Raw genomic sequence first — 1,036,822 nt, forward strand, 5'->3', positions numbered from 1 at the left:
CCTTGATTACTCATCAAAAATTTCTTCCAAAGTCACAAGTTTAAGTGACTAATGGATTTTTTAAATTATTAAATCCCCAGATTCTAAGGTGTCAACTGCTAGGTTCCAAGTTTTCAGTCCTCTCCTGGAATCAGTTCCCCAACTGGTTTAAGTACCTCCCACAGATACCAAAATTCGAGGATGCTCAAGTCCCTGACATAAAACGACACGGTATTTGCATATAACCTATGTATATTATATTATATACTTTAAATCATCTCTAGATTAGTGATAATACCTAGTACAACATAAATGGTATGTAAGTGGCTATTACACTGTACTACTCAGGGAATAATGACAAGAAAAGCAGTCTGTACATATGCGGTACAGATGCAATTATTTTTCCAAATATTTTCAATCTGCATTTGGTTGAATCCATGGATGTGGAACCCACAGATGTGCTAGCAGATTTTGCCCCGCATGTGCTAGCAGTAGAAATATCCTCACCCTCTGACTCAGGGCATCACATCTTACACTTCTTATCAGGAAGCAGAGAAAGGAAATAAAAGGAACAGAGATAGGCCCATGGCCAAAAGGGCCTGAGTTCTGAAAGGAAATTGGTCAACTCGGTCTACACGAGGATATCTGGGAAGGACAGACTGCATCGATGTCCCACTTCTTCATGTGCCAAAGAAATATTAAGGGTTTATTTGCTCCACTAACATTTGGTAGCAGAGGCGGTGTCTTGCCCCAGGCTTATTGCTAAATAATACAGAAGCTAGAAGGAAATGTAAGAAGGTTGGGAATGGGAAACATGTGGTGAGGTCAGGACACACCCACCCGCATGCCCACACAACACATGACTATGTAGCTTCTTCTGTCACTGTGAACACAACTGCCATTTCCATCACCAGCATTAATTAGAATGAAAATTCTTAAAATTTGCTGCACCATTCATCTGTAGAGCTAAGTAGGATTATTCCAGGCTTTCAGCCCAAGTTTTCTAAAAGCCTAGCTGATTAAAAGGCATTAACATTTGTGTTTTGCCAACACTGATTATACTGATTGCTGGCAAGTGTTTATGTGATAACCAAGACCTAACGAGAGAGATGCAGAGAAGCACAGTGAGCGTAACACTCGTATATAAGGGATACCCACCAGTTGCTGAACAAAGGAAGTTAAAGCATCAAGGTCTTCAAGGCACCTGCTAGGGCTAACATTTTATGACTTCGATGAACAGAAAACGTTTCAGAAGGCATCTGCTGAATAACGTGAGATAAAAATGCTTCAAAGGCTAGTTATCCATTGTAAGTACTCTATACTCTATTTTTACCTCTTTTCCTTCTGTTTCTTATCAAGTTTTCATTTTTCCTTAATATTGCTAACCATAGAGGAAAGAAAGAGAATTTTATTAAGTCAAATATGATGGCATAGAAGGCTGAAGTTCTAAGAGTACCCACAGAAGTTTCCCACATGTTTAAATTATCTGAAATATCTCTTTCTTCGGTGGCATTGAACAGGAAGAATTAGCTGTGATTTGAACCTCAGCAAGCTTAAAGATTCATTGCAGTGTTCGCTTCAGCAGCACATATACTAAAAATCTGGAATGATACAGAGAAGGTTAGCATGGCCCCTACACAAAGCTTCATTGCAAAAGCACCTCTAAAGAAGAATGCTGGCAGAAAATGCAATGAACTTCTGTTAGGGACCCCAACATAGCTGGGAATCTGGAAAATTGTGCTGTTTGTGATAAGAATTAAAGCACCCAAAAGTCTTTTGTTTTTTGAAAATGAAACAAAACAAAAAGCAGTGACTTGCAAGTTTATAGGAAGCTTATCGCCTTCAGTTCAGGAGTATTTGTTTGCCAACTAAGGGTTACTTTTCACAAATGTAAAGTTAAGCCAACAACTTTTGGCATTTATGACACGATACATAAAAGAGCCTGTGAAATATGAAATGAACTTTTCAGGTTTTGAAATTGATACACTAATGTTAGGAAAATAAACCATTTGATGAGTGTTTTACTGGCTCACTTAAACTACATTCCCAATCATAACTCTTGATTTCCCAAACAAGGAAACAGAAAGAGAAAGAGAACACAGTGCGCTCACAACAGAACTGGGTGCTCCTTGCATGAATTAGGAGTTAAGTCCACATGCAACATTTATGCTTAGCATTACTTACCACTCCCATTGTTACTGTCATTAATGCTGTACATTAGAATTAGGTAGTTCTCCAAGTGCTTTCACATATTTTTTTCTCATTTTTACATGACTTCCCAATCCTGTGATGTAGATTAAACAGGAAGTATTCAAATATGTTAAGTAATTTAGCATCCATCACCATTATCATCATCATCATTTAATGAGCACTTACTGTTTGCTAGGCCCTGCACTAAATGTCTTATATGGAACATCTCATTTAATCTTCACAGCAATTCTATGCAATTGGCATTATTAGTGACTGTTTTATAGATGAGAAAACATGATTGATTGGGGACTGGAATCTGGAGCTTATGAGACCAATTTCAATGTTCTCTCCACATTGTTTTAATAACCGAGTTTAAAAAGAATAAAGAGAATCCTAAAGTTTCCAGTTCTTTTCATATCAGTTTCTTTTAGACAGAAATAAGACAAGAAAGGGACCATGAGAAGAAAGTTAAATTTTCAGCCTCTTCCCAAAATAAATACAAAAATGCAATAGGCAAAAATATTTGCCAAATATTTTGGAGTTTTGTAAATTGCAATAAAATTGCAATTCCACTATATTTGCAGCTAAATGTGAAATTCTATTTTTAATTCTGCTACTGGCCAAACAATGCCTTTTTGTTTTAAGAAAAAATGTCCTTGTTAAAAAGCCTGATAATGTGGCGTAGCCTACCATGACTGATAAAGCTCTTGAGCTTCCAAACCAGCGTGGTTGCAGCTTGGTTGGTCTTTAACTAGGTCAGATTCAGTTTCCACTCAGCAAGTCTTTAATGAGTATGTACTACATGACTGGTGTCAGGGGATGTGGAAGTAAACAGGACACTTATTGTTTCTGCTTCTCTGAAGCTTACAATGAGACCAAGACAGATATAAGAGATTAATTATAGTGTAGCTTGACAACAGAATATTTTTTCTTGTCTTGGGACTTACAGGAGGCTTCCCTGAAAAACAAAACAAGATGGCATTTAGATGAAACCTGAAGGAATGCTATTAATTAGTCAGATGGAGAGATGGCATGGGGACTAGGAGACATTTACAAACTTAAGTAAAAGTTACATCCCCCATGAGATGAAGGAGGTTTCCATAACCTACTACAGGGTAGAGCTTTTGCAAAAGAAGAGGTTAATAATATATACTATCTTTAACACATTTTCCTTCATTGGTCAAGAATTCTCACTCTGAAGAAGCTAGTTTATAACTACCTATTCTGGAAGGAGAGTGAAGGCAACGTACTGATGGTATCTTAGCTAATTACAACAGTGGTTTCATCAGCATCAGGAAAAAAAAAAGTAGGGTATCCATTTAAAACCATGTGAGACAAGAAAGTACAGATTGAAAAAAATGATTGGAGAAGGAATAAAAATAGAGAAAATGGAGGAATACTCTAAGTTAAACAGAATCATAGTAACGAAAAATAAATTTTTTACTATGATGAGCTCTCAATTACCCGCATGTGGCCAGAATAATTCATGACATATCATTCCGTATTCACTTATACTGCACTTGGGATCACAAGGGAAGACTATCTAGTTGAGCAGATTCACTTTTCCTATGTTCTGCTGAAGTTGGTTAAGACTATGATGAGAAGCAAAAATACAGCAGAATCCTTGATTATTTTCCCTTCCCTTTGAATGTCAGTTCCCAATTCACTTTAAAAATTATGCAAGCATTTGTTTTGGATTGCTAAGGACACGAACTGACAGACTAAGAAAGCAGCCCACTGAGTGCTGGGAAAGGAAGAAATTGATCACTTTCCAGAAGAAATCCATGCACTGAATAATCTCTGTTTGTCCATCTGTATACATACATCAGTCGTTTCCACCCTGCTCTGTGCTCCAAAGGTTGACCTGCATCAAGGAGCTCCCTGAGCTTTCAACTGGGTGTGGTCAAAGGGAAACACCAGTAGGAGATAAGAGAATGAGAGACCCATGAGATTAATGTACTCCACCATCCCTGGGTGGTTTCCACTAACTCTGCTCACACCCTCGAAAATAGCCCTTCATTAATTCTCCTTAATGGCCTAAGTTTAATGTACCATCTCTCTCCTCACCCCCAGAAATGGAAAAAGAAGTGCAATGCAAGGTTAAGGCAATTAGGATAGACAGAGAAAAGGTATATTTATAAGGCAGTATGTTAGATCAAGAAATCCATGCGAAAACATCTTTGGGATATGTCCATTGATTTTCCTCTCATACCAAGAAGAGAGAAAACACCACATTGGAAGCAAGTGAAAAAAGAGACAGCCAAACTGTTTTGAACAGTGATTCACAATAACCCCTGAGGGATGGGGCATTTGGAGGAACTATTTGGGAGGAGTTGCAGATAAGCACATTGAACATTTCTATAGCCCTTAAAAACAACAGTGCCTTCTGAATACTTACCTATGCGAATCTCCAGTGCCCTTTTTTCTCTTTGCCCAGGCTTAAGTAAACCAAGCCAAGATGCTTTTAGTGGCCTCATTCTGACCTTCTTTTTAAAAGTGAATATTTTATAAGAATTGCTACCAATTTAGTAATCTTCTTGCATAAGTAAGTATTAAGTTGCAGACCTCAGTCTGCTGATGGTATAATGAGAAAAGAATAACTTATCTCTTGACAACCAATGTGGTAAAGTTCTACTGGCTTCCTCTCAGTCGTATTCATTAAGAAAATATGAATCTAGCTGGATGATATATACTAACAAGTGAATCTCTCTCTAATATGTTTAAATCAATAGTCAAATATTTATTAACTACCTCTGCATCTTAGAAGGGGAAAAAATATATTATACTTTTTGAGGTAAAGCTGCTCATTTTAATGTCTCCATCTTCCTGTGTTACTCCTTAAATAACAATGACAGCTAAATTATTTTTTCTCAGCCCAAGAATAATGCGTCGGGCTTCCTTTTTAATGACAACAATCTTTTTGTTGCCAAATGCTTCACGTCTTAAATAATGGCTTGAATCTTGGCTGCAATTACAAGATAAGCTTTTTTCTCATAACCTTTTCACAATAGATTTTCATCATCTCCTTTATAAAGGAAATTAAAATTTGCATTTAAATTTAAGCTCATGTATCTAAAATTGGACACACTATTGGCACATTTAGACATAGTATTTATAAAGGAATACAGTTTGCTTTAGAAGTTTTTTATTTAATTTTATCTCTAAAGGAAAAGAGAAGGAAAAATCTAATTGAAGTTTACAAAGAATCAAAGGAGGTTGAATGTCAGAGCAGCATAGTAACTTAAAAGTGAAGACAATAAATATATGTCTATTAAGTACAGTGTGCTAAGTCCTAAATATTCCCCCCTAAAAAAAAACTACTTAGCTTACAACAATTCTCACTAACATCTGAGATCCAGATAATATGGCTATGCATGCATTTGATGTATAACAGAATGCAGGTTGCCAGGCAGTAAAGGCCAGCATACATATGAATTTGACACAGTGAGTGACAGCTTCATTGCTCTGAATACAACTCGTAACAATAGCCATGTTCTAATAAAAGCAAGATGTACCTAGGAATTAGCAAGAAACTCCTTTCAGGCAAAGTTTTCAGTTCAATTTTTCCAGAACCCAAGCTGGGACTTTGTATGACCTGAGAGTAAACATCCCCCAGGCCAGGACTTGAGAAATACCAAACTCTAAACTTGTGGAGAAGTGTCTATTCCTGATCTGGTGTTCCAGCTTCCTGGCTTGCTCTAAATGTCTCCTCCCTTCAATATCGGGCAAGTATTGCCAGCTTTTACGGTAGGTAAGATTTGCCCACATTACAGTCTCAAATCACAGAAAACATTCAAAACTAAATGAGACAATGGCTAATTGAAAGGCAACATCTGTGGGAAATATGGTTGCAAACTAAGAAGGCAAGTTGTCTATCAGGAGACAAGTGATTCATAGATGTTTCTGGCAGGCACTCACACAGATGGAGTTGTACACACATGCTATTTTTTCCCACTAAGTTTTCTGCCTAACACAGAGTAAGTGATTGCAGGCCTGAGCAAATATGCCTTGCAATCTGAAGCAAATGTAATAAACTTTCTGATCAAAGCACAATTGAATCTCTTTCCATGTGGAATTCACAACTCTGGCTTCATCCTTCCAGTAGGCAACTTAGGGAGATTCTCCACCGAAATGTTTGTGCAGGTGCAAATATTGTGACTTCTCTCCTGGAGGGGATTTCAACCTTGACAGGATATAGAGAAAAGAAAAGTCCTGTGCCTATTTCCCAGGAGCTCTAGAAAAAAAAATGCCATAAGTCCTGTTTGGGCCTAGAGTTGAGTCATAGAGATGGTCTCTAATGTGAAAACACCACACACAGAGAATTTGAGAATGGTAGAATTGTGGTCTTAAAGTTCACAGTCCAAACTTCTCATTGTACCGAAACTGACATCCAAGAAAGTCAAAATGACTTGCCAAATGATTCATAGTCAGTGGTGGAACCAGGATTAGAACCCAGTCGTCTTGATTCCAAGTTTGGTAAGCTTTTCCCCATTATAACATTAATGATTTTTTTCATTCATCAATTCATCGTCCACCATATGGCAAGCTATAGTCTGAGTTCTGGAAAAAGATCAAGGAACAGGACAGACAAAAGTTCTTACCTCAAGATGAACAAAATTTAGATCAACAAATAGATAATATTCTGTCAGGGGGTAAATGCGACAAAGAGAATAAATGAAGGTCAAGGGATAGAGAATGATGAGGGGATGCTATATAAAAGGGATTAATCAGGCTGGGCATGGTGGCTCACGCCTGCAATCCAAGCACTTTGGGAGACCGAAGCGGTAGAATTGCTTGAGGCCAGAAGTTTGACACCTGCCTGAGCAACATAGCAATACCCCATCTCTACAAATAAAAACTTAGGCAGGTGGAGTGTCAGGCACGTGTAGTCTCAGCTACTCAGGAAGCTGAGCTGGGAGCATCACTTGAACTTGGAATTTGAGGCTGCAATGAACTATGATAGCTCCAGTGCACTCCAGCGTGGGTGATAGAACAAGATTCTGTGTCTTAAAAAAGAGAGAGAGGTGGGGGTTGATCAAAGGAACTGTCTCCAAGTGATATTTAAGCAGAGTCTGAATGAAGTAAGGTTGCAAGCCACACAAACAATGTGAGAAGAATTTTCTCACTGAGAGAACAATACGTACCAAGTCCAGGAAGCTGGGATGAGCTTAGTGTGTTTTTGTGTGGCTGTTTTGGGATAAATGAAGGTGGGAGGAGTGAGGAGGAGGGCAGAGAGGCCACTAGAGGGCTTTCAGCAGGGAAACAATGACCTTATTCAGCTTTTTAAAAGATTATTCTGGCTCTTATGAGGAGAATGGGGGAAAGAATAATAGGAGATCCAAGAGGCCAATGAGGAAGCATCTCCCTGAAAGCAGAACTTAGGATCCTTGAGAGAGGGGCTTTTATCTAACTTACTCGCTGTTGTAAAATTAGCACCAAGAATAGTGCCTGGCATACTGTAGGCACCTTGTAAGTCTTTGCTGAATAAATGGACACCTGAGAGGTAGAGCTAAGGATAAATTGATAGTGGCTTGGATGAGGATAATGGCAGTAAAAACAATAAGAAATTTCTGGATGGAAGTATGTTTTGAAAGTAGAAGTGACAAAAACAGGTTCAAGATTAAATGTTAATATTTTATAAGAAAGAACTTCTTTGGGAGGCCGAGGCGGGTGGATCATGAGGTCAAGAGATCGAGACCATCCTGGTCAACATGGTGAAATCCCGTCTCTACTAAAAATACAAAAAAATAGCTGGGCATGGTGGCGCGTGCCTGTAATCCCAGCTACTCGGGAGGCTGAGGCAGGAGAATTGCCTGAACCCAGGAGGCAGAGGTTGCAGTGAGCTGAGATCATGCCATTGCACTCCAGCCTGGGTAACGAGCAAAACTCCGTCTCAAAAAAAAGAAAGAAAGAAAGAAAGAACGAACTTAAGGTTGACTCCTAGGTTTGTGGTCTAAGCTCACCAGGTGAATAGCATTGACTTCTCAGGTCAGTGGGAGAAATTAAGAGTTCTGTCTTGATCGTGTTACATTGGAGCTATATACTGGTCTTTAAATGACAAATATTGAGTAAGAAGTTGAATTAAAATGTCTGAAGATCAGAGGAGAGATTAAGATTGGAGACATTAGTGAATAGTGTTTAAAATTATTGAACACGATAAGATGACCCAAAGAATAAATTTTGATGGGAAATTGGTAACGTCCAAGAAACCCTTGTCATTCCAATATTTACAGGTCAGTAATGAAAGGATCAACAAAGGATTTGGATTAACACAAAATAATACAGATGAAGAAGCCTGAAAAAAAGGAACACCAAAAATTGTGGTGTCCTAGAAGCCAAGTGGTGAAAGTGCATTCTGAAAAGGAGTGACGAACACTTTTAGTTGCTCCCAAAAAGTTCAGATGAAGATTGAGAATGGACCACAGAATCTGGGAACACACAGAGCACTGATACGCAGTTTTCATGGCATGATGAGTACAACCCTCACTAAATGAGTTCAAGAGGAAATGAAAAAAAAAAGGGAGACAACAATACTAGGCAATCTTTGCAGGCATTTTGCCTCATATAAAGGGAATAAAGAAACTGAGAAACAGCTGGAAAATAACAAGGAGATCAAAGGAGGGTTTCATGGGCTTTTTTTTTTTTTAGAGTGAAAGCCATTACAGCATGTTTATATGCCGATAGGAAGATCCAGTAGAACTGAAGGAATTCATGTTGGAAAGAAATGGGCAAGAGAAAAACCTTGGTTAGACAACAGAAAACAACATTCAGTGCCCAAGTGGAGGATTTAACTGTAGAAAAGAGTAGACACAGTACATCTGAAAGGGACTAAAGATGCAATATACTGGTACAGATATAATTTGGTGGTAGAAAGGAGAGACAGTCCTTTTCTACTTGCTTCTTTTTCTCCAGTGATAGGGAAATTCAAAAAGCCCATGGACATGGAATTGAAAGACAAAAAACAGGAAGTATTTCTTACCATAAGCCCCATCAAGTTCAAGATGCTTTTGTAAGCAATGAAATCGGCCATTGGTCTATCGCTAAAGAACTGAGAGTCTTGGGAATTTAACCACGGCACTGGACACTTTTTTATACTATTTACCAAAAAAAAAAAAAAAAAAATGGGTGTCCTTTACAGATTTTTTAAGACTAGGAAACAAAACGAAGTTAGAAGGAGGCAAATTAGGACAGTAATGATGTCCTATTGAAACTCCAAAACTGTTTTGTTTGATGAGAGGAATGAGCAGGAGCACTCTCATAAAGGAGAAGGGCTCTCTGGTGAAGCTTTCCCAGGCGTTTTTCTTCTAAAGCTTTGACCAAGATTCCCAAAACACTCTCTAATAATGTTATAATTCCTTGACATTCCAGAAAGTCAACAAGCAAAATATCTTAAGCATCCCAAAAGAATTGTTTCCATGACCTTGGTTCCTGACTGGTCCGTTTTTGCTTTGACTGGACCAATTCCACTGCTTAGTAGCCATTGCTTTGATTGTACTTTGTATTCAGGATCATATTAGTGAAGCCGTTTTCAATCCCCTGTTAACAATTCTTCAAAGAACTTCAGGATCTTAATCTCACTGGCTTACAATATCCATCAAAATCGAAAGCTTTGCTCTTGTCTGCGGCTGATCTGGGTGCAATGATTTTGACACTAGTTGAGTACAAAGTTTGCTCAACTTTAATTTTTCCATCAGAATTGTGTAAGCTGGGCCAGTTGAGACGTCTATGGTGTTGTTAGTTGTTTCTGCTGTTAATCATCAATTCCCTTCAACTTGGGTGCAAATGAGGTTAATTTTTTCCTCACAAATTGATGTGGTTGGTTTGCCACCATAAGCTTCATCTTCAATATTGTCTCAGACTTTCTTAAAATGAGACATCCATTTTTAAACTGCAGATTTCTTTGGGGTTTTGTCCCCATAAACTTTTCATAAAGCATCAATAATTTTATCATTCTTTTAACCTTCATCATAAATTTGTTGTTCTTGCTTCAATTTTAGCAGGATTCATGTTACATTAACAGGTGTCTTTTTAAACACATTTGTTATCCTTCTTGGTGACTTATACTAGATTCCATTACAAGTTTATTTTGGTACAAAATTTTGAAATCTATGCATAGTTTTTTTAATATGCATTTCTCATGAACATTCGAAGACTCATTGGATAACAAGAAAGGTCATCAACTGAGAACAGTGGAAAGGAAAGAATATCTGAGATTTGAAGAAAAGGGAGAAAGTGAGACAATGTGTAGGAGATTAGATTGATTTCTGGCAAGGTACTCTATGTACCTTCTGTGTGATGGTTTCACAGCCGAATTCTACCAGATAGAAAAATAACAACTAATACCAATCCTACTGAAAACTGAGAAGGAGCTTGTCCCTAACTCATTCCATGAAGCCAGCATCAGCCTGGTATCAAAATCTGGAAGAGACACAATGAAAAAAGAAAACTTCAGGCCAATATTCTTGATGAACATGGGCATAAACATCCTTAACAAAATGCTAGCAAACAAAATTCAGCAGCACATCAAAAAGTTAATTCTTAATGAAGAAGGCATTATTTCTGGGATGCAAGGTCGATGTAACATATGCAAATCAATGAATGTGATTCACCACATGAAAGGATCAAAACCAAAAATCATATGATCTTCAGAGTAGGTGCAGAAAAAGCCTTCAATAAAATCCAATATCCCTCATGATAAAAACCATCAACAGAGTAGGCATCAAAGGAACATACCTCAAAATAATATGAGCCATTTATAACAAACCCACAGCCAACATCATGCTGAATGGGCAGAAGCTGGAATCCTCCCAAGACAAGGATGTCCACTCTCACCACTTCTATTCAACATAATCATAGAAGTCCTAGCCATGGCAGGGCACAGTGGCTCACACTTGTAATCCCAGCACTTTGAGAGGCAAAGAGGGGCAGACCACCTGAGGTCAGGAGTTCGACACCAGCCTGGCCAACATGGCAAAACCCTATTTCTACTAAAAAATACAAAAATTATCCGGGCATGGTAGTACATGCTTGCAATCCCAGCTACTTGGGAGGCTGAGGCAGGAGAATTGATTGAACCCGGGGAGGCAGAGGTTGCAGTGAGCCGAGATTGTGCCACTACACTCCAGCCTGGGCGACAGAGTAAGTACTCCATCTCAAAAAAACAACAACAAAACAAAACAACAACAACAACAAAGGAAATCCTAGCCAAAACAATCAGGCATCCAAATGGAAAAAGAAGTCAAACTATCTCTTTTTGCCAATGTTATGACTCAATACATAGAAACCCCTAAAGACATTGCCAAAAGGTTCCTGGAACTGATAAAAGACACAAAGTTTTAGGATATAAAATCAATGTACAAAAATCAGTAGCATGTTTATACATCAATAATATTCTAGCTGAGAACCAAATCAAGAACACAATACCATTTACAATAGCCACAAAGAAAATTAAATAACAACTGAGCACGGTCCCAGCACTTTGGGAGGCCAAGGCGGGCAGATCACCTGAGGTCAGGAGTTCAAGACCAGCCTGACCAACATGGTGAAACCCCATCTCTACTAAAAATACAAAAATTAGCCATGCATGGTGGTGGGCACCTGAAATCCCAGCTATTCAGGAAGCTGAGGCAGAAGAATCACTTGAACCTGGGAAGCAGAGGTTGCAGTGAGCCGAGTTTGTCCCATTGCACTCCAGCCTGGGCAACAAGAGTGAGACTCTGTTAAGAAAGGGAGGGAGGAAGGAAGGAAGGAAGGTTGGTTGGTTAAAAACCTAGGAATTTATCTAACCAAGGGAGTGAAAGATCTCTACAATGAGAACTACAAAACACTACTGAAAGAAATCAGAAATAACACAAATAAATGGAAAAATATTCCATGCTCATGGATTGGAAGTCAGTATCATTAAAATGGTCATATTGCTCAATAAAATTAGCAGATTCAACAATATCCCTATAAAAATACCAATGTCATTTTTCACAAAATTAGAAAAAACTATTCTAAAATTAATTGGGAATGAAAAAAGAGTCAAAGCAAGTCTAAAAATAAATGGGCAAAAGACATGAATAAATATTTCTTAAGATAAGATATATATTTGGCCAACAAACATGAAAAGTTGCCCAACATCACTAATCATCAGAGAAATGCCAATCAAAACCACAATGGGATACCATCTCACACCAGTCAGAGTGGTGATTATTAAAACTTCAAACAACAAATGCTGTTGAGGCTGTGGAGAAAAGGGCATGCTTACAAATTGTTAGTGAGAATGTAAAGTAGTTCAGTCCCTGTGGAAAGCAGTTTGGAGATTTCTCAAAGAACTTAAAACAGAACTAGCATTCAACCAAGCAATCCCACTACTGGGTATATACTCAAAGGAAAATAATCCATGCTGTCAAAAAGACACATATATGTGCATGTTCACTGCAGCACTATTCACTAGCAAAGACACAGAATCAAAGTGCCCATCAACAATGGATTGGATAAACAAAATATGGTACATAAACACCATGATATACTATGCAGCCATAAAAAAGAAGGAAATCATGTTCTTTGCAGCAATATGGATGCAGTTGGAGGCCATTGTCCTCAGCAAACTAACCCAAGAGCAGAAACCAAACACCACATACTGTCACTTGTAAGTGGGGGCTAAACTTTGAATTAAAAAATTGAAAGAGAAACCAAGATGGAATAGATAAATCTTGCTCTTTATGGATATGAAAATATTAAAAAGTAATAAAACATTTTTCTGAATAAAGGAGGAAAATATCTGTCACCTAAAAGTAGTAGTTCTTTCATCTAAATAGCTCAAAATGAAAAAATATAGTCACACCGTGAGTTGGCAATCATGCTGACGCTGTAGGATTCATGAAATAGGATCCATGAATATTATGACATTTAATTATACAGTAAAGCATTCTGTATAGGAAAGATTAATAATTTAAGTTAAAGTAAATGCCTAAAAATAATAATAGTAATAATTACAGAATTACATTTTCCTTCAGTGTGCTTGAGAGTGTAATATTGGAAAGACTTACTCATTTAATCTGAATAGTTCTATTATTTATTCTTTATGGTGGTTTTTATTTTTAGATGCTTGCTTCATTTTTATGGAAGGTTTTAATTAATTCCTTTTACTGTTTTATTAATCTTTCTCTTAACTACAGTTTTAGATAACAGTGACATTCAAATCTTTGAGTAGTTGAGGGTTTCCTTTTCCTTTAACACTTCTAAAGCACATAAATTCCAACATGAAAGATCCAAAAAAGGCAATACAAAAAAATAGCTTAGCAAGCCTGGAATTTCTTTGGGTTAAAAGAACCATAACATTATAATTTTCAAACTGTGTTCTTGTATCACTTTGTTGGGAAAGAGGACATAGAAAACATGCACATAGAAACACAAATACACACACACACACACACACACACACACACGCAGTTTATTTCAAACTCAAATGAATTCAGGGAAGCTCTTTCCACGGCATTTAGATTTCATTGCAAGGAAGTGTTCTCATAATTAATTTTTCTTTGTTTTTATTTGAATTTAAAATGAACTTTCTATTTGAAATATCTTGCATTTTGCTAATTTGGGTGTTGAACAGAATAGAATATTTTCAAAGTGATTCATTCAACATATTCAACAAAGTTAAAACCCTTCTGACTTTCAAAAAATTTCTTCTTTATTTTTCTCATAAACTCCTCTTACGTATTTCGCTGAGCCACATTCACATTGAGTTTCTGGAGGAATGTCACTATGAACAGTTTAATTGCCACTGTAACAGTATTAAGAGGTGGGACTTTTAAAAGGCCATAAAGGTTTCACTCTCATGGGTGGGGCTGGTGCCTCTTGGCCTCTCTTGCCGTTCCATCTTCTACTATGGGGTGACAAGGCAAGAAAGCCCTTGTCTAATGCCAGCCCCTCAATCCTGGACTTCTCATCCTCCAGAACTGTGAGAAAATTAATTGTTCATATGAATTACCCAGTCTGTGGTATTTTGTTGTAGCAGCAAAGAACCGATAAGACAAAAGGCAACAAGCATATAAAGCCTGAGTCGTGCTTTCATTGGTTCAGTTTACACAAGAGGAAATGAATCTCAGTGAATGCTCAGAAAAGTCCTATGAGGTAGGCTCCATTGTCACCATCTCTGTTTTATAGATAAAGAAACCGAGGCATAGAGAGTTTGAGTAACTTGAGCAAGGAGATACCCAATCAGAGCCAGAGATAAAATCCAAGCCCAGGCAATCTGGCTTTGGAATCTGCCTTCCTAAACAGAGAAAGATAGATTGGATAAACAAAATACCCAATTTCTTTCTGTTCTTCGATTGGTTTGCTACACAACACTGCCTTTCATGGTTCTTTGCTCTGAAAGATCTGTTGAAATGAGAGCTAAGATGGTGATTGAAATTAGTCACTAGATGGAAAACTGGAAGACACAGAAAACAAGGATATCAGACAAAATCTAGCGTTAGGATCCAAACAGGCAGAACTTGCTCTGATGTCTGATATGACATAGAAAGATAGACATCGGACACCAGGCAAAGAACCAGGAAAGACGAAGAATGTAGGAGGCGACCAGCTTCTGTCAGGTGTCTAGTGTTCATAGAGCAAAGCTTCAAAGCAGGGTATAGAGATTCAGCTAATGCTTCAACTACAGGCGATAGGGTGCCAGGTCTCTTCTTCATTGCCCTAAACTCTTAATTGGTGAGGGAAATAACATGGTGCACAAAAGACAACCACAGACCATAAAGAAAGAATAATCAACGCAAGAACAAGCACCATCTATTTCCAAGGCACCACCCATAAAGTAGCATGGACTTACTGAGATTTCTCTCATGGTCAGCAGGGTATTTTATACTTTTTTCCTATTGATGGACACTTGATGATGGTTATAGACTCAGGATATCAGTCTGGATACACTTTGCTGATTTTGCTTAACAGAAGCATGATTCATCATTCCAGATTAAACAGAAAAGATTATGCTGCTCAAAGGCTTCTTTTTATAGACCTCTAAGGGACTGTACCCTTTTGCATAACCTCTAACTTAAACCACTCTCTCCTTAAACTGGGCAATAGCTTGATATTTTAAATTTGTAATTAAACATGCTTATACTATAGTTTTGACCTCTCAAAAGTTTATATTTCCAACAGTGGACTACTGGAGATATGATAAAGCAATCCTACAATTAGATTGTATCTGGTTTCCCTCATATTGTAAAGCAGGTATTGAGATTCTTCCATGATTACCTGCAAAGGGCCTAGAGAAAGAGCAGCCCTTCAAACTCAACATCTTTATCTAGTTTGTATTTATGTCAATGCTGTTTTTCATTCCTCTTCTTTCCTTTTTTCTCCTCTCCTTCTCTTTTCTTCTCTCCTTTCCTCACGTCTCTCCAGGCAGGGCTCACAAAGACTATCAGCCTATTCCCACACTTTTTCCTGTTTCTGGTAGGGCAAACAAGCTGTGGGCAATCAGCACCAACACCGGGGACAGCTCCTTTCCCTGGGGCTTCCCTGTCAGGTTCCCAGTTGTGGTTTTTATTTCAAAGCTAACATTTGTAGCCAGGAAGTTCAATCTCCCACCCACATTGTAGCTTTTAATACCAGAGTGTGACTGAAGCATTAAGTGTATCTGCTGCAATATTTTCTTAGCTCTCAAGATCTAGTGGTAGATAAATGGAGACAGCAATGACTTACAGGAAGCATATTTGATCATGGTCCAGTCTAAAGTCAGCATTCACAAATCAGACCCTTTACTGGCATTTGTGAAGGGCCAATTCTCAGATGGATGCTTGGGTACATTCGGAATCATGGAGGAGGTGAGTAAGGAATAATAACCTCTGCATCAGTATTTCAGTCTCTCCTGGCCTGAGTTGAACTTACTAGGCTGCGCTCCTGAAACATCTCTTTGCCTCTAGGGTGTCAGCAAGTTCTGCTGATGCCTCCACAAGCTCTGGGGAGTGTCAGCACTGTTCAGACAGCCCTAACAAGCTTTAAATGGCAATTCTAGCATAACTTTAGCACATTTCATGACATAGCCCATGTTCTCTGGGATATTTTAGACAATCCCTTGGAGTCCCAACTCAGGTTCATATGTTCTCTGTAGACATCCACAGAAACTGAGTGGGAATGTGGTTCAGAGACAAGGACCGTTACATTTGGGGGATTCAGTGTGCCCTGGAGGAAACTTACAGAGCCAATTAAGCCTTTTCAGGGTAGCTATAAAAGGTACTCTTGTTTCGGAAAGCTGGTTCCTCCAGATCTAACACAGAGTATTTATCTATTACAGAGTAGTCACTATATTCTCCAGACAACCTGATGTAACTCACAGATAAATTTATGACCTATATTAATGGAATTCCAAGCACATATTTGTTCCATGTGTTATCAGAGTAATAAAATACTTGAGGATTCTTTTCATATTTCTCATGTGGGGGTCTAGCACCTCTGCATATATTTTTAGGGAGAAATAAGCAAGAACACAGTTCATATGGGCTTTCTAAGCTAAAAAAAAAAAACTTTCTACAACAAGTAGCTTTCAGAGATTCAATATGTTCAGCCGTGACTATGCTAGAAAGTGCTAAGTAGGCAGATTGACACTTGCCCTTAAGTTCAGAGAGCACGTTTCAAGGAATTCAGAAAATGAGAAGCTGGGTCACTCAGCTCAAGAAAGCCAAATAAGTTTGTAGTTAGAGTCGCAAAGATCTGGGCTGCTGGTGGTACAAGAGTAGCTGTAAGACTGGGCCATCTTTAGGTTGAGGTAGGAGACACATCTGTCAAACTCCTGAACTCTAAGGAGCCGCTGGACTTGGATTATCCTGACCTACACAATTGTGATTTTAGAAAGAGTTAACACTGCTGGTGAATCAAGGACTTGCAGTAAACTGTCAACTCCTTGCGGGGAGGCCTTTGTCTCAGTTGTTTACTCTTGAATCACTAGATCCTATAATACACCTGGCACATAAAAAAAGCTCAAGAATATTTATTGACTGATTGGTGAGGCAATCCAGCACACAATTAAAATGCTCAATAAAGTTGACAATATGGCCGAAGGAGGCTTAACGCTTCAGGAAAGCCAGATATGGCTTGTTTCTCAGAATACTTGCTGAGTATAAAGGTCATTAAGGGAGCTTGTTAAACCGAATATCCTCAGGTCTCTGCCCAAAGATTCTGATTCAATATATCTCCCAGAATGGGGCTTTAGAACTTCTTTTTAGCAAGCCTCCAGTGAGGTAAATTTAAAGTGGTTTGTAATTTGAGAGTTACTAAACTAATCCCTTCAAAAATGTGACTGAGCTGGTCCCTAGTCCCTAGGAGCATAACTGCATTGGTATTCATAGGAAATAAATACAGAGCACGGTTAGCTAACTTTGGGCCATCTCTAGAATAGCCTTGTTCCCTGAGACACCCAGAAGCCTGCATCTGAACTCAATCAAATACTTAGAGAACTATGTTGAAGGGAGTGCTTCAAATAGGGGTAGGAATTGTGAATTTTTCTAAATATTTTCATCTTAAGGCAGTCATTTCGATGGTGGAAGTGATAGATAGCATCTTATTCCATCCTGAGTCTCACAGGAAAATTTCTCTAGAATTTCTAGGCATTTATAATAATAGTATTATCCTAGTTTCATATCTACACATTCTCTCTCTCTATATATATATATATCATTTCATATATACACATCTTAGAGATAAGAGCTTGGGCTGGGCCTCATTATATCAAACAAAATTAACTGAAATGTAATAGATGTCTCACAAGTATTCAAGAGGTTCCCTTGTGACTGTATATGTCAGAAGGCACACATTACCCAAGTACTAAACTCGCCGAGTTCTGCTCAATGAGATAGCAGAGGTAAAATATGTCTAGAAAATCTTAGGAGCAACCCGTCAGCTACAGAGATCCCAGCAGATGGAGAAGGACCTCTCTTTTCAGGTACTTTTTCTTTTTTCCTATGGAAATTGCATTTCCTGATTTTTTTTTTCAACTTTAATTTTAGGTTCCTGGGGTACACGTGCGCATTTGTTATATGGGTAAAGTGCGTGTCACTGAGTTTGGTATACAGATAAATGATTCTGTCACCCAAGTAGTGAGCACAGTACCTGAAAAGTAGTTTTTCAACACTTACTCCCCTCCTACCCACACCCCAGGTAGTCTTCAGTGCCTATTGTTCCCATATTATGCCTATGTGTACTCAATGTTTAGCCCCCAGTTACAAGTGAGAACCTGTGGTATTTGGGCTTCTGTTCTTGTGCTAATTCACTTTTTGGCTTCCAGCTTCATCCATGTTGCTGCAAAGGACATGATTTCACTCTTTTTTATGGCTGCATATAGTAGCCCATGATATATATGTATGACATTTTGTTTATCTAGTAAACCATTGATGGGCATCTAAGTTGATTCAACGTCTTTGTTATTGTGAATAGTGCTGCAATGAACATACAAGTGCATGTGTCTTTTGGTAGAAAAATTTATTTTCATTTAGATATATAGCCAGTAATGGAATCGTTTGGTTTAATGCTAGTTCTGTTTTAATTTTTTTGAGAAATCTCCAAACCATTCAGCCCCTGTGGAAAAAAGCTTGGAGATTTCTCAAAAAAACTTAAAACAAGCTTGCATTCCCACCAACAGTGTATAAGCATTCCTTTTTCTCCACACTCACCAACATCTGTTTTTTCTTGTCTTTTTATTATAGCCATTCTGACAGATGTGAGATGGCATCTCACTGTGGTTTTTATTTTCGTTTCTCTGATGATTAGTGATGTTGAGCAGTTTTGCATCTATTTGTTGGTGGTGTGTATGTCTTATTTTGACAAGTGTCTGTTTAGTCCTTTGCCCATTTTTAAATGCATTTTTTGTTTTCTACTTGTGGAATTGTTTAAGTTCCTTACATATTATGAATATTAGCCCTTTATTAGATGGATGGTTTGCAAATATTTTCCTCCATTCTGTAGGCTGTCCGTCTACCCTGCAGGCTTCTTTTCCTCCATTCTGTAGGCTGTCCGTCTACCCTGTAGGCTTCTTTTCCTCCATTCTGTAGGCTGTCCGTCTACCCTGTAGGCTTCTTTTCCTCCATTCTGTAGGCTGTCGGTCTACCCTGTAGGCTTCTTTTCCTCCATTCTGTAGGCTGTCCGTCTACCCTGTAGGCTTCTTTTCCTCCATTCTGTAGGCTGTCCGTCTACCCTGTAGGCTTCTTTTCCTCCATTCTGTAGGCTGTCCGTCTACCCTGTAGGCTTCTTTTCCTCCATTCTGTAGGCTGTCCGTCTACCCTGTAGGCTTCTTTTCCTCCATTCTGTAGGCTGTCCGTCTACCCTGTAGGCTTCTTTTCCTCCATTCTGTAGGCTGTCCGTCTACCCTGTAGGCTTCTTTTCCTCCATTCTGTAGGCTGTCCGTCTACCCTGTAGGCTTCTTTTCCTCCATTCTGTAGGCTGTCCGTCTACCCTGTAGGCTTCTTTTCCTCCATTCTGTAGGCTGTCCGTCTACCCTGTAGGCTTCTTTTCCTCCATTCTGTAGGCTGTCCGTCTACCCTGTAGGCTTCTTTTCCTCCATTCTGTAGGTTGTCCGTCTACCCTGTAGGCTTCTTTTCCTCCATTCTGTAGGCTGTCCATTTACCCTGTAGGCTTCTTTTCCTCCATTCTGTAGGCTGTCGGTCTACCCTGTAGGCTTCTTTTCTTCCATTCTGTAGGCTGTCCGTTTACCCTGTAGGCTTCTTTTCTTCCATTCTGTAGGCTGTCCGTCTACCCTGTAGGCTTCTTTTCCTCCATTCTGTAGGCTGTCTGTTTACCTTGTAGGTTTCTCTTCCTTTGTAGAAGCTCTTTGGTTCAATTCCACCCCACTTGTCTGTTTTTGTTTTTGTTGCAGTTGCTTTTGGAGACTAATCATAAATTTTTTGCCTAGGCAGATGTCTAGAAGAGTATTTCCTAGGTTTTCTTCTAGGATTTTTTTAGTTTTAAGTCTTATATTTGAATATTTAATCCATCTTGAGTTAAATTTTATATATGGTAAGAGGTAGGGTCCAGTTTCATTCTTCTGCATGTGGTTGGCCAGTCATCCCAGCACCACGTATTAAAAGGAGAGTCCTTCCCTTTTTGCTTCTTATTATCAACCTTGCTTCAGATCAGATCCTTGTAGGGTGTGTGACTTTATTTCTGGTTTGTCTATCCTGTTCCACTGGTTTGTGTTTTTATACTGGTGCCATATGGTTTTGGTTTCTGTGGTCTGGTAGTATTGTTTAAAATCAGGTAGTGTGATGCCTCCAGCTTTGTTCTTTCTGCTTTGCCTAATTAGGCTCTATTTTGGTTTTATATTAATTTTAAAATAGATGTTTCTAGTTATGTGAAAAATTACATTGTTAGTTTGTAAATTGCTTTGTACAGTATGGTTATTTTAATGATATTGATTCTTCCAATCCATGAGCATGAGATGCTTTTCCTTTGGTTGTTATCATCTACGATTTCTTTCAGCAGTGTTTTATAGTCCTCCTTGTAGAAGTCTTTCACTTCTGTGGTTAGACATGTCCCAAGTATTGTGTGTGTGTGACTATTGTAAATAGAATTGTCTTTCTGTTTTGGCTTTCAACTTGAATGTTATTTGTGTGTATAAATGCTACTGATTTTTATATATTAATTTTTATATCCTGAGACTTTACTGAAGTCATGATTAGTCCTAAGAGCCTTTGATGGAGTCTTTAGGGTTTTCTAGGTATTGAATTATATCAACAGTAAAGAGAGATAATTTAACTTCTTTTTTTTTTTTCTTTTTTTCCTGTTTGAATGCCCTTTATTTCCTTCTCTTGCCTGATTGCTCTGGCTAGGACTTTCTTTAGAAATCTTTACTGAAGCATCACATCTGCAGCTGGACAAGATATGGCATAGTCATACCTAAGTTCTTCCTGTAAGAAGCTGTTAACATATTATAAAGTTGGAACTGTACACCATGGTGATTGTAATCCTAGGCTTTTTACTCAATAAACTCATAGGGGATTCCAGAAATAATACCTAGAGAGAGAAGTTTCATCTGAAGCAATGGTATTAATAATTTTAACATTTTCAATGTACATAGTGATAACTCCTCATTATATCAAAATTACTTAAGGTAATGGTGTCTTTGCTTTCACAACACAGTTGGGTTCCAACATGAAGCCTCCTATAACCTTGCACATGAAGAGGAAGGAGAAAAACTAGCGGAGATGTGATTTTTGGAATCTGACTAAATACAGAGATTGTCTCGGCCAGAGCAGCTGAACATATGCATATTTTAGTGTGTGGTGTCTAGAGGTCAAGTGATATTCTGACAAACTTGACCACTGTTTGATGTTTTTGTGAGCCCAGTAAGAGTAAGTACATGGATCTAGAGCTCACGAATAAAGTCAAAGATCCAATTTTTTTGTTCTGCAAATCACTTTATTCTCTTAACTCAAATGTGTATATTTTTGAAAAGCCACATTTTATTTTTTTTCTTGACTTAGGGGTACAAGTGCAGTTGTGTCACATGCATATCTCACATAGTTGTGAAATCTGGGCTTTTAGTATGCCTATCATCCCAATAATGTTCATTGTACCCCAAGGTGACATTTTATCTCTCAACCCTCTTCCAATCTCCCAACATTTGGGGTTTCCAATGTCTATTATGCTACTCTATATGTCCATATGTATCCATTGTTAAGCTCCTACTAATAAGTTAAAACACACAGTTTTAAATTTTCTGTTTCTGCAGAGTTCTAATTAACTCCTTATTTAATCCACAAGACAAAGATCAACTTCTAAAATCTGATAAGACCAAGAAATTTCCAGAAAAATCACGTGAATTTGGAAGGCCTGTCAATCAATTATGATAATCAATAATGTTGCGTAACAAAATCCACAAAACATTATTGGCGAATAACAATAAGCCCTTATTTAGCTTGTGCAGTGCAGGTCTACTAGAGGTAGCAAATCCAGGCTGGATTTGGCTGACTAGTTCCCTCCCGCCACCCTCTCCTCCCGGCCTTATGTCTCAGTTTTCTCTTAAGACTAGCCTGAAATGTGATTCTCATGGATTGGAGAAGCACAAGACAGCAAGTCAATACACACAAAGTCTCTAGAGCCTAGGTTCTGAACCGGCACCCTAGACTTGCGCCTAATTCTACTGGTCAAAACAAGCCTTGTGCCCAGTCCTCAAAGTCAAGGGTGAGGAAATAAACTGTAGCCTTTAGTGAGGGAAACCAAACAGTCACATGGCAAAGATGAATACGGGGAAGGGAATGAAATCGTGATTCGTCACAGCGGTGGTCCACAAGCAGACCAATAACAAGCAGACCGCAATGGGACTTCTGTACAGATACGAAGATAACCAGCAGACCTGTCATCTCAGGCCAGCCTCCTTCTGCTAAGTGTGCTCCTTTCGTATGACAGCTGGCCTTTGTTACTATTGAATCCACAGTAAGAATAATGAATATTGAATCGAATCTTCTCTGGTCAACGCATACCTTCTGAAATAGCTCTACAAAAATGAAATGAATGCTCATTCTTCCCCTTAAACATTATTCTTTAAATTTACTTAGTATATCACTAATACTTAGGAATAAGTAAAAACATTCAAAATAGTTTACAAATCCCTTATTATCTGGACACAGAGTGGTGCTCACTAGTTATTGTCTAATAATTAAATGGGGAAGAAATAACCTCTGGTAGTCTTTGCCAAGCTTTAATGATTTGACCATCTGGGTGTAGATAGCAAGAGCCTCAACTTTTCAGAGATTTCAAAATGCATTAAATTCTCAGTAGGCTTGGCAGCAATTGTAGATTGTGTTACAACCATCAAGTGAGAAAGCTAGGTCCATCAGTCTGCTACTTAGGTATCACTATAACATTAAAAGGAATTCAATAAGGTTTTGGCAACTTAACTACGTCCTTGCATTTTGAACAGGGTGTGAATGCATTCAAATTACCCTCCCTAGTAATAGGGAAGATTTTTTTTGAATCAGAGAGATTAACCCAACACTTGTCCTTTATTTGATTTTTGGATCACACTTTCAAGATTGTCTTCTGTCTTGACAAACTTTGTTTGTTCTTCGAGTGTCTTGCCAGAGTATTTTGTCACAGAAAATTTAACCACGTGCAACTCAGCAGCTGTTCTTAGTTAATATCTTCAGGTTAAATCAGTACACATCCTATAAACTAAAACGTGCCTGCATGTTTGTTTTTACAGTTAGTTGACATTCCGTCTCCCAACCCCCAGCATTCTCCAAATCAGGAGGTTTCAAGGAGTATCAATAAGTCATCATACTTGAAAAAGTGAACATGTTTTTCAAAATGTAAACACCATTAAGGAAAACTAAGATGCATATTATTTCGGTTGCCTGGATTTTCAATGACCGCTACTAGAAAATGTGTCTGCCTATTCAACCATAGTCTCACAAAGGCATATAAATAAATAAACACATTTAGACATGATTAAAATAAAACCTCATTCACTAGATAATCCCCTTTATTTTTCTAAATAAGGCATGCCATCTAGCTTCCAGGGAAAGAAGTAATACTTCGAAATATTCTTCCTGTAAGATTACTGTTAAGCAAATGTAAGCTGTTTCTATTTAGGAAAATCATATGAGGGCTTTTCAGACGTTTTAATACTTTTCAAAATAAGAAATTAGACCATCAAAAGTTCCCACCGATAGGACATTGTGACTGCACAACTGGATGTCATAGTTATAACATGAACTTAACACCCAATGTAACTACTGCCTAGATCAGTGACTTTCAAATATTTCTGACCATGACACACAGTAAAATACACATTTAACATCACAATTCAGTATGCACATACACCTTCAAACGTACACACACACACATGAAACAACAGTTTTAGGAAATGGTGCTTATCTTGAGTATATAAGATATTCTCTGATATTTTGTTTCTGTTCTATTTCATTATGTTTTCAAATGGTGATGCACTGAAAATGATTCTATAAACTACTAACAGATTGTGACATACTGTTTAAACTTTGGAGAAGTTGAAACTTAGCAGATATCCAAGTCCAGATTTCCCAGAAATCAGACCCCATGGTAAGGTTTTAGTGCTTGGGGGCTTAGTGCTCAGGAAAGCAAGTGTGAAAGGATAAGAGTGAGTCATGGGAAAAGAAAGATCACGTATGAGATGGTGCATTATTCAGCTGGCCACAGCTTTATAAGAACAAACAGCTGATTGCTCAGTTACAAGGGAGGGACATCACCAGAGTGGCTACATGGAACCATGACCTTCTAGAAGAGTCCTTTGTAGAGGGTAGATGAGGAAGAGCAAACTACTGACTGCTAGCTCCTTCTCATCTGCAGTCTCTTATTATTCAAACTTCATCCCAGTTCAACTCCTCTCCCTACTGTTTCTGGATTGCATCACTCAGTCCCTCTGGTCAGAGTCTCCTTTAATAAGGTGAGACCTATGCAAGGGTTGCCCGGGCACCTGCCCTTGGAAACAATGCCAATGGCCAGATTTCACCCTCAAGGGAGGCTGAGACAACCTAAGATTAGGGACTGTTCATAAAGCTAGTGCTTAAGACCTTGGAAAAGACACAAGCTGTCACTGTTCTCTAGCTAGGAAATGCAACAAACATCTAAGTCTCAGGAGTCATGTAGGGCTGAGCACATTGCTGGAGGCCCAAAATTAGGGCCACTATTTAAGGAAAAGCACAGATCTTGGAGTTGAACAGTCCTAGATTGAAATCCTTACATTTATACTTCCAAGCTATGTGATACCTGTGTAAGCTGCTTTACTGCTTTGATAATGATACTAATATCTTTGCAGAGCTGCTATAAAAGCTAGAGATAACATCATTTCCTCCAGAAAGGTCCTTCCCTTCCTAGACTTATTTTCAGTTTATTATGGTTTATATTTCTTATGCTGGCATTATTTTTTTCCTTTTTTCTTTTTGTTAATTAATGCAATTAAATAGGCAAATTTTATTTCTGATATTGAAGGAGAAGTTTTCAGTTTCACCATTAAGTTTGAGTTCTACAATAAGGTTTTGTTAGTTGCTTTTTATCAAGTTAACAAATTCTCTTTTATTTCCAGTGTTCTGAATTTCTATCATGAACGAATGTCAAGTTTTATGAAATGATTTTCAGCATTTATTGACATATTGCTTTTGGCTTTGATCTGTCAATATGGAGAATAATATTAATGGACTTTTCTGATGTTTCTTAAAAACTTTGCATTCCTGCAATAAACACAACTTCAGTATAATGTGTTATTCTTTTTATATAGTGCTGAGTTGGCTTTGATAATACTTTGCTTAAGATTATTTTTATCTATGCTCCTAAATAGGATTTGCCTGGAATTGTCCTTTCTTGTACTGTCCACTTCTGGTTTCTGGTATCAAGGTTACCAGAAAATGAATGAGTTACCATATCAAGGTTACCATACAATGAATGGCCAGGCACAGTGGCTCACATTTTAATACCAGCCCTTTGAGAGGCTGAAGTTCAGTTGAGCCCGGGAATTCAAGACCTGCCTCAACATGGCAAAACCTCATCTCTACAAAACATGCAAAACTCAGCCAGACACAGTGGCATGCACCTGTAGTCCCAGCTATGCTGGAGGGTGAGGCAGGAGCATCGATTGAGCCTTGGAGATTGAGGCTGCAGTATAAGCAGTGATCGTGACACTGTACACCAGCCTGGGCAACAGAATGAGACTCTGTCTAAAAAAATAAATAAATAAAATAAAATAAAATAAAATGAGTTCTCTTTTACTCTAAAATATTCCCTCTTTTGCTCTACTTTGCAATAGTTTCTATAAAGTTGAAACTACTTGTTCTTTGAATGGCTGGACTGCATGGTAGATTATCTAGGTCTGGAGTTTTTCTCTGTGGGAAGATATTTAACTACCTGTTCAGTTTCTTTAAGGATTATGACCTTTTACGTGTCCTATTTTTTAAAATCAATTTTTGTAACGTTTTTCTAGGAATTCATCCATTTCATATAAATTTTCAAAGTAACTGGCATGAAGTTATTCATACTATCATTTTATTGTCTCCTTAATAATGGCAGTTATATTCTCTTTTATATTCCTCATATTACTTACTTAATAGCTTTTTCTTTCATGATCAAAGATTTGTCAAATTTATTAGTCATTCCAAACAACCAACTTTGGTTTTTGTTCATCCCTTCTACTCTACGCTTATTTTCCATTACTTTAGCTTCTGCTCGTATCTTCATTCTTTCATTTCTTCCAGATTCTTCGGGTTTACTTCAGTTTTCTTTTTCTATCCTCTTAATATGGCTGTATCTGTCATTAACTTTTAACCTTGTTTTAGTTTTAATATAATCATTAGAAGCTAGAATTCTAAGTGTTGCTTTGTCTGCATCTTATAAGTTTTAATGGTAGTATTTCACCAACATTCCCTTCTAAATATTTTCTGATTTTACTACAATTCTTTTCTTTGACTTGTGGTTTATATAGAAATGTATTTCTTAATTTCCCAATGCATGACGTTTTACTGGTTATCTGTTGGTTACTGATTTCTAGCTTAACTGAACTGTGTTCAAAGAATGGCAGGTAACTTAAGAAATTATTGAGACTCCCTATATGATCAATTTTTGCAAATGTTCTTTGTGTTCTTGTACAGAATTTGTAGTCTGCATTGTGTGAAAACAATATTGCACGTGTCTATTAGGATATAGTTGGTAAATTGTATTGTTTAAACCTTCATTTTCCTTACTGATTCTGTATCTGCTCCATCACTTGACTTCTGAGAGATATGTTAAAACCTCCTTTATAATTGTGAATTTATTTACCTTTAATTTCTGTGAATTTTTGTTTTACTGGAATTTATGTATCTGAGGATTTATGTATTTCAACAATTTTGGAAAATCCTCAGCCATCATCTCTTTGGATATTACCTTTTCCCATTCTCTTCATTATTTTTTAATGAAATTCAAATTATTCATTAAAATTTTTTTTTATTAAAGTCACACTCTCCTATGTGACTTTTAAGCTCTTCCATATTTTCCAAATATTTATGTCTCTGAGTGGAGGGTGTGGACTTTATAGTTCACTCCCCCCGCCATGTTGTTCACTCTCTCTGTTGAAGGGAGAGTATTTTTGTCCCAATGTCCCATGGTCTCTGTTTCTTATCCCATAACTCTGTGAGGAAACTGATTCTGAAGGTTACCATGTTCAGTAACTGTCCTCTGGATAAAGTAAAATTTAGCAGTAGTTTAGCTGTCTGGACTTCTGTTTTATTTACCTAGATTTTAGGCAGATAGTTATTTACCTTAATGCCTGTTCACTGATGTTTAAGCACTATTAGATAGCATTGGTTAATGGTTTTCATTGGGAGAGTCTATTTGAGTATCTGGCCCACTATATTATCAGAAATAGAAGGTGATATTATTTATATAAACTATCAGGCATAGGTTAGGCATTTAATAAACAGTAGATATTATTATTGCTGTTTGCTCTCTAGCCTACCAAGCTTCTCTCTGTTATCTTCTTTCCTTCACGAAAATGTCATACATGGAAAAAATGATAAGTTTTTTAATCATTTGTTTTTCTGTTAGTAGAATGCCAATGGTAAGTTCTGAATTCTAGTAACCTGAACAAGAAAAGTAAAAAGCCGTGGTCATGCATGTGTTCCAAGGCTCTGTAATAATAAGATGGAAAAGACAAACAGCTTTCTTTATTTTAGGTTTGAAAACAATAGCTTTGATTATGTAAAACACAGTGAAAAGTTGGGAAAAAAAGCAAAAACACAAGCATTCACATGCAGATTAAATTATACAGCAAACTTTGTCAGAAAAAAGAAAATGAAAGACCCACTTTTCCACATGAATCATAAATGTCAGTTGATTTATATAAAATAGAGTGTTTTCATGGCTACATGGCTGTATCTGATCAAAACTGCAGTGTTTGATGAGTGTTGCTGCTTCTGTCTGCAGGAATGGGAAAGAAGGAAAACACTGTAATTTCAGAATTCATAAACCAGACAGGGTTTCTGTTGGGATACTGACCGTGAAAGCTGTCATAATTTTAAATCATAAAAGTAAGTATGAACACGCTTAGATGCCAATATCTCTTTACTATTATCTCTTGCCAAGTTTGTACTGACAGAACTAATTAAAGGAAAAGTGATACTCACCACATTCACCTCATTGGTAAAATATCAACCGCATGACTAGCTTTTGAACTGTCAAGATTATGGCAGCATTTAACACATCTCAAGGGAAGATATCAAATGGAGACCCAGAGTGCTGTTGCTCCATGCTGTCGCCTCCTTTCAAATGTGAAGGTACGATTCTAAGGACAGCAGCAGGAATTTCAGGAACAGCACATCTGTAGAACAGACTCAATCATGACAGAAGAGTTACTGTATTTGTTAGTTTAGTTTTGCCCAGATATTTTCTATGGGTCAAAGTTACTGGAGCCCTAAACTCTCACAGCTCAGAAATGCATAGAATTCATTAGCCATCCTACAGAAGGATATCACAATTGAAGAGTTTGTGCATATTTCTTGTTAGGTATCAGAATCAGAAGGAAAGGAAATGTGGGGTCACGTAAGGTGCATCCCATTCCTAAGAAAGAGACAGGCAGTAAAATAGGAGAAGTACGCCAGTAAGGAGGCAGTTTGGAGGTAGTGGAAAGTGTAGAGGGTGAGTTGTTTGCAAGTCTCAAACAAGCCCTGGGAGAACTAATAACTGAGACAGGCGGGGATGGGAGGAGTGATGGGGCAGATTTCAGACACTTGACTGGTGTATAGAGGAACTTTATCCTGGAGTGTCAACGTGCAAAGGGAGGGCCAGCGCACCCTGAACAACCTGGAACTGTGACAAGGGACAAATATTGGTAACTAGATTGGACACTGATGCTGGTCACCAAGGAGAAAACGCTAACAAAGCTTAATCACATTAAATTTTTGAGAAGCAGATATAGTTGCTGAATTTGCTGATTCCTGAATCTGCTCCAGGCTTTAAGCCTTAAATGCGCTGATGGTTGGGGCACTTAAACCATAAGCCATAAATAATCGCAATTAATCTTAGTAACGAATCAAAACATGAATCCTCGTGGAGACCAGGCAGGTCTATATTTTAAAGAGACAAAAATAAACCTAAGCATTTAAAGAAGTTTTCCCTTCTTCACGTATAAGTTGAAGACCAGAGCAGAGACCAATCCCTAAAGCATAACTTCCAAACCACGCCAAAGTCTTTGGCTCTCCACTCCCCAGTACCATGTGCTGTTGAACCAACGGTACTGGAAAACCATTCAGTTCAGTGGGACAAATAGAAATCGAGCTCCTATTATGTGCCAGAAAGGTGTCAGGAGACAGAGAGATAAATAAGACACTGTCCTTGCCACTGTACCAAACATTCTCTTTTCTTCCAAGCCTTCTTTATAAAAAGGCCGTAAAGCCTTTGAAGAGAGCTTTGTGTAATTATATTTGATATTTATTTAGTGTTTGTGTCCATGTGGCTGTAGATGTTGGACATGAGGCAGAGGCTCCATAAACCTTACTGAATGGAAAAATACCACTCATTTGGCTTATGGGCTAGTTTGCTCTTGCTGCCATAACAAATAAACACAAACTTGGTGACTTAAACACCACCCACTTATCATCCCACAGTTTTGTGAGTCAGAAGTCCAGGTACAGCCTGCCTTAACTGGGTCTTCTGCTCGGGGAATCACAAGGAATAAATCAAGATGTTGGCTAAGGTGAGCTCTTATCCGGATGCTCTGGGGAAGATTCTGTTTCTGAGTAACATTCAGTTCTCTGTGGTTGTAGAACTAAGGCCTCCATTTCCTTCACACATGACCCCTTCATCAAGCCAACAGTAGTACCTTAATTCCCTGACTTCCCCTTCTGCTACTAGCCAAATAAAGACCTCTGCTTTTCAGGGCATATGTTATTAGATTAGACCTGCCCAGATGATCCAGGATAATCTCTCTATTTTAAGGTCAGTTGACAAGTAACCCCAATTATACCTGCAAAGTTCCTTGTGTCATTTAACACAACATATTCACAGGAGTAACACAAGGGAGCCAAACTTCTGCCTACCACAGCTTATTTAATTGCAAGTGATATAAAACTGCCCTAAGTCGTTTACACCAAAAGGAAGTCAAGAGAGAATGTGTTAAGAGAATGAGAAGTGAAGGCATGATGCATCTTTATCATGAATACGGTCACGCCTGAAGACACTATCAGACCTCAGTATCTGACTTTCTTTTCATTCTTTTATCTCTGCTCCCCTTCGTGTGGCCTTATTCTCTCCAAGGGCAGACTGATTTTCTTTAATTCCAATTTTGTATATTTCCATATTACTGACCCACCAAAAAAAAGAAAAGAAGAAAAAGAAGAAGCTTTTCTCTTGCAATGTCTAGTCAGCGCCCCACTGCCTGGACTTTGAATTTAAGTAGTGTTCCAGTGATGGGGAAATGGTTGTTACTTATTCATTCCAACACCATGATAACTCTTTCTTCATACTGAGCACTCTGGCCTACGGTCACAACCCCACCAGGGCCATATGGGGCAGGAAAGAAGGTTGTGATGGGAAAGGTAGGAAAAAATAAGCATGATGGTCTACTTCACTGGTAGTTGTTTTTGAAAGTCTCAAATTTCTAACTAGTTCGTATAATCTAAGAGAGTCAGGGCCACATCAGTCACTTTTGTATATTCCATAGCACACGGCATAAGGCTTGGCACGATGCAGAAGCTCAGTATATATGAATGGGTCAGTTGCACAGAGTAAATTCCCCAAAGTGTCACTGTCTATCAACAGGCAACAAGGAAACACACAGACTGAAAAAAAATAGAGTGTTTTTACTACATATAGTTCATGTTAATTACAACCAGTTTTACATAGTAAATTACAGTTTACATAGCATGTCTACATGTGTCATTTCATTTACTCAAGACAGCTATAATACAAGTTGGGTTTTAACAATAACCCCATTTTACAGATGAGCCTGAATGAGGCAGATACTTGCCAAAAATAGTAAAAGTAGTAAGTGTTGAACAAGAACATCTGATTCAGGGCCAGGAGCGGTGGCTCACACCTGTAATCCCAGCACTTTGGGAGGCCAAGGCAGGTGGATCACGAGGTCAAGAGATCGAGACCATCCTGGTCAACATGGTGAAACCTTGTCTCTACTAAAAATACAAAAAATTAGCTGGGCATGGTGGTGCGTGCCTGTAATCCCAGCTACTCGGGAGGCTGAGGCAGGAGAATTGCCTGAACCCAGGAGGTGGAGGTTGTGGTGAGCCAAGATCGCGCCATTGCACTCCAGTCTGGGTAACAAGAGCGAAATTCCGTCTCAAAAAAACAAAAAAAAAGAACATCTGATTCATATTTTCTATTTTTTCTTCCACTGAATATTTGCCAGGGAGTTGCTCCCCACCCACCCCACACACCCCGTCCTCAACTTGGCCTTGTGTTTCTTGTGCTGGGTGCCCTTGGCACCTGAGATGAAGGAGAGTGACTGAACTGTGGTGATGAGAAAATGTGCTCTGTGAACTGCCAGTCATTTCAAAGGAGAGGTTAATGCCAGCATGAAGTAAGACCACAAAGACCTGCAAAAGAAAGCCAGCCAGGGGAATATGAAGAAATAAAGACCCTACCCTATTCAGAGCTCTCAGAGTTAGGCTTTATTAATCTTCTCTTCTAATTCCTGGCATCTATTGTTTCAGCTACTGAGCACTTTCAATTTCTTCCCCAAGAAGAAAGCAAAGCCAATCCAATTTCTCTTCAATAATGTAGTTTTGCTCACATCCTTTAAACACAATTAATTAGGGTGCTGTGTGTCCACTTCCAGACCAGGAACCAAAACTTTTCCTTTAGCCATTAGGAAAACATCTCCCACCGAAAGAGAAAGCCAAAAAGCAGACAGTGAGAACAGATCATCTGTCTCAAATCTATAGATATCATCTGGGCCCCATGTCTGGTGTCTGAGATCCAAGAAAACACAGAATCCCATTTGAATAGCTCTCAAAAATATCCTCTGCAAATCTGTTTGAAATTGTCTGCTGGCTAGAGCTTTCCTGTTCACACTGATGGTGTCTGATTTTCCATTTTTTCCTTTAATAATGTGTTTCTACCTGGGACTGTTGATTGGCCAGAAAAACAGGAAAACCCTCCCTTGGATCAGCTTCCCTGCCTGTCCATCTCCCACCAACAGGAGTCCCAGTGATCTTGCCTGTCAATGTCCTCAACTTTAAAAGATTCTTCCAAGCAGAATCCAACACAAACGGAAGACAAAAATCATCTGCCCTGTTACATTTGTCCTTTACTCAAGAATTTTAAAGCACCTCTCCAAGAACACAAAATAAAATAGCCCTCCATAAACAATGTTTTGGTAGCCAGATTATTACAGCCAAAATGATCTCAGTCACATATTCGCCTATGTTCTGATTCAAGGGTAAGAGAGGTTAAGGGACACACCCCAAATCATCCAGGGGTTCAGCAGTCAGAGGTGGAGCTTCTTGTCTACACTCCTCTCCCTAGGTCTTAGCTTGGTTGTTTTCAAATACCATTTTCTTTGAAAGAGCTTGTGAGTTTTTCTTAAATCAAACCAATTATCTTGGTACTAGATTCCAAATACTTTACCACCCTTTTTGTCTTTCATGTTTTCTATTAAAGGTTATTATTTTTTAATATCTGGTACTTATTCATTTCATGGAGAGAAGGTGTGGAGTTGAAGAAAGGAGGTCCTAATAGGAAAGCGAAGGCATACCCAAAAGTAGAATAATTCAGAGAAAGGGTGTATTTCTGAGGGATGATTCACAAATGTGTGAATTTGGGGGAACCACAAAGCCTAGTTCAGTAATCTAGAAAGAGTGACAACTGTTTTAATCACCAGTTGAAAGAGAGAGAGGAGGAAGCAATTATCAGATTCCAGAATGAGTGAGAGTCAGTTGGAGTCCACTATCTTGAGAAGAATGCTGACTTTTGGTAAAGGGACACAGTCAGTGTCACAAGGAAGGGGCCAAGGGATAGTACCTTCCTGACCTCACTGTCTTCCCCTGCCACAGACTCCTGCAAGATCTTTCTATTGGCCAAATCCAGAAGAAAACCTAGATTTGGAGATGAGGAAGTGTGCTCTGTGAACTGCCAGTCATTTCAAAAGAGAGGTTAATGGCGGCATGATGTAAGACCAAAAGGGAGCCTAATCTAGACCTGAAAAAGAAAGCCAGCCAGGGGAATAAACCATCAGAGATTACTACAAACAACTCTATGCACATAAACCACTAAACCTGGAAGAAATAGATAAATTCACAGACACTTGCACCCTATCAAAACTAAACCAGGAAGAAGTTGAAACCCTGAATAGACCAATAACAAGGGCTGAAGTTGAGGCAGGAATCAATAGCTTACCAACCAAAAAAAGTCCAGGTCCAGACGAGTTCACAGCCAAATTCTACCTGTCGTACAAAGAGGAGCTGGTATCAATCCTTCTGAAACGATTCCAAACAATACGAAAAGAGGGAATCCTCCCCAACTCATTTTTATGAGACCAACATCATCCTGATATCAAAACCTGGCAGAGACTCAACAAAAAAAGAAAACTTCAGGCCAATCTCCATGATGAACATAGATGCAGAAATCTTCAATAAAATACTGGCAAACCGATTGCAACAGCACATCAAAAAGCTTATCCATCACGATCAAATAGGCATCATTCCAGGGATGCAAGGCTGGTTCAACATATGCAAGTCCATAAACATAATCCACCACATAAACAGAACCAAAGACAAAAACCACATGATTATCTCAATTGATGCAGAGAAGGCCTTTCACAAAATTCAACAGCGCTTTATGCTAAAAACTCTCAATAAACTAGGTATCAATGGAACCTATCACAAAATAATAAAAGCTATTTATGACAAACCCACTGCCAATATCATACTGAATGGGCAAAAACTAGAAGCATTCCCTTTGAAATCTGTCACTAGACAAGGATGCCCTCTCTCTCCACTCTGATTCTATATAGTATTGGAAGTTTTAGCCAGAGCAATCCGGCAAGAAAAAGAAATAAAGCGTATCCAATTAGAAAAGAAGGAAGTCAAATTGTCTTTATTTGCAGATGACATGTTTGTATATTTAGAAGACTCCATCATCTCAGCCCAAACTCTCCTTAAGCTGATAAGCAACTTCAGCAAAGTCTCAGGATACAAAATCAATGTGCAGAAATCACAAGCATTCCTATATACCAATAACAGACAAACAGAGAGCCAAATCAAGAGCTTACTCCCATTCACAATTGCTACAAGAAGAATAAAATACCTAGGAATACAACTAACAAAGGAGGTAAAGGACCTATTCAAGGAGAACTACAAACCACTGCTCAAGGAAATAAGAGAGGACACAAACAAATGGAACAATATTCCATGCTCATGGTTGGGAAGAATCAATATTATAAAAATGGCCATACTGCCCAAAGTAATTTATAGATTTAACACTATCGCCGTCAAACTACCAATGACCTTCTTCACAGAACTGGAAAAAAACCACTATAAACTTCACATGGAACCAAAAAAGAGCCCACATAGCCAAGACAATCCTAAGCAAAAAGAACAAAGCTGGTGGCATCACACTACCTGACTTCAAGCTATACAAGGCAACAGTAATCAAAACAGCATGGTATTGGTATCAAAACAGAGACACACACCAATGAAACAGAACAGAGGCCTCTGGAGCAACACCACACATCTACAACCATCTGATCTTTGACAAACCTGACAAAAACAAGCAATGGGGAAAGGATTCCCTGTTTAATAAATGGTGTTGGGAAAACTGGCTAGCCATGCGCAGAAAGCAGAGACCCCTTCCTGACACGTTACACTAAAATTAACTCCAGATGGATTAAAGACTTAAACATAAGACCTAACACCATAAAAACCTTAGAAGAAAACCTAGGCAAAACTATCCAGGACATAGGCATAGGCAAGGACTTCGTGACTAAAACAACAAAAGCCATGGTAACAAAAGCCAAAATAGACAAATGGGACCTAATTAAACTCCAGAGATTTTGTACAACAAAAGGAACATTATAGCGAACCAGCAACCAACAGAATGAGAAAAAATTTTTGCAATGTACCCATCTGACAAAGGGCTAATATCCAGAATCTACAAAGAACTAAAACAGATTTACAAGAAAAAAAACAAACAAACCCATTCAAAAGTGGGTGAAAGACATGAACAGACACTTTTCAAAAGAAGACATATATGAGGCCAACAAACATATGAAAAAATGCTCGTCATCACTGGCCATTAGAGAAATACAAATCAAAACTACATTGAGATACCATCTCATGCCAGTTAGAATGGCGATCATTAAAAAATCTGGAGACAACAGATGCTGGAGAGGATATGGAGAAATAGGAACACTTTTACACTGTTGGTGGGAGTGTAAATTAGTTCAACCATTGTGGAAGACAGTGTGACAGTTCCTCAGGGATGTAGAAATTGAAATTCCATTTGACCCAGCAATACCATTACTGGGTATATACCCAAAGGACTATAAATCGTTCTATTATAAAGACACACGCACACGCATGTTCATCATGGCACTGTTTACAATAGCAAAAACCTGGAACCAACCCAAATGCCCATCAATAATAGATTGGACAAAAAAAAGTGGCACATATACACCATGGAATACTATGCAGCCATAAAAAATTATGAGTTTGTGTCCTTTTTAGGGACATGGATGAACCTGGAAACCACCATTCTCAGCAAACTGACACAAGAACAGAAAATCAAACACCGCATGTTTTCACTCATAGGTGAGTGCTGAACAATGAGAACACTTGGACACAAACAGGGGGGCATCACATACTGGGGCCCATTGGGAGGGCTATGGAAGGGACAGTGGGAGGGAGGGTCGGGGATGGATAACGTGGGGAGAAATGTCAGGTATAGGTGACAGGGGGATGGAGGCAGCAAACCACCTTGCCATGAATGTACCTATGCAACAATCTTGCATGATCTGCACATGTACCCCAGAATCTAAAGCACAATAAAAAAAAGAAAAAAAAGAAAGCCCCTACCCTATTCAGAGCCCTCAGGACATGGAAAGCCCAGTTGATGTAGTCTACACAGGAAAGCCTTTCAGAACTAATAATTTCTGTGAGTTCTTGCAATCCTTAGAAATGATAATAACAAAAGTCATGTTATTGACTGTTCAATTTTGTTATTGATAATAACAAAAGTCACTAGTGTATTTATCACATGCACTAGTCACTAGCACTTTATTTCTTTGATCTCTCTACCACCACCCTCTATGGTGGGTGTTTTCTCTCTGTCTTACAAATGTGGAAACTGAGGCTCAAAGACTTCCAATAACTTGCCCAATGTCATCACATGGCTAGTAAGTGCCACGTACTGGTTTAAAACTCCATTCTGTCTACCATCAAAGCTAGTGTGTTCTTAGTATGTCCCACTGCATACAAAGTACCCATCATCTTGCTTGGTATATAGCAAGGTTCAGAAAATAGCAGCTAGGCAGGTAATATTATTAATGATAATAAGAAAAGACTTGCCTCTTACTATCACTGCATGCTATTTGCTGTGCTAAGCCCTTTATATACATTATCTCAGTTAATCTTCACAGCCACCAATAGATGTTTCCAAAGGAAAGCTTCCCTTGCTGCTGGAGAAATGCACAAACTTTGACCAAAGACTACATGTTAGCCAAGAGAATACCCCTCTTGGATCTCCCTCTGCAGGGCGGGTAATTGACAACAGCTCCAGAGGTGGCGTTCTCAAATCTTATCAGTGTCTTTGCTCCTACGTCACACTTTCCATCAGCTGCTCCCAGGCCAGTGACTGAGTGCATCAGGGACACTAAGTCTGGCCTTTTCCTGGGAAATGCAAGATTCCTTTGATAGGCAACTTTGGCCCAAGGACTTTTCAGTGGGGAGATCAAACTCTTCTTAGAACTGTACTTCAGTTAAACATGTTTCCACCCAAACTTTCCTCCTTTCTTCTGCTGTCTGACCTGTGTTTACAAACTGATGTCTCTCCCAGCTCCCTCCTTGGTTTTGCTCTCAGGCATTTTCCCTAAATATTGCTTCTAAAATATTTTTGCGAATTTAATCCTGTGTTGGTGCCTGTCTCTGCTTCTAGGCAGACCCCACTAACAGAGATCCTAGCAGTCTCACTGAATTGTAATCTTAAATGTAGTACTATTGACAATTATTGAGTATCTATTATTTACCAAGTTGCTATAAAAATTAAAAAAAAAAACAATTATGAACCTAAATTCAAGTCACCTTCAATCTAGCAACAAGTTGTGTATGTACAGATACCCTGTTGGCTGGTTACATCGTGTTCCAGAAGGAGAGCCCACACTGGGAGTTCAGACTCTACCCTTTGATGTTTTATGCTATTATCGGTGGGAATTCCATGTAGGTTCCCTGGCAATGTGTTTCTTTGAAAATTTGGTTCTGAATTCAATATCGAACTGTGGCTTTTTTTTGAATCCTAAGTAGAAATGGCTTGGCAGGAAGAAAAAAATGAGCCAGCTGTCTTTGTCCAATTGTTTAAAATATGTATTTTCCAAGCATCCCATTCTTTCCACTGTTTCTTCTTTTTTTCCGACGAAGACCCCACTCCTTTTCACAAAATGCGTTTGCACTCAGGAAGTCTTCCTTTCCTCTAGGCAGAGAAGTCAGCAACAGAGCCACTGGCCTAAAGCATTCTTTTAATTTATGTAACAGACTACTATGGTACACGCCCTATGCCGCTCCACTTTCCAAACAGAAGGAGCTCCTAAAAGTGTCTTATGCATATATTTGACGAGCCTTATTATCTTTCCTCATAATAAATTTTGGGGTATATGGAAAATATATAGAGACAGAGACACACAGAGAGAAATAATTTTGGTTGCTTTTGTTGTCAGGTATGAAACATCTTGCACAAGTTAAAGAATTAAGAAATGAAAGACAATTCCGATGTTCTACCATTTTCTTACTTAAGGCAGTTATGGGCTTTTGCTAAGCCATGAAGTCCTAAAAAATAACAATCTTCTTTTTTTTTTTAACAAGCATGAAGTGTATAGCCACTAATTAATCACTCAGGAATATGATGATGAGTATAGAGCTAGATCACGAATTCCAGTTATGCTTACTTTACTGAGTGATTCAAGTGATTTATCACCTTTGGCATGTTGGTATGTTATTGGGAAAAAAAAAAAACAAGTTATCAAACTGTCACCTGAAGGAAACAAGGAGTCTCCAAAGTTTTCACATGTTTCTTCAACTAGCAGGAGGCCCCTGCTTGCATTGAAAACAGTCTATAATTTTTGTTTTCCAGGTTTGTTTCTTTGTTTGTTTAGAGACAGGGTTTTGCCATGTTTCCCAGGCTGATCTCAAACTCCTGGGCTCCTGGGCTCAAGCCATCCACCCACCTCAGCCTCCCAAAGTCCTGGGATTACAGGCATGCGCCACCACGTCCAGCCTTAGTCTGAACAATTTAAACAAGAGGTTAGTGGAGAAAGTCTCTGCTTTTCTAAGGCTCTCTAAACTATGCAGACAGATGTCTTCAGTTAGTATACTTGTATCATCTCACTGATCCTGAGACTCCCAGCATATATTCTGACAAGAACTCAACAAAACATCAATTCCAAGTCATCTCCTTATCAAGCTTAATTTATCAGCATCCTCCATCAACTGCCTGGCAGAAATTCCCAGCAGAAATCATTCACGACACCAACGCAGCTGAGAGGCAGAATCCGCCCTACCTTACATTTCAGATACCCCCAAATAATGGCTCTTGTTTGAAAAAAACTCTAAACAAAAAGTAGAAGAAAAATAAGAAGGTATCCAAGACTCAATAAAATGAGTGAAATAGCCATTTCTAGTCAATTTTATATAAACTCAAGATGAGTCTATTATTTTTACAGAGCTATGTGTCCCTTCTCTGTAGCTTTTCACTATCTTGATGGAAAATTTAGCCCAAGTTATTTTAAATATGCTGTTCTTATCTTCCTTTGATGTAGCTCCTTGGAAATTAAGGCAAAAATCCTCAACAAAATGCTAGCAAACCAAATTCAACAACACATTAGAAAGAACGTTTATCATGACTAAGTAGAATTTATCCCTAGACTGCAAGGATGGCTCAACATATGCAAATCCATCTATGTGATACATAACAACAAAATAAAGGATTAAAAAAGACTTATTTCAGTTGATGCTGGAAAAGCATTTGATATTATAAATTCAACAGTACTTCATGATAAACATCCTCAGAAAGCTGGAGACGGAAGGAACATACCTCAACATAATAAAAGCCATATATGACAGACACACAGCTAGTATCATACTGAGCAGGGAAAAACTGAAAGCCTTTCCTCTAAGATTTGGAACATGACAAGGGTGTCCACTTTCACCACAGTTATTTGACATAGTCCCGGAAGTCCTAGCTAGAGCAAACGGACAATAGAGAGATAGAAAGGACATCCGAATTGGAAAGGAAAAAGTCAAATTATCCTTGTTTGCCAATGATATGATCTTATATTTGGAAAAACCTAAAGACTCCACAAGAAAACATTTAGAACTGATAAACAAACTCAATGGAATCACAGAATACGAAAATCAGCAGCATTTCTATAGGTCAACAGTGAACACTGTGGAAAGGGAACACTTGTATGCTGTTGGCTGGAATGTAACTTAGTACAACCATTACAGAGAACAGTTTGGAGTTTCCTTTAAAAAACTAAAAATTGAGCTACCATATAATTCAGCAATTTGGGAACACACCCAAAAGATGGGAGATCAGTATATCGAAGGGTATCTGCACCCCTATGCTTGTTGAGGCACTGTTTACAATAGTAAGATTTGGAAGGAACCTAAGTGTCCATCAATAGATTAACAGATAAAGAAAATGTGCCACATATGCACAAGGGAGTACTATTCAGCCATCAAAAGAATGAGATCCAGACATTTGCAACAACAGGGATGGAACTGAAGATAATTATGTTAAGTGAATAAGCAAGGCACAGAAAGAAAGACAAATATTGCATGTTCTCACTTACTTGTGGGACCTAAAAATCAAAACATTTGAACTCATGGATAGAGAACAGAAGGATGGTTAGAAGGATGGTTAGCTGGAGGCATGATGGCAGGGGCCCATAATCCCAGGTACTCAGGAGGCTGGGGCAGGAGAATCGCTTGAACCCAGGAGGTGGAGATCGCAGTGAGCCAAGACCACACCATTGCTCTCCAGCCTGGGCAACAGAGCAAGATTCTGTCTCAAAAAAAAAAAAAAAAAAAAAAAAAAAAAGGATGGTTGCCAGAGTCTAGGAAGGGAGATGGGGGCTCAGGGAAAGGTGGGGATGGTTCATGGGTACCAAAAAAAATAGAAAGATTAAATAAATCCTACTATTTGGTAGCACAATAGGGTGACAATAATAACTCAAAAGTACATTTTAAAATAAAAAGTATAATTGTACTGTTTGTAACTCAAAGGATAAATGCTTGAAGGAATGGATACCCCATTCTCTGTGATGTTCTTATTTCACATTGCTTGCCTATATCGAAATATCTCATGTATCCCATAAATATGTTCACCTACAATGTAACCACAAAAATTAGAAAATTTGTTTAAAATTTTAATGTAGCTCCTTGAGGGTAAGAATCAGCATATTTCCCCCTTGCATCTAAAACACCCCACCCAGCAACATACACAATAGTTTGCATTTAGTAGAAGACCAATAAATAGGGGATAAAATTAGATGCCCCAGAAAAATAATCACTTTCACCTTCTAGACAACTAATTGATGACCAAAGTATTAAAAGAGGATTTCAAAAATTCAAAAAGATCTTTTCTATAAAAATACACAGACATGTAAAATGAACAATCTTTGTCTTTAGATTTCTGGGACAAGAAGTCTATGTGACCACAGAATTATTAACTGATTTTGTCTGAAGCCATTTTGGGTCATTTTTTATTTCTTCTTCTTTTGTGGCTTGCTTTCTTTCATTAAGTCTTCCTGGGAAATTTCCCTTTCAGATTGGGCCAAAAGGCTGTGGATTTTCTGGTTTCTGTAAGACAAACAGCTGGAGGAAAAAGCTAATTTACCAGGAAGAGTGGAGATGAGAGTTCTTTGAAGAATAGTTGAGCTTCAAGAGACATTCCCCAAGATTACGTGGAATGGCCTTTCAAGGTGGTTAAGTCAGAACTGTCATTGGAAGAACTCAAGATTATAGTAGTAAGATTAAATCATTCCAAATCTGAGGCAGAACTGATCGATTTAAGAAGCCATCTGGGAAGCAATTCTCAGTCCACAAACAGCATTTGCCAGTCTATCTGTTCTGTTCCATGCCCAGAATATTTGGAGACGGGTGATAGGAGAGGCAGGACAAGAAGAAGGAAGGCGTTTAAGGAAATCTTTCTGTGATAACTGCTTTTCTCTTCCTCTGATGTTATCTTAATTAAGCAACAAACCATAATCCTTATTAACGATAAATACAACAGGCTATTTTTGCCTGGGAATTGCACTTTATACCTTAAAGCCACTATGTGCTTTTCCTGGCACATCTGGTGTTATAAATGACCTGGAATATTGAAAGAATTTTCAAACCCTCAGACAAAAACACAAGTAGCTACGTCAGTAATTAGCACTAAAGAGAATTTTTAGCATCTGGATATTTCAGTAATTAAGATGGCCAAAAGCATTTCAGTCTGTTATTAAGCACAGACCATCAAAGAAGTGCTTTCCACGATGTACAGATTTCTTCCTCTTCTCATCTTGAGCGCTGGACTTAAGTCTTGTAATTGAACCCCAGCTATCACTCACTGCTTTGTAAGTTTGGGTAAATTTCTTAGTCTCTCCAAACCGAAATTCTCCCATCTATAAAATTTGAATATTTTTTATCTACCTTACTTAAGACCAAAGGGTTTTTGTGAGGCTCAAAAGAAGAAATAGATGTGAAAGCATTTTACAAATCCAAGGCAGTGTGCAAGAGGTACTGACTAGGATCACTGTTGTAGGGGGTCCTTTGATGACCCTCGCCTAAGTTCTACTAACCGTTTTGTGTGGGCCTCACCTGACCGTCATCCTGCACTCGGGCAGACCTTCCATTGCCCTAATCCAGCATCAGGTAGAGCATGAAGGAATTGAAACCATGTCAAATCTGTGTTCACCTTGTTCCTGACAGAACTTCTGCTAATTAGCACTTCGGAGGTGTTTTCAAAGATAAAAATTGGGAGATAAATCCCAACTGCTTTGTCAGGTTCACGTATTCTATTACATTACTTTTGGAGAGGCTGTATTAAATGATATAACAAAGGTATATGTATTTCACAAGAATGTACATAAATATTATTAGTCTTTGCTCAAGTTCTAGAAAACTATTATGAAAAGTATCTCTTTGCTCCTTGGACTTCAGTAAAGATGTTTTATTCTTCCTACTAAATCACTTCAGATGATGTTGCGTGCCAGTGGTGCACATTGTATGTCCTGCAGGTTAGTAGCTGGATGGCAATGGCATTCATCCAGATTCTCATTTTTACATAAATGGCTTTAAAACACGTTCTCTATATTACACGCTCATCTTATCCTGGCCCAGCAAAATACACATGATTCCATATAATGCAAATAATATTATGATGAGAAAAAGTTACTAAGGAGTCAAAATGGTGTTATAATGACTTACTATAAAATCCATATGCTCAGTCTGAAAATAATCCAGATAAGCACTAGAAACTGACAGTTTAATGTGGAACTGAAAAGGTCAGATCAAGAAGCAGGAAGGCTCATGAAACCAAAGCATATGCAAAAGAACAGCCAAAAGAGTATCATAACTCCTACAAAGATTTTATTCAGAGGCTCAAAACTCTAGCCCTACACTTGATATGCTTCTGTTCATATCAGAGAAAAAAAAACCCTTATTAGAAACATTGGAAAAGTAGAATAATGTAGATTTTGTGTGTTTGCACTGATTCGAATCAATGGAAATCTATACCTTTCTTAGAATTAATAAATGTGAACACTTAGATTTTAAATCTGCCCACATACCAAGATGTTACATGTCCATCTGCCATTTAATTCAGCGGTTCTGATGAGAATTCTTAATGTGCTTATACTAGAATATGTCTTCTATACAGTTTGCTGTTGGCTTTTTAAGAATAATGTTTTCAGGCATGATTATAGATTTATATGTTCTAATAGTGCTTTGAGGGGGCAAACCTCTTAAATATTTTTTGTTTAATTAATTGTAGCTTCAAATGTGAATCTTTTGACAGTAGCCTTCAAGGATTTGCCAAGGTCTTATAATTATTTAGATTTATGGCCCAATAAAACATAATTTATATATTATACCCTATACAACACCACTGGTATATTCCACATGAAGAAATTGAGGCAGAAATGGGGAAACCTTGATTTAGAATATTCAGTGATTAAGTCCAGCAACAGAAATCACGTTTCAAAATTCCTTTTCCTACAATAGTTTTCTGGAGCTGCCTTAGAAGACCTTGCTCTTGGTATGACCAGAATTATGACAAACAACTGTTTTTTAAAACAAGAAATTGACTGCTGGAACTCCCTCTATTTGGTATGAGTGAAATCAAAATCCAGTAGAACCAAAAAACCTTGGCTCAGGCTACATGACAATTCTAACAGTAAAATTCTGAAATGCAAACATTCAGCCATGCAGCAGAAAAAAATAAAAAGCTTCAACATGTGTCTCAAGCCAAAACAAATCAAAATAAACAATAATAGAAACATGAGATGCTTTCAACTTGGCCTGGACAAAGCAAATAACAAAGTTGTAGGATAAAATAATCAAGGAGAAGCCTTCGTTTTGAGATTGGGCAAATAACCCCACGTATCACGTCCCTCCCTCTTCTAGTTTTCCCTCCAGGGCTGTGGCTATCTGACTCGGTCTGAAACGGAGGCTGCTGCCTAGTGAACAGAGCTCAGTTGGAAGATGCTGCCACCTCCCTTTAAATGAGAATGAGTCAAGAAAGTACTTAATCAGACATTTTCTGTATGAGAAAACGCAAAACGAAAACATAAGGGATCACAGAAATCATAGGCAGAAAATAGGATATCCTAGCATTCCTCTATCCCAGAATGAGAAGCTGGAACAAAAACAAGAAAATATTAAATTTTGAGGATTCTTTGGTTTGTGGCAACCGCTACGGATTCCTATGTTTTCATTCAAAAATTATTTATTAATTCTTACAGCAATATTGGTAGCAATGTGCACTCAGGAAATGGCAATTCTTTTTAATTCCAGACTTGAGAGACTGTTTCTGCTTCAACAAGTATTATATGAAGTGAGAATTCGAAAAAGACATAAATAATAGTGTCACAGAGACTGGTTGTAAGTCAGTGAAAATAATAGCAATAGAAGTCAAAATCCTAACTGCTAGCTCAGAGACTCTACTTCCTGGGTTCCTTTTCAGCAACGTTTGTTACCACAATTTTATGTTTGCCTTGTTATCTATTTTATGACAAGTTCTTCTTCAGGTGAAGGTAATTTTGAAAATGTTTTGAATAGCATCTTTCAAATCAGTCAATAATTCATAGAAAGTTAAATTATGCAAAAATGAATTTTATACAACCCAAAGACAAATCTAACTTGAGAGCCATTCAAAAAAATTGACTGCTTATGTATATACCTGCATTCTATCTAAGCATGTGATTTTTTTAAAAAGGAAGCTGTCCTTAAAGATGACAGAATCATAATCCTGATAAGCCAAAGTAGAAAAACCACATATTACAATCCCTTCTGTAGAAAATGAGACTGGGTCACTGAGCCAGATCCTAACCTTCAACCTGACAGTTTCAAAGACAATAGAAATCTATTAGAAAGTGTCATATGTCTTGTAAAAAATATATTGCAGAATCTTCTCTTCTATTTAAAGGCATATTCCAGTCCTTTCTGATTCACTCTAAAAGAAAAAAAGAAATCAGATTTGACGTCCTGTAACTTGCTCCTTAAATATCAGAAGCCATATGTACACAGCAAGTTCTTTATAATTATAATTTTTATACATTCTTTTCTACTTTCTTATACCTTAAAACATGTTTTTCCAAGTTGTGTATGATAAATATGTGTGTGTATTTTTAAGAACTAGCATGAGCACAGAGAAAACACGAATAGATGCCTCTTTGTAGTGTTTGAAGAGAATAAGAATAAATATTTATGGCTTCATGTACTTAATGTTCACTGTTAAAATTGTTGTAATATTTCAAGGGGAAAAAAGTCATCAAATTTCTGAGTGGTTGGGCCAGGCACAGTGGCTCATGCCTATAATCGCAGCACTTCAGAAGGCTGAGGCAGATCAATCACCTGAGGTCAGGAATTCGATACCAGCCTGGCCAACATGGTGAAACCCCGTCTCTACTAAAAACACAAAAATTAGCCAGGCGTGGTTGTAGGCGCCTGTAATCCCAGCTACTCAGGAGGCTGAGGCAGGAGAATCTCTTGAACCCAGGAGGCAGAGGTTGCAGTGAGCAGAGATCACGTCACTGCACTCCAGCCTGGGCAACAAAGCAAGACTCTGTCTCAAAAAAAAAAAAAAAAAAAAAATTCTGAGTGGTTATAGTGAATGTATCATAAATAATATCCATTGGCTGTGCTTTCTTCTTGTAGAGGAAGTGCACAGAATTCATGAGCATAAGCTGGCATGCTAGAACATGCCAGGTATGTATCCTTCACAAAAACAAGAGACTCCAATTGATAATTGTTCTTTTATACCGAATAAATCTGCTCATAAGAGCCCATATTGCAGTAAAGTTAAAAAAGGTAAACCTAAAATAGTATGATTCTCACAAATCTTTGGAAATAAAATGGAAGCTTATCTGTCAAGGAACTGCAGAAGCCTAAAACCATCTTGTTCAACATCCACTTTCTAAAGATGGGAAATTTCAGGCCTAAAAGGTAAAGTCACTTGCTCAATTCACAGATGATGAAGTAAAGTTCAGAAGTTTAACCCTGAAGGCCAGTTTCCTGGAGTTTTCTAGTGGTTTTTCTGACTAACAGACTGATTCGATGAATGGATGTAAGTGAAATGGTTTATTGTGGTCCTTAATGAAATCAAAGCAACGCCTAAACATTTGCTCTTGGCCATATTGGTTAGTACTCAGCTATCACATTAAATTGGTACTCACATGTTTATAAATACACCTGAATTCCAGTCCCTCTAGATTATTACTATTTAAAATATATATTTAGTTCCCCTATGCCCTATAAACCTGCTTTTAAGACTTGGACATAAATGTTCCATGTATAATTCAAAGCATATGTTGAATGCCATCTCTTCCATGATTTTACCTACAGCCTTTAACCAGAAAGGGAGCCTTCCAAAACCTAGACTATCTGATCTATACCTCTTATTTATCATTGACTTATCGTGTACTTCCTTGCATTGATCTTATTCATTCATATATATATATGTTTGGGATGCATCTTAAAAAAATCCATTAGTGTATATGTATATTTCACCTGACTCATCAGTCTATAGTTTAAGTCAGGGCATTGTTTCTCCCTCAGCTATATTGCTAACTTGCAACATTCGTCTTTTGGGAAAGCTCATCAGCCTTTTGGGGTCACAGTTTGACTTGTATTATAGTGAATTATTTACGGATCTGGATCCTGCAACAAATTAGGAAGCCCCAATTATCTAGGTTTATGTTTGTTTACCTGTTTGTTTTTAAAAACTCCCATCGTGCTCATTTACATTTGTATGCCCAAACAAAATTTTAGGTAAATTACACACCAAAAGAGCATAATATCATGTCTGACATATCGTAGGTACTCAAATATATATATATAGCTACACTACATTATGAAAATCTCTCTAACGTGCTATTATAGCTTTAATGCATTCTTTTTTTTTTTTTTTTTTTTGAGACGGAGTTTCGCTTTTGTTACCCAGGCTGGAGTGCAATGGCCCGATCTTGGCTCACCACAACCTCTGCCTCCTGGGTTCAAGCAATTCTCCTGCCTCAGCCTCTCGAGTAGCTGGGACTACAGGCAAGCACCACCATGCCCAGCTAATTTTTGTATTTTTAGTAGAGACAGGGTTTCACCATGTTGACCAGGATGGTCTCAATCTCTTGACTTCGTGATCCACCCGTCTCGGCCTCCCGAAGTGCTGGGATTACAGGTGTGAGCCACCGCGCCAGGCCTAATGCATTCTTTTTAAAGACTGTGCACTATGCCATGGCCTGAATAAACCCACTTTATTCAATTATACCCTATGAAAGACATTTATTTTGTTTCTTGTTTTCAGCTATTACAATCAGAATAGTCTTATATACTCATCTGCAATAAATAATTTTATACACTCAGTTCTGCTATAAGATAATATATGCATCCTGAAAATCACTATGCAATGCAACATTGTGCAATAAAAACCACAGAGCTTCTGGAGAAATAAGGGGTTGGGGACACACCATTCAAAAATTCTCCCAAAAAAGAAACATATAAAAAAGACAGAAAGCTAAAAAATGGTTTAAAATGGTAGTACATGTGTTAAATACACATTAAGAAATACATAAATACTATAATGAATAAGATCACTTAACCTTGAAGAAAATCCGAAAATTACATGAAGCAGTAGGCAGCAGTGGGTTTGCTGTTTGTGAGTTATTGTGAAGTGGTAGATGGACAATTATCTGAAATCACACGGAACATTGTAACGCCAGATGTGGACGGGTACAGCTCATAACACAGTGAACTGAGGTAACTGGAGATATCTGAGGTGTCTGTTTTGTGTTTTGCCAGGCAGCTTTGTTCAGCCAGATGCTGTTTCCTGCCATACTCTACTATTTCTTACAGAGAAAAGAAACAGTCATTAGAGTGAATCGGCAACCAACAGAATGGGAAAAAAATTTTGCAATCTACCCATTAGACAAAGGGCTGATATCCAGAATCTACAAAGAACTAAAACAGATTTACAAGAAAAAAACAAACAAGCCCATTCAAAAGTGGGCAAAGGACATGAACAGACACTTTACAAAAGAAGACATGCACGAGGCCAACAAAAGTGAAAAAAAGCTCATCATCACTGGTCATTAGAGAAATGCAAATCAAAACCACATTGAGATACCATCTCACGCCAGTTAGAACGGCGATCATTAAAAAATCTGGAGACAACAAATGCTGGAGAGGATGTGGAGAAATAGGAATATTTTTACACTGTTGGTGGGAGTGTAAATTAGTTCAACCATTGTGGAAGACAGTGTGGTGATTCCTCAAAGACCTAGACATAGAAATTCCATTTGACCTGGCAATCCCATTACTGGGTATATATCCAAAGGATTATAAATCGTTCTACTATAAGGACACATGCACACGAATGTTCATTGCAGCATTGTTTACAATAGCAAAGACCTGGAACCAACCCAAATGCCCATTGATGATAGACTGGACAGGGAAAATGTGGCACATATACACCATGGAATACTATGCAGCCAACAAAAATGATGAGTTCCTGTCCTTTGTAGGGACACAGATGAACTTGGAAATCATCATTCTCAGCAAACTGACACAAGAACAGAAAATCAAACACCACATGTTCTCATTCATAGGTGGGTGTTGAACAATGAGAACACATGGACACAGGGAGGGGAGCACTATACACTGGGGTCTGTTGGGGGGAAATAGGGGAGGGACAGCGGGGGGTGGGGAGTTGGGGAGAGATAGCATGGGGAGAAATGCCAGATATAGGTGAAGGGGAGGAAGGCAGCAAACCACACTGCCATGTGTGTACCTATGCAACAATTTTGCATGTTCTTCACATGTACCCCAAAACCTAAAATGCAATAAAAAAAATAATAATAAAAAGAAGCTTTTATAAATCAAAAAAAAACAAACAAAAGAAAATAATGCAGAAGCAAAAGCAAAATCCACACTATGTTCAATGTGTTTTTCACTGGAACAAATTCGCATTTTGAAAGTCAAGTGTTATAGCAGTATTGACTGTGTATGTGTTATTATATGCCAGTGCTTTTATTCCTATGAGTTAGATTTCCAAGATAGAAACTAATGGATTTTTTTCAAGAAGCTGACAGATTGCATCCCAAACAGCTTTAATAATTTTAAGATATTTTCTATTTTCACAACCTCAAGAAGACATTTCAGTCCCACACCCTGAACCTAATTTTTGTTTTACATCTTTTACTTTTATTTATTTTAGTTTATTTTTTGAAATGGGGTCTCACGCTGTCACCCAGACTGGAGTGCAGTGGCGCGATCTAGGCTCAGTGAAACCTCCGCCTCCCAGGGTTTAAGTGATTCTCCTACCTCAGCCTCCCTGGTAGCTGGGATTACAGGCATGCACCACCACTCTCAGCTAATTTGTGTGTGTGTGTAATTATAGTTTTTTTTTTTTTCATTTTTAATTGCATTTTTATTCTTTTTTTAAATTATACTTTAAATTCTGGGGCACACATGCAGAACATGCAGGTTTGTTACACAGGTATTATGTGCCGTGGTGGTTTGCTGCATCCATCCCCCAACATCTACATTAGGTATTTCTCCTAATGTTATCCCTCCCCAATCCTCCCATCTCCTGCTAACCCTCCCCTAGTCTCCCAACCCCCTGACAGACCCCAGTGTGTGATGTTCCCCTCCCTGTGTCCATGTGTTCTCATTGTTCAACACCCACTTATAAGTGAGAACATGTGGTGTTCGGTTTTCTGTTCTTGTGTCAGTTTGCTGAGAATGATGGTTTCCAGCTTCATCCATGGCCCTGCAAAGGACATGAGCTCATGTTTTCTATGGCTGCATAGTATTCCGTGGTATGTGTGCACCACATTTTCCTTATCCAGTCTATCTTTGATGGGCATGTGGGTTGGTTCCAAGTCTTTGCTATTATAGACATTCAGCTAATTTTTGTATTTTTAGTAGAGACAGGGTTTTACCATGTTGGCCAGGCTGGTCTCGAATTCCTCACCTCAGGTGATCTGCCTGCCTTGGCCTCCCAAATGAACTTCATTTTTCACAAAGTTTGAGACAATTGTGAGACTGGGTGAGATTTCTAATAATGGACACTGACTCTGCTTCCTGCTAAACTAACGAAATGATTCCTTTAAAGGACCAGGTGTTTCTGGGGACAAGCAGGAAAGGAACCGCCTCCTACTTATGCACCCTTCACCTCTGCCTCTGTAGCTCAGCCCTAGAAGTAAAAGATTAGACCAGTACAAGATCTATTTTCTAAAATAAAAATTTGCCACAATGCAAAATTTTAAAAATTCTCTCCTGGAAAGGGTTGAAATATACATTTTAAAAGATAAAATGAAAATAATGTATTTATTACTTTACCAGGTGGAGAAAACCATTTTGAATATTTTGTCAAAGTCTCCTTCTTTGTGTTTTGGCATCATATGACATTTAGCTTTACTTGACTATTTTCCTGTCGTAATTATCCCTGAGGTGCTTCATATTAACACTGTATACCTGCATAAAGCATCTATTATGTGCCATAATTTACCTGGATGTTTTTCTATTGTTGAAAATTTGGTTGTTTTCAAATGTATTCTGTTATAAAAATCTCTTCCATTGGCATTTTTGTCTATATATATTATGTGTGTGTGTGTGTATGTGTATAATATTTATATATATATAATTTCTTCAGAGTAGTTTCCAAAATGGAGAAGTTCTGGATTGATACAGGAATATGTTTAAGGCCACTAATGTATTTTCCAAAATACCTTTTCAAAAATGTTACACCAACTTACAGCTCTACAAATCTGGCCTTAACCAGATTTTATTACCTTTCGTAAATCTCTACTAATTTGGTATTTGAAATTATATAACCCAGCACTTCTCTGACTGGGTAATATTGTAAATAAACTCTAGTTTTTTATCTGGTGTCCAGGAGTGTAGGTAAGGAGAGTTCCTGAAAAGAGTGTGTGTTGTCTTTCAAAGCCTGTGTGTCATCTTCAAACAGTATATTTTGTGGAGTGGGCTACTTATGTGGACCCAGAGGATTCAAAGACATAGAAAGGTACAATATTTTTGAGAACATTCACCTAGATGTCCCCATGTCAAATCTCAGAGTCCTTCTCCTTCTACCTAGGCCCTGATCTTGGCACAGGAGACTTGCTGAGGTTGAAATGACAACCTTCTCTGCAGTTCCACTTTTCCCATAATTAAGTCTTGGAATTATCTTTTGCTTTTTCTTCGTTCTCTTTATAGAAGATAAAATTAATTTTGTATGCTGCCAAGAAAGCCCTCTGGCCCTCAAACTTTACCTTAAATTGGGGATTAAGTACCCTTAGCCTTTCCTTGTCTGTCTTCAGTGCATAGCTAGTACCTAGGAAAAGTAACCTGATTCCCTGGGCCTAGTAATTACTTCTTCCCTAGAACCTTTCAAATGCCTGAGATGTTGCTCCTGCTCGTCCATTCCCTTCTGCTGGTGTCCTATTCCAGCTGAGAACTTGTAAAAGTTCTAACAACTGCACTGCTGTAGCATGCCAGGGGCTATCAGTCCCCCACCTAGTAATACCAGTGGTGGGGTTCTCATTTCCCTGCAGCCAGCAGGGGATCCAGGTTCAAAGTTCCATTTTAGAGTCTACTTCCTCAGACACTCTAACTGGGGTTTAAATTGGGTGCCCTAGGAAACAGATTGTCAGATGAAGTCACATTTACAAAGGAGTGAGAAAGGATAATTGAACAGAGGGGGAAAGTTGAACATCAGTGTGAAATTCTAACAGGTCTTGGCCAGTCCTTCAAGAGCCCCGAAGCTAGAATGGCCCTTCTGAGTTTTCCAGAATTGAGACAAAAAGGCCAGATCTCCGTCCACCTGCATAGACCAAGTATTTGATGAGCAAAGCAGCTCTCTTTATTCTAGAGCAATCTCCAGAGAGACACTCAGCTGTGAAATGTCTACAGCCAATACTTCTCAGAGGTGTGGGAATGCACGCTTCAGATCCAAAGGGGCAATGCAGAAGGCACACCACAGCGTCCACTACATGCTTTAACAACAACAAAAAATAGTTTGAATATTACTTAGCTTAACAGTTGGAAAAGATGTCCATAAAAGTCACTATCATGTTCAGGTAAAAGAACAAATGATGTTTTTTTTTTTTTTTTTTTGAGACGGAGTTTCGCTTTTGTTACCCAGGCTGGAGTGCAATGGCCCGATCTTGGCTCACCACAACCTCTGCCTCCTGGGTTCAAGCAATTCTCCTGCCTCAGCCTCACGAGTAGCTGGGACTACAGGTGTGCACCACCACACCCAGCTAATTTTTGTATTTTTAGTAGAGACGGGGTTTCACCATGTTGATCAGGATGGTCTCGATCTCTTGACTTCGTGGTCCACCCGCCTTGGCCTCCCAAAGTGCTGGGATTACAGGCGTGAGCCACCGCGCCCAGCCACAAATGATGTTTTAAATACATAAATCAATACGCTTAAGCAAAAATGTATTGGGGAAGGTGTCCATAAACATCAATATATAAACAGGTAGGACAATAATTATTTTATAACATAAATAAAGAAACTAATACTATATAGCCAATAGGGAGGGATTAAACTCTGGCTAAGAAATAAGCTTTCTTATAATAGCACAAGGTGTGTTCTGTAAGCCGCACATCCTCTCCACTCCTGGATCTGTCTCCACCTTTAAGTTGCTGTGCCATCTATAAAATTTGCTTATACAAGTTTTTATCTGCCTAACTCCCATGCCGCCACTCATCATGCTCAGGGTCATAGGCAGGGAATACTGGTAATGCAGAGAGGTCATGGTTCCCAAAATAGATTTCATTTTGTGCAATTCCACTAACTACTGTTCAGTCCGCTCTCTACTTTAACTAGAAAAAAACAATTAGTAAGAAGAAGTTGAAATCATTGAATCCTCCCACCTCCAATCTGAAGATTATTAATCAGCATAGATTATTATAGGAAGCATGAATTTTAAAATTCTGTGGCCGATGTGATTCTGATCAGTTATCTAAATTAATCTTCCTCATTCAATTTGGTGTGTAAAGTAGTCTAGTCAGAGACCCTTGAGACCCACCAGTTTGCCATGAAAAAGAAACTTCTTAACCCCATTAAGGAATGGATCAGCACCATTTCAAATAAAGAGCTAATGAACTTTATTAAAGTCATAGATAAATTATCATGCTATAAAAGTGTAGAAATTATTTTATTGTGGCTATAACTATTCTACTAAGCAACCCAAGGCCAACGATCAACTCTATGAGATCTGGTAATATGGCCCAATGTGATGTTGGGATTTCAATAAACCCAGGTTCAAGTCCTGCTACCTGGTAGCTCTGTTTTCATAAGCAAATTATTAACTTCTGTAAGCTTCAGTCGCCTCCTACGTGAAATACATATATCAGTGCTACCTACTTCATAGAGTTTTGCAATAATATGAGCAAAGAGCATAGTACTGGCACCGAGAAAGTACTAAATAACTTGTATCTAGTTCAATTTTATGTTATGTCTAGTGTAACAATAATTGTTATTGGTATTAACGTTTTTCAATGTGTCACTGATCTTTCTCAATGTCCTTGGGTTGTAAGAACAAAGCCTAACAGGAGCAAGAGCTGATTTTTTAGTGTTTTAAATTGTGGCCCTCCAGAGGACCGGCAGCCCAACTGTGTTTGTTTAATGTGGTTTGTTCTGTGCCATATGCGTGTGGGCTTTTAATAAATGCTATTTGATGATGATGATGAGTTCTTGGAGACGGAGCTGTGTTCAGCAGAGTCACTACATTATGCTTGGCCTTGCTTTCTGCTACTCCACTCCAGGAATGCTCTTGTGAGCAGTACAGAAACTTCTGAAATTTCCATTTGAGGTAAAGTACCGCTCCCAGCAAGTCACACGAAGGGCGTCATTAACCCTCACCCTCTTGTCTTGTAGCTCCTGCCAAACTGACCCTCGGAAGGGCTTCCTCAGCAGGCTGTCCTGCAGTTCTCAGCAGCATTCCACAGCACTACTATCTGCTGTCCTTCCTGAGAAAGCAAGGGAAGCTATCTGAGCTCAGTGGGCCAACTCCCGAAGTCCAAACTATGGGGAAAACTTTATTACAACCCTACCTAGAGGAAAAACAAAACTAAAGACTCAGTCTAAGATCCGTCCCTAATCAATGCAAAATGAGCTTACAGCTCCAGGGACTTAAATAGGATTTAAACTTTTTAGAAATGTTTACATTAAAAACAGTGATATATAAAAGCAACAAGCCTGAAAAGCAAGATGAAAAGCAAAAATGCTTTCTCCCGAAAACTTACATGAAAGTGACTGGGCAGTATGAAGAGTTATCTGTCTATGGGCAATCAGGCTTTTCAAGAGCCCAATCCCCTTTTCATGGGCAGTTCGCTTTCCAGTCCAAGATAGAGCTGTCAACTGAGTTTTGTCTTAGTACATTCTCATCACTGCAATAAAACAATTGCAATTGTCTTTGAATAAAAAGTCTCTTTTGTTTCAGAGGTACACCCCAATTTTTAGAAGAAAAGTATTTTTTCTTGAGTGAACCATCAAGTTTCTTATGGATTAAACTTCCACTCTCCTACCTAAGAGTTAACACTGGAAAGGGTCTAGAGACCTCTGGTAGAATCTCTCCAAAGAGGATACCTCAAATGAACAATGCAGAAAATGCTATAAATGAATAACGCTTCCTTTCAGACAACCTGGTTCTCCAAACACAGAGATAGCTGTGATGCTTTGCCAGGTCAAAAAAGAGCCCCGTGTTTAACAATGATGACCCGGATTTTCAGCAACATTATGAGCTTTGCAGACAGTCTGTCTTTGCAAGCTCAGACCTGGTTTCCAAGGTTCGTTGAGACCACTGCCTGAAATATCAGAGAAGAGTTAATAGAGCGAATAGAGATTCAAGAGAGCAGAAGAACATCAAATCACTTTTGGGGGGAGAGGGGACACAGGGAGAAGCCTGAGACAATGTGCTTTGACTTGGAAAATGGCAAGACTACAAGTTTAACATTGCAAAAGTCACAGAAATGAGAAGTCTTGCCTTACTACACCTAATTGTATGTGTTTACAGTTGGACTCTAAGCCATTCTTTGCTCTTTGATCCACTTAATCAGATTTTACATCCAGCTGACCGATCATTTCATCAAGTTTTTTTTTTTTGGAAATGGAGTCTTGCTGTCGCCCAGGATCTTGGAGTGCAGTGGCGCGATCTCCGCTCACTGCAACTTCCACCTCCCGGATTCAAGCAATTCTCCTGCCTCAGCCTCCCAGGTAGCTGGGACTACAGTCACGTCTGGCTAATGTTTTTGTATTTTAGTAGAGACAGGTTTTCACCGTGTTGCCCAGGCTGGTCTTGAACTCCTGAGCTCAGGCAATCCAACCACCTCGGCCTCCCAAAGTGCTGGGATTACAAGCATGAGCCACCGCGCTCGGCCTTCATCAGGCTTTTAAATCCATCCACAGAGACTTTGCAACAATATTCCAACGATTTCTCTTTTTTTTTTCTTTTTTTGCATTGTGGACAAGTCTGTTGTTACTGGCAATGTATGTAGAAACTAGTCCTGGTAACCTCCCTGTGAACCCACCAAAAAGTCAAAATTTGCAATTTCTTGTTCAGTGTAAAAGTGAGCTTTGACCTTGAGGACTTTGTTGTGGTGGCTTTCCCTAGGAAATCAAAGAGACTGGTCATTTCTCAAGTCCCAAGAAGCAGTTCTGTTGTCAGAATCTCTCAGGGGGCCTTTGTGTAAGAATCTTTCAACTTAATGGTTCAAGTACAAGTTTTCATTGGTATACAGAAGCTGTAATCTAAATAACAAGTCTTTCAAGAAGTGACGGGAAGACACAAGGGAGAGAAAAAAGGAAACTGATTTTGAGAAAAGAAGAGGTAAGATGACATAAAAAGAAGTAGGAGGGAGTCAGTTGGAGCTACATAGCCCCATGGGTCTCTCCATCGTTTTTGGAATGTCTCATTTATTTGCTGGGTCCTTTCCATTGTTCTCACAGGCTCTTCTCATGTAGAGAGCAAATACTTTCTCTGCCAATTACAAGTGGATCGTTTACACCTCAGCTGGGACATTCTGTAGGTTCGACTTTAGTCTAATTTACTTGGATGCCCTTCCTATTGGCCTTATTTTCCTTGTGTCTCAGTGATAAGCCTTCCCTAAGAAGTTAGGTACTGCTATTCTACACCTCACTCAGATGTTGACATAACTTTTATCACCAGCAGTTCTACTTGTCAAAAGTAATTCGGCATGCTATCAAGTGTCTGGAGCCAGACAGATCTTCTTTCTGATACACTTCAGTGAGACGCTCAATTTGTAGGTTTATTCACCCATATCCTTCTCTGCTCGTTTGCCCAACCCATGGGACCACTTCTTTTTCTTAGAACCACATGGTTTTGTGCAGGCCAGGATCAGTCAGTATTTTTTGAGTGAGTACCCATTACGTGCCAAAACTGTGAGTGAGAAACAAAATATAAACCATGAACAGAGCTGAAAAAGACCTTAAAGCTTTAGTCTAAAATTTTCATGTTTCCAAAATGAAATCGAGATCCAGAGAGATAAAATAATTTTTTCAAGTCATTTTATAATATTATGGTGAAACTAGAATAGGAACACAGTTCTTACCACAACTCCTGGATTTTCACATTTATAAGTCTCTCAATTAGTTGCAATGACAAATTCCAGAACATCATAACCCAAAAACATTTCCATATACACTGACATGGTCCCCTCTAGTCAGAAAAACCTATCCTGTTTGAAAATTTTTATTAATCGCTTATCTTCCTAAGGTTTTCCACAAAAGCAAGCTCTATAGACAAAGGTAATGAGTTCTTTCCATTTTTCGTTATTCAAATTTTCACTGACCTCATGGGTCATAGAAAATCACTATCAACAATTCTGCAAGAGCTGCAAAGTAACACACAAGTCAGCAGTGGCCTCAGTGAATACAGAACTGCACGTCAGGAAGCCCGTGACAAAAACCAAATATAAGAATTGAAATGGCCGGGCGCGGTGGCTCACGCCTGTAATCCCAGCACTTTGGGAGGCCGAGGCGGGCAGATCACAAAGTCAAGGGATCAAGACGATCCTGGCCAACAGAGTGAAACCCCGTCTCTACTAAAATATGAAAAATTAGCTGGGCGTGGTGGTGCACGCCTATAGTCCCAGCTACTCGGGAGGCTGAGGCAGGAGAATTGCTTGAACCCAGGAGGCAGAGGTTGCGGTGAGCCGAGATTGTGCCACTGCACTCCAGCCTGGCGCCTGGCAACAGAGCTAGACTCTGTCTCAAAAAAAAAAAAAAAAAAAAAAAAAAAGAATTGAAATATGGTAACTTTTTTTAACTTTTATTCTAGATTCGGTAACTTTTATTCTAGGTTCAATGGTGCATGTTCAGGTTTGTAATATAGGTAAATTTTGTGTCACGGGGGGTGATATATAGATTATTTCATCACTCAGGTAATAAGCATAGCACCTGACAGATAGTTTTTCAATCCTCACTGATCTCCCACCCTTGAGGGTGGCCTCAAGTAGGCCTGGTGTCTGCTGTTCCCCACTCTGTGTCCACATGTACTCAAAGATTAGCTCACACTTGTAAATGGGAACATGTGGTATTCGGTTTTCTCTTCCTGTGTTAGTTCACTTAAGATAATGGCCTCCAGCTCCATCCATGTTGCTGCAAAGCACATGATCTCATTCATTTTTATGTCTATGTAGTATTCTACAGTGTATATCCAGTCTGCCACTGATGGCATTTAGGTTGATTCTATGTCTTTGCTATTGTGAATAATGCCGTATATACATGTGTCTTTATGATAGTACCATATGATTTATATTTTGGGGGCATATACTCAATAATGGGATTGCTAGGTAGAATGGTAATTCTGTTTTGAGTTCTTCAAGAAATCACCAACTGCTTTCCACAATAGCTGAACTAATTACACTCCCACAAGCAGTGTATAAGCATTCCCTTTTCTCTGCAACCTCACCAGCATCTGTTATTTTTTGATTCTTTAATAATAGCCATTCTGGCTGATATGACTGGGCATGGTGGTTTGCATCTGTAATCCCAGATTCTTGGGAGGCTGAGACCAGGAGTTTGAGATCTGCCTGGGAAACAGTGAACTATCAGCACACCACTATATTCCAGCCTGGGCAACAGAGCAAGACCTGATCTCTAAAGTAAATAATTAAATAAATGACTTTTTTTTAAAGATGTAGAACAACTCTTAAATTAGCAGGACCTACTTAGCTCTACCTTTCAAATAATCCAAACTATTTTTTTTTTTTGAGACACAGTCTTGCTCTGTCGCCAGGCTGGAGTGCAGTGGCACAATCTCAGCTCACTGCAACCTCCGTCTCCCGGGTTCAAGCAATTCTCCTGCCTCAGCCTCCCAAGTAGCTGGGACCACAGGCACGTGCCACCATGTCCAGCTAATTTTTGCATTTTTAGTAGAGACAGGGTTTCACTATGTTGGCCAGGATGGTCTCGATCTCTTGACCTTGTGATCCGCCCACCTAAGTGCTGGGATTACAGGCGTGAGCTACTGTGCCTGGCCCCAGACTATTTTTTAAAACATGTTCAACTTGCTGTCAGAAAAATTAAAAGTAATTAAAACAAACTTACATAAGGAATTTGCTCTAAAGGTATTCCTGTATGTCCTGGGATCAGGATTCTATGTATTCAATTCCAGAATCTCACACTAATAATCCTAAACCAAGGATAGTCTATTATTCACTGATTAAGGATTAAAATGGCCCCCATAGCCTCATGGAGACCAAAGTAGGAATATACACTGATGTATGTTAGAATGATTTCAACACTAAAAGTGCTGTCCCTTAATATTATAGCAAAAAATAACAAAACAACACTAACTTCTAATATTCCAATAAACTGAGATTTTAAAATATTGAATACAATAGAAATCCATTATAACTTTATATGTCTAACAACTGAGCATCAGTTTCCTAAAATACACGTGCACTGAGATAGCATCACTAACCCTACATTCAACAGTAACTATGCCTAGTCAACAACCTCAAGTCTTTAAGTGTCAGCTGTCTTAGGTTTAAAATAGTGGTAGTGAGCATTCAGCTAAGTGAGTTTTAAAGTCCCCCCAACTGTGAAGTTATTTGATTATGTGGATTCTATAACACTATTTGTGTATCACCCAAATATTAATCCTGTCCTCTGGCAATAAAACAAACAAACAAAAACATAAGCACAAAATAAAGTCTTATAGCACCTCTCCAGTGTGCTAAAGGCCTGTAATTCTCATTGACTCTAAAAGCAGTTCTGCAGATGTGGGAGGAAGAAGATAAATAGTGTGCACTGCTGCAAAGTGAAACGGGACGACTGTGAGCCAGCCAGCCACACCAGTAATCACTTCACTGGAGCTGTGAGTTGGTAACTGGGTCTCAAACCAGCTGTGCCACAATCCTTGATCCAGTCTCATATGCAACAAGAATGTGTATAGAGACCCAAGGGAAAATATTTATTTACCTGCAAGAGATTAAAGATAGAGATACCACAACCAATTTGCGAGTCATTGATGACTACAGGAAATTTCTCAAAACAGAAATATTGGCTGAGTATTTGTTTTTATTGTTTTCTTTTAAACCAATACACAGTTGAGTATCTACAATGTATCACAATAGTAACAGACACTGTGGGGATAGAAAGATGAATAAGGCATAGCTCTTGCCTTCAACTCTGTGGGGGAAATAAGACATACACAAATAGACATAGCACAATGCAGTAGGGATTGGCCCACAAATAATGGAGACAACATTCTTTAAGAATCAAAGTAGTTTTGGCCGGGCGTGGTGGCTCACGCCTGTAATCCAAGCACTTTGGAGGCCAAGGCAGGCGGATCACCTGAGGTCGGGAGTTCAAGACCAGCCTGACCAACATGGTGAAACCCCATCTTTTCAAAAAAAAGAAAAAAAAAGAATCAGAGTAGTTTTTGGCTAGTCATCATCAAGTCATTGTGACATATATCACATAATCATTAAAGATATTTACACACATACACACCAGTTGCAAGCCACAAAAGACGACCATGGCAATTAAACATTTTAAAACAATAACAAATTAAACAAACAATGAAAACTTAGTGAGGGTTGTAATTATAACTCTAGCAAACTTGTTTTTATCCCATTAATAAAAGTATTGGAATTTGATGTTTTAGAGATTAGTAAATCTGATCAAAGTAGACATTTCATACATGTCACTCTATTAAATGAGATGTGTTTTTGAAAACAGTAAAAGCAAAATGGATGACCTCACCCCAACATGCTATTCTATCACTTTTTATTGAAAAAGTTTTTAATGGAGTCCTTCATATCTTTAGTGGAAATGGCATATTTAGTAGAAAATACAGAATAAACCTAAATTCTTATATACAGACAACTTTAACTTCCTTACGAGATTTACCATATGCATATAACTATACTCTCCAAAAAATGTGCTACAATGTCAATAGAGGAATAAAAAGACATCAATTCTAAAAGAAAATAAAATATGAGAACAAAACTTCAGAGTATGAGAGATTTCAGCAAATATATGGAAAACTAATGGAGTAGTGGTAACTAACTTAGCTTACGGAGGAATACAATCTCAAGTGCCTAGAAAGGTCTTAGGTTCCTTAGAAGCAGACCCTGAAATGGAGATTCCTGCATAAATGACGTGTAGATGGAAGGCCCTCAGGAGAAACTTATAGGAAAATGAGGGACGTTGGCTGGTGCAGAAGAAAAGGCTAGGCAAAATGTGACTTCAGAGAAGTCTAGCCTCAGCCTGATCCCACAAAGAGGGCTGGAGGATAAGTTAACCCTTCCTGACAGAAGAATGCTGGGCTACTATACCCCTGCATCAGTCAGTTGCAGGTCTGCCCCAGGCAGAGGGAGATAAGTGTCATCTCCCATGTGTCTCTGGACCAACAGGTTCCCTTTGCCAAGCACAATCTTTCAAAGAAGTGCACAGGTGTGAGCCACTAGAGCTGCCAGCATCTCCAACAGCTGGATACACCCTTAGTAAAGCAAATCTGGGCAAGGTACCAACAGCATCTTCTCTAGTCCATCACTTACACAGCTTAGTCCACTTGCTTCTCACTTTAAATATACTCCATCTGGTCACTGCTTCTTGAGGGTTCTGGTTGGTTGCAATTTCCAGTAAAATTTACAGGAGGAGAGTTACTGGGGATGAGCCACTGCCTCCCTGCTGAAATAGGCTTCCAGACCTTAACTAATATACAATGTCTTCCTCTTCGTCCATCCTTTCTTGATTTCCTCCCCTTCTGATAGCACCTCCGATAATCTGGGTGACTTACCTATTGGGCAGACCCAGGCCTCCATCCTTGAGTAGTCAAAGCCCCTTGTTAGCAAGTCTTTATTGCTTCACGTGTCAATTTACAATTGAGATTGGGTGTGACTTATATCAAGAGATGTCCTAGTGGCCGAGTGGATCATCTGAGTTCCAAACATATATTCCTCCCTGTCTCTTCATATGGCAGTAACTTTACCACTTCAATGGTGAAAAGGGTCAAAATTAGCCCTGCCAAAAGACAATTCCTTTCTTTGCCTGCTGGTAGGCTACAATGCCAGGTGTCAGCTGTTGTTTTGTTTTTGTTTGATTTTTCTCAGTGACTGGGCCACCAGGGATGTAGTTTTACATTAGGTTGAACGCTTTTTGTGTTCTCAGGTGAAAGAATTTCCCTTGTGGAAACCAGGATCTCTAGACTCACAGAGCCTAGAGCTTCATGGTAATGTGAATGGATCATGCTTACTCATATCCCCTAATTACTCTTTTTATTATTACCTTTTATTCAGGTTTAGGGGTATGTGTGCGGGTTTGTTATATAAGTAAGCTGCATGTTACAGCGGTTTGTTGTACAGATAATTTCATCATCCCAACTAATAAGTACAGTATCTGATAGATATTTTTTTGATCCTGTCTCTCCTCCCACACTCTACCCTCAAGGAGGCCCCAGTGTCTGTTGTTCGCCTCCTGATATCCCTGTGTTCTCATTATTTAACTCCCACTTGTAAGTGAGAATATGTTGTATTTGGTTTTCTGTTCCTGTGTTAGTTTGCTTAGGATGATGGCCTGCAGCTCTATCCATGTTGCTGCAAAGGATACGATCTCATTCATTTTCATGACTGCATAGTATTCAATGGTATATACATACCACATTTTCTTCATCCAGTCTACCACTGATGGGCATTTAGGTTGACTCTACATCTTTTCTATTGTGAACAGTGCTGCAATGAATATACGCATGCAGTGTCTTTATGGCAGAACAACTTATTTTCCTTTGGGTATATATCCAATAAATGGGATGACTAGGTCAAATGGTAATTGCTTTAAGTTCTTTGAGGAATTGCCACACTGCTTTCCATAGGGGCTGAACTCCCACCAGCAATGTATAAGTGCTCCCTTTTCTCCCCAACCTCACCAGCATCTGTTATTTTTTGGCCTTTTTCTAATGGTCATTCTAAATAGTATGAGCTGGCATCTCATTATGGTTTTGATTTGCATTTCTCTAATGATCAGTAATATTGAACTTTTTTTCATATGCTTTTTGGCCACATGTATGTCTTCCTTTGAAAAGTGTCTGTTCATGTCCTTTGCCCACTTCTTAATGGAGTTGTTTTTAGCTTGTAAATTTGTTTAAGTTCTTTTTTGTTTGTTTGTTTAAGTTCTTTATAGAGGCTGGATGTTAGGCCTTTGTCAGATGCATAGTTTGCAAATATTTTCTCCCATTCTGTAGGTTGTCTGTTTACTCTGTTAATAGTTTCTTTTGATGTGCAGAAGTTCTTTAATTTAATCAGATCCCATCTGTCAATTTTTGTTTTTGTTGCAATGATTTTCAATGTCTTCATCATAAAATCTTTGCCAAGTCCTAAGTTAAGATAGAATTTCCTAGGTTATCTTCCAGAGTTTTTATAGTTTGAGGTTTTACATTTAAGTCTTTAATCCATCTTGAGTTGACCTTTGTATGTGGTATAAAGTAGGGGTCCAGTTTCATTCTTCTGAATATGGCTCACCAGTTATCTCAACACCACTTATTGAATGGGGAGTCCTTTTCCCATTGCTTGTTTTTGTCAGCTTTGTCAAAGACCAGATGGTTGTAGGCATATGGCATTATTTCTGGTTTGTCTATCCTATTTAATTGGTTCATGTGTCTGTTTTGGTACAAGTACCATACTGTTTTGGTTACTGCAGCCCTATAGCATAGTTTGAAGATGGATAAAATGATGCCTCCAGCTTTGTTCTTTTTGCTTAACACTGCCTTGTCTATGCTAGCTCTTTTTTGGTTCCATGTGAATTTTAAAATAGTTGTATCTAATTCTGTGAAGAATGTTATTGGGAGTTTGATAGGAATAGCACTGGACCTGTACATTGCTTTGGGCAGTATGGTCATTTTTACAATATTGAGTCTTCCTATCTATAAGCGTGGAATGTTTTTCTGTTTGTGTCATCTCTGATTTCTTTGAGCAGTATTGTGATTCTTGTAGAGATCTGTCATGTCCCTGGTTAACTGTATTTATAGGTATTTTTTTGTGTGGCAACTGTGAATGGGATTGCCTTCTTGATTTGGTTCTCAGCTTGACTGTTGTTAGTGTATAGGAACGCTAGTGATTTTGTACATTGATTTTGTATCCTGAAACTTCACTCAAGCTGTTTGTCACGTCGGGAGATTTTGGTCAGAGAGTATGGGGATTTACAGATATAGTATCATGTCATCTGCCAACAGGGACAGTTTGACTTCCTCTCTTCCTATTTGGAAGTCTTTTATTTCCTTCTCTTGCCTGATTGCTCTGGCCAGGGCTTCCAATCTATGTTGAATAGGAGTGGTGAAAAAGGGCATTCTTATCTTGTGTCAATTTTCAAAGGGAATGCTTCCAGCTTTTGCCCATTCAGAATGATGTTGGCCATGGGTTTGTCATAGGCTTTTATTATTTTGAAATATGTTCCTTCAATTCCTAGTTTATTAAGATGTTACTTAGTGTCTAGATCCATACAGTCTGCCTACTGGGGACAATATAACATATAAAGGTCTTGAGTTTTGAGCAAACACAGTATCCTGAAGAGCAGAGCCCAACATTTGCAGGTGACAATAGGTCCCTCAATTTTACCACCAAGAGATCATTCCAATGCTCTATCAGCACAGCAGCCTCCAAAGAAGGCTGCAGATGTAAGCTATTAGCAAGCAACATCCCCTGAAGCTGAGGAGTGTGTGCACCAACGTAGTAAAAAGAATCTGGCAGGACATCAACAGCATCTGCTACAGGAAGATCAACCAGAATTGAAAATTGAGCTGATTCATATTTCAGAATCCAAAAGGCTAAGAATTCTGCAGAATAGAGGTAATACAGGAAACAGAAAGCAAAAAAAATCATCAATGAGTTTAAATTTTCAAAAAGATTAGAAAGAAATGGCATTACGAAACAGAAAGATGTACTAGAGAGGGTGCTTTGATAAAGAAGCACTCCAAAAATAATGAAGAACTTTAAGAAAACAGAAATGTGATAAAGTAAAAAAATTCAATGGAGAGATTAAAAGATAAATCAAAGACATTTATCGAAAATAGAATTAAAATATTTTAAAAATTGAAAAATAGGAGAGAATAATAAGTTTAGAATATTCCAGCATTTGACGGGAGTTCTAGAAACAGAAAAAAGGGAGAAGAAAATCATCAGTGAAATTATTCAAGAAATTTCCCCATTAAGACATGCCTCCACAGATAAGAATCTATGAAATGCTCACATATTGAAAAGACCCATTGCACACACAGCATCACAAATATCCATAAGCAACCACTATACAAAGTAGAGAAGTTTCCAGAAAGGGAAAAGTCACATTCAAGAGAATTAGAATTATATTAGAATTCTCAAGAGCACCATTAGATGCTAAAATATAATGGGAAATGCCTTTCAAGTTCTGAAGGAAGATTATTTTCATCCTAGAATTCCATATCTAGCTAAACTGTCAATCGAGAATGAGGGAAAAGTAGATGTTTTATTTGCATTCTTTACTGGGAAGCTGCTAAAGTATGCGCTCCAGCCAAAGAGAAAGAGACGAGACCCAGGGTGTGGGACATTTAACACAGGAAAGCAAGCATGAATATAAAGCCCAGGGTAACAGCTGTGCAGAAAGCTCAGAGAGCAGTGAGTTTGGAATGGAGCAGAAAAATAGGGCCTTCAAGAGGAAAGATCTCAAAGAAAAAAATAATATATTAACCACAACACTTGAGCATGTGAGACAAAAATCCTAATGGGACATGACCAGTCTGACAGAGCAAATGGGAAATAATGAGAATAGAAAATTCTTTCTATTTTTTGCACAAAAAAAATTGTTCAAGATACAATTGAAATAAATAATTAACTCCAGGCAAAATATATATACAAGAAAAGGATAGAATCATACATTGTAGCTGCACGTGGAAATATTTGCACTATTATTATTATGACTGTTATTGATTTAACTAAAATTGGGAGGATGTATATAAACAAAGGCATTTAGAGGATCTAAATTTTCCTCTATCCTAAAAGCAGATCAATAGATGAAGTCTAAAATGGATAACCCAGGGACTCAGGGGAGGATGGTCAGAGGAGGGTAAGGGATAAAAGACTACATATTGGATGCAGTCTGCACTGCTCAGGTGATGGGTGTACTAAAATCTCAGAAATCACCACTAAAGAACTTATCCATGTAACCAAAGAAAAGCCACCTGTACCCCAAAAACTATTGAAATTAAAATTAAATGGATAACCCCCCACACACACACACACACACACACACATACACATACAAAGGACTATCATTTAGAAAAATGGAGGCAATTCCAAAAAAGGCAGCTAACAGAGTTGAAAGTGATGGTATCTGAGCATGGTGAGGGATATATCAGAGGATTGCTGACTTTTTATAAGCCTTGTCTATAAATATTATATGATCTACCCATAGGTATGCATTACCTTAATAAAAAATGTAAATATTAAATTAAGGAAATAACAAATTGTGCAGTCACAAAAATGTGTTTCACATTTCTAGCTTTCCTATATACGTAAGACAGATAATTTGTGGCCTGCTAAGAAGGAACATGTGACCAAGTGTTTAGCACGTAGAAAAAATAAAAGTAATCCAAATGAGAAGCTGAAAACCTTGCTTTGACTGCATGATTGCTTCCTCTGCTTAGAGTAGCACAACCGTCATTTGTTTTATTTTTATAAGCTCCGTTTGAAGTAGTATTAACTAAATACTGTTTTATATATTTGTACATACATAAAGTGTGTAGCACTTAGAGTGCTGGGACTGTATTCCTAATTTTACAAAGCAAAGTGCACAGAAGAATGTTTGTAAGAAGTATATCTGATAAGTGACTTGAATCAAGACTATACTTTTTAAAGGCTGGGTGCAGTGGCTCATGTCTGTAATCTCAGCACTTTGGGAGGCCCAGGCAGGTGAATCACTTAAGCCCAGAAGTTCGAGACTAGCCTGGGCAACATGGAAAAACCCCATCTCTACAAAAAATACAAAAGAAATTAGCTGGGCCTGATGGCACACACCTGTAGTCCCAGCTCTTCAGGACACTGAGGTGAGAGAATCACCTGAGCCTGGGAGGTCAAGGCTGTGGTAAACCATAATCATGCTGCTACACTCCAGCCTGGGTGATAGGCTGAAACCCTGTCTCAAAAAAAAAAAAAGTATGTTTGATGTTTTTAAACATAAAAACTCAGTAATAAGTAAACAGGCAACTCAATTTAAATATAATATATAGAATATTATATATATTTTAAATATATTATTTTGAAATATATAACTTTAATTTATTATTTTAAAATATGTAATTTAAATATATTACATATTATATATATAATACATATATACAAAAGATTTGAATGGTTACTTTACCAAAAAAGATATATGCACGGCAAATAAACACATGGAAAAATGTTCATTACAGAATTAGTCATTACAGAAGTGAAAATTAAAACCACAATGAGATACCACTACATACCTATGAGAATGGCTAAAATTTAAAAGATTGCCCATACCAAATGTTGGTAAGGAAGTTGAGAAACTAGAATCCCCACAAACTGCAAGTGAAAATTTTAAATGGTACAATCACTTTTGAAAAGAGTCTGGCAGTTTCTTAAAAATTTTAAAACATACCATATTTAAACCTCAAACAACATGATCTAGCCATTCTATTCCTATGTATTTATCCAAGAAAAAATAAAGCATATGTCCATATAGAGACTTGCACATGAGTATTCTTGACAGCTTTATTCATTATAGCTAAAAGCTAGAAGAAAACGCAAATCATCAGTAAGTGAATGAATAAATAATTATGATATGTCCATACAGTGTGGTACTACTCATCAATAATAACTAATGAGCTTTAAAAAAAATAAGGAATGAACTATTGATACATGCAACAACACAGCATAGATGAATCTCAAAATAATTGTGGCAATTGAAAGAAGCAATACAGAGAAGAGTATACGCTGTAAGATACCTTCATATAAAATTGCGGAAAATAAAAACTCATTGACAGTGACAAAAAGATGGTGATTTCTTAGGGAAAACTATGTGGTATGGGCAGGGGAATGGAGGAGCTTTTGGGTGTGATGTCTGTGTTCACTGTCCTGATTGTGACGTCTTCTAAACTTACCAATTATACACTTTAAACACATGCAGGTTACTGCAGTCTATTATAACTCATAGCACACTTCTTTTCCACTAATGCTTTTAACTTTGAAGTTCAGGGGTACAAGTGCAGGCTTGCTCTATAGGTAAATTTGAATCATAGGGGTTTGTTGTACAGATGATGGCATTACCCAGGTAGTAAACCTAGTGTCCATTAGTTATTTTTCCCGATCCTCACCCTCCTCCCACCCTCCACCTTCTGAAAGGCCCCAGTGCATGTTGCTCCCCTCTGTGTCCATGGGTTCTCACTCTTCAGCCCGCATTTATAAGTAAGAACATGTGGTATTTAGTTTTCTGTTCTTGTGTTAGTTTGCTAAGGATAATGGCCTCCAGCTCCATCCATGTCCCTGTAAAGGACATGATCTTGTACTTTTTTATGGCTGCATAATATTCCATGGTGTATATGTACCACATTTTCTCTATCCAGTCTATCATTGATGGGCATTTAGGTTGATTCCAAGTTTTTGCTACTGTGAATATTACTGCAATGAACAAACATATGCATATGTCTCTACAATAGAATGATGTACATTCCTTTGGGTATATACCCAGTAATTGAATTTGCTGGGGCAAATGGTATTTCTGTCTTTAGGGCTTTGAGGAATGGCCATGCCATCTTCCACAATGGCTGAACTAATTTACACTCCCATCAACACTCTTCAAAATACACAAAAATAAAAGGAAAATTTTTTTTTTTTTTTTTTTTTTTTTTGAGACGGAGTTTCGCTCTTGATACCCAGGCTGGAGCGCAATGGCGCGATCTCGGCTCACCGCAATGTCCGCCTCCTGGGTTCAGGCAATTCTCCTGCCTCAGCCTCCTGAGTAGCTGGGATTACAGGCACGCGCCACCGTGCCCAGCTAATTTTTTGTATTAGTAGAGACGGGGTTTCACCATGTTGACCGGGATGGTCTCGATCTCTTGACCTCGTGATCCACCCGCCTCGGCCTCCCAAAGTGCTGGGATTACAGGCTTGAGCCACCGCGCCCGGCCAAAAGGAAAATTTTTAAGTAAATACAGGAAATAAGTAACCCGTATCCCTCAGATATAGTCACTAATTCATTCAATCAACAACTACGGCATGGCTCCTATGTGCTAATTGTTGTACTGGATGCTGGGAACAGAAATGTTTCTACAACACACTTCCCTTCCCAAGGACTTCACAGATTTGTGAAATAGCAGACACCCACCACTGGTAAAGTAAGCTAGGTATTTGTTTCTGAGATGATAATTAATGTTCCTTGAATTTTTCTTTACATCAAAAAATATTTTTTAATTGCATTTTAGGTTTTGGGGTACATGTGAAGAACATGCAAGATTGTTGCATAGGTGCACACGTGGCAGTGTGATTTGCTGCCTTCCTCCCCTTCACCTATATGTGGCGTTTCTCCCCATGCTATCTCTCCCCAACTCCCCACCTCCTGCTGTCCCTTCCCTATTTCCCCCCCAACAGACCCCAGTGTGTGACGCTCCCCTCCCTGTGTCCATGTGTTCTCATTGTTCAACACCTGCCTATGAGTGAGAACATGCGGTGTTTGATTTTGTGTTCTTGTGTCAGTTTGCTGGGAATGATGGTTTCCAGGTTCATTCATGTCCCTACAAAGGACTACATCAAAATATTTTTTAAAATAATGAATGTCACTGGGAATCCCTATTCATATAAAGCACTCTTTCATGAGTAGCTGCTTCTCTGATGTTCTCACTGTGTTACCCATACGCTCTTTGGGGAGCGGTAATATCTTCCCTTTTCAACATTAGTGTATTAATACTCCAAAATCATTATTACACATCCACCATCACTAATAATGCATCCAGCTCTCAATTTTGATGGTGGATTTTCCATAAATTTGGCTTTGGTCCTTGCACCCTTCAGCCACTTGCATTTGGGGGCATTTCATTGCTTATTATCACCTCTGTCAAGGGAGTTCAGTAGAAAAGAGGAGTCAAATCTCAAGCTCATGTAATACCCTGCTGAGGGTCATAAAATCTTAAAACTGGAAGTAATCTCCAGTGTTATCTATGCAACTCCCACTCCGTGCTGGAATCTCCTCTATCCTATCCCCAACAGATGTTTACCCAAGCCAGATTCTGCTTGAACGCTTTGAAAAATGACAGATCCAATTTCCAGTTACTCCACTAGTAAACTTTACAGTCTTTTCTGTGTTTGCAGTTCAAATACAAGCTCTGAGGGGCTTGGAAACAATATTTAAACTTTGGCTAAGGAATAGTAATATGTATTATGTATTTTGGTTATTACATATACACATACACATATTTCTCAGACAAATTAAGATAAATTCTTCCAAAGTATTATGTTATAAATACTCACCCCAATATTCCCTATGAGTCAGGCAGAATGGCTGGGAGGGAGGGAGGAAATTGTTAAACTGAAGAATCAGTCTATTAGTACATTTACCACCACCGTCTGCCCAAGCAACATGTGAGAACACAGCGAGAAGCTGGCCATCTGCAAGCCAAGAAGAGGGCTCGCACCAGAACCCAACCACACTGGCACCCCAGCTTGGACCTCCAACCTCCAGCCAGTGAGAAAATACGTTTCTGTTGTTTCAGCCATCCAGTCTATGGGATTTTGTTATGGCAGCCTGAGCTAACTAACACAGTCTCAGGAAGACTTTTTAGAAGGTCGATCAAAAAATTTATCAGAGCTCAAAATACTTTATCGCCTACCTCAACCTAATGCCCACAACTTTTATTTTTTTATATTTATTTATTTTGAGATGAAGTCTTACTCTGTCACCCTGGCTGGAGCACAGTGGCGCGATCTTGGCTCACTGCAACCTCTGCCTCCTGGCTTCCAGCAATTCTTCTGCCTTAGTCTCCCAAGTAGCTGGGACTACAGGTGTGTGGCACCATGCCCAGCAACTTTTGTATTTTCAGTAAAGACAGGGTTTCACCATATTGGCGAAGCTGGTTTTGAACTCCTTACCTTGTGATCTGCCCACGTCAGCCTCCCAAAGTGCTGAAATTACAGGCGTGAGCCACCACGCCCAGCCAATGGCCACAATTTAAAAGATGTTGTGGATTCATTTTTGTTCAGACCACTTAATCTTATTGTGTTTTTTAAGAGGCCAAACAGAATGTGGAAGAGGAAGAAAACCTACAGAGTGTAACTGCCTGCCTGAACCCTGGACTTGGCCTAAACACCATCATTTGACATAACTGATGCAAAGTTCCTCTTCCGTAAAACAAAGGGTTGCAAAGTGTGGTGGTGCGCACCTGTAGCCCCAGTTACTTGGGAGGCCGAGTGGAGGATCACGTGAGTCCAGGAGTTTAAGTCTAGCCTAAAAAACATATCAAGACTCCTATCTCAAAAAATAAACAGTTGAAATTTTAAATGATCCCCAAACGTCCTCTCCATCTAAAGAATTCTCCAAATCTTTTAATTTAATGTTGAAGGAAAAGGAAAAGATGTGTACTCAGTTTGGTTGACTGTGTAAAGAACTTTGGAATGGGCAAAAGGAAGTAATAACTCCTTCCTAACCAAGAGCATTACAGACTCTCCATAAGAAAACTGAATTTTTCCTGTTAAGGATTAAAAATATTCTCAATGTAGATATTCTTACCAGAGCTTAAGTATGATAGAAAAACATTACAGCTGAGGCCTTTAAAATGTACTCTGTAATTTCCCTTTCTGTCTAAAAGCATTCATTCATTCAATGTATAATAGGAACTGAGATACAAAGACAAATAAAACTTGGCCCTGCACCTTAGAGTCAAAAACTAGGGGACACTCTATTTGACAGAGTTTTTCTAGTAATCCCAGTAAACACGATCTCATAGGGCTGTATATCTTCATAAGCAATACAATCTCTCTGTTTCATACAACAAAATGTGTACACTGAAGAGTCAGGGTGTCATAAATTCAGGCAATTTTCATGTGAAAGGCATTTCAGAGACTTTCTTCCCTGAAGCCTCTTCAAATGGATTTGGGAACAGCAAGCTTCTCCCTTATTGAAGCCTGCACAGTATGTGATTCTCTTTCTTGTGACTGCATCTGCTTATGTTGTAATAACTATGTAAATGTGTCTAGATATCAAAGGGCATCAGGCAGAGGAACCAAGTCTTATTCATTTATGTTTCCCAGGAACGTGCACCATATTTTATTAATGACTGACGTGCAACACTACATTTTGTGGACTAAGCATAATCTTACTGAACTACATAAACTGGATGGGGAGGCTAAGTTTTGGAGCTGCTTGTCCAACGTCTCACAGGCAGACTGATGCGACAGGACCAGGGCTAGGCCCCAGATCTCAGGCTCACAGTTTAGTGTTCTTTCCTTGCAATTAAGGAACTGGTACCTCACTCAAACTTTGAGTGTGTGTCCCCTTGAAGTAAACAGAAAGTCTAGCAGTATAAATAAAGAAGCAGGCCAGGCATGGTGGCTCATACGTGTAATCCCAACATTTCAGGAGGCTGAGGTGGCAAGATCACTTGATGCTAGGGATTCAAGATCAGCCTGGGCAACATAATGAGAACCTGTCTCTACAAAATATATGTATACATATTAGCCAAACATGATGGCACGTGTCTGTAATCCCAGCTACTCAGGAGGCTGAGACAGGAGGATCACCTGAGCCCAGGACTTCAAGGCTGCAGTGAGCCATCATCACATCACTACACCCCATCCTGGGCAACAAGAGTGAGGCCCTGCGTTGAAGAAGAAAAAAAAAACACCCAAAGACAGAAATACGATTCAACCAAGTAATCCCATTACTAGGTATATACCCAAAGGAATATAAATCACTCTGTTATAAAGGCAAATGCACGTGTTTCTTCACTGCAGCACTGTTCACAATCGCAAAGACATGAAATCAACTTAAATGCCCATCAGTGATAGACTAGATCAAGAAAATATATACACAATGAAATATGCAACCATAAAAATAACAAGATCATGTCCTTTGCAGGGACATGGATGGAGCTGGAGGCCATTATCTCTAGCAAACTGGAGGCCATTTATCTTTCGCAGAAAACCAAATATCCCACTCACTTTATAATGTTCTCACTTATAAAAGGGAGCTAAATGATGAGAACACATGGACACAGAGAGAGGAACAGCTGGGGCCTTTCGGAGGGCGGAGAGTGAGAAGAAGAGGTTCAGGAAAAATAACTAAGAGGTACCAGGCTTAATACCTGGGTAATGAAATAATTTGTGCAACAAACTCCCATGACACAAGTTTACCTATGTAACAAACCTGCACTGGTACCCCTGAACTTAAAATAAAAGCTAAAAGAAAAGAAGTAAAATTTTAGAACAAGAGGAAATCATGTAAAAAGAAAGAAAACTGGTTTGAATAGACATTTCCCCAAAGACAAGAAAATATATAAAAAGCCAAGAAGCACAAGACAAGATGTTCAACTCCATTAGTCATCGAGGACGTGCAAATCTAACCAACGATGAGATATGATTTCCTACCCACTAGGATAGGTATGATCAGAAAGACAGACAGTAAGTTTATAATCAGAAATATGGGCAGTAACCCATGTTGACAAGGATTCAGAGAAATGAAACCCTCACACATTGCTGGTAAAAATGTAAATGGCGCAGCCACTTTGGGAAACAGTGGCAAATCCTCAGATAGTTAACACAGAGTTACCATATTCCATTCCTAGGATATACCCAAGAGAAATGCAAACATATAGCCACATAAAACTGTACATGAACATTCAAAGTAGAATGATTCATAAGAGCCAAACAGTGAAAACAACAGAAATGTCCATGTATTCATGCAATGAAATATTATTCAGCAATGAAGATGTATGAAATCCATGCACCAACATGAGTGAGCCTTGGAAACATTATAGTAAGTGAAAGAATTCAGTCACACGGGGGGAGGGAGGCAGCAATCCACCATGGCATGTGTGTACCTATGTAACAATCCCGCAAGATCTGCACATGTACCCAAGAACTTAAAGTGTAATTTAAAAAAAAGAATTCAGTCCAAAAGGCCACATATTATATGATGCAATTTATGTGAAATATTCAGAACAGGCAAATTCATAGAGATAGAAAGTAGTTTAGTGGTTGCCAGGAACTGGGGAAAGAGGAGTGTCTGCTAATGCATATAGGGGTGATGAAATGATATAAAATTGGTTGTTCAACTTTGCAAATATACTAAAGTGATTTAATTGTGCACTTCAGAAGCATGAACTTTATGATATGTGAGTTACATCTCAATAAAAATACCATAAAAGAAAGAAATCTATATAACACAGTCAAACTTTTACAAAATAAATGTCTTTATAGAACAATTTTTAAACAGTGCTATGTAGAACCTAGTATGAAGTAAAATGAAATATTAGTACCTAGTATGTCCCATGAGGAAGACTGAAGGAAACCCTCCAATCTCCAGTCCCTGGATAAATGCATTTTCTATATTCAGTCCCTGGATAAATGCATTTTCTATATTCAGTCCCTGGATAAATGCATTTTCTATATTCAGTCCCTGGATAAATGCATTTTCTATATTCAGTCCCTGGATAAATGCATTTTCTATATTCAGTCCCTGGATAAATGCATTTTCTATATTCAATCTCTGGATAAATGCATTTTCTATATTCAGTCCCTGGATAAATGCATTTTCTATATTCAGTCCCTGGATAAATGCATTTTCTATATTCAGTCCCTGGATAAATGCATTTTCTATATTCAGTCTCTGGATAAATGCATTTTCTATATTTTCTCATTAACCTTTTGGGTAATCTATTACCTAATTTACAGATAAGGAGACAAATATCAGAGAGATCTAGAATTTTCCCAAATCACACAGTGATCTAGGACAGATCTGGGAATCCAGTTCAGATGCGTAATTCCAAAGCTTGTGTTCCTTCCACTCTTGCACAATACTTCCTTAGAGAGTGTTCCATAAAACTTGGTTTATTGCAATAACCAATAAACCAAGCTTATTTTTATTGCAATAACAATACTTCCTTAGAACCAAATTCCATACAACTTAGTTTATTGCAAGTTCCCTCAGAGGTTGTGAAGAAAACTAGACAAACATCTTCAAATGCCTATGCAAGTGCTTGACAAAACTGGTAAGACCAACATTTGTATTCATCCCACCTGCCTTCCTGACCCGCTTTTCCATGACTGCCAGAGTTGACGAGAGCATTTTCCCAAAGCCTCTGCCTACACCCAGTGGATGCTGTAACCCTGCAGCATTCAGGTTCATCATTACAGTCTCCAAAGCGCTCAACGCTACTTTGCATTCAGTAGGACTTCAATGCATAATTGTGGTGATTGGATGAACACCACAATGTTAGCTCCCTTCTAAGGGAGATATGCATTATCCGTTGGACACATAAGATGAAGGCACAGTAATATTAACTGCTTCGCCTCTTTTGCAGGAGAGTAAATCTGTGGACAGATTTGGTAGATGTGAAGCTATTCCCCAGTGCTTCTTACAGCGGGTTACAGACTGATGGCAACGCGATCTTCCACATAATGATAGACTTATACACTCCATAGTTCCCTGGGGTGGGGCCATGTGATTGGCTTTGAACAGTGGGCTGAGAAACAAAGAAGCAGATGCTATTTCTGGACCAAGTATAATTGCTGATTTCATGCACATCTCTCTTTTCCACCGCACGGTGACCAGCAAATGTTGAGATGGTAGCTGCTTCACCAGGTACAGGAGTCCTCAGTTGCTGCTTCTGTTTCTACTTGCAAAACCTAGCCTTCCCTGACATCCAGGTCTCTGAAGTACAAGTTGTTGTGAAAATGGTGAGCAGTACGATTTAACTGGAACCTGCTTGGCCGTGAGTTGCTAGAGGAGATAAAATCAGAAAGAGAACTGGAAGTCAGATCACACAAACCCCTGAAATCTAGACTAGTCTAGAAGATATATTGCAGGAGGAAAATACTACAAGTGGGAAAAAATAATTAGGTTGGTAACCCCAAAGGAATGTGTCAGGAAAGAAACAAAAAACAAAAAAAAACGTTCTCAGTTAATATCAGATATCGAGGCATGGAAGATGTCTTCATGTTGAGATCCAAGAGACAGGGTTGGAGGTAGATAATGAGGTCAAAATAGAGAGGCCACTAGGCAGGAAATGCCATACCCAGTCAGTAAGTCGCCAAAGCCTGTGGCTAGGAGGAAAGTTGCATTAGTTTTCTGTTGCTGCTGTATCAAATTATTACAGGCTTAGTGCTTAGAACAGCATAAACATTACCGTACAGGGCTGCAAATTAGCGGTCCGACATGCATCTCACTGGCTTAAATGAAGTACCAACAAAGCTGTATTTCTTTCTGGAGGCTCCAGGGAGTAATCCATTTCCTTGCCTTTTCTAGCTGCTTGAGGCCACCTGCATTACTTGGCTCATAGAGCCCTTTCTCTATCTTTAAAGTCAGCAAGGCAGAGTCTCTCTGACCCTTCTTCATTGACTGCAGCTAGGAAAAGGGTGGAGTGGAGATGCTCTGAAGGAATCATGGTAATGAGATTGTGTCCATCTGGAGAAGCCCAGATAACCTCCCACTTTAAGGCTTGTAACTCATCTTATCTGCAAAGTCCCTTTTGCCACATAAGGTAATATATTTGTCACGGGATCTAAGGATCAGGATGCCACCATTCTTAGGAGGCCATTATTCTGCCTACCATCATAGCCAAGTATTAAGAATGAGGAACACAGTCAAAATCTCAAGAAACGAAAGTATATGTTCCTGGAATGGCTCGGTTCTAATGTATTCTGAACTACCGCGAGTCAGACCTGTGTACGGTGGCTCTAGTCTTCAAGCCCCTAAAGGGCAAGTTCAGTGGTCTAAACGAAAAGCGTTTCACTGGCCTGAACTCTGCACTAATGGGGAATGGAATATTACAGAACGCAGTGCCCACGATGCCCTGAGACTATTCCTTTGCATCAATAAGTGCAAGCTGAATGAATGAACTGATGAGTGAGATGTCACTCAGACAAACAGGACTTAACGACAGTCTGGATACAGAAGGCAGAAAAGGGGAAAGAATTTTTAAAAGCTTCAGCAGTCAGTGAAGCAGCCAGAGAGGTACCAGGCCAGATACTGAAAAACCATGGAAGAGTGAAGGATGGACTTTCTTCTTATCTGAGCTCTGAAAGTGTCATGTTTTTCAGAATTTAATTTCTTTTACAAAGATGAAATCAATACACCAGCAAATAGATATAAGCTAGAGAAATGTAAAAAAAAATGTACTAATTATACATTTAGAAAAGGATCATCAGCCAGATGTTTTGCAGAAAACCAAAAACTAGACATAGGGAAACTAGACATAAAAGGATTGGGGGAACTTTTACTTAGGAGAGTAAGATCATTTTTAAATGCATTTTTATCTGTGAATAAATCTGAATGGACAGGACTGTGTTTTAATTACGAAACAGGGGACTTGAATGCAGCAAGACAGCGGAATAGAAGGCACTACAAATCGTCCCCTCTCCCACCCAGGACATCAGCTTAACAACTATCTACACCAAAAAAAGCACCCTTCGTAAGAACCAAAGATGAGGTGAGCATTCACGGTGCCTCACTTTAACTTCCGATTGCTGAAAAAGGCGCTGAAGAGGTAGGAAAAACAGTCTTACATCGCTGACACCCACCCCCTGTCCCCGCACCTGGCAGTGGTGGTCTGGTGCAGAGTGTTTCTGTGCCCTGGCAGAGGGAGATCACAGCAACTGTGAGGCCCTGAACTCCGTGCTGCCTTACTATAACAGAACACAAATCCAGACCAAATTCAGCCGACGACGGCCCACAGGAGGAACATTTAAACCAGCCCCAGCTAGAAGGGAATCACGGATCCCAGTGGCTGGAACTTGAGTTCCTGCAAGCTTTGCTGCCATGCGCTACAGTGCCCTGGAGTCCCAAACTTGAAAGGCAGCCTAGACCACAAGGACTGCAACTTCTAGGCAAAACCTCGTGCTGAACTGGGCCCAGAGTCAGTGGATCTGGCTGGCAGGTTGGGGCAGGGTGGGGGGGTGGGCATGACCTACTGAGATACCAGCAGGCTGGCTAAGGAAGTGCTGGCATCACCCCTCCCCAACTCCGGGTTGTACAGCTCATGGCTGCAAAAGAGGCCCCTTCCTTCCTCTTGAGGAAAGGAGAGGGAAGAGTCGGGGGGACTTAGTCTTGCGTCTTGGTTACTAGCTCAGCCACAGCAGGATGGGGCACCGATCGGAGTCAGAGGCCCTAGCTCCAGACATTTCTAGACACACCCCAGGCCAGAAGGGAACCTGCTGCCTTGAAGGGAAGGACCCAGTCCTGGCAGGATTCGTCAGCAGTGAAACTCAGGTATGTGTCAGGGTTTTGGAGAAGACTCTGAGACTTGGCTGGTTTTGGGTAAGACTCAGCACATCCCCCTCTGTGGTGACTGCAGGGTGAGGCTCCTTCCACTTAAGAAAAGCAGAGGAAAAAGTAAAGGGCACTTTGGCACCTTAGGTACTAGCTCAGCCACAGCGGGGTAGAGCATCAAGCAGGTTCTCGGGGTCCCTGATTCCAGGATTTGGCTCTTTGACAATATTTCTGGACCTGCTCTGGGCCTGAGGGGAGTCCATGCCTTGAAGGGTGAGTCCCAGGGCAGGCAGCATTCACACAAGCTGACTGAAGAGCTTGTGGGCCTCGAGGAAACATCAACAGTAGCCTGGCAGTACTCCCCGTGGGCCTTTGGTGGCAGTGGCCACAGGGTGAGGCTCCTCCGTCTTTAGACAGGGGAGGGCAGAGTGGGAAGGACTGAATTTCATGGTTCAAGTGTCAACTCAGCTGCAGTACAATGGAACACCAGGTAGACTTCTAAGGTTTATGGCTCTAGACCCTGGCTCCCAGGCAGCACCTCTGGACCTGCCTGGGGCCTGAAGGACCTCACCACCCTGAAGTGAAGGACAAAGGCATGGCTGGCTTTGCCACTTGCTGATTGTAGAGTCCCAGAACCTTGAGAAACCACAGGTAGTATGTAGGAAGTGGGCACAGCGGGCCTTAGGCAAGCCCAGCACTGTGGCTTATGGCATGACCCAGGGCAGTTATAGTGGTGGTGGCCACGGGGATGCCTGTGTCACTCCACTCCCCAGCTCTAGGTGGCTCAGAACAGACAGACTCTGCTAGTTTGGGAGCAAGTAAGGGAAAAGAACAAAAGACTCTTCCTGCTGATCAAGAGAATTCTCCTGATCGTGTCCAAGACCACCAGAGTGATACCTTTATGAGTCTGCAAGAACCAGTGTCGCTGAGCTTGGGGTGCTCTCTAAAGCAGATATGGCTTAGATCACAGCACCCAAGTTCCTCTGAAAAGCTGTAAAGCCTTCCCAAGAATGACAGGTACGAACAAATCCAGGCTGACAAGATGACAATAAACACTTAAGTCTCCAATGCCTGGACACAGATGAACCATTCAGAAGCACCAAGGCCATCCAGGGAAACATGACTTCACCAGATGAACTAAGTAAGGCCCCAGGGATCAATCCTGGAGAAACAGATAATGCGACCTTTCAGACAGAGAATTCAAAATCGCTGTTATGAGGAAACTCAGAGAAATTCAAGATAACACAGAGAAAGAATTCAGAATTCTGTCAGACAGACTTAACAGAGAGACTGAAACAATTTTAAAGAATGATGAAACAATCTTTTTGAAAGTGCATGCCTTAGACCTCTGCAGTGGAGTACGCTGGCCCTGGGTTCACTGACTCAGTAAGATGTAGCGAAAACCGAAAACTATAATAAATGTCAACTCCTGTGAGCAACACCCGATTAAATTTCTTTCTGGCTTTTGCACAACAGTGGCAATGGCTATAATCCAGAACATAAACAAAAACTCATATGGAAGCAACAAACACATTTTTTAAAAACACACATTATTTCCCAACCCAAAGAACTCTTTGTGTAGGATTTTTGTCTGAGACTTATATTTATATTACTGAATAACTCCACCCAGTGAGTACAAAAAGGCAATATTTACATAGCCTAATGATTCACATATATGGACAATAGATATGCACACCAAGAAGTATGGCAATTCATTTTTGGAAATTGACTTAATGAGATGGTAACAAGGGAAGTGTGTGCATGGTCAGTCCCACGATAACTCAGACATTTACATTCTCATCTCTGGAAAATCAAGCCACTCATTCTCCACTGCCGATATGCTTTAAACCAACATGTAAACGATGGGCCAACTGCCACGAGTCGAATTTGCTAAAAACAGACCCATGGCATAAACAGAAACCAGAGCTTTAACCACTACTAATGCAGTGTGAAAATTCATAAGAACGATGCAAGTCTTAGACCTCTTGCTTCTTGAAGCTTACATTAGGGACTTGACGAACAATGATGAACAAGGACTGGAAAAAATCAATTCAGACTGTCACTTGAAATACTGTTCTCCCATAGCTCCATGTCGATTGTCCTGCTAACGTAGATTGTCTCTGGCTAAACTTACAACATATGCTGGCCCTCCCTGCCACCCGAAATGTCCTGTTTCCTGTGTATGTGTATGAGTGTGCTGCTTACCTAGTTTCTCCAGATGGGAGATGAAACCAGATTTGAAATCCCCATTGGGTCTTCCTACTTCTTTGCCAGCAACTTAAAAGTTTGGCATAATTCGGGTTTTTATAAAGAACTAGTCAAGAAGAACTGATTCTATACTATTAAAAAGTTAACAAGAATTTGCCAGTATATAATGCATATGATATACAGCCATGAGGGTGTATACCTGAAGTTTACTACCAATCTGTTTCTTCTTTAATAAGGACGGTTTGAGTCATACTCTACACATTCTTGGTTTTCTTCTTTTTCTGTTTCCAACCGCTAGACATTTTTAATCCAGAACCTGGCCCCATGAGGTTTTATCTCTTCACCCCTGATGCTCACGCTGACTCAACACGACATCCCAGTTTCCATCCTGCCGTGTCCCCATTAGACTTAGTACCTCTGGCATTGTTTTCTTCACCCCTATTTTCCACACATATTTATTGAACACAACTTTGTGTTCCAAGCACCGTCGAGGTACTGATGATGTAATGAAGACAAGACACTGATATCTGCCTCTCAGCTCTCAGATCAGGTCTCAGCCTGGTTTCTCCAGCTGTGTCTCCTGAGTCTTGAATAGTTCAGTGCTCCAAGAGGACCCCTTGGCCCACTAGCTGGCATAAATCATTAGGTAAGCATCTCAGCCAAATTGGCACTGATCCTCCAGAAGGGGGAAAGAGGGTATCCGTACAATGTCAGAGCTTCTTTCTTAGAGTGGCACTTGAGCATCCCACGACACTGTCCTGTCTCTTGTTGGTGTCAGGGCACATGCTACAACACCCTTGAAGCCTGCAATTGCTGAAAGGTCAGTGATTACAGTTGAAGATCTCTATATATCTTATTTACTCTTTTTGCTTCGGTTATTTGTACTTCTGCACCTAATGACTTTGTATAAATCTGTGTCATTCAAGGACATCAAGAAATGAAGCTCCTTGGTAGCACTCACTCCTTTCCCATACAAAAATAGGGGCAGAAGAAAGTTTTCAAACCATTCAAAATGAGTTGTCCATATGCAGAATTTCTAATAAATCTGTATCAAATTCTCTGCTCTAAATGAGATGTTTGGGCTGGATTTCAATAAGGACTCTTTTTCTCCTAATTCCATTATGATCTAACATTGAATTAATCTGTTTTACACAGGCAAATAAATGCGTTTGGCACATTAATGCTGAGTCTGAAGTATCTCTCCATCCATATGGGACAGTATCTGAAATCACAGCTATCACTACACACACTGGAAACACTTCCTCTGGGCAGAGTGCTGAAAGGGAGAAAAATGTTTACAAAATTAAAAAACAGAGAAAAACTCTGCATAAGAATGCCTCTGTCATGGATCTGTCTTCTCTTTACACAGATTACTGGAATTGATTAAATTTTTTGACATACGAAGGCAGCAACTACTGATATAGTGTGTCTCATTTCTCAGCTACCAAGTTTTAAAATACTACTGGTCCATGTGTCTGTAGTCTCAGCTACTCAGGACCTCAGGCAGAAGAATAGCTTGAACGCAGGAGGCAGAGGTTGCAGTGAGCTGAGATCACGCCACTGCACTCCAGTCTCAAAAAAAAAAAAAAAAAGCCCCCAAACCATTTCTTCTTTTTCTTTTCTCTTTTAATTTTTATACTTTTAGTAGAGATGGGATTTCACCATATTGGCCAGGCTGGTCTTGAACCCATGACCGCAAGTGATTTACCTACCTCGACCTCCCAAAGTGCTAGGATTACAGGTGTGAGCCACCACCATCGTGCCCAGCTGGTCGAGGCGGGGAGGGGGGGTTTGCTATTTTTTTTTTAATACAATACAATAAAATAAAATACTGCTTGCTCAACACTAATCACAGCCAAAGAAAATGGAATGAGAAAATAATATGGATTGCTTTGAAAAGCCTGAAGGGCTATCTCTACGTAAGACAGATTGGTGATGTGGGTGTTGGGGGTAGTACTGGTGGTGGAAGTGTAGCCATTTTGTTGACAGTTTCCCTAATTTAGGGCCCTCAGAGCACTAGTTTCGTGAGAAACCCCTTGGAAAGCAGGCAGAGTGTGGGGTTGGTTTTGCAGTCAAATAACCTCAGAAAACACTATGTATGACATTTAACTTTTGAAATCTGAAAAGGTCATTACCCATTCAAGGATCAGAATAGCCCTACAATGAAGAAATATGTTTAATTTTAATAATGCAAAATTTCTAAGACACAAATGGATTTGAAACATTTTTTCTACATAACACCTGTTAATATTCCAAGGCATTAGAGTTCCACAGAGAATCATTATTATTTAGAAGGAACACAGAATCAAATGTTCAGCTGAATCCAATGCTTATCATAATAGGCCAACTCCTTCCCCTCATGAAACCCCAAACTCTTGCCTATACTAGCAGCATGTAAGGTGAAATTCTTAATTTATGAGAAAGCCACTGATACTGACGTCCCCTTCAAAAATTAAAATCCAAGTTTGGAACCTAAGTAGGATGTCCCAAATGCCTATCATTTACATGTGCCTATATTTTTGCCACAAAGAGAAAAAATCAGAAGAAAATATATTCATGGATTTTAAAGACATATATAGCCCTCGTCTCAAATGAAAATTAAAAAAACTCAAAACCCTATACTAGTGTTTTGAGTAACAAGCATTCTCTGCTTTCAAGGACCTCACAGTCTTTTTGACCTCCTCTATTTGCGAAATGTATGTCCTAGAAGTTAGAAGGAAGAACAAGATAACACATATTAAAATAATAGTTAGCAGTCATTTGTTCAGATATAAACATACGTTATCTTGATAAATGTCACCACCTGTAAGAAACCCTCCTGACCCAGTCACACAGAGACAGGGAATGAAAAAGCCCATCCGATTCTGAACAGATGTTTTTCCTTTGCCATGTGGCCAAATGAGATCCTAATACCTTCCTAAAACTCTACGATGAGTCAGGCTTGGTGGCACATGCCTGTAATCCCAGCACTTTGGGAGGCTGAATTGGGTGGACTGCTTGATCACAAGCAAGTTCGAGACCAGTCTGGGCAACACAGTGAAACCACATCTCTAAAAAAAATACAAAAAAAAAAAAATTAGCTGGGCGTGGTGGCACATGTCTGTGGTCCCAGCAACTTGGGAGGCTGAGATGTGAGGATTGCCTGAGCCCTGGAGGTGGAGGTCACAGTGAGACTAGATTGTGCTAGTGCACTACAGCCTAGGTGATAGAGTGAGACCCTGTCTAAACAAACAAACAAACAAACAAAAAAATTCTATACACTATGATAATAAATACAGCACAGAAAGTCTAATAAAAAATGAAGTGTTCCAGAAAGAATGCAAAATGCAGAAAGGATAAATAAAAAATGTAAGAGAATAAGGAAATTAGAAAACAGAAGAAATGAGACTAAGAAAAATAAAGTGAAACCAAGACAGAATGACACAAATTCCTTCTGTAAAATCCAAGAAGGCCGAAACTGAGTTACAACTTACAGAGCTTCATGAGATCTGACCACTTCTTTTGCACAAGAATTTAAGTCTCTTCCCACTCCCTTACCTAGTGATCTAAAGTTCATTTAGTCATGTGCAATAGCTGTGATGTTCTGGCAAAGGGACTTACCTATTTCCTTATGCATAAAATGAAACTCCAAGAGTCTGACTTTCCTTCTAGGAAAACAAACAGGCTGCCAGAAATGAAGAGATCTGGTATTGGCACGCTCAATGCGCTCACAAAACCATATGGTGGTTCTAAGCAGAAATGACAGGGACCAACCATTATATGTCCACATTTAGGGAATCAATTCATAAGTAATATAGAAGCCAAGGTATATGGGGCTCTAAATTGCCCCCCTCAATGTCATGGAGACTCTCTAAGGATATCTTAGAAGATTATTTATCTTTAAAGGAAATAGATGGGAACTAGGCACCATGAGGGTGTCAAGCCATCATAGAAAGCCCAAAATTAAGTATTTCACTTCTCAAGTGCATTCAGCATTAGGTGCAACTTTTGTTCAGTCAGGCAAAACTCTTAGTGTGCAGTGGTATTTACAGAAGAGTATATTCTGACCCTTTATATTTCAAAGCAGTGTTGAAACACATCTGTTCAAATAACCCTCCCACCTCGACTGACTCACCTGGCAGAAAGAGTTAGTTTCCTGGCCAACATGCAGCCAGAACCTCCTGATCTTCAACCAAAATATATAAAGCATATCATTGTCTTTTTATCCCGAAAAGCACAGAGATGAACCAAGCTTTTCTTTTCTGTGTGTTCCTTAAAGATGTTTTCTTACACCCAGCATTCTGAGTAAACCATCTCAAAGCTCCCTCCAACGAGCGGGCTCCATTAGCTCTCCTATAGAGCCCTGTGCTTACCTTTCCCATAGAATTGACCTCAGTGAAGGGAAATTATCTGTCTTCCTCTCTCCCCTATCAGACTATTTAAAATCCTCAAAAGTGGGAAGCAAGCCATATTGATCTTCAGAACTCATTTCTATGATCCTGCAAGAAATGTACTAGGAAATTCGAAATATTTGTTTTTGTTTTGTTTTGAGCCAAATGAGGTAAAGGGGGCTGGGGACGGAGAAAGATAAGAGACTATTTAATTATTTATTTTTTAATCTCCACAACCCACAGATAATATTGACCACATTACTCTATGCTAGGCTTGGTGTCAGGGAAGAGGGCCAGGCTTTCAAGGAAAGAGCAGTAAAGTTGAAAAGAAAAGAGGTTAGCATATGTATAAGACGAGGTAGACTGAAAAAAAATTGCATAGAGAAGTACGAATTTTCCTGGGCAGTTCAGAAAACTAGCCGGAAAGCATTTCTTGAAGGTGGCATGGAAGTAATAAAGGATTTGAGCATGTGTCCATAGGCCCCAGCAGCAGGCGTTCCATCAGCCATCACGCAGAAGCTGAGAAGTAGAACAAATATTTTGAAAGGCAGATTATTTCCCCTAGCTTTATGCTAAGGGAAGCATAAAGCTGAAGCATAAAGCATGTAAATCAGACTGGAAGTAAAAACTGGGCCTGAACCTTGGAAAGTGGCCTTGAATGCCAAACACATATTTAGGTTTTTTGTTTTTTGTTTTTTGTTTTTTGAGGCGGAGTTTCACTCTCGTTACCCAGGCTGGAGTGCAATGGCGCGATCTCGGCTCACCGCAACCTCCGCCTCCTGGGTTCAGGCAATTCTCCTGCCTCAGCCTCCTGAGTAGCTGGGATTACAGGCACGCGCCACCGTGCCCAGCTAATTTTTTGTATTTTTAGTAGAGACGGGGTTTCACCATGTTGACCAGGATGGTCTCGATCTCTTGACCTCGTGATCCGCCCGCCTTGGCCTCCCAAAGTGCTGGGATTATAGGCGTGAGCCACCGCGCCCAGCAAGAAGCTGCTTTCTGAGTCAGATTGTTCTCTCTCTCTTCCTGTGTGGTGCTAGAAGCTCAGCTTCTCCTCCTCCTGTCCTTGGACATCAGACTCCAGGTTCTTCAGCCTTTGTACTCTGGGACTTGCACCAGCAGCCCCAATGGGCTCTCGGGCCTTTGGCCTCAGGCAGGGCTGCACTGTCAGAATCCCTGGTTTTGAGGCTTTCAGCCACTACCAGCTTCTCTCTTTCCCCAGCTTGCAGGTGGCCTATGGTGGGACTTTGCCTTGTAATCATGCGATTCAGTTATCCCTAATAAACTCATATATATATATGAGTTTTTTATATGATGTGTGTGTGTGTGTGTGTGTGTGTGTGTGTACCTCCTACTGGTGCTGTTCCTCTAGAGAACCCGAATACATATGCCTAAATTGAGCATGTATATCATTGTATGTTGGGTTGACTTCATGGGGATGTTGAGTAAGTGGAGTGCCCACCAACTGGCACAGAGCAGGCATCTGGAAAGAACCTTAGAGAGGGTCTCGTTAAGCTTCCTTATTTTACAAATGCAAACACTGAGTCCAAAAAGATAAAACACCTGCCCCAAGTTTTCACTCCAAGTTTTCACTTAGGTAGTTAGCGGCAGAGCTTGGACTAAACTCCAGATTTCCTGACTCCCCATGCAGTGCTCTTTACAAAGCCAGCGGGAGCTGTGAGGCAGTCATCCGTGGGATCACCCCCATCAGTCAGCTCTACCCCATGGGCCAACAGGAAAACAGTGACTCACAAAATCCAACAGTCCTTTGGAATGTGTAAGAGGTGTGCCTTTCTTCTGTGCTATAAAGCGTTTTCCATTTTTGTAAATAAAACCCCATTTTAAATGCCATAGGAGAGTTGGCAATTTTAAGCACCTTAGAGACTGCCATCATATTTGGTCACGCTTAGCACGGGCTAAAACTGACTGACTGATGAGTCATTTGATAGATGGAGAGCAAATTTCGGTACACCATATTTCAAATTGTCAGATTTATTTCAAGTGAGCACACCTGTCTGTGACTTTTGCTTAGGCCAAAAGCCACATTCATTTGCATTTTCAAGCTCTAAGGAGTGAAAGGAAGAATCAGAGCTTGAAATCTGGGAAGGGCAACACAAAAAAATAATTGAAAGTTAGCTATTGAGAACATAGACTTGAATGTGCGGTTTTAAAAGCCAGATCCCATTGTTTTCCACTCCAGGAATCCTTGAAAACTCAAGGATCTCATGCATCAGGCATGTTATTTAGGGATAATATAAAGCTACAGCAGGTGAAGAAGAGACTGGGCTCCTCAGACACACAGAGAAGACACCACCCTTCATGTGAATCCCATATGTCATCCTGGCCACACCGTGAGAGGGTCCTGCCTTCCTACAACCACACCCACTTCCTACAACCACACCCACTTCCTACAACCACACCCACTTCCTACAACCACACAGGGCACTCCAGGGAAACGGGTTAGAACTATTACTGTTTCTGCCACCTTGCTCAGGTCTCCAAGTCTGCAGGACACAGAGACTCTGTTTTCTGTATTTCTAAGTATGCTAACAAGCCAAGATGTTCAGGCAAGCATTCCTCTGCAAAGCTACAGTAAAGACCCTATATTCAAAGAAAAATGAAATCCTGAAAATATGCCATTTTTCACCATGCCATTCTACTGCTCAAAAGTCTTCATTGATTCTGCATTGCCTACACAATAGAGTTCAGACTATGAGGTGACATTTAAGACCTTCCACAAACTGACCTCATCCCTCCCCTCCGTTTCTCAGCCTCTTCATTCTACTACATGGACTCATCTGTTCAGTCATGCTGGCCACTTCACCACCTTCTGAACATTCCTGTGACTTCCCTGGTTGCACACATTCCCTCCCTCGCCTGGAACGTACTTCTGTCTGTCACTCATCTATTCAAATGCTACTTTCCATGGCTCAGCCCAAATGCCACCTCCTCCCTGAAGTCTCTTTACTAAAATTCAGCTATCTGGATTTCAAGCTTTTCTTCCTCTGCAAGAACAGAGGTCATATTTTCCTCTGCTTTGAATACCTCACACTCTCTGATATCCACTCTTAATAAATATTTGTTAACTGATTAATTCTAAATAAACTCCAAGAAAGGATTACATGTGCAAAGCTCTCAGAAGTAAGGTAATGATCTGTAGCCGTTATAGGCACACAATGGAAACTTCAGAACATCTAGTATGTTGTCATTGGATTCCATTCTTTCCACACAAGACCAAACTAGGTCATTTTAAACCTAAGTCACCTTCAGAGAGATTCTAGGAAGGGCACACTCAGCGTCAGCAAAGAGATCACATTCCTGGATTCCCAACTTGTTGTCCAGGTCTCCTCCTGAATCAGACTCAGGCAAGTGTGAACTGGAGAAATGAACTAATCATTAGCACCATCCGAACAAAATGAAAGCAGCGCTTTTGTTATGCTGGCTGGATATTCAGCTTTGAAAGGAGGAAAGAAGAAAAAATAAGAAAGACAGCCTACAGCCATCCATTGCCTTTTCTTCAAATGTGCTTTTCTTGCCTTTTCTGTTTCTTTTTTTCACACATATGTGATGGAACTGGAATGTCTGAGAGGCATTAACTTAGGATTGAAAAGATGGTTTGTTCTAATCTTGATAAAGGTATTTACTATCATGCTTTATCACCCAGATTCTCTTCTAACAGAGTCCCATTTTGTTTACCCAGAACACATTTCTTTGCTAAATTAAAAAGTTCCAAAAGTGGGGGTATCATGCGTGTAAAATCACACCTGATTTCAGGGTGAGGTCCAAGAATAGATAACGCAGTCCTATTTCTAGGTCGAGTAACAAGATTCGTTTGACAGACTTCACTCAGTAGATTTGGCCACATCCTCAAAAGACATACTTTTTGGGAAAAGGAAAACTAAGTATGGAGTTTTCCTTTTCCATATGGAGGGTAAGAAAAGAGTAAAACTAAATAGCAAATGGGCAGAAAAGCTGATGTGAAAGTTTTGGCTTTCTAAGCATTCATTAACCTAACAAATGCTGACCATCCTCTATTGCCAGTGCTCAGTGTTGCCTTTTATTCAATTACCCAGACTACACATATTTATCGAGCACTTATTTTCTGCTAGCTAGTAAACCACTAGTTATAACTTTGTGCAGCCAAAAAAAACATTGAATATAATTCGAATAGGGAACGCAGAGATAAAAAAAATTACAAAACGTAAGGCAAATAATCAGCGATGCAAAACATTGTGAGTAAATTTTAAAACTCTAATGTCAAATTTGTGTTTATGATAAAAATCTTAAATTTTTTATTTCATATATGATTGATCTTTCTTCACATCCCAGGCACATGGGAGTTTACTTCGTTGACTCCCAGGTGTAACCAATTGAGAATGACCTTAGTTACAAAGGAAGCAATTGAGGCTTTGAGCTCTTGAAGCTAACAGATGGAAATACGTATGTAAAAAACTAAGTCCAGGGTAAACGCGGCACATATGGTGGTAAGTATTATTATTATCCAAATAGCACCATTGGGGATTTTCTTAATAGATTCTTTTAAAATCCTTTTTTTACAGTTGTGGACCTTTTCTAGACCAATAGTTCTTTAGAAGAGGAGAGGGGATTTTGCCCCTTAGGGACATGTGGCTATGTCCAGGGACATTTTTTATTTTCACAGCTGGGTGGGGAGTGGGGAGTGGGTACTGCTGCTGGCATCTGGTGGGAAGAGGCCAGGAATACTGCATGACATTCTACAATGCACAGGAGAGGTCCCTGCAACAGAGGAGTACCCTCCCGAAAACGTCAGTAGCGCTGAGGTTGAGGAATTCTGCTCTTCAACATCATGTTTCCTTCTCCTGGAACCTGGTACCAGTCAAAGACATCAGGATCTAACCTGAGACCAACCCAGGTGTTCTATATGGCAGCCTGGTGTACTGAAGAGTGCCTAAGGTTTGCAAGCTCGCTAGCTGTGGCTCTCCTTCTCGCTAGCTTGAGATCGTTGTTTAAACCCTTAGAGACAGATGCCTTTCTCTAAACTAAAAAAAAAAAAAAATCTGCTCAATATCAATCATAGCTACCTCATAAGGTTGTGGTGAACACTGAATCCAGTGCATATATATATATTCAGTGCAAGTTCGTTTTTTTCATTTCTTTTAGCCTGCCCATCCCTCCCCCCTCCCATTCCCCCCCCTTTCCTCCCTCCTGGTACCGTATTTCCCAATCCAAGTTTCAGGTTCTCTTTTAAAATGCTTTAATTCCTTTGGTGACAAAAATCAAGCTTGGGCTAGGAAGTGAGTCACCACTCCGCAGTGAAAGGAGCTTGTTTTTCTTTCTCTGAATGCATTTCTTAGTAATTTCAGACTGATCCTTTAGCCACTTGTTGGTTGAATCCTCTCTTAATGTTTAAGACACACCGATAAGAGCTGTGGCACCAAGGCGTTTTCGGGTTGTTAGGAATGGGAGTGTTTTAAATACCGAAAACAACCAGAGGGCAGAGAGCTCTGAAATCCTGTTACATAAGCAGACGCTGGAAGACCCAGGCTGCTTCTGAGGTTCCCTCTCCCGCAGCAAGTCCACGGATCCTCCCCAGCGTCGCTGGATTTACTTCAATGCTGCCGAAGTCTCAAGAGGGGCCTCTGGACGCTCACAGGACAGGCAGCGCAGGAGCTTTCTGTCCAATAAGCCTTGAGTGCCGGGAGAGGGATGGGCTGAGCTTCCCCTGCGGGCGGCGGGACAGGCCGGGCCGGGGGCTGCCTGGGGCCGGGTCCCGCCCGCCCTGCCCTGTGGCTCTGCCGCGCGCTCGGACGCCCGGCTTCTCTTCCCTTGCCTGGCTCAGGAGCCCTTCATTTCTCCCGAACGCTGTGCAGCTTTCCAAATTCCCAAATGCACAGAAAACACCCTGCAGAAGCCACAGTCACCCTCGATTCCCCTGCCAAAAACTGTCAAGCGAAAACGGAAAATACTCCCATCCCCTTTTCTTCCAGGTCCTCCCTGTCTGTCTGTCTGTGTGTGTCTGTCTCTCCCTGTCTCTCTCTGTCTCTGTCTCTCTGTCTCTGCTATTCGTTGTCTCCCCGCCTTTCCCTCTCTGTGGTCTAGGTCCCTCTCTCTCTTTTTTTCCCTTCTCCCTCTCTCCCTCGTTTCCACTCCTTCCTCCGTCGTGACCGCCCCGCGCTGCCCCGTGGCCTCCCCTCCCCCTCGCGGGCTCCCGCGCTGCCCTCCCGTCCCCCGGAGAAGAGTGTCCAGCGCCTCCCGAGGCCGCCTGCCCGCCCCTCCCTGCCCACCTACCATGAGGGGCGGCTCCTCCCACCTGCCCATAAAAGCCAAGCGCGTGTCGCCCGCGGCGGATCGCAGCCTTCCCGGCCCTCTCCGTGGGAGCCCGCGAGCCTCTCCCGGTCCTGCGCGCTCAAGGTAAGACGGCGCTTCTGCGGGCGGCCGACCCACGCGGCGGCTGCGGGAACCGGCCACCGTCGCCCGCGCGCTTGCTGTTGGCTTAGAGCTGATTCTTGCCGCTGCTCCTTTAGCAACTGGTTTGAAAACAAACTTCTGTCTGAATGGTAAAATAAAAGCTCCTTCGGGAAGAAACAGCAGCATAAATAGTGCAAAAACCTTTCTCTTTATAAATCACTTTTTATCCTGTTGCTGATGGTTGCTGAGGTTAAAATGTATCTGTTTGGGGGTGTTCTACTGACGTTTTTCATTGTACATATTTCACACATCAGTGGGGGCAAGGAGAACGTTGTCCCATTGTAAAAAATGGACTTTAAAAGAACACAGTTAACTTCCTAAAAATAGCACAGCCAAAAGGTCTGCTAACAATTTTGTGATGTTTTCCAAACCACCAAGACAGCTTCTGTGAGTCCTTTAAAAAATATCTTTCCAAGTTTTAGCACTTGGAAAAAATGATGTGAACCGGTGCCCTTTGCACAGGGAGTCATCAGGTGGCTGGTAGATAGGAAAGATCAAATCCAAATTTGCAAGGCACGTTTAGAATATGCTCTCTCACCAGTCTATCTTCGCACGACATCCTAAAATGAGAATTGTGATGGAACTAAGAAAGTGTATAAAAGAACTTCATGAATTTCTATACACACACCTAAACATAAAGCATTTCAATATGTTTCACAGTAAGAGAAAAATACAGGCCAGATTATACAATACTTCTGTGCAGGCCAGATGGTTGTAAACAAAGATCAGCTAGAAAGGCTTTGGAAGTTTTAATCCTTCTTTCCACCCTTTTTTCCCCTCATTTAGTAAATAAAAGCCTACCTGATTGGCCCAATTCTCAGAGATATTTAGTGTTTAAGTTACCCTCTTTGAAATAAAATGATCTCTTCTTATTCCTAAGGTAGAATAAATGTGCACCTGTGAAAGAAAAACATACTCCACAGCCACTTCTATAAAACCAGACACTGGGTCCGTGAAGTTTGCAATCAAATTCTGTGGGTTGTGTGGGATGAAACTCTCTCATGTGGGAGAACAACCCTCCTCAAATGTTTTCTCTGGGGAATTGCACAAGACCACTTAGAGAAGGGAAACCAAAACTGCCAGTCAGGAAACCAAACCACTCTTTTAGCCCTTAAGGTTCTTTTTTTTTTTTTTGAGACGGAGTCTCACTCTGTCACCCAGGCTGGAGTGCGATGGCACAATCTCGGCTCACTGTAACCTCCGCCTTCCAGGTTCAAGCGATTCTCCTGCCTCAGCCTCCTGAGTAGCTGGGATTACAGGCACATGCCACTGTGCCCAGCTAATTTTTGTATTTTTTTTAGTAGAGACAGGGTTTCAACATCTTGGCCAGGCTGGTCTCAAACTCCTGACTTCGTGATCCACCCGCCTCGGCCTCCCAAAGTGCTGGGATTACCGGCGTGCCCTTAAGCTTCTTAAAGTAAGAAGAGAAATGTTTCTTTTCTTTTTTTTTTTTTTGGTTTATTTATATTATCTCATGTGGAAAGAAAAAAACTCATCGAAGCTGTGTAAAATTCTCCCCTATTAAAGAAACAAGACTCATTAGAAATTTAACTTAGGTCTTCCAAACCACTTCTCCTCTTCTTTTGCATGTCAAAAGTAATAAAAATATTTAAAAGTTCTGTTTGAAATAAAGAGGATTCAACTCTTCAAATGCAAGAGTTATATGTAAAGTTTCAGTCATGTTAAATTTGTCTTCATTGGAAAAAATTATTGTAAGGAGTACAGTCTCCTTTAAGCAAATGATATAAAATTACTATTGGCCAAGATAATATATGACCTGAGCGTATTAGCACACCTTTTATCTCATGCCGCGATGCAGACTGCTTGCTTTCTATCTGATGTAAGCAGGTAATCAGCCATGACAAGAGTACAGGTATGGGACCAGGCCAAACCAAGTGTGTGCTACATTCAAGTTAATTCTTCTTTTATGGTAGTGCCTGACTCACACCCATTATCACCAGGAGGAAAATACACTGCTTCATTCACCAGATCCCCTAAGTTATCTTTTCCTGGGGTGGAGGGAGAAATGCTCCTAGTTTAAATGAGCTTCCAGTTATTCCTATGTTTGAGGATGAAAGCGTTCTCCAAGGGTTTGCTTCTGCTTTCTCTGGCAATTAATCCACTTGACCAGCTATGGACTATTTAACAGGAACTGCCTTGCCTATGTCTCATCAAGTTAAACCCCCTAAATAACTGAGTGAGATCATCTTAGATTGCTCATGATCTAACTTTCCCAGGCGCAAAGCTATCCTTTCTCCATAGGGTACACATCAGGCAAGATGACACAGCTCTTCTTAAGTTTTTAGAAAAGTCAATGTTGAAGTTTCATGTAGTTACCCCGAAATCTCCCCTTCTGCATAGGATGTGGAGACTTCACATGAGTCTCTTCTTTTTGCCATTATATAGCTGCCTCTTGATCAAGTCCATGGCTGTACCCAACCAACACCATTGCGGCAGGCTTGGGAGGACTTCTTAATGTTTCTCAGTAAAGATACGATGAGAAGCTGCCCCTTTCATTAGAGACCCAAGAAGGGCACTCTGCTGATTTTGAGGGTCCACCGTTCCTACAGAAACATGTATTTTAGATGTCTACTATTGTCAGCATTACAAAATGATATCCTTTTCATGATCAGAAAACATATGTCATGTTGTTCCTATTTACAAAACAAAAATCAAGGAGAAGAGGATTGTGGTGAACAGGGACTTGAACGAGGAGCTGGAGGAATCGCACAAGTGCCCTAGGAGAAAAGCAGGTTTAGGAGCTCTGTTAAGAAACACTTCTCCGGATGCTCATTTATGTGGATTAAGGGGATGGGGAAGAGCAAAACTCCATATCTGTTCTTGTCTTTTTCTTTGTTTGTTGTTTTTTAATCAGTGAAAGTATAAGACCATCTCTACTGTACCCCTCCTTAGCCCTCCTTTAACAGAAAAGAACAGCTTGGTTCTAATGAAGAAAATCATTTCAGTTTTGCCCCATATTAAAAAATCCACAGTAATTTGCTAGTCCTAATTCTAAAAGTCACACGATGGGTAAAAACAGTGTCTAAAACAAATTTTTAACTAATGGTTGGATCACATCAACAAAACCAACCCTAAGTCTCCTGAAAAGTGTAATGTTGAGTGCTTATTTGCAAGTTAGAAGTTAGAAACAGCAATTTACTCCTTACCCATGGTTAATCACTTTGGTATGAAAACTTGCAGAGATTGAAACACACTGTATTTCCTAAAACCTCTGGTCATCCAAGTAACCCTCTGACTTCCTTCTATTCAACCAGACCCCATAAACATGCATGTACATAAGTTAAAGAAGGTACAGATCTTGAAACTTGAGTGTATTCTTGTGAAAGGTGCACTATTCTAACTATTGAATGAAAATAAAACCAAAAGGAGAGGAGAGGAGAATTAAGGGGATGAATGCCCTTTGGAATTGAGAGACTTTCTCTTTAGCATTGTGTAAAAAGCATCTCTCAATCCCTAAAGCATCTAGGAATACACTTTCTTTTTAAAGAACCTGCTCTTAAGTTGTCACAAAATGCTAAGAATATAATGAAGAAGATCTTCCAGTGACCTGGCAGTCATTAACAGCAGTTTACACCCCACGGTACTAAATTATAGCTCTGCTAAACTTCCCCTTTCCAGAGAGATAATGAGTGAGAAGTGTGAGCATTAAGCACATTTCAACACCAACAGAGAAAAGCGGCTAATCAGGGATGCCTCTATCACTTTAGTAAATGTGTTTGTTGTTTGAGGAAGAAGCTTCTTTATTGTTTTTCCTCAAGCAGATTTGCAGGAATGGGGTTAAACGGAGTCACACGAGGTTAGAATATCTGTAAGCCTGGAGCCCTGTGTACTCAAGTCCATGAAGCCATTGAAATTGCATCAGATCAAACTGAAGTGAATAAAACAATAAGTGTTCACCAAAACTGATCATAGGGTAATCAAATTAAAATAATGAATTCTAACTTCTCAATATAGGATAAGAGCAAAAGCAACAATTTTAGCTATGTAAAATATGAACACACAACTGACAATTCACCTTCAGTGACCTCTATTTATTTGGGGCTCACTTCCATCGTCCCTCTGGGACAACAAAAACTGGCCCTTCTTTCCTTTAGCAAACCTTTCACAATGTGCAGATGCAGTCACAGTCCCTCTGTGACATCTCCTTTGTTCTTTCACTGGAAGAAATCTCTTTTGAATTCTCAAAGAACAGGTTTGTAAAGAACCACTCATACTGTGGCTTCTCTCATTACCAAAAGTTTCCTCATACTTCTCTTAACTAGGATGTAGATTTTCACCCTATCAAATGTAAAAGTTTCACATTTTTCTAAACTTAATTCATATACCTAAGAGAAAGTAATTTAAAATTGCTACTTGCCTCCAATAGAACATCTGAGATGAGGTTTCAAAGCCGTTTTACTGATCCAGTACCTATTACAACTTCTTGGAAATTGAAAAAACCTTAGAGAATCACAATAGGTAAATGCTGAAAAAGACCTTGGAGCTAATTTTAACTGAAAGTTAATTTTACAGGTGTAAGAGATCAGAAAGGTTCATGTCTTTCCCAAGGCCACCCAGATGAGTACAGCACACCCAAAGCTGGAGTTCACACAGCCAAAGTCTCCAGCCTTAATCCTGAATAACTACAATGTGGCTCCCCGTATAATGTGACTCTACGGTGTCGTTGACCATGCTGAGTGTTCTGTAGGCACTTAACATACAGGGTTCTCAGAAACCATAGCTTGGTAGAGGTTGGACTGCAGCTATACCTCTGCTACCACATGTCTAGGACCCATTGATATAAATTCTTGTGAAGAGTGAAGTCAGTGGTCACTGCCATCACAGGGATGGTGTGTTTTTAATCAGCCTAGGATATGGTACAGAGTAGCTTCTCAGTAAATCTGTATAGAGCGGATGAGTGAATGGGGGAAAAGGCTAGGCATAAAATATCCATTTTCCTAAACTCCTTTCTTACTTGTAGAAAATATAGTCTATAAAACTACTTTCTACAAAGTAAGGAATTTACAAAGTAAATTTTACTTTGTAGAAAATAGAGCCTATAGGGACATATAGTGACTCAGATCTCAAATGTATTGAGTTTAAGATTCTCCTTTGCTTTGAAAAATGTAAGAGAGTTCATTAGCAATTGCTAAGCCATTTCCTCTCTGCAATATTCTCACTAGTTCTTCCCACATTTACTTGAGTTCTAGAAGCTATATTATTTTTTACAGGAGGCTTAAGATCTAGTTCCAATATTCACTTGAAAGAACAAATGTATTAGAATGTGATAATTTACAGCGTAATTCTCCTCTTCTTCCACCCATTTCTACCTTCCCCAGCCTTTAATGAGAGAAAGAGCAAAATACACATAATGGATAGTCAGAGAGAACATTAAGTGACACATCAGTCAGAACGTGTAGGTATGAAATCGGTTGTGACCGAGGGGAGAGGTGATCGAGGGACTAAGAGTATAGATACAGGACAGTGAAGCTAAGGGAGTTTATTCCTCTGAAACAGAAGAAGGATAATCTCTGAGAGTTTTGAAGTGCCACAAGAGATTTTCGTAGGATTGTCTAAAACCGGACCCTCTCAAATACTTGAGGGATGACTTTCTGTTTGAGTCAGGGTTCTTTAAAGGCAACACTAACTGAAGCCTGGATCACACAGGTGAAAGCTTTATAAGCACTATATCTACTAAAACTCTTCTTATCCCTTGACTGGACCTCGAGTGGGGAAAGAACCTCATTTCACCTCCTTTAGACATGACTCTAACCCAGGACAATAACTCCATGGATGCCAAGTCATTGAAGTATTCTCTGCTAAAATAACAACACAACTGTTGGTAACACATAAAGTCACTCCAGCATAGAAAGTGATGAAGGCAGAGAAGAATATTCTTTTATTGTTTCTGTAAACAATTTACCCTGAATAAGCAGACAGATGTTATCCCAGATGCTTTTCCACTTTCCTCTAAAGCATGCCTGACAATTGTTTCCATATCTCCAAAATAGTGTGTTTCTAAAATTTATTTATTCTATGTTAAATTTAACATCGTCTATGGCTAAGCATCATTGTGAAAATGTTCTTTTAGGTAAGTCTTTCTTGAAGACTGTCTCTCTTAAGCTTCCCATTGATGTGTTTACATCACAGAATATTTAGGCACTGGATCATATGATGTGCTGAGACTGAAGACAGTTAATCACTTCATTTGCCACTTTTCCAACTCTAACTAAATAGGCCTGGGTGTGGGTGTCAACTGTCAACTTCTCTAGGAAATAACATGTATCTAGCCCATTGTGGAGCTTCTCCAGTCCCCTCTGTTAGCTAGATAAAACAGCTGCTTTTTTGGGAGTCTGGGCCAATGGCCTCCATAATTAAGGATTCATGCTTTAAGGCAATGATGGCTAGTTTATGGCAGCAGAGGGGTTAAGTTGCAGCTGCCTTCATTTCAGTAGGAGGATTTCAAATATTAACAGCTGACTAAAAAGCACTGCTTTGGGGCAGGTGGGATGCATTTTCAAGCCATCATCCCACTTCCTATATTCCTTCAACGAGCATGCTGTCTACACTCTGACGATAAGCCTAAACTTCATTCATAAATTCAGTGATGATTGTACCTTATTGTATTTCTTTAAAGATCTACATAGCGATTGCCCAGTCTTAAAGTCCAGGAGTCTTGGTGTTCATCAGTGCTATCAAGCCAAATAAGTGGCTTCTCGTTAAATGGCAGACATAAGATTAAAGCCAAAAATACATGAAGGGAGGCGCTAGGGGGAGCTAAGAATGTGTGAGTTAGGTAGCCAAGATTGTTGAGGTTAGAAGAATAAGGAAAGGGGATTTGTGGGAAATATATACATATATATGCTATTGGAGCCACAGTTCCTAGTTTAAGGCCATGTCTATCCCCTTTTCCAGCCCCCAGTTAATTACCATTCTCTGCTGCCCAAATGGAGAGGGAGGTTGTTCACCAGTAGAGGGAGCCAGGGGCTGGGTGTCTCCATAGAAACAGATCTGTTCCCAGAGGGGGCCTTTAGATTTAAATTTTTCAGATCTAAGGCAGAGCAAAATGCCCTTTACAACCAATGGCTAAAATGTATACCATAGTAGTACATCACATTGTTAGTTTTCTTTTTTTAAAAAAATTTTAATTTAAGCATCTAAGAATAAATCACCCACATTTTAGCAATGCCAGAAACATTCAGGCTTGTAGAAGTTTATTTGAAAAGAAACTAAAACAATCTTAGAAAATGTGCTTTCCAAGGCTGCCACCAGCCAAGACTGAATCTAAATGCTCAATTCAGTAATAAACAAAGCCTGGCAGCTGGGGGTCAGTGAGAGACAAGCCTAAAGACTGAGGAAGAGCTGCAGTGACTAGACCCTCCCTGTCAGCAGAGTAAGGGGAAGGGGGCTGGGACAAAGAAGACAGAAATGGGCCAAACAGGCTTCTCCAGCCCAGATGGCCCAGAACCTGCTCCCCTAAATCTGGATCTCTCCAGGGAGCAGCCAGGGTCTTGCCTAGACTGAAGTGAATACCGTTCTGTTGAGCATTTCCATTGCACAGCTGTGTGGAGAGGGCTTGTTAAGACTTGAGACACTTGCATAATTCAGAACCCTTTGGGGGATAGAGATCAATTAGGACTATTAAAAAAAAAATCCTTGGCATACCAGAGAGCTGCTTGCTTAGTAAAAATTATGAAATTCGCAGCAAAACAGCAGTCTTCTAAGATTATTTTTTGTATCCACAGAGATGAAGCTTGGAGTTGGTGTGCATGTGACTTGCAAATCACCAGAAAATCTTCAGTGTTTTAATTAAAAAAAAAAAACCTTGACTCTCTCTGGGGCAAAGGGTATGTCACTGATCATCTCTGTGCCTTTATTTATCTTAAAAAGCAGAACAATGTTTAAATAACTACCTTCTTTACCACTTAGAGACATGTGAAGTCATCAAGTATTTTTCAGAAAGATACTAATTAAGCATGCATTTTTATGGTTATTTATTTAGTATGGTAAACGGATTATACTTACAATGCCTGGGAAAGGCTCAAAGTATTTATACAAAATCAGTCAAAATGGTATAAAATGTCAAATAGCCATGTAACCCTCCAAGACATAGTAAGATCGTGTCTTTTCTTAGAATACAGAGGTCAGTCCCACATATCTCAAAAGGCCAGACAAGATAAGGGTAAGTGGAAAGTAAAAAAATAATAATACCGGGCGCGGTGGCTCACGCCTGTAATCCCAGCACTTTGGGAGGCCGAGGCGGGTGGATCACGAGGTCAAGAGATCGAGACCATCCTGGTCAACATTGTGAAACCCCGTCTCTACTAAAAACACAAAAAATTAGCTGGGCATGGTGGCGCGTGCCTGTAATCCCAGCTACTCAGGAGGCTGAGGCAGGAGAATTGCCCGAACCCAGGAGGCGGAAGTTGCGGTGAGCCGAGATCGCACCATTGCACTCCAGCCTGGGTAACAAGAGCGAAACTCCGTCTCAAAAAATAAATAAATAAATAATAATAATAATAATTAGATTATGGCTTAGAGAGTCTTAAAAGGCCTATATGCTTACCAATCTGTATTCTGAGACTAGCCAAAGGGGAGTTTCTCACATACAATAAAGGTTTCTGATCTAAAAACTCTACTTTAACTGGAGAAAGATGACTGTTTAGTAATGACTGTTGCATGAAATCTCTGCATCCCTTGCTTCAACATTTTCAAAAGTGTATTTCAAAACACCAGTACCTGGGATTTGTAGATATTTATACAGAAAACGGTTCTGTGGTCAAATAAGTTTTAGAAACACTCAATGAAACAATATTAAACATTTTTATTCACTGCATGACTTCCCAGAAATTTTTATATGCTATATATATTTTCATTCTTCAAAGATGTTACAATCGAGTGTTCCTTAAACATTTGACAACCGATCTGTCCTACCTGAGAGCATCTCCTAGGATTGGGATTCTAAGGAACAGCCTAAGAATTGTTTAAGAATCACTTCCTGCAGCATTATTTCAAGATCTCTCAGAACATGGTATTTTCAGCCTTGCTAGTTGTTTAGTGATACATACTGAATGTCACTGTAAGATATGTACTGTGTCGGCTGGGCGCGGTGGCTCATGCCTGTAATCCCAGCACTTTGGGAGGCCGAGGTGGGAGGATCACCTAAGGTCAGGAGTTCGAGACCAGCCTGCCCAACATGGTGAAACTCCCATCTCTACTAAAAATAAAACATTAGCCAGGCATGGTGGCACACACCTGTAGTCCCAGCTACGCGGGAGGATGAGACAGGAGAATCGCTTGAACCCAGGAGGTGGAAGTTGCAGTGAGCTGAGATCGCACCACTGCACTCCCGCCTGGGTGACAAAGTGAGCCTCCATCTCAAAAAAAAAAAAAAATGTACTGTGTCAAACCATAAAATAATCCAGTGTGAGAGATTTCCAAAACCCAGGTGAAAAAGGAACAAAAGCAGATAACATGCCTTTGTTCTGTGGCTCAATTCTTTATTATAATAATATCAGGCATGCCAGAATTATTATTTAAGTCTCTCTCTCTCATATCTTCAACCTCCATCTCTACCCAAAGCATCTTTAAAACAGATTGAAGTCGTCTCTTCCTTCCTGTTCCACTCTCTGGATACTGTATCGTGGATAGAGAAGTGACCAGCAATGAGCAATAAGTTCAGTAAACAAGAAGCCACCATAATTCTCTGAACTGCCTATCAGTCTCTGAACTGTTAATTCCCTGTGTTACCTTTACTATCATTAACTAACCAAGATCACTGGCCAAATATTTTCTTTGAGCATTTGCTTTCTCACCATCAATAGAGAGCTGATTTCTGTAGGAGGAACACACTGATATTCTGGTATGATTTACGGCATGAGGAATTATTTAGTTTCTCTATGACACTCAGACCTCCCATTCCGTACAATTTGCTATTTCTCTCAGGACATTACTCTGGGAATTCTCTTTCCACTCCACAAAGTTAGTGCCTGGGGGTCAGTATCCCATAAGTGGCACAGTCGAGCGCCCTCTCCTTTAAGAAAATAAGTAGCTCACAGTCATCTAAGGGAGAAGGGAGAAATTTAAACACATCATTACTAGTTATAATACTAAAAGCTATTTATTATCTAACAGGACCAGACTTTGTGCTGGTCCCATTATCTACATTCTCATATTAACCCTACAAGGAGGGTATTACTATTCCCAATTTAACAATGAGAAAATCTAAGCCTCCACTAAGCAGGTTGCCCAGGGCCACACAGCTGGGAAGAGGAAGAGCCAGAACTTCCATCCGGGTCACACTCCAAAGTCCATGGTCTTCCTGCACCCCCCTCACCCTGTGCTGCCTGTCATGATGTCTTGTCCGATCACAAAAGGAAAAAAATAAAAATAAACTTCCTATGACAACACCTCTGACTCATAAAGAAAGTGAGAGAATTCTGGTGGCTCTGTTCCTAGACACTGCTTACTGGCTCTGTTCCTTGTTTAATACAGTGATTTTAATTTCTTTTTCTTTTTTGTACTTTTTTCTAAAAGCCTGCTGTCAATTCAGAGCCAAAGAAGTAAAAACTGTGTAATTAGAAAAGAAAAAAAGAACCATCATTTCTCCCTGGGGTAATTTTTAAGGGCTGAAGTTTGTCCATAAACTCTCGCTGAGTCAAAACAAGTTGTTGGCACCAATCTGGTTAAAAAGAGTGACAGTCTAGCATGTCCTTCTTAAGGCAATAGAAATTTCCATGATTCTATGAGAAACACTAGAGCAAAGGCACTTGAGCACATTAAATGAACTTGGATCTAGCTCCCCAGATTATTCTCTTTGGCACTAATCTTACCATAAACCATAGCTGTATGATGAGAGTCAAGATGACTCAAATGTTTCCCCTAAGCCGTGGGAGTCACCTAGGAAAATGTCCGTGTTGTCTACACCTGCTGCTTAGCCCGCAGTGAGCGCACATATAGACATAAATATACCTTAGGCCCTTTGTTTATCCTGTGCCAAAGACAAAAAAGGAAACAAGGCCTAGCTTTTTCCCCATGGTCACATTCTGCCATGCTTTTAGGCTTTTGTTCTTGATCTTCTCTCTCTGCTTGTAGTATTTCTCACTTAATCTACTAGATTAATTTATACCCCTTTTCCAAGATTCAGATGAAGTATCTTCCCCTCTGTGAGAGCATGCCTGCACCCAGCCTGACCCAAGCTGCCCTGTGGATCTCCTCCAGGCTCCCTAGAACTCTGCACAAGCCCTACCATCATTGTCTCCACTCTGTAATGGCATGGGTTTAATTTTGTATCCATCTCCATAAAGACTGTGAGCTCACTGCAGAAAGATTTGTGTCTGATTTGCCTCTGCACCCTCAATGCCTGCAACATAATAGAGCCTTCATAAATGCAAAAAGAAAAAAATAGGGATGAGGGAATAAAATGTGGTGATGAGGAATGAGAAGATTTTAATTGTGCTGCTCGCTGTCCCCGTAAATTGTTCTAAAAAGGGACAATTTGATCTAAGTTCATTCTTGAAGCCTTGATGTCACTGGGGTATATCCAGATATGGTGGAAACTCCTTTCCATTCTGAAATGTTCCTTGATGAAAATGAACATCTTGGAAAGAATAAAAGTGCTGAGTAAAATTTAGAATACTCTGATTTCTTTAGGATTTCATGAAATGACCAGCACTACCCAAGTCTTCCCTGTGGTTTTCTGAGAGAAGCAAGAACTGGGCTCCCACATGCCACGTCTCCTTTTCCTCTCCATCCCATAGCACAAATACGTGTGCTCTCTCGTGTGCACATGCTCTCTCTCTCTCTCTTTCTCTCTCTCTCTCTCTCACACACACACACACACACACACACATATACACAGTGTTACTAGGCTTTGACTCAGTTCTGCAGCTAACCACGGGCCATAACATGAATGCCTAATGGTATTCTAATAGTAACATTGGTGCTCCTTATACCAGATTACACAAAGCAAAATTATTTTCCATGGGACCATTGTCCCAGGATTGTTAGTACCCTTCTCAAAAGCATTCAATGACATTATAAAGTATAGAACAAACACTTTAGCTTGACCATCAAGTCCCACAACCTATCTCACCCCAAAGCTTCTTTTCACCTTCACCTCCCTGGAGTCTATAAAGAGGAATTCAACCTGATGGGGTATTACTCCTCAAAACATTCCTTTTTCCTTTCTCTACAGAAAATGTCCCCATTCTCCTTTCAACCTGTCAGAATAACGATAATTCTAAGACCCTATTAAAGCCTTCATCAATATTGTAACACATATTGATCCTTCCCCATTCTCAACTAACAAGCAGTTACTCTAAATGTCACCTATACACTGAAGTGAATAAGTCAGGGCTGTCCAATAGAACTTTCTGCAGTGATGGAAATCTACAGCTAAGCTGTCCAATATGATTGCCACTAGCCACATATAGCTACTAAGCACTTTATTTTATTTTATTTTACTTTTGAGACAGAGTCTCACTCTGTAGCCCAAGCTGGAATGCAGCGGTGTGATCTTGGCTCACTGCAACTTCTCCCTCCTGGGTTCAAGCGATTCTTGTGCCTCAGCCTCCCATGTAGCTGGGACTACAGGCGTGTGCCACCATGCCCAGCCAATTTTCTGTATTTTAGTAGAGATGGGGTTTTACCATGTTGCCCAGGGTAGTCTTGAACTCTGAGTTCAGGCGCTCTGCCTGCTTCAGCCTACCAAAGTTCTGGGACTACTAAGCACTTTAAATGTGGCCAGCACAACTGAGGTACTTTTTTTAAATTTTATTTTAATATTTTAAAATATTTTTTAATTTTATTTTAATCTCTTTAAATTTAAAATTAAATAACCACATGTGGCTAATGGATACTATATTGAACAAAAAACTCTCACTTTTTACATGCTGTGGTTTGGGTCCCTTGATGAGCATATAAACTACTGAAGAAATTGAGTAAGATATGCTTTTTTCTATTCCCAGTGAATGCTGTGACTCCAGTAGTGTTCATTAAATATCGTGTTCAATGCATTGCCTGACTACAGGGTCTGCCACCAACTGTTAACGTTATTTTAAGAAAGTCTTCTTCCCTATATCTGTAATTTTAATAGTAGTGTACAAAATGTGTTTGCTTCCTTTTATTCCTTTATTTTAAGGGCTCAAAATCCCTCAGAATGGCACCCTATTATTACTGCCCAGATTCTTTATCACTCTACAAACAAAATGGGATGAGGAATAATTTTAAATGAACCTCTGAAAAAGTACCTTTATTCATTACCATCTGACTTCTTTTCCCTTTGGGGAAAAGCATGGTTTAGATACCTGGTGAGACATACAATTGCTTCAGTCTTCAATGTGACCTTTTCTACAGAGAAAGACTATCCCTGGGTTTCTGAAACAAATTCAGCTCACAGATTTTTGCTTTTCTTGCCTCCTGAAACCTCATCACCTTTTAAAGAAAAGTAGTTCTTTATCACAGATTTTCCCAGAGCATTTTTATATCTATTTCTGTGTTCTACAGTGAACAACCTGAAACACTGTGAAGAAGGCTCAGCTCTCCACCAGCAGGTCAGGGGACGTAGCATGTCTTGGAATTTGACAGATGTACCCCTGGCACTTGCTGACTTATCGCAGCCCTTCAGGAATCATCATGCCCATAGGCCAACCATGTGATAAAATCCTGTAACTGGCAAATCCATGAGCAAAGTGATCAAACATTCTGGCTGCAGATTAGATTCTAACTTATTCATCAGCCTTGAGAAAATAAGCCAGAGTGACTCTCTAACAGCCACAGTTTACAGAGATGTTTAATGATTTCAGAGGTCAGCCACCCTACATGCTTTCCTTCTGACTCAGCACAGAGCAGGAGAAGGGCAGAAGAGCCATTCCAGGAGCCAGGGCAATCAGCTGTGTCTTTTCCATTCACAGCTAAGTTTATTTGGAATGACTGGAAAAACCTTCAATGAAAACTCTTTCTAAAATAATAAAAGACTTTATCCTGCTGTCACGAGCCAGACAACATCGAGAAATAATTATGGGTGTGTATTTTCCCCTGCCTTGTAAAATGTTTACAAATTATATCATAAGAAAGCTCTAGAGTCGATGGTAAAGATAGCAATAACATTTAACTTGTAAACTTTTTATATCTAGCCATAAAAGAATCACCATGTGTTTAAATCACATTTGAATACATATAAATAAAATTCTCATCTGCAGACATGAGCCAGTGGCTAAAGAAAGAATCTGTGAATTCCTTTTCCACAGAGAAAGTACACTGGAGATGTTTAGCTTCTCGTATTTGTAAAAGAGAATTCATTGTTGCCACATCAGCAAAAGAATGTTAGCAAGGATCTGAATTGAGAAACACGAAGATAATCTATAAATAGTGATGATAAATAATCATTAACTGTTACTAGTTTCTCTTTTTTTTGTGGGGAAACTTACAGTTTACTACATTTATTTTATGTACATTCCTTCATTTGAATTAGGTAGGGAGGGGTTTTATCTACAATTTACACATAACGCAGTAGAGGCTCAGAGAGATTAAGTCTATTTCTTTATATCATTAATATAGTGAGTGTTGGGGCTGGAATGTAAACCTGGATCATCCCATCCCTGAAGTCCTCTTCTTTCTACTAATCCAGGCTGATTCTTAACAAAATCACATCCAGAAATGGTTCAGACCATCCTTGTAGCATAAAAGAGAAGGTGCAACAAAAGACCGCAGACTGACCTACGAGGTTTGCTTAGGAAGCAGTGATTGAGAATGTGCTTTCAAGAAGAGAACTCAAACTCTCCTCAATAATATAGCAGCTAACATGTCTTGATGGGTGAGTCAGCAGGAATAGTTTTGTAGGCTATCTTCTGTATAGTTTAGAATTTTAAAGGACATTCATTTTAAACCTATCTGTAAATTTTTAAATGATAGTTTTAAATCCCCCTTTTTATTTAATGCCCAAATGCATGTCATTTATGGGGACAAAATAAAATACCTTAAATTATACATGGGAAGCTACTACTGTGTCCTAAATAAAAAGCACTAAAGTTACCACAAGAAGCCCTGAGATGCAGTCCCACTTTTACCACTGGGCAATGCAGCCATCCCGGGCAAGACAGTAAGTCTTACCAAGTCTTTGCTTCCTCTGCTCTAAAAAAAAACCTACCTTCTTATCTTATTTATCTTATGTTAAATAAGATAACATATAAGAAAGTGTCTGCTACTCAGAGGGTGCTCAATAAAAGTTATTTAATACTAATGAAAACCAATTATTATTATTATTATTATTATTTGAGACAGAGTCTTGCTCTGTCACCAGGCACCAAGCTGGAGAGCAGTGGCACCACCTAGGCTCACTGCAACCTCCGCCTCCTGGGTTCAAGCAATTCTCCTGCCTCAGCTTCCCAGGTAGCTGGGACTACAGGCATGCGCCACCACACCCAGCTAATTTTTTTGTATTTTTAGTAGAGATGGGGTTTCACCATGTTGGCCAGGATGGTCTCGATCTCTTGACCTTGTGATCCGCCTGCCTCGGCCTCCCAAAGTGCTGGGATTACAGGTGTGAGCCACCGCGCCCGGGTGAAAACCAATTATTGAATGCTTATTTAAGTGCCAACACAGAGGTCATTTAGGTGAGTGGCAGCTTCAAGTTTCGCTTTCTACCTATTGCAAATAAGGGCACTAGGGATCTCTGCGCCTTGGGGCTCATTTAGTGAACTCTTTACTGTGCCAGAGTGCTGCTATGCATTGGTCATGGTGGCAGTGTAAACTATATAGGGGCCGATGTACATTTTTGGCCTGTTTTTGGTTTGGGTTTGGTTTGGCTGGGGGTTGTTTTTGTTCAACTGTTCTTTGTTTCTACTAAATGGCATGAGTTTAATCTCCTCACCAGTTCCCCCAAAAAAGGAAATTTTCCTGGTTTCACAATACCTATCCATTTCATGGACACCTCTCTCTCTTTGCCATGTCAATGCACAGTATATATAGAGTTCACGTGTGGGAGTGTGTGTGTGTGTGTGTGTGTGTGTGTGTGTGTGTGATGGGCAGCTGTGGTATCATCAGGAAGAATCTGGCTGTTCTGAATGTCTCATCTAAGATCTTGCCTCATCCTGTGAGTTTCTGGAGTTTTGTGCTGCTGTGCTCTACAACACCCCCCTTGAGGCTGCCAGCATCCCAGATGCATCCTGGCCCCTGCATTTTGCTGCAGCAATAAATCTTCTTAAGCCCTGTGTATATTCCCTACAATATTTAATGTCAGTCTACCAGAGTCCTTGTATTAGTCAGCATTCTCTAGAGGGACAGCGCTAATAGGATAGATGTATATATGAAGGGGAGTTTATTAAGGAGTGTTGACTCACGGAATCAGAAGGTAAAGTCCCACAACAGGCCATCTGCAAGTTGAGGAGCAAGGAAGCCAGTCCAAGTCCCAAAACCTCCAAAGTAGGGGAGCCAGCAGGGCAGCCTTTAGACTGGGCCAAGGCCTGAGAGCGCCTGGCAAACACTGGTGTAAGTCCGAGAGTCCAAAAGCTGAAAAATTTACAGTCCGATGTTCGAGGGCAGGAAGCAACCAACACAGGAGAAACATGAAAGCCAGAAGACTCAGCAAGTCTGCTCTTTCCACCTTCTGCCTGCTTTATTCTAGCCAAGCTGGCAGCTGATTAGATGGTGCCCACCCAGATTGAGGGTGGGTCTGCCTCTCCCAGTCCAGTGACTCAAATGTTAATCTCCTTTGGCAACATCCACCACACACACCCAGGAACAATACTTTGCATCCTTCGATCCAATCAAGTTGACACTCAGTATTAACCATCACAATCCTACCTTACATGATTTCAATTCAGACATGTCCTGACTTTTTTATCCCTGTACCTTAATTACCAAGAAATCTTTCAGTCCAGGTTATCTTAAGAAAATGCCTCTAAGAAGCCCAATGTGGCTGGGCACACTGGCTCACGCCTGTAATCCCAGAACTTGGGGAAATGAAGACAGGTAGATCACTTGAGCCCAGGAGTGTGAGACAAGCCCAGGCAATGCGACAAAACTCCATCTCTACAAAATATAGAAAAACTAGCCGGGCATGGTGGCACATGCCTGTAGTCCCAGCCACTCAAGAGGCTGATGTGGGAGGATAGCTTGAGCCCAGCAAGTGGAGGTTTCAGGGAGCCATAATCATGCCACTACACTCCAGCTTGGGCAACAGAGTAAGACCCTGTTTCAAAAAAAAAGAAGCATCACAATTGTGAGAATAAAGGAAATTACAAGATATAGAGGAAGATATTTTAGTTCATAAAGACAAAAGAAGGACCATGAGAGTTTTTTCTTAAAGACTTTTCCCTTCAAGTTCTATTACCTCGGTTTTGTTTGGTTAGAACTTCCGTATCAACCTCATTTATTCGTTCATTCAATAAAGTTATTGAGACCTACCATGTGACAAGCCCCGTGCTAGACACCATCAAGGGCGGTTTCTACTGCACCCACAGGTTGCAAGTGAAAGGCATAGAAACCATAAAAAGCCACTTGGAGAACAAATGCACAGGAAATATGAAAACCCCTTTTCTCCTTTTATTTTGGAAGAGAGGACACTTTTTGTATATTTCTCATGCTAGTCCAGATGTTCTAAGCCCTCCCTGGGGCCAGTGTCCCCCCACATCATACCCATCTCTACCCAGCAAAAGGCTCTCACTCAAGGACTGTCCGGGATAATTAATTCAAGACCCATCCCACCACCTAGGTGCCAAAAAGCTAGCAAGGCAGCTGCATAATAGCTGTCTTTTGAGACATTCAACATACATATATTTAAAATATACAAAACAGGAAACTGTTTTTATATGACAGTCTTTCAACTAAAATGGTTATAAGATCTGAAATTTGTTGCCATCGAGGTACTATGCAATGAATATTGGTGGTCCCAGGGATGACCCTGAAATACTGTGAAGTCCTGAGGCCCTACAGCAGAGAGGCACACGGCATTCAATAAGTGCTCATTGGGTGAATAGTACCTGAATCACTGGAGAAAAATTAAATTATTTCAAATTGAGTTTTAGAAGTAAAATATATTTAATGTGATATTTCATTTATGTAAAATTCTAACTTTTGACAATTTCAACTTCATAGTACAGAACTGAGGACAAAAAATAAATCAAAAGTGCTCAGAGAGTAAAAGACAATGGTCATTAAGGTTTACATTCAAGAGCAGTCACGTGGTGTCTTCGCTTTGAGCCTATTTACCTTTACTTTGCAAATGATGTTCACACACGTGGTTCTCCGGATTCTCAGAACGTAGCCAGCTTGAAGCACCTAACTAGAAAAAGGAGAGGGGCTGCAGAAAGTCAGTGCACGGAAGGAGGGAGACAGAACTATGCAGGCCTAACAAGAAAGTACGAAAAAAGAGGCTATACAAAGACAAGCATTTACAAAGCAAAATGGCATTCACTATGGACACAAATAGTTGTATCATTTTAGGACATCTTTAAAAGAATCACTGAATCACAGCTAATTATAAATTTACTGACATATTTGGTAGCATCTTCTAAAAATGAAACTTATATATTTTAAGTATATATCAAAACAAACATATTTTGATTCTGAAAGGTATCAAATATCAGCTACTGGGAACATTTTAATTATCCAAACTGTCTAATTTCCTAAAGATTGTGGAAAGTTGAGGTTATTTTAATATGTATGTGTCTGTGCAATCACATATGCGTAAATACATATAAATCATATGAAACAGAATTCCTATTAGGCTAGAAAACCTCATCTCCCTAACACATAGTAGAACAGATTATTAACTTTTTGGTTGTCGGCTTGACATGCTCAAAGTGGTTATTTAAAATCCAAAACCTTTTCATCAAATGCAACCAAGACTAGGGAAGTTACTTCACTGGTCAGTGACTCAATTTATCTATTTGTATAATGAGAATTTAAAAAGCTTGCCTCACAAGGGTCTGATGAACTTTGTTCCTATTTCAAAACTTGGAAATGCTTAATATAAATCTTAATAATAGCTCGGTTTGGGGTTATTATTTTTTAAGCAAACACCCCTCAAGGAAAAGATGCAAAGGCAGTCAGTCTTTCCCTGCTTTTCTTTCCTTACAATCTTTCTTTTCCAAAGAACACAATAAAGAAACTAAGAGCCAAACACACTGACTCACGTCTTTTTCTAATAGTGTGTGGTCAATTTGCTCCTGCATAAAAAACTAGTAGTTAAGCTTTGAACTCTGGGTTTTGGAAGGCCAAGAGTGGAAAAACTTCTTTAGCAGAAAGAACAGCACATTCCAAATCTGTCCAGAGTTATGCGTTTGTGAGAAAAGTCCACTTGGGCATGCCATCCCCACTGAAGCCGTTTTGTGTTGTCAGAACTTTCTTGAAAAAGAAATGGCTGATTGCCTTTCAATGAAATTTTGACTTGGTTTTTCGGTATTTTTTTTTTATCAGACCTTCCTCATATAAACCTTAAGATGGTTTCTCAGCTTGAACTTGCTTTTAGGACAAATAGGAAAATGGTATAGCTATGTACCTAGAAAACTGACTTTATCGTTTTTTGGGAGGAAAAGATCTATGAGCTTCAGAAAACCAAAGACGTACTGAGAATCTTCACTAAGGCATTTGCTATAGTAAAATTGATGATCACATCCCAAGCTTGATCAAATGTTACGCGTTTTGCTTTCTTAGATGTTGTCACAATCTAACATAATCATGTGACTCTATAGTGTACGAAGGGCTTTCATGGATGTTAACTCATTTATCAGACCTAACATGCACCTGACTTCTTAATTATTTTACCGTTGTTTCTTGGGTTTTGTGCTTATTTTTAAAGCCACTGCCAGTCTAAAAAATAATAGTATTGGTACATTTCTAAATGGCTAGTGTCGTCTTTCAGCAGATAAGACTGAGTAGCTGGTATAGCCTACATGTCACTCAGTTGAAGAATTTATTTCAGTACTAAAATCTCGTTACCTAAAATGCTCTCAGGGATGTATCAATAGTGTCTTTACACTTTTCTCCCCAGAAGGAAGAAACACCCTCCAATTACACATCTTAGCTTCAGCCCATTCTGGCTTCTGCACCTTGCCTCTTGATACAGTGGAGGAGCTATTTCTCTTCCTTCATTTTCCCTCATCTCTTCTCTGAGTGCCCCTCATCCCACACCTCCTGCCTTCTGGAGACCCACTCAATTGTTTGCACCATCCACCACACACGGTGTTCTTTCTCAGTACACATAGGATCGTGACTTGCCCGTTTAAAACCTTTCAGAGATATTTAATAGCCCTCCACTAGAGTCCTGACACCATGTCAGGCCTTCATCATCTGGGCCTGCCCATCTTCTCAGCCCCATTCCTTGCCACACCATCTGCTGTCACCAGCCCCATTCTACACTGCAGTCACAGCTCTCTTTAAAATTGTCAGATCTCTTATTTTTTACGGCTTTTATTTACAGTCTGTTTTTTCCTCCCGGAACACTCTGCCTTCTCATCACCTCTTAACTCCCCAAGCATTCCCAGAAATCTCCTTTAACCGTCTGGATTAGATAAAGTGGCCCTGCCCTGTGCTCTCACACTGCCAGCATCCCTTATGGCATCTAATACTCTCACTGTTTCTATTTAACTGTCTCCACTGCTAGCTTGTAAACCCAGTTACAGCCTGATTTGAATCTTTATTACCAAGCAGTGCGTCCCCAGCATAGAATCTGAAACCAAGTGCAGGTACTCAGTACTGTTAATGAAAGAATGAAGGAAGGGTACAAATGATAATCAGAGAAGTAGATATCAGAGACAAACTGGCAGATACAAAGGTCAACCAAGGGTCTAGGAAAAGTGAACAGTCAAAAGTCTAATCAAAGAAGTCACAAAACAAGAAGTCTTTAGCAACCAACAGTGCAAGGCAGGAAGAAAAGATCTAAGACGGCCCCATAACAATAAGGGTAAGCAAACTTGATACTCACAGCACTCAACCAGTCCCTCTCATTCTCACTGTGGGCAAAGTTTCCCAGAGTGTTTTAAAATGTGGTCTAAGGACGACCTGCATCATGATTCCACATCCCCACTAGCTCTCCTGAATTAGAGTTTCATGGGTTGAGGCCAGAAATGTGCATTTCAAGCCAGCATTCTAGGTGATTCTTATGCATCCTAAGGTCTTCAGACTCAATCTGGAGACAAAAACAATGGCTGGCTGAATAGGCAGAACAAGCAGAAAGCAGATACCTTTCCCTGATGGTGGTTGCTGCACGTGTAGTCTGTGACTCATGGATAAGGCTATGCTCACCCTGGTTCGTCTATGATGAGCTAATGGCTAGCTGGCTCGTGGGTGGACCTTAGAAGCTTCAACAAAGGTCACGTGTATGTGGAGGAGCTGGGCGCTTTCACGGCACATTAGTCTCAACTCCCACTTAACTTCTCATGGCTGCCTCCCTTTCCCTATCTGGGGCATGGCCCAGTATAATTCATCTATGCATTCTGTCTGGGCAGATGAATATTGAATCAGCATTGAATAAAACAATATTCCCTTGTCCAGGACCTGGATAAAGTGCTAATAATAATAACTATCACTTCATTCTAAGGGATTACTCCTCTGAGGAAAACAAAAATGTCCCACTCAACCCCACTAAGACTGTGGCTTAAAAGCCCTAATTTTGTATTCTTGTCAAAGAAAAATAATTAGATATGGCTGGCTCAGAAAAGCATCTAGAAAGTTCTATGGGAGGAAAAGAGGTTTACCTGAAATTAGTATTCCCTGTTTTGATCTTGTGTTCCAAGCAGTCTCATTTTTTCTTCTGGGTTTCATATATATTTTTGTCCTTTATGATCGTGTCCATAATCTGTTATGCTCACAATGAGTCCAGAATAAACACTCGGTTTCTGTTTCTCTGCTATTCTTTATAGCTTACGGTTATCCTTCACCTCCCTTTTAAGACTCTGTTCTATCGCTGGCCATCTGACGTCAGCACGCTGCACCTTAAATTCCTGATGAACCAGAATTTATGTGATGTGGGCAAGAGAAACAATACATCTTGCCTTTCCCAGAGTAGTTTGAATCAAACCTTTTAAGTGTAATTGAAAACATATTTTTACAAGCAAATAGAGCCAATAAACTAGAAAAGCTGTATGGAAGCACCAAGCCCAGTTTCTCTGTTTTCTAATAAACTGCAGTAGAGAACCTTAGGAACAGGAAGACATTTACATTCCAACCCGGAATCACGCAGGACGAGTGTGGTGCGTCACAAGTGCTCTGTACAGAAAGTTCCAGTAGGGAAAGAAGAGGAAATTCCTCAGGGCACTGTGGCTTTGCATAAGCTCTCCAAAGTCAGTGTAGGGACCTCATATGCCTTTATACAGGTGGTATGATTGAAGGGGAAAAGCATGCCTTTTTCTTCTTCTGGTCCCAAGATCTAAAAGCATGATTATATTCCTATAACTATTATTTTAAAAATATAATCATAAAAGAATATCCTCCTGAGACAGGTCCTTTTCTCAATTGCAGTGACATAACTCCCACCAAATCAGTGGGACATCATCTCCCATCATGGTCGTTACAGCCTTGCAGTCAGCCTAGCCTTTCCAGCCCCTAAAACTGGAAGTCTGTGGTGGTGCAATGAGGCTAGCAATGGGTAGAAGGATTCTGGGCTGAGACTGAATCCTTGGCATACACTGAATTGTTCTGGCATATGGGCTTCTCCTAGCTATGAATTGGGTGGACTGACTTACTCATTTATAAAATGGCACCATTCATTAATCATTAAAGTAAATCACTTTGAGGTAGAAGAACTAATTCTCTAGCTATGAATTGGGAGGGACTGACTTACTCATTTATAAAATGGCACCATTCATTAATCATTAAAGTAAATCACTTTGAGGTATAAGAACTAATTAGAAAGCTTTTAGAAATAAAGTAAGAGCTTTTCACCCTAGGGCTGGGGGCAGAACCAATTTCTGAATTATAGGTTTTTACTTTATGTACATGTTAAACTCCAGGGAACATGATTTGGCCCAAATTTGTTTAATAGCTAACCATAATGTAACAGGCTTTTACTATTTGAAACACAGAGTGGCATGTATAAAAATGTCATTTTCAATTTCTATCTGAATTTTTGAAATACATTTCATGTAGTAATAAAATACATTTCAAAGTAGAAGCAACCCAAATATCCATTGATAGATGAATGGATAAACAAAATGTGACATATACATTCAGTGCTGGCAAGGGCAATAATGATCATAAACTGTTTCTAAGAGGCTAAATTGGTATGGCTTTTAGAGGTTGAGTTACTAATTCCATTCTGAGACGCTATCCTTCTCATAAGTTAGGTAAATGTGCAAAGATGAATATGTCTTAGGATATAAGGGTAATAGTTTTCATAAAGGATATAATCCACAGAGTGACAAGACCGACAACAGAATGGGAAAAAATTCTTACAAAATGTAAATTTGATAAAGAGTTAATAGCCAGAATATTTTTAAAAAACTCCTACAACTCAAAAACAAAGAGAAAACACAATTCAAAATGAACAAAAGACTTAAATAGATATTTCTCCAAAGAAGATATACAAGTGGTCAACAGGCATATGAAAAGATATTCAACATCACTAATCATTAGGGAAAACGTAAGTCAAAACTGCCATGAGATGCTACCTCACACCAACTCGGATGACTAGTATCAAAAAAAAAAACCATGACAATTGTTAGCAAGGATATGGAGAAACTGAAACCCTATGCACTGCTGATGAGAATATAAAATGGTTCGGCTACTATGAAAGACATTACAGCAGCTCCTTAAAAACTTAAAAATAGAATTAGAATGTTATTCAGCAATTTCATTTCTGGTTATATGCTCCAAAGAATTGAAAACAAGCTCTCAAAAGATATTTTTACACCCCATGTTCATGGCAGAATTATTCATAGTAGCCAAAAGGTAGAAGCAACCCAAATATCCATTGATAGATGAATGGATAAACAAAATGTGGCATATACATTTGATTAAATATTATTCAGCCGAAAAAAGGAAGAAAATTCTAACACATGCTACAACATGGATGAACCCTGAGGACATTATGCTAAGTGAAATAGGCCAGTCATAAAATGACAAATACTATATGATTCCACTTATATGAGATACCTAGAGTAGTCAAATTTACAGACAGAGAAAGTAAGATGATGTGCCAGAGGATGGGGAAAGGAGAAAATTGGGAGTTTTTTTGTTTTAGTTTGAGACGGAGTCTCTGTTTGCCAGGCTGGAGTGCTGTGGCACGATCTCAGCTCACTTCAACCTCCACCTCCCAGATTCAAGTGATTCTCCTGTCTCAGCCTTCCAACTAGCTGGGACTACAGGCGCGCACCACCAGGCTTGGCTAATTTTTGTATTTTTAGTAGAGATGGGGTTTCTCCATGTTGGCCAGGCTGGTCTTGATTTCCTGACCTCATGATCTGCCTGTCTTGGCCTCCCAGAGTGCTGGGATTACAGGTATGAGCCATCGTGCCTGGCCGGGATTTATTTTTAAATGGGTATAGAGTTTTAATTTTGCAAGATGAAGAGTTCTGGAGCTTGGTGGCACAACTTTATTTATTTATTTATTTATTTATTTATTTATTATTACTTTTTTGAGATGGAGTTTCGCTCTTGTTGCCCAGGCTGGAGTGCAATGGCGCGATCTCGGCTCACTGCAACCTCCGCCTCTTGGGTTCAAGCAATTCTCCTGCCTCAGCCTCCCAAGTAGCTGGGACTACAGGCGTGCACCACCACGCCCAGCTAATTTTTTGTATTTTTAATAGAGACGGGGTTTCACCATGTTGACCAGGATGGTCTCGATCTCTTGACCTCATGAGGCACAACTTTATTAATAAATTTATCACTACTGAACTATATACTTGAAAATGATTAATATGGGCCTGGTGTGGTGGCTCACACTGGTAATCCCAGCCCTTTGGGAGGCCAAGGTGGGCAGATCATGAGGTCAGGAGATTGAGATCAACCTGGCCAATATGGTGAAACCCTGTCTCTACCAATAATATTTTAAAAATTAGCTGGGCGTGGTGGTATGCACCTATAATCCCAGCTAGTTGGGAGGCTGAGGCAGGAGAATCACTTGAACCCAGGAGGCAGTGGTTGCAATGAGCCGAGATCACACTACTGCACTCCAGCCTGGGTGATAAAGCAAGACTCCTTCCCCACCTCAAAAAAAGAAGTAGAATAATGTTAATTACAGTAATAGTGAAAAGATAGAGAAAACATGCAAGTCCTTCAGATGAGAAGTAGCCATTGTATAGAATCCCATGCAGTCATTGAAAAGATGCTGTATGTATGCATATATTAACTTAGAATGATGTATTTGATTTCTCTTTTGACTTGAAAAGCAATTTTAATAACCATATGCTTATGATAACTATCAGTTCGCTAGGGTTAGCATAACAAAATACAAGAAATTGGGTGACTTACAGTAGTTCTGGAGGCCAGAAGTTCAAGACCAATAGGCTGGAAGCGTTAGTTTTTGTGCAGGGCTGTAAGGAAATTTCTGTTCCATGCCACTACTAGCTTCTGATGGTTTGCTGGCCATCTTTAGTGCTCTGTGGCTTGTAGACAATGCATCACCCCAATCTCTGCCTTCATCTTCTCATGGAGTTCTCTCTGTGTGCATTTTGTCTCTGTCCCCAAATTTCCTTTTTATTCTGGAGTAGCGGCTGCTTAAGGAAGGAATCATACTGGAGTAGGGGCTGCTTAAGGAAGAAAAACAATGGTATCTCTGACTCAGATGCAGTCTTTCAACTTTCTCAAAGGTGTCATGTTTTCACTCCCAGTAGATGAATCCACTCTGACAAATCCAAGTGTAAAAAGGTTTCAGATATTTGATCACAAGTCCTGAGAATAATGAGGAATACTTACGGGGAATGAATTAGTATTCCTCAACAGAGTCAGCACCTATCATAGCCCACTACTTACTTTAAAAGCAATTAATGTTTTTAAATTTTGTTTTATGATTTTTTGAGAGATGAGGTCTTACTCCGTCACCCAGGCTAAAGTGCAGTGGTGCAGTTATAGCTCACTGCAGCCTCGAACTCTTAGGCGCAAGCGATCCTCTTACCTCAGCCTCCTGAGCAGCTCAAACTACAGGGGCAGGCCACCAAGCCCAGCTCACTCCTCACTTTTACTAACCGTGTACATCAAACACAGTCTCCCTCTCATTGTCCTCAGAGTGCATGTTCATTAATTTTTCAGGCACAGCACATGCCAGCAGGACAGGGCTCACTCCTTTTGCTGTTTGCTCTAAGGCCTCTCAAAATTCTCATTTCCTGCCCTATGTTTTGCTAATGTTGGGCTGCAAAATTCAAGCAAATAGCAGTTGTTTGGGGATTTTTTTTTTTTAAAGATTCTAATCCACGTGGTAGTGGCAGTGTTTTGTCTTTTCACTGCAGTAAGCTCTATAAATTTACTAAATTCCGATGCAAACTGATGTCTGACTCTTTGACCTTTAAGTCATATTTTCCAACAATGCTCACTGTCGTATTCCTTCTTTAATTGATTTCTGAAATTATGAGAAATCTACAATAGAGGAAACAAACTGTGAAAGAATGTAGTGACGATGGTGAAACTTTTCCATGGAGAGAGAGAGAGATCTGGATCCCTGATTGAAGCCAGGTTTTGTTTTTTGGGGAGAATATTTTTACTCTTAAATTTTTGTAAAATTTCTCCATGCATATAAGAAAAATGATTAATATATGTCATTGTTCAACCCATACCATCTTTGATTTAAACTATAAGTTCTACCAAATTATGTCCTGCCCAGTTCTGTAAACTCTCCTACCACAATTTCCTGCACACAATTGACACTCCCTCACTGTTCATTGATTTGGGTTGGGAAGGAGTTCCAACACATAGTTATGAAATACTCAATGCCTATAACAGCAACCTCAGCACTGAGTCTATCTGTGGGACCAAAGTAGAATTCATAAGTACCTTCTCCCGTCACAGAAAGGATATGGTTAAATTGAAGCCACTATGCAACTATAGCATTGTTTCTTGTTCATGGAAGGTCTTTTCTCACTTGAATGTAAGCTCTCAAGAGCAGGGACTTTGTTTTTGTTCCCTGCTTGCTGTTTCCACAAGGCCTGGAGCAATGCCAGGTACAACTCAGGCCCTCAACCACTGTTTGTTGAATGAATTAATGTAACGAGGTATTTTCCTCCAATCACAGCTTTCAGACTGGCTCTACTAAGCCTTCTTTCGCTGTCCTTTAATGATATCTTAGATAGATTCTATAATTTCCTGGTTACTTTCAGCAAGTAAAGGCTCCATCCCATTTAAAATTTCAACCTCAAATTCAATGCAGATCTTTCTTCTCTCCCACCAACAGCTGTATTTGTCCCCTGCTCTTCTACTGCTCCTGCCAGCTCAGTGTCCTGTTGTGGATGCTTGGCGTGTCCCAACTCTGACATCCCTCTTCCCACTTCCCTAGGGAGACGTAGCTTCTCAAGGGTTTGGGGATGGGAGGAGGAAGAAGAAATGGACTAGCTTTTTAAAAATTGTATTCAGACACAAGAACATAAAATCAAACACCGCATGTTCTCACTCATAGACGGGTGTTGAACAATGAGAACACATGGACACAGGGAGGGGAGCATCACACACTGGGGTCTGTTGGGGGGAAATAGGGAGGGACGGCGGGGGGTGGGGAGTTGGGGAGAGATAGCATGGGGAGAAATGCAACATATAGGTGAAGGGGAGGAAGGCAGCAAATCACACTGCCACGTATGCACCTATGCAACAATCTTGCATGTTCTTCACATGTACCCCAAAACCTAAAATGCAATAAAAAAAAATTGTATTCAACCTGTTATCTTCAACCTGCCTTTTCCATTGTCTGAAGCATCTTCATTGGGTAGTATCAACTGGTTTTCAAAAAACCAGCTTCTGGATTCATTGATTTTTTTGAAGGGTTTTTTGTGTCTCTATCTCCTTCAGTTCTGCTCTGATCTTAGTTATTTCTTTTCTTTAGCTGGCTTTTGAATTTGTTTGCTCTTACTTCTCTGGTTCTTTTAATTGTGATGTTAGGATGTTGAATTTAGATCTTTCCTGCTTTCTTAGCTTGCTGGGCTCCGTGGGGATGGGATCTGCTGAGCTACACCACTTGGCTCCCTGCTTTAGCTCCCTTTCCAGGGGAGTGAATGGTTCTATCTCACTGGCGTTCCAGGAGGTACTGGGGTATGAAAACAAACTTCTGCAGCTAGCTCAGTGTCTGCCAAAATGGCTGCCCAGTTTTGTACTTGAAACCCCAGGCACTGGTGGTGTAGGCACCTGAAGGAATCTCCTGATCTGCAGGTTGCAAAGACCATGGGAAAAGTGCAGTATCTGGGCCAGAGCACACCATTCCTCATGGCACAGTCCCTCATGGCTTCCCTTGGCTAGGGGAGGGAGTTCCCTGACCCCTTGCACTTCCCCCAGTGAGGCGATGCCCCACCCAGCTTCAGCTTGCCCTTTGTGGGCTGCACCCACTGTCGAACCAGTCCCAGTGAGATGAGCCAGGTACCTCAGTTGGAAATGCAGAAGTCACCCCCCTGCCATCTGCATTAATCTTGCTGGGAGCTGCAGACCGGAGCTACTCCTATTTGGTCATCATGCCAGCCACCAATTTGCCTTTTATATTCACACCTCTCTCAGGGGCTAGCATAGCCTTGCTTTGTAAGCAGTGAGGGAGACAGTCAATTAATACTTGTTGAATTAATTTTTTTTTTTTTTTTTTTTTTGAGATAGAGTTTTGCACTTGTTGCCTAGGCTGGAGTGCAATGGCACAATCTTGGCTTACTGCAACTTCCACCTCCCGAGTTCAAGCAATTCTCCTTCCTCAGCCTCCCAAGTAGCTGGGATTATAGGCACCCACTGCCACAATGGGCTAATTTTTGTTATTTTTATTTATTTATTTATTTAGTAGAGACAGGGTTTTGCCATGTTGACAAGGCTGGTCTCGAACACCTGACCTCAGGTGACCTGCCCGCCTTGGCCTCCCAAAGTGCTGGGATTACAGGTGTGAGCCACTGCACCTGGCCTGAATTAATTATTGATAGAGGAGTAGGTGCCTGAACTGTTGACTAGAAATTCCAGGCTTCCAATTGAAATCTTCTGGAAGAAACCTGTAGGTGTCAAGGTGTCACATCCTGAAACCTGATGAAATCTTGGAGACTTCAGACCACTGTGTGAATATCTAAACCCCACTCTGGACCTTCACAACGTTCTTGGCTGGATGGCTTCCCAAGTGCTCCAATCAACAAAAAATCTCCCATTTGAGAAAATAACAAGGATAATATTTTAAAAATTAAATCCATACTTAGAAGGAAATTAAAAACGGAACTGTTTGATAATGAGACAGTCTTTCATCTCTGCTTGCTGCAAGTTCCTTGAGCTCCTTGAGCTTTGAAATGTCTCATTAGCTCCTGGCATTAAATGCCATCAGAATACCGAAGCAGGACATTTGTTGCATAATCCTCCTTCTTGAGATCTGATTCATATCATGGGCCTTGTCACTGGGTTGTCTTTCTGTCACACTCAGATAAAGTGACACAGTTGATATGGTTTTGCTTTCACATTCACAGTTTCACCAACTTTTCTGGATCCTCATCGAGCACATTAGACACATCTCTCTGTAATATTCATTCAGGGAACAAAAATTTAGACTAGTGTGGAAAGTTAAGGTGGGAGAGAGCAGATTAATCTAATTTTGTTAGTTTCTACTTTTTGTTGAAATTTGTCTCATATGCTTATACAACCCAACTTCCCTCTCTGTCCCTCCTTTGTTTCCTCAGTATTAAGGGGTGATATCTACTTTTCTCAAAGGAATGCTATAGGAACTAAGTAGAAAAATCTTTGTGTAATGAACTTTCACGTTTATGGAAGACATTCCCTTTTCTCCACAATAAGTTCTCAAATGAAATACAAGACATTTGGCAAGACTTAACCTCTACTCTTTGTTTTCCTTTTCTATCAATACAGGACCAGGATAATTTATTGTCCATTTATTATTATTTTTTCTGTAGCATGTTCTGTGGAGAGCTTTTATTATATGCTATTATTTTTTATTATTATTTTATTTTGTATTCATGATATCTGTATATGAAAGGAATCATAATCTGCATTTTGTAGATAAAGACACAGATTCAGGAAGGTTAAGTAACTTGCACAGTACGTGGTTTGGCTGGTCAAGGACAGACCCTGAATCCAAACCCTCATTTATTTAGTTCCAAACCCTCATTCTTAACTCCTACAATTTCCTATCAAATGAGCTCTGAGCTACCTAAACTATTCCTTTGGATTCCTTGTTTTGAACCATGGAACTATTTTATTTTATTGCAAGAGAGACATCATTAAGAATTTTTTATTGCTGGTTCCATACATAATAAAAATTAGTATATCTTAATTTTTGCAGCATTTTTGTGTTGTGAGTGATGGAAATAAAAGAAATATCAGGAAGATGTATCTCCTTTGACCTTCGTAGTTAAAAACACTCTACCTAAACAAGTGGGGTTTTGCTGTTGTTGCTGCATATGTTAGAGACTCCCTCAGATACAGATTATACAGCTTTCCTTAGAAGATCATCTATCGCTTACTATTAGGAGGAAGAATTTTTCTCTGTCTGATGTGGCTCTCTTCTATTCTAACATATTGTCAGTACTTTAGAGTGAATTTGATCATTTTTTCCCATTCCTTTCTTAGGATAGGAAATAATAGGACAGGATATACTTAAGAGAAGATAATAAAATATTTTGTTGAGACAGCACAAGGAATGTCAATTCCTTCTGGTAATTAGTGTTTCAGAGGTTGTCTGTTTTCACAGGTTAAAAATAGAAGAAATAAAATGTCCATAAATGGACACATGGGGAGCTCAAGTCTTACATAAAAGAGAAAACAAGTGTGCTTCCTCATCTACTCTCCTTTAAGTAATAAAAATTCAGTATCATCTTTGCCTAGTTTTACCCCCCATTGGAGAAATAATGCATAAGAAATTAGCTCCAACTGACAGATACACTGATTTCATAAAAAAAATTTATCTAATATGCTTAATAAGAACTATTTTCTCCATATGTGCTGGACCAGACTGGGAAAAATGTCCATCAGTATTTGAGTTAATCTTGATTTTCCTATCAGCTAAGCATTCAGTAAAAGGGAAGAAATATTTGAAAAGATAACACAGCAAATTTTAAAAAAATAGAAATGAGAATTTGTAGAACTCCTTTTTTTTTAAACTTTGGCAATGCTATTATAAATAGCATTTTTAAAAACCGTCTGGCTAGAACAAAACAAATGTTTCCTGTCAGTATGGAAAGAGAAATTCCTGACTAAAATTATGTTATCAGGTTTTCAGCCCACTTAATTAGGAAAGCTGTTAAATGTCATGCTACATGTCATCAAATGCCCTTTTTAAAAATGATTTCAATTTTTCATAAGTTTATTCCAACTTTTGTGTTCTCATTATTTAATCCTTTGGGGATTTCCTTTAAGTCAAGTCATTATTTCTACAAGTCAAAAATACACTCTTCTTGCCATAACTACTTTTTGCACATCAGACTTAAAAATATACCAGACTTAAAAAGAATATCAAAACATATGAAAGATCAAGTCATCTACTAAAACATAACACCATTTCACATATATCATTAATATTTACTTTTAAGAAGAAAAACTGAGATATGGAAGCTACTAGGGCTGAGGTGAGCTATATCAAGTCTAACTCTAATTTTTCACATAGAAAAACCTGAGGCTCAGAACTTGAATGTAAAGAAGTTTATAAAGTTGGTGGCAGATGATTTCGTTTCTGCAAATCCTGTGCAGAAAGGCTGCAGAGTCAATAGGTCAGAGTTGACTAAGGCTCAGAGTCACTAGGTCTAGCAAATGATATATATTCAATAAATGATAAATGAATGAATGAAATGCCTTTGTAGCACTAGAAATAGAATTCTGCTTCCATATCCCACATAATAACCATATCAGTCAACCTCTATCTCTTTAAGAACTTACTTTACTACCATATTGTTCAGAAAACATGTAATAAGCATGTAGTAATATGCCAGGCACTATTAGTAATATGTAGTAATATGCCAGCAATATTAGCTTCTGTTGATACAACGACGAATAAGACAGGGTGTCAGGTCTCAAGAAATTAGAATCTAAGGTATAGTAAAATAAACAAATTGATAAGTAAATTTCTGCGTAACAAATTACTTACAAACTTAACAGTTTAAAACAATACACATTTATTATATCACAGCTTTAGTAGGTCAGGAATTGGGCATGGCTTAACTGGATCCTCTGCTTCAGGGTCCCTCACAAGGCTGCAATCCAAGGTGTCATTGAAGCTGAGGTATCATCTGAAAGTTCAACTGGAGAAAGATTGACCTTAAAGCCCATATGGTTGTTGGTAGGATTCAGTTATTTGCGACCTGTGGGACTGAGGTCCTCAGTTTCTTGCTGGTTGTTGTCTGAAGGCCACCATTGATTGCTTGCCACATAGGGCTCCCCAGCATGGCCACTTTCTTCATCAAAGTATGCAAGTCAAACAAGGCAAAAGAGAATATTCTAACAAGATGGAGGCAGGTGGCTCATACCTGAAATCCCAGCATCTGGTAGGCTAAAGCAGGAGGATTACTTCAGGCCAGGAGTTTGAGTCCAGCCTGGGCAATAAATGAGACTGAATACCTACAAAAAATTTAAAAATCAGCCTGTGTGGTGGAATGCACCTGTGGTCCCAGCTACTCAGGAGGCTGAGGTGGGAGGATCGCTTGAGCTCAAGAGGTCAAGGCTGCACCGAGCTAAGATCATGACACTGCACTACAGCCTGAGCAACAGAGCAAGACCTTGTTCTCAAATGTATGTGTGTGTGTGTGTGTGTGTGTGTGTGTATCTATATCTATATCTATATCTATATGTATATCTATATCTATATCTATCTATATCTATATAAAGGCAGGGACAATTGGGGGATATTTTAGAATTTATCTGCCACATAATTTTATAGTAAAACATGATCAATGCTGTGATAGAGAAAAGCACATGGGCAATAGAATCACAGGAGATATGCTGTAAACCAGACTAAGGAGGTTGTCATTTGAGTTGAATTTTAAAGAATGAAAACTCATCAGATCAATAAAGAAAGGAAGGTCATTCCAGACAGAAGCAGGGTCTGCAAATGCACTGAATCATTAAAAAGCATAGCATTGTTAATATCTGTAGTTAAGTTGGAATGGCAGAATATCCATTAACTGAGATAATTGAGAAGAATTCTGTTTGCTAAGAAACAGCAAGTTTTAGAGTTGGAGACTATAAATGGAGAAACTAAGGCTCAGAGTCACTAGGTCTAGCAAGTGAATATATATTCAATAAATGATGACTGAATGAATGAAATGCCTTTGTAGCACTAGAAATGGAATTCTGCTTCCATATCCCACATAATAACCATATAAGTCAACCTCTATCTCTTTAAGAAAGAGATTTATTTTTGATAAATCACAATTGTAAACACTTATGGGGTACAATGTGATTTTTTCATATATGTATACAATATGGAATGATTAAATCAAAGTAATTAATATACCCATCACTTCATTTAGTTGTCATTTTTTGTGGTGAAATATTTGAACTCTGCTCTTATTTTAAACTATACAATACATTGTTATTGAAAACAGACACCCTGCTGTGCAGCTAATCTCAAAATCTCTTCCTCCTGTCTGATATTTTGTGCCCTTTGATCAACAAGTCCTCATTTCCTCCCTCACCATACCTTCAGCTATTATTCTGTTCTCTACTTGTAGGAGTTCAACTTTTTAGATTCCACATACATATCTGTGGCCAGTTTAAAGTACTCTGATTCACTGCCTTTTGAGATGGTGGATTGTTTGCCTTCTTTCCTTCCCTTGTTGTGCACATTCAGGATGATCTGGTGTGTGTATGTGTGTGTGTGTGTGTCTGTGTATGTGTGTGTTAGGGATGTGGGGGTGGTATTTAAAAGTATAATTCCTTTCTGCAAATTCCCTACAAATCTACAAAAGAATCAAAATCCTCAAGGAAAACATTTTTAAAAGAATGTGGACCATGAACCAATGGGAAGGAAGATGATCTCAAAAGAATAGGAATAACATTACTGAAACAAATATGAAAAATATAAGGAATAATTTAGATTATGCGATTTCAAAACATTGAGAGGATTGTAGAGAAGATAATTCTTCAGATGCGGTAAGGCTTAAAAACATTTTTTAATGCCTTTGATGAGAGGCTGTTCTAAGATAGAAAACTTAAAGCTCAATATGTACATCAGTTTTTTAACTGACAAAAAAGTTGTATATATTTGTGGTTTCCAACACGAAGTTTTGATGTTAATATACATTGTGGAATAACTAAATCAAGTTACTTAACATATGCATTACCTCATATACTTATTCTTTGTGGAGAATACTTAAAATCTACTCTCAGTAATCTTCAAGTATACAGTATGTTAACTGTAGTCACTATGATGGACAATGCATCCCTTGTACCTATTTCTCCTGTATAACTGAAATGGTGTGTCCTTTCACCAACATCTTCCCAGTCCCCCACTGCCTATACTCTAATAACCACTATTTTACTCTGTTCTGTGAGTTTGACTTTTTTACATCCACGTAACAAGTGTTACTAAGGATGTGGAGAAGAGGGAACATTGTAAATTGTTGGTGGGAATGTAAATTGGTACAACCATTATGGGAAACAATAAGAAGTTTCTTCACATAAGTAAAAATAGACCTACCATACGAACCAGTATTCCTACCACTGGGTATGTATATCCAAAGAAAATGAGATCAGTATGTCAAGATACCTTCACCCTCATGTTCATTATAGAATAACTCAAACTAGATATAGACATCAAATTTTGAGAGAAGCAAGTACTCAATTATCTGGAATATACCCAACCTGCTACAAGAGAAAAAAGCAAATGTTTGGAAAATTTATTCAATTTTATTGTCTTCTATAGAGCACACTAGTTGAATTATGCTGAGTTAACCACTTTAGAGCCTGAGAGCTTTTAACAGAGAAAATATGCTTTTTTCAGTGTTTTTTTTTCTCATAAACTTTATTCATTCCATTATCATTGATGGCTTTAACACACTTATTTTTAAGTCTTTCTAATATAATTGTACTATCAATAATTTAATTTATCCAATAGAATTCTCCCATTTGTTGCATTAAGTCACTCCCTTAAGCAGAGAGTCTCTGCTAATACTTTATAATTTTGGTCTATGAGCTCATCTTCAGAGTTGTCTCTCACCTGTATGCTGATTATTCCATGAGCTGTGGAGATTCCTTTTGGAGTGGTTTTCCATTTTCTTTTGTGGAGCTCTATACATTTCACCAGTTCTAGACAACTTTTACCTCAGACTTATGTTTGTTGCATGCTTGGGTTATGATTAGGATCCCATGAGCAGCCCAGATTTAGACTTTTAATTTCCACAAGAATCTCTCCACCCATGGCTCAGGGAAGATCATTTGTTTCCATTCCATATCCCCACACTATATCCCAGGACTGTCTCTGAACCAGACTTTTCTAGCTCCCTTCATGAATTGGACAGACTATTTCCAGATATATACCTGAAGCATACAAAGAACTTTAGACGTAAGAGTTAGACATGTTGTCTCTCATTTTTGTGAACTTTTTTTTAACATTTAAGAAATGTTTCATAAGTAAAAATGACACAAGTTCACAATTTTATCAAAATCACTACATGTGGTTAGTGAATGGGCAACACACAGCTCAGTGTCACTGACTTTGTTGCCAAAATGTGAGGGAGAGGGGCTTGGTTGCCCTCCCTGATCAAGAGTAAAAGTCCTTGAATTTTCTAGCTAAAAAGACTCAAAAGGCTTTTCAGACTCAGATATTAGGGACATTGCGCTTCTTTTCAAAATCCGTTATGAGACTACCACCCATGAATTTGTCTAAATAATTTTATATCTCTTCATATATTAAAACGGTTTTTTACCTTTGGTGTGAATAATATGATTTTATTATTCACTGCATTAAACAGTATTAGTCTTTAACATTTATATAAAAGAAAATTTTGAAGAATAGTATTTTGGGAAGAAAATTCTTTTTCTTGTTTTTTTATTATTTTATTGCCTGATTTTCTTTCACTCTGATTCTAAGACAATTGTTAGCTTTGGGGGATTTCTTTTATAATATCATTTTATGTGCCATTTTATTAGAGGTAGCAGAGCATAGGTATTAAGATTCAGTTCCCAGTTCTGGAGTCAGACTGCCTGGGTTTGAATTCAGCCACTTAGAACTGATTGTGTGACTTGGGCAAGATTTTTAACCTCTGTGTACCTGAGTTGACATATCTGAACAATAAGGATGATGATGTTGATAAATAGTGCCTACCGCATAAGGTTATAAAAATGGCTAAATAAGTTATTACACATAATGCATTTAGAATAGTTCCCAATATATGTTACATATTATTACATATCAAATTTTCATAAGATCTTTTTGCACAGACATCTCCATAACCTAGCCCAATAATTTCATGAATTATAGGAAATTTTCAAGTACACTATCCCAGGGCATATGAAAAGAAACAATCCTATGCTATCAACTTTTGTGATCTCTTGCTTTTTCATGAATGAGTGCTTTGAAAATTATGAATCCAAATAACCCTTCCTTTTTTCAATCAACAACTTCGTTGAGACTATTTACAGGAAATCTCTTGGGAATGGAGGGAGTTGAGGTAACATAAGAACCTTTCAGCCAGAGAGGGCCTTCATACCTCCCTGCTGGTCCTGTGGGCCAAGATAAACATGCTTGGCAAGGAATGCCTTGGTCACTCCACCCTGTCAACTAGGAGGTAAAAGTTTTGGACTGTGGTACTACTCCACCCAACTTCTGTTTCATTTTTAATATACCATTGAGATAAAGTGTATTGTGTCCTTTTTTTTAAAAAAAAAAAAAAAGCCTTGAAGGTGTGGCTGACAAGAAGGAAAGCAATATCCTGCCACTGCCTCACACATGAAAAGTCTTCCAGCCCCAGAGCATGACTTGCCTCTCTATTCTGGCTATACAGCTCAGGCTCCACATTTTGTTCAGTAAAACAACAATACTCACATACCTCACCACCTGGAAAAAATGCTAGAAATTGTCCCTGGCAAACACCCAGGAATGTAATTGAGCTCACAATGGCCAGGCACAGAAAGAATATCAGCATATGTTGCTTTCCTCAACAATTGTGTTGCTGAAATCCTGCATGAAAATCAAATGTTTGAAGTTGGACCATTTCTTTTTTTTTTTTCCCAAGACGGAGTTTTGCTCTTGTTACCCAGGCTAGAGTGCAATGGCGCAATCTTGGCTCACCACAACCTCCGCCTCCTGGGTTCAGGCAATTCTCCTATCTCAGCCTCCTGAGTAGCTGGGATTACAGGCACACACCACCGTGCCCAGCTAATTTTTTGTATTTTTAGTAGAGACGGGGTTTCACCATGTTGACCAAGATGGTCTCGATCTCTTGACCTCGTGATCCACCCACCTCGGCCTCCCAGGACCATTTCTTAAGTGTATTGGGAATTTGCTATTTAATGAATGCTACAGAGATTTATTTATTGAATGATGATAACATAGTGATCCTTTTAATATGTTTTTTTACATTTAGAATCTTGAAATCTAGTTTTCCTTAAAGCAAGACACACCTGTAACATTAGTTTCTGCACTACACATGTCATCTAATCTTTGGATGCTCAGTTTTCTTCTGGGGAATACTAGGGAATGACATTCAATCACCTCTGCAGTTCCTTCCAACTTGAAATTCACTGTGTCTAAATAAGGCAGTCCAGGAATAACTAGAGATAAGTACTGGTTTGTTTATTTCTGATTTTCTCATTTCATCCATAATCTGAGAAAGAGTATGCTTCTAGCATCAGTTTCTCACATAGCTCCATGTGAAGCTTCACAGTTTGGCTGACATGATTGTCTTGGTGGACATGACAATAGAAAACTAGAGCCATAATAAGCTGGTATTCTGAAGCTCCCTCAGAGATCTCTTTCCATGACTATCTTTTCCATTTCTTTTTGGCCATGAGAAAAATTATTACAGACGATAAGGAGTGTGTCTGACAATTTTATAAGTTAGGACCTTCTTTCTGGATGTTTTCTGGAGTATAAAGCACTATATATAATATTTTGTTATTTGTTATGAGTGCCAGTGATGCAATAAAGAGAAAAACATATTAACTCTACTTCTTCTACTGGAAAAGTGCCTTATAAGTTAACTTGGTAACTTGCCAAAATCGTCCAGCAGATTAATAATGAAACCCAAGATACTGAATTTTGTGACAGAATTACTAAATTACATTGCTTGAAGTTAAAATGTCTGACATCAGATATTTTTTAGTTTGTAACTTTTCTTATCATCTCCACTGAACATCATATTCTTCACCCAGGGAGTTCACACATTCACTAACTCATCCTTGAAATCATCTCAAAAACAAAAGACAACTGAATATTTCAAATATTAATTAGATATTGGTGGTGTGCCCCAGTTCAGCCAAGCCATAAGCCTTTAAATACAAATGTAAGTAGAATTTTGACCCCTTTTAAGGGTGAATACTCACATTAGTGTGAGCATGTGAAGTCATAGAGATAAAAAAGTGAGTGATTCACATCAGCATTATTTTATCTCTTCAATGGCATAAATAAATGTGATACTCTATTTGAAATAACTTGTAAAACTTCAAAGAATGAATAATCATATTTGGAATTATCATTGCATGCAGGAACAATATTAATAGCATTGTAAACTATCATCTGACATTAAAAAGATCATTAAAATATATTATAAAACACTTTATGCTAGTAAATATGATGATTTATGTGAAATTATTACCAAACTGACACAGAAAGAAATGGAAAATATAAAGTCTTATATTATTTTTAAAAATTGAATCTATTTTTATAAACCTGCTTACAAAGAAAATTCCACATTCAGATAGTTTCACCAGTGAATTTAAAGTGCAATAACATCAATCTCACACAACATTCCCAGAGAATAATGAAAAGTGATAAGAGATATTTTCCTCCTATTTATTTATTTATTTATTTTTGAGACAGAGTTTCGCTCTTGTTACCCAGGCTGGAGTGCAATGGCGTGATCTTGGCTCACCACAACCTCCGCCTCCTGGGTTCAGGCAATTCTCCTGCCTCAGCCTCCTGAGTAGCTGGGATTACAGGCATGAGCAACCATGCCCAGCTAATTTTTTTTTTTGTATTAGTAGAGACAGGGTTTCACCGTGTTGACCAGGATGGTCTCGATCTCTTGACCTCATGATCCACCCGCCTTTGCTTCCCAAAGTGCTGGGATTACAGGCTTGAGTCCTCCTATTTATTAGCACAACATAATCTTGATCCCCAAACCTGACAAGGACAGCCAAGGAAGGAAGATAGCAGATACATGGCTGCAAAAATCATAAACAATATTAGCATGATCAGGTGGATTTTTTTCCAGGACTACAAGACTGGTTTATGATTCAAAAACCAATCAATATAATTTACCACATTAATAAAAAAAGAGAAAATCACAATAAATTCAACAGATTCAGAAGAAGTGTTTAATAACATTCAATACACATTTGTGACAAAAAGTGCCTAACAAACCAAGAAGATTTCCTCAATCTGATAGCCTGAATACAAAAGTTCTTCAGCAAACATTACAGTTAATTATAACTTGTAACAAGACAAGAATGCCCACTATCACCATTGTTATTCAAATTATACTGGAAGTCCTATTATGTGTAATAAGGTAAGAAAGAGGAATAAAAGGCATAAGGAATGTATATATATATGTGTGTGTGTGTGTGTATATGTATATATATGTAAACACATCAATTATATATATCTATAAACATATCAATTTTAGCAGGTGTATGCAAAGGAATTTAAACAATGAACATCAAGAAATGACTATTTTGAGAGTTACAATTTGATGGGACAGGTGCTTGAAAATACAACCAAAATCAATAGGTAAATATTACTGATTTTTAATAATTATTTAATAACCAATGTCCAAATATTTCTTATTCTTGCTCTCATGTGTTAGCTTCTAGATTTCTCAAATGCAAAATGTCACAGCTATTTGAAAATTCACCGGTCATTATCTAACATCAGATAATAGAAAAGGCCTTCAGGAAACTCCACAGAAGCCTTCGTTTTAAAATGATTTTCTTTATAGGGACAGTACAAAATAAGAATAAATTAATACATGATAGTCCAAAGTCTCTTAAAGGCATAATCTTAGATCAAATCAGATAGTTTCTTAATGCAGAACATCTTACAGTATGTCGCATGACATATATACAGGTGTTTAGGGAAGCAATTTTGAACTAATAGAGAACTTCTGAATATTATGTCAGGCAAGGTGGAAAGTACTCAAATATTGTATGAATTTATGATGAATTTGCTAGACTTCAGGAACAACTTGAAATCCTCTTTTTACTCCTTCAGAGTTTTCCATACAGTTCCTCACTCAGAACAGATTCAGCTGTCTATGGGAAGGTCTCACAAGACAAAGAGCTAGGACTTGGCCATTTACACAAGACCACAAATGAATTACCCAGAGTGTGCTGGCAGAGAGACTGAACGTAAGGACATGGGAAAATCTACACAGGTTGCCAGTGGTTTGTGATTGTGAGAAAAGAGAAGCAACATTTTAAAAAATCTTACTAGCCTCATTCACATTGGACAACATGAGCACATTCCAGTCAATCCACTTTATAGACATGATCTCACTAGTCTCCCCAACTTCCCTACAAGGAAATGAGGGGGACCAGTATGGCTCCCCCCGTAGGTCAAAAGCCCATCCTTCACTCCCACTTGTGGCTGTGAGTGGGTGGAACACATTTAAACAGGGGAACAAATTACCATCTTCCTTGCTTTCGACCCTTCAACATGTGGGTGAACAAGTCTGCCTTTCCCTGCTTGAGGCCATACAATTCCCAAAACAACTTGTCTGAAATGCTAGGGACTGAGTCATTGGCCAGTGATAGTTCTCAAACAATTGCTGGTTTGTTTCTCAACCACTGCTTGGCCATGCTGACTTGGACACAATACAACATGTATTAAAAGTGCCTGGGATATTTTCCTCCTTGGCCCAGAGGAGACTTTTCGAAAGGAAGGACAATGGTGAATATGGAAGGGAAGGTGAATGTACTAGAAGGACATGTTGCCAGCATGTGCTCAGCTGAAGAGAAGGTCTGAGACCAAGAAATGTGAGCACATTGGGCAGCTAGGTGTTCTCCCAGATGGTAGAGCAGATCTCCATTTTTCTGGGTTGTTTGTTGTGGTTGTTCCTTGTTGTTTTTGTCATTTTCTGCACTATACTGCCTCTCAAGACTCCCTTATGTGTGCTATATAAAAATCCATGACAGAATGGTTTATTCTCCACAAAAATAGTTATCAGTAATTAGGTTGTTGAGGTGAAGTTCACTGGTAAAGATAGTAGTAAAACAGCAAAAATGTATGAGATAGTATTTTTCACATTGGGAATACAAGACAATTTATTCAAAAACCAACTCCTTAGGATTCATTTTATTATCTCATACTTAAAAATATGTTTAGATTTTTCTTTCACCCACTAGAAATTAAAATGTCCTATATATTGAGGGATGAAAAGCACAGATCATTATCCATATAAATATTGACAAGCATACTCTCTCTATCCACATAACTATCTATTATGGATAAAGAACTCGGCAGCTTCTAGCAGTCATCTGAGATGAGCACCATATGTGCATTATTCCACTACAGCTTCCAGAGCTTCAGACAAATAGCCTGAAGAATAAGATTGTTCCTTTCTGAGCCAAGGTTGCAATCTTCCAAGTCCAAGATGTGCTTGAAAATACTCATTAGGTAATTGTCAAAGCCTAGGAAGATGAGTTTAAGAATATGAAATCATATTACTACTGACATCTCTTTTTGTGTTCAATCCAGATAGAAGCTGGACATGTGGGAAGTGACATGTGTATAATAGCAAAGAAAAGAACAGAGAACAAGGAAGCAAAACCCTTCACACCTATGTTCTCTTTGTAGGATCTCACTACTATTTGCTCTCTGTAATCCCCAGAAAATGGAAAAAGTGTATCTATTCAATAAGTTGTGGAACATCTCCCTCTGTCCTTCCATAATATAGTTGCCAGTCATCGTGAGACAACTGTATTTCATTTATCAATAGTAGCCTATTGAAATCATCAACAGGAGAGACAGTTCTTAATATCAGATAGTCTTGCAATGGAAGTCAAAATACTTCACTCTTTCACTAACTTGGTGTAGGACCGTGAGCAAATCATTTAACCTCACTAAACCTTGTTGCCTCATCTGTCAAATGAGAGAGATGAGATAAATTATCTCCACAGGCATTTTCAGAACTATTTAACTCTTTTTGCAAATTGGTTTATATTTGTAGAAAGGGTTCAATCTGTTTCTGGCATGGCAGTGACCAAGTCAGAATCTCCATTTGGGAGAGTGAGAAAAACACATTAGCAAGATAAATTACTGTAGCTGAAAGATACATAAATATGGATTGGAGTGTATTTTTAATATCCACAAAAACTTTTATTCCTGAGTTACTTCATTAGCAACTGTTACCTCAACCATCTCAGTTGAGGTTTTCCAGTAATTCTAGGTCAGCAATTGTGGACCCTACTTATTTTCAAAGAAAAATCTCTTGTATTTTCCATCAATAAAATTTTCACACCAGTGGCCTTATTCTGTAGAGTCCAGAGGAGACTGAAAGATTGGATCGAGGGATTTAAAAAAAAGATTTATGAAGAAAGTTTAAAGGAGGTAGAAAGAGTTTGAGTGGGGAGAGTATTTAGTCTAGAAACAAAAATGATGACGTGTAGCTTAATAAAAGTCATCAAGAACATGAAAGACCAGCTGCTCTCTATTTCCTCAAAGACTAAAACTCAAGAAGACTGCCTTCAATTACAGCAGCAGGTGGTGCTTTGGGTTAGACCCAAATTATTTCCTGGTTAGGTCCCCAAAACAAGTCACTAAGGGAGATTTTCACCACTTGTCAGGGATATCTTAAGGTCGAGGAAAGATAGGAGGTTAATATTGGCTTATGTGTATGAAGGACTTCTATGTGGAGGCTTGTGTGCTAAGTGGATTACATTTGTTACCACCTTTCATTTCACAACAGCCCTGTGAAAAAAGTGTTATCACTATTCTCATTTTGGAGATGAGAAGACTAAGAGTCATCACATGGCTAGCAAGCAGCAGAGTGGGACACGCACCCAGGTTGTTGGACTCCAGGGCTAACTCTCTTCACCACGACGCTCTGCTGCCTCTCTGAGATGGACTGAGTCTCACATAAGTAGTTGCAGTTTTCTTTGGAATAAGAAAGGGAAACTATTGAATTTGACTTTCAAGTTAGGAAGGCCTGTTATACAAATCCGAAGTTCTCCATCTCCACCAACTATGAAGTAATTAGAAGTGCTGGCTAGGTACAGTGGGTCATGCCTATAATCCCAGCACTTTCAGAGCCCAAGGCAGGAGAATCACTTAAGGGAAGGAGTTCGAGACCAGCTTGGGCAACACGGCGAAACCTCACCTCTTCTAAAAAACAAAAACATTAGCCAGGCCTGGAGGTGCACACCCGTAATCCCAGCCACTTGGGAGGCTGAGGTTGGAGGATGGCTTGAGCCCTGGGTAGCTGAGGCTGCAGTGAGCCGAGATTGTGCCACTGAACTCCAAACTGGATGACAGAGCAAAACCCTGTCTCAATAATAATGATAGTAATTATAAGTGTCAAGCATGCTTTCGTGACAGTATTATAATCACCTACTCACTAACAAGGACATGTAGCATGTTACATCATGATTATATATTATAAATATTTTAAATGCTCATAAGGTTGGGGTACTTCTTGTCTGATTTTTATGTTCAGAATTAAATAAAAGGAATGTGATTTTTTTTTTTAAAGAAGTGCCTTAAGTGGTTTGGAGTTGTACGAAGACCACAGAACATATAAGCTCTTACCAGCTTTGTGACCTCAGGCATCACCCTTAAGCTCTCTGATGCTCAGTTTCCTCTCTTACCTATTCAACAGTAATGCTGAGCATGTACATTCTCACCTCAGAAATTCGACAATAAAAAAAAAAAATAAGAAAAATAGTAACTCCCACACAGCATTGTTGTGTTTAGCAGTCAGTAAGCATGAGCTCCCTCCCCACTTCCCCTTCTGCATAAGGGATTTAGGTTGCAGAGGGAAGAACTCTCTGACATTAAGTGTGAATAGGCCACAAAGTAATGAAAAGAAGAATAGAGAATCGTTATCTTCTGTATGAACTTTTCAAAAGTCCAGAGAGAAAAACCACCAGGAGGGTCATTGTTTGCTTTCTCCTTTGTATGTTCATGTTCAGAACTTAATAACATGAATGTGAAATTTTTTAAAAAGAAGTACCTTAAGTGGTTTGGAGTTGTAGAATTCTCACATAATTTTGCATAGCTTTGTTATAGTACTTATCATATTTTAATTATTTTTACATGCTTTGCTCCCCCATAAGACTCTATATTCCACAAGTCAAAATCTATCCTTTGTTCCTTTCCATATTTACCCACATTTTATCCTACCAGGGCTTGGCACATAGCAGCTACCCATAAAATATTTGTTAAAGAATGATTGAATAAAAAATAAATAAATGAAAGTTCTCCGTTGGATAAGAAGGAAAAGAAAATCACAAAGGATAAAATATAAATTGGAACTTATTTCACAAACTAAGACTTATTTCATTGAAAATGGAAATAAGTTTCTGCTTCATTTAGATGTGGGAAGACCTATTATTAGGCACAATACGTAAGCATCCCTCATGATTGTTTAAAACTTCAGAACCCTTCTTGGCAGCTCTTGAGGGACAGGATAAATTTCAGGGTTTTTTTTTCAAAGGAGTGGGTTGTCCTTCTGGGAAGCAGGTGGATATGACCACAAGATTACTTCCAGCCTGAACTTCAGTGACTCAATAATTCTAAATAAACCCTCAGGAATCCTCCCAATCAAATGATTCTTTCCAGCTACCCTGACTGTGCCACGAACAAGCTCACATTAAAAGAATAGCACAAATATTTAACCCAATATTGTCATATTGCAAACATTCTGTTTTTGCCTAACTGTATGCTTTCAGCCCATCAGAAGTGCTGTGACTGAACTTTGTCTCTGTAAAACCAAAACAATAAGCTAAAAAAAAAATCAACATTCCATGGAATTAGGTTTAGGGGCCAAAAACTGAAATGAAGTTTTTGGGTTTTTTTGATTGTTTGTTTGAAGTGAATTGATTATGTACACTGTTCAGAGTAGTCAAACAGGTTCAGCTTCTTGGACACTACCTCAGGCTATCGGGTCTGAAATCCCATGATGCTCTGCACTTGTTCAGGCCTGTCATGTAGCAAGGAATGGAAGGCCAGCATGCCACCCAACCAAATTTAGATCATGAATTTACAAGAAGGGCTCTCTTCTCAAGTTTAATCACTATGTAATGAGCTCCTCCTGAGTGCCTAGTACTGCACTAGACATTTTATATATATTCTCTATATCCCTAAAAACAGTCTTGGAGGGCAAGGGTCATTATTCCTATTTTGAATGTGTAGAAATGGAATGAATTTTCCAAGGCTATTTGTCTAGCTACCAGGTTAGAGTCAGTATTCAGACTCAAATGTATCTCTCTGCTTGCCTTCTTAAAGCAGGATGGTTGGGGGTACCGGTATCATTTATTGGCATTTGATCCTGAAAGCTGTAAAAAGATAGAACAGTATACATAAGTCATATTCAATGAGCAATTGCTATTCTTTAGTAACAGTTTATCACTCAATTCAACCCAGTTATACATCTTTTTCCTACTGAAATGGACAGTAGTCAGATCTCAATAACCCATTTCCCATTGCTATTTGCGAATTGTCAGTATTTATTTTAATGATGGAATCATTACTTAAGGTAGAGTTGTATGTTTTCTTTATAATGTCTGAATTTGGCTCCTTGTAGAGTAATATTCTGAAAGGGAATTGTGCTTCCATTACCTAATCGCAAAAATGTTGCCAAAATTTAAAAAGACACTGGGAAGGGGAGGCAACACAAGAATTCGAGTGGACCTCAAGGTCTCACTCCTAAAAGAAATGGAAATATTTTTGGACTGGATTAGCATGACTGAATTATCATCCTATTTGCTGGTGTAATTGCAGCTGGAAGGGGAGAATGAAAGGCATTGCTTTTCTACCCACTTCCTCCAATGATACTTAAAACTGAACTGCACTATTCATAAAGAAAATCTCTCTGAGTAGTTCGCAGATGTTACCATCTTTAAAAATGTTAATACACTATTTTAGTGCCTCACTCTGAGGAATACATTTATTCTCAGTGTATAAAGACTCAGACAAAATGACATCAACCAATTAAAATGAAAGCTCAGACTGTAAGAAAACAAATGTAGTTGATGCAAAATATAGCACTGGAAGCTAATGGACAGGAATACTCCTAACACTGTCTTACCACCATCAAAAGCAATGAGAAGGAATAAGAGTTTCCATGCTTTTGGCGTGTGTCTTCCAAATGCCATAAATTTCAGTCTTTTACTTTGAATTTTATAGGTAGAATCATCAAATAATATATTTTAGTCACCTTACACTGGGTAGTAAAGTTAGTGTATTATTTCTGTCCTTGCTAATCTTCTATCATTTTTAGTTTCCGCATGATCTGAGAAATTTGCCAAATAGTAACGTGTCGATGTGACGTTAAGAAGTGAGACTCACCCTTCCCTGCACAGACAAAACTATCCCCTTTATCAATGGGCATTTTTTCTACTTTTCTCTATGTCTCATGTCATGGAATTGTAGAGTCTTTTTATTAATTCTCCTATGTTGGCTTTCAATTTGGACTTCTTCTTCCAATACCTTTCCACATAGTGTAAATGATTTTGTTTTCAATCCAAACATATAGAACTTTCCTCTGGATTCTAAAATCCTATGCCAAATCATGTTGATTTTGTTTATTTAAGTCTATAATATGGTAATAAATAGAATAAGTTCTTGATAAGAGTGCTAATTTATTTACCATGACAGTTCTCTGTGACTAAATTAATATGGATATAATAGTCAGACTACCTTACCCATGTGAGGTACACAGCAAGGGATCTGGCAACCTTTTTAGCCATATAGAGGGTTTTTTTTTACCTTTGTTGTTTTTAATACTACATAAAATACTTTTGGCTCTAACAAATCTTAATATTATCTCCCTTATCAAATAGGACAAAAATCTCCCAGAGGTAGCTAGTTTTGAAAACTCCACACAAAACCAAAATCACTGTAATCAACTGTAAGCAAGCATCAACCTCACTTCATTAGAACTAATTGCATAGCCCTAAATAGGTCCTAAAATTTCCCAGACAATGCATAGTAAATTTACACATGTTGCATCCTCAAAATAATAATAGAAATCATGAGCTACATTTTTTACCAAAGACCTGAAGACATCTTTTAATATAATTTACTACAATATATTATGTAATATTAATGCTACATTTCATTCCATCTAGTATAAACTTTGTTATAATGTATGAAAACGAAGAAAAAAAGAACAAGAATGTAGCTAATCATTTATTTCACTCCAAGTTGCTTTATTTAACAGACTTCAGAGAGAGTAAATTCAGAGAAAGATTGAATTCACAAAGGAAGAAAGACCCTGGGGAAAGGATATTATAAAAACCAGGAGTCAGAGAAATGCCTTTTTTACCCTGCCCTAAGAAGAAGAACAGTGAAGCTTCAATAGGAGGTCTCTCAAGGCCCAGAGGCAAAGAAATAAAATCTTCAGAGCAAGAGAACATTAAGAGCAAGTGGACTGGACCACACAGTGGGCCCTCCAGCTATGTGCTCAGTGTGATCATCACAATGACTTTGAGTGAGCTCTGCAACTGCTCATCTCTCTCTCTCTTTCCCTTTTTTTTTTTTTTTTTTTCTGTCAGGGCCTTGCTCTGTCGCCCAGTGGTATGATCATGGCTCGCTATGGCCTCAACCTCCACAAGCTCAGGTGATCCTCCCATCTCAGCCTCCCAAGTAGGTGGGACTACAGGCATGTGCCACCATGCCTGGCTAATTTTTTTGTTTTGCGGGGTTTTGTTTATTTGTTTTTAAGATGGAGTCTCATTCTTGCCTCCCAAACTTGAGTGCAATGATACAATCTTGGCTGACTGCAACCTCTGCCTCCCTCCCAAAGTGCTGGGATTACAGGTGTGAGCCATTGCGCATGGCCAGTTTTTTAAATTTTTTATAGGCGGCGGTTTTCACTATGTTGCCCAGGCTGGTCTTGAACTCCTGTGCTCCAGCTTTGGTCTCCTAAAGTGCTGGGATTACAGGCCTGAGCCACCGCACCTGGCATATAACTGTCCATCTCTGAAAATCTGAAGGCAATATCGAGCCACCTAGCAGCAGACCAACCAGTGGGTTCCAGGTCAAATAATTAAAATTCAAGTCTTTCCTCAACTACCAACTGCCTTTCTCTGAAAATCTGAAGGCAATATCGAGCCACCTAGCAGCAGACCAACCAGTGGGTTCCAGGTCAAATAATTAAAATTCAAGTCTTTCCTCAACTACCAACTGCCTTTTTGACATTATTCAGAGTCACTGAAACTCTTTTAGCCCATATTTCCTAATCTGTAAAATATTGATAATAACAGTGTTTGTGTTAAGGATTATAAGATAATGGAGGCAAAATGCACTTTGTGTGCTGTTAGGCATCATGCAAAAGTTAGTTATCCTTATCTGTTCATGCGTGTGTGTGACTAAAACTTTCTCATGTCACAAATGGAGAAGAGTAGATGAGAGAACTGCACTCCATGTGTGAGGTTGAGAGTGGGGAGCTATGCCTGGGCAGGAGGCTGCAGATGTCCACACCAGACCACCAAGGAATATATACACTAGGTGCTGGCAGTATAAGACTCTGCTGTGCTCTTAACATCATCCGATTGCTTACACACGTAGCTGATGTGAACCAGGGAAAACTGATACCATCTTTATTCAGGGTTCAAACTGAAAAGCAGTGTTTCAGTGAGGATTTGGTGAGAAATTTATTATATTAATAACATTATAATAACCAATTTAACATGGTGTAAAAATTAATGAAACCATTTAAGCAAGAGTATAATAAACATTTGTCTTTTTGGCAATTTTGCAAATAGTTGTTCAGCTACTGTCACAAGTTCCTTGTACTCTGCATCTTTCAACGTACTTGATGGATTATTATCCCCATAAAGTGCCAGTAAAAGAAGGCAGCACAAGAGAGTTGGCCTGTCTAGGATTCTATCAACCAGCTGTTACACCCACCAGCACTTTACCATATGATCATCAATATTCATGCAAAAAATCCCAAAATGCCTCCCAAACCTTAAGGGGAATAAAATGTTCCAACTAGCTATAGGTTTAGCTGTATTTTGTGTTTTAATACAATAAAAATATGAAATCTATTTATGTGATATGGAAATACACATCTACTCTCAAATTATGCCAAATGATAGTGTATTTCTTTCTTACTGCTGTAACAAACCAACACAGATTTAATGTCATCAAACAACACAAATTTAGTAGCTTACCATTCTAGAGATCAGAAATCCAAAACAGTTGTACAGGGCTAAAACCAAGGTGTCAGTAGGGCTGCATTCTTTCTGGCGGCTCCTAGGGCAAATGTTTCCTTGTCTTTCCAGCTTCTAAAGCTGCCTGTATTTCTTGTTTTGTGAACCCTTCTTCCAACTTCAGAGCACGTCACTCCAGCCTCTGCTTCCCTCATCACGTCTCCCTTCCTGACTTTTGCCCTCCCTCTCAAAAGACCCTTGGTGATCAGATTGGGCCCACCCAAGCAATCCAAGATAGTCACCTGATCTGAAGATCCTTAACTTAATCACACCTGCAAAGTCCCCTCTGTCATGGAAAACAACAGACTCATCGATACTGGAGATTGCAACATGAACATCTTGGGAGGTCCATTATTCAGAATACCACATTTAGTTTACTGTGTTATCATTACTTCATCTCTGAAGCAAAATAATGCATTGGCAGCATTAAAAATTATGTTCAAATATGCCCAATGAGCCCATCTGACTGAGCTCCATAATCATTATGTTCAATTCTTCCTGCTAAAGTCACTCCAACTCAGGATTTCTCACCCTCAGCACTACTGAAATTTGGACCAGATATTTCTTTGCTGTAGGAGGCTGACCTGTGTATTGTGACAGTTTTAGAAACATCCCGGGACTTTTACAAGATGCTCACAGACATTCTCCCCTCTCCAGTTATGACAGTCAAAAGTGTCTCTATAGATGGAAAACATCATCCTCAGTAGAGAACCACTATTCTACACAGAAAGCAGCCAAATTATTATAATGGCCCCTTTAAGGCAATAACTCTTAGAAGGCAAAAGACCCAGTGATATTAATTAATGGCTCATTTAAAAGGGCAAATGTAAGTCATTTATCTTAGCATTTTTGGCTAAATTTACTAGTAATTTTATTTGTCCAAAGAACAAGGAAGTCAGAGTTGAGTTTTATTCATTGGCACTAACTCATCTACATGGCATTTCATGTGTGGGGTTACATGTGAGGCATTTAATTCTTTGGATATCAGGCTAAGAGTAGAAACAGTATACAACATCTCTTAGTGGCAGGAATCAAGCCATACTGTCTTTGTTTCCACAGGCCATAATCTCCTCAATCTTAACCCAGCATCATTTCCATCAAACTATGACTGTTCTCAGGCACAGAGGTGATAGCATTTCTAAAAAGATACAGACCAGGGCCTGGATCCCACTTCTTGCTTAATCCCCTAGGCATTAATTCATAAGCTTTAGTCATTTGTACACTTCTTTTCATAATTTTTGCCATTATTTATTTGGTATTTATCTTTAAATTTACTTACTTTTTAAAGCATAAATACTACTTTAGCAATATATAATTCTTCTAAAACACATTAAATATATGACTATAAATATTTAACATTCATCCATGTGCCATTTAAAAGTTTCTCACTATTATATGCACATATAATACTTTGAAAAACACTGCCCCAGATGCAACCAACATCAGCAAAGGCCTGAATTTTTTACTTTCAATTCTAAAAACGTCTTCCCATCTATTCAACTTCCTCACAGAAGAGGGAACAGCAAAAGATAGTGAACCAAACTGCTCATGGAGAAATGCTGAAAGCTCTTACAACCAGAAAGAAAAACTCAGGCTACTGTTTACACATTTACCTAAACATTTTCCTTTAAAATATGACAGTTAAAATCATACCCTTAAAAAACAGTATTTCCAAACAATTTGTACTGACACATTCAACATAAGACATCAGCCAGATAACTATAGACAAAGCAAACTGAAAAATTAGGGACAATAATCTAGACCAGCCTTTCCCAAAGTGTACACCACTGTTTGTTAGTTCTATAGGATCTTAATAGGCATTACATGAAGAAAAGTGGGTCGAGAATGAGGGTAAGAGCTGTGGTCAAATGGGATTAGGAAATGTTATTAAACAAAGTTAAAATGACTTATTTATTATAAAACTTCTGATACTTTAATATTCTACTGTGCTTTGTAAAACTTAAAGGAAAATATATATTAGTCAGTCCTAAATTTAAGTGCTAAAAAACATTTTTTTCCCTAAGTGCATTTCATGAGACTTATGTTCTAACGTATTTTGTGAAATTATCTATCTAGATTAGAAAAAATATTATTTTCCTCAGACGAAGGTGAGAACAAATTCTAGGGTAATGGATATTTTAAAATGCATTCTACCTTAGTTTTTTAAAGTCCCTAGAGGTACAAACTGTCTTTTCTTGATTAACTTTGTTAATCACTGCCTTGCACCCCCAGGGACTCAAAACATACTATTGGATGTGGATGATGAACATGAAAGACAATGTGGCGGTTGTTTTACTGGGGGTAGCATGTTTGTATTGGCCACCTCCTTGCTTTGAAAAGTAATTAACTTTCATTTTATCTTTACTCATAATGTTCCACAGAATGTGGGCCCTGGTAATCTAAAAACAATCTTTGCCGAAGCTGATATCACCTGAGGAGCATAAATGAACAGCTGTTAAAATGCATGGTATCAGCAAACAGGATATTTTCCCTGGAGGACTCTTACTTCCTCTCGGTGCACAATGCACAAACCTCTACCGGGAATTCTAAATGGAGATTAAAGCCATGAATTGAAAATTAGTTAATGTAACAAATTTCATTTTCCTAACAACCACAGTGGACCCCTGAATGATGTGGGTTTGAATTGCAGGGGTCCACTTACATATGAATTTTTTTAAACCAAGCACAGCTTGAAAACACAGCATTCACAGGATACCAAAAGGCCGATTTTTCCTGTATACAAGTTCTGCAGAGCTGATGGCGGGCTTGAGGATGCACCAATTTCTAGAACAAATACCCGGGGTATACCAAGGGATGATTGTACTGCATATGATTTGAGATGAAATTGTGAAAGTGAATGAGATAATGTGGCCAAAACACTGGCCCAGAACACCTCCTAAGACAGGTAAACCACAAAATGTCATTATCCAACAACTTTTAGCAGCAGAAGCCATATGAGAGATGTAGCAAGTGATATTGTCATCAAACTGATAGTCATGATACCATGAATTCTTATATAGGATATGGTACCCAACTGTTGTGTGAGCTCAGGTAAATCACTTTGCTTTTCTAGGATCCAGTTTCATCTATGGGATGAGAAAGTTGGGGAAGAAGTCATCTAGCATCTTGCTATTCAAAGTGTGGTGGTCCACGAACCAGCAGCATCAGCATCACCTGGGATCTTCTTAGAAGAAATGTAGAGACTCAGGCCTCACCCGAGTCTGCCTTTTCATAAGATCCTAGGTGGGCCAGTATGCAGGTTTGCTAACTGTTCCTGGCCCCTCAGAACACTCTCTACCCACCTCACTGCCACCCAGCCACTTTCATGGGGCCTCGTTCTAAGGGCAGAATTAGCAGTGACCTTTTTTTTTAAGGCTCTAGTAATCCAAGCCCTCTCTTTTGACAGGTAAGGAAACTGAGGCCCAGAGAGGTAAAGTTGATTTCCTGAAACCAAACAGTTCATTAGGAACAGAGCCTAGATTTTGTTGTTAGTTTTCCAGTGTGGTTGATTATACCATTTCAAGAGAATGTTACCAAAGGGATGGGATTAAATTGCCAAGTGTTAATGTTACAACAAATGAATAGCAATGCTTTCTTCTTGCAGAAAAGCCCTTTTTATAGCCTAAAAATGACTAATTTTTAATGAAAGTACGTTATTCCTGGAGGTAGTTAGAGAAGAATTGAGTTACAGGGTGTCCCATTCCTCTTTCTACTGAGGTAGGAAAGCCTCAGTACTGGGCCAGATGTTTACTCTCATCTTTCTGCCCTCTCTCACCACCAATGCCTGCTCGCACACACCACCCACAGCCACCACCACCACCAAGTGGAATTCAATTATGAAAACTGGTAGAAACGACAGGCATCCATGGTGCAGGATGCTCACAAGCCCAGTTCTAATGCATAACTCCTCAGCAACCAGCATTTACCTTGTCTAAACAACTGAAACCTTCTGTAGCTCAAAAACCAAGCATATCTCAAACAGTCAGAGAAAAATGGATAGCAGGCTAAGAAAATAATATTATGGCCATATCTAAACCGCTTTCACCACTACAATATTGAGTATAATGAACATTTGTATATTCCCCGGTAACAAGTCTCTTTTGCCTTGCAGCAATCTTTTCTTTTCCATTTCATTCCCCCTTCTTTTTTCACTCTTGTCACCGATGGTGACCAAGAAAAAAGGCAAGTTAGTACTATTAAAATCAGGAAAAGTAACAAAACCATTTGAATGAACAATTGATCACACTGCATTTGGCTTTAGCAGGTCAAAAGTGGGTCAGAAGTGTTCTTCAGTTTGTCTCAAGACTATTCTAGGTTTTACCTGGGGAAAAGTCCCAGGGACTATACTGTCATGAGCCACACAAAGATATTTTGGTGAACCACAGACCTCATATATTACAGTAGTTCCATAAGATCACCATAGAGCTGAAGTCTGTAGCTTAGTGAAGGTGTAGCCATTGTAACATCATAACACAACATATTACTCAGGTATTTGTGGCAATACTGGTAAAAACAAATCTATTGCTCTGCCCATGGTATAAAAGTATAGCACATGTAATTACATACAGTTCATAAAACTTGATAATGATGCTAAATTACCATGCTATTGTTTATATATTTACTATACCACATTTTTATCATTAAGAGTGTACTACTTCTACATATTTAAAAAAAGTTAACTGTAAAACAGCCTGAGGCAGTTTTTCCAAAAGAAGGCATGGGATATGACAATTCCATGTGTATTACTGTCCCTGAAGTTCTTCCAGTGGGATAAGGTGTGAAGATGTGGGTGTGGAAAACAGTGATATTGATGAACCTGACCCTGTATAGGCCTAGGCTAATGTGTGTATTTGTGTTTTTAACAAAAGAAAAGTCTAAAAAGTAAAAAGATAATTTAAAGATAGAAAAAAGCTTATAGAATAAGGATATAAAGACAGAAACATTTTATAGTGTTGTACAATGTGTTTGTTTTAAGCTAAGTGTTATTTAAAATGAGTCAAAAAGTTAAAAAATTAAAAAGAAGAAATGTTACAAAAGCTAAGTTTATTTTATATTGAAGAAAAGTGTTTATAAATTTAATGAAGCCAAAGTATAAAATATTTGTAAAGTCCACGATAATGTTCACTAATGTCCTAAGTGTTCGCATTCACCCCCACCACTCACTCACTCACTCACTGACTCACCCAGAACTAAAGAATTGTAAAGGGACTCTCATGAGATATCCCAATAGATTTATAATAGCTTATTTTTACTTAAAGATAGTTCAAGTTAAATTTTAGCTTTTGAAATAAAAGAACTACCTATAAAGTACACCTTTGAGCCTTTGCTGAAGTCATCCTCCTAAGACTGCCTACCTTCAAGTCCTGTAGGCTCTATTCATGTAAAGTACCCTATAAAGGTATACTATTTTTAAACTTTTACACCATATTTTTACTATACCTTTTCTATGTTTAGATACATGAATACTTACTACTGTGTTACAATTGCCAACAGTATTCAGTACAGAAACTTGCAGTACAAGTTTGCAGCCTAGGAGCAATGGGCTACGCTTATAGCCTCTGTGTGTAGTAGGCTCTACCATCAAGGTTTGTGTAAGTACACTCTATGATGTTCACACAATGACAAAATTGCCTAATGACACATTTCTCAAAACACATCACTATATAATTGTACTTACCACAGAGAAAAAGTGGCTGGGCTCAGTGGCTCATACCTGTAATCCCAGCACTTTGGGAGGTGAGGCAGGCAGATCATTTGAGGTCAGGAGTTCGAGACCAGCCTGGCTAACATGATGAAACCTCATCTCCACTAAAAATATAAAAGTTGGCTGGTCATGGTGACTGTAGTCCCAGCTACTCAGGAGGCTGAGGAAAGAGAATCACTTGAACCCAGGGGGTAGAGGTTGCAGAGAGCCAAAATCGCACCACTCCACTCCAGTCTGGGCAACAGAATGAGACTTCATCTCAAAAAAAAAAAAAAAAAAGAGAGAATTAGAAAACAAAGTAAGGTGTATCAGCTAAGTGAGTATAAAGGTAAATGGTTTTTTTCACTAAAAGTTCTAGAATTCTAAATATTGTTTATCCTAACATCTGACAGACTACATAGAAAGAGTGAAGTATCAAAAGTTTCAACTTCTATAGCACTTTCCATTCCTAGATATTTAAGAATAACTTCTTTCAAGTATTCTCAAGATTAACAGGATTTAGAGCTTTTCCAGGTCCCATCCTCAAGGGTAGGAAGGATCTGCTAGCGGCGCCTACCAGGAGAGGCCTGGACCAAGGAGGATAAGTCTAACAGTCGTGATATTTTCACCCAGAGCAAACAAAAGCAGTTAAGGCAGAAACAGATCTTCAAACAGGGCCAAAGAAGAAAACTAAAGATGGAAGAGCAGATTGGAGGGAACATCCCTTTGAGCGGACAGGCAGACAGCACAGCACCAACGACACTGGAGGTCTGCACAGGCCAAGGCTCCTGCACAGAGACAGAGACACTGAGCAGCCTTTCATCAGTGCCCAGGGTCACGCAGTTCATGCACCATCATAACAGAAACTGGAACCAGCCATGCTCACACCAGATTCTGACTACCAGAGTTTAAGGTGGTAACCAAAGTTTCAGAAATAGGGGTATTATTTTGTCATTCAGGAGACAGACTTAGGTATCACTGATTCAAATCTACCTTGTCACATTCTCACAATCAACCTCTTAAACCCACTTTTTTCTTGAGTTTTCACATTTAACAAAATAACATGAATTTAGCTTGTTTGCTATAACCCCCACCTGAAATATACAAAAATTTAAACTAACACAAAAAACTCAGGTGTTATTTGAGCTCTCAAATGTTTCCTGTTAACTAAAGGAGACATTAAAGGGGTAGCTGCTATAAAGAGAACTTTGAGATGATTAGATCTGCTAATAAACTTTATAAGTTTATGACTCAGAATTAAATTAGTCAGATTAGAAAGTTAAAAGGAAAACAACCAAATTGTTTAAAATGCTGGCCTTGCCTAAAGAGATGGGGGAAGCTGAGATAAAAGCATGTTTTAGGGAGTTGACTGAAAATGCTTTGGCACTAGAAAGGTGATTTGAAATCTTTCAGCACCTAGGAGTGACTCTAGCTTGAAAAATACACAATTTTAACAATGAGGGCTACAAATTCTCACTGACCAAAGATAGTTAAAAGACATGAGATACTCGAGTCAGTGCAGCTGCTTACATCTTGGAAGACCAATTTCTTTGGAAAGATTTGTGGACACACATCCAAGCATTCCTTCTTCACTTCCTAATTTATAAGCCAGTTCATACCAAATTGTATTTTTCTTCTTAGTGACAGCACTAGTGCCACCTGGCCAGTTCAGAATACAAATATTTATATGAGAGAAATTGCAGAATTGATGTTAGAGAAGGATCTAGAGTAAGGGTTCAAGTCACTCACTGATTTCAAAGGAAATTATGAAGGATGCCAGAGTAACAGAAAGCTGGACCTCTGCCCTCAATTTCCTTACATTCTAGTTGGAGAGAGAAAACATAAACAATTAGAAGCTAAACCACTCCATTAAAAAATTCATATAATAGTTGCTCCCAGGCTCCATCACATCACTGTATTTGATTTTTCGCTCTACCACTTGTCACCATCTGAAATTGCTCTGTCTATGTACGGTGTGTATATTTATTATTTACGATGTGTCTCTCCAATTAGAATGTATGTTCCAGGGGAGAGACTGAGACTGTTGAGTGATGAATGTCAGTGTTAATGATGAATAAAATAGATCACCTGCAGTTGTGTGTCATTAGGTACTCAATAGTACTCAATAGTGATGCTGCTAACATGAGCTCCAAGCATTAGAGGAGGACTACAGTGAAGGTTTATAGTCAAGGAATGCTTCATAGAAGAGGAGAAGATTGGCTGGGTGCAGTGGCTCACAGCTGTAATTTCAGCATCTTGGGAGGCCGAGGTGGGCAGATCACGAGATCAAGAGATCGAGACCATCCTAGCCAACATGGTGAAACCCCATCTCTACTAAAAATACAAAAATTAGCTTGGCATGGTGGCGTGCACTTGTATTCCCAGCTACTCAGGGGGCTGAGGCAGGAGAATCGCTTGAAGCCAGGAGGGGGAGGTTGCAGTGAGCCGAGATCGCGCCACTGCACTCTGTCTCAAAAAAAAAAAAGAAAAAGAAAAGAAAAAGGGGAAGATAAGTCACATTTGAAGAAGTAGAGAAGGACCACCAAAATGAGGTAGGATGTGAAAAGCAGAAACAAGTCCCACTGGTGGAATAGTTATAGGCTAGCTCCTGGGTTTCTCCGTGTGATAAAGTCAAAACTAAAACTTCCCCTCACCACACCCACAACATATGTTCATTCAAATACCATTTTCTCCATCATACATATCTAAAGTCTACAGCCACTTCCCTACTTTGCTACTACCCAACAGCCAAGGATCATCCAAGTTCTAGAGACTCTACTCCAGCCATTTCTCTCATCTGTGCACTGTACTCCACTCACACCATCAGCATTTGACCAAACCCTCATTAACATTTACTTCAACCATTGCAACAGTCTCTGAACTGATCTTCAGTGTCCCGAATCTACCTTCAAAGACATGATTTCTAGGCCTGGCTCTGCCTTTAGGTTATCTGTGTGACACTGGACTTGTAAATCACAGCCTGTCTGCCTTCATCTTCTCATCTGCACGGTAAGAACGTAGAAGGACGAAATCTGTCCACATTTCTCTTCCTGCCCTCACATCATACAATCCTGTGATGTTTCTGTCCTCTGCAGAACCTCGCACTGCACTTTGGACAGACGGGTGAGCAAAGGTAATTTTACCTGAATATAATTAACACCAGATAATACTATGAGAAATTATCTGAGAACTTCAACTCAAAGACTTTTTATAGACATTTTTTTCTCAGGCTTTATTTTACTTTCTCAAATACATTTGCACCCTAAGCACAGGGCTTTCTCCATTCTAACCAAAAATATAGTTAATTTTCCATTCTAAGGTAAATAAAATGAGCTAAAAAGTTTAATCAGTATTTTAAGAATCAAGCAAATTTTCCATTCTGAATAAATATTGCTATCTTCTTTCGCTTTCCCCCACCTCACATATACACACTCCCTCTTACACATACATTCTTTTTTAACATTTTAAGTACAGATTAAACAGTCTAGTCACAATTCATACAGAGTCCCGCTCATAAAGTGTGTTGAAATTCCTGACTTTTGATGAAATAATTAGATGAATGAAAAGCAAGATTAGAGAGCAGCGCCTCCCCAACGCTAATGTGCACATGAGTCACCTAGAGATGTCATGAAAAGCCAGACTCCAATGCAGTCAGTCTGGACTGAGGCCTGAGACTCTGCATTTCTAACTAACTCCCAAGTGATACAGAAACTGCTGCTCTGAGAATCAAGATGCTAGCTCAAGGTACGAAGGCACAGGGAAGCTCAGAGATCATTGTGTAAACTCCTTTATTTTCATAGATGTGGAGCATGAAATAGCATCAAATGCACGTATATCTATGTAACGAACCTGCACGTTCTGCACATGTATCCTGGTTTTTTTTTTTTTTTTTTTTGGAAGAATAAAAAAGAACTAGCATGAAATGGTGTGCTCCAGATGCCACAGTTGGTGCTCACAGAAGAGGGATGGGCACAGACAGAGGAACCACTCCACTGGGAGTCACAGGCTCATCTCTCACAGCATAGACACGCACCCTCATGCTCTTCTGGCCCCATTTGGTACATGAAGTCACCTTTCAGACAAGCAGCAAGTTTCTCACCACCTCCTCACTGTTAGAGGAGAGAAGGCTTCAAATGTCATCTTCGTCACTTATCAGACAGAAGGGATGAAGTATCTGAAAGAATACTCCTAATTCTGCCAAACCCTTTTGGCTGCCTTTTTTCCATTTTTACCACAGCTTTACCAAAATCTCAAGAGAAAAGATGACTGTTTCTAAATTTCTTAAATCAGCTGATTCCGAAATTTGAGAGGCCCAGACATACTGTCACTACTAAAACATGACTGAGTCACCCTTTAAGTTGTGTTGTTTGCACAAACACATACACCCTGGACGTGTGGATGTTGGGCATTTGGACCACCTTCTGGTTATTTTCTGGAAGTTCCATCTCTACATGTGGGCTAACTTACACTTAGAAAGTTCTAGTAGCTTCTCATGTACAGGCCTTCCCACTCTTCCCCGCACAGCTTCATGATTTTGCGTCAGGCTCCTAACGTCAGAAGGACTTGTTTACAAGATGAAAGCAAAACAAGAGGAATAGTCAGACAATAGCATGAATTTCTTTTCCTCCGATAAGGACCAGAGGTCACTCATAGCCCACTGAGAGAGCATCTAAAATCATAGCAAGGCTCCGACTGAGGGAACTGGGAAACACACTCATTTTTAGTTTAGTCTATTAGAAAAATATCAGACTTGAATTCATTTGGTTTCAATTTACTTTTCACAAAACACATATATAGTAAAATATCTTGGGTTTGTGTTTTCCTTTCTGCTTGCAAATTTCACCCCATTTAAAACATGAAAGGAGAAAAATAATGGTGTTAACTAGAGCCAAACAAAATATGGGTGGTCACAGTACAAACTTTCCCTCAGAAGGTTTTACCCCTACACATAATGGGTGAGATTTTTCCTTAACAGAGAGAAAGAGGCATGTCCTTTGGCAACAGAGCATTTTGTTATCACTGAGGCACAACACATGCCCGTGGGAATCTGCATTCTCCTCCACTTCTTGGAGCCCCGGATTCTGTAGTGTGAGAGTGGAAGTTAATCAGAGGTTTCCTGGAGTGAGAGGTGTTATCCTTCTAATTCTGTCCTCTTGAAAGTAGTTTAATGATTTTCTTGAATTGTGGAGTCCTTTTCCTGTCTGTTTCAGAATCTTTCAGCTATCAACTTCCACTTAGTTACAGAACTCTAGAAATCATTCATTTCAGATCTGGAAGATCATTGAAGATCATCCTCCATGCATGTCTCACTGAGGCCTTTTCAGGGAACTATTAATATTTCTTAGTTGGAGACAGGGCCAGGAGTTCCAATTCACAACCCCATGCTCTTTTCACTACACTTATAATATGACAACTATTTCAAGTTTTACATGAAAGAATGAAAAGCATAATTAGAAAGCACTTTGATATTATTGGGACCGATTACTGTCCTCTACCCTCTCATATATCTGTTGTTCAGAAGCCTATGATGAAGAATGAGGTAATCTAAGCCACTAACTATGCATGAACCTAAGAAGTTGTCTCCTTCATAATATTATTTCAAAGGCAATAGAAAGGCTTCTGCTGTCTGCCTCCCAGCACTACCACACGTCAACAGCATCCACTATTAGATATTCTAAACTTTGGGCTAAGCGTTATCCTCTCTAGTGCCCTGTCACAAAATTTAAACATTCCTGAGAAATGATACTTAAAGTTACTAACAAACAACTCTGAGTTTGTCTATAAGACACTTCTCACCATAATGGGAGAAATAGAGCCTTGGTCTGAGTATCAGAAAGCCCACAGAAAGAAGAAAAGTGCAGGAAAGAGAGAGGAAGTATGCCAAACTTAACTTGCATCACACTTTTGCTTAAGCTAGGTCTTAGCCATCATTGTCATGCAATAAAATACAAGCAGCAAAATTCATATAGTATTTAGTTGCCTCTAGTGACTGTAGCTAAGGATTGACTAGTACCCAAAGAGAACATGAATAAAGATAAGTTATCATTATCATTTCCAACTGAATCAACATGTTTTTGACTACTAATATTCCAGGGGCAATACAGGGGAAATTTCAATTCCTGTGAGCAATTATGATGATGATGATGATGACAATGACAGCTGACGTCAGGTGTGTCAAGTACTATTCTAAGTACTCTTATTCATTCCTTTATCCATTCATTCATTTATCAAACAAATGCTTATTCAGTACCTCCTATGGGTGAGGCATTGTTGTAGCTGCTGAGCCTTCATGAAGATCACATTCTAGTAAGAAGTCAGAGATAGCAAGCAAATAAATATATGCAGAATGTATTCGATAGTGTAAAGTGCTGTGGAGAAAAATATAGAAAGCTAAAGAGAAGGTATTGTTAGGTGGAGTTGCTTTTTTATAGACATGGTCAAGAGAGACATCAGGATAAAACCTAAAGGAAATGAGGGAGTGAGCTGTAAGGATTTCAAGAGGAGAGAAAGCCTGTGCAGATATCCTGAACAGGGAACATGCTTGGTGTGTGTGAAGCAAGGAAGCTGGTGAGCCTAGAGCTTAGTAAGCAAGGGGGAAGAATGGCAGAAGCTGAAGTCAAAGAGGCGTCAGGAATCCTCAAGATGCAGGACCACATAATGCATCAGCAAGACCTTGGTTTTCACATTAATGGAGGTAGGGAACCACTGAGAGTGTTGAGCAGAAAAGTGATGTGATCCGAGTCATGTTTTAAAGGAATCAATCTGGCTGCTCCATTCAGTTTAGACTCCAAGGAAGCATATGCAGATGCTGTATTAACTGATTAACATCTCACAAGCTATGAGATTTGTGCTGTTTTCCATTTTACAGATGACAAAACTGAGACAGAGAAGTCACACAGATGGTAAATTGCAGAGCCAGGTGAACAGCCCTGGCAGCCAGCTCCAGAGGTCATGCTATTAACCTCTACACTTCACCCCTCCTCAGGAACGATGTTAAATGCAGAGGCAGGGAATACTGAGGCAAATATCACTGGAATGAGACCACTAGGGATTGTCCTAATTGGGAGAAGAAGCATTATTTTTCCTCATTCTCTTGCCATTATTTCACAGACCATATTGCACTTTGTAGACAAAACACTTGGCTGTGTCACATTGTTAAAAAGAAGAAATTCTACTGCAAGGCAGTAATATAGGAGTTATTAGTAGAATCTAATAATGACTTTGTTTCAGTTACCAGAAGTGTCAACTGCAATACTGAAGAGGGCCTTGCACATTTATTTGCCGGGCCTGCCCTGCACAAAGTTAAGAGGCGTGTGGAAAGAGCCAAAGTTTGCTTTCAGTGATCTCTGTTGATATTACCCATTCGAGATTCTCAACTCTCACTCCTAGGCAACCTGTGTTTCTCTAATATTTAAAACCTATAAAGAAATTCTCCACAGTGGATATATTTTTTACTCACTTCTCTTCTACAATTTTTTTTTTAAATTAAATGCCTGGTTGCCAAAAGTTCTAAGAGAAAGTCAACATTAAATCTTCTCAACATTATCTTAGAACAAAAAGCAACATAACTAAATTAGCTTCTCTCATGATGTGCCAGAATTTTAGAACCCTTAAAATTAGATGTGTAATGTTAATAAAAAGCTGTAGTTTTTGCACAATTATGTAAAATGTTTACACATATTAGGTAAAATGTAACTACATACATAAATAATTATGTACTAAAAATTATACTTTTAAGAATTTTTTTCTCATTCACTTTTTTATGTCTGAAAATTAAATGACTAGAATGAACCCCATTGGATAACCAAGAACCAATTCAACTCAAAGAGAATATGTTCAGTGCCTTAACACTTTTTTTTCACATGTTCCTTCTATGAAAGGTTTACACAATTGAGAAACCTTTAGCTAGTTGACTAAGAAAAAAAAAGAGAAGATTCAAATTACCAAAATCAGAAATGACAGTGTTTCATCACCAATGACCCCACCCACAGAAATAAAAAGGATTTATAAAGAGAATACTAGGAACAATTGTAGGCCAACTAGTTGGTTAACGTAAATGAAATGGACAAATTCCTAAAAAGAAACAAACACACCTGAGTCAAGAAATGGAAAATCTAAACAGACCTGTTGGAGTGAGATTTTTTTTGGCGGGGTGGGGTGGGGGAGAAAGAAAGAAAGAAAAAGAAAGAGAGAAAGAAAGAAAAAAATGAACGAGAGAAAGAGAAAGAGGGAGAGAGAACGGGAATCTTGTTCTATTGCCCAGGCTAGAATGCAGTCTAAAAATGGGTATTAAAAACCTCTTTTATGTCAATAATTGTGCTTAACAATGGAGACAGGAAGGAATAAGGCAGGAAAATAACAAACAAGCAGTCAATCAATATTTAAAGGGAAAGCAAAAGAGGTACTACACGTAGGATTTCCCTACACTCAAAGATGCTACAACCTTTTCAGAAGGACAAGGCTTATACATTTTATATCAAGAAGAAAAAATATGGAAAGATAGTAGTTAATAGCAGGGTCAAATTACACAGAGAAGCAGCCCCTGCTCTTTGGAGCAGTCTTGGGGTCAGCTTCCTGCCAGTGCTGGCCTGCTGAGTCAAGCCCTGCAGACTCTGAACAATCTGGGTTACTTTCTATTATTACACTTCCAAAGTACCAATCTGAGTCTTATAAAGTGCATATACACACCTCTAGAAGTGCTGAGGGCTTTTCTTTCTTTCACCCACTTGGAGAGCCACTGATAAAGCAGGAGTATTACTCGATTCCAGAGAGGAGAGGCTGAGCCAGGCAATTTGGAACATGGATCCCATGAACAGGGTGGCAGTCCTAGGGGAGGTACCCAGCAGGCAGCTTAGGGCAGCAAGAAGGGAATAGATAGATGTCCAGGAGACTGGGAAAGAGCATATTGCAAGGCAGAAGAGGAGCCCAGCAAGAAATGCACCTTTCAAATTTGACAGATGTTACTCTATACCTCAGAAATAGATGACAACTTTCTTTACACCTTTTTTTCTTCTGGCCTATATGTCATCCTCCTTCTAGCCCCCACAAAACAAGGTAATGGTAGAGTTATTTAATTCAAAAACCCAGATTCCCATTAGACTCCCCAGATAGTTCTGACGTACATCCAGGTTAGGGAATCATGTAAAAGTTAATTTATTCATTTAACAGATTTATAGAGCCTCTGTTATGAATTAAGCAGGTCTCTGAGGGCCAGCCTAATGTCCAACCTCCGCCATTTCTATAGGCAATCTATGTTCTAAGGTACTAACTACTGATTTATGCCACTGAGAACTCATCCCAGTGGCAAACAGAAAGGTTCCTTGTATTCTGTCTCTATTAGAACTTAAATGCCGCTATTGCCTTAACATAAAGACAGCATTAGAATCCAGAAGAAGGGACACCAGACCCCTTGATTTTATTTATTTCTCTCCCTTTCTTTGTACTTGAATTATCTGCATGCAGAGAAAGCCTCATGCTACCATTTTTCAAAAGGTTCCGAGAGAGATATCTATCATAATACTGGTTGATAACACTGTAATACATGACAGAACACTTGATTTACATAACAGTCAGCACAAAAAGACAATGGTTCATGTTCCTAAAATGAGAAGATCTCAAAAGTTCACTTATTTTTAAGAAGTAGGGAGATTTTGCTTCTGTTTGGGGATGAATAAACTCCTACCCACAGGTATAATATTTTTTGGGGGAGTCATAATGAACACAATAAAAGATAAATAGTTATTTTATTAATTTAATTCACCCAAGTTTAACATTTTCCCAGCATAGAACAAACATGATTATAATTAATTAATAAATCTATTTTTAAATGTCAATTTTTTTCTTAGCATACATTACATTTTTGTATCTTTTTATTCTACACTTTCATAAATATCTTAGATATGTTTAGAAAAAGATCCAAGTCCTATGATCCTTAATTATAACTACAGTGAACTGAGTGACAGGTAAATGAATTACTGTTCAGTCAGGAGAAGTATGTAGCCTGTACCCAGACTGTAGAAAAGGAAAGGGCAACATCACCTTACCTTCCGCCTAACCTCACCCACTCCACTGTACGCCCCACACAAAGGACCACACAGCTTTGTGTTTGTGCCAGCCCTCCACAGTACTGGAAAAATAGTGACAGTGTGAACTTTCGACAGTAGGAAAGGATGCTAGTCTCTGATTCAGGTCTTCTGTTTTCCTAACATAATCTTATTTTTAAAAGCAGAGGAAATTTTCTCAATGAAAACCAGCTTTGTTCCCAGGGTGTTTTTTTTTTTCCTATTATTTATTCTTTACCTAGAACCCAGCTCAGGAGAACTGGACGTTCAGTTATTTTCTGAAACAGAAGGTGCTAACCATATCTGATGTGGTCATTCTCCCAAGGAAAAACAGAGAAACACTGCCAAACCCTAAAAAGAGTTCCAGCATTAGAATTCCAAAGCTTTAAACATGTTTTCAGAGTGATAGCCTTGTGTTGTTACCAAATGCCATTTATCTTTGATCATAATAAACAGTTCTGACTCCTTGGCTGGTTAGGACTGGTAAGTCCAGAGTTTGTCAGCTGCCTTCACTATAAAACATCAATTACATCAATTCAGTCATTTTGATGTGCATATTTTCATATCATTTCTAAATAATTAACTCAGACCTGTCCTTTGCAGCTCTGCAATGGTAGATTTTGGTAACTACTTAAGAAAGATATGCAAACTTTGCTGTTCGTTAATAATATTGGGTTTTCTTGAAATCACTGCAAAAGGAACATTCTCATAAAGCACCCAGGAAGAGGGCTAGATGTAAGTAAAGGAGCTGCACCAATCTAGTTTAATGATCAGTGCCTTGGATTGATTTATATAGGTGTTTCCAAATGTTTAGCTTTCCTTATTCTGAAGGGATCTGGATCAACTTATAATAACACAAATAACGATAAAGTAGATTAAAAATAAGTGAAGAAGATGAACTAAATGAGAACTAAGGACAGAAAAGTGAAATGCAGTATGGTGAAAGAGGATACTCTGAATATGTATCATGACATGCTGTACAGTTGTGAGACCCACAGGTACGGCCCCGGTCTCTCTAGCTGGCCCTGTGGTAAGGGAAACATGTTCAGTTACCAAAACACCACAGTAAATTAACCCACTTCTCACCACCACTGCTGACACACTAAGAGGGTAGAGCTGCGTTGGTCTGAGAAAAGGTGCAGCAAAGCACGTTCTGGATTGAATAATCAGGCTCTCAAGCTCTCAGAGGGCACCAGGTGTTGGTTTGATTTCACACCCAACTAAAGAGCTGTCTGCTTCATATTAGTGGTAAAACCAAGGAGCTTCAAACCCTCAGTTAGCTAACCATTGTCCTCCTTGCTTCGGCCTATAACTAGCCGTCACTGCTGAAGGAGTGCAGGTGTCCAGCTGTCTCCCTGATAAGCATGGCGGCTGTGTTTTGGAAGTGGTCACTGGGCTGTCCCTTGCTTCCTTTTTATTTGGGTCCCTATTCGTTAGATAAGAGTTTAGAGAAGGCAGAGGATCTGCATGATTGGGCCCAGGCCCTGCCAAATTTGGGGTACTTCCAGAGACAAAACTGGAGAAAGTGCCATCTAGTAAGAGAAACATGTAATAAATAAAACAAGTAAGAAAATTAGTAAGATTAAAAGCCTGCTAGTCTCTATCCATGTACATATGTTTAATAAAATAATAGTTAACCTTAATTGAGCACTCACTTACTATGTGCAGATGCTGCTCTAAGAGGCTGACATTTCATTCATGTAATCCCACCAACAACCCCATGAGATAGATACTGTTACTCTTCTTTTTTGCAGATGTAGAAACTGAGGCAGGGAAAGGTTAGGTAACCACTTCAAAATCACACAGTCACTAAGTGGCACAGTTAGGATTGGGACCTAAAAGTCTCACTTCAGAGCTCCCCTCTTAGCTGTGAACTCCATCCGGCACCCTCTTTGCCTCATCCTTCAACCCTCCACAACACACATTCCAGGGACTACAGTGTCTGATTTCTTTTTTCTTTGGTTTAGCATGATTTCCCCATCATTAAAAAAAAAAAATTAAGGGAAAAATCACAGTGTAAATGGTGCTACCCCTATATCATCCACAACCACTTCTTGAAGGCATCACTGCTCATGTGGTGAGCAGGCATCCAAGCATACATGCACTGAGTGAGTTCTGTCCTAGAACTGGAAACTGAAGAAGATGCCAGATGCCTCAAGACAGACTGTGGTCAGAGACATAACTCAGGGAGAGTGCCTGCCCCTAATTCCTCATTTCTCCTTCATTGCTGGGTCTCCATTCCTCTTTGTCCCACATCAAAAGCTAAGACACTCACTTCTCTAACTTGGCCTGTTGGCGTGCCTTGCCAGAAAATCACCAGCTTGAATTATTCTGATGATAAAACCTTCCACCCGAGGCTGGAGCCCACTTACTCCACCCTTCTTTGATCTCCGAAGAATTTTTCTTTTTTGGAAAAACCATACTGGCAAGCACACCAAACTCCTTCACATACTTAAGATTTTACAGTGGCTTTCTTGGAACCCTGTTGCATTTTACATGTTAGTTGATCTCTGCTGGATAGGGCCCCACGAGGACCTGTTGACACCTCACGGCAGAATTTCACAAAATGTTCTAGGAAGAGATAATTTTCTAATTATAACACCAAATTTTGCTTGTAAAGGCATTTTCCAACCACTTCATTTCCAGTAGTGGGAATAGTCTGAGGGTGAAATTAGACCCGGGGTGCATATTTTCTTTTTCTATTTTTTTTTTCTTTCCTTTTAGGTATTAGGAAGTATTTCCTGGAAAACTAGGCCTTGCTTTCCAAATGCTCACCTGAGAATGCAACCCTACATGTCATCTTCCTTAGACTCATTCCTGGAAGCAACAAAACCAAGGTTCTGCCCCTAGACAAGCAGGCGTAACACCCCGCCCCTCAACCACCCCTGCTCACCTCCACACCCACCCCACCCCTCCATCACCACCAAGGAATGCAATCTACCCTTCTGGCCTCCTTGGCCCTTGTTCCTCCTTGTCTGCCCAGACAGCTCTTTCCCCAACCACCAGTTAGAAAGGCAACTCCTTCTCACCCTTTTGACCTTGGTTCACTGTCAAGGCAACCTTCCCTGACCCACTATATCAGGGTTCCCCAAATGTAGCCTGTGGACTACCTGCATCAGAATTACCCAGGGCCTAGGGACCTGAATTTTAACAAACTCCCATAAGATTCATATACACATGAAAGTTGGAGAACATCTGCTTTATACTGAGTTCAGTCTCACACTCTACCCTTCCCTTGTCCCTGTCCAACCCCTCATCCTGTTTAATGTCTATCTTCTATGTCAGAACATAAACTCTCTCAGCACAGGGACATAGTTGGGTTTTCAAAGCTTGGCAGTCTTTGGTTTATGGTATGTGCTCAGTAAATATTTATTGACCCAAATTGCAGCAAATAATTTTGTAGAACTATTCTTTAAAAGAAATCCTGTTTCAGGATTTCACTCCACTTTTTAAAGAAGGAAATAAAGCAATTAAAAGACGCTTCTATGAGGAATTTAGCCAAAAAGTAGTACCTACAGAATGTCACATGCCTCTCCATATTGAATCAGACCCCAGATCTATTTTATTTGACCTGCGTGATCACATAAGTGTTGTGAATAGCAACAGAGGCATTGTCAGTGATTAAAATTAATTTCTGCCCAGAAGATGAGTGTTTCGGTGTAATGTTTTTTAAAAGGTTTTTAAGAACAAAGCTTTGGATGCAAAGAATTTTCCTATCAAGATAGAGCTAAAGAGAGATAGTGACGCATAAGGAAATTCCTTTTAAGAGCCAACTCCCTTTTTCTCATGTATGAGGAGAGCCTAGCTATCAGGCTTTTTATTTTTTTGGAGGGGAGGGGGGAATCTCAGAACTATACTTGCTATTTAAATAGCCAGTATAAATTTTTTAAAACATACACTCATTCAAATGCCATTTAACTCTGCATTTTGTCAAGAGTATACATGCATGTATGTGTGTATGTGCACACATATTTACACTAAAAAGGCTGTATCACTGAAATACAATTCTGGGTTATATGTTAAACTAGAAAAAGATAACCTGGGAATCCCAGAGCAAAGCAGCAACACTGTTCATGGAACCTGGGATAGTTCCCAGACTTTCGCCTGGACTACTCACCAATTATTCTCTCTCTCTGCCCCACCCACAAAGGAAATGGCATCATGGGGAGGAACAGGTTGTGACAGAGAAAGAAACCACAGCGCATAGAAAATAAGCCCACTCACTATCTCCATCCCCTCCAAGCACCAATGGGAGGATTCAATACAGAAAAATAATAAAGTTATGTATATTTTAAGGAATGTCTGTTACGTACAAATAAAAGGGACATTGTTAAACTAAGTTTCCAGTGGCCCATAAGCAAAATTCCAAATAGCATTTAATGAACTGAATCTGTGAAAATCTGAGCACAAAGAAAGAGGTTTTTCAAGAATCTTCCATGAGTTGTATCCAGCTACTGCCAGGAGGAGCAGCCAGTCTGTTGACTGGTGATAATGTTTGTGCCAGGTGTAGGTGTGCTAACATATGGACCAGCCATGGGTGTTATTAATATTATTATCATTATTCCTATTTCATAGGTGAGACAGGGCTAGAGACATTAAATAACCAGCCCACATTCATACAAATGGCTAAGTGGTAAAGTTAACATCCAACATCAGATGATATGAGTCCAGGGTCAATGCTCTCTGCACTATTAAGAATTTGGAAACTTCTGCTTTAAGTCAGAATATCTTGAAGAAGTAGGCAAATGTGAGGTAGAAAAAATATACTTTATTTTCTTGATGGAATTTCTGGCTCCACTCCAGAGCCTTACCCAAAGGAGATGAAATCCACCATTTTGGAACTCTTCCTGGTACCAGAAGGCAAATATGTTCCCAAACTATAAATGATGGAGGGGAGGGTCTTGAAAAAATTATCACTATAAGCAATTTATTGTGACAATTCTAAGATTCTTTTCTCAATTTTTTTTTTCAACTGCTAATCTTCACAGTGGTCAGTTCTGCTTTTTTACCTCATTATCTCACATATGAAATCACTCCCTTTTCTGGTTTAGAAGTAAGGAGACAATTGGTAAGCCTCAGACCTGAAGACACAACAAACAAGAGAAAGCCCCCCAAAATGTAACCTTTTCTCACTAGTTACATAAAAAGGGAATTGAACTATAGTCTGAGAACACAAAGTCAGTCACTAATAGAAACAAATGTAATAGTCACCATATGATTAATTGTTTTGTTTTCAGCTTTCTGAAAACCCTTTCTTTTCTCTTCTGAAAACCCTTTCTCTCCTTTCCTTTTTCAAAACTCCTGGGATTCTTTTGCACATCTGCAAAACCAATGTCAGTTCCAGGTTCCTATTCTGGTGTTGAACCAATCTGGCTTCCAGCCTCGGAAAAGGAAGCCAGTTCTCACCAGACAAACAAATGGAGGTGACCTAATACCTGGGGGATGTGGGAGTGGGGCCCCAACTGATAAATGACAAATTATTTCAGGCATATCTGGTCCTCAGACCATTGAATCACATCAAAGATTAGCAGCAAATTGATGCAATCACAGGAAAAAGGTGAATTTTACTTTCAGAGTAGAAAGAATGTGGGATAGAGAGAATTATAAGGTCAAACTAAGTAGTTGTATTCTTTTTAACAGAATGATTTTAGAAAAATAATCAGCAATGTAGGGATAATATTTTCTCCCTGTCTATCTTACTAATGATGACTTACGACTACCAAACTAAGGCTGCTGGGGGAAAAGAGCATTTTGATGCTATCAGTAAATAGAAGTAATACTCTTGGTTTGTGACTTTCTTTCCACTAATAAAAATACTTTAGCCTTTCAGGGTTTTGCTCTATTAAATTCAGGTAAACTTGGAAGTGAACAAAACAGAAAACCTGCAGTCCTTGGAAAGCAATAAAGTCATACTTTGGAATGAAAAGTTTTAAAAGGTTAGATGAGAAAGCATTTGGGGCCATTTGTGGCAGAAACCAAAATCAGATGTTATTATCCCTACCAACAACCGTGAAAAGAAACTTAGTTATTTGTGACTGTTCAAGTGGTACTTTCTTTGAGGAAAAAGATTCCAAACAATTCCTGGAAACTCTACCTCTCTAAGAAGATGGCATTTTTGTGAATTGAGGATAAAGGCATCAGCAACATATGGAGTACATTTCCCTTTATAACACTGATTTGTTTAAAATTGAGGGGAAAACCACTTGGCAAGGTGTGCTGGCCAAGCCAATGGCAAAAGTCATTTCAGTTTATCGTGATTCTTTTCCACAGTCCACCTCCCAGACTGTCGGACATCCGGGCTCATGATTTATAGTCCCTGAATTGAAAACCAAGCAGCTGAGGATGCCTAACAAATATGGCTTTCTCTTGACGTATGAAACACAGCACTTCCTTTTCTGCCCCATATCTGCAGAGACTACGACATAAAGGGAAAGAGCTAAAGATTTTCCAGAAATAAGATGAATTTGAAAAAGCCTCAAAAGTGGCTATTTTCTGAAGGATGACTTAGTCTAAGGAAGAACTCCCAGAACTGGGAATTAGACAGACATGGAAGCTTTCCAAAAGTGGACTGACTTATCACCATGGCTTGCCCAGGTTTCTCACTGTTATATTGCTGAATGTCTTGCATCCCTGGAAACCCTTCAGTTTCAGGAATCCTAACTGGGAAAATTGAGCCACAAAGGCATCTGAAGTCTGTAACAGACTTGAGATGCCTTTCATATATATATGTATGTGTGTGTGTATATATATATGTATGTGTGTGTGTGTATATATATGTATGTATATATATGTATATATAAAATTGTGTTTTAGGTTTCGGGGTACATGCGAAGAACATGTAAGATTGTTGCATAGGTACATATATGGCAATGTGGTTTGCTGCCTTCTTCCCCATCACCTATATCTGGCATTTCTCCCCATGCTATCTCTCCCCAATTCCCCACTCCCCGCTGTCCCTCCCCTAGTTCCCCCTACAGACCTCAGTGTGTGATGCTCCCCTCCCTGTGTTCATGTGTTCTCATTGTTCAACACCTGCCTATGAGTGAGAACATGTGGTGTTTGATTTTCTGTTCTTGTGTCAGTTTGCTGAGAATGATGGTTTCCAGGTTCATCCATGTCCCTACAAAGGACATGAACTCATCATTTTTTATGGCTGCATAGTATTCTATGGTGTATATGTGCCACATTTTCCTTGTCCAGTCTATCATTGATGGGCATGCCTTTCTTTCTCTACATTTCTTTCTTTCTCTACATTTGAGCCACAAAGGCATCTCAAGTCTTTGAGAGACTCAAATGTAAAGAAAGGAAGGTTTTCACAAAGTTGAGAACAACGTGTACAACATGAACAAGGCAGAAAAGAGTAACAGAAATTCTGATAACAGTAGCTAACCTTCATGTAGTCCTTGCTTTGTGTCAGGCCTCTGCTGTGTGCTTTCCACACATTGTCTCAGTTAATCCTGATTACAGTCCTAAGAGTTATGTCTTTTTATTGTCCCCAGTTTACAGATAAGGAGTCTGAGAACAGAGAAATTCAAGTAACTTGCCCAAGTTCACACTAGTAGTAAAGATAAAGCCAGAATTAATATCATGAAGTACATTGAACTTAACCAAGAACAACCCCTTCGACCTTCCACCACTTAGTCTTCTCATGCCCCACATGCAGCCTCTTTAAGATGAAATTAGAACAGGACATAGTTTTATTTTTGCTACCCCAAGAACTTACTTGATGCCAGATGCTCCCTCAAGCAACAAACTAAGAAAAAGAGAAACCAGTATAGCTCACGCTTGTTAAATGGCAGTTGGTTTAGCACCTCCTAAAACAGAATCCACGAGCTTCTATGGAATAAAGTTACAAACTTTTACAGCAAGGTTACTTGTAACCTGCATCAGTAAGACGTTCAGTGCCTTCCCTCTAAAGCATTCTTTCAGCCGTTGATCCTGGGCACCGGGCAACCTCTTGTGAGCTAAGCACCTTGCCAGACGGCTGTCGTGAGACCTGTTTAATCCTTCTCTCAAGGAGCACTGGTATTGTTTCAATAAAGTTGCCACTGTAATTGCCTGGCTTACTGTTTAAGAGTATTATAAGCTCTGGGAATGGATTTATGAAAAAAAAATACAATTAAAAGAAATTTCAACAGTGTTCTATTGAGTATGTAGTTGCCCAAGAGGAGCTGACTTGCCCCAGACTGGCCACTGGAGGATTTATCTTGTGGAAAGAAGCTGTTTTACTTAATCTGGTTTCCTATATAAAAATAAAATGCCAGGAGCCTGTGGCTCTGATGAGAAGGCAGGAGAAAAAAACATTGTGGATGTATCTCCAGGTTAACACTTAAAATCAAGGCAAATGAAAAACACAACCAACCCAGGAGTTTAACCATAGATGCACTTGGATGACAAATTCTGACTTCCATGTTTTAAATGAGAGCCCCTGACATAGCTCTCCCTGGATGTGTCTAAAAACACATGTATTTATGATTAGTGGGCCAGAGACCACCACCACACAATTGTGGTTATAACGCAAGTAGCTCCATCTTTTTTGTATTCAGACCATCTGTTTTCAACTTAGTGCTGTACTGGACTTCCTAAAACTTGACCTACCTCAAAGTCATGACCAGGGATTACATTCTATTTTCCCCAAGGGTGCCCTCCACTATGAAAGAAAAGCATAAGCATTTGGACAGGCTGGCTGGAAGGAAGCAATTTCTAAAGCCTATCCCATAAAGTTCCCAGATTCTCAAGGAAACAAGTGACTCCTGGAGCTCTTGATTTAGGTAGCTAGTGCTCTTTAACAGAAGTACTGATGAATGGAATCTGCCTGAGGAGCTGACCTTGGTTCTGCGACTGTTACAATCTAAATGCACTCTGCATCCTACTGGCCACCTGTGAGCAGCTCCCTTTATGTTTGTTGACAATAGTCCCAGGCACCTGTTTCCGTCCATCCATCTGTCATTCATTTATCCACCCATTCTTCATTCATTCAACAAATAGTTGAGCCATGATCTTAGACTCTGAGAGTAAAGTAAAGAACAAAGCAGACAAAATTCCTTATCTAAAAGGCTCACACTCTAGTGGAAAGACAGATACTGAATTAAGAAAACAAATAAATAAATTTTTTCAGATGACAAGTGCCATAAAGTATGAACAGAAGTGTGCCATAGAGGGAGAAGGAACCACTTTATGTAGGGAAGGCCTCTCTGAGGAAATAACACTTTAGCTATTTTATTTAGGAATGATTTTTAAATTTGAAAGCATAGTCTAGACCAAAGGCATTGTAAATACAAAGTCCTTAGGGAGCAACAAGCTTGGTGTGTTTCAGGAACAGCAAGAAGGTCTCTGTGCTTGTAAGAAAACAAGCACGGTATAGTGGAGCTGGAGATTCACATAAAATTTCTAGCCTAAGGGAACTTTGTGTGTTATGATGGAGCTGGAGATTTACATAAAATTTCTAGCCTAAGGGAACTTTGTGTGTTATGATGGAGCTGGAGATTCACATAAAAATTTTAGCCTAAGGGAACTTTGTGTGTCATTGAAAGATTTGGGGGAAGAAGGGTGACATGATCCAATGTATAACTGTAATGAATCTACATGACTGCTGGGTGGAGAGTGAGAGTTCAGGTGGGATGCAGGATACAAGAGTGGCCACAGGAAGAACATTTAAGAGACTGTTGCAGCAAATAAATGAGAAATGATGGAGTATTGGACGATTAGTGGAGGCAGTAAGAGGTGAATATTTTAGGGATTTGTTCTAAAGATAAAGTTGACAGGTCTTACAGATCATTCCAACATGAGAAACAAGGGAAAGAGGAGAATCAAGAATGATTTGAAGTACTGGGCTTATGCCCATGGGTAGGTGGTAGTGCCCTTTTCTGAGAATGGATCCCCAGGAATAACCCTAATGAGAGAGGTAGAATGAGTTAACTGTTCTCCATTTTATCCATGTCGTCCTGAGAAGCAGGAGGCTATTTATGCATCAGAACTTGCATCTGTAATGACAATTCCCAATCTCCCAATGCTTTTTTCTGCATTTATCTCAGAACAAGTAAAAATTTGTTGGAGCCAGAGCTACATAAACTATCAGCAAAGAAAGAATAATTTTTTTCTAGAATCTGAAAAAATGAGAGAACAAGCAAAGACATGGCTTTTGATTTTGCAGTCCTCCCCTTAAAAGGAATGATTTTATTGCATCACTGCTAAGTGGGAATACTAAAGTGGGCTTGGGTAAGAAAGTGAAGTGTTCACTCTCTAGACCGTTCTGCAAAGACTAGTGATCTCCTGGAGATGGCACCTCTGAACATTCTATTGTACTTCCATATTTCATAGATTCTGTGACAGAGAGTGAAAAGATTTATGCCTTCACTCTGGGATACTTCTCAGATTGCCTTTACTAAAATAATTGTACTTTACAGTGGTATTATCCTTTTCATCCAAAGGTAGAAGAATTAGCAATCAGCAAACTGATTGCTACGTGATACACATTTGAGTCCAAGTTAAAACTTGGTGTGCCACATCTCAATTTACCATACTCCATCATAAACAAGTGGGTAATTATAGGGCCAGAATTCACTTAGAGCATGGAGTAACAGTTCTTTTAGTAGAATTATTTACTACAACTGGTTGATGCATGAACATATGCAAAAGACTATCTTGAGCATTCTAATTCTCACATTGGTGGGGAAGCACCTTTTTTATCTGAATTCTTACAGCCTGTGAAAGCTCACTGATCAGACCAGCATCATAAGCACTGAGGGAGTTGCACTGGAAAAAAAAAACTTGTAAGACAATCATTCTATCAGAATGATTAGCACCAAAATGTAAATTCATTGACTCCCTAAAGATAATAAATAGATTCATCTAATAATATTGACAGTAAAATTTTTATATGCATGTTCTAAAATGTGCTACATTAAATAACAAGAATTTCAATCAGCATAGTTTGTCAACAATTCCAAACAAAATCAAAACCCAGACAGAAAACATAGTAGGTGGCCTTCCTGTCACATCAGATGACTCATGATCCTCCTCAAAAGACCTATTAGTGACACAAGCCACAATTACAGTCAACCCTCAGCACTTCCTTGCATGACATTTGAACTGAGGAAAAAAGTATTTTTCTAACCCCTTGGTGCTGAATATTTGACCCTAAAGCTTGCTGTTTGCTCATTTTTTGTCTCAATCCTCATGACTACAAATGCTATTATTAGTCATAAGATCATTCAGTCCCTTTTAAATTCCAGCCATGGTATTCGACTCTCTGGCCTAAACATAACAGGGAACTCAAAATCCTAATTATTTCCAAGGGTTCTAACTCTTCAGCATTTACTTTGAATTTTCCCAGCTTCATATGGAATCAAGACCTGTGTTAAATGTTAGCAATGTTATACCTCTGAATTCTTCACTAAGCATGGGGACAATGCTTCCTATCAAAAAGTGCATAGGTTTGTGTATGGACAGCCCTGGGACTGAATCTCAGTCTCGCCACTGATAAGTTAAGTGAATTTAGGAAAGTCATCAAATCTCTGTTTTGTGCTACAATAGAAGATAATATTTATATGAGGGATTCTTATATAAATGACATATATTTTCTGTAAAATTATTGGCATTTAGTAAATAACAAGTATTACTCATTATATCATGAGCAATACCACCCCATTGATGTAAAGTTACTAACAAAGCACTATTTTCCATTTCAGTCTATGCTTGGCAGGGCTATTTTAGCCTAAAAATCTTTGATCTGATCATTGGACTGTTCATGGTCTCTCAAAGGTATGACACGTCCAATATACCACTTAGAATAATCTAAGAGAATCTAGGTTGTTTGGTGAGTTTAGTCTGAAAATCTATTCTAGTTACATCATAAAAGATTACATAGGTTCAAAAATGCAAAATAAATCATTAAAGCACAAATCTTAAGTGCTCAGAGTGCCACTAGAAATAAAATGGTTGAAACTTACTATTTCTAGATGTAAAAACTGAGCCTTCACCAAGTTAAGTAAGTTTTACAAGGTCATGCAACTTAGTAATTAGCTAAGATCAGAAGGAGCCCAAATACCAATTAGGCATATAATAACTTAAAGCCTCTGTTATTCTAGTGATGGCTCTTATATTTTTTAACTAATGATGATCTTTCAGAGATCTTGACTTACCCAAACTAGGGCTGTAGATCAAGCTGGAGCTACTTTATTTGTTGCCATGGAATTGCTCAATTCAGATACTCTCTGAGGGCTCATCCAGCTCTAAATATTTTATTATTGTTCTACTTGTTATTCAAGATTACCCTTTACATGGACACATATTGTTCATCAGTATCTAAAATGCTCCTTCTCTTCTAAACAGATCAGTGTCTTTGAAATCTCACAAACTTCCATTCCATTGCCAAATTTTTCCCCAAATGCACGATAATCTCTCTGTTTATCCAATTCCCATTCACTCAGCAAGACCCAGCTTCCCATCTCCTCCTCTTCTCCATAATATCTTCCCTCATTTTCCAGCCTTAATCAAATTCCCTTTCTTCTGAGCACCTATACTCCCTAAGACTAGTCCACACAACTGAGAAGACAGTAATCCACTGTGTATGATGTTATCCCTATTATTTCTTGTGCACATCTTTTTTTTTTCTGTGCTCTTTATTTTGCATATGTTACACTACGCTGTACATATTCTTGGGGAATATTTGACAAGGAGCATATTTCTATAAATCCTAGTACTGTTAGATATGCTTGCAATGGATTCATATGCAGGGCATGTTCTGCTAATGATCTGAACTCTTTTGTAAGAAGGTGAGGTTTCTTGGATGATCAACCACCCCACTGCATTCCTTGTGTGTTCTGTATCTTGTGCACATCTTACCTTCCCAACTAAATGATGGCCCCTTGAAGACAAGTACCATGGCTTAGGCTTAACAAATTGTTGTGGAGCAGAACATTGTGATGAATGAGCTCAGAGTAGTATTCAAGTCATACTCAGTTGATTAGGCAGGGAGGCCAGAGAGGAGAACAAACATTTTCTTGTTTCGCTAACCATTCTTGGTTAAGTTCTGGGACTCCTCAATGCTAATACAAAAACTGAAAACTGGCAAGTTTAATTGAGGTTTTGAACTAATTAGAATTAATTAGAGAGGGCAGGGAAGTACAGAAGATAGGCTACTTCTAATCCCATCCTACAATCCTTTCTTTGAAATGTACAGGAAATCCACTTGAAACTGCCCAAGTGACTGATAGGTGTTTCTAAATGAGATTTCTGCTTCTGCAGCATCGATTTCTGGCAGTAAGTCCTGTCCTTAGAAGTGAACCTTTATTCTGGGGTAAGAAAAACTTTATTGAATCCATGTGATGAAAGATAAATGATATGAGATCTTATGAAAAATTAGTAAAAAAGAAAAATCACTTGCATACTTATGTGTACCAGAATGCCACAGCATCATTATATAAGGAAGTGGCATATATGTGAAAAAATATTTAAGTATCCAGCACATAGCAGACACTCAGTAATGTTAGCTTTTTATCATTAATATTATTATTATCATTAGAGACTTAAAAAGATTCTCCATGTTTCAGGCTCTGTGTTGAATAACTTATATATACATATTTTTAGCAGATACAATTTTTTTTTACAATTTGTGTTAACTAATATATTTCAACCCAAAGGAGTTCCTAGCCCATAGCAGGCACTCAGGAAATAATTGTTGAATGAATAAGAAATTTTATTTACTCCTCACAACAGCCTTAAAATGTGGCAGACACTCAGAATATAACAGTGAGCAAGACAAGAGTCTTAATTTTCAGGTCTGGTGTGACAAATCAACAGGCAATTCCTATCCAGAGTGACAGCTCTGCTAAGGTAGCACAGGGCTTTTGGGAACAGATATGAGGAACACTTAATCCAAACTCAAGGGAACAGGTAAGACTTTCTGGAGGAAATGACATCCAGGCTGAAATGTGAAGCATGAGTAAGTGTTAGCCAGGCAAATCAGAGGTAACCACATATGGCAAACCCAGAGGGTAAGAAAGCATGGTGACTTCATTTAAATGAATGTAGTTCTGTATTGATGAAGTGAGAGGTGAAGCGAGGAGAAAGGAAGATGTAGAGGTCAACAGGGCTATGAGTGTGGTACTGGAGACCTATACTTGATTCTAACAGCAGTGGGGCAATTTAAATTAAGTGAGTGAATGACATGGGCTTTGGAATGATCACTCTGGTGGTTTCTTCCATTTCAATGGACACTCAGAATTCTAACACTTACCTTGAGCTAGATCGACTTTGGTATTCATTCACATATTGGTAAATTTTTTAGTCCACATTACTAGAATTATAATCATTTATGGTTTTGAGACCAAGACCTATCTTTGACCATCTTTGTGGCAGGGGTCCTTAAGACCAAAACTATCCTGAACTTTATGAACCCATAACCTGTCAGTAGGCAGTTTTTATCAAGAGTAGATTCAATTAGATCTGTTAATTGTGTCATAGAATTTCTCAAAATTTCTCACTTGGCTACCTTCCCAATACCATATTATGATTAAACTAGTAGATCTCTCTCTGCTAAGGTTAGAGCAAAGAATACAAGTTAACTTTTTGTGCATTGGCTGGCCCAGTCTCAGAATATTTTATTTTCTAATATTGAATGACAGATGGAGAATTTTCAGGGAAGGAGATAGGTTGCAAGATAGATATGGAACGAAAACCTGCATATTCCTATAGACCTTTCACTCAATATGTTATTGATATCAATATTTAATGTACATTAAATAACACTATGTTACCATGGGTGACTTCCTATATGGTTAGAATTCTGCTAACCTGAATTTTTCCTTCTCAGAATTCAAGGTGATAACATTATAAAAATAATAGTATACTGATCCTCAATAGGATATTTCAAGGGAATTACATTCACCAAAAGGCAGCCTTTCATATAAACATATCAGGCAAGCTGACATAAATACCTGAGAGAACCTAATAAAAACAATCTTTCCTATACTCCAAGCTCTGTGTGAATTGGTTCTTTATAGCAGAATGAGCTTCTTAGTGGTCAGTGCATTGAGGAAATGAAAGAACTGTCATGTATTCAAAAGCCAGGACCAAGTACTGGATTAGAGATTAAGAAAAGACAACCTTTGGTTTTGAAATCAAAAGTGCAGAAGAATTCATTTACAGCAAGATTTTAGAAGGATGGTGAGGAGTTTCTGAGAACTAAAGTGAATGGGAGGAAAGACCTTCACAGTGATCCCCTTATCCCCACTTTTCCCTCAGTGCTTTCTTGATTTCAGTGTGGTGAGCAGAAGTGGAGAATGAGCAGAAGAGGACAGGGGAACCAAAGGAAAGAAGGGGATGAAAAGATGAAAGGGCTGACGGAGAGCATTGTCCAGGCCACTCAGAATTCGGGCAGTACCACTACAGATAATGAAGTGCAAAAGGGCAAACCTGCTGTCTCCCTTGCTCAAGGTCAACTCCAGCACCAAGTTGGGGAATTGCTAGGCAGGCACTCCCAGTGGTCGAAAAGTGCAGATCTTACTCAGGGAACAATTAATGGGAGTTGTGTAATGTAAGGTGGGTCAAAAACACAAAAAGACACATTTGAAATGTCAGCAGACGGCTCAGCAGACCGGTCAGCCATCCAGAGTGCAGAACACCTGCTTTGCACTTAGTGGCAAAGAGCCACAATTAAGACAAAGAAAAGATAAGAAAAAAAGGAAGCCACTGTACAACCTGGACGGTCAGGGCTGAGAGAGAGGAGACAGGGACCCTGGCAATGTCCACAGGAAGGCAAAGGAAATGTCTGGAAACCCAGACAGATTTTTGTTTGAGGCAGAAAATAAATTGCTGATAAAGTTGTCATAGAAGAAAAATGGCTTAAATTTTATAAAAATTATTCATCCTATTTTGATATCTGGAGTATAATCGAATTCAGACTTCCTTTGTTTAATTAGCCATTAGGTTTGATGAAGTACATTTTTTAGTCAAGCAGAAAATGACTTTAAAGAAAGGCATGTCTGCAAGTGAAAGGGCAGGGGAAAGCCAGGCCGATATGTGAAAAGATGAACAGAAGAGACTATCCACCTTTATTATAAAACCCCTGAGAAGATTGCAGCACTGGGTTTTTTGACGCGGGTGGTGATGTGGCTAACTTTGATGTGCCTTTTTCTGCTTAATTCAGAGTTCAGCAAAAGTTTAAAAGGAAATGAAGTGAAAATTGATACTCAATAGATAATCACAGGAGAAAAAGATGAACTCCAAACATTGCTGCTATGGACTTTTTTCAATGCCCTACTTTCGATCACATAATTTTTTTAATTCCCTAGTACTTAAGGTTTTGAAATAAAGGAATTACCTTCTAAAGGGAATTCTATGTGTCATCATATTCTCAAAAGGCTCATTTTGTTAGCATGTGCTTTAAAAGATTCCAGGCAAGAAAGACAGGAAACACATCCACGTGAACAAAGGAGATTGAGAATTACAGACTCCTTTCCAGTGGCCTAAAAGCCATTTAATAAAAACTCTTATAAATGTTATCAGTGGCCTTGCAAAGACATTTAGGCAATAATAAACTGCAAAATGATTTAGCATATGTAAAAACCCACTAAGTTGCAAACTTATACCCTTTGACATTAATGTGTCATATAAGCAGGAGTAGGTACCTGACAAGACTTATATTAAAATGTGTAAGTTATACCTCAGTAAAACAATTAAAAATTTAATGAAGACGTTCTCACTTGAGAAATTAGTGATAATGTGACACATAGTGACCATTGTGGATAAAATTAATGATAGTTAAGAGAAAATAGCTGCTTTGCTCTTTCTGGCCAAAGGAGTGCTTAAGACATATTCATAGAATTGTTGAGTATTCAGGATGGATAAAATTAAAATTATTTTGTCCATCTCCTCACTTTATAGTTGCAAAAGCAAGGCATTCTTCTCATCATGAATCTAGAGGTGAAGTTCTTGCCCAAAGTGTTAAGAGCTAGGAAGTGGCCATCACTCTCTTGAGACTATACTTCACTTCACCGATTCTAAAGAAGCATAAACTATAATTCCAACATTCTTATAGACCATTTTGATTTAATAAAGCCTGATTGGAACTAGACAAATAGGACATATTTACATGTCCATACTGTAGAATAAACCTCATGAAATTAGTTATGGTAACTCATAATTTTAAGGGATCTTTAGCAGGTTATTTTAAGAGAAAAAAAGCAAGAGACCAAAGTACTATGTGTGTGTGTGTGTGTGTGTGTGTGTGTGTGTGTGTGTGTGTGAGAGAGAGAGAGAGAGAGAGAGAGAGACAGAGACAGAGACAGAGAGAGAGACACAGAGAGAGAGAGAGAAATAAATAACTTCTGAAATGAGGTCATATATGTTCAGGAAGGAAGCCTAAGATGTGTGTTTAGCAGATATATTTTGAGAAGTTCCTATTGGTGAGTAGTACTCTGCTCTCTAACAAGAAAAAAAGAGGAAATGAATTTAAATTAGAGCCAAAGGAATTTAAGTTAGATGGAAAGATCTTATTGGCAAGGAATATTTTATAAACCCTGGAAAAGATTCCTGGAGAGGTTTTCAAATTCTCTATCTGAATGTACTTAAAAGAAGGGAGATACCTATCAGCTCAGGGTGGTTGAGGTAGAGACCTGCCTGGAATTTGCTTTCATCTGAATTCTCTGCAAGTCCAGATTAGTTCCTGACAATGTTTAGGATGTCAAAGACAGTCAATGCTGGACAGTGACAAGCAATATTGCCCCTTAAAACAAAAACAAAAGCAAAATCCACCAAAGTAATTATTTCCTTGGAAAGTCAATTGGCATATGCTAGTTGGTTATAAGTGAAATGTTCAATTATAATACATTCTTGTTTTATTTTTCTTTTTAGCCTGGTTTCCAGTGGAAAGAAGGCTTATGAAATTTCTCTGGCAGGCTATGCCCTGCTTAATACAATTTATTTTCCTTCTCTCAGTTGTTACAACCAAATCTCTTAGCAAAACCTAAACCTAAGTAGAAATACATGTACCCTCTGAGTAGATACCTCTGAGGGAAATACCCTCTCCCTTGACTCCAAAGGAAAATTTTCTCTGCTAATTGAAAGGAGCAGGATGATTATTCCACCACCATCAACCCTCTTCTTCCTTACCTTCACACAGCATCCACACAAATTCTCTTCATTTTGCAGAATTTCTTCTCATTTCCAGCCCACAAACAGCACATGCACTAATAGTTCATACCAAAATTATCTAATCTGTTGTATTTCTCTGCTTATACAGCTGTGCATCTGTTTACCCCATTGTATTTGCCACATCTATTGTCTGGTTTTTATTGCAAGCTGCTGAAAGTGAAGGATGGAGCCTATTTAACTTGCTTTGCACAACACTGTGTGTACATGCAGGTGGGCACCATGTGACTGTCCTTGACAATAATGGTTCCTGACATGACTGGATAACAGCTGGGCATGGTGGCTCACGTCTGTAATCCCAGCACTTTGGGAGGCCAAGGTGGATGGATTACCTGAGGCCAGGAGTTTGAGACCACACTGGCCAACATTGTGAAACCCTGTCTCTACTAAAAAAAAAAAAAAAAAAATTAGCTTAGCGTGATACTCCAGAGGCTGAGGCAGGAGAACTGCTTGAACCCAGGAGGCAGAGGTTGCAGTGAGCCGAGATCGCACCTCTTCACTTAAGCTTGGGTAACGGAGTAAGACTCCATCTCAAAAAAATAAATAAATAAAATAAAATAATCCCACAGATTAGCTACAATTGGAGAGAGAGGGGATTCAGTTTGCAGAACCTGTGAGTCTGTGTCATTGGTTGTTCCTCCTATATGTCACATACCAAGGTGATAATTGTCTGCCAGGAGCCATCAGGGCAGTGAGCAGTGCGGATAAGGCCCAATCAGCAGCTGGAAAATTGAAATCTAGCCTAAAAGGCATAGAAAACAAAACTGCATTTATCTGCATGCTTTCCATCCACTGTGGCCCTTCCTTCTGTTGTGTATAAACCCAGTCTTGCTGGAGTTCTCAGCTCAGAGCACTGTCTGTCAGGACCCATTGCCATAAGGTTGTTAAATCTCAGACACACCCTGGAAAACTATCAAGTTCACATTATCTTGTTTTACTTATTTCTTTATGTTTACCGTCTAGAGAGAACAAAAGTTATTTTTACAAAGATTAATATTTCTTCTTTCCCACCAATTCCCATACAACCCCTTCCAACTTTCCTTTACATCAGTCTTCCTCACTCACCCAAGAAGACAGATAAGTCAATCCACATTTCTTAGTTAGGTTAAAAATTTCCAATGCTTTTTCACCTCTAGGATCTTCAAAGTTAGGTTTTCAAAGAACAAAATGATGGATGAAAACCTGTTTCTCAGGGAAAGCACAGGAAATGACAGTTCATTTAATTCAACAAATATTTTCTAGGCACCAATTATGAGCCACTCACTATGTACTGGGGAAAGAAAAGGGAACAAAACATAGACTCTGGCTTCCTATTTGGAGGTGTGTGTCTATGTGTGTGTAATGAGTCAATTTAAGATTTTACTACATGATTTTAAATATAAGAAGATTGCTTTATTTTGGATTGTGGTGAGAATTAAATGATGTATAGTATGTGTAAAGTATACTTAATATAGAGCCTGGCAGGTAAGACATCCTCAGTAAGCAATAGCTGTTACTATTACTGAAAGAGTCAGGCTGAATTTAGAGCAATTTTGTTGGGAGTACTCTCTCTGGAAATCGAATTTTACTTTGGATTAAGGGCAATGTATTCTGACTGTTATGGGAAGAAGAGGAAGCATCCAAGGGCTGAATTCTCACTAGACTCTCTCTGGACAGCAAGACATTGCTGAGCTCACCCACTACCATGTGAAAGTTCTTTTCTTAGCTTCTTTTAAACATCACTTGAAAACCTTTCTTACTGCAAACATGTTAGATTTCTTGAAAGAGGCAGCACATCATAAAGTGTTTTGGTACAGAGCTCATCCTACCTGCTCATTCTACCAAGATTCTAGGGCATGTCAGAACCTTGGTCATATACCAGACACACACAGCATAGTTTTCTCCTTCCTGCTGCCTGCTGCCATGGTCTAGCTCATGTTATTCTGCAGCGCAAGTGACTACCAAAATACACTTGCAGTTTTTCACATTTATTTTGAAGGTATGTAAAATGATTTTTAGAGCATCATTTTAACGATTTAGCTGTTACTGAATCAGTATCAACAAATAATCTTAAACAGGAATCAACTTTTAACCTCAGGAAAAACTAAGTCAAATTGTAGTCACCCAAAGCACTTCTTTTTAAAACTTGCCCAAAACAAATGGCTTTCCCGGCCCTCTTCGCTGAGCTATAATATTTAATTAATCAATTATTCAATTAATCAATTGTATGGTTAAATATATGAATGGATCATCATATAAATGTCAAGATAAATGAATACAAGAATGTCATAATATTATTAGCCCAAGCAAAGGGATCCATTTACTTCACTCTTTTTGGTTCAATTCAAGCTTTGCTCTATACTCTCAAATATCTGGATAAGTAAAAGAAGACTTCATGCCATATTCTCCTTCAATATTTACCATTAGAAAAAGCCTCAGTCTTTTCCTGACTTCTGTTATTTAGAAGACTTCTCACCATGTCTTGCATCACCATTATATTCTCAATATTTTATCCTGACTGAAGGTTCATCCAGTTGTTTCATCTGAAAAAAAGCTAGAGTTTCACCTTCCATATTTCCTCAACAAAGATGAGGAATTCTGGAAACATCTGATATATTTACATCTATTGCAAAAGTATCAGAAGGATGCACTAGAATGAAAATCTTATAGGTATTTTCTGTCAAACATTGCCACTTAAATTATAGTATTAGGGCCTAATATTAGCTTACAACTATGGAAGCTTCTACTCTCCAGCTCTCTAAGCTAATGTTGCTATTTCTCAAATTTCTTTACATATTGAAGTGTTAATTTCTCACTCCTACCTTCTTTATTCCAAACTAATAGAATCCAAAAATTTCATATCTACTTTAGCTATTTAGATGTTTTCAGTGTTTTCCTGTACCAGATTATTTAGGCTTGACTTCTTTGAACTTTGTAACCATTAAATATGGTCATGAGACCATTGCATGGGTTTTATTAAAAAAAAAAAAAAAAAAAAGGAAAATTAAGGTCTCTCTAACCATAATGTATTCAAAAGAAAGCCAGTGATCTACCAATCCAGACCCTTAATGGTGCCTTAGCACAATCTTAGGGAATTTTTCCTCTCTTCTAATTTATCAGGATTAGTTGTTACTTCAAAATTGATCAGTCCTATTTCTGTAGAAATGAATGTCACAATCCTAGAGTTTTATGAGACTATACAACCTTGAGTTTTTGTAAAATCAGCCAAAGGCTTAAAGAGTTCCTTCAGATGGGTAAAGAAAGGGAAATGAGCCCTCCCCACACCTCCCTCTAGCTCTCCAAGCATTATAAAAAGCATGAAACCAAAACAGATGTACTACTCTATGAGTAGGTAATAATAATTTAAAGGAAGCTCAAGGTGCCTCACCCAATTGTCTTTTTCTAAATCCTGGCACTTTTATACAACGTAAATGTGCAGTTCCTATGGAAACCTTATGCCCGATTCAACAGCATTGTTGGCCAATGAACATGTCATGCTCCAGACAACTGCTGTGAATCAGTAAAATAAAACACAGTATCCCTTAAAAACTTGAAACCAAACTCTGGGACGATGTCAACAGGTTAAGAATAGGCAGTTCCTTTCTTTTCCTGATTCCTCATTAACCAATCTTCTCCTTCAATATTGCATGAAAGAATAGAGTCTTTCTTTCCATTGCCTTTACTCATTTACTGCACAGTTATAAGGATTAAATGAGACTGTGCAGATAACACAATTAGGAAGGAGCCTGGCCCAAAGGACATGTTTAACAGACATGTGTTTCCTCTTCCCTCAGGAACCATAATAATGTGATAAGCCTTCTTTGGGAAGGAAATTCTAAACTGGTGAAGATAGGCTATGTTGAAATGCATATCAAAACTTCTGCCTGGTCATCTGAGAGAATACTATATAGTTTTTGAAATGTTATGGCATATCTGTAAATAGCAATTTAGATTTTGAATCTTGTGATCATACCTGGCCACTGAGGCCCATCCACTAATGTTCCTGCACCCCAGAGTGAATGATAAACAGCTTGAATTCCCATGCACTCAATGGGAGACATCTCATTCTACAGGCTTGTATTAAACAGCCTCAAAAAATGAAACCCTTTTTTCAACACTTTCAGCACTGAAAAGGAAGTCTTTTTATTAAGACTTGTTCCTTATCCAGTAAATAAATCACATATTCAACAGCAATAAAAATATTGGTGAGCAGTGAACATTCTTCATTTCAAAGCAAGGAGCCTGTTGAGTGGTGATACAGTTTTTAAAGTACTGATTTGACAGGAGAGCTCCCATTAAACTCATGCAATAATTGTATGCTTTTATGATTTTTTTTGTGGGCTTTTCTTTTTTCAAAATTGAAGCTATGTACTTAACTCTGATCAGAACCACCAAAGCCTTTGAAAATGCCCATATAGCTTACAATTTCTGTTCTTTTTGAAAAATAATGTCATGCTGTCTCTTTTGTAGTGCTAAGTTCTGTGTTTCAAAAGTACAAAGAATATTTATTTATAAGGAGTCCAGTAAATATCTGTGGAATGCCTACCATGTGTCAGGTCTGGTTCTGGTTGCAAAAGATGTTACAATACACAAAGTAAGTTTCCTGCTTTGGAGTAGCTGGGGAGAGAAGAAGCGTAGGTGTTGAGCAGACTAAAAATAAACAAAATGTACAATTAAGTAAGGAAGCTATCACTGCTACTACAGAATTAAAGAGAATTAAAGATATATAAAAATGAGTTCTTAACTTTAGATTGGATGTTCAGGAAAGATCTTTTTGAGGAAGTGATATACAAGTGGAGATTAAAATAGTGAAGCGTCCAGACAGCCATGCAGTGTTCTGGGGGAAAAGCATTATAGACAGAGGACCTGCAAAGCCCTCAAAGTAAGGATCAGCTCTCTGTTTTTCCTAAGTTGAAGGCCACTGTGGCCGGGGGACTGGAGGATAAGAAGGGAGGGGCCAAGCTTGAAAAGAAGACAGAGTGGGAATAAGGTGGGGCATAGCAGCCAGGAAATAAGTTTAGATTCATTCTTAGTGCCATGTGGAGCTATTGGGCATGGGGAATGTGGCACGGAAGCAGGAGAATGACATAATCTGATCGTTTTTCAAAGTGCGTCTAATCTGCTGTGTGGAGAGTACAGCAAGAGTAGAGGTGTGTTTAAGGCAATTGGAACCACTGGAGGGATAAAAGAAAGAAAATTGACTCATTGGTTTTTGTTTTTGTTCTCAAAATCTGACTATAGTATAGAAATTGGACTATGGTAGAAAGGGAGGTATCAAAGGAGGCAGAGTGAAAAAACTTACAGTAAATTTGGAAAGTGGTATGAATTTGAATTCAGATATGGAGATCAGATGGTGTCCTTGGTTTATAAGAAGAGACAACACTCATGAGAAATTATTATGCTTATTATTTATAAATACACAAATATAAGCATAAAACTATTAAGGCCACGTAACAAAATGGGAGTGATGCCTTTATAAGCTGAGACAGAAAGGCTTGTTAACAAACACCAGAGCTGGAAGGGGCAAGAAGAATTCTATTCTAGAACTCTCAGAGGAGGCATGGCCCTGCCAATATTTTGATTTCAGACTTCCAGACTCCAGACTTGGAGAGAATACATTTTTGTTGTTTCAAGGCAAAAACTAAAAAATTATTAAATAAACTATTATGCATTGTTATCTATAAATACATGAATTCTTTTCATCATAACCATATTCAATAAAATTGGTACTTAGCTTGTTCTCCTTATATGAAAGATCCAAGTCAAAGTGGTAAATCAAGTTTCCAAATATCGATATATATTATTCCATTCTCATGCTGCTAATAAAGACATACCAAAGATTTGATAATTTATAAAGGAAGAAGGTGTAATTGATTCACAGTTCAGTATGGCTGGGGAGGCCTCAGGAAAATTACCACGATTATGGTGAAAGGGGAAACAAACATGTCCCTCTACACATGGCGATAGCCAGGAGAAGTGCCAAGCAAAAGTGGGAAGAGCCCCTTATAAAACCATCAGATCTCATGAGAACTCACTCACTATCCTGGGAACAGCTTGAAGGGAACCGCCTTCATGATTAAATTACCTCCCTCTGGGTCCCTCCCATGACACATGGGGATTATGGGAACTAGAATTCAAGATAAGATTTGGGTGGGGACACAGTCAAACTATATCATTCTGCCCCTGGACCCTCCCAAATCTCATATCCTCACATTTCAAAACACAATCATGCCTTCCCTACGGCTTCCCAAAGTCTTAACTCATTCTAGCACTAACTCAAAAGTCCAAGTCCAAAGTCTCATCTGAGACAAGGCAAGTCCCTTCCACCTATGAGCCTGTAAAATCAAAAAACAGTTAGTTACTACTCTCAAGATACTGTCGGGGTACAGGCATTGGGTAAATACACCCATTTCAAATGGCAGAAATTGGCCACAATGAAGGGACTACAGGCCCCATACAAGTCATAAATACAGCATGGCAGCCAAATCTTAAAGCTCCAAATTGATCTCCTTTGATTCAATGTCTCACATGAGGTCATGCTAATGCAAAATGTCAGCTCCTACAGCCTTGGTCAACTATGCCCCTGTGGCTTTGTAGGGTACAGCCTCCCTCCTGGCTGCTTTCATGGCTGGTATTGAGTGTCTGTAGCTTTTCCAGGTGCACAATGCAAGCTGTCAATGGATCTGCCATTCTGGGGTCTGGAGGACAGTGGCCCTCTTCTCACAGCTCCACTAGGCGGTGCTCCACTGGGGACTCTGTGTGGGGGCTCCAACCCCACATTTTCCTTCTGTACTGCCCTAGCAGATTCTCCCTGAGGTCCTCACCCCTGCAGCAGGCTTCTGCCTGGACATTCAGGCATTTCCATACATCCTCCAAAGTCTAGGCAGAAGTACCCAAACCTCAATTCTTGACTGCTGTGTACCCACAGGCTCAATACCACATGGAAGCTGCCAAAGCTTGGGGTTTGCACCCTCTGAATCCATGGCCCAAGCTGTACCTTGGCCCCTTTCAGCCACAGCTGGAGATGCTGGAACACAGGGCACTAAGTCCCTAGGATGCATATAGCAGGCCCACAAAACCATTTTTTTTCCTCCTAGGCCTCTGGGCTTGTGATGGGAGAGGCTGCCATGAAGGTCTCTGACATACTCTGGAAGTATTTTCCCCATTGTTTTGGTATTAACATCCAGCTCCTCAATACTTATGCAAATTTCTGCATAAGGCTTGAATTTCTCCCTAGAAGATTTGGTTTTTCTTTTCTATCACACCATCGGGCTGCAAATTTTCCAAACACTTATGCTCTGCTTTCTCTTGAACACTTTGCCGCTTAGAAATTTCTTCCACCAGGTACCCTAAATCATCTCTCTCAAGTTCAAAGTTCCACAGGCAGGTGCCAGTCTCTTTGTTAAAACATAGCAAGAGTGATCTTTATTCCAGTTTCCAACAAGTTCCTCATCTCCATCTGAGACCACCTCAGCCTGGGCTTCATTATCCATATCATTATCAGCATTTTGGTCAAAGCCATTCAACAAGTCTCTAAGAAGTTCCAAGCTTTCTCACATTTTCCTGTCTTCTGAGCCCTCCAAACTGTTCTTACCTCTGCCTGTTACCCAGTTCCAAAGTCATTTCCACATTTTCGGGTATCTTCATAGCTGCATCCTAGTACCAGTACCAATTTACTGTACTAGTCCACTCTCACACTGCTAATAAGACATATCCAAGATTGGGCAATTTATAAAGGACAGAGGCTTAATTGACTCAGTTCATCATGGCTGGGGAGGCTTCAGGAAACTTACAATCATGGTGGAAGGGAAACAAACATGTCCTTCTTTACATGGTGGCAGCAAGGAGAATGTAAGTGAAGCAGGGAGAAGCCCCTTACATAACCATCAGATCTTATGACTCACTGTCACAAGAACAGCATGAGGGTAACCACACCCATGATTCACTTACCTCCCTCCCACCAGGTCCCCCCCCCCACAACATGAAGGAGTTATGGGAACTACGATTCCAGATGATATTTGGGTGGGACACAGCCAAACCATATCACCAGGAAAAGTAAAGGGCAAATCTAGGATTCAAAGCTCAGTCTATGTGTCCATACTAAGATTTTTCTGTTATGCTATGGTGTGCCCACATCAAAATTAACAAAGGAAAAAATATTTAAAATTCCATTATAAACAATAAAACAATATTCTATAATACAAACTACATAATTTACTTAACTGCATTGATTGATATTTAGCTTGTTTCTATACTTTTACTCCTATAAATAGAACTGTAGTAAACATTTTCTATATTATTTTACCTTATTTCTGATTACTTCCTTATCTGAATTCCTAGAAGCATCAAAGCATATAGGTATTTTTTAAATTCTGGGTATATAATGTCAATTTATTTCCCAGAAAGTCTGTACTCTCACTTAACCCAACCAACATTAAGTATATTTTCATCTTGGCTGATTTGATAACCAAAATTTTAATTTCATAGATTAATTTACATTTCTTTTCATTACTAATGAGGTTGAAGGCTTTCTAACATGTTTATTAGCTTTTAATCTCTTCTTCTGTGAATTTAATTGCCTATTTTCCTATACGGTGTTAGCATTTTTTTCTTGGTGATTTGTAAGAGCTCTTTATATTGAAAGGATACTAAGATTGTTTGTTAATTCTTGCAAACAACTTTTCCCAGAGTGTATTTCACATTCAGTTTTTTCAACTTTTTATTGTAAAAATATCATAAATACAAGAGGGTATGCGCCAGCTATCTTTGCTGCATAATAAACCACATCAGAATTTAGCAGCATAAAACAGCAAACATTTTATATCACAATTTTAGGGGTCAGGAATTCAGGTAGGTCTAGAAGCTTTTCCTGCTTTCATGGCTTACTCATCTGGCAACTGGCTGATTTGAAGGGCACAATGTGGTTTTACTCACATCTTTAGTACCCTGGCAGTGATAAAAGGAAAGCTGAGATTTGCTGGCATTGTCAACAGGAGTGCCTACATGTGGCTTCTCCTGCATGGGTCACCAGGTAGTCAGACTTCTCATTTGGAGACTCAGGGCTCCAAAAGACAATGTTCCAGCAAACAAGGTTGGCCTCATAGCTTTCTGTGATCCTGCTGCAGAAGTTACATAATACCTGCTCCACTGTGCTCAACTGATCAGTTCATAAGCTCTCCCAGATTCAGTGGGAGAGAACACAGAGGAGAATCAAAGAATCTGGCCATGTTTTCAAACCTCCATAAGGTATAGCTGCTTTAAGTAATAAAGCAAACTCCCTTTCACCTTTTAATCTTGTTCATGATATTTTTACCTGTAACTGGTTTTTAAGTATTTATATAAATTTATCTTTTTTGTTTCTTTCATTGCTTCATAATTCATTTTTTAAAATTATTTTTAAGTGTCTGTCTACACTCTCAAGGATATTACCAATTAATATACTTAGACCAATGACTTTTTGGTCTTCAAATATTTTAAGTACTAAGTATTGTATTTGCATGGATTTAATTTTTAATTCTTTTCATCCTTAGATTTCCATCAGTGACATATTTGAAAATTCACCTAATAAATGCAGGTCAGACCATACATTTAATTATGCAGTTGCTGTGTGGAGAAGAAAAAACAGATCTAACTAAATAATTCTTGCTTAGTACTGTGCCAAATTTCTGGCTCATTCTTCCAAAATTAACGGAAATGCAATGAGTTACATATTGCCTGTGTAGCTAATGGTTCCCTTTAGTTCCTGCAGTGGTGCTTGAATACTGAATAATTTGATTCATTTCATAAACAGTCATTGCAGTACTCTTTCTCACAGTATCATGAGTAACAAAGTAAAAAAAAGTGTCATCACATTAACAGCAACAAAAATGTCTTTTAATTAGAAATTATTTTAAAGACATTCTTCTGGATCATAGAAAGAAAAGAACCTCTTTTAAACATGTGTGGTAAACACTCAATGTTAAATGATGCTTAGTCTCAGGGTTGAAAAATGGCAATTGAGGCCTCTTCAGGTTTTTTTTTCCCCCTGTTTCCACTAATGCACTTCAAAAAGCAGTTTCATCAGCTACCAAGATGTGGGTCTGAAAAAGTTGTTCAGAGAGAAGTAAACTGAGTAAGATACAAATAAGATACATGACACATACATAATAGTGATCTTCAGGGTTCGTGTTTATTCTATGTATCTTCCCCTTGTATTATTTTCACCATAACCAGAAAGAAAAAAAAATGAATTTTTAGAAGAAGAAGAAAACTGAAAAAAAAAAAAAACTCTTATTGTCTGATGCAGTTCATCACCATGAAGGAAGGGCTCTATCTAGTTGCTTCCTTCAACAGTGTATCTCCAACACTAAGCATTATACTTTGCACATAGTAGTAGGTGCTCAATAAATATTTATTGAAGAATGATATAAGAGAGGCACAAAAATCACTTATAGGCCTCTTCTGATATCCAGTCTGAATCTGGAGAGTTTTTTTCATGGAGGCAACTATGTTTGTGGTATATCTCCTTTCATATCTGTCTGTATTTCCTGTCAGTCTTCTGCAAGAAGTCATACTACGTGAGAGTGGACTGCAAAAGTCAAGCTCCTGAGTCTGTTTACCCTCACTAAAGATAATTTGACATCTCATGACTTTCCAGAGGCAAAGGTCCTCAATTCACCTATGGCTAAACCAAAGCTTATGTCTTAAATATCCACAAGTTGAGCCGAAGTGCAGGATGCTGCTGTATCTACCCTCTAGGCCTGAACACGCATCGTGCAGCCTCTGTAGGGAAGACCACATGTGAGAGCCTGGGCCTTGTGCTTTAGGAACGCTACTGCTTTATAGACATTTCACAGCTAGAAGAATTCAAGTACTTGTTCATTTTGTGTTGAGTACCAAATACAGAGAAACTCTAGAACTACACAATATTATAGCCACTATCTACAGGTAGCTTAATTAACTCAAATTAATTAAAATTAAGTAAAACTAAAAATTAAGTTCCCCCATCACACTAGCCATATTTCAAGTGCTTAGTAGCCACACATGACTAGCAGCTACCCGTTTGAATAGTGCAAATGTGGAAAATTTTCATAATTACAGAAAGTTTTATTGGACAGTACTATGCTAGAATATACCACTTAAATCACATTTCAAACTAAGTAAATTTGATATCCAGTTCTGCACTTATAACAAATACTGGCTTTCAAACTGATTTATTTATCTAAATGACTGAAGTTGTTCCTGTTAAAATCTTTTTTGAACAGTAAATGTAGATATTTCTTAAACAAGTTCCTGTGAAATACACAAAAACAAAATAGAGAATATCTATTATCCAAAACACAGAGTTAAATTTTGAAATTCATTTTAATTGGAGGGATGTCCCATATGATTTGTAAAAAGTCTAGGTTATAGAGAACTTACAAAGTTTATTCAACTAGTTAAATTTTGCCAAAAACTCAAATGAAAACATAAAAGTTTCACCATATTAAAGCCCCATCAAACCTGATTTGATAAATAACCAAGAATAATTTATAATTCAAATGCTACTATATGTAAATTGATAGAAAATATGTTGTTTAAAAAGTTCACTTTTCTTAAATAAAATTTTGTCCCTGAGGTATTGTTAATATTTCTTCATAAATTTGCATTCTCTATGGCAAATGCCCAAATTCTTTCCAATTATCTTTAATCTGTATTAATGGAAATTGAATTGGTGAGAACTTATTACATAATATAACCAATGAAAAGCAAGAAAGATAAACAATTTGTTGTTTACTTGGACCAAAACTACATATACATATAGTATATGCATAAAAATACACTAATGGCATTTTATGTATTTATACATTCCTTTTATGCAATTTCTCCTATGATCCAGAATAGTACACTTTGATAATAATTCCATTTCTAATTGCCTTGAGTAAAAGTATCCTCTTTTTTCTAGTTTAGAAGCTGTTGTGGAAGCAAACAGCATCTGCTGAAGAGACAGAAACCAGCCCCAGGGGTGTTACAGGAAGGCACCAGCAAGGACATTGGTCTTGCATTCAGCAGTCCTGTCAAGTATAAATGTAAGTGTAAGAAGCAACAGAGGGCAGGGCAGTGGTCTGGGTGGTCCACAGGTAAAGCCACAGGTCACTGTCCAGGAGCTTGACAAGGACCCCTGGCAGATGCTCCGTGTCTAGCCTGCCTGCACGTCTGGTCTCAAATCCCCATCTCCATCGTTGCAAAAGCCTTGAGACCATCGCTACTAATATTAGGTTTTCAAATCCCCTGTAGTAAAATACATGTGCAGAGTGTGATCCTAGCTGATTTTTAAGTCTAGGCATGTTGAATAGAGTCTTAAAATAATCATTTCCATAGAACTTGACTAGGTATCCAAATGTTCACCAGATGCTAGGAGTTAGATTTTGCAGAGGAAAATTGCTAACTTAAGCTTCTTTTCATGATTCAGCAGAGGGTTTTAAGTAATAAAAAACCTGGAGATTTGTAACATAAATAATTCCAGTGCAAATGGGAAAATTAAAATAATCTTATCATCTCTCAGTCGTGTCTATATGTGTTTTTCTACCATTATCATATTTCTCTTAATTGGGCCAATTTTTTTTTGGCTGATATTTTATAGTTTTAAGTTATGAGCTGTAATGAAGAAATGATTTCTTTCAGATGACTGAAGTGATATGTACTAAATTTTCCTAAAAACAATCTAGGATGAATGAAACAGAGCATATGACAGAAATGGTTTTATTCATATGTGGTACTGAATATACTCACAGCGAAAAATAATAATAACAGCATGCCAGAATCCCTTTTATTCCTTAATTGATCTCTCAGTAGAAGCAATAAAAACATAAAGTACATCATTAACTTTCAAACTCTGATGGAAAAAAAAAACCCACAAATACCATCCATTTCTGACAAGTAGACATTATCTCATAGTATCCACTGCCATCCTATGCTTATTACTATTGTCTGGACTTAAGTGTGACTTTTGGACACGCGATTCAATATTTCCTAATATATAATAGGACAATGGTTTTTATAGTCTGTTTGATTTTATTTCATAATTAAAAGAATGAATTGCTAAGATTCCCCAGATTTTCTGTGTTCTTGTTGGGGCAGGGTGAATACCTGAACAAAAGGAAAAGCATAGCATTTAGCCCTATCGCTAATGCCTCATTGACCACATCCTGTCTAGAATGAATCCATTTAGAGTTCCTGGAGAAATGCAAATACATAAATGATTTTACTAAGGCATTACATTTTTTATATAGGTACCACTAATTACTTTGGCTGGATTCCATCAAAGCCAGATGTTCTCCAAAGGAAATCTTTATACTGCAAACTGAGTGAATAAAAAATACATGTTCATTGAAGCAACAGGTTACAGGACTCATGGATGTCAGAAAAATGGGAAAGAGGCACGGTGTGGGTAACAGTCATAATGTTAGAGTAAGGCTCTGAGCTCACTCAGAGAAACTTTATAATTGTTGCAACCAGTGACAGGCTCAGCTTCTGAACTTCTTGTAATAAAATCTTACTGCCAAGGGCATTGATGGCTTCTCCCAGTAAAAAATTACAATAATTATGTTAAACTAAATCACAAAAATGCAGAAGGTGGTTATTAAAGGGCAGAGGAGAGAAACTGCTTGTAAAGTTCTGGTGGAAATATCAAAAATACATTTTATTGAACTTTTAAGAAATTAAGCACTTTATTTTTAAACTAGGGTGCAAAAGCAATAAATGTAAAGGTTATTCAATAAGCTATTTCATTCAATAGTCAACAGCAATGATTCAGCAAGTAAAAATAAAAATTACCTTTATTTAACACAGTCATCAACTCAGGCAGGCCTGAAGCTTACAAATGACAAGTTTTTGAATGAAAACTAGCTGGAAGTTATTTTCTTAAATGAATTTTAATTGAAAAAAGAATAAAGAATTTTTTGAATGTATACCTTTTTCTCAGTAAAAATGGACTTGTTTTAACTTCACATAGCAGAAAGCTCTTAATGTTTTATGTAGTTTTTTAATTTCTATGAAGAAATTTATTTGAAACAAATGTAGATAATGACCAAAAAATATGAGCACCATGACAGGCATTCAATTAAGGAAATGGAAATAGATCATGACAACTAATCTTTTACATGCCCTCCAAAAGTACAGAATGTAACTTTTTAAACTATTTCTGAATAATCTAGAGTTCTCTTTCTGATCTTTTTACCTTCCAAAAATAGAGATTCGTGAATCATAGAACACAGACATTTTGGTAGACAGATTCTATATTTTCCTCAAGTTAAATAACATACCTCCAAGTGACAATAATCATAAAAACAAACTTCTTTTGGTCATTAAGATACCTAATGTGCCTTACACATAGGATGTACTAAATAATATGGGTTAAGCTGAATTATTCTCATTTTCTGTTCAGATATTAATGTATCTCTTAGATTTACACTAGAAAGGTGGCGTCCCACACATGGGAATTAATGAGCTACATCTGTACCCAAAAATATCCATGGAAAACCTGTTGCATTGATCCATATCTGTTTTATTAATCAACACCACTATGGAAGGGCTTTCTTGTGGTTGTGCTATACTTTGGAAATGAATAGAGTAGGGAAACCACAGTTCATTTTAAAAGTTGTTTGAAACTTTGAAGAACATGGGGTTTTATATTATATGACAGCAATAAACTTCACTATTTGATGGCTGTAATTCTGAGTATATAAGTATATAAATACTCTGTACATATAATTTTACTGCAGCACATTATGACTGTGGCCAAGAAGACCCTCACAATTCAATATGAAATGTACTTCTTACTGCAACTGTCTTCCTTCCTCAAGTTTTTAAAATAAAAAGACTTTTAAAAGTAAAAATAAATTTTAAAACTAGCTTGGTATGAATAGCCTTTAGCTGAAGCAGATGGCTGGAAGTCAGGAGCCCCAGATTCTATCCTTCATTCTCTTACCAACTTGGAATGTGGCCTTGGGCAAGTCATGAGAGTAAATCTACAATAAAAGAACTAATAATGCCTTACATGTGTACGGTGCTTTATGATCTAACAGAGCACTTTCACGTACAATATCTTATTTAATCTTCCCCACAGCTTCCTGAAAAGAGTAGGGCAGTTACTAACCATCTCCATTATAAAGAGTAGGAATTTGAGACCCAGTGAAACTAAATTGCTTTTTCATTGTCACGTCAATATCAAATGTCAGAGCCAGAACAGTCATAGTCTAAGATTCTGGGCTGGTCCTTTTCTTTCCTCTACACCACATTGCCACCCTCTGGCACCTCCAATGGTGGCAAAGCAGGAATGAATAACTGCCCTGTTCAATATGATAGCCACTAATCACATTCTGATAGTGAACATGTGAAGCGCGGTTTGTCTCAACTAAGAGGTGCTGTGAGTGTGAAATATACACCAAATTTCTAAGACTTGGAATGAAAAACAGAATGTAAAATGTCTCATTAATACTTTATATACTGATTGCACATTGAAATGATATTTTTAATATGTCGAGTTAAAGTAATAAATACAAATAAATTAATAAATATTATCAAATATAGTTCAATAAAATTATTTCACTTGTTTCTTTTTACTTATTAATATGGATTAAAAAAAACATAAAGTTGATATGTGACTCACATCATCTCTATGGGACAGCGCTGACCAGAGGATTCCATTGTTCAGAGTCCATGTACTAAGTTCACAGTACTGGACTTGTTTACATACCTGGCTTGATGTGGTTGACACAAATTCCCTAAGACGCTGTCAAACGGAGGGCAAAGTAGATTAGCAGAAATGATTTGGGCATTCTCACACATCTTCCACATGTGGGGAAAAAATCTGACTTCATTAGTTAATGCCCCAAATTGCTCATTCATTAAAAGGGTACATTTTAGGTTGATATAGATGATGGGGAGATGCAGACAGCAAACCACCATGGCATGTGAACACATATGCAACAGTCCTGCAAGATCTGCGCATGTACCGCAGAACTTAAAGTACAATAAAAAAATTTATTTAAAAAATAAAAATTTTTAGAAAAGGGTTCATTTTGTACCTGTTGAATACTTGAGAGACTTAGAAGTAAAAGTCCTATGGCAATAACTATAAATTACATTTATGGCTCCATAGCACTCTATTTTCAAATATGTTCCCATTAAACATTATAAATGAATGAGATCATAAACTGTTAGGTTGATATATACTATGTAAAATAATAATTATATATAACTTTGTTGTACAGTACATTTTATTCTACCTACCAAGTCTTTAAGATATTTTACATATAATCTCTAAATAAATAGCTTATTTCTGTTATGAAACAATCTAACTGAAAGTCCTCAGGAAAAAATGAGTTCTTATTTAGAAGAAAAAATATACATAGTAAAAACAACAGATCACTAAAATCCACCATCTATTTGGCAGTTGTTATGTGGGCTCAAGTACTATGCAAAGAGTTACACCAAGGTTCTCTCACTTCGCTTTTACAGGGCTTTGAGAATCAGCAACAGGGAACAGAACCAAAGGTTTTAACCACTACTGCTTATGTCAAAGCAATTTAAAATCATAACTCAACCTATCATGACAGTATAAGAATATTTGGAATTGATTTCATTGTATTCAGTTAAATGCCACAAGCATCTATCTAGCAAATACAATGGCCCAGAAACAGTTCTAGACACAGAAGGAATACTGAGCAGTAAGACAAGAGCTCTACCCTCAAAGAGAGCACTGATTGGTAGGCTAACAAATATGTTTTTGAAAAATGCATACTTACGACAGCAAATAAAAGCGGAGTCACCATTCATGTTGTAAAGGGCTTCTTTATGTTCCAGTAGAAATCTTCATAGTGCTGTTCCTCCGTTTGTTAAAAATTTACCTATTGTTTAAACAGCAAAGGTCTTATGTAAAAAAAAATTATGTAATATGAATTTCAGATGTTTGCTTTCCTCCACTATACTCTCTTGGAAGAAGAGGTGCTGAAATAACCTTAAATCTTTTCTAGAACAAGGAGATATGAAAGTTGACAAACAAAAGGAACCTAAATCAAAATGGCTCTTAAAAAAAAATCACAAAATAATGAAAAGTAAAGAGTTTTATAACTTTTTATACAACAATAATGACAATGTGTTATCTTTGAAGGTAGAGATTTAAAATTATGCGTATGAGTTAACTATATATTAATTTTTAAAGAATATTTCCAAATAGAATGTATAACTTGTTGCCAATTTCTTTTTCTTTCTTTCTTTTTTTTTTTGAGACAGTCTTGCTCTGTTGCCAAGGCTAGAGTACAGTGGCATGATCTCAGCTCACTGCAACATCTGTCTCCTGGGTTCAAGCGATTCTCCTGCCTAAGCCTCCTGAGTAGCTGGGACTACAGGTGCACACCACCACACCTGGCTAATTTCTGTACTTTTAGTAGAGACAGGGATTCACCATGTTGGCCAGGTTGGTCTTGAACTCCTGACCTCCAGTGATCCACCCATCTTAGCTTCCCAAAGTGCTGGGATTACAGGCCTGAACCACCACATATGGCCCCAGTTTGCTAATGTTCATGTTTACCTAGAATTAAATAAAAAGCAAATATTAATAGCCAACTCTGGGTGGCAGAATTTTAGACAGCATTGTGCCCTTATGTACACTATTTTGTAATTTTTTCAAAATAAACATATATTGCTTTTATAATCAGTAAACAGAAAAAAATACTGTAACTGACTCCAAAACCGATAGCAAGAAAAAATTATCCAGGGAGAGTAAAATGCAAATTTTGCTCTCAATCACAAAATTTTTTAAAAATAACAATAAATGTAATAGGTGCTTCCTTCTAGGTGTTAGTGCCCTTTCTTTGATTCAAGATAAAGCAACCTGTAGGCTATTCAACTTTTCTAGACAAGAAAGGTTAAAAATTGGATTGAGTGTTTTAGATTTTCTTGAGAAAGCATTTCCCCTTCAGCTATGAACATGAGTGTAAAGATCAAGTTGTAATATGGGCTGGTAAAGCTGAAAATTGTTACTGTAGCAATCAGAAAAGCAGAGCACCATTAAAGTGTACCTCTTTCACCTTAAACCATAAACTGGCCATCAATCATTTCTAATGGCATCTACTTAAAACTGACCTTATTATTGGGTCCTAAGATGTGTAAAATGTCAGGTGGAAATATATAAACACATCTTAGAGCTGATTAGAGTCTCGGTGATCCTAAAAAGTGAAACACAGCTATTTTAGAGATGCCATTTAATATTTTATGGAGAGAGATTTGGTCTTATAATTTCTTCCATGAATACTAAAATTTTACTATAAAGAAAACTCAGAAATGAGTTATATATGCCATTTAATCATTAAATCATAAATTCACAGACACTTAGAGATGAAAGAGGCCTTCTAGATTATCTCCTCTGATGTCAATATTTTGCAGATGAGAAAGTAGGAACAGAAAATTTATTTTCTCAGGACTGACAGGGCTGAGCATGATGGCTCACACCTGTAATTCCAGCACTACAAAAGGCCAAGGTGGGCAGATCACCTGAGGTCAGGAGTTCAAGACCAGCCTGGCCAACATGGCGAAACCCTGTCTCTACTGCAAACACGAAAATTAGCTGGGCATGGTGGCAGGCACCTGTAATCCCAGCTACTTGGGAGGCTGAGGCAGGAAGAATTACTTGAACCCGGCAGGTGGAGGTTACAGTGAGCCAAGATCGTGCCACTGCACTCCAGCCTAGGTGACAGAGTAAGACTCTGAAAAAAAGAAAAGACAACTTATTTTCTCAGGAAAAAGTAAAATCACTCAAAAATATCTTAAAGAATCCAGAAACATCTGGAATCTTACCTAGGAAAAACTAGATATTTTGAATCCTATCAGAACTTTAATTATAACTCAAATTTTTAGTTTGGTTACGGGCAGTCCTATGAAATGAAGGAAAGATGCTAACATTGACTGCAGAAAGCACATTCACAATGAACACTTATAAAGTTAAAACCAAAAATAAAACAGACCCATGATTTCAGACCAGGTTATTCATTCATTACTCAGTTTCCTTTCTTTAATGAGTCAAACAATTGAATGAGCTTTCCTAGGTACTTTTAAGACACAGTTCATCTATTATGAAAAACTGGCTACTTCTAAACTTGCTGATATGCTGAAGAATAATGGGACATTCATTCTTTGGGTTCAGAAATCGAAATTATTGCCAAGATCCTCCTGAGTTTATGCATTGATGAAAATATGCTTATAATAAAATTATATATATTAAGAATATGCTTCCTATCCCCTGCAATACATACTTACTTTGCATTATGGACATCCTGGAAGAAGTAAACATGGAACCTCTTTTTCTAAATTCAATCTTGGCCTAAGAAATGGAAAACAGTAACGCTTGATTTTAAGAAAAGTAGCACAGTGTAGGCATGTTCACTGTCATCTGTAAAACAGGGATAAGAGTAGACTCTTGCAAAATCATTTAAGAATAAATCAATAATATAAAAGGCTTAGTGCAGGGCGTGGCTCATAGTTAACATTTAATAAGTCCTAGATAGTAGTAGTAGTAGTAGTAATATTATTATTATTATTATTTATTACATGATCACTCCTCCACTACACACTTCCCCTGAAACAAAACTCTTGTGATCCCCCACACTATTTCATGGCTCCATGTGCTTGTACATTCTGATCCCTCTCCCCAAATGCCTTATCCTGACTTCTACATCTGCTGAACTCCTACTTATCACCCAAGGTCAGCTCCAAAGTTTCTTCCTCTTACCTGTGTGACCTAATCCATCACTGCACTCACCTATTTCTCATGGCATCCTGCATATGTCCCTCTCCTACCAACTGGCATGATGACTTTCACTTGATTCTCCCTCAGGTCCCCACATCCCCCGACACACACATGCGTGTACACATATGCACACACTCTGGACTGCAGTGAATTCATCATACTCAATTTTGTATCACCATAGAAATGTCTATTGAAATGAACAAACTCTGAGGCAGGCAGATCACCTGAGGTCAGGAGTTCAAGACTAGCCTGACTAACATGGTGAAACTCTGTCTTTACTACAAATACAAAAATTAGCAAACTCCTGCATAAATAAATGATTTTTAAATTTCATGAGTAGGTATCAAGCTAGAATGGGCACCTAGTGGCCTCAGTTTAGAGTGAGAGAAGGGGAGATGGACAAACGAGGAAAGCAGGGACATGGAACTCACCAACCCTGAAACCCAGCTCTGCCACACGCCTACTGCTATGATTTGTAAGTCATTTAACTTACAGGGACTTCAGTTTTCCTTCTCAGTAAAATGGGAGGATTGGGCAAAATGTTCTCTGAGGACCCTTCCAGCACCAACCTTTATATATGATGCTAAACAATGGTTTATCTCAGTGGTTCTCAAACTTTAGCAGACATCAGAATCATCTGGAAGTCTTATTAAAATACTAGTCAGCAGATCTGATGGGACCCAAGAACTTGCATTTTTAACAAATTGCCAGATGATGGTGAGGCTGCTGGCAGGGGGACCACACTTTAAGAACCACTAATTGATCTTCTTCACACAGGATCCTGACACTGTCCTGTTGTTATCTGGTGAAAGGCACTCCTGAAATGTAAATTTATGATATGATGCAGGCAGGTAAACCCACACTTCTGTGAGGCTGCCACCAGAAGGATTAGGTGCCTACAGGTGAGCCTCAAGGGTGTCCACAGAATGAAAGTTTTACTGACTGGAGTTTTGTTAAAAGCTCACTTTGTGGGAAGGAAACTCCCTGACTTCTCAATGCTACAGGGTATAGAAAACTTTAACACCAGGGTTTACCTGCTGCAGCTAAAGTCGTATGGATCACAATTGCCATCTAGTGATGACTTTGAATTACTGCACCAAGAGACTACAGAACGAAATGCTTTTTCATTTAGAGAATGCTTTTTTTTTTTTTTTTTTACACAAAACTGTTCAAAATGAGAACTCCTAAGGATAAACTCTAATGTGCTCTGGTCTTATCTACATTTATATCTCAGTACTATGAAAATAAACACATATATAGTACTTACTATGTGCTAGGCATGGTTCTATGCTTTATATATGTTCAATTATTCACAGCAATCCAATGAGATAATACAATGTTTCCCATTTTGGAGACAAGAAATAAAACTACAAATGTACAAAGCAATTAAAAGACTTGCCTGAGGTTCAAGAACATAGACAGCTACTGGGAAGATACTACACTAACTAGTCTCTCTTACATTAATTTAAAACATAGTTGCTGAATCAATTAGTACCTGTAAACAGTTGTCAGTTCCAGATATGGGTCTGCAAATTTTTATTAATTACACACTGAATAAATGAATTTTTTCTGATTCTTTCAAATTAAATCAGCTCATATGCAATAATTAATGTTTCTACCTACAGGAAGCCAAATGCAACAAAATGAGCACCAACTTGGATTAAGATTTGGAATCATTTTTCTACCTTCTGTACAATTTTAGACAAGTCACTTAGATCCACTTTTTCATCTATGAGATGGAAAAAATAAGAACATAGTTTACATACTTCTGTAACTCCCAGAGATGTGGTTTGGGGGTTCTGTAAAGGCAGATTAAATTTTAGAGTAGATGCTCATGTTATCCACTGAATACAATCACAAGTGCAAAGATATTCTGTTTTTTGGTTTTTGTTTCTTTTTAATTGTCTCTCATGTGTGAAAGAAGCCAGGAAAGAAGATTTGATCTCCTGGTCTATTGTCCATAAGTGCTAGCAGTAAATAATAACACTCATGGTGTTTGCGGGAAAATTAAAGAGCTCAATCAGAAAGATACACATTTCCTTTATTTTCCTGAATATTGTACTTGGCCTGTGCTCCTGAACTGTGCATCCCTGCCTGTTCACTAGCTTACAAGGGTCCTCACCAAAGAACCCTACAGAAAGATCACATATTTGCCAGTGGATTGAGGTCCAACCCTCCTCACGCCAGCCTTCTTTTATCAGAGATCTTCTTGAATTTAAAAACCAGGTCCCTGATAATCCTTTTAGCTCCTTATCTAAAACATCTCAGTTACCAAACAATTTCTTATCTCAATAGACCAAACCAGAGTTATCAAACCAAAGTACTAGAGGTTTCTTTGCACCTGTATATGTATAACATGCTAAGATTGCTGGGATCAAGATTCATGATAATAAAGGAAAATAAACATACAGTCAGAGGAATAATGGGTAACAATTAAAATATAGTACAGTAGGCTGGGCGCAGTGGCTGATGCCCATAATCCCAGTACTTTGGGAGGCCGAGGCAGGTGAATCATGAGGTCAAGAGATCAAGACTATCCTGGCTAACATGGTGAAACCCCGTCTCTACTAAAAAATACAAAAATTAGCTGGGCATGGTGGCGTGCACCTGTAGTCCCAGATACTCAGGAGGCTGAGGCAGGAGAATTGCCTGAACCCAGGAGGGGGAGATTGCAGTGAGCTGAGATTGCACCACTGCACTCCAGCCTGGTGCCTGGCGACAGAGCAAGACTCTGTGTCAAAAAAAAAAAAAAATCAGTACCGCATTTTAGTAAATTTCTTGATGTCATTTCAAGTATTTGCACATATTTAATCACCAAAGCAACCCTAAAATTAGCCTAGATAAGTTTTATTATCAACACCATTTGAGAAATAAAGATATTGACACACAGAAGTATAAAGAAAAACAAAGGAAACTGAAGCACAGAAAATTTAAACAACTTGAAAAAATAAGTGAGGGTTTATATATCCTAGTTTTGTATATCCTGTGCTTGGCCCCACAATTGTAGTTTAACAATCAAATCCTGATATAGGATAATCCCTTGATAGTTGAGTTTTTTAAAGTTCTTTATACAAATATAGTAGAAGTAAACAATTTATTAGACTTCAAGAATAGTAAAAACTCTATTAATTCACTCGACCAACATGTGTTGAGAATCTACTATGTGGCTGACACTGTTTTAGGTTGGGGATTTAGTAGTGAATGAAGCCACAATGGCATTCTACCCTTAGAGCTTACATTCTCCCTAGTTGGAGAAGAGATGATAACTGTGAAGATAAATAAACACGTAATATCATGTTGATTATGAAGAAAAATCAAGTAAGGGAAAGGGATAGAGAACGATAGTGTGAGGGACACTGTTTAAAATTGAATAGTTGGCACAAGCCACTCTAAGGAGGTGATATGTAATCTGAGATCTGAAAACGGCAAGGCCATGCAATGATCTGGAAGGCAGTTCAGGCACATGGGAAGTCCCAAGCTTGGGAAGCAGTCTGGCCTGTTGCAAGATGGCAAGGAGACCACTGGTCAGAACCTGGTGACTAAAGAGATGGTGTCAAAGAAGAGAGCAGAGCAGGATCATGCAGGTCTTGCAGGATGTGGAGGGGAAGTCAGAGGTCACATGAACCGGGGTGGGGAGCCATGAGGGTTCTGAACAGAGTGACAGGATCTGGTCTACTTCTTTAAGTCTTTAAACTATCACTCTGGTTTCTCTGGGGAGACTGGACTCGGCAAAACATGATCTGTGTCCAGTGACTCAGGATACGTTTTCATTAAAGAGATCAGAAAACTTGCTGATGGATTGGATGTGTGAGAAGAGATATTGAGAATGTCTCCTGCACTTTGAGCCTGAGCAACTAGATAAGTACAAATACTGTTTATCAAAATAGGGGAGGTTGGGGTAGAATCATTTTCTGAAACTTATAATCCTCTAATTGTACCAGTGAACTCAATTTGAGAATTCATTTTGAAAGTGAAAAAAATTTTTAGTTCATGAATCTGTAGAAAATGTCACCACCTTTTTAAGGATAAGCCATGTATAGCAATAATGATATTCTGCCACATGAAGTATTCCACTCTGAGACAGAATTCTGAATCAGACCATGGGCCTGATATGATGTAATATTTCTAAGTATTCCTTTGTAATAGTCTCAAAGACTCATGAATTACAAAATTGTGCCTCCTATTTAGTACATGTTTACAACTATGAATAATGGAAGCTTAGCTCCTAACTCTTTCAATAAGTACAAGGTAAACATCCACAGTTCAGTTAAAAAGAATGGTAAACATCGGCCTGAGATCGAGAAAGAAATGTTACAGTAGAAATGTGAAGACATGTGCTTGGTCTCTGAGCCAGTGGTTCTTTTATGAAAACCAGGGTCTTCAATTTCCAGGCATCTATGCTGTGCTGAACTTGGGCTCAAAGATTTGGGGACAGTAGCATCACATTACCTATGCATGATTGGTAAGAGCAAGAAAACACTCACTTTGGGAATACAGACGTCTTAGCCAAAATCACCAGTAAAACCGGCATAGAGCCACAACTATGGAAACAGAAGTGTAAAGATGGGCACAGAAACTGATTCATATGCGCAGAAAACTGAAGGACTGCCAAATTCCAAGGACATGTGGTTTGTCAGTCCCTATTTTTTACAGAGAATGCTTCTTTCCAATATTTTAGCTTCTCTGATGGATCTGAATTAGCTATGATCATTTTTATAGATGAAGAAGAAATGAAATTCTAATGACAAATAAACTATAGAAAGACAGGGACTTTTCTATCTTCTTGCTGTATCCCCGGCAATTAGAACGGTACCTGGCACGTAGTTGGCATTCAGCAAATCTTTGTTGAATAAAGAAATGAATAAAGAAGAGCTTGAATAAGTTGTTGAATTTAAAGGGGAAAAAAAGGTAGAAAGGAATCTTTTCTTTCTACTTGTTTTTATATCAAAATTCATGTTGTCAGGTGAAATGTCATAAAAATGTTGGGAGAAACTTTTCTCCTTGGGGGTGCAGCTCTTGTGTAATGCACTCTTTCTCTGGTGTCACACTTAATCTCTTGTTGATTATTCACTACACTGACTAAGATGAACAGATTTTTATCTTAGGTTCCTGCAGATTTTATGGGGCCTACATTTCTCACCCATTCTTCATACTCTGTTGGGGAGCACTGCCAATCTGAAAAGTTAAACAGAAAACGAAGTAACTGACTGGCTGGCCGCCCCAAAAGATGACTCATTTTGACTGCCTTGTCAATTCTATCTAATTGTCTAAGATCCATGTCTAAGACTTAAACTTGTATCAGTTCATTTACCTTTATCAGTTCTGACCTCATGCTCAGGGCTGGCCTTTCTCCATCACCATCATTTTATCTGTCATAGCTATTGAGTACCTATGGATGAAGACTAGTAAAGAGATAAAAATGAGAAATGAAGAAGGAATTGAATGGGATACATCTGTTCCCAGACTAAGGCCCTTTTCAGAAGTATTTAATAAGAAAATAGGCCGGGCGAGGTGGCTCACGCCTGTAATCCCAGCACTTTGGGAGACTGAGGCAGGCAGATCACGAGGTCAAGAGATCGAGACCATCCTGGCCAACATGGTGAAACCCCGTCACTACTAAAAATACAAAAAAATTAGCTGGGCATGGTGGTGCACGCCTGTAGTCCCAGCTACTCAGGAGGCTGAGGCAGGAGAATTGCCTGAACCCAGGAGGCAGAGGTTGCAGTGAGCCGAGGTCGCGCCATTGCACTCCAGCCTAGTGCCTGGTGACGGAGTGAGACTCTGTCTCAAAAAAAAAAAAAAGAAAAGAAAAAGAAAACAGAAACCCCACACTTTTACAGTACAGAATCTCATCTGGACTTTACAGGCTTCTGTCACGCAGCCTGATCCTCTATCCTCGTATCCAGTGTTCCTTGAGATCTTTGAATCTAAAACCTTTTAAAATTTGTATAAGCCATTCTAAAGTGAGAAAATAAAGAGAACACATTCTATTAGGTTGGTGCAAAAGTAATCATAGTTATTGCCACTGCTTTCAATGGCAAAAACCGTGATTACTTTTGCATCAAGCTAATAGTAGAATGTCAAAGAGAGATAAAATAAATCTTTCTCATTTCACCTTTTGGTGACATCACCCTTTAAAAATAGGTATGAGGAGGAGCCCAAAGGAGGAATTTTAGTTAGGCTAACCTACTTACAAGTAGAATGTCTTCCAGGATTCAAGAGCTCTTGGCAAATATTAGTTAACACATTCTTTCTAAAAGGTAGAGGACTTTTTTTCCTTTGGCAGGTTTTAAATGACACTTGAGAGTGTCAGACAAACCTTCCAAACCATAGCCAAAAGCAGGTTAATCCAACTTCCCCAGCCAGTTCAAGATCAATGATAAAGTTATCCCTGAGTATTTCAGGATGTTAATTGTGAAACATAATTCCACGATATTTATGACTCTATAAACTGAGCAAAACTCCTCGTGAGTAGCATGAGGTGTTCTTTGCAGCACAGGCAGTTGGTTATACTGGATGCTATAACGGATACTGTATTGAAAAGAACCACAGTTTAATCACAATCGATTCATTAGGACTGTGGTTCTCAATCTTTACGGGGCATAAAAATCAACTAGAGCAAGCTTGTAGAAAACGCAGACTTCTGGACCTCTTCCTAAGCCTTTCTAATCAGGTTCCATGTGGAGGAGAATAGGAAACAGGAAGGCCAGTGAGTAAGACGCAAGTGGTCTGTAAACCACACATTGAGAAATGCTTCCCTGAAGTCTGGCTCGAGCTCCTTGAAGTCAGGTCTCTCTCTTTGTAACCTTTAATTCCTTGTGCCTACCACTGAGACTGGAACCTGGTAGATACTCAATGAATATTTAGTGAATTCAAAACAATTAGCATTTACAGATGTCAGGACTGTTCTAAGCACTCTACCCATACTAGCTCATTTAGTCCTCACAAAAAAGGACTGTTATTGGCCTTGACACCTGCTGAACACTCTGCCTGCACACTGTTCAGAGAGTCATATGGCTGGCTTCTTTTAGCTGCCACATCCTCAGGAAGACCCTTCTTGACAGCCCATCTAAAGTTCCATTGATCTTACTTCCAACCCATCACAAGATCCTGTTCCCTTTTTTTTTTTTTTTTTTTTTTTTTTTTTAGCACTTATCACTATCTAAAATTATCTTGTTTGGTTTATTGTCTTGTTCCCGTCACTAAAATACGAGCTCCACGAGAACAGGAATCTCACCAGTCTTATCTGTCACTGTATAGAAGTGCAGTGCCTGACTCACAGTAGACAATAAGAAAATATGTGTTAAATGAATGCATTTAGCAAACACATAACAAATGAAAACAAAGGAGTTGTATTTGCTATGTAATTTCTCAGTTCTCTCAGAGCTTCCAAAATTTATCATAAGGGTAAGAAGTGACACAGACTTCTAATCTAGAAATATCCTCAAAATGATTTCCTAATCTACCCTGACCCAAGGCATAGCCTAAACATAAGAAAAAGGGAAAAGTACATAAGGGCTAAAGTATCTGGGTAGATTTTTCATTCTGTTTCAATATTTTGCTTGAAATAAACTCTCAGGACATCAAACACACCCATGTTCAAACATAAGTAAAAGACACATTCCAAGATCAAATGTATATGATTTTCAGATTAACTGATGTTTTTTTAGCCACACAATGACTCTGCTTTACTAGTTTGAAAAGCTGTATCTACATGACACCAAAACAGCCAAAGTCAATAAAACCCAAGGCAGTTTTTTCAACCATAAAAAGAATAGAACAATTCACTTCAAATGGTGACTGTGCCAAACTTGTTGGCTGTGTTGCTTTGTGCCAACAAAATCATCATGAGGAGCTAACTGGCTGTAGGCTTAGGAGAGGACATTTTAAATGGGTTTCTCCTACAGGATGACCATGGCTCCTTTGAAAAGGGTCACGCAGCTAACAAAACTCCTGTAGTATATCTACCATGGACAATCACATCATTCTCTTCCTCTTCTTTATATGTTTTTGAGTCTCCTGCAAATGACAGTAAGGCCTAGGAATTGCTGCTGTATGAAGCAATTTTTACCACTTCTACTAAGATGTCAGACAGTGAATGTTGTCAGTGATGTTGCTGGATAGAAAACACTCAAAATCAACTGGAGACTTCAAAAAAATGTTTTCCTTGTTTTATTTTGAGAATGTCTTTTCACTGTGCTCATGTAGGGAGCTGGCCAGACCTGGGTTGACTTCATTAGTCATCTCAGAGCACGTGCATAGATCATGGAAAAATCTTTCCATCTTTGAGGAATTCCTGGTCTCCAGTCACATTCATTTCAGTCAGTCATTGAGGCTTAGCATGAAACTTGGGAGTACCAAAATAAATGGAGGAAAAGGGGCAGAGGGAGGGGTGTAAACAATGAGGCAGCTCTACCAGGCAAAGAAAAGATCCTTTATTTGCAAAGACCTTCAGCTAGAAAGAATTTTGCTGCCCCCTCTTCCATAGAGAAATATTAAATATTTAGTCAGAATAGTTTAAAAGATAGAGAGGAATTTTTTTTATTCTAAAAATGTCCAAGGGCAATCTAGTTGAAAAGCAACATACTTCTACATTCACGACCCAAACCCTGAAAACCATTTGAGTTAACTCAAAGCCAGGTTTAGCACATTTTGCTTACCATTTTCTGAGCTAAACATGATTTGGATTACAAATTTCTCTGACGTTCATGTGTAGACCTGAGAGACTCTGCCATTTCCTTATCAGAAGCAACAGGAGAAATTCTAAATATGAATACTCAGCGAGATTTATTGCCTCCATTCCCAGTCTGACACTTGGCTCAGCACAGCGGGTAGGCAGCCAAATAGAAGTCCTCCACTAAGGTATGAAGGGAACTGGCTACTTGCAAAGTCCAGATTTGGGAGTGACACAAACAGGGCTTTTAGACAGCCAGAAAATCTAGTCTGTTTGAAGTCAGATCAATTGATTTCTTTGAACATTTCAAATAAGCAAAATTCTGCAGAAAATGGGAGCCAGATGAATTTTTAACTCAGGAGTTCCTTGGAAGAGAGGTAGAAAATAGTCAAAGAACATCTAGTTTCACATTTGCTCTCCCAGTAGACTTACTCTCCAGAACTATACCCATGTGACATGTATATAGAAACAATGACTGAATAAACTTAGAGGGGAGTAGAAATTTTCTTATTGAAATAAAAAAGGAAACACTATATGTCGGATATAAATATATACCAATTTCTCTTAAAATACGACACTGATTTTGAAGGAGCTCCAAAACGCTTAGAATCTAATGTGGACCTGGCACTGTGCTGGCAATTTTTGCAAACCTTAGAGGTTAGTTGTTATTATTTTCATGGTATATCTAAAGAAACTGAGGTTAGTGGTGATTCTGTGACTTGCCAGAGGCCACAATGATTGTAAATGAAGAGGCTGAAATTGACTCCTCAAAGGAGTTCCCAGTTGATCCTCAGAGTTGAAATTGAAATGGAAAAAATCAGATTTCTAAGACTAAATTTCTTCTCTACTTGGTATTGCTAGTTTGCACCTCCTTGCATGTGGTACAGGAATAAATTGGCAGCCTGTGTTGAAGCTGTAACTACTAGGTCAGGAGTAGTTAAACAGTTGTGTGCATGACAGGAATGATACCTCACTGAGCAGGAGCAGCCTATGCACAAATTTCCCCCGGAACAATATGGGGACAAAAACGGAGTCCTCACCTCTCTCCAATGCTGCCTGGCTTTAGTATCTGGAGAAAACATATGGAACATGAAAAGAAGAAAATAGACACCCTCTCATACCTAGCTGCTCTTGTTAACACCTTGTTCTTTATACTTGTGACTTTCACAGAAGATGAAATATTTCTTTTCTCTTAATTTCACATATGCTACTCAGAAGCCCCCAGGTTTTGTGGAATTTTTATGAAGAATTCCAGCTATTCCAGCAATAATTTTTAAACACCACAGCTTTGGCTGACAGAGAGGTGATACATACCATGTTTAGTACAACTGACCTCTAGGGATTTTTCTCTCTGTTTTCTTCTGCTTTTTCTTCTAGTGAAGCTGTCCCGTTACTGGTTTTGATTTATTAAAATGATCATATTTTCCCTTCTCAGAAGTCTCATTTTTGAGATAAGAAAATAATAAAACTGGTAATAGATAGTCATCCTTGGTGTTTCATTGGCTGTCCTTTGCTTTTGCACTTGAACTGACTGCTCTGTTTCTTGAGCACTTCAATACCAGCAAAGAAAATCACAGACATTTTAGCGTGGGCTTTTTAATGTGTATCTATGTTAATCAGGCCCAGAGTAACATTTGTCATGCTTTGAGCAAAAGTACAAATAAAGGTCCACATACCATACATTTAAATAATTAAAAGTTATGAGGTGAGCTAACAGACTGTTAAAAAAAATTATGTTCCATCCTTCTGCCTTGGCAATATATCTTCATAACAAGCTGGGAGGTAAATTTCAAATTTTCTGACTCTTTGGAGTTCTAAATGCAAAGATGCAGGGAGACCAGCCTGCTGCTGGGTTCTTTGTTTCCACCCTCAACTCTGCCATGGACCACAACAGGTTTCACAGCCGTGCATGTGAACACCCCATTCACACAGCAAAACTCTATCTGCAACCTCCAGCAAACAGCTGTTCCCTAGCTCCACATCGGTCCCAGGCTTGTACCCCTGTGATACAGTCTATGTCAAGATGCAGGACCCTGAACAAAAGCCTGTGCAGACACTGGAAAGGGCTCAAGATCATCTGCACAGAGAATTCCAGGATCCTGTGCATCTAGAGCATGGTCTAGGGGTGTGGGCTCTGCATAGCACAATCCTTTGGCTTCTCACCCCATGGCACCTGGGAGAGATATGGCTGGAGGACAGTCAGAGCAAAGGCTCCTCTTGGCCCAACCTGGGTCATACTTGGAGTTAATGTCCCCTTTGTTGTAATGGATAAGTGGAAATCAACCTCTTTAACTGGACACCTTTCATTCATAACTTCTAGGTGGCAGAGAAAGGTATTTCAAAAGAAGATTTGGAACTAGAAATTCAAGATCCATAGCTTCATGTAAGGCAAGACATCTGAACCTCAGTATCATTGAGGATTATGCAACTTGCTCTTTGAATTATAAGTGCAGTCATCTGATTTCCTGTCCCAGTTTCCAATGGTCCAAAGCCAATGAAGAAACAGAACCTGTTATATATTCCAAAGGAGGTATCATAACAATGAATTATCAGCTAACATGAAAATAACTCTAATTAGGAGGAGAAAATAGGAGCACATATTTCATTGTCACAAATTTTTTTAGAAGACAAAACAAGCAGGAGTCAGAGAAATGTACTCTGGGAGATGAGAGAGAGGGATGGGTTCCTTGGGTTTACATTTGTTCTAAGTAAGATAGGCTGTGCACCCCCTGCCTGTCTAAACCTCTGGTTCCACGCCTGCCTCCACCAGTAATGATAACAATAATAACAGTTAATACCTACATCGCTCTTACTTCATGGCAGACATCATTCTAAACACATTACATGCATAGACTTATTTAATCTGCATTAAAGTCCTATTATTATCCTCATTTTATAGAAAAGGAAAATGAGACACAAAAAGATTTTTGGAAAAAAACAAACTTTCTCTAAAGTCACATAGGTAATAGGGTTCAGAGCTGGGATTTTAGCCCAGGCAGTGTGGCTCTAGAATCCATGCACCCAGTATCATGTTCTGCTTCTTGAGGTGATCCACCACCCAAGGACTAGCCAGCTCAGCCAACTGGTCACCATCTGCTCTACCAGGCTTCCCCAAGTAACCAGGCAGTTGACTCAAGCTTGACCTAGAACTGTCTCTTTGGCTGACGCAGGATTTCTTGCTTTCTCTGTGGTAAGAACAGCCTCCTCCTTCCAGGCCCAGTGACTGTCACCCACCACAGGCCTGGAAAACCATATCACCCCGAAATTCTCTCCACACCTAACTGAACTTTTTAAAGAGAAGTTTTGTGCATGAGAAGTTTCTTATCTTCTTAAGGTTCACAAAACATTAGAGATTGTGCATTATTTTTCTTTGTTTCCAATTTAAACTAGAGTTCTTTGCATGTAAGAGGTATCCAGAGATTTTTTAATGCATAAAGTCCTGCTGTATTCTTCAATACCTCTGAGTTTTAACCTGGCAGCTCAATGAATATAAAGAGTATAACGACATTTGTATAAAATTTGAAATTCAACCGTGAGTTACATGAATATGAAAAGTATGTATGTGTACCTGTACATATATATGAATGTGTGTGTGTGTGTGTGTGTGTATAACACAATCTACTTAATATTCAAAGTTTCCATTCAAACAGGTAATATGTTGTAGTAGTTAAGTGCTTAGAAACTGGAGGTAGATTCCCTGAGTTCAAATTCCAGTCCTATTACTTACTAACTGTAGGACTTTTGACATGCTATTTAAAACCTCTATGCCTTGAGTTCGACGTAAATAAGTAGAAATAATTGTGGTGGTAGCTCTCAGTCAGGCAGATCTTTCTAAGAATTAAACGAGTTAACCAATATAGGCACTTAAATCAATTAATCAATGTAAAGTGCTTTCAACAGTGTCTGGCCAATCGTAAGTTCTCCATGAATGCTAGCTGTCACGTCAAACCATCCCGTAATTCAAGTATAAATATGGTACCATTCAACACATAAAATAGTTGCACTTTTTAAGGGATTGATCAAGTAGTTAACCAGACTTTCTCTTTACGGTTATTAAGAGAACAGTTATTAATAATAATAGTTAATAGAAAAAAATAGCCAAGAGGATACAATAAGGAATAAGAATATGATACATTCTGCATTGGCCACCAAGTAAAGGCAATGTAACAAGTTACATTATGAAATGGCTCACAGAGATATGGTCTTGGATACCACGGTTACCAGGTGATTCACTATTCTCCTCTTCTTAGAGGAAGCTCCACCCTTCCCAGAATAAAAGGAAGCAGAGACCTCAATCTTAGCTCCAGTCTGGTACAACTGCTCAAGCTCACATCAACCAACAGCAAGAGAATGAACTTCACAATCCCCAACCAACATCCCATCCTTTCAGCAAAGGACATCTAGCAGAACAGGGAATACAATGAGATCCATAATCATGTCTTTTTGTGTTTACACTCTCTACAAAAAATGAAGCCAGAGGGAGTTACAGTAGGACTATGGTATCCAAGATGTTTTAAAGCATATGCAACAGTTTAATCCTTTTTGGAGGCCAAATTCCTTCTTTTGTGATGTTAACATCTGCTGTACAAACCCCTCCCAAATTTCTCACTTTTTCAAGGTAAAGCTTGGAACACTTCTTACACTACATCTAGTTCTAGTTTATGTCATTAGTATGTGGTATTTTCCCAATATCATTGGCACAAGGCAGGGATCCCTGTAACCAGAGTAATGCTCAATTGGTCCTGTAACTCCTTTTGGTCAAATCTATGTTCTTGGCACCCAACCTAAGAATGTTAACATTTCATGGTTACTAGATGTTTTTAATACCATTCTCTTCTCTAACACAACAGATTTGTCTTCTGATGCCTAATCAAAAATATTAAAATTACATTCCAATTTCAGCAAAGTGTCCTAACCACCATTCAATGCAACATAAAGTGGTTGTGACCACAGGTATTTTCTTTCTTAAGCTAATATATAGTATTTATATATCAAATGTTACCTCAGCAAACCCAGGAGATGTTACTAATTTTAAAGATAATTTTGTTCATGGATGTTCCTAAGGTACCAGAACTGGTTGGTAAAAGGAATGTTAATATTCTGTTGGATCCTGGAACCACAGTAATGGCAAGAATACAAAGGCTATGTACTGTATATTAGTCAAGCTACCCTTTGTTGAGTTTCTGCTAGTTGTCAGGCATCAGCATTTGTTACCAAATATGATCCCCACAGGTATTATTATTCTCATTTTTCATGCTAAGCTATATCTGTGTATTCCCTAAGGTTACACAGCTGGTCGGTGGCAAAGCCAGGATCCAGATCCAGGTGGCTAAGACTCTGCAGCCCATAGGCTCTTTCCACCTTGCAGGCCATCTTACAGCACATGATCCCCAATCACTGAGGCATACTTGGGAAGGAAGAACTGAGACTCAACAGCTCATTCAATCCATGCACTTAAGGCTGGGAAGCACATTATCATTACAATTATCTGGGAAAGGAAAAGTAAACTTTTATATTCCTGCTTCATTAAATAATCCTTTAACAATACTTCATTTTCCCCTAGAGTTTTCTTGGAGAAAGAAAATAACCTCAAGGAAAAATGTGGTTCTATTAAAATTAATATTCACCATTGTAATCTGAGTTGACTCTCAGAAGCTAGTTAAAGACGACGTCGTCCTTCGTGGAGGGAGACTCTCTTACGATATTGCATCACATATTTGTGTAAAGCATTAACTCCTGGCTCCTTCAGATACGTTTTTGCTTTCTACCTTAACTATATTAAGTGTAGCACCGTGAAACCTTCAGAGAGATGGTGCCTCCTCTAAGCCTGAAATACTCTGTAGTTCATCTTTTCCCTGTAGGTTTGATCCTACAGCTTAGAAGGAGATACTGTTTACAATACAACTTCATTCCTTTGAGAGCTTTCTTTCTCTGTTTCTTTGGAATCTTACCTATTTTGCCACCATTTATTAATCCTAGAGCTCCTCAGACACAAGGTTTTCATTTAATATTCAACTTTGGCCCAGAGACATTTTTAAGTTTCTCCAGCCCAAAGCTTGGAAAAGAGCTAAGGAAATGTAGCCAGGAGAAGTCTACAACAATATTTTTAAAACCTCGTATGTCCAGATTTAAAAAGACATACATTTATCTTTTCTTCAGGAACAGCAATAACTCTAAGCTGACAAGATTTTTATTAATAGTCTTGGTAACAACTGGTGGACCCAACATGTTTTTTTGGAAAAAGAAAGAAACCTCAAATACCTTTCATTTACCCGTGATGACCTGGCTCAGTCCTTGAGAGGATTAGGAGCATTTCTTTCATAAAGTCACATTTCATTAGGATGAACGTTTTGCTGCAACCCAACTATATTGTGGCCCATCATCACCCTTTTAGCTGATTACCAAAAAGTGGGTCAACATATAAGGCATCCTGCCACTGACCCTCTGAGTCTCAACATGCAGCAAGGTATAGACGTGCGAGACATTATAAAAGACAAAGCAATGCCCTAAAATAAGGAAGTGAGAAGATAATGCTAATGATAATAAAGTCATATTTTTCAGAATCAGTTAGCATGAGAAACTACTACTAGAAGAATTATATCAACTCCCTGGGCCTGGAACAAGAATATCGCCCCATTCTCCTGTTGAACGTGATATAAGGAGATTGTCTTAAACAGTAAAATACAATGGAAGCTTGTCTGCATAAAAGTTACATTTGATTGAGATCAGCATATAACTAACCCATTTCAAATACAAAATAAAACCATACTTAGGTACATTAAGGCAAATTATTAGCAGAGTTGTAAGGGCAAAATAAACATTCCTTTTAGTCATAAAGGTCCTACATTCCTGGATATGGGCTCCCATATGCCCAAACTCTTGAAAGCTAAGGAACACTGAGAGAAGTTTTTTTTTTTTTTTCATATTTGTTCCTACAATCAAGCTCCAAATCACGTGGTCTGATTTTACATGTACTGGAAGAATCACATGGGATTTGTAATCTGCTGATGGCCAAATAGGACCGTCAGATGGTATGGCTATTGCATACTAAGGGCTGACATTTATGAATCACTAGCTACCAGGCACTTTTCAGAGCACTATATATGGAGAAATCTCATTGACCCTTAACGGCACTCGAGTGTAATATGTATTACTAGATACCACCATTCTATAGGTGAAAAGCATGGGGTGAGTGACTTGACCAAGGTCACACAGACCATGAGGGGCAGAAGCAGCACTGAAGCTTAAGGGTCTGCTTTAGATCTCATAAACATCAGTTTCCTGCTATGCTGGCTCTCATACACTGACCATCTTATCCATCAGAATTCTCAGTACCTGATAGAAAATGTCAGTGCAGAGCCAGATTGGTGCAGTCCTTGGACACCACCTTCGCCTTTCTTATTGTCCTCCTCAGTCTCTAACTCTACATGAGGTTTTCCTCCCTGACTGTACTTTCTGAAACTCTCCATGTGCCCGCTCTTCATTCCAACTGGTACCTTCTCACTGGGACAATTATCTGCATTAAAGAAGAGGTAAAGGTTAATCTTATCAAAGTTACTCACACACATGTGAATTCTAAGTTATTCATGTGTGTGAAGGACTTAGTAGGATAACTCTATCGGCGAGCACTTGCATTTCAGAAGAGAGTTTTGTTAACCCAAATGAATCATACAGGAAGGGATTTTGTTACTTGGTTGCTTTTGTGGTGCCCGTGGTATAAAAAGCCCAGCATTTAGAGTCAGAAAAAAGCTGAAATCCTAGCTCTGTCAACATCAGGTATGTAAAATTGTGCAAGTAACTCAATAATCTGAATCTGGCTCCTCATCTTTTTTTTAAGTGGACAACTCTTCATAAGACTATTGTCACAATTAAATAAGGTGATGTATGTCTGGCACCAAACACACTGCCTGGCATACAAAGGGCAAATAATAAATGTCAGCCCTTATCCTATCCTCCAAGCATTTCCCAAAGGACAAGAGCCATGGGGCTAACCCTTGACATAGAATGCCATCATTTTACCAGGGATATTGGATTGACAAGGTTTCTAGTTGTTGATAAGGGCAGACATTCTGCTATCTGCCTCCTTGGAAGCCTGCCAACTATTCATGTGCTCCTTGGAAAAGGAGACTTTTCCAAAAAGCAGGGACTTCAGAGGGCTACTGAGACGGTGTCCTGTCACTGAAGCTTCACTAGAGATCAGCATTCACAATATTAGCATCATGCTGCTATATGCTGTAGAGGAGACAAAGTAATATCTTCTCCTTACCCATTGTAAGTTTCATGGCTGGGACCCCTGTAACAAGACAGATTCAAGCTTCCGCAGACAATTTATGTGACATAGGAGCCTTCAGAAATGAAGATCCAAAGATCCAGGACAAACTTTTTTATGAACAGCTGTGCAGAAGCATGATTAGGGAAGAAAAGGATATGGTCTAATGCTAATTAACTGGTGGTAAATGGGAACTTAGAAAGGCCTGTTTGTTCAGATTCTCCACGGCCTCTGGGTTTAGGCCAGGACATGACTGGCATGAGGGTCTAATGACATAATTTCAGGAGGGGTAGGTCAGAGAATTCTTTTAAGGCTCACTTCAGGGGACAAAGGCAGGAGAAGGTCGAAGAGTGACCTTCTTGCTTCTGAGGTTTTCTCAATTTCCATCACCTTAAAATATTCAGTATGCTGAGGTATCATATTGTAGGGTAGTGTGTCCTTCATGATATCAATGCCAAAATGGCATAGCCTGTTTTTTAAAGAGATTCATCAGCATTGCCTACAAACTTGTCCATTCACTCAAAAACATGTATTCATCAACCACCATGCGTAAAATGTTGTGGTAAGCACTGAAGAGTGCAGAAATAAAAGACAGCCAGTGAACTGTGTTTCCTGATAGCACAGGCGACAACAAAAGACAGAACATAAATGAGGTGTTCTACCAAGAGGTACACACACATACACCCATACTCACAAGACACAGCATCATACTCAAAGGACAGTGATTAGCATCCATGGTGTCATGTATTCAATCATTTTTTGGAGCACCTACTATTTGCCAGCCCCTGGGAAATAGCAGTTATAAGACAGGCCAGGTCCCTTCTCTCACAGAGTTTAAAGACATAGCAGAGGAGACAGGCAATGAATAAATTAAATAAGCAGGATAATTTCAGCTACTGAGAATGCTATGAACAAAACTATGTGATAGAGAGTGACTGGGTTTGGGCACTGCCTTGGCCAGAGTGGTCAAAGAAGTCTTTTCCGAAGAGAGCATTTCACTGAGACCTGCATGATATTGAAAGGGGACAGTCATGTGCAGAGCTGGAAAAAGACCTTTTGGGCAGAAAAACAGCATGTTCAAAGGCCCTGCCGGAACTGAATTATGAATCCAAAGAACAGAGAGAAGGTCAGTGTGGCTGAAGCTTATTCAACAGGTGGAAATGGAATTAGGGACAGGAAAGGTCAGACAAGGTAGGGATCTGTAAGTCATAGAAGGGAGTCTAGATGTTATTCAAAGAACAATAGGAAGGTATTGGAGTGTTCTTAGAATAATGCTATGACCTGATATACATTTCTTAAGTAAGAGAGAATATTCACATAATCACACTCTAACAAAGTTAAATGCATTCATGAATAATTATTTTATCACATTATACATAGACTGATGATGAATTTTTGGATAATTGTAACTTAAAATATTCTAATTCTGACTAGAAGTTTAATTTTAACATCACTAGGTTAAATATAATGATTGAGAAGTCATTTGAGGATATTTCAGAGGTCTACAATGACCATTATTAATTAGGTGAGGCAAAAAGGTATCTTTTAATAAATTCTGACCAAGAAGATGCCAAGCAACATCAACTCCATTTGAAATTAATGCCCCCCAAGCCTAGTGTGCTTTCTGCAAAACAGTCATAGTTGAGCAGGAGCCTTCCTAGCTCATCAAGCTAGTTTTGTGATTTTAATTCTGTGCAGCTGAGAATAAGCCAGAGTCTCTTCCATAGTTTCCATTCATGCAGATCCCAGGATGTTAACTGTGAAGATGCTAATGGACCCAAAGTGTAATACCAGGTATGGCTAGGTTTTCCAGGAATCTTAGCTCATCCCCTCTATAGGATGAGGTGTCCATATGGCGTCATCTGGGGACATTAAAAAGCCACCTTCCCTCAAAGGTCCTCTGAGTGAGCCTCACATTCCTGGGCTTCACCATCACAAATTCCTCCTTGAGTGACCAGAACTCTAGTAAAACCTAACTGTTTTATCCTGGAGTAATCCAATGATACCATTGTCAATCATGAATACCTTCCAATGTTGGTCTCTTAAAGTATCCAGTTACTACCTGGCAGAGCCCATATGCATTTTTTTCTTAAGTCAGAGGAGAATTTCGGGAAGCCCAAACTGTGGCTTTAAGAAGATCACATCCATAAATAATAGTGCATCCAGACAACAGAATATTATTCAGTGCTAAAAACAAAGGCGCTATCAAGCCATGAAAAGACATGGAGGAATCTTAAGTGCATGTTACTAAATAAAGGAGCTAATCTGAAAAGGCTACATACTGTATTATTCTGGAAAAGGCAACACTATGGAGACAGTAAAAAGATGGGGGTTTTCAGGAGTTGGGGAGGTTGGGTAGCGAGGAAAGCACAGGTAGAGCACAAAGGATTCTTAGAGCAGTGAAACTACTCAGTACAATACATGTTATTATCCATTCATCAAAACCCACAGAACATATAACACCAAGAGTGAATGCTAATGTAAGATGGAGACGTTTCAGTGTAGGTTCATCATTTGTAACATATGCACCATTCCAGTGCAGCATGTTCATAATAGGGTAGGTTGTGCCAGTGTGGGGGTAGGAGGAATATACAGGAACTGTGTACTTTCCCGTATATTTCTGTAAACCTAAAACTGCTCTAAAAAATAAAGTCATGTATTAGAAATTAAGTGATACAGGCAGAATTAAATAAAATTAGATCTTATTGAAAATGAGGAGCAGGCTTATGTGTAAGATATCAAGGAGTAATCCCAAGCAGCGTGATGGGGATGACAAAGGATCCAGGGCTCACAGAACAATGCCCAGAACTCAAAAGGAGTGTGTTTCATGGTCTCCTGGAGAGGATGTGGCCAGCCTGGCAATGTCTGTAGTAATGGGAACAAATAACTCACACATAACAATGAGGTACTGATGCCGTGTAGTCTTCCAGTGACTTGAATCCAGAGTAGTTTTGAAGAGTGAGGCCTTTGGAGATAGACCAGCAGATTCAAATCCTACTATGTGCTACTTACTAGCTGTGTGACGACCTTGGGCAAGTGGTTTAACCCCTTTGGGCCCTCATTTCCTTGTCTTCAATATGATTATAACAATAGTAACTGCTTCCCAATGTTACTGGGATTGTATTAAATGGAATAATTTATGTAAAGCATCTAGCACAGTGTTGGAACTTAGTAAACCTTCATTCAAAGTTTGTGACTGAATATAGTCATTTTTAGTAGAGTCTCGTAGTGTTTGAAACAGTCTAAGCCCTCACAAAATATGTGTTGTTTGAACTGTTATTAATAACAAGACTTCAAGGTAAGCCATGGTAGCTACAGTTCAATGCCTGGCTTCCACGTCATAGTGAGCAGGCTGTTTTGGGTTTTGAAGGGGAATGGCAGCCAAGAGTGAGCCAAGCCCTCCTCTAACAGGATATCACTGCATCTTAGTGTGATGTTTCTCCTCTGACTGTGATCTACACCTGTATGTTTCATGAGCAGGACAAGATAAAGAGTTCGCTTGCTATGATTTCTATTCACATAGGATCTTTATTGTGGGGATCTTTATTTTAAAAGTAACTTTGCAGCAATTTGAGGTCTTTGAAGGAAAAGCTTTAGGTAAATTATAATATATAATTATATTCTATGTGTTTAACCAAAAGGTACTTTAATGAATGCTGGAAATATCCACTTGTATATCCAATCAGAACTCAGAACCATGCATAGCTTATCCTGTGTTTCTGTACCACCAAGCCTGCATTGATAACTATGCAGGGGAGAGAAAATATAGGTTAGAAAATGGATAGGTAAGTAGATGATAGTCATATATATATGACTATATATACATATATATATATATATATTTTTTTTTTTTTTTTTTTGAGTCGGAGTTTCGCTCTGTCACCCAGGCTGGAACGCAGTTACACAATCTTGGCTCACTGCAACCTCCAACTATCAAGTTAAAGGGATTCTCCTGCCTCAGCCTCCCAGGCAGCTGAGATTATAGGTGCCCACCACCATGCCTGGTTAATTTTTGTATTTTTAGTAGAGGCAGGGTTTCACCATGTTGGCCAGGCTGGTCTCAAACTCCTGAACTCAGGCACTCCTCCCACCTTGACATCCCAAAGTGCTGGGATTAGAGGTATGAGCCACCGCACCTGGCCCAATAGACACATATTTTTTAAAAAAGAATTTTCTTCACATGTTATGGTGTTATTTGATTGTGTTAGAAGCCAGAACAAGTATAATCCAACAATAAGAATCTAGTATGGTTCCTCTCAACAAAAAAATCCAGAATGTCATTATACACCAAAAAATATGTATATTTAGTAATTCTTAGCCTGCCTCAGAGTTCTTATGAATAACTCATTTTTTCAATGTGCACCTGTATAAGGCCAGATAACTCACAGAGATCATTCAAAAGCTATTTATGTTTGCTACGCAATGTCTTCTATTTGCATTCTTTGTAAGTCTTATTCAGAATAATATTAAAATAAGTTTGTTTTTTATGGACACACATCAAGGATTGGAGAGCAGAAGAAGCCTAATCACATGCTGAGAGATGGAGGGACGCCGGCACGAGATTGTAAAAATGTTGGCAACTATTATCCAAGCCCAACACGTGTGTTAGGATGCTCATATCCAGCCCAACACACCTGAACAGCTGAATGTTTCCCTGGTACTCATTTCACAGAGATGGAAACTGACACAGGGAAGGAGTCCAAGCAGTGAACTCCTCAGACAGGCAAACCCTCTAGACTGTGAGTCATTCCAGGACAGGAGCCTCATTCTCTACTGATTACTGAGTCTCCAGCACTTGCTGTGTCTCAGCACTTGCTAAGTACTGAAAAAAGGGATCAATGAATTAATTAATGGGTGAAAGCATTTACCTGCATTCCTCTAATCTTAGACCTCCAATCTCCAAGTCAGCACTGGAATAGATCTGGAGGTTGTTGAACAAACAAAAGCAAATGGCCAAGCAATGTTTATTAGGGAAAATTTATAGAGGAAGAAACGGTAGTGGGTGTGAAGATTCCTGGTTAGGTGGGCACATTCCAGACTAGGAATGTTGTCATACACAACAATCCAGCAGGCCTGAAATTCAGATGCCATGAGAGGGCTCCTGCCCCTTGGATTATATAGCATTTAAACTATATGATTAGAGAAGCCTCGGCCATCTCCCTCATGTGATCAGAGATAAAACAGCAATATGACATGGCAGAACCTGGGCTCCAGCCTTCCTGGCCACTCACACTCATCAGTCGTGGCTGAAGAAAGCACCAGGCTGTCTGGTGCTCGCCCATCTGGCATATGAGGTCCAAGTCTTATATCTCTAGCTATTTAACATGTGCATGTTTGGGAAGCACAAGACCCTCTCCTTTGGCATCATGTGGGAAATGAGGGCTGGGGCCCAAGCCTTGCCATGACCAGGATTGTTCTTCTTAAGCATAAATTGTAACCAGTTTCCATAGAGCTTTGGTGGAGGTCAACTCCTTTCTGGAGAGGCCAGGCTGCAGGAGATTCCTCTTGAATACATTAACTCTTGCCTCTAAGTGGTAACGTGGTAGACACAAATTAATCATGCCATGATGGCCAGCCTTTCTTCCCAGGAATTGCAAGAGAGGCTTTGTGGTGAGGCTACACTTCCCTAGGGTTCCTATTACCTTCCACCTCCATATTATTCTCTACCCATTCCCAGCCAGGGTAATCCACCCACACCTCCCAGACTGCCCCAGGCCAAATACTCCTAAATGTCGTAAGTTCCAGTTCCTTGGGCCCTGTTCTCCATTATAAATCAATCATCTGTCATTCAAACCTTTGGACTGTGGGTAAGTCACTTAGCTGCTGTAGGATTCTGGCTTTTCTGCTGCAAGATAGTAATAAAATCTGGGTTTTGAGGAGGAGATCCCTCCAAAAGAGGCACTACTACTGTCTAGTGGACTATTTTCATTCATTCCTTATTTTGTTTGCTTTCAATTCTGGAACTTTAATAGAAATTTCAGGCACACAGCAGACCTATGGAGGAGGTATTTTGAGTTTAAATGCCACCCTACTTATCTCACATCGGCATTTCCTTCTTGCTTACAGGAAATCGGCCCCTGAACCAGTGAGGGAGATGATTTTGATCCAGTGTCCCACTGTGGCCTCTGAATGACATTAGTCTTTCCTGTGTTAGTTCAAAATGATCTGATGAAATTGCAAACACCAGATGGGACTCAGAAACCTGGGAAAGAGCAAAGGTATCAGGGAAACCACAGGTAGAAGAGAAAAGGGGAAAACAGAAAGCCTAATAAGGAAGCAGGACTGGTTTCTTTCTATTTTTTTTTTTCACGTCTGTCTTTGCCTTGGATTGACATTGAGTCAGAAGTGACCTTTAAGTTGTGCTTGAATCCTCTCCAGTTCCTAGCATGGTAGTTCAAAAATGTTTTTTGAATGGGATAAACAAGAAATCTAAAGTGGTGTGGATCATGAGCTCAGGGGAATGGGTCATGAACACTGCCCCAGTCTTCACTGAATGTCCCCTGGTTAGTTTCACTTTGTAAGCAAATAAAATAAAGAATAAATGAAAATGTTACTGGAGAGGGGTCCCAATCCAGACCCCAAGAGAGGATTCTTGGATCTTGCACAAGAAAGAATTTGAGGAAAATCCATAAAGTGAAAGCAAGTTTATTAAGAAAGTAAAGGAATTAAAGAATGACTACTCCACAGGCAGTGCAGCAGCTTGGGGTGCTTAGCTAAGAATACTTATAATTATTTCTTGATTATATGCTAAACAAGGGGTGGATTCATGAGTTTTCTGGGAAAGGGGTGAGCAATTGCCAGAACCGAGGGTTTCTCCCCATTTTAGACCATATAGGGTAACTTCCTGACATTGCTATGGCATTTGTAAACTGTCACCGTGCTCGTGGGAGTGTCCTTCAGCATGCTAATGCATTATAACTAGCATATAATGAGCAGAGGTCACTTTCGTCACCATCTTGGATTTGATGAGATTTAGCTGGCTTCTTCACCACAACCTGTTTATCTGCATGGTCTTGTGACCTGTATCTTGTGCCGACCTCCTATCACATCCTGTGACTAAGAATGCCTTAACCTCCTGGGAATGCAGCCCAGTAGGTCTCAACCTTATACTCCACTAGAGAGTAGTGCCTCTCTTGGGGGACTCTTTTCCTCAATACCCAGATTCTATTACTGTTTTACAGCAGAGAAGTCAGAAACCTACAGAAGCTGAGTCACGGAGGCTGGTGGCAAGCTCAGGACAGACACCATATTTCCTGACTCTCAGAGTTAGAATTGTGAGATTCAGATGAATGAATAAAATATAAAAGATAGGGACAGTAAAATAAATTGCAGACTACATTAAGTTGAAATGGAATCATGACAACCAATCCTTAATCTGTTTGCTATTAGGGTAGAGAACAAGATTGCATTCTGCTCCTCTGGAATTCAGACACACTTTCTGGTATTCAAAGGAATACAAGGGAAAGCTCACACAGGCTGAGCGGGGTCTCTTTATAGCGTAAATATCTTTCCAAAGGGGAAAAAAAATATGGAAAGATGGTAAGTTTGTCTTCTGACAATATTTCTCAGACATTTTTCTACACTCTCTTGGAGTGTAACTGTTTCTGAGGAGTGGTAACTTTAAAGCAAGAGGAAGGAAAATTTCAATAAGAACCAAGCTGCCCCAATTCTCCCTTTATTTTTAAACAGAACCATCAAAGGGCAGCTAACGGAAATATACTTAAGTGGCATTAATTCATCCTTAAGAGAACTCTCAAAGAGTTTTATTGCTACACAAGGGAAAGCTATAAACCAGCAGGAGTGGAAAGCAAAGAAAATAAGTCTGGGGAGACATCTTGTGTGAGAAAGTGAGCAGGTGGTCAATAATGTATCCTTGGCTGGTTTCCACAGCAAGGAGACAGAAATCCGTGGCAAGGATGGGGCCCACAACACAGACCATCACAGAGAAAAGAATTATGGAACTTTGCAAACTGCCATTGAAGCGTTCACACCTATCCCATTTTCATGTTAATACTCAACTCCAATAAGCTACTGCCTCACTCTGTCCAGTCCCTGTCATGATTAAAGACAAAAAAAAAAAGACTAAGATAGGTAGGGCCAAGGACAGCGAGTTTTTAGACCTAAAAGTAACATTAGGGGTCACTTAGTCCAACAATCTTGGTTTTACAAACAAGGAAATGGGTCTCAGAGGTTACTTCTGTAGAGAGATAGAGAACTTCAGAGATTTTTCCTTGCAATGAGAAGTCTTAAATTGCATATTCAGACTGGGGATTTAAAATAATGCCTCCACAACCCTGTCATTCAGTTCAAGCTAACCTAAGACCTTTATCATAGGTATAAAGAGAATCTTACAAGCATCCTGAAAATGAGCACAAGTTATCACCAATCTCAAGAATATTTTACCAATTGTCAACCCTTCATCTTTCTTTACAGGCTTTTAAAATAAAAAATAGTGGGCTTTATTAATTTCTAAGGAAGAATGGCTATTATGTAAGATTTTCCATTCTTGCAAGCTGGCAGGAGACCTCAACACACAAAATCAAGAGAGTGAGAATGAAAAGAGTAGGCGGGGGAAGAGCAGCATGGATCCAGTGTTTGGGTGCTCTCTCAGCCATCACACTATCAAGACCGTACTTCAACATTTAGAAAAGGGGTAGGCAGGATGAAAATGGTGCCATTTGACAAGCATTTGTCAAGACGACTTTGTGCACAGTCTTTGTGCAAAGAGAATTCCCAGAGATAAAGGTCTGATTCTATTTTTCCAGACACTTGAGTGAGCTGTTATATGGCATGTCCTTCCCGAAACCAGCTTCTAGGTTTTATGACTAAGAATTAGTTTATCAAAATAAAATGCATTACAGATTTGCTTCACTTGGGCGGAAATTAACCTTTCATATTTCAGCAAATGCCTATGGCTAAATATTGTTTGAGATTTATTTGGCATTTTAGCTGTGAGGATACTACTTTTCATTATGTATAAAAAGAAGTATATACTGAATTGAGTCTGTGTTTTTTTTATATACAAAACTCAAAGTAGTTCGTGGAGTTCTATGGGTGAGGAATGAATCTTTTAGACGTAACTCTTGAAAAATGGTAATCACTAAATAAATGTTTATTGTAGCAATATCATTATTCAAGTTCCCCCAAATAGCATGGAAAGACAAAGCTATAAAAAGTGATTGTAAGCTGATGATTTTGCTGACCTAAAGGTTTATATATATTATTACTTGTAGATTTTACTTCCTTCAGCAGTAAAAGCCTAAATTCTGCAGTTATTCCCACAAGGGTAACCTGCCGCTATCACCTGGCAGAAATGTCTTCAGTTCGAATTTCAAAGCCAAAGCCCTTTGCAGTCAGTATAAAGAAGGCTCCCCGGAGTGGCCAGTTTTCTGGAGGAAAGGAAGCAGGAAGAGATCCAGCCTTTGAACTACTGTTTGCAGGTGGCAAACAGGTGGGAGACGCGCTGCCCTGAAGTGGGCAAGCAGACACAATATTTGTTACTCACTTATTCGAAACTATCTTTACCTTGCCTTTGTTTGGACAAAGAGAACTTCATAGATTTTTCCTTGCAATGAAAATTCTTAAATTGCATATTCAGACTGGAGATTTAGAAAAATGCCTCCATGATCTTGTCATTCAGCTCAAGCTAAGCCTAAGACCTTTATCATAGGTATAAAGAAAATCTTACAGGCATCCTGAAAATGAGTAAAAGTTATCACTGATCTCAAGAATCTTGAGCCAGGGGACAACTGGTCAGCATAGTTTTCGAAACAGGTCTTGAGCAGAGTAAAAACAAAAACTATTACCTTACAAATTCTTCATAGTAAGACTGCAATGAAGCAAAGTATCATGGAACGTGTGCTCAAGATCCCACCTATTATTACCACTACTCCTCCTCCACCACCACCACCATTTTTTTAAATTAAATAACAGCTAACACTTATTAAGTGCTTAATATATTAGACACTGTTGCAAGAATCTTACTTGTATTAATTCCCTTAATCTTCTCAACAACCTCATAAGACAGGTAATTTTATCATCAGCAGCAATTTGTCAAAAAGAAACCAAGGCACAGACAGGTTAAGTAACATGCTTAAGACTACACAGCTAACAAGTGATGGAAACAGGATTTAATTCAAGCACTTTAGCTCAAACTTTCTGCTGTTGCTAACTTCATCACAAACACTAGTCAGCCAACTGGACTCATTCATGCCCCTTGCTACTTCCTCCAGGCATTGGGCTTCCACAACCCCCCACTTCCTATCTAATTCATTCCCTTCATTTCATAGTTTAGTAAAAAGAGGCCCTGAAAGGTTTACAAGGACATCATGATTGAGACATTTACAGAGAAGACTCTGAGTCTCTCAACTCCAGTTAAATGCCCTACATTTGTGATCCATGTTTATCAATGAAATTTCATATGTTCATCAATGAAATTCCACGTGTTCTTGTAAGTTGTGGTGCCTTGCGATGAGTTTTGCACATAAAAAGAAAAGTCTTTTATACTCAGCCTCCTTCACTGATATTTCCCGAAGACCTGGCATCTGTTACATAATACTCTGCCCTTTCCTTTCTACACTTCCATTTTTCTTTAAAAATGTTCAGTGGATCAACTGTGAAAACCTTATGATTTTTCCTCACAGACACCACATCCATCTCTCTATCCCTCAAAATAAATTCCACCCCTTAAATAAATGGAACTTCCAATACCAAGATAGCTGTGGTTTGGTTGCTCTCCGAGCTTTGCCTTTGTTCAAAGGGCAGGATGTTAGCACACAGGCTAATTATCTAGATGGAGCTGTGGTTGAAAAGTGGTGGATTTTAGAGACTGCCCTCTCTGTGGCTGATGATTTATCACAATTGAGTATTTTAGGGTTAGCCCTAGGTTTAGAACTAATTTTTTTTCAATTTAAATCCATTGTTGGGAACAGTCCTGTGGAATGATTTCTGCTACTCTTAAACCATGCAACAAGGAAAGAACAAATTCACATTTTCACTGACCAAGAAATTGTCAAGATTTTTTAGTTCTTTTATAATTCAGAAACTGCCAGAACTAAATATTGCAACTTTAGTAGGATTGCCGTTCTGACTGAAGAGTATGCCTGTGAGTGGTGGTAGGTGAGGGGGTAGGAGGAATCAATGTTAGAAGAAATCAAATAATTATTTTCATTTTCCAAGTGCTATTGATATGATTTAATGTTCTCCCCGTGTAAGATAGAAACCTTTTGGCTTGATTTATAATATGAAGTCATTTGGGGTTATATGATTCAAAATAAACTTAGCTAAATAAAACTTCAACAATTGGACCCCCAAAGAAATGTACTATAAAATTCATATTTTATGTTACACATTGTAGCTGTTTGCTCTAAGTAAATATTTTTACAATGTCCAGTTTAATGGATTACATTAGATAAAATTTCCCCACAATTCTCTCCCTTACAAAAGGCCTGAAAACACTTACTTTATATTGTGTTGGTTACACAAACTGTATTAGTGCAGAGAAAGCAGAAAGCTGTTCATGTAAATAACAAGAGTGCTCTGCAGCCCTGCTAGAGCCATAGCAAGAAGGAACTTACCTTGCTGTGTATCACCAGGCCCATGAAATGGCAAGGACCTTATTCTTGTGGAGCCCTCACAATCCCCTACTTTACTATAGAGCTGCCTCTGGATTTTAGATCTTCAATTTTTCTTATAAAATTGTTGTTGCTCCTAAAACATGACTATGTCACACTCTTTAACTACCCATTTCCCCTTGCCAAGATGCATACTTTGTATTTGTCATTCTTATGACTGGAAGCCTACATCAATATTTGCTGAATGACTGCAGGAATTTTTGAGCACACACATTGTAGGATGTTTTTATCTTTTATGGCCACTTTTTAAAGGTTTCTCAGTAAGCTTCACATTTGTATTCAATCTTTGAATGTGGTAAGACAAAAAGGCATGTATTATTATTATTATTGTCCCTAAATCATGTTTCTTATTTCTTCCTTTGGTTTCTGGGCAAGCATAGCTTATTTGACCAGAGGAATATTTACAGGGGGTGGGGGGTATAAACTCCCCATCCTTATTCCATTGCCAACTGCAAGAAAAGAGAGTGCAATATTGAAAAGTAACTGCAAGTATGAGATTGAGCTAACTTTCCGACATACAAAGACTTGAGTACCTAAGTTCCTAAACTTCTTCTTATTATTATTATTTTATGTATTTATTTATTTTGAGATGGAGTCTCGCTCTGTCACCCAAGCTGGAGTGCAGTGGCACCATCTCGGCTCACTGCAACCTCCACCTCCTGGGTTAAAGCAATTCTCCTGCCTTAGCCTCCTGAGTAGCTGGGATTACAGGCATGCCCCACCACACCTGGCTAACTTTTGTATTTTTAGTAGAGACGGGGTTTTGCCATGTTGGCCAGGTTGGTCTTGAACTCCTGACCTCAGGTGATCTGCCCACCTCAGCCTCCCGAAGCGCAGTGTGAGCCACCACACCTGGCCCCTAAAATTATTTACCTGTGAAGCGTGGATATGTTCTTCACATTCACAGTTACAAAAAAACTTCAGAAGTGGAAGGGACTTTGAAGTCATATAGCCATTATTCTCATTCTGCAAATGAGGGGAACTGATGTCCAGTTAGGACAGGTAACTTACTTGGGTCAGAACTAAAGCTTAGTTATTTTCTGCTCTGAAAACAATGATGCTTTCATATTATGAAAAGAAAAAACAAAACATTTAGAGATTCTTTTTTAGGGGTTTTCTTGTGTTTTATAAACTGTTTAGCAGCTGACACTATTCCAGTTAGAGAAAAAAATTAATTGTAAACTTCAAATATGTGAGCTATTATTTTAAGAAAAATATTTTCCAGATGTTTCCCGCCTCCTTTGAGAATGGAAAAAAAGGCAATGAGCTTATAGTTCAGCAGAAGAGATTCAGATTAATATTAGGAAATCTAATAGGAAATCCTAGAATTGGTTACTAGGGAATGTTGCACAATCTCCTCTGGAGAACTTTTGGAATGTGGTGGTTGGCCATTCATTTCAGAGGCATTATGTGTGTGGCTCATTTCTAGAGCAGGGGCACAACCTAATTGACTTCGCAAGTTTTATTGGTCCCCTGAGGTCATTATCTGCTATAGTTAGTACGTGGAGGTGACTGGCTGCTCTTATTTGCAGAATTCAGGATTTGTTGGTGAAGTATATAATTTAGGCTCAGTTTTACATCTATAGCCATCTTGATAGATGTAAATAAGCAGACTGACCAAAACCAATGAATGTTTATTGGATAGTCTTGCCCACTGCCTCCATGCAATTGATTGACCAGAATCTGACAGGCTTATTTATTTGGGCTCTCTATTAGTCCATTTTCACACTGCTATAAAGAACTACCTAAGACTGGGTAATTTATAAAGAAAGGAGGTTTAATTGACTCACAGTTCCATATGGCTAAGGAGGCCTCAAAAAACTTATAATCATGGTGGAAGGAGAAAGAGAAGCAAGTACCTTTTTCACAAGGTAGCGGGGGGTTGGGGGGAGAGAGAGAGAGCGAGTGCAGGGTTCGGGGGCAGAGGGCAGGAACTGCCAAACACTTTTAAACCATCAGATCTCATGGGAATTCACTATCATAGGGGAACCACTCCCATGATCCAGTCACCTTCCACTAGGTCCCTTCCCTTGACCTGTGGGAATTACAGTTTTAAATGAGATTTGGGTGGGGCTGCAGAGCTGAACTATATCAGGCTCCATCTCAGCATATTCACCTTGCCAGTGGCTTTGTGACTTACTTAATAAATACTTTAAGCTTGTATTCCTAGTCAGAAAAGCAAAGAGTAAGGAAGCCTGTCCAAGAGCTTGTCTTACGTAACAGAAGAATTCCTTATTTCATGCAAAAAGACGGCCTTGATATGTGGAGGACAAGATGGAGAAGGTGACAGCACAGTTACGTGGATCAACACCTTGTAAAATAAAGCTGGAACTCTGTCAGCTTATATACTGGATGTCAGCTCTGCAAGTAATTAAATAACAATTTTCAATTTCTGACTTGGACTGTAACAGGAATAGCTGTAAACAGTCTTGAATTTCAGTAAAATAACCAATCATATAAATACAGGATGGGGACATTATTAATTACAAACTGTAATGTCAAAAAAGACCCAAGAAATGGGTATGGGACTAATGATATAATGCATTTGAAGTATAGTTATGTGTGATTTAACAACAGGAATACATTCTGAGATATGCATCATTAACTGATTTTGTCATTGTACAAACATCAAGGAGTGTACTTACACAAACCTAGACGGTGGCACTTGCTACCTACCTAGGCTATGGGGCATAGCCTCTTAACCCTGGGCTACAAACCTATACAGCATGTTACTGTACTGAATACTGCAGGCAACCGTAACACAATGGTAAGTATTTGCGTGTCTAAATATATCTAAACATAGAAAAGAAAATGCATTGCACCACAGACATTATGATGAGTAAGACCTAACTAGGTGACAGGCATTTTTCAGCTCCATTATATTCTTATGGGACCACTGGCATAAATATGATCCTTTGCTGACTGAAACCTCATTATGCAGCTCATGACTGCATAGTACCTGGGACTTTTTTTCAGTAAATAAAAGCAATGTTGAGATAATGCTGAGTTACTTACAAAAGTGGTTAATATTTATAACCTGAGGGTCATTGATCAATATAGTTACAGAGTTGTTAATATCTCTAATACTAATCAATTTTGCAAAAAAGGTACATATCATTGATCAGTTGACCCTAAGGTGGGCTTATTTTAAAATGATCTTAGCATGACAATAAAAGGTCATGTGCCCATCTTTTATCTTATAGCCAAGTTTTGGGATTCATTTTCTCAACATGCCCTCCTTTCCCCCACCACTAATAGTAAGCTACATGTGCACCTCCATATACAAATCAAAAAGGTAAGTCTCTCTAAAAGTTGCTTAGATAATAAAAAAAGAAAGCAACAAAATTGTACAAGATAATGAGCTGCTTTTCAAATGTTCTCATCATTATTAATATCCAAGTCAAAAATATGAGGGCTTTCTGTCAACAACCTCTGTAGCCAGAATTTTAAATGGGGAATGAAGCTGAATTGGGTATTTTTGAAAGTCCCTATCAACACTAAGAATTTTGATTGTGAGGATTCATCAGTAAATATTGAGAAATCAAATTTTTCTTGACCTCAGAAAACTTCCAATTATGTTTAGTCTAATGGAAAAAAAAAGAAAAGAAAAAAATATAAGCCTAAAGTTTAATTCTCCTAAAGTTTAACACAAAGTCAACAATTATATTTGACTTTGTGTTAAACTTTAGGAGAATAATGATGATTGAGAAGGTGGGAAGGCTTCACAGAGGAGGCAGGAATAGAGTTGGTCTGGAGGAAGGGAGGTGTTATGGGCTGAGTTGTGTCTTCCAGAATGCATATGTTGAACCCAAGTACCTCAGAATGTAAGCGTATTTGAAAATAGAGCCTTTAAAGGGGAAATTAAGTTAAAATGAGGTCACTAGGGTGAAGGAAGAGGCAATTACGACACAGACACATGGAAGAAAGACTGTGTGAAGACAGAGGGAGGTAACTGCCATCTACAAGCCAAGGAGAGAGGCTCCAGCAGAATCCAGCTCTGCCAACATCTTCATCCTGAACTTCTATATCTCTAGAACTGTGAGAAAATTAATTTCCATTGAGCCACCCAGTCTGAGATACTTTGTTATGACAACCATAAAAAACTGTATGATAGGACTGAAATCTACAGAGAAATAAAAGGAAAATAATAATTATCTTCCAGGAAAAAAGAATATGGTAAATAAAGAATGCAAAATGAGGTTAGGCATGGATGAGGAACATCCTTTTGAAATAAGTCTATGTAAGTGAAAGGTACCTTCAGCTAACATTGTAGTAAATAGGACTCTTTCCTTTTTTTCCTATATGTTGTCTTAGTAGAGATAAATCTGTCAACCCTCACATCTCTATCCAAAATTTACTTCCTCAGATGTTGTTCCCTACCACTCTTTCCAAAACATCAGAACTCTTCTACTCCATCATTCTAAAACCCTTTACCCTGCTGCTATACACTGAATGTTTATGTCCCCCCAAATTCATATGTTGACATCTGACGCCCCTCAAAGTGATGGTATTAGGAGGCGGGGCCTACGGGAGATGATAGGTCATAAGGGCAGAGTCCTCATGAGTAGAATTAGTGCTCTTATGAAAGAGACTCCAGAGAGCTCCCTTGCCCCTTTTATCATGTAAGAATACAGCAAAATGGTGTCATCTATGAACCAGAAAGTGGTTCCTCACTAGACACCCAATCTGCTGGCATCTTGATCTTGAACTTCCCAGCCTCATGAACACTGAGAACTTGCTGTTCTTTATAAACCACTCAGCCTGCAATATTTTTGCTATAGCAGCCCTAATGACTAAGACATCTGCATTGCTTTTTCATAGCACTCAAATCTGAAATTATAAAATTTATTTTTAACATGTATCACCTGTATCTCCACACGAGAATGTGAGTTCAATAAAATGAGACCTCGACTTTCTAATTCACCACTGCATCACCAATACTCAGAACATTTCCTAGCAATTTGTAGGTGTTCAATGGGTATATCTAATAAATGAACTGTCCTGAGAAATGCAATCAAGAGAGAACTTTCTTTGAGAGGCATGGAAAAGCCAGGAAGGCAATTCCGGTGAACACTAGAGGAGGATTCTGCCTGACTTCCCCTTGCTTTAGGATGGCAAATCTGAGGCTCTTGAGAGACTACAAATCTTGTACAAGTAAGAGGCACAGAGGACCAGCCCAGGAGCTGATTAGAGAGGCTTGTCCACACTACACACAACAGAGACACACATACATACACAGAGACATGCTGTGTTAGCCTATGTGAAAGGGAAGTTGGATTCAAGGCAAGGACCAACAGATTAAATATTTAAACATTCTTCTGTATAGTAAGCCAAAATCTCATGACGACAAATATACAAATAGAATGCTGAGAAGCATCTAGAATAATATGTGTGTGTGTGTGTATATATATATATATAGATATATATATATATCTTATATTATTCTGTTTATATATATCACATTATTCTGTTAGATACATTACAGGTCACATGAGGAATTTGAAACTCTCTGCAGCCCTGCCCAAATGTAGGAAACCATTTAGGGCTGTTCAAAATGCCTAGGATTTGTAATTATTGACACACGATGAATGGCTGCCTTGGGACAGCTGTTCTGTTTTTCAACCATTTTTAACAAGTACATTTGAATGGCCATTACTGTTTTATTCATGTTAGGTTATCACTGTTGCAGTTAACCTCACATTTACTTTGCAGTAACCTTCCTGGAAAATCTTCGACATTTCAGTTGGGTTCAATTTGTCTTTCTGGTCAAACTCCATTAATAATAACTTAAATTTGAATAGTCCTTTTCAGCTTACAAAGAATTCATATTATCATTTGTACCCCTAAACAGCTCTGAGGGATAGGCAGAGATTCTAATTTCTATTTTATAGGTGAGAAAACTGAGGCTTCATGAAGCTAAGGGACTTATCCAAGGTCACAGGCATGGAGAATTGCAGAGCCAAAACTTAAATACAAGTCTTTTGACTTCTTCCACAGTGCTTTTGTTATATGACATGACACCTATCACTAAGCCAGCCTGGTTGGCAGAGATTCAATGTTTACACACATTAGATATGGTTATGTTCAAGAACACTCACACACACACACACACACACACACACCCCAGCTGCCAAATAAATAGAAATCAAAGAAAATATTAAGGACAACTCACAATATTATTGTGTTCCAAATTCTCAGAAAGAGAGGCATGAAAACCCACTATCACCATTTCTTCCCAGCAAAAATTCCAAGCCTCCTTCTTTCTCGCCAGGTGTTTGTATAACATTACCCAAATCTGATGTTCTTTTGAGTGATTTGGGAGAACCATCACACCACTTTGACCACCAAAAATATCCTCAGGGACAGAAGAAAAATTAGCAGGAATAAGTAAAGCAGTAAATTCTAACCAGGGCCCTTACATAAATATTCAAGTTAAAACTGAACAAAGTTTATTTAGATAAAGAGCCAGAGAAATGGCAGATGGCAGACCTAAGGAGGTAGTTTTCAGGAGAGAAAGGCCAAGCCTATGAGAGGAAATAATTGTAGTAAAGCAGGATCCCACTGGGTCTTTGGTATTCAACTGGTATTCTTCCAGGCATTTCATCTCCTTCCAGTTTTCCAGTATTTCATTAGATTGTCCTGGTTTAAAGATTAAAGTATAATCCAACACATCCACTGAATTGATGGAAGGGTGAAGGGCCAAACATGCTAGCTTATTATTAAAGACTTCACCACAAGTCTGGGGTTCATTAATTAAATTCATTCGTGCCCAAAAGTTGAACTGAGTATCAGCTTATACATTACCAGATATTACCACACGTTTCTGGTATGGATTAACACTTTCAGATCTCTAGCAACTGCCTTACAGACATGGAACGTTAGAGCTAGGCAAGACCGAAGAGAACATCGAAGTCTTATTTTAACAAATGAAGAACTTAAAGAAACTTGCTTACATACACATAACTAGACAAGAAATACGTGCTGACCTTTGAGTGAAAAAAGCAAAAAATACAAGTGTGTATAGTATGCTGTAATTTAGGTTTGAAAGGGATGTATATTATATGTGCATATCCATAGACTATCCAAGAAATATAAGGAAAAACTGTTGCTTCAAATATAAGGGATTTTAAATACTGGAGAACAGAAGTAGGAGAAAAACTTACTTTTTGCTAGATATCCTTTGCTACTCAATAACTGTTCACACATCTGGTCACCCCTTATAAGAGTACAAGCTCTTTGATGGTAAGGCCCACTGACCATATTATATTCATCTTAGTAATCCCAAATGGGCCTAGCAAGTGTTTCTTCATTTTTTCAGGGGAAAAATGATTAGTTAGTATATTTAGAAAACTTGCAAAGCATTGAATTTTGTGGTAGGGATTCATATTAAATATTTTCTTAGGTGCTTCTGATCCACCAATCCTTTGGTAGCCTGTTTACACTCTCAGCATCACCCTTAAATAGGATATTGCAAAGGCAACACGTATTTTCTAAGAAAACGATGATCCAGAAATAAGTAAGGTAGAAGCAAAGAAAACAACTCTCATGAGAATGGAAATTGAATTATTTATAGACAAAAAGTTTTTTCAAAATTTTCCTAAAGATACTTAATTCAAAATTGTGAGAAACTTGCCACTTCTCTCTCTCTTTGCAGCATTATGATGACATGCCCCTTAAGATTCAAATTTTCATTAAGTCCCTTAATAAAGTGTGAGCATGTAGTGGGTGTATGCCCAGCGTTAGTTCTACACGGGGGCAGGGGACGGGCAGGCAGAATACTGAACAGACTTAAGTGTGGACCACACTTGCCCCCTAGTGTGCATTTGCCAACACTGCACTTCTCTGGGCTGTCTGGTTTTCCGCCTAGGGCATTTCCAAACAGAGGTCTTTTCAAGCTGGTTTTTATAAACAGATAAGCGCCATTTATATTTATTCAGTTAACTGCCAATTTGCAAAAAGTGCTCTTAAGAGGCTTAGAAGCAGTCTATTCTTATGAATAGTTAAACATCTCCCTCTTATTTATACAGCTAATTTGCTTCATAAACTCCTCTCTTTCACAAAAGGACAAAGACTTTAACGGTCCAATTAATCAATTTCTAAACTAATGAATTCATGGTATTTAAATACAAGAAATAAAGGTGTGTAATCATGATAGTGATTTTTAAAATATTTCATACTGTCACATGAAGAAGTATTTTCTCTTCAATTCAGAAGACTTATGCAGTCTTTTGCTGTTTGCTCTTTACATTTACAATGTTTTGTGACTACATCAAAGTAGCCCTCATCTGGCATATGAAAAATCTCTACTGTGGCATAAAGCCTGTAAATTATTAACTGTTTCCATTTAGAAAAGGATTTTGGCACTTATTAACAAAGCCTAACTTGTCACCAGTTTTGCCTCCTTCTATCAGAATGTCTTCTGTTAGGATTCGGTTTCATGCAAATGTAGACTGCCCAAACTAAGAGCAGCTTAAAGAAAATAGAACTTCACTTCTCTCTTGGGTAAACGAAGTCCAAATTTAAGGATTGGTATGGCATCTTATGTTCCAGGCCTGAGGCTTCTTCTGCCTTGTTTTATCATCCTCTTTGCATTGCATTCACCTCATGGTCCAAGATGTGTGGTCTGTTTCCAGCAACATACCAGCAGTCCAACCAGAAGGAAGAAGGAAGGGGAAGACATGCCCACTGGGTTTTAAGATTCTTCCTGGAAGGGGCACCCATGATAACTACCCCCAGTTGGCCAAAATGGATGAAATGGCCCTGCCTGGCTGAAATGTCTTCATTCTGGGCTGCTCTGTTCCCAGGTGAAGACAGGCAAACAGGAAGAAAGGCAGAATCAATATGCGGGACAACCAGCAGTCTCTCCCACAGTCTATATTCATACCAATTGCCTTTATTTGACAGATTCTACTCTTATTTTTTGTTTCCTATAGAAAGTTCACATTTTCTTTTTCATTTGCTTTCTATCATGAAGTTCTGATGTTAAAGACTGTTTCCTTTTTGTTTTTTCTACCTTCTATCTCTAAATAAACTCAAGTCACTTGGTTTTGCAGAGTTTCACCAAGTTGGTGCATTGGTTCCTCCCACAGGTGATGGCTATGCTGCCCGACCCTCTGCAGCTGCTGGGAGTGCTGCTTACCATTTCCCTGAGCTCCACCAGGCTCATTCAGGCTGGTGCCTACTATGGGATCAAGCCGCTGCCACCTCAAATTCCTCCTCAGATGCCACTGCAAATTCCACAGTACCAGCCCCTGGGTCAGCAAGTACCTCATATGCCTTTGGCCAAAGATGGCCTTGCCATGGGCAAGGAGATGCCCCAGTTGCAGTATGGCAAAGAATATCCACACCTACCCCAATATATGAAGGAAATTCAACCGGCACCAAGAATGGGCAAGGAAGCAGTACCCAAGAAAGGCAAAGGTAACATCATACTCCCAGGCTGTTAGAAAATGGCAGCTTTCCAAACTTCTAAATTATGGGATCAGGGGGTGAGGATATATTTTAGAAACTTTAGCTTTAGAATTTTTTATTGGCATTTTTAAAATGCCTACCGCATTCTAAAGCCTATTCTTGAAAAGTTCAGACCTTAAAGATACAGATAAAATTACCATTTATGTTTTATTTTAACTAGCATCAGATGAAATAAAAGATATTAAATCACAAATAGTCTACTACCCCCTTATTATTTATTTATTCAAACATTCAGCAACTATCTATAGTGAGCACCTACTTGTGCCAGGCTCTGGGCCAGATGCTGGAAGCTAAGGCAGTGAAAAAAAGAAAGGTGACACATCAGCCTTCTGAACTAGGAGAACAATGTTGTAAGGACCTGCCGTGTTAAAAGAAAAGTCACATGAAAGCATTTTGTGAACTAAGTATTAGATAAGTGCACGTGGTTTTAATACTACTCTAATTACATATGTCAATCAATAATCAACAGAAACAAACTAAGAGTATAGACTGCATCTAGGGATGACACCTGAAAATCTCTCCTGTTGCGTTCTAGGCATATTTATTTAGCACCTACAGAATGCTCCTCACTGTGATAGACACTTGACAATAAATTCAGTTGGTTTGTCTGGAGTTCTCAGAAACCTGGCATTTTAAGAAAAAGCTGCATCACAGCAGCAATTACCTTTGAGAAGTGGAGCCAGTCCCACTAGTCCCTATGATGGCAGGAAGCTCCACTTCTGGAGAACTACTGGATTTGGAGCTTAGAGGCCTAGAAGCCTGAATGCCAGAAATGAGAGAGACCTAGTCATTTGACCGTTCTGAGCCTATTTGCTTCATTTGTGAAATAATATTGTTGGGTAAATAAAGTGTGGAGTAAATGCTAAAGCACCATAGGAACCTGAAGTTGCTAAAACTGCTCATTCAATAAATCCTCAGTAAGAACAGAGTAGAGGCACTGTGCTAGACACTGGGATTCCTGATTCATCTCTCCTACTCTCCCCAAATAACTCCTCAATACAGTAACTACACAGTTCACTGGTTAGAAATAGCATGACTGAATAGTACTATAATCATATCTATTCAAAGAAAGAAAGTATTCCTGACTTTCTTCTCTTTAGGAGCTAGGAATCTACTAGAAGATTATCTCCAACATTTCTTTCCTTCCTTTTGTGAATGGCTTGCCTGGCCTTTGGCACTTCTCGTCCTCACTCTGATGGGTACTCATATTTTAAAAGAATATGAGTTCTCTGTTTGCATGTTATTCCCTGACAGTAGCTCAGTGAAAAGTACAATGGTCAGGATTAAGGTGCTACTAATGACCTAAGAATTATGCCAAGAAGATATAGGGACCACACACTTCACTTCTCCATGTCACTCCTTAGTCCCAGCAGCATGGGAGACCCAGAGTTGTGTTTATCTGAAAGGCACAACATACTCATTGTAACAGCATGTGCTTTGTATTTCGGTAACAATTTGAGAAACTGTGACACCTTTCACATCTGTTCTCTAATCTTGTAGTGTGGCTGTATTATTCTTATTCTTGCTGTATAGATAGGCAAGCAGAGATGCTGATGGCTTAAGGGACCCAGTCACAATCTCACACCAAGACCAGAAGATAAGCAGAGTTTCTGGCTCCTAAACCAAGTTCTCGACTTCATCCATATTGTTTATCATTCAAAAATTATTCATCTCTCCTACTTAAAAGCCAGATTTGCATATGAGAAATTATTTGTTAAATTAACGAATAAATATTTGCGGCTTAGGAAATCCTATAGCACATTAAGGAAATTAAGCGAATCTACTGACTCTAAAGGAGAGATGTGGAAAGATGTTATTGAACCATGTACAAAATAACTCTATTCTTTCATTTTATAATCCACATCTTACTGTATTTAAGCATAAGAGGAAATATTTTGGCCATAAATTATTATATTTAAAAACTTTGTCAGGCACAGAAAGAAAAATCCTGCATATTCTCGCTTAAATGTGCAATCTAAAACAATCGAACTCATAGAAACCCAGAGGAGAATGGTGGTTACCAGAGGTCTTGGGGTGGAGTAGAAGGGAGAGAATGGAGAGATGATGGTGAAAGGTTTAAAGCCTCAGTTAGGAGAAATAAGTCGTTTTTTGGATATCTATTGCATAGCATAGTGAGTACAGTCAATAATAATGTATTACACACTTCAAAATCACTAAAAGAGTAAATTTCAAATTTCTGACCAGATAAAAATAAGTATTTGAGGTGACAGATACATTTAGCTTGATTAATTATTTACCTTGTATTCATAAATCATAGGATCACTTTGTACCACATAAATAAAAAACAACTATGATTTGGGTAATCACTCCAATATTGTTTAAAACACACACACACATACACACACACACATACCCAGAATAAATGAGATGAAAATATATATAAATGTCAAATGGTTATCCCTGAGTAGTGGGCTTATAGGCAACTTTGATTTTTCTTTATACATCTTTGAATCTTCCAAATTCACTATAATAAACATACCATAATATCTCTAAGTTTTATACTTGGAAAAATGTTTCTTCTTCATTACTTTTTCGCTTCTTTACTTAACCAATGCTGATACAAGCAGCTGCACATATCAGTTATCAAAAAATACTTCAAATACATTAAAAAAATTGTCAGCTCAATTTTTCTCCCTTTTTGTTTTGTTTGTTCAAGACGGAGTTTTGTTCCTTCGCCCAGGCCGGAGAGAAGCGGCACAATACGAGCTCACTGCAACCTCCGCTCTTGCCCTCCCCCAACTCCAGGCTCAAGGGATTCTCCTGCCTCAGCCTCCCAAGTAGCTGGGATTACAGGCATGCACCACCACACCCAACTAATTTTTGTATTTTTAGTAAAGACAGAGTTTTGCCATGTTGGCCAGGCTGGTCTTGAACTCCTGACCTCAGGTGATCCATCTGCCTTGGCCTCCCAAAGTGTTAGGATTACAGGCATGAGCCACCGTGCCCAGCCTGATTTTCTTTAAGTTCTAGAAGATGAGCATATTATTCCTAGTCTTTCCTCTTGATGAGTATTAGGCAAACGTGTCAGAACTAAATAATAATTATCAGCACTTCATTGATGTGAGGGACAATCTACTAACCAATCTCTCTCTCTCCCCTCTACCCCTTCTCTCTCTTCTCTTTCCCAGTAGAAATACCATTAGCCAGTTTACGAGGGGAACAAGGTCCCCGTGGAGAGCCTGGCCCAAGAGGACCACCTGGGCCCCCTGGTTTGCCAGGTCATGGGATACCTGGAATTAAAGGAAAACCAGGGCCACAGGGATACCCAGGAGTTGGAAAGCCAGGTATGCCTGGAATGCCAGGGAAGCCAGGAGCCATGGGCATGCCTGGGGCAAAAGGAGAAATTGGACAGAAAGGGGAAATTGGGCCTATGGGGATCCCAGGACCACAAGGACCTCCAGGGCCTCATGGACTTCCTGGTATTGGGAAGCCAGGAGGGCCAGGGTTACCAGGGCAACCAGGACCAAAGGGTGACCGAGGACCCAAAGGACTACCAGGACCTCAAGGCCTTCAGGGTCCTAAAGGAGACAAGGGCTTCGGGATGCCAGGTGCACCAGGCATGAAGGGGCCTCCAGGAATGCATGGCCCTCCCGGCCCTGTTGGACTGCCAGGAGTGGGCAAACCAGGAGTGACAGGCTTCCCTGGGCCCCAGGGTCCCCTGGGCAAGCCAGGGATTCCGGGAGAACCTGGGCCACAAGGTCCTATTGGGGTACCAGGGGTTCAAGGACCTCCTGGGATACCTGGAGTTGGAAAGCCAGGCCAGGATGGGATCCCAGGCCAGCCAGGATTTCCAGGTGGCAAAGGGGAGCAAGGACTGCCAGGGCTGCCAGGACCCCCAGGCCTTCCAGGGATTGGGAAACCAGGCTTCCCAGGACCCAAAGGTGACAGGGGCATGGGCGGTGTTCCGGGGGCTCTTGGACCAAGAGGGGAGAAAGGACCAGTAGGTGCCCCAGGAATAGGGGGTCCTCCAGGAGAGCCAGGCCTGCCTGGAATCCCAGGTCCTATGGGCCCTCCAGGTGCTATTGGTTTTCCTGGGCCCAAAGGAGAAGGTGGGGTTGTAGGGCCACAGGGGCCACCAGGTCCTAAGGGTGAGCCAGGCCTTCAAGGCTTCCCAGGAAAGCCCGGTTTCCTCGGTGAAGTAGGGCCTCCTGGCATGAGAGGTTTGCCAGGTCCCATAGGGCCTAAAGGGGAAGCTGGGCACAAAGGTTTGCCAGGACTCCCTGGTGTTCCAGGACTTCTCGGACCTAAGGGAGAGCCAGGAATCCCAGGGGATCAGGGTTTACAGGGCCCCCCAGGTATCCCAGGGATTGCAGGCCCTAGCGGCCCCATTGGACCACCTGGGATTCCAGGTCCCAAAGGGGAGCAAGGCCTCCCAGGGCCTCCCGGCTTCCCTGGTGTAGGAAAACCTGGAGTGGCAGGGCTTCATGGCCCCCCAGGGAAGCCTGGTGCCCTTGGTCCTCAAGGCCAACCTGGCCTTCCAGGACCCCCAGGCCCTCCAGGACCCCCAGGACCCCCAGCTGTGATGCCCCCTACACCACCACCCCAGGGAGAGTATCTGCCAGATATGGGGCTGGGAATTGATGGTGTGAAACCCCCCCATGCCTATGGGGCTAAGAAAAGCAAGAACGGAGGGCCAGTGTACGAGATGCCTGCATTTACCGCCGAGCTAACCGCACCTTTCCCACCGGTGGGGGCCCCAGTGAAGTTTGACAAACTGCTCTATAACGGCAGACAGAACTACAACCCGCAGACGGGCATCTTCACCTGTGAGGTCCCTGGTGTCTACTACTTTGCATACCACATTCACTGCAAGGGGGGCAACGTGTGGGTTGCTCTGTTCAAGAACAACGAGCCCGTGATGTACACATACGATGAGTACAAAAAGGGCTTCCTGGACCAGGCGTCTGGGAGCGCAGTGCTGCTGCTCAGGCCCGGAGACCGAGTGTTCCTCCAGATGCCCTCAGAACAGGCTGCGGGACTGTATGCTGGGCAGTATGTCCACTCCTCCTTTTCAGGATATTTATTGTATCCCATGTAAAAAAAAAAAAAGAAAAAGAAAAAGAAAGATTTTATAGAAGAAAAGAAAATGACGCACTAAAAAATCCAAAAGAAAAAACCTAATTGCTTCAAAACATTTATATAGTTGGAAAGTTATATTTAAGTGAAAATTTGGACCATCATGTACAAATAAAAACTAAGATGCATGTTTAATACTTTGCACAGCAGCCTGTAATTGAGGATGACGGGATAGGTTTATGTATCAAGTACTGACACTTGGTTGTACCCACTGGAATCATATTAGTTATTACATGTTGTATGCTTCCACAATAACCTGCTTATTCAGATCAGTCAAAATATATCAGTACAAAAGATCATAGCTAATGAAAGGCACTCACTCATATTGTTTACTTTAAAATATTTATAAATATGCCTTAAAGAAATGTCAATGATAACAATTACATACCGTATTTACTTGCTTAATTTCCTCTGTATTTGTGTAGATACCTGACATGGAATGTATGGTGGGGAGACGTGTAGTGTTACCGCCCCAGTGGTAGGGAGCTCTGGGGACCCTGGTAATGTTTTAGTCAAAGGGATATCTCTCTCAGGTCAAAGACTGCGTCTTTTAGTAACAGGAGTCCTGGTGAGATTCGTGTGTCTGTTGTCTATGACAGAATGAGTGAACCACTCGACCATCGTGAATTTATTCAGTGCCTTCTCTGTACCCCGCACTGGGTAAGGCACTTTTGTGGAGCATTAGACAGTACCCCACAAGGAGCTAGAGAACCAGGTGGGAGACGTGAGCAGTAATTAACTCACTTTTTCCCCAGAGTTTCTATTTGGTTTTTTATCTGTGACTTATTTTCCTATTTTCTTTTCTTCATGTAATTTTCACTATGGCCCAACTTAATACAAACACACTATGGCCCAACTTAATACAAACACCTGGAAATTACAAGAAAAGAAACCTCTTCCTCCAATAACTTTCTAAATTTGTAGAATATTTATTTTAATAGCAGTTATCAGTTATGCTTATATAGCATTACAAATTATCCTCCTTTGACTACACACACAAACAACTAAAATGTGGTTCTAATCATGGAGATACCAGTAATTTTTAGTAACTGTGAATTTTGAAGACATTTCTCTGTGTAGAAAATGTATTGTATAGAAATTGTATCGTACAATGCAAACTGATGTATAATCTGAGGTTCCAAAGTCATTTTTTTTTTTTTAGATGGAGTCTCACTCTGTCACCCAGGCTGGAGTGCAGTGGCACGATCTTGGCTCACTGCAACCTCGACCTCCTGAGTTCAAGTGATTCTCCTGCCTCAGTCTCCTGAGCAGCTGGGACTATAGTCATACGTCACCATGCCCAGCTAAGTTTTGTATTTTTAGTAGAGATGGTTTTTCACCATGTTGGACACACTGGTCTCAAACTCCTGGCCTCAAGTGATTCACCTGCCTCGGTTTTCCAAAGTGCTGGGATTACAGGTGTGAGCCACCACACCCGGCCAAAGTCAATTTTTAAAATCCAAGCCATACTTTATTGGTAAGGGGGGACTTTTAGAATTACATAGAAAAATTAATATTTGAAAACAATAATTCTGAAATTTTGAGTTTGAAATGGATGTGCCGCTTCCAGTTGTAGGCACTAAATTTAGAAGAAAAGAACTGTTCTTCAGAAGCGGACTGTGGGGGCTACGCAGAATGTCAAAGGGCAACAAGAGCCTGTGTTTTTCATGTCACCCTGTACTCGGCACAAATCAAAGAGCCATACAAACCTGAAAAAGAGAAATGAATATTTTCCCAGGTTTTCACTTGGGCACATACTAACTGCTTTGGGCATTCTAATCTGGTCTCAAAACACAGAAAACCCATTTTGAGCCTGCTATTAGCCTGCTGCTGAGACTATTAGTCACTTGGAGCAATAATGTGGGGTTATGGTGGTGGAATCCTGTATTTTTTTTTTTTTTTGTCAAAAATAAAAGAGCGAGTTAAGGGGATATAGATGGAAAAATACACAAATAAATACGGTATAAAAACACATGGAAATGTGTCTTTGTCAAATCTGAATCATTATTACCATTACAAAAATTCTTCTCTTGGCCAATATCTCTTTTCCCTATATAGTATACAAGCACCATTTCTTCTCAATTTTTGAGAAATTAGTCCATGACCACAGAGTTTCTTACTCACTGCTAACTATAGAACAGTCTTTTCACAACAAAAAGATGTCCTGCACAACCTTTGTTTTCAAAGCAAACAGCATCGACATCACCAAATATCCTTTGGGTTAGTCTTGAGGATACTGGTTTTGGGCTGACGACTATGGGAGCTACATGGATCCATTGGGCTCCTTCTGCTAAACAGCCACAATGAAATGGTTTGAAAGCAAGTCAGATCAGGTGATTTGTAAAACTGTATTTATCTGTACATGTATGGGCTTTCAATTACCATCAAGCAAGAGAGAAATTATCTCTTTAGTTAAAACCAAATTTCACTTTTCAAAATATCTTCCAACTTATTTATTGGTTGTTACTCAATTGCCTGTGTGTGTGTGTGTGTGTGTGCGCGCGTGTGCGTGCATGTGTATGTCTGTATATTATCAGGCATAGGTTTCTAACTTTTAGATAGAAGAGGAGCAACATCTATGCCAAATACTGTGCATTCTACAATGGTGCTAATCTCAGACCTAAATGATACTCCAATTAATTTAAAAAAGAGTTTTAAATAATTATCTATGTTCCTGTATTTCCCTTTTGAGTGCTGCACAACATGTTAACATATTAGTATAAAAGCAGATGAAACAACCACGTGTTCTAATGTCTAGGGATTGTGCTATAATCCCTATTTAGTTCAAAATTAACCAGAACTCTTCCATGTGAAATGGACCAAACTCATATTACTGTTATGTAAATACAGTGTTTTAATGCAGTATGACATCCCACAGGGGAAAAGAATGTCTGTAGTGGGTGACTGTTATCAAATATTTTACAGAATACAATGAACGGTGAACAGACTGGTAACTTGTTTGAGTTTCCATGATAGATTTGAGACTTGTCAATAGCAAATCATTTTTGTATTTAAATTTTTGTACTGATTTGAAAAACATCATTAAATATCTTTAAAAGAGTGTTTCTCATCTTGTTCATATCATTCAGCTGACACTGAACTTCACAAGTATTTTTAAATTCCTACTTTTATGACTTATGTGTTGAAATAGAGACCTAAAATGTGCATAGAACAATTTATTCCTCTTTGACATAAGAGCTCCTAGGATAAGCAGTATAGGACTCTCATGGTAGTTCCAATCAGGGTCCCAGGCTCCTTCCATCTTATTGCTCTTCTACCTCAAGGGTGTTACCCTCATCTCCATGATCCAGGATACTAACTATCAGTCACACTCTATCCCCAGAGAGGATGAACAAAGCAGGAAGGACAGGACATGCTTTTTGTCTTAAGGGACTCAACCTAGCAGCTGCTTGGATCACTCTCTCCCACATTCTGTGGCTCCAAAGTCACATGACCACAAGAAGCTGTAAGGAAGTGTGGAAAATTGAAGTCTATATAACCATATGCCCAGCTAAAAATCAGGGGTTCTAGCAGTATGGCAGAAGGGAGAATCAATATTAGGGAATAGTTAGCTGCTGCATGTGCCACTTCTACCACAAAAGAAAAATTCCCATGGACTTCTCTTTTCCCACAAAAGACCCATCTTCAAATACTCCATTCTATTTCACTCTGCCACACCAAAGCCAAATATTTTGAGGGGAGATAGTGGTAAGTGGAGGTAAAGGGAAGAAGCAGACCTGTTTGAAGAGCCTAAGGGTCTTTGTAAGCACCAGTGAGAAGAAAAGAATTATTCTGTAACGACTTACCAATCCCAGAATGATCATAACTTACCCTGTCTAGAACATTATAAAGGGATTATTCAAATCATTCAATAAGCAAGGATGTACCACCAGTCTATGGCTGGTTAACTTACTTGTTTAAACCATCAGGCTGGAAACTCAAGACTACAACTTCCATTCCCATACGGCCCAGTTAGTTTGATTTTATTTCAGAGCCAAATACACTTCCCTCACAGTCATCTTATTGGCATACAGTGTTGTCACAAAAGTGAATGGAAGAACAGATAGAGGAAATGGAGGCAGGGAAGAATAAATGGTTAGAATTCGGAATGCTGAACAGCAAGGCAAATCTATCATTGCTATTGCTAAATAAAGGAAATCAAAATACACATCTTACTTACAGTGGGTGTATAGTAACCCTTGATATTAAAACAGAACCCAAATAAAGTAGCCCCAACATGGTGCCTGATACTACTAAGCAATGTGAGGCATACAAAAGCAACAGAAAACATAACCCTTCTTCTTAAAAAATTATCTTCTGTTTAGAGGGTATCGAGATGTTAAACAGAAAATTGACTTCCAAGAGCAGAGCCTGCACAGAGCAGAGTGGTGTGACGCTGACCGGATTCATATGTGCTAGAGAAATTCAGAAAAAGACAGCTCCATGCTGTCCTCTTCCTATGAATACCTTCTCTGACTTGTCTGTGGGGTAAAATCCTCACCCTTCAGCGTCATTTTCTCCCCTACATCACCAACGTGCCTCATACATTCCTGTCCTTTCACTATTTCTGCTTTGTAACTGAACCACTTGTCGGTCTTCCCTGTTAGAGTATAAGCTTATTGAGAGCAGGCTAGTTCTTTCATTTTTTCATCCACAGCCAGTCATAGAGTACTGGTCTGATACCAGAGTTGAGGAAAGAATGAATCGCTGAAGAATGCTGTGGGGTGAGGGGTGGGGGCAGGGAGTCCCAAACTGGATGTGAGTTTAGACCGAATGGCAGGAAACTCTCTTCTAGCTCAGGCATTCAAGATTATATAGAAGCTAACTGTGGGATAAAAATCTCAGATTGTTGTTTGGAGAGGTGATCTGTAAAGAAATGTAGAATTTGGATGGATGGACCATGAAAGTATCCAAAGAGAAAGAGCTTTCTCCTTCTCTAATGGAGAGGAGAAAACCAGGTGTATATGTGTATGTGTCTTGGATGGCGAGAGGGAAGGAAGCTGAGCTCAGGGAAATGGTCTGACTAGATCAGAGCACCTACCGAAGGACTAGCAAAGGAAATTAATAACTAAAGGAGGGTTAAGCGACAGTGCTTTACATACAGGGAAGAGACATTTCTATTTTACCTTAATATGCAAAAAGATACTATAGATACTTGTGGGAAAATGGTATAAAAATAGGTAATTTGGAAAAATTATTTTGATGATTCTATGAAGCTGACACTGAAGAAGGCAGGTTACGAGTAGTAAAACCAATTACAAGAGCAGACCATCTTTTATGCAGAAATGAAATGCTGAGTGATGGTGAAGGACCCTAAATAGACCTTGCACGTGAGGAGGTAGAAGCAGATACATTCAAGTGTCAGAGTTTGAGGGCTGCATGACAATGAAGCTGACTCAGGGCCTCGGAACTGGGATGATGAAGAATGGAAAAACTGAAGAGCTAGCTGAAAGACTGAATCGAACTTGGCGTCAATACTAGATGGCCTTATAAGAGAGAAAGAAGCTTGGCCCCAAAGGAAGGAAACTTGGTCCCAAATGGCAGTTTCCTCCCATTGACAAACTTGGAAAATGGGGATGGTGCCATCAACAGAAATGGGCAGGCCATTAGTAGAACCCATGCCAGGCAGGACACAGGGGAAGACACCCAGTTTGCTTATAGACTTGTTGAATTTGACCTGATGGTGGGTTTTTTATTTTGCTAGGGCTACCATAATGAAGTGCCAGGGACGGGGTACACTTAAATAACATAATTTATCACAGTCCTTGAGGCTAGAAGTTCAAGATCAGTGTCAGCAGGGTTGGTTTCTTCTAAGGCCTCTCTCTTTGGCTCACAGATGGCCATCATTTCTCTATGCCTTCACATGGTCTTCCCTGTATCCGTGTCTTAATCTACGCTTTTTGTAAAGATATCAGTCATATTGAATTAGGGCTTAACTTTGTGATCTCATCTTAAATTAATGACTTAAAGCCCCTATTTCCATATATGTCACATTCTGAGGTCCTAAGGTCCTGCAGATTAGGACTTCAACATACACATCTTGAGGGACACAATTCAGTATGTAACAGTGGAAGATGCTTGTGCTCCAAAGATGTGCTTTTGGTAGAAAGATCAAGGGTATAATTGTGAGCCTGAAGAGAGGCCTCATGACCTCTTGTAGTAGAGGGAGAAAAAAGACTGACCTATAATTAGTAACACCATTTGCAGACCAAAATAATTAAATTTCTTTACAATTTCCTCCTTTATTTACTGCAGGAAGTTAGTTTATCCTTCATTTCATCAAAGATACGACAAAGGTAAACATCATCCAAATACACATGGAATTACGAAGAATTCCAAACATACAGAACCAACATAGAGTTGAAACCAATCAATCATGTCTTATTATATTTTGAGAGTTTCTCTCTTTAATGGTTCTTGCGACCATTAAAATGCAAATGTTCATGCTCATCCCATATTCTGAATAACAAAAATATCTCTTAAGTAGCCTTAGGATTATCTTTTAACAGAGAGTTGCACACAATTTTGAATATTTTCTTCCATTTTACAGAACCAATACCTGTGTCCAGACAAATTTTATTCTCAAACAACTTATTCTTTATGAGTCAAAATCATCTAATAATGAGTCTTATTATTAGAAAAAAAATTTTTTTTGCTAATTCCTGAGGATACATGTAATGGAATTTAAATCAAAGTGGGGCACATCATCTCACTTTAATAAGTTATTCAGAAGCTTCTTGTGTGTGTTACTGAAACACTGGACCATCTAATCAAATTTTCCTGAGACATATCCAGAACCTTTCCAGAGACTTTTTTGTTTGCTATCTTATTTTAAGTAAAAATAGATTTGTATTAGAATCAAAGACACTTCTAAATTAAAATTTATAAATCTTGTGGACATCCACATTTCACATGCCTTATTAAAACCATCATGGCCTAAAAATTAATATTTAATGAGCACAGCCAAGTCAGTTCTCATCTGACAAGTGAGTGGCTGGCAGCAATTTTCACATCTGCTCTCCATTCATGGAATGAGAGACACAGGGGAAAAGCTGATGGAACACTGACAACTCTCCACTTGCCTACTACTAAGAATAGTCATCTTTCCTCAGCAAAGACGATGCTGTCCTTGCTATTTATTCTGACAAACAAGAGGGAATATTAAAAAAAATGTTAGGAGAGGGTTCTGGGGTCAAACCAAGAGAGAACAAATCCCAGCGCCTCTGTTTACCAGCTGTGATACCTTGAGCCAATTACTTAACCTCTCTAAACTTCAGTTTTTGCACCTACAAAATGGTGAATAACAGAAGTATCTTCTACAGTAGTTAGAAAGGGAGGTGAAGTAGTAGGATGTGGTATGGAGGGTGTATTAGTCCATTCTCTCACTGCTACAAAGAAATACCTGTGAATGAGTAATTTATTATTTATGTATTTATTTATGAGACAGGGTTTTGCTCTGTTGCCCTGGCTGAAGTGCAGTAGTGCAATTATAACTCCCTGCAGCCTCAAACTCCTGGGCTCAAGCGATCCTCCTGCCTCAGCCTCCCAAGTAGCTGGGACTACAGGCATGCATCACCATGCCTGGCTAGAGACTGGGTAATTTATAAAGAAAAGTTTAATTGGTTCACAGTTCTACAGGCTGTACAGGAAGCATGGCAGCATCTGCTTCTGGGGAGGTCTCAGGAAGCCTTTACTCATGGTGGAAGGCAAAGTCAGAGCAGGCATCTTTTCATAGCTGAAGCAGGAGGAAGAGAGAAAGGGGAGAGGTGCTACACACTTTTAAACAACCAGATCTCATGAGAACTCATTCACTCACTATCATGAGAACCGCTGTATGGGGACAGTGCTGAATCATTCACAGAAAACCACCTCTACGGAGCGTGGTGGCTCATGCCTGTAATCCCAGCACTTTAGGAGGCCAAGGTGGGCAGGTCACGAGGTCAGAAGATCAAGACCATCCTGGCTAGCACGGTGAAACCCTGTCTCTATTAAAAATACAAAAAATTATCCAGGCATGGTGGCACATGCCCATAGTCCCAGCTATTCGGGAGGCTGAAGCAGGAGACTTGCTTGAACCAGGGAGGCAGAGGTTGCAGTGAGCCAATATCACGCCACTGCACTCCAGCCTGGGCAACAGAGCAAGACTCTGTCTCAAAAAAAAAAAAAAAAACAAAAACCCTCTGTGATTGAATCACCTCCCACCTCATTTTGACATAAGATTTGGATGGGGACACAGATCCAAATCCTATCATTCTGCCCTTGGTCCCCCCCAAAATCGCATGTCCTTTTCACATTGCAAAATCCAATCATGGCTTCCCTACAGTCCCCCTCAAAGTCTTAACTCATTCCAGCATTAACTCAAAAATCTAAAGTCCAAAGTCTCATCTGAAACAAAGCTAGCCCTTTCCACCTATGAGCATATAAAATAAAAAACAAGTTGGATACTTCCAAGATACCATAGAGGTACAGGTATTGTGTAAATGCTCCCATTCCAAAGGGGAGAAATTGGCCAAAACAAATGGGCTACAGGCCCCATGCAAGTCCAAACTCAGTAGGGCAGTCATGAAATCTTAAAGCTCCAGAACAATCTCCTTTGACTCCATGTCTGACATCCAGGTTACACTGATGCAAGGGGTGGGCTGCCAAGGTCTTGGGCAGTTCAACCCCTATAGCTCTGCAGGGTTCAGCTCCAAGAGCTACTCTCAAGGGCTGATGTTGAGTGCTTGTGGCTTTTCCAGGCAACAGGTGCAAGCTGTTAGTATATCTACCATTCCAGAGTTTGGAGGACAGTGGGCCTCTTCTCACAGCTCCACTAGGCAATGCTCCAGTGGAGACTGTGTGTGGGGGCGACAGTACCACATTTTCCCTCTGCACTGCCCTAGTAGAGGTTCTCCATGAGGGCTCTGCCCCTCCAGCAGGCTTCTGCTGGACATCCAGGCTTTTCCATACATCCTCTGAAAACTAAGTGGAGGCTCCCAAGCCTCAACTCTTGCATTCTGCATATCCACAGGCTTAACAACTCATGGAAACCACCAAGGCTTATGGTTTGTACCTTCTGAAGCAGTGGTCCAAGCTGTACCTCGGCCCCTTTGAGCCATGGCTAGAGCTGGAATGGCTAGAATGCAGGGAGCAGTGTCCCAAGCCTGCATGGGGTAGTGGGGCTCTGAGTTTGGTCCACAAAACCATTCTCTCCTCCTAGGCCCCCAGGCCTGTGATGGGAGGGGCTGCCACAAAGATCTCTAAAATTCCTTGGAGGCATTTTCCCATTATTTTGGCTAACAGCACTTGCCTTCCTTTTAGTTACACAAATTTCTGCAGCCAGTCTGAATTGCTCCCCTGAAAATAGGCTTTTCTTTTCTACCACATGGCTGGGTTGCAAATTTTTCAAACGTTTGTGTTCTGCTTCCCCTTAAAATATAAGTTCTAGTTTTATATCCTTTCTTTGCTCACACATACTAGCATAGGTTGTTAGAAGCAGTCAGGTCACATCCTTAACACTTTGCTGCTTAGAAATTTCTTCTGCCAGATACCCTAAATCATCACTCTCAAGTTCAAAGTTCCACAGATCCCTAGGGCAGGGGTACAATACCACCAGGTCCTTTGCTAACACATAACAAAAGTAACCTTTGGCCCAGTTCCCAATAAGTTCCTCACTTGCATCTGAGATCTTGTTATCCCAAACCTCATTGTTCATATCATTAACAGCATTTTGGTCATAACAGTTTAACAAGTCTCCAGGAAGTTCCAAATTTTCCTTCATCTTCCTGTTTTCTTCTGAGCCCACCAAATTCTTCCAACCTCTGCCTGTTATCCAGTTCCAAAGCTGCTTTCACATTTTCAAGTATCTTGATAGCAATACCCTACTCTTCAGTACCAATTTTCTGAATTAGTCTGTTCTAAATACCTGAAACTCGGTAATCTACAAAGAAAAGAGATTTAATTCACTCACAGTTCTGCAGGCTGTACAGGAAGCATTGGGGCATCAGCTTCTGGGGAGGCCTCAGGGAGTTTCCTGAAAAGTAACAATTGCTACCATTTAGTGAGTGCCAACCATGTGCCACAAACTGTTTTCAGTGTTTTTATACATTGACTTAGTTACTCCTCATAATAACACTATTATTAGCTCCATTTAACAGCTAAAGAAATGGAGGCACTGGGCATGGTGGCTCACACTAGTAATCCCAGCACTTTGGGAGGCCGAGGCATGAGGATCACTTGAGCCCAGGAGTTCGAGACCACCCTGGGTAACATAGTGAGACCCTGTCTCTACAAAAAATATTTAAAAACTAGCCAGTGTGGTGGTACACACCTGTAGTGCCAGCTACTTGGGAGGCTGGGGTGGGAGGATCCCTTGAGTCTGGGAGTTCAAGGCTTTAGTGAGCTATGATTGTGCCTGCACTCCAGCCTAGGCAACAGAGTGAGACCCTCTCTAAAAAAAAAAAAAAAGAAGAAAGGAAGGATGGATAGAAGGAGGGAAGGAAGGAAGGGAGAGAGGGAAAGAAAGAAGAAAAGAAACAGAGATATAGTAACTTGTCCAAGATCTAATAAATGACAATGCCAGGATTTTAATGCAGGTATCTGGTTTCATAGTCCACACTCTCAGGTATTATGCCAGATTGCCTCCTCAAGGAAGGAGACAAAAGTTCTTAGCTATCTAAGAAGCAAACAACTGCCAGTGAGGGTTCGGGAGATGACAGGGCTCTCAGTTGTTTATTGATTATTGTGCTTACCAGAGACAATAGAAATAGCCAGCTACAAAAAGACTATGGCAGATGTCATGGTGACATTCCCATCCCACAGAATATATAAAGGCAGCAGGCTTTGAAAAGGAAAGGGACCTAACTCACACTTATTAGGATGACTACTATCAAAACAAACAAAAACCAGAAAATAACAAGTGTTGGCAAGAATGCGGAGAAACCGGAACCCTTGTGCACTGCTGTGGGGAATGTAAAATTGGACCACTATGAAAAACAGTATGGTGGTTTCTCAAAAAATTAGAGTTACCATATGATCAATATTTCCACTTCTGGGTATATACCCAAACGAATATTCATGTATATTCATGTTCATAGCAGAATTATTCACAATATCTAAAAGGTGGAAATAAGCCAAGTGGCCACTAATGGATGAATGAATAAACAAAATGTGGAGTATAATGCAATGGACTATTATTCAGCCTTAAAAAAGAAGAAAATTTTGATACATGGTATAACATGGATGAACCTCGGGGACACTATGCCAGTCACATAAGAACAAATATTGTATGACTGTACTTATATGCAGTACCTAGAGCAGTCAAATTCACAGAGGTAGCAAGTAGAATGGTGGCCGCCAGTGGCTGGAGTGAGGGGAGTTTCTGTATAATGGGCACAGAGTTTCAGCTTTGCAAAATGAAAAGACTTCTAAGATGAATGGTGGTGATGGTTGTACAATGTGAATGTACTTAATGCCACTGAACTAAACTGTACTTAACACACTTAAAAATGGTTAAGATGATAAATTTTATATTATGTATATTTTACAATTTCAGAAAATGATTTTAAAAAGTAAAACTAAAGGGTAAACTATTTTGTCAGTAGGAATAAACCATAGGAGGCAATTGGAAATGACTTCTAAGCAGCCCCCCTTACCTCCAAGTACACTGCACTGCACACCAAATGCATCAGAGTCTAAGCAGCGCCATTTTGGTAGTCCAAAAATCACAACTCCCAGCATCTCCCAGGAAAGCTTCTGCAGACCATTCTGGAAACTGCCACTTTCTGTGCCTCCTCTACTTCAGTGGGTGCTACCTTCTAGAGACCTTAAGACCTGGCTGCTGGGTGCAGATGCTCCACCTTCACCCATTAACTTCAAAGTACAAACCCAAATGACTGGACTTCCTTTTCCTCAGGCCCAAATATGCAATCTGCATGCCAATTCGCTCGTTACAAAAGCAAAGCTAACGATCAGGTTTTTCTTCCCCTAAATGAGAGGATCTTTACAGAGCCGATACATACTCAAAATATAAGATTTAAAAAATGAAGCTTTAATTCAGACACCTGACTTCACCAGGCCCTGTCAGGAGAAGGAAAGAAAAATCCAATGCCAATCTAGGAAGGTACCAACAAAGGAATACGGTTTCAGCAGCTTTCAGGTCCCCAAGGAACAAGTTCTCCCTCTTGTGGCCATGATAGAAACAGCAGTTCAACAAGTAGGTTTCAGCCAATTTTTTTCTTCCACTAATTCTGTTAGGTCAGGTATTCAGAGAGGACAGAGTGGGAATGGCTTGCCTCTGCTACATGATGTCTGGGACCAGAGCTTGGGATCAATCAACAGCTGGTGACTGGAATCACCTGGAGGAATCTTTATTTATAGGTCTGGCTGTGGATGCTGTCTGTCAGCAGGGACCTTAGCTGAGCTGTAAGCCAGAATTCCTACGTGTTCTTTCCACAGGGTTTCTTTGCGTGGACTACTTTGAGTTTTCTCACAGAGTGATGCCTGGGTGCCTGGGTTCCAAGTGAGCATCCCAAGGAGCAAGGTGGAAATGCCTCTAGCCTCAGAAGTCACGCAACGTCATTTCTACCATGTTCTCTTAGTTGACATGATAAAGTTCTGCTCAGGTTCAAGAAAAGGGAACACAGACCCCACCACTCAATCGGAGAACTGTCAAGGTCAGACTGCAAGAACAGTATGTGAGATGGGGTGTTGCTATTCACTTGGGGTGCTTGGCAAAATATTACAAAAAAATTTAGGGAAGTTGTAGATTATAGTCTCAAATCTTTTGGAAGGCCAAAAGGTTTTATTGAGGCAGGTTGAAGGCAGCTGCCATTAACATTAGCAAAGGAAAGAGAGACTGATTAAAGGCCTTACCCCACACCTGTTTGTCTCCACTCTGTTTACTCACACAAACTGTGTGCTGGGTGGTCTCTCTGGGGAAGATCAAAGGGGAAGTACCTGCTAATAGCATTTACTCTGGGCCCCAGAACCTAAAGCTTTCACCAGTTGTAACACCATTCTCTTAACCATGTTAATTATCCACAAGTGTGTTAACTTAGAACCTCTGTTGTAAAATCTTAAGGGAATAAAGTGTGAATGGAGAGAGGGTCTGGGTCGACTGGTTGCATTTCACCCTCTGAAAGCAGCCAACAGCCATCCCTAGCCCACTTGAAACACTGTAATGGTGTGAGAGTGCATTCATTCATCTGCTGTTGAGTCAGGGTCTGCAGGTCAGACTTCTGCAGGTGGTGACCGACATCTCAGGTGGTGACCCCAACGTGATCAAGGGCACAATAGGGGATACTGGTGGCCGTCTTTGAAAAACAATCTACCACATTGCTTACCTGGTTGGTCAGTGCTTCACTTGTGGCGGATACTTTCTGGTGGACACACACATGTGCTACAAAGATACACACATTGGCCGGGCGTCGTGGCTCACTCCTGTAATCCCAGCACTTTGGAAGGCCGAGGTGGGCAGATCACCTGAGGTCAGGAGTTCAAGACCAGCCTGGCCAACATGGTGAAACCCCATCTCTACTAAAAATCCAAAAATTAGCCGGGCATGGTGGCACATGCCAGTAATCCCAGCTACTCAGGAGGCTGAGGCAGGAGAATTGCTTGAACCTAGGAGGCAGAGTTGCAGTGAGCTGAGATCACACCACTGCACTCCAGCCTGGATGACAGAGTAAGACTCTGTCTCAAAAAAAAAAAAAAAGATACACACACTTTGTGCCCACTCCTTTAGGTCCCTCCACATGCCTCCTCCTCAGATCTCTTTATTATTGAACTTCAAATATTCTATCTTGGAGACCTTTCACCCAATCAACCACAGCATTCACTGTTGCCAAGGCCCTACATTTACACTGACCTCAGACTACTCTCTCTATTCAAAGGAGATGAATGCATGTATTGAAACTGCCTACCAGGATTCTGTTCACCTCTATCCTTTAGGACTCCCCCGAGTGACTGCAATGCAGTAGCAATCCATTTTCCGATCTATCAACATACTAAGCTTAACCAGTTTTGTGTATTTTCATCCAACATTATCAGCTGGTCATACCATGAGGACACAGGTGTGAGCTGAGGAACACAAAAGGCAAGGAACTCTGAGCCATCTGTTCACGTATCTTGCAACTTTTGGACTTGCTTAGATGTGCTCCCACGTATGCCATTTCATTGTTCAGTGGATTGTTGCTATGAGCACCCAAGCTTACAATACCCAGTTCCTGAAGGGCAGCTCTAGTCATACAGTCATTTGATATTCCACAGTCAAGTGCCTGTTTCTGCTAGGACTCAACCTTTTTCTCACAGCTGCTTTTCAAACGGTTTGGCTGAAGAAGGTAAAGCTGTACTAGAAAATCCTTGGAGCATGCACTATGATTCTCCCTTTAGGACCTGCTGGAGATCTCATCATTATCTATCACCCAGCCCTTCTGGATCTGCCACATCACTACGGCTTGAGTGGCAGGGTGGCCTGTGCCATAGCCTAGACCTGCTGCTGAGCCCTCCCTTGTCAGGATCCTACTCAAAAATGGCAGCCTTTTGAGTCACCTGATAAATGAGCTAGAACACTATTTCCAAATGTGGCATACATAGCTATCTGCACAAAATACTGTTTCTCTTAGTGGAAGATGAGAGATACAAAAAATTTACCTTTACATTGAAGGGGATACCCAGGCATGCCTCATATCACCAAACTTCTAAAAAGATAATGTTGCAGGCCCTGAACATTTGTAATTTCTCTCTCATCCTTTGGTGAGGTATGGCCTCTGATTTATTACCTTTGCCAAGGAGTAAGGGAGAGGGATACAGTTTCAGAGGTTTCCATGTGGCCCTTCCTACCATAGTAGTTCATACTTCATTGATCAGAGGACCAACGTAATGGTTCTATTAACTGCTATCACAATTATGCACACAGCAACTGGGGAATGACCGTAAGTTTATGGAGCCATGACAGCTAGTATGATACAGATTAGAACAAGTATCCTATCACCCAGCCACTGCATGCCCCATTCTAACAGGGGTTTATGGTGCACCTTAGATTCCCTGATATCAATGTAGTTCATCCTGTATCTGACAGCCTTTGAAAGAGCTAGGTAATCCCAATTTCTCCAGTGTATGGTTCCTTTGAAAAAAATGGCCATAGGTTCCTGTGGAAAAAGTATGGGTAAACACTGCATGTATTTGTGGTATTGCAAGGGCCCTTCTTCAAGGGGATCCAGATTCTCTTTAATTGATGAGCTCTGGGTTTCCAAATTGACTCATATCTGGAAACTGGTCCAGAGATCACACTGTTCCATTTTGGCAGTTGACATTTGCCTTCTGTTCACCAGCTCAAGTTCATTGTTGTTGCTGTTATATAATTCAATCAACACTTTTATTAGCTTCCTATCTATCTTGCCCCTAGGAATATCATAGTCTATGGAACACCACAGATATCCTGAATGTCAAGGATCCCTGACTGTAATTACATCCATTTTGCTTCTGGTGATTCAGCACTGCCAAATGCCTTTGCTATTCTAAGATTCCATGGTACCTATTGATACTAGGGTATCTCCTACTGTCATTCCTAGTCTGCACGGGGCAGTCACCATTGAGCTTCCCAGCCAATCAGTACTCCATCAGTACTGCAATCTTAGTGCTTTAGTGAAAAGATTGTCCTCTGGCCCACCCAGGGAAAAAAGTGTGCTGACAGGTTCTTTGGTCTTAAAAAACAAATACATTCTAAAAAAGCCCAGTGCTCTGAGACTTCTGACTCTTTCCTTAATAATCTGCCAAGGCAGTTCTGACATCTCCATCTCATTTACCACAGATCACCATTGTGCCTAAGCTTCACGTTACCTCACAAAATGGTTGGTTCCTGCTGACATACAGAAAACCTATAGCTTTTCTCATGAATAAGTGATACTCTCCTGCAGTAGGTACTATACTTTCCATGCTATCTATGCTGAGATCTAACCCTAGTCATTGGTGAAGAGGAAATAAAAAGAGGTGAAAGCAGATCCTAAGACAACAAAAACATCATGTTTGTGAGGTGCTCAGAGAAGGAAGCTATCCCCATGATGGAAATGGTCGCTCACAGCTGCAGAGAAGCTCAGGCACAGGTCAAAAGAAAATGGAGTAGGTTATCAATCATACTGCTTCAAAGTCATAATGAAAGAAGAGAGTCGTATGAAAAAAACCAGAAGGATTTAATAAAATCCAAACCTTTATATACATACATGTAAATCTTTACACACACACACACACACACACACACACACACACACACAAATCTTTCCAGGAAATTCCACCAAGCAACCAGAATTGGGAACCACTGCCCTAAATTATTGGGTTTCAAAATTCATTGAGAAAATAGAAGTCACAAGATAGAAATGGCCTCATCGTCCTGCCATCCAGGAAGCTTCTGACAATGAGGTGACCCTGCTCCTATCAGATGGCATCTCCTCCATGTGGCTCTGAATCTCCATCTGTTTCCCCTTTGCAAGAACCTGACTCTTGTAATTATTCCCCTTTCCTTGACTCTCAGCAGTGAACCCTTGTCTTGGGACTACTCTTCTTTCTTGATTCAAAGGGATCACATTTGCCTGGCTCTACTCTTCCCTCTGGCTATTTTCTGCTGGGCTTTTTGGCCTCTCCTCCTATACCTGACATCTAAAGAGTGGAGGCCCAGAAACTCTTTTCTGTTCTCTATACTGTCTCCCTAAGTAATCTCACCCAGTCCCACTTCTCTTCATCTCCACTTCTACTATCAAAATCGAAGACACTGCTATCTCGCTTTGATGACTGCAAGAGCCTCCAATCCAATCTTTCTGTTTATGCTATTACTACACATCATCCAGCTAAAAAACATAAGCAGATCTCACAGTCTAAAAATTCCCCAATGGTCCTAGCCTTCTGTCCTTTTGAAGATACTGAAGTATATACCCTGGGGTTCATCATTGTATGCCAGAAAAATTTAGGACCTGGACACACGCGAGGAGTTTAGGAGCGGAGGTTTAATAGGCAGATGACAAGAGAAAGAGGTCTCTCTCTCTTTCTCTCTTTTTTTTTTTTTTGAGACGGAGTCTCACTCTGCCATCCCAGGCTGGAGTACAATGCATGATGTTGGCTCACTGCAACCTCTGCCTCCTGAGTTCAAGCGATTCTCCTGCCTTAGCTTCCCCAGCAGCTGGGACTACAGGCACATGCCACCACACTCGGCCAATTTTTTAATTTTAATAGAGACGGGGTTTCACCATGTTGGCCATGCTGGTCTCGAACTCCTGACCTCAGGTGATCCACCCGCCTCAGCCTCCCAGAGTGCTGGGATTACAGGCATGAGCCACCACTTACAGCCTCTTCTTTATATAGAGAAAGGGGTCTCTGAATAGAAAAGACAGGCTGGTGGCAAATGCACTGAACTTTCTAGTCTAGCTTGAGGAGGCAGTGTCTTATCTACATAGGGCTCATAGATTGGTTCAACCAAGTATGATGTTTACATAGCACATGGGGAAGGTTGATCGCTCCACTCTAATCTTACTATGCAAATGGACTTTCCAGTTGATGGGTCCCATCTTCTCCGCTCTTTGCAGTACATTTGGCTGGCAGAGAAGGGAAGATAGAGGCGCCATTTGAACATGTCTAGTCCTTAGGTACTTTCATTCATGCAAGCTCCCAGCATTCATTCATGCAAGCTCCCAGCTTGCAGGCTGCTCTTTGTTAGGAAATGATTTGGGGCTGCTTTTCATTCAAAATTAAAGCCTTACTGAGGACTCCTATAACCTTACTATCTGCCTAAGTAATTTCTTCTTAACTTCTGTATCACTTTGTGAGGCTAGTTCTGGGGTACATCCTATTTTTTTCAGAGGGTCTCCAACAGGATAAAGAGCCAGTTATTGTCTATATCAAACCCAGTTTAACATCAATCCTTCCTTCTTTGTCTTATTCTCTCTGCCTTTATTCTTGTATTCTGAGATCACCTCCCAAACAATTTGCATCCATGCTTTTGTCATAGGCTCTGCTTTGAGAGGAATCCTAAGTAGGCAGTCATTTTATCAGTTGGGATCCTATCATGCAAAAGATGACCCATTTAAGCTGGAAAACTAAAAATAATTTAGTAAGGGGAGTATTTCTGAACATGAGGTAAGACTAGGGAAATGAAACATGGTGTAGAACCCTAGGACTAGTAATGGTAGGCAGCAGTCACCGCCCCTAAGTCTGAAGAGGCAAAGGCAGTAAGTCGTTACTAGACTCAGAAGAAAGAATTGAGGAGAGCTGCTGAACTAGAGCTCTGGCTTTCAGTAAAGGGACCAGCATCAGGACTCAAGTGAAACAAGGATTCTCAGGTTGGTGTCAATGTCAGCCTGAGAGTGATCACTTCCTTAAATCTGGCGTCCTAGGCCTCTGCTCACCTCACCCTAGTCCCAGCACAGTAATCTCATGAAGTTATAATTAGATGAATTAAGGTATAAGAGGCTTACAGAGAGATCTAGAACATGCTGTTGTTGGTATTGTTACTACCATTATTGTCTACGTAATGCAAAAGTTTGAACATGTCATGATGGTTCCTGAAGTACACTTACAAACTAGGCTTACTGCCTAAGAACCTCTGCCCTGATTAAGACCTTTTCATTGTGTGGTGAGCATTCACAAAACAGCCTTCAAACTTTACTGCCCTCTTACTAATTCAGTTATTGCCAACCTTTAACATCATGGCATCCATAGAAAATGGTGATATTTGTACAACACTAGAGTGAACTGATGATGTTGCCCTCAAACTGAAGCAACTGGCCCAAGGTCACTGCTTCCTCCAAAGACTGTGGGGGGTCAGTCTTTGGCCCCTCCACACCAGGTGGGAAGCTCTGCTCAAATCCATTATCCATCCTGCACAGTAATACCAATTTAGCTTTCCTAAAACAATACTTCCATCATGTCCTTTGCCTCTAACAACAAAACTCCAGAGTCTGAGATTCAAGATTAAGGCATGGAGTTGGAAGAGACCGCAGGACTCATGTAATTTCTCCCATTTATTTTACAGGATCACAAAGAAAGGTCCAGCAAAGTTAAATGACTTATTCAAAGCAACATTCCAATCTTTCTTCCAAGGAACTAGCATTTACCCTATCCATGTGTGCCCACAGACATCCGTTTTCAAGTGCTACCTCTTTTATGAAGGCTTCCCAGTTCACCCCATCGAGAAATTAACACTTCCTCCTCTAAACTCGAATAGTACTCATTCAAATACTGAACAGTAAGAGGGAGCAGAAAAAGACCTAATAGCTATTTCAGCCTGAGCTTCCCTGTGTTAGATGATATGATCAGATACTGGAGAGTATGGTTTTACAATACACTGATTTATAAAGCAGGATGCCAATTCACCAATAACTAATTCACTAATAATAGAACAAACAGAACAGAAATGGTTGCTACAACTTAGGTTGGCTATTCAATATAATCTGGGGTCAGTAAACTTTTGTTCTGTAAAGTCAGAGTGAATATATGAGAGAATAAATAATAAATAGTAAATATATGAGGGCTACAAGCAGTCTCTGCTGCATATTTTTCTTTACCTTTTTGTTGTTGTTGTTGTTGTTGGTTTGTTCTGTTTCTTACAATGCTTTAAAAATGTATATCTAAAAAAAATGGCCAGACACGGTGGCTCACTCCTGTAATACTAACACTTTGGGAGGCTGGAGTGGGAGGATTGCTTGAAGACAGGTGTTCAAGACCAGCTTGGACACCAAAATGAGACACCGTCTCTACAAAAAACAAAATCAACAACAAAATGACCAAGCATGGTGGCATGTGCCCGTAGTTCCAGCTACTTGGGAGGTTGAGACTAGGTGGGATATATGTAAGACCATTCATAGTTCATGGTACAAAACAGGAATCAATTCCCATGGATGCATAGACTCTCCATAATTTAAATTATGCCAGATGTAATTTTAATTATGGCCATTTTTTTTTTTTTTAGTTTTGCTCTTGTCACCTAAGGCTGGAGTGCAATGGCACCAACTCGGCTCACTACAATCTCTACCTCCCGGGTTCAAGCGATTCTCCTGCCTCAGCCTCCCAAGTAGCTGGGATTACAGGTGCCTGCTAGTAGCTGAGATTACAGGTGCCTGCTACCACGCCTGGCTAATTTTGGTATTTTTAGTAGAGATGGGTTTCGCCATGTTGGCCAGGCTGGTCTGGAACTCCTGAACTCAGGTGTTCCACGCATCTCGGCCTCCCAAAGTGCTGGGATTACAGGAGTGAGCCACGGTGCCCGGCCCACATTTCTTAATTTTGTGATTTACTGCCTGAAAAACTGTCTCACTGTGGTGGTGGTGGTTTTTTTTTTTTTGTATTTCCCAGATTAATAATGAGACTGAACATCTTTGCATATTTATTAGCCATAGCACTTCCTCTTCCACACTGGCATTTCTTATCTTTCTTTTTCAATAATCTATTAATCACGAAAATCTCCTGTCATCTATATTTTTTCACAAAAGCCACATTACTTTTGATCTTTACAGATTATCTTGCATTTGCCACATTTATACATAATGTGCTACCTTTGGGGGTATTTAGGGTGTGCTGATAAAAGTCTAGGCAGTAATGCATTTATAGACTACCTTGAGTTGGATTTACATGGGGTAATTTTCCACATATGGCTAATTCTATGCTCATCAGATTAAGCTTCCCCGGCTTGTCATTTCCGAAGATGCATCCTATTGGAAGTCTAGCCCTTTATTCTCACAAGTTGCATTTCCACTACTATAGGGTGACACCTGAATAAACTCATCTTACTATTCCATGCATGGTACCAGGAACATTGCGTGCTGCTAATGCATTTTGTATAATTTTTATCTCCGTGTATGACGGCCGTCCTGAAAACTACCGTCCACAATTACTTCACAGCTAGCCCCAGCACCTGGCGCCCAGAGGGTTTTCCTAGTCCCTCTCTGCCACTTCACGTTGGGAATGGGACAGGAGGCATTGAGGTCTCTTACCTACAGTAACGAAGCAATGGACTCCCTTATTACTTCGTTTCCCAAATAGGGGGTGGGATACACAACCGAGGGAGTATGGGGAAACAGCTTTCAAGTCTTCGGGCCATTGCGTCTTTCTGTGGGCGAGCCTTTCCAGACCAATGACGTTTTCTTTACTCATATTGCATAAATAGCAGAACTACATTTACCACAAAGACCCGACATTCATGGTCATGGATCCTCGTGCACGGTTTCTAACAGCAAACTGTACAAACGCATTATCTCCGACACACTGACGTAAAAGCGAAAACACACGCACGTGTCTGGGTCTTCTCCCGCCGCGCAAGTTCTTTCAAACTGAGCAGACAAAAAAATCGTCTTCGCATCATGTTTCACACTTTCGACACAACCTTATCGGAAAACATAACACCTAAACAAAATTTTTTGAAATACATTCTCAAAAACGATGACAATCCCTTTTGGCTTATGTTCTTTTTTTTGTCTTTTAGCTTTGGGGGGATTTATTTTGCATTTCCAAACTGCTTCTGCCTGTCGGCGCCTGTGTGGAAACTGTAACGAGTCTCGGAGACGCTTCCGGAGAGGCGGGGCGGAGGCTTGACGTCATCGCCGCGGGGCGGAGGCGACCGCGGGACCGGTCTAGGGGAGGCTCCGCGTGCAGAGACGCCAGCCGCCAGGCTTTGAAGAGAGCTTGAGTCTCCTCAGCCGGACGCCTTCCCCTGTGATCCGCCCACGTCGAGTCCTGAGCTGAGATGGCAGACGATCTCGGAGACGCGTGGTGGGAGAACCAGCCGACTGGAGCAGGCAGCAGCCCAGGTACCCTCTCGTGCCCGCCCTCCCACAGGGCCTCTCGCGGAGCCCTTCCGTGCGCCTCAGCCCTGGCCGCTTCTGGCGGTCGCGGTGTCCGCCCGGCAGGGATGTGCACAGCCGTGTTAGCGCGCGAGCGTCTCGGGGAAAGTGGTGCGAGAGACTTTTTAACATGTGAAACAGACAGCAGATCTGCCTGCCAGCCAGGAGGGACCCTTTCCCAAGCTTGACTTTTTCTTTTCCTTATTTCTTGAGAATGGATAAGGCAGTTTTTGTGAAGAGAGGCAGCTTTGATGGTTAAGGGTAATTCCTGAACTGCTTCAGGGTTAACCTTCAGACTGGGGTCAGAAGCGGGGATTACTGCTTCAGACTGCTTCCATTCAGATCACGACTCCAGTATTCTGATACTGTTTAGCCTCCTTTTCCTCATCTGTAAAATAATGGTAACAATAGTGTCCGTTTCAGAAAGTTGTGAAGATAGTACAGTAATGCTCTTTAGCGCAGTGCTTCACATATAATAGATGTGCAGTAAATGTAAGTTGCTGTATTTCCTGTGGTCATCATCAGTATCATGTAATTTGGAATATTAGAACTGGAAGGAGGCTTAAACAGGGATCATCCTTTGAACTCACTTATTTTACAGATGAGAAACATAAACTAAAGATGTCAAGTAACTTGTCAAGTTCACAAAGCCAGCTCCTCTCAGAAACAATGCTAGAATTCAGTTAACACCATCTCAATAGTTTCTGCAGTGTTTACCAACTCCTGATGCAGTGGGCATTTCATCCCTAAGTAGAATAGCATTAAGTAACCCCCATGTCAGGCTGGCCTTGAACTTTTTAAGTTCCATCACACCTACTATGCAGTTATTGGTTGGTTGGTTGGTTTTTATTACTTCTCAACGTCTGCCACTCTTCTCTACAAGAGGAAACGGGGCCAAAGTTGGATTCATACTTTTGTCATCCCAGGGCCCTGCACATGTTAGACACTTGATACCTATTTGCTGCAAACAATCTTGAAATACTAGTGAAATATCCATTAAAAATAACCAACTTCATTTGTTGCATTGTTTCCAGAAGGTCAAGCCTTCAGGTACAAACTAAGCGATGTCATTTTTAGAAAGGTAGCCGATGTAACGTTTCCTTGATTAAACTTCCTGACTCCTTTGCAGCCCTGTGGTGTTCCACATTTACTTTAATAACTACTCCTCCCAACTCAGATGTTAAAAAGCTCTGTTTATGGTATGATTCAAGAGGTATAGAGACCATTTAAAAAATAGTTGAATTCTGTTTAAGTGGTGAAGGGGATCCCAGTTCTTGATTCTAGTCCTAACTATGTGACTTTTCAGTTATTCATCCTTGGAAGAAAGGCAATCAACATGGATTGAGTATTATGTGACAGGTGTTTTCATAAACATGAATTGATTTAATCGTCATAACATCCTTAAAAAGTAAGTGTTCATTTTTATAGGTGAAGAAATAGAAAAAGTTAAGTCATGTTCTTAGGAACAGACATTGAAGAAGAGGTCTGGGATTTAGTCAAGTGATTGATTTTGAAAGTCACGCTTTTCCCACTACTACTATGTGAATTCTCTGAGTCTTAGTATCATCTGTAAAGAGCCATTACAGATCATCTTTTTCAGGGTTTTAGCAACCAACAGTTTTAAACATTGTATCTAGTAGAACTTTAAATTGCTACAGCCTCCTTCATCTAAGTTGCCAGAATTCTCATGAGGACAGTGTATTGGAGTGCCTAAAATTGCTCTACTTCTTAAGTTCCTTCTAGCCATAAGACTAAGCTTTGAAAATTGCTGACGTTAAATTTATCAGAGGCCTTTGCTTTGTTCACTGCTCCTAAGCAAAGTGTATGCATTTGTTTGAAATCTCATTGATAATTCACTGGCAGTTTGCCTAACTATAATCTGAACGGTGTTTGTAATTCAAAAGAAATCACAGCTGAACCGTTTCAGATTTCCTGATTCTTCTTATGTTGATGGGATCTAGCCTTGATCTTAGAGCTCATGGGTTACACTGCCTTCTTGAAGTCTTTACTTAGTTATTTGATATGGATGTCAAGTACATTCAATTGTTTATTTCAGCCTAAAATATACAAATTATGTTTTATTTTGAAAGTCAAAGAATATGTTAAATCAGAGAAAGGAAAGATAGTTGTAATGGTGCTTCTATTCCTGTTATGGATTTTGCCACCTGCCTATAAAAATAAACATCTTTCACTATCACCTGTTCCCAGTTCACATCCATGTTAGCAAGGCATTGGAAAATTGCAGGCACTTCCAAATACTTGTTGGTTATACATGGTTTATAACACTTATCTAATGTACTTAATTATCGGTTTATTGTCTGTCTAAGGAACTGTACTATTTTTTGGCTGTTGTCATGTCTTCTTAGATGTGGTATGTAACACAAAGTTTTCATGGCTCTTTAAAACCTGTCATCTTTGTGCTAGAGTCCTGCATTGCACTGAAGCTCAACATGGGACCTGGCTCTTTTCTTTTTTTTTTTTTTAATTGTACTTCAGGTTCTGGGGTACATGTGCAGATCATGCAGGATTGTTGCGTAGGTACACACATGGCAATGTGGTTTGCTGCCTCCATCCCCTCATCACCTACATCTGGCATTTCTCCTCATGTTATCCTTCCTCTACCTCCCCACCCACCTCCACTGTCCCTCCCTTGGCCCCCAACAACAGACCCCAGTGTCTGATGCTCCCTCCCAGTGTCCATGTGTTCTCATTGTTCAACACTGGCCTATGAGTGAGAACATGCGGTGTTTGATTTTCTGTTCTTGTATCAGTTTGCTGAGAATGATGATTTCCAGATTCATCCATGTCCCTACAAAGGACATGAACTCATCATTTTTTATGGCTGCATAGTATTCCATGGTGTATTTGTGCCACATTTTCCTTGTCCAGTCTATCATCAATGGGCATTTGGGTTGGTTCCAGGTCTTTGCTATTGTAAACAGTGCCTTTATGAACATATGTGTGCATGTGTCTTTATAATAGAATGATTTATAATCCTTTGGGTATATACCCAGTAATGGGATTGCTGGGTCAACTGAAATTTCTATTTCTAGGTCCTTGAGGAAGCTCCACACTGTCTTCCACAATGGCTGAACTAGTTTACACTCCCACCAACAGTGTAAAAGTGTTCTTATTTCTCCACATCCTCTCCAGCATCTGTTGTCTCTAGATTTTTTAATGATTGCCGTTCTAACTGGTGTGAGGTGGTATCTCAATGTGGTTTTGATTTGCATTTCTCTACTAATCAGTGATGATGAGCATTTTTTCATATGTTTGTTGGCCTCATATATGTCTTCTTTTGAAAAGTGTCTGTTCATATCCTTCTCCCACTTTTGGATGGGTTTGTTTGTTTTTTTCTTGTAAATCTGTTTTAGTTCTTTGTAGATTCTGGACATTAGCCCTTTGTAAGGTGGGTAGATTGCAAAAATTTTTCCCATTCTGTTGGTTGCCGGTTCACTCTAACGATTGTTTCTTTTGCTGTACAGAAGCTCTGGAGTTTAATTAGATCCTATTTGTCTATTTCAGCTTTTGTTGTCAATGCTTTTGGTGTTTTAGTCATGAAGTCCTTGCCTATGCCTATGTCCTGAATGGTTTTGCCTAGGTTTTCTTCTAGGGTTTTTATGGTGTTAGGTCTTATGTTTAAGTCTTTAATCCATCTGGTGTTAATTTTAGTGTAAGGTGTCAGGAAGGGGTCCAGTTTCTGCTTTCTGCACATGGCTAGCCAGTTTTCCCAACACCATTTATTAAACAGGGAATCCTTTCCCCATTGTTTGTTTTAGTGAGGTTTGTCAAAGATCAGATGGTTGTAGATGTGTGGCATTGCCTCCGTTCTGTTCCATTGGTCTGTATCCTGTTTTGGTACCAGTACCATGCTCTTTTGATTACTGTCACTTTGTAGTAATCAGGTAGCGTGATGCTTCCGGCTTTGTTCTTTTTGCTTAGGATTGTTTTGGCTCTGTGGGCTCTCTTTTGGTTCCATATGAAGTTTAAGGTGGTTTTTTCCAGTTCTGTGAAGAAGGTCATTGGTAGCTTGATGGGGATAGCGTTGAATCTATAATTACTTTGGACAGTATGGCCATTTTCACAATATTGATTCTTCCTAACCATGGGCATGGAATGTTTCTCCATTTGTTTGTGCCCTCTCTTATTTCATTGAGCAGTGGTTTGTAGTTCTCTTTGAAGAGGTCTTTTACATCCTTTGTTAGTTGTATTCCTAGGTATTTTATTCTCTTTGTAGCAATTGTGAATGGGAGTTTGCTCATGATTTGGCTGTCAGTCTGTTATTGGTATATAGGAATGCTTGTGATTTCTGCACATTGATTTTGTATCCTGAGACTTTGCTGAAGTTGCTTATCAGTTTAAGGAGATTTTTGGGCTGAGATGATAGGGTCTTCTAAACATATAATCATGTTGTCTACAAATAGAGATAATTTGACATCCTCTTTTCCTAAGTGAATACCTTTATGTATTTTCTTGCCTAATTGCTCTTGCTAGAACTTCCAATACTATATTGAATAGGAGTGGTGAGAGACACATCCTTGTCTAGTGCTGGATTTCAAAGGAAATGCTTCCAGTTTTTGCCCATTCAGTATGATAGTGGCTCTAGGTTTGTTGTCAATAGCTTTTATTGTTTTTTAGATACGTTCCTTTGATACCTAGTTTATTGAGAGTTTTTAGCATAAAGGGCTGTCGAATTTTGTCAAAGGCCTTCTCTGCATCTATTGCATCTATTGAGGTAATCATATGGTTTTTGTATTTGGTTCTGTTTATGTGGTGGATTATGTTTATAGACTTGGGTATGTTGAACCAGCTTTGCATCCCCATAATGAAGCCTACTTGATCGTGATGGGTAAGCTTTTTGATGTGCTGTTGCAATCGGTTTGCCAGTATTTTATTGAAGATTTTTGTATCTATGTTCATCATGGATATTGGCCTGAAGTTTTCTTTTTTTGTTGAGTCTCTGCCAGGTTTTGGTATCAGGATGATGTTGGTCTCATAAAATGATTTGGGAAGGATTCCTTCTTTTCGTATTGTTTGGAATAGTTTCAGAAGGAATGGTACCAGCTGCTCTTTGTATGTCTGGTAGAATTCAGCTGTGAACCTGTCTGGACCTGGACTTTTTTTTGGTTGGGAGGCTGTTAATTGCCACCTCAACTTCAGCCCTTGTTATTGATCTGTTCAAGGTATCAGCTTCTTCCTGGTTTAGGCTTGGGAGAGCGCAAGTGTCCAGGAATTTATCCATTTCTTCCAGGTTTACTGGTTTATGTGCATAGAGTTGTTTGTAGTAATCTCTGATTTTAGTTTGTATTTCTGTGGAGTCAGCGGTGATATCCCCTTTATCGTTTTTTATTGCATCTATTTGATTCTTCTCCCTTTTCTTTTATATTAGTCTGGATAGCGGACTGTCTATTTTGTTGATCTTTTCAAAAAACCAGCTACTGGATTTATTGATTTTTTTTGAAGGTTTTTTTGTGTCTCTATCTCCTTCAGTTCTGCTCTGATCTTAGTTATTTCTTGTCTGCTGCTAGCTTTTGAATTTTTTTGATCTTGCTACTCTAACTCTTTCAATTTTGATGATAGGGTGTCTATTTTAGATCTTTCCTCACTTCTCTGGTAAGCATTTATTGCTATAAAGTTCCCTCTTTACACTGCTTTAAATGTGTCCTGGAGATTCTGGTACATTGTGTCTTTGTCCTCGTTGCTTTCAAAGAACATCTTTATTTCTGCCTTCATTTCATTGTTTATCCAGTTGACATTCAGGAGCCAGTTGTTCAGTTTCCATGAAGTTGAGTGGTTCTAGTTAGTTTCTGAATTCTGAGTTCTAATTTGATTGCACTGTGGTCTGAGAAACCGTTTGTATGATTTCCATTCTTTTGCATTTGCTGAGGAGTGATTTACTTCCCATTATGTGGTCAATTTTAGAGTAGGTGCCATGCAGTGCAGAGAAGAATGTGTATTCTGTGGATTTGGGGTATAGATTTCTGCAGATGTCTATTAGGTCCACTCGGTCCAGATCTGAGTTCAAGTCCTGGATATCTTTGTTAATTTTCTGTCTCGTTTTTCTGTCTAATATTGACAGTGGAATGTTCAAGTCTCCCACTATTATTGTGTGGGAGTCTAAGTCTCTTTGTAGGTTGTTAAGAACTTGCTTTATGTACCTGGGTGCTCCTGTATTTGGTGCATATATATTTAGGATCGTTAGTTCTTCTTGATGCATTGATCCTTTTACCATTATGTAATGCTCTTCTTTGTCTCTTTTGATCTTTGTTCATTTAAAGTCCATTTTATCAGAGACTAGGATTGCAAATCCTGCTTTTTTTTGCTCTCCATTTGCTTGATAAATCTTCCTCCATCCCTTTATTTTTAGCCTATGTGTGTCCTTGCACGTGAGATAGGTTTCCTGAATATAGCACCCCGATGGGTTTTGACTTTTTATCCAATTTGTACCAGTCTGTGTCTTTTGATTGAGGTATTTAGTCCATTTTCATTTAAGTTTAATATTATTCTGTGTGAATTTGATCCTGCCATTTTGATGCTAGCTGGATGTTTTGCCCATTAGTTGACACATTTTCTTCATTACATCGATGGTCTTTACCATTTGGTGCATTTTTTGGAGTGGCTGGTACTGGTTGTTCCTTTCCTTGTTTAGTGCTTCTTTGAGGAGCTCTTATAAGGCGGGCCTGGTGGTGACAAAAGCTCTCAGCAATTGCTTGTCCATGAAGGATTTTCTTTCTCCTTCACTTATGAAGCTTAGGTTGGCTGGATAGGAACTTCTGGATTGAAAGTTCTTTTCTTTAAGGATGTTGAATATTGTCCCCCACTCTCTTCTGGCTTGTAGGGTTTCTGCAGAGAGATCCACTGTGAGTCTGATGAGCTTCCCTTTGTGGGTAACCCAACCTTTCTCTCTTGCTGCCCTTAGCATTTTCTCCTTCATTTCAACCCTGGCAAATCTGACGATTATGTGCCTTGGGGTTGCTCTTCTTGAGGAATATCTTTGTGGTGTTCTCTGTATTTCCTGGGCTTGAATATTGGCCTGCCTTACTAGGTTGGGGAAGTTCTCCTGGATAATATCCTGAAGAGTGTTTTCCTGCTTGGATTCATTCTCTCCGTCACATTCAGGTACACCTATCAAACGTAGATTAGGTCTTTTAACATAATCCCATATTTCTTGGAGGTTTTGTTCATTTTTTTCACCTTTTTTCTCTAATCTTGCCTTCTCATTTTATGTCATTTAGTTGATTTTCAATCTCTGATATCCTTTCCTCTGCTTGATCGATTCAGCTATTGAAACTTGTGTATGCTTCGCGAAGTTCTTGTGCTGTGCTTTTCAGCTCTATCAAAGTCGTTTATTTATTCTAGTTAGCATCTCCTCTAACCTTTTTTCTAGGTTCTTAGTTTCTTTGCATTGGGTTAGCCCATGTTCTTTTAGCTCTGAGAAGTTTGTTATTACCCACCTTCTGAAGCGTGTTTCTATCAATTCATCAGATTCATTCTCCATCCATCTTTGATCCCTAGCTGGTGAGGAGTTGTGATCCCTTGGAGGAGGAGAGGCGTTCTGGTTTTTGGTGTTTTCATCCTTTTTGCACTGGTTTCTTCCATCTTAGTGGCTTTATCTACCTATGGTCTTTATAGTTGGTGACTTTTGGATGGGGTCTCTGAGTGGACGTCCTTGTTGTTGATGTCGAAGCTATTGCTTTCTGCTTCTTAGTTTTCCTTCTAACAGTCAGGTCCCTCTGCTGCAGGACTGCTGGAGGTCCACTCCAGACCCCACTCACCTAGGGATCACCCACAGGGGCTGCAGAACAGCAAGGGTTGCCACCAGTTTCTTCTTCTGTTATCTTCATCCCAGAAGGGTACCTGCCAGATGTCAGCCTGAACTCTCCTTTATGAAGTGTCTTTTTGGGTATATGGGGATCACAGAGTTGCTTGAGGAGACAGTCTGTCCCTTATAGGAGCTCAAGTGCTGTGCTGGGAGCTCAGTTGTTCTGTGCAGAGCTGCTGGGCAGGTACTTTTAAATCTGCTGCAGCGGAACTCATAACCACCTCTTTTCCCAGGTGCTTTGTCCTAGGAAGGTTGGCTTTATTTATAAGTTCCTGTTGTGCTGCTGCCTTTTTTCATAGATGCCCTGCCCCTCACGGAGTAGTCTAGTCACAGTTGGCCAGCAGAGGTGTTGCTGAGCTGCTGCAGGCTCTGCCCTGCACTGTGTGAACTGCCTTGGTAGTGGCAGACTGCCTCAGTAGTGTTGGCACCCTTCCCCACACTGAGCTGGACAGTCCTGGGTCCAGCCGCGCTTGCTGTGAAACTCTCAATCCAGAGCGTTTCAGATTGCTTGTTTTGTTGGGGTGGTACCTGCCTAGTCAGATCACCTGGCTCCCTGTCTCTGTCCCCTCCCTTTCAGTTGTATGGGCGGCTCCTGTCTCCTAGGAGCTCGAAATGGCCGCCCAAACTTGTGTGAGTTTCTGTGCGCTGACCTGGCACCAGCTGAAACCGCCGTGCTGAAAACTCGCGGTGCTTTTCGGCCCGGGAATCTCCTGGTCTGTAGACAGTGAAAACTTGTTTGGAAATGCGGTGAGCACTCACCCTCTGTGCTATTCTCCCTGGGAACTGCACTCCGGAGCTGTTCCTATTTGGCCATCTTGGATTCTCCTCCCCCCAGCTCTTAATTAGTATTAGGTGGATGTTAGCAGAATAAATGCCTATATGTATGCATGTTAGCTGCTACAGAGTATGTAGGTAGACATATAATTTCTTATCCAATCTAGACACTTTTGAGAGTGGAAGCCTCTGCAATTAGAATTTTGCAGGAACTCTCCTGGTCCTTAGGGGGTGTCTAGTCACTCCATTGGTGGCATTTGCAGTCATGGCCCGAGTTAAGACCGCTGGGAGTCGTGGTGCTGTGCAGCCCAGAATGCCTCAGGCATAGGACCCCAGGAATCACCTAATGGCATTTAATATTTGATTTATTTCCTTTTCCCTGTAAACCTTCAGAAACTGTTTGAAGTGACTTATAGTAAGTAATATATTCAGTTGAATCATGATTTGAAAATACTAATGCTGAAATGAGAAGATACGATGTCAGAGATATTAATGTAATTGACCAGTCTGGCTACTTTCTCAGTGTGAAGCTGAAAACTGAGAGAATGTCAATCATTTAACATAGTTTTTATAACATTCTGTAACATTGAGCATGGATTTTGTGACTACAGAAGAGAGCCAAGTGATTCTGCAGTTGAAAATGTCACTTCAGGCCAGGTGCTGTGGCTCATGCCTATAATCCCAGCACTTTGGGAGGCCAAGGCTGGCAGGTCACCTGAGGCCAGGAGTTTGAGACCAGCCTGGCCAATATGGTGAAAACCTGTCTCTACTAAAAAGACAAAAATTAGTCAGGCATGATGGCAGACGCTTGTGTCCTGGCTACTCGGAAGGCTGAGGTAGGAGAATCGCTTGAACCCCTAGGCGGAACTTGCAGCGAGCCAAGATTGTGCCACTGCACTCCAGCCTGGGCTACAGAGTGAGACTTTGTCTCAAAAAAAAAAGAAAAGAAAAGAAAAGAAAATGTCCTTGATCATTTACTCACTGAAGATGAAGAGAATACTGATTGCTTTCCCTTTTTATTTCAATGATGTACCTATTAGATTACCAAGGCAAGTACCCAGTAGGCAGCTAAGTACACAGCCTCAGGGTCAGATCCAGGCTGAGATACAGATTTAGGAATAACTGACATACAGATAGCTTGTTCTTTTTTTCTTTTCCTTTGAGATGGAGTCTCACTCAGTCGCCAGGCTGGAGTGCAGTGGCGTGATCTTGGCTCACTATAACCTCCACCTCCCGGGTTAAGCGATTCGCTTGCCTCAGCCTCCTGAGTACCTGGGACTACAGGCGTGCCGCACCATGCCCAGCTAATTTTTGTATTTTTAGTAGAGACGGGGTTTCACCATGTTGACCAGATGGTCTCGATCTCTTGACCTCATGATCTGCCCGCCTTGGCCTCCCAAAGTGCTGGGATTACAGGCATGAGTCACTGTGTCCAGCAGATGGCTTATTCTTAAAGAGCATGTTCCTAGCAATCTGTAACATTGAGCCTCCATGTCTTTTGAGGAGGGTCTTTCATATGCTTCCCCAACTTATTCTGAATCTTTAATGCCATCTCTTCCCAAGCATCTAACTAGAAAACTGACATGTTAAGACACTTATGTGTACAGTGCCAGGAGACTGCAGATAATAATACCAGCTTGTGGCTGGGAGTGGTGGCTCACACCTGTAATCCCTGCACTTCAGGAGGCTGAGGTGGGTGGACCACCTGAGGTCAGGAATTCGAGACCAGCCTGGCCAACATGATGAAACCCTATCTCTACTAAAAATGCAAAAAATTAGCTGGGTGTGGTGGTGCACACATGTAATCCCAACTACTCAGGAGGCTGAGGCAGGACAATCACTTGAACCCAGGAGGTGGAGGTTGCAGTAAGCCAAGATCACACCACTGCACTCCAGCGTGGGCAACAAGAGCAAAACTCTGTCTCAATAATAATAATAAGACCAGCTTGCATTTGTTGAGCAATTACTATGTGCCAGATACTGTTTTGATTGCTTTATGTGTTCTAGTTAATTTAATCTTCACAAGTACACCGGGGTAGTTACTGTTGTTATCTTTATTTTGTTGATGAGGAAGTTGAGGCACTGGGAGATTAAGTGATTTACCCAATACTATTTCATTGCTAAGTAGGGGAGCTGTGATTCATATTCAGGCAGTCTGAAACTTACATTTTGCATTCTGATTATCAGTGTTAAGTCTCTCATCTCTAAAGGAATAATCCATTATCAGTTTAAAGAGACTCACAATTTAGAAACTCTTTTGTTTATATATCATTATCAAATTGTGTCTATTAGTCTTACAAAGTTTACTCTTTTAAAGAACACTGGTTACTTAGAGCTACAAATAAGCAGCTTTTCCATTTGGGCTTTGAGAACCATTTCTGCCAGTAACACATACCTGATCCAGCTACTGAATTATTCTCCAAACCTGCTTTTTCTCCAGACTTTCCTGTCTTCATAAATTAAACCACCAACTAACCACTTTCACAGAGGCCTACTAGTATTCTGATTTATTCATTTATTTTTTTCAGCCCTGTTGTCACTACCTCCAGAACACTACCTGAATCTTTGTTTGCATTTTTTCTTCGCTCTGCCTCCTTTGGAGTATACACCATCATCCTTATTTGCCTCAACCACTGCCATAAGCTTCTAACAGGGCTCAGAGTTTCCACCTTGTCCCTCACTCAGCAGCCAGAGATCTTTTTAAAAGAACTCAGGCCACATTCCTGCTTAAACCCTCCAATTGCTTTTTCCCTGGCACCTAGAATGAAATTCAGATTACTTACCATGGCTGGTAGCTACCAGGTCTTCTACTGTTTAGTCCCCTGTAGTTACGCTGTCCCACCCACACCGGCCTTCATTCTGTTCCTCAGTAGGCCACACTCATCCTCTCTTAGCCCTTTGCAGTAGCTGTTCCTTTTCCTTTCAGTCCTGTCCTTCTTAACATTAAGTACCCAGTTCAAACATCACCCACTCAGAGAGGCACTTCCTGATCAGGCAGGGAGTCTAGAGTAACTATCTAGGTGTTCTATTATATCATCATATCTATTAAATTATTGTTGTTGTTATTATTATTATTATTATTATTATTATTTGAGACAGAGTCTGTCACTCTGTCCCCAGGCTGAAGAGCAATGGCACGATCTCGGCTCACTGCAACCTCTGCTTCCAGGGTTAAAGCAATTCTTCCTGCCTCAGCCTCCTGAGTAGCTGGGATTCAGGTGCCCACCACCACACCCGGCCTCTATTAGCCGCGAGATGGGGTTTCAATATGTTACCCAGCTTGGTCTCAAACTTCTGACCTCAGGTAGTCCGCCCACCTCAGCCTCCCAAAGTGCTAGGATTAGGCGTGATCCACCACGCCCAGTCTCTATTAAATTATGTTCTTGTAATTCTCAGCAGAGCACTTAGCACCAACTATTATTTTTTCTTGTTAAATTGTTACTTTTTCCCAGCACTAGACTGTTAGAGCTCCATGTGAGCAGGTATTTTGTTTGTCTTGTTTGCTTTAGCTTCAGGGCCTATAGTATCTGGGTATGTAGAAGGCACTCATTAAGTATTTGTTAGTTAACTAATTCTTAGTATTTCATAGTCACATCTTGAAGACTTCAACCTAGGAGATCTTTACCAAAAGAAACTTGATCTGCTAGTAGAGTCGTCAGGCTCCTGTCCCGGCTTTGGACAGATTTGGCAAATGCTGCTTTTCTCTTTTTAAAATTACATTAGTAGTCCTTGTACTGTCTTACTAACATTTTATTGTAACCATATTTGGATTTAAGTTTACAAATTATGTTGGAAAGAAGACAACAGACTCTTGCTTTGTAAATAAGCCTGTAATTTTTACTGGTGACAGCTTTTGTCACCTAGAATGAACGTGCTTATTCTTTTGAGATCACTGAAATGAGCTTTGTAAATATTTTTGTGTAATATCATTTTATGGTATATCCTTCCAATTATATTGCTTTTTCCATGCTGAATCCCTTCTGGAAATGATAGAGTAGGGGAGCACCTTGGATCTTTTCTTTAAACCCAAATATCTAGGTTTTTTTTGTTTTGTGTTTTCTTTTTTCACACCAAAGTTAAAGCTTTACAGTATTAGTTTTACATATAGACAGTCATGCCTTGTAGATGGATGTTGTAAAGCATTGTCTCTACATATAAAATTCAGGCTTGAAATATTTGTAGATGTTAATAACTACACAACAAATGCTTCTGGGAATGTTTTCAAAATCATTTGTCAAGTCTTCATGCCCAAATTAGCCTCGTTTAGACGCTATACCAGAATTAGAGGAAAAAAACATAATCAGCTTATATTACAGGGTTCAATCAAAATGCAAATAGTATTGACAGATATTCAAGGGCAAAACATGGGCAGGATGAATTTAAAAGGCAAGTGGAAGGAAAGAAGGAAGATGCGGGAGAAAAATGACTATGTTATTAGTCATTGTTGTATATTCTATACTTGAAGGCTATAACAGATGGACCCTCAGATAACTTTCATGGTCTGGTTTAATTTACTTTATATAATTTCCACAATTCTTGCAAATGATTAAATGAGTGGTTCTTGACAACAATTATGAACATTTAAAGGTGGTAATTTATACATACTTCCCTAAATTTCATGTCAGGTAGTTCCTGCTGTAATTTGGTAAATGTCCATGAACCTCTTGAAAAATACTACTGATAAATGTGGAAGGCCTGTACATAACTTTCATTTCCTACCTCAGATTCAATAATATATTATTTTGTGGCACAAATCTTTTATCTGTTCTTAATCTGATGTTCCTTAGTTGAACACTTCAGATGCATTCATAGAATTATACATTTTACTAAATATATCACAGCTTGAAAGATAGTGTCCCCATTTTTATCAACTTCCATAGAATTCTTAATTGATTTTCAAATGGCTAATATTGCTTTTAAAAATTAGTTGATCAAACTCTTAAGCTCTTATTTCTGAATGTCTTGTTAACCTAGTTCAGACTAGACCGGGGTCAGCAAACTTTTTTCATATAAATTCAGATAATAAATACTTTACGTTTTGCAGGTCCAGTCATCACTGTCATAACTCAACTCTGCTATTACGGTGTAAAAGCAGTTATAGAAAATAAATATGTAAACAAGTATGGCTATGCTCCAGTAAAACTTTATTTATGGACAACAACATCTGAATTTTATGCAATTTTCACATCACAAAATAGTCTTATTTTGATTGTTTTTCAACATTCACAGTGAGTCGAATTTGGCCTGTGAACCACAGTTTGCAAACCCTCCCCCAAACTCAAAGTCACATCCTGAATTGCATGTCACATGTCTTCAGGAAAAGAAATTTGAAACAAATCCAGAGAGAATTGTGTTTTACCTTAGTTACTCCATTACTTAGTAATTATCAGTCATGTATTAGACCAGTCATGTATCTGTTAAAATCAGATATTTGATTCTAAAAAAATCTCAAGATTAATTCAGCAATCTTGAAGGTAAATAAATGAAGGACCAGGAAAAGACATTAGCTTAAAAGTATTAGGTTGTTAACATTTTTGTTACAAATAGGATTTGTTTTCACTCACTTGGATTTTTATCTGCTTACTTTAAAAAAACAAGTGAAATCACTGTAGAATTACTAGGTCAGCTTCTTTTATTGTCATTGTTCTTCAGAGGCCACACTTTTGCAGAAAAAGGATGTTCAAGAGGCAAGATTCTTCATATTTCAGTGTTACGTATAGGTCAGACATTATTGTTTTGAACTCCAAATAGTATTCTCACTTTTTAGTTGTATTTGCATTTTTTTTGTCATGCAAAGATAGTCTTTATTCAAATTTAATGGAAACAGGGGTCACTATACTTTGTAAGACAGGGAAAAATGAAATTTAAAAAACTTCTTTTTTAATGTAAAGCAATATAATCACAATACCAGAATATGGAACGCTACAGTTTATTTCCTGTGGGTTATTGGAAGTATCAGTTTTCCTCGACTGTGCTATTCACAACTTGGTTAAGTCCAAAAATATGAAACCAAAGTGGTAGGAAACTTAAGGCTTAGCGCTTTCACTAGATGGCATACATATAAAGGCGTCAATTCATGAGCAAAAACTGGTTGAACTCACCGTACCTACCTATGTGGTCATTCCAGCCTTAGAGCTGGCAAGGTTAAGAAGCTCCCTCCCTGTAGGAAAGGCCAGGCCTGAAAGCCAAGGCGTTTCGGATATTCTACTGTGGGCCATGAGTAAAAGGGGATTTTCTAAAGAGAAAATTTTTTTCAGTGAAGCAGGAAGGCCTGGCACCAGGAGGCTTTACGGAGAGGAAGCACTTAGTTCTAACAATTAAGGACACACCATTAGGGGAGTTGAAAATGTACAACAGTAACATGTTCTACTCCAATCACTTGTGCTACGGCTAGCAAACATGCACAAAAGACTCCTCGGGTAGTTCCCCTGTGGTCGTAGGCAGTGAGGACCTTGCCTGGGACGTAGATCTAGATCGGGAGGGTGATCTGAAGGCAGGCCTGGATCGAGACTTGGACCCCGATCGGGTTTTTGAAGCTGACTTTGATATGGAGCCTGATTCTGACGCAAGTTATGGTTTCTATTTGGAATTGGATCTCCACGTGGCCCGGATCTCCTGACTGGTGCCAGCATTCTCACTCTGCCCTCGGCCTTCCCTCTGGCTGGATTCAGAGTTGGGAGCGGTCAGTGTCTTCCTTTTTCTTCTTGCTGCTGCCCGCCTTGCTGCCTCGCTTTCTGCTCCTCTCACTCTCGCTTCGGCTGCGGCTGCGGCTGCGGCTGCGGCTCTCCTCCCTGCTTCTCTTCCTGCTCTTCCTCTTGCCCTTGCAGCTCCTCCGGCTCCAGCTGCCCGGTTTGCTCCTGCTCCGGCTCCGACTCTGGCGGAGACTCTTCTGGACCCTACCTTCCTCCTGGCTCCTGCCCCACTCACACTCCCTCGCTTCTCCTCCTCCACTCTCCTCTCCCGGCTCCTGCTCCGACTTCTGCTCTTTTATGCCTCCTAGGACTCCGGCTCTTGGGTTTCCTGGCATTGTCATCGCTCTGGATCTTCTCTTCAGCTTGGTCTTTGCGCTTGCTGCGGCCCTTGCCGGCACTGCAGCTGGGGCTGCGGCTCTTGTCCTTACTGGGGCTCCTGCTTTTCTCCTTCTTTTTTTTTTTTTTTTTTTTTTTTGAGATGGATTTTCACTCTTGTTGCCCAGGCTGGAGTGCAATGGCGCGATCTCGGCTTACCGCAACCTCCGCCTCCTGGGTTCTGGCAATTCTCCTGCCTCAGCCTCCTGAGTAGCTGGGATTACAGGCACGCGCCACCGTGCCCAGCTAATTTTTTGTATTTTTAGTAGAGACGAGGTTTCACCATGTTGACCAGGATGGTCTCGATCTCTTGACCTCGTGATTCACCCGCCTCGGCCTCCCAAAGTGCTGGGATTACAGGCGTGAGCCACCGCGCCCGGCCGCTTTTCTTCTTCTTGTTCCGACTCTGACTCCGGCTCCGGCTCTTGCTCCGGGAGCGGGAGCCCTACCTGGACCGGGGTTGCTCTTAGAATGACTGCTTTGGCTGCTGCCACTTCGGCTCCTGCTCTTAAGGGAGTGTCTGCTTCTACAGCAAGGCCTTGAATGAGCCGGCTCCTGGAGTAGGACCGGCGTCGTTTGGAACCTGGCTTGTCTTCCACTAATCAGATTTTCTGCCATTGACTTTTCCAAAGCTCTTTTCATATCAGAATAAGATACAACTTCAATCGCCGCCTTCATTTTTGCGTCCCTTGTGAGCATCCACATAAGTCACTTATCCTGCCTGACGCATATAATCCTTTAGGTCTCGCCAGCTGCACCGATTTGACAGATTCTCCACAATAAGAATGTACTCTGTGCAAGTAGGCGGGCCATGTTTATCTCGGCCACTTCTATAACCATATCCACTGCGTCCAGAGCCGTAACTGCCATCTCGCCGGGGGCCGCGGGCATGCTCAACAATTACTCGCTCACCACAAAGGTCTTTGCCATTCAGTTCATAAACAGCATCATCTGCATCACGCAGATCATCAGACTCCACGAAACCATATCCGTTCTTCAGATCCACCTCCAGGATCTTCCCATAGCCCTTAAAGAAGCGCTCCACATCGGGCTCCTGGGCCTGGTAGCTCAGGTGGTCATGTACACCTGCGGCATCCCAGCAACGGCAGTGGTGTCTGGCCCCGACCCCACCTCCTCCTTAGGCGGTGGGCAAAGCCTGTATTTTCATTTTTATTAAATTATTAATGCATATTGCTTGAAATAAGCATGATTTTGTGTTGATAATCCTTTTGTTAAAATATAACTTTATTTATATTATTATTATTTTGAGACAGAGTCTCTCTCTGTCAGCAAGACTAGAGTGCAGTGGCACAATCTTGGCTCCCTGCACCCTCTGCCTCCCAGGTTCAAGTGATTCTCATGCCTCAGCCTCCCGAGTAGCTGGAATTACAGCTGTGCACCACCACACCCCACTAATTTTTGTATTTTTAATAGAGATGGGGTTTTGCCATGTTGACCGGACTGGTCTCAAACTCCTGGCCTCATGTGATCTGCCTGCCTCGGCGTCCCAAAATGCTGGGATTATAGGTGTGAGTCACTGTACCGGGCCAACATAACTTTACTCTGAAGACTTTTGTCTTAATGGGATTAGAACTGCATTACCATTCTGAGTTTCTGCTGGGTCCCATAGAAGTGTCGACATTTTTCTACCCAAATTTTTTAGTACTTTGTATACTGTCTTGCCCCTCTTTTCGTGTTGCCTCTTAAACTTATGCCAGCTTGGATAAAAATGTACTTTAGGGAGTCTCCTGACATGAGAGAAAACAGTTTTGAAATCTTCAACATACAGCATGTTTTGTGCTCCTCTTCAGAGTAAAATTTTTCCCAAAGTATTTTGTTTTTCTGGGACTATTGTTAATGCGTGTAGTTTTTCCTTTTTTATGCTTCTTTTCAATCTGTTTGGTTTATACTGTAGGAATTCCAGGGGGTTTTCTTCTGTTAGCAAATTACCAATGTTGCATGTCACCTGGGCATAACTACTTTTCCTAACCCTATCGTAAACCATTGCTATCTCTTAGCATATTTTCTCACTTATGTCTTGACTGAATGGACTTCTCTTCTTCATTTACTCATTCTCTGTTTACTCAAGATTTATCAAATACCTATTTTATGTCAGCACAGTACTAAGCACTCCGCACATATGTGTATTATTTTTTTGGTGTTACAGCTTCATCGCCCTATGTTTTTTTGTTTTTTTTGGTTTTTTTCACAAACAAGGTCTTGCTCTGTCACTCAGGCTGGAGTGCAGTGGTGCGATCATGCCCACTGGAGCCTCAGAGTCCTGGGCTAAAATGATCCTCTTGCCTCTGCCTCCCAAGTAGCTAGGACTGCAGGTGTGTACCAGCACCCTGGGTTTTTTTTTTTTTTTTTTTTTTTTTGAGAGACAAGGTCTTGCCAAGTTGCTCAGACTGGTCTTGAGCTCCTGGCCTCAAGCGATCCTCTCACCTCAGCCTCCCAAAGTGTTTGGGTTACTGGTGTGAGCCACTATGCCCAGTCTTCACCTTCTTTTGTAGTCCATCCCGTTCTACTATTCTCTTCCTGCTTTCCTTTCACTTACACTTTTCCACTTCAGACTTTCAATTCATTTGACCTCCCCTTACCACCCTCTGCCACTTGCCTGCTGGTACTACTGCACACCATCCCTCTCCGTGCTGCCCAGGCCTCTAGCTCCTCCTCCTCCTCCTTGAAATCGCAGGGGCCTAGGGGTGTTTGTACAGGGCATTAGTGCAATGAGGCGGGCTTAGTTAGGTAAGTATGGGGAATGGCAGTTCCTTTGCTCTTGCTCCGCTGGTGCTATGCCAGGACAGCAGGCTAAAGCAATCCTTAACCATGAGGATTTCTTCTGGGGGCATGCTTCCAGGTTTTAGTGAAGGATCACAAAAAATATTTAGTGTCACTTCATTGATATTTCCCCCACCTCGACTGAAGCTTTTTGAAATGTTTTTCAAAAACATTTCAAGATCTACAGGTGATGCCTGTAGATTTTGGTTTAGGGATCCGTGTTGGGATTCTCTGCTTGCATATCTCCTTAATCTTGAATTAAACAAGAGAATGAAAGGTAATTAATGGTTTTTTGAACTGTCTTTTGTGTCAAAAATGCCTTGTCTTAAAATGTCCCCTATTACTCTGTCCACACTAAATTATAGGCACACCTTTCTCTCAATTCAATGAGAGTTTTCAGTGTGGTGAAAGAATTACCTTAGCTCACTGCCAGGGAACTGTGTCTGGCCTTAGAGATGGCTGTTTGAATTCAGCATTTTGTATTAATAGTTGGGCATATTAATAGGTTATCAGAACTGGAAAGGACCTGAGGAATTACTTCAGTTTCCTGTTTTACATATGGAAACTCAAGGCTTAGACTGATGAATGCAAAGCTTGGTGTCACGTGAATGAAAATCCAGGATTGGAATTTGAGTCTCCTAACCCCAAGCTTTTGTTGAATCAACTGATTTTCTATAGTGTTTATTCAGGGAAGAGACAGGAATAAACAATGTCCTGTGACATGACAAATTGTATGTTTTTTCGAGCACCTGGAACAGTGCTTCATATCTCCTTAAAAGATCTCGATGTTATTGACCTTTGATTTAGATATGCCCTGATTGCTATAGAAAGTAACAATACCAATCTAAAATTTTTGTTAACAGTCTAGCAATATGATTCTGAGGCCTGGATTATATAGGAGGGGAAACATACTGGGAAAATGGGTAGGACACTAAGTGTCAGCAGTCAGGTATGCTCACTACACCAGTGATTGTCAGGTATGCCACACAAAGGACATATTCGGCTGTTGCTCACTTTTGTGATGCTTTTCATCCTTGTAACTAAGAATTATCACTTTGTTTTTTCCCTCCTGGTCATAAAGAAATCATAGTTTTAGACCTTAAAGTATGATTTTAATTGTCACATCATCTTGATGGAAAAACCTGATTTTCTTGACTCAGATTAGGAATTTTTGCTATTACCTTTTCTTAGCAAAATATGATTAATCAGCCAAATTTTGTAGAATGAAGAATTACTTCTGTATTCACTAGAAAACTCTTGAACCATTCTAGTGAATTCAGTCCTATCCCAGACTGACTCTAGATAGTCCATCTTTGGGTTAGATTATATGTAGGAGGAAGAAACGGGTAGATTTGGGTGTGAGTCTAGGCCTGTGAGTGTGTATGTGTGTGTATACACATGTAGAAGTAAAATAATTGTAGATGTGCTGCGTTTTCAGGATGATCTTCCTCAGGTCCACCAATCTGAATGAACTGTCAGTTTGCTGCTTCACCATTTCCTGGAGAGATGGTCCTTTGGCCTTTCATAGTGGTAATTTTAGCTTTCCAGATATTTCTGTAGATGAATATATCTGGGCAGTGCGTTGGTATGAGTTACCTTCTCCCTCCCATGTGGAGGAAAGCGTTGGAGGTGATAGTTCTTACGACGTGTAGCTTCCCACAGCCATTTTGGTAAATAGGCTTATCCATAGGCAGTGTGGGGGCATTAGTGGAAATCTTGGTGATGCCTGTAGATTTTGGTTTAGGGATCCGTGTTGGTATTCTCTGCTTGCATACCTCCTTGATCTTGAATTAAACAAGAGAACAAAAGGTAATTAATGGTACAGTTGGTGGAGAAGCAGACATTGTTTAGGACATGGAGTCAGTTTGGAGGATTTGGCTTTGAAAGCACCAGTTTCTGGGGATATATCAGATTAAAGATTGTCAGGTTGAAGAAAAACAAATGTCAGCAAAGTAATTCTGCTGGTACATGTTGAATGTGTGCTGTGTGCAAGGCCCTTGATAGAGATAGTGTTAGAGATGGAGATGGCTAGATACTTGGCAATCACAGTGTAATAGGACATAAACAAGAGTAGTGTCCCAAATTAATCTCAACAAAGAGCCATGAGATGGCCAGAGAAAGGTTAATTTCAAATGAGATTGTCCAAGAATGCTTCATGAAGAACATAGCATTTGACTTGGGCCTTGAGACTTTTAGAAGTTTCCACATAAGAGTTCGATGAGATGGGCAGCTCCAATGATGATTATGGAAATAGCTTGGTAGTATATATCAAGGGTCTTATGAATCTTTTCTAGGATATAGTCCGAGAGCCAGGATATTTGATTTTAGCATTGTTTATAATGATGAAAAATGGATAAATTGATACGATGTGTTAAATGAATTACAGTACAATTATGACAATATGCTACGTTCATGATGCTAAAGCAACAGGAAAATGTTTATTTAGAAATGTTAAAAGCAGAATTTAAAACCATATACATGCTTTAATTATTCACATGTGAAGAGAAAATACTAGAAGAAAATACACCCATGCTATTGGTGGTTAACCCTGATTAGTGGACTTATAGGTACTTTTTATTTTTCTTACATTTTCCATGTTCTCCACCTATTTTATAGTAAGTTTGCTATTAGAAAAAGCAACACTAAATTGTTTAAGGGATAAAAAAGGAAGGAAACAACTCAGAGATCAGGGCATTTCTATGAACAACCTTGTTATCCAAGCCATGAGGAGTAGAAGCTGCAGTCGAGGTCGATGATGGACTAATCAAGTCTGCTAATACTGTGACTGTAGCATTAGTAATAGCCTTCCCAATATACGTTTCTGTGATGTCCTGTAACTTTATCAGGATTTAGATTGGTTCTCCAATTTAGTGTACCAAAATCTATGTTGGGATCCTTTTTAAATTGTAGATTTCTGAATCTTACTCGTATACGTTGTAATTCATTTGTTTGTAGATATGCCCAGGAATCCACATTTTTAATAAACTCTCAGAGTGATTTCTTCGATTCAGGTGGTCAGCCTACCACACTTGGAAAACTGCTGCCATAATTGAACTTCCTTTAGATGTAAGCTTTGTGTTTTCTTCACTTGGAACTGTGGCCTACCTGGGTATGCATAGTTCAATACTGTGAAAGGCCAGTACAGATGGCTATGAAACACAGTATTGGTGGAGCTCTTTTCTTCTGAGCAACACTGATATCTGTTTGTGAAGAACATGTGGCCTGGGTTGGTGGTCACTGATAACTTTTGGGCCCAGCTGCCTGAAAGTTACTGGGCTCCTAATTGTTTCTGCACCATGGATGTGCAAGCTTTTGTTTTCTAACTCTAATTTTATTACATAGTTTTTACCTCTAGGTGGCAGCAAAGGCTTGTTATTTTATTAGGACAACCTTAGTTGTTATTCACAAACCTTAAAAAAAAAACAGTGTCTTTTTTGTTTTTACTTGTATGAATTTTATGCTTGGACATGTTTCAGTAAATGAATTATGGAGCAGTAAAGTGTGTCATCTCTTGGATCATTTTTATAGAGCGTTATGTCAAATAGCTGCAAGAAAGTTTTGTCCAAATTCGGAATGCATATTGCAAGAGAAATCCATGTATATGACTCTTTTAAGACCACACAGTGAATGTTCTACTCAGAGTTGGAGGCTCCTGGGTTTCATCAGAAAGCAGATGTCTTAGAGGAGATTAAGCAAGTTGGAAAGCTCAATCATAGAACAAAATGATTTTTTTTAAATGCTTAACCCAGTTCAACATGAAGACTGGAATTTGGAATGGATTAAAAGTCTGAAGGATGTTGAGTTCAATGAGGCAGAAGAAGTAGTGCCACCTAGGGAGCAGTAGAAAGAAGAGTATATTTGTGGAATGTATTAAATTCTAAACGTGTTGGTTTGTCTTATCCACAGAGTTTCAAAAGAAACCAACAATCTAGCCGGGGCGGTGACGCATGCCTGTAATCCCAGCTACTCAGGAGGCTGAGGCAGGATAATCACTTGAACCCAGGAGGCAGAGGTTGTGGTGAGCCACGATCATGCCATTGTTCTCCAGCCTGGGCAATAAGAGCAAAACTCCATCTCAAAAAAAAATTAATTAATTAAAAAAAAAAAAGAAAGAAACCTAGCAATCTAGAAGACTCCCTGGTTATAGCTAGTCGTTAGATGGCATTGAATCATAATGATCAAAAGAAGTATGGAAAGGTGAAGTGTTTTCAGTTGTAATTAAAGTCACAGGTCTACAGTCCAATTTCTACATGACTCTTGTTCTTTCACATTATCATGGAGGGCAAACATCTATAAATATACCAGAACAAAATCAGCATTAATGGAGAAGCTATCAGATCTCAGACAGCTGGAGTCAGGGTGTTTCCTTTTCTCTAAATGAAATTAATTTTGTAAATGCTTTGAACTTTTGGAGATGTATTGGCAACATATTGTGTAAGAAAGCAGTGTTTTCTCAGGAGTGGTCCTGATTCCAGGGCCTGCGTCACATCTTAGCTCTAGAGGTTGAGAAGTTTAAGAGTCCCAGAGACCTCTGGTGATTTTGATATGTAGTAATTGAGGTCGGGGGGACAGTGGGTGGATTCAGGGCTGCTTACTCCCCTGGGGACTCAGCTGTGGAATGCTTGGCCAAGGCCATGTGTTATCAGAATGACAGTGTTCTTGTATTTTTGTTTTTATCTCAGTGTTTAATGGGAAAATATATAAGTAATGATGATAGATATGGTGATGAAAAGGAGGAAATGCTGAACTGAAGAAAAATATCTTTGAAATATTATTGCCTTCTTTTCTTTTGTCTTTTCTATTGTTTTACAAGTCACTGCTAATTTATGGTGGGGGTGGAGTGGAAATAAGAGACAATGAATCTGGCTGCTAGCCCAAAATTTCATAATGATTTTTTGGCTTTTTTTCCTCTTGATTTTCTCAAATCTTGCCCATTATGCAATAAAACTTTATCACTACAAGTTTTACACTTTATACAGGAAAGGGTCTTTCAAAGCGAAGCCCTTTGGTTTGGTTAGCTTATTCTCATTAACCTCCTATGAGAGATCATCGGTTTTAAATAGTGTTCTACTGCTATGGTTTATATTAAAGAGCTGTCCAGTATCTGATGCGAAGGTTAAACTGGTGCCTTTATTCTATAATGTATCATGGTTTGTGGTTGTACCTAGTCACCTCCCAATCTCTCTTTCTGTGGAAATTATACAGTGGGCAGTAGGGGTGATCCAAGAATAAACATTGAAATAGTTTTCAAAATCCCTCCAAACTCAGTTGCTCCTACTTTGTGCCAGACCTAGCATCACATGTAGAAATCTTTGTTAAAATATACTAACCTTTAATAGTGGCTTCCTCATTTGTCCTCTTTTTTCCATCTGTGAACTTTTTCCTTTTACCTCAGCTTTTCTTTTTTTGTACCCTTTCCTGCCTCCCACCTTCTATTTCTTTCTCATTTCTTCATTTGCACCCATTTAATTGTTTTAGTGATTCTCAGGCTTACATCTTATAACAGCCTTTTGGTAGTATCTAGAGCACAAGCCAATCTTGGGTCTTCATTCCAGGTTTGGCACTATCTAGCTGTGTGTCTTTGAGCAACCACCTCACCAACTTACAGCTTCCTCATTTGTAATCTTCATCTGGGGGTTAAAATACCTACTTCTAGATGTTCTTTGGGGAGTAGAGATATCGTGTAGGGAAGTCCCTGGCCCATCATTTAACGTTTCAGGTAAGTGTTAGTTGTTCTGTTGTGATTGTCATCATCATCTTTTTTTCCTTATATCACTTCTTAAGATGCCGATTTCTTGGTCATAATCCTAACTTCTTTGATTGTTTTACCTTTCATGTTCTCCTGCTTTCTCTCTCAGCCTTCCCCTCTCTCCAGTTTTTTATAGGAGGTAAGTTACTAAGGGTAGGAGTTAAGGCAGCTGAGTAAGCGGCACTGATTCCTGGGCTATCCTTCTAACCACCTTTGGCCCAGAAAAGGTCCCTTCCTCCATTATTTACCCTCCTTATGCTACTTGGTCTAGTCCTCGTGACTCTATCTTTTTTTTTAGAGTTCACCTAGAGACATATTATCTGTTCTCTCCTGTTTTCATGTCTTTTGTTTGAAAAATGAAGTAGTTCTACTACATCACCTGTAAAGTCTTTTGGCCTTGACATTCTCTGATTCTGTGAAAAGAGCAAACAGGCCAGCTCTGACTACCATGTGTCTCACTGGCCATGCGATCCTTTGTTGAGCACCTATTATGAGCACTAGTTAAGTGCTGGATGGTGTAGGACCGTGGTTCTTAAATTTTATATACCCAGAGAGCCTGTTAGGATGCAGAATCCCTGCAGTGGGAATTAATAGGTCTGGGAATGTGAAAATCTACAAAGTCAGATGTGATTCTGATGAAAGTGATGAATGACTACATTTTAGGGAACATTGATATAAGGGGTTCAAAAATAAATGATAGCTGATTCTTGCTTTTGAAATGATGGTATAGGAGGTGTAAGAAATATAAAATGAAGCAGAATGATGTGCAATAATAGAATTACAGACACCAGTTTTGGAAACTCAGTGGAAAACTAAAATGTAAGGAAGGTTTTCCAAAGGAAGTGACACATGAGGGATGAGTAGGATGTTAGTATGAGGAACTAAGGAAGAGGATTCCAGCCCTACAAACAGCATGAGCAAAGGTAAGAAGGCCCAGTGGTATGTGGGAGGATAATGAGTATGGTGTTCTGGTGAACATGTGGGTTATGTCCAGCCTTTCAAAGGAAGATGAAACGAAAGATTGTAGGCCATGGTAGAAGGTTTGGACCTTGGGCACTAAGCAATTTTAAGTGCTGTTTTCTGGGAGGCTGGAGAATTGGCATAATCAGAATGGTATTTAAGTTGAAGGCTGGGCTAGGCACGGTGGCTCACGCCTGTAATCCCAGCACTTTGGGAGGCTGAGGCGGGTGGATCACGAGGTCAGTAGTTCAAGACCAACCTGGCCAATATGGTGAAACCCTGTCTCTACTAAAATACAAAAATTAGTTGGGCGTAGTGGTGGACGCCTGTAGCCCAGGCTACTTGGAAGGCTGAGGCAGGAGAATCACTTGAACCTGGAAAGTGGAGGTTGCAGTGAACTGAGATCACGCCACTGTACTCTAGCCTGGGCAACAGAGCAAGACTCCGTCTCAAAAATAAAAAAGGTGAAGTCTGGATTACAGAGGTGAGGATTAAATGTAGTAGATTACCTATCTTACAGTACCATCTTTTATAAAGTCTGGACTTCGGGAGTAGTAGTACAAATAAGAAGCAGGGAGGACAGAGAAAGAAATCATATGGCAGAGTGGAGGGTGAGCAAAGTAAAGAATAGTTTCCAAATGTTGAACCTGAGCAATGGGGAAGGTGATGGACCATCACAGAGGAGAGACAAAGAGCTGTTCAAGAAAGATAGTATGTTGGGTTATGGGCAGATGCTAAGTCTAAAGTATATAGTTGGGCCTTCCATGTGGAACTGTTTGGTAGAGTTGAAATTTTGGAGATGCTGCTTTGAGGATCATTATAGAGAAATTGTTGATACTAATCAACTGTCTGAGACAGCCAGGGAGAAAAATTTAATTCCCACTCAACTGCCACTCTTCTTCTCCCACCATAGGTACTGTTACATCCCTTTCCCAGAGCCTGAGATGAACTTTGTGGGGCCATACCATGTGCCCACATCCTCTGCACAAGGCTACTTGATCTTACTGATAAGAATGTAACTAGTTCTGAGAACAGCCACCTAAGGAGGCATTTCTTCCCATTACATGAACAGTGCATAGTGATTGAATCATTATCCAGGGACTGATTGGCTTGCTGGGGGAAAGGAAATCCTGGCCCTCTCTCCCAGTAACCTGGCTGGCCCCTCAGCCATTGTGTCTGAACCAAGCAGACAGATTACATAAACTTGTACTCTAGAAGGGTTTGCCACTCCTTGGCACAGAGCCAGGCAGTAAGAACAGGATAGCCTCCCCAAAGCATATTTTCTTCCTCATTGGCAGTCTGAGAAAATCTGAAATAGGGCCATAGTTGACAGGTTTGGCCTAAAAAAATAGTAATAATTGTCCATTGTTCTCCTTAGTCTTCTCATTGTCCTTCTTAGAAGCTATAATCAGCAGCCTCAGAAGCATTTATATTTTTCAGAATTTCTGTAATTAATATGTACTCTTATAATTAGAACATTTTATATGAAATAAATGGACTGCTTATATAAATTACTGTAAAACTGTTCTTCTCAGCACAATCCTACTCACTGATTCCCTCCCTGTTGCCCTAAAGGAACTATCTGTCTCCTGTGTGATGGATCCTTTGAGGATCTGTTGCAGTTTTTAGTTAGCTCCTGTTGGATCCTTTGAGGATCTGTTGCAGTTTTCAGTTAGCTCCTGTTTATATAAAACGGTGGTTTTATGAGGCTTCAAAAGTGACTGATCTCAGGCACAGCGAATTCAGGCAAGAACACCATGAAAAGGCATAGGAATAGAAAAATAATAACTTTTTCCTGTTAAAGAGAGAAAAAAAAAACCCAGCCAAACCACTGATTGTAAAGGATAGTAATGCATTTTTGAGGAATGACTTTGAGTTGTTTGAAAAGCGTCTGTGTTGATGTAGGTTACTGTATTGTGAGGGGACGTAGGAGCCAACTCGACAACTTCCCTTTGCAGTAGCAGTTTTTATTTGGGGTGCTTCCTTGGTTTGCAGTTTTGTACTCCTGAATTTGGAGACTGACAGGTTGAACCCTAACACTTCTCCTCCTAATCTGGAAAGATGCATGGTGATTATGTTTTAAAAATGATTTTGGGAGTGCCAGTCTTTCCTTAGTAAGTTACAGTATTCCTTGAGGAATAGAAATCCAAAATTAGAGAGTACCATCTGGGAAAATTGTCTGTTTCTGCAAAGGCAGATTTGCACCAAATGTGGCGTAAGTTGGTGGTGCTTGTCTTTGTAGTGGCTAGACCTTGATCCCTTGATTGCCTTTTCTCAAAGTCTTGGGTCATCATCAGGACCATCAAGGCAGCCACCTACTTATAAGCTTGGATGTGCGTGGTTGTGATGCTCCTTCCATGAATTGTTTTCACTCACTTGTGTTGCTTTTCTTTCCCATCATCTCTGAGGCTGATCAGGCACCTCCTACTCTGCACGTATGGACTCCCTGTCCAAGCTCATTCTTTATGCTTGGCATTTGTGCCCTTTGCTTATAGAATCTTGCCTTAGCATAGAGTGGACACTGACTGCAACTTTTGTGTTTTCTGAGAACAGAGTCTCCTGATGAGAACATGAGCTTCTCTTTGGACTTGCTTTCTCCCATCTCCTATCCCAAGTGCTATCACCAGGTCAGTCTTTCCCATGCCTGCCCATTTGTGGGGGGCTTGGCTTCCACGTTCATTATCTCATGCCCTAACAGTGGCTTCAGGGTGGCAGGTGGAGTTGAAAGGAGAGGCAAATCACTATTGGCTATGCTGATCATGGAAGATTTCAGAAGAGGCAAGCATTGATCCAGACCTTTCAGTGTGGGTCCCACTTCACTTGACAAGAGATGAAAATTGTGTCCATGTAGAGCAGTGGGGAGGAAAAAGGGGAAAGCCCTGTGTATGTTTAGTGACATTCTGAATGTTCTGGCTGAAGTGGCAGATTTGAGGTGGAGCACAAGGAGGTCACAATAGACAACCTGTCTATCACCACAGATAGTGGAAAGGATCAAATTCAACTTCTAATGAATTTAAATCCTCTTGCAACTCAGTATGTTTCCATGGAAAGAGAATGGAGCAACAGAATCAGACCTGTTTTCACACCTCAATTTTGTGACATATTAACAGAATGACCTGGAACAGCTTCCTTGTGTGTCAGAGTTTTAATCTACTTATCTCTAAAGTTGTCATAATACCCACTTTCTAGGGTCGTTGTAAAATAAAACAGTATTGTATAATGGATTTGTATTTTGCCTTCTCTTTTATAGTATGTTATCTCACTACACAGAAGCCTTCTGTGAAGACACAGAGACTCCCTAGTGCTGTATTCACGGTTCTTCACAATCTGACAGGTCTGTGCCCTTCAGGCCCTACCCTGCCTCAGCTGTCTTGGCTTCATCCACATTGCACTACTCACTGTTCTTGAATGTTGGTCGTCTGCCCTCCTGCCTGCCCCCACACCTTCACCTTGTGGGCACCTCTTTGGAGCACCTTTCTTTCTTCTCTGTATCCTAGTCCTCCCATCCTCCAGCCCCTGCTCAATTCTCATCTGGTTCTGAAGTCTGATCCCCAAATCCCACCTGAGAGTAACCTGCTCTTCCTCTAAATTCCTGTAGTACTTCCTCTACAGTTCCTTCTCTGTGCTGAGCTCTTAACTACCTTTTAAGTTACCCCTTAACTCCTGCCCTTTATTCCAAACTTTAACACCTGCTTAGCTGTCTACCACAACAATGAGCAGTATCACGTGCTTCATAAACATTTGTTGGTTCATTCTTGTAGGTAATTGGTTGAGGAATGAAGGAAGCCTGTATCCTAATAGAAGACATTAATGCCTGTGGTGGTTATAAGCTAATAATACAGAGGGAATTGCAGCTTCTCAGAGAGGACCTTTTAGAAAGGTCTTAACAGTAGAGTTATCTCTTCAGTTCTTGGTATTCCTGCTGAAAACCATTTATTTCCCTTCTCCCTGACACCATATAAGGCCAAGGTGGATGGTGTCTACAGTCTATTTCTCCCAAAGGCACATGAGAAATGGAAAGCTCTAGTTGACCTGAAATTCTAGTTTAGAATTCAGGTGTCTTTGAAAGAGACAGAAGTGAAAAAAATACTATAATAATACAAATATAAATGTGCAAGTATGAACATGCTCTGGGCCAGTCTGTGAAGTAAGTGGAAACAGTTATGCCACAAAACTCTTCATTGTAGGTTTTTAAAGTTGCTTTGAGGCTTATGTTTACTCAGGTTTAAGGTTCTCATCTCTAGACACCAGACAAGAGTTTTCATATGAGTTGTCAAATTTTTCCCACAGTAAGTTATGTAAGAGTGGAACTGGCTTACAGAATCACTTGGACTGTCTCTTTAATATGGTGATTTTTAACCAGAGGGTGGTTTTGCCCTCCAGGGAACATTTAGCCATGTCTGGAGACATTTTTGTCACAGTTGAGGGGATGCTACGTGGTGTGTAAGTAAAAGCCAGGAGTGCTCCTAAACATCGTACAGTACATGAACACCCCTCCTTGCTCACAGCAAAGACTTATGGGGCCCAAACCATTAATAGTCCTAAATTTGAAAAAATGCTCTAATGGGGAGAAAAAGCTGACATGATTAGGGGTAAAATAAATTAATTCATAGAATTTGTCATTTTTAGTCCCCAGAGACAGGCTTACTCTGTCGTCTAGGCTGGAGTGCAGTGGCACAATCTCAGCTCACAATCTCCACCTCCCAAGTTCAAGCAGTTCTCCTGCCTCACCCTCCCAAGTAGCTGGGATAACAGGTGCCCACCACCACACCCAGCTAATTTTTTTGTACTTTTAGTAGAGACAGGGTTTTACCATGTTGGCCAGGCTGATCTTGTACTCCTGACCTCGTGATCCACCCGCCTCCGCCTCCCAAAGTGCTGGGATTACAGGCGTGCGCCACTGCGCCCGGCCAATTCATAGAATCTTAGAGAAGGAACTGTCTCTAAGTGAAAAAATGAGGAAGAAGTTTAATTTCTGGAGAAAAAAACCTGATGCAGGTTGTTGGCTTGTTTATGCCCCAACCTTATTTCCCAAAAGGAATTTTAAACGATTTAAGGAGGGTGACAAGACTTCAGATTCAGAAGTCATTGGAAGTTAGAACCAGACGTGATCTTCAAGATCACCAGGTTCAATTCACTTATTTCACAAAGGTTAAATGACTTGTCTAAGGCCTCACAGCCGACTAGAAAAAGCATAAACTAGAACCTGATCTATTTGCCTGCCTCCTGCTCCTTCCCTCAATCACTCCATTTAACTGAATTTTTTTTGTGAATCTTTGTTAATCTACTGTAGTATTCCTTAATCTCCAGTTTACTGTATTAAATGTCATCTGTTACTCTTGTTTCTTGTTTCATTCCAGGTTAATAACCTCTTCAAAAGCAGTGAATCTTTCATCTCCATAATATTGGCCCTAGTAGCAAGTAAGAGGTACACAGTTTAGTGTGTCATGATCAGTGGATTCATCAATTGTGTACATGTGATGCTTTGAAGAAAACATATTGCATACTAAGACACTGTACATGTCACTGAGACACAAGTTTTGTTGCATAAGGATTGTTTCCACTCACTTGATTGGCAGATGGTCCAGAGCATGTGCATATTTGAACATTTACATTTGGTTAATACCTTTTCAGATAAACTGGAGCTTTCCATTTCTCACATGACTTTCGGCAGAAAAAGAGTCTAGACAATCTGCCACCTTTGCCTTAATGCAAGAACAGCAGATAACTCCTTCTATTGCTTAGACCTTTCTAAAAGGTCCTCTCTGAGAAGTTTCAATTCCCTCTCTATTAGCTTGTAACACAGCATGAATGTTCATTAGTAACCTTATCTCCACCTATCCAAAAGCCTCAGGAATGGCTGAGGACAAGGTAGGCTTTGTAGGTCTGTAGAGCTTATACTTGTATATTGTCATTGTCCAAACCTGGCTACCCTTTAAAGAGCTAAACAAAACAGAGGCACAGTCCTATCTTAAAATGGGCTAAGGACATGAATAGACAATTCTCGAAAGAAGATATACCAATGGCCAATACACATATGAAAAGATGCTCAACATCACTAATTATCAGGGAAATGCAAATCAGAACCACAGTGCGATACCAGAATGTCCATAATCAAAAAATGAAAAAATAATAGATGTTGGCATGGATGTAGTGAAAGGGGAACACTTGTACACTGCTGGTGAAAATGTAAACTAGTACAACCAGTACAGAAAGCAGCATGGAGATTCCTTAAAGAACTGAAAGTAGATCTACCATTTGATCCAGCAATATCACTCCTGGGTATCTACCCAGAAGAAAAGAAGTCATTGCACGAAAAAGATACTTGCATATGCATGTTTATGGCAGCACAATTCGCAATTGCAAAAATATGGAACCAGCTCAATCAATCAATGAGTGGATAAAGAAAATATGATACACACACACACACACACACACACACACACACACGCACCAAGGAATACTACTCAGCCATGATAAGAAACGAAATAATGGCATTTGTAGCAACCTGGATGGAGTTGGAGACCATTTTTCTAAGTGAAGTACCTCAGGAGTGGCAAACATTGTATTTTCTCACTCATAAGCAGGAGCTAAGCTATGAGGACACAGAGGCATAAGAATGATACAGTGGACTTTGGGGACTCGGGGGACAGAGTAGGAGAGGTGTGAGGGATAAAAGACTACACACTGGGTACAGTGTACACTGCTCAAGTGATGGTTGCACCAGAATCTTAGAAATCACCACTAAAGAATTTATTCACGTAACCAAACACCACTTTGTTCCCCAGAGCCTACTGAAATAAATAAATAGGTTAAAAAAAAAAGACAGTCTCGAATAACCCCTCAAATATCATACCAGGACCATTTGGCTATGAGGAGGAAGAATAACTCACTAAAATAAGAAAACTAGTTTCAGTTTTTCAAAAAAATTGCCTCAAATAATAAGTTTTATTTCTCTTGACCAAAAATTTTGTCAGTGAAATTTTAAATAATGCCACAAGTAAAAGTGATTATCCCTGGGATAGCTGACTGCAATGCCAAAGGTTATTCCTGAATACATGTTTATGGCAGCATTGTAAGTGTAAAATCTGGTATCCTTATGGAACGTTGACAGATTTCTAAGTGCTGCCATGTAAATGGTGTTAATTCATTATCAAATTATGAAGTACTTAAAGGTGTTGGCCAGTTAACTCACTAGACTCCCTCAAGATTCCTTCCCCTACAGTGTTGCCTTTGGGGGATGCCTGCTCTCATGGTACTGATTGCCCAAAAGCTTTACCCTTCTTGATGTACCTTGAAGAATGGAAAGGGTCCATCTGCTGGAAAGGAAAGAAGTTGGAGTTTAAGTAAAATGAATTTAAGTGGGGTTTAAGGTTTGGGAACCTTAGTAAACTACTTGTCTTCCTTGCTCTTTCTTGTATTTGCTTCACCGTGCCATAAGGTGAATGGAGTCCTTTGTTTTGGTTTGTCTAACTGCCTTATTTAATGTGTGTTCTGGACCCTTCCCAAGAAATACTACAGAGCTAAGTTGAGGGCCTGGGATCTGAGAGAAACAGAGCTTGTAGGTGTCAGACAGCCTGCTGCAGCTCAGCCAAAGATTCAGGCATCTACACTTTGCTCCCGTTATAAAACTGGGAATCTTCCTACCCAATAAAATGAGAGTTTGTATTGAACTTTGCTTTTAAATAAAAAGAAAACGTGGAGAATACGCCTTCTGTTTGTCATGCCAGCTACTAGAGGGTAGAATAGCCACACTTCCTAGGACAGGTGTAATTTAAAGAGAGGGACTGTGGTCAGAATACATTAGCCAGTGCTTGTCAGTACAGATGCTTTTTTACTTATGATGGGGTTAAAACCACATAAACCCACGATAAGTTGAAAATATTAAAAGCTGAAAATATGTTTAATACGCCTAACCTACTGGATATCATAACTTAGCCTAGCCCACCTTAAACATCCTCAGAACACTTCCATAAATCTACAATTAGGCAAAATCATCTAGTGACACAGCACACTGTAGAGCAGGGGTCCCTAAACTCTGGGCCACAGACTGGTAGCAGTCCCTGGCTTGTTAGGAGCTGGGCTGCACAGCAGAAGGTGAGTGACAGGCAGGCGAGCATTACTGCCTGAGCTCTGTCAGATCAGCAGTGGCATCAGTTTCTCACAGGACCACAAACCCTGTTGTGAAGTGCGCATGCAAGGGATCTAGGCTGAGGACTCCTTATGAGAATCTAGCTAATACCTGATGATCTGAGTGGACTGTTTCAGGGGACGGTTTCCTCCTGAAACCGTCCACTCAACCCCCCGGCCGTGGAAAAATTGTCATCCATGAAACCAGTCACTTGTGCCAAATTGGGAACTGCTGCTATATAATATCGGTTGTTTACCCTCATGATTGTGTGGCTGACTGGGAGTTGTGGCTCACTATCACTGCTCAGCACTGGGAGAGAGTATCTTACAGCATATTGCTAGCTCAGAAAATGATCAAAATTTGAAGTACAGTTTTAAGGTGCAAGTAACCAGCAGAAGAGTATGTTAAAATGCGCTCCCAGAGGTTCTGATTTGATAGCTCTGAGTGGAACTTAGTATCAGGGGATTCTCATACAGGTATCTTGGATCTTACTTTGAGACACACTGATCTATACAAGTGTTTGGGGCATGCATTTTTGCCTATCCTTTCTCTTGGGGTTACAAAGCAAAAAGATTATTTAGAGGGAAAAAAATCTTAACAATAACAGAAACCAGGGTATAGAAAAGCTGAAGTGTTGGTTAAGTTGAAGGTCATTCCTTGCCTTTATCTAACATATTGCAAAGGAGACTCACTTTGTAAATATTCAGAATCAAAGAAGTTACTGAAACGTTTTTATTGGGAGTTTTACTTCGACTAGTAAAGCTCACAGAATCCTTAGACTACAAATATCTAAACGTTTCTGATAAAATACCCTTTCTGTGACCATCTCGCAGCTCCCCTAATTTTATCCTTCATGGATGATATGGTTCGGCTCTGTGTCCTTACCCAGATCTCCAAACTGTAATCCCCAGTGTTGAGGGAAGGACCTGGTGGGAGGTGATTGGAACACGGGGCGGTTTCCTCTGCTGTTCTTGTGATTCTGAGGGGGTGTGCATGAGACCTGACGGTTTAAAAGGGCAGTTTCCCCTGTGTGCTCTCTCGCTCTCTTGCTGCCAGGTGAGATGTGCCTTGGCTTTTCTTTGCCTCCTGCCATGATTGTAAGTTTCCTGAGGCCTCCCCCAGCCACGAGGAGCTGTGAGTCAATTAAACCTTTCTTCTTGATAAGTTACCCAGTCTCAGGTATTCTCCATAGCAGTGTAAAAACGGACTAATAAAATGGGTGTCAAGAAGCTCCCAAGCCTAATATCTTAGTATTGTAAAATATAGTTGTGGAGACCTTCCAAATAGAGTTTGTGTAATTGTATCATGATCTTGACTGAACAAGTATCGAGATTCTTTCATATGTGTAAAGATTCAAGTGTAGTAATGCACAATGTCCTAGGTAAGGATGACAATTTTGTTTTTGTCAATGCCCCTAGAGAGTAGTGGCATCTTCTTGGGGTAAGTTTTGTCATTGCTTTTAAATGAAAAAACATGATAAAATCATTCAAATCTGTGATAGGATTCTATCATTGAAGAGTTAAAGAGACAGAGGGACTGTGAGTAAAATGAAACTTGGTTCTGAAGCCAGGACTTAGACCAGTGAGAGGATGGTATGAGTTTTTCAGATAGATGTAAAAACAGTCTCTTCTATGAGCACTCATGGACCAAAGAGTACAACCCTCCACCCCCACATATTTCATATGAAGATTTTCCAGTGTCATCTCCTCTTTTCTTCCTAGTTTTTGGGGGAGTTGTATGATTATATGTCAATGAAAAAGGAAGTTCTGTAATCTTCCCATCTCTCTTCCCCCACTCTCTCTCTCTCTCTCTCTCTCTCTCTCATACACACACACACACACAAATAAGAAACGATTTTTTTTAACTTAAAGGCCAGAAATCTACAGTGTATCATTTTAAGTATAATCCTATAGTAAAAAAGATGTTTTGCAGAAATTAGGCTACCTTTATGATGAAATTTAATTAGTGACACTTTTAATAATCTACACATTATTAATCTGTCCCCTAAAATTTATTTTGATGTGATACAAATTATTATCCTGAAGGAATCCTACCAGTAGAAGTACTTCTAAAAAAGAGGTATTCCTTCAAGGTTTGGTAAATTTCCAGTTATGTTAGATCGTAACTACTTAGGAAGCCTCTATATAGTTACAATCTGGAACAAATGATTAAATGAGAATTTGTACATTATAATCATGAAACACAGGACTTATGGTGTTAACTTTATTACAGAGAATTGCTGTGGCTCACATCAGAAATTGAATCCTTTCAAAATGGGTGGGCTGATGAATAGCCCAAATATGACTTCCAAACTCTATTAGTTATGAGTGTGCCAAGAATGGATTTCTTCCCTCCCCCACTGGCCCCCACCAGGACTTGGGGCAGCCAAGAGGAATCTGGGATGATGGGAATTTCTTGGCTGGTTATCTCTGCCTCTTTATCTGTTTCCCCCAGTGCCACCCAAACATGTGTTTTGTTTATGCCACTATATGACAAAGTTGAAAAGACTTTGTTCTTAAATCGTTCTGATTTCTATTGTTCATAATTTTATGATCAGTTGATCAGTGCCTTCCAAAATATTACATGTACCCACTCTTCTTAAATAGAAAAAGATCTCATGAAGCAGCAGCATTTTCATTGTCTGCTTTGAAAGAGCTAAAATTAAGTTTTCCATTCCTCCTAGAGTTCTGGCCAAAGGTGACTTAAAAATAAAAATAGTTTTAATAAACATTTAGACCATGATGTATTTTGTAATACAGTCGGGTCACTGCTGATTCCTAAGATAAATGTGTTTAAACAAGAAGCTTTCTCATTCATCAGGAGCCTCGGCTTTCATCTAAATTTATTTAATGATGATGCAAGCCCATAGTGTTGGTGTTACAGTTCGTCACCATGGAAGTGTTTCTGTCAACAAATCCTTGCTTTACTATCATGAAATTGATTTTGCAGAGGCAAGGAGGATAATTGTGAAAGCTTCTTTTTACTCTTAAAGATCTTCACAGTTTGCCTGGATGTCTAAATGAATTGTATTTAAAATCAGTAACTGGCAGTAAAATTGACCACACTAAATTAAGTTATGAGGTTAGTAAAGGGGAAATGGCAGTAAGCTACTTTGTCTGAAATTGTCTTTTGGGAATGTGACTTGGGGACCAGACTTGTAATTTAAAATGTTCCCTGAAAGCTGTTATTCTCTGCTCACATACGGATTATGCCCAGGGAGTCCCATAGCAGAATTTCTAGGATGATTTGGCTGAGTTTTTCTCATCTACCTTGTAAATGGCATAATCATCACAGAAGAAATTTATAGTATATTGCCTCTTTCAACTAATATAGTGTATTTTTTTTTAAATACGCCTTTTCTATAACAAGTTCATAACTATCTTTGGCTTTTATTTGCTTGTTGAGAGGTTAAAAAAACAAACTAAGCTTCTGAATGCAGGCCTCTTATGAGCAGGGTAAGCAGCACCTACATTAAGTAATTCAAACTGTTTTGGGAACCACATAGGAAAAAGAAACAAGAATGACTTTTTTTTGCTTTGAAGCAGGGTGTTCAGGAGCTTATGTCACAGTGGCTGGAGCACTAAGTAAATTTGGTTGTAGTCATATATGTTTTGTGGGAGTTTTGATCTCTGGTAGAAATATAGTCAACTCTTATTGTCAAGGTAACTATATTTCCAAATGTACTTTCTCTGGCTTCCTGTCACATGTCAGAGCTTTTTTTTACCATCTGCTTATATGTGCTCACAAAAATCAGAATTATTCAATAGTATTTTATTTCATTATCAGTAAACATTTAAGTTCCTAGTATATTCTAAGCAATGTGCTGGCCTCTAGAGATACTGAGATACATCCCAAGCATGAAGTTATGTTTGCTTCTGAAAGATCTTATAGTTCACTTTGAAATAAAAGAGATGTAATTTTTATTTATTTGAACCACTTTCTCCTCCTCCTAATTAGAAGTTGACCGTAAATGGGACATAGGTCCTGTTTGTTTTTAAAGAAGAATTAATAGAGATTATAAGCAAAAGATAAAATTCTATTGTACATGCAGAAATATAACACAGAATGACCAAAAGAAAATTCAGCAAGCAATGGTAAACATAACAAATTATTTACTGCTTTATAATGTTAAAGTATTTCACCAAGACAAGTTGCAGTCAAATTAAAGTGAGTTATGGAAAATGAAATACATAAAGATGTATTTATACAAGTGCAGACTAAATATTTTCCATACAAGTATGTAAATGAAAAGATATACAGTAAGTGCACACTTGATATGACTATGCAGGCAACAGTTAGTTTCAGTATTCTTGTATAGTTCATGCACAAACCTTCCCAAAGTACGAGTTCAGTCTTTGGGGTATATGGAGGGATGATTAAAAAAGGATTGAGTTCCTTGCAAAAATATCAGTATGGACTAGCTGAGGGTAAGTGTGGTCAGTTATATATATTACTTACTGTAATTTGTGATTGTCGAGGAAGAGGTGTGGCTGTTGGTGTGATAGTAATACTGCTGGTGACTTTATTGCTCGTTTTATTTAGTGCCCCATTAGTTAAGCCTTGAGTTCGGTTATCCTGCAGTGGTGCCGAAGGGCTGGCAGGTCTCACAGGGCTGGCTACAGCTTGCATGTAAGGACTTCCTAAGTGAATGTGGATTTTATTATCCTCAGTAGTTATCACACTTGCACTGTTACTGTTTGAACGCTGAAACTGCCATGATGACTGCCGGTCTGGGGAGACTCTGAGTATCGCATGCTTGGCACTGATTTCTATTGGTTCTGGGGAGCGTCCCTGCTCAGGAGAGCTAACTGAACCAGTCACAGCCAAAACCTGAATAGGGGACATTGTCCTTTCTGGAGTTAGAGAACCACAAGACTCTGGGGTTTGTGCTCTGGCAAAGGTTGCCATGGTAATTGGGGACATGCCTTGTTCTAAATTCATGAGGTCTTCAGTCGAGGTTTTGGATTTTACTGGTGTTATGGAGGCATTTTGGAGGATGGTTATCCTTTGCTTTGGGGTGCCACAGTTCGGTATCACTGCAGTACTCGTGTAAGAGTGAGGACTCTCTGTGGTCGGACTTGTGATTTCAAGAGTGGCTGTGTTTTGTACATGGTCTGGAGTAACCTTTATGTGAAGTGGCTGCCCAGGTGTGTGGCTTAGGACTAGATCTCCAGGTTGCACAAAGTTGGCATTGGGTTTAGTTTGTATTTTTCCATTCTGAGGATGGCCCTCCTTGGATTTCATCCAAGGAATCCATAGCTTTCTGTTAACAGGACATGGAGTAGACTGGCTGCATTTGAAGGACAGCACAGATCCCTCATCATTGGGATCATCATCTTGATCCTCACTCTCCTCATATAACTGACCATTGATGACTGCACGTTCCAGAGGAATGAGGCTCTTGTAATCAGGTGGTTCATTGTCTACGGCTTCTGTCTGAACTTCTTTAGAAAATACTTGAGGATCTGAAATTCTTCTTCCATTGAGACTAGGCCTGAGGCTCTTACTGAAATGCCGGTACCTCTCTAACTCCTTAGTGAGATTTTCAATCTCTCTTCCTAAATCTCTGTTCCTGTTTTCTTGTTGATTTAACCTTTTTTGCAGGACTGAGTGATCTCCCTGGAGGTGACATATTAGGTCTTCAGTTGCCATGTATTCATGAATTTTCTCTTTTAATGCATCCACTTCTCTTGAGAGGTGCCCTGACTTAGCTTCTTCTTCTTGAAGCCTTTTGAAAAGCCATTGTTCGTGGCTGGACTCTGTCTTTTCTGCTAACTTGTACTTAGCAAGTTCCATTTTAACATGTTCCAACTCTTCAGATAAAAATTTAGCTTTATCTTGTTCATTAGCATACCTTCGTTCTAGAGTCTCATACTCATCTTCTGTTTTCATGAGGTCATCCTCAATGGCTTTCATGTCCTTTAGCTTCAGTTTCAGTCTTTCTACTTCTTGAGAGAGCTCCTTAATCTTATTGTTTTCTTGGTGTAATGCTGTTGTGGATTTCCCAGAGTCTTGATTTAATTTGTTTTTTAGGAAATCTTTCTCAATTGCTTCCAATGATTGAAGCCTATTTTTCAACATGTTAACTTTTGACAGGAGATCATTTCCTTTCTCTACTTCCGCTTTCAATTTGTTTTTTAAATCATCTCTCTCCTTGGTTACGCTGTACATCTTTTCTTCTACATCGGTTTTGGACTTGAGCGCCCTTTTAGTTTCCTCAATTAACTTCTCAGTTACTGCTGTTACTTTATTTTGTTCCACTTGAAGCTGAGAAGAAGCGGCTTGTAATTTATCTTCAGTTTGCTTTAATTTTTCACTCATTGTTTTCCGTTCGTCTACAAACATCACAGTTAATGTTTTCAGTTTAGTTAAATCCTCTTTTAGAGTGAATTCTGTCTGTTCCAGCCGATTTTCAATTGCTTCTAGCTCTTTAATCCTTACTTTTAAACTCTCCAATTCTTGAGACAACTGCTTTGTGGTCATCCTTTCCTTTTCTAAATTGCATTTCAGAGAGTAGCATTCTTGTTTGCTTTTGTTGAAAGCGTCTTCTAACTTTTCCAGAGCCATAATTCTTTTACTGAGTTTTTCCACCTCTAGTTTAAAGTCTTTACTCTGTGATGTCTCCTTTTCAAGCCTCTTATTGAGATCTCTGCACTGCTCCTCCATTTTTATGAGCTCTTCATCTTTCCCTTCCATATCTAGCACACGTTTCCTGAGCTCTTCCACTTCAGCCATGATGCCAGCGTTCCCATATTCTCCCTTACTGATTTTTTCTTTTATATCCTGCAGCTCCTCTTCTGCTTTTCGTAAAGACCTGTTTGTCTCTTCTAACTCATCAATCTGCCGGCTGAGTATTGCCAGCTTTTGTTGAAGCTGGCGATTTTGACTGTCCTCATTGGTGAGCTTCGCCATAATTGTGTCTTGGTCCTGGTGAAACTTTGTGGTCTGCGTTTGCAGTTCCTTCTCTAGTCTGTTTGCCTTCTGCTCTTCCTCCTGAACTCTGGCTTCAGCAAGGGCTAGCTTGGTATGTGTTTCCTTTGCATTTGTGGTCAGCTCTTGGATTTTCTGTCTTTGAAGGGTGAGCTGTGCCGTCAGTCTTTGTTGTTCGTCCACCACCATCAAAGCAAAAGACTTCAACTTGGTCAGCTCCTCTTTCAGGGTGGTGACCCTCTTCTCCTTTTCTTGCTCCTTCTCTTCCTGAGACTTGATTTCTTGATCAATTAGCTTCTTTAATCTGAAAAATGTAAAGTGCATTTTATTTTGTGATTGAGGCTTTAGTAATTCATCGACTGTACTTAAATACATATATAATTTAGAACTTATGTAATTATAAGAACTGTGTCAGTCCATATAACATATGCAAAAGGGTTCCTGAATTTGATGAGGGAGGAAAATCTTGATATCAGTTATCTTGCTTTTTTATTTCACTACCATTGATCAGTAACAGCTGCATTTCACCAGGAGCCTTAGTAAAAGAATAAGGGCAAGAATATTTGGTTTAAATTGCTTGGGTAACATATAATTAGTAGGCAGTCTGGCCCAAAGGCTATGAAAATAGGCACAAGCTTGAGATGATACAGTTAGACCTGGCTTCAAGACTGACCTTACTCTTACCAGCTAATTGATGTGGGCAGTTAGTTGACATCTCTGAGCCTCAGTTTCCTCATATGAAAAATGGGGACAATCATTATATTTACTTCAGGGGCTTTTTATGAAAATTAAATGAGGTAATGCATCTAAGATTCTCCTTGTCCTGGCACATGGTAACATTTGGTATTAGTTGTTGCTGCTATTTTTTTTTATTAATATGGTTATTATATTTATCAAATGGTTTGCTTGAACCAAAGTATGTCATGCACTAATGTTTGATGTTCACCTCCTTGTTTTGTAGTTAAGAGAAACCTATTCACATTGCTTAGAAGTTATGCACTTTACTGATGGACCTCTGGCCAATTAAAACTTGGTTTGCACTAGCACAACATTATTCTAGGAATCACTTCACATATATCTTATCCTCATAGTGGATAGCAGTTAAATGAGGAGAATTGAGAGGCATCTGTATGGGTTTGGAGTTTTCATAACATTTGAGAAGAGCATGGGGTTTGGTAGGAAAGTGGTTATTGATGAGAGTCTGGTGCTAGACATGACGGAAGAGAAACTGTTATCAGGAACCTAGCAATTCCCTCTTAAATGACGACTACTATAACATACTATTTTCTTGTTTTATGTTTTAAATTTGTCAGCATAACAGGAGGGTATTTTACATGTAGTATAAACTATCGTCCACCTCAGTAGTGAGGTCAAAGTTTTAAATTTGTGGCACTCTTAATTATACTGTAAATGGGCTGATTACAGAGAATGTAATTACAGTTGTGTAGTACTGTAATACAGAAGCTAAAATAGAATGAAATCCCTCAGAAGTTGAACAAAAGGACTTGTCATGGATGAAGTTATAAACATTTACATTCTGATAGGTATAAAGAAATTCATAATACTTTAATGTATCTTTTCTATTAGGAATGAGTTAATTATCCAGTGCATGTCTTTCATCCTTATCACAGAACTTACTTTTTGAAAGTTGTGTAAGAATTTGAAAGAACTTTTTTCTTTTCTTTTTTTCTTTTTTTCCTATGACTCCTGGTTCAAGTTATTCTCCTGCCTCAGCCTCCCAAGTACCTGGGATTACAGGCACACGCCACCACAGCCAGGTAATTTTTGTATTTTTAGTAGAGACGGGGTTTCACCATGTTGGCCAGGATGGTCTAAATCTCCTGACCTTATGATCCACCCACCTTAGACTCCCAAAGTTCTGGCTCCAGGCTAAGAGAACATTTTAAAAGGAAACTAATTTAGGGTCATCTTCTTGGAAATAGAGTCCTTCTTTTTGAGATTCTAATCTGCTCTTTTCTGTAATTTTCAGTAATTACACTATACAGATGTCTAATGTGTCTAAAATAATCGTGTAAGAATTCTCAAACTTTTTTATGGGAATCCACTTTTAGTTTTTTCTGTTTTGAGAACTTAACAGGAGGCTGGCCTCAGGGCTGTGGCTTGTAAAATTCAGAAGAGGCTAGGCAGGATGGTGGGGTGTGGTTATGATGATCTCATTCATGGCCCTCGCAAAAGGCTTGCCCACGGCTTCTGGCCATGCCCCATCCCTTCTGGCCATGCCCCATCCCTATTTGAGACACGTGAGAGCCTGAAAAGATAAACATGGCAGCGTCTTTGTGAATGGTCATGGGACTTCTCAACCCAATGGCAGAGTCCACAAGTAAACTGCTTTGGTGGTGAAATAGTTAAAAAAAAAAACCTTTGGCATGCTTCTTCCTCCTGCCTTAGAATTAGAATTCATTTAATTTAATGATTTTGACAATGCCTTGAGCATAATTACAGTGAAATATTTTCCCCTCTCTACACCACAGTTCTTACAGTTTTATTAGAGAACAGTTTCACAAAAAAATTTTAAGTATTTATTTTCAACGTATTAAATCATAGCATGTGCTATTTCATTTTTATGAAAAGGAAGTGTGTTTTCTTAGGATATAAGGGAGGGAAGATTGTTTTCAGTATAATAAAAAGAGTATTAAAAAAGAAAGATGATTAGTGAATGCAGTGCAGTAACCTGCAAAAAAAGGTTTAGAAAAAAATTTCAGTTGCTTCCATTTTGTTCAGTGTTTTTGGAGCAGGCATGATGCATATTTTTCAGCATGATGCAAACATAAGCATCTTTTTCATGGTTTTTGTAAATTGGTTGGCATCCCCATATGTTCCCCAAGCTTAATCTGATTATTTGAACTCATTTTCTCTAAGCATTTCCTTACTATTTGTTTTCTAATAACCTGCTATTTCCCTGGGCCACTCTAATGTGCCCATCACAGAACAGTCGGCTGTGTAGTCTGGTAAAGCCTGTCGGGAAGGGAAACAGGAGTTTATATACAGAAAAAACTATACCCCTAGCCATCAACTTGGGAGCTCAGGACAAGGAACCGGTGAGAACTGAGAGCAGGAGGCCCTGATGCAATCTTTTCAGAGCCAGCTGGATGCATGTAATGCTGTTACACTTTGTGTGGTTGTGTACATGTGTGTGAGAGACGGAAAGAGCTGGTTATACTACTGAATTTGGAGGAATCAGCACTTTTGATAGTGATGAATGGGCAACCCTAAATCATTATTTCTTGCCTTATATCCAGGAGCATTTGAAGGTTGAAGTTTGAGGCTAGTTTTTGGTCTTGAAGAAAGCACAAGGTGAGGAGGGTGTGGAGTTGAGCTTCCTAAGCCTGCTTCCTACTTTGAGTAGGAATGGACTTTAGATAAACACAGTAACTTAATTTTCTGTCACCATTACTCCATTATTTTTCTTTACAGATTATCATATGCTAATACAGGTTATCATGAACTCTTTGCTAGCTTTTAACCAGGGTTTTTATAATCTTCTAAGTAGCATAGACCTTGAGGTGCAGAATTGTGCAGATCTAAAATTCATTCCCTAACAGCTGCATTGTCAAATTATGACTCCTTTTTCCATTAATAGTTCCAGTTTATGTGCCTTTATGCAGGGATAATGTATGCCAGGGTTTCTCCTGCATTATTGACATTAAGAGCCAGATAATTTTTTCATTGTGGAGGTCATCTTGTGCACTCTAAGATGTTTAGCAGCATCCCTTTGTCGTGAATTAAAAATGTTTCCAGGCCAGGTGCGGTGGCTCACGCCTATGATCCCAGCACTTTGGGAGGCCGAGGCGGGTGGATCACGAGGTCAAGAGATCGAGACCATACAGGTCAACATGGTGAAACCCCGTCTCTACTAAAAAAAAATACAAAAATTAGCTGGGCATGGTGGCGCACACCTGTAGTCCCAGCTACTCAGGAGGCTGAGGCAGGAGAATTGCTTGAACCCAGGAGGCGGAGGTTGCGGTGAGCCGAGATTGCGCCATTGCACTCCAGCCTGGGTAACAAGCGAAACTCCATCTCAAAAAAAAAAAAAAAAAAAGTTTCCAGACATTGTCAAATGTTTCCTAGGGGGCAGTCACTTCCAATTGAGAACTACTGATCTATGCATGTGTATGTATGTGTATGTTTGTGGCGTGTGTGTATGTCAGTCTGTCAGTAGAAGTTAGACTCCATTGTTTTGCCTTACTCTGCTTTAAACAGGTGCAACAGAGAGTTCCCACCTGAACTACATGTGTGATTTCATCTTCCCTGCTAGTGGTCATTCTTTACCAGTGCTTCTCACAGTTTAAAGTGCATTTGAATCACGTGGGAATCTTGTTAAACTGCAGATTCCAATTCAGTAGGTCTGGGGTGGGCCTCACAATTTGCATTATAACAAACTCCCAGATGATGCCAAATCTCCTGGCCCTCAAAGTGACTGCTGGTAACAAGGCTTTGCCATTTGCATTTCGGATGTTTCCTGGAAATTAGATACCATTTGAATATTAACTCTGCCAACTGTTTGTTATTGATTTATACCCAATCTGCAGTACCACAGCCTGTATTCCTGACCTACGACCACCCATTTTTTTCAAAAAAAAAATCAGGTGGGAGAATATGACTAAATTAGCTAAAATCTGTCCACATTTCTGGGAAACAACATGACTCAAAATGCATACCATAGTTGGTGGGTCAGAAGCTACATTTTCATGCAAAAAGAGCACTAAATGATTTTAGTTCCAATTTGTGGTTTTACTCACACAGCACAAAGACTAAAATATAGGAGACTATATAGTAGCTGCCATTCTTTACTTAGTGCCAGTGATGTGTTGCCAAGCACTGAGCTGAGTCTGTACATCTGTCAGTTCTAATCTCATGATAAATTTTCAGGGTTTGGGATTATTTCCACTTTATAGCTGTGAAAATTGAGGCTCAGAAAGGTCAGGAAGGAGCAAAGCCTGTGCTGTTTCCCCACATTACATTGCAGAGAGCACAAACCATTGCATAGGGCTGGTCCACATACAAGGGTTTTTATCAAGAACACTCTGAATGGATAAGGCACAAGGATTTGCCCTGCATTGTCCGCAGATGAAGAAACAAGGCGCTGCTCCATCCAGTGTTTGGTTCTGAACCTGTTGCTGCTGCTGCAGCTCTTACTGTTCTGCTCTGCTCTGCTCTGTCCTCATAGGACACTCAGGATTAAGGCTTTCTATAGTTGCCCCTTTGTCTGATGCCCCAGAGGGGTTTCCAACCCATGAAGACGCACTTGATAACAGTTTGCTAAGAATTTTGTTTTGAAAGTGTTGAAAAAGGAGAACTGAACCCAAAGAGTGTATGTATGAACAGTGGATGTAAATGTTGATCCCTTACATCTCTCCCTTGCCTATAACCATAGAAAGTCTTTATGTACCCTCAGGGGCACATGTAGCCCAGTTTAAAGACTGGGAGTACTCATATTCATGTTCAAGTACTGACACCACAGCGTTATAGGAACATTCATCGAATCTTCTCCAATAAAAACAGGTTGTGGAAGCTGGTTTTATGGATACAAAAGTGAGGTAATTAAATCCAAACTGTCTTAAAGCAGTATCTTATTACAACTTTTCGTTAGAGTTTCTATTATAGCCCAGAATTGTTATAACTTACTGTGGTTTATCACTATTATTATATGCAATACCAGGTCCTTGTTTTTTCAAAAACATCACATCTGTCATCTTCAGTTTTCTTTGATACTAACTATAATTCTGGTTCTTCACTAAAAATGATATACTCAAGAGGGACTTTTCAGTTTTTATTTGCAGACACATGTGTCAGCACAGATGTGTGCTTATATTTTATCTCCTCTACGTAAGACACTGAGTGTTAGTAATAATGCATCATATAATACACATATGAAGCAGATGGTATGTCTAAATGCTATAACGTCAGTCATACCCATAATAATTTATATTATAATTCTTACCACTTTTGATTTTATCTTATTTTTGTACATTACATTGATTCCTACTAAAATACAGACTTCTTGAAACCAGGATGAGTATCAGTGTCTGATTCATTTGTGTGTCCTACGGTGTCTACCACAAAGCACTTACATGTAGAGGGAGCCACATGAATGTTTTTTGAATAAATGAAAGAATGAACAAATACTCTCTTTCGTGACAAATACTGTAGCACTGTCCTACGTAGTTTTATTTATTTTTTAAGAGAATGCTCTAATGTTTACCATGTACATGGTTTTAAGCATTTAAGAAAATGAGGTATGAGTGGGTTTCCCATTAGTGTTCTCCAAGAACATTATTTCATAGCTACAGAGCCTCTAGAAAGAATCAAAACTGTTGGAACAGGTTCTTCTCTCTTTTCTTCAGATCCCTGCATTAGAATTGTATGTGCTTGCTTGTTCTTAAGAATAGGGTTAGGTGGTAAACGTCCACATCCTAGCCCATCAGTCTCCTTGGCTATCTCAACTCTGCTAACAAAGGAGTGATTATTTTATGTTTTCCTCAGAATCCAGAGATCTGCTAGACAAATATGTTTGTTTATTACATAAGCAACATTATATCAACAGCAATGACAATGGAAAGGAAATATTCATCTATAATCTGACCACTGGTAAAACATGAATTATATTTCTGTTTTTGCAGATTCTTTTCCAGTTTTTCAGACACTTGGTCCATAGAGATAAACTTAGGGTGATCATCAAGCAATAAAACCAATTCCACAAGCCATTAATGGTACTGTATTGTTTCTATTAGTTGCAGAAATCAACCTGTTAATAGAGAATAACTTCAGAGTCAGCTGTCACTTTAAGGAAACAGATTTTCACTATGTTCACTATGTAAATCTTGAATTTAATGTTTTTGATGTTATGAATATGGCAAGACTTTTGTTCATTTAATTTACAAACAACAAAGACTATAATTAGTACTAAGGCTATCCTGAAATGAACAGGGGATAGAAGATCCTGTTCTCAAAGAATTTGTAGGCTATTAGGAAAGAATCAGGAGATAGTTGCAGCACAATTCAGTAAAGGATCCAGAGCAGCAGTTCTTAACCCTTTAAGTCTCATGACCCCTTTACACTCAAAATTTTTGTGGCCCCTAAAGAGCTTTGGAGTGTATGAGCTGTATCTGTCTCTTTACCGTGTTAGAAATTCAAACTAAGACTTTAAAAATACTCATTCATTAAGAATAATAAATCCATCGTCTGTTAAATAATGTTTTTATGAAAAATTACTTTTACAAACAAAATTATTTAGTGAGAAGAGTTGCATTGTTTTACATTTCTGCAACTAATGTGTGGCTTAATTGAAGACAGCTGTATCCTCAGATCCGTTTCTTACATTCCGTTAGCTGTCAGAGAAGTAACATCATCATACTTCATGGAGCCTCTGGAAAACTCCGTGTACACTTTTGAGAGGATGAGAGTGAAAAAGGTTGTGTTACTGATGAACTCTCAAAGAGGGCCACGCTTCAAGAACCATTACTCTAGAGGATAGACAGTTGAAACGTAAGTGGCAAATTTGTCTTTCTCTGGAAAAGTGTCTGGTTTGGGCTGTCACCCTGTGCTTCTTTGGGCTGGTCAGCCTTTTGCTTCATCCTGCTGAAGTCTCCAAATTCACTGGGTCACTGCTTTGATGTTTCCATCATTAATAAAGCCAGTCGTTTGCTCACCCTCAAACATAGATGGAAGATTCTCTGCCTTCAAATTTTCTCTCTCCCAGTCCTTAGAAAAGTACTAAATGACAAAATCGTTTTCATAAGACATTGTGTTTTGTTTGAAACCCCAATTTGAAATGAGGATATGGAAACCACTAAGTTTCCTGGTTCTTATAAATGGGTCCATGCATAGTGCTATGCAGTTCAGCTGACATTTAATTCATTTCAGATCTTGATGAAATAAATACAGTGACAGCTACTATGTGCAAGGCACCGTACTTGTTATTTGTCAGCTCCTTTTTTCTCCCAGACCTGCCTGTATTCTTGCACGGATCAATATGATCATAATTTAGTTTTTTTCCCGGTAACAACCAAATAGTGTGATGATACCAAAACTTGTTTGGCCTTAAGAAGTCCGAAGTAGTGTAACAGTCATCCTAGTCCTAAATATGTAACTACTCATTTTGATGGGCTTACATTCCTGTATTTATTCTCATTATTCCAGAGCTAGTTTAATGCATTACGTTGTCTTCCTGATTTAATATGTTGATTACTAAGCAGAAAACTGCATACATCACACTCCTTTTATTTTTATATCTGCTCTCACAGCTAGACTTTGATAGCCTGGTTATGATTATATCCCATCTTATCTTTTAGCAATTCTTGTCTAATATATAATTTTAATTGTGTTGTGTTGATAGCAGCTGTGTTCATGGTCAAATAACCATGGAGTTCTAGCAGTTTGCAGAGTAATTACATGGAATTTATTGGAAAGCTTCTTTATTTGAAATAGAATTTGGTAATCAGGCCTATAATTTATGTTTCCTTGCTATCCTCCCTGCTTTTTCAATGGGACTTTTCACTGTTTAGTCTAAATTTTAGGAGCACTCATAAAAATAGCTATGACCGGTCTTTTTTATTCTGTGTATGCTGCTTCCTTTTATTTCTCTCACAAGTCAAAGGTTTTCTAAAAATTACAGCTACAGCATACCATAGCCATAATGTAATGTTCAATTCATCTGACTTGGTCAGCAGGATCTAGAAGAACAGTAACACTTTTTTTGGCATCTGCTAGTTGAATATGAGTGTACATCTGTGTCTGCTTTATGTCCTTGTTACTGAAGATCCTGTCATCATTATTGAGATCCTTTAGAGACGCCATAAATGGGTCCAGACCTAGCAATTTGGGTTATTACTATTTTCCTTCATTGTGAAATAAGAATTAGGGCATGAAGTTATGAAGGAGGCTTTAGCTTGGTGTCAGAGGAATACATGGTAAAAACGGGACACTGTGAGCCAGGACTCTTCACCTGAACGATTAATCTTACTAGGTTCCCCAGAGAGGTCAGAAGTGAAATAAGATGCAAATAGTCAGATGACCCATTAATTATAAGGAGCTTGGGAGCTATTAGCAGAGAAGCAGGATTCTAAGAAGAGTTACTGAAATCCTCAAATTGAGCACAAGGACTGGAAGTGGGGCAAATCTCACTCTTTTAAGAGCGGAAAAAGGAGCAAAGTAACTGAGAAAAGCGGTCTCCTAAAAAAAACTGCCTACAGGTGAGGTTCCACAACCAGAAAAAGGCCAATCTGAGAGTCCACAGGCACAGAGCTTAGGTAGTTTAGGCAGCTACAAGGAGAAAATTTTCATCGTGAGAACAAAGGAGGTGCCCATGAATCTGGGCTAGAAAAGACACTGTCTATGCCCTTATGAAAGGGCCAGAAGGGGACTTGAAAAGCTGCTCAGGCTAGGCCTGAAGAAGAAACTGGAACTGGCAGGGGAGTGATAACAAGTGCAGCACATGTAAATCTCTACCAGGATAATTACTTACCGCCTAAATAATGTGTTTTGACTTCTGCAATACTGTCTTGTTAGGGCTTTCTAGTAAGAACCTTTGGACAATGGATGTACATTTAATACCATGACTATTTTGCCTCTCCTAGCACTCTTTTAATTTTTCTTATTAAAAATACCTATCTATCCAAATGAATTTTTCTTTATGCTATTTACTCGGATGAATTTTTTGCCTTGTTTTGAATATATTACAGCTATCGAGAAGGAACATTTAAAAAGCTAATCATTGTGAACATACTGCTGTGCTAAACAGCCTGCTCACTTTTCTCATTTTCTCTTTGTTTTCTTCCCCATCCTTCCCCTCCCCACCACTCTGAAATGGAGTTCTTAATTATTTGGAAATGATTCCTTAAATCAAAGTATCCCTCTTTTCCATACTTTCCATTTTGATTGCTACTACATCCCCGCCTTCCCTCCAAAAATTGACTGTCTTCCAGCAGATTAAGACTTTAGGTCCTTAGACTAAAAGTTTCAGGTAGATGTCCCCTTAATCCTTCAAAGCCTACCTGGGCCTTCCACAGCCATGCTGCCTTTCCCTGGCTGCCCTGCGCCTAGGGAGAAGTATTCAAAAAGCCTCTTAGCATGTGGTGCCTTGTATTATCAGATGTGTGTGTATTCCTGAAAGTGCCTCCTGGTTCATAGCATGCAGAGCTGCCTTTATGTGTGAGATGGTGGTGGTGGTGCTCCTGGGCTTGTCCTCAGGTTCCTAACACTTTCATTGTTTATCGTTGTCTCCATTCCTTCCTCCCACTCTCTGCAGTTGATTTTGAACTCTCTATGATCTGCATTCTTCTCTGTCTTGTCTGTTTGGCCTAAGGTAGGCTTCTTCAAGACAGGGCTGATGTCTTCCCTACTGCCTGTTCCCTATTACTCCCAGCAAGAGATGGCAGTAAAAAGTGCAGGGGGCGGGTGGAATGACTGACAACACGTACACTCGCCAGCACTGAAGCACCAGTGGGAATGACAGAGTGGAAAACTGGGAGGCAGGGCAGTGCACAGTGAGAAATGCAGACTCCGGAGGTCAGGTTTTACAGTTGAATCCTGGCTTTCCAAGTTCTGCCTAGTGTGACGCGAGCAAGCAATTTAACCCCCCTACAAGTCTCATTTTCTTCACCTGTAGAATGGGGATAATAGAGTGTCCCTCACAATAGGGTTGTTCTGAGGATTAATAAAAAACAATCCATCCAAAAAGCCCTTATCTTACTGCCTGGCACCACACGTCAGTTCTCATTAGAAGTAGGATGGTGGGTACTAAAAGAGTAGGTTTTAGATGTTCTCAGCACAAAAAAATGATAAATATGTAAGGTAACAAATGTGTTGATTAGCTAGATTTAGCCATTCCACAATGTCTAGATACATAAAAACATCATGTTGTAGGCCCAAAATATAGTTTTAATTTTCATTTTAAAAAATAATTAAAAATAACAGTGCAACTTGCTTGCCATATTGGAAAAAAAAAGTAGAACAGTGAGACAATACATATGAGCACATAGGTCACAATGGGCTGGCCTAAAGTAGGCGTCAGCTAGGGGAGAATAGCACAAAGCACAACGGAATGAAAGATTGGACTACATGTTTATTGCAATCTATTTTAAGGCTTTTCATGGATCTTTTTGGCTATGCACATGATTAGTCATCATGATTGTCATTTTAGGTCAGAGTTTCTCAGCCTTAGCATTGTTGACATTTTGGTTAATTCTTTGTTGTGGGGGCTGCCCTGTGCACTGTAGGATGTTTAGCAGCATCCCTGGTCTCCACCTACTAAATGCCAGGAGTGACACAGTACCTCCAACTCAGTTGCAACAACTACTGAATGTCTCCAGACATGGCAGAGAAGTGGAGTCTGGTTGAGAAGTCACTAATTTAGGGTATAATTTTTGGGTAGACTGTTAGATTCCTTGTATTAGTTGTCCCTGGCATGTATAACTCTTCTTAATTATCTGCTACTCAAATATATTTGGGATCAGCCACTCTCTTCCATTTTTCTTTTGTTCACAGATCTACTCCACAGCTCTTCTCCCTTCCTGGAAGAGAACAATGCTGTGAATGCGCATATCCAATGAAATGCCAGCATATCAAAATGGATGCTAATAGCTGACCTTCCCAAAGCCTCACTGATGCTCTGCTCGTCTTACCCCTGCTCTTCATTTTTTGGATGTGAATATGTACTTTGTCTGCTGGGTGTAAATACTCATAGACTTGGTCTACTTGGGCAGCGGTCCCAAACGTTTTTGGCACCAGGTTCCAGTTTTATCGAAGACAGTTTTTCCATGGACTGGGGTGAGGGTGGTGGTAGATGGTTTTGGGATGAAACTGTCCCACCTCAGATCATCAGGCATTCGATTCTCATAAGGAGCATGCAACCTAGATCCCTCCCATGCACCGTTCACACTCCTATAAGAATCTCATGCTGCTGCTGATCTGACAGGAGGCGGAGTTCAGGTGGTAATGCTGCCTCATCCCACTGCTTACCTCCGGTTGTGTGAGAACAGGTCTAGAACTGGTGCTGGTCTGCGGCCCCGGGGACTCAAAGGCAGGACGGGCTGACTGGGTTAGTACACTGACATACTACTCCTCGGCTTGGTTTCCACGGTCAAAATGTCAGGAAGACTATTAAGAATATTTTACAATGTTTTTTTTTTAGCTCTTGAGAAGAAAATACAAAGCAACAGGTTGAAAGATACCCTAGTTATCTGAGAAATAGGTCATTTGGGGTTTTCATATTGTTGGATAATTAATTTTGCAGTTTATTTTGTGTACTTTTAACTCTTTATGAGGTAAGCACTATTATTCTCATTTTGCAGATGGAGGAGAAACCAAAAACTAAAATTTAGAGTGGTTAAATAATTTTCCAAACAGTACAGGTAACAGACCAGACTAAAAATTCACTGGCTGCAAAGTCTGTGTTCTTTGCACCAGTTCTAACCACCAGGCTACATGCTAGAAAACCCAGACAAAAAACTCAGAATCTGAGTTTCCTTATCCTGTACCATGTTTTTGGTGTCCATTTGTTAATTCCTGTGCTTTCTGCACCACCCACTTGGCTCCCTGACCCCTTCTACTGTTCTCCTCTTTACTCACTCTGCTCCTCTGCCTACTCACCAGCTTCCTTGCTGTTCCTCAAACAGAACACAGCCTGGTGTGCTTTTGTGCTGGCTGTCTCCCCAGGAGCCACTGGACTCCCCCTCACCTCATTAGTACCATCTGACATACTATATTTTATGTATTTATTGATTACTTCCTGTCTCTCCTACTAGAATGTAAACTTCATACAGGTTTACGTGTGTGTGTGTGCGCGCGCGTGCACACACATCTTATTCAATGATTAGTGAATCATTGGTCTCTTTTATTCAATACTATATTTCTGGTAGGGAACAGTACTCGTTATTTAGTTGGCTTTCAATAAATATTTGAACAAATACCTGTTCTATTTTTGAAATAGGTGCCATATTTGAAAGTAAGGGTATTAACTAAGCAACAGACATATAGTAGGCCCTCCTCTCTATAGCCTAGGAGTAACAGCTGGTTGAACAATTTTTATATGCCATGTACCATGTTAGTCCTGGAAACAGTCATAGGAGGCAGGTATTACTGTCTTCTTATTTTACAAATAAGAACTAAGGCTCAAAAAGCTAATTTGCCACAGGTCCTGCTAGTAATTGGCAGAGCCAGAATGCCAGTGTAGTTTTTACTCCAAATCTTGTTTCTCACCCCATTACATACATCCACACTTCCTATCTCATATATCTCATGAGCCATCCTCTCCAGGGAATTTGTGTGTCATAATATTCTGCCCGTCAAAGATCCCAAATCACCACCACTAGCAATCGAGTGTTGTGTCACAGTATTTCCTGTAGGTCCATGGCTACTTTGAGCCTTGATATTGAGACATTAGCAGATATTCTCTTAATCATAATAATATAGCAAGGTTCGTCATTTGGCATAAATTCATAATTATTTTTGCATGGTTTAAAAACTTGTGACTTGGCCAGTAATAACATCTCATGTTCCCCAGAGGAGGTGGGTTTGTCATAAATACCATTTCCATAGACCATTTCAAGGATCCTAAAGTTCTTGGAAAATATTTTTAACAGGCAGCCATTTCTCAGACAGACTTCAAGGGCATAATACTATATATATATCCTTAGAAATATTTGTGTATGTATTTTATCTTATTGAGAGTATTTATATGTATTCTTTTATTGCTCAAAATCCATTTATATTTCAATGGTCCTTTTGTATTTTAGCAGATTAAAGAAACCAGAAATGGTTCATTGGAAAATCATTATGATGTAGCTGTTAAATTTTGTTTTTAACATCCATTAGCCCCTTTTTTCTCTTCCCAGGTCACAGGTTATTTTCATTCAGATATTGCACATGGCTATTTTGGAGGATTTACTATGATTCTTTCTCTTAACCCTTACTCTTCAGTGGGCTGCTTTTCTTTCCTATTCTCTCCTTTTTAAAAAGTGACTACAAAGCATGTATCCTTTCCAGAACTTAGAGCAAAAAGTCAAAATAAAACTTTTTTTAAGCCTCTGGTTGCTTTTTTTTTTTTTTTTTTTTAAAGGCTTTTCTTTTTTATTTGGCTTTCTTACCTTAATTGTTGTTCAGTTCACCATATTTAATAAAAAGCCAAAGCAGGGACCAGTCATGTGCCAGAATGGGTAGATTCACTGGTTTTCACCTCCTTGTAGTCTGGCTGCCTACACAGAGGCAGTGGCTAAAGTGGTATGCTTGGGAAACCAGACGTTTCCTAACTTGTTAGTGGGAAATTCAAACTTAGAAACCACAACAACAGACGCTTATGTTTTACTGTGACTACTGAAGTCACACAGTTTGCCATAGAAACAGGATAGATAGCAGCCTAAAGAGTATAAAATGAAACATTTTGATCCTTAGAGGACTTTTTTGTTCCTCCATTTTAGCTGTCATAAATCAGTAAACAAGGAACAAGGAAAATAGGGAAATTTAATACATTTAAGAGTACTTAGAGGTTCAGGCAGTTAAAGGATGAGGGTTAATATGTGGCTTGGCTTCCTGCTGAGCAGGCAGATCATGAGCCACAATGAGCATCCTACTTCTACCTTTACCCACTCTTCCTAGTTCCTGAGGATGATTGGTTTACATCTCTTCCATGGTTTTTGGAAAGCTAGAATTTGGGACATATGTAATGTCTGATTACAGACAAGTGGAAAAATTTTATTCTGTAATCTGCTGGAATATAGGTGATCATTTTTCTTGTGGTCTGTGTTTTGCTTGTCCTCTTGCTTGCTTTATACAAAGTAAAATTAGTTTGAGTATCTGAGCCTTGTTTAATTTTTCCTTGAATGTAAGTCCAGAGCATTTGGGTTATGTTTTCCTTTTCAGCAATTTCTGAATACTGAGAAGGCAGAATGCATAAACAGAGTCTGATCGTACTTCCTCTCCTCTAAGTTGGGTTCTTTTAAGATGACCATGCTTTAGAGGATATTAAGCTTGCATAGCAAAGGGTAGTTCTATCAAAATATGACAGTGGTCAACAGTGTACTTGCTAGAGGTGAGAGCAATGACTTTATACCTCACTTCTCTTGGTGCTGAGCCTGCTATTTATACTGTCCGTGAGCAGGAGTTTCACCCGTTCAGTATATCTATGTGAGAAATGTTCTGTTTGTGGCAGTTAAAGAAATGGCTGTAGTGTACCTCATATATGTGCTATTTGAATACCATCCATTTTTGCCCTCACCTCATCTTACCTTGTGATTTGAATTTTAAGAGAGAGCAAACTATCTCAGTAGCTGAAAAAAGTTTTTGAAAAAAGCTCTGGCTTCGCTATTCATCAAAGTTTACTCATTCATAGCTAAAAACAAAGAAAGCAGCACCCCAGGTATTAAACAATTGAAAAGCCACATATCTGATGCACAGGAAATCTTGGACCAAAATCTGCTAGTGACCTAACTATCTGACCTTGCCTCATCTGCTTGTCACCTTAGCTGCAACATAGGGAGATCAGTGCAGTTTTGTCTCTAAGGTCTACAAAGCCTTTGGCCATCTTCAAATCTCATTTCCACAAAATAAAAATTCCCAACAACCTTTAGAATCCTTTCCTCCCTTCTTTCCTATATAACACTGTATGCAGATTCACATGTCAAGAGATTCTATGGCTGATCAAGTCTCAATGGTTCAAAAGAATGGAAAACCTTAAGTAGTTGGAATTCCATGGGATTCAGATTTATTTGCATCTGTTGTAGTTCACAAGTTGTAAGTATGCTGTAAAAGCAAAGAAGTACTTAAAATGTTATACTAAATTGAAAGTAAAATTAAGCTGAAAAATGAACATCTAGGCAAAAAGTATTTAGACTGTTAATTTCAAAAGCGACTTTTTATTGTTTGTGGCTAGGATCTAATATAAGCCATTTAGCCCAAGTTGTAGGATTTGTCTTACAGATTTGGTTTTTGTGGGTGCCTTGAGGCATAGTAAAACAGGGAGATTCCAAACTAGCTTTTAAGTATTTTGCAGTCACTGACTCTCTCTGGTCCTTTACCTGCTCAGGAAGTTGTTTCTTACTTCAGATGACTAAGACATTTTTAGGAAAGCTCTTGTCTGTTTCTCACAGGAGGGACTGCCTTATACCAGGGGAATCAAGGTACAGGGTAACCTCTCTTTACAGAGTGGCTAAGGTTAGGCACTCTAGAGACAGATCTTCAACAAGCTTAATCCTTTACTCCACTTGGTAGCTGGGTGTCTGAGAACAGGAATTCTTCTTGACTGCATCCTATAAAGCACCTCCTCTTTGGCCCGAGACGGCCCCTATATGTCAGCCTGGCAGCACCAGGTGATGAAAGAGCGTCATCCCTACAGTAGACTGGCATAACTAGAAGAGTAACAGTATCTGCTATGGGTCTGCCACTGTGCCAACTACCTCATCATATTTAAGCTTCAGGTTAAGAATTGATGTTACTTAAGATACCTTCCTCTCTGCAACTTAAGAGTTTGAGTGTTCTGATCCTGGCGCAAGCCTTATTTCTCTTTTAACCTCAGGTTCTCCTTTCATAGTAAACTTCTAAAAAATAAGGCTAACATCTTTTTTGGAATGCTTCATTCAGTCATCCCCATTTACATTTCAGTTCCCAACTTTTCCATGAATGTTTCTTAATTTGTCTAACCCTGGCTGATTTTCCTTTGCTAAGTCCCCACAACCCTTACAGCTTTATTACCGAAATATTCTACATTATTTTGTACTACTTTCTGATTTGCTTTAGCATATTACTTTTGCCGTTAAGCCAACTGTAAGCTCCTTAAAGGAATGATACTTCTGTATCCCTCATATGGGTTTGAACTCTGTACATACTTGACCAAATGATTGAGAGGTAAAAAGAACCACTTCCTAGGGGAGTATAACTATCCCTTAGGCTGAGTGGTACCTAAAATTCTCAGAATTACTTATTAGAATGGAAGAAGGACAAGTAGAGTTTTGTTCTCTTGTTCTTGTCACTTCTGGAAGGAGAACCATTTGGTTGAAGTAAAGAATTCACTTAGAGACAAATTTAATTAAAGTCCAGATGGGTGAAATTGGCCAGAGAATCGTTAACTTTGCCTGTGATTCTTTGCATCTTTGTTCAGCCTAGTGAATTTTATGAAACTCTAAGAAGAATCTTATGGGGCAGAATTTGGGGGGAGATTAGTGGAACCCCAAATCACTTGACAAAGTTGTTCTTACTTTTATTTGAAAGCCTCAAGAACAATATGCAACTTTAACCAGAATATATTTCTTTTAATAATATGAGTGTTTGAAAAGTAGATAATCTTCCTTTTAGCAGCAGTGGATTCATTTTCACAAAATTCCACAGAGTGATTCACCTCTTCTGCCTTTCCCAATTAACAGACCAACAAGTTAAGACTAAGGGACTTCTACAATATCTCAGTGTGTGGGTGTTTGTCTTCAGCAAGAAACTAGCAACTTTCTCATGTTCTCCCTAGGCTCCTCGACCAAGCAACTCCTTCCTTTTTTTCAAATTTAACAGGCAGACACTTAAGTCCTGCCAGCTCAAATGTGATGTTTTACATTCCACTTATGATCTCTGCTCAGAGATTTGTTTTTGTTTTGATTCACATAAAAATGAACTTTTAAAAAAAGAGAAAAACTCATTTCACCTTTAAACTTTTGTTCCAAAACTGGTGGGCCATGAGACGCAATAAATCTGGCAGATTTGCTTTTGTCAGGGCAGCCCATCTTGGAGGACTGACCTCATCTTTGAGGCTGCTCTAGATACAGTGATTTGGAGCTCTCACAGGGCCAAGTGCTACAGCCATGTTCCTCTTTTCAGCATTTACATGTGCACTCTTTTCCTCAGATTACTGCTCATTTTCTTCAGCTGATTTGTCTCTGTAGTGATAGAATCAGTACCTTGTATTTTTATATTGTCTCTTCTCCCCTTGATCAGAATTCCTATGAGGGTTATTGTTCACTATTCAATCTTTATCGAGTACTGAGAAATACTTGGGATGGCTGATATCGTTCCCTTTTTTGTAGTTTGTAGAAACCAAGGGAATTGGAGGCTCACCCAGTAAATGGATGGCAGAGCTAAGGAGTAGAACTCTGATTTATCGACTAAAAGTATTCTTACTCTTAGTCACACCATTGAGACACCAACATTTATCCAGGTCAAGTCAGTGTCACTATTCAGCAAGATTGGCCATTGACTATATTCTGTTGTAGTTTTTAAAAGCACTTTCCCACATTCTTTATCTTTACTTAGTTTTTATGTGTAGCTGGTCTTTCCTACCTGCATTGCGTTACCAGTCCATTAAAAAGAGCAGGGACAGGAGAATAATTGAAGCTGTTGTCCAAGAGCTGCTAGTGATCTCAGACCTCATCGTTAATGTGGTAGCAGTCCGTGCTAGTAGCTATAGCTGGGTTCGTGACATGGCATGGTGTGTTGTGAACTTGGTTGCTGGGCCTGTTTTCAGGCCTTGTGCTTAGCTCAGTGTATGTTTGCTACTGCTGAGGAGAATTATAAGCCCTAGGCTAGCTTCACAGGTTGACAATGGAGTAATCTAACTTTGAAATTAAAATCACTCTTCCGTAAAATCTGGGAGATATACTGGGTTACCCACAGAAACTCTGGAATTAGGTATATGCTTAGGAAAAGGCAGTCTGCTGCATGGCCAAGATAAGCTGTTTGTGGCCCAGAAGTGCATCTTCCAGACCTTCACCGGAGGCACAGAAATTAGAGAAATTCAGAGGAATCCACCCTTCATTAAGGACAAAACCAGTGTACTGTGTTCTTCCATATATTGCTTGGAGGCCATTCCATGCCCCAGGGTGACTTACCTGGTACTCCTTCACCACCATCAGTGTCATCTTACTGGGGAGGGAGTTAAACTGACGTAGATGGAGGTGAGCAGAAAAAGCCTCTGAATTAGTCGGCCTATGTTAACATACACTGTACTGTACAAAGCAGATTTCACTGCCTTGACTTAACCTGAGCCTAAGCTGGTTTCTGGTTTTTATGTTTGTAAGTCATTTCCATATGGTTGCTTTAAGTAGTGGCTGAGATTTGTTTTTGGCTCCTAAACAAAATTTAGATGAAGGGGCCCTCCATAGCCCACTGTTTGCAGAAACACTTTTTTTCATATCAAATAAGCTTCTAGGTTGTAGTTTGTTTGTACATTTATCCAGCACCTTTTTTGTCCCAGCAACACTTATACTAACTGTAGCTAGGTACTTCCGTAGGCACTGGGGATACAGCTGGTTGCAAAACTGACCCTGAAGGAGTTCACAGGCCAAGAGACAGATAATAAGCAAGCAGATCATTAATGTGTAATTTAATGTCACATCACAGTATACAGTTTGAAGGAAAATAAAGCACGGTAAGTACCACCAGGAGCTTACTTACAGCCTTCATAGGTGACTTCTTCTGCAGTTGGGGGTAGGTTGTTTTGAAGGCATTGAGTCACTTTGAATTTTGAAAGGGATCCTGCTAGCTGGGGACATCTGAGAGGTGCAAAGTACTTAGCTGGAAGATACTGATAGAAGGTCACTTGTCAAGTTAGCGGTTCAGACGTAAATGTCTTTGACCACAGAGTACATAGTGTTTCCAGGGCATCTCTCACCTTCCAAGTAGAGAGTGGGATTTGCCACCTGGAAGACCTTTAAATATACTTCTTATTTGTTTTCTCTTTCTTCCCTTTATCACCTCCCTCTGTGACTGTAGCCTGATGAAACTGTATTGATTTTCACAATACCTTTGCTTTCTTATTGCTTATACTTAGAAACTTTGAACCTTTCGACTTTCATTTTTTTAATGAATGTTATATCTAAATTACCACCTACAGTACTGAGGCTTTTTCTGGGGCTTCTGTTCTCCCCTCTTTCTAGCACCAATTGAGGAAAAACTACTGGTGAGCTGTAGTCCAAGAATGCAGTGGGCCCTGGCCCCTTCCTCTGCGTACCTGTGTCTCTGGGGCAAGTCATGTGGACATCAGTTTCTTTGGTAAAGTGAGGCATTTGGATCAGATGACCTCCATGACCCCTTCCAGCTGTAAAATTCTGTGGATAGTCTGTGCCAGGACTGTGTGTGTGTGTGTGTGTGTGTGTGTGTGTGTGTGTGTGTGTGTGACTCAAGGTACTTCTTAGATTCATAGTTGAATGTTTGCTGTTCTGATGTAATATATGCTCTGTTTTGCTGATAACAACTCCTTTAGGCTCGAATAAGTAGTTATCATAAACAGACACAAGGAGTTGAGGTACGTCTGCATCCTATCTGTCCCAACGATACACTTACCTCTCTACTTCTCTACATACCTCTCTACTGCTCCCCTCCCCACCTGCCCCCACAAACACATCATTCCCCAAGCTTGTTAAAAAAAAATTCTGTACTTAACAATTAATCATATTTTGGAGCCAGTAGAGCATAGAAATGTGAAGATGGTCAGACTAGAGAAAGAACACTGCTAATGTGTTCTCATTTTTGGGCTCAGAATTAAAACTGCTGCTGTCCTATCTTAATCTGCTAAACCATCTCAGAGAACAGGCATGAAGAAGGGAGTGTCTCTCTCATATCTGAAAAAGAAATAAGGGACTTTCCTTGGCGAGCCTTCCCATCTTTTGTTTGCCCAGCTTTCCCAGTCAGAGATGGTGTTAGTGCAGATGAAGGTCAAGGAGAATCTCAACTCTTTTTTTTTTTTTTTTTTTTAAAGAGAGATGTGCAAAGGCTTATAAGTGTTAGTCATAATCTGCTAGGAATTAGTGTACCTAACAAAATGATTCAAAACATGAATGTCCCACCTTACTTTAATTAGAAAATGACCAGCCAAAGGAGGTTCTAAAAGTCATTGCAGCACACATTAAGCCTAAGTGACTGGGTTGGTGGCTAGGAAATGCTGTGGTGATGACAGCATCAGCCACAGAAATATTGCTTTGAAGGTTTGTGATGCTGGCTGGCTATGCAGTGTCTCTTCATCTTTAAATCCTTATTTAAATATAATTTACAGAAACTAAACAATCAGTTTAAATTGAAGCTGAATTCAAATACAAATTAAATGGACCCTAAAAATCATTTAAAATTAATATGTCCAACAGATAAGGGTAGGATGTATTAGATTTTTCAAAGATGATCGGCTCTGTGAACAACAGATGGGGCCATTTCAGTTCCTGAAGCAGGTTAAGACCAATATTGCTTTACATCCACAATATCCAGTCTTTTATAAACAGTTCTCTTCCTGCCCTGCTTCCTTTTTCCTTTAAATAGGAGGGGCTGTCTTTTTTTTTCTATTCACCTTGTAAAATTCACTTTGCCCTGAAGCCCTAGACATGGACAGAACATGACCTAAGAAGAATTTTTGGAATTTTATTCTTCCTCCTGCATTTTCACTTTTTTTCTTTAATCTCAAAATGTATTTATTACCAAAGGCACTTTTTTGGAGGGGAAGGTGCAGCAGAGAACCCTAAAACAAAATTCACAGGCTTTTGAGAAGGCAAATCAGTGGGAACTCCAAGAGAACTGGAAAATTAAGTAAAAGCTTGATTTGTGTTTTCATACTGGCTGTTACTATAGACTCCATCACGGCATTACGAAAATAGCACAAAAATACCAGGACTTAACAGTTAAGGTTAATCACTACAAAAGGGCAAATGAATTCACTAAGCACAAAATTATTATGTGCTTTATTCGGAAGTGTAAATATTCACATTCATTCTATAAAAACATTTTCCATCATACAGATTGTCCCAAAGACTAAGAAATGCTCACCCAAAGAGCCCACTAGGACGTAATGTATCCATGATAAATCTTATTTAACTTTCAGTTTTAAAAGAGGTCTTAATATGTGATTGTTCTTTGAAATATGCTTTAAAGTTAATAAATGAGAAAAGGTGTGGAATATTAAAGTGTGTCATTTTTAAATTTAAAAAAATTGATGCTTCTTGCCTGCTTTAAAAAAGTAAAAGGCAGACTCTGAAAAACACAACTGTTTGAGTTTTGGTGAAAGTTATGATTTTTCAACACCTGAGTTACAGTTTATGGTACAGATGGTACTCTGGGTATAGCTGAAACAGTAATTGATGGTTTCTGTTTGCCTCCTCCTCTATTGGATTCAGAAGAGCAGAATATCTTTTTCCCAAGGCAAGAGTTTTTCAGTTTCCAATTACTGCTTATATCAAATAAACAACTCTTCTATCGCATATTCTGTACTTCTCCACAGTGACATGGGTGTTGGCCCCGCTCTCATTATGGTAGGCTTCCCTAGGTTTGAAATAATAGTTTTGGGAAAATCCTACTTCTCAGTACTAACCTGCAGTTTATATAGCCTATCTTCAGGCCAAATAACATATAATTTTTCTTTTAAAATATGAAAACCAAAGTCTTGCATTGCTCCCAGCAAAATTAGCAAAAACAGAAAAACTATGAGGCAAAAATGATAGGCACAAATGTCATATACTTTTAAAAACCCTACTACAGAAATTGTTAGAAATATACAGATATAACCCACATTTTGAGTATATTTTTTAAAATGCTGTGTTTCAATGATAAATTTGTGATCTGATATTTTCTTCTCACTGACAATTAAATATAAAAACATGAATTTGTAACACACACATACACCTCAATGGTTATAGTGCTCTGCTCCTCTGTTAATCCAGACAGTTGTCTTATATGGTCATTTTAGTGCCAACAATAGTAAGCATTTTTAAATCTCAGAGTAAATATAAATGGCAGCCTATGAATTCAGAGTTGGAATTGTGTATAGTTATCAAACATAGAGACTGTTTTAAAAGGGAAACAATACTGTCACACAGTTGTTAAAGTTTTATATTACAATATATATTTAGACCAGATAAGGTTTGAATGATAAATCAATTTTTCATCTCCTATTCCAGTGGTCTAAACTTGACATAACCTTTTATTTTTAACTCCTCCGTTGATTTTTATTTGGAAAAAATGAAGTAAAATACTATGTAGATTTCTCTGCTAAATGTTCAGTTATCATATTCTAAGAGTTCATTGGTAGCAATAGCCTCTTCAGGATTTAGATGTAACTAATTATGGTTCAAAATGCCACTGATTAATAAAGTTATTCTGTAAGTTTCACCTTTTAAATTGGCATTTTTTACACAATATACTACTATCCAAAATTTTACTCTAGAAATGACAGCTTTAAGTGAGGTTTGTCATTTATCCAATGTCTGAAGTTGAAGCAGAAAGTTGGAACTCAAAACTATGATAGTTACTTCCTTGTACAACTTGACATATGCTTTTAAGACAAAATAGCATTTATACGATTTTTTGAAGCTTAAAAAGATTTTACTTTTTAAGTTAGATTCGTCTTAATTCCAAGATGTATTCCTAACATTGTTTTTCTAGTCGTTTATATTAACACTTACAAAAAGAGGGGGAAAGCCGGCACTAACAAATTTTCGCACTCTGCTGGTTGAGTCCCGCGGAGAGATAGGATCAAGAGTTAGGGTTGCTGCGGCACAGTATAGTCTCCCCACCCTTTCCCCAAAGATTTCTCAGTACGGGCAGGATTCAATGTGTAGCTCACTTGGAAAGAGTATGTAATACAGTCAGCTCCCACCTCTCAACATTTAAAATTAAATCTCCAATCCGTTTTCTCCGTCGGAGAAAACTTTTACTTTTCAAGTTTTGTGTGAGTTGAAACGTTTTGAACCTAGAATTCATTGGATGCGCTTTGCGAAACCTGTCTGCAGTTTGTGATGCTGAGACAACTTCAACAGCCACCCACAGACTTGCTACCTGGCCCTCTGACAGCAGTGCCCCTTGGTGGAGCGGAGCTGCTCTCCCGGGCTTACCTGAGCTGCCCGCACCGGGCCGGGCGGGGGCCGGGCTGGGGCCGCTGTCTTGCCGCGCTGCCAGCGGGCTGTGCGCGCTCCGGGAGTCGCACGAACAATGCGAGCGGGGCGCCGAGCGCGCCCGGCCTATGGGCGTTACGTCACTGCTCTGCCTTATAAGGCGCTCCGCGTGTGCGGCGCGGTCGGCGGGGGCGCCGGTGACCGCGAGACCCTCGGCGGCGGCGGGGCAACAACGCGCCCGCGCTGCCGCGGACCTTCCGGCCGTGTGAACGAACCGTGGGTTCCCGGCTCCCAGCGGAGGGAATGCTCGGTGGGCCGGCAATGCCGGCGCCCTCCTGTCGGGCTAACCAAGTCTCTGGGAGGCAGGGTCGATCCGCTTGTAGCTTTTCTCCCTCTGGGTCCCTAAAGCTGTTATTGCTTCAGGAACTTCAGTACACATCCTGTTATTCTTATATAAACTTTTGTAAATTCATCATAATTTTTTTTTTCTTTTTGGTTGCTGGGGGTAGGCGGGAGAAGGAAAGAAGTCTGGGGTTTTGTGGAGACATCTCTGGGGGTGCTCTAGACTTCAAACCTTCTCTTTCCTCTTTGTAATGAGTAGGGGTCCTCAGAGGATAGTGTTTTATTTCCTGATGATGTAACTACCAAACAATTCTTCAAGTGATGATGGGAAGGCCAGCTGAAATGTTATTTTTTTTCAATGGTTTTCCTGAAAGAGCCTCCTCTTTCCCCATTTCTGCATGCCTGAGTTTTAACGAAAGCAGTTAAGACTAATTTTTTTGGCCGGGAAAATTTTTTTAAAGAAATTAAATGTTTTGTGCTGTACTTTCAAGACAATGTATAAAATTAGAACTTTAGAGCCAGTTTTAATGTTTATCTTCTACCAGCAAACAAAATAAACCAAAACTAACCATGCGAAGAAAAAAGAAATTAGCCAAATATGATTGAATTAAGCATATTATCCTCTAGTATGAGGTAGATTAACTTGTACAAATCCTATTTCTTGTGAATGAGAATTCACCTCTGAATTATATAATGCCTAAAGTTCTAGCCCAGCTATATGCATCTGCTAAATAAATTAGGGACGCGGCATTCTTATTTGCAAGCTTCAGATGAGAAATTTTAGTAGCTTGAGTTCTTTAAAACCTCTTTTAAAATTACATTAAAATAGGATTGCTTCCTATTATGATGTACATATGTCTGTAGAATTATTGTTTCCATATGTTTTGTCAAACAGGAATGATGAACATAGTCTGCTCGCTTCTTTTTCTTCGTGTGGAGAAAGGCTGTTTGCAGAGTTGTATAGTTCGTGGAAATGGTGTGGAATAAAGATGCAGGACACAGCATTAAATGTATGTTCTCTTTGCTGAATTGGGAGTTCACTTTATCATTCTTCTAGATCACTCTAAGTACCTGCTAAGAAGCCTAAAGTGAACGTACTGTTGCTTTTCATATACAGTATACTGTTTTTTGTTTGTTTTAGTGTCTCGTTGCCCCTCAACCCCACCCCACAGAGTCTGGCTCTGTTGCCCAGGCTGGAGTGCAGTGGTGCGATCTCTGCTCACTCCAACCTCCGCCCCCCAAGTTCAAGCAGTTCTCCTGCCTCAGCCTCCTGAGTAGCTGGGATTACAGGTGCATGCCACCACGCCCGGCTAATTTTTGTATTTTCAGTAGAGACAAGGTTTCACCATGTTGGCCAGGTTGGTCTTGAACTCCTGGCCTCACGATCTACCTTCCTCAACCTCCCAAAATGCTGGGATTACAGGCGTGAGCCACCATGCCCAGGCTCTTATACAGTGTACTGTTTTAAGAGATTTACTTTGAAGTATACTCAAGAGAATGACACATACTCTTCAGCCGAACTGAAATTTAATATTTGATTTGCAGTTATGTACGAACATTTTGGATATTGAGTTTGTTCTGTTAGTTTTACTCTTCTGCCCTATGCTTGTGAAGTGCATTATAAGCTTTCTAGTCTCCTGTGCTTACCTCATACTCACTAAACATCCTTCTTGAGATTTTTATGCTACGTTTTTTAATTACAAATGAGATAAAATGACTTTTATGAAAGTTGTATGATGCATACACACCTGAATCTCAGCCCCAAGCTGATAATGTAATTTTACCCCAAAGGTAACAGTTTTGTAGCTTGTTTTGTGTCTTATTCCCTCTGATAGGTAATAAGTAAATAAGTTTCCTAACATTTGACACTACCATTTATTTCTTTCTCACATGTCCATACTCAAGTTTTGCATTTGTTTTCACTCTTTTGACTTGCCAGTTCCCCTACGAAATATGTTAGTATTATTTTCTCCTTTTCTTTCTTTTTTTTTTTTTTTAAAGACGGAGTTTCACCGTGTTGGTCAGGCTGATCTTGAACTCCCGACCTCAGGTGATCCGCCCGCCTTGGCCTCCAAAGTGCTTGGATTACAGGCGTGAGCCACCACGCCCGGCCTATTTCCTCCTTTTCTTTAGCTCTATTCTGAAGGGTAGAGAAGTTGAGTGGACACAAAACTTGTCTAAGGTTCTCTACAAGCAAGAGAAAAGAGGATTAGGGCTTCTCTACTCCTTGTATGCCCTTACTTGGTTCATTACTTGCCTGGTTACATTACGAGTGTGTTACTCCTGAAACATCCATCTCTTGACCCAGCTCTGACTCAGCTTTCCAAGTGAGGTCATGGTATGTTACCACTGTCTTCAGGAACCAATATTAATAGCCCTTGTTTGCTGAGCTCTTAGATCATACCCGCCACCATCCTTAGTGCTCTTCAAGCATTTCATCATTTAATCTTCACAACACATTTTGGGGTGATCTGATGCATACTTTACAGATAAGATACGTTGGGTCACACAGCTACTAAAGTAAGGATACAGGGATTTAAAGCAATGTTTACATATATAGCCTTAGTGTTAACGGTTTGCTCAGACTCTCTCAGAGGTGTATTTGGTAAAGGAGTGTTCAGATTTAACTGAGAAGTTTCTATCTTTGTTTTCTAGACCGAATGTTGAACTGGAAAAGCCAAGACTCATCCTCGTTTTTGTGGATTTGTGTATTTACTGACAGTTTTCTGGAGGTGGCAGCAACGTATCTTATTCTAGTAAAATTAGACTATCATGACCATTTCACTTCAAACAAAAACCAAGGGTTTTGAAGGATCAGGACCTTTATCTGATACAAGAGCACCCTGGGTGGTGTATTGCAAACTCCAACCAGTTGTTGGCATTGTACACCATTGTAGATGTGCACATAAGTAGATGAGTAGACTTTTATTTCATTCACTCTTTCAACCAAAATTCTTTTTGAGAGTTAATTTTTATTTTCTTGGTTTCAGAAATTCTCTTCGTTTCATTTTTGAAATTCTCTTGGTTTCATCTGTGAAAATAGTAGAGTTATGACTGTGCCTCAAAATTGGCTGAGAAAATTTTACTTCCTAACCTTGTATGACTTTCTTTTCATTTTATAACCAGGAATCTTCTACAAATAAGAATACCCACACTCTAGGGTCCTTTCTACAATTAGTAATCTGAATTTATGATCTAAATCAGCACTAGCTTTAAGCTGTTATTTAGAAATTATACAAAGGAATTTTTCTATCAAGTTCATTGCTTTCTATTGTGGGAGAAAAGGTTTGTAGGTAACAAAGCTAGAAACAAGGAGGTATCAACTAGATTTAGCCTATTATGTCAAAACAGCTTACTATCATGTTTCCCTGGTTCAAGCTAATTGTCGGTAGGCCATTGCAGTGACCACAGTAACTAGGGTTATTAGTGAAGTCAGTTGCTACTGACCATAATTACAACATCATCATTACTTAACTCTTAAAAATATGCTGCTGATCACATCAAGCCAGTTCCTTTTTTTGAAATAATTGCCCTTACTTTCTTTCCCTACCTTTCTCTCTCCCTACCTTTGTTTCTTCTTTTGACTGGTCAAGTCTTTCAGTCATCCAAATATAGTAAGTGCCAAAGAAGCAGCAGTAATTAATAGGATGCTTCTTGCAGCTGCCCACAATTTTCACTACTGGTTCTTTGATCAGTTAAGCAGTGGCGGGCTCTGCTTTCTAGGAGCTCTGCTTTGAGCTATGAGATGGTAATACTAACTTTGAATGTGACGTGTTTATTTCTTTGCCTCTGTGAGATAGTATATGTGGAAACGCTGTCATGTACAAAGAAAAACAGCAATTATTATGGATCTGGTCCTGTATGAGAAGCTGAACAGAGTGGGGATAGACCCAGGATTGGGAGAGGTATAGCTCCAGGGTCCTGCATTGCTTCACACTACAGTTGGTTTGGCCAGAATATGAGCTTTTGGTGTTTATTCCACCCATGCTACCCTCTGCCACCTTACCCACAGCCTTCTTGGAAAGCAGCTTTGCCACTGAGCACTGGGTAACCTTGCCATGGATCCAATCCTGTGCTTGTTCCTTCTCCTCTGCTGCTACACAACTTAGGACAAAGGCTGAAGGACATGTAGGCAACTGTGGATGTGGAGCCAAAGGGGAAGTGTGCAGGAAAAGCACCTTCTCTTTATGTCCTAGACAATCATTTTTCTAGTCAACCTCATTTCTTCACTCTTCTTTCAGTTCCTTGGGTGCCATTTGTCTGACTCTGTATATGTAGGCAGCTGCCTGAAATGTTATCACATCTCCACACTTGTACTTTAAGAGCCTTTAACCAGCAGTTAACTGGTTAAACTTTAATAAACATATGAACTGCAGTAACTGAATATACATATGGACTGCAGGTCTATCTATATTGACACTCTTCATTTTTATCTGTAGCCTGGATTTCTGGTCCCAGACCCATAGTCCGTGAGGGTTCCAGAAGCTTTCCAATTATTCTACTCATACTTGAGCTGACTTTGACTCTAGAACAGTGACATATGTACCCTTGAGAACTGATTACAACAGTAGTGTCCGTGTGATGCTAGGGAATGGGAAGTCCTTTATTATTACAACATTAAAAGGGTGATATTTTGTAGTTTTAAAATTAATTTTAAAACAGTTTTTTAAATTTTAAAATTAATAGGCACCCTTTATAATTTGGAAAATGCATAAAAGTAAAAAAATACTGCCAACTATCAACAATGCAATGTACTGTGTTTCTTTTAGTCTTTTTCTAAGCACTTGTAAAGCAGTATTGTTTTCATAGTGTGGATGTACCCTGTATCTGTATCTACCTGTGTGCATATGTATTATGTTTCTTTTTGCCTTTATTGTATATTTCTTAATCATGTTAGTGGCTTTTCCGTAGACACTGGGTTATTTAAAAGCACATATTTACATATTCTCCCTACATTGGTGGTCACAGAGTCAACCACTGCCTGTTGGCCCCCTAACATTGCCATGGTTTTGTTCCTCATCAAATGAAGCAAGGAAGTCTATTTAATAAGGAATCATCTGTTGGCAAGAGACTTCCTACTCTTGATTTACAGAGAATGCCATGAGTTGGCGATGGACTCTAGTAAGCATGCTAGTAGGTGAGTAGAATGACTTGGAGAGAATGAAGAATTGATAATAGACACCACCATAAGATTATTAAATGTGAAGCAGGAAAAGTCTGTTATTTAGGTCTAGTCCATTTGCTTATTTATTCCTACAAACATTTGTGTTTCCTTGGTAACTAATAATAGTTTTGAGAAAATGTTGAACTCACAAGTATTACTGCAGAAGTGAAAAAAAAAACCTCAAATCACAGAAATTAGAGACAGAAAAGACCTATTAGGTCATCTTCCCTGTCCCTTGCCAGTACAGACTGTTCTCAATGCTTTGTTCAGTCCATTTTTTTAAAGGGACCTTCTCAAATAATTTGTAGCTTACCCCCCCCCTTTTTTTTTGAGACAGAATCCCACTCTGTTGCCCAGGCTGGAGTGTAGTGGCACGATCGCAGCTCACTGCAACCTTCACCTCCTGGGTTCAAGCAATTCTCCTGCCTTAGCCGCCCGACTAGCTGGGATTACACGTGTGTGCTACCATGCCCAGCTAATTTTTGTATTTTTAGTAAAGACGGGATTTCATCATGTTGGCCAGGCTGGTCTTGAACACCTGACCTCAGGTGATCCACTTGCCTCAGCCTCCTAACATGCTGGGATTATAGGCTTGAGCCACCGCGCCTGGCCCATCTCTTTTAAGTAATACATTTTTAAAGAAACAACTGACAGATTTTCCCAGGTAGATGTGGAGCTTGATTTCAAGGTAAATATTTGCAGAGAAAGACCTGTGGATTCAAAGTACAATTTAACAAGTTTTATTAGTTTCAAGTCATTGGAATAGTTTAGGATGTCTTTGGAATAGTTGACCAACTGAGAGAACAGTTGGGTAAACTGCATTTACATGTTTTCTTTTATCTTTGGAACTCAAATAGAGCAATTCCTGAGCATAAATTTTAATCATAAACTTCTAGACTCATTGAAATGGGCTTAGAAAGCCTGAGAACATAAAGCACTAGGAAGTAAAAAAGTAAAACTATTCCTTCTAAGATTATTTTTATAAAAAATACATTTTCTAATATCCCTTTCTATTCCTAATTCTGCTTTGTCCATTATTTACATAGTCAATTGTTTGATATAAAGGTGGCTTCTAATTAGTTTGACAACTTTTTCCAGACTGTAGAAGGACAGACTAAAACTGTCTCTTAGAAGCAGTCGGTGGTGGTAAGACTAAATCCTCCATTCCTCATATAATGGCTGAAAATGTTTTCACTGAGAAAAATGAACTAGGCCGGGCGCGGTGGCTCACGCCTGTTATCGCAGCACTTTAAGAGGCTGAGGTGGGTGGATCACATCAGGAGTTCGAGACCAGCCTGGCCAACATGGTAAAACTCCATCTCTACTAAAAATACAAATATCAACCATGTGCGATGGCGTGCACCTGTAATCCCAGCTATTCGAGAAGACGAGGCAGGAGAATCACTTCAACCTGGGAGGTGGAGGTTGCAGTGAGCCAAGATTGCACCATTGCACTCCAGCCTGGGCTATAGCAAGACTCCATCTCAAAAAAAAAAAAAAAAAAGAACAAATTAAGAATAAAAAATGTGCTTAGAGTTTCATTAAGGAGAACGATTCTTTCATAAAATCACATTTTAGGGTGTAAAAGTCCTTAGAAAACATCTAATCTTACTGCCACTCTCTGTTCCCCTTTTTTTTTTGAGACAGAGTTTTGCTCTTGTTACCCAGGCTGGAGTGCAATGGTGCGATCTCGGCTCACCGCAACCTCCGCCTCCTGGGTTCAGGCAATTCTCCTGCCTCAGCCTCCTGAGTAGCTGGGATTACAGGCGTGAGCCACCTCACCTGGCCCCTCTGTTCCCCATTTTTAAATAGATGAGATAACTGGAGCTCAGAGAGGTTAAGGGACTTGCCCCAAGGTCACACAGTAAATTGGTGACCCAGTCACTCTGTTTTCTGAGACTGAATGTTTCTTTTGGGAAACATGAAAAAATGGAATAAACAGTGTGATTAATATCTAAAATCCCAATTAATAGTAGAATAATGTATCTAGCTTAAACTACCTGCAAAACTAATTTGGAATATTAATGAGCTAGTTATCTACTTTATGGATTAGAAATGCCATCTTTTGTTGCATTCGTTTTAAATTGGAGATATGTAGATTGCTAGTTACTATCTCAGGCCACTAAGATTGGCCACACACTGGCAATTCTAGTCAAAAACCTAACGGAGATGTCTGAACTTATCAATTTCTGTGTTATCATGTAACACCATTATCTTGCATGCTTGCCAATCGGTGGTTCTGTACATGAGAAATTCTATTACAATTTACATCATTAACCATCCATTCTACATCATAAAATATAGGTTTGGAAGATATGTCAAAAGTCAAGTGTCTACCCTTAGATGGAATTCTCTCTCAAAATTTCAATGTTTTGTCCAAGAATTGGTACGTGCACAGTCTGGCTGTCATTAATCAGTGCTGAACAGCTCCAGAGATTTTTCACTTCCCCAACAAGTCCATTCCATTCCAAACTGAAAACTGGCTGCTTCTAACTTCCACTCATTGTTCCTGGTCTTTCCATGAAGCCATGTTGAACAAATGCATTGCTTTGACATAAAAGCCTTTTAAGGCCAGGCGCGGTGGCTCACGCCTGTAATCCAAGTACTTTGGAGGCCAAGGCGGGCGGATCACCTGAGGTCGGGAGTTCAAGACCAGCTTGACCAACATGGTGAAACCCCGTCTTTTAAAAAAAAAAAAAAAGCCTTTTAAATATTTAAAAAGTTTGTCTTGAATCTTCAATTATTCCTGTATTATATCGTTTTAGTCTTTTCACACTCTGTGTCCAAAAGGTGGGTGCTTAGAATGAACAAGTTATTTCAGCATGATTATTTCAGCATTATCAGAGTGATACTCCCCTTTTATAGACTGTGTGAGTGCATGTGTGGGGGGTTGTATAAGCATAGATTTTCTTACCATTTTAGTCAACCATATCACACCGTTGAGTCAGAGTTTACTGATCATCAGTCTTCTAATGAACAACCACACGCCTAAGTATTGTCATCATGTGCTGCTTCTATGATAATCTGGGATAATCACTTTTATCCCATACTGGTTTTGTTTGTGTGACTCCATTGTTATAATAATAACAAAAACAACAACTTTGATCCCTGTAATAACCCTATGGGATAGATAACTGAGGAACAGAGAAGTTAGATAATTTGTCTAAGATCCCAGAGCTAAGGAATGATGGTGCCAGGGTTTGAACTTCATACTGACTTCAGCAACTTCTGTGGAAAATCACACTCAGTGTTTTGTAGTAAGATTTGGATTTAGGGGATAAATAGTATTAACAGAGAGTTATAGAACTTTGTACTTCTCTCATCTGCCACTTAGTTCATTGGGCTTGAACTATGGGCAGGGAGAGTGAGAATGGATCTTGGAGATTATCTAATTAACACCCCTTATAGTTCATGGAACTAAGGCCCAGGCTGTGCAGTAGCCCGTTCATACGCAGATGGGAAGAGCTCAAGCCAGAATGCAGTGCTTTTTTACTGAAGAATTCTAAAATGTTTCTGCTTCATATAATATCCTTTCTCTGTCTTTTTCCCCTTCTTTCTCCTTGTTTTCTCTTCCTTTTTATTTATGGTGCTATCAGTGTTAAAACAACAATAATAGAAAGTACCTGGAAAAGATCACTTGGAATCCTACCACACCGTGTTTTGAACTATGTTCATGTATTGCCAACTTCTGAATCTGTAAGTTCTTTATCTTGTTAGATTATGACATAGATTTAAGAATCTCATCAAATAAATGATGAATCTCATCAAGTATATTGATTTAAGCTTCACAGCTCAAATATGGAAACTCTATAAAGAAGTTCCAGGGTGTGGAAAGGGAAGGGAAAGAAATTGCTGTCATTTAAGAGCCTACTATATGTCAGTCACTCTGCCCACCTGCTGTTTCTGATGTCTAAACCTCTTCCCACTTTATGGGATTCTGTATGAGGACCAGCACAATACCCTGCACAAAGTGGGCATTCTGCAAACCTAAAGAATGAGGAAATGAATGAAAGGAAATGCTTTGAATTCAGCAGAAGAAACAGATAACAATCGTGTGCGAACTACTCCCACCTATTGCCTATTGACTTTTAGCTTTCAGTTCATTTTTGCGCAATTTATTTCACAACTATTGAGGCAAGTGTGTATACAGGATACCATGGAATGCTGTTTACAGTTACAGATTTTGGTTCTTGTACTTTTGAAACAGCTGAATACTGAGAAGGCCTGGGTCCAGAAGTTATTTTTTCCTTCAATTAATCAGGTTTCTTTACTTCCTTGACCACAAATATTATTTGCTAAGGAAATATCTTCTTTGGGGTGGTATTTAACCATGCAGGTGGGGGAAACTGCCATGATACTGCTCTGACAGCCCATGGACTTGAGGAATAAAAACTGCAGGAGCAGAGTTTCCTTTCAGCAGTCAACTGTAGGCTCAGTCACTTCTTGACAAAACATAAAATAGTGCTGATTTCTTTTTAAACATAATCAGTTCTAATGGAAACTGTTTCAGCTGAGTTTGGAAACACACAGAAGCAGCCTTCAGTTACCGTTAAGGCTACTACCCTAGTAATGCCAAAGAGACTCTCTCAACCCACTTACTTATATTGGATGATTGTAGGGCTATTTGATGGGGATCTGGTGTTGACTCTCAATGACATGCACTTTGAGATTTATCTCCAAGTTCTGATTGTATTGTAAGATTCAATCAATAGTGTGTAAGATCAGTCAATGTAGTGTAAGAAGCACAAGCTTATCTTATTATTGCTAATTCGTACCATTACTAGATTATGCCCCTTAGAGTTACAATTATCTTAGGACTACCCCAATTATATTTTTTTTATCTTGCCCTTTTTTGGCAAAAAGTAAAATTTCTTTGTAAAATTCAAGGATTTAAAACTTAGCACAAGTTCAAGTTCATAAACTTACTTTGATACTTCTTTATTTCCTTTTTTAAAGTGCATCAGTAGACTTAAAATATAAAAGTGGCTTAGAGTTCACTTGACTTCTGAAAGGTGCTAAGTTACTTTTGGTTAAAAACAATATTTGTCTATCTATAGCTCTGTCAACTGTTTGTGGCTATTATATGGTGAAACTTTGTGGAACAGATGTCTAACTTTCTCCCTTCTTCTTCCCTCCTCTCTGCCCAAAACACACACACACACACACACACACACACACACACACACACAGAGTTGAAGGCTTTTGTGTACATTTACCACCTACTACAACAAGAAATGAAGAACAATACAACTCAGCTCTGTAGATCTAGAATGGGGAATCTACTTCCCAAAGACTGTATGCGATATCTTTTCATTGAGTCATGGTGACTTCCAACAACTCGTAGCACTTTTAGTGCATCAGGATATTTTCTGATTAAAAATCCATCACCTTTGTTGATAATGTTTGTTCACCGTAAAGGAATTGAGTGGATAAAAGAGGTATTACATTTTCCTTTTCAAATCAAGGAAGGTGGAATATTCAAACAACACTGTGTGTGTGCACACATGCACATGTAGATGAGTGAGAGATGATTTATAGATATATGAGAGTTAGTCCTACTGTATTCTTTTAAGACATATTCAGCAACTATTTGTTGTATACCTTCTGTGTGCTTATCACTATGCTGAGTTCCTGGTAATGAGGGGAATGCGTGTAAAGCAGGGGTGTTTAATCTTTTGGCTGCTCTGGGCCACATTGGAAGAATTCTCTTGTGCCACACATAAAATACACTTAACACTAATGATACCTGATTAGCTTTAAAAAAATTGCAAAACAAAATTTTATGTTTCAAGAAAGTTTATGAATTTGTGTTGGGCTACATTCAGAGCCGTCCTGGGCCACCTGCAATGCATGGGCCATAGCTAGGACAAGTTTGGTGTACAGCGCATCCCTGCCCAGATTTTGGAGGGGTAGACAGAACAAACAAATGAACAAAGGCCAAAAAACAATTGAATTAAGATATTGAATTTGGTAAAGTAAGAATATTTTTAAAGTATCAGTTAGGGGCCAGCGTGGTGGCTCATGCCTGTAATCCCAGCACTTTGGGAGGCTGAGGTGGGCAGATCACTTGAGGTCAGGAGTTCGAAACCAGCTTGGCCAACATGGTGAAACCCGTCTCTACTAGAAACCCGTCTCTACTAAAAATACAAAAATTAGCTGGTCATGGTGACAGGTGCCTGGAATCCTAGCTACTCAGGAGGCTGAGGTAGGACCTGGGAAGTGGAGGTTGCAGTGAGTCAAGATCATGGGACTGCACTCCAGCCTGGGTGAAGGAGTGAGACTCTTGTCTCAAAAAACAAAACAAAACAAAAGTATCAGGCCTAGAAATATCTGATAGATCTTCATCAAAGTTAAAGTTCATTTGGATCTTGAAGGGTGAATAAGGCATTCTAGGAAGCAGAATGGCAGAAAAAAGGAACACTGAATTTACTACAGTCACCGATTGGCTCTCACAGAGCACAGCTGGGCCTCTGCAGGCAGTTGTGCATGTGGTGGGTATCACAGCCATGGTTGAGAGGTCACATAAGATGGGTCCAGGCTATGAATAGGTCTTAAAATTCAAGTAGCGGGGTCTGGGTTTTAACTTCATGTTATAGACCGTACGGTGCCCTTAGCAGTTTTTGAACAGTTGAGTAATATATTGAAAGCAGTTTTAAATGAATCATGGCATTGTTAGAAATTTTTTTTAATTGCATATATAAGTGCAATATATTCATATGAAATAGAACTGGGAATACCCAGTTATATAATACCCAGCTTTATATATTTTTTGTTTGTTTGTTTTGTTTTTTGAGACAGGGCCTCATTCTGTCACCCAGGCTGGAGTACAGTGGCACAATCATGGGTCACTGCAGCCTTGACCTGAGTTGAAGATAGTTTCCTCTGGAGAGGATTTCCATTTGTTTGTGCCAGATGCCAAGGGGTATTTTCAACCTAAAATCTTTTTAAACTAAATTTTATACCCAGGATTTTTGGGATGCTTTTGTTTTGTTTTGTTTTTTTCGGACCACCCAGTTAGTATGAATCTGCAAATTCTCATGTGTGCTATCTTGTTAGTATACATTCTCAGTGGAGTTTATTTTCCCTCTAACTCCCAATGCCATAGTTCATGGAAAGCAGTTTTCCTTGCAGTCCCTTAGAGGTTGATTTTGTTTCTAAATTACCCTTCCATCTGGGTAATGTGGGTACTTCCGTCTGGGTACTCTGACAGTTTAGTTCTTTGAAATCTCTGCTTTACGTGGGGCTGGGAGGACCCTTGGCTTTGTACTTTGTCTACGTGCCCTATGATGTCATGAAAACTAAAATTTAAGTTTATAGAGTTCAAAAAAAACATTCTCAAAGCAAAAACTAGCTTTGGTGCTTTGCTTACCTTTGTAGGTTTTCACTTTGATTCAGTCTTTGGCTTTGAATATTCCTAATATTACTTGCCATCTTATGGATGTGTTTTCAAGATATTGTATATATTTTATTTTGCACTTTAATATGTGTTAGGTTTTTTATTCTTTTGGGTTTTTTGTTTGTTTGGTTGGTTGGTGAGACAATAGCTTAGGGTAGCTGATCCATTTCACCATCAGCAATGGACATTAGAACAATAGTAATCTCATACTGAAAATCTGCCTGAAAACTACACAAGAAATGTCTAAAAGGAAATATTTCAAATTAGGAAATGGAGTTTTAGCTTAACTCACTAAAGATTTTCATCGCAGCATTTCTATTCATTGCTTAGCTTACTAATAACCCACCAGTGATTTTTCAGTTGCCTAATCATATAAACATTGTATCCAATATAAGGTCCAGTTATTAACAAAACCACACATTTTAAGTTCTAGTCTTTCTTAGGTCTACATGTTAATAGAATAATCAGTCTGCTATCTAGAATAGCTATGATCCACCAACACTTATTATTTAAATTTCTATTAAATCTAATATAATAATAATTCTGATTTTTCAGTTGTTACCTCTTAGTTCAGGCAAGCACATTAGTCAGAGCCTGACGTAAAGAGGGATTGTCTAAGAGCTTCTTCTATGCTTTTACCAAACCTTTGTGAGAAATAGAATATCATTGAATGTGAATGATGCCACTTTGAGGACGGCATCTTGAATTAAGAAGCTCTTCATAGGGCACTAGGCAAGTCTCCAATTTTGTATAGAGTACCATGTAATGTAAGAGGGCTTCACATCTTTGAAGAATTCCCAGGATATGGCAACTTTAAACTATTGACCTTCACTGAGAACTGCCATGAAAGTAGTGCCCTGGCTTCTCCAAGTGGTCCAGAATGCGAGTAACCAAAAAATGATACTTTGGCTAGGAGGTGTCCAGCTATAATCACCCAAAAACCTGAACTCCCATTGACTCAAACAATAGTGAAATATATCAGCACACAACAAAAAATCCAGCCTTGGGGCAGGTTCTAGACATAGCATTTTGCCTCTCACTCTCTGGTTCTTGTGTCTTTGGTCTCTTCCCCTTAATGGCTTCATTGTCACATTGGTAGCAAGATGGCCTTGCTAGTTCCAGGCTTCTCGTTCCAAACCTGCAACACCCAGAGGTGGAGAAGGTTCCATCTCTTCTGATGTCTCTTTAGGAGCCAGGAAGCCTTTACCGTAAGCTCTCCCCCAAATTCCCACTCCATCTCACCCACCCCTGAAGACTTGCCCTTGTGCCATATTGTCTGGAACTGCCAAAGGGAAAGAGAATAACATGACTAGCTTATAAATCAATGAGATTTTACCCCTTACCTAAGCATAGGTCAAGTTCATGTCAATCATGTGGGCTCAATGGATTATTCTAAGTTCTTTTTTACATAAATTCTAAGCATACTATTGGCTTGTAATTTTCTTCACAAAGAATATGAGGACCTTGTTGGTGCCTAGCCCCCAAAACAGAGCTGAATTAGAAGTAATCAGGATGGTGACTGGAGGAGGAGTGGCAATGCGTTGCTAAAGATGAAAGCAGGATGCTCTGTGTATCTATTCTCTCAAGTGTTACTGGGAGGAAATTTGGGAATTTTTAGAACACTGCTTTCAGGTATCTCTATTTCCAGTAACAACATTGGCATCTGGACCTTTTTAATAGGCATTTAGTAACAGTAAAAAATATTATTGCCATGCGTGGTGGCTCACGCTTGTAATCCCAGCACTTTGGGAGGCCGAGGCAGGCGGATCACAAGGTCAAGAGATCGAGACCATCCTGGCCAACATGGTGAAACCCCGTCTCTACTAAAAAATGCAAAAATTAGTGGGTGTGGTGGCGCGCACCTGTAGTCCCAGCTACTCAGGAGGCTGAGGCAGGAGAATTGCTTGAACCCAGGAGGCGGAGATTGCAGTGAGCCGAGATTGTGCCACTGCACTCCAGCCTGGCGCCTGGCGACAGAGCAAGACTCTGTCTCAAAAAAAAAAATTTATATATATATATATATATATATGTTATTGTTCACTTTATAGAATTTGAAATCTCCTCAATCCAAGACTAGATTCTGACTTTTTAAGGTATGAGGTTTTATGGATCTTTTTTCTGTCATGTAGATATCTAAGAATTGTGTCATTTGTTTGACAAAGTAAATAGCTAATTCCTTTAGATTAAGTTATCAAAGTTGGCTATTTTAAAGTAAACTTCAATTGCTTTAATCTCCACAACTGTTTATGCTCTACAGATAATTTATTTTTCTGTGACAAACAGGAATAGAGTTTCAGGCTGATTGAGAATGATTTTTGTTTACCAGCATCCCTTTATCAAGTAGATAGATATTTTAAAATATCTTTAGGTTTTACTTCCCTCCACCCCAACCCAAGACATTTTGAAGGTAAAAAATCTGGCTCCCCCTTTGCCGATTCCACATATATTTCTGTGAGTTGCTTTACAGTTTTCTTCTTTTTGAAGCTAGGTGTCCAGATATTCACTATTCATTTTTTTTTTTTTTTTTTTTTGAGACGGAGTTTCGCTCTTGTTACCCAGGCTGGAGTGCAATGGCGCGATCTCGGCTCACCGCAACCTCCGCCTCCTGGGTTCAAGCATTTCTCCTGCCTCAACCTCCTGAGTAGCTGGGATTACAGGCAGGCGCCACCATGCCCAGCTAATTTTTGTATTTTTAGTAGAGACGGGGTTTCACCATGTTGACCAGGATGGTCTCGATCTCTTGACCTCGTGATCCACCCGCCTCGGCCTCCCAAAGTGCTGGGATTACAGGCGTGAGCCACCGCGCCCAGCCTCACTATTCGTTTATTAAGCACCTGCTATGTTTTGTTTTGTTTTGTTGTAGTTTTAGAGACAGAGTTTTCCTCTTGCTGCCCAGGCTGGAGTACAATGGTGTGATATCGGCTCACTGCAATCTGCACCTCCCAGATTCAAGTAATTCTCCGGCCTCAGCCTCCCAAGTAGCTGGGATTATAGGCACTTACCACCACGCCTGGCTAATTTTTTGTATTTTTAGTAGAGATAGGATTTCACTATGTTGGCCTGACTGGTCTAGAACCTGCTATGTTAAGTGAGATACATTTTGGAGGAAGAAAGCCAGTTAACATAGAACCAGCATGTAATAGACTTCAGTAAACTTTCTTTCCTCTCTGCTGTGATACTCAAAGTTTTTTGGTGTGATGTTGTAGAAAGTAAGACAAATCTGCTTTAAGACAATTAGAGCTAGGAATTGACTTTAACAAAAAGTTAAAATTCTAGAATACTAGCAATTTAACGAAGTATTTTTATAGTAGCTTCAAAATATATAACGTGGCTTATTGATGGTTCTTACTAGAAAAGTTACCTTGAAGATGTTGCTTTCCCCAAGTACTGCAGAAGATTACTATTATCTCTTGTGGAAATAGAAAAGGAGATAGGGTGGTTTGAAACTAAGTCGATTACACAGGATTCATAAAGAAAGTGCTCTTTCAGTGCAGAGGGAGATCTGTATCTGAAAAGGTATAAGAGAAGGTGGCACTTAGGAGTTCGAGTGAAGGTCTGCCCCATTTGTTCATCTGTTGCAGATGCCTAAGAGGAGCTAGTCTCGGGTCTGGCCAGAGGTGGAGTTACTGGCCCCATTAGTTTTATGTGCTGGTGTGCTGTTTCCTTGTTTCCACTTAAAGTTATCACCTTTTTGTTTTGGGTTTGTTCTTTGATACTTTTAAAGTCTCTGTTGCCTTATGATTTCTTTTGCTCATGGAAGAAACATTGGATAATGCTTAATTTACTCTGAATTTAGATCTTAGCGCAATTTGCTTTCTTATAGCAAGGAGGAAAGTGAATACTTTAATTTTTTTATTTTATTTTTATTTTTATTTTTTTTGAGACGGAGTTTCGCTCGTTACCCGGGTTGGAGTGCAATGGCGCGATCTCAGCTCACCGCAACCTCCGCCTCCTGGGTTCAGGCAATTCTCCTGCCTCAGCCTCCTGAGTAGCTGGGATTACAGGCACGCGCCACCATGCCCAGCTAATTTTTTGTATTTTTAGTAGAGACGGGGTTTCACCATGTTGACCAGGATGGTCTCGATCTCTTGACCTCGTGATCCACCCGCCTCGGCCTCCCAAAGTGCTGGGATTACAGGCGTGAGCCACCGCGCCCGGCCTAATTTTTAAAATGTAGGAAGTTTACCATCTTGCAGAAACTGTTTCAAAGGTTCATTTGTAAGATATTTCTTTATAAAAACATTATTATTATTCAGGGGAGTTGATTCCCAGACTAGCACAAGGAGGCTTACTCAACCCATAATAAAGCTGAAAACCTACATTTAGGTAACTGTGATAGTATGATGATTTGGTAGCATAATAATAGCTACCAAATAGCTATTATTTGGTATAATTATTTTAAATAATAATTCACAAAGTTTATATGTAGTATGATTATTACAGTATGGAGTAGAGAACGATATTCTTGCAAATATATAGACTTCAAGCTATATTTCAGGTCAGCTAGTTTTTTGTGAACTAGCTAGGAGCCTATGTGTTACATAAAACATGATATTTATTAGCAAATATGTTCCAGGTTCCCACTTTGGATTCCAGGTGAATACCTGCCAGTCACATCCATGGCAGCCTTAGGCCAACTACCCTGAAGAAAATTATGTAGCTCTGAAAATACTCTTGCCCTCCAGGTGCCATCCTTTGAGCAGGGTATCGGCTGGCTTTTTATATAAAAGAGAATGTTCACAAATCAGATGTTCATAACCCAGAGAATCCTTATATATATATTATGTGGCCAGGATGTTTAAATTTAACTGTATTTTATTCTTAGCTGTCTCAGGTTCAAGCATGACAGCATGTTCTTGTAGGCAACTTGCAGTCACCCATGTTCTTCACTGCTGGAAAAGCTGAAAATATCCCCCCTTAAAGAATGAATTGTAACCCAACCAGCTTTACAGTTGGTCTCATATAGTTAGTGGGCTGTCATTCAGCAGGATTTTTTTTTTACTATATGTCCCATAACATATGAATGGTAATATCTGTGGGTTATTCAAGGTACTGTATTTCCTTCTGCTTGTGGACAAGAGCTTACTTTTTGGCTGATCTCCTTTTGCAGAAGAGGCCAAGTTCCTGGTGGTATTTGCTGGATAATTTTAAGGAACTGAGTTCATAATAACGTAACTATGAACCCATGGTAATGTTTCTTAACCTATAGATTGGTTTTCGTAAACCAAAACAGAATAATCAATGCAGGTCGAAATAAATGTTCATTTCTTATTACTGTGCATATAACATCACACTTCCACATGTTGTCTTCCTTAATCTCCTTCATTTGTGGAAAACCTCTTCCTTTTAACTACTCTCCATCATGTTTTCCCTTGACTCAGGACAAATACCCTAGCAGCCTGCACCCATAGAACAGGTGCCTCATTAAAAAACTGTGGTTAAATGTTGTCTAAACTCTAGCAGTGATTGCTAGGAAAGAAATCAATGTTGATGTTTAGTGAGGGCCGGACAAAAAAGCCCCTCACCTATGTTTGGTCAAGCTCTAAGCTGTAAAGATCATCTTTTTGTAGAGGAGACATGTGGCTCACTGGAGGAGGGAACCATTTGCTTCTGCAGGGAATTGCCACAGTTCCATATTCTAAAGCATGAGTCATGGATGTCTTTGTGATTACACATCCCTCTTCACATATGAGGAATAAACTTTAGAAAAAAGGAAGTTAAGAGAAGACAGAAGCGTGAATAACTGCTAATGGTGCTCTCTCTGGCTCCATTCCGTCTGCTGTTTCATGATACATAAAGGGAGTAGGTCAGAGATTCCTTTCCTGGCAAGTAAGTGGCAACATATGTTTGAAGCAGTGAATGGAAACTATAGGGGGAAAATGACAGGCATATGCAATAGGAAGGCAAGGGAAAATTTGTTGCCCTAATGTTAGCCACATAATTGGTATGCTTTTCTATAGAGGGGCTGTTTCATTTTAAACAGTCTGCATGCCCCATTAGTACAGCATTTCTGTGTGTGAAATGTATATATTTTCTCGGCTTTGGGGATTTTGGCTTTTTTAAAAATGAATGGTAGTCACCTTAAGCTACTGAGACTTCATACAGAGTCCTTGAAAGAAAGGTTCCCAAAAGAGAACTTAGTCAGGAAATAGGACCCTTTATTAAAGTAGCAAGAACAGAAAGGAAGGAAGTAGTTAACAACAACTATTTTGATGGGCTGAGAACAAAGGAACAGGCCCCAAATTACTATCTTCTGGAGTGCTCCTCATTTAAATTATAATTCTACAGTGATAGTGTTAATGATTCATTTGTTGCCATAGCAACTGAACCTTTGTTCAGTAGAGTTTGAGATTCTACAAGCTTCCAAAGGACTAGGGTTTAATGGTTTTTGTTCCTAATCAATATTACCTACTAACAAATTGAAAGCACAGTGATTTTCTTTGAAAAAATAATTTTCATAATAAATCAATGTATATATACAACGAGTGCTGAAGTCCATTTCCACTTACCTGTCAGACATGGCTGATAATTAGAAAATGTATTTTAATTCGCAAAATTTAATTATGGCCAATTGGAGAAAAGTGCTAGAGAGAAGCATGATTTCTTTCTCAGAAAAAAATTTCTTTTTATTGCTTCATTTGCTTAGAAATGACTGTGATTAAGAATATGAACAACTTTTGGCCAGGCGTGGTGACTCACACCTGTAATCCCAGCACTTTGGGAGACAGAGGCAGGCGGATCACGTAAGGCCAGAAGTTCAAGACCAGCCTGGCTGTTAGATATAGTGAACCCCAAGTTTCTCTTCAAAAAATCAGCATGTCAGTATGTTCAGCTCTTTTATTCTTTGTCTGTGTTAAAGTTTAACTTCCTTGTAGTTTCAGTAAACAACTTTCTCCACCAGTTCTAATCAGTAGTTCACATCTGTTCCTCTGGCCCCCGGCTCCGTACTGACTCATCCCGGTCACCTGCTTCAGTCATCTGCTCCAGTCACCTGCTCTGGTCATCTTCTTTGACCTTGGTCACCCCTGGCTACCTGCACTGACCTGCCCATAACCATCCTTCCAGCCAAACTACCCACCCTGCCACTCCAGCTCGGACCTCTGTTCTCTTTAAAATAGCCAATCAGGATTAGTCTAGCTTGTTCTGTCTAACCCTAGCCAACAAGGGAATGACACAGCAGTAAGGGCGACCCCCTTCAGAGATGAGTACCCCTTTTCCTCCTTTGTCCACGTGTACAATTGCCATTGTTCCATCTATGAGCCGCACCCTTCTACAGAAGTAAATTGCCTCGCTGAGGAAATTTGTATTCAAGTGCTACTTCTTTTGCAGCATCAAAAATTCTACTTATAACACTGGTCAACAAAGTGAAACCCCGTCTCTACTAAAAATACAAAAATTAACCGGAGGTTGTGGTGTACACCTGTAATCCCAGCTACTTGGGAGGCTGAGGCAGGAGAGTCACTTGAACGCAGGAGGCAGAGGTTGCAGTGAGCTGAGATGGCGCGACTGCATTCCAGCTTGGCAACAAAGCGACGCTCCCGTCTCAAAAAATAATAATAATAAAAATATTATCAACTTTTATGCTTCTAAGACTTAATAAGACTTAATTTTAGTCTTATTAAGACTTAACTGCTTAGTAAGACTTTTAAGGTTGTAGGGAAAAATCAGTTGGTGTTACTCTTGATTAGGGCCTTGACAATGAATAATATTAGCATGAAGGAAAGACAGGTAGGAGGATCATTTGAGCCCAGGAGGTTGACTCTGCAGTGATCTGTGATCATGCCACAGCTCTCCAGCCTGGACAACAGTGAGACTCTGTCTCAAAAATAAAAAATAAAAGATAAAGACATGGCAGAGAGAACACATGTCTAAGTTCTGTAACAGGCCTACTACCAATTTTTGTATACTCCACAGCTAAGAGTAGTTTTTACATTTTGGTTTGTTTATTTATTTATTTTGAGATAGAGTCTTACTCTTGACAGGCTGGAGTGCAGTGGCATGATCTTGGCTCACTGCAACCTCTGCCTCCCAGGTTCAAGCAATTCCCCTTCCAAGTAGCTGGGACTACAGGTGCGCACCACCATGCCCAGATAATTTTTGTATTTTAGTAGAGACGGGTTTCACCATGTTGGCCAGGATGGTCTCAATCTCCTGACCTCGTAATCTGTCCGCCTTGGCCTCCCAAAGTGCCAGGATTACAGGCGTGAGCCACCATGCCTGGCCTACATTTTTAAATAGATGGGGAAAAATATCAAACGAAGATTATTTCATGATAGGTGAACATTTTATGAAATTTAAATCTGAGTGTCTATAAAGTTTTATTGGAACACATCACATCCATGTGTTTACATTTTATCTTTGGCTGCTCTCCTGCTGGAAGAGCAGAGTTGAGTCTCTGCACAAAGACTACTGGTCCACAAAGCCTAAAATATTTACTACCTGGCCCTTTACAGAAAAAGTTAGCTGACTTGTTGTGTAGCGTTGACAGTAAATACAGTTCAAAACAAAACAAAGCAAAGAAAAACAACTAAAAGTATATCTCAACTAATTTGTGTTCATTTGCCTGACATTAAATTTCGAATTTTCTACACTAGTTCCTTTTTAGATCTTGAGTAGTCTGTTTTCTCTAAGGATTAATATTCTTGCCAAGACAATAGGATGCCTTATGATGAAGTGCTGGGGTATTGTGGTGTATTTGAAGAGAAATCTAGGATACTGAAAGCAGAAGACCAAAACTGTGTTGTTGAGATTTGGGAAGCAATGAAGTTCTGAGCTGGTTAATTTATTATATTTTTTGTCTACCACTATCTCATATTTTACCTTGACCAAGATGGGGACGTCCAGGATAGATGATGGGGATTATAGAGGGATTCTGTAAGAGAACTCCACTGCAGAGAACCCCTTATAGTGTGTCAGAGCTTTCTGCTTGGTAAAACAAATGACCATGAATATGCCCAGTGTTCATGGTTAAATGAAGTTTTTCTTTTTTCTAATCACCATGAATAATTGAGAACTGACTCTATAAGAAAAGATATCCTACCTCCAATGCTGATTTCTCATAGTAATGTTACGTTTCATTTTCTCACATTGGTTTTTTTTTCTCCAGTTATCAAAATTGATTTATTTCTAAATAGGCTTATCTAAGTTATTAGACTCTCAAAGAAACTTTCAAAAGCAGGCAGACTTGGTTTAAATGTAGCTTATTTGAGGATTTACATATGATACATTATTTTTGTTGCATATTGTGACTTTTTTGAGGGTTATTAGGAAAAAAGTATATCTTTATATTGTAGATAGCATTATTTTTAGAGCTGTGTTGCAGGTGTATGGAATGAAAGATTTCAAACAAATTGTACTATATGGAATTACACAATGCCCAGGTCCTGTGTTTGCCTTGATTCTTTATGCCCATCTCATGCTTTCCAATCTCTTCCATTATAAATAGAAACCTGGAAAGATCAGCTAAATAAAAATTTTGTTTTGCAGTGACAAATTTCCATCTGGAATTATGACCTGCACCCACTCACACATTAAAAATGTATGTGCAGGCCAGGCACCATGGCTCACGCCTGTAATCCCAACACTTTGGAATGCTGAGGTTGGAGGATCACCTGAAGTCAGGAGTTCAAGACCAGCCTGGCCAATATGGTGAAACCACATCTCTACAAAAATACAAAAATTAGCCAGGCATGATGGCGGGTACTTGTAATCCCAGCTACTCGGGAGGCTGAGGCAGAAGAATCGCTTGAACCCAGGAGGCGGCGGTTGCACTGAGCTGAGATCATACCATTGCACTCCTGCCTGGGTGACAAAGTGAGACTCTATCTCAAAAAAAAAAAAGTGAATTTTTCACATCATCCTAGCATTGCTTTATTTTAATAAGGCTTGAACTATTATGTATGAATATCAGAAGAAGGTACAATTGAATGAGATATATTCCATGAACACTAAGTCTGAAGCTCTAATCAAACTTTAGGTTTATTTCAAGCTACTGTCTTATTAGATACTTATTAATAGCAATCAGATTTCTTTTTTTTTTTTTTTTGAGACGGAGTTTCGCTCTTGTTACCCAGGCTGGAGTGCAATGGCGCGATCTCGGCTCACCGCAACCTCCGCCTCCTGGGTTCAGGCAATTCTCCTGCCTCAGCCTGCTGAGTAGCTGAGATTACAGGCACGCGCCACTATGCCCAGCTAATTTTTTGTATTTTTAGTAGAGACGGGGTTTCACCATGTTGACCAGGATGGTCTCGATCTCTTGACCTCGTGATCCACCCGCCTCGGCCTCCCAAAGTGCTGGGATTACAGGCTTGAGCCACCGCGCCCGGCCAGCAATCAGATTTCTATTGCCAGTTTCATCACTGAGAAGGCTGGAACACACATATTGAAAACAATGTGGTTACTCCTTCTTATTAGTACCTCAAAGACAGCTACAGTGAATGTGCTTTGATTATATTAGATGGAGATTTTTGTGCGAATTTATTTAGAGGCTTAACTAGGAACTCAATTTTTTTTATCTAAAAATATCTTCTAAAAGAACGTAGTTTCTGATGTTTGTTGATCTTTATTTTGCATCATATAAAGAGTCTGCTCAGTTTTATTTTGAACGGGACATTTGGTTATAATTTTCAAAAGCAGATTTCTGGTTTCCAATACCAAGTTATTATACTTTATGGGTATTTTGGTTCATTTCTTATTATGATGCATTCTTTTAGCCTTAATGAGCATTACTAATGGACTTGAGTTAAAAGTGGAAATCACGTACTTTAAGATCATATTGGAAATATTCTACCTAAATCTGTTTATAAAGTTTTCCATGAATTCTAGTAATTACACAATTAAGTTATTGTATGGAAAGGATTTAGTTTTTTGTGAAATCTAAATGGTAGCTGTTGTGATTACATTGTTGCTTTTTTCTAGCAGTTTCCTAACCCCTATTGCATTCTTCAACAAACTATTTCTAGGACAAAGTACTAGGAATCTCACATAAAGTACACTTTTCCTGAAATTTTTATGGTGGACGCTTTGACTCCCACCTCCTTGATTGTGATTCCACTATGATCCACCTTCAGGGCATCTTTTCTTAATGCACATTAACTTTCAGGGTGATGACCCAGACTCCCTGAGTTTGCATGTTGAATTGCATTACCTCTCTGTGCCACTGTTTTCTCATCTGTAAAATGGGGTGGTGAGCATGCCTTCCTCATAGGGTTGTTGTATTACAGAGTTGTAACCTATAAGCGCTTAGAATAGGGCTTACACATAGTAAGTATTCAACTAGTTAGCTGTTATTAGTACATTCCTAAGGTGCTAAATATGGTGTTCTGGTTGTGCTGAGTCTTTGAAACCCTATAATTCTGAGGTCAGGACCAACTTGTCAGGATTTTAGGAAGAAATAAATATAAATGTATGTGAAAGCTTTTTGAATCATATGTAACACATATCTAGAACAGTGTTTCACACATAGTAGGTATTCAGTAAATATGTATTGGATGAATTAATTTAAAAATTAAAAATATTATAAATGTGATATTATTAGTAAAATTCATGACTACAGGATGAAAGTCAAAACCACTCAACCTCCTTGAGTTTGAGACAGAACATTCAACTTAGCTACATTGATGAGGTGCAAGTTAACAAAGATGGTGATGATGAGGTTATTAATAACAACTAACACATACCTGGTGCTTACCATATGCTAAATACTCTTTTTAACCCTTTATATGGATATAAATTAGTTCATATAATCTTTACAGCAACCCTATAAAGGTTATCCCCATTGAATGGATGAAGCAACTGAGTCTCTAAGAGATCATAAATAACCAGATTTCAGACGAGATAAGGCATTTTCAGGGTGGTATGGCCATAGGCAAGATTTCAAACCCAGGAAGTTTGGCCCCAGATGCCATACCTTTAGCCCTATGTTGTAACTAAGGTGAAATTTTATAACAATTATTTGTTTCAACCATTTCTTCACACACTTAATATTAATCAGAACTTCCATAAAGTACCAAATGGACTGATCATTGTATAATCCTCCCTCTTTCTTCTCTTCCACACAAGTCTAAGTGCTGATATTCAAACTGAGCTGCACATTGGAACTACCTGGTATGAGCTTTCAGCATAGTTGATGCTTAAATCTCAGAGATTCTGACCTCATTGATGTGCCCCAGGTATCAGGTTTTTTAAAAGCTCCTCTGGTGATTCTTATATGTAGCAAAGTGGTTAGAAGCACTGATCTAAAGGAAAATGAAATTGGCCTAGGCCCTAGAGCATGCCTGGGAGGATGGGGAATGATGGGAGTAGGATCTGAACCCTGGAGCATCCAGGAGTTGAAACTCAAGCCAGTTTGCTTTGCTTCTTGTTGATAATTATGAAGGCAGGCAGGGAATACTGGGTGGAAATACTGGATAACATTTGGTGTAGAATTTACCAAAATATTAAACTGTGTACAGCTGTCTTTTAACTTGTTATTTAGTACAAATCAAGTAAGCTTTAGTATTTGCTTTAAGGATTGGGTCTTAGATGGTCATTAAAAATCTTCAGGAAAGTGTTGTTTAGAAAAACAAAATGGCTACACATTGAAATAGGATAGTGCCTTCGTTAGGGATGCCAAATTAATTGCTCCAATGAGAAGAGTAGCCTGACCTTACTAAACTGTTTAGGAAAATTGATATTTATTTCAAATGTTTATAGTTTATTGTCTCAGAAGATTAATGCCAAATCCTCAAAAATGTAGTGACGAGCAATGACTCATTTTAGCTCATGTCAAAACAATGCGCTTTTGTAATTTTCCTGTCCCTGGAGAAGCTATTAAACACTAAACAAAATGCTTCAGAATGACACTGATTGAGTGTTTTAAATTATGTACTTTGCTTGGCTATTAGCCAGATGTTCATCGGAAAAGCTCACTGTACATCAAGGCCTGTGATTTGTGCTGACAATAATATTACATAGTTTACACTACTTAAATATCAGTGATGTGTATTCTAAAGCTAAATAGTCAAACAAAGTTCAGTCTCTTTGCATCAAGTTGTGTAACTCTACTCTCAGCCAAGTGTTTTTTTTTTTGTTAAACTCTGGACGGGATGTACCTAATGGGTAAGGTATTTTTCTCTGCATTATCTTGTTGATAAATAGCACAGATTCCAGCTAGCTTAGGAAGAGTCTCACACACACACACACACACACACATTTTTAAGATTTGTACATTTGGTTTTTTGTAAGTGGTACCTTCTGTCTTGTCCCTAGTAGAGCTCAGCATAGTGTTTTGCATGTAGTAGGTATACAAAATATGTGTCGCTGATAATGATGCCAATAAACAAAACAAGAAACAGAGTGTTTTCTTCATTAATTTCTTATAATCTGTCTGCCAGTAATATATGAGGTCTTACAAGAATCAGTATTAAGCCAACTATGTTTTATTTTTTAGGGACAAAATATTTAAGTGATTGGCTTGCTTTTACTGACCTAAGTAATAGAAATATTTATGATGTTGTATTAGACATTTGTAGGAGACACTAAAATTCATGTAACTGACTCTTAGTATTCAAGACATTCTTAGTACCATGTGACATATTTTTGAGTAGGAATTTGGGGGCGTGGTCTCTTGACAGCCAAAAGTATGAGGTTACACCCCGCACCTGGGAAAGAGTCAGTCTCATTCTCATTTGCTCATGTTTTACAAGAAGCAGTTTCTCAGATGCAGTTCCATGGGAGGACATGGAAAAAGGCAGTGAAAATGAAATACCTTCTGATTCTATGGCATGATAATAGGAAATTATCTTGATATATAAGGGTATCTAGCCGTCAGCCCATTCTAAGAAAATGGTGTGAAGGGTAGTAATTCAAACTATAACTGAAAACTGTAGTTTTGATTCAGGAAAGAAACCTTGGATTATAGTCAATTGTTACCAGTAGACACTGGACAACCAAAAAGATTAACAAGTCAACAAAATGCTTGTCAGGAAAACATTCATACTAAATCAACAGCATGATCTTATTTTTTATTAAAAATGGGGCATATCCATGTTATGCTTTCTACCATTCTAGTTGCCTGTTATGGAAAAGGTTTAAGAGAATTTGGAGGTTTCACACAAGCTCAAACAGAATGGTAACGGGGTAATTTCCATGTGAAGATAGTCTACAATGTAGATGATAAATTGGGTATATTAAAGAGGAAAATAAATCTGAGAGTGATTTATTTAAAGCGACTAAGATCTATAAAATCATAAGCAGTGTGTCAGGACAAATACTCCTGTGCACCTAAACCTAAAACTGTTAGAATTGGAGGTTTCATGATTAAGGTTATAAACAAATGGTCAAACTGTTGAGTTTAAAATTCCTTTCCTGCCCATTTATATCTCTGTGTCTCTGGGTACCTTATTTATCATCTCAGGCCTCAGTTTCTTCATCTGCAAAATGCTGCTTATAATAGTAACTCTCTCATAGGGTTGTTAAGAGGATTAAAGGTCAAGAAAGGAGCATTTAGAACAGTCGCTGACACATACTAAGTCTATGTCTATTCATACATATGTGTACATATATACACATATGCATGTTTTAAAGAATTTTCCATATTGGTTAGGAGGGCCAAAAAAGAAGTAGGTTTAGAAGAATTTTGATAGATTTATGGATGATTCCAAAAACTGCTATTAGGAGTAATTCATCTTTTAAGCTTGCATCTGCACAGGCCACCACGCAAGATATTTGTAGCCACCATGAGAAACTGGGACCCTGGGCTGGTTGGATCAGTGACCTGGCCCCCCAAAAAAAGCATGTTTCTCTTTTTACTAAGATGCTTCATTTAGAAAACTACACAACACTCTTTTCTTATTTCCGAGGCTGACATAGTAATAGCGCTATCGTCCCCTGCTGCTTCATTTAATGGTACTAATTTGTCCTAAATGAAAGACTCTTCATTTGGTAATCGAAAAATATGGCTTCAAGTAATAGAAACAAGCCCAAGCTAATTGAGTTAAACAAGATCTTTGGCCAGGAAGAGTAGCTGTTGAGATATGCATCTTGTTTTTCTAAGCAAATGCTCCTACTTCAGAGTCTGATTGGATTTTAATCTGCTTACCTGGTTTAAGCTGCCCAGTTTTCAAACAAGCACTTTACATTTCTGGCAATAGTGAGTGTGATGAATGTTTTTGCTATTATTGCTCTTAATGATAAGTGTGTGGCTTTCATTACAGTAAACAAAGATCTGTAAGGGCCACAGGCCAGACTGTTTAACCATTAATGTGCTTATTTTCATCATTTGCTAGTATTTTTGTTCCTAATCTTAGAAGAGATCTTTCAGTAGGGAGAGAAAAACATTGCTTCCCAATCAAGTATTTGTAATCATTTTAAGTAGTAAAACCTGCCTGGTGAAAATTTACTTGGTTTCTATGAAGGCAGTGTTTTTAGTGCTGGCATTTTTAAATTATCAAATTAAAATAGAGCTTTTAAAAATATATTTACCATGCTCCTTTAGAATAGGATATTCCATTAAAATGAGATCAAAGAGCCTTCCAAACATTAATTTTTGTTACATTGACATCTTTTTATTTCAAACATAGTAAGCCTTGAGGTTTCCGTACTTTTCTCTTAGTGGTTTTTTCCTTTTTTAACTTTTCTTTATGGCTGTTTATTGCCTTCCAGTCAAGCTTAGATTCATGCTGATTTTACCCCCTCATCACTGTAGTGACTACCTCCTCCTTGCCTCCCACACCCCCTTCTCTTCTGCTAGACTTGGTTCTATCTATCCTCTTTTGCTCTAGGATCTTCAATCTCAGTTGGCATTTCCCGGTAATTTCACTATTTCTACAAGTGACCAGCTTCTCTCTTTCCTTCCCGTCTTTGGCAAACCTCTCGAAGGAGTATTATTACACTCTTTTCGTCTATAGCCTCATCACCCTCTTTGGGTCCCTGAAGTCTGGTTTCAGTGTCCACCATTCTCAAGAAATTGTTCTCTCAGAGGTCATTGGTGACATCCTCAGGCCCAAAAGGCTTCACTCTGGCTCCATCCTCTGCTACTGCTCCATGCCAGTTAATATAGTTGACTGCCTGGTCACTCCCTGAAATTCCCCTTTTGGCTTCCAAGACACTGGTCCCTCTGAATTCTTTCTGTATCACAGACTGCTTCTTGTCTACCTTCCTAGATAGCTTATCCCCACTGAACATAGGCATTTGCCAGGACAGCCCAGCTCTTTGCTTTCCACACTATTTCTCCACTGGTATTCTCATCTGCTACTGTTTCAACTTCCTTTCTGTGCTGAAACTCCTGCATTTTATATCTTTAGCTGCTGCTGGCCTGAGTTCTGGCTAGTCCCATATGTGCACTTACTCCCAGATAGCTCACCAATTCCTCAAGCACAGAATTCCAAAGCCAAACTCGCCTCTCCTCTACCTCTACCTCGCCTGTGCTCTTATTAGGATTAATCTTGCCATCAGGGCTCACAACTGCTGAGTCTGGTCATTGTATGTCTTGCATCCTCAGAACATGTAGCATACTCCATTTTACATCTTATAGCATAATGATTATTCATTTCTCTCTTGTATTGAGGTGTAATTTATTCTACTAAATGTGCACAAATATTAAGCGTACAGATGGATGCACTTTTACATATGTATATATCTATATAAGCTCTACCTAGATCAAGATATGGAATACTTCCATCTCTGCCACTGGCCTCCTTTGTGCCATGTTCTGGTTGATATCCACTTTCTTACTGAGATGTTACAACCATTTGACCTCTATTTTTTTTTTTTTTTTTTTTTTTTTTTTTGAGACAGAGTCTCACTCTGTCACCCAGGCCAGAGTACAGTGGCACCATCTTGGCTCACTGCAACCTCCGCCTTCTGGGTTCAAGCGATTCTCCTGCCTCAGCCTCCTGAGTAGCTGGGATTACAGGCGTGCGCCACCACGCCTGGCTAATTTTTGTGTTTTTAGTAGAGATTGGGTTTCACCATGTTGGTCAGGCTGCTCTTGAACTCCTGACCTCATGATCTGCCCACTTTGACCTCCCAAAGTGCTGAGATGCAGGTGTGAGCCACCGCGCCTGGCCCATTTGACCTCTATTACTATAGGTTAATTCTGTCTGTTTTGAACTGCATGTATGTGGACTCTCATAATAATGGAAATGCAACTTCATATAAATAGAATTTACACTGCCATCAGAAATGTACACAAACTCTAGTATCTTCACTTCTTCAACATTTGGTAATGTCCTTTTAATTTAGCCTTTCTGTCCAGGTGCAGTGGCTCACGCCTGTAATCCTACCACTTTGGGAGGCCGAGGTGGGCAGATCACTTGAGCTTAGAAGTTCAAGACCAGCCTGGACAACATGGAGAAACCCTGTCTCTACAAAAAATAAAAACATTAGCTGGGCGTGGCAGTGCATGCCTGTAGGCCCAACTCCCTGGGGGCTGAGGTGAGAGGATCGCTTGAACCCAGGAGGCAGAGGTTGCAGTGACCCAAGATCACACCACAGTGCTCCATCCAGCCTGGGTGACAGGGCCAAGACCCTGTCTGTAAATAAACAAACAAATAAATAAAAATTAGCCTGTCTGGTAGGGCTGTAGTAGTCCTTAGTTGTAAATTTAACTTGTATTTCCCTAATGATTTATAATGTTGAACTCCCCTTTCACATGCTTATTAGCATATTCTCTTTAGGGCCCCTTCAGGTCTGTTTCTTTTATATTGGATTATCAGTCTTAATTTTTTATTACATTATGGCTTTATAGGAGTTCTTCTTGTATTCTGGATGTGAGTGTTTTGTTGGTTATACATAAGTAAATTTCATCTCCCAATCTATGGCTTGCTTTTTCATCTTGTTGTATTTTGATTAACATAACTTATTTACTTCGATAAAGTTTTCATTTTTTAACCTTTTATGATTGTTGACTTTTTTGTTATTTTCAAGAAAGTTTTATCTGCTTCAGCATCTTGAAGATAAAACTAAAACACAGAGAGGTTAAGTGGTTTGCACTAAGATTGTGGCAGACTCAGTTGCCCTCAAAATTTTAATTGTCTCCCTCTTGCTGGGTATATGGCTGTCCAACCAGACTTTTCTAGATTTTCCAGTACTGAGAAGTGGCTATGTGAGTTTAGATTGGATGAATGAAATGTAAGAAGAAGAGATGATCATCCCTAACTTTAAAGCAAGACACTTTTCACATATTTTGCCGTTTTCCCCACCCATCCCCTAACGGCCTACCATGCACTATAACAGAGATATGACAGAGCTTCAGTGTTGGTCATGTGGATGAAGACAACTCTGAATGGTCTCATGGAGCAGAGCTACTTTCAACTAAGTATATTGCTGCACTATTAAGTTTTCAAAACAGTGTTTAAAAATTGCATTGTTTTGGCTGGGCGCAGTGGCTCTCGCCTGTAATCCCAGCACTTTGGGAGGCTGAGGCGGGCGGATCACGAGGTCAAGAGATCGAGACCATCCTGGCCAACATGGTGAAACCCCGTCTCTACTAAAAATACAAAAATTAGCTGGGCGTGGTGACACGCGCCTGTAGACCCAGCTACTTAGGAGGCTGAGGCAGGAGAATTGCTTGAACCTGGGAGGCGGAGGTTGCAGTGAGCCAAGATGGCACCACTGAACTCCAGCCTGGCGCCTGACAACGGAGCAAGACTCTGTCTCAAAAAAAAAAAATCTTCATTGTTTTTATTTTTTTTAAACTCAGTTTAAAAAGACTAAAACATTCTCTCAAAAGAGGCATCTAAATATGCTCCTAATTTTGTATATGGGCTTAGGTTTTGTAACTAATGAAAAAAGCTGCTATCAAATATGATTTTTAAAAAGTTTAAATAATATTTAAAGTTATTTAAATAATCTTTAGATAATTTAAAACTTGTTTGAATAATACAGTATATTTAAACCTAAATAAACATATTTTGGGGACTCATTTAGACTTCAACAAATACACAAATTTGGTTAGTGTATAGTGGAAGCAGCCCTTCAACTCAGATCTTCAGTTTCTTGCACTCTTACTGCTTTGTCACATTAACCTAATGCTGATGGAATGGTGTAGAACAGGCATCTTAACTACCTGTTTCCCCTTTAATATGACATCTGCAGCTGTTTGTTTGCTGAACCTAACATTGCACCCATAGCTTCCACTATTTTTTCATATTACATATACTTAAGCCAAAGCATGCTCCTTGTTTTTTCCTGAGTTTGATTGCTCTTTTTGTCCTAATCCCCTTCCCTTATGCTATTAAGTCCACTTATAATGATTTTTGTTTTCCCTTCTCTTTTTCTTCTTGTCTAAACTATGTCTGTCTTTCAATATGCAACTCAAATGCTATCTTGATCCATTAGGGGCTCAAGCCGTTCCTGAACCCTAATAGTGATCACCTCTTTTTCCACCACCTACATGTTTTTCTGCTCCTGAGGGCAAGGGCCATGTGTGTTCCAGTGCCTGGCACATGGAAGGAACTCAGTAAGCATTTTGAAATGAATGAATACATGAACTAGATGATAAGTGAATTTTTCAGGTACTGAAACTGCGCACTGAATATTTGTAAATATTGATCTGGTCATGTAATGAGTATGGCCAAGGATTTTTAAACTCTTTCCGTTGGTTTTGTGCCTTCTCTATCAGTGAAGTTCTGACTCAGCAGTTCTGAATCAGCAGAATTCTGTGCTGTATCACTTTCATCTTGCATAACACAGCCCTTGCAGCTGGGTATGTCAGTACAAATTGCTGACAAAGTATGACCGTGACCTCATTTGACCTTTTAGCAAATAAGACCTTTCTATTTTAAAGTGAGAAGAGGTATATGTGGACAAAGAGATGGTATTTTCTATTCAAGGCAGATGATTTGACTTAGACAACTATGTGACAACTGGCTTCACTTGTGTTCTCTTGGCATCTTAAAAGAACATCTGAACCATATTTGAAATACCATTGTGTTCCTATCTGCAAGTTCCACTGTTGAAGATTCTGATTCAGTATATTTGGGGTTGGGCCCAGGAATCGACACTTTAAGTGTCTCCCCAGGCAACAATGATGATCACTTAGGTTTGGGAAGCATTGGCCAAGAAGGGTTAAGAGCTCAGAGGTGGAAGTCCTTGAGTCCTAATTCTCCTCTCCAGTTACTAGCAGTGTGATCTTGGAAAGTTACTTAGTGTCTTTGAGTTTCTTCAGGATAATTATCTCAATATTATGTGGACAATAATATTACCTCCTTTAAAAGGTTGTTAGGAGGATTAAATGAGAGAATCCACTGTGCTTAGCATAGTGTTTGACAGTAAATACTTAATTAAATATAGTTATTAGTACCACTAATTATCAAGTTATTTACAAGAGACCTTTCTTTGTATTTTTTGTATAGAATATACAAAATATAATCTACCATCTACAAGAAAAAACCCTATCACATTTGTGTGTGTGTGTGTGTTCTTTCTTTTAATGTGAATCCTAATTAGCTTCAGGGGTTTAGTTAAAATTCTATGTGAGATTACTCTTCGTGAATAATTTACAAATTAACAATACTATACTTAAAAAAATTATTGGAGAACTTTAGTGTGTGTGTGTGTTTGTGTGTGTGTGTGTTTGTGTGTATGTGTGTGTGTATAGGCTATTATAAAGAAATGCTTACCTGGAAAATGTAAGAACCAAATGTTCTAGTGCAGCATTTCTTGAACAAGTAGATGGTTAAAGTGTAATAATTTTGAGCTAGAAGTTGAGGCTATGGATGAAAGACATGCGGGGAGACACCTATTTCAAGTTCTGGCCTCTTCTCATAAAATTAATTTTCTGTGTGATCCAATACCAAACAGAAAATGGAGCAGAGGTACTCTGAGCTAGGGTTTGGTGCTGCTGCCTGCAAAATAAACTGAGTTTTGATTTTGTGTATGAACTGTACATGTGCTTTTGTATGTTTCATATATCCATGGGGGAATGATGTGGAAGCCTTGGGTCAAGTGAGGGGTTCTGGGGCATGGGTGGAGTCATGGTATCAAAAGGATTTAGAGCCACCTTTGTACAATACTTACTTGTTAACACATTTACTCCCGAGAGTCACAGTGAATAATGAAAAGTCAAATTTTCATGCAGAAATACTCATTCATGGCAAGGGCAAGATTTCTTTTAGGTGAAGCAGAAACTCTATGCTAGGAGAGTTAGATTTACCTGAAAAAAATCTTCTTTGCATAGAGAAATAATAATATGGCCAATAATGGGATATCAAGTGTGTCATATCTTTCATCTGTATAGATTAAAAAGTCCATCACACTGCTAATTTTAGTTGACTCATAATAACTTAAAGTTCCTATCAGTTCTAGTTAATTTAGATAACTTCAGTGTATATTTTGCCACATTTTTATTCAATTTGCATTCAACTGCTTATTGAATTCTCAAATTGCATGGAGGGTAGGTGACGATAGTCATAGTCTGCAACCCATTTCCTGTTCTTTCACTTGAATGAACCCTTCATATTCAGAGTTCATTTGTCATTGTCAACAAGAGCTCTTGTCATCTGACCAGAATGAGTGAGAAATTTCAGTTCTTGGGGCAAAAAGCTTATTCAGAGCTGAAATTATTCAAAGCTGATTAGTTAACAGTGATGGGCTTCAGAGTGGGGTCAGCTCACTCTCATTGTACTTTCAAGTACAATATTAGATATTCTCAGATGTCCAGAACCCGTGAAACTCTTACTAGAGTTATTTATTGTTAATAAATTCTTAGTAGAGTTCTTAATTAAATTCTTAATACATAATTTCCACTCTTTGACTCATAAGAACTTAAATCTTGTCTAAAAACCTGTATGGATTTCACAGGCTTAGAGAGGATTAAAAGGCTATAAAAATTTAAATAACTTCATCCACTGAGTATGTTTACCTAAATGTGTCATCAAACTTCTCAGTTTTCTGGTTAGAAAACTGGTTTGGGACACACTGACTCACGCTGTCGACTGATAGAATGCAAACACATTCAGAATTCTCCTGGCAAGACTAATGTAACAAAAACAGGATTCTGTGAGCTTTTAGATGTGAAAGGTTTCATCTCTTTAATACATCTTCCTATCACTAAGAGCTTTTAAAGTAAACAAACACATGTCTTCACAGTTGTTAGGTGCTGGGTGAAGTGGAAGATTCAAATTGTTATAACCAGTACCACTTGCCGCTTTTTGAGGAAACAATTTTTATAGGTAACCTGGGGAGTGTTTTTTTTTAGCCCTGAGATTGATAAAAGTAATACCCCATAATTCTATTATCTCCATATGTAAATAAACATTTTATGGTGTTTATTTTTTCCCTTTGGCCTATAGATCTCAAATTCTTTGCCCAAATAGTTACCTATACTCTTCCCACTACCTCATGCAATAAAGTAGATAGCTAGAATATTTATGCCCATTTTATAGATGAAACACCAACACACAACTAGTGTTATTTTTCTTAATGTTGCCCAACAAACTTGGGCTCAAACTCAAACAATGACCAAAGGCAGTTATATTCTCTAAGTAAGTTTAGCTGAGCAACTCTTTTCGAGGATGAAGAGATGGAGACTGGAATGCCTTCTTGGCAGAGCTCAGGGTACAGTTAAAATAAATAGACGCTCCTGTTTCTTTCTCTTTTCCAGTTGGTTATATCTCATTGCCATTTGTTCATTCACATGTTGCTGTAATTAGCCTATTTTAGGTGAGGCAAAGGGATTAGGTAACATATTACACACCCACATCTCCCTTTCTGGAATTTAGGATGAAATGAGATTTATTTTTCCATTTGCTTCAGCCAAATGGAAATGTATTTCTTCAATCTCATATGGCTGTAAAGTAAGTTTTTATCAGGAAGTTGTACAATAATGGAGAATGTGAAATCCATTTCTCTTGGGTTGCTTGTAATAGTTTCCTGGTTGTTGTTTTTGTTATTGTTCTATAATATCTTATTATATCTTATTATAAAAAATAATTGTTATTGTTGTTGTTTCTCAATTTGACTCTAGACACACCTAAAGCAGTGCCTTGTATACACTGTAGATTCTCTAACAAATTGCCAGTGGTGGGTTGAGATTTTTCTGCAAGATGAATGTCTCACAGTCTCAGGATAAAGGGGAAATCTGAAGTTGTGGCATACAGGGTCCATATGCCCTGGCTCTAACATACTCATCCTCAACAGAGACTCAGCTCCACAAATTTATCTTTTTAATGTACCTGTGAGTGCAGTTCTCTGCCTGCTAAGTCTACTCTGCCTTCAAGCTAATTGCTGCCTGCTGGCACATTCCCTCCATGCAGAACTAATCCATCTTTCTAACCAGATCCTTGAGCACTCATGTACATGCCTCTGTTACAGCTCACAGTTAATTACCTCATACTACTTACATTTCCACCTGGGACTCAAAGACAGGATCCATGACTTCTTCCTTATTTTTTTTCTATTCCTAGTTCCTAGTTCCAAGCATAGTGTTAAGTTAGAAGGATGTCAAATGAATGAATGGTAATAAATGTCCCCATTTTCTCTCTTTTCATATATAACCAAAATATTCATTCTCTTCATTTTTTCCAGCAAATAATCATTTGCTTTCATTTATTTCTTTTTGGTATATCTCCATTTACCTTTTTCAAGTCTTTATTCTTTGCTTCCTAATAACATTAAAAGTTTTAATTTTTAAAATTGTAAGGATACAGCAAAACTTTATCTCGAGTTATCTACATTATCATTAATAATTTTGTATCTATTTTGTTGATTATTTAAATCAAACCAAGTTACATCCATACTGACCTTTTCAGTTTTATTCATCCATAAAAAGGAATGAAGTGTATTGATACTCGTTACAACATGTCTGAACCCTGAAAACATTATTTTAAGTGAAAGAAGCCAGGCACAAATAGCTATATCTTGTATGATTCCATTTATATGAAATGTGCAGAATAGGCAAAACCATAGAGACAGAAAGGAGATTAATGGTTTCTAGAGGCTGGAGTGTCACTGCTTAATGGGCACAGAGCTGCTGCTGCCTCTTTTTTTGTTTGTTTGTTTTCAGACAGGGTCTTGCTTTGTTCCCTGGGCTGGAGTACAGTGGCACGATCTAGCTTCCTGCAGCCTTGACCTCCCCAGGCTCAGATGATCCTCCAACCTCAGCCTCCCGAGTAGCTGGGACTGCAGGTGCATACCACCACACCCAGCTAAATTTTGTGTTTTTTGTAGAGACAGGTTGCTCAGGCTGGTCTCAAACTCCTGGGCGCAAGCAATCCACCTGTCTCAGCCTCTCAAAAGTGCTGAGATTACAGGCATGAGCCACCACGCCTGGCCCACAGAGCTTCTTTTTAATTCACAAATAGTACTCCACAGTTTTGTTTATTCACATCTCAACTGGTAGACATTTGGGTTGTTTTCACTTTTTGACTATCATGAATAATGCTGCTGTGAATATTTGTGTAAGGATTTTTATGGACATGTGTTTTCATCTTCTCAGCTGCATACCTAAGAGTAGAATTGCTGAGTTGTATGGTAACTGCAATGAACTGAATATTTGTGACCCCTCAAACTGTTATGTTGAAATTGTAACCCCCAGCGTGATGATATTAGGAAGTGGAGCCTTTGGGGGATAATTAGGTTTTGAGGGTAGAGGAGCATTCATGAATGGGATTAGTGGCCCTTATAAGAACTTTCTCACCCACTTTCCACCATGAGGAAACAAAGAGAAGACAGAAGTCTACAGCCCAGAAGAGGGCGCTTGTCAGAACACTGTTAGCACCCTCATCTCCGACTTCCAGCTTCCAGAATTGTGAGAAATAAATTTCTGTTGTTTACAGGCCACCCAGTCTCTGGTATTTTGTCATAGCAGCCCCAACTGACTAAGACAATAACTCTACACTTAACTTTATGAGGAACTGCCAAACTATTTTCCAATGCACCATTTTTCATTACTCCACAGCAACATAGGAAGGTTCCAGTTTCACATCCTTGTCAGTACTTGTTATTATATTTTTGATTAAAGTTATCCTAGTGGATATGAAGTGGTATCTCTCTGTTGCCAGTGATTAACCTATTTCTAAAGGAAAATAGAAAGTAAGAGGCATTTGAAGTTAGTAAGAGTCAATTAACCAAAGAATGTTTAATATGAAATAAAAAAGATGCAATCTAAAGCTCGTAAGGTGGCCTGCTTAAATGAATTGCATCTATAAAATTGAATAATATGCAACCACTTAAAAGACGAATAGAAAAAGTATGATCTTCATGAATTGCTGATACATGCTTGTAATAATGTTTTAAAGATAAATACAAGAACCCCTTCAGGGTGGATTATCTTTGAGGAGTAGGAAGTGAGAAGAAGGCTATGTGTGGGACCCTGAAGCATATATGCAAGATATAGAGTGAAAAAGCTGTGCGTTAGAAATTACTTTTTTTTTTTTTTGAGATGGAGTTTCACTCTTGTTACCCAGGCTGAAGTGCAATGGCGCAATTTCGGCTCACCGCAACCTCCGCCTCCTGGGTTCAGGCAATTCTCCTGCCTCAGCCTCCTGAGTAGCTGGGATTACAGGCAGGCGCCACCATGCCCAGCTAATTTTTTGTATTTTTAGTAGAGACGGGGTTTCACCATGTTGACCAGGATGGTCTCGATCTCTTGACCTCATGATCCACCCGCCTCGGCCTCCCAAAGTGCTGGGATTACAGGCGTGAGCCACCGCCCGGCCGGAAATTACTTATTTTTAGGAAAAGGAAAAACATAGAAAACACATATTCAGTCTCATGAATCTTGCTAACGTTTTTCTTCTGAAAATCTTCTGAAGCTACAAGTTACCTGTTTGTCAGGCATCTAGGGTATTTCAGACTGTCATTGAGAAATTCATAGAAATAAGTGGAGTGTATGTGTATAATAAGTAGAGAGGAAATGTAAAGAAGTGAGGATTGGCAAGTAAGAACTGAGTTAAATAGGAAACTGATAGAGAATTCTCACACTCCAAACTAACTGAATTTAAATTAGAGGGGGAATTTGGCAAAGTGGGCCTTAGATCCCACAATTTTAAACAAATCAGACTTTTCAGGACCATGTAGGGCCTGTACTAAGTGTTATGAACTATTGCCAAATATGTCATGTGGTGAGAAAGGTGAGCCAGGATGCTGGATTTGTATTCTAAGGCTTGATGTAGGATATATGAAGGAGGAAACCTCACACCTTTCAGAGAATGAGCAACAGAAGTTTATTTTGTTTGGAAGACCAGTGATGCTAGGCCATGAAAACCTGAATTTGATAGGTAAAAGGAAATATACTGAAATTGTATAGACAAGGTGAAAATACTCTTTCAAGAAAATGTTATAATCTTTAAGTATGTTTTTGATATGTTGGATTTTTTTTCCCAGAAGCAACACGTCTCTAAACAAAGCCCAAATCAGTGGGAAAGTCTGATTCATGTCATTAACATTCATTAATACTCTTTATAATATCATATCATGTTTAAATTGAGGTCACATTCAAGATTAGTCCCAGGTAAAGTTACAAAGTAAGAAATTGGTTCTCTTCGTTGTTAGTAATGGTAAAATTTCTTTTACAGAGGGCAGTTTAGCTATAGGTTTCAAAATCCTTAAATAGGTTTGTAACTTTTGACTCAGCAATTTCACATATAAGAATTTATTCTAAAACAATAATCAGAAAGGTATAAAAATTAATTGGACTATGGGGCCATTCAGGATAGTCTTCTTTTTTTTTTTTTTTTTTGAGACGGAGTTTTGCTCTTGTTACCCAGGCTGGAGTGCAATGGCGCGATCTCGGCTCACTGCAACCTCCGCCTCCTGGGTTCAGGCAATTCTCCTGCCTCAGCCTCCTGAGTAGCTGAGATTACAGGCGTGCACCACCATGCTCAGCTAATTTTTTTGTATTTTTAGTAGAGACGGGGTTTCACCATGTTGACCAGGATGGTCTTGATCTCTTGACCTCGTGAGCCACCGCACCCGGCACGAGGATAGTATTCTTTATGATAGTGACAAAGGAGGAATATAAATGCCCACAATAGAGAATTTGTGAAATAAATTGTGATACATCTGTGTGATACACTAGTATCCATCTACTTTAATATTATGGTGTAGAGTAGGTGGTTTGGGAAAATGGTCACAATGTTTTCTTAGTGAAAAAATATTTTTGTTAGTGAAAGTTTTGTTAGTGAAAAACTGCAAAGTATGAATTGAGTCAGTTGTTTTTGGTGATTTTTTTGTTAGTGTCTCTAATGTGTTTAATCTTAAAATCCCCGTTTAGGATCATTTTTTCTTCTAGCTCCACGATAAGGGCACCATACACTCTTACTTCTGCCTTCTTGGGGATACTCCCAAAACTTGCAAGCTCATTCTGCTTTCCCCATCAAAATGGGCTTGTCTTATTTCCCTTATCTCCTATAAGCAAGCGAACCAAAGGGAATTAATCCAGAAGCTAATTCATGATGAGAGATTAATGGAAAATAATAGATTAAAATGTAGCCAACTTTTCCTACATTTTATTCACTCATTCAAAAAAATATTTATTTTACTTCTCCCATGTTCTTGGCCCTGAAGAAGGGGCTGTGTAACAAAATATATCAAAAGTAAGCCCACTTACCTTAGAGTGGGAATATTTGGTTTTTTACAATAATTTTAGACAAGAAGATGCAATTAGTGTGAGGATTTTTAACAGTGGCAAGCCAAGAGGAGCATTGGAGTCTTTGGGTATACTTAAAAACCATCACTTTGGTTAAGTCTTGATTTCACATAAATGGAAGGCTATGTTTTTCATAATATCACTAAACTAACATTTCTGTTTATCTAAGTAGAATGATTTACCAAAAAGAAGAAATGGGTCTAATGGTTTAAAAAAAAAAAAAGTTCACTGAGCACTGTCTTGCCCAGCTCAGTGTCATACAATGTTACATCACTAGGACATTCACTAATACTCCTACACTGAAGGAAATAGGGTACCACCATGCCTTGAGTATGAGCCCTCATTGGTGCCTCCTCTGCATCCCCACATACTTGATTTTGTGTCTGTCTCCCCTATATTAAACAATATGCCCCTTGAAACCTCTCGTTCATTGTCACATTATTAGAACCCAGTATACGGTCTACTTAAATGCTTTCTTGGCAACTCAAAAAATGCCCAGTGGTATCATGTAGAGTACATAAATAAACTACTTTGAAGAAAGGCAAATTTGAAGAAAGATGCTTGTAATGGTTAATTTTACGTGTCAACTCGACTGGGCCATGGGGTATCCTTATAGCTGGTTAAACATTATTTTGGGGTGTGTCTGTGAAAGTATTTCCAGAAAAGGTTATCATTTCAGTTAGTAGACTGCCCTCCCCAGTGTAAGTAGACATCCTGCAATCTGTTGAGAGCCGAATGGAACATAAAGCTGAAGGCAGGTTGAATTAACTGCCTGGGTTAATTGCCCTGGGACATCAATCTTCTGTCCTTGCCACTCCTGATTCTTAGGGCTTTAGACTGGGAATACAGTCTGTACCATTGACTTCCTAAGCTTTCAGGTCTTTGGGCTACACAACTGGCTTTCTTGGGTCTCCAGTTTATAGACAGCAGATCATGGGACTGCCCAGCCTTTAGGATCATGTGAGCCAATACTTTATAATAAAGGTTTATACACACACACACACACACACACACACACACACACACACATTGTGTTTCTCTGCAGGACCCTGACTAATACAGTGCTAACGCTCACTGAGCGCTTTTTATGTGCTAGACATCATACTTACCACTTGCTGTATACTGTGTCACAAGAACCTATGAGATCTCTATCATTCTTTAAACAGATGGCGAAACTGAGACTTAACAAGATGAAATGCTTTGCCCAAGGTCAAACAGCCAGTAGGATCAGATGAGAGGATGGGACCATGCTTCATGGTCCGTGCTCCATGTTTGTTGTTCTAACTTGAGTCTGTGCTTTTAACTCTGATACCCTACGCTCTTCCATAAGGCCCTTCTGTGCAGTGATATTTGCTCATCACTTGTACCAGCCATCATCTTCATGGCTGGCCAAGCTGTTTGGCTTCATCTTCTCATCTGAGGAATTAATACACTTCCCAGGAATGTTTACCTATGAGTTTCAAATTCAGGATACAGTTTAATTCTTATATTCCACCTTGATTATCACTTATGAGGCAAAAATTTCCATTTTTATGTGGTTTAATGACTCTTCTTCCTCTTTATATTTTTTAGTCCAGATGGAACAGAAGTTTTGAGGTTACCTTCCACATTCAGTTTTTGGCTACCGGTTTTATAGGGCCGTTGAACTAGTAACCACCAGCCAGTTAGTAGATGTATGTATAGAGTATTTAATGTATGTCCTGCATTCTCCTAGGGCCGTGCTGGCTGTTGGATAATTATTGTCTTTATTCTCCTTTTTGCCTGATCTGCCATAGTGTTGAACACCTGCATTCTTCCTAAATTATCTACAGATTATTTTGAGTGTCTTGTCTTTTCAACTATATTTTAGTTGTGTCTTGGATCTCCAATAACACCAAGCACAAGGTTTGAGTACCTTGGAATGCTTCTACAGAGAACAGCATCAAATATATTATCAGGCGAGCTGGCCTCTGGTCTGGCTCTGCAACTATTTAGCTGCAAGATTTGGTGATATTTTTTATCTGAGACTTGACAGGCCTCACTTTTCTCAATTCAAAAAATCAAAGCATTGATCTATTGCTACATCTTTTCTAGCTTAAATTCTTGGCTTCTGAGATTTCTGTAATTTTTGATAGTTATCTGATAGATTGATTCATGGTGGTGGTATTAACAGGAATAGAAAGGTTGTGAGTGGACTTGGATTTGCAAAGATGATATTAGGTTCAGTTTCAAATATGTGGAAGCAGTAGGATACACTGAAATCCAGATGTCCTTTAAGAATGCACATACAGATTTAGATTTAAAGTTGGTGGTAGTCACTGTCATTCTCACTGACCTCTTTTGGTACTGGAGTTAGAATCCTACGCTTGAGATAAAAATTACTTGTTGATAACAATCACATAATCACAATTTTTTAGGTATGAAAGAGACACAGTAATCGTATAGCCTGCCTTTGTTTTATATACCAGAAACCTAAAGACCTGAGGAATGGAATTTGCCAAAAGTTATACATGGCTACAGATTGGGTCTGCAGATCAGACGCCCCTTATCGCTAAGCTCCTGGTTCATCCCTCACTAGACTTGTTAATATTTTCTTTTTAGCATTCATAGTATTCTTTTGTAAGCAATAAATTCACTATCATATACATTCAAATACACATTTGAAATTATTTGTAAAATTTTGTTTAGAAAAACTAAATTTCTGGGAAGGAAAAGTAATCAAGTAGTATTGTCACTCTATCTGAATTTTAAACTCTAAAATTAAAAGGCATTGTATGGAAACCGATGAATTGTACAGTTATAAGAGTATGGTTTTGTGACATCTGTTGAAAGTTAAGTCATGGTGTAGAGTCCTAAGTGGTTTTTTAGTACCCACATGAAGTCATCAATCTCTCTGCATCCCTTTTCCGATCCTGTGTTGAGTCTAGCGTGTATGAACACAAGGCCGATCATGTTGTAATTCTTTATAGAATTACAATAACAAAATATGTGTTTGTGGTGGATCTCCATTTTGTTTTGGCAAAGAACTAGATGTCCATGACAAAGGTGAAATGGAGATCTGGCATCCATTTCAATACTTACAAGACATAGTCTTGAGAATATGTAATACAAATAACTCCTTGCCAGAAAAACTGAAAGGAAATGATTGCATTTGAGTACAATGTATTCTACAACAATAGTTTAGTGTGTGTGAAATTTAAAACTGCTGGCTTTCAAAATATTTTTTTAAGTAGACTTTATTTTTTTTAAAGCTTTATACCCACTGTGTATTGCTTTGTGAGATATCCTTAAAAGCTGAGATTTAAGACCAAAGAAACTGAAAATTCTAATGGCACGATATTGAATTCTCTAGGAAAGTAGTTTAATGTGTTTGTTGATTTCTCCTGAATGTTCTGTCTTCATGAGCATTAATGTCTACTACCGTATTTTACAATAGCGGTACCTTTTTTTCTACCCATCATGAACTCATAATGCCTTAGAAGAGTCAGTATCAAGTCTCAAAGCCTGCAGTGGTGTCTTTGTTTTACACAATGAGCAAATATTCCGGATTGTATGTAGGTGAAACCCATATCTACCTTCTTCGCCTAGTGTCTAGTATGGGACCTGGCTTGCAGTGGACATATATAATTAATCCATTGTTGTTTTTCTTTTGTTTTGTTTCAGTGAATGGATGGCAAGCAGCACTAGCTCCAAACTAATGAGTTGCACCTAAAAATTAGTTAAATTAACTCATTCAAGGGAGTATCCAAATCCTCTAGAAAGAACTTTTGATGTTTTTGACAGAAACCTTTAAAAGTGGTCTGATATACTCAGTTAACGTAGGGTCAAATATGGCTCAAGCAGTGTTTTAGTCACCTTGTCTGATGGCAGTCTGGAAAAATAGGCCTGTCATAATAGAAAAGGATTGATGGTGAAAATACTTGTTTATAGTTATTTCAGCCAAAAGGAGAGCTGGAAGTGCTTTGTTCTTCATTAAAACTTAGCAGCAAACAACTTCCCCAGGGTGTGGTCAGGGCAACAACTGCCTGAAGCTGGACCCCTGCTGACTTTCCTCCAAAGGGCCCTATGGCCTCTGCACCACCATTCTGTCTAGTCAAACTTGGATAGAAAGGAAACCAGAGATTAGTTCTACCTTGACTCCTTTCTTTGTGGCTTCTGAGAAGCTACCATTTGAACTTCTGATTGACAAAACTGAATTGTCAGTGCTAACCTACTTGGCCAAGATTTTATGAAAAGTAATTTAAGGCTTTGACAAAATCCATGGTTGAACCCACACTTTTATACAGAGTTGCCATAACAATATTTGTTTCCTTGTTGAGTTGTTATTTCAAGACCAGAAATGCAGTAACATACATGGTTAGCATACATAATTTGTTTCAGTATTCTAAGAAAGAATGCATGGTTTCCAAAAAAAAAGCAACTTTTTTTTTTCCTTCAGAGCCTTTTCCTCCATTGAAACTGAAAAAGAAAAAAAAAATATGCAAGGTTTTTTGAAAGTACAGACAAAATTGGCATTACATTTATGGGAAAATTTTACAAAATTACACTGACTAAAAGTGACTTTTGTTTTGGCTTTCCTGTGAAGCCATACAGAAAGGCCAAAAATTATTGGCATTGCTTTTGTGTAAAAACCTTTTACATAGACTCCACTTGTAATTCAGCCAAGTACATAATTCAGGTCATTGGTGACACACGTATCCACATGTTGGGGCTGGTCAGTGAATAGAAGGTTGTCATGAAACGTGGATAGACTATTACCATATGGACAGACCAAACCGTACAGATTACAGCTAAGGAAACTTTGCATTAATGTGCTTGGGAACAGGCTTTCCTGAGCTGATCCTTGCCCCCACCCGCCCTCAGTGGGAAAGCCAATTGCTTACTGATTACGACAGCGACATCACTTGGCAAACATTTTGGCCTGAACTCAGTGTGTGACATCAGTCTCCTTTAGGGTTTTCCACATAAAACAAATTCTCCAAAGAAAACACAGAAATTGAGCCTTAATTTGAAATCCATTATTACATCCTCTGAGGTCTCATTAACTACCTCAATCATGTATTTCTTAATTTTTGTTTTATTTCCAGGTAGATACAACCCAAAACTTAGAATATGAGCACTAAATCTTTGCCGTGTTTATTTCAGAGTTTCAAACCGATAGTCCTTTCTATCTGTCTTCACCCAACCTTCCCTTTTACCGGAGTTATATCTTTGTTTCACTGCTGGGAGGGTTGCTAGTTTGGGAGTGGTTTACATCACTTTGAGGAAGGAAATAAACATTATTCTTTGACCCTTTAGGATAAGTTAGTCGCACTTTCCTGCGAGGCAGCTGTGTGCTTGAGAGAAAGCACTGTCCGTAAGTTGGAAGGATTCAGTGATGGTACGTTTTGCTACCATACCATCAAGGCACGCTACGGGTATTTGACACTCTTGTGTGTAAGCACCTCCTCTGAGCGTACTTACCTGAAGTCATTAGTTTCCCTCACTTCCTGTTTTGTTAGATGGTATTCATTTAATACTACTTTGATGCACATGGCCTTAAAACAGGCAGAAATCATTTATGCCTCATGAGGCCTGCAGTCTCCCAGCAAGAGGCAGGAAAGCAGGAAGGGTGGACGCAAATGGGCAGTACCAAGATACAGGAATTGTGATGTTGTCCAGGCAAAGCAAGGGAAGTCACTTACACATCAAGTGAGTTAAGAATAGGTTTAATATTGTCACATTCACACAATTCCATCTGGAAGCTGTTTCTTGGCATATAGAAAGAGATGAATATTCTCATATCTCTGGAATGGCTAAACAGGGGGTGATAGACCCTTTTTCCTACTACTTGTTAATGGCATGTTCACTTTAATTATTCTTCAAGGCAAAAAATCCTATAAAGGAAATTTTATATCCTATAAAGCTAAAATAAAGATCTCTTACATTCTTTCTCTTAAATTCATTTTGTATATTTAGAAATACTATTCTTGATACATTGATTCAGTGGTATATACTTTACATTTTTTTCCACACTTTTTCTTTTCCTCCAGCCCATGGCCTTTATTCTCACTGATCTTTTGTTCCTATTTCTCAGTGTTGCTCCTCCTTGCTCTCTTGTTTTAAATAATCTTTGCCGTTGCCTCCCAATATTCCCGAGTAACTTCAGGATAGCCCTCCCCAGCCTTCCTCCAGAAGATAGGAGAGATACACAGTGAATATCAGAACTCTCCTCCAATAGCCTTTCACATTCCCATCATAAATCTGTATCATTGGGCCTTTTTATTAGTGTGGTAAGCCCCCCAGGCAGGGACAGCCTGAACCTCTTTGATCTATGGCAGGCAACACTCTGACCGTGGTCAGTAAATGTTCATAATAATGAAAGATGAAAGAAAGTGTCTGTGTTCAGCAAATTAGTGCCAAGTAAGTATGGAAGCCAAATGAGGCCACTAGCGCCAAACCACAGGGGTTCAAAATAATGTTTAATATAACATTGTCTCCTTGAGTAACAAATCTTATATTGTAATGTCTGAGTCCAATCTTCCTTTGGTGCCAGATTTCTTGTGCTCCTTTAATCTGCCCCTGCAGATATTTCAGAGTTCGTGAGGAGCAAGTTAATAAGACCTTTCTTCTGCCCGCTCTCTGCCATGTAGTGAAAAATAAACCTGGAAAAAACTGAGTGAATATAAGTGCCTTGAATTCTCTGGCACTCCAAACAAGTATCACCCATAAAGTATATGGAAAAGAAATGAGAGTTTGCTATTAGCCTAGATATTGAAGTAACTAACTTAAGTTACCTAGCCGAAGTATGAATCGGAAGTAGTTGAATAAGCCAGTGGAAATTACTAGTATTTTGGAAAGTAGAGCTTACAGGTAATTATTTTTTTCTGCATTTTTCTATGACTATTAGAATGTAGCATCATTAGCCCTGTAATTCATAAAAGTACACATGGCAATAACAGAAGTGAGATAAATGCCCAGTAAAAATTTGACATTGCCAAGATCGTTACTTTCCATTTTTCAGTATTAACCCTTTTCAGGGGATTAACTGTCCTTTAAATTTCATGAGTGCTTACACTGTCCACGATGGTTCAGAATAGAGGGTCGAAGTAGAATAAAATAATCTACCCTACGTATTGTTAGAAAATATTTACCAACCAAACTCTCCTTTTTTGCAGCTAAGCTTCTCAAAATACTAGTTCACATTTTAAGCTCCTACATTCTTACTTCTTATTTTGTTTTTCAAAGCATTGCCATTTGGCTTCTGCCCTTACCGCTTTATTGAAATGGCTCATTAAGTTCCTCAGAATCTTCTTCATTGCCAAATCCTGGGACATTTCATTCTATTCTGCATTATTTGGTGCTATTTGACTGTACACTCTTTTTTTAAAGTCTTTGCTTGCTTCATTTCATTGCCTTCTTTGTTTTCTGGTTCTTCTAAGCTTCCACCATTTTTTTCAGCTTCCATTTTTGACCTCTTTTTCTTTCAGAGAACTGCCAAGCCTTGATGTAGTCTAGAGTTCCCTTTTCGGCATTCTCTCTTCTCACCACACCAACACGCACAGTTTCAGCTATCACTACTGCAGATACACATCACCAGCGCATCCTTTTGCAGACCTACATTTCCAACCATGGATTGATTTTATATATATTATTATTCTCACCAGATACTGAAATATACCTAGGTACCTCATACTCAGCATGTCTAAACCAGGACTCATCTCCTACCACTCACCAAGTATAAACCATCCTGCCTGATCAAAATCCTACAATACAGAAAGCTGTGCCCCATTCCCATATTACATATGGTGGTGAATAGCCAGGAGTGCTTCTCAGTAACTCCATGTTTCCCTTGCTCTGCTCTCCCGTCTCAGCAGTCACTAATTCATACTGACTAAACATCATAAGTAGTTCCTGCGTACACCCCTCCTCTCCAACCTCATGGCCATTGGAACACATCCCCTCATCTTTCTCATCTAGGTATTTGCCTCTCATGTGAGTTTCCTCCACCCAGTCTAAAGCTCCTCCAGTTGTTCCTCCACATTCCCTTAATCGTTTATTAGGAAAGCGTAACAGATCATCTCATTTTCCCTTTCACAATTTTCCGTTTGCTCCTTCAGGCTACTAATATAAAGTCCAGTTGCTCAAGGTGAGCCTTTCCTTTTCTCATCCTACAGCCATGGCCTGTGCTGTAGCCATGTGAAAAGCTTGAGTTCCCTCAGAATGCAGATTTTTTTCTCACTTCTGTAATAACATAGTTATTTCACCCCTTGTCATGAATATAGTTTGCATTCTTGTTTACCTAGGGACTAGACTCCTATTTGCCACTCTTCGCAGCCTTTACAGGGCACTCCCTTGAAGAGTTACGGGCCCAACCACAGGCCTTATCACATCTGGTTATCCACGCATTGGACTGATAGCGTCTTTAAACATATCCTTTTCCTCACCCTGGACTGTGAGATCTTTGAGAACAGAGACTGTGTCATATTTCATCTTTGTATCCCTGACACCTGGTCCAGTGACCAGCCCACAGGTTGCAGAATGGGACGTTGTTTTGTCCAAAGCAGCCTTACCTTTCACATTCCTGTTCTAGTAAGCATATGAATTCATCACTCTTCTCCATGTATTCATTATGTTTTCTCTTTTCTTCCTCCAACTCCAGTATGGTTTGCCGATGGGATTTTTCTACCATTAAAAGCTGTCCCAGGATTCGTCTGTGAGATTCTTTATGTTTTTCCACAACTTTGTCCAACTATGAAAGAAAACACATTTATAGCCTGTTAACAAATTGTTTATAATACTGCCATCTTTCACTCTTTTAGAAATGTTCCTGTTTTGATGAATTCAGGAATGGGTTTTTTTTAACCTCCTTGTTTAGTGTTTATTCTCTTGTTATTTGATACTTTTGGGTGCATTTCAACACAAATGTAGTCTTTTTATTGTCATCAAATTTTTCTAGAGAGAATAGTCTGTGCCCCTGTGGGTATCAACAGTTTCCACATAACCTCTTTCTGACACTCTTACGTCTCTCTCCTGAGAAGCTACCTTAAAGGAATGACGGGAAGTAAGAGGATCCTTGCACAGTGTTGGATTCGCATCTGCTCCAGATGATCTCTTCTGCCCCAGCCCACCCTATAATTCTCTCTACCAGTACATGCTCATGTTTTTCATGTTATTATACATCAAGCTACTTCCATTAAAATAGATATATGGATAGATAATCTATTATGTGTTGGTATGTAGTGTGAATGTGACCAAATGTAAGCACTAAGTCCTTTCTGATTTTTACAGCACGAGAATGATCAACCTGTACCTGATATATGTGTTTGTCTCTCCTGCTAGACTGTGAACTCACTGAAAGCAGGGCCTTTTTCCTTTTTTTATTTATTTTATTTTATTTTATTTTTTTTATTGCATTTTAGGTTTTGGGGTACATGTGAAAAACATGCAAGGTTGTTGCATAGGTGCATACGTGGCAGTGTATTTTTTTATTTTTAATTCTTGGCGTCTAACAGAGTACCTTGCTTATAATAGATGCCCAGTTTACAGATTGAAAATAAAACAAGCAAGCAAGGAGTCCAGAAATAAAGGAAGGAGTGGGAGAGACTGAGATCTTTTTTTTTTTTTCACACATCTGCCTTTATTGTGAGCAGCATGTGGGACACTTTCAGCAGTAGTTTAAAAATATTGATTAACAAAAGTAGTGATTCGGAGAAGCTGCCCAGTTGGTACCCTTGGGAGCTTATACATGGATGCTAAGCCACAGCAGCAGGACAGGCCTCCATAGCCGAGGAAGAGTGAGACCACCAAAGACATGGGGAGCTCTTGGCAGATATCCCATGTGCACTTGGTGAAGGTGGAGGTGACCTCATAAACGAAGAACCAGGCAGTAAAGAACATGCCAGTGGCTGAAAGCATCACGGTCAGATGGAATTAGACAGCCAGGCTTATTGGGCTGGTTTATCACCTCCTGGCTTGAGCTCCATTTTGCCTAGCACGGGGTAAGCTGCCACCAGAAAAACATGTTGGAAAGAGCTAACTCAGGATCTTTTGCTAGTGATGAATTAAGAGCTACTAAGAGCTTGATTTTGAAAATACCTGACTTTCTAGATTAAATACAGACGCAGTAACTGATAATATTGATTGGTTTTTACAGTTTGCCTTTGTCATAAAAGATTTAAAATTTGTGACTCCCTGTGAATTTAAAGCCAATTTAAGTTGTGTATCCTAAAAAGCAACTACTTGACTGTAAACCTGAGGCACAAAATGACCAAGTCATTTCATAAAAAGAGCACAATTGAGGTGTCCCAGCATACAGAAGCCAATAAATTCTCTCTGACTTCTAAATGCTTAAATTCACAAAATGCTTCATTATGCCATACAATTGTTATGATTTTTAATAAATGTAGCCAGTCCTTTTGTGCAGGCTGAAACTGCTACATTGTATTGCCTGCTGGCAGAGGCATCTTCTGAGAGGGAGGCCATAGTGTTGATTGTCATGGCAGTTTGTCTCAAACCACTGTAGCCCTCTGAAAATTTTATCTTCAGTTGCCCAAACATTACAGTTTATTGTAAGGAAAGTTCAAATCAACTGCTTTTGGAATTTGAGAGTGAAATAGTGATAGGATCAGCTTTAATTTAGGTAGTTATTAGTTGACTTAGAAAATACATTCAATTTAATTTGTTAAAAGATTGACATTAGAATCAGTACATGAATAATTATAGTAGGTTTTCAGTAAAGCATAAATGAATTACTAAAAGACGCTTTTCTAAATGCAAAAAAAAAAAAAAGTATTTCCCTGGCGAACTTGTAATTGTCAAGATAGGCATATTAAACTTTATTCAACCCAAGGAAATAGAAGCTTTATTTAATCCACCCTTTTTTTAAAAAAAACCACCATTGTGGTTTTTTCCCCTTATATGTTGGTGGTTGTTTGTTTGTGGGGAATGGGTAGGAAGGCTAGACGGAATCAGTGCCCTTCATTTATTCCATGACCTCTTAAAGTGGTCTCCCTTCCTCCAGCCTCACCTCCTTGCAGTGTGTCCTCACCACTGACAGCATGACTTTTCACCAGTGGGATTACTCCACTCTCAAAAGGCCCTTCACCGTCTGAACCTCCCACCACCTTAGGCCCATCTTCACTCCGTGTCTTCCCACCGATCCTACCCAACTTTCAGCCACACCAGACTTCAGGCAGCTCTTAGACCTCACCTTAGTGCTCCAAGACTGCTTTTTTCAGTGCCAAGACTTGGAAACAGTTTTTTCCTTTTTCACCAAAACTTTTCCTATACATTAGCTCTTCAAAACATATTATCTAACTAAATGAATAAAATGAAATTTAAAAGCTTAACTGTACCATTGCTTAAAGTATTTTAGGATTTGCCCTAGGTTATGCTAATCATACTGAGACATTTTTATTATAGTACCTTGATAAATCCAAAATGTTGTTATATTGTGTATAATATATATTTTGGAAGAACTAAGAATACCTTAGGCTTTTAACTTTTTTTTTTTTTGAGACGGCGTTTCGCTCTTGTTACCCAGGCTGGAGTGCAATGGCGCGATCTCGGCTCACCGCAACCTCCGCCTCCTGGGTTCAGGCAATTCTCCTGCCTCAGCCTCCTGAGTAGCTGGGATTACAGGCGCGCACCACCATACCCAGCTAATTTTTGTATTTTTAATAGAGACGGGGTTTCACCATGTTGACCAAGATGGTCTCGATCTCTTGACCTCGTGATCCACCCGCCTCGGCCTCCCAAAGTGCTGGGATTATAGGCATGAGCCACCGCGCTCGACCAACTTTTTTTTTTTTTTAAGGTAAGTTCTGTTATAGAACCACAGGATTGAAAGGAATATGAGGGCGAAACTGCTGTGGACTGAGTCCTTGCCTCTTCCCTCCCTCTTGACCACACCGCTGCTCCTGTCCCCAGACCCAGCCATGTTCCATCTCACAGGCTTCCACCAGTTTTTCATCTTAAGTCAGTGTTCCTGTCGTGACATGTAACTGAGAGCAGTTTGTTCTTCTAAGTTATTTTACCTTAAGAATTAAATAAATCACATCTAGTTTACCCTAGACATGACTGAGATTTTTTAGATTTTTCCAGAAGAACATTGTGAGGAAAATACAAGGAAGGAGGGGCTGTTAACACTTCGAGATGGGAGAATGCAAAAGAATAACTTTAGCATGCGAGATGCTTATTCTGACGTGATTAGGGTACAGTCACAGCTGGTCTCAGCGGGAGTGCTGCCCTCTCTCCCTTTATTTTCTTCAGCCCTGTCTAGAGAATCCTAGTCAGAATTCCCCTTCACTGTTTATTTTCTGGGCATTCCCCTCTTGCTATTACTTTCTAGACCGAGGAAAAGGATACCCAATTGGGTTGTGTACATAAAATTATTTTGGCTTCAAGGAACTGCATAAACTGAGCTGAGGAGAGAGAAATCTGTAAGGGGGAAGTAGAAGTAAGAGCAGAAAATTGACAAATTATGGAGGTGGGAATGTGAGAGGTGTGTGTGTAGAGGAATCTGTTGGAGGAGTGATCAAAGAAGGTTGTACGTGTAAACAAGGCCAGATTATGGGGAACTTCAGAGTTAGGATTGCAAGCATTTGCACAAAGGGGGTATTTCCAGTTTTGCATGTGCACAATAGAATTATTTTGTAATTAAAGTTTTCCCACTGATTTCAACTTAAGTTTGGAATCATTTCTGTTTCATTTCACACTGAAGTGTTGAGGGGTTATGCCATTTGTAGAGTTTTGTTAGGGATATGTTCAGTGATCATTAATTTGCATTTGAGCTCACAAGGGTTGGGGAATTTGCGCCTGACACCGTTTCACAGTTAATACGTTGGGAGCAAAGATACAGTTTTAACAGTATTGACTTGAATGCAGCTCTGGTTCCTTTTGTTTAAAATTTGGATTAAAGCACAAGTCAACAGACTTTGGGTGGTCTCATCTTCACCCCTTAGAGAAGCAGATCCTTATGACCAAACTCCCTCACTATTTGGCAAGACAGTAGTCTTCTCTCATGAGACACCAAAGACAAGAATAGCAAGGACATTAGAGGTCAGTCCTGAGGTAGCTTGCCAGAGTTTATGTGAAGGAAATTTGTCTGAAACTTGCTTTCACTCTCCATCCTCAACTCATGTTCCTAGCCATTTCTTTTCTATAAAAATGAAAAATTATGAAATTTTCCATGAAGGCCTCAGAGGAAAATAGAAGAATAAAATAAGAATGCCAAAGGGTTTCAGAATGTCAGCAAGTAAGAGAGCAAGCAGTATGCCTTTTCCGAGGTGGCGGCCCTGTTGGGACTGCCCACCTTTGCCTTTGTAATTGCTAGGCACACTTCATGGGGAAAAGGTCTTTGCTGTTACTAAACTTTTGAAGGAAAAAGAGGGTATGCACTCATCTAAAATATATGTTTTTAAAACCTCTATTTCTTGGACAGTTCTTCAGATTATTTCCATTCATGCTCAAAATTTCTATGACATAATACCTCAACTTTTTCAAAGAAATTAACCTCTATGGTTGAACTTTATCTGTTTTTAGTACAGCCTGGGTACCCTGCAAGTCCCCAGAGTGTGTGTGTGTGTGTGTGTCTGTGTGTAGGTGCATGTGTGTGTGTGTACGTGTGTGTGTGTGTGTGTGTGTGTGTGTGCCTGCACATGCATGTGAAAGGGAGGGAGCATTCTCTGGCATTTGGTAGATTCTAGCTGATGTCAAGAAACACACCTCATGGACACATCCTGTCTATGGTTCATTCTTTTTAACTTTCCTGTAGAACCTGTATTTATTTTATGTGGACTTTAAGTGCATTAGAAAGTAAAACTGTAAGGAATCAAAGAGGAGTTACAGATCATGCTCATCTGCAGGGCTTGTGCTTGGCTGCCTTGCAGGTACACACCCCTGATGTGGTACCTACCTCATTCATTGGTTTCTCATAGATGTCCTCCTGCCAAGGGGCAGACTTCGCTTGAAAAGCATCTCTCTGGAGAGCCTCTAACACCTTTTTTGGAGTGACAAACCCATACTGAGCTTCCAGCAAAGCCAGGTCCATTTTTTCAGCCTTTAAAATGCCTATGACCTCATCTCGAGCCTGTAGGAACAAAAAGTATTTCAGAAAGCCTGCTGTCTTTACCAGCAGCCTCAGCAAGTGATTTTCATGATAGCTGGCAGTGCTTTTTCTTCTCTTTGAAATATAAATGAATCATGTTTCATTTTCACACTTTTGTAAAAGGTATCAAAACTATATCTCTTCATCCTTCTTATAGTCTAATTACACAATTAATGTTTTAAAAAGTGATTACTACACAATGTTGGAGGACCACCTTTTTTTATTGTGTTTGAGAAGCAGATAACATGATACCTATCAATGGACTAGCAGTTGGATTTTCAGAGGGTAGGAAATAAAATTCTCCCATAGGTGTATCCACTGTTTTTAGATTTTCATGTAGGTTAATAATGCGAGGACAAGTCTAGGACCCAGTTCACACGGGGTACAAAAGCATCTGTTGTTGTTTAAACCAATCCTGAAGTCATCTGGTGTTATTGCTACTGATGCATGTATGTGCACTGAAGCTCCTAAGCAGCCTCAGCAGAGGATGTGACCTTTCCCAACCTGTATGCCAATCACATGTCGTCATGACAGCCCCTCTAGATGGGATTATTTGCACTTTGAGTTGGCAGAGGAGAATTCTGTGTATATATACTGATGCTTTGCTTTTATGTACACACATGTATGAACCACAGATATCTATTTCTGTGGCAGCAGGAACACCGAATTCACAAGCAGCCTTATTTGAAGCGTGATAGGGATAACTCCAACCCAGCTGACCTGCAGTTCTCCCTCCAGAATGCTGAGGAGAAATAACAGGTCATCTCTTGAGAGGTCTTCTGCATGGTGGCCATTACCACTGTGTGGCTTCTCTGCCTTGGGACAGGGAAGTATTACATCCGACTCACTGGGGGGGTCTTTGTCTTGCTGTCTGTGCTTCATGTTTTTAGGCCCTTGGAAACTGTGGCCTTTAGTGTGTCTTGGAAGTTTCTTTGGGGCTGAGCTCTCGGTGTCACTGCCTCTGGAACGCATTCCTTAAAGCCTGGAAGGAGGGAAGACAATTTGTAACACTTAATGGAAATGGAGTTGCCTATTGCTGCTTTAACAAGTCTGCATTCTTGTTATATTTACCACAGCCCAAACTCAGTCTTTTTGATGTCTACCGCAGGGAAGGGTGTTAGCACATTCATAAATCACAGTCTTATTTACACTTCTGCTTTTAAAGTAAATGTTTTAAAAAATGTGTTCTGCTTTGATTAAAGCCACTTATGTCCATGGGTAAACAGGCTGTGTTTGAACTTCATCCGCCAAGCATTCCACCTTAGGAACCCAGGTCAGACCTCCAACCATGGCCTAAGTGCTTACTTAAGTTAAGACGTACTTAACATAATTATAGTATTGTAAAATGGTGACTCTGCTATTTCTTCTCTTTCTTCAGATTCACTCTATAGTATTTCCTTTAAAAATATTGGGGGTTTTTGTGGGGTTTTTTGTTTTGTTTTTAAAACTTGTTAGCCTTTAAAAGTGCATTAAGACAGAAATGGCAGAATTACTACTACAGAATTACTGGGATAGTTTGTTTTGAAGGCCAAGTCTAGCATTCAAGGAATGAAGGCTTGGTCCCTGGCTATATTCCTGTATTCCTGACATTCTTCTAAAATTCTAGATCTTTCCTCGGATAAGTCAAGGGCTTATATTTAGGACCCTCATCTTCAAAGCAGGGATACTGCTGCCTAATGTAGTTGGCCAATATGGAAACAATATAAAATAAATTAATATTTAAAGGACGCATAAGCTCCACATCTGATTATGTAATCATCCAAATGAATTTATAATAGGAAGAAAAATTCTTCCACTGTTGAGGTTTCTAACTAGAAGAGAAAATATCAGTTGAACTTATAATTGACTCCAGTGGCATATAAGCAGATTATTAATTTTACTCTGTCTCTACAAATCATGAAACTTTCATCATCACCAGTACCTTACTTTTAGTTTGTAATATTTCTTTAAAAATGTGAAAAACTCAAGTGTCCAGAAAAGTATAGAAAATGTAACAAATGGCTACATGCTACCACACAAATTTATAAAATTTTTAAAATGTACTATATATTAGAAGACAACTTTTAAGTACTGTATTATAGATGTATTATAATGTATCTATCTCTGCTGAAACCAATTCTCTTCCCTTCCTACTCCAGATCCAAGTAATCTTGAATTTGGTATTTCTCATCCCCATGCGTGTTTTATATGTTTTAAAAACATGTGTATATATATTGCTGAACAGTGTATAGTATTGCATGTTTTCAAACCTTATGTAAATAGCATATTGAATGTATCTTTCTAAAACTTGCTTTTTCATCCTAGATTTTTGAGATTCATTTTACTATTTTTATTTATTTTTTTTGGTGCCAAAACCCACAAACAGAATTTTACTGTTTTTAAATACTTACTTTTTTCAGTATTTGAAAAAATGCTACTTCAAACATTCTTGCACATGTTTTTCCCTTGTGTTAGGTGATAAGAATTCTGTCAGAAATTATCTGTAGAACTTAATTAAGACATTGACCCACTGCTGGATGCAGTAGCTCACGCCTGTAATCCCAGCACTTTGGGAGGCCAAGGGCGGGTGTATAACCTGAGGTCAGGAGTTCAAGACTATCCTGGCCAACATGGCGAAACCCTGTCTCTACTGAAAATACAAAAAAGTAGCCACATGTGATGGCACCTGCCTGTAATCCTCGCTACTTGGGAGGCTGAGGCCCGGGAATCGCATGAACGCAGGAGGTGGAGGTTGCAGTGAGCCAACATGGCACCCTGAACTCCGGCCTGGGTGACAAAGTGAGACTCTGTCTCAAAAAAAAAAAAAAAGACATTGACCCTCTTTAGACCCAGTGACCTGATCTGTGAAGTGAGGGAGCACTTACTATGTGTGCTAAGCATTCTTCTCAGACACTTTCCCTGTGTGAGCTCCTTCAAGTCTCATAACAACACTGTGAGATAGGGAATATTATTATCTCCATTTTATAGTGAACAAATGGAGTCACGCGAAACTTATTGAAGGTTGCGCAGCTCATAAGTGGCAAAACTGGGATCTGAGTTTAGGAGACCTAGCCCAGGGACCCACACTCTTAAAAATCATGACATAATGCCATTATGCTATATTGCCTGAGACAAATGCATATAAATTCTGGTGCAAACACCTTGTCTGAAAAATGCCTATAGCCTTACTGAAGGGACTATTTACAAATACAGTACAGATGAACAGTGATGTGTGGTAGGAGTTGTCACTGGCTCTTCCCTAGGTAGCCAGGGAAGGGTTCATTTATCTGACAAAAGCAAAGGCATAGAAGAAGGTATATTTTTGTGTAGGAATAGGAGGTTGGGATGTGTAAGAGATAAGTTTGGGGAAAACCTCATTGTGTGTATATTTATTTATTTATAAAAATATTCATAGGAGCCTGAGGCAGGAGAATTGCCTGAACCCAGGAGGCGGAGGTTGTGGTGAGCCAAGATCGCGCCATTGCACTCCAGCCTGGGTAACAAGAGTGAAACTCCGTCTCAAAAAAAAAAAAAAAAATTCATGTACTACCACAATATATTATGTGCCTTATAAAAACATACTCTAAAAAGAAAAAATTGAAAAACTATACATAAATACCATTTCTAATTATATTTCCCCACCCCCATTGCATTTTCTTGAACCCCTAGGAATATCCTTACTCTGGGCTATAGAAATAATGGAAGGTTGGTACATAAATATGTTCAATATAGGTAAATATTACATTCTGCTTTACTTATAGATATGTTCACATATGAATGACAGAGCCGTTATGTCTTTTGTCTTATATTTTTAAGACAAATTTCTTCTTCATTCGTGTCTCCCATGGTGTATCTGACCTGGTCCTCCCTACATAATGGCCATGGCAGAGGCTGATTGTTCATTCGTGTCTCCCATGGTGTATCTGACCTGGTCCTCCCTACCTAGTGGCCATGGCAGAGGCTGAGGGTGTGCCCCTTTTGTTTTGTGCCCAGCTGTCTCAGGTATATGTTAGTGTTTATATACCATCCACCCCAAAACTTGGATGGAGGTTAAACAGCAATGACTCAGAATTCTATAGGTTACTCCACAGCTTCAGCTTCTTACAGCTATTCTGGGCCAGAATGGTCTAAGATGGGCTCTCATGTGTCTGGCTGTGGTTCGTTGGGCTAGGAGAGCCTCCGCTGGGTCATCTAATCTCTGCTGTATGTGGATTCTCATCTTTCAAGAAGCTAGACCAGGCTTCCCCACATGGTGGTCTCAGGACAACATTCCAAGAACTTGAGAGTTGAAACCCCCAAATCTTATTTGTGAAAGAATGTCACAATGTTGGCCCAGATTCAAGATTGAGGAAATAGATTCCACCTCTACATGGAAGAAGATACAAGACCACATTGCAAAGGAATGGAAGGGGTTAACTGCCACCATCTTTCAAAAAGTTCACCACACCCACAGATTCAGATTTCTGTGAAAATCTAATCAAAGTCAAGTTTAAAAGAGGTGTGAAATATATTTGGTTCTTTACTTCTTTTCATTTCCTGGAAGTACATAGGGTTTGGTTTTTATTTCTTCATTTTACATGAAGAATTCCTGTGCTTTCCTCTTGCCCACATAGTCCTGTGTGGAACAATAGCCTACTGGTAAGAATGAACTTGTATCCTGCTGGTAATCAATGAGAACTTCTCTGCCCTCATCAACTTAATCCAGGATATGCCCTTCAGAATACTAAGATAATGTAAGCTTTGATTTAGCGGGTAATTTGTTAAACATTGCTCTTAAGTAGTGCCCTTTTAGCTTAAGGCGGCCCTGAGCTGCAGCAGAAGACCGAATGGAGCTCTGTATACATTCTACCTTCCTCACCTCACTCTCAAAGTGGGTTAGATGAAATGTGACAGGAGAGCATAGGTCCTTTGCTAGTGATGATATTCATAAGTAGTAAAAAAAGAAATGACCTGAAACATTTTTATACTGTGTTTGTTATTCTTTTAAAGAAATTAGAGTTTTACTGAGACCACCAATTCTCTTTGGAGGCTGGGGGTAGTAGCATCAACATTCTCACTGATTAGTGAAGTGGTGCTCACACTGGATTTGTGAACAGACCCGTCGTGTGCAGACTTCTGGCCTACTGCGGAGCATGTGTCTCTACATGTTTACAGTGGTGGAGTTTCCTTGCCCCTCTGCCAACAACCACAAAATGATCAGTAATGAGAAGTAATTAAGTATCTAGAGGAAGAAAACAAAGACATGAATTTCATGATACTCTCATGCTTTGTATTATCAGTGACTTCATTGTTTCTCTTGGCAAATTTTTAGTGCATCTGTGCTTGGCCCAGGGGTGCATACTAGGGTAAAGAAAAATTTTGTAATCGCAACAGTGGTTTGGGATTTTCAGGTTACAAAAAAAAAAAACCAGGAAAGTTGCTTTTGTGTACACCAAATAATGATGCTTTACTCTTCATAAAGTGCTGACATAGTACGTGGTGAGTTTGCAAGGAAAATAACCTGCTTAGTTGTCAGTTTAACACAGCCTAATGTGTTGTTATCTGTGACCGCCATAACCATAGAATGATGACCTTCAGGAGTGTAGGCTGGGAATCAGGAAACCTGGCCTCTGATCCCAGCTCTGCCTTTAATTGGCCTGGGTCTGTGTTGTTGCTTATAAAATGAGAATATTGGGTAGGTTGGCCCCATGAGGTCATTCAGAATGGAACAAGGACCAGGGACTCTTTCCCTTGACCTCTACCCTGTTCCTCATCCCCTAATGGATTCCCCTGACCTGAGACTAGATGATCCCTGAAGTTCCAGGATTTCCCACTGTAGAATTCCGGGATTCTCTGTTGTCTTGTATCTATGGATACAAATACATTGCAGTTGGCAGTGAGAAGTAGATTTTGCTTTGTTTTCCTCTGTAGTTCCTTTAGTCAGTATTTCTTGGGTTTAAGTTAGTGGAAATCATGGTGGATCTTCGTAAGGATGTGTCCATGCAAGAGGACTATAAGAGAGTTTGTAATTATTTACTTAATTTATTTACAGGAAATGACCAAAGGTAAATAGTGGTCTATTCTACTCATTGCCTTCCTCCAGCAGCCACCCCCCAGCCAATTCCTTATTATAAAAGTTAAATTTTAAAAATTGTTATTTATTAATGTTGTATATTAAAAATTACTCTACATAATTAGGTGCTATTTAGACATACTTTTTAGTCCTCATTTGCCTACTCGTTTTTGTTTTAGAATTGTGGATGTGACTAGAGGATATTTTTGCTTGTATCAAATAAGTGAAAAGCCTCAATAAAATAAATCATTTTGGGTCTTGGTCATTTAATATCATATTAAGGTAGCCAAGCAAAACTACTCCAATTTAGAGAAAGAAAATAATAGTGATAATGATAGCTAGCATGTATTCGTTACTTACCATATACAAGCCCATTCTAAATGCTTTCCTTTGATTAACTCTTTTAATCCTCTCAAAAAACACTTCTTATTACCCCAGTTTGCAGAGGAAGTAGCTGAAGCTTGAAGACTTTTTAAATAACTTGCCAAAGGTCATACTGCTAAAAAGTGGCAGGCCCAAATTTAGGTGGTCTGGGTCCAGAGCCTACTAAATCACTATGCTGTATCTACTTAGCTCTTATAAGAAGATAAACACAGTAAAGGAAAAATCCTGGTTTAACATTAATTTATTCAACAAACATTTATGAAATGAAGCCCCTCCTATGTCAGGTGTTGTGCTAGGCAATTTTGTTCTAGCTACCTTATTTTCTTTCTTTTTTTCTTTCTTTTCTTTTTCTTTTTTTTTTTTTTTTTTTTTTTGAGATGGAGTTTTGCTCTCGTTGCCCAGTTTTGCTCTTGGAGTGCAGTGGCACGATACCAGCTCACTGCGACCTCCACCTCCAGGGTTCTAGCAATTTTCCTGCCTCAGCCTCCCAAGTAGCTGGGATTACAGGCACCTGCCACCCATGCGGCTAATTAATTTGTATTTTTAGTAGAGATGGGGTTTCACCATTATGGCCAGGCTGATCTCGAACTCCTGACCACAGGTGATCCACCCACCTCAGCCTTCCAGAATTATACAAAAATGTGAGCAACATAAATTCACAAACCCCTAGCCTTTTAGTCTATTCAATAAAGATGTTTTGTTTTCATATATTGTTTATGTGCACAAACTATATCTTTGAATTCATAGTTATTTTTAAATTTTTATGTGCTCTCTCAACCACTGCTGTCATCTTGAAGTGGCAGGAGACATGTCTTAATAGAAAGAGTATGAGATTGTGGAATCAAATAGAACTGGTCTTAAATCACAGCTCCAATACGTTAGCTCTGTGGCCTTGGGCATCTGTGAGCCTTTAAATGCAAAATGGAGATAATAGTACTTGCTAATGGGTTTATTATTCATACTCGGTAAGCACAGGGCCTCTGTTGTTCCTGTCTGTATCCCCATGTCCTACAGAGTTGGACCTCAGCAAGGATTTATTGAGTGATTGAATAATGCAGTTCTCAGCAGAGCTGGTTGGCTCTGGGCAGGAGCTGCCTCATGGTAAAGATGATTCATTTGTGAACCACTGGCTAGAAATTCAGAGAAAGGGTGCTGAGAATCTACTGAAGTAGCTGTGTATAGACCTCTTACCACATGCCAGACACTGTTTTAAGTGCTTCAGTTCATTTATCTTATTTATCTTAAATGAAAAAGAAAAAGAACTGTACAAGGGGATGGGTAAAGGTGAATTAAAGGTGGAAACTCTCATAAGAGATAGCGAAGGCAAATAATATCAATTTCTGGGCAGTACTGGGGCCTACAAAAAGTTCAGGAGGTGTATATGTGAGTGTGTGTGTGTGTGTGTGTGTGTGTGCGCGCGCACGCGCGCACATATACTCATATGTGCTGGGTGGGGAAGAGATGTTAGAGCCACGTGACTTGCTGGAAATCTCCATTTAATTTAACTGAATTTTGTAGATTTTTAATCATATGTACTCTGATCTGCTATCCCTAACCGCCAGCCCTCTCACATACACCCTCACAGGCATAAAATGGACTGAGTATGCCCTACACTATTTTTTTAAATTTGACAGCACCATCAACCATCATTAGTTCTGTTCTTAAGCATATAACATTTTATTAAGGCAGTGTCATTTACACTTGGTGTAGTGGGAAATTTTAGACATAAATTGTTTGTTTTGATGACAAGAAGACTGCATAACGTAGAGTGAGTCTGTGCTAACCGTAGGACACTCATGGCCAAGGATCAAAGCTGGGAGGGATCCAAGGCTTCAAGTCTGAATGTATTTAACACCCCATACTTTGCTGAGTTTAGAGGGCAGACTGTTTGCTGTCTTTCCGTTTGCACTTGCATTTCCCCCTATCTTTACACAGAACATATAAGCTAAGATTTCACTCCCTGAAAGGAAATGGAAAGAGATGTATTAAGATTGTGGGGTTCACAGCAGAGCTGGTTGGCACCTTTAATATTAACTGACTTATGGTAAATGTGATTCATCTATGAAAATACTGACTATAAATAGATGTTAATAGTGTTCAGTTGCAGAACAGCCAGGTTGTGCTCACACGGCCAGATTAGGGGAAAAAATCCTGTTGGGTATTTTATGTGGTCTTTAAAAAAAAGTTTCCTTTTATTGCCCTGGTCACCCACATTTGAAGACACTAAACTCGGCCAGCTGCAGTAAAGCTATCGGATAGCTAAAAAAAGACAAACTGAAAACAAGATAACCTAATTTAGCAATTGGCCTCCTTTATCTTTTTTCTCCCATTTTCAGTAGAAATCATTGAAACATTTTCTTGGTGATATTTTTCCTTGTAGGGCATAGACTAGTATTCAGACAAGGGATTGGAAAGCAGGGATGTATGATTCAGGTTCATATTCCCAAGTATTGTGAGTCCTAAGAGAAAGTCAAAGCCACAGAAAAAAAATCAAGTAAGAGCTTCAGAGGGTGGGGCACAAGTTACCTCCTCCATCGCCCATAGTCCAGGCACTCAGTATTTTCCATCAGCACCTGCTCACTTGTTATATAGCTGTGAGTGTCCAAAAGTGCTTCCTTCTTTTGAGCTGAAATCCAGCTCCCAGGAACTTCAGTTCACATATCCTGGTTCTGCCTCCAGAGTTGAACCAAGCAAAGCTGCTCCTCTTGCCACAGTGTCGTCCTTTAACTGAAAAGACTCTATTCTTCTTTATTCCAAATGAAACACTCAGTTTCTTCATCCATTTCTTATACCACCTGGTTTCAGTCTTCTCCACCCACAACTCACAAACACATTTCAATTGTGCCCCTTCAGCCCAGGGTGTTTTTTAAAGATATGCATGGAATTGGCTATAATTTCCCGCTATTAAATACAACTAAAGCAGTGAATTGGTGAAAGCATATACTCAGGAAAGATCTTAGCAGTTCTTCTGATATTGGATCCAGTTGGAATTTTAAGTATGGATCCAGAAATTTGATAGTAGGTATTTAACGAAGACTTCTTCCAGTTTAACTTGTCAGGTGAATGCTTGTAATGATACCTTTCACATGCATGTTTCTTGATACATCAGAAAACAGGGTATTATTTCCTCAGTTTGCAAGATTCAGGATTCTTCAATAACTTTAGCTATAAACAGTGGACTAGAGATGAAAAGCTAGGTATTCTGACTCTTTTTTCTCTATGCTCATGCTAGATTGACATTTACACTCTTTTTAGTTTGGAAGTGTTCTTTGGTTTCTTGTTTTCCAAGTGCTGCAGTCAGAGAAGCTGCTAGGCTATAGATACAGAATAAACAGCCGCTGATGAGGTCTAATAGAGCACACTTACATCATGGCTTTTCTTAGCTGAGTGTTGTGAAGAAAGGACAAAAAGAAATACAAAAATCTTTAGTATAAATAGGTGATTTACCCAAGTTTTCCATTACAAATCAGTGACTCTTTAAAGATTCCTTTCTCATTTAAGGTTGAAACAGGGCTGAGAATGTTTTCCAGATCTTTGTGGAATACAGCAGAAAAAGGAAATTATTTTTATGGAGTCCAAGTTGGGTTTAAATGCATTTTTAAATGCCACACTTCCAAACCTAGATCAGAGCTCTCGAAAATCATGTGATTCTTTTAACAGTTTTCAAACCACATCACTTTCCGTATTTCTTCCAACTTCGTGCTCTGGTTTTTCTTAGAAGTACAGTGATATTGAGCCAGTCACTTAACCTTTCTGTTCTCTTTGAATTTTTGTCCATTTGGACCTTGGAGCCAGTTTTGTCCAATCCCATTATACTGTAACCAAATCCCAGCAAGGTTAACTGATGCACATGCCCTGAGCCAGCACCAGAAGGCAGGTCTCTTGTCTACATCTCTGTTGCTGTTTCCATTGCATCACTTCTTGTTCACAGGCCAACCCCTGTTTCTTCCAGCTCTAGAAAGATGTGAATCCTAAAAGATAACAATGCACCTTTCAGAGCACCCAAAGTTTCCTACAAATTTTTATTTTTCTGAACCATCTTCCTCACCTTTTAGGTAACGATAGGTCACCCTGAGTGCCTTTAGGCCCCCTCTTGCCTAGGCCAACCCAGCATAAGAAGGAGCTTGAGGTAAACAGGTGATGCAGAGGAGCTCAAGAGTTTCCATCTTTACATTCCAACATGAGGTCTTCCCTTTCTTTCATCTAAGGAACTGTGACTCGAATAGAGATAGGTTGTTGTAGAGAAGATGTTGAAACCCTTAAAGCCCATTGAGCAACCCTCAACCTCTAAGCCATTTGGCTCCCCGGTTCCAGCATCGTGGGTATCCTCCATTTATCTTCCTGTAACTGGGAGAAAGTTTAATAACTTCTTGCCTCTGAAGCATATAAGTTTAGTCTGAGACATTTACACTTTCTCTTTTTAGCAGAAGAGAGAGACACTAACTTTTGTAAAGCTTCTGTTTTGTGCCAAATAATATGATTAATGCTTCCTATTCGTTACATCTTTTTTTTTTTAGACACAAGGAGTTGATATTATTCTCTTCATTCTACCAATGAAAAAACTGAAGTGTTGCAAAACTCACAGCTTAGTATATTAATAGTAGAAATACAGGTTCACAAATAAATACAAAATACTAGGAAATACTGTAAATAATGTTCAATGCACAAAGCGCTTTGGGAGCATTTGAGAAAGAATGACTAATTCTGCCAAAGGGCCTTAGCGAAGCCATCCCAGAGATAAGCTTTTTCTTGGAGGATGAAAAAGGGTGCCCAAGCCATATGTATAGACCGAAGGTAGACGAAAAAAACAATATGTGGGGAATATCAAATTGTCCCTATGCTGAAGCACAGGAGGCGTTCAGTGGTGAAAGGTCAACTATGGGTGTGCATCACAGGGCTGTAGTAAGACAGATGAAACAACCATATATCTAACAAATAATAGGGAATCATTCAATGGATCATAGAATATCTGTGCCCATATTCTGTGGCCAATGAAACAGCCAGTAAAAGTCAAGTTTTCAGTGACTATTTAATAATACAGGAAAATATTTGTAATTTGTAATAAGTTTAAAAATGTGGAAAATATATATTCATTTATCTATTACATTGTTTTCACATTTGTGAGGTACTTTTCAGAAGAGAAAAGGGGATGAATGAGATAAAACCTTGAAATTTATCAACAATGCAATGGCATATTGCCTTGATAGCAGCTCGTTTGATTATCTATGCGGTGAGAAAAGGAGAGTAAGGAAGTTTGAATGTGGACTCTAAATCCGATGATATTAAGAAGTTATTGTCAATCTTATTAGATGTGTTAATGGCATTGTGTGTGAAGAATGTGCTTTTTATTTTTCCAGATGTATAGTGAAGTATTTACATGTAAAATGACACGTTCTCCTTGGATTTACTTTTAAATACTCCAGAAGAAAATAATGGCAGGGAATAGAGGTGAAATAAGAATGGCACCTTTTTGTCTATTTGGAAAAGTTCATAATAAAAGATTTAAAAGAAAGCACCAGGCACATAGTATTGGATACATAAACATTTTAAGAAGTGGTTTTCTTAAAAGAAAAAAAAGAGAGTGCCATGGAGAAAAGGAGAGGCACCAGTGCGTGGGTATCAGGCATGAGACAGAGAAGCAGGAGAGCAAACTCTGTCCCAGGAGCCAAGAGAGAAAGATTTCCAGGAGCAAAGAGCTGCCGTGACCTCATTTGAATGACATTACCACTGCTGAGAACGACTCCACTTTTGGAGTTGTCTGCTTTGAAACATCCCTCAGCTGTGGCAAAACCTGCTTCTTTAAAGGCGAACTTAATTTCTGACAACAGGAAAAGGGTCCTTGGAACCAAATCTAGTGAATCTAGCGGTCAGCTCATGCCTATTTTGGTCAAAAGAACCAATTGTGACCTTAAAATAATGGGACTAGCTTTTGTGTGTGGCCTGAAAAGGAAGTTTGAAGACATTTCCAAATGTGTCAGCCCTGACACTTTTTCAGAATAAGCTTTATAAGATAAAACCTTTGATAACATTATACATTAAGATTAATAAATTCAGGGACTTTTTTTTTTTTAATATTCCATCTAGTTTGGTTGAATGTTAAATCTTGCCAGGGCTGTGGCTCACACCTACAATCCCAGCACTTTGGGAGACCGAGGCAGGTGAATCACTTGAGGTCAGGAGTTCAAGTTCACCTGTCTCAGTCCCAGCTACTGGGAAAGCTGAGGCAGGGGAATCACTTGAACCTGGGAGGCGGAGGTTGCAGTGAGCCGAGATAGCACCACTGCACTCCTGCCTGCGTGACAGAGTGAGACTCTGTCTCAAAAAAAAAAACGTAAATCTTGGAGCTGCAGTCTATTTGCTAGAATCCAAATATAAGCAAAGCATTAAGAAACAGCATGGCAGACAGCAGGGGAAACAGCATGGTCTCTGGAGCCAGCCTGGCCAAGTTACAATCCTGCTTCCCTCATGACTTCTGTGGTCCAAATTGAGTCAAACCACTTCATGTCTTCAGGGCTCCATGTTTTCAGGGCTGTTTCGAGGATTGGAGATGATAAGGTGCTGTGCCTGGTACCTAGAACATGACAGCAACTCACAGCTTACCCTGGTGGAGATGTCAGAATGATACAACTTTATCTCTTGTTTCAGCAGAAATGCCTTCCCTTTTGGGACACCAAATGAGATAAGAAAATAACTGGTGGATATTTATCACCACAAGGAGAGTACGTTACTCAGCCCGACCTCACCAAAGGGAGGGGGTTCTTTTAGTCAGTGCTGAACAAGTATTTTAAGAGTGGGTGTTATTTTGTGCCTGAGATGGAGATTGGCAAGCTGAAGAAATTGGGATTTGGCCAAGAACCAGTGCTTGTTGTTTAGTAGAGAGGTGATAGGGAACTATGATCCTGCCAGCTTGGAGGGACTTAACATGAAATGTTCCACAACTGTTCCAAACTAGATGACGAAGGCTGCTGATTCAGAGGGTGATACTCACCCAGGCTGTCACTGGCCTGTCTCTTCCACCAAGCAAGACTTTTTAAATCCTTCTCTAACACAACAGCAACACAAAATTCACTGTCTGCAGGCATTATGCTAAGGCACTTTGCATACACTAAATTCTTAGGCACTGATAACAACCCTGTAAGGTAGATACTTTGATTCATCTACACTTTATGGGTTAAAGTGACTTAAACCTAATGAGGTTAAATTAATCTGCCCAAGCCACAGAGCTGGTAAGTGGCAGAGCAGGAATTCCAACTGGCTTCAGAGCCCACCCAGTCTTTGCAAGCCTACTTTCTAATGCCTGAATGTCTTCTCATTAGGAAGAATGCTATGTGTAAAGTTGAGAGAGACAGCCCAGCAATTATGGTACAGTATTGACTATATCAGTAAAATTGAGGCAGCTGGTATCCTTTCACCAAAGACCTGCATCACAAAGTGGTGAGAAGAGAAAAAAAATAGATCACCAGGGAGAAGGGAAAAAAATCCTAGGTTTGGGGAGAACTGTGATTAAGGCACAGAGTGAATTAAGTTCAAGGTGCTTCACTACTGTTCATTATTCAGCTCATTCTAGGCAGTAGGGAGGGAGTTGTTATAAAGCAGGAGCTTAAAACAGCTTTTAGACTCTGCTTCAGTCAAAAATCATCAATAATTATCAAAAAGCATCAAGGAGCCGGGCGCGGTGGCTCAAGCCTGTAATCCCAGCACTTTGGGAGGCCGAGGCGGGTGGATCACGAGGTCAAGAGATCGAGACCATCCTGGTCAACACGGTGAAACCCCGTCTCTACTAAAAATACAAAAAATTAGCTGGGCGTGGTGGCGCGTGCCTGTAATCCCAGCTACTCAGGAGGCTGAGGCAGGAGAATTGCCTGAACCCAGGAGGCGGAGGTTGCGGTGAGCCGAGATCGTGCCATTGCACTCCAGCCTGGGTAACAAGAGCGAAACTCCATCTCAAAAAAAAAAAAAAAAAAAAAAAAAAAAAAGCATCAAGGAAAATACAAAGAACAGGGTGCTCACTTGCCACTTGCAGGCGATCACCTTGGCAAGTGACCGCCCTGCTGTGCTTTCCTTAATGCTTTTTGCTGGTAATGTGGCTGTGGCTAGACCCTATGAGTTTGGGTTAAATCCTGGGTTCTTCAGACTGATGAAAGCTTTCTTCTCATGTCTTCCTCTAAGAAGGGCCATCTATACCTTTTCCAAAGTCCCACTCATCTCTACAAAGGAGTGCTTTCCCCATGCTCCCTCATGAGGTGAGGTTGGCTTACCCAGACCACTTCCCAGCCTTGTTGCATAGATCTGAACCTCAGACTCTCGGAGATCTGTGGGACTGGGGGTAGACTGAGCTTGCGGGTTCTACCCACTGTGTGTGGCTCTATGTAGCCCTTTGTTAGAAAGCACCCAGGGCGGCCAAGCGTGCGCGTTGGCTAAGGAGGGTCACTGCTGCTAGGAGCTAGAAGTAAATAAATGGATGTCAGAAGCTTACAGTTAAGGGAGAAAACAAAGAATCATTACTCTCCCTTAAGCATGTTGCTTTGGATGTTTTAGCAATGATTATGAAGCGTTTACAGAGAGACTAAACTAAGCCCTTTGTGTTCCTTGCAAGGTAGAGAGCTTGCCAAGTCAATTTCAGCATGCAAAACCCAGACAATTATTCTTTTGGCATTTAGGAGCCACCACTGTTTTTGCTAGGGGTGGGGGCTGGCAGCCTGTTGACACAGGAAGCCTTCATAAGGAAAGAGAAGTCAACTTTAACCCCAATTTAAAAAAAAAAAAAAAAGACAGAAACCCTGTCAGGGCTCTCACATTCCCACCTCTTATGCTAAACCTCTTGTCACAGAGCCAATGGGAGAAGGCTTTGGGCTCAGAAGTGCCACACACGCTTTGGTGCCCACAGCATGCAACTCATTCATAGCTGTTTTCATATCCTCTGCCTAACAGCTCTTTTGTGAGTGTGTGCATGCAGACGGTTGGTAGATGTATTTCTAGTAATAATCAATGAAAATATAAAGTTCTTGAGATTATGGTCTTGGTTTATCACATAATATATGCTTTTTGATAGTCATTCTCAACCTGTAAGCCCAGAACTCCTGGGAGCTTTCAGAGTTGCCAAAGGGGCCCTGCAATCCATATAGCAAAAGCACAGTGAGAAAATGAGTATGTCTATTATGTCTTCAGAATAGCCGTGGATGCTATTGTGATTGATAGCTTATAAGCTGATTAAAAGTTTTCTGAATTTGTTTTCGGCTTTTATGGCTGTGTCTTCTCTCAGTCAATGAATGGAAAAAGCTACAATTATCAGTGGAGAATTTGGAAACTTTTTGTTACAGAAAAGGAGTTTTCATCCTAGAAAGGGTGTGTAAGCAGTATCCAAAGGTCTTTTCTGTGTGGCCGCCCAACGCAAGACCCTTTTTTTATTAATGAACCTTTTGGTGGTGTTTTCAGACCCAAATGATTTCATATCTGTATCAGAACTGCCCTGTTGATATAGCTGCTGCTAAAGAATGGGCTGAAGGCATTTGGTCTTACTGACTGTTGAACTGAAAAAATAGACACTGCATATATTTATAAGTGTTGTTAAAGACTTTATGCATCTAACCCACTCTCTTCAGTACAAGTTACCATGCACATCATAATTACTTGCAGGTATTTGAGAGATGATTGTAGTTTAATGCGATCGTGGCTATATCCTGAGGCCTAAACCCAGAGTATTCTTATTTTTAGCCTCTAACACAGACTGCTTCTTCCAGTATATTGACCACAGTATTTAAAGCAGAGATTTGCAGGCTCTATAATACAAATTACCAAATTGCCAATAGGCACTTTCTCCATCAGGGATACAATCATTCGTTGCACAGGTGCTAACAGGCAGGCAGATCACCTGAGGTCAGGAGTTCTAGACTAGCCTGGCCAACATGGCAAAACCCCATCTCTACTTAAAAAATACAAAAATTAGCTGGGTATGGTGGCAGGCGCCTATAATCCCAGATACTCGGGAGGCTGAGGCAGGGAGAATCACTTGAACCTGGGAGGCGGAGGGTGCAATGAGCTGAGATAGCGCCACTGCCACCCCAGCCTGGGTGACAGAGCAAGACTCCATCTCAATAATAATAATAATAATAATAATAATATATTCAGCATTGAAAATGGGGAAACAAGCACAAAAACTTTTTTAAATTTACCTTTAATTCAGCCGTGCAGAGATTTATTCCCTTGCCATTCTGTATAGTTCCCCTAGACTTTCTTTTCTCTCTGTGTCTATTATACTATGCATATTGTTTAGGGATCATTAGATATTGTCATAAATCTTCCATACCATGATACTTGATAGACGCATAGTATTTCATTGTATGGAGGTACCATTATTTATGTAATCATTGCCTAGTATTGGATATTTCATTAATAGCTCTCCAGTTCTTCCTGCCCCACCCCTTCACCTTAGTGGCCTTTACCCTATGGTTCCAGAAGGGATCCAGGGCCAGCCCACAGGGAACCTTGACCTTGTCTGGACTTGCCAAAACTGGCAGGAGTCCATGAGAACCGTCCTTGGCTCAGAAAAATATCTGTTTGTTGTTTTAAAGTCATGATTACAGTGTCTACAGGATTTAATCACAACTTGTAATCATTATTCTACCTCCCCTCTAAATTCTTTTCTCTTACCAAATAAAAATATGAAATTGTTTTGAGTAGTTTTAGTAAGGTAGAAAGAAAAACAGAAGGCATGGATACTGCTGGGGTAGACCACTGTACCACCTTTTTAGGCCCTGAAAGTTGAGAATTTGGAAATGAAATAAGAACTGAGAATATTTGTCCAAATAATTCATCTTTAACAGTAGAAGGACATTCATTTGCACATTTTTTCTTTCATGGAGGAAGCTGTTATTATATTTGCAGCTTACCTCATCATACAGACTTGAATGAAAAATATGAGAATCAAACCTGGAGAGTATATTCCAAACAAAATTAAAAGCAGAGCTCTGTAGACAATGGTGGTGGTAAGATAAGAAATGTTTTTTATTCTGAAGCTACAACATTCAGTTTCTGATTTCTAGAATGAGTGTGTCATCATTTTAATGCTGTCTTGTTGCCAAAAAATAAGTAGTTAACAGTAGTGCATTAGAAACATGGTTACAAAACAGTATACCAAAAAGTAAAACACTGCATACTACAGGACATGGAGAGAAGAACCAGAGTTTGTTTAGAAAAGAGAGTCTTGGGCCAGGCATGGTGTCTCACACCTGATCACTTGACCCCAAGAGTTTGAGATCAGCCTTAGCAACTTGGTGAGACCATCTCTCCCCCAGAAAAGAAAACAAAAATTAGCTGGGCAGGGTGGTGCATGCCCGTAGTCCTGTCTGTTCAGGAGGCTGAGGCAGAAAGATCAGGATCACTGGAGGCCGACAGTTGGAGGCTACGGTGAGCCAGGATTGCAACACTGCACTTCAGCCTGGGCAACAGAAAGAGCCGCTGTGTGAAATAAAGAAAGCAAAGAGAGAAACAGAGAGAGCAGGAGGGAGGGAGGGAGGGGAAAGAGAGAGAGAGGAAAGGAAAGGAAGGGAAAGAGAGAGGAGGGGAAGGGAAGGAAAGGAAAAGGAAAGGAAGGAAGGAAAGAAAAAGAGAGAGGAAGAAAAGAAAGAAGGAAAGAGAAAAGGAAAGAAGAGAACCTCAGAATCATAAGACATCATCAGGGTGGGAGGATCTGAAGACGGATTAGCCCTGCTCCCTCTCAACACAACTTAGAGACGGGACGCCCTCATTGTAGACTGCACACTCTAACCAGCACACATCCATACTATGAGGGGTCTTTTTGCATAACTGTATGGTCTTAAAAATGTGGCCAGTTCTTTCAAGATATATCCAGAATTCTTTAGCCATTTTATTTCCTAGCACACTGCTGTTAGTTGAATGCCACCTGACATAAATTTTGGTAAGTAAATTCCAAAAAAAGTTAGAAGGGAGATTTCTTTCTTTTTTTTAGACAGAGTCCTGCTCTTGTCGCCCAGGCTGGAGGTGCAATGGTGCAATCTCGGCTCCCTGCAACCTCTGCCTCCCAGGTCAAGCAATTCACCTGCCTCAGTCTCCCAAGTAGCTGGGATTACAGGTGCCCGCCACCATGCCCAGCTAATTTTTGTATTCTTAGTAGAGACGGATTTTCGCCATGTTGGCCAGGTTGGTCTTGAACTCCTGACCTGTGATCCACCCACCTTGGCCTCCCAAAGTGCTGAGATTACGGGCGTGAGACACTACGCCCAGCCGGGAAATTTCTTAAATGTGAAAGCCGGATAAAGTTCCCAAAAACCTGTGAGCAAGTGGCCAGAGTGATTTATTGTTAAGACTATAACTAAAGAAAAACTTGACTCGTTGTAACCCCCTGATTTAAAAATGCTGAGGCTGCAAAAAAAAACTTTAGGCTGGCTTCCACAAATTTTATTTTGACCTATTTGTATGATTCAGTCTGTTTTTAACGTTACGTTTAAATAAAACCCTTCATAGTTGGCAACTGGCTTCCTGCTTAAATATTTAAGTATACTTAGGATTTTTGTTCTTCAGCTCTATCTAAAAAGTCAGTTGTATAGCATGGTTCAATTCTTTACTTGGGGAACTCAGGAATATGTAACTGTCTGTGCTTCCACGTATAGTTCCACCTTCAACAGGCAACTTCACTTTCAGAACCTTTTATCAGCTGAAAGAAGGAAAAACAACTCTGTAGCAACCTTGGACTCCTTCTCAGCACACAAACATGGCTGTATTTCAGAGTACTTAATATTTTCCTAAGAGAGAGAAAGAAGTGCATGGTGCTTATGTTATAATTTCCTAACCAAAAAGGTCTAGCAACACTTAAAAGTGATCAGAGTTGCACAGTAAAACATTTGTAGTGATTCTTTTAGCCATTATGTATCTAAAGTAGAATTTTTGCTTTTTGGTCTTCTAAATTCTGAGAATTGAAATGAGACTTCTGTGTAGAAATAATTCTTTCCTTTAATTTGTTCATCTTTTCCTTAAAGTCAGTCACGATTATTACCAAGGACCAGTCAGCTGTGTGTGTATCAGAGAGGTCTCAGGCTGAGTTGTTCTGTTGCTGCTTTATCAGTATTCTTGGATATCATTAGTTATTATCCAGAATAACCTTTGCTTTCATAATCAGAGGTTTGTCTCTACCTTTGATTTTATATATATTTTTGCTACCTGCTAAGGAGGGTTGGGGATAAGGTTATTTTAAGGTGTCACGTAGTCCCTTGGAAGCATTAGGTTAGAGAACAAAAGTAGGTAAAGTTTACGAGGCACAAGGAGCCACCTACTATAACTGCAGATAAGACTATTTTCTCATTTACTTCCTTATATACGTCTGCTCTTGCTGCTTGCCCTGGTTTCTCTGAGTCCATGCTATGCATTAGAAATAGACTATATTACTGGAAAAGGAAGACAATTATACCAGAGTTCCTACTAAATGTTAGAAATTTTACATCATTTGATCCTGACAATTCTGTGACCGATGCCTGATTATTCTCATTTCTATAGGTAGGGAAATCAGAATTTAGAGAAGTTAAGTAAGTTGCCCGGGCCACAAAGTTAACAAGTGGCAAGGTCATGATTCGCATGTCCTATTCTTGAGATTTTTTTTCACTTCTCTGTGTTACCTTCCATTTTCACTACTCTCCCCGGTGACTTTCCCTCCTTTTCAGCTACAAAATATCATTGATCAAATAGTATAATTGGAGTTTTAAAATGTGCTATTGCCAGCAGGAAGCGGCCCATGGCTATGTGAATATTCCCTCCACTCACCATTTCCAATATTCGCCTCCCCAGACAGAAAGAAGAATGGAGGCAGCCCACATGATTCTCTTTACGTGTTTCTTATGTTCAGAAAAACTTGTGTGTTAAATTCTTTGTTATGTTTTCCTTTTTGCTTTGTGTTCATTGAATGTGGTCCTGTAGACTTAGGTAAATATTCAAAACAGAGCTATGTATTTGGCCCTGGATTAACAGGAGGGGAGAGGGGAGGGGAGGGGAGAGAGTAGGGGAGAGGGGAGAGAAGGGGGAGGGGAAGAGAGAAGAGAAGAGGGGAGGGAAGGGGAGAGAAGAGGACAGGAGGGGAGGCTAGGGGAGTGGAGGGGAGAAGAGAGGAGGGGAAGGGAGACTAGGGGAGGGGAGAGGAGGGGAGGGGAGAGGCAGGAGAAAGGGAAGGAAGAAAAGAAAAGAAAAAAAGGGAAAGGGAAAGGGAAGGGGAGGGGAGGGGAGGATAGGAAGGGATTACGGAGACAGTAGTAGCTGGAGAGAGGGGAAGGCTGTCTGTCACCCAGGGATTATTGGGTTTGACTCTGCCCTTGGAATAACTCAAAACATGTTAAGAGGGATCCAAGCCCTGCTTGCTTTGGCCCACAGTTTCACCTTATGTCCCTCCCTTTGTCACTCTTGCTGCTCCTAATATGCTGGCCTTGAGTCAGTCACTTACACTTGCCATTTTCCCTTTCCCTCCTCGGCCTTTGCCTGTGCTGTGCTCACTGCTTGAACCTCTTCCCTCAGCTGTCAACCAGCTAACACCCACTTAGCCCTCAGCTTTAGTGATACTTCCTGGAGAAGTCCTCCCTGACTTCACAACCACCTTATACACTCTAGTAACACCATGGCCTCCTTCTTATAACCAGTAGTTATAGTAGCTATTTTACTTACACCTGTATTATTATCTAAAGAATTTCAACCTCCCCCACTGAACCCTTAGTCCTGTGAGCACAGAACGTGGTCTGTTTGCTCACTGGTACCTCACGCATAGTACATACTCCGTCAAATGAATGAATGAATGAGGCTGTCTTGAAAGTTATCAAATGACCAGATTTTGTTTTAGTCTAATCACCCTGGTAAAAATCACGTGGACTTGACCAAATAGAGCTACTCTGTGAGATAGTAGACTAAGAAAGATGAGAAATAGTGATGAAGGAAGTGTCTGTGTACCACCACTGCTGCCTGACCGCCTCCCCCGACGCATGGACACAGTCTCCACTACGTTGGGCTTGGCCCCCTTACACATCTTCCCTAATGACATCCAGTGACTAACTGGCCCAATAGGTACCCCTAGATCATGAGTCAGCAAACTTTTTCAGTAAAGAGCCAAACAGTAAATATTTTAGGTTTTGCAGTGTTTGCCACAACTACTCAAGCTTTGTCTTTCTAGAAAGCAGGTATGGAATGATACACATGTGAATGGCTGTGACTATGTTCCAATAAAGCTTTATTTATAGAACAGCCGTATTTTGCTGACCCTTGCCTTAGATGAAGTTTTGAAGTAATGGTGACAGAACCTAAGAGTAAGTCAATCTGAAAGAATAATTCCCCCCACGCCCTTAGTTGAAATTTATTCACAAAATTACTATTTATTACAGTGGAATATATGTAACTGCACATATGACCTAGGGCCGACTCGGAAGCTGTTAAAGAGAATATAGAGATTTGGCACAGGCATCACCAGAGGCTGTAAGAGTCAGATAGACCACAATCTCCTAGAGATGTGATTTTTTTTCATTGATTTAATAAGGGGAATAGGGGTCAATTTCTATTTGAGATCTGATACAGTCTCTGATCACAAAATTAGTGTCCTGAATCAAATTAGAGCAGTTTCAATGGGGTTATTTTGGCTTAAGCTAGACATCTAAAGTATTTTCATACAGAGAAAATTATAGTATTACACTGTACAGTTCAAACATTTTCCTTAGCTGTTCTTCTGCAGTCATTTTGTCTGTTCAAGATGAGGAAACAAAATAATTTTCTGGCTGATCCTACCCCAGCCCAGAAAATTCCGACTCTGAGAACCAGTGTAAAGAATTCAGGATCTGTGTGGAGTTCATTCATGGTTGGCTTAGTCATTGTGGAACAGAAACCACAAGGAATGGATCATTGATATTTTCAGTTATTAAACTTCTGGTGCTAGAAAACACTGTGCTTTGGTTCTTATAGGCATGGATATATGGCTTTTAAAGACATGCACACAGACAGAAAGAGAGCTGTTCAAGGAGCATGAATTTCCGCTTTCTACCTTATATTTTAAAATAATATAGTTTACTATAGTTTACTAGTTTTGAGTAAAGAAGGGAAAAAATAGAAAGTTATTATTAAATTGCTCATGAATGTTCCTGAGAAGAAACACAAGAACATTTGTCTTACAGATTTTAATTGAATTAGTTTAGGATAATTTCAATCTTTTGGATTGTTTTTCTGCATAATGAAAAAGAGAATGCTATAGAAGTATCCCCAAAATGGGCAATGGATTGTGGATAGTTTGGGAAATAACCCAGAATCACTTCTCATTGATTTGGTTTTTGTCACTGAACTGAGTGGTCTGTGAAGGTGAATTTTCTAATGACTTTCTTTTCTCTATCAAGTACCAGAATGTTTTCAAAAATCATCATCTTCGGTGGATCACGAGGTCGAGATCGAGACTATCCTGGTCAACATGGTGAAACCCCGTCTCTACTAAAAATACAAAAAATTAGCTGGGCATGGTGGCACATGCCTGTAATCCCAGGCTGTAATTCTCCAGCCTTAGGAGGCTGAGGCAGGAAAATTGCCTGAACCCAGGAGGCGGAGGTTGCAGTGAGCCGAGATCGCGCCATTGCACTCCAGCCTGGGTAACAAGAGCGAAACTCCGTCTCAAAAAAAAAAAAAATCATCATCTTGATAAAAACATATTTTAAAGTAATTCATACTTAGCTGCATACTTAAAAGTCAATGCTATGTATATGAACAGCATTTGAAGTATTAAATAATAATATCTTTCTGTATTTCATTTTCTACCACTTCTGTGATGTCACCAGTCATTTATTCATATTGGTTAAGTTATATAACCAATCATTTCTTTGTTCCTCTCATCTGTTTCTACCTTCTACCCTAATTCTAGTTTTTGCTTCTAATCTACCATGGATTGAGAGATCAGATAACCAGTGAGATTCTAAGGAAGTGAAGTAGTGCAGAGTTTCTGAGGGTACAATTTGAGGTACAGATGTCTTTTTTTTTTTTTTTTTTTTGAGACGGAGTCTTGCTCTGTCACCCAGGCTAGAGTACAGTGGCACAATCTCAGCTTATTGCAACCTCCACCTCCCAGGTTCAAGTGATTCTTCTACCTCAGCCTCCCAAATAGCAGGGATTACAGGCATACACCACCATGCCCAGCTAATTTTCGTGTTTTTAGTAGAGACAGAGTTTCACCATGTTGGTCAGGCTGGTCTCCAACTCCTGACCTCAAGTGATCCACCTGCCTCAGCCTCCCAAAGTGCTGGGATTACAGGCGTGAGCCACTGCGCCTGGCGGTACGGATGTCTTAATATCTTTTTGTCTGGATTGGAGTCGTATAATGATTATGTCCTAGAAAGGTGGCAGTTGATCTGTATCTACTTCATGACACAGTGGACCATTTTACCTTTGAATGGGGTCCTAAATCCTTGCATTTTTCAAAAACTCAATCAAATCAGACCAATCTTTTCTAAGATGACTTTATTGGTATCTTTGTGAGGGCTATTCCTATTGTCTTGCTCATAGGAAGATGCTATAAATATGTTTGAAACACTGATTACTTGTCATTTCTACTGGAATATGCTTTTCATAGATATGAAACCACAGTGATAGCCTTTCGTCGAAACTCAGTCTCTGCTGACAGAGCACTTCAAACAATCGACATAGGCAATTAGCTAGCTTATTCAGTTGTGCCATTTCATGAGGAATCCTGTCTTCCTTGATGTACAAATAGTCTGCCCATGCTGGCAGCAGAAGGCACCAAGGCATACCTCCCACACTGACCTGCTGTGGTTGACCAGTGCCTCCCTTCCCACATTGCAAGTCTCTTAAAGCTCCCCTGCAGCCTTCTTACAAGTTGCATTCCTTATTGTGTTGCACCCTTAGGAGAGTTACCTTGTACATGTGACCCTCAAGGAGGAGAAGGAGGTAGCATCCCAGTTTGTAGCAGCCTTAGGCTAAGGAAGCTCGTTATGAGGGCTCATCTCACTTAACCCTTCAGTAACTCTGAGGTACAAATACTGGTCTTCATATTTCATAGATGAGGAGCTTGAAGATCAGGAAACTGAAGTACATGCCCAACATCACATAGCTAAGAAGTAGTAGAGCCCAGGTTGTCTAACTCTAAAACCCCATGCTGCCTCCAAGAGGGGATATCATATTCATGCTAGACATACTTGGGGCCAGTATCTCACATAATAATCCAGCCACACTGTGCAATAGGTGTCATAATGGTTCCCAATTTACACACACACAAAAAGACATTAGGTAACTTGATGACAGTCACTCATCAGTTAATGGCAAAATCAGAAAAAGAACTCAACCTCTATTTGACTCTCAGTTTCTCTAAGCCTCAATTTCCTCATTATAAAATAAGAATAATTGGGCCGGGTGCAGTAGGTCACACCTGTAATCCCAGCACTTTGGAAGGCTGAGGTGGGTGGATCACCTGTGGTCAGGAGTTCAAGACCAGCCTGGCCTACATAGTGAAACCCTGTCTCTACTAAAAATACAAAAATTAGCCAGGTGTGGTGGCGCCCACCTGTAATCCCAGCTACTCAGGAGGCTGCGGCAGGAGAATCTGTTGAACCCTAGGAGGAGGAGGTTGCAGTGAACCGAGATCACACCACTGCATTCGAGCCTGGGCCACAGAGCAAGACACTGTCTCAAAAAAACAAAGGATAATTGTCACAACAGTCTGCTAGGATTATTGTTAGGACAGAATGAAATAATTCTTGTGAAGTGCTAAGCACCATGTCTGGCATAAAATAAGCCTGAAATAAATGATAGCAAAGGCAAAATCACTTTGAACAGAAAAATCCCGCCATTCTCCTCTCATCTATTTTGACTCTTACAAAGATTCCATTATGTAATGGTAAATGAAAGGGGATCTTCTCTCACTTAAGACAGAAAATTAGATCAAGTGCTGGGTAGTTTGTCCTTCATCACTTAAGTGATTACACAAGTGGTTTCAAGGCCCCTTTCAATTCTGTGGCTGTATCATTCTAGCAATGGGGTGCTGATTTTCCTATTAAGAAATTGCAGGTCAGAACTGCAGTATTAAAATGGCGTGTTGACACAGAGGATGAAACAGAGCCCATTAGCAAAACTTAGTAAAGACTTTGATATTCAGAGTTGTAAATGACACAGAGTATAAACAAGGAGACCTATGGAATATTTGTTTCTCATGGAAAGATAAGATACTTATAATATTTTTAAAAGATAGAAACAAAGCCTAGATAATTGATTTTTTTTTTAGCAAAGGCATTTAAGAAAATACTTGCTTTATGCTTGGCTGTGGGAGATAATAGAATAGAAGTAATTATTAAACCAGAATTTAGTGGCCCAAGTTGAATCAGGAAGTTCCTCAGAACAGTTCCCAGCAATGCCTGAGGACTCTAATAAAATATGTAGCTACAGCCAGACACTTTGTTACTTGTGAAAGACTGCGGAAAAAAAATATTAATCATATTTTCCTGAAGCTCTGTCAGTCTTGCCTGTCAAACTCTTTGATGATAATGAAATTACATCCTGGAGCATGGATAATTAAGATCCTTCAGTGCCAATGTATTGAATTGCTTGAGTTTACATAGAGTATGGTTATATACCTTCCAAGTTTGTGTATCCTGGAAGGAAATAAGATGGAATTTCCAGTGGCACGTTCTCCATTTTCAGTTTACAGATAGGCTTCAGAAACTCCCCCTCCAGGAAACTACATCCCATCCCACCCTCGAGCTAAACGCATCTTCTCCATTCTCCCATATGGCTTATGTAGACTTCTAACGTAGCACTTACCACGCTGTTATGACATACTTACTTGCCTAACTCCCGGACTTGACCTTGGAGTCCTTCGCTAGGCTGTAAGGTGTCTGGTACCTCAGAATTATTCAGTAAGTGTTCATTGACTGACTGACAGACATGTTTTTTAAGTTTCCAGCTTCAAATGGGCCCTTACTATCAATAATAGTTTTATTCATGCCTTACTGCCTCTGTCTCGGTGCTAAGCCGTGATTCCAAACCTTTTAACACTTTTTTCTTGCCCTTTCTTCCACTTACTCCTTAACCACTCTCACCCTTCACAAACAAGCATTCTTCTTTGATCCTTTCCTTCCTCTGCCCCAACACCTCTTCACATCTTTACACATGTTCTCTTTTTCCTGTCTTTTTTTTTTAAGACTCAGTCTCGCTCTTGTCCACCAGGCTGGAGTACAATGGCACAATCTTGGCTCACTGCAACCTCCGCTTCCCGGGTTCAAGTGATTCTTCTGCCTCAGCCTCCCAAGTAGCTGGGATTACAGGCACCTAGCTACTTTTTTTCTAATTTTAGTAGAAATGGGGGTTTCATCAAGTTGGCCAGGCTGGTCTCGAACTCCTGACCTCAGGTGATCCGCCCACCTCAGCCTCCCAAAGTGCAGGGATTACAGGCATGAGCCGCCGTGCCCAGTTTCCTTTTCCTATCTTTAGAAGTATTGCTGGTGGGCACGATGGCTCACGCCTATAATCCCAGCACTGAGGGTCAAGGCGGGTAGATCACAAGGTCAGGAGTTCAAGACCAGCTTGGCCATAATCTAAAACATTGTATTTGACATACAAAAATAATAATAATAAAAAAGAAGTATTGTTCTTGGTTTCCAATTTTGTCCCCTCCTTCTAAGCTTTGTTTGTTTTGTTGTTATTGTTTTTGAGACGGAGTCTCCCTCTGTCGCCCAGGCTGGAGTGCAGTGGCGCAATCTCGGCTCACTGCAACCTCCGCCTCCTGGATTTAAACAGTTCTCCACCTCAGCCTTCTGAGTAGCTGGGATTACAGGCGTGTGCCACCACACCTGGCTAATTTTTTGTATTTTTAATAGAGATGGGGTTTCACTGTCTTGGCCAGGCTGCTTTTGAACTCCTGATCTCGTGATCCACCCGCCTCAGCCTCCCAAAGTCCTGGGATCAGAGGTGTAAGCCACCGTGTCCGCCTGTTTGTTTTTGAGATGGAGTCTTGCTCTGTCACCTCAGCTGGAGTGCAGTGGCATGATCTTGGCTTACTGCAACCTCCACCTCCCAGGTTCAAGTGATTCTTGTGTCTCAGCCTCCCTAGTAGATAGGATTACAGGCGCCCGTTACCACACTTGGCTAATTTTTATATTTTTAGTAGAGATGGGGTTTCACTATGTTTGCCAGGCTAGTCTTGAACTCCTGACCTCAGGTTATCCACCTGCCTCAGCCTTCCAAAGTGCTGGGATTACAGGCATGAGCCACTATTCCTGGCCACCTCCATGTAAGCTTTGGATAGTAAGCATTGCCTCTAAAATCTTGCCCATCAAATACCTCCTTCCCTTTTGTAGCTGTAGTTTCTTTCTCACCGTAGGTTCTTTTTCCATAACTTTATAACATGCCCACTGGTCTCACTAAGAAAATCTCCACTTGCCTTGCTCCCTGCTTTGCCAATTTCTCTTCCATCTTCACATTGCCTGAATCCATTGTACTCATCTCCTAGCTTCCCACCCCCAACTTATAGTCCAGCTTCTGCCCTCGCCAATGGCTTCCTAAGTTCCAAATCCAGGAACCTCTTCTTAAAGAGGTCTTCCTATTCTGTCCAGGCCGCTAGCTGGATTTAATAATGCTATCTTTTTCCCAGGCTAGAAATCTTGGTGCTATTTTCTACCTCCTCTTAACTACACTGTAAGAATAAAAATACTTGTGTTTATGTTTGTACATTTATATTCAGTATACAACAGAAAATATTGTATAAAGCAGAGGAGTGATGAAACATTCATCAGGGTGATCTGATTTGGCAGTGAAAGAGGCAAGCTGGTGAAAAAGCATGGAAAGCTGTAAAAGCAGTGACTGAACCACATGCATTGTATGCGTAGAAGCTAACCGCATGCATTGTATGCATAGCAGCTGACCACATGCATTGTATGCATAGCAGCTGACCGCATGCATTGTATGCATAGCAGCTGACCGCATGCATTGTATGCATAGAAGCTGACCGCATGCATTGTATACATAGCAGCTGACCGCATGCATTGTATGCATAGAAACTGACCGCATGCATTGTATACATAGCAGCTGACCGCATGCATTATATGCATAGAAGCTGACCGCATGCATTGTATGCATAGCAGCTGACCGCATGCATTGTATGCATAGCAGCTCTTCTTAAGAGTTCTGATTTCCACATATTCTAAGCACTAACAGAAAGTATTTAGTTGAAGGCCAACCCAACCAAGACTTGAAGCCAGAATGTTCTGTTTTTTCACGAATTGTCGTGATATTTTTGAAATGCTAACACAAAATGTATGTATCTACGTATATACATATGTACGTATGTATATAGAGAGAGAGACATGAAAGATCCTCATTAGGTTTCTGTGTGGTAATATCATCAGACATCTTTTAAGAAACAAAACAATTCTCTTAATCCCTTCTTTAATACCATAAAAAATTGGAATTTTCACCCTCTGGGGCCTCCTCAGCCCTCAGACTGGAAATTAAGCTAATGCGCAGTCAGTTACTTAGCACTCCCACTTTTCTTTTTTTTTTTGGGTGTGTGTGTGTGTGTGTGTGTGTGTGTGTGTTTGGAATTTGTTTAATGAAAACATAGGTCCCATTCAGTGATATAAAATAGCATATCACAAAGTTTTTTCCCACATAGCTTGTTTTTAGTTCTTAGGCCTGGATATTCATATGTTCTTAATATAGGCTTAGTAATAACTGAAATGTCATTTTTTAGATTCATCAAAACCTGTGTTGTGAACTTGTTTAATGAAAACACAGGTTCCATTCAGTGGTACAAAACAACACATCACAAAGCATTTTCCAAGACAGCCTCTTTTTAGTTATTAGGGCTGGATATTTATATATCTCTATAAAGGCTCAATGGGCTTGGAAATGTCACTTCTTTTTTTTTTCAAATTAATTTTATTTTATTTTAAGTTCCAGGGTACATATGTGGGACGTGCAGGTTTGTTACATAGGTAAACCTGTGCCATGGTGGTTTGCTGCAACTATCAACCCGTCACCTAGATATTAAGCCCTGCATGCATTATTATTTATTATCATTATTTGAAAGGAAGATGGAGGTTGAGTTTGAATTTAAGAGAACAGTAACAGAAGGGGAAATAACCAGCTACCCAGGGTCTATTTTTAACTACCCCAGCTTGGGCAGAGCCATGAAGAGAGAGATCTAGGGCCGGTTAACGTCAGCCATAGAGAAGCTGCTGTAGTGGGCAGTGTGTGGCTGAGCCCAGCAGCAAAGTGCTTACATAGCACTCAGGCCCACCTTTCAAGGACTTGCAGAGAAAGGAGACATTTGAGAGCCAGCAAGAGCTGTAACATGTATGTGCCACAGAAGGGAAGAATTCCAGGGGGAATTGGTCACATGGGTCTATGGTTAGTAGAATCAGACAACTCAGACAACATTTCAGAATATACTTCCAGTGAAGCTTGGTTTGAATCTTGGTATTCTTGCTGGAGAAGAAGAGAGCTGGCGGCAGAGCGGGCAGTGTGAGGCACAGAGGCATGAGCCCGCAGGGTGTGTTCAGGGAACTGCAGTGTAGAACGTGTGGCTGGAGCTTGAGGTTGTGGGGAGCCTCATGCTGTAGTGGAGGAGGCAGAGAATGGACTGGAGGAGACGTCAAAATGAACTGGAGGTAGCTGTATTCATTTAGCATCTTAAAAAATTTTGCCTTTGTGCTTAGGCAGTGGCAAGCTATTAGTCGTTTCTAAGCAAGTTTTCTTATCTGTAAAATGGGAATAATGAGCTTGGTATCACTGGATGCTTGTGTGTAAAAACACAGCAAATTGTCATCCCTTGATAACTATTTTTTCCTTTGCTTTTTAATCTGATAAATTATTGAAATGTTATAAATGTAACAGAATTTGAAAACACATCAGGATATGACAGTAATTTTTTAGAACTTTCATTATATAGATGTTCAAGGAGTTTCCATTTTCCTCAAACTTTGTTTTATTTATTTATTTACTTACTTATTTTATTTTTTTGAGACAGAGTCTCACTCTATTGCCCAAATTAGAGTGTAGTGGCATGATCTAGGCTCACTGCAACCTCCACCTCTCAGGTTACAAGCAATTCTCATGCCTCAGCCTCCTGAGTAGCTGGGATTATAGACGTGCACCACCACACCCAGCTAATTTTTGTATTTTTAGCAAAGTTGGGGTTTCACCATACTGGCAACTCCTGTCCTCTTGTGATCTGCCTGGCTCAGCGTCCCAAAGTGCTGAAATTACAAGCATAAGCCACCGGGCCTGGCCATTTTCCTCAAGCTGTAAATATTTTATTTTCCATATAAATGTTAAAAAAAAGAGGAATTAAGTTATTTAATTCATGTGTAGTTCTAATTCATTACATGGGTTGTATCAATTTTCTGGACTTTTCTAAACCTTATTTTTCAATGTGTATAATTTCTTTTGCAGTCTGATACATTGAATTTAGTAAGCTGTAAACCAAAATGCTATAGCCTTTTAGAGATGGAACAAAATTAGTTGTAATAAAGAAGCTTATTTTCTAACAGACTCCAATAAATAGGGCAATAGTGAGTCTCCACTGAATTATCAAATTAGCTCCCAGAGGACATGGGCTAATTGTACAGAAACAATTAAAGGAAAGGATTGTACTAATGTCATTTTTTCAGACTTACCCAACAGTAAGATTATGAGCATGGTTCTTTGCTGAGCCCCCCAGTCCACTCAGTATAGTAGGACCAAAACTCAGACCACTCCCAGGAGATGCATTCAGAATAGCACTGACAGCTAACATCTGTCACTTGCAGAAAAAAAGGTGTGGGTTAGGCCTAGCTATTCCTTTCACCTCTCTTCCTTTCCTGTCTCCCTCCTTCATTTATAAATTGCCTAAAGTGTGTATAGCATCATGCCTCTCAATCTTATAATGACTGGCTACATCCCAACCTGGGTTAAGTTTAACATTGAAAAATCAGTAGTAGCTCACAACCTGCCAAGTACCAGAGAGAAGTAGATCTTTTCTCCCCAAACTGACAAAGCAATGGCGGTTTCCTTGTGTTTTTCTAGTTAGAGTAGCCAGCTTTACACACCTGGTTTTAGTTCCTCTCAGCAACACTGTGAAGAAGGTTTTAGGATCCCCATTTTACAGATGAGGAAAACGAGGGCTCGGAAAAGTTAAGTGGCAGAACCTGGATGTCAGGCTAAAGATTGTTAACTCCCAGCCCAGCCCCCTTTCCACAGCCGCTTCTCAGCTGCTCAGTTAGGCAGCCCAGGTGTTTGCCCCTTTCCCCACGGGGAGAAAGCAAAGATTGTGAACCCTAGGAGAAGCAACATTTCGAATAAGAATATAAAAGATGACAGCGTGGAGTGAAATAATCTCCCTCCTCACCTGCTGTAAGTCTTGCCCAAATCATTTCTCAGCCCCGTCTTCTACCCCTCCCTCCTGCCGGCTTTTTGCCTGCTTCCTAATCCTTCGGTTGACATCTCAAGGTAGTGGAGAGGTAGGGGAGTCCCGAGTCCTGGTACTGGGATTGAGGGGAGGAACACTTTTCACGTTCAGGGCTGTTGTTCTTGCTGCCATTTGGATGAAGAAGGATTTTCTGTTACTCATTCTGTGTTTACTTACTGTCTGAATTGAATACTGTCAATTTATGTGCCCTTGACTCTAAACCACTGGTTATGTATTTTTGTGTTGTTAATATTTTTAATTGGTGTTTCTAAAGTAGATGGACTCTGTGTGTTTGGCAGACCAACAAAGTGAAATGTAGAAAGAGTCTATTTTTAAAAGTAACCATATAAGGTGAAAAGCCCCTTTTTGTGTGGGGGTGTGTGTGTGTGCAGATCGCAGGTTTTATCAGGAACATATTCGTTAATATTTATTGTCACAGTTTACAGTGTGCCCCTTGAGTCCCTCTGGATTATGCACAGCCCAAATGACGTAACTTTGGAAAATGCAATAAATCTAAAGTTGGAAACCACTTCTAATGGGAAGTTTCTTGAAAGTTGTAAAGTTAAATTGCCTCTTCCAGAATGAAGGAGGTGGTGTGGAGAATGCCTGAGGGGATCCGGACTTGCCTCTTGGGGGTGTTATCCCCTGCCTTAGAACTTGGAACTCTAGGTTTGTGGGTTGGATTATTTTGTTTTGTTTTGTTTGAAATCCTCTGAGTATTTTTTTAACCCCAATACTCCATGGGGTGGCAAGCTTATATATATATACCTTCAAATGTAACCTTTGATCATCTCTTTTATGTAACTAGAATGACTCTTATGCTATATATGCATACCCAGGAGCCCAGAAATAGAATTTAATTCATAAGAATATTAACTTTGCAAAGAAACAGGCATTACCTAGTTCATTTTGCCAGCCCACGTGTGAACCCATCCAGTCACATGCAGCTGAATACCGGTCAAAGTATCCTATGTTTTCCATTTTAGGACATTCTTTCTTGTATTATTTCGGGAAAGGGGAAAGGCTCCTGGGAACCTATACCGTTGGCCCTGGTGCCTCTTTATGAAGCTACATAGAATATTCTAAGTGATTTAGTCTAAAACAAACTTTTTAAAGAATATTCTTCTCCTTTCAAGATATGTATAGATGTTTAAAGATAATGACAGTGATCTTGCCTTGCCCCCTTTCTAGATGTCAAATATCTTTAGGTCTGCCAACCTGTTTTCTTGTGTCCATAGTTCATTTGTCCGTTTGTAGAATACAAACCATGTATCTATTAGATACAGCTAGAAACTAGGGAAGCACTGAGGACAAAGTAGGCTGTGATTCCCACCCTTCGGGAACTTCTGATCTATTAACAGCACAGTGGCAGAGGCTATGAGAGGTGCCTCAAATTTAACCTTGGTGATTGGGGGTTAGCAATGTCAAGGAAATTCTTCTGGTGGACACACCATACAAGCGAAGTCCTGAAGAGTACTGTGAGTTACCTGAGGAAGTGAGATGAATGAGAAGAGAAGGGGATTCCAGGAAGAAGGACTGGCTTGCTAGAAAGGCTGAAGGTGAGGGGGCGCATGGTGAGTTCAGGGAAGTGAGGGTGGTTCATTGTGGTTGAGGCACTAAGTGGAAGGTGAGGAGTGGGGAAAATAGATGCAGAAATGCTAGGGCAGAAACCAGGGCTAACAGTGGGGAGATAAGGTCACATGTGACGGGAGAGTGGAAGGTGAAGGGCAGTCCTCTTCAGGAAGGATATTTATTGTTCTCTTGAGTACATAATAACTATGGGCAACATAAAGGGTTCTGCTTGAGGTCATTAGGTTTGGAAATATTTTGTATATTATCTTTTGTGGTTAGAGAAAGAATGTATTCAGTCATTAGTGTTAGACACATATAGCTCATTCAGTAGCATGACCATTTCTCCAGCAACAATATGTTTATAGAAAGAAGAGGAAGTGATAATATTGTTTCATCATTCTTATAACTGTGAGAAAGTTTGGTGACTTCTATGTACAGGATTATAATTAATAACAACAGCAACAAACACATATAGCCCTATAGGCCTGGCCCTGTTACAGTAAGAAATATAATGTCCACATTAACTCTGTGAGGTAGGTATTATCCCCAGATACAGTTAGTTTAAATAACTTACCACAAGTTAGACAGCTAAGTGGCAGAGTTAGGATTTGACTGCAGCCCCTAAAAGCAAACAGGGAAAGATTGAAGTCATAGATGAAGTACTCTGAGGATGCCTTAAGACATGGCTCTAGCCTGCTGTTTATGGTCACAACTACATACTCACTGGACTGTTCATGACCGAGATGAATAAAGCAAACATTCATCCATGTTTCACATGTTACCCACAGGCATTGCTACACGAAAGAGATTGTTCCTTGATGGCTTTTAGGAGCTAGCCTGGGTTTTACTTGCAGCCTTAATTCCTCTCCCTGCCTCCTGCCGCTGTCAAACAGGGTTTATCCTGCCTACAGAGGGTAAAATAATGAGGATAACAGTGCACCAGAGAAAGTCTGACATGCCCTTACTCCTAGAGAAACCTCTCCTGACCAAGCTACTTAATGCTGGCAACCATGAAGGTATGGTTGCCCCAGCACATTGTGTGGTTCTCCACTAGTGGTGATTTTGCCCTAGCGTTGACTGATCCCATGTGTTGCATATATGCAGGTAAGTGCTTCTTGGGAGCAGAAGGAATTAACATAAATAAGAGAAAGTTTGAAGTGACGATCCATGGAGCCTGTGCTGTATAAGAAAAGAAGTAAAAATAACAGTGGGCTGATATATAAGGATATAGCACAGAAGTAAAGGGATGAGGGTCTCTGTGAGTCTAAAAAGAAGTGAAGTAGGAGCAAGGGCTTGAAAGTTCTAGGAGGATAGCAAAGAATGTTGAGTGAGCAGGATATTTACATTTTGTGTCAGAGAAGACTTTTAGCACTCCTCCTTGCCTTGGTGGTGTTCCCTGAATATGCATCCATTTGTTAATGACTTAATTAAGATGTGTCGTATTGAAAATGTTCAGTAGGTCAGGCTGGAGCTCCTAGGTACAACCAAGGTGAAGCTGATTTCACATGACTTTATAATCTTCAAGCCCATGTTTGAATATTTGAACGTAATGATTGTTACCTGATTAAACAAAAAAAGAGGTCGTAGACTACTTCTGCGGTGCAAATTTACCCTTATAGATTTATATGCTCAGTGGGAAGTACATTGAGTTATTATAAGCAGTGATAATTCTCTCCCCAAATCCATTATAATTTGGTTAGATTTTATTTTTACCTATCAATATTTATCTTAATTAATGATCTTACCTTTAGCTAGCTTACAAGTTCCATGAGAGTAGGGACAGGGTCTCTGTCTAGTGTCTCCCATGTCACCTCGCACAGTACAAGGCATATGGTACTCAGAGACTTAGTAGTTACTTTTTTCTTTTTCTTTTTTTTTTTTTTTTTTGAGACAGAGTTTCCCTCTTGTTGCCCAGGCTGGAGTGCAGTGGTGCAGTCTGGGCTCACTGCAGCTTCTGCCTCTCGGGTTCAAGCAATTATCTTGCCTCAGCCTCCTGAGTAGCTGGGATTACAGGCATCCGCCTCCATGCCTGGCTAATGTTTTGCATTTTCAGTAGAGACGGAGTTTTGCCATGTTGGCCAGGCTGGTCTCAAACTCCTGGCCTCAAGTGATCACCCACCTTGGCCTCCCAAAGTGCTGGGATTACAGGCATGAGCCACCACGCCCAGCCAATTTAGGGGTTTCTAAGTACCATGTGCCTTGTGCCATAACATCACTAAGTACCATAACATCACTGACTAGGTAATGTTTAGGGTGGGACCTTAAACAGGATCAAGACCAAACCATTTACAGTGAGGCAGTCAAAGTCCTGACAGGTCAGTGATCTGCTCAGGGCCCAGAGCTAGGTCACAAGAAAGCCTGTGCCGGAACTTCAGTCTCACTCTGCTTTTTGCACCGTGTCACTCTGACATTGAATCATGTTCTTGTAGTGATCTTCTCTGTGTGTGTCTAGGGCCAAAAGGAAATGTGTTTCCTAAGCTAGAGCTTCCCAACCCATTTCTCAATATAGCTCACAGAGAAATTGGGGATATTTGTCTAGAACAGAATGGTAAACTAAGGAGGCTTTGGAGGGCAACTGAAGAAAGAGGTCCCCTAGGACACTATTGCCCAGAAACCACCAGGCTACCCAAGGGGGATCCTACCTTCACACACCTCATCTACCATGCTCCCTGTAACTGCTGGAAAACTCTTTCTTAAGTTAATGTTAGATCACCTGAACATCAGTCCCATAGTGTACAGATACAGTAGTTTCTCAGGCTTTAAGACTCTGTGTATAAAAATTGTTCTTCAAACCAAAAAGAAACATGATCCTTTTCATTATATTTCTTGAAGTACCTGATATATTTAGATACTGCTGTTTCTGTAAATAAATTATGATATCTTATACATTTTTAAAAGATTTACAAATGTTATTTTCTAGCAATTACCTTGAAGATTACAGTGGTCCAGGAAAATGTTTTCTGAAGCAATGTTAATCCTACTAGCCAAACATATCACTTGGTCCCCACTGTGAGATGAGGGATATGTGCTTAAATTGTGAAACAAATATATGAGTCAGGTATTTTTCCTTTGAGTCTAAGTGGTTCATGACTTTCTTTCCTGTGTTTTCGGATATGTGGAAGTTTTATCATTTTTTATGAAGAATGAAAGGTTGGCCTGCGTTTTCACTGGTGCAGGCTGTCACATTTCTCTCTGCTGCCTAGTCAGGTGCTATGGCACGTGCTGTTTCCGGCATAGGGTATTCTGTGGGTGTAGCGTCATGTTCTCGCAAGGTCGTGACTGATTTTCCAGACCTTTGGAATCGAGATAAATATGAAATTTGGAGCTGTCTCTGATTTCCTTCCAGATACTTTTCTTCATTTGTGTTTTTGTAGGGTAAACATACCTGATAGCAACAATTTAAACATACCCTTAGAATGACCCTGTATGGACAGTGCACCTGAATGTGTGTTCCAAGGTGGGAAATCCAGGAATGGCCAGCCTGGAGATTCATTCCTTACTATGATAAGTATCTGAGCCCCCTGCTCTTCCTGTGGAACATGGGCTATTGGGGATTGAGGCCCTGAGTTTTAGGTTAAATGAAGGTTGCCAGATGGAGGTCGTTAAAGGGAGGGTGTTAAGTGAAAATGCTCTATAAATTGCATGCTGTTTGCAAGCGGTTGAGATTTTCCTGCCCAGCCCGCCGCCACTGGGCCATTTCTATACATAAGGCAGTTCTCAGATCCAGCCTGCTACAATTCTCCACTCTCTCCGCGTATATAAGCCCCTAGTAAACCCCATGTCTCCTTTGCTGCCTCTGGGTCTCTTCTTTGGCCTCTTGAACCTAGTGCCTTCCCTGCTGAGGTTAATAGGGGGTCAGCACAACAGTGTTTTAACAGAGGGATATCTCTCATAATATCTCTCAGGAAAGGTAAGTAAAATGGTCACTACTTGTAGGTGAATAATTCCTTAGATAAATTGTTTCTTAACTTGGGACGAGTTTGGAAAGAGACCTAAGCAGACTGCAGAAGCTGGGCTTGGGAGCGTGTAATGGCTGGAAGTTGAAATGGTCAACTCCAGGCAGATCTCCTGGGGTGAAGCAGCCTCCGCCACCAGAAGCCTTTCCGTTTTGTTTCTTTCATAGCTCCATTGCTCAGCCTAAAGCCTGAACCCTTCCAGAAAATAGACAGACAGATTTCTGGGGCTACATGCAGTTTTAAAGCTTAGAACTAGATATAATTCAGTCTAGCAGATTTCTGCTTCTCCAGAAATGATTCTTTTTGCACAGAGCCCTGTCAAAATAGTCGGAGACTTAGACTGAGTTCACTCATCACTAACAATTAACTTTATAAACATTTAACAAGTAGGGCAACTATTATTGCTGTTACTCAGAACCCTTCACTCTGTATCTACAGTCTTTTAAGATGCCACATTTCTATGACATTTTCAACCTTCAAACTCTAGCAGATTTTAAAACTAGGTGAATGAGAATAGAATCATTCTAATAAATGTAGTGTGTCAGATTTGAAACATCATTTGGTGAGCAGGATCTCTGTGAAGTTATATGGGCCATGTGTACAAGACATAACTAAAGAGAATTAATTCAATGGAGTACCCCATACTTGAATGACACGGCGATTTACTTGAACTGAACTAACTCAAGCTGGCAGAACTCTGAGCAGCCTTGATTGTAAACCTTGGATGGAAATAGATGGAGTATGCCTGACTGAACTTCTGTACTGTCCCACATGCTACACAGGTGGGGGACTGGATGGCTGTTAGGTGATCATTGCATTCTCTTTTGGATCTCTATTGAGAAGAAATGATAAGAGAGGGAAAGGGGGATGGGGCAAGAACAGTCTGAAAAAGAAAGCAAAAAGTTCTCCGCCTCTCTTCACACTCTAAGAAAAACTTTCTGAAAAGCTTGGGTTAGGTCTGGCAATGGATATAAGCACAGGATTCTTGGAGTGTGTTCTTGGCTCTTAGCCCCACCTCTGACTTTAAGCAAATCAGCTGACTCCTCCGCCTGTAAAATAGTAATCCCTCTAACATTAATACTTACCTCATAAGGTTATCTAGAGGATAATGTTGGTAATGTCTTGTGTTTACATCATTCCTTTCACAGAGAACTCAAAGCACTTTACGTACATTGGGAGTGGAGCTTCTTGTGAGGAGTGAATAGAAGTGTTCACTTTTTGGAAATGAACTTAGGCCGTAAGAGCCTGAATTCAGTGCATTACAGGAAGAAATAAGGTACATAGTGATCCAGTGGGTCAAATGAAATTTTTACTCCACTAAGAGTCCCATCCTGCCTCTTTGTTTTGTGAATTGAGGAAGTATGGTGAGTCCATACACCTAGATGGAGGATGCCACATATGCAATTACAGTGGTCTCTCACGACACATGCAGACACTGAAGAACAGTCTGGACATTTTTTGATAACATTCTTTGGGCCTTGGTGTAGCTGAAAGACACCTGGGAAATCTTAGCTCAGAACTACAAAACCACACTAAAGGATCCCAGGAATAGAAATGTAGATATGATGGAGTGTTTTAACTGTTTGTTTCAGCTCAGTTCAACCAATATTTCTTGAGTGCCTTTTACGTACATGATTTTGAGGGATGTGGAAAATGAAAGAGATACAGCATGCTCAAGAAAGTTATTCTGGTATTAGCAAGGGGAAGGAGTAGGATTTACAAGTAGGTAAGTGCAGCGGGAGGATGCAGGAGACTCAGAAAAGCACCAAGTACTTCAGCCCACCTACTTGGGCAATCTCAAACATGTATCACTCATGTACCAAGCAGTATGCGGTCACTGGAGAGATATAATCTCTGCCTTAGAGATCACTGGGGAAAACATGTGCAAATAAATAGTTTTAGCACATTCTAGTAAAGGCAGTGGTCAAGGGCACGGAGACTTACATGGCAGTTTAGGGAAGGTACCTTGGAGGATGAGACTTCTCCTAAAGTCTTATGAATTGAAAAGAACATGGGAAGGGAATTCCAGGCTGTAGCATGTTCATAGACCCCAAGTGTTTAGCCTTCTTTGAACAAAAAATGGCAAACTATTGACAGTTTTGGTCTTATCATATCCTGAATTGAAATTAGGGGTAGGAATGAGAAACAAGAATTAAGATAAAGGGCCTGTCTTGCTGTCTTGTTTACTGTTGAATGGTAGTATGAAGCAGGTCCTGAATAAATATTTTTTTTGGGGGGGCGGAAATAAGACTGAATAATATGTTGAGTTTAAGTCCTTGCAGGCAGGCTATACAGGCAAATAAACAGGGAAGGGAATGGGAGATATCTGGGCTGGAAATACAGATTTGGGAGTCACCCCGTATCAGTTGTGTTTAGAATCAAGAGCAAATGAAATTGCACAAGGAGAATGTATAGAATGAACAAATTACCAAGGGTGAAGCCTTGAGTAATGCAGACATTTAAGAAGCAAACAAAAGAAGAGGAACCCCGTGAGGGAGACTGGAAAGGAAAAAACAGAGAAATGAGAAAAAATGAGAGGAGAGAATTGATACATGTTCCTCAGGTATGGCATTATGGAGTTCACTGGTGTCTCATCAGAGAACTTTCAGTGCAGTAGCCAGGGCAGAATTGAGGTTGTGTCTTGTTTTAAATTAAATGGGTAGAATAGGAAAGTTGAAAAGAGTTAGCACAGACCTCTCTTTCAAGACACTTGGCCTAGAAGAGAAGGAACGATATGGTTTCTGGGGTGCAGCCCAGGTTCAAGAAGCAAAAAGAAAAAAATTCATTTGATGAAAGATTTAAATGGGTTTCCGGGCTTAGAAGAAAGAGTAAATAGGCACCGAGAAGTTCGTTTTAGGAAGTAAAGGGGATAATTAATGGAGCTCGGTCCTGGGAGCGCTGAAAGAAAAAGGGGGTCATGTGTGGAGGGCAGGATCTTGACCTGTAGTAAGAATACCTTGGCCGGGCGCGGTGGCTCAAGCCTGTAATCCCAGCACTTTGGGAGGCCGAGGCGGGTGGATCACGAGGTCGAGAGATCGAGACCATCCTGGTCAACATTGTGAAACCCCGTCTCTACTAATACAAAAAAAAAAATTAGCTGGGCACGGTGGCGCGTGCCTGTAATCCGAGCTACTCAGGAGGCTGAGGCAGGAGAATTGCCTGAACCCAGGAGGCGGAGGTTGCGGTGAGCCGAGATCGTGCCATTGCACTCCAGCCTGGGTAACAAGAGCGAGACTCCGTCTCAAAAAAAAAAAAAAAAAAAAAAAAAAAAAAAAAAAAGAATACCTCATCCTCTAACTGAAAGAAAGTGCACAGGACAGGTCCAGGCGTATCTTAGAAGGGGAGGGAAACAATATTTGGATAATGTATGTAAAATTGTCTCATTGAAGTAGAAAATGATGTCATCGACAGAGAAGGATGTGGGCTTGTTTGGGGTCTTGACCAATATGACAGTTTGGAAACATTGCTTAGTAAAATAAGAGCAAGCTAAGCAAGAATGAGTAGGAGGTTGAGCCGAGTTGATGGCCTATTTGATATTGAGGACTGCAGATTTATATTGTTGCATCAGTCTGAAAGCTGACTATTCCCCCCCGCCCCCCCTGCTGAGTTCAACAGCTTGGTCACAGAAATATAGGAGTCTATGTTTCAATTGTTTCTAAAGATATTGGTGAAAGAGTGGTTTCAGTAATGAGCCATGCTATCCCAGCTGGGTGAAGCAGTGAAGCCAGGAAAGGGGTCAGGAGCTATGGTTTTCCAGAGATTGGAGAGCAGAGGTAGTGAGAGCAAAGGCATGGGAGGCCTGGAGGGATCGTTGATTGTGGTCATCTTCAGATGATGGATAGGAGACAGCCCCACTAGATAATCAGTTGCAGGGTATGACCTTGGAAATCCATGACCATGGAGATGAAGAAGGTAAGGAATTGATAGATTATTGCATGGGTTGTCTAGATGGATACTGAAGTCACTCAGGATGGTGGGGACAAAGGATGTGTTAAAGATTGTTGCCAAGTGCCCTAATCATGAATAAGTGTTGTGGAGGGACCAGCGTATTAGTAAGGGGCCATCAATGAGAAAAGATAATTGGATAATATGAAATTCAACAAATGAGGCTGTTATATCAGAGGCATTAGGGAGTAATGGTTTAGAAGCATTACAAGAAGGAATAGTCACTCTTTTTGAGTCGCATGCTGTCGGTTAGACATTGTCTTAAAATTTGGTTGAGCCATATGAACTTGTTGATATTTGAGTATTTTGACGTATAAAAATAGTAATTTCATATGGTTCAACCTCATACTTTGGTGCACACAAATGAATGATTTGTGTACACTAAATCATTCATTCTCACAACTACTTTCTGAAATGGGTTATCATTTTGCAGCCGAGAAAATGGAGCCACAGAAATAATAAGTAATTTGCCTAAAGTCATCTGATAAGTTTTGGAGCTCAGCGTCAGATCCGATCACTCCCTGAGTAGGGAATGCCCACCCTACCCTCACTGTCCTTCAGGCCTTATGGTATGTGAGGTAGATGAGACCAAACTCACCTTTAGTATGTAATAAACTGAAATAAATGCTGTAAAGGAAATGAATGTGGTTCACTAGTTAGTTCTGAAGTCTCATTCTCACATACTGTGTGCTTCCCCCGCATCTGTGTTATCTTTCACTTTCAAACTTCTTCTACCTCATTACAGAACACTTTCTCTACATTTTTTCTAATTGGAACTTAGCATATCTCTGCTTTCCTTTAGCTTACTAGTAGACAAGTAGGAAAATCGTTCTAGACATTGCATTACAGGGTCACAAGAGTTTTAAAAGAGCGAGGAAATCAATTCATTCGGTAACTGACACGACATTTTGTACATAGGCTATGAACCGGGCTGGTGAGAGAGGTAGAGTGCGCGAGAGAGTGCTAGGATACACCTCAAAAGACTTTTCACCATTTTAAAGACCTTTAACATCACTGTCTGCTACAGCCAGCCACTGAAAGATTTTAAGAAGCAAATTGCCATGAGGATATCATAGATAAATGTTGGCGCAGATGCAATTAAAGGGAAAAAGACTGGAGGTGAGAAGATGGGTTAGGAAACTGTTGCAGTCATTCGTGTGAAGGACTAGGGCTTGGCAGTGCTCCTGCCTGTGTGATTGAAGAGGAGGGGCTATATTTACAAAATATTTGACAGCAAGGATTGGCATGTTTTGGTGTCTCTTAAGAGAATATGGGATGCTGGAACCCATAAGTGACATCATCGCACAAGGAAGGAAGTCTGTTTAAAAGGACAGATGAGGAGTCCTTTTTTCTACATGTTGAATATGAGATGTCTGTAGAATCCAGGTAGAAATACAGATATGGGACTCAGGAAGGAGGTCTCACAGGAGATGCAGATGAAAATATGTTAGTATCGCTTAACCTCTCTGAGCCTCACTTCCAAAATTCCCACTTCCCCTATCAGCTTCTGTCTTGTAGCCACTCCCTGGTCTAAGTTGGTACCAGAGTGTAGGGACAGAGACCTGGATGAACTGCGGCTTTAAACGTGCTTTCTTCAGGGCTTCATGCTGTGGAATCACAGGAGTGTGTATGGTATGGTCTAGGATACCCACTGACCCTCAAACTGCTGAAAGGACTCCTCTCCCTGCAACACCATTCCCATAACAGAGAACAGAATCAGTTCCTAGCAGGAATGAGTGAATGAATGATCACACTGGGGCCTCTGGATATAGGTCATTCTAAAAAGCACCTATATACGCCTTTGATGGGCCTTGTACAGGAAAAGTTATGTTAATCTGTTTGCTGACCTAGATATATGTAGTCTTGATGGGGAGTATGGGTGAGTCATATAATTAGCACACTGACATGGAGTATAGTCAGCAAGTGGGTAAGATGGTCAAGTATCTGTAATATAGTCTGACTAAGCAGTAAGTGAATCAGTACAAATATTATTGAGGGGAACCTGGTTCTGACAGAAATAGGGTAGTGATATTGTAGACATATAAAAAATATAGGCCAATATGCAAAGTGTGGGGAAAGGTATAATTCAAACCAGTCTTTTTATGGGCTCAATAAATTTGATAAGGGAATAGGAAGACAGCCAGTCATCTCTTTCGCTTAGGTTGAAATAAACTTGACCCAATAGAGTACCCTAGTTTTGTTCATTTGCCGAATTGACTTAGATGCCGGGGATTTGCATGGGGAAAACTAATGCCATGGCAGGATTACACTGTAAATTCATTAAGAAGTCTGATGATATCATAAGCCGTGACAAGCCTCTGTCTTGGGGCAGCATCGGAAACCTTCCCGTGTGAGTAAGTGCCGCTAATCCATTTTCTCTCTCTCCATTAGTTATTATAATAACAACAGATTGGCGACACAGCCTCATTTTCTGCCTCTAGTGCTGTCTACTGCTGGGCACAGCTGCTCCCAGTCATTCTTTCCAGAGTAAATAACGGTTCATGTTTCCATGGGCTGTCGCGAGAGCTTTCTGTGCTTGTGAAATGAGCCCATGTCACCACCCTGTTGGGAAAGATTGAAGGTATGGGCAAAGCAAGGAACTTCATGAGAAAGCCAGAGCTTTACCCTCACCCTAAGATATATTTTTTGCTCTTGAAGACATTTAGATTAACTGGGTGTTAATGATGTGCACTTCCATGAGTGTGAGGCAAGAAAATTCCATCACTTGCATCTATCTGATGCAGGCCTTTTGCTTCGGAACTTTTTCTTTCATGTTGGATGTAAATAATGAACTCCTTTGTTGTGAGAGGGTTTGTTACAAGGAAGTAAACACTTCCGCAAAGAGCATCTTTTGATCTTCACGCCTTTGGCAATCAAAGCTGAGAGCAGAAATAGGCCAGAGAATTTGGGACAGAAACCACTAAAAGCTTCCCTTTTATCTATTCACAAAATTAGGTGTAGAACTGTAAGAGTAATGAGTGGAATGACAATTATTAAGAAAGATGAAGGGCAAAATGAGGCCACCTGAATAATAAAAGCTGAGGTTTCGATTTTATGATCTGCTTTAAAATTCAGTGAATTCTGTGAAAAACTAGGAGTATTATATAGAAACATCATAAACAAAATAAATAAAAGTGTTTTTTTCTCTCTGTCTCTCTTCCTGTGATCTCATTAGTGGGTGTTAAAAAACTTTACTCATTTGAGAATACATGTGATAAGAACACTGATTTTCTGTGTGTGTATGCAAAATTGCAAAACTGGTATGTTTTAATGCCTTAATTCTGTGACTCTTGTCTCATTATGATTGCTAATTCAATCTTATTCTAAATATTAAACCACATATTCATATAAAATAGAAACCTAAAATATGCAGTTATAAATACATATGAAAAGTCTTCTTTTTTCTCTCTTATTTTGAAAGTTTTAAGTTTTATTGCCAGGTTGTATTGGTAGAAATCTAATGTTGCTTTATTTCATGATACTTATTGACATCCTCCCTTCAGATCTTATAGAATTTATACTCACATCCTATAGGTAAGTAAATAGATTGAGGAAGAAAACCACCTGTAAGAGGAATAATAAATACACTTCAAACTTGATGAAAAATAAATGGATCTACACTCAAAAACCTATTTAAGCTCACTTTTCCCCCCAGTTTCAGTAGCTTTATAATGAAGGCAGAGATTGGGATGCAAATATCATGTTAGATGTTAAATACCTCTATTCCTAGGCCTGGTGTTTATTGTTGGTGGGGATGGAGGAATGGTTGCTTTAAGGTTTAGGTTTTCTTGATAGACAATATACAATTGACAAATAACTTTTGAAAGATCTTGTGTAGTTTTCTATTTTATTTTATCCCACTGTTTCCTGTAACCCACAGTTCCAAATAGCTGGCTGAATTGCTGTGTGATAAAAGGAAATCTGAGACTATGTACCAATTCCTTCCAAGTTTAAGAACCATAAGGTTCTCTGAATATTTTTCAGAGGCAGACTAGGGAACTATGTTTCTTTTTAATGGTCTTTTAATTTGAAAGTTAAACTAAATCCTTCTAATTGCTTGTAGATATTGGACAATGTGAGTATTTCCATTGGATAATATGAAGAGAACAATTTATCATTGAAGGACTTGTCATTTTTATCTTAGCCAAGTAGGTTGCCAGTATCTACAGTTCATGCTTTCAAGCACAGGTTGATTTATTATGGTTTGGACCTGCAGTTTTTAGAAGGGAATCACAAACAGGATTTTTCTTTGTAAATTTAGTACAGCTCATTTCTTACCTTACTGACTGTCACTATCAGGTCAAACAACTTAGCAGAAATAAAAAATCCTACTTGGAAGGAAAAAAACCTGTTTTATGACATGTAGTTAAAAGTCATTTACTTGTATTCAGCTACAGATAATAATTTAGTCCTCAGGAGACAAAATGAACTAATAATGAATGAAGTGAGCTTCAAGGAGATACTGAACATTTCCATATTCTCTTTCCCACCCCTTGGCACGGGCTCTTGTTTCTACCATACCTAGGTGGATTCACTCAACTCTGTAAACCTGGATGTGTTATTTGACCTTTTTAAATGTGCAAAATCAGAAAATAATACCATTTTCACAAGTTCATTAAGACACATTTATGACAAAAGAGCATCAGTCATTAATTACAATTAAGAAAATGGAGTGTCGGCTAATGTTTCTTCCAGGGACTATACTGAGCATCTTAGATTATCTAGACTAAGCCCTGCGAAGTTCCTTTCACCTAGCAGGCATTCAACTTTCACCTGCTTCTGTTCCTCCCCGCGCCAATCTACCGTATTCCTCAGGTGAAAGGAATTTCTCTTATTTGTTCACATATTACTTCATCCTTCATTCATGCATCCATTCAACAAATACATACTAAACTCCTTCTAGTTCCAGGAACCATTATAAGTGCTGTGGACATAGCAATGAACAGGAGAGACACAGTCCCAGTGGTCAAATGTTCTAGTGAAGGAGACTGACAAGAGACAGGCAAATGAATATATAATATGATACTTCAGGCCTGGTGCGGTGGCTCACGCCTGTAATCCCAACACTTTGGAAGGCCAAGGCGGGCAGATCACCTGAGGTCAGGTGTTCAAGACCAGCTTGACAAACATGGTGAAACCCCGTCTCTACTAAAAATATAAAAATTAGCCAGGCGTGGTGGCGGGCGCCTGATCAGGAGGCTGAGGCAGGAGAATTGCTTGAACCTGGGAGGCAGAAGTTGCAGTGAGCCACGATCGTGCCATTGCACTCCAGCCTGGGCGACAGAGCACAACTCCGTCTCAAAAAAAAAAAAAAAAAAAAAGAAAAAGATACTTCATGTGGAAATACATGCTATGACAAAAAGAAACTAGGGTAAACAGCAGAAAGTAACCACAGAACTGAGAGGCATAGAGGAAGAGAAGATTCTATTTTAGAGTGGTCTAGGAAAGGGACATCTCAGCAGAGTCCTGAGTATATACTCATATCAAGGTCATTCTAAAGGTGACATTCTTACTCAAATTGAGAAGTCATATATACAGTGAGTTGTAGAAGGAAAGTTTAGAAAAATCAACATCATCCATTATTGCATATTTTCTTTGGGCTAGCAAGGAATCAGTAATATAGTGTCTCTTTTTGTTATAGACACAGTCTCGCTCTATTGCCCAGTCTGCAGTGCACTGGCACCATCTTGGCTCACTACAACCTCTGCGTCCCAGGTTCAAGTGATTCTCCTGCCCCAGCCTCCCGAGGAGCTGGGACTACAGGCACGTGCCACCATGCCCAGCTAATTTTTGTATTCTTAGTGGAGATGAGGTTTCGCCATGTTTGCCAGGCTGGTCTCACACTTTTGACCTCAGGTGATCTGCCTGCCGTGGCTTCCCGAAGTGCTGGGAGTATAGGCGTGAAACCACCAGGCCTGGCCCAGTGTCTCTTTTAATAGATATAAAGCACTTAGAAGGCTGAACATAGTAAGACCTTATAGTGTAGCTGCTATTAGTCTGCTTGAGGAGAGTAAAAAGATACTGTGGCTGCATACTACACATTCCTGCTTATAACCAAATGATTATACAGAATTCATACATAAAGAATAAAATCGAATAGGGATGTCTATTTTTATTGGATGTTATAGGTAAGTTATTAAACTATGTCCAGAAGAAATTCATAGATATCATGAACTTAGAAACAGTAACCCCCCCGCAAGACAATTGCAGCCAAACTACTAGTAGGACCCATGGTGGAAACTCACGTTACTTCAGTAACTAGCAGTCTAATCCAGTGGTTTTTCTTACACCACTTTAACGATATCACTTTATTTTCTCGTGCTAAGCTTGCATGATTTGCAGCAAGAGGTTTGTCATAATTTTTATCTTTGTTCCTCTGCATATGCATTTTTTTAAACTGCCTACCTTCAAGATTTCTTCTTTAGTTTTAGTTTTCAGTAATTTGAGTATGATATGATTTTATTATTTTATTGTTACTTACCCTACTCAGAATTCTTTGGGTTTCTTGGACCTGTGGTTTGATGTCTTTGATTATCCCTTCAAATATATTTCTTCTGTTCTTTCCTCCTGCTCAGTTATTTTCTCTGGCTTCCTACATTGCCCCGGTCTTTCTAATGATCAGCTGATGCAGGTCCAAGAAGTGTCTGTGAGTGAGTTTGAACTCCCTGTGTGACTGCATCTTGCGGGAGTTCTATCCTCTTATTCTAGCCTGTGATCACCCTTTGGCAAATACTTAGATATATAGGGAATACTTTTTTTTTTTTTTTTGAGACGGAGTCTTGCTCTGTCACCAGGCTGGAGTGCAGTGGCGCAATCTCGGCTCACTGCAACCTCCGCCTCCTGGATTCAAGCAATTCTTCTGCCTCAGCCTCCCGAGTAGCTGGGACCACAGGCACGTGCCACCATGCCCAGCTAATTTTTTAGTATTTTTAGTAGATATGGGGTTTCACCGTGTTGGCCAGGATGGTCTCAGTCTCTTGACCTCATGATCCACCAGCCTCGGCCTCCCAAAGTGCTGGGATTACAGGTGTGAGCCACCGTGCCCGGCCTAGGGAATACTTCTTAACTACTAGTAGTACCTAGGGTCTGTATGTTAGGATTTACTGCTTTTTTTTGTCTTGGATAGAACAGCACAAACATTGTCATGGAGGGATAAAGTACCCTGGCATGCACTGTGCATAGTTCCCTTGTAAGAGGTGTAATGCTGGAGGAACAGTCAGGCAGCACAGCCTGGAAAGAAAGGTTATAGCACAGGGGAGCTGACGCTTCATCCCGGGAGCAATGGGGAAGTCAGAAGAGACTTAGACCAGGAAATAACATTAACAGCTTTCCACTTAGAAAGCTTAATCTAGTAGCTGAATGGAGGACAAATTAGGAGGACAGAGAGATCTGAAGCAGAGAAACAAAGTGAGGGTATTTCTGTGGTTCAGAAAGGTATGCTGGGGACCTATGGGCACTAGAAATGGAGTCAGAGTTGGAGAGAGTAGCTGTGAGAGATGCCAAGGAAGATAGCCAATATATCTAAATTACTTGTTTTCATGGGAATGTAAACAAGTCATTACCTCTAAAAAGAATAAAATTATTTAGTGTCTCTAGGAAATAAATTTCAACAACAAAAACATTAGTTGATTTTTTTCACATACAGACCCTAAAATGTTTAGTACAAACAGTATACTGTCTTAACCAAGGTTATTTAAATTCTAAATTTTATCAGAAAAATAAGAGAATGGAACCATTTGGATGGAGCAAGACACTGCTGAGATCAGGACTACTGGGTCAGTTCCTTCATGAACTAGTTAACTTGCTTTGTCTGATGGCCTGAACCTAGACAGTCATTTACAAGTATGGATTCAATAAGAGAAATCTCTTACCATTACTAGGAAGCCAGTTTAAAGCACATAATATGCATATATACATCATTAACCTAAAAGAAAAAATTACAGGAAAAATAGAAACAGGCCAGAATTTCCATGTGCAAATTATTATGCCAGATGGTCCTCCTTAAGATTAATATTCTGTTTTGAAGTTCCTCATAATTCCACCTAAAGCCATTCTTTACGTAAAACAAGAAATGAACATTTCAAAAGAAAACACTTTTAGAGCCCTACCTCTGGAAAGTATTATAAATAAAATTTTAATAGTAAAGCATTTAGAATTTATAGACTAAGAATAGTATATAAAAATAAAATGTCATCTTCAGTAATTCCCTCATGGAAACAAAATAAAACATTTCAAATCCAGCCATCTCCAAAAAACCATTTAAGTTTTAAAAAAAAGAATCCAGCAATCCCACTACTGGCTACATATCCAAGGGAACAGAAATTAACATGTCAAAGAGACATCTACACACCCAGGTTTATTGCAGCACAATTCACAATAGCCAAGATACGGAATCAACCTAAGTGTTCATCAGTAGATGAATGGATAAAGAAAATGTGGTATATGTACACAATGGAGTACTATTTAGTCATTAAAAAATGAAATCTTGTCATTTGAGGCCACATGGATGAGCCTAGAGGGCATATTGTTAGGTGAAACAAGCCAGGCACGGAAGAATGAACACCACATACTCTCATTCTTATGTGGAAGCTAAAAAAGTTGATCTCATAGAAGTAGGAAGTAAAGGCTGGGCACCAGCCTTCCTGAACTGACTTAGGAAGAGTCAGACCCTCCGTCCCTCTGGTGTCCTTGGGGTCCATGTCTGTCACGGCATCCAACACTTTACCATAGTTCCTTATTTGAATGTCCTGTTTCCGTAGCCACTCTTACTCTTTCCTAGCACTCACAATGATACATAATTGGTACTTAATGCAGATTTAATGCATGTATGAATCCCCATTTTACAAGTGGAAAATTGAGAGTTTCCATAATTTGTTCAACATTGTGCCTTCAGCACCATTTGAAAAAAATTAGTTGAAATGGTGTTTAAACCTGGTCTGCCTGATTCCAAATGGCATATTGTTTTCTCATCTTTACCCAAAAAAGGAAGAATTGTGTAAAGGTGTTACTCATACATGCACACGTATAAATACTAGTGAAGTTTCGTGACATGACATTGCAGAGCCAAGCATGGCCAGGCATGGTGGCTCACACCTGTAATCCCAGCAAGGCAGGAGGATCACTTGAGGCCAGGAGTTCACGACCGGCCTGGGTAACATAGTGAGATCCTTCTTCTACAAAAACTTAAAAAACAAAGAAAAGCCAAGCATAATCATTTGTGTATTTTATTTTTCATTTGTGTATTTTTATTTTTCTGTGTATTTTTCATATAAATATATGTTCTTTTAGTTGTTTATAAATATACATAAGTAGAAGTTTATACTTTTATGACAATTGTTAGTCTTGTTTCCGCATAAAGTTATCATTAGCTTATAAAACTAAAGCAATATAAATGGTATATATTCGATATATGTCCCTTAGTATATGCTCTTTAATGGTATTATCTATATGCATACATTGCTTCATCTCTTGGTACCATATCTTTCTTTACGCCTGTCATACTTATACATTTTGCATCCACCAATTTAATCTGCGGCTATGTATTTATGAGTGAAGAGCAAAATTTCATTCAGCTAATATCTTTTTTTTTTTTAATGAGAGAAAGAAAGAAAGAGAAAGAAAAAGGGGGAGAGAGAACAGGAGTCTTGCTCTATTGCCCGGGCTGGAATGCAATCTAAAAATAGATATTAAAAACCTATTTTATGCCGATAATTGTGCTTAACAACGGAGACAGGAAGGAATAAGGGAAGAAAATAACAAACAAACAGCCAACCAATATTTCATTTAAGTCTGTGAAATGCTATGCAAATGCTGAAGAATGATTTACTTCCAATTTTCCAATTATGTGGTCACTTTCAAAATAGGTATAATGTGATACTGAGAAAAATGTATGTTCTGTGGACCTGGGGTGGAGAATTCTATAAATATTCACTAAGTTTACTTATTTCAGGTCTAAGTTCAAATCATAGATGTCCCTATTAATTTTCTATGTCATTGATCCGTCGAATATTAACAATGTGGTGTCAAAATCTCCCGCTATTATTGTGTGGGAGTCCAGATCTCTTTATAAGTCATTAAGAACTTGTCTTATGTATCTGGGTGCTCCTGTATTGGGTGCATATATATTTATAATCATTAACTCCTGTTGTTGCATTGATCCTTTTACCATTATGTAATGTCCTTCTTTGTTTCTTTTAGTCTTTGTTACTATTAAAGTCTATTTTGTGAGAGACGAAAGTTACAACTCCTGTTTTTTTTTTTTTCTTTTTTTTTGCTCTCCATTTAATTGGTGAATCTTCCTCCATCCCCTTGTTTTGAGTCTTTGTATGTCGTTGCTTGTGAAATAGATCTGGATACAGCGTACCGATGGGTTTTGACTTTTTATTCAATTTACCTGTCTGTGTCTTTGATTGGGGCATTTAATCCATTTAAATTTAGAATTAATATTAATATTTGTGAGTTCAATATTGTCATTTAATGCTAGCTGGCTATTTTGCCCATTAGTTGATGTAGATTCTTCATTATAAAGATACTCTTTATGTTTTGGTAAGTTTATGGGACGACTGATACTGGTTGTTCCTTTCTGTTTGTAGTGCTTCTTTCAGAAGCTCTTGTAAAACAGGCCTGGTGGTGATGAAATCGCTGAGTGCTTGCTTGTTCACGAAAAATTTTCTTTTTCCTTCGCTTATAAAACTTAGTTTGGCAGGATATGAGATTCTGGGTTGAAAATTCTTTTCTTTGAGGATATTGAATATTGACCCCCACTCTCTTCTAGTTTGTAGGGTTTCTGGTGAGAGGTCTGCTGTGAGTCTGATAGGCTTCCCTTTATGGGTAACATGACCTTTCTCTCTAGCTGCCCTTAGAATTTTCTCCTTTATTTCAGCCCTAGTGAATCTAGTGATTATGTGTCTTGGAGTTGCTCTATTTGAGGAACATTTTTGTGGTGTTGTCTGGATTAGCTGGAGTTGAGTATTGTCCTGCCTTACTAGATTAGGAAAGTTTTCCTGAATAATATCCTGAAGAATATTTTCCAACTTGGATTCATTCTCTTCATGACATTCAGGTATACCTATCAAACGTAAATTAGGTCTTTTCACATAGTCCCATATTTCTTGGAGACTTTGCTCATTCCTTTTTACTCTTTCTTCTCTAATCTTGACTTCTCGTTTCATTTCATTAAGTTGGTCTTCGACCTCTGATAGCCTTTCTTCTGCTTGATCAATTCGACTGTTAAAACCTGTGCATACTTCATGGAGTTCTCGTATTGTATTCTTCAGTTCCATTAATTCACTTATATTCCTCTCTAAATTGTCTATTCTCGTTAGAATTTTGTCAAACCTTTTTTCAGGGTTCTTAGTTTTTTTACATTGGGCTAGAACATGTTCTTTTAGTTCACTAAAGTTCCTTATTATCCACTTTCTGAAGCCTAAATCTGTTAATGGAACGCACTCGTTCTCCATCAGGCCTTGTTCTCTTGTTGATGAGGAACTGTGATCACCTGTAGAAGGAGAGGCATTCTGATCTTGGGTATTCTCAGCCTTTTTACCCTGGTTTCTTCCCTTCATTGTGAGTTAATCCACATGTCATCTTTGTAACTGCCTACTTTGAAACTAGGTCTCTTAGTGGACTTCCAACTTGTTGATTCCCAGTGCTGAAATCTGAGCAACCCACTGCACCAGCCAAAACAGTGGCATCAAGATTCGTGGTGCTTTTCTGCCCGGGAATCTCCAGTCTGGCTTCCCTCTTGAGTCCCTTCTTCAATCAGGTAAATGGGCGACTCTGCCTTCCCGGAGCTCCAAACATCAATCAATCCCGTTTACTCTGCACCAAGAACTGCTGCGCCGGGGCACCGGCAAAACTGTGACGCCAGCCACAAGAGTTGCCCTGGCGACCCGTGGGGCTCCTCCTCTGGGAATCTTCTGGTCCGTGGGTAACAAAAATTCGTCTGAAAGTGTGGCGTCCTCTCATTCTGTGCATTTTCTCTGGGAGCTACAATCCCAAACTGCTAGTGATCAGCCATCTTGGATCTCTCTCATTTTTTTTTTTTTTGAGACAGGCTCTCACTCTATTGATGAGGCTATAGCGTGCAGTGGTGAATTCATGGCTCAAACACACCATCAGCCTCCTGAGCTCAGGTAGTCCTCCGACCTCAGCCTCCTGAGTGGCTGGGACTGCAGGCACATGCCACTACACCCAGCTAATTTTTAAAATTTTTCTTATAGAATAAGAGTTTCTCACTCTGTTGCCCAGGCTGGTCTTGCACCCCTGGGCTCAAGCATTCCACCTGCCACAGCCTCCCAAAGTGCCGGGATTACAGGTAGGAGCCATCACCTAATTTTTTAAAGTATTTTTGAATCACCAAAGTGCTTAATCATGGAAGTAACCAGACCACCATTCATTTGCACAATTCTGTTAATGCCATATGTAGTATGTCATAGAATGATCCTCCCTCATTTTTCAAAAATGTACTTATAAAATTTGTGATGACAATTGAACAACCCAACCCTATGAAATGGTAATTTATACAGCAATAAAAAAATAAATAATTCATATAATGTAGGCTTACAGCTGAAGGCAACTGTGTTAAACATGTTTTTTAGTCTCTTACATCAAAGTAATACATATAGTGCTGTATGAAAATGTGTAGGGCGGATGTCTTTGAGGCGCCCACATATTAGCTCTGCTTTTGTACCCGCTATGCGAATATGAGGAAAGTCATTGTTCTGTGTCCATCAATAATAAATGCAATGATAGAAATATCAAAAATGCCTTTCTTTCAAATGGTGCAAAGTCTTTTTACAGTTATTATCTCACTTGCCTTCAACACCATTTGAAAAAAAGTTTCTCAGGGACATTGTTCTCTCACTTTTTTGAATTATTGAAGTAGCCAAAAAAATCTCTCTAGCACTAATGTAAAGACATGGAAGTACCAGCCAGGTGCAGTGGCTCACACCTGTAATCCTAGTACTTTGGGAGGCCGAGGCAGGCAGACCACCTGAGGTCAGGAGTTCAAGACCAGACTGGCCAACATGGTGAGACCCTGTCTCTACTGAAAAAACGAAAATACAAAAATTAGCTGGGTGTGGTGGCAGGTGCCTATAATCCCAGCTACATGGGAGGTCGAGACAGGAGAATTGTTTGAATCTGGGAGGTGGAGGTTGCTGCACCACTGTACTCTAGCCTAGGCAACTGAGTGAGACTCAAGTCTCAAAAAAAGAAAGAAAGAAAAAAAAAAAAGTGGAAGTACTGCATTATTTATCTAAAATCTCCATTCCCAACTGTTCAGACCCCAATATTCCACGTAACTCTTCCTGTAGCTAGCAAGAAAAGTAAAATCAGAGGATGAAAGCAAAGGAGAATGGATCATCTGATGAAATAATCTCATAATGTAGAATAACTTGCCATAAGAAGTAATAGCACAGATTTGGTCACAAAACAGGCTAGAGGAAGGCTGGGAGAGGAAAATGTCCTATACTGCAACATATAAATCAGTTACCTAATAGATTTTTAATGTTTTGTTCTATTGGTTAATCTCCTAACTTCTGTGATATGTCAATTAGCATAAAAAAGGATGTGTGTGTGTGTGTGTTCAGCTACAAAGCTAAAAGAATATCAGGTGCTCAGGTGTGAAATAATTGATCCATAGTTCTGGAAGTACATCACAAATTGGCTTAAGCAGAATTTTTAAAAAGTGAAATTGGAATGTGATTGGGAGCCAAAGCTGCATTCTTTGCGTATAATTTTACTAGCAGCCATTCATTTATTTATTATGTAGGATGTCCTGTCAAACCAAATTAAAGGCTAGATATTGTCTTCTCCACCTGTAATCTAGAGTCAAGAATGAAAAACCACATAATGTATTCTTAGGATTAAACCATTTATTACTGATAGATTATGACAGAGCAAAAACATGAGGCACCAGTTAGTCTGCATTAGCTCATGAGCCTGGACAACTCTGTGAACTCTAAAGATTTGTGATTTTGTATCACTTGCATTAACTTTCTGATAAATTTCTGATGTGGTCAGTGGTTCTCTAGCCACTGGTCACTGAAATTCATTCTGCACACTGCCAAGAGGCATTTACCCTTAGAAGATTTTGCCCAAAATTTCCCCCTTCAAGTGCTTTTTAGAAAGAATGAGCACCTTTGCCAAATCTAATCAGCCTCTTCTCTGGCCAGTTACTTTGGCTACTGTCGGAGATGGAATCCTAGCATGTAGGAAGATGTGTAGTAAGAATGGAAAGATCTATGTTTTACTCAGAATTCTGCCTGGTTGAGAAGGTAAGATAAGTATATGATAAAATCAAGGATCATATTCAGCTAATATTTACTGAGTAGATTCTTTGTTGCCAAACATCAGCCCCAAAGCACAGTATATAGAACAAAAGTTGAAATAGTCCTGTAATTCTCTGCACTTAAGGAATAATGCATTTAGATCTGAATGCCATATTTTAAAAGAAATATTAACAAACACATGACAACAAAAATATTAACAAACACATTAATGGACAACTGGAATTCCCAGATTAAATAAACTGAGGATATTGCTCTTAGAAGAAAAGATACAGTGGCAATGAGATAACTTCTATTAAAAATAAACACTTAAAGGGGTTGCCATGAGGAAATTATAAGCAGCGGGGTACAAGGTATATATGGTTAGAAGTTGCATATTCAACTTGTCCTTTTTTAATTTAAAACTCAGGCTAAGTGCAGTGGCTTATGACTGTAATCCCAGCACTTTGGAGGCTAAGGCGGGCCAATCATGAGGGCAAGAGATCGAGACCATCCTGGCCAACATGGTGAAACCCTGTCTCTGCTAAAAATACAGGTGCCTGTAGGTCCAGCTACTCAGGAGGCTGAGGCAGGAGAACCACTTGAACTCGGGAGGCAGAGGTTGCAGTGAGCTGAGATCATGCCACTGCACTCCAGCCCGGGCGACAGAGCAAGACTCCATCCTAAAAAAGTTCATAAGTTAATTGGAGTAAAGAGAAGGTTGAATGAAAAATCATCCTAGAGGGCCAAAGCTTATTTTAAAAGGTTGAGGAAACTGCAGTTGGTTCTCTAATATGATAATTAGTGTCAAGAAAGTGAGCTAGGACCCGTCATGGTGGCTCACACCTGTGATCTCAGCACTTTGGTAGGCTGAGGCGGGCAGATTGCTTGAGCCCAGGAGTTCAAGACCAGCCTGGGCAATATGGCAAAACCTCATCTCTACAAAAAAATACAAAAATTAGCCGGGTGTGGTGCTGCACGGCTGTGGTCCCAGGTACTAGGGAGGCGAAGGTGGAAGGATCGCTTGAGCCCAGGAGGCAGAGGTTGCGGTGAGCCAAGATCGTACCACTGCACTTCAGCCTGGGTGATGACAGCAAGACTCTGTCTCAAAAAAACAAGGTGAGCTTATCAAACCATACTTTTTAAATTAAAGTCTGATATTTCTCTTCAATCTTTGAGTTTCTTTTATATCACAATAAAAGGCTTTTTTTTTTTTTTTTTTTTTTTTTTTTTTTTGAGATGGAGTCTTGCTCTGTCGCCCAGGCTGGAGTACTCTGCCTCGCAGGTTCAAGTGATTCTCCTGCCTCAGCCTCCTGAGTAGCTGGGATTACTGGCACCCACAACCACACCCAGCTAGTTTTTGTATTTTTAGTAGAGATGGGGTTTCCCCATGTTAGTCAGGCTGGTCTCAAACTCCTGACCTCAGGTGATCCACCTACCCTAAATAATCTCAAGTTCAAAGTTCCACAGATCTCTAGGGCAGGGACAAAATGCCACCAGTCTCTGCTAAAACATAATAAAGGTCACCTTTGCTCCATTTCCTAACAAGTTCCTCATCTCCATCTGAGACCACCTCAGCCTTATTGTCCATATCACTATCAGACCTTTGGTCATAGCCATTCAACAAGTCTCTAGGAAGTTCCAAACTTTTCCACATTTTCCTGTCTTCTTCTGAGCCCTCCATACTGTCCCAACCTCTGCCTGTGTTACCCAGTTCCAGAGCCACTTCCACATTTTCTGGTATCTTTTCAGCAACACCCCACTCTAATGGTACCAATTTACTGTATTAGTCCATTTTCACACTGCAGATAAAGACATTCCCAAGACTGGGAAGAAAAAGAGGTTTAGTTGGTCTTAAGAGTTCCACATGGCTGGGGAGGCCTCAGAATCATAATGGGAGGCAAAAGGCACTTCTTAAAGGCAGTGGCAGGAGAAAATGAGGAAGATGCAAAAGTGGAAACCCCTGATAAGCCCATCAGATCTCGTGAGACTTATTGACTACCATGAGAACAGTATGGGGGGAACAGCCCCCATAATTCAAATGTCTCCCACTTGGTCCCTCCTACAACACATGGGAATTATGGGCATACAGTTCAAGATGAGATTTGGGTGGGGACACAGCCAAACCATATCACTGGGTCAATGAAGAAGTTATAATGGAAATTTCAAATATTTTTGAGACAAATAAAAATGAAAATACAGTGTGCCAAAACCTGTGGAATACAGCACAAGCAGTGCTAAGGGAAAATTTATAGCATTAAATGCCTACATCAATAAAATAAAAGATCTGAAATTAACAACCTAACATCACATCTCAAGGTACTAGAAAAAGAACAAACCAAACCCAAAGTTAGCAGAAGAAAAGAAATAAAGATCAGAGCAGAACTAAATGGAACAGAGACAAGAAAAACAATACAAAAGACTGAAAAATGAAAAGTTGGTTCTTTGAAAGGTTAAACAAAATGGAGAAACTACTCGCTAGACTAACCAAGAAGTAAGTCCAAATAAACACAATCAGAAATGAAAAAAGGAGGCTTTACAACTGATACAAAGAAATATAAATGATCAGAGACTATTATGAACAACTATATGCTCACAAACTGGAAAACCTTAGGGGAAGTGGCTGCATGTTATCTTTTTAATCCTCACAAATGTATTATGGAGAAAATGAGTCACATGTCACATTAAGTGACAAATCCAGGTTTTGAGCCTAAGTCTTCCAAGTCCATTGTTCTTTCTGATACCCTGTTGGTTCTCAATCTTGGGTACACATTAGAATGCGTAGGAAGCTTTTTCAGTTTCGCCAGAGCCTGACTTACTAGATACTCACAATAGATGGCAGGGGCGGCGTTGGGAGGATAGCAGAGAAACCAATGTAAGTGCTTCCAGAAAAAAGTAAAAAGAATATTTCAGTGATCTTTAATGTCATTTCCTCTGAAGTCAATAATAGATTTATTAGTAGTTTAAAACTTTGTACACAGAGCTATGAAAATAAAGAATATGAAAAGGTAAGTAAGAATAGCGTGAGGTAATAGAGTTTTGATTTCCCTCAAATACCAAATATCTAGCAATGTAACTCATAAGTCACTCTCTTATTACACAAACCTTATTAAAATCTAAACTAAGGCCTAGCAGGGTGGCTTACACCTGTAATCCCAGCACTTTGGGAGGCTGAGGTGGGCGAATCACAAGGTTAGGAGTTCAAGACCAGCCCTGGCCAACATGGTGAAACCCTGTCTGTACTAAAAATACGAAAACTAGCTGGGCATGGTGGCACGTGCCTGTAATCCCAGCTACTTGGGAGGCTGAGGCAGGAGAATTGCTTGAACCGGGACCCGGGAAGCAGAGGTTGCCATGAGCCAAGATCACACCACTGCACTCCAGTCTGGGTTACAGAGCGAGACTCCATCTCAAAAAAAAAAAAGCACACTAAAATATTTTGAAGATAATCTGCTTTAAAAATGTAGGCTCAGGATTTCTACATTAAGAATCAAGATCAAATTGAATAAAATTACTCAGAAGAGTCATTTCAGGTTCTTGCTAGACCGTAGAGCTAAAAACAAATAACGGTGTGGAAAACTTACGGAAACACAAGTTCACTGGTGTTTAGTTTAACTTGTGAGTTAAAAGCAGTTAACTGGTGTGGAAATTCAGAATCACAGTGTACTACTGAAAGAGTATTTAATCTCAGCAAGATCTGTTACCATCTGAAAAGTTATTAATGGCAAAAACTGCAATTACTTTTGCACCAACCTAATACTTAGTTCTATAAATTAGTAGCTATTTGTAAAAGATAAATCTATCCTAGATATCCCTAATTTCAATCTGAAAGTGTTTTCCTTATTTTTATTTTTAATTTATTTTCTTTTTTTAAAGACAGGGTTTCACCATGTTGGCCAGGCTGGTCTTAAACTCCTGACCTCAGGTGATCCGCCTGCCTTGGCCTCCCAAAGTGCTGAGATTACAGGTGTGAGCCACCACACCCAGCCGATCTGAAAGTTCTTCTTATAATGCTTTCTAACTACAGGAGAGCCCATTGGAAACATCTTTAAGTAGAGTGAGTTTAAATGTTTGATGTAGCATCCCATTTTGCATGTGTTTAAATGGAGTTCCTTATCCTACCCAGGGTGAATTTACTTTATCTATAATCCATCTTCTTAATTCCATGACTGCTGATTTCCTCTAGGAAAGACATCTGTACGTGGGTCTTCTATGCTATGTATCTTCAGTCTCCCCTTTTCTCTCCACTGTCTCCCCCTCAGTCTGAAAACATGCTGAGACTTCCCACCTTGACAAGGGTAGGTGAGAGGGGAGCTCCCTTAACACCCTCTGCCTCCACTCAGTTCCCCTCCAGCATTTCCCTGCAGTTTCCCTTTCATTCCTCCAGTGGAATCTGTTCCCTGTCCACCACCCATTAATTCCTCACCCATGCTTGGCCTTCCAGCACTCCACATTTTATTGTGATTATTACTGCGTTTCTCTCCCACCGGAATGGGAGGCGTGTATATTCCCTGCATCATAGTCATAAGTATAGAGTAGGTATGCAATAGTTGTTATATGTTGGATGGATGGATGGATGGATGGATGGATGGATGGATGAGTGGGTGGGTGGGTGGCTGGTGAGTAGATGGAAGTCCATTGTCATCACAAAAGTCACCTTCAACATCCTCATAGTCACTCCATGAACACTTTTCTACTTTGATTTATCTCATTCCACCTTTCAACAGCATTTAACACCAGAGCCTAGCTTATCCATCTTGAAATTCTTCGAAGGCTTCTGTGACCCCTTTAGTTTCTGTTTTTCCTCTATTCTTATGACCATTGTTTTCTCAAGCTCCCTTTGCTGGCTCATCTTCTGTCCATCTCTTCAATGTCTATACTTTCCTGGGTTTTATTCCCAGTTCTCTTTACTTTTCATTTTGTTGCTGGATAATTTTGTTCACCCTTGGCTTTAGTCAGCAGCAGGGTGTTGGAGCCAGCTCCTAAAAACAATTGTGCATATCTATTCTCAACGATTTCTTCACTGGTCCTCATATTAGTAGCATGAAACTGGCCAAGGTGGGAGTATTTACACCGTGGAAATTAACAAAAGCTGCATGTCAGGTCTCCATATGCAAGCCTGGAGCCTGAATGTCAGGTCTCATATGCAAGCTGTGAAGTCCTGCCTGCGCCAGCTGACGTCTCCCACCCCCCAGCCCCTCCACCTGCATTCACCATTGTCCCTAATGGCCCATCAGAGCTTCCCAGACAAGCCCCCCACCCAACCCTGCCATCTTAACTGCTATGATAATGTAAATACCTCTCACCCAACCCTGCCATTGTAAATGAACTTGTGATCTTACTCTGTAACACCCCCGCCCCCCAAAAAACTACTCCAACCTATAAAGCCAATTCCCACCTTACCCCCTTCGCCTTTCCCTTTTTCGGATTCGGCCCGCTTGGAACCAAGCGAGAAATAAAATGGCCTTGTTGCCCACACAAAGCCTGTTTGAAAGATCTCTTTATTAAATGCACGTCATATTCAGTGCTATTGGACATGAATGACACTGCAGATTAGAGCCTTAGTTTTCTATTTATTCATTTTTTCTGAGTGCAAGTTTAATGGCACACCACTAGCCTCATCAATGACATATATGTCTCCAGTTCCTAAACTTGTGTTTCACACTTTCTGGGCTCTGTCCATTATTTCCAGCTGATTCCTAACAAGCTCCTCTTGAATGCCCAAACTGAACTCCTTATCTTCTGCCTAAGGAGCCCTCTCCTGCACTAGACTGTGGTTTGGCTAATGGCCCCTCCTGTCATCCTTGCAGAAAGCTAAAACTTCTCTGTCCCTCTCTAATTGTATCTAATTGACTAGTATGTATATGTCTCCACCCTGTTTCACAAAAGATTTGGTAGCTTAACAATACACATAATGGAACAGGACAGAATAATTTCTCTCACAGTGACAGTAAAGGAGGGGATCTGAGCGCAGGAGAAATAAGCCAAGAAGAAGAAATGAAGCCTGAGTCCATCTTTGCCAGCAGCTGTGCAGTGTCTTGGCCTCCATGCCCCTACCCTACTTACGTTTCCCCACACTCACATGCACTTTCCACAGTGCTTCCAGAGAGATGATTCGTAAACGCTAACCTAATCTTTTCTCTTAACCGGAAACTTTCAGTAGCTCTCCACTTCCTTTGGGATAAAGTTCAAGCACACACCCAGAGAAAACCTCTACCGCAAGATTTTTGATTTCTTCTTTAAGACCTAGCTATGGCATTGCTTACTCTGTGAAGCCTTCTGTGCCTCCGAGAGGCTCTTCTGCCGTGTACCTATATCCGTCATAGATATCTCAGTTACTGATTCAATTTACAGTTGTTGAATGCCAGCTTTATGCCATGACTTGTATTTAGTGTTAAGGATACTGAATAAAGCAGTTCTTATTTTTTAAGGACCTCTAGGTGAGGAAACATATTTAAGCAAATTTTAGGAAGTATGAGAAACTCCCACTGTAGCGGGTAGGAAGAAGAGGGCCACTGTCTCATAGCACACAGCACATTCTTCTGTGATTATTACTGCATTTCTCTCCCACTGGAATGGGAGGCGTGTATGTTCCCTGTATCATAGTCATAAGTATACAGTAGGTGTGCAATAGTAGTTGTATGTTGGATGGATGGGTGGATGGATGGATGGGTGAGTGGGTGAGAGGATGGAAGGAAATTGCAACAACTGCCTAAAATTGTTTAGAAGGTTATCAACAAACTTTATTTAGAGTTGGTTAAGGGAGGCGCATGAATATGGGAACGTAAATATCCTTACACTGTCCAGGATAAATCCTTGCCTTGGGAACTTCTCCTTGTGGTTCAGTGAGTCTTGAATCTGTTAGTCCTGAATCTGTTACAGAGGATCTCAGGGTGTAGGCTTTTCAGTAAGCCTTTTGCTAAACACATCAAAGAAGTCTGTCGCTTGACAGTTCGTTGCTTTATGATTTGCCAGAGGCTCAGGCAAAAGTTCCCAATTAAAAGCTCTGGGTTGTGTCTCGTGGTCTCTTGCTCAATGGCAAGCGGAGAAATCTCAAGGCTTCATCACGTCACCAAACAGTGCATCCAGTTAATCTGCTAGACTAAAAAAAAATACATGCCATGCTAAAATTTAATAATTCAGTTTCACATATAGTCCTATTCCCTCCATACTGGACTGCAGACTTCTGTTCGTGTTGATATAAAGATATCTCTAGTGGTACTCAGTCCTGGCTTAACAACAAAAAGAAAAGAAATACCAGACTCCACCTCCAGCATGTTATTGGCCTGCAGTGGGGCCCAGGCAGCTGTATTTTTTAAAGTGCCCAAGTTGATTCTAATGTATAATCAGGACTGGAAACACTGGCCTAGAGTCAAAACCAGAAAATTTTACAATTAGCATTTGTTTCACACTTTCTTCCTGTCCCTTTCTGATCCTGCAGATCTCTATCTAATTATCACCTCCTCAGTAATATTGTCAGATGACCTTGCTGTTTGTAGGAAGAAAGTCATCCAGAGGGGCCTCCTGTATCACTTTGTTCCTCAAAGTGTTTACTACAACCCGAAAATAACTTGTGTATTTATTTGTTTTCTTGTTTATTATCCGTCCCTCCTACTAAGTGAGGAATGTCGTGTATTTATTGGCAGCTGCTGTTGAGCAAATGTTGTCAGCTGTAGATCTAGGAATATTGTGACTGCCACTAGACCAAATCAAGGAAGGGGAGAAGGAGCTGGAAGAAAGAATAGAAGTGAAAATTTGATGGGAAGTAAAAATGTAGACAATACTCCTAAAAGTGAAAGTTCTGACTAGGCGCAGTGGCTTACGTCTGTAATTCCAGCATTTTAGGAGGCCAAGGTGGGAGGATTGTTTGGGCCCAGGAGTTCCAGACCACAGTGAGCTATGATTGCACTATTGCACTCCAACCTGGGTGACAGAGCAAGATACTTCTCTTAAAAAGAAAAAAAAAATTAATAAAAATTCTATCCCCCATTCCCCGGGGATAACCACTGTTTACAGTTTGGTGTTTATTCTTTGAAGCATATTGAAATGTGTACACAAATAATATACATGTTGGTTCACAAATAATTGAACACTTTAACAAATGTATTACTCAGTAACCACGTTTATATAAATATGTAGTCAAAGCCTTTAGTTTGCCTATGGCAAGACTCTTGTAAGAGTAACTCCTTGATTTAATGCCAACTGTGTTTTCACAAGATAACCTAGTTACTGATAGATTTTTTTTATGCTGTTCAATTCCCTTTGAATTATTCTGTATTTCACACACACACACACACACACACACACACACACGCACATTCTCTCTCTCTCTCTCTCTCTTCCCCAAATTGGTAGCTTATTGTGCCTACTTATTAATGCAAGTTAGTTATTTTAGAGGTTAGCCGTCCTCCCAAAATTGGCTTAGATTTAAAAGGGGTTAAGTGGTGATAAATTCAGTAGTACTAGCCATATTCTCTCACTTTATCTCAGTTCACCTATTTGGTAGCATACTATGACCAGCAGATCCAATCAGACCCTTAATCTGCTTTTATAAATAAAGTTTTATTGGAACATAGCGATACTCCTTCATGTACATATTGTGTATCGCTGCTTCTGTGCCGCAACGTCAGAGGTGAGTAGCTGCGACAGAGATCACACAGCCCGCAAAATCTAAAAGCCAGATATTACTATATTGCTATCTGGCTTTTTAGAGAAAAAGTTGGCTGCCCACTGCCGTAGTTGATCAAAAAGAGTATACCATCAACAATCAATCAGAACAAACCAACTGAGCCCAGTGTATGAGAATGTGTTGGTGGTTCTGGAATTTTACATCTTTAAAACTCTGTATCTGATTGCTTTTCGTAGGAAGAAAGTCAGCCAGAACATTGTTAAATGACAGGCTGAGGAGGGAGCATGGACACGTGTTCCATCGAGTTGGGTCTTGTCTTTCTGTCAGGCAGGTCACATCTTCTCCCTTTCTATTCTCTCCCCTCCCAAAAGAACCAGTACGCGCTGCAGGTGTGGCAAGGGTTTTCAAAATACCTGTAGGTTGGATCCTTTGAATTTAAACCAGTCTGCCCTGTCTTTGCTGCCAAGCTCCATAAATCATTTGACTGAACAACTAAAGGACTGGGCGTCTTGTCGAATGCTGCACCAGGTGTGGTGGGGCAACTCTCCCTCCCCCGAGCTGCTCAGCATGGAAGGTCGGGGACCCTACACGGTGTCAGCTACGAGGGAAGCACCGTGAGACATTTGGTTTTCATCTCCAGTGGACTTGTCTATTTCCCCCCATTCTGAAGTTTTGTCAGAAATGCCCCTCTCTGGAGATTCCATCACAAATCTGCCAGTGATACGTGTCTGAATGTTTGCAGCTCTGGAAGGTATGGTGCCACTGCAAGTGGAAAACATGCCCAAAGCTCACTGGGACCGACCACCTTCTGTACAGGCCTGTGTCTCTAATGAGTTCTTCTTTGTGTAGAGCTGATGGTGTTGTACTCAGAAGCTGCTGGATAAATCATGCACAGACTGATCATGATTTTGGTTTAGAGTTAGGGTTACAATATCCCTTTTAAGTTATGAATTATTATGAATTTTTTGCACCTACAAAACTCCTTATTGTTCATAACATTGCCCATACAGAAGATAGGTCTTAATACATTATATCCCCGATACACATTTGCTTTTAAGCTTCTGTGGTTTAGACTGGAGGATCTCTATAATCTCACACGTGAATATTCACATTTTCCATACCCACCAGTTTCTGCCTGCCACTGCTCACTTGCTTTTTCAAGATTTGTACACAGGTACACACTCTTCTAGTAATTCAGAGTGGGATGGAAGTAGCCTAAAATTTGAATGACCTAGATAGCTGAGAATAAGTAAAGCTGATTTTGTGCCTAGTTTGTAAAACTGAATGCTTATCTGTCCATCATATGGGTGTGATTGACCTGAATTTTTAATGATGAAATTGCACAGCTGAAAAAGACCTTGAAGCTCATCTACTTGTACATGTGGAAATGGGCCTGTGGACCTGGAATGACCTGTCCAAAATGATGAAGCCTAGTCCCTTAGGCCTCAGACCAGGTGGCTTAATCTCTAGTTACACATCCCACCCCTGTGACTTCCCCTCTAAGGCATGATTTAAACAAAAGGAAATACCAGAAACTTCAGTTTGGGTTCATACTGCTTTCTTTGATAAGTATGTGTGTGTTCCGAAGCCCTCTCTGCTGTCTGCAAATCAGACATTCTTGCTGGGTTGCATCAAAGTCCAGGCGACAAGACTGACGAAGAAAGGGCAGAGGAGGGGTGACGTAATGGCTTGTGCAGCATTTACCTGCGAATTATCTCCAGCTGTGTACTGCACGATGTCTGTGTGACTCACATACTGAGGCACTGCCATCCCTGTTATTCAGCACTGTAGCCTCACACTTACCTCACCTTATGTTTCTCTCCTTTTCCTGCCAAATCTGATTAGAAGCACTTTTGTTATAAGCCCATGTTTATGAAGCCATAAGTGGACTTCGTACCAATGACCATGTGGAGAAAATAAAAGAGCGTTAGAACAGGCAAGTTACATATTGACTCAGTCACACCAGCCTGATGTCTGTCCGAATGTCGTCGAGTAAATACTGCACAGCACCTGTTCACACCAGCTTGATGTCTGTCCGAATGTCGTCGAGTAAATACTACGCAGCACCTGTTCACACCAGCTTGATGTCTGTCCGAATGTCGTCGAGTAAATATGACGCAGCACCTGTTCACACCAGCTTGATGTCTGTCTGAATGTCGTCGAGTAAATACTACACAGCACCTGTTCACACCAGCTTGATGTCTGTCTGAATGTCGTCGAGTAAATACTACGCAGCACCTGTTCACACCAGCTTGATGTCTGTCCGAATGTCGTCGAGTAAATACTACGCAGCACCTGTTCACACCAGCTTGATGTCTGTCTGAATGTCGTCGAGTAAATACTACGCAGCACCTGTTCACACCAGCTTGATGTCTGTCCGAATGTCGTCGAGTAAATACTGCACAGCACCTGTTCACACCAGCTTGATGTCTGTCCGAATGTCGTCGAGTAAATACTACGCAGCACCTGTTCACACCAGCTTGATGTCTGTCCGAATGTCGTCGAGTAAATACTACACAGCACCTGTTCACACCAGCTTGATGTCTGTCCGAATGTCATTGAGTAAATACTGCGCAGCACCTGTTCACACCAGTTTGATGTCTGTCCGAATGTCGTCGAGTAAATACTACACAGCACCTACCATCTGCCCTGCGCTGTCAGTGCTTCCTCCCTTTACATGGTGGTTTTGTCTTCTCGGCTTCACGTTCACAAATTCACATAGAATAAACCTGTAGCAAGTGCCTACCATGTGCAAGTGAGTGTGATAGATGCATTCACATGCATTTTTTTCTTTTAAATCTCAAAATAACCCTGTGAAGCCGTTACTTTCTATATCCATTTTGTAGGTGGCCCAGATGACTTAGCTAATGTGTATCAGAATTGGAATTAGAATCTCAGTCCCTTGACGCTAAGTACAGTATTTTTTCCAGTGCATCACAAGTGTCTTTGATTTATGTCCTCAAGAAGTTTTTGCAAGGAAACTATCTTGTTTTCTCAAGGTCATCTTCATACTTGATCTAGTGTCTGCCTCTGTTGTTCCTTTACCCATGAGATGCTGAAAGTCAAGAGTATATACATATGTATATTTAATTAACAATAACCGTTAAGTTCTGCTTTGAAATTGTATCATGCAAGCACTAACCTTTCATGAATTCAACTATACCTGCTTAGCAAATGAATATAAAGAGTGAAGGTGCTGGGCATGGTGGCTCACGCCTGTAATCCCAGCACTTTGGGATGCCGAGGCGGGCAGATCACGAGGTCAAGAGATCGAGACCATCCTGGCCAACATGGTGAAACCCCGTCTCTACTAAAAATACAAAAAAAAAATAGCTGGACGTGGTGGCGCATGCCTGTAGTCCCAACTACTCGGGAGGCTGAGGCAGGAGAATTGCTTGAACCCAGGAGGCGGAGGTTGCAGTGAGTCAACATCGCACCACTGCACTTCAGCCTGGCACCTGGTGACAGAACAAGACTCTGTCTCAAAAAGAAAAAAAGAAAAAAAAGTGAAGGCATAAAAATTTACATTGTGCAAACAAGTCTTCACAGGTTATATTCAATGAGTCTATGCCTGGGAATGAACCTGAAATGGAAGATGTAGATTGATATTTTTGGCCGTGTCTGTTCACACATGTCTCTCTCAGGGTAAGCATCTTGCCTTGCTCAGATGGTTACCAAAACTAGAGGAAAAATCCACCTTGGTTAGGCCTACTGAGAGACAGTATATTGGCTTCCTGCATGAGGCCTTTCTAGGGAATTTGCAAGGTAATTTTGACATAAATTGAGGGTTTTTTCTCCCTGACATATTCTCCAAGAAACCTGAACTCCAAGTAAAATGCAGCTCCCATAGGATGATATTGGGTTGCATATAATCAAGGAGGGCATTTTTCTTTAGAGTGAACAGAAACTGTCTTGGGATCAAGAACATTATATATAATGATAACTGAACATATCTTGTATTCTCCATGTATTATGCCAGGTTGGAAGGATTAATACTGAGCAGATCGAATATTCCTTGTGTTCATATACCAGTGAAACCAAGGGAGGAGAACCAACAGAAGGAAAAATGCAATGAGGTCACCCATCAGAGTGGTGGAGAAAGAGGATTAAGAAAATTCTATTAAATTTAGCTGCAGGTGACGTTGGAAAGAATACTTGTATTCAATTATAAGGTCAAAAGCAAGATACAGGGAATTAAGAAACATCATCTATCATCAGAACAGAGTGGCCGGCAGGATATCATGAAACCAAAAGAGGGGGCTGCAGAAAGAGAGGCACCGTAGGTGGGGGCTGAGGAGCGAGGACTGGGACTGGGTGGTGACAGCACCTAAAACGTAGGATTGGTGGGTTTCAAAGTGGACGTGTATAATGTCATCAAAATGAATTCTGGCTTCTGAGCTTGTCTGAGATTCTTAATGTTTGAGTTTCCCCCTATGGGACAGGTGGGGGAAATCTAGCCACTGAGAGATTAGAGGCAGGAGAATTATTGGTGTCTGTTGGCAAATAGATTCTCATAGCCTCGTACCCATTAGATAGTGGATTTTACCTTTATTACTTTTCTAAGTGGATAGGTTCTAATTTGCTTGCAGTTTGAGAAATTGAGCCTGGGAAAGGGGGTGCCAGAATGCAGCAGGACATAACCAGAAAGCCGGTAAAGGTTCGACACTTATGAATAAGAGAGCCAACTAATTCATTCATAATACCAAACCTTGTCTTATTCAAGGAAGTGGAGTTACAACCAGGGAACCTCCCTTTCTTTCCTGTATTTGTGTAGCACCTTGCATTGTTAAAAATGAAAGGTTGTTGGTGATAATTTTCTTGTTCTCAGATTGCTCACTTTGTATTTTTGGCTCAATATTCAGTGTGACTGCTTGACTACTGTAACTCAAACAGGCTATCTTGAAAAAGGTGAAACTGGGAGATTAGGGGAATCAGATTAGGATGTGATCTCCGAGTGGGGTCCCTCTACCCCCACTGTATAGGAATCTCCTTGGGTGCTTATTAAAAATGTAGATTCCAGGGTCCTACCCAAAACCTACTAAATATGAATCCATATTTATAGCCTCCCTGAGGATTCCTATGAAGTCTAGATTTTTAGAACCACTGGTTTAGGAAATGTAAGTGTAGTGTAATAAACCAGATTTTAGAAGAATAACCTTTTAACAAATTGAATTCTAGTCATTCCAGAGTTAAATTGTATTTATAAAATATAGCCAGAAATATTTGTTTTAATGAAAATTTATAAGGCTCTGTGAAACTCTTAGAAAAATCTAAACGCAAAGCACATACAAAATGTTAGCAGTCATAATAAACACACTTGGGTATGAGGAAGAGTGTTGTGAATTCAGAAAGTTTGTGTGTTTTGTGGAATTTCTGTCATTGCCCAAGAGAGGAAAGGACTGAAAGGAGAGAACGTGGAAGAAGCTTTCCTTTGCTTCCAAGATCCTAAGCCTCCAAAATGCAGCTGCTTCCTACCCACCGTCTCTTTGCCACAGAACAGCTGTGTCCCCATTTATTCCCACCTCCACTCTTGCTTTTTCAATCCCCACATGCCAGAACCAGAATGGAGAATGGTAGAGAAGGGAAAGGCAGTTTGATAGGAAGTTTTATAGAAAGGAAGTTTCTGGAAAGCCCTAAAGCATTTAAACCAGAAAGCCCTTAGCCATAGACCTCTGGGTCAAATTTGTTGTAGTTATAAAGCTGTGTGGGATGCAGGTAGGTGTCCTGGGGGTTCCTGGGGGTCGGGGCAGTAAGACAGGCTGACCCCATTAAGATAACCTCAGAAACTAACCGGAACTGTTTTCCCCAGCCTTCATCTGATCTTTGGCTCTTATTTAAATTTTGGTTTTGTTGTCTGAATTGTTTCCTTTGTACAAGTCATTTCCCTAAATAATCTCCAGATTTCTTCATGACTGGAATAGTTAGGTACTTCTTTTGAATACCTTTGCCAACACCCTTTTTTCCTCCTTCCCCATAATTATCATAACTACTACCCACAAATGAATAAGTTTGAGTCCTATCTTTCACTGTTTTTCATAATGTGATTATCTATAATTTTCTGCCCCAGAGTCTCCCTTTAAAAAATAAAAAAAGTATTTTTTCTATGTAGTCATGAAGGCTGTCATTCAAAATCCAAAACTCAGCTTTGGAATGATGAGAATTCAGCACATTTATCTTATATCTTTTCTTTCCAAAAAAAAAAAAAGAAAAAATCCAGCTTGGGTTGGACTCAGCCCTTAGCATAGTGACTCCAGAGTTTGCTACTTAAGAAATTAAAGCTAAGAGCTTCCTCTGTTTTGAATCAGATAATTAAATTAATAATTGCAGCATGCAAGCCAATGTAAACAGGCATTCTTGATGGGTAGAATCATGCATTGTCTTAAGCTATTTGATTACTAAGCCACTGCAAGCTTTTAAAATTGAACTATATCTCATGTGCATTGAGAAGGATAAAAAATAATTTGTTTTAAAAAGCATTTTTGGTCTTGTTCTGTGTACTCTTTGTCCAAAACTTGAGCACATTCATCTTTATAAATCTTTCGTTACCTGCTGGCTTTCTTCGTGCCTTAGCTGGTATTTTCCACATGAGGTTCACACCATCTTGTGGCCTGCAGTTTTCTGGCTCGCTTTTTCTTGCATCCTTGCCATTCATCAGCGTATTGGTAAATGTTTGAAATGGGAAGAACAGGAGAAATCTCCTGTCATTTTCTGCTCTTAAGGCTTTTATTTTTTCTACTTTTTCTTCATGACCATGAGAGTCAATGATTTGACTCTCTCAGACTTACCATTTTATCTTTTATTTTTTGAGATGAAAATATCTTATTTCCTGAAATCTTTATTTGAGTAGAAAACAAGTCCACGTAGAGGAGAGCTTTGGTCATGTGTCTGCCCACAAAACTGATTTTTGCCATGGCACACTAATGCATTTTGTGTGAAATATCAAATTCGAGAAATCCTTGCTTGTATATCTCCCACCACAAAAAAAAAAATGAGAGAAATCAAATCATGAAAGATGCAAAAATCTAGTCAGGAGAAACCAGTAGGAGAGCCATTATGTAATGAAGAAGAGAGTTAGGAACAAAACCAACGCTCAGTTACGTGGCTGAGACACAGAGAGGCCCAGAAAGTTTACAGATTTTGCTCTAATTGCATTTCAAGGTCAACCTCTAAAGTGCTTTAAACCAAGTGTCACCGATGGAAGCTAGAGTATCGTGTAGGCAAAATGGGCCTTGTTGCTTTGACTGCCACTGTTATGAATTGTGATACAGTACTGCTAGGCGAAATGTATCAGTTATCTAGTGACAACAGGGAGTTGGCCACTGCCAGCCACTGAGGGAGTACAGACAGGTGTCTATTGGTGTCTGTTGGTGAACAGATTCTTATAGTCTCCCACTTTTTGGGTATTGCATTGCATATAGTTACTAGTTTTCAAAATATTCTTGCAGCTTTGGAAACTGAGGGTTCCCTGGGAATTACAGGTTACGGTTGCTTTTTCCAGCACAACCTTGCCTGGGACCTGTACACAAAGCGCTGCCCTCCTCTGCTAAGTTGGCATAACGTAAACTTCTCGATGCTTGTACTACATCATTACAGTAAATGGCTGCTGCTCTTGGAGACAATCTCTTTTCTCACATCTGGGTTTAAAGCTTTCAGTAAGGCTGCTAAGCAGTGGGAAGGAAGGAGCCTTTCCATAACTCTAAGGTCATTTCTGATAAAGGTAACTACTCCACCCCTCCTTCCCAATTAGATTCCCTGCCAGCAATAGCATAGACTTGAACCATTGCCAAATGTTTTAATACCATAAGGACTTGCTTGATAAAGGCTATGCGTGGCAAAGAAAAAAAGCAGCCAAAGTTTCCCAAACTAAAATTTTCCAAGATTTTCATGTGAGTTGCAGCCAGGGTACCCTTCATCTAAGTGTTACCATGTGTTTGCTGTACTCATTGGTATCCTGCAATTCTCATTCTCCAGGACTTCTAGAGATTAGAAATTAGAGGAAGTGCTGGTCATGTTAAGATGGAAATCTACTGTAGCTGCAAAGAATATAGTCTTTGACAAAAAGAAGGACAATAGCAAAGACAGGAAACAATGGTGGGGTTAATACTGTGATCTTTCCAAAGAATTACTAATTGTAAGTCTATTACAGGACAGCATTCAGTGCTGCGCTTCATTGTTCCAAATGTTCTGCATGTGTTTGCGAGCCTTGCTTCTCTTACTGTTAGAAACTCTAGGAGGATTATCGTCTACATGGAGAAGTAGCATCCTGTCAACAATAAAGAGTTGTTGGTTATCTGACTAGATCCGGCAAAGTAATTTTCTGGGCTTGGGAGGGATTAATTAGTAATTACAAAGTGCTCAGGTAGTTCAGAAACTTGGAACACCTATAAATATAGGAAAGAGATTTTTTTCTGTTTGACATTGATTTTCAGATTTCATATGTAATAATGGTTTTAGCCTCAAATTCACCCAAACCTTTACCATAGTTGCTAATGAATAATAGACATGACTGATTTCCAGTAGATTCAAGAGGAAAAATAAAGCCTCTTTGGCCTTTAAATATTAGAATGTTCCCGAATGAGAATTCAAATTGAGTTCAGGTGACTGAACTTACTGAAGCCTATTTCAATTTGATCACTCAAAGGTTTTCCTCCTGTTTGAAGAAATTCTTGGATTTTAACCTACAGTATTACTAAGAATATAAGTTCTATCTTCAGTTCAATTTCTTTTCATGTTGTCCTGAAATAAAATGGCAGCTAATATAAATTTCCCCATAATTTCACTGAGGCAGTTAGAGTTCGCAGTAGTAGTAGTAATAATGATAGTATTAAAGGCAGAGACAAGATTGTCTGCTCCTGTTAGCAACCTGAGCAGTCAAAGACATTAATGGACCATGAAGCCTGGAGGGCCGGGGTGACTGTGGGTCACAGCTAATGTACATAGGCAAGCACAGTAAAGGGGAAACTTTCGTCACCTCCACTACACTGAGCCTTTTCACTTGATAGAGCAAGCTCTTAATTTCCCCAGGTTGTTAATCTGGCACCTTTCATGAACATCAGTGTTCACTTTGGAAAATAAAAAAGCAAACAGCCAAAACATCTAAGTGTTAAGGGAAAAGAAAATCAACAGAGGAAATTACAGTAGCACTTGATACACTGGCACCTTTTCCTTGAGTCATAGGAGGCAAAGATATTTGAAAGTCTGCAGCTTTGACAGTCTCTCTTTAAGACAGTAACTAGAGGTCTTGAGAAAGAGGCTGCGATGCACAGTTTAGCTGTAGCCTTTATACGTATACGTGTTCACATTTTCAAAACTGACCTCTTAAAATATGTATGTGAGCCAAATGATTTGAAAGTAAATACCACTTTCTTTCACCATTGCTTTTGCTCCATGTTTACCATTTCCTTTGTAACATTAGTTACCGTTTCTAAAGGAATTGGTGTTTCCTGATCTGGTATAGTTCCTATTTGTTTTGGACCGTCCATCAGTTGTTAAGATCTCTACCGTATGTTTTAGAAACTAGTCCATCAAGGGTGGAGTACCATACCAAGTTCACACTTTTTTCTTTCTGCCTCTCTTATTTTTAGGTAAGTCGTCTGATTGGAGTGACATTTCATTTGATGGAATTTTCCATTTGGTAAAGTATTGCTATTTTTATCAAATTATGTAAACCGTCGTTTTTGTGATTTCTCAGTATTTTTTTTCCCCACAACATTGACCTTAGTAGTATACTATGTTCTGTATGGAAGGGAAAAAACGGGTGGGGGAGGTGGAAGGTTTGGAAACAGGAGAAAAGGCATACAGGGAGTATATTTACATGCTGCAAAGCACTTATTGAAAGAAACCTGCCTCTTTATAGCTATTGTCCTCAATTTTGCCTTTTAGAACCGAAGAAGTAGAGAAGTGTTTATATATTTAAGTGTATTTAGAAAGGACTATGCTTACTTCAGAGAACCCAGCTAAGAGCAGTGACTTCTAATTGTATTTGGTGACAATCTGGAATCCCTAAACATGCTGCTATACATGTTGGGTAAAGCATGTATATCATCTGAGAAGTTTTCTTTTGCATCAGAGTTTAAGTCTACAAATAATTGCTCCTTTTAAAACACAGTTATTTAATAGAAGATATAGAAAAATACACAATTTAGTAAGTACAAACCCACGATTCTGTGTCACAAGGCTGGTACCGGGGCTTGTGCTCTGTGGAAATAGAAGATTGAAGCTTCTGATATTGGGCATGACAGAGACAGAGGAGTCACTCCATGGCAGCCAGTGACATTTCCCTAATGGTTCCGGATCTGTCACTAGCAAGAAGGATGTCTGTATTTGATATACTTTCTGTAAAAGTTAGGTAGGTTATGAATCTAGCAATTCCTTTTTCCCCAGGGAAATGTTTCTCTTTCTGTAGAACTTGACACGTGTGGACCTACTGAGTAACAAGCAGCCAAAACCTAAAACCCTCCAAGCATCATGCCTTACCCAGCGTGTTTCTTGAGTAGGAATTGCATTGCATGTTTTCTTTTAGAGACTAACTTAATAAAAAGATATAATTTTAAATACTCAGAGGGCTAGCTGGGTGCCATATTCCTTCAACTCTACTACATTTTCTCTTCCTTTCCTCCAGTTTTAATTTTATAAACTAAATGCCTGACAGTTTATAAACTCTGTCGAGATCATGGAATATTGGCATTTATTGTTGCTGATTAAGAGAAGACTCACAATTCTTGAATATTGGATGAAGCAGTGGATAGGGCATCATTGATGTTCTCCCAAAAAAGTTCAGGTATTAAACCAAAGCTCCTTCTTGGATAGAAGGCTGTCCTATCTCTACCCATAGGCTCTACTTCACAGGTCCCAGAGCCCATCAGGTAGGGACCATCTCTGCTCTGTAAAACAGTGTTTTCATTGAATGAATGAATAGAATGATGAGCAGCTGGATGGTTTAATATATATATATATACTCATATCAGGCTACTAAAATTCAAGTTTTACTATTGTAATTTTAGAAACTTTTAAAAATTGAGAACTTCCAGTTTTAGTCACAGTTATCTTGTTTGGCAATATAAGATATTGTGTGGCTGCTTTCTCATATTTCAGTTCTGGTAATTCTCATATCAATTACCATTTACCTAAATTAGATTTCTTTTGAAAACCTTTGTGAGGGCGATGGTATGTGGGAAGCAAGGGATGAATAATATTACTGAACTCAAAGTATTCAAAAAGCAACCTAAAAATGCAAAATAAAATATTGGTTAACTGTAAATATGAGTGGAATTTTTAATGTCTTTGTCTGTCTTTTATATTACAGAAGGATAAAATTTCTAAAAATTATTTCTAGTTTTATGTCTTTACACTAGAAAGGAGATGGTAGAATTATGATTTTGTCAACCAATCCGAGGGTCTGCCAGATAGGAGTTGTATAAAATAATTTTTTCCATTTGCTTTCCTGAGAAGCTCTAGTTTTCTCATTCTTATCATTAAAAGCCCAAAATCAAATAAAATATGATGTGTATTTTTCAGAATATTGATCATCCAGTGGAAGCTCCAGCTTCTAGTGTAGCATTTTCTAACTTTGGAGGAAATCAGGAGGCTTGTAAGGACTGCATATCACTTAGTAAAGGGTAGAAACCTCTGGGAATAAGAATTTTCCCTAAGACTGGGAAGGCTGGGAGAGGTTCTGGTGCTTCAAGGGGATTTCAGATCCCCCCACCATGGGCCTAATTATTTCCTAGATTCAGTTCAGCTAAACTACTATCATAAAAGGTAGACATAGATGGTTACCCCAATTATAAAATCAGTTGACATCAAGTTTTCCAGATTAAATCCAGTGATGGATTGATTTCTGGATCCAGGAAGCTTTTTTTTTCCCCCCTGAGACAGGTTCTATCTCTGCTGCCAAGGCTGGAGTGCAATGGCATGATCTCAGCTCACTGTAGCCTCTACCTCCTGGGTTCAAGCCGTCCTCCCATCTCAGCCTCCCAAGTAGCTAGAACTACACCACATCCAGCTAATTTTTGGGGGGTTTTTTGTTTGGTTGGTTTGGGGTTTTGGGTTTTATTTTATTTTTTGGGAAAGACGGGGTTTTGCCATGTTGTCTAGGTTGATTTTGAACTCCTTAGCTCGAGCAATCTGCCTGCCTTGGCCTCCCAAAATGCTGGGATTACAGGCATGAGCTACCGTGCCCACCTGCATATTCTGACAGCAGCCCATTTCAAGGTCAGTGAGTTGGGGTTTGTTGTTGTTGTTGTTTTATTTTGTTTTGTTTTGTTTTTTGAGATGGAGTCTTGCTCTGTTGCCCAGGCTGGAGTGCAGTGGCACAATCTTGGCTCACTGCATCCTCCACTTCCTGGATTCAAGTGATTCTCCTGCCTAAGCCTCCCGAGTAGCTGGGATTACAGGCCTGTACCGCAATGCCCAGCTAATTTTGTATTTTTCCAAAATACAAAAGAGACGGGGTTTCACCACCTTGGCCAGACTTGTCTCGAACCCCTGATCTGAGGTGATCTGCCCGCCTCAGCCTCCCAAAGTGCTGGGAATGCAGACATGAGCCACTGCACCCGGTCAGCCAGTGAGTTTTATTAGAGAAAAAGTATGTAGAGAATGTTTGAAATTATATTTAACAGAAAATGGAACAATATTCATTTTGTTTTCTTTGTAAAACAAGTTCCTTCTAAACAGTGAAAAGATATTTTTTCCTAGCTTTATTAAGGTTTAGTTGGCAAATAAAAACTGTGTACATTGATATATATATATATACACCTTGTGAAATGATTAAATCCAGCTAATCACATATTCATCATCTCACATATTTATAATTTTTTGTGATGAGGAAATTTAAAATCTGCTATTTTAGCAATTTTCAACTGTACAGTTTGTTGTTATTATTAGCTATAGTCACATCACTTCACAATAGATCTACAGAATTCCTGTCTAACTGAAACTGTGTAGCCTTTGAACACCATCTCCCTGTGTTCCTCTCTCCCGCCCCCTCACCGCTGCCCCCTGCTACTGGCAACTGCCACTCTACTCTCTGCTGCTATGAGTTTGATTTTTTAAGGTTCCACATGTAAGTGGGATCATGCAGTATTTGTCTTTCTGTCCCTGGCTTATTTCATTTAACATAATGTCCTCCAGGTTCATCCACATTGATTCCACATCTTGACTGTTATGAATAATGCTGCAATGAATATGAGAATGTGGATATCTTTTCAAGATACTTATTTCATTTCTTTTGGCTATACCCAAAAACGGGATTGTTGCATCATATGGTAGTTCTATTTTTAATTTTTTTTAGAAACTTACCTACTTATTTTCCATAATAGCTATTCTAATTTACATTTCCACCACCCGTGTATAAGGGTTCCCTTTTCTCTGCGTCCTTACCAACACTTATCTTTTGTCTGTTTGATGATAACCATTCTAACAGGTATGAGATGATATCTTATGGTGGTTTAAAATTGCATTTCCCTGATGGCTAGTGATGTTGAACATTTTTTCATACCTGTTGGCCATTTGGATGTCTTCTTTTGAGAAATGTCTTTTCAGTTCCTTTGCCCATTTTTAATTGGGTTGTTTATTTTCTTGCCATTGAGTTCTTTGGATGTTTCGGATACTGGATATTAACCCCTTATCAGATGATTGGTTCACAAATGCTTCTCCCATTCCATAGGTTGCTTCTTTATTCTGTTGATGGTTTCTTTGCTGTGTCAAAACCTTTTATCTGATGTAACCCCATTTGTTTTTTTGTTTTGTTTTTTGTTTTTTTGTTTTTTCTTGCTTATGTTGCTTCTGTTTGGGGGATCATATCGAAAAATTATTTCCCAGACCAATATCAAGAAGCTTTTTCCCAATGTTTTTTCATCTAGTAGTTTTATGGTTTCAGGTTTTACATTAAAGGTTTTATCTTGAGTTGTTTTTTTTTTGTTTTTTTTTTTGTTTGTTTGTTTGAGACGGAGTTTCGCTCTTGTTACCCAGGCTGGAGTGCAATGGCGTGATCTTGGCTCACCGCAACCTCCGCCTCCTGGGTTCAGGCAATTCTCCTGCCTCAGCCTCCTGAGTAGCTGGGATTACAGGCACGCGCCACCATGCCCAGCTAATTTTTTGTATTTTTATTAGAGACGGGGTTTCACCATGTTGACCAGGATGGTCTCGATTTCTTGACCTCGTGATCCACCTGCCTCGGCCTCCCAAAGTGCTGGGATTACAGGCGTGAGCCACCGTGCCTGGCCCTTGAGTTGATTTTTGTGTATGATATGAGAGAAGGGTCTAATTTCATTCTTCTGCATGTGAATATCCAGTTTTCCCTGAACATTTTTTCCATTTATTAAAGACACTGTCCTTTCCTTATTGTGCTTTTTTGGCACCTTTGTTGAAGAACAGTTGACCCTAAAGATGTGAATTAATTTCTGGGCTCTCTGTTGTGTTCCCTTGGACTATATGTATGTTGTTATGACAGTACCATGCTGTTTTGATTATTGTAGCTTAATAGTATATTTTTAAATCAGGTAGTATGATGCTTCAAGCTTTGTTATTTTTGCTCAAGATTGTTTGGAGTATTTGGGATGGTTTCATATGAATTTTAGAATTTTTTTTTCTATTTCTGTGAAAAATGTCGTTGTAATTTTGATAAGTATTGCATTGAAGCTATATATTGCTGTGGGTGGTATGGAAATTTTAACAGTATTAATTTTTCCAATTCATGAACACAGGATATCATTCCATTTATTTGTGGAACAGTATTTTTTACCCATGGATTCAAGTTCATTGCTTCTAGAATTCTGACGATCCTTGAAACTGAATGCTAAGATTATTGAAGTAAAAGTTGTTACAGCTGTGACTGAAATTACAGAAGAGAAACTTGCTCTTAAATTTTCTGTGCTTCAGTGTCTTTATCTTTTTTGCTTTAATTGAGCTGTAAGTTCCTTGAAGTTAGGGACTGTGTCTCTGCTTTTGCCCATTTTTATACCTGTAGCACTTGTCACATGGCCTGGTACACAGAAGGCACTCATTGAATAGCTAGTAGTTTTACAGTTTCGGGTTTTACATCTAAGGCTTTGTCTTGAGTTGAATATGAACATGAGTTGAATTATCTTGAGTTTAAATGAGAGGAGGGACTACTGAATATAAAATAATCTCTATAACATGTGATCATTGTAGGGAATAATGAGGTGATGTATATGTGTGAAGAACCCAAAAATAATTGCTCAAAAATTGTTTTTTTAAAAATCTGATTCATGCTAATCAAATTCACAAAAAGACAGACTGCCTTATTTTATTATATTTATTTTCTAAAAATATTTTCATTGCTTTACCTTAAAATGTGCTGACCATAATTTAACTTTTTTTGGATGACCCAAGATTATCATTCGCATCTCTTCATTTCAGCAAGTGTGATGATCCTTGCAGACCCTTCTGTGGATTTAGAATTCTCTTTACCACTCTACTAGACAGTTGCTGAATGCTGGGCACTGGGGCTATTGAGTCAGCTTTTTTTAGCTTTTCTGATTTCTTGGCTGTGAAGACTGGTAGACTTCTGTGAGGGTACCTTGCCTAACCTTCCTCCCTTAAGTCAATGCTGCTAATCTTCTGTGACCTTGAAACTAAAATACTTTTCTGTTTGAATATGCATTAAATAAGAGCACACTAGGAAGCTCTTTGACTGTAAAGTCCATACAATTCATAAAGTTTGGCCGCTCTGGAATCCTTTTGTCCCTTGGCTTATTTCTTGAATCCGAGTTGTAACATTTTAGATATGTGCAAAAGTTCTATAAACTTATAAAGCAGACTTTTCCTTTATCTCTTTTCTTAATAGTGCTTCTAGGAACAGATGCAGATTTCATGACACCTTAGTCTATGTTATCTAATGACAGAGTGAGAATTAGTTGTGTCTAAAATATCGATCAAAATATTTTCATCTAATTATAGTTCACAACTTCCTTGTGAATCATCTTATATTTACATAATTTGCTTTAATTTTGTTGAACAGTAATGGAGACCTTTAAATAGGTTTCTGTTCATTTTTCAAATTCACCTGTTTCTCACTTGTGTGTATAATTCTTCATAAAGACTTCTATAGCAGCCTCATTTTTATAATTTCTCTTGTCAAAATGACGTTTCCTGAAAATGTCTATCATTAAAAATCAGTATTTATAAAATATCTAATAAGTTATATGTCTCTATCTGATTATCAATTAAGCTGAAAATGAATTGAGTGCTGAAGAAAAGTCCCACCCAGTTGGTCCATTATACAGAGTGGAAAGCACTAACGTGTTACATCAGCAAAGGTTTTGGGGCTCCAGTGGAGATTGGAGCAGTGAAGTTAGATGAGATTTGTAGCACCTCTCGATGACCATGCTAATCACTCCTCTACCACAGTTACCTCTCCCATTATTAGTAACTTAGTTAGCTCATCACATTTCTTCAGCACCACTTTATCCTCTTTAACCCTCTGTCCTATTTCTGTACTCAGATATACCTGGTACACACCTACCAGAGTAAGCACCGTAGTAGCCAAAGAATGAAATTTCTGTGTCTGTACTTTGTACTGTCAGCAACATGTAACCTGAGACCTTTGTTGAAGAGTTAGTTAATGAAATCTGATAGTCCTTGGATTATCTGGCATGTAAAATTAAATCATGAGCCAGATGTGGTGACATGCACCAGTAGTCCCAGCACTTTGGTAGGCCCATGGGGGAGGATCCCTTGAGCCCAGGAGTTCAAAACCAGCCAGGGCAACAAAGTCCAAAAAATACAAAATACAAAAAATAGAAACTTTGATCTTCTCCAGCCTTCAGTGTTCCCGGTTTTCAGGTCTTCAGATCCAGACTGGAATCTCTACGATCAGCTCTTCATTTCTCGAGCCCATAACTACATCACCAGTTTTCCTGGGTCTGTTGCTGGCAAATTGCAGAGTGTAGAACTTCTCAGCCTCTATAATTGCCTTGAGCTTCCCAAGCAAAGACCTTGGAACTCTGAGAAATGTATTCAGGAGGATTTCCAAGTTGTGCACAGCGACGAGTATGTATGAAAGGTGAAGCAAGCAGGATTACAGTGTGAGACATTAAACTGCAGTGTAGTGGCCACAAAGCTTCAGCATATTTTGGAGGTGCTCTGGAGTTGGGATGGCCCTTCAAAGTTATGTCAGTTGAGGCTCGTTGTGTTGTCAAAGATGGATAGCCACATGCAGAAGAATGAAATTTCACCTTTATCTCACATCATATACAAAAATCAACTCGAAATGAATTAGAGACTAAAACTTAAGACTGAAATAATAAAATTACTAATAGAAAACAAAAAAAAAAAAAAGCTTCTTGTCATGAGTCTGTGTAGGGATTTTTTGGATATGATACCAAAGCACAGTCAACAAAATCAAAAACAGGCAAATGAAATTACATAAATCTAAAAAGCTTCTGCATAGCAAAAAAAAATTCAACAGAGTGAAAAGGCAACCAGTGGAGTAGAAGAAAATACTTGCAAACCATTTATCAGGTAAGGGATTAATATATAAGACTCTCCTACAGCTCAATAACGAAAAACCAAATAAGCTCTTTAAAAAATTGTCAAAGGCCCTGAATAGACATCTCTCAGAAGAAGATAAATAGCCAATAGGTATATTAAAAGGTGCTGAACTTCAGTAATCATCAGGAAACTATAAATTAAAACCACAATGAAACATCACTTACACCTGTTAGAATGGTTATTATCAAAAAGATCAAAGGTAAGTATTGGCAAGGTGTGAGGAAAAGAGAACCCTTGGACATTGTTCAAGGGAATGTAAATTGATACAACCATTATGGAAAATAGTATCAGGGTCCTCAAAAAATTAAAATAGAGCTACCTTATCATCCATCAGTTGCACTTCTGAGCATATATCCAAAAGAAATAAAATCAGTGTCAAAGCAAAAATTAGCCAGATATGGTGGCATATGACATGTCTGTAGTCTCAGCTACTCAGGAGGCTGAGGCAGGAGGTTGAGCCCTGGAGGTTGAGGCTACAGTGAGCTATGATCATGCCACTGCACTCCAGCCTGGGTGACACAGTGAAAGGCTAGAAGACATAAAAATATGGATTGGCAGGAGAGTAACCTCTCACACGTTACTCTTACCAAAAGTAATAGCAGCAGATTGAAAATTAGTAATTATTGATGACATTTTTAAAAGTCTTACAGTTCTTTAAAAGTTTGTTTTTAGTTATTTAATGTCTAAAAAGATTTTGAAAGTAATTTTTTAAAGAAAAGTTAATAATTAAAATTGTTATGTTTTGGTGTACTTAAAGACAGTAGTGGATTCTTTTTTCTCTAAAATTATTTCTAGATTTCTTGAGTATTGCTGTTGACTATCTTTTCATCCCTTTTCTATTTAAATTCTTCTTTTTTTAAACAGTATGAATGTAAGCTGATGTATGTTTGTGTAAGAGTATGATTCACATTCTACAGAACTATCATCTTTCAAAACTATTATAGCAAAATTCAGGGGTAAGATAATTTGTCATCATATTGTCATCTAACTTCATGTCTTATTTTTATTTTTTTTAATGTACTTGGAATGTATGGAAGAAAATTCCAGAAAGCTTTGTGACTTTTTTTCACTTAAAGGAAGTGGCTAGAATGAGATTGAGGGCAGGGGGAATGTGGCACAAGGAAACTGGCTGGAAAGCTCTACGTATTATGTGCAATTTTATTTTCTGAGTAATATCACTGATTTGGTAATTACCCTGGGTAGTAGCCATACAAGTTTTCTTGTTCCCTGGAAAGCCTTACTATAATCTAGAACTTTGCTAGCATATCATGTACCTTGTAATTTTATTTTCTAAAATTAAGTGGCATTTAACGTCTTCATTTCCCCACGTAACCTTTTAAAAGTCTTGTATCTTCATTTATTTTATTGCTCCCACGCCCTCTTTCTATTTCACATAATTCTTTGCAATTCACTTCACTATTATGCAAGTAAATCATTTTCAGATTTTCTGAAAGCTGGATTCTCTCATTTAGGACTTGGTGCTGTGGTTTCTTAGCAGAAGAAAGTTTACAGCTGGAAGTTGCAGATTCCCCAAGTTCAAAATCTGCACATGCTTGCACTCGGAAGCCAAAATATTCCCTCTGTAGTCACTGAACTTCCAAAAGAAAATAGATGTCATCAGCCTAGACACAATTGATTCATTTAGGCTCTAATCATTTTGAAGGCCTTAGATTGGTAGGGCATGTGAAACTTAGCATTGGTTTGGCCATTCTCTTTTGAGGACTACAATTGGGTGATATCTTTTGCCCCAAGCTAAAAGACAAAAACATGAATTGGCAGGAGAGTGACCTCTCTCACCTTACTCTTACCAAAAAGTATAGCAGCAGAATAATAATTGATAACATTTTTTAAATAGTCTTAAAGTTCTTAAAAAGTTTGTTTTTAGTGATTTAATTTAAAAATTACAAATCGAGTATACATGTTACTATTTACCTACTAAGAACTATTTTATCAGAAAGTAATGAGGCCAGGGTGGTGGGTCACACCTGTTATCCCAGTACTTTGGGAGGCAGAGGCGGGCAGATCACAAGGTCAGGAGATCGAGACCATCCTGGTCAACACAGTGAAACCCCATCTCTACTAAAAATACAAAAGTTGGCCAGGCATGGTGGTGCGCGCCTCTAGTCCCAGCTACCTGGAAGGCTGAGGCAGCAGAATCCCTTGAACCCGGGAGGCGGAGGTTGCAGCAGTGAGCCAAGATCACACCACTGCACTCCAGCCTGGATGACAGAGCGAGACTCCATCTAAAAAAGAAAGGCAAAATTATTACTTTCTTCCTTCTTTTTTTTTTTTTTGAGACAGAGTCTCGCTCCTTCGCCCAGGCTGGAGTGCAGTGGCTGAATCTCGGCTCACTGCAACCTCCGCCTCCTGAGTTCAAGCGATTCTCCTGCCTCAGCCTCCCGAGTAGCTGGGACTGCAGGAGTGTGCCACCATGCCCAGCTAATTTTTGTATTTTTAGTAGAGATGGGGTTTCACTGTGTTGGCCAGGATGGTCTCGATCTCCTGACCTCGTGATCCGCCCACCTCGGCCTCCCATAGTGCTGGGATTACAGTGGCTTGAGCCACTGCGCCCGGCCTAATTTTGCATTTGCTTAGTGCCAGTCTGCTCTACTTTTCAAGGCCCGTCAGTTGCCTAAGACCTCAAATCCTGATGCAGAATTCCCCAGCTTATCGCTCTCACATAGGACGCACTTGTGCCAATGTCACTGCTTTTCCAGGCATCAAGCAAAACTGTTGGAAGTAGTTGAATTTCTGGTGACGCCTGTAGAGCTCTCTTTATATATAATAAGTTCGTTCTTCTTTGGGGTTGTTAAAAAGTGAGGCTCAAGTTTTTGTGCCCTCAACTATATCCCCCCTTGGTTTATTTCTACCTTCCAACTTAAGCATCTTCAGCATTTTTATTCCAAGAAATAAGCTTATGATGCACAGCATTAAGCAAGACACTTTGAGAGAGGAGGAACCCTTCCAGGAATTTCAGAACTGTCTCCTTGTAGAGAAAATTCCTGTAATGTTTGTTTTACTTAGAAAATCTAAGTACCAGAAAGAACAAAGAGTCAAGAAAGGAGCTACTGTGAGCTCTTGATTTTGAAGCAAAATCAGCACTGGGACCCCATTTTAGATCACTGGCCCTCTATAGAACACTACTTTGAACAAATCAGTGAATTTTAAATAAAGTGTCTTGGTTGCTTATATTTTTAAAATCTCAAAAGATCTCAATTCAGATGCCAGGGAAAGCTTTGTAAAGGGACCCTCCCCTTCCTCAGCCTACCCTTTCCATACATTCTAGGAACTTCTAGGGGGTTTAGGTATTCCCTAAATGATTAAAGAATGTATTATAATTCAATAGATCAGTGACTTGTGGTTAAAGAATAGCTAATACTTTATGAAACTGTTCTTAGAATAGCTTGGATATTAGGTCCCATTGTGTGTGTGTGTGTGTGTGTGTGTGTGTGTGTGTGTGTGAGAGAGAGAGAGAGAGAGAGAGAGATAGAGGAGGGTGACACCAAGACGGGCATTGTTATACCCATCTCCTTTTTCCACAAACCCTTTGCAGTAGCTTGTAACCAACACACATAATAAAATTTATGTAGGGATTTTTAAAATTTTAGAGAGGGAAGCCCATGGAAAAGAAATGGTATTAGAATAACTTGGAGTCCTTGGGAATCCTACAAGTCTTTTGCTTCAGATACAGTTGCTGCAGCATTAAGAGAGAGGTCAAACATCAACACAGTTCTGTCCTGAAGAGGAGCAGAACTTCCACTGGTCCTCCACTCCACTACCATCCCAAATTGAGCCAGTGGCAAGTCCAGTATCAGCCCTCAGGCTTCACCTGGCCTGTGCATTCATTCTAGTTCCACTGTCTCTGCCTTCATGCTTGTTGTGACACAACTCTGCTAGAGTACTCATTCCATTGCTTTGGAAAGGCCTGCAGTTCAACAGTTGCACATCCCATTACAGAAACAGCATTGAGCATGATTTTGGAAAAATCACACATGCATCTTATATTGGGCCTGAGGATTCAAGAGAGTTTCAGACACCCTTGGTTTATGATTCTCTTGGCTTCACAAGTGCATTCATGGAATGGACATAGACGAGGGACACTCAGACACTGGCCAGGCACAGAGGAAAAGAAAGTGAGGGCAATTCCATTCTGCCTGACTCAGCCAGCATAGGTAGAAAACCTAAGGATCTTTTTCTTCAGCAGTCATCATATGTTTCCATCATTTGTTCCCATGGTTATTTTCCGCTGCCCAGTTGTTATTTGCACTTCTGTAAAAACATCAGTGCATGGGCCTCAAGAGGCAAAGAGAATTGAGGTCCTACACTAGAGTCTGAGAATATCCAAAGTTTTGGACTGAGGTTTCACCTCTGAGCTCATGCTTTTTTATTACACTACATTTGGCTGAAGATCTGACACTAGATGCACCATAACCATGGCAAAGGCCGTCCAATCTCTTGCTTTTTAGATTTCCACTGACATTTTTGCCTGCTGTAGAGTAGCCACACCTTTCCATGAGTTTCAGGTGTTTTAACCATTTAGGGAAAAGAGGGGAGAGAGAAAGAAGTGAATCAATGCTAAAGAGATGGTGCCTAAGAATGGAAAGATCACAGATGAAAGTGGAGTATGTGCCGCCTTCTGACCCAGGCCAGGTGACTGGGTGTGGATGGACGTTGGATGTATCCCCAGTGCAGTCACCCTTGCAGAGGTAATTCTCCCAGTTTAGCCACCACGAAGTATTGTTCTTTGTTTTTCTATAGTGCTTGTGAAAATGCTATGACAACTGACTGGTTTTGTGCAAACAGAGCCTGGCTCTCAAGAGACAGTGTGTCTGAAAGTCAAACATGGATGGCAGCCATTGGCACACAGAGGAGTCAGAAACCACAGATTGTTTTCTCGTTGGATGAACAGCTTAAAGCAACGTAAAATTAATTGAAGAATTCCTTGAAAGTGAAGTCAGACTAAAAGAAATGCTCCGAGTCTATAATTTACTAAATATGAAAGAACCGTAAGTGGTAGTGAGACTAAAAGAGTTTCGGGGGGGGAAGAACATTTCTGTAAACAGATCTGGCTTATATTTTTGGTTGGGCTGTTTTAATGATTTGCTCTAATAATGTAGATCTGCAGAAGAATCTCTAATTAGGTAAGGCTTGATTTATGGAGTTGGCCTCGTATAAACCATGATGTCATGATTTGCTGCAGAAAATTACAGGCCTGGTCTCGCCATTGAAAACTATTATTTCTACCTAGAACTCTCCTTCTCTGCATGTCCTACTCTCAGGAAACCAAAGCATTCTATGTTCTCGTTCACAGCATGTTGCCCAGTTAAACTCAACATATAGTATTACTCATCAAATAATTTTATCAAACTGGGGAGGGAGGAGTAGAAGAAAAACACTAGCAGTTAAAGAAATCTTTACTTCCTGGGAACTTAGTCGTTACCAGCCTGTGATTCTCAGTAGAAGTGGGTTCACTCCCCGTTCAGCTGACAGACTGGCAAGGATATGCCAAACTATTGAAAGTAGCGTCTGTGTGTCCCTTCCTCCCAAAACTCTAACAGCATCTTCCACACTCCCTCTCCAGCTACTTCCTGGAAAGGTCTTTCAGTGTCATGGTCGCCTGTTTCATCTGGTTTAAAGTAAGAGTGTGGGGCCTCTGCAACATTTCACCACAGTTGTTACTCCCTTTCCCATTGCAGTAGAAGCCTTGTGTAGGGCCAAGCCTTTTCTTTGATTATAGGTCTGCCGATTACAATTTCCTAACATTTTTCCTACATTAATTATACCTTAGTGATTGCATATGCTATGGTTTCTCATTTTTTTTTTTTTTGAGACGGAGTTTCGCTCTTGTTACCCAGGCTGGAGTGCAGTGGTGCAATCTCAGCTCACTGCAACCTCTGCCTCCTGGGGTCAAGCAATTCTCCTGCCTCAGCCTCCAGAGTAGCTGGGACTACAGGCACGTACCACCATGCCCAGCTAATTTTTGTATTTTTAGTAGAGACGGGGTTTCACCATGTTGACCAGGATGGTCTCGATCTCTTGACCTCGTGATCCAACCACCTTGGCCTCCCAAAGTGCTGGGATTATAGGCGTGAGCCACCGCACTCAGCCTTCCCATTTCAATTTTGTTAAATTTTTGCTCTTATAGAACAAGAGTGTAGAAGGAATCCCTCTAGATTTTTACAAGTTGTTTTTCTGTCTTTCACAGTTGTCTAACTTACATCTGCCCTGATAGCCACTTTAAGTCATCTGCCTTTATCAGATCTTCTCAGACTTTGTACTTTTCATAGAAAGCAACTCTCTTCTTTTGTGGTTATATTTCACCAGTTTACATCATATTTAATGAAATTATGTAATTATAGTAACAAGTCCAACAGGCATAAGCAGGTTTGGGAACAAATACAACTCTAAACAGTTGGAAGAAATGCATGGGATATACTAGCGAGTGACCTTCTAGCCTCTCTTATTCAGTATGTGTGGGCTCAGTCCTGGGTGAAACACAGGGATAGAATTAGTTAAGTGGAGCTCAGTTATGGAGGCTTCTGAATCTGCGTTCTCCAAACTGTCTTCATTTTATGGAGGGGGCCCAGGGTGGTTACAAGGCTTGTCCAAGGTGAAAAATAAATTTGTAGCCAAGCAGGGTATCCTGACTTTCAAGCCAGGGTTTTCTCAGGGCACCAGAGCAGGACTGATATCCTGGCCTTTTATTGTGCTTGTCTGACTGCTGCCAAAGGTAAAAAATGCAGGTTTATTAAGTTTGATTTATTACCACAAAATATGTCTTGATGCTTACTTTACTCATAGTTTTTGTGTTACTAATTAACACGCATTTTTCTTTGAATTCTTCCTGATAATAAAACAGACTCTTTGTTATTATAGGGAGTTAATCAAGGCCGTAAGATTTCCCAATTCTGTCTGTCAATGACCATACTTAGCTAAAAGAGAGGAAGGCTGAGTGGAAGAATTTCCCGATGCCTATAGTAGGGCTTGTCCTCCTTGCCGCTACGCAGCCCCACGCTGTGGCTATTTTTGTTGCCCTAAAGGCCATTTTTAAAGAGCACAGGCCTCTGAAACAAAACTACTTTTGGGTTTGCGTCAGGGTGGTTAGGTTTATATTTATTTGATCACGTTCACAGACCATATTTGATAACTTTCCTAATACCAACTTGGGAAGTCTTTTTTGTTTTTGTTTTTGGTCTCACTATGTCGCCCAGGCCGGAGTGCAGTGGCTATTCACAGGCGCTGATTAGCATGGGAGTTTTGACCTGCTCCGTTTCTGACCTGGGCCGGTTCATCCCTCCTTAGACAACTTGGTGGTCCTCCGCTCCCAGGAGGTCACCATATTGATGCCGAACTTAGTGTGGACACCCGATTGGCATAGTGCACTACAGCCCAGAACTCCTGGGCTCAAGCGATCCTCCAGCCTCAGCCTCCTGAGTAGCTGGGACTGCAGGCACGTGCCACCGTGCCCGGTGGGAAGATTTTTTTTTAATCACTTTCTTCTTTTCTTGCCAGTGTCTTCTTCCTTCCCCACCCACTTTCAGAAAGGATTTGATGTTGCCTAGGGTTAAAATAGATCAATAAAATCAAAACCATTAGGGTGAATACGAAGGAAGGGGGAAAGATGTTATATTCGAATCCCTGAAGTAAGAGGGCTTTGCTGTTACATTGAGCAGTGCATTTAGCTCTGAACTTCGTGGTAGACAAAATAAAACAGGAATTTGGGTTCACGTTATTTCTATTTGCTGAGGAGATCCATATGAGGTCGTCCATGGACACGTCATTACCAGGCGGGCACTTTATTCTAAGCCAGTGATTTTCATGTAAGTAAAGCTAAATGATCATCTAGAATAGAGGATTCATATATACATTAGAGTTTGATAAGCTCTGCTGGAGTCCATCTCCATTTTTTTTGATAAGCCCAGGGAAGAGAAATAATTTGCCGGTTACCAGGCTTGTTGGTGATAACACAGGCTTAGAGCCAGTGTGCCCTGGTCCAGGCCTGGGCCTCGGAGCTCCCTTGTTTAGAGAACACAGGTGAAGTGAGCAGCGGCACTGGAGCTGGGTGCCCTGATACCTTACCTCGCTCCCAGGCACCAGGGACACAGACTGTGACACGAGTCTTGGGATTTAGATTTAATGAAATCAGAATAGGTGAAAGAGGAGTTTTTTCAAGAAGCTTCTCTTTTCACCACGAGGCTGGACCTCTGTATCAGGATGCTGTCAAATTGCCATGGAGGAGACTAGTGCATAGCAGGTCTCCTTTCTATGGCCCGTTTTAACATACTTTGTCAAAAATGCTCTTTGTGCAGTCAAAATTGTGGGCAGATTTATGTTATGTTTTTGTTGCAATGGGTATATGGGAGAACGTTGAGCAGGGGTCCTAAACTCAAGCTGTCTTCAGGAGGCAGGCACGCACAGCTGTTTATTATCCAGAAGGCCAGACTTAAAACAACAATGAGCAAGGTCCATAGTGAACCAAAGCGGCCGTGTCCTGTCTTAATGGGGTAACTGCTTCTCAGCTTCTGTTCATTTTTTAATCATGTGAAAATTGCAGTTATGTGGTTGACCAGATCTTCCAGTATTTTGAGAGGAGCTGGAAGTCTGGATTATTCAATCAAATCTCCTGATTTTAAATGTTGGCAACTCTTTTCTTCCAGTTGTTCAAGGCAGAAAACTTGGAGTTGTCCTTGACCCCTATCTTCCTTTCAAAACCCACATCTAATTCAGCAGGAAATCCTGTTGGCTCTACCTTCAAAATATATTCAGAATCAGATCGCTTCCTAACGGATCTCTATTGCACTACTGTGGTCCAAACCACCACCGTCCCCCTCCAAGATGGTTGCAGTAGCCTCCGAACTGGTCTCACTGCTTCCATTCTTTCTCTCCTGCATCCAGAAGAGTAAGTCAGAACACATTTCCCCTCTGCCCACAACCCTCCGAAGTCTCTCATCTTACTCAGTATGAAAGCCAAGTGCCCCCAGTAACCCACGAGACTCTCTGACCTCATCCCTGCAGCTGCAGTGGCCTCCTGTCTGTTCCTTGCATATACCAGCTCATTTCCTCCTCGTGACCTTTGCCCTGGCTGTTCCCTATTTTTCCAGGTATCTCTATGGCCCATTCACCCCCTGCATCCCTTTGCTTAAATGTCATCTCAGCGAGACCTGCCTTGAACACACTATCTAAACTTACACATGTGAATGTACACATCCTTCCTCTCCCCTTCCCTGCTTTGTTTTTCTCCTTATCACATATCATGGTCCAGTATACTACATCAGTTTCTTCTTTATTACCTGTTTTCTGCACTAGAATGTAGATTCCACATAGAGAGGGACTTTCTATGATTTTGTGTATTTGTTCACTGCTGTTGACGTCTGGAAATGAACCTCACACATGGTAGGTGTTCAATAAATGTTTGATGAATGAATGAATCTTAAAAACAATTTTTTCAACTTTGGGCCAAATAAAACTCTTCAATAGGCCAAACCTAGGCTACACTTACTTTAGCCTCCAGCAGCTCCTTGTCGCTTGGGAGCAGACTTTATGAATACATCATGTTGCCTTCCCTGCTCAGGTAACCTCAGATGAGTTCTTCCACGCCGTTCCCACGTGCAGTACCCTCCTACTTCCATCCTGCCCAACTTCAATACATGCTTATTGTCTTGTGCCTCAACATTGTTTTTCCCAAGGCATTGCTGCTTAGAATATAGAAGATGTTGTGTGAATTATTTCAGCTTCCTGAGTGAACTTTCAAATCTCTGAAGGTAGGATACATTTGAACAAGTTGACTTGCTTTCTACAACACAGAATTTAGAACTGGGCAAGCAGTAAGTGAGAGAAAGATTATTTCAGAGGGAAAAGTATGTATAAAGACAGGTGTAAAAATACCTCTGATGCTTAGGAAGAGAACAGGTGAAACTAGAGTGGAGAGTGAAAGGGAAAGTGGTTAGAAAAGATGGTGGAGAGTAGGCGGGGCTACATCTTGCAGACCATGGTAGAGTGTGGATGCTATTGTTATGTCCAATGGGAAGCTGTTACAGAGTTTCTACATACTGAAATGAAATACTGATTAAATTTTACTCTGGCTATCCTGGGAATTTAGGAGACCAGTAATAATCATGACAAAGCAAATGCAACTAACATTTATTAAACACTAATGCCAGACAGCATGCTAATTGCTTTATACAGATTATTTTAGTTACTTTTTATATCATTCTATTGAGTTAACTGCTATCATTATTCCAGTTTTGCAGATGAGGAACTGAGACACACTGAAGCTAAGTAATTTGCCTGAAGTCACACAGCTAACCTAGTCATTTTTCAGCCTTTGCTCTTAGCAAAGTTTACTTATTTGACTCTCCTTCCAATCCTGGATTCAAGATGAGCATTTAGGAGGTTATTGCTGTATTCCCGGCGACAGCTGGTGGTTGCTTGGTCTTTCTGCTAAGGTGGTTTTTCTGTCGTTCCTTATAAGTTTAATACTCATTCTTACAGATGGAGTATGATTTAATTCATGTTGGAGAATAGGCCTTAGCAAAGATTGAGGTATTTTATTACTAATTATAAAATTTTTCATTGATTGTTTTTAAAAATATTGTGCATTTACTAGTAGGTACTTAATAAATACTTCTAAATTATAAAATATAAGGCTACAAGAGACAATGATGGAATAGCATTTATTTCCATTGATGGAAGTATTTATGATATTTATCCAGTTAGAAAACAATCTCTAGTTCCTTGTCAATAATAATAGCACATTTCTAAGAGTCAGTTCTTATTTCTTTAAGAAGAGTTGACTCTGATAAGCTATCACAACTGTGCTAGATTTCAAACTCATTACTGTGAACTATTCAGTGGTGATTTATTTCAGTACACCTTTTACTGAGGTGTATAACACATGCAAAGACACACACACATACATATATATATGTATGCATATACATATACATGTACATATACATCCTGTTGATGTTTTACAAGCAAGTCAGTCCACTGTTAGCAGTTACTTGAGCACCTAAACTCAATTCAATTATTTTTCTTTTAAAAAAAGTTTTGAGCCTGGTATGATGGTGCATGCCTATTGTCCCAAGCTACCCTGGGAGCTGAGGCAGGAGGATTGCTTGAGCTCAGGAGTTCCAGGCCAGCCTGGGCAACATAGCAAGACCTTGTCTTTAAAAAAAAAAAAAAATAAGTAAATAAAAACTTTAAACATTTTTTGGACTTATCTGTCTAAAAAGAAATATTTTTTATTTTCACGTGTATAAATAAAATATTAAAATTAATTTTAAAATATGTTGCAAAAATAAATTCACTTATTTGTACAAAAGAGTTTTGTTTTAGTCACATAACACTATTGATTTTGGTTATGATAATTATTCAATAAAGTAAAGTCCCCTAGGCACAGTCTTCTTAATTGTATCCACTTTAGTTACATAATTAAAAAGCTAGTCATTCATTTAACTGTTGCATTTGCAAACTTTGCCAAGTTGCTATCACATTAAATAGTGGTTTTGTTTCTAAAAATGTAGTCTATATGTACTTAGACCATACCAGTGTGCATTAATTGGAGTTACTGAAAGACATAGCTTTTCTTTGAGCTCAAGGTTTCTTCCAGCTAAATAGTATAATCATTAAAATAAAAAAGCTAACACTGAGTAGTTTACTGACATTCCATAGAAGATAGAATAAGACCTGGTGTGTGAGAACAGTACATTTCTGATGGTTTCTTTTTTAAAATAAAAAACAACTACTTCAAAATTCTAGTAGACAAACTGCTACTAAGAGGGCTTTTGTAGCTTAGCCTGTCACTAGGCTATATAGTTACCAAAAGGGCAGATTCTGAGTCATGGTAACATTCCAGGAGATGTCAACAGTCAAAACAAAATCAAACTACATGTTATCTGGAAAGCTGAGATAAAGACCAAGTGATCTGGGAACATTAGAGGCCGCCCAGGTGTGACATAAGTGAGAACTCTAAGAAGAAAAACTTCACAGCTGTCTGTAACTTTCTCACAACTGCTTCACATTTCTGTAGCATGGAATGGAAAGTATAGAAAGAGAGAAATTCAGAACTGGAAAATACCTTCGAACCCTTGATTTACACACAGATAAGGAAACAGGCCCAGAGAACACCAAGCACTTGCAGAGTCGCACAACTAGAGTTAATGATAGGACTGACATTGGAATTTGGAACTCCTATTTTCTAGTTTAATATATTATTTTCTCTACTCTTTTGGGGCATTTTGACTATATATTGGAGTTGTACCAAAATGAAAAGAGCCGGCTTGGATGAGAAAGGGGTGCCTGCCACCAGAAGTCAGTGATCAGGCCAAAGCTAGACAGCGGCTCCCTGGCATGCATGTTGGTTTTCCATTAAGGAAACGTGGACTTACTGCCCTCTAAGAGCTTTTCCAACTCTAACTGTAATGAGCATTGATAATTTTCATCCTATTTGTAGTAGGGTAATGATTCGTCCTCCCTGCTTAAGACATTATTGCTCATTCTCATTCATGCATGTCTCATCTAGTCTAGTCTTTTCTCAGAACCTGTTTTCCCATTGAGAGCACCTGTCGCAAAGCTGCTTAGTAATGCAGTGTGACTAAAAAGCATGCTAAGACGCCAAGCTCCGTTCGCCATTTGGAATCATGGGTAATCATTGTCCCTGCAACTAATTTAACCTTCTACATTAAACCAGTATCCAATAACTGCTGCTTTTCCTCTATGTAAATATAAATCAGCCATATAGTTAGCAAAAGGGAGATTGGTGCAGTGAAATCAATCAGCTTTCCCTCCCTGTGGCAAGGACATGGTATGATGAAAGCTTTGGTCAATTCATAACCTAATAAGATATAAATGGATTTTAAAGTACACTGTGGTAAAATTTTCTTTACTGTGCAACCATATAGCTATTCTTGGCTTAGGAATGAAAATGTGTAGATTTGCATTATAGTATAAAATCCATAAGATATGAAGTCTGATTACAAATATATTTACCACCTGATAATATCTGTGTGAATATAAATAAGCATCTCTGTTGCTCTCTTCCTAACGTAAAATGATCTTTGGGCTGGGTGCGGTGGCTCATGCCTGTAATCTTAGCACTTTGGGTGGCCAAGGTGGGTGGATCACCTAAGGTCAGGAGTTCAAGACCAGCCTGGCCATCATGGTGAAACCCCATCTTTGTTTAAAAAAAAAAAAAAGATCTTTGCCCATTCTGCCTTTACCCTTTGTCCAACTCTCAGATTCTATGTTTTTCTGCTATTATTTAGAAGGTATTTTCCCAGATTTCAACATTTTTAGACTCTGTACTTAAATGCCATATTTTTAATAGGGAATTTCCAGAAAACAAGTGATTCAGTCTCATATGCCCAAAGTAACTCATTCTCCACTGGAAAGCAGGGTGAGTATTAGTTATGTATTAGTTATGTGGTCACAATGGAGGCCTATCTCCATAGGTTTAAAACAGTAGGTTTTAAACATTCATCTAGCAGTCCAATAGAAATGTTTCCAAAATTTCTCTTACCCTCATTTCCACTGATCCTTGATTGATTTGGTAAGTGGGGTGAGAAAGAAGATGGTGGTAGGGTTTCACGTTATTATCACGGTGATGTACTAAGTGAGTCAAGAATTCCTTTTTTCAAATTTAGAGGAAATTGAGAGCCCAACCAGGAAGAAGCCATGTTACAGGACTAGAAAAGTAATTGTCCAGACTCAGCACAAAAACCCAGTACCCAAACATGACCCGAGACCCGCGTCCCTTGGCTCTTCCTATGTTAGTTTTTTGTTTTTTTGTTTTTAACTAACCCATTCTTTCTCCTCAAGGAAAAGTCAAACTAAGCAAATTTTCCTTCCAAGGCTGAGGATCTGGGACAAGAAGGCAAACACTAGGAGGGAGGACACTGTATCTTACACAAGGGAGACACCCACTAGGGCAGCGGCAACACACTTTTGCTGTGAAAGTAAAAGTAATCAATATTTAGGCCTTGCTGGCCATATGGTCTGTGTAGCAACTATTAACCTAGGGCAAAGTCAGCCGTAGACAATACGTAAATTAATGAGCATGGCTGCGTTCCAGTAAAACAATGTTTTGAACAGTTAAATTTGAATTTTATGTATTTTTCATGCATCATGAAAAATTATTCTAATTTTTAATTTTTTCAGCCATTTAAACGTGAAAATCATGCTTGCAGGTAATCCAAAAACAGGCTACAGACCAGATTTGGCCTATTAGCCATAGTTTGCGAACCCCTGCCCTTGGGGAATACATAATGAAATATGAGGAAAATTGTAGGTGTTAAAACATGGAGAGACAAAATATGATACTTGAAGAACAATTATTTAAATGTGGTAGGGGAAATTCTTGATACGTATGCCTCTTTCAGGGAGAGTAGATGGATGCCTTGGCCCTTGATTCTGTTTTAGGTCATTTTGATTCTGTTTTAGGTAATTTTAGTTGATACTGGGTCAAATTCCAGGTTGATTATTTTGATTTACTCTCGTAAGATTGATGAAAGACAGGTTATAACTGGCTTTAGAGAAAAAAGCGGAAATAAGAAGAGGACATGTGACTTAGAGCTTGCCATAAGGTATGCAGAGCAATAGAACATTTTATTTGGAATGGTAGCCGGTGGTTTCTGTTATCTGTGAATCATTGTGAAGTCTGTCTGAGGCAGAGAGGAGGGAGCTAGCCGAATTCCCCTTTAGCAAAAATTGATTCATAACATTGTAAAGCTCACAGAAAATGTATTTTGTATCACAAGAACACATAAAAATCTCTATTTTGTTGACATAAAGGCTATATTCACAAACTTTAAAATAAAAAAAAACCTGTAAATGCAAAACCATAAAGAAACATTTTTTTAATAGTATGAATCATTTATGGACAGTTGAATACAGCTTTTGCTGCTTTGTAGGTAACTCACTTATAACAATTGCATAAATGGTAACACAGTTTTCTGTAACAAAGGAGCGTTAATTATGACACTGATGACAATGATAACATAATTATTTTTTGAGCTGCTACTATTTGCTGCCACCTAACATACATTATTACATTTATTTCCTGCAACAAGCTTGCAAGGTAGATATTATTCTCCTTTTGAAAAGATGCTCAAGGTCAGTCACACGAACACAAATTACCAGGGCCAAGATCCAATCCATGCCTGCCTGACATGAAAGTTAGTGTGGTTTCCACTGTGCTATTACCATTGATGAGAAATGGTGACCAAAAAAAAAAAAAAAGAATTTAGGAAAACTGTCTTCAATTATATTGCTGGATAGCATTACTTTATAAGTATTAATTTTACTCTGTGGTTACTGTATGGTAATGGAATGATTTCGGCCCCTTAAAACCTTGAAAAAAATCAAACTAATTGCGCCTTGTAACGTTTGTGGTTTGTGTGTCCGTTCACTGCTTGCAATTTCCAGGCAGGCCGCATCCTTGAACTATTCACTGTCTGAACTTGCCCTCAAAGGATTCTTCCTCCTGCCTCACCTCTGTCAAGTGGTAGCCAATGAAAAACCCACAGGCTCGGCAGCTGCAGCTCTGGAAGGCTTCCATCAAAACCCTCATTCCCAAATTCCCTTTGAAAATCACAGTTCCTAGAGCTTTCCATTATCTTCTTGAAGGTCATGACTAATGTTTGTAACATTGTAAAACTTCCACAGCAAACACTGTGTTCAAGACCAGGATTCCTAAACTTGGACTCTGTGTTAACTTGCCTGCACCAAATCATTTACTGCACCTCAACTGCACTATCTTAAATTCTCACCCTCGAAAGTAGCCTGAAAAGCAGATACTAGGATGGGAGCTTTTTAAATGTCAGTAGGAATTTAGAAAGCTTCATAAGTTTCAGAAAATGCCTTTTTGGCAATTCAGAATTGAATTTAAAAAAAAAAACACCCTGATATATTAAGAATATGTGGTGACTCAGCCCTGTTCTTATGCCTCTAAATTTTATTCTTTCCATGAATTGATTTTAGGATTTAGAGGTCAAGTAGCCAGTATACCTGTCTCACAGGAAATTATTTTCCCTAAGTAAAAATCTAGTACACAAGTGGCTGTTTTATGTATAACTGAGCAGTACCAAAATCCAGTTTTTAGCCAGCCTTTTTATATATGAATCATATTATTTAATCCAGATTTCTTTGAAACCACAACCAGACACACAGTATGATTATTTGATTGAAGAAGCAGGGTTGCTATTATTCACCCCGCCATACGTTATTTTGCTTACATTAGTGACCCATTCATACACTTAAGAAAAAAAGGAAGTCTGCATCATCATCCATTAAAATTGACAAGACTGGATGCTGTTGATTATGGACACTAAATTCCATTGTGAAGAAAGTTTCTGATCTCTGTGTAGCACAAGATTGGTTTTTCTAGGCTGTCTCAAAAGTATATCCAGGAACTGAGAAGCGGGGAAAAGCTGCAGCCAGCAGACAAATATGTGCTAATGTACCACTTTGTCTGAAGAAAATGTACACTCATGGCAGCAGTAAGAAGTTATTTGGTCTGTATTTATTTACAATGTGCAAGCTGCAGAATGTTAGCATTCTGATTATGGCCAGATGTAATGGAAGCAGTTCACTAGCATTTTCACACTGGCTTTAGTAAGGAATGCACTTTTTGAATCAACATTGGTTAAAAAGGTAGCCATTTGGTTCCAGGAATCCAAAAGGTTCTTTGCGTTGCCTAAATAATAGAGGAAATTATTTGGGGGCTCAAATCCCATCTGAATTGACTGCTTTTGGTCACTTAAACATGCTTCTTTATCAGTAAAACTGAGCAGACACATTTTTTTTTAATTTGATAGAAAATGTCTAGTATTTAGGTAAGTCACTGAGTTTAGATTTATGGTTAGGAGCCCTCATAGTTCAAAATACACTTTCTTGAAATAATGTTGATAAAGAATATTAGTGTCAGTTTTCCTAATGGGAAGGAGGGGCATGTGAAATATATAGCCTCAAGAGAATATCCACTCTGATCAGTAAAGAGTATATACCTATGAATGTGTTTGTTTGTGGTGTTTTCTCTCAGTAGAATATCTCAATCACTGCAATATTCTTTCCTATTTTAATATTTTAACTATCAGTTCTTCAAGTATCAAAGAACAACTTGTGATGTCAAGAAAAAGCCATTTTCTATCTCCATGTAGTCAGCAAAATGCAATGAGGTTTTCTCCAGATAGCTTGAAGACCTGTCTTCTTATGTTATTTTTTAGGGACTGATCTAATATCATAAACATATATTCAGAATTGTTGTACAAATTATATGTGTTTCAAGTTTCTGCTTTCTAATATGATTAGACTAGCAATTTGATGATGAAGGCCGTGTACACTTTTAAGTTCCTTAAGCCAAATGTATTTTTAAAAATTAAATTCACAAATGAATGACCATGCTGTAAGCATTTTCCTCCTTAAATAATAATAATAATAATTATTATTATTATTATTATTATTATTATTATTTGAGACAGAGTTTCACTCTTGTTACCCAGGCTGGAGTACAATGGCGCGATCTCGGCTCACCGCAACCTCCGCCTCCTGGGTTCAGGCAATTCTCCTGCCTCAGCCTCCTGAGTAGCTGGGACTACAGGCGCACGCCACCATGCCCAGCTAATTTTGTATTTTTAGTAGAGACGGGGCTTCACCAGGTTGGCCAAGCTGCTTCTGAAACTCCTGACCTCAGGTGATCTGCCCACCTTGGCCTCCCAAACTCTTGGGATTACAGGTGTGAGACACTGCACGCAGCCAAATTATTTTTAAAAAGAGGCATTTACTTGAATTTTATAATGCCCTCTGGTTCCTGGTAATCAAATGCCTTGAACCAGCCGGGTGCAGTGGCTCACGCCTGTAATCCCAGCACTTCAGGAGACCGAGGTGGGCAGATCACGAGGTCAGCAGATTGAAGCCAAATGGTAAAACCCTGTTTCTACTAAAATACGAAAATTAGCTGGGTGTGGTGGCGTAGAATGCCTACTAATAAATGGCGTACAGTAGAATGCCTACTAATAAATAATCCCAGCTACTCAGGAGGCTGAGGGAGGAGAATCTCTTGAACCCGGAAGGCGGAGATTGCAGTGGGCGAAAATAGCGCCACTGCACTCCAGCCTAGCAACAAACAGAGTGAGACTCTGTCTCAGAAAAATAAACAAATAAGCCATAGAAGAGGCAGAAACTTTTGTCATTCTAATGTAGGGGTATTTCTTGATTATCTTTCAATTTATTTCATTATAATAGAATATTTCAAATGTGGAGGAAAGTGGAAAAGAAAGAACCCCCATGTGCTCATCAGGAGCTATAGCAGTCATCAACTTATGGCCAAATTTGTTACATCTTTATTCCTTCCCCCTACATTTGGTTATCTGGAAGCAAATCACATACATATAATTTCTGTGGATTGTCTATTATGTGATTTGAACTTTGTTGGGCTCTAAGGATAAAATGATGAATGAGACATAGTCCTTGTTCTCAGAGATCTCATCAGAGTATTCTGGGATAATAATGTTTAGTAGTCAATGTCATTATAAGTCCATTGTACATAGAACCAAACACTAAAAACCCTTATACCATCTCTGCATGCTGCATAAACTTAGTATAAAAGGAAGTATAGTATAGTATGAGTTCCTAAATCCAATTTTATGAAGGCCTTTTAAGGCATGAAAAATTTCCTAGCTCTGTCAACTAAAAGGGCCTAGAAGCAGTGACACCCTATAGCAGTGAACACATGCAACACATAGATCTTGGCTTCTACATCTCATTTCCCACTACGGGGAACAAAGGCTTCTTGGAGAAGTGGCTGACTGCAGGACTGTTGGAGGAAAAACAGGGCATGTCTAGAACATCTTTTCATGCTGGGATGTTAGGAAGTCTCAAAAATAATAAGGACATGTCAAAAGGACACCGGAGTTACCTTGGAAGGACTCCCACTGGTTTAATCTGAAACAACCTCAACAGCGAAAGAATTATAAAATGGAGGGTGACCCATTGAATAAAATAAGAATTCATGAGTTCGTTCATGGTGATAATAGTTAGACACTACATGTGTAAGAAAGAAAAGTTATTCTTTACAGTAGAATGCCTATTAATAAATGTAGAAGAAATAATAGATTAGAAAACCACTATTTTGCAACTATCATAGTTACCTTAAGTATCAATGGCTGCTGAAGCAATTTTTAAAAAGTTCAGTGAGGAACAGGATATTTACATATCTCAAAGAATCTTTCCACAAATTACTTATTAATAATCATGGGAAATAATAGTTTTGAAGTAGAGAAACCTGGTAGTGACACTTTAATCAAGTGATCAAAGTTACCATCATTAATAGTAGAACAAATTGATATTTTATGCTTCTTGATGTTATGCAGTGAGAAAGATACATTACTTCTATGGTATTCCTGTCCCAAATATGCATAATTAATTTAATATTAAGGAAATATCAGACAAACCTAAACTGAAAAATACTCTTCAAAAATTTTAGTATCCTGAAACATATAAATAAAGCCAAGAAGCGATTTCAGGTTAAAAGAAATCAAAGAGATGTAAAAACTAAACACATAGGTTCTTCTGGATGGATCCTGGACCAGGGAAAGGAAATGCAAACAGAACAGTATTGGGACAATTGGTAAGATTTGCATAAAATTTGTGGATGAAACATAATATTGTGTTTATATACATTTCCCGATTTTGATCATTGTATTGTCACTAGGTCAGTGAATGTCTTTATTCTTAGGAAAATACATTGTAATATTTAGAGGCAAAGGGACATGATGTCTGCAACTTACTAATTTAGAAAAACAAGTAATGTATATGTAGAAAGAGAATAAAGTGCAAAAGTGGTAAAAATTTTAACAACTGGTGAATATGGGTAAAGGGTAAAAGATTTTTTGTAGTATTCTTGTAACTTTTCTCTTAAGTTTGACGTTATTTAAAAATTAAAAGGTTGAAACAAAGCAAATAGACATACACACACACAGTTATTTTCACTTTAAATAAAGCCAACACAACATAAAGAAATCTGAAAATCATACCCTAAGATAAACTGAGGACTACAAAATTTTTGTCCCCCAACAAAGTTGCTACAGAAATCCTTTTGGCAATCTTTATTCAAATCATAAAATTTATAAATAACATAGAAATAGTGTCCCAAATCCCCTTCTGTAAGTTAAGACACACCTGAATTTGTTTTAGCTCTGTCCTGATAAGTTTCTCCATCCATCTTGCTTGCTTTGGGAAGCTCATTGCATAAAGCTGTGTATAAGTGCATGTTTAAATGTTTTTGAAGAAAATGAAAGTGATAACTTGGCCCCCAATACAGATTAAGACCTTTAAAAAAAACTAAAGCTCTACTAATTTCTTCTTCACAATTACCTGAGTAGTTTTACAGCCACATGAGGCCAGGCTTTACACTAACTGGCTCTGAATCTCTTAGGTTTTCCTTTTTAATAGCAATTTTTTTTTTTTTTTTGAGACAGATTCTCGCCCTGTCGCTGACTGGAGTGCAGTGGCACAATCTTGGCTCACTATAACCTCCGTCTCCCGGGTTCAAGCAGATCTCCCTGCCTCAGCCTCCTGGGTAGCTGAGATTACAGATATCCAGCACCATGCATAGCTAATTTTTGTATTTTTAGTAGAAACAGGGTTTCACCATGTTGGCCAGACTGGTCTTGAACTTCTGACTTCAGGTGATCCACCCGCCTCGGCCTCCCAAACTGCTATGATTACAGGCATGAGCCACCACACCTGGCCTCTCTTTTCTTCTCATTGAAATAAAACTCTTACAGAAATAATAAGAAAAGTAATAAAATAATGAGTCTATCATTTTGAGCCTATCCAAAAAAATATTGCTTAACTGACAGCAGATAGAAGAATATGATATTGGATTAACGAAAAGCCGATGAGCCAGATTCTTTCTTTTCACCATTTTTTTGCTTATAGAGAACTTGAGTACAGAGCAGAAACAGGCAATACTAATCAGTCAGTTGTAGTTTCTTATTGACTGTTTGGTTTAATTTTAAAATTTACAAACATTGTTTGTAATTGCAAAAGATTGGAAATAACCTAATCAGTGGGGTTCTACCAAATACCAGCTTGGTTTAATACCTAATGGAAGCAAAGATAGTGTAAGATTCAGTCTTATAATATGTGGAATACCAGGAGTACACTGGAAAAGCCAGAAACCCAACAAGATCTAGGAATCCAAAAGAATCTAGAAGAGCATCGTCTCTGGAGTTGATATTTTAATATATCACCAAATCATTCTTCATCTAAGATCTCAGTGCTTCCCTTAAATTGGATATTAAATGGCATGTGGTAATTTCCCCCCAAAGGTTTTCTTCATAGTTAACAACTTTCTTGATCAATCTACATGCATTTTATAATTGGACCCATGAATCAATTCAAGCTGTCTGAATATCTCTTTTTCTTCCTGCACCCGCCAAAGTCAGTCAGAAGTAGGAACCTAAGACAATCTCTGAAACAGGTAACCAACCATCTATTATCACTTATAAGATTAAACAAAGAGTTCTCTCTTGTGGCTTATATACATATTTCATTTACATAATTCTCATTTAACTCCCTCTTTTTTTAAAAAAAAAGTATGAATTATTCCAATAAATACTATTTTTCCAGGCCATAAATGGTATATTAAAACTATCCCTGAGAATCATTTGTATAGGACCAGATAATAGCTTTCCATTTTAATATGGATGAATACACAGATGTGACAGTGGTTTTAGAAACAGTTTAGGTAGCATCAAGAAACATCTGCACATTTTCCCAGAAGCCTGAGTAGTAGTGATTTGTACAGACTTCTCTGCATCTGCTCTTTCCCCCTTTCCTTTTTTCAGCACATCTAGATGATTAATGGACTGAACAGTCCGTTATATATGCCTTCTGACAGCCATTAGGGCAGTCTCGGTTGACAATACACTCATAAGCCAATGTTGTTATCATGAAACACTTCATTTGAATGACTATTACAGGCTGAACAGGATGTCCAATGCCAGGGGGCTGTGACATTTTGAGAGGGTGGTGCTGGGAGCCATGTGGGACTCTTTTCCCATCACAGCCAAGTTAATGTTTTCTCAGGTCATGGGACCTCTAGGGTTGCAGAGGGAGAAACTTTTGAGTCAGTGGCTGGATAGATGTCCCTTGAGTCTGGATTATGCATTTGAAAAAATTATTACTTTGCCTTAGGGAAGAGAGATAGTCTCATTTTAAAAAGAAAAAAGTTTTTATAACAAGTTCATTTATTCTACCGTGAATTTTGCTGAAAAATCTGTCCTGAAGTATGTCTTTGCTGCCAAATCCCACGCTTTAGAGTTAACCAAAGTTGACTCTATGACCTGTTACATTTTCCTTAGACAGTTGGATGTGATCACAGAAGGGTGATTGCCAAAGTTTTATTTCAGCTCAGATATAGCTAAATGCAAGAAATCAATTCCTGACCCTTTCTTCTGCCTGTCCCACCATAAATCACTATTTTTCAAGCAAGCTGTGGGATCTACGGAAATGGTCTACCTGTGTTCCAGGTTAATTTTGAGAATGGCTTTTTATGACTGGTTTCCAATCTCTTTAGAAAAGCAAAATTATGATGGAAACGCTGTGACATCCTAAGCTGTAAGGGCTTGAAGATAAATGTAACTTCAAGTCTGTGAAGCTAAATATTTACCTTCCACATGATTTACTGCATCTTTGTTCCTTTCCACACTGAACTTTTTCTTTATGTGCATCCCTTCATCTCCAAGCTACTTTTTAGTAGCCCTGTTATATCAGTGTTTTGTGATGTTACAAAAAAGCAAAGAATGTGAGGTCAAATTTTCCATTACATACTTCAACAGGAATGCCAGGGAACTTAGCCAAACTCAGGCTACAAAAATAAATAAATAAAAATTACAGGAAAGATGATTCATTAATCAACAATTGCCTTCCCAAGAAAGTAGAATTACTTGTATGTATTTGGTTTGGGGAAGGGGGATGAGTGCAGACAGCCAGGCTGTCTGTCTGTGGGTGAAATGAGGGTCTTTTATGTCTACATGGCATGGTTTCAGACCTGCCAGACATCTTTTAAACTGTGAAGTTCAGGAGAAAGAATAACTCACTTTGTGCCTTGATTTATCTCACCTTTTTCTTCTTTCAACGTGAAAGTATATCACACGTTGATCGCAACTACAATTTGATTTAAAAAAATAAAGACAGCTGAAAACTGGGATAGCAAGGCACAGGCGGCACCTCAGGAACAGTGAGAACAGGGGCCATTGCCATTCCTTCCTCTGTCCTCAGCTATGTGATCCGAGCCCCTTTTTTATTTCATGTAGGTCCCCTTCTGCTCCCCTTTGTCTTTATTTTGCCATATGCTCTGGATCATGGTCCCTAAAACATTGCCATATTAATAGAAATGCTGGAATTTGGCCTTTAAATATTGTCATTGTTACATATTAAAGGATCTACAATGGGCAAAAATTGTGGCATAGATGAAAACCATAGCCACTGAAATTTTTTAAAGCCCACAAGTTCCTAAGATTCCTCTTAAGCAGAATGATCCAATCACAGAGCTTAGTGCTGTGTCAAACGCAATATAAAGCTTGATTTTTTTTTTTTGTATTCTAATAAGATCATCCAGTAACAAAAAACGTTGACTCTTGTGACCAGCCAATACCAGGTACAGTGAAATCTGTTCTCTGAAGGTTCGTCAGCTAGCCTGTGAGCACCACCATGTAATAAAATGCTCTAAACTGTGATTAACGTTGTTATAAGATCTTTGTGCACCTTTTGGCTAATCAAAGACAAATCATATCAGGGCCAGGTATCATTTTATGATTAAGTGTATTTTAGTTCTTGGGAAATTGGTAATCCGTGTATGGTTCAGACACTGTTAACTAGAATACATAATTAATCACAACAATTCCAGCCATGCTGGATGATACTATATTTACTGAAGAATTTTATTGCCTTTTATGGAGAACATGAGGGAGGAACAGAGAGCAGGTTTTGTTTTGTTTTTTTCTTTTGCCACATAGCTGGTAACCCAGTTGCTATAACCATTTCTTCCACACAAAGGGACAACAACATGAGAAATAAACGTTTTAAAGTTCCTAACAATTGAATACTTCTTATGGGAATCTGGGGCGGCAGTTCAAGAAAAGAAATGGATTGAAGGAGAGGAATAGAGCCAGAGTTCCCAGACCTTGACAATTAGGGCGAATGTAACAAGTCCACTTCATCATGGAAAAATGTGAAGTCCTGCATTATTGTGGAAGAAAATGACTGCATTCGCAGAACAAGACTGATAAGGGGCTAACATAACCCTTGCTGGTCAGAGCCTTCTTTGCTCATCTCTCTTTACCTTGATGTGAAGGTCAGTGACAGACCCCCCAGCAGAGAATATTTTTTGAATTATAATGATGGAGACAAGTATCCTGCATCTCAAATTGACAAGAATTGCTCCCCAATACTCAGAGCTCAGCGAGGCTTTCTTCAGGCATATGCAGTATTTCATTTTTTTTTTTTTTTTTTTTGAGACAGAGTTTCGCTCTTGTTACCCAGGCTGGAGTGCAATGGCGCGATCTCGGCTCACCGCAACCTCCGCCTCCTGGGTTCAGGCAGTTCTCCTGCCTCAGCCTCCTGAGTAGCTGGGATTACAGGCACGCGCCACCGTGCCCAGCTAATTTTTTTGTATTAATAGAGACGGGGTTTCACAATGTTGACCAGGATGGTCTCGATCTCTCGACCTCGTGATCCACCCGCCTCGGCCTCCCAAAGTGCTGGGATTACAGGCTTGAGCCACCGCGCCCGGCCAGTATTTCATTTTTTACTCTGTCGTGCCTTATCTGATCTCTGTACATGCAAGTAAGGAAAAGAGAAACTATATGCAGAAAATCACATGCAGTAAGTTTTATTCCCCCTTTGTCGTTCCAAAGTCTCTCTGCCTCTGTTCGTTTCAGCTGTATTACATATTTGTTTCCTTGGTTCTTGAATCATATTTTCTTGAGGCTTATAGCAGCTCAGCAGTCTCTAAGGTCTCTTTTCCCTCATCCATCCCTCACTTCTCTATTTTAACTACTTTTTCAGGCCAGTAGGTATTTATTACATCTCATTTGCTGTAGGAGACAGGCTCCACCCCATCCTACCACACTTCCAGACTTTATTCCTTTTAACCTTCTAACTAACCATCCATTTGAGTCAGTAAGGACTTTGAGACTTGACAAATTTACATCCCTGAAGGTGATTATGATATGTTGAATTTATTTTTTTAAACCTTTTTTTTAATGACAAAAAAATTGTGTATATTTAGGGGGTACAATGTGATGCTTTAATCTCTGTATACATTATAGAAAGAGTCAATCAAGCTAATTAGTATATCCATCACCTCACCAATTTATGTAATTGTGATAAGAACATTAAAAATTTATTCTTTTAGCAGTTCTGAAATATGCAGTGTATGAATTTGAATAACTGTGGTCACCACACAGTGCAATAGAGATCAACTTTTTAGATTCCACATGTAAATGAGATCATGCATGCTTGTCTTTCTGTGCCTAGCTTATTTCACTTAGCATGATGTCTCCAGTTCCATCCATGTTACTGGAAGGACAGAATTTCCTTCTCTCTGAAGGCTAGCTAGCAGTTCATTGTGTATATATACTGTATTTTTATGAAGAACTCTATCCTGCTTTGCAAGATTTTTAAAGGGAACATGCTTTAGAACAACACTCATTAAGGTTTCGGTTCAAGTCCTGTGACCTTGAGCCAGTTACTTGCCTCATTTATTCATTTAACAAATTTTGATTGAGCATATTCTATGTGGCAGGCATTGTGATGAGCACAAGGGATGCAGCTGTTTACAAGACTGACATGGTCTTTGCCCTCATCAAGTTTATATTCTAGTTAGGGAAACCAATGAAAAATGAATATTTAAATAAGTATTTCCATCATCGTAAGTATAAAGAAGAAGTAACACAGGGAATCTGAGTCAAGGGGGACAGTGAAAACTATTTTGAACCAGTAGTAAAGCTGAGTCTCAAAGCATGAGTAGGAGTTAGCCAAACAGAGTATATAAGAGCATCACAGGCTGAAGGACAGCCTGATCCAAGAATCCAAGTCAGGAAGGAACTTGGGACAAAGAGGAACTGAAAAAAGACAAGCCTAGACTAGAGCCCCGTGAAAGAGAGGGAAGTAGAAAGATACAGAGGTAGTGAAGCCAGATCATGGAGGGCCTTGGCACTGGCAAGAATCTCGGTCTTTGTAATAGCAATGAGTAGCCATTGAAAGATTTTTTAATTAGGTAAAAACTTGATTATATTTGTGTTTAAATCACTCTGATTATTGTACCTCATCACACAGTCGATGAGAGAACAGGAAGGAAACCACTGTGAAAAGGGCTGGTGCCAGTGGGTGTTGCACAATGAGAGCACGTGGACTCAGGGAGAGGACCATCACACACTGGGGGCAGTTGGAGGTGGGTCGGGGAGAGACAGCGGAAGGTGGGGAGGGATGACATGGGGAGAAATGCCAGATATAGTATGCACCTAAAGTAAAATAAATAAATTTAAAAAAAAAAAAGGCTGGTGCCATTTTTCAGGTGAGAGGTGATGGTGGCAGTCAGTGGAGCGGTCAATGGCTCCGAAATGGATTTAGGTGGTCGAGCTGACAAGATTTAGTGGCTCTCTGCTTTGGTGACATTGCAGAACAGGAGTGTCTCTGAAAACTTCCATTTTTCTGATGTGAGGTGCTGTTTCCTGCAGTTAAGAACTTTTAGAGGAGAGTCTCGCCTGGGGGTAAATAGGACTAGATCCTAAGCTCAGTTTGGAACATGTCTGACCTGAGATGCTTGTGATATATCCAAGTGGAAATGGTATGCAAGTAATTGTAAAAACAGATCTGGAGCTCTCAGGAGATGTCTAGGCTAGAAATATATATTGGGGAACAGTTTATAGATTGTATTTAAAGCTGTGAATATGGCCTTTGTAAGCCTCAGTTGTTGCATCTATTAACTTGGAAATAATAATCTAGCTGTGCAAAGAGGTTGAAAGGCATGCGTACAGCACATAGCTCGTGGTAAGCTCTCAGTGTATGGTAATTGCCATGATTACTGTATCTAGGAAAATCTCACAGCCTTATTCTCTGAGTTGGCAGTAATTGACAAAGAGGAGAGTGGAAAGGAGTGAATGAAGGAATGAACATAACTCTGTAAGAATATGTGTATAAAAATCAAGATAAAGCATTAGCTTTCATTGTGCTGCTGTGTTAGAATTTTTTTTTTTTCTAAGTTTTAATTCCCAGGCATACCTCCTCTCGCAAACACCTCCTATAATTCTCCCCCTGAAAAATCGGGGGACTTCATTTATCTTGAATGAGACATTTGGATCCAAACGATTTCTGAGGCTGCCACCGGGTTCTTCATTTTGGTGGGTTCTCATCATTGCTGCTGCAGTGACTGATTGATTTCTTGAGAAATATTTATCTAAATGTTCTTCTGGTAACGTTATTTTTAGGAAGGTAAAGCCTTTACATTTCCAGACAGCAGCTTTGCTGTGAATGTGGGGAAACCACAGAAAGCTGTAATACATTGCACATGTCCGCAAGGCCTTCTGGGCTTCTTGGCATTCCTAATGATGATCATGATCCCACTTGGTGGAGGCTGACCCTCCCTGCAGCTGGTGTCCTTTCTGTGCAGGGATGAGGTCATTGGGGAAGGGGGAGGAGGCGGAGCTGGGGTGGATGAGAAAAGGGAAGGGGAAGAAGCTGTCACATCTGCATTCTTGGTGGAAAAATGGAAACGTGTTTGCCACATGCTTGCTTTGTTTATTTATTTTTTAAGGAAAGGGCATGGAGAGACAATTGGATAGTGAGGAACTGTAATATGATGACAAGTTGGTTTCCCCAAGGCTGCACAGCTATCAGTAATCCCAGTAACAGCCTCATCAAATTTCACAGGGCACTGATAACCCTATGAATCTAATCTCAAATACTTGAAACTGCTCAGAGCAGGATGTTCCAGCTCTTTAGATCCTAGTAACTTCTTTAGAGTTATGAAAATTCCTAAGTCTAGATAGCCCACTTCTCCTGAGGCTTCAGACATGTCTTAAAAAGGGAAATTCAGAATTATTTTTATGTTTGACAGTGTAGTTAAAACTATCAGGTTGTTCTTCATCTAATTCTCAAAGTTGTCACTGAAAATAAAAAATAAACAACTTTTTTTTTTTTTTTTTAGTTTACTAGTAGTAGCCTAACTGTTAGACCATAGTTTTATCTCTAGAGCTTGAATACACAGAGATTATAAATCTAAAATTCCCCAACTGTTCACAGGGTTTGGGGTTGTTGTTACAATTGGTTGTTGTTGACATTTTTGTGGGGAGAGAGGTTAGCAAAAGAGGGGTCCTGTTGGCATTACAGGGAATGACCTGGCCTGGGCACATTCACGATCAACCACTTGGCCATCTCAGCTCCAGGTCATAGCAATGAGTCAACACTGACAGAATTGAGAAAAATACTCGAAATCCTCTCAAGATGGTTTTGAACTCTTCTTGGGTAAGGTAAGACCAGGTCTGATTAGCCTTTGTATCTTCAGTGCCTCAGCCAGGGTCTGACACATAGTAAGTGCTCAGTGAGTGGCCAAGTGACCCAGTTTTCCTATTTTCCATGGTTCAGGACTACTGTTGGTAGTCAGAACAAATGACTATGAGTAATTAAGTGGAGAGAAAAAAATATTTCCTCCTAAATCATGGAGAAAGAGGCCGTTATTTGAGTAAGTGTAATAGTTGACTATCAACAGTGCTCCTGACTTCGGTTTTCAAGATCAAACATAAAGGGTACTGTCCTCAGGTTTTGAAGGTCCAAAACTGCTAAATGTTTTAGCCATTACAGTTTTTTAACCTTAATTTCCTTGTTGGTTAAATGGGTATAACACTTTCTCTGCCTAGCTCTCCAGGGTTATTTTCAGGATTGAATGCTTTTAAGGAAGTGAAACTAGTAAGAACTATCGGAGGTAAGGGTTGTTACTGGTTTCTTTTGAGAACAATATATCTTTAAACAATTTTAGAAGAAAAAAATGCTTTTGAATTCCTTGAAGAAAAGGTGCTTCCAAAGCATATTTGTTGATGCAATTGTTGTTATCCTCTTTAAGCTTCATGTATTTAAAAATTAATGACAGCTCTTGGCTGGGCGTGGTGGCTCACGCCTGTAATCCAAGCACTTTGGAGGCCAAGGCAGGCGGATCACCTGAGGTCAGGAGTTCAAGACCAGCCTGACCAACATTGTGAAACCCATCTTAAAAAAAAAAAAAATTAATGACAGCTCTCCTCTTCCTTTCTGGAAAGCTTTTATGACTTAACTCCAAATTCTATGTGTTTAAAAAAACTAAATTATCTTGTCCTCCTTAAAGAATACCATTATTATTCATAACCTCTGAAACCAGCGAGGGTCATACGGCTACTGACTGCAGATGATTAAGTGAACACAAATAAAGCACTGGTGTTACCACATGTAAATTCTTTCCCTGCAATTTGTGCCTCCACAGTGATTCAGCTGCAGGTGTCTGTCAAGAGACAGTGGAGTTTTGTCCTTCTGGAAGCCTCACTGTGTGTGAAGCCAAGAAACAATGCCTCTGCCACTGTCTAGCTGTGGCCTTGATCAAATCTTTCCACGTCTCTTAGCCTCTGCTTCCTCTTAACTGAGAGAGCATTCAGTGGCTGTGTCTGGGCCTCACTGCTCTCCCCAGAAGGCATTTGAAAAAGAAAGAAAGGCATTTTTGGTTGTCAAAATGACAGGGTGGGCAAAAAATGATAGGGTGGAGGTAGCTTGTGGCACTTAGTAGGCACATCTTCTATGATGAGCTGAGCAGACTCATGAAAGAACGAATTGTCCCCCCATAGTGTAAATATACCCTCCTAAGAAACACTGGGCCATACACAATTACCAGTAAGGGACTGTCCCAAGCAAGCTGGCATAGAGGGGACAAGCTGGCATAGAGGGGCCAACCAGCCACAATCCAAGGCCACTTGTGCTTGCATTGTCTTCCTGCATTCTGGCCCTGTTTGCCCCACAAATGACCAGATCCCAAACTCTGCTGAACAGCCCTCAGGGAAGGGGACAGATAGGACAGACCACACACCTTCCATGGTCTTTATTTTACTAGGAAAATTAGCAATAGAGTTAAAGTTAGCTCACTTGTTTATCCCTTAATTTGGTTATGCTTTAGTTCCAGAGCCCCTCATTGCTGCCCTTTCCTGACCCTCAGAGCCTTTGGCACTGCCAGTCCTCAAGTATGGCAGCTGCTTGAAGCATTTGCTTGGGGTGGGGGAGGGAAGAGGAGGAAGAGCAGAGCTAACCCTTCCCCGCAGCTGTGGCTAACCGAGGCACGCTGTGACACAGAGCTCACTCTATCTCAGTCAGGCCCACCCTGAAGCCATATCTGTGGGTGCAAAGTTATTGTGACACATCCCACCATGCAGTATCAGGGGAGAAACTGAACATGGTAATTGAGGTGCCAGGTGATTCTTACATCACTTTTTTGGACTGCCATTGAGAGAGGGAAAATAAAAACCAAATCAGGAATTTATTTCCACTCTGTTGACATCTCACTGAAGGAAGCAGTCAAGTCCAGGTGCGTTTTATGTTTCTCAGCCCCTGTCCATGGACAAAGACTGGGATTCCAGATTTTCCTGATTAGCCCCAGGCTTCTCTTCTAGTACAATTCCTTTCTGTTTCTAAATTTGTATTTTACTCTTTAAAAAAATAACTGGCGTGCAAAATTATGTAAGGTTGATATGATGACCTAGACTAATTGCTTAAATATGGACTTGGACAGTTGTGGAAAAACGCTTTTGTTTGTTTCATGGAATTAAAGTTACCACATACACAATAGATTATTTTCAAACGTAATGGATTACATCTTATACAAATAAAAGAGTATAGCAAAAAAAAGAGCATAAATTTTTTATGCCGAAAACAAAGTCGATGTCTGAATTTAACTGGAGAAAACTGTAGAAATGTGTCTCTGACGATTGCAAACACTTCTCTTTCCTTGCTTTTTCTTTTACTTCCTCTCCTTAGTACTGAAGTTATTCCTTTGCGAACACATAGCTTCTCTGTGTTATAGAAAAGTGGCAAGTGTAAATCATGGTAACAAGCAAACAAGTTTCTTGTTCCATTTATCATCTCTTTTGAGGTTTGAGCGTCCTCAACAAAGATTAGAGGTTAGGCTGTTGCTCTTCTAACTTGTTATGAAATCCTAGGGTCTTACAGAACTTACCAAAGGATGAAGGGTTAATTTGGGGAGAGCTTTCTTAAAAATCACTCAGCATTATAAGGGAGGTTAATATGGCATTAGAGTGTCATATTCTTTAGAGGGAATCTTCTTTTTATTTATTGACCTATTTATACCTCATCTCCAAAATATGTACAGTACAGAAAATTAAAATAATTCACTGAGGGAATAAAAGTGATTAGAATTCAAAAAAAGAATTAAAAAAATTTTTTTAAAGTGGTTAGAATATAAAGCCAGAGATAACAGTGAGAAACAGAAGTAAGTTGAGCCTTGAATGACACGGGTTTGAGCTGTGTCAACCTCTGCCATTCCTGAGACAGCAAGAGCAACCCTTCTTCCTCCTTATTCTCAGCCTACTTGAAGAATAGTGAGTAGTAAATATACTTTCTTAACGAATAGTAAATACATTTTCTCTTCCTTACGATTGTCTTCTAATATTTCCTTTTCTCTAGCTTACTTTATTGTAAGACCACAGTTTAAAATAGATACACAACATACAAAATATTTGTTAATTGACTTTTTGTGTTATCAATAAGGCCTCTGGTCAACAGTAAGCTACTAGTAGTTAAGTCTTGGGGAAGTCAAAAGTTCTATGCGATTTTCAACTGCACAGAGCGTCAGTGACCCTAACTTCTGAGTTATTCAAAGGACCATATATACTATGTGGTTCTTTACGGTTACTAGAAGTAAATCACAATTTAGCTCTAAGTTTCCTAGTGGCCTAAGTGAATGCTTTTTTGATCACACAGACTCATCTGTGGAATGAATCTATTAAGGGCATCATGGGGTAGTGTTCAGGGCAATTTCTTTTATTTGTTTATTTACCAGCATTTCTGGTAGATAAATTTCATAGACCAATAAATAAAAAGAATCCCTCTTAAAAATATGACACTCTGGTGCCATATTAACCTCCCTTATAACTCAGTGATTTTTAAATGTGCCCTCTCATGAGTCAGGAACTTAAAATGAGAGAGAGTTTGGGCAATATCAGAGAAAGGCATAACTTTTTTAGATTTATATGAAATGCTCAGTATGAAAATGTAAAATCTCTTAAAATTGATTATAAACATGTTTTAATGCTAAAATAGAATGTTTATCTGATTATGGTAAAATCGAAATTAGATCATACTCATTTTCATTATTTTCGGTTTTTTTAGAGAAGTCTCTGTAAATTCTCCCACTTTGTTTGTTTGTTTGGAGACATTTTGCCCAGGCTTGAGTGCAGTGGTGCAATCTCTGCTCACTACAATCTCCACCTCCCAGGTTCAAGTGATTATCCTGCTTCAGGCTCCCGAGTAGCTGGGATTAAAGGTGTGCACCACCTCGCCCAGCTGATTTTTGTATTTTTAGTACAGATGGGGTTTCACCATGGTGGCCAGGCTGGTCTCGAACTCCTGACCTTAAGAGATCCACCCACCTTGACCTCCCAAAGTGCTGGGATTACAGGCACGAGCCACTGTACCCGGCCTCCCCCAGGTTTCGTTAAATTAGCTCCTTTAACTTTAGAAGATGCCTCTGTAAGACACATTCCTTGGGAGCATGGAAGTGGCTCCTTGTGGAAGAGCATTCAAGACTTTGATCCGAAAGGCAACTCTGTAATGCCCTCTACCAAACTTATTTTCACATGTTTTCAGTAGCAGTGTTTCTTCTTGCAAGCAATCTTAAACCAACCTTCAATAGAGAAATCACATAAAAATGATATTTTATTAGTGTAGATATATTTTTAAACCATCATTTGAATAATATATACTTATTATAAAGACAGTTGTTGAGATTAGTGAAACCCTTTCCATAAGTCAGAAATTTAAATGGATCACAATTCTCTGTCAGTTCAGCTTCTTATTTTTTCCCCCCATTCTTTTTTGTTACAGGTTTTTAAAACTAACTTTTACACCTCAATATATGCTATGCAATTAGTCTAATCCAGAAGCTTGAAAGAGGAGTAGTAAATAATTTTATTTCAAAATCGAATAATATAAACCAGTGGCTTATATTTCTAAAAACATATTTTATTATATATTTTATATAAGTATATAATTTAATATATTTTGTATGTCATATATTAACATGTTATTAAAATACATATTTGTAATATGAAGTATATTATAAAATATTTTATGTATTTATACATAAATATAAATGTGATAAATATAAAATATGTTAAGCAGGAAGCACATGCAATTTACCAACTCACCCTTAAATGATCTATAATATTATCATGTCATATGTGTTATTTGTCACATGTTATTTAGGCTACCAATGGGCATAATTAGTGGTCTGAGAGTTAGCTCCTTCAGAACTGACTAGGACCCCACAATGCACACTTATAATGGGCAAATGTGTTCAAGCTTTTCTTGACATGTAATGGACTATGGCATATGTGGACTATACTAATTTATTCCACTGGAGTTTTACATGAGAGCAGATGTGGCACAGTCCAGAAGTGAATCAAAAACTCATGCAGAGCAATACCCTTCTTACTGAATGGTATATTGATGAGAGACTCACTTCTGTGCACCAGAATTGCAGGGGGAGCTTTTGTTCCAAGGTCTGAGGGGTGATAGTGGTGGTGATGGTTGTGGTGTGTGCATGTGTGTGTCCTCCTAGAACTGAGTGCTCCCAGCTGGAGGATGGGTCTTTTGGCACCATTTGTGTTATTACTGTGGCTTTATTAACTGAACCTCTAAGTGAAACTGATGAAGCCTCGCCTCCATTTTCTTGAGCGTAGATGAGCAATTCAAGGCTAGTCTAGGAAAGAGGGCCTGAGACTTGAAGATAGCCAAAGAGCAAGAATTAACACTGAGAATCCATGGGTAAGTCAATGCAGGGTTTCTTTCTACAACCAAATTTTAAAATAATTATATTCTTAAATTTTACAAGGGCAAAATGGAAGGTATCTTCCCCAACCTCATGTAAACCAGTTGTTTGAGGATATACTGTATGAGGTGAACTTTCTGGATATGATATGAGATAAAGTTATAAATAAATTCATATTTGATCTTGTTTTAGATATGTAAATATCCTTAAATGCCCTGTTATTTTCTAGGGTTTGTTTTTTCACAGGAATTTTTAAAACCTGTAATATATAATTTCCCCTAAATAAGATGAAATGTAGTTCGTCCCTGGGATAAATGCATCACCTGTGGAGTTGTTCACCTGCTCTCCCTTTGGTTGCCAGTCATTATTTCTTATTTCCATTCCCTCCTGAAACAAGGGTGCTCCTATTCTTTTGACAGAATGCTTCCTATGCCTCTATCCTCAGACCCTATATATTGCTCCAATTTGGGGCATAATTGTAAGTCATTGTATAATTCACCATAGCAAGCCTTCTGCCCCAGAAGTGTCTTGAAAAGACACAGTTTCCTAGGATGGCCGTAACAGATTACTACAAATTGGGTGATTTATAATAACAGGTATGTCTGCTCTCACCATTCTCAAAGCTAGAAGTTCGAAATCAAAGCATCAGCAGAGCTATGCTTCCTCCAGAGGCTCCAGGGAAGAAAATACTTCCTTGCTTTTTGTAGCTTCTTGTGCTTGCCAACAGTCCTTGGCTTGTGGCAGCATAAACTCCCAAATCTGCCGCTGTCTTTACATAGTTGTCTTCCCTCATTGTGTCTGTATCCAGATTTCTCTCTTCTCATAAGGACATCAGTCATTGGATTGAGGCCCACTCTAATCCAGTAAGACCTTATCTTAACTTGATTACGTCTGCAAAGACCCTATTTCCAAATACAGTCACATTCACAGGTTTCGCCAGGTGCGTCAGTTTGGGGACAATGGGTATTCAGCCTAGTACAGGCAGTAAGAATCTTGCTACATTCTCTCATTTCCCTGAGCATTTGAGGGTCTACACTTGAGCATTCTATTTGTTTTCACTGCAATATCTTTCTTACCTGGAAAACTATCTAAAGCCACAGAAACCCTAGCTAATCAATTCTTTAGTGACTGTCTCAGCACATGCTGAGTCTATATTATCTTATAAAACTGCCCCTTGGGGCCCAATTTTGTTCTCCGTTATTCATATGCAACTTCCTACTAGAATCAAAGTGAATTGCGTCCAAGTGTTTCCAAGCATTGACTCTGGCTCACACTTAATTCTTCCCAAATTCTGTACTTTGTTCTTTGTATATCCGGACATTCGGCTTACTTAAAAGTATGTAATGTTCTCCCCAAGGCTTCAAAGAGCTACCTCAAATCTTTACCACTTCCCTAGTATTGTAAACGCTGGCCAAGGGTCAAACATTTGTGTGCTTTCAAGATAGCGTGTCGTGTTTAAATCCCGTCCTTAACCAAAGGTGCCATTGTACTGTGAAGGAGGTTTAGAGCAAAGGTCACAAACTAATGCAGACATCACATTCCCCTTTCCCCCTTGATATGTTCTCTGACTTGCATGATGGTTTTTTGAAAGAACATGAGTTAGTTGCTAACAATAGCAAATTTCACAAAGAAATAGAGATATCCGGCTTTTCTTGAAAGCTCAGAAGATCTGGAAACCCTGGGCCCACATTCTTGCAGCTGGCCAGAGCTGGGGAGTGGCTGTCCCTTCAGGCAGAGCATGTAACGTCCTCTTGCCTGCACCATGAACCAGTCTGACCTGCCTCATTCATTATGTTATGTTATGTTGTGTTATGTTATGTTATGTTATGTTATGTTATGTTATGTTATTACCTGTCTGCCCCTGTTGGCATTTGAGCTATCTATCCACTCCTAGCCCAGGAATTGGGAATACAACATGAATAATCTTGCAGATGTGGCTCAGAAAAACCATGCTGGACAACTGGATCAAAGGAGGGCAGATCACTGATTTCCCTTCCCTCTGGGCTGCACCATCTTTTGGCAGTTCCCACCAATACCCTCAAGCCTTGAGATGAGATACACGCCTCTATCACAATGCCTCTGGATCCCAAAGCCTTGCCCCCTTTCTCTCACCATCACTGGTGTCACCGTTGAGTTCAGACGCAAAAACTGAAATGTTCAGAAGTATGAGCTAATTTCAAATTCATTGTCATGTTAATCTGTTAAGCTTGGGTTTTATTAATCACAACACAGTCTCTTCTAGAAACGTCTGATTGCCTTTTCCCAGCTTGCAGAGTGTGCTTTACCCTTTACCTCCTGGCCCATAGTATTTTGACATCAGGTCACAATTGTCTTTCTAGAAGTCTCCTGCCTCAGACTCTTACCTAAGTCCTCATGGTCTGCCCTTCAGAACATTCTCAGCAGCTCCTATCCCAATTCAGGTCTCCCAGTCCTCCCTGTCCTGGCCTTATCAATTTCTTCTTGTATGCATGGGGCTTCTAGTACAGGACTGTCATCTCAAGCACTGAGGATCCTGAACAGCGTCTCTCTTGCTTTCCTCTGTTTCTTTAGCATGACTGAACACTCTTAGTTCTGTTATCCTCAACATCGCCGGCTCACTCAGTCCATCCAGCCGATAGAAAATCATGTTCACTGTGTGATCCAAGTGGCCATATGCTCATCTCGGGAACTCCCAGGACATCTTACCATGTTATGACAATCACCATCTAGTGTTAGAAAAAAGCTGATTTGTCTCTCCATACAGATTTGTAAATACTAAAGACTGTCTTTACCTTTTATTTTAGAGTTTATAAGAGTAACCCGTGTTCATTGAATGTGGAAAATATGTAAAGATGCAAAGATAAAAATACAAATTACCCATTGCTATACCACCTAGATTAAAAACCAGAGCCAGCATTTTGATATGTGTATTTTCACATTTATGTTTTAATCTCTTCTCTTCCCTGTTCTTTAGTACTCAAACATTTTTGAGAAAAGAGTGATTTTTGTGATTATCCCAGTATTTTAGAAAAGAGAGAGGCTAGAGAAAATCTAGCCTTAAATTTCAGAATGCTTTTAATAATGTACACATCTTTTCTTCTTTATATTAAATCACGCTTCCACAATATGAAGGGTAGATATGAAGTTTTTCATAACTATCTTCAAGGAGTCCAAAGATCACCTGCATAGTACCGTCATTTTTCTGATAGGATAGATTGTATTATGGACAACACTTGTGTATGGAGTGCAAGCTCAGTCTTAGTCATTCAGAGAAGGATAGCCTGATTGATCAGGTTGAGGAAGTAAGACACAGATAAAAGAAGATTTATATTTGCTCAACGTAGCATGAAAGTACGAGCTATGGTATACCAAGGACTTAAGATGGGACTTGAAAAGAGGGGAAGGCAGGGAGTAGAGTAGGTGCATTTTACATTACAAAGATGGTAGGGTATTATTACCAGCTGAGAGTGTGGCAAGACCCTGGCTAGGAAGCAAGTCTGACTCTCAGCTCTGGGATTTCCCCACAACATTTCCAGCTGATAAACCGTCAAGTCTCCAATGTGTCCTTCCATAAATATTGTTACATATTCCAGACCTCACATCTACTTTTTAAATTTTTATGGGAGGCTTTTCAGAAACTTACTTTATAGCCTAGAATGTTTATTTTAAACAAGTGATTTCATATTAAAATAAATAAATTTCAGTGGCTGAGTGCTTACTACCTGGTGATACAAAGATAACAAAAATTTATAATCTGCTCTTGTTGAGCTAAACAGAGATATCATTAACATTTTAGCCTCTAGGTCAGAAATGCTTCTAGCACTTACAGGGTTTATCTGCTTGTGATTAACCAGTTTGCCATAATGTAATTATCACAGCTAATGTTCAGTTTCGAGGCAGCTGGAAACAACAAATATCATATTGCTTTAGACTGCCACACAACCAGGTAGCAGCTCCAGACTATTAAAAAAAGGGGGGCAAGTGGTTTTTCCCACAACTTTGGGGTAGCTCTGTAAGAGAACTAATGATTGGCTGTCTCAGGGCAGCAGATTGTAATGGAAAGCCCTGGACCTGGAGTCAGGAGCTCTGGTGCTGGCAGAGCCAGCATTTATCTGTATGATCCTTGCCTGCCACGTGGCTTCTCTGTCCCTCCAGTGGATTAGGTGACTAAAGACTCTTCCCATTCTAATATGCTGTGACTGTGTTCTCCAAGCCTCTGATCTTTCTAGAGGAAACCAAGAATGCAGTGAGATGTTACTTTAAGGAAAGATGACGTGATCTCTAGTCCAAGCTTCTTGCCCAGCCTTAGGCATGTCAGTTTCAAATACTCATTACATCATCAAGGAAAAAGGCCAGTAAAAGCCCAGACCTCTCAAGCTGTAGAATCTGCTTATAAATTGGAATGGACAGAGTAGCTGCGGTTTCTCCAAACTCTGAAACATTACATGTTCTTGGGTAACACTAAAATGCATTTTGTGTCCTGCATCTCATTAAAGTTCTCGTGATATGTCTCTGTAAAAGTCTGCTCGCCTCCTGCGAGCAGGGAATGTGCCCTTGGTTATCTGTTATCAGTTAGCTCGGTTGGTTGAAGTCCAAGGCTATGGGAACAAGCCCCATAGGGACAGTTGGTTTCATGCAGAGAAGCCCCCTGCTTGCCCAAATGCATTCATTTGGTCACAGAAGGCATAGATGTGAGCATGGCTGGCTCAGCATAACCTATCCCTGCTACTGGAAAAATCACTCAAACCCTACATTCTCTTACAGGGTCTCTGACCTCATCCTTGTTTAGAATTAACAACTGTGAGCACAGTGCTGGGCCAATTTCTGTGTATTCCTCAAAGATCCTGATGGCCTTTTACCTAGCTGACCATCTAAATCCTTCAACATTGTGAAAGTTTGATGAAAATAGCTAGTTATTAGAGGCTGGCTCTCTGTAAGGTACTATGTATGCTAAGTGTTATGTGTCCATTCTCTCACTCATGCCTCAAAGTAATCCCAGGCAATATGCACAATTTTTTATTTTCTTTTTGCCAGTGAGGAAACTGGCTGGGGAAGTCACCTAACTTTCCCAGGGCTCCACATTTACTGACTGGCAGAACCAGGACTGAGACCCCTATCTATCTGACTCCAGACCCCATGCTGTTACTCACTATACCCGACTGCCTCTCTCAGCAGAAAATTAAGAGGCATCTGAACCATGTTCTATGATCAGGGCACTGAACAGAGCTGGGGATTTTAGAAACTGTGATAAGCTCCTACTTATGAAATTGAAACTTTGTACAATCAGATGCTTACAAATGAATATGATTTTCCATTGTCATTCTTTGGAATGAAAAATGAGGTCACCTCTGAAGGCAGGCGGAGAAAACTTGACACACAGTCAAGTGAGGCACGTGTCTATTCTTGGATGCTTCCCACTGATGACCCCCTCTCTGTCCCGGCACCTTGACGTGCTCACATCCCCAATCTAAAGCTCTGCTCAGCTTTTGCTCCTTTCATTTCAAACACAAATCCCCTTAGTGGACAGACAGAAAAGTTTATCTCTGCATTTTTTCTCCTCTAAATTCCCAAGCACCTCCCACGAACTCACTTCATTTTACACCCTCAAACCCAGAAGCATCAACACACAACACGACAGCCCATTTTTTCTGACTGTCCCACTCAGTGGCTTCTCAGTAGAAGGAGGAAGCTGTATAACCTCCTTTGTTAGAACATTGAGTTAGGCCATGACTTCTCATCTGGAGCCACAGTTTCATATGTGAGGTTTAAAAAAAAAGTTCAGTAATTGAGTGATGTAATTAGTAATTACCTTAAAGTAACATCTCACTGCATTCTTGGTTTTCTGTAGAAAGATTAGACACTTAGTATTCTAGAACCCTTTTCTTTCTGATCTTCTAACTTTACTTGTATCGGAGAGCAGAGGGGCAGCTTGGATGGCATGGAGAAGGCATTTGGTGCAAGTTCAGGAAAGGTCCTTGGTAACATCCATCTCTTCCGGTGGTTTTCTTCTTAGATTTTCTAGACTTGAAATGAAGGCTGCCTTTAGGACGATTTCTCTTTTCCTAGTCAGCACTGCAAAGTAAGGCTTAAAGTTTCATGGTTTTGCTTAAAAGAAAGAACAGATTGACTCACTTTACTACGACACAGAAAAGTAGACTGGGAGTTGAAGAGCTTCATTAGACACTCTAGATCATTTCCGTTGAGTTTCTGGGAAGCTATCATTTTAAAAATACAATGCCTCTTAATTTTCTCTTTTTTTTTTTTTTTTAGACAGAGGCTTGCTCTGTCACCAGGCTGGAGTGCAGTGGCGCAATCTCGGCTCACTGCAACCTCCACCTCCTGGGTTCAAGTGATTCTTCTGCCTCAGCCTCCCGAGTAGCTGGGACCACAGGCGCGTGCCACCACACCTGGCTAACTTTTTTGTACTTTTAGTAGAGACAGGTTTCACCATGTTGGCCAGGATGGTCTCGATCTCTTGACCTTTTGATCCGCCCGCCTCGGTCTCCCAAAGTGCTGGGATTACAGGTGTGAGCCACCGCGCCAGGCCAATTTTCCATCTCGGTGATCATCACTGCTTTCACCTGCTTCTTCATTCCAGCCTTTCTTCCTTTCATTCAGGAAGCATTTTTTAGCACCTGTTAGTAAATAACGGTGTACTGGGCCCTGAAGAGGTGAGATGAAGACAAAGGCTTCATCCAAGGGTAGAAGCTGTAGTTCAGAGGTTGAAAATTCAAACAGCATTAGGAGCCAGGAAGGCTTGTGAGCGAGCAGGTGCAGGGCAGAGTGGTGATTGGGACCATACTGTAATGAAAAGGACCCAACGTGCCGGAAGAAGTCAGTCATTACGTACCTCCATCTGATTGGAACCATCCTGAGGTGCTGGGCCACAATTGTCAGAGCTTCCGGTTTGTCAAGAGAAATCAGAAATCCAGATTTCTGTGTGTATGTGTCATCTCCTGATTTTTACAAAATGCTGGAAACTAATTCGGATTCTTCAAAAACATTGTGTAGGCCAAACAAAACATGCATCAGGGCTGAATTCAACCTATGAGCTTCCAGTACGGGTCGTTCTGGCCTGGTTAGTGAGGTAGATCACACATGTATGAAATTATTCATTTAAATTGTGGCCCATATGACTAAGAGTGGCACAGTTTTCCTGCTGGAGGAGTTCAAGAAAGGAGGAGGAGGAGGAGGAGGGCTGGGGAAATGGGGGGAAGATGGGCCCCAGGTACATGTGAAGGGAGGTGAGGAAACTGGACGTGTGTGTCACGTGGCGTGTGGGCTCTGGTACCAGGCTTACTCTCTATGTCATGAGGAGCCACTAAAGATTTTTTTAATCTACTATTTTAGAAAATAAAATCTACTGAGAGGTAACAGAGTGAAGTACCATGCAAGGAGAAACCACGAGGAGACGCTCGCCTTCCTATTCTGTTTCCCATTCCACCCCCTCTTCCTTTCCTTTACATCACATCCAAAAACCGTCTTCCTGATGCCCTTCTAAGAGAAGCCGGCTCCCTGGCCTAGCAAGGTAGCTTTAAAGTGTCCCAATTCCTTAAATGAAATCAGAGCACAAGAGAATAGCATCTCCACCAAGAAAAGAAAAATACATTAAAATGCTTAGCTACCAACTGTCACCGAGTAAAAACCACTTAAGAAACAAATAGGGGCAGGGCACAGTGGTTCATGTCTGTAATCCCAGCACTCTGGGAGGTTGAAGCGGACAGATAGCTTGGGCTCACAAATTTGAGACCGGCCTGGACAATAGAGTGAAACCCCACCTCCACAAAAAATACAAAAATAAAATAATTATCCGGGCATAGGGTGTGTGCCTGTAGTCCCGGCTACTTAGGAAACTGAGGTGGGAGGATAGCTTGAGCCTGGAAGGCGGACGTTGCAGTGAGCCAAGATCACACCACTGCACTCCATCCTGGGCAATAGAGCCAGATCTTGTCTGGAAAAAATAAATATATAAAACAAATAGGGCATCTCTTTGAGCCGTACAGATCTATCAGTGGCCTGTGTGGCTTTGAAATGGAGGCGCAGGTTGCAGAACCACATCCTCATTAAGCACACAAGGTGATGAATGCGGCACAGCAGTAGCCACACACAGAAACCACACTTTGCCCCAGGATTTAGTAGCAGGGCTTTCTCTCTTAAGTGGCCAGTAGATGTCCACATAGAAGGTGACCTTTCCTTCTAATCAAAGCAGAAAGACACAGTAAAAAAAAAAAAAAAAAAAAAAGGAAGCGTACAAATTTTTAGATTTTAAAAACTATACTGTCTTCCAAATAAACCTAAAATACCAAAAACAAGTGATCCCTCTGTACACAGTGAGTATGTTTGTGCAATGAGAGGCTCCGCATCTCTAGACAGCCAGATGCAGTGAGTCCAAGTTCACGCCAAGCCCATGACTTTTGAAAATCTTCACAGGTGCTTAAGGACCCTATACAGTTTTGCAAGTTAAATGTTTGGCCGATGTAGGCAATTAAATTCTTTGTTATTCCAGGGTGTTAATTTCCCAGACTATTTTATTTCTTATTAATGCCTCCAGCAGAGAATGAAAAGAAGAAGAGAAAGAAACTGAAACTTTTTTTTAAATTGCTTTACCTCATAATAAGAGCAATACTGATAATACAACACCAGTAACAACCACTAGTATTTCTTGGGCCTTTAGTGCATTCGAGGTACTGTTCTAAGTGCTTTGTACATATTAATTCATTTAATCCTCACTACCTCTGAGGCACATGCCATTATCCTCCCATTTTGAGGTGAGAAAACCGAAGCCAGAAGAAGTTAATGCAGTAACCAAAGACTTGCAGCTAGGAAATATCAGAGGCAAGATTTGAAGCCAAGAAGACTGATTCCAGAGGCTTCCCTTTTTCTTTTCCATGTATTCATTTATTGTGGTAAAATGTACATAATACAGAATCTGTCATTTTAACCGTAGCTAACTGTGCAGTTTAGTCACATTAAGAACATTCACATTGTTGTGCAACCAAGACTATACCGATCTCCACAAACTTTTCCATCTTCCCAAATTGAGATCCAGTATTCTTAACCACCACTCTAATATTACTTCCCCAGTGACACTTAGAGATCTGGAAATATCCGCTTGTGGTTATCCTGTCTTCTTTTAACAGATTTCGAGCTCTTTAAGCCTCAGCTTCCTTACTGCTCCTTTAGTCCTCTGTGCTATGCATGCCTTGCAGCCAGTCCCTCATACAGGGGTCAGTCACACCAGCCTCTCCAGGCTCTGAAGTGCTTCTGTCTTTTCCAAGAGATTTGTGTGTTGGTACATGCACGGGCAATGAGAGCTACATCACCTCTGCTGCCTCTCTTTTGACATTGATTCAAAGCTGCATACCAGTTGCAAAAATCTCAAAACCGTAAAAGAAATTTAAAAGCCATAGATCGTAGGCTTAAAAACATCAACTCTTCTTCCAAGTTGAAATGTCACTGTGAAAAAGCTTTGTCCTGGTTCCTTAGCATTCACTCTATACCAGTCTGGCCCAAGCCTCCTCCCCTCCAGCCTGGGTGACTATGATAACTAGTCCCCCAACTCTCAGTGGCTTGTACAAAGTGGGCAGATGAGAGCTGGTTCTAGTTCTGTAACCTTGAACCGACTTCCTTAATCTCTCTGAGCCAGCAGACCTTTCGTTCAGCATGAAAGAAGGCTAGAAATAGATATTTCCTTTTGACACATAAAGGCAAAATTTCTAGGAGTTCTCAGACATCCTCAAGATGGCATTTGGAGTTCGCGGCGGCCAAAGTCAGAAGAACTTGGAGCTATACTAAATGCCTCTTTGTCATTATTTTATCACGTGGCCCTGTTTTGGTTTGTTGTTTTGTTTTTCTGCTGAGGTATCTGTACCCTCACCCACTATTTGTGGTCCCTTTAAAATCTGCTTACCCTAGAACTTCACCTCTGGCTACCTGTTCCCAAATAACCCCTGGCATTGCTTCCCATTTTTCCCTTTCTCCTCAGTTTAAAAATAAAATTTTAACAGAAAATTTAAAAATTGGTTCCACACTCACTATAATAATGACCTCAACCAACCATTAAAGAGTCTGAATGACTTATTACTATATATCTGAATTGCTGTATTCTTATTATTATTGTAATTATTATTATAGTGTTATTACCTGAATAGCTTTTTACTGTAACTCAAAGAATGAGGGCCTTAATTTTCTGCAGGAGAATTTACTTAAAAAAAAAAAAAACTTTATAAATCAAACTTGAAGGCTCCTAAGCTTCTATCCCACCCTGCATAATTAGCAACTAATGTGCAGATCTGAATACTTTCTTATCCAGAGTTTGATAGTCTCTTAAAAGTTATTTTAAGGATTATTTTAATCTGGGGACTTGACTTTTCATTAAATACAACTTTTTAACTGGTTAGCTAATTGTGTGTGTTGGGTTTTTTTCTAGTTTGCAAGGTTGCAAGAAAAAATTTCAACCTGAATAAAATTTCGCCGAAACTCTGGACTTCAGGGCACAGAGGAAAACTAATTTTTAAAGCATCTAATTTCTTCTCTCTGTCAAGAAGATTCCATTAAAGAAATAAACTGATTTGTTCTGTTATTTGAAGTATAGAGAAAAACCTAATCGATGTTAAAATCTCTCCACATTTTACCCCCAAGACTGTTAGGAATACATATTGTCAGCCAAAACCATTGCTGCCCGTACTGAACGTTCACACCTAAGGTTGGAAAGCTGCCTCTAGTTGTCCTCTCAAACCTCAGCTTTCTGGGCCTCTCAACGCAGCTGGAAGAGTTCTTCTTTCGTTTGGTCTCTGCTTTGTTGCTTCTGATTTCAGAGAACCCAGAAGAATGGAGATTCTGAAAGTGAATTTGCGGTCTGCTGTAAACCTTCAGGAGCTCTTTCCTGTTAGGATTATGGAGTTGTCTTCTGGGAATGTGTTTAGGATGTGTGGTGGATTGGGAAAGAGGAGGATGTATCAAAGTAAACATTTCACGAGCTTCTGCTTTGCAGTTTAACTGACTAATAGACAAAACTTCTGACCGTTTCCTGTGTATCATAAAGGACCAATTTGCCACCCGCTTCCCAGTCCCATGACCTCTCTTTTTCTAATTAATCCTGACCCCCAAACACCCTTCTTTTTTTAACATTAACTCCATTCATTCAATGTGCAACAGTGTTCCTGTTTGCCAGCACCTTACTGCGTTAACTGTGCTATGACTTTTTGCTTAATTTATGGTGTAGCTGGTTTTCATTCTTTATGTTTTGACAAACGCCACCTATGATTATATGCAGAGAACTTAAAGACCCTTTGGCTCTCCGGAGGCTGGAAGGCCCTGGAGTGGAGGAAGGGAGACTGGCAGAAGGGCTTGGAAAATGCTAACAGACCTAATGGAACTTGTGATTTCCACTTGCTGATTTTCTTTAGCTTCAGATTCATCGAAGGCATGTTGGCAAATCACACTCATCTGTAAGAACACTCTTAAGATCCGTGTTGCCGTCTACCACATGAGAGTCAAATCTGACGAACATAATTTTTTAAGGAATTCACCAGTTAGGTTTCCACACAGTAAAAAGATTGGTAGAGGGCAGAGATTTGGGGTGAGGGCAGGCGGACTAACGAAAAAACAAGCCTGTATTGCTGTTGATGCCTATCCAATGTATATCTACCAACATATGTTAAACACACACACATACGCATGCGTGCATAGCAAAACTCTGTGCCAGGCATTATGTGTGAGATGAGGAACACGACGCAGCTCTTGCTTTAGGGCCAGTCCCATAAGATTGTAAACTATGAGCTCAAGTGCCTGAAACATAAGACACAGTATAGAATATATATATAATTAATATATGTACTGAGCCATCTACTTGGTGTGATGTAACAGTGCGGGTTCCCAGGCCCCACCCTAGACTTACTGAATCTGAATCTCTGGGAGTACAATCCAACAATCTGCATTTTAATAAGCTCCTATGTTTTCACAAGAATATCCAGATAATTCTTTTTTCTGCTATAGTTCGAGAACCATTGCACTAAATTGCAATTCTCAGGCCAATCTAACCTTCATGGTAGGCATTATTATCCCAGTCACGGGGAAGGAAATGGAGAATCAGAGGGATTAGGTAACTTTGCCAAAAGTCATCCTGCTAACATATGGCAGTCTAGATTCAATCCCAGTTCTGTCGAACCACGTGTTGTCTGTATCCTCCATCTACCCCAGCTGTGTCATCCTAGAAATTCTTGCCAACCACATATAAGCCATTTTGCTAAGATTTCTTCCTCGGTCTTCCACTTTTCCTCTTACTCCTTCTGCCTAATGAAAACAGTATTCCCTTTAATCATTATACCACTGCCATAGTGCCCCGTAGCTGTCACCATTATAACACTGAGGTGCAAATGACACTTGATTTGTTTTCCTTGCTGTGTAATCACCAGTCAGTTGATATCACCAGCTGTATTCTTATATCTAATGAGTCCACCAGCCTCTCAGTTCATATTCAGATTCTAGGTGGAGGAGACAACTTTATATTTCAATACGAATTCAATTTCATCAAGCCATTCACCTGATACTGTGTACTGTGCTTTAAGATAGTGGTGCTCGGTGAAACCCCGTCTCTACTAATACAAAAAAAAATTAGCTGGGCACGGTGGCGCGTGCCTGTAATCCCAGCTACTCAGGAGGCTGAGGCAGGAGAATTGCCTGAACCCAGGAGGCGGAGGTTGCGGTGAGCCGAGATCGCGCCATTGCACTCCAGCCTGGGTATCAAGAGCGAAACTCCGTCTCAAAAAAAAAAAAAAAGATAGTGGTGCTCAAAATGCGGCTCCTGAATCAACAGTATCACCCGGGGACTTTTTAGCTGTATAAAGTATTGGGCCCCACACTGGACCTTCTGAATCAGAAACGCTGGGAGTGGAGCCCAGTAAGACGTACTTTTAAAACCCTTCCAGATTATTCTAATGCACATTAAAGTTTGGAACCACTGCTATAAGGGATAACAGAAGTTAGAGACGTGGTCTTTACTCTTTAAGAGATTGCCATCTGTGTTCTCCTGCCCACCTGTCAGTGTCTGAATTCAAACTGGAATTTCTGATAGCTAAGTACTGACAGCAGTTTCATGGTTGTTTTGTTTTTTTTTTACTATGTCTGCTAGATTCAGAAATGCCTCCTACAGCTCTTTGTGGGATTCTTTTCATTATTTTAATGAGAGTCAATCACTCATTTATAAAACCTCTTTTTTTTTCTCTCTCTCTCTTTTTTTAAGTCCCCATCCTAAATAAGATCATGTCATTTATAAAACCTCTTACAGAAATTAAATTATGTTTCAGATGACAACTACCCTTTTTTATTTCTCCAGGGGTCTCGTTTGCAAAGAATTCTTAGAGAACTGAATTGTTTTGTTTATGTAGGCAGTCATTTGCCATGTGGTGATCTTGAAAACAGACTAAATAAATGGTTTGGATGGTGATGTCATGGATAGTGGTGATTAAAGCAAGGATCATGTGGAAGGCTGTGCTTCTTAAATCACCTGGGGACAGACCAGCTCCTAAAACCCTGGATCACAGTTTAAAGATCTTTACATGACCATATTTATAGCCAGTCATTACTTGTTTTCTCACAGGATATTCTGTTTCAAGAGAATATATGTCTTCAGAAGACACATAAAAATGTGTGTCCCATACACACATTGAGTGAGATTCCTCAATCAAGTGTGCTTTGTATATAGAAGGGCAAGTGTGGACTGTGATTAGGTTAATCACAGGGCCACTGAGACGTGCATTTCCTGGGCACCTGTTACCTAGAATACAGGAGCTTTGCAACTCTGAAGCCCTGGCTACATTTTCAATCTCAATTGTTTGTTTGTTTTAAATAGGGAAATTTTAGCACTCACAGTTGAACTCAATTAGGGTATCCCTATTCAAACTGAATTATCGTGACCCTTTCTCTCTTCCTGCCCTTTCTTGGCATGTATACAAGTTATTCTGGCCTCCCTGTGGCGCAAAGTATACAGACTCATACGTTGGAAAGCAGGTAACTAAGCACCTTGATGAAGGTTTTATATGTAAGAAAGGTGGAGGCTTTTGGAATGTCTGTTGAATCCCTGGGTCGGATTGGTCCCGTTCCGTTGTTAGTATACATGATTGAGGATAGTGAGTGATTTTCAGGTGAAATCTGACCAAAATGCACTTCATCTAAAATGTTGTCAAATCATCTGAATTTTGCAGATTTGATATTCAGATACAGGTTTATTTAATGTAAATATAAGCCCACAGTGGGAAGGAGAAACAACTAGAATTCACAAGATTATCTAGATGATTCCATTTTCAGTAGTAAACTGGCTTCATAATAGACTTATTAATGATTAACTAGTTTAAAAACTGTACTGCACACCGAGTAGGTGCTAAATGTATACCACACTAGTTTAAAATAGTCTCTGTGGTCTCTACCCAAGCCTTGAGCGATGTGGGCTGACATTTCAAAGAGGCTTTAATGGCCACCCAGGAGGACTCTGGGCATAGTACAATAGAGAAACACGGTATAGAAGCACAATATTAGTAAACAAATGTGATCAGAGCTGTCTCTACCCTACCGCCCAGGCAAGTCATTCATGTCCTTGTGCCAGTCTGTGTCCCAAAGACACAAGGCACCTCCAAGAACCCTTTTTAATGCCTCCATAGCATCAGCTTTAAAGTCAAACCAGTCTGAATCCAACAGTAATGATGGGAATTTAGGTATAACTACTTTATAAAATTGTGAAAGAGTACATGGAACATACTTAAAAATCCAAGGCAATCAGAGAAATGCACATTTAATCAAAGAAATATCATTTTTTACATATCAAATTAGCAATTTTTTTTTTTTTGAGACAGAGTCTCACTCTGTTGCCAGGCTGCAGTGCAGTGGTGTGATCTCAGCTCACTGCAGCCTCTGCCTCCCGGGTTCAAGCAATTCTCCTGCCTCAGCCTCTGGAATAGCTGGGATTATAGGTGTGCGCCACCATGCCCAGCTATTTTTTGTATTTTTCAGAAAAGATGGGGTTTCACCACATTGGCCAGGACGGTCTCGATCTCTTGACCTTGTGATCCGCCCGCCTCAGCCTCCCAAAGTGCTGTGATTACAGGATTGAGCCACCATGCCTGGCCGGCAAATTTTTTAATGGTGATAACTGGTATTGACAAAGATACAGTAAATTAGGTGCATGGACTTGAGGCAACGTTCCCATGTTATAAACCTGGATGCTTGGATAGCTGCACAGTGAGATAAACATGAATGATGAGAGAAGGAGGCTGTGTGTGTGTGTGTGTGTGTGTGTGAAAGAGATTTTATATATATAGAGAGAGAGAGAGAGTATCTTTTGACTCAGTAATTACATTTTAAAGTATTTATCCCAAACAAATTATAAGGGACATGCGTAAAGATGTAACTGCTGTGCTGTTCATCACACTATTGTTTATAATACTGAAGAACTGGAAGCCCTAGGAATGAATACTGATTTCCTCCCACTCACCTGGAATCCCCATCTATCACCACTTTCACCACCATCTCCACCCTGTTGTAAACAGTAAGAAAGCCAAAGCTAAAAATGCTAAGTAATTTGCAAAAACTCAAACGACCAAGAGAAACTTAGTGTTTCAGCCTTTTAAAGAACTTTATGCAAGTCACTGCTTTGCCCCTTTTTCGTTAAAGTCAAGACCAACCTGTTCAGGCCACATAATTCTTTATCCTTAATTCTGAAATCCAAAAAGTCTCCAGCCGCGCAGGTTTGTTAAGAAATTTTATACAAACACATTTACCTACAAAACATTATCTGAACTAACACACAAATCTGTCTAGATTCTTTAACAATTTAATGTGAACATTCATATATCTTACTAGAGGAATATTAATGTTGGATTCATGGGTGCTGCCCAAGAACCCACTGAGAGTTTCATATAATACATAGTGTATGTACCAGTTTACTTTTCTAAAACATGAAAAATTCTGAAGCAACAGTTTTTTTTCTTTTTCTTTTTCTTTTTCTTTTTTTTTTTTTTTTTTGAGACGGAGTCTTGCTCTCTTACCCAGGCTAGAATACAGTTGCAAGATCTCGGCTCACTGCAACCTCCATCTCCCAGGTTCAAGCGATTCTCCGGATTCAGCTTCCCAAGTAGCTGGGATTACAAGCACCCACCACCACACCTGGCTAATTTTTGCATTTTTAGAAAAGACGGGGTTTCACCATGTTGGCCAGGCTAGACTCAAACTCCTGACCTCAAGTGATCCATCCACCTTGGCCTCCCAAAGTACTGAAATTACAGGCATGAGCCACTCACTGCACCCAGCCTACTGAAACAATAGTTTCTGATGAGGCATTTTGGACCTATAGCTTCTTCTCTAGCAAGGAGAAATCAGCATATCTGAAAAAGGTTAAATGACCAGTGGTTAGGATATGAATTAATTTACTTTTAACATTCCAGGGATGGAACATAGTACTTTATGTAACAGTGAATTTTTCCTTTACCACAATATTTTCTTAACTACTTCAGAGTTTGGGTGTTTACTGTGTTTGGGCCGAATATTAAGTGTTCTCTTGAAGAGGGTTCATTATAATAATAGAACTAACTTCATGTGGAAGGGATACTTCTACAGCTCTCTTAAAGACAGCAAGGAAAGCGTCCCGCTTTTAAAGGTCGTGAGTCAGATAAGCAAGCCATGAAGAAGGGCGTGCAGCTAGTTAGCAGGCAAGGACCATATATTATGCTCTTGGCCTTACTACTCCTCTCTCCTGTTTGCACATTTGATAGGAGACACTCGCCACTGGACTGTGCGGTGGGCAGAACAGCAGCAGAAATGAGCAAGACTTTCCCCTTCTTTTTGGACATGCCACCACAGAGAACACTGCTTCTCAGTGTTGTGTGTACAGGGGAAAGAGTAAAGATGTTTCTTCTGTTTGTGATTTCAGAGGTTATTTTGTGAATTCACAGGTACCACTCCAAGAAAGGTCAGCTTGCTCTCACCCTCACCCAGCAGATGGCACTGTGATATAAAGGGACATGACAGTGCAGGGAGCTGCCATTCTGCTCCACAAACCCAGTTAGAACGTTAGCAAGTACCCACATGATTTGGGCACTTCATAGTAGATCAGTAGACATACTTGAAAGTCTCATACAAGTCAAGTGCCTCAAACAAGTTTTGTTCCCTTTAGTTGCATGTGCTCACATAGTGAGCATTAGCCCAATGCTTTTCCAGCATTACAGGATCACTGAGATCCTTTCAAAAGGTGCAATTCTGCTTCTGCACATGGAATGTTCGTTGTATTCTTTCTATCATTTGTGGGGGAAGTCACACTCTCCTCATCCTGGTGTAGGCATTATTATCGCTCCTGCTTGGGAAAAGACCTATTAATTTCTTGAATAAATTACCTAATTTGTGCAACAGCCTTAACTGAGGCAGCCATTAGCTGCCCACGTAATGCTCAGCTGCTCTGTTCTAAGCGGGCAAGTGGTTAAGAGAAAGGAAATCGCTGGTTGTGTGTTCCAGACCTTTCTTTTTAGAAAGACGCTTTTGCTTCTTCTCTGATAGTGGTGTTTTAGAGTTCTGATACAGCAGCCAGGGGAATCAGTGTCACAGTGGTTCCTTCAGGCTTCTGTCTCCTGGGGCACCAGACAGTTCATACTCGTAAGAACTTTCACTGCTTTTCACTGATATTAATAGTTTCCTGGCACTGCCTATCGGGAAATGTCGTCATGGTCTGGAGGAACCAATAAAAATACAAGTAACCTGTTTTGACAGATCTCTTTTCTGCCAGAAATTTCAGAATTTGTGGTAAGGGGAGGTGGCAGAGTGGAGAGCCAGTCTATTTGTGAGGACATAAGCAGAAATAGTGGATTTGCTATAAGAGGGAGCTGTTGTCTACCCTGGATGTGAGAAATACAGGACTGGAGCTATCTAGTTCATTTTGGAAACTTAAAAAAAAAAAATCTAGTTTGATAGGGCAATTCAAGTCTATGGTACATTGAGATTTTTCTTTTTTTTTTTCCTTCTTATTTCAAACATAATTCTTAACTCATTTGATCCTCAAATAAAAAAACTCATGCATTAAAAATTAACAGCATTTGATTAAGGATGCACACATGGCACTGTCGTAATGTCTGCAGGAAGAGGCTGTGGATTTGGACAATGATAGCAAATGGCTAGCACGAAGTGCTCTGTGCTCACTCCTGTTATGGCCAGAGCATGATTCTGAATTCCATTAATGTGAGGAACACCGAATGTCATCCTTAGATTCATAACTGAAGTTCAATTTTGTGGGGAGGCCAACTGTTTGTCCTTTGCAAGTTTGTAGGGAAAATCGATCATCATAATACTTTAATAAGAGTGTGATGAGAGTAAAACTAATAGAGAGATTTGAAATGATTCTTTGATCTCTTCTAACCAATGGGTTTTTTTTCTTTTTTCTTTTAATGAATGAGAGGTTCTTATGTTGCCCAGGCTGGCCTTGAACGCATAGCCTCACCTCCTCAAGCACCAGGACAACTGGCGTGAGCCACTACAGCTCCTGAATTTTTTAAGAAAATTTTATGCTACTGCTAATTTTGAGTATTCTGCTTTTACTTAGGACTTGAGTATTAAATAATGTTGATGTGTTCTTCCCATCAGTTTAGTTTTCAACTTAAGTACGTTTTAAGGTATAAAATTTACAGATTAACCTTGTGCCAATTTAAGTGAATGTGTGGGGGGTTGCAATAAGATACTGTCCAACCCCATCAAAAGTTGTCTAGAGACTTCATATCATTGTGGGGTTTTTTTTTTGTTTGTTTGTTTGTTTTTGGAGTTTCACTTTTGCTCAGGCTGGAGTGCAAAGGTGAGATCTCGGCTCACTGCAACCTCCGCCTCCTGAGTTCAAGCAATTCTCCTGCCTCACCCTCCCAAGTAGCTGGGATTACAGGCATATGCCACCACCCCCAACTAATTTTGTATTTTTAGTAGAGACCAAGTCTCACCATGGGACCAGCCAGGCTAGTCTCGAACTCCTGACCTCAGGTGATCCACCCACCTCGGCCTCCCAAAGTGCTGGGATTACAGGCGTCAGCCATTGCGCTCAGCCTATGGTTTTCTTTGTGTATAACTTTCCTTATTTAATTCTCACTATGTAATGTCCTTTTTTTTTTTTGTTTTGCTCTTAAGCTGTTCAGTTATATAGAAAAAATTAAGCCAAGTTCTTTTTCTAAAAGAAAGGGGTTTGGTATTTTTGTTTGTTCCTTTGTTTTTAAGAGAAGCTACTCTTTTTTTTTTTTTTTTTTTTTTGATGGATTAGCATTTCCAAATTTTGTTTTTAAGTTAGGTCCTTATAATTACTCCCTATTTCAGACATATCACTATCAATTTATGCTGGGAAACTGGAGAAAAGATATTAGATTTTATCCTGATTTTCTCTTACCTACTTCATCTACTAAGAGCTGCATTTGCTACACAACTAGCTGGGTAAGATGGAGAAACTTGTACGTCAATAAGAAAGTAAGGGACAGGGACCATGACCTCCTGTTCTGTGGGGAAGAACTGCCTCAGTAATGCTCAGTTCCTGCTAGGACTGCCAGCCTCCCCTCTTACAATGGCCTGGCCTTCACCTCTGAAAGACAGAGTAGATACCATTTCCTCTTCCTGAGCCTGCCTGGATTTCAAAGCATTCACTAAAATTTATGTGGGAGAAGTTGGGGGGCAGAGTTCAGCAAAGCCCAAGGGTGTGGGGTCTTCTATTCTACTGGTTCTGGTCAGAGCCAAGCCCCATTTTTGGTGTCCTGGGGCCAGTGCTGGAAGTCACATCTTTATCCTAGACAGCTCTCTCTTGGTCCATGCTCAGGCCTTTCTTTTATTCTGCTCCAAAATCGCTCTTTCTTGGCCAAGACCGCTTCTCCCCAGATGATCCTTGTCTGGCTCTCCTCCTGACTTTTCACCTCTTACTGTCTTCTTTCTGCCCTGGTACCTTTTCCTGTTAGCTCTCGGGGCTCACACTTATTGGGCACCCAGCTTCATTATTTCCCAGGTTTGAATCAGTGACCCATCAGCCAGGTGTCTTCAGGGGGACTTTGCCATATCAGCTAATCACATTTTTACAGTTTGCTGTCTTGATCGGCAGACGGAAACTGAAATATAGGGAACTCTCTTCTGCAGCAGTTCAGAAGACCATTTGTCTCTATGGCAAGCTAATTAGCACATGTTAGGATACAACTGTCATCTTTAATGGACTTAGGACCGTCATTCTTCCAGAAGAGCAAGATGGACTCATCACCCTCCTGAGTGTTACATGGACCATATTTTAAGACAGGACACTAGGCAATCAGCTGGGAACTTTTTTGGTGAAGGACTTGATAGTAAATATTTCAGACTCTGTAGGCCATGCAGTCTCTATCACAGGAACTCAACTTTGTTGTTGTCAGAATGAATGAATCAGTGACCCATCAACCAGGTGTCTTCAGGGGGACTTTGATCTTGGCCACTGCAAATCTCGTGTGCCAGAATCTTTCAGCTCTGTCTCCCTAAGCCCATGGATTATTCAGCCAGAAACGGAATGTGTGTAAAATTGATTGGACATTATTTTCTCAATGGCCTCCTGCCCAAGTTCATTCTGTGCATTTCCAGATCTGGGCTCAAACTTGAACATGGCTCTGAGAGCTCTCCTGCATTCAGGCTTGGAGCTCAAGTAACAGAGTTCTTTCTGGCTGACTTCCTGGATTTTCCCCCCTTTCTAGATGGCCCTTACTGGTGTCTAATGTTCTCTTATGACTGATTTCATCAACTGAAGCATTTGCAATGTTGCAGCATCTTGCAGTGCTTTGGAAAGTTGTGACGCTTTCTCTGGCATCCAATTCCAGCATTTTAACTGTCAACCAACCATCCCACCCCACCTCCAACCCCTAGCTGGTGCAGTCTTCTTTGCAACAATTTGGAAATCTTTGTTGCCTTCCAGATTTGGAAATCTTTGTTGCTTTCCAGAAATATGGGATTGCCTGAACACAGCTGAAATACAGAATATATATACTGGACAGAGGTGATGAGGACTTATCACCTGACCTCACTTGATAATATGTGGTTATTTATTTTTGTCAGCTTGCCAAAGAACAGAGGCTCTCAAATTCTAGGAACTCTTGAGTCACTTCAATCCAAGAAAAAATCCTTGCCTTCCCCCATAAATACCTATCCCACTTCCTCCAGCTTGTCACTGAAAACCTCACCAGGAGAGTGAACATTGAGGCTCTTTTGTCACAGGGTAGGGAGAATAATGATGATAGCATATGTTTGAAGAGCACTTCTAAAAGTTTTTTATGTCCACTTCGCATATATCTTGATTAATATCAGAGGCAAAGTATAATTAGTTTATGTGTATATTCATAATAGAATGGAAACCATCATGTTTCTTTCATCTGCCCACCACTTTTTAAGAATGCTGTTATATCATAGAACAGGGGAGAACTAGTACCAGAAGTCACAAATTATAGCCTGAGGGCCAAATCTGGTCTGCCACCTATTTTTATCAATAAAGTTTTATTGGAACGCCACCATACCATTTGTTTATATATTGTCTGACTGTTTTCATCCTACAACAGCAAAGTTGAGTTCCTGTGATAGAGACTGCATGGCCTACAGAGGCTGAAATATTTACCGTCAAGTCCTTCACCAAAAACGTTTGCTGGCCCAAGACAGCAAAACGAAGCAGGCTATCTTATCATGAAATCATACATTTAAATACAAATGGAGTAAATGTTGTCTGCAGCTTCCTGGAAAAGATTGGGGTAGAGAAGATTGCGGGGACTTGTAGGCTTAGGTCAAGAAAACAGAAATCTTGAGGTTTTCCAGATCTTTAGTCCAAAACAAAATAAGGAACTTGGGTCCAGGATGGAAGAGAGGGGATCCTATAAGTAAATATCTTCATTTAGCACATTTTGTTAGAGTTCCTCAAAGAAGGCCAGCAAGTTTTCCGTGCCAGTAGTAAACCTCAAGGGAGCCTAGGAAAAAACCTACTGCTCTGTCTTCTAACATGACAGCCAGTGTTGACTCTACATTCAGATAAAGAGCAGGGTGCGTACTGGGCAAGACCTCCCGTTTGATTTCTCTGTGGGTCCTTTATTAAGGACCTTTCTGCTCACTCTTTTTAAGCTTATGTCCTTTTCCTTTTAAAACAGTCATTACCTTTCTTCCCTTTGATTGCCCACTGAAGTTCTCACAGAGGAAGTCATGGTTTTCCTGTTTCCTTTCGGTGAGGACATTTTGCACGCCATGGATCTCCTTCCCTTTTTTCAGTCTTGCATGCAAGTAAAAGCAAGTCGTCTTCTACAGTTAACTGCGAGAAAAGGTTTGTGGGGGCTTTTTTTCCCCTTCCCTCCTCCACAACTGGAAAATATGAGGCAGATCCTGTTTATGTGTGCTGTAACCTCAAAAAGAGCTGATACGCTGTGGTCATTACAGAAGAATCCGAAGCTGTTTATCCTGCAGTGGAGTACCAGAGCTCAATCTGACAGCCCCCTGGGCCCTCCAGGCACAGACTGTGGAGAGCTCTTCGCTGCTTTCCCAGGCCAGCTCCAAAACGCAAGGCAAAGGCTTCTGTTGCTGAATCCCTACGCTCTGGGAACGGACAAGATGTCAATGTTGTGACTTTATTAAAAATCAGGGGCTTGTATTAACTTCTTCCCTTGTATTAACTTCTTCTTTGAAACCTGTTTCCCAGGGGCCTTTTCTACTCTAAAGTGTAACTTGAAGACCTAACTTCCTGCTACTTTTTTCTCTGTGGATCTCTTATGATGTTCCAGAAATCCTTTTGCAAATTTATTCTGTAGCCAGTATGTTCGGCAAAATTATAATAAATACAGTTTTGTTATTTATCTAAAAACTAGTAAAAAAAAAAAAAACAACTATGCTTTAGAAATACATCTTTCTAAAAGACTTGGATCCCAGTCTTTTAAAATCTTATTTTCTCTGCATGTTAAACATTTGTTTTTTGTTTTTGTTTTTATTTTGAGACAAAGTCTCGCTCTGTTGTCCAGGCTGGAGGGCAATGGCACTACCTCTGCTCACTGCAGCCTCCGCCTCCCGGGTTCCAGCGATTCTCTTGCTTTAGCCTCCTGAGTAGCTGCGATTACAGGTGTGCACCACCACGCCCAGCTAATTTTTGTCTTTTTAGTAGAGACAGTTTCGCTGTGTTGGCCAAGCTGGTCTTGAACTCCTGACCTCAAGTGATCCACCAGCCTTGGCCTCCCAAAGTGCTGGGATTACAGGCATAAGCCAACATGCCTGGCCTGATTTTATTTTATAATAATTTTTTATAAAGCTGTGTTTGTATAAAGCTATTTTAATTGCTTATACTTTTTAGGATTTACTTTATTGGTCTGTGTTATTTCCCTTTGTTTTGGTTTATCCTGGCGTCAAACCCAGATTCTCCTTACAGGGATTACATTAGATAGAGACTGTCAAAACCAGGAATGACCAACCTGAAACACTCCCTGGCCAGCTTTTGCTAAAAGAAGCCATATCGATGCAACATGATTACCTTTCAGATAACCGATTTCTAATGACACAAGAGAACAAATTATTTCTTGGCCAGGCACGGTGGCTCATGCCTATAATCCCAGTACTTTGGGAGGCCGACACGGGAGTATCACTTGATCCCAGGAGTTCAAGACCAGCCTGGGCAACATAGTGAGGCCCTGTCTCTACAAAAAATTAAAAATTAGCCAGGTGTGATGGTGCATGCCTGTACTCCCAGCTACTCGGGAGGCAGAGCTGAGAGGATCACTTGAGATTGGGAGGTTAAGGCTACAGTGAACCCGGATTGTGCCACCACATTCCAGCCAGGGTGGCAGAGTCCCTGTCTCAAAAAAATAAAGGAAATTATTTGTTTCCCTGATAGTCAAAAGTTAAAGATAGAAGTTAGGAACCATTATAAATCAGGTAATCTAAAAGGTGATGGAATTACAAAGTGGTCACACAATTATGAGAATAGGAAGAGGAGAGGTTTGATTTAATGTCTTTAATACTCTGGCCAATAATTATTGGGTTATTGAAACAATAATTCTTTGAGAGTTAAGAAAACTATAAGAAGGACATTTGGATGCAGAACATCACATGTTCTTGCTCCACGTGGCACTTTGTGTTTAGAAATAATTTAGGATTGGGGGAGTAGATCCTCACACTGCCATCGTTTTGTGAATCCCAGAGAAGAAATTTCCATTTACACATCTCATGTCAATCTCTGCCAAGATGACAGATTCAGAATTATTCCCAAGGTAGTCCTAACAGCATCCAGCTCTTTCAAGACAACCTGAGCAAGGCCCAAAGATGATTAGCCTCAGGTTACTTTCAGAGTCAGTTTCTCCGAACCGTTTTCTTTTAAGTGTGTGTTTTTGGTGGAGAGGGCATGAAACGGACTGAAGGGCCTTTTATTTCAGATTATGTTTTAACTCCAACCATGTAGATATTATGTCATCCTAACCAAAGGCTAGTTACACATTTCGATTCCTGCTCCTGGCCTGTCTGAGTTTCTGCTTTTTACATCCTATCCCAATCTTTGTCTTCTGTTTTCTTTCTTTTTTTAATCTGTCTCCTATACCTGCTGATGCAGACTCTGTTTTCTTTTATCTTATTTTCCTTATTTCACAAGAATTAAATGAAGCAACGTCTATACTATAAATTCTTGGAAAAATCACACAACATGGTAATAACTAATTATAAAGGCAGTTTATAGATTTGGGGAGTATTTTATCCCACAATGATAGTAACATCATTGGACCCGAAACCAGGACCTATTGATAACTGGCCCGGGGTAATTTATCTCTCTGGTCTTCTGACTTTCCTTATCTATAAACTTACCTTAAATTCTGCAAGCTTCTTGAGCTAATCCTTTTTGGGTATTAGGATTTGGGAGAGCTGAGTTGGAGCCTAGAAATCTTCATTTCTGATAAGCTCTCTGGGCAGTAGGCCCTCAGACTTCACTTTGAAGTCACAAAACTGTATCATCTCTAAGATCCTTTCCTGCCTAAAATTCTGTGATTCTGAGTCTTCTTTCAACCACATGGCTTTGGGCAGGGCTGATGCTTCCTGGAAATTCACTGTTTCATCTGCCATATGTATAATTAAAAAATATATTTGTTAATTATCTTGCCCGGAAAACCCTTAAAAATGTAAACAGTAATTTTGATCAGAGTTAAGTACCTCTTTTTGTCACTGCTCAGTGGAGGCTTGTCTGTTTCATTCCTTTAATCTCTCATCATATGCTTATCTCTGTAAATACGTTTTTCCTCTCTCAAGGCCTCTCAGATGCTTTTCATCTATCCGAAAGAATGTTTAAAGCCAAAGTCCAGGTGCTCACACTCTTGGACTTAATAACTGAGCTGTTTTTACTCAATCGCCGCCGCCAACACCCTTCTTTTTCCTTTATAATTGTCAGCATGTGCTGAGCCTCTCTGATGGACAGCTTCACATCTACTTTATGCTTTGCTATTTCTGTTATATTACAAAATCCTATCTAATTCGTGGTTTACAATATCTATCCGGTTGCTTTTGACACGCTTTCGAGGTTTCATCCACCCACTGAACGTCAGTCTTCTGAGTTATTTTCCTGGATACTTGTACTTCACTGTATTTTGCCAGACTGAACTCACAGTGTACTTTACTGTTCATTTTTCTCATCTCCAGGGATCCATGAATATTGTTTGACCTCACCTCTATCTCTTCTGCCATCTCCACCTTTAGTGCCATCTGAGGAACTTACTAACATCAGTTCTTCTCAGATTTCCAGATCGTTAATAAACTTGTTTAATGAGACCTTTTATGCAGCCTGGGAATTATTCAGACTTACTCAGTTTTTACAGCTCTACTCTCGTGTCTTGCCCACTATTATGTCCTATATAGTTAAGGATGCAACAGAGACAAAGATTACATTTCAAATTGCAGTTCACTCAAGAGACGCCTTTTCCCAGAAGACCCTTTACTGTTCCACGTAAAAAATCAAAACTCTCATTTAATTAGCGAGGCATTTCGGAACAAGGCTGGCCAGGGTACGCTTACATAAGCTTGTTTGCAGATTCCGGTTAGGTCTCCCGAGGTCACAGACAGCTGTGTTTTGCATTTAGTGTCCTTTGAAAGAAGAATGGATGCTTGGATAGCTTGTACTTGACATGCAAAGACCTTAGGAACTGCATGCTTTCACATGTTGCTCGTAGGTTCCAGGCAAATGGCAACACACCATCATGCAGAAACTCTCTCTGCCATTATCCTTGTGAGCTCCCAATCAGTGATGCATGGTGTTCTTAAGAAGCAGATGCAGGAAAACCAAAGGCGTTTATTTCTCTTACAATCTGAGAAGCAAGCATGTTTGTGCTTCACTGAGAGTGTTTCAAGACAGCAACCAGATTTAAAAATAAGAGTAGTTAAGCATGAAAAAGGTGTTTATCTGCTAAGTCATGGCTGCATTTAGCCTTCAAGGAGTTTATAGCACAAAAAGTTAATGCAGGGCAGTGTGTATTTAAGATAAGGAGGATTAAAGGAAATAGAGAGGGGAGAAGAATACCACTCCCCACAAGAATTAACATAGAAAGTAAACAGTATAGAATGAGATAAATTCAGTAAAAATAATAAGGAATTGGCTATGCCCAGTGGCTCACACCTATAATCCCAGCACTTTGGGAGGCCGAGGCGGGAGAATCACTTGAGCCTAGTAGTTCAAGAATAGCCTGAGCAGCATGGCAAGACCCTGTCTCTACAAGAAATAAAAAAAGTTAGCCAAGCATGGCCATGCATGACTTTGGTCCCGCTACTGGGAGGCTGAGACAGGAGGAGCACTAGAGTTCAGGAGGTAGAGGCTACAGTGAGCTGTGTTCACATCACCACACTCCAGTCTGGGTGACAGAGTAACACCCTGTCTCAAAAAAAAAAAAGAAGAAGGAATTATTAAAACAGAAATTGAGGACACCTAGTTTCATTTACTTAGACTCTAAAATGGAATGTCAATAGTATAACAGCCAGCTAAAAGATTATTAATTGTACTAACAATATTGAGTTATCCTATGTGTAAGTTAGAATTGGGCTTGCTTCAATACATGCTGGTTTGAAAACCATTTCATGTGAGTGTTTTAATATACAAACATCATATTGGTGCTAATATATTTAGTCCCGCTCCTCAGTTAGAACAACCAAAGAAAAGTAAATTAACTTTTCAAAGTCTCGAAGTATATAGGAGGAAAAGTAACAGTACTTACTGAAATGAAACACCCTCCAGAAATAGAACCTTTACTACCAGCCTACTGGCATTTTAGCCAATAATCGATAAATCAAGAGAAGATGTAGAAACTTTGCCTAATTATTTTTGTTGCAGTTCTTAGATGTAGAACAATGACATAAAACATACGTAATATAAAACATAGTGGTTGTTTTAATTCTCTATTGCTGCATAATAAACCACTCCAAAATGTATTCATTTAAAACAGCAATATTTCTTATTTTTATTGACTAGGTCAGGGTTTTCCAATCTTTTGGCTTCCCGGGGCCATATGGCAAGAATAATAATAATCTTGGGCCACACATCAAATACACTAACACTAATGACAGCTGACGAGCTAAAGAAAATAAAATTGGCCTGGTGTAGTGGCTCCCACCTGTAATTCCAGCACTTTGGGAGACTGAAGCAGGCAGATCACTTGAAGTCAGGAGTTCGAGACCAGCTTGGCCAACATGGCGAAACCCCGTCTCTACTAAAAATACAAAAATTAGCTGGTGTGGTGGCAGGCGCCTGTAATCCCAGCTACTCAGGAGGCTAAGGCTGGAGAACTGCTTGAACCTGGGAGGTAGAGGCTGCAGTGAGCCAAGATCATACCACTGCACTCCAGCCTGAGCGATAGAGCGAGACTCCATCTCAAAAAAAAGAAGGAAGGAACAAAGGAAGGAAGGAAGGAAAGAAGGAAGGAAGGAAGGAAAGAAAGAAATTGCAAGAAATCTCATACTATTTTAAGAAAGTTTACTAATTTGTGTTGGGCCATATTCAAAGCCGTCCTAGGTCATATGCGGCCTGTGTTGGACAAGCTTGGACTTCAGTTAGATGGCACACGTTTCTACATGGGGTGACCAAGATCTCTGCAGTAGCATTCAGCAGAGGATGAAATGTATCGATGGCCCCTTATCATCCAGGATGTCTTTCTCTAGTCCTCTCAGCATTAGCAGTCTAGTGCAGACTTCTTTACAGCATGGCGATTGGCTTCTGAGAATGCAAAGGTGAGAGTCGCCAGGCTGTTTTGAGGCTTGCTTACATCCAAAAGTGGTGAAGGGTTATTTTCAATGCTTTCTATTGGTCAGAGTATTCACAAAGCCAGCCTAGATTCGAGGTAGAGGAAATAGACTTCGCCTCTTGACATGATGAATGGCAAAGAATTTGTAACTGTCTTTAATTTCCATATAGTTGCTTAGTAAATATTTGTTGACTGATGGTATGAATATTGCATTTGAACTTCTTTATGTCCTTGGTTGCATTGAAATGATGTTTATGTTATTTTGTAGAAGAGTTTACTTTGTAGTTCATGAAAAATCAAAATAGATAGTGTATCATGTCAGCAAAAAAGCAGATTTTGTATTTTTGGATGGATAACAGCCAATATGTCTGTGGTACATTAAAAATCTTTATAAGGGTGTAGAATAAGAACTATCTTTCAGATCCTTCTGATTTTCGGTTTACTGTGAGGTTCCATTATTTTATATGAGATTATATGAATGGCCAAAACATGAGATACCTGTATTCACACTTTAAAACAAAAATCAATTCCATAGCAAATCCCAGATTTGGGGAGTTACTGCCATTTTACAATTTCTAGACCTCATTATTCTTATGATAACCTAAAAGAAAATCAAGGTTTGATGTCTCTATTATTTAAAAAAGAACTCACCTAAAATAAAATAAACATAGATGTTGAGTTTTTCTTTTTATTAAAGTTTAAATAATTCACATATGGGTGAATCTCTAACGAAGGTTTTCATGGGCATGTTGAGAAACAGAGTGGCTTGGAGTGGCTGGATCAAGCAACTCAGAATTCACCAAATGAGAAATGAAATGCTTCACAACATTAACAGTTTCAACATTGGGTCTTCTGCAGCCTCTTCTAACTCACTCCATCCCTCTGCTGAAATAAGCTAGCTGTTTTTCTTTTCTTTCTTTAATTAATAAAAAATTAAAATTTTCTATTTTTCTAATAGAGATGGGAATATCACCATATTTGCCCAGGCTGGTGTTAAACTCCTGAGCTCAAGCATCCACCTGCCTCGGCCTCCCAAAGTGTTGGGATTACAAGCATGAGCCACTGCGCCCGGCCATTATTTTTTTTAAAGCTGTCATAACCTAGCTAAGAGGAGGAAAAAAAAATTAATAAGTCTAGGGTTCTGATTCTCCCTGAACAAACTATCCCTTTACAGAGGGTTTCTCAAACTTCAGTGAGCATAAAAATCACCCAAAATGTAGATTTTGGGGACTACCCTGGGCAATTTCAGTTTTATAGTAAGAGATGGGGCCCATGATCTGAGTTTAGTACCTAGGGCGATGCAGATAAAGGTGATCTGTGGACCACATTTTGAGAAATCCAGCTTAAATTTCTTCCTCCCAGTCTCAGAAAGGCTGAAACTGATCAGGTACAAAGAGGTGATGCCTTGTTCTGTTCTCCTGATAGCAGGAGGCACTTGGGATGGCAGGAAGACTTATGTGGGTTCGTCAGATGATTAGAATCAATGTCATTTCTTGGTCACATCAGCTAATTCTTTATTTGCATTGGAACTGGAAGGCTTGTGAGAATAGATATGGAATGTTTCACCAGTCAGTTATTACCCGAATAAGGCAAGGACTGCCTTTTCTTGCACAGTCCTATTTTAGGATGGATGTGTACACTTTCCTGTCACGGTTACCAAAGCAATCCTGTTGAAACCATCCCATGCTGCTTTCCTACAGGATGAATTGGGAATACTAATTGGTTTTAGGTCTGTGTTTGCAGAAGATAAAAAGGAGTCACATATTTATGTCATTATTTATTCAAGAAATACCTATCGAGCATCTTGTATGATGAAGGTGTTATTTTAGGCACTCTCGATAGCCAGTGTTATATCCATGAGTCTTGCTGATCTTTCTAGCCCCTCATTTGATGAGCCTTAATTGTTTAAAAGAATTGCAGAACTTCAGACCACCTCCACTGTTCACTATCCTCTCTCAAGATGGAACTTCACCTGAGCCACCCAACAGTCCTTCTAGTCTTAACATTTTCAAGAGATAAATCATCTTTTATCTTTTTTGTTGTTGTTGTTAGCAGTAAAGATGGAGAACAAATCACCTTTCATGTAAAACAGATTATATACCATGGTTTATTATTATCCAGCAGCTATACTGATGGTCAGTTTATGCTTTTGGAAACCTAGCAGTATTCTTTGAAAGCCCACTGTCATACTCTTAAGTAAACATTAATCTTGTCTCTCATTGCTAGTCTCTTAGAGGAATCTGATTATACTTGGCAATCCTTTTCTTCCATGTGTATTTATGTAGAAAGATCTCTCTGTGGGTAGTTTAGGGATTAAGAAAGATTCTTTGGTTCGAAATAACATCTTGTAGTTTGGCCTCTGCAGCCTAATTGCTGCCTCCTTGAAGTCTGCATGCCAGTATGGTGTGATATTATGAGAGTCACAAAAAGTTCTCTAGGAAGGGGTTTTTAAAAATATATCCATCAATATAGGTAAATAATATATGTTACAATGATACATTACATCTTTTTATCATTTTTATTATTAATGTCTTTTCTTGGTTGTTTGACAGCAAGGTTTCTCATTTTGTGCTGGGTAAGTCTTAGTTGCAGAGAGCTGTCCTGGACATGGTAGGATATTTAGCAGCATCCCTGGCCTCTGCCATGCCAATAGCACCCTCCAAGTTGTGACAATCAAAAGTGTCTCCAGACACTGTCAGATGTCTTCACAAGACAACATTGCCTTCAATCAATAGCTGTTTTAGAGGAGAGGCATACCATATTTAGACTTTCGGATATCTGAGGAAAAACTGTTCAGTATCTTATGATATTCCCTACCCATCTTCCAAAAAGTGCCACATGAGGCTCTGAAAATACTGGCATGTTCCTAGACATTTTTAGTTCCATTCAGTCTTTAGAATGGAATTGCAAAAGGCAAACAACTCTTGATTTTCCCATTATTTTGTTTATAACAAACCAAGAACATTATTATGGTATAAGGAGTCATATACCATAGAATAAACTGTGCCACGTAGAATTCATAGAATAGAATCTATTCTATTTAACATGCTGCCTAAGCCGCACATGTAAAAAGTGAATACTAACTTATGACTCGTATAACTCTCAGGCAAGAATTTACAAATACGGTATAGCAAAAACTTCAAGGAACTCCTCTCGACTGCTGGGGAGGAAGCTCAAAATTTTTTGTCATTACAGATAGTAACTTACAGTTTTAAGACTGGTAGTTAATGGTTTCTGTTTTCTTCTATCAGTGAGGAATTATTCATTTCCAGGAATCTCTTGGAGAAGACAGCCCATAATATCTCAGTGAGGAATGAGCCAACTTTGAAGACCCTAAACAGCAGCATGACATTCATATTTCTGGTCAAAAGAATGCAGCCCTGGGAAGCAGGGTCCCACAGGGTAACTGTTTTTGGTTATAGTCAAGCTCCAAGAAGTTTTCTTTAGGAAGCCTTAGTAGAAGCCACACAAACACACTCATTGTTTATTCCCTCACTTTACCGTTACATGTTTCTGTTTCTGTGAGGTCCATACATGTCACAAAATCGGCTTGTCAGCATGGTAGTCAAAGACTTACCTTTGTTGACTCAAGACACCACCTAGTTTGAAGAGATAGAATTCACCCCTTGGGTTTATTTTGTGAGAATGGCCTATTGTACATTCCACAATCCATAGAATTAGCTTGCCTGTGGTTTTGAAAAAAGAACAAATTGAGAACTCTTGCCCTTGTGGTTTTATTTAATGTTTAGAAAAGTTCAGGTTTAATCTAGGACTTTGGGATGTAGACATTCTGCTGGCTATATTTATGAAATTACAATTATTTTGCAGCAATTTCAAGCTCTAAGAAAATAGGGTCAAACATGTTGGCAGTCAGTACCTGACAGGGACGAAGTGAGTTTTTTACCTGATGCCTCACGCTATTCAACACAAGACTCTCCAGAATACTCAACATAGGAATTAACTAGATGGTTTTATTTTATTTCGGGCTTGCTAGCACCTGTAAACTATTTGTTTTTATCTCAACCAACTAGTTAATTGCCAAAGGATTATTCTAGTTAAGTAGCCCTTAAGGTATGTTGTCTGGAACAGCAGCATCCCAGCATTACCTGGGAACTTGCAAGAAATGAAAGGAATGAAACTTCCTAGATGCAACCCCAGGCCTACTGGATCAGAAACTCTAGAGGTGAGGCCCAGTAATCTGTATTTTGACAAGCTTTCCAGCTGATTCTAATGCACAACAAGCTTCAAGAACCATCGCTTTAGACCAGAATCGTGGTGACATTTTTTGTCTCTTGTCTCTGATGCCATGAAAACCAAAATAATTTTTACTAGGAAGCAAATATTAGTTACTTAGTGCATGCTCTGTCTTTGAAATATGACACCTACATTTAGTGTTGCATTTTTTTAAGTCTTAGAATAGTTAGTCTTCATTGAATTGTGTTTTCAACTTCATAAAACAAATTTTTAACATCACCATTTGTTTGTTTGTTTGTTTGTTTGTTTGTTTGTTTGTTTGTTTGTTTAGAGATGGGGTCTCCCTATGTTGCCGAGGCTGGTTTCAAACTTCTGAGTTCTAGCAGTCCTTCCACCTTGGCCTCCCAAAGTGATAGTATTAGAGGCATGAGTCACTGTGCCTGGCCTGATTCTTGCCATTAGAAGTTCTATAGTAGCTTTTGGTCAAAAGTACTAAGGTTGTGAGCATCATTATCAAAATAAAAATTATGTATGCTGAAGTTGGCTTTCCTTAGTTGTTTTAGAGCAGTTTTAGAATTGCAAAGAACATTTCTCCATTGTAGTTAATTTGTGTTATTTCTTCCTTTCATAAAATAATAATGCTTGTATTAAAGTCTAGTTATTCTGCTACCTCCATGCCAGCCGAAAGGAGCTCAATTTTTTTTTTTTTTTTTTTTTTTTTTTTGAGATGGAGTTTCGCTCTTGTTACCCAGGCTGGAGTGCAATGGCGTGATCTTGGCTCACCGCAACCTCCGCCTCCTGGGTTCAGGCAATTCTCCTGCCTCAGCCTCCCGAGTAGCTGGGATTACAGGCACGCGCTACCGTGCCCAGCTAATTTTTTGTATTTTTAGTAGAGACGGGGTTTCACCATGTTGACCAGGATGGTCTCGATCTCTTGACCTCGTGATCCACCCGCCTCGGCCTCCCAAAGTGCTGGATTACAGGCGTGAGCCACCGCGCCCAGCTCAATTTTTTTTTTTTTTTAATTCTACTCTTAGCAAAGATCTCATTTATAAGGAGCTCAATATTTAAAATAAAGCCTCAGGCTACGAGACCCATGTCATTTGCTGCATGTCTAGGCTTCTAGATTCTGCGTTTGTATCCCAGTTAAACAAAAGCTCCATATTGTTATTTCATGTACATGTTTAAAGAACTTTAATGGCAACCTTTGGAGTGGCTCATTTTAAAAGTCCCTTTTAGTCTCCTACCTGCTATTTTTCACCAGCTCATCGGGTAAAGGGTTGTTCATGCTACCCATGTGAAAGTATGCAAACTTTATAAGCTTAGGTCCAGCAAACTAGTAAACTTGGACCTAAATATGAATTTTGATCAAGGCTGCTTGTAAATTCACATTTTGGACTCACTTTCAGGTTTCAGATATATAGAAAAACTCAAAGAAAATGAATAGGGCCTTTCAAAGCTTCAAAGATTTGTTTAAAAGGAACAGCCACTAAAAACGGGAAAACAATACAGTACTATGGGAAGTAAGAACCTTATGATAGCTGTGTCTCTTAAACGGAGCTTTATAAACAGGAACTGATGTGGTTTTACTATGTATATGCAAGGGATTTGACCGTAAAGCCGTAAGTTAGAGAAATCATCACTTACGTATAAACATGAGCACACGGATATGACAGAGCGACCTAACTTTTTCCACTTATTTGTGTTCCTAAAATTGAATATTTATAAATCAAATCATAGTTTTCACTTGGTTCATATTATCATCTCAGAACTCTAGCTTCTTTTTCACTTGCCTAGGTGGAACTTGCCTGCTAAAATACCTTTCCCCATTCAATCCCAGCCTAGCATCAAGTTAGGGCATTATAAAGGAAGTAGCCACTATGTACACGTACTGTTAAAGGATGAATCCAAGAATTATCTCATAATGCAGAAACTCGTCCCTGTCCATCTCTTTAGCTTCAGATTTTTCTATCATTTGTTAGATCGTGGCCCGCTTTTAAATACGTATGTATGGTGCAGGTCTCAGCTGAATCTCCTAAACTAATCTGTATCCCCTAAAGTGGTGGTTTGCAGCCTAGGCTGCTCAAGAGAATCACAAGAGAAACAGCCCTGATCAGTTGAATTAGAATCCCTGGAGATGGAATTGTTTTAAAAGTATCTAAGATGATATTACTGTTTAACCAGAGTTGTTAACCTGAAGTTTGCCAGAAAAGAACATTAATCTTTTAGAGTAGCTTATTGTGGTAGATAGTGTGATTTAAACTAGTAAAAATGTTTCACACCAAGAGGACTGATGTTTTATATCTTCCCTCCTCCTTAAAGAATTCATTTATTTCTGCTTCCTCACTTAGGGAAAAATGACTGACTTTTACTGTAATAGCAGGGTCTTTTTATACACATGTTGCCCATTTGGGACTATGCTTTCTGTAAGTACTTGTAATTTCTCAAAACCATACATCAATCTAAAGTTTCTTTCTTCTTTCCTCAAACCTTCTTTGTCTCAGAGGCAAAAATGTTCCCATTTCTTCCTCCCTTATCAACCAAGGCCCTTCTGTGTTCCTCTTTCATTTCATCTCAACACAGCTCCAAGATGCGGCAAATAACATCCTCAAGCTTACAGGCTTTCCATTTCTCATGAGAGAATGAAGTGCCTTTCCTCCAGCTGAAATATTTCTCAAGTACTCTTCAGCCACTGCAGTGTTTTGTCACGTCACCCGGGAATCAGAGCTATGCATGTGGATGATGACCCCCTTCTAAGTGGCCAAATAAAAGAAGTTACATATGTCTTTTATTCACTCTGTGTTTCTCTGGAGACCCCCACTAGCGGGAAAAGAGGTGGTTACATTTTCATGAAGAGTAATACACTCCCAAGTTGGATTTTAATGGAGAACGTAGCTCTGGGTTAGATTCTTCCACATAAAGGTCACCACTTTTAATATAGACGGTCATGGGTTTAGTCATTGGACAAGTTAATCAGATGGCTGCTGTAGTTCAAAAGTACATCTGCATTTGAATAAAATATAATTCGTGTTAGAGAGCTAAACTTGACGTTGGTTTCCTCCAGGTAATAAAATAGCTTTTAATGAAATAAACATGCACCTTTCTGCTGCGAACCTGCATAAAGCACATACAACAGTTGCGTTTCTTTTCTGGCAATGGTAGGGAGTCTTTGACTGGCCATGGGCTGCTTTATTTTCTTCAGTCTCAAGTAGTTAACTTATTGAGCTGATTAGAAAACAACTCAAAGTCATTCACTACCACAGAAGAAAGGTTCAGAAAAGCCACAAAGTTAGTTGTATTTATTTGGACATCAATATCATTCCAAGTATTGCTACTGAGAAATGTCTTGGAATCAGCTGATCCCCTCTAGGTCTAACACCATAAAAGGCAAAAAAAAAAAAAAAGTTCAGGTTTTACTCATCTCTGTGCTTTATCACTTATAACAGTACCTAACTCCTAATTGATACGCAGATACTTTTTTTTTTTTTTTTTTATGGAGTCTCACTCTGTCACCCCGGCTGGAGTGCAATGGTGCGATCTCGGCTCACTGCAACCTCCACCTCCCAGGTTCAAGAGATTCTCTTGCCTCAGCCTCCTGAGTAGCTGGGATTACAGGCGCGTGCCACCATGCCCAGCTAATTTTTATATTTTTAGTAGAGACAGGGTTTCAACATCTTGGCCAGGCTGGTCTTGAACTCCTGACCTTGTGATCCACCCACCTCGGCCTCCCAAAGTGCTGGGATTACAGGTCAAATACTTTTTTTACAGATTTTTTTAGCCCTAAGCCTCCTGTTTACTCAGCTCAAACACCTTTTTGTTGTTGTCGTTGTTTTGTTTTGTTTTGTTTTTTGAGACAGAGTCTCGCTCTGTCGCCCAGGCTAGAGTGCAGTGGTGTGATCGGGCTCACTGCAAAGTTCACCTCCTTGATTTAAGCAATTCACCTGCCTCAGCCTCCCGAGTAGCTTGGATTACAGGTCCCTGCCACCATGCCCAGCTAATTTTTGTATTTTTAGTAGAGACAGGGTTTCACCATGTTTACCAGGCTGGTCTTGAACTCCTGACCTCAAGTGATTTGCCCACATTGGCCTCCCAAAGTGCTGGGATTACAGGAGTGAGGATCAAATACCTTTTTAAGAAAAATTAAAGTGATATTTGTCACCCACCAGGCTAAAGTCCAAAATATGTCTCTTCCTATGAATCATTGCAGCAATTTAGTGTAGAGCCTCTTACAATTTTTTAATAAAAATCACTGGAGAGTTGGGAGGAATGGCTAACCCATTTCTTCACTTTTTAAAATTTCCATATGGTTTGCAAAATTCACTTTTGTGTATGGGACAGGTCTGTGATTCAGACAAATGCATACAGTAGTACGATCACCACCATAATCAAAATACAAAACGCTTCCATCACCCCCAAAATCCTTCAGGCTGCCTTTTTAATCAGTCCCTCTCTCTATTCTCAACCCCTAGCAACCACTGATTTTTTTTTTTAATTCCTCCAATTTTACCTTTTCCATGCTAAGTGAAAGATATCAGATTCAAAATGCTATAAATGGAATCATAGCATTTTGAATCTAGTATCTTTCACTTAGCATAATGTATTTGAGATAGTATCCAAATCGTCATGTGTACCAAGAGTTTGTTCCTCTCAAGCCTGTAATCCCAGCACTTTGGGAGGCTGAGGCGGGCGAATCACGAGGTCAACAGATCGAGACCATCCTGGCCAACATGGTGAAACTCCGTCTCTACTAAAAATACAAAAATTAGCTGGGCGTGGTGGCGTGTGCCTGTAGTCCTAGCTACTCAGGAGTCTGAGGCAGGAGAATTGCTTGAACCCAGGAGGCGGAGGTTGCGGTGAGCTGAGATTGTGCCACTGCACTCCAGCCTGGCGCCTGGCGACAGAGTAAGACTCTGTCTCAAAAAAAAAAAAATAGTTTGTTCCTTTTTGCTGCTGTGTAATATGCCATCACACAGCTGTACCATAGTTTGCTAATCCACTTACCAGCTGAAAGACATGTGGGTTATTTTCTGTTTGGGGCAATGATGAATAAAGCCACTATTAATGTTTATGTACAGGTTTTAAGTGAATGGATCTTTCTTGTGAGTGTTTCTCTAGGAGTGGAATTACTGGGCCTTGTTGTAAATGAATGTGTATCATTTTATAAAGAACTGCCAAACTATCTTCCAAAGTGATTGTACTATTTTGTATTCCCACCAACAGGGTATGGGAGATTCCAGTTGCTCGGCAACCTCCCCAAGTTGGTATTGTCTGTGGGTTAGTTTGGTTTTGCTTTTGGTTGATTGGCTTTTGTTTATTTTCTTCTGTCTTTTTGGCTATTCTAATAGTGGTATCTCCTTGTGGTTTTATTTTGTATTTCCACCATGACTAAGCATGTTGAGCACCTTTTCATGGACCGATTTTGCATCCAAGTACAGCCTTTAGTGAGGCATCTTTTCAAATCTTTTGCCTTTTTTTATTTAATTGTTTTCTTATTATTGAGTTTAGAGATTGATTTATATATTCTAAATACAAGGCTTTTTCAGTTATACGTCTTGCAAGTTTTTTCTCCCAGCTTCTGGTTTGCCATTTCATTATATTAACAGTGTTTTTCATAAAGGAAAAGTTTTTGAAGAAGTCCAATTTATCAGTATTATTTTATGGACTGTGCTTCTGGTGCTGTACCTAAGGAATCTTTTCCTAACACAAACTCACAAAGATTTTCTTCCATTGTTTCAACTATAATTGTTGAAGTTGTTTTTTAAGACCGAGTCTCCCTCTGTCACTCAGGCTGGAGTGCAGTGGCGAGACCGTGACTCACTGCACCCTCCTCCAGGGTTCAAGTGATTTTCCTGCCTCAGCCTCTCAAGTAACTGGGATTACAAGCGCCCGCTACCATACCCGGCTAATTTTTGTATTTGTACTAGAGACAAGGTTTTCACTGTGTTGGCCAGGATGGTCTCGAACTCGTGACCTTAGGTGATCTGCCTGCCTCGGCCTCCCAAACTGCTGAAATTACAGGCATGAGCCACTGCGCCTAGCACCAACTATAATTTTTAAAACTATTTTTGTAGGGTTTTTTTTTTTTTTTGAGACAAAGTTTCGCTTGTTACCCAGGCTGCAGTGCAATGGCACCGTCTCGGCTCACCGCAACCTCCTCCTCCTGGGTTCAAGCAATTCTCCTGCCTCAGCCTCCCGAGTAGCTGGGATTATAGGCACGTGCTACCACGCCCAGCTAATTTTTCTATTTTAAGTAGAGACGGGGTTTCACCATGTTGACCAGGATGGTCTCGATCTCTTGACCTCATGATCCACCCGCCTCGGCCTCCCAAAGTACTGGGATTATAGGTGTGAGCCACCACGCCCAGCCTTTGTAGGTTTTTAAAGTGAAATTTGGTAGCTTGCTGGCATGGAAAAAACAATGTGTGTCCCTTAGACATCCCTTACCTAAACCAAAAGCTTAAATTGATACAGAAAAAAATAGTTTCGTTTCAGAAATTAATACAGATTTTCAGTGTTACTACGCTCAGATGTTGTGGAAGAAAGATACCTAGATCCCCAAAAACTAAAAATAATGCAATTGAGTAAGTTATTATTGTCAGAGGGAATATGTGAAGACATAGCGAATATATGGATAGCTAAATTATTCATTTTCTGATTGAAGTCAACTTTTAAAACCTAAATCATTTCAAAGTCTTTATATTTGTAGAGAATAAATATTTTGCACATGGATAATTCATAATAAATTGCTGAGAAAACGATTACTTTTTCAGAAGCGTCGGAGCACACCCGTCTCCTCAATCTTACACAGACGTCAAGCAACTTCTTGCTCTTCCTTTCTCTCCTTCTCCGCAGTTTTCTCTCTTTTTTTCTCTTCATCACTCCCTTGAGTCTTCCATTTTTCTTGCTGATCCTGACTTACATATTCTCATCCTCATGCCCTGTAATTTCTTTTTCTTCCTATTTTCCTCTCTCTTCTCTATTTGCCCCACTTTTTTGTATCTTTTAATTCACTACAATATGAAACCAGGTTCTTTCTCTGGGTAGTATTTATTTAATGAGCTCTTTTTTTCCCTTTTGTGATTTAAATATTTATTTTTTGTTATTTTTATTTTTTGGCCTTCCAACTCAGAAATTTTTAGAAGCGCTAAATAAGTCACTGTTTGCATGACTTGAATTAATCATGGTTTAAGCTCTGCAGAAAGAAAGTATCCTTTGCTGTAATAAGGACATTTCCTACCTCTGCTCTGTAAAGTACCAGTATTAGAAAGCATCAGTGAGGATCATTTCATCCATTTCCCTACCAGTAAAATATCCAAAAGTAAAAAGTTATGTAATATAGTTAACATTAAGTGTCTAGACATAGCCACTTTGCTAATACATTCCAGCGTCTCGCTCTTGTTTTCAGTGGCTTAAAGAAGTGTAGTAATCTTATTGATCTGCTTTCCAAATTTTCTGGCTGTATTTGCCCTACAGGAAGTATTTTATTAATTAGAGTTCGGTTGTATTTTCTAATATTACTACACACATATCCACAAGCTAAACCATCCGGAGAGATTTACTTGGTTTTCCCATTCTTTCCTACTTAATAATGCTAGCTAATACTCTTCAAAAGTCAAATTTTCTTTGGTTTTACTAACTTTATGCAAGTAATGGATTAACTGAATTTAAAGCCTTAAAGAGTAGATGGAGATGAAGATATGAAGATTTTTCTGCATCCACCCATGGGTCAAAGCCTCATGTCAAGCAAAAAGCATAAGAAGGAGAAACATTTCTAAAAATGAACAATTTAACAGACTAGAACTATGCATTTCCCATTATGGTTCTTTATATGATATTTGATAACTGGATCACCTTACTGATGTCTTACTTTTGAGTGAAAAGGTAGTATAATATAAATACAGATTGCATAGGCATTTGGATGAAGTAAGAATTCATTGTTGGTTAATGGTCTGGAAAAGAAGACACCGCTGGCTAACTGAGAAAGATCTAGTTAGGCTTTTTAAGTAGCATGTCATATGAGCAACGACTGGATTCTAGTCTCCACTTTTGCCACCTACTGGTTCAGTGACCTGGCGCAAGATCTTCTGTTTCCTAGGCTGTGAAATGTAGGAATTTACTCAGGTGGTCTCTAAGACCCCCTCTAGCACTGAACAAAATTGGAGGGAGGAAGTAATACACTCATCTTCCCTACTCCACCCCCATCCCGAAGCCAGCTAGCTTTTCTCCTGATACAAGTGCATGGAGCCACAGAAAACTCCACCGTCTGCGGCTGCCCCTTTTGAGCTCCTTCCAGGAGGAGGGCTTGTGCCAAGGGCAGTCCCTCCCTGAACTATGACGCACACTCTATTAATGCCCCTTCTCGTAAGGTCCCGGGCGTCTTTCTCCACACTGGTCCATTGTGCAGCTGATTGCTATCGTTTTCTTCAAGATTCAAATTTAATTGTCCCAATCTTTTAAGTCTTTAAGATAGTCAAGGGAACATTAGTTCACTGAAAATAATTGAAAACACCTTTTGGAAAAGTGCAGCTGGGAATGCAAGCATGGGATTCAATCACTCTGATCGTGATTTTTCAGGGAAGAGATTACTCCTCTACCTTATAACATTTTCTAAGAAATTTAGAGACTAAATTTCTTTAATTAATTCTAAATTAATTTTCTAAGAAAATTAGGACTCAGATTTTCTGAGTCCTAGTCTTTGAGAGCAAGACAAAGCCACAGAGATGTGTGACTTGCCCAGGGCCTCCCAGTGGTAGGTTATGAAGCTGTCTGCCATCCCCTGCCTGGGTTCTTTCTCTGCAACACCAGCCTCAGCCTTTCCAAAGCCAGACAGACCGTCCTGGGTTTGCAGTCATGTTGTCTGTAACATTTCTCATTGCCTCAACCCTGAGTCACTCTGAGCATGAAATAAGCCCCTATTAATTAGCACAGCCAAATGCTAAGGAAAACCTCTCCATCAGAACTGCACAATTTGTCTCATCACCACTGTCCTAGGAGCTCTCTGCAGGTGTGCCAGTGCTGACAGGCTGACTGGCCTCAGGAATATGGTGTCTTCTATCTTCTCTAGAGCGCGCGTGCTTCATTCCATCCCGTGTAGTCTAAAGTATATTTTAAGAACACTTGAAATGAGTGCAGAGGGTAAACATTTGCAAATCAGTTTGGGATTACAAGTAATTTTAACCCAAGGTCATTTGGAAAATGTCATTTCTTGGATCCCTGCCTTTAAGGGGTGTGCATATATGTGTGTGTGTTCACGTTCACCTTCTTCTCCCAAAACAAATATGTTTTTATGAATGACCTTGTGGAATTTGATTGGAAAGACTTAGGTTTTGTAAGGGAAGAAGCAGCATAAAAAGTTAGGTAACAAGGGAAGAGCAGTCAGTTTTCAAGATGATGATAAATGCTTTGCAGCATGTGGCTTCTACCCTGTTCCCAGTCATAAGTATCATAAGTTATTCTGTCACCAGAAGAGTAGCCACGTTCTAACTTATGTGCCTGACTTATATTACAGAAGCATCCTAGCTCCTCAATTTCCCACATAATCTTTGCATCTGAAGCCACTTGGGTATCCCAAATTCCTGTTACTGCCATCTCTGAAAAGAATAAAAATAATATGGAAAACTAACCATTTTCTACCAGAATCATCAGGCAAAAGTAAAATCATTTTTCTAGACGAATTTCCAATATTTTCCTTAAGACAGGATTATTGGCTCAGCATCTCCTCTCATGATTCAGAGGTACGTTGTTCTGATTCCGCGTCGGGCCTGAGTAAATGTTAATTGAAATTTTAAAGGCAGTATAGCATGGTGGTTAAGAACTCAGGTTCTAGGGTCAGATTTCTCAGGTTACAATCTTAACCCTGATCTTTACCGTTCGGTTTGGCTATGTGTTCTAGGGTAAGCTGCTTGCTCTCTCTGGACCTTACTTGTGCCACATCTGTAAAATGGGGTTGCAGATACTAATATCTACTTCATACAGCTATCAGGAGCAGTGGACCGAAAAAATGTACTCTCAAAAGAACTTAGAAAAAAATGCATATTTCCTCACACATTTTTAAGTTTGATCTAAAACTTTTAATCATGGTTTTCAAAGTTTATTTTTGTTATTGGGAGGTAGAAAAGAGTACATATTCTATAACATTATTAAATAAGAATTGATTGTGATTGAAAATAGTTGACGTATTACCTCTTACACAAAAAAATATACTTTTAATTCTTTTTTTTTTAAAGAAGGGGTTTCACCATGTTAGTCAGACTGGTCTTGAACTCTTGACCTCAGGTGATCCTCCTGCCTTGGCCTCCAAAGTGCTTGGATTACAGGCGTGAGCCACCACACCCGGCCTACTTTTAATTCTTCTAAGTAAACTTTTTACTTTGAGATAGTTGTGATTCACATGCATTTGTAAGGAATAATAGTGATTCTACATACTTTTTAACCTGTTTCCTCCAGTGGCAACATCTTACAGAACTATAGTAGAATGTCACAACCAGACTTGCTGGCTGAAGATGTGCTGATCAAAGCATGTGTCCCTGAAACCAGTAGTATTTCCAGTCACAATATATTTTGGATTCCAGGAAGTCTGTTTACCCCAAAGACAATGGTATACAAGATAATGAACTATAGTAAGATTTATATTGGGTGAGAAGTTTTGCTTTTTTTAACATAGAAACGACAGTATGAATGTTGTTGAATTCTCAGGCAGCTAAAAAGTTAAGTATAAATGGAAGTTAAGGTCTAAAGACAGATTTCCTTAAAATACCCTTGCCTGTGTATATCTTGTATTTGCATGCCCGGTACACATACCCCCGTTGGAAGGCCACTAGTTACAAGGGTTAAATAAGTCAATGCATGTTAAGCTCCTAGAATAGTGCCTGGTGTGTAGTATGCACTGAGCAAACATACATTATTAGTTTGATTATTTTATTTTTTTATTATATTTTTTTAAATATGATTATTTTAGGTTCTTCCTTTAGAAAAAAAAAATCATGCTTATTCTGAGGTCCTACCTTGCCTTCGTGTCTTATCTGCCTGCATTCAGCATCCTTTAGAATTAAGTGACTAAGGTTCAGAAAAATCTGTTACCTCTGTGTTAGAATCATGGTTCCATTCTTCTGACAAGACAAACTCATCCAGGAGTTAACAGCAGGGACTTTCTGGTCAAATTCCATTCAGTTTGGCTATCTATAAATGTGATATTCTCCTGGATAGATGTAACTTTCCCTGCCTGTGGATCCAGCCTATGCTAAAGACTCCATACACTGAGAATTTGTGGGGTTTCATAAATACCTTGAAGGAGTAGAGGTTACTGGATAACTGCAGAAACAGAATATGGAATGGAAAAAATTGAAGTGTGAAATGTAAAAAGAAAAGGGTAGTTCATTTTAAACACACTCTATGCACCGATCATCACACACTTAGAAATCTCAAAATGAAAACAGGGACCCTGGCCTTACGTATTACCAGATATGCTGAGTTGAGCGGCTTAACGTCATTAGATATTACTTCTGCGTTTATAGCTGAAGTCTTCTGTAACTTTTCAATTACCAAAACAACGTTACATTTATTTTAGAGGAAAATCGGATAATCCAAAGGGAGAAAATAAGTCACTGATTTACTACACCTAGGGATAAAGATTTTAATATATATGTTCTCATTATTTTTCTTACACAAAAAATATATTTTTAATTTTTTTAAGTAAATTTTTTACTTTGAGATAGTTGTGATTCACATGCATTTGTAAGAAATAATAGTGATTCTACACACTCATTAACCTGTTTCCTCCAGTGGCAGCATCTTACAGAACTATAGTAGAATGTCACAACCAGTATGTTGACATGGATACAGCTTAGAAAACATTTCTATCACCACAAGGATCCCTCCTGTTCACCTTTTATAGCCACAACCATTTTCCTCCCACCCCCTACTCTCTCCTGAAACCCAAGCCATCACTATTCTGTTCTCCATTTATAAAATTTTGTCACTTCAACAACAGTATGTAAATGGAATCATACAACACATAACCTTTTAGGATTGGCTTTTTTTTCCCTTAGTATAATTTTCTGAATGTTTATCTGGGTTATTACATGTGTCAATACTTTGTCCCTTTTATTTATTGAGTAATATTCTACATCTGAGTTTTTTCCAGTTTTTGGCTATTACAAATAAAACCACTGTGAAGATCTGCGTATAGGTTGCTGTGTGAACATACATTTTCATTTCCCTGGGATGAATGCCCAGGAGTGCAGTTGCTGGGTTCACATGTTAGTTTTATAGAGTGACTGTACCAATTTACATTCCTATTAGCAATGTATGAGTGATCTGATTTCTCTGTATCCTCACCAACATTTGGTGTCATCACTACTTTTTAATTTTAACAATTCTGATAGATGTGTAGTGATATTTAATTTTGATTTTCATTTGCATTTCCCTAGCGGTTAATGTTGTGGGACATCTTTTCATCAATTGTCATCTGTATATCCACTTGGATAAAATGCTGACTCATGTCTTTTGCCCATTTTCTAATGGACTTGATTGGATTGTTCTTTATTGTTAAGGTTTTTTGTTGTTGTTGTTTTTTTAAAGATGAGGTTTCACCATGATGGCCAGGCTGGTCTTGAACTCCTGACCTCAAGTGATCCACCCACCTTGGCCTCTCAAAGTGCTAGGATTGCAGGCGTGAGCCACCAGGCCTGGCCTATTCTTAAGTTTTAAGAGTTCCTTATATATTTTAAATGGTTGTCCTTTCTCACATATGTAGTTTGGATATATTTTCTCCCAATATCAAGATTTTCTTTCCATTCCCTTAACAGGGTCTTTCATGGGGCAAAAGTCTTTTGTTTTGATACCGCCTAATTTATCAGTTTTTCTTTTTACGGATGATACTTTTGGTGTTAAGTATAAAAACTCTTTGTGTAGGTCGAGATCCCAAAGATTTTCTCTTATTTCCCAAGAGTTTTAATTTTATATTTAGCTTCATTATCCATTTTGAATTCATTTTTATTTAAGGTGGTACACTTGAGTTTGGATTCCTTTTTTTCCTATGGATATCCAATTGCTACAGCACCATTTGTTGAAAACTCTGTCTTTTGTTGGTTGAGTTGCTTTTGCACTGTTGTCAAAAACCAGACAGGCATATTTGTTTTGCATGGTCTGGTCCTAGATTCTCTGTTCATTGACCTATGTGCCTATCCCTTTACTAGTACATACAGTCTTGATTACTATAGTTTAAAAAGCCTTGACATAGGTACACTGATTCCTCCCACGTTCTCTTCTTTTTCAACACTGTTTTAGTTATTCTAGTTACCTTTCCCTTTCCATGTAAATTTTAGAATCATCTTGTCTATATCTACAAAAATCTTGCTGAGATGTTAGTTGGAATTACATTAATGCTATAAATCAATTAGGGATAAATCGACGTATTTGCTATGTTAAGCACATTTGCCCCTCATATCTTTGGGTTCTGCATCCATGAAAGCAGCCAACTACATATCAAGAATATTTGAAAAAAGGCTATTTTTAAAAAGCCATTAAAAATAATACGTATTTTTTTTGATGAAATACCAATTCGTTTTAAATTGCATTTTAGGTTTTGGGGTACATGTGAAGAACATGTAAGGTTGTTGCATAGGTACATACATGGCAGTGTGGTTTGCTGCCTTCCTCCCCATCACCTAATCTGTCATTTCTCCCCATGTTATCCCTCCGTACCTCCCTGCCCCCTGCTCTCCCTCCCCTGTTTCCCCCCACAGACCCCAGTTTGTGATACTCCCCTCCCTATGTCCATGTGTTCTCATTGTTCAACACCCGGCTATGAGTGAGAACATGTGGTGTTTGATTTTGTGTTCTTGTGTCAGTTTGCTGAGAATGGTTTCCAGGTTCATCCATGTCCCTACAAAGGACACGAACTCATCATTTTTTATGACTGCATGGTATTCCATGGTGTATATGTGCCACATTTTCCCTGTCCAGTCTATCATCGATGGGCATTTAATAATACATATTTAAAACCAGTATACTACAGTGAGCTCATTTTTTATAAACATACCAAGAACATGCATTGGAGAAAGGATAGGCTCTTCAATAAATAGTGCTAAAAAAAACTGGACATCCATATGCAGAAGAATGAAACTTGACCCCTTTCTCTTGCATAATATAAAAATTAAACGAAAATGAATTAAAGACTTGAATATAAGACTTCAGACTATGAAACTGAAACAGGAAAACATTGGGGAAACTTTTCAGGACATTAGTCTGGGCAAAAAATTATTCAGCAATACCCCAGCAGCACAGGCAACCAAAGCAAAAATGGACAAATGGGATTGATGACATCAAGTTAAAAAGCTTCTGCACAGCAAAGGAAATAGTCAACAAAGCGAAGAGACAACCCACAGAATGGGAAAAAGTATTTGCACACTGTCCATCTGACAAGGGATTAATAACCAGCATATATAAGGAGGTCAAACAACTACATCAGAAAAAAATTGAATAATCCAATTTTAAAATGGGCAAAAGATTTGAACAGACATTTCTCAAAAGAAGACATACAAATGACAAGCAGGCATATGAAAAGGTGCTCAAAATCATTGATCATCAGAAAACTGCAAATCAAAACTATAATGAGATATCCTCCAACCCCAGTTAAAATGACTTTTATCAAAAGACAGGCTGGAAAGGATGTGAAGGAAAGGGAACTCTTACACACTGTTGGTGGGAATGAAAATTGGTAACACCACTGTGGACAACAGTTTGGAGGTTCCTCAGAAGATGAAAACTAGAGCTGCCATATGATCCAGCAATCCCACTGCTGGTTATACACCCAAAAGACATGAAATCAGTGTAACAGAGAGATCTACACTCCCGTGTTCATTGCAGCACTGTTCCCAAAGCCAGGATTTGGAAGCGACCTAAGTGTCCATCAACAGATTAATAGATAAAGAAAATGTGCTACTTACACACAATGGGTACTATTCAGCCATAAAAAAGAATGAGATCCTGTCATTTACAACAACATCCATGGAACTAGAGGCCATTAAGTAAAATAAGCCATGCACAAAAGACAAACTTCCCATGTTATCACTTATTTGTAGGATGTAGAAATCTAAATAATTGAACACATGTTGATGGAGAGTAGAGGATGGTTACCAGAGTCTGGGAAGAGTAGTAGGGGTGGGGAGGAGACGGCGATGGTTAAGGAGTACGGAAAACAGAAAGAATGAATAACACCTAGTATTTGATAGCACACAGAGTGACTATAGTCAAAATAATTGTACATTTTTAAATAACTAAAAGAGTATAATTGGATTGTTTGTAACACAAAGGATAAATGCTTGAGGGAAGTAATACCTTGTTGTCCATGGCATGATGATTATACATTGCATTCCTGTATCAAAATATCTCATATACCCCATAAATATATACACCTACTATGTACTCACAAAAATTAAAAAAAAAATTTTTTAATGAAAGCCGATACCGTGTAACAACTGTTTGCAAAGCATTTAACCTTGTATTACAGGGGTTCCCAACCCCTCAGCCACAGATCTCTTAGGAACCAGGCTAGGAAGCAGGAGGTAAGCAGCAGGCAAGCCAGCATTACTGTCACTACGCCACTTCCTGTCACAGCAGCAGCATTAGATTCTCATAGGAGCGTGAACCCTATTGTGAACTGCAGAAGTGCACATTCAAGGGATCTAGGTTCCATGCTCCTTATCAGACTCTAATTCCAAATGATCTGAGCTAGAACAGTTTCATCCCCAAGCCACCACCACCCCCATCCATGGAAAAATCGTCTTCCACTAAACCAGTCCCGGTGCCTAAGAGGTTGGGAACCACTGATGTATTAGATATTATATGTAATCTAGACATTATTTAAAGGGTATAGGAGGATCTGCATAGATTATGCAAATACTGTACTATATCAGCGACTTGAGCATCCTCAGATTTTGGTATCTAAAGGGAGTCCTGGAGCCAGTCTTCTGTGGATATGGAGGGACAACCTGGCATTCCAATCCATGAACACACTCTCTCTCTATTTTTAGACATTTAATGTCTTTTGTGAGCATTTTATAGTTTTCAGTATATAAAGCTATATAGATACATGTTTTGTTGAATTTACGTCTAAAATGAGATTGTGCTCTGTTTTTAAAGCTACATGTTTGTGAACATGTATATCATGAATATTTTCTAAACTATTATGTTATTTTCAGCATCATTCTTTTTTTTTTTTCTTTTTTTTTTTAAATAAGACGGGGTTTCACCATGTTGGCCAGGCTGGTCTTGAACTTGTGACCTCAGGTGATCCACCCGCCTTGGCGTCCTGAAGTGCTGAGATTACAGGCATGAGCCACCGCACCTGGCCAAGCACCATTCTTAATAGACTCTAATAGTTAGTTCTGGAGTTGGATATTCTTCGTTAATAAGCAAATATCACAAAGATACTTGGTTTTTAAATTTTTCCTAGCCCAGAACTAGGCCTCCATTTCAACAGAATATTCAGCTAGGATACTTGCTACCTTCTAGGTTGCAATGGCTTTGTTGCATTTTTTCTGAATAGCTTTGTGTGATGTTTTTACTCAGTAGAAACCCTTATCGTTGATTTTGTTAGTTTTTTAGAATTTCATCAACAGTGGCATATCTGGCAAGGTAACAGTGATTTTTCATGTTTAGCCAGACAGAGTAATGGTACATGCCACATTGCTCTTTGAAAAATCTAGTAAAACAAGAATAGCAACAGGACCACAGGTCAGTGACTCCTGCGACTCTTGGCTGTGCTGTCATTTGTCATTGCCAACCTGCTGGAGTCTGTACTGCTTGCAACACAGCTGCAAGCCGTCCTGCGATTCCCTCAGCAGTTAGCAGATTCACGTTTTATGACAGGTAAGGAAAACAAACTACACGGCACCTGTGTCGGTGACGATACGCTTCAGCAGAAGGCAGTAACTGTTGTAAAGGAACAAGCGCTGTGTTGTAGAGTGAAAAACCCTGTATTTGAATCCCTTTTCCACATTTAACCAGCTCTTTGACCTTAGGCCAGGCTGCTGAACTTCTCTCAGGCTAAACTTTCTCATCTGTCACATGGCAACCTAGACGCCCGCCTTATAGGAGTCTTGGAATTAAATAAGGTGGTATATGAAAGTATTCGGCATGGTACCAGGCAGATAGCAAGCACTCAGGAAGTGTTAGCTATAACTGACTGACTCTATGAAGTTTATTTTTATTATTCATAATTGAACTTTGGTTCTTGCTGCTAATCTATACCAGTATGTGCAAGAAAGTTGCTTGGTAATACAGATATTTTTATGGATGTATTTCTTCCCTACTGGAGTATAAGTATTTACAACCCTGAAAACTTTGCATGCCTCAGTGTCTAGCATAGCAGTGCCTTCCAAAGAATGTTGAATGTCATTGCCACATACAGAGGTGGAAACTCACCATGAAAAAAAAAAATTAGCAAGAATCTGTTTTTAAAAATGCCTTCTTTACACTTAGATCAAATATATAGTTTTCTAGAGATAATCTTATTTACTCATCACCTTAGGAAGACAGAAACATTATTATAATTCCCCTGTGTAAATAGGGAATGAGGCTGAGAAAAGTTAAATGACTTAGTTAAGGTTACATAGTTAGACAACAACAAACACGTATGTTTTATATCACCTAGAGGCTGGCAGGGGCTTTTCCTACCATCTTAGCTACAAGACCAGCCCTCTTCTTTTAGGGTTCTCAAATGGCTTCCTTAAACTAGGAAAACATTTTTAAAGATTCCGACTGATAAGAAAGACATTTCATTTATTGCCTGAAACTAGATACTTCTCAATTTGGGATTATAAATAATTCCAGTTGAGATGGCGCTGCATTCAGCCATGCATCGGATGTGGAGTGGTTCAGGAAGCAGGTTTTTGCTTTTCCGATTGCAGAAATCTTATATTAAAAGGGAGTTTTCAAATTTCTGCCAATGATCATTTTTCATTTGTAACCCAGAGGAGTTTTGAACTGTCATTCCACAGGGTTTATCAGGAAGCTTAAATGCAGGATTGAAGTAATCAGAGAACACAAGATTGGATTTCTACATTTTTGAGTTTTGAAATTGACTTAATGCGGGTAATAGACTGAACATTTATCATCTTTTTGTATACACTGGGAGCAATCAAATATAACATTATATAATTCCTTTAAAAAGATACCAAGAGTCTCATATCAGTATACCCTTTAAAGCACAGAGATGCATGATCCTCTCAGAATTATTCATATGTGCATTAAACGAGTAAGCTATTATCTTTCCAAATTTTCTGATAAGTTTTTATAAGAAACACGTATACAAAGGTGAGGAAGAAGAGGGCTGGTCTTGTAGCTAGGATGGTAGGAAAAGCCCCTGCCAGCCTCTAGGATATATAAAACATAAGTATTTGCTGTAGTCTAACTATGTAACCTTAACTAAATCATTTAACTTCTCTGAGCCTCATTTCCCTATTTACACAGGGGACTTATAATAATATTTCTGCCTTCCTAAGGTGATGAGCAAATAAGATTATCTCTAGAAAACTATATAAATGTACCATGTTATTATTTCCATAAATACGTATTAAATACCCACTGTGTACTAGACACTGTCCTAGGGATAAGGTTAAAACCTCTAATAAGATCTGGTCTGTAACAGTGGCCTAACAGGCCACCAGGGAGAGTCAGGCATTTGAACCACGTAAATACAGTAAAGTATCATAAGTATGCAGAGGTAGAACATTCCAGGTGTGTTTATGGAACAGTGTTGCTGAGAGTGGGCAGAGGGTTTTGTAGTTGGAGAATTCTGAGGCCACAGCGTTGTAAAGGTCATCCATGTTCCAGCTGAGACAAACCACAACGGGGAGGGAAATAGGAGGGAAAAAAGTTTGACCCAGTTGCCCAAGTCCTTATTAAGGAAAATGCAATGATGAGGAGAGGCCAGTAGGTGGCAGAAGTGAGGAGTGGGCAAGTGTGCCACAGGTATTTCGATAGAATGGAAAGGAATGGCCTGGAAGCAGCATGGTGGGCTGCGAGAATGCTGCCACTCAGATTCTGGTTTGTGGGCTCTGGGGCACAAGTAGCATTCTGTTGAGATGCTCAAGGGTTGTACATCCTGCAGAAAGGGTTGGACGGGAGATAGAACACTACCTAAAATGAGGAGTCTGTGGAAAGAGTAAATGTAGGAGTCCCAAAAATAGTAGTATTTGTCATTTGCTGAACACCTAGAATGTACTGTACTTGGCTGTCTTATACATCATAATCTTACCAGACCGTACAAAGTAATTACTGCCATCTGGAGTTCACAGATTAGGTCATAAGGCACAGCGAGGCCATATGCATTATTTAAGGTTACACAGCAAGTCCACATTAGAATCATTAAATCCAGCTCTGCCTGGCTGCAAAGCTGTGCTTTTGCATGGTTCCACATGTCCTCAGAGAGATTCAGGGCACACCATAGGAAGGACTTGGAAGCAAGTGAGAAAGGAGGGGAAGAATCAGAGGGAGGAATGCAAAATTATACAGCAATGAAAATACAGTAAGTGAGAGAACTACTGACCCTTGATGCATTTTTGCTGGCAGCCGAGAATACCAAGATGATGAGAAATAGCATCACTGAGATCTCTGGTGGAGTGTGAGGCCTCGCATGTTACGGTAGCCTTGCTACGTGTTCGGGTGAACTGCTACGGAGAAGGTGTCCTGGTGTCTTTGAAGAGAATTTTTTTTTTTTTTTTTGAGACGGAGTCTTGCTCTGTCACCAGGCTGGAGCGCAGTGGCACGATCTCGGTTCACTGCAACCTCCGCCTCCTGGGTTCAAGCGATTCTTCCACCTCAGCTTCCCGAGTAGCTGGAACCGCAGGCATGCGCCACCACGCCCGGCTAATTTTTGTATTTTTAGTAGAGACGGGGTTTCACCATGTTGGCCAGGATGGTCTCGATCTCTTGACCTCGTGATCCACCCGTGTCAGCCTCCCAAAGTGCTGGGATTACAGGCGTGAGCCACCACGCCCTGAAGAGAATTCTTTCAGGAAGTTCACGAGGAAGATCAGCTTTTCCTGATTCCTCTATTCCTGGTGGAGTGTTGGCCAAGATTCAGCTTCTTTGTGTGTTATTGGTCAGTTTTTTAGCCCAGGTATATGGAGAACAGAGAAGAAAGTGTGTCACTGGCATCTCACTTGCATGGATGTAGGATGGGAGCCGTCAGATTTTGGAGTACCTTGGCCACTTTTATATCTGGGGGCCTCTGGAGCTAGGTGGTACATACTGGAATTCTCACTATACTATGGTGAAAAGTAAACACATGTATTAGCCTCTCCTGAGTGGTGGTGGCCAGTTACTGCCTGAGACAGCATTATGCCAAGGCTGAGAAGGAATCCCAGGCACAGGTATTGTCTTACTTTCCTTTACTGAGGGACAGTGAATACTGCAGCTCAAATGGCAGCTTTCCACTGCCCATGAGGAGAGGGAGTGCACTGACTTCGTTGACTGAGGACACAGACCAGAACCAGAGACGTTTGTGCAAAGAAGCCTCCATATTTGGTGGGAGGAGCAGTGCAGCTCGGCAGGCAGGTAAGAGTGGCCTCAGGTAAAGCAGATCAGGTTAGAAGCAGCAAAGAAAAAGGCAGAAGGGGAGCAACCGAAGAGACTCTCACAACCTTGCTTTCAGTGAAGTACTTCCATTGGAATTCTTGATTTTGGTGGAAATCAATGTATCCTTCAAAGTAACACATGCACTGTCCGATCCAGTCCAACACAGGAGGGGTTGGGGTGTTAGGAGGATAACTAAGCATCCTTGGAAAGGGGATAACAAGGAAAGAGAAATGAAAGTAGCTTACGATGTTCACAGATCTAATTTCCACATCAGTGTGATTTCTGCTTCTCCACGGGTGTGAGATCTCTCTTTTCTTCAGATCACACCAGTACTTTATCTGTGCCTCTCTTGTAACACTTTTCACATTCCATATTGGTTTTTTTTATGTTTTTCCTATTCCACTACTAAACCGATAATTCTCTGAAGGCAGGGATGATGCTACGCTTCACTGTGTCCTCTGCCATGCTTTGCATTCAACAGCTACTCCGTGTTTGACTAAATACATGACTCCAGGGACACTGTACCTCCTCTGGGTTTGTTAATTTACTTGGCTACGAAAGACAATAATTTGCAAAGCCTACTTTCTCCTTTCTCTGAAATCAGTGACTAAATTATATTAAAAGTATTTTGCAGTGCTGTAAGTATATAGGAGAGAGGTTTTCTGTTTAGGGAATGTTGCTAAGCCCTCTCCTCAAAAATAGCCTTTCCATCTACCACCAAGTTCTGCCAGGGCGAAGCAGTTCAAAGGAAAAAGCAGTGTAATGCCCTCTGCTCATGGCACTACAGGTGCCAGTGGAGGAAAAAAGTGTGTGGTTGAGGCTGAGGCTTGGGAGGCTAAGTGCTGTAAAAATGAAGCCGACCGACTAGGGGTGCACGGGCCTAGCCTTTGTGGAATACCTTCACCCACTTTTTTATATTCCTATGCACCCTGTGACTGTAGGCCAGGAAACTGGTGATTTGAAGTCTCCCCACAGAAGCAGAATAAGCGGCTTTTTGAATAAGCCTACTCAGACCACGGAAAAGGCAGCAGCTCAGAATAGCAGCAAGAGCTATGGGACAGTGAGAAGCAGCCAGAAACACACATACAGAACCCAAAGTCTTGAGCACAGCAGGAGGTGGGGCAAGGCTGCTCCATTCTGAAGGTTATTATGACTCCACTGCCTCAGAAGTATTGGCATGAGAGCCAACCAGTGACGGAGTAGCTATTTTAATAGCTGCGAAATCTAGTCTAGGTGTGAGCTCCTTTATGTGACTGAAGATCTAGCGTCTTTAGGAGTTTGTTCCTCAAAACCTGAATCAGGTTTTTTCTATGCAAGTTGGAAGCATGGATTGGGCAGGTAACAACAACCGTTCTTCACGTTGAGCAGAGAGGAGGTGTGGGTGGTAAAGGGCCAAAGCTGAGATGGAGGAGAGGATATTGGTGGCCAGCACTGGGTTTTATTAGAAGCCATAGAATGGTCCCTTCCAGTGGGTATTACAAACTGCCCCCTGGGAAATTCAAACAAGAAGACCTTTGGGTTTCGCCTCACTGGCCTTGCAATAAACATGTTTGTTCGAATAACAAATTGTTGCATTAAGATAGATCTGTCTGTGTTATCCTACAGAGTCTGTGCCCCGTGTGTTGGCAGCATTATCAATGAACAGCTGAGCTCTATGTAAATATCAACCCTTATTAATAAGAATCACGAGCACGGGTCTGCCAGGTTCCTGACAGCTTGTTTAATCAGCCACATTCACTCAGAGTTTTTCAGTTAGTAGACGCGTCCACTACACGCCTTATTTACTTAAAGACCCAGAGGCCATGTCACCAAATTGGGGCTTCTAGCCATCCACCGAGGAGAGGTGGCTTTTTATTTCTCTGAAATGAAGACAGCTGCTGTCTGTCTGTTTGGGTTGGAGAACAGAGGCTACAATGAGAGTGCCCTCTCTCACCCCCGAGCCCCGTTGCCAGTCATGCCAAGTTACAGGTAGGGGCTGCAAAGAAGCTTGCTCAGGCAAAACATCTAGATGGACTGACTGGCAGGAGGCCCCTTCGCTGGATGGCTCACCCCGACCTCTGCCTGAAGCTGGAAACAAGACCAAGATGACGTAGCTGTGGTCACACAAAGCCCGTTAACTACATCAGTTGTCTTTGTTTATTCAGGAACTCTGAGCTACACTTTTTTAAAGACGAAATTTGAACCACATTTTGTTTGAGATACTCCAGAAAGATGTAGCAATGTGGTTACTGTTTTATAAACTTCCAAATAAAACTGTTAGCAGTTCATAACTATGTTTAAAGAACAATGGCTTGGAGCATAGGCCTGTGTCCCCAAGACCCTAAGACAGTGACCGAGGCAGAGAAGAACCCAGCACGGATCCGGCTGACCAAGGCCTGCTTTGCATGCCCGGGAATCTAAAAGCTAAGCTGGAGGGCCTTTCCTGTTTTGAGGGAGTAGCAGTGAATTTGACCCCGTTGCTTTCGTGATTTGCACTGATGCTCTCAGCTTGTTAGCTTTCATCAGGTGGGAGAGAAACTCGGGAAAAGCAGGCATGAAAACAGTCACCCCTGTTACTTCCCCTCACCACCAAGACTGGCTGAGAACCGTTCACAGCTTGGCTAGCTCAGTGTCTGGCCATTGCCGTCTTTGTTTCTTCATTCCCATATTCTTCTACCTCTGTAGTTTCTTTTCCCTATACTAGCCAAAACCTCACCTGTGCTTTAATTCTAATCTTTTTGAAAAGTATCTGCTTTTATTTAAGTTTCTGCTCATGACGTGATTTATGTGTGTAAGAGTCTTCATTTACAGGTCGTTTCTTTTCCTACACTCAGGTGCAGCTGTTGTTAGCCTGGTCTCGGAAAGGGTATTCACAAGGAAGTATCAAGTCACACGCTTTCCTCTAACGCAGACAGACATTTATGCCTATATAGGCTTTTCTGGCCTGTTTACAAGGCTGATTCAGTAGGTAATGTACCCTCCTACCAGAGCTTAAAGTTGAAATAACCTATAATTGAAACTGACCATTAATATTGATTTGGGAGTGGCAACATTTAGTTCATACGTACTCAGGAAAGACGTGAGCAATAGGAGTTTAGGCTAGTAATATCTTTTTAGACACGTTTTTCACAACTCAGTTTACTTCCCTGGAAGGCATTTCTTTTGGATCGATAGACTACAAGTAAGATAGTGATTAACATACGAACTAATTCTGGGCCAAAAGGGTCTTCCAGGAATACTCAATAATCATTGAACAGGATGCTTAAAGGGCTATAAGATCACCCTAAAACGTAGCACTTCTCATGCACCCTTTAAGCAGACTTGACAAGGTATTTCCTACAGATTAATGACAGTCTGAGCTAATAGGCTGAGGGAGGGTCGTTCATGCTTACGCAAAGGGAGTCTGCAAAGTAGAAATGAAAAACAATGCTGGGTCAAGCCGATGCGATCCCAGGAGACTTTTCCGAAGAGCGGTGCCCTTTTCAGAAGCCCATGCTCATTACTGTTGCTACTGTCCTTCTCCACATGGCATACCTCAGACTCGGGTCTTTAACCTCCTGGGATGCAAGTAGTTTTTTGAGAGGAGCTTATAAGTTCTCCTTTTATCAAACAAAAACTTTTTTTTAATCAACGAGCTTCCTTTTCTCACTTAAAACTGAGAAACATCATCATCTTGGAAGTCATTCAATTCACGTAGCTTCTCATCATCCGTCGGTATGGACAGAAAGTTGTGCTTGGGAGTCTAGAAGTCAAGGCAGTCGGAGTATACCTCCTAAGGGTTTCAATTAGATAAAATATCCATATGTACTGTGTTTAGCATGTGGAGAAAATATGAAATCACTGTCAGTGGTAGACTAGGATTGATGGAACATTCAGATACAGATACCCCATAGTAAATCAGAAGAAGCTGTCTTCTCAAAAGGATGCAGCAAGAAGTCAGTACAGTTAGGATACCGTTATAAGCAGGGTGCAGGCTTCCAGCTGTGGAACAGTCTCCAGGGATTTACACTTGCAGATGATAATTTCAGGCTGAAAGCTCAGTCCTCTTCCAGGCCAGCCTGGGCGTGACTGATTCTACACGTAACCTAATCTGGATCTGCTCCAAGGATCCTCCTATCTAGCCAGATTTATAAATCTCAGGATTATGCAAGATATATTATGGTCTCATGGGCAAGAAGAACTCCAGCAGAAATAGGGGTGATGGTGGCAGATGATCTGGAGCCACCCATTTGAAAACTGCACCAAGAAACCCCACCTTGATTCTTTACCCAAAGAAAGGTTGAGAGCTGGAGAGAATGATCTTAGTTGAAAAAGATCTGCCTTCATGTATGGACATCATTTTCTCTAACTGTGTGTCCCTGGTAAGGGCTGTAGGATCCAGAAGCGTGCATCCTTACCTGGCCTGAAGCATGTTGCTCACCTTCCTGCTGTAAATGTCAGCTTCCCTTTGAATCCTTTAGATGAGTTCTACCCTATCTGATTCACTCAAATGGTGTCTGACTGGTGATTGTACTACTCCTAGCCTAAAGCTCTGCTCCCTGTAGTATGTTTTCATATGTCTAGAAAATTTAAGGTGCCAGAGGTCATACTGCTACTTTTTTAAAATATGCAGAAAATTAATAAGATAACAGAAGGATGCTAAGGGAAACTCTGAGTAAAATGTTTTGTGGTCAGCAGATGAAGGGTAGAAATGCAAAAGCCCCATTACACTGGTGACTGGCATTTTGCCACCAATGTGTATCTGATCTAACTCTGAAATAAATCCTTGTGGATTTTGTGACATAGCCAAGAGATGTAAATGTATAGCTCTCAGTTCAAAATGAACTACTGTTTTAGTGCTGCAGGTACAGGCGAAAATCTTTATATTCTTCCATACAGTTTTAAAAAATCCTTGTTTCATATACAAATTAATTCCACTAGACCTAGCTGGACCTTCTGAGTTCTCTTTTCAACTGAAATTGCCTTTTAAAGATGAACTATCCAGATGTAGATGGGAATATAATAATAGAATTCTGTGCTGAAAAAACTAGGTTATTTAGGTCATGATTGCAGTTTTATCCTGCCATCTGGGAAAATGCCAAAGTGCATGTGGGTTTTAAGCAAACTAAAGTTTTTCTCCCTTCAGTAAGTATATAGCCTCTTTTGACACTTTGTCGGTAGAATGTCTGATCACTTTGTTTACTTTGAGAATGGTGAATCCACGGGTGTGTCATGATTTGAATTGGAGCCTTCCTTCCGCACATTTGGCAGCTATTTAATGCATCAGTACAGACTTTCTGAAACTAACCTAACTACTTAACGATAGGCTAGTAAAACCTGCAGTCCTGTGAGTATAAATGCTGTCTTTTTAAACTAGGAAAGAACAAATAAAACCCCGTTGGAAATTCCTTGTTTTAAAAGGATTAATTGAACGCTCTACCATTAACATCTCCCAAGGTAGTATTCCATAAATAATTACTGCTAGACAGGAAGAGTCATTTCCCATTCTGGAATAATTTGCACATGTTTAGGAATTTCATTGTCTCTTCAGAATCCTCTGGACTGTGAGACCATAAATTAACACTTTTTTAAGTAAGGAATCTTCATTACATGATTTAAATTTTATGCTGGAAGAGAACAAGAGAATTAAAAAAAAAAAAAAAAGTTACTTGCTTAGGGCCAGAGAATCTCAGGGAAGGGAAAATGTTTCTACCTCTTTAACATCGGTCAAGAAGATTTCTGGTTTACTTTTAATAATCAACTTTCTGAGATTTTTCTTAATGCCAAAACCATGAAATTTGGCATTTTAAATTCATACCTGTCCATGGATGTATAGTCTAGAGCACTGGTTCTTAACTTAGGGGCCCAAAGAAAATACGTGATACAAATGCCAGTTCCTTTTATTTCTAGATGATGTTTCTAGCCCATGGCTCCTTAATTTGGTCCAGGGAATCCAAACTTTTGTGTTCGTGTGCACTCTAACTAGGTCTTACAGCGTTTATCAGCCTTTCAGAAGGAACTGACCACGTTGTCAGGACTAATTTTTTAAATTTTTTAGACCCAGTATATAGCACCATAGTGAGAGTCTTCTGTATTCATGATAATGATAATCATAGCCTCATGTTATTGGGCACTTCTGTGCCACTAACTGTGCTTATTACTTACCAAGGCAGGTATAATTCTTATCTGCATTTTATGGAAACATGAGGCTTTAAGAGGGTAACTTGTCAAGGAACACAGAAATGGAATTAGAAGCCAAAGATGCCATCTGGGAAAATCTATGCCCATAGGCATTAATGCATTCTGGTTCTGACTTTGATTTGGTTTTATATTCATGTATTCGATTCAAACAGTCCTCACTGTATTCTAGTGGTTGGGCATTGCTCTGTATCTAGATGCTACTGTGTTACAATTCCGGGATCAACATTGGATTATAGGACCCAGGACAGTGTCTGGCACTAGTTTGTTAGTTACGTAACTAAGTAAGCAAATGAACAAATGTATACCTCTTCCAAACATGGCTGGGGTCTACTTTTGTGATACACCTCATGCTCAGCACAGTGTGTGGTTGTGGTGGCTGTTGTTTTTGACAAATAGTAGTCTTGCTATAACGTCTGTCTGAATACTAAAATCAGATCATATTCCCTTGTAACTGTATATCTGTCAGAAGCCAGCAGCTTCTGGCCAGTTTCGCAACATGACATTTGGAAAGCAGGTACTTGGAGTTTATTGCATAGTTTTTGGTCCCAAGGCTTCTTCAATGCAATTTTGACAGTCAGTATTATAGTATTATTACAAGAACAGAGTTGAGTTTTCTGGGTTCTACAGGATGATCATTTTTAACTGTCTCTTAAAAAAAAGGCATATTTCTCTGCCACTAACTTTCTCAGGCCCCAATTCTTCATCTGTAAAACAAGGTGGTTGGACTCTATTAGTCATTTTCTAAGGGTTCTTTTTTCTTTGTGTGTTTTAATATCCTAAAAAAATTTTTTTTCAATGAAAATCTGCAATAATTCCATACAACACCAAAGCAGAATACACTGAAGTTTGAAGTGGGATTATCTCAGTATACAGCCACACAGATGTTTAAGGTATGCTTTACATATAGTAAAATTACCCCTTATAAAATGTACAATTCTGCAAACTTTGACAAGCTCCTGCAATCACGTAACCACCATTACAGTCAAGACATAAAGCGGTTCCATCACCCAAGATGTTCCTGCTCACCCTTCGTAGTCAGTTCTTCCCCTCGGCCTCAGCTGCTGGCAACCACTGACGTGTTTTCTGTCTCTATAGTTTTCGGGATTTTTTTTTCCACAGTGTTGTATAAATGGACTCATTCAGGATGTAGCTTTTTGAGTCTGAGTGCTTTCAATTAGCATAATGCAATTGAGGTTCATCCATATTGTTGTGTGTTTCATTGGTATTGCTGAGTAATTCATAGTATGGATATACTACAGTTTGATTATTCATTCACCAATTGAAGGGCATTGAGGGTTGTTTCCAAGTTTTGACAATTCTGAATGAAGCCACCGTAAATATTGTTACCTAACATTCTAAGGTTAATGATATATAAGTTAGCTATTAAAGTAGATTACAAAGCATCAAACTCAAGAATCACTGAGGGCAGAGACAGGCACTGCAGTTTGCATCTGCAAATATGCTCCTTTATGACCGCCCCCCAAGTCAAAGAATCCGTAGGAACTTTTCTACCCATACCCACCCTTCAAACAGTTGCCAACCATTTTTATTCTTGTTTGAAGAAGAAAGATTTGGAGATGTCATCTGAGATAGAACCAGCCCCGAGACAAATCAAGTCACGAATAGACCTCTGGTAGCTTTGGGAATATAGTATTTTTACATTGATTGGAAGGAAATGCAGTAATAAGTTTTAAACATTTGAACTACTAACTGCATCTGCTAAGAATCTAAAACCCAAGTGGAAAACATAAGGCTTAACCCCACATGCTCCCTGATCAAATGCAAAGCTTCTTAAAATAGCTTCGTTTAGAGACGTTAGGAGCAGCTGAAATAAGGAGCTGGTGTCCCTAGTCACAACCTGTCAGTTTAATATCATGGCTCAGAAGCAGCTGCCTCTGTGATTTTTTTGTTTCAGGGCCAGGAGCAGCAGCTCTAAGGAGAAGCACAGAAGCAGCTTTATCCAGTTTGCTATTCTCCCCTGAATTCCAATTTCCTAGTCAAGTGATTGTCCCTAGATCCATCATGAAGATCCATGTCATCCATTTCAAGCCACAAAAAGAGAAAAAGTAGCTAAAAGCCTCTGTAATTGCAACAAACTTTAAATACATGTACAGAAAATTCCAGGAAGAATATAAAAAAAGATATAAAGTCTTGTGTATTTGCTTGGTCATAATAGACTGTACTTAGCTATGTGGCTTAACTCTCAAAATCCATCAGAAACACCTTCTCTACTGCTCTGCTCAGCTCCATTACCTGTGCTTACTGTTTTTCCATGTAGAGTATTTTGTCTTGTGAACTTCTCCTCTTACCCATGATACACTGCTTTTTCACAAGGGCCTACTTATGCTTGCAGCAGAAGCAGGATCGGGACTGGGTGGACAGTGGTCTGATCTGATGTGACGATGTTTTATGTTGCTAGGCTGGTGGCACTAACCAGCAGTGTAAAATTCCATTTGCATTTCACATATAGGTGGATATACTGTTCCTGTCCTAAACAGTCACAAACTTTTAAAATCTTATCACTCATCACTCAGGATAATTTTTTTTTTTTTTTTTTTGAGACAGAGTCTTGCTCTGTCGGCCAGACTGGAGTGCAGTGATGCAATCTCAGCTCATTGCAACCTCCACCTCTCAGGTTCAAGCAGTTCTCTTGCCTCAACCTCATGAGTAGCTGGGACTACAGACGCACGCTGTCATGCCCAGCTAATTTTTTATATTTTTTTAGTAGAGACGGGGTTTCACCATGTTGCCCAGGCAGGTCGCGAAGTCCTGAGCTCAGGCAATCCACCTGCCTCGGCCTCCCAAAGTGCTGGGATTACGGGTGTGAGCCACCACATGCAGCCCGCTCAGGATAATTTTTATTTCATTACAATAATATTAGGAGTAAGTTCAGAGCTTAACAGCCCAGTTTTCCATATTCTACTTCCTCATTCCGCCCAAAAAGAAGAAGAAAAAGGCAGTAGCTTATATCTCTTTTAGCAATTAAACTGATTTTTCAAGGGCCAAAAGGAGGAACTCTAGGGTAAGAACCTAGATGAGCAATGGAGGCAGGAAGAGGGTTGTGGGGCGAGGCATGAAACCTTCCTCTATCTGCATGGTTTACAGTTTAACAATGCCACTTTCAAACAGTAGTTCAGGGCTATAAGTACTCATGTTGAAAACGCAGAATTTTTCTAGTCCTTTATTTAAGAGATTACTCCATGAGGCTGTGCATTAGAGGAAACATTAGCTGGGCTAGTCCCTTGAACATCTAAAACTTAGTTTATCCATCGTCTGAGGATCCAGTGAATAATTGATTTGTGAGTTCTATACACCGTATAAAACACCTGTAGCTGTACAGTGACATTGTTGTCATAATTAATGCCATTATGAAAAGTCTCCTCAACCAAGACAAGAAGCATGATAGGGCTGCTCTTCCAGTGTGGGCCCCAGTGATTGACCATCACATTAAACAGAAAATCTTGAACTACTGTCAGATTCAAACCCTAGACTTCTAAGAGGCTATAACTATAATACAAATTTTCTTCTGTCTTCCTTAGACTTCCTGTCTGACCCAATTCTGAAGAAGCATACAGTATTAGTATGTGAGGTTTTTGTCTAACATCTATAGCTTGCACCGAAACGCCAGCATCCCTCATAGAAGCCTCAACTATTTGCACTAAAATGTGTTTTCCAATTCGATTAGTTGATGCTAAGATGGTATCAAAATTGTCTCCATAACATGCACAATACACAGGTTCAAATCACTAGTGATTGGACTCTCTGTGCAGATTCCTATACTCAGGACATCTGGAGACCATGTTTGCCTCATTCACTGTTACAGTCCCAGTAACCAGCACAGGACGTGGTACAGACTAGGCATTCCAAAATAGCTGATGAATGAATAAACAAATGAGCAAACAAATGAAGCTGTTATGATAAAAAGTGTTCCCCTAATATAACTAATTACTTTCAGGTGTTTTCCATCCTTGGACCTGCCTAACTCTTGTTAAGCTGCGATGGCAGCCTCCTACAATAGTGCTCTATTAAAGGCACCATCACTTCGATGGCACAATAAAAGATCTTCGTCCCCAGTGCCGCCGCCACTACTTAAGACCAAGTCTTCACTAAAGTTGTTAATTTAATAAAGTTTAAGCAGAAAAGACAATTGCACATGAACTTTAATAGAAGGTAAACTCTGAAAATAAATTATCACTCCCCTTTTAAATAATGAATACTTCTCTTTGCTCCAGAATTTTTACAGAGTATTTTTGTATTGGTTAGTATAAGAACCCCACATTGCTTTGGGAAATTACTTAGAAAATTCTCATCAGAGTAGACCTTAATTACCCAGGTGGACAGAGCCCATGAATATTATTGCTGCCTTTAGAAATTTTTAATAAGAAGGAGCTCTTACAGTATTTATGCTGATTTTTAATTAAGCATAATGAGAGTTTCATAACAGTGTCAACTGATAAATCTAGAGAAATATTTACTTGGAATATTTGGTTTTGGGAGATAGCATATTAATAAACCAGAAAATGTCACCACAGGAAAAATATGTTTAACTGTAGCTAAAGGAACGCTGCTATAATTTCAATGCATTTTCTCCAGTATTAACCACACCGTGTTCTCCTTTATGCAAATCTAATGCACATGTGGAAGACGGTGAATGTCGTTAAAACGGTGTGTGTGTTGCACCTCTTCTATTCCTTCCTGAGATGTGAACAGACAATGAATAAAGAAAGACATGTAACTATTAATCGGTATGGGAAGAAAAAAGAATGACTGAATATATCACAGCCATTTTAACTGAATACACATGTCTCTTCAATGGAGCTCCTATGCACAAGACTGTGCAGCCACCCTAAACATTGAATAATCCTCCCATTGAACAAGTTCAGTGAGCAGAATTTTCTGTGGTATCATTTGGCCGCACCCTAGCTTCATTTCCCATTTATATCCAGATGTGATGTGCCGTGGATATCCAGTCATCTTCTGTGGGGTGTTACAGAACAAGCTCTTGATAGATGCCCCCCAAGACCTGCCAAAAACCTTACCTCAGAAACCTGCTTCTGTTCCCCAGCTCTCATTCATTAAATCTTTATATCAACAGAAGGTAAACAAACAAACGAAAAAAGATAACAGTCCAGTTGCCATTTGAAGATGTTAGTTTCTTCCATTAATCTCCATGAAAAGAGAATTCCTCCTCTACAATTTAACCTATTCAGTATAATTCTCCATTTTCAACACACTGTGATGATTTTCACATTGTATATTGATCATTCACATCAGCTTACAAAATCAAGCTATTAAGAAGGAAAGCTATCCAAACTGGCTTTTTCTTTAATTTTTGACTATTCATCTTACTCTGAACAGAATAACAATTTAAAATTTCATTTTGGGTTTCTTTCATGTCTATCAATTTAGTCAAACTTATCTACCGTCAGGATAGTTCCTCTATTTGGCAAGCAGCTCTTACTCGTTTTAGCCTAAAAGTCATGAGCTCTTAATCATACTATATTCCCTTGCATAATATTCACAAGATCCCACTTCTGGAAAGTGGTATTGGCCATTCCCAGCTGTTGAATAGCACAGAAACATCCCAAAGCCTCTTCTCAGCAAGGATGGGGATGCTTAGCTTACCGTGCAGGGACTTTGCTTGATCACGCCTGGTGATTCCTTCTTCTCATCCCCACCAAAATCCAACGGTGGAATCCAGGACCAACAGCAATGTTTTCTTCTTCTCTTTCTGGACACTCTCTCAGTTTTCGTTTTGTAGGCTCGAAAGCCACAGAGAGTTTGCAACCAGGGGCCAGTGATGGCTCTGCAAAGGAGAGGTAGTGGGGGTCCCAACCACAAGTGGGCCCAAACACTAAATATCACCCTCTTCCCTCTCCAGGCAGTGTCCTTCATGCTCTGAAGACAGGCGGCCTTGCCCAAATCCTTATCCCACAGCTTGCCAGTCTCTGTGGAAGAAAGCGTCTAACTGCACTGAGCTGCAGGATGAGGCGACCCAAAACCCGGGAACCATCTGCCCAGAGCAGACAAGTAGAGGCAGGCACAGGCTCCGTGAGCATGTCTGTGTGTGTGTGTGTGTGTCTGTGTGTGTGTTTGCATGCCTGTGCCCAGCAGCTGCTCTCCAGATTAGAAGACACCACTCTTTGGCCAGCAACCCTGAAACACCCTCTTGGGTAATTTTAAATTCATATGCACATCTTGGCTGAGAGTAGAAACTTCCCAGGCACAACCTGGGTCCTTCTCTTCGTGGTGTTGCTATCCCACGTATACTGTGAACCACAGACCGCAGTGCTAAACCTTAGGAACAGATGCTCAGATGGACATTAAATCGCACCGCATTTTGTACCCTGAAACCATGAACTGATGTAAACCTTGTTTGAGATTTAAGTAACAAGGGCATGGCTCCTTCTTTGACACCCATAATCCAAGGCACTGTAGACATTCGCTATTATTAACGCTGTGTTGGACTCGAAGTTGAATGCCTGCCTGTTCCATTTAGTGTCACAGGGGACATGAGGGCCAAGTGCTGAGGAAACTCTAGAGCAACATCGGAATGCATGCTGGTATGTTTCTTATTCATTATTATCATTTGACATTTTCTTTTATAGAAGTGTTAAGAAAGATCGCTAAAATTTGAAGCCTCCAATTTTCTTTAAATACTTAGCATCACTTGTTCAGATTGAGGGGTTGAATAGAAGGGGAGATTTTGTTCATTTATTCAACAAATACATATTTCAGCCCCATTATGTATCAGATCCTCTTCCAGACATGCCTACCCCCTGCCAGGTGCTCAAGTCATGCATTATCTAATTTAATCCTCACAGAATCCCTTTAAATTAGTTCTATTCCTGGTGATCAAATGAGAAAACCAAAGATCGGAATAATTTAATAACTTCCTAGATTCTCACAGATGATAGATGTAAGACTGGGGACTCAAAATTGAATATGAGTTACTCCAGAGCCCGTGCTCTTTATTTTTCGTTTTTAACATCAAGATAATATCAGACTTATAGAAAAGATACAAGAGTAATAGTCCATATGCTCGTCACCCAGCTTCTCCAGTTTTTAACACTTTACCACTGATTATGTTCTCTCTCTCCTTTTCTCTCTTTCTCTCTCTCTATCTCTCTCTTATCCTCCCTTCCACCCTGTGGGTTTATTTGGGTGTGTGTATATTTGTTTTCTGAATTAATTTATATACTTTAGTATGATTATCTTAAAAATACAAGTATACTCGCCTACATAACCACAGTATAACAATTAAATTCAGTAAATCAACTTTACTTTCAAATCCATAGATCCAACTTTTCACCAAATGTCTCAGTAATATCCTTTATAGAAAAAAATGTTTTTTTCTTTTGGTCCACGATTATGTGTTGCATTTAGTTGTCTTGTCTCTGCTTTCCTTCAATCTTGAACGGTTCTGTAGTCTTCCTTTTTTTTGTGTAACCATCAGATTTTTGGAGTACATTTTGTAGAATGTTCCTCAGTTTAGATTTGTGTAATGTTTCCTCATTGTAAGATTGCAATTGTGTATTTGGCAGGAATAATACAGAAACAATGCTATATTCTTCTAAATCATATCAGGAGTCCATAAATGGAGTTAGTCTTGTAACCAAACCCACTTGCTTAAGGTGGTATCTATTAGATTTTGTTACTGTAATATTATAGTTTTACCTTTTGCAGTTAATAAATAATTTGTGGGGAGATACTTGGAGACTAGGTAAACATATTGCTATTACATAAACTTTCCTAGTGTGAGGAAGAGCATTCCCTTCTCCCCACTTATTTTTGTGTTTATTTATATCAGTATAAACTCATAAATTGCTGTTTTATTGAATGAGTTATAATTCATTAATATCATTATTTATTTTAATGCTCAAATGATCTCAGATGTGGCCCTCATGTTTTTACGAGCACTTTCTTACCTTCTGGCACAAAAAAATGTTCCATGAGCATCTTGTACTTTTATACCCAACTGTGGAATTAGCCATATCTTCAGGAAGACCTCCATCCATTATGGAAAATAGTATTTAGAAACCAAGAACTGGGGATTGAGTGTGCTTATTGCTTCCAGGCCCTCTCAGGTAATAGGTGAGGAAACACACACACACGACACACACATGACACACACACTACACACACAACACACAAAAAACACATACAAAACACACACATGGGCTATATCTATTGTTATATCTATTCATATTAAATACTATGAGATCACCCTGATAGTTCCATTTCCAATCTAACACCATAGCAGCAATCTAGCTTTTAACCCTTTCCGTATTTGTAACTCCCTCCCCAGCAGTGAGGATAAGGTGCTTTCTGTTATCCTCAGACTACTTATGTATTTGCTCATTGCCCCTGAGGGTAGGGGCCTCTTTAGCCCTTCGTCTTTTTGGCCCCATCATCCCTGATTTCTCAGGGAAAAGGAAAGGAAGTAGTCAAAATATCTTAAATAAAAAAGAAAGGGAAATGATGAGAATAAGAGTTTCCTGTTGTTTCTATACCATAAAGTATCTGTATCTTCATGGCAAGGTGGGTATTAGAAATCATCCAGCAATCTCTTGAAGATGGAAAGATGTCATGGAAACAAATGTTCATAAAGACTGAGGGAAGAGTTTAATTATTATTCACATAATTGAGTGCTTGCCATGTGTCAGGCACACTGTGAAAGACAGATGTAGCCCTTGCCCTCGGGAACCTATAATCTAGTGGATTATTTTTATTATACTTGCTATTTATTACATCACACTTTGGCAACACTACATTAAGTACACTAAGCACTTTATTTATGTTATTTGATTTTAATTCAGACATAAACCCTATGGGAGAAATAGTATTTTTTCCCAACTTTACAAAAAATGGAACTGAGGTTTTGAAAGATTAAGTAATCTTTCCAACATCACTGAGCTAATTAGTAAGAGACTGGGATCTGCATTTCATTTGGTCTGACTTCAGAGGCCCAACTCTAAACACTAGGGCTATATGAGAAAAAACAAGGTAGAATTATTCATCATGGTGGCATCCAGAAGGAATCATGATTTATAAAATCTTGAATGCAAACTTGCCTACAGAACTGTGCTATCCAGTACATTAACTACCAACCATGCATGGTTATTAAGAGCATAAGGTGTAGCTAATTCAAATGGAGATATGCTGTAATTATGAAATACAAGCGGATTTCAAAGACATTAGAAAAAAACTAATGTAAAATATCTCAGTAATAATTTGTATATTCATTATAGGTTGAAATGATAATACTTTGGATATATTTGGTAAAACAGATACACTAATTTTTTTTTACCTTTACAATAGCCAAAAGGTGAAAACAACCCAAATGTCCATCAGTAGATAGATAAACTGCAGTATACACATACGATGGAGTATTACTCAGGTTTAAAAAAGATTGAAATTCTGTTACATCTTACAATATGGATGAACCACGAAGACATGCTACGTGAAATTAATTAGGCACAAAAGGACAGATACTGTTAGGATTCCACTTATATGAGGTGCCCAGAATTGTCAGATTCATAGAAATAGAAAGTAGACTAGGGTTATCAACGGCTGATGGGAGGGAATGATGGGAGAATTGTTTAGTGGGCATGGAATTTCATTTGGGGATGATGGGAAAGTTCTGGAAATAGATAGTAGTGGTGGTTGTATATCAGTGTAGTTGTACTTTATTTCACTGAATTGCACACATGAAAAGGGTTTAAATGGTGATATGTTCTGTGTATTTACTACGATTTTAAAAAATTGATTTTATCATTTCTAGAAAATTTAACATAGCATACGTGTTTTGTATTATATCTCTATTAGACAGCATTGCTATAGTATTATATTGTTAATACAGAAAAATGTTATTTATTAAACTCTTCCCTTTTCACATGGCATATTTAAGAGGTTTTTGAAATATTAAATGATCCTAAATTAGACTTTTCATCTCCTGATCAGTCAGCTTTGAAAGAGTTACAGCACAGCTTTTTACTTACAGTTACATTAGTGACATAGACTTTTGAAATTTAATTAACTTTATGAAACACTAGTTATTTGTTGTTTTAATAGTTTATTTTCCAGTTGCAGATTATCCATGCAGCCTGTTCAAGCACTAACATAATTGTCTCAGCCTATATAGATCCTAAAACATAATTATCTTAAAATTCCATCTCAGTTTAAGCTTCCTTGGGTCCATGAAATTGATATTAGTTCATCAGTTAAATTTCAAAAGTTGACCCCTAGGGCAGATACTCCTTCCCCTTCCTGCGTGTTTTTGTCACAGCATCTAACCAAAATGGGTATCTGCATCGAGCGGCAATGAGGGAACGTACTGGGCTGACTCGTAGGTATCATCCTGTAGATAACTGCAAGAATTGTGAGTCCATAAGCTGAACACATTCTCTAAAGCTGTCTTAATCTCACCCACTCACGGGTGACAAAGCAACCAAGTAAAGAAGGGAAATCTCAGGAAAAACATTCCTGATTATTTTGGTGGTCATGTTTTTTTTTCGTTGACTCTCTGAGCTTCACTTTCCTCCTCTCTGAAGGTTTTGCACTGAAAAGGATGTCATGGTTCTATTTTAGTATTAATGTTATGTGAGTCTGTGAATTAATGACTTTAAAATGATTCAGGAAAGCCTAATCCTGGGCTTTGTACTAGATTTTGCAATTATTACTGCACATGTCTGCAAGGTGTTGACAGGTATATATTGCTAATTCTAGAAAATGTGATGAGGTATAAACTAGCTTTTTTGTCTATTTATTTTGTTTCTATGAATTATAAAAGGAAAAATGAATTCTTGTAGCAGAGCTAGATCACAGGACATCCATTTCCCCCAGGCATACCTGCTTTTTCTTGACTCACATCCCAAATCCATCCTTCGCAGTGTCCCCTCTGTACCTCAGGTAGACCATGTACCCTCTATAGTGCTCCCGAGGCACCCGGAGTTTAACCACACGTTACCTTCAATCCCATGTTATTGCAATTGCCAAGCATACTTGTCTCTCCCCAACCAATGGGAAGTTCCTGGAGTGCAGAGTGCATCTTCCTCCTTTGCAGTCGCAGCCTCTAGCGCATAGTCAGTGCACAGTGCATTGTAGAATGGATGCATCTTTGAATGGATGAAGCACCCGACCTCTTTAACCAAGTGAACAAAGGTTGACAGTAGCAGCCCCCGAGGAAAGCAACTTTAGAACAGCATCCCACTGAGCTAGAAGGTAAAAAAGAAATAAGAAACTTACACATTTTAAACCAATTAGTCATTTTTCAATTCCAAGGTTTTAAACTTTTGTCCTAGCAGACATTTTAGTAACAGCAAAATTGACAGAATTTCACTGTCATGTATTATCCTGTTCTTGATGTTCCTTAAGAGTGGGATTATTTATATGTAAAAGTGAAAGGCCTGGATAATCTACAGAAAAATATCTCCAAGTAAACAGATTTATTTAGGAACTGGTATAATGAGGGGAACCTCTCTCTTCCTTTGATCCTACCCATAGGCAGTGTTTAGGTATTAGACATTTTAGAGCTTCAAAGTTTTCTCAAGTGAAAATGATAATAAGAGGTTAACTTTTTTTTATTTTAATGAGGAAAACATGTTCTTGACCTTGAAAATTGTTGTTGCAAATAATCTGTACTCTCTAGTTTCCAGGAGCTATCTCTCCATGTACTTCAGTAATGCCAAAATACCAGGTGACAGCTGTTTTAGCTCTAAGACATCCCTCGAGTGTCCTATTTTGATGTCATTATGTAACGCTTTTCTTTGCCATAGCTATCATCATTCAGTCGCGTTGTTGATACATATCACTGCATAGCTGTCTTTCTTGTGTGCCCATATTACTTTTCCAAATACGCACTGGTTCTCTGAAATGTACAAAGAGAAGGATAATTCTAGCAACGTCTCAAATTGGACCAATGTCTTCTTGGCTAAAAGGTTCCTTTTGAACAGGAAAATACATGAGTTAGAAGTCTTTCTCCCCTCTCAGCCTTCCTTCTGTCTAAAAATGTTATTTCATTCTAATCCTGTTTTCTATATTAATTGCACATCTTACAAAGAGGTGTTATATCAACTGAGAACTTCTTTAATTTTTCTGCTCAAATCTTCCCTTAGTAACCTTAGTAACTTGGTAACCTACAAGATTTGGTCTCTGGAAAATTGGAAGCTGGAATAGAAACTATTTCTTCAACTGTCATAACTCTGTCACCAGTGACATCCATGAGCATAATTTTCAGTTCACTTCAACAGATATTTACTGAGTGCCCACAGTATGCTCCTACAGTGCTAGGTCTTGGTCCTATAAAGACAAAAGAAAATGTTGTGCTGTCTCTGTTGCTCAGGAACTCGTAGTCTGATAGGAGAGGCAGTATAAAATTCTCATTTTAATGGGCTGGATGTTCTAATGTAGGGCTGAGTGGCCCTGCTGTCTGTGTCTTCCTGAGGGTGGAGGTCGGGGAGGCGTCACAGGTGGGGGCTGGGGATGCAGCTGTTTGAACTGGACACCCTGGGTGAGGAGCATTAGGTTTCTGGCAGAAGAAGAGTAAGGAGGGCATCCTAGGCAGAGGACACAAAGTCAGCCCAGGAAAGCACAGGATGGCTTCAGCCCTGGCAGCTCTCTCTGTGCCTCAGGGGCAGGACTATGGCATCCAGCTTTGTACTCATGAAAATTGTGTGGCCCAGCTTTAACTCTGAGACCACTGCATGCCCTGGATTTGCGTGCCCTGTATAAAGCCTCAGATGAACCACTGTGTCACAGCTTCCCCAGAGCGACCCCTGGATTCAAGTCAAGCTTATCCCAGCGCTCTGAGGGGTGCCCTGGTGTCATCTCAATGCACGCTTGTTGATGAAGGATGCTGGGACCTCAGGTTGGCCTCACGGAGGGGATAGGAATAGGTGAGGCTGCTCCCAGCAGCAGAATCAGTAGCATATGTTACAGGTGAGATATTTCAACAAGGCAAGGAGAATCTGGGCAGGTGGCTGCAGCACAATTCCAGGTGAGCTATTTGGGTTGGGGCCTGATCCCAAGCAGCAGATAGGGAATGAGGAGCAAGAGATATGGAAAGATAAGAATTATGCAAGGAAGCAGAACCCCGTGCGAATAAACAAGGTGCTGAGCGGAGCTACAGTCCTAGCAGAGCAATTAAATGCACGGAGGAAACCCAGGGAAAAGTTTGGGCCTATGCCCTGAGCAAATCAGGAGGTGATTGGAGAAAGACTGCCGTTCATCCTGTGTACGAGAACCCAGGACCCGCTGCAGGCCTCCGGAGAGCGTCCCTAGGCAGTAAGACAATTCTAGACCTCCCTTTCCGGTGTGGGTGGGCTCCTGGTAACCTACAAGATTTGGTTTTGCTGGCTGAAGAACCAGACAGGACACAGTCTGGAGACTCAAGATCTTCCATTTTAGCCACTGGGCATGGTTGGAAAAACAAGACTGGCACCAGGGTACTTCTCAGTTTCCAACAACCCCATGATTTGGGAGCCGAGGGCAGAGCCAAATGGCAAAGTGACAAGGGTATTCCCCCTTAAGCCAGCTTCACAATAGCTTCCCAGGAATACGTTGCACTACTCATTCTTAGTGTTCTGGTGCTTCACATTAAGGTCCTTTGTAATTTTTCTTCAGTTAAGGAACACCATGGCACATACTTAATAGGAACTCTGCTCTCAACCGCAAATGGCTTTAAATTAGAAGGACTCCCCCTTATTCAAAATGCACTGTGTGCCAAACCTGGTGTTTTAAAGCAATCATTTTGAAACTTTCTAATTGGAGCCATACATCAGCTCTCCATTCTCAGCTTCTCCAGTCCAGTCAGGGTGGTCCTGGTTAAAATGAATACATAAAAATCCTCTAATAGCAATCCAGATTTATGGTAGTACAATAGCATTTATGGTAGTAAAAACATAAAACATAAAGATGCCCTTCTTTTTAAAAAATGTATTACTTGCAATTATATTCATTTCATTTATCTATTCAACAATTATTTATTGCATGTCCACTATGTCCTGGCATATCTTGAACACCAGGGATATGATATTTAAAAAGCAGATGTTATTGGTCCCTCCTATCTTGGAATGTAAAGTCTATGGGAAGGATCAAATAGGTAAAAAATCAGATGATCTCTTGTGATAGTGCTGTAATAGAAAGGAAGAGAAAATCATGACAGAATTGAGGGAGGGCGCGAAGCTCAGGTGTCAGAGGAGACCTCCATTTCACCTGAGATGGGAGTGGTGTGAAGGAGCTACAGGGAGAATCGTCCAGTCTGAGAACAATAAGCATGAAGGCCCTGAGGCACGATTCGAGGCACTCCGGGAGGTCAGCATGGCTGGGGTATACTGGGCCAAGGAGGAGGTATGCGATCGAAGGAGGAAGTAGGGTCCCAGTTATGGGAGCCCTGCGGTTGGTGCCAGAGAGTATGGATGCTATTTTAAGTATAAAAACAAACTACCGCGGAGTTTTAACCTGGAAGGTTACATGCTCCTATTTACCTTGAAAAGATCTTTTTGACTCTTGTGTGGAGAATGGAAGGGTCAAAGTGGTTGCTGGAGGTCCAAGCAACAGGGTACTCCCAGGCCGTGCTCTGGGCGATCCCAAGGATAGTGACCTGGGAATTCGTGGGCTGTAGGCAGCCTATCATTAATTCTCCTTCACACGGCTCTTCCTCTACAGGCCGAAAGCATTTCTGTCTGCCTGATGGTTGACAGAAAAGGCGTCAGAAATGAGGTCTTTCAGATGAGCCAGTCAGGAAGGTCCTGGCCCCAACCCTTTGTACGGATGTCCTAGACTAGCTGTCATTTTCACTTTGCAGGTTGGTTAAATTCCTGCCAACTTCCCAGTGTTCTTCACCTTTGTTCCTGGTACAAAGAAGGTATTCAATAAATATGTGTTCCGTTGATTTCCCTTGGATTTCCGTGTTCTGGGTGGAGAGGGAGAAGTACAGATAGCAGTGGGGCTCTCTTTACCTCCTGTATGGAGAGGGTATATTTGTCAGGTGGTTACCATGGCTCTTAAAGCATCAGTATTTTCAGTCTATGATGGATACTGTTCAGAGCTGAACAAAATGACTCTCCACTAAAATTAAAGGTGCTGTGTACATACAAAAGGGTGTTTAAGAGCATCTGCTTATAGTTTAATGTGGCTGAAAACATTGCTGATTTTTTTCCTGTTTCAGTTACTCAAATGTGGCTAAAGTGTGCTTAGAGATTTTCCACAAAAAAAAAAATTCTGAGTGAGAGATATTTCCACCCCAATAATAACTTGAAAATTGGAAGTTGGAATAGCAGCTACTTCAACTGTCTTAACTCTGTCACCAACACTGTGATGATTCGATGTCATGTAAGAAGTCTAGTTTCTTACCATTCAACTGCACACCTCAGCTACAGGCATCAGTCTGTCCCTTCTTTTCTTTTACAGTGAGTAGATTTAGGGGCAGAAATGAGAATGGCGAGAGAAAGCCAGAAGCTGGGGAGTACAGGCCTTTCCATTGACCCCCAGGTCACAGCTGGTGACCCTGACTTTCTCAGCAGTGCAGCAGACCAGTCACAGGGTGGGTCTCTCCTGTCCTTGCAGTCCTCACCACCCAGCACCCATAGCCTTACTTGAACATCAAGGACATCCTAGAAGAGGAATACATCCCCAAATGGCAAAAGGCCACCTGGACCCATGTGAGAAGGCGAGGGACAGCACTCCTCAGTGAGGTAGTAGACACAAGGCCTTGGGGACAGGACCTGGCACTATATGCTGTCTAGTGGCAGCAGCTGCTGCTGCTCTTTATTATTGATGGCAGTGGTTTATAAATTGATTCAAGAGATACGCGTTCACATGTCAGGTGCTGACTCTCAGATCCACCTGTCTTCACTCTGTTCCTCATCCCCACCAGCCACTCCCGCACAATCCCTCGGGCACTGCGAGACGCTTCCCCTTCCCTTTAACTAAGGGCTGTTTATTCTCTGTATTTTACACTGCCCCTGCTCACAGTACTTGCATTATTCTTGTATCTCCATTCGGCAATTGCCATTTCTTCTTAGTGCTGCTCCAAATCTCTTTATTGGGAAAGGTCACTCTTCAGAAGCGAAAGAAATATATAAATACACCATTCTAGTCACAGCATTTATGCCCTGACATCCTCCTTTTTCCCATTGGGAGGGTAGTTTTGTTACCATGTTACTCTAATGCTTCTCATGACAGAACATAACTCAATTTCTTAAGTCATCTTTTGCACTTTACTGAAGAGCTCTGTGATCTCAGGTGCTTCATTTTGCTGGAAAGGGAAGAGTGTGGCACATCTGATCCCTCATTTTGAAAAGCAGGAAATAATCATTTTAGTTAGGGGCCTGGGAGGCACATCTGTTTGCAAAAGGAAGGAGTTGCTGTTTCTCTGGCTGTCTGGTTCCTTCCATCTATCCCAAGCCCACCCTTGGAAGTCATGGCTGAGCATCTCTCAGTGAAATAAATGTTGTAATGGGTCAGGTAATTAGCAGGCAGAATTATGTTTGAGCTGTAACCTAACTCTAATCGCTGACCTCAGAGAATTAATTTCATATGACATAACACCTTAGCTGTGTGCTGGCTTAGAAGTTCCCACTTGTCTCTCTTTTAGCTAGATTGCATTTTCTATTTCTGGATTTGTTATGTTGATGAGTCAGGTGGCCCCAGACTCTTCCTGTGGATGAAAGGGACATCCTGACTTCGACATATTTTCTACATATGTAAATTACAAAAAGGAAAAACTCTGTGTCCCTTTGTTGGCATGAAAGTAAGGGAAACTGGAGAGTTGAGTGAGGAAAGTATAAACTAGCCAGGGTAAATAAACTCCAGCCCTAGGGCATGAATGCAGCAAGATGCACGACAGAGAAAATGGCGCTCAGGAATGATGCTTTTCTATATTAAAAACGGTCGTTATAAGTAACTTGTAGTATAAAAGGTCATGTTAATATTTGCCACCAAGTTTAAAAAATGTACGAAATAAGATAAAACATCTGTATGATGATGTATTTGTTCCTGTGCCACAGTGAGTGGGTTTTTCTCTTCCCCTGTGGTACATGTGGAAATAGTTACTCTACCCGTATTCCTGAGTCCTAGAACAACTGTTTCTACAACTAGTGGGCTCACTGGGGTCTCACCTGCTTTGACTTCTGTAATGGAATTTGCTACATAAGTTCAGAGAGATGGTATACTTCTCATGTTTTTTAAAATTCACATGGTGAATTCTCTTATATACTGAAAGGATAGTTGAAAACCAAAATGACCTTTGAAGGCCTAGTTTTGTTTAATAATCAAAAGAAGCTACGGTACATGATGCGAAGTTGTAATTATTAGGAAGCTAAAATCGTTGTACTTCTGAGTAATTGATTGTTTGGTCGTTGTCGTTTTAGCTTATGCGTACTATGAATAGTGACAGGTTTCCTTCTTCATATTACTTCCTACAAACTTAGAATCAAATGTGTGCCCCATTAGTAGCAAATATATAGGCCAGTATATTTTTATCATAAGTCTTAGATTAATTTCAGGTCAAATTCTTATTTTTCTTTCATATTTCACTCCAACTTTTAATTTATACATTGTTTTTTTAATAGCCTTGTAAGCTGCCTTAAATTGTTTTCTAGAATAAGATGATCTATAATTAAGAGCTAGATACTGAAAACATGAGAGAAGAAAGCTGGGCAGAGAGAGAACTAAGGAGAGCAAGCAGGCAGGCAAGCGGCTGTGCACGTCTCTGTCACTTAACCTCCCGAAGGCTCAGTTTTAAATCTGCTCATTGCTGACATTCAGCATATTTGTGGGACTCAAAATCACTTTCAGATAATGAACATGAACACACTTTATAAATTATAGAGCTCTGTGTAGCTTTGCTGTGATTATCTTAAAGCCATTTTCCATTGAGGCAATTCTCCATTGCCAAACCCTTGGCCTAATCTTCATTCATCTCTGTCCAGTAGAAGGCCCTTCCCTAGAGACAAGGCCCCAGGCTCTTCTGAGAGCCTTCTATGGGTCCAACTGAGAACGAAAACCCTTATAGCACATAGAGACAAGGTCGTCTTTCCCAGGATGACTCTAAAACCTCCAAGCCTGATAGAGTTCTGTACCTTAGCTGTTCCGGGGGCAGGAAATGTAATCATCTAGCTGCAAAATAGCTAGCAGGCAAATCCCATTTACCTCAGTGTCTCAGTATCATCTAGGAGAGTTGGTGAGGATATCTGCACAAAATTCCCCAGCCAGGGACCTTCCACTCCATATATGGTTCCCACTGGGATTTGGGGACCCCGAGTATCCCACCTCCCAGGTAGAAACTTAAGGGACCATCATCTCACTGCTTACCCAATTCCAAAATTAGAGCCTCTTGACAAAGGAGTCTGTGGAATGGAGGGCGTGGAGGCAGCCCTTGGTGATCACTGTTGAGCCGCTGTTAGTAGCGATCTTGTTAGAAATAGTTCTACTCTCAGGTGAAGGGAAGCAGGAAGAAAGGCTGATTAAGTACAGCCCAAATGATCCATTATTGTTGTCGGTCTAGTTATCTTCTTCAAGTATATTCTGGTCAGGTAAAAGCCTCTCTTAGGTCCCATCAGTGCCCTGATCCAAGCCAGACACCCAGCACGACAGAGAGGAGACAGCACACGAAGGAGGATGAGCATGAGAGTCTGCACTATCTGTGTGAGAATGCTGGCTCTGCCTGCATGACAGCTGAGGAACCTGGACCAGGCCGCACGCCTTGTCAAGCCTGGGTTATGAAACATGGAGATAATAATGAGGATTAAACTGTCCAGGCAAAGTGCTTAGCACGATGCCAGCCCTTCTCACATCTGTGATTTTGCACATGTTGTTCTGGAATGTTCTTTTCCTGGTCTGTGCACTCAGCTTCTACTCTTCAACATCCTCTTGAGACTTTCCTCTTTCTTGTCTTCCCTAAAATACAGCAACAACAGATCCTCAGCCCAGCAGAATGTAGAGTTCTGCCCTTCTCTGCACATTTTAATTACTAATTGTCTTTGTCATAAGATTTATTATGGTAAATTATATGTACTTTGTTAAGACACCCAAAGAAATTCCAACTGATCTTAAAAACAAACTGATAACATATGGTAGAGAGATTGTTAATGTTTTTGGCAACTTTAAACACCATTAGAAATTTTATGCTGTGAAAGACAAGCTGATAGCTAAATGCACATTTTTTAAATGAGTTATAATTTACATTTATTGAGGTACTCACATCTTAAGTATACTGTTTAATCAGTTTTGACCAAGACCTAGTAAACTTCATCACAACTAAAAGTTCCCTAACATCCCTTCCCAATCAACCCCACCCCATACCCACACCCATGCACACAGAAGCAACAGCTGATCTGATTTCTATCAGCATATGTTAATGTTGCCTACTCTGTAAGTTTCTATGAATGAAATCATACAGGATGTACTTCATCATATCTGCTCCTTTCACTCAGTAATGCTTCTGAGATTAATCCGTGTTGTTGCATTTGTCAGCAGTCTATTCCTTTTATTACTCAGTAGCATCTACTGTATGAATATGCCATCGTTCATCCTTTCTCCTGTTGACGAGCATCTATCACAGTTTGTTTATTGTAACTTTTGAGTATTATAAAGTTGGCCTTTTTTTCTTTTGGCATACAGGTCTATAAATTTTAATTCATGTTCAGATTTGTGTGAGCACCACCACAATCAGTACGCAGACAGTCGCATGAAATAACTCCCTGGTGCTTCCCTACCACTCCTTAGCCCCTACCTCACACCTATTCTCCATCACTGTAGTATCACATTGCATTTTAATTGCTTATACACATGTCTGCCTTTCCCACTACATTGTCAGCTTCTCAGAGTAAGGACCACATCTTCTTCATCTTGCCTCCTCAGGGCTTAGCACAGTGCCTAGTACATAGCAGGTGCTCATTAGATTTTTGAGGGATGAATGAATCAATATCCATGTGGCCACACAATGAGTCCTTTCAAAATTCCTAGGCGGGAAGGAGAAGAAGAAGGTTGAAGGAAACCAACATTAACTTTGCTCTTTTAAAGAAAAAATTGGGTCCTTTTTTCACAGCAATAATAATTTTATGATTTTAAGAAATTTTCAAGAGTGCTCTCTGGTAATTGCTACTCGAGAGGATATGTTAAGTCACACAAAATAGTAATCTCTCCATAAAAGGAGTTCAGCAAATGTTCATACTAAAAATATTACTGATGATTAAGTTTGGACTTGAAAATTAAATAGGAAAAATTTAAACATGCTTCTTTGTCTATTACCTGTTTCTAACTGTGTTCCAGAAGTCTAAAATTCTCCCCTAGAGTCTTTAATATATTTTTCAGCTATCCCTAGCTCTATAAAGATCTTTTACACTGTATTTAGAGAAACTCAATACTCACACTGTTACTTTTGACTGAGGTTTCAGTTTTCTTATTTTTTCCTAAACCAGTGTCATCTTTATCTAAAATTTGTTTTACTAAAGTCATTATTACTATAAGTAATACTTGGTTCTTATAACTTGTGTCTTCCCTAGAGCATATAAAGTTCTTTTCAGCTTTAACTTTACTTTTCTTTTTTTCCTTTCAGTGTTTATTACTGTTTCCTTTTTCATTAACCACAATGCTGAAATGACGCTGTATATGTCCTTCTTATCCTCTTAATTTCACCCACCAGGATATCATCTCTTACAAACTGAGCCCTTTGCCAACTCCACGTCACATTTTCTTTAAACGAATAAATTTTCTCCATATGCTTAGCATATGCCCCTGAGCCCTATAGCCTATTTCCCCTTTTAAAACAGAAATGGGGAAACAGCTGTTCCAGTCCTATAAAGTGTGTTCTGTTTTATGGATAACCCTGGACAGCTCTGTGTTGATGTCTGCAATATTACTTGGTCCTTGAAACTGTGAATTTCCTGGACCTGAATTTCCCTCTCACATTTGGGAAAGAAAAATTAATTCTACTAGATGTTTCAGTGCGCTGTGTAGGCCATGAGGTCTTCTCTAAAAGTTTGTTTTGGTAGCTACTGAAGGGCTCATTTCTTCCCTATAGCACAACAAACTTTTTAGCTGTTAAGACTCATATTGTGTGGCCATCTCATTCAGTGTTTTAGCAGAAGTTGATTGTATATTTCTGCTGGATTCTCTGCTGCCTGCAGAACAGACAAGGATGAAAGGACACATTGTCCTAAGGTAGCCCACAATCCAGTAGGGAGGACAGATGCAATGTGATGAGTCTTCTAATACCTGAGCTGAAACAACCACCCGGCGTAGGAACCAGCAGACTGTGGCATGTGGGCTGGCCGCCTGTTTTTGTACGGCATGTTTTGTTGTAACACAGCTATGTGTACTCATTTACATATTATCAATGGCTTACATATTGTGCAACATGTAGTTGTGATAGAGATCATATGGCCCACAAGCATGAAGTATTTACTGTTTGATCCTTCAACTTAAAAATTTGCCATTTCCTAGCTTAGAAGAAGGAGCATCAAGGAGTATATAGTTGGTCATCAAAGAATAGGATAGTGGAGGACATCGTGGAGGATGACAGCATTTTAAGGAGTTGGTAAAAGAAGAAAGTGCATGAAGTGATGGGCTGGGAACCACATCAGTGTTCCAGAGACAAAGGAGGAGAGAGTGTCAAAAAATTGCGAGGTAACATCAGTACCAAATGCCACACCCAGGGTAATCAAGGGAGGTGATGGTTGTGATGACCATTTTGTGAGAATTTACTTGTGTGCCACACTGTGTTAAGCAACTTACATTCATTATATCAGGACTCCATGTATCAACGCTATGAAGTAGGGACTATTAATATCCCCATTTTGTAGATGAGGAAACCAAGGCACAAAAAGAGCAAGTAACTTTTCCAAACTCACACAGCTTGAAAATGACAGGGGTAAGGTTCTGGTCCAGGCATCCTGATTGAGAGAGCTTGTAATTTTAATCCCCATGCTGTGGTAATTTACAGTGCCATGATGGAGGTGGAAGATAGCTTCAAATTAGTGATAATGATGTCTACCACGGGCAATACACTATGCTAAGTGTTTTGTCCTATCTCATTTAATCCTGTCAACAGCTTCACTTTATATTTTGGGAAACCAGAGCACACAAAGAGGAACTAACTTGCCCAAAGCCAGCTATTGAGTGGCAGAGACGTGATGGGAACCAGGGCATTCTGGAGGGACACAGCGTGGTGCCTGACCTAGCCTGACCTCCCTCCCTACATCTCTACTGACCCCCGTCCAGCCTCAGCCCTTTCCCAGTTCTCTTGGAGATTTTGGCCTACATCTGGCTCTCACTTCCTTGCTACTCCCTGTTCCCCAATGTGATAGCCATTTAGGAAAACAAAAAAGAAGAAAGCTCAATGTGTCTTTTAAAATAACGTTAAGGTGTGGTACCAATAGAAAACTCATAGGCAGATCAGTGGAACTATACCATAGCATATGTATAATTTGTGTTTTGATTAAATAAAAGTGTCATCACAAGAAAGTGAGGAAGGGAAGAATCATTTGGCAAGACATTGGGACAACTGATTAAATATTTTAAAAGGTAGCAGAGTTAGGCCTTCACATTATACTCAACAAAATCTACTCCATATGGATTGAAGTTAAATTTTTTTAAAAAGATTATTTTAAACACTAGATAAAAGTATGTACTTTGAAATAGAATTTTTCTAAGCTAATTGCAATGAAAAAATGATATATTTGATCTCATTATAATTTAAAACATCTGTAGATCAAAAGTAATTTTAAAAATTAAAAGATAAAGCAGCATTAAAAAGAAATCTTGGCTGGGTATGGTGATTCACACCTGTAATTGCAGTGCTTTGGGAGGCCAAGTCAGATTACTTGAGGCCAGGAGCTCGAGACCAGCCTGAGCAACAAGGCAAGACCCCATCTCTAAAAAAAATTTTAAAAATTAGCCAGGCCTAGTGGCATGTAGCTGTAGTTCTAGCAACTCAGGAGGCTGAGGCAGGAGGATAATTTGAGCCCAGCAGTTCAAAGCTATCATGAGCTATGATGGTAACACGGCACTGCAGCCTGGGCAACAGAATGAGAGCTGTCTCTAAAAATGAATAAATAAATATTTTTTAAGATTAACCTTAAAATTAATAGAGCCCTACAAGTGGATAAGGAAAACAGTAAAACTTTCCTTGACAAATGAACAGTTAGGAACATTCTATGCATATAAGAAAAATACATGACCAATAAAAAGTAAAATAGTCTCACTCACAATCAAATGATTGCAAATTAGTAAAATGCTATATTATTTTTACCTATTTGCAGTATTAGAAAGATAATGTTCAGTGTTTGCTGGGGTGTGATAAAACATACACAGTGTTATATAGTGTTGATGACTTATAAACCGACCCAGAAGCTTATGGAAAAGAGTTAAGAAGTTGTTAAAACCTTTTAAAAACATGTATACCTTTTTACAATGTAATTTCTCTTCTAGAATTGTATTCTAAACAGAAGTATATAAAATTTTATGTATCATGATGTTTATTATACTATACTTGCAAAGCCAAACTTTTGAAATAATCTAAGTAAGGATAGAAGAACAAAGAAATATATTGTAGACAAACCATGGTTTACTATACAGCCATTAAAAATGTTTTTCAAGAGTAATACCATGGGGAAATACTCATATTATTAAAGGATGACACATTTGTATATGAACATAATTCCAGACATGTAACGCTATGTGTATATATACCTAATCTTACTCATATACACACAGAGACAGAACAAAAGTAAATACCAACGTTAGAATGCTAGAGATCTTTTACAGAGGACTGTTTTTTTATAGTGGAACCAAATTTGTTTTGTTTCTTTTTACTTTTCTGTATTTTCTAAAATCTCCACAATTAGTATGTATTATATTTATGTGAAGGAAAAGGGCAAAAAATGATTTTAAAAATTATGATGCTATCAAATTAATAGTATAGTATTGACAAACCAAGTCTTATTTTACCGTCTCTTGTGTACGTACTTCATTAGACTTCCATCTCCGTGTTATCTCATCCCATCATGTAAGACTCGAGGGTTGTGGTTCTCGAAGATCCTTCCAAACACAATCATTCTGTGGATACTTTCCATAGAGTTGGTAGTAAGTTGACAGACTAACTCCTTAAGCCCAGTTTATCAATAGGAAGCTTAAAGACGAAGTAATGAGGGCCTTGTCCTAAGCTATACCCAAAAAAGCTGTAAGAAAAGGCTTTTTCCATTGAGAAGCTGGGTGAGAAAATTAAGCATTCTGAAGCAGGGCAGGTGAACGTTATACCTACCTTCAGTGATGCACGTTGAGGGATGCAGTATGTATTACTAGTATAACAGGTAGTTGAAGTCCCTGTGAATGACAGAGATACTGTGCTTTTCCATCGTAACACTTCTCTTCCTTGGGGTTGCCCTTTATAACAAGGGTGAGTGGATAGCAGGTCTAGATGTAGCCTCATAGGCTTTTTTCTTATGAAATTTCTGTTCAGGGGAAATTATGTAACTCACATGCCCACACGTGGGCCACGTTCACCTCTATATTCCTCTGTACTTCAGCGTTCCACACTCCGGAAACTTTGACGCATCCAGGGTATATAGCATTCTTAACAGAAGTTGGCCTGAATCAGAAGAGAATCATAAATCACAGCAGTATGACTTCATCAGTTCACAATTAAGAAAACTGTGGCATAAAGTGGTTTGCTCAAGATCACAAAAGTTAAAGCTAAAATTTAGGCCTCCTTCTGTCACTGTTCTGGGAGCTGTTAACAGGTGTCCCACAACGTGGGCTTTGGGGATCAAAGAAATTTGAGGATGGCCTCATCTCCATTTCCTTACTTGGACAGTAGTGATCTATATTAATTTATTAAAGAATCTCTGCAATAAGACAGATACTATTAATAAAGCAGATGGGATGTAGGGAAACAAGTATCTACCAGGACTAGCCTGGGCAAACCAGGACGTATTTTCTCCCTAGCTGAAAGACAGGATGGATTGGAGGGAGTGATGGAGAGTTACTGACAGATGTCTGAACTCAATTAGGTTTGAGTTTATTGGAGGAGGTAGGCTGCCTGCCACATGTAGATGAATGTTAGTTAAATATAACATACATCAGTATATGAAACTGGGCTCCACCCATAAAGCCCAATGGATGCTAATAACCTTCTTAAAGGCCAGTGCCACCACCAAGCTACTTGATTTGCCTTCCAAGTTTGAGCGGCAATATTGCATGGCAGTTAAGAGCAGACTTTGAATCAATATTGTGTAGGCCCAAGTCCTGGCTCTCTTTCTTATTACCATTGAGCAGGTGCCTCCCATTTCTACCTCTATAAAACAGTCTGGAGCAACAGTACCCATCTCGTAAGATTGATATGGGAGTTAAATGAGTTATTTACAATGACCATTTGGAACAGTGCCTTGTACAAAATAAGGATTATATAAGAGCTGGTATCATTAGAATTGGTTTCTGTTACAAGAATGAAGAATTTATATAGCAGGGCTTCCAAATGTACAAGTATTCCAGTCCAAAATGCCACCACCAGCATCCATGGTTCTATTCATTTAACTGCAAAAGTTGGCTAGAAAAGATTGAATCGAAACTGCTCATAGCTTGAAAACTGCCCCCAAACATTTAAAACAAAGTAGAAGGGAAGAAGGATTGGGAGAGCTTTAACACTTGACTGAAGTTGAGGTCATGTCACCTAAGCCCTGATGTGGACTGATGATTCCTGAGGAGCCTCTTCTCTCTCTCTCTCTCTCTCTCTCTCTCTCTGTGTGTGTGTGTGTGTGTGTGTAAGTGTTTAAGAGACAGGGTCTTGCTCTGTTATCCAGGCTGGAGTACAGTGGCAAAATCATAGCTCACTGTATCTTCGAACTCCTCGGCTCAAGTGATCCTCCTGCCTCAGCCTCCCAAGTTGCTGGGTCTACAAATGCAAGCCACTGCACCTGACTTCCTGTGTGCATGTTAAAAAATAAATGAATACAGCATTACTAACCTAGAATAGTCAAATTTTCAGAAAATAACCCTTAAGATTTAGTTCTGCTGGCTTGTCGCTAGCAACAGAAGTTTTGCAGCATTTAAGCATCCCATAAAAGGTTGAGGCATTTTTCTTCAGTTGTATTTTTCAGATGGTCTTTTTGGTATTCATACTTTGCCTTCTGTCAGAGCATCAGGACCCATGAAGTAACTCCAACTTAGTGTTTTACCATCCTAGTCCAGATTTTCTAGCTTTAAAGTTTTCTGTGGGAACTGGTGACTATTTTGTAAGCAAACTCTAGATCTGTTGCCTCAGCTAGAAAAACAGCATTATTGAAATGTACATCAGGCTATAGCTGTTGCCACTAAAAATGGCAAAATGAAAGGGGAAAAAGGATCACCCACTCCCCTTTCCAGCTTAGAGTGACAAGAAAACTTCTGATAGAGAGAACCAACTCATAGGGACTTATATCCAGAAGCATTTGTTCTGTCAAATCTTTTGGAGACAAGTTGAGATCTTAAGGAGCTTGAGAGATGGAGAAGATAGATCATACCCAGTTTTTTGCCATAGATAAGACAGCAAAGAAACAAAAAGGAAGAGATGATAACTAGAAAAAAAAAAACAAACAAAACTGGAGTGGCCCCAATAGGAAGCCTGAGGAAGCACCACACGCCCACAGCTTTAAGTGGCTCTGTGTCCTGGCACCTGGACTCCAGGACCGCAGGACTTGAAGCAGCAGGAGACTGAGGGCCGAACCTGCCTGGGCTCCTCCAAGCGCCCCCTCAAAGCAACTGGATGCCCTGCCTTGGGTGTGACAAGCCTGCCTTGGGTTGACTGCTCCTCCTGCACTCTGCTTCAGTGAATTCCTCATGTTCATACAGGCCCTGCCCCATTTTCCTTTCCCAGTGGAAGTTGTTTAACTGCTTGCTACATTACACCCTAAGATAGTCTTCTTTCTTGTTTCTGCCTTCAGAAGATCTTTTTTTTTTTTTTTTTTTTCCCCGAGACAGTCTCTCTCTGTCGCCCAGGCTGGAGTGCAATGGCGAGATCTTGGCTCACTGCAACTTCTGCCTCCCAGGTTCAAGCAATTCTCTATCTCAGCCTCCTGGGTAGCTGGGATTAAAGGTGCATTCCACCACGCCTGGCTAATTTTTGTATTTTTTAGTAGAGACAGGTTTTCACCATGTTGGCCAAGCTGGTCTTGAACTCCTGACCTAGTGATCTACCTGCCTCGGCCTCCCAAAGTTCTGGGATTACAGGCATGAGGCACCATGCCCGGCCCAGAAGATCTTTACAGAGGAGGGAAAACCTGAGGTGGATTTTAGAGGGTAGGGGTAAGATCTTGATGGAAAAGGAAAGGAGACAAGGATAAAGAGAGAACAGGCTTTCTGAATTATTAGAGTAAATGAGAGATACACTTACAGGCCATATGATTATTTGATCATGTGGCCCCTTCTTTTCTAGTCATAGCATATCTGTAGTAATTATTCTGAAAAGTATGCAGAAGCAATAAAAGATGGACCTTCCTTCACTGCACATCCTCTGTGAGTATAGGTGGATTTGGAATTGAGAGCCTCTTCCTCCTTGGCTAGGCTGCTCACTGCCTTTTCCTCCCCTTCCCTCCCCGGTGATCTGACCTTACAGCCTTCCCAGAGTTCAGTCTCAGGGTCCTGTTCTTTGGATATGAGAATTGTGTTCTTTCTCAGTGATGCTGGTGGGAGTCTCTTAATGAGCTGGGAACATGGTTCTTGAAGAGTAGTTCCCAGCCCTGGCCAAATAAAACATACTGGCTCCTAGGGATGAGTAATTTTAGCAAAACACTTTAGGCTGTTTAAGTGCAGCTGCATATCCAGCATTACTTTTCAGTGTGTACAATGTAGCTTTCCCAGAGAACAGCTGATGACCTCTGGAAATGTAGAACTACCCCCACAAAATGATACTGAACTAAATAAAATGGATTTCTAAAAATAGTCACAACATGATGAGAAAAAGAACAATTTTACAGGAAGTCATAACAATTTTAAACTTGCATGTACCTAAGAAAGCTGTGAAATATGTAAATAAAAATTGGTAAAATTACTATAAAACATTGACAAGCTCAAAATAAGAGGGGAAGATGTTAATATACACCCCAGTAATTGATAGATTAACATCTGTAAGCATGTCACATTTTTAAAACATGAGTTTATGATCATACATAGACATCTGTACCTAACAATTAGAAACTAGATACTCAAAAACCCTTGAAACAGGCTACAGTAACCAAAACAGCATGGTCCTGGTACTAAAACAGACATATAGACCAGTGGAACAGAACAGCGACCTCAGAAATAACACCACACATCTGCAACCATCTGATCTTCAACAAACCTGACAAAAACAAGCAATGGGGGAATGATCTCCTATTCAATAAATGGTGCTGGGAAAACTGGCTAGCCATATGCAGAAAACTGAAACTGGACCCCTTCCTTACACCATTTATAAATATTAACTCAAGATAGATTACAGATTTAAATGTAAAACCCAAAACCGTAAAAACCCTAGAAGAAAACTTAGGCAGTACCATTCAGGACACTGGTGTGGGCAAAGACTTCATGATTAAAATGCCAAGAGTAATGGCAACAAAGGCCAAAATTGACAAATTAGATCTAATTAAATTGAAGAGCTTCTGCACAGCAAAAGAACCTGTCATCAGAGTGAACAGGCAACTTATAGATTGGGAGAAAATTTTTGCGATCTACCCATCTGACAAAGGTCTAATATCCAGAATTTACAAGGAACTTAAACGAATTCACAAGAAAAAAACAACCCCTTCAAATATTGGGCAAAGGATATGAACAGACACTTCTCAAAAGAAGACATTTATGTGACCAACAGACATATGAAAAAAAGCTCAACACTACTGATCATTAGTGAAAGGCAAATCAAAAACAGAATGAGATACCATCTCACATCAGTCAGAATGGCGATTATTAAAAAGTCAAGAAACAACAGACGCTGGCAAGGCTATGGAGAAATAGGAATGCTTTTACACTGTTGGCTGGGATGTAAATTAGTTCAATGATTGTGGGAGGCAGTGTGGCAATTCCTCAAGTATCTAGAACTAGAAATACCATTTGACCCAGCTGGGTATATACCCAAAGGAATATAAATCACTCTACTCTGAAGACACATGTACACATATGTTTATTGCAGCACTATTTACAATAGCAAAGTCATGGAACCAACCCAAATGCCCATCAATGATAGACTGGATGAGGGAAATGTGGTACATATACACCATGGAATACTACGCAGCCACAAAATGAATGAGATCAGGTCCTTTGCAAGGACATGGATGAAGCTGGAAGCCATCATCCTCAGCAAACTAACCCAAGAACAGAAAAGCAAACATCGCATGTTCTCACCCATAAGTGGGAGTTGAACAATGAGAACACATGGCCACAGGGAGGGGGACATCATATGTCAGGACCTGTTGTTAGGTGAGAGGCAAGAAGAAGGAATTTAGAGGATGGGTCACAAGGTGTAGCAAACCATGGCACACATACACCTGCACATTCTGTATTGTACCCTGGAACTTAAAATGAAAAGTTTAAACTCAAAAACAATTAAAAAACCAGTCAGGAGGCTGGGCATGGTGGCTCACGCCTGTAATCCCAGCACTTTGGGAGGCTGAGGCAGATGGATCACCAGAGGTCAGGAGTTTGAGACCAGCCTGGCCAACATGGTGAAACCCTGTCTCTACTAAAAATATATATATATGTATATATATATTCACTGCAACTGAGATTGTGTGTATGTATTTATTGCGTATATATACATATACATGTATATATACACAAAAATTAGCTGGGCATGGTGGCGGGCACCTGTAATCCCAGCTACTTGGGATGCTGAGGCAGGAGAATCACTTGAACCCAGGAGGCAGAAGTTGCAGTGAGCTTGAGATCCCGCCATTGCACTCGAGCCTGGGTGACAAGAGCGAAACTCCGCCTCAAAAAAAAAATCCAACCAGGACAAGTTTCTATAAATAAAGTTCATCAGAACACTGTCACTTCCATTTGTTTATACACTACCTAGGGCTGCTTTTGCGCTAGACCTGCAGAGTTGAGTACTCTGCAAACCCAACACCTACTTATTCTACGTGCTTTACCTTAAAAGTTTGCTGATCCCACTGGGTGCAGTTCCGCAACTGTATACATTAATCAAAATCCATAGAACTCTTCCGTAAAAGTCATTTTTAGTATATGTAAATTATTCCTCAATAAACCTGACTTTAAAAAATAATGATAGAAGGGCCAGGCGTGGTGACTCACGCCTGTAATCCTGGCACTTTGGGAGGCTGAGGCGGGCGGGTCACGAGGTCAGGAGTTAGGGACCAGTCTGGCCAACATAGTGAAATCCTGTCTCAACTAAAAATACAGAAAAGTATCCGGGTGTGGTGGTGGGTGCCTGTAATCCTACCTACTTGGGAGGCTGAGGCAGGAGAATCATGTGAACCGGGGAGGCGGAGGTTGCAGTGAGCCAAGATCCTGTCATTGCACTCCAGCCCTGGCGACAGTGCAGGAATTCATCTCAAAAAAAAAAACAAAACAAAACAGAAAATAATGATAGAAGATAACTTCCATTAATTTGTAACACTTGCACAACATCACACAACTAATAATTGCTGAAGCTGAGATGTGAACCCCAGATATTTTAATCCCACAGTTCATAATCTTAACTCCCACACTATCCTTGCTTTAAAAGCAGCTGCTTACAGCTTAATGAAATTTCCTTCTATTCCTCTATTGTTTGGCTAAGAGGTCTCTTTGCTGCTTTTATTTTTAAATCACTCCCCAGAAGACCCCCACTTCCAGTCTCTAGTCACTCCTGATCCTTTTTCCACCTCTATAGTTTTGCCCTTTCTAGAATGTTAAAATAAATGAAATCATGCATTATATAGCCTCTTGGGTCTGGCTTCTTTTGCTTGGCATCATGCTGTTGAAATTCATCCATGTTATGTGTTTCAGTAGTTTGTTTTGTTTTATTTTGTTTTTCTCTGTTCTTTTTCTTTCTTTCTTTTTTAGAAATGGGGTCTCACTATGTTGCCCAGGCTAGTCTTGAATTCCTGGCTCCAAGGGATTCTCCCACCTCAGCCTCCCTAAGCACTGGGATTATAGGCGTGAGCCACAGCCCATTCTTTTCTTAACTATGAGAACTAATTAAGAGAGAGGAGCAAGGTTGTTCGCCAGGGCAGATGTAGGTTTTTGTGAGGCCTGAGCTTATGCAATTTCATGGGCCCTCTCTTAGAAAAAGAATGCAAAATTACTGATACAAAATAAGGTATGAAAATAAATTTTTTTTAATTAGGTATGAAAGAAGTTATTTTAAATAAGAAAAAAAAAATAACAGTACTGTCCAACCACAGCAATTCTGAAAATTTGTGTTTTATTCATCCTTATCAAATAAAGAAAAAAATCATATAGTTTCTTTTCGGTCATATACAATGCACCATCTACCATATATATTCCTACAGGAGAGACTTTCAATTTTGAATATGCAAAAATGAGAACCTAATTCTCTGCTTACAGTTTTATATTTTTTATGATTGGAAGAATCTTCCACTGACTAATTTCAGGTTTCCTGCATTCCAAACCTGGTACATGGTTCTAGGGACTGATGCTATAGGCACATTTGTGTCATGATCTGCACCCGCTAGCCTTGCCCACTTTGTGTCAGAATGTCTGGTGAGTTAGCACAGGGTGGTGTGAGTATTCCTGGCAGCATGCCAGCACTAGAACAGCTAGCAATCATTTGACCATAGACAGAAGTGATTGCAAACCACGTAAAATTCCCAGTAAACTCAAACTAAATGTATGTGTAACTAGCTTCCTCTAAATGGCTCCCCAAAAATGCTCCCAGCCATCCAGCACTACTCCTTGGGACACAGGTGACAGAAGAGAATTCTGAGGGGGAACAAACAGTGGTCTTAACATACTCTTTTGCACATTTGAAGGAACACTGACTATATGATCCCATTCCCAGGGCCCCACCCAGGGTCTTCAAGGGTTTATGCAAGCAAGTACCTGGAAACCTAAGGAAAATGATGGGCAACTGGACTTCAGATACTTCTCAAAAAGAAGTTGAAGATAGGGATTGAGGGAAGGAGATGTGCAGCCTTCTATTTTCATTTGCTGTTGTTGCCAGGGGTTGAAAAAGGACAGAGTACTTGACTCCTCTTCTGGAATAACTTAACCAATCCCATCTGGCAGTGTCTTTTTTTTTAAAGTGGACTCTTCAGGGAATTGGGGAAGAGGCAGTGCAGTCTTGGTGACCCCACTTCACTGGCTGAATCAAACACTGGGACTGAGTGGCACAGGCCCAGCTTAGCTGCCTCGAATCCCAGCAGTCCTGGAGGAACCTGAGTACTGGAGCCAAGCTGGCTAGATTGCGTCCCCATACTTTTCTTTCAATATTCTCTTAATGGAAATCACAGAACTAGCATCCTTACTTCAGAAAAGCACTTTTCCCTTTTGGAATAAAAAAAAAAAATCACAGACTAAGGAAACAATTATCCAATTTACAATTATATAAGATGATCTCATTTTATATGTTAAAAGGTGGCAGATAAAATAATTTTTTGGAACAAGAAGTAACTCATATTTAGAGCATTTTATTAGCAAGCTATTTTAAATAGTTCTCATATTTTCTGTTGCATAAATGTCACATACCTTTAAAAATATGTTAGAGTCGGTCCTCCATGGGTTCCACATCTGTAGATTTCACCAGATAAAAAATATTTGAAAAAAAAAAATGTGTCTTTACTGAGTATGTATAGACTTTTTTCTCTTGTCATTTTTCCCTGAACAATACAGTATAACAACTATATTTATAGCATTTAAATTGTATTAGGTATTGCAAGTAATCTAAAGATGACGTAAAGTATACAGGAGAATGTGCATAGGTTGTATGCAAATACTACATCATTTTATATCAGGAACTTGAGCACCTGTGGATTTTGGTAGGTGCAACAGGTCCTGGAACCAATCCCCCACAGATACCAAGGGACTATTGTATGTATTCTCAACTTGATTGCTTAACTATAGACTGTATTCTTCAGCTGGCAGATTCTGAGGAATGGAGGAATACAGAGTTTATATTTTTTAAGGTCATTCATTGATTTTTAAACATTTATGGGGCTGATCCTGGCAATTATTTGTATGTCATTCTTTTTACCTCAAAGGATTTTTATGATATGAGGATATGAAGAAATTTGTATAAGGGACTGCCCATACCTACTGCTTTATTTACATTTTATTATAAAGTAATATATATTCTCTATGTAAAGCATGTCATCCTTTTTCCTTTTAGTCAACACTGGGTCAAGTACTTTGGGCATTCATGTGTACCCTCAGAGAGTTTACAGTTCAGGTGGAAAGAAAACCTAACATTTATGCAACACCAGTGCACATTGTGAGACAAGGTAAAATTATGTGCCAATTTATAGGGTACAGGCTACCTACAGTGTAGAAAGAAGTACAGAGGCAACAGGAAGAAGGAGAAACACGATTTCTCTTAAGGATCCCAGATGAAGATGGATTAGAGAATATTAAGAGAAAGAAGACTCCATTGATAGAAGCTAATAAAAGAATTTTCACAGAACTAGGGGTAGCCTTTAGATAGATTCCTTGGGATTTTTTACGTACACAATCATGTTATCTGCAAATGGAGGCAGTTTGCTGTCTTCCTTTCTAATGTATATGCCTTTTATTTCCTTTTCTTGTCATATTGCACTGGTTAAAAGTTCTAGCACTGTGTCAAATAAGACTGGTAAGAGCTGACATCCTTGCCTTGTTCCCAATCAGGAGCAGTTTTAGCCTTTCATTTTTAGCCATAATGTTTGCTGAAAGTTGTTTTACATGCTGTTTATCAGTTTCATTTCTTTTTAACTTCGTTGATGTTTTCTGGCCTAGAATATAGTCTGTCTTGGTATACCTTCTGTGACACTTGGGAAGAGTGTGTATTCTGCTGTTGTTGATTGGATTGTTCTATTAATGTTGATTAGATCCCATTGCTTGATGGTGCCACTCAGTTCTATATCTTTGCAGATTTTCTAGCTAGTCATTCTCTCAACTTTTAAGAGAGGACTGTTAAAGTTTACAAGTCAACTGTGAATTTATTTCTCATGTTATTTCTACAAGTTTTCGCTTCATATGTTTTGTAGTTGTACAAAGCATGCAGAACTTGCTGTTTGGTGCATACACATTTAGGATTGCTCTGTCTTCTTGACAGATTACCCTTTATCATCATATAATGTCTCTCTCATTCTCTGGTAATTTTCTTTGCTCTGAAGTCTACTTTCCCTGAAATTAACCACTCCTGCTTTCCACTGACCAATATTTTCATGTCCATTTTCATCCCTTTGCTTTCAGTTTGCCTGTAGCATTATATTTGAAGTAAGTTTCTTACAACAGCATATAGTTCAGTCGTATTTTTTAACTCATTCTGTCAATCTCTATCTTTAAATTGGTATGTTTGGGATATTTACATTTAATATATTCATTGATACGTTGGGGGATTAAATCTGTGTGTGTGTGTGTGTGTGTGTGTGTGTGTCATTTGTTCACTGATTTTTGCATCTCTGCAGCAGAAGAGCAGGGGTTGGTCCCCTATCTTCCTATGGGTTACCTGAACATATGGTAGAATCCCACTTTAATTTGTCTTAGTGTTTTCGAGTACATCTGTTTGTATAGCCTTTTTAATGTTTGCTGAAACTATCAGTGTGGATTTGGCCTCATTACTGATGGGTGACGTAGAAAGTCCTAACTCTCCACTAGGCCTCCTCTGACACCATCCCAGTGGGATGGGAAAGACAGACTTCGTTACAGCCGGAAAGGATGGAAGTCCGGGCTCCTCACCATTGATACTGCAGTGGTGGTGGTGGTGGTGGCAGTGGAGGATGGACGAGGGCTCATTACCACCCTCTGGGGATAAAAATCCCAGCTCCCAGTTTGTCTCCAACATCACCCTGGTAGGAGATTGAGCCTTTAAGGGTCCATCATGGGGTGCCTCAGTACACCCTGTCAAGGGTGGAAGTCTATGCTCCCCACTCTTTGGTGGTGAGGATGAGGCCATAGTTTTTTCTGTGGTGTTTGGCTATAGTCAAGTGGTTATTGTCTGAAAGTTTTTGGTGTTGCTAGGCTTCCTGTTTCTTGGCCATTTTGGTAGAGAGAGCAGACTTTTGTTGGGGCTTTTTTGGTCTGCTTCCATTGGCATTTTCAGGTAGCTGCCTTCTTCAGCTCCTAGTCTGGGATAATGAGCCAAAAAGATAACTTGGGGAGTTTGCCATTGAATTATTCTTGGTCTCTAACATCCCTAGCTGGTCTGCTCTCATCTCTCCACCTTTCAGAGTCTTTCTATTTTTTAAAATATGTAATGTCTAGGATTTTTCACTGTACTTTGCCAGAGGGATAGGGAACGGTATAACTACAGCTGTCTTCCTGGAAGCAGAGCTCCTACAGATACTTTCAATGACAATTTAATTGTTCATTTTAGAAGGCCCTGTTAATCTGCCTGCTATTTTTCACTACCCCATTGGATAGGCTTTTTTTCTCATGCTACTTAGTCAGGTTCTCCAGAGAAACAGAACCAGCAGGATCATGTAGAGAAAGAGATGCATTCTAAGGAATTGTGTCACATGATTATGGAGGCTAGCTAGCCCAAGATCTTCATGGTCGGTTGGCAAACTGGAGATCCAGGAGAGCTGATAGCTTAGTTCTAGTCCTGGTCCAAGGTCTTAGGACTAGAAAAGAAGATACAGTTTTAGTCTAAACACGATAGGCTTGAGACCCAGGAAGAGTTAATGTTTTAGTTCAAGTTGAAAGGCAGGAATAATTCCCCCTTACTCAAGGATGGGTCAGTGCTTTTATTTCAGCTAATTGGATGAGGCCCACTCACATATGGAAATAAATCTGCTCTATTCGGTCTACCCATTTAAATGTTAATCTCTCTAAAAATACCCTCACAGAAACACCCAGAATATTTGACCAAATATCAGGGCACTCCATGGCCCAGTCAAGTTGACATGTAAGATTTACCATCACAGTAAGCAAACATTTAAAAGCTCGGGCCTACCAAGCTGGTCAAGTTGGACCTAAATATGAACTCTGATAAAATATGTTCACAAAGTCACATTTGGGACTCACTGTGAGATATACAGAGGAAATCAAGGGAGTATGTAAAGTCTTTCATAGATCAAAAATTTGTTGAAAGGAAGCAAGCACTAAAACCTGAAAGTCAGTGCCATATGGGAAATAAGAACATTCTGGTCACCGTGTTTCTTCGGGAGAGCTTTATAAATAGCAAAACTGTTAAAACTTTTATTTTCCTGATTCTTAGGGTAAGAATTTATTTTTTCTATTGTGGAAAGGTTAAAAAATTCAAAATAGGAATTTATCATGACCTGTAATCCCTTTGTCACAACCTCTTAACATTTGCCCCTGGGGCCAGCATCTAATGTGAAGACCTGGCTGGTTCTGGGTACAGGCATCACTTGCTGGGGACAACTTCGGACTCAAATAGACCTTAGTTCCCAGGTGTGTGACCTCGGGCAAATATGGCTTTACCTCTCTTTTTTTAGCAGTCTTTTTATCTAAGGATAGAGGGATTTCATATCTGTAAAATCAGTAGTTATATTGTTACGAATTAAATAAAATAACATGTATGAAGCATAGTGTTAAACATGTAGTAACCCCTCAATAATTCTAGCCCTGACCACTTATTCATCATAAGACACCCTTTTGTCATTGTAAACTCTTAATAAATACCATTTTTAAAGGCTGTACAACGTCCTCTTGTATGAGTGTTCTATAATTAAACATTTCCTCCTAAGGTGAGACATCTAAGAAATCTTTAGTTTTTCAGTTTTATAAATGAGATTGCTATCTTGGTGCTTAAATATCTGTTTTCACTTTGGAACATTTCCTTAAGTGCAGCTTCTTTGAGGTAGAATTACAAAGTGAAGAGAAAGAACCTTCTGGAAAGGTGGTACCAAGATTGCAGTAGAAATGAGAGAGACAGACTTTTCTGATTTTCAAACTTTACATTTTCTAGAAGCATCAGATGGTGAAGGAGGAGGAAGAGACATGGAAGTGATGCAGCAGGAGACAGTTCCAGTTCCTGCGTCTTCAAAGAGAACCAAACAGGTAAGGGTCACTGTGGGACAGCCGCCACTGTTACATTCTGAAATCAGCCTCCTCCTCCCCTTTTGAACCCCCCGTGTCCTAATGTCGGTTGTTGGTGGGATTTAAGAGAACCCTTTACCTTCTTTCCCTTTGAAAAGGCCATGGGACATGCTTCCATCATTGTAAACCAGCAGGGTCTGGTTTTTGCCCAAATTCTTTTTCTTCCTTTTCTTTTTTTTTTTTTTTTTTGACAAGATCTTGCTTTATCACCCAGTCTGTAGTACAGTGGCGCAATCATGGCTCACTGCAGCCTTGACCGTCGGGGGCTCAAGCAATCCTGCCACCTCAGCCTCCCGAGTAGCTGGGATACCACAGGCATGCGCCACCACAATCTGCTAATTTTTTTATGTTTTGTAGAGATGAGTTCTCCATGTTGCCCAGGCTGGTCTCAAACTCCTGAGCTCAAGCAATCCACCCACCTTGGCCTCCCAAAGTGCTGGGATTACAGATGTGAGCCACTGCTCCTGGTTCCTAATGTTTTTTAACTATGTAAATGCATTTCACAATGATGATATCTTAGATTCTTGGGCCACATTTTTGTGAGAAGTCCAGCCTTATGCTTTTGAGGGTACAATTCCTAAAAGGAGACAAATAGCATAAAGATACAGAAGAGTACCACATACTCAAGTGCATGATTACAGCACCAGGCCATGCTGCTAGCGGCTCCTGGAACCATATTTCTGCCCAGCATTATGGTCTGACATATGCATTTTTTTTTTTTTTTTTTTTTTTTTCCTTGAGACAGAGTTTCATTCTTGTTGCCCAGGCTGGAGTACAGTGGCGCGATCTCAGCTCACTGCAACCTCCGCCTCCTGGGTTCAAGTGATTGTCCTGCCTCAGCCTCCCAAGTAGCTGAGATTACAGGTATGCACCACCACGCCCAGCTAATTTTTTGTGTTTTTGATAGAGACAGGGTTTCTTCATGCTGGTCAGGCTGGTCTTGAACTCCCGACCTCAGGTGATCCACCCGCCTCGGCCTCCCAAAGTGCTGAGATACAGGCGTGAGCCACCATGCCCGGCCTGTCATATGCATTCTTAACAGGGGATTGTGGCCTTTGCATTAACAGAAGTAGCCATTTGGGTAATCTTTTTTTCCTAAACCTGTGACCTTTTATTGCCTTTTTAATCTTCCTACTTGCTTTAGAAATGCCACTCATCTGTTTGTAGCTTCTCGTTGGGTTTCCATCAAACCTGATTGCTATTTAGGTTACTGCAAAAGTAATTTTGGTTTTGCCATTACTTTTAATTTAAAAAATTACTTTGGCACTAACCTAATAAATCTATATGATTTGGGTTTTTTGGTGTTTTTTTTCGTTTTGTGTTGTTTTGTTTGAGATATAGGGTCTTGCTCTGTTGTCCAGGCTAGAGGACAGTGACACACAGTCATGGCTTACTGCAGCCTCAACCTTCCAAGCTCAAGTGATCCTCCCACCTCAGTCTCCTGAGCAGCGGGGACTATAGATGTGCCTCACCACACCTGACTAATTTCTTTATTTTTTGTAGAGACGGGGTCTCAATATATTACCCAGGCTGGTCTTGAACTTCTGGGTTCAAGTGATCCTCTTTCCCTTGGCCTCCCAAAGTGCTGGGATAACAGGCATAAGCCACAGTGCCTGGCCTATGTGGGATTTTTAAAAGACTGTCTACTACTAATCCAAAGTTACTATCTTCATAGCAACAATCTGGGGTCCTATTCTTATGATAGGTGCTTTAATCTCATTCCACCATAGTGTGATTCCACCCAGAGTTTGTGACTTGGTCAAGATAACTGTGAGAAGCAACTTAGTATAGTGTTGCTTAACTTGCCCGCTTAGGTGGACAAGTTAAATTTCTCTGTGACTCAGTCACCTTCTTGGTAAATGATAATCATTATGTCTTCCTCGCAGAGCTGTAGTGATGACTAAATGAGTGTGTTCTTGTTAAGCACTTCAAGCAGTAGTTAGCAAAAAGTAATCACTAAAGTGTTCATTATTATAGTTACAGTTGATTGTTATATTATAATCTTTTTTATTTTGTTCATTACTTTTTCTTCCTGGGATGGGAAATGCAGAAAGGTATACGTGTTTGATATATAATCATCTTGGTTTTTCCCTCCAACCATTAAATATTTCGCTTAAGGCCCTATGCTGGTTTTAGTCTTAATCATTCTTCTGGAAGCCTACAGGATAACCCATCCTTAGCTTTTCAATGTATCTCCTCAAGGTGGGGGTTAAGTTTTCCTTAGCTTAGCCCACTCACCATGCCATAGTTGTGCCCTCTTTGACTCTTGCCTCTAATCAGTGTCCACCATCAGAACTAATTTACACATATTCTTCTTCACACTCCACTGGCTTTCGTTTTTCCTTGCTTTCTCCCTCGATTTTCTTCTGGCTTGTTCTTACTCTTCCTGGACTCATTGGTAAAGGAATAAAGACCTTTTATTGAGCAGTTAACATTGTCACTGTATAAGGCGCACTATAACATATAATCCTCACAGCATCCCCAGGAGGTAGGTGGTACCCACTTTACAAAGAACCAGAGGCTCAGAGAGACAGGTTCTGGGGGTCATGGCCCGTCTGGCTGGCTGTGAGCCAGGCTCTGAGGATACTGTTGCGTGCACGTCCCTTGTTACCTGTCCTTTCTCTTTCAGCCCAGGAAAACTGTATTAACCGTGTTCTCATGTGTTTCTTTGGGCACATGGTATTGCTGTTTTCTGCGAAGTGAAAAAAAATTACAAAACCTTAAGATGTTACTGCCCATTTTAATCACCTTTCTCTTGCTTTAATTTCTTACACCACCAAATTGCTTGGAAGAGTCCAAGTCCTCGATATGCAAAATGCCCTAACCCCTTTCTCCAACCCTATCCTAATTTCCCTGGCCAGAGAAATATCCTTTTTGTCTGAGTTGACATGAGAATCTGTATGTGCCCCTCTGCCTCATATGAGCATTGCCCATCTAGGTCCCTGCTCATCCCCAGGAGAGTCACCTTAAGGACAGATTTTATCTCTACGTCTCTACGTCATCTGGCGTGGAACCCTGCCCTTGATTGGCACTCATTATTTGTGAAATGAGGGAATGAATGACCACACCGGTATCCCAGTTTTCTCCTGACTCTTCTCATCTCAGCCTTTTGTCCCAGCTTGTAAGCCATGAGCTCCCTGACACAGCTGCCTGCAGAGGTCTCTTAGGGCCTTGTGATGTAGTGTCCCTCCTCCAGCCACATCCCTCATCTTCCCAATACAGTTCCTTCCTTGAAAGGCTTCCCCACCTTGATATTCAGGACTGGAGTCCTCTCCATCCCTGCCTGCCCACACGGTCCCTCCAGCTCCCCTGTGGGCTCCTCCGTCCTCTCTCTCCCACTGCTCTTCTGGAACTCATCCCACCACCCCAAGGACGACGCATTGTCAGGCATACTGTCTGTGTGTCCTTCTCTAATTGTTTACAGGCATAGAACTTGAGTCTCCAGCTGGTTCGTAAGTCCCTTAGGGCCAGATTTTCTTTTGTGTCCACTAAGGTACCTAACACAGTTTTGGGCTCTTACTTGGCAGATATGACCAGATGTATGTTTTCTAAATATAACTGCATTTTTTCTGGATCAATTTAAAAAATTATGCTATATTTAAACTTTGATTTTCTTCAAATTTGCTTAAGACTGTTCTGTTCTTTCAGTTTTTCTTAATGCTTGCACAGGAACTGCTTGGCATGATGCTGTCAGCTGTAATACACATTTAGGCTTTGATATCACCAGTCAAGATCATCTGTCAAGGTAGATGACATTCCCTCCTTTGCCATAGCTGGGCCTCACATTTGCATCACTGAATACATGCCTCTAGTCTGTTCAGTATTTTAAGCAGTAGTTTTATAACTTTAAAGTTTTTAAATCCATGCAACTACCTCATCTCTAGCAACCATTTCACATCTAAATAATCATCCTTGGCCTGCCTAATAATGTGAGTATAAAGATTTGCCAACAGTTCTTTTTCCCCCAGTAATCACTTCCAAAATAAATGATGAATTCCCTACTCCTAGAGATTGCATCACCCCTTCCCTCTCCAACATCAAGTCAGTTCAGAGCCAGCACTAGTGACTTGTAATTATGGTTCCCAGAATATAAACCCTTACGAAGGATTCTGTGACTTTTCCTTGATGCTTCCATGATGTCAATAGCACTTCAGTGGTTCCATGACCCATCTTCGCCTGCTCAGAGGCCACAGTGGACTTCTTTTTTCTTCTGCTGGCCTTTTGTTTATCTCCTTGAATCATAAAGGAATCTTCAGCAGGAGTGTTTATCCCTTTCCCTCTGAGTCTCCACTATTGTATATTCTTGCCGCTGCTTTATTTGAGCATGGTCATTTCATATTTCTTCCACTCTTTATCTCCAAGATGATGCTTATCTGTTAAGAGAAAACAGGACTATGTCCTATTCATTCTCTGAATCACTTTCTTCCTTCTCATTATAGTTTCTTAATTCTGTCCCTTATGTTAATCGATTGCTGCATTGACAAATTGCCTAAAAGTTAGCAGCTTAAAACAAAACAAGCACATTTATTATCTCAGTCTCTGTTATCTTACAGGCGTAACTTAGCTCAGTGCCTCTGGCTCTGCATGTCTTATCAGGTACCAGCCAAGTTGTGGACTGGGGCTGGAGGCTCAGCTGGGGAGAGTTGACCTTGCAGCTCACTCCTGTGGTTGTTGGCGGGTCTCAATCTCACACTCTGTGAGCCTCTCCACTGGGTTGCCTCACAGTGTTACAGTTGTCTCTCCCCAGGCCAAGTGATCCAAGAGGGAACCAGCAAACGCACCCAAGACAGAAACCACAATCTCTTTATAGTTTATTCTCAGAGTTGACATCTCGTCACTTCTGCCATGTTAAGCAAGTTAGTAAATCCAGTCCACATTCATGGGGAAGAGATTACAAAGGAATATGAATACCAGGAGATCGAGATCATGAGGAGCTATCGTGGAATCTGGCTAACACACTCTTCCTCTGGCCCCCCGATGACTTACATCCCTTCAATGTGCAGAATATACTTACCCCTCCAAGGATTGCAAAGTCTCACCCCATTGTAGCATGAGCTCAATATCCAGAATCTCATCATCTAAATCAGGTCCAGGTGCAGCAGGGGCTCCTCAGATTTAGTTCCTTAGGTACAGCTCTTTCAGTACGTGTCTTCTCAACCTATGAAACCAATGACACAAGTTACCCCTCCTACATGCTCAACACACAGTGGTGGGACAGGTGTAGGGTAACCTCTATTGACATTTCTATTCAAAAGCGGGGAAATAGAAGGCACATGGAGTCATTGGTCCACAGGATTCTAAAGGCCATCCAAGCAAATATCAGCAGTTTATTTATTAAGTCTTGAGGCCCAGGAATAATTCTCCATGGTTCTTGGCTCTGCCCTTGGGGCTTCGTTTTGTCCTCCAATTATCCTTCTTCTTTTTTTTTCCTATGAAAAGCAGCATGTGTTTGCAGCTGAGCAGCTCATGCAGCCTGCTTCTCAACAGAATTCTGTGTGTCTGAAAGCCTCTGTTACTGTTCTCTGACCTCTCAGCCCAAACTAGTGGTATTTCTGAATATATAGCGCCTTTAAAAACTGTGGGTGTCACCTGTGATGCTTCTGGGGGTTCACTTCATTAGGCTGAAGTCATATCCCTAATCTCTTCTCCACCTTGGGCTTTTGCTGATACAGTGTGAGTCAATATCCCTTAAGCTTCCTAAAGGCATCTTGTTTGAGAAAATCTATGAGGCATACCCTTAATTCTTTTCTTTTTTTGTTTTTTTGAGACAGAGTTTCACTCTGTCACCAGGCGCCAGGCTGGAGTGCAGTGGCGGGATCTCAGCTCACTGCAACCTCGGCCTCCTGGGTTCAAGCAATTCTCCTGCCTCACCCTCCCGAGTAGCTGGGACTACAGGCACACGCCACCACGCCCAGCTAATTTTTTATTTTTAGTAGAGACGGGGTTTCACCACGTTGGCCAGGATGGTCTCGATCTCTTGACCTCGTGATTCACCCGCCTCGGCCTCCCAAAGTGCTGGGATTATAGGCAAGAGCCACCATGCCCGGCAATTTCTTTAAAGTGTTCCTGTGTGACTGAACAGTACTCTGAGGCACCATCTTTATTCCTTCTGAGGTCTTAATGAATGGTTTTAAGTCACACCCTTGATTTCATCTTTAATAGTCCTTCTCTCAATTTAACTCCTTCCTTTTGCATTTTACTGTAGGACCCAAGAAGAAATCAAGTGTCACCTTCAACACTATTTGAAAATCTCCTTAGCTAGGTTACCCATACCAATATAATTTCAGAAAACTGTATTGCTAAACTTTCTACCACTGCATAACAAAAAGTCCCTTTCCTTCATTTTCCAATAAGATTTTTCTTTCTTCAAGACCTTCCATGTCTTCGAAGTTCAGAATTTCATAAAGTGTTGTTCAAGCACACTCTCCATCAATCACTGTACTTTTGACGAATTTCAGAGTAGTTTGCAAAATCAGTGCACTCATCCCAGATACTTCAGCATGCGCTTCACTGACTAATGTTTAATATTTGTTTTAAAGTTTGTATATTTTCTTTTGAGGTAAAGTTAATATACAATAAATGTACAAATGTCAAATATGCCATTCAATGAATTTTGACAAATAAATACAACTCATAACCCAAAACCCAATCTGGATTGAAAAAACAGGATCATCACCCCCAGAATCCTTTCATGCCACCTGGGTCAATCACCATTCCAAATTCCTTGCCCCAGAGGCAACAACTGTTCTGATATTTTTTCTAGAACATCAATTTTGCCTGTTCTAAAATGCCATATAAATGGAATCATACAGTTATATGCTCTTTTGTTTACAATTCCTCCATATCCGTGTATAGCATTTCATTCCTCTATATTGCTGAGCACGTTAGTCTGCTGGGGTTGCCATAACAAAATACCACAGACTGGGTGGCTGAAACAACAGCTCTGAGAGCTGGAAGACCGAGACCAAGATGTCTACAGGTTTGGTTTCTCCGGAGGCGTCTCCCATTCACTTGCAGATGGTCTTCTCACTATGTCTTCACACGGTCTTTTCTCTGTCTATTCATATCCCTGGTGTCTCTTCCTCTTCTTATAAAGACACCAGTCACATTGAATTGAGGTTCCACCCTTATGACACCTCATTTAACCTTAGTTGCCTCTTCAAAGGACTTATCTTCAAATATAGTCACATTGGGGGTAGGGTTTCAACATATGACTTTCAAGGCAACACAATTCAATTTAGAACACTGAACAGTATACAGTTATACAAATATACCATTTTGTTTATCCATTCTTCTACTGATGGACACATGAGGCTTTATTTATTTATTTATTTATTTATTTATTTATTTAAGATGGAGTCTTGCTGTGTCTTCCAGGCTGGGGTGCAAAGACGCAACCTTGGCTCACTGCAACCTTGCCTTCCGAATTCAAGCAGTTCTCCCACCTCAGCCTCCCAAGTAGCTGGGATGGCACCCACCATTATGCCCAGCTTATTTTTGTAGAGATGGGGTTTCACCATGTTGGTGAGGCTGGTCTTGAACTCCTCACCTCAGGTGATCGACCCACGTCAGCCTCCCAAAGTGCTGGGATTACAGGCATGAACCACCTCAGGGCCTGGGGCTATTTCTTGTTTGGGACAATTATGATTAAAGCTGCCATGAATATTCAATACAAGTTTCTTGGGGAATGTTTTTTAAGTTTTTTAATTTTATTTTATATTTTTAATTGACACATAATAATTCTACATATTTATGGGATACATAGTGATGTTTGTATAGTGTTCACATCAGAGCAGAACATATATATTTATTTCTCTTTAGTAAATACATGACATTTGCTGAGTCAGTTTCATTAAAAAACTGCCAGATTGTTTTCCTAAATGATTGTACCATTTTGCACCTCCACCATCAGGGTGTGAGCATTTTGGTTGCTGTATATCCTTGTCAACATTTGGAGTTATTGGCCTTTTAATTTTTGACATCTTGGTGAGTGTGTATTGAGTAACTTGACCATGTCCAAAAGAAACTAAAAGCCACTTCAGCATTGTTTCATCTTTATAATGAACATGCTTGTTTTGTTATAAAATGGCAATTTAAACTTTTTTGTTCTTACCAACCTAATGATCATACATATCTTTTTTAAAAAATATCAGCTGGGTGCGGTGGCTCATACCTATAATCCCAGCACTCTGGGAGGCTGAGGTGAGCAGATCATTTGTGGTCAGGAGTTCAAGACAAGCCTGGCCAACATGGTGAAACCCTGTCTCTACAGAAAATACAAAAATTAGCTGGGTGTGGAGGCACACATCTGTTATCCCAGCTATTCAAGAGGTTGAGGCAGGAGAATCACTTGAACCCAGGAGTTGGAGGTTTCAGTGAACCGAGATCATGCCACTGCACTCCAGCCTGAGCAACAAAATGAGTGAGACTAAATCTCAAAAAATAAAAATTTAAAATCACACAATATTACTTATTTACTAAGAGAAAACTTGAGCTTCTCTAGCTTTTTTTTTTTACTTTCTACCTTATAGTTTACACTGCTATTTCTGATGTAATCTACTGACATCCTGACATGGCATATGAGGACATAGTTCTCCCATCTGGTATACTTCCTATTCTGTCACCAACTGCTGCCCCCCCTACAAACAAGATACCACATTTTGGTTAAAACAGTTGTCACTATTACATCATTGAGATGATGGAAATATTGTTCAATGCTGAGGGAAAGAAAAGATACTGTAACTATCCCTCCTTTCTTATACAACTCTTTATTTTCATGGCATTAACAGTTGCTTCATTTCTTTATTTGCCTGGCTTGCTTGCTCTGTTCATATTGTTGATTGTTTCCATATGTTCCAACATCTCTTCCATATGCCCATGAATAACATTTTCCATACGCTCCATAGGTTAGTTGATTTGTTTTCCTGCAGAACTCCAAATTTCTGTTTCATTCTGAACTGGTTATTCTCCAGGTTTACTGACAATTGACACCTCTTAACTGTCATCCTAGGATGCCCCCTCAGTACCCTCCTGGGTTGGACTCCTTTTTGGCTAAATCCCATATCTTCCTTTTGTTTGGTTTCACCCTTTATGTTCTGAAATACAGTCTTCAGTATCTGTAGGTAGGAAGTAAATTTTTTGAGACTTTATATATCTGAATATGTCTTTATGCTACACTTGATTGATACTTTGGCTGGGTATAAAAGTTTAATTTACAAATAAACTTTATTCATAATTTTGAAAGCATTGTTCCATTAAGTTCTAGCATCCATTATTGCTTTTTAGAGGTCTTGACACTATTCTTTTTTCTGATCTTTTGTATTTTATATGTTACTATTTTGGAGGAGAAATTTTTGGAATCTTCTTTGTCTATGATTTTCTGAAATTTCACAGTGATGCTCCTTAGTATGGGTATTTTTCATATTTGTTGTACCCTATACCTAACAGACTTTCAATTTGGAGTTTCATGTTCTAGAAAGTTTCCTTCAGGCAACACAAGTTTGTCATATATGATTTCTTTTTTAAATTTTATTTTGTCATATATTATTTCTATGATGACTCCTTTTTAGAGACAAGGGTCTCACTTTTTCATTCATGCTAGAGTGCAGTGGTGCATAGCTCACTGCAACTTTGAACTCCTGGGCTCAAGAGGTCCTCCTGTCTCAGCCTCCCAAGTTGCTAGTTTTTTGCTGTTGTTGTTTGTTTGGTTTTGGTTTTTTTGAGATGGAGTCTCACTCTGTCACCCAGGCTGGAGTGCAGTGGCACAATCTTGGCTCACTGGGCTCACTGCAACCTCTGCCTCCTGGGTTCAAGCTATTCTTCTGCCTCAGCCTCCTGAGTAGTTGGTATTACAGACATGTGCCACCAAGCCCTACTATATTTTATACTTTTAATAGAGACAGGATTTCACCATGTTGGTCAGGTTGGTCTCAAACTTCTGACCTCGTGATCCACCCACCTCAGCCTCCCAAAGTGAGATTACAGGTGTGAGCCACTGTGCGCTGGCATTTTTTTTTTTTTTTTTTTTTTTTTTTTTTCCGTAGAGAGGGAGTCTCACCATGTAACCAGGAAGGCTGGTCTGAAACTCCTGGCCTCAAGCAGTCCTCCCACCTTGGCCCTACAAAGCCCTAGGATTACAGGTATGAGACACCATGCCAAGCCCCCTACTGTTTTATGTGACCTTTTTTTCTATAATACCATTTATTGGAAAATTGAATCTCTTGGGTTGATTCTCTGATTTTCTCACCGCTTTTTTTTTTTTTAATTTTTCATCTCTTTCTGGGAGATTGGCTCTACTTTATCTTCAAGCCTTCCTTGTATATTTTTATCCCACCTTTCTTATTTGTTTTAATGCTTAACTGTTTTTCCCATTTTTATAGTATCTTGTTCTTATTTCATGGCTGCAAAATCTTCCCTTATCTCTCTGAGGATATTAATTGTCATTATTTCGAGGAACAGTCCCACTTTTCTCTAGGTTCATTTTTCTTTTTGTTATTTATTTGCTCCTGTGTTGGAGACTTTCCTTAGATGTCTGATGAACCTTAGCTATTCATTCTTATTGAAGAGAGATACACTGAAACATTGATGAGTGGGGTTTGTTGATGAGTGTACTTCATGGTAGGATGATAGGATAACAAGCTGGATTTTTTTACTGTGGAACTCCCAAATGTCACTCTCTGATGGTATTTCTTTTAGGCCACTCCATTTTTCTGAAGAATAATTCAGTAGTCTCCTGCCTGCTATATATAAGCATGGAATAGGGGCAGGAAATGGAGGCAAGCCTCAGCCTCTGCCCTCTCTCCACTGGCCCAGCCTTGATCCTCTTGATCTCTTCAGAGAATAGATCTCTAGTCGGCTGCTAGGACAGGCAAGGTAAAAGAAAGCAGTAATGGGATAGTTGCTTGGCTACCAGGGTAGGAGATATCACCTAGTGGGGGATGAGGGCAGCTAGTCATTCTAAATACAAACTTTCAGCCAATCTCTTTCTTTTTAACCCTTTACTCTCTGTAGTACTTTGTGCCTCCAAGTACTGGAACCTTCTCAGCATTCAACAGGTCAAAGACTCACTTATTGTTAGCTTTCACCCCTTCAGAAACCCAGATGCTAGCTTTCTGTCTCTGCCAAGTCACTTCTATCCAGCTCCAGCCACTTTCCATTTTCCAAAAAGTTGTTGAAATCACTCCATTACTGTCATTCTCTCTCCTGGTTTCTTGGGTTTTACATAGATCCTGCTCAATAGGTCCTTTTCAGTGTCATTTATTTTCAGTTTGTGGCATTTTGAGGTTCATTTGCCATGTTTAACCAGGAGAATCATTCTTAAATAATGGAATTTTTGATAGTTTAAGGAATTGGAAAATATGCCCCAGTTGCTTCCCTTAAAAGCAATATTTTTAGGGGAGTTTGATTCTTCAGACCACATATTTTAAGTTGCTACATTTTATATAAAGAAATGGCATTGCCTATCAACTGTCAAAGTCACACAGTGTTGGAACTTGTTTCCAGAAATGCTTAGTGGCTTGGCCAGATTCTTCACATCTTCCTACCCAGTCTCCCTGAGGGTAAACAGCAGCATTAATAAAGCAGTTGACTAAATTTAAGAATTTTCAGCCAGGCATGGTGGCGCGTGCCTGTAGTCCCAGCTACTCAGGAGGCTGAGGTGGGAGGATCGCTTGAGCCCAGAAGTTCTAGGCTGTAGTGCACTATGCCAACCGGGTGTCCGCACTAAGTTCAGCATCAATATGGTGACCTTTCAGGAGCGGGGGACCACCAGGTTGCCTAAGGAGGGGTGGACTGGCCCAGGTCAGAAACGGAGCAGGTCAAAACTCCCATGCCAATCAGTGCCTGTGAATAGCCACTGCACTCCAGCCTGGGCAACACAGCAAGACCCCATCTCAAAAAAAAAAAAAGAATTTTCAGTACTATGGATTTGGATTGCTCCATAAAGTTATCTCACCTCTATGGAAATTGACCCCGTAAAATTGGCCTCTTCGGCACCCTACAACAGCCAGCTAAAGTAACTAGTTCCAAAAACCAAAGATTATATTGTATTTCCTTTAGGATAATGTAAGAATTTCGGCCTAACATTTAAACCTGAGGCAATGTCATGGCTAAAGCAGTTCATCAAGCATGTTTCTTTTTTCCTATGCATGATTCAGAATTACATTTTTATTTTTTCTCCAAGAATAAAAGAGTCCATATTCTCACAGTTGAGCTCATTTCTAGATTTAATTGATGTCACTGTTTAGCTAATTGGCTTTGTAAACCTAGCACAAATACAACCAGTACACTGAACGTATTCCTCAAGAACACCTTCATACACTAAATAAGAAAATGTAACAGGTTTCTAAATATGCTTCCCCAAAACCTTGATACTGGTGGAGATAATGTAGTATGGTTTAAGGGAACTGCTAATCATATCCTGGCCTTTGCCTTAGGAACATGAGCTGAATGTTGGCCTGGTTTGTAATTGTACTCTTACGGCCATCTGGCAGCTTCTGTGACATATTAGTGGCCTTGGCACAGTTTCTAATTGGCATGTACCAGCATCAAATTGGCATGTATCTACATCCACAAGACAGTTTAACTTTCTAAATAAGAGAGGCCATATCTCTCTTTTCTTTAGCTATGATGCAATCGCTCTTTGTGGGTTTTTTGTTTTATCTGAGAGGAAGCTAAAATTTCAAGATTTCCCATGTCACTTTAATCCTGAACTTTCAAAATCTATTTCTGTAATAACTAAAAGAGAATCTTGAAACTGCTGGTCTTTGGCCCCATGTCTTGAAGAAATTATGTAGCATTATATCTTTCTCTCTGACTTCAGGCCGTAGACATTTTCAATCTGCAGGCTGTCTGCAAGCTTTCATAGAAAGATTCATCTGTAATCATTTTAACAGAGCCAGCGGAGACAAGATTGCTTTAGTTAGTAGCTTATCAGTTTAAACTGAGTCTTCTCTGGTTGGAATGGAAAGTTAATCAAGGAAAATTCAGAATCTAAGTTTTCACTTACATTTTATATCTTACTTGGCAACTTGTTTGACAATGTTGCATAAAAGGTCCAGCGCAGGAAACACTTTCTACTCCTGCTTATGATTAATAAATATGGAATCTGGGGCATCCTATTTTATAAATCAAGGTCTTAGTCCAAATTTCCTGTTTTTCTACATTAGAAAAAAAACTCAGGGTAAAAATAGCGCTAAACTGTATAGGGTACTCAGGGGTCAAGGCAACAGGCAGAATAGATTACTCTAGATATTATGGTGCTGAGACCGGTATCAGACTATTAGCAGAGACATTCATTTTGTAGTCATTTAAAGGCATTTGCTGCAGCTGGTTTAAAAAACATAAGTAAATATATCGTACTTTGGATTTTCTATGCTTATTGAAAAGAGTAAAGGAATGGATAATACAAAACAATAAGCAGTGACTTGGAAATGTAGGCTCACACACGGCTGGCTCATGGAAAACCCTAGTCACTCTAGTCAAAGACTGTCTTACCACATCTTACGTTTAATCACATCAATTTCTGCCTTTATTACACAAACCCAGTACCCGGCCCTTCCACACCAACCACACATACACACTCACTCACACATTTGATGTTCATTCAAAGATTTTCCAGTCTTAAGTCATCTGCACTTTCTGACTTTCTCAAATTCTCTCAGCCCAACCACTGTGTAATAACCTACAGTAGGTCTTCCAGCATCTCTTTCTGTAGAATGTTACCAAGATACTCTGAAGAATACATGCATGGCAGAAAGTACTTTGGGGTTCACACCATAAATTGACATACCATTTTATCATGCAAAGATTAAAATTTTCTCACTTGTATTTCTTAATAGCCTAAAGAATGTTTTTTGATACAACCAAAGGAAAGAAAAGACAATACCACCAAGACCAGGAAGAGGAGAAAGGTAATATTAATAATTTATTACATTTTTATATATCATACTTTCATGAGGCAACTATTGTAATCCCCACCTACGAGATGCAGACATTGTAAGAGTCCTTGAGGTTTGGTGACTTTCTGAAGGTCACTAGTAATAAGTGTTTCTGTTGGAGCTAAGAATAAATTCTTCTGACTCCTATTTCATTTTGTGGAGTACCAAATATCTTTGTTACCCACCCTGTGTTTTCAGTGTGGTCAGATGTCAGATAGAGGTTTCTAATTCTAGAAGGAGTCCAGAGCTATCCTCCCCCAGCCCTTCAGGCTCTGTCCAAGAAAAGAAATATACCAACCTCCTTTTACTACTCATTCCAGATTTTAAGACCTTATACCTTAAAGTATGAATAAAAAGAAAATAATAAGCAGTTAAAGGTAGTAGGGGGCATTTCTGACTAATCTGGAACCATAAATTAAGGCAAAAAAGCTCCCCCTTGTATTTTGATGTTTGCCTGTGAGCATAGGAAAGACTCTTTCTCCTATACAAACTATTTTATGGCTCAGCCTTGGAGAAAGTATGGTTAGCTGTGACCTTCTCCCACAGTTGTGAAAACAGCAGTGTAATTCTCTCCCGGCCAAGAGGGGTCTACTGCTGAAGTCAGCCGAGGAAATACGATTGGGATTAGAGGAAAGAAGGTGGACTCAACCCAATTACTTAACAGCAAGCTTTTAGAAGACTGAGAATGTGTGTGCATATGTTTTCTTTTCTTACAAATGGCCAAATAGGAAGATGGAAGATGCCAAATTGGCTGAGGTTTGGCAAGTCCTTAAAGAAGTGACTTTGCTTCTCTTTGATAGTTTGTACGCTAATGGCCTTCAGGAGTGTTAAGTTCTTGGTGGCTCAGGGTCAAAACTCTAGCTAGATAGCTTAGCCTTGACTGAGGTCACGCTAAAACGTGCCCACTGATGCCATATTTTTAAAAGTTAATTCCTTTGACAGCACCTTGACTATTCTTGGCAGGTGTATAAAAACGGGGATATTGTGGAAGGAATGGGAAAAGCTGGAGTCAGCAGTGGGAAACGCTCCTTCTGGATCTTTGGTGGACCATTAGAAGGAAGTGAGAAGGGAAGCTTATGATGGAAATAAATGAATGATTGTGTGTTTCTAGTACACTGCAGGCATTCAATACATGCTACACAAATGAGTCAAAATCAAAATAGATGTTGGAAAGTATTTCCTGTAATATTTTTTCTACTTTCCATAGGGCAACTTTAATATGATCAGTTATCCACATTTACACGTGGCTAACACCCAAAGCTATGTGCAGTTTAAATGCCAGAGGAACTAACCTATTCCAAGCCAAATGCCATTTTAAAATATGTCTTCCCATTTTTCTTCCTTCTCCTATCTTAGAAGAAAATTACTGATGTTCTTGCAAAGTCAGAACCAAAACCAGGGGTACCTGAAGACCTGCAGAAGCTGATGAAGGACTATTATAGCAGCAGTCGCTCAGTGATTGAATTGGAAGAACTGAACCTACCAGGTACAGCCAAGCTTCAGTTTTCCTAATGACAAGGAGCAAAACATAACTATCTATTACGGTTAGGTGTCTCAGGCAGTCAATTAACACATTTTCCAGCGGGCGCGGTGGCTCATCCTTATAATCCCAGCACTTTGGGAAGCTGAGGCTAGAGGATTGCCTGAGCCCAGGTGTTTGAAACCAGCCTGGGCAAGATAGTGAGACCTCATCTCTATTAAAAATAATAATAATAATTGTTTAAAGAAACATATTTTCAGGCTGGGCACAGTGGCTTATGTCTTTAATCCCAGAACTTTGTGAGGCTTAGGCAGGTGGACCACTTGAGGTCAAGGGTCCGAGACCAGCCTGGCAAACATAGTAAAACCCTGTCTCTACTAAAAATACAAAAAGTAGCTGGGCATGGTGGCATGTGCCTGTAATCCCAGCTACTTAGGAGGCTGAGGCAGGAGAATCACTTGAGCCCGGGAGGAGGAGGTTGCAGTGAGCCGAGATCGTGCCATTGCACTTCAGCCTGGAGGACAAAGCAAGACTCCCTCTCCAAAAAAAAAAAAAAGAAACATAATACTTCTTTCCTCAATCTAATAGTTTTAACTGATGATAGATTATATCCTTATTGGATGCTAAACAGTATTTGTCAAATCTAATACTAAGATTTGTGATCGTATTTTTTTATTCAAAAGGCTAATTGTTGGGTGTGTATGTTTTTAATGAGTAGGAATTCGTCATGAGGACAGAAGTTAAAGTAAACATTTAAAATTATAGATGTGAAACACTGATTTGCTCAACTCTTATAGACAAGAACTTTAGCCTTAATAAGCAGTTTAGTTTTGCTATTGTTCTTATCACAGATTTCCTAGTCATGGTTTTTAGATAGTATTTTGGGTTGCAGGCCAGACTCTTTCAAGCAAACTATCTAAAGGTAGGAATAAAATTCTGCATGTTTTGCGAGGCTGATGCTTTGCCTCAAGGGATTCTTAAGCCTACTAGAATTTTAGATCTGCTGCCTTAGTGTATTTATAATTAAGTTAAAAGATATTGCAAAATGTAAACAACTAGCTTTTTAAAAATATTTACTTATTTATTTTAGAGACAGGGTCTTGCTGTGTTACCCAGGCTGGAGTGCAGTGGCACCATCATAGCTCACTGCAGCCTCAAACTCCAGGGCTCAAGCAGATCCTCCCACCTCAGCCTCCATAGTATCTGGGACTGTAGTCATGTACCACCACACTCAGCTTAAACAAATTTTAATTAATTTCAAAATTATGACACATCCTGTAAACTCTTTTAGACGAAGATGGGCAGAAATAGATGTTGTCATAAAATCAGACCATAGAAAGTTTTGGTGCAGTTGCTTCAAATCAGCTATTTATAGACTACTAGGGATATCTAATATTGCTTTTGGAAAAAGTAGAAGGTGGCTTGATTTCCTTTTTCCATTACAACTTTATGCTTTCTAGAAGCTTGAGAAACTGAAAAACAAGCTGTTCCCTGAATTTTTTTTTTGAAACGGAGTCTCACTCTGTCACCCAGGCTGGAGTGCAGTGGCACAATCTCAGCTCAATGCAATAGCCGCCACCCAGGTTCAAGCAATTGCCCTGCTTCAGCCTCCTGAGTAGCCAGGATTACAGGCACCTGCTACCACGCCCAGCTAATTTTTGTATTTTTAGTAAACATGGGGTTTCACCATCTTGGCCAGGCCGGTCTTGAACTCCTGACCTTGTGATCCACCTGCCTCGGTCTCCCAAAGTACTGGGGTTACAAGCATGTGTCACTGCGCCTGGCCTGTTCCCTGAATTTTTATAATTATTTTGTGATATCTTTTTTTCAAAAACACATTGGGTTTGGAGACATGAGTGCCCATCTGTTTGTTTTCCAAGGAGACTGCCCTTCAGGGAACTGAAGGAGTGCATTTGCACATGAGTAGGATCTGGAGTTTTAGACTTACTAAGCCTAGACGGTTCCAATAGCAGTTACGATCTAGTCTTCTCAGCACACTACTGCCTCTGCTGTGAAAACTGTGTCCTGACTGCACTATCACAGGAACTATTCTAACAAAACCACTTTTAAAGCTTGAACTGAAGTTTGATTTTCACTGTGACTCAATGGTCAGTTTTGCATTCTAGTTCTTTGTTAGAGCATAACTTGAACTTAGGAAGGATTTGTGAGTAATAGGACCACTGCTGTTCTGTAACCTCATGGAACGTCGTAAACCTTGCTCCTCTCTGGAGTTAGAGAGTCAAAGCTCAGAAGAAACTTTTAAGGAGTCATTTTAGTTCCATAGTGAATTTGTCTGATATTATTGTTTTATTGGAGTTCAGTAATATAGTTAGGCAAGAATGTGGGATCATGGGTTCGTTTGGGGAGGAAGGAAAATATGTGTGAAATAATGTTATAACAAAAAAGGACAGGTTTTATTTTTAGTTAAAAAATTAGGCTATTTAAGACACAATAAACTGAGACATCAGAGGAGGATTTGGGAGAACAGTTCCTGGTCACTTCACTGATGAGACCAACGACAGAGAGATCTAAGCTGGGGAGGGAAAGGAGATACAGTAGGTTATTTGGACTACGCTGCAGGAGGGGCATAAATCCCCTTGTATATACACATATAAGGTAGATATAAATAATAACACATTGTTCCTATTTAGTTTGTCGAGCCTCTGACTTGTTTTTGATTTGAGGTTGTTTGTGTCTGTGGGGCAGGAACATGTCTTTTCAATTAGTATTGTGCACTGTACATTGTTAATGTCACACACATGGGCACTTAATTAGGGTTTCAAGGCTGGCGTCTCCTGGAGCTGACTGATTAACCTCTCTGCTGTCTCCTGAGAGTGGCAGTGCAGTTTAGATTAGTGATTCCTACATGCCTATAGCCTAGCTGCAACGGAGTCACCTAGGAACTTTTTAAAAATCAGATTCCCAGGCTCACCCCCAAGAGATTCTAATTCACTTTGCAAAAGAGACTCCATCCCAGGAATCTGTATCTTCAGTTCTCCAGGTGAGTCTGATCATATCCAGGCTTGGGACATTATAGTTGTAAAGACCACCAAAGGTTCCACAACAACATAGGAGAAAACAGCTTTGAATTACTCACTTAATGGCTTCTATGTGCTGGGTCACAACATAAATTTCATTTTGGTCAGTCAAGGCCCCTGTTTTATTTTAATATGTTATATTGTCTTTTCTTGTATTGTTCTGTTGTGTTGTTATTTTGAGACATGATTCCCATTCTTCCCTAATCCAAACACTATTTTCCTTTCCTTATAGGCATTCACTCTACTATGATAGGCATTTTTAAATATATATATATTCTTATAAAATATGTCATGCTGTGTATGTATACACATATTAAATTGTATCTAAATGGCTTTGTGCTAAGGCTTTTATTCTGTTTCTTTCTTCACTTGACACTTTTTCCAGATGTGACTATGTAGTTTTATGCATATCTAGTTCATTGCTTCTAAATGCAACACAATATTCCAGTATTTCCATCTATCACATATACTCATCTATTTTCCCAGATGTGGACACCGAGGTTGCTTTCAGCACCCTAGTGTCACAAATAACGCAGGATGACTATCCTTGTGTGTGTACCTTAACAGACCACACAAGAATTTCTTTCCTTTATTTTACTTGAAATGAAATCATGGGATTATAGGGTATAAACATATTAATATTCCTACTTTCCAGAACATCTATGCCAGTTTATACTTCTACTTACAGTTCACAAGTCTCCATCACCCTGCTGCTTTCTCAACACTTGCTATTAAATATCTTGCCAATAGTTGCCATTCTGAGTGTGTAAAGTACATTATAGTAATTTGTACCTCTGATAACTAGTGAGTTTGAATATCTTTACATAGATTTGTTAGCCAGTTCATTTTGCATTTGTATAGTGCCCATTCTATGGATTTGGAAAATATAAGTGCTTCATTGATCTGCTGAGTGATACAGCGATCTCCTGTTTCACTGCTCTAACAAATTACGGGCAGCTCTGTGACAAGTTAAAAGCTTACTTGTTGCTGCTGTTATTTTAAATACAGGCAATACTTTAAGATGATATGTAATGGGCCTCCAATTCGCTAATGTTTTACAACCTTATACATCACTCATAACTCACATACCATCTATTTGATTGTGTGTGTGTTTACAAAATTCTCTGTAAAGCGTGTTTCTCATATTTCTAGACTCCTGTTTCCTCAAGGCCAACGATTTGACTCACAGTCTTTCCTCCTACCTAAAAGAAAGTAAGTAAACTTTGATTTTAATCTATTTAAACTTACTATTTTGCTCTTGCTTTGGGAAATCAGGTTTCAGTCTCGTTTTTGTTTATAACACATTAGACCATTATTGCTCTAGGAATCCAGAGAATGGTGTTCTAGTCCCAGGTCCTCCACCAATTTGCTGGTTGGTCACTGAGTACTTCCCTCGACTTAATTTGTTATCTGAAAAACAGGGAAGATGGACTATGTGATATCTGTTCCATCTGTGAAATTCTGAAATTCTGTTTGCATGTTTAGAACTCAGACCATGGCTAATGTGAAGTCAATCTAATTTTATCTTTTCAAAATGTATTTTTTGGGAGGCTGGAGAGGGACAGGGTCTCACTCTATCTCCCAGGCTGGAGTGCAGTGGTGTGGTCACAGCTAACTGGAGGCTCAACCTCCTGGGATCATGCAATCCTCCGTCTCAAGCTCCCAAGTAGCTGGGAATATAGTTGTGCACCACCACAAGCAGCTAATTTTTTAAAATTATTTTTGGTAGAGATGGGGTCTTTCTGTGTTGCCAAGGCTGGTCTCAAACTCCTGGGCTCAAGAGATCCACCCGCCTCAGCCTTCCAAAGTGCTGGGATTACAGGCATGAGCTACTGTGTTTGGCACTTCAATGTGTATTATGTGTAGCCAGCAATAACTAAATTTTTCATATCAAGTGGTCATTTATTTATGGCCAGCAATGAAATCGTTTAGATATAGAAATTTTTTATTCTTCTTTCAAACTGCAAGCAATTCTGATGACACTCAAGTTCATAAACCTTTCTCAGCTTCAAATTCAGAAATGTTAATCTAGGTAATAACAGAATCAACCTCACTAGATTACGAAAATCAAAAAAGAAATGTAAGACCCCAAGATGATAAAAGAATATAAGACCCCAAGATAAAAGAAAAGACCCCAAGATGATAGCACTGTGTCAGTATTTAATAAATGTTTGCTGTTGTTTAAATGTTTGTTCCATTTTATGCCTTATGTTGAATGTCCCTTTAAAATTTAACATGATTGAATCAGAATTTGTTTCTTACTTAATTGATATTGTCTTCAAGTATCAAACATAAAATATCAAAAATGTAATATTTCAAAGTTTTTTGCTTAATTTTAAAATGAGTCACATTTAAGGCCTTGGCATGTGTGTTTTGTGTTATAAATTAATGATACTTCATTTAATCTAATATTTACAATAACCAGAAAATGGAATTATAATTGTAATTATAATGAACCGTGCTCACTATATTTTATTTTGCTTAAACACTCAACAAAGAAGAACTACTCAGCTTGGGAGGTGGGCCCTGTTTTGCTGTATTTTGAATAATTGTTTCGTGGTCTTTTTTCCAGTTTGTCCTAAGTGGGTAAAACTTAGGAGAAACCACAGTGAGAAAAAATCGGTCCTGATGCTGATCATCTGCAGCTCGGCCATCCGAGCCCTGGAGCTCATTAGGTTGGAAGGTTCACCTATTTCATATCATAAATGTTTCTAAATAACTGCTATGTGCCAAGCTATTATGTTCTATGTGCTAGAGATGTAGCAATAAACAAAACAGAGTCCCTGCCCTCGTGGAATTTACATTTCAGTAGTGAAGACAGTTAATAAATGAAAATACATTGCAGTGTCAGATACGTTGGTAAGTTACATAAGCAAAAAATAAATATAGCATGGCAAAGGGATATAAGTGGATCAGGACTACTTTTAAAAGGATGGTCATGGAAAGCTTCTTTAAGGAGATGACAGTTTGATCAGAGACTTGAACAAAGTGAAGAAAGTCCAGCAGCTATCTGAAAGAAAACCATTCCAGGTAGAGGGGAGAGTAAGCACAGAAGACCCCAAGATAGATAGGATGCCATTATAGGATTTTAAGGAGTTACTTGATCTGAATCATCATTTTAAAGGTTCACTTGGCTGCCATGTGGAGAGCACACATTGTAGACAGACAGCAAGGGTAAAAGCAAGGAGATCATACCCCAAACAACCAGTTAGAAGAAAAGAGCTGACTTAAAACAATAACAAGAAAAAGGAAGCCAGGCTCATGCCTATAATCCTAGCACTTTGGGAGGCTGAGGTCAGAGGACTGCTTGAGCCCTGGAGTTTGAGACCAGCCTGGGCAACATAATAAGACCATTATGAATTGAAAGAAAGAAAGAGAGAGAGAGAGAAAGAGAAAAAGAGGGGTGGGGGGAGGGAGGGAAGAAAGAAATGAAAGAAGAAAGAAAGAAAGAAGGAAAAAAAAGGAAAGAAAGAAAAGATAGAATACCACAGAATACACTTACCAAAACTTACGTACAGACAACATCATTTAAGGGATTCAGAAAACCTGAACAAACATAAATGTGTACCATATTCTTGAACAGGAAAACTCAATATTGTAATGATGTGTGTCTTACTTAGGACAGCCTACAGATTTCACAGATTCCTAGTAAAACTCCAATATAATTGTTTTTTTAAACTGGATAAACTAGTTCTGAATTCTTTTGGGAAAATACACAACTAAAAATAGGCAAAGAAATTCTGAAAAACAATACCAATGAGAAGATTATATCCGTAGAGATTACAAATTATATACACATACACACACTCTCTCAGTAATTAAAACAGTATGGAACTGGCACATGCATGACAGATCAGATAAGTGGAACAGAACTGAAAGTTCAGGAACAGACCCAAATGCATATGAAAATGGAGCATATGCCTAAGGTGACAAATCAGAAATCAGTAGGGAAAGATGGATTGTTTAATAAATGGTGTTGAAACAACTGAGTAGCCATCTGGAAAAATGAGGTTGGATTCATATCTCACTTCTTATACTAAGATAAATTGCAAATGGAACAAAAATTTGAATGTAAAGATTATGTTTTAAAGATAATTTGTCAGTGCTTTACTAAGTGCTTTCACATACCTTTTCATTTACTGCAGTTTTTGTAGAATAAACAAGAAGGCTTCCATGGTCAGTGGTAATATTCAGCTTTCAGAGAAGAGCCGTCAAGAGTCAGACGGGATTTGCTAGGACCAGCTCTCCCTGAGAGCCAGGCTCTGGGCCAGGCTTTGACAGGAGACAAAACAAAGGAAAATCCAAGTCATGACGGAAAAGGAACTGGGTCAAATACACTAAGTGCAAATGTAGACTCTCGGTAGTTATTTAGAATGTTTTTCTCTAAATGAACTAATCTAATCATGAGTTTAGAAAAGTAGTTGTTAAACTTTAATAGGTCCTTCAAACCCTCCTTTCTCCACTGAAGTGGAGACACACATTAAATTGTAGCACATACTCTCCCAGAAAAACAAAAGTGTTTCTTTCCATTTTTTCTGCTCTAAACATAATTGATCTTAAACATTCCAGCTGCTTCTGGGCAGCTGTACTTGCTGGTCCTGAAATCATTCAGCGCTTTAAAAACTACCTCATTTCAGATTCAAAGGCTAAGGGCAAAGAGTTTGGCCCGGAGGTGGACTCTTAAAATAAAGCCGTCAAATTGATTTAGATAAATTCCTTACCGAGGGCACAAAAGTACTGTGTTGTCACACTTCATTGACTAGTTCACGGTATTTTTCTGCATCCTTGGTAATACTGTGATCCATTTCAAAGTCAGGTGATTTGCAAAAGGTGATTTCTGAGTAGGCACAACAAGCCCTATTCATAAAGACTAATATTTTAATAATTCTAACTTTTGTAAGATCTGTTCTCTTGAGAGCCGTGACTTACGTTAAATTGTCTTCCTGGTTAACCCTGCCATGGAGAAAACTTATGTGTAAGTAAAAACTTGAAGGCAGCAGAATTTGTGTAGCATGATTCACTATTTTGCAAACTCATATGTTTTTACTGGTCAATGTTTCTCAAAATATAATAATGATATATGAAGGAAAGTAGTAAACCCATGTTAGGTCTATCCTCAAATTCCAATTAAAAGATCATTCATTTATACCCGCTTCTTCTCAAAACGGAATTTTAGGTGATATATAGAAATACATTCAACAAATGAAAAGCAGGTTGTGAAAATAGAAGGAAGGAAAAAATAAAGAACAAAAAATTACGTGAAGCCAGCTAAAAATGGTGCTCAAAATCATGTCTATAAGGCCCTGTTCAGTTGCAAAGGTGGACCCGACTGGGGGCCCGCACTTTCCAACAGCCAGGATCTGTTGGGAACGGTTATCAGCTGCCAGATTGATGACATTCTGTGGGTTTGGGGGGAAACAAAAGTTCCCTGAGAAATACAGCTCTTCCCCCGTGACATAGTGACAGCAGCATTCTCGTGTCATCTGTACAACAAAAACCCAGGACAGACAATGTTGCGTGGCTGTTGGTGCCAGCTGAGGACCTGAGGAGAAAGGCAGGCACGTCAGCTGCTGCCAGCGTCGTCTCGACCCTCGGAGCTGGTGGTCTGGATTGATTTAGATACATCTAGCTTCTTGACTACCTAGACACTAAATGGACTGCCTGTCCTACTGGTGTAAGCCAGAGACTGTAAAGTGACAGCTCAAAGACACAAGTATTTTGCACCTAAAACATTTTGGTATGAGTTGTCCGTATTTAAAATCAGATTGCACATATAAAAATCTGGATTTCTGGCTTCTCTAAAAATCAAAGGGTCTTAATCCCATAATCTCACATCATCATAACTGGCAAAGCTGAGCACTGGTTGGGGGACACACACTCTCCAGTGCCCCTCCGTCCTCACATCTGCCTCCCAGATCGCTTCACTCATTCATAATAACCCCCTGCCTTCATAGCTTTAATTCAGCCAGTCCGTTGTGTCAATGGTTTCTTCTTAGTTTATTTCCTTCCTTCTTTGCTTCCTTCCTCCTTCCCTCCCTTCCTTCCTCCCTCCTTTCCTTCCTTCCTTCCTCCCTCCCTCCCTTCCTTCCTTCCTCCTTCCCTCCCTTCCTTCCTCCCTCCCTTCTTTCCTTCCTTCCTTCCTCCTTCGTCCCTCCCTTCCTTCCTTCCTCCCTTCCTTCCTTCCTCCTTCCTTCCTTTCTTTTTGGCTGAAGCTCCATTTCCACATATAAAATTGTATAGAGAAGCTTAGTCTACAAAGTAGATAAAAAGGGACAGCTCTGATAGGATAGAAGAGCCCTCCTCCTTCTTTCTTTTCGGGCTCATCCCCAGCTTCCCCTCATGGCCACCACAGGCAGAGCTTTGTAGATGCCCTTGGCTCCACAGAGAATGGGCTGGCATCACCACTCTAAGATATCTCTTGCAACCAGATTTTGTGTGAGAACTGCACTGCATAATTGGAATATAAATTCTCTGCCAGGGACCTGAAATACAGGAATTCTGTATTGCAAGTGAAAGGCAGAGTCCTGTGTTGCAGTAATCAAGGAAGCTTAAGTAAGGTTGGCCTTGTGTATGGCAGTATGAAGCCAACCCAGATATGTGCCTGAATAAAAGGCCACCCACTCTCATTGCAAAGATGGGCTAACCTGAAAATCTCAGAATTTGTGTGTACGTATGCACATATATACACACAGATGCACATATTCTTTGAATAAAGCAAGACATAATATTTAAGTAGTCATTGTGGCCCAGAATGAGTTGGTTTTCTTAAGCATTCACCTATTTCTTTTCATTAGGTCAATGGCAGCATTCAGAGGAGACAGCAAAGTTATAAAATTATTTGCAAAGCACATAAAGGTAAGCAGGGGCCTGTGATCCCTAAAGGCCTTTCCCAGACCTCAGCTGTTTCCTTTCAACCTCTTCTCCTGATCTCCTTAGCAAGTACGTTATTGAGTTCCTTCCTCATGTAACATTTAACAGCTTTTCTATTTCTTTTAATTCTCTCCCTCCTCATACCTGCCCCTGCCACCCCACCTACGGCAGTCGCTACTGCCATGCTCCGTCCCTGTATAGAGCCTGAGGTTTGACCCTTTGATTCCTTGAAAATTCACCAGTTTTCTAGGGATATGTTCATCTCTGCCCTGGAAGTTGACCCTGTACAAGGGTAGCTCCATTTGCATTTCACTTTCTTAACTTTGAGATAAAATGCTCTAAATTGGCATAAGATTGCACTTTCTTAATGACTTTTCCTTTTCTTCCCTTCTCTTTAATCTTGGAACAGGTCCAGGAGCAGGCAAAGTTGCTGGAGAAGCGTGTGGTACACCTGGGTGTAGGAACTCCAGGGAGAATTAAAGAACTTGCTAAACAAGGTATGGCGAGGACAGTGACACTCTTGCCCAGGGCTGGGAGTTTGCCTTACCCTACGTGAGTCTCAGAAACTAAATCTGGGAGATACAAAAACCACACCTCTGCGTTAATTCAGGAATTGGAAACTCGGCCTTTAATCTCTGAAGCCAACCAGCAAGTATAACACAATAAGGAATGATAAGGACTGTGGCAAACTGAAATACGTGTACCCACCTGAAGAGTCAATGTCCAGTTGCCATAAGCAAGATAAGCAGGTTAATGGATCCGCATAGCCTTCATGCAGTGTCCAGCCGCTGCATGAGTTGAGCATTTCCCTCTCACTCCACTGAGTCATAGGGAGACTCCTATTTTGAGGGCTGGTAAAATAAAACAAAACATAGTTTCCATGAATGTAATGTAGGCATTGCATAATATTTCTTCCCAAATGCATTTCTCTTTTAGTGCTTTACAGAAAGTATTCCAAACAACACCCACTGGCAGGTTTTTATAGTTTGCCAACTTTCTCACACCCAGTAGTCTAAGAACTTGCTAACCTGCCGATGGTCTAATTACCTCTTCTACCTACCATGCAGATTTAATTATTTCTTTTCAACACTTATTTTCAAATTACTTACATACTATATAATAGACCTTTTTTAAAATAACTGTCTGGAACTATTCTCAATAGCTCTTATATATCTAAAAGTAATGTGTTCATCAGTGTAGTAAATCATTGTAGAGATGGTCATTTGCCAGAGAGCCACTAAAAGCTAGAACTACTGTTCTTTCTCTCCAGATGAAAATCATCCAGGGTTAGTTGAACCCACTATATGCAGAGTTGTGTGCAAATACCAAGAAGTAACAATTTGGCTGCCCCTGACAAGGAAGGGAAACAACACTTTTGAGTTCCTACCTGTACACAGTGACACACTTGACACCCTTACATATGTTACCTCGTTTAGCACTCAAGGCATTCTTACAGGTTAGCCTTTTTCTTATGAGAGAGAACTGAAGCTCAGAGGGTTAAGTCACCCTCCCCGAGGTCTATCAGTCCAAGCTTTCCTGGTTCTCCTGATTCAGCTGAAGAACTAAGTGTACATAGACTGAGATCAACAACATGAGGCAGTCAATGCCAAGAGCCAAATGAGCACTTCTAAGTCCTACAAGAGTTGAAATGAGAAAGAGATCATTATGCTGGCCTGAATCTGCAGGGCAGGGTCTTTAACTGATCTTTGAAGTGTGGGGAGGATTGAAATAGGCAGGTGGGGTCAGGGGAGCATTCATGAATGGGAGAACAGCCCAGTGAGATTCTCGGAAAGCAGGCATGTGATATACACATGGTATATCACAAGGAATTGATGGGGAGGCAAAACAGTGTTGCAGTTAAGAGCCCGTGTGATGGACTCAGACCTCCAGATTCAAATCCCAGGTCTGGCAACTTCCCAACTCTGTGACCTTGGCAAGTTACTTAACCCTTCTCAGCCTGTTTCTTTGTGTGAATGACACAGATAGTAATAGTGGCTACTTCAAGCATTGTTATAAAAACAAAACGCCAATAAAGAGCTCACCACACTAAGTGTCACACCCTAAGCACTTAACAAATATTAGTTATTTATTAAAGAGACCAACTTTCTTGCTTGGAGACTTCATGGGCTATAGTAGCAGATGATTCAACTGGAAAGAAATTGGAGGGAAGTCCTTGAATAATAAGTCAAGGAGTTTGGGTTTCTGTCTTGTGGACATCCTATGGCATTTAAAAGTTAAGGAACAGATCAGAGGCACCAGGCCTTCTATGAGACAGAGCTTTGGGAGTCATTGGCTGGGTATCAGGAAAGGCTAAGGATGGACTCTTGGGTTGGTTCCTGTTTCCTTAACAGCTTTTAGCTAAGGATTCACCACCAACCCCTTCTGGAATACAGATTTTTGTGTGTGTCACCAGACTCCCCCAGCCCCCATTCCATGCAACAAGAATACACTTCTCTGTATTTAAAAGACAGGGCATTAACAAGGATATCCAGAACTTGAACTCAGACCTGCAACAAGCAAACCTAATAGACATTTACAGAACTCTCCATCCCAAATCCACAGAATATACATTTTTCTCAGCACCACATCGCACCTACTCTAAAATTGACCACATAATTGGAAGTAAATCACTCCGCAGCAAATGCAAAAGAATGGAAATCATAACAAACAGCCTCTCAGACCACAGGGCAATCAAGTTAGAACTCAGAATTCAGAAACTAACTCAGAACCGCACAGCTTCATGGAAACTGAACAACTGGCTCTTGAATGTTGACTGGATAAACAATGAAATGAAGGCAGAAATAAAGATGTTCTTCGAAACCAACAAGAACGAAGACACAACATAACAGAATCTCTGGGACACATTTAAAGCAGTCTCTAGAGGAAAATATATAGCAATAAGTGCCTACATGAGAAGCAAGGAGATATCTAAAATTGACACCTTATCATCAAAATTGAAAGAGCTACAGGAGCAAGATCAAAAAAACTCAAAACCTAGCAGAAGACAAGAAATAACTAAGATCAGAGCAGAACTGAAGGAGATAGAGACACAAAAAACCCTTCAAAAAATCAATAAATCCAGGAGCTGGTTTTTCGAAAAGATCAACAAAATAGACCACTAGCCAGATTAATAAAAAAGAAAAGAGAGAATAATCAAATAGATGCAATAAAAAACAATAAAGGGGATATCACCACAGATGCCACAGAAATTCAAACCATCAGAGATTATTACAAACAACTCTATGCACATAAACTAGTAAACCTGGCCTGTAATACCAGCACTTTGGGAGGCCGAGGTGGGTGGATCACGAGGTCAAGAGATCAAGACCATCATGGTCAACATGGTGAAACCCCGTCTCTACTAAAAATACAAAAAATTAGCTGGGCATGGTGGCACATGCCTGTAATCCCAGCTACTCGGGAGGCTAAGGCAGGAGAATTGCCTGAACCCAGGAGGCGGAGGTTGCGGTGAGCCGAGATCGCGCCATTGTACTCCAGCCTGGGTAACAAGAGCGAAACTCCATCTCAAAAAAAAAAAAAAAAACTAGTAAACCTGGAAGAAATGGATAAATTCCTGGACACTTGCATCCTCCCAAGCCTAAACCAGGAAGAAGTCGAAACCCTGAATAGACCAATAACAAGGTCTGAAGTTGAGGCAGCAATTAAGAGTCTACCACCCAAAAAAACCTCAGGTCCAGATGGGTTCACAGCCGAATTCTACCAGACATACAAAGAGCAGCTGGTACCATTCCTTCTGAAACTATTCCAAAAAATCCAAAAAGAGGAAGTCCTTCCCAAATCATTTTATGAGATCAACATCATCCTGATACCAAAACCCAGCAGAGACTCAGCAAGAAAAGAAAACTTCAGGCCAATATCCATGATGAACATTGATGCAAAAATCTTCAATAAAATACTGGCAAGCCAACTGCAACAGCACATCAAAAAGTTTATCCACCATGATCAAGTAGGATTCATCCCGGGGATGCAAAGCTGCTTCAACATACACAAGTCTATAAACGTAATGCACCACATAAACAGAACCAAATACAAAAACCACACGATTATCTCAATTGATGCAGAGAAGGCCTTTGACAAAATTCAACAGCCTTTTATGCTAAAAACCCTCAATAATCTAGTTATTCACGGAATGTATCTCAAAATAATAAAAGCTATTTATGACAAACCAACAGCCAATATCATACTGAATAGGCAAAAACTGGAAGCATTCCCTTTGAAATCAGGCACTAGACAAGGATGCCCTCTCTCACCACTCCTATTCAATTTAGTACTGGAAGTTCTAGCCAGAGCAATCAGGCAAGAAAAAGAAATAAAGTGTATTCAAATAGGAAAAGAGGAAGTCAAACTGTCTCTATTTGCAGACGACATGATTGTATATCTAGAAGACCCTATCATCTCAGCCCAAAATCTCCTGAAACTGATAAGCAACTTCAGCAAAGTCTCGGGATACAAAATCAATGTGCAAAAATCACAAGCATTCCTATACACCAATAACAGGCTTAAAGAGAGCCAAATCAAGAACGAACTGCCATTCACAAATGCTACAAAGAGAATAAAATACCTAGGAATACAACTAACAAGGAACGTAAAGACCTCTTCAAGGAGAACTACAAATCACTGCTCAACGAAATAAGAGAGGACACAAACAGATGGAGAAATATTCCATGTTCATGGTTAGGAAGAATCAATATCGTGAAAATTGCCATACTGCCCAAAGTAGTTTACAGATTCAATGCTATCCCCATCAAGCTACCAATGACCTTCTTCACAGAACTGGAAAAAAACACCTTAAACTTCATATGGAACCAAAAGAGAGCCTGCATAGCCAAGTCAATTCTAAGCAAAAAGAACAAAGCAGGCGGCATCACACTACCAGACTTCAAACTATACTACAAGGCTACAGTAATCAAAACAGCATGGTACTGGTACCAAAACAGAGATATAGACCAATGGAACAGAACAGAGGCCTCGGAGGCAACAAAACATATCTACAACCATCCAATCTTTGACAAACCTGACAAAAACAAGCAATGGGGAAAGGATTCCCTGTTTAATAAATGGTGTTGGGAAAACTGGCTAGCCATGTGCAGAAAGCAGAAACTGGACCCCTACCTGACACCTTACACTAAAATTAACTCCAGATGGATTAAAGACTTAAACATAAGACCTAACACCATAAAAACCCTAGAAGAAAATCTAGGCATAACCATTCAGGACATAGGCGTAAGCAAGGACTTCGTGACCAAAACACCAAAACCGTTGGCAACAAAAGCCAAAATAGACAAATGGGACCTAATCAAACTCCACAGCTTCTGCATGGTAAAAGAAACAGTCATTAGAGTGAATCAGCAACCAACAGAATGGGAAAAAATTTTTGCAGCCTACCCATCTGACAAAGGCCTGATATCCAGAATTTACAAAGAACTAAAACAGATTTACAAGAAAAAAACAAACAAGCCCATTCAAAAGTGGGCGAAGGATATGAACAGACACTTTACAAAAGAAGACATAAATGAGGCCAACAAAATATGAAAAAATGCTCATCATCACTGGTCATTAGAGAAATGCAAATCAAAACTACATTGAGATAGCATCTCACGCCAGTTAGAATGGCGATCATTAAAAAATCTGGAGACCACAGACGCTGGAGAGGATGTGGAGAAATAGAAATGCTTTTACACTGTGGGTGGGAGTGTAATCTAGTTCAACCATTGTGGAAGTCAGTGTGGCAATTCCTCAAGGACCTAGAAATAGAAATTCCATTTGACCCAGCAATCCTATTACTGGGTATATATCCAAAGGATTCTAAATCGTTCTATTATAAGGACACATCCACACAAATGTTTATTGCAGCACTGTTCACAATAGCAAAGACCTGGAACCATCCCAAATGCCCATCGATGATAGACTGGACAGGGAAAATGTGGCACATATACACCATGGAATATTATGCAGCCATAAAAAACGATGAGTTCGCATCCTTTGTAGGGACATGGATGAACCTGGAAACCATCATTCTCAGCAAACTGACACAAGAACACAAAATCAAACACCACATGTTCTTACTCATAGGCAGGTGTTGAACTATGAGAACACATGGACACAGGGAGGGGAGCATCACACACTGGGGTCTGTTGCGGGGAATAGGGAAGGGACAGCAGCGGGTGGGGAGTTGGGGAGAGATAACATGGGGAGAAATGCCAGATATAGGTGAAGGGGAGGAAGGCAGCAAATCACACTGCCATGTGTGCACCTATGCAACAATCTTGCATGTTCTTCACATGTACCCCAAAACCTAAAATGCAATTAAAAAAAAATAAAGAGAGGAAGAGAAAAAGCAAAGGTATCCAGACTACTGAAATCAGATCTCTACAGAGCTGTGAGACCTCAATATGAAGGCTTATTTCATGTGGAAAAATCGTTTAAGGAGCTACTTTTTTTTTACAATATTAATGAAAATAATTTTTATTTCTGATTCTAATTGGATGAATGGTTTAATATTCGTTAACCACAGGTATTTAGCTACATACAAAGTGTTTAAAGAGAATAATCCCAGCACCCTAAAAGTGGAAAATCTAGCAAAGTGATACCTAGCTGTTTATGACTTAACAAGCTGTTTATATGTTTGATATATAAGGAGAGTTTCCAGACATCGAAAGATATCCCATCACACTAGGATGTGTACAATTACAGACAATTGTGTTGTTTTAATTTAGTAGTAAAGGTAATTTTCTGACTATAGGAGGCTTTGAAAAATGCAAAAAATATACAGAGAAGAAAACAAGTCACTTTAGAGGCAATCTCTTGTTAATAATGAATAGATTTCCTTTCAGTCTTTTTTCTATACATCTTCATATTTATTTTTATACGAGAGATTGATTATACAACATCTCATAACTTTATAACCTACCTTTTGCACTTGCTATATCTCATGAGGACTTACTTTCCTTGTCATGAAGCATGTTTAATTTTTTATTTGTATAGCTACACAATATTGTATTGTAAATTTATTTTTTTTTGCAATTCTATTATGGTAGACTTTGGGTTGTTTCTAAACTTTTGCTATTATAAATAATACTGCAATGATCATTTTTGCAAGCAGCTATGTTTACATTTCTGCTGTTTCACTGGGATATGTCATAGAAGGAAATTTATTTTATCAAATAAAAGCATTTTGGCCTGGCACTGTGACTCACGCCTGTAATCCCAACACTTTGGGAGGCTGAGATGGGCGAATCACTCGAGGTCAGGAGTTTGAGATCAAATACAAGCATTTGGAAGCTGTTATTATATTATGCTCAGTTTCATTCCAGAAAGGCTGTACCTATTTGCTTTCCTGCCAGCAGTTAGGTTAAGGGAAGTCCGATGATCAACTGATTGTCTTTACGATTTCACCATTTTTAATTTAATTTTGCAGAGTTTTTAATAACAGCCATTTGAATTATAAAAAGCATGAATAAGTATTAGGGGTAAAGAGGAAAATATTTAAATACTACAGGGAATAGCTGAGGGGAAGAGCCGCAGGAGAGGAAGTCTGCAGGTACTATTTTCACTAGGGACGTGGAACAGCTTGGAGCAGAGGCAAGAACTGACTGTATGCCCAACTGTGAGCCAGCTGAAGACTAGACAATCCCCGAGGTCCCCTTCAGCCTTCACAGTCCATAATTGTCTTCTAGACAGACAGGAAAACAGAGAATGGAGTCATTAAGTGATTTACCAGCCTCATCAAAGGACAGCTCACTTTGAATAGAGCCCATTCATCTCAACTTCCTTTTCAGCCTAAAATGAAGCACCTTTCTCCCCACTCACCTCCTCAGAGCCATGCAGACTCCATGGACTCGACTCCTCTGCAAGGCATCTGCCCCAAACTGTAGAATTTAGCTTAGCAAATGCCTGTCAGGATTGAGACTATACCTCTGGGGCTTCATGAAGTGGAGGCCTGGCCCGCGTGTGAGCATTTGAGGAGCTTAGGAAGAGCAGCTTCTCTGCTTTCTTCAGGAGTGATAAGATGATAAGAAGAGCAAGTCTCAGAGTGGTGCATTTGTTTTCCATCAGGGAAGGGCGGCACTGAATGTGCAGAGATTAGTTACTGGGGGAGAGGACAGCAAATGAGACAAAAAGCAACCCGGAGAATAAAAAATCATTTTAACAGGCTTATGTCATGAGATCTTTACTGCAGCAGCTCTCTCCCTGTCTCTTTCAGGTGGCCTTAATTTGAACCCCTTAAAATTTCTGGTTTTTGACTGGAACTGGAGAGATCAGAAGTTGAGGAGAATGATGGACATTCCTGAGGTACCACGTAACCAGTAGTTGCCTTTAATCATTTTTTTCAATTTGAACTTGGGTTCAAACACAATAAGAAAGCCTTTGACATGAGGAGCCAGCACATTTTAGATTTTGAAATGATTTCTACCTTTTAACTCTGAGCTAACTATGATTATAGAGGCCGCCTCGTCCCCTTATACGTAACTGTATCCTTTTCATGTGTTTCATGAGAATCCGCTCTGTTGCCCTTAAATGATCAGTGGCCTCTCCTCACTAGGGACCATTTTGAGAAACAAGAAGATCTGAAGGACCTGCACTTTTCCCGTGCCTTTCTTTATACACACACTTGTCTTTGTCTTTCATTCTTACATGCGCACTTCTGGCTGGGGTTGGTGGAGCGGGGACACAAACTTGCCTCTGCCAGCATCTCCACATTCCCAAGAACCCACTTACTTAATTTAGAAAGATATTTTGGTTTCGTGGGGTGGGGAAATTTTTTGATGTCGCAGTGGATTAGAATTAAATGATTGAATGCCTTTATGAGCACAGCATTAGCTCATTATATATTTCTAAAAGCAATCTATTATCATCATCATGTGAAAAATTGACTTTGCCATCTACCATGCTATTATGGGGCTAATTTTTCAATCTAGCCTGATGCTTCACAGTAGCTGTTAGGGAAAAAAAGGGGTTATCAGTCACCAACCAAGAACAAATCATGGCAGTAACTATCAGAGAGGCTTGGAAATACTCCTTCAGACATCCTGAATGAATTAATTTATCACATAAAGCTGTGTCTCTAGATTGAGACCAAACCTGATTGTAATTGATCGGTGAGTTATTTCAGACCTCAGTTCAGGACACACACACACACATATACACATGCACACACACATACACAATTGTGCACTTGTCCCCTGAATTCACTGATATCAGGCAGGAGGCCATAGTTGATTATTTCAGTTATAATCTTAAATCTGACTAATCTACTAGGTTTCTAATTCTAATAATGAGAAATGTCCAAAAACGTCTTGTCACCCATAGCTACTTTTATTCCGTTGCTGTCATTCTTAGCAGTTATCTTAAGGTAATAAAATCCTATACTGAACTGTTGTATATAATCTTGTTTACAGAAAACACACTGTGGAATCCTTGAAAAACCTTTGCATAGCATTTTATTTTGAATGTCAACAAACAAAAGGGCACTTTAATGAAAGTGATGTTTTATATGTACTTCTTCCTTCATTTATGTACATATTTTAATTCTGACAGGCATGGTGGCTCATACCTGTAATCCTAGACCTTTGGGAGGCTGAGGTGGGAGGATTACTTGAAGCCATGAGTTGGAGACAAGCCTGGGCAACAAAGCAAGACCCTGTCTCTACAAAATAATAACAATAATAGGCCAGGCACAGTGGCTCACACCTGTAAACCCAGCGTTTTGGGAGGCCAAGGCAGGTGAATCACTTGAGGTTGGCAAAACCCTGTCTCTACTAAAAATACAAAAATTAGCCAGGTGTTGTGGTGCATGCCTGTAATCCCAGCTACTCAGGAGGCTGAAGCATGAGAATCACCTGAACGCAGGAGGCAGAGATAGCAGTTAGCCAAGATCGTGCCACTGCACTCCAGCATAGGCAACAGAATGAGACTCTGTCTCAGAATAATAATTTTTTTTTTAATTTCAACTCTGAATCAAATGTGTGTTAGGACTTTTGCCCTCTGTGATTCTGGCAATAACAGTTGGGTAAATACTAGGGAATCCTGATGGTTGAATTTATTCACCAAGACCATTCTGGCTTGACCTTAATCTTTTTTTTTTTCCTTTTCTCTCGTTTAGATAAGAAAGGAGGTATTCGAACTTCTGGAAATGGGAGTGCTCAGTCTGTGCAAGTCAGAATCTTTGAAACTGGGCCTTTTCTAAGTCTGGGTCCTAATGAAGATCCCAGTTTCCACAGTAGAAGTTGCATCTTATTTAATGACTCTGATACATTGCAAGAACCCAGTAAATATCAGTAAATAGTTTATGTTAAGTGTGTCCGCAGATGGATCACTGGAATGAGGGGATTTCTGAAACAGAAATGAATCTGTCCTTTTGACAACTCTCTTATATAATAAAATATCACTGGCTTGTGTGTGATTTTTGTTGAGCCGGCTGATTTTTTTCCTCTCACCAACTGGCTTCTGATGTAACTGTGCAGGAGAAAGGGAAGAGCAGCTGTGTGACCTTAGGCAAGCCCCTTACCTCTTGAGGCCCATCTCATCAGCTCAAAGTGGGAATGTCTCATACAGCATTGTTGAGGATTCCAAGAGATGGTACATGGGGAGCAGATTTGTAAACTCTGAGGCATGGTCCCAGCAAAAGGGGTGGCAGATATATTAGTCCATTCTCACATTGCTATAAAGAACTACCTGAGACTGGGTAGTTTATAAAGAAAAGAGGTTTAGGCTGGGTGCAGTGGCTCATGCCTGAAATACCAGCACTTTGGCAGGCTGAGGCAGGTGGATCACGAGTTCAGGAGTTCGAGACCAGCCTGGCCAAATGGTGAAACCCCATCTCTACTAAAAATACAAAAATTATGGCCGGGTGCGGTGGCTCAAGCCTGTAATCCCAGCACTTTGGGAGGCCAAGACTGGTGGATCACGAGGTCAAGAGATCGAGACCATCCTGGTCAACATGGTGAAACCCCGTCTCTACTAAAAATACAAAAAATTAGCTGGGCATGGTGGCACGTGCCTGTAATCCCAGCTACTCAGGAGGCTGAGGCAGGAGAATTGCCTGAACCCAGGAGGCGGAGGTGCGGTGAGCCGAGATCGCACCATTGCACTCCAGCCTGGGTAACAAGAGCGAAACTCCGTCTCAAAAAAAAAAAAAAAATTAGCTGGGCATGGTGGCGGGTGCCTGTAATCCCAGGTATTTGGGAGACTGAGGCAGGAGAATAGCTTGAACCCAGGAGGCAGAAGTTGCAGTGAGTCGTACTCCAGCCTGGGTGAAAAGAGTGAAACTGTCTCAGAAAAAAGGTGCGGGGGAGGGGGGAGTTGTTAATTGACTCACAGTTTCACAGGCTGTATATTGGGCATGACTGGGAGGCCTCAGGAAACTTATTACAACAGAAGGTGAAGGGGAAACAAGCACATCTTCACATGGTGACGAGACAGCAAGATAGCGAAGGGGAAATGCTATACACTTTTAAACGACTAGATCTTGAGAGAACTCACTCCCTGTCCTGAGAACAGCAAAGGGGAAATCTGTCCCCATCATCCAATCACCTCCCACCAGGTCTCTCCCCCAACATTGGGAATTGCAATTCAACATGAGATTTGGGTGGAGACACAGAGCCAAACCATGTCATTCCACCCCTGACCCCTCCCAAACCTCATGTCGTTCTCACATTTCAAAACACAATCATGCCTTCCCAACAGTCCCCCAAAGTCTCAACTCATTCCAGCATTAACTCAAAAGTCCAAGTCCAAAGTCTCATCTCAGACAAGGCAAGTCCCTTCCACCTATGAGCCTATAAAATCAAAAACAAGTTACTTCCAAGATACAATGGAGGCAACAGGCATTGGGTAAATTCTCCGTTTCCAAGTGGGAGAAACTGGCCTCAAGAAGCTACATGCCCCAAGCAAGTTCAAAACCCATCAGGGCACTCATTAAATCTTAAAGCTCCAAAATGATCTTTGACTCCATGTCTCACATCCAGGCCATGCTGATGCAAGGAGTGGGCTCCCAAGGTCTTGGGCAGCTCTGCCTCTGTGGCTCTGCAGGGTACAGTCCCCATGGTTACTTTCACAGGCTGGTGTTGAGCGCCTGCAGTATATCCAGGTACACTGTGTAAGCTGTCGATGGATCTACCTACCATTGTGGGGTTTAGAGGACAGTGGCCCTTTTCTTACAGCTCCACTAGGCAGTACCCCAGTGGAGACTCTGTAGATGGGGGGGTCCAACCCCACATTTTCTCTCTGCACGGCCCCTTAGAGGTAGAGGTTCTTCATGAGGGCTCACCCCTTTAGCAAACTTTGGCCTGGACATCCGGGCGTTTTTATATATCCTCTGAAATTGAGGCAGAGGCTCCCAAACCTCAACTCTTGCCTTATGCACACCCATAAGCCCAACAACACATGGAAGCTGCCAAGGCTTGGGGTTTGAACCCCCAATGAAGCAATTATTTGAGCTGTACCTTGGCCCCTTTTAGCCACAGCTGAAGATGGAGCAGCTGGGAAGTAGGGTGCCATGTCCCAAGGCTGCACAGAGTAGCTGGGCCCAAGGCCTAGCCCACAAAACCATTTTTCCCTCCTAGGCCTCTGGGCCTGTGGTGGTGGCACTGCCACAAAGGTCTCTAAAATGTCCTGGAGGCATTTTCTCCATTGTTTTGGCTATTAACATTTGGCTCCTCTTTACTTATGCAGATTTCTGCAGCTGCCTTGAATTTTTCTTCAGAAAAATGGGTTTTTATTTTCTACTACATGGTCCAGCTACAAATTTTCCAAACTTTTATGTACTGCTTCACTTTTAAATATAAGTTCTCTGTGCTTGTGCAAATGAGCATAGGCTTTTAGAAGCAGCCAGGCCATCTCTTGAACATTCTGCTGCTTAGAAATTTCTTCTGTCAGGGAAAATGTGGCACATACATACCATGAAATACTATGCAGCCATAAAAAATGATGAGTTCGTGTCCTTTGTAGGGACATGGATGAACCTGGAAACCATCATTCTCAGCAAACTGACACAAGAACACAAAATCAAACACCGCATGCTCTCACTCATGGGTGTTGAACAATGAGAACACATGGACACAGGGAGGGGAGCATCACACACTGAGGTTTGTCGGGGGGAACTAGGGGAGGGACGGGGGGGTGGGGAGCTGGGGAGGGATAACACGGGGAGAAATGCCAGATATAGGTGATGGGGAGGAAGGCAGCACACCACATTGCCATGTATGTACCTATGCAACAATCCTGCATGTTCTTCACATGTATCCCAAAACCTAAAGCACAATAAAATATATATATATATAAGAAATTTAAATATATAAAGAAAGCAATTTCTTCTGTCAGATACCCTAAGCCATCTCTCCCAAGTTCAAAGTTCCACAGATCCCTAGAGCACGAGCACAATGCCACCAGTCTCTTTGCTAAAGCATAGCAAGAGTGATCTTTACTCCAGTTCCCAGTAAGTTCCTCATCTCCATCTGAGACCACCTCAGCCTGGACTCCATTATCCATATCACTATCAGCATTTTGGTCAAAACCATTCAACAAGTCTCTAGGAAGTTCCAAACTTTCCCTCACCTTCCTATCTTCTTCCCTCCAAACTGTTCTGACTTCTGCCCATTACCCAGTTTTAAGGTTGCTTCCACATTTTTAGGTATCTTTTTAGCCATATCCCACTTCTCTGGTATCCATTTTCACACTGCTATAAAGAACTACCTGAGACTGGGTAGTTTATAATGAAAAGAGGGTTAATTGACTTCCAGTTCCACAGCCTGTACAGGAGGATAGCTAGGGACGCCTCAGGAGACTTACAATCATGACAAAAGCTGAAAGGGAAACAAGCACATCTTCACATGGTGACAAGACAGTGAGAGAGTGAAGGGGAAGTACCATACACTTTTAAACAGCCAGACGTTGTGAGAACTCACTCACTATCATGAGAACGGCAAGGGGGAAATCTGCCCCCATGATCTGATCCCCTCCCACCAGGTCCCTCCCCAACACTGGGAACTACAATTCGACATGAGATTTGGGTGGGGCCACAGAGCCTAACCGTGTCAGCAGGGTAGTGGAAGAAAGAGCGTCAGGTGAATCTGGCACATTGTAAACATATAAAAAGACAACAATATGGGTGGGGACACAGAGCCTAACCGTGTCAGCAGGGTAGAGGAAGAAAGAGCATCAGGTGAATCTGGCACGTTTGTAAACATGTAAAAAGACCACAATGTAACTACAGCTGTCTTACTCATTTACTTGTTTAAAACTTTCTATTTTGAAACTTCAGACTTAATAGAAAAGTTACAAAAATAGAATAGAGAATTCCCATATCCCCTTCCCTGAGTTTCCCCAGTGTTAACTTTTTGTGTAACCATAATAGAGTTATCAGAATTAACAAGTCAACACTGGTAACAGTATAATTACAGACTTTATTCAGATTTTGCCAGTTTTTCCACTGATGCCCTTGTTCTATTCCAGCAACCATTGCAGGATCCCACATTGCACTTACTTAGTTGTGTCTTTTTGGTTTCCTCAGACCAGTGACAGTTTCTCAGTATTTCCTGTCTTTCATGATCTTCATTCACACTTTTAAAGAGTATCCATTGTGTATTTTGTAGGATGTCCTTCAATTTGGATTTGTCTATAATGTTCTCATGATTTGACTGAAGCTATGCATTTTTGACCAGAATACCACAGAAACAAATATGTCCTTCCAGATTTATTATATCAGGGGTACATACTGTTAATAAGTTTTATTATCAGTGAAGTCAGACTTGATCACCTGGCTAAGGTGGTATCTGATAGTTTTTTCCGCTATAAAGTCATTATTTTCCCTTTGTAATTAATATCTATTTTGGGGGCAATACTTTGAGGCAACACAAATATCTGGTTTTCCTCAAACTTTTGCCTGCTAACTCTAGCAAACATTGGTCGTTCCTGCCTGCGACAGCCATTATTGTAATGGTTTTTCTATTTTTCTCATTCTTTCAACATGTGTTACATTTATTACAGAATTCCTCTTTAAGAAAGAATTATCCCTTTTCTCCATTTACTTGTTCAATTATTTATTTACATCAATATGGACCTGATACTTATTCTATGAGTTATAAGGTAATAGTATTGTTTTTTATTTTGTGGCTCAAATTCACTTACTTTTTTTACTCTTTTAAATAATGTTGATTGGTTACCCACTCTGTGCCAAGCACTGTGTTTACAACTTAACGTTTATCTATAAGTGGTCATGTTTAATCATTGAAAGAGTCCCAAAGGAAAAGCGTTACTAGTCACATTGTATAGACAATGAAAGTAAATCTGAGAAAGAACATACACTAGTTTTAGTAGCAGAACCAGAAGTCAGACCCAGGTCTCCCATATCCTCTTCAAGACACCAACTTATCTGGAGACTCAAGCATATACAGCAAACCAGACATAGAAAGCAAACAGATGCCATTGCTGATATAGAAAATTCTACATTCCAATTCTGTGAAATTGTAAATGAGCCCAACAGGCTAGCATGTCAGCATCCAGGAAATCACACACACCTGCACACCAGCAACTTGTTACTGATGCACCTTGCACCTCGTGGGCTGAAAGCCACACACAGGGACTCAGAAGAAAGAAGAGTAGGTTTCATTCGCCAGGATTCCCACTAGAGCCAAATAAGTTAAGAGAAAAGAAAAAACTACCACAGAATAAACATTTAAGCTATTGCTAAATTTAACCCTATCATTTTCATCCCTTTAACCCTAATAAGTGAGATACTCTTGCCAAGTGGTAAGAAAGAAAATGGAGCACATACCTTCTCAATAGAGGTATTTAACTTCCTGTCAAGTGACATGTCTTAGATTAATTTGGGGGGAAAAAAAAGCCATCAGGTATTATTGTATCAGAGGAGATTTGCAAATTAAGACATTGCGGTCTGTGCTGTCAGAATTCACACCAATCTGCCAAGCTGCCATTAATTTGCCAAAACCAAAAAATGAGACTATCGTGAATATTATGTGTGTATATTCATATGACGTATATATATTTAACATATATTTCCATCCCAGCAGTTAATAGGAAAGACAATGAAATATAAGGCAACCCCAAATATACAAAATGTCTGCTAATGCTTGAGAATGCTATCTATAGTGGTTAAAGAAAAATGAAGACAAGAACTTTTTGAAAATCACTTTGAAATTTTTCTTTTTTCCTTTCCCTTTTTTTTTTAGAGACAGGATGTTGCTCTGTCTCCCAGGCTGGAGCGCAGTGGCACCATCATAGCTCACTACGGCCTCAGACTCCTGGGCTCAGGTGATCCTCCCACCTCGGCCTCCCAAAGCACTGGGATTACAGGCATGAGCCACTGCACCCAGACTTTGGAATTTCTAGTGATATCACAATACAACAGGTGTTAACAAACTGTTGTATTGGTACTAATTTAGAAGACTGATTCTCAAACATGGGCAATAGAGGCCAGGGATGCAAGTAAACATTTTACAATCTTACAGGACAGTCTTCACAACAAATAAATATCTGGTCCAAAATGTCAGTAGTGCTGTGAAAAAGAACCCCGTTCTGGAAATATTGAAAGGCAACACATATGAGGTATATTTGCACATTTAATGTAGATTTATTTAGAAGGGAGGAATAGATTAACATATAAGTACCTGAGAATGTGTATCTAGCTGTCTCTCAAGAATATTGTCCCAGAAATATTTGTCCTTACTATCTGAGATGGCTAGTTTTAATGTGGCAACTTGGCTAGACCACAGGACACCCAGACAGTTGGTTAAACATTATTCTGGGTGTTCTGTGATGGTATATTTGGATGAGATTAACATTTATATTGGTAGACCTGGGCAAAGAGGATTGCCCTTCCTAATGTGAGAGGGCCTTGTCCTGTCAGTTGAAGGCCTGCATAGAACAAAAGACTGATTGCCCAACCCCGCAAGAGAATTCTGCCTGCCTGCCTTCTAACTGAAACACTGGGTCTTCCTGGCTCTGTGGCAGCCTGTTGGCCTTCAGATGTGAATTGGGACATCAGCCCTGCAGATTTTGGACTTTCAGCCTCCATGATCGTGTAAGTCAATTCCTCATAATATACATACATAGTCATATAATCTCCTATTGGCTCTGTTTCTCTGGTGACCCCTGAGTAATACATTACCTGTGAAGCACCTTTTAGTCTGGGATTTGGGTCAGCTGCTTTTATTGTTTCAGAAAGAGTCTAAGGAATATGATTCTCATTGGTTTTTGGCTACCATTACCCTGTTGCTAGGCATTATCTATGTAATATAATCCCATCCAAGCCAATGTTGGAACAAGTATTTGAATCACAAACATACCCCAATATTGCGTAGGTTAACCCTGTTCATATAATCTAATCTCATAGCCTTTTACTGCCTTTTAAACTCTTGGTTTTTGGGGTGTGATCGTGTTTATTTAGTAAAACAAATGTAGATGTTAACTAGAACTGTTCACTGCCATCTTCTCACACAAGGCTGTCTGACACCAACAATCGTACTAGTTTGCCGACTCCAAACCAGATTCAAATGGCATGCTGAAAATTTCCCATTGGTATTTTGCTTTTTTTTACAGTTTGCAAGTGGAAAGCTTTAACTCTAAATTGGAAACTTCCTAGTGTAAGCATCTGCATTAATTTTGTATTCTTTCAAACTAGGTACATTTGCCAAAGTCATTACTTTCTTTGATACAAAAATAGTCCAGGATGGCTTCTGTCTAATGTAAATTACAAGGGAAAATTCAAAACTCACATGCTGCCTAATTTCTTAACTCTAATTCTAAATCCTAAATGCCAGTTTTAAAAGAAGTAATTATTAATTAGTAATGGCCTAAGGAAAATAATGTTAGTGGATTTCTAACAAGGGAAAAAACCCAAAACCAGACCTAATACTGTACTTCAGTGCTGAACGTCTCATTATCTTCCTCTTCCTTTCTCTTGCCTCATTTAGGCTACTCTAAAGCATGCACTTGGAGAGGTTAGAAGGAGATGTTTGTAATCTACATTTTCTACTGAGTTTTTCTTATGGATGAAGAAAACATTCAAAGCTGCTGAGAAGAGACGTCTGCGTTCTGCAATTCCCTGTGCTGATCTCTTCCTCATTATCACAAATAGCAGAGTTAGCTATGATCTGAGAGCTTTTTTCCAATTTAGTTTATACTCATGCTAAGGACAGCCACATTTGGAAAAAAGCTGACAGCCCTTTTATTTTTTCGTATTAGTCTCCAAGGATTTAGGCAAGTTCCTAAGATAAATCCATTTCCCCCTTTCAGAAAGGGCTTGCCTTGAATTACTCACCAAATCCCAGAAATAGCCCAGCGTGATTGCTTCCTAGTGTCACCAGATGTTGGTTTCCATAGACCTTGCCGGGGACTATCCCTCCTAGGCGTGACATTTAGCACAACAACCTTTTTGAGCCTAAGTCAGTTATACTCAGTAATGGCTGAGTGAAGAGAGCTGAGCTCCTGCTAAACATCAGATCTGGTTAAGGAATAATCCAGGAAGCAGAAGGACTTTGCAACTTCAAAGGGAGGGCTCACATAATTCATTTCACATTACCAATATGAGGTATTACTAGGAGTTCCTACTGATTTTTAGGTTCTAAATGTCCCAAAAGTATCTGAGTCTCCCATAGGACTAAAATGGAGGAGACGCCACAGCACTGCCTGTCCAGATTGCCACACAACTCTGCCCTGAAGCAGCAGGAGTTGCCCGCCCATCAGCTATATTTCACGACCACGAGAGTCCTCTCTGTCTTTTTCACAACGGGAATATTCTGCCTTTGTATGGGCATCATCCTCATAGTGTCTGCAAGGAGCACTCAGGAGATAGAGGATTGTCCTATCTTATGTTTTTAATGCAGTTCCTGAGAATTTTCAGCTTTGGCAGCATAAGTGAGAATGGTCATTTGAGAACACAGCCCCTCAGGAGCTGGATAAGACAGGAACGTCCCTCTTTCAGCTGGCTTTCACAGATGGTGACAGAGCCCTTGTAGGTGACTTTATTCATCCCTACTCCCTCTTGAGGACAGCTACTCTCATGCCAGTCAGCTCAGACACATTTGTATATAAGGGACTCACAAAGTTAGAAGCTTTCTTCCCCACACCCCCCACCCCCTACGGAGTCTTGCTCTGTCACCCAGGCTGGAGTGCAGTGGCACCCTCTCGGCTCACCGCAACCTCTGCCTCCCAGATTCAAGCGATTCTCCTGCCTCAACCTCCCTAAGTAGCTGGGACTACAGGCTCCTGCCACCACACCTGACTCATTTTTTTGTATTTTTAGTAGAGACGGGGTTTTACCATATTGACCAGGCTGATCTTGAACCCTTGACCTCCTGATCCGCCCACCTTGGCCTCCCAAAGTGCTGGGATTACAGGTGTGAGCCACCGTGCCCAGCCAACACTTTTTTTTATGCTGGCAGAGAAGAGGGCAAGTGGCTAATAGAGGCAGAAGGAGAGTCAAGGTCACATGACTGCCAGAGAACCACGAGTCATATTGATAAAAAGAGCAAAGTGTCCAAGACACAGATCTTCAATACTGCCCCACTTTGAAGCACTGTGTCTTTCCCTTTGCAAATGAACTCCCTCTGAGATCCGGGAAAGACAAGAGCCCAAGTCTTTCTGGCATCTTAAGGATATTTGGCAAAACAAAGTTCTACTCAGAATGAGAAAAGCTGATGCAAAGGGCAGACCTCTCAGGCACAAACCTTTTGCCAACTTGATTAACAAGCTGTTGGAGAATGAAAATCGCCAAAGCTGATTGGCCATGCCCATATTCAGTCTAATGAATTAAGTATATGTTTCATCCATATCAACTCTGAGCAGATATCAGGGCATCCCAGACCGCATGAGCTCCATTCTGAAAGAAGTAACCGTAGAAAGCTGATGTATTCCCTCTCCTCACATGGCTACTAGCAAAATTAAGAGGAAGGCCAAGTCTATCAACATTGGTTTAAAATTTGAGTGTTGACTGGGCATGGTGCCTCATGACTGTAATCCCAGCATTTTGGGAGGCTAAGGCAGCTGGATCACCGGAGGTCAGGAGTTCGAGACCAGCCTGGTCAATCTGGCGAAACCCCATCTCTACTAAAAATACAAATATGAGTCAGGCATGGTGGGATATGCATGTAATCCCAGCTGCTCGGGAGGCTGAGGCAGTAGAATTGCTTGAACCTGAGGGGCAGAGGTTGCAGTGAGCTGAGATCACGCCACTGCACTCCTGCCTGGGTGACAAAGCAAGACTTCATCTCAAAATAAAACAAAAGTTATAAGTGTCTGAAGGTGCCAAAGGGTTCTGTTGACTGTGCCGATAAGTAAGATGAGGAAGAGTGAATTCGTGCCCTCAATGAGCTAAGGAGAGAGTAGGTAAAATAGTATGTGGTGAGAGCAGAGAGCTTACCCTTGGCTGGCTGTTCTCTGCGTCACCACCCCCTTCCCTGCCCACTGCCCAGTACATGATAGGCACACACTGAAAGAATGGGCTAGGGTACACTACTTAATATTTTCCTCCCCACTTCCAGCTCCCAGCAGCTTATCTCCCTGGGAATTAAATGACGGCAAGTCCTCCAGTGTTATGTGTAAACTCCCACCAGGCTCCACCATGTGGCAGAGGCAAAATGGCAGGAGGAGATGAACCTTGCCTTGCTGAAGGGGATAGCAAAGGAATGGGCTTACAAGGTTGATGTCCATCTCCACAGAGTTCCTGCAATTTACTTTTCTACTCTCGTCCTCACCAATCTCTTTCCTTCTGGCTCTTCCTCCCTTCCTGTGTCACTCTTACTTCCTCCCTTGTAACCCCACCCCCCATCCACCCATTGTAGAGTGCAGCCTTCATTAAGAGGCAGCCATGCATGAGAAGGTGACCTCATGCCATCACCAACTACTGGCCACGGCCACTCTGCAAACAGAATGCTTTTATCTCATGGAAACTATGGGTATTTTCCAGCTGACTTTGTTTTTTTAGTTGCTTTAGATTGCTTCTAACACTCCACTTTTGTACTCGAAAACCAGTGTTTCATTATATTGGGTGATAATATGGAGTGCACCCTCCAGACCCATGTGATCAGGTACAGATAGCGCAGAAAAGCCTTCTGAGTTAGGCTTTCCTCTTCTCACTCAGCCCTGGGGCACAAGGAAGTGCTCTCTCTGCAGTTCGCTTCAGTTCACTTTAAACAAGAATAATTTCTGCCTCTCCAAAATTCTATGAGGAGCCGACGGTGATCTAGGCTCCATCTCATAGCTATTGACGTACCAATCCACTCAAGCAGCAAACTGTCATTACACAGACAATAGATCAGGGATAATTTTTAGATACCAACTACTGAAAAATTATTTGATCATGAAATATTTTCTTGAATTCACAAGAGGAATTCACGAAGTAGCATGTATACTACTACACTGATGTCACAGATCAATGAATTGCTACATGAAATGATGCCGATGGGCAAAATGTGGGCCCTAGAGGTTAAGCACTTAACCCAAGGTCGGAGACTGGCTGAACTAGAACCCCCATTTCTTCAGATACCACTCAGTATGTTGTCTCTCCATAAGGATACAGCCCTGTTCTTTAGTGCTTTTTATAAACTGAAATGTAGTCTACAAACAGAAAGGACGTAAATATTCTCAAAATAATAGTCCAAGCCTTGCTGTGTATTTTAAGAATGATTTAACTAAATATAAGCATCTAAGTACAGTGAAGTGTAGCATTTTCACTAAACTTCAATTCAGTGTTCACACTTCACGTCTGGGCTTCAAAACCCTTAGAAGCTTTACAAGGACGCAAAGTTCCTTCTGTCTTCCTTGTTAGTCCTCTCTCCCAAAGAATCCTAACTTCTACTAGCACCTCACCAAGGAGAAAGCCACCCTCTTGCTTCCCTGCTCCTCTGCACTCCCATAATCATTTAATCACTCCTCAACACAGTGAGGGCAAGGCAGAAGCAGCCCACGGCAGCACCCATGACAGCCCTGGGGCCCCTGCAATGAGCATTCTTGCAGATAAAGACAGCAGTACAGCCCTGAGCCCACCTGCCCGAGTCTCTCTCCCTTACCCTTCGAGCTGCATCTTCACAGAACTCAGTGCCTCAGCCAGAGCTCACAGGAGCCACCCACCCATTTGGGACATACTATCCTTCTTTTTACCCTTTTTAAGGAGTCCATAAACCATTTTTCACAGCATTTTACTTTTAAAAAACAGAATGGAACAGCATTTTAGAACCAGAATAATTTGACACATTTCAATAATCTTACATTTTGGAAACACTTATTTTTCTGTTTGGTCACTTTTAATAACTTCCTCTGGATGCCATGTAGAATAATTTGCTAGTATAAATATTTTCCATACAATAGAATGGAAAAACAGTGAAGTGATTTCCCCATAAAATTGATTAGACCCAGGCTGTAAGCCTAGTTCTCATGAGTCATTGACTAATACCTTCCTAGCAACTGACACCTCTTTATGATCCGGGGTAAAGCTTCATCACAACAGGTTATATAAATATGCAACAGAAACACCGAATGCTGGGCCAGTAGCAAAATGCTGCCAAGTCCCCAGATGAAAGACTGTAAAAGGCCCACGCCTCCCGAACATCCCCAGAAACACTGGCCCTGCACAGGGGCTGCTTCCATTCATGTCCCAGTCTCCATGCCTCTCACCCAGACAGGCAGACACTTGGGTGGACTCCAGGTTTGAACGTTAAGATATGTACCCATGTAACTTTTTAATTAATCACTGGTTTTATTCCTTGCCTGACAGATGAATTACACAAGAACATGTGCAAATTGTGCAGAACTGCGGGAAACTGCCTCTAATTTTGACAAAGAATGCACCTGCTCTATTCCCTTTTACCTTTCAGAAAAAATGATGGTGAGTGAAACTCAAGAAACTTCAGTTGACTTCACACTGATCTACTCCTATGTAACACTCGGCAGTAAGCTCATACGTTCCATCAAATGCTTTCCAAAACTGAAAATATAAAAAATAAAGCAGGATGGTGGTGGTGAATCCGAAAGACTGTTGAGTTTCTATCTTCTCCCTCCTTTTTGAGTATTATTCTCCTCCTTTGTTTCTTTGTTTCTAAGTTGCAAGATTCTTTACCTATACAACTTTGTAACATCGATCTTATCCATCAAACAGATCTTACTCTAAAGGTCAGCACAGGGACTATGTGTGAATTAACATTGAATTTAACCACTCATTTTATAGTGAGAAAACTAACGGGCTAGAGGTGAAGTGACTTGGCTAAGGTCACACAGTAGGTCGGTGTCAGGGTTCACACACTTGGGGAAGCCATCCTTGGGTCTCCCCAAGTCATTCCACGTGTGCAATTGCCTAACTGCAAACCAGACAGCCTGGCTGTCAGGCATTGTGAGAAATGCCAAAGAAATATTAAGAGAAGTCCTCACTCACATGCTGATTTAAGTCTCATGTTAGTCACGTCCTCTGAGAAGCAGCTGCCAAGACAGGGTAAGACATCCAAGCAGTTTACTGGGGAAGCCTTTGACGGGAAATGGGGAGGGAGCACGAGGAGGCTGGGGGAGCTCTGGCTTTAGAAAGGAGAAGGGAGGAGAAAAGGAAGGAGAGAGGGAAGGAGAGAAGCGGGGAATATTTTCCAGGAGATAATAAGTCTGGTTTGGAACAAGCTGAGTTGAGATGGAACCAGGGCTTTGAGGTAGAATGCTCAGTGGGCAGCTCAAGAGAAGGCCTCCCTGTGGAGCCACTTATGAAGGGGAAGGATAGGGGACCAGCTCAGTGTGGAGGATGCTGCATGGGGAAAGGTGCAGAATCCAGAAACAGAATAGGACCTTAAAGTACATTTGAGGAGTTGAAGGAAATCAAAATTGTCATTTGATTAAGTCTTGACTAACAAGTAAGACTGTGGAGGCCATGAAAAGGCTCCTCTCAGATCTGCTGCAGGGAGTGTCATTGAGGGATCCCCAGCTGCTGTGCTCTGAAATCATCGTGTGTTTGCACCAAGGCCATGATTCCACGGCACAGTAGGGACATCGAGGTAGGTTCTTTCCTGGGAGAGGGGACTTCTCTGATGGGTGCCTTTGGGGACTTCCTGTCAGCCTTGCTGAAACTTTGAGAATGTATTGCAGTCTTAGCCCTTCCTCTCTCACTCTCCTCCTCCTCTCTTACTACCCTCCTTCCTTCCTTTCTTCTCTCCTCTCTCCTTTCGTCTCGAGGGCTCAGAATGCTCAAGGTTTTGAAAAAAAAAATCCAAAAGGACTTCAGTTCCCATCTGTCAGTGTCCTTCAAAACTAAAACAGCAAATGAAGTGTTAGCAGCTGCTGACCATTCCCTTCAGGCAGAGCCTTCTCATAAAAACCCCACTAAACTACTCAGAGCAGTCACAGGGCCTTCAGCTCGGCAGTTACCATACATAACATGCGGGGAACCATGGCAATGAATCCACACAAGACTCCGTCTCAAAATAAGCAAAGAAATCCTGCACGAAGTGCCACTGAATTTAAAGAGAAGAAATACCATAAAGTAAATTGTGCCTCCAGGAGTCATCAAAAGATGGTGATCTTGGAGGTCTTGTTCAGCTAAATCTTGAACAAAGAATTATTGAAAAGAGGTCATTGGAACACCCCAGTCCCTAGTGTGCTGAATGTTCTTTGCCTGTTTATTTTGTCATTTATGTGAACATGTAACTCTAATTAAGTAGAATTCCCTTCTTAGCTTCCAAGAAAATGTATGGTAAATTCCATTCTGTGGATTTCATACTTTCTATAGTCATGGGTCAACAATAGAGGTTCCTGCTTTGGGTGAAGAAATGTAATGGGTTCTTTCAACTAAGCCTGGCTTGCCTGCGTCCTGCCAACGCTCCCTGTTGACTGTGATGCAGCCTGCTTCTTCGTGGCCCAGCATCTCCCTTTTTCAGTGTTCCAGAAATTATTCTCTTACAAGTGACTTAGCTCTTCAGCCTTTCTTGCATTCTAAAGCCGGCACATTTACCATGACTTCCCTTCCCTGTTTGCCATGGGTACCACCTCCCATTTTCCATACCCATCTTAGAGAGGATGCTCTTTAAGGTCCTTAAGAAATAAGGCCAACTTCCTTTCTAAAATGCTGTTTTTGCACAGGAAAAAGGAGTCAGTGGACTCAGGGACTTGGAATGCTTTTGTACTTTTAGCACTGAATATAGCACCTAACACATGGGAAGCACTTAATAAAAGTTAGGCTTTTATATTCACTTAATAAAAGTTAGGCTTTTATATTTTTGGATGCAGGTCTTCATTATTTCAGAGGTATGGAGTATATTAATTTTAAACAGCTACATTGGACATTTCTATATGTGCTGGTAGAAAAATCTATGAATATGTTAGTTAAATCCATATGGATATTTCCGTATGTGCTATTAGTAAAATCTGTATCAAGTCGGCCTGGAGAATTTCCAGGGCCTTAATATATTACCATAAAGGTGGAACCATGATGACAGGTTGTGGCTGGGGAGCCTTACTTACATGGCAGCATGCAGAAAGGCATCTCTCGCATGACAACGAGGCTACTTACTGCTGGGTGAAAATCACGTTCTTTCTTTTGGATCAGTGAACCATTCCACCTTTTTCTCTACAACAAATAGTTTGCCAATTCTTAAGCAAGTATTATGTGTCAGGTACTGTGTTAGATCCTAGAGATTACAAAAACAAAAATTCCCAGAGTGGGACCGCAAGGAGCTTCTAGTCTCAGGCCTTTCACATGCATAGTGTGCACATGCACCTAAATATGCTCAATGGCTTGAATTTTTAATTCTATTTCATGGATTTGCTGTAACATCATGTGATTTTTGGTGTCAATCACAACCTCTACGCAAAGCATTTTTCCTCATATTTCTGGGAAATGACAATACTTATAAAACCAAGTTTTATGTATTGAAAATATGCTTGATTATAAAAATTTTTCAAGGCAAGAATGCAGCAGCCCTTACAAAAACATGCAAAAATAGTTATTTAGTTATTCCAACAATTCTGTATAGACCAGGATTTCCCAATGTTAATTTTTTTTTTTCTTTTTCGAGACAGGATCTCACTCTGTCACCCAGGCTAGAGTGCAATAGCATGATCATAGCTCAGTGACTTTGAACTTTTGGGCTAAAAGGATCCTCTCCTCAGTCTCTGGAGTAGCTGGAACTATAGGCGCATGCCACACCAGCCTAATTTTTTTTTTCTTTTTTTGTAGAGACAGGGTTTTGCTACATTGCCCAGGCTGGTCTCAAACTCCTGGCCTCAAGTGATTCTCCTGCCTTGGCCTCCCAAAGCACTGGGATTATAGGCATGAGCCACTGTGCCCAGCCCCAACATTGATTGTTTTTTTTAATGATTTATTGGGTTTCTATTTCCCATAAATAGACTTTCAGCTCCTATCAATGTTTTTGTGCTTTTATTTTAAAATTTCCTGTATATTAGGCCAGGCACGGTGGCTTATGCCTGTAATCCCAGCACTTTGGGCGGCCAAGGCGGGCAGATCACGAGGTCAAGAGATTGAGATCATCCTTGCCAACATGGTGAAACCCCATCTCTATTAAATATACAAAAATTCAGGCATGGTGGCACATGCCTGAAGTCCCAGGTACTCTGGAGGCTGAGGCGGGAGAATCACTTGAACCTGGGAGGCAAAGGTCGCAGTGAGCTGAGATGATGCCACTGCACTCCAGCCTGGGTGACAGAGCAAGACCCCATCTCCAAAAAAAAAAATGCTGTCTATGTTTGTTAATATTCCAGTTAATTTTCCTTACTCTCCTCTTGCTTCTTGCTTTTCTCCCACGCAGGTAATGTTTATATGTGCTACAAATTGCATGGCTTCTATCAGAACCTGTATCGATATATTCGATCCAGAAGTAATAGACAACTGGCGGGCAAAGACGTGAAAGTAAGGCTCGATTTAATTTGGTATAGTCCCTTTTTCTCTTTTTAAACCAAGTGGACTTTTCAGTCTAAAAGAGGAGATGGAAAATAAACTCAAAAGCTAAGCGTTTACAAAACAGAAATGCTGATTCATTCTTGTGTAAATTGAAGGGGCTGGATATTCAGGATAACTGTTATTGAAAAGTAGCACTTTCCCTCTTTAGAGCAGTGATGATTATCCTTTCATGCACCGTTTTGATAGCAACCTTGAGTAATTAGTCTCAGCCTGGCTGAGGCTAACTACCATTGTCCTTCCTGTCATGGGGCCTTCGATCCAGACTACTTAAGGAAAGTAGGTTCTATTCGATTGAGTAAAAGCCTTTTGCTTTAATTGAACACCTTTTCAAACCTATGATTATACGTTGGTGGATGATACTCAGCGTGCTAGCAAGATAAGCTAGAATGAAACTTTTTCCATAGTGACATTGTTAATACAGTGATTTTTAGCAACCCCTCTTTTAAAAACGTATTTGGTAGTTGTGTGGATGGATTGATTCCCTGTGATAAATCATCTAGTTGTAGACTCATGATTTTTCTACTTTTCTGAATGTAAGTTATACTTCAATATTGCCGAGGCCCTGAGTGACTGTGTGGAACAAAGTACCCCCACCTCCAGCAACCCCATTAGATAGTGACACAAGTGAAAAATAAGTGGTTGCTTTTTTAAACCACTAAAATAAAATAAGTTACATGTCAATAAAAAGAGGTTCTAAAAATGTATTTCATTATAGGTTTAGCATGATATATAGCATAGCCAATAAGGTAAAGTTCTTTCTTGCAGACACTTTTGGTATGCTATATATTATTAATGAGGAAAAAACACAGAGACGCATAGACGCATACCCACACACATACACATCACCAAGACACAAAAATTTTCCAGTCTAAATAAATCAGAAACTTAGGAAAACCAGGCAGCAGTCTGTAATCTTAGTCACTGCCAATAAGTCATTGAGGGTGGGGGGGGCGGTGATTGACATTGCCAGTGATCTCACTTTTAACATTCTAAAAGTTTACCAAAAGCATTTCTCATTGCTGTATCCTCTTGCATCCAGGCTGTTGAGGACTGCACCCCATTTAAAACGTCCAACAATAAGACCCCCATTGTTCCTTGTGGTGCTATTGCCAACAGCAAGTTCAATGGTAGGTGACTTTTCCTATCTCCGTGGTGTACACTTTGATGTGTGTGTAACAAGCTAAGTGTCCAGAAATTTATTTCTGAAGCTAAGTGGCAGTTTTTTGTTTTGTTTAGTTTTAATTCTGTAAACATCATCTGGGCTAAGCCAGAGCACTGACTTACAGTATGTCATTTGCAAATAATTTCTCTCTTGCCAGAAATCTGAAGGAATAGTCAGGGAACATGAGTTAAATGGAGCTTAAGGGTATTTTTCAATAATTGACTCAACTTTGGCAGGAAAAAGAATGGTCTTGTGATTCCAGCATCCATGGCATGTAGGCATGTTGAGAGTCTGCAAAATCCCTGATTAATTTGTCAGCTGTGTCCGGTTCTGCATTTCGAAGGGTGGCAAAATTGCTAGACTGCATCTCTAACACAATTTTTAATTTCCTTATAGACACCATCATTCTTTCATACAACATTAATTCCTCTGGACAAATCAAAGTGCCAATGCTAAAAAGCGGACTTACATGGTGGACAGATAAGTATATCAAATTTCAGAATCCAAGTTTCAAGAATCTTGCTGATGACTTTAGAGGTAAGATCCATACAGTAACTCAATATACTTATTTATTTATAAAAACTTTGTTCTGTACATACAGGGAAATGTTTACGAGTCCTCCTTTACCTCCTTGTTGATTCCTTTCTGCTCTAACTCTCCGTATAATGAACATCTCCAGTGCATACCCATCAAAAACATGAATTGCTTGGTGCCCTGGTTTCTTCCAGTTTACATTAGGGAATAGACAATAGTTTAAGAATCTTATTGTTTCAGCTATAATAAGGATGAACATGTAATTTGATGTCCAAACTGGTACCCATTAGAGAGTAAAAGGGGGCACTTGAAGAGCTGTATACTTACTTAAAATTTTTATCAATCAATCAATAAATTGACATCATATTGATGGACTTATAAAATAACCCAATTAAAAATGATTTTCTTGGGAGGCCAAGACAGGCAGATCACTTGAGGTCAGGAGTTTGAGACCAGCCTGGTCAACGTGGTGAAACTCTATCTCTACTAAAAACACAAAAAATTAGATGGGTGTGGTGGTACATGCCTGTAGTCTAAGTTACCTGAGAGGTGGAGGTTGAAGTGAGCCAAGATTGTGCCACTCTACTCCAGCCTGGGTGACAGAGTGAGACTCTGTCTCAAAAAAAAAAAGAAAAAGAAAAACCAAAAAATCATTTTCAAAAATTAAAATAGCATGCACATCAAATCAACTTATAAAAAAACTACTCCAGTTATTATCTAAACATTAAAAGATGAAGCAGAGTCTAAGTACAGGAGGGTTTTCAAGATGGCTGACTAGATGTATCTAGTACTTGCCTCTTCCACAGACAGGAACCACAGAGAGTGAGTAGGTAATCACTCGGAATTTATGAGAGAACACTAGAATCAACAGAGAAGTAACGGGAGGTGTTACCAGTGGCGAATCCACAGGAGTCTGCAGCAACTTGATTGTTGCCTCCTTAGAGGGAAGAATTTGGCTGAGAGGCATAGGCAGAGGGAGAGACTGAGGAGGCAGGTTTTAAAGCAGGAGTGAAAGTTTACTCAAAAGTTGTAGTGCAGGAATGAAAGAAAGTAAAGTACACTTGGAAAAGGGCCAAGTGGGCTCCCTGAGAGATCCAAGCGCCCCATTCAGCCTTCGACTTGGGATTTATGCATGGGCGTGGTTCTGGAGTCTGCATCTCTCCTCCCTTGATTTTCCCTTGGGGTGGGCTGTCCGCTTGCACAGTGGCCTGGCAGCACTTGGGGGGCCACGCGCGCAGTGTGTTTACTAAAGTTGTGCACGTGCTCATTTAGGGCCTTTTTTCCTTACCAGTCAAGTGTTCCTAGAGGAAGTCATTTACCAGTTAAACGTCTCCATTTTGCTTCTTAGTGCCCGAGCTCGAGCCCGCTCATGCAGCTCCTGAGATTTTATTGGGAAGCTGATGAGCACCAGCTCCAGGTGTTTCCTATTGGGAGGCTGCTGTTTGCTGGCGCCAGCTGCGACCAATTATTATTTTACAGAGACAATCTGACAATCACCTGACTATCACCTGCTGGTCACCGGACATTCCCGGGTGGGGTGCCTCTCCTGCCCTGCTCTCGCCTACCTACCTACCTACTCTAGCAGATGCACCAAAAACAAGGCGGGAGGGGAAGCAAGGCTACCTGTTTGGCTGGCATCAGCTGAAAGTCTGGGGAAGCCCTTAGTGAGGGAAGAGTAAGTGAGAGACCCCCAGCAGTTCATATTCCCACTGCTGACTCCTACAGTCCTAGCCACGGGAGAGCCCCTTGACCCTCACGGGCCATGAGACTAACACAGGGAGCTCCCTGGAAACCACATGAAGGCATTACCCCAGAAAGAGAACTCATGGTGGGTCACACCAACTCCGAAGTCCTAAGCAGCTGCAGCACAGCACCATTTTGAGAGCCCAGCACATGCAGATTGCATCCTGGGCAGCAGCAGGAGCCACAGGTAGCCATCTTCCCCCAGCAGAGGGGCAGTCATGTGTTTTCAAACATCTGGAGGACAAAGAAAAACAACTCTGCCTTCATCACTAGGAAAGCTACAGCCCAACGTGAGCATTCTGTCTCCGGCCTTGGCATCACTCCACCCTGGCCCACCACAGTCAGCATCTGCATGCACCACTGGGGAGCCTGAGGGCACTGCCCAGCCTGGCTCCTACCCCTGCAATACCTGGGCACATCGTCCAGGAGCCTGGGAACCACACAGCCCAGTCCACCACTAGTGGCACATGAGCACTCCTCCCAGCATCTAAGGTTAGGCCCACTCAACCTGTTGCTACCACCACAGCTGGCACCCACCCACACATGCCACCTGCAGGTCTGGTGACTGGCTTGCCCAACCCATGGTAGCTACCACCAACATCAGTGAGGACCACTGGGATCCCAGAGAATTGTCCCACCACTACTACTGCCATTGCCCACACCACGTCTCACTGCCCAGACACTCAAGAACCCATCAATCCACCTGGCCCATCACTGCCATTCCTGGCACCCAAGCAAGCCATCTGGAGGCCCAAGAAGCAGCCTTCCTGGGCTTACTAACAGCAGTCACAGTGTACATCCTGGGGTCCAAGGACAGCCATGCTCACTTCACTGCTGCCACCACTGGGGCCCCAAAACTGGCCTACCTGGTGCCCTGGTCTCCAGCAAAACTTCACCACAGTGTCCACTAACAATCACACTCTGAGCCACAGAAGAAATCACTGACACCATGGATGCTGTTTATAGCCAAAGAAATTCAGACACTGTAACTGCCCAGCGGGTTCTTCCTGCCCTTGCATAAACAAAATTGATCTGAGGCTGGCCACACCACACAGGAAACGGAGTTATTACTCAAATCGATCTCAATGAAGGCTTCAAGGTTAGGGGTTTTTCAAAGATAGTTTGGTGGTCAAGGGAGCAACCTCCTGGTCTGGAGGCAGGGTAGTGGACATGCCGATTGGTTGGGTCAGAGTAAAATCATAGGGAATCAAACTGTCCTCTTGTGCTGTGTCAGTTCCTGGGTGAGGGCCCAGGTGCTGCCATCTAGTGGTCAGAAACGCAAAAACCTGAGACGACAGGCCAGGTGTGGTGGCTCACGCCTGCAATCCCAGCACTTTGGGAGGCCGAGGTAGATGGATCATGAGGTCAGGAGATTGAGACCATCCTGGCCATGGTGAAACCCCGTCTCTACTAAAATACAAAAAATTAGCCGGGTGTGGTGGTGCATGCCTGTAGTCCCAGCTACTCAGGAGGCTGAGACAGGAGAATTGCTTGAATTCGGGAGACAGAGGTTGCAGTGAGCCAAGATCATGCCACTGCACTCCAACCTGGCAAAAGAGCAAGACTCCGTCTCAAAAAACAAAAAACAAAACAAAACAAAAACATGAAAAGACATCTCAAAAGGCCAATCTCAGGTTCTACAATAGTGATGTTATCTGCAAAGTAACTGGGGAACTTGCTAATCTTCTGACTTCCAAATAATGGTTGGTAACTAGAATTCAAGCCCCTCTCATCCTCCTTACTTGGCAGTCTGCCATTAGTTTTATAGGAACAGTCTGATTTTGAGAAAGGACTATTATCACTTAAAACCATAAACTTCTCCCAAAGTTAGCTTGACGCATGCCCAGGAATGAGCGTAGCCAGCCAACCTGTGAGGCTAGAAGCAAGATGGAGTCAGCCATGTCAGATTTATCTTACTGTTATAATTTTGCAAAGGAGGTTTCAAAACTACGCTACTGCATGCACCCAGAACCAAAGCCAAAGTGCCCTACCCACCAACACCATAGACATATCTTTAAAAAAAAAAATCCTTCCCCATAAAAGCAAAATTTAAAAATCCGAAGACTTGACTGTTATACCAGATGCACAGATATCAATGGAAAGATACAGAAAACATGAAAAAGCAAGGAAATATGATACCTCCAGAGTAACACAATAATTCTCCAGCAACAGATCCCAATCAAAAATAAATTTGTTCAGGAATATGTTAATTTCCATGTATTTGCACAGTTTCAAGAGTTCCTCTTGGAATTTATTTCTAGTTTTATTCCACTGTGGTCCAGGAAGATACCTGGTATGATTTCAGGTTTTGTTTTGTTTTTTGTTTTTTGAGACGGAATCTCACTGTGTTGCCCAGCTGGAGTGCAGTGGCACGATCTTGGCTCACTGCAACCTCTGCCTCCTGGGTTCAAGCAATTCTCCTGCCTCAGCCTCCTGAGTAGCTGGGATTACAGGCGTGCGCCACCATGCCCGGCTAATTTTTGTATTTTTAGTAGAGGCAGGGTTTCACCATGTTGGTTCAGTTGGTCTCAAACTTCTGACCTCATGATTTGCCCTCCTTGGCCTCCCAAAGTGCTGGGATTACAAGCATGAGCCACCCCACCCAACCGTAATTTCAGTTTTTAAAAGTTTAATGAGATTTGTAGTGTGGAAGAAACAAACACAATTGATAAATTACTAGCTTGACTAACCAAGAAAAGAAGAGAGATGCTCTAAATAAGTGAAATCAGAAATGAAAAAGGAGACGTTACAACTGATACCACCAAAAAAACCAAAAAAAGCTCATCTGAGACTATTATAAACAACTAACAAACTTTTATGCTAACAAACTGGAAAACCTAGAGGAAATGAATTCCTGGAAATATACAACTTTGTTTGGACTAAGTTTCAACGAAGTTTCTAACTTACTCAAGTTTGAACTAAGTTTGAATTAGGAAAAAATAGAAAACCCGAGCAGACAAATAATGAGTAGCAACATTGAGCAAGATTGAGGAAAATCTTCCAACAAAGAAAAAGACAGGATTGGATGGATTGACTGCAATATCCTACCAAATGTATAAACAAGAAGTGATACCAATCCTACTCAAACTAGTCCTAAAAATGGAAGAGGAGGGAACTCTCTCTAACTCTCTAATTCTGCAAGGTTAGCATTATTACCCTGATAGCAAAACCAGACGAGGACACAACAACAACAAAAAAAGAAAACTACTGGTCAATATCCCTGATGAACATGGAAGCAAACATCTTCAACAAAATACCAGGCTGAAGTGCAGTGGCACAATCTCGGCTCACTGCAATCTCCACCTCCTGGGTTCAAGTGACTCTCCTGCCTCAGCCTCCTGAGTAGCTGGGATTAAAGGTGTGCATCGCCATGCCTGGCTAATTTTTGTATTTTTAGTAGAGACGGGGTTCACCATTTTAGTCCGGCTGGTCTCAAACTCCTGACCTCAGGATCTACCCGCCTTGGCCTCCCAAAGTACTTGGATTACAGGCATGAGCCACCACATCTGGTCCAGTGGCACATTAAAAAAAATAAATAAATACACCATGATTAAGTGGGATTTATGCCAGGAATGTAAGGGTGGTTCACCATATGGAAATCAATAAACATGATACATCACATAACAGAATGAAGGATAAAAGCCATATCATGATCCTAACAGATACAGAAAGAGTATTTGATATAATTCAACATTGCTTCAAGATAAAAACCCTCAATTAAATAGGCATAAAACAAACATATCTCAAATAATAAAGGCCATATATGACAAACTCACAGCTAACATCATACTGAATGGGGAACAGTGGAAACCCTTTAAGAACTGAAACAAGACAAGAATGCCCATTTTTTTTTTTAATTAGTGTATTAGTTTTTCTTTTAATATAAACATAGGAAATAAAAGCCACATAAATTGTAGCATTCTTTTCAAAATAAAACTGCAATCAAAACTTGAATTTCCAAGCTCTGAACTCCATAAACAATTTTTTTTGAGGTGGTAGACTGTAATATTTTTATACCATTATTTATCATTTGTGTGTCCATCCTTTAAAAATGATGGAAACTGTAGCACAATATGATGTGAAGCACTGCTATATTAGAGGAAGTATTCCTGGCCCAGAAATGCTTTGTTTATAAGCAAGATTCCTGGGATTATATTTGAGAAAGTAGGAGAAATAGATTTCACACCATTGAGAACACTAATCTCTTTTTAGTACTTCAAATTTAGGTGACACTGTTATCAGTCTCCTAAAATTATTTGCTCCTTGCCTTTTAAAGCCTGAAGTAAGAGTTCCTAAGGCTTATGTAAGTTATTTCTTAAACAGCAGGACTTAATAGGACACCTACGGCTTGGTAACGTGTAGGATGATTAGGGTCCAATTCCTTTTTTTACATGTTAATTAACACTGCTCTTCAAAATCTTCCTTTACGTTAAAGAAACTTCACGGATCAAAGCATATAGAGCGCAGCCCTGCAAGTAACTTACTTTAAAAAAGAGGAGGGATGCCCACTTCTACCTCTGTATTCAACACAGTACTGGAAGTCTTAACCAGAGCAATTATGCAAGAGAAAGGAATAAAAGGCATTCAAATTGGAGGTAGTCAAATTAACTCTGTTCGCAGATTACATGATCTTATATGTAGAAAAATCAAAATACTTCACCAAAAAACACTAATGGTTTTTGCATGTTCATCATTGGTTTTTGTACGTTGATTTTGTATCCTGCAACTTTACTGAATTTGTTTATCACATTTGTTTATCAAATTCACTAAAGTTGAAGGATACAAAATCAACATACAAAACCAATAGTATTTCTGTACATGAATAATGAAATCGCTGAAAAAGAAAGCAAGAAGGCAAGGCCATTTACAATAGCTACAAAAATAAAATACCTAAGAATAAATTTAACTAAAAAAGTGAAAGATTTCTGTAAGAAAAACTATAAAACACTGGTGAAATAGATTAAAGAGGACAAAACAAGTGGAAAGACATTCCACGCTCATGGATCAGAAAATTAATATTGTTAAAATGACCATAGAGCCCAAAGCAATGTATAGATTCAATGCAATTCCTATCGAAATGCCAGTGTGTTTTTTACAGAAATAGAAAAACCTATCCTAAAATTCATATGGATTAAAAAAAGAACCAGAATAGCCAAAGGAATTCTGAACAAAGAGAACAAAGCTGAAAGCATCACACTACCAGACGTCAAATTGTAAGTCCACAGTAACCAAGGCAGCATGATATTGGTATAAAAATAAACACATGGACCAATGGAAAAGACTAGAGAACCCAGAAATAAATCCACATATGTACAGCCAACTGATCTCTGACAAAGCCATCAAGAACATACACTGGGGAAAGAACACCCTCTTCAATAAATGCTGCTGGGGAAACTAGCTCGCCATGTACAGAAAAATGAAAGTAGACCACTATCTCTCACTTATACAAAAATCAACTTGAGATAGATTAAGAACTTAAACAGAAGGCCTGAAACCATAAAACAGAAGAATAGGGAAAACTTTTCAGGACACTGTTCTAGGAAAAGATTTTATGGTTAAGACCTCAAATGCACAGCAACAAAAACAAAAATAGACAAATGAAACCATATTAAACAAAAAACCTTCTGCACAGCAAAATAAACAATCAACTGAGTAAAGAGAAAACCTCTTGAATGACAGAAAATATTTGCAAACTACTTATCCAACAGGAGATCAATATCTAGAATCTAAAAGAAACTCAAACAACAGTAAAAACAAAACAAAACATCCCATTTTTAAATGGGCAAAGGATACAAATAGACATTTCTCAAAAGAAGACATACAAATAGCCAACAGGTATACGAGAAAATGCTCAACATCACTAATCATCAGGGAAATGCAAATCAAAACCACAAAAAGGTATCATCTTATCCCAATTAGAATGCCCATTATTAAAAAGAAAAAAAAAACAGATGTTGGTAAGGATGTAGAGAAAATACACTGTTGGTGGGAATGTAAATTAGTACAGCCACTATGGAAAACAGTATGGAGATTTCCCAAAAAGCTAAAAATAGAATTGATCCAGCAATCCCACTATTGGATATTTTGCCAAAGGAAAAGAAATCAATATATCAAAATGATAAATGTACTCCCATGTTTATTGCAGCACTATTCGCAGTAGCAAAGATAAGGATTCAGCCTAAGCGTTCATTAACAGGCCATATATGGCCTGTTAACAGATGAATGGATAAAGAAAATGTGGTATATTTACATAATGGAATACTATTTGAACGTAAAAAAGAATGAAATCATTTCATTTGCAGCAACATGAATGGAATTCAAGGTCATTATGTTAAGTGAAATAACTGAGGCACAGAAAGATTGCTCTCATTCATACTTAGGAGCTAAAAAAGTTGCTCACAGGAAGGTAGAGAGTAGAATGATCAATACCAGAGACTGGGAAGGGTGTATGGGTGGAGGGAAAGGTGATGAAAATAGGTTAGTTAACAGGTATAAACATACCGTTAGATAGAAGAAACAAGTTCCAACATTTGATAGCAAAGTAGGGCAATTACAGTTAATAACAATGTGTTTTTCAAAATAGCTAGAAGAGAGGACTTGAGAAATGTATCCGGCATACAGAAATGATAAATACTTGGGTGATAGACCTCCTAAATACCCTGACTTGATCATCACACATTCTACGCATGTAACAAAATCTCACATGCACCTCATAAATATGTACAAATATATCAAAAACAAAGGTAAATCTTTTTTTATTTTTTATGTTTAGTTATCAGCTCTTACACAGAAAAAGATAAATTTTTAAAAATTAAAAAAATAAAAGTAAATCTAAAAAAGGGATAACAAGCAGAATAATTATTCTTCATACATACTTATATGCTTTGGTGAGTTTCTTGGCCATATCTGTCTTCATTACATACCTGTGTATTTTTCTAATGAATTTATTTTTTTTTACAAAGGCCTTGTTAGTTTTTTCACAAAACTGTCTGTAACCTTTTTTTTTTGTTGCCCAGGTTGAAGTGCAGTGGTTCAATGACAACTCACTGCAGCCTTGACCTCCTAAGCTCAAGCTATCCTCCCACTCAGCCACCCCAAGCAGCTTGGACTACAGGAGTATGCCACCACACCCAGCTAATTATTTTTTTTAAGACAGAGCCTTGCTCTGTTGTCCAGGCTAGAGTGCAGTGACGTGATCTTGGCTCACTGCAACCTCCACCTCCCAGGTTCAAACAATTCTCCTGTCTTAGCCTCCTGAGTAACTGGGACTACAGGCAGATGCCACCACGCCCGGCTATTTTTTGTATTTTTGGTAGAAAAAGGTTTCACCATATTGGTCAGGCTGGTCTTGAATTCCTAACTTCAGGTGATCCACCTGCCTCACCCTCCCAAAGTGCTGAAATTATAGGCGTGAGCCACTGCGCCCAGACCCCACCCAAGTAATTTCTAAATTTTTTGTAGAGACAAGGTCTCACTACGTTAACAAGGCTAGTCTTGAACTCCTGGCCTCAAATAATCCTTCTGAGACAAGGATTTTAAATAAATAAATAAATAAAATAAGCAATCCTCTTGCTTCAGCCTCTCAAAGTGCTGGGATTAGTCATGAGCCACCATGCCTGGCCTGTAATCTTTTTTAAAGTTTCATTTTATGGTTAATCAATTGGAAATTGTTTACTTTTCAGCTGATTCTTTTCTTTGACCCTGACTTCTTTTATTGGGAAAATATTCCATAGTGCTGAGGTATCGATTATGCTTTATAGACAATTTTACTAAATGGAAGATATTCTCAATTCTAATTTTTTTATATTGAAATATGTTACTATTTTAACCCAAATATTGACATAGGCACTGTCTTTTTTACTTCACATAAGTTTTTTTCTCATTTTTGTTCTTTTGAGTGCACCATGAAATTTAGCTAAAATCCTACACCTTCCCAATATCATATCATTCTGGCACAGAAAATTTTGTCCAGTTAAAAGTACAGCCAAGGCCTGGCGCGGTGGCTCACACCTATAATCCCAGCACTTTGGGAGGCCGAGGCGGGTGGATCACGAGGTCAAGAGATCAAGACCATCCTGGTCAACATGGTGAAACCCCGTCTCTACTAAAAATACAAAAATTAGCTGGGCATGGTGGCGCGTGCCTGTAATCCCAGCTACTCAGGAGGCTGAGGCAGGAGAATTGCCTGAACCCAGGACGTGGAGGTTGCGGTGAGCCTAGATCACGCCATTGCACTCCCCTGGGTAACAAGAGCGAAACTCCGTCTCAAAAAAAAAAAAAAAAAAGAGTACAGCCAAGTGCAGTGGCTCTTGTCTATAATCCCAACACTGTGGGTGGCCAAGGCAGTAGGATTATTTGAATCCAGAAGTTTGATACTGGCCTGGGAAACATCGTAAGATCCTGTTTCTAAAAAAAAAAATAAGTAAATAAATAAATAAGAGCCCTATCAAAAAAGTCTTCACATATGTTGAGATATTCCAAAGCATAATTACAGAATTTTAAAATTAAATCTTATACATATTTTGAACTCCCGCTATGTAATATATTCAATTTTCACTTGCCCTAATAGGGGTACATTTCAAAGTCTTCTTATTTGCAAGCTTGGTTTTCAATAATTACAATTCTCTAAATCTTCAAAAACTAGAGTTTTTGGTATTCCGTATTTCAGATACTTTGTTTAAAGATTTTCTTTTTTCTTTTTCTTTCTTTTTTTTTTTTTGGAGATGGAGTCTCATACTGTCAGCTGGGCTGGAGTGCAGTGGCATGCTTTCAGCTCATTGCAACCTCTGACTCCCGGGAGCAAGTGATTCCCCTGCCTCAGCCTCCGAGTAGTTGGGATTCCAGGTGCCTGCCACCATGTTCAGCTAATTTTTTGTATTTTTAGTAGAGACGGGGTTTCACTATGTTGGCCAGGCTGGTCTCAAACTCCTGACCTCGTGATCTGCCTGCCTCAGCCTCCCAAAGTACTAGGATTACAGGCATAAGCCACTGTGCCAGATTTTCAACTATTTAAAATGCAACCAAAGTTAGAGGGCTTATTTACAGAAAAATTTCAAGGTTATGGTAGAACACATGGTTTGATATAGAAAAAAGTTATTTAAAGGCTCAAACCCTTCTGAAATTCTGTCTGGTTGATGATGTCCAACAAAGGGAGACCACACATACTACCACACTGAAGTATGTGTTTAATTTAACACGTGTCATTCTAAAAATTTTGCAATGGGAAGTTCAGTTTTTCTAACTGTGAATATATAAGAATACTTAAATTTGTACAACTACAGCTCTGCTTTTGATTAACAAAATATTGTAGCTTATTTGGATACAATTGTGAATTATGTATGTACCATGGCTAATTTTAAGTACATTTCTTCTCTGTCAATTTCTTAATTTACTAAGAGCATTTGTTGTGCTCCACCAAATTTGCAGTTATGTTATCATTACAGAACCAAACAATTTAAACCTGATTGTTGGATTTTGTTTCGGGGGGCTTTTGATTATTGTTTTTTGGTTTTTTGAGCAGAGTGTCTCTCTGTCGCCCAGGCTAGAGTGCAGTGGCACAATCCTGGTTCACTGCAAGCCACCTACCTGGCTCAAGCTATCCTCCCACCTGTACCTTCTGAGTAGTTGGGACTACAGGTGTGCACCACCACACCCAGTAACTTTTTTGTTTTTTTGTAAAGATGGGGTTTCACCATGTTGCCCAGCCTGGTATTAAACTCTTGGGCTCAAGTGATCCACCCTCCTTGGCCTCCCAAAGTGCTGGGATTACAGGTGTGAGCACCACACCTGGCCAATTGTTGAATTTTGTAACTGAACTTACAGTAACATTTATAATAATGTCAGAGTGTTCATCTTCAAAGATTGAACTTCTAAAAGGTTTGTTTTGATTTCATGAGGAATCAAATCCACAAAAATAAAATCATTACTATAATTAACTTTTTTGATTTTTCTATTTGAAGTATCTGAATACATTCATATAAAATTGACCTCATTTAACTATTTACAAATTATTTTTGCACTAAGCCAACACATTAAAAGCTGCTCTTTGATTACAAAAAACAACAACAACTTGTAGCTAAGCACAGCTGTGCACACCTGTAATCTCAGCTCTTGAGAGGGAGGCTGAGGAGGAGGGTCACTTGAGCCCAGGAGTTCCAGTCCAGTCCAGGGCAACATAGCAACACCCCATCTCTAAACAAACAAAACAAAAACAAAATGTAATAAAAAAGTGAAACTAGAAGGAAATTCATTTGATCTAAATGAAAAGTCATGCTCACACAATGATATATAAGTGGACCTTCTGTAGATTGTTGTCTTTGGACACAATCTTTAAAAACTAACCATCAATTTTTGAAGTAGATTCTGATGTTCTTCAGGAGATGTATATCTTTTGATTTTCACATGGTCATTTGAGACCATGGTACCCATGAGGGTGGTAAATATCAACCAACATTGCAAAAGTATCACATTCAATCATCTTAAAAAAACTGTACTGAACTTTACATGAAATAAATGTTTTCCATTTTTTAGCTCTTCACAGCTAAAATGAATTATTAAGCAAATAAGAAACTGATAACAAACAATGCAATAGTTATATAGTCACATCATATAATAAGTAACAAGGCCGGGTGCAGTGGCTTACGCCTGTAATCCTAGCACTTTAGGAGGCTGAGGCATGTGGATCACCTGAGGTCAGGGTTTGAGACCAGCCTGGCCAACATGGCGAAACCCCATCTCTGCTAAAAAGACAAAAATTGGCTGGATGTGGTGGCAGGCACCTATAATCCCAGCTCTTCCACCCGGGGGGTGGAGGTTGGAGTGAGCCAAGATCATGCCACTTCACTCCAGTCTGGGTGAAAGAGTGAAACTTCATCTCAAAAAAATAAATTAAATAAATAAAAATAAAATAAAGTAACAAAATCACTGTCGCAAGAGAGTTCAAACTACTCTCAGCAGCACTGCTCAGCATCTAGTTCCCACATATGCATCATGTACCCATAACCTAACCCATAATTTCCCACGTTTCTCACTGACCCTGTTGATTTGCAGCCTGGAAGTTTCACACATCCTACAGGCTAACACAGAAAGAAACTATTGCCTAACTGGCTGGAATGCTTAACAGCTGGCATGGGTTACAGGGATATGTTTTATTATGTTTTGACTGGAAGGGTCTCTGGTTGACTTTCATATATAATCACATGTAAAAGTAAGCAGTCCATTCACTGCACATGAACATATCACACACTACTAGCTAAGATTATGGCTGGATGCTGGAAGGATGAAATTACATGTACCTTGTGTGGGATACATGCTACATCAGATGAGATCATGAACAACAGACATAAACTGGGACTTTGCTAGGCAAACTGAGATATACGGTCACTGTATCTGTAACTGAGTTGCTGTTTTCAAAAGGGACTTGGCAACATTCTGTGGCACTTTCTTACCACATAACCACAGGACATACACAGAGCCCTAGCTTTCTCTCATCTCCTGCTGCACTTTGTTCTTACCTCTATTCTAAGAGGTGCCACATTATACTCTAATTATCTGTTTATATACCTGTCATGCCCACAGCCTGTAAATTGTTGAAGAAGACGGGTCTCTTGGTTTTGTATACCTAGTGCTAGTGACAATTAAGACATGCTTAGGAACATAGAATCAGGGCATCTAGAATCTATAGTACAAAGAAAAAATAATAATTTTTATTTAAAAAAAAGAAATGCTTATAGCTGAATAAATGGATCAATACAAATGACCCAAATGAACTTAGAAAATGAAGTTGATGTCTCTTAGACCATACTTTTCATACTCTCTGAAGACATGGGATGGGATAGCAGTAGGAATGGGTAGGTCAGAACATGCTTGAACCTGCATTTTTTCTTTTTTGAGATGGAGTCTCACTATGTTGCCAGGCTGGAGTGTATGATCTCAGCTCACTGCAACCTTCACCTCCTGGGTGCAAGCGATTCCCCTGCATCAGCTTCCCGAGTAGTTGGTACTACAGGCGCGGGCCACCATGCTCAGCTAATTTTTTGTACTTTCAGTAGAGATGGGGTTTCATCATGTTGGTCAGGATGGTCGCAATCTCCTGACCTCATGATCTGCCCACCTCGGCCTCCCAAAGTGCTGGGATTACAGGGGTGAGCCACTGCACTTGGCCTGAAACTGCATTTTTAACAAGCCCCTTGGGTGATTCTGATGTCAGTGGCTCATAAGACACACTGCCTTCAGTCATGAGCTCAGCCCAAAGTATCTCTGGTGAAGTCTATAGCGCAGACACCAAAGGCAATTTCAATTTTGATCAAAATTCTTCTAACAACAGTGATTGAAGTCTTGGGAAGAGCCAAAATAAGTGGGCTCTATAATATTTACAGAAGAAGATGCTCCAGCGGAGGATTATTTCCCAAGGGAATAGAAGTGTACAAACATATGTCAGCAGATGAACCCAACCACACTCCACAGATGCTTTTACAGCCACCACAGTCCATGCTTAGAAACAGGTCTGGGTTTCTTTTAGGAGAACATAGTTTAGTCAGCAGAGTTGAGAAAGAGTGGCTCCCTATTTAGCATTCTAGCTTCCTACAAATAGTAGAACTGGCTTTATGGAAGTAAAAATTTCATTAAGCAATCTACTCTTTATGACTAGCTCTTTACAATTCTGTATGTTTTTTTGACATCAGATTGAATTGGAATCTTTCATTCCTTTATCAAGCATTTACTTAATACCTACTACGGGCGAGGCACTGGACTCAATGCTAATGAAAACACAGATGAGGATGCCACTGTTCTCGAGTATCCTGTAGAGTGGGAGAGACAAACGTGCCTCCTGTTGTAAAGTGGGAAGTGTGAGAATGTCGGTAAACTCAACAGGCTCCTCTCCTGGAACCACCCTCCACCCTGTGCTTCCAACATTTCTGCAGCTCCCAAACCTACCAGGCTTCCTGGCTTGAGAACAGGCTCACAATGCCTTTGCTTTCCACCTCCTCCCACTTAACCAATTTATCTTCTTTCCTTCCAGCTTCAGCTCTTAGATGGAGTGCTGCAGTAACCCAATCTACATAAGCCAATCTTCATGCCATGATTATTTCCTTAGAATACATTCCCAGAAATAGAATTTCTGGGCCAAAATGTAGGCAAAATATTAAAGCATTAAATGCAGCCTCCTAGATTGCCAAAGAAGTTAATGCACCTATCTGCTCTGTACAAGAGTTCTCATTTCTATTGCCTTTTCAATGGTTGTCACTTTTTTTGTTAAATATTAACCAATTTTTAGATGAAAATGGTATCTTGGTTTAATTTGCACTCCTTAGATTACTAGTAATATTAAATAAAATAAGGATATTTCCCAATAAAAGTTTTTAAAAACATATACCCTATGTTTATGACTGAATGCAACCACCATGATTATTTTGTTCTGTTTTTTAAATGCTTTATATGCATTGAATGTAGCTGAAGACACAGTATGCTTATAATTTGATAGTCTGCTCTTCTTTTTTTTTTTTCTTTTTTAAGACAGAGTCTTACTCACTGTATCTCCTAGGCTGGAGTGCAATGGTGTGATCTCAGCTCACTACAACCTTCACCTCCCAGGTTCAAGCAATTTTCCTGCCTCAGCCTCCCAAGTAGCTGGGATTATAGGAATGCACCACCATGCCCAGCTAAGTTTTGTATTTTTTGTAGAAACAGGGTTTCACCACATTGGCCAGGCTGGTCTTGAACTCCTGACCTCAAGTGATCCACCCACCTGGGCCTCCCAAAGTGTTGGGATTACAGGCATGAGCCACTGCACCCGGTTAATCTTCTGCTCTTTTTTAACTTTATGAAAATATCATGATCATTTCCTTAGAATCTTTAAAGCCATTGTTTTTCACGGTTGTACACTAAGATAACACACACACACACTGTTTTAAAAAAGTGTAATTTCTATTTCTATTTCCTCAAGAATGCAGAGGTTCTTTCATTCTCTACATTCTAAGGAAAACAGAAGAAGATAGCTGATTTTTTTCTCTATCATATCCCTTATTTTCTTCCCACAGGAACCACAAAGCCCCCAGACTGGCCCAACCCTATCTATGAGTTGGATAAAAAGGATCCAAGAAACAATGGCTTCCTCAGTGAAGACTTCATCGTGTGGATGCGGGCAGCTGCCTTTCCCACTTTCAAAAAATGTATGATCGACTCAAACACACCATTTTATAGAAGGCTTGTCTGCTGGTAATTATAGTTTCAACATAACCTATAATATCCTTTTATACCCCTTTTCTTTCTGGAGTTAGAAAACCTGGCTGTTGGTTGTTGAGTTATCTCATTCTATGCTTTTCTATTTTCCAGTCAAATCTGTATACAAAAAGAAAAAAAAAAATACATGAGGGATGATAAAATTCTCCTAGTCCTTCTCCATGGGACTGACAGATTAACAACAGAAAAGCATATGAAATTTATGCTTTTACATTTACATGTGAGCCCTTACAAGAAAAATGGAGACCCAAAGAAGTAACTAAAGTCTAAGTGCTCATACTAGGTTGAACAAAGAATGGCAATTGTAGAAATGTAACTAGGAAGACAAAGGTTAGTTTAGCAAGGTTTTTTTTTATAGATTTGTCTTAATCTCAACGCTCTGTCTCTGGTGATAAGCATGTTTCTTTTCAGCTAGGCACAGTGGCTTGTGCCTGTAAACCCAACACTTTGGGAGGTCAAGGTGGGAGGACTGCTTGAGCCCAGGAGTTCAAGACCAGCCCAGGCAACATAGTAAGATCCCTGTCTTTATAAAACAATTTTGTAAAATGAGCTGGGTGTGGTGGCACACACCTGTGGTCCCAGCTACTTGGGAGGCTGAGGTGGGAGGATCACTAGAGTCTTGGAGGTTGAGGCTGCAGGAATTGCACCACTGCACTCCAACTTAGGCAACAGAGCCAGGCTCTGTCTCAAAAACAGTTTATTTTCTCCTGGTATAGAGAGGGCATCTTTCATATGAGAGTTTTATCTCCTGCTTTCAGGAAGAAAAGGGGAAGTCACTAGCCTGGGCAACATGGTGAAACCCCGTCTCTACAAAAAGTGCAAAAAGTTAGCTAGGCGTGGTGGTGCGTGCCTGTAGTCCCAGCTACTTGAGAGGCTGAGGCAGGTGCATCCGTTGAGCCTGGGAGGTTGAGGCTGCAGTGAGACCTGACAGCACCACTAGCCTCCAGCCTGGGTGATAGAGTGAGGCCTTCCCCCCACAAAAAAAGAAAAGGGGCAGTCAGAGTACCCTTCCTGCACTTGCTGTTTTTCAAGTGCCTTTAGCTCAAAATAATCAGTATGCTGAAGTGGCCTATTTTGAGGTGGCATGTCCTGAACCCCTCAATTGTCATTCCATCCAAATATAGGTGTTTGTCTCTATATTATATACTAAAATGCAGAGTTTTAAATTTGTTTAGGAATAACTGTGAATAGCAGTGTCAGGTAAGAAGGTATGGGTATTTCTGGGAAGGACTATTTCTATTCCCTAAGAAAGGTTAAGTAAAACTGGGCCTCGAGATCTGTTAAAAGACTGTGAGGAAAAGCATGCCAGATAGAATGGGAGGAGATGGAGGACTAAGAAAATAAAGAGAGGAGTTTGATAATTAAATATAGACTGAAAATTACTAAAACTGAGACTATAGAACCTTTTATTCTAGGGAAAGCTCTGGACTCAGGGGACAGGTCCAGTTCATCCAAATCCATGTGAGGTGTGTGACAAGCTCTGCACTGAAGATGCTGTGTTTCTCCCTCCCTGGAGTACAAAGCCAGCATGTGGGAGTTGGTGCCCTGATTAGGGATATATGGTCCAACTTAGGAGACACATGTTTATTTTTATTTACATATTTACTTTTGAGACAGGGTCTTGCTCTGTTACCCAGGCTGGAGTACAGTGGGACAGTCACATCTCATTGCAGTCTTGACCTCCTGGATTCAAGTGATCTTCCCACCTCAGTCTCTAAAGTAGCTTGGACTACAGGCACTCACCACCATGCCCAGCTAATTACTTTTCTTTTTTTAAAAAGATGGGTCTCCCTTGCTGTCCAGGTTGACACATGCTTTAATATGAGAGTCTGAATTTTTTCACTTAATTTAACAATACAAATGTAACTCTTAATTTGAAAACAAACAGGACTTAACTTTAGCGCGGCACCAAACACTATCTTTAAGAAATTATATATTTAAACACAATTTACACTAACTCTGGTCTTTAGATTTAATTTTTTTTTTCTTTTTTTTTGAGACAGTCTGGCTCTCTTGCCAGGCGCCAGGCTGGAATGCAGTGGCACAATCTCAGCTCACTGCAACCTCCGCCTCCCGGGTTCAAGCAATTCTCCTGTCTCAGCCTCCCGAGTAGCTGGGACTACAGGCACACGCCACCACACCTAGCTAATTTTTGTATTTTTCTGTAGAGACAGGGATTCACCATGTTGGCCAGGATGATCTCGATCTCTTGACCTTGTGATCCACCTGCCTCGGCCTCCCAAAGTGCTGGGATTACAGGCGTGAGCCACCACGCCTGGCCTAGATTTAATTTTAAAGTCTCCTCCTGACTCACCCTGAGGTAGAATTCTCTGGAGGCAGAATCTTTCCAGGGCTTTTACACAACTTTGAAATTGCAGCCCGATTAGGGGTCAAGCACCAGCGCTGCTGTGCTGATCCTCCCAAGGCTCCTGACTAGGAGTTGTTCACAGAATCTTCCACCTCCTTAGTTCCTTCACCTTTCAGGGAGGCTGAGTAAGAAATTCTAGAGGAGAAGGGAATGACCACATGTGCTCCAGTTCCCTGCTCCGTCTTTTCTTCCTTTCCATCCTAGAAGAGGTGTGTGGACATCTCCATTCTGACAGGGAAGTGGGCGCATTTCTCAGTCAGAAAGGCCCCCACTGAGGAGCCGTCATCTCTGCCTCTCAGCTTTTTATCTCCTTTGGTTTACTGGCCAGGAGGAGGTATGCCTTCAGTTAGCAGGGTGTCTAATTCTATGAAAATGAAAATGAAAGCCACAAAGTGCCTCTCTTGTGGAGGATTATAGGTATAGATCAAAGAGTAAACCCCTTGAATAAGAATTTTAGCAAACTCCTCCCTCCCTTAAAAAAATTTAAGCAGACATTGAAAGTTACTTAAAACTGGTCTCTCAGGCTGGGTGCGGTGGCTCACGCCTGTAATCCCAGCACTTTGAGAGGCCGAGATGGGTGGATCACGAGGTCAGAAGATCGAGACCATCCTAGCCAACATAGTGAAACCCCGTCCTACTAAAAATATAAAAATTAGCTGGGCATGGTGGCATGTGCCTGTAGTCCCAGCTACTCAGGAGGTTCAGCCAGGAGAATTGCTTGAACCTGGGAGGCAGAGGTTGCAGTAAGCCAAGATCACGCCACTGCAATCCAGCCTGGCAACAGAGTGAGACTCCGTCTCAAAAAAAAAAAAAACACAAAAAAACTGCTCTCTCAAGTTGGGCCTTCTGATTCTGTCAATCTGGGGACTGCCTTGCCATTAAAGCAGTTATGGGTGCATTCAAGGAACAGGGAAAAAACTTCATGCACTGCTATCCCACAATGCATTACAATGACTTTGGGGTTGGGAGGATGAGGAAGGGCGTCATGTTCCCAATAAGACAGGAATTCTGTTTCTCCAATCTGGACATGCTCTTCCTGAGTGACTTCATTCACAGTCATGTCTTAATGCTAATCTCTCTCAAATCAAAACCTTCTGTGTACATAGAACTTCAGCCCTAAGCTTCAGGCCTATACCTGCACTAGCTGGGTAGAGCTCTGGCGTGAGTATTATCCCACCAGACTAAGAAGGTGCCTACCACTTAAGGCAAAGAAAGATGTTCTGTGTATGAGGAGAAGACCCTCTCATACAGAACTGAGGGAGGGAGAAAACAGGCAGATGGGTGGAGGTGGCACCCAAGGACCTGGTGACAATGAGGAATTCTGATGGAAAAGAAAAGAGAGAACTAGTTTCCTAACAATTTCCCTTGTGCCTTTAAATAGCACGTTGCCAAATGACTTGAGGCCCTTTAATAGCTTTGCTGGGAAATGCCTCCGTCCTGTGCCGTTGCTATGAGAAGCTTTTCTTTGTTTATTAGTTTGGTTTACAAAAGGCACCAGATGTTTAAAAACCTCAGGCCACATATATAATCAAAATGACATCATCCAAATGCTAACGATAGCAAACCCACTTCAAACACTTGCTCCCCAGCAGTGAGGGATACTGGCCTTTCCAAAACCCAGATCAATGTACCACCTTTAGTTCAACCCCCAAAAATGTTTGGTGACCTTTTTGTTTGTTTGTTCTTCACTCCCCTTGTAGAATTTTCCCCTGAAGTAGGAATGCAAACCTTAGCCTATTAAATAAAGGGCTATAGCCTGCTCTGAGTCTCCTGATACATATATAAAAATTTAGGTTTGTATTCTTTTAATTTCCTTGGGTTTGCCAAAGGAAATTAAATATATTTGCTCATTATTTCAGTTGTCTGTAAGTCATTTAGATCTGTGTCAGAATCCCTTTTGTAGCTTACAACTATGTGGAGGGAAGGCTTGTTTTTATTCTCATTCCAGCAAGATACAGAGCACTGCTGGGTAAAGATTAAGTTGCACAATATGAGAGTAAATATTTAACCTTTTTTTTTTTGAGACAGGCGCCAGGCTGGAGTGCAGTGGGGTGATCTCGGCTCACTGCAACCTCCACTTCCCGGGTTCAAGCAATTCTTCTGCCTCAGCCTCCCAAGTAGCTGGGACCACAAGCACGGGCCACCACGCCCAGCTAATTTTTGTATTTTTTAGTAGAGACAGGGTTTCACCACGGTCTCAATCTCTTGACCTGGTGATCCGCCCACCTCGGCCTCCCAAAGTGCTGGGATTACAGGTGTGATTAAGCATTTTTTTACCTGTAAAAAAAGAGCAATTTTCTACATGTCAACCTAATATTCAGTATATGTAATACTAAAAACGTGAAGTGTTGAGACAGATCCTTAACAGGTCTTCTTAGATTTTCCAGTAACCAGGTTCCAGGGAGAAAAATCAGTTGTTCTTTCCACCCTGACATGGTGTGGAGGGAATAGCCTTTTCTTAGGTCTTGCCTACACAGTGACAGGAGCTGTGACATGGTTGGCCTCCTTTGCCATGATGGCAATTCATATGATGCTGAAAAACAAGAAAATGTCCTTCCATCGATAAAGCCAAGCTTTAAAAAGAAAAGGAGGAAGCAAAAAAGGACAGTGAACAGTAACAAAGATCTCTGAAGGGATTGAAATGCCTGGGATGTTTCAACAAGGGGAACTAGATTGACTGAACCAAAATCAATTTCAAATAGACAATGAAGTGAACTTTAGAGTTAAAAAGAAGAAGGAGAAGAGGGGAGGCACAATTATATGTAGTAAAATGTCCTTGGAATGGGGAGAATAATAAATCGCCCTTGAACTCTAGACCGATTCTCCAGTATTTATTTGAAGTCCTTGAGCCCGAAGGCAGGTGAACTCTGCAAGAGAGTGCATCACCAGAAAAGAGCAAGCAACCTGGGGTACCGAAGATTAGGTAAGTCCTAACCATCAGATCAGGCTCCAATCATGAATCTTCACTCACTATTTGCACATATACACCATAGAATACTATGCAGCCATAAAAAACGATGAGTTCATGTCCTTTGTAGGGACATGGACGAACACAAGAACAGAAAATCAAACACCACATGTTCTCACTCATAGGCAGGTGTTTAACAATGAGAACACATGGACATAGGGAGGGAAGCACTACACACTGGGGTCTGTAGGGGGGAACTAGGGGAGGGACAGCGGGGGGTGGGGAGTTGGGGAGGGATAACATGGGGAGAAATGCCAGATATAGGTGATGGGGAGGAAGGCAGCAAACCACATTGCCATGTATGTACCTATGCAACAGTCTTGCATGTTCTTCACATGTAACCCCAAACCCAAAATGCAATAAAAAAAATATATATATATATATATAAAGAAATGTTCTCTATTTTTTTTTTTTTTAAGATGCAGTCTCACCCCATCACCCAGGTTGGAGTGCAGTGGTGCAATCTCGGCTCACTGCAACTTCCGCCTCCCAGGCTCAAATGATCCTGCTGCCTCAGCCTCTCGATTAGCTGGGATTACAGGAGTGTGCCACCATGCCTGGCTAATTTTTGTTATTTTATTTTATCTATTAATTTATTTGAGAGGGAATCTAGCTCTGTCACCCAGGCTGGAGGGCAGCAGTGTGATCTCGGCTCACTGCAGCCTCCACCTCCTGGGTTCAAGCAATTCTCCTGACTCAGCCTCCTAATAACTGGGACTACAGGCATGTGCCACCACACCCAGTTAATTTTTGTCTTTTTAGTAGAGACAGGGTTTCACCATGTTGGCCAGACTGCTCTGAAACTCCTGACCTCAGGTGATCCACCCACCTCACCCTCCCAAAGTGCTGGGATTACAGGCTTAAGCCACCGGGCCTGGCCTAATTCTGGTAATTTTAGTAGAGACGGAGTTTTATAATGTTGGCCAGGCTGGTCTCAAACTCCTGACCTCAAGTGATCCGCCCGCCTCCACCTTCCAAAGTGCTGGGATTGCAGGTGTGAGCCACCACGCCCAGCCTGAAGTTATTATAGCCATCCCAACAATTTTTGAACTAAGTTGAGAATCACGATGATTTTTGAAAACTGAGTTTTTTCAATATTCTCCCCTTTCTACAGAGTTAAATCTTGTTTTCTCTGCTAAGAACAGACTAAACAAAGGTTATGGCAATGTCCTGAGCACTCAAAATACAGCCATGCACCAAAAAGAAAGGCCAGAATCTTCCCTAAAGTTATCCATTTGGCCAAGAGGAAAGCGTTGAAAATGACTGATTGTCAAAAACTGTACTCAGCATGTTGAAGACACAACAATTCTAGAACTTATATTGGGATGACATGTTCAAGAATACAAATGATGAAGTAGATTTATGATACTTGAGTTAGTGTTTTGAGGAGGGTTCTCAGGGTCTCTCTTAAAAGGCTTTACTTCCTGCCAAAGTTCCCTTACAGACTACATGGAATACTTAGTGAATCTGTCAGGACATGAAGCCCTACAGATTTGGGTACCTATCTAACCACAATATTATGCTTTTTAAGACATTTTTATGTTAAGTTTTTAGAGATGGGAGAAGCTTTATTCTGATGCTTCTAGGAGCAGAATTGCCATTGTTAAATAAAAATACAGTACCAACACATATTCATCTCTTTAGGCACCAAGAAAGCATTTCTTTGTTGCAACTTTCTGCATTTGTCACATAATCGAGTGCTTTTCTAAAAGATAAGATAGTTTTAAGTACCAACTCTGAAATCTTAGAATCCTTCCCCTATCTCACCTTCCATCTGACCAGGTGTGGAGATAGAATAATTCCCCTTGTCCACCACCAACCATGTCCACATCCTAATCCCCGGAATGTGTAAATGTTGTATTAAATGTCCAAAGAGACTCTGCAGATATGATTAAGGACACTGCTATAAGGAATGGTCCTGGGTGACATGGATGGGCCCACTGCAATCACAAGGGCCTTATAAGAGGGAGGCAGGAGATAAATGGAGTAGTAGGAGACGCAGCAGCAGAAGCAGGAGGCTGGAGTGAGGCGAGGAAGTGGCCATGATCCGAAGAGTGTAAGTGGTCTCCAGATGCTGAAAAAAGCAAGAAATGGATTCTTCCCTGAAGCCTTCAGATGCTCTGCTGACACTCTGATTTGATCTGCAGAGATGTAAGAGAATAAATTTACCTTGTTTCAGGCATGGAGTATATGGTAATTTGTTACAATGGCGATAGAAAATGAACTCATCAGAGGTTGGTAATGCTTTGGTCATCTGTGTAATTGTTTCTGGAGCTTAGGTAATCGATCCAGAGCAGAGCACTTGGAAAGGACAAGGCTCACACATACCCCAGGCCCACGGACTTACGATCCCGGGCTCATGGCCTCTGAGTCCACACGCCTGAGTTATGGTGCTGGTTAGGAAAGGCATGAGCACATTTGTTACATCTCAGCCTTGCTGGTTAGCTTATGGGATGCCAGATTAGTTAGGGTTCTACAGAGAAGCAGAATCAATAAAGTGTGTACAGGTGTACGGACAGGTTAGATAGGTAGATGGATGGATGGATGGATGGATGGATGGATTGATTGACTGATCGACTGATTTTAAGAAATTGTGAAGGCTGGTAAGTTCAAAATCTGACAGGAGAGGCCTCTCAGGACAGAGTTGCAGTTCAAGTCCAAGGCAGTCTGCTGGACACACAGGAAGAGCCGATGTTGTAGATGAAGTCTACAGGCAGTCTGCAGGGGAGCTCCCTCTTGCTCTGAGGTCAGCCTTTTGTTCTATTTAGGCTTTCAGTGGATTAGATGAGGCACACCCACATTATAGAGGGCCATCTACTTTACTTGAAGTCCACTGATTTAAGTGCAAATCTTGTCCAAAAATACCTTCACAGAAACATCCAGAATAATGTTTGACCAAATATCAGGGCGCCCCATGGCCCAGCCAAGTTGACATATAAAATTAACCATCACAACGGCCAGGAAGGCATCTGCATCCACCAAGTGGTCCAACATTTTCCCAACAAAGCATTTGTCATTTAACTTTATGCTAGAGTCAGCTTAATGAAAAGGACCTATACGAAAACACAAGTCATATCCATAAGAAGCTAAGCCCTTCAAGAAAAATGCACAGCCAGAACTTATGACAGAATGGAGACTGTTCCACTCCTTTTTGCTGCTTCTCCACAAGTCAATGCATCCAAAGCAGTTTATCTCTGCAGGACTCCCACTCTGCTGTACAATCTGGCAGCCATATTCCTTAACCCAATAGGGGAAAAGCATCGTCATTTACAATTCACTCCCTACCCACGATGGGAAGCTTGACCGTTCTGATTTTCTTTCTCGTCTATTCTTTCTCTTCTCTTCCCCCTCTCATCATCTTGCTATTGTCTCCTGCCTCCACATTTTTTTTTTTTTGAGACAGGTCTCACTCTGTCACCAGGATGGAGTGCAGTGGTGCGATCATAGCTCACTGCAGCTTTGACCTCCCATAAAACAATCCTCCCACCTCAGCCTCCTGAATAGCTGGGACTACAGGCATCCACCACCATACCCAGCTATTTTTTTTTTTTAGGAGAGATTGGGTCTATGTTGCTTAGGCTGGTCTCAAATTCCTGGGCTCAAGTGATCCTCCTGCCTCGACTTTCCAAAGTATTAGAATTACAAGTATAAGCCACTGCACCAGGCCATCCCTCCACTTTTCTAATTCTTCATCCTTGTGCTTTTGTGAACTGGTTGGTGAAAATTTAGAAAAACTGAAAAGGAAGTGCTATTCTACTTTTTCTCCAAGTCTTTGCAACAGTGCTGGAGATGGAGGAGATATAAAGTGAGCATGAGATTGAGAGACAACAAGAAGAATCAATGAGAGACTCTGAGCGTCTAAGTGTGTGTGTGTGTCAGTGTGTGACTGTTTAGAGACTCACTGGGGTTTTGAGGTGCTTTTATTCTGGTGTATATTTTAAGTGCAAGGGCAAAGGAAGTAAGTATAAAATGGGGTAGGATGAAATTAGGAGTGAATGAAAGTGTAGACTTGACCTTTATTTGAAATTTACTTGTTAAAATCCCTACCTTGTGTGACAAGTTCACAATGTTGAGGATACCAAAATGAGCCACCTGGGCCCGTGTTTTGAAGGCACTAATCATCTCATACCAATCCTTGTGTCCTTTTGAATCCACTTGCACTCGGCCCACACAGTTGTGCATGATTCCATGCCCTCACACACATGGGTTTCTCTCAGTTTCCTGTATGTCAGTCTCTTCTCCCACCCTCCCCAGCAAAGACAGTGAAGGGAATGCCCTCACAGGGCCATAGCAGGCTTCCAACTCCCTCTGGGTTCTCCCAGAGCACCTAAGTCCATGCAGAGGTGTTCAAATTGATAGAAACCTACTGATTTGGACAAAACAATATCTCTCCCAGCCTACAATAAGCCTTTCTGGATGAAGCCTGGTTTTTCACCTGGTTTGTTTCATGGTACAGGCTTTATTAACTAAATTTTAATAAGAGAAAACCAGCTTTGGACAGCTGCTGGTGGTTTCCGTCTGCGATGTGTCCAACAGAATCGCACAGTGCCGTGCCCTGCGGTTGTCAACACTGTCATCTCTGGATGTTCATAAGTGATAGGACTGCACAGCAGATTTCTGCTGGCTTCTCCACCGGGTGAGAAACAGGGAAGCCCATGTCTGAGAAGGGGGCTTCTTGGAGCCCGGGAGTCACTCAGGCATTCAGCCCAGGGTCACCTTCGTTAGGACTGTCTCATGATTCCATTGTTAACTCTGCTTTGGTTTGGCAAATAGAAATGTGGCCTTTTGAAGTATTTCTCACTATTAAGCAGGTTCCTAAAAGCTTTATTCTCCTTTACCTGGGGACACTGTTGAGATTTCATTAGCACTTCTTAATTATATGCATTTTAGGGTATGTTATGGCCCCTTTAAAAAAATCTGCATGCCTGCCCTGCCCTTAAAATGGCTATCTGGTAAAATGATTAGAAGAGAAGGAGATGAAATTATGAGACCTGCATTGCAGTGACTCAGAGAGTAGCAAGAGCAGTTCATTTAGAAGGGAAAAAAACTTAACTGCAAAGGGTCAGGCTTGTACAATATCTCCATTTTAATCTTGTGGCTACGAAGTGATTCAGAGCTACTCTGACAAATGTAGAAACTTTCAAAGTCTGGGGAGTGAAATATTCTCTAATAATGAATCTTCCTTTTTTTGATTAGTGTGGAACCTGCATCCTGCTTTCAGAGGCAGGATTCAGTTTTCTTATTCATTTTCACCACAGTTGGAATGGAAAAATTGAAATCATTGCTCTAATGGCAAGAAACATCTTATGGTACTCAGAGCCAGCAGTCAGTACAGACAGGCGCAGACCGGGGCGCCTTTTGCTCCTTTTTTGTATGAAAAGAGCTTCACTCCACTGAAACAGATGATTTTCTAGTAGAGGCTAACATAAAAAAATATTTTTTTCTTTATTAGGATTTATCAGTTTTGTGTCTCTAATTGACATCTATGGACCAGCCAGAAAATTGTACTATTCAGTCTAAGGTCAGGGACTTTTGAGAGGTCCAGGAGGTCCCAACTGGTGTGTGGAAACTCGAGCTGCAGAACTCCAAAAAGTAGGCGAGGGTGAGAGAGACAAGCAGGGCCTTTATCTAGGGAAGGCAGGCAAAACTTTCGGATTTCCGTATTTCTCCAAAAGGTGAAAAACGAGGAAAGAAAACTGAAGGGGAGAAGGGAGACATGAAACAAAAAGAATTAATGAGTATCGAGCCCTTTATGTGCCAGCCCAATTAGAGTTGCTTTACCCACATTACTGCATTTAATCCTCACAACGGGTGAGGTAAATCTGTTGCCTCTCCAGGAGTCACTTCCCTCGCTTTCCATCCCTCCTGTCCCAGTCACATGACTTAAATGCTAGAGACCCACTTTGCCTTCATGTTAACAAATGACCAAGGGACCCAGTTCTGACTACAGGACATAACACTAAGTGTGTGGGGGGATTTGGGAAACAGTTTTCCTTCAAGACAAAACAAGCACACATAGGAAGAGAGCTCTCTCATCACCTGAGCTGCCTCTGGCTTCCTACATACCAATGCAATTGTCTAAGGACCCAGTACCTGGAGCTACAGCAGCCATCTTGCAAGAAAGAGACCAAAAGTTTCCATGTGAGGGCAGTGGAATGGAGGATGAAAAAAGTTTCATTCTTCATGACATTGTTGAGACCACTGATTGAGCCCTAGAACCACCTACCTCTGGATGTCTTTTGTGTGAAATAAAACTCCTCATTATTTCAATCACTTTTAGATGGATGTTCTATTACTTGCAGTCAAAAGCATTCTAATAGACACAACACGCCTATTTCCATTTTACCAAATTTGTTTCATCCCACAAACCAGGAAAATTAAATCACTGACCACTAGAATAGAAGCCAAAGATAGTTGCTTTATAATCTCTCTGAAAAAATATCTTGTCCAGTCCTTTAGTTTTTAGCATACTACATTTCCTCCTCACTGTCCTTCATGATAGATAACACATGATGGTCATGAAACGACCATGTACCACAGATGATAACCTTATTTCCTATTACTTCTTGTGGCATAGGTGCTAAAAGCTTAATCCCAGTCATCAACCACTAGCCTTAGAATTTGGCCAACACCCTTCTCCACCGAGAAGACAGAGACAGATACAAGTTTAGAGGCTAGTACTGTGAGGCCAATCTAACATATGAACCTTTGATTATAAGCTCTTACTATGATAATGATATCAGGTTCACAGTTTGGGACAATTCTGCAGAAAAATGAGGATGCTGCTCAAAATGGGTCTTAGCAAAATCATCAGTCACACTTAAGCTTTTAGTCACAGACATAACATATTACATAATATATGACATTTTCAAAAAGACAAAACTATGGTAATAAAGAAGAATAGTGGTTGCCAGAGGTTCAAGGTAGGACGAGGATGTGACAATAAAGAGATGGCATGCAGGAGTTTTTTGGGGAGTGACAGAATTGTTCTGTATCCTGATTGCAGCAGTAGTTACACCAATCTATGCATGTTTATTCCCTGAAGTATATACCAAAAAGAAATCAATCACACAGCAAACATGATAGTTAACTGAAAGGCTGAAAGTGTTTCCTTTAAGATCAGGCTTAAGAAAAAGGCAATAGAGAAAGAAAAGGATATCCACTTTCACCACTTCTAGTCAACATAGTACTAGAAGTCCTAGCCAGAGCAATTAGGCAAGAAAAAAAAGCATCTGAATTGGAAAAGAGGTAAAACTATGTCTGTTTGCAGGTGACAAGATCTTATATGTAGAAAAGCCTGAAGAGCTCACTGAAGAAAACTGTTTGAACTAATAAATTCAGCAGAGTTGCAAAATATAAAATCAATATTCAGAAATAAGTTGTGTTTCTCTACACTAATGATGAACAATCCAAAAAGAATATTCAGACAGCAATTCAACTTACAACAGCATAAAAAAACAATTGGGGGCCCAGGTGTGGTGGCTCACACCTATAATTCCAGCACTTTGGGAGTTGAAGCCTGGGAGTTCAAGACAAGCCTGAGCAATATAGAGAGACCCTGTCTCTAAAAAAATTTTTAAAATTAGCTGAGGGGCCGGGCATAGTGGCTCACACTTGTAATCTCAGCATTTTGGGAGGGCAAGGCAGGCAGATCCCTTCAGATCAAGAGTTTGAGACCATCCTAGCCAACATGGTGAAACTCCATCTCTACTAAAACTACAAAAATTAGCCAGACACAGTAGTACATGCCTGTAATCCCAGCTACTTGAAAGGCAGAGGCACAAGAATCTCTTGAGCTTGGGAGGTGGAGGTTGCAGTGAGCCAAGATCATGCCACTGCATTCCAGCCTGGGCAACAGAGTGAGACTCTGTCAAAAAAAAAAAAAAAAAATTAGCTGGGCATGGTGGTGGTGGCGGCACACTCCTGTGGTCCTGTCTACTCAGGAGGCTAAAGCGTGAGGATTGCTTGAGCCCAGGAGGTTGAAGCTGTAGTGAGCCATGATCATGCCATTCCACTCCAGCCTGGGCAATTCAGCGAGACCCTATCTCAAAAAAAATATATATATATACACACACACACACACACACACACTCACACACACATATAATAATGTAGACACATATATAATATATATACATAAATATATAGAAATAATAATTTGGAATAAAGCTAACAATAAGGTGAAAGACTTTTACATTGAAAACTATAAAATGTTGCTGAAAGAAATTAAAGAAGACATCAACAAATGGAAAGAAATTCTATGTTACGGATTGAAAGGCTTAATATTGTTAAGATATTAATACTACCCAAAGCAATCTACAGATTCAATGCAATGCCTATCAGCATCTCAATGGCTTTATTTTTGCAAAAATGGAAAAATCTATTTCAAAATTCACAAGGAACCCCAAATAACCAAAACAATATAAAAAAAGAAGAACAAAATTGGAAGTCTCACATTCCTGATTTTAAAACTTAATACAAAGCTATAGTAATTAACACAGTGTGGTACTGGCATAAAGACAGACATATAGACCAATGGAATATGATACAGAACCCATAAACTGTGACGTATATGATCAAATAATTTGTGACAAGGGCCAAAACCATTCAGCAGTGATTTCAACAAATGACATCAGGAAATCTGGATCTCCACATGCAAAAAAAAAAAAAAAAAAGAAGAAGAAGTTGGGATCCTTACCTTATACCATATGCAAAAATTATCTCACAATGTACCTAAACATAAGATGTGAAACAATAAAACTCTGAGAAAACTCTGGTAAAAGCTTCACTACATTGGATATGGCAATGATTTCTTGGATATAACACTAAAGGCAGAAACAACAAAAGAAAAAATAGACAAACTGGTTTTAAAATCTAGTGCATCAAGAGACTATCATCACTCCCAACAAAGTGGATTCCATCCGCTATACAAGTTCAACGAAACAAGATGTACACTGAGACTGACTCCCTGTGGTGACCATGAAAGATGGTGTCATTTTCTTGTGGGCAACAGCTATAAAAGCGCTTCCTTCATTACAACCCAAAATGCTAGAATTTCAAAATAACGATCACCTGCAACTCTCAAACAAACAAAACCATTAATGATATCCAAAACAACGAATAGATGAAATGTGTAGTATTTCTTAGAGGACAAAACAATATTACATTGATTATGCTCTTTAAATTTTCCATTATCCTTGCAATCTGATTTCTACTTTTAAGAATTTACATTCTTCTTCAAAGCAGATTTGAATTCAAAATTTATATATTGTTCAGTCAAACAAATTCTCCCTACAGAGATAAAATAAACTGTAACTTTAATTACTTTTCACCTCCTGAGATAAGATACAATCTCCAAAGGATACAAAATATTTTACATGTACTTCCCACCTTTGTAGAGACCCTCATCCTTCAGTACTTGTGAGAGTGATTGGGTCAACAGCAAAGAGTTCTTGAGGTAAATTCTGCAATTCTATATGACATAACTTAAATGTTTCCATTTGTGAAAATCAGCTCTCTGCATTTTCAGACAAAATTTAGTTAATGTCAAATTGAGGGAAGTGCTAAACCTCAGCAAATTAAATTTTGAAAAATACTCCCAGCCAGATGTGGTGGCTCACACCTGTAATCCCAGCACTTTGGGAGGCAGAGGCAGGTGGATCACTAGCAGCCAGGAGTTCAATGCCAGCCTGGGCAACATAGCGAAATCCTGTCTCTACTAAAAATATAAAAAAATTAGCTGGGAATCCCAGCTACTTGGGAGGCTGAGGCAGGAGAATTGCTTAAACCAAGGAGATGGAGAAAAAAAAAATACTCCTGCCTTGAGGAATCAGAATGAGGTAGGAAAGCACAGTGATTAAACCCGTGGGTTCTCAGCACAGACTGCCCAAGTTCAAATCCTGGCCCTGCCATTTATTATACAAACGATGTGACCTTGAAGAAGTTATTTCTCAGTAACCCAGTTTTAAAAGGAAACAACAGCACAGTATAATAGTCCTCCTTATCTGCATGGCACGTGTTCCAAAACCCGTAGTGGACGCCTGAGACCACAGATAGTCCTGGACCCAATTGCTGTCATTTGGAACACGTTTCAGTTAATGTCTTCCACCCACAGATTTAATGCCTTTTCCATCCTAAGTAAGCACTGATCACATACTGTGGCCATCACTTTTGCAGTCTGAGGTACAACAGCAAAACTGGCAAACATTTCTCTTTCTCTTTTCATGATAAAAATGGATAAAATTTTTACTGTGGATCTTAGCAACCTCAGCATACTATTTTTTTCCCTTTCTTTGGTTTAGAACATTCAGCTTTTCATTTAAAGCAAGCACTTTACACCTTCTCTTTGGCATATCCGAATTGCCAACATCACTACTCTTGCACTTTGAGGTGATTATTAAGTAAAATAAGGGTTACTTGAACACAGTCACTGTGATACTGCGACAGTCAATCTGATAACCTAGAGGGCTCCTACATCACTGTCACTATTGAGGGGGCAGCATGGACAGCGTGGAGATGCTGGACAAAGGGATGGTTCACAGCCCCAGAGGGATGGAGCAGGATGGCCCAAGATTTTGTTATACTACTTAAAATAGCCTGCATTTAAAACTTATGAATTATTTCTGGAATTTTTTATTAATATTTTCAGACCACACTTGACCTCAGGTAATAGGAACCATGGCAACTGAAAACCATGGATGAAGGGGAACTATGATATCCGTCTCACAGAAATGCTGGAAAGGTGAGAAACGCACCCACAGCACTTAGTGTCAGAGTAAATGACATTTAGAAAGGGCTCAATACATACTAGCAATTATTACGTTCCTGGATACTTTTCCGTGACCTTTTGTAAACCATATTGCTTATAAATTGCACTAGAAATATCCATTTCATATCCCATTGCCTCACACAATTTCAGTTACTACTCAAGCCCACATTTATCCTATAATGACAAACAAATATAAAGTTCTATTTTCTTTAAATAAAACCACATCACAAAAGCAGAATTATTATTAAAACAAATCAGCCTCTGGCATGATATTTCAGAGATTTTCGTAAGTTTTTTTCAAGGTAAATTGGCCATTCTTCATCATAAAAGCAGTCGCTATAGCAATACTTCAATTGACTCTTGCACAACTGAAAGAGACCTCGAAAATAAAATAGCAAAATGGCAAAAATTAAAAAAGAAAATCCAGCTGCCTATTCATGGTAAAGTTCAGGTCTGCTCCATGACTACCTCTACCTCTACTCAAATAAATCCTCCGCCTCTGAAATATGACCAACGGTGAAGGAAAAAAAAAGACACTATCAACTGAGTAAAAACACAACTCACAGAATGGGAAAAAATATTCACAAATCATGTATCTGATAAAGGATTAATATCCAGAATCTGTTTTTAAAATTCAAACAACGAAACACCAAAACACTCAGTTGAAAATGAGCAAAAGGACTTGAAAAAAAATCTCCAAAGAGATTTTATGACTAATAAACATATGAAAAGATGGTCAACATCTAATGATTAGAAAAATACAAATCAAAATCACAATTACATATAATTTCATGCCAATTAGGATGAGTGCTATTTATTTATTTATTTTTCGAGATGGAGTCTCGCTCTGTTGCCCAGGTTGGTCAGCTCACTGCAACCTCCACCTCCCCGGTTCAAGCAATTTTCCTGCCTCAGCTCCCTAGTAGCTGGGACTACAGGTGCACACCACCACACCTGGCTAACTTTTAAAAATATATATTTTTAGTAGAGATGGGGTTTCACCGTGTTAGCCAGAATGGTCTCCATCTCCTGACCTCGTGATCTGCCCACCTCAGCCTCCAAAAGTGCTGGGATTACAGGCGTGAGCCACTGCGCCCAGCTAGGATGACTGTTATTTAAAAAAAAAAGCAGGAAATAACAACTTTTGGCAAAGATGTAGAGTAACTGGAACCCTTGTGCATTGCTGGTAGGAATGTAAAATGGTGCAGCCATTAGGGAAAACAGTATAACAGTTCCTCAAAAACTTAAAAATGGAACTACCATATTTATTATTCAACAATTTCACCCCTAGGTGTATACCTGCTCATGTTCACAGCAGCATTATTTACAATAGCTCAAAGGTAGACACAACTCAAGTATGCACTGAGAGATGACTGGATAAGCAAAATGAGACATACATACAATGGACTGTGATTCAGCCTTCAAAAGAAGGAAATTCTAGCTCGCGCTACGACATCGATGAACCTTAAGAACATAATGCTATGCGAAATGGGCGACTCACATAAAAACAAGTACTATACAATGCTACTTATATGAGGTACCTAGAGTAGTAAAATTCAAAGACAGAAAGTGGAACCGAGATTATCACCAGGGGCAGAGGGAAGGGAGAATGAGGAGCTGTTTAATGGATGTAAAGTTTCAGTTTTGCAAGCTGAAAAGAGTTTGAAGGTGGACAAAGGTAATGATTGTACAACCATGTGAATATACTTAATGCCACTGAACCCTACACTTAAAAATGGCTAAAGTGGTCCTGGGCGGTGGCGGCGCGGCGGTCACCGTGATGGCTGCGGGGCTCGGAGGCTGCCCACCGGGCAAGGAGAGGGCCCAGCGCCCGATCTCCATGGCCGCTGCTCAAGAGTGGCCTGCACCATGGCCGCCTCTGCCTCTTCTGCGGCCTCCATGAAGACCTACAAGGGGTGCCCCAGCAGGATGGCGGGGACCGAAGAGAAGTTGATCGGGGACTTTGATGAAAAGCAATAGGAAGCAAATGAAACAAACGCTGGCAGAGATGGAGGATGAGCTACGTTACGCACCCCTATCTTTCCGTAACCACATGATGTCTAAGCCTCAAAACCACCGGAAGCACCTTGCCAAACTCCACCGGAAGGTGAGAAGCACACCTCTGACAGCCACACCTGGAGGCCGAGGAGACACGAAATACAGCACAGATGTCGTAGAGCATGAGCGTATGAATCAGCTACAGTCTCAAAGGGCAATGCTTCTGCAAGGCACTGAAAGCCTGAACTCGGCCACCCAAAGTATTGAACGTTCTCATTGGATTGCCATGGAGACCGACCAGATTGGCTCTATGATTTATAGAAGAGCTGGGAGAACAACGAGACCAGTTAGAATGCACCAAGAGTAGACTGGTAGACACAAGTGAAAACTTGAGCAAAAGCCGAAACATTCTCCGCTCAATGTCCAGAAAAGTGACAACCAACAAGCTGCTGCTTTCCAACAACGTCCTACTGGAGCTCGCCATCGTGGGAGGCTGGGTTTACTATAAATGCTTTGGCAACCATTGAACTTCCTATAGGGAAGGGTTTGTGGACCAGACCTTGTGAATGCATGATGTTAGGGATGTGGATGGAATAAGCATATTGCTGCTGTGGGCTAACAGTTTCGGGATGCACTGTGCAGCCAGACTGTGGGAGGAGGGAGGAAAGATGGAAAGCCGCTTAACCAGTATGATATACCAAGTTAATAAATGCTGTTTATGACTTCTTTAAAACAAACGGTTAAAGTGATAAATTTATGTACTTACTACTTTCAGCATTTTTAAGTGTAAATCTTAACTATTTACTACTTTAACCCCCACCCCCCACTCCACACACACACTCAAGCTCAACACGCCATACCTGGAGTTTGGAATGGCAGATATGAAAAACCGTTTTTGCGTGGGTAATTACACGTGCACCAAGCATCTGAACAAGCCAAATACCACTAAAGAAGATGGCATGATGATGGCTACAGCTGAAAGCTGCAGCGTCTTTGGAAAAGTTAGGACAGCATGCTTGTCTGTGTGAGGTTCCTGTCTTGCTAGTTTCATTGGGAATGAATCGTATTCATATCAATGGAGAGTTTTATTAACTTGGGTTTATTGGGTTCACTAAAATAGTCCCATTATTTAAGTACTCAAAAAGTTCTTCAGCCAGAGACATCTTATGTCACTACATCACTGAACAGAACTCTGTCAAGGATGCTGTGTAGATCACTTTTTGGCACAAGGAATTCTTTCTCTTAAATATATGGGAGCCTCCACATGGCCCTTAAAAAGACACTGACCTCTTTGAAACTAGGACTGCAAGATCTACTGAACTGGGGGCAACTCCCAGTTGCACAGATTCTTCTTAACTCTGGTTCCCAGAAAAACTAAATAAAGGAATCATCAGAAGACTCAAAATAGAATCTGTCACATACCAATCCTATGAGATAATGCATGATCTTGCAGAGGCTTTAAGAAGAAAGAAGACAGATAATCTGAGGCTGTGTTTAACGTGGTTTATTGGCTTCTATGGACTCAAAGACCATGAAAACAATCCTTTTCTTCCATAAGAATTTATTTCGTGTATGTGTGTGTGTATGTACACACACACACACACACACACACATATATGCATATATTTGTTAAACTGAAAATAATGTTTAAATCCTAGGATTAGGACTAGTATCAGCAGAAAGAAGGAGTTCCTGACTCCCTGACTTCCTTCCAGCCAGATGAGATACCATCAGTCTCTCAGCCAATACAGAAACAGTCTGCATTTCAAGATGTTCATCTTTGACCTCTTTTGCATAATCAGGGGTTTTTAGATGGCTTATAGCTTCACGTAGGCTTCTTTGGTTCACACTAGTGAGAGTTTCCGATAGGGACCAAGGTCAGTTTTTGACCTCTGGAATCCTCAATATGTTATCTTCAAGGCAGCTGCCTTCCTAGTGTCTTATAAATTAGCTGTGTATTTTCTGGGATCAACCACATCCTTGGAAAACTGACTGCAGCTCATCCAAGATACTTGGCCCCTATATTTCTCTCTCCAGAGACAGCTGTGTGAAGATTTCAGGAGCAATAACTCAGATAGAGGGTCCTCAGTGGTCAGCAGAGCCCCAAATTTGGATAAGGTTTCACTTGAATATTCATTGGCCTTAGCAGTCTGGCAAAAGTAGGAAACAACTCCTAATTCCACGGGGTCAAATATCCTCTCTGACACTAAAATGGAAAAGATTAACTGACTCACGGAAAGGATTCTGTGATAAATCTAATGTCCTGGGGCCACTTTCCTAACAGCACCTCCTCTTCTCATCACTCATCTCCCTTGTGTGTCTCTTGAATAATATCATTCTCAAGGATTTAATAAAGATTTATCTGTCAGCAGCCCAAGTCAAAGCCTCTAGAGAAGCTGGTATATTGTTTGAAAAATCCTGGTCCCTCAGTCCCTATGAAGTATAGGAATAAAGAGAATGTAAGGGAAAAGATGTCTGTTGGGGACAACCCGAAGCCAATAGTATTACGGGTTTAGAAAGGATTATGAGACATCAGACCAATAGAGATATTTAAATAGACTAGGAGTTAGATGCTATTAGCAATTATTGTTAATTTGGTGTGATAATCGTATTGTGGTTACAGTTGTATTTTTGTGTTTTTTAATTAGTGATAAATACAAGGATAACTAGTTTCAATGCATTCCACTTTACTGACATTAGCAGATACTGCACTTTTTATAAATTGAAGGTTTGTGGCAGCTCTGCACAGAGCAATTCTATCAGTGCCATTTTTCCAACAGCATTTGCTCACTCCATGTCTCCGTGTCACCTTTTGGTCAACTTTTTCATTATTATTGTATCGAACAATGATATCATGTACATCAGACTTGTTCATTTTATTGTATCTGTTATGATGATCTGTGATCAGCGATTTTTGATGTTACTATTGTAGTTGCTTTGGGGTAACACAAACCATGCCCATGTGACAGTGAACTTGATAAATGTGTGTGTTCCATCTGCTCCACCAGTTGGCCATTCCCCTGTCTCCTTCCCTCTTCTCAGGCCTCCCAATTCTCTGAGACATAACAATAATGAAGTTAGGCCAGTTAATAACTCTAAGTGTTCAAGTAAAAGGGAGAGTTACATGTTTCTCACTTTACATCAAAAGCTAGAAATGATTAAGCTTAGTGAGGAAGGCATATTGAAAGCAGAGATACGCTGAAAGCTAGGCCTCTTGTGCCAGTTAGCCAAGTTGTGAATGCAAAGGAAAAGCTTTTAAAGGAAATTAAAAGTGCTCCTCTGGTGAACACATGAATGATAAGAAAATATAAGTCTTACAGCTGATAGGAAGAAAGTTTTAGTGGTGTCGATAGAAGATCAAACCATCTACAACATTCCCTTAAGCCTAATTCAGAGCAAGGTCCTAACTCTCTTCAATTTTCTAAGGCTGAGAGAGGTGAGGAAACTGCAGAAGTAAAGCTGGAAGCTAGCACAGGTTGGTTCATGAGGTTTAAGAAAAGAAGCCACCAGGCACGGTGGCTCATGCCTGTAATCTCAGCACTTTGGGAGGCTGAGGCAGGCAGATTGCTTGAGCCCAGGAGTGAGATCAGTCTGGGTAACATGGTGAGACTTCATCTCTACAAAAAAAATAAAAAATTAGCTCGATGTTGTGGCACATGCCTGTAGTTCCAACTACTCAAGAGGCTGAGGTGGGAGGATGGCTTGAGCCCGGGAGGTTGCAGTGAGCTGAGATTATGCCACTGCATTCCAGCTTGAGTGACAGAGACAGACACTGGTCTCAAGAAAGAAAGAGAAAAAGAGATAAGGAAAGAGAGAGAGAGAGAAAAAGAGAGAGGAAAGGAAGGGAAAGGGAAAGGGAAGGGGAAAGAGAAGGAAAGGGAAAGGGAAGGGGAAAGGGGAAGGGGAGGGGGAGGGGGAGGGGAGGGAGAGGGAAAGGGAAAGGAAAGGGAAGGGGAAGGGGAAGGGAAGGGAGGGGAAGGGGAAGGGGAAGGGAAAGGGAAAGGGGAAGGTAAAGGGAAAGGGAAGGGAAAGTGAAAGGGAAAGGGAAAGGGGAGGGAGGGGAAGGGGAAGGGGAAGGGGAAGAGGGAGGGGGAGGGGCCATCTCCAGAACATGAAAGTGCAAGGTGAAGCAGGAAGTGCTGATGCAGAAGCTGCAGTAAGTTATCCAGAAGATCTAGCTAAGATAACGGATGAAAGTGGCTACACTAAACAACTAATTTTTAGTATAGATAAAACAGCCTTCTATTGGAAGAAGACAGGGTCTTTCTTTGTTGCAAGGCTGGTCTTGAACTCCCGGCTTCAAGAGATCTTCCTGCCTTGACCTCTCAAAGTGCTGGGATTACAGGCATGAGCCACTGTGCCCTGAACATTCTATTATTTAAAATGTCTCTTTTGTTACTGAAAAGCCAATAATAAGTAAAATCATCTCAAGATGTTTTGGGACCAGATGCAGTGACACATGCCTGTAATCTCAGCACTTGGGAAGCCAAGGAGGGAGGATTATCGGTTTCAGACCAGACTGGGCAACATAGCAAGACTTTTGTGACAAAAGAAAATGATGAACTCCTGGCTTCAGAAGCAGATACAGAGCCTCAAATCTTCTAAGATTGCCCTGAGTCAGTCTTACCCCCTGTAGAGAAAGAGCTGAAAAAATAAAATTTTAAAAAATAAAAAATTAGCCAGGCATGGTGGAACACACCAGTAGTCCCAGCTACTAGGGAGGCTAAGGCAGGAGGATCCTTTGAGTCTAGGAGTTCTAGGCTACAGTGAGCTATAGTCACCCCACTGCAATCCAGCCTGGGTGACAGAGTAAGACTCTGTCTCAAAAAAAAAAAAAAGTTCAAAAAATTTAAACAACTGTGTGATGATTAATACTGAGTGTCAACTTGATTGGATTGAAGGATGTAAACTATCGATCCTGGGTGTGTCTGTGAGGGTGTTGCCAACGGAGATGAACATTTGAGTCAGTGGGCTGGGGAAGGCAGACATACCTTTAATCTGGGTGAGCACCATCTAAGCAGCTGCCAGCAAATATAAAGAGGGCAGAAAACTGTGAAAAGGCTAGACTGGCTTAGTCTCCCAGCCTGCATCTTTCTCCCACACTGGATGCTTCCTGCCCTTGAACATCAGACTCCAAGTTCTTCAGCTTTGGGACTCAGACTGGCTTCCCTGCTCCTCAGCTTGCAGACAGCCTATTGTGGGACCTTATGATCACGTGAGTTAATACTACTTAATAAACTTCCCTTTATATAAAGTATTATATATATATATATATATATATATATCTCCTATTAGTTCTGTCCCTCTAGAGAACCCTAATTCAAACTGTAATCTCATGATAACACAGTAACTATTTTCATATTATATTCCAGGTGAATTAGTATGTTTATATCATGGTAATCCTAAATAGGTACTTTTTGGGTAACATTTTATTTATTTTTAAGTAACAATAGCAATATTTTACATGCTGAAATATTTTAAATATATGTATATAAAGTAAAAGGAAAAGTGCTATACCTTTCACATCCATTCAAGAGTAATCACTGTTGGCTAGGCATGGTGGCTCACACCTGTAATCCAAGTACTTTGGGAGGCTGAGGTGGGTGGATCATTTGAGGTCAGGAGTTCGAGACTATCCTGGCCAACATGGTGAAACCCTGTCTCTACTAAAAATTTTAAAATTAGCTGGTCATTGTGGCACATGCCTGTAATCCCAGCCACTTGGGAGGCTGAGGCAGGAGAATGGCTTGAACCCAGGAGGTGGAGATTGCGGTGAGCCAAGATTGTGCCACTGTATTCCAGCCTAGGTAAGAGAGTGAGACTCTGTCTCAAAAAAGAAAAAAAAAAAAAACACAAGAGTAATCACTATTAATGCACCCACCTTTTTCCCTGTATACTTATACATACGCACTTACAATTTTGTCTTGTATTACTTCCATTTAACATTTTGTTATAAACATTTTCCATGTTTTCATATAATTGCTATTTCAAAGCCTACATAGCATTCCTTTCTGTGGATATAGTAATCAGGACTCTTAATTCTAAGTAACAGAACTCATACTAGCTTAAGAAAAACAGAAGCTTATTGACTCATATAACCAGGGTGGGCACAGGTGGAAGAGATGTTAGGTGTGACTGGATCCAGGGTTCTGATGATGTTTTCAGGACTGTGTCAGCTGAATCTCTGTCACTCTTCATCTCTTGTCTCTGCTTGTGTGTAGGCCTTACTTGGTCTAACTGCAGCCAGGTTTTCTGCGTGTGGCTGAGAATGTTAGGGTTATATTTTTCCAGTTCTAGACCCTAGAGGAAAGAAAAGGTCTTCCTAACCAACTCCAAAGGAAAAGCCATAGGAAAGAACTTTCACTGGCTGATCTTTAAACCAATCACTGTTGGCTATGGAGATGGGACATACTGATTGGTCACCCTAGGTCATGTCTCTACCTCTACACTTAGGAAGGGCAAAGGAAGTGATAGGGAAGAAACAGCTGAGCAATACCTTTCACAGATTCTAAATCCTGGATTTGAGATTGTTTCAGTATTTTAGCTGTGACTGATAACACTGCAAACATCTTTAAGGCTATTCCTTTTACTCTTATGGGATTACAGTTTGCTCTCTGTATCTGTGGGTTCCACATCAACAGATTCAACCCACCATGGATCAAAAGTATTTGAAAAATAAAAAACAGCAATACGGCTGGGGATGGTGGCTCACGTCTGTAATCCCAGCACTTTGGGAGGCCAAAAAGGGTGGACCACTTGAGGCCAGGAGTTTGAGCAGCCTGGCCAACATGATTAAACCGTGTCTCTACTAAAATTACAAAATTAGCTGGGTGGAGTGGTGCATGCCTGTAATCCCAGTTACTTGGGAGGCTGAGACACAAGAATCACTTGAACCCAGGAGGCAGAGGTTACCGTGAGTCGAGATTGTGTTACTGCACTCCAGCCTGGACAACAGAGTGAGACTCTGTCTCAAAACAACAACAACAACAAAAAATAATGCAAATAAAATAATACAGTATAGAAACTAAATAGCATTTACATTGTATCAGGCATTATAAGTCATTTAGAGGTGATCTGAAGTATATGAGAGAATGTGTGTAGGTTATATGCAAATATTACATAAGGGACTTGGAGCATCTGCAGATTTGGGTATCCACGGGAGGTCCTGGAACCAATCTCCCGTGGATACCGAGGAACAACTGTATTTCCTTATGAAAGATTCTTTGGAGTAGACTTTCTGGATCAAAGAGTATCACACATTCTTGTGGTTCTTGCTACATGTTGCACTTATTGTTTTTCAAGAGGATTGTGCCAAAGAAATAGCTTTAAAAAAAACGAGGCTTTGAGGAAATTCTGAAGTTCATTCATTATTCCACAAATACTTGTTCGGCACCTACCATGGGCCAGGCACTATATTCACCCATACCTGCCACACAGGGAGTAAGGAGGGTCTAAATCCAAATCCATAGGAGTGATCTGTCTCTAACAAGAAGACTACATGTCCAGAGAAGTTAAGTTCTGTGTAAAAGTCATTATGGATGATTGTGGGTGGGGCAATGATCTTCAAAAAAATTTTTTTAGAGAAAGGCTCTCAGACTGTTGCCCAGGCTAAAGTGCAGAGACATATTCATAGTTCACTGAGACCTCAAACTCCTGGGCTCAAGCTATCCTCCCGCTTCAGCATCCTGAGGAGCTAGGAGTATACTCGTATGCCACCCTGCCTGGCTAACCTTTTAAATTTTTTGTGAAGATGGGGTCTCACTATGTTGTCTCAAGCAATCCTCCTGCCTCACCCTCCCAAATTGCTAGGATTACAGGCATGAGCCACTCTACCTGGCCAGGCCAATAGTCTTGATGTAGGTCTAGGAATTATTGACTTTCCTAAAATGATTTCAGCATTTTTTGGTTATCCAGATGATTTCTTTTCATTCAAAAACTTTTTTCAAATTAACTGTACAGACACAATCTAAATTGTAATCTGAGTCATCACCACCCACCAACGAATTTCTTCATTTTCCTGAGCTTCAGCTTGCTCATCTCTGAATGAGAATGACTGCCAAGCACTCAGCTCAGGGCCACTGAGGGGATCAAAGGTGATGAATAAGGGGACAAGGAGACTAGTTACTTAAAGAGTCATGAGAAGGTTTTGAAGAGCCAATGTGGTGAACATAATGGGAAGTTAAAACACTGAAAAAGATAATTTGTTAAACTGTAAAGCATGATATGAATGTAAGATATTATTATAATCAAGAGAGGTACTGCAAGAGTCAGTTCTTTTTTTTAATATAAACATGGTATGAAATTATAACCATGGAATATAAAGCTAGGTTTTGAAATTCTGTTACTACCTTTACAAGAAGAAATAAAGAATAATAATTTCTGAAAATGCTTCTTCCTTTAACAAGAGATTAAAACAAGAGACTTAAGAATCTCTTGGTATATTATAACTACTTTATTAAATATGGAGACAGGATGATGAGTTAAGAAAAACAAATGAATAAATTTACATAGACTTGCTAACATCCCTCCAGATTTGAGTTTCATAAACAAAAGTTTATCATGTGAGGCATGAATAACAGGGCATGTGAATTGTACTTAGGTTTTAACACTGGCTAAACATTTTTAGAGTCAGAGCCATAGTTTTTTCCCTCCATGAGTGAACAACTTTAGAGATCATTTAGTTCAACTCCCTTGTTTTACAGACTGTTTTGGTTTCATTGCTTGAGCAGAAACTTGTAATATATGCTTCCATTTGGTTACTACCAATATATCTTTAAAAGATATGTTTGTTTAGTTCTCCTTCACTATATTGTGTCTATTTTTGAAAGGTACATAAATAGGGAAAGCATTAGAACTATTAGGGAGTGGTCCAGCTTGCTTATGAATACATTTCATCATGTAATCAATCACAGGATTTAAAAATAGTTGGCATTTACATGGAAACGTCCATAAAACGCTTCATGAATGAAGGCCTCATTTATTTCTAAAATGCATTTATGGTTATTGGGTTCCATCATAAGTAGTTGTGGGAATGGAAATTCTGGAATCTCAACTCTATTATTTTTCAATTTTCAACATATGTCTTAGACATACACCTACTGTTAGGAACTGTGAGTTGTCTTCTTTCTGATGTTTGCCACTTCATTACACTATTAACAAATGGTTTCAGTTGACTAAAAGCCAAATTCTAGTAGACAGGAAGATCAATTAAGCACTTAATTATAATTTTCTATTAAATGGCATTTTATTTAACTCACGCTTTATCCTTTTGTCACCAGTGTTAATATATGCAAATATTAGCTAATCTTGTTCTTCTGGTAAGAAATAGAAGGCATATAGAATTCACACGGCCCCTAAGTGATACCCAAACACAATACTATTTACTTTATTATTTTTTTTCCTTTTTTCGAGACAGCATACTGCTCTGTCACCCAGGCTAGAGTGCAGTCGTGTGATCACAGCTTACTGTAGCCTTGATCTCATGGGCTCAAGCAATCCTCCCACCTCAGCATTCCATGTAACTGGGACTACAGGCATGCACCACCACGCCTGGATAATTTTTTGTAGAGACAGGATTTTGCCATGTTGCCCAGGCTTGTCTTGAACTCCTGGGCTCAAGCAATCCACCACCTGCCTTGACCTCCCAAAGTGTTGGGATTACAGGCATAAACCACTGCACCTGGCCCACAGTACTATTCATTAAGTTGCCAGTGACCTCAAACCAAGGTAGGAGAATAATTAAACAATGACAACCCAATGTTTGAAGAGGAAACAAAATTATTGAACTATCTAATTGTCTTTCCTATGATATTAGATATACTCTTTAGAAGTAAATAAAGCAAGTGACAACTATTTCTGTTCCCATTTTGATTAAGTATGGCATAGAAGATCTGTTTCTTCCCATTCAGCTTTGATTACTAAATTGTTATAAGCCCTTGGGTAGCTGATGACACTTAATTCAGACAGAGCCACAATGCACAGCACGAAGTGTACAAGCTTTAGAATTGAAGAGACCTGGGCCTCAGTTTTGATATTGCCCCTTCCCTGTCGGTTCTGTCACTTATTTGATTCCTCATTTAATTTTTATCACATCATCTGATGCATCATCTATGTGTCAGGTGTCAGGCATTGTCTGGGAAGTGGATACAGAAAGCTATAGAAATGAATCAGACATGATATTTTCCCTTAAGGAAGTTATATTTAGTGGTAGACATAGTCAAGCAACAGATAAATCTATAAAATAGAACTATTAAAACCTACAAAATGAGAGTATTGTGAAGATTAAGGATTAAGTGAGATTAGGCCAGGCACAGTGGCTCATGCTTGTAATCCCAGCACTTTGGGAGACAGAGGTGGATGGATTGCCTGAGCTCAAGAGTTTGAGACCACCCTGGGCAACAAGGCGTAACCCCGTCTCTACTAAAATACAAAAAATTAGCCAGGCATGGTGGTGCACGCCTGTAGTCCCAGCTACTCAGGAGGCTGAAGCACGAGCATCGCTGGAGCCTGGGAGGCGGAAGTTGCAGTGAGCCAAGATCACGCCACTGCACTCCAGCTTGCGCTACAGAGTGAAACTCTGTTCAAAAAAAAAAAAAGGATTAAGTAGATGACATTTGTAAAAAACTTGACACTGTATGTAGCCTGCAATATACATGCAACACATTTCTTTTTTAAAAAAATCAAGTAACAATTTTTTCAGTGTTAAGTTAATGTCACTGTGGTGGGAACTGAACAAGTTATGGCCCAATCCTCAATAGTTCCTATATAAAAGTTGGAGGGAGAAGAGTGAAAGCAGTTGTTTTAAGTATTTAGGTATTTTCAGCACAGACAGCATGGGATAAATGTCAATGATTTACAAGTGAAGTGCCATGTAACTGGAATAGGAAGACAATAAGAACTGGATAAAAAAGACTGCAACGGTAAAAGACTTGAGGAAACTGGTAGTTATGGAAGTATAGTTTACCCTTCAGAAGATTTACATAAATTTCTCCAGTAGAGCTTGCTCATGCAAATTTCAGAGGAAAGAAGGCAGGCTGTGGGATAAACCAGAATTAGAAATTGCTCTGACAGACATGAGAAACTTTCAAAAGATTAAGAGGAGAAAGAGGGGAAAAGATTAAGACTGCCAAACCCTGAGTCCAAACTGCTGAACCTTGCCAGAGAGGCAAGAGAAATCAGAAGAAGGTAGCAAGCTGTCAAGAGAAAGAGGGACAGATGGATGCGGTCACAGAGGGAAGAAGGAACGCATTCAGTGCTCAGAGGGAAAATGAACAGTAACAAAGGGCAGAAGTTTGTATAGAAAAAGGCAACTCATGATCTTGAGATATAATTTATAAATGTCTTAAGTGGCCGTAAGCAGAGTCATATTAGTGGCTAGTGGTGGAAAACATAAGATGTGCCAATCAGGCTCCCCTTTTCAAGAAAGGATTTGCTACCCAGCTTTGAGAAGTGTAGTTAACTGACAGATTCCAGCTGTCAGCTCCTTAAAAACCTGCTCTGCTTTGGAGCTGATGTTGTACTCTTAGTGGGGTGACCCCAGGAAATAACTGAACAAGCAGTGGCACAAGGAGCTAGCCATTCCCATTCACTGTGGATTCCCGAAACTGTCCACCTCTGCAGAGGTGCTCCCTACTGGACTAGCACAGAAAGCATTGTACTCTGACGACTCCGCTGCTCAGTCCTGCCTATTTTTCTTTTCTGTTACAGGTGTAAATCCCCCCAAACGCCTCTGGTACTCCTAACTCCATCTCACCATCTGCTTCCCAAAGAATCCACCTGTAGAATTTTAAGTCCTGTCACGTACATTATTGTGTTAGTCCGTTTTCACACTGCTATAAAGAACTACTTGAAACTGGGCAATTTATAAAGGAGAGAGGTTTGATTGACTCATAGTTCCACAGACTGTATTTGAGGCATGGCTGCGAAGGCCTCAGGAAACTAACGATTACAGTGGAAGGTGAAGGGGAAGCAAGGCACCTTCTTCACCAGGTGGCAGGAGAGAAAGAGAGAGTAAAAGGGGAAGTGCTACACTCTTAAACCATCAGATCTCGTAAGAAATCACTTGCTAACACGAGAACAGCATGGGGGAAATCTGCTCCTATGGTCCAATCACCTCCGCTGACACGTGGGGATTAAAATTCCCCATGAGATTTGGGTGGGGACACAGCCAAATCATACCACTTTGCCCAAGCCCCTCCCAAATCTCATGTCCTTCTCACATTTCCAAACACAAACATGCCTTCCCAAAATTCCCCAAAGTCTTAACTCATTCCAGCATTAACTCAAAAATCCAAGTCCAAAGTCTCATCTAAGACAAGGCAAGTTCCCTTTTGCCTATGAGCCTGTAAAATCAAAAGCAAGCTACTTACTTCCAAGATACAATTGGGATACAGGCATTGGATAAATGCTCTCATTCCAAATGGGAAAAATTGGCCAAAACAAAGGGGCTAGAGGCCCCATGCAAGTCCAAAACCCAACAGGGCAGTCATTAAACCTTAAAGCTCCAAAATAATCTCCTCTGACTCCAAATGTCCCATCCAGGGGATGCTAATGCAAGAGGTGGGATCCCCAGGCCTTGGGCAGCTCTGCCTCCATGGCTCTGCAGGATACAGTTCCAATTTCAGGTCATCTTTTCTGTGAATGCATATGAGTGTACATTTTTATAAAAAAACAGGTTGGGCCAGGTGCAGTGGCTGACGCCTGTAATCCAGCACTTTGGGAGGCCGAGGCGGGTGGATCATGAGGTCAGGATTTCAAGACCAGCCTGGTCAACATGGTGAAACCCTGTCTCTACAAAAATACAAAAAATTAGCCAAGCATAATGGTGGGTGCCTGTAATCCCAGCTACTCAGGAGGCTGCGACAGGAGAATTGCTTGAAGCCAGGAGGCAGAGGCTGCAGTGAGGTGAGATGGTGTCACTGCACTCAAGTCTAGGCAGCAGAGCAAGACTCGGTCTCAAAAAAAAAAATTATTTGTATCCCACTCTCATTTTAAGAGTTCCTTTTGTGTATGTTTAGGACAATTTTAATAAAGTTAATAAGAATCTTTCAGGTGTTCCTTTGCCACCAGTGGATTAGACCAGAGTCAAGTACTTTCCAGATCCAAGGGAAAAACAACGATTCCCTTTTGAAATCACAATGGCTATTTTACCATAATGAAGGTAATTTACAAATAACTGTTTCTTTGTTAAAACCTGCTGATCACTTATTTTCCTTTCCTTTCTTTTTCTTTTTTCTTTTGAAATAATAATTCACAAAACAAATTCATAGTCCTTTTTTTTTTTTTTTGAGACAGAGTTTCGCTCTTGTCACCCAGGCTGGAGTGCAGTGGTGCAATCTCAGCTCACTGCAACCTCCACCTCCCAGGTTCAAGCAATTCTCCTGCCTCAGCCTCCAGAGTAGCTGGGATTGCCAGCACCCACCATTATGCCTGGCTAATTTTTTGTATTTTTGTAGAGACAGGGTTTCACCATGTTGGCCAGGCTGGTCTTGAAATCCTGACCTCCAGTGATCCACCTGCCTCAGCCTCCCAAAGTGTTGGGATTACAGGCATGAGCCAGGACACCCAGCCAAATTCATAGTCTTTAAATAAAATTTGAAAAATGTGGAAAGAATAAAAATGACAATGAACATCACTTAAAACGTCCCTCCTGTTAGTATTTTGGCTTTAGATCTTTCTATTCTTTTACCTGTCTATATACATAAATATGTATATTCATTCCCTTACCCTAACCTTAACACCACACCATGCCCCTAGCTCTGAAAGTTATAATTATAATTCAACCCAGGAAATTTATGCAACTCAAAGGCCCCTATATTGACAGGTAATGAAGGCAGTCTTCATTAAAAGTCCACCTCTTACTCCCAAAATGAATTGGCAATATGAAACTTGTTAAATTTCTTCTTGGAGCTTACAGAAATAGACCCCAAACTTAGTTCTTCCATGTTTATTTTTGTTGATAAATCCTTAGGAGCAACTCTTGTGGCCCTTAATGGAAGGAAAAGCATCTGACAGATAAATTGGATGACTTTTGCCAACCAAAGACAGGGCCATCTTTGAGTTTTGGATCATGGAGACTCCCAATTCCTCTACCTGTGAATTGAATTCAGAAGCTAGATTGAGCAGGACTGGATTTCTGAAATGAACCTGAACAAGAATAAACCTCCCTAGCAATGTCAGACACCAGGACAAATCAGGTTTGGGGGTTTGGGGAGAAAGTCTTTAAACAAGAACCATGTCTGACTAACCCCACCCAGTGGTGGGAAACATCCCAGGGCAGAATCTCATTTGCTTGAAGTCCAATATTGGGATAGTGAATCTTTCTTCTCTTAAAAGGTACTGATGCAGTGGCATATGACTGGCAGAGTTTAGTACTTGCTAGGATAACACCTCATGTGTTAACGTCACACAAACGAGTATGTCTGGACAATGTTACAAACATACCTAAGCCACAAAAAATAGGTTTCTACACAATCTTTTAAAATTTGAGATGGTAGAAGGATAGAAATGTAAAACCAGAAGTACATAATTCTTGAAAGCAGCTGTAAAATATAAAAGGTATCCTCAGACTCAGTAGCTATTCTTTATAAATGGGCTCCTCAACAGTCTTCCTAAAACTGCATTATTTTCTAAGTTGCCCCTGACAGGTCTCGGGTGGTTTAAGGGACAGAAGGAGCTTGGCAGCCAACTTGCTCCAATGGCTCCCCACTGGAGTTACATGAGTGCCACCTAGTGGCACCTGTTCAAGCTGAAGGGGGCCCGGATGACCATCTAGCTCAATTTACATCATCTGAGGAAACTGAGGCCCCAATATCAGAGGTAACTTAAACAGGGCCACACATCTACCTGGCTAGAAGCTGAGCTAAGACTAGGAATCAGGCATCCTGCTTCATGGTCCCCTCAACTGGAGATAATCTCTGGAGTTTGGGAGTCAGGAGTCCTACCTACTGGACTGTGCCAGAAAATAAACCTTTCAGGGCCTCAGGTGACCCAGGCATTAAACTCATAAGATAGTATTTGTTTCAAGTCTTTGAGATAGATAAGTGTCAGAGAACGGAATCTAAAAGTTGGTAGAAGTGCCCACAGACATGTAGTCTGCTTTCCTCCACCATGAGTGACTGCCCTTGAAGCAGGTGTACAAGTCATCACATTATCTCCTACAACCAAGTGCTCTGATTCAAAGTCATCAACCTTAAGTCAGAGGCAATGCATCAGCTATAGCCTTTTTAGCGTCTTCTGCAGGTCTGACACCATCTTAGAGATCAGTTGTAATAAAAGTACCATTGGAACCAGTCAAGTTTTGATTTCCAGAAGTCTGCTGTTCCACAGTTCTCCAGTCTGAGTTTCTATTTCAGGATTAGTTTAGGCCAGTGGTCCTCAATGCTGCCTGCATATCAGCACTGCCTAAGAAACTTTTAAAACTTACCTGTGCTTGTGTCTGACCCAGATCAGCACAGTAATTCCTGGGGGTGAGGTTCCCACATCATTTTATGTGTGTGTGTGTGTTTTTAAGCTCCTTGGATTGTTCTGATGCTAAGAGGATTTAAAAGCACAGTGCTGGGTTGTGCTTGTGCTGAGAAAGAGGATGAAGAGATAAATGTAGGCAAGGTGGGAGGTAGATAAGATCATTCCCTCTAAACACTGGAACAGAACTTGGTCAAGTGCTCAATAAATTATTCCTGAAAGAAATGTGTCCAATGTGAGATGGTATGAGAATGAAAGAGTTCACAATCTATTCATGATTTTAGGATTCTTTATAGCCTCACATAAGAAACATATACAAAGAACCATAAGTAAACTTAAAAGTGGGAGAAGTAGGTAGACATGTCCATATAGAAAAAGGTGATCCAAGATGGCTGATCACTAGCAGCTCGGGATTGTAGCTCTCAGTGAAAGTGCAGAGAACGAGAGGACACCACACTTTCAGACGAATTTTTGTTACTCACGGACCAGAAGATTCCCAGCGGAGGAGCCCCACAGGTCGCCAGCACAACTCTTATGGCCGGCGTGGCGGTTTTGCCAGCACCTCAGCGCAGCAGTTCTTGGTGCAGAGTGAGTGGGACTGGGTCCCCTTCTGGCCAATGTTGTTTGGAGCTCAGGGAAGCTAGACTGGAGATTCCCAGGCAGAAAAGCACCATCAATCTTAACACTGCTGTTTTGGCTGGCGCAGTGGATTGCTCAGATTGCGGCACTGGGAATCAACAAGTTTGGACGTCCACTCAGAGACCTAATTTGAAAGTCGGTAATCACAAAGACGACAGGTGGATAAAATTTACAATGATGGGAAGAAACCAGCGTAAAACAGCTGATAATACCCAAAATCAGAATGCCTCTCCCTCTACAGGGGATCACAGTTCCTCATCAGCGACGGAACAAGGCCTGATGGAGAATGAGTGCGTTCCATTAACAGAAGTAGGCTTCAGAAGGTGGATGATAAGAAACTTCTGTGAATTAAAAGAACTTGTTCTAACCCAATGCAAAGAAACTAAGAACTTTGAAAAAAGGTTTGAAGAAATCCTAACGAGAATAGACAATTTAGAGAGGAATATAAGTGAATTAATGGAGCTGAAAAACACGAGAATTTCACGAAGTATGCACAAGTTTTAACAGTCCAATTGATCAAGCAGAAGAAAGGATATCAGAGGTCGAAGACCAACTTAATGAAATAAAATGAGAAGTCAAGATTAGAGAAAAAAGGATAAAAAGGAATGAGCAAAGTATCCAAGAAATATGGGACTATGTGAAAAGAACTAATCTACGTTTGATAGGTGTACCTGAATGTGATGAAGAGAATGAATCCAAGTTGGAAAACACTCTTCAGGATATTATTCAGGAAAACTTTCCCAACCTAGTAAGGCAGGACAATATTCAACTCCAGGTAATACAGAGAACACCACAAAGATATTCCTCAAGAAGACCAACCCCAAGGCACATAATCGTCAGATTCATTAGGGTTGAAATGAAAGAGAAAATACTAAGAGCAGCCAGAGAGAAAGGTCAGGCTACCCACAAAGGGAAGCCTATCAGACTTACATCAGATCTCTCAGCAGAAACCCTACAAGCCAGAAAAGAGTGGGGGTCAATATTCAACATACTTAAAGAAAAGAACTTTCAACCCAGAATTTCATATCCAGCCAAACTAAGCTTCACAAGCGAAGGAAAAATAAAATCTTTTGCAAACAAGCAAGTACTTAGAGATTTCACCATCACCAGGCCTACTTTACAAGAGCTTCTAAAAGAAGCACTACACATATAAAGGAAGAACCAGTATCAGTCTTTCCAAAAATATATCAAAAAGTAAACAGCATTAACATAATGAAGAACTTACATCAACTAATGGGCAAAAGAGCCAGCTAGCATCAAATGGCAGTATTAAACTTGTATCTATTTTTAACTGGATAAAAAGCCAAAACCCATCGGTATGCTGTATCCAGACCCATCTCACATGCAAAGATACACAAAGACTCAAAACAAAAGGACAGAGGAAGATTTACCAACCAAACGGAGAGCAAAAATAAATAAATTTAAAAAAAGCAGGAGTTGCAATTCTCACCTCTGATAAAATAGACTTTAAAGCAACAAAGATCACAAGAGGCAAAGAAGGACATTAAAAGGATCAATGCAACAAGAAGAGCTAACAATCCTAAATATACACACATTGTCAATATTAGACTGATCAATGAGATAGAAAATTAACAAGGACATCCAGGACTTGAACGCAGACCTGGAACAAGTAAACTTAATAAACATTTATAGAACTCTGCACTTCAAATACACAAAACACACATTCTTATCAGTACCATATCACACCTATTCCAAAAAAAAAAAAGAAGAAAAAGATTACAGGATAGGGTGCAGTGGCTCACGCCTGTAACCCCAGCACTTTGAGAGGCCGAGGCGGGTGGATGACAAGGTCAGGAGTTCGAGATCAGCCTGGCCAGTATGGCGAAACCTGTCCCTACTAAAAATATAAAAAATTAATCGGGCATAGTGGTGCGTGCCTGTAGTCCCAGCTACTCGGGAAGCTGAGGCAAGAGAATCGCTTGAACCTAGGAGGCAGAGGTTGCAGTGAGCCGTGATCGTACCACTGCACTCCAGCCTCGGCTACAGAGCAAGACTCCCTCCCAAAAAAAAAAGAAAAAGAAAAAGGTTACTCTACACATGGACACAGGGATGGGATCTATACACACACCCTGGGGCCTGTCGGGGGTGGGGGACAAGGGAAGGTAGAGCATTAGGACAAATACCTAATGCATGCAGGGCTTAAAACCTAGATGACGGATTGATGGGTGCAGTGAACCATCATGCCACATGTATACCTATGTTACAAACCTGCACGTTCTGCACATGTATACTGGAACTTAAAATGAAAGAAAGAAAAAGGTGACTCTAAATGGGTCTCATGGAAGTGTCACCAGGCTCTGATTGCTGTCTTGCAGATAAGCTTTGGTCGGCAGGGTGGCTTTTACAAACACAACTCCAATAATGTCTTATGTTTATTTAGCTTTCGTAGGTTTCAAAAAAAAAAAAAAGACATGTCCATATAGATCAAGAAGAAATGTTTTAAAACTTGAACACGATTCAAGTCTACATTACTCTCTGCTTTCCTTCTCCTTTCCCTTTTTAAATTTCTTGATTCCTCCATTCAACTCACATGTCATGCATCTACAGACACATATGATAAAGGGAACTGCTATACATTCCAGAAGTGTTTGCTGTAGTTCTCTGAGGAAGAGACAACTGAGCTGAGCACTGAAGTAAGAGTAGGAGCTAACTAGATGCGATGTGTACATATGTTGGGGTCCAGGGGTGTGCAGGGCTGGGTGATCTTTTAAGACAGAAGAGACAGCAAAGGCCATGTGTTGTGAAAGAACATAGCCTATTCAAGGAACACAGAGGAGACCAATACAGAGGAGACCAGTCTAAGAGAAAGAAGAACACGGTGTGCAAAGGGACTAGAATGTCCAGGACAGCCTTGTCCATTTGTTTTCATATACACGCCTACCATGTACCACTCCCTCTCACAATTAAGCCTGTCACATGTTTTTCTGCCTTGCTTTGACCTGCCATTATTATTTTACCTTCAGTATCAGTGACTGATTAACCTCCTTAAGAAAATCTCTAAGTGGTTTTTCTAAAATTCCAATTTTTTTCTTTTCTTTCTTTTTTCTTTCCTTTTTATTTTTATTTATTTATTTCTTTTTTTGAGACTAGGTTTCACTCTGTTACCCAGGCTGGAATGCAGATGCACAATCTTGGCTCACTGTAACCTCTGCCTCCAAGCTCAAGCAATCCTTCTGCCTCAGCCTCCCAAGTAGCTGGGACAACAGATGCATGCTACCATGACCAGCTAATTTTTGTATTTTTTGTAGAGACAGGGTTTCTCTATGTCACCCACACTGGTCTTGAACTCCTGGACTCAACAGATCCACCCACCTCGGCCTCCCAAACCGCTGGGATTACAGGTGTGAGCCAATGTGCCTAGTACACACTTTTCTTTCTTTCTTTTTTTTAGAAAGACACTAAAAAACGACCACAGTTAACAATTCCACATATATTATTTTATATCTTTCTATTTATATGTTCAAATATCATCTCAATTTTTTTGGAAAAAAATGTGATAATAATTGAGAGTGTTCTGTAACTTGCTTTTATAACCTAATGTATCATAAACATATTTCTGTGTTAGTATCCACAGTGTTACCTCATTCTATTTTAGCATCAGCATGGTATTTCATCATACAGATGAACCATTCAATGATGGACAACTTGGCTGACCTCATTGCATTACAACCCAAACAAAACATCAGTGAGCATCCTTGTCTATATTCTTACTCAATGTGCAAATATTTCTGTAAGTTCTTGGAAAAGCATGCTTCAAAAGGTATGCATATTTTAATTGTTTAAGTATTTCAAAATATCCATCTAAAAGTGTTACATCACTTGACCACCATAAAGAGCAATGAGAGTGCCTACTGTCATTCTCTGTCTCTGACTGGCAATGTCTCATCTCACATAAATAATCAAAATCAACTAAGATCAGAGCAGAACTGAAGGAGATAGAGACACAAAAAACCCTTCCAAAAATCAATAAATCCAGGAGCTGGTTTTTCAAAAAGATCAACAAAATAGACAGACCACTAGCCAGATTAATAAAAAAGAAAATGGAGAATAACCAAATAGATGCAATAAAAAAAGATAAAGGGGATATCACCACAGATTCCACAGAAATTCAAACCATCATCAGAGATTATTACAAACAACTCTATGCACATAAACTAGTAAACCTGGAAGAAATGGATAAATTCCAGGACACTTGCCTTCTCCTAAGCCTAAACCAGGAAGAAGTCGAAACCCTGAATAGACCAATAACAAGGTCTAAAGTTGAGGCAGCAATTAAGAGCCTACCACCCAAAAAAACCCCAGGTCCAGATGGGTTCACAGCCGAATTCTACCAGACATACAAAGAGGAGCTGGTACCATTCCTTCTGAAACTATTCCAAATAATCCAAAAAGAGGAAGTCCTTCCCAAATCACTTTATGAGACCAACATCAGCCTGATACCAAAACCCGGCACAGACTCAACAAGAAAAGAAAACTCCAGGCCAATATCCATGATGAACATAGATGCAAAAATCTTCAATAAAATACTGGCAAGCCGATTGCAACAGCACATCAAAAAGTTTATCCACCATGATCAAGTAGGATTCATCCAGGGGATGCAAGTCTGGTTCAACATACGCAAGTCTATAAACGTAATGCACCACATAAACAGAACCAAAGACAAAAACCACATGATTATCTCAATTGATGCAGAGAAGGCCTTTGACAAAATTCAACGGCCCTTTATGCTAAAAACCCTCAATAAACTAGATATTGACATAACGTATCTCAAAATAATAAAAACTATTAATGACAAACCCACAGCCAATATCATACTGAATGGGCAAAAACTAGAAGCATTCCCTTTGAAATCTGGCACTAGACAAGGATGCCCTCTCTCACCACTCCTATTCAATATAGTACTGGAAGTTCTAGCCAGAGCAATCTGGCAAGAAAAAGAAATAAAGGGTATTCAAATAGGAAAGGAGGAAGTCAAATTGTCTCTATTTGCAGACGACATGATTGTATATCCAGAAGACCCCATCGTCTCAGCCCAAAATCTCCTGAAACTGATAAGCAACTTCAGCAAAGTCTCAGGATACAAAATCAGCATGCAAAAATCACAAGCATTCCTATACACCAATAACAGACTTAAAGAGAGCCAAATCAAGAACGAACCGCCATTCGCAATTGCTACAAAGGGAATAAAGTACTTAGGAATACAACTAACAAGGAATGTAAAGGACCTCTTCAAGGAGAACTACAAACAAACCACTGTTCAATGAAATAAGAGAGGACACAAACAGATGGAGAAACATTCCATGTTCATGGTTAGGAAGAATCAATATCGTGAAAATGGCCATACTACCCAAAGTAATTTACAGATTCAATGCTATCCCCATCAAGCTACCAATGACCTTATTCACAGAACTGGAAAAAAACACCTTAAACTTCATATGGAACCAAAAGAGAGCCCGCACAGCCAAGTCAATTCTAAGCAAAAGGAACAAAGCAGGAGGCATCACACTAATGGACTTCAAACTATACTACAAGGCTACAGTAATCAAAACAGCATGGTACTGGTACCAAAACAGAGATATAGACCAATGGAACAGAACAGAGGCCTCAGAGGCAATACAACATATCTACAACCATCCGATCTTTAACAAACCTGACAAAAACAAGCAATGGGGAAAGGATTCCCTGTTTAATAAATAGTGTTGGGAAAACTGGCTAGCCATGTGCAGAAAGCAGAAACTGGACCCCTTCCTGACACCTTACACTAAAATTAACTCCAGATGGATTAAAGACTTAAACATAAGACCTAACACCATAAAAACCCTAGAAGAAAATCTAGGCATAACCATTCAGGACATAGGCGTAGGCAAGGACTTCATGACCAAAACACCAAAAGCATTGGCAACAAAAGCCAAAATAGACAAATGGGACCTAATCAAACTCCACAGCTTCTGCACAGCGAAAGAAACAGTCATTAGAGTGAATCGGCAACCAACAGAATGGGAAAAAATTTTTGCAGTTTACCCATCTGACAAAGGGCTGATATCCAGAATTTACAATAAACTAAAACAGATTTACAAGAAAAAAACAAACAAGACCATTCAAAATTGGGCGAAGGATATGAACAGACACTTTACAAAAGAAGACATAAATGAGGCCAACAAACAGATGAAAAAATGCTCATCATCACTGGTCATTAGAGAAATGCAAATCAAAACTACATTGAGATACCATCTCACATCAGTTAGAATGGCGATCATTAAAAAATCTGGAGACAACAGATGCTGGAGAGGATGTGGAGAAATAGGAACACTTTTACACTGTTGGTGGGAGTGTAAATTAGTTCAAGCATTGTGGAAGACAGTATGGCAATCCTTCAAGGACCTAGAAATAGAAATTCCATTTGACCCAGCAATCCCATTACTGGGTATATATCCAAAGGATTCTAAATCGTTCTACTATAAGGACACATGCACACGAATGTTCATTGCAGCACAGTTTACAATAGCAAAGACCTGGAACCAACCTAAATGCCCATCAATGATAGACTGAACAGGGAAAATATGGCACATATATACCAGGGAATATTATGCAGCCATCAAAAACGATGAGTTCATGTCCTTTGTAGGGACATGGATGAACCTGGAAACCATCATTCTCAGCAAACTGACACAAGAACAGAAAATCAAACACCGCATGTTCTCATTCATAGGCTGGTGTTGAACAATGAGAACACATGGACATAGGGAGGGGAGCACTACACACTGGGGTCTTTTGGGGGGATATAGGGGAGGGACAGCGTGGGGTGGGGAGTTGAGGAGAGAGAGCATGGGGAGAAATGCCAGATATAGGTGAAGGGGAGGAAGGCAGCAAATCACACTGCCACATGTGTACCTATGCAACAATCTTGCATGTCTTCACATGTACCTCAAAACCTAAAATGTAATTTAAAAAAAAAATCAAAATCAAAATGTACCATAATTTGTATCCTTAGACCCAATCCACGTTCTGGGCTATGACCCTGTTTCCAACTTTATTTTCATTATGTTTTTATATGCTTGTTTTCTCCACTAGATACGAGATTTTTGGGACCAGGTTGTACCTTTCCATTTCCAATGCCTGGCATCATACCTCATATACAACTGTAATTTGCTGTAGGAATAAATGATTGAATGGATTACACACACGCACGTGCATATATAAGTACAAACCTTATAGAGCATATACTATGTACCAGACATTGTTCTAAACACTTCTACTAACTCATTTCATCCTCCCAACAATCCTATAAATTACCAATGAATGAATATAAAATCAAGGAACAAAAAATTCAAGTAAATCAAATGGCAATGGTATATTTATGGGGCAGCAGCTCCAAATGGCAGGAAGGAATAATTCTGTTTGGGAGAGAGAGTTACAGAGAAAATGATGTTCATGGCTTGCGGCTAGGAGCAACCAGCTGAGGGACTTAGTAGAATGAAACAAAGCAGAGGAAACAGTTTTTAAAAAGACATAAAGTCACGGAGCTGCAGGGTATATTTGAAGCCTTGAATACAGAATGACTGAAGCATATATTATAAAGAAAGATGGGGGCCGGGCACCTTGGCTTACACCTATAATCCCAGCACTTTGGGAGGCTGAGGTGGGTGGATCAGAAGGTCAGGAGTTCAAGACCAGCCAGGCCAACATGGTGAACCCTGTCTCTACTAAAAAAAAAAATTAGCTGGGCATGGTGATGTGCACCTATAATCCCAGCTACTGGGGAGGCTGAGGCAGGAGAATCGCTTGAACCCAGGAAGTGGACGTTGCAGTGAGCTGAGACCATGCCGCTGCACTCCAGCCTCGGTGACAGAGCAAGACTCCGTGTCAAAAAAAAACAAAGATGGGAAAGTACTTAATGAGACAGATTATGAGAATACTGTATCAGTTATAAGAAATTTGGACATTCTTTCAGGGAGTGGTGAGTCATTAAAGAAATTTACGTAGATTTTCATTTTAGAAAATGTACAGCAAGGGACACAAGTTCAAATACCTTGGAGGACTTAGCAAGTAACAAATGTGTACATTGGTGTCTGGTTTGAATAATGGGGAGTCTTGGGGGAAACACAATGAAAAGTTTGTAAAGATATTAAAGTTATTAAATACAACAACAAAATAAAACCTGCTAGGTAAACTCATCCCAAGGGTTGCCGGTTCGAACCCCGGGCGTAGAGGAAGTGCTGACTGCATGGGGAAGAGTGGAAAGAAGTGGAGACGAATTAAGGAACCCCTTCATGTAGAACATAACCAGGACAAAAATGAGAAAATCTGCAGAAGAAGGGAACAAGAAGCCAACTTGAAAAATATTTAGGAAGGGAAAAAAATCACAGGCCACGATGACCGATGGGAAGGACGATTAGGAAGACTAAGTCCCAAGTTTCTGGCTAGATGACTGGAGATATAATGAAAAAATTCAGCTCTATAGAAATGGCAGGTAGATGTGCACATAGTCTTTGAAATTTAACAAAATAAAAAGAAATAAAGAAAATTCACAAAAAGAAATGGCAGGTAGACATTGGCAGGCAGGCAGACATGAGTTTAGTTTTCAAATGTTGAGTTTGCAATGTCTGTCATCCAAGTGCAAGCTCCCAGTGGATGGCTGGATTTATATACACAGAGTGCAAAAAAAAAAAAAAAAGAAGACTATTCTTTCTTTTCTTTTGAATATCTATCTAAACTGAAGGTAGACAAACAGGCTGCAGATAAATGGGCTTTGTCTCTGCTGATGATTATCACAGAATGCTCTGAACACATCAATAATTTTTTAAATAATAATTTTTTTATGGCAACATTAAAAATATGGGTTTTTTAAATTATTTAAATATTAAAAATATTAATTATTAAATTATTTAAATTATTAAAATATTAAAAATAATGGGTTGGAAACGGAGATATAGGAGTTACCAGATTATAGGTGAGAATTAACAACAGAGAATTTATTATTGTCCAGAAAAAAAGTGTGAGCAAAATTATACAGAATAAATTCTTTAAACTTTTGGATGCTTTTATATCTGTAGTTATTTTTATGTTCATGATATGCTAAAAATTCTTTTTGTTTACTTTTATATTTTTCTTATGCAAATTTGAGATGTGAAAATAACAGTGACAAGCTGAACAATTTAGCTTGGGTATTAGAGAAATCAGCTTGTAAATAACATATTTGGAGAAACTGTAACATATACCTATATATCTTTTTTTTTTTTTTTTTTTTTTGAGATTGAGTTTCACTCGTTACCCAGGCTGGAGTGCAATGGCGCAATCTCGGCTCACTGCAACCTCTGCCTCCTGGGTTCAGGTAATTCTCCTGCCTCAGCCTCCCGAGTAGCTGGGATTACAGGCACGCGCCACCATGCCCAGCTAATTTTTTGTATTTTTAGTAGAGACGGGGTTTCACCACGTTGACCAGGATGGTCTCGATCTCTTGACCTCGTGATCCATCTGCCTCAACCTCCCAAAGTGCTGGGATTACAGGCGTGAGCCACCGTGCCCGGCCCCTATACCTATATTTTTAATACACATTGTTAAAAGCATGTATCATGTAATTCCATCCAATTATCTTAGATGATTCCTTGCTAATGATTTTATTTGGCAAGACATACATATGCCAAAAAGGAAGGATGAATACAACTATATGAGGCAAATGGAGATAAATTATACATCAAGAATAGCACTGCCATTGTCTAAAGGGTACTATTTTCAGATTGTGCCTCTGTGTGTGTGTGTGTGTGTGTGTGTGTGTGTGTGTGTGTCCTTAGAGCTGTTAGTTCATGAAAAAGCAAGAAGTTAAGTTTTAAAAACTAAGGCTAGTTCCAGCTAATATAATATTTAATATCCCTATTTCCAACCAGGAATTACTCAACCCCCGAAAAAACCTTTTGCCTGGAACACTTGAGAACAAAATTGGAATGAGCAAAGGGTTAAACAGACTCCTACATTAAAGTGCAAACCTCCCAAACCTAAGAATTGGTCAATCTCTATCCAAATGTTTACTTTGGGTCTACCTATTTAGAGTCAACTTCAATTAGTGAAGACAACTACTAGAAAGATAATGGAGAAACAGAGTTTCCAACTCTCTTTTTTTAAATATCAGTTTGCTCAACATTTTAAAATGAATTAAAAGCAGATGTTGAAATTGCTGCCAACTGTTCAATTGTCATCTGTGAATGGGAATTAAGTTGGTTTTGTTCATCATTCAATTAAATGTTAAGCTTCAGTAGTTTAAAGAGTCTAGGAATGCAGGTCCTAATGGGATTTTAAAATGACAAATAACTGAAGTAATTTTGAAAACATTTGTCTTTGTAAGATAAAAAGGGAAATTCTTGGGAAAGTTTAGAATTCTGAAACTCTCACACAATAGCTGTAGAAACAAAAATCAACATTTGTTATTTAACAAGAACTCTTAGGCACTGTCTATACATTCAGTCCTGCATTTGGTGCAGTGGAGGCTACAGAGGAACTTAACAACAGTTGTCATTCTCAGAGTTAAGAATACAAGATGCTGTATGATTCAGTGCCCAGATAAGAGTGCGTGTTAATGATCCTAAACTAGGTCAGAGGTGACAGAATGTAGGAAGGGCTGAGATGATATGAGCAGGAATCTCAGGGGCAAGTTTCACTGGACAGTGAAGAATGTGCAGGATTTAATATTACTTCATGTGGCAGCCAGCCTCTGAGATGACCCCGAGTGATTCTTGCCTTTGGGCATTCAAGCCTTTGCTTTGGTTCCTTCCCACATTGAACAAAGCTGACCAATAAGATATGCAGAAATTACAACTTCTGAGGGTAGGTAATAAAGAAATGTTATAGCTTCAATCTTGGTCTCTGTTGAACACTTACTCTGTGGGAAGCCAGCCACCACGTCAAAAGGATGTTCAAACAGTCCATGGAGAGGCTCATTTGAGGAGGTTCTGAGGCTTCCTGCTAACAGTCAACACCAACTCATCAGGCATGTCAGTGAGCCACCATGGAACTAGATCCTCCAGTCCCACTGAAGGCTTTAGATGACTGCATGACTGCAATCCTGGCCAATACCTTGCCTCCGACCTCAAGAGACCCCAAGCCAGAACATCTAGCTAAGCTGCTTCTAATTTCCTGATGCACAGAAACTGGGAGTTAAGTGTTTACTGCTTTAAGACATTGAGTTTTGGGTAATTTGTTGGGCAGCAGCAGATTAAAACATCTTATTAGGTCTTTGTTTTTACCTAAGAATGCACAAAAGTCAAGAAAATGTTGCACGAATATGGAATAAATGATGAAGAGCTATAATCATTTCTCCATCTCTTTTTAACACATGCTAAAATAATATTACAATGAAAATGGAAGTAAACTCTACTCACATAACAACTATGACCATGCAGACGAGTTCATAATCCTTACCTGTCTCTGATCCCAACCAGTCATTTTTGTATAGGTGAATAGCTTAATCCATTACACAAGTATTTCAAAAAAGTCCCTATTTCATTTTACAAATATTTATGGAGATTCTACTATGTGTCACAGGCATGGTGGAAATTAAGTACATGTAATACAGTATAAATTACATAATTATATGGCACAGAACACCAAACAATAGATGAAAAATCTTTTTATCTTCTCTACAATTTCATTTAAAACCAAGACACTTTAATTTTCCCTTTATAAGAAATCACTTTGATTTCATCTAAGGTTAACATGGAATAGTACCACACCTTCCCATTTGGATGTGGGAATTGTAATCGGATGCATAAATGCAGGCAGGGGACATACCTCACATGGATGATGTAGACTTGGATGCCCCTTTCTTGAAGATACATCTTGGAATGGCTGTATTGTGTACGATCCAGTGATCACCACTATAGCATCACCTTAGCGCAGCACCAGGCCTATGAGAAAAAGAGATTCTAACTCTCTCTGCTCCAGAGGGATATAAAGAAATACAAAAGAAGATGGAACAGCTAGTATCATTGATGAAATCTTACAATTAGGAGAGAAAAATTGTTTAAAAATTTCAAGCAGATGATTTCATAATTAAATCTTCTCTAGTTCTTGAAAAGTATGGTTTTTTTTTGAGACAGAGTCTTGCTCTGTCGCCCAGGCTGGAGTGCAGTGGTGCGATCTCGGCTCACTGCAACCTCCGCCTCCTAGGTTCAAGTGATTCTCCCACCTCAGCCTCCTGAGTAGCTGGGACTACAGGCATGCGCCACCACACCCAGCTAATTTTTGTATTTTTAGTAGAGATGGGGTTTCATCGCGTTGGTCAGGCTGGTTCGACTCCTGAGCCACCCATCTCAGCCTCCCAAAGTGCTGGGATTACATGTGTGAGCCACTGTGCCCGGCCTTTTGTTTTGTTTTAAGCAGAGGTCCATTATAATAATTTAACAAATTTCACTTGAGGGAGTAAGACCCTGTCTCGGAAAAATAAAAATAAAGTAATAATAAAGAAAGAGGAGTCAAAGGCCTTCCAAGTTTCATGTACTACTTGACCTCACAGCTAGATTTCTAGAATTATCACTGGAAGAAAAAGGATGTCACCATGATCTTGAACATCACTACCTTGGACAGGCTGATGAATAAAGAACAAATAGGCCGGATGTGGTGGCTCACATCTGTAATCCCAGCACTTTGGGAGGCCAAGGTGGGTGCATCACCTGAGGTTAGGAGTTCGAGACCAGCCTGGCCAACATGGAAAAACCCCGTCTCTATTAAAAATATAAAAATTAGCCAGGCATGGTGGGACAAGCCTGTAGTCCTGGCTACTCAGGGGGCTAAGATGGGAGAATCACTTGAACCCAGGAGGCAGAGGTTGCAGTGAGCCAAGATCATGCCACTGTACTCCAGCCTAGGTGACAGAGTGAGAGTCTGTCTCAAAAAAAAAAAAAAAAGAAGAACAAAAGAACAAATGATCCAAATCCCCCAGAATATACCATCACTAAACAGTTTCAGTTGAAATCTTGTCCCCAGTGGGTTAAACATCATTAAGATATTGACCCTATCAAGAACTGGCTCCTTAATTTGTGAGGCCTAGTGTAAAATGAAAACCAGTGACTCCTTGTTCTCAAATTAGTAAGAATTTAAAGATGGCAACACCAGAGCATTAAATCAAGCACAGAGTTCTTCTAAGCATGTGGTCTCATAGTATTGCATAGACTACATGCCCGTGAAGATGGCTCTGGCTCTATTAAAGAACACAGAAGTCAGAACTTTCAACTTATACAGAAAAGAGAACGGTTTAAAAATGTCAAGTGACATATTTTTAATGGGAAAATATTTTTACCAGAGACTATAAAGCAGTTGCTGATTTAATTATACTCAAATGAATCACAGTTGAGGACTAGAATCTTAACTAGTGAACAACTGCTTCTCATGTCCATGATTGAATAGTTTTTAAAACCATTTTCTGAAAAGTTTCTTAAAACCTACTGGCAACAATTGAAGGGACCCAGGGGAGGTCCTGGATATTAGGATGGTAATGTGACCTAGATTCACGTCTTTTATTCTTTTTGGTAGAGGGCATCTAAAGTCACATTCTATGTTAAAAGAAATGTTCCCCAACGAAGGACTGAACATCACAGAGATTCGGGGCTTGGAAGTGGGCGCACTACCATGCAGATCTGTATTATTTCCCTTTGGGGAAGAGAGTGAACATGTTTTTGGCTGTAAATGAGATAGCTGTGCTATGTTTTGTGTTTATTTTAATAAAATAGTTTTTAAAAATATGAAATATTTTAAATACTGAAGTATAGACTCTATAAAGAATATTGGCCACCTCTGGGCCCTAAAGAAATAAAATATTAAAAATTTAATGGAAACTCCTCCCTTTCCCTGAATGTAACTGCCATTCCGATTTTTCTATATATCATTCCCCTGCATTTTAAGCTTATATGCATCTATTCCTAACATACTGTCTTTTAAACACGAAATATAAATGATACCATACTTTACCTATCCGTCTGCAATCTGTTTTGGTCATTTAACCGTGCATTTTTCAGATGTATCCATGTTGTTACATACCGTTCTCCTTCATCACTGTTGTTTTCAGGGTTTGCAAAAGCATTTCCTTAGATCCAGCCTCCTGAGCGTGGCCCCAGCGGTGGCCAAGCGTCTGCCCATGTGGTGTGAAGGGTAAGTGGAACGGGAAGAGGATTTTGGTAGCTCTCCTTCATTGCCTGGAATTCCAGTTCTAGAATTCTAAATTCGAACTTGATCTTCCAGGCTGTTAGAAAGATATGTTTACGTTAGGAGGCTAGAACGTATCTCCTTTACTATTTAGCTTGATTTAAAACTTTTAAATACTTAGACATAAAGTATGTGGGCCTCACAAATAGGGTGGTCTGCCCTTACATCCCATTCTTTTTTCAAATTGAATTCCTACAGCAGGAAATTACTGAACTGTGCGCCTACGTGCACCTTCCCTGTGTCAATTCCCATTTCCCTTCCTTTCTCCAATAGTTAGAACTCTAAATTCTAACTTGGTTAATTTCGACGCCAAGCTGGAATGAAGACGCTAGCTGGACGCCAAAAAGCGACGCTGTTGTCACACAAGGCCTCTAACTGGGACGGCTCCCACTGAGCTCCACCCCCCCCCCGCCCCGCCCGCGGCACCCCGGCATTTTGGGACCTGTAGTCTTTGGAGGTGCAGCTGCCTCCACCAAGTCTCCTCCTGCAAGACGCTGCCTTTCGCCCTCGGGACGCCGTGACGTTGCGTTCCTCCCGTCTCTAGCCACCGCCCACTTTCTTCCCCTCTGGGGAAGCTCAGTGCTGGACTTCCGAAGACCTTTTACGACATTGGGTCTCGGAGTCGGTCTCAGCGCCGGGTCCACTTTTCGGCAAAGTGACGTGGACGTCAACAGCAATGGCGGAAGGAGAAGAGGTCCTGCCACTGCCAACGTCGGGCGGCGACGTCTGGTGAGTGAAAACCGGGGCTTATTCCCAGTGCCCCTTTATTTTTGCTTCTCACCATCTTGCCCGTCCCCGAGGCGCCGTCTGGCGTCGGCATGGAACCGAGAGGCTGGTCTTGGGCGAAGTCCGATGCCCTGCCCCGCCCCCTCTGCCTGCGGGTGCCTCCAGCCTGCCTGGTTCCGCCCAAGGGGCCAGGGCGGGACTCCCCGAGAGACGGGGGTCATCCAGGTGCTGGGCCTCAGAACGGTCCTCCCGTGTCGTCCAACAGTCTCCAAAGTGTGTTGGAGAGGGTGGCTTCAGGGCTGGCTTTGGCCGGAGTCCCTGCTGTGGGAGTTGGAGTAGGCTGAAGACAGAAGTTTGTTGGATGCAGATCTGAGGCACTAAAATACAATTTGAAGAAAAGACAAAATGACCACTGCAGCCTTTGCCTGGGGGTTCAGAGGTTGAGCGATACACCCAAGGAGGATCCCTTCCACGTCGTCGGGATACTTCTTTAAAAAAAATCCTGGCTGTTACCTCGTTTTGCGTTCCAACAGTTTTCATCATGCATCTCTTTCACGCAAGTCGTCTTTTCCCCTGCTACATTTCTCTCAGCTCGATTTCTGAGCTTTGGATGCAATGTGGGACTTTGCTCTTGCTGAACCCAAGCGTTTGCATGCTTACCTGATTTATACTCGGGATTGTGGGGGAGAACCGTCAATAATTTTTTGGTAAACTGCTCACCCAGTGTTAATCTTTGGGAAACGCTTCTTCTTTTGAAATAGTTGATCTTCACAACACACTGTTATGTTGTAAAACATCATTTTTTAAAAAGGGAACCTTTAGAGGCTTGTCTAAGTTTTACAATTGATCTAAGTGTATTGGCCACATTTATTAGTTTTGGATTTGCTTGTTCATTATATGTGTACAGCTCTTGGGCACTCTAAAAATAATTCAGGACATTCATAGACATTGGCTTTAATCCTAGAGGAAAATAATGGATATTGTTGAAAGGGTTAGATAATTAGTAATTGAGAAATTCAGTTCTCCATTAGCAGACATCAAACATTACCTTAGTGTATGGGCTCTCCAAGGTGTCAAGGAAAACTTCATGATGATCTAGACGTAGTTTTTTTCTTCAACTTGCTTGTGTTGGAGTTTGGGAGGTGTAACAAGGTAAAATTAATCTCATTCTTTGGGAGTGTGATTGTAAGTTTTTCGGGAGGTCGGCGGTGGGGGGGGAGGGGCACAAATCACTTCCAGCTGGAGTCATTGGGGGTGAGCTTCATGAAAGCAGCTGTGTTTCAATTAGGCTTTGAAGAATGAGTAGGATTGAAACCCAGTGCTGTCTAATGGAAGCCACATATTGTAATTTAAAATTCTCTAGTAGCAGCTTTGAAACTAACAAGAAACAGGTGAGATCGGTTTTAATCTAATTATTTAGCATATTTAAACATGTAATCATTCTTTAAAAAAATTAGATAATTTTACATTTTTTTGTGCCAGGTCTTCAAAATCCAATGTGCATTTTATATCTACCTTATGTTTCAATTTGGTCTAACTACATTTCAAATATTAAATACCCACACATGGCTTGTGGCTAATGTATTAGATAGTGCAGAATCAGATTAAGAGATGGAAAAGGCCTCTGAATGGAGTAACAGCATAAGCAAGGGCATAGACAAGAGAAATAATTTGTTTTGAGAGTTAAGAATGAGAACTACCTGGTTGGAGAGAAGTTGCAGAAAAATAGGTCTTTTTGCTTCCGGTATCCTGCAAGAATGGTGGGAGAAAAAAAGAAAAATAGGTCTGGAAAATAGTAAAAAAGTTTTTAGCTAGTTAAAGGAACCTTTTAAGAATCAGTGACAGACATTACAACGCTTTTCAGCAAGTGACCTAGCTGGTTAAAGCCTTAAGTTTGCTGTCTTGGAACAGTGAATTGTTTCATAAACTGGCGGTAATCAGCTCGTTGAGGGCCATGCGGGGAAATGTTTCTATAGTTAAGGTGTCTCTGAGGAGTTCTTAGGTTAGAGGGCTTGCGAGCATGTCTCTGGTTCACAGGGGCAGAGGACATGGAATGAATGTTTTGTAGAGATAGCATTTTTTCTTAGGATTGCTGTGTCTTTGTATTTTTGCTGGTTTTATTTTCATGAGTGGAGGAACCCTGAGATGGTCAGTGATTTCTATTTTCCCTCCATCCTCTTCTAATCTTTTCTCCTTTTTCTCTTTGCATTCTCCTCATCAGCCGCCAGAAGAGGGTTGGAATAAAGTTAGGAAGACTTTGGGATTGGGAACTATAGGTTCAGTAAAGCCTGTGTTCTTAGAGTACTTGGGGAATGGGTTATAGAATGGGGATGCTTTTCTCTTTGTTTTGTTTTGCTTTGCTTTAAAAAACGAGGTCTCATGTTGCCCAGGCTGGCCTCAAAACTCCTGAATAGCTGGGAACTACAGATGTGCCCCATCCATCCGGGTGTTTACCCTCCCTCCCTTCCTCCCTTCCTTCCTGTTGTTTTTCTTTCCCTCACTCCCCCTCTTTCTTTCTTTCTTTCTTTCTTTCTTTCTTTCTTTCTTTCTTTCTTTCTTTCTTTTTTTGGAGTAAATGTTTTTATTTTAACTCTGTCAGATGGAATTTTTTCTAAAATGTATCATATATGTTACTGCCTATCTTATGCCTTACTGCTCGAACTTATCTTAATGACTTGGGTCATTCAGTTTACAAATGTAAGTGTAATTTAAGGATAAAACTAGGTCTCTGTCCTCAAGGAATTTATGGTCTAGATACAGGAGGCATGTTTGAGAACATCGATTACTTTTGTGTTGTTGTAATATGGTGAGACCTCTAGGGCCTTTTTAGACAAATTGTTGCTATGTTAAATGACTCCACACAGCCATCCCTTTTTGAGATTGCTTTTTGTAAGTTTTTCCTATTTTCTTTTTTTGTTGTCAGTGGTATCTCAGTTTGTTCCTAGTCTGTGAAACTAAGTCATTGAACTTGTTAAAATTGTAAATATAATCTTAAAAAGGCTCAGGATGGACCTTGAAGATCTTAAAAGTACGTGGACTCTATGACATCATTTGCTGATTTTCAGTTATGTTCTAGTTCGGTGCTTCTCAAAATTTAAATGTGCTTTAGAGTTATCTGAGGAGCTTGTTAAAATGTTCCCCAGGTAATTGTGATTGTGATTTAGTAGATTTTGGGGTGGAACTTGAGATTCTCTATTTCTGACTAGCTGCTAGGTGACGCCAATTCTGGTGGTTTATGGACCACACTTTAGCAGGGTTCTAGATTATATGTATATCAGAATGAGTAGGTCAGAGGAATTTATATATGTCACATTGTATCACCTTACGTGTTATATTAAAATATGTCAAATTACATGACTTACTGCTCTTGAGATAATGAACTTCTCAAGGGCAGTGGCTGATAAAGGACAGGTGGCTCAGTAAATGTTTGTTGAATAAATGTACACATGAATGAATACAGACTGTCGTATAATTATGTACAATAGCACACTAAGCTGTCATTTCATATGAATTTCCTGACTCCAGTGTTTTTGTGAGCTGTAGAATTGTCTGCTGATATAATGCTTATTCTTTATAGAAAGCCAAAGTAATCAGAAAATGCCTCAGCTCTCAAGCTTTCTGGGTTACAGCCATGTAAGCTCAAAGGGTGTGGTGAAATTCTTGTAAAAATGCTTATAGTTAGTTTGAAGTGATTTGAATTTTATTTTAAAAAATTAACATAAGTTATGAGAAACTGGATTTGTAAAATCAAACAATGTTAAATTGTTACAGTGAAAGATTGGTGATTACCTTTCTTGGTATTGAAGAAACTAGCACTGGATTTGAACATATGTTCTCATTTTCTGACACTTTCTTCCTGAAATAATGTCTAAAGATCTGAAGTCATTATTTAAAAATTGTGTTGGTATAGACTTTAATTATATAACTGTTGATATTGGGAGCTTGTTTAATTCAAAAATGTTACTTAATATTTCAACTTTTAATTAGTGTTTTTTATTGCTAAACTCTTCTTAAATTACTGCTAAACTTTTCTTTAAATTGTAAAAGTATCAGTTCCACAAAGAATCTTCAATTATTGTTAATTTGAGATGTAAATAGGAATTGCTTGAGAATAAGTTATTTTTCAAAGTTTTGTGCACTCTATAAATAGTAGTATCAGTGCTTCCCATTTAATAAGCATTAAAATATGAGGAAATATTTAAATATCATTTAAGAACTAAGTAATTGAAATTTCAGATATTATATAATCAATAAAGAAACATGTTAAATATGAAAGAAAAAGGAACTCTTTGTTTAAGAAAAACATTGGCTACTTGTGGAACCTGCAAGGCTAGATACTACCTTAGAAAAAATGAGAAAATGAACTTCATTTGTTGAATTAGGGGTTATGATGTGACAGTTGTTTGATTTTGTAAACTATAATTAATTAGAGGGCAGGTAAAGATAAGAAATGAAAAAGACTTATTTTATACTATTTACATTAAAGCCTTTAATTATAATTTAAATTTTATAGTTTTTAAAAGTAATTCTTTTTTTTCCTTTTTTTTTTTAATCTGGGACACAGTCTCATTCTGTCGCCCAGGCTGGAGTGCAGTGGCCTGATCTCCGCTCACTGCAACCTCCACCTCCTGGGTTCAAGCAATTCTCCTGCCTCAGCCTCCCACGTAGCTAAGATTATAGGCATGTGTCACCATGCCTGGCTAATTTTTTTTATTTTTAGTAGAGATGGCGTTTCACAGTGTTGGCCAGGCCGGTTCGAACTGCTGACCTCTGGTGATCCACCCTCCTTGCTCTCCCAACGTGTTGGGACTATAGGTGTCAGCTACTATGCCCAGACTGAAAGTAATTCTTAATAATTCACTTCTAGGATTTTGTTTTCCTGTGGATGTTTTAATATTCATGAATTAGAGTTACTAATTGGTTTTGCATGCTAAATAAATGTATTTCAGTGAATTCACTTTTATCTCTATGTAGTCACTGCAGAGAGGGGACAAATGCATTCCTTATGCGAATATAGTAAGCAATTCAGAGCACCCAGTTAAATATACTGCAATATGCAGCCAACTTTTCAGTAGGAGTCTTCTGGATAGATTTGAGAAAATATGCTTGACAAAGCATTTCTGCTGCATAGTGCTGAAATGTGGATTCTGTTAGGTATAAACTAAAGACAGCGCCTTCTTTCATATGTCAAAAAGCAAGATAGAGTTTAGCAAAAACATTCTCAGTTCAGCAAACATTCATTGAATGGTAGTTATATTCAAGCTGCTGTGTAAGCTTTTAGAAAAAATTCGAAACAGTTTTAAAACCAGGAAGGCTCATTGTGGTCCCTTTGTTGGACACTTTAATTTTTCATCATTTTATCTCTAGGAATACTGTGTGAAATAGCATCTGAAGATAACTAAATGCTCATGTTTTTGGAAAGTATAGGCTGTAGCAGTAAAGAATAGGATTAAACAGTTTGAAAAGGGGCAGGGCTTGAAGTGACTTAGTTAGATACAGAGAATTACAGACGGAAAGCAGTTAAGTACCTTCCAGTAAGCTCATAAGATCAAATTCTTTGTAGAGATAAAGTACGTAAGTTAAATGCCACTTGAAAGGAACCTATTTTATGAAATTTAATGTCTGTTTGCTTTAAGGGTCTTTTTCACCTGAGTTAAGAAAATGATGTCTAATTAAGTCATTTGTTTCAAGTCTTCATCTTTTTTCTTGATGCTTAAAGGAGTTTTTTCTTATCCTTTAGCTGACATAGCATTTCATAGTTGGGTGGGAATCTTGTAGCATTTGCTTCTTTTTTATTTTAAAGTAGTTGTTACATAAAACTAGTTGTTATGGTGATATTTAATAATTTTAGCAAGAAGATACAGGTTGAATATATCTTTAGAATACTTGCATTATACTCAACTGGTTGAATATCCTTAATCAAGGGTCTGAAATCCATAATGCTCCAATGAGTATTCCTGTGAGTATCATGTTGGTGCTCAAGAGTTTCAAATTTTGGAGCATTTTGGAGTTGGGATTCTTGGATTTGGAATGCTCAACCTGTATAAGAAAGTACCATACATTTGCATAGAGCATTTATCTATCTATCTGTCTGTCTGTCTGTCTGTCTATCTGTCTATCTGTCTGGTCTCATTTGGATCTTAAAACAGCTCAATGAGAAAGCAAAGTTATTTGTTGGGCTTGGTCGCTCATGCCTGTAATCCCATCACTTGGGGAGGCCAAAGGATTGCTTGGCATCAGGAGTTCAGGACCATCCTGGACAACATAGTGAGGCTTTATCTCCACTAAAAGTGAAAAATAAAAAAAATTAGCCAGGCGTGGTGGCACACACCTGTAGTTCCAGCTACTCAGGAGGTTGAGGCAGAAGGATTGCCTTAACGGGGGAATCAAGGCTGCAGCGAGCTATGATCACTCCACTGTACACTAGCCTAGGTGACACAGCAAGACTCTGTCTCGAAAAATAATTTCCACCTGTTATTTTTCCTTTAAATAGTTTCTAGCCCTTGTTTTGAAGCCCTCTGTGCATCACAAAGTGATGCAAAGGATTTATTCGTCTCATATGTGTGCAATTTGGATACCAGAAATCCTTTATTTTGTGAATTCCGTTTAGATTAACCACCAGCAGGAAATTAAATGAAATCCTCTTTTATTCAAAAAAAAAAATCTTCATTGATGGTTGGAATCCAGGTTAAATAAACCCAATATGTATTTCTTTGCCAAACTCTGATCCCCATTGGCATAGTACCCTTGAGAATTGTCCAGATGTTGCAAAGTGTTGTGACTTCATTTGCTATAGTTGTTTCTTTATAACAATTATGTTTCTGAAATGATAGTTTCAAGACAAGGAATGTTGACTATACTTTTATCATTACACTTTGGATACAGTGGAATTTGTAATAGACATAGGTAATATCTGTCTCTGACTTCTTGCTGTTTTCATGCCATTCTGTGTCTTAGGCAAAAGATATACTCTATTTTGACTTTCCAAATAAACTGCTTTCATGGGGGTAAAAAAACAAGGATGCATTTCTTTGTGTCTTAAAAATACTGAAAAGTCACTTTATATGTATAGAAGGGAACAGTGTTGAGGTTTTTTATTTTGAGAAAGCATGAAAGAAGAAAGGATTTAGAGTACTCGCTGAAGTTGACTGCTCATTAGAGAAATTACTCCTCAGTTTTATAGCCAAATCTTAAAACAAATGCATTGCAACATTACACATGTAGTTATGAAAAACGTTTTTTGTGTATCTTTTTATTTTTTAGTCAACAACTGAGTTTTTTTCTTAGCAGAGAAAGGGGCACCATTGGTACCACTGGTGTAATTTGATCTACATGGATTGTGGATTAAAAATAAATCTAAGATTTAAAACATCTGTTCCATTTGTAGTTAATTTTAGTAGTTGATAGAACAAGATTTCTGTGATCTCTATTTCTTTTGCCTATTGCATACAGTGATAAAATCCTGTAGCTTTTAAATTTGGCTTGTGAAGCCAAGAGGTCTAGATTTAGCACCTTCTTTACTTGGCTTAAGATCCTGATTAAAACACAAATTCTAGAGAAGATTACATTATTTACAAGGGAATCTCCCAAAGCTGTTTTTGTGGATTTGGTCCTAATGCAAAATTTTACTAATGTGTTAAAGCTGTTGAATGGGTATTTTTCCCCTTGGCATATAAATTTATAACTTGTTAAAATGCTGTAACAAGCATGTCTGATTCTGACACAAATCCAGATAACTTCGTGATTTCGCGATTATCAATTTGTATCCAGTTGTCCTCTCACAAGACTTTAACTTGTCAAGGTCTTTTCTGAATATACTGTCATACTATTGAAATACTTGGAAAGTTTTGATGGTTTGAGATTAGTATTTAAAAATAAGTTGCATAAGACATACTGTGGCCGTTGAGCTCCATGCATATCTACTGTACAAGTGAATCTGTAACACAGTTATTCTCTTTCCACTTCTACCAAATGTCATACAGAATATTCAAGAACTAATTAAGGAGTTTTGTTATGGTAGTGTTTTGTAACCAGTGTCCTACCAATAGTAGCAAAATAAGTTCAGACAAAACTTTGGTGCTGATGTTTCATTACCTGGGCATTAAGAAACACCCAGAAATGTGGTGGCACAAATGAAGCCGTGAAACCACAATTCAATACGTGCAGCTTGCCACTGCTTACTCACTGTTCCACAGTTTGCTAGTGCTTATAACTAATTAGCTGTTCACTTTAGAGTTTTAAATAATTGGTCAGAGACTTATACCTGATTAGGATATGTACATGGACAAGCTGGGCTGTCATGGTTTCATCTGTGCTCACAGTGGTTTACATTCTAAACAAATATGAATAAACTGCACCTCAAAAGAGCCATTCACACCTCTGGTCAACAGAATTTAGGTGCTAGGACTTGGATGAGAACGTTGGAATAGCCATCTGGAAGGTAAGCTACATAAAGCATTGACTTTTTTTCTCTGCTGTGTCCCCGGTGCCTCACACAGTGGGTAGCCTGTAGTAGGTGCTCAATACATATGTGTCAAAGGTTTGAATAAAAAAATACTTATGTCAGGGAAGGAAATAATTCAGAGTATGGGTAGGAAAGCAGAGGAAAATCTAAATGAGAATGTATTAAGAAGACAAACTTTGCAGTGTATGTAAACTGGGTGAGAACTGAGAAAGATGACTAATGACTTCTGAGAGCACCTTTAGTAGAGTGATGGAGGTTTTGAGTGAATGAGTGGAGACTGCTGTTTTCAAGGAAGTTGAACTGTAAAGGGAAGGAGAGAGATGACTTTTACAGGGAGGTTATGTATAGGACCCTTCAAGTAAGTAAATGTGAACATTTTAAAGGAAAGGAGATAATCACAGGTTATATTTTTCAATGCTAGAAGTACTTTTAGCAAAGATTTCTGAGTCCATTTTTTTCTCTCTTGGCTCTGTTTAATACTGTTAGCAGACCCACAGGTTTGAAAAATATCCTATGCAATAGAAATAACATATTTAAGATGTTTACATGTCAGGCTTTGGACTTTTATTGATTTCCCAGTAGTGTAGGTTTTGTATTTTTATTTTAAGAAAACAATAATAAATCTTAGGCCCTGCCCACTTTAAGACATGAAATTAATTTTCTTAATGTGGTAATTGGATTTTCTCTGTAATTTCTCTGTACTCTGCATTTAAGTGTAGAGTGATTAGATATATTATAGGCCCTACTTGATCTTTTTTACACTGCTAGTCTTCATTGTTTTTATAATTACAGAAAAGGATTCAATTTTAAGAATTTTGAAGATTAGCGAAGCTCACTTACCTTAGTTGATAGACTGAGAGACTTCATGAATGTAAACCATTTTTTTCCAACCCAGAAAACGTTCCATTAATATCTTAAGTGTTTTAGATTTGGTTAAGAAAGGAAGTGGAGACGATATAGTGAGTGGTCCCTATAGAGTGGTGAGAATCAATGAGGGATGAGAAATGGAAGGGGGTTGGCAAGAGAGGAAGAGAGAGATTTAAGATGAGGGAAAAGTTGTTGCTTTTGTCAAGAATTCTTTCCATAAACTCTGTTGTGAAAAGAACGACCAAAAGTGTGGTAGCTGGATGGAAAGGGAGAATGTGGAGAAATTTTTGTGGTGGGCGTTGCTGTTTCTGCTGGGAGTATTTGAGCATATTGTCTCAGAGGAAAGAGCCAGAAGAAAAAAAGTGGAAGATAGGAGACGAGACGGGGAATAATGGATGACACATGGCTTCTGAAAGATTGCGAGTGAGTGGTGGCGATAAGAGCCAGGTGAAGTTATCAGTCTTAGACTAGAGAAGAGATACTTATTTTCTTCTGTATTCACAGGAGACTTAATGACTGGAATAATAAGTTGCTTATGTTTGTTTGTTTGTTTTTGGAGGGGGCTGAGATCAAAGGGAAGAGAAGCCTGCTGGCCTATATTTTCTCTTTGGAGTCAGAAGTGAAGTCACCTGAGATAAAGTAGCTGGGTAAGGAGTCTGAAGTAAGTGGTGGTTAGGAGATTTTCAGGCACTGTTGTTATATGATAGCATCATAGAGTTGTCTTATTTTCCCAAGAAGTCCACACTGAGTAGAGTATAGGAACAAAGAAGGCAGACTGGTTAGATTAGCCTAATGTTGGGAATTTGCAGCTCTCTGAATGTGACAGAAAAACCAAGGAGTGAAGAAGTCAAGGATGTTGTCAAGAATTTGCTTAAAGTCTTGGGCCATGGAATCAAGACTGAGGACATAAAGTGAGGCCACATGAAGACTCTTCTACCTAATCCATGCCAGTCTTCCATCCTTTACCCTTGTCTCCATCCACTGGGAGTGTGGGGAGGATACTCCCTCAAATGAATTGTTTTCTCCCCTCAAAAATGAACCACATATTTTTATATCTTTTAAATTACTTCCAAGTTTATCATACTGTAAACCTTTAAAATACAGTTTGTTGACAACTGTATATTGAACTTTTTTAGCCTGTTTATACTTCCCATTCCGTATTGGAGAACTAAAACGAAACAGATTAAAGTAGCACACGTGCCACATTGTTTTCTACTTAACGATTCTGTAAAGTATGCTTTCTTAAATAGCAGTTACTTAATACTCTAAGCAAAGAAGTTATATGTTTGAGAACATTCGGTATTTCCTTTTCTATTCTTGCCTTAGTTTGCTAAGGATAATGACCTCCAGAGATGACACAAATAAATGGGAAAACATTCCATCCTCATGGATAGGAAGAATCAATATTGTTAAAGTGACCATACTGCCCAAAGCAATTTGTAGATTCAGTGTGTTTCTCATCAAACTACCATTGACATTATTCACAGAATTAGAGAAAACTATTTTAAAATTCATATGGAACCAAAAAAGCCTGAAAAGCCTAGGCAATCATAAACAAAAAGAACAAAACTGGAGGCATCACACTACCTGATTTAAAACTATAGTACAGGGCTCCAGTAACCAAAACAGCATGGTATGATGCAAGAACAGACACATAGACCAATGGAACAGAATAGAGAACCCAGAAATCAGACTGCACACCTACAACTATCTGACCTTCAATAAACCTGACACAAGCAATGAGGAAAGAATTCCCTATTTTAAAAAATGGTGTGGGGATAACTGGAAAGCCATGTGCAGGAAATTGAAACTGGACCCCTTCCTTACACCAGATAAAAAAATCAACCCAAGATAGAAACCTCAAAACTGTGACAAACCCAGAAGAAAATCCAGGCAGTACCATTCAAAATTATATTTTCAGTATAATTGAGTTTATTTTATATACACACACATGTATGTCTGTACATACACACATATGAACTGAAAAGTAATTCACAAAACGTTAGTGATTTTCTCATGGTAATGAAATTGTGATTGGTGTTTAGTTTTCATTTTTTTATGCATTGGCTAAATTCTCTAAAATGATTGTAATTAAGTCATTTTGAGAAGGTAAGCTATTGTTCAGTAATAATAACAAAGGTAATAGTATTCATAGATTCTGTTTATTGAAGAATTATGTAGCCAAGTATTGCACTGAATGTTTTGTGTTCAAAATCTTATTTAAGCATTAACTGACCCTATAAGATAAACACTGTAATGCTTTTTCCTTTTGTAAGGTCATATGGCTGTTGAAGGGCCACAATGGAAACCGAGATCTGACACTAAAACTCAAATTTTGAATTTTTATAATACATTAAATAGAGTTGATTTTTAAAAATTGTGGTAAAGTATATATAATGTAAAAAGTTTACCATCTTAACCATTTTTCAGTGTATGTTAGTATCAAGTGCATTTACATTGTTTTGCATATAATCTCTAGAACTCGCTTCATCTGGCAGAACTGAAACTTTGTTACCTGCTAAAGAGCTCCCCATTCTCCACTCTCTTTGCTCTGGTAACCTCTATTCTACTTTCTCTGAATTTAACTACTCTAGGTACCTTATTTGGTATTTGCCTTTTTGTGACTGATTTATTTCACTTAACATAATGTTGTCAGGGTTCATCTATGTCATAGCATGTGTCAGAATTTCCTTCCTTTTTGGGTCCATTATACATTAGATATATATAAAATATATATTCTATAATATGTAATTATACATGTAATTAATAAGCAAATATATCTGTTTATATATTGAATATTTGAATATATTTGAATATTATATATTCACTGAGGGATGAATGGATAAAATGGGTGTGTGTATGTACTATATGTCTATATATGAAATTAATAAACATTTGTTTAAATTTTTCAGACCTTTTTAGGAAGAATAAATAATTAATAAACATTTATTAATTTTATGTATAGACATACGGTGCACACACTCATTTTGTTCATTCATCCCTCAGTGAATGGGTATTCAGGTTACTTTCACTTTTGGGCTACTGTGAATAATGCTGCTGTGAACATGTGTATACAAAAGTATCTTTCAGACTCTGCCTTCAGTTCTTTCAGACATATTCCAGCATGTGGAATTGCTGAATTGTATGGAACATTTATTTTTAATTCTTAGTGGAACTGTCATACTGTTTTCCATAGTGGCTGCATCATTTCACATTCCCACTAACTGTACACAAGGGTTCTAGTTTCTCCACATCTTCGTCAACACTTGTTATTTTGTTTTTTGATAGTAGTAGTCATCCTAATGAGTATGATGGGTTCTTTGGTTTGGTTTTATTGCTCTGGTTTTTTTGTTTGTTTGTTGAGACAGGGTCTCGTTCTGTAGCCTGTTTTTTTAGACAGAGTCTCGTTCTGTAGCCCAAGCTGGAGTGCGGTGGTATAATCTTGGCCTTACTGCAGTCTCTGCTTCCCGAGCTCAATTGATCCTCCTGCCTCAGCCTTTCAGGTAGCTGGGACTACAGCCACACATCACTACAACTTGCTAATTTTTTGTACTTTTTGTGGAAATGGGGTTTTTCCACTTTGCCCTGGCTGGTCTCAAACTCCTGGGCTCAAGCCATCCACCCAGAAATGCTGGGATTACAGGTGTGAGCTACTGTACCTGGCCTGGTTTGGGATTGGTTTTTGAATGAGGTTTTAATACACTTGATCTTTAAATTCTTTCATACCTTTTTAGGAAGAATATATAATTAATAAAAAATAATACGTATGTATCATACACTTAACCAGTTGAACTACTGACACTTATGTTCAAAATTAAGATAATTATAATAACCAAAAAGTTGAAACAACTCAAATGCCCATTATGTGATGGATGGATGGATAAGTAAAATATGGTATATTCATATAGAATGGAATCTTATTTGGCAGTGAAAAGTGTGTACTGATATATGCTACATCATGGATAGATGTTGAAATGTTATGCTGAATGAAAGAAACCAGACATAAAGGCCACATATTATATGATTCCATTTATATGAAATATCCTGAATAGGGTGTAGAGACAGAAAGTAAATCAGTGGTTGACAGAGGCTGGGGGCAGGGTGAGAGGTGCTGGTGGGGTGGAATGGCGAGTGACTGCTAATGGGTATGGCGTTTAAGTGTAGAAAGATACTTATTAAAAAAAAATTAGGAGATGAACTAAGTCTCGTTTCTTGTTTTCATGTCCTGTTTGGCGATAGAGTGTGTACATTTAAACAGTTTTCATATATTTTGAAATGATGGAGAAAATAAATTTTTAGAACATGGTTAGGAGAAAACAGAACTTAAAAAAATGTTGAATATCTAGTCATTTTTTCCTAGTGGGAGGTTTTCTGTCACTTTTAAAATTTTAAGAACACAATATATGTAATCCAGTTGCTTTTTAAAATCATAGTTTTATTATGATACAGTATGGTTTATTCAGAAAATTACACAGTTTCTAATAATAATTGAATTTGTTAATCATAGAAGGATTTGGAAATGCATATTACATTTGCTAGTGCTTGAAAATTCATGCTTCCTTCCCCCATACATTGTGCAAATGCTTCCATATGTTCGGAGTTATTCACCATTTGGCTGAAGAAGAAAAACCCAATTCATTTGCTAGCTTGAGTATAAACATTAAACGAATGCCATATAAATCTAGTGACATTGTTCGCCTCATTGTAATTCTGAAGCAACTTGGGCTGCAATGCTTAGATTAGGTGATTTTACCACACAACATCAGGTGAGGGAAAGTTCTGTTATGTTTTACTTAGGTTTTGAAAATATGTTATTGATAGATCATGACAGGAGCCTGTAGTATTATACCAACATATTTTAATAGTTTCAAAGTCACAGAGCCAGGAGGAGGTGAGTTTCTCCTTCCTTCCAACCTCAGAAGCATTGGGTTTAGACTGTCCTGAACTCTCTGAGCAAAGGAGATAGTTTTGCTTATTTTTGTACTTTCGAGAATAAATGGACAAGGCCTGTTCTTTTCTGTTTTAAAACCTCATCTGAATGTCCTGTGTGACTGTACCAGCCTTTCATTTGTAAGGTCAGTGAGAAGCTGCTGATCAAGGAAGACTGAAAGAAATGCAGCCCACCCACTCATACCACGTCAGACATGCGTTTTGCTTTTGTGTGTTAGAATTGTGTTTCTTAAAAGTAGAAACTTGGTTTAGGGGAAGAGGAATTCTGTTTGAGAGCTAAATGCTACAGAATTGTTATCTCTGCTTGATTCTTGATTCTTCTATGAATTATTTACCTTAACAATTTTCAGCTCTTTACTACTTTTATAAGCACATTTATATTGTCGAAGGTCTAGTAAGTGTACCTTTCAATGCCTCATTCAGAAAATAATGTTACTTTTAATTATTTAGTAACTAGTAAATTTTAGTAATTTAGTGATTAGTAAAAATTTAGTAATTATTTGTGAGAAGTATCTTTTACTACCTAAGGCTTTTATAGCATTTTTGGGTCTTCACAGGAGCCCTTGCTCATGGTTCCTTGGGGGCAGCATCAAAGAATCCAGCAGCAGCTATATCAACAGAGATGTGCTTGTACATTATTGTGATTTAAAAAGTACTTTAAGGATTGGGCATTTTGCAGGAAAATATGAGCTTTGTTGTCTGGGATAGTAAGGGATTTGGCAGAATTACTTCAAAAAGAAAAGGATTTTATACTGAAAAGTGAGTAATTCTAATTCTTCATCTGGTAAAATAATTTCTTCAGTAAGTAGTGTTTTTGGTTCCTCATTATTTGACACATTTGACCATTTAAATATGTGGGATTTATTCACCAAAGATGCCACTGCATTTTCTTTGTTTCATGGTTAGTAACAGGCTGCCTTGTACATTTTGGCTAGGAGAAAATATGTAAACCCCAGTTTTTATCAGCTGTACACCTGAACTGTCTCTCAACAGTAGACTTGAAATCTTTTTCTTTACCTTTCCCTTCCAGCACTTTGGTGACCATATAGCAAAAGAACAAAATATTCTTGTGTGATTACTAGTTATCTTCCTGTTCATATGAATTTGTAGTAGCTTTGTCAAGAAACCTTTCAAATTTGATGAGTTCTTTTCTGTTGAATATGATCCGAAATGATTACATTTTCATGTAATTCCTTCCCTTAGTAGAGCAACACTTTATGAAATTTATGCATTTAAACTAATATTCTTAGACACTGTCAGTGGGGAGGTTTTCATTGTCTTATTGAAAACATTAAGAGTGGAAGTAATTTATTTTCTTCAGAACCACAAAAATGAGACAAAAATCCTGATTTCCTGATCCTAGTGAAATTATCTGCCTTTTAGGTTGTTTCAAAGAATATTACAAACTGTCCAGGTATGAAGCTCTTAAAAATTTGTTCAGATTTTTAATGGAGGCTGAGATTGTAAACAATGACTAAAACCTCAGCTTTTGAAAATTCCTAAGGAATTGATAATTTAACTGGTTATTTTCTGGCTAGAAAACAATGCCTTCCTTTGTGAAAGTATTCTTTTAATTATTTTAACTTTATACAAATGAAATTATACTTTTCTCTTTAAACATAGTAGACTGAACAAAACTGCTTGATAAATTACTTGATGATGTGATATTATTATTTTGCTTTAGTATATCACTAGAGCCTTTTTTTCTCTCTAACATTTATTTAACACTTACTGTAAGCTGGGCACTGCTCTAGGCATGATATTGATACAGTCATTTACTAAATAGTCTCAGACTGCAATGTTTTGAATTCTTGGCTGAGTTTAGCATAAATGTTAAGAGCATGAATTCAGGAACCATACTGTTAAAATCTGAATCCACCTCTACTGCTAATATGACATGTGACCATAACCATAATACTGGTAAACACCAAAAAGAATAGTAACTTTTTAATACTGATGAAGTTATTTCTTCAGTTGGCCCCTAAATGTCTACAACCCTTCTTTGCCTCCATTTTTGCCTCCATCTGTACGTGGGGCCAGTGATGTAACCTATCTCATAGGGATTGTTATGAGGATTAAAAAGAACAGCAAAATGTTTGAAATAGTGCCTGACACATTGTTGCTATGTAAAGTGTTAGTCATTACCACTACCAGGAATACTATTATTACTATGACTTCACAGTGCTGTCAGCCATATTGCCCCAATCTTCTCTTTAAATTTCTCTAATCTGGAAAAAGACAACCAAATTGGTTAGAACTAAGTGTGAAATGAGAGTAAATTGACTGTGAAGCCTGAGATTTCCCACCAAGAAAACATGCTGTATATGCCTTGGCGTTACATTTTGGCTGCTGAGAACTTTTTTTTTCTTAGACAAGACTTTACTAGGCCATGCTTATAAATGAATCTTGAATAAGAAAAAGCGTGATGTAAAATTTATTTTAATAAATAGGACTTGTTTTTTTAGGGAAAAAGATCTTGAAGAAGCTCTGGAAGCAGGAGGTTGTGATCTTGAAACTTTGAGAAATATAATTCAAGGAAGACCACTGCCTGCTGAACTAAGGGTCAAAGTTTGGAAGGTAACTAGAAACTGAAATGAATAAAATGTAATCACTGAAGAATAATATTTTTAAAAGTTTATTGTTTCAGCTGTCTTAGTTGCAGAAAACTTTATTATCTTATGAATATGCCACATCTAGAAGATTCATCAAACAGCGGCTTATTAAAATGTGTGTTTCTGTAGTGTTTGGTGTATTTAACAATAATGGTTTAGATTTTAGAACATAATATATACTTTTGTAGCCATTAGAAATGATGTTCACAGGGCCAGGCACGATGGCTCAAGCCTGTAATCCCAGCACTTTGGGAGGCTGAGGCGGGCAGATCACCTGAGGTCAGGAGTTGGAGACCCACCTTGCCAACATGCTGAAACCCCATCTCTACTAAGAAGCTGAGGCAGGAGAATCGTTTGAACCCAGAAGCAGGAGAATCTCTTGAACCCAGGAGGCGAGGCTACAGTGAGCTGAGGTAGTGCCACTGCACGCCAGCCTGAGCAACAAAGTGAGACTCCATCTCAAAACAAACAAACAAAAAGAAGTAGTGTTTATGAAAATTGTTTCATGAAACAAGGTACAATCCGTGAGTAAAATAGGATGTATATTTGCAGATACAGAATGATCATAACAATTGTTAAAAAAAAAAAAAATAAAAGAGAGAGAGATATGCCTCTGGTTGTTGGGGTTATAGGAAATTTTCCCTTTATTTTCCTCATTCAGCTATTCTCCAGTGCGTGGGTATTACAATTTGTAAAAATTTTGAATTAAAATATTGTTATGATTACAAAAGAAATACATGTATTTGTGGAAACATATACAGCATAACAAGTAACCACAAAGGATAAAATAAAAATCTGTTATCTACCATCTATAGGGAAAACATATAAGGGCTTGGTGCTTATTTTTTTACCTTTTTGCCCTATGCACATATATTTAACAGAAATGGAATTAAAACTGTGCATAGAATTCTGAACATTTATTATAGAAACTTAAGCACATGCAAAAGCATAGAGCTTATATAATGAACTCCCAAGTGCCCATAACCCAGCGTTAACTGGTATCAACATTTAGCCAATCTTGTTTGATTAATATGCTCATCCTTTCCTCCCCACCCCACTCACTGCATTATTTTAAAGCAAATCCTTGGTAGTCTACTAATAGTTTAATATGGAAGTCTGAAATACTTAAACGAATGGTAATTCCTGGCCAGATGCAGTGGCTCATACCTGTAATCCCAGCATTTTGGGAGGCCAAGGCGGGTGGATCACCTGAGGTCAGAGGTTTGAGATCAGCTTGGCCAACATGGCGAATCCCCATCTCTATTAAAAATACAAAAATTAGCTGGGCGTGGTGGCACCTGCCTGTAGTCCCAGCTACTTGGGAGGCTAAGGCAGGAGAATTGCTTGAACCTGGGAGGTGGAGGTTGCAGCCAACTGAGATCGTGCCACTGCACTCCAACCTGAGCAACAGAGCGAGGCTCAGTCTCACAAAAAAAAAAAAGGTAATTTCTTAATATCATAAAGTAATTTAGTTGTTTCATACATGTATTTTTATAGGTGATTTGTCTTAATTTGAGTTCTAGTGGCCTACCTGTTGCATTTGAATATGTCACTTAAGATTCTTTAAATTAAGTTTTTTTTACATACTTAAACCTTACAAAACAGCAAAAACATTTTCTCAATTTATTAAGTATTCTTCTGTATAATTTAAAAATATACATGGCACAGATGCACTTTTTCTTTGCCAGTACATTCTGTTGTTTTTACATTAAAAAAAAAACAAAAGATGATTCTTGTATAAATTTAGATAGCTAAATATATAAATATTTTGGGTAATTTATTGTATTCACTGAATCAACATGAAGTAATATCTAATGTAGGAGGATTTAAAATAATTCTGCTGGTTAATTGTGACATGACTAAAGACTCAATATTTGGTGGATTGTCAATATCTTAATTGTAATCTTTGTTATTATTTTAATATTCAGCCCTTTGATTATTAAAGCATATTTTCCAAGAATGAGGAATAACTTATGAAGCTAGTCTCTTTTTAAATCTTTCTTCCAGATTGCTCTGAATGTTGCAGGAAAAGGTGATAGTTTGGCATCATGGGATGGCATTTTAGACTTGCCAGAACAGAACACTATTCACAAAGATTGCCTGCAGTTTATTGGTAAGCTTAATAATTGTTTTCAAGCAGAGATAAATTTTGGAAATAATTTTTGGGTTGAGGAATCACTCTTCAGAATTATCTTCTTATAATTTCAGAATTTGGAAAAGGTTTGTAAATAGGTTTAGAACTTTTCTTTTGAAATTCTTATGAAATATTGTCTACTTATTGTAAGAGAGCCTTGTTTTGACTGGGTGTCGTGGCTCATGCCTGTAATCCCAGCATTTTGGGAGACTGAGGTGGATGGATCACCTGAGATCGGGAGTTCAAGACCAGCCTGGCCAACATGACAAAACCCCATCTCTACTAAAAAATACAAAAATTAGCCAGGCATGGTGGTGGGCTCCTGTAGTCTCAGTGACTTGGAAAGCCGGGGCAGGAAAATTGCTTGAACACGGGAGGCAAAGGTTGCAGTGAGCTGAGATCACACTAGTGTGGGTGACAGAGTGAGACTCTGAAAAAAAAAAAAGGCCTAGTTTTTACTGTTTTGTTTTTGTGGGTTTGTTGTAGTCTTAAATTTGATTTTTATGTAATTAAAGATCTGTAGGATTGTATGCAGCCCTCAAATTAAAGGGGGCTTTGTTCTAAAAGTTTATCTATAAATCATAGTTTGCAGTCTGCTGTAGAGAAACTATTGTAAATTGTGGTTGAATAGGTTTCTAATCACCCCACAAGATTAATTCAATTCACAGTATGGATTAATTTAGTTTATACTTCTTTTAAATTCATCTGTAGTGCATTGCTGTATTTTTTTTCTCTTTCCATCATATTTTAGTTAAATTATTGGCTTGATAGGCCTATGCGTGGTAAGCACAACTGAAACATTGCTGGTGTGGGCAAAAGAAGGAGAATTGGGTAGTGGAGAATGAATTCCTTTCCCTCTTCTTGACAGTTATAGCAACAGCTGTCCATCATGGGGTAGGTGATAATCTGTTTAGATAACACCTTTGCTTCCCAGGAATATGGGCTATGCTTATCTTTGCCTACCCCATTAATTCAGATTGGCCATTTTTATGTTTGACATATCTAGATCAGGCATTGCTAAGTGCTAATGTTTAGTAGTAAATACTGAATGTATTTACGTCTTCTGTTTCTTTCCCTTCTCTTTGAACAGACTAGGTAAGAAAACAAGTAAAACAGTTTTTCTTAGTTTTCCTTTCTTTAAACAACTGTCTTAAAAAGACTGTTATAAGGCCGGGTGTGTTGGCTCACACCTGTAATCCCAGCACTTTGGGAGGCCGAGACCGGTGGATCACCCAATGTCAGGAGTTTGATACCAGCCTGGCTAACCCCTGTCTCTATTAAAAGTACAAAAATTAGCCGGGCATGGTGATGGGCGCCTGCAGTCCCAGCTAATTGGGAGGCTAAGGCAGGAGAATCACTTGAACTCAGGAGGCGGAGGTTGCAGTGAGCTGAGATCCATCACACCATTGCACTCCAGCCTGGGCGACAAGAGCAAAACTCCATCTCAAAAAAAAAAAAGAAAAAGAAAAACTATTAGAGTTTCGACTATGTTTTTTTCCTTGGGTTTTGGATCTGTGAACCAATGATTGTTAAGTATAAGGGAAAATGTGCTTTCATGTAGTTTTACTTTCTTTCTCTGAATGTACCAACACAGTATTGTATATTTGTTAACAAGTGTTATGTCCAATAACAGCCTCTAACAGACCCTCAGTAACTTTATTTTTAACACTTATTTTCTAGATCAGCTTTCAGTGCCAGAGGAGAAGGCAGCAGAATTACTTTTGGATATCGAATCTGTAATTACCTTTTATTGTAAATCACGTAACATTAAATATAGCACATCCCTTAGCTGGATACATCTACTCAAACCATTGGTGCATCTTCAACTGCCACGCAGCGATTTATACAACTGCTTTTATGCCATAATGAATAAGTACATTCCCAGGTAAAATATTATTTAGTTCTTATAGTTTTTAAAAGTGAATAGAGGTCTGGTTTGCTTTGAGCTAAAGTTGCTAGATTTACTTTGGCAATAAAGTAAAAGTTTCAAATAATTCTGAAGGTTGTTTGAGCCATAGTTGTTATTTTATTTTTGTGGTTATAAACATATTTTAAATGATTCTTTAGTTAAAAATGTATACTTCTGAAGTGGTTACCAGGGTTGGAGTTATGAGAGAAAGTGGGGAGATCTAGGTCAAAGGATGCAAAATAGCAAATATCTGTGATGTACAAGTTGAAAGACCTAATATACGCCATGGGGACTATAGTTAATTATAGAGTCATAGCTGCTTTTGCCACAGAGGAGAAAGTCGCAATGTGAGATGATAGGTACATTATTTTGTTCCATGATACTAACCATTTGTATGTGTTTTTTTAACATGTTGTATATTTTAAGTATACACAAGATATTTATTTAAGAATTTATGATTTTAGAGTTTATATACATAATTCTTCCAGTTTATTTGGTGGTATCCCTATTTTAGTTTCTTTGCCTGTAAAATAAAAACATTACAGTGTGCAAGTGAAAAGTAAAATTTTGGGGGTGCTACCTTATTGAGGAGTTTGGAAGTCCTAGAAATAGAGGCATTGAATGAGTAGATTGAAGTGTGCTGAATGTTAGGAAGGTGAAATGTAGAGTGCTATGGGGATGTGTAATGGGGGCGACCTAACTTATCCTGGAGGTCAGGAATGGCTCCCTTGGGTAAGTGGCATTTAAGTTGAGACCAGACAGATGTGCAGGTAGCTATGGTGGGGGTCGTGGTGGGGGTCATGGTGGTGGGCAGCACTCATGAGGCAAGAAAGAATTGCTGCGGTTCCCAGTGCAATGGATCAGGTAGTTAGAATTTTAGTGCCAAAAAAACCTTTAGACATAGTCTAGACTAGTGGCTTGGCTGTACAACCTTGAATGCACATTAGAACTATTGGGGGAGCTCTTAAAAATCCTAATGACTATTTGCATACATGAATAATTAAATCAAACTCCATTGGTGATGGGACCTAGGCATCAGTTTGTTTAGAGCTTACTAACTAATTAATTTCAGTGTATAGCCAAGGTAGAGAACCACTAATCTGGACCTTGATAGTTAACTGACTCTTATTTTTTATTACCTTTTATGTGATACCACTGTACAAGGTATGTGTTTTGTATTTTTTCTTCTTTAATAGTGACCACTGTAAGGTAGGTATCTCTGATTTACAGCTACAGAAACTGAAGCAAAGGAAGAAAAATTAAATTACTTTTCCAGGATTATAACTTCTGGTGTGTGATAGAGTCAGGATGTAAACCTAAGTTTGTATGGATAACCAGTACTTTACTGATACGGTTCTCTACCCTGGTTGCTTGTTAGAATCAACTGAGGCACTTTTTCTCTTTCTTTTTTTAAATAACAACTTTATTGAGATACTGTTTACATACCATAAAATTCACCGTTTTAATGTGTACAATTCACTGGCTTTAGTTATAGTCACAGAGTTGTACAGCCATAACCACAACCAATTTTAGAACATTTTATCACCCCAAAAAGAAATCCCATACCCATTAATAGTCAACTCTCCGTTTTCCCCCAAAATGGGAGGAAGGATTGGTATGATTCCTCCCCTATATAAGGAGTCATAGTTTATATGTTTTTTATGACTGCCTTTAATGTTTAGCATTATGTTTTCATATTGTATCATGTATCATATTTCATTTCTTTTTTTTGCCAAATTTTTTTTTATCGTATGCATATACCACATTTTATTCATCAGTTGATGGATATTTGGGTTTTCACTTTTTTACTGAGTATGTTGCTGTGAACATTTGTATACAAGTTTTTATGTAGGCATGTATTTTCACTTTTCTGGGATGTATGTGCCTAAAAGGGGAATTGCTGGACCATATGGTAATTATGTTTAACCTTTTGTGGAATTGCTGGATTTTTCCATAGCAGCTGCATTGTATGTTCTCACCAACAGTCAGTGGAGATCCCAGTTTCTCCACATCCTTGTCAACATTTGTATTTTGCTTATAGCCCATCCTAGTGAGTGTGAAGTAATATTTCATTATAGTTTTTGACTTGCATTTCCCTAATGGCTAATGATGCTGAGCATCGTTTTATGTGTTTATTGGCAATTTGTATTTCTTCTTTGGAGAAATGACTCTTCACCCAAAGTACTTTTAAAATATACTGGTCCCTAGAATTGTTGTTGTGGTTTTTTTTTTTTTTCCAGTAAGTCTTTTGCACTCCTTTATTTTTCCCCAATAAGCTGTCAGAGTTTCAAATATAAGTGGACTGCAAAGTAGGTATAGGTATTTTTAAATCTCCCCAGGTGATTCTGATGTGCACCAGGATGGAGAACCTCTGCACTACCTTGAAGCCATACTGCTTTATGTAAGGAAAACAGACTTAAAAATACCAGAAAACAAGGCTAAGGTAATGGCGGAGCCAAGACTTGAATTCATGTTTAGGAGTCATTTTGTTGTACTAGGTCTCTCAGCTGCCTGTATTTCAGCACTTCTCATGGCCATCTCCTGCTCTAACAGAGCTACCAATAGCAAGAGACAAGATGTCCCAGCTTTGTCCCTAAGAATGGCGGAGATGGTAGTGAGGACTAGTGGGGAGAGACTTATGCATTGTGCTGTGTAACATACTGTTTTCTCTAGTTACTGCTTCCGTGACTTCCATATGGAACAGCCCTTTGGCCAGGGTCAACATTAATTTCCCTGGAAAGAACCCTGAGCCCCACAGAATGCTGCTAGAACTCCATTTTAACATATCTTTTTCTTTTCTTGAGACAGAGTCTCACTTTGTCGCCCAAGCTAGAGTACAGTGGTGCAATCTTGGCTCACTGCAACCTCTGCCTCCTGGAATCAAGTGATTCTCCATACCTTGGCCTCCTGAGTAGCTGGAATCACAGGCGTGTGCCACCACTCCCAGCTAATTTTTGTGTTTTTAGTAGAGATGGGATTCCACCATTGGCCAGGCTGGTCTCGAACTTCTGACCTCAAATGATCCACCTGATTGGGCCTCCCAAAGTGCTGAGATTACAGGTGGGAGCCACTGAGCCCAGCCTAACATATCTTCTTTTTTTTTGTTTGTTTCTTTTTTTGAGTCAGGGTCTCGCTCTGTCACCCAGACTGGAGTGCAGGGGTACTATCTCGGCTCACTGCAACCTCTGCCTCTTAGGTTCAAGTGATTCTCCTGCCTCAGCCTCCCGAGTAGCTGTATTTACAGGCGTGTGTCTTTATCACCTGGCTAATTTCTATATTTTTAGTAAAGACGGGGTTTTACCACTAACATATCTTCTTATTACAGACTCACATATAAGATGATAGAATCCCATCAAGCACAGTGCCTTGTAGTTGAGAGCAGGTTTGCAGTATACAGCTATTAAATGAATAGATGCTGTTGCAATGGCTGACTCCCAGAGATGCCCCACTTTTTCAGAAGATGGTAGGAACTAGGCAGTTGTTTCTATAGTGTATGTCCCCGCAAACTGCATGTTCTGCCTCTGCATTCTTTTGCCTTGCATTCATACAGTAGGGTAAGTATTAAGACTAAGGAAGAGGTAATCTTGCCGATATGAATCTGGTTCTATATCTGGGCACTGGAATTGCCAACCTGGGGCCTTCTCTGTAAAACTTTCTGCAACCTGCAGTATCAAAAAATGTTAGATTAAGAGTCATAACAAATCCAATGTTAACCTCACATCTGAGATTTTAGAAATTATTTTTTATTATTATTTTTAAATTACATCGTAAAACTTTTTTTCTTTTTTGAAGCAAGATCTCACTATGTTGCCTAGGCTGGTCTTGACATCCTGGTCTCAAGTGATCCTCCTTCCTCAGCCTCCTATGTAGCTGGGACTACAGGTATATGCCACTCTGCCCTGCATAAAACACTCCTTATTAATGCTGTAGTAACTGTAAGGCCAGGTACAGTGACTCACACCTGTAATCCCAGCACTTTGGGAGGCCAGGACAGGTAGATCACTTGACCCCAGGAGTTTGAGACCAGCCTAGGAGACATAATGAGAACCTGACTCTACAAAAAAAATATTTTTTAATTAGCCAGGGATGGTGGTGTGCACTGCAGTCCCAGCTACTCAGGAGCCCATGGAGATTGAGGCTGAAGTGAACCATGATCCTGTCACTGCACTCCAGCCTGGGAGACAGTGAGACCCTATCTTAAAAAATAAATTAAAAAAAAAAAATTAAAAGAAACTACAGCATTAATTACTTTGATTTTTTTTACGTGAGGCCTTTTACCTTCATTTTCTTCACAGCTTGCTTTTTTAGAGATGGTACCCCTACAAAAATACCACTTGTTGAAATAACCGAATTATATATGGAAGGGAGCAGTATGGCGTGATGACTTAATGTCCAGTTTCTGTGTACAAGTCTTAGCTCCATCACTTCTTAGCTATTTTGCCTTCAGTGAGCTACTTGATTTCAGTTGAGCCTCAGTTTTCTCATCTGTAAAATGGGTATATATTTCATAGGATTGTTTGATAAAATGTAAGACAGAATGAAATAACTTTGTAGAATGCTTATTACATTGTCTGGCACATGGTATTCCCTCAATAAATAGTTGACTTTTATTATGATGGCCTGTGCTTTGAGCTGTTTAGTTTTTTGCTGATTCATTAGATACATTCTTGCCTCCTTCCCTTGTAATAGTAGAATGTATCTCAGTACGAAAGCTGAATGGAGTAAAGTTTATGGAACTGAGGAATTAGTGAAGCCTCCTGCTCTAAATGAAGATTGAGTCAACACCTTGTTAACAGTAACACCATACTTTAACCAGACTGTCTGGAATTAACTGTGTTTACAGTACTGCTTTTTTTTTTTTTTTTGAGACGGAGTCTCGCTCTTGTTACCCAGGCTGGAGTGCAATGGCGCGATCTCGGCTCACCGCAACCTCCGCCTCCTGGGTTCAGGCAATTCTCCTGCCTCAGCCTCCTGAGTAGCTGGGATTACAGGCACGCGCCACCGTGCCCAGCTAATTTTTTTGTATTAATAGAGACGGGGTTTCACAATGTTGACCAGGATGGTCTCGATCTCTCGACCTCGTGATCCACCCGCCTCGGCCTCCCAAAGTGCTGGGATTACAGGCTTGAGCCACCGCGCCCGGCCCAGTATTGCTTTTTTATTTTTAACTGTATTGGTTAAAAAGTAACTACCTCTGGCCCAGTATGGTGGCTCATGCCTGTAATCCCAGCAGTTTGGGAGGCCAAGGAGGGAGGCTTGCTTGAGCCCAGGAGTTCAAGATCATCCTGGGCAACATGAAGAAACCCTGTTTTTACAAAAAATACAAAAATCAGCCAGGCACGGTAGCATAGTACCTGTAGTCCCAGCTACTAGGGAGGCTGAGTGGGAGGGTGGTTTGAGCCCAGGAGGCAGAGAGGTTGCAGTGAGCTGAGATAACGCCACTGCACTCCAACCTGGGTGACAGAGCCAGACCCCGTCTCAAAAAAACAGACAAATAAACATGTAACTATCTCCCTATATCCAGTACCAAAACTCTAATCTCTTTTGAGAGATTTTTTCTATGAAGTATTCTGTTTGAGTTATTACAAACATGTACACAGGAACATGAATTAATATGAATATAATAGTATCTAACAAATCCTCTGGGCTGGAAAGATTTTCTAAGACTTCTTGCTGCTTATGTGGGAGTTAGAAGATAATAAGGCTTCTGAATTCAAGATCAGGGACTGAGCATGGGAAGGAGGAAGCAACTATGCTTCCTGAGGAGTGAGCCTAGTTCATGGACCACATGTGGACCTGCTCCAAGGGTTTGTTATCTCTGGGCTCAAGTGCTTGGGTACCTGGGTATAGGGACAATAATTTTTGGATCAAGGTTGTGAGTAGCTACTGTGACCTGTGGCAGAGGAGTCGTCTTAAAGCTGAGCAGGCTGAGATGCTTCCTGAGATGATGACTAGAAACTGTAGGGAATCCACAGCCCAAAGTGCATCTGCGTGTGCTTTGTAATTATTCCCAACTTTTATTTTAGGTTTAGGGGTACATGTGCAGGTTTGTTATATAGGTAAATTGTTTGTTATGGGGGTTTGGTGTACAGATTATTTCACCACCCATGTACTAAGTAGAGTACCTTCTTTCTACTTTTGAAGTCTCTGGCAGCAAAATGTGATATTTGTTTTAAAAAAGACTTTAGGTAAAAATGTTAATATACATGTTTGATGTCTTTTACTTTAAAACAACATTCAGATTCAGTTTTCCCATTTCACTCTCACAGTAACCCTTTGAAGTAGGACAGTCATTGAACAAAATGAGTATTTCAGCACCTTCTGGAGTTTGCTCTGAGAACTTGGTACTCAGGCCACTTCAACAGTTTTTAAGGCCACTATTTCTGAAATGTTCACCTGTGCATTTCAGACTTGTACCTTTGCTAAGGACATTCCTAATTGAGTATATAAACTGTGGAGCTAACATGAAGCCTGCTTTCTAGAAGTTCCTCTTTTTTGGCAGAGAAGGAAGGGGCTGGGCTTCTTCAGGACGCTCCAGATTTCCTTTTGGGATCCCAGCCTTATCAAAATAACCTAAACGTTGTTTTCAGTGATCCCTGTAGTACTCTCACTTAAGTGCTGCCTGGGTTCACCTGCAAGAATCTTCCTAGAGTGGCTTTAGACCTGTTTCTACAACTTTTGTCAAGCCAGGGACATTGAAAAAGGTGTTAGCAAGGGACCCCTGCCTGTACTGTCAGGTACGATTCCAGTGAATGCTGTGGAAGTGGGGATAGCAGGAAGATTGGTTACTAATGTGATGATTTCTGACCTGTTAATGCAGAAAACTTTGCTTCTCTTGTCTTCTAGGGATTGTTCCCAGAAGGGGAGACCATTTCATCTCTTCAGGTTGCTCATCCAATACCATGAGCCTGAGCTTTGTTCTTATCTTGATACAAAGAAAATTACTCCAGACTCCTATGCACTCAACTGGGTAATAAAGTGAAAGTAGGAACATTTAATGAAAAATAGATTTATATAAAACTATAGTTAGGCGGGGTTTTTTTTTTCCAAAGAAGGGAAAGGAAAGTGCTAATTATAGATCATTACTGTTTAAACCAAGGGGTAAAATTCTTGGCATTTCAAAATAACTTTTTTTGCTCTTCACTTAGGTTAGTTCAGATTATTTAATATGATGTTTACTTTTATTTTACATCTATTTGTAAATATAACTAATATTTACAACTGTATTACAATTAATATTTACATATATGTAATAAATATGAATATATACATGTAATATATGATACATATATCAGTTCAATTGAGAACTTCATTTAAATTGATGATGTGTATAAGAATTGGTATACAGTCACAAGGAAAATGACTTAAGGTTATCAAATGATTAATATAATATAAAGCATAACCCAGTGCTCTATCATACTGTATTTGTATTTTCAATGGGAAGTCTTATTTTAGGTCTGTGATCCTCAGTCCTTTTGGTGTCAGGACCCTTTACACTCTTAAAATTTGTTGATGATCCCCATGGATTATGCTGAGAAGAATTTAAAACTAGGCTGGGTGCAGTGGCTCATGCCTGTAATTCCAGCACTTTGGGAGGCTGAGGCAGACAGATCAGTTGATGTCAGAAGTTTGATACCAGCCTGGCCAACATGGTAAAACCCAATCTCTACTAAAAATAAAAAAAAATTAGTCGGGTATGGTGATGTGTGCCTGTTATCCCAGCTACTCAGGAGGCTGAGGCAGGAGAATCACTTGAACCTGGGAGGCAGAGGTTGCAGTGAGCCAAGATTGCACTACCACACTCCAGCCTGGGCAACAGAGTGAGACTCTTTCTTTAAAAAAAAAAAAAAAAAGTTAAAACTAAGGAATTTTAAAGGTTTATTTATTTAAAAGTAATTATAAATTTATAACATGATGATGTAAATAGTCTATTTTAAAATAAACAACTGTTTTCCAAAAGAAAATTAGAGTAGTGGCATTGTTTTATATTTTTGCAAATCTCATTAATGTTTGGCTACATCAAAGATGGATTATCCTATCTGCTTTTTCTTGAGACAGAGTTTCGCTCTTGTTGCCCAGGCGGAGTGCAGTGGCACGGTCTTGGCTCACTGCAACTTCTGCTTGCCAGGTTCAAGTGATTCTTCTGCCTCAGCCTCCCAAGTAGCTGGGATTACAGGTGTCCACCACCACGCCTGGCTAATTTTTGTATTTTTAGTAGAGACAGGGTTTTACCATGTTGGCCAGGATGGTCTTGAACTCTTGACCTGAGGTGATCTGCCTGCTTCAGCCTCCCAAAGTGCTGGGATTACAGGTGTGAGCCACCACACCTGGCCCATATCTACTTCTTTATTCAGTCTGTGATCATATTACATATCATGTAGCCTTTGGAAAATTCTATTGTTTGTTTTTGAGGGAATAAATATGAAAAAGGCAAGTAAATGCATATTTTTGTAACAATAGTTTTGACCTTACAGATGCCTTGTAAAGAATCCTGGGGGCTTCTGGGGGTCCTCAGACCACAGTTTGAAAACTGCTCTTCTGGTTAACTTGAAGATCTTTCTGAAACAATGATTGGGTGCTAGGAGACTATACACTCTTATTGTTTTATTATGTATCACTTAACTTTTCTTCAGGAAGAATCCCATTTCTTCCAGTTATTAACTGTGTGATCTAAGACACTTAGCCTCTGAGCTTCAATTCCTCATCTGCAAAATGAAGATAATAGAACTATACCTACTTTGGAGGATGATAGGATGAGTTAACAATCAGGATATGGGTAATTAGAGAGTTCCAACTGGTTTCATTTCTGGGCTCATTAAATCTCAAACCTCAGTAGTCTGTTCTTTAGTTCCCTCTTGGCCAGTCCTGTCACTTTTTTTTTGAGATGAGGTCTCACTCTGGTCTCCCTGGCTGCAGTGCAGTGGCACAGTCTTGGCTCACTGCAAGCTCCACCTCCTGGGCTCAAGTGATTCTCCCACCTCAGCCTCCTGAGTAGCTGGGACTACAGACACGCACCGCCATGCTTGGCTAATGTTTTAATTTTTTTGTAGAGACAAGGTCTCACTGTATTGCTTGAGCTGGTCTCAGTCTCCTGGGCTCAAGCAATCCTCCCACCCAGGCCTCCGAAAGTGCTTGGGATTACAGGTGTGAGCCAAGCCTAGTCTTGTCACTTTGAGTTAAAATAATAAAATACCTGTAAAACTGTAGCTTCTCTGAGATTCATATGTTGCCACTGAATCTACTTATTTATGTTAAAGTAGTAAATGATTTCTCTTAACCATTTTAATAATCACTAGAGGTCTCTCTGCCTAGGAAATGCCATTTATGATGCTAGAGCTCTGAATTAGTGCTGGTAGCTGGAGGTTTAAACTGAGTGGTTTCTCTTCAGCCAAAATGCCAGATAGTTATTCTTACTAGTAGTAATGAATGCTGATGAAATGGAGTTTTTTAAATATCATGAGGTGAAACAATTAAAAAGTAATTCCTAAACCTTGAGAAGGTGTCACTGTGAGCAATGCAGTGGTAGCTTTAGTTTAGCTAAGTGAGCCCTTAAAGATGGCTTTATGTTACTATTCTGTTTGTATGTGCCTCTTCTAATCTGTGTTTATAATCGTAATTTTTAAAGCAACCACAAAAAACCTTAGTCACATTATGTATTTGAAAAGCCTTGTGGTCAAGTGTGATGGCAATTACATGGGCTGTGGAATCTTAGGCTTTTTCCTATTCCCAACACCACTCACTAGCTCTGTGAGCTTGAGAAAGTAACATCATGCAAGTTCTTCACCTGAAAAAAATGGGGAGTAATTGATATCTGTTTTCTCACCTGTGAAGTGAGGAGAAATGTGTTTACTTTGCAGGCCTGTGGTAAGAATTAAAATAAGATATTTTTAATGATATGTGATAATAGTTTAGTATTAGTTTAGTATTGCACAAAGTATGCGCTAAATATATGTGTACCCATTAATTCTTTTTAGCCATTAAAAAATGTTTTAAATTTAAACCTGTAGATGGAATTATTTCTGTATCTAATGAAAGTTCAGTGATCTAAAAATATTACTTCATGCAACTTAAAACACAACTGGGCTATAGAGATACTTATAAATTAGCAACTCTTTTATTTGAAATATAAAACTATAGAGCTCCTGAAATCTATTGAAGGATATGAATGTTGTTTAATCTCCTTTTTTTTGTTGTTTTTTTGGTGAGACAGAGCCTCACTCTGTCGCCCAGGCTGGAGTGCACTGGTGCAGGCTCAGCTCACTGCGACCTCCCACGTTCAAGTTATTCTCCTGCCTCAGCCTCCCCGGTAGCTGGGACTGCAGACACGCGCCACCATGCCCAGCTAATTTTTGTATTTTTAGTAGAGATGGGGTTTTACTATGTGGACCAGACTGTTCTCAAACTCCTAGCCTCAGGTGATCTGCCCACCTTGGCCTCCCAAACTGCTGAGATTACAGGCATGAACCACCTTGCCTGGCCTAACCTCTTTAAAGTGATGTACAAGTGAGCTTTGGGAGCAATTCATATTTATGTTATGATTAAAGTTTTATTAGCTGCTCTTAAATTACCATATTTGATCCTCACAATTACCTGGTAATTTACTGTGCTGTTACTATATTGTAATTATTTTAGTTACTCCTATGGAGCTCAGACCATAATTATGCTAGTTATGCTATGACAAAGATATGTGCTAGTTAGTTTAGGTATTCTTTTCACAACAGTAGTAGAGGATAGGTAGCAGTATTCCTCTTTTTTACATAAGTAAAAATGGAAGCTTTAAAGAGGTTGACATGTTTTTGTTTTTGTTTTTGTTTTGAGACGGAGTTTCGCTCTTGTTACCCAGGCTGGAGTGCAATGGCGCGATCTTGGCTCACTGCAACCTCCGCCTCCTGGGTTCAGGCAATTCTCCTGCCTCAGCCTCCTGAGTATCTGGGATTACAGGCACGCGCCACCATGCCCAGCTAATTTTTTGTATTTTTAGTAGAGACGGGGTTTCACCATGTTGACCAGGATGGTCACGATCACTTGACCTCGTGATCCACCCGCCTCGGCCTCCCAAAGTGCTGGGATTACAGGCGTGAGCCACTGCGCCCGGCCAAGGTTGACATGTTTTAAGTCTCACAGCTAATAACTGGCTCCATTGTCCCTTGAATTCACATGTTTTGCCTTTGGATTTCATACACTAAGATTAAGGTATGCATTAAATATCGGGTGCAGATAATTTGATGTAATGTTTCTTATTCATATGCTTTAATACTTTTAAGAGAACAAGTCACCTCCAGTGGTTTATGTCTCTCATTTCATTTCCTGATTACAGCTTGGAAGTCTTTTTGCATGTTACTGTTCCATTGAAGTCACTCAGGCAATATGGGATGGATATCTACAACAAGCAGATCCGTTTTTTATTTATTTCTTAATGTTAATTATCCTTGTTAATGCAAAGTAAGTATCTGGTTGATTAGATTTTTCTTCCCTGTCTTTTCTAAGGTGCTCTGTTAATATTTAACTCAAATTGATTTGATTCTCTTTTACAGAGAAGTCATTTTAACACAAGAGTCTGACAGCAAGGAAGAAGTTATCCGTAAGTATCATTTAATGTAGTGAAAACATTTCAGGTCTCTTTATCAGTGTAAAACTCAGCTTCCTCATTCATCAATTTAGGAGATTAGTCTAGAAGAGCTCTGAGACTCCATTCATCTCTGAAATTATATAAACACTCTCCAGGTACAGACCTTAACGACTATTTTTCTTTATTTTGTCATCTTCATTCATTCCTTCATGTTTGTTGATGCTTTCATTCCTTTCCATATACTGTTTCTTTGGTTTCAGTGTTCAAATAGATTGCCCTCCTCCCTTTCTCCCTACCTATCCTTAATTTACCTTTCAATACTCATTTTATGTGATATTTCAATTGTGAAACCTTGGTTCTTCTTTTGGGTTCTCCCCACCATATCCCCCACATAGAGATAGTTACTTCCTCTCTATATTGTCTGGCACATTGTGCTATCTGTATAAAAATGTTTATCTTATAATTTTTATTTTCTCACACAAGACAAAGTTCCTTAAATTAGTAACTATTTCTTAGACATTTTGTACATTAGAGCCCTGGCACTTCTTCATATATGTTAGATAAATAAATCATAGAATTCTAATTAAGGTTAATGAATTTGATTTGATTGGCTGACACCATCCTTCACTAACAAGAGATTTATATTAACAGTTTCAGCTAATTTGGGGAAATCCAATTCTCCGCAATCATAAAAGCACCACTGTTGAGATTCCATTTACATAGTATTTATGTTGAAGATATTTCAGTTCTGATACATAAACAATGTTTGCATTTTTCAGAAACTACTAAATATTATGTCTATAATCTTATTTCAGAGTTCTTGGAAAATACTCCATCCAGTCTGAATCTAGAAGATATAGAAGACCTTTTCTCTCTGGCTCAGTATTATTGCAGTAAAACACCAGCTTCTTTTAGGAAGGTATAAAACAAGAAATGACAAACTTTTTTGTATTTCACATTTTGTACATTGTTTTATTACTTTGTATTCACTTTAGTTAAAATACTTTAGGTTGTCAATTTTTTCTCTTTCTTTATGTGTTGTAGTTTTGTGTGATTTCTTTTTCCTTTCAGTAAATACCCTCCCTAGTGGCGGAACAGACAAGTTAAAAAGATAGTAGGAAGCATCTTACCTCTTCTGATTACTGTTATCTCTGATGATAAGAAAATTGACTGTGAAATATTTTCTAAATTAGTCCTTTCTTGACTTTAAAAATTATTTTACTGCAGTAATCTAGTGGAGGGGGTAAAGTTATGCCACTTTTTTCTGGAGTTCATCCTTATATAGTCTTCGTGATGCAGAGCTGTCTTTTGAAGAAAGGTCATTTAGACCCATAAAGACCTAGATCCTTAGACCAGACAAGTGCTTTCAATAAAGGACATCAGATTAAAAGTATGAGTGATGTGAACTCCTGAAAAATGAAACTAAGAAGCAAAAGGTCATAGTGGAAAAGGCACAAGTTTATATTTATAAAGCAAACAGGTTTGTATATGACTTCAGGTGCCCATGAGAGCATTATTTATTGTCTTTTTTTTAAAAGCATTCTGTCATAATAATTTCTAGTTGGTACTCATTATTGTCACTGAAGTGTTAAGATAAAGTTAGATTATGTTTAGTATAGTGTGTTTTATAAAGTAGGTAAAGGAAGTCTTTTAAGAACATTTTCCCTCAAAAATAACTAATTAAAAAAAACTTATTTCTAGGGACTAATTTCAGCTATTTTAATAATTTTCTTATATAGAACTCTTCAGTTCCTAACAATGTTGCATAAGTCAGATGGTAAGATAGAAGTTTAAAATGTTGAGTGAAAAAAAGTCTTATTGTTTTTCTGTTCCAAAAGGTGCACCTTTTATTCTTCAGACATAATAAATCTGTAGTAGCACTTGCGAATTAGAGCAGGCTGTGGATCAGTATATTAACTCATTTATGCAATTCATTTCTGCCACATTTTTTATTTTACTAAGATATGAAAAAATTTTAAGTAACCATTTTTAAAATTTAATATTAACTACAGATGGTAGTGTAGAAAATAGCTATGTAGACTGTGCGTTTTTTTCTTTGTCTTTCATTTCATGTGAGCACTACAGGGACTTTATGTGACTTTTTTATAATTCTTAGCCTATAAAATTTGAGATTATAAGTTTTAAAAATCACAACTCAAGAATATATTAATTTTACCTTTTATCATAGTTTAATAAGAATATTTTTAGGAAGAAATTTGGATTTTTTTAATAATGTTTAAAAATTTCTTTTCCAACAGGATAATCACCATCTCTTTGGTAGTACTTTGTTGGGAATTAAGGATGATGATGCAGATCTGAGTCAGGCTCTTTGTCTGGCCATCTCAGTGTCAGAGATCCTTCAAGCAAATCAGCTACAAGGGGTAAGTAAAGGAAACCCAGTTTGTTAGGGGACTGTTCCTTTTGAATACAAGGAACCAACTTCCTCCCCGTTCATTGATTCCCACAAAATCAATTTACTGCAACAAGGTGGTTCTTTTGCCTTTTTGAATGATTGTGTTAAATCTTATGTTCAGAGGGTCATTTTAAAACTTGTCAGCCTGTGTGTTGTGTTACTTGTCTATAATTAATTATTGTCGTAATTCTTGACACCAACTTTTGTAAATCGCCATATCTTTTTTCATACTTCAGTAGAGAGACTGAATGTGTCATTGTATAAAGTACTTAAAAGGGTGTATTTAGCATTTAAAAGTTTCTGGTAGTTAACAGCTAATTGAATTACATGGTTTAGTTCCATAAAACTTGTAGCAAAGGAGAATTGTGAAAATATAATTTTCTTCATAAAAATCTAATGAGTCACTTTGACCAATGATGTTTTTAATATATGCTCTTTACTACTAGTGGTGCAACAGTTAACCATGGTGTGCATTTGGAAGGTGTAATGTATTTCCAAGGTTGAGGGCAGGAGAGAAATGAACATGGGAAGATGGCCTTTTATGGTAGATCGTTCTTAGTTGGATTTCTTACTGTATCTATACTGGTTATTGAGAATTTTCAAAATACGAGCATCTCACTTTTTTCTTATTCAAACTAATATTAAAAAACAAATGAGGCCGGGTGCGGTGGCTCACGCCTATAATCCCAGCACTTTGGGAGGCCGAGGTGGGCGGATCATGAGGTCGAGATCGAGACCATCCTGGCCAACATGGTGAAACCTCATCTCTTAAAAAACAAAAACAAAAACAAATGAAAACATATTATCTAGTTTAAAAAGACCCATGAGAACTTCTTAGTTGAAACTAGTATTGTAGAACATTTTCCCCTCATTCCCCCCTCACAAAATAGATGTTTAGTTCTTATGTGAATTGAGCTGTTGATAAATTTGCAGATTTGCAAAAATAAGAATAGCATATCTAGAGTTGTGCTTTTAACTGTATTGCATTTACATGGTACATTGTCAGATTCCAGTATAATTAGTTTTATAGCTCAGACACTCTCCTGCTGTGTATTTTAAGACTTTCCAGTAAGGAACAACATTAAAAAAAATGTTTTAACTGTTTAAAAGAAATGAAAGTATTTAGGACCTTCAGGTTATTTTCTGTACTAACTAGGTCCTCCTAATTCCATGTGACATCCATTTTTTAATAAACTTGTTCCCTTTCTTCGGCTAACTCTCAATATTACATTGTGCAATGTGAACCTCATTGCAAATTTCTGTATATCAAATGTTGTTTCTTTTTTAGGAAGGAGTCCGGTTCTTTGTGGTGGATTGCCGTCCTGCAGAACAATATAACGCTGGGCATTTATCAACTGCCTTCCATTTAGATTCAGATCTGGTTAGTATAAATGCTGATTATTCTTAAAGTAACTCTTTTTTCTTTAGTTTATAGGTCCCAGATTGGGGAATTTTTTCTTTCTGCTTAAGGAAGGAGTCTCGGCTCTTATAAGAAAAGTGTCGCTGTCAGGTTTCCTTTTCACCCAGATACTCTTTTGTTTTGTTTGTTTGTTTGTTTGTTTTTGAGATGGAGTTTTGCTCTTGTGCCCAGGTAGGAGTGCAGTGGCGTGATCTTGGCTCACTGCTAAGACGTGATCTTGCTCCTCCATCTCCCGGGTTCAAGCGATTCTTCTGTCTCAGCCTCCCAAGTAGCTGGGATTACAGGCGCCTGCCACCATGCCCGGTTAATTTCTAATATTTTTACTAGAGATGGGGTTTCACTTCTCTAGTTGTTGAGGCTGGTCTCAAACTCCTGACCTCAGGTGACACCCTGCCTCAGCCTCCCAAAGTGCTGGGATTACAGGTGTGAGCCACCATGCCTGACCCAGATACCCTTTTGGCATCATAAAGGGTAGTCGAAAACAATGCTCACTGTGGCTTACTATTGCTTACCATTGTTATGTCAGTAAATTCTGAACTTAGTTTGAGCTACCTAATAGAGCACTTAGCATAGTGCATTGCACTTCCTAAGTACTCTTTGGATATCAGCTTTTATTGTAATTGAGTAAGAATTCTGTAGGCTTTTTAGTATAAGCCATTTTTAATCATGAGTATTTATGCATATAATAAACGAATATTTAATAAGGGTAGTATCTGGCATATAAGTACTTAGTTGTTAAAACTACTATCCTAGGTCATTTAATTTGAAGAATGGGTAAGGTAAATAATTAAATATTGTCAGAGATGAACAGAGCCGTTGGTAGAATTGAGACTAACATCATTTAAGCCATTCTGGGATCATTAAAGCCTCAGGGATGGGGAACCCAGGGATGGGATAAGAAGCCTCTTTGCTAAATATTAAGTCTACCCTTCCCCTTCCCAACTTGTCTGAAAAATTTGTTGCTAAGACTGAAAGGATGTGTGATATTGAGAGAAAACTAGCAGAAGGAGAGAAAACTAGCCTAGGTGATAGTGAGAGAAAACTAGTAGGAGAAATCAGTGTTTCGGATATTATGAGAAAGGCCATCTTAGCTCATCCATATTCTGTAGGTAAACTCTGCCTTTCTCTTCCTTGATTCCTCTCCCATTTCTATTTTAAAAATTTACTCAAATGATTCATGAATACGTGAATTAATTTTTTTTTTTTTTTGAGAGAGAGTCTCTTTCTGCCACCCAGGCTGGAGTGCAGTGGTGTGATCTCGGCTCACTGCAACCTCAGCCTCCTGAGTTCTGGTGATTCTCCTGCCTCAGCCTCCTGAGTAGGTGGGACTACAGTTGTGTGCCACCACATCTGACTATTTTTGTATTTTGACTAGAGGAGGGGGTTTCACCATGTTGGCCAGGCTGGTTCCAAACTCCTGGCTTCAAGTGATCCACCTGCTCAGCCTCCCAAAGTGTTGGGATTATAGGCATGAGCCACCGCACCTGGCTTGAAGTTTTAAAACATTTTAAAGTTTCACCTGCAGAGTGGAGTAAAAAAATAAAAATTTTTAAATTTTAAAAAGAAAAAATTTTTAAAGAATATTACCAACTTACTTAATCTTCTAGACCTTTAATATCTATTTATATATTTCTTGTTTTGCTGCTTGATTTTTCACTTAACAGTTTCTAAGAGATCTTTTGATATAAGTACATTCTTTTTAATGATGCATAGTGGTCCATGGTACATGTAGGTATACTATAATTTATTGCCTGATTGATGTATATTCGGGTTATTTTTTGTTTTCTTGTAATAAACAATGCTGCAGTTAACATCTTTATATACACTTTGTGAATTTATGCAAATATTTCTGTAAAATAGATATTAAAAGTAAAATTGTTTCGTTGAGTTGTGTGGGCATGTGCATTTTACTAGAGGAGACCACCGTATGGCCCTTTAAAAAGGCGGAACCACCATATGTTTCAGAACTGTAAACGAGAATGCCATCGGCATTATCGAACATTATCAATCTTTTCGTACCTTACCAGAATGTTAAGTGGAAAACAGTTGTAATTACTGATGAGGTTGACATTATTTTTTGTGAGTGTGCTGTTTATTTATATTTGCTTTTGTTTTTTACAAATTGCTTTTCTATACGGTTTGTCCATTTTTCTATTAATTATTCACCATACTTTTCATGTGTCTCCATTAAAACGGCTTTTAAACGTCTTTGTTGTCATTGTCGCACCTGTTTCCTTGAGGGTATGAGATGAATATCTCACCCTTGTTTCTCCATTACCTGGGACAGTACTGATAACTAAATGCTTTCTGTTACTTCTGACTATCCTATAAGAAACACATGGTTTACCATGTAAGTGGAAACTAAAAAATCGAGCTTGTTTTCATCTATAGTTTGATGTTCTTTCTGTCATGATACCTAAGGACACCATAGCTACTTGTTATATGAGAAAAAAACAACAAACAGTTTTTCTCTAGTAGAGAAGTATTTTACTTGCTTCAGTCTTTCTGTGAATGTTCAACTTTTGCTCTAATGTATTAAAGATACATTTATAAATATTTCATTTATCCCAGGATTTTATTTATAAGAGCCTTTTTTTCGTTTATTTTCAGCGTGGCTCTTTAAATATTGGGGTTTTTCCTAAAAAAAATTTCAAGTTTGCAAATGTATGTAAACCAGGCTTGCCAAGTTTTTAACTTTTAAAAATTTGTCTAGATGCTCCAGAATCCATCTGAGTTTGCACAGTCAGTAAAATCCTTGCTGGAAGCACAGAAACAGTCCATTGAGTCTGGCTCCATAGCTGGTGGGGAGCACCTCTGTTTTATGGGCAGTGGCAGGGAGGAGGAAGACATGTATATGAACATGGTCCTGGCACACTTTTTACAGGTATGCTGACATAGATTATTTCAGTGTTGTTTGGTTATTGTTATCACCTTTAAGAAATTCGTGTAGATAACTTTTTGCTTGTCAGATTTATCTATATTTTTCTTGGTTTTATGTCTTGTTAAGGTCTTCTTCAGATTTTTCTCATGTGCTTATAGGACTTATTTTTAAGTTTAACTCAAACCATCTAGAATTTATTTTGTGTAAGAAGTAAGGTAGGAATTAAAAAAAAGTTTCTCCAGATAGCTTACAAATTGTATAATTTAAAATACCACCTTATTAATATACTGAGTTCCTCTGTGCATCAAGATCTATTTCTGGATTATATTACATTGATCTTTTATTTTTTCTATTTATTATTACTGTTTTTTTGAGATGGAGTCTTGCTCTGTCGCCCAGGCAGGAGTGCAGTGGTGCAATCTTCACTCACTGCACCCTCTGCCTCACAGATTCAAACAATTCTCCTGCCTCAGCCTCTCGAGTAGCTGAGCTACAGGCATGCGCCACCACGCCTGACTCATTTTTGTATTTATAGTAGAGACGGGGTTTCACTATGTTGGCCAGGCTGGTCTTGAACTCCTGACCTAAAGTGATCCGCCCTCCTCTGCCTCCTAGAATTCTGGGATTGCAGATGTGAGCCACCGCCCCTGGCCTATTATGTTACATTGATCTGTATGTGTGTTTATGTCCTAGTACTTTTTACAATAGCTATATAATTCATTTTAATATCTTCATTTGAAACTGAATAAATACATATGCATGTTCATTTACAACACTTAGCCATCTTTCCTTTTTGTGTTTAAATATTGTCTTCAAAACAACTAATTTGAATTAGTGATTTTATGCAACCTGTTCCTCTGCTTTTTTAAAAATGTCACTCAGTGATGGCTTGCTTTTTATTAAAATAGTTGTTTATTAGATACTATTTGGCAGTTGATGTGTTAAAGGCCTTACTTTGTGTGGTCCTGAACTATGGAATCAGCAAGATGGTAGGCATGGTAATACACAAGCCACTCAATTTGGATTCATTTCTATTTGTGTTGTATTTTATTGGTAATTTGGTTTGAAAAAGTTTAAAGACAAAATCCTTGAAAAGCAAAATCAGAGAAGGAACAGGATATTTGGGAGAGAGATTGTAGGATATTAAATTTTATTAAAGGAAACAGTTTAGAAATATACAGAATAACAAAAATAAGGAAGCAAACATTTCACTCATAAATTTAACTGGCCTGTTCTAAAAATGCTTCAGGCCAGGCACAGTGGCTCATGCCTATAATCCCAACACTTTGGGAGATGGATGGGAGGATCAGTTGAGCCCAGGAGTCCAAGACCACTTTAGGCAACATAATGAGACCCTGTCTCTACAAAAAATAAAAATATTAACTGGGTGTGGATATGTTCAATTGTAGTCCCAGCTACTTGGGAGGCTGAGGCAGGAGAATTGCATGAGCTGGGAGATTGAGGCCGCAGTGAGCCATGGTCATGCTACTGTACTCCAGTCTAGGTGACAGAGCGAGACCCTACCTCAAAAACAAAATAAAATAAAAACGCTTCATTATAAACTATACTATATATTGTGAGGGCTGTCATAGGGCAAGAGTTTGGAATATTGAGAACTTTTTGTAATTATTCAAGTTATTTATGTGGTTTTATAAATTTTTTCCCTAATTTTTATCATGGAAAGTCTCAAGGAAATTGAAAAGTAGGGAAAACTAAATGCCATAAACTCATTGTAAAGACATAACCACATCATTATCATACTTTATTTTTAAAAATTTAACTAGTGTTCAAGTTTCCCTGATTTTCCTAAGATCTAAAACAAGATGTTAACATTTGGTTGATGTCTTTTAAGTTAATTTAGTTTATAGGTTCCTTTTTAAAATTTTTTCCTTGCATATATTTGTTGAGAAAAGCCCAATTAATTTGTGTTATAGAGTTCCTCACATTCTGGATTTTGCTGATTATATTCACATCGTATCATCTATCATGTTCTGTCCTTGGTATTTCCTGTAAGCCATTAGTTAAATCTAGAGATGTGATTGAATTGCTTTGTTCAGGGGAAGGAGGTCCTGAGGGTGATGCCTGTCTCTTTTAGTGTATCTTTTTTTTGTGTTTCTTTTTTTATTTCTATTACTTAGATCTATTAGTTTTTAGTAGTTTGCAAAATGGTAACATTCCTTGTTTCTTCATAATTAGTTGTAATATTTCCTTTTATATTATCTTTTAATAAAGGGCATAAAATATTTTGAAAGCTTTTAAAAATCACTCTTGATTACAGCCTAAAATACTGTTTAACTAATTTTGGTTTGACAGTTGCACTATTGAAAACTATAATACAGGTAAAATCAAGACTTGTTAATAGCCTTGAAGTTGTCCCCTTCTTCCCACCTGAGCACCAGACTTTACAATACATAAGGTAAATAGATATGCCTCTCTGTGCCAAAGTCCAAACTGTCACGGAAATAAGAAAGTCCAGAAATTTAATATATAACTTGATGCCGTATTTATCAATGTTTTAGAACTAGGCAAAGTTTTAATTAAGTCACATTTTTGGAATAATTTAAATTTTCTATTACAGAAAAACAAAGAATATGTGAGTATTGCCAGTGGAGGATTTATGGGTAAGATTTTAATTTATTTTTTTCCTCCATGTTTCAGAAGAAATTGTATTGATTATCAACAGAGTTGATGTGAGTGATCACATTAGTTAATGGGTAGACTCTCTTCATTCATTCAATATTTTCAGAAAAGACAAGGCCAGCAGGACGTACAAATAACACACGTAATAGACAATTGAAATGAGTGACTGTTTGATGTAAGACTGTTTAAAGAGATTTATTTCCAAGAAATATTTTTGTAAAGATGAATGAAAAACTGCCCATATGGTTGCCTCTGTGGAGAAGAAGGATTAAATTATGGAACTGGGAAGGAACAGTTAAAGGAATACTTTTTATAGTGTATCCTTTGGACTCTTTAGGTGTTTTGTCATTTTATTTTTGAACTACTTGAAGGTATTCTCTGTTTAAAAAATGTTGGCTAAATGGAGTAAAATAAACCGATATTTTCACATCTGCAGACTAATATTTGATAATCTAGGATAGTAAAATAATTGACAAGGTGTCTGCATTGCCTGCAGAGAATTTTACTTTGCAGGCAGAGTAGTAAGATTTTGAAAGAGCCTGTCTACATTAGAAGAAGAGATATCACAAAACTAAACTGTAAATGCTGGCGAAATTAGTGATCAAATCAAATCGATATATAAGTGTCATATGCTAACCAGTTGTGCAACTGAAGCTCCAAAAATCAAATCAGTATATGTGGAGGGTAATGGAATCTTAGGCTTTAATCATGGGAGTTAGGCTATAACATAGAATTTTTGGAACATTAGGATATATTTCCTCTTGGTCTTTGTTGATATTAACAAAGATTATGATTATCTCCTATATATCACGACCTGATAACTTTTGAGGCTCGTACCCAGGATGATGTACAAAAGGGTACTTTTAATAAGTGGTGTTAAACATGTGTTGGCTCTAGGCTCAGTGTTATTTATTAGGAATCCTGGTAACATGATATAAAACTTGCTATGATATAACATGATATATTAAGCTTGTTATTCTCAAAAGTGTCTGAAAAGCATTCTTTTATAGTATAGTCTAGATTTTAGAAACTTTTTTAAAACCTTGAATTATTTCTTCACCAAGAATAATCTCTCCTTCTGTAATTATTAATGCCTAACACTGCTTCTTTATTATGGGAGAGATTGATTGGTGTCTCCTTATGGTATAACAAAAGCCACAATCGGTTTTCAATTAATCCTTTATGTCATAAAAATGTTGCAGAAATTATCTGTTAATACTTGAAAGATTTCCTTCCAGAGAAGAAACATAAAGCCTTTACAGTTATCATCACCTTTAGTGTCAGTTAAGAAAAGTTTTCCGTGTACAGAGGGTTTTAGAAGGAAGAAGAGGAAGGTTGTTTGCTCTAGTTTGAAGGCCTTTACTCCTTTACAGACATGCAGAAAGAAATACCTGTGATTTTGTCCTTGGGTCCTTTTTTCTCAGCTGTGACATATTTATTATATTTCTTTGGTAATGAATCTTTCCAAAGAGGGTTGATATTTTAGGTTTTGTTTTTCTTTTTTTTAATTTACCTTAAGCACTGCAGCAGCACCTGGCAGACATTAATGTGGATGGACCAGAAAATGGATATGGCCATTGGATTGCTAGTACCTCAGGCTCAAGGAGCAGTATCAATTCTGTTGATGTAAGTGTATGTAGAGCATATGTCGCCAGATTTGGATAAATTCCCAGAAAAGGTGATTAATTACTAAGCCCCCACCATAACAGACATGGAGTCAAAATATTTTAAACACATGCAGTGAAGAGTCGTATTATTGTGAGATTAATGAAGTGATATAGCAAATCCTTCACAGCTAAACTAGCCGGGAGCTCTTGAAGTTCAGCTGCTGAATTCAAATTTCTCCCTGTCCAGCTGGAGTTTGGTGTCACATAGTGACAGTTTTATGCTCCAGCTTAAATATCAATGGGGACCAATCCAGGTCCTATAAATAGCTGGGACTCTTAAGCAAGCTGGTTCCAGGCCTCTCACAGTTATAGTTTTTTCCAGAATACTAGGGCTAACAATCATCTTGTGCATACTATGTCTGTACCCATCCCCATCAGAAACTTATATGATCAGTACTTGAGTCTATCTATATTTGAGAATTGGCCAGGCAGAGAAAGACAAGAACCACTTGCCAGTCCTGTTTTATTTGATTTTTAGTTATTGAGATGTGTAGTTAGTAATGCACATTACTACATTTTTATTTACATTACTAGTAATACACATTACTGCATAGTAATGCACATTACTGTGGTTCTGCTACAGTGGATAAATCTGTTTTTCTGTTCTACTTTGGAAATATTTGAATAATAGGTCTCGTGCTTTTTCAGTACTTAAGTATTTCATGTCAGTTGAATTAGATGTCATTAAATCATTTTCATAAATAACGGTGCTCATCTACCTAATGATTATTTTTTAAAACAGAAATAGAAGGAAAACTGCAGTACAGGGTGATGGTTACTAGCTTGAGCTTAGAGGTCTGACATACCTGGGTTCAGATTTCATGTACAACTTATTTCTTCATGATCTCCAGCAGGTTCTTTCAGCTGTGGTTTCTTTACCTGTGTAATAGAAATGTTAACAGCATAACCTTCTTCCTAAGGATAGCTTGAGGATAAACTGTGCAAGTAAATGGAAAGTGTAGTACCTGTCACCAAATATTTAATAGTAGTTATTATGAAATTGTAGCTCACTACCTGTGTTAGTTAAGGTTTATCTTTGGCCATACAAATCAAAATCAGATGATTTTCACATCAGCAGATGAGGTTTGTCTGAGAATCTTATTTTTAACTTGATATTCATATTTTTAACTTGATGCTCTTTGTGTGAAATCACCATTTACTTAGTAAACGTTTGCTGTTTTCATTTTAAATAGCTAGTATTTCATTGTATGAGTGTATTATAATTTATTCAGTTTTCTGTTGTTCAGTATTTACACTATTTTCAGTCTTTTTCTGTTACAAACACTATTTAATTTTTGTAATGATATATTTGCATATGCCATGATTATTTAGTCCTGGAAATGGAGAAACCTGATTAAAATGTTACTTACCAAAGTCCTTAGACTTCTGCATTATTATCAAATGGCTCTCCAAAAAACATTTTCATTTATATTTCCATTCACATCACTGGATAGTTTTCTGTTGAAGCTTTTATCTTCATATTTGAAAAACACTGATTGAGGCTATTTTAGAAATTATCTTAAAGAGCATTCTTTTCAGAGTACCAATTTTTACATTCAGTTTAATTCAGCTTTGAATTTAGATATGGAAATAGAAACATAGTTTTTTGTGTTGTTAATGACATTTCTTGTAAAAATAAAAGTAACATGTTCACTGTAGCATCATATGTAAATAAGAAAAGCATAAAGAAAGCACACCTGTAGCTGTACCAGAGATAATTTTGCCATTCGTATTTTGAAGTATTTTCATCAAACCCTTTTTAGTGAATGTGTTTCTTTTTCAAAGATAGTGATCATAGCATACCTAGAGTTTTATTTTCTGCTTTTTCACTGAATATATGAGCATTTTCTAGCATTTTAAAATGTTGTTTAAAAAGTATGAGTTTTTAATGGCTGTACAATTTTCCATCAAATAGTACCCAAATCTCTGGGCACTTTCTTCTCATTTCCTTCCCATTAATTCTAAAGAGGAATAGTGGGCAAAAAATAGGATCACTTTTAAATGTTTGACACCCATCACTAAATTGCCTTTCAGGAAGATATATATGAGCAATCCCCTGAAACAATTTGAGAATTAATACTCTCAGCCAGGCGTGGTGGCAACTGCCTGTAATCCCAGCTACTCAGGAGGCTGAGGCAGGGAGAATTGCTTGAACCCAGGAGGCAGAGGTTGCAGTGAGCTGAGATCCAGCCGCTCCAGCCTGGGTCACAGAGCAAGACTCCATTTCAAAAAAACAAAACAAACAAAAAAGAATTATACTCTCACCTATTACATGTGCATCAGGATAACTTATCTTCAGAAAATAAAGGCCTAAGTGGGAATGTCTTTAAAAAGCAAACATTTGCAAGGGATAAATGCTTAAAAATTTAGCTACATGGATAGTAGTTTGATTATACTTTCACTTATTTTTGTAGACTAGTCTGAGATAAGAAAGGTTAATAGTTTTGACTAGTTCTTAATGAATAAAGAAGGTAATTGCAGACTTCACACACATATATGTGCAAATAGTAGTTTGATTATACTTTTCCTTATTTTTGTAGGCTAGTCTAAGAAAGGTCAGTAGTTTTAACTATTTCTTATTTAATAAAGAAGTTAATTTCAGACTCCACACACATATATTCATAAGTATATCCTATTTTTTATTCTACCCTCTATTCTTAAAATGATTTCACCTAATGAATTAGTTTACAGCTGCCACAACAAAATATTATACCACAAAATGGTGGCTTAACTAATGTAAATTTATTTTCTTACTGTTCTGGAGGCTGAAAGTCCAAGATCAAGTATTGGCAGGTTTGATTTATTCTGAGGCCTCTCTCCTTGGTTTACAGATGTCTGCCTTCCCTTCTGTGTCCTCACATAGCTTTTTCTCTGTTTTCATGTGTTCATGTCTTTCTCTAAGGACACCAGTCAGACTGGATTAGGCACCACCTATATAAACCTAATTTAACCTTAATTATGCCTGTATCTCCAAATACAGTCACATTCTGTTAGAATTTACCTGAATTTATTGGGATTGCAATTCAATCTATAACATGTAGATAACCATTAGCAGTAGTATGTCTTCTAGTCATTTAGAGAGCAGTTAAACCATCTAAATTATTTTTTTTTTTTAGGGCGAATCTTCTAATGGCTCAAATGATAGAGGAATGAAATCACTAGTAAATAAAATGACTGTGGCTTTGAAGACAAAATCCGTTAATGTCAGGGAAAAAGTTATCAGTTTTATAGAGAATACATCAACTCCTGTGGATCGGTGAGTTGTTTATACAGTATGAGTTTATGATGAGTAATTAAAACTAAGGAAACATGTCTTACAGTAAGTAAATGTTAGTTGAATTGAATGTGTTCCAGAAAAGGATCATAAATTACATTTTCTATTAAGTGATTTCATAGTTTTCATTGGAATTTCAGGAATGTACTTTATATCCATAGTTGTTCTCTCTTACTACTCAAAGACGCAAATATTGTATCTGTCATGTCATACCATTCACAAAAAAATTTATGTCATTGGTGCTTCTGAGTTGGAGGACTATTACTGCTACATTTTGTAGCATGAACATTTACAATTTTATTTTAAAATGCATCTATTTTATTTTAAAATGAACTGGTGATAACTGTAAGTCAAAAAGTCTCTGTCTTTATTACTTGAAATTGGCTTTTCTTGTTTTTCTTTGTACTTGGGATGATGGAAATATCTTTATAATGTACACTCTGGGTGAGAAAAACTGATTAAACTGTACCATATTTTTTGTTTTAAAGCTGTTGCATTTTTTTTTTATAATCATTTTGTTCTGTCCTCTGCCTTGATTTGCTATAGAATGTCTTTCAATCTTCCTTGGCCAGACAGATCATGTACAGAGCGGTAAGCCAATGAGTGGAGCATTTTTCTTGAATCATCCTTTTCCTTTAATATGCCTCATGCCGTCTGTAGGCCTTGTGCTGTCTTGGCTCAGATTTCATGCAGCTATTTCAAATGCTAAACTTTTCTCATTCTGCTTTTAGGAGTGTGTCATGTTGATTGATAGACTTTTCTTTTTTTTGCTTGATCATTTTAATTCTTTTTCCTGCATGCTTGTTTATATTATTCCACACATGAACATCAAGTTTATTCAAACCTTGCAGTTTTTATTCTGAGACAGAGGAAGGTGAAGCAAAGAAAGTGTGTATGTGGTCATGAGTTGGCAGGTTATTTGCTTTGGAGATCATTTGCCCTAGCAGCAGAGAAAATATAGCACCTAAAAACAGGCACTGCTCGTGGTTCAAATTTTTTGTTAATTCATGTACATTGTGTAATTTTATATATTTAGATTTTTCTTAATAAGATGTATGTATTTAGGTCGAGTTAGCATATATAAATCTCTTCTAAAGAACTATAGTTCTGCCTTTGGTTTTTGTTGAAAAAAAAATTAGATTTTTTTTTCAAGTGGTGGATTATTTTAATGTATAATCTATCACTTCTCTAGCCCAAATAAAATGAGGTGCTTCTTATTAAAAGACAAAGATTTTGTAAGTTTAAGGTTTAGAAATTTACTGGAACTTCAATTAGGGTAACAAAAGAACTTTATTAACTCTGTATGACTTTGTAGTTCTTAGACTCACAGAATTTTTTGATAGTTTAATTTAGAGTATCAATTACAGCATAGGTGTCTATGAACATTTAAAAAGAAATTCTATAAATTCTAAGTGGGCCGGAAAAAAAAAAAAGAAATTCTAGCCATATTTTAAGTGTGAGTTAAGCTTTGGAATATTGGAATGGAATTTTTTTTTTTTTTTTTTTTTTTTTTTTTTTGAGACGGAGTCTCGCTCTTGTTACCCAGGCTGGAGTGCAATGGCGCGATCTCGGCTCACCGCAACCTCCGCCTCCTGGGTTCAGGCAATTCTCCTGCCTCAGCCTCCTGAGTAGCTGGGATTACAGGCACGCGCCACCGTGCCCAGCTAATTTTTTTGTATTAATAGAGACGGGGTTTCACAATGTTGACCAGGATGGTCTCGATCTCTCGACCTCGTGATCCACCCGCCTCGGCCTCCCAAAGTGCTGGGATTACAGGCTTGAGCCACTGCGCCCGGCCTGGAATGGAATTTTTGCAGGTCACTTTAGTATTCTCAGTAACTAGAAGTAGCATTTTTAAAAATAATACTTCACTCTCTAATAACTTATCTTTTAAGAGTTTTGATTTATTGTGACTATTCCTATACAATGCCAATTATAGGACTAATACTAATAATTTTACCTGGGGTTACTTTAAAGGAAATCGCTTCTTTTAAAATTATAATCTATTTGTGAATCATCCTTTCTGTTTTCTTCTGTTATAGGACTACTGAAGTAGTCTAATTTTTTTAACTCCCAATCCCAAATTATTAATTTTTGTAACTTAAATCATCTTTTCTGATCCACAGGTGTATACATTTGTTTTAAAAAGAGAATTTAATGAGAAGTTAAAATGAATTAGGTCTCTTTCTAAGCTCAGTAAATTAAGTCAAAGTCTACTCAACCCATAATATAGATGTTTCTATTATTATCATGGCAAAAAAGTATAGATATAATACTTTAAAAAATAGTCCAGCTGTTGGATTTTATTCATTTTAGCCAATTTTTCAAGAAATGTCTCAATAGTCCTTAGTATTCATGTTCATAAAAACTTTGCATTTTGTTATAAATCTTGATCAATAATTGTTTTTTTAGGACTGTCTCTACTCATACTTTCTGGTTCAAGCATTTGCTGTAAATATTATCTTTGTTACTTTCTGTTATGGCAGTTTAATTGTGCTTTTTTTTTTTGAGACAGAGTCTTGTTCTGTCACCAGGCTGGAGTGCAGTGGCGCAATCTTGGTTCACTGCAACCTCTGCCTCCTGAGTAGCTGGGATTACAGGCACATGCAACCATGCCCGGCTATTTTTGTATTTTTAGTAGAGACGGGGTTTCACCATGTTGATCAGGATGGTCTCGATCTCTTGACCTCGTGATCCACCTGCCTCAGGCTCCCAAAGTGCTGGGATTACAGGCGTGAGCCACCGCGCCCGGTCTTAATTGTGCTTTAATATTAGGAGAGAACTTGTGATCTAATCTTACATAAAATTTATAATGTAGGTAACATCAAAGCATTTTTAGATAAAGCTCTTACCTGTCTTTGCCCTTTGTAAGAAAGCTGCATCTCAATTTAAAAGGCATTCAAATTATGTCATTTTCTTTTTTTTTTTTTTAATTTTACTTTAGGCGCATACTATACCTGGCATTTCTCCCCATGTTATCCCTCCCCACCCTCCCCTCCCTCCCCACCCCTCAATGTCTCTCCCCTACTCCCCTCAACTGTCTAATGAGCATAGTTTGATAATTTATAGGATAATTTTATATTAGATATATTTTAACATAAAACCAAATGATTATATCACTTTTAATTTAATCAAACTTCAAGCCTATGTATTGATTAACCTAACTTGTAATTTCCAAAGAATATTTGTTATATACTAAACTCTCATTAGATTTTATTGAGGAATGTTATTTTAGAAGAAGTAAATGAACAAAATTATGCTACAGAAAAGATTTTTAGTGATGGTTTGTATTTAAAGTTATTTAAAATATAGATTTGATCTCTGTCTTCTGGGAAAACTGAATTCTAAACCTAAGTAAATGCCAAGCGTGGTAGTTCACACCCGTAATCTCAGACTGGGAGGCTGAGGTGGGAGGATCACGCCAAAAGTTCAAAGCCAGTCTGAACAGCATAGCAAGACCCTGTCTCTGAAAAAATTAAAAAATTAGACAGACGTGGTCCCGCACCCCTGAGGTCCCAACTACATGGGAGGCGGAGGCAGAAGGATAGCTTTAGCCCAAGAATTTGAGGCTGCAGTGAGCCATGATTGCGCCACTGTACTCCAGCCTGGGTGACAGAGCGAGACCCTGGCTCTAAAATTACAAAAATAATAATAAGAAGAAGAATTCGAGGCTGCAGTGAGCCATGATTGCGCCACTGTACTCCAGCCTGGGTGACAGAGCGAGACCCTGGCTCTAAAATTACAATAATAATAATAATAATAATAATAATAGCAATAATAATAGGCCGGGTGCGGTGGCTTACACCTGTAATCCCAGTACTTTGGGAGCCCGCGGTGGACAGATTATGAGGTTAAGAGTTCGAGACCAGCCTGGCCAATCTGGTGAAACAGTGTCTCTACTAAAAACACAAAATTTAGCCAGGCATGGTGGCAGGCACCTGTAATCCCAGCTACTCAGGAGGCTGAGGCAGGAGAATCGCTTGAACCCGGGAGGCAGAGGTTGCAGTGGGCTGAGACCACGCCACTGCACTCCAGCCTGGACAACAGAATGAGACTCCATCTCAAAAATAAATGAATAAATAAATAAATAGTAGAACTAACTAAAGACATGTAACTTGATTGTTTTTCACATTGGAATGTCTCTTGAAAATAGAGGATTCTGAGTGTTTTCATGTGTTACATGCACATCCAAAAAAGCTAGAGTCTTTCTTTGTAGTAGATAATTTTAGCAGGTGAAACAATGCTTTTCCCCTCAGAAACATGTAGTATTCTGTTGACACATTTTAATTGTACCACTTAGTTTATTTGGGATTACCTGAAAATTAATAGGGTATTAATTTTTATACTAAAAAAATTTTTTTAATTAAAAAAAATAAGGTCACAATTCCTATAGAGCTAATCAAGTTTAAGTTTACATGTTATTTATGCTTCTGCCTCCTGAAAAAGAAGCAGATTCATTTTTATGACATATTTACACAACAGAAGTAAAATCTTAATTTCAGTTGAAACAAAAGTAACATAATAGAAAATGGGAAGATAACCCTTAAGACACTTGCACTTAAATGAGAAGCCTTAACCTTAACTCATATTGGAATTTGAATATTTGGTGCCATAACTTTCTCTAACAGACATGAAGGCGTTGTCCTAATAGTGTTACAATAAAATTAACCGATTTAATTCTCGCAGTAACCCTGACAGGTAGATATTGTTAGTACTATTTTACAGGGAGGAATCAGAAGCACAAGAGGGCAGGTAACTTCCGCAAGGCCAAACAGGTCTAATACGGTTTTAATATGAATGTTGAAATTATTTAAAATTTAATTTTTACATTTTTGAGAGCAGTCAGCCTACCAAGTCCTTATGCCACTTTTGCTAACAATTTCTTTATCTTCTTTCAATTTCCTTAATATAGCCATCCTAAAACTATGGGTAGTATATGGGGTTGGCAGGGGTGGGTAAGGAACATTAACATTTTGTTTGAATATTCAAATGATGCTTGGTAAAAAACTTTGATAACTTCCTAAATGATGATTTATCCCCTAAAATTCTTTGAATATAGGCACGTGAGCAGCAGTGACAGAGTGGGCAAGCCTTATCGTGGTGTAAAGCCTGTTTTCAGCATTGGGGATGAAGAAGAATACGACACAGGTGTAGTAATACACTTATCCACAGATGGCTTTGCTCAGTCATCAGGAGTGTTTACAGCAGTCATTCTGGAACTAGCCAAACAACTGCTTTTTTAAAAAAATGAGATTCTGTAGATATAATTGAAGAATCTGTGGCTTTCTATTGAGTTTGGTGTTAGACACCTTAAATTGTGCCTATTAGAAATCCAAGCAGAAATGTTGGGTAGAGGCAATTGATATAGGAGTCTTCAGCTGAGGAGAGAGGTCTAAACTGATGATAATTTGGGGGCTATCAGTGTAGAAATAGTATTTAAATCCAAGTGATGGGATTGAAATTCCTTTCATCACCCCACTAGGAGATTGAGAGTTTTCGGACTAAAGCACTGGAAATTACGAAATTGAGACATTTGAAACTGGAGGCAGTACCCACAAGGGCCACAGGATGGGGACATTATGTCAGAGAAATTCATCTTCTCTGTGGTTATGGTTTAAATAATTTAGTCTGGTTTATAATTCTACTGCCCAAGTTATCCTAGTTAAGCAGTCATAACTAATATTAGTTAATATATGTATTGAGTTAGGGAGAAAAAATATATAAATGTTACAGAATGAGAAAAAAAGACTCCCAAATCTCACCGTGCTTTTTCCAGTTAGTAACACATGTTGCATATTTTCCATTTGAGATCATATATCTCATTCTCCTTCTATCATATAAACATTCCATACTTTATTTAGCCAGTCTTCCAGTTGACATTGGTGGTTTTCCAGAGTTTTTATAAAGATACATATCTAGGTTAACTTTTGATGAAAGCATATTCAGAGTTTAAATTCTGAGTAAGATTGCTAGGTTATAGGGAATCACATTTGACATTTTAATAAATATAGGAAATCACTTCCCAGAAAACTTGCAGAGGTAAATGTGGTATTGCTAATTGTTTCCTTTTCTTCTTTTTTCCCCTCTCTGTTGCCATCTTCTCTATCTCTCCCTGAATATCTCAACTTCTCCCATTAACAAAGGGGAGAGGCAAATGGGTGAATAAATTGTGGTGTATTTACTTTTATCATATATCTACACACACATATTTATAATATGGAAAATTGGACCATAATGAAAGTGGGAAAACTGGAACTATGTGTATCAGTATGTATGAATTTCAGGTGTTGGGAGTAGGGTAGCAGTTGCAGAAGAATGCAGTTGAGTAGTCTACTTTTTATATACATTTTGTTTTAAGTGTAGAATACTACTGTATATTATTTAGGTATATGCATATATGGTTAAAGACCTGTATGGACCTGATAACACCAAGTTCAGATAATTAGCAGTTCTTGGTGGAGAAGGGAGGAGAATGTGAGTAGGGAGAGATACATGAGGGGTTCACTTTTGTTCAAGCTGGAGTCTCAATATGTGCGATTTCCTTTTTCATTATGTCTCTATATTTTGCAGTATTTGTTAAAAAGCAAAGAACAGAACTTTTGTAATTATTAACCCTAGAGACTGTGTTTTCCCTTTCTTAAATTAGAAAAAAATAATTATTTTATATTTCTTTTATGGAAAAAAGCCCTAGATTTTTACTTATTTATCCCAGGATTGATTTTATTGTTATTTTCCTTAAAATCAGAAAGCAGCAAGATAAAAAGAAATCTTCCATCTTTATCCTCAAAATAGGTGCCTATTGTTTAGCAATTCAGCCATTTCTTTACAGACTAGTCAGATGATCGTTAGGTTAATTCCCCAAATAGTTTAATCTTTAAAAGTGTATTCTTAATATTTACATCTGACTTTCTTACCTTACGAAAGTCATATTTCATAATATTTCTGTATTAATATCAGTGGCATAAGGAAATAAGAGTACCAGGATTAGAATTTATTGTGTTTTTCTTTTCTTCTTTTTTTTTTTTTTGGAGACGGAGTTGCACTCTGTTGCCCAGGCTGGAGTGCAGTAGAGCAATCTTGGCTCACTGCAACCTCCACCTCCTGGGTTCAAGCAATTCTCATGCCTCAGCTTCCCGAGTAGCTGAGATTACAGGTGTGCACCACCACACCTGGCTATTTTTTTGTATTTTTTGGTAGAGACGGGGTTTCACCATGTTGCCCAGGCTGGTCTTCAACTCTTGCCCTCAGGTGATTCGCCCACCTCGGCCTCCCAAAGTGTTGTGATTACAGGTATGAGCCACTGTGCCCCACCTGTTTGTTTTTCAATCCATATCTTCAAAATACTACTGAAATTTTTTTAGACTGTTAAGGAATATATCATTTTAAAAGTTGGTAATATCCATGTTTAACACTTTATATTTTTTGTAGATGAAATTGACAGTTCCTCAATGTCAGATGATGATAGAAAAGAGGTTGTAAACATTCAGACTTGGATAAACAAGCCAGATGTCAAACATCATTTTCCTTGTAAAGAAGTAAAAGAAAGTGGGCACATGTTTCCCAGGTACTTTTTAAAATGTCTTTGTCAGAAGTAAAAGTGAATATGGGGAAGTTAATAATATAAAACTGAACTACAGAAGAACCTTTATCCTAGTACAATAAGATATAATTTCCTTCTGGCTACTTGTATTATAGGTCTTGAATTTTAACAGCATTTCTTATATTTTTATTTTGAAAAATCTTAGAAATGTTGAAGGAATAGTACATTGAACACCCTTATATTCTTAGATTTATCAACTGTGACCACCTTTTAATACCACCCCATTTAATATGTATATATGAACATATATACATACATATACATGGATATGTACACTTTTGTCAAACCTTTCAAAAGAAGCCTGCAAATGTGACACTTCACCCCTAAATGCCTCGGCATAAACCTCCCAAGTATGTGAATATTCTCCTGCACAACTCCAATGCCATTACCCCACCTAAAAATTTTTGTAAATTGACATCATTTAACATGCAGATAGTGTCCCCGAAGTATCTTTTGTAGTGTGCTTTTCTTTCTGATCCGTGATCCAGTTCACAGTTGACGTTGCATTATCTGTTATATGTCTTTAGTCTCACCCTGTGTACATCAGAACTGATTCCCCACCCCCTTGCTTCCCTTTTCTCTTCATGATGAATGAATCCTTTGAGCCCAGGTCAGTCATCCTGCAGACTGTTCCACTTTCTGGACTTGTCTGATAATTATATTGTATTACTATACATAAAAAATGTGAGAGTATCATTATATTAAAAAGAAGCTGAGATACAGGGGTTGGGGGGTGTTAGTAATACTGTGCTCATTTTGCCTTCAGGATCCAGTTACAGAATGTATAGGGAAGCCCAACAATTGCCTAGTGATCTTGGATATTAGATGTAGGCTGTGGTACCTTGAATGAGAATGGTTTATGAATATTGATAATACTGTTAAAAATCTGAAAAGTAATATATTCTATTTCAATAAAAAATGTATTATTGTAATGATTTCTATGTTTCATGGAACTTTTTATTATATAACTTTTAAATTATTTCAGGATTATCTGTTAATAAAATACTAATTTTACATACAATTAAAAACCTTTATTATGTAGCTTGTTTATAGATTAACCTCTTTATGTCTTTTAACGCAAATAATTTCATATAGAGTTGAACATTTTTAATAATTGGGGTGATTGAAACAACACCTGTTTTTTAATTACATTTATTTAAAATTTCTTTTTCTTTGAATGCTCTTTTTTCTCTCAAGTCATCTGTTGGTTACTGCAACACATATGTACTGTTTAAGGGAGATTGTTTCACGGAAAGGATTGGCTTATATACAGTCTCGGCAAGCACTGAATTCTGTAGTTAAAATTACGTCCAAAAAAAAACATCCTGAACTCATTACCTTCAAGTATGGAAATAGCAGTGCTTCAGGAATAGAAATCTTGGCAATCGAAAGGTAAGATTTTTCTTAGAATGATATTTATCTGAATTATTGCAGTTCACTGTAAAGCATAGTTTGTTTCTCTGTTTTGGGGACTGGATGGTGGAATAGGATAGCTGAACCACTTTTAGTGTTTATTATCTCTTTCTCCCCAATCTTCAGTCATATGTGGCTTAGCCATTAGTATATGATTTGAGTAAGTGCCATGGCTAATTTCATAAAGTTTCTGACCCTAGGATTCTTATGATTAATCTACACCAGTGCTGCACTAATTGCTGGCTTGCAATGAAATAAGAAACTTGTCTTAGAATATGTCAATATTTTTATTTTCCTTCATAGGAAAATTATTGTTTTGACAAACTGTCAGTGAACTAAGCAGTGTGCTGGGTGATATAGATAATTTACAGCCCGTTACAAGCCACCCTTTATCTCATTTTGGGTCACTAACAGTTCACAGACTGGCCCAAGGGCTGTGGACCACACAGATATTGACACTAAACTATTTTTTAATCTATAGATAAAAACATGAAGCCCAGAGGGGTTGAATGACTTTCCAGATCCTGACACTTAGTTTGTGACAGAAGCAAGTATAGCCTTCCCGGCTCCTGATTTGTGTTTCATTTCACCTTGCCTCAGGTGAAATTGTTCTCCTCCTGAGATTTAGGATTACACTTCTTATGTACAGGAGTGCTTGAATAAATAGTAAGATTAAGGTAATATCGGAGCACTTTTAAATAATAACTTCAATTGGAAGGGGAAATTATTCAACTTCTTTATCTTGTACTGACAATTCGGTAGCAAACATGAATCCATAGTGTTTTATGTATGTTTTTAAATATATATGTTATCCCTGTATGAAAAACTAGATAAATGTGATACAGGCTTGCTTTTGTGTTCTAATTTTTTTAGAAAACTTAGTATAGTTTGAATATATTTACATTTTAATAAATGTAAATTCTTAACTTTTTAATGATAGATATTCTGATTATAAGGATTTCTCAGGAGATTGATTTAACAAGCCTCACGATGATTGGCATTTAGATTATTTCATGTGTTTTCACCATTAATCTTTTAGTGGGCCTTTAAAAAAATGTATATTTACATAGTTGTCCAATTAGTCTTCTCAGGATAAATTCCTGCATGTAGATTCAATGGGTCAGAGGTAGACACAATTTAATGTCCACTTATAAATTAATCCTAACCAAAGAACATTTGAATTATAAGTCTTTCATGTATAGTAATAGTTGAGAGTTATGTTTTAAAGGTTTTCCCATAAATTTTGCTAAATAAATTGAAGTTTATTATATATAGATCAACAGTTTTTTTTAATTCAGAGTTTTGGAAGATAGTGTTAATAGTGGAAGATGAAGTAACTAGATTCTCCTCCCTTTCTTCAATGATATTTATGGTTCTCTATACTGCCTTGCATATGTAACACTTATAGATTATTTATACAGTGGAATTGTTAGGTTTTACAGAAAATGCTTTTAAAAAAAAAACCCACTATTTTTATTCTCCAGGAAAAGAAAATGGACATTTAATTTATGTTGTTGATTTTTTTTTGTTGTTTTTTGACACACAGTCTCACTCTGTTGCTCAGGCTGGAGTGCAGTGGTGTCATCTCGGTTCACTGCAACCTCCACGTCTCAGATTCGAGAGATTCTCCTGCCTCAGCCTCCTGAGTAGCTAGGATTACACGTGCCCATTACCACGCCCAGCTAATTTTTGTATTTTTGGTAGAGACGGGGTTTCACCATATTGGCCAGGCTGGTCTCGAACTCCTGATCTCAAGTTATCCACCCGCTTCAGTCTTCCAAAGCGCTGGGATTACAGGCATGAGCCACTGCACCCGGCCTTTAATCTATGGTGTTGATATTTTGTAATAATTACCACGTTTTGTCTTTTAAAAATACTTCAGATCCTGTAACATCATTTTATTATGTGCATAACCCTCTGTAAAGTTTCAATAACTATACCTATTTTTTATATAGGAATCTGTTTTAGTGAACTTAAATTACTCGCTTAAGGTTAAACTATTAAGTGTTGGAATTGTCATTGTCTTTGGAATTAAATACCAACAAATTGTTGGTGATTTTATAGCTAATTAAGGTTACATCTGTATTGAGGAGTGGAATATTATATTTTTTACCTTCTGTTTTATCATCTAGTTATGTATGTTTAATAATGGTTCAAATAATTTTAGCTTTACACTATATGAAAAATAACATTGCCTTTACATTTAGACTTTCCCTCTTTTGAAATAAGCTATGGGAGTAAATAGGAGGTATCTCTGCTGGCTTTTGGATTAGGGAAAGCTTCCCATTGGAGGTGATATATCAGCTGAGTCTTGAAGGGAAAGCACTGTATTAATATATACATATACATATATATATATATTTCTTTTTTTCCTCCCCTTAGATATTTGATTCCAAATGCAGGAGATGCTACTAAAGCCATAAAACAGCAGATCATGAAAGTTTTGGATGCTTTGGAAAGTTAATATGAAACAAAATTATTTAAAAATAAATTAAGACAACCAAGAGAACCATGGAGATCTACTTCCTGACTGAATACTAACTGGAGACCTTTCATTTGCTCATGGGCTGCTTGCAGGTCTAAGAAAGTGTAAATTATTATAATCAATCTATGGACAGTAAACTTTTTAAAAATTTTTCTTTTGCATTCTCAGTTTTATAAAATGATATATTATAAAGTCAGTTATTAAATTACTGACCCTGTGCCCTATGGACTAAGCAAGGGTGCAGAATGCAGTTCTGTTTTGAAGAGCTGTTTTAAGGGAACATGCATCACTTTTGGATTCAAAAACAACTGTACACATACATGGTTGCAGTGTCTTCACTGAAAATTAGAGATCGAATTAGTTGAAGAGACTTCCTTAATTGCTACATTGTTCTACCCACTGAGCAATATCAAAAACTAAAAACATAGATTAACAATTCGCTCACTGTTTATTCTTCTTAAAATGAGTGAAACCTTTTTAATGGAATGGAAAGAAGATGATTCCTGCCAACTCAAAATACAGTACAGCTAGTAAAATGTTGAAACATCAGTTTCTAAATCACCTTTGCTCCATTAACTAATTATTTGGACACTAAATGCTTCAAACATATGAAACTTCATCCTAATGATTTCTGAAGAGCAGTTAAAAGCATTAAAATAGGTAGGCATGTTAAGATTAAAATTAACATTTTGGGGGACAGAATTGTGTCTGTAAAGATGTCATTGGTTTTTATTACAAGTGGATTATTTGATTTATGCTTTATAACAAGTGTTAAGGCACACTGATTTATCCTCATTGAGGATTATGGTCTGTGACCACACTAATATCCACCTGCATAAATGCCAAATAATCAAAGATCAGAGAGCTTACAAAGTACATTGTTTTTGTCATCATTTTCTAAGTTTCTTTCTCTTCTTTTGGTTTTGTCCTCTCATTGAAGTTCCAGTGGTTTGAAGTTATTTTTATTGTGTTAATGTACTGAAAAGGCTCTGCTGTATGTTGCAGTATTCTCCATGTAATTTATAATGGTCCATATTAGACACATTTCTAAGAGAAATCCAGGAACACGTTTGAGGCTATGCAATGATATTTTGTAAGTCTATTTGGAAAGTAGGAAATACTCAGAATCTGCCATGTCCTAAAACGTCATGGATTATCTCTAAGGGGTTGATGGGAGAAATATTTAGATGTACCCTTTTAACAGCCAGTCATTTTCATAGAGATCAAGTGAATAGAAGACAACGTAATTCAGGAAATTTTATTCTAATATCTAATAAAAACAGTTTGAGTGGTTGAAGACATCTGCATGAACTTGTACCTGGGTGCATTACCTGATATAACTCTCCCATCAAACTGCTGTATTGCATCTTTTCCCTTTTCTTGGCACCCCTTTAGAAATGTACTGAATTCTCATTTTTCACCCATTTCAGCCATGGGACATTTTTCATAATATTAATGTAAAGATGTTTGTGTTACTGTTTATAAATTACAATTGTAAATTAATTAATACAGTTTGCTCAAAACTTTATTCTTAAAGACAATGTCTCTCTGTTCTTCTTTTCTCTATTTGTAAATCTCTTAAGACCACAAAATTAGAGAATCGAAGGCTATTCTTATAGTAGAATTTAAGTGCTCACATTTCAGGATTATAAGTATTTCTTTTCATCTAGATGTGGAGGCGTAAAGAAGTAGTTTAAACTAATTTTAAGCAAATGACACTAAATTTTACATGTAGTAAATTACCTACTACCGTGAACTACACAGTTAAAGGATTATTTATGACTATTAAGTGAAAATACATTTCATGGAATGTTCTAGGCCCAGGTGTAGCTCCTCCTCTCTTCACTGGCCCACTGACCACAGAATCTACAAGAAACTCAAATTAGCAAGAAAAAAACGATCACATCAAAAAGTGCACTAAAGTCATGAATAAACAGTTCTCAGAAGAAGATATACAAATGGCCAACAAACATATGAAAAAATATTCAGCATCACTAATGATTAGGGAGATGCAAATAAAAACCACAATGTGATACCATCTCACTCCTGCAAGAATGGCCATAATAAAAAAATAATAGATACTGGCATGAATGCTGTAAAGAGGGAATGCTTGTATGCTGCTGGTGGGAAGGTAAACTAGTTCAACCACTATGGAAAACAGCGTGGAGATTCCTTAAATAACTAAAAGTAGAACTACCATTTGATCCAGCAGTCCCACTTCTGGGTATCTACCCAGAGGAAAAGACGAAAAATGCTTTTCATCTTTTTAATGATGAAAAAGATACTTGCACATGCATGTTTATAGCAGCACAATTTGCAATTCCAAAATTGTGGAACCAACCCAAGTGCCCATCCATCAACAAGTGGAGAAAGAAACTTTTTCAAGCACAGTCCCTGACTCCCAAAGCCTTGTTTTTTGTTACAGTGCCAGGTGTGTTAGACCTTGGGGGCAGGCCTCAGGAAACAGAATTTCTCTGGCCTTTTCCTGCTCTCCTTTCACCTGCCCCAAGGCAGGACTCTAATCTTGCTGATTGTGGGTCTTAAAACTCTCCTGAGAGCTCCTGCCCTATCCCTTGGAGGAAGGAATACTGATAATCGTAAAGTTCCCATAAAAGCCCAAGAGGACTGGGTTTGGAGAGCTTCTGGATAGCTGACCACGTGGAGGTTCTGGAGGGTGGTGTGCCCAGGAAGGCACGGAAGCTTCATGTCCCTCCTCCCATACATTGCCCCACACATCTCTTCATCTGTAGCCTTTGCAACATCCATTAAGATAAACCAGGAAACATGTTTTCCTGAGTTCTGTGAGCTGCTCCAGCAAATTATTCAAACCCAAAGAGGGGGTCATGGCAACCCCAACTTGAAAGTGGTTGGTCAGAAGTCCTGGAGTCCAAGACACATGACTGGTGCCTGGTGTGTCTTCCTCAGGTAGATAGTGTTGGAACTGAATTGGAGGATACCCAGCTGGTGTCCACTGCTTGGTGGTAGAAAGGAACCCTCTCACCATTTAGTCACTGGATTCTTGTGTTCATGAATGTTGTGGCAGTGATGTAACAGCAGAATAAAAACACGGAGGGTTTTCCTGGAACACATATCCACCTCACCCCCCAAAACTGAGCTCATGTTTCCCCAGGCTCACCTCATACTATGAAGTGGCAGCTGGAGGAATGCTGATGGAAAGGAGAGACCAGTTAGCAGGTGCCTGTAGCAGTCTCCCCAAGGTGAGGAAGGCCTACCTGTGGATGGTGGTGGTGGGAACTGAAAGGAGGAATTGAGGACATTTCATGAGAGTAAGAAGAGCCCTGTCCCTTACCAGAGGCAGGGGATCAAAGACTTGAAAATCACTGAAGTGACTTCTTAGATTTTCTTGGAGGGTTGGAAAGCAGGGAGTAGAAAAAAACTGGGCATAAATTGTGGTGCCTTTAAGTGCTGGGTGGAGAGGTTCCTTTGGAGGCAATACATTTAGTTTCACATAACTGAGTTTGAACTGGTGTTAAGACAGGTAAATAGAGATGGTGGCAGCTGGAGATGTTGAAATAGCTCTCTGGAGTAAAAATAAAAATTCTCACTAGTACCAGCCTGGAAATGGTCATTAAGGTTGTGAGACATGGGTAGAAAAGAGAATAGAGACTGAAAAGGCACACAGATTTTTAGCTGGGCTTTCAAGATCCATTTAGCCTGGTAGGTTTTGGGTTTTTTGTTGTTTTGTAGAGATGGAGTTTCTCCATGTTGGTCAGGCTGGTCTCAAACTCCCGACCTCAGATGATCCACCCACTTCGGCCTCCCAAAGTGCTGGGATTACAAGCGTGAGCCACCGCGCCCGGTGGGTACTTTTTTTTTTTTTGGCCTATTTTCATATGTCAGATGAACGGAACATGGGAACGAAGGCAGAGCTGCTGCAAAGAAGGGAGAGTGAGGGGACTGGTGGCGGGGAGGGCTTGCCTCTAAATCCTTTTCCATACAGGTGAGGAAAAGGTTCTGAGGGTGAGGTGATTTGTCCTAGGTGTTAACATCCAGTCAGTGGCAGCACCAGAACCAGAACCGAGTGACTAGCTTTTCCGTTATGCCCAGAAAGTTCTAAAGAAAGGTTTAAAAAATGCACTTTCACTTAGCTTTTCCTTCTTTAGGAACACCCCTAGTGCCCAAGTTAGCGGTTTCCCTGCGTGTGACAGAGGGACACAGTACCCATAGGCCTTTGGTCTTGATGGCCTTCTCCTGGTCTTGCTTCCCTAATGGCTCCTTCCCAGACCCCACAGGCCCTTCTTCTGCATGTGCCTTTCACAGTCCGCTTGTGTGTTCTCATCCAAATTCAGGGCTTCCTCTTAGTTAAAACTGCTGATGATTCCTAAGTCAATTTCCAGCCAGACATCTGCTTTGGTCCAGTTGCCTACTGGGCTTCTGCACCTGGTTGCCATGGCTCAGGCCTGTAATACCAACACTTTGGGAGGCCAAGGTGGGAGGACCACTTGAACCCAGGAGTTTGAGACCAGCCTGGGCAATATCGTAACTCCATTTCTAAAAAAATGAAACAATTTGCATTTTGAACAAGCACTTCAAATAACATTTCCAGTCAGGTTTAGGACCACTATTAGATACAATGTTATGCCAATAAACTTGGAAATCTAAATGATTTTTTTTACAGGTTGTAAGTGACCAAAGGTTGACCCTGAAGCCTTATGGGGGTTAATAAGCATAACAGAAATTGAAAGGTTTTTAAAGATCTTCACGCTACAAAGCCAAGTCTCAATAGTCTCTTAAGCTGCAGAAAGCCCCTACCTGCTATGTATTTTCCTCCAACTTTTTGTTATGAAAGCTTAAAATTTTTAAACTTCTACAAAGGTTTTTTTTTTCTTTTTTTAAATTTAATTTTATTAAGAGACAGGGTTTCTCCATGTTGGTCAGTCTGGTCTCGAACTCCCGACCTCAGGTGACCCGCCCGCCTCAGCCTCCCAAAGTGCTGGGATTACAGGCGAGAGCCACCTCGCCCGGCCTTCCACAAAGTTTTAATCTAGTACCATGAACAGCTGTGTGCTCCTCCCAGATTTAATAATTAAGCTTTTTGCCATATTTGCTTTATCTGTATGTATTTTCTTTTTGCTGACAAGTTTCAAGCCAAACATTCCAACAGTTCATCCCTAAATACTTCATTTTCTATGAGTAAAGACACTGGCACAATCACAATACTATGGCACACAAAATAATTTATACAAGCACCCAATATCTCATTCATATTTAAATGTCCTTAATTGCCCCCAAAATGTTTTTATAGTGTTCTTTTACAAACCAGGATCTGTTTCAGTATAATCTAAACTATTCTGGGGCATTCGTTTTGGATTTTTGTTCCACAAGTCTGACAAGGCACAAAAACACAAAACACAAAAATTAAAATGCAATCTAATAAAAATGCAAAAATCTTAGTCTATTAGGCTGGGTGCAACAGGTCACGCCTATAGTCCCAGCACTTTGGGAGGCTAAGGCCATAGGGTTGCTTGAGCTCAGGCGTTCAAGACCAGCCTGGGCAACACAGCAAGACTCTATCTCTACTAAAAGTAAAAAACTTAAAAAAAAAGAAAGAACTAGCCTGGCGTGGTGGTGCGTGCCTGTAGTCCCAGCTACTTGGGAGACTGAGGTGGGAGGATCGCTTGAGCCCGGGAAATCGAGGCTGCAATGAGCCGAGACTGCTGCACTGCACTCCGGGCTGAATGGATAAGTGAGACCCTGTCTAAAACAAACAAACAAAACCAAAAAGAATATTAGCAAAGAGATGACAACGTATTCGAGGGCGGACTTGTTGAGGGCATCGTGTTGAACCCTCAGCATCCTTCCCGTTGGCCTAACAGCCTTGTAGTCAGATCCTACAGACGTCTCGCGTGCCTAAACCAACCAGGGTCATTCCGTCCTCGCCACAGCGACGTGTTCAAATAGCTCAAGCCCATCAGCATACGGTGTCACCCTGGCCACAGCGGCGATTTAACCAGCTCGAAGTTCAGACTTTTTCGGAGAAACGGCAAACGCTACAAATCAGGGCTTTCCTCCCTGAAAAGTCTGGTTGTTAAACATTCAACAGCACACCACCTCGACTTAGGCCGTTCCCCTTTGTCCTTTGCCTTGCGAGGCAGGCTTTCTCCGCATGTCTCGTTGGTCAGTCCTGGCGTTCGAGGCGCGCTGGAATGAATGCAAATCCCGCTCCTCCCGGCCGGGGCCTCGACGCGAGCCCCGCCCGCCGCTACAGCGCGGCGCTCCGCCCGCGCCGCAGGTGGTGCCTGCCTGGAGAGCCGTGGCCAGTAAGTGACGCGGGCCCCGCCCCCTGCAGCGGCGCCACCGTCCGCCCGGACGCCAACGCTCATCCCCCACCGCAGGTGGTGCCTGCCTGGAGAGCCGTGGCCAGTAAGTGACCCGGGCCCCGCCCACCGCAGCGCCGCCGCGCTCCGCCCGGACGCCAGCGCTCAGCTCGCGCCGCGGGTGGTGCCTGCCGGGAGAGCCGTAGCCAGTAAGTGGCGCGGGCCCCGCCCACCGCAGCGCCATCACGGCCCGCCCGGACGCCAGCGTTCAGCCCGCGCCGCAGGTGGTGCCTGCCTGGAGCGCCGTGGCCAGTAAGTGACGCGGGCCCTGCCCACTGCAGCGGCGCCACCGTCCGCCCGGACGCCAACGCTCAGCCCCCGCCGCAGGTGGTGCCTGCCGGGAGAGCCGTAGCCAGTAAGTGGCGCCGGCCCCGCCCACCGTAGCGCCGTCACGGTCCGCCCGGACGCCAGCGCTCAGCCCGCGCCGCGGGTGGTGCCTGCCGGGAGAGCCATGGCCAGTAAGTGGCGCGGCCGCGCGCGGCAGCCAGAGCTGGGCCCGGAGGGGAGGCTTTGGAGCGGCGCCGGCGGTGGCTCGGCCGGCTCAGCCCCTCCGTCCCGCGTGGCCGCCGCGCGCTTTCCTGACGCCGGCGTCCGCGTGGGTCCGGGATCGCATGGCGGGGCGGCCGGGCGCGCTCCCGAGATTCCAGGCTTCCAGGGCGGTGGGCGAGGCCCCGAGAGCACCAGGCCGCCCGGGCCGCGCCGGCACCCGCTGCGTCCCACAGGAAGAGGCTGACGGAGGTGGGGTCTGGACCGCGTGGGCCGCGGTGGTGGGATCGGACTCCTTGGGTGTTTTCGAGTCGCGTGGCCTCCTCCAGCCCCGCCCTGCGCAGAGGTGCTCAGGCGGTTCCGCCCCGCCCCCTTCTCACGTTCCCGCTCCGGATTTTGACTTGGATTCTTGCTGTGTCACTGACTTTGATCTGTGACTTTGTGAAGCTTTTCCCCTGCAAGTCCCCTGTGTCTTTATCTGTAAAATGCTGTTAATAATACCTCACAGACGTTGATGTATGAAGGACCTGGCACGTTGCTTTAAATGTTACTCCCTTTTTGGTTCCTTCGCTCACAGCATTTACTTCTTTTCCCCCTTTAGTAAGGCCTCTGTTGTTAGATGATGATGAATATTAGGGCAGCCTTAAAAGTCATTGTGTCTTCACTTGACGGATGGGATGGAGTGACTGGCGCCTCGTCCTCAGCACGAGGCACTTTCGGTGGCGGGGTTTCCCTGCTGCAGCACGTCCGTAGAGTGGGTCATTTGCAGAATGACAGGCAGTCCCAAGCTTAGTTGAGGACCCCACCCTTGTGAGTGGGATGTGTAGGAGAGGAAAGCATCAGTATAGCCGTGGTGAGCTTTATCTTTCTCCCCTCAGAGGCAGAGGCAGAGTCGGGCGCGTGGCTCATGCCTGTAATCCCAGCACTTTCGGAGGCCTCGCAGGAGGATCCCTTGAGCTCAGGAGTCGGAGTTGGAGACCAGCCTGGGCAACATGGTGCCACCTTGTCTGTACTAAAAGTACATAAAAAATTAGCCCCGCTTGGTGGCACACTCCTGTAGTCCCAGCTACTTGGGAAGCTGAGGAGGGAGGATAGCTTAACCCTGGGAAATGGAGGGGAGACGTTTAGTGGATTTGTCTGCTGTTCTGGTAACAGCTCAAATCTGTTTGCCCCAGAATAATCTCAGCTTTTATTTCCTGTTTTAGTTTCCATTTTGTTTCCCTTCAGATTCTGTAACTTTTTTTTTTTTTTTTTTTGAGATGGGGTCTTGCTCTTGTTAACCAGGCTGGAGTGCAATGGCGCGACCTCGGTTCACTGCAACCTTCGCCTCCTGGGTTCAAGGGATTCTCCTACCTCAGCCTGCTGTGTATCTGGGACTACAGGAGCCTTACACCACGCCCGGCTAATTTTTTTGTATTTTTAGTAGTGATGGGGGTTTCACTGTGTTAGCCAGGATGGTCTCGATCTCCTGACCTTGTGATCCACCCACCTCGGCCTTCCAAAATGTTGAGATTACAGATGTGAGTCACTGCACCTGGCCCCAGATTTTGTAACTATTTAGCAGGCTGCATGTAGGGTTGAATTTAGCTCCTCTCACTATATTTAGGATAGACCAAGGAATGGGACATCTGAGTTTTCCTACTTTTAGTTAACCTTGAGCCAAACTGGCCTTCATCAGAGGCTGAGGTTTGTCATTGTTGCCTCTTCTGGAGACATTTGCATTGTTACAGGAAAATACCCAAAGAGATAGCTCTTTAGTAGTAGGATTTTCAGACTCTGGAGCAGGTAGGATGGGGAGTTAGGGCAGGCCATTACTAATAATTCCTGAAGTTTTGCCTGGCTTCATAGGTTAGGATGTGCTTTGGATCCATTACTGTGGCATCCCCTCAGACTATGAGTAGGAACTATGTATCCATCAAAGTCCAGGCAGGACATGGAAACCACGCTCATAACTCAAACAAGGAAAAAAAAATACTCTTTTTTTGAGATGAAGTTTCTGTCGTCTAGGCTGGATTGCAGTGACACGATCTCCATTCACTGTAACATCTACCTTCCAGATTAAAGTGATTCTCCTGCCTCAGCTCCTGCGTAGCTGGGATTACAGGTGCCCGCCACTACGCCTGGCTAATTTTTGTATTTTTAGTAGAGACGGGGTTTTACCATGTTGGCCAGGCTACTCTCAAACTCCTGACCTCAGCTGATCCATCTACCTTGGCCTCCTAAAGTGCTGGGATTACAGGTGTGTGCCACCGTACCCGGTGGAAAATGTTATATAAAGAATTATCTGGCCAGGCATGGTGGCTCATGCTTGTAATCCCAGCAGTTTGGGAGGCTGAGGCAGGAGGATTGCTTGAGCCCAGGAGTTCAAGACCAGCCTGGGCAACAAAGTGAGACCCTGTCTCTACAAAACAATTAAAAAATTAGCCAAGCAAGGTGGTACATGCATGTGGTCCCAGTTACACAGGGGGCTGAGACAAAAGGAACCCTGAGCCTAGGAGGTTCACCTGAACCCAGGAGGTTGAGGCTGCAGTGAACCATGTTTGTGCCACTGCACTCTAGCCTAGGCAACAGAGCAAGACTCAGCCTCAAAATTAAATATATTAGCTAATGAAAAGTGATTGTCATAAAAGCTAAAAGGGAACTCTAAAGAATAGAAGAAAAGAAAATATAATGTATAGCTACTACTTCCAACAAGGAATCAGCTTGGAGGAGCCCCCAGCCTCCTTGCTCCAGGGCTGAGCACAGACCTTGTCAGGGCTGGGTACATAATTTGTGGGGCCCAGTTCTCTTGTTCAGATAGCAAGACAAAAGTGCTATTAGCTTTTCCTTCGGCAGTATGTCTCTCAACCTCTCATGGTGTTCTTTGCTGTTTAATGTCATATTCTCTTGGACACAGGAATATTTGTGGGGTGAGGACCTCTATCCTGTGACTAGGCATGTGTGCCTGGGACCCTTATCCTGTGACTAGGCATGTGTGCAGCCCCAGGTTTTCCCTCTGCTAGCAGTGGGACCGATGTGCTGTGACCCAGCCAGTAGTGGGGAGACTGAGACAGACATCTTCCCTTCCCATGAGCTGGCTGTCCCGATTCACAGTATGTGAGCAGCTTCCAAGGGATTGCACAAACTTCCAAGGGATTGCACTTTCTGTACTGGGCATACTCAATATATGGATTGGAGGTAGGCGGGAGGCCCAAGAACAAATAGTAAGGGACAGGACATATTCAAATAGTAAGGGACAGGATATATTCAAACCCAGCCTTTTTACTTTAGGCTATATTTTCATTTCATTTCCTACACTGCCTAATAAGAAGCTGGTTCACTCTGGATTTTTGTGCCTCTAAGGGACTTTGCCCATGGTTATTGCTCTATCTCAAGATAGACTTTAGCACTCTTGACATGTTGGACAGGATAATGCTTTGTTGTGTTGCGGAGGGGGCTGTCCTATGCATTATAGGTTGTTTGGCAGCATCATTGGTCTCTATTCGTTAGATGCCACTCATACCTCATCAACTGGGGCATCTAAGGTATCTTCAGACATTGTCAGATGTCCCCCAGGTGATATAATTAATTGCCTTCCATTTGAGAACCATGGCTCTGTCTGAATTCAGCAGTTCAATCTTCTGACAGCTGTTTTCTTTTGTCTTTGTCCTCAGCTTTCCGCTTGGCCCTCATCCAGCTTCACATTTCTTCCATCAAATCAGAAAACGTCACTCGAGCTTGTAGCCTCATCCGGGAGGCAGCAGCACAAGGAGCCAAGATAGTTTCTTTGCCGGTCAGTATGGAGGCGGCCATCCCGTTCTGGCCACTGTATACCCAACAGAACAGTGTGTGCTAGCTCAAGATAGTTTCTTTGCCGGTCAGTACGGAGGCGGCCATCCCGTTCTGACCCCTGTAGACCCAGCAGAACAGTGTGTGCTAGCTCTGCTTGTCCTCCTGTATCCTGGGGTCCAGCAGTGTCCCTTGGAGCCTTTAGATTGTTCTGTGTTTGACTGGAGGATGACCTCAGCAGGGGTCTTTGTGAGGTAGGATGTGCCAGTATGGTCATAGGTCTTTAATTTTGGATTTTCCTCTTTGTTCAGATGAGGAAGCCAAAATCCTAGTGTATTGAGGGACTTACGGAAAACTAAAATTCTCAGTGTTTGGATACTTTGTTCCTTATATAATTAAGTCTTTATAGGACCAGAACATGTTGGCTTTATCACTAAGCCTCCAACATTTTTATTTTTTTAATGAGCTCTGGGAGAGCTCATGTGACTTGCCTCCTCTTACCCCACTGGGCTAGCTTTGTAGTCTCTTTACCCTTGACGTGTCAGTGTTTTTATTATTAGCCGCGTTTTTTTTGTGTGTGTGTGTGTGTGATGGAGTTTCACTCTTGTTACCCAGGCTGGAGTGCAATGGTGCAATCTCGGCTCACCGCAACCTCCCCCTCCTGGGTTCAAGCAATTCTCCTGCTTCAGCCTCCCGAGTAGCTGGGACTACAGGCGCGCACCACCATGCCCAGCTAATTTTTGTATTTTTAATAGAGACGGGGTTTCACTATGTTGACCAGGATGGTCGATCTCTTGACCTCGTGATCCACCCACCTCAGCCTCCCAAAGTGCTGGGATTATAGACTTGAGCCACCGCGCCTGGCCTATTAGCCGTGTTTTAACCCTTCAGCTGAAAGCAGAGCTAGAAGTAGCAGGTGTGACCTCTTACAGCAGAACTTTAAAATGGTTGGGTGTTTTGATCTTTTTCTTCTCTTCCAACGTTTTTCTAGGAATGCTTTAATTCTCCATATGGAGTGAAATATTTTCCTGAATATGCAGAGAAAATTCCTGGTGAATCCACACAGAAGCTTTCTGAAGTAGCAAAGGAATGCAGCATATATCTTATCGGAGGTAACTTCATAGCTACCAGGTATAATGGCCTAAACATTAAAAACATCTGAATGAGCCGGATGTGGTGGTGTGCACCTGTATTCCCAGCTACTCAGGAAGCTGAAGCAAAGAGTTTCTTCTTCTTTTATTTTTCATTTTTTTGAGATGAGATCTTGCTCTGTCGCGCATTATGGACTGCAGTGGTGCAATCATGGCTCACTACAGCCTCACCCTACCAGACTCAAGTGATTCTCCCACCTCTCAGCCGCCTGAGTAGCTGGGACTGCAGGTGTGCGCCACCATGCCTGGCTGATTTTTCTATTTTTTCGTAGAGACGGGGTTTCACCATGTTGCCCAGGCTGGTTTTGAACTCCTAGGCTCAAGCAATCTGCCCACTTTGGCCTTCCAAAGTGCTAGGATTACAGGTGTGAGCCATCATACCAGGCCTATTTTTTATTATGCTAGTAGAGTATTGAGAAAACAGATTTGTTTTCATAGAGGCCACATACATAAAGGGAGCTTTATTTTTGTGGTTTTGGAATAAATGTTTAAAGGTTTTATTTGCTTAAATAAAAAATAAGCACCGGGCTCACGCCTGTAATCCCAGCACTTTGGGAGGCCGAGGCGGGTGGATCACGAGGTCAGGAGTTCGAGACCAGCCTAACCAGTATGGTGAAACCCCATCTCTACTAAAAATACAAAAATTAACCAGGTGTGGTGGCGCATGCCTGTAGTCCCAGCTACTCAGGAGGCTGAGGCAGAAGAATCACTTGAACTCGAGAGGTGGAGGTTGCAGTGAGCCGAGATCACGCCACTGCACTCCAGCCTGGGCAACAGAGTAAGACTCTGTCTCAAAAAAAAAAAAAAAAAGCACTTTAAAAGTTCTGTAAATATAGCAAATAAATATTTTTCTGTATGATTATAGAATTAGAATTAGAAATGGGCTGGGCGGGGTGGTTCACACCTGTAATCCCAGAACTTTGGGAGGCCAAGGCGGGCAGATCACAAGGTCAGGAGTTCAAGACCATCCCCACCAACATGGTGAAACCCCGTCTCTATTAAAAATACAAAAATTAGCCGGGTGTGGTGGCACACACCTGTAGTCCCAGCTACTAGTGAGGCTGAGGCAGGAGAATCACTTGAACCCGGGAGGCGGAGGTTGCAGTGAACCGAGATCATGCCACTGCACTCCAGCCTGGCGACAGAGCAAGACTTCATCTCAAAAAGAATTAGAAATGAAGGCAAAGCAAGCCTGGAGATGAAACTGCATTCAGTGATGGAGAGGCTTCTGACTTTACATTGTCAGTTTTGGGATCCAGTTTGTTGCAGGACCTGGTGAATTCAAGTTAAACAATGCGAAATTTTTCAGTTTGCTCTGATGTTACAGATTAAGTGTTGCTCAAGATCATGGCTGAATTTCAGGAACAGTTTGGTTAGTTTTTAAACCTGTCTTTGGCATCTGACCTAATTATATCCCATCTATACTCTGGAGTTTATCTCTGAAATATCATATTGAGGAAGGAAAAAAAAAATGATTAAATAACCCACAGAAGGGAATACTTACTCTGTATTATAGGGTGAGGTGTTGCCTTATTCTGAAAACAAAATAAATAAATCAACTATAAAAATGGGTTCTTTATTTTCGGACCCAAGTTATCAGGCATATATCCCTTTCTCACGAAAGAATTGCTCTATTCTTTTTCTTATGGTATATTTCTTCTCTCAATGAAAGGCTCTATCCCTGAAGAGGATGCTGGGAAATTATATAACACCTGTACTGTGTTTGGGCCTGATGGAACTTTACTAGCAAAGTACAGAAAGGTAAGTAGGAAGTGTGGCATAAGAATTTATTATCTTCAAACCAGCAATGATGTGTGGGAAAAAAAAGAATTTGCTATGAAGTCCCCTAGGCCCTCTCATTATGTCATACATGCATTAGGGTTTTGACTGATTGGCTCAGGTGGTTATTCTTGGCCATTTGCATTTTTATGTAAATTTTAGACTTAACCTGTCAATTTCTGCAAAGGAACAACCTATAGGTATTTTTATTAGTATTTCACTGAATATATAGAGAACACTTTTGAAGAGTTGCTATCTTTCTGGTATTAAATGCATATACATGGCCAGGCACAGTGGCCCATGCCTGTAATCCCAGGCTGAGGCGATTGGATCACCTGATGTCAGGAGTTCAAGACCAGCCTGGCCAACATGGTGAAACCTGTCTCTACTAAAATATAAAATTAGCTGGGTGTGGTGGCGCACACCTATAGTCCCAGCTACTTGGGAGTCTGAGAGAGCAGAATCGCTTGGACCCAGGAGGTGAAGGCTGCAGCGAACAGAGATCGCAACACTGCACTCCAGCCTGGGCAAGACAGAGCAAGACTCTGTCTCAAAAAAAAGAAAAATGCATATACATTTAGAATCATTAAGTCTTCTTGATGAATTGACCCTTTTATCATTATGAAATATCTCTTTTCTTGTAATACCTTTTGTCTTGAAGTCTGCTTTATCTCAGCTCACTATAGCCACTTCAGGCTTCTTATGCCTACTGTTTGCTGATACATGGTTTTTCCAATTATTTGTTCTCAAGATATATGTGTTTTTATATTTTAAATGGATCTCTTGTCAACAGCATATAATTGTATCTTAATTTTTTCTTTATTCTGACAATCTGTCTTTTAATTGAAGTGTTTAGTCCATTTATATTTAATGTATTTATTGATATGATTGAATTTAGGGATACAGACGTTTTATTTTTTTCCCCTTTGTTCCTCTTTCCTGTATTATTTTGGATTAATTGAATATTTTTTAGAGTTCTGTTTAAATTTATCTATTGGCTTTTTAGTTATGCCTCTTTGGTTTTTTTTTCTCCCAGTTGTTGCCCTAGGAATTATAATATGCATCCTTAACTTTTTATAGGCTACTTAAGAGTTAATATTATATAATTTCATGTGAAATTTAAAAACTTTATAATGAGCCGGACTCGGTGGCTCACACCTGTAATTCCAGCACTTTGGGAGGCCGTGGCAGGTGGATCATGAGGTCAGGAGTTTGAGACCATCCTGGCTAACATGATGAAACCTCATCTCTACTAAAAATACAAAAAATTAGCCAGGCATGGTGGCACACACCTGTAGTCCCAGCTACTCGGGAGGCTGAGGCAGGAGAATTGCTTGAACCTGGGAGGTGGAGGTTGCAGTGAGCCGAGATCGCACCACTGCACTCCAGCCTGGGCAACAGAATGATATTCCGTCTCAAAAAAAAGAACCTTACAATGATATAGGGCCATTTTTCTACCCCATCACCCCCGCCCTCATTCTTTATGGTATAGTTGTTATTTGTATTCCGTGTATGTATGTTATAAATTCCACAAAACAATAATACTTGCTTTAAGTAGTCATATGTATTTTAAAGAAATTAAGAAGAAAAAAATCTTTATGCTTACCCAAATATTTATCATTTGTGGTGCTTTTCTTTCCTTCCCGAAGATCCTTCTTCTATCTGGTATATCTTCCTTCAGACCAAAGGCTCTCCTTTAGCATTTTCATACTGAGGATCTGTGAGCTAGGAATTCTGTTAGTTTTTGTTTATGAATATCTTTACATTGCTTTCATTCTTGAAAGATATTTTTGCTGGAATAGAATTTTGGATTGACAGTTTTCTTTTTTTTCCAGTAGTAGCTGTTATCTAGCCTTTTTTCTTCTTCCCTGATGAGAGGTGAGTAGTCATTTGTATTGTTCCCTTGAATATAATTTGTTATTTTTCTCTTCCTCTTTTTTTAGTTGATGGTATTGTGACTTTGATGTGCCTAGATGTGGTTTTGTCTGTGTCTTACTTGGTACTTCTTGGACCTGTAAATTTAAATCTTTCAACATATTTGGGAAATTTCTTGACACTCTTTTGTTAAGTATTTTACTGTCCCTTTTTCTTATGGAACTTCTTTATACTTATATTTTTTAGTATTTTTCCAAGGTCACCAGGCTGTTTTTCTGTTTTTGTCCTTCCAATACTTTTTCTTTCTGTTCTACAGACTAGATAATTTCTGTTGATCTTTCAGACTTATTTACTGTTTCTTCTGTCTTCTTCAATTTCCCATAAGCTAACCCAGTGAGTATTTTAAAATTCAGATATTAAAATTTTCAGTTCTAAAATACCCTTTGCTTCTTTTTTAGAGTTTTTATTACTCTATGATATTTTCTCTCTGTTCATTCAGAGCACATTTTTCTTGACACTCTTGAGCTTAGTTTCTAGAGCTGCTTTAAAGTCTGATAATTATCACATCTCTGTGCCACAGAGTGAGACTATAAGGCCTTTAAAAGGCCTTTAATGTAAATAAACTCATGTCCAAACCAAAAACAAAATATAACATCTGGGTCAGGGCAGGATCTTTGTTCATTTGATTGCCCTTTCTTTGGAGTTTGGGTCACATTTCTGTTTTTTTGAGTATCTACTAATTTAGGATTATATAGTGGATTATATGTTGTAGAAATTCAAGATTTTATTATAGTCTTCCAAAAAGTGTTGATTATTTTGTTTTAACTGGGGGGTAACTTGGCTGCACTCAAACACCAAACTCTTATTTTCTTTGTAACGTGGGCAGCAACGTGAGCTGCTCTGTTCTGTCTGGTTGTTCTGCCCCACTTCTGTTTAACTCAGTGATCAGCCAGAGATTTAGAAAGATTTTATATGTAGAATTTAGAATCTTGCTCTCTGCTTTCCCGTGGTTTCTAGCTCTGGTTCTTCAAGCCAGTGTGATTATGGGTAATTTTTACCACCACTTATCACAACAACTGGGACCTTGCTTCAGGGTTACAGCTGTAAATAGCAGCTGTTACCTGCTTCCACGTGTTTGTGTTCTTCTCTTCAGGTTCTGCCTGCTGGTGTTTTTTGGTCATTCTTCAGTGCTTATAAGTAGTTGTGCCTTTTATTTTGTCCAGAGTTCATAGTTAACCAGAAGAAAACTGGTCTGATAGGAGCTACTGTGCACATGCAGGAAGAACAGCCAACATTGGTCTAAGAACCCAACTCTTTGAAGTGTATCTTTTTAGTGTTAAGTTTTCCAGTCCATGAATGTGGCATATATCCTGACACTTACTACGCTTTCTTTAATTTCTCTCAATTTGTTTTCATAGTTTTTTGGGTATAATTTTGTGTAACATTTGTGAGATTTATTCCTCATTGGTGATTTTAGATGCTCTTTCATTTTCTGTTCCTTGTTTTTGTTTGTTTTGAGATGGAGTCTTGCTCTGTTGCTCAGGCTGGAGTGCAGGGGTTCGATCTCAGCTTACAGCAGCCTCCACCTCCCAGGTTCAAGCCATTCTCTTGTCTCAGCACCTCGAGTGGCTGAGATTACAGGCGTGTGCCACTACGCCTGGCTAATTTTTGTATCTTTAGTAGAGACAGGGTTTTACCATGTTGGCCAGGCTGGTCTTGAACTCTTGACCTTAGGTAATCTGCCTGCCTTGGCCTTCTAAAGTGCTGGGATTACAGGCGTGAGCCACTGTGCCTGGCCCATTTTCTTTTTCTTCTGATATATAGAAATACAGCAAGTTTTCAAAATATTTACATTGTGGTGAGGCACAGTGGCTCATGCCTGTAATCCCAGAACTTTTCAAGGTAGAGGCAGGCAGATTGCTTGAGTTCAGGAGTTGGAGACCAGCCTAGGTAACATGCCAAAGCTCCCCTACAAAAAACACAAAAGAAATTAGCTGGGCGTGGTGGTGTGTACCTGTAGTCCCAGCTATTTAGGAGACTGAGTTGGGAGAATTGCTTGAGCCTGGAAGGTCAAGGCTGCAGTGAGTCAATCCATCACACCACTGCATTCTAGCCTGGGTGACAGAGCAAGGCTCTGTCTCAAAAAAAAAAAAAAAAAAGTTTTTTTAAATGAAAAAAAACCTATAGCAACCTTACTAAACTCACTCAATAATTCTAATAATTTATCTGTATTTTTTTTTTTTTTTTTTTAGTTTCTAGGTATATAACCATCTCAGAATAAGGACATTTCATTTTTTCTTTTCAGTTTTATACTTTTTACTTCTTTCTTGCTCTGTTTAGGATCTCTGGTACCTATACCAAGCAGGTATCCTTGTTTTATTCCCAATCTCAGAGGGACAGTTTTCAGTATTTCATCATTGAGTATGATGCTTGTTGTTTAGGTGTTTTGCAGCTAATCTTTATCAGATTAATAAAGTTCCCTTCCTAGAAGTTTTTCTTTTTAAATCGGGAGTGGCTGTAGAAGTTTACCAAATGCTCATACATCTTTTGAGATGATCATGTGGTTTTTCTTCTTTATTTTGTTACTTTAGTAAATTACACTGATTGATTTTCTAATCTTAAGCAACATTTGCTTTCCTTGAATAAATCCAATTTGGAAGTGATGCATTATTCTTTTGCTGAATTTGGTTTGCAAAATTTTTACCTATTTTTAAATGCCCACCCACTTTCCACCTCTCCTGAGAAGTCTTTTTTTTTTTTTTTTTTTGAGATGAAGTCTTTCTGTGTCACCCAGGCTGGAGTGCAGTGGTGTGATCTGAGCTCACTGCAACCTCCACCTCCTGGGTTCGAGCAATTCTCCTGCCTCAGCCTCCTGAGTAGCTGGGACTATAGGCATGCACAACCACGCCTGGTTAATCTTTTTTTTTTTTTGTATTTTTAGTAGAGGTGAGGTTTTACCACATTGGCCAGGCTGGTCTCGAACCTCTGACCTCCTTGGCATCCCAAAATGCTGGGATTACAGGTGTGAGCCACCACACCTGATTTCTAAGAAGTCTTTATTTAGTATTTATATTTTTAAAAAGCGACACATTAGTTACCTCCCATGAGAAACCTGGACGTTGATTTGCATATCACATAGAAAATAGGGGCTATAAAAGGTTCAACATCATTTTTCCAGTTTCCTGTGGTAGAATTCATTTTGGTAAGGTGTTAGCCAGCTTGTGGAGTGGATTATGGGCAGTTTGGGGCTGCTGTTTGTATAGCTGATCTTACAGCACTTTCCACATCCACCCACGGAAAGATAGTGTCATTACTGCCATGAACCCTGCTGTAAAAGAGGTAACCAGATCCATTATTTGTGATGCAGATCCATCTATTTGACATTGATGTTCCTGGGAAAATTACATTTCAAGAATCTAAAACATTGAGTCCGGGTGATAGTTTCTCCACATTTGATACTCGTATGTACCAGATAAGTTTGCCTCCTTAGCAATCTCAATAGAAGACAATCAGGTATTTATTTCTTTTTTGTCTCTCTCCAATTTCTTCACATAACCTAACTGAAAGACTGTAAGTGAGAAAGGCAGAGAATCATCAGAGATCTGGAAAGTTTGGGCTTAATTGAAAACTAAGGATTTGACAGAATTTTGCCCTTTGATTTGATTGTAGCTTCCTGTTATGGCTTCCAGATTTTACTTATTAGACCACGGTTGGGTAGCTCCCACCTAGAACATAAGCATTCTGTTAGAACGAATTTCATCTTTACACTGCTGATGCAAATGATGTCTTCATGAGATGAAATCTAGGAATGAACTTACAAATTGTCTCTTTCCTCAGGTCCTGTGTTAATTTATCCCTGTCAGTGTTTTGTGATCATTAAGTTATGGAGGATTTCCCCTGCCACACCATGCTGTCGGAAGTTAACTTTTCATTTGTGCATTTTCTGTTTGGAAACAGCTTACTGCAGAGTGGGTCTGGGCATCTGCTATGACATGCGGTTTGCAGAGCTTGCACAGATCTACACACAGAGAGGTGAGGCAGTGCAACAGTTGCGTTACGTGGGTGCTGGGAGGCTTGGTTCTAGGCTGGTCTGTGTGGGAACCTTAGTCAAGAAAAGCTGGGAGAACGCTCTCAATCTCTCCGTCTCCAGCCTTTTCACCCCCTTGAGGCTTCCTAGACTTTTGCTGCATATAGATGACAGGGTTTTTCAGGGGTTGTAACTGAACATATCATGTAGCTAAGGTAGGAACTGTGCTCCTAAAGGTCTGCTCTTACCCTTGAGTCCTTCTTGTTACTTTGTTTGGAGAGTCACTTGAAGCCTAGTAGAAATGAGGTGGATTTCACCACTCCGTACTCCTAGACATTGGGTAGAGTAGAATTGTAGTCTGTGATATTTTGGTTCAGACGAGGAGAAATGTGCTAGTATCTGGGAAGAGCCAGTTCAAAAGATGTGGGTTCTAGTCCCAACTCTTCCCTTTAATTGGCACAGTACTTTGCTTAAATGATTTAATTTTTAGAGCAGTATAGTTCTCAGTTTAGTCACAGGAATAGTATGAGGATTAAGAAGAAAGAACCTATAAAGCCCCTCGTATGGTACTCAGCAAATACCAGCATCCTTACCAGGCTGCTTGAAGCTACTTCCAAATAGACTGTCACTTAACAAAGTGAAGCTGGTAGAAATGGTTTGACTGCCCACCTAGAAGGTGGAGGTGCATGGGCTCTGGGGTCAAGCATTAGGGCAACTACCCTGCCCCTAATTTTTTAGTTGAAAAGAATTACAAAACATGGCCGTTGGCCATGTGGAGCTGACATATGGAACTGAGAAAAACTTGTTTGTTTGTTTTGTTTTGTTTTGTTGGAGACGGAGTTTAGCTCTTGTTGCCCAGGCTGGAGTGCAGTGGCTTAGTCTTGACTCACTGCAATCTCCGCCTCCCAGGTTCAAGCGATTCTCCTGCCTCAGCCTCCGGAGTAGCTGGGATTACAGGTGCCCAGCACCATGCCCACCTAAGTTTTGTATTTTTAGTAGTTACTGGGTTTCACTGTGTTGGCCAGACTGGTCTCGAACTCCTGACCTCAGGTGATCTACCCACCTCGGTCTCCCAAAGTGCTGGGATTACAGGCATGAGCCACTGCACCCAGCCAGAGCTGAGAGAAATTTGAATGACAGTTCTCTACCTTATTTTTGTTTGTTTTGAGGCAGGGTGTCATTGTCACCCAGGCTAGAGTGCAGGTATGATCATGGCTCACTGAAGCCCTGATCTCCTGGGCTCAAGTGATCCTCCCACCTCAGCCTTCCAAGTAGCTGGGACTCTAGGCATGTGCCACCACACCTGGCTAATTTTTAATGTTTTGTAGAGATGGGGTCTCTGTATGTTGCCCAGGCTTTCTGTACTTTTTTGAGTGAAGTTGATGCCGGTAGGGTAGGGAGGCTCCCAAGAGGAGTGGGGCCCTGGCCCCAGCCCGTGTCCATGCCGTCAACACTATACCATCGCAAGGAGGAATTCAGGATGAGTCAGAAAATAGCGGAAGTATGCAGATTCATCACACAGTGAAAAGTGCACACTCCAGAAGGGCAGTGTGTGTGTGCTTAAGAAGTCGTGCACAAGGAGGTTTGGGCCATCTACTTTTATGGGCTTTTTTTTTTGAGACAGAGTCTCCATCTGTCGTCTAGGCTGGAGTGCAGTGGTGCGATCTTGGCTCACTGCAAACTCCCCTTCCTGGATTCAAGCAGTTCTGCCTCAGGATCCCTAGTTACTGGGATTATAGGCACCCACCACCACGCCCAGCTATTTTTTTGTATTTGTAGTAGAGACAGGGTTTCATCATATTGGCCAGGTTGGTCTCGAACTCCTGACCTCAGGTGATCAACCCGCCTCAGCCTCCCAAAGCGCTCGGATTACAGGCCACCATGCCCGGCCACCTTTATGGATTTCTTTAAAGGGGTGAAATATTCATGAAGCTTCCTAGAAAAAGGTGGAGATTTCTCGGAATTGTGGTGCCACTCATTTTTTCACCAAATATGGGTGTTCAGAAACTGTCATGGTGGGTGTGTGATTTATTATGTTTTTTGTTTTTTTTTTTTTGAGACGGCGTTTCGCTCTTGTTACCCAGGCTGGAGTGCAATGGCACGATCTCGGCTCACCGCAACCTCCGCCTCCTGGGTTCAGGCAATTCTCCTGCCTCAGCCTCTTGAGTAGCTGTGATTACAGGCACGCGCCACCGTGCCCAGCTAATTTTTTGTATTTTTAGTAGAGACAGGGTTTCACCATGTTGACCAGGATGGTCTCGATCTCTTGACCTCGTGATCCACCCGCCTCGGCCTCCCAAAGTGCTGGGATTACAGGCGTGAGCCACTGTGCCCAGCCGTGATTTAGTATGTTAATGAGCTTCTAATGAGGATAAGGAGATCCTAGGTGAAACCTGGGTCAAATCCAACACCACAGTGGATCCAGTTGGAATTAGCCCTGGTTTCTCAGGGTCTTATGCCCTAGCTTATGCAGCTGTTTCAACAGTTTCCTTTTGCTAGTCCTAAGAAAACTGCTGCCTGGAATTTTCTGTCCTCTTGCGACCATCCGGTATTATTTCTGTCTCAAAGTTACATGTCATTTTGGTGATCAATACTGTTTTTCTTGTGTGTCCATATATGTGTGACTGATGTAAAGGAATTCAGAGCCGTATCTTAATTGCTTCTGGCACTGTATGACTTCTGACATCGTTTTATGTTTTGGAAAGTTTGAGTTCAGTCCCTGCTAGATAAGGAGCAGTGGGGAGGACTGGTGGTGTTGGGTGCTAGATCAGGAGCAGTGGGGAGGACTGGTGGTGTTGGGTGCTAGATCAGGAGCAGTGGGGAGGACTGGTGGTGGTGGGTGCTAGATCAGGAGCAGTGGGGAGGACTGGTGGTGGTGGGTGCTAGATGAGGGGCAGTGGGGAGGACTGGTGGTGGTGGGTGCTAGAGGAGCAGTGGGGAGGACTGGTGGTGGTGGGTGCTAGATCAGGAGCAGTGGGGAGGACTGGTGGTGGTGGGTGCTAGATAAGGAGCAGTGGGGAGGACTGGTGGTGTTGGGTGCTAGATAAGGAGCAGTGGGGAGGACTGGTGGTGGTGGGTGCTAGATAAGGAGCAGTGGGGAGGACTGGTGGTGTTGGGTGCTAGATCAGGAGCAGTGGGGAGGACTGGTGGTGGTGGGTGCTAGATGAGGAGCAGTGGGGAGGACTGGTGGTGTTGGGTGCTAGATCAGGAGCAGTGGGGAGGACTGGTGGTGGTGGGTGCTAGATGAGGAGCAGTGGGGAGGACTGGTGGTGGTGGGTGCTAGATCAGGAGCAGTGGGGAGGACTGGTGGTGTTGGGTGCTAGATCAGGAGCAGTGGGGAGGACTGGTGGTGGTGGGTGCTAGATGAGGAGCAGTGGGGAGGACTGGTGGTGTTGGGTGCTAGATGAGGAGCAGTGGAGAGGACTGGTGGTGGTGGGTGCTAGAGGAGCAGTGGGGAGGACTGGTGGTGTTGGGTGCTAGATCAGGAGCAGTGGGGAGGACTGGTGGTGTTGGGTGCTAGATCAGGAGCAGTGGGGAGGACTGGTGGTGTTGGGTGCTAGATCAGGAGCAGTGGGGAGGACTGGTGGTGGTGGGTGCTAGATGAGGAGCAGTGGGGAGGACTGGTGGTGGTGGGTGCTAGATCAGGAGCAGTGGGGAGGACTGGTGGTGTTGGGTGCTAGATCAGGAGCAGTGGGGAGGACTGGTGGTGTTGGGTGCTAGATGAGGAGCAGTGGGGAGGACTGGTGGTGGTGGGTGCTAGATCAGGAGCAGTGGGGAGGACTGGTGGTGGTGGGTGCTAGATGAGGGGCAGTGGGGAGGACTGGTGGTGGTGGGTGCTAGATCAGGAGCAGTGGGGAGGACTGGTGGTGGTGGGTGCTAGATGAGGAGCAGTGGGGAGGACTGGTGGTGGTGGGTGCTAGATCAGGAGCAGTGGGGAGGACTGGTGGTGGTGGGTGCTAGATCAGGAGCAGTGGGGAGGACTGGTGGTGGTGGGTGCTAGATGAGGAGCAGTGGGGAGGACTGGTGGTGTTGGGTGCTAGATCAGGAGCAGTGGGGAGGACTGGTGGTGGTGGGTGCTAGATGAGGAGCAGTGGGGAGGACTGGTGGTGGTGGGTGCTAGATCAGGAGCAGTGGGGAGGACTGGTGGTGGTGGGTGCTAGATGAGGAGCAGTGGGGAGGACTGGTGGTGTTGGGTGCTAGAGGAGCAGTGGGGAGGACTGGTGGTGTTGGGTGCTAGATCAGGAGCAGTGGGGAGGACTGGTGGTGGTGGGTGCTAGATAAGGAGCAGTGGGGAGGACTGGTGGTGTTGGGTGCTAGATCAGGAGCAGTGGGGAGGACTGGTGGTGGTGGGTGCTAGATGAGGAGCAGTGGGGAGGACTGGTGGTGTTGGGTGCTAGATCAGGAGCAGTGGGGAGGACTGGTGGTGGTGGGTGCTAGATGAGGAGCAGTGGGGAGGACTGGTGGTGTTGGGTGCTAGATGAGGAGCAGTGGGGAGGACTGGTGGTGGTGGGTGCTAGATGAGGAGCAGTGGGGAGGACTGGTGGTGTTGGGTGCTAGATCAGGAGCAGTGGGGAGGACTGGTGGTGTTGGGTGCTAGAGGAGCAGTGGGGAGGACTGGTGGTGTTGGGTGCTAGATCAGGAGCAGTGGGGAGGACTGGTGGTGGTGGGTGCTAGATGAGGAGCAGTGGGGAGGACTGGTGGTGTTGGGTGCTAGATCAGGAGCAGTGGGGAGGACTGGTGGTGGTGGGTGCTAGATCAGGAGCAGTGGGGAGGACTGGTGGTGGTGGGTGCTAGATGAGGAGCAGTGGGGAGGACTGGTGGTGTTGGGTGCTAGATCAGGAGCAGTGGGGAGGACTGGTGGTGGTGGGTGCTAGATCAGGAGCAGTGGGGAGGACTGGTGGTGGTGGGTGCTAGATCAGGAGCAGTGGGGAGGACTGGTGGTGGTGGGTGCTAGATCAGGAGCAGTGGGGAGGACTGGTGGTGTTGGGTGCTAGATGAGGAGCAGTGGGGAGGACTGGTGGTGGTGGGTGCTAGATCAGGAGCAGTGGGGAGGACGTGGTGGTGGGTGCTAGATGAGGAGCAGTGGGGAGGACTGGTGGTGTTGGGTGCTAGATCAGGAGCAGTGGGGAGGACTGGTGGTGGTGGGTGCTAGATGAGGAGCAGTGGGGAGGACTGGTGGTGTTGGGTGCTAGATGAGGAGCAGTGGGGAGGACTGGTGGTGGTGGGTGCTAGATAAGGAGCAGTGGGGAGGACTGGTGGTGTTGGGTGCTAGATGAGGAGCAGTGGGGAGGACTGGTGGTGGTGGGTGCTAGATGAGGAGCAGTGGAGAGGACTGGTGGTGTTGGGTGCTAGATCAGGAGCAGTGGGGAGGACTGGTGGTGGTGGGTGCTAGATGAGGAGCAGTGGGGAGGACTGGTGGTGGTGGGTGCTAGATGAGGAGCAGTGGGGAGGACTGGTGGTGGTGGGTGCTAGAGGAGCAGTGGGGAGGACTGGTGGTGGTGGGTGCTAGATGAGGAGCAGTGGGGAGGACTGGTGGAAGTAGGTGCTCACTGCACCCACTGTTCTTTGGCTTTTCTCTCCCCAAGGCTGCCAGCTGTTGGTATATCCAGGAGCTTTCAATCTGACCACTGGACCAGCCCACTGGGAGTTGCTTCAGCGAGGCAGGTAAGAAAGAAACCATATATTCAAGCCTCTCAGTATGTCCTCTTCGTGGAAGGGTTTCCGGTTGGGTGGAGGTACCAGCCTTCCTGGTGTGGATTCTGCCCCTGACTCAGGATGCCCGGGTATCCAAATGCAGTTGGAAAGGAATGAGGCTATGAGGAGGACTTCTGCTGCTGGGCACTTTCTCCTCAGAAGCCACAGCACCAACCTCATGGATTTTAGAAACTGAACTTTTTGTTTTTTTCTAAGAGATGGGGTCTTACTGTTGCCCCGGCTGGAGTGCAGTGGCGTAATCATAACTCATTACAGCCTTGAAATCCTGGGCTCAAGTGATCCTCCTGCCTCAGCCTCCTGAGTAGGTGGGACTACAAGCATGTGCCACCATGCCTGGCTAATTTTTTGATTTTTGAAGAGATAGAACCTCACTTTATTGACCAAGCTGGTCTGAATCTCCTGACCTCAAGCGATCTTCCCGCCTCAGCCTCTCAGAGTGCCGGGATTGCAGGCGTGAGCCCAAGCCCTGCTGGAACTGTGGTTTTTGCATTTTCAGTATTCAGTGTGTCAGGTGGTTAGTGATTTCGTTTTTCCATGATTAGATGTTGATTGATCCCTCTTAAGTTAGTTCCAGCAACTTTGACAGAGAAATTGAGACCCACAGGGCTTATGTCTTCAGAGCCCCAGAAGCCAATGAAAAGGCAGGGGTTATTTTAGCTTGACCTAGGGAGAGATTTGTGGTCTGTACCCAGCTGATTCTGTGCTTATTCAGATTAGGATGCTTATCCTACCCCATCCTTCACACCGTCCTACTAGTCCTGGGGCTACTGCACCAAGAAGCTCATTAGCAGCTCTTGTTCTTCTAACCTGTAACTCCAGGGCTTTGCACAGGCATCTTTGGCAGGTCACAGGTGCCTTTCCTCAGTCTTCCAAGGCTGAGGGGTGGTGAAGGGCAAAGAGCATAGGTGGACGTAAGATGGAAGGGAAAATGAGTGTGACTGTGTGTGTGTGTGTCTGTCTGTCTGTCTATAAAGTGCTCTACAGTCCATGAAATGCTGGTCTGAGACAATGGTTTTCTTTAGAATTTGTAAAAATTGAAGTAATACAAAAAAATGTGCTAATTTTAAGCATATAGGTTGGTGAATTTTTCACCTGCCACCAAGATGAACAGAAAACATTTCCAGCCCTTGAAGATGCTCCCTTTTCTGCCCATTTCTAGTCAACACTCCTCTCTCTGCCTAGAGGTAGCCATTATTCTCACATCTAGAGATGGTGGTAATTTTCAATGGAAGGGAAAGTTTTGGCTGGTTGCACGGTGGAAGATGGGGGTGGGGGTATAAGGTGCCATGAGTATTAATGAATGTACAATTTTGTCAAAAGTAAGAAAAGTTTCTAGGATACTGAGATGACCCAGCATTGGTCTGTTAAGTCCAGAGGGCTCCCAGGTGACGTGGTTTGGTGTACGTGGACTGCGAGCTGCAATTCTTGTCTTATTTGAGATGGTGGGACTACTGCCGGGAGCATGGGAGCACCACATGGCCCTGCAGGTGTATTGCTTTTGCACGGCCACTCCAGTCTCTCCGGCCACCTTGACTGGCATTGACCAGAGACACTTTTGTCTTGTATTAGCTTAAGGCAGGGTTTCTCCACAGTTGCACTGTTGACATTTAGGTCTGTTATTTTATTTATTTATTTATTTTTGAGATGGAGTCTGTCACCCAGGCTGGAGTGCAATGGCACAATCTTGGATCGCTGCAACCTCCGCCTCTCAGGTTTAATTCTCTGGCCTTAGCCTCCCAAATAGCTGGGACTGCAGGCGTGTGCTACCATGCCTGGCTAATTTTTGTTGTTGTTGTTGTTGAGACAGTCTTGCTCTGTAGCCAGGCACCAGGCTGGAGTGCAGTGGCAAGATCTCGGCTCAGTGCAACCTCTGCCTCCTGGGTTCAAGCAATTCTTCTCCCTCAGCCTCCCGAGTAGCTGGGACTACAGACATGCGCCACCAAGCCCAGCTAATTTTTATATTTTAGTAGAGACAGGGTTTCACCATGTTGGCCAGGATGGTTTTGACCTCTTGACCTCATGATCCACCCGCCTCGGCCTTCCAAAGTGCTGGGATTACAGGCGTGAGCCACCGGGCCCAGCCTTTTTTTTGAGATGAGTCTAGCTCTGTCACCCAGGCTGGAGTGCAGTGGCACAATCTCAGCTCAGTACAACCTCCACCTCCCGGGTTCAAGCGATTCTCCTGCCTCAGCCTCCTGAGTAGCTGAGATTACAAGCGCACCACCACGGCCAGCTAGTTTTTGTATTTTTAGTAGAGACGGGGTTTCACCATGTTGGTCAGGCTGGTCTCAAACTCCTGACCTTGTGATCTGCCCACCTTGGCCTCCCAAAGTGCTGGGATTGCAGGCGTGAGCTACCGTGCCTGGCCGTAGGTCTATAATTGTTTGTGTGGGGCTGTCCCATGCATGGAAGGATGTTTTGCAGCATCCCTGGCCTCCACCTACTTGGTATCAGTAAGCATCTCCTTAATCGCGATAGGAAAATCTCCAGACGTTGTCAAATTTGGTGGGCAACACTGCTTATTGTTGAGAACCACTGGCTTATGCAGTAAGGTAACTTTTTTAAAAAAAAAAGGGGGAGAGAGATCCAAGATGGCTGATGATTAGCAGCTCGGGCACGTACCTCCCAGTGAAAGCGCAAAGAACGAGAGGACGCCACACTTTCAGATGAATATTTGTTGCTCACGGACCAGGATATTCCCAGTGGAGGAGCTCCACGGGTCGCCAGGGCGACTCTTGTGGCCGGCGTGGCGGTTTTGCTGGTGCCTTAGCACGCCAGTTCTTGGTGCAGAGTCCGGAAATTCCCGGGCAGAAAAGCACCATCAATCTTAACACCGCTGTTTTGGCCGGCTCAGTGGATTGCTCAGATTTCGGAGCAGGGAATCAACAAGTTGGACGTCAGAGACCCAGTTAGAAAGTCGGTAATTATAAAGACGACAGACGGACAAATATATAATGAAGGGAAGAAACCAGCGTAAAAAGGTAGAGAATACGCAAAACCAGAATGCCTCTCCCTCTACAGGGGATTGCAATTCCTCATCAGTAACGGAACAAGGCTTAATAGATTACACGTGTGTTCCAATAACAGAAGCAGGTTTCAAAACGTGGGTGATAAGAAACTTCTGTGAATTAAAAGAACTTGTTCTAACCCAATGCAAAGAAACTAAGAACCTTGAAAAAAGGTTTGACGAAATGTTAACGAGAATGGACAATTTAGAGAAGAATATAAGTGAATTGATGGAGCTGAAAAACACAACACGAGAACTTCGCGAAGCATGCACAAGTTTAAACAGTCGAATTGATCAAGCAGAAGGAAGGATATCAGAAGTCGAGGACCAGCTCAGTGAAATGAAACGAGAAGACAAGAATGCAGAAAAAAGGATGAAAAGGAATGAGCAAAGCCTCCAGGAAATATGGGACTATGTGAAAAGACCTAATTTACGTTTGATAGGTGTACCTGAATGTGATGAAGAGAATGAATCCAAGTTGGAAAATACTCTCCAGGATATCATTCAGGAAAATTTTCCCAACCTGGCAAGGCAGGGTAATATTCAACTCCAGGTAATACAGAGAACACCACAAAGATATTCTTCAAGAAGACCAACCCCAAGGCACATAATCGCCAGATTTATTAGGGTTGAAATGAAGGAGAAAATACTAAGGGCAGCCAGAGAGAAAGGTCAGGTTACCCATAAAGGGAAACCTATCAGACTTACAGCAGATCTCTCAGCAGAAACCCTGCAAGCCAGAAGAGAGTGGGGACCAATATTTAACATCCTTAAAGAAAAGAACTTTCAACCCAGAATTTCCTATCCAGCCAAACTAAGCTTTATGAGCGAAGGAAAAATTAAATCTTTTGCGAACAAACAAGTACTTAGAGAGTTCACCACCACCAGGCCTGCTTTACAAGAGCTTCTGAAAGAAGCTCTATACATATAAAGGAACAACCAATATCAGCCTTTCCAAAAATATATCAAAAAGCAAAGAACTTTAACACAATAAAAAATTTACATCAACTAATGGGCAAAACAGCCAGCTAGCATCAAACGCCGGTATTAAACTTATATATATTTTAATTGGATAAAAAGCCAAAACCCATTGGTACGCTGCATCCGGGCCCATCTTACATGCAACAATACATAAAGACTCAGAGAGAAGGAGGAAGATTTACCAATCAAACAGAGAGTAAAAATAAACTAATAAACAAAAAGCAGGAGATGCAATTCTCGCCTCTGATAAAGTAGACTTTAAAGCAACAAAGATCAAAAGAGGCGAGGAATGACATTACATAATGGCAAAAGGATCAATGCAACAAGAAGAGCTAACGATTCTATAGATCAACGAGACAGAAAATTAACAAGGACATCCAGGACTTGAACTCAGACCCGGAACAAGTAAACTTAATAAACATTTATAGAACTCTCCACTTCAAATACACAAAACATACATTACCACCTCACACCTATTCCAAAGGGGACTATATAATTGGAAGTAAATCACTCCTCAGTAATTGCATAGCATTTCATAGGTTTAAATGAAATATTGGTTGGCTGTTTGTTTGTTATCTTCTTCCCTTATTCCTTCCTGACTAGATCATTAAGTATAATTATCAGTATAAAAGAGGTTTTCAATACCCATTACTAAATTGCATTCTAGCCTGGGCAAGAAAGCAATACTCCCATTCTCTCTCCCTCTTTCTTTTCCTTCTCCCTCCTCCCCATTCTCTCTCTCTCTTTCTCTTCCTTTTTCCTCCTTCCTATTCTCTCTCTCTCTTTAAAAAAAAAAAAAAAAAAAAAAAAAAGGTTCCGTGGCTCTGGCTTTCTTCCACATCTGAGTTAGCCTGAACTGTCCTATTTTTTAAAAGAAGGATCTATCTACTAGGGTTAGAAAAATGTCAGATTTATAATGTAGGATTTACCTCTTTCCTGTCTGTTGACTACAGAGCTGTTGATAATCAGGTGTATGTGGCCACAGCCTCACCTGCCCGGGATGACAAAGCCTCCTATGTTGCCTGGGGACACAGCACCGTGGTGAACCCTTGGTAAGTGAGGCCCAGTCGGAGCTTGAGAAATGGCTCGTCGGCAGATGTGTTTTCTTGTTCCTGAGCAGCCAGGCGCCCACCGCTAGCTCCCATTTCCCCACATACCCTGCCAGCTTTCTGCCTCTCTCTGTGAGAGAAGCTTCTGCTGAAAACGATGTGGGAAAGGAATCACCCTGCTCTCCTGATCAAGTGCTTGGCCTTAGCCCTCTTCTGAGTTTCTTTTGACCTTCATTGTCAGTCAGATTGGATCCCGTGGGTCAACAAGGCAGCAGTGACGGGCAGCCGGTAGCAAGAGACACCGAATTACTTACCTTTTGGCTAAAATTTAAGCTGGCTGACTGGTCCTTGGATAGGAATGAGTTACAGGGTGAGGACTTTGCTCCCAGAATAATGATCAGAGGAGCAGTCAGGATGGGTTCAATAGGTAAAACTATGACCCTCTCCCCTACAAAAGGGCGAAGCATTTTATTACTCAGTGGGCCAGCACATAAGCCCGCCCAGACAGAAGCACAGTCACAGACCCACATACATTCCTTACCGTCGGCATTTGTATAGTTTACATTGTACTTTCACACACATGGTCTCAACTTGAACTCTCAGGAGCTTGTTGTTATTAAGCACAGTTTATAGATGATAGCATTACAGAGACAGAGCGGCTAGCACTGGTGTTTGAATCCAGGACGTTTGCCTTCAGAACCTGGATGTGTTCCACACTAGTTCTCTGCATGAAAGCACACACTGGTGTGTGTGTCTACATTTTAGGATAAGTATACCAGTAACAAGACTGAGAAGAGTTAAATAGTACTGTGGGGTTCCCAAGGGCTCAGAGCTCGATGTGTGTGGTAGGGAGGACCTGGAAGATACGACTAGTGTGACATTCCAGTTGGCCTCCTGCACATTAGGCTTGGGGGCATTGAAGGACTTAAGTTGACTTGAAAATTTTCTTGAACTTGCATCAAGTTCCACTGTCCAGAGATCTTTAAATGCCAGGGCAAATTGGGAAGAATCAGAAAAGAATTCACTTAACTTGTTATAAATGGTGGTGCTTGTAGCTCATTTGTGCCAAAAGTCTGTGGCTATCTGGTAAACAGAATCAGTTGTTACATCAGATTATTTTGGAGAAGCTTCTAGATAAGGGTTTGAACCCTTGCTCTGGGCCAAGAGACTAAGCACTGGAGATAGTTTCTTTTTTTTTTTTTTTTTTGAGATGGAGTATCACTCTGTCGCCCAGGCTGAAGTGCAGTGGTGTGATCTTGGCTCACTGCAACCTCTGCCTCCTGGGTTTGAGCCATTCTTCCCCCTCAGCCTCTTAGTAGCTGGGATTACAGGTGGGCAGCACCACACTCAGCTAATTTTTTGTATTTTTAGTACTAATGGGGTTTCGCTATATTGGCCAAGCTTGTCTCAAACTCCTGACCTCAAGTGATCCACTCACCTTGGCCTCCCAAAGTGCTGGGATTACAGGCATGAGCCACTGCACCCTGCTTGGAGATAATTTTACAGGTCAGCCTTACCCTGGACTTATAAAGGAGTGTGGCTGTTCCCTCGTGCAGGGCTCTTGCCAGTGTGAGGTTACCCTCCATCCCCCTGCGCCACTTCTACGCAGCCCCCAGAGGTTGAACTCTCCCTCAAATCTGAAACTGAAGCCCATTAACATAGGGTTCCAGGCATCACAGCCACCAGAGCGGAGAACCCAGCAGATCAGGGGCCCTGCCTAGGCCCAGCTTCATCACTCTTGGGTAGGGTAGCAGTTTAGGCAGGTATGAATTTCAGAGCAGGTCCAGCCTACCCTTGTTAAGGGGTCCCACTGAAATGCACTCATGAGGGCATGAGATGGAGCTTCCTGTTGGTCGTAGGTAGCTCTGTTCCCAGATCTTTATAATCATCCGATAACCACCATTCCCTAGTGGTTTGCAGTTTATGAAACATGATCCACAGTTTTATCACTAAGCCCTCACAGAGCTGTTATTTCCACTTTATAGATTAGGAAATGGAGATTCAAAATAAGTTTCCACAAGGTCACAGAGTTATTGAAATGCTAGAACGAAATCTGTACCACTGCCTTCTTGTTTTAAATCTCAGACTTGCCCCTTTGGCCTGTGAGGTGGGGAGGAAGAAACAGAGATCTTGAATATCCCCAGATACCAGTGAGTCCACTCATTCTCTACTGCTTCTTTTTCAGGGGGGAGGTCCTAGCCAAAGCGGGCACAGAAGAAACGATCGTGTATTCAGACATAGGTAAGATGTTCCCAAGCAGGGTTAGGACTCTGATGTCCCCATTGTTCTGAGGCCAGACTCCATAGCTGGGAAGTCCCTGTCATTCGGAGGGGTTCCTTTATGTGCCTCCTCATTTATCTCTGAGGATATTCTCGGGTCTGGTTCTCTGATCCGGCTCTGGGGAGTATATCAGCTTGTGTTTTCTTGGTTTGGTTTGAAATGATGCCAGGCTATCTGTGTATCTAGGCAAGACCTGTTACTCAGTTACTTACTAAGACTCTAGTGGTTTATACAGTCTGGGGGTGAAATCTCCTTGGTTAGTGAGGAGTTGCAAATTATTAATAGTGCACTTTCCTGTTTTTTGCAGACCTGAAGAAGCTGGCTGAAATACGCCAGCAAATCCCCATTTTTAGACAGAAGCGATCAGACCTGTATGCAGTGGAGATGAAAAAGCCCTAAAGTTTATGTTTGTAATGTGTCACAGAACAGGAAGATATGATTCTGCAACATAATCAACTCCCTATTAAATTCTTTAATGAAGATTTTTTTTTTTTAATTCAGCCCTGTCCTTTCCAGGTTCTCTATTGAGATGAGAAAGCCTCATCACGCCGACATTTTCCACATCACATTAAATAGTTAAAAAGGATGCAGCCTGGAGCTGGAGAGCAGAAAGCTGGGCTGATTCTGAAGCTTCTTCTGTACTTAAGTTGCCTCCAAGCAGTTTGTGAAAGTATCAGATCTTGGTATCCTGGTGATTGATTCACATAATATTTGTGTCATGAACCTCTTATCCCGTTGCTGGAGTTGGAATCTCCATCACCTAGAAAACGTGGTCTGGTGCTATTCTTTTCTAAGCAGTACCTTGAAGTTCCATTTCGGGCTCCTGAGTAGCTATAGGACGCCAGAGGCGGCGGCAGTCCCACCCCTCCTACCAGCCTTTGGGCTCTTCAAATTTAAGAAGGAGCTACTCATTCCACCCCAGGCCCTCCTGGTCTTGGAGGAAGGACTGGGTCAACAAAGAGCCTCGTGGGAGAATGGCAGTCAGTGGTAGCATTTGGTGAAGGCAATTTAGTATGAATCTCTGCAAAAGATTTTTTTTTTTTTTTTTGAGACAGAGCCTCATCTGTTGCCAGGCTGGAGTGCAATGGCATGATCTCAGCTCACTGCAACCTCCTCCTCCCAGGTTTAAGTGATTCTTCTGCCTCAGCCTTCCGAGTAGCTGGGACTACAGGCATCTGCCACCACACCCGGCTAATGTTTTGTATCTTTAGTAGAGATGGGGTTTCACCATGTTGGCCAGGCTGGTCTTGAACTCCTGACCTCGTGATCCGCCCACCTCTGCCTGCCAAAGTACTGGGATTAAAGGCGTGAGTCACCACGCCCAGCCAAAGATTTTTTTGATAGCATTGAGTGTCTGAAACTCTCATTATTTTTCTTTTTTCTTTTTCCCCAGTAATACTTTCTAGCTCCACAGATAAAGAATCACTGAACCTAGTGTTTCTTAGACAATTTGGCTTGAGAATCCTTTTGCAGTTAAAAATTAGAGACTGAGGCATGCGTTGTAGCATTTGCCTGTAGTCCTAGCTATTTTGGAGGCTGAGGCAGGAGGATCCCTTGAGTCCACCAATTTGAGTTCAGCCAGAGACCCTATCTCTCTCACACACACACACACGTGCACATATACTTAAATATATACCTGTATATTTACATATATACATATACACACACACACACACACACAAATAGCTGGTTAATTACTGGCCCGTGTGTGTGTATCAAAGACTTCAATGAGTTTTTGCTTACGTGGGCAGGTAATTGTTTAACAACCAGCTATTTGAGAAAAAGCCCCGATTTTGCCAATTTTCAAGGTATAAACACTTAACCATGGCTGAGTTCAAGCTGTCTGCATGAGACTGCTAAACAGAATTGGGAATAGATGTGCACGATCAGCTTTTGGGAGGTGGTGCAATCGTGCTGTAGCACACCACTGCTTTAAGATGGATATATAGATATTTACCATATTTGAAAATAAAATGGAGAAAAATTTAAAACAAGATAGATGAGCACACATTCCATTAGCTATAAAGGTGAAGACATGGTGTCACTTAACCTCTGGAAAACAGCACTGGGTACTGAGAACAAGAGACAGACAAATGCCTTTTAAAATTAATTTTTAAATTTACAATTGATACATAATTGTACTTTTAAAAAAATAAGTGTACAATTTGGTAAAATTGGACATATACAGCTATAAACCACTCCAAGATAACATTTACCACCCCCAAAGGTTTCCATGTGCTCTATTATCCCTCTGGCTAGTCCTGTCAATCACTGATAAATTTTATTACTATAGATTAGCTTACATTTTCTAAAATATGTAAAATAATGCCATTTGTACTTTTTCTGTATGTCTTTCACTCAAAATTACTTGGAAATTCATCTGGTGTGTGCATTAGTAATTCATTCCTTTTTTATTGCTGAGTAGTATATAATTTGTTTATCCACTTACCTGCTGTTGGAGATTTGGGCTATTTCCAGTTTTGGGCTGTTGCAAAAAAAAGCAACCTCACAGATCCTTTTAAAGGATGTCAGGTACTTTCAGGTAGCCCTAGACTGCACTTTGAGGACCACTGCTCTCTATCCTAGCAGGCACACTGACAAATAAACCGTTTAATAGTGTGAAACAATTTTATTTAAAAAAAAATATTTTATTATCTTATTTTTACATATTTTACTCTATTCTCATGACAGATTACATTTTCTTTTTTAAATAGAAAGTCTTACTGTAAAGCCCACATCTGTATGAAAAATGAAAGAATGGTCTGGTTGATGTGGATGTGTGGAACCTAAGAACCCTCTCTTGGATTTTCTCTAATTCCCCAAAAAACTCAAGAATTTCCTCCAAAGAGCTGCTCAGAATATTTGAAAAGCAGTGGACAAGCCATCCTAGCTGTCTTGATGGTACAGAAGCAAAGATGCTTTACAGCAATATAGCATTCCTGTAACAGGTAAGGCAGGTGGATGCTAAAACTTGTTACATTTCATTAACTTTTTTTTTTTTTTTTAACAGAGTCACACTCTTGCCCAGGCTGGAGTGCAGTGGCATGATCTCAGTTCACTGCATCCTCTGCCTCTGCCTCCTGGGTTCAAGCAATTCTTATGCGTCTGCCTCCTGAGTAGCTGGGACTATGGGCACGTACCACCACACCAGGCTAATTTTTGTATTTTTAGTAGAGACAGGGTTTCACTATGTTGGCCAGGCTGGTCTTGAACTCCTGCCCTCTGATCCACCTGCCTTAGCCTCCCAAAGTGCTAGGATTTCAGGCATGAGCCACCACACCCAGCCTAATTTTTGTATTTTTAGTAGAAATGGGATTTTGCCATGTTGGCCAGGCTAGTCTCCAACTCCTGGCCTCAAGCAATCCACCAGCCTCAGCCTCCCAAAGTGCTGGGATTACAGGCATGAGCCCCTGCACTCAGCCTTTTGATGGTTTTGTTTTTTGGTATTTCATTAAATGAATTGTCCTTTTAGTGGTTTATCAGGTGATCTTGCCTTCTGGTGCTCTTGAAAAATATGAAAAGAAACATCACGAAGGGGGCATCTCCTATAATTAGTATGTAACATTTTATTCATAGAAAATGTGTGGGAACCTGGCCCAGGATTTTACCTTTTTACAAAGTGATATCTGAATAAAATGAACACGAGATTCCCACTTAGGAAGAACATTGCAACTGACGCCATGGAAAAGTTTTAACTGCTGTACCTCGGTACTCCGTGGCCTTCTCATGAATTAGAAATGTTTTCGTTTTTTCGTAATAGTTTGAAGTCTGCTATCACATGTTGTGAACCTCCATCTCTTGCAGTTTAGCCAAGGCAACACATTTAATGAATTCACATCTAAGTGAATTCCTTGCAGGGATGATGACCTCTGTCGAAATAGGTCAGGATGTGCAGGTCGTGGTGAAAGTACTACTTGACTTTGACCTAGCTCTTTGAAGCTGACTGTTAACAGATAATGAGTATTGCACTGGTTGCAAATGAATAAATAAATAACACTGTGGGGCTTTTAAATGACCAAGGAGTAGACAGATTGTGACATCGACTGGATATTTAGGGAAGGACTCCTTCATGATACCAAAACATGGGTCTGGGCAAAGTCTATCAAGTGAAAAAAAGTGTAGACAAGAGTTTAGGTTTCAGGATAAATGTTCTGCTTTATTGGCACTGGTCTTAAGCCTTTTGTGGTACTTTTTAGGCATTGCTGTGGAAGTTTTGGTGGTGCGTGGGTCTGATGAAGCCAGGAGGGATAGAAAGGGAAATGGTACGTGTGCTGCAGGCTAAATAGGGGCTTTTCCTTATGCCTCACAACCACCTGTGTATGGCAGTTTCACATTTCCTATCACATTATTATCTTCATTCATTTCTACTTGTGAATGAAGGTTGGAGAATAAGAAAAAGCCAGTTGTTGGAAGAGAAACCACTTTAGGATAAAATGGTCTTGTTAAAATCACCAGTTAAAAAGTTAAGCCTCTGATAATACAAATAACTAAAACATACATACAAGGATAGTGCTTCTTGTTCAGTGATTTATGTCATGGCTGATTCATAATCAAATGAACAAGAATCTGCAAGAACAGAATATGGTGGACAGGGTGCAGTAATTCCAAAAGTGGTCATCCCAGCTCTTCATGAAGTATTTCGAATCATCCAAGTATACCCCATTGTGCTAACTAGGCTTTAAGTCTTTAGCCTGTAGATTCAGTCTCAAAGTTTCTCCCTCAGAACAAAGAGCATGCCATCCTGTAAATTACTCTGATTTTTTTTCACTCAATTTATTAAAATTTCTTTCAGTTGCTTTTCAGATCCCAGCAGCCAGATTCTGCCCTCATCTTTCCAATGACACTCTTCCAGCAGATTACTAAAGATCGATTTGTGGACCTGTCCACTTGGCCTCTCTCAAACTCAACACCGTTGACGCGAAGTTGCTCTTACTGCCTCTCTGACCGCTTAACATTGTACCTTACATGCTAACGATCCTTACCGTAATAGTTTTATTTTTAGCTCCTTTCCATTTTACATTTCGTCCTGAGTAATCTCAGCTACATGCATGGTCTTAAATATATGCTGATAATTCTCATGCACGGAGCTCTTCTCTTGGCTTTTTCCCGTTCATTTAAAAACAGCCACTTCACTTTGCTGGACTCTTCAACTTGAATTTTCAGCTCATGCTCATGCTGCACCTTTAAATTTGTTGTGGCTGTTCTTCCCCACATTGTGGAATGCTATTTACTCCTTAATGCTTAGTACAATTTATTACTCGCTTCCATGGCACACTACTTCCATTCTAGAGAGTCCCTTCCTCTGAAGCACAGGACAGGTTTGTTTGCTATCCACACCACCCACACTCAGTTTTTGAGCTCCTCGTGTTCATCTTTTCATGGCTAACCCTCACCATCCTGTAAGTGCTTAGTAAATGTTGAGTTGGAATGAATTTATTCCTACAGGTTGCTCTTGTTCTCTCGCCAAGTTTTCTGGCTAAATTCTGGAATGATTTTCTTACCTGGGAGTCTGATCTGGGAAGAGCCTGGGACATGATGTAACTTCGTATGCTATAGAGCTGAATGTTCATTTACTTAAGATCTTAGCTTCGTTAGAAAGCAGTGTTGATTTAGAGGCCAGGCGCGATGGCTCATGCCTGTAATCCCAGCACTTTGAGAGGCCAAGATGGGCAGATCACTTAAGGTCAGGAGTTCAAGACCTTTGGCCAATATGGCAAAACGCCATCTCTACTAAAAATAGAAAAATTGGGCATGGTGGTGTCCACCTGTAATCTGAGCTACTTGGGAGGCTGAGGCAGAATTGGTTGGTTACGATAAGCCCAGATCACGCCACTACACTCCTGCCTGGACGACAGAGTGAAGCTGTGTCTCAGAAAAAATAAATAAAAGCAGTTTTGATTTAGAGCTAAGGTCACCTGATGCTCAGGCCAGTAATATTTTTCCCTCCATCATGCTATTGTCCAAGACAGAGATTGTAATGCTCTATACTGGTGAAAAACTAAGCTTAAGATGCATAAAAGATAAGAACACATAGAGATGGGGAGTCAGTTCTCCATACATTTTGTTGAGTACAGGCATTGTCCAATTGAGAATGTCTATAACAGCTTTGGAAGACAGAGACTATCTTCCTCTGGAGCACAGGACAGATTTGTTTACTCTCTGAAATAATAAAAATAGTGTTTCCTTCTGAGGGAAAAGATCAGGCCGGTTTGCTTGTGACCTCATTAAAGATTTGGGCAGTGACGCAAACCCACTGCACGTGTAGTATCTACCTAGATCGCTCTGTGTCACTCCCATGGGACCTGGGGGTGAAGCTCATGTTGCTTGCTGTGTTCTAAATAATTAAATCTGTGGTCTGACCCAGGAGTCTCATGTCTTCTGCCAGCATTCAGGAAACTAGTTTTCAAGAAGGGTAAAATCTTAAGACCTTTTACAGCTCCTGACACAGAGCAATATTGAGAAATAAAATCAGGTAAAAGTTATTTAATACAGCAGTTCATAATTTAGGCCATGGGTCATCTCTGCAGAGAATCCGACCATGCTGCATTCTTGCTTTAAACCTTTCACCCTCTAAAACGATACCCAAGAGCCAATATTAGTCATGGTCTTCCTCCATGTATTTGCTCTAGGTAAACTGTTTCATAGCCTTCCAAGACAACACTGGCACAGTAATGTGATCTTTAAGCAGCAACAAAAGAACTGGAGAAATCTGAGCCATGTGTCCTGAGCGCTGAAAGGCAGCAATCATCTTGGCCCCTAGCATCTGCCACATTCAGCTTGCTCCCCTTGGCCAGGTACCACAGCTGCTACTGTCCCTGTGATCAGCAGGCCCTCCAGCATGAAGCCCTTTAAGAAGGATCTAAGAGTACTGTAACTGTTAACTCCTAACATGATTTGTGTACTATCACCTTGAAGTAAATCAGACTAGTTATTTTCATGCTAAGAGTTTGAAAATAGTGCCTTCTTTTTGATGCTGCTTCTGGGTATTAGCAGAGAAATCTCAACTTTTACCTTATACCTGAAGGGCAGCTTTTTGGCCTGGTAATTATCATACCGTGATCATACATATTTTAAATCACAAATACTCCACCTCTTGATGAAAACTCCAGTCTTGGCGTTGGTATTGCCTAAACCACCTTTGGCCAAAATGTATGCGTACATGAAGTCATTCTACTTTAGCATACTCGAGAATTGCTTTAAACCATTTATCTGCTTATACACAATAGCCAAAGGAATATTCATTTCTATGGCTGATGTAATAAATTATCACAAATTTTGTGGCTGAAAAAACCAGAAAGTTATTCTCTTACATTTTTGGAGTCCAAATTCATGGGCCAAAATGAAGGTGTTGGTCGAGCTGTGCTCTGCTCTAGGGCAGGGTCTGTTTCTTGCCTTTTCCGGTTTCTGTAGCTGCCACTGTTCTTCGGCTTGTAGCCACGTCACTGCAGTCTCTGCCTCTGTGGCAACACCGCCACCTCCTCTTCTGTCTGTCTGAAACCTTCCTCTTACGTAGACACTTGGCACTGCATTTTAAGGTCACCAGATAATCCAGGATAATCTCCCCTTCTCAAGATCCTTAATCGCATCTGCAAAGCCCATTTTTTGCCAACTAATGTTCACAGGTTGCAGGGATAAGGATGTGGCTATCTTTTGGGGAATCATTACTCATCCTATCAGTGTGGTAAAGCTTGCAAGTAAATTAAAATTTTGTCACTTTGTTCACAAATCAATTTAGCAGAAGATGAGAATAGGACTAATTATCACCTGTATCCTCACAACCACTCCTAAGTTATTTCCTTATAAATACAAATCCCATACAGGACAGTTCTGGGTAATTATTATTCTATGCTCATAAGTTTCCTGGTTTGGTTAGATTATATTGTCCTCCTGTTTATAAATAGTCTTATGGTAACAGTTGACTTTTACAGGAACCAGGTACCATTTAAACTACAATTTGAGTTCCCAGAGGACAGAAAGTTCTATTTCAACTGTTTTATAGCCAAAATTGCTTTTTACTGTTTGGGGATGTATTCTATACTTACTTATACCACAGTTTTCAAGGATAATTATTTCAGGTATGACCCTTTCTGAGAGAACTATGATCAGTCTCACTGGTGACACCAGATTGAAGATAAGCTTTCATCTACAGGGTCCACATCTGATTGGCAGCCTTCCAGGCTGCTGTGCATATACGGATGAGGTAGAGGCAAAGAATGAAGTACATTGACTGTACTAGCGCTCCATGGAGCCTTGCTTCACAGTAGGAGGAGGGGTGGATGCTCCTGAGAAACTCCAGCATTCATACCAACAAACTGACTTTGCTTCATATACTAACATTTCCAGTATGTTCCTATTTTCAAAGTTATTTTGAGCTCACAAGAGATTCCCTGTCAGTTTACCTAAAAGCATAATAAATGAGTAAACTACCTATCTTTCTATTTAAAGACTAGATAGAAGAGCTTGAATGTAATATTTATTTGGTGAATTTACATGTGAGGTCATTTACAAAAGAAAGATACAGACAGATGCAGCTTTCAGTGCAGTTTCAAATATTTTCACAACAGGCAATAGTCCATGAGAATTTGGAATGACAGATAGAATGGCACATGCTTCAGTTTCCTCTGTGTTTCTCTACCCAACCCCAAGGTGAAAGAAGGGAGAAGAGGAGGAGAAGATGTCAGTGTTCATGTAAATACAGCCATGCAAACAAAAACTTTTATAAAGCCAGAGGTCATTCAGAGATGTAGGACATTTCTGTATTTGGGGGTTATCAGAAGGTGCATAATTTAAAAACAAAATACAGAGGTCTCAAACTTTCCATCATCCAAATCATCTTGAATTATGTTAACTGCACCAACTAATTAGTGGCCTCCTCAGTATTTCCCAAAGATGGACTTTGAAAGGGACTCATTTCTAAGTTTCTAAAAAAGATAGCATTTGTAGACAAATGTTTTTGGTTTCAACAGAATTAAGCACCCTTAAGAGGTGTAAAGATGCTCCTTTTCTCCCAACAATGTAAACCATAATAATATTTTTTAAATAAACCTCTCCCCATCCTGAGTATTTCAAAACAAGAGACCCATGAAGAACACAACCCTTCCCTCACCAGAAAAATCTAGCATATAAGCAAAAGGATGGTCTATAAAAGTGGAAAAATTGGAAATAAATCTTAAAGCGACTTCTAAGTAAGGAGGTGGAGTAAAGATAAAATATTGCTGTCAGCATCCCTACTGAAGACCTGGACCTGGGTAGTTAGTCCTTAGAGATCAAGGTTAGCTCATTACAAAAAAAGCACTCTACATGTCCTCAGCATCCTCAAAAGTAAGTGGCTCAAAATTCCTCAAGCACATATAGCCATAGTTAGAGCACTAAACTTGTTATTTCAGGAAATACTATGTTCTGGCTCCAAGTCTTACATCATTTTTGAACCTTTAGCTACATTTTCTTCACTAGAAATTTTAAGCTAAATACTCCCATATATCACACTTACTCTACCTTTATTTAGGTTATACATACAAGCAACCCGCACTTTCATTTAAAAAAAATTCTAAAACTTTTTAGAGATGGGGTCTTGCTATATTGCCCAGGCTGGAGTGCAGTGGCTGTTCGCAGGTGCAAACATCATGGCACACTACAGCCTCGAGCTCCTGGTATCAAGCCTCTTGCCTCAGCCTCCCAAGTAGCTGAGACTATAAAAAGGTACATGCCGTTGCACCCACTCACCCACTATCCTGTACTTTTAAAAGCACACCATTAAATAGCACTAATTATTACAGAAAATGGTCACAGACAATTATAAACACACTTCTGTTTCATCTTACCTCTTTGTCTGGTCCACTCCCCCATCAGTACTCAGTCTTCCAGCACATACATCAATTAGAATATTTTGCATCTGCATAATTTACTGTAAGAAAATCTGCTGCTGTGGACTTTAAGAAGAATGTACATTATCCATTAGAGTGGAAAGGCGCCAAGAGGATTCACAGGTGCCACTAACTTTCTAAAACTCAGAGGCATTGTGCATGCTAATAGTGGTTTAAAGGGTCTCTCAATTTTACTTTAATCCCCCATTTAACCTTTGTTTCTTTCAAAAAAATCAACTGAAAGCACTTAATTGAATATAGATCTATTTTACAGCATTTACTATGTTAATTTAAAAACCAACATGCTGTAAAATACTTATCCACACCTATATATAAAGACAAAATCATCCAGAACATAATCAACCCCCAACCCCCAGTAAAAAAAAAAAAAAAACAAATCAGAGTTTTTATTTGCATGGCCAATTATCATTTGTACTCTTTGCAACTTTATTTTAATATCCCTTTAACAGGTTCTAATCTTTTGTTGCACAGGCAATAAAAGCTGCGAGACTGCAAACTTCCTTCAACAGCCACACCCACAACACCTAGACATGAAACAGATGTAACAAATAACAATGCCACAAACAAATACTAATTTCCACCATTCAACACAGTTCATGACAGTGTCTTTAGGGTTCGGTTGAAGAGGGGGTAAACTTTTAAAAAGAGGGTCAGTCTGCTTTCCCCCTGTTTTATAATGTTGGTGGTTTTAATCCGTATTTCTTCGCAACTTCTATCTGGGCATGAGCGGCATCGCAAAGTGAATATAGATGGGCCATCTCCATTTCCGATTTGGCTAGGTTAATAGCTTTGTTGAACATGTCAATGGCTTTCTCCATGTTTCCTCTAAAAGAAGAAAATTTTTAAGTCTCAGATTCAACAAGCACTTCACAATATTCAATAACATTTGTAAGTGATGCTACATGAAGTCTGACCACTTTCTACTATGATTCTAGTAAAATGCTTCTTTTATAATAAATAACAGTACCTACCACATTGAAAGCACTCAATCAATGTTAACTATTACTACAAATACTATGTGCTTACATTATATCCCTTGTATTCTGTGTTTACTGATAAGAACAGTGAGACTAAGGAAATTAATTGGCTTATTTAAAATCATAATTCTGCCTGGTTCCTAAGTTGCACGTTTCTACTGTTAACGTGAGGCTCCTCTGGAAAGCAGTGACATAATCTCGGGACACTAATGACATGCAAGGGCCTCACCTTCACAGACTGATGTGGGCCCACTTCTTTCCACTTCAATCTCTCATCGGCCCGTCCCCAACCCCATGCACCGCCACTCATCACGCAGTCTGTGAGTTCCTTGATTGTGCTACACACTCATACCTACATATAACACTCAGATTTACTGCCTCTGCCTGATTCCGGTCAAATCCACAGCTATCTAAGGCCTAGTTCAAATATAGTATCCTCATGAAAAATATTTTCCCCTCCCCCCTGCCAGGGGAACTAGCTCTTCTATCCCCAGCATTCCCACAGTTTTACTGTCATTCTATGCACAGTCAGATGAAATGTGTATTTGTTTACAAACACTACAATCTTACTAGCTCCTTGATGGACATACTTCAATTCACAGAACCTACTATAATGGCTGGTAATTATCTGCTTTTGAGTAAAGTAGATATGATTGGTAAGTTAAGATATAATTTAAGACTTACAGTCTAAGTGTGGCTAGGCTCTATATCTATAGAGTTACCAAGAACCAAATGTCTTAAGTAACTAGTATTAGCTACATACATATGCAATCATATGCAGAAATATGAAGTCCCTACTAATATATATATGTATGTGTATATATATGTATAGTGGCATATATACAGAGTCTAACTGGCATACATGTTAGGTACATCTTACTGGCATATATGGCAGACTCTCTATATATGCCAATAAGAGGTACCCTTAGGGTGACTATTTTTAACCCCCTATTACAATATGTGGCAACGTGATAGATTTAAAAAAAAAAAACTTTTTTCAAGAGTTCATGTTCTGTCATTAGGCCAACAGCTAGCAGATCTCCAAAATTCTAGGATAATCTGCAATATCATTTATTCAAATTCACTTATTTAATTGTAAGGAAGGTTCATAATGGACTTTTAAAAGTTCAATTAACATGTGAACAAAATTCCATCAAACCCTAAATCGGAGGTCTTTAATTAACCCAGGATCTCTGAAAGTCTTAAATTAAAAGCAAAGTGTTTTTGTATGTGCATTATTCTAAGAAGAATCTACAACTTTGCTCAAAAAAGATTAAGAACTACCACTCTATCCTATTCTAGCACAAGAATATTTTATTCACATTAACAAATTAGCAATTAAGAAATCATTTAGGCCGGGTGCGGTGGCTCACGTGTGTAATCTCAGCACTTTAGGAGGCCAAGATGGGCAAATCACTTGAGGCCAAGAGTTTGAGACCAGCTTGGCCAACATGGCAAAACCCCATCCCTGCTAAAAATACAAAGTTAGCTGGGCATGGTGGTGCATGCCTGTAGTCCCAGCTACTTGGTTGGCTGAGGCACAAGAATCGCTTCAACCCGGGAGGCGGAGGTTGCAGAGTCAAGATTGTGCCACTGTACTCCAGCCTGGGCTGGAGACACTGTCTCACAAAAAGAAGAAAAAAAAATTAATATTTACATGCCACTGTGGGTACAGAATGGTTGAAAAGAAACAGATTTTTTTACCAGCCTATATATATTCTGCCTACTGTAGAGCAGGGAGAGGACTACAGGAGGGACTGAGTAATAGGAAATTAAGAAAACTCATGCTGCTTCCTGACAAGTGATAGTGCCAAGATCAGTGGCTTTGGCTTCAGTGAAACATGGGCTCAAACCATGTCTTCTCTATTGGCTTACTGTGCAACCTTGTAAACCTAAGCAGTCCGGTGTCAGTAAAACTAGGGGTCATATAATCTCTGCCTTTATAAAGATGGGGTAAAGATTAACTGAAATAGTACTTAGAAAACATCTGAAGGCCAGTACCTGGCCTAGAGTAGGAAACTCAAATGAATGGCCATGCCAATATTAAGACGGTAGACAATAAATCCCATATATAAACAGTTGTCACCTGTTAATGGTGGCAGTTAAGGGCAACTCTGGATAAACATTTACACAAAATAAGGACAGAGCTGCAAAAAATGTTCTTATCTAACTCTGATTTTAAAGAAAATTCAGGGGCTCAGAGTTGATGTTGCAACATGCCCAGTCATTTGGCTAGACACTTCTTTGTAGGAGGGTCCAGATCTTCTGGCAACTTGGCTACCAATCCTTATGTCACTGCATTTATTTTTCTTTTTTCAAACAGGAATAATACAGATGAAAAGAGGAAAGAACATAATAGACTTTAACATGTATGTGATAAGAACAAAAAGCTAAATATATATAGAGCTGCCATACGTTTCCTAATAACAGACTCCAGAAGTTACCTTTGTACTTCAATAGTTCCCATGGTTTCATAGGCAAAATCACATTTATTGTCAATTTCAATAGCCTTGCTGATAAGTTCCAAACCTCTATCCAGATCTTGCTTCCACTGAAGCTGAAGTAAACTGCAAATGTGAAAAGATACTCAGATGTAACCATGGCCCAGTATCAGTAGGAATACACATGTATTAATATAACTCAATTTCTGCCTTCAATAAACGTATAAAGAAAAACAAAACCTAAAGCAATATATAATCAGCATCAAATTGTGTTTTTTCTCAACTTATAATTGGTTTTCTAGTCTAAGTTCCCTATTACAAAAAGTGTTCAATGGTCTAGGCTCTATTACTAGCTTATCTTGCATCCCTTATTTTTCAATTTATATAAATTTAAGTGATGTTTCTTAGGATAATTCAAGTACACAAGGACACAAACACTGTGTATGCTTCCTATTTTGATATAAGCAACAGCTGACAGGATGTTCAAAATTAAAACAACATAGAGCGAAAATAGTACATTAATTTCTTTCTTTTTGTTTTTTGAGACAGAGTCTCACTCTGTCGCCCAGGCTGGTGTGCAGTGGTGCAATCATGGCTCACTGCAACCTCTGCCTCCCAGGTTCAAGCAATTCTCACGCCTTAGCCTCCTGAGTAGCTGGGAATCGGGCATGTGCCACCACACCCTGCTAATTTTTTGTAGTTTTAGTAGACACCGAGTTTCACCATGTTGGCCAAGCTGGTTTCGAACTCTTAACTTCAGGTGATTTGCCTGCCTTGGCCTCCCAAGTACTGGGATTACAGGTGTGAGTCACTGTGCCTGGCCTCCTTAACTAATTTCTGTAAGAATCAAATGACATCCAGGAGCATTAGGAAGTTTGTCAATTAACTTCTCTACCACAGTCCCCTTCCTCAATGTCCAAAATAAATACATGTTATTACTATGCAAGAAATTTATTATCTCACTGGAACAACCACAAAGAATACATACCCTTTATGAACATAAGTTGTGGCATTATCTGGTTCCAAATCAATACATTTATCATACATTTCATCAGCTTTACCAAACTGTTGTTGATCTGTTAATGCCTATGAGGAGAAACTTCAATTATATTAAGGTAACTGTCAACCTAAGCAGTTAAAAGTATATTTCTTATTCATTATAAAAATTCACTTCATTTATCATAAAATTATGTTGGAGATACAGACTGATTTACATTTCACATCTTAATTATTGGAGTTTTGCCGGGCGCGGTGGCTCACGCCTGTAATCCCAGCACTTTGGGAGGGAGGCGGGTAGATCACGAGGTCAAGAGATCAAGACCATCCTGGTCAACATGGTGAAACCCCGTCTCTACTTAACATACAAAAAATTAGCTGGGCATGGTAGTGCGTGCCTGTAATCCCAGCTACTCAGGAGGCTGAGGCAGGAGAATTGCCTGAACCCAGGAGGCGCAGGTTGCGGTGAGCCGAGATCGCGCCATTGCACTCCAGCCTGGGTAACAAGAGCGAAACTCCGTCTCAAAAAAAAAAAAAAAATTCTTGGAGTTTTTAGGTGGCACTACTACAAATATGCTATCTTAACTGTCATCTTTCTTCAGCAAGTGGTTAGATATATGCCATAGCAGATAATCTGGTAAACTGCAGAATACACATAATCAAGTTTTAGTGGCAACTGTAATGTCACATTCTCATAGGTACAGTCACATCTCTTATTCTTAATTTATAAAATACATCCTAAGGGAATTATCTTCTTTTATTGAGATAAGAGTTTCGTTCTTGTTGCCTAGGCTGGAATGCAATGGTGCAATCTGCTCATTTTTGTACTTTTAGTAGAGATAAGGTTTCACCGTGTTGGCCAGGTTGGTCTTGAACTCGTGACCTTAGGTGATCCACCCATCTTGGCCTCCCAAAGTGTTGGGTGGCATGAGCTACCTCACCTGGCCAGGGAATTGTCTTAAGGGCAATATTAATTTGGAAGGATAAGTTAAGGTATAAGTGTTAAATGTCTTCAGAGCTATTTTTTTAAAATTATTGATTTTTTTTAAAAAAAGCAGCTATAACTGCTTCAACTATCTCCAAAAATAATTCCTAATATTATCTAATACCTAGCTCATATTCAGTTAACTCCAGTTAGTTTTAAGATGACTTCTAAGAACTATGTGTGTGTCATTATATTTAACTGTACGGCTCTTAGTCTTTTTAGATCTAAAAATGAGCTAACTTAGATGAAATATTTTAAAAATCGCTCTTAAAAATATCAAAGAAATATAGTCAGCACATCTTCTTTCTAATAAAAATCAAAAAGATGTAGAAAGTAGAAATATTTTTATAGCTTCCGCCATTGTGAGCATGGATGGCCTCATTTCCTGATACATGTATCTATCTCTATTTACCTATTTTTTTTCTTTCACATGGTTGAGTTCATTTTGTATATAATTTTCCCTTTAATAATAGGCAGGGCTGTATCTTGCTTTGTAACTTTAGAATTAATGTAATTTTTAATGGCTACATAATATACCATTAAGTGAGTGTACCACAATTCTGCAAACAATTCAATATTCTGTTGAACATTTAGGATTTTCCCCAGTTATCTGTCATAATTAACAATAATGTAATAAATATTTATTTTGAAAACAAACAAAAAAAACCCAGCTATAATCAACTATTTTAAGGCAAATCCCATGGCTGAAATAGAAGGCACAGTTCTGTGGATATCAGACTATGCTCAAGCTGTAACTGTAAGAGTTGCCCAACATCTCAGCCAAAGCTTGGAGGGCTGAAAGTTACACTAAGTACACACATGCACACACACACACACACACACGTACAGTATGTATAAAGTTACATATACTATATAGTGAAGCTATAATTAGAAAACAAAAGAAATTTTAGTGCAAACTGACTGTAATAATGCTAATGCTAATGAGAAGAGAGCTCATACAAATCCAATCTATCTTGAAGGCAGAAGAGTAACAGGGAAACGCGCTGCTGGGAAAGTTGTGCAGAGAGCTGTTCCCCAGCCCTGGTTGCTCTTCAGTGGCCTTTGTGGCCTTTGTTCTTCTAGATGCTTGAGAAATCTGCACCAAAAAGCCCTTCGGAATTCCATGACAATGATGGGGATGTTGCTGTCACTTCCTGGTTTGTTATAATTATAAGGCACAAACTCAAGTGTACCCATTCATACAACTAAAATGTACACTTGTCTTATTTTAACTTTTATACATTCTTTAACATCTTCTATTACATATACAGTACTGCTTTTATAATTAATTAAATAGAATGTGTACTTAGCAACCAGTGTTTCATTTTTTATTATCACTATCTTGTCTAGGAACTGTCAAATAGCAGAGACTGAATAGATAATCTCAAACTGAGGTTAAAGAACCTCTGGGTTGTATTTCATACTCCAAAATCTCAATGTCTAATAATGCAGTTATATATAAGACCTACCTCTAAAGAGCAGATTGAACACAAATCAATATTCTCATAGTTCCACCCTCAATAAACCCTTAAAATCCTTGTGAAATTGTTCTTATAACCTGCCTAGAGATACCATGAAGGAAATTAAAAACAAAATAAGCAACCTTAAGAATGGTTTAAGGAGAGGGGTCAACCAGGGATGGTAATTTTTTTTGTTGCTTTTTTTTTTTTTTTTGAGACGGAGTCTCGCTCTTGTTACCCAGGCTGGAGTGCAATGGCGCGATCTCGGCTCACCGCAACCTCCGCCTCCTGGGTTCAGGCAATTCTCCTGCCTCAGCCTCCTGAGTAGCTGGGATTACAGGCACGCGCCACCGTGCCCAGCTAATTTTTTTGTATTAATAGAGACGGGGTTTCACAATGTTGACCAGGATGGTCTCGATCTCTCGACCTCGTGATCCACCCGCCTCGGCCTCCCAAAGTGCTGGGATTACAGGCTTGAGCCACCGCGCCCGGCCCTGTTGCTTTTTTGAAATGGAGTCTCACTCTGTTGCCCAGGCAACACATCACTGAAGTTCAGTGATGCAATCTGGGCTCACTGCAACCTCCACCTCCCAGGTTCAAGCAATTCTCTACCTTATCCTCCAGAGTTGCTGGGACTACAGATGTGCACCACCACACCTGGCTAATATTTGTATTTTTAGTAGAGGTGGGGTTTCTCTACACTGGTCAGGCTTGCTCAAGTGATCTGCCTGCCTCAGCCTCCCAAAGTGCTGGGATTGCAGGTGTGAGCCACCACGCCCAGCTAGGGGATGGTAATTTTTTATTGTTTCCTATTTCTTCTGTAATTAAAAAAAATAATAAAGAAAAATAAATTATATAGCACAGCAGTCCCCAACACTTTCCCACACTTTTGACACCACAGACCGGTTTTGTGAAAGACAGTTTTTCCAAGGACGGGGGTGTGGGGAGGAGGGATGGTTTGGGGATCAAACTGTTCCACCTCAGATCATCAGGCATGAGAATCTAATGCTGCTGCTGATTTGCCAGTGATAGGAGGTGAAGCTCAGGTGGTGATGCTTGCCCAATGCTCACCTCCTGCTGTGCAGCTCCATTCCTAACAGGCCATGAAGCAGCTGTAGTCCTGACACACAGTATTGAGATGGCTAGTTTATGTAGATACCAAAACCAATTTTCAACTTTAAGAAAGAAAACAGTCATTCAGAGATCATTTATTTGAGGGGAAAATGACTGACTACAAGAAGCTAATCATTTTCATTTAAATGGATGATTTAAAACTATTAAGTTTTCAAAAATTTCAGACTACAATTAAAAAGTTGAGATAATTCAGATTTAAATCCTACTTTCCACAGCTTCAATCCTACACCAAGAGAATTTCAAGAATTTTAGATAAAGCAAAGATAAATTAAACGCTACAACCTAGCCATATAAAAAGGCAGTGAACTAACAGAAAGAAAAGCTTTTCCGTGGATATTTTCTCCACCAACTGCATATGGTATATTTTCCTAAGGTAATTACTTTTTGCAAAACCAATCCAAATGAAGACAGGAGAGAAATTCTCGCCTTAAGTTTCCTCATGTTGAGTTTAAGAGCATGTTTTCCAAATTGTGTAACAAAGGAGCCTCTTCTGAGGTGATTCAGGACCAACTAGGGGCCGTGAGAATCAATCAGGAGCAAAGCCACGTGCTTCCAAAGAAGCTGCAACCATGATAGCACTGTTTTCTGATTCCGATCCTGAGATTTAGCACGTGAATGCAGTTATTTTTTAAAAACCTGAAATAACATTTACCTGAGCATATAGGGCATAGCCTTCGGCACACCTTGGAAATTTCTTTATGACCTCTTCAAAACCTTTCATAGCTGCTTGGATTTGTGAAGAGTTGTTTCCTGTATATGCCTGGCGGTACTATAAAAAAATCAAAACAGGCCTGTCAAATCAAGAACTCAAAAACTCATGGAACGTTAACATAAACACACAAAATTACATAAATATTTCCAAAAAACAGGTGATTTGCTAACATAATCTGCAGCATCCAGAAGGGTTCCAAGTAGGTATTTCAGCAGCAGAGAGCCAGAGGTATGCACAGCCAGGATTCCATGGCCACTAGACAATTTCAAGATCTTTAGTACTGTAGAAGAGGGCATACTCATTTGTAAGAAGTGAACTTTGCAATAAATGAGAAGATTTTAAATCTAATAGAATTTTTGTCATTTTTTTATTCATAATACAAATATATTTATATTTGTGACACAATTTCTTTCTTTAAACAGAAAAGTCTCTTAGGACTCCTAGCCATACAGCTAGGAGTACCTTATTTTACTAGAAATGAACTTTAAAAAAACCCAAAAAACAAAAACAACCTTTTTAGCTTTGTGTCTCTGAATATTAAGAATCAGTTCTCTGAAGGAAGAGTCAGAGAGCAAGTTACATGTTGTCATGTTTGCAGAGTATTTCCTGAAAATGTTTTTGCAAACAAAGATACAGATTTACAGTGGAGAAGCAGGGAGACCGGTTCTGTTTAGGGGGAAGTATAAAATCAGGGACAAACATCTATCAAGATGAACTCAAACAAATGTCCAGAGAAGTACAAGAGCTAGGTATCAATCAGCACATATGTTTACTAGCACCTTTCTTCCTCAGTAGTTCCCCTTTGGGAAAGAAAGAAAGAAGGTTTTGTAGGTAATGAGATACTCATTTTTGTTGACACTGGAAAATAAAAGTCATGTTCAGGAAAATACAGAAGAAAGTGGTACCTACCAATGCAAAACATTTCTGTGCTTGTGCCAGAGCAGACTCGGGTCGTAACCTAATACATTCATCAAAATCTGCCACTGCTTCTTCAACTTGATCAAGGAGTATTTTCAGCTAAGAAAAAAATACATAAATAATTCAAATAGGTGCATAAGTTATGTATGTTCTGTGTCTCCATTATTACAGCTCAGCATAAGGCTGAGCATGTAGTAATTATTCAATATATAATTATTTTCTAGACACAGTGAATTTAAAAATCTTGTAATTTAAAAGTAAAGATTCTGAAACAGAAAACTGGTATCCAACTTTTAGAAAGGACAACAAGCCAACCATTTCTGCACTGCAATTCTAATCACTATTAAGCAAGAAACTGCTTCTTCTAGAAAACAAAACACCTCTGTACATTCTAATATCTAAGCAGGTTAGACATTAGATAATTACCTTTCAAGTTAATCTTCAGACACTACCAGTGAAGATCGAAATGTCAAGAATTTTAAGAGGTTATCTCAATACTTAACACCCTTCTGAAAGAAATACAGTCATGTACTGCATAATGACATTTCAATCAACAGACCGGATATACAATAGTGGTCCTGTAAGATTACAATACTGCTTTTTTACTGTGCCTTTTCAATGCTTAGATATGTTTAGACACACATACTTACCATCGTGTTATAACTGCTTATAATATTTGGTACAGTAACATGCTGTACAGTTTTGTAGCTTAGGAGCAACAGGGTATAACATACAGCTTAGGTGTGTAAAAAGCGATACCATCTAGGTTTGTATAAGTACACTCTATTATATCTGCACAATGAAATTGCCTAATGTACTTCCTGGGCAGGACACATGACCCTATTAGGTAATATTCCCATTAGAAAGAACTTCAGCTCTTCTGTTATTATAATGCATAGCCCCCACTTTCTACCAGAATGCATTCCAATAAGCCACGTTAAGCCAAACACAAAGCCATGTTTTCCCTACCTGAGGCAGAACTGGAAACTGCTTCTTCACTATGTATTTCTACTAAAAAACTAATATGCCTATTATAAAACTTCAAAAGATAAATATATTTAGTTTTACTATTTGGACAGTCCAGGTTATTTCCTTATAGCAAGAAGCTCACAAAAATCATCCTGCTGATTCTATAATTAATTCAGACTGCCTACTAAATGTTATTAATGTTTTACTCATTGAAAACCTATGAACCAGAAACACCTGAAAAACAAACTTGAACTCTTTGTTTTTGCCTTCCTTTTACTTTTTTCATAAATACCAAAATTGCAAAGACAAATGTTCAAGACAGACTAAACGAAGCCCAATTCACACTGTCAACCACTGTGATACTTTGCTCATAGCTATCAGAAATTGCATAAGAAAACCCAAGAAAATTACATAAGAAATTCTCAAAAACTGTATCAAATAGCTCAATCCGAAAGTCAGACCTCTAGGTAAGAAAACAGACTCACCTGCCCTCGGTGGTGATAAACATCTGCATTCTGAGGATCGATGTCAGCAGCCATGTTGAAATCCTGCGTGGACAGCAAAGGCTGCTGCTGTTGCATGTACATGCTGCCCCTTTTGATGAGAGCATTCGCTCGAAGCTACATACCCCAAGTGAGGAAAGAAACGTTTATCATTACTTTTCTTTTTCCAATTTAGCCTCTTTAAATAACAGCTTTTTTCTATAATCCACATACCACAAAGGTCACCCTTTTAAAGTAGGCATGTCAGCTGTTTTTAGTATATTCACTAAAGTTTGTATTGATTACCACTATCTCATTCCAGAACATTTTCATCACCCTTAAACCCTACACAAATAAGCAGTCACTCTCCATCTCCCCTCTCCTCCTACACCACCAATCTGTTTTCTATAGCTACGGGTTTGTATATTCTGGATGTTTCATGTAAGTGGAATCATACATCATATATAGGTTTTTGCGTCTGGCTTCTTTGATTTAGCATAATGTTTTCAAGGTTCATCCATGTTGTAGCATGTATCCATTTTTCATTCTTTTGTTATGCCTGAAAAATATTCCAATGTACAGATTTCACGTTTTATTTATCCATTCATCAGCTAATGGACATTTGAGTTGCTTCCACTTTTTGGCTACCATAAATAATGTTGCCATGAACATTCATATACAAGGTTAAAAAAAAATTTTTTTTTAATAGAAAAGAGGTTTTGCTGCCGGGCGCGGTGGCTCACGCCTGTAATCCCAGCACTTTGGGAGGCCAAGGCAGGTGGATCACGAGGTCAAGAGATCGAGACCATCCTGGTCAACGTGGTGAAACCCTGTCTCTACTAAAAATACAAAAAAATTAGCTGGGCATGGTGGCGCGTGCCTGTAATCCCAGCTACTCAGGCCGCTGAGGCAGGAGAATTGCCTGAACCCAGGAGGTGGAGGTTGCGGTGAGCCGAGATCGCGCCATTGCACTCCAGCCTGGGTAACGAGCGAAACTCCATCTAAAAAAAAAAAAAAGAAAAAGAAAAGAGGTTTTGCTATGTTGCCCAGGGTAGTCTAGAGCTCCTGGGTTCCCAAAGTGCTGTGATTGCAGATGTTAGCCACTACACCCAGCTCTCACGTACAAGTTTTTGTGTTACCAAATGTACTCAATTCTCTTGGGTGTATACCCAGGAGTGGAATTACTAGATCATATGGTAACTTTTTGAGGAACTACCAAAAGGGCTTTGCCATTTTACTAATATATTTCAACCAGCCATGTATGGGGATTCCAATTTTCCACATGTTAAAAACACTCATTTATAGTTGTTTTTTATTAGAGCCTTATTGTCTTTTTGATTACAGCCATCCTAATTGGTGTGAAGTGGTATCTCACTGTGGTTTTGATTTGCATTTCCCTAACGGCTGATGATGCTGAGCATCTTTTCATTTATTACTGGTCACGTGTGAATTTGGAGAAATGTCTATTCAGATCCTTTGCCCGTTTTTACTTAGGTTGTCTTTTTATTGTTGAGTTCTAAGACTTCTTTTTCTGGATACAAGCTCCTAATCAAATATATGATTTGTGAATATTTTTTCCATGTTTTGTGATATGTTTTCTATTTCTTGATGATGTCTTTTCAACAAGAAGTTCTGTTTTGTTTCGTTTTGTTTTGAGACAGGATCTCTGTCACCCAGGCTGGAGTAGAGTGGTGCAATCATGGCTCATCACAGTCTCGACCTCCCAGGCTCAGATGATCCTCCCACCTCAGCCTCCTGAGTAGCTGGGACTAAATGCACAAACCATCATGCCCAGCTAATTTTCTGTACTTTTTTTTTTTTTTGTAGAGATGGGGTTTTGCCATATTGTCAGGTTGGTCTCAAACTTCTGGGCTCAAGTGATCTGCCTGTCTCGGCCTCCCAGAGTGCTGGGATTACAGGCATGAGCCACCATCCGCAGCCACGTGCAGAAGTCTGGTCACATCCAATTTACCATTTTTTTTTGGTTGCTTGTGCTTTTGGTGCCGTATCTAAGAAACTGCTGCTTATCTATGGTAATAAACATTAGTCCTGGATTTTATCCTAAGAGTTTTACAGTTTTAGCTCTAACACTTAGGACTCTAATCCATTTTGAGTTAATTTTTGTACATGGCATATGGTAGGTATCATTACTACTTGCCATTAAAAGTCAGGTGATCATGATAACAATATGCTTAAAATTTTGTTCATAGCAATACTACATACATATAGAACAAATAACAATAGTCTCCACAATTATAACAAAAAACATATAAGTTAATAATTATCTGGAAAATCAGCAGAAAACAATATTAAAGATAATATTATAAGGGTATCTTCAACTTGAAAATCTCATTTTAAAACTTTTAACAATACTTAGGTCTTAAAAACCACCTTTTTTTTTTTTTGAGACAGTCTTGCTCTGTGGCCCAGGCTGGAGTGCAGTGGCACGATCTCGGCTCACTGCAACCTCCACCTCCCAGATTCAAGCAATTCTCTTGTCTCAGCCTCCCGAGTAGCTGGGACTACAGGTGCATGCCACCAAGCCCAGCTAATTTTTGTATTTTTAGTAGAGACAGGGTTTCACTATGTTGGCCAGGATGGTAATGATCTCTTGACCTCGTGATCCACTGTGTTCAGCCAAAAACAACTTTCATATCCCCCCAAATATAGGAAGTGAGAGAGGGTACAGAGTTCATTTAATTCAATGAGGAAACAGGTTACAGAAATGTTAAACTTTAATTGCTGGCTAAATTCTGTTTTGTTACATTGAATAGAATGTAACAATTCAACAGATGCCCCTGAATCTTAATTATAAAATGCATAATACATAGCACATTAAGAATACTTAGAAAATGAAAAGCTGTTCTAACTGTACAACTGCAAAACTTTTGGTATATTTATACATTCTATTTTTGTTTTTGTTTTTGTTTTTGTTTGAGACGGAGTTTCGCTCTTGTTACCCAGGCTGGAGTGCAGTGGCGCAATCTCGGCTCACCGCAACCTCTGCCTCCTGGGTTCAGGCAATTCTCCTGCCTCAGCGGCCTGAGTAGCTGGGATTGCAGGCACGCGCCACCATGCCCAGCTAATATTTGTATTTTTAGTAGAGACGGGGTTTCACAATGTTGACCAGGATGGTCTCGATCTCTTGACCTCGTGATCCACCCGCCTCGGCCTCCCAAAGTGCTGGAATTATAGGCGTGAGCCACCATGCCCGGCCTATACATTCTATTTTTAAAACATTTGTTTTCATGTAACATAAAATCTTTCTGAATATATTACTAAATGTTTATTTTTATTAAATGTTTTATAACCTGGTGCTACATATTACACATTACTTAACAGTATTATCTACAGAATTGCTATATCACCTATACCACTGCCCAAATATAGTCCAATATGGTAGGCAGTGGCTACAGGGAGAAGATGAAACTACTATAGGAAAAAAAAATTTCCCTCCAAAATAAAGATAAATATCATTGATATTGATGTTTTCAGATTCACTGCACCAACTACGTTATTATTAAGAGTAGTTTCTTCGAAAACAAAAACAGCCCTTTGAAGAACGGCAGTTGAGGTGGGTGTGGTGGCTCATGCCTGTGATCCTAGCACTTGGGAGGCCGAGGCGGGTAGATTGCCTGAGCTCAGGAGTTCACGACCAGCCTGGCCCACATGGTGAAACCCCATCTTTACTAAAAATACAAAAAACTAGCTGGATGTGGCAGCATGCACCTGTAGTCCCAGCTACTCAGGAGGCGGAAGCAGGATAATCGCCTGAACTGGGAGGTAGAGGTTGCAGTGGGCAGAGATCACGCCACGCACTCCAGCCTGGGTAACAGAGCGAGAGTGAGACTCCATCTCAAAAAAGAATGGCAGGCCAGGCGCGGTGGCTCACGCCTGTAATCCCAGCACTTTGGGAGGCCGAGGCGGGTGGATCACGAGGTCAAGAGATCAAGACCATCCTGGTCAAAATGGTGAAACCCTGTCTCTACTAAAAATACAAATATTAGCTGGGCATGGTGGCGCGTGCCTGCAATCCCAGCTACTCAGGCCGCTGAGGCAGGAGAATTGCCTGAACCCAGGAGGCGGAGGTTGCGGTGAGCCGAGATCGCGCCACTGCACTCCAGCCTGGGTAACAAGAGCGAAACTCCGACTCAAAAAAAAAAAAAAAGAATGGCATTAAAAAATCTGGCAAAACATAATGAAAAGCATCACCTTCTATTTAATAATTGCGTTACACACATTTTAAAATGTACCTTCACATTAGCTTCTTTCAAACTGATGACTTTATCTAAATCTGGTTTGGCCGCGTTGGCGTTGCCAATAAGCAGGTAGAAGGTGGCTCGTAGTAGCAATGCTTCTGCCATGTATTTGCCTTCCGAATCTATTTCTTTTGAGCATTCACTTATGATTTTATCATAGTTTTCTTCTTCCATATACTGTTTGGCCTTTAAATATCCAGAACTGAAAATAAACACAAACATAGGCAATTATTTACTAAGGAAAAATTAAATGCTAAAACACGCCACATTTAGCACACTTGAGTGAATTAAGCAATTGTCTATTTCCCCTTAACAAGATAATCAGCCAGTGTGGGATAGAGATGGGGAGGGGTGCAGTTAAACAGATTAGTAGTTTTTACGTAGATGGGGATTTTCTTGACACCTTGGACAAAGAGTTTTAAAAAGGAAACAGCAGAGTCCTGGGGTAATACCTCAGCTTAGACATTTAGACAGTGAAAAGACGAGCTAATGAAAGAGAGACTGATATACAGTATGAGTAAGGATCCTGTCTTATTCACGTTTGTATCTGAGGCACATCAGTGATACTCAACAGTTGTTTAATGGCTAACAGAAGGAACAGAGAAATAGGAAAAAGTGAGTTTAGAGTCACAGAAGCTAAGGGAAGAGGTGTGAGCAGACTTAGAATTCATAACTGAACTTATTAAAGAAGCAAATTTCAAGGATGACTCTTCCATCAAATGAGACTTTTGAAAACACCCTTCTCTATGTTTTGGAAAGCAGTGAGCACAGTGTCTCTTATTATTGTTCTAAGATGATGACTTTTATGGAGATGCTTGCAGAAGTAATTTTTTTTTAACTGAAATTTGCACTAGATGTTATGAGGTACATAAAGTATCTTCTAAGCGTAAGACATTGTAAATTAAAGTACATTTTATTTCAGTTGTTACATCTGTATAGAGAAAACTGACAAATGACTTAAAGGTTATGTAACCAGACACAGTGGCTCATGCCTGTAATCCCAGCAGTCTGGAAGGCTGATGTGGGAGGATCACCTGAGCCCACGAGTTCAAGACCAGTCTGGGCAACATGGCAAGACCCCATCTCCATAATTAAATACAAACAAAAAAATTATCCAGGCACGGTGGTGTGCACCTGGAGTTCCAGCTACTCAAGAGGTTGAGGCAAGAGGATTGCTTGTTTCAGGAGCTGGAGGCTGCAGTGAGCCATGATTGCACCACTGTACTCCAGCCTGAGTGACCCCCTCTTTCTCCTTTTTGTTTTTTGAGACAGAGTCTCGCTCTGTTGTCCAGGCTAGAGTGCAGTGGCACAATATCAGCTCACTTCAACCTTTGCCTCTGGGGATCAAGCAATCCTCCTACCTCAGCCTTCCTGGTTTCTAAGACTATAGGTGCACACCACCATGCCAAGCTAATTTTTGTTATTCTTCTGTAGAGACAGGGTTTCTCCATGTTGCCCAGGCTAGTCTCAAAATCCTGGGCTCAAGCAATCTGCACAGTTCGGCCTCTCAAAATGCTGAGATTATAGGTGTGAGCCACCATGCCTGGCATGACCCTGTCTCTTTAAAAAAAAAAAAAGTTACGTTAGTCAAAAATCTTATAAGCTCTATGCTAACCTCTCCTATAATTACACTCGAATGTGGTCTACGTTCTAGTTTTGTTTCTCAGGTCACCAGGCTAAGAAAGCACAAATAGCCCAGGTGTGGTGGCTCATGCCTATAATCCCAACACTTTGGAAAGCCAAGGTGGGCGGATCACCTGAGGTTGGGAATTTGAGACCAGCCTGGCCAAGATGGTGAAACTACATCTCTATTGAAAATACAAAAATTAGCTAGTGTTGTGGCACGCGCCTATAATCCCAGCTAATCGGGAAGCTTAGGCGGGAGAATCGCCTGAACCCAGGAGGTGGAGGTTGCAGTGAGCCAAGATCGTGCCACTGCAATCCAGCCTGGGCAAAAGAGTGAGACTCCATATAAGAAAAGAAAGAGAAAAAGAAACTATTACTAGTTCCATTTAAAGGATGATAAAGCTGAGACTCAAAGTAAAATGAAATTTAAAACTTGGGTCCAATTTCAGTTAGTGTGCTGATGATAGCTAGCTACGTTCTGCCATCTCTAAATAAAGCTTTTAGAATAATGGTATTGAATTCATTACAGTTTTTCTGGGACAAGGACTAACCAGAAGAAGAAATTATTTGCCTAACTATCACAAGAGCTATATGACATCTTAAACATTTCTTTCCCAACTACAATCTTTTCAAAGATTACGTATCAATAAACTAAAATTCTTAGATTACAGTATAATTATGCATAGTATCTTCTCTTAAAAGGTTACCAACAATGGTAGAAAAACTGGAAGATAAAAATCAAAAGCAATTTGCTTCTTCAAACCCTCCAATATGCTGCAGATGCAAAATCCAGTTATGCATGGCTACTACAACAGTATTTCCTTTTCTTCCTAACTCATTAAAAAATATATTGTTGATCATATTGTACCTTCTCTCAGAGAGCTACCCTTAACAGAAAAATATAAATGTTATAAAATATGAATGGGATAAAGCAGGCTAGATGGTTTATATGACATTATATCACTAGGTCTCCAGCTATAAACATAGTATCCTGTACTTTGGTTTCAGCTCTCTACAGGCTCAAACAAGAAGCCCTCCATATGGGCATCTTCCTAGACAAGCAGAAAAGACCTTGAAAAGATTCCCTCTTTGGACACCACTGAAAGTATCTCCATTTACAAATTAAAAACTTAAACCTGCACTAGAACATCTGCATGTTGAGCTACACCATTATTTTCAATTTAGTGCCTCTATTCAAACACAGTCAGTCACTGGATTCAATGGGAGTCCTCTTAAGATCATGTAGGACCTTTAGGAAAAGCAGGGTAGACTCCTGGCAGTAAAACCTTGAGTCACCAGAGAAGTAACAGACACATGTTGCTAGAAAGAAAAGTGTCTTTAATAATGATAATAATAAAAACAACAACATTATATAATTTTTAATTATATTTCTATCTATCTATATCTATCTGCAGATAGATAGCTGCGTTGTGAGACGGCTCAGAACCCATCTGGGCCCTAGGGAAAGTTCAAAGCGGCAAAACCCCGCTAGGCAGACACTACACGTGACATACTTACTTTTCTTTCACTTCTAAAGCCTCCCCTTCCTTGTCTTTATCTTCATCAGACTTCTCTCCTTTAAGCATGGGCTGGGAAATGATATCATCCGTGAAAGAACTGAAGTAAGATTTGATAAACTGTGGAGATGGCATCAGAGGTTCACGATTCTGAAATTTAGTCATGTTTAAAGACATCAGACTGGGAAATACTAACCAAAGAAGCAGGTATATTCTAGAACACTAAGAGTAACTGTTATAAAAATTGGATTCTTATTTTTAAATAACTAAAGATTAAGCTCCAAGACACAGAACAAAAGACAGTGGAAAAGGCAAAGCTGCCAGTCCCAGCTGTTCAAAGCCAGTTTTAAATGAGAGCCTTTTTCCTCTACAAAGATGTAACACCACATCTTACACAGGTGCTGAAAATATTAAGTCCATTTACCATGGGCTTTCATCTAAAGATCTTCATTACAGGTAAGTGCCACTGAAAACCATACTGAAATCACATTTCCTGTTTTGATTACTTATTTGTGGCATAGCAACCCAATTCACAATTATGGGAGTATTTTATTCCTCCTGAAACACAATTTTCACGATAAACTTTTATATAAAGTGGGAATAACACACCCAAAAGGCCCTCGTAATGTATTTTGAATCCTTTATCTACAAAATTCAGCCTAAAGAGTTTAACGGAAACATAGGATTTTTAATTTTATGTATAAGAAATAACAGTACTGTTACTTTGGTAATGTCTTCATATTTGAAGGAAGAAAAAAAGGAACTGGCTTTGTAAGTAAATTATCTAATCTAGGATAGATGAAAGTGGGATAGAAAGAGAACTAAAAAGGAAGCCTAAAAGAAAACCCATATTGATCTGTGGGCACTCTCTGGGGAGAGATTCATTTTGTTTTAATTTAGGATAATATAATAAATATTTTAAATCAAATGGTCACCTAATCAAGTGATAAATATGCCTAATTTTAGTATTTTACTAAATACAGTCTGAGAAGAAATACACAGTGGCAATCATTTACCATTTTAGGGGAAAAGCTTAAATAGAAATTTAAATAGCACTTACCTGAAGCTACATAAATCATTAATGTGTTTTAGTTTCCTATTTCAGCTTAGAAATGAAGCTATCACCTCCCTACCTTCCATACAGGGTTATAAATTTAAAATGAAAATAAACTGTTAAAAGTAATGGACTTAAGTATCAAAGGAACAATTCTAGTTCTGCCACTTATTGCCATGTGACATTTTGCATGTCATTCAACTTCTAGTATCAGTGTTCTCATCTGTAAAATGGAAATTGAAATACTTGCCTTATTTATCTTATAGGGTTGTTATAAAAATAATCAAAACAATATGGAAGGTATTTTGTGATTCACAAAGTGACATACAAACAGATTAAAAAATGTGGAAACTGATCTGTAACCTGTGCAAATATATAGTATTTTATATTTTCCTACCATCTTGCAATCCAACTAATTACTCCACACTACATATAAGGAAACCAGGTTCCTTCGAGGCTCAATTGATGGACTCTACCATGGTGTTTTACAAAGTGATTTTGAGAAACACCAGTCTTATGAGATGCTCAAGAGAAAAAAAATTCATAGTTTAAAGAGACTGGGGCCGGGCATGGTGGCTCATGCCTGTAATTCTAGCACTTTGGGAGGCTGAGGCAGGTGGACTACCTGAACTTAGGAGTTCGAGACCAGCCTGAGTAAAAATGAAACTCCATCTCTACTAAAGTACAAAGTACTAGCCAGGTGTAGTGGTGCATGCCTGTAGTCCCAGCTACTTGGGAGGCTGAGGCAGGAGAATTGCTTGAACCTAGAAGGCAGAAGTTGCAGTGAGCAAGCTTGTACCACTGCACTCCAACCTGGGTGACAGAGGAAAAAAGAGAGAGAGAGAGAGAGACCGAGAACCACTGCAGTTATACTCCTCTTAGAGATTCACGACATGCCTTAGTAGATTATTAAAGTCCTGCAGTGAAGAAACCCGTTTTAACGGTTTCACTCAGCTAACATTCAGAGATGTAAAATTAAAAATACACACAGATTACTAAAATCAATTCAAGAAAAAACTCAAGTTATTATTAAAGGAAAAAGGAACAATTACCTCGTTATTAGTGAGAGTTAGCAGTGACTCTCCAGTGATGTTCAGTGATGCCTGTGGTACTCTACTTACATCTCCCCTGGGCACTTAATTATAGCGTGTTTCTTATACATAGTAACAGTCATTCATTCTTACTACATTTTAATTCCATAACAGCAAGGGCCATGTCTTTGAACCCATCCCTCCAAAATGCCAAACATATAGCTTTATTAAAGGTTTGTTGAATTAAACTACCTGTTAATAATGGCCTAAAACTAATGCTCACTTACACAGTATACCTTTAAAAACTTTAATAATATAGAAGGTGGCAAATATTTTTCTGTAAAAGGCCAGACAGCAATTATTTTAGGCTTTGCAGTCTATACAGTCTGTCACAACCACTCAGCTCTGCTTTTGTATCTCAAAGGCAGCTGAAAACAACAACATGTGACTGAGCATTATTTGTAAAAACAGGCAGCAGACTAGAATTGGCCTATGGGCCATAGTGTGGCAACCCCTAATACAGATGAATTCCAATATTCTCCAAGTACTGGACAGAGCATATATTCTTACTGAAAAAGGAGAAGCCAGGCCGAGTGCAGTGGCTCACACCTATAATCCCAGCACTTTGGGAGGCCGAGGCAGGAGGATCACGAGGTCAGGAGTAGGAGTTTGAGACCAGTCTGAGCAACATGGTGAAACCCCTCTCAACTAAAAATACAAAAAATTAGCCGGGCGTGGTGGCAGGTGCTGTAATGCCAGCTACTTAGGAGGCTGAGGCAGGAAAATTGCTTGAACCCAGGAGGCAAAGGTTGCAGTGAGCCGAGACCACGCCACTGTACTCCATCCTGGGCAACAGAGCGAGACTCCGTCTCAAAAAAAAAAGGAAAAGGACAAATCATTAAAAACCCAAGATAATAGAAGAAATATAACCCAGCTCTAATTTCAGTTGTTGCCATTACCACTATGCCTAAGCTTAAGCAGCATGAACTAGAAAATACCCTACAGAGTACAGAGTACTCCCTCTATTCCCCAACTCGTATCAGTTTACCTTATACTTTTCTTTGGCTTTCTCTTTTCCAAGGAGTTTAAGAACTTTGTCGGCTAACAGCATGCTTTGTTGATTTTGGAACCCTTCTAATATACACACAGCAGTGACATCTAGAATGATGAAAAACACACAAGTAAATATAAAATTATTGCAAAGACGGTCAGTAGCATCAAACATGTACAATGTAACTACAGAAAGCCGAACGAAATTCCTGGCCTAATGGGACAGTTTCATTTCCAATTAATTGATTCTTAATACCTACTTTTATATTCTCTGTGACCAAACTGAAAGCTCAGAAAGTCACTCCTCTTCTCTGGGGTTTGCTTTCCTTACCTGTGAAATGAAAGGGGCTATGCTGCATGATTTCTGATGTTCCTCACCACTCTAACATTCTATATATAGCAAAGAAAACAAGGAATCCAGGAATTCTCTTCTGGCTAACAACTTTAAGGCATATCAACAGAGTGTGGCTCTCTCATGCCTGGTGTTTTTATAGGCCTCAGAGTTATTCCTTGTCTCCAAAGCCAGCTTGCCACAGAGCTCTCAAATAAATCTGCCTCAATACCATTTTTATCTGGTTGTGTCACAGCTCATGCAGTGGTTTGAAAATTAAATTAATTTAATTTCAAACCACAGATGCATGCAGTGGTTTGAAATTAAAAAGATAAACAGTTTCTTAACCTCTCAACCTTTCATTCAAAGCACTCAAACAATGACCATCCCTTCTAAAATACCCTCACATTTGGTAATCCACACTTTTTTTTTTTAGAAAGGGGCCTTTTCCTTTTAAAAAATAATGTTATTTTTAAAAATAAGAATAATAATGGCTAAATCTTACTGATGCTTTTAAAGCAGACTTAAATATGAAGTGGGAAGAACTTTTAGACTGTAGAAAATTATACTTTGGTTTTGCTTCATATCACCTAGAAGAATGTATTTTAAAGGCCAGAGGTATACTCTAATTGCAGCTTTGGAAGCAGATAAATGGGCATTCAGAGGCCACAGAATATTTATGGCATTTACTGAGAATGTCAAAATCATTTTGATGCTTTGTACCAATTACATCATTTCCAATTAGGTGTAAATTAGGTATAAAACAATAATTTCCAATTGGGTATTAAATAATGTTTGAAAACACCAAGGGCAAAAAACGATGTTTCTTTAATGATTCATCTCAAAGCTATTTCATATATTTATACATATTAAGTGAAATATGTAGAATCTTAGAAACACTATCACTTGCTAAAGCATCTTTTCTGTATTCCTTATTCAGAGAATTATACTGACGCTCATTAGCTGCTAAGTTTAAAATGTGTAGTATATAAACTCCAAATCTTAATATTCATTTAATTCCACAGTTGAGAACAAGACAGTACTTAAATATCAGGAAACTTAATTTAAACTAGAAGACAAAATCTTAATTGCAAAAGAGTCCACCTTTTAAAAACAACTGATTCTTGTACTCACAAGGCAGTTTCATACACATTTACCGATGACTACAAAATCTTAAGCAATTTTCATAGGTAAACACAAAGTTACCCTCACCTTCTAAACATTCCTTCTTGTTGTCGAGCTTCTCATGGGCTTTTGCGCGTCTAAAGAGGGCTTTCACATATTTGGGATTAAGTTCAACAGCCTTTGTACAATCCTGTGCCACCTCTTTCCATTTTTGCTGTAATTGAAAGTATTTTTAAAAAGTCACACTAAAGGAAGTATAGTTCAGCAGAAATCAGTTTAAATGTAGTAGGCTAAGTATTAAAAGTCCTAAAATAAAAAAAGTGTTCCTAATACAAAGAGTTAATATCTGCCATATATTACAAAACTCATATAAATATCAAAAAGTTAAAGAAATCGCCTCAAAGTGTTGAGGAGACTAGGGTCACCAGAAACTTTAATTTTCTATACTATCTAATTTTATAAAATCAGAAATATACTTAACTTTGGCGTGTATCTGTAGTCAGCAAAACTACAGAATTTGTTCTTAAAAAAGTTTTGCAATTAATGGAAATAAAAAGAAATATCCCATAATTTTGAAACAACTTCCAAAAACTATATTAGGTTTATTTGAGTAGCATTACCTGAAACTTTAAGCAAATAAAAAGAAACAAAAGCAGCAGAAGAAACAACCTAGGGTACACACCAACTGTTCAAAGGCAGCAGCTCTGTTCTGATAAAATGTAGAAAGATCGACATTCTTCTCTGTCGGGCACAAGCTAATAGCCTCAGTATAGCACTGAATAGCTTGTTCATATTTTCCAGCTTTAAAATACTTATTGCCTTTGTTCTTGGCTGCTTGGGCTCTATCAAGAGAGTTCTGAAATGAGAGAAAACAATTACCAAACACTAATCAACATTCACAGACTCAGACCACAGTGATTAAACAATAAACTGATAACAGCAGGACAGAATGGCTGTTTACAATGTAAGTTGCTTCATACAAATATCTTCATTAAATAGATTCCCACTAGTAGGATTGTTGAGTCAAAAAGCGTATCTTGGCCAGGCGCGGTGGCTCATGCCTATAATCCCAGCACTTTGAGAGGCTGAGGTGGGTGGATCACTTGAGGCCAGGAGTTTGAGACCAGGCTGGCCAACATAGTGGAACCCTATCTCTACTAAAAATACAAAAAATAGCTGTGTATGGTGGCACACGCCTGCAGTCCCAGCGACTCGGGTGGCTGAGGCATGAGAATTGCTTAACTCAGGGGGCAGAGGCTGAGGTAAGCTGAGATCACGCCACTGCACTCCAGCCTAGGTGAGAGAGTTAGACTCTGGTCTTACCAAAAAAAAAAAAAAAAAAAAAAAAAGCACCAGGTGTCTTGCTATATTGCCCAGGCTAGTCTCCAATTCCTGGGCTCAAGCAATCCCCCTACCTCCATGTTCTAGGATAAAAGGGGTGTGTCTGTGTGTGTGTGTGTGTGTGTGTGTGTGTGTGTGTTTTTAATTGAGACAGGGTCTCTCTCTGTCGCCCAAGTTGGAGTACAGTGGCACAATGTTGGCTCGCTGCTACCTCCACCTCCTGGGTTCAAGTGATTCTCCTGCCTCAGCCTCCCAAGTAGCTAGGGTTACCACCACACCCGGCTAATTTTTTTATTTTTAGTAGAGATGGGATTTTGCCATGTTGCCCAGGCTGGAGGATTATATATTGTTAATTTCAAAAAACACTCAGACTTTTCCAAAAAGGCTGTAGCACTTTGAGGTTTTTAAAAGATTTATTGTGCAAAGGATTTCTAGGGAGCTCTAAGTTCAGAATATTACATAGCTACTTTAAGCTAGCTAGTGTCAACAAGAATGCATATTTTAAAACTGATGTAGGAGGATGAAAGGAACCAAGACAAGCACATATAAATTAATAGATGAACTTAAAGTCTTCCATTTGTCAGCAGTCTTAATTATCTTCCAACAGCTTTGAAATATAAGTTAAATTTCAAGGATACATATGTTTCAGGACTATGAATACGTGCCAGGAATAACAGAGACTGTTACAGGACTGACAGAGGAACACCCACAAAACACCCACAATAAAGCAAAACTAGGAATCCCTTATGTAGTTGTAGGCTCTAGGGGGCAATCATCAGGGTGATCGCTAGAAAACTTGCATTTGAGACAACCTCAACAATCCTCCCACTCCACCGGAGGAAGCAGAAATCACATCAGAGTAGGGCTGTCATTCAGAAGTGGGGATCTTCTATACTCGAGAGACAAGTGGCCAGGTACCATGGCACACATCTGTAGTCTCAGATACTTGGGATGCTGAGGCAGGAGAATCGCTTGAGCTCAGGAGTTCGAGACTAGCCTGGACAACATACAGAGACATTGAGACCAGACTCTTTTTTTTTTTTTGAGACAGAGTCTTACTCTGTCGCCAGGCTGGAGTGCAGTGACGTGATCTCGGCTCACTGCAATCTCCACGTCCCAGATTTAGTGGATTCTCCAGCCTCAGCCTCCTGGGCAGCTTGGACTACAGGCACGTGCCATCACACCCAGCTAGTTTTTGTATTTTTAGTAGAGATGGGGTTTCACTATGTTGGCCAGAATGGTCTTGATCTCTCCATCTCTTGACCTCATGATCCGCCCTCATTGGCCTCCCAAAGCGTGGGGATTACAGGTGTGAGTCACTGCGCCTGGCTGAGACCAGACTCTTAAAAGACACAAGTGACAATGACAGGGCAATACCTTGCCTCTGTCTTTCAAGAGAGCACACAAAACAGAATTACTAACAATAAAGGAAAGCCAATATATAAAAAAAGAGGCCCCCTAACTCAAATAGAAAAGTAGTATCTGAGAAAGCAGGATAAACCAAGCAAACAAAAAATTTTAGTTTAAAAAAAAAAATCAGAGGCTATCTTGCCGTCATTAAAAAATGGTTGCTTTTAAAGAGCACCAATTAGAAATCTTGAAAATGAAAAAAGATTATTAACAATTAATTCAACAGATTGGCATATATTAAAACAGACATAGCTGAGGAACGAACTAACAAGTAGAGAATGGAGGAAACCTGACAGACTGCTGTGGAAACAGAGGATAGGGAGGTGGGAAGCTTGGAGAAATTAAATTCCATGAAGTATAAATCCAGAAGTTCCATCATTTGCCTATCTGGAGTTCTAAAAGGAAAGGAATAGGAAAAAAAAAAAATCTAAGGAATCAGAGAAATTCTTGGAGTTGAAGAAAAATGACATGCATTTTTGGATACATCATGGTGAAATTTCATAACAAAAATCGTAAACTATTTAGGAAGAAAAACAATCCAGTGCCAGACTGTCACCAACATGTGGTACTAAAAACCAATTAACAATTTCCAAGTTCTAAAGCAAGATTATTTGTAACTAAAGTCTTATACCTAGCCAAACCAGCATTTGAGGTTGAACACAAGGACAGAAATAGAAACATACAACTTCCTTACCACTAAAAATAACCCCCCAAATAGGGAAATGACCAATACATCAAAAAGCAGAAAGGAAGGTAAAATAGAAAACAAAAAAGTAGAGTAAATATGGCAGTAATCACTAAACATGTCAATAGTAACAATAACTGTGGGTAATTTAGATCCCTGCATTAAAAGATTTTCAAATTGTTTAAAACCAAAAATAACTACATGCTGGCTATAAGGCATGATGTAAAACAAAATGACATAATAAGGCCAAACAATTTTTTAAAAAAAGGAATGTAAAAGTTGTGGAAGGTGAGTATTAAAAAATAAAAATTAAAAAAAGGCAATATCAGACAAAACACCATTCAAAAGTATCAGATGATGTCTGGATAGTTTTACTGATAAAAGGTAGAATCTGCCAAAAAGACAAAATAATCACAAATCTTCATGTATCTAATAAAGGTTTAAAATAAACTCAATTGGCTAGACGGTGGCTCATGCCTGCAATCCCAGCAGTTTGGCCGAGGCAGGTGGATTACCTGAGGTCAGGAGTTTGAGACCAGCCTGGCCAACCTGGTGAAATTCCGTCTCTAGAAAAATAGAAAAATTAGCCGGGAGTGGTGGCGGGCACCTGTAGTCCCAGTTACTCGGGAGGCTGAGGAGGAGAATCCCTTGAACCCGGGAGGCAGAGGGTGCGGTGAGTGGAGATCATGCCACTGTACTCCAGCCTGGCAGACAGAGTGTGACTCCATCCAAATAATAATAAAAAAAAGGACAGAGAGAACCAAGGAAACACACTCAAGTATCATTGTCTCGTGTACTTCTGGCTCCAAGGCATAAGGTCATTAAAGTCAAAGACAAACAGAATCATCAGCATAATTTTTTTTTTTTTTTTTTGCCAAGCAAGTATAATTGAATGTATTTTACTTGATGTGATTCTACCATACAATAACCAACAGTGTAGTCTTTATCCTGAAGGACCATACTGGAGGCCAGGGTAGGAAACAAACAACTGTCAGTCTTGCAAAATAACTATTACTGATCAAAACACTAAAATTCCATTATGAAAATGTACAGTTATATGCCACAAAACAATGTTTTAGTCAGTGACAGACTCAATATACAATGGTGGTCCCGTAAGATTATAATGGAGCTGAAAAATTTCTATTGCCTAGTGATGTCACAGCCATTGTAACGCATTACTCACGTGTTTGTGGTGCTGGCGGTGTAAACAAACCTACTATACCTGTATACAAGAATAGCATATATTGAGGCCAGGTGCAGTGGCTCATGCCTGTAATCCCAGCACTTTGGGAGGCTGAGGCAGGTGGAATATTTGAGGTCAGGAGTTTGAAACCAGCCTGACCAACAAGGTGAAACCCCATCTCTACTAAAAATAGAAAAAAATTAGGCAGGTATGGCGGCGAGTGCCTGTAATCCCAGCTATCAGGAGGCAGAGGCAGGAGAATCACTTGAACCTGGGAGTTGGAGGTTCTAGTGAGCCAAGATGGTGTCACTCCAGCCTGGGCAACAGGAGATGCCATCTCAGAAAAAAAAAAAATTGAGAATGACAATAAACAACTATGTTACTGGTTTATGTATTTACTATACGTATGCTATACTTTTATTGTTATGTTAGTATATTCCTTTTTTAAGTTAACTATAAAATAGCCTCAGGCCAGGTCCTCCAAGAGCTATTCCAGAAGAAGGTTTCTTATCGTAAGAAATGACAGCTCTATTCATGTTAATTCCCTTGAAAATCTTCCAGTAGGACAAGATGCGGAGGAGGACAGGGATACTGATGATTCTGACCTTGATGATTCTGACACATCTAGCCTAGGCTAATGTGTTTGTGTCTTAGTTTTTAACAAAAAAGCTTAAAAGTTTAAAAAAAAAATTTTAAATAAGAAAAAGTTTACAGATTAGGGATAAAAAGAAAAAAAATATTTTTGTCAAGCTGTACAATGTGCTTTTGTTTCAAGCTAAGCATGGTTTTTTGTTTTCTTTTTTTTTGAGACGGAGTTTCTCTCTTGTTACCCAGGTTGGAGTGCAATGGCGCGATCTCGGCTCACCGCAACCTCTGCCTCCTGGGTTCAGGCAATTCTCCTGCCTCAGCATCCTGAGTAGCTGGGACTATGGGCACGCACCACCATGCCCAGCTAATTTTTTGTATTTTTAGTAGAGACGGGGTTTCACCATGTTGACCAGGATGGTCTCGATCTCTTGACCTCATGATCCACCCGCCTCGGCCTCCCAAAGTGCTGGGATTACAGGCGGTTTTTTTTTTTAAAAGACAGTCTCCCTATTCGTCCAGGCTGGCATCAAATTCCTGAACTTAAGCAATTCTGCTGCCGTAGCCTTCTAAGTAGCTGTACGCTAAGCTAAGTGTTATCACAAAAAAGTAAAAAGTAAAAAAAATATAAATTTCAGAAAATAAAAAAGTTACAGTAAGCTAACATTAATTTATTGTTGAAGACAAATATTTTATAAACTTAGTGTAGCCTAAGGGTACAGTGTTTAAACAGTATACTACAGTAGCATTCAGTAACGTCTTAGGCCTTCACATTCCGTCACCCACTGACCCAGAGCAGCTTCCAGTCTGACACGCTCCATGGTTAAGTGCCCATGGTATACAAGTGTACCATTTCTATGTGTAAGTACACAAATATTCACCATTGTGTTACAATTGCCCACAGTACTCAACACAATAAAATGTAGTACAGGTTTGTAGCCTAGATCACTAGGTTATGCCATATAGCGTGGGTGTGTAGTAGGCTGTACCTCCTAGGTTTGTGTCAGTATACTCCATGGAATCAACTAATGCATCAACTAATGATGCATTTCTTGGAACACATCTCTACTGTAAAGTGATGCATAACTGTGTATTAGGTAGTTGGTAAATTCTTTAGCTGACAAGCAGAAAATTATCAGTAAAAAGTAGCAACTACATATACACATACACATAAATCCAAAATTATTCAAGTGAGACACAAGATCAAAAGTAAATACTTCGGGTAATAAACCTAAGAAAACACTGAGAAACACTGTATCTTTTCTAACAGTATGGAGATTTTTTTTGTTTTGAGGCAGCGTCTGGTTCTGTCGCCCAGGCTGGAGGGCAGTGGCATGATCTCGGCTCACTGCAACCTCTGTCTCCCAGGTTCAAGCCATTCTCCTGCCTCAGCCTCCTGAGTAGCTAGGATTACAGGCACACACCAGCACACCCAGCTAATTTTTGTACTTTTAGTAGAGACGGGGTTTCACCATATTGGCTGGGCTGGTCTCAAACTCCTGACCTCAGGTGATCCACCCACTTAGGCCTCCCAAGGTGTTGGGATTACAGGCGTGAGCCCCAGTGCCCAGCCTGGAGATTTCTTAAAGAACTAAAATACATCTACCATTAGATTCAGCAATTCCACTACTAGGTGTAGATCTACCATTCAATCCAGCAATTCCACTACTGGGTATCTACCCAAAGGAAAAGAAGTCACTACATCAAAAAGACACCTACACATGTATGTTTATTGCAGCACAATTTACCACTGCAAAGATATGGAACTGCCTGGTTGCAGTGGCTCATGCCTATAATCCCAGCACTTTGGGAGGCCGAGGTGGGCAGATCACCTGAGGTCAGGAGTTTGAGACCAGCCTGGGCAACATGGAGAAACCCCTTCTCTACTAAAAATACAAAATTAGCCCAGTGTGATGACGCCTGCCCATAATCCCAGCTACCTGCTACTCGGGAGGGTGAGGCAGGAGAATCACTTGAACCTGGAAGGTGGAGGTTGCTGTGAGCTGAGATCGCATTATTGCACCCTAGCCTGGGCAACAAGAGCAAATCTCCGTCTCAAAAAAAAAAAAAAAAGGAACCAATCTAAGTGCCCACTGATCAATAAGTGGATAAAGTGTGGTATATATACACATGAAATACTACTCGGCCATTAAAACGAACAAAAATGAAACAATGTCTTACAGCAACTTAGATGGAACTAGAGGCCATTATTCTAAGTGAAGTAACTCAGGAATGGGAAACCAAATACGTATGTTCTCACTTAAAAGTGGGAGCTCAGCTACACGTACACAAAGGCATACAGAGGGATATAATAAACTATGGAGACTCAGTGGGGAGGGTGGCCGAGCATGTGAATGATAAAAAAAAAAAAACAACTACATATTGGGTACAAGGTACAGTTGGGTGATGCATGCACTAAAGTCTCAGACTTTACCACTATACAATTCATACATGTGACCAAAAACCACCTGTATCCCAAAAGCTATTGAAATAAAAAAAATAGGCCGGGCGCGGTGGCTCACGCCTGTAATCCCAGCACTTTGGGAGGCCGAGGCGGGTGGATCACGAGGTCAAGAGATCGAGACCATCCTGGTCAACATGGTGAAACCCCGTCTCTACTAAAAATACAAAAAATTAGCTGAGCATGGTGGCGTGTGCCTGTAGTCCCAGCTACTCAGGATGCTGAGGCAGGAGAATTGCCTGAACCCAGGAGGCGGAGGTTGCGGTGAGCCGAGATCGCACCATTGCACTCCAGCCTCGGTAACAAGAGCGAAAATCCGTTTCAAAATAAATAAATAAATAAATGAAATAAAAAAATAATAAATATATATTTTCTCTCTTCAGTGTACTGAGACTTGTCAAACAAGGCAGAACCTAGGAACATACTCCTCAACTCTTGATGACACCAAATCTACTCTAGAAAACAGGTTACATTTTGAAATGAAAGCTACAATATTAAGGTCAAATCCAGGTAAATCTAGTAGAATACAAAGTAAGAAAATCAGGTTTTGCATAAGATAGTCAGTGAAGGCTACTCATGAGAATCTGCTCTGAATTAAAATGACTAAGAGAAGACAGACGGGAAAGTACTCCATGAAAGAAAAATAACACTAAAAGGATTAGCCCACACACAGAAGCTCAGAAAATCAAAAAAGTACCAGCCTCTAAAAACACGTCCTGTGACATGACTGCATGACTACACTGCAAAAACCTACCAATGATACACATCTGGCAATAAGAAAACTATTGTAAATTCTCAGCATTTATAAAATATTAAACTGATGATCACGTGTAGTCATTGTGAAAGAAAATGAGCTAGACTTAGGCACATTAATCTGTGTGTGAGAAAATAAAATGGGTATTAATTTGTCACCATGATGACACACTTATACCCAGTTGAAATATACCTTAGGTGGTTTGATATTTCTTTTAAAATGATTTTATTCTCTTAAATTTCTCAAACTCAAAAAGCACATATTATATTTAAATCACAGCTTTACAGAAGTAGCAAATAATTCTGGAACACTTACTGTATGAGAAACAATGTTTCAATACTCATTGTTACTTTGTTTTTGTTTTCCACTCTGTTGCTCAGGCTGGAGTGCAATGGTATGATCTCAGCTCACTGCAACCTAAATAACTCTGGAACACTAACTGTATGAGAAACAATGTTTAGAACTTACTGACCAGTTGTTACTTTTTTTCCCCCCACCTTTGGGGTTCAAAGGATTGTTCCCCACTCAACTTCTGAGTAGCTGGGGATTACAGGCAGCTGCCATCATGGCCGGCTAATTTTTGTATTTTGTAGAGATAGGGTTTCACCATGTTGGCCAGGCCAGTCTTGAATTCCTGACCTCAGGTGATCCGCCTGCCTCAGCCTCCCAAAGTGCTGGGATTACAGGCGTGAGCCACTGCACCCAGCCAACCAATTGTTACTTTCATATAAATAAAACCTAGGATAGCAATGCCTAAGATGATAAAGATTCAAACCTAATAAAGAAGAAAATCTAAGATAATGAAGAAGTCTTTTCTCATCTCATGTCTTGAAATTTAAAAAATCTACAACCAACCCCACCTACTAAATTATAATAACTCTTTACCTAGGAAGAACATACTGTACAATGACTGCTTCTGCAGGATTATGGGTTTGTAGGTCACACAAAAATCAACTGATTTACAAAAAGTATGCCCAAATGAGGTTTAAGATTTAGAAGGGGCCGGGCATGGAGGCTCACACCTGTAATCCTAGCACTTTTGGAGGGAGAGGCAGGTGGATTGCTTCAGGTCAGTAGTTCAAGACCAGACTGGCCAACATGGTGAAACCCTGTCTCTACTAAAAATACAAAAATTCGCCAGGCGTGGTGGCAAGCACTTGTAATCCCAGCTACTTGGGAGGCTGAGGCAGGAGAATCCCTTGAACCAGGGGGCGGAGATTGCACCACTGCATTCCAGTCTGGGTGACAGAGTGAGACTCCAACTCAAAAAAAAAAAAAAAAAGATTTACATGGAATCCAGCATTAACTGGTAGAACAAAAATGAAAGACTGGAAAATCTGAAAAAATATACCACCTGTGAGATTTATACATACATACACACAAACACATAATATAAACTTATGGATGTCAAAGGAACCCTCAATTATTAGTCAAAAAATAAAACTTCATTCATTCAACACCTGCTATGCACTTACACTGGGTTCTGAAAATACAGAGGTCATTTCAGAAACTTGTCTCTGAAGTTTCTGAAATGACCTCTGTGTTATAATAAGGAGACTAATAATCAGTGAGGCATGGTATCAGGATTTTCTTTTAATCAGGAAAATTTAGTACCTCAGAAGCAAGAAAAGTGACGACATTTAGAGCACAATATGAAATATTGCCAAGGATTCAGATAAAGATTGACAGGTGTTAACTAAACTTGGAGAGGCATGCCATTGTTAACCCTGTTTTTTTTTTTTTTAAATGACTCAAAACAGATCAATTGGGGGAGAGAATGATTTCACTTCAAATAAGATGATCAATAAGAACAGATTATGCAGTCCTTGACGCTTTACTAAAATCTGTAGGCACGTCTTCCCCTTCCTAGTACTGTAGTAAACTGGCTTAGATTATTGGTTTCTAACCATTTCACATGGGATAACCTCTGTGTCATGTTAAATGTGAATACAAGAATGAATGCATTTTTTTATTAACAGATTAACAACTGAACAAAAAATTACTATGAAGTCAATAATGCTTTTAAATAAGTGCATTTTTTTTTTTTTTAATCACAGGATGTTTGAAAAAGAAGTGCCTGGGATACTGGTACAGATAGGATATCATGCTTGGAATATACGTGCAGTGGTCCCTTGTGATGATTCAAAAGCCCACAGATTGAGAAGCATTATAGATGATATGATCTTCAAAGAAGTCTTACAATTAAAAAAAAATTAATTCTTCAAGTTTAAAAAAATTACTGAAGCAAAATGGCACATCATGGTAGATTTTATAATAATGGTTCAAAATGGAATATAATCTAATATTGTAAGTACCTCAGTCTTAGGCACTATCAACTGCGACTAAATGCTTTTCTTCAGTGATACCCTAATGTTCCCATGAATTAAAACAACTATGAATATCCTTTGCACTTGCTTTACAAGTTTTTGCTAGCCCAGAAAAAAGGTAAATGTACACTCTAATTATACAGGAAAATCGCAAATCCAATAGACGGAAGCCCAGTAATTCTATCATTTTGCATTAAGGTAAACGCAAGACAAAAGACAAAAACACAGATTTTCCATTCTACTTGCTGATATCAAACCCTAAACAAACGATATTTGTCTATTTATTCATTCCCTTAAAAATTGTAGCTATTGCTCAGGTGGAGAAAGAACAGTTTAGGACATCAGGATTCTGCCAGGTTTTCCATCAGTTAAAGCAAGTGCTTCCAGAAATCAGTAAAACCCACTGTGGTTGCCAATTTAGAGGTGCTATTCAAACATACAGCAATTTCTCCAACCACAGATAAGAAACTACAATTAGTGATCAACTACATTTAGATGGTTTAATAATAACTAAGGACTAGACTATTAAAAGAAGACAAAAATAGTCTTTCAATATTTACTGGTTACCAACAGTTAAGATATAAATTTCCATTTAAAAAAATCGAGGCCAGGTGCTGTGGCTCACACCTGTAATCCCAGCACTTTGGGAGGCTGAGGCAGGCAGATCATGAGGTCAGGAGATCGAGACCATCCTGGCCAACACGGTGAAACCCTGTCTCTACTAAAAATACAAAAAATTAGCTGGGCGTGGTGGTGCATGCCTGTAGTTCTGCTACTCGGGAGGCCAAGGCAGGAGAAATCGCTAGAACCTGGGAGGTGGAGGTCACAGTGAACCAAGATCACACCACTGAATTCCAGCCTAGGCAACAGAGCAAGACTCCGTCTCAAAAAAAAAAATCAAAATCAAAAAGATCTTCTTATTGGTGCTATACTAAAGAACAATCCAGTAATTCAAAGATTACAGGTGTAAGCCTACAAATTCCACAAGATGAACAATGGTATGCACAAGTGTTTTGCCCTATTTTATTTACGGTCAAAAACAAATCATTTTAAAGCGGTTCAAGTTGCACAAAAAATCCAATCTTAAATTCTAATTTTTGGCCGGGCAAGGTGGCTCACGCCTGTAATCCCAGCACTTTGGGAGGCCGAGGCAGGAGGATCGAGGTCAAGAGATGGAGACCACCTTGGCCAACATGGTGAAACCCCGTCTCTACTAAAAATTCAGAAATTAGCTGGGCATGGTGGTGCGTGCCTGCAGTCTCAGCTACTCGGGAGGCTGAGGCAAGAGAATCTCTTGAACCTGGGAGACGGAGGTTGCAGAGAGCCAAGATCGCACCACTGCACTACAGCCTGGCGACAGAACATTACTCCATCTAAAAAAAAAATTCTAATTTTTAACAGCAGTCAGGTAAATAAAACGTTATTTGTAAAACAAAAACTATGAAATATCATGAAATTAAAAAATCATCAGTGTTGATCCAGACAATGTGGAAAAGCAGAAAAGAGGAATTAAGGAAACCTAAAATCTGAAAAGGATTTGGCTAAGTTTTATCAAATACCAATGGTACAGAACCCCTGGGATGAGGTGGGGTGGTTGAAACTATAATGAAATGTTAAAATCTAGTCTTGGCCAGGTGCGGTGGTTCATGCCTGTAATCCTAGCACTTTGGGAGGCTAAGGCGGGTGGATCACCTGAGGTCAGGGGTTTGAGACCAACCTGGTCAACACGGTGAAACCCCCGACTCTACTAAAAATGCAAGAATTGGCCGGGCATGTTGGTGGGCACCTGTAATCCCAGCTACTCAGGAGACTGAGGCAGGAAAATTGCTCGAACCCAGGAGGCAGAAACTGATGAGGTGAGATCGCGCGACTGCACTCCAGCCTGAACGAGAGTGAAACTCCATCTCAAAAAAAAAAACAACATCGAGTTTCATGTATAGAAACTATCTTTTTTTTTTTGATGTTTATAGAACTGAGAACTTTCATGTATCTTTCATTTTATCCACTATTCTTCCATGATTAAAGCTAAATTAACAAGTGAAACAGAAAATGACTGGAGAATTTCAGACATCTAAAAATGATGTAACACACATGATAATTCAAAGAATCTTCTTGATAACTGCTTTTAATAGCAGCAGTAGCTATTATGGATGATCATAATCAGAATCATCAATTTTTAGTACCGGAAGAAACAGAAGAGATCTAATATTTTAACCCTCTTATTCTACAGGGATGATGCTAAGGTCGAGATAAAATGAGTTTCCCAAAGTAACAATGCTGGAGAGCCTACTATAAAGGTTACAAATCCTAGTTCTCACAATCCATAGATTCTCTACTATCTGGTGATAAATCTCTTCCATCTTAAGAAAATAGGCAACGCTTCACTCTCCCATAGGAAAGATCATATGGCTCTCTCATGGCCTACCACAATGCCTCACACACTGTAGATACTACAGTAGTTTGTTCACTCCTACACCAAAACTTCCTTTAAAGCTAATTTGACATCCTAGTAAAAATACGTTCAACCTGAATAGTGTCAGATGGAAATGACTTGCATACGATTTAAGTGTATACACTTGGATACAATTAGAAGTTACTTGACCAACTGTATATACATATGTATAAAACTCGGGGATATCTGACCAAAGGTTTCTCTGACCACGACTTACTCTGGTACTACCACTGAACAACTCCAGACCCAGATAAAATCCACCACAACCAATCCCAGTATTTTCAAACGCAGCCAGGCAAATTCTCTGCACAGCTGTCAGATACCAAAAGGATTTAACATTCAGTTCAACAAAACCATACAAAGCAGTTCACTAAATACTCCAATGTTCGGCCCAACATCAGAGAATCTGTATCATTCACATCAGGTTTGGTCATGTACATTTCCAGGTGAAACAGAAAAACTGAGTTTAATATGTTTCATCAAAAAGTTTAAGAAGTCACTCCCATTTTGTGTGTGTGTGCGTGTATGCAGGCCTGGAGCTGGGGCCGGGGGCTATATGCAGCCAAGTCTGGTCAGCACTGCTGTGGCTGTTACTCTTTTGCAACAAGAGGGGACAGGGCAATGCAGAGCGTTTTCTGAGAGAGAAAGGCCAGGGGGTCTGGAGTGTAAAAGGACACCTCGGGGCTGGGGCATGGCAGGGGAGGTTCCGGGAGCTGAGTGCCTGCAGTCAAAGGGGCTTCGGAGGTCCTGAGAGGGGATGAGTCTTGAGAGCTTGACAGTTCTGCTTACAGTTCAGAGGCTGTAAAACAAATGCCACTGAACACCATTTCGCTCTTTAGTACCTGTCTAGTCCTCCTTTTTGTATGTAGAAAGCCATCTAACTGGCTTTTTTATTGTTCTGCTTTTGTCAACTAACCGTCACAGCAGTTGCCCACGTACTCCCGCTTCGCAAAAACACACTCCAAAAGGGGGAGTGGCTCGTTATTAAACGGTTCTTACCGATTAAGTTGTAGGCTTTGGAAATAACAAAAACAATTCGTATCACAATGTACCAATCGTTCATGGAATTTAGCTTCCTTCACTTACTAAATACAAGCATCGTATGTGCAAATGCCCCCTCCCACCTACGACACTAGGGATAAATGCTGTGTCACTGAGAAGAGCAAGATTTTTTCTGAAACCAAAAGGCAACTATCAAAGAATGCCAGTAACCTGCCTCGGGCTACTCTGTGCCCTCCACACGCAGCCAGAAATGAGTCTCCCTTAACCCACGTGTTGTGCTGCCGCTTGGCAGCTTCCGTCTCACAGGAAGCCCCCTCACCGGCACAACCCGCCAAGGAAAAGCTGCACCCGCCAGTTTCCACCTCTACGGCCTGCAGCTGCTCCTCACCATGTCCAGGTGAGCTCCGGGACCTTCGGGGTGTCCGCTTCCCGGGGCCGGACTGGCCCTGCCTTCCGGGGTCTTCCGTTCGCTGTTGCGCTTCGGGCCGCTGGCGTCGCCCCGGCCTCCATCCTCCCGGCGCCGTTGCTGCCGACTCCACAGGTACATGGCACCCGCGCCCAGCAGCAGGGGTGCCCCGACCGCCAGAGCCAGCTGCCATCGCGGCAGCCCCCCCGTGCCCGGGCCCGCAGTCCCACCGCCGCCCACCCCACTCCCGGAGCTCGGTGCAGCTGCTGCGATCACCGCCGCCTCCACAGGCTTAGAGGCGGCCATGACGAGTGTCCTCCGCCACCGCCTCCCTGCCTGTCGCGGGCGCCACAATCACCAAGCAGCGTGCGAAGGAAGACCGAGGGACCAAAGGAAAGCAATGAGCGAGAGAGCACGCTGGGCAGAAAGAGCGGACAGAAAAGGGCCAGAGGTCACCGGAAGCCCAGAGCATGCCGGGCCAGACCTGGCCGTCCTTCTCCTCCAGTCTCTACCGTAGCAGGAGAGGAGGAGCAGAAACCACTTCCGGGTCAACGGAAAGTGTGGGCGTGAGTGCGAGTCCTCGGAAACTCTTTTCCTTTCTTTTCGCCCCGCTGCTGTTCAGGAGATTCACTTCTGGAGTCCCGTTGTAGCTGGTGTTGTCTCCTTAACCTTCAGGAGAGAAAGGCAGATGTGCCTCTTGCCTCGTGAAGCCGAGGAGGGGTGCGTATACAACGTGCTAGGGCGCTCAAGAGATGAGAGCGGAGGAAAAAGCAGCGCCGCCGCACTGGAATGGGCGGAGTGGCAGAGGAGTTGTGAAGGCTATTGGCTGACACGGCTGGTGGGCGGGGCGTAGGCCGAGCCGCCCAGTTTACTGGTAGACTTCGGACCCGGTTTTCCCGTTACAGCCACGTCGGCGCTTCTTGTCAGTGGCCGTGAGCTCGGTTTTCTGCCCGCGTGTCGGGGAAACCAACGGATTGGAAGGACATTTAAAGATGTGTGAGGAAAGAGCTCGGCGCTGAAGAAGCCTGCTGTATCACTGAACTTCTTATCACTGCTGTAGCCAGATTTTAGTTTGGCCGAATTTGAGGTTATAGGGCAGAGAGCGATGGCCGAAGACTAGGAGGAAATGGCAAGTCTAGGTTGGCTCCAATCGAAACGGCTTGAGCGTGGTCGCTGCGGCTCTTCGTCGGCACCAATTACGAAAGCGATGACATTTATGTTGATAGGGGTTTCTTAAACTGAGTTGGTAGAAATGCGAAGCCTCAGGATTCCCGCCGGCTTCGAGCCTTTCTTGGCGTGTTTGCATCTTGAGCTGGTTTCTGCGTGACACATCAGCCCACATCTGGCTCTGGTCCGCACACCCCCCGCCCCCCGCCAGTTGTTTTGCAGTAACTGTCTCAGCCCTCTTCCCTTCTCATTCCCAACTCGTAATTCAATTAAGAGCTTTCGTTTCTGTAATAGTTTTTTCTGTCAACTTCCCATGCTCTGCACCAGATCTCTTAAAATCTAAAAATTACCTTGCAGGGCATTGTTTGAAATCCATGGTATTTTCGTGAAGAAAATGCAAATATGAATGGAAAATCAGAACTATGGCTCTCCATTTCTGATATACTGGTTGCAGAAGTCTTACATTAAAATTTAATAAATGATCTTTTTGCTTTTAAGTGCAACAACATCACAGTAGTGCTACATAAAGATTGAAAGGATATATTTTATCGAGTGGCACCAAAAGGGACTGATTAAAATAGAATGGCCTAATTTGAAAGAATTTCAGGATCACCGGTTTCTCCTGCTTCATGTAAGTTCCTATTAGTAAATTGCCTTCAGGCAATAGGGTTTCTTAGCAACAGACTAAAAAAAATAGGCTAAAAATAGCAATGGAATTGAGTTGATCGTTGCGGCAATCGGCTTCTTTCCCCTCTTGATCCCCAATCCCCAAAGGCAAATTTTCTGCCCCCTTAATATAATCTCTGTCTTGCTTTTTTCGGAACAGAAGTTAGGTTTTATTTTTTTCTGAAATTTCAGTTTTTCTCTGGCCTCTTGAAGGATTGAAGAATGCTAACAATGACAAACTTGATAGGAACTAGAACATATTTAAAGTTTGTTTTTTTTTTTAATTTTCTTATTTATTGGAGTAAGCAATACACTGTTATGTTAAATTCCGAAAGTTACAGAGTTTACTGTGAAAAGTCTTCCTTTAATCCCCCTCGGGTGCAGTTCCCCTCTCCAAAGGGAATTGGTGTTATTTTCTTGAAATGTGTTTTAGGTTAATATTTATCTAAAGGCCTGATTTTGTTTGGCTTTATATTTAAGATTGGCATTAGTAAATGAATCTGTTCTTGTTACTTTTATACTTTGATAAATATCTCATTTCCATTCCCTAGCCTATGCTGCTCTTTTCTCTCATTTTCTTCTCTACTTCCTAATTGATGGAATTCCTCAAGTAAGGCATTTATAAGAATATGTCTTCTTTATCTTCAGTCTCTCCATTAGTAACCAAAGTAAATTTCATTGCTTCAGGTACCATTTCTATGCAGATAATCACTGAATATATATATATATATATATATATATATATATATATATATATATATATATATCTTGGCATAGCTTCTCTTTTTACCTCTAGCCCTATATTTTCTACTACTTACTGAGCAGTTTTGCTTGGATTCCTGACTTTTCTCAAAAATATAACTCAGTATCTTACCCTACTCCTACTTTCTCTTTGTGTTATCCTTTTTTTCTCATAATACCATTATTCCCTTAGCAGTTACTCATACTTGAAACCGTAGGTCTTTTTACACCTCTCTCTTTTTCAGCCTTACCTACCCAACCACAAATGATTAGGCGGTTGTGTTCATATACACACATAAACACAAAATCAGCTGTAAAGTCTTCAACAAAATCAACTTTGGTGTAGTATCTTTCTTATAGTTTTCTTTTCACACCTTCTGACACTTCTTAGTTCATATATGTGAAAACTACTAAGAGTATGTATAACACATAACAGATGCACAATAAATAGTTTCTTCCCATCTTAGTTCAGGCTGCTATGACAAAAATACCATAAAACTACTCAGCTAATAAACTATAGAAATTTATTTCTCACAATTCCTGAGAATGAGAGTTTGAGATCAGTGTGCCAGCATGTTCAAGTTCTGTAAGAGCCTTCTTCTGGGTTGAGGACTACAAATTTGGTTTGGGTCCTCAAATAGTGGAAAGGGGCAAGAAAGTTCTCCGGAGTCTCTTTTATGAGGGCACTAATCCCATTTTTAAGGGCTCCACCCTCATGATCTAGTCACTTCCCAAAGGCCTCAACTCCGAATACCATCACATTCCCTTCTTTTTTCTCTTTTATCCATTTCCTTCATGTTCCCTACATCCTATATTTGCTTGCTTCTGAGATAACTTCTCTGCCTCTAGTGCCTCTCTTCTGTGTGTCACCCTGCACTTTAATATCAAATTACTCTTCCTATAGCATAACTGTAATTTCTTTCTTGAGCTCAAAGACTTTAGGTCCTCTTCACTTTCACTATAAGGTTCAATGTTTCTGCCCACCCATGTCTCCCTTCATACACCTCTTTCCTTGGTCTATAATATTAGCACCTGTAAGGCTGGCTGCCTCGCTGGGAGCCAAGTGGACACGCCCCTCTCTCTCCGCGCCTGAAAACTACGTCACGATTCTGAGCACATTGCTCAGCATTTGCCCTCTCCACGTGGGCTCCCCGTACCCGTTTCCGTATTCCAATCTCAGCCCTGCACCCGCTGAAATTTTTAAAAACCCCGCCAAAGACCTGCCCTATGGCAAGCTTGCCCCGTACATCCTCGACCAGCCCCTCATCCGTGCCCAGTCCCTTCATATCCAATGAAATTACCTCCTTTTTGTTTCCCCGCAATATCAGCTACCTCCACTCGCTATAAAACCCCACGCCCCAAGAAGAGAAGCGCAACTTCTCCAGCCCCTCCTGTCAGACCGTAGAACCTCGCCCAGGAGCTGATTAAATATCTTTATTCCAATAACTGGCCTCAGTTGCCTCATTTGAACCTCAGTTGCTTCATTCAAACCTTACAGCACCTAGCAGAATTAGAAATTATTTATGTGAGCCAGGCATGGTGGCTCACGCCTGTAATCCCAGCACTTTGGGAGGCTGAGGTATGTGGATCACCTCAGGTCAGGAGTTCAAGACCAGTCTGACCAACATGGTGAAACCCCATCTCTACTAAAAATACAAAAATTAGCTGGGTGTGGTGGCGCACATCTGTAATCCCAGTTGCTTAGGAGGTTGAGGTAGAAGAATTGCCTGAACTTGGGAGGCAGAGGTTACAGTGAGCCGAGATCACACCACTGCACTCGAGCCTGGGCGACAGAGTAAGACTCCATCTCAAAAAAAAAAATAAAAGCCAACAACAACTCTCAAGTGTACACTTGATTGTGGGGAAAAAAGAAAAAAGAAATTACTTATGCGATCCCCTCAATAGGATGTAAAGTCCGTGAGGACAGAAACTTTTTCCATTTTGTATAGCCAGAGCCCAGAAGATAGGTTATGTGATGGGGAATTTCATGTTTCAGTGTGACTGGGCCATGAGATACCAAGATACTTGTTTAAACATTACAGATGTATCTGTGGTGATGTTTTTGATTCCTTGATTTTTATTTTTAGTGTATCTATTGTAGGTTTTTGCTTCATAAAAACATGAATATAACAGGTTATTTTAGACTGATAACAAGTTAACCTAGATTGTATACACACACGCAAACTACACTTTAACTCCACTTCCTTTCCTCCACATTTTGTGCTTTCAATTTCAGAATTTACATCTTTTTATATTGCATATCCATCAACAAGTTGCTATTGTTACTATTTTTAATACTTTTGTCTTTTAGCCCTACTGAAGATATGTGATTTACACACCCCCATTACAGTATTTAAACACTACCGTTATAGTATCAGAGTATTATGAATTTGACTGTACTTATTTTTACCAGTGAGTTTTATACTTTCAGGTGTTTTTGTGTTTTTCATTAGTGTCCTTTTCTTTCACCTTGAAGAACACCCTTTAGCATTTCTTCTAAGACAGGTCTGGTGGTGATGAAGTCTCTTAGATTTTGTGTGACTGGGAAAGTCTATCTCATGTTCATTTCTGAATGACAGTTTTGCTGAGTATAGTATTCTTGATTGACAGTATTTTTTATCCTTTAGCACTTCGACTATATCATACCACTCTTCCCTGACCTATGAGGTTACTGCTGAGAAATCTTCTGCTAGGCATATTGGAACTCCCTCATATGTTATTTATTACTTTTTTATTTCTGCTTTTAGGATCCTGTCTTTGTCTTTGATCTTTATAGTTTATTATAATATGTCTTGTGGTAGTCTTATTTGGATAGAATCTGATTGCAAATCTTTGACCTTCCTGTACTTGGATACTTATATCTTTCTCCAGGTTTGGGAAGTTTTCTGCTATTACTACTTTAAATAAGCCTTTTATAACCTTATCTTTTTCTACTCCCTTTTGAATGCTGATAACTTGCATATTTGCTCTTTTGATACTATCCCATAAATCCTATAGTTTCTTTATTCCTTTCTATTCTTTTTTCTTTCTTCTCCTCTGACTATATTTTCATATAACCTATAAATCTTCAAGTTTACAGATTCTGTCTTCTGATTGATCAATCCTACTGTTGATGCTCTCTGTTACATTTTTTCATTCATTGTATTTTTCAGCTCTAAAATTTGTCTGATTTTATTATTTCAATTTCTCTGTTAAATTTCTCATTTGACCATTTATTATTTTCCTGATTTTGCTGAATTGTTTCTCTGTATTTTCTGAAATTCTTTGAGCTTCTTTAAAGCAGCCATTTTGATTTCCTTGGCATATAGTTCATATATCTCTGTCTCTTTAGGGTCAGTCACTGGCATCTTATTTTGTCTGTTCAGTAAAGTCATGATTCCCTGATTGTTCTTGATCCTGTGGTCATGTATCACTGTGTGTGCACTGAAGGAGCAGTTACTTATTCTAGCCCTCACAGTCTGGCTTTGTCTGGGAACATCATCTAACAGTAACCCTGTGGTCTCTGAGCCTGTGACCACTACAGCCCTTGCAGCTCTAAGGAGTGCCCACAGCCTAGGACCACTCTGGCCAGCACAATCCCAGGCTGAAATCCCATGGCCACGGAAGCTGCTGACCTAGCAGTGGGCTGGAATCCTATGGCTGCTGAGGCTGGTGCAGCACTTGGGTGCACCCAAAGCCCACAGCTGCTAAGGCTAGTGCAGCACTGGGGTACATCTGAAGCCTGCAGCCACTGAGGCCTGCCTGTTGCTATGGGTTATTTGGAGCCCAGGACCACTGTAGTTGGCTGATGGTGATGTGGACTGGAACTCAAGTTTATCTCACAGGGGCTATGGTTTCCCAGCTGTTGCTGGAATGGGTCTAGTCTCAGTCTGCAGTTACTGGCCTGAAGTCAGGGGCCATGGGGATTCTGCCCAGTGTTGAGTTTTACTGTGACAGGCCTGGTATTGGATCTAAGGCAGAGTCTTAAGTTTACTTTCCTCTCTTCCTCCCAAGCAGACAGTATATCTTTTTCCATGCTGTGCTGCCTGGTCTTGAGGGAGGGGTGACATGGGTAATGTAAAACTGTTCTTCCTACCCCCTTAAATGTGTCTTTTCTTCTATAACCAAGTGCTGTAATTTCTCACCTGATTTCCTTAGCTCTTGTGAAGGTATTTTTATACACAGATAGTTGTTCAAATTCCTGTTTCTTTGGGGGCAAAATTGCTGGAGAGTCCTATTCTACCATCTTGCTCTACTTTCCTCTGTGAGGGTGTTTTGGATGGGATTGATATTTGAATGGGCAGACTGAGTAAAGGAGATTGCCCTCCTTAATGTGGTTGGCCCTCATTCAATCAGTCGAAGGCCCAAAAAGTATAAAAACTTGACCCTCCAATGAATAAGGGAACTCCTCCTGCCTAAATTCCTTAAGCTGGGATATTAGTCTTTCCTTGCCTTTGAACTTGAAATGAAATATCAGCTCTTCTTAGGTATAGAGCCTACTGACTTTCAGACTGAAAATATACTATCAGCTCTCCTGGGTCTCCAGCTTGCTGACTATAGGTCATGGGACTTCTTAGTCTCCATAATTGTGTAAATAAATAAATAGGCCGGGTGTGGTGGCTCATGCCTGTAATCCCAGCACTTTGGGAGGCTGAGGTGGGTGGATCACCTAAGGTCAGGAGTTTGAGACCAGCCTGCCTAAGATGGTGAAACCCTGTCTCTACTAAAAATACAAAAATTAGCTGGGTGTGGTGGCGGGTGCCCACAATCCTAGCTACTTGGAAGGCTGAGGCAGAAGAATCACTTGAACCTGGGAGGTGGAGGTTGCAGTGAGCCAAGATCGCACCACTGCACTCTGGCCTGGGCGACAAGAGCAAAACTCCATTATGTATATATATATACACACACACACACCATCTTGGCCAGGCTGGTCTCAAACTCCTGACCTTGTGATCCACCCACCTCAGCCTCCCAAAGTGCTGGTATTACAGGCATGAGCTACCGCACCCAGCCTAAATATATATTTGTATATATTTAATTAAATATATAGGTATAAGTATATATATGTACATATCTTACCTATCATCTATCTATCTATCTATCTATTATCGCATCTATCTACAATTAATCCTATTTCTCTGAAGAACTCTAATACAGATTTTGGTACTAGGAATGGTGTGCTGATGTAACAGAAAAATACCTAAAAATATGGAATTAGCTTTGGAACTGGGTGATGGGTACAGGGTGGGAGAGTTTTGAGGTGCCTGCTAGAAAAAGTCAACATTGCTGTGAACGAAGTGTTGGCTGAAATATGGATGTTAAAGGCAATTTTGATGAGGGCTCAGAAAGTAAAGAGGAGAGCTAGGAACAAAGCTTCCATTTTCTTAGAGAATACATAAATACATGAACAGAATATTGGTGCAAATGTGGTTATTAAGGGGCATTTTGGTGAGATCTCAGATAGAAATAAAGAACAGACAGTTGGACACTGGAAAGTGATCTTTATTATAAAGTAGCAAAGAATACAGCTGAATTGCATTCTAGTGTTGTGCAAGGTAGCACTTTCAAGTGATGAAATTGGATACATAGCAGAGGAGATATCTAAGTAAAGTATCAAAGGTCCACCTTGGGTCCTCCTTACTGCTTATAGTAAAATGTAAGAGGAGAGGGGTGAATTGAAGAAGGAATGGTTGAGGAAAAAGGAGCCAGAACATGGAGATTTGGGAAATTCTCAGTCTATCCATATTGGAAAAAAATAGAGAGAGAGAGAGAGAAAAAAAAAACACTTGTTTTGAAGAGAAAACTAAGGGTGTTGCTGAACAACTGTCTGATAAAGAGATCATGGGTACAACTCATGGACTTAATCAGCCATCTCATCAGAAGCCAAGAATAGAGATGGGATTTTACCAGCAGAAACACTGCCAGCTGAGACTGAGGACTAAAGGAGACAGAAAAAGTGAGACAGGATGAAGGAAAGCTATCAGACTTCGATTTTACAGGATGGGACCATAGAACTATTTGGCTCTGAAAATACTTTATCCTTCAAGAAAAGGGAAGACTGACTCCAATGGCAATTCAGAAATCCTCAGGGCTGCCAGTCCCACTACAGGCCGAAAGGTAGGTCTGACTCCTCCTGCTTTTCAAAGAGTCTGCCCTTCCAGTTTTGGTGGGTCAGGACCCCTTGCCTACCACATCAGGCTCAGGATTGCCCTGACAGAGAGCTTGTGAACTGGCCTTACTCCTTAAGCTAAAGGGGCAAGGCTACCCTGTACAGCTGTGAGTACACTGTGTACAGTACCCTGTACAGCTGTGAGAATGATGCCACCACCCAAGTGGGCCTGGCGGGCAGAGAATTAAACCAAAGAGGATCATTCCCTAGTTTCAGATCTGATGGAGTTTTCCTTGCTAGGCTTTGGACTTGTTACAATACCCACCACCTCTTCCTTCTTTGCCATTTCTCCCTTGTGGAGTGGGAACGTCTATCCTAGGCCTTGTCCCATCATTATATTTTAGAAGCCCATGACTTGTCTGGTTTCACAGGTTCACATCTGGAGAGAATTTCGCTTCAGGATGAATCACACCTCAGTTCTCTCCCATACCCAATTTAACTTGCTTTGTAATAACCCACTTTCTTGGGAACTAATCTGTTCACAGAGAACTAATCCAGTCTCCAGAGAGCAAGAACTCACTTCATGAGAACAGCACCAAGCATGAGGGATCCACCCCCTTGACCCAAACACCTCCCGCTAGGCTAGGCCCCACCTCCCAACTGCCACATTTGGGATCCGATTTCGACAGGAGTTTTGATAGGGACAGACAAACCATATGCAAACAATAGCATGGATGGAATAGGTAAGATTTGCACTTACTTAAAAAAATGTATTTATTGTCTATTACATGCTTCCTCTAAACTCCCAAAATACATTTTCTGGGACTTTTTCAAAACATATTACTTTTCTACCTTGTTTTATAATATTATACTTGTCATAACTCATCTACTGGATTATAAGCATCTCAACATCAGAAGCTGTGTCTGATTTATTTTATATCCTGTACAGAATCTACAATGCCTTCTCTAATTCTATACGTCGGAGATAAGTAATATGTTTTCTCTTTTTGTATTAGACCATACCTCAGTTTCTATTTCTTCCTCACAATGACTATATTGCCATAATTATTCATTCTCATATCTGCTGCCTATGCTCAATTATGAGTCCCCAAAGGGCAGGGACCATATTCTAGTCATCTTTGTACTCCTGTATCTAAAAGAGGGTTGGGCATCTGATGGATGCTTGTTAACTTATTTATCCACCCAATACAATACCTGAAACATGGTCAATGCCAAATAAAAAGTTGAAGTGTTTGTTGAACAAGTTTCTATCTGATGTCAATATTAACAGTCTGGCACCACTATTGCTGTCCAACACCACTGGTATCAGCTGCTACTGCTGCTGCAGCTGCCACCACCGGAAACAGCCTACTTCCATCACAACCACCTTCATAGCTGCTAGCTAGATCCCAGTCCCTAGCATGCTGTGGTCACTGCTACCACCTCCACCACTGAAGCTGCTTCCTGGAAGGCCTGATTTGTTTGTGCTTTGTGTCTCATTTTGATATGTAGAAGCCTGTTTCTTTTGAGCCCTATGCTGTTATTTTTTCCCCCAATCCTGATAGTTTCTGCATTATTCAACTTCCATCAAAGCATCAGTCGAGTGGGTGGTACTGCTTCGCTTCTCAGGGGGATGTCACTTTGTGATTCAATCAAGTGACTGCCCTTTTTGCTGTCAGAAGGAGCATCTGCATTTATCTTCAGGGAACAATCTGTAGTAACTCTAGCTTCCTCTCCTTAGCTGTGACTGATGGCTCATATGGATATTTTATGCACTCATTTGCCACCTTTCTGCCCACTCACATGGATTTATAAGATCTTTCCATCTTCATCAGCTTAGTTCATTGCCACCCACAAGAATTGGTGTCATTTGTGAATGCAGAATTGTTGGCCTGCACTTTAATTTATAAAGATATTATATGCAGATTATGCTCACTGTCCCCTACACAAGGATGCTGGGGCAAGTGGGGGCTGAGGTCCAGCCTACACTTTGCTCGGCCCTTATGTTAAGCTGAATCTGCCTGGAGAAAGGTGCTTCTTTTTATGATTTGCATAAAAATACTGGTCTATTACTAAGTGATGGGCCTACAGCAGAGTATTCACTTATAAAAGGGCACTCAGACTAGTAGCCCTGGTTATGCAGTGCTGATCTTAGCATTGCTCTAGCACTGAACCTGAGAGCCTCTAGTCTGTGCTTTTCCATCTTTCTGCCATTTTTCCCGACCAGTGGAAAATAGAACTTCAACAATAAGAAAAGACCCAATTTTGTAAAATTTTGAAAAACATTCAAAGCTGCAAAAAAATAGTTTTTGTACCTATGTTCTACCTGTTGCTGCTACCCTAAAACTTGGTGACTTGAAACATTGTTTTATTACATATCATAATTTTGTTGCTCAGGAGTTTGGACATGGCTCCTCTGGTAATATCAACAGAAATTACTCTGTGTTATTCAGCTGGTGAATGGGTTGATCTGAAGGGTTCAAGATAGTTTAATCAAGGTTAATAAAAGAGGCCGGGTGCGGTGGCTCATGCCTGTAATCCCAGCACTTTGGGAGGCTGAGGCAGGTGGATCACTTGAGGTCAGGAGTTTGAGACCAGCCTGGCCAACATGGTGAAACCCTGTCTCTACTAAAAATTAGATGGGCATGGTGGTGGGCACCTGTAATCCTAGCTACTTGGGAGGCTGAGGCAGGAGAATCGCTTGAATCTTAAAGGCAGAGTTTGCCATGAGCTGAGATGGCACCACTGTACTACAGCCTGGGTAATAAAGCTAGACTCAGTCTCAAAAAAAAAAAAAAAAGTTAATCAAAGGGCAGATGATCCTGAGTATACCTGATCTAATAAAGCGAGCCCTTCATAGAGGTCAAAGAGATTGGAAGTGAAAGACATTTTTCCTGCTTGCTGTGAAAAGCAAATTGCCTATGGAGGGGCCTCGTAGCAAGGAACTCTAGGAGCTTAGAGTGGTCCCTGGCCAACAGCCAGCAGGAAAATGTCCTACAACTACAAGAAACTGAATTCTTCTAGTAGTAGGTGGACTTGGAAGACACATTAGCCTCAAATACCTTGATTTCAGTTTAATGAGATCCTTAATAGAGGACTCAGCTAACCTATGTTCAGACTTCTTAGTCTTGGAGACTGTAAGATAATAAATTTGTATGGTTTCGAGCTGCTAAGTTGGTGATAATTTGAAATAAAGCCAAAGAAAACTAAGAAAGCTACCTAAATAACAAGAATTAAAGGAGAATTCTACCTCATACCATACATAAATTGGCAAATAGATTAAAATTCTAAATGCAGAAAACAAAGAACTTTAAACTTTTAGAAGAAAATATGAGAGAATATCTTGATGACTTTGTGATAGGGTAAAGGATAAGCTTATGAAGAAAAAGATCAGTTCGGCTACATTAAAAAATTTTAACTTACAGAAAACACATACTACAAAAAAGTCGGAAGATAAGACATACTGGAAAAGGTATTTGTGATGTTTAAAACTTACAGAAGGTTAATATACAGAATACATGTAGAACTCATACAGATCAATAAGAAAAAGACAATTGAAGAAAAATGAGCAAAGGATGTAAACAAGTTACTTGTAAAAGAAGTGCAAATGGAAAATATACATATGAAAACATTTTTAATCTCACCAATAAGTTAGGGGAATCCAAATTACAACAACAATTAAATTTCATTTTGCACCTACAATATTGGCAACAATTTTTTAATCCAGCAATACCAGTGAGGCATGGATGTCAAAAAATGCAATTGCAAATTGATTGAACTACTGTAGAGAGCCAACTATTATGAATATTTTTTGTGGGTTCCTTTTCTCAACTGTTAGTATTTAATAAAATGGAAGATTCAGATACCTCCAATCCAGAAATTTCACCTCTAGATATACACTATAGAAAAACACACTGCTCATAAAAAACCTGTGATGTTTAGGGCAACATTGCTTGTAATAGCAAAAAGTGGAAATTACATAAAAGCTGACCAGTAGAAGAATGGATGGATTATTTTAAAGATACCATCCTTGTAACCACCATTCAAGACAAGAAATAGAACTTTGCCATTACCTTAGAAGCTTCGTCTATGACTGCTGTCCGGATCACAAATCCTCTTCTACCACTTATAAGTAACCATTATCTTGACTATCAACAATAGTTTATTTGCTTTAAAAAAAAATTGTATTGTCACCCAGATGTGCAACCCTAGATGCTGTGGTTCAGTCTTGTCCATTAGCAAAAATTGTTATGTTTTCTAAGTCTCTTTTGATCTATATTGGTAGATGAACCTAGAGTCTGGACTAGACTAAGTTTTGATTCCTTTGCAAGGCAGAAGGCGGATAATAATGTCTGATTGTCTCTCTGTAATATTAGTAGCCACTTATGCTTAATGCTCACTAATTCCATGGTGATCACAAAATGGCAATATTATAAGTCTATTCTCTCATTTTATTAGTTGGAATTTTTTATAAGGAGAAATTGAAATTCAAACTGTTTCATCTGTGGCTTTGAGTGCTTTTCGAAAACAAACAAACAGAAAAACTCTAGTTGTCATTCATAGCTTCCTCGTTCTCTATCATGTCAAGAGGTTCCAAGGTCGTTTTGTATATATTTCTTGCCACAGACCAGGAATCAGCCATTTCTTCAAGAAGTGCTGTTTTTTGTTTGTTTGTTTTGTTTTTATTTATTTTTAAATCTTTTGCTGCTGCTGCTGCTGTTGTTGTTTAATGAGAATTGGCATTTCAAGACCACAATCTAGGTGCTCATTGCATTTGGGTTGGCCCTTGCTTCTAGGCCTTTTCAATGGACAGAGAGTCAGGATATAAATAATACCTTGAGTTCATCTTTTCTTGTGTGTGGTGGTTTTGGTCAGTCCTTTTTTTTTTTTTGAGACGGAGTTTCGCTCTTGTTACCCAGGCTGGAGTGCAATGACATGATCTCAGCTTACCGCAACCTCCGCCTCCTGGGTTCAGGCAATTCTCCTGCCTCAGCCTCCTGAGTAGCTGGGATTACAGGCGCGCGCCACCATGCCCAGCTAATTTTTTGTATTTTTAGTAGAGACGGGGTTTCACCATGTTGACCAGGATGGTCTCGATCTCTTGACCTCGTAATCCACCCGCCTCGGCCTCCCAAAGTGCTGGGATTACAGGCGTGAGCCACCGCTCCTGGCCCTGGTCTGTCCTTTTTTTATTATTTTGGTTAAATATATAAATACATTTTTTGTTTGTTTTGATATTTTTGTACATTAAGTACTGGGATACATGTGCAGAATGTGCAAGTTTGTTACATAGGTATACATGTGCCATGGTGGTTTGTCGTACTTATCAACCCATCATCTAGGTTTTAATCCCTGCATGCATTAGGTATTTATCCTAATGCTCTCCCTCCCCTTGCCCCTAACCCAGCAACAGGCCCAGGTGTGTGCTGTTCCTTTGAGTTCATCTTGACATGTCCCATTCAAGTTCATGTCTGCCATAGCTGATTTTGCTAGGTATAAAATTCCTAGCTCACATCTTCTTTCTTTATTTTTTTGTGTCTGTGCATATTTTTTATTCTAATAGTGCTGACAGTATGCTTTTTGGCAACCATTCTTCCAAAGCAATGTTTTCTTGGTATCTTAAGTAAGTTTATATATTTTCCTTGCTGGCAAAAGGTCTGATGATAATCTAATTGTCTTTTCCTTATAACTAATGCTATTACCTCCCTCTCTCCATCTTTCTTTCTCTTTTAAAATATAGCAAACATATTATGATATGTCCTGGTGTTGGTTGTATGTGGTTGATATTTTCAAATATACAGCATACTTCTTCTTTTTCTTTCTTTCTTGTTTTTTTTAGAGGTTAGGGCTAGAGGTTAGGGTTAGGGTTAGGCTCTTTTTTTTTTCTTTTGAGACAGGGTCTCACTCTGACACCTGGACTGTAGTGTAGTGGTGTGAACTCAGCTCACCGCAACCTCCACCTCCCTAGGCGCAAGCGATTCTCCCGCCTCAGCATTCTGAGTAGCTGGGATTACAAGCCTGCACCACTACTGCCCAGCTAATTTTTTTGTATTTTTAGTAGAGACGGGTTTCACCATGTTGGCCAGGCTGGTCTTGAACTCCTGACCTCAAATGATCCACCTACCTTGGCCTCCCAAAATGCTGGGATTACAGGCGTGAGCCACCGTGCCCTGCCAGTATACTTTTTCAATATGTAGTTTTAAATCTTTTTCTTTCTTTTCAGGAAAGTGGTTTTTTGAATTATTGTAGTTACTCTGTTCCTTGCTTTGCTTTGCGTTTTCGAGGAGTTCATTATGTCTAATGTCACTCTCCTGAGCATATCTTTATAATTGTTAGTCTTGAATTATTTTGATCTCCTTCTCCTGGTATGGAAAACCATACCAGGTCTCTAGCTGTTGGTGGTTTGACCCCACAACGTGCACTTGCAGGGAGAGTACATCTTGGGGGTCACCTTGTCACTTAGTTTTGTTGTAGAGTTGTCCATAGGTTTTTTTCCACTATTGTTGCTCTATTATTTTTCATGTGGGGATTCGAACAGATTAAAAACCTATGCTGTCAGCATTGCATTATTCCCAGAGTACCTCTAACTCAACAGCATTTTGATCCTGTAGCTACTCATTTAGAGAAGTTTCTTTTTTTTGATACAAATCATTTTCTTTTTTACTTTTTATTATGAAATAATGACAGGAAGTTGTAAATAAATGTACACGGAAGTCCCATGCATCCTTCACTTACTCTTCTAATGTTGACAACTTGTATAACTATAGCATAATGTCAAAACCAGGAAATTGACATTGGTACAATCCATATAACTTACGCAAATTTCACTAGCTATGCACACATTTGTGTGTGTGTGTTTGTGTGTCTGTGTGTGTGTGTTCTGTGCAATTTTATCACATCCATAGCTTTGTGTAACTGTCACAAAGTACAGAACTGGTCTATAGTCAGAAGCTCCCTCACACTAAACTCTGATAGCCACTTCCCCAGTCTCTAACCCATGGGAACCGCTATCTGCTCTCCATCTCTATGACTGTGTTATTTAAAGAAGACTATATAAAAATTATTTGTATTTATATAAGATTATATTTTTATTTAGATAATTATAAAATTCCTTTTGAGATTGGACTTTTTAAACTCAGTATAGTTCTCTTGACTATGTCAAGTTATGTGTTTCAAGCCTATATGTTCATGTGCAGGCTCTTGCAATGAACATAGGTTGTAATTTCTCTAGGATAATTGCCCAAGAGTGCAATCACTGGGTCATATGGTAGATGTATTTTTAGTTTTAGATTCTTCTAAAACTATTTAGCAAACTATTTTTCAAAGTGGCTGCACCATTTTTTATTCTCATCAGCAATGTATGAATGATCCTGTTTCTCTGCTTCCTATTCAACATTTGGTGTTAATACTATTTTAAAATTTTAGACATTGTGATAGATACGTAGTAATACTGCATTGTGGTTTTAGTTTGTCTTTATCTAACAGCTAATGATGTTGAATATCTTTTCATATATTTATTTGCCATTTGTATATCTTCTGATATCAGATGAGGTTGAGTACGTTCAGGGCATTACGGCCATAGACGTTTGTATATCCTTCTCAGTGAAATGTCTTTGATGTAATTTCTTGTTTCTTTTTTTCTTTGCTTTGCTTTATTTCTTTTTCTTTATTTTTTTTTTTTTTGAGATGGGGTCTTTACTATCACTCAGGCTGGAATAAAGTGGCATGATCACAGTTCACTGTGGCCTCAACCTCCTGAGCTCAAGTGATCCTCCTACCTCAGCCTCCTGAGTAGCTGGGACTACAGCTGCATGCCACCATGCCTGGCTAGTTTTTTAAAAAAACATTTGTAGAGACAGGGTCTCCCTATGTTGCCTAAGCTTATCTCAAACTCCTGGGCTCAAGCGATCCTCTCGTCTTGGCCTCCGAAAGTGCTGGGATTACAGGTGTGAGCCACCATGGTTGGCCTTTGTTTTCTAATTGGATTGTTTGTTCTTTGAATGTTGAATTTTGAGTTTTAAAAAATATATATTCTAGTTACTAGTCCTATGTTGGATACATGATTTGTGAACATTTTCTCCTAGTCTTTATCTTACTTATTCATCCTCTTAACAAGATCATTCATAGAGCAAAAGTTTTTAATTTGATGTGTATAATTTATCAATTTTTCCTTTTATAGATTATGCTTTTGGTGTCAAGTCTAAGAACTCTTCCCTAGCTCTTGATCTCAAAGGTTTTCTCCTATGCTTTTTTTCCCTAAAAGTTTTATGGTTTACAATTTATATTTAAGTCTGTGATCCATTTTGAGTTCATTTTAGTGTAATGTCCCTTTTTTATTTTTTATTGTTTTTGAGATGGAGTCTCGCTCTATTGCTCAGGCTGGAGTGCAATGGCACAGTCTCGGCTCATTGCAACCTCTCTGCCTCCCGGGTTCAACCGACTCTCCTGCCTCAGCCTCCTGAGTAGCTGGGATTACAGGCTCCTACCACCACGCTTGGCTAATTTTTGTATTTTTAGTAGAGATGGGGTTTCACCATGTTGGTCAGGCTTGTCTTGAACTCCTGACCTCATGATCTGCCCACCTTGGCCTCCCAAAGTGCTGGGATTGCAGGTGTGAGCCACCATGCTCTGCCCTTTTTTAATTTTTTGAGATAGAGTCTTGCTCTGCTGCCCAGACTGGAGTGCAGTGGCATAATCACGGCTTTCTGTAGTCTCATTCTCCTGGGCTCAAGTGATGCTCTTACCTTGGCCTTCCAAAGTGCTGGGATTATAGGCATGAGCCACTGCGCCCAGCCAAAGATTCATTTTTTTTTTTTTAGACAGAGTCTCACTCTGTCACCCAGGCTAGAGTGCAGTGGTGCAGTCTTGGCTCACTGCAATGTCTGACTCCCAGGTTCAAGTGATTCTCCTGCTTCAGCCTGCTGAGTAGCTGGGACTACAGGCACCTGCTACCATACCCAGCTAATTTTTATATTTTTAGTAGAGATGGGGTTTCACCATGTTGGCCAGGCTGGTCTTGAACTCTTGACCTTGTGATCTGCCTGCCTCGGCCTCCCAAAGTGCTGGGATTACAGGTGTGAGCCACTGCGCTTAGCCAAAGTCTCATTTTTTAAACTGTGGATGTTCATTTGCTCCAACACCATTTGTTGAAAAGGCTATCCTCAATTGAATTGCTTTTGTACTCTTTCAAAATTCAGCTAGAAATATATATGTGGGTCTATTTCTTGATTCTCTTGCTGGAGCAGTTAATCTGTATTCTATTCAGGCCTTCAAATAATTGAATGAGGCCCATGCACAGTATGGAGGGAAATCTGCTTTACTGAAATTCCACCTATTTAAATGTAAATCTCATCAAAACACCCTCATAGAAATATCCAGAATTAATGTTTGACCAAATACCTGGGCACCATGGCCCCGCCAAGTTGATACATACAATTAATTAACACCCTGTATTGTATTTTATTTTGTCACCTATTTTATTTTAAGAAGTTTCCTGTGTCATTAAATCCTATGATTTTTGATGATTGCGTAGAATTCTATTGTATAACTGTATCATAATATATTAGTTTGATCTCCAGTTGTTGTACTTTTAAGATGTTTCCACATCTTACAAGTTTTTGCTATTTTAAATAATGTTATAAGAACAAACATTCTTGTATATACCTCTTATTATCTACGTAAAAAATAGAAGAGAAATTTCTGGGTCAAAGAATGAGAATGTTTTTGTTTTTGAGATGGAGTTTCGTTCTTGTTGGCTGGAATGCAACGGCACGATCTTGGCTCATTGTAACCTCCACCTCTGGATTCAAGCTATTCTCCTGCCTCAGCCTCCTGAGTAGCTGGGATTACAGGCATGTGCCACCACGCCCCACTAATTTTGTAATTTTAGTAGAGACTGGGTTTCTCCATGTTGGTCAGGCTGGTCTTGAACTTCTGACCTCAGGTGATCCACCTGCCTCAGCCTCCCAAAGTGCTGGGGTTACAGACATGAGCCACTGTGCCTGGCTGCAAATTTTTAAAAAGCTTTTAAATGCAACTTGCCATATATCTTTCCATAAAGACCTTGTTCCCACTAATAACACGTGACATCTGATCCTCAGAAAAGATTGCTGTAGAGTTTCATTAAAGTTTTTTGTTTTAATAGTCTGAAAACTTCACATTATTTTTAACTCAAACTTAGTCTTTGCAATTTATTTTCCTAAATGTTGTATTGTGTCGGTTTTGTTTATGTGTATGATGATCCACTCCTTTATTTTAAATTGCAACATTTTGTCCTTTCGAATTATGAGGCACTCAGGGCTCTCAATTCCCCCAGTTCTTGTTTGGATTACTTCTTATGGAGAGGCTTACAGACTCAACAGCAATGCTAAGGCATTACCTTTAGATTCTGTGGCATTGCAGTTAATAACTGAAAGGAAGCCTTTTCTGAAGTATAGCATACTGATGAACTGGACTGATAAAGTTTTTTACTTTATCAGTAATAAATTTTAGCAGTAGTAGCTCATCTGTTTTAGAATAATTGGTACCTAGGGATTAAAGAGACTTTGAGAGGTCAACCAATTAATAACACTTCTGCAAACAAAGCTCCACAGAGCTCATCTTTGGCATATGAGAATCAGGGCTATGTTTGACAGTCTCTTGTGGAAGAGATGATATATTGGCTCTTCAGAACCTCTTCCAATGTCTAACAACTATTATGAAGCCCACCTAATATTAGCCCAAATCTGAAGAACTTAATGATGCTTAATGCCAAGGTAACTGGATATTTATATAACCAATATTTTGTAGGCAAACCTCTGAAAACATACCTTTCTTTGATTCCCATTAGCTGTAAAGGTTAATCTTAGGAAGCCAGTTGTCTGTCTCCTTACGTTTTTGTGTTAATCTTTTTCTTTTTTAACCTAGCCCGAGGCATCACCTGAAGCACAGCACATCTCTGGCTAATAAATTGAAGCTGACCTGCATGCCTTCTTGGGCGGAGGCAGTTCATGATAGTCCAGATAGATACACAGGAAGTACAATCCCAGAGAGTATTCTTAGAAACAAAGAATTCAAGTTCAGTTACCCCAACAAAGACATGCATTCGTCAGGTAGTCCAGGTTAGCAGAGCCCCCAGTGTGGCTTCCCACCGTGGGAACTTCGGCCCCCGGGTTCCCTGTCCAGCCTAAATAATTCAGCTAAGTTCTTTGTTTTAGAAGTCTGCCCGAAGGCAGTTTGTTTCTGTCAGCTTGGCTCACAAATGCGGACACTTGCTGGTGTCTCATAGTCAGTGCTGTTGAGTGTGATCACAGGCTCAGAAGTCAGTTTGATTTCATAGCATCCTGGAAAGGCAACACTTGTTCAGGAGCAGTTCTGAAAAAGAGATCATTAACGCCCTCGTTCTCTTGCATCTCCCCACGTGCCGGGTTTTTTTTTTTTCTTCTTTGCTATTACGCAACAGTGTGATTCATTCAGAAATCATAACATTACATTTTCCCCAGCAATTTTTTATTCTTATCTAGACCTTTTATGAGGAAGGGCAGGAAGGGTTGAGTGTAAGAGGGACAAAAGAATTTACATAGAAAATCACTGTTTCATGAAACAACCAGAAAAAACACATGTTCCAGAATGGGCTAGGACAAAATTCTGAGTTTTCAAAATTTTTCAGACTGTGTTTACATTACCCCATCCCTTTTGTCCTGATCATTTATTCAGGAAGCAGCCTAGAAAAGATCAATATCTGTCTAGGAACAGCTGCGTTTAGCAATCAAGCTGCCTAACTAAGAAGAGAGGTGAGCAAAAAAGAGTCAGACTATCAATCCATCACTGCAAATTTCAAGATACTCTGGCAAGCTGAACGTAAGTTAGTAACAGTGAGATATCCCCAGAAGGAGTCGAGGGCTCTATTAGGAGTAGATGGAGAGGTCCTACTCCCTGTGATGTGCTCTCCCCCAGGAGGGTTCTTGAGATCAATAATTTCTAGTGCAACTAGTTCCGTTTCAAATGGTCCTATCAAAGAGCAAGCCCTTTCCCATAGGCGATTGACCCATGTGGTCCAGACAGCATCCAGAATGTTTTTATAGTTTATGGCCCCTCAGAGGAGTGTTGTAAGCAAACCTGCAGTAGTCCCAGAGATTTCAGAATTTAAATACTCCGAGTTTACATTGTAATTTATCTACTAGCAACAAAATTCAGGAGGTGCATATTCTCCTAACACTTCTTATGGAGTAGCTTTCCCTAACTGGGGTAATCCCTCAAGCATTTATAAAGTTATAAGCATATAATATTTTATATCAGTTTTTCATCATCTATTCAGGTGCAATAGCCAAAAAATAAAAGCCATTTTAAAATTCTCTCTTCTTTTTCATTGCAGGTTTACTCAGACTCCTAGTAGTAAAGTCATAAATTCAGCACATATGATTTACAATATAGCTGCGGGGAGATTCCCAGTTGGAATGCAAGGGGCTGCTGTTCTAGGTGATGGAATATTATTTCCTCCCTCTCTTTTCTTGCTGGTTTATCTAAAGCCTTGTTCCATCTCTTGGAACTGACTTTAACAAAAATGTTAAAAGTTTGCATCGCTTTCTCCTCCTTCCTGCTCGGAGGAGAAAGCAATGCAAACTTTTAACATTTTTGGCCCATGCAAAATGTGTTTTGGGAATGTTCGGGCACTTTCTCTTCTCAGCTAGAGGAGAGAACAAAACTCAAAGGCATCAGCCAGGCTGCACTTTTTAATCTTTTCATTGTAGCTACCCATGGCCGAAAGCAGCCAGGGAATCTAACGAACCAATTGTCCTGGGGTTGGATCCATCGGTTCGAATTCTGTAGGTAACTTTTACCTCTCACAGCAGACATCATCTCAGCAGCTAATTCACACTACAGATGGCTAGGTAGCGACTGGGCATTGAAGGTTCACCATCATGTCTTCTTCATCCTTCCTTTTCCCAAACCCTGCTTTAGCCATATTTCAGTGATTCGGGTTGTTTTAGCAAATCCCACTTCTGATAGCAGCTGTCATCCCCAGTTTGGAGATTTGCTAGAACTCAGCATATCGTTGTGCTCATGGATAAGATTTATTATGTTGAAAGGCTACAAAGTAAAACTGAGAAGGAAAATGGAAAAGGCATATGGGGTGCAGTCTGGAGGAAATTAGACACACTCTTCCAAAATGTCCTGTTCCAGTGAAGTCCCACAGGATGTGCTTAATTCCTCCAGCAATGGGTTGTCGTAACACAGGAAGTCATGGACATTTGCAAAAAATCAAAACGTTATAAGACATGTTAACCTTTGGCTATGTTTCCTTAGTAACATAAAAATTGTGATACCATGCTCTGCAAACATTGGTCACAGCTATCAAGCCTATCTTTTTGCAGCTCTAGGAAGGATTTTCATATGGCAAATGACCAAGAATTCCTGTTTGAAAATGCAAGACTTCTCCAAGTTCTCTTGGAATACTGGCAGAATGGTGGAAACAGCCTGGACTTTGTTTTTCTATTCCCTGCTTCACACTTGGCTTTGCCGCTTAGTATTACTTTCACTTTGGCAAGGGGTGATCTATTTGCATCTCAACTCCCTTATCAATAAAATGTCATACAAATCTTCCAGTCGTAGGGTTGTTATAAGAAAATCAGCATATATGAAATATTTGGCTCCATACCTGATGCAAAGTAGGAGTTCCATAATGTAATATTCTCTTTACCTTGGAAAAAATGCCCACTAAAAGACGGGGACTATAAAGTTCACAGAAACTTTATTTATAAAAACCCCAACTGGAAATAACCTAAATGACCATCACTTAATAGATTGAATTTTTTAAAAATTTTGGCGTGTTGATATAATGCAATACTACACACAGCATCAACGACTGTTACTGCAAAAACGTGACTCCATCTCACTGACATGTGTTGAATAACATAGGATAATGCATACTGTAGAATGCCACTGAAAGTAAGTGCAAAAACAAGCAAATGGATCTATGGTGACAGAGATCATTAATGGTAACCTTTTGAAGGGAGTATGGATTGGAAGAGGGATACACGGAGCCAGTTGCGGTGCTGGAAATGGTCTATGTCTTTACCTGCATGGTGCTGGTAACACAGAGGTTACTACCTTGTGGTACATACATAAAAATTCATCAAGCTGTACACTTAACGTTTGTACCTTTTACATGTACTTGTATATTATTTACATTTGTACATGTATAAGTAATACCTCAATTTAAAAAACTACTCTTTTTGATCCAGAAGCTGGATTTCATATCAGTATCATTTTATTAGGAGAGTATCTAGGTCTAGATAAGACTTGGCAGCAGCTGGCTACCTTGCAAGCTGTGGTCAGTCTGTTCCTTGTATGTGGCCCCATTTCAGAGCTTGCCTGGAGCTGACAGGCATATTGTGAGGGTCATGCTCCATCATCACTGACAGCTGGAGATGCCATCACATGCCATTGGCAGCAAAGCACAGGGAAAACCAGGCAGTGGACTCTGCTTCCCACCCTTAGGCTGCGAGGCACGAGCCCCAGCAATGGAAGGATTAGAAAGCCTCTCAATTTAAAAAGACAAGGGGGAGGGGAATGTGGGCTGCACAATTTATAAATAGACATTGCCCAAGGCTGCCTGATGATGAAGTGGTTGTTTAGTAAATCTTTCTCCTTTAAGGATGCCAGCATCGGGGACCATTTTAAAATACCAGTTTCATTTTGTCTTTTGGGGGAGATCCTGGGTTTCATTGCCAGCCCTGTTGGGCGATATTTCCTTCTGTCAGATTTAGGAACAGGCCTTCAATATTTGGCATCACCTTTACATGGAGCACAAAGATGATGATGATGATGATGTGTCTTTTGCCAAATGGATGAGCAGCTTCTGGGGCCACAGCTGGAGAGAAGAGGATCAGAGAGGACTCCGGGAACGCCACCGACCACAAGCCACCAGTCGCAGGAAAACCTCCCTGCCCTGCCCAGTGAGTGATTGTCATGGACCAGAGGGGAGAGCTGGAGCAGGGGAGGGGGTTTCTCTTAGATAATTTTTTTGAGAAATGTGGATATAAAGTTTTCTTCGGTTTAAAACCAGTACTTCCGCGTCTTTCTCATACCCACAGAAACCCCTCTTATTATTTCATCTCGTCTTTCAAGGGACCTGATTTTCATCTAATGGGTAATGATTTCTTCATTTTTAGTTATCTAAGATACCTTTAACCACTCACCAGAGCTCCTGATAAGCCTGAGATAATCCCACGGAGTGACAGAATTTAAGCCAAAGGAAAGAAACTTGATGCTATACTTAGTCTGTGTAGCCTTGTGGCTCAACGTGTGATTTCCGTTTGAAATACTGAAAATTGTTCCACTCTTTGGCAGACCTCTAAGGAACTGGGGAATCCCCATAACAAGTCACTACCTTTGATAATTCTGACATACTTGTTTTTCTTTCAGGGAGTCCATTTGCTTTCCTGATGGGAGAGGGAGCTAAAATTCTCCTGCCCTCAGCACTGTTTTATGGCTAGGCAGGGCGCCTGAGAGCTGGGGAACAAGATACTAGCAGGAAAGCCCCCAAGAGGGGAATGGTTGGGCTTGACCAGCCGCGGACTCAGTGACAGGTCCAGGCAGCTATTCTCTCTGTTCTACTTTGATGCTGGAAGACTCCACGTATGTCCTCTGCTTCACAGTTGCACAGCAATAATACAGCTTTTCTTTTTTATAAGTCATATTAAATGCCAGCTACCAGATGATACTTTCCCAATCCCCTGCTGTTGTCAACCCCAGAACCAAGTAAGTTTGGAGTAATATTATTTTATTTTTAACTCCATGCTTCGAAGACACATCGTGTCTGTAAGATATGTAAAAGTGTGTAAGGCAACCTCTATTACTCCTGGGGTTCAGCAAGTTTGAGGAATCAGAATTCTTTGAGACACAAATATGTCAGAATAGATCCCTTGCCAAATGCACACTCAGGGACAAAGGGCAACCTTCAGCACTTCTTTCAGCTTCAGGCTCCTTAAGTGAAAAAGACGGGGCTGTCGGACTGAGCTATCTCTGAGAACCCTTCTACCTCTAACTTTCCGTGTCTGTGATAAAATCAACACCTGCTTATCGCCTCTCATTTTAATCTCTGTTCCACACTGAGCGACATATCCAGGCTGTGTGAACTAGGGATGATTAGTTTCCAGTGTCAGGACGTGAGAACAGGGATCAACAAAAACAAACACTGCGATTTCCTATTTATTACATTGGCTTCTTAGAGCCACAGGAAATACGAAAACAAAGAAACAAACATGATTTACTAGTTCCTTGAATAAACTTTCGCATCTATGGGGCTTTTAAAACAGAGATAGTTACCCTGTTTACAGAATTCACTTTTAGTTGCAATGTTGTTTGCCTTAATCTATGATGGAATCATAGCATCTATTGTGTATAACACTTGTAAATTGTGTCCTTCTGACATCTTCATCTGCTCATCCCTGCTTCAGGCATTTGCCTGAATTAACCTGCTTTCTATCTCTAAAATGTACTCAAATATTCTTTCAGCACAGTGCTGTGGTTCACACCTGGAATCCCAGCACTCTGGGGGACCAAGGCAGGAGGATCACTTGAACTAAGGAGTTTGAGACCAGCCTGGGCAACATAGTGAGACTCTATCTCTATAAATAAATAAATACATACACACACAAAATAGCAGGCTGTGGTGGTGCTCCCATAGTGCCAGCTACTTGGAAGGCTGAGGTGAGAAGATCGCTTGAGCCCAAGAGGTTAAGGCTGCAGTGAACTGTGATTAAGTCACTGCTCTCCAACCTGGGTGAAAGAATGAGACCTTGTCTAAAATATATATATATATATATGTCTTACTTTAAGGAACAATTTGATTTTCAATTTTGTGTCTCTTTGAGCTAATGAAAATATCTTAAAAAGAAAAGCTTACTCTTATCCTTACTTTTTTCTTCTCTCCCGACTGCTCTAATCTAAGGCCCTTCCCTCTCTCAACCTTTTAATCATCTATATCCATCAATATTACATTCAGTATTATACGCATAGGAAGAGAAGAGCATCCCCCCTCCCCGCCTACTTTGAATGTAGTTTCTTTTTTTCCCCACTTCTCCTTGAATGTAGTTTCTGATACATCTTCATCAGTCTCATGATTTACACAAAACCGCAGTGCTGGAATATGAATTTATTTAACGTATTTATTGAACACCTACTGTGAGCCAAGCATTGTCCCAGGCTCACAGAATGAAAGAAGACATGCCCAGTCCTCACACCCGTGGAACTGTCAGTCTAGCAGAGAACATGAATTGGCAGAAAGAACGCTACATAACAAAGGGTAAAGCTTAGGCCTTTTTCTAGAACATGCTTTTCCCCCCAGACTCACAAGAACCTGTGATTGCTGAATTAAAGTGAATAAAGAAATCTGACATTATTTTTCTATTGTCCTTGGTGAAAAAATCGTAATGTGAAATCTCTCTTTTTATTGAACTGATTTGCCTTCTCTCACCAACATCGTATGAATACAAAACTGAAGTAAAACAGTTTCCCTGTCATTCATTTATTCTGTGGAAGTGCATTTTTAATACTTTCAGTCTGTTTTGCTTTCTAGTCATCATCTCCTTCAGCTTAACATGGTTCTCTTAGCATTGTTCTATGTCATCTGGGCCTCGTGGAGGGAAGACTGCACTAAATGAAAGAGCTTTTGGAGGTGAAACTGAGTTTATTGGCCCAGGGCTTTTATAACTCCAGATGGACTTCACAGGGCTTCTTCTACGCTCCAGGGCAGACACCATATGTACTGCCTACATGATATAATTTGAGGGATATAGAATAAGTCTCCACCGGTGTACACCCAGTACTTTTTCTTTTTTTATCTTATCTTTTTTTTCTTTTTAAGTTAAAGTTCTGGGATACATGTGTAGAATGTGCAGGACTGTTACATAGGTATACATGTACCATGGTGGTTTGCTGCAGCTATCAACCTGTCATTTAGGTTTTAAGCCTTTCATGCATTAAGTATTTGTCCTAATGCTCTCCCTCCCCTTGCCCCTCACCTTCCAATAGGCCCCAGCGTGTGATGTTCCCCTCCTTGTGTCCACGTGTTCTCATTGTTCAACTCCCAGTTGTGAGTGAGAACATGTGGTGTTTGGTTTTCTATTCTTGTGTTAGTTTGCTGAGGATGATGGCTTCATCCATGTCCCTGCAAAAGACATGATCTCATTCTTTTTTATGGCTGCATAGTATTCCATGATACATATGTGCCACATTTTCTTTATCCAGTCTATCATTGATGGGCATTTGGGTTGGTCCCATTTCTTTGCCATTGTAAATAGTGCTGCAATAAACATACGTGTGCATGTGTCTTTAGAGTGGAATGATTTATATTTTTGGGGGTATATACCCACTCATGGGATTGTTTGGTCAAATGGTATTTCTGGTTCTAGATCCTTGAGGAATCGCTAGACTGTCTTCCACAATGGTTGAGCATTTAATTTACATTCCCACCAACAGTGTAAAAGTGTTCCTATTTCTCCACATCCTCTTCAGCATCTGTTGTTTCCTGACTTTTTAATGATCATCATTCTAACTGGCAGGAGATGGTATCTCATTGTGGTTTTGATTTGCATTTCTCTAATCAGTGATGTTGAGCTTTTTTCTGTATGTTTGTTTGGCAGCATAAATGTCTTTTGAGAAGTGTTTGTTCATATCCTTTGCCTACTTTTTGATAGTGTTGTTTTTTTTCTTGTAAATTTGTTTAAGTTCATTGTAGATTCTAGATACTAGACTTTTGTCAGATGGGTAGACTGCAAACATTTCCTCCCATTCTATATGTTGCCTGTTCACTCTAATGCTAGTTTCTTTTGCTGTGCAGAAGCTCTTTAGTTTAATAAGATTCAATTTGTCAATTTTGGCTTTTGTTGTAATTGCTTTTGGTGTTTTCATCATGAAGTCTTTATCCTAAGAAGGCTGCACACACTTACAATCCCATCAGTAAGGGATAGTAGTTCCTGTCTCCCTGTACTCTTGCCAGTGTTGGTATTATTAAAACACATTTTTTTTTCCTAACCTGAAAGGTAAAATATTGTTATTTTATGTAATCTTTGACTGCTAATTATTAACAGTTGTAACCATTTGGTATTTTCTTTTTTAAAATTCTTTATATTTCACATTCAATATATATTTAATGAACCTATGCCATGAACAAGGCAAGGTGCTGGGTATTAGCAGAGAGGAAAACATAGCCCTTGATATGATGCAGCACACAATCTGGTGGGAAGAGAGGCACTGAACAAAATTACCCAAATTATTGATTACAGTTGTAATAAGTATCCCAAAGGAGAAGTATTAGATTCCAGGAGAGCATCCGGTAGGAATCTGAACAAATCAGAGAGGTAGAAAAGGCTTTCTGGGGAGATGCAGTTTTTGCCATCGCTGAAGGATGATTAGAAAGATGAGGGAGTAGGGTCGTGGATGAAATCACTGGCAGGGAGGAGCCTGTGCCAGTGCCTGCACTATACAGGAGCAGGTGAGCTGGAGGAAGAAATTAAAGACCAATGAGGCTATGTCACTGAAGGGAGGAGGTGGTGCAAGGTGAGGGGCAATATGAGAAGGTGAGCAGGTATGAGTTTGCGGTTGTTTTAACCATCTGGCCATTGTGGGAACAATGAAATAAAGGAATTGGGAGTGGACGCAGGATATTTACTATTAGGAGGCTAAAGCTGTAATCTGGGTAAAAGATAACGGTGACTTGGACTAGGGTAGTAATACTGGCTCTAGAAAGAAGTGGATGGTTTTGAGAGGTACTTGAGAGGTGGAATCTGCTGACTTGGCAATTGGATGTGGAGGGTTGCTTCTGAGTTACTTGCCTGAGTAAGCAGGTGAATTGTGGTACTCTCTGCTAAGTTAGTGGGCACTGGAGGAGCAGGTTTGGGGAGAGAGATGATGAATTCGGATTGTGTCAAGTCAGATTGGGTACCCATGGGACACCAAGAGAAGCTGAATGGGCAGAAGCTTGGAGAAGGCTGGGCTACTGATGTAAATTAGGAAATCAGACTGTAGCTAGAAATGGAAGCTCAAGGATAAGCTATTTAGGGAGACGGTGTAAAGTGAGAAAGGAAAGGTAGAAAAGAAAGACTAGTCTAGAACCTTGGGGATCCCCAACAGTTATGAGCTGATAGAAGGAAGAAGTGAGGGAATGTCTAAGTCACAGTGGCAAGAAGATCAAAGAGAACGCAGGAGGGTGCGGTGGTAGCAAGCAAGGAAACGGTGTTTTCAAAAGGCCTCTGGAGATGAGCTGAACGCCACAGAGTGACTAAGGTGACCAAAAAATGCACAGAATTTGGCAATATGAAGACCAATATCCTGATCAAAATTAGCTGTGGGTGAGAAAGCTGGACTGGAGTGAGTTGGGGAGTCACAGAAATTGAGATAGCAAGTGTCATAATTATTTCAAAAAGTTTGGCTTGTCTAAACTGTCTGTTCTTTGCCCATTTTCCAATTGTGATGTTAATGATTGATGTCATTGAATTAGATGATCTCTTTTTATGTGTGTGAGATGTACTTAACCTATAGTTTAAATTTGTTTATGTTGCTTTTGATATGCATTAGCTTTATATATATATTTTTTATTTTTATTTTGGTGATGGAGTCTCACTCTGTTGCCCAGGCTGGAGTGCAGTGGCATGATCTCAGCTCACTGCAACCTTTGCCTCCTGGGTTCAAGTGATTCTCGTGCCTCCGTCTCCCAAGTAGCTGGGATTACAGGTGCCCACCACCACACCCAGCTAATTTTTTTGTATTTTTAGTAGAGACAGCGTTTCATCATGCTGGCCAGGCTGGTTTCAAACTCCTGACATCAGGTGATTCACTAGCCTTGGCCTCCCAAAGTGCTAGGATCACAGGCATGAGTCACTGTGCCTGGCCTAGCTTTATATTTTTGTATAGTAGTTGATTTTTTCCTTATGACTTCTTCCATTGCTCTTTTGCTTAGAAATTCTTTCTCCATATAAAAATTACATTAATATTTACCTTTATATTTCTTCAACATTTATGGCTTCATTTAAAAAATTTAAAAATCATTTTTGAATTTGTTTTTACATATCAACTGAAGGCTTGGCGTCTTTTGTTTTAGTGTTCTAATGGTGGAGTAGTAAACAATAAAGCTAGACTCAGGATGTTCTACTTAGTGTTTTAACCAATTAACTCTGCTGCCTCACTATAGGAGAAAAGTCTTACTGATCAAGATGTGAACCCTGAAAATCTGAGACAGGTCTCAGTTAATTTAGAAAGTTAATTTTGCCAAGATTGAGGATGCACACCTGTGACACAGCCTCAGAAGGTCCTGATGGCAAGTGCCCAAGGTGGTCAGAGCACAGTTTGGTTTTATACATTCTAGGGAGACATGAGACATCAATCAACATATACAAGATGAATATTGGTTCGATCTGGAAAGGCAGGACAACTCAAAGTAAAGGCAGGAAGACTCAAAGCAGGGAGGGGACTTCCAGGTTATGGATAGATAAGAGACAAATGGTTGCATTCTTTTGAGTTTTTGATTAGCCTCTCCAAAGGAGGCAATCAGATACGCATTTATCTCAGTGAGCAGAGGGGTGACTTAGAAAGAATGGGAGGCAGGTTTGCCCTAAGCAGTTCCCAGCCTGATTTTTCCCTTTAGCTTAGTGATTTGGGGACCCCAAGATTTATTTTTCTTTCACATTTCCCTTCTTTTCTTTTAAAAATCTCCTGGAATAAATATTTTAGAAGAAAATGAGGGATCTCAGGTTTCATCTGATCTCTCATGGTTTATTCCTAGACAGGTAGGTCCTGAGTTATTAGGTAGGCTCATTTTTTAGCAAGTTGTGAAGTCTCATGTCTTTTGAAGAGAAAATAGAGGGAGAAAGGAAGAAAAACAACAACAAACAAAAGAACAATTCTGGAAAATCAATATAGGCCACATTACTCTGAAGTCCATACATCAGTAGGCAGGCATGAAAGTGGCTTATGTATGTAAATAGGTCATTGTTGTTATTTTCTTCTGAAGTTTAAGTTGTCTAGCTTCAGTTTGCAGGACTCTATGAAAGCACAGCCTGGTTTTTGGTGACTCCAAATTAGAAAAACATGGTGAAAAAAAGAAGGAAAAAAATGGAAAACATTATTTTGAAGACTTGTAGCCAAGAAAATTTAGAATTCAGTCCAAACTGTAGAAAATAATAAAAATTTAAAAACATTAGACAAGACTAGAATCTAACAACAGGTGTTCTATAGTTTTTGAAACAATTTTTCTCTCTCCAGTTTCCCATTTTTATTAAAGACAAATCATGGTAGGACTGCTTTGCTTTATTATACTTGGCCTAGTCATTTGTATACAGTGCAAGAAGAATACTTATTTTTTACAAAGGCTTTTAAATTGCTTTGATGGCACTTTGTTCCATAGAAGGAATCTCAGATAAGACTTTTTTTAAAGCTGTGCTGAGTTGGGTGATCCTCTCCTTTTGAGGTTCTAAGATAAAACCTGGGGCTCCTAGGCCTGTAGGAAAGTGACATTCTTTACTTACCACAGGTCAGGAACCCTGTACGGGGATTGTGTAGACAAGTTTGAGGCCAGTTTTCCCCAGGGATTTTTATTGGCTTTGTAAGTCAAGTTTGATTCCTTAAAGGAAAGCACACCATTCCAGTCAAAGCCTTGGTAAAATAACAAGTTTATCTGATTGATTGTGTCCTGTTATAAATGAAAACAGATTTTTATGGCACTTAGGCAAATAACTGCATTGCCATAAGTTAAGAATCCTCACAAATAGTTTCCAAATTCTGGAGAAATCAGGTAAAGAGAAAACAAATATGCTCCAGATTTTGTTCATAGGACTATACTTTGCTCGTAGTTAGAAACGATTATAAATAGCTTAAAAGTTTTCTTGACTCAGAAAAACAAAACAAAGGATCAGCAATGTTTTAAGCAAAAAGTTAAAAAGATTACTTCAGACTTCTATTAGTTTAGTTGATGCAGTTAATTCCTGTTCTGCTTGATAGTCATAAACATTTCAGCTCTCTATGAGTTCTGAAGTTTTCCTTCTATTCTGATGTCACAATCTTCAAAGTTTTTGGAAACCTGAATTCAAGAGTACTTGTTAGAATTTCTTTCTTTTTTTTGAGTTGGAGTCTTGCACTGTTGCCTGGGCTAGAATGCAGTGGCATGATCTCAGCTCACTGCAACCTCCGCCTCCCAGGTTCAAGCTATTCTCCTGCCTCAGCCTCTTGAATAGCTGGGATTACAGGCACCAACCACCACACCTAGCTAATTTTTTGTATTTTTAGTAGAGACGGGGTTTCACTATGTTGGCCAGACTAGTCTTGAACTCCTGACCTCATGATACACCTGACTCAGTCTCCTAATGTGCTGGGATTACAGGCTTGAGCCACCACGCCCAGCATCTGTTAGAGTTTTATAGCTGATTATAAAACCACCTTCTAAGGAGGACCAAAACAAGACAACATTTGTCCATGGACACAATTGACAAGGAAATTTGTTACTTCTGTGGCACATGATAATTTAACCTAACAATTATAATTATTACTGATAATGTACATTAAGTCATCTCAGAATTATAGGAGTTTCCCATCATTTTGGAACACATGCCAATAAATATTTATACAAATACAGCCCTAAGAAAACCAAACACTGTTTTATATTTGACAATGCTTCCTTTATAATTGTTATACCAACTAAGCCAAATATGCCATTTTTGGACTTTAGGGAACCTAATGTCTCAAAGAACTAATTAGGTCAGAAGAAGACATAATTTATTATTTGATTTGGAATGTTTGTCAAATATCAAAGGTTTAAAACACTTGATGTCACAAAATAGGATCACAGGTCACTGAAAAATAAGTCATTTCATTTAACCAAAGTGATAACCCAAAGGATTTTTTTAAAAAGGTGAAATCTTCATTCTTTGAGATAGGAGATTTATTTTCCAAACAATAAGGCCTAATAAAAACAGCATGAAGCCAATTAAATTTTTTTTTAATTTATAAGCAATCTATAAAATTTTTAATCTTGACCATAAAATATAACTTCCATAAGCCTTTTATAACCTTTATTAAGAAGTTGGCTAATGCTTCAAGAAAACCTTGTTAATTTGACATAGGGGCCCATAGGCTGGTCTTGCATTAATGTGCCTTTGACATTGATTTAGTTATAGAAAAACTGGCCAGGTGTAGTGGATCATGCCTGTAATCCCAGCACTTTGGAAGGCCAAGGCGGGCAGATAAGTTGCGGTCAGGAGTTTGAGACCAGGCTGACCAACATGGTGAAACCCCATCTCTACTGAAACACAAAAATTAGCCAGGTTTGGTGGTAGGCACCTGTAATCTCAGCTACTTGGGAGGCTGAGGCAGAAGAATCACTTGAACCCAGGTGTCAGAGGTTGCAATGAGTTGAGATTGCACCACTGTACTCCAGACTGTGTGACAGAGTGAGACTTCCTCTAAAAAAATTTACCAATAATTTTAAGGTTAGCTTACTTATTAAAGATTTTACTTAAGTTACATGAAGTTGAAAAAGCATTTGACTAGTCTTGTCTTTTTTCCTGATAAAGTATTTGATTCAAGTGCTTTTGTTTTTCTTTAAGCAAATTAATTAGAGCTCTTTTATATATTTTCAGTAGTGAAACATTGTGTACACAACACATAAATACAAAGAGGTGTTAGGCATGCTGATAGAAGTACATCTTACAGATTCACAAAAACCTTTTTTTTTCTCCTATCTTAGACTTTAGATTCTTGGTAACCTGTTTTACAACCCTAGGCAGTTGTCAGCTAAATAGCCTTAAATTCACATATTAAAGAAAACAACTCAGGTGAAAAATGTAATAGCAAAAACTATATTATAAGGTATGGAGAGAAAAAGTCTGGTGTGCTAGAGGGAGATTAAAGATAGATTCAAAATAAAACATAAAATTATACAAATCTATCATATGATCGTATAAGGAGACTAATTTTATTTACATAGGGACTACCTGTCTTAACTGGATGTCTGAACTTTGGGCAGAGCCCACACTGAATCTTGGGTTTCCACAAATGGAGAATTATCCTGAGGCTAGATCATGTGATGTTTTTACAGTGCACTTAAAAAACATTTTTTTTAAAACAAAGACATTACACTCTTCTTTACAAACCCAAGTAGCCTCTGTTGCAGTAACTATTTTAATCAATAAATCAGGTGACACAATACAAAAGCAAGCAGTTTAAAAGCTGAGATGAACTTGTCTGTTTACACTCTTGTGGTTCCATAAGGAAAAACAGGTTTCTCCTTGAAGGGAGACTGGCACCTTCTCTGTTTTTGTTAAAGAACCCTGGGCTATTATAAACTATTTTAGGTCCCTCGTGTAGCAGAGGGTGCAAGAGCAAGGGGAGACAGCAGAAGTAAATGAATAAAACAGGATTTAGTCAACTGAGAAGAAAAATACTTTTGCTCAAAAAAGGACAAGGTCCTAAGAGACAGAAGCAAAACCAGACATGAAGGCCTTTTAAACACAAACACACACACATATGCTTGTATACACACATCTTGGATGTTAGCTTTTTTAGTCATTGAGATCCTTAAAAAAAACTTTTTAAATCTTATTACCATATTTTAGCTAGGACGAATTGTGATTATTTAAGAAGTACCAAGTATCAAACCAGAAAGGGCTTGATTTCCTAACCAAAACCCAGGCTGTCATGGTGGAAAAAAGAAGGCAGGACCTTAGCTATCAAACTGCAACATGGGGTAACAGCTTTCAGTTGCTTTCAGTTTGGCCTGGCTAGCCAAAAGATGGCCTTGTTATGTAAACAAACCTCTTCAGTAGTCAAAAGAAAAAATATTTCCTTTTTTATTTTTGGTTGGTCGTTTTTCTCCGCCTACCATACCACCTGTTTTTCTTGGTGGGAATGTAGCCACTTCAGAATCCTCATTCCCCATAATTTTGGAAATTTCCTTTGGATTTGATCAAGTCACATAGAGTTGATCAAACCCATTGGGAAAAAGACTGAAACAACAACAAAAACAAACAATCAACAATAAAAATTGTTAAGCAAAACAAATGATTGCACAACTTACGTGGTCACTAGGTGCTCTAAGGGCCAGCTGGATGTTAATCATAACTTTAGCCAAGATAAACCCTAATTCAGTTACTTGCTTAGGGATGAGTCTCAGGCTATAGACTGCTCTCTACCATCCTAAGAAGCAGGAAAAAAACCCTCATCTTCCCTGTTGGAAGCGAGCGCAAACTCCATAAAGGAGTTACCTGCCTTCCATCATCATGGAAACAGGAAATCTTGCCTTCCTTGTGGGAAGCAAGTAAAACTCCAGAAAAAAAAGAGGAGGTGTACAGAAAAATAAACTTTAGATCTTGACCAAATTTTGGGAGAACAAGGATTCTCTGGAGGAGGTGCTCTCAGACCTCAGCAAATTGCACTATTGGTTTTGAAGCAGGAGCGGCCATGAGAAACAGAGTTTTTGGACACCGAACTAGGAAGGAAGAGGTGATTTATTTCAGCTGGGAGCAAGGTGACATAGTTGTCTAACAGCCAAGCTCATCTAACAAAAAGAAGCTCTGCCTTTATATAGGCTTACAACTCTGGATATTATACATGAAAGGGTCTTGGGTTTACAGCCTTAGAAATTACATGTGAAAGGGTCTTGGTTGATGGAGTAGGAGGGGGGTGGGGGTTTGATCTTGCTTAAGTAAAAACAATGCCTTCCAGAAAGATTCCCCCATACTATGCCTGCCATCTATAGGAAGGCAATTAGGGAGGTGCCAGCAGTTGGCCAGCCTTTTCTTCTATTGAAATGCAGTGTGGAAGTCAAGGGGGAGGTGATCTTAGATGCTTGGGTCTCTTTCCTCAGTTTGAGTCATAAAGTTAGCTCATGCTGGTACCAAGCACCGATAAAATATTTGTCAAAAGTCAGGGGTACTTCCACTCAGAATCCCTTCATGGTTGCCAAAATGTGAACCCCCAAAATCTGAGACAGATCTCAGTTAATTTAGAAATTTTATTTTGCCACGGCTGAAGATTCATAACCATGACACAGCCTCAGGAGGTCCCGATGACATGTGCCCAAGAAAGTCGGGGCACAGTTTGGTTTTATATATTCTAGGGAGATATGAGACATCGATCAACATATGCAAGATGAACATTGGTTCTATTTGGAAAGGCAGGACAACTCAAAGCAAAGGTGGGAAGACCCAAAGTGGGCAGGGGCTTCCAGGTCATGGGTAGTTAAGAGACAAATGGTTGTACCCTTTCGAGTTCCTGTTTAGCCTTTGCAAAGGAGGCAATCAGATATGCATTTGTCTCAATGCATGAGATAAACGAATGGGCATAGGAGTGACTTTGAAAGAATGGGAGACAGATTGGCCCTAAGTAGTTCCCAGCTTGACTTTTCCCTTTAGCTTAGTGATTTGGGGGTCCCAAGATTTATTTCCCCTTTACAAAGATAACATGTCAATTCAACATGAGATTCATTTAGTTAGTAGTTTATGGACATTCTGCCTCTATGCTTATATTGTACAGTCTCTTATATTATACAATTTTTCATTCTGTATTCTCAGCTTCCTGTGCTTCCCAGAATTCCATCATCTGACCGCCATCCTAGAAGGCATTCTCACGAGGACCGGGAATTCCGATGCCGATCATCTGACCGTCTCCCTAGAAGGCATTCTCATGAGGACCAGGAATTTCGATGCCGTAGCCACATGCGGGATTGTAGAAAATACTCAGAGGATGGATTATTCAAGGAGCCGCTGGAATCAAAAGGAAGATCCCATTCCAAAATTGAGAAATTTTCTGAGTCCTTTGAACAGCAACTGTGCTTTAGAACCAAACGTTCTGCCTCTTTGGTATGTAACAGAGCTACTGAATATTTAATCTGCTTTAGAAAAGGAAATCCAAAGGTTTTGTTCTCTTTAAGTTAGAGGGGAACAAATGTAACTTCTTCATTTACAACTTGGTAATAAGATCTTTGAAAAGTAACACTCAGTTTAACATAACCCGGAATGAATTTTTTAAAATTATTATTTATAATTGAAGACATCTGGTATAGGAAGAGTTCCTGGAACATATTTGTTATCAAGGTCTCCTAGTTTTTCTTTTTTCTTTTCTTTTTCTTTTTTTTTTTTTTTTTGAGATAGAGTCTCACTCTGTGCCCAGGCTGGAGTGCAGTGGCCTGATCATGGCTCACTACAGCCTCAAACTGCTGGTCTCAAGTGATCCTCCTACCTCAGCCTCCTGAGTAGCTGGGACTGGAGGCATATGCCACCATGCCTGACTAAATTTTAAACTCTTTTTTTCTAGAGACAGGGTCTGGTTATGTTGCCCAGGCCGGTTTCAAACTTCTGGGCTCAAGCAGTGCTCCTGCCTCGGCCTCCCAAAGTGCTAGGATTCCAGGTGTGAGCCACCACACTCAGCCCCCTAGTTTCTTGAGCCTCCTTTCATCAATCTTATAAATAATTGTAACTCCTTCCTTTTTTACAATTTAGAAAAAAAAAAAACACTGCCCCTATGGCTTCTCTCCTTTCTTTCTTTTTTTGAGATGGAGTCTAGCTCTGTCGCCTAGGTTGGAGTGGAGTGGCACAATCTCGGCTCACTGCAACCTCTGCCTCCTGGGTTCAAGCGATTGTGATTCTCTTACCTCAGCCACTCAAGTAGCTAGGACTACAGGCGTGAGCCACCACGCCCAGCTAATTTTTGTATTTTTAGTAGAGATGGGGTTTCACCATGTTGGCCAGGATGGTCTTGATCTCTTGACCTTGTGATCTTCACGCCTCGGCCTCCCAAAGTTCTGGGATTACAGACGTGAGCCACCGCACTGGCTGGCTTCTCTCCTTTCATATGTAATCCACTAGGAAATAGTCCATGGTGGTGTTTTGTTCCCCTGTACTTAAAAAAACACAAGAACGAATAAACACTGTCTGGTAAGTATCAGGAATAGGAGTGGGCCAGGTGCTCACAGTGACCTCACGGGAGTCTAAGTAAAGCAAAAAGAAGAGACGGCATGAAATGGGGAGAAGAATAGAAACTCCATTGGTGATACTAAACTTAATACATGAAGTAATAAACTAAAGATCAATTAATGTGGGGTAGTTTCACCTCTGCCGCGTGCTCACTGACTGGCCTGGAACAAAATGCTTCTTTTTTTTGTAGGTCTTTGGTTTTCTTGTTTTATTTTGCAAAACAGAAATAATAATGGGTTTGCTGCCATGCAGTAGACAAAGCAAATAATTGAACCTAAGTGTAATGACTCCTGGTTCTGGAGCTAGACTCCGTGAGTGCACTGTGAAGACACCTGGGTGCTTTGCATTTCATTGTCCATCTGAGCACAGTGCTCTCCACCTAGCAGACTGGCTGTTGGGACTGTCACTGTGTATCTTGCCTGGCTGATGATTAGAGGAGCAAGGAAGGGAGAATAGTGAACAGTTGTCATTTTACTGTATCTAAACCTTATTATTAAGAATTCCTGTAATCCCAGCATTTTGTGAGGTTGAGTCCAGAGGGTCGTTTGAGGCCAGGAATTTGAGACCAGCCTGGGCAAACTAGTGAAATCCTGTATCTGTGAAAATAAAAAAAAAAAATTAGCCAAGTATGGTGGCCTGCACCTGTATTCCTCACTGCTTGGGAGGCTGAGGTGGGAGGATCCCTTGCACCTGAGTTTGAGACTGCAGTCAGCTATGATTGGAGATTGGAGGCATTGTTCTACAGCTAGCCTGGGCAATAGAGCAAGACTCAAAAAAATAAAAAGAATTTCTGTTTTGTCTTTTTTAAAAAATATTGTTTGTTTTCCTATTGTCTCAGGCCTAGAGAAACGCTGTTAAGACTAAGACAAAGAATTCCCATACACACTTCCCCTAGATTACCTCCGAATGTTAATATGTCTGTATTTGCCTACACAATCTCTCCTCCTCCCATATCCAAACACAGGCACAAGAACATTCTCTGACATAAACACAATGCAATAATTAAACTAAAAAAAATTAATACTGATATAATACTATTAACTCTAATCTATAAACCTTATTTATATTTTTTGCCAGTTGTCCCAATAATATTCTTTATAGTGAAATTTGAAATCATGTTGCTACCCATGTTCATGTCTCTGTTGTCTATTTACCCTGGAGCACTTTCTCAGTCTTTGCTTGTTTTTCACGACATTAGCATTTTCTGAAGAGTAAGGCCAGTTATTTTTTAAAATGAGCCTCAGTTTTGGCCAGGAGTTCAAGACCAGCCTGGTCGACATGGTGAAACCCTATCTCTACTAAAAAATACAAAAATTAGCTGGACATAGTGGTCTGCACCTATAATCCCAGCTACTTGGGAGGCTGAGACAGGAGAATCGGTGGAACCCAGGAGGTGGAGGTTGTAGTTAGCTGAGATCTTGTCATTGCACTTTAGCCTGAGCAACAGAGAATGACTCCATCTCAAAAAAAAAAAATAATAATAAAAAAGAAAAAAAAAAGACTGAGCCTCAGTTTGAATTTTTCTGATATTTCCATATGATTAAATTCAGTTTATGATCCTTTTGCAATAATAAAACAAAAGTCAGATAATTCCTGTTTTAAAACCGACATGTTAAAATGTATCTTAATTCAGGAGACTTACTCAACTTAAATCCTTCCTGGAACAAGGTACTGTATAAATATCTCTTGAAAAAAAAATGTAATCTGAACAGTTCTTTATTGATTCTAATGGCTTCAGAAATTTAAAAAAAATATATACACATATATATACACACACACAAAATATTGCTCTGTCGCCCGGGCTGGAGTGCAGTGGTACAATCTCGGCTCACTGCAACCTCTGTCTCCCAGTTCAAGTGATTCTCCTGCCTCAGCCTCCTGGATAGCTGAGATTACAGGCACCCACCACCACGCCTGGCTAATTTTTATATTTTTACTAGAGACAGGGTTTCACTATGCTGGCCGGGCTGGTCTCGAAACCTGACCTCAAGTGATCCGCCTGCCTCGGCCTCCCAAAGTGCTGGGATTACAGGCGTGAGCCACCACTCCTGGCCCAGAAAGGCTTTTGTTTAACAACTCATAATCCATTTGCTAATATTATTATAAGCCCAAAAAGTATATAAACATAAAGTCATTTTGCTTAAAGAGATACTCATCATCTTATCTCTAAAATATAAAGTCTGCTTGTGGCATTCATTTTCCACGTTCTTCCTTTTGAGTTCCAAGATAATTAGGGAAGCATTTACAACTTTTTAAACTCAAGAACTCTTTTTCACAGTTATTTATAATAACTAGAAACCTGTTAGGAATTTGTAAAATTATTTTAAAATTTGCATATTATATAATAACTACTTTAAAATATTTTATTTTATATCAGTTTTTAAAGAGTACATTATAAAATCTTAATGCAAAATTAGAAATTCAGAACATACACAGATACACTTCAACTTTTCCCTATTTGACTATCTACACACTTTCCTAAGGCTAACTACATTAGAAAGTGTTCTTTTTCAGCAAATTTAAAACTGATTTATACAGCCTTTTGTTTGGGGACCAAAGGTGTACTAATAGCTAGATTGAAATTTTACATATTTTGACATAGCCAGAAATTGTTTTTGTGACTTGATCATGACCAATAATGTTAAATTCTTTCATTTTGATATTTAAAAATTCAGTTGACTTATACTGATAATTTTCACGTTTAGCTTCTAAGTGATGTGATAAAAGTAGTTTAGAGCATTATTTACAAGCATTTCTCAGATAGTCTTTAATCATCACTCAATTTTCTCCTTGTTATACCATTTTGGTAAGAGACCTTCCTGACTGCATTAACATCGTGGAGTGGCTGACACCACTGTGGTAAACAGATGCCTCTGTTACTCTCAACTAGCACGGCTGAGCAAGCATGACCTTGCTCACGTGACTGCCACTCACCACTGCAAAACCTCCCTTGATAGACACTCAGGGGTTTCCCTACATTTCTAATTCAAATAGGAGAGGAGTAATGATTTTGCTTGTTTATTTTTTAAAAATAGAAGCAGAAGTAGATAGCGTTGCCACATGTATCAATGCCATTGTTTCGATAATTCCTTTGAAAGGCACCTCTGGCCATACAAACTAAAGAAGCAACCCCCCCGCCTCGCCAGTAGGTCCTTATCATATTCCTTACCATGTTTCCAGTTACCATTGCACTTATCACTATTGATTATTCTTTCATTTCCTTTTAGCCTTGTTGATGACTCTCTGTATCCTTCTACCTCGGTGTAATATCTAGGAAGTAGGTCTATTTAGTGTCGTATCTTCTGATCCTACAACAGTTGTATATGTTCAACTAATCAGTGAATAATGTGGAATTCCGAGGACACACGTTGGGGGGTGTTAATCTGGCTAAGTGTCATTCCTTAACACTTCATTCTTCCCACAGTTCTCACATCAACCTTTAGTGCAAACTCTACTATTAATGTAATTTAAGGGAGTGAACATAGAGAGCTAAGAATCATTCCATGTGTGATCTCACTTGTCACTTTCCTTTTCAACTAACACCAGGAAACTATTACTTTTATTGTGCCATGAAATCACACCCCTCAGTATGTTCAGAGACAGAGTTGCAGGCATGTGTAGGTTACACTTCCTTCCCAGACCATGGGCTGGTGCCCAAGCTCCTCTATGTCTTTTCTTTGTGACCAAAACCTTTAGCGACATCTTTAGGTTTATGCTAATTTATTTCTAGAAACCAAGATGTGGAAGTCTGCTAAACCATCAGGGCTTTCTTCGTGTCTGATTATTAAGAGAAATGTGGAGTGTTATCTGCTGCTTGTGTATTTCTTTTACCTGTTTCTGATCTTTCCCTTTCAGGGACCTGAAAGCAGAAAGGAGCGAAATGAAAGAGAATGCCTGAGAATGGAGATAAAATCCCGAAAGAAAATAGAAGAAGAACGAAGCTATCGGAAAGAAGAACACGGAGAAGCACACATGGCTCCCTTGTTTGAAAAAGGGCCTGAATAGTACTCCGCGTCCGCATCCTGACATCGCATGCGACTGTTTTACTGGTTTTTCTTTGCGCCCTAATACACCATTTTAAGACATGGATGGGGGTGGTGGGGGGAGTGAGGAACAGCTGTAAAAAGCAACTGCAGATGCTGAGTGACTGCAGCGGGCAGGGTATGTAACTGTTCCGCTGCTCCAAGACGTCTTGCATCATAACTTAATTGCTCCTGGCATCTTAGTTGAGGGTACAATCTGCTGGGTTGCCCTTTTATGGAAATACAGAGAATAACAGGTACTTTAATAGAATAAAGATAAATTTGAAAATGTAATATATTTAAAGAGCCACCCACATAGGTTCCCCAACCCTTCTTACACATCAGCTCACAAATCATCTTAAATAAAAGTCATTGGTATGACTCTTGAGTTTACTTTCTTATCGGAAGTCATTATGTAAGTATGTCTAATGGCCATCATTTAAGGAGAACTGGTAATTAACATGCCAAGGACTATGCTGGATGCTTTAATGCGTTACCTAAAATAAGCTTCACCACTCTGAGGTGGGACCTTGTATTAGTCAGGATTCTCCAGAGAGAAAGAACCAATGGGATAGAGATAAAGATAGATAGAGATAGAGGTAAATAGAGACAGAGGTATGTGAGACAGGATTTATTAGGGGAATTGGCTTACATGATATGGAGGCAGAGAAATCCCAACATAAACTGTCTCCAGGCGAGAGAACCACGGAAGCGGGTAGTGTGGCTCAGTTCAAGTTCAAAGCCTCAGAACCAGGGAAGCCAGGAGGGTGGCTTGGTCCAAATTTGAAAGCCTCAGAACCAGGGAAGCTGATGATATAACTTTTAGTCCTAAGCTGAAGGTAGGGTAGGGGAGGAGTCACTGGTGCAAGTCTGGGACTCAAAAGGCCACATGGAACCTGCAGTTCTAATGTCCAGGGCAGGAAAAAAGGGCATCCCAGCTTTGGTGGTGGGGTGGGGAGAGAGAGAGAGAGAGAGAGAGAGAGAGACACAGAGACAGAGACAGAGACAGACGAGAGAGAGAGAGAGGGAGAGGGAGAGGGAGAGAGAGACAGAGAGAGAGAGAGAGAGAGAGAGAGAGAGAGAGCTCTTTTCCTCTGCCCTTTTCATCTATCCAGGTCTTCAGCCAGTTGGATGGTACCTGCCCACATTGGGTGAAGGTGGATCTTCCTTACTCAGTCCACTGATTCAAATGCCAATTTCTTCCAGAATCTCTTTAACAGACACATCTGTGCAGAAAGAAATAATACTTTACCAGCTGTCTGGACGTCCCTTAATCCAGTCAAGCTGGCACCTAACATTAACCATTATAGACCTATTTTTCCCTTCACTTTCTAGATGATAAAACAAAATTTAGAGAGTTCTGTAGCTTTCTGGTGTGGTGGCAGAATTAGGGCCAGAGCCCAGTGCATTCCGATGCCAGAGCTTATAATCCTGATGTGAGGCCGGACCTTAATTCCCTTTAGTAGCTGGTTCTGAGCTAGTATGTGTGTGATGTGCATGTGAATGAGTGGATGTGAGTGAGAACAGCAGGAGCGGGTAGGTTGCAGTTTATGCTCTGGGTTTTAACTTTATGGAACTCTATCACTAATTGTTTTCCCCTGAAAGCAAAGATACTGGAATTCTCTAATGCTCTCTCTGTTTATTCCTCATCTGTCTTGGATATTCAAATGCCCAAGGGCAGCTACATTCTCTATTTCATGAAGAGGAAGATCCCCCCAAAGTATTACTCATACTGTAATTAATTGCTTATGCAAGCACTGACTTTGACTTAGTAAAAATAAAAAGGAAAAGGGGTGTGTAAGTTTGTTCTCACACTGCTATAAAGAACTGCCCAAGACTGGGTAACTTATAAAGAAAAGAGGTTTAATTGACTCACAGTTCTGCATGGCTGGGAAGGCCTCAGAAAACTTACAATCATGGCAGAAGGGGAAGGGGAAGCAAAGATCTTCACATGGTGGTAGGAAAGAGAGAGCTAGCAAGAGCAGGAAAAACTGCCTTATAAAACCATCAGCTCTCATGAGAACTCATCATGAGAACAGCATGGGGGAAACCACACCCATGATCTTCCCACCAGGTCCCTCCCTTGACAAGGGATTATGAGGATTACAATTCAAGATGAGATTTGGGTGGGGACATGGCCAAATCATACCATTCCACCCCAGCCCCTTCCAAATCTCATGTCCTCACATTTCAAAACACAATCATGCCTTCCCAACAGTCAAAGTCTTAATTCATTCCAACATTAAACCCAGAAGTCCAAGTCCAAAATCTCATCTGAAGGCAAGTCCCTTCTACCTATGAGCCTGTAATATCGAAAGCAAGTCAGTTATTTCCAAGCTACAATGAGGGTACAGCCATTGGATAAATGCTCCCATTCCAAACGGGAGAAATTGGCCAAAACAAAGGGGCTACAGGCCCCATGCAAGCCCCAAATCCAAAATTAAATCTAAAAGCCCCAAAATAATCTCCTTTGACTTCATGTCTTACATTCAGGGCACACTGATGCAAAGGGTAGGCTCCCATGGCCTTGGGCAGCTCTGCCCCTGAGGCTTTGTAGCCCTAGCCCTGTGCCCCACCCCCGATACACTGGCTGCTTTCATGGCTAGTGTTGAGTGTCTGCAGCTTTTCCAGGTGCACAGTGCAAGCTGTTGGTGCATCTACCATTCTGGGGTCTGGAAGACAGTGGCCCTCTTCTCACAGCTCCACTAGGCGGTGCTCCACTGGGGACTCTCTGTGGGGGTTCCAACCCCATATTTCCCATCCTCACTGCCCTAGCAGAGGTTCTGTATGAGGGCTCCACCCCTGCAGCAAACTTCTGCCTGCACATCCAGGTGTCTCCATACATCTTCTGAAACCTAGGCAGAGGTTCCCGAACCTCAATTCTGGTCTTCTGTGCACCCACAGGACCAACACCACGTGGGAGCTGCCAAGGCTTGGGGCTTGCACCTTCTGAAGCAACAGCCTGAGCTGTACCTTGGCCCCTTTTAACCACAGCTGGAGTGGCTGGGGTGCAGGACACCAAACACAAGGCTGCACACAGCAGGGGAATGCTGGACCTGGCCCAGGAAACCATTTTCCCCTCCTAGGCCTCTGGAGCTGTGATGGGAAAGTCTCTGATGTCCTGGAGACATTTTCCCCATTGTCTTGGTAAGGTAATTAACATTCAGCTCCTAGTTACTTACACAATTTCTCTAGTCAGCTTGAATTTCTCCCCAGAAAGTGGATTTTTATTTGCTATCATGGTGACAGGCTGCACATTTTCCAAACTTTTATGCTCTACTTCCCTTTTAAACATAAGTTCCAATTTCAGATCATCTCTCTCAAGTTCAAAGTTCCACAGATCTCTAGGGCAGGGGCAAAATGCCACCAGTCGCTCTCCTAGAGCTTAACAAGAGTGACCTTTGCTCCAGTTACCAAGAAGTTCCGCATCTCCATTGAGACCACCTCAGCCTGGACTTCATTGTCTACATCACTATCAGCATTTTGGTCAAAAACATTTGACACGTCTCTAGGGAGTTCCAAACTTTCCCACATTTTCCTGTCTTCTTCCAAGCCCTCCAAACTGTTCTAATGTCTGCCTGTTACCTCCTTTCAAAGTTGCTTCCACATTTTCTGGTCCCTGTATCGCAGTACCCGACCTTCTGCAGCACCAACTTCCTGTATTAGTCCATTCTCACATTGCTATAAAGAACTGCCTGAGGCCAGATGCAGTGGCTCACACCTGTGATCCCAGCACTTTGGGAGGCCGAGGTGGGTGGATCACGAGGTCAAGAGATGGAGACCATCCTGGCCAACATGGTGAAACCCTGTCTCTACTAAAAATACAAAAATTAGCTGGGCGTGGTGGTGCGTGCCTGTAGGCCCAGCTACTCGGGAGGCTGAGGCAGGAGAATTGCTTGAACCCAGGAGGCAGAGGTTGCAGTGAGCCGAGATTGTGCCATTGCACTCCAGCCTGGCACCTGGTGACAGAGTGAGACTCTGTCTCAAAAAAAAAAAAAAACAAACAAACCCATCAGATCTTGTGAGAACTCACTCAGTATCATGAAAACAGCACTCGGGGAACTTCCCCCATGATCCAATTATCTTCTGCTGTGCAAATACTGCTCACTGCAGCCTCAGCCTCCCAGGCTCAAGTGATCCTCCCACCCTAGCCTTCCCAGTAGCTGGGACCACAGGCATATGCCACCACACCCAGCTAATTAAAAAAAAAATTATTTATAAGTGGGGGGTCTCCCTATGTTGCCCTCTCAAACTCTTGGGCTCAAGAGATCTTCCTGACTTGGCCTCCCCAAAGTGCTGGGGTTACAGGTGTGAGCCCCCATGCCTGACGGAATAAAACATTTAAATGTGTTTGTTTATCTTCTTGGAGATAAATATGGTTAATACGTTGGCGTATGTACTTCCAGAATGCTATTTATGTGTATATGTGCACATGAACATAAGTGCACGTCAAACACTTTTTCAGTCATGATCTCATTTCAGTTAAGAATATATCATTGACATCTTTTTAATCAATAAAATAGTTGATTACATAATTTCAAATGGCCTTTAAGTGGAGTCAAGTCGCTTCGATCATAGAAACCTTCCCTCATAGCATACCAAGATGCACTATTCTTGATAGCCAATAGTCATCAATTTAGCTATCTTCCTTTTCACAGAAAACTTCTCGAAGAGTTACCTACGTTTCCTCCCAGTTTTCAGTCTGCTGCAACGTGACTTCTACCCTTACCCTTTATAGAAACCGTTCTCTTCAAAGTCACACCCTTGAGCTCCTTACCGCCAAATTCTGTGAAAACACCTCCTGACTTTGCTTGCCTCTCCGGCATCGTCGAACATTGCTGATTACTCCCTCCTTCTCGAAGTCCCCTCTCTGGCTGGCTGCTGAGACTTATATTCCCCTGGTTTTTCTTGTACCTCTTGATCACTCCTGGTATGTCTTTGGTGCTTTGGTGAGGGATCTTTATACCTTAAATATGGATTTTCTTCAGAACTCTGCCTAAGCACTTATCCTCCCTGGGCAATCTCAAACACGTCCAGGGTATCTGCCACCTACGTGCCGATGGCTCCCAAATCTGTCCCTGTGGTGCAGACTCTCTCCCGAGCAGCACACTTACATATAAAGCCATCCTTTGGACCTATTAGTTACAGGTTTCACAGACATATCAAACTCATCTTTTGAAAGTCAATTGTTCTTTCTCGCCCTGTCTGCTCTCCATCTGCTCCTCCTCCTGTGTTCTCTGTCTCAGTGACACCACCATCATTTACCAGTCGCTCATGGAAGAACCTGCCTGGGTTTGAAACCATTTGTATTCCTCTTCTTCTCCCATTCTCCATCTAATTAATCATCAACTTCTGCCTATTTAGCCTGTAAACATCACTGGGATGTACCCAATTCCCTCCATTCTCATTGCTACTACCCGATTTCAGGCCCTTTATATCTTGCTTTATTTCTTACAGTAGAAATAATACAATTTTAGATATATTTGGTTAAATCAACTATGTTATGAAAATTAATATTGACCTTTTTTCTCTTATACAAATGTGGTCACTTGAAAATTTTAAATTACATATATGTCTTAGGTTATATTTCATTAGATAGTACTAATCTGTATGTTGGTTAATTATCAAGCCTCTTTTTATATTACTATTACTAAAATTTTATGTTTATTTTAATATCTATGCATTAGTATATACTAATATTTATATTAGTTTATTTTTAAATATATTATTATTTAATATTTATATATTAGTATACACTAATAGAGATATATTATATTTATATTATATTATAGAAATATATTTATATTAGTGTATACTAATATACTAAAATAGTATATTACTATGACTAAAATTTCAGTGTTTTTTTTAAAATTCTATTTGGGCTCTGGGGTACATGTGCAAATCCTGCATCCTGCAGGATTGTTACATAGGTACATACACACCATGGTGGTCTGCTGTCTCCATCCCCCCCCACCAATGCCTGTCACCTACATCAGGCATTTCTCTCAGTGTTATCCCTCCCCATCCTCCCCACGCCCCACCCCACCGTCGCTGTCCCTCCCCTCCCTTCCACTCCCCCACCTATCCCTGTGTGTGATGCTCCCCTCCCTGAGCCAAAGTGTTCTCATTGTTCATCACCCGCCTATGAGTGAAAACATGTGGTGTTTGGTTTTCTGTTCTTGTGTCAGTTTGCTGAGAATGATGGTTTCTAGATTCATCCATGTCTCTACCAAGGACACAAACTCGTTTTTTATGGCCGCATAGTATTCCATGGTGCATATATATATATATATATCTCACATTGTTTTTGTTCAGTTTAACTGAGCTTCAAGTGTACCGAAACTTAATTAATCCAAGGTGGTGTTTTGGGTTCATTGGCCTAATATTAGTTACAACATTTTAAGTAAATTTTGTTATAGCTAAACTGTCTTCCTTCCTTATTTCCTTCTTTCCATCTTTCCTCTCCAAACAAAAGCGTCCTGTCTATTCATATTCTTTCTCGTGCTACAGTATATCTCATGTAGGTTTCATCTTGTAATGCAGTGATTTTCTCACATGTCTGTCTTCCCCTGTAGCCTGTGAAGTCTTGGTGAGAAAAACCATATCTTAATCACCTTTCCATTCCCAAAACTCAATAGGCACCTACCACATAGTAGCATCTCAATAGACAGCTGGCTTCCATATGCACCGGTTCTACATTAACAGATTCGACCAATCACAGATCAGATCAAAAATATTTAAAAATAAAACTAATAAAAATAATCATACAGCAATTAAAAAGCTATCCAAATAAAAACAATACAGTATAGCAACTTTTTGCATAGCATTTACATTGTATTAGGTATTATAAGTAATCTAGAGATGATTTAAAGTATGTGGGAGGATGTGAATAGGTTATATGCAAATACTGTCATTTTACATAAGAGACTTGTGCATCATCGAATTTTGGTATCTGTGAGGATCTTGGAACCAGCCTCCTGTGTACACTGAGGGACAGATACAGTTTGAGGGTATAAACAAGCAGGGTCCTAAAACTTGAACTAATTCTGTCTATTTTAGGCAAAATACTGTCATAGATTACTCTTTCACAATTAAAAATTGAATTTGTAGTTAATATTTTCCTCCTAAAATGGAAACCATTTTTGCTTATAAGAGCAATATCTGACGCACTTTCAAATAATTCAGAAAACAGTATGACAGACTCCCAGAAAAGCCAAGTGTTGTTATGAACTTAATATAGCTCCTTATTACTGTCAAGACATTCTGCTTACTCTAGGGGGCAGACTTGAACTGGCAATTGGACAGTGCTGGACTCAAGCCTCAGTGTTTGGCCAACGACAAAAATCACTAGCATTACTTTTTTTTCTTTTTTAAAGAGATAGGGTCTCACTCTATTTCTCAGGCTGGAGTACAGTGGCATGAGCATAGCTTACTGCAAGCTCAAGCTCCTGGGCTCAAATCATATTCCCACTCAGCTTCCTGAGGGGCTGGGATTACGGGTGTAAGTAAACGTGCTTGGTCTCATTACTTTCAAATGGAAACAGTTCCTATCAAAACCCTTAAAAGTTGGATTAGACATGATAATATGGGTGATTTTTTTTTTTCTTATTTCACACTTGCTACGAGGAGCATACATTATTTTTAAATCAAGAACCATATTTTATCTATGTAACTAGACTTCAATGCACCAACTTATTTTAATACTTCGGTACTTGTTAGGCACATCTTACTGATTTCAGAGCTTAGTATTTCAGTAATGCAAGATTTCCATTAAATTTCAGCCCATCTTATTAAAAAGATTTTTTAACAGCTAGAGTGCCCCCTTCACAAATTCAAATAAAGGGGCTTGAGGACAGAAAAGTTACATGAAGTAAAAAAAAAAAAAAAAGTTGGATTAAACAAACTAAATGTCGGATATTTTCTATGGTTCGTTTATGTACTTAAAGGCACACATAAAGGAAGACAAGAAGCTGCTTATCTCTATGGGACACAGGAGGACAAATAGGGCTTAAAATATTATGAGGATGATTTGCATTCTGTACAATGGGAAATTTTAGACTGGTAAAGTGAGGGACTATAAATTCTAATTTTCTGTCTGTGGGGTATTTAACATCCTGTTCTAACCTTGGATTATGTAATTCTCTTTTGGCTGAATTCCCACTGTAACTTTGGAGCCAGTCGTCACCTTAATTGGCTGAGTACAATTCTACCCCATCTGCATGTACGGAGATGTGAGCAAAAAACTGATAGTGAGCTGATACCCCCCTATTTTTCCTAGCTTGTGCCTGTATGTGTACCCAACAGCAGTGGGGGGCTTAGACCCTAGCACCTGGCCACATTTTGCTGGAACAGAATCTACTTTGGTTCATGAGCTCTGAGTTTCTCTCTTGCCTACTAATTGCCAGAATTTATTTGTTCATTCAACATTTCTTTTTTGACCGCCCGAAATGTGCTGGGGATACAACAATTAGTAAAACAGACAAAGCCCTTGTCTTCAAGGAGCTCACACTCCACTAATGAAAATAGACAGTGAACTAGTCCGTTTTCACACTGCTATAAAGATACTACTTGAGACTGGGTAATTTATAAACAAAGGAGGCTTAATTGACTCACAGTTCTGCATGTCTGGGCCTCCGGAAACTTACAGTCATGGTGGAAGAGGAAGGAGAAGCAAGTACCTTCTTCACAAGGCGGCAGGAGAGAGAGCACACGGGGGAAACTGCCACTTATAACCCATCGGATCTCTTGAGAACTTCCTATCAGGAGAAAAACACGGGGGAATCTGCTCCCATGATCTAATCACCTCCCACCGGTTTCCTCCCTCGATACATGGGGATTGCAACTTGAGACGAGATTTGGGTGGGGATTCAGAGCCAACCCATGTCAGACGGTAAACAAAAATCGAAGAAAAATACAGCACAGGAAGAATCAAAAACAGGAAATAGAGTTAACGGGAAGGCGTTTTAAGAGTAAATTTCCAAAACAGCCTATCTGATGAGGTGTCATTTGAGAGGTGCGAATGAGATGAGGGAAAAGGGTCTCAGGCAGCAGCGCAGCAGTGTAAAGCCACGAGGTAAGGGCTTGCTTGGCTTCTTTTAAAAAATAGCAAGATATTCCTGGAAAGGAGTGTACGACAGGTATGCAAAGGAAAATGAAGCTGCGAAGTGCCAAGACTGGTAATCTGTGGCCCAGCTGGTGGTTATTCTAAGCGTCATGGGTGTAAGGCCGGTGCCTCGTTGAGAGCCGAGTGGACACGCCCTTCTCTCTCCGCGCCTAAAAACTACGTCATCATTCTGAGCGCATTGCTCAGCATTTGCCCTCTCCACGCGGGCTCCTCCTTGCCCATTTCCGCATTCCAATCTCAGCCCTGCACCCGCCAGAAATTTTGAAAAGGCCCGCCAAGAACCTGCCCTATGGTAGCTCCCCCGTACGTCCTCGGCCAGCCCCTCGTCCATGCTCACTCCCTTCATACCCAATGGAAATGCCCCCGCTTTGTGCACCTCGCCCGTCCCCAATCTTTTAATACCCAATAGAACTACCTTGTCTTTGTTTCCCCCATAGTCAATCAGCCACTTCTACTCCCTACAAAACCCCACGCCCCAAGAAGAGAAGCGCGACTTCTTTGGCCCCTTTCCAGGACCATAGAACCTCGCCTGGGAGCTGAATAAATTGGCTTTTAATTCCCTCACTCCGGTCTCTGTTTCCTCCTTGAACTCGACGAGAAGTCTAACAATGGGAAGCTACCGGAAGGTTTTGAGTGAAACACATGGTGTGACAGTTTCACGGAGGGATACGTCACAGAGGCGACGTTGCTATGCCACTTCAGACACATTAGCATGCTGCCTTCCCAAAGTTCCACCATTAGTCATTGCTAGCTCTGTGGCCAGAAGACAAAGGAGAGTTTCTTGAAATGGGAAAAAAAATGATGGTACTTTCCTTCTAAGTTGAGAATAGCCTCTTGGCAAACAGCATGGTACATGAATAGGTTTGTTGAATGAATGAAAGAAATAATGAATGAAACAACAGTGAAGGCATTTTGTTTTTTTGAGATGGAATATCACTCTGTCGTCCAGGCTGAAGTGCCGTGGTGCGATCTCAGCTCACTGCAACTTCTGCTTCCCGGTTTCGAGTGCTTCTCCTGCCTCAGCCACCCTAGTAGCTGGGATTATAGGCATATCCCACCATGCCTGGCTAATTTTTTTTTGGTAGAGATGTGGTTTTGCCACATTGGTCAGGCTGGTCTCAAACTCCTGGCCTCAAGTGATCAACCCACCTTGTCCTCCCAAAGTACTGGAATTACAGGTGTGAGCCACTGTGCCCAGCCAGTGAAGCCATTTCTTAAGTATTACAAACATCTTGAAACACAATTTTCTCTCTGCTCTGCTAATTCATGGATATTTACTAAGAGCTGCATGTACTGGGTGAGTCACACCAAGATGAATGAGACATAGTCCTTGCCCTCAAGGAACTTCAATTTTAGTTGGAAAAATAGACATATACACAATACGGAATGCTTAAATTGAGATTTTGGCTGAGGCATCAAGATATACAGCTGTCCTTCAGTATCCATAGGGGATTGATTCTAGGGCCCCATGTCGATACCAAAATCCACAGATGCTCAAGTTTTCTTATATAAAATGGTGTAGCATTGGCATATGACCTATGCAAATCCTTCTGTATACAATTGACTTTTGAACAATGTGGGCTTGAACTGTGCAGGTCCACTTATAAGCAGATTTTTTTCAACCAAACACAGATGGAAAATACATTATTGAGGAATGTGAAACCAGTGTATAGGGAGCACCAACTCTTCTCATCTGTGGGTTCCGAAGGGCTGACTTCAAGACCTTGAGTATGCACGGCTTTTGGTATACTTGGGAGTCCTGGAACAAATCCCCCACGTGTAACAAGGGATAACTGTACTTCAAATCATTTCTATGTTGCTTATAATACCTAATGCAATGCGAATGCTATTTAACTAGTTGTTATGCTGTGTTATTTAGGGGATAATAAAAAGAAAAATACTTGTGTATGTTCCGGACAGACATAACCATCTATCTTTTCTTAAACATTTTCTTCATGGTTGGTTGAATCCATGAATGTGAAACCCACAGATACGGAGGACTGACTGTAATAGATGCTATGCGCCAAAATTAGGAGTTCTGCAAAATGGATAAAAGACCTAAATGTAAACCTGAAACCATCAATTTTCTAAAAGAGAACAAAGGGAAAAAGTTTCTGGACACTGACAGTGCAATAATTCTTTTACTATCAGACCAGAAGCTCGGGCCATAAAAGCAAAAATAAGTAGATGGAACGATATCAAACAAGAAAGCACCTGCATGGCAAAGTAAACAACAAAACGAAACGGCAGGCTACAGATTGGGAAGAAATATTTGCAAAGTATGTTATCTGTAAGGGGGTCTAATCTGCCATATGAAGAGGCCCATGAGGAGGGAATCGAGGGTGACCTCTTGCCAGTAGTATTCAAGGAAATGAGGCCCTCATTCCAAAAACTTGCAGAGAACTGAATCCTGCTAACAGCGACGTGAACTTGAAAATGGATTCTTCTTCAGTTGAGCTTCATATGACTGACTACTTGATTGCAGCCTTGTTGATAAATACCTACGCAGACAGGGGCAGATCCCCAGTGAAATTCAACCTTAAGCCAGAAACAGTTCTGGGTAAATCCTGGAACAGGATTGAGAAACCGCCTTCCTGCTTGGCAAGGTTTCCTCTGATTCTCAGCTTTCGCCTGCTTTCCATGCACCTGCACTTTCTCCATTGGGTGCCCACACTGTTGTGACCATTGTTGAGTAGTGTCTTTGCTTTAACCTTTTTTGCATACTCACAAACTAATTAGCACACACTCCCTATTCTGAGCCCATAAAAAGCCCTGGGCTCAGCTGTGTTGGGAACTCTCCTGCCTTCAGGTAGGGGAACCACCCCTGTGTAACCTCCCCACTAAAAGCTGTTTTATCAGTCAATAAAACTTCCTCCTTGCTCACTGAGTGTCCGTGTACCTACTTCTTCCTGGTTGTGAGACAAGAACCCAGACCTAGCTGAGGTGAGGAGCAAAAAATCCTGCGTCATGTTGGGGGCTTGTCTGGGATTCATCAGAAGGTTGAGTAAAATGTGGACCCCAAAATCTCTTTCACTTTTGTTTCTGAACTTTCTTATCCTCAGACTTTTTCTGAAGGCAGGAGATACAGCAACCTACAGTCCCCACCCGCGTTGCTCTCAGGGGTCGGGAATGTTGGCCTTGGTCCAACCCAGTCTTTTCAATGGCATTTCCTTCTTTTTTTCAGGACGGTAATGGCACCTATATTTTCTTTAACAATAGTGGGGGTGTTCTACCCCTCCCTCCAGTGGCCGCAGGTGTGCGCACAAGGCAGATGGGCATGCTCCCTGCCCTGCTCCCCTCCTGACCCTCCCCAAGGGTCCCACATGGCTAGCTGGCCAGCATTTCTCACTTGCCATCGCCTCGCACTACGTGCCCTGGGAGGCTTTCCTCCCCTTGCTGAGCCAAGAAGGAAGAGACTGCAATTAAAAATTTCTTTTCCTGGTGGAGAAACACATTTGCATAAGAATGAATAAGAGGTTTCTACCCCAGGCGTCTTCCCAGCCCTGGACTTAAAGCATTTTTTCTTCCTTTTCTCCACCCTGTCAGCAGTTAACACAGCTCTGTAGATATAGGGAGCTTTTCTATGCAAGTTTTTGTTTTTTTCCTTTTGGAAGGCATCTTGGTAGGCCAGGACCCCAATTCACAGGCCACCCTTTTTCACTCCTTTGTTTGAGGAGGACCCAGCTCCTCAGCGTTAGCATTTGGCTTATGATAGGCAGGCAGCAGAAGAGCAGTCCCACTGGCTTCAGTCTGGCAAGGGACGCCTGGGGTCTGGTGAGTCCATGCACCCCCTGAGGCAGTTCTTTTGTCCCAAACTCAATTCCGAGCTTCAGGTTGAAGACTTAGGATAGAAAACTGAATATGAGGGGTCCAGAGGCAGACAACAATGGAAGTTAAAATATACAGCTTAGGTGCCCAGGGCTAATTTCTACCAATTAAACCAAGCCTCCCATTTCACGGACAGAGGTCATGCTTGTATCCCTAGCATAAATGAGGTCTAGGAAACTCAAAGGTTATGACAACAGGCGGGGACAGGGCATATGTGGTTGAGTGCAAATATTCCCACCCCCTAGACCCCTCTGTTAATATGGGTGAAAGCTGCATTGACACCCATGGGTGGCACCCTGTCAAGGTTGCTGGGAATTGGGGATATAAGGACATAAGAAAAAAAAGGGATGCCTACTCTTTCTCTCCCTCACATACCTGAGTATTCACTGGGAAGTAAAAGGAATTGGGGATGGCTTATCTCCTCTTCTCAGCTGGGTAATCATTCATATTTAGTTTGTATCTCCCTTAAATGCATCCTGAGTCCTGGGGGATACCTTGGAAATAAGGGTTCTTTTTTTTTTTTCCTCCTCTGTTCTCTCTTTGTGGATTGTTAACTGTGTCCTCATACTATAGGATACCCACCTTGGATGCATCTTCTCAACTAGGAAAAGTTAATTTCCCAAACCTTAAACTGCTTGGCTTGGAATTGAGTTCAGGGCAAGGGAACCCAGGAGCCTGACATGCCAGCAAAAGGGTCAAAGTGTTTTTGCCAGTCAGATTTTTGGCATCTCTCTTCCTGTGCAAACCAATTTAAAAAATGGTAAGAATTACTGCTTATATTCTTTTTTTTTTTTTTTTGTAGGTAAAGAGTTTATTTGATATGCTCAATATTAGAAGTTACAAATGTTAATTCTCAGTTGGCTCTGGAAAATTCTTTAAAAAATGTCGATCAAAAAAAAAAAACCAAGAAAAAAATGTCAATAAAAAAACAGGCATATCAGCTGGGCACGGTGGCTCACACCTGTCATCCGAGCACTTTGGGAGGCCGAGGAGGGAGGACTGCCTGAGCTCAGGAATTCAAGACTACTCTGGGCAACATGGTGAAACCTCGTCTCTACTAAAAATACAAAAATTAGCTGGGCGTGGTGGTGGGTGACTGTAGTCCCAGCTACTCAAGAGGCTGAGGCAGAAAAATCAATTGAGTCCAGGAGACAGAGGTTGTAGTGAGCCGAGAACTGCTCATATTCTTTGTAAGCTTTTGATTAATGAAAAATGATTTATGAAGTTTGCCTTAAGCTGTAGCCAATCTGATGTGCTTCGTGTGTTTTTCTGTATGGTTCTGTCCGAAATAGGTGTGCCTTAGGATAGGATGTTGGCCTAGGGCCCCATAAGCCTGCTGTTCAAGGTAACAAACTGGTCAGTAACAAACTTTGCTGCAGGCCACCATCTTGTTTTATGTCACTGGGAGTTTGAGCTGTGACCACTCACCAGTACTTGATTTTAGTCTCTGCCATTTTACAAGGGTGGCCTAGGCTCAGTCCTGGCTTGGGGAGTGAGTACTTTCAAATAAACAGCTGTGTGACTTCTGCCATTTGCTTGTAATTGTGTACAAGATCTCTGAAATATATACATGTGGAATAGCTAAGTTGAATTAATTAACATATGCATTACTTCACATATTTATCATTTTTCTCTGTGGTGAGAACAGAAAAATCTACTCTCTTAGCAATTTTGAATACAATACATTCTAATTAACCGTAGTCACCATACAATAGATCCCTTGAATTTATTCCTTCTATCTTACTGAAATCTTGTATCCTTGGACCGACATCTCCCCAAACCTCTGACCCTGTGCCCCACCCACCACCTCGCTAAGTTCCTGGTAGTCACCATGTACCTTCTACTTCTATGAATTCAAATTTTTAATGTTCCACAAATGAGTGAGACCATGTGGTATTTGTCTTTCTGTGCCTGGCTTATTTCACGTAATACAGTGTCCTCCAGGTGCATCCATGTCTTCCCAAATGACAGGATTTCCTTCCTTTTTTTATGAATGAATAGTACTCCATTTTGAGTGTATATACCACATTTTCTTTATTCATCGTCCATCAATGGACACTTAGATTGATTCCAAATCTTGGCTGTTGTGAATAAAGCTGCAGCAAACATGGGTGTGCTCTTTGACATACTGACTTCATTTCCTTTGGCTATATACCAGATTGCTGGATCATATGGTATTCTATTTTTAATTTTTGGAGGCACTTTCATGCTGTTTTCCATAATAGATATTCTAATTTAAGTGAATGTAAATTAGGAATTTTGTGTTTCTTATCCATCTTTGTATCTCCAGTGTCTGGCACCCAGCAGTTAGTCAATCTTTAGTTGTGGAAAGAATGAGGGAACAAAAGGAATTGGTGACTTTCTATCATTACACACTTTGGATTTTACTCCCTGTAAGGTTTGTTCTTGGGTTCTTGCCGCGCTGAAAATGAAGCCAGCACGAAAATCATGCAATGCGAAGGAATTTATTCAGGCTCCCGGGTGAGGTTTTGCACTCCGGACAGGAGGGGCTGGAGAAGTCGCACGGACTTTTTTCAGGCAGGGGTTTTATAGGGAGTGAAACAGCTCAATTGGTTGTGGGAGAGCAAGACTGCTATTGGGTAAGTTACAAGCCTTTACCTAGGACTTGGCTTGTTGTTGGTTGGAATTACTCGGCTGCTGTTGGTTGTTAAGACTCGGCTGCTATTGGTTGTTAAGGCTCAACTGCTATTGGTTGTTAAGGCTCAACTGCTATTGGTTGTTAAGACTTGACTGCTATTGGTTAGCAAGAGGCTAGGGTTACTGCACCTTGTTTGCATACTGGATTCTTTTTAAGGGAAGGTCAGGCTGTGCGAGCCTGGGAGAAGGGAAAAAGCCTGAGCATGTCTGAGCTTGTGTGAGCTTGTCCGGGCTTGTCTGAGCTTTTGAAAAAAAGGGGAGGTGTGTATCCATGCTCCTGGTGAGGCAACCGGCCTTACACTCCCTCCATCAAGTGAGTTATTAAAGCATTTCTTTCAAATGCATATGATATTTTATCCCCCAAGAGAAGTTCTGGTAAATGCAATTTCTTCATCTTTCTACGTAATCTTAAATAAGAAAAGAGGAGTGTGGGCCAGGATCGTGTGGGAGGGAAAGGTTTTAATGGAAGCTTAGGGACCTCAGGGACCTACGCTAACAATTGTGAAATGATTTAAACCTGCAATTTGAAAGCATTCTGGCAATTGTTACAGCCATCAGATTAGTTAACATTATTTCTTATCTCAACTATTTAAACAGCCTCCTGGCTTGTTTTCCCACCATTAATTTTTTTCCTACCTCCTTTCACTCCACACATCACTTCTTCAAACATAACTCATTAAAAAAAAAAAGATTGTGTCACTTGCTAGTTTGAAGACCTTGACTGGCTACTCATTGTTCACAAAATTAAATAAAAAAGTCTTGAGCAAGGCATCGAACACCCCTCCTAGCAGGTTTTCAAAGCTTAATGAAGACATTGTTTCAAAGTCTTCCAGCTCTCCTCCCTTCTCTCTGTTCTGTGCACTGTATATAGTATCTTTCTTCATAGCACATGTTTTCATTGCTATTGTGTAAATTGCCTTCAAGTGTTTTGGTGGAGTGACAGGTGCAAACAAATTAAATCTCCATAATGACTATTGTGTCTGTTTAGACTCATCAGCTGGGATGGGCACGGGCTAGTCATTCATTAACAGGGTAATAATATTGTTGTACTGGTCATGAACTACTTTAATAGGATTAAGGAGTCAACCAGGTACTCTGCCAGGAATCTCTCTTGTCATATCTGAAATAATTCCATCATCCAAGATTAGTGAATTTGTGTTTAAAGTCTGCTTGGTATTTTTTTTTTCTTGAGATGGATCCTGCTCTGTGCCCAGGCTTGAGTGCAGTGGCACGATCTCGGCTCACTGCAACCTCTGCCTCCCAGGTTCAAGCGATTCTCTGCCTTAGCTTCCCAAGTAGCTGGGATTACAGGCACCTGCCACCATACCCGGCTGATTTTTGTATTTTTAGTAGAGACGGGGTTTTACTATGTTGGCCAGGCTGGTCTTGAACTCCTGACCTCATGATCCATCCGCCTCAGCCTCCCAAAGTGCTGGGATTAGAGGTGTGAGCCGCCACACCCATCCTACTCAGTTTATTCTTACAAACAAATGGCTATAATTCTCACCCCTCAATTTGCAAATATAGTGAGGTAGATAAGTCACTGCTTCCAGACAATTACAGGAGCAAATAGAAAAAAAAAAGCAAAAGAAGGGGAATGAGAAAAACAAATCAGAGATCTTTTAAAGAGCATGATTCAAGACTGTCTAGTTCAAACTCCCATTTGAGGCAGGAACTCCCTCTGCAATATGTCTGCCAGGTTGTCCCAGCTTTTCCTGATTAGTTTAAGGGGTAGGAAAGCAGCTTAATCTTCATTGTATAAAAATAATAAACTCTTATTAATTATTTTACTGCATTAAAGCTCTAGTAGTTGCTATTGTTTTAATCCTGTCCACTCTTTGACCCCCAAAGATCCATTTTCATCCTGAGCTGAAATCTTCTTTGAAGGATTCCATCCACATGGAACTTGGTCTTTTTGTTACCCTCTGGTACCCCAGAGCAAAGGTCTGAATCCTCTCCTGAATGATGTCATAGTTCCTTGAAGAGCTGTCCTGTCTTTCTCTCCCTCTCTGGCATCATGGGGTCTCTTCAGGTGAACATGCCTGCACCATCCATCATTCTTTACAAAACCTAAGTTCCATAGCCACATTTCCCTAAATGGCTTCCTTTGAACCCCTCTAGCTGGTAATTTTTCTCCTTAAAATATGGTATCCATACTAATAAAAATATAAATGAGAACAAGAGGCCATTTAAAATGATATAACTGGCAAATGTTTTTAACCAGTAATTCTCAGTACTTGGGAGAGTCAGATGAGATGTGTTCGACTTTCTTCAATGTAATTGGTGTCTCAAGAATATTGCAAATATTATTACTATTTCACCTGGTACATTTCCTTATAGGAATCCATTCTTAGGAAATAATTGTGGGATCAAAGATTTTTGTGTAATCATTTTTTTTACATTATTTTACTTAAAAACACCATTCTAAACTGCTTTTTTTTTTTTTTTTTGAGACGGTGTCTCGCTCTTGTTACCCAGGCTGGAGTGCAATGGCGCGATCTCGGCTCACCGCAACCTCCATCTCCTGGGTTCAAGCAATTCTCCTGTCTCGGCCTTCTGAGTAACTGGGATTACAGACACGCGCCACTGTGCCCAGCTAATTTTTTGTATTTTTAGTAGAGACGGGGTTTCACCATGTTGACCAGGATGGTCCCGATCTCTTGACCTCGTGATCCACCTGCCTCGGCCTCCCAAAGTGCTGGGATTACAGGCGTGAGCCACCGCGCCTGTAAACTGCTTTCTTAAGGTATAATTGGTATACAATAAACTGCACATATTTAAAGTGTACAACTTGATAATTTTCTTTTTTTTTTTTTGTGGCTAAACATACAGAACATAAAATTTACCTACTTGATAAATTTTGACCTAGGTACCCCTTTGGAAACCCTCCCATTTGCTCCTTCCTCCCATCCTGCTCTAGGCAACCACTGATCTATTTCTGTCATTGTATTAATTTTCTTTCTTTCTTTTTTTTTTTTTTTTTGAGACAGAGTCTTGCTCTGTCGCCCGGGCTGGAGTGCAGTGGCATGATCTTGGCTCACTGCAACCTCTGCCTCCTGGGTTCAAGTGATTATCCTGCCTCAACCTCTCGAATAGCTGGGATTACAGGCACACACCACCACACCCAGCTAATTTTTGTATTTTCAGTAGAGAGGGTTTTGCCATGTTGGTCAGGCTAGTCTTGAACTCCTGAACTCAAGTGATCCACCCACCTCAGCCTCCCAAAATGCTGGGATTATATGCGTGAGCCACTGCACTCAGCCTCATTTTCATTTTCTAGAAAGGTATATAAATAGAATCATATAGACAGTGTTTGTTTTTGGTGTGACTTACACTGTTCATAAATCCTTCTCAGACATATGATTCTAGGTTATGAAAGACAAGGAAAGTCTGAACAACCGTTTCAGATTGAAAAACACTATAGAAACACGACAAATGTACATCCAACCTTGTGTCAGATCCTGACCTGTGAATGTACATCCAACCTTGCGTCAGATCCTGACCTGTGAATGTACATCCAACCTTGCGTCAGATCCTGACCTGTGAATGTACATCCAACCTTGCGTCAGATCCTGACCTGTGAATGTACATCTAACCTTGTGTCAGATCCTGACCTGTGAATGTACATCTAACCTTGCGTCAGATCCTGACCTGTGAATGTACATCTAACCTTGTGTCAGATCCTGACCTATGAAAGCTATCATTGGCACACTCAGTGAAATTTGAATGGGGGTATTTGGATTATATGATAATATTGTATTCATGTTAATTTTCTCATCTGAATGGTTATACTGAGATTACGCAAAAGAGTACATTTGTTTTTAGAAAATGCACATTGGAGTATCAACAGATTGAACAGAGTATTATGTCAGCTTACTTTCAAATAGTTTATGAAATACACATATATATATATTTATGCAGATATATATGAGAGAGGGAGTGCAAATTTGGTAGTAAAATGTTAACAATTGTGATACTGCATTGAGGGCATATGGAAAATTTTTTTTTTTTTTTGAGACAGAGTTTTGCTCTTGTTACCAGGCTGGAGTGCAATGGTGCGATCTTGGCTCACCACAACCTCCACCTCCTGGGTTCAGGCAATTCTCCTGCCTCAGCCTCCTAAGTAGCTGGGACTACAGGTGTGCGCCACCATGCCCAGCTAATTTTTGTATTTTTTTTTTTAGTAGAGATGGGGTTTCACCATGTTGACCAGGATGGCCTCGGTCTCTTGACCTCGTGATCCACCCGCCTCGGCCTCCCAAAGTGCTGGGATTATAGGCATGAGCCACCATGCCCAGCCTCATATGGAAATTTTTTGTAGTGATCTTGCAATTTTATAGTAAGTTTGAAATTATTTGAAAATTCAAACTTGTAAATTATAAAATGAATATATACTTATTGTTAAAATAAATCTAAACAGTATTCTGGTATATCTAGCAGCGAGTAAATATCATTGCCAGTTTCAATCTCCTCAGATAAACTTGGAGATACATACATATCTATATATATGTTGTAAATTAATTTTTTATTTTTATTTTTTGTTAGATAAATAAAGTCTTGCCCTATCACCTGGGCTGGAGTACACTGGCACAATCATGGTTCCCTGCAGTCTTGAACTCCCAGGTTCAAGTGATCCTTCTGCCTCAGCCTCCTGAGTAGCTGGGACTACAAGTGTGTACCACCGTGCCCAGCTAATTATTTTTTCTTGTAGGGATCAGGTCTTATTATGTTGCCCAGCTGGCCTTGAACTCATGGCCTCAAGTGATCCTCTCACCTTGGCCTCCTAAAGTGTTGGGACATTGCACCTAACTTGATAACATTTTTATATAGTTATAAACACACATTTAAAACACCTGATATTCTGCTATTGGTTTTTTTCTATTTAACAATATATTGTGAATGTCTTTTTCATGTTGTTCCATATATATTTACTTATCTTTTTGTTTGATTTTTTACAGACAGGGTCTTACTCTGTTGCTCAGGCTGGAGTGCAGTGTTGTGAACATGGCTCACTGTAGCCTGGAACTGCTGGGCTCAAAGTGATCCTCCCACCACACCCTCCCTAGTAGCTGGGACCAGAGGCTCATAGTACTAAGCCCAGCTAATTTTTAAAATTTTCTTGTAGAGACAGGTCTTGCCATGTTGCCCAGGCTGGTCTCAAACTCCTGGGCTCAACTGAGCCCCCTTTCTCAGCCTCCCAAAGTGCTGGGATGACAGGCATAAGCCATCACACCTGGCATTATTTTTTAATGTATTCATTTCTGTACTTATTTTTATTTCTTCTTTTCTATTTCCTGTGAGTTTAATTTGCCGTTGTTTCATTACATTCTTTTTTTTTTTTTTTTTTTTTTTTTTTTTTTTTGAGACGGAGTCTCGCGCTTGTTACCCAGGCTGGAGTGCAATGGCGCGATCTCGGCTCACCGCAACCTCCGCCTCCTGGGTTCAGGCAATTCTCCTGCCTCAGCCTCCTGAGTAGTTGGGATTACAGGCACGTGCCACCATGCCCAGCTAATTTTTGAATTTTTAGTAGGGACGGGATTTCACCATGTTGACCAGGATGGTCTCGATCTCTTGACCTCGTGATCCACCCGCCTCGGCCTCCCAAAGTGCTGGGATTACAGGTGTGAGCCACCGTGCCCGGCCATTTCATTACATTCTTTAGATGGAGGCTTCGATCATTAATTTTTTTCAGCCACCCTTACCTTTTCTAATATGTGTTTATCAGTTTCCTTCTCAGCATAGGTTTCCTTGAATCCTGCAAGTTTTGATATGCTACCACTCAGCTCAAACATTTTCTCATTTCCATTGGGGTTGCGTTTTTACAATAGGTTAGGTCAAAGAGTGTGTGTGTGTGTGTGTGTGTGTGTGTGTGTGTGTGTGTTTTAATTTCCAAAGTCATGTAGTTTATTTAGTTTTAGTTATTGATTTCTAGATTTATTCCATATGATCAGAAAATATATTCCGTATGATTTCGAATCCTTTGTAACTGTTAAAACTTATTTCATGGCCTGGCCTGTGGTCAGCTTTGGTAAATGCTTCATGTGTACTTGAAAAAAAATGTATTTCGTAGTTGTTTGGTATAGTTCTGTTTTATGTGTTCTATAATGTTGATTAGAACATTTGTTAATTGCACGTTTACATTTTTCTACACTTCTAAAATTTGGTTTTGCTTACTTGCTCTCTCTGTCACGGAAAGAGGTTATTAAGATATCCTACTATGATTATGATGATTGTGGATTTGTCTTTCTATTCTTGTCTTTCTCTTCCTTCCTTCCTCCTTCCCTCCGTGTCTCTCTCTGTCTCTCTCTCTTCCCTTCTTTCTTTCATTTGTTTTACTTCCTTTTTTCTTTTTTAGACAGCGTCTTATTCTGTTGCCCAGGCTGGAGTGCAGAGTGGTGTGATCTTGGCTCACTGCAGCCTCTGCCTCCTGGGCTCAGGTGACCTCTCATTTCAGCGTTCCAAGCAGTTGGTACTACAGGTGTGTGCCACCATGCTCGGATAACTTTTTGTATTTTTTTGTAGAGATGGCATTTTGCCATGTTGCCCAGGCTGGTCTCAAACTCCTGAGCTCAAGCCATCTGCCTGCCTCAGCCTCCCAAAGTGCTGAAATTACAGATCAGAGCCATCGCACCTGGCCCATCATTTCTAATTACACAACTCCCATTGTTAGAAAAACTGCCAGAAGGGTGTGCATAAGTAATGAATCATTTACCCTTTGGGAAGCTTCTCCAGGTAACCAAGGGTAATCTCACTTTTTAAAGAGGTCTCCGCGGTGATCTGAAAGTTACATAATCTGCTGGTAGTGTTTGTTTAAATGCTAGGAGGTCTCTTACGACAACTAAGATGCAACTCACTATGGTTTTTGTTGTTGCTGTTTTAAGAGACAGAGTCTCCCCCTGTTGCTCAGGCTGGAGTGGTGCTATCATAGCTCCTTGTAGTCTTAACCTCCTAGGCTCAAGCAGCGCTTCTGCCTCAGCCTCTGGAAGACCTGGGACTCCAGGTGCACACCACCATGCCAAGCTAATTTTTAATTTTTTGTAGAGATGGGGTCTTGTTAGGTTGCCCAGGCTGGTCTTGAACTCTCAGCTTCAAGCAATCCTCCCACCTCAGCCCCCTAAAGTGCTGAGCATGAGCCACCAGGCCCAGCCCACTATGTTTTAGGGAGGGAGGAAAGTTAATGCCAGGCTTCTCAAGAAGGATGATATTGGGGATGCACATGGTTCCCCTAGAAAGACCAGGGGTGTCGACAATTGTTAGGTCCTCAGGGGAACCCACATCAGTGGGGTTGAGGGAAGGAGTACAAATGACAGTTCTTCCAATGTGGCTTCTTGGCTAGTTGGTAAATCTTGGGGTTCTTAGTTAAGTTAGAATAATTGAGGCTAGTTGTTTTTGAAAGACTACCTGAGGGCAACCAGTCCAACCCGTCCTGTGTGTCCATGCCACTGGCTGAATGGCATTTGTTTACCCCGCAGAGTGACTGAGAATGGGAGTGAAGAGGACACTCAGAGGTGTTGATAGGTGCTTAGTGTGGGAAGTATAGGGGTTGGGGCCATCCTCTGATGTTACCAGCAGTCTTCTTGGTAAGGTTAAGGGAATGGTTATCAAACTGTCGTTAGAGCTATCTGACAGGGTGGCAGAACTACAGTAAAATTCAAGGTATTTGCCACCATTTGGGAGAGTGTCATTAAGGCATTTTCTCTGGGGAGGAAGGCTCTAAGGCAGTTTTGAAAGACAGAGTATCATTAATGTCCCTCCCTCCTCTGTGTATCCCAGGGTCTAAGGTGTGTCTTTCTCATGCGCCAGGGTCGTTGCTTTCTTTTCACCCTAGTCGTCCTGAAGTCACACCAAGCCCAAAGGGTCGGGTGCAGGAAGGATAGTACATTTTGATAAAGTTTACGGAAATCCCTTATGCCCACCGCTGGGACCTGCACAGGCTGCTACAGGAGGACTCGGTGAGCAGTGTATTCAACTCTTAATTGCTCATTACCTTTACGATCTGGGACAAGGTCAGTCCAACAAGAGACGGCAGGTGGCTGAACCAGAATGAAGTTCGAATCCCCGAGCCTTTTGTCCAGCCTTACTCTGAAGGGTACACCAGCCCAGCTGGCCCAGTGTTACCATTAAGGGAAAGAAAGAAACATCATGCCCAAGAATGGTCAGGCCAAGATCCCAAATTTTCATAACCCTCTGCTCCCTTCATCTAGGACACCATCCAGGAAGCAGCTAAGCAAGATGATCCCTTTCTGGAGAATGCTGTATCCAGTGACTAGACTGCGTTACCAAATTGTGTGGGCCAGGAGGAGGTGAGCGAGGTAGAGTCAGAAATATTTTTTTAATTAAACTTTTTGTTTTGAGGTAATTATAGATGCAAATGCAAGTTGTAAGAAATAATACAGAGAAAGCCTGCGCGTTCATTACCCGGTTTTCCCCAATGGTAACATTCTGCAGAATTCCATCTCAATATCTCAACAATATCCCGTGGATACCATCACGCTGTTAATAAACATTTCCATAACCCCACAGATCCCTCCTGTTGTTCCTTCATAGCCAAGCCTACTTCCCTCCTACTCCATCATCTCCTTAATACCTGGCAAACACTCATCTGTTCTCCATTTGTCTAATATTGTAACTTGAAGGATGTTACATAAATGGAATTACGAAGTATGTATGGAAAGCATCCAGTCTTTCACACTCAGTATAAGGTCAGTTGCAGGTACTTTGGTAGGTGTTCTTTATCAAGTGTGGAAATTCCCTTCTATTCCTGTTTTTCTGAGCATTTTGATGGTTCTGAATTTTGTCAAGTGCTTGTTCTACATTGATTGATATATCCATGGGATTTTTCTTTTCTTTAGATTGTTGGTGTCAGGAATTGCATTGATTAACATTTGTTTTTTGTTTTTGTTTTTTTGAGACAGGGTTTCACTCTGTTGCCCCAGCTGGACTGCAGTGGTAACTGCAGCCGCAACCTCCCAGGCTCAGGTGATCCTCCCACCTCAGTCCCACCTGTGCCTGGGACTACAGGTGCATAACACCATGCTGGGCTAATTTTCATATTTTTTGTGGAGATGGGGTCACGTCATGTTGCCCAGGCTGTTCTCAAACTTCTGGGCTCAAATGATTCGACGGCCTCAGCCTCCCAAAGTGCTGAGATGACAGGCATGAGGCACCACACCCAGGTTGATTGACTTTTGAATTTTGATTTTGCATCCCTGGAAAAAAGCCCCACTATGTTGTGGTGTATAATTACTTTTCTATATTGCTGAATTCTATTTGCTAATACTTTGTTAAAGATTCCTGCATCGTCACCTTGTGATAACCTGGAAAAGGTGGGAGTCTAGGATTTCTGCTCAGCCTCTGCTCATGTACAAGTGAGTGGGGCCGGGGTTTCTCTTGTGGTGTTTGGCTGAAGTAGAGCCATCACCACCTAAGAGTTTCTTTGTCTTTCTAGGCTTCCCATTTCCTGGTCTTTGACTAGAGACCACAGGCTTCATTGAGACTTTTTTTTTTTTTTGTCTGTGTTTGTTGCCATTTTTGGGTTACTGGCTTCTTTGGCTCCAAGTCTGGGACCAAGAAACAACAAGAAGGAAGCCCAGGGAACGCAGCATCATGTCAGTCCCTGGGTTCTGAGATTTCTTGTTCATCTGTTGTCTTCTCCAAGCATCATGTCAGTCCTTGCGTTCTGAGATTTCCAGTTCATCTGTTGTCTTCTCTCAACCTCTTGGAGTCTTCTTATATTGGAGAATATATAAAGTCCAGGATTTTTTGTTGTGCTCAGCAGGAGAAATGGAATATGGATGTCTACTCCATCTTCCTGAAAGCAGAAGGATTCTTTTTTTTTTTTTTAAGTAGATTTTTGGTCAATATCAGATGCTGTTGATGGTGATGAGTGTGGAAAGTTAATCAATACCTTGAATATCAGCCAATTGTTGAGTGGCTTCTGTGACAAAAAGTGCACCTTTGTGATATTATAAATGATTCAGAAAGCCAAACGCATGACACATTACTTTCAAGGGCCATATTCAAAGGTTGCTCCTTCATGGATTTCCTTGACTGCCAGAAGGATTAGAGTGTTGTGGTTCCACTCATGTAGTGCCACTTTACTCGGTGAGCAGGCTCCTGCATTTTTGGGGTCTTACAGAGTTATGATAACATTGTAGTCAGGTCCATTGAAACCGAGGTGTCTGACTATCCAGTTGTGGCAGACAGACTTGTAGGTGGCCCATGTGATCTCTACCTCCTGGCTTTTCAGCACTGTGGATGGCCATTGAGAGCCTAAGAGCAGTCTTTAGGCGCTAAGGGCAGCCTCTAGCTCACATCTAGAAATAAACTGGGGACTCAGTCCTGTAACTGCAAAGAAATGAATTCTGTCAATGACCTGAAAAAGCTTTGAAGCAATTCTTCCCCAGTAGAGCCTGCAGATGAGAACGCAGCCCAGCTGACATCTTGATTGCATCCTCGTGAGAGCATAAGCAGAGGATCTAGTTAGGCCATGCCTGGACTTCCAACCTTCAGAAACTGTGCAGTGATATACATGTGTTGCATGAAGCATTAAATCTGTGGTAATCTGTTGCATAGCAATAGATGACAAATACACCAGCAAACAAGACATTATCATTGTAGTGAAAGCTTTGGACACTCACAATAAATTGTGACCCCTGCAGGGATGGCAAATGGCAGATGAGTTTATGTATCCACGATGGAGTATTGCAAACACATGTTTGCAGACATCTGTGGCATGCTGGGATAGGGGCTGGGTCGTGGAGGTTCTTTTAGTGTCTATTTTATAAGGTGGTTGTAAGAATTAAATGTGATAATGCAGGTAAAAGTGGTTTAATGCAGGATCTGGCGCCTTCCATGGTGTGCAGCCCAAGGAGTGTGGCTCTTGTCATCTTATTATTTCAATGAGGTCACGTTTCTGTCAATATGCACAAATTATAATGGCAATTGATTTGCAGGTCTCTTCTTTCCTCCCGTCCTCCTAACCAACTAATCAAAAAACCGGTTCACCCTCCAACCACTTTACCAAGTTCAAAGCAACGTTTGGCGCAGTCCTTTCTGAATTCTCAAATAACAAAGCAATAATTTCTCTTTTCCCTACAACAGCCATCACTCAACGCAAAAAACCAAGCAGGTCTGCCAGACCAGTCTCATGCCCATCCCTGGTCATCTCCGCAGAGATAACTAAATTCTGGTTAATAAGGACCTCAACGAAGGGTTCGTTAAGGTTTTCCCTCCGCCGAAAGAGAGAATGCCGTCCCCAGGGAGCAGGCTCTTGGGCCCTGTTGTTTGCTCCCTGGAGAAAGTGAAGAGGGAGGAATGCCAAGGCGCGGCCCGAACGTGCTTTGGGGGCGTGGGCAGCCCGGAGCCTCTTCCACGCCGAGCACCGGACGCGCCTTATTTTCAGCCCCCAAACGGCTACACATCATCCTGCTTAAACAGAGCGGTCTGTCTACATGAAGGGGCGTAACGAGGCCGGGGCGGGGGCAAGACCTGGGAGTCGGCGACCCCCTCTCGGCCCCGAGCCGTCCGGGCGCGCAGCCGCCGAGTGCCACATCAGCGCCGGCGCCGCACTTCCACGTTCCCTCAGAGGATGCGGCGAGCGGGCCTGCGGGAGGGGCGGGCCTGCGGGAGGGGCGGGCCCGAGGCCTTCAGGAGTGGCGGGCCGCCCCGCCAATCGGCGGCAAGCGAGGAGCCGCGGCCACCAATGAGCTGGGGTTTGTGCCAGCCGCGGCCGCCGAGGCCCGTGCCCCGCGAGGGAACCGATGAAGCACATCTGGACAGCTGTGCTGAGGAGCCGTGCAGCCCCCTCGCGGGCCGACGTCAGCCGAGCACGTCCCCCACGTCCGTTCCTTCTCGCCACTTATTATTTATTCGTTCTCCCAGAGAAGCAACCAGGGACCCAGAAGTTTAAAACTTTTTCCCCCTAATGCGAGACGTGGCCAGATCCCATCCAACACACAGTTTAATTTTCATGGGGCTCTGGATCAAAAGCACAGAAACTGCAACAACAAAAGCCCAGCCGCTGTCTGATGTTAAACTGGCAAAGTGGGAAAAATAAAGTGTTGAGTAAACAGACCAAGTTGGGTAAGTTTTGGATACGTGCTGGATATCATATTTCTCTTGCTGTGATCTCTATCCTGTGTCTTCGCTGTTCTAACCAGCTTTCTCTTCAACCAGAGGAGAAAAATAACACTTGGTGCCACAAACCGGACCCTTCGCTCCCTTCTCTTCCGTTTCGCTAACATTTTAATTTAAAAATTTTTGGTTTGGTATTACATATTTCTTTTCTTTTTTTTTGATGCACCGGTTTTGAATTTCCTTGGAACAGAAATTTGACTGGCATCCTGTTGTAAACCTCTAACTCCAAAATTGAATCTATTGATAAATTTATATCTCTATTTTCTTTCTGTGAAAATACTGTGCACGTTTGTAAAGCCAAAATCGTCTTCTGTCCCCGACTCTGGGGCTGTTTTGATGGCAGATTGAGAAAATTATCTGACCTATTCAGAATTAGCACTTTTGCTTCCGTTAATAGGATGTTTAATATAAATTATGTAAAACTGGGATTATGTAGGTAGTTGCTGGATTTTTCACTTAAATCTGGAGGTAGTTGCAAGGCAAATAGATGTCTTTTTGGTACTCTCTTATCCAGAGTGGGATACCTGAATTCCTTTATAACTGCTAAAAAAAAACCCCAAAAAACTAAGCATGTGACAGACCACTTTCTGTGTTCATAAACTTACAATTGTGTATTTATATAATATATAGTATATATAATACATTATATAAAGTATATATACTATAGTATATGTAGAGTATATATATGTAGAGTATACGTATACTATAGTATATATATGTATATACGATATATGTGTATATACATATACACATATATAGTATATATACTTTCTATCTGCTGCATATATATTTTTTGTTTGTTTTTGAGACAGAGTCTCACTCTTGTTGCCAAGGCTGGAGTGCAATGGTGCGATCTCGGCCCACTGCAACCTCCGCCTCCAGGATTCAAGTGATTCTCTTGCCTCAGCCTCCCAAGTAGCTGGAATTACAGACGTCCGCCACCAAGCCTGGCTAATTTTTGTATTTTTGGTAAAGACGGGGTTTCACCATGTTGGCCAGGCTGGTCTCAAATTCCTGACCTCAGGTGATCTGCCTGCATTGGCTTCTCAAAGTGCTGGGATTACAGGTGTGAGCCGCAGTGCTTGACCTTATAATTGTATAATAAAACAATAATTCTATCAAAATAATATGCAATTGTTATATGTACATGCTTGCAGATAGTTCCAGTATACATTTCAGGATTTAGAAACAGAATGATGAAAAATATTGAGTCGGGTGAGTGGCCTGAGGCCCACTCCATCTGAAACATCTATAATCCCCTCTGTTTAGGCAATGTTTTGGATTTGAGACTTTTATGTTATCTACTGTCATGGGAGAGCTGGATAGAATGTATCTTTAATTTCTGGCTCAGAAAGCAGTAGATGGGAATTTAGTATGATAATTAAAAGCTGCAGAGTGTGTTTCTGGTTCAGAAAAGTAATGCATACAAAGTGGGTGGAGCAGCTGAAGTGATTTGGAGGAAGGCAGGCTTAGTAGGAACAGTGTTTCAAAAAAGCAATGTGAAGAGCCAGGTGGCATGGTTCAATTCACAGCCCCACAGTAACTTATCTCTGGCAAGTTACTCAGCCCCTCTGTGTCTCAGCTTCCTCCTCTGTAACGTGGAGAGTTTCATCCTCTGCTGTCAGTTTCCTCTGCTGTAATGTGCTAATAATAATGGCACCTAGCTCATCATGGGGTTGTCTTGAGGACTGACTTAGCATACATGAAACACTTGGAATAGTTCTGGCCCATAGTCCCGTAGTATGCCTTTGCTGTTGTACTCACTCTCCGTGCCTTCCTTCCCAGCTGCCTTGCTGCACGTCAGTTTCCCCAGCTGCCATTCTGACTTCTGCTCTAGCAACTGGTATTAACTGAGTGCTGACCACTTGCTAGCCAGCATTGTACGAGGCTGTCGGAGAGAGAGTCTTGAATTAGGAGTGAGGTAGAATTGATCATCTTAGGAAGATCTAGAAGGTTCTGGAAGTGCAGGATAACTTCATGGAAGGGCTTGCATTTCTGGGAATGGGTTTTGCCAAACAGTTTTGGTTTGGGAACGGGAGGAAGGGAAGGGATTATAGAACAGCAGGAGCATTTTAGGAGGAAGGAGATGCAGGGGCAAAGGCACTGTGTCTGGAAAGTGAGGAGCTATCCTGGGGATGTTGGGACACTAGGATAATCTGTGGGAGGTTAGTTCAATAGTTCAAGGAAAGTTGGGAAAGGTACGAAGGTGTAGCATGAATTACCTGACAAGGAAAGAGAGGCCTGGGAGGTAGATTGGTGGGGAGATGGCAAGCTGAACTGGCAGCAGTTACACAGAAGAGGTGTTTCTGGAATAATCCATCTCTGGGATGTAGTCTCCTCTCTTGCCCAGCATTCCCTTCCCATCTGCTTCACTGCTTCTGTAATTTCCATCCAAGGAGATGGGCAGGCAGGGATGGGCAGTGAGTCTGGGTCCTGTGTTCTGGACTCATTCTGTGGTGGCTGTCTTGGAGCTCTGCTTAAGTGGTCTGGTGCTCAGGGCAGTTACCCAGGCTACTTTTTGTTAACAGGCCATGCTCTAAACTCTTTGACATGGATGTGATTGCTACAACCCTCCTCATCCTCATATATGCTTGTAGTGTGTGCCAAGTAGCTCTTTCTCATCCTGCTGATAGAATCATCTACTCACATTGTAAAACATGTAATTTCATAATTTACAATTACTGAAGTAGACAAGAACTGTAATATGCACCTAAGTGGAGGGTCAATTTGGAGGTTCCTTGCTTTCTCTTCTGTGAGAACATTGTTCTGTGGTAGAGAGCTGTGCCCGGTACTGCTGTTGACCACCTGTGTGACCTCAGGCAAGACACTGAGCCCTCGTGGTCCTCCTTGCCATCACCTGTGAAATGATCTCTAAGGCCCCCTTTCTCTTGGATGATCATTTATTCTTCTCCCCTGATCCCTGGAACAGTCCGTTATTCACAGATGGCTATTTGATACATCTATGACTAATATTTTCTGATCAGTTAATATGTGGTGGGTGTTCTGATGATGCTCATGTCATCCTCACATCCATCTTGTGAGGGTTGGTACCTATTTGTGTCCTGTTTTTCTAGCTGAGGAGACAGGAGCAAAGGCAGGTTAAGAAATTTGCCCAAGATTCCACAGCGAACAGGTGGCAGGTGCAGACCCAGTCTAACTTTGGAGCCCAAGCCTTAACCAACAGGCTCTACTACCTTGGGTACAATACAGCGATGACTGCTTTTGCTTGTTGTGGTGATAGTTGAGAAGTACATGGAAGGAAGATCATTGGAGAAAGGGCATACTTGGAGAGATTGAGTTGATAAAACTTGCCCGGCGGAGCCAGAATATCAACATGAATCTTGTCTACGAAATGTGCTGCACGTGAAAACCAGAGACACGTGGATCTCATTGCAGGCATGCACTCTGTCTTTTCACCTTGTTTGAACAAAACCCACATAGCACCTGGTTGTCTAGTAGATACTCGATACATGTCCATTGAATGTCCCCTTTGAAAAAGGAAGTTGTGATCACTGTTTTTATTTAAAAAAATAAATAGAAAAACTATGAAATGTCCCAAGACTTGTGGGAAAATGGGGCAGATGCTAGGTAAACATTCCACTCTTACTTTTGGGGCATACTGCTTTCTCTTTTTATTTCTGGAGATGCTGTGGTTTTGGGCTAAGTACTTCTCATGGTGAATGTCAATGAAGGGCTATTTTCAGTGTATAGTTATTAATCATACCCATTCTGGATTTGGCATCTACCTTATTGGGAATTCATTCCTTAAATATTTTGTGTATTGAATCAACTTTAAAATGTTTGAAAAATGTTTTAATTTGCTCTTTATCTAATGTAGTTGCTCTTATCAGTATGTCCTAGTGACTAAGCATGCAGGCTTTGAAGTCAGGCTGTGAGGGTTTGAATTTCAGATCTGATTCTTAATAATGTAGCCTTGAGCAAGACACTTCATCTAGAGGGTTTTATTACCTGTAATATGAGGATACTCATATGCATTACATGAGGAAATCCATGGAGAGCATTTAGTATGTTGCCTGGCTCACAGTAAAGCCTGTACATGTAAGCAATTCTTTTTTTTTTTTTTTTTGAGACAGAGTTTCACTCTTGTTGCCCAGGCTGGAGTGCAATGGCACGATCTCAGTTCATTGCAACCTCCACCTCCTGGGTTCAAGAGATTCTCCTGCCTCAGCCTCCCAAGTAGCTGGGATTACAGGCATGCACCACCATGCCTGGCTAATTTTGTATATTTAGTAGAGATGGGGTTTCTCCATGTTGGTCAGGCTGGACTCGAACTCTTGACTTCAAGTGATCCATCCATCTTGACTTCAAGTGATCCATAAAGTGCTGAGATTACAGGTGTGAGCCACCACTCTCGGCCATAAATCTTTTTTTATTGTGGTAAAATATATAATAACATAAAATTTACCATTTTAACCATTTTTAAGTATACAGTTCAATGACATTAGGTGCATTCACATTGTTATGTGACCATCACCACCATCCATCTGCAGACATTTTTCATCTTCCCAAACTGAAACTTCATACACATTAAACAATAAATCCCTGTACCCCTTACTTTATCAACCTCCGAAACCAGTATTCTACTTTCTATTTTTATGAATTTGACTATTCTAGGTACTTCATATAAGTGGAATTACATAATATTTATTCTTTTATGTTTAGCTTATTTCATTTAGCAAAATGTCTTCAAGTATCCATGTTGTAGTATGTGCCAGAATATCCTTCCTTTTTAAGGCTGAATAATATTTCATTGTATGTATATACCACCTTTTGTTTATCCATTCATTTGTTGGTAGCGGGATTTAGATTGTTTTCATCTGTGATGGTTAAGTATGTGTCAGCTTGTCTAGGCCATAGTACTGGGCTATTTGGCCAAACATTATTCTAAATGTTTCTTTGAAGGTATTTTTTAGTTGATTATATGGTTTGGCTTTGTGTTTCCACCAAAGCGTCATCTTGAATTGTGATCCCCACAATCCCCATGTGGAGAGGGAGGGACCTGGTGGGAGGTGGTTAGATCATGGGTGCGACTTCCTCCATTCTGTTCTCGCGATACTGAGTGAGTCCTCATGAGATCTGATGGTTTTATAAGGGGCCCTTTCCCCCCTTGCTTTCTCCATTTCCTGCCACCATGTGAAGAAGGTCCTTGCTTCCCCTTTGCCTTCTGCCATGACTGTAAGTTTTCCGAGGCCTCCCCAGCCGTGTGGAACTGTGAGTCAATTAAACCTCTTTCTTTTATAAATTACCCAGTTTCGGGTATTTCTTTATAGCAGTGTGAAAATGGTCTAATATCAAGGAAGTTAATATTTAAATCAGACTTCGAGTATGGCCTCCATACTCAAAGGCTTCATCTAATCAGTTGAAGGCCTCAATAGAAAAAGATTGAATTCCACTCAAGAAGAGACAATTCTGCTTCCAGACTGCCTTAGGACCTGAGACTATACCAAGTCTTCCTTGCACCTTCAGGCTGCCAGCCTGCTCTGTAGGTGTTGGACTTGCCAGCCTCCACAATTGTGTGAACCAATTCTCAAACTCAATCTTTCCGTGTGTGTGTGTGTGTGTGTGTGTGTGTGTATCCTGCTGGTTTTGTTTCTCTGGAGAACCGAGGCCCCTAACTAATAAACCATCTTTTGGCTACTGGGAATAATGCTGCTATAAACATTGGTGTACAAATATCTAACTCCATGCTTTCAATTATTTTGGGTATATAACCAGAAGTGGAATTGCTGGATCATATGGTAATTCTATGTTTAATATTTTGAGTAACCATCCTACTGTTTTTTCACAACAGCTGCACCATTTAATTCTACATTCCCACAGCAGTACGCAAGGGTCCCAATTTCTCCACATGCTTACCAACATTTGTTATTTTCTATTTTTAGTTTTAAAAATAATAGACATCCTAATGTGTGTGAAGCATCTTGTGCTTTTGATTTGCATTTCCCTAATGATTAGTGATGTTAAAGATCATTTCATTTGCTTATTGGCCATTTGTAAATCTTTTGCCCATTGTAAAATTAGGGTTTTTTTGGTATTGTAGGAGTTCTTTATATATTCTTTATATTGATTCCCTATCAGATATATGATTTGTGGATATTTTCTTCCATTTTTTGGGTTACCTTTCCACTGAGTCGGTAGTGTCTTTTGATGCATAACAGTTTAAAATGTTGATGTTGTCTAATTTATCCGTTTTTTCTTTTTTGCCTGCACTTTTGATGTCATATCTAAAATACAATTGCCAAATTCAATGTCCTGAAGCTTTTTCCATATGTCCTCTTCTGAGAATTTTACAGTTTTAGCTCCTATGTATAAGTCTTTGTTCCATTTTGAGTTAATTTTTGTAAATGGTGTAAGGTAATAGGTGTTCACCTTCATTCTTTTGCATGTGGATAGTTAAGCAATTCATTAACAATTTTAATCAACCATTTTAATGTTTATCTCTATGTAGATCTCATTAGCATAGACATAGCCATAGTATAAAAATATTGATTTATTCTTGACATTTTTCTAACTATGTCTAAAGTACTGATTTTTTCTTATAGAATTACTCAAAAATTCTATACTTGAATTGGGTGCGGTGGCTCATGCTTGTGATCCCAGCACTTTGGGAGGCTGAGGTGGGTGGTTCCCTTGAGACCAGGAGATCAAGACCAGCCTAAGCAGCATAGTGTAACCCCATCTCTAGTGAAAATACAAAAATCAGCTGGGTGTGGTGGCGCGTGCCTATAATCCCTGAGGCAGCAGAATTGTTTGAGCCTAGAAGGTGGAGGCTGCAGTGAGCCGATATAACACCACTGCACTCCAGCCTGGGCAACAGAGCGAGGCAAAGAAACAAGCAAACAAACCCCTACACTTTGTAGCTTTTAGTATTTCCAAGGAAAAATTATTGTAGCTCTTAGTATTTCCAAGAAAAATTATTCCTGTGGTCAAAGGGTAATGGTGACTGATAGCTATTTTTTTTTTTTTTTAAACTATTTTTACCTTTTTGTGGTGTTTAGAATTAAAAAAGCAATGTCCTCATGTCAAATAAAATTGAAATAGATTGTACAGAGTCAAAAGTAATGGTTCCCCTTCTATTTACCTGTTTTCTTCCCTTCCACTACTCTCCTCAGAGGTAAACTTTGTTAATAGTTTGGTCTATATTTTTCTAGACCTTCTCCAAGAGTCCATTCACAGGCAGAGATCTAAACATAAACATTTTTAAAAAATATAAATGGGACCATATTTTATACATTATTCTGACTTTGTTTTTTAAAAAGTCTCAACAATATAAAATACACACACCTCAACCTGTCCACTGAGACCTAGAGATCTCACGAGCATACTCTGTCCCGGAGAACAGACAACAGCATTCGAGTGAAAGAATGCTCTTTTTCCATAAGACGTAACAGTGGTACTGGGCTACATTTGCTGAACGAGGCCTGTTTACACTCATGCCTCTCTCTGGACTCTTGGCTCCTCTCTGTGAGCCATCAGCCTGACTGTTTCCAGTCTTGTCTGACTTTCATTGCCCCTGCCAAGGACTCTCACATTTGGCTGTCTCAGTGAAAGCTCGGAAGACAACGAATTCTTTCTGCATCCACCCACCACCACTTCTAAGCAGGTTGGGCCCCTCTGGTGCCATCAGCAATCCTGAAGTGGTAACAGGTCCAGAGGCAAATGCCTCCTTTCTTCCTGATGTTTTGTGCAAAGGTTGCTATCCTCTGTCGCTTAGTTTATTTCTCCTTCAAGAGAAATTTTAAGAAAATGACCAGCAAGGTGGTGCTTTCCACAGCAAGGAAGTGGGTGGTATGCCTGCACCTTTCTTCAGAATTCCTGAAATTCCACAGGCTTAAAGACATATACACAATATTTTACTAAATTCTTTTTAGTAGATGAGAAAATGGATTTTTAGAAAATATGATGTGCTTAAGGAAACTGATCTTTAGAAAGGCAAATTGTATTTTTTTGAAATGTGAACATTTCTCTGATTTTAGTTCTCCTTTCATTGAACATTCCCACTGCCTCCAAAAGATAGCATATTACCCCTTGAGAATTCTACAGGCTAGTCCTGTGGTACTTAACTTATGTGCAGCTGAATTGCCTGTGGAGTATTTAAAAAATACACCCATGCTTGTCCTGCCCGTGGAGATTCTCTTTCAGAAGGTGTGGGGTGAGGCTAAGACATCTGTGAAAACTCCCCAGAGATCTGATGCTTGGCCTGGATTGAGAACCACAGATCTTAGTGGGAGGAATTTCCCAGCCAAAGTTCCAAACCTTCACAGGTGGGCTGGTATCCTTCATTCCTGACAACGCTTAGAACCGGCCTCAAGCAGTCGCAGTTGGAGGAAAGCTCTACCTAAGGTCCTAATTAAAAACAAATAAAATGGATGGAAACTCCTTCTTCTTGATGTTTACAGAGGCTACCTTTTTATCCTGTTGCCTCATTCCCATGAAAACTCGCTTGTGTCACTGAGCTGAAAGGTGGACTCTTTCTCACCAGTGTTTATAGTGCTCCTATTAACTTCACTTTTTTTGGAGCCGAACGTCCCTCAGTGCTGCAGTCATTCCGTGGTAGTGACATAGGTGTTTAGGAGACATCTGAATTCCCCCTCAATGACCTGCAAGTGTAATTAGTCCATTTTCTGACTTGAGTCAACACCTAGGGTTGCCCCAAATAGACCCAATTCTTAGTGTGCAGAGACTGTATGTATCTCAGACCCAGAGCTGATCACTAATTACATTTTCAGTAAAAAATATTACTTTTCATTTATCTTAAATTTCATAGAAGAAAAAGAAACCAAAGTGAAATTTAAGCAATTTCTGAACTTCAGACAGATATCTCTTAAAACGAGACATATCAGTTCCTTAAAGATTTCTCCAAAGGTAAAGAAATAAAGTAAAATATCAAAATGTTGGGATTATTAACTACTCTCAATATGTTCTTCAAACATTTGTTTGTGGAGACTGTGTCTATCTCGGACCAGAGTTGACCACTAATTACATTTTCAGTAAAAGATATTACTTTTAATTATCTTAAATTTATAGACCTACATTTTATATTACTACCCTCACACTGTGAAATACAAAAAGGATAAAGTTCCAGATCTGACCTTGATATGTCTGGGTATGGATCTTTTGTTTTGTTTTTTTAAACACCTTTTCTCCTGATGTGTCCTTTCAGTTTGAAGACTCATGCCTTTCTTCACCTCAGGGAGTTTTTCACCAATTGTCTAATTTTTTCTTTCTCCTTACAAGCCAGGAATAATTCAGACTAATGATCATGACAAATTGTTACAGGCAAATTAAAAGAAACCAAAATCGAGGGATATATCATAGTAATAGTAAGAAATGCATTTAGGACAGCTTTGGGGATTCTGTCTATCATCTATCTATCTATTTATCTATCTATCTATCTATCTATCTATCTATCTATCTATCTATCTATCTATCATCTATCTTTTGAGACAGGGTCCCACTCTGTTGCCCAGGCTGGAGTGCAGTGGCATGACCATAGCTCACTGCAGCCTCAACCTTCTGGGCTTGAGGCATCTCCCTGCCTCAACCTCTCAAGTAACTGGGGTTACAGGTGTGTGCCACTGTGCCCAGCTAACTTAATTTTTTTTTCTTTTTGTAGAGACAGCATCTCCCTATGTTGTCTAGGCCAGTCTTGAACTCCTGGCCTCAAGCGATCCTTCTGCGTTGGCCTCCCAAAGTGTTGGAATAACAGATGCAAGCCACTGCACCTGGCCTAAATACTTTATATTTTAATAAGTAATGAAAATTAAATAATATTAAAAATGTTAGCAAAGAAGAAAACAAATTGTAGAAAAATGCTCACATTAAAATCATGCCATAACTAAACCTTGGGGATAAAGGCCAGAGGAAGCCAAAGTGAAAAGAGGGTAAAAAAGGTTGTGCAGAGGAAGAATGGGGTGTATTGGGGTCAGACTCCTTCCAGGCATCTTACCTTTCAGCAGGTGCCCAGGAGAACTGACCCCCAGCATCCCTGGTGTTGCTGTTCCTCCTTCTGCACTGGCCTCTGTGTGTGTGCGTGGGTGTGAAGCTGGATTGTCGAAGAGAAGGTGCTCTTGTTTTCTTCTTGCTGCTCCTTCTCCTTCTCCTTCTTGTTCTCTTTTGAGACACAGTTTCACTCTGTTGTCCAGGCTGGAGTACAGTGGCACGATCTCGGCTTACTGCAGCCTCCACCCACTGGGTTCAGGCAATTCTCCTGCCTCAGTCTCCCTAGTAGCTGGGACTATAGGCATGCACCACCACGCCTGGCTAATATTTGTATTTTTAGTAAAGTGAGGTTCATCATATTGCCTAGGCTGGTCTCGAACTCCTGACCTTAAGTGATCCGCCCATCTCAGCCTCCCAAAGTGTTGGGATTACAGGTGAGAACCACTGTGCCTGGCCTCTCCTTGCTGCTTCTATGACTTCTTGGACAGGTTGTTTCCAGTGGAGGAGCAGACAGATGAATCAATACCTCATCCACCTGGGGCAAGTTTGGGAAACTCTCTATATAAATTAAGCCTCATTTTCCTCAACAGAAAATCGGGACCGTTCCTCCTTACTTCTAAGTGTCATTGCAGAGGTTTCATGAAGTGATGGGATTTTGTCCAATGTAAGGTACTTCACAGAAGTGAGTGATTCTGTGACCACAGTCTTGCTATGAAGCTTTTGCTTCACAGGAAGATGCATTAACAACTAATGACCGAGTGACTGCTGATTAGGTGTCAACCTCTTCTCAGGCTTCTTCTTATTTCACCCTCACAGACAGCTTGTCGGGAAGAGGCTATCATTATTCCCATTTTATTGATAAGCCCAGAGAGGTTAAGTAACTCCTGCAAGGTCACACAGTGGTGAAATTAGGATTTAAACACAGGGTAGCTTCACTCCAGTGTCTGAACTGTTAACGTGTATGCCATGTTTAACGTTATTTTCAGGAATGAAACAATGTTGCTGGTTGCCACTTTTCAGAGAATTGGCGGGTGCCGAGGTTTAATGCAGGTGGGCAGAGGCAGAGGCGTCACTGGGTGCTGCAGCCTCCGTATGCTGAACTTCCAGCTTTCTTTTACTGTCCATTTCTAATCCCGGGAGAGTGAAACACTGTCTGCTCTGTCCAATCCACTCTTGCTCAAGCATCCCTCACCCTTTCCCTGAATTACTGCAAAGGTGTCTCAAATTATCTGTGGTAAGGGACCAGTTCCCAACCCGCCCCTGAGTCCATTGTAGCCTTATATTTTTGTAAAAAAAAAAAAATCGCCTGGATATTGCCACAGTGTTAAACTACTTCAAGGGGTTTAAAAGCCTCTAAACATTTTGTCTCAGTTTCTGTCCTTGCGGATGGTAACAGCTTGTAGACTAGCTCTGGTCCGCAGGCTGTGGTTGAAATAGCACTGCTGCATGGGTCTCCTGACTTTGACTCTTGCCCCGTGTGACCCATGCACCACAAAGCAGCCGAGTGGCCCTTGAAAAATACAACTGAAAGTCACATCATTTCCCTGGATACACCCTCCAGTAGCTTCCTATTGCATTTAAAATAAAACCCAGATATTTACCAACAGCCCAGAAGTCCCTGGGTCATCTGGCCCTGCCGGTAGCCACCGGTTCCATCTCCTCCTTGCCTGCTGGCTATCTCCAATGCTAAGGAAACACAGGTAGGCGTGGGTGAAAGTTCAAATAGAGAACACATAATCATCTGGGATGTGAAATACACTTTGTTTTGTGTTTTCCTTCACTGGATCAAGCGTGGACGAGTGCTTCTATCACTTTCTCTCCAGCAGTGAGAGCCTTGCCACTAGTTTCTAAATGAGCAAGATGACCCAAACCAAGTCTCAGAAAAGATTTGTGCACAATCGTGCTTATGTGGTATAGCACGTGGCCCCTCTGATGAGCTCGACCTGAAGATGCCTGTACTAGGTTGAAGTCTCAGACCTGCTTTTTAGACTATTTGTTTCTTCCTCCAGAAAGTGGGCCTGTCGTGAGTTAAGATGGTGGAGGGGTCATTCCAAATGCTCCTGAGACAGGAGAATGAAAGTGTGAGCGTGTGATTGTTGTCACTGTGGTGAACTCATTGCTGGGGAGCATGCCCACCGTCACTGCATTGATTATTTCATGACTAAGGTGGCAGCACACATCTTGGTTCAACAATTTCCTGGTTGGTTTAGTGCTTGCTGCCCAGAGAGCCTCTTGCATGGAGGTGGCCAGGATTATTTCCCCATCTCACCACGTGCTGTACCATGGCAATGAATGAAAAGGAAGCAGCTACTTGGGAAATTGTTCATTTAGCAACAGAGAGCCATGGTTTCTAGGAAACTGACTTCCCAATGTGCTCTAACTTCCCCACCACCCTTGACTTTTTAATCCATTGCCTATTCCAATGATTTTTGGACTTTCAGAAGAAGATTTCATTGTCTTTTGCTAATTAATTGTCATGGCAATGGCAACAATTCTCACATATTAGTGCCAGGAAATTTATATTTAATAGATCTGAGAATGTGATGTAGGAAAGTGCATCTTTGCCAAGCATCCCAGGTGATTCTGACATGGCTGGTCCAAGGACTTATTTCGAAAAACACTGGTTTCAGGAGTGTCTTTTCTGTGTAATGATATTGGTATTGAGTGCAAAGTGTTTTAAAGAAGTTCTGTTTCTGCCCAAGATGGAGTAACAGGGCCAGATTTACCTTTTGTGTGACACAACCAAAAATGTCAGCTAAAAGACATGAACTAATGATTTTCAAAACACCAGTCATCAGGTGATGAAGAGCAGTGATCTCTAAGAAATAGGAGACAAAAGGGGCACACTCGGACTGCTCCGGCTTACTGCGTGGAGAGCATTTCCAGGTCGAGACTCAGGGAAGGGAACTCCAGTGCAATTTAGACTCCTGATTTGAGGAGAAGGTGTGAAGAGGCGGGGGAAACCGAGGAGGTTAGAGTTCATAGAACAGAGTGCCGGAAACGTGAGAGCTGCATGGAGAGAGAACCCCGATAACTGCAGAGGGAGCCCTCAGGGATTCAGCATCATACTGATCGGCACATGCACGTGGGGAATCTACTGGGGACTGGGGGCCAAGCTTGTGGGGGGACAGAACAGACCTGGCTCTCACAAAAGGCTGGGAATATTGCTTGCTCCTTCCAGCCAGACTGGAAAACCTGTAATTCACAGGCTATTGGTAGAACAGTCAAGAAGGCCTTGCCTCAGTAGTAGGGAATAATTAGCAGTCTAAAGTACTGCTCCATATTTGCCTAATAAATTATAAAAAAGCAATTGGAAAAAGTATTAAACTGCGTCTAAGTTACTTAAGGTCATCCCAGAACACAGTTCAAGAATATTTATGGGAATAAAAAAATATCCAGTGCCAGACAAGGTAAAATTTACAATGTCTGACACCCCAAAATAGTAATGTAGTTTAAGATGGAAACGCATCACTCTCCCTGACTGTCCTGGAGGTGTACTTCCATGCACATTTTTGTACCATTAAAGAGTCCAACAGTTTAAGCCTTCAGTGGAACATTTTATACATAACAAGCTAGAGACTGCCAAACCATGGTCTGTGTTGACATTTATCTTGGCTTCTAAGATAGCACTTCCTCTTTCATGTCTATGACTGTTTTAAAAAATATTTTTCCTGTGTTTGATACCTCCAAACTTGCCATTGGATTATGGTAAGGAAGACTCAGCTAAGATTATGGCCAACTACATTGTGCACCCTAAGGGGCTGGAGCTAGGAGTCATGGGTATTGGTGGTGGCTGGGTGAGATGGGACAGGTTTTCTGAGGTCAATGTGTGACTCAGATTCAAAACCTTTGAGAGCAGTAAGGACCAAACCAGACAGGCCAAGGTCTTGGATAGGTCTGAGGGGGCTAGCTCAGCCATGTTCCAGAACAGAAGCCCTTCGGTACCCAACAGGAACATACAGAGAGTGAAGTGAGTACAGTCTCGTTAGGATTTGGTCAGTGCCGAAGAGGCCAGACTTGTTCATTGGCAGAGGTTGGAGGCTGGGTCAGCGAGGGGTATTCTGGTATCATGAATGGACTTACTCTCTAGAGGTTCATAATTGAGCTCCGCAATTTGAGCCTGAGATGTCTGTTCTTCCTCTGAGATTTGTACAGTTGTAAATTTGGTTGCCAGGCCTATTTCTCTGATTCCCTCCCATCCTTCAAACTGCACCTGGCACTATGTCATTAGGATGTCCCTAGTTAGACCCTTGACTGCCAAAACAAACATGTTTTCTTCAGATTGACTGGTACCTGGGCATTCCTTCCCACTCTGCCCATACAGAAATGTGACTTTTCTGCATATAGTTTACAAATCTTTTGACTGCTAGAAAATGCTACGTTTCTTAAAATATTGTAGCCCAGATGAATTTGTGGGAAAGCTCCTACTTGAAGATGATGACAAGATATTGCTGTTATTTGATAGAAATTTTACCTGCTCTGAGAGATGGGAATGGAAGTCTAAGGATCAGTCTTTGGGAAAATTGAAAGCCACGCACAGAAAGACAAATATCGCATGTTCTTACTATTATGGGAGAGCTAAAAAAGTTGATCATAGGAAAATATAGAGTAGAATGGTGGTTACCAGAGGCTGGGAGGGGTGTGGGAGGAGGGTGAAGAGAGGTTGGTTAATGGGTGCAAATATGCATTCTTACAGAAAAATAAGTTCTGGTGTTTGATAGCACAGTAGAGTGACTATCATTAACAACAATACATTATCTATTTCAAAATAGCTAGAAGAGAAGGTTTGAAATAATCCCAATACAAAGAAATGATAAATGTTTCAGGGGTGATGGATATCCCCGATACTCTAATTTGATCATTACACATTGTATGCATGTATCCAAATAGCACATGTACTCTGCAGATATGTACAATGATTATGTATCAATAAAAAATTTAAAAAGAGAGAGCATAGGTGAGAGCTCTCTGCTTTTATCTGATGAGCTCTGGACTGCCTTGCGTACCCCTGGACATGATGCATGGTCATTAGCCTACCAGAAAGTCTCAATCAAGGGCAAGATTATGCCTTCTGGAGAGAAATGCACTGGAAACTTGATGTGATCTAATTGATGTTAATTGTGATAAGTGTTGCTGGTTTTACTTTTGGCTTCATACTTAATGACTTATGTTTTGTGGTAGTAATGAGTAAAAGAGGTGGAGCGAGTCGATGAAACTGCTTCTGTGCCCTGATAAGTGGCTGTGTTTTGATTGGTTCTCGGATGCGAGTTGATTTTTCTACAGGAAGTGAATTAGCTTACCAACGTGAAACCACTGAAGGCAAAGTCAAGAGAAGTTTACTTTACCTCCATCGCAGTCTTATTCCCACGTCCCCACTTCTGTCTCTTCCCTTTATTCTCCTTCTTTTTCTCCCCAACTCATGATTGCCTTTCCATCAGCATCTCGGTCCAGGCTCTCATTGACACAGAAATTATATGGAATTCAGAAGAGGCTGTGGTGGGATAGTTTTCCTCCTTGTTTCTGTGAATCTTATATTTGGACTGGAAATAGAATTTATATATTACCCTAGGGGATCCTTCTTCAATTTTTCTGAAATTAAGAGAGCCCATTTTTTTTTCATAATGTGTTGAAGGAAATAGTTTTTGAAAGGTTCGGAATGGAAAGAGGTCAACTGGGAGGAGATTTTTACTTTGAGGCATTCTCTCCCTGGCATGAGATGAGTCCCTGTGAAGTGAAAAGATGGGGGGCTATCTTTGGAAAGGCACCCATCACTGCCCCCAGAGAGCCCTGGGCCTACAATTTATGGAGAACAGCATCTGCTCTCACACTGAGCCTGGCTAAGCCTTTGAATTTTCTTTTCCATGTGTTCTCAATCACTGATGGTGCTGAATCACGAGGCATATTGCCAGATGCGGAAATGGATTTATTTATTTATTTATTTTTGAGACAGAGTCTCGCTCACTCTGTCATCCAGACTTGAGTGCAGTGGCGTGATCTGGGCTCACTGCAACCTCTGCCTCTGGGGTTCAAGCCATTCTCCTGCCTCAGCCTCCCGGGTAGTTGGGACTACAGGCATGTGCCAGCACATCCGGCTAATTTTTTCTATTTTTAGTAGAGACAGGGTTTTGCCACGTTGACCAGGCTGGTCTTGAACTCCTGACGTCAGGTGATCCGCCTGCCTCGGCTTCCCAAAGTGCTGGGATTACAGGCATGAGCCATCGCACCCAGACAGGAATGGAATGTTCTTAATGAGGAACTTGATAATGTCTGAAAAAATAAATTTTCAGGAAAAGCCACAGGCTCGAAGTATATCATCTTTCCTTCAGGGGCTGGCACATTGTCACTTTCTTTTCCCATGTGTTAACAAATGACGCTTAGAAATATGCTCTTTCCCACTGTCCCCATGCCAAAGTTCAGCCTTTTGTATTTTTCCTTAATTGTCCAAGGAATAGTTGAGCACCTAAGCTGATATTCTTTATTACTGTAGTTGTAACTTGGGAAATAATTCTTGGAGGGCAACTCTGAGTCTATGGTGAATAAAAAAGTGAGAATAAAGGTGAATGAATATTGTTTCTGGTGTCCTCTGTGCAGTCAGAAAAATGATGAGCAAGTTAGCTTATATGAGCTGAGCATCTTCCTCTTATTAAAAGGGCCGTGATGCTTATGACTGGAAAAAGCTGTTCTTATGTGGCAGCCTTTTAGGAAGGACTGTGGTTTAAATGGGCTTGTCTGTGGGGCTCACTTTTGGGCTTACCTCCACCTCCAAGCCATCTACCATCATTAGCCATGTTTCTAAAATTAATTTATTAGAGGAACTGTTTGATTCATGAGATAAGTGGGTTTTGATTGGAGGTGCTTATGGGGTTTAGGAGGGTCTTCTGGTTATTTCCACTGAGACCCTGAACAGTATGAAGGGGAAGGCTAGTTAAGAAGCAGAAAGAGAAAAATGGAAGCCAGTCTTCTCAAACATTTTGTTGGAAGTCTGCTTAAAGATTCATTTTGCTGTGCAAACCACAGTTAGCATAGCTGGCTTTGCCTCTATGCTTCCAGGTCACTCAAGTGTAGCAGGAGTGAGAAATTAGAATCAAGGGCCCGTTTCATCACTTTCCTCCAAGTTTCGGTATCCACATGTGCTCCGAATGAAACTGCTGTCCATACTCTTGTCTTAATGGATTTAATGTTTAATCTCCTTTAATAGAAGGTTTGCAGAGTTCTCTTTTCTTCTTCTATAACAACTTGCATACTTTCTTTAGTGTCTGTGGTTAAAAGGGTGATTCAGGTCTTGGCAATATGTGATACTTCTGTCTTTTGAAAAGAAGCCATTTAAAAAATTCTTAGTTTACTTTGTTTTATAGTTTAGTTTACTTTTAATAAAGACGATACACCTTCTTTATTTATGTCATACGTGCACTCCACACTCACTAAAGTAGGCCTTATTTCTTAAGCAAGAGTCAAGAAATAGCCTTATTGACTGGCAGGTACAAATACTGAAACTAGCACGAATGACTGTGTACATTCATTCCTGAGTCGTATTTGTCTTCAGACTCAGGTGAGGGGTGCACACTGGAGTATTTGTCGACTCCCCTTGTGTGGGTTAAGATGAGTGTGAGATGGTTGGGTTGGCAGGTTGGCCCAGGTGAGAGAAGCAAAGTCATGGGTGGCCCTGTTTCCTGCAGGAGCCTTTACTTTTTCCATGCTTACACACAGGACACCTAAGCTGGCTGGTCAAAAAATCAAGAGTCAGACTTGGTGAAAGTGTGAATAAATGAGTGTAGTTACTATACAGGCATTAAGGAAAATTTTGCTCATGGTGACTCAGTAGTGCCTCCCTGGTTGTAAAGGACAGTGTCTTCAGGTGAGCTGTGAGTGTGTCCCATGGGCTGACAGTCAGATTTGCATGTCTGATGACATTAATTGCAGGGTGCTATGGGCCAGGTTTCTGTAAGTTGGGTGGAGATGGAGGCCACTGGCAGTGAGTGCAACGCCCAGGGGAAAGCATGTGAGTGGGAGGAAGAAAGGAGGGTTTTCTGGAGCAGTTGCAATGTGTATGCTGCTGAAATCAACTTGAACATTAAGCAGCATCTGCCAGGATTGTTAGCTGCTGAGTAGCACGTCTTCAGTACTCATGATTCGTGGGGTACTTGGGCAAAGGTAAAAGTGTGGTAAGTTTTAATACTGTGCTTTCTTACTAGTCACTTTTGACATTTATACAGGTGTGTGTTTGTGTGTGTGTGTGTGTGTGTAAAACTAACTGTAAGAGGTCAAGTTTCAGCCTATCAATTTTTTTTATTCCAGAAGCTTTCCAGCATTATCTAAGAAACAAAGGCTCAGTTTTGGTTGTTTCATTCTTATCCCTTCAACCACAGTTCTAACGTGCTTGATCTACTGAGAGCAAAGATGATCAATGACTCAGAGGGGAGAAATGGATTTAAACACCCAAAGGTTAGTTTGCCGTTTCTGCAGTAACCTTTGGTGTGATCATGTGAAAAGACCAAGAACTTTTGATTCATGTAGACCTAGTTTGAATCTGACTCTACTGTGTATTTATGACATTGTGCAGGTAACTTATTGTGGGTTGTAGCTGATCAAGGCACAGCTAAGACTAGCCTAATGCTGATGATTCTGTGGAAATTTTATTTCATTTTATGTTGGGATTTAGCATCGTGGTTGGATAGGAAGAATTGATGTTGAAGGTATGTGCCTTAAACACTTCTTTTGATTTCTGTAGCATTTTCTTCCTCTGGGACCTTCAGGAATCTGGCAGCTGAAGTGTTAGGTCTATCAGGAACTCTTTCTATCCATCCTTCCCATCCATTCATTTATCTACTCAACACTTAGGTACTGAACTACTTACTATATGTCAAGCACAGTTCTAATAGCTAAGGATTAAACAGTGAAGAAAAATAGAAAAAAAAATCCTGTATTCATGGGGCTTTCATTCTAGTGAGTGAGGAATGCAATAAACAAAATAAGTCAGTAAATTATGGGTATATTAAAAGGGAATGTGTTATAGGGAAAATAAAGCAGGAAAAGAGTGGGGTATGGAGGCAATTTTAAATAAGGCAATGAGAGCAGGTCTCATTGAGAAAGAGCTCCCCTGCAGAGCTCTGAACACAGTTTGCAGACAGTGCCTTCTTATTCCTAACCAGCAATGCTCCTTGCCTTGTCTTCCTCTTGTTTATTCACTGAGGTCTCATTATTTTTGGTCCATGAAAACAAAAATTGTTTAAGATCACAGAATATGACTTTTGGGTTTTCCTTCAGGGCTATGTTAAGATGCTGGTAGATGCCAGTTTAAGGATAAATTGGTGAGGGCCTCTTTTCTGCCCCCATTGGGTTCTGGAAATGATACCTTCTGCTCCATCATCCGTGGGGCCTTATACGCTGGGCACCTACCTGCAGAGCCTTTTTTGCATGACCTCTGTAGCCCCTCTTGTATGCCTCACACAAACCTCTGACCATGCAGCTAAATATGGTCCCTCGTGGGGCTGAGTCTCTGCTTCTAGTCTTTTACCTGCTTTCTTGGAGGAGCAGGCAGGCATGGGTTGCCAACCTAACTTCATGCTGTTGGACAACAGCAACCTCTGCCTTCACCATTTCCTGTCCCGAGGCAGTGAAAGCAGAGTGTCTCATCACCAAGAAAAGCCTCCCACTATCCCCGTCTTGGTCCAGGAGGTAAGGGAACAAGGAAGAGTAAAAAGTCAACCACATCATGGTGTCACAGCCAGGCTGGGACCTGGAAGCAACCTTTGCAGTATGAGGATGTGGTCCACATCAAGAAGACACCTCGTTTTCTTTGGCCCACGACGGATCATGAGTCAGTGAATGTTTCATTAGCTGTCATGAAGGGGGATATCTGCTTCCTGGTAATTTTCAAAACGTTAAAGAGCACCTTTAGAATCTGGGAGCAAAGTTTAGTGCATGAAGTTCTGCAAATGCCATGGACACCTTTTAATTTGGGATTTAGTAGAGCTTAAATTCCCTCTGATACATCCTAAGTTCCCCAAAGCCAGTGTGAATGGATGGGGTCCAGGCAACATCTGCGCCTTCTGCTGAGATGGGGTGTGGTAGGGTTTGGCTTTCATTTTCCCTTTCTGATACAGATCTCAGAGGTGGCTTCTCCTTGGCTAGCAATATGACATTGCCACGCCAGCTACAGCACGTCCGCACACATCCTGGGGGTGTTCACCTCACATCATTCTGTGCCAGTCTTGTTGGCCTTTTTCTGCCCACTCAGGCTTTAGAAAGACAGTGATGTCAGCCAGGGCTGCTGTGGCAGGTGGGGCTGTTCTGAGATCTAGTCAGGTGTCCAGAGCCTTCTCGCCACATTCAACTCCTGCCCTCATCCTCTAGGCTGGCCCCAGTACAGTTGTGGGCCACTTTCCGTGACTGTGAAGTGTATTTCTGCCCAGCTTAGTAGTAATGAGGAGAAGTATTTGTTTTTATATGTTTGCTTGTTGTTTTAGGTGATAAGAGTTCTGTAGAAGCCAGGCTTTCCTAACATCCCAAGTCCTTCTTAGGCAGCATTTTGGTTCTCCAGTTACATACCTGCCCAGCTCTGTCCAATATTGAGTCCCGATCTATACTCGAAAAGACAAAGACGAACAATATCAGGAGAGTAAACATTGGGAGTCGGGGTAGTGGGCCCAGCTGCACTGACAATAACAATCCCCTCCCCACCCCTTCTTGCTTGTCTATGAAGCTACCCTAAGGGGTAATTCTTTCCTGAACCGTACCCTATTGGGAACCGAGGTGCGGAGGTGCCAGGCAGTGGTTTGGGGGTGACTCTGGCCCTTGACTCGTGTGTCACGGCTGTGTGGGAGATGCAGTATCACTCCCTTGATTTGTTTGTTTTTCCGGATTGCACCTTTGTTGGCAGTCTGGAACTTGCTCTTGTGCATGTTGTTCTTTATCTTCAGTGGTGCAAGGCTCCAGTGTTCCAGCCTTCTGAATTCACAGAAACATCCACATAAACAGACGCCTTGGCTTGGAATCACATCTGAGAAACCTCAGTCCTTCTTAAAAGTCCTAATTCTCTAGTGCCGGCCAATCATCTCCTATAGTCTAATCAATGCGTCCCAACCTTTTTCATGTCATAGTATACATGGACATGGTATGATTTATGTAGATGGGAGGGCTCATTTTTAGGCAGTAGGCCATCAGGGTCTGGCTACTATAGTCCTTGCCCCCTCACCCTCACCTGGCTATTCCTGGGACTTAGGGGATTTGTGTTTCCCTCTGGCACACCTGTTCCCATTAGGGGCACACAGGTATGCTTCAGCTAAAGTTAGAAGCTCTAGGTCAAGATCTAGCATAGAACACAATCTCAAGATGCAAGAAAGTGTCCCATCCATAAACATCTTTGACGATGATCCTAGAAGGTGAATCTCTTTTCCCAGGATGTTGTAAGTTTGGGAGAGCTAAGTTCCTGGGGTTGCACCCATTGCTTGATGCACTCTGACACCACCTGTCCCTCTAGAAGGAAGGATAGAGGGATACCAACACTGCATGTCCCCTGTCCCCTCCAGACTCGCATGACCAGGATCCTTGGCTCTGTGGCCAAACTCTAATGCTTACCACTGCTTCTTTCCATCCTACCACATTCTGGGAGTACTTCACATGACTTCCACGGGTTCCTGACCTCCCAGCTTTGCTACATCTTCTGCATAGCTTAAAACATCACTTCTTATGTAATGGTTGGAGGAGTCATAGAAGTTCTGCTGATGTTGTCTGCTTGTGTTGCCATGAACCACACCTGCATAACTCATCTGGGTGGAATTCAGCTATTGCAAGAGTACACACTAGTCCTTTTTTAGGCCTTAGGACTGTGTGGTACCAGATGGTGCTTCTTACATTTAAACAGAGCTGTGGGTTCATCTGTTCATTCATTCATTTATTTACTCATTCAACAACCCTATTCAATAAATGCTGGGTACTGGGAATATAAAGATAGAAGTCATAGTCTCTGCCTTTCAGGAGCTCACAGTGCAGTGATGGAGATCCGAGAAATAAACAATGATAGTATGCTTGAGAAATTCCATGGGGTTCCTCGGGAACACAGAAGAGGGGGAGATTCTCATACATGGAAAGTGGTCAGAGGAGGTTCCCTGCATGAGATGAGATGACTTTTAGCTTGAGTTTTTTCTCCCCTTCCCCTCCCTCTCCCCCATCCCCTCTCCTCTTCCTCCTCCTCCTTCTTTCTTCTTCTCCTTCTTCTCTTCTCCTTCTCCTTCTCCTTCTTCTTCTTTTCCTTCTTCTTTTCTTTCTCTTTGAACAGAGTTATCTGGGATGTGTGCTAATTGAATGAAGGAAGGAAGAAAACTGCATAGAGCTAGAGAGTGGAACTTCAAGTGCCACCATTTTGTTTGGTCACAGTAGAATTCTAATGGGCAACAGCAGCTAATGAAATAAGGATCACTTAAGGAGGGAGAGGAGGCCTCTACATTAGCCTGCAATGGTCAGATCATACTTTTGGAAGGAGAATGTCTATGGGACTCACTCATAAAAACCCTGTAAAGTTTCAGCTGGAGGAGAAAGAAATCTAGATGGCAAGCTGGCTCGAAGAGACTTGTGACATATGGCTTCTGTGTGTGCGGGAGGATAGTTGGGGGAGACTGCGTTCTCTGTCCTGCTTCTTTCATTCAAAAGACAGCATGATCTTGGGCAAGTGACATGACATCAGTGTCCTCATTTATAAAGGTGGTTCTAATAATACCTCTCTCACCAGGGTTGATACGAGGATTAAATGACATAATTTATTGATGTATGAAAGAATGTAACATAGTAACTACTCAACAGATGTTAATTTCTCTTTCCTTCCCATCTATCTTTTTTCTTTTCCTCTTTTCCTTCTTTCTTGCCTTTCCCCTGGCTTTCATATATCAACTCTTTATTAGGTAAGTAATATTTGTCAGGCATCCTGCAAGATTTACATTGTCCAATATGGCAGCCATGAGCCACTTGTGGCTACTGCACATTTAAAATGTGGCTGGTCGCAGTTGAGATGTGTTGTAAGTGTAAAATACACACAGAAGTTGGGGTAGTTAACACTCCACCTTGTCCCCACACTATTTCCAGGGCACGCTTTCCCATGGGCAGGAGACTAGAGGCTTTTTGAGTCTGTGGAGGTTTTTCCTATAAAAAGCCAGTCTTTGACGGGTTTCTGAGGTGGTCTTCAATTGCTGACCAGTAAGCTCTCCTTCCTTCCTGCAATGATATTTTTATAAATGGCAGTCTTGCTTTTAAATGTCTAGTATGTGGTCTTAATTTCTACACAAGTCTGGAAATGCTTAATACAAAAATAAAAAAAAAGACCAGGCATGGTGGCTCATACCTGCAATCCCAGCACTTTGGGAGGCCGAGGCAGGAGGATCACTGTGGCCAGGAGTTGGAGACCAGTCTGGGGAACATAGTGAGACCTTGTCTTTAAAAAAATAAAAAAAGCAGCTGGGTGTGGCGATGTGTGCCTGTAGTCCCAGCTATTTGGGAGACTGAGGCAGAAGGATCACTTGAGTCCAGGAGTTTGAGGCTGTAGTGAGCTATGACTGAGTCACTGCACTCCAACCTGGGCAGCAAAGTGAGACCCTGTCTCTTAAAAAAAAGAAAAAGAAAAAAGCTGGAATGCAAACTATCTCATTACTAATTTTTTCTATTGAGCACATATTTAAATGACAACATTTTGGATATATTTGGTTCAATAAAATATGTTATTAAACTTAATTTCACTGGTTTCTTTTTACTTTTAAAAATGTGGCTACTGAAAAATCAAAATTCCATACGTGTCTTGCACTATGTTTCTGCTGGGCAGCACTTTGTGAAGCTTACGTCTATTGGGGGGAGGTAGAGAAACAACAGCAACAGAAAGTTATTTTGAAAATAAATGGAAAAAACCACAAATACAAAATTACACATTGCGATGCATACTGTGAAGACAAGTTTCTATGGAAAGGAAAATGAGAAGACCTTACTTCATTCAGCTGGGCCATGGACGGCCTCTCTGAGGAAGACACATTTGTGCTGTGCCTTGAGGGAGGCTCTTCCTACACAGTTGCCAACCAAAAGTGGACATAGAGCATTCCAGGTAGAGGAAACAGCCTGCTGCTGAGTATTTATTGAGACTCCAAAGTGCTTGTGGTCAGCAATGGGGAGAAGCAGACCCACGAATGGTCCCCTGACTTTTCAGAGCTGTGGTACGGGGAGACAGGCAGGACAGGCATGTACGTGAGGCTGCAGGGATGCAACAAGTAACACTGGCTCTGGGAGTGCTTTTCTTTCCTGTTTTCTCTCTGTTCAGAAGCATCACCGACCACAGTCCTGACCTTGCAGGTCCTGGGACTGGTCTGTTCTTCCTTCCAGGTGGGTGGTGAATAACACTCACATTTCTCCCTTTACTCCCTGTTCTCCCTGCCGCTCTGACTCAGACTCATCATGTGGGAAATAAGCATTTGCAGCAGCCTCTTAACTCATTTCCTTGCCTCCAGCCTCTTTCTCCCTTTCATATATTCTTTGTGAGGCTGCCAAATTAATCTTCCTGAAATACCACTTAGCCCATGTAACTTCCCCGCTAGCACCCTGCTGCTGGCAGAGGAGCAGTGTGCTGGGAGCTTCTGTGTGTCTCTCACTTTTCACCTTTACCTTTTCCTTCTACGTGCAATGACACCGTTTGCAGACAAGCATGTACTACTGCCAAACTCTTTAGCTTGAGGAGTTCTTAAAAGTCTTGTCTTCAGCCGTCTTCCCATATTTCTCCTCCTGCCTTGCATAGTCTTTTGGGTCAGGCATGATTGAGTCATCATTCTTCAAATGCTAAGGGCCACTGCCTCCCAGGGAAGAGAGAGAAAGAATATTATTACCAAGAGCTCAGTTTCTGGCATCCATCAGACCAGCTTCAAATCCCAGCTCTGCCATTAAACTAGCTGTGGGCACCTTTTCAAGAACTCATTTATATTTTCTAAGCCTTAGTTTTCTCATCAGTTAATACATGAGGCTAAAGTAATTTGTACCCCTTGGGGTTGGGTGGATAAAATGAGACACTGTTTATCGAGCGTTTCACAAATGCCTAGTCCATAAGTCGTTAAGTACTGTAGACTAGTTACTTATGCAAAGGGCCACAGAACCCTTAACTCATGTCATTGTTAAAAGGATGGCAAGCCATGCATATATTGATTAATGGAGTTGCTTCCGGGGATGTCTGGCCTTGCTTTCTTTTTGTGTCTCTAGTGTCAGCATCTTCTTATATCTGGTAATGGGCTGGGGTCTGACTGTATGCTGATGGTGCTGGTCAGAAATGCTGGATAGTGACACTGAATTGTGCTGTCTTGGAACTGGATGGGACCTCAAGGGACTTATTCAGTGTCGGATCTCTAAGGTCCACCAGCGATCCAAAGTAGATTTGAGAGAATTTAGTCAAAAAGGCTCCTATTGGCTCTTGGGTATGTTATTTTTCTTGCCCAGCAGTCTCTAGAGGGTCCCCTACCCCTCACCGACACAAATCATATTATTGTTGATTTGTCACTTGTTTTTGGCCACTCTTAATTAAATGTGTTTTTGATTTACTTCTGTCAAAGAGGAACAGTGAAAAACACTCAAAGTCATGAATACAGGAGGCTGGAGGCAGTCATGCCTCAGCTCTTCTTCCTCTGTTCCTAATCATACTTCATTAGATCCTCCCTATGTGAGGGTTAAATGGCTCACAGACTTGGAAATACTAAAAGTCTTACACAAATTTAAGGTGCTATTGTTAGTCAAGCTTTCCTCACTTAAACAAAATATATATATTAATGCACTTTAGGTTCTGGGGTACATGTGTAGAACATGCAGGATTGTTGCATAGGTACATACATGGCAATGTGGTTTGCTGCCTCTTTCCCTCTGTCTCCTATATCTGGCATTTCTCCCCATGTTATCTCTCCCCAAACTCCCCACCCCACGCTGTCCCTCCCCAGTCCCCCCCATCAGACCCCAGTGTGTGATACTCCCCTCCCTGTGTCTGTGTGTTCTCATTGTTCAACACCCGCCTATGAGTGAGAACATACGGTGTTTGATTTTCTGATCTTGTGTCAGTTTGCGGAGAATGATGGTTTCCAGATTCATCCATGTCCCTATAAAGGACATGAACTCATCATTTTTTATGACTGCATAGTATTCCATGGTGTTTATGTGCCACATTTTTCTTGTCCAGCCTATCGTCGATGGGCATTTGGGTTGGTTCCAGGTCTTTGCTATTGTAAACAGTGCCGCAATGAACATATGTGTGCATGTGTCTTTATGATAGAACGATTTATAATCCTTTGCTATATACCCGGTAATGGGATTGCTGGGTCAAATGGAATTTCTATCTCTAGGTCCTTGAGGAAGCGCCATACTGTCTTCCACAATGGTTGAACTAATCTACACTCCCACAAACAGTGTAAAAGTGTTCCTATCTCTCCACATTCTCTCCAGCATCTTTTGTCTCCATATTTTTTAATGGTCACCATTCTAACTGGCATGAGATGGTATCTCAGTGGTTTCGATTTACATTTCTCTAATGACCAGTAATGATGAGCATTTCTTCATATGTTTCTTGGCCTCATATATGTCTTCTTTTGAAAAGTGTCTGTTCATATCCTTTGCCCACTTTGAATGGGTTTGTTTTTTTCTTGTAAATCTGTTTCAGTTCTTTGTAGATTCTGGATATCAGTCCTTTGTCAGATAGGTAGATTGCAAAAATGTTTTCCCATTCTGTTGGTTGCCAGTTCACTGTACAGAAGCTCTGGAGTTTAATTAGATACTATTTGTCTATTTTGGCTTTTGTTGCCAATGTTTTTGGTGTTTTAGCCATGAAGTCCTTGCCTATGCCTATGTCCTGAATGGCTTTGCCTAGGTTTTCTTCTAGAGTTTTTATGGTGTTAGGTGTTATGTTTAAGTCTTTAATCTATCTGGAGTTAATTTTAGTGTAAGGTGTCAGGAAGGGGTCCAGTTTCTGCTTTCTACACATGGTTAGCCAGTTTTCCCAACACTGTTTATTAAACAGAGAATCCTTTCCCCATTGCTTGTTTTTGTCAAGTTTGTCAAAGATCAGATGGTTATAGATGTGTGGCATTGCCTCCAAGGCCTCTGTTTTGTTCCATTGGTCTGTATCTCTGTTTTCGTACCAGTACCATGCTGTTTTGATTATTGTAGCCTTGTAGTATAGTTTGAAGTCAGGTAGCATGATGCCTCCAGCTTTGTTCTTTTTGCTTAGAATTGTCTTGGCCATGCGGGCTCTCTTTTGGTTCCATGTGAAATTTAAGGTGTTTTTTTCCAGTTCTGTGAAGAGGGTCATAAGTAGCTTGATGGGGATAGCATTGAATATATAAATTACTTTGGCAGTATGGCCATTTTCACAATGTTAATTCTTCCCAACCATAAGCATGGAATGTTTCTCCATCTGTTTGTGTCCTCTCTTATTTCCTTGAGCAGTGGATTGTATTTCTCCTTGAAAAGGTCCTTTATGTTCCTTGTTAGTTGTATTCCTAGGTATTTTATTCTCTTGGTAGCAATTGTGAATGGCAGTTCGTTCTTGATTTGGCTCTCTTTAAATCTGTTATTGGTGTATAGGAGTGTTTTTGATTTCTGCGCATTGATTTTGTATCCCGAGACTTTGCTGAAGTTGCTTATCAGTTTAAGGAGATTTTGGGCTGAGATGATAGGGTCTTCTAAATATACAATCATATCATCTGCAAATAGAGACAATTTGACTTCCTCTTTTCCTAATTGAATACCCTTTATTTCTTTTTCTTGCCTAATTGCTCTGGCTAGAACTTCCAATACTATATTGAATAGGTGGGGTGAGAGAGGGTATCCTTGTCTAGTGCTAGATTTCCAAGGGAATGTGTCCGGTTTTTGCCCCTTCGGTATGATATTGGCTGTGGGTTTGTCATAAATAGCTTTTATAATTTTGAGGTACATTCCATCGATACTTAGTTTATTGAGAGTTTTTAGTATAAAGGGCTGTTGAATTTTGTCAAAGGCCTTCTCTGCATCTATTGAGATTAATTGTGTGGTTTTTGTATTTGGTTCTGTTTATGTGATGGATTACGTTTGTAGACTTGTGTATGTTGAACCAGCCTTGCATCCCCAGGATGAAGTCTACTTGATCGTGAGGGATAAGCTTTTTGATGTGCTGTTGCAATCGGTTTGCCAGTATTTTATTGAGGATTTTTGCATCAATGTTCATCATGGATATTGGCCTGAAGTTTTCTTTTCTTGTTGAGTCTCTGCCAGGTTTTGGTATCAGGATGATGTTGGTCTCATAAAATGATTTGGGAAGGATTCCCTCTTTTTGTATTGTTTGGAATAGTTTCAGAAAGAATGGTACCAGCTCTTCTTTGTATGTCTGGTAGAATTCAGGTATGAACTCATCTGGACCTGGACTTTTTTTGGTTGGCAGGCTATTAATTGCTGCCTCAACTTCAGCCCTTGTTATTGGTCTGTCCAAGGTTTCAACTTCTTTCTGGTTTAGGCTTGGGAGGGTGCAGGTGTCCAGGAGTTTATCCATTTCTTCCAGGTTTACTGGTTTATATGCAAGGGTTGTCTGTAGTAATCTCTGATTGTAGTTTGTATTTCTGTGGAATCAGTGGTGATATCCCCTTTATCGTTTTTTATTGCATCTATTTGATTCTTCTCTCTCTCTTTTTTTTATTAATCTGGCTAGTGGTCTATTTTGTTGATCTTTTCAAAAAACCAGCTCCTGGATTTATTGATTTTTTGAAGGGTTTTTTTGTGTCTCTATCTCCTTCAGTTCTGCTCTGATCTTACTTATTTCTTGTCTTCTGCCAGCTTTTGAGTTTTTTTGATCTTGCTCCTCTAGCTCTTTCAATTTTGGTGATAGGATGTCAATTTTAAATCTTTCCTCGCTTCTCCTGTGGCCATTTATTGCTATAAATTTTCCTCTAGACACTGCTTTAAATTTGTCGCAGAGATTCTGGTATGTTGTGTCTTCATTCTCGTTGGTTTCAAAGAACATCTTTATTTCTACCTTCATTTCATTGTTTATCCAGTCGACATTCAGGAGCCAGTTGTTCAGTTTCCATGAAGTTGGGTGGTTCTGAGTTAGTTTCTTAATTCTGAGTTCTAAATGTTTACCCTGTGGTCTGAGAGACTGTTTGTTATGATTTCCGTTCTTTTGCATTTGCTAAGAAGTGATTTACTTCCAATTATGTGGTCAGTTTTAGAGTAGGTGTGATGTAGTGCTGAGAGGAATGTATATTCTGTGGATTCGTGGTGAAGATTTCTGTAGATGTCTATTAGGTCTGCTTGGTCCAGATCTGAGTTCAAGTCCTGGATATCCTTGTTAATTTTCTGTCTCTTTGATCTGTCTAATATTGACAGTGGAGTGTTAAAGTCTCCCACTATTATTGTGTGGGAGTCTAAGTCTCTTTGTAAGTCATTAAGAACTTGCTTTATGTATCTGGGTGCTTCTGTATTGGGTGCGTATATATTTAGGATCATTAACTCTTCTTGATGCATTGATCCTTTTACCATTATGAAATGCCCTTCTTTGTCTCTTTTGATCTTTGTTGGTTTAAGGTCCCTTTTATCAGAGATTAGGATTGCAATGCTGGCTTTTTTTTTTGCTCTCCATTTGCTTGGTAAATCTTCCTCTATCCCTTTACTTTGAGCCTATGTGTGTCCTTGCACATGAGATGGGTCTCCTGGATATAGCACACCAATGGGTTTTGACTTTTATCCAATTTGCCAGTCTGTGTCTTTTGATTGGGGCATTTAGCCCATTTACATTTAAGGTTAATATTGTTATGTGTGAGTTTGATCCTGCCATTTTGATGCTAGCTGGATGTTTTGCCCATTAGTTTATGCATTTTCTTCATTTTGTCCATGGTCTTCACCATTTGGTACATTTTTGGAGTGGCTGGTACTGGTTGTTCCTTTCCTTGTTTAGTGCTTCTTTCAGGAGCTCTTGTAAGGCAGGCCTAGTGGTGACGAAATCTCTCAGCAATTGCTTGTCCCTAATGGATTTTCTTTCTCCTTCACTTATGAAGCTTGATTTGGCTAGATATGAAATTCTAGGTTGAAAGTTCTTTTCTTTAAGGATGTTGAATATTGGCACCCACTCTCCTCTGGCTTGTAGGGTTTCTGCAGAGAGATCTTCAGTGAGTCTGATGGGCTTCCCTTTGTGGGTTACGTGACCTTTCTCTCTGGCCGCCCTTAGCATTTTCTCCTTCATTTCAACCCTGGTGAATCTGACAATTACGTGCCTTGGGGTTGCTCTTCTTGAGGAATATCTTTGTGCTGTTCTCTGTATTTCCTGAACTTGAATGTTGGCCTGCCTTGCTAGGTTGGGGACGTTCTCCTGGATAATATCCTGAAGAGTGTTTTCCAACTTGGATTCATTCTCTCCTTCACATTCAGGTACACCTATCAAATGTAGATTAGGTCTTTTCACATAATCCCATATTTCTTGGAGGCTTTGTTCATTTCTTTTCACTCTTTTCCCTCTATTCTTGCCTTCTCGTTTTATTTCCTTGAGTTGATCTTTATTCTCTGATATCCTTTCTTCTGCTTGGTCGATTTGGCTATTGAAACTTGTGTATGCTTTGTGAAGTTCTCGTGTTGTGTTTTTCAGCTCCATCAAGTCATTTATATTCTTCTCTAAGCTGTTTATTCTAGTTAGCATCTCATCTAACCTTTTTTCAAGGTTTTTAGTTTCTTTCCATTGGGTTAGCACATGTTCTTTTAGCTCTGATAAGTTTGTTATTACCCACTTTCTGAAGCCTGTTTCTGTCAGTTCATCAGATTCATTCTCCATCCATCTTTGATCCCTAGCTGGTGAGGAGTGTGATCCCTTGGAGGAGGAGATGTATTCTGGTTTTTGGTGTTTTCATTCTTTTTGCACTGGTTTCTTCCCATCTTCGTGGCTTTATCAACCTGTGGTCTTTGTAGTTTTTGTTGATGTTGAAGCTATTTCTTTCTGTTTCTTAGTTTTCCTTCTAACAGTCGGGCCCCTCCACTGCAGGACTGCTGGAGTTCCACTCCAGACCCTGCTTGCCTGGGGATCACCTGCAGGGGGCTGCAGAACAGTAAGGGTTGCTACCGGTTTCTTCTTTGTTATCTTTATCCCAGAAGAGTGTACCTGCCAGATGTCAGCCTGAGCTCTCCTTTATTAGGTGTCTGTTTGGGTATATGGGGGTCTGGGAGCTGCTTGAGGAGACGGTCTGTCCTTTGTAGGAGCTCAAGTGCTGTGCTGGGAGCTCCATTGTTCCATGCAGAGCTGCTGGGCAGGTACCTTTACATTTGCTGCAGCGGAACTCATAACCACCTCTTTTCCCAGGTGCTCTGTCCTAGGATGGTCGGCTTTATTGATAAGTTCTTGTCATGTTGCTGCCTTTTTTCATAGATGCCCTGCCCCTCACGGAGTAGTCTAGTCACAGTCTGCCAGCAGAGGTGTTGCTGAGCTTCTGCAGGCTCTGCCCTGCACTGTGTGAACTGCCTTGGTAGTGGCAGACTGCCTCGGTAGTGGTGGTCACCCTTCACCCCACTGAGCTGGACCATCCTGGGTCCGGCTGTGCTTGCTGTGAAGCTATCAATCCAGAGCATTTCAGATTGCTTGTTTTGTGGGGGTGGTACCAGCCAAGCCAGATTGCCTGGTTCCCTGTCTCAGCCCCCTCCTTTTCAGTTGAATGGGCAGCTCTGTCTTCCAGGTATTCCTGGCGCCAGTTGAATCAGCCACCCAGATTTGTGTGAGTTTCTGTGTGCCAACCCGGCACCAGCTGAAACTGCCATGATGAAAACTTGTGGCACTTTTTGATCTGGGAGTCTGCTGGTCTTTGCGCGGTGAATACTTGTTTGGAAATGCAGTGGGCACTCATCCTCTGTGTTGTTCTTGCTGGGAACTGCAGTCCAGAGCTGTTCCTATTTGGCCATCTTGGATCCTCTCTGATCTTAATTATTTCTTGTCTTCTGCTAGCCTTTGAGTTTTTTTGATCTTGCTCCTCTAGCTCTTTTCAATTTTGATGATAGGGTGTTGATTTTAGATCTTTCCTTGCTTCTCATGTGGACATTTATTGCTATAAATTTTCCTCTAGACACTGCTTTAAATGTGTCCCAGAGATTCTGGTACATAGTGCCTTCATTCTAGTTGGTTTCAAAGGACATCTTTAGTTCTGCCTTCATTTCATTGTTTATCCAGTCAACATTCAAGAGCCAGTTGTTCAGTTTCCACGAAGCTGTGTGGTTCTGAATTAGTTTCTGAATTCTGAGTTCTAACTTGATTGCACTGTGGTCTGAGAGACTGTTTGTTATGATTTCCGTTCGTGATTTACTTCCAATTATGTGGTCAGTTTTAGAGTAGGTGTGATGTGGTGCTGAGAAGAATGTATATTCTGTGGATTTGGGGTGGAGAGTTCTGTAGATGTCTATTAGATTTGCTTGGTCCAGATCTGAGTTCAAGTCCTGGATATCCTTGTTAATTTTCTGTCTCTTTGATCTGTCTAATATTGACAGTGGAGTGTTAAAGTCTCCCACTATTATTGTGTGGGAGTCTAAGTCTCTTTGTAGGTTGTTAAGAACTTGCTTTATGTATCTGGATGCTCCTGTATTGGGTGTGTATATATTTAGGATCATTAGCTCTTCTTGATGCATTGGTTCTTTTACCATTATGTAATGCCCTTGTCTCTTTTGATCTTTGTTGGTTTAAAGTCTATCTTATCAGAGACTAGGATTGCAACTCCTGCTTTTTTTCCTCTACATTGGCTTCATCAATCTTCCTCCATCCCTTTATTTTGAGCCTATGTGTGTCCTTGCATGTGAGATGGATTTCCTGGATACAGAACACCGATGGGTCTTGACTTTTTATCCAATTTGCCAGTCTGTATCTTTTGATTGGGGCATTTAGCCCATTTACATTTAAGGTTAATATTGTTATGTGTGAATTTGATCTTGCCATTTGGATGCTAGCTGGTTACTTTGGCCATTAGTTGACACAGTTTCTTCATTGTGTCGATGCTGTTTACCACTTGGTATGTTTTTGGAGTGGCTGGTACTGGTTGTTCCTTTCTGTGTTTAGTGCTTCTTTCAGGAGTTCTTGTAAGGCAGGCCTGGTGATGAAATCTCTCAGCAATTGCTTGTTCACAAAGGATTTTATTTCTCCTTTGCTTACAAAGCTTAGTTTGTCTGGATATGAAATTCTAGATTGAAAGTTATTTTCTTTAAGGATGTTGAATTTTGGCTCCCACTCTCAAAAATATAGAATGCTTCACGATTTGCATGTCATCCTTGCACAGGGGCCATGCTAATCTTTTCTGTGTTGTTCCAGTTTTAGTATATGTGCTGCCAAAGCAAGCACCCTTGCTTTGTTTTTTGCTAGGACTTATTATAAAGCCAATTGATAGAATGAGTAGGCAATGTGAACTCTTCTTGTAGGGAATGTTCTTTAGATAGTACTGCAGATAGACTTAAGTCAAGTTAGCCACAAAGAAGTCTGTATTTTCAATGAAAAAAATAAATTATCTGCCAAAAAAATTCTAGATTTTCTTTTATCTTTTGAAATCCATTAGTTTTGGATTGCAACAGACTGGTCATAACTTGAGCAAATTAAGCTACAAAGAATGCTTTGAGTTCCCTAAGCATTTAAGCAAGGTCCTTTTCAAACTAGGAAGCTTTAACTGGAAGGAAGAATCTAGTTCAAGGTTGGCTTTTATCTTTGCAGTCACAGGCAAAAAGTGAGTCCATGTGGCTATAATCATGTTTCTGAATTTTTTTGGACCAAGACAAAAAATCTCGTATCCTCTATTTATGTCAGTATTTAAAAATAGGTATTTAAAATACATAAATGTAATTTAAAATGATAATATATATGCTTTTTAGGACACCACCTACATCAGAAATCACTGCACAAGAGCCCACGTTTCTTTCTATTGATCTCTTTGGAAGATGTAGGGTGTAGCAGTTAGTCAACAAAAGAGGATTGTGACAACTGGTCCAGAGTCAGTGCACAATAGATATTTGTAAAGTGAGAATAAATTGAGTCAGTAAAAAAGTATTTCAACAACTCTTTTGTGGAGACTGAAATGTGTATAAATTACTGCAGTATTTGATGACAAGAAAAGAAACAAAACTCCAACAAGAATTCAGACGTCTTCTATACTATATTTTAAAAATCTGTTCAAAGGAACAACAAGGTTAATATAGTGCCATCATTCTTGGCTACCCTCATTATGGTCCTTACTTTTGACCCAAAACTTTGGCCTCTTTTTTTATTTGTTCAGAACCAGGAAAAAGCTAATAATTCAGTGACTATGGTGTCAGAATGCTGGGAATTGTGACGAGGTTGGCAGAAACATTGGAAATCATCCTTGACCAAGGATTCCATCCTTATCAAAGATGAGATATACCCATTTTTAACATCTGAAGATTTCCAGGTATCTCTCCATCCCATCCTGCAATTTGATTGTGGCTATAGTTTTAGCATCTGTTGATTGAGAAGTAAGATATACCAATTCATAATGACCTCTTGCAATGGAACCTTGGCCAAGGAATCTTCAGCTCACTTGATGGAACCACCAACATTTTAGACCAAATTTCTAATTGTGTTAATGAGATACAGGACCACTTTTGGTTTAGGAATAGCCCGGATATAATTCAGAAAAGCATAGGATGTTCAAATAGAGATTTGAAAATATCCAAAAGTGACAACCAAGACAACTCAGGATGCCCGATAAGACTGGTGGTGCTTGAGAAATTTCACTCTGAGCAATTGCAATGGTCATTGCCCTATGGAAATTCCTTCATGGATCACCTGATAAAATGCAGAATGCTTAGTGAAATTTGAATTTTGAATAAACAACACATGCACTATATGGAACATACTTGTGCTAAAAAATTGCTTGTTATTTACATGAAATTTAAATTTCACTGGGTGTTCTGCACTTTGTTGTTGCTAATGTGGTCACTCTACCTTCAGATATCCATGGGGTGTCAAGGGTTGAAGGACAGGAAAACTGAAAACATGGATTATATTCCAGCATGACTGTCAGCACAGGTTACTGATGCGTTTTCTGGGAACCTTTCACATCTCTAAGACTGTAAGGCTCTATGTTTGGTTTTCTCAGGGAAACTTGCTCTCCCTCAGGGGTGTGCAACTCAATCTGGGCAGCGGCAGCTCAGGAGGTAGTTACTGATTTATCCTCTTGGTTTATTTTCATTTACTTTGAGGTTTTGTCATGAACTTGTATACCTGACCTTCTGTGAAGTGAGGGCAGAATGGAAGGTGGGGATTTCTTGGGGCTGAAGTAACGACTTTAAGGGTGAAATCAGGGGACAGAGGAGGAGGCAAGATGGAAGGAGACTTCAACTCACTTGGACCACTTGTTTTTCTGTACAGGAGTCAGAACATTTTCCATGAAGCATGGCAGACTATAAACTCTCCACCTTTTCTTCTCTAAATTTGAATTAAAACGAGATTGGAATTTAGATACTTCTCTCTTTTTTCTAATGCAGCTTCCTTTCCTGTTTACTTTAAAGTCTCCCTAAACTTTAAGCTAACTTTAAAAGAAAAGTTGGCATTGCACTGTTTTAAAAATCAGTTATTTAATATATAAATGAGATATCCTAGGATTTTAAATTCTGACTGTAGAATCAATGAATTTATTCCAAGACCATGCAGAATATTATGACAAAGCCAAAGAAACAGCTTATTTTAATGAACATTCACATTAAAATTCTGTCACCGTAAGGGCAGAGCAATGTAAAAACAATGACTTTCATAACAGGTCCTAAGGGTCAGGGAGTTTTGTTTTACAGGAGATTAGAAAGAAAGCACTGCAAATGAAGCTCCTACTTGTTGGATGGGATTTTCTCTCCTACCCAGAACAACAATTTTGAAGGTTCATTTTATAAAGTTGTATGGTGACGAATGCCATTGTTTCCATACAAACACTCCTTTCACCAATAAGACCTCAAATGTTTGGTTGGGAGGGGGATTTAAAAGCAGAGAACAGGAAGAAATTAAAAATGGAGCAATTAGTTGTAGGCTTTAACAATTAACAGAAAGAAAAACAAAAAACAAAAAACAAACAGGGGCTAGAAGGCAGTAGCATATGAGTTTGAGAAACACTGCTTATCTCGTTCTTGCTTTCACTGGGTATTAGCTATCCCATGCTCAGCAGAGCTTTGATTCAGTCATTTAACATTTTCAAGTGCGAGCTTGGTGCTTGAATAAATAAGGTGCTCCTGGGTAGTGGGAAGAGATGGAGACTCAAAGAGGCCATCTCAATGTGGTGTGGGAGGCCATGCTGCAGTGAGGGCATGTGCAAGTGCTGTGGGGCATAGTGGGAACAGCCTACATCAGACTGGAAATTCAAGATCAAGAGAACAATCACTTCCAAGACTAGACCTTTTCGTTGTAACCACTCCCTTGTGAGTCTTGGAGTCACAACCTCGGATTCCCCAGGCCAGCCTTTGTTTATTTTTATTTTTTTTTTTGCGACAGGATCTCACTCTGTCACACAGGCTGGAGTGCAGTGGTGTGATCTCAGCTCACTGCAACCTTTGCCTCCCAAGCTTGAGTGATTCTCCCACCTCAGCCTCCTGAGTAGCTGGGACTACAGGCACGTGCCATTATGCCTAGCTAACTTTTTTTTTTTTTTTTTTTTTTTGTAAATATGGAGTTTCATTATGTTGCCCAGGCTGGTCTCAAACTCCTGGGCTCAAGTAATCCACCTGCCTCGGCCTCCCAAAGTGCTGGGAATTACAGGCATGAACCACTGCGCTAGGCCAACCTTAATTTCTGATATTTTGTTCTATCAGAACAACATGTCTACCTGTGCAGACCCTGGACAGAAAGACTGTGTCTCTGTTCCTTGGCTCTTCCATCTCTTTTTATCCTTCCCAACTTTTTAAATGGAAAATTTAAAATATATATAAAAATAGAATAGTATAGCATACCGATTACCCAGTTTCAAAACAATTACTAACTCATGCCAACTTTATTTTATCCATTCTTCCATCCACTTCCCCCATCCCCCAGATAATATTTGTATCAGTTAGGGTTCTCTAGAGAGACATAACCAAAAGTTTGTGTTTGGGATGTAGGTAGGGAGATTTAGGAATTGGCTCATACAATTTTCCGTGGGGCTGACAAGTCTGAAATCTGCTGGCCTGCAGATGGGGTCCCAGGGGAGAGTTGATGTTGCAATCTCAAAACCAAGGGCAGTCTAGAGGCAGAATTCATTCACCCTAGAGAAGACCTTAGTCTTTTAAGACCTTCAACTGCTTGAATGATTCCTGCCCGTCTCCTTTCACCAGTATAGAGGGTAATCTGCTTTATTGAAAGTGTACTGATTTAAATGTTAATAACACGTAAAAATATCTTCACAGTAACATTTAGACTAGTCTTTGACCAAAAACTGAGTTATGTTTTAACCAAATTGATACATAAAATTAACCATCACAATTTTGAAGTGAATCCAACTCACCACATTATTTGATCCATCATATTTTAGTATATATCTTTACAAAATAAGGATTCTTTAAAAAAATCTGTATGTGATACTATTAGGATCTATATGAAATTGAAAATCCTGAATCATTTTTGTTTGAATTAGGATCCAAATAAAGCCCATATATTGTAATTACAGATATGACTCAGAAGTCTCTTTTAATCTGTGGGTTCTTTATCTCTTTTTGTTTTACTTTGAATTTACCTGTTGCAGAAACTATTTTGTCCTGTTGAATTTTGCATCATCTAGATTTTACTGATTGCATTCTTGTGATATAGTTTAAATGTTCCCCTGCCCCTGTATGTCTCATAAATTAGTCATTATATAAATAGTTTGCATCACACTCAGGCTTTTTTTTTCTATGAGAATACATTGGGCATATCTTGTTGAGTTGTTGCTCTTCTGGTTGTCAGCGTTCTTTGATTAACATTGTGTGACTCTATTTATTTATTAAGGTATATAAAATTCTAAATTCTATCATTTCTTCTGGCATTTATTAGTTGAAACATTTCTGTAACGAGTAGTTTGCGCTCATTAATTATTTCAGTATCGTTCTTCCTAATTATTTATCTCAGCGTTTCCCGAATTGGGATTGATAAACTCCTGGAAATGTGCTGACATGTTCTTATGTGTATGTCTGTGTGAGTGTGTGTGGTCTGCAAGCTTTGTATTATAATAAAATAACTCGGCATTTTAATCTCAATACTGATTGAGAAACATTGTAAGTATATCTGGATCACCTAGATGATCATCTATCGAAGTTAAATCAATTAACTCAGGGCTGGAGTTTGCATTTATATTTAGGATCATGATGGTAGTAAGCAGCACTGCTTTAATTATCAAGGGTTAAGGAAGAAAGAAGATGAACTTAATATGCCAAATCTCTTTTCAGTGGCTATTAGCTTCAGTAGAGAATTCAGTAGGGCAATTGAATTGCTATCACGATGGTAGTAAGCAGCACTGCTTTAATTATCAAGGGTTAAGGGAGAAAGAAGATGGGCTTAATATGCCAAATACCTTTTCACTAGCTATTAGCTAGAATAGAGAATTGAATAGGGATTTATACCCCAATTTGGGGCATACAGTAATTACATATTCTGGACCAAAAAGATGATACATTGTAGCTGTCAGTATTACAGTGATGCTGGTGATTCATTTTAGCAAAAATCATTTTTTGTTATATTTGAGGTGCATTAGTTTATTTGATGTTTGCTGGGTTTGTAGTTTTGATTAATTTAATTTGTAAATTTGTTTCATTTTTATAGTTGTCCATGTAAATATTTTTACTATTTAAGAAAGTTTATAATAGAAGCGATTTGGGCCAACATACTGGCTCTGAAAGAATTATTCTTTTCCTTTAAAGAAGAGCTTCACATTACTCAAGTTTGAGAATTGCTGGCTTATCCCATTCTTGCCTTCACAGGACTATTAGCAGGTCTCACATTCAGCATAATTTGTCCTGTTAAGGAGTGATATCTGCTCAGAGTGCTTGGAGTCAAATGGTTCGTGCCTAGAGATCAACACCCCGGAACACTCAAAGAAAAAGAGCTGTATTTATGAAAGGGTATTTTAGGGCCTCCTGCCCTCCCTTACATCATCTCAAACCAGAGAACAGAAGCTCTTAGCTCCTTTCTTATCTTTTGCTGGTTTCTTGAAAGACCTGATGACTGGAGAGTCTTGGGCCATACCTACACATTACTGAAACAACTTTTTGGAAAGGGAAAAATCAGAACAAAAGTCATCTACAGCAGGCTTTTCCAACTTTAATGTACTTAGGGGATCTCTTACAAATGCAGATTCTGAGCTCTGACTCTCTCAGGTGATGTTGCTGGCCCATATAACATACATTGAGTGACCTGAATCTAAACAACCAACTGCTTTGTCTTTATGCACAATCATTTTATTATATTTGATTTTCCTAGGATAATACATAGAAAGCTCTCAGTACTGTGTTTGATACAGCACCAGCATTTGACAATTGTTCTTGTTAAGGTGAGTTTTTGAGGCATGGAGAAGTATGGAAATGATGGGAAAGAAGATGGGAGTTTAGAGATGGATAGGCCTGAATTAAAATCCCAGCTTTGCCATTTATAAACTATTTGATTTGGGCAGAGTTTAGAGATGGACAGGCCTGAATTAAGATCCCAGCTTTGCCATTTATAAACTATTTGACTTGGGCAAGTTTTTTAGCCTTTCTAAGTCTCTCTCTTGTCAAATGTCAAATGGGGAGAAAAATACTACCTCACGGAATTAAGAGGGTGCTATACAGCTCCTAGAGAGATGGGTATTTGATAAATGGCATTTTTCTTATTTTGTTCCTTTTGGACAGAGATTGGGCTCAATCTTAGTTCTGTCACAACATTATTGTGAATTGCATTATAATCCTTATGAAATGTAGCTCTTTCTCATTATCTTTAAAGTGGGGATAATAATTATGAGGATTAAATTAATTGCTGCATGTAAAATGTCTTGGCACCTAATAGGATCCCAGTCATTACTGGCCTCTCTCTCCCCTCCCTTCCTTCACTTAGTGATGCAGCTGGCAAAGTCAGCCAAGCTTAGGCACAGTTTTAAGATGGGGGACCCGTGGTTTCAATTTCAGTTGACTAGAATCATCTGGCGATCTTACAAAAGAAAAAAAAATGATTCCCAGGCCTCACCCCCAAGAGACTCTGATTTAATAGGTTCTGGGTTTGGGATCAGATACTGTGCATATTTTTGATGGTTCCCCGTGATGTTTTGCATAGGCAGCCAGGTTGAGAATCACGGCTCTAGTAAACAGCTAAGCCTTGATTACTATCAGATGGCCCTTAGCATTCCGCACGTCTGCATTCCACACCGCACCTTTTCCAACCCCAGCTCCAGCCTTTCTGATTGTTTCTTCCTACACACTGTGTTCTTGTGCACTCCCATGAGGAGGCTGCAACTTTGCCCCTCCCTTGGCACAGAGGGCTAAGCACTTCCGGAACTCCTCACAACCAGGCAGGGCAGGGGAACCTGAGCTCGGCATGCCTCCCAGCCCCACCCTTCACTGTGAGACACACAGAAATCTCTTTGGTTCCTGCCTGAGGAAGAAGAAGACACCCCTCTGGAGAGCTTTGAAGCGTGTGAAGGAGAAACAAACCTGTGACATGAGGCAGTGCCTACTACGTGGCAAGAACTTTACTTGTATTACGTCTGCTCATCCTTAGCTTTATAAGGTAGTTTTATTGATATCGTCATTCTCATTTTATAGAAGAAACTGAGGCAAGGTAAAATAACATGCCCCAGGTCAAGCGCACAGTGGTCTTTGTATTAGAGTAGTCTGATTCTAGAATCTGGGCTCTTAAAAGAATGATGCCTAAGTCCACTCAGATTAATCGAAGGGGAATCTCTAGAGATTGGGTCCCACACGTTGGTAGCTCTTTTATGAGCCTTCAAGCCAGACGTGAGACCTGGACCACACTTTGCTCTTCTGTCTCAGGCTGACCTGGACCCTAAGTCTATAGAATTTCTTTTTATTCCTGTTCTCTTCTTCCCCTCGTCTGCTGGTGATTTAAACATTTTTTTGTTTGTTTGCTTTAATGCTTGTTAGATCCTTGGTCTGACTGGCATTCTTTTCTTTTCTTTTCTTTTTTCTTTTTTTTGAGACAGAGTCTCACCCTGTCACCCAGGCTGGAGTGCAATGGTGTGATCTTGGCTCACTGCAACCTCCGCCTCCTGGGTTCAAACGATTCTCCTGCCTCAGCCTCCCCAGTAGCTGAGATTACAGGCACCCGCCACTATGCCCAGCTAATTTTTTTTTTTGTATTTTAGTAGAGACGTGATTTCACTAGTTGGCCAGGCTGGTCTCTAACTCCTGACCTTGTAATCTGTCCACCTCAGCCTCCCAAAGTGCTGGAATTACAGGCATGAGCCACTGTGCCCGGCCCTGACTGGCATTCTTAAGAGGGTTGTAATAAACTGAATAATGACCTTCAGAGGTGTCCATATTTCATTTTCTGGAAACAGAATATTACCTTACGTAGTCAGAAGGATTTCACAGACATGATTAAAGTTCAAGATTTGGGGCTGGGGAGATTACCCTGGATTATTCATGTAGGCCCAATGTAATCACAAGGTCTCATAAGGAGGGAGGCAGGAGGATTGGACTCAGAAGAAGGAGAAGTGGCGACAGGAGAAGGGGGTCAGAGTCAGCGAGAGAGATTTGAAGATGCCATACACATTTGCTGTGATGCAAATGAATGAGTGAGCACTGTTGATTCAGGTGTGGTCACTACATTTGGCTGTACATTGTTTCGTAAACTTGTCAGGCCCACGGGTGCCTGTGACTCTGCCCTGAACCATAAAGAGGAAGAAGAGGCCCGGAAGCCAGGAACGCGGAAGTCATCTAGAGGCTGGAAAAGGTAAGGAAAGGGACTCTCCCCTGCAGCCGCTAAAGGGAACGTGGTTCTGCCAGCACCTTGATTCCCCCTCCGTGAGACCCATTTCAGACTTCTGGAAGAGAATATTCTTGAGTTGTAATTAGTGGTGAGTTGTTAGACCAGCAAATTAAACCAGAGGTATTCGGTGCTCTAGAAAGTACACTGCCTTCCAGTACCCCAGAGAACTGGATTCCTTTTCTGCACTCTACCATTCACTGGCCGTGGATAATTCTGAGGCCGCCAGATGTCTTTAAGATAAGCTGTTTCCTTTGGGAATGAGAGCCAATGAAACCCGAGGTCCTTGACGGCAGGACTGGGCTGATAACCTCACACACCTCACAGATGCACTCCCGGCCATAGCCTCGATTCTTCTGCCCAGCTCAGCTCTACACTTCCCAGTTGGAACCGCTGTCCCCGCTCCCTCAAACTGAGCCCAAGCTCTCTATCACATTGCCCTGGCTTATTTTATCACTGGCTGAAGTTATCTTGTGTGTTAACTTCTCATAGGCACTTGCCAAAATCAGGAGTCACCGTTTTTTTGGATGGCCCTATTTTTGTTTGTTTGTTTGAGATGGAGTCTCGCTCTGTCTCCCAGGCTGGAGTGCAGTGGTGCGATCTTGGCTCACTGTAACATCTGCTTCCTGTGTTCAAAGGATTCTCCTGCCTCAGCCTCCTGAGTAGCTGGATTACAGTATGTGCCACCATGCCTGGAATATTTTTGTATTTTTAGTAGAGACGGAGTTTCACCATGTTGGCCAGGCTGGTCTTGAATGACTGGGCCTATTTTTTAATAAATTAATTAAAAATAAACGATAAACTATAAATTTCCCAACAGCAAGGGACTGAGAGACCAGAGTTACTCTGTTGGCTTTTCCTCCTCTACTCCAGTCAGAATTGCGCAATGTTTTGATATCACCTCATTGGCTTCAGACTCTGCGTATGTGATTTATTTGTTTTTCACAAACTTCTCCTTGCCCTACTTCTAGTATTTGAAGGTGGACATGGGGCATTAGTCGAATTGGCCAGCTCTTTCAAAAAGGGGAGATATTCTAGACCTGTGTATGACTATACCTAGTGCAAATATAATTGGTAGTGATGACATCCAATCACAAGTCCTTGGCCTCATGTATGCATATTTAATACTAAGTTTCTTTATCCATGGTAGTGATATTAAACCACAAACTTGTATGATTTTCATGTGAAAGTTTTCTCATGGGAATTGTGCAGACTTCTTTTTCCAAATGATGTTCTGTTTGTTCTATTAGTTGTGGTACCTTATCTTTTGAAAAAAGTACACATGATCTTGGTTGTATTTACTTTGATAAACTAGTTAACAGCTAAATTTGTTACATTATTTTTTCCTAAGAGAAAAGGGGGAAAAAGTCTTGATGTTAAGGGGATTTCACCAAGGGTCTCCTAAGCCAATGTTTCTTGACTGGTGAAGAGTATGAATTTGATCCCCAGGGGACGTTTATCAATATCCATAGATAATTTTGCTTGTCACACCTGGGGGAAGGTACTGCCAGCATCTCGTAGGTAGAAGCCAGGGATGCTACTAAACATCCTACAATGCACAGAACCCTTCACCCTGCCCCTGCACCAGAGAAAGGAAGAATTATCTGATCTTAGACTTCAATAGTGCCATTGTTGAGAAATTCTGTCCTGGATCAGTGTTTCTCAAACTTTAATGTGCATATGAGTCACTTGGGGATCTGGTTAAAAAGATTCTGATTCGGTAGGTCTAGGTGGCAGGTGAGTCTGTATTTCCAATAAGCTCCCACTTGGCGCAGACCACCAAGGGTGCAAGGTCCACACTTTGAGTTTCAGTGTCCTAGAATCCTTGTTTCTTATCTGTCTTCTTACCCTAAAAGATAAGTTCCGTGAGAGCAAGGACCTTGTCTATGTCCTGACCCCCGTGGCTAGAACTGAACCTGGTGTATCATAGTTGTTTAATAAATACTTGTTGAAAGCATGAATGGATCCATGGAGGAATTAAGAAATGAATGAATAAGCAGACAGGCAAGAGTACTGCTTATTCCTACACATAGCTCTGAAGAACCTTAAAGGCACTTATTCTAAAGAAAACTGAATTTCCTCTCGACAAAGCCAGAAATTTGCCAAAAAGCATGACAGTCTTCCTCAGGTTAAAAATAGCCTCCATTTTCTGATGTCTCACACTGTCCCTTCCGATGCAGGTCCACTGGAGCGATGGTTGGGCTAATAGTGGGAAAAACCCAAGGCCCAAACCCTGTCCCCACACCTGAGCTCGGGCTGGTGCAATGGTGCAATTTCAGCTCACTGCAACCTCTGCCTCCCAGGTTCAAGTGATTCTCCTGCCTCAACCTCCTGAGTAGCTGAGATTATAGGCACCCACAACCACGCCTGGCTAATTTTTGTATTTTTAGTAGAGATGAGGTCTCACCATATTGGCGAGGTTGGTCTCAAACTCCTGACCTCCAGTGGTCCATCTGCATGGGCCTCCCAAAGTGCTGGGATAACAGGCATGAGCCACTACACTCTGCCAGAAGAGCTTTTTAAAGGAAAATCAGGTTAGAATGAATTTCATGGCGTAGCCTCTGAGCAACAGGGAGCTGAGGGGTGGGGAGAACCTGATGCTGGTGTAGTTTGTACACCTGTGATCTTCGGAAACTCAGAGATCTATTAGCCCCAGTTGGCAAATCATTTCCTTGTTATTCGGGGCTCTCTGGGCTCCCATTGATTGCCCTCTGTCTTCCACCTTCCATGCACAAGGAAATTTAAACAAAGCACAATTTTGGAATCTTATCTAGGAGTGACTTTCCTTCCTAAGGTGGACCCTGTGCTCTTGTAGAGAATTTGCTCAGAACTCAAAGTACTCTCTAGTGTCTTTCTGAGAATTGGTTGTGTTGGGCAGAAGACAGAAAGGGGAGTGAAGAGCAGATTGGCAGGAAGAGGAGTAAAGAAGAGGCAGGGAAGGTGAGGCCATGAGAACAGGGCCACAGGGCATCTCTGTAGATTGGCTCAGGAGATAGCCAAATGTTCACCCAGGTGTCATTGTCACAGAGCTCTTGACAATAGCAACTCTCTTTAGAAGCTGTGATGCAAATGAATGAGTGAGCACTGTTGATTCAGGTGTGGTCACTACATTTGGCTGTACATTGTTTCGTAAACTTGTCAGGTCCACGGGTGCCTGTGACTCTGCCCTGAACCGGAGAGAAACAGGTTTCTCTTCTGGGTTGGGAGCCGGTAGAGGGTTTGGGAGTCCTGTCTTGGAAGCAGTTCATCGACACTGCAGAATGTACTGCATCTTTCCTGGGACCTATAAGGGATTCAGGTTGGCTACAAGGCAAGGTCAGCAGAGAGCGAGATTTCTTTGTCACCAGAATGTTTTATTAACGCACTTGGAGGAATTTCCCTTTCTGGATGTCTTTAAATAGAAACTAGATTCTTGTATTATGGGATGGTTTAAGGGTTCTCAGAGGCAGAGGGATGCATATCCCTGTCATACATACCCGGTCTTTGCTCACAAATATTCTATCGCTTCTTATTGTTCATGAAATAAAGTTGAAATTCCTGAACCTGGGATTCAAGGTCTTCTATTATCTGGCTCTAAACCACTTTCCTAGGTCTTTCTTTTTAAAAAGATAAACACAAAACGAACAAAAAGCAGCAAACTAGGAATAGAGAACTTTCTCAACTTGATACGGAATATCTACACAAAACCTACAGCCAACATCATACTTTAATGGTGAGAAATTAGGTGTTCCCCTTAAGACTGGGAACAAGACAAAATGTCCCGTGTCATTACTTCTATGCCACATCATACTGGATGTCTTAGCTAATGCAGTGATATGAGAAAATGGAATAAAAAATATACAGACTGGGAAGGAAGAAAGAAAATTCTGTTCACAGATGACATAATTGTTCATGTAGAAAATCCCAAAGAATCGACAGCAACTGCAAAGCCCCTCCTGGAACTAAGTGATTTTATGAAGGTTGTAGGAGACAAGATTCATATATAAAAGTTAACAAAAAGAAATAAAATTTAAAAAAAATATGAAAGTTAAATGCTTTCCTACATGCCAACAATGAACAATTGGAGTTCAAAATTAAAATACAACATCATTTACATTAGCACCAAGAAAAGAAAAGATTTAGATATAAATTTAATAATATATATATAAGATCTAAATGAGGAGAACCATAAACCTTACGCAAAAAATCAAAGATCTAAATAAATAGAGAAATATTGTATTCTGTTTATGAATAGAAAGGCTCAATATTGTTAAGATGTTATTTCTTCGCAACTTGATCTGTAGATTCAATGCAATCCCAGTCAAAATCTCAGCAAGTGACTTTGTGGATATTAAACTAATTCTAAAGTTTATATGGACAGTCAAAGGACACAGAATAGGCCAATGTGATATTGAAAGAGAAGAACAGAATCATAGTGCTGATACTACCTGACCTCAAAACTTATTTTAAAGCTACAGTGATCAAGAAAGTGTGGTGCTGGTGAAAGAAGAGACAAATAGGTAAATAGAACAGAATAGATAGCCCAGAAATTTGCCCACATAATATAATCAGCTGATCTTTGACAAAGGGGGAAAGACAATTCAGTGTGAAAGAATAGTCTTTTTAATAGATGAAGCTGGAACAACTGTATACCCACTGTATTGGGGTTCTTCAGAGAAACAGAACCAATAGGGTATATGTATATGTATATATGTGTGTATGTATATATGTGTATATATATATATGTGTGTATGTATATGTATATGTATATATGTGTGTATGTATATGTATATATGTAAATATGTGTGTATGTATATGTATATGTATATATGTGTGTATGTATATGTATATGTGTGTATGTATACATATATATGCGTGTATATATGTAAATATGTGTGTATGTATATGTGTGTATGTATATGTATATGTGTATATATGTGTATGTATATGTATATGTATATATGTGTGTATATATGTGTGTATATGTATATGTATATATGTGTGTATATGTGTGTGTATATGTATATGTGTGTATGTATATGTATATACGTGTGTATGTATATGTATATATGTGTATATGTATACATGTATGTGTGTACACATATGTATATGTATATGTATATATGTGTATGTGTATGTATATATGTATATATGTGTATGTATATGTGTATATGTATATATGTGTGTATGTATATGTATATGTATATATGTATATGTATATGTGTGTATGTATATGTATATATGTATATATGTGTGTATATGTATATATGTGTGTATGTATATGTATATGTATATATGTATATGTGTGTATGTATATGTATATATGTGTATGTATATGTGTATATGTATATGTGTGTATGTATATGTATATATGTGTATATGTATATGTATATATGTGTGTATGTATATGTATATGTGTATATGTATATATGTATGTATATATGTATATGTATATATGTGTGTATGTATATGTGTATGTATATATGTGTGTATGTATATGTGCATGTATATATGTATATGTATATGTGTGTATGTATATGTATATATGTGTATATGTATATGTATATATGTGTGTATATATGTGTGTATGTATATGTGTATGTGTATATGTATATATGTATATGTATATATGTATATGTATGTATATGTATATGTTTATATGTGTGTATGTATATGTATACATGTGTATGTATATGTATATGTGTATACGTGTGTATGTGTATGTATATATGTGTGTATGTATGTGTGTATGTGTGTGTATATGTATATATGTGTGTATGTATATGTATATATGTGTATGTGTATATGTATATGTATATATGTATATGTATGTGTGTATATGTATATATGTGTATGTGTATATGTATATGTGTGTATGTATATGTGTATGTATATATGTGTGTATGTATATGTATATGTGTGTGTATGTATATGTGTATATGTATATATGTGTGTATGTATATGTATATGTATATATGTATATGTATATGTGTGTATGTATATGTATATATGTGTATGTGTATATGTATATATGTGTGTATGTATATGTACATGCTGAGGTTTGGGGTATAAGCGATCCTGTTACCCATATAGTAAGCATAGTACCCAACAGTAAATTTTTCAGCCCTTGCCCCTCCCTCCCTTTCTCCTCTAGTAGTCCCCAGTGTTTATTATTGGTATCTTTATGCTTATGTATACCCAATGTTTAGCTCCCACTTATAAGTGACAACATGTGGTATTTGGTTTATTGTTCCTGTGTTAATTTGCCTAGGATAATGGCTTCAGCTGCAATCGTGTTGCCCCATCTCACACCAGTCACAGGGGCTACTGTTGAAAAATCTAAAAAGAAACAGATGCTGGCAAGGCTTTGTAGAAAAGGAAACACTTGTACACTGTTGGTGGGAATGTAAATTAGTTCAGCTCTTGTGGAAAGCGTTTGGAAATTTCCCAAAGAACTTAGAACTATCATTTGACTCAAACAGAAAATAAACTGTTCTCCAAAAGGACACATGCACTCACGTGTTCATCACAGCACCATTCCAGCAAAGACCTGGAACCAAACGAGGTGCACATGGATTGGATAAAGAAATTGTGGTACATATACATCATAAAATATTATGCAACCATAAAAAGGAATGAAAATTATGTTCTTTGCAGCAACACGGTTGCAGCTGAAGCCATTATCCTAGGTGAATTAACACAGGAACAATAAATCAAATACCACATGTTGTCACTTATAAGTGGGAGTAAAACACAGGTTATACATGGGCATAAAGACACCAGTAATAGGCACTGGGGACTACTTGAGGAGGAAGCAGGGGGACAAGGGTTGAAAAACTTACTGTTAGGTACTGTGCTTAGTACATGGGTGATGGAATCATTCATACCCCAAACCTCAGCATGATGCAATATACCCAGGTAACAAACCTCCACGTGTATCCACTGAATCATGTATCCACTAAAATAAAAACGGAAAAATAAAAACAGTACATACGTTTCATCAAAGTTTACCAGTATTTTGCGGTTTGCATTTCTCACTCAATCTAATGCCATCAAAATTCATTCCTGCTTATAAATATAGAGCTACTTCATTTATTCAAAAATCTTTTACTGATAGTATTATATTCTGTTACATCATATTATTCACTTCTCTATTGATGGATGTTCAGATTATTTCCAATTTTATGTTACTATGACCAATCGTAATATTGAACTTGTTTTGACATATACAAGACAGCGTGTATAGGAATTTTGGGGGAGCACACACTACACGTTGAATTGCCAGATTGTGTCATAGGTGCATTTTCAAGTGTCCTAGTTACTGCCAAATTCTTGGCAAAGTGCAATAGTAATGTCAGTTTGCACTCTTAGTAGTGTATGAGTGTTCTTGTTTCCTCATACCCTCGCCAACACTTGATATAATAGATTTTTAAAATTTTGCTATAAAATAGACAAAAAAACTGTTTTTAATTTGATTTTCTTCGCTTTCTAGTGAATCAAGGATCTTTTCATATGATTATTGGACATTAGGGTTTTGCCTTGTGTTGAATTGTCTATTCCTATTTTTTATACCCATGAGGGAGCAGTTTTTCTTTTTCAAATTGATTCCCAATTAAAAAATTACATTTCATAGAACTTGTTCTTTGTCGTTTACATTTATTTCGTGTTTTCTCTGTCTGTCATGATTTTAAAACTTTATTTATGGTACCACTGTGGGAGAGGTATAGGCCCAAGGATGGGTATGAATCCCAGTTCCGTTACTTATCACCAGCATGACCTTGGATATCTTAGTCAATCTCTAACTGCATCTCAGTTTCTTCATCTGTAAAATGAGGGTGATAGTAGTACCTATTTCAGAGATTTGTTGTGAAGATTAAAGGAGTTAAGATGAAGAGCACTTACATGATGAAAAGAGGTACACAGAAAACAGGAATTGTTAGCTAATACTTGGACATATAAAAGTTTCAAGTGTTTTCTTTTGCTGTTGTACAAGGTAGATTTGACTTTTTTTTTTTTTTTGCATTTGTACATGATAAAAGTTGGATTTCATCTCAATAAGATATGCAGGGATGGAGTGGTGGACCCACAGTCTTCAGGAATGAGCCTCTTTCAGGTGCACTGCTCTTATCCCCTAGATGTGAGCCTTATCTGCATAATCTGAGATAATTGCCAAAGCATTAAACAACATAACCACGTTCTAGCCTTCAAGAGAATGAGGGGAAGAAGTGGTATTTCTTCCTCTCTTTTCAATCTACCTTATTGAAGTCTAATTTACATACAATACAGTTCTGTCTTTTAGGTGTATAATTTGATGAGTTTGGGCAAATGTATATTGTTGTGTAATTATTGTCACGATCAATATATAGAATATTTTCATCACCTTGAAATGTTCCCTAATGCCTTTGCAGTCAATTCTGTCCCCTTTACTTTGAGACAAACACTGATCTGCTTTCTATTACTGCAGTTTTGTCTATGTTAGAATTTCATATCAATGGAGCTATGCAGTAAGTACCCTTTAGTGTCTTTTTTGTTTTACACAGCATAGTGCTTTTGAGATTAATTCAGCCTTTTGCATGTATCAATAATTTGTCCCTTTTTACTGTAGAGCTGTATCACAGCTTGTTCATTCATTCACTTGTCAATGGGTTATTTCCAGGTTTGGGTTATTATAAATAAAACTACTTTGAACATCCATGTATAGGTCTTTGTGTGGACATCGTTTTCATTTCTCTTGGGTAAATATCTAATATGGAATTGCTGGGTCGAATGGTAAGTGTATGTTTAATGTTGTAAAAAGTAACAAGCTTCTTTTCCATGCGGCTGTACTATTTGTGTTTCCACCTGCAGTGTATAAGAGTTCTAGCTGGTCCACATCCATACCAATACTTGGAATTGTCAGTCTTTTACAATGTAGCCATTCTTGGCTGGGCGCGGTGGCTCTTGCCTATAATCCCAGCACTTTGGGAGGCTGAGGCGGGTGAATCACAAGATGGTCAGGAGTTCGAGACCATCCTGGCCAACATGGTGAAACCCCATCTCTGCTAAAAATACAAAAATTAGCTGGGTGTGGTGGTGCGTGCCTATAATCCCAGCTACTCGGGAGGCTGAGAATTGCTTGAACCAGGGAGTCAGAGGTTGCAGTGAGCTGAGATCGCCCACCGCACTCCAGCCTGCAGGACAGAATGAGACTCCAACTCAGAAAAAAAAAAATTTATCCATTCTAGTGAGCGTGTATTGGTATTTATTATTTTAATTAGCATATCCCAAATGACCAATGATATTGAACATCTTTTTATGTTTGCCGTTTGTATATAGAAGGTTTAAGTTTTGATGTGGTCAACTTTCTCAGTCATTTTCTTCATTGTTTTGCTTTTTGCATCTTGTTTTAATTTTGTTTTCTTATCCCAGGTTTATAAGAATGTCTTCAAATATTTTCTTCTAAAAAGTTTTAAAGTTGGAATTTCATAACCAGCTCTTTAATCCACCTAGAATTTATTTTAGAATCTTACGTGTGTAGGAAATCTGGTTTAACTTTTATCTGTGAATAGAAACTCAGTTCTAATAACATTAATTTTTCCATTGATTAGTAATTTATATTGTCATTTCTATCACTCACCAGCTTCTTATATGTATAGTTTCTAGCTGTATTTTTCATTGTCTCCTACCCCAGTGACTATAACGTCTCCTGTATGTTTCTTCCAACGTGAGTTTATTCATGCTGTTTCTTATGTCTAGAGTGACTCCTTTTAGTTTCACCTTTCAAAATCCTACTCATTGCTCAAGGTCTAGCTCAAATGACCTTTAAAGTTCTTCTCGAATCCCGTCATATGCCCCTCTCCCTGCCTTGAATTAAATGAAGGGGCTCAGCACACCTATAGCATTTTATTCATTTACTATAAATCTTAGCTCATCTTTTTGGAATCACAGTCACTTCTGCGTCTGTCTTCTTTGTCCTGCCAGACTGTAAGCCCTTCCGTGTTTTTGTGGTAGGTAGAATAATGTTCCTTCCTGCCCATGTCCTAATTCCTGGAACCTGTGAATATATTACCTTACTTGGCAAAGGGACTTTGCATATGTGATTAAATTAACAACATCCAGTAAAGAGATTATCCTGGATTATTCTGGCAGAATCAGTCTAATTACATGAGTTCTTAAAATTAGAACCTTTACCAGCTAAATTCAGAGTCAGGGGAATCCATGGTTGGGAAGTGGTCAGAGATGGCATGTTATTGGCTTTGAAAATGGAGGGACGAGACTATGAGCCAAGGAATGGAGGTGGCCTCTAGGAGCTGGAAAAGGGAAAGACATGTGTTCTCCCTTATAGCTTCTTTAATGGGATATAGCAGCAGCCTTGATGCCACCTTGATTTTAGTGACAGGCATGTAGGGGCAACTTTGATGACATCTTGATAGCCCAGTGAGATCTGTGTTGAATTTCTGACCTATGGAAATGTAATATAATAAATGTCTGTTGTTTTAATGTCCTAACTTTGTAGTAATTTATTACAGCAGCAATGGAAAACTGATATATTTGCTCACCCTAGAGTCCTTTGTAATGAAGCAAATCCTTGGATACAAAGTGATTAATCATTGTTTACTGACTCGAATTGTGAAGGAACATGCAGCAATTGGAACTACAGATTGACAACTTCGCGTTCTTACCACATCACTAACGATCAGTCTGATGCTTATCGTTAGCATCTAGACCTTTGTCAATCCATGACAAATAAATGACAAGGCCCAGCTTTCCTTGTTGTTAGCAGACCTGTGCTGTCTGACTTTGACTACAGTGGTGGTAAATAAATGCTCTTGGCTCTGTGCAAAGCTTTACCTCCTTAACACGTGCTGTCAGCTCAGTGCTAGAAACGAACAGAAGGAGATGCCTTTTCTCTATGGTATTTAACCTACTCAAAGGTACTTGACTGAGACCCTTTGATGGGGCCACTGAAAAATCTTTTCTAGTCTTTATTTTTATCTGTGGGAGCAGCATAGGATTTGGAGTCAGACATACGGGGACTTCGAAATCCTGGCTCTGGTCTTTCCTGGCTCTGTGACACAGAATAGGTTACTAAATACCTTGGAGCCTTGGTTTTCTTTTATCTATGGTGGAGATAATAATACAGTTGCCCCTTGAACAATGCAGGGGTTAGGGGTCCTGACTACCCCTTGCACTAAAAAATCCAAGTGTAGATTTCAACTTTCCCAAACTTGACTGGAATACTTTTATAAACAGTCAATTAATATATATTTCATATGTTATGAAATGTAGCTTCATTATATATATCTTTCTTTTCTCTCTCTCTCTCTTTCTTTCTTTCTACTTCTTTTGACAGAGTCTCGCTCTGTCACCCAGACTAGAGTGCAGTGGTGTGATCTTGGCTCACTGCAACCTCCGCCTCTCCGGTTCAAGCAATTTTCCTGCCTCAGCCTCATGATTAGCTGGGATTACAGGAGCATGCCACCACACCCGGCTAATTTTTGTATTTTTAGTAGAGACGGGATTTCACCACGTTGGTCAGGCTGGTCTCAAGCTCCTGACTTTGTGATCTGCCCGCCTTGGCCTCCCAAAGTGCTGGGATTACAGGCGTGAGCCACTGCGCCTGGCCTATGTACTGTATTCTTACAATAAAGTAAGGTAGAGAAAAGAAAATGTTATGAAGAGATCATAAGGAAGATAAAATATATTTGCTATTCATTAAGTGGAAGTGGATCAGCATAAAGGCCTTCATTCTCATCATCTTTATGTGGAATAGGCTGAGGAGGAGGAGGAAAAGAAGGGGTTAATCTTTCTTGCTGTCTCAGGGGTGGCAGAGGCAGAGGAAAACTCGTGTATAAGTAAACCAACCCAGTTCAAGCCCATGTTGTTCATGGGTCAACTGTATTCCCTTGAGTTGTCTTAATGATGAAATAAACAGATGTATGTATGTAAAGTTATTAGTATACAATAGGTGTTCAATGAATGCCTGCCTTCTCATCTCAGGTGCATCACCACTGACAAACAGTCCAGACTTCTATTTACTTTGAAGAGTTGGTTATAAGCAGGTGATGCCATATGACATTTGTTCTTAATTTTTGTTTTTAGGTGTTTTTTTTAAAGACATAAGTTTTTGGATTGCCTCATCTTTTCTTATATTTTGAAGTTTAGGGTTCTTGTCATTTTAGATGTTTGGTTAAGAAGAGCTGATGTGCTGATGATCAGCTTGTCTCTACCTTGTCACAAGGACAGAGGGCTTTCTGTATGCTGGGTTCTTGCCCTAGTGTATCAGAAGAATCGGGTCACACCTGGGCTTGGAGAATGAGTGCAAGGTTTTATTGAGTGGAGGTAGCTCTCACCAGAGGGGGGAAGCCAGAAAAGGGATGGAGTGGGAAGATTTTCCCCTGGAGTCAGGCTGCTCAGCTGACGTTTGGTTAAGAAGAGCTGATAGTTTTAGTTATTTAAACGTGGAGAGGGGTTGGTAGTGGAAACGATAGGCAGAGGTACAGAAAGATCAAAATAAGATAAAATAAATAAGGTAATCGCACTCTAGAGTGGTGATTTTCCTCTGACAGAGCTTTGCCATCATTCTGGTCTCAGGAGCAGCTGCTGAGTCACTCATCTCTGCCCACATGCTAAGCCTATCATGAGTGAGCACATCCAGCCTTATGACACTGACAAGAGACAAACGGCCTCTGGGATACGGAGAAGGGGAAGTCAGATTTAAATCTCAGTACCTTGATGCTACTCTGCTTGTTTCCACATACTCACTCAAATAGCATTCCTGAGTCTTGGCACTATCATCTGCAAAAAGAAGAGACACTCATCCTCTTATTTGGAAGGCTGGGCTGGCTGGGCTGAGAGTGAATGGGAAGCCCTCTTGCAGACCAGAACTCTCACTTCTTTCTTGATTTCACTTAACTGCTCTCCACTGTTGAGAAGCTTCCCTTCCATTGTTCCCTGATCACCGCAGGCTCCTCCTCTACAACACTGCTTTTAGAATGACCTTCCCCACCAGGCACCTTCTTAGATAGAGTCCTCTCCCTGGCTTAGGCACGCCAGTCTTCTTAACAACTCTCACAGAACTTGCAATTAGTTTGTTTCTTAGGGACGTATTTTGGCATTTCTGCCTTTTGTGGTTTCTTCGATCTACTATAAGCTTTCTGTTGTGAGCAGGGGCTGTGTCTATTCTGCATTGGGTACCTCGGGTGCCTGAAGTGTCCCTGTACAAATCAGGCGATGATTAGCAGAGCATCCCAAATGCTTCGAGCTGCGTTGTTGACCTACAGCAGTTTTATTTCATCATTTTTCTTATTCCTATAACTTCAGTTTTGGCCATGACTTCAACCCTATGGCAATCTCTTGCTTGAGGCACTGCATGTTAGAAAATGGGTTATCTTCTTCCGGGCTCAGTGGCTCACACCTATAATTCCATCAATTTGGGAGGCTGAGGTGAGTGGATCACCTGAGGTCAGGAGTTCAAGACCAGACTAGCCAACGTGGTAAAACCCTGTCTCTACTAAAAATACAAAAATTAGCCAGGGATGGTGGCATGCACCTGTAATCCCAGCTACTCAGGAGGCTGAGGCAGGAGAATCACTTCAACCCAGGAGGTGGAGGTTGCAGTGAGCTAAGATTTCCCCACTGCACTCCAGCCTCGGTAACAGAGTGAGATCGTCTCAAAAAAGAAACAAAACAACCCAAATGAAAATGGGTTATCTTCTTAGGACTTACAGACCATGATCTATTATGTTATTGCTGCTCTAACTATTCCCTTTGTCTTCTGTTTGTCTTCACCGTCTGGAAGAAGGGTAATATCCTTCACTGGCCTTAGTTCTCAGAGCAGATGGGACGTGACTGAGGCCAGTGGCCTAGTAGTCAGGATGACAAGGTGAGTCAGTCACATCTGGAACTGCACTCTGGCACAGTGTTTGGACAGAGAGGCAGCAGGAAGTTCCAAAGGGTGTGTTCTAAATGAATTGTGACACAGTCTGAAGGTTTATCTGCTCGTGCTAGAAAGATAGGAGCACATTAGTTTAATCTCAAAGGAGGAAGAGTAGGCAGTTTTAGATTTAGGGCCACTCAGCATCTGCTTTTCCCTCCTGAGTCTGGAGTCATTATAAATTCCTGAGAGAAGAGAATTGAGTTGGGCTTGGCATTGAGGAAAGTGTGAAGGTAAGGCTAATTTAACTAAGAAGACTCGAGACTCATTCAAAGGAAAGGAAATTTGGGGGAGAAAGTGCTGGCACAGAATGATGGAGAATGAAATTTTAAAGCTACGTATTTTTGTTTCCACATTGCTTTGAGTATTAAGGCAAATAGAGCAAAGCTCCATGAATGTTCCTATTTGTTTAGTGTATTGGAATTTACAGATGTATCTTGAAATATGAGTCACTAACGAAAACTTCGGAATACTTTATTTTGGTTATGGTGCAAGATGAAATTTTAAGTTTTTTTCTCATATGGTATTCATTTTATATTGAAATTAGCCATTTGTTGGGATTCCATCAACCAAACCATTGCATCTTTTTTCTGGGTTATTTTGAGTTGTCTTCTTTTTCTGTGTATAGACCTGGTCTGTGGTTTGCGTGGCTGTTAACACTTGGGAATTTACACCTAGCACCTGAGTTAGATTTTGGGATCTGCCCAATATTATCTCTTAAGGTCTAGAGCTTTAAAATATTTCCCTTTTGCATGGTGAGTGAGTCTGTGTGTATGCCAGGAGGTGGTCAGCAAAAAGTAGGGTAATGGGGATACCAGGAGGGGTTTCTTGTTTTCAGGCCAGAGGGTAATGCTTGGTATCATTAGGAGCGAGGGCTTCTTTGGATGGGAAAGGAGGAAGAATTTTTAGGATGAATCACACTGGAAGCCAATGATGAAATCTTGCAGTCCGTCTTTTTGGGCCTGGGTGGACTGCTTTTCTTAGGAGGTTGTAAGTGGTAGGATCAGGGAGGAGGGTCTGGAGCAAGATCCTGCCCTGGCATTTCCCTGGGGTTTCTGCTGGCTGCCTGCATATTCTCTTTTGTGGGCGAGGAAAGCCCAGTGCTCTCCTTCAAAGGAGAATATCTGCTCTTTGTGTTTAAATCTGATCAAACTCTATGCTACTGTACTTGGGTTTTACAAGGAATAAGTTGTATCTGAAGGCAACAGTAAAGCAGGGAACAAAAGACAGATTTATGGATAATGGTTTCTAGGAGATGAGAGTGAAATGATGTTTGAGGATGTGGGCAATTTTTTCTTTCATAATAAAAGTGAAATAAGATGAATGCCATTTTTATTGCCAGGAATAACCACATCTGTTGGGTTCCTTAGCCAGGCAAATATAACAACCCTTATACTTTGACTTCATTTTGTTTGGATCTTTAAACTGAAAGATTGGCGCCATCGGATTGTTTCAGATTAAAAGGCTGAAGACACAGGAGTTGTATACCTGAGGTAGGAAGGAGGACTCCTTTCTCCACTCTGATCAGCTCATATTCTTCTTCACGAACCTTCCGGTGTTCCCCATTGCCTCCTTATTACGTCCTGATGGGTGCTCAGATATATTGTTCCTCTCAGCTTTGGGGGCAGCAGGAACCTCTTAGCTGGTCATAGGGCGGGTCACGAGGGCTGTTTGACCTAGAGCTGTACATTCAGGGAAGGCCTGGATTTTAAAATTTCATCTTATCTATTGCTTGTATGTTAAAAGTATTTATTAGGTAATTCTAAATACTTAAAAGCAGTTCAAATTTTTAGGACTCTGTTTTGGCATTTTCTTTCTTTTTTAATATACCTGGGTCTTCTCCATTTTTTTTAGGCTCCTAAGTTTTCTCCATTTTTTTTTAGACTCCTAAGTCTAAAAAAAAAAAAAAATGGAGGAGACCCAGGCACCTAACCTTTGTAGGGCCCCCATAGTCAGCTGCACAGGCTTTCATAATATGGTAATGGTCATAGAGACTATTTAGGAGGAGAGACCTTCAATAATTAATCATGCAAAGAGTCACTGATGTGAGGACTGGGTGCTTGAAAGGGTGTAATAGGGACCCTCCCTTATTTGGGCCATCAGGAAGGATTTCTCCAAGCAGGTGAAATGGAAGGGGCCCCTTCCCTTTCCCCTAGCGGGGGATTGATATTAGGAAGCAGAGGCAATAAAGCTCAATAACCAATTGGTTTTTAAGGAAAGAGCCAACTCTAGGGTAATGTTCATATTTTGGGTTTGGGCAAAGGGGCGAATGGCAGTGTTGTCAACCAAACTAGGTGACCAGGGATTATTTTAGGGTAACTAAAATTATTTTCTGGCAGCGGGTAGGTTGATAAGATGATTAGTTCAGTTTTGGGGTATGTTGAATGTGAGTGGCCTTTGAGACATCAGAGTTGAGATGTTTTGCAAATACGTGATCTTGTGTTATAAGAAGAGCTTAGTAAGTCCTTGTAAATTTAGACCTCATAGTGTGTAAGGCACTATCCAGGTCCAGTGGGGAATAGAAAGAAGAATGGATATATGACCTCTGCTTTCAAGGAGTTTATTCTCTAATTACAGTCAAGGAGCTCAATAATCACAGATTATCCCAGTAACCCTCTAAGACAATAGCAAGAGAAATGTCATGGGCAGGACACCAATGATTGCCAAATGAATTGTATCAGTCCAGCTTAGTATCTAAGTAAAATTGTTCACTGGGTTTTGCTTTTGTTTTACTCTGGTTGTTAGAGGTAGATTGAGGATAGCATGAACTTATTTAACGGTACTGTAAGTTATTTGCTCTAAAGTAATTCATTTTAATTTTATGATGTAGGTACTGTTGTTTGTCCCATTTTACAGAAGAGAAGAGTGTGACACTGAGGGGTTAAGTAACTCGCCCAAAGTTAGGTAACCAGCAAATTAGAAAGTCGGTATCCAGACTTTGATAATCCAAATTCAAAGCCCCTTCCTCTAATTTTTTAATCCAATTTTTTATACTAAATATATCCCCTATCATTTATTTGAAAACCTTATTTTCAGTGACTGTATAATTTAACATTCCCCTGGTGCCTGTATTTCCATTTATATTTTCAAGATAAATCCCTGAAAGTAGGCTTCCTGTACTATGAAATATAAAATGTTTGACTTCTTAAACCCAATGCAACTCATTTTCAGAAAAGTTCAACAAATTTACAGTCTGTATATGCTTTTCAATTCCATATAGAAGTTTTCTCAATCCTATGTGATTGCCTAAACCAAAACAGAACTCAGCAATGGTGTGATAAAGTTTAGGATGATAAATCAAAGACTGTTAGGGCAGGAAAGAACTCTAGGTTTCATCTAGGCCTGCCTCCTTCTTTCATTAATTAAGAACTAAGGCTTACAAAGGTTAAGAAACATGACCCAACCATGCCATTACAGGCAGAGTTAGGACAAGGACCTGCCTTTAGCACTATGTGATATATTGAGCCTGAGACTCTTGGATCGTTTGGACGATTCAAGAGTGTCTTGAAATGACTGTCTGGGGTCTCCACTGGAGATATAAGAGTTTCCCCCTGAGTTTCACAGTTGTATCAGAGGGATGAAAGTAACCCAAAGGGGTCTGCCCTGAACTGAGAGGCCCATTATCACCCACGGAGATAAAGAAGTCTGCCGGGCCAGGGGAAATCCTGAAATCTCTTTTCACGAGTTCTCTTGGACCTGGCCTAGTATCAGATACGCAAGGGTGATTCTGGACTCTCTTTTCATTATTCTGTTGATTGTATGATGTATTTTAACAAAGGGCTACTCATATAAATAAAAACTCACATAATTCAAGACCCGTTGTTTTTTTTTAGTAGCAGTGACCAAAAATGGAGAATATTTCTGTTTATTAACCAGAGGTGACTTCACCATGTGGCAATAATGTAAACAAAATGTGCAATTTGATTTGGCTTGGTATCTGGCTAGGTGGGGCTAAGGTGTTTTAACAGTAAATCTGAAATTTCCATTGCCTTAGCACAATAAAGGATTGTTTCTCATGAAATCTGAAGGTGGCTGGTTGATCACCTTCCGGGTTGCAGATATACCACACCAAGGCAGGAGAAGAGAGAGATAGAGGAGTCATGTAGACTGCTAAATGACCCAGCTTGGAAAGTGCCATGTGCTGGATCCACTTACAGTGTATTAGCCAGAACTAAAAACATGGGTCCAATCTAACTGGAGGGAAAGACTGAGAAAGAGTGGGGAGCAGCACACAGATATTTGATGAACACGAATAGTTTCTTCCGTATACTTGATGCTTGATATTTTGAAATCATCAACCTAAAAAATTTTGTAGGCAATTTCACATCATTTCAAGTTTTAAACATAAAGATAATACTTTCATATTACTTTCCTTCAGATAGACTTGAAGGGCCACTGTGTGGTGAAGTATATACTGTTGATGTAAAGAAATCCTTTTGATTTCTGTGTCAAAAATACTGGAACTTTTGCTTAATATTTGTGAGATTGGGGCAAGTAGTCTAACTTCTCTAAATGAGTATCCCTAAAGAAAAAGGGATAACAATCCTTAATTCATGGTTACGTTGCATAAATTAGATTGAAGACTGAAGATAAAACACATGACACAGAGCAGAGTATATGGTAAGTATTCAACAAATGTGAGTTTTTATTTTGTTATTATTGGTATTATTGATACTGTAGTGATATTACTACTATGCACAGTAATGTAGGATCCTCAGAATCATCTCAGTGATGCATCCATAGTAATCAGAAGATAGTGTACTTTATGGAAACAAGGGGTATTTTGTCCAGATTATGGCAATGAATTGTCTTTTATTTTCTCTATGTTCTTACATTGTAGATCATGGGGAATTTCAGAGGTCATGCTCTCCCTGGAACCTTCTTTTTTATTATGGGTCTTTGGTGGTGTACAAAGAGTATTCTGAAGTATGTCTGCAAAAAGCAAAAGCGAACCTGCTACCTTGGTTCCAAAGCATTATTCCATCGATTGGAAATTTTGGAAGGAATCGCAATGGTTGGCATGGCTTTAACTGGTGAGTGGACCATTCTGTGTTCTGTTTTTACCTTTCCGGTGTTTTCATATGTAAAATATGAAACAATATAAAATCATGAAATTGCTAAAATGAATTTTTATTCAAAAATATCTCAACACATATTCTAATTGTAATTTCTATCTAATATAATTTGTTAGGAAGGTCATAATTGATGCTTATACAAAGACCTATTTCTTGATGAATTAGTCATAGTAGTTGCCTAGCCAAAGTGAATTACTTTTAAAGAATTCGTTGGAGCCTTCTGAAATCATTTTATATCAATTGTTCTGATCTCTGAAAGAATAAACCCTATTGAAAACCATTTTGCAAATGCCATGAAGTCAATCAAGTTATTATGGAAAAGCCTCAATAAGAAATCATTGCTGATAGGCTGCAGAAAACCTTAGCCTTCTGCACTCATCTTTTTTTCTTGGTTCCTAAATTGGAGAAAGAGATTAGGCCAGATGACTTTCAAGGCCTTTCCACTGAATCTTCCATAGGAAGATTCTATGAAAATGTTCTGTGTTCTTAAGAATTCCACTCTAGCCTCTCCATTATAAAAGATAAAATTTCCAATTTTCCCATTTTCCCATTAGATTCCCTCATGCTTTATTCATGGCAACAGGTCTTTGCTATGGCATCAAATTACACAGTAATATTTCCAAAGAGAGAAATTTCCTTGCCAAATCTATAGATGAACAAATAAGGCAGTATCTGTAAGAAAGTTTAACTGTTTGCATACTAGGCTAGATAGTATGCTATATCTATCTGGGCTTTCTTTTTTCTTTTTTTCTATATATTTTTTTGAGATGGGGTCTCAGTCTATCGGCCAGGCTGGAATACAGTGGCGTTATCTTGGCTCACTGTAACCTCTGCCTCCTGGGTTCAAGCTATTCTTGTGCCTGAGCTCCTAAGTAGCTAGGATTACAAGTGCCTGCCACCACACCTGGCTAATTTTTGTATTTTTAGTAGAGACGGGTTTCATCATGTTGGCCAGGCTGGTCATGAACTCCTGACCTCAAGTGATCAGCCTGCCTCAGCCTCCCAAAGTGTTGGGATTACAGGCGTGAGCCAGTGTGCCCGGTCCTGTCTGAGCTTTCTCAGTTATCATAATTGGAGAAAAGCTGAACTCTTTATCGTTTGTGTCTGGTACCGAGTACAACCCTGTACTTTATGGCAGCTACTCAAAGATGTACTATTTAAGAAGAAAGCAATCAATCTCCATAGGAGTTGTCTCCCAAATGCAAATCCCCAAATAATTCAAGATGTACCTTAGTCATTAGATTGGAATAGGCAGTGGGAATTAAGATCATTGGCACTGAAGAGCTGAAATAGCTGTTTGACTCAACTGGCTATCTTTGACTAAAACTATTTATTGGAACGAGCATCTGAACCTCCAGAACAAGCCGAAAGTGCCAGTGCTCAGCTGTTAGGGGACAGCTCAGAGAGAAAAATTAGTGTCAAAAGAGGAGACTAGATTGGAATAAGCAATGGGCTAGTCCTCCTGCATCTCACCGAATTCTAGGTAAAGCAGAGTTGCTAAAACTGTGATATGTTTCTCTGCAGGCATGGCTGGGGAGCAGTTTACTCCTGGAGGGCCCCATCTGAGGTTATATGACTATAAACAGGGCCAGTGGAACCAACTCCTGGGCTGGCATCATTTCACCATGTATTTCTTCTTTGGGCTGATGGGTGTGGCACACATCTTATGTTTCACCTTCAGTTCACTTCCTTTCTGCTTAGTCAAGTTAATGTTGTCAAATGCCTTATTTGTGGAGGGTAAGTATTACTAAGTTTTTTCACATACCTTTCTCTATTAGTGGGCATTTGTGTAGCCCTTCATATTAATATACCTCTGGCATCTTGTTGCAGCCTTGATTGACAAGACCATATATCTGGGCCATAATGAAACATCTGGGTGTCCTAGGCAGGGTGCCAAAGATCTGCGTGCTATACTGACTCATTTAGTAGAACTGGGCAAGCACTGTCATTCAATTGCCATGTTTACATTTCACATCTGTCTTAAAAGATCACTTGATCTCTGGGTTGTTCGAAAGATTATCATTATCTTCACTTTTGACAGATGAGAACTGATCCCAGAGTAATAAAGCATTGAATACACTGAAATGAGGCAGCCACTCACAGCAGAACAACTTCCACGATCTACTAACTAGGCTTTTCATACTGATACAGTAAAACTCTGCCATTTCATGATGAGTAGGTTCAAAAAATGCAGTCACATAAAAAATATGGGGTCCTAACTTTGGAAAGTTAATTAAAAACAGTATTTTTCATTCAGCTGCTCTCCCACTTACTGTAGGGAGAAAAAAAGAAAACAAGCGTTTAATGATTTGTTTTCATTTATTACACATGTAAGAAATAGATTGATTATGGAAATAGATAACCACACATTGATCAGGAGGCAGTCACTTCCTGCTCACCTTGCCTCTGGCATCTGAAGATAAGAACTTTTTCCTATACCTCTTGGGAACAAGGGCTGGATAAAAATATGGATGTCAACAACTAATAGCTCGATTCTCACTATCTCAAGGTGTTACTGTATTTTGAATGAACATCTTTTCTCTTCATCTTCATGAAAAAGATGAAGTTGGAATCTGTCCATGGGATGAAGAAATGCAGTTATTTGCTACTTCTTGAGAGCATCCAGAGTATGTCAAAATCCACTCTTGTGATTTATATATGTATGTGTTTGCCTCCTCCAATGGAGTGAATTCCTTAAGACGACACTTTGACTTAATCATCTGTGTGTTCATCTGAATTAGCGCACTTGTCACACTTACTGTTCTTTGTCCTGCTTAGAAGATGCTTTGAAATTTTTAAATCCATGGAGATTCCAACTTCATCTCAATCATTTTATTTAGATAAAGAGGAAAAGATATTCATTCAAAAATATAGTGAGATAATGAGCATCCATTAGTTGAAAATGTCACAATATGTTGGAGAGAGAATAAAGGTCAGCGAAAGCAAAAAGAGGGTTAGATTTCAAAGATTCCATTCTAATGAGGTGGTGATGTTTTCAAAAATATGGTACTGTGGGAATCAGTGGGTACCTGCTCTTTTGGACAGATATGTGTATGCATAAATTTCTGTGTACAGAGAGAAACAGCGGTGGTCCTTGGTGCCACTGAAAAAGACAATCTGTTTTTTTCCCCATCAGCTTTTATCTTCTACAACCACACTCATGGCCGGGAAATGCTGGACGTCTTTGTGCACCAGCTGCTGGTTTTGGTCATCTTTCTGACAGGCCTCATTGCCTTCCTAGAGTTCCTCGTCAGGAACAATGTACTTCTGGAGCTACTGCGGTCAAGCCTCATCCTGCTTCAAGGGAGCTGGTTCTTTCAGGTGAGTTGGGGCCTCTAGTTAATGCACTTGGACTCTTTGCCTGTAACTTCTCTCTGCATTTGATGGGGCAGTTTGCTCTAGACCCCAGAGACTTCCCTCCAACGTGCTGTAGTAAGATCATGGGCCTCTGAGAAGTGATGTCTTTTTCAGTGTCCCAGTAGCCCTGATGGGAGAATTGTCAGGGAAGCTATGTCATCATACACCTGGACATCCATTATGTAGGAACTCTGAGCTGATGCTTTTAGTTAGAAGCAGTTCTTGACACTAAAGCAGCTTATAGCCTAACAGGTAATAAGCTTAAGAAATAGATAGAAGGCAGAAAAGAGAGAACGCTATCATTTATTGAGAAATAGCTATATGTTGGCTACCGTACCAAACTTTCACATACACATTGTTTAATTTTTTCCTTGCAACAGCCTGGAATTTAGGCATTATCATCACCAATTTACAGTTAGGAAGACTCAGAAAGGCGAGGGCTCATACAGTAATGGAGCTAGGATCTAAATCTGGATTTGTGTGACCTGAGGCCCCAGGCTTTTTCCATTTTAAGCTGTTAACTCCCTAACCTTGATGTGCTGTTGAAAGCATGAATTGCAATCAGTGAACATACATTTTATAGAGACTGATGAATCGTAATCTAACATGCATGCATATCTGTAAACAAAGTCTAGGGTGGAAGGTGAATTTTGGTTTAATCAGGGAAGACTTCTTAGAAGAGATTTTTAGTCACTGGACAGCAGAGATTTGGGATAATGAGGTTATTTTAGAGATTTGTATTACGCGTGAAGAGTGATAAAGAGCATTGGTAGGTGAGGGGAAGAGAAACAACAGGATGGAAAAGATGTGATATTTAAGCATGTAAGAAAGTAGAAAGGCTGTTGAAGCAGAGGCCGGTAGAGAGGGGCTAGATCCAAGGGTTATTTTAATGGAAAGACTTCATAGAAAAAACTAACAGATAACCTATAATGTGTTATCACATTTACTAGGTACATGTATTATAAAATAGATGGAAAAAATTTTAAAAGAGATGACTTCTGGTCAAGATGACACAGTTTATCTCCAGCGTATCTATCTTGTCTGCTCCTGGCATATAACAATGGCAAATAAAGTATTTAAAAAAACCTAGAAAATTAGAAAGAAAATTTTAAAAACCAATTTAAACAATAAAGTAGAAAACATCTAAATGCAATGAAGCAAAACAACTGCCAAATAAACTCATGGGCTGGATGTAGAACAGAAATGCAGAGCAAGAGTCAAGCTGAGCCGCAGGCCCAGAGCGATGGTGATGGTTGGTTTTTGGCTCCAGTGGAACTAAGAGAAAGTAAAAGGATTCCTTTCAAGGTAAAGGATGAAACTAACTGGGGGAGTGTATCCACCTCCCAGAGATCGGAGGTTCTTGGCCTCACTAACCCCAAAGAATGGGGAAAGGGGCCCCAGAGGCACGGTGAGTTTGCTGTTCTAGTGAATATTGTGGACCCAAAGAGTTTTGTGGAAAAGTGATTTATTAGACAGAAAGAGAAAGAAAGAAAGACAGTTCCCACACTGCTGTGGGAGGGGACCCAGAGAAGGAATCCATATAGGTAGGAACAGCTGGAGTTTTAACCCTTGAGTTATTCCCTCCCCATTCATGTTCTCATCCAATGAGAGGAGTCCTTTCAAACTTCCTCTGGAGTGATTGATCTTTGACTCTGATATCGGATTGATACCTCTGGGAGAGGAGCCTCCTCCTCCCAGAGCATTTAGCAGGTTTTTTGGACAAAGGAGACTCACCTGGCTTTCTCTACCTAGCCTGCACACGGGAAACCCAGACAAAGAACTTTACATTTGAAACCCCTCTGGTTCCCAGATGGAGGTGTGGAGCCGGGAAACTCCTACCTTTGAAACCACACCCCTTGTGGACCCAGGAAGAGAAGCTTCTATAACACAGTCCCTCAGTCCCCCTTCTGAACGGGAAAGTCCAACTGCTTTGGGACATGGGCGTCGATTGCTCTTTAACTACTTCCTGCTGAATTGGGGCCTAGAAAGTTCCCTGTAGTTGAGGTTTCCTCCAGAGGGGGAGTCTTCCAGGAGTGCAGGTTGATCCAGAGGTCCACGATAGAACTCATGAGCCAAGGACATCCAGGGTTCCATTTGCAGGACCATTTGTAGACTCATGGCCTTAATTCTAGAAGAAACAAAATTGACAAGAAGGTTAAAGATGAGAAGTCTGAAGGTCAGCAATAATAGGATGGTTATAAACGGGCCTAGAAGAGGGTAGAGCCAGGACAGCCAGTTAGACAATCTCCATGATCCTGTTTCTTGAAGGTCTTAAGCCCTGAGTTCTGTTGGTCCCTGAGTTCTTTAACTTTGTTGAAGTCAATACCCAATTGGTTTACAAAATGACAGCATTCTTCTCCTAAAAGAGACAGGTTCCTCCTCTCTCAGCAGTTAGCAGATCCAGGGCCCTTCTATTTTGAAGAGCCACAGCAGCTAAAGAGATAAGCTGCTTCTGCAGAGTTACAAGAGAATGAGCAACCTTTTCCATGTCATCATTTATCTCCTGAGATAGCCTCTACTAAAACTGAGTAGAGGAAGTAATACCTCCAATGCCAGTACCAAGTCCTCCTACAATTTCGGCTCCCCCACTATGAAGGGAAGAATTGGGGTTCGAGTATGGCATGGCCTTGGCAAGAGAAGACTGCACCTGAGAGTCGGTGTAAATCGTCACGGGGAGCGGCACTAGGAAGGAGAGGAGGCATATTTCCCCAAGGGTATTGTTCAAGAAGCAGTAAGCCGAGGTGCCACAAACAAAGAATAGACCTGGTGCTAGGCAGTTGAGGCCTGGGGATAAGGCAAGCCAGTTTTGGCATAGGGAAGCATTGGAGTTGCTAGTAGAGTTCACACAAGCAAAGTTTGAGGCAGATGGAATTCGTAGATTGGTGACTGAGGGACCTATAAGCCCCATATGATTTGAGGAAGAGTTTATAAGATGTAGGCAGATCTGTAGGAGCAATCGCATAGAGTCTGGTCGCAAAGAGTAAAGTCAAGAGTGATAGTCCTATTAATGCCAGGATGTAAGTTAGACTCACGAGTAGTTACTTTTCTGGGGATCTTGTCAGAAGAGCAAACGTAGATCCTCTAAAGGCTCGCAGGTGTACGAAGGGTTGTCTCCTGGAACTTCAGGCTGTGGAGTGGAGGGTCCGTGATTTTCTTCAGGAGGCATCCAAGGCTTTGGCCGAGTGTGATGAATCCACAAGTTAATCCCCACCACCTTAACTGTCAACAGTTAACAGAGTAACTGAAAATGGTCCTTCCCAAGATGGGCCTAGAGAGGGAGAGTCTGTGGGTAGAGACGTAACAAGCACTGAGTCCCCAGAGCAGAACAATTCTTTCCCCTTTTCCATAGGGTGTCCTTCAGGTAAGGTCCTACGAGCCTGTTGGTACTTAGCCAAGGAAGTTATATCTTTTATTAGATCTGCTGTTTCCTTGTCTAATACTAGATTAGTAAGAAAGGGCTGTCCATAAAGCATCTCATAGGGGCTGAGTCCTATTTTCCGAGGAGAGTTTCCAGCCCTTAAGAGTGCTATCGGTAACAGAGAAGGCCACAGGAGGTAGGTATCCTGTGCCAGTTTCGTTAGGTGTCTTTTAAGAGTTTCATTCATCTTCTCCACCTTCCCTGAGGACTGAGGCCTCCAAGCACAGTAGAGATGATACTGTATTCCTAACACTTTGGAAATTCCTTGGGTCACCGCAGCTTTGAAGGCAGGGCCGTTTTTGCTTTGAAGACAGCAAGGGAGTCCGAATCTAGGGATTATTTCATTAATCAGGACTCTTATTACCTCTTGGGCTTTTTCTGTTCTACAGGGGAAAGCCTCAACCCAGTTTGTGTAGGTATTACACATACCAGCAGATATTGATATCCCCGAGACTCAGGCATATGGGTAAAGTCCATTCACCAGTCCTCACCTGGATATTGATATCCCCGAGACCTAGGCATATGGGTAAAGTCCATTCGCCAGTCCTCACCTGGATATTGATATCCCCGAGACTCAGGCATATGGGTAAAGTCCATTCGCCAGTCCTCACCTGGATATTGATATCCCCGAGACTCAGGCATATGGGTAAAGTCCATTCGCCAGTCCTCACCTGGATATTGATATCCCCGAGACCTAGGCATATGGGTAAAGTCCATTCGCCAGTCCTCACCTGGATATTGATATCCCCGAGACTCAGGCATATGGGTAAAGTCCATTCGCCAGTCCTCACCTGGATATTGATATCCCCGAGACTCAGGCATATGGGTAAAGTCCATTCGCCAGTCCTCACCTGGATATTGATATCCCCGAGACTCAGGCATATGGGTAAAGTCCATTTGCCAGTCCTCACCTGGATATTGATATCCCCGAGACTCAGGCATATGGGTAAAGTCCATTCGCCAGTCCTCACCTGGATATTGATATCCCCAAGACTCAGGCATATGGGTAAAGTCCATTCACCAGTCCTCACCTGGGTAATGACCAGCTCACTGTTCCCCAGGAGGAACTTTGCAATGTGCCAGAGCCTCAAAGTCTAGCAAGAAGGATAATAGCCTCCTGTGTAGGAAATATCTTAGAGGAAAGAGCTGGGAAGAAGTTTCCCTTATGGAAATCTGGACCCAGGAGGTTGGGGTCTGAAAGACTGGGCATGGCTCACATAGGTGGCTTTTTCTTAAGAGGTCTAAGCGGGGCCACAACCTTAGCCGGACTGAACCGGGAGTTGGGGACGGCCACCTTTCCTCTGGCTGGCCCTCAGCTTGGCCCAGAGAAAGAAAGATCAGTAAGAGAGGGAAGCCGGTTCGAGGCTGACCAACGCTCCCAGTTCCGAAGACCCGGGAGTCGTTAGAGAGTCCGTTCCCAGGAAGTCTGACACCTGTGTCTTGAGACTGGTGGCCGCGCTATATGCACTTAGATGGCTGACGGGCGCCCAGTTTTTACCTCCTTAACAAATTTAAAAGAAGGGAAAGGACAGATTAATAAATGAAAGGGGTCCAATATCACTCACTGCTCTGAAGTCCAGCGTTCTCCTGGCTGGCTTGCCAAAAGATGTAACCAGGGGAGCATATCCAACTCCCAGAGGTCGGAGGTTCTTGGCCTCATTAACTCCGAAGAACAGAGGAAGTGGCCCCAGAGGTGCAGTGAGCTTACTGTTTGAATAAATATCATGGACCCAAAGAGTTTTGCAGAAAAGCGATTTATGAGAGAGAGAGAAACAAAGACAGGTCCCATGCTGTCGTGGGAGGGGACCCAGAGAAAGAATCAGTATAGGTAGGAACAGCTGGAGTTTTAACCCTTGAGTTAATTCCCTCCCCATTCATGTTCTTGTCTAATGAGAGGAGTCCTTTCACACTTCCTCTGGAGTGATTGCTCTTTGACTCTGATACCAGATTGGCTGCTTGGTCCCCTCCTCCCAGAGCTTTCGCAGGTTTTTTGGACAAAGGAGCCTCACCTGGCTTTCTCTACCTAGCCCGCGTGGGAAACCCAGAGGAAGAACTTTACATTCAAAACCCCTCTGGTTCCCGGATGGAGGCATGGAGCTGGGAAACTCCTGCCTTTGAAACTATGCCCCTCACGGACCCATGAAGAGAAGCTTCTACAACACAGTCCCTCAAAACCAGGCTTCTGGGACTCTTTAATTGTGTTTTTTGTATATTCTATATTCCTAATGATTTTTCATCTGATTGATCTCTCCCTTTCTAACAGAAGTTGGTTATAGTTTTATGTTATAGGTCTGGATTTGTCCATTTCTTTTTCTGTTCATTTTTTACTTTGTTATAAGGTTGTTTTCTGCTTCTCTCTCTCTCTCTCTTTTCTTTTTAGTTTTTTTAAATTAGATTATCTCATTTATTTTCAGTCTTTCTTGTTTTAAAATAAATGCATTTAAACAAGTACGTTTGTCTGCACACTGCTAGAGCTGTCTTCTGTTAGATTTGATGTGTTAGTTTGTAGTTTTTTGATATGTTGACATGGTTTTCGCAATTTTAAATGTTATTTCCAAGTGCTTTTCTCTTTAATTTATGAGTTATTTAGGAGTACACTTTTAAGTTTCCAAAAATATTCTTTTTTTCTTATTATTTATTTCTACTGTAATTGTTTTATGGTCAAGGAATATGTTCTCTTTGTAATGTGTTGAGACTTCCTTTGAAACATGGCCCAATGTCAGTGGTTGTAAATGATCCATGTAGTCAAAAAGGAAGTATATTCTTTTTGTTTGGTTTAGGAGTCCTCATATATTTACTATATCAAGTTTATTAAGAAGCTAAATATTCAAGTAAAGAAAGGCAGAATAAGAGGGGAAACCCAAAGAGAGCGGACTTATAAACATAAGAGAAGAATTAATGACATTAATTAGTGTTCAGTTAATAACTAATGATTAATTAATATCCAGAATCTGAAGGAGGAAGCTGTGGGTTATACCTCAACTGGGAATAGGTTGGCTCAGTGTTGCCCCTTTTGGCAGATAAATGTTTTCATATTTCCCCCAAAAGCTTTTCTAAGGAAGAGATTCATGTCTTCGGGTATAAATCCGCAATTATTTAGAAATTTTTTCATCTACCAATATGTCTAGACTAGACTGTTTACTTTACTCCTGGTGGTCAGCCTAAATAATGTCTGCAGCCTTAAAGTAAAATTAACATTTAATACCAATGCAAACACACGCTGCCAGGAAACAATGTTTTAGCCATAGTGACTCTCCCACTGCTGCACTCCTCTGAAACAAAACTGTCTAGAAACTTAGGTGACTTTATTATGCTTCCAGTTGGTAAGTGTGGTATATGAATGTTTACAGCCAAAATACTGTCTTAAGCTAACAATATTATGTCGTGACTTGCTTTTCACCATATTTTTTTCTCACCACTTCTGAATATATGGTAAATATTTTAATACTAGTACATGAACTGTGTATAGATGGATTAGAGAAAACACTCACCTAGACTCTTGGAACCATAAGTATGGAGATGTGAACTGAAAGAAACAATGCTCACCTTAGCCACTTATTTATCACACACATCTCAGTGATCGGGTAATATGTAAATGGAGAGGGAATTTTCCTTCCAACTTATTAACAATGCTTTCTTTCCTGAACCACATCACAGTCAAAAATGTTTTCTCAACAACCTAGCCGCATCATGCAATTTTTATTCCACGAATCATGTTTTCCCTGTGTCCTCTGTGTGGGAGAATATCTCAAAACCTCACTTTGTACCTTTCATTCCCAAGCTCCCTCCATTCATCGTCCCCACCCAGGTGCAGGGACGATCAGGGAATGAGGAAGGTGCTCCCACTGTCTTTGCTTCTTATTATTTCAGACAGTTGTTTCTACTGCGTCTCCCAGCTCCATCAATCCCCCCAGGGATTCCTCCCATGACTGCACAGATCCTGAGCCCTAAACGAAAACCCAGCCTTTGTTTTGCCTTTACGAAGGACAAAAATTCATTTTTAAATGACAAGATAGCCCAACCAAACAGTAGAGGTTTGAGGTCTGATGCAGCAGCAGATCAAACATTTGCCTAGGCTTTTAGTATTGAAATAAATGATTGGATAATCAGATAACAACAGGAAATTCAGACTCTTCGCTGTAGGAAATCAGCCCCAGGCTTGTTGCCTATTAGAGAAGATAACTATTTACATTTGAGATGTGACACTAATAAAACTTAAACTAGTCAACACCAGATGTTCAGGAGTGGCATACAAAATACAGCAAGAAAAACTTTTCTTTTTGCAAGTTGAGGTTTTTTTGGGAATGTTATATAAGGAAACACATTAAGACAAATGAAAGTGTAGTTTTTGTATTTAAAGGAGGATTTAGTGAGTTGTGACAGTTTCTAGCCTCAGTTTGGGGTTTCAGCTTTCCTAATTTATTTGTGTTTGGCCTAGAATGACTATGGAATGTTTCTATGGCTTTCACTGTAGTTGCATCAGTTAACTCTGTTCATTGGCCTGTCGAAGCTTTAGCTTTCAACAGCAGGCTCTGAGAGTGCTAAGGAAATTGGCGGCGAGAGGGGCTCCGAGTTTCTCTTCTCCCGATGTAAACAGCAAAAAATTTGGCAGAATGAATGATGCCTAATGGAGGTGACTTGAGATATTGTTTTGGAAGCTCCTAAAAGCAATTATGAATGTGGCATGTAGTGACAAGTCCCTGGGCCTGCAGGCTAGACCAACCTGAATATGAATGCCAGCTTTACTACACTAATTACATGATTCACCATAGATAATACGTTCTGTGCCGTTAGGCTTCCTCATCCAACTATAAAATAGAAATGGTGATAATATATCATGGAGTTATTGGAAAAAATAGACGCTGTCACTTGACGATGCATGCTGCCCAGAGGAGAGGGCTGCTAATTCCAGAGGACGGGAGCAGAGTAAGCTTCCAGAAGAAGGTGAAAGATGGAAGAGAGTCACCAATGTGCCTAGGCTTAAGGTTTAGGGCAAGTGATACCCTTTTGCTTATTTTGGACTCAACCGTTGTATTAGTTTCCTAGGGCTGTAATAATAAATTTCCACAAATTGGGTGACTTACAAAAGAAATTTATTTATTCTTCTGGAGACCAGAAATCTGAAATCAAGTGTTGGCAGGGTGGGTTTTTTCTTGGGGTCCAGAGGTAGAATCTGTCCCATGCTGATGCTGATCTCCTAGCCAATTGCTGGCCGTCCTTGGCGTTCCCTGGCTTGTGGCAGCATAACTTCAATCTCTGCCTTTATTATCACATGATATCCTTCCTGTATTTCTTTGTTTTCCTGTGTCTTTACATGGCCTTCTTATAAGGATGCCAATCATCGGGTTTAGAGCCAACTCTAATCCAGTGTGACTTCACCTTAACTTGATCACATCTGCAAAGAATGTTTCCAAATAAGATCACATTCAGAGATATTGGGAGTTAGGACTTCAACACGTTGGAGAACACAGTTTAACCCAATACAAATGCTAACCCTTCCCTCTGGGAGCTGGAGCAGATCACTTTCCGACCTGGGGTGGACGGGTCACATGAGTGGCTTTGGAGGAATGTTAGCAGGACTGATGGATGGGATCTGGAGGGCAGTCCACAGCTCTTAACGCTCACCTTCCCTAAAAATACCCTTTCTACACAGACTTTTCCGTCAGTTTCCATGAATTTGTTGTGAGGAGAGGGCATGAGATCCCAGCTTAGACAACTGGGCCTTTGAACTGGGAGTTGACTACGTGACTTGATGTTCCCTCTTGTTATTCCAAATAGTAAGCACAGAGGATCTAGAAATTCTTGCTTTCTTCCAGGGGCTTCAGGGACCTGGGCTCTGGTCACTTTGGGTCCCACAGTGAGCTTTCCTAGCAGTATATACAAGGGGTATTGCAAAACACTGATGTGTCCAAAGCAACCATCCAACCAGCAGGGGTGACATTCTCCACCTGCAGTTTCTGAGTATCGCGGGCTCAAACCTCTAACTTAATGACTGATGTATCTTCTGCCACAGATGTTGACATATCTTCCCTTTAGAGTCTATTCATCTTCTAATGCAGAGGCCCCAGCCCTTGGTGGGTGAGGCACAGCAGTAGAGGTGCAAACGGTTTTGCAGCTGTTTGGGGATGGAGGGGCGGGGCATGCATTACTTAATTTTCCTATCTCTAAAATAGACAATAAATGCATTCTGTCTACTGGGATATAAAGAAGGGAAAGAAGTTATTGTAAAGTACCTTGCTAATTTCAACTAAGATATTTGGGGAAATGTATGACTCTGACATTGGTTGACAAATAAAATGCACTGGGCCAGCACAAAAATAAACTGTGGTTGGATCACTCCACTTGGTCAGGAAGGTAAACTGAGTGATGAATCAGTGGAGACTCCATGCTTCCACTCACGTTTGCCATTTGGCAAAATGGCCTAATGTTGCCAGATAGTTATATTTTTACAAAAAAGCTGAGAATGCAAACATTTGTGTAATGTTTCCTTTTTTTTTTGAGACGGAGACTTGCTCTTTTGCCCAGGCTGGAGTGCAGTGGCACGATCTCGGCTCACTGAAACCTTTGCCTCCTGGGTTCAAGTTACTCTCTTGCCTCAGCCTCCGAGTAGCTGGGATTACTGGCGGCTGCCACTACGCCTGGCTAATTTTTTAAATTTTTAGTTGAGATGGGGTTTCACCATATTGGCCAGGCTGGTCTCGAACTCCTGACCTCTTGATCGGTCCACCTGAGCCTCCCAAAGTGATGGGATTACAGGCGTGAGCCACCACACCCAGCCTGTTTCCTAATTTTTTAAGTGTTAGCAACTAAAGCAAATTATTATGATTATTTTCTTTGAGACAGAGTCTTCACTCTATGGCCCTGGCTGTGGGCCACTAGTCCAGTGGCCTAATCTCAGCTCACTGTCACCTTCACCTCCTGAGTTCAAGCAATTATCCTGCCTCAGCCTCCTAAGAGCTGGGGTTATAGAACACACCATCAGGCCCAGCTAATTTTTTGTATTCTTAGTAGAAATGGGGTTTCACTGTGTTACCCAGGCTGGTCTCAAACTCTTGACTTTAGGTGATCCACCCACCTTGACCTCCCAAAGTGCTGGGATTACAGGCGTGAGCCACCTCACCCGGCCACAAATTATTCTTTTAAATGTGCAGGCCAGACAAAGTATGTCTGGGAATTAGGGATGTGGCTCAAGGGCCAACAATCTGTCATTATAGTGGTAATATAGTGCCATATCCTCATGGAACCACCTTCCGTCTCAGTATTGATTGGTCAAACCATATCAGAACTGCTGAGATGACTCAAACTGATCTTGTTATGCAGGCCACTGCCCTTCACATGGCCCCATATGGAAAGGCTGTACGGTGAAAAGAGTATGGAGCAGGAGGAAGAACATGGAGTTTTTGGAGCCAGAAACTACTGGTTTGGATTCCTACCGTAGTCATTCAGCCATCTTGTGATATTGGGGGAAGTTACTGAAGTCCCTGAGTTCCGATCTTTTCCTATGAAATACGAGGATGATGATATCTTCTTCTTCAGGCTGTTTCAAGGACTAAGAATTATTGTGACGTTTATGTACATGAGTGAGGATAAACTGCCAAGGACATGGTGGTACCACCATCTATCAGACAGTAAAATGGAAGTTGTCTTTTCAACTAAAGGGAATCCAGAAATGGGAACAAATGATTAAGGCACAAATCTTAATTTTCCCTGACTTACTCTAATTATTTGAAATTTCAAACAAATGGAATTAATGTTTTATTCAATATTGCACATTGTGGTTTTTTTTTCTTGTAACATTTCATTTATTAGATGTGTAATCATGGGCAAATCACTAAATCACTCAATTTTCTTATCTGAATAATAAGGATAATAACATGTTAAAATGAGGGCAATATAATACATCCTTGAAAAGGGCCATTGCAAGGAAACACCTAAGTACTGTAACTGACATGTAGTCAGGAATATATGGTAGACATTTGTAGGATTATCTGTTATATTATCTTGGTTTTGAATTTCATTTAGTTCTAGAAACCTGAAACACATCTATCTATCTATCTATCTGTCTATCTATCTATCTATCGATCGATCGATCTAATTTTTTATTGGGATAAAATTCTTCAGCTACTGGGGAAAACAGTTTTGCAGTTCCTCAGGAAGTTAAATATAGAATTACCATATGACATGGTAATTCCACTTCTACCCAAAAGAACTGAAAACGAGTATTCAAACAAAAATTTATACACGATGTTATCCAGATAATCCAGATTATCCATTTTACATTCCCATCAGCAATGTATAAGGATTTCAGTTTCTCCATATCCTCACCAATATTTGTTATTTTGATTATTATTATTGCCAGCCTAATGGATAAAAAATGGTATCTCATTGTGGTTTTTATTTGCGTTCCCGTAATGAACAACGATATCAATCATCTTTTGTATATTTTCTTTGGGGAAATGTAAAGTCCTTTTCCCATTAACAAAAATAGTTTTTTGTTGGGTTTTGGGAATTCTTTTTATATTCTGGATATTAATCTCTTATCAGATATATGCTTTGCAAATATTTTATCTCATGCTGTGAGTTGTCTTTTCATTTTCTTAATAGTGTCCTTTGAAGCACAAAAGTTAATTCCGACGAAATTCATTTTATCTGTTTTTTTTCTTTGGTTGATGGTGCTTTTGGTGTCATAGCTTAAAAAAAAAATCAACAAATTGCAAGTAATGAAGTTTTCTACATGTTTTCTTCCAGGAATTTTATGGTTTTAGCTCTCATATTTAGGTCTTTAATTCATTTTGAGTTAATTTTATATACAGCATGAGGTGGGCATCCAAATTCATTCTTCTGCATATGAATACCCAGTTATCTCAGCACCATTTGTTGAAGAGACTATTATTTCCCCATTGAATGGCTTTGGCACCATTGTCAAAAACCAATCGACCATTGACATATGAGTTTATTTCTGGACTCCTAATCTGATTTCGTTGATGTAAATGTCTATCATTATGCCAGTACCACACTGTTGTTTTGATTATTGTAGCTCCAGCTTTCTTTTTTAAGGTTGTTTTGCTTATTCTGGATCCCTTGCAATTCCATATGAATTTTAGGATTAGCTTTTTCCATTTCTGCAAAAAGAAGAAGAAAGAACATTGGAATTTCGATGGCAATTGCATTGAATCTGTAGATTGCATTGGGTGGTATTGCCGTCTTAACAATATTAAGTTTCCCGTCCATGAATATGAGATAGCTTTCCAATTATTTAGATCTTCTTTGATTTCTTTCAACAATGTTATGCAGATTTTGGTGTACAAGTCTTAAACCTCCTTGATTAAGTTTATTCTTAAAGTATTTTATTCTTTTTAATGCTATTGTAAATGAAACTGTTTTCTTAGTTTTATTTTTGAGTTCATTGCTTTTGTATAAAAATACAACTGTTTTTGTATGTTGATTTTGTGTCCTGCTACTATGCTAAACTCATTTATTAGCCCTAATAGTTTTTTTTGTGGATTCTTTAGGAATTTCTATATATAAGATCATATCATCTGTGAATGTGGATATCTTTGCCTCTTTCTTTCTAGTATGGATGCCTTTTATTTTTCTTAATGGCTTAAATGCTCTAGCTAAATCTTAGCTTAATTGATCTAGCTAAGATTTCCAGTACAACGTTTAATAGACGTGGTGAAAGCAGCCATCCATGTCTCATTCCTGATATTAGGAGGAAAGATTTCAGCCTTTTGGCATTAAATATGATGTTAAGTGTAGGCATTTATTTATTCTAAAGCCTTTTTGTACTCTAATTTTGAAATAACAGAGTGAAACTACACAATGTAGAAACCCAAGACATTCTCTTAAAGTCCACTCATTTCTAGCGAGATGACTGTTTATATTTTGAAAATTGATCATTAAATGTCCTTTTAAAACTTATATGAAAATATGACATATTAGAGACTCTCTATATTACTAAAACAGGCAGCAAAACCTGATATTTTATCTGTTACATCTTAAATGATTGGATTTAACTTAGTTATCATGTACCTCGGAACCAAGTATTTTGAAATGCACCATTTTGGGGAATGTGGTTGGTTATTTCAACTTGTGCTTTTGTTCTAAATTACAGATTGGATTTGTCCTGTATCCTCCTGATGGAAGTCCTGCATGGGATCTGATGGATCATGAAAATATTATGTTTCTCACCATATGCTTTTGTTGGCATTACGCAGTAGCCCTTGTCATCGTTGGAGTGAATTGTGCTTTCGTCACCTGGTAAGTTAGTGATTTCTGTTCATGGAAGTTCTATTCCTTGGTATGTGATTATGAAGACTCAGTGGTATTGAATTTAAAATTCAAAATTTTATTCCCTATCATCTCATAAGACAGGGTAGCATAGCAGAATATTATCTGCAAACACAAAAATTCCTAGTAAAAAGAATAAATGCTAGTTTAAAGCTGATTTCTCTTAGTCCCATTCAGCGCCTCGGCTGTGCCTCTGATGCTCACGTTTACCCTTCAACACACTCCTCTGAGCCTCCATGTCCCCACTACGCTATCTCCTCTTCTCTCTTCTGAATGGTCTCCCTCACCCTGTACTGCCTATAGTGAGTCCTCCATTTACCCAAATGTACTTACTTCAATTAAGCACTTCTTCAGCTTAGAATCCTTTTTTGACCAGTGTGTGTGTGTCCCATTAAGTGTAGGTGCCTGCCTAATTTGGCATTGCCTGATATTTCTAAAAGTCAGATCCAGTTAAGTACATATTTTATAAGAACCCCAGTATATTTCATGAGTGGGTAACGAGGAGTAGAACAGAATGATAAGAACACATATTTTTAGCTCCACTATTTATCAGCTCTATGACATTGGGCCAATTACATAACCACATTAAATACTATTTTTGTTGTTTGTAAAATGGGGAAATAATAATACCTAAATGAGATCAACTATTTAAGCTTAGGACACAAGAAGAGCTCAATAAATATTATTGTCTTGTTCTTCCTCTTGTTATGCTTCTCCTCCTTCTCCTCTTCGTTCTTCCTCTTTGGTATTAAAAAATGAACGTGATATGGACCCTACCCATTAGGAATTTTTAGTCTTATAATTAGGAATAAATTAGGGAGACGCACAATTAAAATGCAGTGCAATAAACAGAAATAGTAGAAGGAAAAAGCACTCTTGGAGTTGAGAGGAGGCCTCTCCACAATTGAGAATGAAACTGCAGCTTGAAGGATGAGCAGGGATAGAAAGGGGTGATCATAGTTCATTTCTCTAAGGTGGTTAATGCTGAACCACAATTGGCTTGGCCGACCTCAGTGACCAGGCGTGAAGGCTCCAGCACCTAATCCTTCAGACTTAGTGCTGATTGAAATGTTCTGTATCTACAATGTCCAATATGGTAGTCACTAGTGATTGAGCACTTAAAATGTGGCTCATGCCACATTAATTTTATTAAATATCCATGTATGTATGGATAGTGGCTGCCACACATATATGGATATTTAAATTAATAAAATTAATTTAGATTGGACACTACACATTTAACAGGTTCTCCGATTTCTAAAATGCAGTAGCTACTGCTAGGCCCAGTGAGGTCCCAGCCGGAATCAGCTTTCCACTCTTCTCTCTAGACGTCGGCCCCAGGTCATCCCTCCTGCTCTGCGCTTCTTTGTGCCTCAGTGCTGAAGCAGCTCTGGTGCTGAGGCACTGAGTGAACAGATGGTTCCTTGTCTAGCTCTCAGCTGTCTCTGTTCAGCTGCAGGTCAGCCGACTTTGATCTATAGTTGCTGCCTTCTACTATAGAAGTTGCTGCCTTCTACTTCAACCTACTAGGTTTAAGTGCTTTGGGTACTAGGAAATTCCAGCTTCTAATTGATTTCTATTAGTCCCATTCAGCTTCTCCAAAGCATGTGCATGTGCTCATTGTCAAGCCTGGCTTTGCCATTGAGTGAAACTTGGCTTCTTCTCCTATTGTTCTAGGCTGACTTCTGGGCTTCATCTCCTTAGGGGCTGGGAAGCCTCCAAGATCAGTGCCAGCAACCAAGGAAACTCTCTTCCTCATGTCAGCTCCTCTCCAGAGCCAAAAGAAGACTACTGTCTCTTCCTGTTTCAAAAACCTTCAGACCCCTAATGGACCTCTTATTGACTTATAGTACCCTAGAAACTGGATACTCCATTTTTTATTTTCCAACCTTCTCCTCTACCCCCAACATATTATCCTAAATCTTTTTGCCCATGCAGTTCCCTCCACCTGGCATATTCACATTAAATGCACATCTCTTCTATGAAACCTTCTGTGATGACTCTAGCCCTTGCTCACCTCCCTTTAAGAGTTTTTACAGCATATAGCCTGCATCATGCATTTCAAAAACTAGGATCTCTCTTGTGATGTTCCACATGAGCTCACGTGTATTAGTCTTATCTCCTGGCTAGATTGTGTCTCCTTGAGTATAAGACCCTTTCCATTATTTCCAACACATCTTGGCATACTGCAAACATATAGTAGATTCTCAATAAACTCTTTTTGCTGTTTTTTTTTTTTTTAATTATTATTATATTTTAAGTTCTGGGAACATGTGCAGAACGTGCAGGTTTATTACATAGGTATACACGTGCCATGATGGTTTGCTGCATCCATCAACCTGTAATCTGCATTAGGTATTTCTCTTAATGCTTCCCCCGCACCCAGCCCCCTACCTTTGACAGATCCTGGTGTGTAATGTTCCCCTCCCTGTGTCTATGTGTTATCAATGTTCAACTCCCACTTATGAGTGAGAACATGAGGTGTTTGGTTTTCTGTTGTTGTGTTAGTTTGCTGAGAATGATGGTTTCCAGCTTCATCCATGTCCCTGCAAAGGTCAGGAACTCATCCTTTTTTATGGCTGCATAGTATTCCATGGTGTATATGTGCCACATTTTCTTTATCCAGTCTATCATTGATGGGCATTTGGGTTGGTTCCAAGTCTTTGCAATTTGTGAACAGTGCCACAGTAAACATGTGTGCATGTTTCTTTATAGTAGAATGATTTATAATCCTTTGGGTATATACTCAGTAATGGGATTGCTGGATGAAATGGTATTTCTATTTCTATATACTTGAGATCACCACACTGTCTTCCACAATGGTTGAACTAATTTACACCCCCACCAACAGTGTGAAAGTGTTCCTATTTTCCCACATCCTCTCCAGCATCTGTTTCCTGACTTTTGTTTGTTTGTTTGTTTGTTTGTTTGTTTGTTTTGAGATGGAGTTTCGCTCTTGTTACCCAGGCTGGAGTGCAGTGGCGCGATCTCGGCTCACCACAACCTCCGCCTCCTGGGTTCAGGCAATTCTCCTGCCTCAGCCTCCTGAGTAGCTGGGATTACAGGCACGTGCCACCATGCCCAGCTAATTTTTTGTAATTTTAGTAGAGACAGGGTTTCACCATGTTAACCAGGGTGGTCTCGATCTCTTGACCTCAAGATCCACCCGCCTCGGCCTCCCAAAGTGCTGGGATTACAGGCGTGAGCCACCGTGCCCGGCCCTGTTTCCTGACTTTAAAGATTGCCATTCTAGCTGGTGTGAGATGGTATCTCATTGTGGTTTTGATTTGCATTTCTCTAATGACCAGTGATGATGAGCTTTTTTCATATGTTTGTTGCCTACATAAATGTCTCCTTTTGAGAAGTGTCTGTTCATATCCTTTGCCCACTTTTTGATGTTTTTTTTTTCTTGTAAATTTGTTTAAGTTCTTTGTAGATTCTGGATATTAGCCCTTTGTCAGATGGATAGATTGCAAAAATTTTCTCCCATTCTGTAGGTTGCCTATTCACTCTGATGCTAGTTTCTTTTACTGTGCAGAAGTTCTTTAGTTTAATTAGATCCCATTTGTCTATTTTGGCTACTGTTGCCATTGCTTTTGGCGTTTTAGTCATGAAGTCTATGCTCATGCCTATGTCCTGAATGGTATTGCCTAGGTTTTCTTCTAGGGTTTTTATGGTTTTAGGTCTTACATTTATGTCTTTAATCTATCTTGAGTTAATTTTTATATAACATGTAAGGAAGGGATCCAGTTTCAGCTTTTTGCACATGGCTAGCTGGTTTTTCCAACACCTTTTGTTAAATAGAAAATTCTTTCCCCATTGCTTGTTTTTGGCAGGTTTGTCAAAGATCAGATGATTGTAGATGTGTAGCGTTGCCTCTGAGGCCTCTGTTCTGTTCCATTGGTCTATATCTCTGTTTTGGTACCAGTACCATGCTGTTTTGATTACTGTAGCCTTATAGTATAGTTTGAAGTCAGGTAGTATGATGCCTCTGGCTTTGTTCTTTTTGCTTAGAATTGTCTTGGCTCTGGAGACTCTTATTTTGTTCTGCATGAAATTTAAAGTAGTTTTTTCCAATTCTGTGAAGAAAGTCAATAGTATCTTGATGGGGATAGCATTGAATCTATAAATTACTTTGGAAAGTATGGCCATTTTCACCATATTGATTCTTCCTAACTGTGAGCATGGAATGTTTTTCCATTTGTTTGTGTTCTCTCATTTCCTTGAGCAGTGGTTTGTACTTCTCCTTAAAGAGGTTCTTCACATCCCTTATAAGTTGTATTCCTAGGTATTTTATTCTCTTTGTAGCAATTGTGAATGGGAGTTCACTCATGATTTGGCTCTCTGCTGGTCTATTATTCGTGTATAGGAATGCTTGTGATTTTTGCACATTGATTTTGTATCCTGAGACTTTGTTGAAGTTGCTCATCAGCTTAAGGAGATTTTGGGCTGAGACGATGGGGTTTTCTAAGTATACAATCATTCATCTGCAAACAGAGACAATTTGACTTCCTCTTTCCCAATTGAATACCATTTATTTCTTTCTCTTGCTTGCTTGCCCTGGCTAGAACTTCCAATACTATGCTGAATAGGAGTGATGAGAGAGGGCATCATTGTCTTGTTCCAGTTTTCAAAGGTTATGTTTCCAGTTTTTGGCCATTCAGTATGATATTGGCTGTGGGTTTGTCATAAGTAGCTCTTATTATTTTGAGATACATCCTAGCAATACCTAGTTTATTGAGATTTTTTAGCATGAAAGGCTGTTGAATTTTATCAAAGACATTTTCTGCATCTATTGAGATAATAATGTGGTTTTTTTCATTGGTTCTGTTTATGTGAATGGATTACGTTTATTGGTTTACGTATATTGAACCACATCCCAAGGATGGAGTTGACTTGATTGTGGTGGATAAGCTTTTTGACGCACTGTTGGATTTGCTTTCCCAGTATTTTATTGAGGATTTTCACACTGATATTCATCAGGGATATTGGCCAGAAATTTTCTTTTTTTGTTGTGTCTCTGTCAGGTTTTGGTATCAGGATGATTCTGGCCTCATAAAATGAGTTAGGCAGGAGTCCCTCCTTTTCTATCATTTGGAATAGTTTCAGAAGGAATGATACCAGCTCCTCTTTGTACCTCTGGTAGAGTTTGGCTGTGAATCTGTCTGGTCCTGGACTTTTTTTGGTTGGTAGGCTATTAATTACTGCCTCAATTTCAGAACTTGTTATTGGTCTATTGAGGGATTCAATTTCTTCCTGGTTTAGTCTTGTGAGGGTGTATATATCCAGGAATTTATCCATTTCTTCTAGATTTTCTAGTTTATTTGCATAGAAGTTTTTATAGTATTCTCTGATGGTAGTTTGTATTTCTGCGGGATTGTTGGTGAAATCCCCTTTATCATTTGATTCTTCTCTCTCTTCTTCTTCATTAGTCTGAATAGCAGTCTATCTATTTTGTTGATCTTTTCAAAAAACCACCTCCTGGCTTCGTTGAATTTTTTGAAGCGTTTTTTTATGTCTCTATCTCCTTCAGTTCTGCTCTGATCTTAGTTATTTCTTATCTTCTGTTAGCTTTTGAATTTATTTGCTCTTGCTTCTGTAGTTCTTTTAATTGTGATATCAGGGTGTCAATTTTAGATCTTTCTTGATTTCTGTTGTGGGCATTTAGTGCTATAAATTTCCCTCTACACACTGCTTTAGCTGTGTCCCCAAGATTCTGGTACATTGTGTCTTTGTTCTCATTGGTTTCAAAGAACATCTTTATTTCTGCCTTAATTTTGTTATTTACCCAGTAGTCATTCAGGAGCAGGTTGTTTAGTTTTCATATAGTTGTGCAGTTTTGAGTGATTTTCTTAAACCTGAGTTCTAAATTGATTGTACTGTGGTCTGAGAGACTGTTTGTTATGGTTTCCGTTCTTTTGAATTTGCTGAGGAGTGTTTTACTTCCAATGATGTAGTTAATTTTAGAATAAGTGTGATGTGGTGCTGAGAAGAATGTATATTCTGTTGATTTGGGGTGGAGAGTTCTGTAGATGTCTATTAGGTCTGCTTGGTCCAGAGCTGAGTTCAAGTCCTGGATATCCTTGTTAATTTTCTGTCACGTTGGTCTGTCTAATATTGACAGTGGGGTGTTAAAGTCTCCCACTATTATTGTATGGGAGTCTAAGTCTCTTTGTAGGTCTCTAACAACTTGTTTTATGAATCTGGGTGCTCCTGTATTGAATCCATATGTATATAAGATAGATCTTTTTGTTGCATTGATTCCTTTACCGTTATGTATACCTTTCTTTGTCTCTTTTGATCTTTGTTGGTTTAAAATTTGTTTTCTAGAGACTAGGATTGCAACCCCTGTTTTTTTTTTCTTTCCATTTGCTTGGTAAATATTCCTCCATCCCTTTATTTTAAGCCTATGTGTGTCTTTGCATGTGGATGGGTCTCCTGAATATAGCACACTGATGGGTCTTGACTCTATCCAATTTGCTGGTTTGTGTCTTTAAATTGGAGCATTTAGCCCATTTACATTTAAGGTTAATATTGTTATGTGTGAATTTGATTCTGTCATTATGATTCTATCTGGTTTTTTGCCTGTTAGTTGATGCAGTCTCTTCATAGTGTCAATGGTGTTTACAATTTGGTATACTTTTGTAGTGGGTGGTACTGGTTGTTCCATGTTTAGTGCTTCCTTCAGAAGCTCTTGTAAGGGAGGCCTGGTGGTGACAAAATCTCTCAGCATTTGTTTGTTTGTAAAGGATTTTATTTCTCCTTTGTTTATGAAGCTTAGTTTGGCTGGATATGAAATTCTTGGCTGGTTGAAAATTCTTTTCTATAAGAATGTTGATTATTGGCCCCCACTCTCTTCTGGATTGCCAAGAGATCCACTGTGAGTCTGACGGGCTTCCCTTTGTGGGTAACCAGACCTTTCTCTCTGGCTGCCCTTAACATTTTTTCCTTCGTTTCCACCTTGGTGAATGATTATGTGTCCCAGGGGAGTATCTTTGTGGTGTTCCCTGTATTTCCTAAATTTGAATGTTGGGCTGCCTTGCTAGATTGGGGAAGTTCTCCTGGATAATATCCTGAAGAGTGTTTTCCAACTTGGTTTCATTTTCCCTGTTACTTTCAGATACGCCAATCAAACATAGATTTGGTCTTTTCACATAATCTCATATTTCTTGAAGGTTTTGTTTGTTTCTTTTCACTATTTTTTCTCTAATCTTGTCTTCACACTTGTTTCATTGACTTGATCTTCAATCTCTGATATCCCTTCTTCTGCTTGATTGGTTCAGCTATTGACACTTGTGTATGCATCACAAAGTTCTTGTGTTGCATTTTCCAGCTCCATCAGGTCATTTATATTCTTCTCTAAACTGGTTATTCTAAGTTAGCAATTCATCTAACCTTTTTTCAAGGTTCTTAGCTTCCTTGCATTGGGTTAGAACATGTTCCTTTGGCTTGGAGGAATTTGTTATTACCCATCTCCTGAAGCCTACTTCTGTCAATTCTTCAAACTCATTCTCCATCCAGTTTTGTTCCCTTGCTGGAGAGGAGTTGTGATTTTTTGGAGGAGAAAAGGCATTTGGGGTTTTGGAATTTTCAGCCTTTTTGCGCTGATTTCTCCCTATCTTCATGGATTTATCTACCTTTGGTCTTTGATGTTGGTGACCTTTGGATGGGGTCTCTGAGTGAACTTCCTTTTTGTTGATGTTGATACTATTCCTTTCTGTTTGTTAGTTTTCCTTCTAGCAGTCAGGCCCCTCTGCTACAGGTCTGCTGGAGTTTGCTGGAGGTCCACTCCAGATCCTGTTTGCCTGGGTATCACCAGCGGGGCTGCACAACAGTAAAGATTGCTGCCTGTTCCTTCCTCTGGAAGCTTCATTCCAGAGGGGCACCCACCAGATGCCAGCCAGAGCTCTCCTGTATGAGGTGTCTGTCGGCCCCTACTGGAAGGTGTCTTCCAGTCAGGATACACAGGGGTCAGGTACCCACTTGAGGAGGCAGTCGATCCCTTATCAGAGCTTGAATGCTGTTTTGGGAGATCTGCTACTCTCTTCAGAGCTATCAGGCAGGGACGTTTAAGTCTGTTGAAGCTGTGCCCACAGCTGCCCCTTCCCCAGGTTCTCTGTCCCAGCGAGATGGGGGTTTTATCTAGAAGTCCCTGACTGGGGCTGATCCCTTTGTTTCAGAGATGCCTTGCCCACAGAGGAGTAATCTAGAGAGGCAGTCTTGCCACAGCGTCTTTGCTGAGCTGCTGTGGGTTCCGCCTAGTTCAAACTTCTTGGTGGCTTTGTTTGCAATGTGAGGGTAAAACTGCCTGCAGTCTTGCTTGTGAAAGTTCAAAGATGGCAATTGTCTGTTTGGAAATTTTATTACATATTTTACTGTATCTCACATTTAAATAGCACTCTTCCACAGAGCTATTTCAAAAACCCTTCTCTATGGGTAGGAAAATATCGCCCATTTACAGGTTAGTTTTCCAAGCAATGATTCATATGAACCATTTTGAAGAACAAAATAGAAATGCCCAAATTCCATGCATATGATAGTTTCTTGGAAGTACATCTGTTGTCTCAGCTCTGCTCTCTCATATTAAGTAAAGAGCACGTATGGGAGCAAAAGCATAGACATACATGACCCCAGACTCCTGGATTCATGCCATTCTAGGAACTAGCAGTTATTTTTACTTGCTCTTTATCACTCCATCTCTCAATCTGGCCCAGGTAGCCATTTCTGCATGTGCAGATAAATATACCTACACCTAAGGTACAGGTGGCAGATAGAGGCTGGTTAAGGTGTCTGACATGTCTTAGGTTGGGAGCTTGTAGTAGCCACAGATACACCCCAGAGAGAAGGAATGGGAAACAGGGCGTGTTAGTAGGGGTCTATGTTAGCAATTAATTTATAATAAACAGCCCTGTCTTTGTTTTAATTTCCACAAGCATCATCAGGAAATGAAACTAATTAATCAGTTAATTCATAGATTTCATTTAGCATGTACTGAAGTTATGCAATGTTGAAATAATACATGGTTTTAAAAAAATGACATAAACACTGTCCAGACTTTAACTTAAGAGTATTAGCTTTTCAAGAGAACAGTGGCTTGAAGTGTTGAGGACATTGGGAGCAACACCAGTAGTCAATTAATAATCAAGGCAAATTATTTCAAGCAGTTTTCCTTGCTCTTGAGTCCGTAGATGTTGCGGATACCACTCAGTTGTTACTGTTTTTGAGAGGAGTTAATGCTGAGTTGGAAATGACTGAAGAATTAGCTCCTATGAATGGGTGAGTGATATGAGTACCTAGAAGATTGCTACGAAGGTCGCTGATTTATCAAATGTGTATTGAGCCACTGTTATGTACCAGACATTGTTTTAGGCTCTGGCTGGGGTTAGGGCAGTAACTTGGCAGTAACTTATGAGGCTTAGGTTCTATATCGTGTCTCCTTGGTTATAAGACCTTATCCGTATTACCCACACCTCTTGGCACACTGCCAAACATATAGTCGATTCTCAATAAACCCTTGTTTGCTGTTTCAATAGATCTATGTTGCAGAGCTATTTAAATATAGGGCTTCATTTGTTTGGAAATCATGTTTTATATGCTTTTCAGGTTTGCTCTCATATTGCTCTTGAAAAGATAAGACCAGGGGTTAAATTTTCTGATATATTTTGATATAAACTTAAGCAATAGCTTAAGTTAATTCCACAGAAGTATTCCAAAAACCCCTGTCCAAGCACAAGTAAAGCCATTACATATTGATACAGCTGGGCCAGGCCTTCATCAGAAAACATATGGCAGAAAATAAGGGTAAAGATGCAGATTGACTGGTGAAGCTTTTCATATGTGAAGAATGATATGATGGTTTGGCTTATCAAATTTGTTTGCATATTCCTATGTATTTCTGGGAGTTAACTACGTTTTATTGATACGGTCACAGCACAATGCCTTTATAATAATGATGAACAGGAAAAGCTTTGCCTAGTTCTTATGACATATTCTTTCTCACATCAGAGAAGTGGAGAGCCTGCTGAGCTTTAGTTGCTAAGCGGTGTCACATCTTCCAGTGTCAAAAATTATAATCCCTGCTTCCCCCAAACCTAAGGATTCTCTTTTATTTTTTTCCTTTTTCTTTGAGACAGAGTCTCGCTCTGTTGCCCAGACTGGAGTGCAGTGGTGCGATCTCAGCTCAGTGCAACCTGCACTTCCCGGGCTCAAGAGATTCTCCTGCCTCAGCCTCCCAAGTAGCTGGAATTAAAGGCATGTGCCACTATGCTCATCTAATTTTGTATTTTTAGTAGAGACGGGGTTTTACCATGTTGGCCAGGCTGGTCTCAAACTCCTGACCTCAGGCATCTGCCTGCCTCGCCTCCCAAAGTACTGGGATTATAGGCGTGAGCCACCACACCCAGCCCAGATACTCTTAAACTATGAAGACAGTCACAAAGGTGGAGGGTACTTCTTTGAACTTCTTAATTCATCATGGCAGAGGCATCACATACAGTTGAACAGCTTGTCCCCTGCACAAAAGATCCCCTTGGAAGGGGCCAGTAGTGGATAGTAGGGACTGAACCCAGCCCAGACTTAACATGGGCCGTGACTTGGGCTGCCAACCCTAAAGAAGGAGAGGGCTTCATACACTTCCTTTATATGACATAGCACCTGTTTGCAATACACAGTTACATGTAGCTTTAATGGAGAAACTCAACAGAGCTTGGTTTCATCTCGGCTTGTCATAGCTGAGATTCTCTTTTTATTTATTTATTTATATTATTTTTAAATTGCATTTTAGGTTTTGGAGTACATGTGAAGAACATGCAAGATTGTTGCATAGGTGCACACGTGGCAGTGTGATTTGCTGCCTTCCTCCCCTTCACCTATATCTGGCATTTCTCCCCATGCTATCTCCCCAACTCCCCACCCCCTGCTGTCCCTCCCCTGTTTCCTCTCGACAGACCCCAGTGTATGATGCTTCCCTCCCTCTGTCCATGTGTTCTCATTGTTCAACACCTGCCTATGAGTGAGAACATGTGGTGTTTGATTTTGTGTTCTTGTGTCAGTTTGCTGAGAATGATGGTTTCCAGTTTCATCCATGTCCCTGCAAAGGACACGAACTCATCGTTTTTGATGGCTGCATAATATTGCATGGTGTATATGTGCCACATTTTCCCTGTCCAGTCTATCATTGATGGGCATTTGGGTTGGTTCCAGGTCTTTGCTATTGTAAACTGTGCTGCAATGAACATTCGTGTGCATGTGTCCTTATAGTAGAACGATTTAGAATCCTTTGGATATATACCCAGTAATGGGATTGCTGGGTCAGATGGAATTTCTATTTCTAGGTCCTTGAGGAATCGCCACACTGTCTTCCACAATGGTTGAACTAATTTACACTCCCACCAACAGTGTAAAAGTGTTCCTATTTCTCCACATCCTCTCCAGCATCTGTTGTCTCCAGATTTTTTCATGATCGCCATTCTAACTGGCATGAGATGGTATCTCAATGTAGTTTTGATTTGCATTTCTCTAATGACCAGTGATGATGAGCATTTTTTCATATGTTTGTTGGCCTCATGTATATTTTCTTTTGTAAAGTGTCTGTTCATATCCTTTGCCCACTTTTGAATGGGCTTGTTTGTTTTTTTTCTTGTATATCTGTTTGAGTTCTTTGTAAATTCTGGATATCGGCCCTTTGTCAGATGGGTAAACTGCAAAATTTTTTTTCCCATTCTATTGGTTGCTGATTCACTCTAATGACGGTTTCTTTTGCCGTGCAGAAGCTGTGGAGTTTGATTAGGTCCCATTTGTCTATTTTGGCTTTTGTTGCCAATGCTTTTGGTGTTTTGGTCATGAAGTCCTTGCCTACGCCTATGTCCTGAATGATTTTGCCTAGATTTTCTTCTAGGGTTTTTATGGTGTTAGGTCTTATGTTTAAGTCTTTAATCCATCTGGAGTTAATTTTAGTGTAAGGTGTCAGGAAGGGGTTCAGTTTCTGCTTTCTGCACATGGCTAGCCAGTTTTCCCAACACCATTTATTAAACAGGGAATCCTTTCCCCATTGCTTGTTTTTGTCAGGTTTGTCAAAGAGCGGATGGTTGTAGATATGTTGTGTTGCCTCCAAGGTCTCTGTTCTGTTCCATTGGTCTATATCTCTGTTTTGGTACCAGTACCATGCTGTTTTGATTACTGTAGCTTTGTAGTATAGTTTGAAGTCCAGTAGTGTGATGCTTCCAGCTTTGTCTCTTGTTTTAGAAATGATCAAAGTTGGCCAGGCACAGTGGCTCATGCCTATAATTTGAGGCGGGCAGATCACTTGAGTTCAGGAGTTCGAGACCAGCCTGACCAACATGGTGAAACCCGGAGTCTACTAATCATTTAAAAAATAGCTGGGTATGATGGTACATGCCACTAATTCCAGCTACTTAGGACACTGAGGCAGGAGACTTGCTTGAACCTGGGAGGCAGAGGTTGCAGTGAGTTGAGATAGTGCCACTGCATTCCAGCCTGGGTGTCAGAGCAAGACTCTGTCTCAAAAAAAAAAAAAATGATCGAAGTTATCGCCTGATGCCTGATTAAACAATGATGCAATACCTTAGAAAGCCACATTGTAGCTGTTTACTTATACCCTACTTTAATCCACAAAAATTCTCAGGCAGCTCCAAAGCCAATTAAAAGTGATTTTCCTTTTCGGGTTGCCTTCCCCAGTTGCCCAGATAATCTAGACTTTGTCATATGATAGATGCAGATTGCTCTGGGTTTCTATTTTAAACACGTGTAACTTGAGATGCTTTTCTTTCTTCTCAGGTTGGTTAAATCTAGACTCAAGAGGCTGTGCTCCTCAGAAATTGAACTTCTGAAAAGTGTTGAACGAGAGCAAGAATCAGAAGAAGAAATGTGACTTCGATGGGCTTCCAGTTTTTCTAGATAAACCTTTTTTTTTGGCATTGTCTTTTTTCTTGGTTTTGTTTCTTGATCTTCTGTTTGGAGAATAGCTGACTAAGGATGACTCTCAGTGTACTGTTTGCATTTCCAATTTTGTTGAAGTATTTGAATTTAAATATTTTATATTTAGCTTTGAAAATATTTTGGGTGATAATTTCATTTTGCACATCATGCGTGTCATGGTATTCAGGGGCTGATTTTTTCCAGATTAGCTAAAGTTTGATGCCCACACTACGAAAAAAATATTTGTTTTATTTGCCTTATACAGATGCTCAAGGTTACTGGGCTTGCTACTATTTGTAACTCCTTGACCATGGAATTACACTCGTTTATCTTGTTGTTGCAATGAGAAATAAATGAATGTATGCCTTTTGGTGAAGACACTTGAAATCTTTGTTTTTGTCATTTAGCTACACTCCTCCCTTATATCATGCACGAGGAGCTACAGGACACAGAAGTTCTTTTTATAGCACCTGAGTTCCCCACTGGGAACAGTAGGCCAGAAGTCCCTCTAGGGTGTGTGATCTTTCAGAGAAGATAAAAGAGATGCTCCGGCCGGGCGCAGTGGCTCACGCCTGTAATCCCAGCACTTTGGGAGGCCGAGGCGGGCGGATCACAAGGTCAAGAGATCGAGACCATCCTGGCCAACATGGTGAAACCCCGTCTCTACTAAAAGTACAAAAAAATTAGCTGGGCATGGTGCGAGCGCCTGTAGTCCCAGCTACTCGGGAGGCTGAGGCAGGAGAATTGCTTGAACCTGGGAGGGGGAGGTTGCAGTGAGCCGAGGTCGTGCCACTGCACTCCAGCCTGGCTCCTGGTGACAGAGTGAGACTCTGTCTCAAAAAAAAAAAAAAAAGAGATTATCACTGGGACACATGGTTGCAAAGCCATGAGAGACTGGGAAAGGAGGGTTGGGTGTTGTCTCTAAGAGTTAAAAAGTCATCACGTGCCATAACATGGCCACCACACCATCCCCTCTGTTAAAATAGGTGAAGGGTTAAAATGAGGAAAAGTGTTTTATGGAATGCCTGGGTAAAAAGTCAGAACCCTCACCTAGTCTGTGACCTAAGTAGCCTCCCAGTGGAGAGTCAAGAAATCTTGTTTCTGATTCTGGCTCTACCATTCGCCAGCCTTTAGGTCTCTGGCAATCACCGTGTCCTTTTCTCTAAAGTAAGGAATTGAACGAATCATGGGGCCTTTCTGGTTGTCACATTTTATGAATCCGGAAATGGAAACGTGGAAAGCTATTAGGCTGGTGCAGAAGTAACTGTGGTTATTGCTATTGAAAAGCAATGTCAAAAACTGCAATTACTTTTGCACCTGTTGTAACCGAGCGAGCGCGAAATCACCACTGAGACAAAGACTAGGCCAAATTGCAGGGTCTTTATTGCCAGTGGCCATGGAGGACTTGCGTCTCTCTAACCCGCGGCCCCAAAAGGAGGGTGTCAAGGCATTTTATGCCCCAAAACCACCTCCTGGGCAGGGGTGAGGGCGAGGGGCTTTGGACATTCTGTAAACCACCTCCTGGGCAGAGATGAGGGTGAGGGACTTCGGACACTCCGAGGGCCAGGGGACTTTGGACATTCCGTAAATCACCTCCTGGGCGGAGATGAGGGTGAGGGGTTTCGGACATTCCGATTGTTACTTAAGTGGTTCACAGCAGTCAAGATAAGCGTTAGTTTACACGTTGTCTGGGTAGGGTGGAAATTACAGACCTTAATTACTTATTTCAAGTCGCAGGGGGCAAGATGGCGTTGGTTTGGACTGCTTGCCTGTCACATCAGGGTTACAGAGAGCAGTTTCAACGGAAAGTTGAGGTATGGTCGAGGTATGCAGTTTATGGGGCATTTACCATGTCACACACCAACCTAATAATTTAGTACAATGTTAGTCACAAAGACCAGTATTTACTATGACAGAAAAGGAGGGAGGATTGCATGAATCCTTGAGGGATGACCCAAATCTAGAGGAAAGGAGTCAGCCTTGTGCACAGCTGGAGCTGAAATCTGGTCAACTAAGTCCTGAAGGCTCCCTGGCATTCCACAAGCACTGGCAAATCCAGAAGGCGCCTGCGCAGTTTCATACATGTCATAGTGACACTGAAGAGTCAGGTGAGCAGATTCTTCAGGCCCCAGAACTGAACACATTCATTTTGTTACATAAGTTTGAAAAGAGCAGATGTGAATGGCTGAAGGTTTATCTTGAATAATGCCATGAACCTTAGGGCATTTCGGGCATATGAAAATGCCCACATGCTGCAGTCCTCAGGGATCATGGCATATGGGATAGAATCATGGGGTTCTATCCCATATATATCCTATCTCTCAGAGCTGTCTGCTAGACCCACAAGATTCTATAATTTTGGCAAGTTTGCGTTTCAAAGAAGTGAGCGAGCGAGAGGTCAGCAGCAGTTACATGAAGCTGGCATCACTGGTATCTAGGCCTGAGCAGAAGCTCCGGGAATAATTAGCATGAACCAGATTAGGCCTGGAATTTTGAAAACCAAGTGCAAATAGTCTATAGTCGTTGTGAGTGAGTAGAAATCTCCATTCCTTCTCGTTTGCACACAGAGATTACAAGTAAAATCAACTCAGCGAGTTCTCAAAAGAGAACGTTTGGTTCAGGTCTCGGTCCAAATTTTGTTTACAGTATACTCAATTGTTAAAAGCTGTAAATAGCTTGAAAGAAAAGATTTTTGGCTTTGGAAAACAAAAAGGATCAGCAATATTTTTAGCAAAAAGTCAAAAAAGGTTACTTCAGTCTTGTGTTAGTTCAGTCCATGCAGTTAACTTCTGTTTTGCTTTCATATTCATGAACATCTCCGCTCTCCATTACAGTTCTGAAAGTTTGCCTCTGTCCTAATGTCACGATCTCCAAAGTTATCAGACACCTACATTTAAAAGCACCTGTTAGAGCTTTACAGATGATTATAAAATCACCATTTAAAGAAGAACAAAACAAAAGAACAATTGTCTATAGATGACAAAAAGTCTTAGGGCAGCCACAGTTAAAGACACAATTGACAAGGAAATGTGTTACCTCTGTGGCACACAATAATTTAACATAACAGTTATAATTATTACTAATAACATTTACTAAATCATATCAGAATTGTAGGAGTTTCACATAATTTTGAAGCATATAACAGTAACATATTTACATAAATATAGCCCAAAGAAAGGCAAACACCATTTCTTATTTGGCAATGCTTTCTGCTTTATTTTTATACCAAATAAGCCAAATACATCATTTTTGGACTTTAGAGGACATAATATCTAAAAGATTAATTATGTCAGGAAAATATATACTTTAAAATTTGATTTTGGAAAGTTTGTCAAATATCAAAAGTTTGAAACACTGGATATCACAAACTAGAATCCCAGGTCACTATAAGTAATTTGTTAGCTAAAATGATAACTCCAGAATTTTTAAAAAGGAAAACCTTTACTCTGATAAAAGATTTAGCTTTCCAAACAAGAAGACCCAATGAAGACAGCATGAAGCCAACTGAATATGCCTCTTCACTCTCCCCTTCCTTTTTATGTAGTTTACTCAAAAGGCAAACAAAAATCTTTGTCTCCCAACACTACATAAAAATTTTTCAAAACAGGAAACCAAATTTCATGTTTGCATTAGTGCATCTTTAATGCTTAAGCCAGGTTTTAAATAAAATTTTATAAGTCTATTCAATTTTAATAAGTTTGACCATAAAGTAAGATTTTCATAAACTTTTTAGAACCCTTTATATTTTACTGTTAAACAGCAGATTAATTTTCTAAACAAACCCTGTTTTTTAGACACATGGGCCCAAATTCTGGCCCTGCATTAGTGTGCTTTTATTTTAATGTTTAACCTACAGAAAAAAAAATTAAATAATCCCCTTCAAATTTTAGCTAACTTGCTCATACCCACAGAACTTTTTGTAAAAGATCAACCCTTCATGAACCGTTTTCAACGTACTTAAAACTTCAGTTTTGTCCTGTTACTTTTATAGGTTAAGACAACCTTTAAAACTCTCTGAACTAGACAAAATTACATTCCCTCTAACAAAAACCATATTCCCATGTCTTCTTTAATCTTTTATCGAAACACATTCTACCTTCCTTACATACTTTGTATATAAAACTGTTTCTCCAGTAGTCTCAACTACGCTAACTCTTAGCAACTTTTATTTTTGGGGAAAAACCTAAAAAGGAAATGGTTTTAATGATGTACTAAATGTGGAGCCTAGGACATCACAGGGAAGTACGGATAAGGCCTGACTCTGTCCAGCAGAGCTAGGGAGCACAGCTAGCTCTACACGTCTCCAGGCCTTACCTAGACTATCTAATGACTCCAAAGCAGGAAAGTTGAACAATTTTCAAAAGTCAAAGAAGCAGTTTATGACCTTAAAGCATTTAGCGAAACTGATATCTGACCTAATTTAGACCAAATATCTAAATTTTGAAGACATTTTTATTTTACCAATAATATTTAAAATTGTATTTCTGAAAGATCACTAAAGTCACATGAACAGAAGGCACTAAAAAGTTTCTATTTTTCTGACAAAATATTTAAGAGCTTATTTTTCTAAGCCAATTAGTCAGAGCTCTTTTATCTAAACATCACACATCCAACACATAAATACACAGAGAGACAGACAGAAGTTCCAGCAGTTGGAAGATTTTTCATTTGCCAATTTCTTAGTTGGATTACTGGCTTCAGGGTGGAGCCCTTGGAGGAATAGGCCAGAAAAGCACATAACTTTTAAGGCCTAATAAGCAGGCACAGATGGAAGGCAAAAACATATTCCCCAAATTAAGGGTGCTATTTTTATGCTGCAACCTGGATCCCCCAAAAGAGGAAAATACTATGGGAGAAGATAGTGCAATGCTTCTACCATGCATTTAATTGCAAAGCAACCCAAAGCCAATCAGCCCACTTTGTAATCAGCCCATCCCCCATGGGAATCTCATCTCTTAGTGGAAGGTGGAGATGTTTCCATACCTTCCAGGTGGCCAAGAACATGCTTCTCTAATCCAAACATCAAAGAGTCAAGCATCTAACTGCTATTAGCTGTCTCTTTAAGTATGCTTCCTACCTAGTTATTACACACCAAGGTTAAAAGCTCTCCCATAATGCAAAGTAATTTTCAATACCCCCTAAAAATTGAAAACATTAGGCAACATAGTGTAAAACAGAACAGAATCTTAGATTTTGAGAAGGATTTATTCTCTTTCAATGCTTCAGGTTCCCTGAGGAAAACAGAAGTTTTTCCCAGAATGGGGTCTGTGGCACCTCCTCTGTTTTTCCCCATAGAGTCCTAGGCTGTTAGAATTTATCTTAGGTTCTCTCATGTGGGCATCAAGAGTGGTAAGAAAAAATGGAGAAAAAAAAATTCAGTCAGCCACAAAGAAAAATAAGATCCAAGAAGAGAAAAAATCATGAAGTTCTTTTAAATATATTTATAGCTTGTATATCCACTTTTAATGAAGCTGATTTTAACCACAGAGCTCTGTAACAGTCTATTTTCATGCTGCTGATGAAGACATACCCGAGACTGGGCAATTTACAAAAGACTGAGGTTTAACGGACTTAGCTCCACATGGGTGGGGAGGTCTCACATCATGGCGGAAGGCAAGGAGGAACAAGTCACATCTTACATGAATGGCAGCAGGCAAAGAAAGAATGAGAGAGAAGTGAAAGTGGAACCCTCTTAGAAAACCATCAGGTCTTGTGAGGCTTATTCACTACCACAGAACAGTATGGGGGAAACCGCCCCATGATTCAATTATCTCTCACTGGATCCCTCCCACAACATGTGGGAATTCAAGATGAGATTTGGGTGGGGACATAGCCAAACCATATCAAGCTCTTAAAAATTTTTTTAAAAAATCTCTTATGACACCATAGGCAAAATCTGTTTACTTTTTCATAGTGCTGTCCACCGCATGAAGAACGGTTTCCATCCCAGCTGAAGCAAAATACACATAAACCACCTCGTTCAGCACTCAATATCCATCTGGCAAGCCTGAAACTTTCTCCCATTGGTTCCTGTTATCTTTCTCTGTTAAAATAGCCTTACTTTAAGAAAGTGATTTGTTTATGGCAGGCAATGTTGGGGAATACCTGACAGCTCATGAGATATTAGACCCAGGGGTACTGAATGGGACAGGAATCTTGACAGTGACCATAATGCCACATCTGAATCTCATTACAGTCACATATCAAACCCTCTGCATAGATTGTGTTCCAGCCTTCTATGTACAGGGTGTGCACCTTTCTGAGTTGGAGTTATAATTACCTGTCTTTTCTGCCTACTCATGAAAATCTTCAACTCCCACCCAGGATGTCATGTCACTTGATGAGATATTTTTTAATTCTCTAGCTTTTAAGAAATTTAAATAGATTTTATTCTAAGTCTAAAGCCTTCTGAACATGACGTAATCCTGCATTTTTTCCATTTTTTCCAAATATATTGCCTATCTCGTAGGACTACTTAATTTTTATAGCTATTAAGGAAGATAACCTAATGAATTCTAGGTTGCCCTATTTTATTTTAATTATTAATTCTTGAATTTCATATTTTTAAACTTTTATTTGCATTTGACTTAAAAAATGGGTAAATATATTATTTTACTTTTATGCCTCTAGAAATCTGCATTTATAAGAATTTCATAGCTATTATGTTTAAATGTTTAAGTAATATTATCATAATACTAATTTAATCCTATGCTAGGAATTTAAAATCATTAAACATTTTTAATTATTATGAGTGCATAATAGTTGTACATACTAATGGGACGCATGTGATGTTTTGATACAGGCATACATAATATAATGATCAAATCTGGGTGACTGGGATATCCGTCACCTCAAACTTTTATCATTTCTTTGTTTTGGGAATATTCCAATTCCACTGTTTTAGATATTTAAAAATATACAGTAAATTATTGTTAACTATAGTTGCCCTATTATGCTACCAAACACTAGATCTTATTCCTACTCTGTACTTGTATTTTGTACTCATTAACTATCCCCACTTCCTCCAACCCCGCAACCTCACTACCCTTCCCAGCCTCTGCTAACCATCATTATGCCCTGTATCTCCACTAGTTCTTTTTCAAAGGTAGTTCAACCAACAGCTCTGAGATTGTACCTCAGTATTTAATGCCTTAAAGTAAGGATGACATATGTTTATTGAGTGTGTGTATGAACTGTGGGAAGAATTATGATGGCTAAGGCAATGTTCCAATGGAGGTGAAAAAGTGCTCCTTATCTGAGTCCTCTCATGAATTTGGGTTGTTCTGCCTGTTTTCACATCTTCTAAATGGAGGATTAAAGATTTCAAGTAAAAAGCTGAAAGTGTGCTGAAGCCCAAATACATACAGCCTCTAAAACATACAAGAATAAGCTCACCCATGTAATTAAGGGGCTTAGCAATTTAGGATGGAACAACCCTCTTTCATCGGCTCAGAAATTGACGCAGCTTCCTTTTGCCTTTGATAGGAAGTCTAAATTAATTAACGTTATTCTCAAAGCTGAGGCTACTTGAGTATCAAATCAAATCAAATAATGTCAGTTGCATGTGATTCAATACGCTCAACTTATGTTCACAAGGTAAGGCTTTTATCAATCAGGCTGACTTGTTCTCTGTTCTCCCAAAACATTTCATTTTAATTCCTTTATCTATGTTGAATTAACCATCCTCTCTTCCTTCAGTCTATCAGCTTAATTCCGAAGATTCTTTATGGCCAAATTCCAAACTTTCCTTCCTACTACTTCATACTGCTCTCTTCTGTCTATAAATTCCTGTAGCACAGAGCTTAGGGAATTATTGGATCATATGCTGTTTAGTCTTCTAATTATCCCTGTCCATAAATTCTTCTCACTACATTCTAATTCCCTGAAGAGAACTATATTTCTTTGATCTCTTTTGTAGCACCTAAGGAATCTTTCTTAACACGTGGTATTGCATAGGGGGTCTAGGTCCAGAAGGAAGAGAGAAAGTGTAAGGAAGATATTATTAATGTGTCCTCAGATGCTGTCTGAAGACCCTGAGACTGGAGAGTTAGTGACTTGTCCAAGAGCATGCGTTAGTGGCCAGGACCGTCATCGGATGTAAGTCTCCAGGCACCGGAAGGGAGGGCTCTTTCCACTGCAGCGGCTATAGTATTCCATAGTGAATGGCTCAGTTCCTTCTCAGATGGACCTGCCTTATTCTAAGGACCATCCAGCTTCATACCCCCACCCCTTTTCCTGTGTCCCATTCAGAGGAAGAGATGCCAGCTTCTCTTCAAATATCTCTGGTGTTTGATTCTGGTCTGAGATTCGAGAGAAGGAGGATCACTAGGACAGTGATGGCCAGGGCACACGAGTCTCCCAAGAATAAGGTACCCTTCCCCACTTCCCACTACTCAAGATACGTGTCCAAAGGATGATTGTAGACTAGGCTGAACCGTGGAAAAGACAAGTGATGATGCTTCCCTCTAGTGGCAGAGTGTAGAAACACAACTCAAAGCAAACGCCAAGTTCACATCCTAAAAGACGCATCCCTCATCCAAAGAAGTCATACCACAAAAACAGAGTTTGAGTTATTTTTTAAAATCTTAGGTTTTAATTTATTAGTACTTTAATCCATTATTATGGGTGAAATTGTGTTCCTCCCCCACAAAATTCATATGTTGAAGTCCTAACCCCCAGTACCTTAGAAGGTGATCTTATATGGAAATAGGATCATTCCAGATGAAGTTGGCTGAGGCCATACTGAAGTAGGGTAGGCTCCAGTTTAATATGACTTATGTCTCCATAAAAAAATAGAAATTTGCAGACACACACACACACGTGGAAAACACCATATGAACATAAAGGCAGAGACTGGAGTGATGTGCCTACAAGTCAAGGAATGCCAGATTGGCAGCAAACCACCGGAAGCTAAGAGGGACGCAGGGAAGAGGGTCCTCTCCAGCACCTTCAAAGGGAGCACAGTCCTGACAATAGCTTGATCTGGAATTCCTAGCCTCCAGAACTGTGAGACAATTTTCTGTTGTTTAATCTGCAGCCTTAGCAAATTTTAAACTTAATGTCTTTAGACTTCAAAATAAGGCATGGAAAATGGTACCTTGAGGGCAATACGGCAAATGCCTGGGATGAAGATATTATCTACTCCAAGTTTTATTACCTGCCATAAAACTCATTGTCTTTGCTGAGAACCTTACTGACAACTTGGCGTAGTTACACATTTGTACTGTTTTATGGGCTCACCAGATGGACAAGTTTCCTTAACCAGTATTTTTATCATTCCAACCTTCAGTGTTTATATTTGCAAATCATTTATCAACTAGTGAACTTCTGTATTGTTGTCTTCTAATGTTTTATAGGCTTGCTAACCGAGTATGCTTGAATATCACACATGATTATTAAGCTTTTGGGGACTATGGGCCTTCATATCCTGCAAAATGCATGGTGCTTAATGCAGAATGGCCCCTGTTATTAGTTCTCCAGAGAAACAGCACCAGTATACAAATGTGGGGTGGGGGGAAGAAGAGGAGGATTTTAAGAAATTGGCACAAGTGATTGTGGAGGCTGACAAGTCCCAAACCGGTGGTACTTTTTAATAGTAACCTTAGCAAACTAATACAACCTTATTACTTTAATATTAGTTTAAAGCTTCACGTTTTAGAATTCAGAATAAGGCATGTATTTGAGACAGCAGGCTGGGAAGAGTTGATGTTATAGTCCAAGCCCAAAGGAATTCCTTCTTCTTTGGGAAAGGTTAATGTTTTTTTATTAAGGCCTTCAACTGGGCTGGGCATGGCGGCTCATGCCTGTAATCCCAGCACTTTGGGAGGGCAAAGCAGAAGGATTGCCTGAGCTCAGGAATTCAAAACCAGCCTGGGCACTATAGACAGCCTGTGTCTACAAAAACAATTAGCCAGCGCTTGTAGTCTCAGCTACTCGGGAAGCTAAGGCAAGAGGATTGCTTGAGCCTGGGAGACTGAGGCTGCAATGAGCTATGATTGTGCCACTGCGCTCCAGCCTGGGTGACTGAGTGAGAACCTGCCTGGGAAAAAAAAAATGGCCTTCAACTCGTTGTATAATAATATGGTTTAGATGTGGTCCCCCTTCAAATATCATGTTGAAATGTGATCCCCAGTGTTGGAGGTGGGCCTAAAGGGACGTATTGGATCATGGGGCAGATATCTCATGAATGGCTTAGCACCATCCCCTTGGTGATAGTGAGTTCTCCGAGCACGTGTGAGATCTGGTTGTTTCAGAGGGTACCACCTCTCCTGCTGTCTCTCTTGCTGCCTCCATGTGACATGCTGGCTCCCTGTGGCCTTCAGTCATGATTGTGAGCTTCCTGAGGCCCTCGCTGGAAGCCGAGCAGATGTTGGCACCATGCTTCTTGTACAGCTGCAGAACCACAAGCCAATTAAACCTCTTTTCTCTATCAGTTACCTAGCCACAGATATTCCTTTATAGCAACACAAAAATGGCCCAATACAAATGAGGCCCACCCGCATTATGGAAAGTAATTCACTTGACTCAAAGTCGACTGGCTTAAGGCCAGGCGCAGTGGCTCATGCCTGTAATCCCAGCACTTTGGGAGGCCGAGGTGGGTGGATCACATGAGGCCAGGAATTCGAAGCCAGCCCATCTCTACTAAGAAATACAAACATTTAGTACCAGCTACTTGGATGGCTGAGGCGTGAGAATCACATGAGCTGGAAGGTGGAGGTTTCAGTGAGCCAAGATCGCTCCACTGCACTTCAGCCTGGGCGGCAAAGCAAGACTCTGTCTAAAAAAAATAAATAAAATCAAAATTAAAAAAGTATCCTGACTTAAATGTTACATGTTAATTTTCATCTAAAAATATCTTCATCTTCATCTCTGATTGAGGAGGACATTCAAGAACCAGGCTCCTTTTGTTTGATTGTTCTACCAGCTTTTGAGATGTTCATGTCAGCATTCAAGACTGTAGAAGAGGAAAAGAGAGTGGTTGGAATTTCTAAGGTGATCTCTAATTTCTAATGCGATCTGAAAATCTGGGAGTTGCAATCATCATTTCCGCCCATTTTCCGATGGCCGAAACTTAGCCATATAACCACCCTTTACTTCAAGGAAGGTTTGGAACTATTGTGACTTGCTCTCAGACCATTAGCCCCCTGAAATTAAAGAAGTTCTGTGTGTTTTTTTAATTTTGAAAAAATAAGAAGGAATGGATAGATGCTAGGGTATTTGGCAGTCTCTTCCAAAACACTCAGGCAAATGAATAACATCCATACATTGAAAATCTTGAAGAAATAAGATAATATAAAATCATTAGGGAAAAAGTAGGGAATTTTATAAAGAAGATGAAGCTTCAGCTCAGCATTAGGATTTTAATCCAGTTTATCAGAACTTCTGTTGCCAGGTTACTTGTAAATTAGAGAAAAGTAAGAGACAATGTTAACAAGTGTTAAAAAAATTAAATAAAAATACCTTCACAAAAAACTGAATAATATTTGAGCAAATATCTGAATACTATGGCCTAGCCAAGTTGACACGTAAAATTAATCATCGCAGCCTCCAGGGAATCCTGCCACCCGGAATTCATTCTTTCTTTAGCATGAGTCCAGACCTGCCTTGTGACAATTCGTTTTTACAGTTTTTTTTTTTTTTTTTTTTTTTTTTTTGGTTTTTAAAATTTTTTATGGCTACATAATGGCTTTGCATCTTTATGGAGTACATATGATACTTTGACACAAGCGTATAATGTGCAATGGTCAAATCTAGGTAGTTGAAATATGCATCGTCTCCAACATTTATCATTTGTTTGTGTTGGAAACATTCTAAACAATTCTTCTAGCTATTTTTAAATACCCAATAAATTATTGCTAACGACAGTTGCCCCATTGCGCTACTGAGCATTAGGTCTTATTCATTCTTCGACCGTATTTCTGCACTCATTAACCAGCTCCTCTCTGCCTTCCCTTCCCCACTACCCTTCCGACCCTCTGGTAACCACCATTCTACTCTCTATGTCCATGAGATCAATTTTTTTAGCTTGCACATGAGTGAGAACATGTGACACTTGTCTTTCTACGCCTAATTTATTTTACTTAACATAATGTCCTTCAGTCTCGTCCACGTTGCTGCAAATGACAGGATTTCACTTTTTTATCTTAAGGATGCTGAATGGTTTAACTAAGAGTCACTGTTATTTTCTTTTAATTGATTTATTGATTTCAATTGTGATATAGATCACTAGTTTTCTATTAGTTTTTTTAATATTATGGTCATATGGCTTTATAAAGCAATGCTATTAAGCTAATATTCTACAACATAAAGGGAAATTGGTTTATTGTGGCTTTCGATGTTTCTGGAAGCATTAATTTTGGTATAATGATTCTTTCATTTCTTTTTTTTTGAAATAACTTTTCCATAGGTTATTGGAGGTGCCGGTGGTATTTGCTTACATGAGTGGATTTTTTAGTGGTGATTTGTGAGATTTTGGTGCACCCATCACCCGAACAGTGGACACGGCACCCTATTTGTAGTCTTTTATCCCATGCCCACCTCCCACCCTTCCAAGTCCCCAAAGTCCATTGTATGATTCTTATACCTTTGTGTCCTCATAGCTCAGCTCCCACATATCAGTGAGAACATATACAATGTTTGGTTTTCCATTCCTGAGTTACTTCACTTACTAGTCTCCAATCCCATCGAGGTCGCTGCAGAGGCTGTTAATTCATTCCTTTTTATGCTGAATAACAGTCCGTCGTATGTATCTACACCACAGTTTCTTTATCCACTTGTTGATTGATGGGCATTTGGGTTGGTTCCAGGATTTTGCAATTGCCAATTGTGCTGCTATAAACGTGTGTGTGTGAGTATCTTTTTCGTATATGACTTTTGTTCTGGGTAGATACCCAGTAGTGGGACTGCTGGATCAAATGATGGTTCTACTTTTAGTTCTTTAAGGAATCTCCACACTGTTTTCCATAGTGGCTGTACTAGTTTACATTCCCACCAGCAGTGGGGAAGTGTTCCCTGATCACTGCATCCACACCAACATCTACTGTTTTTCGATTTATTAAATTATGGCCATTCTTGCAGGAGTAAGGTGGTATCGCATTGTGGTTTTGATTTGCATTTCCCTGATCATTAGTGATGTTGAGCATTTTTTCATATGTTTCTTGGCCATTTGTTATATCTTCTTTTGAGAATTGTCTATTCCCACTTTTTGATTGGATTGTTTGTTTTCTTCTTACTGATTTATTTGAGTTTGTTGTAGATTCTGGATATTAGTCCTTTGTCAGATGTATGCATTGTCAAGATTTCTCCCACTCTGTGGGCTGTCTGTTTACTCTTCTGACAGTTCCTTTTGCCATGCAAAAGCCCTTTAGTTTAATTAAATTCCAGCTATTTACCTTTGTTTTTATTGTTATTTACTTTTGGGTTCTTGATCATGAAATCCTTGCCTAAGCCAATATCTAGAAGGGGTTTTCCAATGTTATTTTCTAGAATTTTTATGGTTTCAGGTCTTAGTTTTAAGTCCCTTAACCATCTTGAGTTGATTTTTGTATAAGGTGAGAGATGAGGATCCAGTTTCCTTCTCCCACATGTGGCTAGCCAATTATCACAGCACCATTTCTTGAAAAGGGTGTCCTTTTTTCACTTTATGTTTTTGCTTGTCAAAGATCACTTGGCTGTAAGTATTTGGGTTTTTTCTGGGTTCTCTATTCTGTTCCGTTGATCTGTGTGCTTATTTTTATACCAGTACCATACTGTTTGGTGACTATGGCCTTATAGTTTGAAATCAGATAGTGTGATGACTCCAGATTGGTTCCTTTTGCTTAGTCTTTCTTTGGCTATGCGAGCCCTTTTTTGGTTCCATATGAATTTTAGAATTGCTTTTTGTAAATCTGTAAAACATGATGATGATATTTTGATGGGGATTATGTTGAATTTGTAGATTGCTTTTGGCAGTATGGTCATTTGCACAATATTGATTCTACCCATCCAGGAGCATGGGATGTGTTTTCGTTTGTTTGTGTGGTCTATGATTTCTTTCAGCAGTGTTTTGTAGTTTTCCTCATAGAGGTCTTTTGTCTCCTTAGTTAGATATATTCCTAATTTTTTTTTTTGCAGTTATTGTAAAAGGGGTTGAGTTCTTGATTTGATTCTCTGCTTGGTCGCTGTTGGTGTATAGAACAGCTACTGATTTGTGTACATTAATCTTATATCTGGAAACATTGCTGAATCATTTTTTGAGGTCTAGGAGCTTTCTGGAGGAGTCTTTAGGGTTTTCATGGTAAATGATCATATCGCCAGCAAACAGGGACAGTTTGACTTCCTCTTTCCTGATTCGTATGCCCTTTATTTCTTTCTCTCATCTGATTGCTCTGGCTGGGACTTCCAGTACTATTTTGAAGGGGAGTGGTGAGAGTGGACATTCTTGTCTTGTTCCAGTTCTCAGAGGGGATGCTTTCAACTTTTCCCCATTTAGTGTTATGTTGGCTGTGGGTCTGTCATAGATGGCTTTTATTACACTGAGGTCTGTCCCTTGTATGCTGATTTGGCTGAGAGTTTTAATCATAAAGGGATGCTGGATTCTGTCAAATGCTTTTTCTGCATCTACTGAGATGATCATGTGACTTTTGTTTTTAATTCTATTTATGTAGTTTATCACATTTATTGACTCAGCATATGTTAAACCAATCCTGCATCCCTGGAATGAAACCCAGTTGATCATGGTGGATTATTTTTTTGATATGCTGTTGGATTTTGTTAGCTAGTTGGTATTTTGTTAAGGATTTTAGCATCTATGTTCATCAGGGATATCGGCCTGCAGTTTTGTTTTTTGGTTATGTTCTTTCCTGGTTTTGGTATTTGGGTGAGACTGGCTTCATAGAATGAATTAGGGGGGGTTCCTTATTTCTCTATTTTGTGGAATAGCGTCAAAAGGATTGGTATCTGTTCTTCTTTGAATGTCTGTAGAATTCTGCTGTGAATCTGTCTGGTCCTGGACATTTTTTGTTGGTAATTTTAAAATTACTATTTCAACCTCACTGCTTGTTATTGATTTTTCCGGGTTTTTGACTAATTCTTCTGATTTAAGCTAGAAGAGTCGTATTTTTCCAAGAATTTACCCATCTCTTCTAGGTTTTCTGGTTTATGTGCATAAAGGTGTTCATAGTAGCCTTGAGTGATCTTTTGTATTTCAGTGGTGTCAGTTGTAATAACTCTCGTTTGGTTTCTTAATGAGGTTATTTGATTCTCTCTCTTCTTTTCTTGGTTAATCTTGCTAATGGTCTATCAATTTTATTTATCTTTTCAAAGAACCAGCTTTTTCTTTCATTTATCATGTGTGTGTGTGTGTGAGAGAGAGAGAGAGAGTGTGTGTTTTAATTTCAATCTCATTTAGTTCTGCTCTGGTCTTGGTTATTTCCTTTCTTCTGCTGGGTTTGGGCTTGGCTTGTTCTTGTTTCTCTAGTTCCTTGAGGTGTGACCTTAGAATGTCAGCTTGTGCTCTTTCAGTCTTGCTTCACGCAGGCATTCAGGGCTAGGAACTCTCCTCTTAGCACTGTCTCTGCTGCATCCAGAGGTTTTGATAGGTTGTGTCATTTTTGTTGTTCAGTTGGAATAATTTTTAATTTCTATCTTGATTTCGTTTTTGACCCAGTGATCATCAGGAGCAGGTTATATAATTTCCATGTATTTGCATGCTTTTGAAGGTTCCTTTCAGAGTTGATTTCCAGTTTTATTGCACTGGGGTCTGAGAAAGTGCTTGATATAATTTCAGTTTTCTTAAATTTATTGAGACTCATTTTGTGGCCAATTATATGGTCTGTCTTGGAAAAAGTTCCATGCACTGTTGAATAGAAGGTGTATTCTGCGGTTGGTGCATGAAATGTTCTGTACATATCTGTGAAGTCCATTTGTTCAAAGTTATAGTTTAAATCCATTGTTTCTTTGTTGACTTTCTGTCTTGATGACCTGTCTAGCACTGTCAGTGGAGTATTTTATTTTTATTTTTTGAGATGGAGTTTTGCTTTTGTTGCCTAGGCAGGAGTGCAATAGTGTGATCTTGGCTCACTGCAACCTCCGGTTTCTGAGTTCAAGTGATTCTTTTGCCTCAGCCTCCCCAGTAGCTGGGATTATAGGCCTATTTCAACACAGCTGGCTAATTTTGTATTTTTAGTAGAGATGGGGTTTCTCCATGTTGGTCACGCTGGTCTCGAACTCCTGACCTCAGGTGATCTTCCCACTCAGCCTCCCAAAGTGCAGGGATTACAGGCGTGAGCCACCATATCCAGTGTTAGTGCAGTATTGGAGTCCCCCACTATTATTGGGTTGCTGTCCATCTCATTTCTTAGGTCTATTAGTAGTTGTCTTATAAATTTGGGAGCTCCAGTGTTAGGTGCATATATGTTTAGGGTTGTGATCAAGACCTTTTATCATTATGTAGTATCCCTCTTTGTCTCTTTTAACTGCTGTTGCTTTAAAGTTTGTTTTGTCTGATATAAGAATAGCTCCCCCTGCTCACTTTTGGTGTCCATTTGCATGAAGTGCCCTTTTCCACCCCTTCACTATAAGTTTATGTGATTCCTTATGTGTGAGGTGAATTTCCTGAAGACAGCAGATAACTGGTGAGTCCTTATCCATTCTGCAGTTCTGTATCCTTTGAGCGGAGCATTTAGGCCATTTACATTCAGTGTTAGTATTGAAATGTTAGGTACTGTTACATTCATTGTGTTGTTTGTTGCCTGTGTACCTTGTTTTTTTGTTTTTGCTTTTTAAATTGTCTTTCTGTTTTATAGGTCCTGTGTGATTTATGATTTAAAGAGGTTCTGTCTTGATGTGTTTCCAGAATTTGTGTCAAGGTTTAGAGCTCATTTTAGCAGTTCTTGTAGTGGTGGGTTGGTAGTGGCAAATCCTCTCAGCGTTTGTCTGAAAAAGGCTGTGTTTTTCCTTCGTATATGATGCTTAGTTTCACTGGATACAAAATTCTTGGCTGATAATTGTTTTGTCTGAGGAGGGTGAAGATAGGGCCCCAATCCCTTCTAGCTTGTAGGGGTTCTGCTGAGAAATCAGCTATTAATCTGGTAAGTTTTCCTTTATAGATTACCTGGTGCTGTTGTCTTACAGCTCTTAAGATTCTTTCCTTTGTCTTAACTTTAGATAACCTGATAACAATGTGCCTAGGTGATGATCTTTTGGCAATGAATTTCCCAGGTGTTCTTTGTACTTCTTGTATTTGGATGTCTAGGTCTTTAGCAAGGCTGGGGAAGTTTTCCTCGATTATTCTCCCAAATATGTTTTCCAAACTTTTAGATTTCTCTTCTTCCTCAGGAACAATGATTATTCTTAGGTTTGGCTGTTTAACATAATCCCAGACTTCTTGGAATCTTTGTTCATATTTTCTTATCTTTTTCCTTTGTCTTTGTTAGACTGGGTTAATTTGAAGACATAAATTGTTTTCTTCTACTTGTTCGATTCTATTGCTGAGACTTTACAGAGCATGTTGCATTTCTATGAGTGTGTCCGATGTTTCCTGAAGTTTTTCTTTATGCTACCTATTTCCTTGAATATTTCTCCCTTCAATTCTTGTATCTTTTTTTCTTTTTTTATTTCTTTGCATTGGGCTTTTCCTTTCTCTCGTGCTTCCATGATTAGCTTAATAACTAACCTCCTGAATTCTTTTTCAGGTAAATCAGGGATTTCTTCTTGTTCTGGACCGATTGTTGGTGAGCTAGTGTGATTTTGGGGGGGTGATAAAGAGCCTGGTTTTGTCATATTACCAAATTTGGTTTTCTGGTTTGTTCTCCTTCGGGTAGGCTCTGTCAGAGGGGTCTAGGGCTGAAGGCTGTTGTTGAGATTCTTTTGCTGCATGAGGTGTTACCTTGATGTAGCACTCTCCCCCATTTCCTATGGATGCGGCTTCCTGTGAGCAGAGCTGCAGTGATTGTTATCTCTCTTCTGGGTCTAGTCGCCCAACAAGTCTACCCAGATCCAGGTTGGTACTGGGGGTTGTCTGCACAGAGTCCTGTGATGTGAACCATCTATGAGTCTCTCAGCCATGGATACCAGCACCTGTTCTGGTGGAAGTGGCAGGGGAATGAAATGGACTCTGTAAGGGTTCTTGGTTTTGGTGGTTTAATGCTCTATTTTTGTGCTGGTTGGACTCCTGCTGGCAGGTGGTGCTTTCCAGAGAGCATCAGCTGTGGTAGTATGGAGCAGAACTGGTGGTGGGCAGGGCCTTAGAACTCCCCACAATATATGCCCTTTGTCTTCAGCTACCAGGGTGTGTAGGAAAGGCTCGTCAGGTTGGGGAGGGCTAGGCATGTCTGCGCTCAGATTCTCCTTGGGTGGGTCTTGCAGTAGCTGCTGTGGGGAATGGGGGTGAGGTTCTCAGGTCACTGGGGTTATATACCTAGGAGGTTTATGACTACCTCTGTTGAGTCATGCAGGTTGTCAGGGAAGTAGGGGAAATCCAGCAGTCACAGGCCTCACCCAGCTCCCACACAACCTGAAGAGCCAGTCTCACTCCTACCATGCACCCCCAGCAGTCCCAAATCTGTTTCCAGGCAGTGGGCGAGCAAGGCTTGAGAACTTTTCTTAGCAATTGGATTATTTTCCTTTCTTGGGGGAGTGCATGGGGAGCCTGACGGTCTCTGCTGCCACAGCTGCAGCTGCTAATTGATTTCATTCTTTTTATGGCCCAATAGTATTCCATTGTGTTTATCTATCACATTTTCTTTATTCACCTGTTGATGGACACTCAGGTTGATTCTATATCTTGGTTATCATGAATAGTGCTACAATAATAATGGGTGATTTCTCTGACCAATAAAATATGGTGGAAGTGACACTGAACACGTTCTAGTTGTAGACCGTCAGAGGTCTTACTTTCCACTGTTGCTGTCTTAGAGCTCAATTGCTGTGTGAAGAAGCAAAGCTATTCTGTCGAGGAGACTTCAGGAAGAAAGAAGCCCTATAGGAAAAAAAGACTATGATGTACAGACAGGTTCAGTCAACTTAGCCTTCACCAATTAGCTAAGACAGGTTCATCAATTAGCTAAGACAGGTTCACCAATTAGCTAAGACAGGTTCACCAACTAGCTAAGACAGGTTCACCAACTAGCTAAGACAGGTTCACCAATTAGCTAAGACAGGTTCACCAACTAGCTAAGACAGGTTCACCAACTAGCTAAGACAGGTTCACCAATTAGCTAAGACAGGTTCACCAACTAGCTAAGACAGGTTCACCAACTAGCTAAGACAGGTTCACCAACTAGCTAAGACAGGTTCACCAATTAGTTAAGACAGGTTCACCAACTAGCTAAGACAGGTTCACCAACTAGCTAAGACAGGTTCATCAACTAGCTAAGACAGGTTCATCAACTAGCTAAGACAGGTTCACCAACTAGCTAAGACAGGTTCACCAACTAGCTAAGACAGGTTCACCAACTAGCTAAGACAGGTTCATCAACTAGCTAAGACAGGTTCACCAATTAGCTAAGACAGGTTCATCAATTAGCTAAGACAGGTTCACCAACTAGCTAAGACAGGTTCACCAACTAGCTAAGACAGGTTCACCAATTAGCTAAGACAGGTTCATCAACTAGCTAAGACAGGTTCACCAACTAGCTAAGACAGGTTCATCAACTAGCTAAGACAGGTTCACCAATTAGCTAAGACAGGTTCACCAACTAGCTAAGACAGGTTCACCAACTAGCTAAGACAGGTTCATCAACTAGCTAAGACAGGTTCACCAACTAGCTAAGACAGGTTCACCAATTAGCTAAGACAGGTTCACCAATTAGCTAAGACAGGTTCACCAATTAGGTAAGACAGGTTCACCAACTAGCTAAGACAGGTTCACCAACTAGCTAAGACAGGTTCACCAACTAGCTAAGACAGGTTCACCAATTAGCTAAGACAGGTTCATCAACTAGCTAAGACAGGTTCACCAACTAGCTAAGACAGGTTCACCAACTAGCTAAGACAGGTTCATCAACTAGTTAAGACAGGTTCACCAACTAGCTAAGACAGGTTCACCAACTAGCTAAGACAGGTTCATCAACTAGCTAGACAGGTTCATCAACTAGCTAAGACAGGTTCATCAATTAGTTAAGACAGGTTCATCAACTAGCTAAGACAGGTTCACCAACTAGCTAAGACAGGTTCACCAACTAGCTAAGACAGGTTCACCAACTAGCTAAGACAGGTTCACCAATTAGCTAAGACAGGTTCACCAACTAGCTAAGACAGGTTCACCAACTAGCTAAGACAGGTTCATCAACTAGCTAAGACAGGTTCACCAATTAGCTAAGACAGGTTCACCAATTAGCTAAGACAGGTTCATCAATTAGCTAAGACAGGTTCACCAATTAGGTAAGACAGGTTCATGAACTAGCTAAGACCGAGACAGGTGAGAAAACCTATCTTGGATTCTCCAGCCTCAGCTGAGCTTCAGGATGACTCAGCTAAAAAACATGGGGAGCAAAGTCATCTCTTCAGAGTCCTGTCCAAATTGCATGATCATGAGCAAATGAATGACGGTTGTATCTTAAATCCCTAAGTTTTGAGGTGATCTGCTGTGCAGCAATAAATAACTTACACTGAGGATTTCATTAAATAATTATACTTTACTAAATGGAAAGAATTAGGATCCTGAATATTATCTTGTCAACATGTAAAGGATAGTGCTATTTCATAAAGGTTATTGCAAATTGCAACCCATCTTGCCTCGGATCAGCTTATGACTTTCTCCTACTATTTTTAGAAGGACTAGTGTTTATATGGGACTATTTCTCAGCTGATTCTCTTGCTTAGTTACTACAAATTTGGGGTTTGCCTTTCACCTGAATTGGGCTTTCTAGAAGGAAAAGAAGAAAATCAAACTAGTTCCTACCCTGTGCCTCTCAACCTAACCATAGCTGACTATTTCTCTGCTCTTTCAATCTTTACTATACACCTATGCCAACCAGCTCAGACTTTGGAGATGAAAAATGGAAGAAACAAAAGATGAGAAAGGGAAAAAGATAAAGGAAACAAATCAGCAGAGATAAACGGAGGGACTGAGGTTCTCTAGAGCACAACGAGGAATTAAATTTAAAACTAAAAAAGACTTTGGGGAAGTCTTTTGAGTTCCTTTTCTTTCACCTTCTGGAGCACAGAGAGCTTCATTCAGGGTAACATGAATGAGTCCAGCATCTCCCATGGGTACATATTTTAGTTTCATGAACAGTGAACTTCCACTGGTGTTTCAAGAGTTGCTTGCCCAAAATAATGCCTCTACGAAGCAATCAGCCCCAAAGATCCTATCTGGAACACCTGGCGCTGGGGAGAGTAGGAGGTTCCGGAACAGCAAAGCGCTACAGAAAAAAGTGAGAAGATGCAAGGAAAGGTCTGTGACCTGGTGACTTCCTTTTGGCCTGGGAAAGCTTTTTGATAACCTTTTACCCTGCCCTCCCTTAACTGCTAGGTGGAAACGGAGGGTGCTGTGTTGTATGGAGATACTAAATCACGAGTTTAAGGTTTCTATGTTAGCAGTAGCTCAGAGCTTTCACCTGTGAAGGGGCAGCAAACGGCGCCCGTGGTTTACGAAGTGGAGACGCTCCGAGGCTCCGTTCTGAGGTGGGGAAGATGAGATCGGCCTTCATCAATGCTGCAGGAGGTAGGATAAGCGGGTTTCTATGTTCTCAACTGTCCAGTGGGGTAATAGTGCAGGAGGGAAGGAAATAAAGGGGATTTCAGAGCCTCTTGACACTTCCGGGTACAAGCTCATTAAAAACCTGCTACAAAAAATAAGCGAATAAAATGAAACGAAAGAGAGTGGTTTCACAGACAACAGAAATACAGGCTCTTGATGAATTTTGGCAGGCTTTTCTGAAAATCTGACTATCTTTAAGGCCATGAGAATTCCCATAAACTAACAAAGAAATGGCCGCTTGAACAAAATGCCATTTAATCTCTTGCCATTTGCTACTTTGCTATAAACTTGATTTACTTCTTTTGAGAGAATTACCCCCAGAGTAGTGGTTACCAAACTTCAGCAGACATCAGCTCACTTGGAGAACTTGTTTTTTTTTTTTTTTTTTTTTTGGTGGTGGGGGGGGGGTCCAAAAAGAATTTATTTCACATTCACATTATGTTAAAAATGTAATTAACTAGTGTGGCTGATAGGAGTGCTCCTTCGTCAGTATTATATCCCCACTAACATTCTAGAGACATTTCTGTTCCCCAGCCAATGAAGAGGTTTTACTGTTCTCTTTCTTCAGCAAGGAATATTATCCCAATCTGTACCCCTCAAATTTTACCCAGGTCTTTTTTTTTGCGGATATATATATATATATATTTTAAATTATACTTTAAGTTCTGGGGTACATGTGCAGATCTTGAGATTGTTACATAAGTACACACATGCCATGGTGGTTTGCTGCCTCCATCCCCCCTTCACCTACATTAGGTATTTCTCCTAATGTTATCCCTCCACAACCTTCCCACCCCCTGCTATTGCTCCCCTAACTCTGCACTCCCCAACAGACCCCAGTGGGTGATGTTCCCCTCCCTGTGTCCATGTGTTCTCATTGTTCAACACCCACCTATGAGTGAGAACATGTGGTGTATGGTTTTCTGTTCTTGTGTCAGTTTGCTGAGAATGATGGTTTCCAGATTAATCCATGTCCCTGCAAAGGACATGAGTTCATCATTTTTTATGGCTGCAGAGTATTCCATTGTGTATATGTGCCACATTTTCTTTATCCAGTCTATCCTTGATGGGCATTTTGGTTGGTTCCAAGTCTTTGCTATTGTAAACAGTGCTACAATGAACATACGTGTGCATGTGTCTTTATAATAGAATGATTTATAATCCTTTGTGTATATACCCAGTAATGGGATTGCTGGGTCAAACAGAATTTCTATTTCTAGGTCCTTAAGGAAGCACCACACTGTCTTCCACAATGGTTGAACTAATTTACACTCCCACCAACAGTGTAAAAGTGTTCCTATTTCTCCACATCCTGTCCAGCATCTGTTGTCTCCAGATTTTTTAATGATCGCTGTTCTAACTGGCATGAGATGGTATCTCAATGTGGTTTTGATTTGCATTTCTTTAATGACCAGTGATGATGAGCATTTTTTCGTATGTTTGTTGGCCACATAAATGTCTTCTTTTGAAAAGTGTCTGTTCATATCCTTTGCTCACATTTTGACGGGGTTGTTTTTTTCTTGTAAATTTGTTTTTGTTCTTTGTAGATTCTGGATATTAGCCCTTTCTCATATGAGTAGATTGCAAAAATTTTTTCCCATTCTGGTTGTTTGCTGGTTCACTCTAATGATAGTTTCTTTTGCTGTATAGAAGCTCTGGAGTTTAATTAGATCCCATTTGTCTATTGCTTTTGTTGACCTTGTTTTTGGTGTTTTAGTCCTGAAGTCTTTGTCTATGCCTATTTCCTAAATGGTATTGCCTATATTTTCTTCTAGGGTTATTATGGTGTTAGGTCTTATGTTTAAATCTTTAATCCATCTGGAGTTAATTTTTGTATAAGGTAAGGAATGGGTCCAGTTTCAGTTTTCTGCACATGGCTAGCCAGGTTTCCCAACACCATTTATTAAACAGGGAATCCTTTCTCCATTGCTTGTTTTTGTCAGGTTTGTCAAAGATCAGATATTTGTAGGTGTGGCATTACTTCCAAGGCCTCTGTTCTCTTCCATTGGTCTATATCTCTGTTTTGGTACCAGTACCATGCTGTTTTGATTACTGTAGCCTTATAGTACAGTTTGAAGTCATGTAGTGTGGTGCCTCCAGCTTTGTTCTTTTTGCTTAGGATTGTCTTGGCTATGTGGGCTCTTTTGTATTCACAGCCAAATTCTACCAGACGTACAAAGAGGAGCTGGGACCATTCCTTCTGAAACTATTCCAAACAATACAAAAAGAGGGAATTCTCCCTAACTCATTTTATCACACCAACATCATCTTGATACCAAAACCTGGCAGAGACACAACAAAAAAAATTTCACACCAATATCCATGATGAACATAGATGCAAAAATCTTCAATAAAATACTGGTAGCCAAATACAACAGCACATTAAAAAGCTTATCCATCATGATTAAGTAGACTTCATCTCAGAGATGCAAGGCTAGTTCAACATATGCAAATCTATAAACATAATTCATCACATAAACAGAACCAAAGACAAAAACCACATGATTATCTCAATAGATGCAGAGAAAGCCTTTGATAAAATTCAACAGAGCTTTATGATAAAAACTCTCAATAAACTAGGTATTGATGGAACGTATCTCAAAATAATAAAAGCTGTCTACAACAAACCCACAGCCAATATCATACTGAATGGGCAAAAACTGGAAGCATTCCCTTTGAAATCTGGCACTAGACAAGGATGCCCTCTCTCACCACTCCTATTCAATATAGTACTGGAAGTTGTATCCAGAGCAATCAGGCAAGAAAAAGAAATAAAGTGTATTCAATTAGGAAAAGAGAAAGTCAAATTTTCTCTATTTGCAGATGACATGATTGTATGTTTAGAAGACCCCATCGTCTCAGCTCAAAATCTCCTTAAGGTGGTAAGAAACTTCAGCAAAGTCTTAGGATACAAAATCAAAGTGCAAAAATCACAAGCATTCCTATACACCAATAACAGACTAACAGAGAGCCAAATCATGAGTGAACTCCCATTCACAATTGCTACAAAGAGAATAAAATACATGGGAATACAACTAACAAAGGATGTAAATGACGTCTTCAAAGAGAACTACAAACCATTGCTCAAGGAAATAAGAGAAGACACAAACAGATAGAAAAATATTCCATACTCATGGTTAGGCAGAATCAGTATCGTGAAAATGGCCATACTGCCCAAAGTAATTTATAGATTCAGTGTTATCCCCATCAAGCTACCAATGACCTTCTTCACAGAACTGGAGAACTGGTTAAAAGGCAGATTGCTGGGTGCCACCCTGGGATTTCAGATTTATTAGTTTTCTTATTTCATTTAATGGATTATAATCTTTCCTATGTATTATTTATTATTTTTAGTACTTATGTATAATGTAACAAAATAATGTTATTTATTATAAACATCTATTATTTATAATAATGTTTATTTATAAGCATTATTTATTTTGATGTTCAAATTATCCACCATTTGATAATGGGAGTCTTTTCAAGCTGGATTCTGTGTTCATTTGATATGCACCCATCGTATCTCGCTTTCTGCACAAGATTCCTAGCTCACGTAAGACTTTCTCTGCTGCAGTCTTGGAATTAGCCTTTCCAAGGAGCCATGTTCCTCTCAGTGGAAAATTGTATGTATAAATCAAGATTTGGGTTTTGGGTGTGCTCGTTGTTAATGAGATGTCACTACTTCCAGCCCTATAAGTGGCCAGAGCTAGCAAATACATGTATGTAAATATGTGATATATATAAAAAACATGTACAAATATACATGTGTATATAAACACGTTTGTGTCTGTATTTCTATGTCATTTATATATAAATATATATTATTAGATATATTAAAAAATAAAATACCCTTTTTCTCTCTCTGTGTGTATGTGTGTGGGTATATATATACCCACACAATATATATGTATTTATATAGTGACATATATATAGTGATTCATGTGACACATTCTGTTCCAACGCAACATTGTAGGTTTTTATGCTAAAAGCACAATACAAATTGTTTAGTTCAATTATTGGAAACAAGTAATATCACATCCCTTCCTTTGGAATACTTGGCTTTGTTGTAATTGTCATAACCATTTTCCTCCTTTGCATGAGAAGTTCCTGACTTCATTCATGCATTTGTCTGACAGCCTCTTTTCTGGAGTTATTGCTTCCTTCAGAATTAACAGCATGCAGCTTTCCTTTCTCCTTATTTCTGATGACCTGTTTTGAAATTTTCATGGAGCTCATATTTTCTCCCTTTCCGTATTTGTAACACCCTTCCCCTTCTCATCTACACAGGTGGGCAACTCAGCATGGGAAGTCAGAGCCAGAACTCTGAAGCGAGAAACTTGGCTCCCGGCATCTTCCTGTGCTTACCTGTTTGATCTGTCATCGTACGTGCAGCCAGTCTCTGAGCTCCACCACCGCTGCCTATCCATGCGGGGACCCCCTTTGCTCTGTGTTTGCACTCTGACTCCCTGTTCCAGGCAGTCACTCTGTGTGGACACCCTCTCCACCCGGCTCAGGCTCGGACTTCCTGCACTGTGTTGCCTGCCTGTCTAGATGCCCTTCTGACCACTCTTGCTCCCCAAGGACCACCCACCTCTGCCTGCTCTGGCTTTGATTTTCCAAACTGGGTATCTCTCATCGGGGTGCTCTCCTGCCCTGCTTGGTTGGGCTCTGACTCTCCATGCCAGGCCACCCCCCATCCTATTGATGCCCTCTTTATCCTGCCTGGGTTCTGACATCTCATGCTAGGTACCCCGCTTATCAATGCCCTCTTTACTGAACTGGGGCTCTGACACCTACTGTGGGCCACTGCCCCTGTCTACCCACACCACAGATGCCTGCCTTGCTCTTCCTTAGCTAAGGACTTTAGAACTGAAATGTTCAGGAAGAGAAGGCTCAACTGGATTGTTTAAAATATGAAGAAATGGAAGCCCCATGGTTTGCCCAGAGTCACAGAGCACATGAATGGCAGCCTCTGTACAAATCCAGGTCTCCCTGAGTATAAGCTGGGTGGAGACAGGGATCCTGTCTCTTGTTCACTGTTTCATCCCCCGTGCCTAGTACAATGTCTGCACTGAGTAGAATGAAAGAATAAATGAATTATTTCCTGTTTAACTCTTTTCCTTTTCTTCTTTGTCATCCTGATGTGTGTGTGTTGTGTGTGTGTATAAATATTGGTGACTCTACACATTTGTCTATTATCAGTAGTAATTCATGACTTTACATAAATGTCAGCATCTTAATTTCCCTGCCTAGGAATTTCTTCAATTTCATGAATTTCTAGCTGGATAGATGGCAAGCCTTATAAACCTTGTCATGTGGTTAAGGACACGGAAGCCCTAAGAAGCAGCAGTCATGACAGCATCCCAGGACTGCAGGACTGCCACCAACTGTGGAACAGAGGATGTGTGATCACCACCAAAGTTAGTTTTCTAGTCACTAGTCTGTAATCCCTCCAAAAGATTCAAAATGCTACAAGAGAAAAGCACCATCACCAGACGGCACACGTGAGACCCGTGATCCCTTCCTTCAGTCACGCTGTTCCACTAAGACCATTCTGCAGAGGATCTCACAGGGCAGTGCTTCTAAAGCATATTCTGAAGAACCCTGACTCTGAGAGATCCTTCTTGAGAAGAGGATTCTGCGGTCAAATAACATTGAGAACATATTTACATATGTGTCTTCTCTAGCAATTCACAATGGACGTGAGCATCTTGAAGCCTCTAAGAAATACTAGAGCAGAGAAAACTTTAACTTTGTGTAACCTGGCACCATCCAAATTTGCTTAACCATAGAACTCCTGTGTAGAATAATGCCAGGCTCAGTCTCATTTCCTCATTCATGAAAAGGGCAAACACACTATGTTACCTGGGGTTTTTACACAGAGTGAATGATACAAACTTGTAAAGTATACGGCATCATCCTTGGCATACCCTGGGCATGTGACAGGTGTTACTTCCTTTTCTTAGACGTATTATTTATTGAAAACCATTGTTATTGAAAAAGTTATACATATTTATTTATAATAATAGAAAAAGTACACAAGCTTAAAACTTGAAACCGTAAAAGGGATATACAATTTAAAAACTCTCTCCTACCTCAGATTCCCCAGATTCCCGAGAGGAATTTTTTTCATGTACGTTTCCAGACATTTTCTGTGCATGTATATGCAGACATATCAGAAACAGATTTTAAAAAATCCATTCCCAGTAAATGAGGTAATGGGTTTGCATTCATTTATTTTGTATTTCTGCAGCGGTACTTCTCAGTTCTTCCATTTTGTGCCACCTCAATGTGTTTTTCTGAAATTCTTGGGAGGCGTAAAGTTAGGGCCTTATGTTTATAGTGAAACATTTATACAGTGAATGTCACAGAGAATTGGAAAAACTACATAGCTGTTTGGGGGTTAACTAACGATCAGTTTAAGTGTAAAACCTTTTTTAGTAAAGCCTTGCTTAATACTTCCTGAAGGAATTAACGGGCTGGTATGTAGGTATTAATGGGCTAATACATAGATTTCCAATTTATGATGGTTTGTTCACCATGGTGCAAAAGCAATATGCATTCAGTAGAAACCATATTTGGGGTATCCGTATAACCATTCTGATTTTCACTTTCACTATAGTATTCAATATATCACATGGGATATTCAACACTTTATTACAAAATACACTTTGTAATAGATGATTTTGCCCAATTTTATGCTGTAGTAAGTGTTTTGGGCACATTTAAGGTAGGCTCGGCTAAGTTAGGATATTCAGCAGGTTAAGTGTATTAAATGCATTTTGACTTAAGATCTTTTTTAGCTTAAGGTGGATTTACTGGGATGTAATCTCATTGTGAGTCAAGGAGCATCGGCACTCTGTAATAACTAAATTTGATGATCTTTCATTTTAATGGTTATGACTTGTCTTATAGGTAGCTATATCTAGGTATCTCACCCCTGAGAAAATGAGTTCTTTGAGGACCCTGTTCATGTCTTGTACCGGTTTGGGCACATTAAAGGCATTTACTATGGATTTGATGAACCGAGGGAGCATCCAGAGAGGACCAGAGCATCGGTTCTGTCCACCAGAACCAAACTGTGATTGAGGAGGCGAATGCCCATTTATTTGTTCTTTCAGGTAAGGGTGGAGGATAGGGAAGGAGAATGTGGGAGCCTGGGCTGGAGAGGGTCAGAGCTGTGTCTGTAGAGACACCAGTTTGCAGCTACTCTGATGATGTATTAGTTTCCCAGAGCTGCTCTAAGAAGGTACCACAGACTGGGTGGCTTGAACAACAGAAATTGTCTTACAGTTTTGGTGGCTAGAAGTCCAAAGTCAAGGTGTCAGCAGGGCGAGTTTCTTCTGAGGACTCTCTTTGGCTTGTAGATGGCCGTCTTCTTTCTCTGTCTCTTCAGATCATCGTTCTCTATGCATATCTGTGTTCAGGTTTCCTCTTCTTATAAGGACACCAGCCATATTGATTAGTGACCACCCTAATGACCTCATTTTAACTTGGTCACCTCTGTAATAACCATATCTCCATATAAGGCCCTATTCTGAGGTGCTGAAGGTTAGGACTCCAACATACGAATTTTGGAGGGGACACAATTCAGCCCATAGCTGATGGGTTATCTTGCTGGGCTTTAGTGCTTTTCAAGACCCACCCT

The 1,036,822-nt window shown here is 39.9% G+C and overlaps 9 protein-coding genes, 2 long non-coding RNA genes, 1 other non-coding gene and 3 pseudogenes across 42 annotated transcripts; 9 read left to right on the forward strand and 6 right to left on the reverse strand.

The window, feature by feature from the left end:
- Nucleotides 1-1,263: 1,263 nt before the first annotated feature.
- On the forward strand, nucleotides 1,264-240,506 carry COL8A1 (collagen type VIII alpha 1 chain). 6 transcript variants are annotated; one of them, XM_064374543.1, is made up of 4 exons: nucleotides 1,264-1,286; nucleotides 186,460-186,583; nucleotides 231,967-232,297; nucleotides 235,498-240,506. In XM_064374543.1, the coding sequence occupies exons 3-4, from the start codon at nucleotides 231,970-231,972 to the stop codon at nucleotides 237,405-237,407; spliced, it is 2,238 nt and encodes a 745-aa protein (XP_064230613.1). In that variant the 5' UTR covers nucleotides 1,264-1,286; nucleotides 186,460-186,583; nucleotides 231,967-231,969; the 3' UTR covers nucleotides 237,408-240,506. The 6 variants fall into 6 exon arrangements, with proteins under 6 accessions (XP_064230613.1, XP_012332488.1, XP_012332480.1 ...); XM_012477065.2 differs by lacking the exon at nucleotides 1,264-1,286 and adding an exon at nucleotides 90,909-90,977 and having other exon boundaries at nucleotides 186,465-186,583; XM_012477057.2 differs by lacking the exon at nucleotides 1,264-1,286 and adding an exon at nucleotides 90,912-90,977.
- LOC135274384 (U6 spliceosomal RNA) lies at nucleotides 1,549-1,620 on the forward strand (annotated as a pseudogene).
- Nucleotides 240,507-247,411: 6,905 nt separating the features above from the next.
- LOC105734277 (uncharacterized) lies at nucleotides 247,412-270,741 on the reverse strand. Its single transcript, XR_001111464.2, has 4 exons — nucleotides 270,625-270,741; nucleotides 260,063-260,121; nucleotides 258,400-259,633; nucleotides 247,412-247,457 (listed from the first exon to the last, which is right to left on the reverse strand). It is a non-coding gene; the product is annotated as an uncharacterized LOC105734277 (long non-coding RNA).
- Nucleotides 259,024-625,659, forward strand: CMSS1 (cms1 ribosomal small subunit homolog). Of its 9 annotated transcripts, none has more exons than XM_012477019.3 (10): nucleotides 259,024-259,212; nucleotides 589,781-589,872; nucleotides 603,750-603,821; nucleotides 605,205-605,334; nucleotides 609,519-609,578; nucleotides 610,939-611,041; nucleotides 615,161-615,221; nucleotides 615,646-615,733; nucleotides 623,461-623,549; nucleotides 625,360-625,659. In XM_012477019.3, exons 1-10 carry the CDS (start codon nucleotides 259,149-259,151, stop codon nucleotides 625,441-625,443), a joined length of 843 nt encoding a protein of 280 aa, XP_012332442.1. In that variant the 5' UTR covers nucleotides 259,024-259,148; the 3' UTR covers nucleotides 625,444-625,659. The 9 variants fall into 9 exon arrangements, with proteins under 9 accessions (XP_012332442.1, XP_064230622.1, XP_064230618.1 ...); XM_064374552.1 differs by lacking the exon at nucleotides 259,024-259,212 and adding an exon at nucleotides 319,344-319,350; XM_064374548.1 differs by lacking the exon at nucleotides 259,024-259,212 and adding an exon at nucleotides 451,610-451,630.
- LOC105734254 (serine/arginine-rich splicing factor 4-like) lies at nucleotides 272,969-276,003 on the reverse strand (annotated as a pseudogene).
- Nucleotides 272,969-558,932, reverse strand: FILIP1L (filamin A interacting protein 1 like). 5 transcript variants are annotated; one of them, XM_012476992.2, is made up of 6 exons: nucleotides 558,364-558,932; nucleotides 378,522-378,783; nucleotides 377,610-377,783; nucleotides 372,265-372,443; nucleotides 296,988-299,763; nucleotides 272,969-279,473 (listed from the first exon to the last, which is right to left on the reverse strand). In XM_012476992.2, exons 2-6 carry the CDS (start codon nucleotides 378,771-378,773, stop codon nucleotides 279,282-279,284), a joined length of 3,573 nt encoding a protein of 1,190 aa, XP_012332415.2. In that variant the 5' UTR covers nucleotides 378,774-378,783; nucleotides 558,364-558,932; the 3' UTR covers nucleotides 272,969-279,281. The 5 variants fall into 5 exon arrangements, with proteins under 5 accessions (XP_012332415.2, XP_021522695.2, XP_064230608.1 ...); XM_021667020.2 differs by lacking the exon at nucleotides 558,364-558,932 and adding an exon at nucleotides 411,771-411,810; XM_064374538.1 differs by lacking the exon at nucleotides 378,522-378,783 and having other exon boundaries at nucleotides 558,364-558,914.
- Nucleotides 562,223-708,604, reverse strand: LOC105734264 (uncharacterized). Of its 8 annotated transcripts, XR_010341977.1 has the most exons (14): nucleotides 708,089-708,604; nucleotides 705,845-705,960; nucleotides 612,495-616,087; nucleotides 609,615-609,776; nucleotides 594,926-595,069; nucleotides 592,150-594,284; nucleotides 589,991-590,488; nucleotides 585,400-585,441; nucleotides 583,151-583,260; nucleotides 577,004-577,330; nucleotides 576,709-576,920; nucleotides 571,054-572,702; nucleotides 567,225-567,701; nucleotides 562,223-563,954 (listed from the first exon to the last, which is right to left on the reverse strand). It is a non-coding gene; the product is annotated as an uncharacterized LOC105734264 (long non-coding RNA). The 8 variants fall into 8 exon arrangements; XR_010341973.1 differs by having other exon boundaries at nucleotides 576,709-577,330; nucleotides 590,331-590,488; XR_010341978.1 differs by lacking the exon at nucleotides 589,991-590,488 and having other exon boundaries at nucleotides 576,709-577,330.
- On the forward strand, nucleotides 633,879-659,878 carry LOC105734428 (cell cycle control protein 50C-like). The gene is made up of 7 exons (XM_064374553.1): nucleotides 633,879-634,071; nucleotides 637,988-638,097; nucleotide 638,501; nucleotides 642,008-642,108; nucleotides 643,199-643,286; nucleotides 643,718-643,858; nucleotides 659,638-659,878. The coding sequence occupies exons 1-7, from the start codon at nucleotides 633,879-633,881 to the stop codon at nucleotides 659,817-659,819; spliced, it is 816 nt and encodes a 271-aa protein (XP_064230623.1). The 3' UTR covers nucleotides 659,820-659,878.
- Nucleotides 675,873-678,468, forward strand: LOC110567009 (vesicle transport through interaction with t-SNAREs homolog 1B-like; annotated as a pseudogene).
- Nucleotides 708,605-708,887: 283 nt separating the features above from the next.
- Nucleotides 708,888-768,805, forward strand: TBC1D23 (TBC1 domain family member 23). Of its 2 annotated transcripts, XM_012477000.2 has the most exons (19): nucleotides 708,889-708,982; nucleotides 725,726-725,837; nucleotides 727,880-727,985; nucleotides 729,687-729,891; nucleotides 736,762-736,885; nucleotides 741,233-741,357; nucleotides 741,450-741,496; nucleotides 742,300-742,403; nucleotides 743,743-743,865; nucleotides 745,186-745,278; nucleotides 748,031-748,201; nucleotides 750,777-750,819; nucleotides 752,358-752,464; nucleotides 755,622-755,761; nucleotides 756,326-756,370; nucleotides 760,839-760,927; nucleotides 763,208-763,343; nucleotides 764,577-764,771; nucleotides 767,175-768,805. In XM_012477000.2, the coding sequence occupies exons 1-19, from the start codon at nucleotides 708,930-708,932 to the stop codon at nucleotides 767,254-767,256; spliced, it is 2,100 nt and encodes a 699-aa protein (XP_012332423.2). In that variant the 5' UTR covers nucleotides 708,889-708,929; the 3' UTR covers nucleotides 767,257-768,805. The 2 variants fall into 2 exon arrangements, with proteins under 2 accessions (XP_012332433.2, XP_012332423.2); XM_012477010.2 differs by lacking the exon at nucleotides 756,326-756,370 and having other exon boundaries at nucleotides 708,888-708,982.
- A 5,208-nt stretch (nucleotides 768,806-774,013) lies between these two features.
- On the forward strand, nucleotides 774,014-802,112 carry NIT2 (nitrilase family member 2). Of its 2 annotated transcripts, none has more exons than XM_012476981.3 (10): nucleotides 774,014-774,073; nucleotides 777,755-777,873; nucleotides 778,861-778,981; nucleotides 780,693-780,781; nucleotides 786,042-786,135; nucleotides 786,632-786,706; nucleotides 792,287-792,365; nucleotides 797,358-797,456; nucleotides 799,639-799,694; nucleotides 800,041-802,112. In XM_012476981.3, the coding sequence occupies exons 1-10, from the start codon at nucleotides 774,067-774,069 to the stop codon at nucleotides 800,130-800,132; spliced, it is 831 nt and encodes a 276-aa protein (XP_012332404.1). In that variant the 5' UTR covers nucleotides 774,014-774,066; the 3' UTR covers nucleotides 800,133-802,112. The 2 variants fall into 2 exon arrangements, with proteins under 2 accessions (XP_012332404.1, XP_012332399.1); XM_012476976.3 differs by lacking the exon at nucleotides 774,014-774,073 and adding an exon at nucleotides 776,553-777,656.
- A 6,081-nt stretch (nucleotides 802,113-808,193) lies between these two features.
- Nucleotides 808,194-847,959, reverse strand: TOMM70 (translocase of outer mitochondrial membrane 70). Its single transcript, XM_012476933.3, has 12 exons — nucleotides 847,273-847,959; nucleotides 833,367-833,540; nucleotides 832,772-832,898; nucleotides 831,227-831,336; nucleotides 828,095-828,243; nucleotides 824,945-825,152; nucleotides 820,695-820,829; nucleotides 819,232-819,339; nucleotides 818,263-818,379; nucleotides 814,024-814,121; nucleotides 813,039-813,161; nucleotides 808,194-810,442 (listed from the first exon to the last, which is right to left on the reverse strand). Exons 1-12 carry the CDS (start codon nucleotides 847,594-847,596, stop codon nucleotides 810,289-810,291), a joined length of 1,827 nt encoding a protein of 608 aa, XP_012332356.2. The 5' UTR covers nucleotides 847,597-847,959; the 3' UTR covers nucleotides 808,194-810,288.
- Nucleotides 847,824-889,304, forward strand: LNP1 (leukemia NUP98 fusion partner 1). Of its 5 annotated transcripts, none has more exons than XM_012476958.3 (4): nucleotides 847,824-849,088; nucleotides 870,694-870,888; nucleotides 883,495-883,782; nucleotides 888,751-889,304. In XM_012476958.3, the coding sequence occupies exons 2-4, from the start codon at nucleotides 870,733-870,735 to the stop codon at nucleotides 888,898-888,900; spliced, it is 594 nt and encodes a 197-aa protein (XP_012332381.1). In that variant the 5' UTR covers nucleotides 847,824-849,088; nucleotides 870,694-870,732; the 3' UTR covers nucleotides 888,901-889,304. The 5 variants fall into 5 exon arrangements, with proteins under 5 accessions (XP_012332381.1, XP_021522693.1, XP_012332390.1 ...); XM_021667018.2 differs by having other exon boundaries at nucleotides 847,825-849,088; nucleotides 868,305-870,888; XM_012476967.2 differs by lacking the exon at nucleotides 847,824-849,088 and adding an exon at nucleotides 854,865-855,960 and having other exon boundaries at nucleotides 870,789-870,888.
- A 26,987-nt stretch (nucleotides 889,305-916,291) lies between these two features.
- Nucleotides 916,292-1,007,868, forward strand: TMEM45A (transmembrane protein 45A). The gene is made up of 6 exons (XM_021667017.2): nucleotides 916,292-916,611; nucleotides 977,257-977,449; nucleotides 979,016-979,228; nucleotides 980,628-980,812; nucleotides 994,381-994,526; nucleotides 1,007,352-1,007,868. Exons 2-6 carry the CDS (start codon nucleotides 977,260-977,262, stop codon nucleotides 1,007,443-1,007,445), a joined length of 828 nt encoding a protein of 275 aa, XP_021522692.2. The 5' UTR covers nucleotides 916,292-916,611; nucleotides 977,257-977,259; the 3' UTR covers nucleotides 1,007,446-1,007,868.
- Nucleotides 949,846-949,951, reverse strand: LOC135274354 (U6 spliceosomal RNA). Its single transcript, XR_010342198.1, has one exon. It is a non-coding gene; the product is annotated as a U6 spliceosomal RNA (small nuclear RNA).
- Nucleotides 1,007,869-1,036,822: the final 28,954 nt, after the last annotated feature.

This window comes from Aotus nancymaae, unplaced genomic scaffold (assembly GCF_030222135.1).
Source record: "Aotus nancymaae isolate 86718 unplaced genomic scaffold, 86718_ANA_hifiasm-v0.15.2.pri h1tg000011l, whole genome shotgun sequence".
Classification (NCBI taxonomy): Eukaryota; Metazoa; Chordata; class Mammalia; order Primates; family Aotidae; genus Aotus; species Aotus nancymaae.

Excerpts from the sequence above, each read along its gene's own strand:
- COL8A1 (XM_064374543.1), top strand. The coding sequence starts at position 231,970 with ATGGCTATGCTGCCCGACCCTCTGCAGCTGCTGGGAGTGCTGCTTACC. Across the intron at positions 232,298-235,497 it reads AGTACCCAAGAAAGGCAAAG|TAGAAATACCATTAGCCAGT; the intron begins GTAACATCATAC and ends TCTCTTTCCCAG.
- CMSS1 (XM_012477019.3), top strand. The coding sequence starts at position 259,149 with ATGGCAGACGATCTCGGAGACGCGTGGTGGGAGAACCAGCCGACTGGA. Across the intron at positions 589,873-603,749 it reads CTTCAAAGAGAACCAAACAG|CCTAAAGAATGTTTTTTGAT; the intron begins GTAAGGGTCACT and ends ATTTCTTAATAG. Across the intron at positions 609,579-610,938 it reads TTCCTCCTACCTAAAAGAAA|TTTGTCCTAAGTGGGTAAAA; the intron begins GTAAGTAAACTT and ends TCTTTTTTCCAG.
- FILIP1L (XM_064374538.1), bottom strand. The coding sequence starts at position 558,633 with ATGAAGGACACTGCCTGGAGAGGGAAGAGGGTGATATTTAGTGTTTGG. Across the intron at positions 372,444-377,609 it reads ATGAGAAACCAATGAATGAG|TTGGACAAAGTTGTGGAAAA; the intron begins GTAGGTACCACA and ends TTTCTTTCATAG. Across the intron at positions 279,474-296,987 it reads CTCGACAATCACAAATTACA|ATCAAGGAGGTATGCAAGCA; the intron begins GTAAGTAATATA and ends GTTTAATTCAAG.
- LOC105734428 (XM_064374553.1), top strand. The coding sequence starts at position 633,879 with ATGGAGGAGACGCCACAGCACTGCCTGTCCAGATTGCCACACAACTCT. Across the intron at positions 642,109-643,198 it reads TGGCGGGCAAAGACGTGAAA|GCTGTTGAGGACTGCACCCC; the intron begins GTAAGGCTCGAT and ends TCTTGCATCCAG. Across the intron at positions 643,859-659,637 it reads TCTTGCTGATGACTTTAGAG|GAACCACAAAGCCCCCAGAC; the intron begins GTAAGATCCATA and ends TTCTTCCCACAG.
- TBC1D23 (XM_012477000.2), top strand. The coding sequence starts at position 708,930 with ATGGCGGAAGGAGAAGAGGTCCTGCCACTGCCAACGTCGGGCGGCGAC. Across the intron at positions 725,838-727,879 it reads TAAGGGTCAAAGTTTGGAAG|ATTGCTCTGAATGTTGCAGG; the intron begins GTAACTAGAAAC and ends TCTTTCTTCCAG. Across the intron at positions 745,279-748,030 it reads TCCATTTAGATTCAGATCTG|ATGCTCCAGAATCCATCTGA; the intron begins GTTAGTATAAAT and ends AAATTTGTCTAG.
- NIT2 (XM_012476976.3), top strand. The coding sequence starts at position 777,545 with ATGCATTATAGGTTGTTTGGCAGCATCATTGGTCTCTATTCGTTAGAT. Across the intron at positions 778,982-780,692 it reads CAGCATATATCTTATCGGAG|GCTCTATCCCTGAAGAGGAT; the intron begins GTAACTTCATAG and ends TCTCAATGAAAG. Across the intron at positions 799,695-800,040 it reads GATCGTGTATTCAGACATAG|ACCTGAAGAAGCTGGCTGAA; the intron begins GTAAGATGTTCC and ends TGTTTTTTGCAG.
- TOMM70 (XM_012476933.3), bottom strand. The coding sequence starts at position 847,596 with ATGGCCGCCTCTAAGCCTGTGGAGGCGGCGGTGATCGCAGCAGCTGCA. Across the intron at positions 833,541-847,272 it reads CCGGAGCTCACCTGGACATG|AACTCTCTTGATAGAGCCCA; the intron begins GTGAGGAGCAGC and ends CTCTCATTTCAG. Across the intron at positions 828,244-831,226 it reads AAGCCAAAGAAAAGTATAAG|AATCGTGAACCTCTGATGCC; the intron begins GTAAACTGATAC and ends ACTAAATTTCAG.
- LNP1 (XM_012476958.3), top strand. The coding sequence starts at position 870,733 with ATGGAGCACAAAGATGATGATGATGATGATGTGTCTTTTGCCAAATGG. Across the intron at positions 870,889-883,494 it reads AAACCTCCCTGCCCTGCCCA|CTTCCTGTGCTTCCCAGAAT; the intron begins GTGAGTGATTGT and ends CTGTATTCTCAG. Across the intron at positions 883,783-888,750 it reads CCAAACGTTCTGCCTCTTTG|GGACCTGAAAGCAGAAAGGA; the intron begins GTATGTAACAGA and ends TTTCCCTTTCAG.
- TMEM45A (XM_021667017.2), top strand. The coding sequence starts at position 977,260 with ATGGGGAATTTCAGAGGTCATGCTCTCCCTGGAACCTTCTTTTTTATT. Across the intron at positions 977,450-979,015 it reads GGTTGGCATGGCTTTAACTG|GCATGGCTGGGGAGCAGTTT; the intron begins GTGAGTGGACCA and ends GTTTCTCTGCAG. Across the intron at positions 979,229-980,627 it reads AAATGCCTTATTTGTGGAGG|CTTTTATCTTCTACAACCAC; the intron begins GTAAGTATTACT and ends TTTCCCCATCAG.